The sequence below is a fragment of the Eulemur rufifrons genome, chromosome 8 (genome assembly GCF_041146395.1).
Source record: "Eulemur rufifrons isolate Redbay chromosome 8, OSU_ERuf_1, whole genome shotgun sequence".
Taxonomy (NCBI): Eukaryota; Metazoa; Chordata; class Mammalia; order Primates; family Lemuridae; genus Eulemur; species Eulemur rufifrons.
The window spans coordinates 54,775,540-55,928,972 of NC_090990.1; the positions used below are offsets into that span (position 1 = coordinate 54,775,540).

The window sequence follows — 1,153,433 nt, forward strand, 5'->3', positions numbered from 1 at the left end:
GGGTACAAAAGTTCAGGTTATATACATTGCCCATGTGCCCCCCATCCCCCCGAGTCAGAGCTACCTACATGATGAGTGCAATGCGCACTGTCTGGGGAGTGGACACGCTTGAAAATAGTATTTTTTAAGATTAATTAATCCAGCAGTTTATTGCTGATTTTGGTTGAGATTGTATTTAAAATTGTAAAACTTTGGGTTGTGTTATCATCTCAACTAAACAACTATTCTGTTTTCAATAGCATTGCTGTTATTGACATGGAAAGTTAAGAGAGTTAATTTTTCATATTCCAAAGAGCTATGATCTGAATGTTTGTGTCCTCCCAAACTTCATATGTTGAAATCCTAACTCCCAAAGTAATGGTATTAAGAGGTAAGGCCTTTAGGAGGTAAGTCAGGAAAGTGGAACCCTCATGAATGGGAGTAGTGTCCTTATAAAAGAGACCCCTGACAGCTCTGTTCATCTCCTCTACCATGTGAGAACACAGTGAAAAGGCATTATCTATGAACTAGGAAGTGGACATTCACCAAACACCAAATTTGCTGACACCTTGATGGTGGACTTCCTGGCCTCCAACACTGTGAGAAATAAATTTATGTTGTTAATAATCTACCTAGTTTATGGTATTTTTATGTGGCAGTATGAACAGACTAAGCCTCAGTATAAACATTTTGTGTGAATTTCTGGAAGGAAATAGAACATGAGGTTGCAGAAATCACAATATTAAGTATGAAGTGGACCATTTGTTTGTATATTAGCAAATCCTTTAGTGGAGTGAATACTTCCAGTTACAAATATGAAGAGAAATAAAATCAGTGTTTTACAAGGATTAAAACTGGGTAATGTTTTAGGGAACATAGAAGAGAAAGTGGGAAACATATTTCTTCATGGCAAGAATGCTAGCATCCATTAAGGTTCAGCTTTGGATCTGCCATCGTCTGAACTTCCTAGCTGGAATTCTGGACTGGGAAGAAAGCAATGAAGACTTTGTGACAGGATCCATGCCTTTATGTATCACTTTCCTCCTCCTTCCAGTTGAAAGGGCCTCTGATTTGGTAAAAAATACACCCATTTCCACATTTCCTTTGTGGTAACTTACTCAGAAACCAGAGGGGTAAATACTCAGTACTGGCACTGATGTCTATAATCCCGAATCTCTCTGTTGTATATTGTTTATTTATTTAACAAATATTTATTGAGCATCTATTATGTGCCAGGCACTGCTTCTAAATATTGGAGACTCGGTAGAACACAAAACTTACAAAAATCCCTGCCATCATGAGTATACTGTATGGGAAAGGCAGAAAGTAAAAAAGATAAATGGGTAAAATATATAATGTTACAATTACTAAAGAGAAAAATAGAGCAAAGAAGGGGGATACAAACAATTGGGATGGAAATTAGTCTTAGAAAAAGTAAAGTTTCATTGGAAATGTGATGGTTGAGGAAAGACTTGAAGGAAGCTATTGATATATCTAAGCTGACATACCTACATGTTAATTCCAAACAGAAGAAAGACCAAGTGCAAATATTCAAAGGAGAAGCATGCCTGACACATGTAAGGAACAGTAAGGAGGCCAGAAAGACTGGCATCAAATATGAGTGAAGAGTTGTAGGCGATGATAACAGAGAGATGATGGATCACACAGGAATTTGTCGTTCATAGAAAAAATTTTGGTTCCACTCAAAGTGACATGGATGGATATTAGAAAGCCTTTAGCAGAGAAATAACCTGATCTGACAGGACTGCTGTGGCTCCAACGTTGAGAACAGAGTAAAGAAGCAAAGGCTAGAATTACTAGAATTAATATGACAAGTGAGAAAGTTATTACACAAATCCAGGCAAGGGATGATGGTGGTTTAAACCAGGAAAGTAAGGGTGACAAGGAATAATCAACTTCTAGATGTCTTTTGAAGCTAGAGCTGACAGAATTTGGTGATGGATTAAATGTGGAGTCTGAGAGAAAGAGAAGAGTCAGAGATGACACCAAATTTTTTGTCCTGAACAACTGAAAAAATGGAATTACCATCTCCTGACATGGGGAAGACAGCAGGAGGAGCTAGTCTAGAGGGAAGTATGTATGAGGAGTTCAGCTTTGAGATATTTAAGTGGGGGATGTTCTCTGGGCATTACAAATAGGAATTCTAAGTAGGCGGTTGAAAATATCAGATTTGAGTTCAGTGCAGACTTTTGGGCTGGTGATGTAGATATGTAGCAGCATACAGATGTTGCTTCAAGCTGAGAGTTTGAATGATATCACTTAGGGATTGAGTATAGAAGGAACAGAGAAGCAGCTGGAAGACTGCACTCTGACATTTAGTTATTTGGAAGAACAGGAGGAACCAACAAAAAGGAGTGGCCAGAAAGATTGGAGAAAAATGAGGCACAGAAGATTTCATGGAAACCAAGCATAGAAAATGTTTCAGGGAGGAGTGGGAGATCTATCAACCTTGCCAAATGCTGCTGACAGTTCAAGTAAGACAAGGACTGAGAAAGTGTGTTTGGATTTAGAAATGTGGAGATTAGTGATGACACTGAGTTTTACCAAAGTCATGAGGACAGAAACCTGATTGGAGTGGATTCAACAGGGACCACAAGGAAGAAATAGTTGGAGGCAGTGAATATCAAGTTTTCACTTGATGGAAACAAATGACAATGTTTTAGCCATAAATTAAAATGAATTTCACTCTCTTGACATACATTGTTCCAAATGAGGACTCAAGCTCATATTTATCAAATATTTATTGCAGTTTATAATCAGCACGAAACTGTCATATTGCAAAATCTAGCTTCAATGTCGTCTCTTCTGCGAAATCTTTCCTGCCTCCCTCAGTTAATTGCTGCTTTTTATGCTCCCCAAACACTTGATAAATACATTTGCAATATTACATTGTGTTGTAATCATTTATTTATGTGTCTGTCTCTTCTATTACATTGTGAGTGCCTCATTCTTATATAACAGCAGTTGTGTGGTAAAAATATACATTCAATAAATGTGTGTTGAATGAATATCACATTTTAAATCAGTCTAAATTATGTAGGGCAATGCAAAAGGGAAATTTATTGTCTTATGGGTTATAGGTAAAGGCAGGGTTGTCATTCACTTTTCCCAAGATCAAACGCCTGGTACTTTAGAGAAATAAGGTGCCTATTTCTAAGTGTAGCTGTACGTTGTCTTTTTTACTATAAAACAAAAGACCTACAGAATAATAAGGCATGAATGTGCCATCCAACATATTATCATGCTTTTACATTATCTTTTGGTTTCAGATTACCAATGTTTTAGACTCTTTTTTCTCATAATTATATTATTCAGATTATTAACTCAGTACCTACATAGACAATAACAGAGAATTAGGTAAACATTTTTCTTTGGGACAGAAATCTGGTGTTTGTTTCACAGACTTTTTAAACATCTCCATGTCTTCAGAATTAAACTAATATTACTACAATATCAATTTAAAAGAGAGACAGTTACCCTGCTTTGGAAACTGGGCTGTTCTGTGAAGCTACTTTCCTAAGGGTGATTAGTTTTTATATTAATTTTTAATATGACTCTGTTATAGTTTGCTCACACACATGATCATGTTAGAGGCACTGAATTAGAATATAAGAAAAAGATCTATTAACATTAAAATATTAAATGTGTATATAAAATCTTTTATGCTACTCTACAGTTTAAATAAATAATTATCATGGAAGCAAATCTATTCCTAAGAAACCTCTTACTAGAACAATATACTGCAGTAAGTGTAGAAGTTCAAGATAATTTGCTATATCAATTCTAAATAACATTACACAGGTATTTTGAGTGAGGGTGAATTTTTGTTTGTTTTGATTATTGTTCTTAAAAAAGAAACCTAAAGTAAAATAATTGTTTGTATGTTTTCTCCTACTAGGACATGTTGACCTTGAGCAAAAAATGTTATGTCTGTCTATTTATCTATCTCTCATTTATTATCTACCCAAATTGAAATTTTAATCTTTATAAAACATTAACTTTAGAATTTATATCAACTCCATATAGTTTTCCAGATTATATCAAATATAATATTCTGGTGAATTGTTTTATATATATAACATATTAATGAGCAAAGAATTTTGGTGTAGAGGGCACTGAATATGTAAACATAATTGAATCTTCTCAGATTATATTGAAACTAAAGCTGTTACTAAATTTCATGAAAACAAGTGTATATTGGCTTTTCATGTACAATCTGTTAAAAACTCACCTGGTTACAGGTATGTACAGTGGACAGTTTCATACTTTGGCTGAATAGTGTCTGAACACCCTTCCTATTTGAAAATATCTCCTATGAATGGATCTTAGTAGAAGAAAGGGTTGTATCTCCTGCTTCTACAACTCAGGCAGGGTAGATATTCCTGTACCTGTGTCTTGGTTCTTGGGCTATAAACTTAGGTTTGACCAACCGCTCAGGACTTTAGATCTTGGGGAAGGGAAGCGGATACGGGAATAGTCAGGGCAACAGTAGTAGAAGTGAGATTCCATGTAGGTGACAGGTGTCCATGGAGGGTATAGGAGGGGAAATACCATTTTTTATCATTACCCTCCAAGGTAATCTGGCTGGAGCCCTGCAAATTAGACCAACAAAAGACAATTAATGAGAGAAATTAATGAGAATAAAATACAAGTTTACTTAATATAGGTTTTCTGCAAAACGGGAGCTTTCATTAGAAAATTAAGGCCTGAAGAAACAGTTAAATCTGAGCATTTTTATACTAGTTTTGATGGAGAGTGGACAGTTGTGGAAAAGTGTGATAGGACAAAAGGGTACCAGATAAGGGTAGGAAACTAGGTGAATTTAGCAAAGCCTGTTCATTCAGATCCCTCTTGGCTATCCTTCATCTTCAGAGATAAGGATGCTCCTTTCCTTCTCATAAGAGGGTCTTATGACCTGCTTCAGGGAAGAAGGGACAGGCCAGAGAGTCTTTCCAGTACCTACCATTTCTCAAATTCCTTCAGCTTAAAATCTGTGTGCCAAGGTGTCATATTTTGAGGTAGTGTTTGAACCCCATCAAGGTGGTGTCCTTAACTGCTCCTGTGGCATGACCTTAGGTGTGTGTTTGGCTGCTTATTGGCTGCATTTCCTGGCTTGGTGCCATCCTGCTATCCAACTTTTCCATCATTTTTAGAGATACCCAAGAACCTTTCAGTGAGTTCTTTTTCTTCTCAACTTAGTTTTTCTGTTGTTTGCAATCACAACTGTAGAGTGTGACATGTGAATACACTGATATCACAGATTTGTGAAACATCAAGACCCCTTAAAATGAAGTTTTATTTTTATTTACTTTTGAAAAACATCTTTTAATTTTTCCTGGAAGACTCCAGTTAAAGGTGTTAAATTCTCAAGGCTTTGGGGATTTTTTTTTTTTTTTTTTTTGCAAACATTACTAAAAGCTTATACCTGACAATTACAGAAGATCTCAATCTTCATTTTAACTGTGAATATTTATAAAGTGGTGACCTATTCAAATTCAGATTTTTATTTTCCTATTAAGCAGTTTCAGCAATAGATTGGAGAATTTATTGTAACTATCAAAGTCACAGAGAAATGGAAGTTTATCTCTTTCATTGCATTGTGTGATGTGGTAGAATATTGCCATATTTTCTTGAGAAAAGGGGAAAGTTCTGTTGTCAAAATCTATTTTTATGTGAACATAATCAAACTTTTAAAGAAATGAGGCATGACAACTTGGAAAATATAGAATAATGGCCTTTATTTATATTACCATATTTACTGATTGTAAATGTAGAAACGGAAACCACACTGCAAAGAGAAGACATTGTTTTATTTATAATAGACCCAGGCAAAAGGAAACACATACATGCATGAACACACACACACACACACACACACACACACACAAACACACATGAAGGAAGTCTTCCTCTAGCAATATTTTCATACTATTTTTTCAGTAAAAAATATACTTTAATATCTCTCTCTCTTTCTCTCTTCTGCTTTCTCCTACCCCTTCTTCCTCCCTACCGCTTTCTTCTTCCTCTTTTTCTTCTCTTTGAGTTTTAAGATGAAGTTGGCTTCCTAGAGAAAGGATTAGAGAAATAGTTTCCTTTTTTTCCAGTTTGGCGATGGTCTTCTAAACAACCAGGTTAACTTTACCAGGTAATTCCTTTCAGATGGCTGTTCGAAGGCCACCTAAATCACACTTTGTTGTCAAATGAGTAAATAGATGAAGAAAGGAATGAATGCCACATGAACATTTTAAGTTATCTGACAAAGGTTAAAGTAAATCTTTTTAGTGTAAACTAAATTTGATTTTTAAAATTCCCCAAATCAATGAATGACAAATTCTTCTTGAATGATACTAGCCTGAGAATGTACTTCAACATAAAAATGGGCACCATTATGTAAGTCCTTGTATTACTTGATAAAAGGTATATATTTGTCATACACAAAAGCATAAAAGCTTTACAAATAAATTTTGAAAATTGAATTACAAGAGAATAGGAATTTTGAAAATATGCACTAGTTTATCTATAATTTGGAAATGTACATTTCCAGGAAAAATAGCTTATTCCAAATTAAAAAAAAAAAAGCAAAACCCAGTCTTTCTCCTTGTCAACATTTAAAAGTTATTAGACAGACTTTCCAAAGCATAATCTAGTTGTCTATCAACAGGAAGGATATATTTCCAGAAACAAATTTTATTCCAAACTTTAAAAAATATGCTTTTCTCCATGTCAGTATTTCAAGCAGGTGCCATCTTCTGATTAATTAAATAACAAGATGTTCCTTATGCTAAACTCTTAGCAAATGAAACTTAAACAGACACTGTTGCTTGCACTGTTGTCATTTCTTCTTCTTTCTTTTTTTTTTTTTTAATTTATCCAGAACACCACATGGCCAGCTTGCAAGCTTATTTTCCAGATCACTGACAGCAATGGAATTTTGTGTTTGTGTGTGAGTATGTGTTTTGTTTTGAAAAAGACATCAGCTTGAAGCAGTTTCAAATCTCTGGCAACAATTTCTTAAGGAGTATGTCAAAAATAGCTATTGACCACATTTTTGCCAGGTCACTTGTCAAGTGTGTGGTAGGGAGATGTCAACTTTTAGGGCAACCACAATCCACATTTATGAAACTACTTAGAAAACTGTATAAGAGTTCTGTGGATCTTATTGTGTTTTAGAACAATCAAGAAAACTTTGTTCTTTATTTTTAGCATGTTGAAGTCTTCAACGAATATTTTATAAGTCTTTTTTTCTAAAACATGGTCCCCAAATTTTCTCAGGAAATTCCATATGCTTGAATTCTTGCTTGTGTAATCACAATTCAGAACTGCAGGAGGTCCAAGTCTGCTGTGGATTAATGTAAAGTTAACTTTATTTGAATGTATAAAGGTCAAAATTAATGAAGAAACTAGCAAATTCAAAGTTCTACCAAGGAACGTTTCAATGCTTTTAGCAATCCAATTGAAATGAAGGAGGAAAACTACCCCCTTTAACATTTTAAAGCTTTGAAAGCCTAATGAACCATGCTACCTCCTGTAGTTTTTACCAAACCAAAATGTTTCTAGACCTGGGCTCATTAACATTAAGTGGAAGCGCAGCATTGAGTTCTTGATACAGCTTTTTGTAATGTTCTTACCATTACCATTGCATTTGGTTGATGAAATATTGCTATCTCAACTGTTACTTCATTTTTCTTATGGTTGATGTAAAATCCCTGTTATATCAAGAATTAAATGCCCCTTGGGACAAAAAGACTTTTTCTTTTAATTCTTTTAACAAGTGTCCAAAAACCATTATTTTTTCAGCAAGGTAGATTCTTAAAGCAAGATAGTTCTTGTTATAATTGTTTACTTCCCCTTCTACATGTCTCAGACTATTGGGTAATGTTTGGTCAGAGAAGGAAGAAAAGTAGTAATTAGAATATAGAGAATGTAGAATATAAGACATGTAGATAAGCTGGTATTTTTTGAGTGATTAAAATAAGGATTATGTTATGAAAACTCAAAATACTAGCAATTTATTTCAACTCCTTTTAAAATTTGTATATCTTATTATTTAAGAGAAAAATATTTTCTGCAGTGAAAAACCATTCATTATTTACAGTACATGCTTCCAGGTTACCTGATCTGATTCTATGGGTCCTCTGTATTTTTCATTGCATTTGAACTCTTTTCCAAGTTGTAGATAAGTGATACTAAGGCAAAATATTTGTTGTATGTAGATATGGAAATAAATTCTCTGTTTAAATATTTAATTGAATTATCCTCCTCACTCTGGAAAAAGCCAGTTTTGCCCCCATTAGCACATAATTTCAATATTTTTGATCTATAAATGTATGTGTTCTTTGGATTGTCTTTTTGTCAGGTTGTAACATCTGACCAGGTCTTTCATTAATAAATTAATGTATTCATTTTATAAGTTTATTAAAGTCATACTTTTCATGTTTTTCAAACTAAAGAGTGATGTCCACAGGACTTGCATTATATTTATATTTTGACAACAAAATACAAATGTATTGCTAAGGTTGCATACAATTTAATTTCTAGAATTAAAATCTCCCTCTTGTTCTACTGCCCCAGCACAAACAGATGTGCATATAACTAGTATTTTGATGTAAATTGGCTCAAACAACATCACTCAAGATTAAAAATCAGTATTCTATTGTGAATTAAAAAAAAAAATGCGTGTGTATTCTGATCTCCATTTCCCCAAGAATTTTGTTGATTGCAGACGTCTGAGAAATAGTCTTTGTAGATTATCCCAAAATTGACAGGTCTTTTGCAAAATGCTATGTAAAGAGAAGATACATGTGATTTTGACAAGCTCTTCCATTTGGTATGATGGATCTAATACCCATTTGGCTGTGTGTCCAAAGCAATTTCATTGTATGTTTCATACTCCCAAAGTTTTAGATGAGATGTATAATTTGATTTGCCTTTAAATTCCCTACCCTCTGGAGGCATTGGAAATTAAAGAAATGTTATGAATATATCTTATATATATTTATATGTATAAATATGGTTATTTTATATAAATATATAAATGTAAATATACATATCATTGTGAAGCTAGCAATGTGATCACATCCTTTTTTTCTTTTCTTCTTCCTAGGTAAGCTAAAGGGAATAGAAGCAAATTGGGAGTTTTTTGCATTGCACATTTGGCTTAAAACTGCCAATCAGTTGAATTATAATCTCCATCAAGTGACTTAAAATTTCTGATTTCATTTTCATCATCAATACATGACAATAATAATATTTTTTGCCTTAAGTATTTTAAAGTGTTGTGAAAGCCAAAGTAGAAATATATGACAAGGTGCTCTGCCATTCTAAAATGCAAGGTAGAGGTAGTTGTGGGAATAACTATAGTTGTCATATCTGTCTCTGAGATAGAGTATGTCTCTTAGACTGAAACCCTTGGGAGAGTTTGGTCCAGGCTTAAGATGATCACAGGTAAAACTTCTAGGGAGAAGAATGAAAACTGTGACTCCTTTCTTTCTCTCCAGGAAGACTATAAAGTACTTATTTAATTTGCTTGCCAACTTGTTCTGCTTACACTAGCAATATCAGTTCTTAAATATTTTAGTAAATTTGGAATTATTAGGAAAAATGTACATATAAATGTGAAGGCATATGCTTGTCAGGAAGTGCAGAGGGAATACATTGCCTGTGGTGTTTGGATCAAATTCTCCTATCTTGAATGAATTATTCTTGGGAAATTTGGTCTAAAAATTCTTACTTATATTTCTGCTTGACAAGTTAATGTGAATAATTATTTTCTGTATATCCGGTTTGGAAGTATCTATGTTTTAACCTATAATGTTGAGAGAGAAACTATCTCTGCTTCACGTGCTAGAATTCTGGATCTATTACTTGATGCTTCTGTTTCTACAATGTAATTGAGTTCAGGCTAGAAGTTGAAAAGGGAAGAAAGAATGAGGCAGAAGGAAAATCAGACATTTATTAGTGCATTTTCTTTTTCTTTTTTTTTTTTTTTTTGTGCAGGGAGGCTTTTGGCGTATATAGTTTTCCCAGAATAGCAATGAAACTCATATTTCAAAATGGATTATTAAACCGAGCATGGATCTTTGTTATAGTTTTTGCTTTCCTTTATCTACCACATTGTTCCCATTTATTTGGTTGACTATCCTAGATGGAAAGATTTGCGAATCAGGGCTTAAATAATTCATTTGGGGTGAGCTCCATTTGCACATTATAGTTCACCACTCACAAGCTATGGCTCTCAGTTAAATGACACATTTTGTTTAGAAAGCAAGGTATTTTTAAGGAAATTGTATCTGAATGCCTTGAGGTGCCCATTCTTCTATACCCAGCTGTCTTAAGAAATTATACGCTGCCTGGCTTTTACAGGCGTTTGAGTTTCCAGTTGCTCAGCCTGTAAGACCAACAGGCTTTTCTCATCAGTCTCTGTGGCTAACGCTGCAGCATTTTAGCAGGCAAAAGTTCTAAATAATTGATAATAAAATATCTCCAGAAAAATTATTTTGGGGCTATATGTAGTTCATCTTGTCAAGCCTTTTGGAAATCAGCAACAGAGAGAAAGACTATGGCATGGAGTCCTTTGAAACAGTAGCATCTAAAATTTTCACCCTGTACTGCCTTCAAGTACCAGAAAGATGAGTGTGATACAGTGGATACAGCCGGAAATGAAGAAGGGAACAGCAGAAATATGTTTAAGTTATTTCTTGCTTTTTGCTCTTAAGCTAATAGAGTTTTAAAATGAGTCAAATACATATTTTAATTGATAAACTGAGTTTATATTCACCTATTGGAAACAGTACAACATATTTTACATCAGATTATGAAATATGGATGTTTTACTAAAAGACAGGAAGAGCTCTTTCCAGTCTTTAAAGTAAATACATATTCAAAGAATCTTAAGGCATACCATTTATTCATATTCATATCTATTGAAATACTGTACATCCACATACTTCAATAAATAGTTAAAAACCTGACCTCTTTTTAAATCATTTCTGGATTTCAAAAAGCAATTTTTATTGAAAAGATTAAATAGGTAACTTTTGGCTGTGTCACAAAGCTAAGCACAATGGATAAATTAACAATTATTCAGTAAATTTGATCAATATAGATGATTGGCCTTGATAATTGAGTTTCTTGGAGTTTTCTGACTTCACACATAGGGGTATTTATATATATAATATATATCATATATATATATATCCCTGAATTATCTGGTAATTTGCTCAGTTCTCCAGTCTACTCTCTAGACATAGCTTAAATGTTATGATGAAGCATTAATTTTTCAGTTAAGTTATAAACCCCCAATACTGGCTTTAAGTTTAAAATTTCCTCTCTCAAATCTTTTAGTGTCTCAAAAAAATAAAAACCCACAATATATAACTCGGGCAGTATTTTTCATTATATAATTGCTAAATAATAGAAACGTAATGGTGTAACCAGACTTATGTTTTGAATGAAATCATTGTGAAACATAAACACTTGCAGTTAAATTAAGAATGCAAATGAATAAGTTAACTACCCTAATATTCTGATTCTTTCTTCCCTCATATCTGTCCTTTCTCCCTTCCTTCCTTCCTCCCTCTCCCCCCTCCTTCCTTCCTTTCTTCCTGCCTTCCTTTCTTCTTTCCTCTTTTCCTTCGTCCTTCCTCCCTTTTTCCCCTTTCTCTTCACTTCCTTCCTTTTTCTCCCTTTTTCTTTTCTCTCCACTCTCCTTTTTCAACTGCTCGTTATTTTTCTTTCTTCCATCTTAGAAAAAAAAATTAGGGGCAACAAAAGGAGTCCCACAAATGGAGCTTGTGGAAAATATAATGCTGAAATGAATAGCTAAAAAAAATTGTTATAGATCAAAAGATAAATCAATTTTATAAAACTGCTATTCTGAAATTGTAACAATCTTGTACAGTCAGGACTGATAAAATGGTGTAATCAGACATTTTATATGTCCATAAATGTAAAATCATCTACTTGAACATTATATGCAATACATTCACACAAAAAAGCAAATACTGTAGCCTTATTTGACAATATTGAACTCATAAATACTCATGATTTCACTCTGTCCAGGGGCCTAAGGACTAGGAATGCTGCTGCGATACAGAAAAACATAGCGAATACCTCCTCTATTTAAAAATGTCACTCAAGAAAGTCTCTTCTAACATAAAGGCAAATACATATAGCTACTGAGCTATGACTGTACTTCTGTCACATTCTATGGGAAAAACACCAGACTCCACAAATTCGGAATCATGACAACACTTTGAACTAATTATTTGGTTCATCCATAGTTTATACCTCAATTTACCTCACATTTACCCTACAAACCTTACAAAGAGGAGGTATTTTTAACTCTAGGAAAGCGGTCACTGTATAATATGCATTCTTGATCTGTTTCTTTCTCCCAAACAATGTTACTGATGGTTAACACTTTTGTGGTAGCACCACTATTTCTAGTAAGTAGATTATTATGGAGTGTGCCACTTTAAAGCTGCAATACAAAATAATGCTTTGTGGTTTACTTATCAATTCCACAAATAATTTTTTAAAAAAGCAAATAAATAATAAAGTTAAATGCCATATTTGTTTTAAAAACTATAATATCAGTCAAATAATGTCATAAATCTGTTACAGTTAGTGGACTTGATAGCATTATGCTATTTTATTGCCATTTTGTGGAAATACTGTATATTTACGCCCCCTCATTTCAGACTCATTTTTCTAATTAAAATAGATTTATATAGAGTATACTTTGGAACTAAATTTTACTTGAAAAAAACCACAATTTTCATGCTCTCTTTTGTAGAGCAACATATTAGATATCTTAAATATGTACAACCACTTTAAAATTTCTTGCATTTAATTTTATTTCTAGGATCATTGTTGTTGTTATGACGTGGAAAAGGGGACTGTTTGTAGAAATCTAGGTGTACTGACATTGGTAACTTCATCAAACCTGTAAAATGGCTTTCACGGCTATGGTCTTTCTTTAGTAAAGAGTAAAACCATCAAACTATTCCTGTAATGTAATACTTAGAGTAACAGCATTTTCCTTCAAAATTGTAAACTTTTATTCTTTATAATAGAGATAATTTAATATTCACAATAATTTAATAATTAATATATCTTAAAATAGTCTCATTACTGGTGTCTTGTTTTTATTTGATTGTATGTTACATATATCATGTAAGAAAAAATAAAGCATGGTAATTTTTTTGGCTTCATTTATTTGAACTGAAATGGCTATAGAGAAAGATTTCATTGAAGAATTAGTTATTTCAGGGATCGGTCTGCTACATACTAATATGTGATATTTGTGATAGTATATTTTGGAGCTTTTTTTTAATATAACATGTATTCCAGACTATCAACTGGGTGATGTTTTAAGATGGAAAACATGTACAATGCTCCTGTCCACAGGATCACTGTCTTTGTCATACTAAGTTACCTACCACAAAACCAAATTAATTATGAGCACTTACCAACATGTGTAACATTAGGTGATAGGACTCTGTGTCCTTTCTGACACATCATTTTAAAAATTTTAGCTTGGAAGAGTGAAAGGAAAAGATGCTGTATTGCTAGGCAATCCCTTGAGTGCACTGTGCTGTCATTTTGAAAGGAATTATTTCCCACAAAGGATCTAACGTTTAGCTACAACTAAAGAAACCATATGGTATATTTATTGTACTATGTTGTTAAATTGTTTCTCATCAGAAAAACTGAGTTATTGTGGGACAAAATTCTCAAACCCCACCGGTAACGAAGGAAGAGATGTTTACAGTTCAATAGCTCCTTCATTCTTTATAGATGTGTAGTTTAACTTTTTCATTATGGTTTATTTTTGCTTTCAAATTGTAGGATTTAGCAAAACATTTTATATTAGTTGGAGACAAAGAGAAAAGTATTATTTTATGAAGGCACACCCATGCTGAACTTACAGGGAAAGAGAAGCAGAGCTGCACAGCCAGTTATATTACAAGGCTCATTCCTGAAACCTGAATATCATGCGAGCAGAAAAATCTAGATATGTGTTATATTTTGAAGAAATGATCAGAAGGCAATATTATCTGCTTTTTTATCAAAAAAGAAAAAAATGCATCTTTGTAAATGTGGATTGACTCTTATTGAAACAGGGAACAGAACGCTTGTATTGCAGCCTTAAAGAATCACATATTCACTGCAATATTCGTTTTTGTAAACTACAGCCTGCAACCTAGCAGACCATGACTGAATGCTTTTGAAAAGTTGTAGATTACAAACATGAAATCACAATTAATATCCTCTAAAAGTAATTTCAGAGCTTTCACGTCTTAAAAAAAGGACAATGTGTACTGCTTCACAAGGTAATGTAGCTAATCAAAAAAGAGTAGAATTAAAGTATTTACATAATGAGCAATTCTACAGAAGGCGATCATCCCCATGTAAGCACTGCTGATTATATCCCACGCTGCTTTTAACAAACTGTACCAGATTGGATCCAGCCATCAGCACTTTCAGAGAATCCTTAAAAGCCTTTTATGGGTCTTTAAATTTATTGTAGAATGGCATTCTTCAGGTAGAATATGCTGGTGAAAGAGGACAGTGTCAACACAAGGTACCAGCAGGAGAAAAGAACATCAGCGCTCCCGGTAATTCCATACTGGGCTGTACTTGGAGCTGGAAAGAAATGGAAAAGATTAAATCAAAATCTAATTTGTGTCTTTCAGGATCTTGACAATAATAAAAAAGCAGATGGGTAGATTGGGGAGAGCACTAGCATTACTGTTAGCTTTGGGTGCACATCTGATTCCGTTCTATGACAATGTATAGCTAATTTGACTAACTTCTCCGAGCTTAAGTTTTCTCAAGGGCAAAATAAAAATAATAGAAATAATATAATCCACCTCATAGGACTGTGGTAAGAATGGCAGATGATGTATACATAACATATTACACTGGGCTAGACATATGCTAAGTACTTGATAAAAAGCCACTAACATCATTACTCATGTTATATGTATGGTAAATATTTTTATTAGTGGAAAATATTCATTCAGGCACATATTTGTAGATCCTTTTTATTGGTTAGATACTGTACTAGGGAGAAAATATTCTCCCTTCCAAGATATATATATATATATATATATATATATGCACATACATATTTTTTTAGTGGGGAAAGATTCAAACAATTATAATACAATCCTAGGAATATTAGAGTTGCATGTGCATTTATAGCTGCCTGGCAAGAGAGGGATGACTTAACAGAGAGTTTTACCAAAGGGGACTGTCATTTGGGTAGAGGAAACAACATATTCAAAGGCATGAGAAAGGAGACAGCAGGGTGTATATTCAGATCTAAAAGTAGATTAGTCTTGCAGGACCATAAAGTTTGAGGCCTGAAGTGGAGAGAATTAAAACTGGAGCTCTAGACAGGTAGAATGATCTCTCTTGTAATAAAAAATGGTTTAGGTTTTTATACTGAAGGGGATTTTGAAGTATTTGAAGCAGCTGAATGTATGACTATATTTATACATTAGAAAAATCACAGTTTTATACATGGAGAAGCTCATCTGGTATTTGGCTAACAGTCATGTTGAATTTTCACTGAACACCTAAAGATTCATTAAGTTTCAGATCTTGTTGGAGGCTACTGAATGGATTCTACTTCATTTCAGAAAGGGATAGTTTCCTACTTATATGTGAATTATATTGTGTTCCAGAAATTGCATTGTCACATACATGTTCAGACTTGCTTGAAACGGATTCACATTTATCATAATAATAATAGTAATAACAAAAAAAATCCACCTACATATTTTTAACTACCTTTTCTTAGTGAAACCTGGATTTCAAACACTATTTCCTAGTAAAAATTGAATAATGTAGTAAAGAAATAAACTATTTCATCCTTAAATCCATAACTCAAATCCAGGAGCAGTTTTAGTCACACTGAGTTTGAATTACCAGCAGGTAGTTTTTAATGAAACTTTCACAAATGACTATATTGCCATGTAACAAGAAGAATAAATTGTGTTGTTTACACCTCTAAGAAATTAAAGGGGATGAAAGATGCATTGGGCCCTGCCAGTGGGAAGCTTCTTTGACAATGCAATTATTGAATCCAGGTGAGTGGGATTCTAGTGCTGAGATTACTACTTTTAATAAACAGCAAAATCAACTATTTAATGCACCTATATAATCACAAATAAGTTTTTTAAAAAACAAAAAGGTGAAGAAAATAAATCTGTTGTTGAACATATAGCTTTTCAATTTCCAATATAAAAAAGTCTAATTTAAAGCCATGGAATTACTTATTTTCTCTTATTCAACACCCAGAAGAATATTTCAAATACAAATAAATAAGTATCTAATTTGTGTATGACCTTCTCAATAACAGATATGTCAGAGTTATTTTTTTAAGAATCTTAAGGGTCATAAAACTAGTATAATGGTAAAAGATCAATAATAAGGAAGGCATATAAAATGATTTCATAAATAAGAAATAAATTTTAAAAGCTAAGCATACAAAGCAAAAGCAAGTTATTTTTGTTATCATGACAAGTTAAGTAGTCCATTAAGTGAATAGAATGTTAAATCCCTTCAAAGATTCTCATCCATCCTTTAAAATGCATTTTTGGGCACTCTTTCTTGAATCCCCTCTCCTCCAACAAGCTGAGCTGATTACCCCTTTTGTGTCATTAGACCATGCAACGTGTATTCCTCTATTATACAACTCTCACACTGCATTGCAAATATTTGATTGTAAACTTTCCAAGGTCATTGTCTTATTGATCTTTGTATTTTCAGATGCAAAGTCTGGCAAAGTCTGGTATAAGTAGATGCTCAAGAAATGTCTAAGTGAATGATTCAATTAAATAAATGAATAGTTCATAATTAAAATGAGTATTTCTGTCTTACAAGATGGAATGTTTTATGAAGCAAAACACATGCCTATAAGCTAAGAAATGTACTAATAAATATACTTTCTTTCATTGATTCACAAATTTTATTGAACTAGTTATCAAGCATTACACTAAGTGCTGGGAATGCAATGGTTAATAAGATAGATATGATCCTTTTGTTGTCCTTTTGTTACTTAATTTTATATACTCTCATATACACTCCTATTTGTCATCTACCTCCAATGACATGTGTTTTCCCAACCACTTAGCCTCCTATTATCTTAAACATGACAAAGATTTATGAATAATACATTTTAAAAATAAATATTCCTTTACAATTAAAATAGCATACATTTTTTTACTGCTGCCACAAACTGGTGTACTTTTCTGTTGTTTGTGAATATAATATTTCTATTAGTCCTAAAATAAACTAGAAGCTCAGTGCTGCATGGCCAGCCTGCAATTATTATAGGCAATGGACTATGGAATAATTATTATATAAACATTAAGTAGGCCAAAAAACAAAGGGCAAAATTAATCAAGGGAATATGAGGTCAGATATCTAATATCAAGTGATTTATCATCATTCATACTCCTGCACTCTATACGGAATATATTTTATGTGCTAAGGGTTGAATTAAGCATAACATAGGCAAAGATGAATAAAACCTAATCCTCTCTTTCAGGATGAGTTCATTCCAGTTGGGGATACAAATAAATGGGCAAATATAGAACAGTAGGATATATGCAACTATAAGGATAATGCAAAAACATGGTAGGACTCCCTAAGAAGTCATAGCAGATAAGTAGTTCAGGCAACAGTTACTAATGTAATTATTTTTTACAAAATGCAATGATAGACACATTTCAGTACATACACATTTCATTTTTTAAAATGGCTATATAGCATTCCATTGTTTAGGTATATAATCATTAGGTATATAATCAATATGGCTAGCTATTTAGCCATAAAAAAAATGATGATCTAGTATTTTTTGTAACAACCTGGATGGAACTGGAGACCATTATTCTATGTGAAGTATCACAAGGATGGAAAAACAAACACCACATGTACTCAACGCTAAATTGGAACTAATTGATCAACACTTATGCACACATATGGAAGTAAAACTCAAGGGAAATCAAGTAGGTGTGAGAGGGGAGAGGAGAAGATGGGTCAATTCACACCTAACAGGTACAATGTGCACTGTCTGGGTGAAGGGCACACTTACAGCTTTGACTCAAACTGTACAAAAGCAAATTATGTAACTGAAATGTGTATAACCCCATAATATTCTGGGAAAAAGAGAATTGAAGAAAAGCAATAGAACAGGCTGATTGTCATTCTCCCCAGTTTCTTAGTAAATCTAAATGCTTTATAGTTTTCTAATATATGTCCTGGGGAGCCAGATGACATTGGTTGAAATTCCAACTCCATTCCTCTCTAACTTAACTAATGTAGTTAATTTTCTTAACTTTGCTTAGTTCTGTAACTTCATCTGCAAATGGGGAAAGGTAGTATCTCAAAAGTTATTGTGAAGATTAAATGTGTTAATATGTGTAAACCACCCAGGACAGCATCTAACAAAGCATAAGCACTCCCTCAAGTATTCATGTTATCTAAACACTCTTCCTTCACTCATTCCTTTAACAAATTCAGGGTGTGCTATGTGCCAGTCTGAGGCAATAAGGAAAACAGAAATAGCTGCTGTGCCTGCAGAGCTTCTGTTTAGCTTGAGATGCTTTCCATGGAACAAGCATATTTTACTTCATTCTTTATATTCAGTTAAATCAGTGTTTCTCTGGTTTTACAACAATGTCTTCCGTTTTATCTTACATTTTACCTTTTCTTGGCTTCTTTGGGATGATTTTTATCTAATGCCATTTACTGCTAGATAATTGGCCAGTCTCCTCTGGTTTGCAATCTCCTCAAAGTCAGAGAATATGACCTCTCTCCTTTCCTTCTCTTTTCTTCTCTTTTGCCAAAGAGAACAGCACGGTGCATGGCATTTAGAGAGTGGTTTCATGGCTGATGTAATGTCGAGTTTGTTTTTAGAGGTCTCTCATGCATTGGAGTGAAAGTGCCCAGGCTAGGTGTGATGTCCAGGCCTTTGGGATTTCTCCCAGTTGTCAACAAGAAGATCCAATCTAAGTTTTAACTCATATCTTACATCTCATCTAATTATGATTATCATACCCAATTACTTACAGCTGCTGCGTATTATTTTCAGTCTTGGCAGTTTGCCCTTGTATTGCTCCAGTTTTTATTTTTAGTCAAGAGCAAATGTAACTGTGAAATATTTAGTTTTGGTACAATACCAATTACTTGCCTAGAAATTTCCTTAAATTACTCAAGCTTTAACTACACTAGCTTAAGTCATATTTCTAAGATTTCTGTTGCAATCTTAGGTAGAGTTACTTAAGCTACATTAATTCTGCTTCACAAGACAAAACTGGCCTCAACTTACATTTTCCTGAGGAAGCTTATATAGCTTGATGGGAAGTGAGTGATTTACACCCAAATAAACTTGCATGCAAAAGAGGGTGATTAATGTGTACCCAAAATAGAGAGCACATTAGTTTACTGAGAAATTATGCACCATTGATTAGATCCAATTGACAGTGTGATCCTATTTCATTACATACTGTGGGAGGAGTTTGCTCAAAAGATAGTTTAATCCTCTCGTAAGCAATATCCACCCGTTTACACCATCAGCAGCTGCAGGGGATATCCGGAGGCCCAGATTACACCTCACTTTTTGGTACCACTTAATTTTACCTAAACACTGGGTAGAAATTGGGAGAGAAAAAGAGCAGCAGATGGGATGTGCTTTGCAACTGGATGTGTAACTTTTGATTGTGGTATATGGAAGAACCAGGCAGGTCTCAGCACAGGTGATATAATCCCATTCCTTTCTGTTATTCCTTGTGTAATCAAATGGCCCAGGTCCTAAGATGAGAGGCTTCACTATAGACAGAACATGGACAAATCTTATCTTCTCATATACCACCTCACACCTGTGGCTCAGTGATTTCCAGGGAGAGGCCTTTGCTGAGTGAATACTGCATGCTCCCGTACCTCAGATCCTCTGGAATCTTCTTCTTCCCCTAGACTTTGGGGTCGAGGAATGCCTGAGTCGCACAGTTGTCATATGGGGGGTTAACAATGTCTATACAATGTTTTTAGTTTTTTTGTTTGTTTGTTTAGTCAGCACACCTTCATCGTGCCATACACTGCTAGGAATGTAGCGAGATAAACATACCATGGTCCACTTTTCAAGCAGCTTTCAGTCTAATAAAGCTTAATTTATGAGCCCCTACCATAGCTCCTGTTGTATCTAGGGAGAAATGTAAAAATTGGATAACAGCTTCAAATTCCTCCCAGTCAGCCTCCTTCTTTTTCCTCTTTAGAAGGTATTGGGCTAACAAGTGCACATCGATATTCTTTTCTTGAATTAGAGGCCTAAGCTTATAGAAAAATTTGTATTTAGATACTTATTCTAACGTTTTAGATTTTTACTTTTACATTTGATCAAAAACTGAATGCCTATCTTCAGGAAGTTCCAACATCTTTGAAAGACTGAGCGTAAAGATTTCACAAGCGTAAAAATATAAAATAATTATTTTCATGGAATCTCTCTCTATTTTGTGTTATAAACAATGAGGAGTATGGGTAGAGAAATCACACCATTCCTTTCTCTTTATGTCTGATGGAATTTCCCTGCCAGCTTGTTCTTAGCTGCTACAAGCTATTTCTCTGGCAGATCACCGTCCTTGAATCCTATTCTGTTCGTTGAATAGCCATTTTGCTGAAGTTCACGATATACCATCCTATCTACTCAGCATCAATTACATTAGGAATTTTAAACATATGTTTGTCTCAGTTATTACCCATATTCAGAAATCTGCCTATTTGTATATGCTTTTATCTTTTATCTGCAAATAGTCAGATGAAACTCTCCAAGACTATTATCTCTAATTTGAGGTAAGGAGAATAAGGAAACAATCATCCAAATAGAAACAAATTCCACTGCCTTTTTCTAGCCTTCCTAGTTGTTAAAATGAAGTCTCAAATCTTGAATTGTTCATCAGTTTCTTCTATGTGTGTTGGATTTTTGTTTACTTTATTTCTAGAAAATCAGAAGCAATTTACATGAATATATAGTAGCTCTGTTTTGAAGTGTGTTGTCCATATGGGTAATTTTGTATGACCCTAAATAGTTCTTTGAACTTGGCATGGTTATTTCTACCAGGTTGGTTTGCAAATGGGTTTCTATATAAGTGTGGTTACATATTCCAGAGTGTGTATATATATGCGTGTGGGTGTGTGTAGTCAAAGCTGACTTTGTTGTGTGAAATATATATACACAATAAAAATTGCCTTTACTACACAGATTTTAGTTTGGGCCTTAAAGGCATAATTTAGCTGAAGAAAAGAAGGTTTTATAGAAATAAAAATAGAAACCCAGCTGTGTTCTTAAGGTCACTAATAATCACTGCCATCAGCTGTATCTTTACTGTGACAATGTTAGTGTGGGGGGGGAAATGGAAGAAATTGCAAATTGGCAAACACTTTTGCAAGTTGAATAAGTTTTTAAGATTCCAAATATGTGGCTATGTGGGTGTGAAATTATTTAAGTTTTTATATAGGGTGTCTAAACTTGGAGCTTTAATGATAACATTGTCTTGTTTATTAAATTTTATTCTTTACATCTTTTGTGTTAAGAAGGTTACTCTAAACCAGCTTATTTTCTGTTATCCTGCCACATTGTTCTTTCACCATTAAGAATCAAGCATTTCATAAGGTTTGATTATTTTTTCTATTTTTTGGAATGTTCCATTTACCTTTAATATTGTTTTAGCTTTTCAAATGCAATGAAGGTCAGCGGGTAATTGGCCCTGTTGTTTTGATTTATTGATTTGTTATGCTCTGATTTTCAGTTATTCTCAATGCTTCTCTAATCATTGGCATTATATTTAGGCCATTTAAAAACCCTTAATGACACCCAAATGACTTTCTATGGAATGCAAGACCTTCTGTAAACCTTCCTCGAGCTACTTTTCCAGCCCTATGGCTGCCTCCTCTCTGCCACATTCTGCACATGTATCACACCAGGGAGGAAGACTCTGTTCTCAGGACATGCCCAGGCCTTTGCTGTATTTGTATATTTGCTCAGTCTGCCTTCATCTGGGATGGACTTCTATGTCTGTATGTGTTGAAATAGTAGTCATCTTCCAATGCCCATCTCGAATGAAAACTGCTCACAAATTTAGAACCAGTTAGAACTCTAAGGGGCATTGAGGAAATGAGGCCAGTGGGAATTGAGTGATGTGCTTAAATTAGATACAAAAATGAGACTAGAATTCAGGTATGCTGATTCTTCCTGCTTGCATTTCTATGTAGCTTCCCTGAATTATTACCTAACTCCAGTTGGAACTAATCAGCCTCTTTTCTCCCACAGCCACTTGCTTTTTACCTATACTTTATCACTTGTGTGCATCTCCTTCAGTGTCTAGGTTTCTGGAAAGCAAGGATCATATATACTTTACTTTTCTATCACTCATAGCATTTGATCAAGTAGTCAGCACTGTAAAATATTTATTACAGAGAACTAAAGTATAGAAACATTGTTTTAAATTCTGCATTTTGATGAGGTTTTACTTTAGAACTCAAGAAAAAAAGGAACATTTTAGAGAAGACAATATCAATCAAGAGTTCAGGACTTGGATTTGAACCAGAAGCTTTTCAAAAGAAGATAGACAAATGGCCAATAAACATATGAAAAAATGCTCGATGTCACTAATCATCAGGGAAAAGCAAATCAAAACCACAATGAGATAGCATCTCACCCCTGTTTTTATTAAAAAGTCCCAAAACAAAAGATGCTGGCATGAATGCAGAGAGAAAGAAACACATGCACACTGCTGGTGGAACTGCAAATTAGTACAACCTCTATGGAAAACGGTATGGAGATTCCTCAAAGAACTAAAAGTATACCTACCATTTGATCCAGCAATCCAACTACTGGGGATCTACCCAAAGGAAAAGAAGTCTTTCTATCAAAAAGACACCTGCGCTCAAATGTTTATTGCAACACAATTCACAATTGCAAAGATGTGGAATTAACCCAAGGGTCCATCAATTCATGAGTAGATTAATAAAATGTGGTATATGTATATCATGCAGCACTACTCAGCCATAAAAAAGGATGGACTTAATGCCTTCTGCAGCAATTTAGATGGAACTGGAGACCATTCTCCTAAGTGAAGTATCTCATGAATGGAAAAAAAAACAAAACACTACATGTACTCATTATTAAATTGGAACTAACTGATGAGCACACATGTGCACAGAGGGAAGTAAAACTCAGTGGAAATCAAGCAGGGGGAGGGGAGAGAAGGAGAGGGGTAAAAATTCTACCTAAAAGGTACAATGAGCACTATTTTGGGTGATAGGTACACCTATAGCAGAGACTCAAGCATTACAAAAGCAGTCCGTGTAACCAAAAACATTTGTACCCCCTTAATATTTTAAAATAAAAAATAAAATAAAATGCAAAAAAAAAAAAAAAAAAAGAGTCCGGGACTTGGAAACACTGACTTCCATTGTAGAATAACACTGGTTCCATCTTATTGAAAAGGAGAATCTTCTTTTCTTGGATATATCTAAAGACAGTATACCACGAATATACAGAGTTTTATACACACACACACGTGTATACATCAGAACTGTTAAGGAATCACTCATGTCTGTGACTTCTATTTGAATGTGTTAATTATGGATGGAGACTATATTTCTTAATAATCATGCATACCAGGTACTAGCTTAGCACCCTGGTGACTCAGTTATCTCAGCTGAACAAAGGGGATACAATTATCTTCCTTCTAGTGTTATGATAAGTAAATAAGACAACTAAGTAAAATACTTAACAGAGTGTTCATTTGTTTCATTAAATGGTAGCTTTTAAAATGTGTTAGTATTTACACAAGAAGTATCAATGTAAGCCCCTAGCTTGACCCAAGAAAAAATATCCCATTGTTGAGATGAGGTCCTGTGTACCTCAAAGTCCTATAAATTTGAAACAAAAACAACCACACCAACAATCAACAATCTGCTCCTTCTAAAGCATAGACCTAAAAGTGAAGATCAGAAAATTCATTCACTAAACGGATAATGCTTGCATGTCTACCTGTACTTCCTGAGGACCTGCTATTCCTGATGTACTGTTCTGGGTGCCAGTGTACAGTTTTCATATATAGTTTCTCTAAGTAGATCACAATTCTCTTTAAAAAACTCCATATCCTTTAACTTCCTGGGTTTGTAATCCATGTTTCTTCTACTTGGAATCACCTTTCTCCATGTCCTCCTCATTTTCCAGCCTTTATCTGACATATTTTTATATCTCCCTAAGAACCTACTTCAGGGTCACCTCTATGGCCCCTTGTGGTCAACTTACTTGACCCCTCCCATACTTGCTCCAGTCCTTGAGGCCCCATTGCAGTTCAAATTCATCTCTCATGGCCTTGCTCACAGACTTGCTTCCTCACCTCCACTGTGAGTTCCTAAAGGGCAGGGATCATAATTTTTCATCTTTCTTTTCTTTCTTCTTCTTCCTCAGTGTCTAGCACAGTGACTGAACATCATAAGGACTTAGTAAATAACTGCTTTTTTTTTTTTTATCTCCGCATGAGATAAATTTACAAAATATACTTGTTCCACACACCTTTTGTGTCATGCATTACATCCTCTTATTACCTTTCTACTTTAGCCGTGCTATGACAACTGGTTGTGTCATAGCATACTCCACATGGCTCTTCAGAGGGTCCTCAGTAGGATGGAGCCCCGTTACCACAGCAGGGGTTGGCTCAATAACAGCTCAGACCAGCTCTCCTACCTTTCCTATTTTACTTGTTCCGGTCACTCACCAGTGTTCCTTGAAAATTTTTCCCAAAATAATCACTCACAAGCAAACTGCTCATTTCAGGGGAACCCAGACAAAGACAACACTCACGTATAAAGAAGAGAAAAATGATGGATTGTAAATACTGTTCATAGTGCAACCCCCATCCCCTCCACAGTGCTTGGTGCTTTGAACATAGTAGGTGTACAATAAATTACTTAGGGATAAATAAATCTGTTGAAAGTAAATAATTATCCAGTCTCTGCCACCATTTTAATAGGCTCATGATAATTCTCTTAGTTGCATCATTTTTATGAGGTCTGCATTAATTATATTGTTAGCAGGCACACACTCCTAATAATGAAAAAGTGGTCTTAAAATCTTAATTAAATCTTGTATATTTTTTCCTCATAGATTTTATCCCGAGAATATCACCCACTGTTTTACACTATCATCATTTTAGTTTCCGCTATACCAGCAACATTGCCTAATGAAAGTTCTGTCTCCTCTTGTATTTCTTAAATATTTAAAAGCACTCATGGTTCCTATTTTTTATTATGATTTCAACTATAAAATACTCCGCTCCCCTACAACCTTGAAATGTTCTTTCCTCAAGGCTCTATTTCTGCCTAGGTGATCCAACTTGTAAAATGGGAAAATGAGAAATATAACTGCTATGGAAGGAACTTGGGGACATGCACACAACAATCATATGTTAGGGAATTTTAGTCCAAAGAAAGGTCCAGCAAAGAATGAAAAAAAAAAAAAAAAAAAGATTAGCAAATGTGCATAGTGAGGCCAGCACTGAACACATTCTGCAATCTGGACTCACATTGAAATTTAAGGAAGTTTGTTAACTTCCTTCCAAAAAAATTGACATAATAGGTTGCTCATAATTTCTTTGGATATTAGTCAATACATTACAAAAAGAGAGGTGGGCATTTTTAAAACTATTACATTGAAACACCTCATCTCTGACTTATTTTCACGGATGTTGCAAATTTGGTCATTTATATTACTATTTGAAAGAGTTTGACTATAACAAAAATAGCACTTCCTGCATTAATAAATGTTTCAGTCTATCAGCATTAAGTATATAAGCACAGTTTCTTTGGTCACAAAACACTAAGGAAAAGATTTGTCATTTCATAAGATAAAGCCCTTATTTTATTAAGAGATGCCTCTACTTTAGCAATATTTTCAATTATCCATAACCTTAATTAATACATTTAAACCTAACAATGGAAAATTGATCTTTTAGACTTATATACATCAGAAAATCGTAATTTAGGAGTAACTAATTTTTAATGCCAGTAATCATATTATTTATTTAACAAATGCTTATTCAGCACCTACTATGTGTTAGACATTGTACTAATTGATGAATACACAGAGATGAACAATACCTAATCCTTAACTTTAAGGAATTTATGGTCAAGTAGAAACAAAACATTCTACTCTAGAAGAAAAGGAATTATTTTCACCAAATCCTATGTTATTAGAATTCCAGGTTTAAAAGAAACTTTGAATCTATTCTCCTTTGTCAATGTATAATTAAATCAGAAATCTAGTTAGAGAAGGACATTTTAGGCTTACATCATGTTAAAGCCAGAAGAGACTGAGGCCTGCATAGGGAAAAGCTACACAGAGAATTTATGGAAGTGTTTAAAATTTGAGTATAGTATCCTTCCCAGCATATTTCACTGCCCATATTAATTTTTTTAGTAACACTCACTCTTATTAATATTAAGTGTAGTAAATACAATCTTAAAATGTTTCTAAATCTAATGTGATCAAAATAATTTCATAGTCTAGTAAATTACCCAACAGTTAGATACTTTAATTAGGCATTTCAGCCAATAAAATACAAAATGAGTTTGTATGCTGAAAGTGATAGAATTATTTTTTAAAGTATAAATCTTGGAAATAATTCCCAAGGTCTATAGTCAATGTATGCTTTATTTGTATCTCTTATGGTGTGTTCAGCTTGGACTTTTTTAGTGTCTCAAGCATATGAAGCTCCTAATAAGTATTTCTTGATCAAATATTAATGACATTTGAATAATTTTTATATTAGAAATCTGTTATGAATGGTTAATTTATTTGTATAAGAGGAACGTTGTGTAGAATAAAAGGAGTAGGCATCTATAAAATTCTGCTATATATCTAGACCATGTCTTTAGTCATCATTTTCTCAAAGGTATACATGAAATCAGAAAATTGGCATTCAGAACATCTCTGCATAAAATGCAGTTTTGTTTTTTTTTTTTTCAAGTGAAGTAGCAGCTTCAGGTTATTATGCATGCTTGAGGTCAGGACTTGAAAACTTGAAAAATGGAAAAGGGATTAAGGGAACCATATATTCCTAGGGAGCAAAGCTACAGTTTAGAAACAATAAATGTGCCAATTTGGTTTCATAGCAGCAACTTCTCTACCTCCTAGTGTACCAATATCTAAGAGTAATTGCTAATGAAATCAGAGTGCTACATTTAAATATATGTGTTCTAATATGCATTTTAATTTCACATTAAATTTAACTATAATCACAATTAATACAGACTTTTTACGTCATTGTAATTGTCAAAAATAATTCTAAAATTCCTTGTAAGTTTATGTGCAAGACTTAAAGCAACCATAGAAAAAGCAACCACATGTTTTGGTATGCTCTTAGATACATGTCATTATAAAAAGGTTTTGGCTACAAATTGCACTTGGGTACACCTTCTTTAATGTTAAGATTAGAAAAGACAGATGATTATTTGCTCCCTTCATCAAATAGGGAACAGATGTTAGATGTTGATGTCTCATTATACATTTTTTAAATATAATGGTATATAAAAAGGATGTAATGAGTTCTATGCATGTTCCTACTAATCTTCCTTGAATATCCTACTTTAAACTGTTTCTTGTCTATACTATTTAAACTATTCTGATATCCTTCACATGTGAACAGGATGATCTTTTGCAAAGTTTAAGCATGGTGGCAGCTACTGCTTAACAAAGAGCGGCTTTATCCACATGTTTGAATTAGGAACAAAAAAAATTCACCAATAATACAAATAGAGGTTTTCATTAAGCAGCATTCCTGTTTATTACAGAGCGACAATAATAATTTTTTTTGGATTTCTATTTAACATTGAAAACAAATCCCAATTCCCCCATCTCTTTGATGCAGCTGGCTGCACTATGCATAAATGTCTGATATACAATGGCAGGGTCTATTGTTACAGAACTGGCTTATTTGTGTATTGAAAGCTGCATTCAAATTTGTATGGTTTAGAATGTTCAATGAAATGCACAAATTGACTAGTTTAATATTCCTCCATTTGTCACGATGGTTTTTGTGTGTTTTTCTTATTTAAGATTGCCATAATGTCATTTTTATACTTTAAGGAACAAGGCAATAATTCCTGTGAAATCTCACAGTTGAATGCTAAAGACAGGTGCCTAGGTCAAGCTCAAAGTCATTTACAGGATTATGAAAACCAACTCACAGTTAATCTGGACTTAGTAGCTACAGGAAAATAGTTCATGAAGGGCCTTGTTTTATTATTTGCTGACAATGAGATAAAATCTGATATGGGGATATTATGAAAAGGATTTTGTAAGTGAAAGGGAGTGGCTGAGAAGAAGTAAAGTGAGTGTTGAAAATGATATTGAAACTTGACCAATGTTGGGAGAAGGGGAGGTTTAGAGGGACCCCATGCCTGAAAGTTTCATCGGAAACACAAACATGCTCATTTTGCAGCCCTGCAATACATCTCTTTCATATTGGACATTTTGAATCCTTTTCAATTCCTAAGTATGTTTGCTAAATTATATGAGTCTAATTAATTCCAATTATCCTTTAAATACCCTTCTCAAAATACATTTTATACCGTCGAATTGCAATTGGGTTTGTTTTTAAGTTATGGAAGAGAAACTTTGAGTCCATAAATATGGTTTGATCTCCTGATCACTGAATCATGAAAAGATTCAAACAGCTATTTTAAAATAAGGGAAAACTACAAAATCCTGGAAGAAAAAAATGAGTGTCGCCATTTCTTAGGTGTCAATTAGAGACAGATGTAATTACATGTTTTCATTTGAAGATACTGCCTTTCCTTCTCTTTACTGGTAGGTAGAGATCAGAAGTCATTTTTCAGCTTGTTACACAAAATGACTCTTTTAGGCTCTTCTACTTGACATAGGTAACTTAATTATTTTAATACCTGAGAAGATGTCTTTCCAGTGCTAAATACAATGTAGAATAGCAAACACATAATTATTAATCTCAAACATTTGGGCAGGGCATATAAAGGACTGCCCAGAGTGGTATTTTTTCTAACATCTTCATTTAATTCTTTGATTATATCACTATGACTAATGCCTCCGCCTTTTCTTTGCAAAGTTACTTGCTTCGAGAAAATTTAGAGTTTTTAAGACCTCCAAAAAACACTGCAATATTGTGAACATGAAATTTCTATCTGTAGGATGGTATTGTTAATCTCCTTGGGTTATTGTGTTAGAGGAGATAATGTTTGTGACTACGGTTTGTTATGTATAAATCAGTTTATAAAAGAAATTTGATCCTAGGGCATAATTCTCAGGTGCTAATAATTAGGACTTTAAACAAAACAAAATTGTCTCAAATTTGTTGTCATTTGTTGAATAAATTCTCATCAGTAAATGGTAGGTCTTTACCTGATCAATCAACTCAATCATGGATGTAAGGTGAAGTGTAATAGTCCAAATCTTATTCAGGTAAAATAAAATACTCTTCACCTAGAGGCTCAGTTTTACCTACTAGTAATTTGTATGGTGAGATACCCCACTTCTAAAAGTGTCTTTTTATCATTCATTTGTTCATGCATTTGTGGACTCATTTAACAAATATTTACTTAGTATTTACCAGTGCATAGAATTTCCTGAGTATCATAAGATAATAAACCTTGGTTAGTGTGGTAGGGAGAATTCTAAAGATGTCTCCCCTCCCCCAAGATTCTCATCCCCTGGTTACTCAATCACACACTAATCTAGCTATGGTTGTGAAAGGTTTTGCAGCTGTAATTAAAATCCTGAGTTATTTGACCTTAAAATCTGGAGATAAATCTGAGTGGGACTAACCTAGTCATCTGAGCTCCTTTAGAAGCAGGCAGTTATCTCCACTGATGACAGAAGGAGGAGTCACCCAGAGGAGGAGTCACATTTCTGCTGCTGGCTTAAGGACTGAGGGGCCCAATGTTATGCAATACAAGGGACTTTTAGAAGCAGAAAGCAGCCTCCTGTTGATGGCCAGCAAGGAAATGAGGACTTCAATCTTACAACCACAAGGAACTGGATCCTAACAACTTAAATGAGCTCAAAAGTGAATTCTTCCTTAGAGCCCATAGATAAGAACCCTGCAGGAATGGACACGCCTGGAGCTTTGACTTGGGGGGACAGGCGGTACATGGGCAACATATGTAACCTGAACTTTTGTATCCCCCATAATAAGCTGAAATTAAAAAAAAAAAAAAAAAGAAAATACAACCCCCCCTCCAAAAAAACCACCCTGTTCAGCTGACACCTTGATTTCAGCTTTGCAAGATCATAAGCAGAGACCCAGTTGAACCATATTATACTTCAAACCTACAGAACAGTGAGTTAATAAATTTGTCTTGCTTTAAACCACTAATTCCTGGCAATTGTTTCATAGCAATAGAAAGTGAATGCAAATCAGCAGTCTCTTCTGGGGCATGTCACATAAACTGTGGTAAGGCAGTAAAGGTTGAAGAGACAAAAGTTAGACATAAAAACCCAAAAGACATGTCAAGATGAAATGACTGAGTATCAAAAGAGCAGTATACATAATAAGTGCGTCTAGCTTCAAGAAGGGTGTTTCACAGTGAGCTGGACACCTCTGAGAAGTTCTTCTTGGAGCAGGAAGCCTTAAAGCATGTGAGGGATCGGCAGGGCAGAAATTCTCTTACAACTTCAAATAAATATCTCTTTGAACCTATTTGTCTGTTTTTGATTTGAGTTTTTGTTTAGATTACATTCTATAATCGTATGCTATATCTGTTACTCATGTTTTCTGCAAAACCTTTCTCCACCTATAAAAAAAATAAAAGCAAAGGCTTCAATCAGAGACGCCAGGGGGTCAGTACTACTGTTCTACGGAGTTGAAAGGAAATAATCATCATCCACTTATAAATCCAAGATTACTCCAATTCCATGCTGAGCCCTGAATGAGATAATACATACATATATATAATCTCTATAGAGTACAGCAAGAAAGCTTGACCAGAAGACCTGTGTACACTCCCTACATACACCTTTTAAATGTAAAATGCCTAAATCTGAACACTTTTCAATGAATAACTAATTCTAGACAGCATATAACCATGTTCATTTTCTAACTCTTTTGTGGTCAAATAACAAATACAGATGATACAGAAAATAGGCACCATGGCAAATTTAGACAAATAGAATTTACAGTGACACAAAGCTTAGTGAAGCATAATGTTCATAACGCATAAAATGAAAACCAGGACAAAAAGCATAAAACATTTTCCTGAGGCTTATGATTATATGAGGGTCCTTTGGGTCCTTAGGTTTAGCTCTACCTCCTCTTTTCCTAGCAATCACACTCCTATAACTAACAGATGTTTGGACTGTAATGGTCATTATTTATAGCAGCTCTTGAAGCTGCAAGAATACATACATACTATATACATACAAACATACGTAGTGTAGAAGACAAAGAGCAAAGCCCTGGTTTATTTTATTTTTTCAAAGTTGTAATTTAATAGTGTTTCCAGTGGGAGTAAAAGGCACACACATCTCCTTAAAAAACACTTTTTTATATACAAAAAGTAAAGTCGACATATTTCTTTTACTTGTGCCATTTCTCCATTTAAGCTGCTATTTGCTACTTATCATGCATGAATAGAAGAATGGATGGAATGAACAAAGCATGGATTTTTGTTGTTCCTGCCATGTAAAGTTACAGCAAATAGATTGCATGGAGAAAAGAATAAATGTAGAAATAACCTAAATCTTTTTATGTAGATGAGGTAAAAAAGCAGTCTCCTTTGGAATTGCTCCTTTAGATTGTAAGAGCAATTTATGTTAAAAGTCACTATGACAAATCAGCCCATAATTTATTTTAAGAAGTCAAACTAGCAAGATCAAGTGTACTGTAGGTGGTATTTCATCTTATCATATTAAAACAGTCTTCCCAAATGTAAAAGATAATCTCAACTGCTGTGTTCTGTAAGCAAGCAGAAAATTATGTAAATCTGATTTCCTTACTGTGTGCTTGCTATCTCTTTAAAGCTTACTAAATCATATCCAGATTTGTAAACACAAAAGCACTAGATCCAAGATACATTTGCTTTTCAAACACTCAGAATGAGAAAAGGTATTTTGCAGGGTGTAATTGAAAAATTCCTATCTGTTTTCAAAAGCTAACAAATCAACGGTTGTGTGAGATTAAAAAAAAAATACAAAACATCACCTCTTCACTTATTATGGGCTTAATTGCTTCCTCGTAATGGAGTGTGACAATGTGATTGCAATAAGAACAGCACCTGCTTTGAAAATCACATATCAAAGAAATGCCCGTGAAGGAGCAGGAAGCCCACATGGCAGCCATGTTGAAGTCCTTCCTCATCTGTTTCTTAGTTGGCACTTGTTCTTACCCCCTCTTCTGTAGGTCCCTTTAGGTTCATTGTCTGAATAACTGGTGTTTACTTTGTTAGCTCACCTAAAAATGTCAGCACGTGTAAACATGCCCACCTTTTAGACGTCATAGGCATAGAGGCTCGTGTAAGTAGCTGGGTATTTATCTGAGCCAAAATTTAGTGATTGTCTTCTTTGCAAGCACAGAAGTCCCCTATATGACCTGTACTACAGTATGCTCTGCCTGTGTGGGAGAAGACAAACCTGTGAGACAGATTGCATGGTATCTTGAGTCAATAGCCATGCCAATAGGATGGACTGTCTTCATTCTCTCCCTGTTCTGGAGAAGAAATTCCTTTGATGTCATAATTAAATTCATTGCTATTGTGGATTTGCATTAACCTGCATAAAACATACTCTAATCTATTTGGAAATACATGTCTAGTCATATACATATATATACTTTCACCATTAATTTCTTACTTTGTGTTTACAGCAAGACAGGAAGTCCCTTATTTTTTATATGAGGAGTTCCAAGTACAATAAATCAAAAGGTTAAAAGATATTTAAATTACTAGCTATGTTTTAGTTAAGAAAAATGTATAAAATTTCCTGCACCTTTAAAAAATGAGAATAAGATAAACAAACTCACTATTAATGGTTTCTGGTCTACAGTAAGTAGTCAAATATTTGTTAAGTAAAAGAGTTCTATTCAATAAATCCAGTAATCAATAAAATATAAATTTAAGTTCTATACCAAGGAATTGGGCCAACTATAAAATAGCACAATACTCTAATAGTCTAGAATTTTAAGTGATAGACTGAGACAATGACATGAAGAGAGTAAAGAAAGCAGTGAATGCCGAACTTACAGATAATATGAACCATGCAAAGAGAATGACCAACAAAGACAGTGGGACAAACAATAATGAGAGATGTGTTCAAAGGGACTATGCACCCACAGCCATACATAAGTCACACAGAGGCATCAAACACACACACACACACACACACCCCTTATGCATGCCAAAATTTCAGAGACATCCAAAGGCATTTATTAAAAAGGCAAGGGAAGATAGTAAATTATAATTATGGCAGAAGTGAGGTGGATGGGAAACAGCCCTGGCTTATGTGTTTATAAGATAATAAAGACTACAAATGCTCTCTTGTATTTTCACAGCAGAAGGTATGAATGGCAATGCCAGCTCTTGGTGCTTGGCCTTCTGGCTAGATGACATTAAGCTGAGGTGCCTGTTTGGCCTGTGGGCTGAAGGTTTCACACTTGCTGTTAAGGCAGTCTGTGTTAAATCCCATTCTGAAAAGTACAAGGGTAACAAAAGAGTTCAAATCAATGCTTCATACAAATAAAAACAAAAACTAGTCTTCACTTATTTATAAATCTGCTGTAATGTTAAGGCACTGAGTATAAGCCTTAATAAATTCAAATACTGGGGATGAGATAATATCAGTGTGCTATCAGCAAAATGCATAACTCAAGGAGCATGAATAATGCCATGTTTGGGGTCCTCTGGAACTTAGATTAAAATAATAAGAATAGCTGATTCTTACATAGACTTATCATGTTTAAGTACTGTTCTAAGAACTTTTTATATATAAATTTATTACTCCTCACAATGAACTACATTATTTTCCCCATTGTATAAATGTGGAAACTGAGAAACATACATGTTGGAGCTCAGATTTCACCCAGTCTATGTGGTTTTAAGATCTTTGTTCTTAAGCACTTTAAAATGCTACCCGTCAGGGATAAGCAAAAATATAAAGGTTAAAAAAATGTTAGAATAAGATCCTCCATTTAAAAAAAAAAAGCATAAGGAAACAACTTTAAAAGCCCCATTTGGATTGTCCTTAATAGAAAGAAAAGAGTACTTTAAAAATCTTTATTACCTACAGGTAGCCTTTTCTAAGACTTCTCTTTCACAAACAAGCCAGTATGAAGTAAAGAGACACTTGGCATGGTCAATACATATTTTTTTGGTTCTTTAATTAAGAGGAAACATCTGGATAATTTTAGAATTTTTTTCATAAACCACATTGACTAGAACTGCTGGTAGTGGCAAGCACAGCTATGTTTACTTTCAATGAACTTAAATGCAGTGAAAAAGGTATTTCTAAAGAAGAAACAAATTACCACCCAGGATTTAAATGGATTATTTTGCAAGTCTGAAATACACATCTCTGTGTACCATCAGCAGTTTTTGTTATTTTTAAAAAAGGTAAAATTAAAACGAAGAAAAAGTCTAAAAGGTTAAGCAAAGTCTAAATTGCATTTCATTTTTAATTCAAATGTTCAGTGGATTGCACAGTAAAATCCCTATTGACAAAAGACTGGCCTAAGTCGGATTTCTTATTGCTAAGAGCCTGAGCCCAGTCACTTGGAGGTAGCAGTCTCTGAGGCAGCCTGTCCAGAGAGCCATCCATCAGAGGCTTTCTCCATCTGTTAGGTCCACTGGATAGTACAGCCCATTTTGGCCTCATCCTGGAAACTCTCTAGCCAGACCTAGACCCATCCACACCTCTGCAGCCAGACAAATGGTGGCAATTAAAACATCACGGTAGGGATGACATCCTATGGGTATGGTTGAGAAGCCTTTCCATTTTAAAAACCAGTGCTTTTTTTTTTTTTTTTTTTTTTAACAGGTTTCCAGAAATATTTATTTTTTTATTTTTTTTATTTCATCTTGTTATGGGGGATACAGAATTGCAGGTTACATACGTTGCTCCTGTACCGCCTTTCCCCCCAAGTCAGAGCTCCAGGCGTGTCTGTTCCCCAGGTAGTGCACGTTGCACCCTTCATGTATGTATATCCCTGCCTTTCCCACCCCCCCCTTCCCGAGTCAGCACCTTCAAGCGTTACCAATCCCCAAACAGTGCGCAATTCACTCATTGTGTAGGCATACCCCCATCCCCTCCCCCACCCCCACCTCAGTCTGATGTCCAATTGGTGTCATTCCCAGATTTGTATTTAGGTGATGATCAGGGAAACCAATTTTCTGGTGAGTACATGTGATGCTTGTTTTTCCATTCTTGGGATACTTCACTTAATATAATGGGTTCCAACTCTCTCCAGGAGAACCATAGAGATGTCGTATCTTCATCATTCCTTATAGCTGAGTAATATTCCATGGTATACATATACCACAGCTTACTAATCCAATCATGTATTGATGGGCATTTGGGTTGTTTCCACATCTTTGCTATTGTGAATTGTGCTTCAAACTTTCTCAAAATAGTCTCAATATGGAAACTTTGTGTTTGCTTTCAGTTCAAAGTGCTTCTGTAAGAGAAATATTTAAGAAACATATTTAAAGTAAAAATATACTTTGTTGTTACCCAATAAGTATTTATTGGATTCACTGGGTGGAGAAGGATAATTTACATTATTATCCAACTAATATGTTGATTGCCTACTATGTTCAAGGCCCTTTGCCAGTCCCTACCTGTCTTCTCAGACCAGTAATTGCCTGCTAAGGCAGATAAAGCAAATGCACAAATAAGTGTGTCACACATATGCCAAGTCCCACCTCTCCCTCCCACTGCAGAACCACTGCTCATGGCCTGGGCCTGTGGTATGAAAAGGAGACAGGGTCCTCTTAAAACACTTGGGCAATTCATCTCTGAACTTGTGGTTATGTTTGACACCTTCTAGCAATCTATGGGCATTGTATCTCCTGATTCCCAGTTCGAAGACAATTTTCCTCTCTGTTCTTGATTCTCTGGTCTCATTTGGACCTCAGCTTCTTTCTTGTCTGTATTGTCTTTGTAAACCTCAGTGTGAACTGGCCCCTTCTGGGTGCTGCCCTAAGCTACCCTTCCTCTGCAGTTCTGTGCTCTTTTACCTTGGCTTCAAAGAGGTGACCACAAATTGTAAGGTGCCTTTTTTTTCTTGTGTTTATGTGAAATTAAAATCCATGGTTTTAATTTTTTAATGGCATTGAAATTTTTATAGTTAAAGTAGTCGTAGTGTATTTTCACTCAAAATTCTTAGATTATCCAGACTTTCTAAAGTTCTTATAGCAGAGTGTTCCTTATAAAGTACCCAAATTTTAGCTTGCTAATATGGAAAGTGTATAATTCACACATTTTACTTAATTTTCAAAAGTGATATGTCTTATCACTTTTTTGTAGCTGTGACTCTCTATATAAGAATAAAAAAAAGAACATTATTTTTGTGATCAGGCAATAAATACCTATTCCCCGGCACTGTTTATATGGGTTCAAACCCCACAAATACTGATTTGAAAGCAAGTAAAAATGTATCAGAAAATATGAAGAAGATATAAATCATGGAGTCAGTTTATTTAATATTAAAATACACAAAAAAGTACAGTTTGAATAAAGTACAAAATGATCATAGCTTCCAGTTTTTCTAGCAAAGCATGCACTAATGGAAGAAGAGAAGAAGAGATGAAGGATTGTCTACTCAGGACCTTACTGTAGAACTTTAGTAATCAAGCCTCTTCATTGTTTCTCATACTTTATGCAATGTCTATAAAATGTCAGCTGTAAAACCAAGTTTTTAGTTAGCTTGTCTGATTAGAAAACTCCCCTCTGTTTTTAATCTTTTCAAAGTCTTCTTCAAATCAAAATCAAATCATCAAGTGACTCATCTTTTTACCTGAGTTTGTCTAAGACTCTATTGTTGTTATAGAACATCAAAAATAATTTTAGGGCTAAAGGCTAATCGATAGCCCTAAAAACAGAGTTAAGCATTTTGAACTGAACTAAAAAACAACCAAAAAAATCTACAGACATTCTACAGCTCTATTTTGGAGTTATTTTATCTGAATGGAAGAGGATCAATTTTTTATTCATTATCCAATCACCATAATTTATCCAATCACCCATCTATCCACCCTTTCATTCAACAGATATTTATAAAATATACACTATTATCCAGGTACTTATCTTAGGCACCAGGGATACAGCAATGAATAAACAAGTTTCTTGCTCTCAGGAAATTACATTCAGGCAGGGAGATGGATAAACACAGATGAACAAAACATCAGGTAGTGCTAAGTGCTAAGAAGATAAAATAGAATAAGAAAATAGAAAGGGAACAGGCTTGGTGGTTCACACCTGTAATCCTAGCACTTTGGGAGGCCAAGGCAGAAGGATTGCTTGCACCCAGGAATTTGAGACCAGCCTGGGCAACAGTGAGACTTTGTTTCTACAAAATGTAATAATAATAAAAAAACAATAACAAGGCTTGATGGTGTGCACCTGTAGCCCCACCTACTCGGGAGGCTGAGGCAGGAGGATTTCCTTGAGCCCAGGAGTTTGAGGCTGCAATGAGCTATGATGGCACCACTGCCCAGGTGACAGAGTGAGACCCTGTCTCAAAAAAAAAATGAATAAATAAATAAAATAAAATAAAAAAAGTAAATGGGAAGGTAGGATGCTCTTTTATGTATGATCCTGAATTTAGAGGCTTTTGACTAGAGATCTGAATAAAGTAATGAGATGACCTCTGAAAATATTTGGGGGGAACTTTGGTAGGCAGAGGGCTGGTTATCACTAAAGCCCCAAAGCAGAAACACGTGTGGTATGTTCAAGAACAACAATAAAATCAGGATGGCTGGAGTCCTGTTTCAATGGTTGGTCAAAGTGTATCTATTTGCAGTTAACCCATTAACAACATGGGTTTGAACTGTGTGGGTCCACTTATACATAGATTTACTTCAATTAATATATTGGAAAGGTTTTGGAGATTTGCAAGAATTTGAAAAAAAAACTCAGATGAACCACATAGCCTAGAAATATTGAACAAATTAAGAAAAAGGTAGGTATGTTATGAATGAATAAAACATCTGTACATACTAGTCTATTTTATCATTTACTACCATAAAATATATACAAATATATTATAAAAAGTTTAAATTTATAAAATCTTATGCACACAAACACAGACCCTACATGGTGCCACTCACAGTCCAGAGAAAGGTGAGCAAATATAAAAGCGTAGTATTAAACAATAACTTCACAAAAAATTAACTGTACTTCTGTAATGGGTTTATAGTCACTTCCTGTTGCTACTGTGGTGAGTTCAAGCATTGCAAGTATCTGCTTAAAACACATGTGATACTAATCATCTCCGCGTGAGCAGTTTTTCTGTCCAGTAAATTGTGCGATACAGTAAAAAGTGATTCCTTACAGTTTTTTCGTGTTTTTATCGTATTTAGAGCAATACCGTAAACCTTGAATAATACCATGGGACCCAAACGAAATGCCACAGTGATGCTGGAAGTGCTCCCAAGAAGCAAAATCATGATCTTCCAAGAAAAAGTTGAGATGCTTGATATGTACTGTTAGTTGAGTTCTGCAACTGAGGTTGTCCGCCATTTCAAGATAAATGAATCCAGCATAAGGATTCATTTTTACTATTGTAAAAAAAGAAAATAAAATTCACGAAACTGTTGTTGTAGTTATGCCAGCAGGTATGAAAACCGTGTGTGTGTGTGTGTGTGTGTGTGTGTGTGTGTGAAATGCCTTAACTTGTATTGAAATAGCAGCTTTTGTATGCGTACAGGATTGTTATAAGAAAGGAACACCTTTAGAATCTAATATTATTCAAGAAAATGCGAAGTCATTATAATGACAACTTAAACCAAAAGGAAGATGAAAGATCTAAAGCTAGATAATTTAATGTCAGGAAAGTATGGTTTGATAATTTTAGAAAGAGATTTGGCTTAGAAAATGTCAAGATAACAGGAGAATCAGCTTCTACTGCCCAAGAGGCAGTAGACAAGTTCCCAAATGCCATTAAGAAAATCATTGAGAAAAAAGAATTATCTGCCTAAATACGTTTTGAATGCAGAAAAAAGTACCCTCTTCTGGAAAAAAAAAAAAAAATGCCACAGACATATATTAGTAAGGTAGAGAAGTGAGCACCAGGATTTAAAGCAGGAACAGATAAGCTAACTCTACTGTTTTGTGTAAATGCAGTTTATGATCAGTTTATGATCAAAACTGCCCTTATCTATAAAGCTGCTAACCTCTGAGATTTGAAGGCAAAAGATAAACACCAGCTGCCAGTCTTTTGGTTGTACAACAAAAAAGCATGGACAAGGAGAATCCTTTTCCTGGACTGGTTCCATCAATACTTTGTCCTTCAAGTCAGAAAGTATCTTGCCTGTAAGGCATTGCCTTTTAATGTTCTTTTGATACTGGACAATGGCCCTGGAACCCCAGAATCCCATGAGTTCAGCATGGAAGGCATCAAAATGGTATACTTGTTCCCAAATACAACATCTCCGATTCAGCCTCTAGATCAAGGATCATGAGGACCTTTAAGACTCATTTATACATGGTACTCTATAGAAAGAATTGTCAATGCAGTGGAAGAGAACCCCAACAGAAAGAATATCATGAAAATCTAGAAGGATTACACCATTGAAGATGCCATTGTTGTTGTAGAAATAGCTGTGAAAGCCATCAAGCCAGAAAAAATAATTTCTTGCTGGAGAAAACTGTGTTCAGATGTTGTCCGTGACTTCACGATTTATGACAGAGCCAATCAAAGAAATCATAAAAGAAATTGTGAATATGGCAAAAACGTGGGGGTTTCAAGATATGGATCCTGGAGAAATTTAAGAACTAGTGGACACCACCCCAGAGGAATTAACAAAAGATCATTTAATGAAGATGAGTGCTTCTAAATCTGAGCCAGATGATGAGGGAGAGGATGCAGAAGCAGTGACAGAAAAAAAATTGAGATTAGACAATCTGGCAGAAGGATTCCAATTATTCAAGACTGCTTTTGACTTCTTTACAACATGGATCCTTCTTTGATACACACACTGAATCTAAAGCAAATGGTGGAAGAAGGATCAGTGTCATATAGAAACAGTTTTAGAGAAATGAAAAACCAAAAAAGTCAGACATAAATTACAACGTATTTCCGTAAAGTTACACCAAGCATGCCTTTCTCTCCTGCTGTACCTCTTCTCCCTCTGCCACCCTGAGGCAGCAAGATTAACCCCTCCTCTTTCTCCTCCTCCTCCTCTTCCTCAGCCTACTCAGTGTGAAGACAAGAATGAAGACTTTAGTAATGATCCACTTCCACTTAATAAACAGTAAACATATTTCCTTTTCCCTATGATTTTCTTAATAACATTTTCTTTTCTCTAGTTTGTTTTATTGTAGAAATACAATATACAATACATATAACACACAAAATATGTGTTAATCAACTGTTTATGTTATTGGTAAGGCTTCCAGTTAACAGTAGGCTATTAGTAATTAAGTTTTTGGGGAATCATGAGTTATATGCAGATTTTCAACAGCACAGGGTCTTGGTGCCCCTTACTCTAGCATTTTTCAAGGGTCAACTATATATTTTTAACTCTGTATATATTGATAGAGCTTTAAGTACAAGATGTAATAGTCCTATAAACACTGTAGGCACATGGCTCAGAAAAAAAATTTAAGTGTGAAATACATTTACCTGAATAAAGTTAACTAATAAAAATCATTATAAAACCTTATTGTTTCATTTATATGAAATGTCCAGAATAGGAAAATATATTGAGACTGAAAGATTAGTGGTTGTTTTGGATTAACTGGGATGAGAAGTTTGGGGAGTGATAGCTAAAGGATAAAACATTTCTTTTACAGGTGATTTGTTCTAAAATTGGTTGTGGTGATGATTGCACAACTCTATGAATTTACTAAAAACAACTGAATCATATACTTTCAATGGGTGAATCTTAGGGTATGTGAATTATATATCAATAAAGCTGTTATCAAAAATTGGTTATCAAACTAATGAAGTATTATCCAGAGGAAGTCATGGTCACATTATAAATTCATGTTGCTAAAAAAAATCTTACATATCAGTGAGTCAAGAACCTTAGTTACCTCTGTACTGTTTCTCATGAGGATATTTACAAACTTTCTTTACACTTTTTATTTATGAATGGTTATCTTCATGTATTTATATTCTCTATTTGGAAAAATGTAGGTGGGAAGGAGGTCACGTTGAACATGAGATCTTTGGAAAGGGAAAAAAAGGTGTCATTAATTGACTGCTCCATGGAAATTAAATGCCTGAATTAGTGTTTTTCTAAAATATATCTAGAAGATCTGTTTGAGGCGTCCCCAGTGCTCAAGGTAAATTTCAAGCAAGGAAAGCTTTCCAGGTCAGACACGGAAAAAGAAAGGTATGATTCTTTTCAAGTCAAATGAAAAAGAAATGAATACACACTTCATGAAGCAACATCACCTTTCAGAGACCTCTTAAGAATTCTCATTGTTAGTTATATCTTTTTTTCTGGAGAGACTTTCTTACAATGGCTGCATGTTTTGCTGGACATAGTTCTTAGATCTATTTCAATGAGCTATGACTACATATGTGGTTTAAACCAGTTATCTGTAAAATTACAATGCACATGGAGAGTTTCAATGGTAACAGATTAATCCATGTAAACTGGATAGATTTGAGGAAGTATAAATATTCTTTATGAGCCTTAGTTAAAGATTGCTGAGGTTGTTGGTGTACCAATAACAAAATAACAGGTATTCTGATATTTGGGACTATGCTTAAGTTTGGCACTGAGAATTAATAGATTTTATACAGACATACTTCAAAGTGCTTCCTGTAAAAAAAAATAATAATACATCTGTATTTAACATCCACGCTCGTAGCATCTTTATTATAATGTGTTTCTATCAAATTATAAGGATACTTCAAATGTAATGAATCCCAGCACCTTCATTTTTTGTAGTTCTGAATATTACTTTACATAATAATAAGCTCTCCAAACAAACATAATTGCCTTCTCATGCCCCTGAATAGAGGGATGAAGAATCATTTTCAGGTCAATAAAGAAAGGTTTTTTTGGCTTTTTAGGGTTTTTTGTTTGCTTGTTCTGGGGGCTTTTTTTAGGTTGAAAGTACCTAGGCATAATAATATTTTGTATTGGCTTAGAGCACAAAACAGGGAAATGGCCCTGGGTTAGGATGCTATGATGAACTGGTCTTTGTCCAAGCTCACAATTCTGGTTGTCAAGGAAGCCTAGAAATTTTATATAGGCTATCACAAGTGAAATGGGTCCAGTCACTCCTGAGTGAGCACCTGGACCCATTTGGTGTTATTACGGCCACAACTTGAATATGCTGATCTAGACAGCTGGCAAGTCTCCTTGGCCAGGGATGGCTCAGTGGAAACCTGCACTGCTCTTGGTACACTCACGGGAGGAGCAAGCTGTACTGGCCAGAGGCACATGTGGACAGGTGCTTACTTATGTGTCTGACTGGTGTGTGTGCTTTTTGCCCTTTCTGGTCAGCAAACAGCTGTTCATTATCCTCGGTCTACAATTCACAATAAAATCAAAGTTCCCCTACAGTCTTTTTGAAGTTAGCAAATCCCCAAATCCGATTTTCTCTAATCTTTACTTTTGATTCCATTTTCTATCATCATTTTTATTCTTTTCCAAACTACTCCAAATAATCATGACCCTCAAGCACTGTACAGGGCAGCAATAGATTCTGAGTAGGGTTCTGTGTATTAATGATAAACTCATTTTACAGATTCCAAAACTGAGAAAGATGGTGGGAAAAGTAAATATTCAAGTAGGTACAGAAGTAAAATGTGTTAATATGATTTATTGTTTTTGTTTCTAGGGCTCAAATGGAATTTCACCATATTTCCTTTCCTTCAATAAATTTTAAAATATACAGAATACTTCTTCCCAAGACTGGTGCCATATGCCTACCTTACCGTCCTTCATTAAAGGTTGTAGACAGGACTCTGGCTAAGGGATTCTTGTTTTAATCATTCTACTGCACCAGCTCCCTCTCTCTCTCTCTCTCTCTCTCTCTCTCCATACATATATATATATATACACACACACACACACACACACACACACACACATACATACACATATCTCCTTATTTTGGTCTGTTCTTGTTTTTCTTCAGCCTGAAGTAATTTTTCCTTTGATAGACTTCATTAGCACTTCAGTTCATTTCTTAAGGAACATAGTACTGCCGGCATTGTTTTACTGTTATCTGTTTTTGTTCCCTGGTTTGTAAACCCATTGAGAATAGGTGTCAAGTATAGTGTCATCCATCATCCTTTCATCTTCGTTTACAGTGCTAACCACCATGCCATATTCTAGTAAGTACTAAATATAATACTTTCAAATGAATAAAAGAATAAGTATCTTCACCCAAAATATATTATACCTTATTACATAAGTAAATCAGTACCTTTTGTTAGCTGATGAACACAACAACTGATTACTATGAAGTGAGAAATACTGAATTACCAGTAAATACTATAAATTCTCATGAGCATTGATCCAATTTACTTGTCCAGGTGTAACTGTGCATTCATTGCCAACAATCAAAGCTTGTGATAGAGCAATGAAGCAGTTGCTATTTGATGAATATGATCTTATTTTGATTACAGATCTGTTTCCAACATAAATTCTACTAGTTTTCAGCACACGAAATTATAGCTGGCCTCTGAAATATGAAAAATTATCCTGTAATAATCTTTATTCTGAGGTTACTTCTCATTACTTTTCTTAAATGCTGTTATTATACGACTCATGTACAAGGATTCTATTCAGAAAAGGATATTACTGAATCCTTTAGACCCTTGTCATTCAGGATGGTTCAAGCATCAGCAGCCTCAACGTTAGCTGGGAGCTTGTTGGAAATGTCAGCCATTAGATCTCACCCTAGACTACTGAATCAGAATGTGCATTTTAACAAGGTTTATCCAGGTGATTCAAATGCATAATAAAGTTTGAGAGACACTGCCTTAGGTCTCTAGTTCTGTCATTGGTCTTAGAAAATATCATTTATAGAATCAAAAGAATAAAGTCTTATGTGTCTGGTTTTAGATTGGTCCTACTTTTAGAGAGGACCTACAATCTCAGTCAGCTTAGCAGATGTAGATGAATAGCTTAGTAAGGTTTTGAATATTAACACTTCCAGATATTCAGAACCATGGAAATATGTTGGTCATCCATATTTCAAAACACGATACAGCAGATTTATAAGGTGCTCACTTTGTGCAGAAATATAGGTGAAGCCCGCTGGGTACAAATGAAATGGAAGATGCATTTTAAGGTACTTACAGCTGAATATGGGAAACATATGTCCAGAAAATAATTATCAGTACAATTGAGGCCAAAATATACTTTTCCCAGGTAAAATACATGGCTATGTCTTGAGAATGTGATCTATCAGTGTGTGGGTGGTCAATAATCACTCAGAAGTAAAGTGAAAATATCAAGTAGTTTGAAATTAGTGTGGCTGGGAGCAGAAAAGAGTCAGAAATCAGAAGAACACAAAAGCAAATAAACGTGCGCATAATCAAGTATAGTACATTGTTACTGACTCCAGTTCTTTAGCTTTTCCTTCATGCCTTTACCATGTACTTTTCAGGACCCGCCCAACTGTGGGCAGTATGAACTTCCCTGCTTCATAACTTTGACTTAGCCATGAGACTTGTTCTGGCCAATGACATGGGATACAAATGACAATGTGCCATTTCTGTCCCTAGACCACATAAGAACTTGGTGAGTCATGATGATCAAGAGCATATGCAGTGAGGCTGGATGATGAACTATCACATTGTTCAGAATCTTTGTGGACAATTGTAATGAAATTGGCTTTTGTTTTTAGTGACATGGAAAGCGTCATGGATTTTTAAGAAACCTCATTCTGCTCTTTAGCATAGCTACCTGAGTAAGTGTTATCATTCATCCTACATTTCCAGTTCCTTGAAAATGGTTATCTATATTATCTGTCTTTGAATACTTCCTGCTAAGCAAAACTTGGTGGGTAAATATTTCAAGGGGTAACTGATATGGTTACATGTATTATGTTACCAATAATACTATATGGACAAGCATTTACAAAAAGTTCAATAAGGAGGTGAAACCCCTGCAAAATTACAAAATATTACTTTATTCTAACCATGTAAAACTTGTGTAGTTTTTACTCCTTGAAGATGTAAATCTACATTACCCAACATTTAGTACTCTCCATGCTTAGCACAATGTTGATATTTTCTAAATATGTCAACTGGTGCCTGAAATGGGTGCATGTAGTTTGTAAGATGATATTAAAAATATTGCTGATTATGGCATCCTATAAGAGCCTGAATCACAAAATGTATAGATGTTCATTTACCATGTTATGAAACATATTTCCCTGACTGACCTTAAAAAAACTACCTCTCTATAAATGCATTTATAAATAGTAACTCTACTTGTTACATGAACATTCAAATATGAAGTATTCTAAAATGCAATCATAAAATTATTTTTTTTAAAGTGAATTTTGTATGCCTCTTCTTTATCTTCAATAAACAACACAGAACAAAATCCCCACCATTAAATAACTGGACATATAAAATTTACATGGCACAATCCTAACAACATTTTAAAATTGCAATGGTGGTGGGCTAGGGTAACGGGAATTAGTTGTGGTTGCAAAAGCTTAAGACAAAAAGGTGAGGACAGTTCTGAGGCAATGCTAGGACTCTCTCTACTGGACTTTGTTTTGATTGAAAGTTATATCTGACTTTGATCTTTTGTCAAAAACAATTGAGGGTTATTGAGGAAAATCATCTTCCTGGATGTTAAGGAGCCTGAATTTCAGGGCAAATCCTATGCTCACTTCCCCGCTCTGTTCTAGACTCTACTATACTCAGGTGAATCCATACATAGATCTGCACACTCTTAGCCGTGGTGGGGGATCAGTGCAGAGAGAGGGCACAATTGATGACTGTGTCACCAAGCGTATACTTGTTCCCCTGGGACTTCCTGATGGATCTAGGAGCAGGGTCCAGAAAGCTGGCCATTTTACCTATTTGTGTCCTTTCTCTTTAGCTATTAATATCTAAATATTAGGTTTATTTTTCATCAAATGCAGGATATTTAAAAAATTTTGTATGATACATAATAGATGTACATATTTGGGGGGCACAACAGGGTGTTTATTCGCCATTTAAGCCATCAAGTAATTATTTGTTGGTTAAATGCATAACTGAATGAATGGCTTTCTAAGTACTATTCATTACTTCTTTCATTAAATTATTAGGCACTGAGTATACAAACATGAATAAGATACAGTAATTGTCCTCCTAAACCTTGCATTTTAATTGAGAAAGCTCATATACTTGTATTTTTATCAGTTGAATATACTTTGATTAATGTTTTTTATGATTTATGAGAAACATAATTTAGATTAATTTTTTTCTAATGAACATAAGTAATCCCCATTTTATTTTCACAGTTTAGAGAAGATAGTAATCTGCCGCCAACTCTTGATTAACTGATGTACAGATTTTCTAGATTTTTCATTAGCACTTTCAACTGCATCGGAGGATAAAAGTGAGAAATTAGTTTCAATTTAGGTTATAAAGAATTGTGGTGAAGTTGATGGAGAGATGAGAGACCTTTCCTAAGTGATTTATATGAATCTTTAGTATCACCTATGGGCATAATTTATGCATTTAATTCTTGAATCAATAATTATAGGTAACTAAGAATTGTGTTCTATATTTACAGATTCTCACCAACAGGTATGGAATAACATCTTAGTCTTTCTCTTTATCATTATCAAGATTTTTTTCCTCTTTTTAAATAAAGTAAAAATTTATTATACATTTTGGATACTTTATCAGACATATGTTTTACAAATATTTTCTTTCTTGATTTGCCTTTTCATTTTATTACTGGTATTTTTCACAGAGCAAAAGTTGTGGTTTTTTTAACAAAACTTTATTTATCAAACATTTTCTTTTATGGTTTATACGTTTTGTGTCCTAAGACATCTTTGCCAAATCTGAGATCACAATATTTTTCTCCTATCCTTTCTTTTAGAGGTTTTATAATTTTTTTTTTCATCTTATTGTTATGGGGGATACAGAATTGCAGGTTACATACGTTGCCCATGTACCGCCTTTCTCCCCAAGTCAGAGCTCCAGGCGTGTGGTTTTATAATTTTAGCTCTAACAGTTAGGTCTATAATCCATTTAAGTTAATTTTTTAAGGTAATGTAAGGAAAGGATCAAGGTTCATTTTTTTCTCCATATGAACATCCAACATCTTTAGCATCATTTGTTGAAAAGAATTTAATTTGAAAGTTTGTTAGTTTACTAGGGCTGCCATCACAAATTACAACAAACTGGGTGACTAAAAACAACAGAAATTAATTTTTTCAGTTTTAGAGACTAAAACTCCATAATCAAGGCGTTGATTATAGGAACCACAGTCTCTACGAAACTAAAGTTTGAACTTTTTACATATTTTGAAGGTATGGAGATTGTTATGACCAGAGAATATAAAGAAAACTTTCCTATCATTTCTAGCTGCTTTTAAAAAAGTTTCTGCTGCGTAGTTTATTTGGTATTTGTAAATACTCAACTCCACCATTAGAATGCAAATGTATTCATAGACAATATGTAAATGAATAGATATGGCTATGTTCCAATAAAATTTTATTTATGAACATGGAAATTGTAATTTTACATAATTTTCAAGTGTCATGGGATATTATTCTTATTTTGACTAAAAAAACCCCACTTAAATAGCTAAAAATCATTTTTAGCTCAAGGGCTATACAAAAACATGAGATGGGTGTGATAGCTGTCTGTTTATTCATTTACATACTGTCTATGGCTACTTTTATGCTACTGTTGCAGAGTTAAATCTTTGCAGCAAATTTGAGTACTTGTCAGAGAGACTTTAAGGCTTGCAAAGCCAAAACTACTATTTGGCTCTTCAAGAAAAAGTTTGTCAATCCCTGGTTTAGACAATAATATATTTCCATCAAAAGGTAGTAAATGTTCACAGGATGTGCTGTATAAAGTATAATATAAGACACAGTTTTTTGCCGAAAAGACAACAAACATTCTAACACAATAATATTCATGAATTCATGAACATGTTTTGAGCAGCTACTATGTGCCAAGTACTATTCTAGACCTTGGAGATACCACAGTGCAGAAGTACAAATGGGCATAATCTCTGCCCTCATGGAGTTTACATACTTGGATGGGAGCCCAATAATAATAAACATGCACACACAATGCATAAACATAATATACAGCCCAAATGACTTCTGTAAAGATTCTGGATTCTGAGCAAAGCTGGAAATGACAGAGCAATAGCAACAATCCACATTTAGGGTACCCAAACAAGGTGCTACCAGCCTGCCCATTCTAACTCTAATTGGGGTTAACACTTATCATGAGGAAAATCGTCTTCTCAGAAACTGAAATAAATTGAAGAGAAAATAGAAACTCAAGGTCAAAACACAGGCTCAGTGTTTTTTTTTTTTTTCTTTCCTTTTTTAAACACTAGCTTAGACTGTCAATTTTGTCTCAAAACAAATATTATAGATAATGGGAAAATATAATTAGAAAAATTTTGAATTCTCTGTGAAGCCTTAGAGATAAAAATCTCTAAATATTGTTAGACTTGAAGTTACTTAAGGATTTATGGTTTTATAGGAACAAGTTGATGAACTATAAAAACTGAATTAGAAATGATGACTAGAGATAGGGGAAGTGATCCACCTGGAGTCTGACACAACTTACTACTGAGTGTTCCAACTCTAACAGTGTTCTCAAAACAAGAACCTTTAATCTAATCTGTGGACACCAGAAAGGAAATCAATTTATGACGCTGGGAGAATAAGATCTAAGAAACGTCCATGACTTTAAATAAAAATAGAAAGCTCCACTGTGCTTATTCTGTATGTTCAGCAAGCAGTTGGCTTCCTGATGGAAACCGGCCTGGGAGAAGGCCAATGGTCAAATATAATTCTGTAGTCTCAGCTCTGTGACCTATTGGACATTCCCAAGGATATTGAGTGAATGCTCTATCCAGTGTGATTCTCTGGTGATCAACCTCTGTCACTGAATTTTCTAGCTTTCTGTTATAGGAATCACAAAAAGAAAGAAAGAAAGGAAAAAGAAACAATATCATATCTTTTCAAATTCCCCAGTATATTATAATATTTGATTATCCTTTTGTAAGAAATTATCAAAATCACACTAAAGTGAAAACTATTATTGTTTTTAAATAGTAATACACCTCAGAATATAAAATTTGAATCATATTGCTGTAAAGACTTGTCAGTATGGAGAACTTATGTGCCCTTTAGAGCATCTATGACCACATTGGAAGATATTTTTCCCTTTACCAGTAGTCATGTTACCTTGTTTGAGATGAACTCATTGGAAATCATTTCACAGAAAACCGTGAGGAAGAGGAAATAGGAGGCATTTCAAATCAGTTGTGTACCAAATAGATTTCTGTTTAGTTTGTTCTGAGATAACCGTCTCAGAAAACAAAGCTGGGGAGCTTTTATATTGTTTTAGAAGAGAGAAAAAGAACTACATTTTCTTAAATGTCATGAAATAGTGAATTTTTTCATAGAATCATGAGGCAAGCCTATACAATGTGCTCATTATTTTGAAGAGGTAAGAGTAATTATTTTTGACAAGATTGACTTTTAAGAATTGCACATGATACTGTTGAGAAATAATTCAATACTGACATGTTTTACATGGATTAGGGTCCTCATGACCAATTTTAGTGACTAGAAATTTAGTTGGCATGTTTAGATTTTAATTAAAGATGACAATATTAGACTGCTGTATGTTCATAATAGAAGCTGGTTACTTTTAATTGAAATACAACAGAAAAGTACATAAATATAACCGTGCAGCTTGATCAATTTTCATAAAGGAAACATGACCAGAGCCCCTGAAACCACTATGTCCCCCTCCACTAACTATTCCCATTCCTAAGAGTAACCATTATGTTGACTTCTAATTGTGCCAATGATTTAACTCTAAAGAAATAGAATCATACAATACAGCATATACTCTTTTCTGTCTAGCTTATATTCATATATTATGTCTTCAAAGAGCAGTCATGATGTTGTGTGTAACTGTAGTTCATTTATTCTCATTTTTGCATAAGATTCCATTGCATAAATATGCCACAACTTCTTTATCTATTCTATTGCTGATATACATTAGGGCTACATCTACATTTGGCTAATACGATAACACTACTCTGAACATTTTTGCACATAATTTTAGTTGAACATCTTTCATTTTTCTGTGGTTATACCTAGAAATGGAATTGCTAGGTTATAGGGTAGGAATGTGTTCAGCTTAAGTAGATATCATCAAAGAGTTTTTTCCTAAATGGCTGTGCCAATTTACACTCCCACTGAAGTGTATGAGAGCACTGGTAGATGCTAGCCAATCATTGTACTTTTTCATTTTAGCCCTTCTGATCTGTACAGAGAGCTTTCAAACTGTGGTTTTAATTAGCTCTGCCTGAGGACTAATGACATTGAGTACCTTCTCATGTGCTTATTGACTATTTGGATATGTTCTTTTGTGAAGTGCCCATTCACATTTTCTTTGTCAATTTGCCTATCGTATGGACTGCCTTAATCTTATTGTTTATAGAAATGTTTAATATATTTGGAATACAAGTCCTGTTGGATAAACATGTATTAAAAATATCTTCTCCAAAACCATGGTTTGCCTTTTCCCTCTTTATGATGCCCTGCGTCATATTCTTGAATAGAGATGTTGTTATATTCAGTTATTATTATTCTTTTACTCACCCATCATTGTAAAATACATCGTGTATCTGAGTCTTATGAAGTCCCAAAGAAGATCTATTTAGTCAGAGTCCTCAATCTTAGCCTATATTCCAAATTTCAATTTAGGAATTTTGTCCCAAAGGTTGGATTTAAAAATCAGGTTATATAATATTTGCTCTGCCTTTTTAATCATCACATTAATTTGTTGCTACTGTTTCAGTTTGTAATTATTTAAATTCATATAGTTAAAATATGATCTTTTCCAATTTTTAAATATAGATAAATGCTCAAAAGACTTGAAGTTCATTGAAAATATAAATAATGCGTCTCATACTCAGTATTTCCATACCACAACATCTTCATTCACTATATGCGACTCCTTGGAGCCTGTTATATTTTGCATTATCCTCCTGACCAATATCCCTGCAGTGTCTCTTCCCCGTCTGTCAGATCCATAATGGACAGAGTTGCTACCAGAGATATCTTTATAAATGTCCATTGAAATAAATCACTTCCCAGGTCAAAATATTCCAGTGTCATAGGATACAATTCAAGCTCCTTACTCTATAATATGCGGTCATGAATAATATGGTTGCTGTTTCTCAGGCAATTACCTGGCTTTACTTGCAGTTCTTTAACAGCCAGGGAGTACCACCCTTCGATCCCTGGAATGACTTCACCCCCACCTTTTCTGCCTGCTGAACTCTGACTCCCTCTTTATAGCTCTGTTCAGACTTTACTACAATTGTAAAGCCTTTCTTGACCTTCCTGAGCACAGTTAGTTCCATCATCTGTGCTCCCCAAATGTTTGAACATAACTCATGCTTATCTCCCTGGTTACACATTTTCCTCCCTAAGAAACCATGAAGTTTCAGGTAGAGTCTGTGTCTTATTCATATTTGTGTTAATAATGAGTAGAATGAGGTTCACAAATTGCCCAGTATAATTTTAGAGTAAATGAACAAATGAACTATTCTTTTCTCTAAGTTTTTTTTATTTTTTAAATAGTTTAAAAAATAAATAAAATTTTATCACAGAAATTATGTCTCCTACAATAAGGAATAACTAAAGGGAAAAGAATAAAGGTATATATTTGCTATGGGGACTGTAAGAGGAAACTTCAATAAACTTGCATTTTTGATACTTTTACAGAGAGGAATGATAACCCTACGGGAAAGAAAAAATTAACTCTACAGAAGGACCATACAGAATTTTTCATTTTTTTCCACCTGACCAAGAGAAGCACTGTTTACTGGTCATTGAAAGGTTATTTAGAAATTTTAGTGTTTGGCTCTTTTGGTCAGTATTGAAAGAAAAGGATAGAAGTGAGGCTTAACGGAGCTTAGAAGAAAGAGACTGCTTGCAGTGCCTGCTGAGGGGAAAAAAAATAAGCCATTATTCCTTGTGTCCTGACAGATAAGAGAAGTCCTTGGTAAGAAGAGGCTCAGAGAGATTAGAGAAGATGATGTAACATTCCAGAAACAGAAAATTCTGAAAACAGGTGGTAGGGCAAGGTCTCCCAGTGGACTCAGGGCAAGCTTACAACAAACACAGTCTGACAAAAACACAAAAAAGGTTAAGGTTCTCCCTAACTTAGAAGTAATTTATACAATTGGGTCCAATTCTACCATAGTAAACATTGTAAGTTACATCACGAGGAGCTTTCTGGAATCTTTGATTTCAGTGCCAACTGCACAATACAAGGGCGTAAGATAAAAATCTCATTACTTTTCATTTCCCCCCCTTTCAAGAGGCTTATAAATACAGTTTGATGCTATGTCTTTGTCAAATTTATTTGGGTTGTCAAAGAGTACCCTGAGACTGTCACTGAGATGGTCTGAAAGCACAATGTTTTTCTACCTAGTCTGTGTACTACTCAGATTCACCTGGAGGCATAATGCACTACCTGCAATCCTTCATACAATGAGTAGCTTCCCTCAACCCTATAAATGCTAACCTGATCATATCAGAATTCATGTTCACTATTGCAATATCCAGGCTGGAGAGGTATGAGAGTTAGTGCAAAAGTTCACATTCACATAGAGATTTTATTGTTTCAAAATATAAGCTAGCCCGATTAGAAATTGCTAACATCAATTAACTTGACGTTATTTCCAATGACTAAAGCTATATTCAGGGGTACCTACATTTAAAGTTTTGCAACTTTTGAACACTCACTTTTATGAAACAGATTAAAAAAAAACTGCATTCAGGGCTATTATTTGGATAGAAAGGTCACCTTAGTGATGTTCAAATCTGAACAAAGAAGTCACTTAAAATTTTTTTTAATTTGAAAGATTGGTCTACTTAATTTTAAGTTAGGTTCTGTGAACCATTATACAATAGCAGACAAAGAGAACCATAATTGAATTTTAAGAATTTAGTTTAAGAACTAAATTTTAAATCCAACTTACTAAATTGTGTGCTGGTGTCATTTGAGTAGCACTTTAAAGTTTACACTACAATTCCATGTACATTATATCACTTAATTTTCAACAAGATTTTAGGGAAAGCTTTATTATCTGCTCCATTTTATAGATGATGGAACTGAAGCTCAGAGAGATTCATTGATGTGCTCAGGATGGTACAATCATTAAATGAACTCAGGACTCAAATCTCATGTCTCAGAACCTCAAATCATGGACCACATTGTTGAATACATTCTTCTCAGCCTGCACTGTCTTTTTTTTTTTTTTGGTGTTCCCATTGATTGATACATACCTGAAATTTTTAATGAATAAATTTATTTTTATATTTGTCTTTTATTTGCAAAATTTTTAGGAACTTATTGGAATTGTACACAGAATGCTATTATTTACATTAATTCAGTGCACAGCAAAATCTGTGGCATGTCAGGGTACAGGAATTACAAGATAGTTATAATCCTACAATGTATCATTTAAATTTAAAAATATCCTTTAAATTCTAAGTACTGTGTGTAACCAAAATACAAGAACATCTTTTGAAGGGATTATTAATATATAATATTAAAAGACGATTTAGTATCAATAGTGGTTATCTTTGTGTGTTGAAATATATAACTATTTTCAATTATGTTTCTATACTTTCCAGATAATTTTTAATAAGTATGTATTACTTAAAGCATGGAAAATACACATTTTCAAAGAAAGTGAGCTTGATTATGGATGGAAATGTGTGTGGCCTCCTCATGGTCTTCAACGTTTTTCAAATCTTTGACAGTTCTAATCTCTAGTGTACTGAAACTCAGAGAAAACTCATATTCTAACCTCCCTTTCTCCAGATCAAGAGTCACCTTTCATTTGTTAATCAATGACACCAACTGGGCACTTGGAAGTCTCCCCGCACCAGTCTCAGAGTACTTCAGTGCTCCATCACATAGGTTAGAACTGCTTGTTCAAGATAAAAACTTTAACATCAGAAGTTCTTAACTGTTCTAGAATATTCTAAAACACTTTTGAGGGTTTTTTTTTTTGTTGTTGTTTGTTTGTTTTACTTTAGCCAATTCTATAGTGAAAAAATGATTACAGGAAAGGACCAGTGGAACTAAAAGTCACCCGGTAGTGCTACAGATTTCAGAGCAGGTGGTATCATACTTACTCCATAGATTGGCTGTTGAACTTGAGGTCAATAATACCGATATAGCAATGAACAGAGCTCTGAGAAGCTCTTCTCCTTGAGAAGATTGTGTGACAATTATGCCACTAGGTTTATAAAAGCAAATATTTAAATTGTTTGAAATAGGATATTTTAAATCTGATTATGCCCATTAAAAATATTAAATAAGCCTATTCTGGACTCTAATACATAATCCCCCCCAAAAAGAAATTCCAAATGGGATTTTATTTTTGAAAATGTAATCTTCTCTAGACCTTGAATTCTTTTAGGGCAGTCTATATCTCCCACACCTTTGCACTTACACCTTATCCCCCAGCACCAATAGGGGCTCAAACATAGTGGCTGAATTCAATGAATAAAATCCACATTAACATCATCAGACAGTCTTTCATGTTACACTGCAAATAACTGAACTTTTAATTTTCCTGTGGGACAAACAATAGTTCCTGACGCCCAATAAATTGTACCATTTGTACACCTTGTTCCCAACACAAGTGTATACACTTATACACATATTCCTATGCATGATTACCATGGATCTCTTTTTAAAATTAAATTAAATTTTATTTTATTGTATTCTTTTGTATATCTAATTAGATGGCTTATTATCATACTTTTAGATTTTCCTAGTGCAGAGATATCAAGATAATCCTCACTGACATCACTAACACTCTAAAGAACACACATAACACTCTAAAGAATGTCTTAGGTTTTTTGTTTTGTTTTGTTAATGTTTATTTTGTTTTTAAGAAATTTTCTTGTTGATGTAAGAATCTACATTGCTACATGGTTTGAAAATAATTACTGACTTTTATAACTAAAGCATTGAAACTTCTCATTTAATGTTTCCCTAGGCAAGATAAAAGAATAGTTTCTAACATGCTTAGAGTAGGAAAAGCTACTATGTGAAGTCCATATCAAAAACATGGACTTGAGTAGTCATTAAATACATGTCCCTGTCTCAAAGCCAAAGAGGATTCGTACTTTCTCTTCAATAGCGATTTAGAAGCCTGTTTTTGTGGCCATTCCCCTCATGCCTTTTTCCTGGCCATAAGGTCATGCTAAACTTCCAACTATCTATCAACATATGAAGTTTTTGGGAAATAAAAGTAGTTATTAATGTGAAAAACTTTGAGTCAGTTCAACCTAAAATGACTAAGAAAAGTGCATAAAAATTAGAGTATTTGCAAGGAAAATACAGCAGATAATAGTGCTAACTCCAACAACAGTGTCACTTGTACAAACAACCTTTATAAAAATACCTAAAGCAGATTTATTTCAGTTGCATAAACACAGGAAGAGTCTTTTGGCTTCCAAGAAGATGAAATAATACATAGGTCATGAATACATAAGTTTTATTTCTATAACCAAAAGTATTTCACTACTTCAAGAAGTATTTATGAGGCAAATTACTGGAAGAGTACGGAATTAAATTTGGTTTTATATAGCGTCTTTCATACCCCAAGTATCTCAACAGCTTTTTCAAAGTACAGAAACACAGTGACAATCGGAAACTGAAGTAGTTATTATACTTTTAAGGGCAGATGATATAGGCTTGGATTCAGAGACGTGCTTTATAATTTCTGGTAGCAGGATAGTCTCCAACTCATCCTCTACAAATTCTGTGTCATCTTTATGTTCTACCTGAGCTGTAACCAAGGACACTCATTGAGGCCTTAGTGCAATAGTTTCTTTAATTATCTAGTAACTTGTCACTGGCTTTCAGAGACAAAGCTAGAATATTAGATAAGCTTTGGGTATAGAATTTGAAGGCCTCAAATCTTTGGCCCTGTGAGAAGTGAACCATCATACTTATCATAGCATGTCAGATGTACAATGCCATTCAATGCCCAGGATATAAATAAACTTACATTTAATTCCATAGGAAGGCAACGGTGACTGATCCAAGTTTTTATGCTAAGATGAAATGGAAGAAATGGAAAAACCAGAGACAAATGATTTTATCATATGGTAAAATTACAACTTTACCAGGCTAGAGAAAGACCTGAAATAACACCAGGAGCTTTTTCAATAAGACATGGGGAAAGAAGTAAAAGCTTGTGCTATTGCCATCCATGATATTTTATGCCACAGAACTGTTTGTAACTGGAAAGTATTGTTAGTGTCAGAGAGAAACTCCCAGGGAAATGAAAAGCTAATAAGTATCAACATGAAATCTGGAATGGTTCTGAGCAGATTGTTCACTGACAGGGAACAGTACTAAATGAAGAAAGCCCTACACTCAGTAGTTGAAAGATTGGAAATCAGAATTGTACACAAAAGAAATAACCTCTGCCCTTTTCCTTTACTCTAAACGAGCCACAATTACGTTGCAAATGTTAGTCTCACATTTACCCACAAGCACTGATGGCTGACTGCCCCATGGGGTTTACTTTTTTCCTTCTCTTCAGCCTTAATTCATGAGCTCACTTTCTTATTTTTGAACTTAAATCCTAATTTCTCCATTTCTCAAAAATGTTCTGTCTTAATTTATTTTCCTCCTCCCTTTATAGCAATTTTCTGTCCATCAGCATCAAGTGACCATTTAAATTACACCTATTTTTCACTAAGCATTTCCTGTGTACTTTTGCTTTAAAGAAATTCTTACAAGAGTGGACTCCTTGTTTTCCTCTTCTTTAGAGCTTATGATGACTGTGTCTGTTGTCATTAATTCTGGATCCATCTTTTTTTTTTCTCTATTTGATTCTACTCCATGTTCCATTACTTGATGGAAAGATTCTTAGACATCTCTAATATCTTCTATATGGATACTTTTCAAAGCCATTACTACTACTCTCTGTCATTTTCTCAACTTTAGACATCCAGTCATGTGCTTTCTTTGAAATGCTTTTAAATTTGTTTCTTGGACACAGATCCTTTACAATACATCCAAATAACCCAACTTTCCTGTGGATTTTCTTTTATTTACCTTCCACTCTTAAAATGTGGATCCCAAAATCCTGAGTTGGGTAGAAGACACTCAAGAAGAAGCATGAGAAATTGAAAGAGCATAACATTTGTGACCAGAAGGTCCAGCTTCAAGCTTTGGCTCTGTCACTTACTAATTACATAAGCTAGGACAAATCACTCCTTTCTGTTGACTTGTCTAGAAAATGAAAATACTTGTAAGATCTGCCTACCTACACCACAGCTTGGGGGGTCAAAGAAGAGGCCTTTTAAACTACTAGAGTGGCTATTGGACTTTTTTCTATCTTGCCAAGCATCCTTCCTTAGTACACTATAGTTTCCATTCACAACTTGTAGTTTAGGTGGGATGCCCTTATGCTCCTCTAGCCCCAGGTTAGGAGTAGGGATACCACTGAAGCTTGGCCAATCAGATCCATGGCAATTGTCTTAGGGATGGGCACAGATATAAGTGAGTAGTAAAGGCTGTCTTCCAAGGAATTAAATATTGCACAATAGTTGGGAATGATTCATGGAGTCCAGTGATGGCATTCTGAAGATGCTATCCATTATTTTCTGCTGTGTAGACTCCAAGAACCAATTCCTGTACAAGTTTTTTCAGTGTTTCCTACAATTCCAGGAGAAACTTAGTATTCAAGCCAAAATACCACTAGCGCGAAGATTAAGAAATCCTTCCCTAGAGCCTAATACAGTGCTTGGTACATAATACATTCACTCCCTTACTCCTAACTCTCTCAATAAGTATTAATTGAATGAATGAGTGATGAGTGAATGTAGGTGACCAGATGAAGGTCTAACATCATTACACAGCTTGTTAAAGTTCATCTAGTCAGATTTTAGCAAAGATGGGACTCGAGTTAAGATCTTTTGAGTATCAAGTTTGTACTTTAACCTGAACTTTCTTTATTACCTTTTCTTGTCTCCAAGTTAAAATTCTTAATTTATGATATATCACTGTCAAATTATAAATTTGTTTTCTTATCTTATTTCCATCTTCTGTGACTCATAATCCCAAAGACATGAGACTTTAGTTTTTTGTATTTGTATGTTTCACCTCTCGATGTTGCCCCTCAGAAATGTCAGTTAATTCAGAATTTCAAAAATATAGTGGTAATCATAATGAACACTTTTCCAATGAATCCTTGTAACTGTAATTAGTTCTAAATAAATGGGAATAAAATGATACAGAGCAATATAATGAAAATTCAAAGCTGGAGTTAATTAGATGACTTCTAAGATCCTTCTAAGGTTTAAAAATATAGCTAAACATTTGCTTAAGTGCAACAGGGAAAGATATGTGTTGAAGTGCTTGCTTTGGTTAGGGTATAGTTTGTTTGGCCCCCAAAAGTCTCAGGCTACAATTTGATCCCCATTGTTGGAGGCGGGACTTAATGGGAGGTGTTTTGGTCATGGGGGTGGATCCCTCATGAATGGCATGGTGTTGTCCTCACAGTAATGAGTTCTTGCTCTGTTAGTTCCCGTGAGAGCTAGTTGTTAAAAAGAGCCTGGCACTTTCCTCTACTCTCTCTTTACTTCTGCTCTTGCCATATGATCTCTGCACATGCCACTCCTATTCACCTTTGGCCATGACTGGAAGCAACCTGAGGCCCTCACCAGAAGCAGATGCTGGGGCCATGCATCTTGTGTATCCTGCAGAATGATGAGACAAATAAATCTCTTTTCTTTATAATTTACCCAGCCTCAGGTATTCCTTTATAGTAACAATTGGACTAAGACAGTACTCTAGGCAAAGAAGCATTCTGAAAAATCTGATCCACAGAACAGAATCATTTCTAGGTCTCAAATCAAGGTACTTTTACTAGAATGGAGGATATGACCATCCCACTGCTGGGTCCCTCTTTTTTCACAGCACAGGTAGAAAGCACATTGTTCATCATATCAAGTCATCACCAAATCTGCTCAGACTATAAGGGTCTTGACTATTTCAGCAGGCAGGTAAATGTACTTTAATCATTCTTTCTTCTCCACAATGGCTGGCTCATGGCAAGTCTTCCCCACATATTTGTAGGATAGTTACTAACCTGCTATTATATAAAACTCGATGGAAAGTTGAGTAGCAAACGGAATTCCAAAAATCCCACAGATTCCTCATAAGATACACAGAAATAACTATAGCCAGCACCAATGGACTGTTTGTGATAGTTTTACCATATATCTCCATACAGATAAGTCCCATTCCTTTTTTTTTTTCTGCTGCATTTTCTCCACTTACCTATGTGCTTTTCCTCCCAATTTTAAAATGTTTTTATTTTGGTATGCTAGCTATTTGAGTCCACCTGGATGAAGTAGAATAGATGACAAACTCATCCCAGTTTTTCTGGTACTTTACAGGGTTTAGTGCTGAAAGTCTTTTGTTCTGGGAAACCCTTCAGACCTAGGCAAACCAGGATAGGTGCTCACTGTATTTTTGTGTCTGTTGGAAGTACTATTATTTTCCTCTGGCTTCTGAGAGCCTTTACATCTCTTCCCCCCTTCTTTCTCTCTTCTGCAGTTAATCCCTAGGTCCTAGGATTCTGCATTCACAAGCCTCTTACTTTTCCCCTTTCTCTATCTCATCCCTCACCCAACCCAGCCCCAACTCCACTCTCATAGTCTAAATCCTTCTTAGTTCTTCCAGTTGCCAGGTTGCCAGAATTCTATTTGTAATGGACCACCTCATTACATCCCTCAATGCTAAATATAGGATCTGAATAATAGGATCAGGCTCCTAATTCAATTTCCAATATTTTCTCTCAGTTATTTGCTATGTGAACTCTGCCACATAGACAGGTCGACTTACAACACCCAAACCAACTTTTAATTTTTTTCAGCCCTTCTTCACATGTTTATTGTCCCTGTATGATTAAGGGATTATGCTAGGTCCTAGGGAAAAAAGGAAGCAAGTGAGACAGTATCTCTGGCCTTACACGGATTACTGTTTAGAAAGTTTTTCATATTGCAAATTCGGTGTGGAAACTAATATTTTATACATGCATAGTTGGGCCTGATTTTTCATGAGTTATTTCTTTTAGTTCTCACAGCAACTATGTGAAATAAGACGTATTGTTATTTTTCCTATTTTATAAAAAAGATAACTAAGTCTCAGAGAAGCTACCTCACTACCAAATATCACACAGATACACAAGTGTTTATCTTAGATCTACTTGAATGCAAAGCTTGAATCCTTTTCTTTGTGCCACATTGCTACTCTGAGGAGTTCATTTATTCATTCCAAGATCATGTGAATCTCTTTGCTAGACTGAATGTAAATCCAATTGATCTACCAAGGTGCAACCTAAGACCTAACCGCTTTATAAACCCTGCGCTTATTGCCATTGTATTCAGTAAATGCTCTAAATTCTCATAAACTATTATTATATATACCTTTCCTCTGTCAGAAGATTAAACATTGTCTTGTTTCAATCTATTGTGCATTTGTGTCTTGCAAACTCAAATCACTTGTAGGCTCTTTCATAATTGGGATTGAGTAGTATATTTGACAATAACTTCTATAATGCCCACCATAGTAGTACTTTACATATAGTACATTTTGATTAAATATTTATTTTTGATTGTCAAATTGCATTGCTATGTTCTACATAACTTCATTAAGATTGTCTCTTTGCTACTCAATATTAACATGGCTTTGACTATACTAGTAATCCATAAGTATCTTGGAAGTTGGGACCTCTGTCTTTATTAATTTTTGTGAGTCCAGTTCCTAACACAGGGTCTGACATACATGTCAAGAAATACATATTCATTAAGTGTACAAATGTCTGAATTAGGAGATCCAACTTCCTCACGATAACAAGGGACACATTTTTTCTAGGTCCTTCTCCAAATGTTAATCAAATAAATCTTTGACATAGAATTATACTGGACCCAGAACTTGGTCATTTGTTACCTAAACAACTTTAACTTTTCTTTATCAGCATTCATGCCTCAGTATCTCCCAGTTTCCATCACTCCCATATGTCTCTGACAAAGCTATCTTTCTTCTGTCTCTTTGATCATGTCACCTCATTACTCAAAACATTCCCTTAACACACAAAATCAAACCAAGTTCCAGACTTTGAGCTTCAAGTTCTTTATCAGTCTTGGCCACTTAAAAAAAAGTATTTTTTTTTTTTGTTTGTTTGTTTGTTTCATTTATCTCTTTCCATTGATTTAAGCGTCTTCTTTCTGTAAGTAGATATTAAGTTATCCCCCTTCTATCTTTTAGTAGATATTTTGAAGAATACTATTCCAACTTGGGTATAACTTTCAATAACAGCCACATTTACTTTAAAAGATCAGCTCCAAGATTTTCTCTTCTGTAAAGTTTTCTCAGACTCTCCTCTAAGAAAAAAGAAAAAGCAAAGTCTCCCTATAGATTCCAAGTTAATCTCTCAAATGGTTCACTTGTCTGAGATTAGAGTGATCTCATATCTCAGTTTTATTTTATATGAGGTTGCCTGATTAAATTTTGTGTCTCTAAGTATGTCAGTTCTCTCCTCAGTAGACTTCAAGGACTTTCTGGTGCCCATCAGATTGGGGTGGCATTTAAAGCCCCTGATGATCTAGTCCTCACTTACTCTTTATACCTTTCCTACCATGCCATTTTGAGCCAAGCTTTTCTTTATACCCAGTTAAGTTTTCTTACCTCTATTCCTTTGCTCTTACTAATCCCTAGGCCTAGAATGCCCACCTCGTTCTATGTCTAAATCCTGCCTGTCCACCAACATTCAGGCAAAATGCCAACTCTTCCATGGTGCTTTCTATACTATGTCCAGCCAGAACCCCCAACCCAATGGTTTCTTTGTACAATTTGTTACTTTTTGCATTGCATGCAAATTACTTATGCATGCAGCTATTCCAACCTGCCCCCATGCCTAGAATTTCCTTACTCCCTTCCTCACATAGCAATTTTCTCATCCTTTGGATATTAGCTCAATTATAACTTCCTCAGAATCCTTCTAAGAATACAAGAATGGGTCAAATATCAGTACTATTGGCAATCATAGCACTGTGTAATTGTTAATGGTACTTGTCACAGTGGCAATTTACTTTCAGTTGTATGAATACTTCATTAATGTCTGTTTCTCCCTCTAGACATTTTAGTGCCATAAAACTAACATATTACTAACCAGGCACAGTACTTGGATTGTACTAGATACTTAATTAATATCAGTTGAATAAATGAATGAGCAATGTGTACATTTTATTTCAGGCTGGGGATGATGTTTTCTAAAAAGATAACATATTAAAGTGTGATTTGTCAATTGATCAATACCAGCAGTAGTCCTATGGTAGGACAGCGTCATTGACATAGGGCCAACCACAGGCTCTGCTGTTAGACTGCACTGCTTCAGTTCTTTCAAATACTATTTGCCTAAGTATGGGCAACAGAGCCCGGGTTAAGGTAAGGCAAGCAAGGTACCTAGGGCTGGGGTACAAAATTTAAGTAGGTTCTTACTCACAGATATGAAAGTGAATGCCATCTTAAATTTTGTACCCTAGCCAGCTCAGTTTCATCCCTCTAGTCTCCAAACTCTGATGGACAATTTCTTTCATCTCTGTCAGTCCTGGTTTTCCCAATTATAAAATAAGGATTTAAAAATTTGCATCTACTTTATCAGATTGTTTTGAATATCATATGAGATCATATAACACTTGGTGTATCTTGTGAATAGGGTTTCTCAATACATATTAGCTCCATTAATCGCTGTCCTCAAGTCCAAGATAAGGCCTTGAGGTAATGGGCCCAGGGCAGGTTTTGCTGGTATGACAAAGCAGGGGAAATTTTGACGTTATCTAGAGAAAGAAGTCAAAAGGTACTCCAGATAGCTGGAAGAAATAATATAGACACTAAGTATAATGGAAAGCAGAGTAGGAGAATGCCAGAAACAAACATTTGCTGCTTTGCAATCTACCTAAGCCTAAACAACTTATACTAACAATACAAACAAGTATTGGGGGTTTTCTTTTTGGCTTAATTCCAGTTGTATACTTTTTTTTTAAACATATCCCACATGATTGCCAAATAATTTTTTTTGAGGCTAGCTAGTATCTGAACCTAAAATACACTTATCTTGTCTTTGTTAAGGAATGTGAACTTTCACTCAGGGCTTTCTTGTCTTCTTTATAATATAATGCTTCTTTATAATATAATGCTGCTTTATTTTAACAGGCATTAACAGGCATTCATCCAATGTTACTTATTTATAATATAAATTTTAAAACTCCTTAATGGCTAATAAACATAATTGTACATTGCTGTTCTTGAAAAAGGACTGTTCTAAGTCTTTGGCTCAATTAACAAAATATCATGAAAATTTTTTTCCAATCATGTCACAAATTTTTTTAAAAGTCATATATTATCCTAATGCATACTTTTTAAAATAAGACAGATCACTTCTGAATGATTGTCTTTAAGATTTGCATAATTAACTAAACTAAATTAACATCCTGAACTTGGTCATGATTGCCAAATTTGAAGGTCTTACTTCCATTTTTGTTGAAGAAGTTTGAACTAATTTATTCTCTTTATAAAGCCTGAATGTATAATCAGTTTCTAATTTGAATAAGCAAACTGGCCGACAAAATTTTGCAAATTACTCTAATAAGTTCTCTTGGTATTTCCCACAGAAGGCTGAACAAATGTTGATAGAGAGACACACTGTTTGCTTATGTCTAATCTTCCCATCTGACTTTATAAATGTCACAAACGAATCTCGGACACGTGTCCAATGTCAAATATCCATAAGATGGTCCCGGAAAGAGGCAATCTACATTTAGGACTGATTAGAGAAGATGGATTTTTAGCTTAAAAGAAACTGATTGTGGGGGGGGGTATAAACATAGGGAGAGAGTTTTGAACGGGTTATGCATTCAGAAACACATGAAGACATCATTGAGAAAATAGAGCTAATGTCATTTTCTTCCTGAATGCTATGGCTAGGCATTGTTATAAAGGCTTTACATAACTCTTCTGTAATCTGCACAGACCCCTTAGCCTGTGAGGAAATGGTATCTTAAAGAGGTCAAGTAACAGCCCAAGTTGCTGCAGAGGCAAAAGAAATGGCAGAATGGGATTTGAACACTGCTCCATCTCATTCCTGAGTTTTGTTTATAACTACTAAACCATGCATACATTTGCTAAATTAATTCATTAATCTGCATCCTTTTCTAACTAGGATCCTCTTCAAATATGCATCCTTCTCAGACTTTTCACTCATAATTAAATCAATGATGTAATCTAATGCACTGAGGGGAGGGGGGGGGAAGCTCAGCTTTAGGCTGAAACCCATAATTGCTCCTTAAGTAGGAATGACCTAAGTTGTTAGGGATGCCTTTTATCCTTCTCTCTCAGGATAGAACAACTCTTTTAAGATCAAGTAAAGATTTAAAAGCTGGTATTTGGGAAATTCAACAGACCCTTTTAGAAGAAGAGCCCTTTCATGATAGCATGCCATTTAGAGAGCAATGGAGATGCAGGGAGGAAAATCAAGCACTAATAGGTGCTCTCAAGGTAATTCCCTTTTGTAGTGCAAAGCAGGCCTTAGAAAGCAGAGCCTCACCCAGCAGGGCAGCCCCCTACCTGTCTGGTGGCTGTGGCACTAAGCCAATCATAGAAAAAGATACTTCAAATGATTTTACCGTGGGAGTGGAGGGAGAAAGCCTTTTGTACTAAAAGCTAGAGATTACACTGGAAGTGCAGTTAGAGGAGGCATTCAGCCATGATGAAAACAATAACTCCAACACTTCCTTTATGAGAGAATATAAAGACCACTTTTTTTTCATGTTATGGATCCAGCTTATTTAAAAATAATCAGCCAATCAATTAATTCATAAGTTTTGATACCAAATTTCATTTATTATTGTGTTTCTCAAAAGGAATAATTGATTTGTGGTGGCAAAATTTATGTGTGCACCTGTTTATAATATTAGGTTATTAACTATGAAATGTCTGATTTCCTCAAGTACTAAGTTTGACAGTTGATATCTCTGACATTTCACTTTGACTCTTCTTGTTTTATTTTTATTGTGAAGGTACCTCCTCAGTCTTTCACACACATGTTTTAGCTTGTGATTATCTTTCAAATTTTTTTAGAGCAATTTCTGTGACAGCATGGATAAGTCAAAAATTCGTGTTATTTTTCATATATGAGTTCTGTTGTGGAACAAGTGCAGCACAGACAGCTCAAAATATCAGCTAAGTGTTTGGGAAAGATGTGGCTAATGAACGCACAGTACGTCGATGGTTTGAGAAGTTCTGTTCTGGTGATTTTAATGTTGAAAATGAGCTGCGGGGACGACCTGAGACCAAGGTGGATAATGATGAGCTGAAAGCTGCAGTGGAAGGGAACCCATCTCAACCTATGCGTGAATGAGCAGGAAGGTTTGACATTACTACTCCAACAATATTGGACTATTTGAAACAAATCAGCAAGGTAAAGAAGCTGGATAGATGGGTTCTGCATGAATTCAATGAGCATCTCAAGAGAAATCATCTTGAAGCTTGCCTTTCTTTGCTGTCATGACACAAAGGTGAATCATTTCTACACTATATTGTTATGTGTCATGAGAAATGAATTCTTTTTGACAATTGCAAGCCAAAACACAGTACAAAACCAAATATTCCTCAAAAAGAGCTAATGGTGTCTGTTTGGTGGTCCAGCACCGGTATTATCCACTACAGCTTCATGAAATCTGGTCAATAGATTAGAGCGGATGTCTACTGAAACCAATTGGATGAAATGATGAAAATGCTTGTGATTAAGCAGCTGAGATTGGTCATGGAATCAGGGCAATCCTCTTGCAAGACAACGCTTGACCGCATGTCACACAAACAACAGTGCTCAAACTACACAGGGTGGATTTAGAAACTCTCTGTCATCCATCCACCTTATTCACCAGACCTTGAACCAGCTGATTACCACTTCTTCCAGGCTTTGGACCACTTCTTGCAAGGAAAAGTATTCACTTCTCAACAAGCTGTGGAAAATGCCCTTTGCAGTTTCATAGCCACTTGCTCTCCAGGCTTCTTCGCTGCTAGCATAAACAAGCTACCGTTAAGATGGCAAAACTGCATCTATAGTTTAGGTGCATACTTTGATTAATGGCACTGCTTCTTGCTTGAGATATAATACACTACACTTTGACTCAAAATCAGACATTTCATACTCAACATTTGATAATATGGGAATATATGAGGAAATCAGAGGGAAAACCAATGGTAACAAAATACTACAAAGCTAGCTGTATGCATGCTGTAAGGGCCTGGGTAGTTGTTTCATTCTTTTGTTGGATCATTCATTTACTCAGCAAATACTCATCGAGTGCTTCTTATGTACTTGATACTCCTCCAGGCACTGAGGAGTTTGGAATGAACAAAGAAGATAAAAATTTCTGCCCTCATGTAAATTACAGCACAGATTGGATGGGGAAGAGAGAACAGTAAACATAACACTTCTGTAAATTAAGTAGTTATATACATTGTATGTGAAAAGATGCTACAGAGTAAAATTAAGCAGTGAGAAGGAGGCTAGAGAATGCTGGGAAAGGGGTGGAACATTTGTAAATAGGATGCTGTTCCATTCATTAGAGAGATTGTATTCTTGTTTTTCTTCTTGCAGGCACATGATAGGATCGCACTTTCCTACTGTGTTGGATTTTGGCAAGGTCATGTGACTCATCTTATCTAATGGAATGTGAACAGAAATTATTTGTTTCACTTTTGAATAGAAGTTTTTGAGAAGTTCATGATTCTCCAAGATCTCGTTCTCCTATTGTGGCCATCACTGACTAGGTGGTAAAAGTTCCCGAGTCCAGGGGTAAGGAGACAGGAAGCAGTGTCCTCTGCTGTCTTGATATAATGTGAGCAAGAAACACCAACAAACTTGCTGGTTCTTTGTCATTGCACTATTATTGCTCATCTTGATATGTATGGATGGGCATAGTCAATTTTAAATAGTTGCTAAAACCACGATGCCGAATTGTTTCTTGGGCTGTAGTGACCAAGTTTCCTAGGACAGTTCCTTATCATGTTGTTAAACTAAAAAGAAAATCCTAAGCTCCCTGCTGACTAAACAGACCCCTCTTGGTCAAGGGGACCCCTGAAAAACTTTAAAACTGAGTTCCTGGCCATGAAGGGAAGGGAGGTAAGACATGCCTTGTTATACTCCCTCCCTTTTAGAGTTCAGAAACAATTGGCCAGCATTAATAATAAAACAGAGATCATAAGATTGACAAAACAAACTCTTCGTGACAATAAGATGCTAAATAATTAACAAGACCTAACGCCATGTAAGGCAGTTTAAATCACATCCTCAGGCCATCAAAATATATAATAGATCTCTTGATCTATATTGTGGCTTGTCTCTGTTTAACAGACTTCCTTATCTTAAAACATTCCAAGCCTTTCAACAAAGCTTTATTTCTTTAGCCAATTACAAATCAAACAATCTTTGAACCCACCTATAGTCTGTAAGCCCCTGCCTTCAAGATGCCCTGCCTTTTCAGGCCATACCAATGTATACCTTCCATGTATTGATTTATGATCTTACCTGCAATTCCTGTCTCCCTAAAATGTATAAAAACAAACTGAAACCCAACTGCTTTGGGATCACTTACTAAATGCTTCTTGAATATGGCTCCCGGGGCCAACAGTCACTCCGAATAATGAGCCTCTTTAAATTATTTTACAGAGTTTGTTTGTTTTTTTTCCCCCCATTAACAATGCATTTCTCATTGTGGCATATTTAAAATAAATGCATAGTTCAAATAAAGCAATTCTACATGGGGACAAAATGATGCACTACATATTCTGTACAAGTTCTATGCTAGACTCTTGTCTTAACCCTCAAGAAATTTATAATCTAATTAGATATAAAGTGCCCAAAAGAATACAAAAAAAAAAAAAAATAGATGGAGTTTATGTTAGACGGAATCCAAGGGAGAATTGATCACTCAGAATTGGGGCATTTCTTTGTGGAGAAGGTCAGAGTTACACTCATCTTTTTTCCTGGGCTGCTGCTGTTATTTTAAAATCCCAACTGGATTTCGAGACATCTGCAAAGGCTCCATGTAGTTAATAAAACTAGATTAGAGTCAAGTTTTAATCCTCTGTCAGCAGCTTATTATCTAGTCTCTTCATTAAGGAAAGAACAACAAAAAAAAACAAAACAGTATCTCAAGTCAAAGTTGACCTAGCGTTGCATCATCAAGTGAGGGATGCATGTTTCTGGGCATGAGTAAACTCCAATTTTAAATATGCCTTATGATAAATAAGGTTATGACAAATCTGTTGGATTGGGAAAGATTGCAATAGCTTTTAGTTATCATTAGTAACATGGTAAGTTTAAAAGGGAAAGTAAATGAACTTAAAGTATAAATAACTAGAGAACATTCACAAAAGGAAAGGGTTAGGGGAAAGACAAAGAGAAGCAACCAATGATACCTTATCCCCATTAGTATCGTTCCAGTTTGATTTAATTTTGCCAAATTAACTAAAGTAATATTCTAAAGTATCTGTAGAAATGGAAATGAAAGATTGAGTTTTTATTACAGAGTATCATATCCTCCAGAGAATGCAGTTCTGTTGCAGAATTAGGCCAAACAGAACCTAAATATGTAGAAATTAAAGAGCTTTCCCCACTATAGAGCACAGAAAATGAAGAATACCTGTGAGCCAACTCATCTGGGAAAATATGCTTCCCATAATTAAATACAAACATGCTGCCTCACTCCTGGGTATATTGCTGACTAGACAGAGCAATTCACACTGTGAACTGCAGGGTCTTGGTATTGAAGTAAGTCTATACGGCAGAGTCTAATATTAATATAATAGCAAACTGAAATCTTGTCTCAATTAATTGAAGTACCAACAAAGGCAGTGGTACACAGTTATGCAGGAGCGAATGGAGTTGGGCTGTTCATTTACTCCTAAGAGAATACACATCATTTATCTTCAGAAAAGTATTAGGGATTCCAGACAGAGAAAGATACTTCCGATCCTTCATTGGATTTCATCTGGAAATCTAGGATCACTCTAGGAATGCTTGGATGCCATTTCAGACCTTAGAGCTGGTACCATTTATTTCGTTAAATATTTCTAATTCTTGCACCTCCTGCAATGTTACTGTAAGTATAGTACATATATGAAAAACAAGAATTAAGAATTAAGAGTTTCAATGAAAATAACAGCAATAAAAACAATAAAGTGAAGTATGTACTGAGTTTTACTCTGTGCCAGCCACTGCACTAGATGCTGAGGACACGGTAGTGAATGAGATTGTCTCCGCCCTGAGGGAGCTTGCACTTCTTTCTGAGTGGCCGCCAACAGGATCCTAAATCATCTACTTCATTATTTCAGGATCTGAGAAGTGTTGCAATCTGACAACTGGTCCCCTGTTCTTGTGTTCACTATTGAGATGATTATGATCTGGATACTGAATCTACCCCTAGTCTTCTGTAACTTGTTTTAACCATGTGCACACCTGCTGATTTGGAGAAAAAAAGTGACAATCTTTTGAAGGAAATGATGATACCAGGGTTATGACCCATTTAAAACCTGGGTATCCGTGAACCCAACAGGTTAAATACAGGACTCAACTTCGTAGACCTTTTTATTTCTGTTTTTATTGGTTCCTTTAAATCTAGCTTTCTTACTGGAGTGGGGTTTGGGGAGAGAAAGCCACATCAGTGGGTAAGTAAACTGGAGTCCTATAATAAAGAGAATATGGACTTAACAGGGACATGTTGGAAGACTCTGATCATATTAATGGCATGATCACAGCTGTACTTTAGGAATATTAATGGATTGGAGAAGAAAAAGGGAGAAATACCAGTTGGAAAATTATTATCTTAGTTCCTGTGGCAAATAATAGGTCCTTGCCTTAGAATGTATATAAAAGATATTAGGGAAAAAAGGATTATTATGACCAGTTTTTATCAAATCAAAGTTAGAGACCAGCATTTTGTGTATTGTCTAATGGGTAATAGTAAAATCTTTGGAGATTGAAAGACCCATGCTCTATTTCTAATCCCTCCACTTTCTAGCTGTGTGATCACTTAAATTCTTTGAATCTCAGCCTCTTCAGCTACAAAATGGTAGTAATGGTGATAACAATATGCAAGAAACAGTGGCATTGAACAGATATATGATGATTTTTGTGAAAGAGTCTATGGTGCCTGGCACACATTACGTAGGCACCAAATCATAGCCCTCAGTAAAAGAAGTAATAATAGTAGTCGTAGCAATATACTATTAATAAAATGCTATATCCCTATGCATAATCAATGTTTAGAACTTGAAGTATATATTTACTGTATTTAATTCATTCATTCAATGAATAATTTTACCAACTACTTACTTTCTGCCAGGCCTTCCATGTTCTAGGCCCTGGGGTTGCATTTACCTAACAAAACATCCTCAAAACCTTGCTATCTTGGCGTTTATGTGTTAGTGGGGGCAGATGGATTATAAACTATGGGTATAACAAATAGTTAAAATATATGGCATGTTAGAATATAATAGGTACTGTGAAAAAAACAGAGCAGGGAAAGAGTGATGGAGAGTACTAGGAAGTGTAGCCAATATACATGCCTGGTCAGAGCTTTCCTCACTGAGAAAATGATGATTGGACAAAGATTTGAAAGGAAAATGAGAGAAACTCAAAAGGTGTTTGGCGGAAGAATGCTGCAAGCAGAGGGAATGGAAGCCTGAGTTGGAGCATGTCTGGCTTGTAACCAGGACAGCAAGGAGGCTGGTGTCCATGGAGGAGAGTGAGCAGGGGAAGAAGGGTTGGAGATAAGTCATGGAGCTGCTGCATGGGTGGGAACCCACATGGATCCAAGGACCACACTTTGAGGACCATTGATCCAGCTTAGTAAGGCTGGAGGAGAGGAAGCTGAATATAGCTCTGTGGGTGGTCTAAATATTTAGACAGTGTTTCACACAGTATTGTGGCACCCATAGTACAAACTGTGGGTTGCCCTTTAGCTGACCCTTACACAAATCTGGAAAGCTCTTTTTTACAACTTTAATGGATTTTTATTTTACATGTCATAGCCAGAAGTCTTAGTTTCTGTCTATTGTCAACACTGATGTAGCAATGCTAAAATATTATATATTCATAAAAAACTTACAAAATTAATAAATGAACAGAATAAGAGAAAATTAGCCTATGTCTTCTCAGAAGTTATGCATTTTGGCACAAAGCCCAAGGTTGGATTATTTTGTTAGGTTAGTGGGTAGGTTAAAAGGAGAACTCAAATTATGTGAATGAATTCTGAGGCTGTGCTAAAGGTGTTTAAGATGTGAGAGAAACATGCTTAAGGTCTGCTAGTTTGCTAAAGTAGGTGTCATGGTGTAAAAATGGAAAACAAGGTAATAAATGAATGCCCAGAAAATTATATAATCTGCATTACTCTTGTTATCTATCATTTGTGCTTGTATCAGAGTCAAATTTCAATAATGTTTCAGTAACAGTATGCTAAAGGATTCCTTCATTTTTCAGTGTCATATTTTAGAAAGTAAGAGGTTTCTAATATGAGGGGAAATTTTAACTAGTGAACTAATTATTTTAATTTGATAGAATTTTTCTCATTTGCATTTTTGACAATTATTTATGACTACTATAGATAATTAGAGGTTGTATGTCTTTCATAATACTGTAAACAGCATTATAGACATTAGCTGAATCATTAATTTCAACAGAGGATGAAACATTTTATACTTTTGACCTTTCATAAAATATTCTCCTATTTGAAACAAATTGCTTGTCAAAATCATAGCTATCTGTCCAGTTGATATCTGGCATTGCAAACAAGCCCTTGATTTACATATAGCACATTTAAATCTTAAGTATTTGGTGGTAACCATTGAAAATTGTCCTCATAAATCAAACTTCGTTGGCTTTGTTATTTTAAGTGGAGTCATAGGACACATTGTAAATAATAAATTGTCATTACATCCTAGTGAAAATACTATGCTTTTCAGCATGTTTAATTATTATGTCTTTTAACATACCTAAGGGTGAAAAATTTAAGTTACTTTTTCTACAGACAAGAAAAAAAAATAGTTGGGTGTGGTGGCTAGCACCTGTAATCCCAGCTACTTGGGAAGCTAAGGTCAGGAGTTCAAGACCAGCTTGGAAGATAGAGTGAGACTCTTTCCCCTGCAAAAAAAAAAAAAAGGATTCCAAGATAATACTATACGAGTATAATATGAACAACTTAAAATGATCCCCAGCAGTATCATTTGCCTTTTACTTATAATCAAATGTAATATTTTAGGGAAGGAAGTGGCATATAGATTTTGGATGAGTATTTTGGATGTTTCATTGATCCTTTCTGTTTATTATGTTAGTTTAGACAGTGGTGTTATGGGCTACATCTAACCCTGACTATTAGTAAATTTTCTTAAATTTCATAGATGAGTCTTCCATATCAGACAAATCCATCAATGTTAACTACTACCAAAATTGAGTAAATGCGTTTCTTAAAACCTTATCAACCTTGGCATGGAGTAGATGAGCAAAAAGCTGAATTGAATTGATGAAAAGAATACCAAGTCATTACTACTAATGATGGAGCTTGTCAAGTACAGTGTCACTAGAGAAAGGAACTAACTCGCCTTATATGCATCATATTTTTATCTGCATTTCAATACTGCTTAAATATGTACTTCATTACAGGGCATGACTAAAATAGAAGGGCACCTGCTAAGTTAGAGTCATAAAACAGATCTACAGCCTGCTGGCATGTGAAATTTCTCTAATTTATATTTTTTATGAAACCACCCTCACATTATGTGGTTGGCAGCATAAATAATAAAGCATGTTACTTAAGCAATTTTACATTTACTGTATTAGTAAGTAAATGCAATGGCTACCCTTATTCTCAAACAATAAAAACTATCCAGCCTTTTCATGAAAGATGATTGCAATTTCCATTGGCCTATATATGCAATAAAAAGCCATAACTCATCAAAATTTTAGCTATTTTCTCTTAAGATAGAAGAGCATTTTGCTTGAACATTGAACGTGATATTAAATATTCATGAAACTGAATAGAGTTTAAGTACTAAGTAAAACTCTCAAATTCTTTTCAACTAGATTGAAATTCTTTTTGAACCAGGTAAAAACTGCCGCTAACCTGAAGAGGTGTTCAAAAACATCGTAAAGAGATTGTACAATGTGTTCAAAGTGTTATACTTATTTGGGATTGATTTTTCTGAAAAGCCTGTTCCTCCTCTGAAATTGATTCATGATAACAGCCTCCATTTGGGTCAAACAGTATTTAACCGCTTGTAAATTTTAATTAAACTATTTGTCACTTTGAACACATAGTTTGTCATCTTGCAACTAAACGATGTGTCTTTATCAGAAAATGACTCAGGGGGAAGGCATTCATCTAATTTGTCACTTGGACACCCATTAAGATAATTTGGTTGTTGCAAAGGGATAAAGTTGAAATTTGTAAAATAGAATGCACCACTTTTAGTAAGCAGGATCACATTGTAAACTATTAAAAAAACATAATTTGCTCTGTAATTAAATTCTAATAAGTGCTTTACTTCTGGTCATTTTTCATTAACAGATGTTTAACTTTCTGAGAAAAGAAAATCCTCCAGTTGAATTTAGTATCTACAGGAACATAGGAGGCTTCAAATGAAAAGCAATAAGCTGAATTAGAATTATCTAGGGGAAAAAACCCTTTTATCAGAAGCACTTACATCATCTCAGACCCAGCTGAGACCTTGTCTGCAGCCTGGTTAATACAATCGGAGATAGCCTGGGACAGAGTGAAAGGGACAACTGATGAATTATTGATAAAAATAGCAGACATCACAAACCCTTCTCTAAAGAAGGGGCTATCTGACAGAAACGAAGATATTAAAGTATATTAATTTGAATGTTCAAAGTTATTAAAAAGGTAGTGTGTCTATGTTTGAGAGTCCTCCAGTCAAGCAGGCTAAATTAATTCAATAATCACTGTATACTGCAGTATAGCTGATCCTTTTCCACACTGAGATAGTGATGACTGTATCCTGTTAATATTACCCAAAGAAAGACAGATATTTTAGCCAAAATTATAAGATATGTTCATATATAAATTTATTTTTAAACATAAGAATAAAGTCTTTTTAGTCCTATTAGTCTTGGAAAGTCCTGAAGGGCTTGGTGATCTCCCAAGTTGGGGTGAAATAAAGGGATTGTGAACCTTATTGGTTATATCTTTTTTCTAACCAAAGTCTAATGTTCTTGAAGTCAAGGACCAAGCACTAGATGTCAGTACTTCTCTGTAGGGTCTATATACTTATAGTTCATCAAAATCACCTGAGAAGCTTTTAAAATATTCTGAGGCCCAGACTCTATTTCCATATGTGCAGGTTCAATTGTTCTGGAATAGGACCCAGGCATTGGTATTTTTACATTGTATTTTGCAGCTGAGGTTAAGAAGTACTGGACTAATATAGACAGTGCTCAAATCATGTGTAATAAATGGGAAAATCTCTACAAAACATGTGAGAAAAATCTGACCCTGTTAGGAAAATTAGCTATCCCACAGTCATTTAGATTTAAAAGTTAACATCTTGAATTTCTATTTCTTCCTAATATCCTTTAACTTTCCCTCATCTAACCACTACCTATTACCCAAGTGTTCATTTTTTTTCCCTTTGATTTCCCTTTTGCCTCACTCCTCATTTTGTTCCATATATTCAGGCACATTTACTAATTGCTATTGCAAAACATCTTCCCAGTTAATGCTGTTTTTTGTCTCTCACATATTTTTTCATTCCATTCATAAATGCTAGGAAAATCTTTATAAAATGCAACTCTCATCAAACGATGTTCTTGCTCAAGAATCTCCCATGACTCTGAGAACTGAAGCCACTTATCCCTACACAGCTTTCTAGCTATATTAATGTGACATTACTATTCCATCATCTTTATTAACATAAGGAGACTCTTATTCAATAAATAAATGAAATGTATGGTTCATCACAGGGACTTTCTGAGAGACCCAACAACTCTTCAATAAAAACATCAATAGTTTACATCCTAAGACCTTTTGAACTCCTCACCTCAAAATCCCCCAAATCCTCTCTTGCTGTGTCTACCAATCCTAAATTACCCAAATCTCACATTGAAAGACATACTTTAAACCAAATATTAAGTTCTCAATAAAATCTGAGCTTGATTTCCCCTTCTCAGAGAATACCAAATCCGCTGGACTCTTCTCAGTCACTTAGAGGAGCAACAAACTCAGCACTGTCTTACCAACAGCTTGTGTCAGTGGAATTTGGGGAGCCAGTAATCCAGTTTCTCATTCCCAACAGAATTCCATCTGCATTCCTTCTTAGCCTGGCATTCCTGACCTTCCAGAGCTGTCTTTCTGTCCCCTACTTTTCCCTTTCACCTGCCCCACCTTCCAGACCTTCTACTCTGCAGAGAGCAAAACCCTTCCGATCATATGTTGTTCCCTCATACTGAAATTCCCCTTCAGTTTAATTTTCACTAGAACCAACATTTATGGAAAATGCACAATCAAACAATTGGGATTAGATGATCTTTGTGGTCCCTTTGACTCTTTAAGATCTATCCTTGAGTTTGTACATGTAGATATAGAAAGAGTGAGAGAGAAATGGGAGGCGTATTAGCTAATATAAGGAATGGTACTGATTAATATATAAATATATCTACTACAAAATCACCTGACTGGCTGTTAATTTTATTAGGAAATAATATTAATATCATTATTATATCGGTATTATATTAATATTGGTATTCCTAATTTGCAGATGTTTACAACATTGAGCTTTCACATGAACCTTTCTTGCAATGTTTATTGATAAGTCTGCCTAAATATAGCCTTATCGAAATCTCGATATATGAACTTTTTTTGATTCTTCACCCTCAAGGATCATGATTCTGGTGTGAAAGATGAAATTCAATTGGGCTACTGGGACTTGTTCTTCATTAAGACATATTGATTCTTTCTTAGTGCTCCAAGATCTTTTAGGGACTTGAAAATTGGAAGTAACTTGATTTATCTACAGCTCCATTATCTTCCCAGCACTAGAACCAAACTGACTGATCTGTAGAAGTTCCCTTGGTCTCTATTTGTTTAGAAAAGATAATGCATCAGAAATATCTCCTTAGATTGTATCATGGTGGTGGGAAAAAGGTATTTTTTCTTCATTTTGACCTATGAAAAGAAAGTATGTTTATATTCTGTCAGTGAGAATTCAGACCAAGGGATCACTTGGACAAGTATACAAAAATAACAAAAAGAAATTGTAAAACACAGCCAGAAATGAAATAAAAAGTTGAATGTTTTAAAAGTGAAAAATTAAAAGATTAAAGATGGAATAAACTTAACCCTGGGACAGTGGCACAGAGAAAAGTGAACTATGAGGGAAATTCACAGTGAGAGTGATAAAATAATTTGAAAACTGTGTGTACATGAATATATAGTGTAGTTAAGAAAAACAGAAGGTAGATTGAAAGACTCCAACAATTGTCTGAAATGAATTTCAGCAGAAGAAAACAGAGAATAATAGGAAAGCATCACTTGATAAAAAAACAGATGCAACTTTTCCCAAATTAAACATATGAATACCAAGATTGAAAGTGTACATTGAACACCAGTCAGGATAAATGAAATTAAATACATACTCAGACATTTTATAACATTATAAAGAACTTGCAAAAGATAATAATAAGGATAATATCTTAAAAGCTAACAGAAATAGAGAATAGATTATCTACAAAGGAACAACAAGTACAAGGATAGCAAATTTCTCAGTAGCAACTAGTGGATGCTAGGAGATAATGAAATGACAGCTTCAAAGTGCTGAGGGAAAAAACCAACCAAAGAACCTGTCAACCCGGAATTCTCCATTCTATAAACAATTGGGAGGAAAAGAGTTAACACCAGATCCTCAGCTCATTCATTGACTGGGGACACAGAGGGGAAATGAATGACCTTCAACATAATTCTTTATAATCATGCCAATGACCTTGAAGAGACCTCTCTGTAGTATGAGAATGGTATTTACTATAATGTTTCTGAAGAACATGTTTTTTGTGGGATGAACTTGTAACTAGATTGCTTATTGTAAATGAACCTGGACCTTACAGACATATGTAAGGCATGGCTTGCTAAAGGATGGGGAGAATTCCTCTGTCTCTGTAATTATCAGGGTATAAAATAAAAGATCTCCAAATTTCTAATTGCTTCCTTTGTGAACAGTGTGCATATATTGCTCAATACAATTCTGTTTATCTGAAACATTTTTGGAAGCTGCATTTGGTCTTGAGTTCCTGCCGGAAATGAATGTTTTGCCTGAGCCTGCTGCTTGCCTGTATCTTTTGAATCATTAATAAAGTTTGGTGCTGGGTAAGATCTGTAAAGTACAGAAGTGTTCCTTGACAATTCAACCCTTTAGTTTAATGCAACTATCATTCAAAAATCCTGAACAAATTTTCAGACTTACCTAGGGTTTGCCACCCACAGACTTGCAATGAAAAACCTAAAATATATTTTTTTACGAAAAGAGAAGTTAACCCAGAGGGAAGAATTATGGGAAAGAAACCAGAGAGAGCACAGAAAGTAGTATATTTCGGTAAAGTTAATTCACTGTTGAATAAAGAAAGAAAACAGCAAAACCTGTGTGTGTATGTGTGTGTGTGTGTGTGTGTGTGTAACTAAAACAGCAAAATAAAAATTCAAACAGCACAAGGAAGACTGTGTGTACCTCGCAATGAGAGAGGAAGTTGTTTAGTGATTAAGCAAACTATTGTAAGTTTCTTGTCTTGCTTGGGAAGAGGTTGCTAAATGTATTTATTTAAACTTTGTTAAAAAAAATATGCAGTAGGCCAGGCGTGGTGGCTCACGCCTGTAATCCTAGCACTCTGGGAGGCGGAGGAGGGCAGATTGTTTGAGCTCAGGAGTTCGAGACCAGCCTGAACAAGAGCAAGATCCCGTCTCTACTAAAAATAGAAAGAAATTATACGGACAGCTAAAAATATATATAGAAAAATTAGCCGGGCATGTTGGTGCATGCCTGTAGTCCCGCTACTGGGGTGGCTGAGGCAGGAGGATTGCTTAAGCTGAGGAGTTTGAGGTTGCTGTGAGCTAGGCTGATGCCACAGCACTCTAGCCCGGGCAACAGACCAAGACTGTGTCTCAAAAAAAAAAAAATATATATATATATATATATATATATATATGCAGTTAACTCTGTATGCTAAAGTATAAGAAGAACTGCTAAAAAGAATGGAAATATGAAATACATAGCTTCCAAATCAACAGAGAAAAATTTGTAAATGCAACATTAGAAATTCAACAGAGGTCAGGTAAAGAGGAAAAAAAAACATGTAAAATTTTAAAACACAATATCTCAAAATATATATTCTATATGTGTATATTTATTCAACCATATTTATATTTATATATATGGTTGGGAAAAATACATCTAAATTCAGGAGGGGGGTAGCAGGAGGGAATAGGGCAAAGGAGACTTCAACTCTACCACAAAGAGATCTGAAGCAAATAACAGTAAATATTAACATTTGTTAAACATAATTTTTGCATACATGAATTTTATTATATTTATTCTTGTACTTCTCTGGATAATTGAATACTTATGCTTTTACAAAATGAAAGTATACTTTTTCTACAGATGCCTATTAAGTATTTTTAAAATGTGATTTAAACTCCATTGAATAGTAGGCACTTCATCAAAGAAGTTAAAAAGAGGTTTGAAAATATTCAAAGCTAGTGTAATTAAGCAAATATCTTCCAAATAAAAAGGAAACATAGAGAACTGGTTATATTAATCTACAATTTTTGTGACAAAAATAGAACATACTTCATATATTTGTATGCTAACATGTAAGTTTGTATAATTTTTTCTTTAATATGTAATAATGTTATTAATGATATTTTCCCACATACACTATTGCTCAAAATTATAGAAGTTAAAAAAATAGCAACAAAAGCCAGAGCATAACTTTAGCATGTCTGAGAATAATGTTCATAAAAAATTTAGAAGTGGTATAGAGATTTCATACATATTTGCTTAAGAATAAAACATTCTTAAGGAAATCTTTTTAAAATATAATACTATTCTTTACTGGGTTAGGGAATTAATCCTGGCTTAAAATTTAAAATATAAGGTTTTATCACAGAGGTTAATTATCCACTTATATTCCCTCTTCCTCTCTGATAAAAATTTGGTATATCTAATGTACTCAATTTGTATTCTAATAATTTAGTGCTACATCTTATTTCCATACTGTTTGTTTCTAGAGACTGTAATATCTTCAATTACTCTTTATTTCATTGATGTTAACTTGTATTGTATTTCATAAAGCATTTAGGTTTTGATATACAAGATTTCACTTAGACTTATATCATAGTAATATGTGTTTGGTGTTTACAAACTTAATTTCTCCTTTGACAGTTCTGCCTAGAGATTATGGTAAGATACTTTTCTGCTTTTTTCCCCCACTCATTTTATACATTTTTTTCTTTAAAGAATATTTAAAAATCCTTGATATGTGTCATGCTTTTTATAAAAGTAATCTGATGAATTTTTACTTATGTCAACCTGGTCTATCTAGAGAAAACATGAAGTTATTTGATTGCTTTGTAATTGAATGGCAGGGAAAGAAAAAAAAATGGGAAGACCATACTCAAGCTTTAAAAGATTGTAGAATCAATTCTTGACTTGCATCTTTCTTTACCACCTTCAACTATCATTTTTGGCAATGAAGATTAATATTCAATAAAATAAATAATATATGGCTATGTGTACTTTATCAAGTGTGTAAATAATCTAAACTTGCTTAAAGAGAGGTCTGGCTTTTGACCTTGACCTCTGGGAGGTAGTCTGTAAGCCCTTAGAATGCCATGCCTCATAGGATGGTCTTTGTTTGCCTGGGGCCTTAGGCCAGACAGGCAGTAACATTGTGGAGTAGAAGCTTTAAGTCACAACAACCATGTGATTTCGGGTGGGGCCTTTGGGTTACATGGTATCAGCTTGACCTCCTTAGGGTCTGCAAACTGAGATCAGCCATTTGAGCAGTCAACTGTGTCTACATGATGGAGCCTCAATAAAGGCTGTGAACACTGAGGTTCAGGTGCACTTCCCTAGTTGGCAATATTCTGTGCATATTGTCACATACTAACACTGGGAAAGCAACTCTGTCTGGGACTCCATGGGGTGTAGAAAATGGGAGGTCCATGTCTGGAACTTTCCTGGACTCTGCCCTATGTTCTTCCTTTATCTGATTTTCATGTGTTTCCTTTAGCTGTAATAAAGCATAACCATGAGTACAACAGCTTTCAGTGAGTTCTGGAAGTCCTTCTAGCAAATTATCAAAACTGAGAGTGGTTTTGGTAACCCTCCACAACTGTACCAGGGAAAATAAAAAAATACTTAAGGCATGCTCATATATGCAATTATAAGCTTATCTGCCTTATCATGGCTTGTTTATAAAGGATAAATATTGCTGAATATTAGCTTGATACGTACCTGGAGAAGGATATTGTCAATAAATCAATTTTAATTCTAACCAAGTATTTGGTGAACATTCTATATATTAAAAAATAACCTGTGCAGTTTTAAAATGTTAAAAGAACAGGCAGTCTTCCTTAATATTGATAATGCAAAGTAATTGGCAGATATTTTAAAGACTGTTTTATATGTGTTTTAGCAATAAATTTTGTTGACTTTCACTGAAAATTCATCTTTAGGACAGAAAATTTGGCAGATGCTTTTGTTCAGCAGGTTTCTTGACAACTGTGTATGAAAAGCTATTTTTCGCCTTTCACAGGGACTGGTCAAAGGCTGAGGGTTGCTTTTGGTGACATCGCGTTAATTGTCTCCCATGAGACTGCCAGGGTGCTGAAGGCAAGTTAGCATTTCCTGACTCTCGCCTCCTCCTGGGTCCCTGCTTCTTGCCTTCCATTAGTGCTGTTTATGCCTGCAGCATGGCTGGCTGCCACCCTCTCTGCTTTGCTGGGACTTCCTCTTTCACCTTTTACTTAGTCCTGTCTACTGAATTGATGGGAGAGTGTCCAGTTGCTTTAGTTTAGTGAGCTGCAGTTGATGCTAGATGGGCAGCAGGGTGCTTTTAAGGAAAAGCAGGGTTCATAGAAGGTAAAGCCCTTGCTTGAAACTCCATAGCTCTTCTGCTTCAGGCATTTTGTTCCCATAGTAGATTATTGGTGCTTCATTATATTTTTTTCTGTATACATTTTGGTTTTTGATTTTAGACGTCTTACAGAGACAGAGAGACTAAGAAGATAACCTAACAGTCAGACAGCAATATTTTACCCTTGGAATTTTTTTTATATAGATGAGGTTAAAGATTAAAACATGCAGGAAGCCCGAGGGCATTGGGATAAAAAATATTGCAATGAGCTTGGACCTTTCTTTTATCATTTTATCAGTATTTTCTCTTCAAACAAGTCAAGGACTGACTGTCTCTGTTGAATTGGGGTATTTTTTCATAGATTCCTCACAAGACAAATGTATACCATTACTCTTTGTCCCATTGTACTTTGTTCTCTAGGAACTGACACTCTTTCATACTGATTTCTTTTGCCATTTAAAAAAACCATAATTACCGTAACAAAATCAAGGTGTATATGTATACACGTGTGTATAGTATAAAAATACTGTGACTGTTTAGAAAAAGGTAAAGGCTGAACATATTATTCCCCTGATTAAAATCCTTCAAAATCCCCAACAGCAAGGGCAAAAACCTCCCTTGGCAGGGCATTTAAAGCATTTATGGTATGGCACATGGACCCCCTTTTCCTGCCTCATGAAATAGCTCACAGTCACGATTTTTGTATGAATACACTGACACTCCCCACTGTCATACAAAACAACATTTTTAGTGGTTGACAGGTTGAGCTCTTGAAAAGGTGCTTTTTTTTTTTTTTTTTTTTTGCCATCTCAGTGTCTTTCTCCTTTGCCCACGATGGTAACTTGCTATTTATTTGGACACTGCACTCTTCTGTTCTCAGTTTGCGGAAGGTTGATCCCTCACCTGACTTAACACATCAGCATATCCTATTTTTCTGGACATAATAAATAGTTAATGAACTAATTTGGGTCACAGAATGAAAGCAAGTCCAAGAAAATCTGTACGAGAAACCAGAAGCAATCACCTTTCCCCCTCGGTGCCCCACAATGGTACTGTGTGAGAATGGGAAGACTGTAACTCGTGTCTCATTTTGCTACTACAGCGGTAGAATTGAAGTGGCTGTGTGTTAGTGATGGTGCCTGAGGATGAAGCTGATACCAAGGAAGACAGGGGAAAAATAACGTCTCAGTGACATGCTATAAGCAGCTAGATCAAACCTCACTTGAAGCCAGGACCTCTTATCTATTTAGTTACACAAACCAATATGTTCCTTTTATTTAACCATTTTAAGCTTTTGTCTGACATTTAAAAGTATAGTTATTACATTTCTACAAACCATTGCTTAAAACATGAAATGTACTATTTACCTGTAAATCTTTGTCAATAAAATATTTTTCCATGTGAACTAGGCAGAAAAGAACATTTCATTTCTATCTGTGCTATAGAAATAGCACAGATCAAAGAGCCTGACCTACCTTTATGAATTTCCAAATCTTAACTCTACTTATCCCAGGGGCTGATCAGCGTGCCGGTCAGTCTAATCAGTGCTGATGATTTTCACTGTGATTCTTTAGTTGGCCTGGAATCATTTCCTCCTGTCTTAGCCTTGCCTGCGCCTCCCTTTACCTGCTGCATCCCTCTTACTGCACCACAGCAAGACCCTGACATGGGATTGAAAAACAAATCAGAAAACCAGCATCCTATTTTAGCTGGCTGGATGTAAACCAGATAAATTCACTATCCAGTACAATCAATCAGTAGAAAAAAGTCATTATAAAACTATGTCTCACTTGCTTGTTTTCTCTTCCAGACAGGCTAAATATTTAATAGGAATCTAGGTGTTATTTATTCATTTTTATTAGGTCCTTCTGACACCCAATCCTACACTGTGATGGGCAATTAAGGTAAATATACGCTTAAGGGAGAAAACTTTGCTTCTGGGAAACTGTTTTCACGCCAATCCCAGTCCAATTGAGTTATGGCTTAAACATCTCTTGCATAAAATCTTTACTTATAGGTATTAGAAATACTTTAAACTATTTGTATTCTCTCATTCAAGAGAAAATCAGAGCTTATGGTTTGTCAGGAATCTTTTTTCCTTGCCAGTATGCGATTAATATTGTCATTGATTTTGTTATCTACAGTGGTGGTGTTGCTTTTTAAAGTTTCTTAGTAGCTCCGTGATTGCTTGCACGTAAATCAATTACAATTACACAATTGTTTAGTATGTTTTGAATATCTGTACTTCTTTTACATGGTTCATGTAAATTTTACTTGGTTATGAAACTTTCACGGAGGGCTCACTTGTAAGCATTTTCAGGCTTTTGAAACAGTGGAAATTGGATAATTAGGATGGCCTGAAAACAATGAAACTGATAGACTATATATGAGCCAACCTATATAATTATAGTGGCCACATTTCCCTAACTCCTAATAATTATAATAGTAATAATAATAGCTAATACTTGCTGAATGTTTACTATGTGCAGGCATTGTTCTAAGTTCTTTGTTTGGAATAATTCATTTAAGCCTCAAAGAAACAGTATGACTTTGGCAATATTTTTTTCCCCATTTTACAGATGAAGAAACGGAAGCCAGAGAGTGTAAGTAACTTAAGATTTTAGGATAATAAGTAGCTAGTAAGTAAAGTTGCAACCCCCCCATCCCTCTTACTTTATTCTATCCACCCTTCCCCTTCCCTCCCTCCCTCCCCACCTCTTTATCACCCTCTAATATACTGTATAATTTACTTATTTATTGTGTTTATTATTTGTCCCCTCCTGCTAGAAAGGGAGCTCCATGAAGGCATGGATCTTTCTTTGTTTACTGACATATCCCACACTTGCAACAGTGGTGGCACACGGTAGATAGGCAATGTGTATTTGCTGAATGAATGAGGTTGTAGTACCAACATTAAAACAAAGGATGTCCTGTGTCAGAGTTCTTGCTTCTAGCCATAACACTATGCTGCATTACAACCCACTGGCAGATAAGTGGAACCGTGTCCTATGAAAAAAAAAAAGAGATACTTAAAACAACTTATTTTATGAATCCTGGCCACACCAGGAACTATATTTAGCATCTTACATACCTAATCTCACATTCTCTCAAAACACTCTGAATAAGAACTAAGAATACTTATTGCTAGTTTAGAATTAATGAAATAGGCTTGGAGAAGTCAAATAACTTACCTAAAAATCATATAGCTGGTAGAAATTGGAGACTGAGTCTGATTTACTCTTTTCACAAACAAATCTTAAGCTCTTTCTATTAAAACCTAATTCCTTTATTTTACATAATAACAATAGCTAATGCTTATTAAAAGATAAGCATCACTGTAACTGTTTTGTATGCTTCTTTCATGTAACAAATTTCATTTCATAACTCCATGAGGTAGGCACTATTATTAAGCCTTTACCAGGCAAGGAAATGGACGTAGCTCTTGCTTGAGGTCACAGAGCTGGTCAGTGGGAAAAGCACTTCAGAAAGCCAAGCCCAGGACTTCCCATGCTATCCTCCCCTTCCTTCCTCCAGAAACTTCCCCAGAGTCTGGTACAGTGGGTGCTCAATCAGTGCTCACCTACTTGAAGGAATTAGAAAAAAATCTGATAAATTTAGTTTCTATAGACAATCCTTTCTCTCTACTATAACCATCCTTCTTTACACAATGATCTTTCAAGACCTAAATTATTTGGATAACTGCGGTCTTTCTGTTGGTTTTGTCCACACATATTGAATACACGTAGGTGAGTTACTTTACTTTCTCACGTTTTCCCTTTCAAGATGGCAAAAAGGGTAAAAGTAAACTGTATCTATTGAATAGTAAAATAAAACTGTTGGGCTGAGTGGTGTTCCTTAGAGCATGGTTTTATACGAATAGTCTAGTATTTCTACCAATTAAGACTTTAGTGAGTATTTCATATTCATTGTATGTCCTTTCAAAATAAAACCACTTTATGAACATTTTTGGTAACAGATGATATTGAATCTCAGGCATTGATTTTCTTGGTCCTTCTCTCCCTGCCCCCCACCTTTTTTCTTTTAAGCATTTGAGAGGCTGTTTTTAAAAGTATGAACTTTTATTTAAATTATTTATTTTCTTTATTTCTATTACTTGCCTGCTGAAGAAATGTTTTTTAGTCACTTTGTGGGTAACAGTTAAATTAATGCCTTTGGTTTAAAATGTATTAATTTTCCTTTTGTTCCTCTCCTTTTTATTCTCTGAGCTTTATTTTCCTCACTTTCTCTGTACTTTATTTTTTGGACACTAGCCTAATCCTGAAGACCAGAAGCCCAATTTCTACAGCGAATCACAAGCCATTGAGCTGCGGGACTAATGTACCATCTCATTTCCAGCACCAGGTCTTTTGATATTGATGAAACACTGAATCAGGAGCAATGAAGATTAAATCCCTGCTTATTTTTTAAAGCACCATTAACTCTTCATACTGATACCTCTGGACACTAAACAGCCAAAGAAAGAAACAAAATCCACACCACAAATAGCTGTTCCTGTTTGTTATTGTCAAAGCAGAACCACATTAATATTAAAGAACCAGTTTTGAAAACAGTAGCAAAAGGTATTTTGAACTGAGTTGCTGAGAAACATCTTCCATATATAGAATTTTTTTTTTAACATGGGAGGAAAAAACACCTGCCACAACTCATCTTTCTAAACAAAATAGAACAAACTCTTAGGTGGTAGGAAACAGTGAAGAAATAATGTTTACCTAATACACAAAATCTTTTCTGATTAAAAAATACTTATGCATAAACTTGCTAAGAAAGCAATCACTATTTTTAACAAACCCCAGGATTGAATGATATGACTAAGACATTTTTATGTTCTGCTTTTCCATTTTTAATTCTCTTTTTTTTAGTTTTCTGTATGAAGGTAGTCCATTAGAGGATTTTGAAGTTGTTTATTATGAAATAAGAATGTTATGATATCTATCACTTGTAAGCCAGAAACAGGAAGTCTCCAAACTGGACATAGCAAACAAATTGTGTCTATCAGGTTTGTCCCAATATCTACTTCGTATCTAAACTTCCCTGAGATCCTGTGGCATAACTGTTATTAATTCTTTGAGTTATGTAGGCATTAATTCCACAAGTAATTGAAGCTATGTTCTGCCTGTGATAGGTGTTGGGAACAAAGTTGTGAATAAAACACTTCCTTGATGAAAATTATAGTCTATTTGAGGAGGGAAAAGACAATTTAAAAATATAAAAATTATTTTGTATAAATGAGATAAAGAAATGAATTAATCAGGGAAAGGATGTTGAGATTGAAGGGGTAGGATGCTATTAGAAAATGGGTGGTATGCAACCCGAGGGGACATACACCCAGAGATTTGAGGAAGTCAATGAGGGGCCATGTGGATATTTGGAGGAAATGTGTTGCAGGTTGGGGAAGAGCTAGCATAAAGGCCATGAGACAGAGTCCACCTAGCATGGCATGTTCTACAAATAATACAGAGGCCAGTCTGGTTGAAGGAGAGTGGCCAAAGGAGAGAAAACTAGGAAATGAAGACAGAGATAGGACAGCATTCCAGGGTCATGTAGAGTTTTGTAGACTTTTGTAAGGTCTTGGGCTTTTACTCTAGGTGAAAGGAAGTTTCACCTCTGGAGAGTTTTAAGGAGAGGAATGACTGACATAAGGTATGTTTTAAAAGGTGAGAATACAGTGTATGGAGGCAAGCACAGTAGCAAAGGGCTCATATAGGAAGTACTGGAATACTCCATGATAGAGGTGATGTTATCAGTATTATAGCTAATGCTCCAATGACTGGACTAGACTCCAATGAAGCATTTGTATATATGTGTGTGTGTGTATGTGCTTGTGTGTGTGTGTGTGTGTGTGTGTATGTAGATCTATACGCACAAATGTATTGAACTTTTAAGGCATATGTGGCTCCTAGGTTTTGTCTTCAATGCCAATTCTTACCCATTGGCAGTGGCTGCCAGGTGTGCTGTGATGAGAAAGAAGATAATGTCATGTTCAGGCTCAGAAGGAAAGAGCCCATAATTATGAGAGGCAGAGTCGTAGCAATGATAGCAGGTATGTTCTATCTCTGTTCAAAGGCAACTGTCAGTAGTGGATTTTAAATAGCTAAGCCTTTCTGGCTTTTGGCTTAAAACACATAAAATAAATGAAAGTTTTTTAGCATTTAACAGTAATTTCTATAATAGCAGTATCTAAAAAGATTTTTAAAATGTCACTTTCACAAAGAATTTTCTTTTTCTACCTGTATTCCTATTCCTTAGGAGTAAAGAACAAAAAATGTACAGGCTATTTTCTATACTCTCTGGAAAATAACTGGTATGCTATTGAGGAATATAAACATGAAAACCATATGGGCTTTTTAGGTAAACTGATCAACTATTATTGCATTCTCCTAAGTGTGACTGTGGATTTTGAGCCTTGACTGAGAACTTGCTTTGCCAATATCAGCGTTCCATTCTATTTCAGCTTTACAAATAGGCTTTATGTACGCCAATTTTCATGGTGATTTAAACATTCTAAAAGGGACTCATGGGCACATGGATAAAATGCCAGCTAGATATTAACCTCTAGCACGATTGAGATACTAGTAACCTTCAGACGGTGTTATTTTTTTCATCTCCAGGGTCAACTAATTTTATTTATTGTTATTGCTTGTAACCCTCAAATATATAAGAATCTCTATATACATCTGTATGAAATAAAGCCTTGAAACTATTCCTTCAAAATAGTGATCATTTGCATTTAGTTGGCAGTGCAAATTTATCTTTCTGTATAATGCTGCTACATCTTAAAAAGGCAATATCACAAATGAGATTATCCCTTCAGAAAGCAATCCCAAACTAGAATAAATCAAGGTATGGAAACCTTACAAATGGCCTTTAATATAATGGATATTACCAGAAAGTGTTATAAGAGCAATTTATTGCAGAATTCTCAATGTAGGTTTTTTTTTAAAAATACATTATCAGCCTCTATAGTATTAATAATCTCTCATCCTTTTGTGGCTGAGCAAATTGGCATAGGATCATACAAATCAAAGTCTTCCATTCCAACTTCCTCTTTATAAGGATGAGGAAACTGAGGCCCTCAGAAGATGAGTCTTACCTGCAAAATCGCAGAGTGAAAAGCAAAGACAAGAAACTATTTATGATTTACTAAGAACTCTTTGTGAGTACTGCAGTGATTTGGTCCAAATTTTCCTATGTAAAACTCTATCTCCAACTTCTATGAAAAATCGAATAGAACACCATAAGCCTTTAATATTTGCAGGTGATAACTTGGCTATAGTATTTTTTGGTCAATGGAAATATTTTACAGAGTGTTTGCTAATAGCAGGCACAAAAATTACTAACTAAATAACTGTCACCAAGATTGAGGTTATTCCAGTGAGATGATAGGCCAGATTATGACTCTGGTAAATTTAATCTTTAGTTAGTACATAATTAGTTGTGTGTGGGAGTAGATGAAGAATGGAGGAAAGGCAAATTCATTCTATTTCCTATCCTATTCTTCTTTGGCAATATCCCTTATCATATAATTTTTTGATTGTTTTAACTTTTTTTTTTTAAATAGGCTTTCTTTGTTAGAGAAGCTTTAGCTTCGCAAAAAAATTGAGTGGAAGGCATAGAGATTTCCTATATATCCCCTTCCCCCACATAAGCATAGCCACATTATCAACATCCTCCACCAGAGTGATTCATTTGTTACAACTGATGAACATACACTGACACATTATTATCACCCAGAGTCCACAGTCTACATTAGGGTTCACTCTTGGTATTGTTTATTCTATGGGTTTGGACAAATGCTTAATGACATGTTATCCACCATTATAGTATCTTACAGAGTATTTTCACTGCCCTAAAAATTCTCTGTGCTCTGCCTATTCATCCCTCCATCCTTCAACCCCTGGCAAACACTGATCTTTTTACTGTCTCTATATTTTTGCCTTTTCTAGAATACCATATAGTAGGAATTATACAGTGTGTGACCTTTTCAGATTGGCTTCTTTCACTTTGTAATGTGCACTTAGGTGTCCTCTATATCTTTTTGTGGCTTGAGAGCTCATTTTATTTTAGTGCTGAATAATATTCCACTGTCTTGATATACTACAGTTTATTTATCTATTCACCTACTGAAAGATGTCTTAGTTGCTTCCAATTTTGGCAATTATGAATAAAGCTGCTATAAATATCTGTGTACAGGATTTTGTGTGGACAATTTTTTTTAATTCCTTATGGTAAATACTAAGGAAAGCAAATTGCTGGATCATATGTTTAGTTTTATAAGAAACTGACAAACTGTCTTCCAAAGTGGCTATAACATTTTGCTTTCCCACCAGGAATGAATAAGAGTTCCTGTTGTTCCACAACCTTACCAGTATTTGATGTTGTCAGTGTTCTGGATTTTAACTATTCTAATAGGTGTGCAGTGGTATCTCAACTGTTGTCTTAATTTGAATTTCCCTGATGACATGATGTGGATTATCTTTTCATATACTTTTTGGTCATCTGTAGATCTTTTTCTGGTGAGGTGTTTGTTAAAGTCTTTGGCCCATTTTTAAAATCAGATTGTGTTCTTATTATTGAGTTTTAAGAGTTCTTTATATATTTTGGACAACATTCCCTTATCTGATACGCTTTTTACAAATATTTTCTCCCCTTTACCATATAATTTTCATGGTAAAAGAAAAGAAGGCAATATTAAACCTATGTCTTTAGATTTGGGAAGAATATGAAAGGATTGGGAGGGATACTTTTCCTAACAACCCAGCTGATGATTCAGTTATCGTAAGCACAGTCTCAAACAAGGTGACATTTAGATTAAAATATAGCCTATAAGGCAAGAAGCAGGTCTTACCCTTTTCATCTGTGGAATCCTTCTATTGCTAATTCAGCCTCTACTGTTAACAATTTGGTTCTTAATGGAATATTTTTCTAAGGGTCTGTTATATGAGTTGCAAGCAGACATCTGAGCAATTATTTATTCCTGAATGCCAACCAAGAAAGAGCTAGAGATAAAAAATAATTTTTTTGCTAATGCTAGTTTATGTAAAGTATTTAGCATAGTTCCTGGCAACAGTAACAAGTCAATAGATGATAATAACAAGACTTTAAATAACAAATAGCAATTCTATTTTTCTTATTTATTTTGCAAAATCATACAGTCTCTAAAATCTCCAGTTACTTTTTTAACCCCACAGTGCTCCATATAACCTTTATCAGATGGAGTACTGTGTTTACTTGTTCATGTAAAATAGCAGGCTAATATGCAGTTGAACATGTTTTGACCAATTCTACTCCATATAGAGAAAGAAAAACTAAGAGGAAGAGGCAAAATACATAGAAGTTTCTTTGCACCTCTTAAGTTTTTTAAAAATGAAAGAAAATCTACCCTAAAAACACCCAGTCTTTCCTTCATAGACCACACCATGTTTTTGGGAGGTAATCCCTGGTAATCATCATGACAGCCAAGCAGAGCAGAATCGAAAGATTTTGTTGAAATAATCATACATACTAATACTTTGTCTAATGCACAATAACATCTGGAGATTCAGCCCTTCTCCATCTACTGAGGGACTACCTTCTTTCCTCTTTTCCTCACAGCTGCCTCCCAAGCGGATGATTTCAGTATAATATCTGTAACCACTCAAGAGCGCTCTCCTGATGTGTACTTTGTTCTCTGAACCCTTTTAAGTTGTAGCCCCTCTGATTATTTTGCTCCCAGAGTTTCTTGCCTTTTACAAATTGTTATTCTAAATTCCACGAGTCATTTATTCTCTCATAATCCAGGTCTTTCAAGCCTCTCTGAGTTTGCACACTCTGTTCCACACTATTTGTCTCCATTTTTGTAACATTAGCCAAATTGGCTAATATGAAAGCTGCTCAGGATGGTTCCAAATGAAAATAATGAGCTAGCTGAGGAGTAAATATTACTGATTTATGAATGATGAAGTTTTGCTTAGAAACTTTGCTTATGGTTTGAGTAGTTTGTTCTGAAGCCTGCAAACCCTAGTATTCATTAAAAAAAAAAAAAAGGAGCTTGGTAAAAATGAGCAAAAATTTCCTTTTGTAAGCAAAATATACTTTCCCTGAAATTTGAGAAACTGTGTTTGCTCATTAATTTTCTTTAAAATGTAATAAATTTGCATAACTAATCCTATATTCCTTCTATTTGAAATTCACATTTTCTAAAAACATGTTAATGATGTGGTAGATAGACCAGATTAGCTTACTTCACATTTTTTTCCAACGTCCTTTTGATGTGTTTTTTTTTTTTTTGTACGGCTGAAAAGCTAAAAATGATATTCTCTGACTTCCTTGGAGTTAGATTTCCAGATGTGAATCAGACGTGTATGCTCACAACTTGAACAGAGATGGAGGTAGTAGTGTGGGTACCTTTTGCTCCTGTGCGTCTTACAGGAAACAATGTGTTTCTGGAGTTTGCAATGCTGGTTGATAATCTCAAGATTCTGATTAAGGCGGGATTTTTCCAGAGGCAACAGTCTTTGTGATGGAATTCCCGAATTCCCAGCTTTCTGACATTGGTCTACGTACTAGTTTCCTTGGCGGGAATGTATACAATGTTGTTCTGGAAGCCAATCCTAGCTAGCCTGGAGTCTGTGTTATCTCATCCTTCTCAAACAATTTTGTCAGCTCCAACTTCCTGTTAAAAAATCACTTTCTGCTTATGAGACTAGAGTAGTTTCTGCAACTGAACTCGTTTCAAGTTTTAGGTCTTGAAATTAGGGTTTGAGTTACTGAATATTTTGAATCTTCTTCAAAGTTACCATTCTTTTCCTCGGAGTCCATTCTTTCTCAAACAATGCCATGACACTTTCTACCTATTAATACGTTGTTATTCATTAACTCACAGACTCAGATTCTTCATCCAATTTTTGGCTAAATTAACCAAATATTTTTTTCACTTTTGCCACCATGCACCATGAAATACCTGTATCCCCTTGTCTATTATTAACAGATTCTCCCCTGACTTCAAACACCATTCAGATAACCCATCCAAGATTTCTATCTTGGAATGTCTGTTTCTTGCAACCACTAATGCAGCCAGAAATTATATAATTCAAGATTCAATAAAATTAGAGGTTTTCTTCCTCACAAAGATGCTGTGGCATAATTGAGAAGACTATAAAATTTGGAAACAAATATATCCAGACCTGAAAACTGGCATCACCATTTTATTTACTATTGGTGTGATGTAGGAAAAGTTATTTAACATTTTTGAGTCTGTTTCCTGAGATTCAAATGCTTTATAGAGTTCTTGTGAAGATCAAATGAGATGATATATGTTCACGAACATAACCCATGTTTTTCCAATTGGAGAATTACTTGTTTCCCATTGTTTGTAGCCTTGGTGGAAGTATTAAAGATAAACAGGTTCCACAATATAAGCCAAATGAGGCAAATACTCCCTTTTTCATCTTAGGCAACATATGGAGCAGGAATAATGACATATGTTCAGTGAATTGGGAGCTCTTTCCTGATATTTTAAATCTTCCAGGTAAATTGGAAGTTATTTATTAAAATGACCAAGGTATTATAGTAACAGTGGAGTGTGGCCCAAACAGTTTCATGCTGAGTTTCCAGTTTTCTAATTCTTGGCCCTCCAAAGTTCCCTCGTTCCCTGTCCATTCTCAAGCCTGGTTCCCCAGCCTCTTATTGATGTTGTTAGCACATAACATAGGTTTCCGATAAATCTTTTTTTGTGTAAGTTATTCATAGTTGGTTTCTGTTGTTTTCTACAAAAAAACCCACTGATTGATAGAATATTCTTTTTTTCTACCCCATAACAGAGGAAAACTAAGCCATGGAAAGGCTGTGTTACTAATCTGAGGTCACATAAGTAGTAAGTAATAGAGTCATGATTTGAAGTCAGGTGTAGCGGATGGCAAAATCTGTTTTTCTGCTTAAACAGAGCTGTCTCACTAAGTCCAAATTTGTGTCAATGGTCTTATTTCCCTGGAGTATACCCTGGAAGCTTCCATTCAAGCCAACTTGAGTTATTTTAAAATAGGAAAGGCAGGAAACAAAAGCTCATACTGTTGTAAAGGAGAAGGATTTGCTGCATTGTTCTTAATTCATCATATATTGGCATCAAAATAGAATAAAAGGATTGCACTTCCTGCAAAGAACAAAAGCCCTTCCCCCACTCACCCCAAATAAAGCAATAACCTTATGTTAATCCATGAATTAGACTAAATTGCTTTATCACTTAGATACTGATCTATATAACTCCCTGAAAACTGTTGTGTGACTAGTTTGAATATACGCATGTTATGTATTGTTCTTTACTTTGCATTATAAAATTATCTTGAGACTATCAATGTGATATCTACAGTAGACACTTATAACTTGTTCTTAAATAAAGAAGTGTTAGTTTTTAAACTATACTTTTGTAGGGTTGTGTTCTCTTTGTTTATACCAATATCGTATGAAATCCACCCAAAGGTGAATATCTAACAACTACATATTTATTGAAATTTAGAAATACAAATTTAGAACTAATATCCATTGGATACCCACCTAACTGAATATGAAATCACATGACTCTGATCTAAAGGGTGCTTATGATGATAGGGTACAGTGTGCACCGCTAAAGACACTCTTCAAAAACACAACATATAAGACATGCAGTCTGACCTAAGTGAATATTGTTCCTCAAACTTTTCATTGATTTGTTTCATCTTCTAACACAGCATTTATAGATATCTGCGGTAGCAGATCTATTCTTTCTTGCTGGCAGAGTCCAGTGACTTAAAGGTAAATCCCCATTAATCTAAACCAGTCCAGGTAATGCCATTCCTTTTGTCTGTGATTGGTTTACAAAGGATCATGTGACTTAGGCTTGGTAAGGATTGCGTCACATCTTGGCGTGAAGGAAGACTGCTAAGGGATTCTGGGAAATGTTTCCTCACTGATGAAGAGAAACACAGAGGAAAAATGCCTTTTTTTCTTCCTTTGGCCACCATTGACATATCTGCATGGTAAGCCTGGCATTGCAGCAGTCAACTGGGATATTAAGGGCTGTTAGCAGAACACAGAGCTTAAACACTAGAAAGAACTGACTCATTGAGTCACTGAATTAACCAACTCTGGAACTGATTTCTTGTTATGTGAAATAATAATGTTTCCTTATTCAAGCAGCTTTTAGTTGGGGTTTTCTGTTATGTGCAGTCCAAAGCATCTTAACTGATACACACAAGTATTTCACAGAAGCTCTTAGCACAATGACTGCCCCATAGCAAGTGTTCAAGTAGTGTTTATTAAATAAATATAGTTGGCCCTCCATATCCACAGGTTCTGCATCCATACATTTAGCCAACCACAACATAAATGTTAAAAAAATTACACCTGTACTGAACATGTACAGACTTTTTCTCTTATCATTATTCCATTAGCAATACAGTATAACAACTATTTACATAGCATTTACACAGTATCAGGTATTATAAGTAATTAAGAGATGATTTAAAGTATACAAGAGGATGTGCATAAGTTATATGCAAATACTATGCCATTTTACATCAGAGATTTGAGCATTCACAGGTTGTGGTATCTGCAGGAGGTCCTGGAACCAACCCTTGGTAATACCAAGGGATGACTCTAATAAATGCAGGGAGGTAACCATTACCTGCCATTATCACAGACTTGAGGAAACATTAGGGAATCTGTATTTATTTGGGCTAATGATGAAAAGAATGAAGAATGACTACAAGGAAATAATAGACATAATGAAAGTGGTATGATGGGGAGGAGGCAAGAAACAGCACATGCTAGAATGTCTAGTGACTGTCTCAGGGCTTGACCCTATTTTCCTTGAAATAAAAACATGAACTCACAGCAGAATGTTTTTTCTCATCTTTCATCCTAGTGTGAATGTCAATCAACCTTGCTATGGTGAAGCCTGGCCCCTCCACATTTCCAGCCTGCATATACCATACTTGCAAACATTCCCCCTTTCCCAAAGGGCTGTATCTTCAAAATGGAAAAAAGAAGACACATCAAATGTGTAAAATAGAAAACAACACAGAAGAATGTGCTTATTGGATTTTTCCCTTAACAACATTTTAGCAGAGAGAAACTTGTTTTTTAAGGGTCATTTAATAGAGTGCTATGGCTTGAATATATGTATCTATCCCTCCAAAATTCATATGTTGAAAACTAATCAACAAGTTGAAGGTATTAGAAGATGGGGCCTCTGGGAGGTGATTAGGTCATGAGGGCTCTCACTTCATGAGTAGGATTCATTTCCTTATAAAAGAGGCATCAGAGAACTTCCTTCACCGTGTACCCTTTTGTCATGTGAGGATGCAGTGTTCAAGGTGCTATTTTGGAAACAGAGACTAGGAAATTACCAGACATTGAACCAGTAGGTGCCCTGATCTTGGGCTTTTCAGCCTCCAGGACTGTGAGGAATAAATTTCTGTTATTACACACTTTATGGTATATTGTTATAGCAACACAAATGGACTAAGATATAGGGCAAGGATGAAATACAAACTAAAATGCAAGGGAGAATTTCAGAGGTAAGAGAGAGAAGTACAGACACCACTAAAGAGGAAATCGCTCTCAGGGAGGGAGCCTGTCTACCTCTGTAAGTGTCATCTGGGCACAGGATAAATTTTCTTTATAATCAAAACTTCAAAACCACTTACAATAGTGTCAGTACCTCTTGAAAGTCATCAATTAAACCCTTATCAAACAAACATAAAGACCATTTCTCCATTTTCATTATTAAGACCTCTCAGTTAGCCAGATCTTTGACCTTCAACTGTCCATAATATTGCATGAGCCTGATCTTTCTCCCATTTCTTCAACTTCCATGGCTTCTAGTTCAGCTCTTTCCCTCTCCCTTCTCCAAGCCATCAGTAATCCCTTGTTATTTTTTCCTTGAGTTTTATATTTATGAATGTCTCTGTGATTTTTACCTCTAAGTAATTTAGTACAAAAATATTTACTGAATGTGTGCAAGACACAAAACTAATTTGGTTAAGTAAAAGGATACATAAAACTTTGATGCTGTTCGCAAGAATCTCGGAATCCACTGGTAATCAGATAATTAAATAATTCTAATGATAGACATACTGTGATAAATGCCATAACAAAAATACCTAAGCAACGAAAATGAAGGTAGCTTGCCTTTCACCAGAATCCAAATTCAAAGTATCTCTTGTCTACTGCCTATTGGGCCTCTCCTTTCATTCAAACTCGTGATGTTCAAGATAGAATTCACCATCTTTCCTCCAAAAATTGTTCTCCATTGTGACAATTCTGTTTCAACTAGCTGACGCACAGTTAGCTTAGTCACTCATGCTTGAAAGATGGGTATTCTTAGCATTTCCCTCAGATTCATACTCCTCATCTTGCTGTTTATTCTGTTCATTTTTCTTTTGAAATACCTCTTTTATCTCTGTTCTATAGTCATTACCATCACCCTACTCCAAAATTGGATCACTTTATACTCATATTCCTGCAATTTCCTAGCAGATGTCTATGAATCCAGGCCCTCCCTCTTCTATATCATCCTGTGTACTTCAAAGAACCACAGAATTCTAAAATAGAGAGATTACCCTCTGATGGAACTATCTCTGCAAATCAACCCTGAAATGTTGGGGAATAGCCATGTACTACCTGAATAATTATTAATGGGAAACCCAACTTTTCAAAAAGGTCCTCATTTAATTTATCAGTTACTTTAACTGATAGAAGAAAAATCCCTTATATTGAGTAGTCTATACCTTTCTTTCTCTATTTTTCTCCCTTGAATCTTAGCTTTGCTCCCCTGAAATATAAAAGCTCATCAAGCTTTTGAATAAACCTACTTTGTCTTTTTAAGTCTTATATTTAAAAACTGGTTAAATACACACAATTTTCATAATTGAATCTGATGTAAATTTTAGGCCTCAACATCTTGATTGCCCTCCTGTGGGTATTTTATAATTTTCAGCATTATTTAAAATGTGATGTTCAGAAATAAAGAGATTACTTCAGAATTTCTTTACATACAATTTTCATTATTCTCCTCTCTTCCCAAATTCAAGAATCTTAAATATTTCTGCTTTTTATTGCTCCAAAGCAAAACTTCTCTGCCTGAACTCTACTTGACATTTGAGGCCATCCACGATCTACGTCTTCTGCCTTAGGCCAGCTTATTTATCTCAGCTACCTAAAGCATCCTTCACTTTAACTGGGCAACTGGACACAGATTCTTTCTTCCCTATGCTCTTTCATTCATTCACTCACATTTTCAAGCTTTCCTTGTATTTATCCTTTTGCCTGAAGTGACTTATCTTCACTCTACCTTTGTTTTCTATTTCCTTTAAAATTCACTTTCAGACTGTGTAATAAGTAATTTGGCCTTGCCCATAGAGAGGTCTGGCTTTTGCCCTTGGCTACTGTGAGGTGATCTCTGAGGCCCTAGAGTGTCCTGCCTGAAAGGAGTGCCTTTGTGTTCTGAGGTCTTTGGCCATCAGATGGTCTAGCAATGTGGTTTGTGATGAGGGCTTTCAGGCCACATAATATCAGTTCTAATTTCATGAAGAACTGAGGATTAAAGGTTGCCTGACCTTTGTGAGGGATTAGAGACTAAAGGGCAGTCATGCAGGCAGTGTGTAATTAAGCTCCAATAAATACTCTGGACACTTGAGGCTCAAGTGAGCCTCCCTGGTTGGTAATACGCTGTGTGTATTGTCACACACTGTGGCTGGGAGGAGGTAATGCCATCCATGACTCCGTAGGGAGAAGATAACCTGGAGCTGTGCATTTGGACCTTTCCAAGACTCTGCCTTATGTATCACTTCCTTTATCTGATTTTTTATATCCTTTACCTATAACAAACCATAAGTATAATCGCTTTCAATGACTTCCGTGAGTCCTTCTAGTGAATTATCAAACCTAATGTTAGTCGTGGGGATTCCTGAATTTGTAGCCAGCTGGTTACAGTGGTCTGAAGTGGGAGCGGTCTTGGGGACCCAGAAACTTATGACTTTTGTCGAAATGAGGGCATTTTTGTGAGGGATTATTCTCTCAAATTATATAGTTGGTTGCACTGACCCACTTCTTTCTTGAAGCCTACTCTTAAGTACCATTTCCCTTACTGATGTCCCCTTCCTCTAAATATCTATACTATTTACAGTTAACCCTTGAACAACATGGGTTTGAACTGTGCCAATTCACTTATATGTGAATTTTCTTCTGCCTCTGTCATCCCTGAGACAGCAAAGTCAATTCCTCCTCTTCCTCCTTCTCCTCAGCTCTACTCAATGTGAAGACAATGAGTATGAAGACATTTATGATCATATACTTCCATTTAATAGATAGTAAATGTATTTTCTCTTGATTTTCTTAATAATTTTTTCTTTAGCCTACTTTATTACAAAAATACAGTATATAATACATTTAACATATAAAATATGTGTTAATGGACCTATTATGTTATTGGTAAGACTTCTAGTCAACAGTCGGCTATAAGTAGTTACGTTTTGGGGGAGTCAAATGTTATACATAAATTTTCAACTACACAGAAGATTGGTGCTCCTACCCCATAAATTGTTCAAGGGTCAACTCTATATTGAGTTTCACAAAATTTGTCACTAACATAGATCATTAGAGGTAAGTTATTAAGCAGACATCATGATAAGTACCAACAAAGGTTTGGATTTTGGTACCATGGATATTTAGTAATCTGGTAAGTCCAGAGATCAGGAGGAAGCAAAAGAAGGAGAGAAAAGACTATCTATATAATGTTGTCAAAAAGTATAAGAAAGAGAACATGATAGTGATACTGGTGAGAAGACATTAAGCATTTTTCTAAGGAAACACCTTATTAACAAAATAGTTCAACAATTCTATCCAAATTTATTGAGCACATGCTAGACACTGAAAATGTGTCACCAACTCTCCAGGAATGCATAGCTGAGGAAGGTACTTGATCATTGTTGCAACCTAAAAAAAATATATATTCCAGAGGCTTCATGCTTTGGAAATAGATCTCTGCCTTTCCCACATCTTACAATTTTAGCTGAGTAAGACTGTCTACATGCTCTGCTTGTGGTAGTTTGCCTCTATATTATAAATTGTTCCTATTTCCTTTTTGTATGAAATATGCCAATAGTAAGTGTGAGGTCCCTCCCCAGTCTGACAGAAATGGATAATTCTAAGTAATATGAGACACTCCAAAACAGAAGACAGAAAGAGTAGTCATGAACCACACAAAAGTAGAGCAACATGGAAATAGGGCATAGAAACCAGAAAGAATTGTCCAATTAAGGAGCCAGAAGTGGCCTTACATTGGCATCTAGAATTGGTTGGAGAAAATATTCATAGAAACTCAGAAAATTTCTGAAATCAGACGTGGTGATAGATTGATTCTTGGCTTGAGTACAGCAGCAGGTGGTAGAAGAGAGGATGGGGAGAATGAAGGTATCTGTTGGCCAGAATTTTGATATCCTTTCCTTGTATAATGCATCTTGCTTTCCTAGTTTTATTTTTACTTCTATGAGAACCATGAGGGGACCAGGCTTCATATTTCCTTGGGCTAGGATTATGTCAGACTACATTACTTTTTTTTTTTTATCCCAAGATAATGCTTTTCAGAAAGAAAAAAAAAAATCTCAAATAGGAGTCCTGGAGGGCCCTGAAGGACCCTAAATTGGGAGAATTCTATAAAAACAGAATGTTTGATTATCTCTTGTTCTGCTCACATCACACTACAGATCCTGGCTGAGCTAGGGAGATGTGCAATAGATCAGCAACAAGGCAAGAATTCATTATCTATCTGCTAGAGTCCTATGATAACCTATCAATGGAATAAATGTATAAATCTCTACTTTATAAGCTGTCTCCACATTCCACTAAGCACCAGCATAGCTAGTTAAACCACCTGCAATTTTGTTAACATCCATTCTCAATACTAGAAAATTGATCAATCAAAATAATGCATTAGTTTTTGATGTGCTTAATCTGGTTTCTGTTTGAAACATTAGCTTTTATGAATGAGATAAGCAAAGGGTAGTGTGTCCAGTTTCCATAACGCTATCTGATTTCAATACACTAGAAAAAATTGGGGAAAAATCTTATTAATATTGAAATTTCTAATAAGAAATACATCTCTAGTTGAAGTGATATTAGCTAGTACTTTGCATACTGGTAAGTGATGATCAATTAAATGATGTTTTTACTCCTGCTCTTAAGTAAGGAGAAACTACCTTTTCTGATCAAAAGAGATGCATTTACTCAGTGAGAAATGTACATTACCTTTATAATTTACTGTTTTCAAATAGTGTTCTGAAATAATACCATACATGTATGTGTACTTTAAATATATATGGAAATAGCAGAGTTTACCCTGAATTGCTTGAAATAAGTACTTCTCTTTTAAACAGAAATATTTACTATCATTCTATAGTTTTTTAAATTTTTTTCAAATATGGTTTTCCTAAGACAAATTAAGAACCTTTTTGAAAGAGGGTTTTCAATCTCTTTTATGAGATCAAATGAATAAATTACTTTCAAAGAAGCTGATTACCAGGATAGAATTGGTAAGCTGTTTCTCTAAATAGCAGTGGTTTAAGAACTCATGTTGTTCTTTTTCAATATATAATCTATAGCTTTCGAGAAGCTAAATAGAAAGGATGATGAAAAAATACACAATTGAAAAATACATAAATGTAAACACATGTATGATAGGGAAAGATGATGAATCAAACAAATATTTCAAGTAAAATAAAACCCAACGCTAGAGTTTTCCGATTAAGCATCTCTTTTTCCATTTGTCGATATCTGTTTTGTGCAAGATAATTTGCTAAATTATGTATCCATTATGTTTCAGTCAGGAGAGGATGCTGACAAATTTTATTCTTAGATGTCATCTTGTACCTTTCTTCTTTACAGAAACAAATGTATGCTGAATTAAAACTTACGAGCTATTAGCTGCCATGGCTACTAGCACATCACTAAAAACTCAACACGAGTTCATTAATACTTGTTGAATTAGATTTTTTTTTTCTGTAAGTCTGAGCCTGGGCCTGTCTAATAACATCTGCAAACTACCCTTTCTGATTGAGAGAGATGCATTCATTCAGTGAGAACTGTCTACTATCTTTAGTGCACATTTAGTGTACATTGGACTTATCTAACAGCAGAGAGGCAGTAGCCATCTTGTAGCCCCTTTCCTTGAAATGGTTTAGGAGTTCCCTTCTGCATGTAGTATGACAAAGTTTATAGAATTCAAAATCATAACACTGTAAAACATGGCTTTATTTCTTTCAAACACTTTCCTCTGGTTTAGGAAGGATTCTGCAGTAAGATTGTGTGATGGGCTAGTTGACTTCCCAAGGTCTATTAATCTAAGAAGTGAAAATTAACATCCTTTTATCAGACAAGTGTGGTTCCCAATTATCTGTAGAGCAGATGTTGTGCTTTTTTTCTTCTGGATAGAAAGAAAAGGGATGTGTATATCATGCTTCAAGAGGTATATCACTATAAGTAGGACTTGCTCACTCTGCTTTACTGCTACCCTGAAGGTAAATTGCTTGGGTGTGCAGCTCCCTCCTGCAGTCCCTCCAAATATCAGAAATGAAAAGCACAGCTATGAAAGGTCCAGAGTTGGCTCTTTTCAACAGAAAATTATGGGAATGTAGCTCATACAGCTGCTATGGCTACCTGCTGTCTGCCAGATCCCCTTGCTTCCATTTCTTCTGCCCACTGGGTATATCCAGTCCCTTCCAAAAGCTAATTTGCTGTTGATTATGCAATCTGCCAAGCCCAATCAATGTGCATACTCATGACCACTCATAAGATCATTTGCCTTAATCATAGGAGACCTCTAGGTCATTACTCCACCATAGGGAATATATTCAGTGGTGATAGTTGCAAGAGTGCCCACTACCCAGCTGCCTGCCAGACCTCTTGGCTTCCATTATTTTCATCTCTCAAATGCAGCCAGTTCTATCCAAAGTTGCTTCAAAGGCAAATCCATTCCCAACAGTGAAAAATCCTCTGCTGACTACTGACTTCTGAGGCAGCAGAATAAATACAAACCTTGAGGACAATTCAGAATTCAGGCTTCCTTTGTTTTCTTCTCTCTCTCTTTCTCTTTCTCTCTCTTTTTAAGTATTATTAGTTGTTAGCATGAGTTATTCTCTTCTATGTGGAAAAATAATTTTTCTTTAGCTGTTAGACCATTCTAACAGAATGTTCTTCTAAAAATTAGGCTTCTTGTTGGGATTTATTGGGTTTATGATACCTTTCCATTTGTTTAAGTCACTGTTTTCATTTTTTCTGTTCATAATTTCTTTTTTAAAAACTGACTAGATCATATTTCAACACATACCCAAGGATTGTGACTTATGATCTTGGAAATTTATAACCACCTAGTGCAGAGAAGGCAAAGATATACCATGTGTGGTGCCATTCTCCTTCCTCTCCTTTTGCACATAGATATAGACAGTATCTATATCTATATGTATACATAGTGCCTACTATATGCTGGACATTATTATAGGTACTCAGGATGCAACAAAGAATCAAAGTTCTTGACATCATGGTGTTTACATTCCAGAGGGCATATAAATATTAGTTACTGTATCATAGCATCATTTCTTCCTGAGCCCTACCACAACCACACAATTATGCATAATCTTTGCTCTAGATGGTTACTACCAATCAATAAGAGTAGGCAGATAGAATGAGGCCTATTTGCCATCCCTGATCTAGCACAGTCTATTTGTGATAGGAAAGTAGTTTACCCCTAAAATATAATGTGTACCACGTTTTACTGAAACATTTGAATAAAAATATTAATATTTTACTATAATAAATGCCAGGTCAACATATTGGCTACTAACTATTTAACCCACTTCTTTTCTCAACATTGAATCTTACTCAACTCCCAGTTGTAATATTTGTAAATAATGTGATTCTCCTTATTGAATTAAAATTTAATTTTAGAAATTTAACTTAAGAGGCTTATTTGTTAATGGATTTTTAACAGGGGAATTTTTATGAATGAAAACATAAAAAATAATACCAAAGGAATCAGTGTAAAATTTCTTCATGGTCTCTCTTTTATATCTATATATAGATATATAGATATATAGATATATTTCAAGAAAACTATGGTTAAGTTTTTTTCTAACTCACTATGTCATAAGTTAATAAGGCTATAATTATGTTGGACACATTATTGTCAATGACTGCTTGGTTTAAGCAAGTTCTATCTCTAGCTATGAGGGTAAGATCAGGCTGAGAATGAATAAAGTCAGGCATATCTAGATTGATGACATGTAGAATCAATCTAAATGAGGAAATGACAATAATCACTTTATTAATTTTGTCCTAGTCTGAACTGTCCACCAGGACCCTAGAGTTTATATTTTAATAAGATTTATTAAGTGAAAACTTAGTTTTTGACAATGGCAATATCTTGATTTTGGAATTGCTTAATTTTTTTCATGTTACATAAAAACATACCATCTTTTTTCCCTGAGTAAATCTTTTTGAGGTTCCAAACATCAGACGAAGTGCCACCTTTGTACTTATTTTTTTAATTAATTTTCTTATTTCAGCATATTACGGGGGGTACAAATGTTTAGGTTACATATATTGCCTTTGCCCAATCCAAGTCAGAGCTTCAAGGCTGGCCATCCCCTAGATGGTGCGCATCGCACCCATTAGGTGTGAATATACCCATTTCCTTCTCCCCCTCCCACCTGCCCGACACCCAATGAATGCTACTACTATATGTGCACATAAGCTTTGATCAGTTAATACCAATTTGATGGTGAGTACATGTGGTGCTTGTTTTTCCATTCTTGAGATACTTCACTTAGCAGAATAGGCTCCAACTCTATCCAGGATAATATAAGAGGTGCTAGATCACCATTGTTTTTTGTGGCTGAATAGAACTCCATGGTATACATATACTGCATTTTATTAGTCCACTCATGTATTGATGGGCACTTGGGTTGTTTCCGCATCTTTGAAATTTTATGAATTGTACTGCTATAAACATTCTAGTGCAGATGTCTTTTTTATAGAATGCCTTTTTTTCTTTGGGTAGATGCCCAGTAATGTGATTGCTGGATCAAATGGTAGTTCTACTTGTAGCTCTTTGAGGTATCTCCATACTGCTTTGTACAGAGGTTGTACTAGTTTACAGTCCCACCAGCAGTGTATGAGTGTTCCTAGCTCCCCACATCCACACCAACATTTATTGTTTTGGGACTTTTTGATAAGGCCATTCTCACTGGTGTTAAGTGATATCTCATTGTAGTTTTGATTTGCATTTCCCTGATGATTAAAGATGTTGAGCATTGTTTCATATATTTGTGGCCATTAGTCTATCTTCTTTTAAAAAGTTTCTGTTCATGTCCTTTGCCCACTTTTTTATGGGGTTGTTTGATTTTTTCTTATTGATTTTCCTGAGTTCTGTACAGATTCTAGTTATCAGCCCTTTATTGGATATGTACCATGAGAATATTTTCTCCCATTCTGTAGGTTGTCTGTTTGCTCTCATGATAGTTGGCTGTGCAGAAGCTGAAGTGCCACCTTATCCTCAGAGTTCTCCCTCATCATTTGAGGCAACTACAGTAGACTCTTCTTTCAGATCTATCAGCACTTAATGTTTGTAACAATAATAGTACAGTCATCACTCAGTATACATGGAAGATTGATTTCCAGAGTCCCTGGCAAATACCAAAATCCATTAATGCTCAAGTCTCCTATATAAAATGGTGTAGTATTTGCATGTAGCCTATGCATACCCTCCTGTATACTTTAAATCCTCTCTAAATTATTTATAATATCTAATACAATGTAAATGCTCTGTAAATAGTTGTTATACTCTATTTTAAATGTGCATTATTTTTATTGTTATATTGTTATTTTTTCCCAAATATTTTTGATGTGAAGTTGGTTGAATCTGTAGATATGAAACCCACAGATACAGAAGGCTGACTGTACATTTAAATATGCTACATTTAAATATGCTAATTCAAAGCATTATATTGTAACTTTTACGTGGTATTTAAAATAGTCACAAATTTTGTCCTACTCCACAGTAAGACTGGCATTAGTATGCAAATAATAGCAAAGAATGAATATCAAATTTTCCACTCATTTATTATTGGTCCATGTATTTATTATCTATTTACTCTATACACATATATGTGGGCATATGTGCACAAACACACATTTCTATTTTAAAACTAATAATAAATTGATCTCTGACAAAGACATAATTTTTAATAATTTGGCATCTACACACAATTGATTTATATTCATAAACTAATAATAGCATGTTTCCTTTAAAAAATTAATGCATCTTTTGTGATGCTCTAATGACGATTTGATGAATAAAATGAACCTTAACCTCACCATTAAGTAAATATTTTCAATAAAAATTTTAATGTAATTTGGTGTCTGAACAATGCCACAGTCTGAAATATTGCTGAAAGATCCAAATATCATTTTCCTGGGTTGTTGTAAAATGGATTCTCCCTTAACTGGGAAATGTTAAACCTAGTTTATATCATCTGGCTGCTACCGAAAGCTGTATAACTCCAGAAAACTCATTAAGAGTTGACAAATCTTGGTGTATCTATCAATAAAATAAAGAGTAGGTGATTTCTATGAATGCTTTATAAATAAAAAATAAAATCAACGGTTATATGTTGATACAAATACGTATAGTCACTGGTAACATGTTGAAGAAGGTCAAAATGTGTAACAACATGAGAGTGAAATGGTAATGTTCATAAAAATATAACTAGTATAAAGTCTCATGTGGCATAACTACAGATGAGTAAAAAATATATGTAAAGACATTTTATATGTTTGCCCTAGAGTTTATTATAGTTATAAATTGTACAAAAACCCCTTTGTTAAAACAAAGCATTTTAATTACTTATGTATTCAAAAGGTAAACATTGTAGGCATCTTGCCATGTATACAGAGTTCTATTGACTTCTTTGATCCACCTTCAGAAGGCAAAATGCGTTCAAATAAAAAAACAGTGCAATAAAATTGATCCTTTTTAAACTTCAGGTTTCTTGTAAACTTGAATATATAATTAGATATGCCCTGTAGTTACTTGGTCAAAGATTAAATCTTTTTGGAAAAAGCAAGATATACTCAGATCTAAAGGTTGGTACATTGAATGTACTAATAATTTTCTCAGGCTATGAAATGTCTCTTAGGCATAATTTAGCCAGTAAAACTCTTGTGGCTTGAAACAATTTTAAAATGTTCCCCAAATCAAGGGTAGACTTCTGGGATTGGCTTGATGATTTTGTAGATCCAGGCTACAAAGAACTTTTGGAGTGTGTCTTGGAAAAGGCGGGGTGAAATGAAGATAGAATATTTTGACTGATTTTCAGTCATTTTAACTGCAATCAGCACATTCAGCATAATATACTCATGTGCTATGCAAAACTGAATGTTGGCTAATAAAAAAGGAGGGGTAATATTCCTTGCTTAAGTAAAATCTGAGAATTCTGAATTAAACAAAGTTAATCAGGTTTCTTTATTGCAAGAATTTTCAGAATCTCTAAAGTGTCTAATGTATAACTCGAATCTTTAAGACAATGATATAGTTGCACATAGTATCCAAATCTATTTGACCGATAGAACAATTTTGTCTCAAAATATATTACAAGACTAGTATTTGCCATTAAGTATATAAATTCCCCTCTGTCTTCTAAAGCCTTTGTTTCACTATTACAAATCATATGTATTACATTCAATTGTTCATCAGAGGCTCAACTCAACAAAATGGAAAGAGTTTAGCTTCTAATAGCCCAGAGACTTCCATAGAAGTTCCACAGAATTGAAGCATTATTTTTACTCATTGATTCTATGTAGATCAATGTCAGGATGTTGTAAAATAAATCATCTGATAGAACTGCTTTTATGATTGTGTTGAGATAACGTGAGTCAAAGAGAAATATGTCCTTTTGTTAATATTCTTATGGTCACAAAATATCAGCATCTGCATTTGCACCAAGAAGATTATTGAAAGATACATACAGCCAAGATTAGGTATAACTGATGTGAATAATCATGTAGCGAAAAAAATAAGGCACACTTTCTTCCTTTATGTTCAAACTTAAATTGGCCAAATTCTACACTGGAATTTTAGAAATAAAAAAAAAAAAAAAAACATCAAAGAAGACATTCAATTTAGGGTTAATATTATGACACCTATAGTATAATTATATTCTGCCAACATAGGTAGATTCATTGGAAATTTGTAAAAAGTTGGAATTCCTGAAATTTTAGATGCAAATAAATGATATGATACATAAGGAACTCCATAATAGCTTGCTTAATTAAAGTACTATTAGTGTTCTTTATTCTTGAACCCAAACCAATATTTCCCTCTCAAAATACAAATGTTCCTTCCTTTCTATAGGATCAAGTGTTATATTTTTTAAATAACTGTCAAATATATTAAAATGGATTTTTTCTGATATGAAATGTCCTTTTCTGGGAATGTTAAATGTAAAAAAGTACCCCTCCACACACACAGCTTACTTAAAAGTACAGAAATACATAAACAAAAAATATTTAACATAATGCTTTAGTAAACAGAAGTGAAAATGAAAACATTATTTTGTGACAATGGGACTGTATTTAAGAAAAATAATTTGTCTTCTTTATTGTTCTATATTTCCAACCTTTTAAATGTTGAGCTAATTAGTTTAAGTACAGTATATGCAAGGGCTAAGCATCAGTGACAACATACAAAATTTGAACATCCGTTCACAGGAAAACTATGTGTGATCTTTGCAAGCTAAGTAGCACTTAGAAAGAAACAAAAATATAAATACTAACAAAATTTTAAAAATTGTGTAAGTAAAATAACCTATAGCAATAAAATGCAATAAACTACTACTATAATATTTATCTTGATTATCAAGAAACTAAATGTTTTACTATATATATATATATATATATACACACACACACATGTATATATAAACATGGATGAGAAATACTACATAAACGTAGTACACTAACAAATATAAAAGATTAAATAATTTCTCCTGACAGAAGAGTTTACGGATAGAATTACAGATACAGTTTAGCAAGGATGAATGTGGATTAATCTTGTAGAATAAATTATATTACCTTATAATTACAGTTTATATAGTAATTCAAAAAGTTCAAGTCCGGGATGTTTTTGCGTTAACTAAATATATTTAGTATATTAAGCATATTTAGTTCACTAGTTTGCTGAATATATTTTCTTACTTATTTTCTATTTGACTGACAACATAAATCTGCCCCCACCCCTCCCTCACACAAAGGTGAGTTATGAGGAAAAGTACACAGAATGGTTTTTATCTTGGCGAATCTGCCATGATTTGGGGTCTGGCTCTCAGTTTTGTGGGGCCAAAAGCCTATTTTTTCTATTCTTGGGCTGATAAACTTAGGTGAGGGGTTCTTACCGCATAAATTCAGAAAAGTCTAAAGACTATGTGCCATTTTCAAAGCATATAATAAAAACTCTGGTTGATTAACATCTGTATCCTTAAGGCAGGCCAACATTCAATCTGATATTTACCTTTATTAAGTACATTAGAGTTTATAGATATTTTCTTAAAATATCTCAAAGCCCTCATTTTACAGAAGCAACTGAGGTTCAGGGAAGTTAGGTAGGCTTCTTAAGAACACACAGCTAGTAAATCACAAGTCAGATTCAAACTGAGCTCTTATGCAGCCTATTTTGATAATGCTTCCAAATTAAGATAAGAATAAATTCCTTTTAAAGAGAAAATATGAAAATGTGATAGACTTGAGACTATGTGTGTGGACCTGGGCTTTTTAAAACTTGCTCATTATTCACTGCAAAGGGAAATGTCTTTTTTTTAATATATATATATCTGGTAAAATGATTATTTAAGGATTACTGTAAAAAAATGAAAAGACAAAATTTCAATTTCTCATAGAATTTGTAGGCTCCGATCCATACTATTAATGGATGAGAATGTGGACTGAGAAACTGGCTTAGTTTTTAAGATCATAAGATGTTCGAGTCAGATAAACCCTGACCGCAATGACTAGATCACTTATTAGCTCTCTCAGCTTCAGTTTCTTCTGTAAATTGGGATAAAAATACCCACCGTTAAGGTTGTCATGAAGGTTAACTGAGATAATGTATTTAAAATTATTTAGCTCTGTGTCTGCCACGGAGTAATTGCCTAATAAATGATAATGACTGTGATTTGTATTTCCACCCCAATGCTGTCCACTAAGACATGCTGACCTCTCTCCACTGTTATAATGTTGCATGGTAAGCATGGAATCAGGCGTGGTCTCATGCAGCCACTGCTGCCTTCTAGGCAGGCCAGTTGCACTTGCCTGCCAGAGAGATCTCTCCCAGACAAGGCTTAAGGGAAGGGGACAATAAATGGTTTTGTCTCAATTATTCCCACTGGAAGCTTACCAATCCATATTCTACATTCTTTAATTGGATATGTGAAGATCTGTAACCTGTTTATAAGGTGATTGAGAGCCAAGAAACTTTTCTGTTTATTCAAAATAGTGTTTATGTCTAAACTCTTTACTCTTAAAAGAAAGATTTATATACAAATTATTGAAATAGCACCTCATTTTGGCTCCTGTGTACTACCTACTATGAAGCATATCTTTTGTGAAAAATATAGAAAATCAACTAATCCACAGCTCCTCTGTAGTGCCACAGGCATGGCTGTGCCAGGGAAAGACAAAAGGAGAGAGCAGATACAGAAAATTGGAAGGTGATTTCAACTATGACTTAAGAAGGTACAAGTTACCCTGCTTTAATTTGCCACCAGGTACTTTCTATTACTCCATCCCAATCTAGCAGGAGACAAAGGTTTCATTAATCTGTGGTTCAATAAACCCACTGGAAATTTCTGCATTTTCATGATACATGACTTTTTAAAATTTCAAAATATTAAGGGAGTACAAATGTTTTCGGTTACATGGTTCACTTTTGTAATGCTTGTGTACCAGCTGTAGGTGTGCCTGTCAGCCAAATAGTGTTCATAGTACCCATTAGACAGGTTTTTTCACTCTCCCTTTCTCCCCACTTCCCCCCAATTGATTTCCACTGAGTTTTACTTCCCTCTGGGCACATGTGTGCTCATTGGTTAGTTCCAATTTAATAGTGACTACATGTGGTGTTTCTTTTTCCATTCTTGAGGTACTTCACTTAGGAGAATGGTCTCCAGTTCCATCCAGATTGTTGCAAAAGGTATTAATTCATCTTTTTTTTTTTTTTATGGCTGAGTAGTACTCTATGGAAAACAATATGGAGATTCCTCAAAGAACTAAAAGTTGACCTACCATTCAATCCAGCACTCTCACTATTGTGTATTTACCCAAAAGAAAAGAAGTCTTTCTATCAAAAAGACACCTGCTCTCAAATGTTTACTGCAGCACAATTCACAATTACAAAGATGTGGAATCAACTCAAGTGCCCATCAATTCATGAGTGGATAAATGAAATGCGGAGATCCATGATTTTTGCAACTTGTCAGAGTAAGGAACAAGTTATCTGTGACTTGTCACTCTTGGGAATCTTAATTAGAAGTCTAATAATACGGGAATTTGAAGAATTATTTTCTCTTACTTGAGCTTAGTTACAGGGACTCTGACTTGGGGTAAGAGATTTTTTTATCACTTGAATCTTCCTCATTCTAAAATCCTAGATTCAGTGGGGATATCTCAGAGTACAAAAATGCTATGTACCTAGCTGACTGGGAAACAGTCAATTTAACTAAGCTCATAAGGAATACCAAAGCAATTTCACAGCTGATTTAGACCCATAGACCTTTTATACCCTGTTTATAGGAAACACATAGAACTTAAGAGATGAAAGAAAACTTTAAGATCTTTTAGCCCAATCACTCCATTTTATAGACTCTATATTCCCAGAGGAATGAGATTTGTTGAACACAGGGACCACATCTTTTTCATGAATGTTTTTGAATGAGTTGAGACATGCCTGCAGCCCTAAATGTGATTGACTCGATTTCAGGCCTTCTGGATAAATAAAATTGTTTTAATTACTGTACTATATTGCCTAAGTACACATCCTATTTCACTCAGCCCCAAATGAAAGTTATATTAAATACAAATGGATTGTGTGGCATAGTATGTTTCAAGAATGAAGCAATAGGACTAGGTTTTTCATTTTTCAATGAAATGGCAGTGGGCATGAACAATTTCATCATGTTACTGTTAAGTGTATAGAAGCAACCCTTGTTCAGGGATTAGTGCAAATCACAGTCTGATGAAATGTTGCTGTAGGAGAGAAAATGTTACAAAATTCCAACACAAATCAGTCTATGACAAAGATACTTATGAGTCCAGCAGAGAATATAGCATAAAGGTGCCACCTAGCGACCACATACTTCTGGCTGTGAAAAGCAAAGTAGTTAAGCGTGGAGAATGAGATTTGTATATATTTCAGGTCATCTTTAAATACATTATAACACAAATGTCTATTCATAATTTTCTCTGCTCTGTAAAAATCAGAAGATAAATGAATGAGTAATGAACTGCAAGCCTTTGAAAGACACAAAGGCAAAAATAAAAGCACTAGATATTTATCCAAGTGCTTTGCTCCTTAGGTGTGCACTCACATATCCTAGTTTCTAAATAAATATAATAAACAGAATTTGTAACATATGATGTGCTGACAAAGTATAGAACACATTCCTGCCTCCACTGTTATATTTTAGGGTGACAGCCTTTTTTTTTTTTTTCTGAGCCTGGTATATAGTACATAATAGATTATATAAAGGATATTAAACTAGTAAATGAATTAATGAACATATACAACATGAATTCTTGAACTTAAGGAAGTTCAAGAGAGACGGCATTACTTTGGAAAGTGGACAGGCTCAATTTGTCCTCATTATCTACATGGCCAGGTAAGACAACTGTGTGGGTATCTGAATATAATTTCATTTTAAAATCTGAGAAAAATCCTGAAATCAAGGAAGCTTGCTGGTTCAAGTGGAGGAAAGTGGTAAAGAAAGAAGCAAAAGTCAGAAAAAGCCCCAAAACGTGCTATGAATAAAATATGAAAATTGGTTAGATGTACCAATGGCAGCAGAAATTACTTCTAATAGAATATACTTATGGAGTGGAACTAGTCAAGCTATAACAATCAATTGTAAAGCGGGTATACATCATGCCACTGTCCTCTTCCCTTGCCTGCCTCTGTCTCTCTCTCTCCCTCCCAACCTCTCTCTCTCTGACACACACGCACACACACACACACACACACACATGCATGCACACACACAATACTTTTTAAAAATCAAGTCTGACAGTAAAGGTGCAGACTCACATGCTTATATGTGTGGTTGCCTAATAACTATAGTACCCTGCTAAGTTGATTGGTGCTACTCTGATACAATACAAAGCAATAAGTAAATGTGGTAGGTACTTCATGAACTGGAAAGATTTTGATTGCCTGGCTGCATGATCAGAGGCAGAAAGTCCATGTGCCCATGAACCAATCGATGTTTTTTTGAAAACCACTAACTTAGTCTCAGAATCATAGTGTCTTTAAAATCTTTAAGACATAAGATGTGACATTAAAGATGGCATGATTTATGATGTATTTAGATGAACAAAATATAGTTGGTTGGCTTCAGGAGAAAACTAGTCATTTTATTAGAATAAAAGTGTCCAAACAGGATCTCCCTGATTATTTTCCAGAAGCCAATCGGCAGATGCATTTGGGATGTTGTGAGGGTGGGATGAAAATATAAGTGAAATGCCTACCACAATGCTGGAAAATCCTTAACATATTAAATAGAAAATGCTGAATTTGTGGGTCCTTGGGTAAGTTGTTTAACCTCCTTAAACTTCAAATTCCTTACCTGTAAAACATTGATACAAATGATTCCTATATCATAAGACTATTTTTGAGGAGTAGATGTTTGTTAAAAATACTTTTTAAACTGTAACTCAGTTTGAATTGTGAATATGAATATCACCATCCTCAAACAAAGCACAAGACAGCCTTGTCTATTTGCACTTGCCAAGTCTCTATTTAATAGATTTAAGGTAAACAATGAGATAAAGATAAAGTAGGCTACTACAGCTGGCCAGATGACCAGGCAGAGCTCAAGAATCAGGATCCCTGGAATTAGTGATTTATATGGCAACAGGAAGGCTCTCCTGCTTAATAATATCCCCACAGTTTGGCTATTTCACTGGGGGAAATTTCCACCATTAAAAATAAGAAATAGAAAGCTTCTTTTAAAACACAGATATGCCTACGAGGGTGCATATTTGAGGTTATTTGTCATAGAGACTACTACACAAGCATGCACTGGTTTCACAGCTGATCTGCTAATAACAACTGGATGAAATTTGCTAATTTTGGACTATGCGCATTTTCCTAGAATCCTAGTACAGTTAGAAGCTCTGGGCTAGGAGGACTGACTGAGGATACTCTAGAGAAAGCAAGGGAAAACTGTGCCAAAGGTGATTATGAAAAGCAAAATTCAGATGGCTCACCTTATAAGCAATTTTACCCTATTCTCTTAAATGCAAAATCTCCATTAAAACATAGTTTTTCCTTTTCTGTTTGGTTTAACTATTTCAAAATTAAAGCCAACTTAAAATATATACATTCCTACTTAGAATAACTACAAGTAAGTATTTGCTTGTTGGCTTTTACAGATCCTGTGTCCAGGGAAGGAAATGTTTCCTTTCCTATATGTATTATTGAAAAGCTTATCACTTAATAGACTGAGTCATTAACTCAATTATTTCAAGATTTACTTGCATTTCTGGTTCTTTCCTGTTATAGATGGCTTCTCTAATTGGTCAGTAGGCCAAGTGGGATTTATCTCTTACATTAAGATCTTTTTGTCTTCTCTGTATACAGATGTGTGTGTGTGTGTGTGTGTGTGTGTGTGTGTGTAATATCAGCTCATTAGTTTTATAAAATATTGTAATATTTCTGATAATGTGGCATAACAAATATCCTTTTAATAGGTATTTTTACCCTTTCTACAATGAAATAGTGGATTATAAACACTTCATAAAAAAACTCAATGTTCAAACAGTCTGTATTCTCAAATACTCTTTACCTGAATATTGAAAAAAGTCCAAGGAGGCTTTGTAGGTCCTGGGGGAAAATATTAGATGTAGAGAAAAGGAAGCATTTGTTTACTGGATATCGCACACTGAATAATGGCCTTCCAAAGATGTCCACATTATAGTTCCTGAAATCTGTGAACATATCACATTATGTGGCAAAAGGGAATTAAGGTAGCAGATAGAATTGTGGTTGCTAATTAGTCTACCTTAAAATAGAGAGATTATCCTGGATTATCTGAGTGTGTCCACTGTAATCAAAAGAATTCTTAAACGTGGAAAAGGGTAGTAGACAAGTCAATGAGAAAGATTTGAATGGCCATTTCTGGCTTTGAAGATGGAAGAGGAACACAAGTGAGAGAATGTGGGCAGCCTCTAAAAGCTGGAACAAGCAGAAAACAGATTTTCCCCTACAGCTTTGGAAAAGAACACAGCCCTGTAGACATCTTGATTTTAGCCAGTGAGATTCATTTTGGACTTCTGACCTTTGAAACTATATGATAATAAATTTGTGTTATTTCAAGCCACTATGTTTGTGATAATTTATTACAGCAGCAAAGGAAACTAATGTACCTAGGAAATTATTCATTCATCCATCCATTCATTCATTCAACTAATCTTGTGTGTTTTCTAAATGCAAGACACTGCCACATTCATCTAATCAGTGTTCAGCTACGAGAGCTGTCTTTTGTTAACTTCTTCTATTTTCTTCCTTTCCACCAGGAATATGGAAAGAAAGAAAACCAGGAATGATTAGATAAGGAAGAAAGTTTCTCTTTCTCCTAGGGATTTTGGGAGGAAATTCTACTTTCCACCACGACCAACCTTTGTTTCTCTTCCTTTTTGAATAGATATATTATGGGAACTCTCTCTCTCAGTGTAAATCTAGGCTCTATCCTGGGCTTGGAATAATGCATGTTTATTTAATTTAAAATATGAAATATTTTAAATATATTTATATTAATAAATAAATGCATTTCAATTCTTCTAAATTCTCATCCAGCTGAAATCTTCCTCATATTAACTCACTCATTCATTTATGATTCTTGAAGTGAGTTCAGTTTTTACCATGTTCTTTTCACTCTTTAAGATACCATACAGAGAACAATTTTTAAAAAATGAACAAAAAAATTTCTTTCTTTTCTAAAGGATTTTGAATCTAGAGATGTAGCAGATACATACCAACAAATATAATGCAATGCATGAAGTGCTTTGATGATTGTGATATAACTCTATAATTACTTATATAGTATAAGGTACCTGGTAAATACTTAACAGGGACTCACATTTATAAGTAGATGTTATTTTTATGTTTATAAAAAAGAGTAATAGTGATCATCAGCAATCTTAATATTTCTGCTCTATATCAATCATTTGCTTTAAAATATTAAAGACTTGTGATTAGTATATGCAGTGTTTGACTCTGAGGCATTGATCCATATCTTTAGTGGTACTTTACTCTGAGCTCAGAGTAAATCAAAAGACCAGTAACCTAAAATGATATTTTGAGACAGAGCTGAAGATATGTCGAGAGAAAGACTCGAATAAACAATGAGAAGTATTGAAAGAGCACCTCGCTTTGAAAAATCTTTAAAAAAGAGCATCATATTCTAAATTGCATCATAGGTTTTCTGCTATACTTTTATCTAGAAATTAATCAACTAATTATAGATAATTACAATTAATATCTGAATTCATCAGGCATATTAATTGGAATTTGAAATATAGTCTTAGTTGTCTTACATTTTTTTATACTCTAACAATCAGAAAATAATAGAAGCTTGATTGTTTCAAATTAGGAAAAAAACCCACAAACCTTAAAATAAATTTTGAAATAATACCACAAGTTTGATATTTATTTTGTAGGAACTCATTCCCCAGCTTGTAGAGAGATTTTTGTTCTCAGGTAGTCATTTTCCTAAGAGATGGCAACAAACTTGTAACTAGGGACTGTACTTTCATAGGCTTTGCTTAATGGCTCCTCACCTTCTTTCTTAATTTTCTTACTTTCAAAGAATTATAGTTGCAAAACACACACAGTAACAGTATTCCCCTGTTTAAAATAAAACAAAACACTGAATCCTTTTTTAAACAACAGGATAAAGTCCAAACCATTTGGCATGGAATTCAAGGTATTAATATTTTCCCTATCTCAGTTGGTATCCCTACCATCTACAGAGAGAGGTGGAAGTTACCCTTGTTTCACCCTTTCCCTGTCTTCTGAATCTAATCAAGATAGCCCCGTTGTCCTTTACCTTCTAAGTAATTTCTGAATTGGTCCCATTCTCTCCTTCCTGCTACCACTGTCCCATGTTAGGCTCTCATCATCATTTTCCTGGTATTATACAATAACCTTTTCTGATGCCAGTTCTACTCCTATCAATTAATTCTTCACCCTAACCCTCAGAGTTACACAGGAAGCCTGTGCCTAAGGCTAAATAGACCAAGCTTCCAAGCAAGGAACACAAGACCCTGTCTACTTTCCTGGCCCCACTGTACTTTCTGCTCAGTTTACACTCTACAAATTATTTGTACTTTCTTTCAAACACACTGTGCTGTTTTATATCTCTGTTATTTTGCTCATGTGGAGCCCTTATCTACAGCGGATTTGCCCCTTTACCCCCATGCTTAAAATACCAACTTCAGGAATCACTTCCTTCAGAAAGCCTTTTCTAATATTCTTTAGGCTGTTATCAGAGTTCCCAGAGTGCATTACACATATTTCCATCATAGCACACATTGTATTATATTAATATGTTTGCTTTCATGTCTCTCTCATTCATTGAAATGTGAGATTCATAAAGAAAGGCAGCGGGCCAATTACCTTTGCATCTCTGATGCACGGTGCAGTGTCTGACATATTCAGATCCTCAGTAACTTCTTGGGAAATGACAGAAACTACACAAGCTGCATTACTTTCAACTCCTATCAGTTTCCTACTTTTCTAATGCTCTAGCCCTATGAACCATATATAAGTTTGTCATCTATTCATCCACCTGTCCATTCACCTATTCGTCCATCCATCCATCCATCCATCCATGGGTAGCCAGGTATATGCATTGATCTATCATTGAGGTTTTTAAATTTTTTGTTTAGTAACGAAATGGATGGATTGCTCAACTTTCTTGCTATTATGTAATTATTTTATTTTTGATTGAGTATTTTCACCCCTCACTATTCCTGAATGAGTTTTACTGAAGCACACTACTGCTATCTATGAGATTCTTCTTATGCTGTGGACTACGTATGATTTTCTAAACCATTCCTTCATTCATTTATTGAGGAAAGATAACCTCTTGACAACTGGACATTTTTTTCTGGCATAGAACTTGCTGATGTAATTTATGAAACTAGTTTAATGTCGCTTATCAATTAACATAAGAAATGCTAGCATAAAAATATTTTAGGAATTTCTATTATTCATAAACCAATGTAAGATCATGAGTTTTAGTTCAATTGGTAATAAATTATTTTGTTTTTATTGTATCTTCTTCTTTTTAGAGGAGTTTATAAAATGACAAAATTTAGATACTACCTAATGTAAAGCAAAGAAAATTATGAAGCTAGTTGCCAGGAAACCTCCTAAATTTTATGTGTGTTTCTTTTTTCTTTTTCATTCAAACTTTTTATTAAGTGGCTCAGTATTTTTGTTGAAATCATCTGGCATAGGCAGAGGATCTGCTAAGTACCAGGCACTGTATTAGATAACACAGATACAGAAGTCAAATCAGTTTTTATCCTCCATTTTCTACACTTCTGACCTCTGATTTTTTAAGTATTTCCTTTGTTTGCTATGGTACTTCCATTTCTTGCTAACTATGCCTAATCTATGAAGACCCTGTTCACATACGCAAACATTTTCTCCAGGCAAAATTGCCTGCTTCTTCCTTTAGACTGAAATTATAGAATATAATTAAATTAAATAAAAATTAAATAATGGTTAACTATACATATGCTTCTCTTTTTAATAGATTATAAACCTCTTTAAAATAATAACCTATGCTCCCAACACTCAGTGCCTGATATAGTTGTTACTCAATAAATGTTTGCTAAATGATGAACTATATCCTTCAGAGGAAATGGGAAAGGGGGCTTCCTGCGGTAAGTTAAATAAAGACGTTTTTCTTTTTAGCAAAACCCAGTAAACTAGCAAAGTGAAAAATTATTTGCTAAGTAAATGAATCAGTTAGAAATTATTCAATTTAAAGTGGAATTTCTTTACATAATGTGGTGTCTTCTGGTGAATTTAAATGATTCCATTTACAAACATTCAATTCTGAAGTTTTTTTTTTTTTTTTTTAATACTGCTGTTCAGAGTGAGGCATACATATTTGATGATAAAGTTCTAGGCATTTTAATTTTGGTTTTGCCATATACTTGCTGAGTGACCTTTGGTAAAACAATTGTTTTGTTTTTTAAGGGACCTAGGATTATTTCATGGATTTAAAAATGATGTTAAAATACCCATAAATACAGTGTGCTTAATAATAGACATTTAAATAGTGAAGATTTCTGAGTCCAACTGAAGGGTTTACATTGACTTTCTTCGTTTAATATTAGACAGGAAAAAATAATATTCTTAAACTACTTCCCCATTTGTCTAAAGATGTATAAATAAAGCTATTTTACTACACTAATAACATGAAGTTGAAAAATAAATTATTTTCAGAATAAAAATTTTCAGTTGATAATTGCTAAAGATTACTTCTAAGGACAAAGTAAGGACAAATTCTAGGTGGGGTATCTCCCCATGGTGTGTTAAACAAACCTCAATTTTACTCTGCTTATAGACTTAAATAAGATTGGCTGAATTAATATTTATTAAAATTTCTGAATCTCTATGAAGCCAAGTGAATATTGGTTTGACTAAAATTTTAACTTTTTAGATGATCACCTTGATGCTTTGTAAATAATTATAAACTAGGAATACAAAACCAGAATTATGGTACCATTGTGAATTCATTCCAAAGTAGGAAGTTCAGCTTTGACCTGTTGGGATCGAGGTCACAGTAAAGCATTCTTGTTGTAATATATTCAGACAAGCTGCACTAGCAAACAAATAGATAATTTTAGGAGTAGTAGTTTGTCTTATTCAAAGTAGACAGGCTTAACCTCCTTTCTACTCTTACAAAAATAAAATTCCAATATTAATATTAAAATGCACTTCAAAGATGATCACAAAAAGTATATATTTTTTAATTAAATGGAAATGGTTTAGGTAGCTTAATAGGATGCTGGTGTTATTGGCTTAATGGTAGGCATTTTTATCTTGATGACCATTACCCAGAATAACTTACGGTCTAGCACAGCAATTACAATAAAAATAGTCTATATTTCCAAATTCACTGCATATCTCATTCATCATGAAAAATGACCCTTACCTTTCAAACTGAGACTGAGCCTGATCAAAGAATAGCTTTCTTTTGTTCTTATTACATACTATATTTCATGGCCTTTTCTTGAATAATGATGTTAATAACTCAATTTTCATTCCCTTCATTTGAAACAGATTCCGACTTGTCAAGAATATATAAAAATATAAGTTATGACTTCAAGACCTTCATTTCTTTAGAACTTATGGACATAAATGATATAAATTCACTTTCTTCAATCTATTTTCAGTGTGTCCAATATTTTCATAACTATAACCACTTTATCTATGCTTTAACTCTCTGGCAGTAATATTAGGAAATACGAGATTTGTGTCTAGGTATTTTACATTCTCTTTTTCCACTTATGTAGAAGCAGCAAATGGGATAGTTTGAAAATCTGATATTTCTTATCTCCTGAATACTTTGGTGAGAATTTTCATTTACTATTGTTATTTGGATAACTTTTCTTTACAGCTTTGTTCGAAACAACTGGAATTTTTTAGAAGTTTGATTTTATTCGCAGAGTAAATTATTTTCCTACCTGCCTTTAATGATCTTTTACTTTGAATTATATATTGCTAACTCCTTCTCCTTTGTATCTTGCTCAGCAGACTGCTCATATGTTTAAAAGCTTTTGTTTATCATTTATCCCATTCTTTCAATCTTGCTATAACCACATACTCTTTAAATCCCTGCCTAACCAAACTGTTCCCTGGAGGCCTTTCACAAATTCACAATTAATGATGAGTGAGTTTCATCTACAGCTGAGTTTGTTTTCCCATCTTTCAATTCAATTCAACCCATTTTTATTAACTTTTCCTACAATAATGTTTTGTTAAAAAAGTTTACACTATCTTTTTCAAAGATGTAGTGCTAAGAAATTCAATTTTAGTTTAGACTACTTTTTATACACTCATGTATTCATAGTTTCAAAATAATAAACAAACCCTAGCAAAAAATTGACCAATCTGGTGTCATAATGGCTATTGCTTAGGCATTCTATGGGCAGTAGCAACAATTATTAAGTCTCAAAGTACTTAAGAGACTACTACTATATAGTCCAAATTCTTGCCTTTAAGCAAGTCATTGAACTTTTTCTATATCTGAATATCATAAGGATATATACCTGTGCGTGTGTGTGTGCGTGTGTGTGTGTATTTTTCACCCACATCTATCCTATGCTTTTATCATACTTACTGTGTAGTAGGCACTCTTATAGGTGCTTTACCAATGTTGACTTACTCAATTTTCATATTAACTCTACGTTAAGTACGTACTATCATTACTACACCTCTACCCCATTTTACAAATGAACAATCTGAGTCAGAGAGAGTTTAAGTTACTAGATGAAGTTTACATAGCTGAAAGGTAATAGAATTGGGATTCAAACTTAGGCACTTGTCTTCCAAGTCTATGTTCTTAACCCTTATGCTATACATGTTTGAAGACATACAAATCTTTGTAAAGGTAAAAGCAATTTCTTTGCACTATGACATGTGAATTTCTTTGTCAGAGCCCCAACCATTGAAAGAGCTTTAGATACAGATGGCATACTAAAAAAGAATCTTATACTTATCTTCAATAAAACTTTTTGCAAAAACAGGAAGTCAGCAAATAGGATGCTACTGGATGCCACCAGATACCACTTCTTAAAATATTTTGCATTACACTTTTCTCTATTTGAGCTGATAAAGAAGATACTCTATTGTTTTAATTTATGAGGATTTCATCCAATAATTAAGACAATGGCATAAGAAAGAAAGTACTCATCTAATCTTCACTTCAGCCCACTAGGTGATATACCAGTTACTTGATATCCTCTTTAAAAGTGATAGACAAAAGTAAATCAAAAAGTTTACTAACAAGATTAACTCTAAGGTCTCATATGAACCTGAGATTATATTACTCTGTGGAGGTCATAGGGGTTCAAAGAAATCAGACCTATTAAGTCTTTATAAGAGAAAAATAAGATTCATATGACTACTAGTTCTGGTTACATTAATATCACACTCAAACTTGAGAGGCTATTAACCTCATCTGTAAAATAGGAAACTGTTATTAGTCATATAACTTAAATGTTCTATGCATCAACTATAAAATAATTTAAAATAGACTGCTCAAATATGCTTTGGTTTGAGAGGTTATGAAAAAGTCTTCTATAATTTGACCAGAAAGTTTTATATTATGAGATTCTTTAAATACATAATCATAGACTTGCTCAAACTTGTTTCACTTTGGGGGTGGGGATAATTCATAATCATCTAAAGCAATTTAAAGCATTTTTGATTGATTACAATTTGAGATAGAATTTTTTTTTTCATTTCTAAAACACTCAGTTTCTCAGATCAGCAAATCCTGTTTTAGACTAAAATTTAGTGCCATTTCTGGAATGAGAGGAGAAACAACTATTTAACTAACTTATACCTCTTTATGGGTAGGCAGCATCAACAAATCCTTTAACTCAGCAGTTACAAGAAATCCCTGTGAACTTTTCAAAGCTAAATAACTTTAGCAGTTCCACTTTCTTCTTTAAATAGCCAGCAGCCAACATTCAAAATGAACTACTAAATTCCTATATAACAAGGTAAAGGTTGTTTCTAATATCAATAGCTTTTATCTTGATTTCGTGTCACTCAGAAATGTTCACAGTTGAAAACAACTTTTAGAAAAACACTTATAACAATGTCCTATCTTTTCAGACTGAGTATTTGTCGTTGAATTAAGAACAATCTGAAAATAAAGCTCAACAACTGAAATAAGTCCTCTGACTTGACAGTTTCAAGAGACCAAAATCTCCTACTATAACATTGCAAGAGTGAAAGTATAGGCTTTCCCCTAGCTATTGTTCCCTTTAGAAGCACTAAATGCCTTCTTGCTTCATAATGATTTTATAATAATGTAATACCAAGCCAAAGTAAATAGTTTTTTAATAGCTACTCAGGAAACCTTGCAAACTCTCTATAGCTCTGTTTGCAAAGGTATTGCAGAAGCTAATTACCTTGCAGCTATTCTACAATGTGACATGTATTTACTTCATACGGCCCACAGAAGGAAGTCAAAGATGTTAACTTCAAATCAGGGTCAGATCACAAAATCCAAAGGGAGGACAAACCACAGATAGACGAGGACAAGAAACAGACATTAAAGCAGTGCCGCGAGCATACGGCCCATAATCGACTTGGTTTATTTCTATGATGATGCGAAGGTCTTGTTTAATGGAAAAAGTACCCAAGCATACTTTGTGAATGTATGTGGATACTGACCTGGACTTGTGACAGGACTAGAGGTAGTAGGCTCAATAATTTCTACAAAAAGGGAAAAGGAAAGAAAAAAAAAACATTTTGTGTATTAATCATACATAAAAGACAAACACTCATGAGACAATCAACAGTCATGCAACATATACACAGACGGTCTTTGATTTGAAGAGTTCCCTGGCCATGGAAACAACTGATCAAAATCCAGTTTCTGAGGTTTACACAACACCCCATCAATGTCTTTGATATTAGGCCATCTTTCATTCTGAGCTAACATTTAGGAGTCATTTCCACACCCTACACTGTAGCGTCAAGTTATGCTGTGCAAAGGTTAGGGACATGCCCTTAGAGTTCTCAAGCAACCGTTTACAAGTTTTCCTTCTGGTAAAATATTAAATCCTACATGTTGAGTGTCTTCTTCTGAGAGAGCTAATGTCAGTTCTTATAAAGTCATTCAATTAAGTGCTGTTTCTTAATATGTACTAAAGATAAAAATCATAGATAAAATTCAAATTGTCCCCAAATGTCTTTTTAAAGATAAAATTTTATATTTTAAAAACACACCTACAGAACTTGGCCACTTAGAGGACAAATTATGTTTCTGTGTAAAAAGTAAACACCCCCCCCCACATGCCCTGCATACATACACGAAAACATGTACATTTTGAATTACCTGAAATATATTTGTGTGTCTGCAAGGCACTGCTGGCTATATCTCAGACATAATTAAAGGATAATTGTGTCAGTAGCATATCAATATAATTTTCCAGCAAGTATCTAACAAATAAATTCTATGGCAGTTTAAATCATGTATATGCTTTTATTTAAGATTTCCATTTTAACTTATCTTGTTAATAGAACTATTTCTTTTCAAGTATTAAATGATAGTGATAATAAAATAGCAGGAATACAAAGATTAAATACCAACATTGGCAATCCTAAAGGATATGAACAATTTTTAAGAGAGAATGCAAGTATCAGAAAAACATTGCATTTTTGAAGAACTCTAATAACGTTAGAATTAAGCCTGAGAGACTTAATTCAGCCCTTATTTCACAGAGGTAATCTACTCTTCAACCTAGTTGATAAGAAAATTCTATAATAGTAAGAAAACCAGACAAGACTTTTAAAACTTAACACGAGTGTGGCTGTGAAAGGTAAATGCAGAGATCTTCGCTCAAAATCTTGTTTCTGGGAAACTCCTTTGCTCAGCTATGTTCCCCTGACATTCGAGAGATGTTGCAGAGAAAAAAAACATAAAACAAACAAACAAACAAAACAAAACAAAAAAACACCTTAACAAAAATCTGTCAACCTTTTTGGGATTCTTGCTGTTTCACTGAGAAGGCAGTGACAATTACCAATTCCATTGAACAGTGAACTCATATCCCTTCCTTTTAGGCTAGCTATTGGTTTGAATAATGAAACACTAGTTTACTATTAGTTATAAAATGACCCTTGCAAAAAACATTATTGGGGTCATTTTTGTGGGGGACTGAAGTCTGAACGTGCCCTAATTTGAAGAGCCAATTCTCTGGGACCTTTTCAGACATGTCTGGGCCAGTGGATCATGCAAGATGTTCAGTATGGCTGACATGGATCATGGCCTAGATTACAACAGATCTGGGATGGGAGAATATACTTTTGAAGAGAGACATTCTCAAATGGCAAGAGAATTAGACAACAAACTATAATTAAAAATTCAAGAGTCCAGTCATCCATCAGGCAGTGTGATTCGATGTTAATGAGAAGTGGAACTTTACTAAGGCGAGTCTGCATTAGATTACTTAAAAATGTGAGAATTTTCGTATTTTCCATGTCCAAGGAAAAGAATGAAATATATTCACAGTTAATATTTAAATTCCTTATATGTGTTAAGTAAGCAATATTCTGGGTGCTGGGATTATAGCTGCTAATAAAACAGTTAAAAATGGCTGGTCTTGTGAAGCTTATATATCATACAATATAGGGTTTAAAATATTAGAGAATTCAATTCTTATCTCAAAATTCCATTATTTATAAAAAATTAACAAAATTTTAAATAAAAATTGTATCAAAAAATGATGCTTTAATGGACACTCTTCTTTTGGTACACTGGCAATAATCTCTTAAATAGTTTTATGACTATTATGTTTTTAAATTAAAAAAATGCTTCTTCAAAATAATTAAAATTTATGCTAAAGTTATTTCATTCTATGTAATAAATCTCAATATACTTAAAATGTCAATCAAATAAAAGGGTTTAAAATTTAAAAGAGAAAGGAAAGCATAAAATGGCTTGAATGTAGAAGCTTAATCGGAATATTTATTCATGGGAAAACTAAATTTAGTGGGACAGTGAAAAGAGTTTTCTATGTTCAATAATTTGTACATTTGAACTTCAATTTCTTCAACTGTTTAGCTTCCATTGTTTTGAATTTCTAATACTGATTTGAGAAGTCATTGTAAACGATGGGTGGCATACAACTACAATTTCGTCTCAATGAAAGGATGGTAGAAACAAATAGCTATCCCATTGAACCAAGCTCTTCATTGTGCTTGCTTATGTACAGCTAAATTGCTTATGTAAAGCCACATTGTCTCATAGAAAGCCTTTTAAAAGAATACCAGAACTCAGTGCATGAAAGATTATGTTACACACAGGATCTACTCCATAATTTTAGCTTCACAGTCAATATAAGTTGTTTTCTTTTTCCCACACAGGCCAAGATAAAGCAGAATCCCTAATAAGGTAAAATAAGAATTGGGAATAGTGAAATTGGTTGAGTTGAAGATTCAGATCATAAAAATCTAGGGAGTCACACACAGAGCTATATACACATGAAGCAGAAAAGAAACCAGAGTGAGATCAAAGCACTGAGATTGAGAAAAGCTGGCACTGAGGGTGGTGGATGATGACAGTCAGCTAGATTCCTTGATATGAGATAGTTTGGTGAGTTAGAAAGGACCTACATAAAAGATGGATCAGATCTTAAACCTACCACTTTATTCAACTACATGATAGTGAGCAAGTTTATGAACCTCTCCAACTCCTAGTGTCTTCATTTATCATTAGATAATAGTTCCTGCTTTGTAGAGTTGTTAAGAGGATTAAAGATACTGTATTTTATATAAACAACCAAGTGAGAGTATCAGTAGTGGTTTTTGTTATTCCTTATAGAAGTGAATGAAAATTTTTTTATCTGATTCAATGAAGAGAAAATTCAGTAGAGTGTTAGAATTAAAGGAGAATTTAACCTTACCAAGTGGAAGCAAAGATGGAGGATTGTATGGATGGAGGAAACTATATAAATAACAAAATTCTACCTAGAATATAGACATTGATTTTTTTCCAATTAAAAAATGGTGAATATACTATGTTTTGGATAATTATTTAGGAGTCATATTGGTTGCTGGAAAATAACTATAGAATCCAGTGTATTTTTTAACAGTTTTGTTTTATGTAAAACTTAGTATATAGATTTATAGATCAAGACCTTATAATTTTTGTGAAGGACAAATTCACCTTAATCCTAAAATGGGAATTTTATGCCAAGTTGTAGGCATATATTTTTAACACATACAAGAAATATTTAAAATTAAACTTTGTCCCCTTATATCTCTAAACAGATCAGAATGATCAGGCTAGCTCAATATAACTCTTTTTTTAAAGAAAATGATATTGCATTACTTAGAAAATAGAGTCTGAGTAATGGCTGCAACTGAACAGACAAAATAAACCTGCTATAGATTTCTTTATACTGTTCTGAGATCATTGATTCAATATTTCAGAGACTACTTATTGAACAGCTATTATAATGACAGTAATTATTGCTACTATATTAATTAGAATTGTAGAAATTACCAAACTCTTATTATGTATCAGGAACAGAACTAAATGTTTTACTCATTTTCTCCTCCCAAAAACTCTGTGAAGGAGATACTACTATTAATTCCCCTTTTACAAATGAGATAATGGAACACATAGAGGTTTAATATTTTGTTCATAGTCACATGGCTAATGAGGAGTAGAGATAGGGGAGATATTATGCTAGGGTGTGTTAGCATTCCATTAGCTCAACTTTTAGAAGAAATTCCCTGTTCACTTTCATTGTATCTATAATTACTTAAATGAGACATTCCTTTGCAAGGGATCTTACAACTCTTCACTACTACCAGCTTTCCCAAATAACAGGGTCTTTTTATTAGAGAGAGCTAGTGAGTGGCTTCTGTCATCAAAACTGGAAGGGAGGCAAATTCAATTAATGTTAATTCCTGGAGACTTGTGTAATGATAGATTTTGCATGGAAAAAGGGTTCACACACACAATTTTTCAATCTTGTTCTCATGTTTCAAGCCAACAACAAATACAGCTGTTTACTTCTATATAAGACTTGATGCTATGGAGAGACCATTCTTTAAATAGTTCAGAAGATGTTATCACAACAGAATTATACAATTAAATAAGATTCTTGAACTTGTAAACCCCTACTCTGTTAACACGTGGTTTAAGCAGAGATTGCTTAGCTTTCAAGAACTTTGTTGTTTTCGCGTGGATCAGATTTGAGCTGCTGTTCTGCCCTCTTAGTCATCAACTTGTGAGCACTGAAATATTCTTCATGAGGTGCCAAGTGGGTTTTCTTGATGAGTGACAGTAAAGGTCCTCAGAGAGACTCTCCTATGTGTCTTATTAAGTGGAGAATCAGAGTGAGCACTCCAGGGTTAATGGCAGCATCCATCATTGTGGGCTATTGCATTCCTGTGGGGAATGGCCTTAGCAAAGGGACAGTTTTAATTGTACATAAAACAGAGGTGAAGAGAAGTTCACCAAGACAGACATTTTCACCAGTTATGTGGAAAATGAGGTATCATGTAAAACAAGATTTTACTTCTTTAGTAATTGTAATTTTGGCCAGGAAAGAAGGAAATTCTATTAAAACAAGGTATTAAGGAAACAGTGTGTTATAAGAAGGAACCCTTTATAATGGCCTTTTCTATACACTATATTAATTATTGTTTTATAACTCTGCACACACAATATATTATTAGAATTGTCCAGTATCAAACCCCTTCATTTCTATGTATTTAGGAAGGTTACATTTGGTTTGTAGGTTGTTATTTTATCTTTATGTTATTATACAGTGGAGATGTGTGAGAGTTATCTTTTAGACTGTTGAGAGATAACATGATTGTGCTATTGAGACACGGCAGAAATTAATCCTTTTGGTTACCATGGTTTCAACTGAAAGCTCTGACTCCCGATCATTGTGGAGTGGAAGCAATGTCATTTTTATGGTAGAATGAAGAGGACGTTGCCCTGGAATGACCAAGGTTAGGGCTGACAGAGCTGCAGAAGACAGAAAGGGTGAGCTAAGTTGGACACAGAAGGCAAAAAAGGTGACCCTTACTTTTCACCTTTATGCGAAGGTCCATAAAGTATATGTCATGTCTCTTAGAGAACTGGAATAGCAGAGACTTTGTGTATAGAGTACAATTTAGGAATCACACTTTTGCCCCAAGGAGAAGAAATGCATGATTTGTGTAAAGTCATATGGCAATAGATGACATCAGAGGCCAAAAAGTATCACTGCCTTGTACAAACAGCACTGTCGTGACAGTCAGAGGCTTAGATTCCATCCCATTTGGTAACCTTAGGCATGTAACTCTAACCTAATCTCTAGATTTCACTTTTCTGATATATAAGTTAAGATATTATAATACTTGGCCCACATACTTCACTGTCTTATGGTTGTTGTTTAAAAGATGGTTTAGCACAGCGGTTAATCATAGAGATTCCAGAGGAAACTTACATAGGCTCAAACTCTGGCTCCAATACTTAGAAGCTACTCACTTTCTCTAAGTTTATACATTTATAAAATGGCGATAAGGATGATAACCACCACTCAACTCTGTGAGGGTAAAAGTGATAATGCGTACAAATCACTTAGCACAGTGACTACCTGGCAAATAACCATCACTCTATAAATGTTACCTTATTTTTTAATTGAAATGATAATAAATTACTTTAAGACAATTATACCACTATCAACATTTAATGTTATTATAAGTGACTATCATGTAATTTAACCTTAAAAGTAAATATCTTTTTCTTCAAGAAAACCATTTCTATTAATGAAAGATTGCAAAAAAATTTCCAAATGTTTACAAAGGAAAGCCTACAGGTTAACATTAGCTACTCTCAACCACCAACATTTCACTGTAACTTACAAGTGTACAAGACAGACTGCATTTGTTTTGTAGAAGCTTTTGTGCCTACATGCAGCAATTGTCTGCAGGTGTTTGAGTGGGTATGTGTATGTCATGGACTAAAGGAAGATTCGCAGAGGGGTAAGAATTAGAGTGCTCTTGTAAGCATTTCCATATATCTGTATCTCCAGTATCCATTTGAAGACAAAGCCTTATGTCAAAACTAAGAAAAGATACACAGTTATTATCATCTGGGTAAATATCCTGATACAGTGTAAATATTGCCATACTTAATCTAGGTCAAAATTGTAATATTTCTTTGAATATAAAAAACATCCTCTCATTTAACCAAAAGCCAGTCCCATTTTGAGTGAGGAAAACTATAGCAACAAAGGAACACTAATAACTAATTGTGCATTCATATGCTTAATAATATTAATAAAATAACTTTCTAGACTTATTTTCAAAGTTGCCCCAATGTATTTCCCTACTGTATGGGATTTGAGGGAAAAATTTTAGAAGAATTTTGGTCTATGCTATGAATTACAACTGATTTAAATGTTTGTCCCAGACTTCTAGGTGAACTACCAACTTTCTGTAAATAGAACATTGAATCAAAAGCCTATGGAGGAATTTCGGGTTTTAGTGACTATTGTATATAGTACTCAAGGCCAAAGAGTGACTTTCATCATTGTATAGACACTAATATCTGGAAAGGATCTGATTAGATAGTGGTGCTCTTTCTGAAACATTCCTCCCAATATCACAGAAGAATAAAAGTCTGAGCTTTCAGCAAACACACTTGATTTCCTCTCTAATAAAAATTAGAATATAAATGAAAATAAAAGGAATATGGTCAAAGATACAACAAGAGTTCAAAAGAAAGGTAACCACTGCCATATTTATAAAAGCCCATTGTATTGATGCTGTGCAAATAAATACAGGACCTAGAAGATACCTGGCAATTAATTGTTGGACTGTTTATTACTTTTAACCTACAGACTGCTAATTACTTCTAAGGAGTGAATTACGACCTGTTGGCTCTCTCCAACTCTTTCCCACATATGACTATACAGAGGAATGGCTTTTAGTTTTGTTTTTGGCTGGAGTTTTGAGAGATCTCCAAGAAGTTGGCAAATGACCAGCTGCTTTGTGATACTCATTCCACTGAATTAGCACATTACTCACCAGTTTGACACATTGGAGCTAAAAGGGGCTGTGGCAAATTCAAATCAACACTATTACTAAGACTTACTCATGTGAGGAATGTCATTCATATGTTTAGAATCAGACAGACAGACTTAGATGCAAGTATCTGCTATAAGCTAGCTGTAAGATTTTTTGCAGCCATTGATCATAGGTAAGGTGGTTTTTTAAGGTGAATAAACAAGCTGATCCTCTCTGATCTAGATCAGATATCATGGAGGAAAGCTCTTAATCTCTAGCCATCCTCAGGTCCTAGTTCAATAGTATATTTGTAAATGACTGAGTAATAAAGAAAGAAGCTGGAAACTACTTATAAGAAGGCAGCTTGAGGTTGGGATAAATGTCCCTGGCATATTAGCTTTACGTTCTGGAGATATGTAAGTTGAGTCCACCTGTTGGCTCGCATGAAATGACACACAATGGCAAACTCTTAGAGAAAAAAAAGATGCTATAGGATACATGCTATAAGCACTGAAGGGAATTGTATTCACATGCAATTTCTGTGAGCCAGAATCTGTCAGGACAGATTCAACATGGAACAGCAGGAACAGAACAGGCTGGCAGAATATGTGACACTGTGGTTGTTCCAGTGTTCTATTTGAAGCAATGTGGCAATGATACAGCTTTCCGGGAAACAAATGCTAGCAGGAAACCAGCCCTGCCAAGGAGCAGCTGCACTATTGGCTCTGTTAAGGAAAAATACCAAAGGCCAAGGGCAAAGCCATAAAGGGTGACCAGGGAAGCTTTCATACAGACAAGCTGTCTGATCATTGCCACACTGAGACATCAGATTATTTTGAAGTTATTCATTCCTTTTTAAACATAACCTTTGAGTGTGTTCTATTTTCCTGACACTATTTTAGGTGTTGTTGATATAGTGGCAAAATAAGACAAATTTCCTTTCCTATAAAATGTATGATAAGGGAGATTGGCAATAAATAAAAACAGCACAATAATTACATAATTGATACTGTGGTAAGAACTGTGGAAAATAAGCCCAGGCTACTTCAGGACCATGTAGCAGGGGGAATCTCTCATGGTTGTGGGGTTGGAAGAAACCTTTCTGAGAACTGACACACTAAACCTTAGTTTCCATATTTGAGTCATATGCTTTGTCCAGGCTGGTAACAGACAACAACAGAAGGGGAAGTCAGATGGATTCTTTGCTGGTGCGAGTCTGTTGACAAGTTTGGCTGCAGCATATTCTGTACAGGGTAATGTTCTTGAGAATATGAGATATAGAGAGGGCATGATGTTATATGCTCTCTGAACAGTGAGATGCCAAGGTAAATGATTCCAGTCAGAGGCAAAGGATATTACAGCCTGAAGAAATTTTAGAGGCTATTCTGATTCCACCAGTTCATCTTACAGAGGAGGAAAATGAGGCCCCAGCAGATACAGTGATGTGCCCAAATCATACAGCCAGTAAACTGCAGGGAGCAAAGTAGAAGCCTGGTCTTTTCACTCCCAATCTAGTGAGAATGAAGAAGAAAATCTTTGCAGTGCTCTAGCCCAATTACATTTACCCTAAATATGACAATCAGAGAATGTCAAGTCTTTTTAGTAATATGCCAGAATAGATGGTATCATAATTTCACTTTTATGATAACATTTGGTCCTCACAATTCTATGATACATTGAGAGTGAGTGACCAAAGATCAAGGACTCCACAGCAATTTTTCTTGGTGCCACAGCCTGACCCAACCAATCCTGGAGCACATTTAACTTTGGAAAAATGTTCCACTCTCTTTTAAACTGACCTGAGCATGTGCAACTGTGTATGCACATATATAGTGGCATGAAAGGTGAGTATATCCACATACATACATATATGTGTCTGTGTGTGGTATGAATATATATGACATTATAAACATTTTTGTTTATTTATTTTATGTCTTTCTCACTAGAATGTAAGCTTCATAAAGTCAGGAACTTTTTCTGTTTTGCTATTATATCTAAATGTCTGGAACATTGGACAGATATTAGGTACTAATACTAAATGAATGTTTACTAAATGAATGAAAGAACATGTATAAAATTGCATATATGTATGTCAGTGCATCTGCTCATATGCTTATGCTTTGGCGTGGTCATTTGTACATACGTCCCTATCATGCACATGCAACAACCTCCAGAAACCTGCTGGAACAGGAGGATTCATGGAGGGTACTGACTCACCTCAACCGAGTATCTGAAAGTTCTAGTTTAAACATGATCCTAAGATGACAGGAGTTTTATTACTAAGTCCAAATAAAAGTTTCTGCTTGTTCTGCATATATAAAAACTCTTTTAAAAAAATTAAGGCAGGATTAAACCAGTTCCTATCATGCAAATTAAAATAGTAGAGTCTTACCAAGATACTTGCTGCCCTGACTATATCATAATTATTGTATGTTTTATTCTCCTGCTATTTAATTACAAAATGATTCATTATAAAATAGAAAGAAAAAATAATGCAGGAGGGCATAATGAGCTTGACATAAATGTGCCCTAATTGCACAATCTACTGTACACACATAAAAGAAATACACATGATTTTAGTAAAGTTTGATTTTAGAGAACAAACTGGTGTCAAGCTCAAAGCATCCAGATTTTGCTTGGTCTGAATATTCTAGTAGATGTTATTAATATCAAGACCTCTTACAGTCTCAGAAACAATTTAAGTTTATAAATTTGAGCAAAATATCAGTTATGACTGATTCTTATCCCAAATTACATATTTCAGTGAAGCAAATTTTTCTTATGCACACAAAATTAAACTCTTGGGAAATGAATCCAGAAAATAGCACCAGGTGGTTAAGTTGGATAGAATGCTTAGCCATTAAAATTATATGAGGTTTTAGGTCTTACATGAAGTCAAAGCAGTTTTTTAAACACTGTTTTTTTGTTGTTGTTGTTTGACTTCCTCTGTCCCCTGCAGCTGTGTTTGAGAAAGATACATTTATCGAGGTGACTGTCAGAAACCAACCTTGTCTAGCTATTAGTGACTTGCCAAACTTGGTAACTCCTCAAGCTTCCTCCAACTTATAGGCTTTCCTTCCCTTCCTGCTAATGCTCCACTAAATGCTCCTACCATTTGCTGAAATAGTATATGTTTTAAGTGATATTTGCTTAATGTTCATTTATCTAAATCATTTAAATAATATAATATGTGCCAAATTAACAAAAGTTTTGCATCCAATGGGTCTAGAGGCAAAGGTAATAGGGAAAAAAAAAATCTATGCTAGGAGCCAGAAAACTTGGGTTTTGGAATAGGTACTATCATTTACTAGTTTAGTAATTTTGGTCAAGTCACAAATGCTTTCAGCCCTACTTTGTCATCAAGAAAAATTGAGAAAATAATATCTTCCTATTTTATCTCTCAGTGGTGACATTGGGTAAATTAAATATCTTCTGTGGGCTTCAGTTTACTCAGCTGTAAAACGGGAAAAATAATAACATCTCATAAGGTGATTGTGAAAATGAAATAATTTTGGTAAAGATCTTAGCATAGTTCCTGGTACATAATAGACATTTAAAAAGTTAGAAGTTATTATTAATGTAACTTGACTAGATTACACACATGTTATATATTAAGCATTACAATTATTATTATCTTCTGTCTAATGACAGCTTAGGATGGGAGATTGTTGGGGAAGTGGATAAGAGGCAGTCTGAGTAGCTATGGTTGGGATAGTACCAATGAGAATAGTTTATAATTCCACTTTGATTCAATTCACTTTATAAGGATGCGGCAGGGTACAGTGGAAATAATGGAGACTTGGGAATCTATCCTGGTCCTGTGATCATTAACTCTGCAACCTTGAGCAAGTTATCTAACCTCTGTAGGACTGTTTCCTCCTCCAAAAAGCGGAGCAGAGAATCAAGAGAAAGGAAATACCATGTTGGCTGCCACAAAGTTAGGTGGGATAAGGTTGAGATCACAATTCAGGTTTCCAAACTGCCAGGTCAATTCTCCTGCTTTAGCAGCTCATTGGCTGCTGGTTCCATCTGATGCATCTTATTTATTAGTACATGCCAGAAAAATTATTACATGCTGAGTGTTATGGTAGATGATAGAGAAAACAGCCTGCCAAAAAGATATAACTGCCTCAATGAAGCCCTTACTCAGTATGGAGGGATGGTATGGGGTATAGGGTCCCATACTGGACTTAGAGAATCAGCTGAGCTCAACAGCTGAAAATCAGGACCTGTTGTCTGCCTTTGATCTGTCCACAGGAGGAAAAGGGGTGCTTTATGCTTATCAGGTAGAGGCAACCTACATACTGCCCTCATTTTTTAGGAGTTTTGCTGGCTTCCATGGCAATTGCCAAATAGGTTTTGTGGAAAATAAATACTTTCCTGAACTCTCCTAGTTTGGATATGATTAGACTCCTTTGGAAGTTAATGTCCTTTGCTGATTTCTGTGTGTCAATATTCTTTTTAAATCCCAGTTTTGTTGATAGGTCACTGCCTTCTGCATCTTATTTCTTTGTCTCTTTCTGTATCTCTGTGTCTCTCTTTATCTCTCTCTCTCTCTCTAGCCCATATTCTTTTCTTTTTTCCATTTTGTTTTTTAACTGTATGTGGACAGTGGTGTTTTATGGACATGATTCATTTTGTGACAAGTCTCCCAATATTTTCATGTCCTATGGATTTGATGAGTGGCATGCAGCAGGGCAGCCCTGGCAGTTTACTCTACAGGATGAACCCAGATCTGAGAGGAAAACTCAGGCTGTGTGTAGAGAAGTAGCCCATTGAGGCATAACTTTAGGGTTGATAAGGATGGAATTTCTCTAACTCTTCCAATGTACATATTTCTATATTTTGGATCATAAGTAGCTATGCGATTTTGGCATCATTTGCTATTTTCCTCCCTATAAAATTAGCAGTCTAAATATATGATAGCCCTGGTGTAATCCAACTTGGAAATAATATGATTCTATAGCTCAAATGGTTATCTCTCTGGAGAAAAATGTGTGTCTGATAAGCATACAGAGGTTAACTACCAACAGGAAAAATAATCTCTTATTTAAGACTTCTTTTTAAAAAGTTGACAAAATAGCTCTTCAGTCACTATCATTTCTCATTGTCAAGTTATTTAACCAGCATTTGGTTAGGTAGTGTAAAGGTGAATTGACCAAATCTTTTTTTAAATTTAAATAAATAAGGAATGCCCATGGCAAAAATAATTTCCAAAAATACTCATCCATTAAACAGAGGGTAAAATAAAAATCTGACACTGAGGACTAAAGCATTTGATTCACTTGTTAATTAATTAAATCATTCATCTATTCAAAAGTTGAATATCTACTATGTGCCAAGTATTACACAATGCACTGGGGTACAAAGATAAATAATACAGCCTATGTGTTCTAGTTGGAATATAGAAAAATAATTAAAAATTGATATAACCTGCAAATATAATTTTTTACCAAAAATGAAGAAGGTAAATGGGTTTTTAAAGGCAGAGATGATAGTAGCATATATGTATTGAGCACATACCAGTCACTATTTTAAATCATTTAAACACATTAACACTTTTATCCTCACAATAATCTAGAGAAGCGTAGAATGCTATTATTATCATCATTATTAAAGAGGAGTAGATTAAGCATAGGGAAATAGCATCCCTGTATGAGGTAACACAGAAAGGAAGTGCCACAGCCAGAATTGAAATCCAGAGTGACTGGATTCTAGAACTGTACACTTAACACTTAAGCCAGTGGTTCTTAGAGGTGTGGGGTAAGGGATGTCCCTCAGTATAAGTGAGCAGGAAAGCCTACAGGACTTGAGGAACAAGAACAATATAGGTTAAGACTTGTGTCACCTACTATCAATTTCCTACATAAAGAGATGCCTCATTGGTTGTCACCTCTGTCAATCATTTCTAGTCATTAGCCAATCAGGCCACAAATTTAGATGGACCACAATGAAGTGAAAAACCAGAGAGGGGTTGGCAGTAGGTTAGACATTCTAATCACGGTTCAAGTTACTTTTATTTTGAAAACTAATTTTCTGACTATTGTGGTCAATAGTAACTGGTGGACAGGTGTGTTCACCAACCTTCTCTTATTCCAGAATGTTTTGATGTTTTCATATAGCTAAAATAGGTGGAGAAACCTTTTATGAATAGCTCTCCCTTTCTCCTTTTAAGTTTCTGTCTTTGAATCCTCATTTTACTGCCAATTCAAAGCAACAGTCCTTTCCCTTGTTGTTTGGTACTATCCCTCTAACTTGCTCGTTTGTCACAAGACAGAGACAATAGACTGGGAAGTATTTGTTAGGGGATAATTAATTAGAAATGAGAGCACGTGTATTTTGCAATTTACCAAAGTCACTGGAGTGGAAAGGGGATAGGCTTTTTCTGCCACTCACAGTCTATTCCTCTGTCTTTCCTATCGGAGAAGAGGTCTTCTAAAACCTGAACTCACAGCTCAGCAGCTTTAACATCTTTTGGACAAGAACAGAAACAAGAATGGTGTACCACAGAAACAGACTATAAAGAGAAAGATACTTAAAGATGTCCAACAATTTAAAAAAATACACATGAGAGATTAATAAATAGGATATTATTTCATATCAACATAGTCTCAGACAGAAGTGAGGATTGCATGCACAGCTTAGAAAATTGATGCAGCAGAGTAAAAGACGAGAGCAGGGAAGAGCATTGCTTTGCCAGTTCTGCCCCTGTGGGTAGCCAGGCTCCAAACTGGCTCTCAACAATCCTGCCCTCTTGGTATTCACATCATTGTATCAGGGTTGGGGTGTTTGACCAATAACATGAGGCAGAAGTGATGAAATACCACTTTGTTCTGGTTAAAAGAGTCTCTGAAGTTTCTGTCTGGTGTGCTTCACCCAGTGCCCAGCCCCTCTGATTAGTAGCTCAGGAGAAGGCATGTTGTGGACAGCTGGACAGCTCTCAGGAAAAGCCCACACACTGGGAGACTGAAATCTCCTACAACAACCGCTCCAAGTGACCTTAGAAGCAGATCCTCCAGACTCATCAAACCTCAGATAACTAAAGATCCTGAGCTAGAATCACCTTGGTAAATGAAACCTAGAATCTTAACCCCCAGAAACTGATATAATAAATGTTTGCTGTTTTCAGCTGCTAAGTTTGGGGTAATTTAGTATGCAGCAAAACATAACTAATACAGTCCCACCACCTCTCTTCTGGAGATGAGGCTGGTTCTGCAGGCACAGTAAGCCTTTTCACAGCTGGTGGCTTCTCTGAACAGCAACATTTCTGCTGCTTTGGGCATAATACTCCTCTGTGACACCTTTATACTAACTGAGGGACCCTCCATGCTGCCCTCAAATGTGAAGAATTGTAATGATGGATATCTTAGGGGTTCAGTCCCCGAGGCCAAAACTGTGCCCTATCAATTTCTCAACTTTCAGAAAAACGGAAATGAGATCCTTTTAGGCACTGGGCTCCAATCTGGATTTGACTTCAGCTTCTTGTCGCTGTTTCAAAGACATCTTACATTCTTGGATATTCTTGACGTTTGAATCATGTGTCAAGATGTTGTTGATTCTAGTGATGGCAACGTTTCATCTCATATGCATAGCAGATTGTTAAAACATGCCGAGGCTGTGGTGCTCCTTTCCATTCTGCTGTTCCCAATTTTATTGTCACTTCAGAAATAAACTACAACATATAAAGGAGCACTGAGAAGGCGGCTTTAAGAGCCCTGGGGTAGAGCTAAAAGCAGCTCCCTTGATTTTATGTTTGAGCCATCTGGTGCTTACATCAGCTACCACTTGTTTTCAAATATATATTATTTGCGACTTTGTAGAGCTGAATAACATGAGCCCCTTTGGTACAGCAAATATTGTCAACGTACAGTGATTTAAATAAAAGAAGGAGCTAGTCATTTCATATGAGTCTGTGTGGATAGAGGTTGATAAATTCCCTGCACTGAGAATAGGAAAGTTCTTACCCTAAGAGAAGTGTCTAAAACTTTGTCCTTCTGGACACCAGAGATATGAGCTCAACCTTTTCAGAGAAACCATCTGCATCTAGTGCAAAGGCTAGCATTTACTGAGTGCTTACTATATCCTAAGCATTATGCTAAGCACTTCAAATACTTTAATACAGAACTATATTAGTCAGAATAAATTAGAAAATACTGCAGTAATGAGAATCTTAAAATCTCAGGAAATCAACATAACAAATGTTTATTTATTGCCATACTACATGCATATTTGTACATCCCTCTGAGAGCAGATTAAGCACCTTGTTATTATACTATCTAGAAAGAACAAAAGTTCTCCTTGCTCAATGTGGGAGGGAAAGACACAGAGTGTTATGCACTGGCTCTTCCATGCTTCGGTCTGGAAGGCCCACATATCATAATTGCTCAAAATTCCATTGGTCAGAGCAAGTCACGTGATGTTGCCTAAAATCTTCCCAAATGTCTGGAAGGAGAAGAGAACTAGAGCTAGCTAAGAGCTAGAAGTCTCTAAAATACTTTCTTTTAGCAGATCTATTTGTAGGTGCAGACACAGAGAAGTAAAGTGATTTTTCAAGGCTATTTACCTAAAAACTTGTGGAACTGGATGAATATAGACCCAGTTCCATTCAAACTCAAAGCCCCATGCTCTTAAGCACCACCTATGGAGGAGAGAATTCCTGGTCTAGAGCAGTACTGATTGAAGGGAGGTGGAGGGTCACAGTGTTATCTAGTCTACTTGAATAATGTTCTTTCATGGATTCTTTCAAATATTTACTTTATATTCTCTAAGTGAATGAGGGCAGGGACCATGTCAGCATTTCACGACCATGGAAAGCTCAAGTTCCTAGCATGGTCTCAGGCACATAGCAAGTGTTCAGTAAATTTTGGTAAAAATCCACTGAATAGATGCACAATTTATGCCAGGTGTAATATAATACTGCAAATACCAGGGCCTGGGTGCACACTAGAATAATAAGGATGTTTCCAATGATCTATACTTCCTTCCTCATTTATATTGTAAAATGATAAAATCAAGCTATATTATAAATCATCCATTCCTCCATGACTTTATCAGCATTGTGGGACAATCTTTTCTACTGTCCAAGAACAAATGGTGGCATAGCCAATCTTTGGAGTTATTTTAGCCTTGTCATCCTTTGCTACTCATGTGTTTTGTCAGGAGCCTCCAAGTTCAGCGCAGATTAGCTTCTCCATCTATGATCATTTTTTCATTCTCATTCTTATTGACGTATTACCTGCCCAGCTATTCATAGATTTTTTTTTCAGTCATGTTAATCTATAAATGGCATAACACGTTAATGCTAAAACTGTGCTTTATCCTTGAGAGCTCCTTCCCCTTCTAGGATCTGTGGCTGCCATTTCCTAGAAGGACCACTCCTTCAAAAGACCTTTCCAGGCCATAACTCACACTTGTTCCTGGAAGTGTTCAGAGTTGACTTTTTTGCTACTCACTCGATTTTTCTCTGTCTACTGCTGTGGACTTTTCTTGAATCCAGCCCCTTATCCAGGAACAATGCGACCACAGATATGGGACATCTATACTCTCATTCAGGCCCAAGACACTAGACCCACACATTCTTACTCCCTTCTGTATAGTGCTGTGCAGCCAGGGTCAGCCTTTGCACTAGCTCCTGAGACAACAGCCTAGACCAATAGCCAAAGGATGCCTCCTACCATCTAGTTTCTGCTCCTTATCCAAACCACTGGGTAGGAGAAATTGGACCATACTTTTCCATGGTGTAGGAAAATCTAGTTGTAGTGTTTAAGGCAATAATCCGCTTGTAGGAAAGGATTTAATGAATTTAGTTCTTTCTAGGATTGTGAACTACACCAGCTGGGCAAACTATGAGAAAAGCCCTACCTGTGAATTCACTGTTTTAAGTGTATAATGCATCTCTTTGAGTATAGCTCAGAACACTTATATCATGGGAATTACGTTGTCTCAGAGACCAGCATTATAAAAAGAACTTACTACAACAGAGTATGGTACTCTACATTTTATGTCCTTAAGAAGACATTTTATAGATATTGTTTATAAGCACTTAATTAAATAATATTGCATACTCCATCAGTATTGCCAATGAAATTTCTCCTATGTTAACACAAAAATGCAAGCACAACTCCTTCACAGTCATCTTTACTTCTTCAAAAAATGTGATATTAAAAGTTTCTGAGAAAGATTAGACTCCATTACAGACAATCATGAAAGAAAAAAATCAAACCTACTTTAATTTTGGGGGAATTTCAATCATACTTTCTCCTATTTTTAAATAAATAATGAAACAGAGAAATCAAGAAATAAATTGCCTAATGAACTATTCATATGGTTGTTTCAAAGACATATTCAGACAGACATACATATACATATACACACAAATGTTTCCTGTATATGAATATGTACACAAAGAATATAATCAAGTAGATTCAGTGTGATGTCTAAATGAAAGACTGGAAATCGGGATATACTGAGGCTTGTCTTTTCCTGCACTTATTCATATTTAAGATCTTAGGTAAAGTATTTAATGTCGTTTAGCCAACTATAGAATGAAAAATTTAATTCAGAGCAAAGATCATGTTTGTTAGTTTTCCCTCTCACACACGTGGTGGACACTGCTAATCAATCAGAGCATTCACTCCTGTTGACCCTGGTGTCAGTCTCAAAACCTTTTTAGTGCTGGACTCCAGGCAGGGGCACCAACTGCTTTGATTTTACACCTGCTATGAAGTCCACTGGTCATCCTGGGCAGAATGACCTTAAATGTTCCTTCAGCAAGTTCATTTTTAAAAAATATGACTTCTTTTATATTGAAAGGATTTGGAGCCTGAAAATAACCTGTTCACATTCATGCATAATAGCTAAACAAGTGCCCAAAGTGTGAAAACTTCTATATCTTTAATCAAACATATCCTCTCCCTCCCCTTCTCCCCCTCCTCCTGATACCTTGGCTCTTGACAAAGACTCTCTCCTTGATCTAACGCTAGTCAGTCTCCTCTAAGCCCTCTCTAGGACTCAACCTCAGCATCTGTTCTTGTTGCGACTGCATTGCCTAGTTGTAGCAAGAACCTGGCTCAGTTTGGAGAGAATCCCTCACCCCCTGTATCTGACCACTCTCTATATCTGATCAAATTCCTCATCTCCCGGCATTCCCTAGGTGATATCTGATCATCCTGGGCTGCTGTCAGCAAGAAAACTGTTACGTCTGTTTAACCAAAATCCTCTTTTACCCCTAATGTTTTCTCTTAGTAATTTTTCCATCCACTGATCTCCACCTTGTTATAAATCCCCACTTTTCCATGGTGTATTAAGAATTTAGCTCACTTCCATATTGAAGTCTCTTTTCCCCTATAGCAATAGTTCCTGAATAAAATCTGTTTTTACTGTTATAACTACTGCTAGGCTCTGGTTATCCTTTGACAATGTAGGTAGGCAAAAGTTCATCTTGCTTTGTACCATATTCTCAGGAGAACTCAGCAACTGAAACTGCCCAATCCCTGAAGAATGCAGAGAATTGGTATTGTCAGGAAAAGATATTTCTTTGCACTTGACCTAAATATAGGGATGAACACTGACCTTTCTAGTCTTAAGTTTTTGTAACATAGATTTTATTTATTTACATCCTATATTTTTCCATGAAAGAATCGAGTCAGCTTGTAAAAATGTAAAAAAAAAAAAAAAAAATACTTGTGATGCAATTTGCTGCTTCCTTCTTTTTTTCCTCTATTATTAAAAATTATACTGAGTATGTACTTTCTAGCAATAAGATTATATTTTGAACTACATTCTTCTCATAGCATATGTTTATTAACAGCAGGTACCAAAGTATCTTAACTTTTAATTTATACTTATACTCCTTTTGAATGACCAGTCTCATCTCTAAGTTTTTCTATCTTTTAATGATAAGGTTATTTCAAGCATTTCAGAATGAATAATTAATTGCCTAGCCTCGAATCTGTCTGGTATCAAAGTATTAATGCCTGAATTAATTTTCGACTTATAACTGTTTTCATTTACACCTACTTCCTTGGTAGTTATTTAAAGCAATTTTATCTTCCCCGTCTGTGGCTTATATGTTAATGTATTTCATTTTAATGAACACTCTTTAAGCTGTAGAAGTAGGCCAGACGCTATGAGAATATGTCATAAGTGCAGAAATCTGCCTCAAAGATAAAACTTACAGATAAAAAGGTTTAAAAGAAAGGATACAATGGAGATATTTTTAATTCATAGCTGAGATCTAACTCGTCTGAAATATATTGCTATAACAGCTTCTATCTTTTTCTAGGAATTAAACACAAAGGAAGATTCACATCTGTTTGTGCATAGTTTGAAAAAAAATTTTTACCTGAGACTGTGGCTGTACACATGAGCCAACTGGGAAATAAAGATTTAAAAGTTGTTGGCTTTTAAAATAATTTGTTATTTTAACTCAAATTTGTCTAAGTGTATCGATGCAGCCCAAATGTCCTTATGTTATTAACACACTTCTAATAATTACATTTAATTAGGTACAAAATCCTTTCCTTATTTAACATATTTCCTTTTGTTAATATCAAATATCTTCATCATAGAACATTTTAAAAATAAGACTTAATAGTAAATTAGACTTGCAGAAAAGGGCTTTTTATTGCAATAACTAAGTCAGCATCTTAAATGAAGATTCATTGCTTTAATTAATACTTTTCAGAATTAATAAAAATAATTGTGTTGTTTGGCTTTCATCTTTATGCCTTTCAGATATATTAGATACTAGGCTAATTAAATAAAAATTGTTTATGATTATATAAATGACTTTACTTAACTTTTTAGCCTTCAAAGATTTATTTTTTTAGAATATTGATTTTTTTCCTACTATTGAAAAACTGGGCACTAAAAGTGTAAACCAGACAGGTGTCAATCAAGTGCTAATTGCAGGTAATATTATTTTACTAACTAGATAATATTATATTGCCAATTAGAGACAACTTTTTTTAGAATGGAATATTAATATAAAATCAAACAATGGTATTATTCTGTTAGTACTTCAGTTATCAGAGGCTGGTTAATTATGCATGAAGAGGTGACCTGTTTGGCTTAGGAGTATTTTTCTGTTGCCAGGATAGGAAAAGAAGGAATCACTTAATTGTTCAAGGGGTGAAGAATTTGCAACCAGATTGTATTTCTTAACCTCATGCACCCTGATATTACCCTCAAGTGTTTTAAGAAATACAATTTCGGATTTTAAATCTCTATTCCTGGACAGGATTTCTTCACAGATCCTACTCTCCTCTTTTTTTCCTGGTAGGATTTAAACAATCTAGAATAAAAACTTCAGGCCTAATTATTATTTCTCTTAATCAGAGAATAAATTTTTAGCATCAAGCTCTTGGATTTCTTCTCTGGATTTCATCAACTAGGTTGCTGGAATCGAAGCTGCCCTTAGGTAGTGCCTGGTAGAAGGTTAGAAGGAGAGCACTCAAAGGGGGAGCTTTGTAGCACCAAAGTCCAGAAATCTAAGAACCTTAAACTCAAGATCTTTGCAGTGTCCCTGGTGAAAAACACCAAGAACTGACCCCCCAAATACTCAACAGTCTTTCTTTTCTCCGTCTCTCCTAAAAGTGCACTCATTAAAAGGAATCAGTTTTCCTCCAATGAATGGGTAGTTGACATACATACCTCCCTAAGGAGCAGCCATTTGGAATTCAATTTGAGACAAATGTTCCTAGCCTTGTGAGTGCTCGATTGAGAAGCTGTATTTGGATATTGTTGCCCTGCATCCCCCTCATCCAAAATTATAGATCACATATATTTTATATCATACTGCAGTTTAAACAGCTAGCCATTCTCAGAGCTCTCTAAGCAGATGAGTATTCCTTGCATCCCTACTCTGATTGATTGGTAGTGGAAGTTTGGAGGCTGCAATTGGGCTAAGGCACAAAGAGTTCCAAGGCTGGTTAGCAATGTCTGCCAGCGGAAAGCAGTGGGAAGAAGCTGCCCACAAGCCATTTTACTTACCCCTCCCTGCCTTAGAATTTCCTTTCTGAATCTTAGTTCATGATGTTACTTATTATATAAAAATAGACATCTTTGGAACACTTGCTACTTGCAAAGGATGTATAAAGATGGAATATATGTGCTCTCTGCCCACAAGGAGGAAGGAAATTAACTTATTACTCCAAGTAGTTGCTAGTTCTCTAAGAATACTGCTAAGTATGCACAGAGCATAGCACTAGCCAGTCTCAACGTGCAAAGTTTAATATTTTATCAAATTCTGCCTCTTTCATAGGTAACTTGAGAAAATGAGGTCAACACAAATCCATTAAAGGAAAATAAACATTCTCTAGTAAGACTGTATAAACTCTTATATTTCAATGGTGGGAAATCACTTCTGACACTCTCTTGTTCTCTGTAACTCTGAGAGTTGAGAATATCTTCAAATGCCCTGCACCCTCACTGGAGTATTAGTAAAATAGAAGTTTGAGGAAGAATTTCTTTCAGATTTCTTCAGAATCTTTCAGATTCTTAGGTTTCTATTCAATAATGTTCTTACATGTCAGCCTATAATTTAGTAAAAGGCATCTCAGCCAGTAAACTTAGTATAGGTATTGTCCATGATGTTATGTGATCAAAGAAAATATGAATATAGATACTTGCCATGACTAGATCACAAAATATGATACAAATTTATGAACTTGGCATACTTAAAGAATATTATTTAATTACTATAAGATGTCATTTACTACACCTCATCTCTTGAAATGAAAATAAAGAGTTTGGGGATGAATTCTGAGAACCCAGATTCACCAAACTTTTAATGCACAATAGCAGTCTCGATATTGCAGTGAAAGTCAGGTTTCCCCACTGGGTATCAGCATTTGAAGCATAGAACTCATATTTTTATGAGGTATATGTGCAAACCTTTCTGCCTTAGGGGTCTGAAACAATTTGCTCATTACCTAGTTAAGAGACTGGCCAGATAAAAAAAGTGGAAAGTGTTTGCTGAAGAGAGAGGTACACAGAGCTCAATTAGTTGATGGGGGAGAATTTTTTCAAGGTCTGAAGAATTAAAACAATGTGGTCATTAAGTTAAACTGAATGTTATGGTTTACTTAGCAATTCTAGAAGCATTTGCTATGACAATGCCTATATCATGTTATCTTAGATATATATAAAATTAAGAAAAATCGTCAAAGTGGAACAACTTATCATTTTATCCTATTGATGACAATGTTTTAAAATGGATTTTTTTCCCTATTTCATAATTATACACCCATCCACACAAGTCCATAGAGATACACAAAATCACACTCACACAACCACGCTCAGAAAAAATGAAACACAAAGGAAGAGAGAGGGACGGTTATACTTCCAAAGCAAACCATGGTGGTGGTTGGGGTGGCAGGGGGTGGGGGTAGAGGGCAGAGGATATATTCTGTTTTGAAAGTTGCCATAAATATTCAATTAACCTATTTCTCATGTCTTTTATTACGACTGCATATGGCAATAAGTGAAGGGTCACAAAACAACGATTGTGTAAAATAACAAAGTTAAACACCTAAATACATGTACAAATCTTATTTCTCACAAAATGAATAGGAATATGGAGAATGCATTTTGCAAAGCATGAAAATCCCCTTAAATTAAGAAGGCTATGAGTTGGAATAGTTTTAGACACATTTTATGGATTTATTTGAAGTATTCAGGAAAAGCCTTCCCCGCTACAGACACTCAAATATTGCAAAGCCTGATGGTTGGTAGTTAAAGAGTTAGTTCTTTAAGACAGATATAATTCACCTCCCATGTTTCTGTTTGGAATGCAAATGCCTTTGGTAGGTCATGTGTGAGAAACAACCACAAAATAACTGGAGAAGATCGTGGACAGATAGGAAGGTAGCAGAGCCTTATATCCTAAGTCAGCATGTAAGGGCTTGGAGTTGGTGTTGTTTGGTCACGGCAAGGCCTAGGAAATTCAGCTCTGTCCAAGACAAATGTTGGGTTTGTGCTGAGGACAGTATGAAAGAGGCAAGATGCTAAGTTCAGAATGCTTTGAAAGTTACAATGAGCATCTCACACCCAGAAAATATAAATCAAAGTGAGAGAAAGAAAATGTTGATAAAATATTTCTACTATTTCTAATTAGTTATTCCATTGCACTAAATTAACTTGCTCCTCACTTTAACAGAGCAAAGTGAGGAGCAAGAGCTCATCCCAACAGCTTTTTCTTTACCTTTATATTGAAATAATTTTAGACTTATAGAGCAGTTGCTATGATGGAACACAAGGGAGTGCCTGTATACCCTTCAGCCAGCTTTTTCTAAGGTTAAAATCTTATATAACTAATCATGGGACAAGTACCAAATATCAGTTATCAATGATCAATGCAATTTTAAATACTAGGAAATTAAAATTGGTACAATATTATTAACTAAACTACAGATTTAATCAGATTTCCCCAATGTTCCCACCAATGCCCTTTTTCTATTCCTGGCTTTAGTGTTTCTTTAGTCTCTTCTAGTCTGAAATATTTCTTCAGCATCTTTCATCACTTTGACACTTGAAGAGACTGGTTGGAGTTTTGCAGAATGCCCCTCAATTTGGATTTTTCTGATGTTTTCTCACGATTAAACTGAACTTACGCATTTGGGGGAAGAATACCACAGAGCTTATATGCTCTTCTCTTCCTATCATATCAGGGGTATACTATATCAAGATATCTTGTTTCTGGTGATGCTAACTTTAATAATTTGGTTAAGATGGTTTCTGTAATATTTCTCCACTGTAAAGTTACTATTTTCCTTTTTTCATACTCTATTCAGTAGCAATGAGTCACTCAATCCAGCCCACACTCAAGGGAAGAGGAATTAAGCTCCTTCTCTATGGATAGGATTATCAAAGAAGTTGCAGACATATGTTAAAATCACCAGAGTAATTAATACATATTTAAGGGAAAATACCTTGAGGATATGCATATACCCTCTTTCACTTTTTCCTGCTCAGCCCTAGGATCAGCCATTTCTACAAGGATTCCTGATTTGCTTTATTGGGGAATGGTAATAGAGACCAAGATCTGGGTGCTAGTTGTGCTCATTATCAGAGTGTCAATGCTCCTAGACTTCTGAGCAGACAGTTCTAGGGAAGGTATGTATCCATATTAGCCCTTGTATATACACATATCTATATTTCTATATCTTATACACATATACAACTCAATATGAGTTCATATCGATATCTCCAACTCCAATAAAACAGTACATGATTCATTCTATTATAGCATTTTTGCTTTGCTTATTTGTAATTTCTTTCTTAGTAGGAAAGCTGAGTCACATTATCTATAATATATTTAGTTATTTATTCAGCCCTAACATATATGTAATATTGGTTTCAGAATTGTGAACCATAATCCTAAGAGAAGTAAATTTAGCAGAGGTGTTTTTTTTTTTTTTTTTAATCTTCAGCCTTACAGTGTCAAATCAAAAGTTAATTTCAAAATGTTACTTAGATGAACTCCTTTCTTCCTCACCTGTTTCAGTATGGTTATGTGATTCATTTATTACACAGTAAGATTCAGTTGTCAGATTCCGTGTTCCATCTTGGGTTTCCCTGATATCCTGTTTAATTTTTAAATTGCATTCTATAAAGTTCATTTTTTGTGGTGCTTATTTCTGTGGGTTTTGACTTTATGTTGTGCGTCCACTACCACGGTACCAGGCAGAATAGTTCCATCACCCCAAAAGTTTCCAACAAAGTCTTTTGAAAGAGAAAAATTTTAAAAGCAATAACACTTTAAACTTTTAATCAAATTCCTAAAATATGCCAGGTTGGACTGTAAATTGGCTTTATACCGATCCTACTATTTGTAGGGAACCTAATTTTAAGCAAATCACTGTCATCTGCACACACCTCTCCACATTAATACCCATTAAATCACAATATAGTTCAGATGACCATTCTGATAAGAAGTCTTCAGGAATTTCAAATGCTGTGCATATTTCTTGGTCTTTAAAAGCTCCCAAGATCTTGGCTTGGCTTGGATTTTTCTACCTTATATTCTACCATTCTCCCTTTGGCAGCTAACTCTATTCCATCTCAGTGGTTCTCAAAATGTTGTCCAATGATCAGATGCATCAATTTCATTTGAAGTCTAGTGTCCTTGGTTATCAGTTACACAGATATTACCACAGTCACTAAGAGGTTATGGTAATAATATTAATAAAAACCATATTTGAAAGCCATTATTTATACAGAACTTTTATGCTCCTTTTATATGCAACTTACAATGATCGTGAGAGATAATAAGGGCACCTATTAGTACAGTCTTCACTTAAACATGAGTAAGTTGAGCCTCAGAAATTACCTCAAGGTTAAAGAGCTAATAAATAGCAAAGCTAGGACTTAAACACAGATTTTCTTTTTCAGATTTTTCACTCTTCCCATTATCTATGTTGAAGTCTTTCAGTGCTATCAGGGGGAAAAAATAAAACCAAGGTCTATTATATATGACCGTAATATGTCCCAGACATTATGTAATTTTTCATTATATATTTTATCCAATTTACTGTAATTCTTTCAGTTCTACAAGATAAATACTACCAGATCAGGATACTAGAACTCTGAGAAGCAGAACAACTTTTCCAAAGTCACCTAGCGTATTTCAACTCCAAATTGTGTGAGCACAAATTCCATTTTTTTCCACTAGATCACACTCGGATTTTGTTAGGATTATTAGAATTACCCTTAGCTCTCAAACCTAACATTTTGTGTCTTACAAAGGTGAACATTTTATATTTCATGAAGGACCAGACAAGATTCTAATATTCATTAAACGAGGGAGCATGTGATGCTAGGTAAAGGGTGAGCTTGATATTCTTTCTCTTTTCTGAAGTAGGAATGGTTCTCCTGGTATTTGCCATCTAGCTCCCTGAAGGCTAGATCTAAGGGAGAAATTCTCAAGAGCTTTATGAAAGAATGTATCTTTTTTCTATCTAGATAAAAATGGGTTTGAATATGGCTCCACTTCACACTAACTTATGAATTTGGACACATTATTTAATGTTTCTGAAACTCAATTTTATGCTCTGAAAAATTGGAAAACTATCTCATAATGTTGGATTGAGGACCAAATAATATGATGTGCATAAAGTCCACAGCACATCCTGGCCATAAGCTCAGGTTTTAGGGCCAGCAACTCTCACTAAACCATTCAGATAGCCCCAAACTCCTGTTAGCCAATAAGGGGATCAAGCGGGTTTAGGAAGTTTATTATGATTAAACGTGGTTAAAGCAAGCCTCTAACAAGGATCGATGGTCCTATTAATTTTGATTCAGCATCCAAATTCCAAATTTTTGCATAGCCAGTGTGATTATACATCTTGATTTGCTTGAGACAATCCTCACATAATCTTTAATAGGGCTTATTTTACTCTCAAAAACTTCCTGATTTGGATGATAAACTATAGGACACACTATTTAAAAGGGTTTTTTTTTTTTCCTACACTCACTAAGTTCTACTATATTTTACTCCTTAAAAATAAACAAAAGATAATGAACTAGATAAAATTATATGATTACTTGAATCTATAAAATACCACCCCAGCCAAATTTGAATGGATAATCCTAAAAAAATTGTATAATGAAAATAAAACAGCTATTACAAAAGATAGATATTTGAAATAGAAATGTTTAAGGTCTCAAGTTTTTGGTAGCATTGTTTCCCCATACATTTTGGTGTCCAAATAGCTAAAGATGACCATGCATTCTGAAAGCACAGACACTCAGAGTCCTGTGTGGCCAATCATGTTGAGTTCTAGAGTTTTCAGAGTTGAACAGATGGCTTAGGTGTCCTTTCAGTATCTTTTCTGGCTACATCAAAAAGAGAAAAAAGTGACAAAGTATTCTTTTTAGGTCTCTCTTTCATGAATATGCATAAATATAGCATTCATGAATCACTGAGATGTAGGAGACTGTTAAATTGCCTTTTTGGTAGAGTTTAAAAAAAAAACATATGAGTAATCATACTTTTGACTCAATTGCAATTTCTTCTTTAGAGGTCATTTTTGAATCTGTTCCACTGCTGGTTTATAGGCTAAAATGAAGTGGATGCAAAAAGATACCCTAATGATGAATTATTAAATTAGTTATATTCCCTTGGGGCTAAAAAGCTTTCTAGTGACAATGTAGGTGCCTCAGGTTTCAGATTATCATCAACAAATAGCATAGATTATTTGGTAAAATAGTACTAACAATGAGAGACAGTGAAAAGAAAAAAATAAACTTGAGTTCTCAGTAGAACTTACTGCTATTACTCTTTCTATTGTTATCCTGACAATCTTTTGAAAGCAAGAATTTACCCTAGGATCTACAGAGATCTTATTTCCTTCTTTAAAACACTGGACATAAATCTTCAGGTTTACCTTGGTGTTTTTCCTGGTTCTAGAACAAGGAAAGCAAATATATTGCAGGTCTTACCATTTCCTCCATTGCATCCCTGACAGATATTAATAATCTTCTAGTATCTCACAGCCATTTTGATCCCAGCATTTAAGGTCAGCACTTCCAATTGAGCAGCAGTAGGATTGTGATGAAATCTATATGCCTTCCATAGCATAGACTTTTTAAGGCAAAAAGCAGAATGTGACTTTTGAGCTCTCATTTACCTTTAAAAACTGTTCTAGGCAATTACTTGGCTACTTAACCCATTTTCTCCTCTGTAGTTTAGGGACTTCTTTCTCTGTCCCTTTAAATCATTTGTACAGGTAAATGCACTGATTTGTTCAGATTTTGCTAGGTTTTGCTGTGGTAACAGTCAAAATCTCAGTGACTCTAACAACAAAAAAATTATTTCTTGTTCATGCAACCTGTTGACTCTTGGTCAACAGCAGTTCTGCGTCTGCACCATGTGTCATCTTCATTCTGGGACCAAGGTCAGGGCATATCATTTACCTGGATCATGCCCTTCTCAGAACAGAGGGAAAGTCTGAGACAGAACTATTAGCAGTTTTTAAAGCTTCTGCTTAGATGTGGCGGCACATACCACTTCTGCTAGGTCCTTGGCCAAGGCAAGTCACATGGCCACTGATGTCAACGGGAGGGAGGCCTTGCACTTAATTTGGAAATGGGTATAAATGTATAATCCTCTTATAGGGAGGTAAGTGAATATTTGTAAATAATAATGAAATCTTACACAGGCATATATCTATTTGTTTTTAACAGAGCTAGTGCTGCATGAAATATGTTAGAACAGAGAGTGAGAGGACTACCTGTTACGTAAGCACAACAACATAAGATTCAGGTTTCCTGCAGACTCTTCAAGATAATTTCCTGGAAAGATACATCTATGGAGTTTTCCTGAGAGCTGGCAGATAAATGGACAGTGCATGAACCTAAGATATGGTTGATTTTTCTCTCAATATTTCTATGCTGCTTTGCACCTGGACTCTATGAGCTAGATAAGAGAAAGCCCACAGAGCATTTTTGCAGAATAGTGTCATAAATGCCCACATAATTTTAATTACAGACCAAGCTTAAATGGATAATTTAAAATATGCTCCAATCATAGAAAGGGAGAGCAAATTATCATCTATTATTGACTGAAAGACAGGCAAATGGTTGCTAGGCCTATGCTATCATTTAGAGACGTAGAAGAGCAAAAAAAAAAAAAATGATAAAACCATGAGCCTGGAGAAATGTAAGAGGAAGATTTTTTTGTAGTTGTTCTATTTTCTTAACAGAGGGAAGTTTGGAACAAGCGAAGGAATAGAATTTTACTGGGAACACTGCCTTTCTAGTGTAAAAGAGGGTGAAGACTTTAATCAACAATTTTTAGAATTTGAGAACTGGCAGTGGTGGCTGAAAAAAAGAAAGGAAGGATCACAGTGCTCAGTGAAAGTTTTGGGGACTTGTCCCAGCAGGTTGACACAAGATGACTTGAAAATGATACCCTGTTGGTATCCTCTGTCCTGACCATAGGTGACAGATGACTAGCACAGAACAGGCATACTGATGGGGCAGGCGTAAACAAAGGCCAACTTTCTGCTCTCTCATCTCAAAGCAAATATGTACTTCTGCTCAGTAGTGGAAGGATGAAGGGCAGAGGCTTTCTACATTTATTAACTGCCTCTAACCTTGCTATTCAAAGCTTTGGCATTACCTGAGAGACTGTTAGAAAATCAGAATCACAGGCCCCAGCTCAGACCTACTGAATTAGAATCTGATTTCAACAAGATCTTAGATAGCTTGGATGCACTTTAAAGTCTGAGAAGTACTGACCTAGGATGACTGGCCCCTTGCTAGGGAATGTATGTATATTATTTTACATAATCATCACCACTAACTCATAGCTTTTGTTTCCAAAATTTAAGAATTAGAAAACTTAGTCTCTGATATCATAAATTAGGCAAAATCATATGCATAGTATGTAGTAAAGTAAGGATTTGGACCCCGTTCTGTGACTCTACAATCTTTATTTTCCCCACTCTGCCATCTCCTCTTACTTTTATTTTTTTTACCCAGGAAACTGGAAAATATAAAAGCTCTGTTTCTTTAGTATCTCAATTTTTTACAAGTGAAAACACAGTTCCTCCTCTACTCATATGTCTTCCTTTGTGTACTTCTCTTTTAGTGTTCATTAGTACAAAGAGTTACTCCATACACTAAGAAAATATCAAAAATTTAATCACAAGTCTCTTGTAGTTCAAAGAAATAAGAAAGATTTTTATGGACAACAATGTTTTTATCAATGCTGGATGCCAATAGTTTTCATAAAATTGTCAAGGTAACAACTAGTATGTGGATATGATAGACTATTTATAACCATGTCCCTCAAGGGTAAAAGTGGAACTCACAGATCACATAATCATTGACTCAGAGCTATAAAGGGATTTAGAGATAATCTCATCCCACACCCCGAGAACTTAGGTGACCTCACCTATTGCAGATCCATGATTAAAGTCCAGTTTTTCTGGTTTCCAGTTTAGATTTCATCCATTTCTACCATATGTCACACTACCTCTAAGGGGAAGACTAACTGCCAATTAGAAATCATTAGGTGAGCACACAAATTTCACATGATATTTTCAGGTGAAGAACCAGTACTGAGATCCTGTTCCGAAACCTGTCAATGGCTTATCTATCGAGAAGTAACTAGGTAAAATAAAATTGTTATAAAGCAAACACTCCCTGATGGTTCCTGGGAGGAAGTCATGCCTCCACTGCTTTGAGCCTTTCTATGAATTCTATCCAAAGACAGAGTTGGATCAGATTCCTACTGAGATCCTACTTGACTTAATCCTTGGCTTGGGGTTACTAGAGAATTAAGGCATATTCAAAAGAAAAGAAAAGGAAAAAAATAAACAGCTGGAGTTTGTGTTTTTGTGCATGCTTCTATGTACGTATACACAATAGTTTAAGCTTGGCTAAGACTTTTATGATTCCTGTCATTTCTTGTATACAGACTTCATCTCAGTTTTTAGTGGTTTTCAGTAATAAGCTATTTGCTTAGCAGGGAAAACAAGTGTGTCTCCCTATGATTGCCAAAATTGTGTTGGTCTCTGTGAGAGCACATTTCCTCATCAAGAACTCAGGCCCAATAAATAGGACAAAGCAACAAGTACTGGCATGCAGACAGGAACATGCAGGGAGTGCCAGCTGACTCTTCGGTTTCTTCACCAGGTACATAACAGAGACAGAAAAAAGAAACAGCACACAAGCTGAGGGAAGAAAAGGAACATCAAATAAATATGATGAATGAAGCAGAAGTAGGGGATATTGGAAAGCAGACAATACTATTGGGAGCATCCAGGGAGCCAGATTAGGCTGGTGAGGATAATGTTCTCAGGAACACTTCGGGTAGGAGTCTTTCATAGATTCATAAAATTCTTTAAAGTTGTCTAAATTTCTTTTTTTTTAGTCTGCGTAATTGGATAATAACTTCTTGTTGATCTTTGTCTGCATATAAGTAAAATCATAAAAATATACGCCATGATTTAACACAATGTCTGACACAGGGAGAAGTAGGCCATGTGAACACAGAGACAGAGATTGGAGTTGTATTGCCACAAGCCAGGCGACACCAAGGATTACAGGCAACTACCAGAAGCTGGGAGATAGGCATACAGCTGATTTTCCCACAGAGCCTGCAGAAGGAGCCAATTTTCCCAAACCTTTGATTTTCAACTTCTCTCTCCAGAACTGTGAGACTATAAATTCCTTTTGTTTTAAGCTACCCACTTTGTAGTAATTCATTGTGACAGCCCTAGGACACTAACATAGATATTTAGTTGAATGAATGTCTAATAATACTTTTAACCATAAAAGTAACTAAAATTTTCATATGTTATTTAGTCATTAGAAAAATGTATGAACAAGCTAGGGTAAAATATTTTATAGTATTTTCTGTACTTTATAAATAAACTGAGGTATAGAGAAGGCAGCAAATAATAATGAAATTCTTAGCCAACTTTTAAAAAAAGCATTTATTTAATGTCATTCTCCATCAGGTAATTGCTACAGTGGTCTGTTTGTATCTTCTTACTTACTGCTAGCAACACTACTCTGTGAGATGAGTATTTTATCCTTCAGATTCAGTAACATGCTACTAAGTAACAGAGTTGGATTTGAAACCAGATCCAACCAGTCTAAGTCCTTACTTTTAAATAGGGGTCAGCAAACTTTGCTTATAAAGGGCCATATAGTAAATCATTTTGGCTACGTAGGCCAAATGATCTCATTAGCAACTTCTCCACTCTGATGATAAGTCATCCTAGGCAATACATGAACAGATGGACAAGGCTGTGTTCCAATAATACTTTATTTATTAACATTGAAATTTCAATTTTTCATAATTTTCACTTGTTATGAAATATTATTCTTTTGATTTATCGAGCCATTTAAAAAGGTAAAAGCCATTCATAGCTTATGGTCTGTACAAAATCTGATGGCGGCTGGATTTGGCCCTGAAGACAGTAGTCTGCAGACTCCTGCCTTAACCATAACAAGACAGAAAGGGCCAGCCATGGAAAAGCTCTGGGAAGCAAAACTAAAAATATGCTCTCATATGATACAAGGATTTTACTTATTTGAATTTGGAAACAAATATTTTGTTTCAATTTTCTTTCTTTGCTTCATTTCAAGAATTCAAAACTTTTAGGGAAGTAAGGCATCTCCCTTACAGAACAGAATGTCAATATTTCTCCTCTTCTCCACAAATGTTAGAGTTAGGTTTAATTGGCCATTAAGATCTTCTGTGAAAGAAAAGTAAATATGGCTTTTGTGTAGAGAGGGTAGGACTGGAGGCCAGAATGTGGGAAGATTTGCTCATATTGAGGAGAAACAAGGCAAAGTGTTACAGATAGGGCTTGTGTTACCTTAATCCAGAGGGAGTTCAATGAAGGGCCATTGGTGATGGAGAAGAAGTGATTTAGGAAATGTAAAGTAGTGGATGCTGAGGAGAAAACAGTAAAGGAAAGCTCCAGGAGCCACCCTGGAGCTGCTTTCTTGCCAGTGGGCAGCCCTGCCTTCAAAATATCTGCAACCAGGGCATAGGCCAGTTGATCTGCACTCCTGTCGGGAGGAGGGAACTCCACATTTTTATTCCTATGACTCATCAATTGACTGCACAGCACGACTGATCCTAGGTGGAGGAAGAGATGTCTTTGTCCCATCTTGATTCCTTTCACCTCATGTAGATACCATATCATCACACTAACAGGCCACCTGGTAGGATGATTGGAGGCCATGGCTTCAGCTTCCTGCCTTTAATGTTATGGAAGGTACAGACCAGACTAGGAAATGTCTGGTCATGCTCCCTTGTTAATATCCTCCCTCTGTAGTGTAGTCCACATCTCTCTCTTTTGATAATCACCTTTAAAAGTTTTAAATGCAAGAAACTTTCAAGTTTTAAATACAAGAAAATCAACCTACTATCACATAAAGCCTTTTTAATTGATATGATACACAGGTAGAGAATACAACAAAGGATTAAGTGTTAGGAAGTGTCTGAGTCCATTCAGGCTGCTATAAGAATATCATAGCCTGGGTGGCTAATAAAGAACAGAAGTTTATTTTTCACAATTCTGTAGACTAGGAAGTTTAAGATAAAAATGAACTAAGTGACTGGTGAGGGCTCACTCATAGATGGCACCTTCCAGCTGTTCCCTCACATGGTGGAAGGGGTAAACAAGCTCTCTCAAGCCTCTTTTCTAAGAACACGAATCACATTCATGATCTAACCACCTTCCCCCAAAGGCCTTATCTTCTAATATCATCACCTTGGGGGTTAGAATTTCAACATATGAATTTTTTGGGGAAAATAAACATTTAGACCATAGCAGAAGTTTAGAATAAGCTTTCTGATTCCATAAGGAAAATTGGAAGAAAAGACTGAAACAGAAAAGAACACTCCTCAATTTTATTTAGACCAATGCAGACTCATGACATTATTTTCTTTACTTTTTGTTGTGTTTTTTTTTCTAACTTTTTTCCCACATATTCCAAAACTATCTATTTGAGATAAAATTGATTAGGTATTGCAGAGTTCAGGGCAGTTTCAAAGTATATTTTTTATATAGAGTCTGCCATGAATGTAGTAGCTGAGTATTAGAAACCTGGCTTGAGGGAAGATTGCTCTAAAAATATTATTACTAGTTAAAGGCAGAAATTTTATAGGAATTGATAAGCATTTTCTATTACCTATATTTTAATCTAATAGTCTCTGCTTTTTTTTTTTTTTGAACAGTTACTTGGATTTTCTAGTGATGATTATTTATATGTAGCTGCTTTTTTTGCTTTCATGATATTTAGAATAAAATTCAGATAAACTGCATTTGTCCTACTATTGCTTGATTTCCATATAATGGAGATATATAAGAATTCAGTTTTCTGTGTTATTCATTCTAGATTTCATCTTGTAATTGATTTATGCCATTGTTCAGCTCATAGTAAAGCATATCAGTGCAATATATGCTGAATGTGTTTCCCCCAAATTCATATGTTGAAATCATAAATCCCAAAGTGATGTTAGATACTAGGAGGTAATTAGGCAATGAGGATGGAACCCTTATGAATGGGATTAGTGTTTACATAAAAGGTACCCAAGAGAGTGCTCTCACCCTCTTTCTGACATGTGAGAACACAACGAGAAGTCCGTAGTCTGCAGACCAGAAAAGGGCCCTCACCAGGATCTGCCCGTGCGGGCACCCTCATCCCAGATTTGCAGCATCCAAAACTGTCAGAAATACATCTCTGTTGTTAATAAACCACCAAGTCTATGGTACTTTTTTATAGAAGCCCAAACTGACTAAGACAATCAGCAGATGCAATGTATGAGTTCAAAGTTTCACAAAATGATAGCATTTTCAGCCCACCCATTCAACCCACTATGTATCAAAAGAAAAGACACGTCTGTTTATTGCCAGTTGGATTATTGATTCCTTTAGCTGTTTTGGTGAGGTCATTTTATTAACCTACCTATGAAATGGGTGTATTAGAGATCTTTTCAAGCACCCTTGATGGTGAATATGCATTCTAAATCAGAGAGCCCTCCCTTAGACCACAGGGTATGATGAGCTGCAGTGAAGACTCATTTCTGCTAAATGTACAGTCCATGTGTCTGATTTTAGTCTTTTATCCATGAGAGATTATCTTGAGAACCAGAAAGAATATCTGGGAAAAGCTGGAACAAAGCTGGGCTTCCAGGTATCCCCAAGGATCTTGGAAGTTATCCATGTGTTCCAGATGAATAGACTCAGAAAATGAATAATTTGTTCACTACCAGCCAGTCAAATATTTATTGAGGTTACTATGTGACAGGTGCTGGCTGAGCATTGGACTTCCAGTGGTAAACAAAAAACCATATAAATGGAAATGAGAATAAACATCCTGAAATAAAAGTATAAGAAAAATATATACACACATATACATATAAAGTATGCATATATTATATATGTGCACACACGTCTATGTATGTACTTATGTGTATACTTGTGTGTATATAAAGTAAAATTATAAGGATTATATATGTTATATATACATGTATATGTACATACATACATATAAAGTTTCTCAGGGGCAAAGATCCTTTTTTAATGTATAGAAACCTTGTTATCTGTTGTTAGGGGTAATGTATAAATTCTAGAATCTTCATAAATAAATGAATCACTTCACATACAAAAAGAACTAAGAAAGAAAAAATAATATGTTGGAGGAAGGAGCTGTTGAGACAAAGGGAAAGAGGGAGTAGGAAAGAGAGCCAGCACAGCTTGGGCTTGGAAGAAAGTGAGAGAGAAAAAACTATTTTTGAGAAGTTAACAGGAGGTGTAGTGCATTTCAGGGAGTTATAGATAAAGAAATTTATTATTGTTATTGCTGAAATAAGTTGGTGTCTCTTCTGTATCCTTAAGAAAATCTTTAGTAATGGCCTAGATTATAATTTAAGGCTTTTAAAGTTTATTTATTTATTCATTCAAACAAGACAACCAAGTTTTGTTGGGGTTACACATGGTTCTTGCTCTCACTAAGTGCAGCATTGGGATGATAAATATCAGCTGCTTAGACTTTATTGGGGTTACTTCAGGAGACGGTTGCAGTGTACCCCCCTGGCAAAAGGAGACAGAAAGCATCATTAGATGGGAAGTCACTGAGGGATTCTCCAGCTGAGCTGTAAACTGGTGACTTTAACTATGTTTCAGGTGAACCTCGGAACAGTTCGTATGCAAGTTGTGGCTCACCAGTGGGGTGACTTCATCTTCCCCTTTCTTGCTTAAGCACTGTATTTATTTTCTAGTGGTGGTAGTCACAGAACAGCAAGTATTGACACTGAATTTTACAAAACAGAGTCCAAGCTTCGTATTTGCCACTAACTAGTTCTGTGACTTTGAACTGCTTCATTACTTCATGCCTGTTTCCGTAAAAACCAAAAAAAAGGGTTTCTATGCAAGACAATTTTGAGGACCAAATAAAGCATTTTATTTAAGCACTTGGTGTACTTTGAAAAATGTTATCTATTGTTCTTTCATAACCCATGGACAGACATAGGAATTTTCCAAGGGAAGCCCACGATTTAAAGGTATTCTGGGAGGGAATCATTTAGTACTTTCCTATGTGTTTTAAAACAAGAAGTGGATTCTAATTTGTTGTTATTATAGGCCTGGGGTTTTTATACTTAGCCTTTTTTTTTGACAAGTGACAGTTACACTTGTAGACCAGTGCCACAGACATTCTCACAGAACTTTAAATTTATCCTCCCTGACTAAAACTATAGTTCATTAAGGGTCTGAATATACCTTTTTTTTTTTTTTTTTTAACTAGCTTGGGTACATTAACTGGAGTAATATACTGAGTCCATATGGTTTTAAAAGAAATAAAATTACCTACATTTATAAACTGAAAAGTGACATATGGCTACTGCCCAGTAGTCAAATGTATTTTTCAAGTATAAGATACAATGTGAAATTACTGTATTATAGATAGTTTTCTTATTTGTTAATGCATACTTTCAGAGGTCAAATTATTTTATGCTATACAGTAAAATTTTTCTTTATTAGTACTTATAAACTTTGTTTATATAGGTAATTATTACTTTTTAAAAGACAAGGTTCTGAAATATTACCATATAGTTCTAGCCATTTTTTTCTGTTAAATACATGCTAGCACAATTAAATTTAATCAAACAAATCATCATTTTCCACTGAAGAAAACTAGCATAAGTTTTAACCAAATTGAGGAGATGGAGAATTAACAAAGTGTTTAGTCTGTAGCTGATGGCTTAATCTGAAGATTTTGTAATTATTTGTTTGCTCTTGCTGTTGTTGTGTTTGTGTGGTTTTGTTTTTCTAGACTTACAGAAAAAGACACTGTTTACTGACATCTATCTTTGATTCTAGGTGTGTTAGTTAATTGCCTAATGAAAATGATGGTATGGCAAGAAGTAAAGGGAAGTTTTCATTTTGAACCTTGCATGAAGCATGGTAGATTCATGGGTAGAGGGCTGAGATATCTTGTGAAAATTCATAATAGAAAGTAGGACACATTTTAGCTGTGAATAGCATTTTATCATCACTTCCTTCTTATTCATGAATATATTTTAGGACAGACTTACTAAAGTTTTCTGAAAGTCAAAATGGAGGAGCCATATGTTTATTTGCCTCACAAAGCATATTTCAGAAATATTCCATTACATTATTTAAGTAATACAGGACTATTCTCATAATTCCCTGAAGCACAAGTACTTCTATTGTGAATCATAGCCTGAGTTGGCATCATGGATCCATTTAAAAAAAAATAGTAGCTTTCTATATGATTGACCAAATCAATTTTGCCAAGATCCAACTCAAACAAAGTAATTGGCTAAAACATGCACAACTAGTAACAACAACAATAAAAAGTTTTAAAATCTGAAATGTGAGCTCATTAGGCAAAAAGCAGAATTCTTCAAAGTACACTTTTTGGAATATACATTTTTTTTCAAAAGTCAAGGGTATAAAAATGGCACAAACTAATACTCCTTGACTTTGTTATAACTAATTTTTACACAATACCAAGTATAAGAATGGAACTGGGCAGGGCTAACAGACAATTCTCTGTACTATAAATTTATACCATGTTTAGGCCCTATTTGGGAGCTTTAATTTTTCAAATTAACTCTGAGTATCAACTTTTGTCTTTTATATTAGAGTATTGATGATTTCTGGGTTTAAATAGGCTTTATTTAGCCCTGCCACAAATTGTTCATTAGAGTTTAAAACTCTAACAAGCTGTCGAAGCATTGGTGACCTCTCTGATCTCCAATCTTTATCCTTAATCACAACTACTGAAAGTGCCCATTAGGCTCGGGACATATAGCAAGTCCAAACAAAGACAGAAAGCAGGCTGTTGAGATTCTGGGAAATTCTAATTGCTCCTACGAAAACAACAAGTAAACAACTGAAACACAAGACCACATCATGCCATCATCATTTCTGTTTCACAGAGCTTCTGTCTCTAAGGAAAGCATAGGTTCATAACAGATACTTATTTTCAGTAATCCAACAGGAGATAATACACTCAACACCAGTATCCCACACATTAACTCTTCTTACTATTGGGAAAAGCAAAGCATCTGTAACTGCCAACTGCCAGACATTTTATATCACTCTAAACTCTTGCTTAAGCATTGATTTCCGGCACAGGGGCCAGGCATGTATGCTTGAGGACCTAGGAGGCTTTAAATACACACTTATGAGTATACATTCATTTAAATCCATCTCTCTGTGTTCAAGTTTCTTTGCAAATGTGTAAGTGTATTAACTCCTACTCAGGGTTGGAGTTATCACTATGGAAACAGCACTAGTTAATAAAGGCCTGACTGCACATAACATTGTGCTAGATACTAGTAAATGAATAAACATAGCACCTTGGCTTCTGGTTTGTTATTTTCTTAAAGGGACCACTAGAGGAGTAATCAATAAATACCCAATAAAAGATAACCTTAGATTGGCTTGCTAGTATCATCTTAAAAGTAATTTTCAGTTACTAAAAAGATTGACAAAGAAAGTGCCCCTGGAGAAGACTAAGTTAGAAAACCTCCAGAGACAGAGTTCTTATTCGGATAAAGGTTTTGTAGAAAATCTTCTTGTGCTTACGGCCTCCCCCTTCCACATATAAAGTTACATGGTGACACTGCCTCTGGTTTAGAAACATTGTGGTTATGCTTAATATGGGTATGGACACTATATGTTCAATGTTATACCTAAGGGGAAGGAAGTAGAGATTTAGGATCTGGTCAGCTCTGTGCATAGATAAAGGAAAGTCACAGGAAAATTGAGTGAGAGGGGGCATTCGAAGACGTATGTGAGGTGTACCACTCAGAGAAAAGGGAGCCGGAATTACTGGATGGTATGCATGTTTGTCCTACTAGTAAATTGCCAATTTTGTGAGATGAATGAAGCAATATTTCTTTTAGACGAATGCTATTACGTGCTTGATTTCTTTATCTCCTTCTTCTGATTCCTTGGTCACCAAGCAAAGTTCTGATTATGACTTGGTGTTCTGTGCAGATCTGCCTACAGGGAGAGAATATCTGATCCTACAGACTTCAAGTATTTTCTGTCCTCAGACAGTGATTTCTCATGATGAATTAATAAAGTGACTACTGACTTTGATGTGGCTTCTCTTGCAGCTTCAGTTCAGGGACAGAATAAGCTGCTCATACCAATATGAATATTATAATTCAGTTGAATCTCTTATTGTAAATTAATAAATTGATATTCTAGGGTCTACTTAGAATATATCTTGTAGTCTGATATTTTTTTAGACAGTGTCAGTCTGTCATCACAGTCTGCTAAGCCCTATGCAGCAGACTAGAAATACTGTCTGGACTATTGGCCAGGCTAAATGGAGGTCCAGAATCCAGACTATGGTGACCTAAATAAGCTCTTCTGAAACACAAGACTTCCCCTAGAGCCTTGGTATTTAACCAAGTGTCACCCTTCAAATCACAGTATCAGCATCCCAGAGAACCCGGGAAATTTAGAATCTCAGCCTATCCTCCAGAATCATTGAATCAGAGTCTGAATTTTAACAAAGTCCTTGGTATATCTGTGTGCATGATAAAATCTGGGAAGTGCTGCCTTAGAGGGTGCATCCACCGTTTCCGTCTCTCTGTCTCTACAGACACTCCTCCACGGGTCTCTTGCAGTAATACTGGCTTTGTTGTTACCTGTTTTGTGGAGAATGTCAAGAATGAATGACTCGAGTAAAGGATAAAAAACAATGCTCTTATTCAGGCCATTTCTTGTGGGATGAGGTAATGTTTCCCTCTGAGACAAAGAGAAAGCTTACTTACTGGCCGCTACAAAACAGTAGGTTCCCTAAACTCAGTGTTCTTTTATAACAGAAACCAGAGCATGCACAGGCATCCGTCTCAGCCATTCCTGTTGTCCCTGTGGGAATGGGGGCTCAGGAAACTGATGCGATCATGCTGACTCTCTGCTTACTGTTTTTGCTGTGAGTAATAAAGTCTTATATCTCTGGCCCAGGAGTCTTGTGTTTTCCTCCAGCATCCATGAAATTGTAGCAAGCTAACATTAGCTTATGAGTAGGGTAAACTCTCAGACATTGCACAGTTATTGATGCAAATTTCTACAGTCTTTCTTAGCACAGTTGCAGAAAATGAAGTGTTAAGAGAACCGAGTTCTTATCTAGGTTCTACATTCAGAAGTTATACAAAAGAAGAGTTATTATCTCTCCTCTCTGGAATGATTTCTTCATGTATAAAAATAAGGGAAGGAGGGAGAGGAATGAAGTAGGTGATGGGAGTTTATTGTTAATGCTGTTTCTTAAGGACAGTGTTCAGGTCTTAAGAATCTTTGTTATCGTCTCCATTCTCTGAAATTCAGCACATTCCTTTGACTATTGGAGATACCAATACATGTGTATTCTATTTTAGCCCAGTGGACTTGGGAATCTCTTAGAAAACCTTATCAGTTTATTTTCTTTAGCCCACCTTAATTCTACATTAAGGGATGTGCATATGTTCTGCACACACATTATGTCTTATTTGGTGAAGAAAACTTCTTATTGAACTTGAAATACATGAATCATTTTTTAATATGTTATTTTGAAATTTTTATTTATATAAATTTAAAGGGTCCAGTGCAATTTTGTAACATGGTTATATTACATAGTGGTGAAGTCTGGGCATTTAGTGTATTCATAACCTGAACAATGTACATCGTACCCATTAAGTACATAAATCATTTTGATTATCTCTGGGTCCATATAGTTTTGATAATTTTTAGGACTCTATTCATTTGAAGTAATATGGAATGTAGGTATCATTGGAAGAGCAATTATTTGTTAATTATTTAATATGAAATTCTTTTGGGACTAAATCAACAATGTGATAATTTTCAAGGAAGAAGAATAATAGGAGAATTTAGAAGGCTAATTTATGGATTACGGATTATGTCACTGGATTATGTCACTTTTAGAGTCATGAACTAAACATGGTGCTAGCTGATCTTTTTGAGAAAATTATTTTGTCGGAGAAACCACAGTCATGGTCTACTATTACAGTTGTTCAACCCCTAAAGAGAGATATGTGTCCCCAGTTTGCACCAGCACAAAGTGGGCTACACACGCTGTTTACCTCCTAATGCTTTCTTCAGACATGGTCATGGAGCATGGTGCCCAAGAAACAACTTCCAAGAGGACAAAGACAAGGACCACAGAGGACAACGGACTTGGAGAGAGCACAGAATGAGTAGCCACCCAGTGAGTTACCTAAGGAACTAAGGAACAAACTTTACTGTTGGAATAGAGGTTTTTGACTCTTCCAACTGGCAGGATCTGATTAATGCTATGCATAAGTGGCTGCTGTGGGTTTTCTTTTCTTCCCCTCTCAGAATGGAAGTATTGCAGTTTTCTGGTTCATATTCCACCATAGTATAGTGGGCTTGTATATAGCAGAAAACATTTGTTTTAATCCCAAAATCATCAGACCTGAATGTGTCACATTCTGGCTGATGTCAGGTGGAGACCCTGGGCCTCAGTTACATCCAGCATCTTCATGGAATACTATAGTTTTCTACCTTTGATAGAAATGAGTGTTTTCTGTATGTGTGAAAAAAAGCATGCCTGGATATTTGGGTTCTAAAGAGGTAGACTGCAGTAGAAACTACTAATTATCCTTTCAATATTCATCATATTCTGTTCTTAAAATAACCATGATATTTTGGCAAAGAATACTAACAAAGAACAAAATTCCCAACTTCCCATGCAGCTAAGTGTGGCCATGTCAGTAAAGGTCAGTGGGACATAACTGAAAGTGACATGTACAGAATTGGGGAGCATTTATACAAAGAGAGGATGAGGACTTTTCCTTTCCTCTTTTCTGTTTCCTACAGCCTGAAGTATAGATATGATGCTTTGAACTGAAGTAGCCACTTTGGACCACAAAGTTACCTTTGAAATGGGTCCTACCAAGCGGAACAAAATCATAGAGGGAGGCTATATACTTCTTATGGTAATGCTATTCTAGCCCTGAAATATCTATTGCAGTTTCCACGTGAGAGAAAAGTACAGTTGTTTAAGTCATTGTTATTTTTGGTTTTGTCACTTGCAACTGTTCCTAAATCTAACTAACACAGATGCTTTAAAAAAAGTTATCTAGAAAGTTTTTCACAGAATTTAAAATTTTTTGTCAGTTCTTTGCAAGTCCCACAGGATTTTAATATTAATGAAGAAAAAATGATAAGTTAGTTCTTGCAATATTCCTGCCTTTTTGGTGGAGGGTCTCTAAGCACTTTGGTTCAATAGAATTTTAATGGTAAAGTGAAATGTAAATGAATTAATGTGCTTTTTGTTCCTAAACCCTTTTTAGACATTAAGATGATAAAAGTCATTTTAAATAAGACATGTTAGAATTTTATGGCTTTAAAGGACCACCTATGAAGAAGCCTATAATATGGCTACAACCTTCAGAAAGGTATCAGCACGGCTGAAGGAACAGCCAAGCCCCTCTGAAGTGAGAAACATAAACAAGTATTCAGATGACCATGTATCTCCTGGTATTTTAGAATGGGTAGGTTATAATCAATACATATAATGGTGGTCATGAAGAACTGAAATCAATATTGGATGATTTTTAATCTAGTTTTATACATGCGCACACACTGTTTAAAGAGTCATTTCCAAACATTATCATAGGTTCCAGATTTTTTCTGTTACCTGTATATGTGGTAATCAGCCCCATTTCAATCTGAAATCATTCTCTGTCTCAGCTTGTCTCTTTGCTACACTCTCCTTTATAAACAACAATAACAACAATAACATAACACAATATTTTTCAAAACAGTTAAAAGCTAGGCCTATCTCACATTGAATTCAACCATTGTTAAATCACAAAAGATAATAATGTTGTCCTTTATATTTGAAGATAATGATTCTGAATCACCATCAGCAGACTACTTGCTTGGAGCTATTTTTTTCCAGTACGGATACACATACTCTCGGAACTCCTGAAGCCATGATTATCTGTATCTAGATATAGCATTGCATTATATTTTGCCTTTCCTCATTCTCTAATTGCTCCTAGATTCTAAGTCTGATTTTATACTAGTCATACTGAATAGAGGCTGCTATACTTCCCTCCTAAACTTCTTTTATCCCCACACACAACAGTTAGTAGAGTCTGACACCCAGGAGATTTTATATTGTACTTGCTAATTAAGAGTGAGGCAGGATTTGTGCTAAACTATCTCAGCTGTTTTCTGGCTCCTAACATAACAAATTTTAAGATGGTGGGCTCAGACTAGAGATGTAGGTTATCAGAAATGAAAGCAAAGCAAGATGAAACAGAAAAACATAAACAAACATAAGTAAGTTCTCTCTGAGAGAACTTAACTCTTCCTTGGTCTGGGATTAGTGATAGTATATATACTGTGCTTGATAATTCATTGAATAGAATAAAGTATAACTAAATTGTTAAACTATCTTTATGGGCTGATTTCCAGGACACAGATATAAGTTGTAATATTTATTACTCAGCTGTTATCATGCCATTACTAATCAGGAAATTCTCTAATCAGAAGGCAAAGTGTTATAAATTTATATAGGGAAGTTCTCTATGAATTTATTCAGGGGAAAGAATGTTTAACTTTATTACGTTATTCAGAGATGAAAGATTTGCTCCTAAATGTCTTTGGAGGGCTTCTTACACCATCCCATATAATTTTAAGGAAAAAGAGATTAGAGTTAGACCAAACATACATAGTATGAATTCGCGAATAGATTAACAGTGTACTAGGAAAAAAGTTAGGGACAGATATATTAGAAAAAGCTTAAATATCTCATTAAATAGTTCAGTAATGATTATCTTATTTGATCAGCATAATAGATCAATAGAAATCAATATAGTAATTGCTCTTCATTTAAGAAAAAATTGGCACAAGTATATATGATTTTCTAGAAACATAGGAGGTGATAAGTAAGTTTATGTGTCTGAAGAATGTCAAAAGTTGTGGAGAAATTAAGGCAAAGACTAAAAGTAGTCTTTATCTTAATAACTGGGATTATTTCATGTGGATTGCATGACATCTTTAGAACCAAAGTGTTACAATATTCCAGGAATAATTATTTGGCCTTTTTGTCCCTTACATTTTTAAAGCTAGTAGTATATGAAAAGATATTTTTGGCTGATAACATTTCTGTAACACGTTAAAGAAGGTATCACTTCCTGGCAAGGCCATTTACAAACTAGCATCTGCCTCTCTCCATCCAGCTTCTGTCCACTTGCCTTTAGTGTCCTCTGCGCTCCAGCCACATGGGATTTCTATTATTCACTCATATTTGTCATTCTTTCTCTCACCTCTAAGAATTGACTACATTTTGTTGTAATTAATTGTGTGGACAATTTCCCTCTCAAAATTAGCATGGGAATAGGCATTTAGATGGCAATGAATTGAAAAAGTGAATAAATACTGAAGTTTTAAAATTATGACATTACTGGTTCATCTTATGCCCCAAGTTGTAGCCTACAAATTAGGTGTTTCTTCCTTTAAACAAGTAAGAAGAATGAGAAGACAAAACAATAAAACTATTTAAGATTTTTTTTGGGGGGGAAGGAAGGGATGATAGAAAAGGGAACTGATTTGACCCTTTTCAAAACATTTTAAAATATGTATTCCCTCTTCCCCTGACTCTGGCCAGGTTAGAGGAGAGATAACAATGGATTTAGAACGAGCTAGGTGTTACTACTGTAACTACATTTTACAGATGGGCAAATTGAAGAGAGGAGAGGTCATGTAATTTTTCTAGAGTCATGTAGTTCATATGTACAGGAATCATGTTTTCCTTTGTAGCCACTCAAGTAGATAGTGGCATACAGAAACTGGCTTTTATCAATCAGCTCGTGAGAACTAATTGTTAAATGTTTATGAATTCTGCAAGTTATTCATTAAACACAGACATTATTAAATTAAATTTAATTTTATAATTAAATACATTACATTAAAAACAAATGCAATAACTACTCAAACTTCATCACTTCCAAATTATTTTACTACATTTTACTATTATTTATAATCTTCAGGTTATTTACATCTATTGTATCTGTATTATGGGAATGTTATATAATGGTGTGATATTGCACATCTCTTCCCAACTCAGCATTCAGTAACACGACTTTGCTAGCTTGAAATCAGCCATGTTGGGAGTATTTATACCATGGAAACTGGCAATTACTCCAAATTAGGGGTTGATTTATTATTTAGTTGATTGTCTAGACTTAAAATTATAGAGAAAATGTTAACAGAGATTAAATATAAAAGTGTGTCATGTCTACAGCCATTACATTGGGAATAGCACAAAAAACTGAGGAAATTTTCTTGTATTATTCCCAAACTATTCTCTGACTCAGCAAAGAAGTTGTCCATGTTGCTTTCATCTTACTCATTACCATGAACAAAAACACCAGCCTCTATTTATGTTAGGATAATGCTCATGGTTGGAATACAACACCATATGTTACAACTCATATATGTCACGTACATGAATAGCAAACATAGGTTGGTTACAGATACATGAGTGTGGCAACAATCAGTGAAAGTATGGAAAATATGGAAAAGTTTTTGCCAGATATAAAATTAAATCCATCCTATAATAAGTATGTAAAATACTTACATGAAGAGGGTACAGTTTACGTGAAAATGAAAAAAAATTGTGAGGAGGGTAGATGATATACAATTTATATACAGGAAAGGGGGAAAATCATGAAAAATAGAAACGCATAACAAAAGCCTGTTATGCCCTAGAAGAGTATCTTGTAATGTTTCTCTGTGCCAATCTTATAAAATATTTTGGAAAGGGAGGGAGGGAGCTGTTGTCACAGAATACAATTCTATAGAGACCAACAGAATATTCTTTTGCTTCATCACAGTACATTTTTTTGAACTTCTCCTTCTAGAACTATAAAATGCAATATCTTTCTGACCATTCCCTTTATTTAATAGCAGTATATTATATTGTCTTATTTTTTTCCTCATTAATTTTTATTTCCTCTAAATTTTAGTACACTTATTGAAGATTAGAACTTATCTTTTTAAAGACAGAAGATATCATTTGGGGGAAGTAAAGTTTTCTCAAATCAAACCAAATGTAAAAACAAGCAAACAAAATATCCTTTGAGCAACACAATTCTGTGACTAAGAAAATATTTTTAAAAAGTTAGACTGCTTTTCCCCAAGAACGTATGAGAAAATCTCCCTGCAAATTTCAAGCACAAGCAAGTTGCTTCCCAAATTGGCCATTTGCACTTCAGGGCTAAAGCTGAAAGCACACAGAATTGCCTGAGTAATTCAATTGCAGGCAGAATCAATGCAAGTGTGAACGCTGCCCTGGTCAAAGGTTGGCCCTTAGGCTGCAACTTAAATCAATTTGGGGTAAGCTAAGTTTGATTACATTTTCAGTGATGAAGCTTTCAAAAGCAATTTTGAGCTTGCCTATTCAGAAGCTGCTTGGTTCTGTCTTGAATCTATACTACTGGATAGAGAAGCATCTATCTATTTCTTTTGATGATGATTAAGTCCTGGAGTTGAGGAGAAAGATGAGAGCTTATCACTAATAATATGAACCAGTATTTCTTGTTATTTTTTTTTTAATTATAACATGAGTATAAGAGGGAAAAGAATTAATAAGTATGGCTACAAGGAAAATAAAATAAAAGATGGAAGATTATAATCATGAAGGTAATATGTGGCAGTCTAAGACTATTTTGGCATGTGAGGCCCATTCTTTCAGGTGCTGTGGGCAGGAGGAATGTTGGAGAAATACAGGGGGTTATGCATTATGAAGCAAAATTAGCGTAAGACAGGATGTCAAATATGGACTCCAATAAGCACTATATTAGCTTCAGAGAAATAAACTCTTTCAATTTATGTTTTTCCAGCAGAGTCAAGCCTGCTGCATTGTAGAGCATCTATCGCTTATGTAAGTCTTCCTAAACATGTGTTTCCTTAGTTGATGTTACTCAGTTTTATTGTAGATAATATCTAAATTTTGTAAGCATATCATAAGCTATAGTGCTCCCAAGGATTTATGATTTTTTTGAGAAAATATGTATTTCCCTACAGTTGTGGTCACTAATTCGTAAAGCATATATGATTATCCTGACGGTATCGGGAAAATATGTTGCTATATCTTGTGTTATGAAGTATTTTAGAAAACTTGCGATTCCTTGTAAGTGGACTAAGTAGTGACTCCAATGTTTCTTTGACAAGAATTACGATCTGCCTCACTAATTAGGCAGTGTCACATATGCACTAATTGGACTGAATCAAAGAAAGAAACTGAAGATTATGCAACTATCTAAAACCACATTTTAGAGTTAGGTAACTGAAGTTGCTTCTTTGACTTAAAATTGTTGAAAGAGACAGCTTGCTTTTAAAAAAAAAAGCTAAAATAGGAAGAATCCATCCTACTATAAATGTCTGACCATGGCATAAGTGAAATAACATTTCCATGGGAGCAAGTCTTGCTTGATTTATTCAAATCTTACTTAAGTATATACTGGGCAGATAGCTAATTTGTGTCTCTGTAGAGAAATCCCAGTTGGATTACATTTATAAGTAAGGAAATCCAGTCCATGCTGAATAGACACATTCAATGAAGACATGCCATTTTCAGTCCCTTCCCTAGCAGTTTTATGGATACTAAAAGTGAATTTACAGTGCTTTAGAGAAAGTGTGGCCCATTGAAATATCATTGCTCTCACAGTTAATTCTTCATCTTTTTACCTTTATCTGAAACATCAAAATGGCAAAAAAAAAAAAAGTCAATTTCCCTTTACTTTTTCTTTTTATGGAGTACTCTCTATTAATTATGTTTCACACTCACTAAGGAGAAATGGGAAGCTTAATAATAATAATACTCAGCATTTCGTAATAATAATTTTGTTCACATATATTTTTGGGTCTTTTAATAGGGGTCACATTTCCATTTTTCAGAAAAAGAAATCACGGCACAGAGGTGGAGGTGAGAGAGTGGCTCCAAGTTTGCCACCTTATCATGTGCTCAAACTGTTAGATGCTGCTTCAAATCCAGCCACAGTTACAAGGAAAACAGTGCATGCAGGGTAAATACGCTCGAAGAGACTTCACAGAAACACAGGGAGGGAAAGCTCTCACCGGACCTCCAATATGCTCTGTCAGAGAAAGGACTAGGAAATGCACAATTGAAGGAAGAGTCTGTTCGTATGTTTTCTTTAGGCTGGAAATGTTGGCATGTTTTCATTTTTACAAAGCCCGAATAGCCACAACCCCCATATCCACAGGGTCACATTCTGGCCTAATTTGTTATAGGGTTAGAGCTGTGTGAAATAAAATAGCAAGCAAGAAGGTTTATTCTAGTGCCTTTTCACAGGTTACTGGCCAACAGAATTGAAACTGTGAACATAAAGGGAATTTCTCCGGAGAGTAAAATGCTATACAGAGATGACAAAATGATTAGGCTAGCAGTGCTCTAGAGCTGAGTTTTATGGAAACTCACCACGGAGACAAGCATATTAAAACGAATTTTTTTCTGTCAATAAAAAATAATTTTGAGTTCAATAACAAAAATGTACAGAAGGGAAAAATAATGGCAGCACTTCTACTTTGTTAAGGAGTAAGTCTAACTTTTAAAGTAACAACCTAAAGTACAACAACCTGTTGTATATTATATACTATTATATATTATATGTTATATAATATGTATACTACTTGTAAAAACATAGATTTCTTAGGATCTTAAAGCATTACAGCTGAAAGATAATTTAGAGATGAGTTATTTTAGTCTCCTCATTTCCTAGATGGGCAAACTGAAGCCAGGCAGTTAAGTGCTAAGGACCTCTCCAATTAAAGGACAATCTGACTCCTAGGCTAGGGCTCCTAGTAAAATTTTATGGTTACATTTGAAACTCTTTTTGATTTTTCTATATCTTTTTGGCACTTAATTCTCCTAAGATTGCTACATTTTGAGGCTGATCAATTTCAACAACAAATACCAAAGCTGCCTTCTCCCTTTGGCATTTACTGACCCTCTGTCAGCTATGGGGATGTATGTGCAGTACCAGTAGTTTGAAGATGCAGCTGTCAAATTGCCTCTTAACCTGGGAGAAACACATCAGCAGAGAAATTAATCTTGTACAACCCTCTCTATCAACCTGCCCACTTTTTTTCCCCCACTCATTACAAGTAAATGTTTATGTGCATGGCTGATTTAATTAATAATTCTAATAAAAAGGACAATATCATAATGATAGACATAAGTGCACTAATAAATGAAGCAAAGAACAAGTGCTGTTAATTTAGATATCCAGTGAAACAAAATTGTACAGCTATTCGGGTTATGTAGATCTGAGCCAGCTTGTGTTTACCCTTCAACGTTGGGATTATACGTAATGCAGGAAAGAAAAGAAAACTAACATTTCATGGATTTTTGTTTTGGACCAACACTGTATTGGCCATTTTGCCTGTCATATCACATTTAATCTTCACAAAAATCCTATAAAAATAAGTTTTTCTCCCCCTATTTTATAGGTGAGATGACTAAGGGTCAAATATAGAGATTGAAAGAACTGTCCAAAATCCTTCATGCAGGATTACAGCTTCAACTCAGATCTGCTTGAGTCAAAGCTTTTGGTGCATCACCTGTGTAGTTGGAAGAGTGTTGGAACAAGGGTAGGAAAAGCTAAATTCTAGCCTTAGTTATGCTGTTTGACTTTGAGCTCTGACTCATCCTCATTGGGCTTCAGTTCCCTCACCTATAAAATGAAAGAATGGGTCTAGACTGGAAATTTCCAGAATGAATTATCTGGAACTCTATGACATTTTGACAGACTTCAAGGTCACTATGTAATGTGATGGGTAGGCAAATAAGAGGATTTTTCATATTTACTTCTAACACATCAAACTAACTCTGATTTTAACTTTGTTAACATTAAGGGTTTGCACATGGTTTCATTTAGGGGAAGAAAGAATTACATTGCTTAAGAAAGGTGGAAGAAAAGTGACTAGATAATATCTGAGACATCCTCTAGCTCTAAATTTCTCTCAGTTGACAAAGGCAACTAAAGCCCTACTAGCTAATATTTATTTTTTTCTGGTGGCAATTTGGTGACATGGCTCACCATATGCTCCAACAGTCATTCTAACTGCTTGAACTTGCTATGTATTAACTCTCTCATATGCCATTAAATGACTATATTTTGTATCCATCCTCTTGAAAATATATATAGGTTTTAGGTATAAGTTGAAGAAGAGAAAACTCCTCTTATTTTACTCCTATTTCATTTCACCAAATTTGTATACATCCACTGTTTGTGTGATGGTTATGTCTGTGTGTGTATTTCCGTTTGGTACAGGCCTGTATAACTGTATCAAAATCTACCTACAACTGCAAACCTAATTTTGGTCAAATATTCAATACTAGAACATCCAGAGAGCCTTCTCATTAACATCTCAAAGCGGTGAGGATAAAGCAAGTTAGCTCACACAGTACTCTGTCTTCAATTATCACCAAGTCTAAATTTATTACTGCCTCTTTCAACTAAAATGAAAACCCTATCTCTTTCAAGTTGCAGGAGGGGAGATAAATTTCAATCTAAAATATGAATCCTTCACATTTGTGGTGTCACCTTTCACATGGAATCAGGGTGCATTATGAGAGGCACAAGTAACAGAGAGCCCATACGGCTGCTTACTGGCATGTGGGGACATTTGAAGCAAGCAGAGAGCTGAAATATTCCTTGCAAGGGCCCAGCTGGTTCCCTATTCAACACATCAGGCAAAAAGTACTATTTTCCTGCATCACTGGAATTTAAACAGGGAAAAACTGTTACAGTACCCACATACTTCCATTCTGCAGTAACCTCTTCCACTTCTCTTTTGGATACAAGCTACTGATTTATTAATTTATTTTCCTCCTCAAAAGAGGAGTTGTCTATCAAATTGGACTGGGAAGAAATGTTCTTTAACATGAGAGGAGACCTTCCAGAAAGTTAAATAGCACTGATTGTATAAAGTATTTAAAAGTGGAACTTCATTATTGTCTCCACAGGGTTTCTAAGGCAGAGAAAAGACAGTTTTGATGGGTCCTTTGAATGTTTTATATGCAATATTTCTTTTTTTTTTTGAGACAGAGTCTCACTCTGTTGCCCAGGCTAGAGTGAGTGCCGTGGCATCAGCCTAGCTCACAGCAACCTCAAACTCCTGAGCTCAAGCGATCCTCCTGTCTCAGCCTCCCGAGTAGCTGGGACTACAGGCATGCACCACCATGCCCGGCTAATTTTTTCTATATGTATTTTTAGCTGTCCATATAATTTCTTTCTATTTTTAGTAGAGATGGGGTCTCGCTCTTGCTCAGGCTGGTCTCGAACTCCTGAGCTCAAACGATCCGCCCACCTCGGCCTCCCAGAGTGCTAGGATTACAGGCGTGAGCCACTGCGCCCGGCCAATGCAATATTTCTGAGAAAAATGCTTTGTTACTTTGAATAAATGCACACACACACACACATGCACAAGAAAAGAAGACATGTCCCTACAGCATCATTAGGACCTTATTTTCCAGAAAAGGATTTAACACCATACTTTGGCATCTGCACATTTTAGAAATACCTATTTGGGCTTATAGGCGAAGACACTTTGTCAATATTAAGGCTGGATTTGTCTCAAATATTTTCATATATTAGGCTTCAAGAGAAGGTTGTCTTAAACTGAAGCTGTGTGAATTTTAAGCACTTTACTTATGTAGTTTTCTTCTTTCTAATTAATTCTCCCTCCTTTAGATGGTGAGTCTTTAAATACGTGTCCTATAATGAATATTTGTTCTTTAGCAAAAGCAAGAAACAAGGCATATGCCACATGTTTTACTTATAGAAATGACCATGTTTTACTGGTTACTGAATTTGTGCTTAAAGGATGGTGTACATTTGATGAATTGGACCCATAGATGGCAGGATGGGACCATTCAGTTCACATTCTTTAAGGCACAGATTTAGAAGAAACATCTACTCAGTTGCTCATGTTCAGGAAGCAAATACAAAACACAGGTGAAAAATAACAATATAATAACAAATAATTCTGAATCCAAAACTTTTTACTTAATAAGGAATTTGACTGTGAATAATTGGCACAGTGTCATTCATTATTAATTTTGTTAAGGCACTTCTCTGAGGAATGATCTACAGGGATCCACAGAGTATTCTCTCTTTCCCTCTCTCTCTTCACTTTCATTTTTCTATTTTTTAAAATGAAGACACATTTCAGAAATTTTTGTACTGATAATCTAGAGGATAAGGGATCTTCGTTGTATACTAGCTCTCCTGTAGTGTTTCTAGCATAAATTTTGCTTTCTCCTTACTTGAGAAAGTATATTCTTTACCTGAAGTAATTTAAAGTAATTCTATTGATGAAATTACTAAAATCTCGATTTAAAATTACAGTTCCTTTTACAATTACAGCCAAAGCCTACAGGACATAGAAGAGAAAGGGGTTTAAGTTACTTTCATGTTAAATCACAGCCCTTGCTTATTTCTCCAGGATCCAAAAAAGATGTGAGAAAGAAGTAAGATTTGCAGAAAAAAGAGAAAGCATGGCAAGTGTAGTTCACCAAAGGCTAAGGCATTGTGTCTTTGCAGGTCAGGGACTTGCTGATACACACACAGCCACTGGGCCTATTAATCAGAGAAGAAGCCCAATCAGATCAGCTCCTAGAGCATCAAAGCATAACATCAGCCCTGCCTACTTCCTTTCATAGCCTAACCTCCAGAAAGAGTAGTTTCTTACCCATGTCTCTACATCCTCATCTATTTATATAACCTTAATCTACAGAAATCTGGCTTCTACTTCCAGTTGTTCATAGCAACTACTCTGCCAAGGATCACCAATAACTGCACAATTGTCAGAGATAGTGGCTGATTTTCTGACTTTCTCTGATCTAATGTATTATTGGATATTCTTCTTAAAATGGTTTTCTTGAAATGGTCTGCTCTTAAGCCTTCCATTGCACTCCCTGGCCCGGATCTTCCTCTGGCATTCACCCAGACTGCATCTGCTTACTTTTCTGCAGGGTGCTTCTCTTCCTCTGCACACTCTTCCATCTGATTTTACTTGGATTTCTATCCTTGGTCATCTTTTTACTCTACATGGCCTCTATGAGAAATCTGATTTATTCTCATCGCTGGCACTACTGCATCGATTCGGATAACTTTCAAATCTATATCTGCACTCCGGACTTTTTGCCTAGCTACCTACTGGACATTGCCTCAAATGAGAAATGTCTAAAGCTGAACTTATTTTCTACTTCTAATCTTCACCTCCTCCTCAAATTTAAAAGCCCTAATCCTTCTCTTATGTTCTTATTCTAGTTAACATCACCCAAATTAAACATTGGGGGTTATCTACATTCTTGCAACTCCCTTTCTACTTTCTCCAGATTTGGTCATTAATACCTATCTTCTAATTATCCCTCAATGCTCTCATCTCTGCTACTCATTTTTGTACAATTACATTTTCTTTCCCTTTATTTATTTATTTATTTTTTAAATTTCATCTTATTATGGGGGATACAGAATTTCAGGTTACATACGTTGCCCATGTACCTCCTGTCCTCCCAAGTCAAAGCTCCAGGCATGTCCGTTCCCCAGACAGTGCGCGTTGCACCCATCATGTAGGTATGTATCCATCCCCTCCTCCCCCCTCCCCGAGTCAGCACCTTCAAGCGTGACCATTCCCCAAATGGTGCGCAATGCACTCATTATGTAGGCATACACCCATCCCCTCCCCCCACCCCCACCTCAGTCTGATATCCGATTGGTGTCGTTCCCAGATGTGTATTTAGGTGATGATCAGGGAAACCAATTTTCTGGTGAGTACATGTGATGCCTGTTTTTCCATTCTTGGGATACTTCACTTAATAGAATGGGTTCAAACTCTCTCCAGGAGAACCACAAAGATGTCGTATCTCCGTTATTTCTTATAGCTGAGTAATATTCCATGGTATACATATACCACAGTTTACTAATCCAATCATGTATTGATGGACATTTGGGTTGTTTCCACATCTTTGCAATTGTGAATTGTGCTGCTATAAACATTCAGGTACAGGTGTCTTTGTCATAGAATGACTTATGTTCCTTTGGGTAGATGCCCAATAATGGGATTGCTGGATCAAATGGTAGGTCTACTTGAATCTGTTTAAGATATCTCCCTAATGCTTTCCACAGGGGTTGCACTAGTTTGCAGTCCCACCAGCAGTGTATGAGTGTTCCTGTCTCTCCACATCCACGCCAACATGTGTTGTTTTGGGATTTTTTGATAAAGGCCATTCTCATTGGGGTTAAATGATATCTCATTGTGGTTTTGATTTGCATTTCCCTGATGATTAGGGATGTTGAGCATTTTTTCATGTTTGTTAGCCATTCTTATATCTTCTTTTGAGAAATTTCTATTCATGTCATTTGCCCACTTTTTGATAGGGTTGTTTGATTTTTTCTTGCTGATTTTCCTGAGTTCTAAATAGATTCTTGTTATCAGTCCTTTATCTGATGTGTAGTATGCAAAAATTTTTTCCCATTCTGTAGGTGGTCTGTTTATTCTCGTGACTGTTTCTTTGGCTGTGCAGAAGCTTTTTAATTTAATCATGTCCCATTCATTTATTTTTGTTGTTGCTGTGATTGCCTTAGGGGTCTTCTTCATAAATTCTTTGCCTAGGCCTCTTTCCCTTTTTTATTGGAAGTTTAGTACCTGGGTTTAGCCCCTCAAAATTGCTTAATGAAAAGTCTTTTGGGAACCAAATCTATTTATATTATTCCCTTGTTAAAATCCTTCCTTGGCTCTCCAAAACCAGGATAAAGGCCAAACTCATTTCCAATGCTTCTTGTCCTAATCCTTGTCAATTTGTCTAGTGTCATCTCTCAATACTCTCTTTCTACCTTTTACTCTAACAATACTAAAAAATGATAGTGTTTTCAAAGGTATCAGATTGTTTCATACTGTGTGTCTTTTTTTTTGAGGCAGGGTCTCTCACTCTATCACCAGTCTGGAGTGCAGTGGTGTGATCATAGCTCACTGCAGCCTCTAACTCCTGGGCTTAAGTAATCCTCCTGCCTCAGCCTCCTGAGTAGCTGGGACTACATGCCCAGATAATTTTTCTTATCTTTTTTTGTAGAGACAGGGTCTTGCTATGCTGACCAGGCAGGTCTTGCTATGCTGACCAGGCTGGTCTTGAATTGCTGGCCTCACGCAATCCTCCTACCTCAACCTCCTGAAGTGCTGGGATTACAGGCGTGATCTACTGTACCCAGCCACCGCCATGTGTTTACATAAGCCATTTCATACCACAATACTTTTCTCACGCTGTTTCTCTCTTCCATCACCATTGTCACAGCCAGGCTCAACTCAATCCCCCTTAGCTCAGGGGGCGGCTCCTCTATAGCTTGCCCTGAGCCTTTGAGACTGAGTTGATCATTCTCACATTTGTGCCACTTTACCTTGTGCTCATGATTGTTGTTGAATAAACAAAGTTCTGCCTGACAGCGAGACAGTAATGGCTAAAATGAGGTTTTGAGTTGTACTTCAGATAGTGCTGTTAGCTACTCTAGATGAAAGTCCTTTCATGCCCCTAGAGACTGGATTAAGAGTGTCTTCTCTGCCCATTATGGTACCATTGACTACACTGCATTACAGTTGCGCATTCCCTTGTTCCTCTCCTCTCACTCACCTGAGAACTCTGAGGATGGGATTCCAGTCCTAATAACCCTTCTCTTTCCAACATCTAGCACAGTGCTTTGCACAATGTAGAAAGTCAATATATATGTTTGACAAAGGAATGTTGCTATTGAATGAATTATCTCAAAATAGAACTGCTATATTGTTTCTGTCTTTACTCTGAATCTCCTAAATGTCTCTGAAACTAGTGTCACAGAATCTTGTTAATGCACTGAGCAAGGAAGGAGGTTACACTATGAGCTAGATTTGGGATATTGTTTTAAGTCTGCATGTGCTCCCCTGGCTCATTAGGGACTGTTTACCACGTACGCCCTCAGTAAAGTACTGAGCAGCCAGTCATCAAATAAAGTCAGTCATCTATATGCTGCTCTTTTAAATGAATTTAATTGAGTGTTCTTGGGGGGTGTAATGCTGTAACAATGGCTTACATTTATTGAATGCTTACTTTGTTCCAGGCTGAGTGGTAAGTGTGTTACATGCATCATTCAATTCCTACCCTATGAGGTAGGAGCTATTATTGCCCTCATTTTATAAACGAGTTAACTGAGGATTTGGAATTTAGGTAACTTACACAATGTCACACACAACTGCTATTTGGTAAAACTGGGATTCAAACCAAGACCAGCTTGACTCCCATTCTGTGAAAGACACATACTCACATATTCACACATGCACACATTCACACACACACTCACACACCTCAAAGTGCTATCGTTCCTTGGTTTGATAATCTTAGTTATGGCAAAGCTCTAAACTACAGTTTGTCTTTTATGTTTTTGGTGATCTGAAAAATGTGAATTATTGCAAACAAGAGGTAGATTTTAATAGTCTCAGGGTTTATCCTAAATAGTGCATATGAAGAACTGATTCCCAGTGGCTAAAACTCTGTAGGAATGTTATTATCAAGCAGTTACAGTGTTTGCTGTTTATCAGCATTATGCCAGGTAACCCACATTACCAACCCCCTTGTTTTTGAGCTTATTAACTGTTAATGGATACAAATAATGAAAGCATAAAAATTTTCTTATTTAAAACATGTACCAAATATCACCACGTATGCAGATGGCAGACCCTTTGGGGGCTATCTCCTTTCTCCTAAAATAAGGAGATGGGCAAATTAGCTTTACACATTCCCTTACCAATGAAAGAGCTGATCTCCAGCAGCACATTAAAAAAAAAATTCTTTAGCAGGTTAAAGGCCAATATTGTATCTACTTAGGACTGGCTTATAGTCTTGGATAATTTTCAAAGGTTGAGCATTGTTCTACTCAGAGACTTTGTGAAGATGCAACAGGAGTTCTTTTTGAGGGACGTATCACCCTCTCTCTAGCTAACATCTTATAAACTTTAAGAAAACTGCCTTTTCTCATATATAGTTTGCAGATTGACAATGCCTATGTTGGATAATTGCACTATACCAAGGAGATTTAAAAATCTTATTAAAATTAAATGTGCATTTTGATGCCCTTAAGTCTCATTTTTGAATAATACATTCTTAGATAAACATCAACCCCATTCACATTTTATATATTCAGATTTGATATCTAGTTTGTTGTTGTTTATACCTAAACATTTAGTTTTAAAAAGAGCTTTCATATATTGAAGAACATCATCTTAATTATCAAATAAAAGTTGATAGAAACCACAAGAGGGAAAATTTAAGATATGTGTAGAAATTTATCTTTCAAAGAATATATTGCAAATGATGCAGATAATCTCTCACTCTATTGATGATTTTATGTTCATAGTGAGAGGCAGTGAAGTGCCGTAGTTGAAAGCTTGGGCTCTCAAGCCACACTGTCAGGGTTCAAACCTTTGCTGTGTCACTTGCTAACCATTTGCCTTTGGCCACATTTATATTCTCTTTCCAAGTTTTCTTATTGGTAAGAGGGGGATTATAGAATCTAACTTATTGGATTGTGTGAGAAGTAAATGAACAAATTCATATAAGAAATTAGCATGGAGTCTGGTCCAGAATAAGCTAACAAGAAGTGTTATTTGTAATTACAGTGATAATGCCTTATAGCTCTAGAGGTTACTAGTACACATTATATAGCTAAAACATAGTTCACTCACTCATTTATTCATTAATCCATTCATTCACTTACTTAATGTTTAATTTATTTATTCACTAAAGATTTACTAATGGCCTATCAAATGGCACTGTGCTTGGTGATATGGGCGATGAAATAACTAATCAGACATTGACCCTGTCTTCTGAAAGAACTTATAATTTGGTGGAAAGATAAAAATACATAAAAATAATTATAGTAAAAAATAGAAATCTTAGTGCAATAAAAGCTTCAGATGAGCTCATACAAGAGTTCTGCATGTATGGTCAGTTCTTCAAACTCTCAGGGCTATGTTACTAAGTACAGACAAAATTTGCACATTTTGTGTTTATTAACAAATAAATCAAATTGTACTAATATTTAGTAGCACCTCAACATACAGGAACTCAATGGCAGAGAGGGATCATCAAAATAATTCTGAAGATTCCGTGTTTAGAAAACTTTCAGTAGTGCATTATTTCCAGATGATTACATCAAGGTTGCCAGAGTAAAGCAAATATTTCACCAAGTGATATTTGTTCCTAATTTGTCACATTCATTAATGCTCTAGTTTTGAAATTCAGAATATAATTTAGAAATTTAAATAACAAAAAGTAACTATGTTATTAAGCCTCAAATTTTTCTTTACTTTGCTTTGTTAATTCATTTATTCTTTCAGGCTTTTGAATATTTAAACCATTTAAAATATTAATAACATACCAGAGAAGTATCAATATTTACATTGAATTGGAATTCACACTGTTCCATAATATTTTCCATGGTTTATATTATTCATAATTACACTAAATAAATCATTCTCATGGAAGAAACTTGAGCAAGCATATTATGCTACAGCCATTGCATGGCAATCCATGTTTCATTCAGAGTTTAGTGCAAAGAAATATTAAGGAATATTAAGCTGGAATAGTAAAATATGTGATATAAACTGATATATTTTACTTAATGTCAAAGGTTCTTAAATTATGGTAAGTGAAAACTCATAAATTATGAAACTTATTATAGTACATTTTTGAGTAGTAAGAACATGATATAGCCATTCCTTTTTCTGCAAAATAGAAATGATGAACATGTCTGCGATGAACTATGTTATATTTGCATTTCTCAGGGATAGTTTCTATCACAGGATGATGACATAAATATACACATGTCAGGTTAATATAATAATATTATAAGATAAGGATAATTCATATAGCTTTGTGGAACTGAAAAGACAGTGCCCTCTCTATAGTAATCTTTGAACATTTTGGGAAACACCTGTTTTCAAATTTAGAAATATTTTATGGCTATAACAATTTGTTGGTTACTTGGCTTCTAAAAAGTACTACAATTAACTACAGGAGGAAACATTAGTGTAGGTTTCCCTCCCTTTAACTGATCCTTATGTTTGCTCTTCTTTATTCATTTCTAGTCCTTATGAACTAAGATACATTAGAATTGTAGTATTTAGTTGAGTAAAACCTCAAGTTGTATTTCAAAATACAGTTTTGAGTAAAAATATTATCTATATAGATAAAATATTTTGTCCATGATCATTTATTTACTGTTTCATTTTATTTAAGACATGTGAAACTCTGGCTATTCCAAGATAAATGTCTGAAGAAAATCAACCAAGAGTAAATTCCAGCCGTATTAACCTATGCTTCAAGGTAACATAACTCATCAAAAATAAAGGAGAAGCAAAATCCCACAAAACCAATTGTCTTTAGTTAGAAGACATTTTTCAGTTAGCCCTTTTATTTGTGTATTTTTTTTTTTCCTTTCCTCAGCTCTAAGATACTTTTCTATACAGATGCAGGCTTCTACAGAAATTACAAAATTCTTGAACACCCCTATTACTTGAGAGCAAAGTTTCCTCTGTGTATGGAATGTGTCACATCAGACTGAGTTCTCCATTCTTAGGCTTCATCTCTACTGATGTATAGGAGCCAAGAGGCCCCGGGAGCATTTGGGCAGCACTGTGTTACTTACGGTTAAGAGGCAGGCTCGCATTGGTCGTGCCCAGCTTGTTGGCAGCCACACAAGTATAGTTGCCGAAGTGCTCCTGTGTCACATTGGTAACAGTGAGAATAGATCTTGTGCTAAAATTTTGAATAATAATTCCTTGTTGGCCATTGAAGAGCCTAGAAGACAAAATAAACTCTAGGTAAATATGTATTGTGAATACTAGTTTCATTTTTATCCTAAAGTGGGTTGTCATGGCAACCCATAGACAATTTGACCATGTTGGCATTAGTTTATAGCATGATAATGGTGCAATTATATTTTCCTTACATTAGGTTTGGGGGAGGGGAAGTTGCACAACAGCTGTAGAATGTTCCTATGGGATTATTTGTGCTATATAACACACTGAGCTTGGACCGCCACATGTCCTACTTATGCACTGTTTTGTATTTTAGAAAATTAAACACATCATAGCAATAGCCTCTCATCTATTAAAGTCAAGAAAGAGTGAAAGGGAAATAAATAAAAAGATTTCACCGTAAGTACAAACTGATTGTTTCGAGGTCAGCTGGCTAGAGTATGTCTAGGCCATTTCAAATAATAGTACCGGATAATTCCCAGGAAAGTTAACCCTACAACTGTGGAAGGGTGGCTCAGAGTCCAGAGTCAATACCACTTTACTCTTGCCATGTAAAAACCAGACAGGTGACTTCCATTAAACCTAGAAAGAGTTAGAAGGATAGTATTAAATATAGCATTTAAAGTTGAGTCGCATTAGTGCCACATTTTAGTAATATGCCAGGGAAAGTCCTTTAAACTCTCTGGGCTTCCATATGGGATTCAGTTTTACCTGATTCCACCCACCCTCACTGCCCAACAGTCTCTTTCCACCAGTTCTCTTACCCCTAGAGGCCCTCACTCTCACATAGGCTGGCGTGGCTTGGCGTTCTCTGTGCGTGCTGTGCCTACTTCTGCTTCACCTTTTTTCTGAATCTGCACCCTATCTCATGCACCGCTTCTATCTCTGTCATTCAGATGCTTCCCTCCTCATGTAGGCCAGAGCTAAGGCTTCCCTCACCTTTCCTAATGCTCCCTTGAATGGCTCTGCTCTCTCTGTATGTTTCTCTTGCATTGTTCTCTCTGCAGTTTCCATGTACACAAGTCTTTTCAAACCAAACAAATTGAATTGTTTTAAACTCCTCAAAAAGCAGGGCCAAATAGACATACTTTCTCTGATATTTGAGTCTTGTATAGCACTTAAGAATGGTATCCTAGGTACATAATAAATAGTACGTTGGTCAGTGGAGTCCAGGTCATGTTCCCCCAACACAGGCATTGGTAAGCCCCCTTCAGTGCCCTGTTCAACAAATTCCCTATCTAAGTATGAATTCTGCTACAATGAGGATGGCAACCAGATACTAGCTTTTTCCTAACCAACCCCCAGTTTACTGGGAAAGAGATGCACTGATCACACTATGGGCTATGAAAGCTTATGGGCCAAATGGCATGTTAGTTTTTCCTCTTTGATGTGTTCAAGTTTTTGTACTAAATAATTTTTAATCCTGATGATGTTGATAAATGATGATGTTGAGACTTTAAGTTGAATTCCTTTGCATTATGTTATGTGGTTTGCATATGAATTTAAATAAACTATGCTGTAGTTCAATGCAGGTTAAAATAAGCAGTCATACTTAATTACTCGGGGAATTACTCATATTTCATGTAATAGCTGAATTTGGGTTATTCAAAACACAAACTTTAATCAGATTAATAAAACTCTGAGTTGAGTAAACATTGAACAACTTGAGCAATAAATTTAATGTTCTCCAATTCTGATATAAGAAAACAGGGCATAAAATATCATGGATGTGGCAGCTTTTACTCCTTTGTCTCATATTTCAAATCTATCAACATTTATCCTAAATTCCCATAGTGATTATTGCATAATTTTCTGCATCACATTAATAACTTTATTTTCAACTAATCAGTATATATGTTGTGTATAAAATCCACTGTTTTATTGCCTTGTAAGCTTCAGCATTATGGCTCAAATCAATTTTCCCACATCTATGTTACAGACAAATTCTCCAGAGAACTCAGCAACTCCCTTGACTACTAAATTTCCATTGTGCTCCATCTACTAAAACCGAGATTGTTTTTCTGCTAAAGAATTGAGAAGAAATTAACTAGAGTCCTCAATTGGCTAGGCCCTGGGGAGAAACTCTCAAGGAAGAATATGCAGACACTCCACGGCACTATTTGCTTACGTTCCTTATGGCTGTCTTTCTGGGTGAGTTAGCTTCTTATTCCCTGCCCTTTGATGTACCTGAAGGCAAAGCCACAGATGTTGCTGAATCATGCAGTGTATCCACGCTCTGTGTGTATAGGCCCATTTTGGGCCTCTGGCCAGCAGTACCGTGTGCATCCTCACCAGAGTGGCACAGTAGTGCTCCAACCCCTGCTACTCAGATCAGCCAGGCAGGGAATTATAGCCAATAAAAAAGGAAAGTATCTTCCCTGAGGAAATGTTCTTCCCTCTAGGGGAAGCTACCTCTCTGAGATTACTGGAGAAGTCCAAATCTAACTTTCTTCTATAGTTGAGAGTTTTAGAAGTGCTGACTTCTCAAACACCACTTAAGAACCTATCTTCACCTGGTAGATGGCTGGAAGGACCTTTGCAAAGCTGATCTTGAGGGAGAGTGATGCCTGAGATGGTGGATATTTCTAGAGAATGTACTTTTGTGATTTTCTGCAGGGATCTGGGGTATGAGGATAGGCTTTCTCAATTATTCAAATCAATTCTGAAAATATTCATTAAATTCCTACAAAGATAAGTTCTACACTGAGTGACTAGGGACTGATCTGGGCAACACATGACCTCTGCCCTTGAGAAGGTAAAAGACGAGGGGAAAAAACTAACATGTAAATACGTATTTACAATAGAAGGGTATTTCAGTCACAATGGGGACACTGTTAATATGAACACATCTACCCTTAGTTACTGCATATAGAAATTTGAGCCACACTTAGAAGTTTCGGCATGTATGACCTGAATGTGATTTCACTCTTTGACTAAAAACAAATTATGAAAGATCTCTTTATTGATGAGCTTTTTTCTTTATGAAATGGATTTATTCCAATATGATTTTCTATAATTTTACTTCTGTAAAAAAAAGTCATTCTTATAATGACTTAAATTATAGAATAAAAGATGCTTTCTTGTAGCCCTTCCCCCCCAAGAAAGAGAAACAAATTCTATTGAGCTAGGAGTTAAATATGCCATCCCTTTCTTCAGCATAGATCAGTAGCATATGATGCTTACCTGGAAATAATTGGTAGTTTTTCTCTGTTGCATTTTTTATTACAGGGAATATGGTTATGAGTCTCCTATTACTGTGGACCCTGCTGTCCTCTACCCTCTGACCCCAATAGAAGTTTGCTCCATATCGAGGCCCTTTACTCTCACTCTTCTTCCTTCTGCTTTTCACCAGTGCCTCATAAATCTGTGAACCACAGGCTATTGCTTTGCCAGCAGATGCTGTCAGCTCATAAGTGACACAACCCGACCCAGTAACTAGTTCGGAATTAGAATAGTCCCCTATATTTTTCAGTGTCAGTCAGAAGTAGCACATGGAAAGAATGCTAATAACTAGGTATCCTTATATTTCTGACTCATGAAATGTTCACAAACTTTACAATCATAACCTCCCTTCAGGCAGTGGTTATCTAGGATGACCAGAAGAGCCTTTAGCAACATCATCACAACAAAACTGACCACATAGCCATCAGCACCGATTGTCAAGATTGCAAAAATAAATGGAGCAGCTACACTGTGCCTCACTCATTTCACATATACATCCAGCCTCAATTCACATTTTAAGACTATTGTTCACTATCTGTCTTTCTGGGTCAGGAGTAACAATAAACATGTCTAAAGAAACAAATTTTCGGATGAAAATAAACACAGAAAGAATTCATTGCTAATGTAGGAAACATATTGGAAAGTCTCAGACAACAATATTTAAAATAATAAAATAACTTGGATAGGTGTGAGGGAGGCATTCTCAAATAATGATAAATCTTTTTATAAGACTGGAATTATAAGAGCATATGATTATATCATGTTATATGAGTGGATAAAATTAATATGGTCTTATTAACCAATCTTTGGTATTAGATGGTGGGGGAATATAGTCCTTGAATCATAACAATTATATTTACAAAGAGAAGGAATGTTACTGGTGGTAATGGATTGTAAGCTTGTGGATTTCCAAGATGTGGTATAAACTAAAGGTATAGGTTAAAATAACATAGAGAAAGAGAAATTTAGAAAAAGGCATGGATGATGGTAGAACTCTAACATAATTTTAATGGAAATGATGATGTATTTGGTCATGAAATGGTTAAATGTTTACTATGTCTATGGAGTTTTAGAAAACAAAGGGAAAATATAACATAGCTAATATCTCAAGAATCTTAGCTATACCTGAAAATCTGAAGATAACATTAAGATGGCGTTCAGGTCCCTTCCACAACACATCTCATAACGCCTCTCTGAAGGATAGAGTTTGTTCATACACACACACACACACACACGCACACACATACATCTAGGCTCTGAATCATGACTATATTTCTGGTCTTTTCAATATGAGCAGGAATGCTTTATTTATGTGGAGAATGTTAGCTGTTCTCAGTACATTTATGACTGAAATAGTCTAAAATTTTTCAACATTGTACACAAAAATGTTTGGTGTTAAGAGTGTGGGAAATTGACAGACAAACATTTACAAATTCTCAAATGTACCTATTAAATACTCTTCACAGCAACCCTAGGAAGTAGATATTATTAGTCCCATTTTACAGATGAGGAAAAAAGTTTAGAATGATTAAGTTAATTTATCTTTCACTATCTGATAAGTGTCAAAAACAAGATTCAAATCCAGGTCCTCTGACTATTGATATCTTCCAAAAGTAGTACTTGGTATTTAAATCACCAAGTAGAACTAAAATATTGTGTCTGAGTTTGGAGAGACAAATCAGAAATCGTGGATGCTTCGAGAAAATCGAGTCAAGCCAGGAAATAAAACCAATGGAGCTAAACAGCCAAGTGGTGTGCGGCAACCGTGCCAGGAAAGGCAGGTTCAATCCAAGGGGTGAAACTAATGGGGCAGAAAGTCAAACAGAGAAGTAAGCTTCAATTCAACTAGCTATCTGGATAGTTCTCTCAATCAGGGGCCTCTGGACTTTTTCTGTGGGGCTTTTTTTGTGCCTTTCAGTGCAGCCTGTAGAGCAGCTGTGTTCAGCCTCCAGTGGAGTCAGCTGGTTGGGCTACTCACAGCCTGAGGAGGAAGCACGCGACAGGCTTTCTTCTCCTTCCCTCTTCAAACTAGCACCCAATGTACAGACACCCCCTCAGCATCCATTATTGTTTTTCTTCCTCTGGTTCACTAAATATTTGGATGGTAGAAAATCTCTTGTTATAGTGTATATGCAGAATATAGTCAAGAATGGCAGAAAAAGGCAACCTAGCCAAGTGAAAAAATGCAATATTTTAGAGTAATTGCAAAATTGTCTCTAAAGTTCAAGTTCTAGTGATGCTATGAAGTTATTGTGTTCTCTCTGATTTAGCCAAATCATCATCATAACATCAAATACTTCTCTTTCTAACATCATTTCAGGTGTAAGTTCCCATATATTTGTGTGACTTTTGATTAATGTCCATCTTCTCCATTACAGTGTAACTCCAGTAGGGCAAGATTCCTGACTAGTTTTGTTTTTCATTCTAAGCATGGTCTATAGTGCTTGGCACTTAATAAGTACATACCAATAATTGTTTCATGCTTCTCTGAATTAATTATGTATTTATAATTTTGTAAAGTTTTTTCACCTGTGAAATGGGAAAAATGAAGCCAATTGCAAAGTGTTGATGTCAAAATGGTTTTAAAAATATATAATGTATAATATTTATGGACATATATATCAAATGCAGTAGGCACTAGATTATTATAGGTGTTATTATTGTTCAATGATAGGATCTGTTTCTTAAACAGCACAGATACATTTCCTCTCAGATGGCAGCAAAATATTAAACATTGAGCACACAGGAAATTATTTTTAAAGAAAAGATCTACGAGAGTGACTGAAAAGATCATGGCACCACGATTTCAAGATGTGCCAAACTCAGTATCAATTACATGTGCATTATCCATCTCATCTAGGCTTTTCACAGATGTGCAGGGTAGATAACAAAAAAATAAACGTAAAACTGGGGAGTAATAAGAACTGTTAGATACCAGAGAGAAATGAAAATTTATGTGAACATGCTGCTATGGCAACCTATCGGTTTATTGTGCTGCTTAATACTTACGGCTCGAAAACAATATGATATCATTTATTCCTGGGAACAGACTGAAGAATATCATGCATCACTGTCTTAGCCCCAAGGGGTATCTATCTTTAGTCGTGGATTTGAATAAATTAATGTTATTATAATATATTAGGACACTTTAATGAATCTAGACTTTATTAAGCTATGTAAAATGTATGTCTTGTTTACTTTATCAATTTTAATGAAATTAATAATTTTAGATTAGAGACCTTTGGATTGCTTTGCTTGTGACAGTTTGAATCACATGGAGAGGATAGTCCCTTTTAACGCTACATCAAATAAACAAAGGCGATAGTGCAGGTGTCAAATCTCCCTAACTGCAGTGAGTTCCTGTATCCCTGACAACCTGGCCTATGAGTGGCTTTCTCACCTCTGCTTGAACTGCTTTCCTAATATCAATGTGTCCATGATTTTAATGTCAAGTATCATCCCACAATATAACAACACAACCATTTTGCAGAGACTGCATTCATAAAAACAAAATCCCGAGACACCAGAACTGAGCAACAAAACTCAGCTTCCTTTCTCTAATCATATAGTGAGTTTAAAATGACCCACAATCTAAGCTGACAGGATCCATTTGTGCAAATATTCTCTTATCAGATTGAAAGTGTGTTAAAGTAAGAATGGCTCTACTTTATAATTATTAAAAGGATATAACTCATTCTTGCAACGGAGTATGTTAATCATGCCAAATACTATGTTAGGTGTTAGGGAAATTATAGTGAACAAGGCAGAATCCTCATTCCTAGGTAGGTTACAGTTTAGTAGGAGAAATAGACAAGTAAAGAATGTTGAGTATAGTTTAATAAACACTTTGATAGATACGAGCACACGAGGGTACATTTGGAGAGCTTCCATCCAAGGTAGGAAAAGCTCAGGGTAGCTTTCCTGGAGAAGATGACATCTGCATGGAGACTAAAGGACGAGTTAGAGGAAGGCCAAAGGCAGCCAAGAGTAGATATGTGTGTGGAAGAGGCTTACAAACAAAGGTGCCAACATGTGAAGGGGCCCGAAAGAGAGAGCTCATGTCATAGATAGGGGACTGAAATATTTCAGGATGGCAATAGCCCCAGTTGTAAGAGGGTAGAATGGCAAGGTTCATAAACAGAGAGGAAAAGAGGGGCCAGACTGTGATGGGCTCTCATGCCACCCTGTGGCGTTAGGAGTTTATTCCACAGATAATGAAGAACCAATGACAGGCTTCACATATAAAGTGATAAGCACAGATATTTATTTTGGAACAATCAATAAGAGTTTTAAGAACACAACGAAATTCTATCTGTTTACTGGTAGACTAGTATGCAGTATGTATTTGTGTCTTACCTGGGCATGTACTCTCCAGTTCCCAGTAGTTAAAATGCTCTCCACTGTTTCACATATTTACCCTTTACTTTCCCGACCTCAGATGACAAAGTCATCACAAGGGTGTTGAAAGTTGCACTGATAAGACATCGGTTATTAAAAGGAATGGAATATCATCAAATAAAATAACAAATAAATAGCATAACATACTAATGAGATAACACTAGAAATGCAAGTTCCTTCAATGCAGGAACTTATTTCCTTTTCAAAATTTTCAAATTATCCTACAGATGAATAAAGAAGTAAAATGTCAAGTCAGCAGGGAAGATCATTTTTAACCTGAAGCAGTAATCAGGCTATTTCTAGTACTTTTCTAAATTGAAACATGTAACTGCTTACTTTGGTAAGAATGACCTTGTAAATGAGAGGATGAAAGGGAAAGAAAGATAGAAAATATTTCTAGTCTCTTCTAAATAAAGTTATAGTGTAAAATTTAGAAAGATCCTGACATGGGGGTCAGGAAATCACTTTTACTTCCTTCTGTGTACTTTTCTTCAACGAGTCATTTCAGCCTTATAAGAAATTGTTTTTTCCCCTCTTAGGTATAATCTGGTTAGAATTATGCAAGGAATGGATAAGATAGTACATAATGTGTTATATATATATGTGTTGTAAGATGGAAAAGTCAGAATGTAGGGTAAATGTTGCATTTCTTAAAATTACCTTTGAAAATTCCTTAAACTTACTCATTTTAAACTACCATACTTCATAAATAGTCTCCAAAATGGAAGGAAAGTGTCTTAAAGTAGGTACAACATGACCTGTTTGAGTGTGAGAAGAAATAATAAAATAACCATTTATTTTGTATTTTTATTTCATCTTTTAGATTTTATCTGTTGAAGGTCATGAAAGGCATGCAATATATAAGATCAGAAATGTATGCCAATAAGTAACAAATCCGTATGTATAAATTGTTAATTTTTGCTAAATTTTAAATTTTATTCATAGGGATATATGTTCAAGAAATGTTGATGACCACTGCTTTATATCACTGCCCATGGTTGAGCACCACATGAAGTAGTTGGCTTGTGCTTTAGAGCCATGTTATATTAAACACACATCTTCAACATTAGAACCTCACTTAGAATGGAGAGATGTTCATACTACCAGAAGTATACAGGAATGATGACCAATAGAAGGATCATTAAGGTGTACATATCCCATTGTATGTATTTTTGAACTGGTAGTGTAGCAAGTCATGCCATTTAAATTACTTTATATGTTTATCTCTCTTTTTTTCTTTTCTTGTCCTGCTCATGTAACACCTCAAGCTTGAAGAGTTGACTCTATGTAAGCCAAACAATGTTCACATTTTGCAAAACCATCATATATAAAAATGCTTTGCAAGTCATAATGCATTAAACACACATAATAATGTATTCATAATTTTGACCTAAATAAATTGCATGAAAAACAGTGGAGAAAGGGTATCAATGAAGAGATACATACAGAGAAATATTTTAAATCATTTTGCATATTTCCTCAAAAATATAAGAAGGGGAAGAGAACCTTCCTCCCATGTTCTTTCAACAAAGTGAATACTCAAATAAAATTTATGGACCGCCTAGACAATCACGTACTAAATATCTAGAATAGGAAAGAGGAGAGGAAAAGTCACTACATTTTATTATGATTTCTCAAGTTCATTTTACTTATGTAAAGCCAGAAATGTGAAATAATCATCTAAAATGAAACCTAATATTAACCTAACTGAAAAAGGTCATCATGCCTCTGTGTAAAGTGAACATGATATACTTCACATGGTTGACTTCAGGCATCCTCCTACCCATTCAACGGTTACTTGTATACATTTTGTGCATGTCTGTGCATGCATGTTTTTTGCATATAGGTAACTAATCATTCACAGCAAGGCAAAATGGTAATGATCATCACATTTTTTTCTGTACTGGTGATGTAAAGAATGAATTAAAAATTCATAGACTAAATTTGAAATATGTTTCTTAAAAAGTCAAGATATTATAGGTTCCACACTGTTAAATAGAAAATATTCCATTTTTAGGTACATAGCTTTTTTAATTGATATATTGATAATTTGTAATGTTTTACATATATTTCCTTTTTGTTCATGGGTGTAATTTGTGTCAACCTGATTTGTAACTTTGCATCCCTATCTTAAATTATAATGGGGCAATAAGAAAAAAAAACGATGCAATTAAGAAATTTCACAAAGCATTGATATAGTTGTCCCTTTACTTAAAAACAAGCAAAGTGAATAAAATACTATTTTTTAAAACTTATTCATTTATTTAATATTTTATTTTTAATTGACCAATAATAAGTGTACATATCTACCAGGTACAATGTGATGTTTTGATATATGTAAGCAATGCAGAATGATTAAATCAAGGTAAGGAACATATCCATCACCTAAAAGCCTGGAGCAGTTACACCGATCATGAGAAATCATAAGGCATGTTTTTCTAGACCTCAGGCTTGGATTTGAGGAAATCTAGAAAAAAAAGTCAGGAATTCAACCATGCAAGCAAATAAAAAAATTCTGATCTAAGACAACATGGTAATGCTGTCTTCACAAAGTAATACAAAACTCATGTTCTGGCAGTACTTATTGAAATATCAGTCCATTATAATTTAATTTATGTTTTTAGCCTCAATCCTAAGTGAATGTACTGTTCTCAAGCAATAGATTAATTTAATTTCATGTCATCAAATACAATATTTGCTTAATGGTACTTTGGATGTCCTGAGATTGTCCTTTCACTGCATATAAAGAGTGTATTTCTTCTTACCAACCTTCTGTATTATTAGAAAAAAAGTTTAAATTTAGTTCTGTATATAATTGAACCCCAAACTCTGATTTTCCCAATGCTTAAAAGTATATGAAGTAAATTTATGTCCATTTGGACTGTTCCTTTTAGGTATGTTGAAAAAAAGTACAGTGTTAAAAAATGACTACCTTATACAAAGGGATAATATTTTAATAATAAATATAGTGCTCTATTGATGCTCACGATGCTTATCTAAACAGCAGAATAAACTAAAAGTCAAATGACTAATATTTCTAATATAAAAAATACTTAGATCATCCGTGAGAGAGACAGAGTGAGAACCATCTTTGAAAATGGCATCAGATGATTCTCACTTCTTAATATCCAATGCCCCTGTGTTGACCCCTCCCACATTGAATAGGGCTGCCTTGTATATCCAATAAGATATTTCAGAAATAACAGAGTATGACTTCTGAGATTAGGTCCTAAAAGATATGGCAGCTTCCACCTTGCTCCTTCTTGGATCACTAATTCTAGAGGAAGCCCATTGCTATGTTATGAAGACATCCAAGCAGCCCCATGGGAATATCTGCATGGCAACTAACTGAGGCCATCTGCTAATAAGTAGCACTAGATGCCAGGCATGTGAGTGAGCTATCTTCGAAGCAGATCCTCTAGCCTTCAGATGACCAGCACCAGGTGATATCTTGACTCCAGCCTTCTGAGAGACCCTGAGCCATAACCATCCAGCCAAACTGTTCCTGGATTCCTGACTCCCAGAAACAGTTTGAGATAATAAACGCTTATGGGTTTAAGCTGCTAACTTTTGAGATAATTTGTTACTTAGCAATAGATAACTAAAAATGACAGCAGATAAACAAGAAAGAACATGTGCTGAGAGGTTTACAAATCTAAAATGTGCCTTGATGGCAACTTAAAGCTGAGTGCTCTTGGACAGGTTATTTTAAGTCTCTTGTGTCTTAGTTTTGTCATCAGTAAATTGAGGATAATAAATTTTACCTCACAGAGGTCTGAAAAATAAATGAGAAAAAAGAATTTAAAGGACCTGGAAAGTGTTTTTTTCTCTGTAAGTATATATTTCTTTCTTTCCTCTAAATTGTGCTTAATTTTACAGGGTTTCTTCTTTAAAGGATTTGAAGCTGATTACTCTTAGCACACAGGAATTGACTTTACAGGATGCTGCAGAACTGCAGGTAGAGATAGAGTTAGGGCTATTAGGTTGCTGCCTCTAGGTTTTTTTGTGTGTTTATTTGTTTATATTTATCTGAATGAAGAGCTGACTTTGAAGATCTTGACTTAAGAGAGATGGATATTTTTAAACATTCCTTTAAATAGAGATAAAGTGATTGTATAAGTTATTTTTGAATATTCATGTAAGCCCCAAGTATAAAAGATCTCTAGGAAACAAAACTTCTCTAGATCTTGCAAAAACTGTTCCACTTTGACAGGGTCTCTGACAGGTTCATGCCTCCAGTTAAAGACCTCAGAGATCAAGAAGACAGCTCTGAAACATGCTGTATCTGTTTCTGCTGTGTTTCCACCTTGACTCCACTTTTCTGTGTCCTTGACTAAAGAAATTGGGAAATTATAAGTGATTGTTGTGCAGTCTCTTATTTTTCAAATCTATAAACCACTTGAAATGTCTTTACCCTTGGAATTTAATATTGACATTATAGACTCTGAAGGGCCATGGCCTAGAGATGCCAAAGTATCTGGGTTAAATTCATGGACTCTGCATGAAGATTTACCAGACCTTCTGGGTTTAAATCCCAGCTCTGCTACTAACTGTATTAACTTGCACAAATTACTTAAAAACATTCTGTGCTTTGGTTTCCTCAAGGAAAGGTAAAAATAATGATAGCATTTATCATCTAGGTTGATAAAAGAAGGTAAGAATAATAATAGTATTTACCACATAAGTTTGTTATGAAAATAAATTGGGTTAATATTTGTTAGTAACTTAGAACACTACCTGTCAACTAGCAGGTGCTTATTAAATAGATAGCTTTTCACTTTGATGAGGTAGACAATTGAATGATCTGGGCATTTATGGTAGAATTATTTAGTGAGTGTAATAGCAACCATTCAGCAACCAGAATCCTTCTCTTTCCTATTCTCTGCAGATACTCAACTTAGCTTTACTACAGTTTGAGAGGAAATTATTTACTCTAGTGATATTTGAGGATTTGGATATTTCCTCAAATATAACCCCTAAAAGATAAAATTATGCTTCACTCTGAACTGAAAATATGTTTGCCCTTCACAAGGACATTTGATTTTCACAGCTACTAGATTTTCTTGAGGTGTGTCAGTGTGTTGGGGAAGACATTGATTAGGGAGAATCAATCTACCTTTTCTTTTTTAGCAAGTGGTTCTAAACTCCTTTCAAACTCTAATAAAAGCTATAGTCCATCTCCCCAGTAGAAAAAAAAAAAAATCCCTGAAGCCATGATTATGGGCACCAATTGGTCCTTTGCTATATTTACTATAGGCCAAGGGAATGGACTGAGGATTATTGCAACCTTTTTTGACAATGGTTGATGAATTTAGAAAAGGTAGAGAGAGAAAGAGAGAGAGAGAGAGAGAGAAGAAAATTCTAGGACATCATTTCACAGAGTACTGGAAATAAAATGGTCTTTAACATAGCAGCTCTGACTTGGACTGTGAGGAATAATTCTGATTGTTAGTTCTTAACAAATTAATGATACAGATTAAAAAGTGACTTTGAAAGATACATAAAATAGTCTAAGTCAGTGTTATTAAAACTGTGTTTTGTGTAAAACCAGGGATTTGGGGAGCTCCTGGAAGGATGTCCTAATTAAGGGGAGAGTGCTGATCAGGTAGAATTGAGACTCTATTCAACCTACGTCTACCAGAGAAGTGCCATGTTCACAGGTATCACTTCTTGGGTTTCCAAATAAGTTAATATGTGAACAAAGAATTCCATAAGCTTCAAATGATTGAGAACCACTTTTCCAGATTTTTGTTCATATGGAAAATCACAAACTCAAACTTCTCAACCTGGGTCGTCAAAATCTGAGAAAAGTAATATTGGCAGATATAAAATCTTGTAGGATGGTAGGATGGAATGATGGTAACCACAGAGCAGTTTATCAAATTCTCAGTAGATGAAATTATGGGGCCTTCCATGAAGGCACAAGGAGGTAAATTTAGAATTAGTAAAAAGCTAAACTAATTAGTAAAAAGAATTAAAAACTGAAAACCCCAAATTATAGAAGAAGTTGCATATAAAAGAGCTGCAAAAATTTTTAGGTAAACCACAGGCAGCTATTCAGAAGAAATGAGATACTTATGGGGATAGCCTTTATCATTAAGTCTGATGCTAAAGATGGAGACCATCTTCCACAAATCATCTTTTGATTCCATTTTCAGAAACAAAGTACCAGCTTGTATCACATCCATTCCTTTCCTCTATGATAATATCTAAGTTTTTATGTGATTTTACCTGTTTTTTTTTTGGTTCAGATATTTAGCTACAATTAGATATGAGCCATGACATAAGTAAATAAACCCCATTCATATATGTTGAACATACGGAATTGCCAATATTTGGTTTTCTTGACTTAAAAATGGCAATTCCATATGGTTCAAGCTAACATTTTCTTTGCTATATCACTCCCTAGTTTCGAAGCAAAATCTATACCCTCTCCTTTGCATTACATCTTCCACCTAACCCACAGGTGTCCCGTGATGCTTTGATGGCTTGACAGGAGCAGTTGACGAGGCCTGAATGAACCTACTGGACGAAAGTAACGTTGTCAAGTCTTGTCTTCTCTTGTTCAGTAGCTCTTGCCAGGGCTTTTGGGACTTCTCAAGAGGGCAATCATACAGAATTGAAATTAGAGTAGCCCTAAAATACCCTTGGTTATTCCTTTAACCACGTATTTTGTCTCCTCCACAGCCTTTGTAGCAATAGAATTTCCAAAACACAATGTCCTATAAAACAAAGTGTTAAACTATCTCGTGGGAGAAGGCAGGTGAAAGGGTTGAGGCTTGTCAAGGAAGCCTGGCTGGGACAGCAGCCCCTACTGCTTTTGAAATGCTCTTGTGGAAGCTGTGCCCAAGTCCTTTAAGAGCTGGTTTCCTTCTCAAGTAAAGCTGGTTGCCAGCAAGAGCAGTGGTGTGCTGGTTCAGGTGGGAGGGAAAGAAAGGAAATGCATCCATGATGGGGGATTCGCAGGCAGACCTAGCAGCCATCCCTCCCATATGGGCTCCTTCCGTTTGCCTGCCTGAGAGGAAGCTGCTGAGAAGCATTCAAGCCAGTTAAAGACATTACCTAACATAAGTATATGAAACACAAACACATTAGCTCAAAGTGCTTGAAACACAGTAACAATCACAAAGTCCTTACTTCTTCTCTCCTTTGTACCATTCAAAGGCCGGAGGCGGCACACCTGCACCTTCACATCTTATCAATCCGCTGCGTCCCGGGGTCACGGTGCCAGATTTAATTTCCTGAATTGTAGGAGCAACTGGAAAAGAAACAAACAAAAGAAACCCAGTGGGTAAGTAAAAATAATCCTCAGCAGAAATATAACACACATATATTTTTATCCTTTCTATATTCAAAGCAATCTTATGCCTGATAGGCCAATGCATCATATTTTCAGTATTTTATGCTTCAAATACAAGACTAGTCATTTTCAGCTTCATTTTTCAGGTTGAACAATAGATGAATGTTCGCAGGGAGTGTAGAGTAAATGCAATACATTTTGGCCTTGCTTCCTATTGGAAAAATGGCATTGGTGAGGGGAATGCTTCATCTGTACTCCAGTCAAACTACACTCCCATAATAGCTCTCATTTATTGAATGATCACTGGGAGCCAGTCATTGGGTTGGGTGCTTTATGTTTTTGATTTCTTCACAATAATACTGTAAGCCAGATGGTATTATCCCATTTTATGATTATGAAAACTGAAGTTCAGAGAGGTTAAACAATTTATCTAAGGTCACGCAGCTAGCTAGTTGCAGAATTTGGATTTGAAGTCAGTCATGTTGACTCAGAGCCTGGATTCTTTCAATATTCTGTGTTTTTCCCTGCCTACTCCCTGTGCTGCAGCAATTTAGTGATCTTCTTATATGGTTTCTTCTGCCTGGATGCAGTTCTTCCCCATATCCACAGATTCAAGGCCCATTTTAGGTGAAACTATCTCCATACTCTTCTCTATCTCTCTAGCCAGAAATAGCTTTCTCTTCTCTGAGTAATTTATCTGGGTCTCTCATAACATGGATTTTCTATCTTGTATTGTGATTACTTATGGGTACGCCAGGCTGCCTTGTCAGCTCCTTGAAAGCAGGGTAAATATCTGATTCATCTTTGCATATTCCAGGATCAAAGCACAGTGCCTAGCACAGTGTGATGCTTAAAAAGCTTTTTTGTAACATAGCCATTCCTTTATTCATCAAGTGGCTATTGAGCCACCAATATGTGCCAGGCATTTCTCAAGGCACAAAGCAGTCAAATGCCCTGACATGATGATGTTGACATTCTAAATGGGATGGGGTATGGGGACACAGACTGTAAACGATAAATAAAATAAGTAGCATGAACAAAATGTTAGAAGAGGATAAGCAATATAGTAAAACAAAACCAAAAACAAGAAACAAAAAACCATATAGAAGCAAAAAAAGAAGAATTAGAGCAAGGAATGGATTGTGTAAAAGATAGGGTACTGTGAGTAGGCCTTATTGAGATGGTGAAATTTGCCCAAAGACTAAATGTATTAGATGAGTGAGTGAGCTATGTGGGTGTCTGGAGATAGAGCCTTCCAGGAAGAGGGAGCAGCTTGCAGTAAAGCTCCGAGGCTGAAGCAAGCCTGGTTTGTTTGAGAAATAGCAAGGAGACCAGTGCGGCTGATGCAAAGAGCAAAAAGGAAGGGTAGCAAAAGATAGGGCCAAAGAGGAGCAAAGGATGGAAGCTCGTGTAGGACCTTGAGGGCCATTTCAAGGATTTGACTCTTACTTTGAATGAAAGAGTGAGCCCTTGCAGACTTGTGTTTTACTATAAGGATCACTCTGGCTGCTGTGTTGAAAAATACAATAGTGAGGCCAGGATGAAAGTCAAGGGAGTAGGCAGGAAACTTGCAGTAAGCAGGGCAAATGAAGGTTGGTGGCTCATACCAACCAGGGTGGTAGTTGTGGAAGTAGTAGAAAGCTGCTGGCTTAAGTGAGCTGAAGGTTAGACTACTTCTTGCCTGAGATGGAACAGACTGTAAGTAGGAGAATTCTGGAGGAAAACATTGGGTGTTGTATGCATGTATCTTTTCATAAATATTTCCTTTTCTACTTAGTTTTTAACACAGTACATATTTCAAATAACACTATGGGAAATTGTTCATCAACAACTGGAACACTGAAGATGCAAATATGAGTTCACTCAGAAATACGACCTAAGTACGTGTGCACTCTGGATATATTTGGGGTTTCTTTGGAAAGCATAAAAAGTACAAGGTTTAATGTTTTTTCAATATGCAGTGAATATGAAAACTGTAAACATTCTTACAATAGAACATTGCTTTTCCTTTTAGAAATATCCTAGTAAATTCATCATTTTCTGTTAAGGGTGACACTTCATTTTGAAATTGTAGCACCTTTTTCTCTGTGCTGTTTTTATTCTTAATAGTTAAGGTTCAATCTATAGTTCTAGAAAAAATTTGCAGAGCAAATATTTTTATTAAGGTACTTGCTAATAACTTGGTGAAGAATAATGAAAGAGTATTTACTAAAATATTTAAATGTGAAAATATTATGAGATAATACACATGCACACATATATACACACAGTTTTGTATACATACATATACAAGTATACAGATACAATAGAAGGACTCATTTCATAATTTTTCACTTTTTTTGTGAAGCAAAGTTTCATGTCCCCCTGTAAAAGGCAATGAAATATACAAAATACATCTATAAATAAAACCTCACTCCTTTGTCAATTATTATGACACTGATTTACTTGTGAGAAGTATAGGGAAGATTGTATTTTCACTATTGTTCTCACAGGCTTTCATCTCTCTCTCCCTGTCACACTAACAGGCTGTAATCTTTTATGATATCCAACTATTATTGAAGATGAAATAACCATATGCAACAGGAGATCCATCACAAGCTTCTATTGATAACCTGGTTAGTTTAATTACTCTCTTGTTTGTCAAGGGGCCATGACTCATTACAAACAAAAGCATGAAATCCGGAACATTGCCTGAAAACCCAGGCATAATGAACCGAAATAAAAATCTAATTCATCATTAAAAGGCTTTTATGCAGTACAGTGTGCACATGGCTTAGCACTGGGTGCTTTACCATACAAGTTAAAGGGACATGATCCTGTTATCCAGGCTTCATGGGCTGCTATGATGGAGACTGCAAATGGAAACACAGCTAAAATGTCATATGGATCCAGGGATAAAGAATGACTCAAAATTAATAATAATATGCATAAGAAAAAGTCCTAAGAGCATTTTGTGTGGTAGAAAATTAAAGAGCCATGGGCTATAGAGTAATCAATGTGGAGCGAAGATTCTTATGTAGATTTTATTTTGTGGCTAAAATTATAAACTTGAACCTAAAGCCTCTATTGATTTTTCTCTGGCTCATGAAAATTCATATTACATAATCACATTATTGTGCATCTTTTGGAAATGACTATTTGAGAGGAAGAAGATTCATCCACTTATTTATTCTTCATTCCTTCATTGATTGAACAAATATTTCTACCAGGGACCAAATTAATGAAAAAAAAATATTCCTGACCTCATAGAGCTAACATAAACTGATACAAACTAAGATGGAAATAAAGCAGGGCAAAAGAAAAAGAAATAGCAAGATGTGTTATTTTATATGGAGAGATCTCAGAGCTCCTTACTGATGAAGTCATATTTGTGCAGAGAATTAAATGATGTGAGAAAAGGAATCATGTGGCTATTTATATGAAATTATTATAATAACAAGCAAATTAAAGTGGGGAGCATGCTTGAGGTGGAAACTCATTTATCAGGTTTAAGTTTAACATGCTTTTTAAGGAAAAGAAAATGGTCATCATGGCTTGAGCAGAATAAGTGAGACAATGAATCTAGAAGAGAAGGTGGGGCCAGGAGCAGAGCTGGTGCCCAGATTCTTGCAGGGTCTGGTAGCCCATGGTAAAGGCTTTGAATTTTATTGTAAGGGTCTGAAGCTTTGGAAATTTTGAGCAGGGGAGCCACATGATTTGATTAAAATTCTATAAAGATTCTTTGGCTGCTGTGTGGAACATGTTCTGCAAAGAGGTAGGAGGGGAAAGAGGAAACAGGCAGAATAGCTAGGAGGCTGTTGTAGTAATCCTTAGGATGATAAGAAAGCCATTGGGCAATTCACAGAAAAGGCAAGAACTGAGAAAAAATGTAATTAAATAGATCATTGGTCACATTGGACCTGACTCAACTCATTTTAGTTAACTGGCAATGGCTGGACATTTCTAGTGAAATTCTAAGTTTACACCCTTCTGAACACTATTACTTTGTATAAATAAAAGGGTTCTATGGCCACAGAATTGCCTGATTATACCCAGCAGGTTCCTTTTCTATAGTACTTCTCAGAAATTATGTTGCCCATGTATGTTTCAAGAATCTCTTATTGGACAGAACCTTTTCCCAACTTACATGACCCTAGCATCCCAAAAGGTTTCATTTGAGCATCTCGTGGACCTGATGTTTCTTAGAACATATTCTGAATATGCTGGACTGTTGGACTAGTGGATCTATAAGTTCTATTCCTTGTCTTAGGTTATGTGATTCATGACTTTTAGGGTGAGCAACCATCACTGGTTCAACAGGCTTCCAAGTGCTCATGAGCTATAATGTACTCACAGATTTCACGTGAGGAGAAGGCTTCAATTATTTGCACCATAAAGATACGGTCATTTATTTGTCTGGAACAGATGTACCTGACAACAGTTATGACTAATTAAATCTCCAACTGGAGCTGCAACAGTGAAAATTATAATTATGCTTGGCCAAGTTGTATAAAACACTCATTTTCCACTAAAATGTTCCATGTTCTAAGAAATCATAGTGGGCCCTTCCTTGGAAAGATGATCGAATGATAAAACCTGAGTGATTGCTCCCAGAGCCTATTTCTCTTACCACTGCACTCCCTCATTGCTCTGTGAATTTTGGCCCTGCACCAGCAGTGTAAGCTGCTTTTACTAGAAGTGTAAATGCATGCATCTTCTGTTTCCAGAACTGTTTTTCTTCTCAAGGAGATAGTTTTTTGTTCTGCTCATATATAATTTTTAATAACACAAGAAAAGGGAATGGTTGAGTCTTTCAAATTCATAAGTAGAATTGCATCCTTTGGCGTGGACTGATTTATGTGCCCTGCTGAAATTCAGGCACACCACTCTTGTGCCAAATTGTGTGACTGAGCTGAAGCAATTGCACAGTGAAAAAATGAATTTCAGAGGAATATTACTAGACAGATGTGGGTAAGAGCAAAAAACAGATGTTGGGGAAAGCCTGCAGTGAAAGGGTCAACAAGGGGTATTTAACACCTGTGTGATTAGAGGCTCACAAAAGAGGAATCTTCCTTTTTCATTTACTCAGTGGGATTATTTCCTTGCATTGTTTAGCCAGTCATTTCAGGATGAAGATAATGAAAGGTTCTTCATCCAAAACTCCAGGCTCTGCAGGTGCAAAAAACAGAACCTCTGCACTTGGCACCAAACAAGCTTAATCAAGATTCATTTTCTTAGTTACATGACAATAGCTACAGAGACCTTCTTCCTCTCTTGTCATCTTCAGTGGGAACTTTGGTTATGTACACAGCCTTATTACAAAAAAAAAAATGAGTAAATCCAATAATTACTTTAATATCCTTACTAAGTTTAAGTAGTTGCAATGAAACTTTAGAATTCCAAGAAGAAAAGAATTTGACCACTACTTTACCTGCTCAAAATGATGGAAGAAGATGAAGACACCACACAGTTATTATTAACTACAATAATAAACAAGAGTACTCAGGGTGGAGTAGTAAATTTAGATTTCATAAAGAGAAGGAAATCATGAAGAAATCAGTCCTACAGAAGCTAGATAGTTTGAAAATGCTGTGGAACATAAGCATATTGATCTTGGTCTAGATTGTAGAATTTATAAGTTATACTAAGGCAGCCTTGGTCAAATGGACACGTTTTGAAAAAATTTTAAGGTTTCTAGTACCTACCAGAAAGCACATAATATGGGATGTGCTCAATACATTACTGTCACAGATGAGGATGGTGATAGTTGAAAATTTCTTCCTTGAGGGTAGGCTGAACCTCAGGGTGGGAAAATATGGCAATCTTTCAAAAGTTTTCATGGATCTCACAGAAAAAGACCACAAGTCAACAAACTCCATGTAACAAATATGTCCTTGCCTTATGGACTAATTTTACCTTTAAGGAAGCTAAGACCTCCATGTTATTGCTAAAAGAAAATTAAAAAAAAATTATCTAGTCATATTAAAAAAAAAAAAAACACTACCAAATAGAGTTGAATCATAATCTTCACAACTTAAGGACTTTCACATTGAATTAAACTTCTGGTCAGCATTCACAGGGCATCGAAATAATCCAGTTTGTAATGAAAGCTTTCCCAAGACCTTAAACATTTACGCAGTGGTGAAACAGTGTAGTAAAAAAAGCTCTGCTTTGTGGTCCAACAAAAGTGGCTCTAACATTTACTATTTCAGTTACTTAACCCTTCTAAATCCCAGTTTTCTCACTTGTAAAATAGTAGCTATTTTACATGATTGCTGAATGAACGACATGAAAGAATTCCTGGAAAGTGTTTGCTGTACTGCTTTGCACTGAGTTATCAGTCAATAAATACATTAGCTGTTATTAAACAGGGATTATTACAAGAGAATACGGTATTACAGCCATGCTTACTTTAAGAGCATGGAATCAGGATAAGATACGGACAGAAAAGAAAACTGATTATTTTTAAATTCATTGCCTTGGTACTGCAAGCATGTGATTCACTTAATTAAAAGCTGGATTAGTATATTACTTTTTACTCTTCCAGAATTCTATCCACATCCTGCTTTTTGAGTGTAGTTAATCAAGAAAATCTTTTTTGAAAGGCAGATGTAGAGCTTATTTTATTCCCCTTTAACCAAGGCGTAAGTTTTGAGTTCAATGTGATAAAACATGAAAAGGATATGCGATACAAAGGTATACTTTTTAAAAAGATATGCAATTATAGTGGCACATTATATGTTTGGGCATATAAAAGATCATGCATTGATTCTGATAAACATATGATGAGGTCATTTTATCTTTCACGAGAAAGATAGTAAGTGAAATGTTACATGTCAACATGACCTTAATGGTTTTATGAAATGTTTAATGTCCAATGTGACAGTGTACTAAGCTGTGATGTCTGATTCTCTTCTGTTTGTAGATGTGCATGAAAAAAAATATTTGGTACAAAAAAGTTCAGGGAGCTAAGATATTTGAGTGGATACGAAATCTGATTTTAGGAACATTAGTGAAGACCTCTCCACTGGCCCCCCAAATACTTAAAGAAAATCTTTCTGTTGCTTGAAACTACAGTGTAAGAGATTCTCTTTCATTAGCTCAAGTTTAATGTTATTATAATATTTAACTCTTTCAAGGGGGTTAAGTATACTGAGCTATCATTAGTCATTTAGATTGTGGTGTGAATGATCTGATATTGTGCTTATTATGAATGTGCACCTGTTACAGGCCAATGGAGGATGAATGGGATTTGTGACTTGTGTAGAAGTAAATAAAAGTGTAGTAAGAAGAGAAAGAATTACATCATGAGCAATTTCTTGGTGCTTAGGCAGAATTCATGCACATTGTGCTTTTGACAAGGGTCAGTACTGGTAAAATTACAGCTTGAAGTAGCTGTCCCCTTGTAATCAGCAATGCTTACTCCAGTGATACATCCACTGTAAAATATGTCTGAGATTTATTGGGCCACTAGCTGTATCAATAGGAATTAAATGGTTCACTGTTTTCCTACTTGTTCACAAAACTTTCTTTCTTTAGACTTACTCATGATCTAATCTCTTCTCTGTTGTCAGTCATGCTGAAATTCTAGCTGTATGTGATTGATTTGGATATATTGGACAGGTTTGCAAGAATTGAGAAGTTGGGATTCTCTAAAGGCTTCTCTATTCTCAGCATGTACAGTCTTGTAACCAAAGTTGCCCTTCAGTATAAACCTTACAAATCCTAAAACATTTGAATGCATTCTTTTCACATTGAAGCTAATATAAACTTACTGGTATAAAATTATTTTTAGTGAATCTTTAAAAAATAAAGATTAGAACGTTTAGATGCTTTCTTTCAAATCTTATGACACGTGAATATTCTTGGGAATTTTTTATTGGTAAAATATGGCTAGTTGTATTAATCAGTTAAGGTATGTTCTTGGAGATTCTATTATGTTTATTATTATGTTTTAAGTCATGGTATACTTTTAAAAACTAACATTGATCTCTCAAAATCTGAATGAACTAGACTTGTACATGAATTCAAGATTTGTGCAATCAACTTAAAAAGTACTAGCAATATAGATACGGTGAGTAACAGATAAGAATAGTGGTAGCATCTTTACTTAGGCCAGTTTCTCACTGGATCATGTTTTCTTCTGGCCTTAGGGGTGGCTTCCTCCAAAGACTTAATGGTAAATCTGAAGGCATTACAGAGACTTGGCGTGATATGACTTCTGCTTTCACAGAATAATCATTGGATCAGATTTCTGAATGATTCATCATTTCTTCTTGTTACTATGCCCTTCAATAACACTAAAGTGGACCATTTAAAATGTTGATTAAAATTCAGTTATTAAAATTGTTTAATTCTAAAAAAATGAATAATTCATATTGTTAATCTGTTCTAAAGAATTACATTTGAGACCCACTGTCTTATAGGAACAAAAAGGAAAGCTTTGGGCATCTATAAAGAAAAAGGAAAAATTAAAGAAAAAATAAAATTTATATCATAGAAATGTAGTTGTAAACTACCCATTTCTCCCTTCCCACACCCTGCCTTCACATGCATGAGAGAGAATGTTATAAATCTAGCAAAACCATAGAAAACATGTTAAATGAAAGACATTTTCCAATGCTACGGACAGATTCCCTAGTAAGAAAATGAGCATTAAACCAGAGCCATTTTTACCTCTCCATTTATTTTGAGGTGGCAATCGTATGCTCAAATCCTGCCTTGGAGGATATAATGCTATAGCATTTCTATTGTCGTTCAAAGAACAAAGCAACCTGGGCCATGACAGTGCAACTGATGTGCTTTGTCCATAGACTTGCCATGAACTTACAAACAGGGAGAAAAACAACCTAGTGTGAAGTGATAGTAGTTATAGAATTGAGAGGTAATTTTTTTTCTCCTTTGAAAAACATAGTTTTGGATACTTCTATTTAGGGATAAAGAAAGTTAAATCAAGCAAACACAGTAGGTAGTAACTAAGACGAAAGAATGAGAAGACAGAAAGTAGGAAAGACATTTTACCTACAAATAATGTATTGTAAAGAAATCAAAAGATAAAGGAGGAGTGGTGGTAGGAAAACTGTAATTTTCAGAAACACTAGTATGGGTTTATTTGGGACTAAGAATGTCTTACAAAAGAAAAAAAAAATGTCATCCTTCCTAAAATGATTAAATAAAAACATGGTATGAGAAAACTCTGCCTAACAGCAAAAGTAATTTGACAACTGAAGAGAATGTCAAGAAAGGAAAAGTCTGACTGACAAAAAAGATACTCCGTGTCAGCAAGAGCAGCACATGAATAAATTATTAGAGAAAATGTTTGGTTTTTTCCTCTTTTGCTCAGAAATATATAAATATATATACACACACACATATATACACATGCATACATATATATAAAATGCAGCTGATACTCTCCTTATAAACTCAATCTTATTTAGTGCTTCTTAGTCAAAATCACGAGATCTGTCTATTTACTGCTCTCATCGTGCAAAGCTTATCTGCACATTTGATGAGCAGTTGTTACCAGTTCATCAATGTCATTACAAAACATTTCTATGTCTTGAGAGACTCTATCATCTTGTTGGTTCTGCCTTTAAAATTCATCTGGAATCTTATCACTTCTCACCACCCCTATAGCTATCATGCTGGTGCAAGCCAACATTAGCTCTTGCTTTGAATATTTCAGTAGTTTCCTAATTGGTCCCCCTGGTTTTGCCCTTGCTCCCATTACAGGTCATTCTTAACACAAAGCCATAGTGTTTCTGTTAAAAGAAGTCAAATCCTCCATCCTGGCTACCCCTTTCATTCAGTATATGAGTCAAGTTCATTACAGTGGTCTACAAGGTCCTAGATGATCAACTCTCCTGATACCCCACTGGCCACATCTCTGTCCATTCTCTCTGTTGTCTAATCTACTCTAGCCATGCTAGCCTATTTGATATTCATGAAACACATTCCAAGAATGCCCCTACTTCAGGGACTTTTTACTTGATACTTCCTCAGTTTGGAATATTCTTCCCTTAGATATTTGCATGTCTTGCTTGCATCCTCATTTCCTTCCAGTCTTTGGTCAAAGTCCACCTTATTAAGGAGGTATTCCCTGACCTTGCACATAAAATAATAATCCTACCTCCTCACCTTTTAACCCCTTCTTTCTCAGCCTTCCTTATTGTTCTCCAAACCAATGATCTCCATCTGACATAATATATATTCACTTATTTATTGCTATTTGTCTCTCTTGTCTCATTGGAATATAGCGTCCACAAAAGAAACAGACTTTGTTTTGTTCAATGATTTATTCCAAGTCCCTAGACCAGTGCCGGAAGTATAGTAGGAATGCAGTAAAAAATATTGTTGTTGAATGAATAAAATATAAAATAACCATTCAATTTTCTGTTACAGGAATGTTGCATTTTTTTTTCATTTATTTCAGGATATTATGGGAGTACAAACATTTTGGTTACATGTTATGACTTTGCCACACCCAAACCATGATTTGGGGTGTGCCTTTTCCCCCCTACAATGCTAATCACAGCAGCAACAAAAATAAATAAATGGGACCTGATCAAATTAAAAAGCTTTTGCACAGCTAAGGAAACTATCATTAGAGCGAATAGCTTACAGAATAGGAGGACATATTTGCTCTCTACACATCTGATAAAGGGCTGATAACAAGAATCTATCTAGAACTTAAAAAAATCAACAAGAAAAAATCAAATGACCCCATAAATAAAGAGGCAAATGACATGAACAGAAATTTTTCAAAAGAAGACAGAATAATGGCCAGCAAACATATAAAAAATTGCTCAGTACCTCTAATCATTAGATAAATGCAAATCAAAACCACAAGGAGATATCACCTAACCCCAGTGAGATGGGAATGTTGTATATTTTGATGCAGACCAAAGAAGATGTCATAATATCATTTCCCTTTGCTGAGTAGAAAATTTCTATAGCATTGTCATTTGTATGTTTAAAATCCCCAATATTGTGTGTCTCTAAAATGAATAATACAATGTCTGCAAATATATCACCTTCACATTTTGGGTAAGTTTTGTTACATAATAACACCTTATGTCTCTTCATCCCTTTATACTTAGATAAATACACACAGACACACAGACACATATACAGTTGTCCCTCTATATCCATAGGTTCCACATTTGTGGATTCAACCAACCATGAATGAAAAATATTTGAAAAGAAAATAACACAACAATTGTAACAATTTAAAAAACTAAAAAAACAGAGTATAATAAATGTTTACACATGATTTTTATTGTATTGGGTATTATGAGTAATCTGGAGATGATTTAAAGTGTATGGGAGGATGTGCATAGAGGTTACATGCAAATAGTATGCCATTTTATATAACAGACTTGAGCATCCACAGATTTTGATATCCTTGTGGCGTCCTCAAACAAATCCCCATGGATACTGAGGAGCAACTGTCTATAGATGTATATTTATTTTATATATTTTTAAATATAATTAAATTAATGTATTTGCTAGAATACTTAGACATGGCAGGGAGCAAAGCATCTGACACTAAACTGTTAACTTTAGAATTTTATCTTTATAGATTATACAAAATCATATGTAATACTATATAACTGGGCATTAAAATACTATATTCTTGGGCAACAGAGTTCTAAAAAAATTCATGTAGCATTTGTCTATGGCTCCCACTGATAAATTTTGACTTAGAAGGCAAGCACAGATAACCTCTAGGCTAAAGGAATGTTTTAGTCAGGTATGGCTACTATGATGCTGTGTAACAAATAACCACTACATTTTAGTGACGCATACCAAATATCATCTATTTCTTGCTCCTATGTCTTTTCTCTGTCATATCTGTAATGCCTATTAGCCAAAGAAGTCACATGGTCAAGTCTGTCATTAATGGGGCTGGGGAATATTACTCTACCTTTGGAGGTGGAGGGGAGTCAATATTTTCTAAGGAATTATCCAGACAATTACTTATAGGTAGAATTTTACAAAGTTATTCAGTCTCAAAGTTGCTTTCATACCAAAGCCAAAGACAATGCTATGGTCTGCCTTGAAAAGAAATTTTGTTTTTTCCTCTGTGAAGGAAATAGAGTATCTAAAATGCATTGTGGATTCCAGAGTAATTCGATGTGAGTGACATGTGAATGAAGATATAGCATGGAGAATAGAGCTGCCTATGGAAACCCAAATGACAGCAAGTGCTAAGCAAACTAAGGACTGTGAAAACCTAGCATGTCAGGAAGGTGTTATGAGACCTCCTGGGAAAGGTTCATGGAAATCCAGTATGGGAAGACTCCTCACTTGTTCAGTAACCACAAACGGGATGCATTTGGAAATGGAGAGGTATTTTTTCATTTTCGTATGAAATCTACTGACTCCATATTTATTCTGAATTATTGTCTGCTCTCTTAAACATTTATTTACTCAGTGCTAGAGGTCAGTGATAGATTAAAGTGGTTCCTGCCTTAGAGAAGCTCAAGGCTGTAGCGGAATTAGGAACTCGCCGATACTGTGTCATGATCCATGTTTCTCTAAGTCAATACTTTAAATTGTCTATTTATTTATTTTCTTGTTTTTGTTTTTATCTTATTATTTATTATTTATTTTAATAGATTTAGGGGATACAAATGGTATTATGTCACATGGATGAATTGTATAGTGGTAAATTTACTGGGATTTTACTGTAACTGTCACCCTAATAGTGTACATTGTAACCAATAGGTAATTTTTCATCCCTTACCCTCCTTCCACCCTCCCTGCTTCTAAGTCTCCTATATCCACTATATCACTCTATATGACCATGCATACACATCGCTTAGCTCCCACTTATAAGTGAGAACGTGTGGTATTGATTTTTCCATTCCTGCGATACTTCACTTAGAATAATGGCCTCCAGTTCCATCCAAGTTGCTACAAAAGACATTATTTCATTAATTTTTACAGCTGAGTAGTATTCCATGGTGAGTGTGTGTGTGTATGTATGTGTATTTTCTTTCTTTACTAATCAGTTGATGGACAGATAGGTTGGTTCCATATCTTTGCAGTTTGAATTGTGGTGCAATAAACATATGAGTGCAGGTGTCTTTTTGATAAAATGACTTCTTTTCCTTTGGGTAGACAGCCAGTAGTGGGATTGTTGGATCCAATGGTAAGTCTACTTTTAGTTTTTTGAGAAATTGCCATACTATTTTCCATAGAAGTTGTACTAATTTACATTCCCCTCAACAGTGTATAAGCTATCCCTTTTTATCACATCTGTGCCAACATCTATTATTTTCTTACTTTTTAATAATGGCCATTCTAACAGGGAGGGGTAAGGTGTATCTCACTGTGGTTTTAATTTGCATTTCCCTGATGATTAGTGATGTCAAATATTTTTTCATATGTTTATTGTCCATTTGTATATCTTCTTTTAAATAATGTCTGTTCATGTCTTTTGCTTACTTTTTAATTTTTTTTTTCTGATTTGTTTGAGTTCTTTGTAGATTCTAGATATTACTCCTTTATTGGGTGTATAGTTTGTGAATATTTTCTCCATTCTATAGCTGGTCTATAAAAATGTTTATTGAATAAATAAATGCAATGAATGAATTCATTATATCTGTAAAATACTACAATTCTATGATCTTGTTATAATTTACTCTCTAGGCTTTTTCAACTCAATACAGTTAAATTTCAGTGAGTTAGTATTTGATGTGGATAGTCTTAATATGTTCATGTAATGCATAAGTGATAACTAAATACATTTGTATTATTTGACTAAATGTTGATATCAATGCCATTTTCTAATAATGTCTACTTTTCAAAGTATTTTTCAATGAATAAATTTTCATGAGTAAGAATATGGAAATAGCAGAATTTATGTATATATTTTATCTATAATTGTATCTAAAGTTGAAAATTTCTCTAAAAAGTTATACAGTCTAGACATATAGAGCTGTATGTTGATCAAATAAATGGATATGCTTGTTAAGGAAATAAGCATTTATTTTGACTAGAAATCTTTGTTATTAGTTGAATCTGAAATGTGTTTAGGAATCAAAATAATTTAATCACTCTGTGTGTAAATTACAATATACATTTTTTAAATTAACTAGACAGTTGATCTGTGTGTATCATGCATGTTGAAACCAGTTTATGTATTTGTTTCTAAAAAAAAAGATAGAATGAAAGTGTTAGAGGCAATATACCCTGCTTTCCTTATAATTTTTAGTTAAGTGCTTAATGTGGGTTCACTGCCTGAACTAGTGTTCACCATTTTTTAAAATGAAAATTCGTAGTAGGAGGTGTGACTATGTTGTAAAATGTGTAGACTGGTCAAGATGATGCTGCCCATTGGGTCTATTATTTGCAAGCTCTTTCCAAAGTGTTCCACTGTGTGCCCCATAAAATAACGGTCCATTATGGTTTTATGTTCTTCTTACTGAAGTAATCCTATGAGGCAGCCTAGTAATAGCATCAAATAATCTGTTTTGGTGTGGGTTTCTGTGTGTGTGTGTGTGAGAGAGAGAGAGATCTGTTTCTTCCAAAATAGAAATAAATCTGTATTTGGTAACTGAACCAGATGTTTCCAGGGCATTTTAAATGCACAACTTATAAAAACTAAAAATGGTGAAACAATGCACAGATTCCACTGGCATTCATTTAGCTATAGAAAATATGCAAAACCACTAGGTAGAACAGGTTTTGTCTTTTAACATTTTAATGAGCTTTGGGACTTTCATGCATATTAGTTATGTTGCCCTAATTACTCATTATAATTCTAATGTGCATTTTATATTTAATTACAATGCTTATAAAGATTTGGTATGGACAGTAAATTATTATAACTAGCATGTGTATAATGATTATGAGCTGAATTTATTAACTTTTAAACCAGCATTCAGTGTTGGTAACTTTCAATTTCACCTTGGTGATTAACCACATTGTCTGATTAAACAAATATTTGTACGGAATTAATAACAAATGTCAAAAAGCAGTGTCCACTTTTTTGGTTTTTTTTGCCAATTTTCATCAAATTTTATTTCCAGTTTCTTTACCTAATTCCATTACTAAACAAGCTCATTTCAAAATATTTAAGTAAATATTTTATTTTTTTCTTAATTATTTAAAATATTGTAGGCCTGTTAAGACACTTCAGTAGGGAGCCTGATATCAGATGATCAGAAGCTTTCTGCTAGGCTAAGTAAAGCTAAGTAGTTTTCTGAGATGTTAGCTTATTTACATCTGAAACACAAAGGCATACAGCTTAAAAAAATAATTCTCACATTTTGTAAACATTAAGAATAGTTGTCATCTTTCAACGAGAATTCTCTTCGCATCTGGCATAATACATTTCCACAAGTCTTAGATGTTAATTCTTTGCCAAATTGTTTATATTAAAAAATACAAACAGCTCCATATTCATTTTTCATCCTTGAAATTTAGTACAGCGCTCTGTATCCAGTAGGTAATCAATATATATTAATTGATAATTTGGATGGTAATACCATTTTCTTATAAAAATCCACATTTAGTTAGAGAAAAATAAAATTAACCAGAACTTAAATATGAATGAAATGACAACTTTATCAGGTGAAGTCTGTATTTTTGGACCCCCAATAGTCTTATTCCTAATCCAGGTAATATTACATCTTCAGTGGACAAAAGAGGGTATGAAAGACAAAGATCATACAAGAATTACCAAAAACCTTTTATGTGAAAAATTCCTAACTATGTAAATCCACATAGTATAGCAGTTAAGAGCTTTGGTGTTAAGGAGCAATTCAATTAGAATCTTAGTTTATGATCAGTTACTAGTTGTGGGACACTGGGCAAGTATGTTAAAATTTTAAAACTTTAATTCTTCCCTATGTAATACAGAAATGAGAAAATCTACCTCAAAGACTGTGGCAATTAAATGAGAGAATGCATATAAAGAATGAGGACAAGGAAGGCATGATACGCAGTAAACATTTGAAAATGAGTTGCTATCACACAAATACTACTGTCACCTGACTCAAGTGATTGTTTGGCACAGCGGTGTAAGTGTCAAACACATACCTTCCTCAAATCCTCCCATATAATGTCTCTATTCATGAATGTAATATGAGTATATATATATATGAATATGAATGCATGTACATTTATATATTCATGTATGTATATGTACATAAATATGTACACATTTAGATAAATTTTTTCTTAAAAACCACTAACTTGCCATCAGTTGATCACTTTGGATATAATAATTTCATATACCATTCCATTGTTTGCTATGTACTTGAATTCCTAGTTCATCTTTTGCATTACTCTTATGACAACAATCATCTATAGATGTTAATCATATTTATATCTGATATAAATTGGTATTATTGAATTTCTATGATGATAGTACTATTAATAATAAACCATTATATATATCCATAGTAACATTTTATATAAATTATATTATACTATTATATATAGAACATATGTACAACTATATACTAATATAGCATATATTATTATACCACCACTATTAATAATTATGCTATTATCTCCATAGATACATTATAGTATCTAAGGTTGAATTCATTCCTTATGAAATCTACCTTAGAGTTTATCTACTTATGAAAATGTTGTTATTCTATTCTGTAAATTAATAAATGTTTATGAACTATTTACTGTATGTCAGTCTTACCAGCTAGAACTACACCTTGAACATAACAAATATTTGTTATGTGAGTGAACAGATGAATGAATTATAGTTTTCCTACTACATGGTCTGTCAACTTATAGGAAAGTGTTTCCAAGATTTTTGTTCTTTAATAGACTATGTCTATAGGTGAGGTGAAAATAATGAACAGATAGGTGAAAGTCCCCATCAAACCATTAAGTGATTTTATGGCAAGTTTCTCTTAATATTTATTTAATTTTATGAATTAATTAATAAGGTATTTGTTATGAAGTAAATATAACTGCATGTGTCTTTTAAAGTATCTTTAATAAGATTTAATTCTATACACTTTTTACACTGAAAATTGAGCTTGTGCCAAATTATATATTGTTTGTGTTAATTTAATGGACAGCAATACTGGAGTATAAAGTTTCCTGTTTCTTAACTGATTTCTTTGTAATCCATGAATTTGATCCAGCATGCCCAGTCTAACTTATGGGCTCTTACTTTCCTAACTAGCTTTTATCTTTCTATACCTAGAGCTTCCTGCCATCCATGGATGCCACCAGGATTCTTTGTCATCTCTTTAGTAATTATACATTACAGCCCCTCGGCCATCACAGATTTAATGTTTACAGTTCTTAACTTTCATTCAGCGACTTAAAAGGCCCATTAATTGTACTGTTGGTGATTTTTCTGTGGTCTAAAGTTGAATCTTTTGTGATTATACTGTGGGCACAGTGGATTGGAAAATTTGAGTTTAGAAGTGGAGAAATAGGCTCAGTTCAGTTCAGGAGTCAAGGACTGAACTATGACAGTTTCAACAGGAATGGAAAGTCCTGAGGAAAGGGATTAGCTAAATGTGGGAGCTGAGGAGAATTGCTTATTCTCATGGGAATTAAGGATATAGGAGGAATTTTCATTTGCTTTTTTGGTTTCTCTCTTCCTCCTTGCTCACTCCCACCCCCCAAAAAGAAGAACAACTGATATTTTCAAGTACTGGAGAGGAAAGGGCCATTTATAGATTGGTCCTTTCACTCTCTTTTCTCTCGGGTAGCTCTTAATAACTGCCAGAAGGACATAAACTCTGCTCAATGTCTCCATGGAGGAAGTTTTGTAAAAGCAGGCAGCCCATGTGGGGAGGCCTAGGGGTTTCTAGTTGCATCTGTGACTGCAAGCTATGTTCACCTCTAGTGAATGTTACAGTCTAGAGCACTGGGCCTCTAGGGCCAGAAACCTTGAGGTCTATAGACAAGGAGAGGAATTTAAGGAGCAAAATAAGCATTCATAGATAAAGGTTTTGGGAGGGACCAGGTTGTTTTGGACCTGGAGTTATATGTACTATGAGGGTTATTTTTATAATTGTGTGGCTGTCTTTTAACTATTCTGACAAAGAATGCAGCTCTAGGTCTTAGGCGTGGGCCATGTGGGATTTTCATACTAGCTTGTGGGTCTTTGTCTTGAGAGAGTAACTGTAATATTATTCTATAGTTATCAGATATATTACATAGAAACAGTCACTTTTTTATAGGAGTGGCCTGAGCAAGCAGGTGAGCCATGACTGACCTTAAGCAAAAAGCAGGTGGACCCAGTGGGTGGCTCAGCAAAATGCTCTTGGCAAAATAATCCATGCCAACCATGGCCAAACAGGTAGCATCAGGAGGCCCTTGCAGGTGCCAGCCAAACTGGCTGTAACGTGTGCTGCTAATGTTTAACTTTGAACTCCACTGGCACATGTGGCCTAGGAACATAGATGAGATGGGAATCTTCAATGATGTTACTGTGTTTTGCAGCCAAGTCTATAGGATGGAAGGCCAGATCCCTTTTAATCACTGACATCTTGAGTTCCCAAATAGGTAGAAGGTGCTAGTTCAGCTGCCACAGATTCTGTTTCTCTTTTATGTTTTGAATTGATTTTAGGACTAAAAGAGACGACTATGAAGGAGTAACTTTGGAAACACGAGGCTTGTCCACAGATTTTAAGAGTCACTCCACACTATTGTAGTCTCAAGTTGGGGCTGGACTTAACTAATTACATAGTCTTAGGAGATGGCTTTTGAGTGCTGAGATCCAAATTGTGCCTTTATTAATAGATGGCTCTTAGACGTTATTAGTAAATAAAAAGAAATGAGGATCCTTATTATAAGGAGAATATTCCATCTATTTGGATAGAAGTAGACAAGCAATTCAATAATATTGCTGCAGAGTCAAAGATCTAAAAGGCAGTTTAAAAGGCCTAGGCAGGAATAAGAAATCAAGTTTGCTTGAAAAGTCAAGGAAAAAAAATAGTTGTTTAAGTCTTATAATTGAAGAACAATGGATGAATGAAAGCAGAAAAATGGAGTCGATACTGATTAAATGGTAGAAGGGAGAGAGATTTACAGAAAATTTGCTGAAATCTTAGTGGCCAGTTCAGATAGACATTAAGAGGAAAATAGGATATTAAAGACCAGAAGACAGTGATGTATAAGAGAAAAAAAATACCTGGTTTTGACTGTCCTTAATCAGGGTATCAGAAAAGGGAGATACGCATTAGTTATTTTTAATATTACTAGCTCAAAACAAAGCAAACAAAAAAAACAAAAAACAAAAAAAAAACAAAGAATACCATTCCCCTCCACACACACAAAACAGAGGAAAACAAAACTAAACTATCACTATCACTTTGGCTGCAGGCTGGATCTAACATTGGAGGAAAGCTAGAGAGGATCAGAAAGAAAGGTTAAGAACATATTGCAGCAATTGCAGTCGCCATGTAGAGATAGAGTTATAGTGGTAGAGATGCAAGATGAGAAACAATTTGAGAGAATCATTTAAGAGGCAACAGGGATAGAGTGGTGATAGATGGGATATGAGGGAAATGGAAGATGGGGATGTTAAAAATTACTCCTGGCTTTTTGGCCAGCACAACTGGATGGATGATCTCTGCAGTCCAGTGCAGAACACTGTAAGTGGTTAATGATAGCAGGTGGCTGGTAATCCTAAATTCAGTTTGGAAACCATATGGAGGTTGAGATGCTCTTGAGACATCCAAGAGTTAATATCAGATGAAGAGATGTGTAGAAAGGTCTACAGCCCAGAGGACAAAGCTGGCCTGGGGTTATGAATGTTTGAGTCACCTGTACAAAGATGTTAATGTCATGGGTAAGGAATGAGATTTCAGGATTGAAAGAGAGCTTTGTAAATATTGGTGTCATTTATTTTTTACTGTACACTGTATGAGTGCTTCATGTTTCCTAAATCACACTATTCATATGGTATCTTGAATACCAATAAATATTTTAGATTCTTGTCCTGGGAGATATATCATGGTATAAAAGCAGAAAGTGTTAAAAAATGAAAATAAACACTCAAAGGCAAACTAAATCAAAAATAGAAGTAATTGGTATTTAATAAGTGCTCTCCATATTTCTTATGTGCATATAATAATCTATATTACACAGCTATTGATGAATTTTTTATACCTTGTAAATATTTTCTGAATAGCAATCCTTAGAGCAGTATTGTTATGGTAGACCTGGAAATAACTAAATATTTTGTTTAAAAATTGTGTTACAGTAAGTTCTGAGGAAGAAATATTGTTGGCCTTACAAAAGAGAGAGTAAATAGTAGAAGGAATAAAAAAATCCAAGAGACATGAAGAAAATCGGTTCTATTTTTAATTGCAGGGAAATTAATAATAGGAAAGTTCTTTCATGTGGATTTCATGTGTTTCTAGTCTTTATGAAACCATTCCATTTTCATGTCTTTCAGTTTTTATGTTTATTATCAAAATAAGGTATGTATTTTTATGAAGGGCAAAGGTAAATTAAATTCCATGTTATGAGCAAAACACTAGAAACATAAAATTACTATTGGTGTAAGGTTAATCATGGAGTCGACAGGAAGTAGCATTGAATCATTGCCATCAAAAGACAAGCTTCTCTGCTTTGAGAGAAGGTTCCATAAGATTCTATCATATTCTCATGGCTATTTTCTAACCATAGAATAATATTTTTCAGACATTCCTAGTATATTTGGAGTTAATATTATGGGATGTCTGTACTATTTTGAGCTAACATATAGTTTGTCCCTATTTTTAAATTTGCAAAAATGACTATTTTCATAACTGAATCTTATTCAGTGGAGATTTTAATAACAACCATAGAACGTGTGTTCTATTCAGCAATAAGGTAGGTAGTATATATAAATGATCTTGGAGCACCTAAGGGGATGTTTTTTATAGACACAAATATTTGTACATATTTATGAGGTACATGTGGTATTTTGTTATATGCATAAACTGTGTAATGATCAAGTCAGGATATTTGAGGTGTGCATCACCTCGAGTATTTATCGTTTCTATGTGTAGGTAACATTTCAAGTCTTCTCTTCTAGCTATTTTGAAATATACCATACACTATAGTTAACTTTAGTCACCTTATTCTGCTATAGATTATTATAATTTATTCTTTCTACCCATTAACTTCTCTTTATCAACCCCTCCACTCCATCTATACACCTCCCAAGCCTCTGGTATCTATCACTCTATTGTCTAATTCCATGAGATCAACTTTTTTTAGCTCCCACATGTGAGTGAGAACATGAGAGTTTGTCTTTTTTGTCCTAGCTTATTTCACTTAACACAATGACTTCCAGTTCCATCCAAGTTGCTGTAAATGGCATGATTTCATTCTTTTTATACCTGATAATATTCCATACATATATGTGTGTGTGTGTGTTATATGTGTATATATGTCACATTTTCTTTAATCATTGATCCACTGATAAATGGATATGGAATAAATTCCATATCTTGGCTATTGTGAATAGTGCTTCAATAAATATGGGAGTGCATGTCTCCCTTTGATATACTGATTTCTTTTCCTTTGGATAAATACCCAATAGTGGGATTGCAGGATCATATGGTAGTTCTATTTTTAGGTTTTTGAGAAATCTCCATACTGTTTTCCATAATGACTGTACTAATTTACATTCCCACAACAGTGTGTAAGAGTTCCCTTTTCTCTGCATCCTCGCCAGCATCTGTTATTTTTTGTTCTTTTAGTAATAGCCTCTCTAACTGTTGCAAAATGATATTTCATTGTAGTTTTGATTTGCATCTCTCTGATGGTGAGTGATGTTGAACATTTTTTCATATACCTGTTGGTCATTTGTATGTCTTATTTGAGAAATGTCTGTTCATGTCTTTTGTCCACTTTTAAACAGAATTATTTGGTTTTTTCTTGTTGAATTGTTTGAGTTTCTTGTATATCCTGGATATTAGTACCTTGTCAAATGAATAGTTTGCAAATATTTTCTACCATTCTGTAGGTTGTTTCTTCACTCTGTCATTTCCTTTGCTGTGCAGAAGCTTTTTAATTTAATATAGTCCCTTTTATATATTTTTGTTTTTGTTACCTGTGCTTTTGAGATCTTAGCCACAAAACTTTTGTCTAGAACAATGACCTGAAGTGTTTTTTCTATGTTTTCTTCCAGTAGTTTTATAGATTGGGGTCTTAAATTTAAGTCTATAATCCATCTGAGTTGATTTTTGTATATGAAAAGAGGTCGGGGTCCAGTTTCATCCTTCCCCATGTGGATATCCAATTTTCTTAGCACCATTTACTGAAGAGGGTAATCTTTCCCCAATGTGTGTTCTTGGCACCTTATTTAAAATCCATTGGCTATAAATATGTGGACTCATATACCCAAGGTACTGTTTTTATTATAGTAGCCCAATACTTTGAAGCCACAGAAAGGAATGGAGTAAATGTGTATGCAGATCCTTGTGAGTATTTATATAGGGAATAGGGGTAGGGTACAGAAGGAAAAATGTATTGTATGAAATGTATGGTATGGTATGAAGAGTAGCAAAGATATTTGTTCTATTGCTCCCTTGTTATGACAGCGAAGAAAAAATAGGGTTTAACAGTATTTCTCAGAGTCATGGAGTTCTAGTACTATAGTGTATGAATCTGAACACATACCACTAATTTGAACTATTTTGATCTGCCCTCACTTCATATTCTTATGTCTATCATACCAAATATGCCAGGACATTATTACATGTTACCAAGTTCCATGCTTATTCAAAGCAAATATTCATTAAGTAACTTATATGTCCAAACACTTTAGGACATTTACAATGGAATAAAAACAATTCTTTTCAAAGATTTAGGCTATTCCCATATTACTGTTCGATTATATGTTCAATCATATATTATTATATAAAAGGGTAATACCCTAATATAAAATTAAAGGGAGGCTTAGTTTAAATGAGGTGGGCTTTAGAGTGCCAATGATCTTTATGCATATAATTTAGCATCATGAAATCCTCTTAGAATAAAGTCTAAATGTTCACCAATTATAGAAATTACATAAAAATCTATATAAAATTTTTATATGCTATATAATTATAATCACAATAAGGTAAAATAGGGAAGCAGTCTCGTTGATGTCACCATGGTTAATCAATATTTACTATGTATATCTTTCTCTGAAAGAAGGAGGAAGAGAAGGGGAATAAAAGGAGAAAAAGAAGAGAAGAAAAAAGAGGAAGGGCAAGAAAAAGAAACATCATCTGAGTAATAGAATGTGAGAGAGTTACAGAGGTCAACTAACCCACGTTACTGGATGTCTCCAGGCACCGTGACTCCAGTCTCTCCTCATGCAGACTCCCTAGCTGAATGCAAGCAATAATAATTAATCTATATCCAGCATATACTATGTACCAAAAATAGCACTAAGTTCCTTAGATGCATTATCTTATTTAAGAACTCGATACGTCTGCTGCTATATTATTTTTATCTTTTAGATGAGAAAGCTAAAGTTAGAGCAGTTAAATAATCTTCCCTAATTCACTTAGCTGATAAACTGGGTTCTAATCCAGGCTTGTCTCACTCAGAAATTCTCACTATACTGACAAACATGAATTATTCCACAAGCACTTTAGACGTGGCTATCTCTGTTTGATTAATTTCATTATGAGAGCACATTCTTTTCACCTCAGTTAAGACACCACCTCTTCTTTGAAGCCCTGTTGAATCCTTCCATGGCACATCTTCCCTCCCTCCAGTGTGCTCTCATCATGTGGATCATTTGGCACCTACTAGCAGGCAGCATGGTGTAGCTTTGGAATGGATTTACATTCTGTATGTCTTTGAGCAAGTTGCCTAACCTCCATAATCCTGCTTATTATTAGTAAAATGGGAATGAACTTTTCCTTGTAGAGTTGTTGTAAAGATTAGAGACTATGAAATAAAGCATTTAGCAAGCATCTGGCTCAAGAAAGGAACTCAAAGACATGAATTTCTGTTTGATGTTTGATTCTCCAAGTAGGATGTGACCCGCACAGTAACAGGAACACGAATTGAGCACTTAGTCTATGCTAGGAACTATTCTAAGCACTTTCATGTGCCAACTCATTGAAACTTCTTCAACAATTCTCTAAGTATTATTATGATTTCCATTCTATAACTGAGGCAAAGAGAAATAAGATGTCTAAGGTCATACTCTATACCATTACTGTCTTATGAATGGTATAGCTTTGAATTTAATAACCCTTCACATTCTCAGAGAGGAGCATTACTAACATATGGTGGCATCTCCCATATGTTTCCATATGTGTCCACATTGCTAACCATTAGCATTTTCTGGATCTCTTTCAAAATCCCTTTGTGTCCCATATTCAAAATCTCTTACTAGATAATACCACAGTATCTAAGTACTAAGGGAAAAAAGTGTTTTGTCATTTTTAACAACTATGCTAATATTCATTTCACCTGTCACAAGGGTGAGGAATAAAATAAAAATACCAAGCCTATATCTCAAATTCATATGCTCACATGAAAGCTGAAGCCTCTTGTTTTTAGGTGCCATTGTGTCAAAGGAAACACATGTTCATTTTCTCTGCCACATATGCTGGTGATCCGAGTACAGTGTGAGCAAACAGAAATATAGACCAGCTTTGCATAGAATGCTTCTGCATATTTGAAGATAAATAAATGTGCAGGGGAGAAAAAAAAAAAAAAAACAGGACACAGAATGAATTCCCCATACCCAATCACAGGCTTTGCCAACTAGGTGAGTTTATGCTTTATGATTTTCATCAGCTGAAAAACAGACTTGCAATTACTGAGCATTTTCACAATTCTTCAATGTGTAGCTATAAAGAGCTGGCTCAACAAAGCTCCTTCTCATCACAAAGGTTTTCTGCTCCTATTTCTTTTGTTGCTGCTCTTGCTGAAGACATTTTGTCAATATTTTCTCAGTCTCTGTGTTTTGGGTGGCATGTGGGTGAGTATGTATGATGATCTGGCAACATAGTGAAAGAATATGTTTATGTGTGTTCAGGAAGTTGGAAGGTGAGGCATAGTCCTTGGATACCAGTATATTAAAACCTTTTCTCAGAACATATACTGCACTGCTGGTGAAGAGGGAAATTAGAGTCACCAAACATTACTCACTTGTGTTTGGGCTCCAGGCGTTTGTGACCTGCCAAGTAATGTGGTATGGGCCCAACCAACACCTGTCGTTAATGCACCTGAGTACCAGAGGCAGCATGCATGGAGATGGGCATTTTATTCAGAGTGTCTTCATTATGTGTTAGCAGAGGAGTGGAGGGAGGGGATGAGAGAACAGAAAACCAGTCAGGACTTCCAAGGAGAAAAACCAGGCTACTCATCCTACTACGCATTTCCTCCTCTCAGTCCTAAGGAAGATTACTACTCTTTTTGCAAACAAACATCCATAGATGGAGGCAGAACTGCTCTGCTTCTTTTCTTTAATGGCCAACTGCAGCCTATGTGTTGCCTATCTTTGCAAGTCATATTTTCATTACCACAATTACAAGCCTACTATGCACCTTCTATTATTCTCTAAGAACAAGTAATGTTTGCAACATGAATGCACTGCTGGTTGGCTAAGAGTTTCCAGTATGCATTAACCTGTGAAGGAACAAATTATGTGCTAAATGTATTCAATGTAGGATTTGCTCTTGGTTGATGTGTGGCCACATGGCAGTAACAATGAGATAAGAAATCTTGGCCATGGAGAGAGCTTTGTAGTATGTACATTTTGGCTCTTAGAGATTCATGTGGTACAGACCTATAATCTGCCTGGAACATGGAGCTCCCTTGAAACTGAAACAATGCTCTTGGCTTCAAAAGATACATTGATGTCTCAGAATGTCAAAGGGAATTATTCTCCTTCACACCCTTCTCTAGTCTCCCCTAGCCATTCAAAGCCTGGGAAACATGAGCAGAGTATCACGGCCTCTATTAATGGTAGGAATTTCCTCTCAACAAAAGTGATAGAACATGATAAGCAGTTGGTAACTGCTAAATCTTTTGAGTTGAATATTCTCACCAATTTAAATCTTTCCCAAGGAGACAGTCACTTGAAAAATAAAGTTCTTCTTTAATAACTCTATCAGACTAGAGGAAATTATCTCAATAGCAAATATAGAAGAGCTTAAACATTCAACCTCAGAATGGAAAATTATGAAGTCATTTATTATTTATTAAAAATTAAAAGCTTCTGACTAGAACACAATGTCTAACAAATCTAACTTGGAGTAACCAAATATCTGCTATATGAATAGATAGAAAAGAATGGATGAAAACTTATATTATTCTTATATCTTTTTGTGTTCTCATTACTTAAGAATTCTGGACACAGAGTATGAACTCATTAGAGGCGTATGGGATGGTTGGTGAATGACTCCTTACCATTGGATAATTAACCAAAACTTCTGAAACAAAAAAGTTCCTCCAAAATCTTTAGAAAACCAGCTGCTAATTCTGCTAGTGTTGATTTTGCAGAACTCACACAACAAAGTATGTAAATCCACTAACTCAGATTGTGTTTCTGAGGACACTGCTCATTACGACTGTATAATAAATGGGAGTGCACAAGTCACCATTAGCACAGAACAGATTGTTTGGGTAGCAAAGACAGCAGCTGTCACAGCTTGACAGCTTTCTTGTTAGTGAATCAGCTTTACTGACAGCCTATTTGATTGAAAACCACTGTTCACTGACAGTGTGTTATAGCTGATATACATATGTATCTCATAAAAAATGAGACAGTTGCTGAAGACACATGAAAGGTTGAGAAGCTAAAGCTCTATGAACTACGTTAAAAAAACAATGAAGTTCCTATAAAGCAGGTCTATCAGTGTATAAAAACATTTTGCTTGCAGAAAAACACATACTAACAGAAGTGCATGGGAAAAGCATGCCAGCGACCCAGTGGTGGGTTTTCTCTGTATTCTTGAAATCAATCCTCCTGTCGTGGGAGTTTTATTTGCAACCAAATGACCCTGAGATAAACAAAGTACCCTTGGAAGAGATGTACTCATTCCACTTCTTAAATCTCCAGACTGTCACAGGATGTATATGGGGGAAAAGTCACCATCTCAGTTTTGAACTTGGGGTTGAAGTGCCATGAGCAGGGTGGGATGACATCAGTAAACAGAACCAGTCATACATAATGCAGGCAGGTGTGGTGACGCTGCCTAGCAGACTTGACAATGTACTTTAATGCAGAAAATCTTCTGTTTCAGCAGCACAGGGCCTCTGCCTGAGTAGAGATGTGGGATAACAATAGTCCAGATATTCTAAGGTTACTTAAAAAAAAAGTGACAAGGATGACATGTCACTGAAACGAGAAGCACCAGATTCACTCATTTGGACTTCTCTGCGAGGTTCACTAATTTATGTTCCCTAAGCTCTTCCTGAGAATGATCCATATGCTTGGGGCCTTAGGAAGTACAGTGAGTTAATGCATTTACCTGATGGCTTTGTCCAAGTTCCCATTTGTCATCATCACATATTTTGGCAGAGTGTCTGGCCTCTATACAAATGAGAGACAGGATCAGAATAACCAACCAGCCTGCAGGTCAGGGGAGCAGCGCAGCTACACTCAGAAGTTGACTGGGGTAGGCTGGCAGGGCTGTGCCTTTCCCGACTGGCAAACTCAACCGTTCTCGGTGTAAGTACTGCTAAGAGATGAGTGCAGCATGGCTGGGAGAATAAAAGGGTTTGAACCAATGGTAAAATGTTTACATCATGGAAGAAAGATAAAAAAGAGGAATAAATGAATTGTAATCCAGTTAAAGTAGAGAAAGAGAGAAAGAAAAGGAAGAGCAAAAGGGAGAGAGGGAGGTAAAAAATAGGAGTGGGAGAAAGAGAGATTAGAAAGAGTGATATCAGCTTTGTACACACAAAATATTTTTTAAATGGTAATGCGATCACAAATAAATTAGGGCAGTGGGTTTTTGTTTCTTTGTTTAATTTGCTCATTCATTCATTCATTCATTCACTAGACTCACTGGAACTAATCAAGTACAATGTTCTTGCTTCAGTATTTAGTATGCAGTGGGGGACCTACAAATGTTTATTCTAGCTTACAGTTGGCAATTTATAAATATCTGTTCTATAAAAGTAAAATATGCTTTTCCCTCATTTCTTTTGATATTTCTTTTTCTGAGAGCCATAGCAGCAAGAGTTCCAGGCAGATTGTCACTGTTTTATCTAGGATTGGGCCTGTGAGTATCACTGTGACTTTTAGGCAGAACTAAATATATTCAGAAGTTAATAGGTAAAGTTCAAAAGAAAGAAGGGGAGTAAAAGAGACCAGATAAAGGAGTAAAAGCATGAACTTGGTGTCACCAATCCCTTCAAACAGAGAGAATTGCTATTCTGCTTTGAGAAACCAGATCAGCCTGATGAAGTAGGCAGCCTCTTCTTTAGTGTGATAGATGTTTTAAATGACACAAACCCCAAATATTTGCCCTTTTCCTCCCCTGACCTGACCCGAGGTTTCCCCATAAATTTCTTGCCATGTCGTTAAGCTTGTCAACAAGTCTACAGAACATAGTGTCCAAAGTACATTAATGCAACCTATTTGGGTAGGAGAACTTATGTCTCAGCCAATATGTGTTTTCTGTGATGGTGATGGTATTGATGATACAGTGATTGTGGGAGTGTCTTAGGTCGGAAAAAGTAAATGAACTGTTGGCAAATTGGTTTTTGAATTTGAGAATACATTTCAAAATGATCAACAAAGGTTGCATTGGATGCATATCACATTGACTTTTCAGTTGTAGTGGGCTAATTTCTATGAAAGAAATATGTCAGCCTATTACATTGACTCTGTAAGTTTCCAAGACCCACTCTTAGGAATCAGGATGGATAGAGGAGAAAATTATTCTTAAAGAAAGAGAGAGGATACTGTTATTCTTGAAATTCTCACTACTCCAGTCATGATCCAAACACAAATGTGTATGCATGTGGGTGGTTGCTGCAATTTGTAAACTCCAAGCTTCTTCAAATTCAGGCTCAGAAATATTGTAATTTTCCTAAATCCAATAAGACTTCAGAAACTATCCAGACTCATTTGGTGGTAAATAGAATGCCTTCAGGACTGGTATTTGATATGACTTGGAATCATAATTAGTCAACAGAAGTCATTCATTAGCTTCCCTCATGGATTTTGCAAAAAGTGAACCAAATTTAAATGAACAATAAACAATTGATGGCAATTTTTATTACTTACAGAAAATACAATATAAGCTTCCCATAGAAAAGCATTACACTGCCACAGGGAAAGGAACCCACAGTAATGGAGCATTCTCTTCTTGCCCAGTTTAGAACATCATCCATTCGTCTGGCAATGGCACAGATCCGGGCTGCCCAAGGGAGCTCTACTTTTCACCATGAGCAAAAGCTAAAACTACTACTATGGACCTGTGATCTAATATTTTGGTCCTTGTGACTCTGTGACTTCCTCTGATTTTCATACCTCTCTAGCCATACCAGTCTCACTTTTGGGCCTGGGCACTGGTTTATTCTTGGGGCTGGAATGCTCTTCCCTGTGTGGTCACCTGGAGAACTTCTTACCTCCTTCAAGTCCCACCTCAAATGTCACCTTCTCTCTGAGTCCTGCACTGAAAACTCCATTAAGAACACAATTTCCAATACCTAATCTCTCTTTTTACCTTCTCTACTTTTTCTTTTTTCTGTAGTGCTTATTGCTTCCTAATATATCATTTACCTTTTTTTTTGTTCTGTTTTTAATGACAGTTGTTTATTGTCTGTCTTCTGCTAAAGTGAAAGCTCCATGAAGCCAGGGTCTGTTTTATTTAATCATGTGTCTCAAGACCATGAGGCAGTGTCTGGCAGGTAAGTATGCAATACATACATAGCTACTGAATGAATATAATAAATGTGAGATCTTGGGAAAAGTTCTTAAAATACATGTTTCAATTTCTACATCTTTCAAATGGGAATGATATCAGCTGTGGTGAGGATTAAGTAGGGGAGGTATAAAAGTGTATATCATCAAGCCTGGAACAACTATAAAAAGTAACCATCTTATTATTAACATTGAAGGGACCTTCACTGGGACCAGAAGTTTCCTATATTATTTCTAATACTAGAGAGATCCTTACCCAGGGGCTTATTTCAATAACTTCTTCAGACTACTATCTGTTCATGTATTATAAATGAAGGATTCTGAAGTCTGCTAGAAAGAACTATTTTTTCTCCTTACACAATTTCCCTCTTTAGTCATTTTCCTACTGGCTGTCCTCACCCCACTTACATATTTATAGGATTCCAAATTGTATACAATTTTGCTACCTTGACAATCTATATTAAGGCATTCTCTTTTGCACCCAACTCCTCAAACCCAAATTGGGAACCAACCCATGTAATAATCATGTCTTTAAGTTTTGCTTTTTTCAATTCTAGCAGAAGTCTTAGATTATGTTCCAGTTTGGAGTTATTTTTAGAGTAACCACACATTTTCTGACTTTTGAAAAATGCAAGTACTTTCAGAGTTCTTTGCACATAGTATGCATGGAATACCCATTTGTTGAATGTTAAGTAAATCAAATTTTATGATATAGTTTGAGAATAACAGCTCAATATACTAACTATTCAGGACAGCAATGTTCCCTAAAAATTTTAATCCGTGAATGCATAAAGAAACATAAGCACTTAATAATAGTTTTATTTATCATATAGTAACTTTTATTTATGTAACATAGCCTTAGGAATACAACATACTCCTGAATTAGATTTTTTTTTTCCCATTCTCACAACAGCAAAAAAGAGTAGTCTCTCAATAATTATTTTTTATAATGCAGTAATGAATGAGTGAAATAAATCATTACCTTAGGGTTTTTCTGTTTTTTAAAAAATATTCAATAGAATCATTTTTGAAGCTCATGGTAAGATTTAACTTCTTTTAGAGGAAATGACTAAGCCTGAAGTTTTTGGACATTTGAAAAATATACCGGAAGTAAGAGGCTAACATTTATCTTCACACTGTATGAAGTTCTTTGACAGATTAGGTAGAATAGGAAAAATGGGTATTAAACTTCAATGAGGGTTAATCAGCTGACACATCTTGGGTTGTAGAGAAGTTGAGTAATGATTGGGAAGTTCCATATTTAATCACTGCTTGGCCACCTTGCAAAGCATAGGTCATGAACTCTAGGCAGGTATTTTTGGATTGCAACATTCTTAGGAAAGAAAAATTACTTTTTGCAATTTTATCCTATGGCTTCTATTGCTCACCTTACCCAACAGAAGTGAAAATACTAGTAACATTTTGCCCCAAAATGTGAGAGTTTATCATTACAATATTTTGGTCTTTCCAGACTATGATGGGTTCTTTGCCATTTTCAACAACATATATATGTGTTTATGCCTGCCTGTGTGTGTGTGTGTGTGTGTGTGTGTATGTACATATATATATGTATACAGATATATATAGTTGGATACATATATACAGTAATATATATTGTGTGCATATACACACATCATTTACATATATACACATGCATACATTATGTATTCATATGTATGTATATGAATAATATAAATTAATTTTTAAGCAGCATTTCATTTCATTTTCTTTTCTGTGATCTCCTAAGGGATAGTAGATGTGAATTGGTAGGTATTCAGATATTATATCTGAATTGACATCTCTTCTTAAAACAGAAGCATATTATAGAAACCTATAACTAGTTCTGTAACATAACTGACCTGATCCCTTCTTACTTAGGAAAATATGGCAGAAATATCCAGAAATTAACTGATTTTTTTTTCCCTGAGAACTGCAGAATATGACAATTGAGAGAAAGACTGATCTTAGGTCAGAACTTTTAACGCATTGGTTCATCAATGGCTCTCCTAAGTTAGAATGTGTACCAGAGGGCAAGACAGTCTGTTTGAGGAATGGAAAATAATTAATGAGCATCATGCATTTGAAAAATGGCCTCTCTCTTCATGTTTGGAAATACATATATTATTTCTCAGTAGGCCATAACTGAGTCTGTTTATCCTTGACCAGAGGTAATAGCTCAATCACAGAGAGAAAACTGATCTGTTTTTCTGCTGCATTACTGAGAAGGCTCTTCAGGGATTTTATAAGAGAAATATTGAAAGATTATGAATGACAGCAAAAGAGGACAACTTATATACTATTGAATTAATGTTTATAACTTAAATTATTGCCTCTGTACATATTAATATTTCTAGTAATAATTATTACAGATACAGATTCTGAGTAAAACATGCTCGAAGCTCTGACTTGGGCAGAAGGGGGAACATGGACAATATACATAACCTAAATTGTTGTACCCCCACAATAAGCTGAAATAAAAAAAAAAAAAAAAAAAAAAAACCTTTACCTCTCCTTGTGACTGACCTCACTGAAGACTACACAAGTGAAAAATCAGACTAAATAAACTTGGAGTAAAAATATATGTAATATTAATATATTATATAATTACATATATGTACATGTATATTTTATATTTATAAAATACATATACATACAAAAAAAGAAAATAGTTAGCTATGAATATGGTATTTCACCTTAAGTAAAAATAATCTTCATGTTTAAAATGTGTTGGCTCTAGCCATGCCAAATTAGCTTTATTTAAAAAGATATGCTGATAGAATACCTTCTTTATCCAGCAAAAGAAAAGAGAACAGAGTTCTCTATATTGGACCAAACGTGTTCAGGGCTCTTTTGACTCCATCTCATTCATTCTTCATAAACTGCATCGAGTCCCAGCCTAAACCACAGGCAAGTTTCTCTTGTCACCATTCTTGGGTCCCTGATACAATGTCTAGGGCTTTGAAATGTTTGAACAAAGTAATCATTCTTTTCCAACCCAGGGATCCATTAACTTAGACTTATAAATAACTTTCCGAAATTTGATCAGCCAAAATTCCACTCAATTTACATAATTTGCATTGGTCCCATCTCCAGTAAGGAAGCAGAGCAGTGCACCTTCCCCACATCCTTATCTATATCATTATTGGTGAAGAAGTCATTTGGCCACAATAAACACTAGAGGCCACACAGAAGTTCTTCAGTTCTGTGCTAGTAGATGAACTACCTACAGGCTATTTTCCTTTTTGCTTCCTCCTCGCTCCTGACAAGACCTAATGAGCATCCAGTGATTCATGTGAGAGCTCTTGTTCATTTGTCAGTTTCTCCATGGTAGTGATAGATTTATACTCAGTCTTGTACATGTACTCCTTTATTCACCTTTATGACTAATGTCACTATTTGCAGCTAAGAGTGAAAGAAATCAAAGAACACAAATCAAACATATGATCTCTATCTTATTAGCACCATACACTGAACTATAGCATTCACTCCATACCTACACATATGAAACAACATGGCTTGTGACAGTTTATATACTTAGTACATTATACATGTTGCCATGCTACTGATATATTTCCATGAAAATTAAATTGTTATGACATGGCTCATTCAAAGATTATCCACAAAAACATAGGCAGTAAGGAAAGAGGGTAAAATATGTATTTTTATATATATATATGCACATATATATGGGGAAAAGCAATGGAGGACCCCTTCAATTCCAATGAAAAATAATATTTAATATATCCTACTAGTTTTTCTTGAGCCAGAAAAAATATGTAGTCAACTGGCGCTGTCCCCATTCACAATTCTTTATAACTTTCTTAAAAAGAATGCTTTGGGGTTTAAAATATCTTATAAATCATCTTGGCCCAGAAACAATTTTGTTCAGAAAATTCAATTTAAAACAAAAACCAGAATAGTTGCTGAATTACCTGACCACAGGGAAGAAAGCAGTTCAGCTATCTAAAAATGTATATCCACAGAAACACAAATTTTTTTTAAAGATTAGCATAGCCCAGGAAACAAACAACTTGAATAGGAGCTATATGCCAGTGAAATCCAATAATTTTTATAAAAGCAAGGAATGTTCACATTTATTTGGTACAATTCTCTCATTTTAAAGATGAGAAAACTGAGTTTCAGAGAAGTTAATTGATTAATTCAAGGGACAAACATAACAACTCTGTTTGCTTGAAGATGTTTTAGTCTTACAAAATTGTGCAGCACTGAGTGGATGCAACAGGGAATCAGGAGACCTGAATTTTATTTCTGGCTTTTCTAACAAGACAAGATCCTAGGCAGAGCACTTAACTTCTCAGTATCCTCGTGTGGAAACTGCATGGGTAGGCTAGAGCTTCTCCAGGGGTCTCTCCCAACCCTAAAGATCTATGATTCAATCACAGAAATTTCTGGGTTGTTTCTTCTTCCTTTAGTTTGTTTTTCCATGAGCCTTTAATGGTGCCCTGGCCATAACCCTTCCTGTCACTTACTCACAGAACTGGATTTGGAAACTTTTACTTGTCTTTATCTGACTAGTTCACTATATATATCTCTACCATGTTCAGTTTTTACCATTACTTTTTCTTAATGAAACCTAATTTTCTTTTTTACTTCTTCAAATTCATTTTTTTCTATTCAGTTCCACACTTCAAATTGATTTACGAATGACTCTTTCTAGACTCTAGTTAAGTGAATTCCCTGTTCTTCTGAGCTGAAATTGATTATTCCTTTCCTTGTCTGCAGTTTCTTAATTTTACCACTTTCTGTAGTTTTTATCCATATGTACAAATGTCCAAGAAGCACATTAAAAATTTCCAATTTTAATTTTAATCAAAATAACATATTAAACTAAGGTGCTATTATCTTACCTATCAAACATGAAATTCTTAGATGATAATATTCATTATTAACTGCAATGCAGAAAAACAAAACTTTTATATTTTGAGAGTATAATTGTAAACTTGTATAGCCTTTTCAGAAGGACAATTTGGCAATACATATTAGAAGGTTTAAAATGTATATCTGATGACCCAAGAATGCCAACTTGAAGAATTTATCCTAAGGACATAAACAAAGATGTACAAAAGAGCAATGTATAGGGGTTATCACCATAGGATAACTAAATTGGAAACAACCTATCAATAAAATATTGTTTTAAATTGTGGTGCATCTATACAAAATACCATTTAGCCATTGAGGATAATGTTCATGGGACTTGATTAATTACCTGGGAACAGAATAAAATATACTTTAACAGTGATTGTTTTGGCGTGAATATTCTTTTACTCTTTATTCTCCGATTTGTAAAACCGGCAATGAACTTGCATTACATAATAAGAAGAAGTCAGGCTATAAATGTGGAGAAGTGTTATGTTTTCGCTGGCAGGGTTTCCTAGTCTAGTCAGCCTGCATGCTGAGATAAATGCTAGCTGGGAATTCAGAAATGTGCAGTTTTACTCCTTATGTGTGAGCTGAAGGCAAGTCAGACTGTTTTGACCCTCAGTCTCCACATCTGTAAAATGAAGAGATTAGCAAGGGACGATCTCTTTCACACTGTTAATATTTTTTATTCTGTAAGTCCATTAAATACCCAATTTATGAAAAGAAGAGAAAACACAAGAATTTATAATCTTGCATATGAAACATGAAACAAAATGAGTAAATGTGAAAGTCTACAACAAGAAGTTGGTGATAACAGAGAATATTTTATTCCCCAGTCTGACACTTCAGATTTTTAAGTACCTTCAAATAAAAATAAACAAATAGATGCATGGCCAAAAAAGCCTTATTTCTTTCCTTATTCACTTATTGCTGGAAAAAGTCTAAATTATTGAGTCAGCCCATACGGAAGTGCTGTGATGTTCAACAGAAATTTCAGTGACCCCTGAGTAACAGGAGCCGTGATTGCCAGTTCCTTCCTGGTTTGAACTGGAAGTTATAGTTTACTCTATTTATGGTGTAATGACTCCATACAGATGGGGAAATCAGATCAACTGGAATCAGAACTTTGGGTTCTAATTAAATCCAGCTGTTCCATGGAAGCTGAATGTGTATATCTAGGACTGAAAACTAGTAAGCACAAGTTTCACACTTTAAAAAAGCAGTTTGAACCTGTGAAGATATAAATGCAAAAATAAACAACTTTGAAATGTAGACTGCATCTGTCTTATTATAAATCTGAACCCCATGTTTTTATTATTGTTACTTAGAAAAGGCCATCCAAGTTTTATCCCTGCTGCTTGCTCATAAGCACACTTGTTTTCTCTTCTTTTTGGTTTCAAGAAAACTTTCTACCAATAAGCTTTATTCTTTAAGTCATATCTTTCTAAATTTTGATTAAAATAAATATAATTTCATTACTATGTGCTCTAAAATAGAATTGTGATTTTTTTCAGTGTAAAAGGAAAAAATAATGTAAAAAAGTAAATATCAGCTAATATCTGCTACGTGAAGATCTCATTTTGCTTTGTAATAACTTTGAGGCATCAGCTTTTTTATATCTTTATTTAGGACAGGAGAATAATAATTAGATAACACATGACTTTATGTTTTTCTCTGAGGAAAATACTAACATTGTTTACATAATGCATTCCTAACTCAATCTTGAAAATACTCTGCAAAAAATAAGACAAATAGAAACCCATAAGTATATAGAAGATATCTTTATCTGTTTTCTTTACTGATGTACACCATGACCTAGAATAGTACCCAACACACAGTAGGAACTCAAAAATATTTTTTTACTAAGAAAAGGAAACTAAAGGATATAAATATTTTTTGAATAGTAAATGAAATGCGAGCCATAAAAATATTTACAGCAACAAAGAGTAGCAATTGACCTACATATGGAGGATTAAACCTTCACTGAGCTCTACTTGCTTTTAGAGAGTTTGTATGACAGAGTGGTTATAACACTAATTTTGTGGAGACAATGATCTGAGTTTGAGTCCAGGATCAGCACATTACTTGTATGACCTTAGGAAAAGTCATTAAATTTTTGTAATCCAAATTGCTTTTCTACAAAGTATGCATAATAATGTCCAGCACACAGGGTTGTTTTGAAGTCTGAATAAGAAATATGTAGACTCCATAATAACATCATATTAAGTTACTGCTCACACTACAGTATCAGAATTGAGGAGTTGCAACAGACACCATAGGACCTACAAAGCCCAAAGTATTTACTATTTGGCCCTTTATAGAAAAAGTTTGCCAACTTCTGTTCTAAATTATCATGGGTTCTACCTTATAGTCTTGTGTTTGGTAAATTCCCTTTCTCTTTGAACTCAACATATTATGTCATCTTGCCAGACATAGGAATTCATTGACTAATTGGCCCACCTACCCTGACCCCAAAGCAGATTCACTGATGCCAGGTCTTGGGACTCAAAGCTCTGTCTTAGTTACTTCAAATTCAAATTGCAACCAATATCCATGGTGAGAAACATTTTGGTTTATTCAATTCGCCTGTATTTAAAAATCTCAAATATTTTTCAAGCTTATATTATAGTCTTAATAAAGGGCTGAAGAAAGAAAGAGAGGACTGATGACTATCTGTGAACAGTCTATGAATCTGTACCTCTTTACTCCCCTTTTAATCTACAGTCTTTGATTCAACTAAAACCTGTTTAGGAATATTTAAGACATATTATATACAAATACTTAGAAAACATGAAGCAGTTTAAAATTTCAGAATGTGATAATATTCATGTGCACACACTTTTCTTTCCTGAAAGTGAGAAATTACATGGATACCTTAAAAAGCTTTCCATTTCAGAAATTCCTGTCCAACTAGGTGAATTATATAGGGACTGTTTTCCTACCTCATTCCCTCTTTATCTTGCTTGTCTATTTCTTTGTATTAGATTGAGGCCTTTTATTTTCCATTTATTGTATTTTTTGTCAATTTACTGTACAGCTTTATCTGATTGAGTCATTATTGTTCTAGTCTATCTGTATTTATGAAATAAATGATATGTATTAAAAGTAGACATTTATCACTGAAAAGACAATATCCTTGTGTGCTGTGCATGTTACTATTATTTCTGTGACCACCACAGCTGCTGCCTCTGTTGCTGCCAGCATGATCAGGTGCTGTGCTCAGGGTTTACTTGCTATTTTCTTATCATGACCATTTCAAGTTAGATATTAATATTTTTCATTTCAGACATGGCAAAACTGCAGCTCTAAGATTTTTAGTAAATTTCTCAAGCTCACACGGCTAAACCACAGCAAAGCTACTTTTAAAATCCATGGTTGTCAGGTTCCAAAGTCCTATTCTTTCCATTACATGACACCTCAGATAACTCCCTTTGTTACCGGAAAACAATCATTTTTATATATATATGTATATATATATGGCTGTGTATTTTTCAGACTTTAAAAGAGATGAGCTATCAAGATATGAACAGATGAGGAGAAACTTTAAACGCATATTACTAAGAGAAAGAAGCCAGTCTGAAAAGGCTACATATGGTATGATTGCAATTATAAGACATTCTGGAAAAGGCAGAGCTATGGAGACAGTAAAAAGATCAGTAGTTGCCAGGGTTTGGGGGTGAGAGGTGTGGGAGTAAATAGGGGAAGCACAGGGCATTTTTAGGACAATGAAAGTATTCAGTATTATCCTTTCATGGTAGATATATGACATAACACATTTGTCCAAATCTATGACATAATGTATTTGTCCAAACCTATGTACAATAATACCAAGAGTAAACTCTAAAATAAACTATAGAATTGGTTAATATTAACATGCCAACACTGGTTCATCAATTGTAACAAATATACCACACTAATGCAAGATGTTGATAATACCGGAAACCAGGCCGTGTGACCACAGTGGGTAAATAGGGACTCTGTTTTCTCCATAGTTTTTCTCTAAGCCTGAAACTATTCAAAAAAATAAAACATATTCAAAATAAAATGAATCATAAATATGGTTTCACTGACAATTGATTCCATTCCTCTATTATGGGGTTTTCTGAAAGTGAATATTCTGCCCCCTGAACATATTCAGTGGGGTGTGGAAAGGCGGTTCCAGCTCTGAGATAGATAGAACATAAGATTTACTGTAAGTTAATATCAAACAGGTCGAGTGATAGATAACTTCTGAACTGGTTCTGGCAGAAATGACAAGTGATACTTTTTAACACAACTGGATACATTCTAAGCATAAATAAAGTTTTGACATTATGGGGTGCTGGTTTTCAATGAATACATAAATTTGAGAGAGGACCGTCTAACACACAAGCTCAATAATACAATATTAAGTATTTTTCCACTGACAAAAAGAAAGTTCCCTAGATGAGAAGTGATTGACAAATACAACACATTCTATATTGTGAGGTTCATTGCTGAAGTTTCAGTAAAATAGCTAGTTTATATGCATTTGTATTTGTGTTTGTCAGCTGAATTTTCAGTTCTGTTTTTGGCTATGTCCACTTGAAACTCCTCCTATGGAATCAAAACGACATGCTTTTATTTCCATTCAGAGAATTTATTGAGTGTTCTTGGATTCATTTATTCAAGGAGCATTTATTAAGTATCTTCATTTTTGCAGAGTCCAGAACTAATTGCTTAGGTGGAATGTTTAAAATAAATTATAGTAGCATTCTGAACCATTAAGGAGCTTACAAAGAAGTTGATAAGCTATTTCAAGCAAAGAAAATGATAGAATATCCTTAGAAAGTGCATTTTAGAAAAGTGGCCAGACCAAGTATACTAAACAGGCAGGAGTTCCTATGAAAATGACACCATCTATACTAAAGCCTTCAGATAGTCTTAAAAAGAATAGACTCCCTCAATGGGGGTGGGGGGAGGGGATGGGTGCATACCTACATGATGAGTGCGATGTGCACTGTCTAGGGAATGGACACACTTGAAGCTCAGACTCGGGGGGATGGGGAGGCATGGGCAATATATATAACCTGAACTTTTGTACCCCCATAATGAGCTGAAATAAAAAAAAATTTCATAGAAACTTTTACATACAAATATTTATTTAAGGAAATGTGTAGAATCCCTTTCTTCCTACAGTGAATGCTCCTGTAGTGTTGGTAATCCCCTGGCATTAATGTATACAAATACAGAATGCAAATTTGCAGAGGGAAAAAACAGAATACATGTATCACAAAACAGTCCTTTATCCCTAAGCAATGGGAACATCTGGCAAAGCATCCATTCTTGCTTTTTCAGGTGCATGGGAAGGCCCCACACTAAACTGAATCAAATTCCTCTACTTGCTTTGGGAGTAGGACATAGCTTTGCACTTGTGAGTCATAGCATGGACTTCCAAAGACCCACTTCCCCCATCATCCTCCCTGACTCCCCTCATCCTTTGCCATTTCTTATTTGAAAGCACAGGATAGTAATACTCATATGGATTACTGTCCATTTTCCAGGCATTGTGCCAGTTGCTTAATGGCACAAGGGTAGAATGGTAAACAAGGCAGATCTGTCCTTGTTCTCATGGAGTTTACATTCTATAGATACTGAGAAGTACAGTCTAGAAAGCATTGAGAAAATTATTACACAAATGATTGTCTAATTAGAGTTGTGAAAGATATCACCAAGGAAAAGTAAAACTTGTTATAATGGTCTATTGAAGGGCATTGAGGTAATCTATGCCAAGGTCTTCTGAGCAGTTACTCTAGAAAGTTTGTGCTTGGGAGACATTAAGTACTATTATTATTAGATGTATTATTCATAACATTATTATCTTTTTGAAATGCCTATTCATGTTGAGTTCTATGCTAGAGCATTGCACATTTACTTAACACTGTATGCAACCCTTAAACTTTTCCCCAATTTACAACTGAAGAAAATGAAGCTTTCCCAACTTAAGAGTATTTAAGAACCAAAATTGAGTTCTTACTTGGGCATAACTGATCACAAAGTTGATCTCCACAGCCCATCTCCCAATCAGGCGCATTGCTCATTTTAAACATCTAATGCATTGACATACAAATTGAGACATTATTATTAAACTTTCATTATGTAGTAAAAAAGTCGAATTTTCCACTAGAAGACAAGGCAGTTCTGCTGGCCCCTTTGCCCCTTCTAGTAGGAAAGAATCCCTTAACCTCCCTGAACTTTGGTTTATCTATATAAAATGATAGGTTGGACTGCATATCTCTTTGGCTTTTTCTACCATTAAAATTATGAAAACCTTTATTATCTTCTATAGATCTGATATAAGGGGAGCCCCCTCAAAAAAGTGAGAATCTAGTGTTTTGTCTCTATTAATGATTTAAGTAAAACCTTTAGAATCTCAATTATCTGGATATATCTTGTTAGGTTCTTGAAGGAGATTTTGACCTGGATTTTTCCAAATAATTGTAACGTGTTTAATTCATTTATTAACACATGGACTGGGTGTCCCCAAATTGTCCCCAAGGTCATAATATTGCAACATAGACATCTAATAATACTGTTTGGCTTCAAAAATAATAACCAGGATTTGTCACACAAAATATAGAAAGATGCAAGAGTATTGAGCAAGGAACCCCATGGGCCACTATAGTTTGATAAAGGAGATCTGAAACAGCAGTCCACAAAGAATGTCTTGAAATAGCTTTACACTCAGACAGTGAATCACAATAGTATAAAGAACTAGTGAATTCTTTAAAAGGCAAACAAAACCTCATGTTTCTTCACAGGAACCATCTCTGGGAACGGGCTCTAACAATGGTTCAAAGGGATTCTATCTCGACCTTTACAAAAACCGTAATAAGTGTTAGAAAAAAGTCTGAAGATAAAGAATGAAATAAAATTCTCTGCCAAACATAAGTTCTTTGGAGAATTAAATACTCATTTTTATCTCTAAACATCACACTAATAATAACATGAATGCACACTTTTATATGGCTTTATGTCACTATAAAACTAAAACCAAATCACAAGTCACAAAGATGATCCAAAGTTTTGTTACCATATTTAGAAAGAAACATTCAATTTTGTTCTCATTAAGAAATGTTCAACATGAAAAAACTAATTTAGAAACCAAAAAAAAAAAAAAATCATTCAGGAAAGCAGATTTTAATAATGGCAAAGATAAAAAGGCAAGGAAACATTAGGGTCTGGCCAGAGAAGGGAGCAGATGCCAACAAGTTAGAAAACAAGCTTGCAAAGAGCAGACTAGGGAAGCTAGCCATGAACTTTACATATTCCAGTTCTGATGGTTTGATCCTCCCTGGTGACTGGCCTCCTTTGATAATAGATAGTGAGGGCAAAGTCTGTTCCAACAAACTATCTGCAATGTTTAACCAGTGCTTTCACAATACAGAAAATAAATGTTGTTTCCAAAATCTGTAGCAAGATTTAGAACTAAATAAATAACTATTTTCATGGCTGAAAAACTATATATTCTTACACTCTTGTGTAATAACATTAACCCAAATAGGTTTAGTGACTTGTCCAGAGTCCCATTGCTAGACATTCTTTCTTTCTCTGCCAAATAACTTATTTTTTCAGTCACAATTCAAATGTCATTTCCTTCCATGATCCCTGCACAGTCCCAGCCAAAACATAATTAATTGCTTCTTGCTCCATGCATTCCTAATATCATCTGTATACTCTGATTGTATTGAAACTTGTTTTCTACAATCTTTTACACTGTATTAGAGAGTGAGCTCCTTGGAGGCAGGAATTTTTTATTTATCACTGCATAGAGAGAGTCATAAGTTAAGGCTTTTGCTTGATATATGATTAAATTCATAATAAAATGAACTTCTTTATATAACCTACCTGTTGTATAATTTATTTATTAATTTGGCAATAATTAATTGTCTTCATTGGCAGAAATAAGCTACATTTCTTTTTTTTTTTTTTTTTTTTACTGTACTAAAGAATTTAGAAACCTGAATTTTGAGGTCTGTGCCAAAATTCTCTGTAACTCTGCCAGACTTCTCAATTGCTTAATATGGGCCACGTGTTGAACAGCTGCTGGACTGTTTACTGTGGCAAATGGTGGCTACTGAACCTCCATCTCATGCACATAGTATTTTTTTTCTTCTGAGTAGGACATTTTTAAGATGAGAACCCTGATTATACATGGGTGTATTTAATAATCAAATAAATCAATAATGATATTTAGAAAATGGTGCATATAAAATTAGCCAGAGTTTCAAAAAAATACATACATTTATTTTAGATATTTCAAAAGAACTTTGGAGAAATCTTTAGCGAACTATAGCTTGCTAGGTATACTTCACTTCTTTGAGAGGTTTTACACTTGATAATTATGTGAAAATATTATTGTAGCCCACAAAATTATTACTCAAACTAATTGTTAAGGAAAATCAGAAAGTGAAGTACGAAGTCTCATTTAATAAGGAAAGATTTAAAGGTATTGATTATTATTTTTGTATCATAACTGAGCAGACTTATTTTGGATTTTCTGAGAGAGGCTGTACTCAATCTGATGAATCATTATTGGAGATAGCAGACTTCAGGGAAAGATCACTGGACTAGAAGTTCGAGTCCAAAACTTTACTGAAGCTTAGCTTGCTTACTTACTAGCTCATATTAGTTCTAGCCAAGTACTTAACTTTTCTGTGTTCTGATTATAAACCACCAAAGATTTTTCATCATCAGGGTTATTTGAGCAGAGCAACCATAAAGAGCCAGGCAGTTTGTATGTTGTACACACACCCATACAAGAGAACAAGTTGGCTTGAAACTCAGTCTATTCTTCAACAGCCAAATTGTGAGTCGTGATGTTGGGCTCCCTGTATCAGGAGTACAGAGCGTATTTTTCTTTCCAAAATTTTCTTCTGCTTACTGAACTTTATTTATACCCTTGGGCTACCTCTGACTAGAGAAGGTATTTTTTTCCTAATTCACTCAAAATTTCCACATAGGCTAGCTGAGGACCTGATTGTGGAAACAAAAACAAAAACGAAAAACAAAAAGTGTAACTAGAATTCTACACATATATAAAGTATTAATATCAGTAACTTTAAATCTATGGCTTTTTAATGTGGTCTTTTATTAGGTGGTGCAAAAGTAATTGCGATTTTCGCATTGTTGAAATTTGCTGTTTGATATTGGAATACATTCTTAAATAAATATGGTTATGTTATATATCATTTTAATGCACATTTCTCGTTTTAGGTTTTTTTTTGCTAATGATTTTTACTTCCTTTTTATTTTATATTTATTTTAGATTATGGAAATGATGTTAGACAAAAAGCAAATTCGAACGATTTTCTTACTCAAGTTCAAAATGTAACGTAAAGCAACATCAACAACACATTTGGCCCAGGAACTGCTAACGAAGGTACAGTGCAGTGGTGGTTCAAGAAGTTTTGCAAAGGATACGAACGCCTTGATGATGAGGAGCACAGTGGCCGGCCATCAGAAGTTAACAGCGACCAGTTGAGAGTAATCATTGAAGCTGATCCTCTTACAACTACACGAGAAGTTGCTGAAGAACTCAGCATTGACCATTCTATGGTCTTTTGGCATTTGTAGCAAATTGGAAAGGTGAAAAAGCTTGATAAGTGGGTGCCTCATGAGCTGACCGAAAACCAAAAAAAAAATCATCTTTTTGAAGTGTCGTCTTCTCTTATTGTTTGCAACAACAATGAACCATTTCTCGATCAGACTGTGACATGCAATGAAAAGTGGATTTTATATGAAAACAGGTGATGACCAGCTCAGTGGCTGGACTAAGGAGAAGCTCCAAAGTACTTCCCAAAGCCAAACTTGCACCAAGAAAAGGTCATGGTCACTGTTTGGTGGTCTGCTGCCAGTGTGATCCACTGCAGCTTTCTGAATCCTGGCAAATCCATTACATCTGAGAAGTATCCTCAGCAAATCAATGAGATGCACCAAAAACTACAATGCCTGCAGCTGGCACTGTAGTTCTCCATGAAAGGGCCCAATTGTTCTCCATGACAACGCCCAACTGTATGTTGCACAACCAACCCTTCAAAAGTTAAACCAATTGTGCTACAACATTTTATGTCATACACCCGCAGTACTCACCTGACCTCTCGCCAGCCAACCAACTACCACTTCTTTAAGCATCTTGACAACTTTTTGCAGGAAAAACGCTTCCATAGCCAGCAGTATGCATAAAATGCTTTCCAAGAGTTCACTGAATCCCGAAGCATGGATTTTTATGCTACAGGAATAAACAAACTTATTTCTCTTTGGCAACAATGTGTTGATTGTAATGGTTCCCATTTTGATTAATAAAGATGTGTTTGAGCCTAGTTATAGTGATTTAAAATTCATGGCCCCAAACTGCAATTACTTTTGCACCAACTTAAATATAAAGCACATTATAGAAGCTGAATCATCATAGCTTTGACCAGTTAATTATTGTTAAATATTTATCATAATGTAACAATGAGTATTCTATAGCTAGTCCAAACTTTTTTTAACTTTTTTTTCATTTTGTAAATGAACTCTAATAAAGATCTTTATACAAAGGATGGATAAGTGAAAATGTAATAGAAATTGTTGCAATTTATTGGCCTTCTACTACATGCCACAGATATTATGTATATACTCTCTAATCCCTATGACGGTCTTGCCACATAATTGTTATTATGCCCATTTTAGGGGAGAATTGAACTCAGTGAAAATAAGTAAATGTTCAAAGTCAGACAACATGAGAGAAATGAGAGTTAGAGCACAAATCTAACTGGTGCTAAGACACAGGCCTTTTCTTTCCACACTACCATTTTGCCTAACTATATTAAGGGAGTTAAAAATATTTCTCTCTCTATTCTGACTCTTAGTAGCTCTACGGCTTCAGTTTAGTTGCTTAGAGGAAACATAGAATGGAGATTAAGATTTTAGCCCCTGGAATCACAAAGACATGGGTTTAAAATCCAACTATGCCACTAATCAACTGTGTGACATTGGAAAAATTACTTAACTGCTTTTTGTAGAACAGGGATAATGGTACTCCCTACCTCTTAGATTTATTGTTAAGATTAAATGAAATAATATAGGTAGAGTTGTTAGCACCATGCATGGCACATAATAAATGATTAATAAACCTTTTTTATGGGAAGTGGTGTAATCTAGTACCTAAGTGAACAAGTTTTGGAGTCTAAAGGATTTTTGGTTTAAATCCAAGTTTTTCCATGGACTAGGTGCAAGCCCCTGAAGAAATTATTTGATTACTATACACCTCAGTTTTCATCATCAGTAAATGGAATAATATCAGTACCTATCTCACAGTAATTCGAAAGAATCAGATAACCAAATGTAATTAACACTGTCAATAGCATCCATAAGTCTAGATGCTTTTTTTTTTTTTCTCAAATCCAATGATATCTAAAGGAATTTGGAGTTGCCTATGTGTGGAGCATGGAACTGAAAAACAGTTATTAGGAATCACTCCCTCCTATCATTGCAAAGCGGCAAATATTGATGGATATTCAGGCATTACTGTGCCCTAGATTTATAGACTGAAGCTTGATTCTATCACTTACTATTAAGACTTTTTAGTTTTTTGAGCCTTGGTTTTTTCATCTGGAAGAGTATTAATAATGGATATATCACATACTTTGTCCATCAGAAATGACTTTGAAAGTACTATGTATACAGTAAATTACAAAACAAACATGGTTATCTTTATAACCTCTGAAAATATGCATTAAAAATATATATACTTTATATGATAAAATAGAAATGGAAATACACATCAAAAACAGTTATATAAAAATTTCATTCATATATAAAACATTTCTATTTAAAGTAATCTATACTTTCCAAAAGATAATTAAAACTAGTTCAGTTTTATTAAAATTTATATATTCACATGATAAAATTTTCATCTATAAAGAGACACCTCAAAAAACATCAAAGTATTGCTATGCAGTAACATCCATCCACTCTCTGTAAGGAATTAATTCTAGTAAGGAATTTTGTTCTTTAGTTTTTATAGTCATTATTTGTATAACTTAAAATAGTATATTATTTTAGTTGATCATATTTAAATTATGAATATTCATTTCTGGATATGAAAGGTGAATACATTAGGACTTAATCGTTCTTTCCTCTTCTCACTTTTCTACATCCTGTTCGTGTAATGTTATTATTTTATATTGTCAATGTTTGTAACATACTTTTTTAAATCTATAGTTATCCTCATCCATATGCTGAACCTAGTAATTTAAATTCAACAAAATCAATCTTTGAAATCTTATGAATAGATAAATATTCTTAATTACAATAGAAAATGTGTTTTGCTGTGTCATTAAACTGTTACTCTTTGAAGAAGATATTCCAAAATGCCAAAGTCTACTAGAATCCCATTTAATTATGTCTGCACTTCCTTTGCTTTTGTCAGTTCACTCAGTTGTCACTTTATAATTTATCTCATTCTATCTTCTTTCTTGTAGGCTTTTAAAATTTTACTGAAGTACCTCATTGAAAAAATGAGCTAAACTCTGCCATGGCCTATTTTAAAATATCGTCATTTGTCTAATTCACGACTGATCGTTTGGTTTGTGTAAAACTCTAGAACCAAAAGTATTGCTTCTTAGCTGTATAAATGTACTATTACAGGACTAGGTTTGTGTACTTGGGCATCAGTCATAGGTTTCCTCTACGGGTGTGTAAGTCTATTTCTCAGACTTCTCTCTTGAAAAATGTTCTAAATCAGTGGATTACTGACTGTGTACTTACTGGCCACCTCCATTTTAGGATTCATGAAGGTAAAGCTGTCATATGTGCTGGGTCCCTTAATTGTCAAAATAAAAGATTTTGTTCATCAGTTGAGAACTCTAGTGTACTTCTCTCTTGAGTGTAGCTGATGTCTTTTGTGTGTGTGTGTGTGTGTGTGTGTGTGTGTGGTTTAACTTGTGTTCTCCATGTTTTCTGTTCACATATGTTATTTTCAAAAACTACTCTTCTTTGATAGATCTTTATATCCACTTCATAAACTCACTTCATGTAGAAAATTCTCTTCTTAAAATACAATACTTAGATTTCATCTATATGCTGAGTGAGAGCAAGTGGGATGAACGAATGGAGCTCCACCATCACAGCTGTTCTAGAAGCAGTTCTTTCATTAATTATCCCAACGTTTGCCAGAAGACTCTTTAAAGTTGGCACATGATGTTTATGAATTTGGAAAAGTTAGCTCCTATCCTTGCATTTGTTATTACATTATTTTCCACTTCAATCTAATTTTGTCCACTATTTTTTTCTTCTAACACTTCATGATTTTCAGTTTTCTACATTTTCCCTTTCCTCACCAAGACTATAATGATTTTCTTAAGTTTTTTTTTTTTACATATTTATTTTGGTGATTTCAGTGGACATTTAGAAGAGAAATTAGGTAAAGATGTGCGTCAGGTCTGGTATTTAGTATTTTGTACTAAAATAAATAACATTGAATCAATTAAATTTGCTTTTGAACATAATTTATAATGAAATCTTGTGAGAATTCATCAAGTTCCTTTTTCCCACTATCAAACAAAACTTTGCCTGTGTTATTGGCCTCTTAGGGGAAAAAAGAAAAATAAAAGATCATATCTCTCAGGCAAGGTTAGGGTATATTGCACAAAATATCTCTTTGTGTTTCTGACACTCTTTTCCCTTTGATCTGTTTAAGTTGATCCTATTATTGCAGGAGAATAGCAGCAGAATAGTAGCCTGCCATTTGGACTTACTTTATCTGGAAAAATGTAAGTTTCTAGGATAGATAACCTTTAATAAGAAGGTATAAACATACATTTTCTATCAAACCTTTCTTTGGAATGACTATCCAAATGTGGAAATGAGTTAAATCCAACAATATCAGGCCAAAGTAAAATAACTGACAAAAGGTTAGGTCAGCAAAAGAAAATTTAATAACAGCATATCAAATATTTACCAAAGCTATTTGCAAAGTTAAATCATTCATGAAAATATATTAAACACTTTAAAATAGGCTAACTTTCATGTGATAAATGAGGGACACATAGAAAGTAAAAGTATAATATTCTGCAATAATAAAACTAATTTTTCTAAAACTATATTTTCCTTTACGCACAATTTTCATCCATCTTGGCTGTCTGGGGACAAAAATACACATTACTTCAGTTAAATTTTTAAGTTCAGCACTTCCTATTGACTTTAAATTACAGGGGGCTTGTTGGGCTTCTTCAAAGAAAATAGAGGTAACAGGAAAAAATAAGCAGGGATACAATAACCCTGAGAGATTTCTACAGAGCCTGTGCCACATTCGTTCTATAAACATGTATTGGATTGGATCTTACCATGTGATAGATATAGTGACAGATGCATAGAATACAACATGGTTCACGCCCTTTTGAAACTCACCATCAACTTTGCTTGAATACTAGCAGTAATGTAACATCCACTCCCAATATGCAGCCTTTTCCAATATTGGACAGCTCTAATCTAAAAAGATTTTTTTTCCCTTAAATTGAACTCCGTTTTTCTTCATTAAACTCTTATCCATTCATTCTGATCTGTTTCTTTGGAACTACACAGAGCTTTAATCCTTTTTTCATGCAGTAGGGTTTCATTTATTTGGGGACTGATTCTAGCTTCCTAAATCTTTGTTTTTCTAGACAAAATATTCCCAGTTAATTTAATTGTACCTTATAGAACACGTGTTTCAGACCTCTTAACATCCAGGTTATCCTCCTCTAAGAGTATGAATTTTATTTTAATTTTTGAAACTCTACTGGTTCTTTGGTGTCTACAAGATAAAGTCCAAATTATTACCGAGGGCTCATTCAGTCCTTAAATGAGTAAATGTGTTTGTTTATTTGACAGATTCTGTGCTGGTCATCTGGGATACAATAGTAAACTCAAGATAGTCTCAGACTTCAAGAAGTTAACACTTTAGTCATCTGTCTCATTTCATCTTACTCTCCACTCACATGAAACACAAACACACTGCTCCTCTGTGTGAATGCAAAAATGAACCTGAATGCTTCAGAGAACCTGATTTTCTAAATCGCTCAAGAACATTATATATGAGCTATTTCCGAGCAATGCTTCTATCTTTTATTCCATCTTCCTATTCTGAAAATAGTTAAAGCCCTTCTTTAGGATTTTCAAGATCACTCCTGACAATACCAATTTGCATTAAAAGCATGGGTCTCAAACCAAAATAATTCCTTTATAGAAACAACATGTTAAGAAAGCCCTTGATTGTCAAGTGTGGAAAAAACACCCTCCATGGAAAGAGAATAGTCAGTTCTTTTAGAAGCCAAAGCATAGGCACTTAAATAGCATTAAAAATAAAACATACTAACACCCTCCTGGAATTGTTACTGAAGACCTTTTATTTCAATTGAGGTATAGAATAAGCAGTGTTTATCTTTGGAAATGCCATTCAAGCCTTTCACAGACATATGCACCATGTCCATGGTGAAGTATTTCAAGCCCAAACTGCAATTATGTTGAGATTTGCTACAAATCTTCTATCAAGTAATATACCTACTCAGTAGTAAAAGCCTACTCACCTTTTGTTCTATACATTTATGCCAAAGTATAGTTCTGGTTATTACTTCAAAGTTTTAACATATCAGAAAAAGTTCTGCAGGCAGGGCTGAATAACTTCTGGATTTCATCATTCTTTAAGGTATAATTTTACATGGTTTTTTTTTTTTTGTTTTTTTTTTTTCTTTGAGACAGAGTCTCACTTTGTTGCTCAGGCTAGAGTGAGTGCCGTGGTGTCAGCCTAGCTCACAGCAACCTCAAACTCCTGAGCTCAAGGGATCCTCCTGTCTCAGCCTCCCGAGTAGTTGGGACTACAGGCATGTACCACCATGCCCGGCTAATTTTTTCGATATATATTTTTAGCTGTCCATATAATTTCTTTCTATTTTTAGTAGAGATGGGGTCTCGCTCTTGCTCAGGCTGGTCTTGAACTCCTGAGCTCAAACGATCCGCCCACCTCGGCCTCCCAGAGTGCTAGGATTACAGGTGTGAGCCACTGTGCCCGGCCTATGTTTTTGTTTTTTTTTTTTAGACAGGGTCTCACTCTGTTGCCCAGGCTAGAGTGCTGTGGCATCAGCCTAGCTCACAGCAACCTCAAACTCCTGGGTTCAAGCAATCCTTCTGTCTCAGCCTCCCAAGTAGCTGGGACTACAGTCATGTGCCACCATGTCCGGCTAGTTTTTTCTATATATATTTTTAGTTGTCGGGCTAATTTCTTTCTATTTTCAGTAGAGACAGGGTCTCCCTCTTGCTCAGGCTGGTCTCAAACTCCTGACCTTGAGTGATCCTCCCACCTTGGCCTCCCAGAGTGCTAGGATTATAGGCATGAGTCACCACGCCGGGCCTACATGATTCTTTTAAGTTACATTGCAAACCACCACATTCCAACCCAAGATTTATTTTCCTACTGAAAGGCATTCCATTACTTTCCAACTACAAAGGTCTTTAGTAAAATGTCTCATGACCTCATTTTAAAAAAGCAATTTACAGTATTCTGCAGTCATCTGTCTATTGGTATTAACAGATATTTATCCTGGTATTAACATTTCTAACACTATTATAATATACTTTTCTACAAGAAAATATTAATTAGCTTGTCTGGTCATAACTAGAAGTCCATAAGGCAAAAGAAATCAGAGCAGAGCTGTACAAAGAAAGCAGTGCACTTCACCAATGTTAAGTGTTCCTTAACAGAAAAGGTAGGGACCATATGTTCGGTGGATAGAAGGTTAACAAATACCAAAATCACATAATGTATTCCTTGGTAGGTGTAAGGCTAGAAACACAAAACTTTCATCTTCAATGTGACTGCTTGAAGTCAGTTGAAAAATAAATTCTGAATGTTTTGAGTAATTCAATAAAAACTGCCACAGTGACAGCAAAAGCTGGTTTCTAAGAATGGTAATGAATTAAGCTCTTCTGTGTAACTATGCAATAAAACCAAGGTCTGTGAAATACACAGAAATGAGAATCTGAACAATAACTACAAAAATATGATGCCAGATGGAAAAATCAGTGTTGCAATCTGGTAGCCTGTGAGACAGAGGCCTGGATGGGATCAGGATATCTGGGTTCTAGCTCCAATTCTATACCCTGGTGTCTGGTAGAGAAAGATGTATAAATGAGGAAAAAAATGTAGTAATGAATTTCTGGGAAGGTCTTAAAGAAAATATTTTATTTAATACTTTATAATTTTGTTCAGGGCAAGGAGGAAGTCAGAATAATGTGTCTCAGCAGTGCACTGTTTGATAGAAAGAAGTCTCACTAAAACTCGTCCTTTACTATGGAATTTAGTATAGCTAAATAATTAAGGGCAGAGTCTCCAAAACCAGATGTTTGGGTTCAAATCTCTCCTAATCCTCATTAGCTTTGTGACTCTGGGCAAGCTATTTAATTTCTAGTGTCAGTTTTCTTACCTGTAAAATAAGGGTCATAGTAGGTTGCAGAGAATTAATGTTTGTTCAGTGTTTAGAAAAATATGTGGCATGGTTTAAGCATTATGCAAATTTTAGGTATTGTTGTTATCATCATTATAGATATTGTTCATCTGGGTGAAAGTAGCAATGAACTGTAACTAAAATATCGATTTACTTTTTTTTTTCATTTTCTGCTGAGATACTCAATTTTTTTTTTTTTTACTTTTTTCTTCCTTTTTTTTTCTTTTTAATACATGCTAAGTACTAACAGTTAAAATCATTATTTTAGTTGGGTTTCACCAAATATTTTTTCCTGAGAGGAAAATTTTTTTGTGTGTGATCTGGACATGTTTAAACAGCTCTCAGAGTATCACATAGAGGTTCATTCAGCTAGTAAATTGCCCATTACCCTTGTGCCTCTTTCTGATGGGAGAAGAATGCATCCTTATATTTGACCAGAGGAAACTGAAACTCCTTTTACTCTCCTTTTATTAGAGGAAGACCCGGGTAATTCAAGCCTGTGCCCTTCCCAGAGTAGCGGTGGAAGCAGCCATTGGGAGCTGGCATGTCATTTTTTGTTACTGTCAGGCTGATAGAGGAGGAAGGAGCTCAGTGCGTTTTAGCACAATAAGGATACAGGATTACTAAATATTAGGGTTAGGGCTCATTCTTGAATAACTATTCTTTTTTGAAATGGTAGAACTTGTTTTTGAGAGATAAAAGTTATTAAAGAAGTCATTAATACCAGAAATAGAAGTTCCACAGTTCTCAGTAATGGGAAGATAGAACTTGTCGGAGAGGATTTTTATTCACTTTTTCTTGGGGCTTAGGGTCCACCTTTAACCTACAGTCTGAAAACATCAATCATCTGGATGACACCTGATTTCCTGGAGACTCAGGAAAGGAACCCAAAATGAGAATACCTGGTTTAGAAGGGTTGGTGTTCTCCTGAGGAAGGGGGGTAAGTTGTGCAGAGGGGCACAGCTGTGATTTAGAGGTGAGAGTCTGAGAATGGAGAGCCAGGTCAGGAGTGGAGCAAATGTTCCCCAGAGCAGCCTGCTTAGTGTGAGTTACATCTTAGGTCACATATGTTGACTGTGTCATTTCATCTACAATATCATTACTGGACTTCTTGGTTTGCTTGTTCTAGTAGTTATTTACTGAGGGAGGTTTGTTGAAGTCTCTCATGATTGTGGCCTTGCCTGTAGGTGGTTTTAGTTATGTCAATTTTTGCTTTATATATTTTGATGCTGTATTAAGTACTTGCAGATTTTGACATATTCATAAGAGTAGACGTCTTTATCATTCTAAAATGTCTCTGTCTATTTCTAACAAAGCTTCTTCCCTTAAAATCTAATTTGTCTGATATTAGCAAAATTACACCAACTTTTTTTGGTTCATGTTTCATGGTCTACCTCTTTCTGTCTTTTTAAAGTCAATGCAGTGTCCTTCTATTTCAGGTGTGTCTGGACAAACTCAGTCTTTTATTCAGAGTATATATTCTATTTATTTTTGATGCATTTAATGAAACATTAGAGTATATATGTGCCATTGCACTATTTGTTTTCTATGACTTACTTATGTTCCATTTTCTCTTCTTTCTTACCCCGCTTAGAATAATTAAATGTTTTTATTATTTTATTTTTCCTCTATTGCTTTTTTAGTTTAGAATATTTTATTGTCCTTTGGATGCTTTTTTTTTGTAGATATTCAAGCACTTAGGCTTGAATTATTGCAGTTCAATTTAAATTATTACTTTTATGATTTCACCTATAATACTAGGAAGTTAGAACACTTTAGTTTTATTACTTTTTCTTTTATGTTGTTGCCATGATATATTTTAATTCTAGGTAGTACTTTAATATTTTATGCCACTTTCATTAATGTTTTGTATTGTCAATATTCATTTATATGTATCACTTATTCTTTCCATTGTCCCTCATTCTTTCTGGCACTTCTCTTTTACCATCTGTGCTTATTTTCTTCTGCCTGAAAAACATTTTTAAGATTTTCTTTTAGTGTTCATCTTCCAGTGATGAATTATTTCAGCTATGGTTTATCAGAGGTTTGTCTTTAATTTTGAATAATTTTTTTTTTCTTTTTTTTTGAGTCAGAGTCTCACTCTGTTGCCTGGGCTAGAGTGCCATGGCATCAGCCTAGCTCACAGCAACCTCAAACTCCTGGGCTCTAGCAAGCCTTCTGCCTCAGCCTCCCCAGTATATGGGACTACAGGCATGTGCCACCATGCCTGGCTAATTTTTTCTATATATTTTTAGCTGTCCAGCTAATTTCTTTCTATTTTTAGCAGAGATTGGGTCTCACTCTTGCTCAGGCTGGTCTTGAACTCCTGAGCTCAAATGATTCTCCCACCTTGGCCTCCCAGAGTGCTAAGATTATAGGCGTGAGCCACTGCACCTGACCCTAATTTTGAATAATATTTTTGTTGGATACACAATTCTGGTTTGTTGGAGTCTTTCTCCTCAGCAATTTAAATTTATCTTTCCATACTCTTCTAGTTTTCATTTTTTTTTTTTGTTGGCAAATTTTCTGTCAGTGTCACTGATGCTCTTTTGAAGATATTGTGTCATTTTGTGAGTGTATGGCTGCTTTTAATATTTTTCCTACTGTCTTTTGTTTTCAGAAGTTTGCCTATGATGTACTTAGACTTCTTTTTATTATTCTTGTGGTTCACACATTTTTTGAATGTTCATGTCTTCGGCCACTTTTGAAACAGTCTTATCCATTATTTTTTCAAATATATCTTCTGGACCATTATCTTCTCCAATTATCCATATGCAATTGATACTGTATCTACTATGACTGATATTCTTCTCTGTATTTTCTGTCTTGTTTTTCTCTTTAGCTTTACTTTGAATACTTGCTATTGACCTGTCCTCCAATTCTCTAATCCTTTCTTCTGCTATGCCTGGTACGTTGTTAAACCCACCTGTTGATTTCTTAATTTAAGTTTTGATATTTTTCAGTGTTAGAATTTCTGCTTGATTTTTTTATACCTTCCAGTAAGCTGAATCATTTCATCTATTTCCTTGAAACTACTCATCATAATTACTTTATAGTCATTGCCTGTTAATGGTTTCTGGGTTATGTGTGGTTCTGTATCTATTGTCTGCTTTTAATCCCTTGTTTTCTGACATTTTGTTCTGCCTTTTGGCATGATATTTTTAAGTGAATGCCCTACATTGTGTATTAAAAATAATTCAGTCTCTAGATCATGCTCCTTTTCTCCAGAAACAGTTCACTTTTCTTTTGTTAGAAAAATAGGATGGAAAACTAATAACTTTAATGAAATATAACTGATCTCAATTAGGTTTGGGTTGAGATTTTTAAAGCCTCCATGTATCTCTGGTTGGGCCTCACTCAAAAGCACAATTTTTGTGAGTTCCAAATGAAAGCCTGGGTGCTTATGAGGGCTCTTCCCATGGGTAGTTCAGGAATACCAAATCCTGTCTACTCAGCATGCAAAGACTGTTGGAAACTCTAAATTGATTTTTTTTTTTCCCCTAGGCTTTCCATGTAGTTTCTTAATTGTTATGTTCATCTTAAGAACTGGCACATATGTTGAGGGAAACTGCCACATGTCAGGCTTAATTCTTTACCTGTATTTTCTCACGTGGATATTTACCCCCTACCCCCAGCCCCTTATACCTCCATTATGTCTCCTTAGCTCTGTGAGATCTTCAACAATTTTTCTGTTTTTTCTGATCCACAGCAATGTCCCTCTGCTCAAGAAAAACCTAGATTTGTAGGCCCCTACCCTGAACTTCAAATCAGCTGATGCCCAGAATAAAAAAAAGGCTGTGTAGTGCCAACTCACAATCCCCACGCTCGCATACCTTACCAAATGCACACAAATACTTGTCTCAACAACTCCTTGATGCCTTTAAATTATTTTTTTGGTATTTTATTTTTTCTTGCGTTTCGTCTTGAGCATGAGTCTACCTCAAAGTACTTCATCGTTGTTGGAAACAGAACTCCAATAAGCTGGAATTTCAATGTACAATATATCAATCTTTATTCTGTTACATTTTGTTACTTTAACTATACAGTAACAGAGCTTTTTATTTTCATCACTATTAGGTTTGTTGGTCTAACTGAGGTTGATAGGACAATATTATGGAGGAAGGTGAGAACAATTCCACTCGATTTTTGGAGACTCCCAGAGTAGAAGAGAGTGTTGTTCTGTAATGTATTATATCCTTTCTCCTGGCAATAGAGAGTTCTACCCACCTGGAGACACTGGAGAAGACCTATGAAGGGGATACAGTAAAGAGTAACCTTCAGATTGCCCCGTAGTTAGTAAAGGTCATCTTTGAGAGGCAAATATGGTAAAAATGGAGGAATGTAGCAAAACCTTGGTTACATTTATAATAATGCATTGAAATAATGGGAAAGTTGATAGAAAGAAATTGCAAATGAAAGAAGTTTGAGAGACAAAGATTTAAACAAATAAGAGATAAGGGTAATAAATATTACTTTATAAGCAGAAAAGCCTATTTTGGGGTATTGCTTTCAAGCAAAGATTTCTAGGATATTGTTCATAAGCCTGCCATTTTGCCAAGTTCATCACAAACCTCAACTTCATCTTGGTCTTCCATCCTTTATCTTTTATACAACCTGAATTCCCATTACAGTTTCTCATGACTTATTGTCTGATAAACATAATACCATGGCCAGCGTCCTCCTCACTGCTCTCTATTCTATCCAACTCTTAGCTTGACAATCATGGATTCCTGATAATACTCAATTAATCATACTTTCCATAGTCCTCTGTAACTACTCTCACTGGGTTTGTTGTCATTATTGTTCCAAATTTTTAAGGCATATTTTATTTCTATTCTCTATTTTCACCATCCCAGAACTCTTATGTTGAAAGTTACATTAATGATATGGAGTGTGCCACATATCTGTTATGAAAAGCTAAGTATGTTAGAGGATCGAAGGCTAACCAGTTCTATCAATACTGGTTTCTAAAGTTAATACCTTGCTGTTGGGAAAATTTGGGGATATAAACCATGATCATCATATTATCATTTGCTTTATTAAATTAAGAATGCTTCAAGTAAAGATAAAATGAAATTAGATAAAATTATTATATTCATTAAAAATTAAAATGTAACATCTTTGTTACTTTTAGAGAGAATTAAAAGATATCCTTGAGAATTATTTTTTAAAATGTATTCTAAAGATTATCTAGTCCTTGCTAAATTGTAAATTCTATTAAGGCAGAGAATATATCAATCTTATTTACCAGATCCTTGCATAGTGTATCCAGGTTCTTGCATAGGGGTACATCAGCAGTCCTTAATAAACATTTGTTAAATCCATCAATAAATGAAAAAGAAATGTTGGTGTCAACAGAGTCAATTCATCAGCATTATATTCTTCAAAATCTCTCAGAGTCTTTAATATGGGGATGTGCTCTCTGATTACCCAATAGAGAGATAGATTGTTCAATGTTTTTCCAAGTTAGTAAGAACACTGTAGTAAACAATTTGACAGAGGCTTAAAAAACAAAAAAACAACAACAAGAAACCCAGGCCTATTCCTTGAGACAAAGCTAAACTGACACCAGAAAAATATAGTTAGTGTCAATGAATTATTAATACAAAATGATAAAACTAACAGATTATGAATGAGCTAGGATGAGAGAATATTAAATTAGAAATTATTGGAGCCCATCATAGCACAATTAACTGCTTGGCAGCATGTTGATGACATGGTGGGAGTTGAACCCAACAAATGCCACTTACCAACTGTATCCATATACTATGTCCAAGACATCAGACTATTATTATACTAATGAGTATCTTTGTAAAAAAGTTAACCAGGCATTGAGGTGTAGAAAAGAGAGTCCACATGTATTATTCTTTGTTCACATTTTATCAATTTGACATTCAACATAAATATATTTAGAACCTTGTTTTCAGGCACTGAAGATACAGGAGACAAATACAACTTGGATCCTGCTTTTATAGAGCTTATGATCTAATATGGAAGACAGCCTTGAAAACAAATTACTTTAATAAAGAATCATAAGGTCTAGGGTGGTTTGTTCATGAATATCAGTTCCCTCACAATTGGAAACATTAGTTCTCGTAAGAGGGAACATTATTTCCCTTAAATATCGAAAGTGAAGTACAACAAAAATATGGAAAGCCTCAATGCATTTTTAGCCCCAAATAGTCTGCTTTAGAATACTAATGGGCATGTTTCATTTAACTTGTGACAATATGTAAAGCAATTAAATCAATGCTTATAGTAATTATACAGAACTGATGCCCACATGCATTATTTCCATTAAAAAGATGTGTTGTTTTTCTTTCAGTGAATATTTGTGAAGCTCCTTCTATGTCTTAGATGCATTTCCATGGAGCTCAGTCTTTATGCTTGCCACTATTTTAAATAGGTGAAAATAATGAATTAGGCAATTTGTCATCTGCAGAAAGATCTTGAAAACTGCAAAATGAACATTATGCCAACAGATCAAATATGTGGGATAATCCCAAATGAGGACATGTTGTTGCACATTTATTATTGTATATCTCTCCACCTTTACTGAACTCGTACTTTTTTATAAAAGATAGCATATATTTTTCTGCCTATAACTGTTTAAATTTTATATTGCATTACCTATATAGCACTTCTATATAGTGAATCTTTTCATATCCCCTTGTCCTAATTGATAAACAGATTCTGCAGTCTTTTACAGGGAGGGCACACATACACACACACACACACACACACACATACACACAAATATATACATATGTGTACTCTACTTAGTACTGTACACTAAAATGTGTGATGTTCAGGCTAGCTATATTAGTGAGTTCAAGAGGACGTAACATATAATAACCAAGTATTGAAAACAAATATTGTATAGGTAAGATTGCCTTGAAAGAATATATATACAGGGCTATTTCTATCACATTCATCAATGTCACTCAAACATAACTTTATCAGAGGCCTTATCTGACCATGCTATGCAAAATAGAATTCCTCTCTGTCACTTTCTAATTTTTACTCTTTTTTTTCTTTCATAGCACTAATCACCACCTGGCATACAATATATTATTTCATTGTATGTTTTCACCCAACAGAATTTAGCTGCCCGCCTGCCTTGAAACCTGTTTTGTATTCTTAGTGACCCTAGCAATGCTTGTAACATTCTAAACTGAATATACACAGATACTTTATATTTCATATATATAGACAATATATGAAACATATATATAGAAGCAATATTTAAAGCCAATGTTAGTATGCCCATTTAACAAATAGGAAAACATAATTCAGTTAAGTGAGTCTTTAGGTATAGAGTTAAATGCCTTTGAATTCAGGTCTAGTCTGTCACCAGACCTACCACCTATTCTGTATATGAGTCTTCTATAAACATACAGAGACTCAGGAGTCCTTGCATAGAAACACCCATGGCACCGTAAGCCATTCTATGGGAGCAGTACGAGAAGAATTTCCTATTCACCACTAAGCTAGCAGGAGAAAGGAAGATATCTTTTCTTAAAGAATGAGGAAAAATCAGTTATTGGCATATGGGATTATGAGTTTGAACTTGGATTGCTGTTTCTAAAGGAATAATGATAAACTACTATTTACTACTAGGGATATAGCTCAGATGCAGTAAATTAGTTCTGTGGTCCACTTGGAAACCAAACATGCATATGGTGTGTAGAACAAGGAACAAAGTTTCTTATTAAAAAACACATAATTTCAGTCTCAGTGTAGATACTACAGAGCTGTTTGACTTTCAGTATGTTACCAAGCTTTTATAGAATTCAGTTATTATTATCTGTGAAATAGAAAAAAAATTACTTACAACATAGGGTTGTCGAGAGTTAAAATAATTCTATTCTGTATGTATGTGGAAACGCTTTGTAAGGTCTAAGTTTTATTTTCTTATTTGGGAAAAGTGTTACAAGCTACTAAGGACATTTTTGAATGTGTGTGTGAACACACTGTAAATTAGGAGCCATCATTATTCTGGAAGTTTTTATTAAGAAAAATTTTCTTATATTAGGCCTCAAAGATTTTGTGGTTTAATTATGAAAATAAGGGAAGTCAATGTGTCCAAATTTTATCTCTCAACTAAATACTATTAACATCTGGTAAGAAAAAAAAAATATCTTCTGGCCCCATATCAGATTTTCTCGAAGCCCCAAGCACCAGTGAGCTACAAGCAATGCAAATATAATAGCAGCACAATGAAATGATTGCTGTAAGACAAGAAACAAATAACAAAGACTTTGAGTGACCTCCCGTGCATTAGGGTATCTCTTCTCTGTCAGAACATTCTTCAATCATTGCCGGATACCCTGCTTGGTAAAAATTTCCCAGCCAGAGTTCTCTGCTGTCTTGCTAATCATTTTCTTGTTGCCATGTAATCCAAGGTGTATCATAGGACCTTTCTTATTATTCTTTTATTGTCAGGAATAGCTGCCTAATAAAATAGATCAAAATGTAAAATAATTTTGCTCTCTAAACTCCCTTATAAGTCAGGAAAGGAAGAAAGGGAGAAGAGAGACTTGAAAGAATTCTGAGGGAAGGAGGACATTCCTAGCCAACAGCTGTTAGAATGTAAATGATAAATGTCATGACTGGCAAGTACCAAGCATGTTAAGTTTGAGGGTAGCTCATTTTGCAGATTTTCATTGGAGGAAGTTAAAAGCTTTCATTTTCCAATCAGAGATATCATTCTCCCCATTATGCACTGGATGAGCCTGAGTGAGTTACTTAAACTCTCAGAACTTCATTTCTTTCATCTGTAAAATGTGTATAATGATATCTACCCACCTGGTTTATTGTAAGAATTAAATGAGATAATATATGTACAGTGTTTAGCTACAGGCTGGTGCATTGTTAGCCCTCTACAATAGTGGTCATTATTCTGTCCTGCATGTTAACAGGGCAGTCCTCTGCTTCCATTTTCATCTTCCATGTCTCACTGATGGTGACAGGAGCCATTTGTTCCCACAATCTGGTCCCCAGATAGGATAAAATCATAATTTACTACCACCCAGACAGCATTATCTTTACTGCATGCTTCTTAATGATTAACAATCAATTACAATATCATTCTTTAAATCCAATTCGTAGCACTGTCAAATGATTATGTACTATAATTAAATTAATGATATTGAACTTTAATTTTAGTTGCATGGCTGCTTTTGATTTCTGCGATACTCATTGACTGAACATTAGGTTCTGGTGAGAAGTTATCATATTTGTTTTATAGCCACGAAAAAGCAAAACCTTAATATAATTTAAAAAGATAACCACAAATAGAAATATTTCCACATGAGCCCATTTGGAGGTTCATATTTGCTATTCATTAATTTAGGATTTGACAATTTAACATAAATTAAAATAAAAGCCTGTTTCACGGAGCATGTGTTTCATTCTTCACTGTCTCAGCATGGCCATGCTGATCCTGGTGTTTAGTAATGTCCCTAAACATAATTTACAAATGGAAAAGCTAGTGAGGCTGGAGGAATACATGCATAACTTGCAGTCTAGCTTCATGACATTAAATTCTTGTGAATCTGAGTCTCAAGTTGTAAAAGAAGAATCACAATTATCAAGCATAAATCAACCTTTGCTTTATAAAGTGTAATGGAAAATGCTAATAAGATGTAGTGGTAACAGAAAATTGAATTATAACTTATCTATTTTAAGTCAACTTGAAAATTTGCCTCAAAACTTATGTTCTGATATGAACTGAGCCTCAGATTCTATTACCTTTTTTTCACAAAGCACATGCAGATGTATGATGATGGATTTGAAGAACACAGTGATAAAAGAAGTATGCACACACCACCAAAACAATTTATGTAAACGAGTGAAGAAAAATATATGCATTATAATATTTATACTACAAGGAAAGATAGGATACTGATTGTTTATATCTAGCTGAAAGTAATCAAAAGGAGATAAAGGTGATTTTAAACCAGATAGTTTTCATATATATATTTGGAATACTGAGCAAGAGTGATATATGCAAAATGAATATTTATATTAAAAGCTTTTCTCTTTACTATATTACATGGAAGCTTAACATCTATTTCATCAGTCAATTATATGGCATGATAAGAATGTCATTTATTCTGTAACAAAATTGGTATGATGCAGGAAGTAATGAAGTGTTTATTCAAAATTGCTTATGTGTGGACAAATTCTGAATGACTGATCACTAACCCATTTAATAATATCCCCTTACTAACTGCTTGTGATGCTCACTCAGAGCAAGTCTAGTGTAATGGCCACATCAAAGGATTCAACTGTATATGCATACAACACTCATGTGTGCAAATTTCCTTCCACTGTAAACAGGTTGTCAGGAATATGCCCCTTTTGTCTTTATTTGACAGTTATTTATTGGTTGCCAGGCAAGGTATTGAGGGCAGAGTAGGAATTAGCCCATCAGTAGGCAGGTAGAAAAGCCTTCAAGATGTTGTTTCAAACAGAGTTAACACACACACACACACACACACACGCGCACGCTCACACGCGCACGCTCACACATGCACGGCAAATTCAGGAAACTGAGAGTAACTCTGTAAATCTGGGACACCATATCAAGATGAATAAGGAAAGGGGAGTCAGAAAGAAACTGAGCAAACAGGGGCCAATGTACCATGTCAAGGGACTGACTGACTCTTGAAGGAATGTGAAACCACTGAAGATGTTTAAGCAGGACAGACAGAATCGGGTTTGTATATTGTAAAGATTGCTCTGGAAGTGACGTGGAGGAGCTTGGAAATCTAACAGTCCTCACTTTAGATTTCAGCTGTAATTTTAGCCGCATTACTCTGTTTCTTGTCTGTCTATTCTATTGTTTTATTTATCTTTCCTCCCTAACACCACACTATCTAATCACAATGATGTTATACACCCTTATCTGTTGTTCTTTAGGACTGGATTGAGTCTTGCATTCTTGCTCCTTCATGTTAATTTTAGAATCGGTTTTTCTGCAAAAATGCCTGTTGGGATCTTGACTGGAATTGTATTTAATTTATAAATCACTTTGGGGACAATTGACATTTTTACTAGATTTAAGTATTTGTTTTTATGTCCAAAAATACAGCATACACCTCTTCTCATTTAAAAAAATCTAAATTTCTTTCAAAAAGGTTTGTAATTTTTTCCATAAAAGTCTTGTACATTTTCTTTTCTCTAAGATATAATTTTATATATATTTGCTGTTGTAAATTAAACGCAAAAATTACAATTTCTGACTATTGCTGGTTTATTCAGCATCACTGATAAACTTATTAATTATAATAATTTTCATATGGGATCTTTTGGTTTTACAATACAAAACATGATATCATCCACAAATACAGGCAATTTGGGAAGTTTCTTTTTTGAATTTATTACACCTTTCATTTCTTTGTCCGTTTTTACTGAAATGGTAAGAACTTCCACTGAAATGTTGAGTATAAATGCTGATGTTCAAGGGTGTTCAAGTCTTTTTCCTGATCTCAAGGGAAAGCATATAAGTTTTCAATATTAAGTAAGATTTTTAATATAGATATTTTGTATATGTCTCTCATCAAGTTAAGTCCTCTTCTCCTACTTTACAGGGAACTTTATATGTTAAATAAATATATGTTAAATTTTATTAAAATTTTCTCTCGAATCTGTTAAATGGCCTGATGGTTTTTCTTCTTTAATCTGTAATGTGAATTGACTTTGGACTCCTAGGATAGAATCAACATGATTATGATGTTTTTATACATTGCTAGAATCAGTATGCTAATATCTTGTCTAGAATTTCTGCATCTATTTTTGAATGAACTTGTTCTATCATATCCATTCCTTTTAATCTCCTTACATTATTTTAGTTATTAAATTATTAGTGCCTCATGAAATTATTTGGAAGTGTTCTTTTTTATTTTTTATAAATTCTCTTGAAGAGTTTGTGTAAATTTTAACAATCCATTCCATTAACATTAGGTAGAAGTCTTCTGTAAGGACTTCTGAACTTTATGTTGTATTTTTTTGGAAGATATTTTAATTAATGTTTCCATATCTTTAATTATATAGGATCATTATGATTTTGTATTTCTTCTTGAGATTGTCTAATAAAATATAGTTCTAGGAATTTACTCATTTCATTTGGATTTTCTAATTTATTGATATGAAGTTATTAATGATAGCTTCTTCATGTCTGCTTAATCTCTGCAGCATCCAGAGTTCTGACTCTCTTTCATTCCTAATTTTCTTCTTTCATAACAAGCCACAAATAAATGTTAGACTTGTCTCATTAAAGTTTGCCTAATCTCATTACAAATTTATTTATTAATCTTAAGAATAGCTTTTAGATTTTTTATTTTCTGTCGTATGTTAGTTTCTATTTTATTAATTTTTGATTTAAGCTAACCATTTTGTTTACCTTTATTCTTAATGATACAAAGGCTTTAGTATATTTTATAATTATTGCTCTCTTTCCATCTTCAATATTGTCCAACACTTTAGTTCTGGCCTGTTTCACCATGTGGATTGGGCATTTTAAAATATATAATTGATATTAGTTAAGATTTACTCATTTACTTACTAATATGTTTGCCTAATATCTTTTCCTGTGCATTATATTTTCATATTGCCTTCTTTTGACTGAAGTTTATGTTTTAGGAATGTCATAATATATGTCAGTATAGTCCAGCTTATGCCGTAGTAAGAAACATTCCCACAATTTCTGGGGTTTTATATAACAAAAGTTTATTCTTCATCCATGTAAAACAGGATGTGGATCCAGGTGACTCTCCAGAGCAGAAGTTTTCCATATGTTGGGTCAGCACTTCAGGCTAACTTATGGCACCTGCATATCAACATACATATTTATGATTACAAGTTTGTGAGAGAGAGAGCTGGATTTTTATGTATCAGCATTTGAATGTTTTCTCTTAATGTATGTCATTAACATTTCTTCAGTCAATGACACATAGAACTTCAAGGGGTAAAAAAGTACAAGCTTCTCTTCTTCCCATAACATGAAGAAAATAAGATATTGATGTTCAATACAAATACTCATGTCAAATAGTGAGGGTTATTTTGTGACAAACTCTCTTATTTGTTATTTGAAGATCTTTTTATATTGTGCTACGTAAAGAATTCTAAGATGACAGTTAGAATTCTAGGATGATGAGAAGTCTCAAGACACTGAGGGTATTACTATTATACTTTGTCTTCTGGCATCCATTGTTGCTATTGAGAAACCAACAGTCAGTCCAATTGCTGTTGTTTTATAGGTGACCTATTTTTCATTTTAAGGTTTTTTGGTTTTTTTTCTTGAGACAGAGTCTCGCTCTGTTGCCTGGGCTAGAGTGCCCTGGCATCAGCCTAGCTCATGACAACCTCAAACTCCTGGGCTCAAGAGATCCTCCTGCCTCAGCCTTCTGAGTAGCTGTAACTAGAGGCGTGTGCCACCACACTCAAGTAATTTTTTCCATTTTTAGTTACAAGGCTAATTTCTTTTTATTTTTTTAGTAGAGATGGGGTCTCATTTTTGTTGAGGAAGGTCTTGAACACCTGACCTCAAGTGACCTTCCTGCCTTGGTCTCCCAGAGTGCTAGGATTACAGGCATGAGCCACCACACCTGGCCCTTTAAGTTGCTTTTGACATCACTTTTTCTTTGGTCTGCTTCAGGTATAATATGATATCTATAAATGTAAGTGTGTTTTATTTATCCTGCCTGGTATTCACAAGGATTCCTCAATTCCAGAATTAGAATTTTTTAATAATTCTATAAAAATTGAGCCATTTCTTTCTTTGAATAATGCTTATTCCCCACTTCCTCATTCTCTGTAATATGTTTTTATGAAATTATGTTTTATACATTTTAGACATCTACACTCTATCATTTATATTTTTCATCCTCTCTTTCTTAAATTTTATCCCTTGTTTTCTCTGCCTACCATTCCAGATAATTTCTTCATATCTGTCTTCCAATTCTTCAATTCTCTCTTTAGCTATATCTAACTGATTTTGTTTTAATTATAAGGGTTTTAATTGTAATTATTCTAATTTTCATACTTGGAAGTTCTATGAGGTTTTTATTCAAAATTACTTATTGTTTGCTCATATTCAAGGTTTACTCTTGTTTTTTTAAACTCATGTCTGATAATTCTTGTGTACAAAGCTTTTGCAAATTTTATTTTTCTAATGTGTTGTTTTTGCTGATTCTCATTCATTGTTTTGTTGTCAGTTATGTGATTTTTTTGCTTCTAAGATACTCATTTTGCTTGAAATTTTACTTACAGAGTTTTCTTTGAGGCCTCAAGTTGCACTTCACCAGAGATTTGTGGGGTTTTTATCTTTGTTTTTCCAGTTTACTGTAAGTTTCACCTATTTGAGATAAGAGTAAATTTATTTAACCATTTTCAATTTTTTTAAAATAAAACTGATATGTGGTTCCAAAATTATTTTGGATAAGTTGTGGTTATAGATTCTTAGAGTAGAATCTTTCCTTGAAAGCAGAGCTAGGCATGAAACAAAAAAGATTTCTTGTATCTAATTCTGAGACATTGAATTTATTTTTTGTTCACTCTTACATTACAGATATGGCCCTTTGGGGGGGTCTTTGCTTTATGTGGAAGGGGTCTCCTATAGTTTTAATGATTCCTGGACTTTATCTTCTTCTCTCTGCACCTTTCATAGTCATCAAAGTGGGTGTCCAAGGACTCAAGAGTTTACCAGATACTCTGAGGGAAAAGTCATTTTTATACTTTGCTACCTCCTACTGGTTCTCATTTAATTAATTTTACAGTTCAGAAGTTATTTTTATGCTCATTAATTATAATGATGCATTTTAAAACATACTTTGGAAATTTTATTCAGCACTTTAGTTGTTTCAGTACAGAGGGCTGCTCCTGGGTATCTAACCCAACATACTTCAAAAGGGAGAATCTCCCTCAGGGCTTGTTTTTTTTAATTGCTCAAGATAAATACTTAGTTAATTTGCTAACATTCTTTCCTTTTCTCACAATAAAATAATATTAAACTTATAAGTTTGCTCCTACATATAGTTTTTCTTGAATCTGGTCTGTTTTGCTATGGAGTGAATTTGCTCTTGCTATTTCCAAAGTAGCACCACTAAAAGTTATTTAGGATTTTGTTTTTGATTTGCAGAGGTTTTCATCTTATTCTTGTGATTTGGGGATTTAAATATTTGTTATTAAGTTTGGATCAGAAATTGTAACTCATACTATATCTGCTTTGGAGGATTTATTGAGGTTTTCTGTGTGTATGTGGCCTAGTAGATAAACAATATTTATATTAATAAATATTCTGTGGACATACCATAACCATTTGTTCTTTGAGAGTATAAGATTTAAAATGTGTATTGATTCAGCATTACTAATTTTATCAAAATTCTTTATTTTCTTATTTTTTTCTACTTGATAAAGAAACAAAAGATAAAAGGCTTTAAATAAAACTCTCTTCAAGCATTTAGAAATTTGTATATATTTTCTATGTCTTTCTAAGGAGACTATATAAATACACACACAACACACACTAACATATGTATGTGTATGTATATGTGTATGTGTGCATGTGTGTGTGTGTGTATTCTATATTATTTTACCTACAAATGCTTTTTACTGGTATGGATTAAGAGAGGAACTTCAGTTTTTCTGACCTCATAATTCTACATGAAGAGTCTTTTGGTGGAATAAACTTCCTGGCTTGTGTTGCCATTCACATGGCAGGGGGAGTGAATTATCAGAATGTTAAATTTGAATAAGGAATTAGAATTGCTGCTTGATGCTTTCCTTATTTAGAGCCATCCTTCCTATAAGACACCTGCATTGATTCTCAGAGAAGTGCGGCCCCTCTACAAAATCCAAACTTGACAGAACATATCACTTTATTAAAAGGATTTGTTTTGTAAAATTTTGATTCAGTCAAAAGGCTGCACTCAAGGATCCAGATGACCACATATGGCCCCAAGGCCATGGGTTCCCCATGCCTGCGTAGGTTGGATTTTCATTTGTCATAATATTGCATTTATCTTTCAGTTGATTACAAACTCATAAGGAAAACCTATTAATCTGTGTACTGTTTTCCCTTAAAATTAATATTTTAAAAACGTTTTACTTTGTTTTCATTTTCTTCAAATTGCTTCAATACATCTTTATCCATTCTACTTTACTGTATTTTTCCTTAGGTTTGTCTTCTGTAAGCAATATATTATTGCTTATTAATTTGGCATATTCATCCATATTCAGAAAGCATATCTTTTCAGTTCTGCCACCTATGCAAGCATCCCTAACTGGTATATTGTTACTGTTGCATTTAACTTCTTTTTTAACTTTATACCAACAATCTCATATTATATGTACTTCTGTGTTGTTTCCTTAGCTCAACATTATATTTTTGTCATTCATCCATACTAATCCATGTAGACAGACATTTATTTTCATTTTTGTATAGAAGTCCGTCACATGACTTCACCACAATTTATATACCCAATCTAGCACTGATAAATATTTAGGGTGTTTTTAGTGTTATTGTTATTACGAAGAATGTCTCTACAAACATTCTTGTATATGCCCACTGTTTCACATGTATACATACCCAGAGAATTTATCTCTGAGAGAAATCGCTAGGTTGTTGAGTATGCATATGTTCAACTTTACTAGGTGACATAAAATTACTTTCCAAAGTCATTTTTTTCAGTTTACAGTCTCCTCAAGGGTATGTGAGAGGTTTAATTTTTTTTACTAAATTCTTACAAAAAGATGATACCGTATGACATTTAAATTGTTAACTTTTACTTCTGAAATAATACATAGTTATGGTTTTAATTTGTATCTCTTTAGTAACCAATGAGGTTGCACAGCTTTTCTTATGTTTATGATCCAGTAGACTTTCCTCTGCTGTGAAATGCCTTTTGTGCCTTTTTTCATATTTTATGGTATTGCTTAGTTTTCTTTTAATAAGAGTTATTATGTTTTCTAGGTATTTAACATTTGTTGGCCTTCCCAGTTTGTGGCCTTTCTATTTGCTCTCTTTTGTAAGAGAAGTTGTTAATTTTAACGTAGTATAATGTATGTCATTTTCTTCACGGTTTGTTCTTTCCTGTTTGGTTTAAGACAACTTTCCCAAGGGTCAGGAAAATATTCTCCTATATTTTCTTGTCTTTCACATTTATATCTTCAATTTATAAGGAATTGATTTAGTTTCTGTTATGAGGTGAGGTTACATTTCCTTTTGTTTGATGAAAACTAATTTTCCCAAAACCATTGTTTCATAGTTTATTATTTCCCTACTATCCTGCAATATCTTCTTTTTCATGTATCAGAATTCTTGTCAAGCATGGTTGTGTTTGGGGCCCTCTGTTCTGTTCCAATGGTGTATCTGTCTCTTGCTGCATTGATAACACACTTTTTAATCAGCATCTAGTTATAATACATTTTGATATTTGATAGGACACATTATCCATCTGAATCTTTTTCTTTAGAAGTGTCTTAACTTATCAATGTAAATTTCAGAAATAGCCTGTGAGGTTTCACAGAAAACGAAGTTTGATTTTTATTTGAATTATAATGAATGTGTATTTCATTATGAAGGTGACTTGACTTCTGTAAGATATCCTTGAATATGACAAACCTCTCCATTTAATTAGATCTTCTTTAATGTATTTAAATTATTTATATATATGTTTTGTTAGATTTATCGTAATTACCTTTATATTTTATTGACATTGTAAATACATTTTGCTAATTGAACTTGCTCTTTTTACTGCAATATAATATAAATTTGCAATACAAAATTGGTATGTTTTTCTTATATCTACTAACCATAATAGACTCTTAAATTGTGTTAATTTATCTGTAAATACTTCTGGGTTTTGTTACTAGGCAATCACATCAACTGGGAGTGATGCATTTTTAATTTTTTTTTTTTTTCGATTTCTTTTACCTTTTATTTTTTCCTGATCTTATTGTTCTGTCCTGACTAGGAGAAGTGATAAAATGGTCATCTTTGTCTTAGCTGATTTTAAAGGAAATGTATTTACATTTAATTAATGTGTATGAAATTTGCTAAATTCGCTATATCTTTTTATAGATGCCGCTTTTCAGCTAAGATATTGCTAGTTTGCTAAGAGATTTTTTAATTGTTTGATCAATTTTGATAGCATCATCTCCTTTCATCATGCTTTAATTCCCTTTTGATGTCTATGAGGACATTAACATCTCTTTCTATATACTATTTGGAATATTTCCAATATTTGTATCTCCTGTTCTTCAGTTGTTTGCTTGCTTTTCTGCTGGTGTCCTGTCTTCTCTTTTATGTACTGAATTTTCAATTGAGAACTCATGTTTCTTGAACTCTATCTATGGAAAATTTTTGAGGCTTGTGTTTAAAATGTGTTCTGCAGAGAGTATTGATTTTTATTCTGTCAGGCATTTAGGGTCCTATCATTCTGAAATCACCTTAAACTAAATTTTCTATTAATACTTGGTATTCTACAAGTAGTGTGAATGCAGTCTCAAATCTACATGAGTGAGCCTTGTGATTGGGAATTCTCAGAGAATAGTTTTTCTTTCACACAACCCCCTCCCTTGCCCCACTACCATGTGCCAAGATGGGGATAAGCACAGCAGAGGGAGCTGTTTGTTTCTTGTTTCACATTCTGAGTATGTCACCCTTTCATCGGACCACCTTTATGAAGGGGAGCGTCACTAATGTGAGTTCCCATACAACAAGGGGCCCAGCCTTTGTCTCCAGTCTCCAAAGATTGGCAGGTTACAACCAGATTTCATGACTTCAGGGAGCAGCTGGTCAGGGCACCTTGCCCCACAGAATAGCATTTTATGGTATTTCTAGTTTCCAATTTGTGTTTCTTCTACTGGCACAAGATTAGCTACGCTATAAAAGACATATTTCATGTTCTGTCTTGATTCTAGCAAGTTTAGGTGTTTAATACTGAGAGGGGTTTTTCTATGCATCTAGCATGGTTGATGGTAGGAAATAACAAGCCACCAGCTTTCTCTTCATCACAATGTAAGGTGAAGCTCTCATGTCTTAATCACTTTCCACCTTCCAAAGAATCACTTTTCCACAGGAGAAGTGGCAAACGATGTTATCGTCAACCTCATTTATGTGGGCGTTAATTCCATGCATGAAGGTGGAGCCCTCGTCACTTAATCACATCCCAAAAGGCCCCACCACTTCAACCTATTGCATTAGAGATTAAGTTTTAATTTATGAATTTCTAGAGGACACTGACATTTACAGCATAGCAGTAGATTATCATTTTTCATATTCTACCTCTGAAGCCTTTTAATCTGTCTAAATTTCTGAATTCTGGCTTTGTGTCATTTTGAGGTTTTGGAGGTTTTTATAATCATTGTTCCTTTTTGCTTTGTCTTCAGTCATATTTTGTCAGGAAAGTTCATGTCAGAGGTTGATGGTCAGGTGCTATTTTAAATCCAATTGTGTTTTGGAGCAAAATCAGATGTAGCTCAAAGGCATGATACAGATTGTTTCTTTCACCATGACTCACAAAATTTGCAAACAGAAATGTGGTAGGCTATGCTTCATGTAGGAGGAAAGAGAGATTTATTATGGCTCTACTCTTCTCAGGAAGGTTTTTATCATTGCATTTGGGCTAAGGTTTTGAAATAAGATATGAGGCAAAAATTTATATTTTATCCAAGGCATTCGGGCCTAAATCCTTGATTGCATTAGTCAGAGGAGGCTGAATTCTTAGAAAAAAATAGACTCAAACATGCAAATGAGTCAACAAAATAGAAGTTTAACTCTCACCCACCTAAAAGCCCATAATAATTTAGGTCAGTGAAAGAGGGATGAAACAGGGTAGGAAGTAGAGGGATGATACAGGGTAGGAAGTAGAGGAATTCTGCTGCAGATAATTGTTCAGGGGCTCATGTAATGGCAGCTTTGTCATTATCAATGTGTAGCGTCCAGGTCACCCTGGGGGTTACTGTTCCCATTAGTCAGAAGGGAAAACAAGTAAAGCAGAGGGTGCGTGAGAATTTTTTAAAGGCCAAGCCAGGAAGCAGCCGATGGCATTTTGCTTACATTTTCTGCACTAGAACTCCATCACAGGGCCAAAGCTAACCCCAAACCTGGCCGGACAATGTAGTCCAAGTAGTGGGTGAAAACAGATTTTAACAAACAACTTGTAATATTTGCCACCCTGCATAATCTAGAAAATTCTCTTAAGACACGGGACTCTTAGAGTTACACAACTTGTCTCTTAATTCACAAATCATCAGATTCATCTATTTCCTGTTTGACTGTGCAGAACAGCTCATGAGAGGCTTTAGCAAAGACTGCATTCTCAAGTGACTTGCATGAAGCTTCAAAGTCCTTTTGACATCCACAGAGAAAAACAGAAGGATTTGCAAAACCAATATGCTCACAAAGATGAAACAGCATTAACAACTGCAGCGTTTGTGAACTTCAGCTAATTACTGATATATCTTCCTCCATCCTATCATGTAAATGCATACTAGCTGGTTGTACTAAATGCAGAAAACACTCTCAACATCTGTTCTAGGCTACAGAACACTTATTTGTTTAGACTATGTCAAAGTATAACTTGTTACAGAAAAAATTAATATGCATTAAGCTAATATGTCTTATTATATTATTTAAAAACTTAGAGATTTTATCCAAATTGCTAACCCTAACTTTGAAACAACTGGGGAGTGGGCTTAAGATATTTGTTTTTACAATTGCCACCAAACTACTTTTAAGTTCTTGATAGAGAAGTGTAGTGAATCTTAAACTTGGAACACATCCAGAGTGTTCTATGTAGAACTTTGTTATCTTTCATTTGACCTATGAAATCCATAACTTTTTAATGCCCCTGTCAGACTGGGAAATTATTTTTGTTTGTTTATTTTTGTTTGTTTTTTGCGCTGATGCTAACTTTTCCATGTAGCAGCAAGCAGGCGGGCAGGATGTTGAGACTTCATTATGTTCACCATTAAACAAAAACTCTTATTTTAGACAATATGTGAACAAACCTATTTTGAGTGCAGCATCATTTACAAGGATTATTTATTGTGATTGTTTTCTCAATTCACTGGGAATCTTAATTTTGTTGGTTCTTTGCTTCATTTCAGTGTCAGCCATTCTGACAGCCAGCACCTGTGCATATTTTGGTTATTCAAATCTTTCCCTCATAACATACAGCCTTCTAGCCTTCAGACTTTACTATCTTCCTAAAAGTCTCTTGAGTTTATTGAAAATAATTAGGTTCCTTTTTCAATTTACATGGAGGCAGGCTGGTATAATGAAAGCAGCCTCAGACCTAGAATCAGAATTTTCAGGTTCCATTTTTTCCCTGGACTCTATGATATAATTTCCAAAGCTATCTAAATCCGAATGTATACATCCAAAAGGTGAAGGAATTTGGGTGATTTTACACTAATTTTACAAACTGTAGAATTCTATGTGTGCTTATTTTGTATTTATTTACTTATTCAACCAACAGACATTTATTATCAGGCACTGTGCTAGGTATTGGGGGTAACAGTAACATGCATTAAGCCATTTCGTGTATTAACTTAGTTAATCCTCACACTCCCCACTTTATGGTTGAAGAAACCAACACAAACAAAGCTAATGACTTGACAAAGCTTGCATGGTAGTAAGTGGCATAGCTAGGATTTTTAAAGCCAGGGACCAGCCACAGAGTCTCTCCGTCCTTATAGCCACTGTATTATACTCCTGGAAAACAAAGGTGAATTGGGGAAGTCTCCCTTTTCAAAGAGCTCACAGGCCACAGAGGAAGGTAGCCATGTCACCACATAGAGCAATGTGACACGCTACTAATATTTTTGATATAGAAAGTCATTTGTCTTAGCAATCACTGTGTTGTCTTACATATATTATGACACTTAATTCTCACAAGCAATCTTTAAGGTGGGTATAATCATCTCTACTTTTTGTGTGGACCCCTGAGAGATTAACTAACTTTCCCATACTCCATTGTTAATAAGTGACTGAACTGGATCTAAAATTGATGTTATCTGATTCTAAATCCTGTCTTTTTAATCCTTTGTCACACTCCATGGCATAAACAGCATTCCTACTTTGAAATTCTCTGAAATTTAATTCTTTATTGCTGTAGTTATTCTTTCCATGAATTAAATTTTAAAGGACAAAAAATTTGTCCAAATTTGCCAACAATGTGTAAGAGAACTAAATTATCATCCTTCATAATTTGTCAAAGATTTCACAGAGAGAAAATATTAAATTTACTAGAATAATTTAACACTAAAGATAGACAGTGGCTTTAACCCTTTGTTCCCTGCCTCTTGGGAGTTGAATTCATGCATCTCCTGAAAAACATGGATAATTGTATTAGAGAAACATACCAGAATCTCAGAAGTAAGTGGCATAATAGAGTGACCCCTCATATTTTATATTGGGGAATTGAGACCTAGAAGTTTAAGTTTTTTGTCCAAAATTGTGCAATTAGTTAAATAACTGAGTTAAAACTAGAATTCATGTCATCTACTTTGCTGTTCTGTCTTATTCTCTCTGTAATCTTTAAACTTAAAATTTTATCGCCCAGTAAATTTTCAAGAAGTAGTTGTACCCATTTATTCCTAGGTAAATAAATATAGATTGAATAATTCAGTATATTTGGTGAATGGTTGTTTAAAAATATGCATATTTAAAACATATATAAAGTGACTGAATAAAATTCATTGCTAATCCTCATTATATAACAGAAATGTTTTTCATGAATTGGTTTAATGTTAGTATACATGCAGGTAAACATAAGAGGAAAGGGAAGAGAGGAAACAAAAAAATTGGCAGTTAGACAAGGGTAGTAATATGCTAATGGTGGAGAGACAGAGAGAATGAATAAATAAAGAAGAAAGGAATGAGTGGAGACAGGACAAGCAAGGAGAATGCACAAAAGATGTTTCCCCACAATTTGGCGCCTTTTGTTCCAAATTCATCTGCCACAATTCTTGTGCATACCACCTATACTATTTCACCATACTCTCGCCAGTTATTCCACTGCACTTTCTTCACACACATACACACATACACAAAACACACACGTATGTATGAGACACAAGAATAATTGACAATCTTTGTGATGTCTAATAATGATAATATGGCAAAAACTGGCAAATATGGAGATTAATTCAGTGTTGCTTCATTCAGTGAAGGGCTCTTAAGTATTGGTTAAAAATAATTCAATTCCATAAATTATCTTGCTTCATATATTGAAGTAACACTTCTTTCCCTGAAACACTGAGGAAACATGCTAATAAAGATGGGTTCAGGTAAATACAGGTTTATAAAATTAATATTTGTACTGACTAAAGCAAGACTTAAAATTTCTAGATCATTTTGAAGAATATATTCAGAAGAAGTCACCCTGTGATTTTCAGGATTTGACTCTTTGGATACTTATTAGAGCATGAATCTAGATGAGTTCACCATCACAAATGCACACACATTTGTATATATATATATTATATACACTATATATAGTATATATAATATATATGTACATGTATATGTGTGTGTGTATATATATAGTTGGTTTTTTTTTCCTTCCTTACTTCACTACTTTTCTTCAGTTTGGCATGGAGTCATTTTCAACTCAGAGTGTTTTACTCCATTAGAAATTGCTTTCTTACTGCTAGCTAATGGTCACAATCTATTATACCTATTACTTTATATATTATTTTTTTGAAGTGATGAGTGCCAACCTAGAAAGTACTACAAATAAAACAAAATAAACACAAACTATCACCTAGCAAAATGTTTTTATTCATGTATTAAAGCAAGGAAATTGTTTCTCCTTTCACTTTTAGGAAAAGAAGGAATAAAAGGTATGCATAATTCATTACTAGTGATGCATTTTGGTTTTCCATGACCAAAAGAGAAAAGATCACTCCTAGACATTTAACACTAAAACTTCTCTCAAAACTTAGATAAATGTATTGGAGAATATATGTAAGTTAAACTGGGTACCAGACACACTAAATAAAAATAGTCTTGGCATACTATCCATTAATTGAAGCTTATGTCTAACATTTAAAAAAAGGACCAACTAATTATCTTTCTCTCAATAGAAAAAATAAAATATTCCTTAACTGCATGTTTCATAAAACAATTTTATTTTAGCTGAGGAACTGTATAAACCATAGAATTAAATCTGAATGTTTTATGCTGTGAAAGTCCCAAGATGAAAAGAAAAAGTGTAATTCTTATTTGTTTTATGGTTGTGTTGAGGAGAAATGTTTTATTTAAAAATATATTTTGTGTGTGTGATTATACATATGTTTCTAATATTCAACATCTTCCAGAATTTTCTTTCAAATTTTTTAGCTCCCTGTAATCTCTTTCACCTGGAGTTGTTGTTCTCAGTATTATCACTTTGATCCTTTTCCTTACCCTTGCTATGGCAAAACAGAAATCTTCCAAGTATTCTCCATGGAGGTAGGAAATAAGAGTATTTGCATTCATTTATTTAATATTCAGATGTATCTCTGAGTAGTTGTATCATCTCAAAGTTATTCCTTTCTGATTATGAAGCACTGGAACTAAGTATGGCTATGCAAATTTATTAATCTGGTCCTGTCTTCCCCTATAGTATTCACCCTTCCTTTTTCTTTCATTGTCTGATCTACTCCAGCCCACTGCAGCCTGACTGAACAAACAGCGCCCTAGCCCCTGATTCCTATGAGGCTAAGCAACTGATACTACTTCTGTCTTCTGAAAAGAGTCTCCTTTCCTTTTTTTTTTTTTTTTTTTATTTGCATCTGTCAAATTCAATTTCATTTTTCAAACTCTATCAGGGTCAAGGCTTCATAGAATCTTTCAGTGATACCTCAAGGCTGTGTTTGGTGTATTTCTGATAGCCTCACATAGCACCTTATGATTGGCTTATCAAAGCACTTGTCACCCTTTATTATAACTGTGTGCTTCTTTTGTCTGTCTCCTTTCTTAGATAATGAATTTTTCAAAAAAAAAAAAAAAAAAAAAATGGTATCCCAGGCCCTCACACCTTGTCCTGGGGTAAGCAATAAGTAAAAAAAAACTAAATAAATGAATAGATAAATGTAGATGTACTGAAGTGCTTTATCATTACTCTAGAGATGGTATATGAACTAATACTTTATTTAGAAGACAACCATATGGATTTTTTTATGCTATGAGTTGTTCCAAGTAAGTGTCAGCCTGAAAAGAAGCAGACAATACAGCAGAGTAGCCAACATTATAAGCAGATATGAAAGATGAAGCCAATGGAAAGTAAACTTAGGGGCATAAAATGGATCCAGGAATTGAAGCTAAGGTGATGATTATGAATTCAAATAACACTCAGTTTTCTTCTAGTCCTATAATAGTACTTTTGCCCCATTCAAACTTTGAATATTAAGATTTGCTCTTTTTTGAAGATGATGGTCACTTGTCATCTATAATATCTTCTGGTCTTAAATTTAACATGTCTGCTTAAATTGCCCAAAGTTTTGAAGAAAACTTTATGAATAGCCTAAGGAAACTGGTCATTTTCCTAGAAGTCTCTTCCTCCTACCTCTGCCCAGTGGTCCCTCATTTTAGGGTTCCATATACTTGTACTAAGTTATACTAACTGGAACATTCCATTACACATATTTGGAGCTATCTATATTGAAAAATAAAGTGGATATTTCCATAAATGGATATGTACCAGATGCAAAATAATGCACACATATGTACCTGTGATTTAATGGATGATAACTTAGTTCACAATGAACCTAAAAATGTCTTTACTCTTTATTTGATCATAGGAAGAATTAGTCAATTATATTTTAATTAAAACCATATGTGTAAAATCATTTCTGATACCACACACAATGGTCCATATAGGAATCTGACGATCATGAGTGAAAATTAAAATAATGTCTAGACCTCTTTTCCACTTTAATCTGGTTGACTCTATATATTTCCACTTAATTAATAGCCTTCTTTATCCATGTCTGTTGTGTTCTTGAAAATCGCTAGTGAAGTTATTAAATGTTTTAATCTTTCTACACCTCAATTTTCTTATCTGTTAAAAAAATGGAATTAGTGCTTCTTCTCTCTGGGTGAAAGCAACATATAAATGTCAGCTTATCTTTATTGCATCCTCTTGAAAACTTTTGGTAGAAAAAAATGGTATCAAAAGTAAATTAGCCAACATACCATCTACTCATTTTCCTGGGAGAAAAAAATTTAATGTGAAGCAAATCTAACATCTCTTCTCTGTTTTACTAGTAGAATGTTTCACCTGGAGAACTCCAATCTCTTTAATAATTTATTCATCCCACCAGTATTTTTCAGATGCCTTTCTATAAACCAGGTACTGTTCTAAATGACAGGAGCATATCAGAGTACAAAGAATGGAAAAATCCCTTCCTGCACAGAGCTTACATTCTAGGATAATTGGAGCTTATATTTATATACTGTCAAAAATTACAAATTTACAAATAAATATATAATTTATATTATATATAATTGCATTATATAATAATTGATATGTAATTGGTAATATAATATAATATACATATATATTATATAATTATATAACAGTATATAATGTCAATGTATTATATATCATTTTATATTTTATGTTATATATTTAATATAAATGTTATATTTATATTACTATATATTGTATATTATATTATCATACATAATTTATGTGTATTATTGCCTTGAATTTTAAAAAGTAGAAATCAAGACTCAGATAAAGTTGCTTGCCTAAGGTCTCAGAGAGCCCGGTAAATTATGAAACACTAAGTTATGTATTAATAATTACAGTCAAGTAAATGTCTTTACTTGTATAAATATCATCTGTGAGGCCCACATTTCCAAACTAGCAACTTCTAACTAGAAGAATACAAATAGTGGAGAACGAACAGCTTCTGTTAAAAGATCAGAGAACTGCATCATCCATTTTACTAGTAACATTCATATAGGGCTAGGTCATCTAGGTTTGGTGATTTCTTAATACCTGGGATTATGCTTCCCTATACATATATCTACATTACTTCATTTGTCTGCAGTACTTTCTAAATTTTCCAGATGCCAGATGTGACTTCCAATGAGTCAACTTTCTGGATTTTCCAAAGTCTGGTCTTGCCTTTCCTAGCCAGATCACTGGTTCCTGTTTTTCCCAATTCACTTGAATCCATGGACTTGCTGGAACTCATTCATTTTTCCATTTTGTAATTAACAATAAAAATTATGGGCCTAGTATCCACTAGGCTGCTGCTAAGGATGCAACACAAATGGGAATAAAACAGGGACTCTGTCTAAGTATAAATCCACTAGTTCCCTCAGGTTTAGCTAATAAACTGCTCCAAATTTTTTTTCTCTTGTTTTGTGTGTGTATGTGTGTGTGTGTTAATCTCTCAAGTCCTGGTTATGATAATTTTCATGATCCCTTTTTTTATCATTATAGTTTGTTTTTCAATTTGACAAGAAATACATACACACACATACAAGAAAAAAGAAAACAGAAATATAAGGAGAGTAATCACCTACAATCCCCTAACTCAGAAATAATCCTTTGTATTAATGTTTACACATGTATTTCTGTCTATAGTATTCAATCAACAAACCAGCATAAACTATATAAAGTAAGTCAATTATATCAATCATCTCATGTAAATACTATTTATTAATAATTAAATTGAACAGAAATCCACATTAAAGTGGTATAACTACTAACTATGTGGTAAATATGATGCTATGTATTATATGCATGTGTTTTCTATATATAGTGAATGTGGCAGATGTTATTAGACAAATAGTAAAACACTAAACCTTTCAAACTTGCAGGGAACCTAAATCTTTCTCCAACTGACTTAACCGAATCTATAGAGCTTATGAAAATTTATTACATTTCATCTTGAACCCCATTTGGAAAAAGGGACAAATTTTCTTTTCAAATTATAACTCACAAAGCTACTGCAATTCCATATGTACAATCAATATTGATAAATAACGATGAAAGGAAGGGCTGCCTTGAACCTGGCATGACACTATCTTCAGGGAATCTTCAGGTTATCAGGGGATATGCGGTTCCATACTGGTAACATAGACCACTGTGCTCAATTTTGGGCTTTGACAGACTAAAGTTTGCTCTGTAGGCTTTGGCTAATTTCCTTTGGGAAATCAGCTCGGTAAAATCCAGAGGCAGCTCTCAAGTTTTGACTTTTAAAGGGATAAATTCACAAAATTAACACTTTGCAAATCTTATCACATTCAGGAACATATATAAACATATTCATACTCACACAGCTTCACACCTTAGATATCATCTGTATATGTGTGGCATCAGAATTAAACCCAATTGGGATTAAACATAATTAGTATTAAACACAGTTCTTCAGGAAACATTTAGAAAAAGGTGAACTATCAAAGGTATCATTCAGGGAGGGGCAGAAGACAAAACTGATTACTTAAAATAATTTTAAAATACTGTCAGGTCCATTTTCTTTAATGTGAGAGAAGTAAATATTGTGTGTGTAGTAGCACATTCACTTATGACTAGACTTTATCTACCTGAAATTTGTTCCCCAAGACGGGAGTCTGTGTTATGATTTAAAAAGCACCTTTTTTTCTTTACCTCTCCCTTTGTCTTTCTTGTTTTCCTTCTTAAAATGATTAACAGACTCTTCTTTCCTAACTATTCTAAGGTGTTTGACACCCTAAAAAAGCAACTAAACCACCTTCTTCAACTGATGGAATGTCTCTAGGCTCTACTTCAAATTTTCCTGCTTCCATCTTGTGTTGGAAGACAATTTTTCATGGGTCTCTTGCATTTCTACAGATCTGACAAGCAGGGGCACTGACAGCTTTTGTTCCTGTCTTTTAACATTCTTGGAGGATAGAAGTAGTTCTTCCTACGGAGCAAAGGACAGATTTGTGTACAGTTCAGTATAATAAAAGATAATTTTTCCCCCTGTGGCAAAGGCCAGGTTTGTTTGCTCTTTACTTTTATATAAAATTTGAGTTTCCTAAGCTCAGGGTGTTTCAGCTATGACATAAACCCACTGTGTACAGGTGTCACCTTATCATATCACCCTTTGAAATTGGAGCTTGAGAAACTGATGCAAGAAAATGACAATACTCAGATACTGCTATTCCTATGAGTAATAAACTGCCCTTTGTCTCTGTCTTCTGCCAGCATCCGTGAAACTATGGCAGAGCCTCCACAGTTCTTAACATCTTGTTTCTCCAGTTTCTGTCCTTTTGCTTCATGGAGGGACTCTCCTCTCCACCCAGGCCCTTTGATGATGAGGAATTTGGTTGATGTGGCTTTCTTTCTATTTTTCTCCCCAAGTTTGTGCCTCTTTAAATTGACCTTTCTCAGTCTAAAATTCTCCCTTGTCTAGGACAAAAGAGAATCAGATTAAATAATAAATGACAATGAACTAAAGTCAGAGGGATACAAAGGAAAATGTGAATTCAAAAGAAATTGTACATTTTATATGGAGTATAAATCCATACGGCAGCTGTTTTCAATTTGATCCCTATCAGAGACATCATTTTAAAGACCTATTGGGTCTGGGGGTTTGAGAGTGGGTTGCACTGCAGGGCTGGGTGCCTTGCTTATTTGGCAGTTTTTATTCTATTTTTTCATTTCTTGGTGCTCACTGCTAAAAATATTCCTTACTTAATAGTTCCCAGTCTTCCCCTTACCAACCCTTGAACCCTCCAACCATAAAATCAGTATACACATATTCAGATAAGAATGGTTCGTGATAAAATGATCAGGAATTTTACTTGTTATCTCTTATTTCAGAGAGTCCTAGAGGGAAGAGCAGTAGCCCTCTGCAACAAGAGTCCTGAGAATCAGCGGGAACTTGTTAAAATGCAGATTTCCAGGACATACACCCAAAAGATTCTATTATAATTCAGTACGGCTGATGTGGGGCCCAGAAAATTTCAATTTTTAATGAGCATCTTGGGTGATTCTGCTAAATACTCTGTAACTTTGCTCCAAAAACTGTCTTCTGATCTGGAATCATGCACATTTGCTCAGTCTAATAGAGATCAACCTGAAGAATAGGTTAGTCACTGACAAAAGTTAGTTGCTGACAGTGATTTGCTCTGGTGACAGCCCGACTGCTAGGAGTGTTTTGAAACTTATTTTTTGGCCCATGGGACTGAAAAACTCATATTAATATAAAATAACTACTAATTAGTTTTAGTATTTCTGGATATATTTGGAACAATTTCTTATGGTATAATAGTATATATACATTATTAGCAAGGGCTATATATAGAAAGATGTATAAATGGAATTTTAAAAATGGAAGCTGTAGCTTGTACATACTTTTGGTAAAATATTATTACCCAAAAGATATTTTATTTGAGGAACTTAAACAGTGTGAAATTTTTGAGAGAAAAACTAAGGAGATATTTTTAAAAAGTAAAGACTACTACAGTCATTGCTGTTGAAATCATAAGGCAAACCATAGAATGCTATTGGAAAATTGTCCTACATCAGTGTCGTGGGGCATTTAGAGAAAGCATATAGCATAATGGCACTGATGGCTCTGCAAATGTCTAACTGATATTCTAACTTCCTAATAAGGATGCTCATGGGAAAATTCTTTCTTAGTGTTCTCAATTTTTTCTAAACTAAATAGAATTAAATCATTCAAGTAACAGAAGCATCACAGTACAGCTCTTCTCTTTGAGTATAAACCAGCACATTTCATTTGCATAGGGTTTCACTGGGAGTTGCACACATAAATTTAGTCCAAGTGCACTCCAGGTAAAGCCCAGGAGATTAAAAAACAGCCTGTGTCTGTGGTGCTTTAGAGATAAGGATAGCACAGTTTAGAACGGCGGGGACTAGGATGATATTGGAAACATTTCAATCTGTACATCAAACTGAATTATTGTGGAATTACTTGGGACAACTGTTGTTACATAAAACAATTTGATCAATATTTTAAAATGTACACATTTTCACTGTTGTTGGGTGATTTTTACCGATAGACTACCTCTTAAAAAATAGCAACACGTATTTCAAACAGAATTTTTCAAGGTGTTTTATCTTTTCTTAAAAATTATCTTGATAAAAAAGTGATGAGACTTACAGTTTACGACAATTTTTACTTTTTTCACATCTGGGAATGACACATCATTTTCCGCACTGCATTCATATTCCCCAGCCTGGTCCCTTGTAATTCCATAAATGTCCAAATATTGTCCATTTTCAAATGGTTTTGCTACAAAAAACAAACAAACAAACAAAAAACATATACAGTATGTTTAATTGTAGCCGCCCAAGGCTTCATTCAGGTAAAACAACAATTGCATGACTTCCTACAAGATATTGCTGACAAAACAATTCCAAATGAAACTGGGGAATTATTAGACCCTTTGTTCTCTTATGTTCATAGGAAAACTCAGAGAAAAAAGCAGAAGCAGAACAAGGGATACTATAACAACCGTTTCCCCAGAACAGGATATACATGTGTTCTTTTTAATTGATTGTGGTCTCCTAACCTCTTCACACATCAAATAGAGCTCTGCACATTTCTGTAATTGAGTTCAACAACCTCTGAACAGTGTAGATGAAATTCACTAATATGACTTGGTACATATTGACTTTTATACAGTATGAAGCTAGCAACTTGACACTTAACCTAACTAAATGTTACTTTTCTTTTGGGAAAATCTCCGACCCATCTTCCAGGTTTCAACCCAGATGGCTTGGTAAAAGTATAGAGACAAATTATTGCCATATTTCAGTTTCAAAAATGATTAATGATGCCAAGAAAGGTACACTGTACACACTATATATAACTCATCCTATGAATCTCAGAAAACACTTTATGACTCGCAAACTAAGAGTTAAGGGCTCGGGTCATAAAAGTAAAGTAAATCTTATCTTTGTTATTTAATATTCCAGGGAAAACATTCTATTCAACTGAAAAGAGCATCAGATTAAATATATAAAGACATAATCACAGATGAAAGAATATCTTCAATTGAATAATATTTTTTAAAAGACTTTTTTCTTTAATAGAATTTTTGTTTATTTGAAAGCAGAGTATCATTGAGCAGGAAGGATCCTAATTATCAGAGGTATGGCAAAGGAAGAATGGACCTGTGTGAAATTAAAGAGAAGAGCCGCTTCTAATACCTCCTTACCCAGACCTTGAAAAATCACATTTCAAAACATACCAAACAGAGTTGGGAAGTGAAGCCAACTTTCATTAAATGGTCTATTTTCAAAAGTCGACATTATTTCTGCCTTCTTATTACTGCCTTGCCAAAACTATTGTAATGATATTGAAGTTAGAAAGCTAGTAAGTGATATCTCATTGTGGTTTTGATTTGCATTTCTCTGATGATTAGGGATGTTAAGCATTTTTTCATATGTTTGTTAGCCATTCTTATATCTTCTTTCGAGAAGTTTCTATTCATCTCATTTGCCCACTTTTTGATAGGGTTGCTTGATTTTTTCTTGCTGATTTTCCTGAGTTCTAAATAGATTCTTGTTATCAGTCCTTTATCTGATGTGTAGTATGCAAAAATTTTTTCCCATTCTGTAGGTGGTCTGTTTATTCTCGTGAACCCCAATGAGAATGGCCTTTATCAAAAAAACCCAAAACAACACATGTTGGCGTGGGTGTGGAGAGACAGGAACACTAATACACTGCTGGTGGGACTGCAAACTAGTGCAACCCCTGTGGAAAGCATTATGGAGGTATCTTAAACAGATTCAAGTAGACCTGCCATTTGACCCAGCAATCCCATTACTGGACATATACCCAAAGGAAAAAAGGTCATTCTGTAACAAAGACACATGTACCGGAATGTTTATAGCAGCACAATTCACAATAGCAAAGATGTGGAAACAACCCAAATGCCCATCAATACATGATTGGATTAGTAAGCTGTGGTATATGTATGCCATGGAATATTACTCAGCTATAAGGAATAATGAAGATACGACATCTCTATGGTTCTCCTGGAGAGAGTTGGAACCCATTATATTAAGTGAAGTATCCCAAGAATGGAAAAACAAGCATCACATGTACTCACCAGAAAACTGGTTTCCCTGAACATCACCTAAATACACATCTGGGAACGACACCAATCGGATATCAGACTGAGGTGGGGGGTGGGGGAGGGGATGGGGGTATGCCTACACAATGAGTGCATTGTGCACCGTTTGGGGAATGGTAACACTTGAAGGTGCTGACTCGGGAAGGGGGGGTGGGGGGGGAGGGATATATACCTACATGATGGGTGCAATGTGCACTACCTGGGGAACAGACACGCCTGGAGCTCTGACTTGAGGGGAAAGGTGGTACATGGGCAACGTATGTAACCTGCAATTCTGTATCCCCCATAACAATAAGATGAAATAAAAAAAAAAAAAAAAGAAAGCTAGTAAGAAAATTCAATTTTAATGAATCAAATAAAATAAATCTAGTTGTTACCCTCCAAATCTAAAATCCATGTCAATGAATTTTCTCCCATGGGCTCTCTTTTCTGGGCCTATATTAAAGGTGGCACAATTTTCCCTCCATGTAACTATGAGGTTTACTAATAGTTTGCTAACCTTGAGAATTTAGAATATATATGATTAAGTCATGTCTCTATTTATCTATCTGCTCCCAAGTTGTAGAGAGGGGAGAATTAAACTTCTGAGATATTAGTTGGCTGATATACTATTTTAGATATACAGATGTAAGCTTATAAAAGCAGCAGTTATCTTCAAAGTCCATATTTCTTTAAATCTGATTTTATAGTCATTTTCGTGGCTCATCCTAGTTCCCTTATTTGATTTCAATACACTAATACAGTATTTATTTTTTATTGTTCCTCTCTTTTTCTCTTAATTTCACTCCTAAAATGAAGATATTCTAGGCTTAAATGTGCTTGTAAAGACTACTGAAATAGAGATAGGACAAAATATTCACATTCAAGAATTTTTAAAATATAACTTAAATTATAAAGACAGTATTAAATATAACTTAAAGTATAGGTAACATTGATATAGTATATCAGAATCAGAATTAAATGACTTAGTTGGGCAGTATAAAATTAAGCCAATCACAAGTAAAAATATATACTATGTGAATCTTTGTAAAAAAAAATTTTAGGGTCTAGCTTATTTTCTGTATTAAAATATTACTGAATATTTTTATTTTTGCATACTAACATGATTTAAGAAATGGCATCCAAAAAATTAATTCCTTTGATAACAAGTATATATTGTAATCTATTTGAATAACCAACTATTATTTAATATTTAAGTAAAATGTTAAATATGGTGGGTATGAGTATATGTGCTAATGTTTTTGCAGTTTAAACATTACATAAACATAAACACTAGCTTTTAAATTATTAAAAGATAGAAATAAGCATATTAGATTTGTATGTTTACTAGGAATCAAAAAGTATAATGGAAAGAAACAAACAAAAGGTTCAGAACTTAAAGAAGAAGCAAGCATTTTTTTTTTTTTTTTTTATCTAAAGGGCTAAAATGGCAGACTCCAAAAGATTGAAAACACCTACAAGAAGCTATATGACCAAATATAACTAGTATCAGGACACTAACTCCAGAGAGCACCTTTCGCATCTTGTCCCTGGAGTTCACTGCACAATCTAAATAGCCATATTAAGGGATCCTTCTCTAACCCCACCATAAAAGGAGGTCCATATTGACAACTACCAGAATTACCAGTAAATAGTTATGCATTGCATAACTCAGCTATAGAGCCAGTGAATGGATTATATTGCCAACACTATCTATATCACCAATATAAATATGCTTGGGATAAACAAAGTATAAATGTATGGCCAATATCTTACTTTTCTCCCCACTAGGTTTGTGGTACTTTAAAGCTACCTGTTGTGTCCATCACCTCTCCCAAAAGATGTGCTCTAAGCATTCTATTGTTTTTACTCAAATGACCATTTCCATCCTCATCTCATCCTCGCTCTGTTCTCAGTCTGATCTTACCAGACTTGAAGTCCACATTTGAAATTTAGAGTTGCTTTTCCTGGGATATAAACACTGGAGTTTCCTAGTTGTTTGACTGGCTGCCTCTTTGGTTTTTGCTGTCCTTTATTTTCCTTTGTAGTAATTGCTTACCTTAGTTTTGTATGCAAGAAAACCAATCCTGTATTTAGACACTTGATTGGTTTAGACCTCTTTTCCCATCACTCTTCTCTCAATGGGAGAGGATTTGGGCATAGTTCATTAAAATGCAAAGTAGAACATTTCAGTTTATATATGCAATATAACTCAACCTGTCTCCCAAACTGGAGGAGAAAGACCAAGTCTGAAGGAATATAGTGAACTAAAGACATGAAGACCATAATGAAAACCAAGATTTTGCAATGTTTATGAGGGATAGGTACTATCCTATGGTATCTATAATAAATCTAAACGTTGTAATATGCTTTTATCTCCCAGGGTATAAATTGTAAATGTAGATGAGATGTAAATTCATTGTGATATGGCAGCTCTCTTAATGGTTATAGGATTTACCATTCTCCACCAGTGCAGCAACAGTTTCTGTTTTATTCATCTCTGTGTCCTTAGCTCTAGCACAATTTGTGAAATGTTATATGTTTTATAAATACTTATTGAACAAATAAATACATGGATTAATGAATTAATAAACTCCTATAAGAACTGAGATCAGAGATTCTAAAGTAAACACCTACATCATTTGAAATAAAAGTTGCCACTTCTCTTTCGGAGTCAGGAAGGAGGAAAAGAACTTTAGAAAGAATTGCCATCCTTGCTGCCATCTTGAAGTGATAGGTGGTGGCAGGGGTTAGAACAGGCTCTGTACAGTTACTGTAGATCTTTTTTAAGATTATAAAGACTAACAAAATCATTAAATACAATTCTGAGGGAAAAAGATAAGTACTGCCTATAATCTGAACAAAAGTTTTCCTTTGTGCATAGTCTCTTCCAAGCACAGATAGACTTTTCTCAAAAAATAGAGAACTGAAGAAATTCCACAAGCTTTCAGGGATGCCACTATTATCAACATCTTCAAAGAGGAAGCTGAAAAATAGGATATAGCTATGCATTATAGTATCTCTTAGATACTGATTTCTGGTAAGAACCTAGCCACAGAGTTCTATGCTGGCCACTAAATGATATCTGGATTTGGCTTTATGGTTTGGTAAGGAATTTAATATACTTTATGTTGCCTATAAGAACAGTTTGCAATAGCATCAGTATTCCTCTACAGTATTCATAGGTTTCAGAAAAATATTTTACAAAATAAATTTCTCTTCCCTTAATTAGTAGGACAGTATTCTTCACTAGTTTTCCTCTAAAATCTCTGGCCAATTATTTTCACTTTTTCAAAACCCTTCATATCTTTATATCTGTCAAATATTGTTTCTTCCCTATGACCTCCTTTTCCTTCATTCAGTACACTCTTTCAGGGAATCTTGTTCATTCATTTACATTTAATTACTATCTATATATTGAGAAGTCCCTGGCTGATCTATTTAGCCCATATTTATAGCTTGAATCTTAGATTCATATATTCTATTGGATATTTCCATTTGGATATTTCATAGATATCTCAAAGTCAACACAGTCAAAACCAGATTTACCTTTCCTGCCATATCTGCAGCTCTTCTTGTGTTCTAAATCTCAGTGAGTGCTTTGATCATCACCCAGTTGCTCAAGCCAGAAATCTTAGCATTAACTTTGACAATACCTTTTACCTCAGTCATCCAGAAGTCATTGTATTCTGGTAATTTTACCCCCCTAAGTTATTCTCAAACTTGTTCTAAGAGCCCCTGTGTCTCAGTTACTGATCTCTGAATGCACACATTCATATGGTATGCCAATGATTGCGTCTGCTTTGTAGAGTCATTTCAATCATTTTCTGAAACTGTGCTCAGAAAGAGTCATCCTACTTTACAAGGCTGCCCTGCAGGAAGATATATTGTTAGGATCTCATAGCCATGTATTACAAGATGGTACTGTGCAACTGAATTTATAAAATATACTTGTAATGGTTCATTTACATTTATGATTGTAATTATTTCCCATCAGCTTGCTATCCACCAGCACATTTGCTATCATGCAAATATCTCTTCTATGCATTGTGCCATACTGCGTAGTTAGGGATATGGGTTTTAGAACTAGATTATCTGACCTCAAATCTCAGCTCTGTCATTTATTAGCTATGTGACCTTATACAAGGTACTTAATCTTTACTCATCCGTAATGTGTAAGGATAATAACAGAACCTGCCTTACATGGTTTTTGTGAGGAATGAGTTAATACAAGCAAATTTCTTAAAATAGCATGTGACATCATAGGAATTTAGGAAATCTATTAACTATTATTACAATGTACAAGTTTATGCATGCCAGGGAGGTTGCTTTAGATAAATATTATTTCCATATTGATAGGTTACTATATTCAAGGATTAGTGCTTCTGTCTTAACATGATATTTCATAGGAACCCAGAGTGAGAATAAGGAAGTCACTCAAGAGGCATTAATAGCAATGACATTTCAGTGCTAATATCACTGTAGGAGATCAGTAAACACGTCTAGAGATGTGCAAGGTTGCTATTACATTGCAGTATAAAATTACTGTGTATATATATATATATACACACACACATAAAAAATGGCTTTCAGCTTTGGGTTTTTGATGAGAATTCTAGGCTGACATAAAGTCCTATTGCCTGTTTTCTTCTTATACAGTTGCTCTTGCTGTCCAGTTGCTACCTGGAACACTCTATCCTTCACTTCACCCAGATAACTTCTTCTCATTGTTTAGGTCTCTGCTTAGACAATATCTCCTGAGAGAAACCTTTTGTGATTTACTCACTGCCCAGTCTATAGTTCCATATTACATACTTCCAAAAAAGAAAAACCCTGCACTAATCTTGTGTGACATACATGCTACATGCTTACTGTCACTCATTTAATTACTAGCAAATTTTAAAATATTTATCTTTCCTGTTATACTGTAAGTTCTGTATATAAAAGGCTGTAACATTCCATGTCTAGTCCGGGCTCTTTATTTGTTGACTATATGATTAAAGACACCATGATAGAAAGTCCAGAATATTTGACATTTCATTAGAGAAGGTAGATTAACTTTCTTATTCAACCAATGATTGACCACATGACCATAAATAAAAATAATATTTACCTTTTATTCAATCCTTATTATTATGTGTGAGGTACAATGCTAAATGCTTTTTTAAAATGAATTGCAGAGTAACCTTAAACAAATGTATGAGGTACATTCCCCTGTATAGAGAAAGACTATAATAGTTAGAGTGACTAAACATCTTGCTGATGAACCCAGGGGCAGATACGAAACCCAGAACTAACTCTAAAACCTACATGCCTGATATATATATGATTGAAATACTGCATTCATTCTCTCATCTATAAATGGTGTTAATAAAAATGCTCAACTCACTAAGCTAAATTAGGACATTCATATATAACTCTTGCTCTTGTAACTAGAAAGCACTATATAAATATTAACTTAATCTCTGAAGGATGCTATTGGGTTTGTATTAGTTTTCTATGGCTGCCATAAAAAATTGCTACAAACTTACTGGCTTAAAACCATACAAATGTATTCTTTTACAGTTTTTTAGGTCAGAAATCAAGCACGGGTCTATGGTAACCAGAAAAATAGGTTTACCAATGTTATCCACATCCTATTCACTGAAGGAATTAGTTCATATAGGAAAAGGGATTTTGCAGATGTGATTAATGTTAAGAACCTTGAGATAAGAAAATTATTAATATTAATATATTGGCAGGGCCGAATCTAATCACATAAGTCCTTACCAGTAGAAGAGGAAGATAGAAGAGTGGGCCAAAGAGATGAGACGTAATAAGGACTCTACCAACCACTGTTGACTTTGAAGGTAAAGGAAGTGGGGCATGAGCCAAGGTAAGCTGTGGCCTCTAGAAATCAGATTGTGCTCAGTGGATATCAAGGAATTGATTCTCCTTTAGAGCACCCCAAAAGCGACACAGCCTGTCAGCATCTTGCTCTTAATCTGGTAAGACCAGTACTTAACTTCTGACCTACAAGGAGAAGTATAAGATAATACATCTGTGCTTTTGTAAGCCATGAATTTTGTGACAATTTGTTATAGCAACAATATAAAACTAATACAGGGTCTCACTGGTCTAATACCAAAGTGTCAGAGGTGCAGGATTCCTTTCTGGAGGCTTGTTTATTTGCTTTTTCAGTTAGTTAGGAGAATTAAGTTTCTTCTGCAGTAGTAGTGAAGTCTTCATTTCCTTGGTGGCTGTCAGCTGAAGGCCATTCCAAGCTTTCAGAGATTACAGTCATCCCTTGGTTTATCTTCCCATTCTCCCATATTCCAAACCAGCAAATACTGGATCAGCTCTTTCTCCCACTTTGAACCTCTACTTCCTCTACTCCAGTCCGATCTCTCTGACTCACTCTTCTGCTTTCCTCTTTCACTTTTAAGGATTCATGTGAGTAAATTGAGCTCACATGTCTAATCCAAAATAACCTGCTCATCTCTAGTCACCAACCTTAAACATATCTGCAAATTCTCTTTTATCATGGAAGGTAACACAGTCATAAATTTCAGGAACTGGGTCATAAACATTTTTGGAGGCCATTATTTTGCACAAATTTCTATCACAGTTTGCATTAGACTTTGTATTTCTACTTGCACATAAACATTGTAATTTGACTCTAATTTTCAAAGACAGTAAGAAAAGAAAAGCATATGGTCTAATTTATAATGTTGTTGAGGTCATTAATCCCTCTGAATAATGAGTGAAGCTTAGAAAAATAAATTTAACAAAGACAGTCTTTTTAAGCAAAAAAAAATTTGCATGAGAATGTACCACAAATCTATCAGGTAATTTAATTCTGGGGAGTGTTATTAGAGCACAGAAATAATGGAGTTTGAAGGAACAAGTGAGAAGAGGCTCCATGAGTAGGTGAAATTAAGGAAGCCATCTACTAAAATACTGTAGTAAGTTTCAAAGGCAAATAAAAGTAATCAGTAAATAAAATGCTCATGGCTTTGATTTTTCTTTTTTGTTACATATTTGTCATAGTCCACCAGAAAGCACTGAAGGAAAATTCTTAAATCAGCTCACAATCACAATGTTTCTTTCCTTTCTGCCTTCTTGCCTGCCTTCCTTTCTCCCATTTATGCATTCATTCAATGGCTATTAATTGTGATGGGAGGTTTGACCAGTAAACAAGATTGTTTCCATTTCAAAGAGCTTATAGTTTATTGGGAAAACAAAAGTATAAGTAGATAACTTCAATAAAGTATGATAATTACTATATTTGAGGAAAATATGGGATGTTATGCTATCATAATTGTGCTGTTGTAATTTCAAAGAAGAATTCCAAAAGTTTGTTTAGACTAGAGGATTCATTTTGTGGGAGTGGGTAGAAGTGAGCCTTGAGCTATGGACAGAGACTCTCACAGGCTTGAAGGCCTTGCATTTGACATTAAAAAATTAGATTGTAACTTAAGGAATGACTAGAATGCTGTAAGCAAAAGACTACTGGGACATTTTAAAATATTACATATTTTTTAAATTATATTTTTAAACAGAATTATGGAATTCTGATTTCTATTACATTTAGGAATCATGACCAGACTTACCTTCTTGCCATAAACCATTAGAGAAACAAGTAAAACTTATAAAACAACTCTTTTCAGACATTGGACAATAGGAAGTACAGGACCATAATCCCTGATGAAAGACAAGAAAACAAGGTGAGCACCACAATTGATCTCCATGGCTTTCTATCTGGGGGCAATTATCAGACTCCAGGCTCAAGGAGGTGGAAACCAATGCTCTTTCTGAATTGAGAAAAAAGAGATTGGAATTCACCCAGGGAGGGAGATGGAAGTAGTTAGTGGTGCAGAGTTTTAAGGAGAAGTAACCCACATATAAAAAAAACTGGAGAAATTTACATGTGTTTCTTGTCTTTATTGAGTACTAGGCTGTACATGCGTGAGGAGAAATACCATAAAGCTGAGGAAAGAACAACTGAGGGATATGCAAGTTAAAAAATTTCTGGAGCTCAAAGTGAAGAGACACTGATACCTGATCAGCTAGAATCTGATCATCAGAGACTGATGAAGACTCCAGAGGGCTTGTGCCTTAGTTGCAGGGCTGAAGAAAAGCCAGAATAAAGACTCTTCCTGACTTATACTTTAACACTTAAAAACAGGGTTCAACGGACCAAAATGATTTGCAAGTGATACAGCTGCCTATTAAAACAAACAAACAAAAAAAAGTCCAATAGTCTTTAAAAGAACAAAACAAAACCTAGACATTGAACAATATAAAAACATAAAACCTAGTATCCAATAAAAGTTTACTAATTATTCAAAGAAACAGGAATCTGTGAACAAAGTAGGAGAAAATTGGTCAACAGAAAGAAACCTAAAAAGGATAGAGACAATAGAACTATTAGACAAAAATTTAAAAACAGCTGGCTCTTATAACTATGCTCAAGTATTTAAGAAAAAACATGAATAAAATGAAGAGAGACACAGAAAACAGAAAAAATAATAAAAACCAAAAAACAAAAGACTAAATGATATATGGAACAATACTAAATGGTTTTATATATGGATACTGAAGTGCCATAAAAGGGATAAAAAAAAGTATTTAAAGAAATAAAGGCTGAATATTTTCTGAATTTGATGCATACAATAAAATGGCAAAGCCAAGAAGTTAATAATCTCAAAGCAGGGAAAACAAGCAAACAAGTAAAAATCATACAAAAGCACATCATAATTAAATTACTGAAAACCAGCAGGAAGGAGAAAATCTACAAAGCAGCCAGAGATAAAATATACATTTTGCAATAAGAAACATAAGTAATAATTATTGCAGACTTCTTGTTCAAAACGATACAAGCCAGAAGACAATGGAACAATAACAAAAAATAAACAAAGAAAGTTATAAAATCAATACTGTAAACTTCAACCTTTTTGACCTTAAGCTAGAAAAAGAAGGAAAACAAAAGGTAAACTAATAGAATTATGGAAATAATAAAGAGTAGAAGTCAGTTTAATTTAAGGTGGACAATATATAAGGCAAATCAATGAAATCAAAACCTGGTTCTTTAAAACATCACCAATATGAACAACATTTAACCAGACTGATAAAGAATGAAAAGAGACATGACACAAGTTGCCAATATCAGGAGTGAAAGAGAGGGTGTTATTACAGTTCCAAGAAAGCCTGCATGGCTACTAAGCAAATATTCAGAAAAACTACCTGTCAATTAACTGAATAGTTTAGATTAAACGAAAAACTTCATTCAAAGACAGAAATTTGTAGAATAATTGAGAAAAAATAGAAAATCTGAATATTGAATATATTCAGCTACAAGAAGTTGAATTTGTAATTAAAAAATCATTCACACAGAAAACCTCAGGATCATGTCTATTAAGCTTTTAATAAAAAATAATATCAAACGTACATATTTTTTTTCTGAAAATGGAGGAGTAGGGAAACTCCCCAATTCATTTTATGCAGCAATCATTACCCTAATATCAGGACTAAATATATCAAAAAAACCCAAAATACTTCCCACGAACTTATACACAAAAATCTTCTTGCAAATTTTTAGTAAACCAACTTAGCAATATGTAAAAATGATAACACACCATGACCAAGTATAGTTTATCCCAGGATTGAAAGGCTGGTTGTACAACTGAAAACAAATTAAACAATCCAATTTACTACATTAACAACAAAGATATATGAGTATCTTTACATGCAGAAAAATCATTTAAAAAATTCAATATTCATTCAAGATAAATTTTTATATCATAAAACTACAGATTGAGAACTCTCTCAATCTGAAAAAGACATTTATGAAAAAACTGTATTTGACATCATATATAATGATGAAAGACTAAATGTTTTCCTACTAAGCTGAAGATTAAGGTGAGGTTATCCACTCTAACCTATATCTCACATCTTATACATAAATTAACTCAACATTTATCATTGACCTAAATATGGATGCTATAACTATAAATATTCTAGAAAAAACAAAGGAGAAAATCCCTGTGACTTCAGGTTGTGTTAAAAAAAGTTTTAAAACATAATCCCCAAAGCAAAAACTATACAAGGAGATATGGATAAATTGGATTTCATCAAAATAAAAGAAAATTTTTGCTTTGGAAAAGATATCATGAATTAAATAAAAATGCTCACCATATAAAAGGAGAAATCATTTGTAAAACATATATTCAGACAATGAACTTGTATCCAGAATATACAAAAAACCTTCAAACTCAGTAAAAACACAACTCATTTAAGAAAAGAGCAAAAGATTCAAACAGATACTTTATTAAAGAAGATATTCAGATGGTGCATCAAAAGATGGTGAACATTATTAGTCACTAGGGAAATGCAATGCAAATCCAGAATGAAATTCATTTATTTGAATGGCTAAAATTAAAAAATAGGTTAGTGCTTTTAAGGCACAAAACAACTGGAATTCTCTTACATTACTGGTGGGAATGTTAAACGGTATGGTAGCTTAGAAAACTATCAGTTTTTCACAAAACTAAACCTACGTTTATCATGCCATCTAGGAATCTCACTCCTGGATAAAAACTTAATATTTAAACAGACAACCTGCATGCAAATAGTTATATTGGCTTTATTCACAACTGCTAAAAACTAGAAACAGCCCAAATATCCTTCAACCAGTGAATAAGTAAACAGATTGTGGTATACTCATTTGCCAATAAATGCAATAGTATTTGCCAATAAAATTATTCATACATATATGACATGGTTGAATATCAAATACATTTTACTAAATAAAATAAATTAAAAACATAAGACTATTTATCATGTGATTTCATTTATCTGACATTCTGGAAATGGTAAAACTTAAGGGTGAAGGATAGAGTAGTTTTTGCCAGGGAGCGGGGAAGGGGAGCCTGATTGACTACTGAAGAGTAACATGAGAGAATTTCATAGAACGACAAAGTTATTCTGTATCGTGATTATGGCGGCGACTATGCATTTGTCAAAAGTCATACAACTGTATACTACAATGAGTGATTTTTACTTCATGTAAATTTAAAGACAAATGCACATTGATATATTTATACACATCCAGTAAAATCGCCAAAATTAAGAAGATTTACAGTACCAAATGGTGATCGGGATGTAGAGCACATCACAGCTCTTTCCTAAGAACCCACATCAAAATCCTTTCTCAATCCTTTCAGTTCCACAGGGAGGGAGTTAGTTTAGGGAATATTCTAATTAGTTCATGGTTAATAATGTTTTAGAAGTTCTATATAGGTGATGTGAATTACATCTCACTTTACTATCTGTTGCCTTGGATTCAGCTGAAGTTTCCTTTTAATATCCTATTATCTTAGCTTTGTGACTTGGGTGTCCACTTTTAACAATATATTCCATACTCCAGGGTCTGGCCAGAGAATATAATTTTGACTTCTCTGGTGTTTAAGTCTTATCATAAATTCATGTAGAGAAATAATATTCATAAAGGATTACCTGAAGGAAATTCATTTATTTCTTTAGCTATTTTAAATTTTCTTTTCAGAACAAATTAGTACTTTTCCCTTTGACTGCCTTATTTTGGCACCTCTTAAAACTACCTCTATCAAATGTTGCTTTGGTATTATCATACCAATCTTCACTGAGGGACATTATAAGAAGGCCATATGAAACCTCCTATTATATTTTTATCAGAAAAGTTATTGAGGCCCTTATCTGATATAATCAATGTGTCCACTTTCTGAGGAACCATGAGAGAAATTGTGCATCTCAGTACTAGGAAATTTCTACTTCTGACATCCTAATTTCCTTTCATATTAATCTGTGATCCTATAAACTGGTTGTTTTCCTTTTAGTTCCAGGCCACTAGGAGATTTAAAGGCAAAATAAAGGAAAATACACTTTAGATGTCTCTGTACCTAGTGGTGTTTTTGAGGATCATTAAATAATATGTGTGTAGATGAGGGCATCATAAATAAGAAGATAAAGCCAAAGATATTTGGAAAATAGCCATATTACATGTAGTGGAGCAGAACTCTGTTAAAACTAAATAGATCAGATGATTTCTTATTGGATATTACCATAGAGCTTTTGGATTTTACTTTGTTTACAAGCATGAATATTTGCTAAACAGGCAGAAAGCAAAGAAGCATGTTGTCTAATAGGAATGTTATAATAATTATTACACCACCTTGCGATCATCAAGTAGCATTTAAGTAAATAATCATGGCGAGTCTTCTAAAAAAAAAAATTAGCAGCTTAAGGAAGTAGACATGTACCAAGACTTAACTCAAAGTGTGTTCTTATGGCTGTCTTTGTCAAAAAAATCATGATATACTTTATAAGAAAAATAGAGAAAGAGGTAATTAAGAATGTGTCTCCTAAGCAAAGTATGGCAAGAATGGAAAAACAAACACCACATGTACTCACTATTAAATTGGAACTAACAGATCAACACTGATGTGCACAGATAGAAATAAAACTAAATGGAAATCATGCAGGTGGGAAGGAGGAAGAGGGAATGGGTGAAATCATACCTAACAGGTACAATGTACACTATATGGGTGTTAGGTACACTCATAACTTTGATACAAGCAGTACAAAAGCAATCCATGTATGTTATAAAAACATTCGTACCTCCCCAAAATTGCTCAACATCTCTAATCATCACAGAAATGCAAATCAAAACCACCATGAGATATCATTTAACTCCACTGAGACTGGCTTTTCTCAAAAAGTTCCAAAACAACAAATGTTGGCACAGATATGGAGAGATAGGAACCTCATACACTGCTGGTGGGACTGCAAATTAGTACAAACTCTATGGAAAGTAATATGGAGATATCTCAAAGAACTAAAAGTAGAACTACCATTTGATCCAGCAATCCCACTACTGGGTATTTACCAAAGGAAGAAAAAACATTCTATAATAAAGACATCTGCACTTGAATGTTTATAGCAGTGCAATTCACAATTGCAAAGATGTGGAAACAACCCAAGTGCTCATCAATACATGAGTGGATTAATAAAATGTGGGATATGTATACCATGGAGTACTATTCAGCCATAAAAAAATAATGGTGAATTAATACCTCTTGTATTATCCTGGATGGAGCTGGAGCCTATTCTTCTAAGTAAAGTATCACAAGAATGGAAAAACAAGCACCACATGTACTCACCATTAAATTGGTACCAATTGATCAAACCTTATGTGCACACATATAAGTAACATTCATAGGATGTCAGGCCAGTGGCAGCGGGTGGAGGATATGGGTAAATTCACACCTAATGGGTGCAGTGTGCACTGTCTGGGGGATGGGCATGCTTGTAGCTCTGACTCGGGCAGTGCAAAGGCAATATATGTAACCAAAGTGTTTGCAGCCCTGTAATATTCTAAAATTAAATAATAAATTTAAATAAATAAATATATTTAAAAAATACTCTGAAATAAAAAAAAAAAAAAAAAAAGAATGTGGCTTCCAGAGTAGATGCACTGGGTTTCTGTGTGATCTGGGGCAGCATTGTTAACCTCTTAGGGCCCATTTCCTCATATGAACAAATCCTGTGCAAAATCCTAGTAAAATTAAAATGGAAATTTTCATTGACAAAAATTGATTGATAAAAATGAGATTGAAATAATGAAGCATTATTCAGACCTATACTATTTGTATTTCAATGTTAAGTATTGTTTTCAGATTTTACCACAAAATTGTATTCTGTATACCAAAACTTACAGAGCCAGAAAAGCATTTTAATAGTTTAAAGTGGAAGAAACAACACGTATGCCTATTCCTATCAGATAAAGACCATATTCACTCAGTGCAGCACTCACAGTGCCTTTCTATTAATAATTGCCATTACATATTTTGAATTTTGTGGCCATTTTTCTGGCCTCCCTACATTCTACCCCGTTTGGTGGTCTATGATTCATTTTCCCTGAAAAATACGTGATTCAATTTGCAATGGCAAGTTTAGTCATCGATTTTCCCTTAAAAATTTAAATTGTAAAAAGAGAAAAGTGAGATAACATATTGTTCATTATACCGGGGAAGAGCTGCCTCCCCCTACTACCAAACACACACATCTTGTTCAAGAGAGATAAATTATGAAAAGAAAGTGCCTGCAAAGGAACCGGCTGTTACTGTTTATGTGGTTGTTTGCAGCTAGTTTCTGTTCTGACCAGGTTGAATTCATCACTAGCAGTGTATTATTTACTGTCTCTGTGAACGGAGCCATATGTTATTGGTCTGCAACATGTGAAACCTCTATTATGTTCCATTTGTAAGTATTATAACTTATCTCAATGCACTTGTCTACATATGCTGCAGTCTAATAAAACTATCTTCTCTGAGTGACAATAGTTCCAGTTACAGAAGGTTCAAATGGATATCAAAAAATATTGTTTACTTTTCCACTGTGACTGTAACTCACTATTATGGCATTTTATGTCTCTCAGTGTTGTTTCTCATTTTTGCATTTGCAAAATAGGAATTGTTCTGTTCCTAGAATTATTTGTATTGAGTAAACCTCAGGCATGTACACTCTTCTCTGCCCGGTGAAACAGCCTAGTGCCTATGCAGATCTATAGAGCTAATCCTATTTATAAGTGCCGTATCTTTCCTGAGTATCTGTATATTTTTCATAATTTTACCAAGATCAGAGACTTAATCTACAAGTATTTTTACTGCACTTAATATCTAACAGTGCTTTGCTTCCAAAAAGAAATACAATTCTTCAATAACTGATCTTTGACTAACAATGCTTTAGATGCTGTTATGGGCTGAAAGTGTCCCCCCAAAATTCATATGTTGAAGTCCTAACTCCTGTATCTCAGAATGTGACCATATTTGCAGATAGAGTATTTGAAGAAGTAATTAAGTTAAAATGAGGTCATTAGGGTGGGCCTTAATCCATATGACTTGTGTCCTTATAAAGGGAGGAAATGTGGACACAGACACAAGCATGGAGGGAAGATGATGTGAAGACACAGAGGGACAATGACCATCTACAAGCCACGTAGAGAGGCCTGGAACAGATCCTTCCCTTACTTTCCTCAGAAGAAACCAATGCTGTCAAACCTTGATCTCAGGCTTCTAGCCTCCAGAATTGTGAGAAAACAAATTTCCATTGTTTAAGCCACCCCATCTACGGTACTGTGTTATGGCAGCCCTAGCAAACCTATGCAGAAGCCATATGAAAACAGTACGGGCAAATCTTGGCCTGTTAGGTTATATTATTTAAATTTAAAGTGCTTGAAATTTGGCATATTGCCTTATATATATTTTTTAATATTAGTTACACACTTTTTTATTTTTTTATAAATTCCAAATATTTGTTTTTATTCTTTATCCTCAAACTGCATTGAAAGTACTATAGGATGTATATAAGAGCCTGTCATTTTATTCAACGCATTCGGTTTTTCATGTTATTTTACAACATGTAAAAATAAATCAAATCAGTAATCCTTTTGTTACTCCATTTCTGTCTCCCTTATATTCCCCTTCATCTCTGTTCTTACACTTCATTCTCTTTCCAGTAAGCTAGTTATCCCTTCTGTATACTCAAGAGTCTGCCTGTTTATACCAATCCCTTGATCCAGCTTACAAAACTTCAGCAAAGTCCAAAGGAAAAAAAATACATAAGATTTTCTGTTAAGAGCAAAAAATACTGCTTTCTTCATATTTGAAGCTGGAACTGGAGAAATGGATAAACTAAGGGCTTGAGTTATAAGGTGTCATGGAAAAGAGTATTAGGGAAAAAAATTGTGCCACTCTCTAGGGAAAGAGTTCAAAAGTACTTTATGTTTTTGTCTCCAGCATAGTAAGCCTTTGGTTTTTGCAAAAGGATCATTTCAGTTGGCCCTTCTTGAATTTGAAGCAACATATTGACATCTAAGACTTGATAAGAAGATCTGTTCCTAACTCTCTACACTTGCTACAGCCAATAACTTAGAAACTTAGAAAACTCAAATGTTCTAGCTTATTAATATACAATAAGTGCTCATTACATTTTTTAGTTGAAAGAATGAAAGGTATTTACATGAAAACAAACAAATAATCAAAAAAGAACAAACCAAGAAGGAATATACAAAGTAACAAACTGCCTGGTCTTCCCAGAATTCGATCATCCTGCATCTGTTTCCCGTCATCCCCCATATATTGTGCCCTCTTCTTGGTGGTTCTAGAGTTGGTGGCTAACAATGGAGGCAAAGCAATTGTTCTCATTATTTTCTCATGATCTTGCATTAGCAATGATAGAGAGATCTTCCATGGTCACTGAGTTCTCAGACTTCAGACGTTTTCCGACAGACTAAATCCCACTCTTTTTTAAATGTCAAAACCAAAGTAAGAAAAGCAGAAACTTTAGAGTACTTAGCATTCAAAAATTTCTAGTTTTACAAAACATTATGTCATGAACCCATAAGGGGGCATGTGCTCAACGTAATAGATATATCTTATAAAATCCCCACTCCTTATGAAAAAGAAAGGTAAGCCAAAAAGGTAGCTGTGATAAAAGTATATAATGGATAGCAATCTGAGTCTTTTTTAAATTAGCTCTTACTATACAATTATGAGAAGAAAACTATGACTCTATTGAAGAAAAATGAATGCAGAGATAACAGATATTCAATATCAATCCAATGTTTTCTTAAATAAATAAAGCAAATGTTATCAACATTTTCCATTGCATATTATGACAGTGTATAGAGGAATATATTGGTTGGTAATAGGAATATATTGGTTAAACAAGAATGATACAATCTATTAACTCTATCAATACCACCTCTGTAACACGAGGAAAAAGAAACTCCTTTGAGTTATAAGTGCCTTTGTTTACATAGATAAGTTAGAGAAGAGTGCAAATGTGTCATATATATGCATGGGTGATGGGCATCAAAAGCTTTGCCAACTATCAAATATATCCACTGTCCATTTTCCTGTGCCTAAAATTCCTGTTATTATTCATTACTCTTTTAGTTGAAGGCATTTTTTTTCCTAGAAACTCTTTCTTAAAATGTAGATACTTTAAGAAATAAAACTCATAAGCCTATTGGTATTTATTTCTCTTAAGGCCTAAAGGCAAGTCCTAGCTCCATCACTGTGTGAGCCTAAGCGAACTACTTGACCTTCTTTCAACAGCGATGATTTTTGTCTTTGATAAATGGGTCACAACTAACGGGCTTCTAGGAAGATAGGAGATATTGAATAAAATAAAGTAGAACCAAGTTTTTGATAAGAGTTGCTAAATCGATGTTTTGATGACTTACAAATTTCAAGTTTCAACATAAATTGCCTAAAAGTGAGCACCATTATTCACAATCCTTATTTCCTCTGGATTCTTTGGCTATAGGAAATCAACAGTTAAAGCTATTGCCTTTACTTGGAAGAATGAGATCAATAATCATTTCTCCAGAGAAAACATCAGCCAGCACAGCAATATCCTTTCAGATATAACTGTGTGGCTCCCCTTTGTTTCTTGCCTCTGAGGAATCATCACCCTTCATTTCCCATTGTCCAGTTGCTTCCAAACTGTTGTTTCATATATTTTGCTAATTATTTGGATATTTCACTGGGAGAAGAAATCTGGTTTCTATTACTCCTCAGTTGGAAACAGAAATCATGTATTTTCAAAAGATCTGCCTCACAGAAGGATATCAACAAATAATAATAGCTAAATTTTAATATAATTCAGACTTTTATACTTGGTCTTTTAGAGATACTAGGGCCAACACTAGGTCTTTTATATACATTGTATTTTCTCCAATGTCCCTCTCCTCCATCACTCATGCCTTCTGTTTCTGTCTTTTGGAAAGTTTTATGGTTATAGATCCCACATCTTTATACTTCTTTGGACATAGCCTTGGATTGAAATTCCATCCATGGTGGTGCGGGTCAAGGAAATGCATTAACCACAACATCACCATCAGTTAATTCAGTTAATCATGTGCCTCTTTTGGTTATTGACTTAATCTTTAGTTATGAGCATGTAGTTGCATCACAAGTAAAGGGAATATTTTGAACTATAAGATTATTAATTTTCTATTTAAGGCAACTGCACTATAAAAGGTATCTATGTAACAAAAACATTTTTACCCCCTTAATATTTTGAAATAAAAAAATAAATTAAATTAAAATTTAAAAATTAGTATTCTCAGTATCTCTGGATAGTTTATGTCCAGAACCCATCCTCAGGAAATCTCTGTAGGCTGCGCTTTTGTTGTTATTGTTATTATTCTGTTTGAGAACACTCTGATGGATCTGCTTGCCATCCTTTTTTCCCTTTTCTTTTTGATACACTTTTTATTCAGTATTGGATTATGGTACAGATTCTAGTATTTATTTTAAAGCCTTTAATAGGATAATATTCTATGCCAAACAAGGTTAGTATCACCGCTGCTCCTCAGTGATAGACGAACTGACTTTATCTGCTCAGCATCTCTCCACTTCCACGTAAGTGACATTTGTTCTTATGTCTGTCATCAATCTGCTTGGAAAAAAAAAATAACAAAAATGCTATCTTCAGCAAGTGGACATGTGCTGAAGAATTTATCAAAGATAGCTTCTTAATACTGATGCTTGGAAAGAAGGTTGGATGACAAATTGCTGCTGTTATGAGTTATTGGAGTTAGTATTTAGAAAACTTAGACAGTACTTACGTGATCCTTATTCAAGTACAGCTGTTACTGTCAAGTGTTAGCTGGAATTATCTTTTTCTGTGAAACCCAGACTCTGAGTAATTCTTTTATACTTTTTGCAAGTAATCATAAAGTATGGATTTTTTATCCCCACCCAGTTTTGGAGTGAGTAGGAGAAAAAGAAATTCTGAAAGATTTTTCTGATTTGGCTCTGCTTATCCCACAAATACAAACACTTTGCTTTGCACGGTATCACATGATAACTGCATTAGCCATGATTCTTTTCGTTCAAAACTCTAGAAATCCAGTTTAAACTGGTGAAGTAGAAAATAAAATTTACTGTTTTAAGTAACTGAAGCTCTGAAGTTAGGAGCTGGTGGCAGGAACTCAGACAATATCATCAGAATTCACAAAATGCACATTTCTTGGTAATGCTGTTTTTTAAATGTTTTCTTTACTCTCAGGCAGTTTCTCTCTATGTGATTATAAGCATAGTCGCCACATCCTCAGGCTTACATTGTCTTTAATATCTTTAATCTGAGAACAATTGAGGCCCTTTCTTTCTAGAATCCATATCAGTTTGTCCCCAAATGCTTTGATGGGCCCTGATATAGTCACATGTCCATCTGTAGAGCAATCCATGCAGCCAAAGGAATGAGACAAGGAGAAGCTTCCATCCCATGTTCATCCTGGAGGCAGCATATCATGGCCACCAAAAGCAATTCCTCCCAAGAAATACTGACTTCCAGAGGAGAAAAAAGAAATTCTGGGCACAAAAATGTGACAAATAACTACCATGAATGCTTCAGGTATGCTTCTTTGACGTGTCTTATTCTACGTGACCTAAGATTCTAGTGCATCGCCTGAATCCTCTTAGGTTCAGCAAATATGGTACCTTTACTATGGTCAGCATGTGACTGAGGGCTACATCAGCATGATGCTGGGCTTCCTGACATCTTGCTTATTTCTGTCCCTTAGTAATTATCAATAGCTCCGGTTAGGTGCCATCTGTGAGATGAGGCTAGATTTTATTTGGTGCGTGACTCTGATGAAACTTTGTCATTTGTTGCCCTATATCCATACATACTTCCTTTCAGTGTCTTACCTTATTATATTTATTATAACTTATTTTTATTTTGCTGTGAAAAATGTTAAGGTAATTTTTAAGTGTATATAACTTTAAGATATTTAATAGAGAGGTATATAAATAATAAACATTTTGAATAAACATCAATAAAATAAATTGAAGATATGCCAAAAGATACATGAAACTGATAAGATGAATGGCTAAAACTTTGATAGAGGTTTTATTAGTACTTACACTTTAGGCATTTATTAGCAATTTGCTTATGTCTTAATATATCATTAGGCCATGGAGAAAAACATCAAGAGAAGTAGCTATCACTCATCTAGTTCTCAAGCAGATTGCAAACTGATTTGGAATAACCACAAGCAGGAAAACAAGTACAAATATAAGAAAGAACAGAGTCAATTTTCTTTTGTGTTGTGGTGTAAGCATCACACAAAATAGAATTTCATAAAATGGAGAGAAGTTCTTGGAATGGAGCACTCTCATGCAAAAAGCAAGACTTGTGTAGTCTGAAAGAAAAGAGTTGTATTCACGGAGGGTATTTCTGGCTAATGGCAAAAGGAAAGATATATAGGCAAAAATGATTTTATTCCATGTGAGATAAGAACAGTCCTCTGTCTGCCTAAACAGAATGTTGAGTTGATGTTAAAGAACAGAGAGAAATGCCCTGAAAACTGCTGGGTGGGGTGTGAAGTCTTAGAAGCAGGAAAAATGGGAAAGCAACTGGAGGATGAGAAAGAGACACATAAGAAAGAGGGGACAAAGTTTGTCACAGAGCTAAGGAGGGAGTCACAAGCCTGGACCACTCAATATGGAGACAAGTATATGAAATACATGCAGGCAAGTCAGCATGTAGACTCATGCTTTTAATCTCAAAGAGCACAGAAAAGTTTCTGATATGCACATATAGACCAAGACTAGAAATATTTAGTTGGAGAGAGGGCATCAACCGAAGTGAGTTGCTTACATAGGGGAGGATCCAAGGTACCAATGGAGGTAAAATGTTGGTTCATTTCTATTCAATCCAACCAACGCACAATCAGGATCTGGAAATAAGAGACATGTGCAAAAAATCTGGAGACACAGAGGAATAAAACAACGGATCAGGGCCCAGGCAGAGGAACTGGAAGGGTGAGTTAGAGAGACCAGGAAATAAGCCGGACTGACCTTGCTACTGAGAAAATTACTGCTGAGGTTTATGCTTCTTATTTACTTTCCTCTCGGGACTAGAACTGAAGCTGCGTGTAAGATGGAGACCACAGACTTACCACATTAGAACAGTTCTATATTCTGATAGGCTATCTTTGCTTAAATGTTCTCAACATATTTTTATTGATATTCTTTTAAGAAAAATCTTTCACCAGACTCTAACACTGCTGATTTTACAGTAGAGACTTTACTGGTTGTTTGATTTTAGATACCTTCTGTAACCTCTCTGAACTTCATTCCACTCCTCTGTTAAGATGAAAATATTGACTGCCTTTCAGAGTTTTTAAGACTAAATAATGTAAAATATATCATAGTGAGCAGCAGCACAGAGTTATACAAAGTATGTGCTCATTAATGCAAGCGTTCTTCAGCTCTTTTATTTTCTTCTTCCTTTCTTTTCTTTCTCACTTCCACGTACTGAAACATGTGAGACCTAAGAAAAGCAGTGAGTTAATGAGCAATGAGCAATGATCAGCTAAATCAAAAGTCATTCTTTCTGTAGTGATGTTCCTCCCACGAGAGAAATCTGATAGGAAGAGATGGATTAGGGAACTAAGAGACAGGCATTTCTTGAAATATTGATGTGAGAGTCAGTGAAGAACCACTGTCCAAATCTGACAGGAGAACATGATAAAAAAGAAACTGAAAAGTTTCCAGCATGGCTTAAAACTTTTCATGATCTGTGACCTGCTCTGTGACCTCTCAGATTACAGTTGTTCATAATCTGTACCTTTTTCCTTCACTTCAGCCACACTGGCCTCCTCACCTCTCCCCATGCATGAGACTCTCCTGCCCCAGGGACTTTGCACAGGCTGCTGCCTCTGCCTTGATGCTGATCCCACCAATAGCTGTGCACACATTTCCTCTCTGCCTTCACATCCTTGTTCAAATGTCACCTTCTCAATGAAGCTACCTCGACAACCATATTTAAATTGCAACATTTTTCTCCTTGCTCCAACATTCCCAATCCATTTTACCAGGTTTCATTCTTTTCTATCTAATCTAATCTGATCATCTTCTCTAATTTAGTATATGGTTCAGTATTATGCTTATTATTTATCATCTGTCTTCCTTACTGAAATGACAGCTCTACAAGGAAAGAAGCTTTTGTCCATTTTACCCACTACTGTATCCCAGCCTTTGGCACATTGTAGGCTATTAATAAATACTTGTTCAATTAACGAAAGTTGTAATTTACAAGAGAAATCAGAGAGATTTACATTAGTAACTTAAAACTCTTTAAGAGATATATATGACTGAATAGTTTTAATGAGAAAATAATTAAATTTATTCTTTGACTGGGAGACAATACTTATGAGAGAGAGTCCAAAACTAACTTTGAAATAAAATTTTATAAAAATCAACAAAAGTAATTTCAAAATGGGAAAAAGTCTGTTCCATCTGGTAATTGGAATGGGGGGATCAGGAAGACTAATTTGGTGATGATGCAAACTCTAATACCAACAGGCAAGAGAAGGCCTCCTAAAAAAGTAATTTTTACAATAACAAGATACAAACAACCTAGTCAGTGGTTGGAAAAATAACTAGCATGTGTACAGATTTCTTGGAATAAATATTATTTGGTCAGGTAAGAGGATAGCAACAATAAGAGCAACAGAGGGAGCTGCTTTTACTTCAATCAAGGAGAGAGCTGATAACAGCAATAGTAAAGAACCAGGACATGATTTGGAAAAAGAGATAAAATTCAGAGAGTATAGAAATAAGTCTATGTGTCTAACCTGCAATTCATACTGAGGTGATGGCCACAATGACCATGATTTAAAAAAAAAAAAAATGTGTTGAATCAAACTTACAGGCCTTATTCCTTGAACTAAGGTTTGTGAATGACAGTTTTCCAGTTATGTGTGATGCACATATTATACTATCACAATTTTCTTGCATATATATAAATGTTATTTGAAAAGTCTATAGGGCTTTCCAAACTCTGCAAACCAATCTTTAAAAGGCATTTTAAATTCATTGCTACATTTTCCAAAAGAGTATCAAATAGACCATGAACATCTATAATTATTATGAAAAGTCACAAAATGTAAATAAAAAGTCCTTCTCAATATTCAGAAACATCTGTTTTATTTAGCTTTAGTAGCCAAATTGTTCGGTATTTAAATCTAACAGTCTTCTTGAACCATCCCTGCAAACAGTTTTCATAGGCACATATGCTACTGATATAGAGAAACACTAATGTCTATGTGTGTATATGTCTGTGTGTGTATATAAAATTTGATTATACATACAAATTACTGTGGGAAAGAAAGTGAAAGATCAATAGCAAGCAAGGAATGGTTTAATTTTGCCATTATTAGGCCTTTTATTTTTTTGTTCCTAATAAGCACTGCGACTCTGAAAGTAAGGATAGAAACTTGAAATTTTGTTCTTAAAATAGATTAGTGATTTCAAAATTTAATAAGGTAAGATCAAGGTTGTCATTCTTATGAATGAAATATAAGTCAGGAAGGTAAATTTTATATGATGACTTTTATGTGGATGTATTCTACAGCTTCTTTTCTCACTTTTGAAAACAACATATGACATATTTTGTAGAATGATACATAGAACTCAACTCAGCACTGTGCTACCAGGAGCCCACTCTACTCAGAGCGGCCCTACTGTCAAATGACCACCATCGTGTGATTACATGATGGTGGAATTCAGCTCTTGTGATTAGCACTTAGGGTGAGGAGTACTCACCCTGATGCCTGAAATTATATTATACTATCCAAAAACCATTTTGGGTCTTTTTTTAAAGGCAGAGAGAATGCAGTGGATATGTTTAAAACAAGCTTAACAAAACTATTGCTAATTAGAGGTAATTCTTTTGGTAAAAGCAATGATACAAGTGAAAACGGACAATTTCTTCAGTATAGAGTATAGAAATAAGAGGTTTTCTTTTTCTTTCTTCTTTTGTTTTGTTACCAATTTCATTTAAAAAGCATACTCTTTCTTTTTTGGCTCCCCACCAGTGGAGCAGGCAAAATTGGACTTGCCTAAAATGACTGTTACCATTATATGCCTCTGCAGGAGAAGATACAACACTGATATATTATTTTCATGTACAGCATCTTGTGAAGATTTTTGCTTTACTAGCATATAACAATTACACAACACTGTTATAAAACTCTCAGGATTTAATTTTAAGGTTGTTTGAAGTTTAGGATTGGCAATTCTGTGAAAATTGGATATCTGCTCCCATTCACCAATGAACAAAAGGAAGAAAAAGAGGAGAATCAACTTAGCATGGTCATTGCTTAGGCTTCTATTTACAGCTTTATTGTGAAGATATTAATTGGTTTAAATTGAAGCCTCCAGTATTTATGAGACATTGGTGTTTATCAGAAATGATAAAGAATGTAAATTTCATGAATATATATGAAGTTGAAGAGATCTTGATTTTATATCAGGGACCCAGGCTCAGCCAATGTTTTCAATTTTATACTAATCAATTACTGCCTTAAATTCATCAGGGCCACATTCAACAAACATTATTGAGTGCCTTTTGTGTGTGTGTGAGAGAGAGAGAGAGAGCGTGTGTGTGTGTATGTATGTGTGCCTGCCAGCTTCTGTACTATACACAGGAAACACAAAGCATGGTAAAAGTGCTTACTAAATTAATATGCTTATGACTTCATATTCAAGGTGTTGTTTTGTATTTAGTATAATACTGGTTAATTTTGGAGATGCATATGGGGGAAAACTTAATGCAACATTCTTCTATGAAAAATAAAAAAGTCTAGCATCAATTTCATGATTACATTACAAAGTTCTTCTTAAAGCCATTTGTATTGACATTGATAAGATGCAGGTGTCTCCTGCTAGTTGCTTCAAAACTATGTAAGGATACACTGCTTATAGAAGAAATCAAGTTTACTTTTCTGACACTTTTAGATTTACCCATTTTATATTACTAAAAATATAAACTGATGTGAGTGATATATAAGTACTCAAGAATGTGAAATTTTCTCCTCATGCTATTATACCAAGAAACACAGAGCAAATCAGAGACTGCAGCATTTCACAAAATGTATTAATGGAGAGTAGACCATAAAACGACTAGCACTAATAAAAACTCATTTCATTGGATGTTCACTTAATAGAATTATGGAGAAAATGGGTTTTTTTATTTTCAAATAAACTTGGGAAATAATTAAACAGAAAAAAAAATCCCATAATTCGTTATTACTGGACTTCCAGAGCCTTTAATATGCTAATGTGCATTGTGAGTCTCCAAGACAGGTGTGCTCAGCTTTCCTCAAGTCAAATATGGCTACAGGACAGCTCTTATTTTTTCCTATAGATCATCTAGTGGAATTATTATTTTAAAGAAAACATTCTTCGAAATGCTGCACAGTGTGCTGATTAGCCTAAGAGATTAGACTGAGATTTAAAAGGCAAGTGTATCTACATTTTAATACTCAAACATCTGATATATCTGCTGCTCTTTGGAAGAAGAAATATTGTATTTACAAAAAGCGATAAGAATCAGTGAGGGTTTTGAGGGTGGGCATTGCTCAGATTGTTTTTGTGAAAATAGTTTGCAGATATGCATTTTAACATCTGAATGTGAACATCTCTCCAGGGCACTTGAACTATGTATATTAGCCAAACGAGAAAGGACATTTTCTTAGAACTTTTAGTCTATAGTCTAACTGCAGCTTACCCTGTTCCAAATATTCTCGTATTTGCCACCATGACTCCAGTTTGTTAAACTTGTAAATATCACTTGCCCAGATTAAATGGGAGTTAGTAAAGTAGGTCTGAAGCATTATTTGTACTTCAGCTTCATATTATACTTTTGACTGAAGAGCCTAAGTCTCTAAAAACTCTTCAGTAAAGCAAACATAATATGTTAGTAGAGGAGTGGAGAAGCTAGGATATGTAGAGTGAGAATGAGGGACCCAGGAAAAGTTAGAGTAAATCCTGAAAAATTCATCAGAACTCATTTGTTAAAAGAACAAAACGTAATACCACAGTAATATAATAATACATCAAAATAAAATGGCACAGAATCATATAACTCATCTCACTGTATGTATAGTACTAATTCCAAAAAGACGTGTAATGACAGCCTCTTACAAGGAAGAAATTTGTGTCATATCCTCCTCCCACCTCCTAATGGACAACTTATTCATTTCCAACTATGATACTGGAACTTCTTAGTATTGGAAAGTATTAAATATTTCAACATTATTAATGTCTAGACAGTCTTGTTATTTTTCATACTTTATTATTTGTGATGCTCATAAAAAGACCCTAGGCTTCATCATGATATTGTAGCCTGTTGATTCACTTATTGCAGTATAGGAAGGTTGGGACTGATGCATTCCAAACATTACTTGGACCCTAAGGATGGGGAAGAGTACAGAATAAATAAGAAAAAAAAATTCTCATTTTTCTCCCAGGTTCAAAGTTTTGTGAATTCATCAAAAGAATAGGACTGGTAGTTATTGGCTGAGGAAGAAAGGCTTGTAGAATGGCTTATTTATTAGAGCTGAGCTAAAGACAGATGGTCTCAGTTAAAATTATATCTCTCCCTTCCTAGCAAGGTGATTCTGAACAAGTTATTTGATCATTCTTAAGCAAGCTTCAGTTTCCTTATCTGTAAATGGGTATAATAATGGAACCTACCTCACAGAATTTTTGAAGGCTATTGACTCATTTTATATAAAGTGCTTAGAATACTGCCTAGCATATAGTAACAACTTAATAAATAATTGTTGCCATTATTTTTATCATTCCAAGCAAGTTTTCTCTTTTCTTTCTTCTATGTTATCACTCTTCTATACTGGCTCCTCCTTTTACGTTGAATTTGACAAAAGTAAAATTCCTTGAACTGTGTTTCTAACTGTGTTTCTAGTTCCATCTTTCTCCTTGCCTTCACTGCCACACTTCATTAAAGACTTCCCTCCCTAGTCTCTTTCATTCCTCTCAAATATCATCTGCCCTTATACTTTTATAATCTGATTCTTACCACTAGTGTACCACTGAAACAGCTTTGATTAAATTCATCAGTGATTTCTTAGTTTTAAATTCAGAGGGTCCATTCATCGTCATGCCATTGCCCTCTGTGATCATCTCAATTGCTTTCTCCTCTCTGCCTTGTCCCCTTCAATTCTCTTGGCTCCACCTGCTCCTCTTCAGTCACCTTACCTGGTTTTATTCCCTCCAAATGACAATTAAAGTCATTTCTCCAAATCTCTACTCCCAGAATTTTTAAGTTCAATCCACATACTTACCTGGGAATCTCCTTTGGTTGTATCTTGCCAAATTCCACATTTTTTTCACTAGAAGTGACCTATTTTTTAATTTTCAGTTACCAGTTACATTGACATTTGCGCATGGATGGTGCACCAGCGCTCTAAATCAGCATGAGTTTTCCCATTTCTTGATTCTCTGACTCATACATTATAATGCTGCCAGGTATAATATTCATCTTCCAAGACACATTTCAAATTGAACCTCCTTTACAAAGCCTCCTAAGAGCTCCAAGTTAAATTTTCTTACTACTCCAAACTTTCCTTGAGTCTCTTTCTTATTTATGGTTATTTTTACCTACATAGCAATCTTTTACCCACTACAGTAAGATGTTGAAAGCTCAAAATATATCACTATAATTTTCAAAGTACCTAAAAAATGACAGAGTGAACATAAAATCTGATATTTAATAAATGGCTCCTGAATTGGATAGCTGAATGTAAAGAGAGATATTGCCTCTTAAAATGGTAAATGAGATGGAGTGATAACATAATTTGTACATAAACATGTAGAAGCACAGTACAATTACAGACTTTGGAGTAAAAAATTAAACAATATTCTAGTAACTATGAGCAGAGCTGCCAAAATGAATATATATGTATGTGTGTGTGTGTGTATATGTACACACACACAAAGAGTATATCTATAATTCAATATATACCAAATTTAAAAGTATGTAATTAATTATATACATACCTGATTAAATATATGTAATAGATAAAATATATTTTGTGAGATATTTCAGATATGCCATTCCTTGTGCTGTTTTTGTGATGATAGAGGGCAACAACTGAAGGTGACTTTTCTAGAATAGTATTATGTGCTTAAGGGCATTTGAAAAAAATTATTTGAAAATTGTTATATATGAATCAAAGGGTGAGGAAGAACGAAGCAAGTCATCTACTTTAACTCCTGCTATAGAGTTTAAATTTCTTACATTCTATTGAAATGATCAATTAATATATAAAGAGAATATTCATAGAATTCCTGACAATATGTTTCACAATCTTCCTAGATTGCTAGTGTTTCAATATTTTTGTCACTCTCCGTGTAAACAACTCAAAATTATCAAGGACATTAACCAAAACCAGGCTAGCCAATTAGATAAAATAATCTTTATTTTTAAAAAGAAAATACTCCCTTCTAACTTTCACAATTATTTAAAAAAAAAATTCTTATTGGCTATTATCTATTAGTTCAGTCATGTATTATAGTATTAGTTTCTTTCCATCTTTGATATATTTGTTGAAAATGTTTTGATTTTTATGCCCCAAATTGGGTCTAGGTTTTGACATTTAAAGATCTCATATATCATTACTATCATTTTTTCTTATTTTTTTCACATGCATTTAGAGATTTTGAAAATTTAAGCAGCACATTTGATTTTAAATATCTACAGTTCATCATTAAATTACTATTTAAAATGTACTTTCCCCCCCTTAAATTGAGCAGGAACATTGGAGAAAATTGTAATGTCTTTCTTGCAGTAATCATTAATTGATAGAAGGCTTTGTAATTGGCACAAAGTAATTTCTTGAAAACACACATTACCTATCTGAGCCAGCAAAAACTGCCACCTCTCAGAATTGCTCAAGTTATGAAGTCATCTTCGGCTGGCTGCCTCTAGGACATAGTTTGAGTAGAGTCAGGAAAGTCTTCCTGGACCAAAGTTTCCCCAGGAGATTACCTTATGACCAGGGGAACCTCCACTGTAATCAGTCCTTAGGGCTAATGCCTTCCAGTATCTGGTGTGATAAGAGAACGAAATATTTGCTGAAGAATTGAATGCATTTTTAGATATGCAGAAGGAGAAAAAATGCGGATAACTATCTGCCTCTTTCACAATTAAGAAAAGCAAAATTCTGCAATTCTATTCCAACCAAACTAAAAATGCCAACTGGTATTTAACATCACGAAGGCACATTTTGGATGGGCTCTGTAAGAGGAGTCAGGAAGGAACACTTGAAAATGCAGTGCAGTAAAGTTGGGTGCTTCCTAAAATTGTTCTCAAATATCTGGATGAGAAGAAATCAGAAATCATTCATGCATGTTTTAAGCAAAAAAGTTCTATGTGCAAAACCAGTCTTTCAGCTATAATAAACCTCAAGCAAAAGTAGAGATATAACCTGAATTTTAAAAGAAATCCCTTTGATTTTTTAACTTATGAAAAAAGAAATGAAATAGGCTCAACCATATTATATCGCAAAATGTCTGTTAACTGACTTTTTTTACTAAAATAGTTTTTTTAATAGTTCTAGAATTACAGATTCTCTACATTTTTTATATCCAAACACCTCTGAGACAGAGGTGAGAAAATAACTTTTTTCTTGGGGAAGAATGCTAATGTTGACTGAAGGCCTAGGCCTTAAGTTTGTTCCATGCCTCAAAATGGAGATTAAGGTATAGACCTGTTAATGTTACAGCCACAAAAAAAGAAAGCAATGAGGCAGATAGGAGAACTCTCTCCTTAAGCAAGTTGTTTATTTACCTTGCCACAATTTTTAAGAATTTTGGGATATCAACATGCCAAACAAAATGGATAATAAAACTTATTTTATATCTTTCAGGCTTTGTTCCTTCAGGCCAAGAAACAACAAAAAGACAGCTAATTCTCTTACAGTGCTGTTTTCCTAGGAAGATAAACATTGTGTCTAATAAATGACTTTTCATCCACAGGTTATTCTACCTCCTTCCTGACCCGATTTTGGGATCTCTTTGGCTCAAGATTTTAGTCCTCATGGGTGGCGGGGATTACATTAGGTTTAGGCAACTGTGCCTCTTCCCAGAGCCAACACTCGCTGAATCGCTGAGATGACTTTCCTACCCATCTGCATGGCTACGGAGGAAACAGGCCATGCTGGAGTGCTAGCCTTCCTCCCTCTCCTTCCTGGGTTACTATTATCCCATCTATTTGCCCTGAAGGGACCTTCTGTAAAACCTGCTCACTTCAGTTGTTCTCTCTGCAAAGCTTTGTGTGGACTTCTGGTTCTCTCTTCAGTTACTGAGAATACATGGAATTACAAGGTATGAGCTCCCTGTTTTCCTTATCAGATTCAAATTAATACCTCTATGTTTATGGCTAGGGACTCACTAAAGAGAGCCCAAAGGCAACTTAATACAAAAACACACTAAAAACAAACAAACAAACAAACAAACAGAAAAGGAAAACTCTCTTAAATCATTCTTACTTCTTTCAAAGCACTGAATATTTCCTTCATATTCTGCCTTTATGAAATTATACATTTTTCCAATGAATTCTAGGAGAATCTCAAATAAATGTTTACTTTCATGGCCCTCACAAAATCAGGAACTTGATTCATTTATTCAATAAAAAGTTTATGGAGTACATATTAAGATCTAGGTGACAGGAGTATGGTAGTGAACCAGGTAAAAATCAATGCCTTCATGAAGTCAATAGATTTTTGTCTTTCTGCTTACATATACATACAGGTTTGATCTTTATAAAGCGTGACTCTACTTTTGCTATTATATTGCTCAAAAATCTTTAATATCTTTTAATTTTTACCTAATAAAGTCTAGGATCTGGACCATGCACCCTGAGCATCCTCATGCTGTTTCCCAAAAACTCCTTGTGCATTACCACTTCATCATATGCCACTCCAGACATTCTCTGCTCTTCCATGATCTCTATTGTAGAGGGATTATTACCAAGTTCACATACTTCATGACCCAGAATTAACTGTGTTCTATTTAGACATGGTATATCTCAGCTCTGCCTTCCCTAGAATTGTATTCTTTACTTCTCTTATGGAATTTATATCACTCATTTCTCATAGCTTATATCCTTATCTTCCTAGTATGTTTTATGCTTTTGAAGGTGGTCAATATGTTTTGTTCTATTTTACAACCATTCTCCTTTTGTGCCTCTGATTGAGAATATAGATAGTTCTCTATAAATGATGAATTACTCCATTATTGCAATGTAATATTTGAATTATTCTTTAGTTTTTATATGTTACTCTATGTGTTATATGGTTGTCAGATACTGAAATTAATATAAGTATGATTTAAGAGAGGACTGTATGGAAGTGATGAAATTAAATATCTAGTCCACCTAAAAAATATGAAGCTAAGTTTTCCTCATGAATCACCCCCTATATCCTGGGAATAAGGTTGGGACCTATGGAAATAAAATGAGCTTGTTCATGCCACAAAGATGTTTCCTGGGGCTTGTCTGCTGAACACAGGAAAATACAATAGTGTCTGGGTAGCTGAGACTTAGATTCAGCTAAAATGTAATTTATAAGATATACTGCTTAACATTATTTCTGGCAAATCTCAGAGGACCATATTATTGGTTTCTTTAGAAACCAGGAGGTAGGCAATTTCATTATTCATACTTGTATTACCTTCATAAGTAAAAAATGAGGACATTTTAAATAACAGTTCTATAGTCAAGTTAGGCCTTTGGAAATTTCAGAGTTGATAAGAAAACATTTATTTTCAGGAATTATTTTGTAAGGCTACTGCTTTACTTCAGAATGACTCTATGGACTGAGACAGACATGCTGTAGAGGTTTCTTCAAGTGCCTGATTTACACTCAGAAAATGGAAAGTAGCTTACTCACAAAAAGAATCTGATTTAATGATTTCTTCCATTTACGGTGTTTCAATTAGACAATCAACTATTCAATTTTGTTTTATGCCAAATTTCAGAACATTCATTACTGGTCTAAGGAGAAGACACCTAGAGTCTGGGGTTGATCTCTTATTTCTCCATATCGGTCCCTTTTGGACTTGATGTTCAGCAATTGTAATTGCAGAACATGGTACAAAGTTGCACTAAAATTAGAGGTTAGAGAATATCTTAAATCTTTTGAACAATATGGTACTCTGTGCAGCCATGAACACTGCAAAAACAATAACAATAACTATGAATATCACAATTGTATCCACCACCTTTTGCCAATACTGATCAGTCTATTTTTAATTTATGTGATAGGTGTTTCCTCATATCAACCCAAGCCAACTCTTCCATTCTTTTGTTTGTTTATTTGTTCAAAAGTAGATAGTACATACTTCAGTTCCTCCAGGTTGATCTTCCTGGAAAAACCCATTCATCTCTCCAAATAGCCATTCATCCTTCTTGCCAGTATTTGCCAAGCACCTACCATATGCATCATGCCATGGTTAAATATTTGTGTCCTCTCTCCAAATCCATATGTTGAAACCCTAATCTCCAGTGTGATGGTATTTGGAGGTGGCACCTTTGAGAGGTAATTAGATCATGAAGGTGGGGCTCTGATAATGGGATTAGTGCCATTGGAAGCAGAGGCATGAGGTAGATGATCTCTCTCTCCACCATGTGAGTATACAGCAAGAAGGAAGCCCTCTGAAAACTAGGAAGAGGGCCTGCACTAAGAATAAAATCAGCTTAAACTTCAACAGGCCATATAGTCTCCACCCAAGGCCTTCAGGGTGGGGCCTCCTGGAGCCATAGGAAAATGACCCCCACTCAGAAGGGCTGTGGGGACAAGATCACTGCACTAGAGGGTCCAGAAGGTGGGACTTCTGCTCTAGTGGATTTGGGAGGCAGGACTTCTATTCCAGTGGGTCTAGATGGCTGGACCACTTCCCCAGTGGGTTTAGAAGGCAAAATATTGAGCCAAAGAGGATTATTTTCAAGACTTAAGATCTCATGAAGTTTGCCATGCCATGCTAGGTCTTAGCCTTGCTTGGGTACTATCATCCTTTCCCTCTTTCCTATTTCTCTATTTTGGAATGGGAATGTCTATCCTATACCTGTCCTGCCATTGTATTTTAGAGGCACATAACTTGTTTGGTTTCTTAGGTTTACAGCTGGAGAGAAATTTTGCCCCAGGATGAATTATATCTTGAGTCTCACCTATATCTGATTTAGGTGACATTTAAATGAGATTTGGGGCTTTAGACTTTAGAATTGATGTTGGAACAAGTCAAGACTTTGGGGCTATTGGAATTGAGTAAGTATATTTTGCAAGAGAGAAGGACATGAATTTTGGGGGGCCAGGGGAAGAATGTTATCAACTAAATATTTGTGTCCACCAAATTCATAGGCTGAAGTCCTAATACCCAAGGCAATGGTATTTAGTGGTTCAGCCTCTGGGAGGCAATTAAGTCATGAGTGTGGTGCCCTCATGATGGGATTGGTACCCTTACGAGAAGAGAAGTGAAAGAGATGATCTCTGTCTCCACCATGTCAGGATACAGCAAGAAGGCATCCGGCAACAAGATACGAAGAAGGCCCTCATCAGGAATCAAGTTGCCTGGCACTTTGATATTGGACTTTCCAGCCTCCAAAACTGTAAGAAATAAATGTTTGTTCTTTCAGACACTTAGTCTATGGTATTTGTAATAGCAGCTCAAACTGACTGTGACACATTGCTTTTTAAGCTAGGATCTATAGAGGATCAAAAGAAGTGTTATACAGAACTACTTTTCTCCAGAAGAGTAAAATATAGTGGAATGTACACACAAAACAACAGAGATGCAGGCAGTACACGTAATCTGGGCAACTGCAGTTACTTGTTTTTTTTTTTTTTTTGGTAAGATTTTGATTTGGGTAGTTTGTAATTCAGCTGTCATTGATTTTTTTCAAAGGCAGCCTAAGAAAAATTTCCACTAAAATTTCTATAACCATATCAGCCTCTTTGTTAATAAAGAATCTTAATTTTAACTAATGCTGAATATGTTGGATATAAAAATGCCTTTCAGCATGGTATTTTTAAAAATAATCTCATCCATGCTGAAAATGGAACCTTATTTATAGCATCCGTTTACATGCTATTGTTCTCTCAAGCTTTCTAATATGGCCTTAATAACCTGCAACATCATCTTCAATGAGTCAGATCTTTCCCAGGGTCTCTGTGTTAGTGTGGCTGAAGATTAGCCTGCCACTGCAGAGCTCTGTTTTCTTTTGGAGTGTCCTTCAGCCCTGAAACTTGGTATCAGGCTTGAGTTTCTCATTTAGCTAATTGGTACTTAGGTCTTATGAATTGAATTGTCCTCCTTTAGTCAGATAATTGAAGCAGTAGACTCCACTCTTTGCTCCTCTTCATTCAAACATCCCCTCTACACTCTAAATTACATACAAAATAACTCAATTTTTTTCTGTCAAGAATTGGAAATGTGATGTGTCTTGCAGTTACTTAGCCCTCCCCTGTGATTTAATTCTGCAGTCCTCTTCTACTGGTGGCTTAGATGACCTAAGGACTAATTATTTAAAAAGTGCTGACAGTGTAATTCTGTATCTGGGGAGACAAGGTTGTAAATTAAGCTTAGGAAAATGACATTTGACCTTATTATTTATTTATTTATTTTTAGCTTCAGACTATAACATTAAGGTTAGGAGCATGGATTTTATAGTTACAAAGCTCAGAGTCCAAAACCTAACTCTGCTCTTTAGCCTTAATTTTTCTTCTGTAAAGAAAGGATAATAGTAGGTTCATGATAAATGAGATATGGATATAAAGTGCTTGGTAAATGCAGCACATAGCAAGTGCTCCATAAATATTGATAATAATAATAACAAGCCATGTCAGTTTAAAAACACCATATATCCACGTCCATGTGAACATATACATCCATATCCACATCATATAATCTAAGTGCCCATATCCATATTCAAGTCCACACCACACATCCACATACATGACATTGTAGTTTTAGTTAGTGCCGTATGTCCTCATCTTTCATTTTCATGTTTTAAAACGTGGGTTGGCAAACATTTTATGTAAAGAGCCAGGTAGTAAATATTTCAGGTTTTGTAGGACACAACGTCTTTGTGGCACCTACTCAATTCTGTTGTTGTATTGTGAAAGCAGCCATGAACAATATGTAAACAATGAGCATAATTACTTTACAATGAAACTTTATTTACAAAAAGAGTTGGCAGTCTGGATTTGGCCAGTGAGCCATAGTTTGCTGACCCTGCTCTAAATCACTGGAAGGCTTCCACAAAAATCTCCAATCCATATATTTCAACATAATGTTCATAATCCAACTAGTAAAGTGACCTGTGATTGTCCATGATAAAGTTTTACTGGAGAAATGAAGAGATATATGAGAGCATTATAATTTATTTTCAAAATGTAAAGATTAAAGAGATTTCCTTTATTCTGACTTTCTCTCCTATCTTTTCTTTTGTGCTAAAATATTTACTTGAGGAATTTGTGCTGATATTGATGAAGTTTTTTAAATGATTTTACTTAGTCACATGGAAATCTGGCTCTATCCACTAATATTACCACTCCTGGCCAAACAACAGAAAATGTATGGCCAAAAAAGGTAGTCCAAAATTATGATTTTAGTTTCTGACAGAAAATACTTCGTTATTAGATTATAGAATTGTCTTTTTACATTGGCTAGGACCTTTAAGAACATTTAGTCCAACCTTTAACCTATGCATAAATTGCCACTCTGGCATACCTCATATATAGTAATAAACAAGATACCCTTTCTGAACACTTTTAATCTCACTACTTCAATGACAGTCTGTTTGATTAAAGAATGTTCTTTTTTATATAAAGGTAAAAATCTACCTTCTTGTCATTTACAGAGTATAATTGGCTCTTGGTCTCCCCTTCAGCATTATAGATAAAAAGTTGAAAATCATATCCATGTAACATCCTTTCGATATTTAATAACAGCTTTTATCTACAAAATAAAATAAAACAAAACAAAAAAACCTCTTCCACTTACCAAGATAAATTTTTTCCCACTTCCTTTAATCTGTCTTTCAACCTCTAATACCTAGCTCTCATCCTCACTCTTAGCTGATGACTTTGCTTTGCAATTCATTGAGAAAATACAAAGAATCAGTTGACAAATATCACAACTTCTGCCAATCACATATACATATTTATCAGCATTTATATCTCTATATTCATCACATTGAAAATTTTAGCATTTCATTAGAGATGATAAATTAAGGTTGTTATAAAAGAAGAGATATACCATATTCATAGATTGATGAGTTAACATTAAAAACATGCCAATTCTATTTAATCTATAAATTCTTGTGTTTTGCTGTTGCTACTGTTAGTATTGTTTTATTGAAATAATAGCTAAGTCAACTCAAAAAACAAAAAGCAGTGGGTAATTGCCTTACCATAGTCAAGGTATCCTATAAAGTTATTTTAATCAAAAACTACAACAAAAGTTACAAGGACAGAGAATTATTATAATGGAAGAGTATCATTTTCTCATAATAAGATATCACTATATATTAATATATCAATAGAAAAAAATTAGATAATATTGGGGATGGAGAAAAATATGTTAATCCTTCACATCATGCTATATACAAAGATCTTGATGGATTAAATACATAAATATGATATAATATATGAAAGTGTGAAGCTAATAGAAAAATCATAGCAAAGTATGCTTGTGATCTAAGGATAAAAACCACAAACTGTAAGGTAAGAAATTAATGGTCAGTCTACATCAAAATTAAGGAATTTTGTTCAACAAAAGGAGATCTAAGCAAAATTATCATATAGATGACAGACTCAGAAGAATTATTTAAAATATCTAAGACACACAAGGAATTAATATCTATAATATACAAACGATATCATCAAATTCTCAATTAAAATACTAAAATCAAAAACAGATATAGACAAATGTATCAAAAAATGTTCAAAAAGAGAAATGTGAATAATTAATATTGTGTGCAAACAGTTGTTCAAATCCACTGGTGACTGGATAAATTCAAACAAACAAACAAAAGGTATACTGCCTTATACCCATAAGGTTGGCAATAATTACAAAGTTAGTATAATACTAAGTTTTGGTGAAGATATTAGGGAATACAATATATGACATTTATATAAATTTAAAACCCCAAGATAATTCTACATGTACTACATGAATTTATTCATATTCATGAATGTGTATTAAACACATTAGAGTGGGTGATGTGATGCAGGGGAAGACCAGGGCATTGAAAATATAGGAAGAAAGGGAAAGCTAAAATAAAAAGGGCCATACATAGACCAACAACAATGTGAGTGGTATTATCTCAATGTTGTGCCCTGGGGTTCAAAAAATTAATTAATAATAATAGTAGCAATAATAATAATAGAATGGAAGTAGATTTAAATTATACTTTAAATTTTCCAAAAATATTTAATTATAAAATCCATGTGAAATTAGCTTTTAATAAAGAATGCATGTGCCAACAATGGAGGGAAAAAGCCTAAACTACTTTCTAACCAGGAAGAAACAGATTTATTTAGAATCTTAAAATACATTTTATAGGACCAATGTATGCCATTAAAAACTTACTACAGAGTAGTTTGAGGGGAAAAAATGTACTTTCAATACATTTTAGTTTTCTAATTGACAGAGTCATCTGCGAGCCCAAGCTGTCATTGGAAAATAAATATTGCTGACAGATAAATATCACTAGCAAGAAATATTGCAACACCATCAATCACAAATTATAGAAAAGATGTAGTCCTTGATTTCAAGAAGGGAATGATTTTAGAGACAACATGGGGTTGGAGATAGACAATAAAGAAGTTAGAGATAAGAAGGCATGAGATTTTAGTTAACTAAAAGTGACTTAAAAGTGTGTAAGGCTAGCTTCTATGATTCAAGATTTGGGATAATTAAGAGAAAATGGCTATGAGGAAAGAAAAGGAAGTCGTGCACTAAAAATAAGGTTACCTTGGCTTACAGAGTTTGAAATTTGAACTGACAGCAATAGAAACCCAGCGAGCAAACTTCTGTACATGATTTTCCGCCTTTCATGTTTTTGCCTGTAACTTAGCATAGTACTGTTGGGGCTCAGAAAACAAAACCCCAAAGTGAAAGCCTGAGGAGTAGCCTTTGAAGCAAAATCTCTCTCTAACCCTCTCCTGGCACCTTTTTTCTTGCTCTTCATTCTCCCCTAGGCAAGACATAGAAACTAGAATCCCTCTTCCCCAAGGTGGGTCATAGAAAACAGAAACCCTTTTCGCCAAGCCAGCCATGAAGCCTAAGATTATTACTTTAAACTTGCCGCCTGCTTTTCTAAGACCCTCCCTCCAGTGGGGTCCTATCCCAAATGCAGGCGGAAGGAATGCTACACAGGCCAAGAAGAATCTGAACACATAGGCCTTGCTGAGTTTTCCCATGCAGTTTATTAGCATTAGATCATACTCTTTTTGTTCAATCATATTTCTATATGGCTGTCTGTACTTTATTGAATCTAAGCATAAAAATGGGACAGTTTTTCCATATTTTGGGGTCATCATTCTGAAGGTTCCTGTGTCATGTAAAATTATGATCAAATAAATTTGTTATGCTTTTTTCTTGTTGACCTTTCTCTGTTACAGGGGTGTTGGCCATGACCCTTACGGTGGGAGAAAATAGATCACTCCCTTTCCTCACCTGCAGTTCCAGCAGTGAGGATGGGATGGCTGAGACTGATTCACTCTGGAGCCTACAGATGACATCCTGGGACAACTCACAAAAAGCCAGCAAAAAAAGGTAATAATCTTTACCAAGGTCAATTCTCCTAGATCTTTGCCTGTAGTGCTTGGTCAAGAATGAAAGGTAAAAATTTCCGTTTATTCTTTCCTATCCAAATTCAGGTTAACCAGAGAAAAGTACATGGTTGGATGGTGACTCTTGTGTAAATTTGGTTTGGAGTACTACTGGCTATTGATCCTTTTCTCTCCGATGGACAGCTATTGTTTTCCTATTTGCCTTGTTTTGCATCCTGAGGACTAGACTTGGCTTGCAGCCTGTGCGGGGCACACAGGACATCAGGTCTGGGTGTGCAGGCAGCCAACCAAAAGGTTGAGGGCCCCCATTAAAAGAATATGGCTGGACGGAAATGTGGGTTGGACCCCATTTGCAGGTAGTGCACCTACTGTTACCAGCTCTCAAGAAATTGTCTAAGTCTCCTTTTTCTTTTAGCCGTCTTTGGGGGTAGTTTTGGATCTTGTGAGGATTGCTTCTTTGCACCTTTTTGGAGACTTTGTGTGTCCTTTTATAACTCATAAAGGCTTTTTGGTTTTAGTTCTGAGTGACTTGTTAGATATTTCTGGTTTAAAGAAAAATAAAATAAAATTAAAAAAAGCTAGGATTATTTGCTGCTTGTTCTAGTTAAAATCTGATAAGAGATTTGAAAGGATTTTTTTAAAAGGGGTCTATGGTCAGAATTTGGATTAATTCAAAATTGATATTCAAACTATATATATGTGTGTGTGTGTGCGCGCGCATAGATATGTGTGCGTGTGTATATACATATAAGATATATATATATAAGGTATATATATATATATCTATATATCTTAAAGCCTCTCTATTTCTCTCTGTTAGATTTTGTTTCTCACCATAGGAAATTTTCAGTTGACTAAACATCTTTTTCTCAAATCCCTACCAACTAGAACTTCACTAACTATTTTTGGGAAACTTTCCAAACTTATTACTCTAGGACTCATTCTTCCATTTGCTTTTGCCCTTCCTTCATTTTGCCACCTTTGTCAGCCCCTATTTCCTCCATTTTGGGGTCAATAATGAAAAATTAATAAAAGGAAGTATCAGAGTTTTGGCTACTACATAAATTGACCTAGAGGAGAATTCCAGTGACCCTGAGGCCCCTTGAGGAATACAGAAAAAAGTGCCACAGACCCCCTTTTGGGGGCCTTCTGTCTTCCTCATGAAGCCACAAGGGTTGTGGGCTGGCTCCCTTCGGGTCTTAAAACTCTGCTTTCTTTTACACTGAGAATCCTGAGCTCTTTGGCTTCTGAGGGTAACTCTTTACAGTATAAATACAATATAAACTCTTTACAATATAAAATTACTTTATATTGTAAAAGAACACTTGATCTTTGGGTCTGTGTAAACTAACACATCACTGGCAAGAGCTGTAATTTTAAAGGTAACTGACTGCAGTTGCAATGAATGATTATTACAATGGGAGGCAAACTCCAGCTTTCCATCCTTCATTACTTTGCATGTTTAATAAGAAAAGCCTAGATATCTGACTGAAGTCAAACAAAAATTGTTAGTAAATGGTAATTTGTTATAAGAAATATAATTGGCTAAGCCAGTCAAGGGGATCTCGGAGCCAAAGCTTCAACTCGACAATGGATGTGGTTTGGGCAATTGGAGGCTGTTGGGACACTCAGCACTGAGACGGGGCGGCTCCCCTGGAGGGTGGGCTAGGCACAGAGAGGGCTGGTTGCACGGGATGGCCCACCAGCCTCAGGAGGAGGATACCCTTACAACGAGGTGCACTGTGGAAGAGTTGTGCAACCCAGCGCCACGGCGTTTCCCTCTTGGGCTTTTGCCTCAGCTCTGGGAGACCTGGATTCAACATGAAAATGGGATCCTTGATTTTTGGGGATCTACATGCTCTGCCTTCCAGCTGTGCCTACCTTTTACACATGTAAGTATTAGGTCTCAGAAGCTGCAAAGTATCTGTTGCTCCTGTTCATTAGGGGTTTTGCTCTGAACTCAGCAATCCAGCAGGAGCTAAGTTGAGAAGTCACCAGCAGGAGCTAAGTTGAGAAGCCACCTATCTGATTATATTGCGCTATAACATATGACTATCTGGCATGCAGCTGGTTAGTTTGAATGGGTTTCTGACTTTTTTCCTAGACTCATTTCCATGTTTACTTGTAAAATCCATTTAGTAAATTCCTATTATTTTATGTTGTCTGGGTATCTATTTTTGAATCTTCCTCTGTGTTGCATGTAACTCAAACACCTGAAACTAATCCCCACGCTGCTTCTCTCGCGGCTCTCCGGGAGAGTGGCTATCATGATAAACTTGTCAGGCCAGGGCCAGAGTTTATAGCTGCTTTCCAGAGGAAAACCTCAAGACCAAATTAATGAAAAATGCAACAAATCCAGATTTAACAAAAATGGATATTTTGTCCATGCAGGGGAGCTTTAGAAACATTTAGACCTAAAATTTAGTCCACAGCCTCCATAAAATTAATCTCTGATAATAGGCAATATACCCTTAGCTTTTTCTTAGGTATAAAAGAAAATAGAACCTAACTCAGATGTCTTTTAGTGTATGTGATCTGAGATAATCTTTGGTAAATAAAGCTAGTTTTAAAATTATTGGTAAAATAAAATAGAAATGTCTTCAGAATTGTCAGCATACATTTTTGCCTGGGTTTTCTGGTGAGACCAGTTTATGTTATCTCTGCAGATGCTTTAAGATCATAAAACATAAATACAACCTAAGAGTAGAATGCTGAGTATTAATAAAAATCAATTGCTTAGTCACTTAATACATATCAGTCATAAAAATAAAAGTAAAAAAAACTTTTTGTTTTTGTAAAATTTTTGATATTTGTCTAATTTATTGGTGAGCTGAAGCTATGGAAGCCAACTGTTGGCCTCCCTGAAGCCTTGCACACATCGTGCTGTGAGCTATGTCTTTAGTTTTAAGCCTCTGGATGCTGGGATCTGGACAGGTGGCCATAGTGAAGATTGGAGACATATGTGTATCCACAGCTGCTGGGCTGGCAGCCGTAGGACAGGGCTAAGGCCAGTGCAGCGCAGTCCTGTGTCCAGTGTCTCAAATGTCTCCGTTAGAACAAGTCTGGCTGATGCAGGTTAGTTTTGTTTTCCTTTATCAAATATATTTTAAATGGCTGGCTTTGTTTTCTATATATAATATATAATATAATATAATTGTTATGAACAAGTAAATTAGGTGAATGTGTATGAGATAAACGTTTATAAATAAACCTATCACAGTTTCGAACATCTTTTTTTCAGTAATTTAAAATCTTAGTCATGCTAGGTTAAATTAAGTAATGGATAATCATAAAATGTCTAAGTCATTTCTAAGTTAGTGAAAATACTGAAATAGTAATGATTAAACATAAATTAAGTTTATATACTTTGACATCTTTTTATATGGTATGAAAAAGCTAAACATATATTGGTCTGTTAATAAACATGAAAATTGTATTTTGTACACATATTTCTAGAAACTACAAAATGTTAGTCTACAGAAGGTTGGTTCAAAATTGCTAAGGATTGCAATTTTAATTTAATACATCTAATTATAATTACTAAAAATAAGGGGAAAATTCTATATATAAGATATATAAAAAACAAGATATGTTTTTGGTGAAAAAACTCATGAAAACAAAAATATGTGTATTTGTTAAAAAATAATTTCTATAGTTTAGAGGATATTTATTTATTTTTAATTTATCAATATTTTCAAATACAGGGTCTAACTCTGTCACCCAGACTGGAGTGCAGTGACCCAATCATTATACCCTGGCACTCACTACAACCTAGAACTCCTAGGCTCAAGCAGTGTTCCCACCTCAGCCTCCCAAGCGTCTGTACTGCAGGCATGCACCACCAGGCCCAGCTAATTTTTTTTTAAATCATTTTTTGTAGAGATAAATTCTCCCTATGTTGCCTGGGCTGTCTTGAACTCATTGGCTGAAATGATACTCCCACCTCAGTCTCCCAAAGGGCTGAGATTACAGGGATTAGACACCATGCTCAGCCTCATTGAGAGGAAATTTAAAAATTGATTTAAAATAAATGGGTGAAAGAATGATATAGATAAAAATAAAAAATATAGAAAGTTGGTAAAAGAAAAGAGAGTAAAAGGATCTTGTGTGGTTAAACTAAGATGAAATAAATTTATTATAAGTGTTTTAAAATTGAAATTTAATGTAAAAAGTACACTGATACGAACAAGAAAACCAAACTAAAGTTTGGCTTTCTTTTTTAAACCTTTTGAGTTAACTGCAAAAATAAATAAATAAATAAACATTTAGTAGGTTATTAGAGATCTAGCATTGAAAAATGTAAGTAATTCCTATATTTTAGGAAAATTCCAGAGAATACAAAAATATAATACTCCACAATTCCTTTTATGATGTGAGATTAACCTTAGTACCAACAGTCAAAAAAAAACATAAAAAGAAATTACAAATCAGTAAGACAGTCTCTCACTTTTGAATAAAATACAAAAATTTTCTTATGTAGAATAATAAGAAATTGCTTATAATCACATCTTGCAACTGGTAGGTATTCAATAAATATTAGCTCTTATTTACAAAGAGTTCTTAAAATGTAAGAAGGAAAATATAACTACCCTTTGGGAAAAAAATGAGCAACACATATTGACAGAAAATACACAGATAGATTTGTAATAGTCACTCCTCATACAAAAATAAATTTCAAATGCACTATGATCATGGAAATAAAAAATTAACAAAGTGATATATTTTTACTAATCAGTCAAGCCAAACTAAAAGGCAGACATACCTATTGCTGATGAGGGAGGAGGCTAGTCTTTCTACACTAATGGTTAAAATATGAAATGCTAAATCCTTTTTAGAAAGACATGTGTAAACACCTACTGAAACTGTGTATGTATATACACACACACACACACACACACACACACATCCCTCCTTTTTTCTAGTAGATGCATTTCTAAAAATTGCTATTATAGCAATAGAAGCATCATTACCTGAGGATTTATATAGAATATGTCAATTCTTGCATTGTGTAAAGTGTTAAAACAAAACAAAACAAAACAAATAAAAACCCTATAAACAGTGCATGTTAACCAACAAGGGACTGAATAACTGCTCTAGGATACATCCAAGCTATGGAATCCCGAATGGTAGGTCTACTTTTCTTTCTTTGAGAAATCTCCATACTGTTTTCCATGGATGTTGTGCTGATTTTCAGTCCCACCAACAGTGTGTGAGTGTTCCTTTCTCTCTGCATCTATGCTGGCATCTATTCTTTCTGGGATTTTTAATAAAAGCCATTCTGATTGGGGTAAGATGATACCTCATTGTGGTTAAAAAAAAAAAAAAAAAGGAGGGGAGAGAAACAAATTTGTGCCCCATGCTCATTCTGTATTAAGTCTTTTTTTTTTTTTTTTTGAGACAGTCTCGCTCTGTTGCCCGGGCTATAGTGAGTGCTGTGGTATCAGCCTAGCTCACAGCAACCTCAAACTCCTGGACTTAAGCGATCCTACTGCCTCAGCCTCCCGAGTAGCTGGGACTACAGGCATGTGCCACCACGCCCAGCTAATTTTTTTCTATATATATTTTTAGTTGGCCAGATAATTTCTTTCTATTTTTAGTAGAGACGAGGTCTCGCTCTTGCTCAGGCTGGTCTCGAACTCCTGACCTCCAGCGATCCACCCACCTCGGCCTCCCAGAGTGCTAGGATTACAGGCCTGAGCCACCGCGCCGGCCTTGTATTAAGTCTTTTGATTAAATAGATGACTATTATTTCATAATGATCTGTGATCCTATTTTGATCAAGTGTTTTGAACCTTTATTTCTAACAAACTTCTCAAAATAAAATTTCAAATTCTAAATTAAGTCTTTTTGACCTTTAACTAACTTTTGGATATTTCAGAAGGGCCTCTGAAAGTAAAAAAAAAAAAAAAAAAGATATTTATTATGTATTTTTTTTTTTGTATGTTAAAATTATACAGAAGCATTGTCAAATAAGACACGGTGTTTAAACTTTGAGTTATATTTGCATGGATATGCTTTTAATATGTGTTCCCAAACTGTGTTAGAATCCTAAAAATCTGATATGTCTTAGGATATATCACAAGTCATAATTCTGGCTATTCTGTTAATCTGTTATAGGACACAGAAAGTAACCAATTTCCATGTCAATTGCATTTTTAACCTTGATTATTTTAAGTCTTGTAGTCCACAGTTAATTGATTTATTCTTATACTTCTAAAAGATCTTTTCAAGCAATTGTAATAATAAAGTGTTGTGTCTTCAAGGACGTCTATAAAAAAGAAAATAAAGACTCTGACTAGTATTTTGGATTACTAACCTCTGGTGATGACTTTGAGATTACTCAACTGGACTGGTAAGAATTTCAAAAACTTTAATGAAAAAACTGGACTTGTAAATCTGCTAAGCTAACATCAAATAGAACAAGGATTAATTACATGGGAGTGAACTAATGAAGGATTATGATATTTTATGACTTTTTTGTTTAAAACATTTGATTCCTTTTATGTTTTGTTTTCCAGAGTTAAGATAACTTTTTTTTTTTCTTTTACAGTATCTGCAGCTTGCAACAACTAGGTAATATATACTTTTGTAAACAAAAATGAAACACTTATCTTTCTTTCTACCTCCAGAATTCAGAATCTGTTTGTAAGTATTCTTATTTTAATGCAAATATAGTTCTTTTCACAAGTTCAACAAGTCTGTTAAGAATTTGTTTTCCTTTGTAACAGGACACAATTGGAGACACTGGTAATTTTATTAAGGTTATGACTGGAATGTCATATTTTCAAATATGACCAGACTACTTTGAGGGATCGATGATGACTTTTACAGAGCCAATGAAACGCTTCTTGGAAAAACTGACCTCGTACCTTGTCTACATGGTCCCATTACAGAGTTCCTGACCTTTTGGTAAGTAAAGAAAGTCAATCTGTGACAAACCCAGGAAACTCAAGATATTTTGAGGACCTTGAGAAGAGGAGATTTCACCCAATTCATACAGGCATCATACACACAGTCTGAGGGCAAGTCAAATCCTTGGGTTGGCTTCCTACCCTCTAGAGGTGTTTAAATGTCTGAGACTTTAAACGAAAAGTTTCAGCAAAGCCAACTTACAAGGAACCTATATGAAAAATTACTATTCTTATTGATCCTTATGAAAATAATCAACTCAAGTTATGAACTAACTTTATTTCACAAAAAATTAGTCTTACCATAAATACCTCTGGTAGAAATGGGGGTGAAGAGAGAAAGCTTATGTTTCAGAAGAAAACTATAGTGCACCAGTTATTAGATTCTAGCCCTGTCCATTGGTTTTGAGGATTTTTTTTATATTATCTGGATTAGACTCTGAATTTTTAGTCTCCTCCAATACTTGGCCATGGCTCTCCAGACTAGTGTTTATAATTTTTCTCCCACCTGTCTGGCTTGAAATCTTTAAAACGAAAACTGCTCTTTTCCTGAAGCCCTACAAGCTGAATGAAGCTGAACAATGTGACATAAACTTTAGGAAAACCACCACAATGGCTTATGTATAAACAACTTTTGTGCCTATTGCTCTACTCAGAAAGTTCATCTGAGACAGAATCTAATAACAAGTGTACTATGGTTTTCTTCTGAAACATAATTTTTCTCTCCTCAGAGAAACTAGGAAAGTGCCAGTCAGATTGCTTCTGCTCTTGTTCCATCTACAAATGCTTCAAGTCTAGCATCTAAAAATCTTGACTGGCTGCCATCTGGACTCAAGAAAACTGAATTTTATAGTTTATTCTAACCATTAACTTTTGTTTTCCTTTTGTTTCAATAGAAACTCCTCTTATTAAATATCTGCTCAGACTGTATAGAAGCCTGACTTTGGTGGAAGCCCAATTGCAATATCACTGCCTGAAATGAGACACTACTGTAAACTATATAACTGTATTAGCCTATTCTCAGGACCAAGAGACTAATTCAATAGCTTATGAGACAATCTACCAACCCAATTTCTGGCCTATGAGACTTTTGGGGAAAGTTTCAAACCAGGGAATGTTGGGGCTCATGAAATGATAGCCCAGTGTAAAAGCATAAACAGCAGCCACAGAAGCAAAGTCTCTCTCTGACTTTCTCCTGCCCTCGCATCCCTCACCTCTCACTCTCACCCAAGCAAGCCATAGAAACTAGAAATCCTTTTCCCCAAGGCAAGTCATAGAAATCAGAAACGCTTTCTGCCAAGCTAGCCATACAGCCTAAAAATATTACTCTAACCTTGCCCTCTGCCTTTCTGTGCAACCGGTCATAAAAAAAATGGAGATCCTCATTCCTACCCCAGACACCGGAGGAAGGAATGCTGCACAGAGAGGCCAAGAAGTATCTGACCAGAAAGACCTTGCTGAGTTCCCCACTCAGTCTATTAACATTAGATCATACCCTTTTTGTCCAATCATATTTCTACATGGCTACTCATACATCACTGAACCTAAGCATAAAAATGGATAGTTTTCCTGTATCTTTGGATATTCATTCTGCAGGCTCCTGTGTTATATAAAACTATGGTCAAATAAATCTATTGTGCTTTTTTTCTTGTTAACCTGTCTATTAAGGTGTTACTATGACCCTCATGATAAGGACGATAGGCATCGCCTCCTTTCTGTCCCTACAGTTCTGTGTCAGGCATTACATAAATATTTACTTAATAAATAAATAAAATAATTATTTTTTTTTTATTTAAAACTGTAAGAGTAATGAGTTAAAGACTACCTGGAGGAAGTAATGGGATGTCTAACACAGGATAGCAAACTTGGATGGGCTGTTTCAGTCAATCTGAAATAGTCTTTAGTCTACTATTATCTGGTTATAACTGACAGGTATGAAATGCCCTAAAATTCACATTTTCAAATGAAAGGAAGTGTCAGTTGTCTTCAGCTAATTATCTAAGTCCTTAAGTGACTACCATTTGAAATTTTTTTTTTTTTTCTCTTAACTTTTCCTGGAAGTTAACTTCCAACATCACAGATAAATCAATTTGCCTCAATGTGTGTTCCTTACTCACACAATGTCACCTTACCTGAAATGGATATATATATTTCTAAAATTTTTAAAATGAAATTTATGGATGTTTTCTACAGTTCCATTCCCCTTTTAATTGCATGGCAAATTCCCTCTCTCAAAAGCCCTTCGGGCAGCCTGAATATTAGCCATTAAAAATAGAATATTGGTTGTCTCAATTCTGTGAAAAGCTTATCTGATTCTAAGGGTCACTGAAGTTTTCAGTCTTCTTCCGAAAATAAAGGATGTAGCTAGTGTAAATGACTCAGTTGCATTACTGGCTTTCAAATGACAATTAAATTGAGTGTAGGAGGGAGGCTATTTTCCTTAAGACTATTTCCTCTAGTGAGTAGTAAAATACATCAGCCTTTTATCATACAAAGGGGCAATTGACTTAGTGACAAACAGACCCACTGGAAAAGAGCTATTCTGAAGTTAGGCATATAAATCTCATTAATAAAGAAAAAGAGAGAGAGAGAGAAAAGGATGAAGTATTTCCTCTATAGATATTTACTAGAAGGATCAGATATCATAGATATGCAGATCAGTCAATATTCTTCCATTAAATCCATCTCAGTATATAGCATAGAATCAATATTAAAGCATAAAATAAATGTATAAATCACTTAGTGTGTCTTCTGAGTGAAATTAGCTACCTGCTGAAAATTTCTTACATCATCTTTATATAATAGTGGAAACAATTTAACAGAAGTAGGATGGGATGAATTCTCATTTTTATAATATAATCTTGAATTATTTCCCACCCAAACCCATCACCCCCTTGCATTTTTACATTTATGTTAGATCAGAAAAATTTAGGTTACAAAGTTTTAGGGAAAAAATAGGAAGTTGGGAAAATTAAAGCTACTTATCATTTAGGTTCTTTCAAATCCAATTTTATACAACAGAATAAGCCTACCAATATCTTTTTTAAAATTGCTTATGACTTCTAATTTTGTAAATGCTTTCATGTTGATTATTTCATTTTGTCATCAAAACAATCCAGTTAGGCAACTGTAACTCTTCCCATTCAGTTTAAAAAGATTAAATCCCAAAGAGGTTAAACATCATGCTCAATGGCACTAGGCACAATAGAAGAATGTTGAAAGAAACAATTCTTTTAACTCCCAGTCTAGTACTCTTTCTTGTTTTCCAATCTAACTTTACAAGCTTCATAGTGTATAATTAGCTTTTTAAGTAGAGTCCTTCTCTCCAACCTGAGTGTTTTAAAGTTTCTCGATAAATGATTATGTTGGTTCATAATGTGGTTCCCTATGGATAAATTTGAAGTTCATTCCTGATGAATGATACAAATTGACCTGCATTAATTCATTGAGGAAATATATCACTCTTGTTCCTTTAATTAAAAGGTAGACTGCTATGTTTTGGTATGTTTCAAACAAATGTTAGTCTCCAGATAGAGAAATGTGATGATATATTGAGACCTTACAAATGACTTACGGTATCTGTATCCTGGTTAAAAAAAACTAAATGAACAGTTCAGAGACTATGCCCTTTGGTTTTGTATGTTTACTTATTTCAGTGGGTTTATCAGTTTTTAGTTGACTAATACCAATGAAATGCATTTTCTACCTTAAATTGTATTATTTCCAGAAAGAAATACCTGGGGACTTTTGGTACTCACATTATGGCATAATTTAAAACAAATGAAATCAAATACAATTTCACTTTGGCATGAAAAATAGACAGTGTCTCTGAAGCTCTAATTCATACAGGGACGGAGTTCTATAAAGGACTATAATATGCTTCTTATGATTCGCACAAGAGGAACAACAACAATAACAAAAAAACCACTTAGAGCCTGATCAAAGAAAATTATCTGAAGAAAATAGAATCAAAATGTTTCACAAGGAGAAAGGAGCCAAAGTAGGAATAGAACTCTTCATAAATACTACAACAAGATCACAACAATACTCTTGCTTTTCTGGAAACCATTAAGGATTTGTTAACTTAAAATAAGAAGGATGCTTTCAACATGTTCTATCGAAACACACTTACATGACCAAAAAGTAACAAAAAGAAATCCTTTTTATAACCACAACCTTTGGAATGGAATACTCTGATGCAATATGGAAAGGGATATTTAATTAAAGAAACAGGTCTCCCTGTATCACTATTACTGAAGTATCACAGTTATTCACTGAATCACCATTTAGTTAATGCAATCTTCAATACAACACTGAATGGAATACTACCGCCTAAAATACTCAAAATATATACAGGTAAACTATATAGCAGTGGTGACTCTTAATATTTTCACTTACCTTATCTAAAACTCTGTTTCTTTGTGATTAAAATAGATATGATGATAATAGTACGTCATTTTTGTGTTGTTACAAGAATATGTAATGCAGCGTACCTATAGCACTTACATAGTATCTGCTATGACATACATACTCAGGAAAGGGTAGTTATTCATACCATTAATTTTGAGCCCTTAGCTCTGACACCCTAGCATTGACAGCTACTTGGGCCCCATAATTTGCATTCATATTTTCCTTCCCTATACACGTCTGCTGCTCTATCCTCCAGCAGTTACTCCTGTCTTGGGCAGGAACTTCCAGCTCTTGCTCCATTTCATGGAACCTGATAAGGTAGTTACAACCTCAATTTTTAAGTTTTTTAAGACAAGTTCCTGTTCAATATTTTGAAAAGACAAATGGTTTTGTTGGCCATCTTTTCTCCCAGCATTTCAAAGCTGTAGTCTTTTATTAAGTCAGGTCACTGTAAAGTAACACATTTAGACTATATTATTCTATCCTTCCCCCAAAATTACTTTAACATTCAGCACTGCTTAATATAGCAACAGTCATGAGGGTTCTATTGACTGTTTAGTGTCCTATATTTATAGACACATATAAAAATGCCTTTCAAAACTCACAAAAAATCAATCTTTCCTGATAAAATAGTCTGTTCTTTTCTTTTGGACAGTAAGCCATTGTGTTATTCTCCTTGCCCTATAAGCCAGCAAGGTCAGATTTTAGTTTTTTACTGAGCTACTATTGACTTTCCCAGAAAGCACATATATTACTTAATTTTTGCCTTTTATATTTTGTTAAAAAGCTTTAGTTTGATTTGACCCCAAAGTTTTCTTTACATACATAGGTCATGACTCTGTACATGTTACAGAGTCTGACTGTTCATGCATGTACACATGTATGTAAGTTTATATATCTATATTTTAGAAAAATGTAATGAGACAGAATGTTGTGTATTCTATCTATAGATCTTGGCTTATGACAAGATTCAAAAAATTAAAGGACTTTTGAGCACAAAATACCTTAGGGATTATCTTACACAGGTATACTTTCATTTTAGGAGTGAGAATATTATATATATTAGCATAAATTTATCATTCTTTGTTTTGTTGATTTTGCTCTTTATTTTAGCCTGCATCCTTGAACAGAAAGTAATAGCCAATGTGAATGAGAAATTCAGTGGTTTCAGTTTTTATTTCCTCTTTACTAAGAGATGAACTCTTAGCTAAGGTCAGTAATGAGCATCCCAAGATCTGTTATTTTAATCTGCCATTTCAAATTTATTTATATAGCTTACTTATTTCATCTTTAAAGGATAGAGATAGCACTTATTATAGTTTAGATTGCAGTATAATGCAAACACATCAAGAAAAGTATTTGATTCATACTACAATAAATTATCAAAATTTAACACAATGAATCCCCAGTAAGGGCATAAGAGGCTCTGCAGAGGATATCCCCGAATATCAATATTATTAAATCACACATTTTCCTATTGTTTGACTTTCCAGATCCCAAGCAGAGACCTTATTGATTTTATTTGACAACTTTTCCCCCCACTGTTTGTTTTCTGTGCTTTCTCTACCCATTGGATGTTGATCAAATGGTGACTTTTGCCTTTACCCTACTATGCAGTAGCTATTCATCCCAGAGCTACATCTGTGGCTGTCACTCAATGGAGGCCAATGTGGGCCTCCTGGGCAAATATGCCAACTGCTAGATCCCTTTCCAAGAAAAAAAAAACTACGTCTCTCATAAGAGGCTACAGAAATTGGCTCAGAGCAGCATTCTTCCTAGAGAGAAGTCCAGAGACACATAGAAAAATAGATTGCCATAGAAAAATGCAGTCAAGCATATATCCTTTCAGAATTCTGTAATAAAAATTATTATTAACATAGATACGGAGGATATTATGTGAAAAGAACATTTATAGTAACATGAGAATATGAAATTTTAAACTTGTAGAATTTGAAGGAAAAATAGTACTCATCAAGTTCACTGGTTAACTGGATTGACAAAATAAGGAAAAAAATATTGGTATATTTGAAGAATTAGTTGAAGAAAAAAACAGAGGAACAGTTCTCTATTGGAATTATATAATACATTGAAAGTACTAACCATGAAATCAAATATTGACCTTCTAAGATGCAGGAGGAGTCCCTGTTCAGTGTAATACTGAGAGGAAACGTGTACTTAAAATAAGAGCTGGGATCCTTTTATAATCTACATCAGGGGTCAGTAAACTGTATTTTGTAAAGGACCAGATAGTAAATATATTCATCTTTGCAGGCCATAGGTTCTTTGTTGCAACTACTCACCTCTGCAGTTGCAGTATGAAAGAAGCCATAGACAATACATAAATGGGTGTGCTGTATTCCAATAAAATTTTATTTACAAAAACAGGTAGTGAAAAAGATTTGCCCCACACATAGTTTGTTAACCCCTGATCTACAGGAAATACACAATTTTGGTTTCACTGGCTAGCTAGCTGTACAGACAAACAAAGATAAATATCTGGTGTAAGATTATCAACTATTCCTTTTTGCATAGGACTGTCTTTTACACTAACTGTATGTCCTGTCTTACTTATTTGCATTAACATATCTTTTGTTCATGAAAGAATGCTGAGAGCAGATGGCAAAATGAAGATATTCTCTACATCAAAAAAATTTTCCCTGGTCTATAAATCAAATACTATGAAATCAATCATTAGTGTACCCTCTCACTTTCATAAGTGCTAGAGTTCACTTAGGCTGCACTCCTGATAGGAGATTATGTAGCCGTAATTACTATTTCCAGTAATAGAGAGTTCACTACTTAACAGGGTCTCAATTCTATTTTACAGTAGCTCTCTTTGTTGAAAATTCTTCCAGAAAACCTTGGCCATTTTGATGTGAACGTTATTCTACAATATTAAGCCCATGAGCCTGAGATTCTAATTCTACTTTTTAGCACTTCCATGTAGTCAGTAAGTCACATTTTATAGTCTCTTTTTCATAATGGTTAATAGCATGGGCTTTGAAGTCTATCAGAGCTGAGTGTGAATTCTGACTCAGAAATATATTATTGTACTTGTAGTCCTTGGGAAAATGACTAAATGCTAAAAATTCTAGGTTCTTTAGTGCAAAAATGCAAATATCATCCCTATAATATAGGTATTTTTTGAGATTTAATTAAGAAAATGAATATGAATGGCCTGGCACACAATAGTGTTCATAAAAGGATATTGTTGATATCATATTGTTGCCAGTGGTAGTAGAAAAAGAAGAGATCAGATTATACCTAAAGTTATCAAAAATATATTTCAGGTTTTATTATTCACTCAAAAATATATATTAGGCATATTCTATATGTCAAGCATAATGAGGTTCAGGATGGAAGAGGATTCAGCTCCTACAGATCTTATACTGTAGCAGAGATAAAAGGTGGCATTGTCTACACCCACATGAATCCTCAGACGTGGTAGTAATTGATGAGGGTGATAAATCTCAGAAGTCTTTTGCCCAAGTCTGAATACTTGATCCAGAATGATAATAGCCATCCCTATTAGTAATTATAGAGCTAGATACTGCCCTTTCCATCATTCATTATAGGGAATCACTGATACCAAGACTATCTTCTGCTTGGGGACTGTTCACAAGATTTCTGCTCCGATTTTCTAGTGATTATATATTCTTCTTCATATTCTGAGAACAGGCTTCTATTGTATATGTAGTAGGTCCATATCACCTTTTACAGGCAGATTTCTAATTTGTGAATGTTTTAAAGGTATAAATGAAAGAATAATTTTGAAATAACAATATTGAAAAGCAGTGTATAAGAAAACTGTTGAAAGACAGTTTGAAAGACAATCTGAATTGCATATCTTAATCTAGGCATGTTTGCTGTTTGGTCTAGACATTATCATTAAAGATGATTATGTCAGGGCCTTAACAAGCTCAACATGTGTCCTTCAATTTAGTGGGATTTTGAGAAATCATTTTCTATTCAACCTCCTCACATCTGACTACCCTACCATCTGTAGAAAGAAATCCTAGAGAGGATAAATTTGCAATCGGAAGCCAAATAAAGGTTGAAATCCAATTCCATCACGAAACTACCTAAGTCAGAATTTTAATTCCACTTTAACATTTTCAGATTACTGTCTTAGACTACACATGGACTCAATGTACTTGAGAGATTTAACACGCATTCAAGAATCTAACAAATTCATCAAGTATATCATACTAAAAAGTTTCCCAATTGATTTGTAGGCTCAAATTAAATTTGACTGAGTATTTTTCTTACTCGGAGTGAGTGAGTATACTTTTTACAGTACACATCAGATTCAACAGGTGTGCAGACAGACACGTTGTTTTTTCTGCTATCTGGAAACTACACCCAATAGTTTTCTTCCTTCTTCCTTATTAACTCTGTGAATCCAACATATGCTCTGTAACATTTCAGAATAGTGATGGGAGCAGTTGGCAATATGTGAGGACTGTAGAGCAGGAGAACACCTGGGAAGAGAAAGACTGACTTTTGCGAAGACTGCACCTCCTGTTACAGACCAGAAGGAAAGGAAAAAGATGGTGATTCCTTTGAGCAATAAACTGCCAGGTGACAGTCCCAGTCAGTGGCAGCCGACACCTGGGGTGATGAATTGGGCATAAAGCACACACAATTTAGGGCAAAGCAATGAAACAGAACTAAAAGAGATAGAGCATGTTATCAAAAAGAGGAGACTTGAAGCTTTCCTGAAAGAGCTGTGAATGAGGAACTTTGTGTGACTTCCTCAGAAGTGACAGGAAATATTCCAGTGACAATGTTGAGGAAAGGGAGCTTATGAGCAGCACACTGCACACTCCTCAGAGGTGTTGGGCTCCTTATGCACTCTGTATTGGCCGGATAGAAACTTCTATATTATGCACATAAGAGCAAAACATAAAAGAGAAGAGGAGATCACTTTTACAATTGCTACTACTTCTATTTTGATTTATGATAAGTTGGGATTTAAGTGTTCTGCAATTACCATTGCTTATGGTTCTTTTAACATAAACCTTTTTGTGAATTAAAAAAAAAATTCCCCTCTTAAATTGAGGGAGGCAGTTTAGGTGCACAAGATTTGCTATATATGGATAATTGTTGACGCTAGATGAAAGGGACACTGGGTTGTTATACTATTCTCTTCCTTTTAAAAAAGTATCCCACTCCTGAACCTTAAACAGCAGCCCAGCAAACACCCTATTTCTCTTCTCTGCCTCACTATACATTTCCTGAAAGAAACTCTCCCCACTTCTTTACCACCCGCCACCTGCATTCCCTGTTCAGCCCACCCAGTCTGCCTCCAGTTCCCACAGTTTCACTGAAACTGCTTTCATCAATGTCAAAAATTATCTCCATGCTCTGAAACACGGTAGGCATTTTTGATATACCTTATTATATCTCTATTGAACTCGTCAATTTCTGATTATTAAAACACTTTCCTCTCTGAGCTTCACTCTGGTAGGTCTTCAACCAACACACTGGCAACTCTTACTCCGTCTCTTGCTCTCTTCCAAATCCTCAGACGTTGGTCACGAACCCTCTTCTTTCTGTCTACTCTACCTGCTTAGGACAGACTTACACTCATGATTCCAAGTCTTATTTTCCATCCTGGCCTCTTCCTTGAGAAAAAGCCTCACATAGTCAATTACTCCGTGATATTACCACTCAAACATCTAATATGCCTTACAACTTAACATTGCCAAAACAAAAATTTTGATTTTTCTCTCAAATATATTTCTCCTATAGTTTTACCTCATCTCAGTTAATGACATGTCCATTCTTCAAGTTGATGAAGCCAGGAAACTAAGAGGCATTCCCATCTCTAATCTATCAGAGTCTTTTGCTTTTACCTGTATAATATTATGAAACTCACCCAGTCCTCTTAGTCTCCACTGTGCTTATCTGCCTTAACGTCAACATCACAACTAAATGGTAGTTTCCTAAATGGTCCCTCTCTTCTGCTTCAGGATTTCCCTGCAACTCATTTTCTACATAGCACCAAAAACATCTAAAAATTAAAATCAAATCATGTCATTCATGTGCTAAATCTTTCTAGAGATTCCTTTTGCACTGGGGGTGGGGAGATTTCTAAGCCCTCACCATGGCCTACTATCCCTACTTGATCTGACCACCCCCAGCTAACTTTCTCTAACCTCACCTTAAGCCTCTTTCTTCCCCTCGTCCTAGTATGTTCCAAGTCCAGGGAGTTCAGTTTTAGAACACATCAACTTTTTTCTAGTCTAGCATTTATAAATGTTGTTCTTGGCAATTATTAATAACAACTCCCAGTCCTTAAATTGCAAGGCTCAGTTTTAAAGGTAAAGCCTCAAAGATGACATACTCTTGTATTTGTAATCTCTAGTTAATGTGTAATTGTTTCACTCCTCATGTGTTTCTCTTCCAACAAGATTGTAGACTCCTGGCTGGGTGTGGAGGCTCACACTTGTAATCCTAGCTCTCTGGGAGGCCGAGGCGGGAGGATCACTCTAGGTCAGGAGGTCGAGACCAGCCTGAGCAAAAGCAAGACACTGTCTCTACTAAAAATAGAAAGAAATTAGCCAGACAACTAAAACTATATATAGAAAAAATTAGCCAGGCATGGTGGCACATACCTGTAGTCCTAGCTACTCGGGAGGCTGAGGCAAAATGATCGCTTGAGCCCAGGAGTTGAGGTTGCTGTAAGCAAGGCTAATGCCACAGCACTCTAGCCCGGGCAACAGGGTGAGACTCTGTCTCAAAAAAAAAAAAAAAAAAAAAAAAATCGTAGACTCCTTAGTGGTAGTAGCTATATATATTTTTTTCTTCTTACCACTCTATACTTAATGTCTAGCACAGTGTCTGACATAGCAAGTGTTTGATAGATCAGTTTTGAAGAAAATAGATGTAAAATAAATATTTATAACATAAGTGTTATATAATGAGTCAGGGATATTTTATGTAAACAGTCTATTTTTTGCAAGACTTGTAAACTAGACTAAGAGCTTTAAGCTCCAGATGTCTTTGTACTATGATGAAATTGAGTCTGTTTTTTAATAAATGAGAAATATCCAAAAAAAATTTACACTAGCAATGAGACTTACTGATCATTCCAGACAGCCCAACCTAGTGGAAATAGTCAGGAGCTAGCTAAAAAGAGTTGATTATCTCATTTGCTATCTGCTAATCACATTTTAGTCAGCCACCGTCCCTCTTTACTTGTGTCCGAAAATTTAAGAAATGTCATCTAAGACTTTGTTTGAAAGGCTAACATTCCTTTTTGCCTATCACATTTTAATAGACTAGCATGTAAGGTAAGGGTATACTGTAGGTTAATATATTAAATAAATAGCATTGCTTGCACAACTTCACTCTAAGTCAATTAAATGCCTCCAAAAAAGCATCAGGCCTCTACTGAGTTAAACACAGAGAAATGAGAAGCCATTTTATCTTTATAGATGTGTGTTCAAAATCCATAATTATTTCTTGTCATGTCACAAAAGGAAAAATGAAATATACTTCCATGAAATACCCAGTTGTAATCAACTCCACAGAGAATCTTGCTCTGAGAGTTCTTTCCTTCTCTTCAGCTGGTTCTTTTGTCCTGTAATTGAATTGAATTTGCTCCTCGCCCCATTCCTCCCAGACAGCTTCTCATTTGAGGGCTCTGAAGATGTATTACACTAATATATCGTCAGAATGACAATGCTATGATGATGCATGGGTGTAATACATCTTCAGAGCTTCAGGACTGTCCAGAAACAATACGGCTGACACTGGATTACATTCAAACCTAATGCAAAAAGAAACACTAAAAAATGTTTTTGGCTAACAAGGACGGTTAAAAAAAAAAAAAAGAAAGAAAAACTCAAAGAAAGAGTTATTTTAATTAATTCCATAATCCTGTATAGTTTGAGGACAAGTTTTCAAGACTTTAGTATGGCTTGTTATTAACGTGAAAACGTATGCAATAATATTCTCTATAAATTTCTGAAGATTACAATGAAACATAGCCTTAGATAAAAAATATATAGTAAATCTAGTTTTTTTAAATCACAATCTCTCAGGCACAGTTTACATACCTAGTTTATGTGCAATAAATGTTGTGTTTTACCTCTTTTGTCAGTCTGGCAGAATTAGTCTCTTAGCATACCATGAGATAGTTTCATTTTGCTAGGAGATATTTCATGAGTATTGACTTCCTGTAACATTTTCACAGAAGGTGAAAAGGCTGTCTTCTGATAGAAAACATCCTCTGAGATGATAACCTTTAAGCAAGCCCCTAACTTGTTTAGACATAGCCGCTTATGTAATAACTTTACCTATACATGTAACATGACTTTGAAATCACTGAGGGAAAAGACTCTAGAAAAATCTAATTTCCCAAAATGTAAACAGCCCAAAGTCAATCACTATCTTCTCCCAAATTCAGTCCAGTAAAGGCAGATATAATATCATTTTTTTTCTAATACCCCAGCTGTCTGAGAAAATCAAGTTCCATAAGAAAAAGAAAAGATCCTTTATGAAATGCTTGGTGAGTTCCTGTTTTTTGTCTTTTATGGGTAAGCATTTTTCTTTGAGAATAGTTAATTATTTTTTATAATGATTCATCATATCATCAAGCCCATTGTTTGGCATTATATGTGCCTTAAAATACTAAAAGTATTCTTGCTTTCTATATTCAAATAGCAGGTATTAATAGTTCTGAATAAAAAATAAATTAACATAGCCCACCACTAACTGGGTGGAAGTAGAGGGTACTTTGAAAACAGACAAATGAAAGTTAAAATTATAAAGAAAACTCTCAGAACAAAGAGGCAATTTTAACTGCATATATAAATTATTGGTGTGCAATCTTATGGTAAAAAGTTTAACTTGCCGTTATTATGTAGATTCATTCATTATATAATTATCCATTATGTAAAGCCATTATGGAAATTCACAAAAGCTCCACATAGAGTGCAACTCTACAATGGAACTAGAACCATAGCTTGTAATCTGAAGATCTGGTATTGTTGAAATATCATCAGCACAAATTGCCAGTTTTACTGATTTTTTTTTTTCTTCCTAACATCAAAGAACAAAGTGCGGTGTCAGTATTGCAAACCTGAAACAAGATTCTTAAAGAATTACAATGTTTGGGAAACAGGATGCCAGCTTGGAAGAAGCACAAACATGCAGCGTCTTCCTATCTCTCTTGGTGTTGGTCCAGCACTCGACATTCAAAGAAGACTTTCTTTCAGAAAAGAAGGATGGTGACAGAATCTAAAGCACTAATAGGAAATAACACTTTCTAGTTTGCACCTGTGATGACTTGAACTATTTTCAGAATTCTCTTAAACAATAGATTCTAGCAGTGTACATGGATTTTAGCTAATATTTCTCATGTTTTACAGTCTCCCACTTTTTTTGATATTTAGTAATTCATATTTTCTGTCTTAAGACTGTATTTATTAATATATAATTATGGAAGCTTTAGTGTGCCAAACCTGTATGTCTCTCACCTAGGAAACAAATTTAAAAATATTTTAAATATCTTTTAAAATATTTGCAGGAGTCAGCAAACTTTTTCTGAAAGGACAAGATAGTAAATAGCTTAGGCTTTGCTGGCTATGTAGTCTCTGTTGCAACTATTCAATCTACTGTTGTGGAGAAAAGGCAGCCATAGACAATATGCAAAGGAATGAGCATGGTGATGTTCCGATTGAAAACAAACAAACAAACAAATAAAACAAACCTTTTATTTACAAAAAGAAGATAGCAGGACAGTTTGGCTCACAGGCCTTAGGTTGCTGATGGTCTAATGACTAGTTTGCTTTGTTTACTCTGTTTATCCTGAAATAGCTCTCATTGAACAATCTCAAAGTCCTTAAAATCTCCTAGTTTGAAAAATCTGTTGTATTCCTGATTGACAGTTTATGTTATTTAACTTACACCTGAGATAAATCCATAACAATATTTATGAAAAACATGGATAATACTGCTTTTGATTTTTCAAAGATTTTATAATTAATCCATCTGATTTCCAAATATTGCCTTATGGCCCTTTTAAGAGTACTTGAATATTAAATAATGACTGACAACTTTTATTATACTCATTATTCTATCCCAAGCAAAAAGATGCCTCAGGAATAAAGAAAAAATTAACATATCCTCAGATGAAGAAAATTAAGAGAATTTGTCTTCAGTTGACCTACGATAAAAGAATGGATATAGAATTTTTTTCTGAATAGAAATGAAATAAAAGAAGAAATCTTAGGAAAACAGGAAGAAAGAAAAATGATAGAAGCAAAATATAGGTAAATATAAAATACTTTCCTTCTTTTGCATTTTCTAAATTTGCTTGACGGTTGAAATAAATACTGTAACACATTATCAGTAGAAAACTATTTTCTCACGTATGTAGAGAAAATGTACTCACCATCAAATTGGTTTCACTGATCATCACCTAAGAGCACATTTAGAAATAACATTAATTGGCTGTCGGGGGCAGATGTTGTGGGGGATGAGTGTATACATACATAATGAGTGCGATGCACACTGTCTGGGGGATGAACACAGGCTTGAAGCTCTGACTCGGGGGAGGGGGGGCAAGTACAATATATGTAACCTAAACTTATGTACCCCCATAATATGCTGAAATAATAATAAAAAAAAGATAAATGTATTTTAAATGGGCAGAGTAAAGAGAGATCAAGGGAGGTAAGGTTTCTATATTTTTCTGGTATTGGTAAAAGTTGGACATTCCCAGACTATGATAAGTCATGTATTGATAAATTAATACTGAAAGCAACTACTAAAAGAACTGTGCAAAGAAACATACTCAAAAACACTATAGATGAGGTAGAATTCTAAAAAAATAATGCTCAGGTAATCCATAGGAAGGCAGGAAAAAACAGAGAAAAATTAGAAGAAACAAACATAAAAAGCAAAATAAATAAAATGTCAGACTTAAGAACAAACAAATCAATAATTAAGATAAATGTAAGTGTTCTAAATACACCAATCAAAATGCAGAGGTTGGCAGAGTAGATTTAATAAAAAATGCTGTATCAACTACATGCTGTCTGTAAGAGACTCACTTAAAATATAACAATATATGTAGGTTGAAGTGTATAAATATGGAAAAAGAAACATGATTGTTCATAGCAATTTTCCTTTCATTACAAAAACAGTAGAAAAAACCCAAAATATCCTATAATAGATGAATGGCTAAAAAAATGTGGTGCATTCAAATCAAAAGATACTACTCCACAATAAAAAAGAATAAACTGGCCGGGCGAGGTGGCTCACGCCTATAATCCTAGCACTCTGGGAGGCCGAGGCGGACGGATTGTTTGAGCTCAGGAGTTCGAGACCAGCCTGAGCAAGAGTGAGACCCCGTCTCCACTAAAAATAAAAGAAATTATCTGGACAGCTAAAAATATATATAGAAAAAAAAAATTAGCCGGGCATGGTGGCACATGCCTGTAGTCCCAGCTACTTGGGAGGCTGAGGCAGGAGGATTGCTTGAGCCCAGGAGTTTGAGGTTGCTGTGAGCTAGACTGATGCCATGGCACTCTAGCCCGGGCAACAGAGTGAGACTCTGTCTCAAAAAAAAAAAAAAAAAGAATAAACTATTTATACATGCTACAGCTGAGATAGATCTCAAGGGCATTATTCTGAGTCTAAAAGGCTAATTTCAAAGGTCATATACTGTATGATTCCATTTTTATGGCATTCTAGAAATGACAAAATTATGGAATTGGAAAACAGATTAGTGGTTGTCAGGGGTTAGAGTTGGTGGGTGGGGGGAGGGGTGAGTGTGACGAAAGGGATAGTATAAGAGAGATCTTTGTGCTGAGGAAATAGTCTTGTATCTTGACTGTGGTGGTCGCCAACTCATGTGATAAAATAGCATAGAACTATATACACACATTGCACTAATGGCCATTTCCTAGTTTGATTTCAAACTAAAGTTACACATGATGTAACCATTGAGAGAAACTGGATGAAGAGTACATTAATTAAATAAGCTATGTTCCTCCTTCTCTGCTTATAGTGCAGAACATAAATGTTAGTTGAACCATGTTTGCTAAACTTGATTGGTGTGAGCTGCTCTTTATGTTAATAGAGTATAGCCATATTGAGGCTATAATGAAAATAAAGGGATGATGCATATTTAGGGGATGTGCATTTATATTAGGGAGAGGGGAAACATCAGAAAGGAAGTACGTCCTTATTCCACTACCTTATTATTTCTTTTCTAATTTTAATCTCTAGTTTCTAGAAGCCATGTAGTAATCAAGAACAAAGGGGAGCATCCATTGGTTCAGCAATACTTATGGAATCCCCATTTTGTTCCAGGCCCTGTGCTAAGTCAGGGGGTATGAAGACCAACAGATGGTCTCTGGACGCAAGTAGTTCCCTGTCCCATGATACCATAAAGCCAATATCTACAACTCAGAGACTTAACTACACACAAGTGGTAGCATGAAGTACTATGTAACTATGAAAGAAGGAACACCTGATTTTTCCTAGCATGCTTAGGAATGGTTTTATGAAAAATTGAGGGATGAATAGGTTTGTCAATTGGGTAAAGGGGCAAAGGATATTTCTAGTAGAAGAAATAACATGTATAAAAGTAGAGAAACCAAATTTCTACCTTGTCTAGCAGGATGTACAGTTATGCTTCCACATCTAAATTCTTCATTTACTCTAATCTTCCATATTTTGGTTTCTGTCCCATTGTCATTGAATCACCACAATAACCACCAAACTACCTAACCCAAAGGTAGCTATTTGGTTTGTATCTTATTTGACCCGACTGACATTGTTCACCACTCACTACTCCTGGATATATTTTTCTCTTTGGTTTTCTTGAAACTATGGCTTTCTAGTTCTATCCCTGTGTCTTTGACCACTTATTTGAGTCTTCTGTATAAGTGTTCAATAACTCTTCACAAACGAAAGTGAGAAGTGTCAAATGATTGATTTAAGAAAAAAGAGACTCAGTCTACTTAAATGTGGGCACGATGAAGTTAACAAAAAAGAAGAATAAAAGATGCAGGGGGAAAAAAAGGGATATTTAATGAAATAAGGATCTGACACATGGGAAGAAATGGAATCTACAACATAACAGGAGGAAGCGGACTTAAACTTAGCAGTCTTTAACTTGAATTAGATAATAGCCTTAATTACTATGGATAATTAAGGTAAGAATAGTCTATAAAAACATTAGGCATATGGGAATTAAACAAAAAAAGAGTTTCAGGCATATATCCCAGTGTTTATGCTTACATGTTTAGTTTCAGAGCCAAAGAATATTTTTGACAGCTAATAAACACTACCAGTTTAATGTGTGAACATTCCTGGAGGCTCCAGATATGAAAGAATAGACATGAACTATGAAAGAGAGATCAAGATAAATAGTAATGAATCAGTGGATATTTTTAAAAAGCCTTTGAAATACCTTCAAATAATTATATCTCATGTATTCTTTTAAAATGTATCCTTTAATTTTCTTATGGTTTTTTTTTTCTGACTGGATCTAGCTTTATTAATGTGATATATGATTATAATTATTATTTTTTGTTTATATTCAAAATCAGATGCCTTGTGTAAACTTGTCAATGTTCTCTAGAAGTCTGAAGTAATTTTTAGCTTCATGACCACCTTATTTGAGAGCAGCTATGTGGATTATATTCAAGAGTCATAAATAGGTCCCTTGATTTCAGAGACAGGATTAGAAATTCTATCTGGTCAAAAATTTAAACACATTTCAGTAGTATAATAATAGCTGGTACTATAGAATGTTTACTATAAGTTATGAGCTCTGTTCAATGCTTTATACTATTCCATTCAATATTCATAACAATTCCATGAATTGGGTACAATTATTATCAACATTTTGTATTTGAAGTTTAAAGAAGCTAACAATTTTGTCTAAGATTTTACTGTTGGTAAAAGGAAGAGCTGGATCTCAAACCTAACTTGACTAAGATCAAGGAATATTATCTAAATCATTATGCTATATTGACACCATCTGACATATAAATTACTGGTAAAGAATGAAAAGGAATCATGTCTCATATTATGAATTTTGAGAAAAAACTTAAAAATTTTCTAAGTAGATAAGTAATGACTTAGAGATTAGTGGAAGCAGTAGAATCCAGTGTAAAGATCTATGAGCTTATCCATATCTCCAGTGATAGAACAACTGCCTTCTTGTATTTTCCTTGCCATAAATATTTTTCACTGTTAATTTTACAAGTACTTTATGTGTATACTCAGATTCCAGGCTCTGTTCTAGGCTTGTTGTTGGATAAAGCCAAACAAAATATTTTTTATTCCATTCCCTAAAGTTACTTAAGGTATCATAAGAAGTAAACTAGATCTCTGGGTCTCTTATAATTTTACTCTAAGGCAGATCAATAGGGTTACATTTTTAAAACAAATGTAATGGTTCTAACCTCAAGTGTATGGTATACAAAACAATCATTTGAAGTTAAGTAAAATGGCTGACCCCAGACGTGGAGCAGAAAACATGAGGCTGGAATATTTTGTCATTCCAGAAAGTTTGGGAGTGCTCAAAAAAAAGTTATGGAGGCATGTCACAAATACATAGGAGACAGACTGATGTGACTCCCACTGACCAAATTAGAGAAAATTTGAGCATCAAAATAATTAGTAATGAATTATAAACAATTTTAAAAAGTTGAGAATTTATAAGTACACCATAAAAATAAGTAATTAAACAAATTAATTATAAATATAGGAGAAAGCAAAATTTTAAATTTACAGTAGAATGTAAATGCTAACTGGTAAAAATAGAAGGATTGCTCAAGCTAGAAAAAAATCACCAGATTGATCAACAGAGTAAAGATTGGTTCACAAAAAAATCATCAACCTCAAATCTAAGGGGAGAGTTGACAGATAATACATATTTGCATGTCATGGCCTAAAATCTGTCCCTATAGATTGCTTATTGCTAGCAAGAGGAATAAAAAGGAAGAAACTATACAGTGTAGAAATCAGACAACATTTGATTCTGGTAATTGAAATTAACATCACAAATGAGGGACAGATGGCTATCTTGTGCCTCTGGATATGGGTTCCTGAGAAGGACACAACTTCATTTATTTAGTTCAACATGGGCATAACTAGAATATAATCATGAGAAAGCAAGATACAACTCTTAAATGAGAAATATTATATTTTAAAAAGGGTACATACATTGCTAAAAACTGTCAATGTTCAGTAATGACAAAGACTGAGAAATTAGTTCCCGGATTAAAGGGAAATAAAGTGATATGGAAACTAAATATAATACATAGTCCTGAAATGAATTCTTTTCTAGAGGGAAAAGTATTCTATAAAGGACGCTATTGGATCAGTTGACAAAATTGGAATATGGATGGTTACTTGGATAAATTTAATGCAGTTGAAAACTACTATGGTTATATATATAATGAAAATATTCTTATTTTTCACAAATGAATACTGAACTATCTAGAGCTAAAAAAGGCTAAGTCATATGTAACTTGCTCTCAAATGATTTAATAATATACATGTATATGTATATATTTCTATGTACTATACACACAGAGCAAATGATGAAACAAATGGGCAAAATGCTGACAGATGAAACTGGGTAAAGTCTATAGAATGTTTTTTGTATTATTTCTGCAACTTTTAAAAATATAAACTTGAAATTAATTTCCAAATATAGAATCAAAAATAGAAAGAAATCATTGTTATAAATGAAGTGTAAGGCAGCTCACACATCCAGAAACATGTCAGAAAAGATGTTTTTAGTAACAGTATTATGAATTTGAATTAACAAGTAGAATGGGAACTCCAACAGGCTCCAGTGATGTTTGTGGTGTGATTGAACTCACAGCCTCTGTGTATTTTCTGTATATTAGGGAGAAGCTCTATGGAGCTATCATCCTGTGACCAGCCATTTATCATTGGTTTTTTAAGCTACATAGAATTGTCCATGAATGAGTCAGCAAAAATTATCAAAAGTACTAGCAAAAAGTCTAAACAAATCACCATGTACAAAAGCTAGTCATAGCTTCTGGTACAGCATATCTGTATCTGTTTTTAACACTAAACATTATTCCTGTGTTAACTGCTATTTTGAAACCAATTTTCTTTCATGCTATAATAAAAGAAAAAAGGAGAACATGCAACATGTTGATGTTTCTGAGGAAAAATATAAACAGGCCAATAAAATTCCCAATTTTGTTTTCAAATGGGAGTTAAGAACTCCCCAGTACTGTGCATTTTTTTTCTTTTTTCCTTTTAGTTCTGTGCATTTGAGTACAGATCATTAATGAATTGTAATTTGAAATTATTGGAAGCATTCATAAAAGTATCACCAAGTCTAACAATTTATTGGATAATAATTAATATTTATGCTAATTTTACTCATTTGCTCAGTATGGCAGGATCAGAAAAACAGATCTATGCACTGTTTAACTTATAAACCTAATCCATCTTCTTTCAGCTTCATGATGTTATCCATTATCATTATTCTAATAACTTCACTAACCAACATTTCTACTGTTTAATTAAACTAAAATGTATCTGAGCACGTAAAAAAGAAGAATATGCATAATAACAAGGACTGCAAAGCAGGAGAGTTAAATCCAAAATATTAATCTTAAATTATATGAAGATGGAGATTATGTGTTTCATTCTTACAAAAATTATATTGTGGTATCAGATTTAAATTCCTGGAAGGATGATTAAGAATCAGCTGTACATTTGCATATCAAGTCATACTTTTTAAAACACATTTATGCCTGTTATCTTGAGTCTCACAATAGCCAAGGATTATTATCATGCAATTTTTGGAAAGTAAGGAACTAGCTGAGGGTAACTGGGGATAAGAGATTTGCACAAGGATTGGCTGAATTGATGAATAAGGAAGTCATCTTAAGAGTACATGTGTCTAACCGCTAGTCCTGAGTTTGTTTCATTTATCCCCCATGGAGAGTCCTGCAATGAATCCAGTGCTCACATACCAGTTTTATGATTTTTTGGCAGCTCTAAAGAGTGAAGTGTTGGCAGTCAAGAGCACATTTATACTTCAGAAATATTGTAGGGGCCATAATGCATATTATATAAGTGCATATTGCTGCTATATTGATTTCCTCTCACATTAATAATAATACTACTGCTTAAAAGAGAAAACTTAAAGACACTTAAGGATAAGTCACATTAATGAAAATATTTAGCAGATAAAATGGATGTTCTGATTGTGCTGTTTCTACACCTATATAAAATGTGATTTTCTGATTTCATTAAAAGCAATTTCATTGAACCAGCTTTGTTGTAGTTATTTCTATCAAAAATATGAAACAAGTAAGGCAAACTCCATTTATCTGAAATGAGGGGAGATCCTACTCATTAAAAGTACCACTCTTACTTCCGGGATATACTCAAAGCTATATAGTTCAAACTTTTAAATTTTCTATAACTTGATGATTCTGTTAGAGTTGTGGCTGTGAAAACAAACCTGTTTTGATGATGATGATGGTCAACTTCCTAAAATTGACTTAATCTCTTTGGGGGGATGTACACTGTAACAGAAGCACTGGAAACGCATAAATACACTACTACATCCTTCATTTCACCTAGCTATATGATCTTGCATAAGTTACTGAAACTCTTGGATTTTTAGATCCCTTATCAGTTAACATTTAATTCTAACTCCAAAGTCTTTGATTCTGTACTGCAGCTTGAAATCAGACCTTGTAATCTCATAATTTGCTTAACTTCATTCTCCCTTGATTACTTTAGCGGTTCATGTTGACCTATTAACATGTGAATGCTGATTGAATACATCCCTTACACATTTAAATGAAGATATTTCTCTTGTGATATTTCCATTCGAGCTTTTCATGTATTGATTTATGATTATCCAGTATACAAAAGTAAAAACCTTGACTAGGAATCAAGAGACATAGGTTCTATTCTGGGCTCTGACAGAAAGCAATCATTTAACTTTTGTAACTACAGTGCCTTTAGGTTGAAAGAATAAGTATAAAAATATGCATCTTGCCTACCTTATGAAAAAGATACAAAAAATTAAATAAGTTGATTCAAGTTCTGAACAAGTGAGGCTACATGAGAATAATGAACAGCACACACAACACTGTTGCATTCCTACTTTACCTGATGGGGAGATGTGCCGCCAAGAAATGGAAGGCTCTGGTTTTCCAGTGGCCAAACAAGTAAGGGTGACATTGGTTCCTTCATTGACGGTCATATCATGTGAGATGTCATATATCTTCGGAGGAACTGAAATGGCAAAATATGCGGTGATGAAAAAAAAATATATATAAAATTTTGTTGAACTATGTGATTAACTTCATATCATGCAATAAAGGTATGGTGATGAAATATACTTATGGTCTATCACCTAAACGCTGGATTCTCTAGCACCTCAAGACTTTCTAGGAGAAGAGTTTTACTTGTTGGTTTCATTTTTTTCTCTAATTTTTAGATATTTAAATATTTCAGGATAAATGGATCATTTAACAACAAAAATGGTGAACATTGATTAAATTAAATATTTATTGTGAATAATTTGTATTAAGTAAACTAGAATGTAACCAGTTTGTCTACTGTATCCAGGTGGTGTCATTTGAATGATGGTTCTCCTGTTGAAATAGTTAAATAAAAGTGAACACCTTGAAGAAATTTAAAATAGCAGAACTGTTATACCTACATGCTGATTTAAATGCTGAGTGAGGTAAAACATATACAGGATTGGTAGGTGAGATTTCAGGGTCATGAAGGCATTTTCGGCCACAATTTCCTATCTGCTAGATTGTAGGGCTGGACTTTCTCAGCATTTATGTTCTAGGGAACACAAATTCTAAGGACTGTGAAAGGTGGGTCTAATAAAGTTTTCTTATCTGTAATGACTGGAAAATGCTGGTTGAAACAGATCTCTTCCCTTCAGAACTTCTCAGAACATTTGTTATGCCCTTTTGTACTGTAAATCCACAAGAGTAAAGGAAGAAATGTTATATTGTGTTTTCTTTGATGCAGAGGCTTTTATCCCAGAATTTAATCATGGAATACACTTTGGGAAATGTTGGAGAGAAAAATCTCTAAACTAACTTCCAAGATTAAACTTCCATGTTCTCTGGGAAATCAAATGGTCTTATTTAATCCCCAAACAGTATGAGTATGAATCCTGGGTTCTCCACTGGCTAGCTGTGTCATCTAGGGCAAATCTCTTAATCCATCTCAGCCTCAGTGTCTTCATCTGAAAGCTGGAGACAGTAATAGCACAAGTCCCGTATAGCTGCTGTGGGGGTAAAATAAGTCAATATACATTCAAGGACTTAGAATGGCACCTGACATCAGTGTTGGCTATCATTATTAGATGCCAAAAAACACATATATGATGTTTGAATTAATTTCAGTACTGCTGTTTTTCTATGCTTTAAAACTATTCTCAGAAATTCATCACTTTAGTAGTGTGTATGAGTGACCTGTGCCATAAATAAGTTTTGGTTTTCTTCATAAAAATTATGGTATTTTAAAGTTCTAGGGCAAATCTAAATAAATGGCCATTAGACAGCTTGGTAATTATTATAAAATAATTTTTTTACTGGAATCCTTTTTATTGTCCCATTATTAGGATTTCTTTATGCAAGAGATATGTTCACACAGTTACTTTAACACATTGACTGCCAAACACACACACAAAAATAGAAACCTTTCCTTGGGGCCAGAGTGCTTTATTACAGAAATAGAATAAAAACTTCGAGTGTAATTTAAAGGTAAACATAAATAAAAAAGCAAAATTGATTGACTTCTAGTCATTTAATCCACATTTTTAGAATTAAATTGTCAATATTAGTTGTAACAATAAGAACGTCAAGTGAGATTTTATATATGATTCACGCAGCCCTGGGGTCAAAACTAGACCCTTTGTACTGAAATATGACTCTCATGGTAGGCAATGTGTTAAAAGCCAGTAACTAAAATCTGCTGAGATAATAAATTACCTACACTTTGAATATCATCTTTGATTTTTTTATGGAATCAAAACTCCACTACAAGAAAATCAAGGATTATATAATTACAAATATAAAATTTTTGACTATATGTAACTATTGATATGATCGAGGAGAAGGCTTGTTCCTAAGTCATATACCATTGTAACTGCTTCTAAATGAGATAGTTTAATTGGCATTTAAAACACATTATCATTAAATTCTTTGGTGAGTTCTTCTCAGGCAAATAATAAAAAATATAAAGACCATCCCAAACAGAAGACTCTTTTCAGCTTGACTGAAACAGAGCAGAAGTAAAAATATTAATATCCTAGAAAGAAAGAAGAGAAAATTTTGCATGACTTACTGGTGAGTAGGAGTTAATAAAAAGAATCTTACAACACTAAACAAAAATATCTTTTGGATATCTGAATGTAGGTATAGGTTTGGTGTAATAGACTATAAAATATATATGCTATATGTACATAGATATACATATATACCAATAGTCTCTGACTTAATGATAGAGTTATTAATTTTTAATAGTGTAAAGAGATTTTATTATTATGGCATTGGCAAAATTATTTAACGTAAATAAATTTTTATTCAAGGAATTTCACATATTGTGATTCCTTTCACTGTCCATCAAGATAATCTTAGTTCCTCAAAAGTTGGAGTTAAGTTTTATCTTCAAGGTAGCCCTTTTTAATGGAACACATATTCAATCCACAATTGTCTCGTCAGCTTAAAATTCTCTTATTTTGGCTTCTTTATCTCCACTTGATAAACTCATGAAAACTTCACAAATTACTCACCAAGTCTTTGGGATCTAATTTCTTCAAGCAATGTACTTTAGGGTCATTTTTTAGAGTAGATGGGTCTGCATGGTTCCAAATTTGACACCCTTTCTAAACATGAATGAGTTCAAATCATATTCACTCCTAAAGCTATCATACTCAACAACAGTACAGATCTATGGGATATGCCAATACCTAAGGCAAAAACAAATTATTGGGTCTTTCATAGAAATTTTTGACTTTATGGTAGTGCAAAATTGATACCCATTAAGTAGAAACCCTACATCAAGTACCCACACAATCATTCTGTTTTTCACTTTCAGTACAGTATTCAATAAATTACATGAGATATCCAATACTTTATTATAAAATCGTCTTTGTTTTATATGATTTTGCCCAATTGTAGGCTAATTTAAGTGTTCTGAGCATGTTTAAGGTAGTCTAGCCTAAGCAATGCTGTTCTGTAAGGTAAGTGTATTAAATGTGTTTTCAGATTAAAATATTTTCAAATTGCAGTGGGTTTACTGGGATGTAGCCCCATTGTTAAGTTGAGAAGCATCTGTGTTCATATCCATATATATGTGTATATATACACACATGTGTATATATACATGTACATGCATACATACATACACATACATAAACGCACATACCAATGCCTACTATTTAAAAAAAAAAGGAAAAATGTTATATAATACTATTCTCCTTTATATAGAAGATAGATCTAGTCTGGCTAGTTTGTTTATATATTATGAACATATAACTGATTCAAGGTTGAACAGCAGTATTTATGTTTAAGAGAGATGATGGAGTGTGATAAAAACATGCATTATATTCTGTAAAATGCATTATTTTGTTAATCCTACCAGATCATAAAATAGTTCCATCTTTACACATCTAAATAAATTCAAAGTTCTAAGCATTATGGTAAACTAATATTCAGCATTAGTATTTGACTACATAGAGAAACAACTAAGTCTCTTAGCAATAAACTTAGATTTGACATTTAACTATGGGAAATTGTGTGGAGGGAGAAGAGTGGTGAATTCCAGGTGTGGCATGTCATTCTTAGTGATTGCAGTTGCCTCCTAGGGTCTCATAATTCAGGATATGCTACAGGGAATAAACATCTGGAAAAAGGATGTTAATAAGAGAAAAATCCCTCTGGCAAGGCTCTTCTCCCCAGGACGCATCACCTGTTGGCAGTAGATGCTACAAGCAAAGAGGGCAAATGAAATCCTTCACATGCACTGTGGCTTGTGGAGGCAAAACCAGGTGTTGTCTTGCTGATTATTCAAAGCCATTGCATATTTAGTTCAAGACTTCCAGCTTTTACTGAATATTATGAAGGGAATAATTCTGGATCCAGAGGAAATGCAAAAATTTAAAAACATAATCCTTGCCCCCAAGAAGCTTAAAATTAAAAGAGAGAAACAGATTGGTAACTAAGACAAATATTTTCTACATTTTCCTTTCTCATTTTACATAAGTAACACCTGTCCAATAGGTACACTGTCTGGGTTCAAATTAGTAAAGATTAGCTTTATGTTGGTTTCTTTAAAAGTTAATCATGTAAAATGGTTTATGCAAAAAGTTATTCAGTGCACTGCTGTTTATAATACAGAACAACTATTAATAACCTCAGTGTAGGACAACAGAAACGGAGGTACAGAGAATTGATCAATTGAATCATATTTGCAATTGTCAGCTCTGTCGCCAGAATGAGGTATGATACTGAGGAAGGGTTTGGGATGGTGCCAGGGAGCATCAGGGTAAGGGGAAATAGAAGAGAGAAGAGATATCTCTACTATGGATGCCAAAGCAGGGAAGAATGGAAATGTCTCCGGTTTCTGAAGATCTGTTCTGATAGCTGTTTCTAGGTTACGGTTTGAGAATAAATGATGCATACACACAGGTGGGAAAGATTCTTAAGCTTTATGAATGTTTGTCATGTCTTATGGTATGTGCAATATTCTAAGCACTGGCATAGAAATACAGAAAAGTGAGGAGAGTTAAATTACTATTCTAGAGCATGCTCCTTTTCTACATACCCTATTTCAAACTCCTTCGCAGCCTTTTCTAAATAGTTAAAAATAATTTATATAAAACAGAGCAGATGTGCTTAATCAATTCAACAGTTTTTAGGCCATTAAATAACTACAAATTTTAAGAAGTATTTCGGATTGCTGTGCACTTTAAGTACTTATGACCTAGGGCAGAGTAATAAAGAAATGTTATTCATCTAAATGTAAACTTGTTTAAGATGTAGGAAATAATTATTATAATATCATCATCACTGTCATCATCACCATGACCTCATAAATAAAAACAATGAAAGGTAAAAGTTCTGGATTTCATACTAAATCACAGAGTATCTCTCTCCTAATGAAACTCAGGGGATATACAAGACTTTACAACTGTGTTCATAAATGTTATGTATCACCAGCTAGAGAGATCAAAAAAACATTAAGAGTTTCCTAAACATCAGAGGTTGAAAGTGGATTTAAAAGCTGTGTTTGGTGAAATGTTTTTAAAACCCCCCATATTCATTTAAGGGAATCGTTCTTAGACCCTCAAATTCATAATCTGCTTTGTCTTTAATTGTTCACTGTCCTAAAATTCAACTATTACTTAGCACCTAGTCTTCAACTTATATTCAGTGGTTTAATAATGGGGAGATAATGCATACCCAGATGTATCTACAGATTTAGATTCCGTAAAGATAATTTAAACCTCTTGTTAGTTTCACATTCACCAAAAAATCAGGCAGTCTTACCTACCCTGGCCACCTTCCCCCACCTGAGCCATCTGTCAGTGTCCTCAGGCAGGGTATGAATCGGCATCAGTAAGGTAAACCTTAAAATGCATATCCAGACCAGATTCTAATGATTTCCACACAGTTTACCATTTGTATGATAATGGGCAATTGAGTTGGGGAGTAGTTGCATGTTTTTTTTTTCTTTTAATGTGCACATGTTTTCTGATCTATAGAAATGAAAAAACCAAAACAAAACATTTTTTTGTTTAATGAGCAGTCTTCACAGATTTAACTTTACTTTCTTCCAAGAATTCATCATGTTATCTGGAACAAAACCATTAACAATTTGAGAAGCCAGCATAAGGATGAGTAATCTGTATTATCACAGGAATCATACAAGCACAGGGTATTTTATGAAAAGTCTGTGCAGATGCTTTTAGAAGGGGCAGGAAACCTGCAAAGTTGAGGCCACATGTGGCCTTCTGGATCCTTGAGTGTGGCCTTCTCACTAAATCCAAATTTAACAGGACAAAGCCTTTTAACAAAAGGATTTGTTCTGTGAAGTTTGGATTTGGTTGAAGGGCCACACGTGGGGATTTGGAGGGCCACATGTGGCTTTGAGGCTGCAGGTTCCCACTCCCCTCTGAGTGTCCTCTCATTCATTCTCTGAAGTTGTAGGCTCATTACCAAAAACCTTTAAAGGTTTAAATGTATCTATTTGAATTATGCACACAATCACTAGATCTGTTCTCCAAATATGTTCACTAAGACAAACAAGAAATAAAAATAAAAGTCATGCTCTCTCTCTGATGTCCTACTTGACTCTCTTTTCCCCATCATAACTTCCCCCACCCAAAAACTTATCACAAAGGAGAAATAGTGAAATGTGAATTTTTGAGTGAATTTTAAAAGATCAAAATTTGAACTTAAAACATTGTGTCACTAATGATTTTGAACATCATCTTAAAAGCAAGGTAGATTTTTCTGAGTATGTGCTATGGTCTGAATGTTTGTGTCCTTCCCAAACTCATACGTTGAAATTCTAGTCCCCAAGGTGAAAATATGAGGAGGTAGGGCATTTGGGAAATTATTATGTCATGAACAGGATTCCTGCTGTCATAAAAAAGACTCCAGAGTGCTAGCTAGCCCCTTCTACCATGTAAGGACTCAATGAGAAGGTGTCACCTGTAAGAATACAGGGCCTCTCCAGGGCCCTTGTCCTGAACTTCCCAGTCTTCAGACCTGTGAGAAATAAATTTCTATTGTTTATAAGCCACCTAGTTTATGTATTTTGTTATAGCAGCCAGAAGGGACTCAGACAGTATGTCTTATTGAAATAAGCATTTGTACTCACAACCTTCTGCCCATTTCTACTCCTTTTCTTCTTCGTTTTTGTTGTTGTTATAGTATTCTTTGCAATCCTTCATTGTCATTTTCATTTATTTCTTTACTAGTTTATTGTTTCTTCTCTTCATAGAACGTAAGAAGAAGCCTAAGGTAAAGATGTTGTTTGCTTCATTCAACAGCATATCACCAGCACTTAGCAAGGGTCCTAACACATACGGGATATTCAATAAATATATGCTTAATGTTCTTTCATGTGCTGAGCTAACACTTCCTCAACCTATCAGTGAAGATTCCCCATAAAATTTCATACTATTGCAAGGATGAAATCATAAAAATTCTGAGAATATGATAAAAATGTAATTATAGTTCCAATAGTCTTGTGTGACTTTCTTTGTGGATTCTGAGTTTAGGGATTCAATATTCCTTTTATGCCATTTAAAAGCAAAGTGTTTTCCTATTCCATTGCCTACTATAGTTTTTGCCATGAAAACCCAGAGAAATAATTGGACAATAATTAGACAAATTTATTTTCAACAGAATGGGCTGTTACATTTTAGGCAATCTTATGTGTGTTGGTTAGAGTATTTGTTACTTCATAAGCTATGTAAATTTAAAGTTAAAAGGATTTGACTCTAATAGTATGTGCACATTATTTCTACCCTTTTTTTTTTCCTCCACAGACTTGGAGTCTGGGTTATTTCAGATAAACTATATTTCTGAATCTTTTCCAAACTGCTTGAGTCAACAAGGTAGATATAACTATAAATCTTTAGAGAATTGGCTTTTTTGTACTCCCATATCTGGTAATGGCTGGCAATATCAAAAGAACATTCTTCCTTTCACTGGGCTGGCACTTCCCTTTTCAGTCTTGGCCAGCCCCCAGAAAGTGAAAGCAGATCCACGTTATATAACAAACCTCCTGGAAAAGGTGCTGTTCTCAAACTGAGAGAAGAAATTGTTTCATGGTTTTTGTTTTGGTTTTTTTTCCCCTAAATTGGTTTGCTTATGGGTGCTTGCTGGTTTCATAGTCTGCATCTAACCAGCAATGTTGTTTTCTCCAGCTCGTAGACTATAACTTGCCTTTTATAGTTTATGACATTTCAGAGATTTCTATGGCTTCTCCTTCATCCCTTCACTCAGAGATAGTGATAAGAGGAAAAATATACCCAAGCATGAGCTGTAAATGCAAACTTAACCAGATTCGTGTATTACCTACTGATGAAATATAGTGGAACACCTGAGGGGGTAAAGAATATGTTTGAGAAAAATATATCTTTGAGACTTTGGTTCAACATTTGAATCACATCACATTGCTTACCTTAGTGTTTATCCTAATTTAGAAAACCTATGCATATGTTTTTTTCAATCTAGTGTGTCCTTCAGAGGGTCAGCTATAAAATCTGGCAATTCCTATGAATTGCCTTCCTATTCCTAGGAAGTCAGACTTGGAAGGGATGTTGATATTGGATAAAGCTTTTGAAACAGATGCAATTTGAGCAGAATTTGAGCATTTAAAATGGTAGTTTTGTATACCAGCTAATCATTAGAGATAACCCGATGAGCTTTTCATGACACTTGAGTGGGAGGAGGGCTAATTCAGGAGATCCAGACCAATAGGTATACAGTGAGTTTCAAAATATGCAGATCATGGAAACACTGACTTATAGGACACCAAAAAGACTCCTCCCTAATTTTTTTCTCCTATATTTAAAATCTAAACTGTAATTAGAGAGGCTTTCCTTCAGAGCCTCAGAGCAGTTATCTGCCTTCAAGGGCCTAGTCTTAACATGTAACTATCTGTAGAAGAGATGATGCCTTAATAGCTTGCATCTGTTTTTGCACTTACTGAGGACAGCATGGTTGGTGTAGACAGAACATCATACTGGATGTAGATAGACACCACAAGCAATATTTTCCCACTGTGTTATTTTCCCTTGAAAATACTCAAGATTGGTTCTACATAGCATGACAACCAGCAATGGTGAGAAGAAAGCAAGCATCTGGGAGAGATAAACTTCACAAGATACGGAGTTAAGAAAAATTAAAACATAAATAATTTCTCTCTCTCTTCCCTTTCTCTCCAGCTTCTTTAGACTATCCAATACATGGATTATGCATCAGTGGAATGAGAAAAAGCAAGTAATCCCTAAATTTTAGGACAGATTTTCTCATTGAAGAAAGGTATAACTATTTGCTAGGTAAATTTTCAGTGGAAAATTAAAAGATACAAACACACAAAGTAGGTTTAGTACACATGTAAACTAATTATGATAAAAGAATTTTTAAAAGGCTACTGGTTTTAGAAAGGATAGGTCTTGGTAGCTTAGCATTTATGCAATGATTTTTAAATTTTTGGTTCAAGATATATTTCTCACTTGCTGTATGAACATTCTGAAGACAAAAAATACAACATTGTTATATAAGAATTTCAATATTTTGGAGTGTAAACATTGCTATTTTTGCTTCATTATGGCTAGAGGATCAATAGCTGGCCTCTACACATGAGTGTTTATACACCAGAGTTCAGAGCCCTGCTGTACCTCAGGCTAGCTTCAGCTTCACTTACTTGGATGGTTCAAAGATATAAAATACTGTTTAAAATCAGGACCATAATAGCAGCTAACCCCTCAGGCAATAGCAGCAGCAGCAGCAGCAGGAAGGCTGGAGCACACTTAGAGCAGTGTTGTATGTCAGAGGGAATCTACAATGCCTGCATAATTCACTCCTCCTTAGTAGAAAATGGTTACAAAATACGTAGGAAGAACACTGCAATTGAAATACCTTAGAGGGCACTAATGTCAGTGTCCATTCTTCATGAGGTATGACCCTTAAGGAACCACCTGTACATCTTCAAAATCTTCAGTGCTGGTAACATTTTATTAAGCGTTAATAATGAGCTTTTTCCTGGAAACAATTTGGCAGTATATTTTAAAAACTTTAAAGATTTTGAACCCATTGAACCAGTGAGTTCCCTTCCAGGAATTTATCTTAAGGAAAGTAGGTACCTTCTTTCAGTGTAGTCACTATTCCCATAAACCTGGTGGCCATCACCACTGTTCCACCTGGAAATGTGCCAACAAATACCCTCCGGAATGGCCTGGATGAACTTTTCTTGCCTCATCCTTGGCAGTGAACTATTTTCTACATAAACCAGAGGAAAAAGCCCAGCTGTGTCAAACTAGAACCCAGCTGCCTTCTTTGCAAACATTTCCCATAGCTAAAAGCTTGCTTTAGGGTTTTTTAAAACACGGGAGAGTCCAATGTCTATCCCTGGAGTCATAGAGCTATAATGTAACACCTGGCTCCTAATTGCATGAGGTAAGCCTGTTCAGGTTCAATATCAGTGTTCCTTGTTAGGCTTAAAAATGTGTTTTAGCAGATTTTTTTATATCTAAAAGCTGCTATCATGTTTTTTATATTTGCAGAGAAGATGTGCCATTTTAGCACCATTAGAAAAATAATGCCTTCTTTGAAGTACTCTGGTTCCTTTGTTCTTTGTAAGTAATATTTATTTTTCCAATCATGAAAGTAATATATACCCACTGAAAAAAATATAAATAATAGGAAGAAAAAATAAAAATTATGTATTATATTGAAATATCTAATATTACTCTTTGGTTAAAAACAGATATTGGCAATTTCATATGATTTAATTTAATATAATGTCACCATTTAGTGAGAATCACTATTAATAGCTTGATATATTTCAATTGTCTTTCTATTAATGTATTTCCACATAGATCCTAGAGACTTCCATATGGTCCAACAAAGTCACCAGGAAATTGGAGCTGAAGCCTTGGCTAAAAATAGTGTTCCCTTCTCCACATATGTGCTCTAGAAAATGAACTAGAAGGTAGTTGGATAAGAACTCAAAATAGGACATTGTGGCTCTCTGCCTTTCTTATTGGAAACATGTCTAACAAAAACATATCTACAGCAAGGGTTAGTGTTTGTTGAACATTTACTCCTAGTAACGTACTGAGGGCTTAATGGCTTGTTGTCGGTAAGGGTGGAGTTTACCATGGGAAAGAGTTCTACATATCTAGTCCTCAACTCTTCCTTCCACCACCACCCCCACCTGCTTTTATGGTAGTTGGTTTGTGTGGCAGTTTTATAACATGGCCACAAATTCTTAAACATTCTTCCCACTAAGAATATTGTTCCTCCCCTCTCCCACCTCATATTGAATATTGAGTAGGCTCCTGGCTGCTTCACACAATAGAGTTGGGGAAGAAGTAATGTTAGGTGACTTCCAAATTGGGTAAAAAAATACCATTTGTCTCCTGCCTTGTTCTCTAAGAACACACACACTTGGAGAACTGGGCCACTATAACTAGTGTGACTACCCTGGGGCCACGATGCTGGAGAGAACACCTAAAGATGCCACATGTGGACACCAGAGGGAGAGACTCAGACAACAGGAACAGAGAGAGAGCCTAGAAAGCACTCCAGCTCTTTTAAGCCCTAACTGCTTAAGTCATCCCAATGAGGCCCCCAATATCCTGTCCAAGTTACACAAGTTTCAGTCTTGGGAGTAAAATAAATAATTGTAGTTGTTAAAAGCCACCAAGTTTGGGCATGGTTTTTAAAAGAATAATGAAAGTTGGTAGCTTTATACTACTTGACTTCACTACTTATCATAAAGCTACAACAAAGACAATGTGGTATTGGCATAAAAATAGTGGAACAAATTAATAAATGATAAAATTTACTGTGAGGGTCATTTCCCGGATGACTTATATTAAAAACTAAAATACTAAAGCTATGGATAAGTAAAATCCACGAGTAATGTGGGTCAGGACAAAGTGCACATATATACATTGCAATGAGTGGGGTCAGGTGGGCAGCAACAGTCTAAAGAGAGCAACTTACACTCACAATTTCCACTTAGAAAATGGAAATCTAGTTTGCTAGACCTTTACACTTCAATTTTTAAATGTTTTTGTGCCATACAACTTCATCGAAGTATCTGTGGACTCAGCCTGGCACCAACCCAAATGACACCTTGATGGGAATTAGAAAAAAATGGCTCTTACTGGAGACACTTCATCATCACATGTTGGAAAATTTTCATGATATAAAAATCTACATGGTCTATGAACGTAAAGAGTGCCTGCAGATTTATGTGTGTTCAGAGTCTTCACCATATGCTGCAAGCCCTGAATGCTCCAGATTCAGCCAGGGAATCACAATCTTCCCATTTCTGTCTTACATCTTGGCAAGGCCTTCAGCCTGTTGTTGCTTTGGAAGACTCAAGGAATCCATTTCCACACTACATTGCTTGTTTTCTTAGGGAAATTGCACATTATGACACTAATGTGTTGTTGTTCACCTGTCATGGACTAACCATGATTAGATTTCCAGAGTAACTAGAGTCTTGCCTTAGAAAACATTCTGAGAACAAGTTTTATTCATAAACTTAAATGATAATACTACATTTCATATTAATACACTGCTTCCAAAAAATAATTATGTATACTTTTTTAATGATCATGTTTATCTACTTTTTCCAGAGAGAATGCTTTCCTTATGTTTCTTTTTTTTTAAATGTACAACCAAATGTTATCATGCAGCTATGTGCCAGGAGATAGTACAGTCCTGTGGTTACATGCACAGATTCTCTCTGAAATTGGATTAAAAGGTAATTTACCATGCTGTTGGCCCCTAGATCATTAGTCACAATGTCCTAAGTGCATTCTCTTATAATTCAATATCAAAGAAATTGCTTTTATGGCATTAACTATATTATATTCAAAATTATATAAATTATTGAAATACTATGCCTACTGCCAAGATATAAGACAGTTCACATGAAGAAAAGTTGCATTTTAAATTATTCACTGGAAAAAAAGGCAATCTCGACAAAAATTATTTTATACTGGGGCTAGCTTCTGGGACTTCTATTTCAATATAAATCACAAAAACTCAAAAAATTTCAGATATTCCTAATTTTCTTGGCCTTAAATATAGATTTATCTCTTTAAAGTCTTGACTTACATCAACTGAATTAAATGTTATGCACTGTCTTATACCTAGGTACTATTCTAATGAGCATTTTAATTGGTAGGGAAATTATTCGTTGGTAATCCTTATGTCATGATAAAATGATATGGAGGACCCATAAAAATACCAAAATTTACTGACTCACATTTGGTATTTTTAGTGAAATATAGAAATTATATAACCAATGAATTTATAGGTACATGTGTGTATACCTAAATGCATAAATTATATAGTTGTATATATGCAAATATATATATATATAAATGTATATTAGTTATATAGTTAGATAGAGATTATATTGAATATGTGCCTCTATGTTTGTACATAGGTCTTGTAACATCGTTACATGCCTTTGTTTATACTGCAATACGGTAATAAAGGAGAAAGTCTAATTATAGGAAGGTAAACCTCAAAAGGTCTCTCTCTTACAGATTTATACATTATTCATTTGGTTGGAAAATTTTTATTTATCATTTGCTATGCACCAGGGACTGTGGTAGGTGCTAGTGATTTAAAATTCAATAAAATGTAGTTTCTGTTTTCCAGTAGCTTATATGTTAGGGAAGGAAACAAACAGTGAAATAGATTAAAAATATAATTATTATATCAAGTTATGTGAGAGATATACAAATAAGATATTATGAATACCTTAAGGGAAATTCACCCAGCCCAAGTGGAGATGGAAAGATGGCGATGGAGATATAAAGACTTCTTTTGAAACAATATATTGTAGCTATCTAAATAGTGAAGTGCATTCCAAGCAGAGTTATCCATGTGTGAAAGTACAGAACTAGGAAAGATCAGGACCCATTTGTAGACCATGAATTTATCCTTGTGGCCGCAGTAGTTGATTCAACTACTTGGCTGGTCACATCTAAAATTATTTCCTTTATTTACTTTTAAGCCATAAACAAATTTCTTTTTTTTTCCTAGGTATTTCTGGAGAAGCCAGAGGAATGCAGAAACTATTTTACATTGATCACTGAGTAATTTATAAGATCACATTTAGTTTACAGTGAGTGCTCAGAAAGTATTGAATGATAATATTTTTATCAGTTCTAAATGTTCCTTGTTTGGGGACTTAGTCTTTAACACATTTATTAAAAAGTCATTCTCCATCATATTAAGTACTACATTCTGAGGAAAAAAAAATAACTTATCATTTCTACCTTTAGAATTAAAATACATTGTAAGTGAACTGATCCTTAGGTGTATAACATATTTTCACATCCCAATTGAAAAGTGTCATGTATTTTTGTTTTGGCTTTCTAGGTACTATCATATTCTATTTGTAAGAACTTAAAAATGTGGCTAAGACTGAAAAGTATATTCCCTTGGGGACATATTTTCTGTAACTCTCCTACCTGTTGAACTTTCTTATTTTCAACACCCCAGTCTCATCACTTGATCAATCCTCCAAAAATAAGTCAAAACCGAAATAAATTACCAGATACATTTTAGATCTTTTATTCTGTATTTTTGTCTACGCCTATTATAACTGCTCTTTTTTTTTTTTTTTTTTTTTTCCACAGCTGCTACTATAAGGGAAGGATGGAAAGGTAGAAACTATATCTAAATTTTTGGTTTGAGAATTAAGAGAAATGAACAGCAAGGATTAGATACATCAAAATAACACAATTTGCCTTTTGGGTAGGTTAACAAACTTGCAGATAAGGGAAACGTATTGAGCACTTAAAGATTTCAGGAGCCATTTGACAGTTGTTAAAGACAGTTTAAGTAATAAAACGGAGACTTGTGAACAAGGTGCTCATATAGCCAGAAAGAGGTAGATTCTGTCAGTATGAAGGGAGAATGTTAGAGGAATTCCATAAGAATCTATATTTGGTTGTTTTCTTTCCTCAATTTTAAATAACTTGGATAAATCTTTTGGAGACATGTTTACTGATAAAACTACACCAGAAGTCATGTTACAGTCACTACAATATCTGAGTGACACCCTGATATGTTATTATACAATTAGAGGTCAGCCAGAATAATAATGTGCCCAGATATAATACCATGTTAGGACACCCAGGAAGGAACTAGGGGGGTGTTTATATATAGTTAAGAAATGCAAGGAAAGAAAATGTTTGAATTGGCATGGGGATTTATTTTAGATTGATCTAGTAGACAAAATAATGGTAGACTTCAGGTCATTATAATGAAATATCCTAAACAAGAAGTGTCCTAACAATAAAAGAGACTATTTTATGAGAGTGTAAGCTCTCTTTCATGAAAAGATTTTCAGACATTATGGAAGACCAGTAGGAATAGAGAAGGGATTACTATATCAAGTGGATGCTTGAGTCAACTATGCTGCAAGGATTTTTCAACTGTTGTGTTCTTTGACTCCTTGCTGTACTATATACATGTGTATATGAGGAAATAAATTCAAGAAAAACACCATGAACCTGTTAAAGGGCCTGGGTTATTAACGAATGAGTCTGAGGCAGGTAAGTGATGAACAAAGAGCATGAGCTCAGGAATGGCAACAGGATTGGTGGATATTGGGGAAGAAGAGGAGAAAATAAGAAGGGCAACAAAAAAGTAGAGAAAATGAACAAGGTCATAAGAGGACAGAAATGGAATTCCTTATTATATTTCAAGTATGGCTTTCTTCCTTTTTACAGTAGTTTTTAACCAAAAATATGTAAATAGAAAGTACACATTGATAAAGAATATCAGTATCAAGGTGTACTTCACCACTTCACTCAGTGGTATACTGGTGGAGCTAGGTCATACTAATGCATGGAAGATGATGAATTTTCAGGAACTTTGTGAGCTATATTTTAAGTATGGCCATTATTAAAATTAAATGATGTAACAATAAAGTAAAATAAATTATTTTAAAGACAAAAGTTTTAAAAACTCAAAATGCATCACTTTCTATATATTTATTATACTTTACTATTATCTATTCTCTTGGGTTATTTATATGTATTATATCTATATGTAGAAATTCTAGTCTGCTACTGCACACCTCTTCTCAAGTTTGTGTTTAGTGATGACAGACATGGTAGTGGTTTCAAATTGGCCACAGTGGTAGTGTTTACAGCATGGAAACTGAAAAATGCCACAAATTATAGCTTTTGTTTTTTGGAGAATTGGTGATTCAATATTTACCAGCAGCCTATTGACCTTTACTTACATATATGTCAAAAGATACATTAGAGTAAAAGTTATTCCTTTAATAAGCAAAAATTTCATAATAATGGAATGTTCCATAGTGTTCCAACTATGTCCCATTAGGTATTGAGAATATAAAAGGGAATCAAAAGCATGGTCTTGCCGTCAAAAAGTCTAGAGCCGGCCGGGCGCGGTGGCTCACGCCTGTAATCCTAGCACTCTGGGAGGCCGAGGCGGGTGGATCGCTCAAGGTCAGGAGTTCGAGACCAGCCTGAGCAAGAGTGAGACCCCGTCTCTACTAAAAATAGAAAGAAATTATCTGGCCAACTAAAATATATATATATACAAAAAATTAGCCGGGCATGGTGGCGCATGCCTGTAGTCCCAGCCACTCGGGAGGCTGAGGCAGTAGGATCGCTTGAGCCCAGGAGTTTGAGGTTGCTGTGAGCTAGGCTGACGCCACGGCACTCAATCTAGCCCAGGCAACAAAGCGAGACTCTGTCTCAAAAAAAAAAAAAAAAAAAAAAAAAAAAAGTCTAGAGCCTAGTTAGGAGAGAAGATGAAAACACCAATAACTATAAAATGGAACATCTTAAGGGTCATAAGAAAGGTTCAGAGAAAAAGACTATGGAATTTTAGGTGAGACAATTATTAGATTTAACTAGGAGTAGGTAGAGCAGTGGAAGGTGGAGAGAAGAATCAGAAGAGACTTGACGAAGAAGAAATTTGACCTTGGGGTTTGGATAATAGAATAAAGTTGAACGTGGGAGAATGAATGGAGAATTGTGAGATCAGATGGCATTTGGAAATACTGTCATGCAAACATATAGGCTATGTTTGGAGATCAGGCAATTTAGCTATAAAGGGACTTGGTTAGAAAAGAGATTAAAATGGTAGGATGGGAATAAATTATGGGGGGCATTGAGTTAAAACATTGATAAAATAAACAAACAAAAAACCAAACATGTTGTAAATGGTTATTTCATGTGTTCCCTCTGAGGGCTTAAAACTTCATGGGCACAAAAAAGTTCTTGTTTACTCCTTGGAGTGGACAGAACATATGATTAATATCTTTACAGGGGGAAAAGGAGACTATTTTCTGCTTTGTGAACACTCCACTGGCCAGTTTATATTTGCCTTTCCTCCTGTAATGTGAATATTACATCAAGTGTTAATACCTAAGCAAATTTTTATGAGTTTGTGTGCATTCTAGCAGTCACAGTGTATGCATTCAGATTGATATGTTAGTATAAACAGACGGAAATGTGTTTCTCAGTTGATGAGTAACATAAGAGCCCTTCTCATCCTGCTTCACCAAACACCTAAACCCACACACTTTCTTCCTCGGTTACTCTTTTATTCCACATTTATCTCCAAATTGTTTTTAATCTCCAGAGATGGGATGACCACCTGCCTTTGAAACATATTGCAAAAACAGCAGTGACTGTGGTTGATTTTTGCCAGTCAGTTATTTTATTGAAGAAAACATATACCAAATGACAGCAGAGTTACCAGCTGATGAGATTTATTATGTATATAACTTCGTGCTTTTGGTAGGAAGTCAGCAGAATTGTGCTAGGACTGTAATATCAAACTGTTTCCATCAGGCTGTGAGCTGTAACACTGAAATGGTACCTTAAGGAACTGAGCTGTATGCTTGCTACTGAATGGTGTTTTTAAAAGGGGATTAAATAAAATTCACAGGAGAAAAAAACAAACTTTTCTTTTGTAGTAGAGAAATATAATCTGTTTTCTTCTGGGTGTAGCAAGGCTGCTAATTGATCACAAAGTTCATTTCCTCTTCTTGGCACACAACTAGATTCTGTTTCCCAAAATTCCTTGTAGTTACTCATGATTGAGTTTTAAACAATGGAATATGAACAAAAGTGATATGTGCTACTTCCAGGCTTGGCCCACAAAAACCTCTCATGGGTAATCCTCCATGCTATTTCCTACAGCTTGATGCATGTGGCCTTGGAAATTGGAAATCACATACTGAAAGACAGCATAAATGTAAAGTAGAAGAGATTAGAGAATATAGGCTGCCTATAAGGAACAACTGATTTGGATGTTCTATTAGCAAGCAATAAATAATAGGCTCACACAGATTTATAGAAGAGATCTACCAATATTTAAAGAACTAATTTCTATGTTATATAATCCACTCAAAAGATTCAAAAAATAAAATTTGGAGAAATAATTGTTATTTTATAAATCTATTCCCAAAAGTAAAAAAAGGAAAATATTACCTATTCATTTGATGCAACTGATATAATGTGATATTAAATATAGACAAGAATTGTATAAGAAAAGCAGTTTCACCTATAAACATAGAAATTTTGAATTAAATAGTGAATCCATCAAGTGAGCCCAGCAATGTATATAAAAATAGTGCCTAACATAAGATTCTTATACCAGGAATGAGGAGATTATTTAACAATTTATTAATTTGGTATTCCATGGAAACAGACTGAAGGAGAAATGATCACACACATAGATGTAGAGAAAGCATTATATAAGAAAGAATACTATAATTGATAATAAAAAGTTGCAAACTAGAGATAGAAAGTTTCTTTCATAATGTAGCTACAATAATCTAACAAAAATTCACAGTGCTCATTAATTGTGAAATATTAGGCATATTTCATTAAAACTGAAGCAAGGCAAGGAAGTCCACTTTTACTGCTTCAATTTTACACTGTACTGGAGTTCCTGGCCAGTCCAAAAAGATTTAAAAATAAGTTAGAAGTATAAGTATTGGAAACAAAAGTGCAAACAAGAAATTGCTGGTAGATAATATGTCTGTAGAATATTCAAGAGAAGTTACATACTATTGGAGTTCATAAGAGAGTTCAGCTAGATTACAGAAAAGATATTAATTCTCTCTAAAATAAATCTATAAATGTGATACATTTAAAATAAAAATACCATTTTACTCACATAATTCAATAAAATTAACCTAATATTAATATTGAACAGTAAAGGACCAAGAGTAGCCAAGAAAACCCTTAAAGAATAAAAATAGAGGAATTTATCCTATCATATTCTCAAGGCTAATTATAAAACCATCCAAGAAAAATACAGAATAGAATAAAAGTGGCACACACAAAAAACATACAACTGACAGAACATGCATAAGTGTGTTTGGATGTGATAGTGGAGTATTACAGATCAGGGAAGAGAGATTCAGTCAGTGTGCTAGACAAATGGCTATCCTGAGGAAAAAAAGATAATAGTGAATTCTGACCTCACATCATACACAAAAATAACTTGCACATGAGTTAAAAGCCCAAATAGTAAAAATAATCTTTTAAAATATTTAAAAATTATAGAATTACTTATTATATTGAAGTTGGAAAGCAGTAAAACATAAAACACAAATCATAATAAAAAGATTGATAAATGTGAGTGTATCAAATTTAAACACAAGTATATTTGTGTATATGCAACACACCATAAACAAATTTAAATGAAGCCACAGAGTTGTAGAAGGTATTCACAAAGACTATTAACAGACAAAAAAAATTAGTATCCTGAATATATAATTTCAACAAGTCAATAACTTTTAAAAAAACAGGCTGATAGTAAAATGGATAAAAGATATGAATAAAATATTCAAAAAAGAGGAAACTTTCATGCACAATAATTTGAATTTTTTCATTTCAGCATATTAGGGGGTTACAAATGTTTAGGTTACATGTATTGTCTTTTCCCCGCTCTAGTGAGAGCTTCAAGCATGTCCATCCCCGGACGGTGCACACGGCACCCATTAGGTGTGACTATATCCATCCGCTCCTCCCTCCTCCCACCTGCCCGACACCTGATGAATGTTACTACTAAATGTGCACATAAGTGTTGCTGAGTTAATACCAATTTGATGATGAGTACACGTGGTGCTTGTTTTTCCATTCTTGTGATCCTTCACTTAGTAAAATGGGCTCCAGGTCTATCCAGGATAATACAAGAGGTGAACCTCACCATTGTTTTTTGTGGCTGAGTAGAACTCCATGGTATACATATACTACATTTTATTAATCCACTCATGTATTGATAGGCACTTGGATCGTCTGAATTATTTGACAAGAAGTAGAACTTCAGTCTTAGTTAGAAAAATTTGAATTAAAACAACCCAACTTGAAATCCATAATATTGGTAAAAATTTTTAAAAGTAGATAATACCAAGTTGATGAAGATGAAAAATCATATACTGTTGAAAACTGTATAGATCTGCAAGCAATTTGAAAAGAGCTAATGAAACTAAAGATCCACAAATATGTCTACAATTTCATTTCCAAGTAGTTGCATAACCTAGAGCCTTGTTACTTCAGAGTGTGGTCCTGAATCACCTGGGAGCTTGTTACTGATGCAGGATCTCAGGCAAATCCAGATCTACTAAATCAAAAGCTGAAATTTCACAAGATCTACAAGTAATTTATACCCACATTAAAGTTTGAGAAGCACTGTCCTAGACTATAGTAATGGTTCTTAATATTGGATGTACATTAGTATCACCTGGGATGTACTTAAAATATTTCCATGCATGGGCCCTGCTCCAGACAAACTGTATTACCATCTATGTATTATATTCAAAAGCTTCTCAGATGATTTCATTGTGCATCCATGAAATCTCCATGCAAGAGAAAATCTCACATATGTGAAGTATATTAAAGATTATATAGTTTGCAAAAGTAAAAACCTGGACAAATTGTAACTGTCTGTGGGTTTATAAAATGTTAAGTTATATAATAGAATTGTCAACTGCAAACAAAATGAGTTAACTGGGTTCCTGTGTATCAGTATCAACTACTCTAAAAAATAAGACTCTTCGTGCAAAAAGCCAATTGGGAAATAATTATGCTGTATGAAACTATGATATCATTTATGAGAATACTGAAAATATATGACTATTTTTATTACATATACATACATATGTAAACTTAGAGTAGATACATCTAGGGATTATTAAATGGAATTAGAAGGGATAAATATTAATTTCATGTAAACATTATTTCCATTTTATAATGGAAATGATTCAGTATTACCAAATGGTTAAATTTGTGTATTAGTACATTGGTGTGAATATTAACAGTTACCTGTATTTTTCAAATTTCATAAAAATTTAAAAATTAAAATCTTGATTCAAAGGGTCCTTATTTCATGAGGTTGTTGTGAACTTGTAAATGAGACAACGTGATGCTTGAATGAAGGAACAGCCTTGTAAAGTCAGTGCTATATAGGTATTAATTGCCACTAATAAAAATTGTTTAAATAGAAAGTGAAAGAGAAATCATAGGTATCAGCAATTATTACTAATAAAAATGAACTCAATATAAATTGAATTAAAAGCCTTTATCATTTTCCAGCCTTATAAACACATCCCTATTTCTAGTGATTCCTTCCCCCTTTCTGTTTTTTTCTTTTTCTATATTTTCAATCCATTCTTTCTTCTTTTTCTTTTCCTTCCATTTTCTTTCTTCTTTATTTACTTGCTTACTGCTTTTCCATACAATTTCTTCATTTTATGCTTCTCTTTTACATTTTTCCTCTTTCTCTCATCCCCACTATAGGGTGACATGCATCAATTACACAAGTAAATTATCACAGGGTTTTAATAAATAATTTCTAGATATCAAACATTAAATGTATTTGACCCAGTGGAAAGATTTAATGTTATGATAAAATTGAATTCTTTAAAACCAAAACAAACAAATGAAACAAATATAAGGGGGAAAAAAGCAATTAAAAAACATTAAGTAATTATTCTTAGGGTTGGTTTCTAGTAAGTTCTATGGTGTATGTCACCAAACATCAGACCAATGGATTGAAGCAAAGCAGGCATTATGAAGATATACTTTCTCAAAACTACCTGGAAACTTTCGGAAATCCATACAGAAGGGAGCAGTGTATTGTTTAATGGTATACTATTAAAAAAAATTTAGACCAGACCGAATTTTGGGGATCATTTCAAAAGTTTTAGTCAGTCCCAGAGAAATCGTGCATTTCTGGGTGCACACGTAGGTCACAGATAAGCCAAACTTGTGGTCATTAAAATCCAGCTTTTACAGCAAAGCTGATGCTAATCTTGCTCTCCTAAGTGCATACTAATATAGTTCTATATTCTAATAATTGTTAACATTCAACTGACCTAAATTCCCATCCAATCTCCTGCCTCCTTCTCCCCCCCCACCACACATAATTCATGTAATTTCCCTTCCAAGCATATGGAGGCCTCCTCTGTGCGCTCTGCACTCCTGTCTCTGGAGGCACCGCAGAGCCTGGGCCGTGCTTCAGCTGGTGCTAAATGAGTCCTCTTACAGGGCTCCTCTGGAAGTGTGCAGGGTGCCTTTGAGAAGAGGATGCTCTGTTAATGTGCAGCACTGTCATTGACTAGGTTGGTTTTTTTTTTTTTTTATTTTTAATTTTGGAGGCAGTAATAAATTGCTCTGCTTAGGGAAAAAAAAAAACATCGAGAAACAGGTTTTTATTTTGTGTATTTTCACCATGCTCAAGTAATCTAGCAAATGGAGTGAGATCAAAAGCCAGAAGAAATGTTCAAGCGATCTGGATCCAGCAGAACCTCTGGTGACCAAGTTTCTTAACATGGTGAAGAATGGCACACAATTAGGCAGAGAAATTTTTCAAAATGAATTCCAGAGTGAAAACTACTTTGTTAATTTTACCCATTCAAAAGTTGTTAAAGAACTATGGTGCCCAGGTGCTATGCTCTCTTACACAAGGCAGGTGTCATACTCCTTTACAATCTCCTTAAAGAGCTGGGGTCAGGCATGTACAAAGAGACATCTCCAAGGAACCAAGTAGACTGCTCAGCACCGAGTAAGGAGATGCAAATGAAGTGCTGGAAGAGTTGAGAGAAGCACTTTTGCCTGGAGTTTTCAGCAAAACTTTTTAAAGGCTGTAGGTTTTACCTGGGGGCCTGATAAAGAGTATTGGGGGCTTAAGGGTAGGGACTATGGGTTGGTCATTTTTATAGCAGGCACTCATATCTGGAGCTCACTGAATATTTGTCAAATGGTGAAAGAAAGGATTTGTATCATTGCAGAAGAAAAGAAGGGGCTTCAGACAAGCCAGCATTGCTTGCAGAAAGACAGGTGAGAATACTGAAGAAGAGCCGGAAATAGTTCTTGAATACTTAAAACGTGTGCTAGATACTTGTGCTTGAATACTTAAAAAGCACTGTGCTAGATACTTCACATCCATTACCTCATTTAGTAATGTGCCTCACAGGACCTTGATGTCATGCTATGAATTAGGATTTATTAACCTAATTCTAAGAGAAGAAAAATCTGAGGCCAAACAGATCATAAGTTATGGCAAGACTGGGTCTCACCCCAAGACTGTTTTTTGCCAAAGCCTGTGTTTGGATCCTAAAACACGCTGCCTACTCACAAGGATCTAAGCCTTTGAGTCATGGTAATGAGAGTCAAAATGAAAATGTCCTACTTTGCAGTTCGAGGCCATGGTCTCTGGAGTTAGGCTGCCTTGAAACTCTGTTGTTTACTATTTGCTTGACATTGAACACATGACTTCAATTTTATGATCCTTGATTTCCCTCTGTAAAATTTAGATAATTACAGAATATGCATCATAGTGTTTTCATGAGAATGTTTGAGATTGTATATGCACATAAATAGAACGCTATCTCACATAAATTATGTATTTGATAAATGTTAGCTTTATAGAACTAGCATTAAATGCTGTTCCATTGAATAGCTTCGGCAGTCTTTCCTGGTTTTGGTTTTTCTTTTTTTTTCCAGAATGGTTCTGAATAATGTATATATTTCTCTTAATTTATTTAGCTGTCTTTATTTCCTTCAAAACAACATTCTCTGGGCACTGACTCCTCTTCTATGATTAGGTAGACTGCACCATAAACTTAGTCATAAATTTTCTATTTGTCTGATCATTTTTATTGAGTATCTTTAGAAAAAATGAACAGGGCTTATTTTGTTTAACCGGCATCACTGTGGTACCTAGTTGTAGAAGGTGCTCAAGCATAAAATCTCTCTGCTTTTTTCATTAGGTATCATTCCTTGTCATAAAAAAGTATATGAGTCTTTAACTTCAGCCAGTTGATGGCTGATGTTAAAGGGTCCAAACAGCCAAACATTTGGCTCACCCTTCCAGGAGTACTCTCTCTTCGTATAAAGCAAACAGAGCACAGCTGGGTGGGAGAAAGAGCTTCAGAGAAGCCTGCCCCATGAAGCTATGACTGGCTTTTTGATATTGCCACTGACTCTGCCCACTTAGAGGGTGGAATCAGACTTGGTGAAGCAGAATCCCCACATTTAGCCCAAAGATAAACAGCAACTGAAAAGAAAAATACAAAAATAATCTTAAAGAGAAAGTTCATGGTGAATACCATCTTAAATGAGAAATAAAAGATTTAGAGGTTATATTTTAAAAAAATGAACTACAACTGAAGAGTAAGCAAAGAAAATTTATAAAAAAGAAACGTGGAAATATAAAAAAGGAATAAAAGAATGAAATAAGCAACAACTAGTATTGATTGCATAATAACTATACACTATAGTAAAAAATTGATTTCATGCCATTCTTTCTTGATTTCACCCTAATTTGGCTTTTGACACCACTACTTCTCTGCAACTACCCTCTCTCCCAGTACTCTACAATGGTGCACATATTACTTAACCCAGGGACCAGTTCTCAGCCCTCATTTTACTTAATCTATTGCACATTTGACATAGTTGATCATTTTGTTCTTCTTGAAACACCTTCTCTACTTTGCTCCCAGAACATCACACTTTCCTGTTTTCTACTAACCCTTACTGGTTTCTTCCTCCCAGTCCACTCTGATGGTTTTTCCTATCTCACTGGTCTCCTGATGATGGAACATCACTGGGAGAGGTTATTGGACCTCCTCTTTTATCTATATGACTCCTTTAATGATTCCATCAAATTTTATGGTATTAAATACCAAATAAAAAGCAGGCAACTTTCTCCTGAATTATAGACAGATGTCCCCCACATCTTAACCTTGAATTGCAGATGTAGATGTACCACTGTCTGCTCAGTATCTCCACTGATTTTCTAATACATACCTCAACCTTAACATGTCTAATGAGAACTCTTATTATTCCCCCTCAGACTTGCTATGACGTCAGTTTTCCTCATCTCAATTAATGATAAATGGGACTTCCAATTTGCTCAAACTCAAATCCTTAAAGTCACTCTTAGTTTCCCTCTTGTTCTTACTCTCCACATCCAACATCAGCAAATTTATTTGCCTCTGATTTCTGATCCTCTGAACTGTTCTTTCTGCTGTCATCCATGTCCCTTGAAGTCAATTCTCAACATAGAAACTACAGTAATTTTAATAAAATAAATCAGATTGTATTGCTCTTCTGCTCAAAAGACTCCAATGGTTTTTTTTTAATCTGTTGTGGACTGAATTGTGTTGTTGGTGGAAATATGGACATTAAAGGTGATTCTAATGAGGGCTTTGAAAGAAAAAAGGAGGGCTGTAGAGAAGGCTTCTATTGTTTTAGAGAATACATATGTCATTATGAATAGAATGCTGGTAGAAATCTGAACACTAAAGATGCTCTGGTGACGTTGCAGATGAAAATGAGAAGTATGCTATCAGGAACCAGAAGAACGGTGATCTATGTTATGAAGTGGCAAAGAACTTGGCTGCATTGCGTTCTAGCTTTTTGTGGAAAGTAGAACTTGTGAACAATAAAATTAGGTATCTCGCTGAAGTGATTTCTAAGCAGTGTTGAAGATGCAGCTTGGGTTCCCCTTACTGCTTATAGTAAAATGAGAGAGGAGAGAGATGAACTAAAGAAGAAATTGTTAAACGGGAAAGAATCAGAACTTAAGAGTTAGAAAACTCTCAGCTCACTCATAGCGTAAAAAAATAAGTAAGTGTGTTCTGGAGAGGACAGCAAGGGTATGGCTGGACACACACTCCATAAAGAAATTACCCACGAATTTAATCGACTATATGTGGACATGTTTTATCCTTCAAGAAAAAAAAAACAAAAAAACAAACAAACATGGATCTGAAGGTAATTCAGAGATCACTGGGGCTGCCACTCCCACCAGAGGTTCAGAGCATACATGCCCAGGGAGCAAAGCTGTTTTCCCCTCAGTTTCAGAGGGTGGGGCCACCAACTACATTGGCCAGCCTGCCCCTTAAAGAGCGGGGCCACTGCCTATGGCTGTGGGGGTGATGCTGCTGCCCGGTTGGGCTTGGAGGGCAAAGTATCTTGCCAAAGAGGAATATCCTTGGGCCTTAAGATCTAATGGAATTTGCCTTGCTAGGTTTTAGACTGGCTTGGAAACTGTCACCTCTTTCTTCTTTCTGATTTCTCCCTTTTGGAATGGGAATGCTTATCCTATTCCTGTCTTATTATTGTAATCTGAAGATATATAACTTGTCTTGTTTCATAGGTTCACAGCTAGCAAGGAACTTTGCCTCAGGATGACATACCTCGAGTCTCACCTATTTCTGGTTGAGACGATACTTAGATGAGAATCTGAACTTGAAATTGTTGCTGAAATGGGGTTAAGACTTTTCGTGCTGTTGAGATGAGGTGACTATATTTTGCCAGTGACATGAATTTGCGGGGGTGGGTGCAGAGGTAAGAATGTTATGAACCAAATTGTTTTTGCACAAATTCACATGTTGAAGCCCTAACCCCCAATGTGACTGTAGGGGTTTGGAGATAGGGCCCTTAAGGAGGTAATTAAGGTTAAATGAATTCACAAGCTTGAGGCCCTGATCTAATAGGACTAGTGTCCTTACAAGAAGAGGAAGAGTCACCAGAGTGCCCGCTCTCTCTTTCTCTACATGTGCACAGAGCAGCAGTCATATGAGGACAGACCAAGAAGATGGCTATATGCAACTGAGAAAGAGAGGCCTTATCAGAAATCAGTCCTGATAGCACCTTGATCATGGAGTTCCATGCTCCAGAACTGTGAGAAAATAAATATTTGTTGTTTAAGTCACTCCATCTATTGTATTTTGTTACAGCAGCTCCAGCAGAATAACATGCCATCACACTCAGAGGAAAAGATTAAAGTCCTTCCAATGGCTAACAGTGGCCTTCTCATCTCATTGCTTTTCCAATATCATCTATTACTATTTTTCCACCAGCACTATGGGTTCCTTGCATTTTGGTATTTCCTTGCCTCAGGACCTCTGACTTGCAGTTCCATTTACTGGGACTCTTCCTTCAGATATATGCATCATTTTTTCTTGTACTTCTTTGATGTCTTTATTCAAATGTCACCTTGTCAAAAATTATTTCCCTGATCATTCTATTTACATGTCGTACCTTTCCACTTTCCCTGATAAAAATTCCTTGACAAAACTTATCACTTTCTAACATATTATATAAATTAAATATTTTGGGTATTGTCCCTATCACTAAAACAAAAGTTCCTTGAATGGGGATTTTTTATCAGTCTTGGTTACTGTTAATCCCCAGTGCCTAGAATGGTTTCTGTCAGATAATAGATGCTTAATAAACATTTGCTAAATTAATTGAAATGCATTTATATTTTCTTTTCTGCTAGTCAAAGGATAACGACCTTCATATTAATATTTGTATTTCTATTGTTTATCTCATAAATATAAAATATTTAATATTTTATTGAGTATAATTTATTAAACATGAATAGAATAAAAATAAAATAATATATCAAGCCTGATGATAACAGGGAGAGGAATCAGGAGTCTAGAATACAGCCCTACCATTTCTTTCATTTTTTGATATTTATATGAAGCTAGTTTTTTATGTAATATTTGGAAATGGTTACCAGGAATATAACACTTATCTTAGGCTGTGTTTGTTTATTCATGTGTTATAAACTTGATAATAAACAGCAATCACAGGTCCTGTTGCCAAGCTTCCCAACGACTGTGAATGTTGCAAGGTGAATTAATTAGTAAGAACAGATGTCATGCATGCAATGCGTTCTAAGAGTTCTGCTGGCCGTGGTCCAGTAGCTGGCCTCACAGTACAGTGTAAGTACAGACTTCATATGTAGACACCATCCAATTTAGCTTCACATGTAGAATCACAGAGATAGCTTTTCACTTTTCTGAATATCACTTTCAAGGATAATAACACAGTAACACAATTTTAGAGATAATTGGAATGTTGTATTTAGCTACAGATTTCATTGCAAGCTCATTACAGTTTGCAAACAATATTTACAATATCTCATGTTTCTTTTGTAAAATGCTTAACTACTTGCCTGCTGTAACATATAATAGGTAGAGAATTGAAATGCGTGTGCACCTGGTTTATTTAAGTGGTGAATTTTTATTCATGTTCTCAGTAATAGGCATTGAAAAAGCAAACAGAAATTAAGTGGTTAATGAAAAAATAATGACTCTGGAAAATTTGCTTTTGCAACCCGCTCAAGTTCTCATTATCCAAAGAAAAATGATTGAAAATAATTTCAAAATGATGTAAGGATTTCAATCTATTATCTGTTTAAAAAAAAAAATCACAGTAAGTTTGCGTGCAAAACATCTTCCACACATTTACCAATAAATTTCCATTATTATTTCTAAAATTAAGCAAGATTTAACTCCAGAATTTAAATATTGGGGTGGATGATAAATAATTATAAGATGCATCAGGAAATCATGCTATAATAAGCAGAGCCTTTGCTATCCTCATGTGGACAGGGTTAGTTCCCTGGTTTATACCTATTAATCAGTTGTTGATTTGGTTTGGCCAAGAAGATATACTAAAGAAGATATTGAAATTTTTAAGAAATTCATTATAAAATGTTCAAAAACCTAAGCCTGAAGCTAATCACCATTTGAATTAAAAAATTATCTTAAAGTTCTGTCTTTCATACTGTAGTTGGAATCCCTATGATTTGGGGCTTAAAATGGTTAAAGGGTAAAGCCCTATAGTAATAAAGATTTTTGATACTGTAATATAAAAAGTATCAAATGAGTGTGTAGGTTTATGCAATGTAAGAAATAATTTCAACTCAAAATCCTTTTGGAAATTCCTTCTACCCACCCTTGCAAAAAAAAAAAAAAAAATCCAGCCGATGTTTTCCTTACTTTACCTATAATTTCCTTGTGTCAGAGCCATAAACTGATTTAGAAAATTGTTATAATATAAGCAAAAGTTGTATGTATGGAGAACTTATTATTTTCTAAACACTTTGGTAGGAAATTTGTATGCATTATCTCATTTAATCCTCATAATGGCTCTATAATGTAATACTCTTATTATCCCTACTCAGTAGATTTTTTTTTAAAACGTGAGTAGTTAAATAATCTCTCCAAGTTCTGAGATCAGTACATGTCATATCTGGCCTCAGATTTAGATGTCTTTTGGCATTCAAAACCTTACTCTGAATCACCATTCTGTAATCCTAGTATACCACATGAATTTAAGTACTCCACAGACATATCCATCTATTTTTAAAATAAACACTGTATGGGATATTTTGAAGAGTTAATAGATGGCACATCACATTGAATTCTGTGCAGTTAGGCACTAAAATATGGCTAATAAAGAGTTCAATTTAAAATGTAAACTTTGAACATTTATGAACAGAAAAAATTAAACATTTTATGTAATAGGTAAGGAAATATAAGTCAATCAATTAAATAATTATAACAATAAAACATCCTGAAAAAAGACTGATCAGAAATGGATATGAAGTTACAATGGACAAAAATAGAAATAGAGGACAGTGACAGTACATTCCAAATCTAATGATTTAATCAGTTCCTCATGAGAGGGGAGAAGTCAGGTAAGTGGTTTCTCTCCCTAGGGTTTATTCCTACTTCCCACCTAAGTAACTTTCACACTGCACAAGCTCATCCGCAGCTGAAAGGGAAATAGTGAGTATTACCAAGGATGTGCTCAGATTTTTCAGGAGATTCTTTTTTTTCATTCTGTTTTCATGAATATAAAATATTAAATATATGAGATTGGTCATATATTAAAATTTGTTCTACTCTACGGGAAAACATCTTCTACTCAATTCTTATAAATATACACATATATTATTCTTTAAAAGATTTTTAAAATGTCCTTTATTTAGACCAATAGGAAAGTAACTGAAATGAGATGACTGTAAGAAAAATTCTTGGTCCCTAATGTACAAAATTGCACAAGACATTATATAACCTTTTACAAGGAAAAGTATTAATAAAACATACCCAACCTTCCCCCAAGAACACTACCACCAAATACCAAAAAGTTAAAATTTACAAGCGGGAACACCACTCTGAAATAATCTAAAACTGAGGAATACAATCCAATCAAAAGAAAAGAAATAAATGTGCCACAATTTTTCAAACTTTATGAAATTTGCTATTACTTTAAATTCTTCACTATCTACTATGGATTTTTTTTCCCAGGTTCTGTTTTGAAGAACTCAGAATAGGCTCTAGCCCTCCTATCATTAGCTAGGAATGGTGGAGATGAAATCAAGTATTTTTGAGTACCCTACTATGATTTAAATATGTTATTTATTTCTCACAATCAGTGTGCCAGGTAAATATTTTCTCTATTTTACTTATGAAGACACTAAGCCTGAGAAGAGACGTTAGGGAGCCTGTCAGTTACACAGCTGGTTCGGGCCTGCAGGTGTATTCCACATATATATATCAAAAGAGTCTTTATTATACTTTTACTGTAGCTGCATGATTTTTGAATAAACAAGAGAAGGTACTTCATCTGCTCTACAATTCAAGGTAATACTAGTTCTGAACTTCTAAAAACATTGACATGAAAATGGATAGGATCTGTTGCATAATATGTTTCCCCAACTCCTTGTTATATATTGTTATTTGAAAAAAGAGAACAATAGGGGGAAATGAAAGATTTTTCACAGTGGTAGGCATCAAAAAGGAACATGTAATTTCCCTCCCCCCCCCAGTAAACTATCTAAAGCTTCTAAATCAATGCAAACCAAATTAGCTCAAAGCAAATATAAATGACACTAACAATACCTGTTTGTAGCTTGTTTTCTATATATGCCAATTCGTCACTGGCTAGCAAAACCTAATAAAAGTGTGCATATGTGGGGACTTTTCTTCTTCCATTTACATGATTGGATCCTAAATAGTATTGTGATTGAAGAGCATCCCTTGAACGATCTCTGCCTATTGCTTATTAAACATACATCTTCATGTGTGCAAAAGCAGCAGCAGTGGGGAGACTGATGAGATAAGTGATGGCTACACAGGAAAGAAAAATGGCTATGCCTCCGTTCATTGTTTGTTTCGGATTTATTGGTGTTGCAAAAGCATGTGGGCCCTCGTGGAAAGTCGTGCTTCTCTGAGGTTTTGATTATCCTGCAACATCACACACCTCCCATCATCATTACAAAAAGCAGTTAAGTAAACAGATATAATAGGCATTGGTCCCCTCTTTAGAAATTTACTGCCATGGAAATTCAGCTAGCTATCTCATTTATCTTACTTTTCAAAGAGTAATTTAAGTGCCACCCACATGGTAAAGTAACAGTAAACTAGGTTGCCATAATCATTCATTTATTCACAAAACATTTCTTGTGCATCATCTATTCCTCAGGCTTTGTATTTGGTGCTGGGGTTATAAAGATAGATGAAGTATGCCCTCCAAGTTTTTGCAGGGTAATGAATCTAGGTGATCAAAAAGTACTAAATAAACATCCAAAATCAAAAAATTCTTTTTTATCAAAGATACTCATACCAATAATGAACAAAAGCAAATAAATAAAAATGTCTCTACTAACTATTCTCTGAGTTTAGTAACATCATTATTATATACAGCACATAACTTTCTGCCAACAGGAAGCTGATATGTGCAGTTCAGAACTGAGAAGTTGTGTGCATCTGTGCATGCGTGTGTGTGGGTGTATATATGTGTATATACATATAGATGCTCAAATGCTCAACATTCTAAGGAGACTCCAGTGTGGCTTGGTTACAGATACAGAAATGTAATTCTTTCATATGATTTCTTACATTTCATTAGAGAAATGTAAGACTTTCATATGATTTCTGAAAGTCTTACCTTCTTGTGATCCTAAACGACAATTTGCTTTGAGCAAGTCAAGGAAAAAAACATAAAACTTTTTTGCATGGAGGGAAACTAACACAATCTCAGACAATGGTAATTGTCTTTTAAAACAATTTCAAAGTGTTTTATTGTCAGTGAACTGTGATGGTTGATCCAAATGAAGTTAATTATGAGCCAAGAGCTGCTTTATGTTAGAGGAAATAATACATTTTCATTTATTCAAGCTAACGATCTGCACTGTTAATAGCAATTAAAACTCTGGTTTAACTGGCAACGGCAGATAGCAGAGCAACTTTTGGGGAAAGAAGAGGTTCCCACACTTTTGTTAAGCTTCTCCTTTTGCCCGAGAACCTTAAAGGCTGCTCTCTTCTTCATTTTAAGTGGGGAAAAAAGTCATGTCCAATTATATCGTAATGACATTTTTGAAATCACGGTTTTTCTTTGACACAGAGAATGAAATTGACAGCATGGTGTGATTCCCTCCAAGATCTCTAATATTTGTTTGAGGCACTCACCATACAGTAAATTTTGCAATTTTCCAGTTAGGTAATCTAATCATCGCCATGAATAGAACTGGAACAGTATTAACACTGTAATGCCATAGCAAAAGTACAATATTGAAACACATTAAAAGGTTTTTAATGAGTTTACTGAAATAGCAATATTTTATAAGACTTGTCAAATCCGACAGAGCTAGCTGCTTTCCCCTCTGACTAGACTTCTTTTGTGTAGGTGATTCCTTCTTGTCATTCAGATCCAATGTCACCTCTTTGGAGATCTTTCCTAACTGCCTGCTATTTATCCTCCGCCAAAGTCACTGGCTATCTCAATACTCCTTTTCATTTTCTTGATAGTACTCACCATAATTTGAAATTATATCTTTTATTATACTTACTTATGCATAGTCTTTCTTCCTTGTCTAGCAATGTAATGCCACTAGAATATAAGTCTGTGAGAGGAGAACTTTTCAATTTGTTTATTGTTGTTACTCAGCCTTTTGAAAAGTGTCAGCATGCCATAGTTGCTAAATTAATATTTTTTGAATAAAGGAATGAATGAATAAAATAAAATAGTCAAATTAGGATTTAAACCCAGATCTTTTGATGCGATATCCAATGTTCTTTTCACTATATCTCATTGCTGGCAGATATTCTAAGTCCTTAGATTCCAGTCAGTAGGTGTCTTTGTTCCTTGCATGTACACAGGAAACAATTTTACAGCCAAATGTACTACCGGTAAAATCTGTCATCGATACCCTCTTCCTCCCCTTTTTCCACTCATAAATTTCTCTTTCCATTTGTGCCATCCAGTGATCACTGATAAATTGGATCATATTTGAAGTTGTAAAAGGTTTAACGTATTGCTCTTTCTTGGAACTTTGCTACTTTTCCTCTGTCAATCAGCATTCCCGCCCACCCACCACCCCCCCACCGTGTCCTTAATTTGCTTTTTACTCAAATTGGATCAAAGGGCATCAATAAAATCAATTCCTTTCAAACACACTAAATTTGCTCATCCTAATTATCCTTTATCACACTCATCTAGGAAATTTAGAAAACCCAGTAAAATCCAAGCATTTGCTTATCTACTTGCCGTTTGGTCTAAATCCAAATTCATGACCACAAAACTCCATAATACATGGCATCTTAATTTTTTTCCTTATTATTCTGGCTTGTCTACATTCAACAATTTCATACCTTCTTTTTCCTCAAACCTCCTATCTGATTCTCCTCCTTTTCTACTAACAGACCACTCACATACCTGTGCTCTCACCCGCTTAGTGAAAAACCTTGTTTCATACACTCAAGTAGGAAATAGCTCCTCTTCCTACCCCCCAATCTACCAATTAATCCACATCTGTACCCACACTTTCTGCCTTCTTGACTATTACCATGGATAAAATATTCCTGGTCCTTTCAAAGGACAGCCTTTCAAATTGTGCTTGCATTACATCCCTTATGATCTCTCAAAAACTTTCCTCCTAAAATTATCCATTTTTATCGTGTAATTTCTTATTCTCTTTCCTATCTCTTACCTCAAAAAAATGACAAAAGCTATCTTCACTCCAGTCACCCTCCATCTCACCCCCATTCCTTTATTTGTCTCCATACAGTCCACGTTTTCTAAAGTTGCATTCTTTCCTCAGCCCACTCCAATCGGGTTTCTGCTTCCACCCTTCTGGCAGAGTCTCTACATCTGAAGTTTACCAGTGGCCTCCGTGTAGACGTGAGATGTGCCTCCCCTATTCCCCTTCAAGAAAGGATTTCTGTGCAGCTGCCAAAGGGTGTCATAGGAGACTGCCTCAAGCTATTGGCTTCTTTCTGTTGGCATTAGCCATCTGGCTCAAATAGCCCATATTCAATGACTGAGGAAGGTGGTAGTATAATGTCCCAGCCATTTCCCTGACATGGGCTAATTCTGGCGGTGATTTTCGCTCTAGGACTTCCCCACCAGGTTAGCAAAGCTTTGTTAGACATTCGACGCAGCTTGACATATTCCTCTGCCCATTCTTGCTTCCCTCCTCCTTCCTTTCACAGGTGCTGTTTCCCACCAAACATCTTAGGTGCAAACTCAGCATCTGCTTCCAGAGAATCCAATCTGCAGCAGTCAATACCTGGAGCAGATTGAAAAAGCAGGTCAGAAGATGGGGTTTGGTTTTTGGAACTAGATTACATGTCACCTGGCAGGTAATGATATCTCATCACTAGTAAGGGGGAACACAGCACCTGGCACAAATGGCATCCAATGGAAACTTTCACTTTTAATAACACACTAGAGTGTGAGGTCACATTGATAGAAGGACATATGCTAGCAGGTGATGTCACTGCTGTCATTGGTATATATGGAGAAAATAATACATGCAACAATATCAACAGTAAGTGGCTATTGCTATGTACCACTGGTGCAGTACCCACTAGCATGTGTAGCTACTGTATACTTCAAACATGGCTAGTTTAAATTGAGATGAACTGTATGTATAGAACTCACATCAGATTTTAAAGAGTAAATATAAAAAAAAAATGTAAAATGTCCCATTAATTGTTTATGCTGATTGCACATTGAAATGATGATGTTATAGATATATTGGATTTAATAAAATACATCATTAAATTAAGTTTTACCCATTTTTTATTTTGTTTTAAAAATATGACTACCTGAACTATTTGAAAGTACATATGTGGCTCAAATTATATTTCTATTGTACAACATTGCTTTATAAAAAAAAATGTTGAGATTAGGTAATAGGCAATTGAAAGCTAGATGTAGAAGCCAGTGGTCTAACAAAGAAATTAGCATCCACTCTAATGAAAGGTTGAAGAAAGGTGAGGGCCAAATTCAGTAACTGATAATCATAGTTGCCAAACATGAAAGAAGTTTAAGTACCATCTAAGGCCAAGGTCAAAATGGAGATATCTGGGTACCTGCCCCTAAAGTTTTGACTCCCTGAGTTTTCTGAGCCTGTGATATGACCTTGCCTCTTTATTAATAGTTAGCATTTGCTGCCGTAACTGTTGAAAGGCAGTGCAAAATCCTCTCTCTTCCAAGGTGATACACATCAACCTCACGACCTGCCCTCACCTCCTGTCCTGGCACTAGGCCTGAAACTATGATAAAGTCACAGCGTAACCCAGGTGGGATGAGATGCTCTACACCTCAAAGGAATTGGCAGACCAAGATACAATGTAGTAACTGGAGTTGGGTGAGTGCATGTGGGACTGGATTCTGAGGATACTTATTCAAAAGGGTCAGAATATAAAATTGAATAGAGAAGGGTTTATTGATATGGGTGTGTCCTCTCAAGGTACAGTATTTAACTAGCAGGCATCCACCTCAGGAGGTGTTGTGAACTCCATAATAGGATGACTCCTAGAAACATGGAAAAAGTGACAGTGCAAAGTTGAAACACCAGAATTGCCATGGGAGTCTCTGGAGGAAGAGGTTAAAAGGCTCAGAGAAATTCTGTGGTGGATATTCAATGTACAGCTGAAAGATCTGGTAGATGATTATTATGCTCCACATGGCGGCCAGAAGACATACCATTTACCAAGGCCAAGGGATGTGCTAAAGGGATGACACCAGTATCAACTTAAAACTCAGCAATAGCTCTCTGGACTGGAACTAGAAGGAGGAGAAATATTACAGACTCTGGCCCACTGATATCAGGGTGGATAGCAAGACTCCAACACAATAGAAAATAAGTGGCAGTGCTTCATTACCAGCATCTAAGGGGGTTACATTTTTTTGTAATGAAAGCTATAATCAGAGTGATGTCCAAGGAATTCTGGCCCACGGACGCTTATGGACATGTTAATAAAACATGGTATCTGTAGGGCCAAAATATACAGACCGCCAACAGGGGCACTACTCAGCTTGTACCAGCAAAAGAAGCCAAGGTTAGGTGACCAGGATAATGAGGGCAGTTCAGCAGGAAGAATTCCAGTTTCTAGACCTGAGCCAGTTTGTGGACAGAGAGCTCCCTCAGTGAAGATGTGTGAGGGTCTCCAGGAGTAATTATTACTATACATACCACAACTGTATGGTAAGTGTACATAATACTGATTCCTTCAGTCCTCTGCCAAAGGGACTATGGCCATATGATTGGGGAAATTAAGTACCTAGATATTTTGATGACTATTGGACACATGATCTGAACAGATGTTGATGTCCACAGACCATCATCTTGATCTCCCTGCTAGAATCAGGGCACACAGGGGTCAGGTGACAAATGATAAAATGGAGCTGTGGATGGATAATGTCCACTTTATGGTGTATCTACTAATAGTCATTTCTCTCGTCCTCAAATGTATAAACAAGAATGCCACTTGAGAGTTGGTGAAACAACACTATTGGATCTTTGGTCACTTGGGTAAGAGCTATCATACAGGGTGAGACCAAGTGAAAGCCCCTAATCCTGCTTCCTCCACCTCCCAGCCAACATAAGAAATCAAAAACACTATTTAATCCTGGGAGTGGGAGATGGAGCTGGAGATTAGTGCCACCCTTATGGATCTAAAGGATGCAGGGGTATTTGTTCTTATAACATCACTATTTAATTCACTAGTCCGAACCCTGGAGAAACAAGATGGATCTTGAAAGATAACTATAAGCTTAACCCAGTAATAGTCCCTTTGCAGCTGCCATGCCAGATGTGGTGTATTGCTAGAGCAGATTAATATGGCCTAAGGAACTTGATATAAAACCATTATTCTGGAAAATGTGTTCTTTTCTATCTCAATCAGAACAGACAATCAGAAACAGTTCACATTACATGAACTGAACAACAATATTAATTTACAGTTTTGCCCCAGGGCTATGTTAACTCTTCTGCCCTCTGCCATAATACAGTCTGAAGAGATCTGGACCATCTGGAAAACCCACAGCACTTCACATTAATCCATTACATCGATGATATTATATTGATCATGCCAGATGAGCAAGAGGTAGCTAACATTCTGGAGGCCTTAGTAGAACACATGCATTCCACAGGGTGGGAGATAAATCCTGTGCAGCTTAAGGGGCCAGCCTATCCAAAACAATTTGAAAGGTCCTAAGTAAAGAACAAATTATCTCATCTTACACTGCCTAATATAAAGAAGGAAACACAATGTCCTAGTGGATCCTTTCAGGTTTTAAAAAAGAATAGGTTCATTCCATACCTAGAAATGTACCGATTGACACAAAAGATTGAACAAAATTAGAGTGAAGCCCAGAGCAGAAGAGGGTTCTGCCACAAGTGCAGATGAAGGTGCAATAGCCCCACCACCTGGTCCCACAATCTGGTGGATCTTATGCTGTTGAAGTTATGCATGATGGGAAAGGATACCTCATGGAATTTATGGCAAGCCCTAGTGGAAGAATCACAACATAGGCCCCTAGAGTTCTGAAGAGACATCAGGACATTTGCAGCAGAACTATATGCCCTATGAAAAATTTGTCCTGTTGTGTTACTGGTCCTGGTAGAGACACAACACACAGTCATGGGACACCAATTGATGACGTCAGAAATTATACAATCATGAGCCTGATCCTTTCAGATCCACTAAGTCCTAAGGATTGTTGCTGGATCCCTCCTCACAACCATCATAAGGAAGTAGGACATCTGAGACAAAGCATGAGCGTGACAAAAAGCCAAAAGAAATCTATGTGAGCAGATAATTCAGAACCCCACAGCACTGTTGCGCCAGCACCTCTCCCTCAGCCCACATCTAGGCCACATGGGAGATCAGGTATGACCAACCAACAGAGGAGTAAGTAGTCTCCATTTGGTTTCCAGAGGCTTGTCTTTGTGTGTGAGTGTGAGCCAAAAATGAATAGTGGCTGCAGTATAGACTTATAGTGTATGCACCCTTGAAAAACAGTGGTGAGGCAAAATTCTCTCAATGAATGGGGGCTTCAGGCAGTGTAACTGGACATCTACTTTGTGTGGAAAGAGAAGTGGCCCAAAACAGCAGTCAAGAGGTAGCCTATGCAAATGGCCTGGAAGTAAAAGATTGGAAAGTCATAGACAAGGAGTAATGAGGTAGAGACACATGGATGGACCTATTACAGTGGGCACAAAGTGAGAAAATCTTTATGTTACATGTTAATATCCAGTACAGAACATCTACAATGAGACACTAAATGACCAAGTAGATAAAATGATCTGACCAGTCACTGCCAGCCAACCACTATCATTGGTCACATGACTGCTGACACAATAATGGGCACATAAACAAAGTAGCCATCACGGAAACTATAAATACTACACATGGGGCCAACAGCATCAGTTCCTATTTATCAAGGCTGATCTAGCTCCTGTTGCTGACAAACGTCCAACTAAGGGAATTGCCCACAGCAAGCTAATGCTGAGCTTATATGGCATAATTGCTTGAGGAGACTAGCCACACAATTGCAAGTTGACTGCATTGTTTACCTTGCATTCTGGAAAGGTCAGTGGTTTGTTCTCACAGGAATAGATATACTCTCCATATCAGCTTGCCTTTCCTCCCTCCATTAGGGCCCTAGCCAGTTTCACTATTTGAAGGTCACTTGTGTGTTTGGGCCACTAACATGCAAATCCCATTAACCAGGGCTCCCCTTGTATAGCCAAAGAGGTGCAGGAATGGACTGATGACCAGAGGATTCACTGGTTGTATCCTGCTTTATCCAGACTGTTGACGTTATAATGTGTTACAACAGTCTGCTGAAAGCACAGCTGAGACTCCAGGTTGCAGGCAGTAATCTGGAAGGAGAAAGTACATCTTCCAGGAAAAATACATAGGTCTAGAAATCAAGGGGTGGAATTCCTAATCTAACCCTATGTAGACATGACAGCTCCCCTTGACCACTAGAATGCATGCCTCAGAATCAGGCTCAAATATTCCAGATCTAAAGAGTAACGGAGATGCTTTCCCCAGCGTCCAAATTTCTGCATCACTTTTTGCCCCAGGATTAAAACACTTCATCACAGGATGATGGATAGTGAGTATATCCATTCCCTTTTGGAGAAAAGTAAATTTCCACTTAATGCGGTGTGATCTTGTCCCTAAATCTAAACATTATCACAAGCTATTTCTAAATTGACTGTGGTTTATTCCACCATGTGCATGATAACCTTGACATACCCATTCTCTCATTCCGAGTAGAAGCAATTGTCATAGGAAATAGAAGCCAAGAGGTAAATAAACTTTTAATGTTTAGAGAATATTTGCTTTTATATGTAAAGAGGAAGACAAACTTTGTGTTTCCAGTGTGATCCTTGCTGCCAAAACTGATAGGAAATGAACTTGGCAATTTCCGTATATTTTATGCTCTATTCTCAGAACAATTTTTTCTTATTTCCCAGCATCTCAGACCTGAGCCTATAATCTAAGGACAGTTTACCTAAATTTCAAGAAACTTATACCTCACACCAGAGTTTCCAGTCAGTATTTTGTTTCTTCTTCCATATTTCTAGAATTTTTATATCCTTAAGAAAAGGCTGCACAGATAAAGTGTTGAGAAAACAGTAGCAATGATAGCAGATTTACCACCTGCCCATTTACTGCCTGCAGATTTATGGCCAACGCAGCCTATTTTGCCATCTGGGTCAAAGTCATATTTTCACTAGAAATATTTTGGTAAGTTATTGCTGGCATTTTTTACATGCAGGTGGTGATCACACAGGTTTTATGGCACTTTCATAACTGCGTGTCTGACTGAAGTGCACAGAAGCTGATCTTTTGTGAATGTCTACAGAAGCGATTCAATGAAATGAAATGCACTCTACTCATTACATTTACCAATGTGGGAGGGACTCCTTAAACATAAAATATAATCCTGACAAAGGTGCCAAGTCATCTTCCCTGGTTGTTCTCAGAGGATAGATTGCAGTACTCAGACAAAAACAATTGGCTACTCTTGGACATTGAGGCTAGTGTCACCTACACAAAGAGAGTTTCAGAGCTGGTGATGGGTATCAGTCCAGAAAAGCACCAAAACTAGTTAATTGTGATGCTTTAGCCTTTGCAATTTTCTCACTTTAACACTTTTATTGTTGAAAACATGTTGCAGTCTATTTGTTTACTTGTTTTGTTAAATATAGAGATATGTTGTGAAGGAGAGACTTATAATCATATAAAATCTATTAGAAAGTGGAAAAAGGATGGGTTTCAAAATGAGAAGACTTGGATTCTGATGTAAGTTAGATAACTCTAGAGCCATATAATCTTACCTGTCTTTCTTGAGCCTCAGTTTTCTCTTCTGTAAATGGAAAAAGGGGGTGATAATAGGAACTACATATTTTTTAATTTTAAGTGTTCAATGCTATGAATTTTGACAACTCTACACTGTGGTGAAACCATAATCCAAAACAAGTTATGGACCATTTCTGTCACTCCAGAAAGTTTTATCATGCCCCTTTCCAGTCAATCCCTTCCCCTCTCCACACACATAAGCAAGAAATTTCTTATTTCTGTTACCATAGATTAGTTTGAGTTATTCTTGTATTTCATATCAATGGAATCTTTTAGCTTCTTTTGTTCACCATTATGTCTGTAAGATTTGTCCACATTGCATGTATCATTTGTGTATTCCTAATTTATTATTGAGTACTATTCCAATATCTGAATATACAATTTGTTTATATATTCTCCTGTCTATGGATATTTGAGTTGTTTTCAGTTATTGACTTTTATGAGTTAGGTTGCTATTAACATTCATGTACAAGGCTTTCATGAATATATGTTTCCATTTCTCTTGAGTAAATGTCTGCCTAGGTGTAGTATCTCTAGGTCATAAGAGAGATATGTTTTTAACTTTATAAGAAACTGACAGATAATTCTCCAAAGTGATGGTACCATTTTATAAGCTCACCAGTGGTTCTAGTTGTTCCACATCTGCAGCAACACTTGTCATCAGGCTTTATTTTAGTCATTCTGGGGAGTGTGAAATAGTATCTCATTGTTTCAATTCGCATTTCCTATATAGCTAATGAGGTTAAGCTTCTTTTCATAGGTAAATCATATAGATTTTAGATATGGCTTAGATCTCCTTCAGAAAACAGTCTGATATTCTCCTTTGCTTTCCTGTGGCATTTTATAACACACGTATGTAGCTTTTAAAAACTACACATGCTTTAGTCCCACTTACACACATTTTAATTCAAGAAGATCCAGCATAAGGTCTCTTCAAAATATGATTGTGATTCTCAAATGAACCACTGGATTATTCTCCAGGTATCTGATATGATTTTTAATACTACTAATATGTTCTTTATATCATAAAAGAGCAATAGAAAATAATAATTGAAAGCATCAACTTTAATATAAAGAAGATTGAATGTTGAATCCTTATCATCTATGCAAGTTGGGGCAAGTTATGTCATCTTCCTAAATCTTGGCTTCTTTGTCTATAAATTGAGAGTAATTACAGTACCTACCTCATAGGATTATAAAGAGGATCAAATGTGACGATGGATTTAAAATGGTTACCATTGTGCCCAGCTGATAATAAATAATGCATATTAGAAAGAGGAAGAAAAAATGTAAAAATATTATGAAGAGCTAAACAAATCAGAATACCTAATTTTAGTATCTTTTTTTTTTATTTTTTTATTTTATTTCATCTTGTTATGGGGGATACAGAATTTCAGGTTACATACGTTGCTCCTGTTCCGCCTTTCCCCCCAAGCCAGAGCTCCAGACGTGTCTGTTCCCCAGGTCGTGCGCATTGCACCCATCATGTAGGTATATATCCCTCCCTTCCCCACCCCCCCTTCCCGAGGCAGCACCTTCAAGTGTTACCACTCCCCAAACGGTGCACAATGCACTCATTGTGTAGGCATACCCCCATCCCCTCCCCCGCCCCCCACCCCCCACCTCAGTCTGACATCCAATTGGTGTTGTTCCCAGATGTGTATTTAGGTGATGATCAGGGGAACCAATTTTCTGGTGAGTACATGTGATGCTTGTTTTTCCATTCTTGGGATACTTCACTTAATATAATGGGTTCCAACTCTCTCCAGGAGAACCATAGAGATGTCGTATCTTCATCATTCCTTATAGCTGAGTAATATTCCATGGTATACATATACCACAGCTTACTAATCCAATCATGTATTGATGGGCATTTGGGTTGCTTCCACATCTTTGCTATTGTGAATTGTGCTGCTATAAACATTCGGGTACATGTGTCTTTGTTAAAGAATGACCTTTTTTCCTTTGGGTATATGCCCAGTAATGGGATTGCTGGGTCAAATGGCAGGTCTACTTGAATCTGTTTAAGATACCTCCATAATGCTTTCCACAGGGGTTGCACTAGTTTGCAGTCCCACCAGCAGTGTAGGAGTGTTCCTGTCTCTCCGCACCCACGCCAACATGTGTTGTTTTGGGTTTTTTTGATAAAGGCCATTCTCACTGGGGTTAAGTGATATCTCATTGTGGTTTTGATTTGCATTTCTCTGATGATTAGGGATGTTGAGCATTTTTTCATATGTTTGTTAGCCATTCTTATATCTTAGAATTTTAGTATCTTGACATATCCCTTTTACTATTGTTTAGCCTGATAATTCACTTCTGATAATCTCCAAAAACACGTTTCTTACTTTGTTTTACTTGTCTTTCATATTTCATTTCATATTCTAGAATATTTTCATTGTCCCAGGTATTGACATTCTCAATTTTTATAAACCACATAGAAGACGGATGGTAGGAGATGTGCTTCTATCAGCCGTTTGCTTTATCAGGGCAGGGTCTCATGGATACCCTCTGATTTCCTTCCTCAGTTCCCACTTTTCATGTGATATTCTGATCTAAAATTGCTTGGCCCTAGTTTCTGGAATCTCGGCTTTCTTTTTCCTTCCCTATATACATTGAATGAAAATATACAATCAAGTGTGCTCTCTTTCACTCTACTCTCTCTTTCTCTCTCTACTTTTCCATCTGTGTATCTGTATATCTCCACTCCAGTAGCACTTCCATGATGATATATTTTTGATTATCAGAGTAAAGTTTCTTTTTCTTACCACAACAACCATGATTATACCTGATAATCACTCTTTTTACTAAATTTTCTCAATTGTCTCTCTCCTTTTTAATGCAAACATCTGTCATTTGAGATTCATTCTGGCTTTGGGAGTTTTTATTTGTTTAGTTTTACAATCAGCTGTCACTTCCTACTTAATGGGTCTTCTTTCCTTTTTCTGAACAATTTCCAAACAACATAATGTATACTTTCTTAAAAGAGATAAGGAGATTTCCATTTCTTTAACATTATATGTGAGCCTATGGAAGTAAAGAAGAAAGATTGTTCCCCTTTTTTCTGTGAAAAGAAGTGTGTTTGCAATGACTTGGTTTAAAGCTTGCAAGAGAGTTTTCTGTTATTCATTTGTACTAAAAGTACACAGCCCAAGAAGGAAAATTGTTTTTGAATTTCTAAAATTATTTGCTTATTGACAAGGGCAGGGTTTGGCTAGTTACCTACATCACTACATTTCTAAAATGTCAAAATATAATGACCCTCATTATGGAATACTTTTTAATGCAGGAGTGAGACCTAGGGATAATGACAAATGTGAAGAGAACACTCATCAAACTAATTGGAGATTTGTCTACAAATAACATTGTATTAGTACTGATAGTCAACATTTCTTTAGCGGAGAAAGGTGAAAACAACTAGCTTTCATTAACAGGGCCTTTAGCAAGCTATTGCTTTTAAGCTTACACTTTTGCTCAGAGCAGTTGCCACTACTGGCTTTTCTCCTGTGACAATGGTTTTCCAGAACATGAGACTCATAGTGAAATCAAGCTTAGAATGGCTGCCCAGTAAATAGCCAATGATTTTATAGAAAAACAAAGAAGCCTTTATTTTTGTGTCCTATTGTGTTCTATTTTATGGAGAAATGGAGCAGAGAGAAAAGGAAAAGTCTTTCCTTGAAAAATATATAAAGCTTTTTACTACTGAGAGAAACAATCCCAACTTTACCATTGATGGGTAAAATTTGATGGATTGCTGATAATTCTCACAAGAATGACTAGCTTTCCATTTTCCAAGTAAACTGAAGGGTCTAAATCTCTTATCAACAGTGATTTTGTCATGCAACCCTGTTCAATCAATGAGCAAGCTGAAAGACTCTGGGTAGATAATCATTCTTCAATTTCTGATGCCATAGATTTTTCCTTACTGTTTGTGAGTCAGTGTTTTCATGGAAAATGCCAACAGAGAGAATAGCACCAGTACTTGCTGAATCCCTTTTGTTGGTCTCTCATATATTTTTTATTACTGTTCTCAGTTTATAACTAAGAAAAAACAGAAATTAAAAACAAACAAAACAATACAGAACTCTTCTCTAAAACATTTGTTTCCAAAATTAACTATCTGAAAACAAAAATGGGAAACACAGAATTCTTATTTCTTTGTTTTTTCCAAAACTATGCTCCTTCCTTGGATCTGAATTTTTATCTAACCATACCAAGAAATAAACAGGCATAAAACACTAGCATGATATCTTTAAGATTTTCTCTTTATCCCAATTGACCCAGATAAAAGTACAATTCCATGTCAATTATAAAGATGTAAAAAAGAGAATGGGTGGGACAGGGGTAAAAACTAGGGGAACCAAATGTAATGGCAGGTGACTAGTGCAGCAAATAAGTATTTCATTTCTGACAGTTTCCATAAGAATTCAACACATTTTTTTTTTTTTTTTTTTTTTTTTTTTTGAGACAGAGTCTTGCTCTGTTGCCCGGGCTAGAGTGAGTGCCGTGGCGTCAGCCTAGCTCACAGCAACCTCAAACTCCTGGGCTCAAGCGATCCTACTTCCTCAGCCTCCCAAGTAGCTGGGACTACAGGCATGTGCCACCGTGCCCGGCTAATTTTTTTTTTCTATATATATTTTAGTTGGCCAGATAATTTCTGTCTATTTTTAGTAGAGACGGGGGTCTCGCTCTTGCTCAGGCTGGTCTCGAACTCCTGACCTTGAGCGATCCACCCGCCTCGGCCTCCCAGAGTGCTAGGATTACAGGCATGAGCCACCACGTCCGGCCCTCAATACATTTTTTTCTAACACATCTAAAAATCTCAGAATCAGATAAAGCGTAGCATTTGCTTTTAAAGCTAGAGGGCTATCTGAATTATGGAATTATCCTACATAATACTGCATAGTAAATGCTATAATATGATATGAACTAAATATTTTGGGGTAATGGGAATGGAATAACTAATTGGCAGTTCTTTCTTTTTATTATTATTCTTTACCTTTTACTCTGCAACTAGGCTGTGAATTTCAGAACATGAATATTTTCCTTTATATCCAATGTGTTTAGTTCAATTCTCTGCTCATTGTTAGCAGTAGCTACATGTTTTAAAGTTTTCTTTAGCCTTGAATTAGTTCTATTTTCCATCCCTTCATATGGTAAGCAGGGGCAGGAATAGAAAACAAAGGAAAAGGACATAATGAAGAGAAAATAGTGCATGTATTTTTGATCCCCAAGGAAACAACTCAGAAACACACCTTGTTGTTGCTACATAGGTTTTTGACCTTTTCTTTTTCTCTTATTAAAAAAGATAGGGTTTTTTGTTTGTTTGTTTGTTTCCTTTCTCTCTCTCTCTTTTTCTTTCTCTCTCTCCTCCTCCCTCCCTTCCTTCCTGTTTAGTGTTCACTACACAATCCATACACTCCCCACAGTTTCACTTTGTCTTTCGCTCTTCTAATAAGCATGTTGGTCATGTCCGTGGGATACAAGTCCACATTGCTTGTCTTTCCCCTGTAACCTATGCCTATTGCCATCAGAGACCAAATTCTTGAATTTCTAACTTTCCAGCAAAGTACACCTGCTGTCCTGCACTCCACAGGAGCTACTGTTTGTTCTGATTCTGTGTCATTATTTACTGCCTGCAGTGTGCACTGTGCTTCTTCAAGGAAAAGGTTTGGCTTGTGTTTTCTTCCCAATCAATGTATAATGAACACTACTGACAGCTGAGCCATGAGACAAGGCTAAGGGCAGAGAGTCAAGGGCCTGTGTATGTTTCAGGGCAAGTTCGTTTCACAGGGAAAAAAAAAGAGGGAAATACAATCACATTTGGAAATTGTATAACATCAGTGTGGCTTAACCCTCTTTTCTCATCTCGCAGTCTATTACTACTATCTGAAGTCTGGATCCAAATTAAGTTGGAAACAAGCTTTCGATGTACTTTGTGATTTTTTTTAATGCTTTCTGAGTTTGTAGGGTACAGAAGTTTTTCTGGAGTTGACTATTATGTGAAATCAAAATGAAATCAATTAGTATTAAATCCTCAAAGCTTTTTTGTTATATCATAAGTTCCTTACAGTGCTTTTTCTATGAAAAATTAAACTGAAATCTTCATTTCTTCTGAGGTTTAACAGATATTGGATCCAGCTTATCTCTGGCATCACTAGCCAGTAAGTAAAACTGTGTTACATTTTAAGCAATACTCCAAATCTCAATGCAATAAGCTCCTATCAACTTGATGAGGCAGACAGCCAGTCTTTCTCAGAGATACCATACTCCAGTTATTTCTGGCAGAGGGTTCTGATATATAATCAGAGCTGCTGCCTACAGCTCCGTGATCCCTCAGGTCTGGATTTTAAGGTTCCGAACAAGCTTTTGGTCTCTTGACCTCCGTAGTCCAGCCCATAATTTAGTGCTCATTTCTACCAAAATAGAAACAACCAAAGCTTTCCTACCTCTCTAGCCAGCCACCTCTGCTCCTGTTAATCAGCTCTTTCAGAGAAGAAGGTTCTCACAGTCTAGTTTTGGGATCCACAGTAAAACTCCTGCTTCTATTCTTAATATTGCAGCATAATCCTTAGCAAGGTGCTGGGCCCAGGGAACTATCAGGCATAACCTTTTACTACTCAAAATAACTACTTCCCTCAGGTAGTCCCACGTGTAGTCTGCCTAACGTTACCAGATTTCTTTATTCAATGGGGATTTTCTTCAGAAACCCCACTAATATTTTCCTTTAATCTTTTTTAAGGATACCACAGAAGCTTTACACAAATCAATCCCAATTGTTGGCTAAATTCAAATTCCCTTGCACAAAACTCTTGGCCCCCTATAGATCAAGAAATATGACAGAGAATCTATTTCAGGATCTCCATTTTCAGACACACAAAAGACCTTTGGGACAGAGATGGCAAAGTGTTACCTGAACTTTACCTCTGACCCATTTTTTTTATTATCTCATTCATTTATATAGCAGACATTTACTGAATATATACCTTGTGTCAGGCATTGCTGTAGACAAAGAGTTGAAATTTTTTCTCTGTTAAGGGTCTAATAGTAAATATTTTCAGTTTTGTGGGCCATAAAGTCTCTGTCACAACTATTCAATTCTGCAGTTGTTGCACAAGACAGCCACAGACAATATGTAAACTAATGGGATGGCTGTGTTCAATAAATTAAAAAACAAACAAACAAACAAAAAAACAAGCTGTGGGCCAGACTTGGCCTTCAAATGATATTTTGCTGATGCCTGCTTTTGACACTAGTGGTAACCAATAACAACAAAAAGAAGCAAAAGTCCCTGCTGTATTGTAACTTACACATCAGATATATAAGTAAAACAGTCCGTTCAATGTTAAGTGTTAAAGAAAAAATAAAGTTACAAAGGGAGATAGAGAATGTATATACAGGGGATTCTGAAAATACCATTTCATTAGAATACTTCTCTACTTTGTTCCATAGTGATATTTCCCTTTCTCAGCCACTATAAAGTTTAGCTCTTAGTTGTTATAATTCAGCCATTTACTCAGCAAATATTCACTCTTAGTATTTATTGTGTGCAATAAATAACACCATGTGTTATGGGAAAACATAATTGTTTAGATAAGCTAAATTTCCTGCCTTTAAGGAGATCACTCCACAGTTGGGGAAAAAATTATGCACCATTAGCATCATCTGGATATTACAGTTCTAGGACTATCTTAACCTGTTAAATTAGGAAACATTTCTAAATACTGACTTCAACATTTCTCAATGCCCTAAGCATGAGTCCATCACATGGACTAATGAAAATAAAAAAAAAATATAGTAGCTTTCTTTGATTTTATGGATCCATGTATAAAAATGTAAATAGAAAAACAGTATGCTCTCTTTTAGGACAGTGTCTCTTAGGACAGCGAATTTTTGCTGTGATAGACACTGGGAATTGCATGCTCATTGCAATCACCAGAATCTCAGTTACCATCACTGTGCTAGGCACTATCAAAGGATCAAAGGGACAATAAGATATGGTCCGTGTCCCTAGGGAGTTTTTGGAAAGAAAACAATTATAAATAAAGCAGTTATATTATTTGAATGAATAAAAGCTCCTTTAGTCTGAGGTCATTGATGTTACTCATTATATTCCTTATCTTTGCATATGCAACATAATGTTAAACTTCTATTCTGATTTAGAGTTAAGCATTTAAAGAAGAGAGAGATTTATTAAGTACTTTGACAAGTTTTCACTGAGAACCTACTATGAGTCAAACAATTCTGGGCACATGGAGTTACAAGGTTGAACAAGAAAAATTGTTTTCTGTCATCAGAGAGCTCATTATTACCTGTGAGACACAATCATGTAAGCAGACAATTATAGCACGATGCCATCGGTGCTGTGACAGAGTATTAGTGGATGCTGTAAAAGCACAAAGGTGTGAATCTGGTTTAAAGCTGTTAGAGACAACTTCCTTGGGAGGAATGGAACTTGTATTGTCCCCTGAAAACATAGGACGATTTCTATAAGAGAGGGAAGACCACAGAAGTCTTGGGCTGGAAAAAAATATAACAAAAGCAATAAGGCAGGAAAGAGCATGCTGCTTTCATGTTTGGTGGCCCAAATATGAATGGGATGAATGGGAGCCCTGGTTTGAAGAGAAGATGTACCAGCTAGAATGCATTGTATTAGATGACAAGAGGAAACCACCTAGGTTACTGAACAGGGAATAACAGAACGAAAGCAGGACTTTAGGAGCACTGGACTGATGTAAGTACACAAGATGGATTAGACATGGTAGAGACTTGAGTGAGAAAAATCAACTGAGCACCCCTGTGATAATCATAAGCCCAGATTAGAGTGAGGGTAATGGGAAAGGAGAGGAGGGCAGGAACTGAAAGACAGTTCAAAGGAGGAAATGACAGCGCTCAACGACAGATTGAATACTAGGTTTGAATGAGAGGGAAGAATAAAAGATAGTTTGGAAGAACGGTGATACCGGTGACAGAATCAACATAGCACTATGAACTGACAACCAGACGATCAAAGTGACGCACCACTTGTGCCATATGTCTGAAAGCTCTTCATCAGAGATAGAAAGCTGAAAGAAAGGTTGTCTCTAGATTTTTCTTGCTCAGGAGTAGATGGGTAAATGATGAACTCTTACAAAAAGAAGCCCTCTAAGGCACTAGCTGATGTGACCTCATGTGTCAAACCAAATTAAAGGCCCATAGAGTGAGGGTCAGCTCTGATGTCTATACAATTTAAAACTGCAAATAGACATCACATTCTCCTTGTGAAGTTTCATCAGGGTCACCTATAAACCATAATAAAACATCAAATAACAATACTTGGTAGGCCCTCAATAAAGATTTGTTGAGCTGGTCTGAGGATAGGGGGGTTAACAACAAGTCAACAGAGAGCTAGTCTACCTCTTTAACATTGCACACCATGTGAACAGAGTGGAGAAAGAACAACTTTAATAAATCACAAAGCCAGAGCCCAATTAAGTAAAATAGGATGGCCTCTTGTGAAACTCAGGTGTGAAGTGCATTGCAATGACTACATGGAGAATTGCAATCAGGGAAGTCCATCTTATCTAGAAATTGTTTCCTTCTCTACTTAAATGGTTAGCTTTGACTGAGTAGTCTTGACTACAAACAACATGTTAAGAATAGATAGCATTATTAAGTAACTGGGTATATATATATGTGTGTGTGTGTGTGTGTGAATATATATATATATATATATGTATTTGAAACAGAGTCTCACTCTTTTGCCCTGACTAGAGTGCCATGGTGTCAGCCTATCACACAGCAACCTCAAACTCCTGGGCTTAAGCAATCCTTCTGCCTCAGCCTCCTGAGTCACTGGGACTACAGGCATGCGACACTATGCCTGGCTAATTTTTTCTATATATTTTAGTTGTCTAGATAATTTCTTTATATTTTTTAGTAGAGACGGGGTCTCACTCTTTCTCAGGTTGGTCTCGAACTCCTGACCTCGAGCGATCCTCCCGCCTCGGCCTCCCAGAGTGCTAGGGTTACAGGTATGAGCCACTGCACCTGGTCTATCTATATATTTTTGAACCCAAAATGGAAAGAACCAGTTATTCCTGGGGCCCTGAAGTGGCACCAATACATAGAAAGAATAGCATCATCACAATCAGATTCACGAATCCAGAGATATGATACAGAGCGAATGCATTTTCATTACTTCAACCAATAAGGAGAAATTACCTGTTTTCCTCAATATAGGCCACTACTTTTTGAGATCATCAGAAAATAAAATTGTTATTGTTTACTATGTATTTACTTATAATAATACAAATATAAGTCATATCATTTTTTTTTTACTTAAAAAAGTACTGCTTGCACCTGGCAGTGACAAGGTGTTGGGACTTTTCTTTATAGTAGGAAAATAGAAAAAGATCTTGTAAAATATTGAGTCAGACACTATTGTTTTCTAAAGGCAAATACCATTAACTCCTATCAATGGCCCTTTCTCAGGAGTTAGGAAGAGAAAATTATACACTGTGAGAGAAGAGAAAATTTATTTCTCCATGGTTGGTGAAGCCTAGAATTCTCTACAAAGAGAATCTTTCTGGATAAAAACAGTCTTTTTATGAGCTGGAGGCAATGGAGAAGAAAGCAGAACTGCATACAAAACAAATGACAAAAGCTACTCTGAGTTGGTGGCTCTCGCATGCTGTACTTGGTGTGATCCCCTATTCTGTCTCTAGCAATTCATAAAGCTGGGTCAATCTCTCAGCTCTTGACTTGGGCTCATCACTGCACTAGGCCTGATGTTATAAACCAGCTGCACCAAATTTATCCTGTTTTCTACAGAGTGGGTTGAAGAAATTTGGTTCTAAGTGCCATTCTTCATATGCTTAATTATTCTGACAATTTTTTTCAGGACTTTATGTTCCTTTCCCTTTAGATCCATAGCCCTCTCACTGCAGCATAAGCATAGCGTTTAAACTAGGTTTCCAATTAGCCTGCATCTTTATAAATAACTTGTCTTGCTCTGCCTAAATTATGGAGCTTTGAATTGTTTCTGAAATCATGGATTTATTTTTTAAATTAATTGCATAATAGTGCCAAGCACAGGGCCTAGCATATGGCAGGCACTTAATAAATGTTTGTTGAAAAAATAAATGAGTTTCACTTCAGTCTTGGATTTTGGCCTACCGTTTTACAATGTTAACCAAATAAACTGGCTTCTATTGGAATGTAAAGCTGCCTTCACTGATATTGGTGTTTGCTTTCTAAAACTTGTCTTGATTCATGGTTTATAGATTTGGAATAGAAGTAAGGAGAAATTTGTATCTAGATCTTCACTTGCTGGTGTGATTGTTAATTTTATATGTTAACTTGACTGGGCCACCGGGTGCCTGGACTAAACATCATTTCTGGGTGCGTCTGTGAGGGAGTTTCCAGATAAGATTATTTATCATTTGGATCAACGGATTCAGTAAAGTATTAATACGCCATCCAATTTATCAGGGGCCTCAGTAAATCTAAAGGTAAAAGGAATAACATTGACTATAAACAGTATGTTAAGAATAGATAGTATTTCTTACTATCTCCCTTTTATTTTTTCGTGCCTCAGTGCTTGAGCTGGGACATCTCGTCTCATCTCCTCTTGCCCATTAACTGGGATTTACACTATCAGCTCCCCAGGTTCTCAGACTTACAGACTAAGACTGAATGACACAACTGTCTTTCCTTGGTCTCCAGCTTTTAGGCGGCAGATTATGGAACTTCTCAGCCTCCATAATTGTGTGAGCCAATCCCTATTGGTTCTGTTTCTCCGGAGAACCCTGACTAATACAAGTGGCACTGTTGAACTTGTTCCTTTCTGAGCAGGACAAGACCTACGCTTGAAGTCATACAGCTTGGGAGTCAATACTGGCCTCCACCATTGCTATATTACTGTAACAGAGTTTTGTTGTCTCTGAAATGGCAATAACACTGTTAGGGCTCAGAAACTGTTACTCCAAACTGTGGGACTTTTACATTCTGAACTGAAGAAGCCACAAGGTCTCTCTGACTCCTCCTCCACCCCCTTTCCTTTCCTGTCTCTCAATCCTCTGTCTCTCCTAAAGCACAAGATGAAGCTGTTTTCTGAAGTTACTTTTTCTGTCTAAAGTCTGGACTCACCAAAGAAGAAAATACTTACCTCTGGTCCCTTCCCTGTGTTTTCATTAACTGAATTCATATCACAGGAAGAATGAAATCTGTCAACAAACCTGGACAGACTTTTGCCACAAACCATTGTCCTTTCTGCGGGTGCAAAATACTTTATCCCAGGCTATGATATGTTCTTCAAGCCTATTGGATACCTCTAAAAATCATTTACTACCACCCTAAAATCGCCCACACCTCCCATCTCCCTTTCCCCTAAGAAGAGTATATAACCACCTGTAACCCATTGCAATGTAAGATAATTACTGTGTTTTTCCTTCTGTGCACACTAATAAATTTGTATGCCATTTCTCCTATTAATCTACCTTTTGTGAGTTGATTTTTCAGTGAAACTTTAGAGGATGAAGAGGAAGGTCTACCTTGGCCCCGACAATATCTACCAAACAGTGTTGTTTTAAAATTTGGGAAGATGACATACATACATAGCGGTTGTCTATTGCTGTATAAGAAAACACCCCAAACTTAGAGATATTTATTTTTGTTCACAAGTTTATGCAAGAGCCAGGCAGTTCTGCTGATGTGGACCAGGCTTGGCTGAATTCAGCTAAGCTTTCTCAGGGCCTTTGCCTAGTAATTAGCTCAGGCATGTGCCTGATAGTTGGCGGGCTGCCAGCTAGGGTGATGAGAATAACAAAGCCATGTGTTATCTATCTTTCTATTTATCTCATAGTATGGCAGAGGTTCAGGACAGAGAACAAATAAATACCCCCAGTTCTCTTCAAAACAAAACTCAGAACTGGCATAATGTTGTTTCTGTCGTATTCTATTGGTGAAAGCAAGTCACAAGGGCAGCCCAGATTTACAGACTGGGGAACCAGACTTTACCTCTTCATGGGAAGAACTGCAAAGTCACATTGCAAAGGGACAAGGATAGAGGGAACAGTGAAGACATTGTATTCATTTTTGCAATCTACTGCAGCATAAAAAATTATTATTGTTGCCATAGTACCTGCATATACAAGTGTTTAATAAATAGCACTTATCACTATTACTATCCTGCAACCTCTCTCCTTCCTTGATATTCTTTTTCTTTCACTCTAATTTCATTCCTTTTATGTTTGCAATTCCATGGTTCTAACAAAAGAAGATAGTCAAGGTTGATTAAGGAAACTACTCTGGTTATTCCCTCTGTCAGCCCCCAGCGTAACGATATCAAGAAGTAATCACAAGGGATTGTGATTGCTCTTGTAATTTTCTTGAATTCCCTGCAGTTTCTTAAGCTTTCAATTCACTACAGCAACCAAGGAAGGCACAGTAGCATAATGGTTAAAGAAGCAGTCTCTAGAGTTAGACTACTTTGTTATGAATTATAACTCTGTCAATTTATAACTATGTAACTTTGTGCTAGTTAATCTCTTTGTACCTAAATTTTCTTATCTATAAAATGAGTTATTTAGTTATTGGAAAGATTAAATGAGATGGTACATATGCTTGTGTGTCTAGTATATAATGTGTGTGTATGTGTGTGTGTGTCTGTGTGTGTGTATGTGTTTTAATTAATTTGTTTCAGTGAGGTATAAAATCATATTCGTTCTAGACTCTGGTGATTAGCAGACAGCAAGGCCAACCTAGGGCTGGGTAGCTAACTAGGCTCACTCATTTTCTCATACCAACTCTATCCTCTAATCTCTGATTATTTATTTCATGTTATTGATTTTTTAGTTAAACCGAAATAGACAAAATCTATACATGTTAAATCTACATATTTTATTTTGAAGGAAGTTCTAGGTAAACAATGAGAGTTTATTTTTATGTATGTTATAACATAGTCATTTTGTTAGGTTTTATTGTTCACAAAATTCTCTTTCCTTTTTAAATTTTTTATTTGTACAAATTTATGGGGCACATGTGAAGTTTTGTTACATGTATATAATGTGTAGTGATCAGGGTATTTAAGATATGCATCACCCAAGTATAATATGTTTTTGATAACTATAGTCACTGAAAATTCTATTTTATATATTCATTTCCCTATGAAACTCTTCATTCTGTGAAACTATAGAAAATAATTGTTGAAAATTGTCTAGAAGTTATATACATCTGCATTGAAACCATAAAGAACTTTAAGAAATTATCTTCTTCAAGAGTAGTGACATAAAGTACGACCAAAATTATTTGAAGTTAATACTTTTAGGGCAGGCATAGTTTGGGAAAACAATGCAAGCTGGTGAAACATTATTTCTTCTGTTATATATCAAAACTACCTAAGAAAGTATTGGGACTACAGAGATTTCAATTTTAAAAAAGAAAGAAAAGAGAATTCCTGTTCGAAAAAGCTTACTCTAGTCTAAACAAAATTACACCTCTATTTTTGCCAATATTTTAATGTATGTAGTATTTCTTTGTGTTGTTATACGAAGTACAATAAACAAAACTTAACCAATGCTTAATTCTTTATTTTCCATACATTATTACCCTCTACTACAGTTCTGAGAAAAGGCATATGACAAAGTCAGACCTGATGACTAAATACCCATCAGGGACACATAACTATATTTAAGGACATCTCTACAAAAGAAGGAAGGAAGGAAAAGACAGAGGGAGGGAGGCAGGGAGGAAGAAGGAGAAAGAAAAAAAAAAAAACAGGAATAAATGTTGTACCTCAGTGTATTCAGCCAAACTCACCTTTGCATTAATACATTAAAGAGCAGACTGATCTAATATTATGTATGATCAAGCAGCCTCTTCTTCTCACTTTCCATCCTCCACCAATACTAACGTACCCAGAAGCAATTCTATGATTAACAATTCCAAGAGGGCCTTGTGGAATTGCTTATGAGGAGTAGGTAATAAAAATAGTAGAAATAATAACAACTATAATTTACAGAAGGACATCTGTATGTGTCTGATACTATTCTAGATCTATTACTTATATCATCCTTTTTCCTAACAATAGTCTGCCAGAGTATATATTATTCCTACTTTGCAGATTGGAGAGGTTCAATGTTGGCCAGTTGACAAGAGGAGGAGCAGGGGATTCAAATACAGGTCTCTCTCATTCCAAACTTCACGCTCTTAGTGTGAAAATACTTGAGCACTGACATTATATTTTTCTTCAGACATTATTTTTACTTGAAATTCATTTACTCTTTATCTTACCCAGAACATTCAGTCATGTTTTGTTGTCCTCTTGTTAACACTGTCCACATTCTCTGTGTCTCTCTTTTAATAAGGGGACCCCAATTGAACAGTGCACTCTACTCACCCTCTATTAAATAAAGAGTAGATAACCTTATGTTTCCTACATGAAATGTTCTTTTAATATTCCTGCATGTACAACTGCAAATCCCCGTCACTGACTCAGCCTTAATTAACATCTATTTAAAACAGTAAAGCAAGGTCCATGAAATAGATATGGAGTTATTTTTAATCACTCACAATTGGTCACTCATCTAATTAGAACAAAAACTAAAATATATAATCTAGTTCTCTCATTTCTTTCCTGGATAAATCAACCAGAAGCGTATTTTAAAAGTAAGATGAGTTTGGATTCTTCCTTGTGTTCTAACAATATTAATGTGGTAAAAGACTATTAAATAAGACTGACAGGATTTATTTTTTAAAAGTTTTATAACTCCTGGATAATACCCCATTTGTTCACATTACTGGTAGAAAAATATGACCTTATGGTTTTAGTATCTAGGGTTTAATTTTTCTATTTTCATCCAAAGATATATTAAAACTATCTATTTTTAAGAAAATTATCTTGAAAATCAGAAGTATAATGCTTCTGAGAAAAATACTCAAGAAAATAAATTTGGGTGATACAAATAATCCAGAGGCTAAATACAAAAGAGAAAATAGTAGTGCTCTACCACATAGGTAAAACGCAGCATACATTATTTTTTACATATTAATATAATTATGTAAGAAAACACATGGCTTTGTATACTTTGGGAGCTATGTACCTTTTTGGGAATTAGTTATAAAACTGTAAATGAACTCTCTCTACAGAAAAATGCATTTATGCATATATATAAAACAATTAAGGAAAAAAGTCACTACTCATGCTAAGTAAAGAATGCCTAGTTTTGAGTGAGGTAAAATCTTTGATACATGAGGATACTGAGAATTCCACTGGAAAGTATTTAGGTCTTAATAGAAGGTTAGCTCTAGCTTACTGATGAACTTAGTGTGAAATATAAAGGCAAATTGTGAGTCTTTGGCAGTGGGTGTGAAGTGTTTTGCTTCATTCAGAGTAGTCTTGAACTCTACTCTGTTAAACATCTTCATAAATGATATGCAGTTGGTTGGTAATAACATTAATTAAATTCTCAGATGAGAGAGGATATCAAGCAATGAGACATCATATAATAGTACAAAAAGCCTAGAAAAAATGGCCTGAAATTAATCAAATGAGATTTCATCTTGAACTGCAAGGCCAGTATTTGATTAAAAAATAGATCCAATAAAAGTTGAAGTAGAATTCAAAATTGGTTTCAATAAAGAGATATTTCCAATAGTTAATATAAAACTGATTTGATATTCTGTAATAGGCTTTAAGAAAATGCAAGGTATTTTAAAAACAGTAATAAATTTGATGTCCTTAGAGTAATCATCACCTAAAAAATTTCAGTGGCTATCTGACCACATTGGGAAAGTTGAAACGCTACAGACAGATATGTGTCCTAACAAAATGTTTATGACAGTCAGAACCTCATCCAACAGAAGGAACAAGGAGTTCCACAAGAAACCCTTGGAGAAGAAGTTTGAGAAAGAAAAGTACATCTGGATAAAAAGGCATCAGATTTCTTATGATGATTTTCTACAAATCCTCAAAGGAACCAAATCTTTTTAATGAAGCAATAAAAGTTAAAATTATAGAAAACAAAATTAAAAGAGCAAAAAAGGTGTGGTTTAGACAGATATAATTTTGATTGTGATAAAACAGGCTGCTTATTCATTTGCAGAATTAGGTATATTTTTTTACAAATATTCCAGGGAATTTGATTGTAATCAGAGCATTTAAACTCTTCTCCACAGTAGAATCTCCATCCTTGTTTCTGCAAAGATTTAAGTATGTTTTTGGAGGAAATATAATTCACTTCAAAGTGCTTCTTTTGCAATAGTCTTAGAGCCGTGGCACTGTTATTCTTTGAAAGAGATGGTGAAACTGGAGTTACACAATTACAGCTTTACAAAATAAGTCCTCTATTTTGAGGTTCTTACTGGCGATTTCTTCTTACTAGTATTAAAATAATGGCAACAGAACATAGCTGCAGGTGATGATGTAAAATAGATACCAAACAAGAACATAATAAGGCTTTTCCATTTTTAGCAAATGTGATTATATGCATTATCTCCAGAGAAGATTTCTCTTTTTCTGTAAATATAATTCCTGGAAGTGATTGCTTTATAGATGGGCTATAGAAGTGGGCTCAGTTTGAGTTTCTCTGTCATATCTGATTTAAGTGAATCAGAAAACATTGTACATCAACACCTATAGGATTATTCACAGCGAGGAAAATATAGTTAAATTGCTGTAAGTATGCTTAGGGTTTTGCTGGCATAAATACTTTAAAATGTGAATTATCATGGCATATGTTAAAAATCAGTATTTTTATGTTTCAAAGTAATTTTTATTTGATCTCTAGAATTTAAAAAGAAAATAATAAAAAGATTTCTAATAAGTAGATTCACTCTGTTATTGGGGTCCATTCAAGAGATGGTGTCCCTTTTCAATGTCATTAATATATTTCTATGGTATTTCAGATACAAAAACAAAAGCTTTAACTATTTTTTTTTCCTCCACTGTTACATTGAAAAATAAATGATTTGGTACACTTAGTTTAATTTTTTACTTTAAAAATATAGACTTCACTCAACTACATAAAAGTTATACTCATAGTAATCAAAACCTAAAAAATTCCAGTGGCTGAATGACCGCATTGGGAAATTTGGAATACTATATAGAACTATAGATAGTTCTATGCCACAACAAAACCTGTAGGATGGTTAATTTTGTAAGGCAACTTGGCTGGACCATAGTACCCAGATATTTGGTCAAACATTATTCTAGATGTTTCTATGAGAGTATTTTGGAATGAGACTAACATTGAACTGGTAGACTTTGAATATAGGAGATCGCTTTTCATAATACAAATGGGCCCCATCCAATCATTTGAAGCCTAAAGAGAACAAAAGATTGACTTCCCAAAGCAAGAGGGAGCTCACCAGCAAGTAGCCTTTGGAATTAGTACAATGTTGCCCATTTCCTGAGTATTCATCCTAGCAAGCTACCCTGCAGATTTTGGACTTGCCAGCCTTTGTGATCAAGTGAACCAATTTCTTAAAATTTATCTCTCTCTTTCTCTATACACACACATATACATACACAAACATACACACATATATATACACACACACACACCTATAGATACACACACACATATACACAATAGATGGATCAAGGGGTCACATGAGGAATCCACAGAAAAGAGGATTATATAAACTATAAATGTCTCTTCAATTTCTATATAATAATGTAAACCTCAAATATGAATTTAAATTTAAATCTATTTTATTTCATAAGACATGAGGTCCCCTAGGTGAGGGGAGATATGATTACTTACTATAATTCCAGTATTCAAAAAATAACTTTTTAAATGATATAACCAAAAATTAGATTCAGTTTACTAGTCCATTGTACTCTATGAATCTGAAATTTGAAAGACTGAAGTAGAAAAGCACTTAATTGTCTAGCAACAATTATCCCCCACTTACTATCTTGTCCAGTTATGTTTGTACATAGCTTTGCTGCTGGAGACAATATACTGTCATGGCAGTATAACGTGGTGGTTGTGCATACCCATTCTTGAGTCATGCTGCTGGAAAGGTTAGGTAACCTCTCAAACTCTTAGGTTCCCCATTTTCCGAATGAAAATAACAAAAATCCTGCTTCACAGAGTCATAGAGATAATGTATGCAATGGTCATAATACAGCACATTGTAGGAGTATAATTCTTGCTTTTAGCCTCTTTGAAAGGCAGGGATGATGTCTTACCTACATTTTCATCCCAGAGATCACCTTTGTTAGCACTTTTTATCTGGTCAATTAGTCAACAACTTTAACAATAGCACTAATTATTATGTGTTTATGATATGCCATAATGAATTTTTTAAATTCCCACAAAATCCCTTTGAAGTAGGTACTATTATCCCCATTTTTGGATGAGGAAGTCGAGGCTTTGAGAGTCATGGCTTTGGAGACCACACATTGCTACATAGTGGTATAGACACCATTTAATATAGATCTAAACTAAGATTGTGCTCATTTTGCTTCACAGCTCAGTCACTGCCTATTATATGATTGGTAATAGGCATTTTTTCGTTGAGAAATCACACGGGAAGTTTGCATTGATCACAATATTCTGTCCTTTTATTTCCTTTCCATGCTGCTTGATGATCTGGCTCTGTCACACTTTGGGAGCTAGAAGTCTGGCTGTTCTGGCTTGTTAGACAGTGGAACAGAGTAAAAGGGAAGGTTATGAAAGTGTCTTCCCTTATGATTCTTTTGAAGGGAAAATACACTACCTATCTATTGAGCTTAATTTTTAGATTCATCATGCTTGGACAAGATACGAACTCATCATGGACAGCATCTATCTTTCAATGTCTGTTTCCAGAAAGCTGAAAATAAATTTTCTCAAGCCCCTCTAGCCTGGGATCTTACCCAAATAAGAAACTATTAAGAAATTTCTCTAAAATTTTAAAATATATTTATTATATCTAATAAATTCTATATCAACTTATACTAGAGAGATATTCCCATCTATACTGTTAAATGTCTTTCAACTTTTCATGGGATACTTTCTTGCATGCATTTTAGTTACATCATTATTAGTGATTTCAGGTAAAAGGAAACATTGAAAATGTTATTTTAGTTCTAAATATTAGTTCTAGTGTAGAGTGATTTCCTCCATTATCAAACACCTTTGAAAATCAAGAGAGTAAAACATCTGATTTTTAAGATGTGTATAAAAATGTTATCATTAAATTATAATACCATCATTACCCTATACGTTAACTCAGGATATTCTGTTATGGTATCTGTAGCCTGATGCTTTGTCACCAATAGATCTGTTATTCTCATATACAGAATGTTTTTACCAAGTTAAAAATGAAATGACCCTATTATCATTGGTGAGAAATAGGACTATAACACTTTCCCAAATCCAGGATAATAGTGCTATTTTTTTAAATTGAACTTCTTTGGGCAATATTTCTGCCTTTTTGATTCTGTAAAATTATTTTACATTTTTAAGGGAAAGTAATCATGGCATTGCCTCAAGTGTCACATCAGGTACATCCAAATGGCAAATGAATGTCATTATAGTGCCCATTAGGGAACTCACTTTGATTAAAGAGGACATCCATGCCCAAGGACAGCTGCTGTCATCAGTTTCCAAGCTTCAGCAACATCCTGTTTGTGGCAGGGGACAGGGAACGGCTTGTCCTATTATACAGAAACATGGGCTCTCTAGATCTTTGGAGAAAAATCGACTTAGATACGGAAACAGAACACTAAATGGAAAGGCAAACCAATACAAAACAACAAAAGAATTAGCAATTTGTTTGGGGTAATTTAAAATAAGTCCATTTCCCATTAGGCAGTAAGAGCTGAGAAGTCAAGGGTATTGACTCCTGTGCACTGAAATGGCATCAAACAGGGAGGTTATCATAGTTACATACTGATTGGGACAAGCCTACTAAGCAAAGGTCAGTTCAGTATCCTCTGTCTTTTTCTAGTTTTTAGAAAGGCTTTATCTCAGAACAAAACAGATTCTGAAATTTAAGTTACATTCTGTGATTATAAGAGATAGCCGATAGCCATCAGGGCTAGAAAAACATTTATGATAGTTTTAAACACCAAAAGAGAAGAAAATAGTCTCATCAGTGAGATCGAAAGCCAACTCCGAAGCAAAGACTTTTGAATATAAATTTTAGTTCAGCATTTTAAAAATTTGAAATTGGTCTATTTTCATACCTCATCATTTTTCTATTCAAAAAGATAAGCAAGGTACAAGATCTATTTTCTCTTATGAACAGAATCACTCTATTAATTCAATATCTTGTGAAACCTTTACATGTTTAATTGACAAGAAATGCACAGTTTAAAATGTGTGGACGTGACAGTGTGCTGGCGATAATGAAACAGCTCTCCCCCGGCATTTGCTTCAGTTCTTCCAGGAAGCCAAGCTATCCTTCTTCCAACTGAACAGGGCAGGGAGGGAAGGAGGATGTCAGGCCACTCCCACTGACGAGTGTCACATCCAATTGCCACCCTTACCAGAGGCAATGAAACTAGGTTAATGTGACAGGTTCTGTATTTTTAAAAATTACTTGCCATGTATTTTTTTTTCCCAAATGTCAGGTGGCGGCCTCTATTAGAGGTATACCATTAATCAAACTAATGAGAACTATGGATGTAACCATCCCTTAACATAGACATAATGCCTCAATGGGGAAAAGAGTAGAATGAAAGAATTTTATGAAGTAGGCCTTCCATTGTGAACACTTGGGTTTGAATCACACCACAGTGTGCAAACCAGAGCCTCCTTCTCTGTACAGCAGTTTAATGTTTCCTAATTGAGAGGGTCATAATACCAAATCAAAACCAGTTTTACTTAGGGCTAAAGGGGAAAAAAATCACATTTGATTTGACAAAATAAGCCATTTCAAAGCCATTCTTAGTGACCTAAACCTTACTGGTGATCTTTCAGGTTTTGAAAAGAGAGGAAGTATTTGCAGGGAACTATGACCTTACAATCGGTAGTAACAAGGGGGCTGTCCTTGACATTTTTGCACATATTGAAACCACTTCCAGTTCTCCTACCTTATTGTTAAATCTAGACTAGCAGAAATGGCATGAAATCAGGATTCTATGTCTCAGGCTTGACAAGACATAAATAGTTCCTTAACAGATCTTTCCCAACAGCTCAGGGTGAGTCTCATAGAAGAATGAAGCAAAGAGTTTAGAGATGAAAAGAATGAGGAAAGTTAGATCATTAATACACAGTGACTGGCCTTGTCCCAACACCTGGACAGAGACTGCCTTGCTCGAAGGGGCGTCCTAATGGACCCCCATGAACAGGCCTGCCTGAGGCAGATGTCGGTGATATATCTAGGAAAGTACCTTCTATAAGAATTCACATTTACAGATAGAAATTATTTTAGTTTTTGAGATTTTAAACATGTCTATAAAAATTTTCTTAATGTAGGTTAAGCTGAGGTCAAGCTAAACAGAGGTTTAATGTTAGGAATAATATACAGTGTTTCTTTTTTTCAAAACAATTAGTGAAATCGCTAAATTTTTATGAAAATTTTCTTAATAATTACATCATTTTAATTGCAGAGTATGCAGTCATATGGAAATGTTTCTTGTGTTCAATTCTACATAACGATCAGAGACGGTAGCTTAATTTTGTCTTTATTTTTGATAATTAATTATTGACTTCTCAATCTGCACAAAATATATTTCATGGTATATAAAGTCATACTGTGCATAAGTAAGCAGGCATAAATAGTAACCATTTTAGTAAGCAGTTAAAATTAAAATTATTATTATATTTAAAAAATAGAAAGATTGAAGGGTAGGAGAAAGTAAGAGAAAATAAACAAATTCCCCACGTAATGGACCCCATAAAGGCTTTTGCTTGCTAACTCAGGGGAATTCAGACCTTCCCAATTTCTTTCCCTGGTACCATCGAAACTAAATAATAAATAACAGAACTAAGTACTTTCAAATAATAATAATTATTGAGCACTTATTATTTGTCATTCTCTATTCTAAACATTTAACATTCAACTCAATTTTCACAACAACCCTATGAATACTCTTACTTTCCCATTTTTAAACAAATGAGAAAGCTAAGGTATAAGAAGATTAAATTGACCCAATTCACGCAGCTGAAAGACAGCAGAGCCAGATTCAAACCATGTGGTCTCACCCCTGGGCCTGTGTTGTTCTCTCTGCTATAAACCTGGGAGTCAGAAATGCTATTTTCCTTTCCTCTACCCTAGGGCTGTCCTTCAAAGCTGTGCTCAATGGAAGGCAAGCTTCCCCTTCTAGCTAATCAAAATTTTTCTAGAGAAGCGTTTCAATCAGATTGCTTTTCTAATACCAAGTGCCAAGGAGTAGTATGCCACATCTATCTAACACAAGAGTTCCTAACTGCTTGCATCATTATCTTAGTTCTTCAAAGCTACAAATACTAATACACACACACACACACACACACACAGGTAGGTTATGAAAGTTAAAAGATTGCAGACATGTTTTCTGGGGGCAAGGGAGTGAGTAAACAGTGAAACTAGTCATTGGTCAGTATTTTTCTGACTCTATCATGCATCCCACACCCCTGAAGAACCTAGGAATTTCATACATGTTATTTCTCAGTGTCCTCTCTCTCTCTCTCTCTCTTTTTTTTTTTTACCACCACACTAGTCTCTTAGTCCATTCAATTAACAAACTTCCTTAGATCGGGTGATATATAAACAACAGAAATTCATCTCACAGTTCTGGAGCCTAGGAAGTCCAAGATCAAGGTGCCCACAGATTTGATGTCTGGTGAGGGCCTGTTCCTCATAGACAGAAACTTCTCACTGCATCCTCACAGGGTGGAAGGGGCAAACAAGGTCCCTTGGACTTTATTTTATAAAGATATGATTCCAATTCCTGGGGGCTCCACCCTCATGACCTAATCACCTCCTAAAGCAGCGGTTCCCAACCTTTTTGGCAACAGAGATCAATTTCATGTCAGACAATTTTACGTGGACCAGGATGGGGGGTGGGGGGGAGGAGGGTTTCAGGATGATTCGAGCGCATTACATTTATTGTGTACTTTATTTCTATTATTATTACATTGTAATATATAATGAAATAATTATACAACTCACCATAATGCAGAATCAGTGGAGGCCCTGAGCTTGTTTTCCTGAAACTGGATGGTCCCATCTGGGGGTGATGGGAGACAGTGAGACCTGAAGTGTGTTGCTTATGTCCAGTCTACTCCGTAATCTCGTTTTGGTTGCTGACACTGCAGAAAACCCTGCTTCACAAAGATAGGATGTTGGAAATGGAAGCAGGCTTTTCAGTGCTTTTGTGGCAATCTCAGGCTATTCTACCTTGAATTTAATCCAGAACATATGGAGATTTGAAGTTGTCTTAAACATACTTTTAAGACCACCATCATTTGCGATCTCAAACAGTTGAGCCTCTTCTAGCACAAAGTTGATTCACCTGGTTTACTCACAATTGGGTCACAGATACATTTCTTCCTAGTTTGGGGGTCTTTTGTGGTTGGGAAGTAATGCTTGAACTCTTTTGAAAGCTCAGATAGGTGATCACACACCAGCTGGGAGCAAGAAGGCCCTGGCTCAGTCTCTTTCAAAATCTCTGCTAATGTTTGAAACATGTCAAAAATCCAAAATGCTCACTTGTCGCCCCCATGATTCCAGTTTGGCTTTGAATGCAGCCACTTTATCTGCCAACTTGAACACAGTTGTCGTTCTCCCCTGAAGTGACAGATTGATTTCGCTGAGCAGGTTGGATATGCCACACAAGTAAGCAAGTTTTGCAACCCATTCTGCGTCACTGAAATGTGCCAGTGGTGACTGTTTTTCTAAAAGAAATCTCTGGAGCAGCTCTCGTAACTCAGAAACTCTGGCCAGTGACCTACCTTTAGAAAATCATCTCACTTCTGTGTATAAGAGAAGATGCATGTGCTCTGTGTCCATCTCCTCAAAGCTGTGAGAATAGACATGAGTTAAGGGCATTTACTTTAATGTGGTTAATAATTTTAATCACATCCTGCAAAACGTTGTTTATTTCAGGTGACATTTTTGGGCTAGCCAGCATTTCTTTATCAATGACACAGTATGTAGACTCACACTCAGAAGCGACCTCCTTGATCTGAATAGTGAAATCAGAAAGCTGTCCAGTCATGGCAGCCGCTCCATCTGTGCATATACTGACACATGATGACCAATACGATTTTCCTGATATGTAATCATTCGAAGACTTGAAGAGTTTCACAGCTGTGGTTTTGGTTGGCAACAAAAGTGCACACAACATATCCTCCTGCACATCCTCCTGAAACATATATTGCACAAAAACAAGTACTGCTGTCTTATTGTCAACATGGGTAGACAAGACAACCTGGATTGCAGACCATGGTGACTCATTAATCCTCTCTAACAATTATGCCTCAATGGCTTCTGCTATTTCATCAATTCATTTAGTTATGGTGCTACCTAAAAGAGGAACGCATGCCACCTTTTGAACTGCAGCCACTCCTAAAATTTCACCAAAAATGTTCTGAGCAACAGGCAAGATCAACTCTTCACCAGTAGTAAAAGGGCTTCTTAGCTTTAGCGATGTGATTAGCCACTAAGAATGATGCTCTCAGTGCAGACACAGTTGATGAAGTTGTAGCCTTCAATAATTGCTTCTGTTCTTTGTGTTCATGTTTTTTTCTCCTGAAAAACTCCAAAGGCTTGTCTTTCAATTCTGGGTGTTTGGTCTCCATGTGATAAAGCAGTTTTGAGGGTTTCGTGGCTTAGTTGGATAGCTAGTTGCCATATGTTATACAAAGCGGGCTTGGAGAATGTGAATCAGCTGTTGCGAAGAACCAGTAATTTAAGAAGGACTTTTGGCATTTTCTTTTAAATGCAGCTTTCACTTTGTTGGCAGTCTTAGAATCTTCTGCTGTCTCATCGTTGGGTCTTCTCACTTTTCAAAGAAGTTCTCCAGCAATGCTTGTTTTTTACTCATTTTTGCTAGGATTAGCTTGTGGGCTTACCAAAACTGACTGAGACAAGTGCACAGTGCAGGAAAGAAGTGTGCACAGAAGTGGTAAATAAAATAATGGGCAGGCCACACGTGGACTAAAGTAAGAGTCAGATTCTGACTTAATGCCTCCCACCAGATGCAACATTACAATTAAAGTAAGACTCTCACTTGCCACTATAAAGCCTGCCACCAGATGCAGCTTAATTGTCACTTGCCACTCATTGAGAGGTTTTGATATGAGTCTACAAGCAATTGATTTACTATGGTCTCTGTGCAGTCAAACCTCTCTACTAATGATAATCTGTATTTGCAGCCACTCCCGAGTGCTAGTATCACCATCTCAGCTCCACCTCAGATCATCAGGCATCAGATTCTCATGAGGAGCGTGTACCCTAGATCCTTTGCATGTACAGTTTACAATAGGGTTCGTGCTCATATGAGAATCTAATGCCGCTACTGATCTGACAGGAGGCGGAGCTCAGGCAGTGTGAGCAATGGGGAGCAGCTGTAGATACTGATGAAGCTTTGCTCACTTACCCGCTGCTCACCTCCTGCTGTGCAGCCCTGGCTCCTAACAAGCCACAGACCAGTACCAGTCCGTGGCCCTGGGGGTTGGGGACTGCAGTCATAAAGGACCAACTATCACATTGGGGATTAGGTTTCATCATATGAATTTGAGGGGGACACAATCTTTTAGATCATAAGACAAATTTAAACATCACATTTAATGTTTTCTACTCCTATAGTACCCTATTTTCAAAAATGAATTTTTCTTTCCTTTTATTTCCATATTACTACTCCTCTTCATGACTATCTCTAAGCAAAACCCCTCAACCCTCTATGGACCATTTGATTCACATCTGCTTTAGATACCAAATCAGCAGCACTGAGGTCAAGAATGTTTTATTATAGTGAAGGATAAGGCCTCATTCCATCCCCTCTGGTGTGTTGAGGTTGACTGTTACTGAGAATTTCTTATTTATGTATTTATTGACAAAATTGTATATACTTATGGGATGTAGCATGATGTTTTGATATATAGTCATACTTTGCTTTATTGTGCTTACCTTTATGGTGCTTTGCAGACATCACATTTTTAACAAGTTCAAATTTGTGGCAAGCTCGTGTCCAGCAAGTATGTCAGCACTATTTTTCTAATAGCACCATTTTTCTAATGTTGTATCTGTTAAGGTGATCTCTGATCAATGATCTTTTATGTTATTATTATAATTGTTTTGAGGTACCACAAACAGCATGCATATAATATGGAAAATAAATAAACATTGTGTTTGTTCTAACTGCTCCACTGACTGGCTGTTCCTCTATCTCTCTCCCTCTCCTTGAGCCTTCCTATTCCCTGAGACACACGAATATTGAAATTAATACCCTAGATAACCTCTGTTCAAGTAAAAGGAAGAATTGCATGTCTTTCACTTTAAATCAAATGCTAGAAAGGATAAAACTTAGAAAGGAAGGCCTGTTGAAAGTCATGGTAGGCCAAAAGCTAGGCCTCTTTCAATAAACAATTAGCTAAGTCGTGAATACAAAGGAAAAGTTTTCGAAGGAAATCAAAAGTGCTACTCCAGTGAATACACAAATGATACAAAATAAAACAGCCTTATTGCTGACATGGAGAAAGATTCAATGGTCTCAATAGAAGATCAAACCAGCTACAACAGTCTCTTAAGTCAAAGCTTTAATCCAGGGCAAGGCCATAACTGTCTTCAGTGAAGGCTTAGGGAGGTGAGGGAGCTGCAAAAGAAAAGTTGTAGCTAGAAAAGTTTGGTTCACGAGTTTTATGGGGAAAAGCCATTTCCATAACATAAAAGTGCAAGGTGAAGAAGCAAGTGTTGATGTAGAAGCTGCAGCAAGTTAGCCAGGAGATCTAGTTAAGATCATTGAAGAAAGTGGCTACACTAAACAACAGATTTTCAATGTAGATGAAACAGCTTTCTATAGGAAGAAGAGTCATCTAAAACTTTTATAGCTAGAAAGAAGTCAACATCTGGCTTCAAAGTTTGAAAGAAAAGGCCAACTCTCTTGTTAGGGGCTAATGCAGCTGGTGACTTTAAGTTGAAGCCAGTGCATATTTACCATTCTGAAAATCCTAGGCCTCTTAACAATCATGCTGCCCTACTCTGTGCTCCATAAATGGAATAAGAAATTCTGAATGACAGCACATCTGTTTACAGCATGTTTTACTGAATAGTGTAAGCCCACTGTTGATACCTACTGCTCAGAAAAAAGGTTTCTTTCAAAATGTTACTATACCTTGACAATGCACCTAGTCACCCAAGAACTCTGATGGAGACGTACAAGGAGATTAATGTTGTTTTCATTTCTGCTAATACAACATCCAATCTGCAACCCATGGATCAAGGAGTAATTTCAACTTTCAAATATTATTATTTAAGAAATATATTTCATAAGGCTATTGCCACAAATAGTGATTCCTCTGATGGATCTGGGCAAAGTGAATTAAAAACCTTCTGGAGAGGTTTCATCATTCAAGATGTCATTAAGAACATTCATGATTCATGGGAAGAGAAAAAAGATCAGCACTAATAGGAGTTTAGAAGAAGTTGATTCCAACTTTCATGGGGTTCAAAAATTCAGTGGAAGAAGTAAACTACAGATGTGGCGAAAAGAGCAAAATAACTGGAATTAGAAGTGGAGCCTGAAGATGTAACTGAATTGCTGCAATCTCATGATGATGAAATTGAGTGATGAGGAGTTGCACCCTATATATGAGCCAAAACGTGGTTCCTTGAAATGGAATCTACTCCTGGTGAAGATGCTGTGTACATTGTGGAAATGACAATAAAGGATGCAGAGTATCACATAAACATTGTTGCTAAAGCAGCAGCAGAGTTTGGAAGGACTAACTCCAATTCTGAAAGAAGTTCTACTGTGTGGGTAAGATGCTACCAAATAGGATTACATGCTACAGAGAAATCTTTCATGAAAAGAGGAAGAGTCAATCTATGAGGCAAATTTCATCGTTGTGTTATTTTAAAAAATTGCCATGGCCACCATAGGCTTCAGCAACCAACACTGTGGTGATTAGACATCAACACTGGAAAGCCAAGAAATTTTTCTGACTCATTTTATTGTGATATTCACCTTATTACAGTGGTCTGGAATCAAACTGGCAATATCTCTGTGGGGAGCGGTCTAGGCCTCCTAGTGTATCCGCCCAGGACATGCGTAGTCAGGCCCTCCACCTATCCCTGTGGGACACGCTTGTGGGACACACCTATCCGGGGCTATAAAAGCAGCTTGCATTTCCTGTTCGAGGTCTCTCGCCATGTAACTGTTGTAGGTGCCTCATTAAACTACTGCTGGAAGAACTCCAACTGGTCGTGTCGTACTTGCTGGCAACTGCGGTGCGACAAGTGGTGCCGAAACCCGAGAACTCTCGCACCAGGCGGAGACGACCTCATTAGAGGTGAGTTCAGAACCGCAGTAGTAGAGGTAGAGTTGGACCCCCACCTTTGATCGTGCTTCACTATGGGAAATTCCCCGAGCGCCCAGCTGCTCCGTGCTCTACAGGAGATTTTGGCTGCACGAGAGTTGAAAATCCCCGAGCGTGTCTTACGGCATTTTATGCAGGAAGTAGATCGTGTGGCACCATGGTTTCTCCACTCGGGCTCTTTCACCGTTCCGAGCTGGGATAAATTAGAGAAGGACCTTCGCTGTGCCCATGCTACTGGGCTCCTTCGAGAGTGCGTCCTTCCTATTTGGGCATTGGTGCGCACCTGCCTAGAGGACTCTCCTTGTAGTATTCAAGTGCAGCAGGGGCAGCAAGCTCTGAGTGACTATCAAGATAGTATGTCAGAAAGGGATAAGGGTGGTCCGGACCGGCCGGGGTGTTCGAGAACCCGGTCGGAAGAAAAGCGGGGAGCCGCCCGCAAGGGAGGGCGCTCAGGAAGGCGACGGGGACGCCCGTTGCCCGGCCCGTTATCTAGGGAGGACGTGGCTTGTAAAATGGCCGCCCTCCGTCTGTCTTCTTCTTCTTCTTCTTCTTCTTCTTCCTCTTCTTTGTCCCGCTCTTCTTCCTCGTCTCGCGAGAGGGAGGCGGAGCTTTCTCCGGCCGATAAGGCGGACTTGGAGGAGGCGGTGGCGGCGTATGAGGCGGAGCGTTATCGCCCGCCTCCGTATGCCTCCGCCCCTCCCCCACCAGTTGATGGCGGGGGAGGTACATCTTTCATGTCGTCACGCACTGTCTAGAAGCATGGGCTGCCTGGGGCAAGCCTGAGGTCCTTAAGACTGATAACGGCCCGGCCTATACTTCCCGGGCCTTTCAACAATTTTGCCGCCGTCTCGGCGTTACCCATCGCACTGGCTTGCCCTATAACCCCCAGGCCCAGGGCATTGTAGTTGTAGAACGCGCCCATGGCACAATCAAAGTCTACTTACAAAAACAAAAGGGGGAGGCTGGGGCTTTGGGCGGTGGCAGGTCTCCCAAATCTGCCCTATCTCTTACTCTATATACTTTAAATTTTTTGCTGCTGGATGACCGTGGTCGCTCGGCGGCAGATCGCCATGTGGATCCTGGCCCCCCTCTTTCCGAGCGGGTGATGTGGAAAGATGTGCTTTGTAATCAATGGAAAGGACCGGATCTGATTCTCAGCAGATCCAGGGGAGCTGTTTGTGTTTTTCCACAGGATGCCCTGGACCCTATCTGGGTTCCGACACGCCTCACGCGACGCCTCAGTCATCCTGCTGCTTCCTCGCCGGCTCCTGACGACGATGCTGTTGTGGCGGATTCTGCTTTCCCTGACCATGACCCTCCTCGCCCTGGGAGTGCTGTCCAGGGCGAAACGTCGTTGGGCCATCCTGTCTGTATTCCCGAGACCCCTGCCGGTGTCTCATGATTCGCAGATATTCCCCTGGTTCTTTATTACCAATGCTTCCCTAGGAGTTCCCTACCTCCCGTGGTCCAACGAGTCTGGAGCGGTTCCCGGCAATGAATCCTATATCCTTGCTGGGTCCTTGTGCTTTACTACCATTATCCCGACTAACGGCAACCTGTCCTGTATACTTCTTGCCAACCAGACGGGTGCTTGGGTGGACCGGCCGCGTCCCCGCAACGGGACCTTTGCTAATGGGACTTTTGTGACAGGGATGTGGCCTGCGTTACACAAAACTGTGAACATTTGAGACTGCTGCGTCAGGCGCTCAGTTTTCCAACGTGACCTTCGGTCCCACGCCTGTTTGTCTCTGGCCTCCATTCATCTGGATTGTGGCCCGCCTGGAAAACCATACGGCCACCCTTAACTGCTCAACCGTAAACTGCACGTATACACGTTGCTGGAATGCCTCAGAACACAGGATGGCCGTGGTTGCACGCATGCCCCGGTACGTCCCCTGGCCGGTTGATGCACCGGATTCGTTGGTTCTCTTTCGACATCGTAGGGACTTTGGCGTGACAGCTCTTGTCTTTGCTATTGCAGCGGCCTCCGCTGCGGCCCTTACTGCCGCTTCGATCGCGGCGGCGGGCGCCGTACAAACGGCACAGGTCCTAAATAACCTGTCAGCAACGGTAGCAACTGCCTTGGACACACAAAGCTCTATCAACTCACACCTGGCGGGAGGGATTATGCTCCTAAATCAACGTGTGGACTTGGTTCAAGAACAGGTGGACAGTTTGGTACAGCTCGCCCAGCTTGGTTGCGAGCGACGACTGCCGGGATTGTGTATTACTTCGATCCCATATTCTAACCTTTCCCAGGCGGCCAATCTCTCTAAAGAGCTTTCTCGGCTGTTACAGGGCTCTTGGTCTGCCAATTTCTCCAAGCTAGCCACTCAGTTACAACTAGAAATCACCCATATTAATTCTACCCGGTTAGATCCTATGCTTACTGATGGCCTCCTCCCCACCTTTTTGTCGCTTCTACACGGGGTTCGGGAATGGGCAGGTCTTGGATCCCTGGGCCTGCTGGGATGTCTTGCTTTTTGGCCTCGTGTTCTGGATGCTCATGCGTGTCCGTTGGCAGCAACAAAGGGATCGAGTGGTCATGGCTCAAGCCTTTGCTGCCCTTCATGAGGGCTCTCCTCCTGGAGTGTGGATAAGCATGTTACATACGGACGGCAACTACCGCTTTTCCCCTTGACAGCATGGCGTGGCCCTTGCACCCCGAGGGCTTGTCCCCATTGCACCGGGAAGGGCGCGCGACCCCTGTTTTGTGGTCAGCCCTTGCACCTTCATGAGCTCTCGCTCATTGCACTGAAGAGTGGTGACCATACGCCCCTTGGTGAACTGTGACCCTAGATCCGGACTGGGGCTTCCGTTCACCATGAGGCAAAAACAAAAGGGGGAGCTGTGGGGAGCGGTCTAGGCCTCCTAGTGTATCCGCCCAGGACATGCATAGTCAGGCCCTCCACCTATCCCTGTGGGACACGCTTGTGGGACACACCTATCCGGGGCTATAAAAGCAGCTTGCATTTCCTGTTCGAGGTCTCTCGCCATGTAACTGTTGTAGGTGCCTCATTAAACTACTGCTGGAAGAACTCCAACTGGTCGTGTCGTACTTGCTGGCAACTGCGGCGCGACATATCTCCTAGGAAAGCCTATAGGTATACATTGTGGAATTTCTAAATCAAGCTAATTAACATATCCATTACCTTATGTATTTATCTTTTTTGTGATAACAACACTTAAAATACACTATCTTTTCAAGAAAACCCCTTAATTGTAGTGCAAAATAAAGTGTTTGTACACAGACCTGTTGGAACATCTTCTGCCATACAAATCAAAATTCCTGCTAAATGAATGAGTATACATTAGTGTCTGTATATTATTTATTTATCTCATTTATTTTGAGGCAAAATTATGAGAAACTATTTCTAAATGCTTATGCTTTTAATTTTATAATGGTTTTATTTTTCTTGGTAACATGGAAAAGAGAATAGTTAAGTAGGAAAGATTTGGCAACATGTCATATATTCAGACATTCTAATACTTAAACAATACAGCATCTAGAAAATATAATCTTGTTTGTTATTTTGAGGTGCCATGGTTACCTATAAACACTGTTTTTTGGAAATGTCCTCAGTAGAGTACACTTAAAAATAAGCTCATTCCTGAAGCACTCACGGCTGAGATTCCCTTGAATGCTAAGAATATAGTTTAAAGTCACTTCTGATTCAGAGTTTAGAAGAGGGTAGACTCACGGACTATGTGACATCAAACTACCAACTACTGGTATTTATTCAAATCATCCATTCCTGATGGTTTCAAGATGCACTTCTGTTTCCCGTGGGCTTTTGAAATGCTGAGTTGGACTATTTTAGCAGAGGAGGGAGTTTTCCTAACAGATAGCTTTGGCTATCTACGTGACAGCAAAGGAAAATTTTGGCAGGAAACCACACAACACAGCAGGATACTCTGGTTTGAACAAAATGTTTTTATGCAATATGTCACCAGGGGAATTGGTTTGCATGTTGACATTACCTCCCACATACATCAGCCCTAGTTTATGTCCTGACCAAATGAGTTTTTTCTTCCTAATATTTTGTAAATACATCCTAAGCCTATTTTCTAAATAATCTAATAAACAGTTTTGATGGCTTATACTGAACCAAGATCTTTAAGTACTGCCAGCAAGAAGTGTGCTGAAAAATGCAGATGAATTTTCTCTTAAAAAGCATTTTATTTTAATTATTACTTTTACTACATTTAGATATAGCACACTCCTTGTATTAGGAAATGAATAAAACCTTTAAAGTAGCATATTTTTGACTTCATTCAACACAGTTTCATCAAGCTCCACCTATGCACAAACTTATGCATGATTAGCAACAAGCTGATCTTGATTAGTAAAAGAGAATTTAACACAAGGTGGACAAGAGAAATATGGGTAAAGTGACATGGTAGCTCATTAGAGGATGAGATTTCTTCTGATGCAGAGGAGCAAGAGAATCATTATAGGAAAGGTGGCATTTGAGCTGGATTTTAAAATAAACTCTATTTGCTTATTTGTTTATCCATTTTTAAAATTTATTTAGTACAGTATAAAGTTTAATAAGACAGCAGACTCTAGATTTAAACTGTGTAGATACATATTCTGCATTTACCAGTTAATAGTTTTGTGATTTAGAAAAGTCATGTAATTCACTTTTCTTCCTTGTAAAATTGGGATAAAAATAGTTCCTTTTTCATGGGTTTCTTGGGAGGACTTATATCTTTATTATACATGTATCTAAGAAATAGCATAGCAAAGTGTGAAGGGCATAGACTTTGGAATCAGACAATGCTGTATTTGAATTATAAAACTGCCAATTACTATGTAGCTACCACTAAATATGTCAACATTTTCATCTTTTAAGTGGGTATAATAATTTCTACTTCATTAAATTGTTATACGGAGTAAACACCAGGTATAGTCCCCATAAAGAATAGGCACAAAGTCAATGCTAGATAATAATAATAATGAGAGATGACACTGGAAACACTAGAGCTAAATTTTATTGGGACTTGAAATCAAGGCAACATGAAATGGTCTCACTCTATATACCAGAATTTACAAGTCAGCAGCCTTCCCTCCATACTCAGTAAGATGTGTGAGAACTACAGATACAGATGTCTTTTGTTTGGCCTACACTGTCTTAAAAAAATTAGAAAATTTTAAATATTTTTCATAAAAAGTTTTTTGAAAAATAACCTTGTATTTCAATATGAAAACAACCAGCTAGAACTAAGTTCCCTCTAAATCTCATCCAGAGCCTATGCATGCCTAAGTCCCTGTCATTCCTTGTTTGTGTTCATTCTACTCACTTCACTTATTTTCTTACCTACCTGGCCCTTTTAGGCACTTGAGTTGTCACCTTTCCTGACAATGAGCCACAACTGATTATTTTTTAAGGGGATGGGTTATATAGATATTTTCAGGAACATGACATCTGTGCAATTTGAAGATTCCATTAGAGGAAGGACCAGACTGGAGGCAAGTAAACACAGGTTTTCAGTAGTATAGAGGAGAGATAAGTAGGTCTCAAGTTAATGTAGAAATGGCCAGAAAAATAGTTGGTGTGCAAATTATTCCAAAGGTATAAATAGGAGGACTTTGCTAACTGGGAAACAAAGGAGAGAAAGGAAAAAAAATAATAATGTAATTAAAGCATAGGAAACACACTTAATAGAAACGGGGCAAACCAGAGTCGGAATAGAAACAGCAGGGATTTCAATTTGGGGCACGCTGAATTTGGATATTTCAATGTAAGGAAATTTTTAATAATTATGTGCCATGGTAAAAATCTATGCTGACCCTCAGAAATACTTGCAGATCCTAATCAATGACAATAAACTGTGAATCTTCGGGGCAAGGATGGAAGTACTGTGTATCTATTCACATAATCTAAAAGCTTGTCAAAGAGTATGCCCTCAGTAAATGTTTATTGAATTATATTATAGAGAATGTGCATAACTTTGTATCAATCTTTAGAATGTTGGCATATTTTCACAGTTTCACATATTTTCACTCATCATTTGCTACAATTAACAGATAATAGTTTGCCATTTTAAAATCGACAGTTTAATGAATTCTTAGATAAAATTGTGCTCTTGGTCATTATTCCATGGGAAGTGGTGACATACAGGATTTAATGTGACTTTGCTGAATCATAATTATGAGAATTCCAAGCTATATGTAGAAGTCCATTAAAAGATACATGTTGGTTTTGACATTGTCATAGAGATAATTGCATCCAGTACCATGGAGTAATATTTTACCAAACTGTACCTTTGTCTTGAAAATGCTATGAGCTATGTAGCACACTAAGGATTTAATTCATTCGGAGTAGCTGGAAGAAGGTAGAGATTAGCAATTCTCACTATAGAAAACTGAGGGCTAACTGGATGTATCTTGATTCTCTTTAGTTCATCCTTCTGTTCCCCTCAATTTTTAGGCTTTCTGTCCACAAAAGCCATATCCAGAAAAGAGTCAAGAGACAAGAGAAGAAAGTAGCCAGAAAGTTTCTGTTAGCACAAAGCAAAAGTTCTTTTAAAAAAGTACCATAGTTGTCTGTGCTGTTGTTTGGAAAGGATTATATCTATGGAGCAGTCCTTACTTCTGTTAACATTGCTGGATGTCTATTGTAATATGAATGTGTTTAGTTCAGAGCAAAATGGAGCAGTCGTGAAATGTGCAAAACAAATTACTAAACTTGAGATGAGACTAGTGTTTTTTGGCCGCACATGTAAAGGACAGAATGATTTCCAGCTGAGATGTTAATGCTATATTCTGGTCTGTTGAGGATTTGATTTTTATTTATTTTCTATTTTTTTTTTTTATAAATTTTAACATCTAAGTATTTTAATTAATTAATTTATTTATTTATTTACTTATTTTTCAGACAGAGTCTCACTCTGTTGCCCTGATCAGAGTGCCATGGCATCAGCCTAGCTCACAGCAACCTTCAACTCCTGGGCTCAAGCGATCCTCCTGCCTCAGCCTCCCGAGTAGCTGGGACTACAGGTGCGCATCACCACACCTGGCTAATTTTTCTATTTTTAGGAGAGACAGGTCTCCCTCTTTACTCAGGCTGGTCTTGAACTCCTGATCTCAAGCAATCCTCCCACCTTGGCCTCCCAGAATGCTAGGATTACAGGCATGAGCCACCACGCCTGGCCTGAGGATTTGATTTTTATTAAGCATGCTTTTTCTGAAAAATTAATCTAATATCATATCTCTTCACCTTTACAACATTTTGTTCATTCTGCTTTGCCATATTCTCTGTCAACATAGAAAACTCCTGCTCATCCATTAAAACCTGTCTCAGGTCCTACAACCTCTTTGAAACTTTATTTAATCCCTTCCATTAAAATATATTGGCTACCTTTCATATACCTCTATTTCTACATTTAACATGCTGACCATAAATACTAATAAATTATTTCCCCTCTGAACTCTAGAATTACTTCCCCTTACTGTGAGCTCTCATAGTTCAGGGCCAGATTATATTAATCTCTCTATTTCCAGAATCTCGTATAGTGTCTAGAACATAATAGGCCATCAAAAAATGTATTTTGAGTAAATGAGTGAGTAAAAAAGTATACTTTTGTACCTCCACTTCTAATACAGCATCTTATATTTAAAAGAGATTAAAAATGTATTCAACTTTATATTGAAAATCAATTGGTCAGTCAAGAGGCGACAAGAATTATAATCATATCAAAACAAGAGGTGTAATAGCCAATGTTCATCAGCAGCAAGACCCAAGAGATTGTGAGATGTTCTATACTATCCCAAGGTCAGCTTTATGAGGCTCTGAGTTTGCCTTTTTCTTGACCTATGAGGTTTTATGCTTGAATTTAAGATCCTCCACACACTTCTTATCATTAAATATTCCCCAGTGAATATCAAATTTAGGCACGTAAAAGTTCTATAAATCACTTCCACTGCTCAGAGTCCCTCTCGAAAAATGTAACTCAGTTGTATATTTCCCCACATGCACTTTGTCAGGTCAAACTGCCACCCGTTTCATTTTCTTTCAATAAACTCAAATCCCTGACCTACCAAGTTCCTTGTAAGGAAATGTGGCAATTAGAAAGCAAAACAACTTTTATTCAATCGATATGCATTTGCTGACAAATAACTTTGTATAATCTCTGGTTTTCCCTGATGAACCCTGAAGAAACTTCATTTTTTTTTTCACTAGAAGGGTTATTTGGAAGACCCCTAGTAATTTTTTTTTTTTCCTTTCAAAATGGAATAAATGAATCTAGAGTCTTTCTTAGTCCTAGGAGAAAAGCAGTTGATTTATGAAGCAGAAATAGCCAACTCAACTCTGGAGGAAGCTGCCATAGCCATTTAACCTCTAGAAGAAAAACAGAAAGTCCTTTTCATGATACGTATATTGGCATTTGGAAGATGTCGAAAAATTAATTGAAAAATATGTTTAATAAAAAGACCTAGAATGTATTAAGAATAATAAAGTTATTATAATGTTTTGACTATGCTTAATCATCCCTATGTACAATAACGATAGCTTTGAATTATGCATTCTTAACAGAGTCTTAAAATTAATAATGCTCTCTTAAACTTGCATTACTTTTCTTTTAAAGTGCTCAAAGCATTTTAGATGACACAGGTAATATTTATGCCAACATGAAAAAAACATCATTTTAATAAATGATTGGGGTGGCAATAAGATAAAATTACTTCTATTATGGAATAGCTGAATGTATAAAAATAGATTCAGAGCAATCTTATGTTGGGATATGTTGAAAATTTCAGCCTAACACATTGACCTCCACACTAGGAAAAAAAAAAAATTTCCCCTGGGCCACGGTGCTTTATAAAAACAAAACAGTCCTTCCCAATTTATTATTTTTTATTGTTTTCTGTGCATGAGTTATATGCAACACAATCTACGCTTTTAGAATTACATTGTCAGTATTAATTTTAACAATAAAAACATCAACAAGTAAAACTTTCAGGAACCAACTGCAGGGTTGGTTCACAAGATTTTGCTTCACAAGGCTCGGTGGTCAAAACTAATCTGAGCTAAATACAAATCACATGGCAGTCAATGTGTTAAATATGTAATTATGGACCATGGTTCCAGTAAGCAAATATCATTGCATTCTCATCTCTAGTCATATCACAAGAACCCTCTACCTGCACCCAAGGAAGTCTTTTTACAATTCTGTGTCTTAGAGTGCTGCGTTTGCCACACAGGCTACACTTCTTACTCCTGCCCTTGAAAAGCCCTTCTGGATGAGATTAAAGATGGGGCAGAAAAATTGGAGATATTTATAAAGTGTCAAGGTTCAAAATACTGAGGTCAACATAATCAGTGAGAAATAATGCCTACTTTCACAGAATATTTGGTCTAGTAAAAGGACAGTCATCTACCCAAGTAGGGGCCCCACCAGGCAATATGCATATAAAGAAATACAAGTTTATAAAGAGCCATCTACATAGTATTGAGGGATTACATGGGACAGCCTCTGCTTGGGGAAATGACATCAGGGGACACTTCACCCAAGAGGGAGTTCTTCTATGAGCAAGCATGTCTTGGATAGAAGTGTTGTACCATTTATTTATTTATCCATGACTTTGTACATTTTATTCATTTATTCATTAATTTAACAAACATATTCTCTACAGTGTGCCAGATACAGTGATTAGAACAATTTAGTTCTTTGTTTAAATGAAGTCACAGTCTAATACACCTCATGTTATGGAAACAGAAAGGATTTGTACATAACAGTTCTTGGCTTAGGCAGAAGAATGTAAAGAAAGGTTTAAAAAAGAAAATGAAGCAATAGTGAGATACACAGAATTCCAGACCTGTTACAAATATCATCCACCTATTCTTTTGTCCACTTTGATATTTATTGTCTGTTGGTACGCTAATTGTTGTACGAATCCCCAAGTCCTAGCTCAGATTTCAGCTCCTGTGTGAGAAATTCAGAATCTAAGGGAAAACCTTAATGGAATATGGATTATTTTACTTTTGAGCAATGTAGTGCCATTAGTGTTGACATATGGTTCATGTTATCATGTGTTGTTTAAGGTTGGGATATATATATGTGTGTGTGTGTGTGTGTGTGTGTGTATATATATATATGTTTTTGTGCACAGTTTTGATGGAATAATGGAAAAAGCAGAGGTTTGGTGTTTGTAGAGCTGGATTTCCATTCTCACTCCTGAATTTACAGGCCCTTTGACCTTGGGCAAGTGTCTCAGACTTAATTTCCTTATCTGTAAAAGGAAAAGAGCAAAGGAGATAGCACAGGGATGATTTGCAAACAGGAAAGTGTAAGGCAAATGGCAGTGGTTAGTGATTCTTTACTTCCCATTTCTGGGTGATTATAAAGTCCAATATTGAATCTGAATAAAACAGACTTCACTGATGTCCAGGAGAAGTGTCAGCATTGAGTATCTTATGTTAGAATTCAAAAACATTGGGCTGTAATCCTGGTTCCAAAACGGTTTGGCACTTAATTTTCCTAAGCCACGGTTTTCTCACCTGAAAAATCTCCTTCGTTGATTTCATGAGAGAAGGTATGTGAAAATGCTTCATAAATGATAAAGCTCTATAGAAATGTACGGTGCTGTTATTTATCTCTTGATCATGATATATTAGTTCTCTTCAGCTTGGCTTCAACAAAATATACATTATCTCTCTATTTCAAATATTTTATAAATTCTATGCAGCCCTATTTCTAGAAAATCTATCTGATGGGATTTTTTTTTTTAAAGCTTGCTATAGAAAGCCTTTCTTCTTTCCTTCTTGCAAAGCTAAAGAATCTTGCATGACTTCCTTTCCCTCAGGATATTCCCGAGGGCATTGAATTTGGCAGGCTTCACTTTTCCCTTCTACTCTCTAACACCCAGTGTTGTAATTTGGCTTTCACTTTCTTCTATACTAATTTCCATTTTTCTAAACATATTTTCCCTGGTATTTTTTTGAAGTAGCTATCATCAGTGGTCACTCTCTGTAGCAGAAACACACATCTGACTAGTTGATCCTTCAGGTCTATAACTGAGACAGCGACTAGTGAGATGTTCTTTCCCACTCTTATCCAAAGCTCACAGTGGAATACGCTGCTGTTATTTTTCCTCTTCAGGACTCGATTGTTCAGACTGCAGCTTCCAGCTATTCTTGCAGGTTAGTTTTAAAAGCCAGGATGGCTTTTACGTTAGATTAAACAGACCGCCTGGAGAGCAGTGCATTTGTGTAGCCATCTCTGAAGTCATCATGTAAAACCTGAACTTCATGGATTTTAATGGGAAATTATTACAGTGGAACCTTGCTAATTCACGTTAGTGATGGAGAGTTCTATTTTAAATTGCCAAATCTCTCAGTGATAACTGAAGAAAAGTAAAAGAAAGAGAATCCAAGGAATTCAGTGGATATTTTCTCGCTTTCGCAGACTGCCTGCTGTTCACAATGGGACATTCAAGTCACAGACTCCTTATGGAAAACAAACAAACAAACAAAAACACTTTTAAATCTTAATAGTAAATACCTGGTGGCTAGCCCAGTAGATGGTTATGGAGGAAAAGTTATATAACACAAATATCCTTGCATGAAAATAAAAAATAATATTTTATTGCATTTCAAAAGCAAAATGAAATCATTCAATTGCCCTAAACTGAATACAAGTGATATTTATTTGGAGATAAGGATTCCATTATTACTTTTGTGGGTTTTTTTTTTTTTTAACGAAAAATGTATTCAAAATGTAACATTTCTCAGCACATCCACTCCTATTTTCCAAGTCCCCATTATCTCATACCTGGCTTCTGTCTCTCTTACCAGGAGGTCTCCCCTCTATGCTTCTGGCCTTGTTCCCCAGCAGTGTATTCTCCACTCAGCAGTGGGAGAAAATCCCATTAAAACATAAGTCAGATGTCACTTGGTCACCACCCTCCAATGTCTTCCCAACCCACTCAGATTACAAGCCAAAAACTTCTGATGGCCTAGAAGGCCTGGTGTACTTACTTGACACCTCCTTCCTCATTCCTTTATCTCCTACCTCTGTCTCCCTCACTCACTCTGCTCCATTGGCTTCTCTGCTGTTTACAGACCATTCCAAGCATTCTCCTGTCTCTGAGCCTGTGAACTTGTTCTTGCCTTGGCCAAGGATGCTCTTTCCTTAAAAGGTGCATGACTTGCTCTCTCATCTCCTCCGTGCTTTACACAAATGTTACTTTCTCAATGATTTGTCCCCTGATCATCCTATCGAAAACACACCCTCTTCCTCTTCCCCTTCTTAGATTAATTTTTATCCATATTATTTACTAATATCTAACCCAGGAATCACCAGACTTTTTCTGGACAGGTGTAAGCTATATAATTTCTGTTGCAACTACTGTATACTGTCATTGTAGCACGAAAGCAGTCATAGACAACAGGTAAATGAAAGAACATGACTGTGTTTCAATAAAACTCTGTTTACAAAAGCAGGCAGTAGAGCAGGTTTGGCTTACAGATTGAATTTGCTAACCCTAGATCTAATATATTATATATTTTATTTATTTTATCTGTTGTCTGTTTTTTTTGCCATATTTGGAATGTAAACTCCACAATGACAAGGGTTTAGTTCACTGCTCTGTCATAACTGCCTGCTACAGTACCTGGAACACAGCTGACACTCAACAAATGAATTGTTCAATAAGAGTTTTCCATTTATCCATCTTAATATCAAGGTAACAACTCATGTTCCTGAATGAGGACAGTAGAAGAGGGAACATCTCTCCACACTCCTCTCATTGCTTTTGGGAAATAACCCAAGGACCATCTGCCATACTCACAATGATTAATAAAAGAAGAAGACCTGCCAGCAGTTTGTTTCCAGATCCCCACTGCTCTGCAAATCCTTGCAATATGACTGAGTATTCCCTTCCAAATTCTGCCAATCCAGGTCATATATGACCCTGTTATCCAACAAGCGCATCTAGACACTTATAGCTCTATAGTATATGCACTTACGTGTGGCTGATGGAGAGTAGTAGAAATTCTCCTCACTAAAATAACTATCCACAGAAGGGCAGTTTTTAAGAGATAATTTACTCTTGCTTTCTTTCCTTCCAGTGTTTACTTCTGAGAACATGACTTCATAAGTCTCTTACAAGGTAGGAGAGATCATTGCACAGTATAACTATACTTTTTATTACTGCCTATTTATAGTGCATTTTTCAGCAGCTTATTCACAATCTTTGGTAGCAGGTCATTTTTAGAGCACATTATGTTTTAGGAAATTATGATTCAAATTTATTCTGTGCTTCAATAGAGACTCCTCAACCCCAGTGTTAAAAAAATAGTATTTTAAAAATCGTGGTATTAGATTTTAGATTATCACAAAATACAATGATAATAATAAGACTTACCTTAAATTTACTGTGTACAAAACAATGAACTTAGTTTGCTGGGATGGGTAAGTACTAAAACAAAAACAATATGAAGCTTCAATCTCATTCTTATAGAATTACAGAAAGATAACACTTTAGAATTGAAAAGTCTTTAGAGATTTAAATTATATCTCTATCTTTTATGTACAGATGAAGAAAATTAATCCTTACCCAGAAAGGATAAACAATTTCCCAAGTCATAAAGCATTTCTGTGGTTGGGAATAGTGAACATATGGACATGAAGAAATTGGAGATTATTTTTATAGAATAGCATATCTGCATAATCAAATTAAAATAGCACAATTGGGCATCCAATGAAACCAACAGCAAGATGAGGCCATTGAGAGGACAATTACTAGTTTGCTAACAATTAAAAGCTAAGAAGTTACTGTCTTTCAATTATGATGTATTTTCATTTTATAATAGGGAAATAGTGATTACCTGTAAATTATAGAATATTTTGTTGGATCTGTCTATTGAGAAGTAACATAGCACAGTGTTTCAGATCACAGACTCTGGAGCCAGCAGCCTGGCTATGAATCGTGGCTTCAACATTTAATAACTGCATTAACTTGGGCAAGTTCCTTCATTTTTTTGTGACTCAGTTTCTTCATCTATAATATGAGAATAATCATGGCATCTGTCGCCTGAAATTGTCATGAAAACTAAATGTAAAACACTGAGGAGAGTGTCTGGGATACAATAAGCAACACACTATTATTAGAATCTAAGAAAGGTGGACTTTACAGTTCCTTGGAAGAATTTGGAGTATTAATACTTTGTACTTTTTCCCTTGGGGCAGTTTTGATCCACTCCATGGGGGAGGGTAGGAGACACTGAGGTGCTCCTATGCATTGCAAACAGCTGAGACCGGAATCAGGTTTCCAAGCTCCAAATTCAGTTATCTGCAGACTTATTTCCTCCCCATGCTGCCCCTTCGACACCAAAGAGAGCAGGAGAAATAGATCTGTATGCATCTCTAGCCTTGGCTTCATTAGCAAAATCTAGTAAGTAATGAGAAAGGAATAACTTGCGCTAAGAAAGATAGCTAACCTTTATAAATAAACTGATTATTTGCAAGCATAAAATGAAATTAATTTTGGATTATTACAGAGGAGACATGAGTAAACTGCAGTTATTAGGGCATAATGCAGTCACATTAATTCAAGTTAGTGAGTAATTATTGCTGTTTCCATTTTTCTTTTTAACCATTTAAGAGGTCTGAGTCAACAGAGTTGAAAAAAATGAAATAAATTTCACTCCATGAAAACAAAAACCATATATTTAGACAAGGTAGCCCTGTCAGGACACCATTTAAAGACATTATACCACCTCTTCTAGGACATTATGTCAGCTTTACACACATGGAGTTGAAAATCTGAAAATATAATTGAGTTATTTATAACAGAAGACATAAAATATCTTAATACTTTAGAGATTTTTTGCATTTTGTGTGTATTTTTCCCTAAGTTCTATAAAATCCATGATATTGTCTTACTTTTTTTCCCAATATGAATAACAATTATCTTTTCTGAATGCTTATTATATGCAGTTCCTCTTCTTATCATTGAAAACAAACATACCCATACACTTACTTTAATCTTCACAGCACCCTGGAAAATTTACTAGAACAGGAAACATGAACAAAAAGAGATTAAGGACACAATGAAGAAGCGGCAAAAATGAGAAGTGAACCAAGGTGTGCTGGTCCCACACAGCTCATGCTCCTCACACTTCTTATTACAAAGCTATGCTCGAGTTTCCATTCCATTCCCATTTCTAATACACCATCATTCCCCCAATTTCAAAAATCAGCATGAGAAAATTTCTTCTTCCCTCACTCTTTCCTTTTCCGTAGATATCTCCTATCCAAACCTGCTCTGGAGTAATGATTTCACAGCAACGTCTCAACATATTCCCTGAGATAAATCTTGGCATTGCCTGCAAGTTCCTTTGCTCTGCACTTGTACTAAGGGGTCAGCAACCTTCCTCTATATTCTGTGAATTTTCCCTTACCCTTTAGATTATATTGCACTGCCATCAATCAACTGACATATGTGTGCTTCTCAAAGGAGAAGCATACCTTTTTCCTTTATCTTTAAAGACTCAGTATCTATCACAATCCTGAGCATATCACATACCCTCAAAAAATGTACTCGAATACATAAGTGATTGAAAGAGACAATACTCCTCTTTGTTTCAGTTAGAGTTCCTACACATGGTTATTAAGTTTTAAAGCAGATGGCCCCTTCTCAGTTAGAAATAGAAAGTAGCAGTCTTCCAGAGCCCCCTCAGGGAATACAACTTTGAGTAGTCTGGCACCCACCCAAAGTGATGATCACACATAATGAACAGGAAGATAGCCCATTATTAATAGGACATTAAAATATCATTTCTTAACATTTACTACTATGTGCTAATTATTTTATATATGTTATCTTATTTAATCCTCCCCATGGCATTTTAGGATGGTATTGTTTTATCATGCTTTTATAGCTAAGAAAACTGAAACTCATCAAAGTAAGCAAATTGCCCAAAGTCATGTATCAGAACGCAGATACCACGTCACATCTGGCAAGAAAATTTGTTCATGTGACACTAAATTATATTCCCTCCCTTAGTTATGTTGGTCAGCATGCACTGATGGATTGTCCACATGGTTGTCAGGGTGTATAGTAGAGAGAGGTCACCTGGGTCCTCAGGTTCCATGGCATCACCTCTTGTCCTTACTCATCCTAAGTGGTTTGCAGTTATGAAGACTGCACAGCTTATCCCCGTCACTGATGCACCCTGAAACGAATGATTTGTTCCATTCTCCACTTCATCTCAAGGTATGTTTTGCCATGGTCTGAATGAGCTAGCAATGGCTAGAGTTTAAACTTAAGAATAGCATGTGTATAATTCACTGGCTTTCACTACAATCTGATTACACCTAAAAATTAGAAGGTCATCAGAGAAAAACAAGAAAATAAATTTCTCTGTACAGGAATTGTGACTAAAGTAATTTTTCTTGATACATTGATAAATGTTGTAGAGTAGGTGAGAAAGTGGCAGATGGCATTTTTTATATCCTTAATTTATTGACATAAGTGCCCTCCAGCCTCCAAAGCACCTTCATCTGACAGAAATTAAACAAAATTTCAAAGAAAAGGGCAACACAAGACAGGAGCTATTTCTAGTGCTGAAATAGAACAGGAACCACAACAATAAACAAAAAAATCCTTCCAACAAAGAACACAATAAATAAAACATCAAAAACACAAACAGAAGAACTCAATTAAAGTAGAAAAGTTTTCAGTCTTCCCCTGAAGGACATAAATATTATTATTTATTATTTATACAGTACTCTAGATGCACATGGCTTTATATACCTGGTAGAATAACATATGAGAAATAAAAAAAAAAAAAAACAGTGTTCCATAGGGCTTCTGATTTAGGAACATATTGAGAACAAGAGGAATGTATAGACTATTTCATGAGAGGAAAGTTATATACCGAAAACAGTTCAATGAGCCACTTTTTATAGAGGACAGTTTCTAGCAAGTTTTTCAATGAAGAGAAGTTCAAGATCAGATCTGATTTGAATGTTTGCATTACTTTGATGATGAATCACGTGATGAATAAAATATAGAAATCAGTAGGAAGGATGAAATGATTAGAACTTACTAGTGGTGGTTTCCTGATTTTCATCTTACTTATTTTCAACATTAGTTATCTGGTAGGTCAGATCTGAAATATTTTCCTTGCCATGTCTGAAGGCCTGATATACAGCTTCTCCAACAATTGTGTAAGCACCTAATTCCCTGTATAAAAATCTATTTGGGTTTAACATATCTTGAGTGATTTTTGTCTCCTGCACTGAACAAAGACATATACATACATACATATACAGACATGTGTTATGAATAACACAATATTCCATTGTTCTTCTTTGTGTTGAAAGTGTTATTTTAAAAGTTCCAATATTTAAAATATACCACAATTTTCCTAACTCTGGTTTGAAATACCTTCATTTTCTACCATATGAGCAAACACACATAAAAGGCTGCAACAAAGCCTTTCCCCTTACTTAGAGGAAAAGAGGAGGAGAGAAATGAGGCAAGTAAAATGTCCACAGTACTCCTTCTGGACTTAAAAAAAAATCTATTGAAAAATTTAAAAATCTCTAATTGAATAATAATAACTAAAAAAACACAAGAAGAATAGTAAAATATCTCCCAAGTAGACCATTAGCAATTATTAGAAAAAGGAATTTTGGCTTCAGAGACAGTGTTAGAATTGTTTTTGACATGATGTTCCATAACATATCATATTCATCCATTATAATGTCAGTAAGAATAGGCTAATCAAATAATAATGAAGAGCAGACACTTTTCCAACCATTTAATTCTTTTAATATTTCAATATTCAAAAATGATAAAAGGCTGCAGCTATTGTGAATAATGTAAGCTGTACTTTACATAATGACACAAATATCTCACCCTACAAAGTGTTGCACATTTTAATTAAAACAACTGTGATATTAAATTGTTTCATCAAAAACTTTCTCCAATATTTTGATCCTTCAAATATTATACACTGTGTAGTAATTCTACCAATAATTACTGGTGGTTATACATTCTTTCTGAGAGGACAAGGTTACTTTTATGTTTTGACTATAACTGATTTTATGGTCAGTAAATATTTATGAGGAAAAATCTAGTATATTCTAACAGCTATTGTATATTTTGTAAATAATTGTGGTGAGAAGTGATAGTATAAAGGTATGCTTTCTGGATGCAATGTCAGAAGATACGTAAAGGTTCTATACCAAGAACTATAAATTTGAAAAATCATTTAACCTTTCTAAAATTCCAGTTTCCATCTCTGAAAAATGGGGAATACACATACTTCCTTTCTGTTGTTATGATTAAATGTGACAGTGTAAATGAAAGTTATACGTGAGGTATAAAGGTCATGATATGATAAGTATCAGTATTATTGTGCCTTACAGAGGGAAAATACTATAAAGAAAGATACAACATCTCTGTCCTAAAGGTGATTCAAATCTAGTGGCATGGATAGCATTAACCTAAATTGTTTGATTATTATGCCATGTAAAGAATGATGAAGGAATTGGGGTTGTTTAAACTAGAGAAATAAATACTAAAGAGGTACTTAATAGCTGTCTTATAAGATTTGAAAGTTGGTCAAATTGAATAAGGGGTAACCTTTTCCTTTAGTGTTTCCGAGGACTGATATGTTAACTAAGACTGTCGGGATTAGAACTGCCATACTATGAAATAGACAATTGATTTTCTAGCTACAGAATTTTTCAGCAGTTAATGGAGAAGTGCCATACATGCTAAAGACAAAGGGGATTATTTTATTTAGTGTGGACATTTAAGCCCCCTTTCAACTATAAAAGTATATAATCTCTTCAAATGTGTACACCAAGTGATATGAAAACAGCAAATATTTTTCATCTTTCCACAATGTCTCCACATTTTAGTGTTACAATCAGTTATCTTATATACAAGAAAATAAAGAAAAGCATATAGATTTATTTGAAAAAAACATTTTGAGAGGCCCTATCTTTCTCTAAAAATAAAAATAAATAATAAAACAACCCTATCTTTTGCTTAGATAATATGGTTTCAAATACCCAAGTGAATGTCAACTTTAGGTAGTAAATTTCCAAATCAATTAGGGATGGTCTATTGGATTATGACAAGAGGGAAGGAAGGTTTGAGGCAAACAGTAGGCCCTCTTAATGAAATATTATCATAAGGTCAAAATTCAAGTGAATAATTCAATTGTTAGAGCTTTATATAGTCACTGAAATGAAATTATGACATTGATTCCTGTAAGATTTCATATAAAAAGACGATTTATAGTTGATACTGACCGTCAAGGACAAAGATGCAACTATGGCAACACTAACAAAGATTAATAAGGATCCAATAACAAGAATTATGCAGCAGGGTTGAGAAGAGAATTTGAAAATAATTAAATTGCTTAGAATTTTTTCAAAAACTAGAAATAATAGTTGACTTCAATCAGAAACAGAATTTTAACAAAGACAAATGTAAGACTAAGAAGCAATGGTGATGAAAGCAAATTTTTGAGTTATAGAAATAATTTTGCTTGATTTGGAGCATCCAGATTTGTGTTTATGAGTTTATCATTGTCAATAAATAATTCACCAAGTGCAAAGTGAATGCAGGCCACGATAGTCTAGGCCATAAAAAAATGGTACATATAAGTGCCAAAATTAGTAACTTCAAAGATAAACACCATAGACATCCAGTAAGGAGAGAATATTGAGCCTGAGTTAGTGAAGAAAGCATTCACAGATTTGGTGAATTAACCTGGTCCTCAAATAATAATAATTACCAGTTTTTGAGCACATCTATTTGCCAGGTAGGGGAAAATCCAGGATTTGGGTAGCTTTACAGAATTTGGAGGGCCCTCTATAAGCAAAAGTATACAAAATTAGAAGAACAAAATTCAGACAAAAATGAAGTACAGATTTTTAAAACCTGATCAATATCAGAAATATTAAAAATCAAGAAAATAATTTAATATTTTTATTAATCATCTTAGCCACCCAATAATATCTACAAAGTATTAATAACTAGCTTTCTACAAAGTAACTAGATACTCTTTGCCTTTTAACATGATATTTAACTTCATAATATCATTTTCTATAGAGAGAAAAGGAAGATCATTTTCAATTTTCCTTTAGCAACACTGTTTAGATTTTATTTTATTATTATTAGTTTTGGAAAATACATTTCAGCAAACCAATTCATTATTGGTTTTGTCAAGAAAATGTTTTAGGATTGTTATCAATTTTGGAAAAACTCTATCAATGATCTGTCAGATACAACCTATTTGCTATCAAGTCCTTGCTTTCTGAATTGAGGGTGCCATTAAACACTTTGTGGTCAATGTCTTCTTTTTAGTGGCATATATATTGTATATAATCTTTGTCAATGGCATTATTCCACTACTGATCAGCTAGCAATTTAAATCTTTTTCCAGTGTATTTTCTTAATCCCCTCCTCCTCATCACTCAGTAGGGTATTCCTGGAAAATATTCTCATGGGAATAACTAAAAGTAACTACTATATACAAAAGCAATTAAATTACTTAAAAATATCCCACTAAACCTCAATCAAATGAATCCTCAAATCAACTTCCTTTTAGGTGGCAACTCCAATGTCTGCTAACACGAAGGATAGTATAGAAAGCCACAGTGGTCATAACCAATTGAGATAAAACACCTTACCTTTACAAATTAAGATAGATAGATATACTGACAGACAGATATGCATATAAGTACATTGCTACAGTCACTTGGAGGGCCTTAAAAGCAGTTTATGCAAAAGGGGACTTCTAAAGCTAAGCTTTCCATTAGCTTCGTGGAAAATCCCTGTCTGTTGTCAAGCGGTGTTCTAGGTACTTTCCAATATTGTCTTAGTCATATCACACTGCTTCTAGTATATTGAAAGCTACTTCTAAAACACAGTTTTGCTCCTTTTTCCCATTCTGCCTGCACCATGTGCTCTTCTTTTCCTCTCCCACTACCCTAACACAGTCTCTCTCTCTCCCCTCCCCCCACCTGCTCACATTAGTATAAACACTAGAAGGCAGACCCTTTGTATGGTTCACTCCCTCTGCCTTCATGTTTTCCAATAGATATCAATTTCTCCTAGGAGTATACCCTCAATTCCAAAAGCCTAATTGGGACACACTCTACTTTTTCTACATTATGAAGAAAACTATTTGCTAACTACTATTTGTTTATCTGCTAACTACTATTTGTTTATCCTTTACCAGTTTATTTTCTATGAGGGCAGGATCCTTCTATGTCTTGCTCATAGATTAATATTCAGTACCAAGTACAGTTCCTGGATTAAAATAGTTGTTATGTAAATATTTGCGAAATGAATGAGTAGATGAGAGGAAGAATTTCTAGATAAAATTAGGTAAACTTGTTATTAAGTCACTTTTGAAATAGGTTTTCAAACCTTGGATTATATAGATAGAAAAGCGATAAATATAGAAAAATATAATGAGCCTACAAATTAAAGCTATATTATTCTAAGAAAAAAATGAATAATTGTGAAATCAAGAAAAATCCTAGAATATAGCTACAAGGTTTAAAATAAATCTTAACAAAAAATGTAGCAGGCAAAAGTGATTACTTTACTGAAATTCTTGAAGACAGACGGATAGTCCATAAGGGAAATGCAATTAGTCTCACATTTATTTAATGTGATGGATACTGATTGCTAGATAACATTGAGAAAGCCATACAAGGCTTGTTATTTTCAGGTAATGGATTCTCATGAAAAAGGTAGCTGAATAGAATAGAGGTTGGAAATTTGCCCAGACTCTACTTGTATAAATAAAGATTAAAACACAATAAAATACATATGCAGCATATACTCAAGTCGTTAAGAAAATAATTGCTCTAAAGAATAATTGCTCTGATTTACTTTTTCCTCCTTTTCACTTAATAATGTAGAAAATATTAGAATTTTTCTGATAATCTGTGATATGTAACAGTGGTCTTAATATATATCAATAGATTGCTTAAACTTGATAGTTTTTGTAAAGTGTTTATAAACTGAACATTCTGAATGTTTTAGTGCTCAAACCACATCACTTGCTTTAAACCTTTTCTGATATAGGAGTGTAATAGTCACAAAGATCCACTACATAAAGCTATAATTTTTAAAAAGATTAATTTTTAACATAAAGAATTAGAAGTTAATGAATAATTATATTAATGTATGTAATTAATAGTTATAAGAATGATCAATAGGTTCTTTCCTGGACATTGATGAAAGAACAGATATTGGTTTGAAAAAGTCACCACTGGTCAAAGAAAAACATCTTAAAATTTAGAAATTAATTAATGATATTAAAAAAAAAAAAACAACCTGACCTAAATAAAATTCATACCTTATTTGCACCATGAGTAGAGCTTGGTGGGGGAGGGGAGCAGTTAAGTACAACTGACTCATAATCCTAATTCCAGAATTTGGTATGGTAATGTCTTAAATATTATGTAATAGTTTTATTATTCATTCTGTTACACTGTGTGAAATTATGTTGGCCCAGAGCTAGGTTGAAAAATCACAGACCTATGAATGTGACCATTATCTGGCTCTGTAAGTGCCTTTTTATTCATTCAAATCTGTGTGCTCAAATTTGAGTTCATATCACACTTATGAGATGTTTTTTAATGAATGTGATAACCTGAAGGGGTGAATGTTCAAAACACTGCTGAGGCAACATGCACCCAAAATGCAATAAACTAAAAGACTTTGTATGTGCCTCACCCAAACAGCATTTTGAAAATTCACCCTAAAGTCTAGAATATTTTATTTGTAAGAATCTCAGCTCTCATATGAATACCTGGGGATAAGAGAGCTGTGAGAAGCAAGTGTAATAGATGTTAAATTCTATTGCAGGATTGCATTAAGCCGAAGAGCCGTGCAGAAGTTCTCCTTTGTCTTAGAGCTTTTTCTCCACTGTGTGTTAAGAATATCAAGTACTCTATTTATCATCAATGTTTCAGTGACTTTAGAGTGCAGAGCGTATCTTGTAAAGTGCCACTTATGTAGGCTTACTAATGTAGGTGGCATATTATGCTGAGACATAAAAAGACATAGCTTTAGGGGTAGTCTCAGAAGTGAGTGACCTAGTCATTTTAAAGGTCTTACCTCAGTCTAAGATTTCTGAAATTCCAATAGTTCTTCAGACTCAAAATTGATAGAACAGTATTTGTGCTAGACTTTTCATGTGGGCTACAATGTTTGGGATAATTTTGCCTTGTCAAGACACCTCTAACAGCAACATTTTAAGTATCATGAAAAAAGTAAAGATAAGAGTGACTTATAACCACACACTTCACGTGGCATCTCAGTTGTGATGGCCACTTAATGTTCATTCAAAGCTTAGAATGCATAGTAAGCAGGCCTGTTAGTTGCATACATCCTATACACATTGCACATTTGTTGTTAATCATGGGACAGCAAGCTTTATATTGGCATGACAAGTTAAACTGATTTGTATTACACAAATAACAGACTTTGAAACAATTAATGAAAGCTTTAAATCACATTACTTTCACATTCTTTACTATCAACAACATAGTTTTTACTGAGAAGGAGATGTATTTTTTTTAATTTGCTTTAGAAGAAATTTACTTTTTATACTACTCACCTAGGGTCTTTGTTTCTATTAGGGCTCATTCATGAATTGAGGCTTCTACTAACGTGAGCTCAAATGATCAATTTCTATTTGAGAATAACTGAAATATCAATTTATCCTTTCTGAGAAGAATTGGGGGAAGTATTAATCACAGAACCCCTCTTAATATTGCTTGCATAGAATCAAATACTTTCAGCAGCACCAGCCTTGTACTTCAAGGCTGTGCAGTCTATAAAGTTTAGTACCTTGGCCAACTAAATGATACAATGGAAATAAAAACAAATGGTGGCAATAAAGGAGATGTCATAAGATCGGTGGAAAACTATAGTACATTCAATTGTTTAAAAGCTTCTAAATTAATCTTATGATAATTATGATGAACTGTTGTTTAAAGCTTATTTTAAAGAGGTGTGGCATGCAGGAAGACAATTGTCTAGGACAATTCCTTCCTAGAAAGAAATGATATTTCCTTCTAGGTACAACTAGGAGGTAGACTGTGGTAGACTGTGGTTTTCCGATGTGGTGGTGTCACATTCAGCTGAATTAACTACTTGTCTTTTTAAACTTTAGTGTTTTCCAAGACATGGGTCTACAGGCTATTCTAAGAACCAAACTAGTATTGTTGTGCTTTAAATATTAACTCTGTTCACCACACATTTCTGTGACAAGTCAGTTTCAAGGAGCCCAGGAAATATAATGAGTAGCAGGAGTGTTCTGAGCAGAAATGATGTGTGCCACTTCCTGTTTGCTTGAAGACCCTCTAAAGCAGCAGTACCCAATCTTTTTGGCACTGGGGACTGGTTTCTTGGAAGACAATTTTTCTATGCACCAGAGTCGGGGGGGTGTGGAAAGGGATAGGGAGAAGCTATAAATACAGATGAAGCTTCACTGGCTCACTGCTCACCTCCTGCTATGTGGCCCAGTTGCTAACAGGCCACAAACCAGCACTGGTCAGTGGCCTGGGTGTTGGGGACCACAGCTCTAAAGCATTCTCTCTCTTCCCTGCAGCACAGAATAGTCTGGCTGTCTGTTGTCCTGGATCTCACAGTGACTATGACGAGAAAAGCTCCTCTGTTCACCATGTTGGACGTAGAACATAAGTGAGAAATAAAACCTGGTTATTTGAAGCCACTGAAAATTAGGGGTGTCTTAATACCATGGCATAATTTAGAGCATTCTGACAGATATACAGTTTGTATCCACTTCAAATTTCAGTCACACACACTTGGTCACACTCCTGAGAAGAGTACTTTGTGTGGAACCTGGAACAAAAGTAGCAACACTTTGCAGCATCTAAGATTTTGTTAGTACACTAGCCAACATTACCACAGACACTCATGCTTGTTTGCTGCCATTTGTTGCTCGCTCTCTTTCTACTTCATTTCTTCTTTATTTTTCCTCCTGAAAATGTTATAGGAGGTAAGTGAATCCTGGACTACCTTTAGGTTTCACTGAAGTTTCACACTGAAAAATAAAATGACCTGCATTTTATGACTCAGAAGTCCTCTTTCTTGCTATACCTCTCAATTCCTAAACTGCAAACATTCAGGAATTAAGAGGCACATTGAAATTGACCTATAAAAGATGTAAAAGGAAAAGGACAAATAGGGTGTTTGGAGGTTTTTGTTTCTAATGCAAGAGTTCATGTATCTACTTCCACAGAATAACATTTATGTTTAAAAAGAAACGTGAGATTCAGTCTTGAAAAAAACATTTGAATATATAGATACATATATGAAATATGTGAAGCCCATGGCAAAACATTATCTCTTTGTTTTGCAGTATGAAGTAGCCAAAATACCTGTTGACAAGAAAATATAACTACAAAATTTTTAAGAGAAGAAGTTTTAATGTAGCATGGGTTAGTGAAAAAGTTTTGGAATAAAAATATTAGGTTAAGTCCCTGATCTGGAAAGGGCTCACTATGACCCTGGACAAGTTAATGCATATGAGGTATTGTTCCTTCTTTTTAAAATGTAGGAAAATTACATCTACCTTAGTAATTCATAGGGTAATTATGTAAAATTAAGATAATGCATATAAAAACAATATTATGCTAAATAATCTACATATACATATGCAACTATTTTCATACTTTATTGTTGTTAATAACTTTTCCTAGTTTTCCTTTCAATCTTTTCACATCCCTACCTCTTCTCAAAATCAATGGAGAAACATAAGTAGACTATGATGGGTAATGCCACCAGTGAGTCAAGCTGTAGTGGGTGTTACTGTAATAGTTCATATTCATCATTGCTATGGTTGAAAATGTGCATTTAGTTGTGGTTGAACAGTTCACATCAAAACAAAATCTCATCTGTATGACAGAAACTCTGTTGTGTTGGGTTTTGAACATAATCCAAGACACTCAAGACAGTAGCAAAATTAGGCATTTGGAAAAATCAGAGTAAGAAAGGCATTTTTCATGCTTATTTGCTTCAAAGGATGCTCTGATTTTGTTAATTGCCTCAAAGAGTGCTTCGATTTGCTATTTTCTGCAAACAGTATTCTAATCTAGTTTATCCTCTGAGTTGCAGCTGTGTTCAAGTATCCTAATAGGTTTGGTGCATGCTGAACTATTCTTCTGCAATTAATTTACTTGATTCTTCATGTGAAATGATTTACACCTATTTAGAACTAAATTGGAAGCCATTCCACTATTGCTTATGAAGTTATTAAGACAGCTTTTAGATGACATTAATTTGCACTTAGACAGTACCTTTTATCTAAGGATCTCAAAGCACTCTATGAAAGTACATTATCATTAATGAAGGAAAATAGAAGAATTGAACACTGTATTCAGGAGTGATTTGCAAGGTAGGAAATAAAATACAAAACTATTCCTATGTTTAAATGTAAAATAGTTATGGTGCTTATTATTTTTATACTCTACAATCACTAACTTCTCCTTTTCTCTTTCTGTTTAGCTAGGTTCGTGGGTCTCCATCTCCTTCAACCACAAACCTGTGTGACCATTTTCATACTTACAATTTAACATTGTCTGAGTTTTCTGCTTTATGGTTTATCTTCTTCTCCGTTATTACTTCCTGCCATTTAAATAACCCAGCCTGATATTATAATTATCCTGCTCTGAAAGGCAGATAGGATGTGAATTTGCTTTCACTGAAATAGTTTGAAACTGCCAGGCCTACTTCTTCTGTGCGTTAGCTTCTAGAGGTTCAAGTGTTTTCAATTAAAAGAAACTCAACATTGGAGGACTTTAGTTTCATTCAGTATCATAACAAGTAAATGTTGTGTAGATATTGATTGCTGAAGAAACTTTTTGGTTTCCACAGCAAGTTTTTCTTTTCTATATAAAATGTGCTTTTATTACATCCCAATCCCAAAGACAAATTAAATAAATTGGTATGCTTTAAAAATGATAATCTTGTAGATGCAATTTCATAATGATTTTCAAGAAAAATAAATCCTAGGCCCAATTTGTCATTTTCCTCTCTGCTGTGTTTATTTGCTTTAATTGTGGTAGAAAGAAAGTCTCTGATTAATAAAAAAGGATCTTCTTAAACTAAAACTCTTAACTTGGTTACTGAATAATCCTGCTTCTCTCTGTAAAAGCCGATTTCTGGTCTTTCTGAGTCTTTGGAATTTAACCAATTCATGTCACCAATAGCAGTGGCAGTCGACAGGGCATTTGAAGCCCTGACTTCAACAGGAGCGCTGAGACTGGTAAAAAGTCTTCGTGTAAATTAGAAAAGATGCAGCTGAGTGCTAGGGATTACAGTTTGGTGAGCAGATATGAGCTGGATTTAAGATGCTGTCTGACTCTTTCAGCCAGGCATCCTCTGCAGTGAATGACCTAAACAATTGAATGTCTCAGTCCTGGTTTTAGATCCCTGAGACATGGAAACATCTGTATTTCAGAATGTACTGTTTACTCAAAACATTAAGTACCACGATTTTAATGAAGGACCTACCCAAACACCTGAACTTCCTACGACCATTCTCTGGAACATAACTTTCGGCTTGACTATTGTTCCTTGATACTTTCCTATTCCAAATCAGAACTAAAAGATGGAAAGACTCAGTGAAGCTAGACCATCATGTATTAACTTCATGAGCTTGTCCTTAAACTTGAGGTATTGCTCGCCAAGTAAAGATAGAGTTATACTGCCAAATAAGTTATTTTTCTTACTCAGTCTTAATCTCTCCTCTGCTTGGTTTCTACACTCTGCTTTTCTCCTGAAGTTGGTACTATCTATGGTTCTCAATTTTTCAAGGTAATGATGACAGTAAGGAACTGTGACTTCTTTTGCATTCTTAAGCATTTTTTTTTTTAAAAAAAAACATGTTGACTCTAAAAAACAAACAGTTCTTGTACATATTATAGAATTTTTTGAATGATTCCAGTACAGTTCTATAATGTGATCAGAAGCATAAATCAGTTCACTATCCAATGTTAAGTGAATGATAAAGATTCAAGCTATTTCAGAAGATGGAACATAGGCAGCTGTGATTAAAGAAGGCCTTAGGACAAAGTGGGGCTCGAATTAGATCTTAAAGGGCATTTCTGCATAGTTTTATTTTTTATATCTTGTAGAGATATTAATTCATTCATTCATAGCTAGCAATCTGAGGATCTCAGATGGATGTGTGAAAATCATCTGGAAAAACAATAGGAATGGAGAGGGTATTCAGTTGGAGGGGAAAGCTCATGACTGGAGCTGCCTGGACATACGTAGCAAGTGGGGAGTGGAAGGAAAAATGAAGTTGTTATAGGTCATGATCCTATATTAGGGCATTTGGGGCTTACCATGTAATCAGTGACAGATAAAACATTGCTTTTAAGCTTAAGTAAACTCTAAAATAGAGAGAATGAGTGACTGAATGAGATAAATCAGACCTCTGCTTTAGAACTCCCGTGCTACCCATATTTTCAACAAGGACAGGCTAGAATGAGAAGGTACTTAAAGAAAACATACCCTATGGGAAGATTCTTGCAGTAGTCAGAAAAAACATGATGAACTACAGTAGTAATAGTGAGGATGGAAATAACATATAAAACTCAATTTAAAAAGACTACATAGATTAAGGGGTAGATAGAGTGTGAGGGTCATGAGTGAGGTCAAAGAATCAAAGAGCATTCAAAACAAAGGTAGATAGCATAGCAGAAACAAATAAACAAGAAGGCCTGAGGGTAAGAGAGGTACCTGGAGAAAAATCCAATACAGTATCAGCAGTAGCCAGGTATGACCTTAGAAGAAGAAGTAGCTACAATAATTAATAGTGCCTATTAGTTTGCTAGAGTTGCCATAACAAAGTAGCACAAATTAGGTGGTTTAAGCCACAGACATTTATTTTTTTCAAAGTTCTGGAGGGTAAAAGTGTGAGATCAGGTGTTGGCAGGTTTAGTTTTTTCTGAGGGCTCCCTCCTTGGGTTATAAATGGCAATCTTCTGTCTTCACATGGTCTTCCCTCTGTGTTTGTACCTGTCCTGATCTCCTCCTCTTATAAGGACACCAGTCATACTGAATTAGGGGCCACTCCCATAAACTCATTTAATTTTAATTACCTCTTTAAAGACTCTATCTCCAAATAGTTACATTCAGAGGTTAGTAGGGGTTAGGACTTGGACATATGAATTTGGGGGCGGGGGGCAGACAAAAGTGACCAAGAAAACAGAACAGACAAATGAGTGAAATTGCCTGTGGTTTTAGTTTTATAATTTTTAAATTTTATAATAAATATACATTACTTTTATAAGAAGTAAAATGGCATAATCTTATAAATTTTATATCATAATTTAAGGACTACAGCAAAATATAACTGGCCTATTGTGGCCAAAACTTCATTTAGACTTCATTTAGTGATGTCAGGACAATGATTTAGTGTCTTTGGTCTTCCTAACTCAAATTAGAAATGACTTGAAAATCATCCGCTTCTGGTAATAATTTCAAACACTGGAAAAAACCTACTCTTACTATTTTATAATTGTTTGGTGAAGGGGAAAATAGTTAAGTAATTTTTAAATCAATAAATAACCTCAAATCAAATTTGACCAATTTCAGTAGTCAACATACTCTTCAACTTTTCAAAAAAATTTTATTAGAACATATATGTCTGAATTTGCTTCCCTCATGAAATTTTTTGGCAAAGATTATCTATCTCTGAATAAGTGCTTTCATTATCTTTCCCAGCAAGGATTCTTACACCTTAGCATTAATTAGAATCACCTGAAGGGCTTGTTAAACCAGATTGCTGGGCCCCGCCCCCAGAGTTTCTTATTCAAAGGCTGGTATGGATCCTGATAATTTGCACTGTTAACAAGTTCTCAGGAATGTCCATGCTGCTGATTCAGGGACCACTCCGTGAAAACCTCCGCTCTACACTAATGTTTGTAACTATAAAATCAAATTATGTTATTTTACTTTGAAAAAGTATTTTCCATTAGAAAAACATGCAGTTTTAATTAAATAAATTCATTTAAGTCACCATTATTAATGATAAGAAATTGCTGGAAATTATCATGACATGCGTGGTACCTTAGAAGATATGAAATTATTGAAGTTATCATCACCAAAAAACAATTCAAGCAATTAATAACTCTAGGAAGTCAATATGCATTTAAAGTATTTATGTGTCCATGTGTCACCTTGATTTTAGACACACTAGTGTGAAGACAATAAAAAGGAACATAGATCAATATCATCTCTATCAGTGAATTTCTTTAGTAAGTGATATATCTGGGTCAATGAAACAAATGTCTGTTCCCAGATTGGAATGTATGAGATTTGGAACTTAAAAAAACAGCAACAATAAAATATATGCATATCCTATATATTGACCATCAAATAAATTATAAAAATGTGGAAAGGAGGATGTGTGGTAAGACATATTTCTTTTTTCTTGTTGCCTTAGAATTGAGGCTAAGAACCAAGATGAGTATAACAGGTGCTCCTCCCCACCCCCATTCATCAATATAAGAAGAGGACTGAAAGGAAAAAGGGTAGCAGCCTGCAAAGAATTTACTATTTAAGACAAGATCATAATTTCTACAGTCTAAGAGTTCCTTCAAGAAAACAAGGTTTCCATGTGTGTTGGCTCAAGCCCAAATACTTTTAGGAAGGCTAATAGCCACATATTTATGGAAATGTGGACTTTGCTATTGACCCCATGCTGACCATATAGCTGGAAAGCTGATTAAATGAACCATGATAACTACACAATAAACTCCCTTGCTCAAGACTTTATTAAGATCCCTAAACAGACAAAAAGTTCTAGTTCACCCACAAGTTTCAATTTCTTTTTTTTTTCCCCTACTAAAACATCTTAACATAACTTTCTTGCTCTTTACTAAAGCATTTCACAAAAATTTTAGAAATGCCAGGTTTTTAACATGGCATTCACAACATTTCTTGGGACTAGAAAATTTTTTTCCCTCTATGTTCAGATGGAGCATTGAATAAAATTTCAGATTTTTCTTTTCAAATTGAAAATCTATTTACAGACAAAGTGTAAAAGGATTAACAAACACTCTTTTCTTTTCTGATAGCATAGTTTAGAATCATTAAACCAACTAATGCAAAGCTCAGTATGAAGTTATTTTTGACGCTTGCTTTAGTTTAGAAACTGGAGCTTTCATATGAGTTCTAAAGTAGCACGTACCTTTTCATAGAAGCCAAATACGTTAACCTTAATATTTCTTATTTTGAAATATCTCAAGATTACCAAGATAGCTAATAGTCTAAAATCTATTTCCTTTCCAATGATATTCTCAGGAGAATACTATTTTAACTTTAAACTTTAGGATTTCGTAATGGAGAGATATTTAAGGCTTTATATTTCAAAATGATCCCATTTATCAAGGTGGAAAGTTTTGAGGACATGTTTTTATAATAAAAATTAATAATTTTATGTACAGAGGCCTATAAATTTTAGTATTTTATTGATATCTTTCCTATAAAATAGACTCATTGCTCATATTTCAAAGAATTGTGCCTGCATTTTAAAGTATATTTTGTGCTATCTTCCTAGGATTGATAAAATTATCATCTTAATCAATTCAAAAACTTATTTCTAGAGACAAAAAGTGGGATGTTTCCAATTACTTATCCAAACAAATCCTGTTTGAAGATATGCAAGCTAGTAATAGCAAGAACAAAGATACTTTGTTGATTTTTTTTGTTTGTTTATGGTTCTCTATTCAAATTTAAGACAACCTTTGGTTGTAGCTGAATTTTCTTTTTGCAAACATTTGTTTTTTTAACTCCTTTGACATGAGTTCCAAGGATTTTGATAAATATAGAAAACCTTATAGTTTCAATAAAGCTTTTCAAAGTACTCTTTTACCCTCTGGTAAAATATAATTTTGCAGCTCCCTACCAAGATAATCTGCTGCCTTCACTTCTGGCTGTATGCATAAATATTTGTCTTCTAACCTATAAATGCATCACCTCTAAAAAGGGTAGGAACTTTGGACAAAGGTTCTATGCTATAGCTGCTAGTATTTTTTAAAGACCTCACATCTTCTGGCCACAATAAGAAATACACAGTAGAGAGGTATTCATATTTATTTAATTATTAATATTGATTAATATTTAGATTCAATTTCCAGCCTGAAATAAAGCTTTTTGGAATTTCATGAGAATGATAAACAGCATAACCAATGAATACAATAATATTAGCAGCACTCAAAATGGCAAAAGATGGGCGGTGTATATACTTTTATACATAAGGGATTTATTTTATGAACTCACTTTTCCTTGATATCTCACTCACACTTTTTACCTACAAAGGATTCTCAAGAAAGATCTGCCCAAACAGAATCCTTCCTACAGTGTAGCATGTTTAAAGCTTTAAAGTATTCCTTTTCTAGAAATTATATAGATCATAGGATCCCAAATATATAAACAGTTCCTGATAGGCTTTTGTCTGAGACAATAAGGGTCTGATGCAGTAAGGAATTAGAAAAAAAAAAAAAAAAAGGAAGAATAATACATACTTAATAGAGAAACTATCTGCTTCACAGCAAATTCAGCTTTTAATAAGAATGCTATTGATAGTTTCTTCCTTACGTGTGGATGACATCACCAAACCTTTTGGCACTTGCATGAAAGTTCCCTAAACAGCCTTAAATCTTAGTCTAAAATAAATTGTAACTGTTAATTGTTTGGCAAGATTCACCTCAATTAGGCCTTTGCACAGATTTCTACATTTCCATTTTCTTAACTAGTCTACTGCTTTGCATTTCTATTTTAAAATATACAGAACATTTAAGTATAAAGTTATAAATAACCATTTTAAACAAAGCTTCTGCAAGGTGCATTTGCTCAATTTGTTTTCATTTGATTATTGACTGTTAAATTTGAAGGGGAAAGTCTTTACTGTAAAAATGTATGTGGGAAAGAAGATTGCTGTAAGTGTTTCCTGATATAATGAGGATTACATGACTGTCCTCTATTGAAATCATGTGGCAGACCACAAGTGAATTTCCAACTGAATTATTTTAGACCTAATATGCTCTTTTTTGAATGTGTTTCCTCCTCACTCAACTGATTTTTGCTTGTGGTTTTAAGGGTGTGCACTTAATCTTGCTATTTCAGCTATATCTGTATAGTGTAGAAAGCAGCCAGTTCTTAGAACGGCTGATAAACTGGTTGACCTCTGTAATCTACATTTTTGAGAAATACATTTCAACTGCAGATGTTTCCAAAGGTAGAAAATCTGTGAAGAAAATTAATCTGTAACTGACAGATGTTTTTATATAAATACAGTTTGGGAATATTCTCTTCGAAACATGTTGCCTTCATGTAAAATTCAAGAGCACTGTTATCTCACTTTCCTAGGCTCTTGGATCCTACAGCATGGCACCAAGATGGACTGTCATCTAAATAAACAGAGGCAAACTTTGCTTTGTAGTTAGAGGGTGCAATTTAAATCTGTTGACTTTCATATTTGCTCCTTTCCATTTAATTTGGTTAGTTGTATAACTGCTGATAAAATTTCCCTCAGTCCTGTGGAAGGCACAGTGAGTTGCTTATATCAAAACTCTGGCAGAAGATTTCATCCTGTTTGGGCATTTTATAGCATCTTAGGGAATTATTTTTCCCCTAAGGACTTTATTATTAATGGGAACTGCCCACGTGCTTTGAGGGAAGAATGGGCTTCCTCAATTAGAAGACCTTTCAAGAGAGTTAACAGAGAATTTATTTTTTCATTTAGGGAAGAGAATGTTTCCCATAAGAACACTGAATCTTTCATGGCTGACTTTCTTGCAAACACAATGTGTAAAATTTTTAGTTCTTTAAAAATTAAATAGACACTGTGAAATTTAATAAGGCTTAAAAGGGACCTATCTTTAGCATCCCTGTTTTCTCACCACCCAGTACTTGTGATAACAGGTTATCAGCTCTATGTACTAAAAAGTCTTCATCTTCTTCAGAAAAAAAAAAAAAAAAAAAAAAAAAGCATGTTGAGCTCTCCCATGGATTCAGTTTCAGTGGTTCTCAGTCTAGACCTGAAGGAGGTTGCACAGATACTTTTGCTACCATTTACCAACTATGTGATGATGGGTAATTTCCTTTCCCTCTAAAGCTCTGTTATTTCATTTGAGAGCCATGTTATTTACTTTACAGGTTGTAAAAATTAGAGAAAGTATATGTAGAATATCTAGCATGTGGTAGGTACTTAAAAGGATCCCTTGGAACCATTTGTTTATTGCCACAATAGTTACTTTTGTTTAACTCAACTCAAGGTATGTAAACTCAAAATATATAATTTCAACTTTGTTGCTGTTTAGTCATAGAGCATCAATCTTTTGAGGCCTCAGTTTTTTCTATGTACAAAGCATTACTTCAACAAATGTAAATCATACACATTAGCTCACCTCATTAATACCACAATGTAGGATTTATTCATTACAAAAGTATATTTCCTCAATTACATTCCATTCAGAACATAAAACTGCCACCTTGATTTCTATAATGTTATACATTATATGCAATAATAAAATGACTTCAATAACTTCCTGTAAATTGAAATACCTGATTTACTATACAATCATATACATTAAGCTTCTACTGTTGTTTGATATGCTGTCATGTTGGCTAATTTTGAAAGTTTTGTTAAATAAATAGAAAAATGAAAGGGCTGATCCTTTTGCTCAACAAGAAGCTATGTCACAGATAGATAATTCAACATAGAAATCTGACCATTTGAGAAACTCTCCAGAAGGAATAGTCTATCTAATATAGTGATAATGTACAGATTATTATACCAAAATATACTTTTCAATAAACAACTTAAAGGAGGTATTTTATTAAAGTTAATGTTGACTCAGCTTGATAATCACAGGTAACACAAAATGCTATTATTGCTAAAAAGAACAACAAAGATTTAAACAAGATAAAATTTTCTGAAATAAGTAAATGGAAGAATTAACAGCAGCCTAATTGAAACAATTTATTTTATTCTCTCAGATATTATGACTTTTTTGTGCCCTTAACCAAAACATCATATCTTTATGCTTTTCTCAAATCAATAAAATCAAATTGGTCCGTTTTCCATGGGGCCCCTTAAAGTCTACTGAAAGTAATTCAGTTCATTTCCTCCTTACCCCATCTCTTTCTTAACACCGTTTTTAATTAGCTATTGTTCCCTACATTTTGGGTTGTGAGCAGCTTATGTCTTGTTTTTCATTGTATTTGTTCTTTCATTTGTGTGAAGATTGATATTTTGTCTCATTTTTGGGGAGAGGAAGGTATGCAAATCTTTCAAAGAATTTCCATTGTTCTGCAAGTCATATATCATTCATTGTAACTAGACCACACCCCACCCATGATGGAGACTCACCCATGATCTAAAGTCAACTGTAACTGACCACTGTACATGTGGATCATTCACTTATTAGTTAATTTGATTAATCAGTTTATAAAGCACTCCTTCTTAATTGATAACATGATTATTTTAAAAGTAAACTAAAAAAACCAAATAAATGATTAAAATTACAGAATTTCAAAATTGGTAGGATGTCTTAAAATTCATCTAGACCAAGCTCAAGATGAATTTTCACATGCCCCCACCCCACCCCACCCACAGCAAGAAGCTCACATTTCTCACTGAACATTTATGGTATAAAAAAAACCTAAACTTGGCATATGGAAAATTAAGAACTAGATGACATACCACTTTCATGAATCAAGTACACCAAAAACAACAAAAAAAAGTTACATTAAAAAAAGTACTTAATGATCAGAATGAGACAGGAAGATCTGTCAACAGGCAATCACATCTAACCAATAAAAGCAGTTGCCTGGTAGTTGGTTTAAATTCACATGCAAAAAAGGTTGGACTTGTCTTTGATCTTGTCTCTTCTTATAAACATTTTTCTCCATATATTTGCAGTAGGAATGTGAAGGAATCTGAAACAATGTCTGAGAGTATCACTTTTACAAGCTAAAACCAGTGCCAAGTGCTTTTCTTGTTCATAAACCTCAGAATGGCTTTGAATCCCTTTACCTTCACCAAAATGGACTTAAACTATGGAAGTGTGAGTTTGTCTTAGCACAAATATTGATAATTTTAGTCTGGCATCTCCCCACCTGGGTGATTCTAAGGATGTCACAGAATAATGAGCACAGTAAACAATTAGCATCATCTAACAAACAGCCCTCAAATGGTCTGTGGCATCTGTTTGTCCCTAGCACTAAAGCTAATAAGAGCCAGGATTCTCCAAGGTACCTTCCTTTTCAGCTTCAAGTCTAATTACACTTTCTGCATTTCAAACCAGTGAGGTACTTATGGCTAGGGAGAACACTCACATTATTTTATAGTAGAACAAATTAAGAAACCCTGCATAAGTGGGCAGAATGCCAGCTTGCAATTCTCCCAGAAGTCCTGACTCACACAGCAATGTTTCTTGTAGGATCTCTACATGTTTAGATTTTTTTTTTAGAGTTCTTATTATAAGGAAAATTTGCATATTAGCTCTTTTTTAAACTTCTGTAGTAAAACACAAAATTAGCAATGCAACTGTAAGTAAGAGGATCTAGGTGAATTAGAAAACACATGAAGTTTACACATAAAAGCTGAAATAGGCAATAAAATCTCCATATTTCCTGGAAAGTGGTTGACAAGCCATGAATTAATCACAATGAACATAATACTTAATATGCAAGAAATACTAGAGAATAGGGAAGTACTCAATATTTTAGAAAATTATTTTTCCTTGATTATACATATAAGCATGATTTATCCAATTATTTGGTGAAATATTATTGGATTCTCTTTAAACTTTTATCTGTTCTAGATCAACCTGTATATTTTTCATAACAAAACAAATAGAGTCTTTGTAATCAGTATGAAAATTTATAAAGTATGTTTTCACAAAAATGCATTTATACTATAAGATATAGCAATGCTTTTAATAAGCAGGTGGAAGTCATAGTTTTAAAAAGTTATACTTAAAATGCTAATTAAATCTTGCGATGAAGTTTCTATATCAAAAGAAGACAGCTTTTTCACTTAGGCACTTCTGGGAAAAGACTATCAACCATTAATAGTCCTTATGACAAGCCTGAACGCTAATGTTTGCAAGCTTTCAAAGGAGTTGCTAATTATACACAAAGGAACAAAAGGTGTTGAAAACTATAACAAAAGGGCTTAGATTAGTCCAGGGAAGTTTCCTAAATTCAAAACCTGCTGAACATGTTTTCCTTGGAGAAGTATGATTATTAGTTATGCCCTAATAATAAAAGTAAAGAAAATGTTAGGGTTTCCTTTAGCAGTACTAAATCAAGAATAGTAAGACCTAAGTTTTCCAATGCATTTTTCTTCCATAGTATTAACCTAGGTATTCCATGAGAATGGTTACTGTATATCATCCTTCTTTGTAACGTCAGATCATATGTAAAAATGGCTAATGCAGAGTATGTGCTTAGTCAAAGTTTATGAAAAAAATGAAGGAAGGAAGGGAGAGACAGAAGCAAGAATTCGGGGTGGAGCAGAGAAATTAGACCTTCGTTCTTTAAATCTAATCAGGTAAATTATTTATTTGCGTTAGAGCACTCACTCTCACTTTTTACCATCAGTCAGCTTCTGAAATGGTAACATAGGTGGTAGGAGGCACCTTATACCTTCTATATCACCCACTCAGTCCCCAACTCACCTTAAACAGAGAGAAATATCTTCAGTGAAGATAAATCAGGTATAAAACTATTTGAGAAGTATTTATTATTTATGTTTTTATAATACATTTATTACATTTACTGCTTTTCTGAAATACGGAAGAGAGAGATGCTAACAAGGAGGCTAGGAGCACAGAAGGGAGAGATTATGTCTACTATTCTTGCCACTTAATTATTTAGTATTGACTGGTGCTAAAAACAAGATTCCAGTTGGGGATGCAAAATACAGTTGACCCTTGAACAATGTGCTTGTTGGAGGTGCCTACCCCCTGCACAGTCAAAAATTCACATATAACTTTTGACTCCCCCCAAAATAATAGCCTCCTATTGAAGGTAAGCTTTATTGATGACATAACATAAGCATTAGGTTAATACATATTTTGTATGTTATATGTGTTATATATTACATTCTTATGATAAAGTAAGTTAGAGAAAAGAAAATATTACTAAGAAAATCACAAGGAAGAGAAAATATATTTATTATTCATTAAATGGAAATGGATCATCATAAGGTCTTCATCCTTGTCTTCACTTTGAGGATGCTGAGGAAGAGGAGGAGAATGAGGAGGTGTTTGTCTGTCTCAGGGGTAGCAGGGGCTGGAGAAAATTCAAGTGTAAGTGGACCTGTGCAGTTCAAATCTGTGTTGTTCAAGGGTCCACTGTATTTACATATATTTATCTAAAAGCTTAACAACTTTTCAAAATGTAAATCTTTTTATTTCTTTCCTGGCTTACTCTTCATCCCAGTCATGAGGTCAGGGATAAATATCTAGTCCCATTTCTTGTAGAATTTTTTTAATTAGCGATTTTGTTGTTGTTTTACTTGTCATGGTTCTTACTCCCAAGTTGTGCTCTACATCTTCCCTTTTTTACCAAAGGATAAGCAATATGTATTCCTCTTGGAAGATCAGATGGAAACAAAACTTCTCCAGGTGGAATTCCTACAGGCTAACCAGTCCTACTTCATCCTGGAGTCCTGTTTACATGTCTTTTATTCCTATCATCTTGCTGCAATGGGACCAAAAGCTGGAGAAGCTCAAATTTTTGAAAGGCCACACACATACAATTTTTAGAATAACAAGCATGTATCTGAATAGCCTGATAGTCTCATAGTTTATTCTTTATGTTACCATTTTCCCATAGTAGCAGTTAGCCAACTCTATTATTTCTTTTTTTCTAACCTATTTCTGAATAGAAAAATAAACTAATTTGGAATAGTGGAAGTCTAGGACACAAGACATTTTGGTTTCTGCTTCAGTACTACAATTAGTTTTCAAAGTAAAGCATCCTTAATAGTTCAACAATAAGAGGAACCACAATACTACAGCAATAGGGACTCCTTAAAGCACTCTTCTAGAATTAATAACAATTAATAATAACAATATTTATGTAACTTGTCAAAGATGACAGTCTAGTAACCTAGGATTCAAAGTTGGTTGAACTGATACCAAACATTTTATCCTTTAGCCTTTTCCTCTGATGCCATGTTACAAGTATAATCTGCACTGACCCATGCAGAACTGATTCATTTTATAATTTCATAGTTGATAAAGTAATTGCTGAGTATTCTTCTCTGTTCGGATTTAAAGTTTGAATGTGTATATATATGTATATATATATATATATATATATATTTTGCAGGTATATTCTATAACTCAAAGTATTACTGTCCCTGTATTCCATTTTACAATCATGTCTAATTGTAAGAAACATCTGTTTGTGAGAAAAAGAAGCCAAGTCTATTTGCAAAAACATCAGATTCCTCTCAATCCCCAACATGAATAGCTAGTAAGAACTGAGCTCAGTATAACACAAATGTCAGATAAGCCAAGACGAGAGGCAATGTTCTACATTGGATTTAGAATCAAAAGGATAGCACTCTGATCCTAGCTGTGTAGCTAGTTACATACGTGTCCCTTGATAAATCTCTCAACTGCTGTGTTGTCACCTCTTTTCCTGCAATAGGAAAAGTATGAAATACTTGCCTGAAATAGCTAAAGTCCTTAATATATTTATAACCCTAGTTTGAGAGGTATTCTTCAGGGATGGTGACAAATAAAGCTTTTAAGTTTATATTTGCTATTTATACAGAAGGAAGAGAAAAGCATAGTAACTCTACAATCTTAAAGGGATTAACCCATACTTTAAAATATAGGTGAATTTATTTCCTAATGTGAAAACATGCTAATGGTATGTAAACCAAGATGATTCTATAATAAAAGGCAAAAAAGTACATAAAAACTTCAGGATTTTGTTTGCTTGTTTGTTTTATATGTTTTTGCTCAAAATTTGGGACTATGTTTTTGCTCAAAAATGTTATCTATGGTACTAGATTCCTGTAAAAATTTTAAAGAGTGCTTATCTAGAACTATAGCTTTAACAGGATATTCACGCAATAATTTTGATCAATATTAAATTTTAAAGAATTAGAAACAACATATTCATACGCTCAGAAGAAAACTATTTCCAATTTAGAATTCTTAAGCTAATAGTTTCAGATATTCTAGAAAGTCAATAGACAGTTTTGGCTTACGTATAGTATTTTTTGAAGGAACTGATTTTTAAGTTCTCAGATATCAGAGTTACTATTGTGCCATGGCTAATAATGGAAGATGATTCTTTAACTAGATATGACAGAGAGTATAGAAACAGTATACAATTTATGTTTCTTCCAAAATTTGGCTAAAGGTACTCGATAAGATTATTGAATTCAGTGTGGTTGGTGTTTAAAATTTCAGTTATCAGGGAGGCTAAATGTTCTTTCTCACTGGTATGATTGTGCCTTTTTATTTTTCTCTCCTTAATACATTTTTATTTTCTGTATCTAAGAAGGGCTCACCCCATAAAAAATGTTTATAGACATCAAAATCAATAGATTTTTTAAATGAGAAAACTTTTAATTTAATGTTTAAAGAAACTTTTGGAAGTTTAAACATATCTTGCAATACTGAAATCGAAAAGTTCTTCTTGAGTGAAAAAAGAGCAACCTTCTACATATATGTCTAGGACTTCCATGGAAAAGATGTCTGCAAAAGCAAAATTCCTTGAGAAGAAGCCTACTTTTGAAACTTGTTTCAGACAACTGAGAAATCAAACCTTTATCTCCTGCACTGGTACCTGCTAAAATGCAGAACCAAGGTATTTGTCATTGGTTTCTGAACTACCTACATAGATACATAACAAACCAGAAAGCAGATCTTACACCGAGACCCTGGGAAAGAAGTGGGTTCAGGGTTAGGGTGGTACTAACCTTTGAATTTCACAGTATTGAGGATGACCCAAGAGAAAGTGAGTAGGAAAATGCAGATGAGAAAGCAGATGGGAAACCCTGGACCAGGGCAAGAAGATTGGGAAAGAAAGGTAGGGGTTTGAGCCTCAGAGATTTTTTGAGAAAGGATATTGTTAAAGTGGAAAGGAAGAAGCACTGAGGAAGAACCTATTAAGACCATAAATACACTAAGAGCTTGAACTCCTTGAAATGATTAAAAGGTTACACAATCTCATTTCAGTCTTTCAGAATCTGCATATAGCCCCATTTACCCAAGTTAAAACCATATTTATTATTCTAATTGAATATGATGTCATTTTATTTGTAGAAACATTTTTTATTAGCGTTGGAATGTCTTTAATCCAAGGTCATGCTATTCATAGTTAGGAACTACTCTATTTTTATCAGAAACTATTTTATTTCTTAATTTTAGATAGAACGCTTATCTAAAATTTCCCAGATTTGCCTTTTAGTTTCACGCAGAGCTCATCAAACATAAACTGTTATATTTCTTTCACCAAGTGTCGAAAGTGTCAATAGCATTGGGTGAGGGTCCTCTCTAATTGCTGCTAATTCTCCTCTGGACCTGCAGCTCTCCTTAAGTCCTTCTGATAGCGTAGCCATTGGAGTATTTGGAAATTTTCCCCAAGGGTTACAGAGACAACATGGCTAGTGAAGAAAAACACTTGAAGTATATACAACCAAGAAAACCCTCATCCTATGCACTGACTGCTTAAGTAGTTTGCATTTCTCTACTTCCAGCCAAACAATACAGTATACCACTGAATGTGAAATCCTGCTGAAAGAAGGTCCTATGAAATTTCTTTGATCTGTTATGTGGGGATTTCCTAACAGGGTAACTGGGAGGGGATTAAGAACCCTTACAAGGGATGCTACAGTGGAGTTAGACCAATTCAACCATAGTGAAGTGTCATAACTTATGAACTACAGTTTTAAAAGTATAATAACCTACGCTTTCTCCGATTAGTCTCTGTTTAGTATTTGCACAATCCATTCTTTATCCTAGTCATGCAAATAAGCACATTACTTATTGTTATTATGAATTAAAATTATTTATTGCATTCACTTTATTATATTGAATTGCCCAATTATTTTTGAGGCAATTTAACAATGTAAAATTCCCTAAGCATATTTATTTAGTTTTTTGAAACAGAAATAGTTCATTTTCATTTAATAATATTCAAATCATCTTAATTGCCTTCACTGATACATGTAATGTTTCGAATCTTAATAATTAGAGTTATTTAACTTGCAGGGTAGCCAACTATGTACTGGAAAATGAGGGCAGGGCTCCAATTAATGTAGGAAAAGAATGTTTGCATGTTTTAATAACTTTTAAGAGGAAACATAAGATTTAAGCTGTAACCATAATTATAGATGTTAGAAATGGAAAGCACGTTTGTTTGCTTAACTCATCACTCAGTATGTACAAAATTATTCCAGAGAAAATGTAGATTTGTTTAATTAATATTAATTGGATTGTTCTAGGTAAGATATATTGAAGGGAAGAGACTCCGAAGCAGAAACAGGATCTGTTAGGAGACTGTAGTTGTGTCTAAGTATGAGATAGAAAATAGTGAAAGAAAATGTATAATCATCATCATCACCACCATCATCATCATCATAGCTAAGCAGTGATAAAGTGTCTCCAAATTTTTTCTATTTAATCTTTACACAATGTATAAGTAAATTATTTGAATACAGATCCATCTGAGCTTAAAGTTCATTTTTCTCTACACTAAAATCATCTGATGATGACATTGATCTTATTTTTGTAACCTATATTTATTGAGGTATCCATGAAGCAATGATATGGAATTGTCCAAAACATTTCATAAATGCCTGATTGCAGTTTGAAAATCTGGTTTGAGTTTAAGGCATAGTAAGTAGAAACAAAATGATCAGAAAATAAGGAATAAACTCTGTATTTATTTACCTAAGAGCTTACCATAACTACTGCTACTGGTACTATTGCTAGTAATAGCCAGTACCATTTATTAACTCCTGACAAATTGATACTATTATTACTATCTGATAGATTTCTTATTTATTATGCATCTCCCTTCACTCGAATGTAGGCCCCATGAGAGCAGCTTCCTGAGGCTATCTTGTATACAGCTGAATCCCTAGCTCTTTTACTACACATGGTTTCAAAGTGCTGAAAACACTATTATTGAACGAACAATCAATTTCATTGATCTGGAGTGTAAGTAATTGGCTTAGAGAAGATCAACCAACCATTGAAATGAGCCTCTGGGGTTAGAGTTCCCTTCTAACCACAATGTGACATTGTGATACTGACGAGTGCCTTTCTTAAAGATCCTTTTCCTAGAAATGAGATATGAGCATCTTATACTTGATTTTTAACCATAATACCACAAAAAGAGAAAAGAAAGTATAATGATACGAATGTTTCTTTTTCTTCAAAAAAATGATAATTTTTTGTCGTGTTAATTGCATGCCCAGGGAATATAAGATAGGAAATGTCCTCTTACTGCTATTTCACAGACTTAGTGATTGAAAGAGGCAAGCAAAGAGGCACACAGAAGTTTAAGGATCCAAAGGTAATGATAAGAGTGGTCACCATTCCCTAGATGATAAAATATGAATGCAGTGTGTCATTATTGTTTTTATAATCTAAAGGCATGCATTCATAAAGCTTGTTTAATACAAGGGCATTTTTCAGTTTCTGTATTTTTATTTTCCAAAAAATAAATGATGGGGATTAATAGAAATTGAGGAATTTTCCTATGAGTTACTTCTTAAATATTATATTTTAGTTCATTTTCACTTACAAGATATTCAAAATCATTCATTTATATAAGGAACTAAAAGCTATTATATCTACTGCATTTGTAGCAGCTGTGCTTTATGTGATGCTCTGCTTAGTCAAATATTGACAATTTTTACTGCTCAGGAATTCAGTGCTACTTAGGATTCACCCTATTTTCATTTTACATTTGAACCAAGCACCTAATAACTCCATTATTTTACCTCAAAAATAAATCAGTGACTTCAGGAATTGCCTAATTTTTCCTTTTCATGCTCTAATCCAATATTTGTAAGGTCACCACTACAACTGTGATAATTTTTGAAATTTTTATTGCTAACTACTCTAAAGAACATAAAATAATATGTAAATTATTTTAACAAATTTCTTTGGTAAATAAATTCAATGTAGTCATAAGACATCATTGCTAATTTTAAAACATACTTCCAATTATAAATTAAAGTATAAAAAGTGATGACTTTTTCTGGGTGACCTTCATTTTTTGATTATATTTTCATGTATTTTTATTATACCACCTCATTAGCTATGTTATTGGGACAGGAAGGACAATTTGAGGCTAGGATATACCAATGAATTATTGAAATATTATGATTAATCCTCTTTTATTAATTTCCAATTTTTAAAGTTGTCTATCTATGAAATTTAGTTCTGTTATGCATAGGGATTTTTAGATCAAAGTAAAAAGGAAGAAACTTGATCCAAAATATATAAACCTCCAGAGATCCTATTTATTATAAAAGATCAAAAAACTAAGTTAATTCTTCACATTACTATTACTCAACCCGATACCTACCTTTGTACACTGTTACAGGATTGGTTGGCTTTTGATGCTATTGTGATGGTACCTAACCATTTTTTTATGTTTTCTCATATCATTAGAATGTTTACTAAATAAATAAATTTTATTTAAAAGTCTTCTGCTGCCAGCAAAATTGATGCAGAAATTTTATTTCAATGCCTTTTCTATGCACTTCACTCTATAAAATATTAACCAAACTTGACAAAAGAGTTTCATATAATGATAACATATTAACTAAGATATTTAATATGTCAGATATTGTTAGTTTAAATCAGTCAAAGACCACCAGTGTGACCTCAATCTTTCATCTAGAGATATCCTAAAAGTCCCATGACTAAGATGATACATTTAGTCATGAGACAAGGTACTTTATTACATATAAACATATATATCTAATACATATACATATATATGTTCTCTTTCTTTCGATATATATATATCCATAATATATATACCTCCTTTATATCTACAGCTATATGTATATCATCTTCCTCATATATATTTCCCTCTCTCATTATATTTAATATCTACATATATATAGCATTATTTCTCTTTCCATAAATCAGGCAGATGGACGGATAGTATACATGCTATTATTTATTGATTTTGATGTTAGTGTGCAGAAGCAGACTTCTGGCCTTATAATTTGTATGAGTCTTATTCCTTCATTTAATAACAATTTATTTATTACTTTGCCTCCCCTATTTACCTGATATGAGAGCTTATAGTGATGACTCCATGTCATCACTCTGTTATGTATTATATTAATATCTTTTAGTACAAATTTTATTTAGCTAAAATGAAATCTAGTATAAAGCAGTACCACAGAGAATAAAAGTAGTTGTGATGGCATTGCTAAGGAGAGTAACTACATCTATCCGCAAACACAAAGGGAAAAAGAGGGGCCTTGGGCATGTTTATTAATAATTTGATTTCAAGTAGATTCTACTTAATAAAATTAATTTATATTATTGATCAAGAAATTATAATATAAATTATAAAATGCCATTATTAATAACTAGTATGTGACAATCTTACAAAACTGGACAGAATTATTTGATATTTGTAGAATGATCGCCAAGAAATAATGACGTTTGCTACATAGGACTGCATATTCTTAAATGAGGGATAATATAATTGCCATGGTAGAGACAGAAAGTCTGATAAAGTGACATAAACTTAATGTAATAGCAATATTCTTAAATTTTGAACACTGTCAGTCAAGTTTTATCTCCATGTTTCTTCCAAAATAGAACTTGGCAAGACTACCAGTCTCTTCTTAGGAAGAAAAGTAAAAGTCTGTCTCCATAAATGTGGCTGAGAACAAATTTAAACAAGAGTTAGCATAAGCCAATTGCTTATACAATTGCCTGTTTCTTCAAGCAAACACTAAAGAATGGTCACATATATTGGAATTTCTACTCATTTGATATCCACCCACTCAATCTGATATCCAGAAAAACCTCAATGTCCAAGACAATGGTGGCATCTGGCAATTTTACTATTGATGCACACAATTCACAGAAGAACAAGGTTGTATGATCTGACAGCATTGTATATTTTACTACATTTTATATCAAGATGGTAGCTTTCATGGGAGTTCTTTGCTATATACAAAACTCCAATACAGACACATTAATTCAATCCATCTATAATACAGCCTTTGAATGAATGCTACAACAGCCACCTTAATTCTCTGTATAATTAGAATGCTCTCAAAGGATTGTGAAAGATTTTTCTTCTTTAATCAGGGCATTTTTCCCCTCATTATGTAGCTCTCTCTTAAGCATAAATATATTGGATCCAATGTTTTGGTTGAGATATTTGAAAAAGTACTTAAATTGTCCATTATAATGTTATTCTTTGATCAAGTTTTTAAATTCAGTTTTAATTCTTACTTTTAAACAAGCACAAAACAAGCTCAACTTTTTCTTTCTATAAAAGTTATGTATAGAAATATTTCCTTTTTTAAAAAGTCATATTAATATTTTGATGAATTAAATAGTTTTAAATGAATTTAAATGTAAAATTCCCATATAATCTTACATTTTTAAATAAATGCTTTTATTTACATTTATGTATTATTCACACCAAAGAAATTCATTAGGTAGTTGGAATTTTCCTCTTATTCAGAATCTATTTCTTAGAACAATGTAAATATAATCAATAAAAATAAAACATCATGAAGATTATTTATTCATGTTAAGCAATATGAGACCCTTTGTTCACTAATTAGTCCTTCAGGATCTTGTTGGGGCAAATAAAGTAAAATTTAGCTTTTAAATTTAACAATAGTTTGGAATAATCTTTCTGATCTAGGAAGAAATAGGAAGCTAGAAGAAAGAGGACATATTTAAAACAGGGTCCATTACTAATTGCTTTCCAAAGAAACGGAAAGCAATAAATGTTAAGAGGTATAACACATTACCCTCATAGGCCACTAGAACAAGAACATAAAAATTCATTTATTATTTAATAAAATGACATTTTGGCGGTTGCAAAAAAATTTTAATCGGGAGGCCATTAGACTGGGACAGCTCCAGTGCTTTAGTTTCTTATATAAGCAAACTGAAGCCCAAGGTAAACAGTAAAATGAAACAAACTAAATCAGTCAGAAACTGGCAACTAACTTCTTATTAGGGAATTTACACCAGATCATACCTAATATAAGGCAAATGACTGGCTGTAGCGAATCAAGTAATTTCTTTACTTTGCTTCTGCATTCAGCTCATAAAAGCCCTTTGCTCACGCTGCTAATGCAGAGCTGTCTGAAGCTCTTCCAGTCTGAGTGCTGCCCAATTCATGAATCTTTCTTTGTTCAAATAAACCCTGCCAAATTTAATTTGTCTAAAGTTTTTCCTTTAAATGGGTTCATTGGAAGTATTTTTCCTATCAACTCATTTACTTTGTCAAAATAAAAACAATAAACAAACAACAACAAAATACAGCATAAGGTGAAGTGTGTACTTTGCATCCTGCTAACTTTAATTTAAGAAGGTGGCCCTGGAACTAAACCTAGCCCCTGGCTCTTAGCTATACCCAGCTCTTACCTCACCTAGGAGAAATCAGTAAAGACAGCCTTGAGAAAGTCAGTTAGATTTCAGGCAACTCTCCCTTTATTTTCACCTCTACCATTTTCTTGCTTTAATTGTTACTGTTCCCAGCCCACTGGTAACTCCAGTTGGCTCTAGGGAAGATGTTGTGGGTCAACTTTTCAGTCTTAGCTCTGCCAGTCAGTTCTTGTCCTCCCTACGTATGCATGGTTTCATTTGGAAAAGATTAAAACTGAAAGTGATGATCAATATTTGCAAGAGAAAATATCATTTCTAATTTAGTAGAGATTAAACACATGGCCCAAAGAGAGCACTTTTTTTAAAGATTTAAAAGCCATTTCTACGTCTGGCCTCTGTTTCCATTACTGTATCTTTATAGTGGTTGTATAGAAACTACATAGCACTTCTTGACTCCAATTTAATTTGGCACAATAACGGACCAAAAATCGAATGTAACCATTGTTAGAAACCTCAAATAACTTATTTGGAGCAGATATAAAATTATCACAGAGAGAATTTAAAAAAGACACCAGTTAAGTCCATATAGAATAGTCATGTGTCTCCTCTATACAACATCTTTTAAATCTTCTCCAGCACAATTTCATCCTAATTTAATACAAACATTTCCAAAAGTTTAATCACAATTATAAATTTAGATTATGACCATGTTTGAATCTAAATATTGAACCAAATCTAGCAAATATTCTGTATGTGAAAGAACTCCAGACAAAGAGAAGAGTAGGAAGTGAGGACAACTAGCATGAGTTAAACACATGTGTTCTAGGAGCCCAGCCAGGGTCTTAATGGCTCCAGCACCCATCTCACATCCTCAAAAGCGAGACCACTCATCTCAAAAGGATGAAGAAAAAAATCTCTAAGAGGTTCTCCCACGAGGGAAGAAACACCTTTTAAACTTAGGTCTACTTGACTACTTTTCACTCTATGAGTTACCAAAGTTTTTCCACTCTAGTGCGTCTTAGTATCTTTATCGGTAAACTGAGGCAGTTGATTTTTAAAGCCTCTTCCATGTATAAAATCTATTATTTTAAATTTATATAATCAATCACTATAATGTTTAATAATTCAGAGAACCATCTAAATCATTATTTTTCTTGATTCTAAAAAAAAAATGTGCTATTGTTACCAAAGTAGTTATTAAATGATTTTTAAACTATATTTCATTTCTTTTCTCAAATCTAGGGAAATGAGCTGATTTATCTTCCCTTATTTCTTAAATACACATGTATTTTTAAAATAGTGTCAAGTTTAACATTGTTGACAAAGGGCAAATCGTTTGAAACCACTCAGGTTTTTAAACATGCAACTCCCAATAGTATTAATTGAAGTTTAAGGACTCTGGCTGCTGAGATACTTGGAGAACTCCCTTTGGATTTCTTGTGATGCTTTCAAAACAATTAAGTCATTGCTACAGTGCTCTGTGGGCACAATCCTAAAGATGAAAGATGCAATGGTCTGTTTACAGAATACTTGTTAGAGAAGGTATTGCTTCATGCTGCCACATAGCAGAGCGTATCGGCAGGAGTCTATTTGAAATGGCTGCCGGTTTTCCTCTCATAAGCTATTCCACAATAATCAGGCAACATAGGAATGGAAAAGAAAGAGTGTAGAGAAACTGGGCATGATTCTAAAAATTCTACTTTGTATTTCTTCAAACATACCCTGGACTAAAACATAGCTTTTCAATGTTCCTTGTGTTTGTTGAATGTAATTGCTTTGTTATTGTTTGGTTAATCTCACCAAACCACTTCTAAATTCAAGAGAAATTTCTTTTATCTTGCTCTTTTTGTTCTGAGCTAGGACAAGATGATAACAGTGGCTGGCATTAGTGAGTTAATATTGTAACCAAAACTGACATCCCACTCAAGTACCCACCATTTAAAAGAGTAATGAATTGTCAGTTTTAACTGGAAAGGGTTTTTATGTGATTTTAGAAGTCTTTTGAATATTTATTTTGTTCCCCTTTACACAAGTCTGTATAAGATTGATCTTGTTAGTTCCAAATACAAGTCTCTCTTGGCCAGATTCGGAAAATAAATTAGACTTTACAGACATTACGAAGGCTGAATCAATATATTAATACGGAAGAGGTATTTGAAAGATGTATTAGCCACAAAAAGATAGCACATTATTACATCAGAAATATTAAACACGTTTAATCAGAGTCATCTATTGTAGTTACGTATAGATTCTATAAATAGTATGGAGATTTACTTAAATATGTTAAAGATTCAATCCACTTTATCATATGATTAGAGCTTACACACAAAAAAGCAAGAAATTAAAACTTGAATTGACAGATGGCGTAGGACATTGTACCTTTTTTTTTCCTCATCACTGATTTTTTAAAAGTAACTCCATAAACTCAGACATTAAAAGTCAGCCAAGTCATATTCTGTGAGGGTTCTCATTCTATAAACAAATATTTAATGAGCATCTATCAGAGGCCAGACTGCACGCTAGATGTTGGTGATAAACTTTAAATAAGGCAGTATTTCCACCTTTAAGAGACTTAGCATCCAGTGTATAAACAGGCGAACAAGCTATAAAAGTGTGAACATTTAAAACTCGGAATACTTTAGAAAGGATCTTGATGCAAATCAGTTTTGGAAATTTGCAGACAATGAAATACTTACTAAGTGACAACAACCCTAAAAGACATGCCTGATTATCCTCATTTTACAGATGAGCGAACTGACCCTGATTGATTACACAACTTGATATTGTTTGCTAACGGTAACAATGCTAATTATGGTAGAGTAAGAATTTAAGTCCAGATAAATTGACTTGAAAATCCATTCTATTTCTATTTTACAACTTTAACTACCATTCAAGTCAATTAATAAGTAAAATTACATTCAAAGTTACATTCAATGTATCTGGCAAAATCTTAAACTTCTAGAGTAGGTTGAGTGACCATGTTGGAGGCTCTTTCGGAGCCCTGGATTTAACGAGAATTTCTTGTAGTAATTTAAAACAATATATAGAAGTACTAGCACCACCTCTTAAGAGAACTATCATTCTATCTTTTTAATTGAAATCATGCCCCAGATATAAATCTATCAAATGTATAGAAGAAAACTAAGATAATATTGTATTTATTAGTCAGTGACATCTCTTCAATGTATTTTATTAAAGTGTACACTGGTAATATAGCAATTTCATCAATACTTACATTAGTATCAAAACTATTTTGTAAGAATTTTGTATTGTGATGTTAATTAAAATATGATTAAATATAGCGCAGTGGAAAGAGCTCTAGTCAGGAAGCAGATCATATCCATGTAAGATCTGGCTTTGCTACTTACTATCTTTTTGATCTGGAGCAAGAAACTCAACTTATCTGCACTTTAATTTTCTTATCTGAAAAATGGGATTACCATACCTATTCATTGGTCCAGGGAGTTGTTGTAAATCATGTAAAACATCTTTAACTCTGGCCATGAATAGGAAATGGATTCTAAGACCCATGAGAGCAGAGGCTGTTTTAGGAACATCAACACCAGAAAGAATTGAGACTAAGCTATACAATATTATTTCACTAAGGTTATATGAGTATTTAGTAGCAAAATTGGAATTAGGATCTTAGTCTCTTAAGGATAGTCTCTTTCCACTACGACCGTATTTCGCAAAATAAACAGGTATATTGGGAGAGAAATAAAAGCCTGCTGTGTCAAGTAAGTTTGACCAAATTGAACAATAAGAAATTTAAAGCATACATTTTGTAATCAGACTTTAATTTGATCCTTGGTTTTGATACTTCCTATTTGTATTATTTTGTATAATTCACCTAACTTAGATGAGTTCACCACGCCTTCCCAGTTTCAATGTCCATAAAATAGAGATGCTAGTAATATTTGCATTGTGTTGCCTTTTGGGTGGATTGAAAATGTTAATAGATATCAAGCACGTAGCATGGTATATGGCGTGTAGTAATCACTCAGTCATAGCGTATATATGTTATCTATGGATACTGCAACAAATTACCAGAAACTTTTTGGCTTAAAACAACAAAAAATATATTATCTTACAATTCTGTATGTTCAAAGTCCAACACTCGTCTTACTGGCTACAATCAATGTGTGGGCAGGGCTGCATTCCTCCCTGGAGGCTTTAGGAGAGAATACATTTCCTTGCCTTTTCCAACTTCTAAAGGCTTCCCACATTCATTGGCTCCCCACCTCTTCCTCCACCTTCAAAGCTAGCAATAGTGGGTTATCTTTCTCACAGCACACAATTCTGACCTCTTTTTCTATGTTTCTCTTTCATTATAAGAGCCCTCGTTATTACATTGGGCCCCTAGTTAATAAAGGATAATCTCTCTATTTTAAATTCAACTGATAAGCAACTTTAATTCCATCTTCAACCTTAATTCCCCTTTGTCAGGTAAAGTAGCATATTCACAGGTTATAAGGATTAGGACATGGGCATCTTTGAAGGCCATTATTCTGCCTACTATAGTAGCTCTGATAAAAATCATTCTTGCAGAATCCTATGCACATTTACTACTTGAATGTTTTAGAGAGGAATATAGTATTCAGAGTTTTGAAACTTATTTGAATCCCTTTTATTGCATATTATTTTTTGAAACTATTGCTCCAAAGAATACACTTTGGGAAATGATGTATTGTACCATATTCCTTACAATGTATTTGTTAATAAATGGACTGTGAGTAAGGATGGATAGATAGACAGATGGATGTGTATATATGTATATATGCATATGTATGTGTAAATATGTATACATACATATATAAATTTCCTATATGACTGAATATTTTCATGTACTTTGTGATAATTCTCAATTTCACTCTTGAAAATATTTTTCTATTTTCTCTGACATTTCTTTAGCACTAATTTTACTTGTTTGATACATGTGATTCAGTGCAATTCTCAGGAGGAAATCCTAATCAGTTGGAATAGGTTTAAAGGTGCACACCAGATCCTAAATTTATGTATTTCTAATGTCATATATTTACTCAAATACGGAAGCAATCTTTTTCCATATTACATTTTCTACTCTTGTTTAGTATACACAAGACAAGAAAAGAAGCCTATATGATGTCACTTCTAAACTCACATTTTACATGTGATGTCCCCATGTGTTCTTGTTTTTAGATTTTTCAGTCTTAGACATTAGATTTTGAAGGATGAAGAAATACGTTAATACTACAAGAAGACCCAATGCCAAATTATATGCCTTCATCAACTGATTAGAATTTTCTTTCTATTCATTTTACACTGATTTAATTTCCAATTATTTTCTTTCTATTTGTTCAGCACTTTCTAATCTTTTATAACAAAGGAATGGATGACACACACACAAAAGAAAAAAAAACCCAGCCGCCATCCCCAAATTTCATTATTTTATAGTCATTAACACATGGTTGCAAACTCTAGTGAAGTGTTTCCTCTGAAGAAAAGGAAAAAAAAAAAAACAAAACAGTGATAACTAAGTATACCCCTTGGTGTATGCAAGACAAACAATATTTTTCCCAGCATGTCTCTAATCCCCTCAGTGGTATAAGCTTCTCTGTGAAGAGCTGATGACAATATCCTCATCCTCTCCATTAACATAACAATTGCTACATTTAAAACAAAGACATTCTAATTTGAACAATATAAGAAGATTGTGAGATATTTCTGGTCCTTGAGAACAGAGCTTATGGTCAACCTAGGAAATAGAGATACTAAACCTGAGCAAGAATTAACTCTTTCTGAACCAATCCATACCACTATCTGTATCTTTTAAGAAGACCACTGCCAAGGCACCCATGAAGACAGGAATAAATTATTTTTCCTGCTTCAGTGTTTGGTTCATCCTGGAGCCAGTCTCGCCATAGGCAGACATTATCCATCCTTTACTTAATCAAAATTTAAGTGATTGTCATGTTAATGCCTGATCAAACTTACCATTTATGTTTTTCCTTCCACATTTCATAAAAGAGGTACATGATACATAAAGTTGTTACTGTGAATGAATAAATTAACTAGAAATACCACTTGTTCTTGGATTTCTGGAGTATGCAACAAATTCACAACATTCCTGTAGGCTACCTCTCAAGAGACATGAGGACTTTAAAAGAGTAATATTCCTAAGGACACCTGACAAATAAACACAAAAAGAAACTAAACCATGAAAATAGAACAGGGATATACCTCCTCCCCATTAATCAGAATTTTGGGAAATTCTTGAAAAAATGAGTCTATAGAGGTGCAGGCTCTGTTCATACCAAGTAAACATGCACTTGTAAAACACTATAATGTTTTGTAAACCATTAATTTCTCAGGAGTATGGGATATCTACTGATGATGTGGTCCAGATCCAGGTAAGGATAATCAGATGCTTTAAATTATTAGCATTCATTTGATCATCCTACCTTTCATATGATTCTAAGTTTGGTGCTATCACTCCCATTTAATACTAAGCTCCCTCTGTATTTCCTATAGCAATATAGGGGTAATGGTTTAGTCTTCCCATAGTTTGCACAAAGCATCCAAGAACTATAGCATTACAACATTCAGTCCTATGACAATATCTGGTTCTTCCTGGAGAATAATTTTTGCATAGCCTCCTGTTGGGAGGTAAGATTTGGGAACTACCATGGTTAATGTAGTCAGTCTCTTTCCCTCTTGTTGTCTCTGTCTCTGTATCTCTTTCTTATTTATGTCGTAATATCAAAGATGTCAGGAAATAATTTTGCTTCCCTTTTCAGCAGTTCCACATAGATAAAATCAGTGTCCATTATTACCTATTTTAACTGGATGGATTTATTTGCTCTTGTATTCTTACTTTTGCTGTTGGTAATGACTACCATTTTGTACATGAAATCCTTTTGGGATGCTATTAAATCTTTTTCTTTAGTTGACAACAAAAGTTTTTCCAACAATCTGATCTGCAATTAGTCTGTTGTCCCAAAAAGTTAGAGGGTACACAATGAAATCTATTTTTTAAATAATTGCTTTATTTGTCTGACTAAAAGATGATTGGTCTAAAATAAAAAGGTTAGCAAGAATCTCATTAATTCTGATAAACAAGGTGGCTGAGTGGCATTTTAACATATTTAGATTTGATAAGAAGCCTTTTTGTCATTGCAAAGTTAAAAAATGGCTTGGCATATGCATTTTTCTGTGTCGTTCTGTCATCACTTAACAAATAGGAAAATAGGAAGTTGGAGAAATAGGCAGGTAATATTTATAACGATGCTGTTTGATTCCTCTGTCTAGTAAATGAGAAGTCAGAGTGACAAAGAAGAGGAGAAAAATGAGGAGTTACAATGGATCACTGATCTTTCATCAGGTTACGAATACACACACGAATCTCTTAACGGACTCTTTACAAATGGCAATAATAATGTCACTTTTCAAGTACAGACTGCGTCTGGTTCTTAAAACATTTCATCTCTTAATTTTTAAGGTAATTCTAAAATGTACGTTTCATTCTCCACAAAGCTTTCAATGGACTAAGCGTTTCAATCTTGAGTTCACACACTTCATAAGCAGCAGAGCCAAGGTCCACGTTCGGGTCAGTCTTACTCCAACACTTTCATCCTTTCTGCTATGTAAGCCTGTGTCATGGTATCATAATTCTGGAAAGACCAGTTTCTCCACCACCTATGGTTCCATTAGCTGATTCATATCAGCTATGACAGCATAAGTTAATTCATTAAGAATATTGAGAAATATAAATAAACACTGCCTGCCCTCCTGTGGCTTACCTTTTAGCCAAAAACACACATATATTAACCAGTAATGAACTAGGATAGGAGGGTGAAAAGGGCCAGAGATGACACAGAGGAGATGTGTTTAATTCTACTTGGAGGGAAGGAAGAGTATTCAGGAAAGAACAAAAACACAGAGGTTTTTGTTAAGGGGGTAGCAACATGTTCAGGATTCCCACAGGGTAAGAGTGGACAAAAGACAAAAGAAAAGGGCAGAGGGACTGTTGCACTGAGGGAAGCAGGCAGGGAGGGTTTGCGTGCCGTTCAGGCTATACCGCTTCCTATAGAGAGATCCTTAAACTCGAATCATTTATTTGAAGGCCTATTTTATACCATGTGATGCTTTAGTAAGTCTTTGTTAATATTGTAATTTTAAAAATCAAATAAAGTATACAGTGAAAGGCATATTGAATCTCATTGGAAACAAATTTCCTTATGTTCCTCCTTACTAATCATCAAGATATAAGCAATAGACAATTTGGAGGTAAAATTCCAGATGATATGGAGATCCCTAAAAAATACCCATTCATCATGAAACACTGAAAAGATAAAGAATGCATACCAAATCATCAGGTCAAAATAACCAGACTCAGAGATTTTTCAATTCCAAATACACAGTATTCTAACTTTTCATCAGACATTCCCAATGAAAGGCTTAGTATTTTATTCAACCACATGTAATGTTTTCATTCTGGCTCAAGCAAAAGGGGTCCATGGGGCTGTATGTGATAGGCAATTTCTGATTATGTGATTGATGACAGGATCTGGGAAAAAGAGCAAGGTGGAGGCCAGTGTAACATTTTCCTCTCAATGTTTCCTGCGTATGCATATGCCCTCTCTATCTCCATCTGTGTCAGTGCTCCTTGTTTTATGTAATAGTCAGAGACGATTGAGGCCACGCTTGGCACAGTGCACTGTGCAGCACTTCGTGCCTATGGCTACTCATAAATATCACTTTATGGTGATGATATGGAATGTTAAGTACTGCACGGGGACAAGGAGAGAACTGAAAAATTATGGAGCTTATCAAATCAAACTGGTTTATTTAGTTATCTTTGAACAGCAATATAACATTTTAATAATAAGTATAACAAATAACCCTTCTTCTTTCAGAAGGTGATGGACTAGAAGTCTGACCTCTTCACTTATCTTGAAGGTATAAAACAGAAGATAAATTTGCTTCTGAAACATATAGTTCTTCCTATTTGATTAACTCCAAATTGTAAGCCTTATGTATGTTCCAAGAAGTCCCTGTGAACCGAAAGTGTCCAGAGTCTCAAACATTCCCTCCCTTTGATCTTGATAAAGCCATACCAATTTTTGACTATACACAGATGCAAAACGTAAGTCATATCATATTTTGGAAGCAGCCAAATTGAATAGCAAACAACACTTCAGAAAGCACAGATTGAGTTAAGTTGCCTTTAAGGAAGACCTCACTGCTGTGTACTAGACTGCAAAGTTAAAAGAGGAAAACGTAATACTGTCAAAGACAAGTGGGCTGTATGAACTGCAAATTCAAAAGCCTCGCAGTAATCCTAACCACCTGTCAAGTCTCAGAAAGTGGGCCAGTGTCTCCTTTGGAGATGGGGGTGGGGGAACCCTCCAAGGTGTGCAAAGCCAACAACTCTCCATGAGAGATGGATGAGCCATAGACTGTTTTTTGCCTTCACATAATTGTTCAAAAGCTCTGCAAGGCATCTTCATTAGCTAGATAAATACCTTTGAGAGCAATTTTTTATTTGTTCAGAGCTGACTTAAAGTAACTACTTCCAGGAGTTTTTACTAGGTCAGAAGCTTCAAGAGTAAATTTATGTTACCTTGAAAAATACATGTACCTCTTCTGTTAAAAATGCTCTTTTTAAAAAAGAGTATGGTATACTGTACCTAAAAAATTGAGTTTTCTACTTTGCGTTGTTATCCTGACATTTCATTCTTGGTCACCCAACACCAATTCATGAATATACTCAAAGCCTGACTTCCTTCACTTCATTCCATTGTTTTCTTGGAACAGATTGTATAACAGGCAAAGTTTGAAGGTCAAGTTTATCAATTAAAATCCATAGCAATGAAGTATCTATTAAGCCAGTGTAACTGACTACCATGTGGCTTAATCCACATGAAATGTTTCCAGATAGAATGATTTTGATAAAAATTGGCAGTATGATCAGAGTTCAACAAAACAAAAATATTACTGGTTATACTATTACTTTAAAAGTACAGTGCTCACGTTCATCAATTAAACAACTCTACATCCCACCTTCCATTTCTACAATCTCCACACTCTTTCTCAGACCCTCATTGTAGGGTGGACGAACATAACAATTTTCCAACTGGATTTTCTTTCTTAAGTCCTCATATCATGATTTTGTTCCGCCCAAATAGAAAATCTGTTATGTTGCTTCCATCCCCTGCCCATAATTGAACCCAAGCTGATCCAAAAAGATGAAGATAGAATCACCAATATTACCAAGGTTTGTTATCCTACACAATATTTGAAGAGGATAGTTTCATAATAATGCTAGACAGTGTTCAACACAGTGATTTCATAAATTCATAAGTTAAACAACAGTGTATTTTTTTTTTATAAACTGTTGACAGATGTTGCCAAGTTCTCAATTGATTGACCTTCTTTTCTGTATTCCTAATGCAAAAAGGTCTTAACCTGTTTTAGCATCAGAAACTTTGAGAATGTGATAAAAACTAGTTACTGTTCCCAGAGGAAAACTATCAAAGTATCAAATTTAGCATATACTTTCATAGATTTTGTGGTTAAATAATCCTTTAATTTCGAGTCAAGTCTTCTTGTTTTGGCCAACAAAACGTGTGTTATTTAAGGGTAAAATTGTTCTTCAGTAAGCAAACAGCAACAACCAAAAGTAATCCCACATCAGGCAAGAAAGCCTATGTCAGAGTTTCAGAAAGTTGTTATTTAAAAATCTCACAACTGTTTTGTCAATCATGTGACTATTTCACCATTTCTTTATATATGTAACACTGTGTTTCAACCATTATTAGCTGCAGAGGTGGTGGAGCTGGATGGATAACTTTAAAATTTCCATAGGATGACAGTCGTAACTGCTGCTTCCCCTGGAAGCTTCTTAATCTGGGGAGACTCCAACCATGGCTCCCCAGGGGTCCCTGCTTAAGCTCTCTGCAGCTGTTCCTCCCTTCATTGAATGGCTCCAGTCAGCAGTCAAGCCCAGCAATTACAGCCTCCTACAGCTGCTCCCCAAGAGCTCCATTGCTCCCTATTGCTTCTCACATGCTCAGACAAACCTCCAACGCATTGCATTTTCATCCCCCAGTAGCTGCACATTTGAGTATCCCTTTGTCAGCACAACTTCTAAAAGACGTCTTGTGACAAAGCTCTGATTGAGCCATTCCTCCAATCTGAAGAGCTTGTCCTGTTCCTACCCCTTCCCCCAACCCTCACTCTACTTTATGGAACAAGACAATGTGGCATCATTCTTCTAATTGCTTTTGCAGCACTTGCTGAGGGTTGAAGTAGCTCCTCATTCAGCTCTAAATGATATACTATTATATACAGTCAGAGTAACTTCCAAGCAATTTACTATAGCTAACCATCACTTCCTGCCTTGTAATTAAACCTCAAGCCTACCAAATGCTTCACCCCCAAAGTTGGGTATGATCCTCCAGAAAAAGATAACTGGTTTTTTATGTACTTTGCATATACATCTATCCTAGGCCCTATCTAACTTCAGTTTACTCATTTAACTCCAAGTCAATATCCCTTAGCTGACAGGTAAATTCCTTGAAAGGAAAGGCTCATTTTTATAGGCATATCTTTCTTTTCCAATACCTACAACAATGCTTAGTGCAAACTAAATTCTCAAAGAATGTGCCTAGGTTGCATTAGAGTTATTGTCCAAACTCAGTTAACTGGTTTCCTGGAGAAGGTTCCACATTGCTCTTCACTAGTTTCTCCACAAGGCACAAGTAAAGCTGTAAAAATCAAGGCCCAGGGTCCTGCTAGACAGATCATAGCTCCCAGGGTAAATATGCAACCACAGTTCTATCGCCTCTATGAAGGTTATTTTTCTTAAAGTTGAAGTCTGTGTGGATAATGAAAGACTACCATTTCCACTCATGCTATTGTGTATTTGTAGCTCTAATATTCATTAAAGATGCAAACTGAAATGTTAATGATAATTGCACCCAAAAAGCTAATAAAGAAAAGCCCAAGGCTCATATAAATGCCAGCATTTAATAATTATGCATACTTTTAGCTTTCTCCCCAATTTATCTTACTTTCTGATAATTAGTTTAGTAAATCTGAGATCTCAACATATGTGTAATTAATTTTAAAATTTGTTTTTAAATTTGCTTTATATACTCAAGAATGAAATATATTTTTTCTAGAATGTAAAGCAGTAATTATCATTATATAAAATGGTTACCTATGTAGAGGATAGAGCTTGAAAATATGCTTTCTGGGAATACTTACAAGTAGAAAACACTTGAAATTTTAGGGAAAAGATCTGTATCACTTAGGATCCAGTCAGGAAAATAGAAACCAATCTAAGTACAGTTGACCCTTGAACAAGATGGGTTTAAACTCTGTGGGTCCTCCAATAAACTGATTTTTTCCTCCTCTGCCACCCCTGGGGTAGCAAGAACAACTCCTCCCCTTCCTCTTCCTTTGCAGCTTACTCAACATGAAGATGACAGGATGATGACCTTTATGATGGATAATTCACTGCCACTTAATGAACAGTAAATATATTTTCTCTTATAATTTTCTTAATGACATTTTATTTTCCCTAATTACTTTATTGTTAGAATATAGTATGTAATACATATAACATATAAAATATGTGTTAATTGACAGTGTTATCAGTAAGGCTTCTGGTCATTAGCAGGCTATTAGTAGTTAAGTTTTGAGGGAGTGAAAGTTATGCTCAGATTTCCAACTGCATAGGGGTCCTCACCTCCCACCCCTATGTTGTTCAAGGGTCAACTGTATTTCTAAAAAAAAGGAAGGTCTAATACATGAAATTGTTTACACATGTGATGAAAGGGTAAGACATCAAAGCATGTGGAGGAGAGCAACTCAGAGACTAGTAAAAGCAAAAAGATACTAATACTCCCTGCAAGCAGCTATTATTGCCAGAGCCCACAGGCCAAGATTGTTAATTAGCAGCTAGGTTCACAGTCATTCATTCTATCATTCATTAAATATTTATTTCAGCTCCAATTATATGCCAGCCCCTATTCCAGTCACAGGGAACAGGGCAGGAAGTAGATATGATCCATACTTTCATAGAAATTGTCACAGCCTGCCATGCAATGGAAAATTAAAGTATAGGACTTCCCAGTATGAGCTGTGCCAACAGGAGGATGAGCTGAAGCCAGAGCCAAGGAAAAGATGGGCCTTGCAGGAGACACTGCCTGTGGCAATAAGAGAAAAGAAAATAGCCTAACTTCTCCCTGACTCCTGTATTCAATCGCTTTCTTGCCAGTGTCTTCCACTGGGGGAATCCTGCCAGAAACCAGAAAACATAGCAGGCCAGGAACACACCCATGGGAATAATACAGAGCATAGCTAGAGAAGCACAAAGAATGGCTTCGAGATCAAATAGGCAAAAATTACCACACAATATCTTTTCTTTAATTTTAGGTAGTAATAAGCTTTTTAAAAAATGTATAATTATTCCAGCTTAAAACCTTAACATTGGTATAAGTTTATTACATCTTTTTCACATAGAATTTCTCCATGAGAAGGAAGAATAGTTTTAGTAATATTTTACAGGCTAATCTTATTGTCCATATTTTTAAAGAAAAAGTCACTTGGAGTTAATGAGAGCAATATCAATTATATCCCAATTCAAAAAGAAAAGAGGAAAGGACTCACCTGCAAACCATGAGCTCTTTGGAAAAAGAAAGATTAAAACATGTATTGAATACCTACTCTGAATCAGACATTTTGAGAAATATCTTACATATCTAATTATTTTTAAAAATTTTTACATCAAGCCGGAGAGTTGGGCATTATTTTTACTTCTCAGAGGATAAAAGTACATGTAAAGAGATGAAGACATTTAACCAAGTTTATAAATATCAAAGCTGAATGTCAATTGAGGTCAATCTAATGCCTAGCCACACTAAAACACTTTAGGTAAACACTGATCTAACTAGTTTCAAAAGGAGAAATAGCCCAAACTATTACTAAATGAGAAAAAAAATGCAGAAGAATTTTCTCCGATCATTGGCAGAATTATATTCCCAAGGAACTTCACTCATTTGTTCTATCATTAATTACATATTTATTTCAGCCACAATTATATGCCAGGCCCTGTTCTAGTCCCTAAGGGTAGGGCAGGAAGATACTTTCATGGAGATTATCACAATCTGCCATACTTTGGAAAATTAAAGCATCTGTCTATCTTTTCTACTAGATTAGTGGCTCTCAACCTGGGGTGATTTTCATCCCAGCAGACATTTGAGTGTCACAATCAGGGAATGCTATTGGTGTCTAATATTTTGGGACCAGTGATGCTTCTAAACATCCTACACTACAAGAGACATTACCTCACTCCCAACACGTGTGTACACACACACACACACACACACACAGACACTCATACACACAATATAGTCCCAAATGTCAACCGTATTGAGGCTGAGAAACTTGTTCTAGATGAATTTGGAGGTATCTTTATTTTTGAGTGTATGTATGCATGTGTGTGGGGATTGTATTAGTTTTCCTCTTTGCTGCTATAACAAATTACTGCAAACTTAGTGGCTTAAAACAACACACACGTATTATCTTGCATGTCTTTAGGTTAGGTGTCCAATATACATCTCACTCAGCTAAACTCAGGAGTTAGCAGGCCTGAGTTCCCTTCTGAAGTCTCTAGAGGAGAATTTGTTTCCTTGACTTTTCCAGCTTCTAGAGACTGAGCACACTTCTTGGCTCACATTACCTTCCTCTATCTTTAAAGCAACAATGGTCTGTATAGTCCTTTTTAACAGCACATCAATCTGACCTACTTCTGCAGTCACATCTTCTTCTGACTCTTCTTTTGCCTCCCTCTTCCACTTTTGAGGGCCCTTGTGATTTCATTGGGATAATCCAAAATAATAATCCTGTTGTGGATAATCCAAGATGATAATCTTGATTTAAGATCAGGTTACATTCTTCTAACATATTGACTGGTTCTGGAGATGAGGATGTAGTCATGTTTGGAGATTATTCTTCTGCTTACTACAAGGAGGAATGAATGCATGTGTAACTTAGTACATGCACATAGTATGTATTGAATTACAGTAGGACTTCACAAGTCTTTATGGACTTAAACTGAATTCATCCTGGATGCCCTTTTAAAATGGGCTACCTTAAAATGAAAGGGTCCTAAGGAGAAAGAATACTAATACACTTGTCTTGCCCACTCTGTACTAATAAAAAACTCTGAACTCTATTCCTCATCAAGTCTTTAATATCCCATTTTAAAAAGTGTGCATCCAACCACTTTCTCAAATCAAAACCTGAAGGAATTAGCGAAACACCTGAAAGAAAATATTAAATGTGTAATTCTGGCCCTTTTAAAATGTTAACATCTTGTTTGGGTTTGGCATTAGAAACTCTTGGCTATAATCTTTGTAGCTAACTCTGTTCTATATAAAGTATTTGTTTTCCTCAACATTGCTAGGAGAAAAATATTTTGTTTTATAAAATACTGGTATCTCATTTATTATATTTTACTACAACATGCATTCACTATTCTGTATTTGTGAAAACATGGGGATTAGCAGAAGATAAGGAAGTTATGACCTAAAATGAAAATAAGCAACCTAAGTCATGAATGCCGAACTAATCCTTTTAATTTAAATTTTTTCCTGTTATGTCAGCATTCCTGGTGTTATGTCCTAAAGATAATATCGACACATTAAGTCACAGCTCCAACAAAATGATTGGCATGAAACCAGAGAGAAAGAAGTATGTGTGTGTGTGTGTATATCAATAAAACTCTGTTGAGTCCCTAACATTTGTCAGCCACTGTCCTAATTGTTTGAGAGTCAAAAAGAATTAAGATCTGGTTGTTACCCTCAGGGAATTCAATTGGGTTCTTACTTGCAATCCACGGATAGATTAAGGGGGGGTAGGGATCCTGTGTTCATGCAAAGAAGTAGGCAAAATGCTAAGGGTATGTATATCTTTCTAGAGACAGGATCTACAGATTTCATCAGATTTTCTAATGGATTCATGACCACAAACTGTTTAGAACTACTGGTCTAGATGCAAACCTACCAATGTGGATTAGAAAGCCGACGGCTTAGTGAAGGTGCATGTCCTATCCTTCCTGAGTCTCTCTTACTACTCTTGCTAGATTACTAACCCGAAGATGATGAAGGGATGGGAGGCAAAGTAATATGGGACAAAGAGACATAGAGGGGGACATAGGGTAACTTTGATTCTATTAATACAAACAAACTCTGTCACCAGTCTTAAATGCCCATTTTCCTCTTGGTACTACATGTGATTAATCTTTATTCTTCTGCTACAAATCATAAGATAAACAATATCATTAGCAGATTCAAATTTTCTTCTGTGCGAAATTTTATCTTTGCCCCAAATAAAGGTTACAAGGGGTATGCCATTTAGAATGTAGCTAATGAAAACAGCAAATCCTAATTGCCTCCGTAGTAATATCTTAATTATAAACATGGTTTGGAAAATAAAACAGAAAAGTTATTTCATAGATCAAATCCCAATACAGTGATTGCCAAGAAGATAAGTTCTTTCACCATACTGAGATTTTATTTGCAGTGTTTCTCAAATAAATGGGCCAGCTAGAGGTTGGTAATCTTTTATTTATAGAGAGATTTTCATAGTGATAGTGTACATTGCACTGGGATTTGATGTGTATTACTTACACAGTTATTTTCTTTGTTTTTTAAGAAAAAAATGTTCTCCAAGACAGGCAACAAACATAACCATTCTGCAATAGATATACAAAACAATACTAAGACTTACTACCAAGAAAATGAAAATATGATCAGCCTGAGCTTTAAGACCCGTATGAAACTCTGTGCTTCAGGAAATATAATAAATATCATAATCAATAAAGGGACTTTAAAGAACAGCAAATCTTGCTTAAAAAATACTTTATTTTCAAATTGTACTTTGGACCATATGTTATCAAAACCAGAAATATTGTTCTACACAGTCTCAAAGTGAATAGTATAATATATAGTGTTCCTTTTCTTTCTTATGTATCTCATTTCCAGATATCCTTTTATTTAATACTTGACAATGTGATTCAAAATGTAAAACTTAAATTAGGGCAACATTGCTCCTCATTAACACATACCACAAACTATATATTTATTTGATTTTTTCCCTTCTCCTGTCATCCCCTCAAGATATTATCCAACTCATGAGTAGATCCAAGGCACTGAAGAACCTTCCTTGCTGGCACAATTCCCTAATTTAGCAAAGATGCTTATTTAAATCCTGATGTTCCCTCTTGCTGTTACCAATTCACAAAGTTCCTTCTATAAGAAAAGGGGTAACTTTTTACACGGCATCCAACAATGTGCAATATTTGTCAATATTATTTTTCTTAATCTGCCTTACCTGTCCCTTATACACAAATAACAGCATATTGAAAGCTTATAAGAAAATGCCATCAATTTATTCATTACCTTTACATATAGTAAGAAATACATTATGGATTTTAGCATAGTTTTTATCTATAATATTGTCTAATATCAGATCTTCTATTAGGCAAAATATAAAACTCCATGCACCAATTTTTAATTAGGAAAATATCACTACACTTATAGAGAAATTTTTGTGGAAGAAAAATACTATTTATTAAAATCTGCTTTCTCTTTTCACTATTTTTTTTATCTCAATTGCAGAAAAATAATGGTCAATAATCCTGTTTTTAAGATCATATAATAAAAAAGAAAGAACTTTTAGAAGAAAAGAAAAATGTGTATTCTGGAGAAGGCTCAGTATTCAAATGAAAATTTCAGTAAAAATTAATTCCTTTAACCTTATTTCTTATGGACTATTGTAGCCAAACCAATAACCTTAGTCAATGTCAACATACTCACAGAAGTGAAGTAATGATTTCCTAGAAACTGGTCTGATAAACCTTGTCATATAAGGATAGCAATTCTAGCAAGACTGGGTTATGTGAAAAGAAAACTGAAAATGTCCACCTGAAAAAAATGCATTAATTTTTTAGTTGTTACATAATATTTCATTGCCCCAAAGAGTTTATCCCACATAAGCACAGATGAATGGCCCTGAAATTGTCTTGAAGGTATATTTAGGGAAACACTCTTGTTCAAGTTCAGATTACAAATGACACCTGAAAGACTTATAATATTTTCCCTAAATTTTCCAAATTAGGCATTATTGTTCTAAACTGTTTAGGTATCACTTTTATCTCTCCAGATCTCAAAAAATGCTACTTCATTATTTTACCATGTTAAATATTTCCTACTAGATAAAACACCTGGAGAATATAATGATAGTCCTGCATGAGCCATATCTTCTAACGTGCTAATAAGTTCCCATATTCATAAATTATAAATCTTGGCATTTCAGATCAAAAGAAATAGAAAAATACAGTGTTTTCAGGCATGGTTCCATTGTTACCACTATGCTATTTTGGGGAAAATCTGTGAGGACCAATGCAACCATGTTTGTATCATTTATTGAACTTAATTGGTCTTTATCCCTGTTCTCAGTATTCAGGTACTGATTAGTCTGTGTGGGCTCAATTTAATTTAGGTCCCATTGGACCTGCACCATAACTTGAATGGGGAAAGCAAAGAATGATTTATGATAGAACAGGTAGAAATTCTCTGCAGAGGGAATGAGGATGAGTATATATATACTCTTATCCATGTAACTTTTATCTTAAATATTTGAGAGCACTTTTAAGTGATTTTTAGAGAGTAAACAATAAACATTTTCTTACAAGCAGATAACATGTATGTATTGTCACATGTATTATGTTCTGAGAAATTTATCTCTGTTACTAGTTAATGATATAAAAAAGATATAGATCATGTTCCAAAAACTAAAGACATTTGGGAGACTGTCTTCCTAGTTTTTACTGGTAGTAACTCCATCAAGTAACCTTTTTCTCTTCTCTGAGATTATATTTTGTAACTATTTTATCTTGTAGGTATACCAAGAAGTTAAATTTCTCAGAGCTAAAAGTTCTTTGGGTGAGGTAATGATACATATCAAGTTATAAAGCCATTTTTATTTCAGGTGGTTTATTGTTTCCATGCTAAAATTACTAAAAGCATGTGTTTTGGCTGTTCGTACATTTCTTTATGTTTGAGAGCATGTCCAAAATTGGCTTCCTATGTATAATCTTAATCTCCCTAGCAGGTATAAATAGAAACTGAATAAAACAGAATGCAAGCCAGGGTGAGGGTCTTGTCCTGAGCCATCATTGCATTAAGGCAATGACCATTTTGACATTTGTAGGCTCTGTAAAACTTTTCAGAGGGTTGATAATTTTTCTTCGGTTTCATTTTGTGATGTTAAAATGTTGAAATGTTCACTGTTGCAGAACAATGACTTGAATTTTCTAATGTATGTGATGTTTTAACATACTTTTGACCATTATGGCTTTTTCCCCCTTTGAGTCTTTTGGAGAAGGGAGGCTAATGTCCTGTGATGCTGTTTATGCCCAGAAGCTTAGCCTGAAACCGAGTGTGGTGTCGTTCTCTTCTGATGTGTACCCTGTCAAGGCTTTAATATTCATAAAAAGAATGTTAACATTAGATTAAGATGTGCTGGTCTTTAAAGAATATGACGTTATGCTTGTGGCCACACAGAATAATTGCTCTCCAGATACCCATTGGTAAGTATAACTTTGAAGTGTCTGCATTTGAATTTCTATTCAAAGACCCATGGAGAGAAATAATATTTGTGGAGGTTTGTCTAGGAAGGATAGGTTCTAAAATTTATTTATAGATTAAGGTGATAATCAAAAAGCTATCTCCTTGTTATTGGACTGGCATCATGTTCAATTTTTTTAATTTTAATTTTAATTTTTTTTTTACTTCCCTGCACTTCAGGTTATATTGAAGGGTGTTATAAGGAAAAATCCTATGAATGAGTGCTGTGTGTACTGTACAGTTACTGTTGAGATGTTTCTTACATTGTACAGTGATTCTGAGATGGATCCAAGTAGAAATGCTTCTTCATTCTGAATAACAGGATTAGGGTACTGAGAAAAATAAGTTTTAACCTATGGACCATGAAATGAATACTGATCCTGTTTCTGCGAGAAATTCCAGAACTATATTTTTTTACCAAGCTCTAAAAATATATAGAAATCACGACACAGATTTTATGAGCTAACCTCACCTCTGACTGCGTTCTACTCTTCCTTTCTTTATCTTTTGCCTTCTATTTCTCCTATTTATCTTGGTGTACTGAATACTTCTTTGTAAGCCACTTTAAATCCCTTCCAACATAAAACAGAATGTTTATAATAAATGGTGTTTGGATGTATTTTGTCTTTCCACCTTGCAAAAGCTTTCTCAGAACAATGACTAAGCCAGAGACAAGGATCTGACCTTGTCATAGTTTAGAATCTTTGGGAAGCAGACTCTGAAACAAGATGGAGTTTAGAGTTCAGGATATTATATTTATTACAGTATACCCTTTTCATCAACGTGTGGGAAAGGAAAAAGAGGGACAGGATTGAAGAGAGCAAGAAGCTGAGCTGCAATGCAGGCTGGACAATGGTCTTGGCTGCCTACTGGAGCTCATGACCTAACATGGCCCATTGGGGTTGTCTTATATTGGGCTGAAGGGGAAGGGTCTTTATACCCCCTGCCTCAATCAGTCACTGGATATGAGCTGCCTTTGACCTTGGGCAAGGTGGATCTCTGTAGCCGAGGCTATCCCCAGAAGGGCTGGCCACTGAATGCTGTCTGCTGGATATACTCCCAGAAAATAGAGAATCAAGCCTATCTTGTAAAGCAAAATGTAGCACCCCATCTGTCACAAATATTCTGGGTGAGTCAGATACCCTGAGGAAATTACAATACCCTGGGGAAGTTAAATACGCTTCAGAAGTTATTTTGGATACAGAGTTATGTGCTAGTCAAATCTCTTTCTACTCTGCCTGGAAAAAAACTAGAGTATACCTCCCTGAAAGGGCATGAGTTGAGTGATAAACATTTCATATGTACTTGTTTAGTACACAAGATCTATGAGTGTCTAATTTGTGATATACACAACGTAGACTTTAGATATTATGTAGAATTCAATGTGGGAATGATTTTTGTTAGTCCATTTTATGTAGCTAGAATGGAATACCACAGATTGGATAATTTATAATGAAATAAATTTATTTGGCTCACAGTTCTGGAGGCTGAGAAGTCCAAGAGCATGGCAGTGGCATAAGGTGAGGACCTTTGTGTCACATAATGCCATGGCAGAAGATGGAAGGGCAAGAGAGCCCAAAGCAAGATAGCAAGAGGCAGCCAAACTTACTTTTATAACAAGCCTACTCTCACAATAACTAATAACCCACTCCCATGACAATGACATTAATCCATTCATGAGGGCAGAGCCCTTGTGACTTAATCACATCTTATTAAGCCCCACTTCCCAATACTGTTGTATTATGTTTCTAACACATAAAATTTGGGGGACACATTCAAACCATAGAACGATCCCAGTGATATATTGGAGTGAGCAGCATTTACATTTCATGATTCCTATTATTACAGTGGTGTAATAGAGAGCTCTGGCTTCATAACAAGTCTTCCTGCCTCATATGTTTTTATACTTATGAACAAGGAAGATTGCTCTTAGTAAAAATTGAACCACAGAATTTGAAACACTGAGTAATTAGGAATTTGATTTATCAGCACTATATTATATATAGGTAATGAAAAAATTTATTTTCTTACATAGTCTATTAGCCAATTTCCACCTTTAAAGCCAAACTTCAATTTATCACATTCTTAAAATTCTATGAGTACATCAATTGTTCAGCTCAGTTGGTGAAAGAAAAATATCAAGAGAAATAAAATGTACTTGTGGAGTAAATACTATCAGAGACTGTATGTAAAAATTATATTGTATATGTGGCCAGGTGCGGTGGTTCACACCTATAATCCTAGCACTCTGGAAGGCCAAGGCAGGAGGATCACTTGAGGTTAGGAGTTAGAGACCAGCCTGGGCAAGGGTAAGGCTTCATCTGTTACTACTAAAAATAGAAAAAAAAATGCTTGGTGTGGTGGTGAGCACCTGTAGTCTCAGCCACTTGGGAGGCTGAAGCAGGAGGATTGCTTGAGCCCAGGAGTTTGAGGTTACAGTGACCTAGGATGATGCCACTGCACTGTAGCTGGGGTGACAGAGCGAATCTCTGTCGCAAAGAAAAAAAAAGATTGCACATATGTGCTCAATATGAGGTATAGAATATTTTTTCATTTTAAACTTAAATACTTTTTTTAAGTCAAAAGGAAATAATCTTACTAGGTTTTATTGTTTTTGCCTTTGTTTGTTTGTGTCATCTGTTTTTGTTTTGGATGAGCATGGGGCTTAATGATCTTCTTATCTGAATCCTCTTTCAAATAAGGAAAGTAAAGTTCAGAGAGGATTGATAATTATCCATTTTATGAGGGAAAATCAGGATTAGAATCCACATTTCTCAGCTTTTATTTTAGTGTTTTTCCTCCCCTATTGTTCCATTAAATTTTATTAATTGCTCTAAGAAATCAATAGCATCAATAAATTTCCCATGGCCAGTGTGTGGGGTAGCAAGATATCCTCTTTTCAAAATTTTTTTTTTAAATAGCTATCTTGGGTACATAGTTGCAACAATTGAAAATGAACTTTGCTATTACCAGACAATGTATGTTAAACATCAGTGATTAATGCAACCTTCCCCCACTTGCTAAGTTCCTTTATTTGGTGAATAAAATATTGACAAATTATTAAGCAAAAAGCATATGCTTCAACACTATCCAGACACACCTGAGCATCAAACAATCCAACAAATTTAGAGACTGAAAACATGTACAAATCAGTTTATTTCTGTTCACTGAGAGGAAATGTAGCTTAAGTGGGGTTGACTTATGACATTTATTTAATTCTTAAATTGACTGACAGGCCTATTAATGTATTCCCTGAACTTTATTAATGTAATTGGAAAACTTCCCACATGTCAATCAACTTCTGATAAGTAATTATGTTCATAAATACTGTAAAATTATTAGCTTTTAATTTGACCGAATCACATGCTTTCAAAATAGTACACATGGATTTCCTTTTTTTTTGCTAACAGAATGATTATTATTTTTTTATTGATACATACTAGATATATATATATTTTGGGAGGGCATGTGATAATTTGATACACTCATATGATCAAATGAGGGTAATTGGTATATCCAATATCTTAAATATTTATCTTTTCTTTATGCTAGGAACATCAGAATTATTCTCTTCTAACTATTTTGAAATGTACAATAGATTAAGATTAATTATAGTCACCCTACTGATCTCCTGAACACCAGGCCCTATATCTTCTAAGTGTATATTTGTAGCCATTTTCTAGAGAAACAAAATATTATACTGAAAAATCATTCAATATATGCATTACTAACAGTTCAAAAGTTCATCTTCCATGGCCAGCAAAAAAGAATACCATAGTAAGGCATGTAAGAGTTTTGAAAACGTGAACAATATTAAATAATCTATGTAATATAAAGTTATAAGGAAATCCTATAAGAATTAAACATGTGCCCGGGCAGGGATTATCTATCCACAGTCTGGTTTAAAAATATAGGCCTAACAAGGAACAAGAGAGAGTAGAAAAAGGAGAAGGGGATATATTTATTATTCAGAAATATATCATTTAAACCTACAAGTTTAAAACCTACAAGCAAAATGTCTATAACTTAAGTGACTTGAATATATTATTGTCCAAGTACACTTTTTCTCACATAACAAAAATCTTTTATAGTCTTTCAGCCAGAAACTCAAGTCAAAGGGCACAGAATTGAACAAGAGACCAGGATTAGGCCTGAATAATATAAGAAATGTGTTTTTGTCTTAGAATCTCATGTCAGATTTGAAACTTGACAAACTTCTACCCTCTGGAGTCCCTGTATAATCTCTGAATAAAGATGGAGTCTTATGAGAACTTTATTGTATTCTCATTTTCTACTTTCAAATAATGAACATCATCACAGTCTTCAATAATCTGTAATCAGAAAAACCATTGAAGAAATTCATTGACTTATTTTTCAATGTATACTTTCCTCCTTAAAGTTAATTGTTTAATTAAGAAGTTTAACCTTATCACGAAGTTAAAATAGTTACTGTACTAACAATTGAAGCTGTGTTTGAATTCAGGCTTACCTTTATATAAAGAAATAAAGCTCACTGTTAATAAAGTTATAGATTAGCAATCTTTTCTAGACTTCAGCCATGTACCTAAATTAATTTTTAGGTTTGACTTATTGAAGGATAAATTCAGAGATAGTACAATTATCGTGCTCACTCAACTTTCCTATTAGGAATAAAACATGCATGCATTGGCACCATATTATCACATAATTTGTTATTAATTTTACTTAGAAATACTGCAATGTCATTTTTAAGTTCCATAGAGCCTAATTTCCCATACAATCAATACATGATTAATCTATAAAATACAAGGCAATAACATAAAAGGGCAAAAATAAACTTTTTCCATTCTCCTAGCATTATAATTGCATTTTTCTTGAAAAGCATTTGTGTCGGGGGTACATATGCTCTTACATTTTAGTATGCAAAAGAAATTAAATAATTTGATGATTCTGTTTGTGTTTGAAGATTGAAAGTTAGCTAGCATGATTTATGATCTTCTAAAAGTAAATCAAGGTGTAAAGCATTGTGTACATATATTTCCAATTACTCTATATTTAAATAAAGTAATCCTATTCTAAAAGGTTACTATTTTTCATTGTGACTTCAGTCAAAGTAAACAGAAGTTGGATTGAGACAGAGTACTGGAAAGCTTGAAGAATTGCTTTTAAAGTGTTACCATCCATATTCCAAAAAGTTCTAATATTTTAATGTATCATAAGTTGTCAAAGATTTATTTTGATGTATCAATCATGGGTTCTCAAAGATTTATTTCCAGGGAGACTTAAAGGAAGACACAAAAGGAATTATGTACAAAAATTATAATTTGGTGTTTCTTCATGCATATTTCTTGATCTTTGTTAAGTGGGGATTTGTATGCCTGTAATAGCTATTACATTTAACAGTACCTAAAACATAAATCCCTTAAGACAATGACAACATATATTTCAACATTGACTCAATGATGAGTCAATTGCTTCTGAATCATTGTGATACCTAAACATTAAACATTTCTAAGGGTAGTCATTCACAATATAACAACTCTGAAAATGCATACCTTGCACAGTTAGATGCACCTGCATTGTTCTCGGTGTATGTTGAGTCTGGACAGAACACGTGTATGGGCCATCATCTGTCACATCTACATTCTGTATCTGGAGGCTGTAGTCCCTTTTATTCAAAGTTGAAATTGAAACTCGAGGATCCACTGACCACTTATCACCTCCCGCAAAAATAATACTCGACCGGTTCAGCCAGGCACCCTTTGAAGCTCCATCTTCCAAATAACACCTACAAATTACAGGAGACAAAACACTATTAATCAAAATGAAAATGAGGGACATTATTTTTGTTCTAAATGTTATTTCCTTTTGCTGAATAATAGTACATCATAGAATGCAAACATTAGACATAAACTCAGGAGGCATGAACATACTGATACATTTTCCATTCCCAATGAAAATGTGAAACAATACTTGCATATATTCTTCTCTGTGTGTGTGTGTTTCAACTCAAAACCAGTCAAAATTGTTTTTCATTCTGTGTAAGTGATAAATCTAAATACAGTTCTGCTAGTTCAAATAACAATTTTCTAATATTTCTTTATTTGAAATTTTAAGAAGTAGAAAAGGTCTATTAGTTAGATGTTTGACCTAATCTAAATCTGAATATAATGTATCAAATTCAGAAAAGGCTAGAATCATGTAAGTATTTATTTAAAAAAATAACTTGCATTTCCAGAGTGGTAAGCCTGTACACTGAAATTATTAACTGTATTTTACTGATAAAACTATAAACAGTGTTTACTGATTGCTGTCATAATTAAATGTAGCAAAGTTAACATAATACCTTTAGTAGCAAATTTTTGCTGTCTTTTCAATCAAGTGACAAACAGTTTTTTTGGAAGCATTCATTTATCCAGCAAACATTTATGAGCCACCTACTTATAGATTCAAATAGGTACAGACTTGCTCTCTAAAAGTTTTAGTCTAGTGAGGAAGACAGCCAAGCAAACCAGTTATTACTATTCAGAAATAATATTTTGATTAAATCATGCACAAGCTACACGAGAGACAAAAGAAAGGTACTTGATTCAAAAAGGGTGTTTGAGTGTAAAGAAAGGCTTTCTGGAGTAGGAAATGCCTGAGATGAAGAGGTAGGGAGTGGAAGACATTGCATTCTACACAGAGGTTCTATATGTGGGCAACACCAGGTAAAAGTGAGAGAGCTGGACATTTTCAAGGAAGTACAAATAAGTATGGAATATAGGGTAAGAGGGATGAGAGTGGAAATTGGAAGGATAAACTGGAGCCAGATGATGATGGCAAGCATAATGACAATTAGTAGATTTTAAGGCCAAATTTGAAGCTGTATATCCAAAGTCATACTCTATAACAAGATTCAAAAATACTGTTTTGTATCTAATAGAATTCAGGCACATCGAGATTTAGAACAGAAGGCTGTGGTCATATGCCAGTGATTTTGCTGAGGCCTGGAATTCTGTTTCATCTCAAAAAACGTTCTGTTACAAATTAAAGACTGGTTTTCTTAAATGAGTACAAAGCACAGCTACAGAATGAAAACACACATACATTGAAATCGTTTGACAGCATTTCCACAGAACACCTTAGGGGATTGAATGCAGTGTTTCAGATTGCTACAAAATTGCAAGCTGAAAGCAACAGGGTAGGCTGCTGTCAACTGTATGAAACTAATCAGTGGCTGAAAAAGTAAGGAACAAGGTACATTGCAGAACCTAATTTGCAGTCAGCTTCACCATCTACAGAATCCAAACCAGTAGAAGTCATAAAGGTCATTGTTAATTGAAAAGCTTTTCCATATGTATAATATTTAATGAAGAAAAAATAAAAACCCTTTAATGATGTAATTAAACAATTACAATGTATTGTCATTCCTAATAATATGCAGAAAGAAGATAGAGGGAACATATGTCCTATTTCTCAAGATCACATTTGTGTGGTATAGGATAGAACTCTAAAATACCACTGCTAGAACTGTGATAATTCCAATGTGTCATTTAGTATCTGGGTTCATCAAGTGTTTATTGTGCGACCTCTGCATTTGTGGCTTTCTTATGTTTTTCTATTGGGTGCTCCTAACAGCTTTGAGGGGTATGGATTGCTATGTCCTTCGTCGCTAGAAAATAAATAGAGATGTTTAGGTTAAATGACTTGCCCTAGCTACAATGTTAGTGGGTGACAAAGTTGAATTCATAATCAAGTCTTCTTTTTCCACATTCAATGTCCTTTCCACCATAATGCAGATCAAAGACTTTTAAAATAGGTTTCAGAAATGGGAAAATGATTAGAATGTTGCAGAAATTACTGCAAGTAATTTCTTATTTACTGTATGTGACCAAATGCTTAACCTGTGCTATTCTAAAGGAAGCAGAAAATTAATTATTAGTGGCTATTTTACCATGAAAGTCTGATTTAGAACATTCTGCCAGGCATTTCCCTTTCCCTAAAGGCAGCAGAAGCTTTACCTTTATTGGGGAAGGGGGGAGGTGTCAGGAAGACTGCAGAGATTAACCAGCAGTCTTAGCATAATGAATAGAATTTAACTTCTTCACTGTGGGAAAAAAAATGTAAAAAGGAATCCTTTATGACTTCTTAGCTTGGATAACAATATTTCATAATTGTCATTGTTCCCAATCCAAAGTTTTTCAAGATATACATTAGGTATATCCTCGACTCAGGAAAAAAAAGTCACTGTTTTATCCCTTCCTTGGATTTCTGTAGGATTATTCTCAAACTTCACTACTGAGTTAGAACCTAAATATCCCAAATACTATGTATGGAATTTTACAAATTGGGAATAACAGGGCTAAGCATGACTTTCTATTTTATAAAATCATGTATTCACAGAAAATATGTGGTATGTGTGTTTGGTTCATTTTTATCATATTGGAAAGATTCCTTGAGAATAAGGACTATGTGTTCTACCTGTCTACTTCCTTTTTATTCTCCACCTCTACTCTAAGTTTTTCCTTTATAATACAAAGGGATCCTGCTTGACATGTGTAGGCTATATTAAGAAATTCTGTAAGAAGGGAAGGTATGTGTGGGAAGGGTGAGAGCCATATAGGAGAATTTCATAGCAATTTATTTTTGATACTGAGTGCCAAAATTTTATTTCTTGTTTTAAAAACTCTAGTATTGACAGATATAAATTTCTTGGAATCCTGGCCCATACAAAACTTATAGTTTAGCAAGGATGTAAAGCATGTCCATGAATCGTCATCATGCAGAATAGGAGGTGAAAAATGTAGTAATTAAATTGTCATTATAATTGGATTATTGTGATTCCCTTGGAGTCTCTGGCTTCTGTCCTTGACTCTTGTAGCCAGGTCCACTCTTCCCACAATGAACAAGATGAACATTGTAGAGTTTAAATCAGATCATCAACAACTCCAAGCTTCCCTATTTCATTCATAAGAGAAACTCTAATCCTGACAGTGGTCAACACAGCCCTTTATAATCTGGTCCATTGATGCTTTTCTTACCTCATCTCCCACCCCTCTCTCCCAGTTACTCTGCTCTATCTAGTGTGTGCCTCCAACAAGCCAGGCATGCTTTTGTCTCAGGAAGTTTGCATTTGCTGTTTCTTTTGCCTGGAATTCTCTTCCCCCTAGAGTTTTGCACATCTTGTTTCCTATCTGCCTTAGGTCTTCACTGAATTACCTAATGTATTAAATAGCCAAAAATAACACCACTGTCTCCACCCCCTTTAGACATATTATCTATTTACTGATTGATTATTCTCCATCTCTCTCCACTAGAAGATCCAGGAATTCTATTTGGTCACTTGTGTACATTCTAAGAGCCAACACATAATGGCTAATGAATACAAATATTTGCTGAGAAGACCAAGGAAAGCAAAAGTTAAGATACTTCTGGAAAAAAGGAATAATATGGTAAAGCATATCAGAATTTCCAAAGTGCAACCTAGTTGAGAAAAGAAATGTCACACCCACATAAGCTATGATAACATATAACTAAATTCAAATATACATATCACAAACAATAACTTCTGTATGATATAGAGGATGTGCTAAGCAATCTGAGACAGTAGGTAAAAAATTGAGCTCAGAATTGGGTGAACAGAGTAAAGTAGTAACTGAGGGGCAGAGGTGGGCACTGTGCAGGTGGCAGATCAAGCAAAGCATCCATGCTCATAACTACTTGAACAAAGAAAGAACTACAACATTTGGTTCTATCCTTCAGAAATCCTTTTAATCCATTAGACATTCTGCTTAGTATGGGCTAGGTGGTTTGTTAGGCACTTTACATTTATTATCTTATTTAATTCTCACATAACCCTATGAGCCAGATGCTACTATTATCTTCATTTTATAGATGAAGAAACAAAGGTACTGGCAGGTTGTGCCTTGAACAAAGCCAGTCTGCCTGCATTCTTAACCACAGTGACAGATTATACTATGCATTTTCAGTCAGACAGCAGCAAATTGAAGAGTTCTCCCTGCTTAGAATGAAGAGGTTGGTGAAGTTAGGGTGATCAGATCATTAATGGGAAAGGGTGAAGTAACAATTCTCTGGTCATGAACTCAGATCTGTTTCCTTCTCTGGAATTCAAAATGGACCATTTTAGTAGCTAGTGATCTTAGGATCTCTTTGAAGTATAGACAATGAAGTGATCTGAATAAAAATGTTCAATAATAAATATATCCTTTAATTGAGTATGGCATGGCTTTTTTTGAAAGTGTTTTTTTTTTTTTCCACTTAAAAATCTGCTAGACTACCTACTTTTTAGGGAGATGAATAAAGCAGGTGCAAAAATACACTCCTCAAGCATAAGCTGTGTTAACACCATACCAAATATCATGACAAATACTTAAATTTTCAATCATCTGGATGTTTTGTATCCATAGTTCTAAACATCTGGCTATTGGAAAATGTGTAGAAAATAGCTTGAATAGTTTATTTTGTTTCATAGTTGTTAATTATATAAACCCAAGCTCAAGACAGTTAATGCTTTTCTGATAAGGACTGTGTCGCTGCTTCTAAATTCCTTTAAGGAGCTCCTTTATAAATGATATTGCTACACATTGGGCAGGTCCCTATTTTGGTGGTATGAAGTCCCATGTGATGAGCTGCTAGTTGATCAAACTGATGACAGAATAATTATAACAGACTCTGCCTGTGATTCTATCTCCTGTGGTGATTAAATCTGAAAGGTAGACATTAGAGACTGTAGTAGAAATTAGCATATTTGGGTTATTTGTTTTGGGTTTTGTTGTTGTTGTTGCTGTTGTTGTTGTTTAAGTTCTGTTAAGAAAAAAGCCTGTGGCTGCTAAGGAATCATTTTTTTTTCCCCTTCATATATCAAATTCTATGTAATACATTCCAAAAAACCTAAGTCCTAGCAGTATTACCAGTATTCCACATAGCAGGATTTATTCAGCTCAAAGGGAAGAGACCAGATTTTCTAAAGACATGTTGATTAATGAAAGCTCCTATTAAAGGCACTAATTAATAAAAGAAGAAAAGAAGTACATTTTCCCTTGGATTCAAAGCTAAACCATGTGAAAATAATATTCCTGTGAAGGGATTGGCCAGCTACCTTCACAGCTGTCTCTTCACTGTAACACAAAGTCCTAAATTTGACAGAAGGAAAACTTTCAAAAGCATATAAAAAATTCAGAACCCCATATAATCTCCATGCTAATTCTTCTCACAGAGAGAGTTCTGATAGTCTGACTTCCAGGCCAAAATGAAGTAAAGGAAGTAAAGCAGAGATTAAATGGAACAGCATAAATTCCACCCCCTCTTCTACCTGCCTTTGTTTTTAACACACTCTCTTTTAAATATCTTTAATGCTAGTTATTCCCTAGATAATATGCATGTGTGTACATATATATATATAAATTATATTGTTATATAATATAAATATTTCCTAAACAATCTCATTTTACATAATATTATGATTGACTTATTATTTTAAGTTCTCTCTTACGACTACTCTGAAACCAAAATTATTCATATGCTCTTTCTATTTTGGCAGGTGTGTGGGAGTAGGTGACTTTGTCAAGGGTGGTGGAAAATCTATAATATCAGCAATTTGTTCAATGAGCTTCAATTATTTAACAAAGTACCCTTATTAGTGATAAGAATTATATTTTAAAATATGTTTCAAGCAATATCTAAGTGAGAAATGCACTTCTGCAGATGATAGTTCAATACTGCTGTGTAAATGTTTTTCTCAGCACATTACATGTATTCCTCATTCAACCTTCACATCAGCCTTTGAGGTATGAACTATAAATACCATCACTATGCCCATTTCACAGTGAAGATGGTGAGGTAGAGAAAAGTAAAGTATCTTAGAGATGACTTGCTTATTGACATTTCTAATGCATGGAAATAACTTTATTATGACATAATTGCATTAAGCCTCCAGACCTAAGTACAAGTAATATTAATAAAACATATATGTTTATTTTTAGAATGATAATTATGCCCTATTGGGCATATTTTACTTCTTGTGTAGTAGTAAAAAAACAAAACAAAACAAAACAAAACATTGATGTCTTATTTTGTGAGAGAAAGAATTCTATTTCTATATACTTCATTCTAGTACTTTTTTGAGATTATAACTCTATTTTTAAAATATCTTAAATAAAAAATTGAAAGCTATTAGCTACTATATAATTATAAGATTAAATTCTCAAACATATTAAATATTTTTAATATTATAAATTAAGGGAAAAATCTGAAAAAAATAAAGCTTTGTAAATTTTTCTTTTTGTTTTTTTGTATTATAGAACTATACCTAATGCTTTCCAAAACCTGGGAATTTTCATGTAATCAAATGATAGTATATATTCATACCTTTCAGTCTCATTTTAATGCATAATTTAAATTCTTTCAGCCTGTAATTAAAAATATATATATAAGTCCAACCTTCTTAATGCCTGAGAAATTATTCAGATTTGTTTATGGATTCATCACATTACCAAACATTAAGATCACTCATTTTAACTCATAATTAAACCATACTTTTCTACACCACCAATTGCTCTATATTATTCTTTCCATTGACTCATTTAAGTCAAGATTACTTAGAAAAATATATGTCTGTGTTTAGAAGTGGCAATATCAAATGATTTATCTATATAGGGTACTTCAATACATTATTTGTTTATAATTCAACATACAAATCAGCATTTAAGTAAAATAAGAATGGGTAGAGAGAAAGAGATCCTGTACATTATAATTAAAGAAACCAGGAGAGTCTAAATGGCAAATATCTTCATTTTTGGCCTGTTACTAAAGTCTAATTATCCTAATCTTGTCCTGATAATAATAATAAATTTTGTTTGCAGAACGATTACTATAGTTTAAGAAGCATGGAAATACTTTTAATATATGATCTCTTATAACTCTCACAAAAACATTCTGAGAGGTATGTAGGTCTTATTATCCCCACTCTAAGAATAGTGTATGTGTGAATGCAGAATTGATGAAAGAAGCAGAGAATGTAAAGCTCCTAAAAAGGAAGAATCATCACAAGTTTAGGGCTTGCTTTGTTCCAGTGGCTTTGAACATGAATCAAGTTAGAAATTTCTTTGCCATTTCTACTTTTTAATTTTTGAGTTTAACTAAACCAGCTTGCTTTCTCTCACATGGACTTGAATGTGAGATATTCGGATCTGGAAGGGCTTCAAGATTTTTGTTAACTGGCAGGTGCTCTGAACCGCTGTGGGGAAAGTTCTGTCTGCAATGCTGTCTCCCTGGCAGCTGCTTCCTGGAGAAGTTGGACTTTCACCTCAGGAGCTATAAAGGGAATGAACATTACATTCAAAATGCATGCAGGAGGTGTTCAAAATAGCAGTATCAGAGAGGAAATGAAATCAGGTCCAGAGAAGTGACTGAGATAAAGCTCTGGGCTCCCAAGAAGGCTTTCTAGTCCATCCTCTCTACACCTCATTCCCCAAACAAGGAAACAAAGAACAAGGGATTCTCTACTAAAAACATGTCATGAACTCAGTTCCCTTCTGTCAACCATCTTTTTGTTTAAGTGATTAAAAGTATTCTATTTGCATATAAATATACATGATATAATAAAAAGCATAACATGAATACACACATTGTGTACTCATCTGTTTTGTCAAATTAATTAAGTATATGTGACTATACAGTATCACTGAATATAGACATTTAATAAATAAAATGAATTTTCTCTCTCTTTCCCTCTGCTCTTGTTGATCTTTCAAATTCTGCTGGTCACTGCTGGAGTTTTCTTTCTGTAATTTTTTTCCTAATAAAAACTATTCTGAGCATAAATTTTGTTTTATGAATAAAGAATGGCTACATAGCACAACTAATTAAAGCTAGCCTTGCAATCATTAATGCAAGTAGCCATTAACCCATATTTATCTGTCTTCTCTTGAGAAAATTGACTAAACCATAAATCAGTATGAGCTATGCCTTAAAATATAAATTAGGGAGTGTACCCCAGAGAAAAAAAATTAATGTAGGATTTTTTTTTCAGTTGGCTCCTGCAAACAAATTTACACTGTTTATATTTTCTCAAAAGCTGTTAAAAGTTTAAAATGATCTCAAATTTGAAACTTTTTGCTAGATCTTATATTTTCATTAATATTCTTCCTTAACAAACCTCATACTACAGTGATTACAGTTTGTTGGGGTTCAAATGTCATCTTTTGTGTACTAGTCATGGAACCTGGGACAAGTTAGTTTACCTTAGTTTTCTCACCTATAGCATGGGTTTAGTAAAAATACTGATCTGACAAAATTGCTATGAGGATTAAATTAGTTAGTTTGTCTAGTGTGTTTAGGATGGAGCCAGGTACATGGTAAATGTGTAATTAAGGTTAACTGTTATTACCCTACCTTCCTGTGGTTAACTTTATGTTTAAAAACAATACTACCACCACCATCACCAACAAAAACCATTGTGTTAGAACATAAAATTAGAAGAAGAGAAAAAAAGAGACACTCATATAGAGTCTGGCTTGACACAGCAAAATTTTACTTATCTATATTGTCAGAACACAGGGCTGGTTTGTAGAATTAATTTTACAGATATCTCAGTGTCATACCTTAAAGGACTTCACCTATCTACCCTTCTTGAACTTCCACAAAAGTGTTTTTTTTTTTTTTAATATTTCCCCATCTTATAAGCAAAATAGGTAGAAAAAGAGAGGCTTGGTATTATGTTAAAAAAAAAAAGTTATATTGGAGCTCAAAACTTATGTTCCGAAATCAACTCCCTGGTTTACTAGGAATTGTTTTGGGCAAGTAATTAAACTTCGATAAAAGCTTTATTATTTGCAAAATGGAGATAATAGCACCTGTCCTAAGTTACTTCTATTTTGGTATGCAATCAAATAGGCTATGAATGGGAGATAGATTTATAAAGTTATAAAGTGAATTATAAATGTAAATACTTTGTAATTAACAAGATTTTGTGGGTTAACTCTCCTCATAAATCTAGGACATGTTTATGAATCTCTATGTAGAGACTGCAGGAGCACAGTGATCTTCCCAAGCCTATTTATATACAGTAAAAGATAACTAATTTTTTCTTTTTGCTTTTATAGTCCATAAAACAATTTTGTGAACTATGTAGACCTTTGAACTTTTTTAAATTACCACCTAAAATTTTTATCATAACCCTAGGTCTTTGCAAACCCTATTATTTCTTATTACTATATATATTGCCATTTTAAAATAAAACTATTAATTCTCACTTTTAAAAGTGTCCAAAGAAATCTAAATAAGAGTGATTTGATATTCACTAACAGCCATTTAAAAAAAGGTGAACAAACTCTACTATAAAGAAATGCTACATTGTTTTTTTCTTCTCAAATATTATTTCATTTCTGCCACATAATTTGACTCTCATGTAATTTTTTATTCTTTAAAGCCATTTATTAAAACCTTATCTTCTCTGCAGTAAAATTAAATATGTAAATTTGCATTTAAATAAGTGTTGTGACCATACAAATCTAAGTGAAAAAATATTCTAAATAAAATTATTTAATAGTATACAATTGATCAAATCGTATATATCACACATTTTAATAAATATTAAAGATAGATTTAAATTTACAAAGTTATTGGATGTGTTAATTAAGTAGTTTTTATCTAGCTACATGGACAAACTTTCTGCCTCAAATGAGCTAACTTTTTGCTTAAATGAATCAGGATTTGGAATTAATTCTTCCTAGATTTTGTTTTTATGGATGGAAACCATGACATTGATGTGTTGAACACAAATTGGAAAATGCCTGTATTACAAAAGAAAGAATTACCAACCTCTAGATACTTTTCTCAACATCAACATCAATATATTAAATAGTCTCTTTGTTTCATTACCTGGATGGATGTATTACACCTTGCGTCATGGCCTGTGATATGATTCTTCATGTTTAAGAGGTTTTGTGAAAGGTGATTTTGTAAGAGCAGAGAGTAGAAACTAGAACCAGCTCTACCACAGACCTACTCTACCTACTCTCAGGGAAGTCACTTTTAGGAAAGAACATATATGAAAATTTAAAATCACATTTCCTAAAACTATCTGTTCCTGCATAATCTTTGGAGAGTTATCACGTACCTAACTATATTTGATGACACAATGTCATTTTGTACCTTTTTCTACTATTCAGCTGTCAGCATATTTGCCTCTAATTTTTGCTCCTTTTAATCTTCACTTCCTATCTACTTAGGGGTAGGGAAAACAGGTGACATATGTGAAAATTGTTGCAGTATTAGTTTACAGATTGAAGGTATTATCCCAAAGACAATCTTTATGATGAACATGGACTTTTTAAATACAGTTGCTTAAAAGTCTTTTCACTTCATTCTGTGTTAAGTTTATGTTTACAGTTGCTTGAAATCTTTTAAAAACAAAACAAAACTGGGTGTAGCATGCTATATTATAATTGTCCACAGATAAGTCAATTTAAATATGTATATTGCCTCTTGAAATTAATAATAATGCCCTATTAATTTTGCTGAATTCCATGATTTTTAATATCCTTTGTATTTACTCAATATTCAGGTACATTTGAAAGTTTTAACCCAACATACATATATTTTACATATTTATTTTTAAATATATGTGTTGGTAGTCTCAGGATTCTTTTCATTTTGAGAAATTAAAAAATACTTATCTTTTTTCTATGAACAACTCTTTGGTTATTGTTAAATATTTGCTGCTTGAAGAGATGTGTGTGCTTCAACAGGGGTATGTAAGTATGTGTGTATGAGAGAGAGAGAGAAACAGAGAGAAAGAGAGGAGACATTTGGTGCAAAAGTGGACAAGAAGTAAAACTACATATTTATAATTACAAGTATTTTAAAGGATAGCAAACTTTAAATATATAACCAACATACAATTTAAATTAATTTCATCTGCTTTTTTTCCTACAGAAAGTACCAGAATTTCCCTAAATATCAGTGCTTCTCTTGCTAGAGGATCCATCCAGCAGCAGCATCTAGTGGACAGCTGGACCTGTCATATCTCAGTGCCTGGCTGGCTCAGGAAAGCAAGTGCCTCCAAGGGATGTAAAATTCCACTGTGAGTTAGAAAAAGCTGAAATTTCAGCCATGAATTTCTGGCTAGACCTCTCTTTACTAGATCGCTGTCTATTTTCCTATCCCCATGACTAATCATCTCTCAAGGTCAGAATTCTGGATATTAGTCATTGCTTCCTTTTAGTCATTCTAAAAAGTAAACCTGAAGAGGGAAGAAGAAAACCCTCACTGTAATGTTTCAGGTGAACTGGAATATGGAGGAAATGTTGATGTGGCTTCTCCAAGGATAATTGTACCTCTAATTCAGGTTAGTATAGAATCGAATCACAACCCTTCCTGCCACTTACTAGCCTGAGGAATTTGGAGACTAAATTTTTCTTAGTCTTCACATCCAATTCCTTACAATGGGGTAGGAATATGTACTTGAAAGGGCTACTTTGTGAAGATTGACTGAAATGTCCCATGTGACAAGATCTAAGCACCTAACCTTAGGTGTAATTTCTTTGGGAAGCTCGCCTTGACATTTCCATTCCATGCCCCCAGACAGGTTTAATGGACCCCTCCTAATGCCTACATTGCCCCAGCACATTAGCCACATTGCTTTATTACCCTACACTGTAAAACCACTCATTTAGACATTTATCTCCTCTACTAAGCTGTAAAAGACCCTGATTGACTTAGTCTTTGTAATGCCGAGTGTACAGCACAGTGTCTGTCACATAGTTGGTACTTTAACAAATATTTTTTTGCATACTATGAGAATTCCAAATAAAATACTGGTGAATAGTGCATAAAAGAGAAGATGACACATTCTGCTGGAAACAAGAATGGGTGGGAACAGTTCAGGGCAGGTTTAGTACAATAGGTAGCATTGACACACACCTTACTCTGTTGTACTTTAGATCTTTTGCTCCTGATTAGCCTAAATTTAAGTGTATACAGGAATCTCAGGATTCCCATTTTGGTTCAAAGGTAGAATATGTCATTTGGTGATATTTTCTTTCCTAAATTTCTGGAACATGTGAGAAAAACTCAGAGGCTAGGTTAAATAGATAAAGAGTGGGAGAGGAGGAAGTATACGCCTGGGTAAACCTAACATATTTGGTTTTAATTTGATTTAAACAATGTGATATTTTAAATTATATTCTTATAATGTAAGGATAGTTTTTTTTTTACATTTTTATTTGATGATCTACAAACATGGTCTTGGTGAAATATTAATACTGTTTATGTGAGTCAGAGTTCTTACCTTGTGACAGTAAGTCATTTCGTAGCAAAACATGATTGTGTCATTCACTGTCCTTACATTTACCTGTATTTTCTGGCTGAACACACTAGTAATCAATTTTAGTATAATTTGTACTTAGCATAACACATACAGAACATGATTAAACATAATAAATTCATGGTAATTATAAATTAGAGAAGGAAAGGAAGAAGAACTAAAATAGAGTGCTTTATAAAATTATAAATCTAAAATGTACTGTCCCCTAAAAATTGTAGGGGATACTAAATTTGAAGTTCTTTTTCATTTAAAATACATCCTCAAATACTGTTTTATTCCTGAACTGATTTCCTATGTAAGGAACTCTTACTGTGTTCTCTACAATTCTCTACCTTGGCCATTAATCTCTCACGTGAAGCTGTCAAAATCTTTTATGAAAATCGAAATGTACTATATCCACTTTTCTTATCTTTCACAGTGCATTATTTTCAAGCAGCCCAGCAAGTTAGTTAAGCACAAACTGCTTGTAAAAACCATGTTAGGCATACAGTCACACTTTCCTCAGCTTTTATTCCGTTACCAATATTTCACAATTGTCTTTGCAATCAATACTGAACACACAGGTCTATTGTTTCCGGCTTTGCTTGTCTCCTGAGCTCCTTAATGCAAGACTTGATTCTGATTCAAAAGGATTTCATGGATGTCATACTATCTATATACATGCATCTCTCTCTCTCCCTCTCTAATTGTTCTCTCTAATTATGAGCCTTTGAAAAAAGCTATCGCATTTTTCTTTTCGTCTTTTCTAAATCATTAATTTATCATGTGTATGTTTTCAGGATTTCAAATCAACAGTGTATAATTTTTTAAAAACCTACCTTATTTTTTCATGGACTCAGTATAAAAGGAAAACAGATGGGTTATAAAATAAATATAGGACTTTATGGACAACTAATAGATTTTAAAGTAGCATTTTATTGAGTTATAAGTAAATGAATGGATTAAGTTTTTCTACATATACACTGGTCCAATCATTAAAGGAAACCATTATTTTTTCAGCAAAGTATACTTTTGATTTTGCCAAACACCAAATTGTCTTACATATAATGAGAAACATTTGTCTTTCATCTTTAGTGATGGCTAAAAGTCATCATTATCTAACAGATGCTCAATGATCCTTGTGAAATGAGTTGGTCATCCCAATCAGCAATTAATGGGCAGGCAACTATAGCAGGCAAATCATAAATATTGCCACTAATTAAACTCCACTTTCGTATTTAAACAGAGAGAATGAGGTGAATTTGAGATATACCTGCCTAATCTTATTGACAAATACAATACTTCAAAATGAATTCAAGATTGTTATTTTGAGACAAGATACAAGTTAATTCCCATTTCAATTCCTTTAACAAATTTTCTCCTTGAGTTCTGACTATGAAGTACACTAGAAAATTAAAAGATATAAAAATGGTTTCTTACTTTTAATAGGTTTACAGTCTAGAAGGAAGGATAAGTCAAATATTTATAACATTATCACCATGGTAGACATGATAGAAGTACAGGCACATCACATTGTATTGCACTTTGCAGATATTGTGTTTTTTACAAATTTAAGGCTTGTGGCAACACTGTGTTTAGGATCTATCGGTACCATTTTTCCTATAGCATGTGCTCGCTTCCTGTCTCTGTGTCATATTTTGGTAATTCTTGCAGTATTTCAAACTTTTTCACAGTATTATATTTGTTATGGTGATATGTGATCAGTGATTGCTGATGTTACTATTGTAATTATTTTGGGGTGCCCCAGAAGCCACATAAGACGACAAACTTAAATGTTGTGCGTGTTCTGACTGCTCCACTGACCAGCCATGCCTCTCTCTCTCTCCCTTTCCTTGGGCCTCCCCATTCCCCAAGACATAAAAATATTAAAATTAGACCAATTAAAAACAGTACAATGACCTCTAAGTGTTCAAGTGAAAAAAGAGTTGCACATCTCTCACTTTAAATTCAAAGCCAGAAATATTTAAGTTTTGTGAGGAGGGCAGGTCAGGTCAAAAGCCCAGGTGGGCCGAAAACCATGCCTCTTGCACCAAACAGCCAAGTTGTGGATGCAAAGGAAAAGTTCCTGAAGGAAAGTTAAAGTGCTATTCCAGTGAGCACACAATAAGAAAGGGAAACAGTCTTATGCTGATATGGAGAAAGTTTTAGTGGTCTGCACAGATCAAACCAGCCGCAACAGTCTCTTATGCCGAAGCCTAATCCAGAGTAAGGCCCTAACTCTCTTCAGTTCTATGAACACTGAGATAAATGAGGAAGCTGCAGAAGAAAAATTTAAAGATAGAAGATATTGGTTCATGAGATTTAGGGAAAGAAGCCATCTCCATAAGAAAAAAGTGCAAGGGGAAGCAGCAAGTCCTGATGGAGAAGCTGCAGCTAGTTATCCAGAAGATCTAGCTAAGATAACTGATGAAGCAGGCTACAGTAAACATCAGAATGTCGGTGTTGATGAAACTGCTTTATACTGGGAGAGGATATTATCTAAAACATTCATAGCTAGAGAAGAGAAGTCAATACCTGGCTTCAAAGCTTCAAAGGACAAGCTGACTCTCTTGTTAGGGGCTAATGTAGCTGATCACTTTAAGTTGAAGTCAGTGCTCATTTACCATTCCAAAATTCCTAGGGCCCTTAAGAATTAAGTTAAATCTATTTTGCCAGTGCTCTATAAAGGTAACAACAAGGCCTGGATAAGAGCACATCAGTTTACACATGCTTTGCTGAAATTCTAAGCCTACTCTTGAGACCTACTATTCAGGAAAAAAATTCCTTTCAAAATACTACTGCTCATTGATAATGCATTTGGTCACCCAAGAGCTCTGCTGGAAGTGTGCTAGATGATTAATGTTGTTTTAATGCCTGGTAACACCACATCCATTCTGAGGCCATGGATCAACAAGTAATTTTAACTTTCAAGTCTTATTATGTAATAAATAAATTTAGTTAGGCTCTAGTTGCCATAGATAATGATTCCTCTGATGGATCTGGGCAAAGTAAATTGAAAACCTTCTGGAAAGCATTCACCATTCTAGACGCTATTAACAATATTTATGATCCATGGTAAGAGATACACACATCAACACTATCAGGACTTTGGGAGTTGATTCCAACCCTCATGAATAACTTTGAGGAGCTCAAGACTTCAGTGGGGAAAGTAAACTGAAGCTGTGGTAGAAATAACATGATAACTGGAATTAGAAGTAGAGCCTGAAGATGTGACTGAAGGGCTGAGATCTCATGACAAAACTTAAATGGATGACAAGTTGCTTCTGATGGATGAGCAAAGAAAGTGGTTTCTTCAGATGTATTCTACTCGTAGTGAAGATGCTGTGAACATTACTGAAATGACAAGCAAGGACTTAGAATATTGCATAAACATAGTTGATAAAGCCATGGCAGGGTTTGAGAGGACTGACTCCAATTTTGAAAGTTCTACTTTTACTGTGAGTATAATACTGTCAAACAGTATTGCATGCTATAGAGAAATATTTCTTAAAGGAAGAATTAACTGATGAGGCAAACTTCATTATTGTTTTATTTTAAGAAATTGCCACAGTCACCCTTACCTTCAGCAGCCACCACCCAGATCAGTCAACTGCCATCATGAACATGGATGCAAGACCCTTCGCTAGCAAAAAGATTAGGACTCCCTGAAGGCTCAGATGATTGTTCTCATTTTTTTTTTAACCAATAAAGAATTTTTATTGCTATTACACACTTAATAGACTACCACATAATGCAAACATAACTTTTGTTTACTGGGAAACCAAAAAATTAATGTGACTTATTTTATTGGAATATTCACTTTATTGCGGTGGCTTGGAACCAGTCCTGCAATATCTCCAGGGTATGCCTATACCATAAGAGACATACCGGTTTATAGGACTTTAAGAAAGAAGAGTTCATACCTCACAGCATTAAAATTAGGAAAATTACCTGGAGAAATAGGCATGTGAGATGGCTCTTTATAGACAGGAATCATTTAGACCGTTAGAAAAGAAGATGAATAAGAGCTGTCAACATAACAGTTCTCAGCAGGAGAGACCAAGAGAAGCACATATAAAAAGATATAAAATAGGGAGTAAGATTGTGGAATGGCATGCAATGTAATTTGATTGAACAGGAGAGTATGAGAGAAGTAGGGATTAAAGTGCTAAAATTCACCTGGAGGTGAATGATAGATGATTTTAGGTGCCAACCTGTGGATTTTGGAATAATTTCAGTAGGCAATGAAGATGTTTTAGAGTAAATAAGGGATATTCTTAAAAAAATTTTTTTGGATGAAGGCTTTTCTTGAGCATATCCTATGAACTGGATGGAAAATTAAATGATTTCACATATACTATGGGATTTAAATTCTCATAATAATCCTCCAAAGTATATATCATTATCCATTTTATGTACCTGAAAAAAAGGAGGCTACAGAGCTATCAGCATCTTTTCTAAACTAGGAGAATCAGAAAGCAGCAGTGTTCAATATATTCTCTTCATTCATTTATTCATTCATTCATTCTCTCTATTTATTATTTTCATCAAGTAGTTATTGAGATTCCTACTGGTTTTCAGTATTGCCCTTTTGGTTAAAAGTACTGTGTTAGAAATATATGGCCCCAGAAATCCCAAGAAATTATAGAAAAATGAGACATATAAGTTAATAGAGCATAAGAACATACAGTTATAGGTAGTATAATGTAGGTAGGTAAAAGGCCCAAAGAGAAGATAAAAGGAGGAAAGCATAAGTCCACTTTGTGCAGTCTGTATTGAAGTGAGAATTCTTAAAATAGGCAAAATATGCAGTTGGAAATGAGTAAAATCATCTTAGCTGAAATCTTGATAACCTAGATGGGCTTGTCAGCAACAACAACAACAACAACAACAAAAATTAAAGAAGTTAGATGGTAGAGTCTTGGTCAAGGTGGGATTGTTAGTCCCAAAAGATGAGGGATCTAGTATGAAACAAGAGTGAACAGATGGCACTCTTTCTAATTGGTTGAACTTAGCCGGAAAAACACAAGTACTACTTAAATCTAGGGAAATTAGAAAGAGGACTTGGTTTAAGGGCAGAGATAATTATTTCCTTTTAACATATTGCATTTGAGATCTAGGTGGTGTCACCAGGAGATGGTCAAAAAGTAATTATAAATGCAGTCATTAGGAAAGAGATATATTTGGAAATTTTTCACTATGTATGCAAGTATGCTGATGCATGAGGCATGATGAATAGAGAGGAGTTTCAAAAACAGAAACTTGGAAGTTTATCATATTTTGGTGTTTAAAATACAGTAATCCCATCTTATCCACAGGGGATACATTCAAGACCCCTAGTGGATGCCCGGATGCCTGGCAGACAGTATCAAACCCTATATATACTATGCTTTTTCCTATACATACATACCTGTGACAAAGTTTAATTGATAAATTAGGTACAGTAAGAGATTAACAATAACCAATAATAAAATAGAATGATTATGACCATATACTGTAATAAAAGTTATGTGAATATGGTCTCTCTCTCAAAATATCTTATTGCACTATACTCACCTATTTTCAGACTGTGGTTGACTGTGTATAACTGAAAATACACAAAACAAAACCGTGAATAAGGGGTACTACTGTAGTAGGAAAAAAGGTATTTTAACATGAAAGACAACCGATGTTTTAACAAAAAGGAGTGCTCTTCAGCGTCTAGCATTATAGAAAACTCAAAGAGGAAAACTGAAAACATTAACTAGAAGATTATTTCCCAGTGACATTACTGAGAGCAGCTTCAGTTGAGTGATGAAGCTCCAAGCATGTAAGCCTTTTAAGAAGTTTTATGGAAGAGAAGGAGGATCAACAGAAAACTATACTCTCACTAGTGCTCAGTCTTAGTCTTTTTATGAGAAGTAGATTCATGTAAAATTGAAACATTTAATAGCTTTCCCAATCTTCCTCCTTTTTGATCTCATTACATTTTAACGTGTCTAAGTTTGCTTCCTTTAGCCTACTTATATACAGCAGGCTTTAATTAGAGATGAAACTGACCAATTAGATGATCTTGCACATTCTTGACCTGCAGTCTTAGAAACTATAAATCACAAATTCCCTGTTGGATCATTGTTGAGTTGGCAAGCATCATTTAATTGATGACAACTTTATTTAAAACATTTTATTCAAAGTCTGTCTTCAGCCAACCAACATTTTTGTATTAATGTTGCTTTAGAGTCTAATCAATATTTCTGTCCTCAATATGATTAGGGTATTCTTTATTTCCATCTACTTTAACTTATTTGGATAATTTTAAATGCATGGATACAGGAAAGCATCTGACACCATTTACTATTCATTCAGGACTTGGAAAAAAATAATACTTAGACTTCTCACCATTACATTTTCAATTAGTACATGCGGAGGAGTATTTTCAACGCCAAACATTAATAAACATATGCTATGTCCCTGTCTCTTGGTAAATATAAAACTGTATACTTTATAACCAGCTATCTGGGTTATGTTAATATTTGGAGAGCAAAGACAAACCAAAGAACAGAGAAGTTGCTCTCTTGAAGGAATAGGGCTTTCTCGTGAATAGATTTACTGTATTCTGATTATCATGAAATCAACTTTTCTAACTTTTTAAAGACTCTCCAATACAGTTCATTATTTCAGGCTTTGAAAAACTGAATGATGATATATTAAAGTTAGTTGTGTGTTAACCTAAAATCTTGCTGACCTAAGAATTAAGCAGGATAATTCACATAGAAATAACCTCAGAATTAATAAACATTAAATGAAGGATGAGGGAAGTATTAGAATAATTATCATAATTTCCAATGATCATGCTTTTCTGAATTTCAAAACGGAAAATGAAGAAATCAAGACATTAAAAACAAAAATTTACATAAGCACATTGCCAAAAATACACAGTGAAATAAAACAATTAATCCTCTTAAAAAGTATTGCAGTCTTGTAACTGTCAGCTATACATAGTAATGATCAAATAAAAATTACCATCATCGTTGCCATCATTTATTTTATGAAAATGTACTTAGTGATATACTAGACACTAATCAAATATGAAAAAGTCCTTTATAAAATTAGTGTCATTGATTAATTTTGCATAAGTATAAGATGCATCTCAAAGAAATTAATAGTTCAAAGCACCAACCTAGATATAGGCAGAGTTGGGACTTGAACTCAAGTCTCCAGATTACTACAAAACTACAGTTTTCTAAGTTATCCTTCAATTTAATTTACTCATATTTCACTAAGCAACCTTTATGTCCTAGCATGTTGCACTGAATTGTCTGAGTCCAGAAAATAAATAAATATATATATATATGTATATATATATTTTTCAGTAGGCCATGGTCAGATCATGTGTGGGCCAAAGGCACAGTTAGTAATAGAACAGGAAGGCAAACAGCATAATGCAGAAAGTAATTCTCTTATGTAGTAGTGGATAAATTCTTGAATTTTAATATTGTCCCTTTCCTATTCTACAGTGTAAATGGTAATGAACTCAAGGCTCTGGGATCCTCTGATATGACAGATTGCAAACTCCCTGAAGGAAGCCATGACCACCAAAGGTGAAGTAGGCCTCCTTGCAGAACAATGGAAGAAACAGTGGACTGCATCTACTCACTTATACACTTATTTTTTATGTAACCTTCAAATTGCTTGCATGCTTACTTATTAATATTACTTTTGTATTTGTTTTCCCCCTAGTAGTTTAACACTGGAAGTTATTAGAGTAATATCTGTTAAAATATCCCAATCTCAGTTATAGGTCAACAGTGACACTGACCATGATAAACATCTTTTTTGTCAGTTCCGCTTGTCGTTGATAGCATAAAATCAAGTTTTCACAGAACCTTCATCTTGTTTCAGTTAACTGTGCTGTTGCTGAGGAAAGGAAAGGCTTATAAACAAATCATACTTCTATCTGGAGGCTTATGTTCGCACATTGTCTATACAGAACATTTGCTCTGTTTTAAAAACGAAGATGTATTGAGAACAGCATTAAAATGGATAAATTCAATTTCTTTTCATTTGTGTTTGTCAGTAAAGCAGGTATATCTCAAGTATGTAAATAAATATTTTAAAAAGGCAGAGCTAACTTTTATTAGTTTGGGCAACCAAATGATACTCCAATAAACTGATATATTTTTTTTCTGATTTATTTTCATACTAAAGATAGCGTCAATGTGTCAACTTGATTATCAACTCCTTAAATACATGGATTTCCTTGATGCCAGTATAGGTCACAGAGCCTAGCACAGTGTCTGACATCTACCAAGTGCTCAATGATTACTGCTTGAATATATTAATAATTGAATAACTCATCTCCCACAATGATTATTAATGACACAAATCAGAAATATATCATAACTTTATTACATGAAATTTTAAAAAAATCACCAAACCAATGAAATAATGATGAAGTTGCATTCCTTACAAAACTAAATTCTAACGTTTCAATCTCCTCTTTTAAAAACATTTATTGCTGAAGCAGTAGGTAGTCTGGGGGAGGGAGAACTCTTTCCACACAGATAAAAAAAATGAGAGAATAGTAACCTGAGACTTGATTAGTAAAAACTTGTCATCAAAGTCAAGATAAAAAATAAAAATCAATGTTTTTCACAGCAATACTTTAAAAGTTATTCCATGTTTGTGAAATCATCTGTCAATACATATCAGTCATATCAGCAGGAAATATTCCCATTGTACCGTCTGTGAATTTCAATGATCTGTAAGTACACTTGGTCTAAATTCTAATTGAAGAGCATGCAATATTGTTGGTAACACAGCCAAGTATAAAGGGCTCAAAAATAGAATCTGAAGACCTCGACTTTAATTCTGCTATGAGCCAACTGCTATTCAGGACTGCTCACTTCCCTTATCTGTGAAATAGAATCAGTATTTCCCAAAGTGGATTCCATGAAACTACTACTTCCCTGGGATGTTAACAAGTATCTCTTCAAATTCTACTTCCATGTGCATATAAATGCATTAAAATAATCAGTTTCCTTCATCGTGGAATACTCTGAACATTTTGGATATTAATGTCCATGAGGATTCTTCAAGCCACAGAAATAATACACAGGTATTCCCAAAATTATTTGTCTCTGAACAAGGTGTTTAAGATTAATCTTCTAGAATTAGTGTTCCATAGAGGGAAAAAGATGCCAAACTGAAAGTCATGCCTATATCCCAGTGCATACTTCAGAAAGTTTCACTTTGTTCACTCCGGCTCATTTAGAGATTTAGTTTATAGAGCAGAAAACTAAATGTCAGTAGCTGTAGCACTGGGATTAAATTCAAAAGTAAGCATGATATCATCAGGTATTTGCTTCTACACAGGTAATTTAAAGCTCTAGAATCCAGTTTTATAAGCACTGAAGTTGCTTCATACCAATTCTGGGCAGATAATTAATTCACTCTCTATTAAAAATGAACTGAACCAAATTGACACAATTGGTATTTTAATGGTAAATGCAAACCAATATAGTGATATTCATAATCAGTAAATATAAAATCGTTGAAGATGTATAACAAGAGAATGCTTATGTTTCTGCAGATGAGAGGAATAAAGCATATACAAATTATTTGCAAAAGATTGAATTTGTATGTGAGCAAAATATTTCTCCATAGTCACTCTTTAATAATCACATTAAAATGTCAATTGATGGATATTTGATGGTTCCTGTCTCAGCCATTACAACTGAACTCAGTACATTAAAAAATTCTATTCATGTAAAATAAATAAAATGTCAATTGAGTTTGGAACCAATTCAACATATCTACCCATCTCACTGGTATTATAAAATTATCTAACATAAATCAAATGTCCATATGAATAAAAATTTATTGCTGGCAAATCAATAAATGTAAACCAAATATTGTGACTGGCTCTACCAAATACAAGGGGAAGACTCAATGACCACGACAAAGAAGTTCCCTGCCACACAGAGTTTATAAACTTACCACCTTACCACCATTCTATCCACTTTTATCTGATTAACTTTCCTGAAATTCTACTCTGATTACACAATTTTCTGCTCAGTACCATCAAATAAGTTTTCATGGCCCATAGAATCAATTCCAAAAGCATTATCAAGGAATTCAAGATATTTTTAATCTGACCTCAATCTACTTTCCAGCCATTTCTCCTAGTAACTTCTAATATGACCTTTGCATAGTAGGCAACTTGGTGTCTTTTTCTCTCTCTCAAATAATTTTTATTGCACTGAGCCACTAATGATAGATTTGCCTGAAATATCCTGTATTTACCACATTTTAGAACCTCATCCATCCTTTAACGTCCATTGTAAGTTCCCTCTTTGAAGTTCTCCTTTCTTATTATCACACATGAATAGAGTTTCCACTAAAGTATGTGCAATTTGTGTAGGTCATAAAGGACCTTTTTAAAAAATTTCTATTTTCCCACATCCACTGAGTATAACTATAGCATTTTGATGACAAAAAATATGAGATAAAATTTAATGCCTGTAGCCTTCCGTTTCTACTACATTTTCCCCCACAGGGACATTTCTTCCCTTAACATCAACATCTTTCAATTTTCTAACCCCTTTCCCCAAAGTAGGAGTGAACAGATTTCAAAATGTATATTCATCTGCATCAGTATGTTAACTTAACCAGACATTTGCAGTTTAGGCCTAATTTATAACTGGAAATAAAACTTTTGTCTCTCCATAAAGGAATCTGGAAAAAAGCTATAAAATGAAGGAGAAAAGGGAAGGAAAAATAAGAGGCTTTCTCATACTCCAGGGAATCATACTACTCCCAAGACTGACTCTGAATATAATATTGATTCGTTATTTTGTAATATTTTGATGAGTAGAGCACTTACTGTTTCTCAAAAAATTCAGGGGCACCAACTCATGGAATATCTTCTCTCTCTTTCAGTGCTACTTTACAACTAACATGATCCAATTCATCTTTCAAGTCCAAGCCTCTTGGTCTCAGTGTTATCATCTATGTGAATTCTTCCTTAACACCTCCCAAATAGATTTATCTTTTATTGACATAATATCACAGTATTTTTTGTTTATGCCATTAAAATCTCATTCATTATGAGATTCAAATGACAAAAGACAACCGATTCTCCCCATCCCAGGTGACTTAATTCACTTCCACTGATCCATTATCACTTATAACATGATGGTACCCAAAACCATATATCTAGTCAAAATCTCTCCCCTGAACTCCAGACCTTAGGAGATAAGCACCCATATCTAATACCACATTTGTTAAACATTGGACTAATCATTCTTCCATATCCTATATCTTTTTCCACTTACACTACTTTGTCAACTGTGCTAATATCCACCCAGTTAAATACTACTTCCTTTTTTTTTTTTTTTTTTTTCTGGTACATGCCCAAATAAATGACAAATTCAATAGATCTAAACTTTTAAAATATCTCCCTCTCCCTACATATCTCCTTTTTTGACAATGTTCTCTACTGGTTGGAGAAATGTGTTAGATAAGTTCTTTTACAACATACATGATAAGTTGTTTTAAACACAATATTCAGATATTGTACTTAAATCTGTGTCTCTGGAGTTTTCTCATTTTGGATCTAAATGAATTTATATTCATTAAGTTTATTAATATTTAATCATGTCATCCTCTTCTTAATATATGTATTACCCGGTAGTTTAATTACCAAAAATTTATTTTTCAGGTTGCCACAGTGCTTCTAAATTTCATATCTAGTTCCTCATATCCAAATCTTACTTTAAATGCTTTCATGACAAAAGTACATTTAGTTTCCTAATACTTACTATTTTTTCACATTGTGTGAATTGAAAACCTTTACACATATGAAAACATTTTTCCCAATATGTTCTACAGACAATTTTGATAAATAAGTGAGAAGACGACAGAAACAGGGCATCATCAAGAGACAAATATTCAATCCATATTATATTGTCACATAATTTCTATATCAGTTATACCAAAAATTATACATCATATGGATAACATTTACATAAACATTCCTCCATTCCTCAACTCATACATTAAAAACTTTAATAGATAGGCACTGAGGCAAGCATGTATTCACTTTGAAAAGTACAAAAAGATGACATTAGCATTCATGCATGGTACCCTTTTAGCTTAGCAAATGGGCTTTAAAACTTTTTCAAACATAGTCTACTTATAGAGTATCTTTCATGTTTACATAAATATTGTAGAAATTTCACGTACCTCTTTCACTCAAATTAACTCAATAACATTTACTGACTGTTCTATGTAAAAATACATTGTGTTTGCCCTAGGAAGTTTCTTTTGAACTTGGTTCTTGAATAAATATGTCTTTCTAATTGTTATAGTATAAGGTGACTAGCTCTTTGTGTTTTCTTTTATATTTCATGGCCAAAGTTATAACAAGGTATTTGTTAATAAAGTAAGTCCTTCAAAAGAAAGTTTATTGGCACTCAAATTCGAATCTGATAAAAAGTAACTGCATATAATTTTACAAGGGTTTTATAATGTCTAGGAAATTATCATAAGCATAAAATGAAAATGTAAGTTTTCTTTATTTCCTATTAAAGTTGAATCTTTAATGGCCAGAGCAGATTCTCAAAGTAATTATTTTACTGTTATTAGGTTTTTCATTTCTTGCATCCATCCTAAACTCCATCCAGCATTCCCATGAACATTAGTGGCTCATTAGGAGGCTCAGAGTTAATCCGCAGGGCTAACATTTATTCCATCATTAAGGCCTGCTTTCCTGGGAGTTAGAAATCTAATTTTGGTTAATTTCATTGCCTAGGTCATAGTAGTAAAGTCAACTCAGTCAGCTTTTATAAAATTATCTTTTATTAAAATGAACTATATGGTTTGTAGAAAGGCAAAAATGTCCCCACTGAGACAAAATTCCTTAAATGCCATAATACAAAATAAAATTATGCTTATTTTCCTCAGGTATCATTTAGTATACTATTAACTCTATGATTTATATCATTTGATACCTCCTAACTTTTCCATAAACAAATTCTTATAATGCCTATATATCAGACTTTTGTCAAATACACAACACGGGAGGTCTTTACCATATTTTTGTATTGCCTAAGTAATTCCCTGGTCATATTTTAGGCCCACTAAGAAGCATCACTCACTTATGAAGTCATCAATTTGAACTAAACTTTAACTGTGGATGGGCTGAAAGCTATGCTCAAATCCAGTGAAATGCCCGTTAATAATTACTTTCATTTCCAAAGTTTGTGTCTGATTCCAAGTTAATCATTTCTCTTCCTATCTCCTGAGGTACTGGAATCAACTCTGCACGTTCTATTGAACGTTATTTGTTGCTGGCTTGAAAGCAGGTCTACAAAGTGATATTCTACATTTATAGATGGCATTAATTTTGTTTGCTGAGAAAAATGCCAAGAGGATAAGACTTAAATAAAAGGCTGTCAGTCAGTAAATGTGAGATCCAGTCCTGGAGCCGCCACTTACTATTTCTAGTTCTTGAACTGCCTGAACATCAGGTTTTCTCAGCTATGAAATCAAGCTTACAAAGTCACCGACCGCACAGGTGGTAGTGAGGATTAAATTAAGTGATATAATGGGTGTAAAATCATTAAGACAGGTGAGGCACAAAGGAAAGAGTAATGGGAATCAAGAGGCCTGTGTTCAAATTCCAGGGCTGTCACTTATTAATTCTGTCATCTTGGGAAGCTCACTTCATTTCTCAATCTTTCATCTTATACCTCTGAAAATTGCCAATATCGACAACTAGCTTCTGGGGCTGTTTTATGACTAAATAAGATGATGTCTATGAAAATCTTTTGTAAACTATAATTTTCTTTGCAAAGATACCATCCTTACAAGTAAAATGTGGTTAAAAGCAGAGGTTTAGGGTCAGAAAGACCCAGGCTAGAATCCTATTTTCACACTTACTAGTTATGTGAGTTGGGAAAGTCACACAACTTTTCCAAGCTTTTCAATTTTTTTTCCTTTGCAAAATTGTGGTAACTTTGATATCAGTTTTTGTAAGGCTTAAGGAAATAATCTTAAGTTTGGGGGCATTATTAAATGTGCTATTTTTATTAATATTCCTATTTTTATTATTCTTAAAAAATTATGGTGAATGGAGAAAACTGACCAACAAAGTCAACTGTTGGCAAGTATGAAGTAATGCTTTCATGAAAAAAATACAGCACATTCTTAAAAAGTGACGAATGCCAAAATGTCAGAAAAGACAGAAGGAAAAGGATCTATTATTAAACTCTATTTCCTGAAGACAAGAGTCCAATGTGCACTTGTCAACACTAAAGGTCAATACAATAGTGGGCATCATTTAAAAGGTTATTGGAAACAAATCAAAAAACATGATTTCTTTTTGGTTTTACACAGATATGTCAAGGGATGATGGTAAAGGGAAGTGTATAATTATTGTGACAAAAATCCACAGCATTTGCTTTTACATATTCTCCTTTTAAAAAATGATTTCTTCCCTTCCTTGTTAAACTACCATTTTACTTGCTCTCAAGTAAAATGAGCAGGAATGAACATTTACAAAGGAAATTAAACCCTCTTGATCTAGCATGGTCAGTGGTCAGATTGTCTAAGTGGGGAATTAGCCTGCAATCATTGGTATAATGATATCACATTATAATGAAAATCTGCCCTAGTTGGCTCTATTCAATATACTTAAAAATCCTTTAGAAATTAAGACACACCTATCTCTTAGATAATGATATGTTAAAGCATATCTCATTATTGCATTTACAAATGCTAATTTGGAAGAATAAAAAGTGTCTCCCTTTGATTTTGCTCAAAGAATACACTGTTAAAAAATTTGGACCTTTACTCCTTCTAAATTTTCCCAGTACTTTTTCTATCATTATACCTTTTATTTTTTCTCTCATCTGAAAAAATAATCACATTAGTGACAGTTATTCTCAACTCTGAATGGGCCAAGAATCACCTCTGCAGCATTGCAAAAAAACAACAAAAACAAAAACAAAAATAGTCTACCTTTTGTTTTAAAAACAACAAATGTTCATGATAAAAAACTATCTTACAGAAATTTTCACTATTTTTCTAAACTTCCCATTGCTATTCCTCCAAGGAATTGTTTACTATTTTTGCATGTCTTTCTAGAAATTCTATAAGCAAAAATATTTTTCTATATCTATTAATATTTAAAATTGTTTTTAACATAAACAAGATCATCCTATGCATAATATAATATATATAGCTTGCTTTCCTTTAAAATGTATCTTAAATATTTTTCTCTAATATCTGCATGTAAGTACATCTCCCTTCTAAATGCTTAAAGATTCACCCAAAAAAATTTAACAGAAGACCTATACAATCCACTAATCAGAGTGAGGTTGTACTAAAGAGGAAGGAGGCTACTAGCTCTTAGAGGTCATCAGTAGTCATTCTATTTTACAGAGAGAAGGCAGACCACTGAGAATATTCATATCTTTTATGTGGACCTTGCTTGGTTTCTTCCAGTAGATGTTTTGCAAATAAAATGCTACAATAAATAGCCTTAAAATGTAACAATGTAGGTACAGTTAAAGAATAAATTCATAGAAGTAGAATTGCTGACACAGAGGCTAAGTGCATCTTTAATTTTGCCAAATTGTCTTTTTAAATGTCATACTAATTAATACTCCCACCATCCCTGTGTTCAAGAGAATATTTTGTATATTTTTATAAATATACATGAATATTAAATATATAACTATATATAAAGAAACAGAGCAAAAGAAAGAGAGAGAGAGAGAGAAAGAGACTGGACTATAATGCAAACCAACACTATTAAAACTTCTATGGAGGATTTTATTTATATATATATACATACACACACATGCATATACATACATACACACAGGCATACACATATATACACACATGTATTTGCTTAAAAGCTCCTAAAGATTAAGCATATTTAGTAATCTCTCTCTCTCTTTTTTTTGTCTTTTTTAAAATTTCAGAATATTACAAGGGGTACAAAAGTTTTGTCTACATGGATTGCTTCTATTTTCCTTGAGTCAATCCTAGCCAAGTCTTTGATTCCTACCAATATAGGTACCACACATATGAAGGAAGAAATCTCCAGATAGTTCTAACCTCCACCTATTCAAGTCATCCCCTACCTTCCCTTCAATTCTTCCCAGCTGAGGCCCCAGATATTTTTGAGCAGACATAAGCCAACCCCATTGTTCCCTGCATAAATTCATGACCCAGAGTATCCGTGGGCAAAATAAAATGGTTGCTATTTTATGAAAATATATTTGTGGTGGTTTGTTATGCAGTAATACAAAGCTACATCAACAAAACCCTGTTTTATATTTTTAAAAATGAAGAAAAATTTTTACTCACTTTATTTACATATAATTACATGAAAACAAAACAAAACATTCCCCAAAGTGGGTTTGAGGATTAGGAGTTTGTAAAAGAGGGTTCTATGTCCAATTTAAGAAAATACTGGGTGCAATAGGCATTGTTAGTTGTCTACCTATTAGCTACAGAGGGTAATAGATAATTGGTTTGAGTTAAGCATGGTACTTCTATTCCCTTTGTTAGCTATTGGTTTTGCAATGGGCTTGTATCCAAGTCCTGGCCAAAGAAAGCTGATACCAGACCCAATGGAAGAATCCTGTGAAATATTTTTCTTTCCTGATAAAATAATCCAGGGCACACAGATAGTTATTTTGCAATATTCTGGCCATCACCACCATTGTGCTTTTAAATTTTTCCATATGAACACTTGAGACTGGAAGCAGAGGTGGCTCTCTTTTGAACATAAAGGTAGCATCAAATGTATTTGGGACCAATGTACATGCATGAAATTATTGAGCCAGACAATAAAACCTGGAATCACTTATCTCCCATCTTAAGCAAGACAATGCATGTTTGTATGATTTAATAGCTTCAGTAAGGTTTTCTGTTGCTTGCAGCTGAATGTATTATATGTGCTACACTGTGTTTAGACAAAGTTACCCTCCACACATGGCCACCTAGGCAATGCTTCATAGCCTAGGATGTGAATGATTTGTGCAATGCAGTGGCCCTGTCAATATGCAGTCTAGATCTTCCATGTGGGATAGAGCATTGTAGGCTTTCTAAAACTAACTTAATTGTGGAAGTTCCCCAATCCTCAACAGTTTTATTTTGGAGAGGCATTTGTTTTGAAAAATATTCTTTGGGAAAGTTCCTTGGAGTCTCATTCTTAACTTCTAAAGAGCTGTCTGATTTCTCTTAAGCTCTTCCAGACTGATTACACATCCTTGACTAGGCTTTCTGCTTTGAATGGAAATTTGGTGAGGACTAGAGTGATGTGCTTTATTTACTCATGAAAAAAGGTTAAAGAAAACATAGGTTACAGTTCTGCCCCGTCTCTCTTGTAATTTGGAATTTTATATATTCTTTCCTATGTTAGAATGTAATGGCTTACTTTTGATTAAGGAAATGTTAACCTTCCTAAAAGAACCCAATATAATAAATTAGCATTTAGAAAGTTATATTTCGAAAATGAATTTCAACTCAGATGCAAATCACCCCAAAAATGTTTCAAGAGATTAATCTATATCTACTCCTTAGATATCAGTTTCATTTGATCCTGGTGATAAAGTAGTAAAAAAGAAAAAAGAAAAAAATTCATTTAGTATACTTAGGGAGTAAAAAGTTATAACTACATAAAAGTTTTTCTGGGCTTGTGTGCTATATTATGCAATAAAAATGGCCAAGCTAGGAACAATTATATTATTGCATTTGTTGATTCATTCATTAATTCAACAATCATGTACAAAATATTGATTTAGGATGCTAATAACTATGCTATTCAAAGTTTAATAATTTACCTGATTAATTCAAATTATATTTGCTATTAGTAGATTCCAGGAATAATGTTATGTTATAGGCTTAAAATAAAATATATATATAAAAATATACACACACATACATATGGGTTTTTTAGTTTAGAAATAACTGCACCTCATGATTCTTAGCATTTCATCACACGTACCCACCCCTTGTTTCATTACAGCACAGCTCTCTATTTTTTTTTTAATTTCAGCATATTGCAGGGGTACAAATGGTTACATATATTGCCTTTGCCCTGTCCTAGTCAGAGCTTAAAGTATGTCCATCCTCCAGACAGTGTGCAACACACCCATTAGGTGTGAATATACCCATCCCCTCCACTCCCTTCCACCTGCCCGACATTCGATGAATGTTATCACTATAAGCACACATAAGTGTTGACCAGTTAATTTGATGGTGAGTACATGTGGTGCTTGTTTTTCCATTCTTGTGATACTTCACTTAGTAGAATGGGTTCCAGCTCTATCCAGGATAATACAAGAGGTGCTAGATCACCACTTTTTTGTGCTGAGTAGAACTCCATGGTATACATATATCACATTTTATTAATCCACTCATGTACTGATGGGCACTTGGGTTGTTTCCACACCTTTGCAATTGTGAATTGTGCTGCTATAAACATTCGAGTGTAGATGTCTTTTTTATAGAATGTCTTTTTTTCCTCTGGGTAAGTGCCCAGTAATGGGATTGCTGGATCAAATGGTAGTTCTACTTGTAGCTCTTTGAAGTATCTCCATTTTACTTTCCACAGAGGTTGCACTAGTTTGCAGTCCCACAAGCAGTGTATTAGTGTCCCTATCTCTCTGAACCCACACCAACATTTGTTGTTTGGGAACTTTTTGATAAAGGCCATTCTCACTAGAGTTAAATGACATCTCATTGTAGTTTTTATTTGAATTTCTCTGATGATTAGAGATATTGTGAATTTTTTCATGTTTGTTGGCCATTAGTTCATCTTCTTTTGAAAAGTTTCTGTTCATGTCCTTTGACCACTTTTTGATGGGGTGGTTTGATTTTTTCTTGCTGATTTTCCTGAGTTCTATATAGATTCTAGTTATCATCCCTTTATCAGATGTGTAGCATAAGAACATTTTCTCCCATTCTGTAGGTTGTCTGTTTGCTCTCATGATCGTTTCCTTGGCTGTGCAGAAGCTTTTCAATCTGATCAGGTCCCATTTGTTTATTTTTGTTGTTGCTGTGATTGCCTTTGGAGCCTTACTCATAAATTCTTTGCCTAGGCCAATTTTTATAAGAGTTTTTCCAACATTTTCTTCTAGAATCCTTATAGTTTCATGCCTTAGGTTTAAGTCTGTTATCTACTATGAGTTACCCTAGGCTCAATCAGGAAGAAATAGGATTCCTGAACAGACCAATATCAAGTACCAAAACTGAAGCAGCAATAAAAAACCTTCCTAAAAAGAAAAGTCCTGGACCAGATGGTTTCACACCAAAATTTTACCAGACCCACAGAGAAGAACTTGTGCCTATCCTGCAAAAAATCATTCCACCACATTGAGAAAGAAAGAATCCTCCCTAACATATTTTATGAAGCCAACATCACCCCGATACCAAAACCAGGAAAGGACACAACACCAAAAGAAAACTATAGACCAGTATTCCTTATGAACATAGATGCAAAAATTCTCAAAAAAACCTAGCAAACTGAATTCAGGTGCTTATCAAAAAAAATAATCCATCACGACCAAGTGGGCTTCATCCCAGAGATGCAGGAATGATTCAACATACGCAGATCTATAAATGTAATTCACCATATAAATAGAAGCAAAAACAAAGAACATATGATCCTCTTAATAGATGCAGCAAAAGCATTCAACAAAATTCAGCACCCTTTTACAATAAGAATGCTTAACAAAATAGGTATAGACAGGACTTACCTAAAAATGATACAAGCCATATGTGACAAATCCACAGCCAACATCATACTGAATGGGGAAAAATTGAAAGCATTCCCACTTAGAACTGGAACCAGACAAAATTTCCCTCTATCAATGCTTCTATTCAACTTAGTGCTGTAAGTCCTAGCCAGAGCAATCAGGAAATCAAGGGCATCCAAATGGGGGCAGATGAGTTCAAACTATCACTCTTTGCTTACAATATGATCTTATATATAGAAAACCCCAAAGATTCTTCCATGAGACTACTGGAATTGATAGGCAAATTTAGCAAAGTCTCAGGTTACAAAATCATTGTGCAGAAATCAGTAGCATTCCTATATGCCAACAACAGTCAAACCTAGAACAGAATCAAAGACTCAACACCCTTCACAATATCAGCAAAGAAAATAAAATATCTAGGAATATATTTAAGGAAGTAAAAGACCTCTACAGGGAGAACTATGAAACACTAAGGAAGGAAATAGCAGAGGACATAAACAGGTGGAAAACCATACCATGCTCATGGGTTGGGAGAATCAACATTGTTAAAATGTCTACACTACCCAAAGTGATCTATAGGTTCAATGCAATCCCCATTAAAATACCAACATCATTTTTTGCAGATCTAGAAAAAATAATTCTATGTTTTGTATGGAACCAGAGAAGACCCCGTATAGCAAAAGCAATCTTAAGCAAGAAGAACAAACTGTGAAGCATCCATTTACCAGACTTCAAGCTACATTACAAGGCTATAGTAACTAAAGCAGCACGGTACTGGCACAAGAACAGAGACATAGACCAATGGAAAAGAACTGATAATCCAGATATAAAACCATCCTCATATAGCCATCTAATCTTTGACAAAGCAGACAAAACCATACACTGGGGAAAAGAATCCTTATTCAATAAATGGTACTGGGAAAATTGGATAGCCACATTTAGAAGACTGAAACAGGATCCACATCTTTCACCTCTCACAAAAATCAACTCACGGTGGATAACAGCTATTTCTTTAAATGATAGTTAGTCAATCCGAAATTTATTCAATTTAAGGTTTTCAGTATTAATTTATTAACACATGTCCTCTGTGCAAAGCAACAATTTCTTTTAATATGTGCATGGATCAAAAAATGTCTTAAGTATTAGGAATTTCAGGTACCATGACATAACAGTAGAATAAGCCCTAGAATTCCATTAACCACATCAAGTAGATGGTTGCTTATACATATTTGAGCTATATGCTTCTTTTCCTATACCTGATGATAGTTGTCCTCGGCAAAATTTCTCAAAAGCAGCTTTCAAAATATGAGTCTTATGCTTGGTTTTCTGTGTTTTTGCAAATGATAAACTTGTAATTGTTTTTAACTTTTACAAAAGAATCAAACGGTCTTTTAAAGAGTTAAAGTGCATACACGATCTCATACAGAGTTTTCAGTGAAACAAAGGCATCTTTGTATCATGCTGAAAATCAACCATGCCTCAATCACATCAGCAAGCAAGTCAAAAATTCCTGCAGGTGATGACAGCCAATGCAGATGGTGACTTCTCCCCTCTGATTTTCTGCTGTGTAGCAGAGAAACAGAAATTAAAGGAGTTAAAAGCAGCATACGGTTTGAGACCATAGAAAAGTGGTTGATCATGCCTAAAGCACAAGAAAATAAAAAGCTTTTAAAATTCTTCATAATATTTAACATGCTTACAACTTGGAAGAAGGGTGAGAGTCAATTTTTATTATAGTTTTATATTCAGTAGGCTAAATCTAGGCTCAACCAGCTGGGTTGTTAATACAGGTCAAGAAATAATTAGCAGCATTTGTTTCAGTTTTATAAAACCTAAATGAGCTCTGAGTATGTTTAAGGCTAAGAAAGAAACAAAGATTTCTTCACTGATGTAATAGATTCTGACAAAAACATGAGAGCAGAGAATGGAGGACTATTATACTAAGATGAACTTATGAAAAAATAATGAATGGAGAACCGATATTATACTTGCAAAATTCAAATAAATGCCACAACTCTGTAATAAATGGATTATGATGGTGGGAAAAGTCCATGCTGGGTGTTCCTACTCATAGTAAGCAGATAGGGAAAGAAAATAGAGCAATTCAATCCAACTATCTTCCAAAGGCACCAATAATTTTTCATCTATGCCACTCTCAGACAATGGTGCATATAAATTTTATATCACCACAGGCCTTTGTGGGGAGAGAGAAATTATAAGCTTGAATTTTCAAGAATATGATCCTATATTACTTGCAATCATTATTTAAAACATGGACAAACTGAGTAATTAGAGGACATATATGACTATAAATTTTATATTTAGAGTTTTATCTCAAAGCAAATTAATCTGCCATCATAATTATGTATATAATAAATGAAGGGTATCTCCATATAATCAATAACTCTGGTTTGGTAAATTCCCAAGAGACAAAAAATAAAATAAGTGAGTTCATCCAGAGGATAATGTTGGACATTATTTCTCTTTCATTTATATGTTTTACTGCAAATGCAAATAATCCATAAGCACTACATTTCTTCAGAAGTAGACACAGCAAATATTTGATGGTATATAATTTTCTTAGAGCCATATTACTAGAGGATAACTGGTTGCATAGACTTATGCCCAATGCTAACATTTCATATTCTCTATATTACATAGTAACTTTGTTTTTTACTCATAGATTCATATGCTGGAGTAGGAAACCATTTTGTAGTCGTGTATAGTGATTAGTCACATAAGATTTGAAAAATATCCAGATGACACTTTGCTACACCTACAGAGAACAGCTTCAAGAAAGCCAAGTGAATGTTTCATATCGTCATACTTTAAACAAACACATTTGCAAGGATATCACTTTCACTCTTCAGCCTGCTAACATTTCATTTCAACTATCTTCTCTCTAATAACTTTGGGACTTTATCAACTTTCCCTTCAGACATTGAATTTTTATAATTCTAATAATATGTAAAAGTTGCACTGGAATGAGAAACAGGCAAGCATAACTGAGATTGTCCATATCAATCCTTCATTTCAGTAAAGACTTCTGAAAGGACCCACTCCTCAATCAATGAGAGACACATCATCCTGTTGATATAAATAAAAATGATTAAATATTGAATTTTATATGAAAAACAAAGTATTAGAAAATGACTGAGATATAAGATGTGTTGTGGTCAGTGAGTGAGTTATAGACATAGTACATTTCTTCTCTATTTGCTTATTTAGTCAAATATTTATTGAGTATGTATAACATAGTGGTTCTGGATACTGGAGATACATCAGTAAATAGAACACATAAAAATCTTATGGAAATCACATGCAGTTCACAAATTTCTAATTTACATTACAGAGAGAATAATTTTTACTGTGCTTAACAATGCTATTAGGAAGTGAGATTTGCCATATTTTTTATAGAAAAAGTTTTACAAAGTAAAGTGCTAAAAGTTCTTTCTATAGGTATTTTTTCAGAAATGTAAGTTGCCCCTATATAAATCTGATCTATTATTTTCTAATTGGAAACATCCAGGTTTCATTATGCATAAAATTGTACATGAGATGTATAGGCACTCTACATGATGGCAAATGATACAGCAAATATTTGATGATATTTTTGGCAAGCAACAAATTGATCATAGGCCTTATTTGTGGGCAGTAATGTTTTTGTCATGGAAAACCAGGTTGCTGAGCAGAAAATATCACGGTATTCCAAAATGTTACACTCTGCTACAGGGGAAGGTAACTTCCTAGAAAAATATTTTGTGGGAATTTTAAATAAGAGCTACCATGCCGTGTAGCTACAGCTTACACCATGCATCTAATACTGTGCGTGGTGTGCATACACCATCATTTTCTAAGAACTAAGTTTCTTCAGGTGAAATCCTGTTATACTATTGCCTTCCATATGTCATCATGTGACTTTGATGACCTCTAGAAAAACTGTATAGGTAAATTTAGCTTCTGGGCAACCCCAGGATGTAGGCAAGGGCCTTGACCAAGCAACCCAGTCAATTACATTTTCTGCCATGACAGTCCTATCGCAGAAGTCTTTTCCTTGCCTCCATACTTTTCTCACTATGCTTCAACACTTATCATTGGAGTAGGAGCAAATGGGATAAGAAAACGTTAAGTATTCCATCTCAATTCTCACAGTACGATTAGGAAGTTCTAGGCTTATGAAAAAAACTGCAGGAGTAAGTGACACTTGAGACATATTACTTGATTCTTGGCTGCTTGCTAGAAGCCCAAATGTGTTCCCTTCTTGAGGAGCAGGGCACTGAAAAGTCAGAATAAGCCTTCCGGGAACAAGATGAAGACTCTGAGAGTCATAAATTACTAGGCAGTTTTCTGCCTCTCCTTTATCTCATATACAGAGATATTTTTGTTTCAGTTTTTCATTCATTTTATTCATTTTTTCTTTCAACATGCTTCTGAGTGTCAGTCACTATACTCTGTTGTAGTGCATATTGAAAACGTATTGTATAGCTGTATTGAAAATGCAGCTGAGAATTTACAGTTGTGATGCTCGCTTTCACAAATGACTGCCAGGTTAGGTGTTGCTTAGATTGCTATGGGAGCCCATGGCAAATTCACCAAATATATATTCTAGGGTATCAGAAGAGACAGCCCAACAGAAGTGGTCAAGTGAGACCAGAAGTGTGGCAGAAAGAGTGTTGTATACAGAGGGAACGACATAGAACAAAGCTTGGAAGCCAGGACGTGTAGAACACAAAGTGTTTGCAGGGGAAAGAGACATGAACTGGAGAGGCAGGCAGGGGCCAGATCTTTGTGGGCCCTAAAAATTACTTTGAAAAATTGAATTTTATTGTAAAGATAATTCTAATGCATCAAAGAATTTTTTAAGCATGAAAATGGCATACTTTGTGTTTTAGAGAAAATCACTCTGCATTTAAATTACACTGCTTTGTATCACATGACCTTAAGCATTATTACATGTAAAAGAGAGATAACATTTACTGCAGAATTGGAATGGTTGTTAAATGGAATACATAGTGAGCACAGTCTCTGGCATAATCACACATGTTTAAGAGAACTCTTAGTATGTTTGCGTTTGAATAGAGCCTTCAGTTTTACTACTATAGTGGGATGAAGAATGTCCCCCTAAAATTTAATTTGACTCAGAATCTCAGACTGTGACTTTAGCAGGAAGCAGGATCTTTGCAGATATAATTAGTTAAGGATTGTGACATGAAACCATCCTGGAAATTTGGCAGACCCTAAATCCAATGACTGGTGTCCTTTGAAGGACACATAGACATACAGAAAAAGACATGTGAAGACAGAGGCAGAGATTGGCTGCCATAAGCCAAAGAATGTCTGAGGCCACTAAAACCCGGAAGAAGTATGAAAGGCTTCTTTCCTACATCTTTCAGAGGTAGCACGGCCCTGTCAGCATGTTGATTTTGGATTTCTGGCCTCCAGAACTCCAAAAGAACAATAAATTTCTGGTTTTGTTTTTTTTTTTTTCTTTAAACACCCAGTGTATGGAATATACTTTGTTATGGCAGCCCTAGGAAATTAATATAACCATGTATGTTTGATATGCCCTTGAGTAAGGTATGCAACTTTTCTATGTCTCATTACCTTCTTTTAAAATTGGGATACTAATACTCAGTTTATAGGGTTACTCTGTGAATTAGATGAGATGATACATGTGAAATACTTAGAACAGTACTTTGCTTGATACAGAAATAATAATGCTAGCTCTTATGAGTACTGTGAAAGTACTAGACAGACAATAAAATGAAAGTATTTAAAAGATTAAAATATTTGGTTTTTAATGTATTATATCCAAATTGATAATTAGTTTGTAATTTTTTCAAATATATATGACACAGTCCATGATATTTAATGTTGAAATATTTATTTTTATTGTCAAATGGCTAAGTAAATTATTGTTCATCTTTAATCAAAATAGGATCATGTATTTTTAAAGAAAAATCCAAATTCTGTCCTGAAAGTTCCACATCTCGCTTTTGTCAGAATATTTTCGAATGTATTTGTTAACACTAAGTCTGCTTCTTTCCTCGGATTCAGTTTACTCTCGTCTTGTAGGAACAGCACTGACCCAATATTCTCACTCTAAAAAAGTATTCACATTTTGATATAATTTTCTTGAGACTGTTTTTAGGAAAATAATAGAGTAAATGACAAAAATGAAGTATCCACTGCAGTACAATTTATCATGGAGTGTTGCATACCATTATCTCAAAAACATGCAGTGTAGTAATCATTTGGAGTAGTGATAACACATAATTGTATGCTAGTCATAAATTATAGGTGAATGGCAGTTTCAGCTAATGAGTGCCAAATAGGAGTGCAGGCACTGTAGTGATTAGAAAAGATGTGGTTATGAATGCATTTATTACTGGGGTATTACAAAGCTTTTCAAATTAAAAATGGCAGGTATATTAATAGACACCATGCTAGGACACCTATCTCTACAAAGTAAAATACCTACTGATACTTCACGATTCCCGCCTTCCATATGAGTTAAATATGGAGGGGTGAGTGATAAATAAAGTGAATGAAAAGCAGAAACTAAAAAGAAAATAAGCAATAAATCCTTCTGCTTATATGTCCTTTCTTCAAAAATACTTCTGTCAGATTAAATTCATTTTACATTACTTTAGGAAAAACTTGGATTTACTTAACCTCAGCTATATTTTCTCTCTCCTTTTACATTTTAAATTTTATTTATGTTGCTTCTCTGATGTGTGAAAAATGCCACTCTTCACTGACTGGTAGTATTTGTCTCTCTAGAGGAGATTTCAAAATCCTACAAAATAGCTACAATTTTATTCCCTACTCCATAGATAATATATATTCACCTAGTCCATATTTATGCTTGGGTTGCTATGAAATTTCTATTTATTTTGATATAGCTGAACTCAAAGGTACTTTATGAGGTAGAACTGAATATAGATGATTGCAGTAATAATATTTCTTCCCCAGTTGATTCTTCACTTTAAGATAGATTGCATACTTTAGTTTATTGTTCCCTTTTCATTGAAAATTGGAAATGCAATAAATACATTTTTAAATAGAAAGACTTAAATAATGATGTTTTCCCTAAAGTCTCATCTTAAGAGTTATTACAAGATTCACTTGCAGAGGTGAGTGACCATGTGAATACTTATTGAAAAATTTAGGAATATAGAAGCTTTAAAATATAAATTATGTCATTTTCTCTTAAATTATAATAAAATTAGAATGCACATAGTTAACGTTTTAATTATTTTTTATTTGCTTGTCTTTGCTTTACAGTTCCTACTTTGATTCTCATAAGATTTCTTTTAGATTTTCTAAGTAGGTTTGGTTATTATTTGTACAAAATTGAATTGGTATGTGCCAAATTAAAAATGGATTTTGCTGGGAAAGATTTTTATTTCTGCAAATTAACTTTAAAACTTCTTTTCAAGAAATCAACTATTGGCACTAAAGCAATCACATTTTTGAGATTTATCTGAAAGTACTTTTTGCAGTCTTTATTTTTAATTAAAACAAAATTTAAGGGTTTTTTGCAAATTCAATATTTCCTTGCTCATAAAATGTATAAAAATTCTATAGCACTTTAATTGATTTTTAAATATTTTCATTTCTGGAAATTATGTAAAAATAATTTTCTTTTTGAACTTAAGCATATAGTACTTCTGTGGCAGAAATGACATTTTGTTGTACTCTGTCTACATTAATGCATCTTATTTGTTATAAAGTGAGCTACTTGAGAGCAAGTGCTGTATCTCATATACCTTTGTATCCTTCACAGTATTAAATCAGTATCTTGAATAGTAGATGTTTTGTAAACACTAGAAAACAAATTGTTCAATACATATTTAATACCTAACAAATAGAGCTTTGGCAAAATACAACATTTCGAGAGGTGGAAATCTGTACCATATCTGTACTTCCCAACCAACTTGGCTTATGATTTTAAATTTTAAATATCTGATCAACAAATATTGATAATTTTCTCATTACCAAAGTAAGTGTGGGAGAATATAAATAATTATATCATATCAGTAGCATGTACTCAAAATTATGTACTCAGATATTTTGAATGGTTCAATAGAAACTGAAATATTAATACTATCTGGTTTTATCCACTATAATATTGCTACAAGCATGTTTTAAATGAGCATTTTTTGTGTACAGACATGGTACCAAGAACTTTGTATTATCTCATTTAATTCTCAAAACAATTCCATGCTAAAGAATCTGGAATCAGGCCAACAACAGGCCTCTTGTCAGGCAGGGAAATTTAGGAAACAATATGTATGAAAATTTAAGGTCAAGAAATTGCTTAACATTATCTGTGCCTTCATATCTTTGAATGGTCATCAATAGCCCTGAGGGTATTTCTACCAGAGTTTGAAGGCTTCAGACTACTGGCTTGATGCCTGGAATGCTATATTTTGCTATCTTTTTCTACTCTTGAAATTATTTACCTAATGCCACACAGCTAGTAAGTGATGGATGCTGTAATTCAAAGCCAGGCCCACCTGATGCTGAAACTGATGTTTTCAGCCCTTTTGCTCTACTGCCTCCTATAGATATATTGATTACATCTCATTGGATTGGATAAAAAAAGGAAAGATTTTTTAATAACAAAAACAAAATCTGGCCAACAAAAAGATGTGTTCACATACTAATTTCTAGAAGCTAGGAATGTTACCTCATTTGGAAAAAGGTTCTTTGAAGATATAATTAAGTTAAAGACTTTGAGATAAAGAGATCATGCTGGATTATCCAGCTAAATGGTAAGTGTCCTTACAGAACATACACACAAGAGATTTGGCAGACAGAAGAAAGAGGCAATGAGACCATGGAGGCAAAGATTGGAGCGATGCTGCCAGAAGCCAAGGAACACATGGTGGTGGAAAAGGCAAGAGACAGAATCTCTGCAAGAGCTGAGGGAGGGAGCATGGTCCTGGCAGCACCTTGGTTTTGGACTTTTGGCCTCCAGCGTGTGAGAGAATAAACTTCAGTCTTTTTACAGCACCAACCTTTTGGCAATTTGTTATAAAAGTCCTAGGAAACTAATACAGATTTTAATTTTCATCCAGAAACCACTGGGATTTTAAAGCTACCATGCAGAATTGAAGGGACAAAAAATCCTATTTAAAACATTTATATTTAAGCAATGTTTGCAAACTATTTGGGGGGAAAAAGAGAAGATTGATCTTTATCTTTCCCCCCTTATTTAGCAAAATGAATATCACAGGAGATGATAAAAACAGATGCTAAATTCATGCCAAAATGTGAATGAAATAATTTTTACCTTTATTTGGAAGGATATGCACAAAGCATAAGATCAGAGTTGTCAGAAACTAAGAGGATTGTCCAAAAGAGCCTGTCTGGCTCCAGAGTTGATGACTTTCCCTATGGCTTCTTCTTGCCTGCACTATTACTGGGATGATTTCTCTTTTTTCTCTCCTTTCTTCCTCTTTTTCTTATCTGTTCTATCTTTTTTCTTTCATTTTTTTCTTTTTTTGAGCACTTTAGGAGCCCATTCTCATTTTCATGCCATATTTTCATTTGATTCATTCATTGTGTAAAAGAAATTTTACTAGAGGAATTTAGCTTTTTACAGAATTCAGTCAAGGAAGTAGATTACTTAGCAAACCCATTATCTCCACTCACTTGGTGCTCTTTATCTCCTCACTGCAGGTGCTCACACCACTGCCTCAGGGATCTAGTCTAAAGGACAAGGCCCATGCACATTAACTACATTATCTCAGGATATTCACAACTATTGATTCCAACATGCTGACTTTCTCTATTAAATTAATGCCATTTTTGACATTCAAAGTAAGCTTGAGATTCTCCTATCTTAATATTTCAGCCAAATTAGATTAGGCTGAGATTAATAACATGTATACTTATATGAATAAATAAAATAATAATCTTGCTTATACAATTTGATATAAATTTCTATATAGTTTATAAGCTTTATTATTAAATTTGGTTTTTTTTGAGCTTTTGATAGACTATTAAAACATTTGAATAATAATGTTTTTCACAATAAAAACATTATACAAATTTATGATGTATAAAGTTATAATTAAACACATCACTTACTAGTTTTGAATATAGTGCTAATGAAATAATCATTAAATTAATAAAAGTAATAGTGGTGTGTGCTGATCTGTTAGCAATATTTAAAAATTATTTAAGGGCAAGATATTTCTGAATCTTATATAATTAACAATTCTTTCATTTTAAAATTAGTCTGCTTTATATTCAATAGTATATTAATTATTTTTGAAAATGTCTACATCTGAATTCATTTGCTCAACATCAGAGATTAGCATCTCTTGTTTATTTCAAAATATGACAGCCTAATGCATGTGATCTATTAAAAGATATACACCTTAATCATGACGTTCCATCATCTTTATTCAAGTTCCTATTGAAATTAGTGGAAGCTTTAACTTACTCAAGAATAGCTCAAGACTGAGAATAACTATATTTCCATATGTGCCAATGTTTCCTTCATTAATGTATTTAAATATTCAGTTTGGGGCTCATAGAAAAGACATTACACTAATAGAATTCTAGTGGGAAAAATCTAACATGAGGAGAAGATATGTCAACTGTTTTGTTTAGTCACTGTTCTTTATTGCAGAAAGAGCTATTTTCTGTATATACATACTGAATCACTTATTGAACAAGTATTACAAATGTGAAAAAGGGATTCAAACTTTTCTAAAGAAGCACATAAAGGATTTTAAATGTACTCTTATGGCAAGGTAGAATATAGTTCACATAATTTTAGAAGTAGAGAAGCAATGTAAAGTTGTTTGGGGGTCAGACAAAGATGGTATTGATAGTGGACATTTTCTTTCCGGCATATTTCTTTTGATTTCCTGTGACGTTTTACATTTATTTCCCCATTCTTCACAGTCTTCTGAAAGTGTGTCTAACATACCGAGGCTAAGTCTAAGGGCATTAAAAAAAAAAATGAAACCTAAAGAAGTACAGATAATTAGATTAGGAAGGATGTGATAGGAGTAGAATTTTGGACTCAACCTATAGCTCTGCCACTTCAGTGGACAGCTCTTTTGTCCCATTTCTCATACAAAATTTGGAAATATGCAAGTATTTTTAAAGTCAAGTCTGATACTCCTTTTGCAGGAGTTGCTCAATACCAATGGAATCAACACAAGCATGATCCAATGCTAAATAAGTGTCCTTAAAACATAAGTTGTATAGTAGAAAATGTGCCCAACTCTGCATCCTATACCCTCTTCATTGTAGTGAGCTGAGTACTAGCTGTAGATGTGCTATTAGTCATGAGTAGCTTTCAGCCGTGACTAGCTATCAGCATGTGACTCAGTTTCTTCTCCATGAAACAAAGTCTCTATATGCAATAGAACATCTCCAAGATCCCTCCCAGGTCAAAACTTCTAATTATCAGATTTATTTTTACCATGTAGCCAAATTCACCAATTGTTTCGGGAAGAGAATATCACTGAATTTAATCACTAGTTATTTGGAAAGAGAAAACTACTTATTTCTAATTTCACCTGAGTAGAGAGCCTTTGTGTTGTGTAGTCATCATCAAGCACAGTGCTTGGCATTCCATAGATTCTCGATAAATATATTTTCTAACAAATTGAGTCCCTATTAGTGTTCCAGTATTGGGTTCATAATCACAGTTACTCATTATGAAAATGTAACAGCATACATATAAGACTCATGCATAACCACAAAAACTAGAATGAATTAATCTAAAACTCCCAAAAGGAAAGTTTATGTTTTAAAGTTTCTTTTTCGTTTTGTTTTGTTTTTGATTCATTTCAAGAACTCACATCATCACATCATAACCTTGAAACACAGGTAAAAGTTTCCATTCAAATGTAGTTCATTGAAGCAATGCAGATCCCATCAGTTTATGTAATATGAACATGAACCACGAGATAAAAAAGTAATGAGGTGGGTGTCTTTGATATTACTCTGAAATTTCAGTGCTATTGTTTTATTTTATGATTTACTGGAAGGTTTCCTGTGAATGTTCAAACTTAGAATACATTGGATTCAGCCACAAGGTTTCCATTCCATTTATTTTTAACACCTGATAAGTGAATCTGATTGAGGGAGACTGCCTCATGGCTATAAGAGCTGGCAGAAATTTTTTGCATCATCTCAACTGTAGACCATTGTTTATATTTTAGTATTTGGGATTTCTATAGTTTTAAGTTACTTTTAAAAGAAAAGAAAATGCTTTCTGGGTTTGTAAGTAAAACAAATAGAAATTTTATCATATAATTTTTTTTACAATTTTCTTTTGTCTTTGCACTAGGGTTTTTGAGCAGAAATAGTTCTTTCCAAACTCACTGCCTACAAAAGCAACAAATATGTTTTCAGTGAAATGTCAGCAAGAAAAAAAAAAAAAAAACAGCATATTTTCAGTATATTAAAACCAAAGGATGGATTTAATTACAGAGCTCACAGATCAGAATGTTTAAGAGTAGTGAGACAATATTTAATTCAGACAGTTTTTTGCCTTATTTTCTATTTCTTTCATCTACTTGGAGATTTTTTTAAGGCAAATTAAATCTGGAAAATTTAAAAAATAGTCATAGAATGCTAGATACTACGAGATGTAAAGGATAAAAACTAGAAAGTGCCTATTTGTCCTTGTATCTCAAAGATTGTAAAATATTAAAGATGCTATTTGCTATCTTTGAGATAAATTCCCTGCCTGAAAGGAATCTGGGCACCTTCAAAATGGTCAAAGAGTCTACCTCAACACTATTTTTTTAGCTGACCACTTTAAAGATTCCATAAAAACTGAATCTAGATGACCTTCAATTTTTTTTTAGCTACCTCTATTTTATATAATGAAAAGATATAAAAGTCACTCTTTTTCAAAAAATATATATAATGCAAAGAACATAGATCTCATACTTTTACTGTCTGGTTATTATGAAAAATTTTACAAGAATATTTTCCTTTTAAATATTCCTAATGAACAAAATACTAGGGAAAATAATGGCATGGTAGAAGTCAAAAAACAGAATCCCAAGGAGCAGAATAAAGAGAAAAGCAAAAAAAAAAAAAAAAAGAAGTAAGAAAGAAAATAACAGCATCCTTGAAAGTACAATTCAATATCTAATTTCACTATCTGCCAGAATAAAGTTCTTTCCAAGCAGTGTTTCCTTAGTTGCTCCTAAGTTGTTTCAAGTAAGATGAGACAAGTTAGAAAGATAAGTCACCGATAGTCCAGGTGAGGTGTCTAAACTAAATTTGTTGGCGATGAGCATCTCTGAAATTGCACAAGTGATATTATCAAAGGTGTATTTAAGAAAGAATGAGGTCTCCCCTGAGTCTTTTATATGAACTGTATCATTTAAGATATAAAAGCCTTTTGTTTCAGCAATCAAAGGCTTCTTTACGGTGGTAGCGGAGAGGCAGGTCATGTTAAACCCATTGGCTAAGTGCTGCCTGGAAAATATATGAGATTGAGCAATGATCATCACTTTGCTTAAATATAGAAAGTATTTTGTCCTTTGAGTGAACAAAAATTAAATGTAAAAATTTAATAAAGTGGATTGATCTATTTCTATTTAAAGGCCTTTTCTTTGTGCCATGATGCTAAAGCTTATTTCTCCATTTTTTTATGTCTTTAATTCTGAGGTTCCAACAATGTCCCCATATTTTCTCTGTGGACTTTGTGATGTACTATAAAAGAGCACTGAAGATAATTCCAAATTATAGTCCTGAAATTGCTACCTAACAATTACCAAACTGAACTCGAGAAGCTGTTTATACAACTTATAAAATAGAGATACATACCCTCTCCATCTGTGAAATAGTCCAGGTTGTGGGGAAAATCAAATCAAATGAAACATAAAAGCATTTTGAAACTTTCAAATGTGGGTTAAAATTACAGAATGAATGTGCTTACTTCTTTATTAATCCCCAAATAACACTAAAATGTTAATTAAAAAATATACTCCACAAGGATAACAAGAATGAAAATGGACATGACAGTAAATGAGAAGAAATTTTGTGATGATAGCAAACTGATGGATAACTGTTTACTGACTTAGTAGAGAAGTATGAAAACTAAGTTTCTTCTGAGAATGTGACCAAAAAGTCAATCTAAGCCACTCAACTTTACAAGGGCTAGAAAAATCAGAGGCACCAGCTAATTTAAAAAATGGGAGTGAGGGGTGTGGCTGAAAAAAAAGGTGAAAATGAATGGTTCAAATTTTGTATAACTTCTCCACCTCATGAAGCTAGAGAAATTATGCCAAAGACTCAAGGACATCATGTCCAATGGTAGATAAGGCATCATAGTGAAGACAGGAATAAATACTAGAAGTATACCTTTAAAATAATAAAATGTGTATTTTCATTCCCTGTGCATCTACCAGAAAGCTAGCAGACAGACCTTTATCCCACACCAGCAAGGAGATAGAACATTTTTTATTATAATAAAACTTTGTTTCTTGTATTAAACATGTGAAAAAGAGATAATGATATTTAGGAGCTCCCTCAAAAATGACTGGATTACATACAGAACCCTTCTACAGTGAAGCCAAGTAGTTCTGCACATACACCGGTCAGGTGTCTAGTGGCTTCCTAATGTGATTATACAGAAAAAAAAAATCATTAAGCATTTGAGAAAAGCAAATTAACCTAATAGACAAGAGGAACACCAAAAAAATAAGTACTATGTGTAAAAATATTTATAGTAGTGATGCTGTGGTCAATGATTATTCATTTAATCCCAAAATGTGATGCGACTGTAAGACAGGGATAGGAAAAGAAGTACAAAAATACAGAGAAGTGGGGAGGAGATAAGAGAGCTAAAATTTCACCTTTCATATGTGTAACTCATTATAAATGCCTCAAATTGAAAATTCCTCAAATAACAGGATATCCATATTATTTAGAAAAATGGAGATACATGCAGGAAAAAATAGCTACATGACTTACAAGAGGTTGCCTCTGAGGAGTCAGAAATTACAGTAGCTAGAAGGCTGGCATTAATCTTTGACTTTTAAACTATGCATATGCATTACTTTTATAAAAATAAAAATTCAATCTAGAAATACAACAAAGAAAAATTATGCTGTAAGACATTATTACTTGGCAATACAGTGCAAGATAGGACCCATTCTCGCATGCATAGTATTATTCAACAAAGATTATTGTAAATTTTCCATATGCTAGGATTTATTCTAAGCAATAGGAAAAAGACAATATCTAAGTAGTATTCAAAGGATGTCATAAAGACATTATCTCATTTAATTCTTCTACAATAAGTTAAATATCATTCTATTAATTTTACAAATGTGGAATATCTCCCTACCCCTAATGGAACACAGCATGTGCCAAATCTGGGCTATATATATGCATCTGCTTTAAAAGCCCCTATATTATAACAAATCCTCACCTTAAAACTTTCAGTACCTTGTTTTCATCTACAAAATGAAGTCCAAGCCCCTTAGCATATAATATTACAAGGATCAACCTCAATATCACAAATATGCAATATTATGATAACATAGTATCAAGACTGAAACTATCTTGTTGTTTGCCACTCCCTGCCCTATTTTACTTAGCTCTGGTACTATTAAACCATCTCTACTGGAGCATCATGCCTCCATGCCCCTGTGTTCCCATGCTATTCTCTCTGCCTAAAATATTCTTTCCATCTCCTTTATTTGGCTTACTTACTCTTTTGCATTTTTTATAATCCAGTCTTTCTGTGTGAAATACCTGCCAAGAACTTTTCTCAGACTCTAAAATTGAGTTATATGTCCTTTTCTGTGCTTCATAACAACAGTGTCCTCATCTACCTCACAGTGTACATATCAAATGCCTAAGAGACATTGTGAGAATTATCATTGTACTGCAAGAACTACTGGGTATAAGAATGACAACGTTCACTACAATAAAGATCTTAGAATCTAGTAGTAGAAAGAGGAAAAAATTACATGGGAAGCAATAATTGTAGGTAGACGTTTGTGAGAAGTCATTGAGAAGTACTGTGAGAAATGGGAGTTTCTCTTCTTTGAGAGTTTGTAGAAAAAAGATATTACAGAGAGCCTGTTGCATGAGGAAAGTTTTGATTAGGCTCATTTCATAATGAAAGCAAAGGATGAAATGCCCAGTGAAGCACACAAGAAAGTCTCATGCAAGGCCATCAGAAAGCTGATGTCTCCTGAGGAAGACTAGTTCAGTTTTACTAATGTGCAGGGTAGAAGGTCTAGATTCAGAGTCTGGAGGAACTTTAATATCATGAACAGGGCTGGGTATTTGGAGAAGTAATTTGACATGTGTACAATGGATGGGAATGGTATAAGTGGTGTGGAGATTACTGAAAAGATATTTTATGAAAGAACCATGAAAAAATGCAGTAGAGAACAATGGAGGAGGACTGCAGGAGATCTGTTAGGTGATAGGCTTTACAAGGTTTAGCGGAAAACATAAGGTGGATGAGAGGAAGATCTCATTATGAATCTAAGGTTTTGAATCTCAGTGTCTGAAGAATATAGCACTGTAACAAGAATATTGTTCATGTCTGATGGCCCCAGCCTTACCAATAAGTAGAAAGTGAGGTAATCTACTGAGATTTGGGAGGGTTAAAAAGGTTAGAAGCTTCATTTAAAGTGAAAAAGATGAAACTTTCCATGTTGTGAACTATTCAAAGATTACAAACACACACTTAGATTAGAACCATGCAGCTCTCATTTGGAATAATTAGTCATATATTTTACCATTGCATACATTGTGGTGGTAGCAATAATGTTTACTATCTTGTTTTTTTTCTTTATTTCACATTCAATGAGCAATATCCTATAAACAAGTACTTTGTGACATTGTTATTATCTGGTTCTTTCAATTTATAGAAAGAAAAAAGTCTCAAGATATGTGAGTTAAAAAATACTCTGGTAGATACAAACCAAATTTTCAAAAATGAAATATCTCTTTGTTCAGGCTTTACAAATTCAAACTAACGTCCAGATATAAATATGGGCTTATCTTGAACTCTTAAACTTCCAAGTTCAATATTAAACCCATGTGCATTTATATGACTCTTTTTCTTCTAAGCAACTTTCAGCACAGCACAAAAGAAACTCTCATTAATCCTTCCCATCTCCTGTCTCAGAGGGCTAAGGTTCTTTTAGCACAGTAAACACAGCATCTTGATGGCACAGTGCAACCAGCCTACAATTCCAGCTTCTTTAATTTTAGTTCAACTCTCTTTTCAAGAAAGAAACAACACAGATATTGATTTCAAAATGCCTGGATCTTTTTTTTTTTTTTTCATTTGCTTTCCCAATTGCATAAAGTTAGCAACTGCATCTATTATTTCCTTCAAACAATTCCACAATGTTTATTCTATTACAGTGCATACAGTAGGGGTTCAATAAACGTTGACTGATTAACTTGAAGCAGGCTGCATGGTGTGTGGATACGTTTAAAACCCCAAGCAGATTCAGATGTTGTAATAGAGGGTCAGAAAAAACAAAGCAAAATTATTTAATTAAATTTAGTTCCATTAGCATGTGTGCCACAAAGATTAATTTAAGAACATATCAACAAGTATAAAATTAAGTATAATTTACAAAAGTCTATTTCAAAGAGGAAAAATGCTTGAAGGGCTAAATATCCAAGAACAAGAAAATGGTGAGCTTCCTTGTGTCGGCAAAGATAGACAAATAAGTGTGTTCTACTTTACATAATGGGCAATTCACTGGGAATATGTCCCTCCAGGTGCTCTCTTTGGTGTTCATGGGAAATTGCACCATTGTAATTATTATGAATCCTGCCCATAAAAACAAACAAACAAACAAAAAAAACCCTGCACGTGCCAGCTGAATTTGATAAATTTAAAACAATAAGTGTTCCTTTAAAACTATGTTTAATAGTTTAATCATACCGAAAGTAACATGAGTCATTATCATTTGTTAAACATTAACAGCACTTTGCAGTTGAAATTATTTTGCCTGTCTATCATAGGCAATATCTGTGAAACCTAAGCAAAAATACTGATTCAAAGTTAAACTTCAAACCATTATAATTATTAATTATTATAAACTTAATAGATAAGTGAAAAATATAGAAGCCGATTTCACTTCTACACAGTGATGATGATACCAGTAACTCTACACAATGATATATTTTCATTCTGGAAAATGAAATAATAGAAAATACATTTATTTTCCAAAGAGAAAAATCAGATTAAATAGTTTTTCAATCCAGTGGCAAAGACAAATAAAATGCGATTTTTAAACTGACAGAATTTACTCCTTTGGACCACATAATGGAAAAGCATTTGCAAGAGCAGAGCATAATTCACCATCATCCCAAGTTTCTGCACCCTCTACAGGGGCTTGGACTTGAGTCACTTTTAGTTTCCACAGATACAATCAAATCAAACACACTTCAGCCCTCTTCAACTGCTGTCACTTAGCTTCAGCAGTTTAGACTGTTTTGTGGTCCACTGGAGCCTCAGAAAGAAAAGCTCTGTGAAGAACAAATGTCTGTGAGTCTCACAAATGGAGGCTGTCCATGTGCAGTGGTGTGCATGTGTTCACAGATACGGAGGCAGTTGGTCTCAATAGCAAGTAAATCCAGATGAAGCATATTGGATTAAATGCCACCTTTTTTAAAGGATTGGTTAGCTTAATTTTTTCTATCCATAACTTTAAAAGGTATTCAGCGTATTTTTTTACTGAAAATAATTAGCTATTCTTCAAATAATTGTGATTTTAAACATGTATGAGATTGTTCCATGAGTCATAGAATCATGTCAAAGAAATGTGGATACTTTCATTAATCCAACTACTATACGATGTGTCTCTTTGAAACATTCCATGACATTCCATTCTGTGATATAAGTACACACTTTGAGAAGTTAAAGTTTGACATTTCAGACTTTACTCTTTTTTTTTTATTTCAGCTTATTATGGGGATACAAAAGTTCAGGTATGTATATTGCCCATGTCCCCCCATCCCCCCTATTCAGAGCTTCAAGCATGTCCCAGACAGTGAGCATCACACTCATTATGTAGGTATACATCCATCCCCTCCCCCCACCCCCCACATCTGTCCGACACCCAATTGGTGTTATTCCCAAATGTGCACTTAGGTGATGATCAGGGAAACTAGTTTGCTGGTGAGTACATGTGGTGCTTATTTTTCCATTCTTGGGATACTTCACTTAGTAGAATGGGTTCCAACTCTCTCCAGGAGAACAAAAGAGATTCTATATCACCGTTATTTCTTTTCTTTTTTTTTAATTTCAGATTACTATGGGGGTACAAAAGTTCTGGTTATATATATTGCCCATGCCCCCCATCCCCCCGAGTCTGAGCTTCAAGCGTGTCCATTCCCCAGACAGTGCACATCGCACTCATCATGTAGGTATACACCCATCCCCTTCCCCCACTCCCCACCTCTGTCCGATACCCAATTGATGTTATTCCCAAATGTGCACTTAGGTAATGATCAGGGAAACTAATTTGCTGGTGAGTACATGTGGTGCTTATTTTTCCATTCTTGAGATACTTCACTTAATAGAATGGGTTCCAACTCTCCAGGAGAACAAAAGAGATGCCATATCACCATTATTTCTTATAGCTGAGTAATACTCCATGGTATACATATACCACATTTTACTAATCCATTCATGAATTGGTGGGCATTTGGGTTGTTTCACATCTTTGCAATTGTGAATTGTGTTGCTATAAACATTCAGGTGCAGGTGTCTTTTTTGTAGGATGACTTTTGTTCTTCTGGGTAGATGCCCAATAATGGGATTGCTGGATCGAATGGTAGGTCTACTTGAATCTGTTTAAGGTATCTCCATATTGCTTTCCACGGGGGTTACACTAGTTTACAGTCCCACCAGCAGTGTATGAGTGTTCCTGTGTCTCCGCAGCCACGCCAATATGTATTGTTTTGGGACTTTTTGATAAAAGCCATTCTCACTGGAGTTAAGTGATATCTCATTGTGGTTTTGATTTGCATTTCCCTGATGATTAGAGATGTTAAACATTTTTTCATATGTTTGTTAGCCATTCTTATATCTTCTTTTGAAAAATTTCCATTCATGTCCTTTGCCCACTTTTTGATAGGGTGGTTCGATTTTTTTCTTATGGATTTTCCTGAGTTCTAAATAGATTTCTTATAGCTGAGTAATACTCCATGGTATACATATACCACATTTTACTAATCCACTTATGTATTGATGGGCATTAAGGTTGTTTCCACATCTTTGCAACTGTGAATTGTGCTGCTATAAACATTTGGGTGCAGATGTCTTTATAATAAAATGTCTTTTGTTCTTTTGGGTAGATGCCCAATAATGGGATTGCTGGATCAAATGGTAGGTCTACTTGTATCTGTTTAAGGTATCTCCATATTGTTTTCCACAGAGGTTGCACTAGTTTGCAGTCCCATCAGCAGTGTATGAGTGTTCCTGTCTCTCTGTATCCATGCCAACATGTATTGTTTGGGGACTTTTTGATCCCAGACTTTACTCTTTGATTCCTTTTTTCTTCTCCTCTTCCTCTTTACTGTCTCCTGTCCACCCCCAGCCTCATGGCCCTAACCTTCTGGCTCCACAACATTAGTCATCATCTATGGCATACAAGTCCTTCAGGGTTCTGCTGCTTAACAGAATAGTTATTCTGTTGAAATAGTTTTTAATATCCATTTTTCCCATTTGTAAAACTAAAACTAACCTATGTCCATTGTGGAAAATCCACAAATGACAGAGAAAAACAATAAAATTAAAATTTGCATTATGATTTGCAGGCTCTGGAATTAGACTCCTTTTGTTGGAATTCTGGTGGCCTTGGGCAAATAATGGAATCTCAGTCTCAGCTGGATCATCTATAAAATGGGCATAATATCTTACCTCATATAGTTGTAGTGAGGAATAATTTTTTAAAAAATCCATGTAAAGTTAATATAAGAAAACTTGGTATATGGTAAGAGTACAGTAAATGTCCTATCATTATTTTTCAGAGAAATTCCTGATATGCTAATAGCAACATTAATATTTTTTAATTATAAGGCCAGAATTCTAGGCCTGTCTTTACTGCTTTCTAGGTATATAAATTTAAGAATGCTTTTATTTATAGTAATGATATAAAATAATAGCTAGCCATTACAGAGTACTTACTATGAGTGAAGCATTATTATAAGTCTTTTACATATAACTAAATCAATCCTCCCAACAATCATAAGATATAAATACTATTATTATTCCCGTTTTACAGAAGAGGAATTTGAGGCACAGAGAGGTTAATCCCCCAACATCATCCAGCTTGTAAGTGATTAACCCAGATTTGAACCCAGGTAATTTGTCTCCAAGCTCTGGGCTCTTATCCTCTGCATCACACTGCATTAATCTCTATGATCTTCAGATTCCCATTCTATATGATAAGAATAATAATCTCCTCCTCACAGGAAAAAATCATGATCACAAATAGAAAGTAACCTAAATAATAATTATTTGTGAAATATCACATGTATTAAAGTGTTCAAAATACTGTAAAAATATAAAGATGTGCTGGATATCCCTTGAATTATCTCCCTTTATAGTACCTTTTAAGTCATGAAAGCATTTCCCTGCAACTCTATATAATATGTTCCCATCACTGTAGTAAGCACTTTATGTGTAACAGCTCATTTAATCTTCATAGGGTTGAGGTATGAGAAAACTGGGGTATATGGAGGTTAAGTAACTTGCCCAAAGTTATGCCACAGATAAATCCCCCAATTGAAATTTGAATGTGGGCAGCCTAAAACTGGAGTAACTGTATGTTACACTTTATACAATTTCCAGGGCAAAGGCGAAGAGTATATTCATGTCCTAGATTTTTCATGTAATATCTTTGAAAATGTATGGACATTAAACATATTAAATTATGTATATACACATATACACACACACAAACACTATTTTATGGTTTCTAGAAATAGTAACCATAGAGTAATGCATAGAAAAGAAATAAAAGTACTTTATCTCTTTGAATCTATTAAGAATACCATTTATTTTATATTAGTGGCTCCCCAGACTGTCCAGAAAATTGGGGTATTTGATAAACTTGTTTATTCACATTTTAATTGGTAAACAGCTTCCATTGCTTCACCACACTTGGGAGTGTGCTATACTTGTTGAAATTAACTACCAGGGTTTCTCGTGTTTGAAATGAGGATAACTTTGCTCATGAGAAGGAAATTGAAAAAGAGAGCACGTGATATGTTAGCTGAGAAAATATATAAGAAAACACTGTAAAAAGGAAAGTGAAGAAAACCTTTAGTACACATGATACTGAAAATACTCATATACATTTATATTTATTTGTTCTCCAATCTCATCTGGAAAGACATAGCTAATTAAATTTGGTTTCAGTGTGTGAGAATTCTATATGTGGTAGAGTAATTGTTTTTATCATTTCATAAAACATAGCTTAGCTACAAAAACATTTAATCCTCTAAATCCAGGATATTTATCACTAGCTTAAAATTGGGCTCCAGGCCTTTACCACAGCTGGTCATTAATCTACCAGATATGTTTCACACAATAGTGCATTATGAGACTTTAAAAGAAACATTTGTCTTGGCTGAGTGAATGTTTAAATTTTCTTTTCTATTATATTTTTTTGGACCCTACAACTAGGTAGCACTAAGATGTCCTTCTGGCATGTGTGGTCTGGCCCTATAGACTGGCCTTCATTCTAAGCTTCTTCCCGACTCCTTTTGCAACTGTCCTGCTATCCCACTCAGTCTTGCTCCCCTCACAAACCCTCCCCCTACCTGTCCCCTCTATTAGGTGTAGGTGTAGGTTTTCCTACAAGAACATACACTGTGAAGGGATTCCATATTTCAGACACACGCAGAGAGGCTTCATGATGTTTATCAATGGAATCAAGGTAGTCTAGGAAGAAGATTTGTGTTTCAAAATAATTTCTAAGTATCTGGTTTCCTTTAGCCACTTATGCAAGATGGACCCTTCCCTAACACCCTGAACAGCCATAGGTGGCTTCACGGGACTGTGTCAGATTTACAGATTTTCAAAGTCTATTCTCATCAGTGTATTTAAGTGCTGTTTCCTAGTAATTCCCCTGTCAGAGATTTCTCAGAGTCTTTCTGTTCCTTTTCCCCAGTGCAAAAGTCTTTAGAGCAAAAACGGCATGACAATGTTGCAGCAGAATTGTAGAACCTAGAGGTCAGTATAATGAGCTATAAAAGTAAAAAATGGTAATGTCTATTGATATTTCGGGCAGAAACATTTAACTCAAAGGTTCAGTGCTCTAAAAGCAGAATTTTGAGTGTTTTGTGAGTAAGAGATTTCCAGAAAGGGCACTTTTTTACTGTCTTTGGAGCAGCCTGCTTAGGAAGTAAGTACTCTGCTTTTTCAACAGGATGGCCTTATCAGCCACACTAGAATTCCTAAAGAGTTAATGTCCAGTTCTCTCCCAGACCTGCTTAAGCCTGTATGTTCTATAATCTTCACTTACTGAATCCAGATAAAAGAAACAAGATGTAGGAATAGCAAGTAGTGAAAGAGCTACTCAAGGGTTTCAATCAAGGCCTCGTGTCAGCTTCACATCTGGCACACAAAAAAGAGATAAAAAGACAGGTGGGAAAGAGAGTGGGAAGCAACAGTTACCAGGGAGAAATACAAACCACTCACATGGTAGCGATCTATGGAAAGGGTAGGCAAAGGGGGAGACACTGTGGATATAAGACTAAATAATGCCGACCAAATAGTACACTGCTGAGCAAAGAAAGGCAGGGGCAGAAACAGAATGTAGGACATTGACCTTCTCACTCACTACTGTTAGAACATGAATGCGCCTGGTGGTCTTCAATGATCCAATTTATTTGATTGCATGGGGATAGAGCATATTGGAGAAGATACCACAGAAACACATTCCCCACGGCATTTCAGCTACCACTGAGCAATAGTGAAATAAACACCCCCATTTGTGCCACAAAAGAGAAAATTACAGCCATTCATGGCTAGGGGAAAATCTCTGGAATAGTGTGATGAATTGAAGAAATCGGGTGATTTTTATAAAATCTGTTTTATCAAGGCCATTTATTTTCTGAGTTTCTTCTTAGTTCCTTTTATATACAATTAACTCTCTGAAAGGGTGTGTGTAAAACAACCAGATTTGCCACGTGGAATTTGAAAAAGTAGGCCTTCATTCAAAAAAGATACTTTAGAGGCTATTTTTAAAAAATCATAGGAAATTCTTTACCAGTTTTAATTCTCTAATGAAGAAAGATTTTATTTCTTGCTTTTTAAGACCACTCTGAGGCTACAGATGATGAGCATATACAGAAGTAGCCCTGACTCTTGTACCCACTGCCTGGTGAGAGCAAGGGGAATTCACGATTCCACTGATGCACCACACCAGTCAAGCCACACAGCAATTGTCTTTTTGGTCACAAAACTAACCTAAGGGAGATGAATCCTCCCTCCCAAACACACATTCACATACACACAGAGAATAGAGACCAGAGACTTCCATGTAAAAGGGAGGAAGGAAAAAGGTGTCATGGGGAAAATGAAGAATAAAAGGAGAGAAAATAAGAGGGGAAATAGAAAGAATACATTTTTCAGGTGAGGAAAATACAGAACGGAAGGAGGTACAAAAAGTGAAGATATTAAATTGAAAGAAGGCAGAGTACTGAGTTGAATAAAAAATCACATGGCTAGAAAAATCACAGAGAATAATAACCTGCTGTGGTATCATATGGTCTAATAAGAAGTAAAATGTGTAGAACAAAGCAGCTGAACACACATGGTTTGGAATGCAAGGGAAAGCCACACTTCCATGCCTTACTCTGAGATTGCCATAGATACATAAAATCACCTCACTTATTTCTCTGTGCTAAGCATTGTCTTCTTTGGAGGTCTTCTTTTTCCTATTTCAGAGACTTGCAAAATATACCAAAAAACTAATAACCTGATGTGAATTAATTTGGGAGATAGAAACAGAATAGTGGAGCTAGGATGGGAAACGGGATAAAAATGGTTGTCATAGCAGAAGAAACTGCCGTGTAAGAGCGTTTAAGTCCCTAAAGTACACAGAAGGGTCATCCCTCTGTGACACAGACTGTTGTCCTTCATCCTGTGACTCTCAAGAAGGAGAGAATGAATAAGTAAGATGCATATTCATGTTATCAAGGAAATGAGCTCTATCATACTTTTTCTACATACAGAAAAAGGCTTTCTGTGTGTTGGGCAAGATTTGGGGAGATGCACAAGACCATGAAGGGAAAAGAATGTTATTACAAAGTTTTTTCATCTCAAGGATTCAACTTACTTTTTTTTTCTCTGAAACTACCAAGTGGCAGGAAGAGCCAAAACTAAGCGTCTGTGGGTGGGTGCTGAAAGAGAAGGGAGAGTGGAATGGAAAGTGGTGAAATGCTGAAGACCTGTTTTAAATTTAAACAAATTTGCCTTAGCTGATCCTTCAGGAGTGTACACAGAGGTGATATGAGTCCCAAAGTACATGTAAACCTAAACACTTGTTTACCAGCCTCCCACTCCCACAGATGTTCAATGAGAACAAAATAAATTAGATCAACATTTTAAAAATGCATCCAGTAGCTATTTTCCCAGGGAAAGAAGACAAGTGGCTGTTTCAAAAGCTGATGTACCAGGTCAGAATACTCAATATATGATAAAAATTAATGAGCCAGTAAGTGATCCAGCTGCAGATCTGATCAATCCAGCAACTGCATTTTGTGTTGCCTAAGTAGAACAAATGAGTAATGGCATTTTATGGCCAGAGCTTACATAACTGCAAATGTTATTAATGATTTTAATCCATCTTTTAAAATGACCCAAGTCCATTAAAAAATATCCTGCCAGCATGCTTATTCTGTAAACTTTGGGAAAATAAAGCCTATAGCTGACCATAAATTGCAGCAGAAAGTACATTAATGAAACCACTACTAATTATTTCTATTAAATTGTATTGGTCAGTATATTTCTAACAAATTTAACAGCCAAGAGCCTCTATTTTTAATAAAATATAAAACAGAACAAAGGAAACATCAAAATCATTTTCTATCATATCTTTCACATTTGTGACTCTCTCAACCAAAACTCCTTGTCTAGATTTTCTCATTTATATACCACTGCAATTGTTGTTTTTCCAATCACTCATCATATGTAAATCCTAATGTACTTATAACTATCCTAGTTGTTTTCTATGAACCTTTTTGATCTCTGATATACATCTTAAAATGAAATAATCTAACTTTCACCATGTACAACAAGGATGCATCATTTGACATGGGGCCATTATGATATTTTGCTATTAAAGGTTTTCCTTTTTTTCTGCATAAAACACTTTTATTCTTAACTATGGAAATACAGTAATAATTTGTCTTCAGTATGTGTCATACTACTGTTCTCACAGAATCCAAACAGTTGCAATAGTTGCATCTACAAAGAGCATGTCAGCTTTACAAAAGTTGATCTTACATGGCGAAGGTAAATTTCACTTGTCACAGCTTCTGTTTCCCCAGAATGCTTCAAGTTTGCTGACACAGCACAACACTTATAGACTGTTTAATAAAATTATTATTCAATATTGGTAAAAACACTACTTTTTTCTATTGTTATTTACACCATTTATATTCAAAGAGTTCTGTAAGTGAGGGTTAAAATTGAGGGTGATATATTTTGGTGCTCTTTCCACGATCACATCCTCTCTTCCCAGTCAGCTTCAAGGGGAATCTTAATATCTCATGTTCACATCAATTATTATTCTGGAAAAATTATTCATCATAGCCATTAAATACATGCCAAGTAATATATTTTTATATGTGATTTACATAATTTTGAATAATAGTGTGGTTCCTATCATTTATCACTGGTAAAATGATGATAATTTAGTGAAATTATAAAACATCTGTTTTTTAGAACAGTCCTGGTCTACCAAAGTCACAGATTATATTAGTAATTTTTAAAAATGTATAATATAAATTCTCTCTGGATACATCTCTAATAACTCCTAATTTTCATCAAAAGATTTAGTCCCTGGCCCTCTGTTCTTGTCACTCTTCATTTTATTTCTGAGGAAGTTCAATCCACATACACATTAATAAAAATATTTCTTAAATAATGACTCTCCCAGTTTATATCTCCAGGCCATATGTATGATAAATGACTAGATGATATTCACAGATACTACAAATTCAGTATGTCCGTATGACCAATCTTGCTTGTTTCCTTATATTTCCTATATTGGAATATGATATCCTGTAATCCAGGGCACAAACCTGAGTGGTATCTGAGATGCGTTTTATTTATTTCCTGTCCTACTTCTTATTGAATACAAATTCCTTTGCTGAGGCAGTCATAAATGCTTGCCAGAACTATTTCGATGACCTCTTAATTGATTTCTTCACCTCTATTCTTTTCACCCTGAAGTATACCCTCTAGTATCCTGCTATAATGAGCTCTCAAGTCACAAATTCCCTCCCCTGTATACTACTTAATACTACGTAATGGATCTCATATTTTTAGAATCCCATATTTTAGCATCATCTGTCCCAATCTAAACTCTCACCACTTACTGTCTCCCCTTTAAGTCTCCATTCCCACTCACCAATAGCAAACACACCATTTGTTTAAGCCACAGAGAACGCATTTACTTCCCAAACAGATCACTTTTACTGCTTCTGTATCTTGGCTAATGCTGCACCTGTAATGCTCTTGCCTTTTCTTCATCTGATGAGCATTCACTGGTCTACAGAGCTCCTAAAACTCAGCTTTAACTCCTCTGGGAAGACTTTCCTACTCTCTGCACTCTCATACAACTTGTATTTACTTCTACCAAAAAGTATTTCTCTATACTCTTACTGATATCTATTTATCTATTTAATCTACTAGATTGTAAATTATTTGAGAGCAAGAGACAAATATTACCTAACTTTATATCTCAAATCTAACCTATTATGGGTATTTATGGAATGTCAGTAAATGAACAAATGAGTGCACTATTAAATATATAACATTATAGTCTATCTACTACCAATATAGATGACTTTATGGACTTTTTTCTCCATTTTTGGAGAAAAATATTAATATCATGAGTATTATCAATTTAAAAATCATATGTGCATTTTGTATATACATATATATTTATTTTTACTATAAAAATTGAACTAGTGGTGACATTTCAGGAATGAATAAAAATAAACATAAAAGGAAAAATGAGGCTTTAAATACAAATTACTACAAAATTACAAATATTGCATCACTAAAAATGTCTTAAATATTTTGAAGGACTCACTAATGAATGTTATTCTTTAAAGCATCTATAATTACATGTCTAGACCAACACTACCCAATAGAAATAGAATATGAGTCACATATATAATTTTAAATTTTCTAGTGGCCACTTTATAAAAAACAGTAAAAAGTAACAGGTGAAATTAATTTAACAATATATTTTATTAGCTCAGTGTATACAAACTATTATGATTTCAACATGCAATCAATATAAACTTATTAATGAGATATTATATAACCCTTTTTATATTAAATGTTTAAAATTTGGTATGAATTTTATAGTTATGGTACAGTTCAATTCAGAATAGTCATGCTTTGAATGTCATGTTGCTATTGTCTACTATACTGGGAAGTTCACAAAAGTTCACAAGAACGGTTGGTTCAAATCCCTTCCACCATAAATCAGTTAAACTGTAGCTCTGAATGAAATCTGAGCTGCAGCTAGAAAACTGAGTTTTCTGTTTGTTTGCTTTTTTTTTAGTACCAAAAACAATGACCAATATAAAGTTTGAATTACTTTAAAAGAATCAATCTTGGGAATTACCTTCAGTGTAAAATAAGAATGATTCAGGAAGTAGTATATGGGGTTTCCCTGTCACATTATCATAAATTACACCAAATGAGCAAATACAATGATTGTAGATTTCCGAGCACATTAAGGAGAGCCATGTTCCTCTGGTAGAGCTTTCTCGAGGCAATTTTTAATGTAGTACATGGTGCATTCTATGAGGAAAATTGCTCAGCAGATTGCTTCATGGTCAAATTTGGTGTGGATAACTGTGACAGTTCAAACTCTTCTCAGTTGAAGATTCACAGTCCTTACACCCTAGTCACGGAGCTAAATCAAGTTCTAAATTTTTAAAACAGTATGTTTCGCCTGACAACTCTCTTAGAATATCTAAAGTACTTCTCAGGCAGCAAAGTAATTTTTAAGCAAATAAGCATGATGTAATAGGCAAAGAACAGAGAGGAGAGATAAGAGGGACAACTTCCTGCTGGAGTTGGCTACCGATTGGCAGTGTAGGTAAGTCATTTACACCTCTGTGTCTCATCCTATACATAAACAAACTTGAGAAAATAATACTTCGTCTATTTAACTGATAGACTTTACTGGTAAAAATAACATAAACTGTAAGGCTCAAATCTCTGAAAGCCAACCATAATGTAAAAATGAATTGTTTTATTAAAATGAGTATAGACATTATCTCTGTTTATAAGAAAATAGAAGTTGGAGAATAATTAAGAAATACTAATCATAGTGACAATGATAATAGTTACATGTTAAGTGCTTAGTGTATGACACAGAATATATTAAATGTATTATCTTATTTAATCCTCTATATAGCCACACTATTAAGTAGGAATTATTATATCTATTCCTTAGATGAATAAACTGAAGTAAGAGAGAATGCAGAATTTCCTTCAAGTCATGCATTTATTAAGTGGCATATATGGGATTCTAACTCTCTAATCCTAATGTCATGATCTTTACCACAGTCATTATCTGAAAAAGGTACCCATAGAGACAGAAAGCACTTTCCAAATTCATGCATTTCTTAGGAATCCTTCTTTTTTTATCTAGGCATGTCTAACTTGGCCCCAAAGACCTGTTATCATTTCGCCATTCTTCTTACCACATACAATCTGAAAAAGTCTGTAAGTGGTAGGGAGCCTGCCCTTATATCCCCGAGAGCTAATAGAACATCCAGCACAATTCTGTTCTTTAAGGAATGTGGGAACAAATGAATGAATGAGGCCTGCCATTAGAGTACTGTCAATTATTTCTCAAAATGTAGACTTCCGTTTTGCTCATGTAGAAAGATCAAATGTATCAAACAGCAACCATTTCTTTTAGAATTATGAGCCTAAAGGCCATAAGACATTAAATATGAGGTACTAGTTCACCACAAAACCCAAGTGCCTAAATGTCTTATGCATTAAAAATATATCTTTGTCTCACTTGTTCAGAGGAAGAAGTCAAGCAATAAAAGATTATTATTATTATAAAAGTTTGGAGGTCACTGTTTATTTCCCAGATGGTTTTCACCTACACCCCTTGGAGGGAAGAAAGGGGAATTATTCAGTAAAGTCCCCACATCACTCAAACTTTGAGTGACTGTTTCAGTGCTCAGGACCAAGAACCATGGTATCACTTTGTGAATTTCTTGTATGGCGGTGTCAGAGACTCCTCCAGAGACAGAGGGTCTCATGACTCATTTATTTCACCCTTACTTTGAACTCTATAGTAGTATCAGCAGCTGACATTGATACCTAACACTTCCTGCCAGGTATCAGTATCTGGTATCCAGTATGCCAGGAGGTATAACACAGCAGTGTAAGCATTGGGGAAACTCTACAACCCCAAACAGACAAGAAGAAGAAACAACTTTTCTACTTGAGGAATCTCCAAAAAGAGTTATCATGTTCTAAAAGGACACTATTTAAGGTCAAACCTTATTCATGAACTCAATGTATAAGCAACCAGTCCCAGGAATGCCTTTACCCATAGAGAGAACATTCATTGGTGGTAGCTAAGTCACACTCAGATCAGAAGACTTAAGAGCTGGCATCCTTCCTTGGCTGGAAAGGGTGATCATTGGTGGTAGAGGCTTTAGTTGGATAACCTCCTTTGTCTTGTCCACATCAACCCAACGAGTGAAGGAATTCATTATTTAAACCCCTTTGTATAGTGCCCCCCAAGGAATAACCTATGAAGGATGTGTGGAAACCCAACTCTGCATTTTGGTTATACCATGAATAGCATTAATATTTTACACATGTCTAGGGAGCCATTAGGAGAGAAAGAGTTTTTGTAAAAAAAAAAAAAAATCAGTTATAGGCAGAGAAATAATAACAAGCTAATAAAACATGGGTCTGAAGAAGGGTAGAAATTCTAATATTTTCAACCTTTGCTCATCATCATCCTCACTGGACTTCAGGACCAATAGGAATTAATCTACTCAGAATATATCACTACAAGAATTAAATCCTCCTTGATTTTCTTTCTCTGTTCTATCTCATCATTCAGGCCTCAAACATTCTCAAGGAAATGCTATTAATAAAAAGGTACAATCTGTGATTTCTATGTGTGATCAATTATGGCATGGAAACTAAACTCATTTTTTAATGCCACTGGCAATCAACATGTTCTTTCTCTGATCACTTCATCAGTAACCAATTTCAACACAAACATGATATTCTAGAACAATTTTCTAAATGAAATTAAATTTTTGTTTTTAATGATAAAAAAATCTCCTTTGCTTTTCCTAGCAGCTAGTTTTTTTAAAGATGTTTACAGCGATGTGGTATTATTGAGAGAATTAATATTCTTCAGAATTAGGCATATCTGTTTGTACATCTGTTAACTTTGCAGTTGCAAAAAGAGTTACGGACAAGGCGTTAGCTTGAAAAAAAAAAAACTAATGATATAAACCACATTGGAAGCTTCCTGGAGAAAGAATGACATTCTGTATACTCCTTTGTAAATTTTTGGACCTTTGGATGTATGATATATATGCAGTAACACTGATAATATTGTAAAAATATGAATGTATTTAAAAATCAAGCCAATTTACTCATATTTTTTAAATAAAACATACTTTATATCTCTTTATATATTAAATGAATAAATATATTAATCCACTTGTAGCCAAATATGGCTGTTAAGAAGTCACAAAATTATTTTTGTTGAGATAAGTTAGGATCATGCTATTCTACTGCAAATGGACCCTGGCTATTTCTTCTGCTTATTCATTTGTGTCTATGATTTCCTCATAGTGATGCTTCAAACCTTTTTTAAACTCCCCAGGGACTTAGTCAATTCCATCATTTTTTAACAGATGACTTTTCTTTCTATGCCATGGAAAAGATCAAAGTCATTAAGCTGGATACTCTCACAGTCTTTCTTTCTAACCATCTCAAAATTATTTCTAATTTTTTGACTCAACTTTCCCTTCAGGGAACTCTCCTCACTTTCAAGGCTACTTCCTCAACATATGATCTTGATCCCATTCCTTCTTGCCTTCTTCCATCAATCTTCACCGGGGAAAACATTAATCTGTTACGCCTACAAAGTCCCAGGCACTATGAAAGGATCAGAAGACATAACAATAAATAACATTATCTTTGCTTTCAAGAGCTCACTCTTTTTGTCATACAGTCCTCTTACTTTTGACCTTTGATCCTTACATTCTGAGTAAAGTGCTTTCTAAAGTTACCAGTGATCTCTCAATTGACCTTTTCTCAGTCTTTGTTTTCCCTGATCCTCCCTTTTTGCTTTTATAACACTAAATAGTTTAAAAATCCCTGTTCTTTGCTCTCTCCATCTCCTTATTGTAACTCACGAAGAGGAGGTATGCTCCACTTCATATTTTACTCAGTCTGTTTGGAGATAATATAATTGCATGGCATTAATATCATCTCTATTTGATGTCTTCAAAACTAAATAGTCAGGCTTTGTTTCTACTCATCTTCAGTTATCAAACTACATGTTGGATCTACTAGGTTATTAAGCATGAAATGTCCAATTTCCTTAAGTACAAGTTTGACAGTTGATATCTCTGACATTTCACTTTGACACTTCCTGTTTTATTTTTATTGTGAAGGTTCATCCTCAGTCTTTCAAACACATATTTCAGCTTGTGACTATCTTTCACATTTTTTAGAGCAATTTTTGTGAAACCACGGATAAGTCAAAAATTTGTGTTATCCTCAAATATGAGTTTCATCATGGAATCAATGCACTGCAGACAGCTCAAAATATCAATGAAGTGTCTGGGAAGGATGTGGCTAATGGTCTGAGAAGTTTCCTTCTGATGATTTTAAAAAATGATCTGCGTGGGTGACCTGAGACCAAGGTGGATATGATAAGCTGAAAGCTATAGTGGAAGTAAATCTATTTCAACCTATGCGTGAATTAGCAACAAGATTTGACGTTACTATTCCAACAATATGGAATCATTTGAAACAAATGGGCAAGGTAAGGAAGCTGGATAGATGGGTTCTGCATTAATTAAATGAACATCAGAAAAGAAATCATCTCGAAGCTTGCCTTTCTTTGCTGTCACTACATAAAGGCGAACCATTTCTACACCATATCATTACATATGATGAAAAATGGAATTTTTTCAATAATCGTAAGCATTTAGTACAACGGTTGGATAAAGATGAAGTTCTGAAACACAGTACCAAACCGAATATTCATCAAAAAGAGCTAATGGTGAGTGTTTGGTGGTCCACCGCTGGTATTATCCACTACAGCTCCATGAAACCTGGACAATCCGTTACAGCAGATGTCACGTTTTCGATTAAGCAGCCAAGATCAGTCAATGGAAACAGGCTAATCCTCTTGCAAGACAGTGTTCCAACACATGTCGCACAAACAACGCTACTCACACTACAGAAGCTGGACTTGGAAAATCTCTGTCATCCACCATATTAACCTTGAACCAACTGACTACCGTTTCTTTCAGGCTTTGGACCACTTCTTGCAAGGAAAATACTCATTTCTCACCAGGCTGTGGAAAGTGCCTTTCGCAATTTCATTGACACTCCCACTCCAGGCTTCTTCGATGCTGGCATTAACAAGCTACCCTTAAGACAGGAAAACTGTGTGGACAGCTTAGGCTCATACTTTGCTTGATTGTACTGCTTCTTGCTTGAGACATAATAAAATTCACTTTTGATTCAAAATCTGACATTTCATATTCAATACAGCTAAAATTGAAGTTTTCGTTTTACCCCTAAAATGTTCTAGTTCTCCTTAGATTTCTAAATATCAACAAAATTATCCTCCTTAGATTTCTAAATATCAACAAAATTATCATAGTTACTCAGTCTTGAAACTTTGTAGCCATCCTTGATTTTTATTCCAGGAAGCAGTTAGATAGCAAATTTTGTTATGTTATATTTCCATTACCTCTTTTTATTTTATTTTATTTTTTTTCAGACAGAGTCTCACTCTGTTGCTTGGGCTAGAGTGCTGTGGCATCAGCCTAGCTCACAGCAACCTCAAAATCCTGGGCTCATGAGATCCTTCTGCCTCAGCCTCCTGAGTAGCTGGGACTACAGGCATGTGACACCATGCCCAGCTAATTTTTTCTATATATTTTTAGTTGTCTGGCTAATTTCTTTCCATTTTTAGTAGAGACAAGGTCTTGCTCTTGCTCGGGCTGGTCTCGAAATTCTGAGCTCAAAGGATCCACCCACCTCAGCCTCCCAGAGTGCTAGGATTACAGGCGTGAGACACCTTGCCTGGCCTCCATGACCTCTTGTACCTCAGGATCTCATCATTTTATATTTAGATTAACATAACATTTTTTCAACTGATCTTTTTTTTTTTCCTCTAATATCTTCTCCCATATTATAATTCCCACACCTACTGACAGATTAATCACCTTAAACCTTCTGATCAGGTGATTCTGAGTTCAAAACCTTCTAAATATCCATACAGCCACAATCTCTATGAAATAAAATCCAGACTCCTTATGATATTATTTTAGGCTTTCCATGATCTTACTTCAATTTACCTTGACAAGTCTAAATTCCTCTACTACCTCCTTACAATTCTTCCTAAATTATAGGCACAATAGATCATTTGCTATATTCCAAACTATAAACATGTCATATGACCAATTACAGTGCAATGCTTTTCCTTCCCAAGTGTCCAAGTACAAATCTTACCTATCATTTAAAGGCAAATGTCCCTTCTCCATGAAGAATCCCCTAATACATCTAATAATGCTATTTTTATTCCTCAAATAGTACTTACCACTTTATATCCTATAGTAAAGCTTTTTGGTGGAAGTCCAATGTTCAACTCTCCTGTGAACTTCCCAGAAACAACATAATTTCTGTTTCTCCCTGAGAGTCTATTACATAATAATACCTTGTATAACTAAGACTCCAATAAATATTTATTGGTTGTATTCTTTCTTAAAAATAACATGACACTGGAACACATACATAAATAACCTAATTATGTCTCTGTTACATTTTCTTTTCACTTACATAAATTACTTACATATTTATTTAATTGGCAATGTTCAATGAGCCAAGCCTGCTTCCCAGCTATTAAATTAGGTGTTTAGCAGTCTCCAACATTTTTGAAGTCATATATTTCAAAATTTTACATGAGATTTGACACTGTACCACCTTCTACCTGTAGTCATACCTCATTTTATTAACATTTTTAGGCTTCACATTAATATTTTTTGGCTGGGTACAGTGGCTCATGCCTGTAATCCTAGCACTCTGGGAGGCTGAGGCGGGAGGATCCTTTGAGCTCAGAGGTTAGAGACCAGCCCGAGCAAGAGCAAGACCCTACTCAGAAGGCTGAGGCAGAAGGATCGCTTGAGCCCAGGATTTTGAGGTTGCTGTGAGCTAGGCCTGATGTCACAGCACTTTAGCCCAGGCAACAGAGTGAGACTTTGTCTCAAAAAAAAACACCAAACACATATATATGTATTAATGTTAATAGATGTATCCTTTGTAAAAATTAACAATTTTGAAATAAGTTCTTAATTTTCTCAAAGAAAAAAATTCCCAAGTGTTGTAATTGTGGATAGTAGGGCTAAGAGGCTCTACATAAGGGATATACACTAGAACTTTTAAATCAACAATTTGATTTTGCAATTTGCATAAAGTCTCTAGATTTATGTGAACCCATCTGTTAAATAAGGCTAATCATAAAGGTTTTATGAAGATTAAACAAAATAATGCATATAAAGTGATTTTCATGATTTTTGGCATACAGCTCAATAATTGATATATATATTTATTTATTTTGTTCTCATCTTTTAGGTAGGGGCTGTTTAAATGAAAATAATGCTATTAATACCTACATAACAGGCCAGTTTATAATATCTCATTTTCAGAAAATATTCTGAAATTATTTCTTTGCAATTTCTTCTGGTTTTATTATTTAGGTAAGCTCCATTTATATAGTGTGTGTTTATAGCATATAAGGAGTTAAATAAGGTAGCCTATCAGAATAACCATATTGTTTCCTGCATAAGTTTGTGAATTTTTGTGATTAGCAAAGATCAGTGTTAAAAGGGAAGAGATCTCTATAAAAATTCATGAAATATTCAGTGCTTGAGATCTCACTTTTCCTTTCCTATTGCCACTATTCCAGCGCAAGCTACTATCATCTCTAACCTCGCCTGTTGAAATAACCTTCTAAATACTGCAACACTATCTCTTCCCATCATTGTCATAGTTATCTTCCTAACACAGAGTTCGGACCATGACTCTCTACTCCTTAGAAAGTTCACATGGCTTCCTTCCTACTGACCAAAAAATAGATTCCAAAATCACTAGCATAGAATTCAAGACCTTCCATAATAGAAGTCTAATTTATCATTCCATCCTTACAATGCTATCATTTAAACACATGAAGTATACTAAGGCCAAATAAAAGATATTTCATGTACTTTGAAGCCTTATGTTTTTTTCTTCTCCCTACAATACCTTCGTATCTCCCATCTTCCTCCTCTTCCTATATAGATTCTTGTTCAGACCTCAAAACACCGCTTAAAGGAAGGTCATGTCCTTCACATTTTCACTTGCTACAATCATATAGACTTGCATTTATACATTACATACATATTTATATATAATAATCCATTTATATATGTGTATATTACATATAGTATGATAAGCATATATTATATAATATGTTAATTATACATTTACCTGTATATAATATAGATACATAAAATTAAAATTTACCTATATATATGCAAATACTTGGGCTTATTTTAATATATATAGTTGCATATGTTATACTATATATACTGTATATTTTAAAAGGTGAAAGATTTATTCGTTTTGAAAAGAAACCAGAGTATATATACTATATATTTTATATAGAATACACACACACTTCAGATTACAAATTCAGGGATATGACTTTCTCATCTTTTACATCATAAGCTTTGAGAGACATCTATCTTAGCACAGCATCTCACATATATAAAATAATCAACATAGTTTCCTTAAGTGTGAGAATATGTGATTGAATGAATTGACTTCTATTCCACAATCTATGTAACACACAAATATCAGGCTTTAACTCCGGTTTTCAGTTTTGCCTCACTGACAGATATCAAATTCTAAAATGTACTTTCTGAGTCCCAATTATTTTGACATCATAAAATTATAGGGCTCAAAAGGAATATAAGAATACCCACTCCCAGCTTCAGTGAGGCCATCATTACTTGGGAAAATATCTTCTATTTTAAAAGAGTTCAACTTTGAATAGAATTTCATAACCTCCTCATTCATTCAACCCTTTCCTGTTTAATAATGCCCACTATTAGTTCCCAAAGACAGTCTTGAGATGATTTTTCAAAGTAATTGTAGCATTACCTTCCCCCTACCTATTTTTTTTTTTTTTTTCTGTCTGGGAAGATGACATAACACCAGAAGTTTTAAGTTAAATATATCAGAATAAGCAAGGACTGTGACAGATGGAGCTAGGCATCAGGACTGAAGCTCTTCGTCTATTTACAAGCATCTATTTTCACTCAGATTTGTTAATTCTGTCTTCTGAAAATTTCTAAGATACTGTATATTGTTTTCCATTCCCAAGATTCTGGTTTATTTGCATCCCTTAATTAAGGCAAATCTTATTATTTTTTTCTCTGACCTCTGGGCCTTGGCTTTACATACGGTCACTTTTATTCAGTAAAAACACATAACTTTCACTTTGTTTACAAAGTGACAGGAAGTACCAGTGACACTTCCTGAGCTTTTTAAGTCATTGGCTTTAAAACCTAGCCTTAGTTAGGTTTAGTACTTTGTTTACTTTGTCACCAATTAATTTGGTTTAATTTTCCTGTGTCCTAGCTGGCCTATTTCCTCTGAAGAGATTTGGCATATGAAAGTAGTATCAATATTTGAGCCTCTATTTTGTGTTGGTAAGTGTATCGTGAGCTAAATAAACATTATCTTGTTTAGTTCTCATGATAACACCATGACAATGATTCTACTAATAAAACGAAGGTTCAGGAGGTTCCTAAGTGTATCAAGGTCCTAAGTGTATATTCAAATTTGACTTCAAAGCTTATAATTTTAAATCTCCAACTTATTCTGAAAACTAGAATACCATGACAAATATCCTAGAAAAGCCATCTTATATGGCTGTTTTCTGTATAAGGGTCTATTAATTTTTTAAAATTTGAATTTTGGACAAAGGTAATAATTATGGATATAGTTTAAATGAACACTATTTATTTTGTACTTACTGGATTGTAAGCATATTATTTTTATGATCACATTTTATATTTACAATGATACTGTTTACATTTTATAGGTGAGGAAAAAGAGTTCAGGGTAAATGTCCAAAAAAATTTTAGTGCAGTTTAAGCTTTAATAATTTCAAGTATAAATGCTACCCCCTTTACCAAAAATATAATTTGAAATTTTAATTTTTTAAATATATTTAGTTTTGTGAATTTAAAATAATTTTTTCAGTCAGTGTTTACCATCAAATATTGAAGTAAATGAATTAATTTACTTTCACCACACCATGTTTGTAAATGCAGTTTATTAAATCTTTTCCATACTCCTATGTCACAAAATCCTTCTTCTATTTAAATAGTATCTAACAATGAACCAATGTGCTATTTATCAAACCATTCCAAGGTATGAATATTTTGAAGCCCTTGTTTATTTTACTGTATCATAGCCATTTATTTTATATTTCTAGGGTCTAGCTATTCAAAATATTCATCATGTCACCTGAGATCTTATTTAAAATGCAGAATATCAGGATTTATTCTAGACTCATTGAATCAGAATCTGCATTTTAATAAGCTCCTCAGGTGATTTGTATATACATTAGTATTAAACATTAAGAAGCACTCTTTTAGGGATCAAATTTGACATATAATCACAAGATCATGGTACATGAATGTTCTAGACTTACCACAAAGACAGAAATGCTGAATAACAGAATATAAACATTAACACCAGGCACTATCCAAGAAGTGTAGAAGGAAACAAGATGAATGATAGGAAACTAGACATTAATCAAGTTTTTTTGAAATTAAGAAGGGCATTATAAATATTGCATGCAATTTTATAGATAGTAGCTGGAACAACCTAACCTAGCCCAGTTAGGCTGGCTAGAACTTCAAGGGTATGAAGAAATGGAAAAGTGTTTGCCAATAAAATATATCAGAAATGCACTGCTATAGAGGCCACCTGAAAATAAGCACCTACACACTCTTGATACGTTTAAGAGTGTCCTTCCAAGAAAACCATACCCTTGACTCCACAGACTATGGACACATATTTTTTCCTGAGTAACTCCCTCAAAAATTCAACTTGGTAGCTCATTCTACAATTTTCCCAGGGGTTGACATAAATTTGCAATTTTGTTAAATTAAGGTTTTGTTTTTGAAATGCAGGATATTAATAAAATTCCAGTCTTCTGATGTTTTTTTCATTTTGCTGCCTCTCAAAGTTTTTTGATTATATGTGAAATTTCTTAAACTGCTTTGAAAGAAAATTAATTTGGGTCTGAACTCAAACTCATTTCTTTCCTGCCTTTTCACTGTATTATAATGCAATAGGAGGAGAAAACAAATTGGGAGTCTGCTAATAGAGTCATTTTTATAGATTATTATTATTATTTTAATGAATGTTTCATATAAAGCTGTGTAAAATTTTTATAATACTGGTAAAATATACAATAAAAATTTTAAAGTATAGCAATGTGACAACTATTGCTATACTTTTCTCTAGTTCTCCCATTGAATTCCTTACAATACCCAGACTACAGAGAATGAATAAAGCACAATTCGACAGTGTTTCCTGGGAAAGTAAAATGATGACTCTAATATCAACTAATTAGCAGGAGCTGCTCAACACCTGGTCCACGATTGCAATGTGATAGAATCTGCAGCCTCAAGGAGGCTATGGTCCAGTGAAGTGATAGATATGATCATTAGAGAGCAGTAAAAGAGAATGCATAATTGTTTGGTAGAATTTTATTATGTAGCCTCTAGAGTAAATGTTCAATAGGAGTTTAAAGAATTGGGTGGAAGAGTATTAGAATAACAAAACCATCTAACAAGAGGAAATGATATAAAAAATTTAGTATTCATATTACTAATCAATAATATATTGATTGTTTACTCTTAAATGTAAATCAATACTAACTTTCAAAAATGCAATTCAGCAATTCATTAATTATTCTTTATAAACTGCACCAACCAGTTTACCACAGATCTCTCATGGTTTCCTTAAATCAATGCAAAGGACATAGCAAATGTAAAATGTTGCATGTTTCTAAGCTTACTAAAAATAATTGGTGCTAATGGGTTACAATTTAGATAGCATATGAATAAAAACATTTTGGGAGGTTACACCTGTTATTAACCTGTAAAGTGGCACTTAAAACTAAGCAACATTCAGATGGGCACTTTCAAGGTCAGATGACAGCCATAAAATAGTGATTTAAAGAAAAGATGGACAGAAACTGAGTTCTAGCTTCAGTTATTTACTTCCTTAGAGACTTTCTCTGATTCAAGAATAACCTAAAATACATATCCAAATGCTTGAGGTTTCCTGTTAGCCTTAATGCCTTTAAACCCTATCTGAGTGTTGGGCTGGCAGGTTAGGCTTGACAACCCAGCTGCTGTTCTGTTCTGCCTGATACAATATTGACTTTTACAGGCTGCTTTGTAAATATCAACATTTTTGTACCTGAACCCAAGCTGAAGCAGCACAGCAAACTACAGCCTGCCAACAAACATGCAGTGCCACTCTAAAGGGATCTTGGCAGGGTTTAAGAGAAAGTTAAATAAGCAAGGAGGAAATATTGGTGAAAAAGAAAACACAAGAAAGGGAAGAAGGATTGCATAGCAGGTAAAATTAAAGACATTAAAAAAGAGAAGCTAACATTTGTACACTTTTAAGTAGGTAGAAAAGGGGGACCTTGGAAAAGAAAAAGGTCTAAATGGAGGAAGCCATGAAGTTATTGGAAGATTGGATTAAGTTTTGTTTTTAGACCATATTGACTGAATTTGATTATAGTCATGAACTATAGTCATATAGTCTTCATCATAGTTGGCTTATGTAAATACATAGTTGGGCTTATGTAAATAACATGATATACAACTGCCTTAAGCCACAGTTTTATTCTTCCTTTTATCCTTTCCCTTTGCCCAATTTTATACAAATATAAATATATATGTATATATGGTCATTTGTATATATGCATATATGCACACACACATATGTATAGAAAGAGAATGTTTCTTCTCTGAAAACCAATAAACAGAAAATCAATTTTTGTAAGAATAGAAAGCCTGCATAAAAATTACATATTACAGTTCAGTAGATAGCAGTCACACTCACATACATATACCATAACCTCCTTAGTATGATAAAATTAAAAAAAAATAACTAGGTATCTCAGTTCTTAATATCTAGAAAAAAATCACAAAATATTTGATTTAGAATCTGATATTTAGGGAAACTATTGCTTAATTGGCTTCAATATTGGAGATTCAGGCTTCATTAGTGTGAGAACTCATGATGTTTGAAAAGTAAGAAGCAAAACAAAGGCAGAAGGATCAAAATCTTACAATTCATTCTAACAGTTATCTATTGAGCACCGTGAATAGATTTTATGGTGGTCATATTGAAATCACTATATTAATCTCCTTCTATTTTATGGGTAATTACATATACCTACATGCCATATAGCTGACCTCCTCCTATGGTACTTGCAGTACACTGCCATTGTCAAATCAAGGGCATACCAATACACAAGAGTGGTGACTGAAAGTTGAAAATAACTGATTTGGCCCTTAAGATCTGTTTATATATTTATTTTGGGGTCTCATATTTCTGCTATTACATTTGAGAGCTAAGGAGGCAAAAGAAGGTTATAGTAAATTCAAAATGCCCTCAGTCTACCATCAAGACTAAAGAAAAAAATGATTCAATGCCAGGCAGTGTACAAACAAAATCAAGAAGCCAATCACCAAGATGTATGTCTGAATCGAACGCATTACTACAAATCTTAATTGATGGGATACTCATTCAATATTAGAAGCAACTTCTATCTATATAGTTTCTCCATATAAATTATAATTCTTAAAGAATATGATAAATATCAAAACTTAATTTTTGAAAGCCTTCATGTTTTATAATTGAACATATCTAGATGTATATTTGTTAGGAATCTATGAAAGATTATTTTACAAACTTTTTCCCAAATAGCTTTTGAGAGTTTTAGTTGCATTAGCTCTTCAAATCATGGTCATAATAAATGCATGTTTATTTATTTGTGTTTTATAAATTGAGTTTCCATATTTCTTTTATTTAAATACTAAGTTGATCACCTATAAATTTTTTTCCAGTGACTTCAATATTTCAAAATATTTAGCAGAAGACAATCATGCACATATTCAGGAAAGAATATTTAGAAAAAGAAAAATCAACTACAGGATGTAACCACCTATTTTTTTTTCTATTTTTCTTTTAATTCTCCTCATGTAGCAGTAATGCATATAGTTATTATCAAATATACCTTTCAGCCGGCCGAACTTTTCCAATACAATTTCACTCATTTTTACAGGATAGGTATGGTTTTCAACAAAAAGAAACCAAGGCTTAAATTCCTATGAAAAGGAAATTTTGTAATAGGCTACCAGGCTTGCCATTGTTATGTCTGTCATTTAATCATGGCATTTATTTAATTTAAAACCTCCTTCAGTTTAACTCACATATATTTAAAATAAAATATGCAAATAAATTCAATCTCTGGAGAAGTGTAAATTCAACCATGAAGCAGAATAGATATCTATTTTCCTAATGCACTTTGGCACTTCTGTGTGTCCACTTACATTAGCCTATGAAAGTATCTCCAGGTCTGTCAGCCCCTGAGAATGTGTTAAAATGACATGGTAAATTTAGAGTTCTGAGAGTAAATAAGCCTTGTACAGAAAAGCCTTTCTGGACCACATAAGTATAGCAGAAACATTCCATGCATTTTAAATGCCTATAATCATAATTCTCCACCACGAAATGTAATATATGTTCTATCAGAATAATTATTTTCCTCTATAAGTATCAGTGCCACCAAACCAACTCTCCTGCTCACATTTTCTCATGGTCAGTCCACAGGATAACGCTGCGTAGGGTGTTGGGAAGGGAAGATAGGACTTGGTATTTCAGGCACATTATGTGTTTTGACATTAAGCGCCCAATAATTAGCCAAGTATCTAATTGCATAATGTGGTGAGGGAGAATGTAACAATTACATCAGCATCAGAAGTGTTTCAGAAAAGTTCTACTAAATATAATAATATTGGCAGCACAAATAATGTGGGGTAAATCTCTATTGCTAAAGTACTATCATGACTTACCGCAGGAAAAATTATGAAAAAATAATGTATCTTGCAAAGACAAAGTTAGACAGCCTTTACAAGTCCCTTTGATCCAGGATTGATTATTCTCTGCAGTGTACCTACCTTTCTCACAGAACACAGTGGGGATAAGTAAATTGATAATAGCTTTTTGATAAGGATGTAAAGTGAGAGATCAAGGTCAAAGTTAATGGTGAAAATTTTTGTTTTGTCTTAATAAGCTTATATTTCTCCACATACCCCTTCACTGTTAATAAGGTCTAATTCTATTCCTTTCAAAGGTCAAAAATTTTCGTTTAAAATAAATAATCATGTCTTATCAAGACAAAGTAAACACTTTGGGATTTGGGAGTAAATGTGTTTACTTTGGGAGCAAACACTCCCAAACTGGGATTAACACTGGGACAATTTAAAAAAAAAAATTAAAAAGGTGTCATTTAAATACCTGGGTGTACCCTAGAAACAAATGTTCTGATAAGAATTCACTTGCACTAGTAAATGTCCTTGGGCTTATTTATAAATTTGACCATTTCTTTCATAACTTTTCGTATGTTTCTCCCAGTTGAAGGTTTTTTTTTTTTTTTTTTTTTTTGATTAACATCCCAGAGGGAATTCAGACATTAAATCCTTTTAAAACTTTTTCTAAGTCCAAGGGATAAAACAAATATATACGAAAGGAAAAAAAAGGAAGAGTTTTTCTCCTTTCCTTTCTAACCTGACCAATTTTCTGGGTCAAGCTCAGTGTGAGCTCAGTTGATTGGCAGCGCGGGAAGCCAGGGTGCTCCTGAGGAAGGTCACTGCTGTCCACCGGCCCTGGCTTTTCTCTGCCCCTGCAATGCTAAGTTACCCACTGTCTTGAAAAAATGAACGTAAGAAATCAAGTATCGCAGACAGTATGAAGAGAAGAGAAGAGAGCCAGAATTAAACAAGTTCCTAAATATAAAAGTGAACTAGTTTAAAAAAAAAAAAAATTTACTATCATTTTCTTCTGTTCAAACGCTCTATGTCTGAAGTTTGGAAGCTTAGAGTAAAACTAATTTAATTCTCAAAAATATACTCTGAAGATAAAGGACATTTTCTATCATTTAGGAATAATTTTAGCTCTTTCTTCATTAGTACACTAATACTTTGCCCAAGGCCTCCATCTTATATTTTCTTTGTTTCTCAAAGAAAGTGTGTCAAGTGAGCCATTTTATAGTGGAGTAATAATGAGGCATATGAGGACAGAAAAATTAGTTCTAGAATATGAAGAAGAATTAAAAGAGATAAAATAAAATTCTGAATTTTTAAAAAGTTAAACCATGTATCTCTATTTTATTTATTGTTTGAATAAATGTATGGGGATTTTCACCCCTGCTATTTTATTTAAAAAACACAAATATCACTTTTGGAAAGATGACGAAATAATAATAGCATGGGTATACAAGTTCATTGGAGGTTTTAATTGATGTCAATTATTATCCACATTTTATAGAATAGGAAATTGAGTTTAGCAGTCTTGATGTGCCCAAGGTCACATAGTTAATAAGCAGATTAATCAAAAAAAAAATGGTTAGAAATTTCCTTCTGGCAGCCCTAATCTACACATTTAATTCCCACGGAGACTCTCTTCATTGTTGCAAAGAAACATTTTTCTTAGTCTAATAAAATGCTCTTATTTTGCCTGTTTGTGACTTACTAGTATGCATCACTACATTTTTCCTACTCTACATTTAAAATGTCCTATATATAAGTCAAGAACACGGGGCAAACCATTTAACTGTACCAACTTCAAATTTATTATCTGCAAATGGGAATAGAAATGGTACCAAACTATTGGGGTGTTTTAAGAATTAAATGAGCGTCTATATAAAGAACTTACTATAAAGCCTGACACATAGTAATTACTGACATGTATTAAATATTATTATTTTGAATTTCCATAATCATCTGTGACTGAAAACTCACTGAATGCTTATCTGTAGCCTATAAAATTCTCTCGATACAAAACTTTGTATAGTCCTCATGATTAATGCGGTGCTTAATGTAACTTTTCCTGAATAATAGGTGATTGATGATAAATACAAAAGATAAGTCAAGATATAACTGCAGTATTTCACCTTTAGACCACTTTCATTAGAATCACCTATACTGTTTGTTAATTGCATACTCTTGGGTTATACCATTGATATTTTGAAAAGCCTCCTCAGAAATTAATGAGAAGAACAAAGTTAAACATACTTGCATAAAATCTGATCCTACATAACAGTGTTAGGAACCATGAAACCTACCTGAACACCATTTCTCATCAGTCAAAAAAAGAAAAAAAGAAAGAAAAAAGGGAGACTGCCACAATCAACCTCATAAAATGGTAACATGGATTGAATGATATTTTTGTCAAAATATTTTATGTGATATCCTCATGTAGCAGATGGTCAACAAATATAATATAGTAATATAGTATTTCGCTCCTTCTCTTTATCATCCAAAAGAGAAATATTCAGAGCTCAAATATAAGTTTCCTTTATTGTCAACTCCGGAAAATGGGATTCACCAAGCCATCTCATTTCCCTCCATAGTTCAGGGACAGTGTCTCTTCTAAGTTCTCCCTGTCTTTGAGAAGGTTAACATATGGATTCTTATATAATATTCTAATTTTGATTTCATTTAAATCCAAAATTAGCATAGTTTTCCCCAACTCATGTTTCTCTTCCTTCTTTTTTTAATCATTCTACTTTTAAATGCACGTTTTTTTTGTTTATAAAAAGCACAATCTTAAAATTAAAAAACATATTCTTTGGACAAAGTAGTCCTCAAAGACCCTACCAACTACCATCTAGAAATGCCCTAATATGTAGGGCAGGACAAATTCTGTGACAGCTTACATGTAACCTAAGGGAGGATACATTCAGGACTTTAGGTCTTGTCTCCCTGCATCTCTTCATACTCAACTGCTTTCTATTCAAGGGGCCATTACAGGCTGAGCTAGTCAATAACTTTGGCCCTGTGGCAGCATTGGTATATCATGGACATTTATGTTTTTAGGGAATGAATAAAATCTAGTGTCAATATTTGTAGCTTTAGGGACACAGTTAAATACCAGGGTCAGATGTAGGCATTCTACTACTAGTTAAATCTGGGAAGAAAAAAAAAAAAAAAAAAAATCCCATTAAGAAGTTGAGACTGGAATGCTCAATAAAAATAATCCCAGCTGTCAAAAACATACATGGAGGAAATGACAGGAAGAGAAACCATTAGCAAAAAAGAGATTTAAAAATAATTTGACTGAAAACAAAGTCCCCTCTGCCACTGTCCAGCCAGCTTGTCAGTTTAATTTGCCATTGGAGAAAAGAAAGGGACAAGAGTCAAAACAGGTGTTTGTTTGTTTTTTTTCTCTCTTTTTAATGGGGGGAAAATCAAGTGAAAGCACGGCTATACCAGCTGTGAAGAGCTGCTGACACCTGCGGTTGCCACATCCCATGCTTGTGCGAGAGGTCAGCAGCAGCTAAAGACAGCTGATAAAATGAGGTGAGGTAGGGGAAGAAGCCAGAAGAAAGCAGTTCTGGGTAAAAACAGAAGGAAAAGAAAGAACAAATGGTGCCCATAAAATGTCCAATTTCAAAATGTCCATTTTTATCTTTATTTTTCTAATTAGTACAAAGTCATACTCTTTCTTTTTCCTCCTTCTGTTCACTAAAGAAAATGTGATGAAAGTGGATAAAAATGAAATTTCTGCCTTATGTGCTGTATACAACTCTTTATACCTGCCAGGCTCAACGAAAGCACTGCAATATTTTCTCCTGGTTATTTTTAGTCCTCCCCCCCCATTTCCCCCTCATTTCCCAACTCTCCCATCCCCACAAGGACAGTGGAAAGATAGGATTTATTCTCTGAAAGCAGAATTGTGCAGAACTCAAAGGAAACTTGACTTTGGCTACGAATCTGAGGGGGCATGTTGCAGAAGCGTAGGAGGGTGGGAGCATTTGTTTGCTGGTGGAAGCCGGGGAGATGACTGGGTGGATGCAAGTGGTTTCTTTGAGCACAGGACGTCATCATTCCCATAGTTAGATTTTTAAAGATAATTTAAAATAGATACCCGGGGCAATTCATGACAGTATGTGCCCTAGCCTTCAGCGGTGTCTTTATCCTGAGATCTCTCATTACAGAGGCCCTAGAAATAACATTTCAGTGCAATTAACAATGGGAAATAGAAAGGTGACACCATGAGAATGATTGATTTGGTCTAAGGAATAAAAGAAAAATTCAGTACATATTTAAAACTAAATATTCCTTTCAAGTTCTTGTTTTTCTTAATTATCTAATATAGTACCTCTGCATGATTTTTGTCATGTCAATGAAGATCAATTTGGGCACTGTGGGGGCTGATGAACATTCTGAGACTCTACTCAGAAAGGGGGCTGAGAGAGAACGTAAGAATTCAAAGGATATTAGTGGGCTCAGCATGTCTGAGAAGTTCATTACCAGCAAGTGCCTGAATAAGATGCAGTTGGTATTAGAATAATTCAGAAAATCAGTGGGTGAGCTGATATCTTTAGGAAACGGAAGTTTAGGATTTGAAAGGACAATCCCTCAATGTTATATAATAGCAGTTACATGGGAATGCTGACTTAGTAGGTCAAACACTGTTAGATGCTAGATGGGAAACTTGGAAGGTTCACAGATTTTTAAGGTTAAACCACCTAATGGAAATATTTCCTAACACTCACTGAGGTCAATCACAAGTAACAACCATACATTGAGCAAGATAACTCAGTGATGCTAGGAATTAATGAGCCACAATATATGCCCTCAAAAATCTGACATTTTTAGAAATAAAAAGGCACTCCAATTATTAGAATACATCATATTCACTGTAAATAATAGAAGTGATAGTGTGAAATAGGAATATAGTCGAATAGCATTAAATCTAGTTTTTGATTCAGAGGTTAGAGAAGGCTTCTGGAACTGGTAATGTCTAAGCAGAATCTTAAACAATGGGTTGGGGTTAGCTTCCAATAAGAATGAACAATATACACAAAGGCACAGTGGTAAACAAACAAAATAACCTAACGTGTGCAGGGACCTATAAAAACTTAAGTGGTGAGAGAGCATAAAGTGATGAAGTGCATGGAGTTTTGGAAATGAGAATGGAGAGTGAGGCATGTGCAAGGCTGTGGAAGTCTTATGCTGTCCAGGAGTTACACTGAAGGCAGAAGGAAGTCAGTTTTTTGCATATCCCTCTGCTACAATTTGGATGGTGTATTTTCCAAAACGGTAGACAAGCAGAACTATAGGAATAAATATAATAAATAAATATATTAGAATAAATACAACACAAGGGTAAGATAACATTTGAAATTCTAATGCTTAAATTTCAAGTTCATATACAATATCCAATGACCTTTTCTAACAGTTTGACTTTATAATCAACTATATTAAAGTGTGCTCCAGTCCACAGATGAAATGGACTTGTGGCTGAGGGGCTCAAAGTTTATACAGAACCAAGTGGCCCTAGCTGGGTGAGGGAGGGGTCAGGTACTCTTGTTTTATCTTGGAAAAATGTAAAAGTGTCATAGGACCTCCCTTTCTACAATAAAAGCCAAACCAGTTCCTGTTTTCTGTGCCAAGATAAACTGCATCTGGAAACCACCCTCCATCAGCCCTTTGAAAGAAATATCTGACAGAGCCTTTTGGTTTTGGACTTGGAAACCCTTTAATTAGGGCTTGACTATTTTAACCAATCAGAACTGAACAAATTTGAATATTTCATTTTCATAAACGGACCTGATTGAGAACCTGGGCAAGAACTTTCCCTGTTAAACCAAACTCTCCCTTTGTTTTATGCAGAGTACACTTTCACTTGTACTGAGGGTTGTGGCACCTCAATCTCAAGATTTTTTTTTTTTTTAAAGAAAATAATGTCCTCCTTTCCCCTTTGCCAATCTCATTGCTTTTTTGTTAACATTCATAATATGCTACTATTTTTTTTTTTTTTTGGAGGGCAAGATAATAGTTGTAGGGGCCAAAGGAAAACTTCCTGTTTGCCCTCTGAAGGTTTACTGAAAAATCAACTAACAAAAGTCAGATTAATAGGAGAAAAGGCATATAAAATTCATTTTAATGTGCATAGTATGGGAGAATCACAGGAGAATGATTATCCTATAACCCAATGGGGTAAAAAAGCTTGTATACCCTTCTTCATAGGGAAGAGAGGAGATGGAGAATGTAGACAATACTTTTGAGAGATAGTAAATGATTATTAGGGAGAATGAATAGACCTCAGAGACAAAAATTAACTTGTAAATGATTCTCTTTGGAATTTGCATGAGCTCTAGAGGCAGCATTTTCTTGTGAGAAACTCCATCCAGACTTGGTTGCATTCTTCAGTCCTCTGTGATAGATGATGAGATTTCAGAGAGGGGATGGAGTGGTAATTGTGTTCCCCTTTTGGGGTCTAGTTTCTAGGCAGATCTGGGAACCTCAGAGAAGAGTCTCATCCAGTGCTTTGAGTGAGCCCAAGGGGCCAGGGGAATCAGATACACCTTGAGGCTGCTTCTTTAGCTCAGCAATATTTCAGGGTGAAATATTCTTGTTTCCTTCACAGACATCTCACTACTTAGTTTTTATATTTCTTTTTTTAGAAACATGTAAACTATTGAAATCTAAATAGAATTGTGATAGTAAATAAACCCGAGCAGTATAATTTTTTTGTTAACATAGAGTAACTGTAAATAAATAGGTCTCCATTATTAACAAACAACAATTACTAATTTTAGGAGATATTAATTGACTATTATGCTCTGGTGTTATGGGCACTTCTATAATGGAAAGATTAATTTCAGTACAGTTGAAGATTTTATTTCTAAAATATTCTGGTTAGCTGACTGTCATATTCATGAACAAAGTTTTTTTAAACATTCTTTACTCTGACATTTGACATTTACTATTTAATTTTTTTTTTTAATCAAGCAGTTGAAAGCCTAAGCACTATGAATTTTGCATGCATTATGATTAATAGGTAGGTGTTTACCTAAGAAATTATTTTTAAAAGTGTGTGGGAAGAACACTAGTCCCAAGAGATGCTGTGTTGAAAAAAAAAAGGAGGGAGGGGGCTCTATAGTTAATTAAATTTGAAATTGTAAAATTTCAAAAGATTCATAATGCACTTTAGCATTTAAGAAGCTCTAGGGAATGCTGAAGGAAAAAAAAAAAGGTGCTCAACTTTTTTTGTGTGCAGATTTCCAAAATTCTTTAACCATGTAACTTCTCTTGTTTTTAAGTGTTATTTATTAACATCATTATCATAGTTATAATTTATTGAGTGTTTATTCTTTGCCTAGATTCTTTTAGTATAAACCTTATCTTGGTTAACAAAACTGTTATTTAGCGATTACTATATCTCTTCTCATCTGAGGAATGCACAACTTATATAAGAAACTGCCTGAAGTCACACAAGTGGTAAGTGGTTTTGAATCTAGAACTGTTGAATTCCACAGCTATTATATATTTTTAGCTAATAAATGATACCATGTACAAATAATTTCTGTTTTTTAACTCATTTGCAAAATACTTTCTTAGATATTTGATGTAACATTTTCTAATTATATTATTATTAGTTTTAGTACTAACCTCACTTTAAAATTCAGGTTATTAAATGATTTTCTGTTATATTATTCAACATATATTTATGTGCATAGTATAAAATGTAACAGTTATTTAAATATCTATGAAAACTTTAAAAATGAATTTCCATAGGACACATTAACAATTTCATATTTATCTACCAAGATTTAGTTAAATAACATGTTCAAATGATTATTTCCAGCATATAAAAGCAATATTTAACATATTACTAAACCGATATGGATGTTGGGTTTTTAAAGGTGGTTCTACATTTAATTATGATTTTCCCATTAAACAAGAAATATCTACTAATCTATCCATTGCAACAAAGTCTTCAGTGTAACAGTTATTCTTATCACTTAGTGTGAAGCATAAACATGACAACTAAGAGATCTCTGAAATATGGCACAAAAGGTATTCTTTCATAAAGTAATGCACCAAAGTGCAGGCATTTTGTTGTCATTAAAATTGTATTAGTGTTGTTTTCTAAGTATCTATTTTAAGAAACTTGATTAAATAAGACTGTATTCAACATAATGCAATAGCCAACACCTTATTTGTTCCAATTATTGTTAACTTTCAGTAAAAAAATATTCAGAGAGTCATACTAATATGATTTAAAGTAGAAAACAGAATTTTAAAATATATAAAATACTTTAGAAAAAAATTCCTTGAATTCATTATATAAACATACTTCTTAGAAGAAACGTAAGGAATTAAAGGCCTTATTGCTGCTGTGATGCTTTTATGAACATAAATTAAATTGGTTATTGAGTTTTGTCTTTTATTTTAAAATATTTAGTGTGCCACTTTATCTTCCTCTAAAACAAACACATAGATGCATTAAAATTTTGTGGTCACCAAATGCATATTTTATTGTCCGATGGGCCTGAGTATCCACATCTATATTATTCTACTAAAGTTATTGTTGAGACAAATAGCAAACCCTTAAGTCATGTACAGTTTTCTCCTTTGGATTTTTACCATGGGTAAAATGATCATTAATATTTTTCAGGTATTTTGCTAGTAACTTTGGAGTCCATGAAAAAATAATCTCAAAGTATGTCAGAGTACAAACAGGCCTCCAAAGTTACCTAGTCCAGCAGTGGGAAATCTGCGGCCTTAAGGGCACATGTAACCTTCTATTAATAGGTCCTTAAGTACAGGCTTTTGACTGAATCCAAATTTTATAGAACAAATCTTTTCATTTTTTAACAAAATTTTATTCAACTTTTATATTTTTATTTTGTTTTTAAAATGTACATATTTAAAATACCAAACAATAAAATAAGTTTCAATGAAATATTCCTCCCATATTGACCAGCACAATTAGAACATTAGTAACCCATAAAGGCTGAATTGATGGCTGCTATGCTCATGACTTAGTTCTAACTTCCCCGGCCTGACTGACACCACTACTACAAGAGGCTGGGTGGCGAGAGTTTATGGGGTTTGAATACACCAGTCTGTTATCAGCTTTTGACAATGGTACACTGTGCTCTGTTTGAAGTGGAATTTATAAATAGTTGCTCAACTTGACAGTATTTTTTAATTTTGTTGGCTTAACAGCCCATCATGTCAAAGAAGACGAAGAGCAGGCTGAAGGAAGAAAACAGATTTTTTTAATGAGGATCGGGAATTGCCATCTTATATTGTTTCTGCTAAAGATAAGTTGATTTGCTTGCTTTGTGATACTGCAATAACAACATTAAAGAAATTCAATGCTCATCAGCATTATAGCCCCATAAAAACCACAAATATTTTAACTTAGGGGAGAGGCATGAAAGATTGTATTGCAGAAATTAAAAGATGAAAAGCAAAAGCAAAGACAATTCTTTCAGGCAACAATAAGACCTGGATATAATGCCACTGAAGCAACTTATAAAATAGCTTATATACTCAGGAAAAAAGGGAAGACATTCAGGTATGTAGAAATTGAGAAAAGAATGCATTGTCAAATTTGTAGGATGCTTAGACCCCAATAACATTTCAAAGTACAAACCACTGCCTCTTTCAAGGGGAACCATAACTGATCAGCAACATGAATTAGCTTAACGGAACAACTTCATGCAATACTTCAAAATGAAAAAAAATATATTATTCAATTGCTTTGGATTAATCAACTGACATAACTGACTTGGCACAGGTTTTATAGTTCATTTGCATCATAACAGACGATTTTCTTTGCTATGAAGAGTTACTGGCTTTGGGCACTCTTGCGAACAGAACATGCAGAATAGATATCTTCAACAACTTTCAAAATAAATGTCGTGAAGTTGGACTGAATTTGGTAAACTTAGTGAGTGTATGTATAGACAGTGCACCTTCCAAGACAGGAAAACATGAAGGGTTTATTGCAGGTAAAAAAGTATTAACAGATCTAGATGCTCTCATTTGTTTTCATTGTATCTCACATCAGCAAAATCTCTGTACTAAAGTTACTACTTTAAATGACACTTTGCAACAAGTTATAAGTATTGTTAACTATATTCCCATAAATGCAACATAGCATCATCAGTTTTGTAACATGCTAACATTGAATGATGAGGAACAATGAAGCATTCGGTGTGGATTTGCCATATCATTCTAAAGTGCATTGGCTATCTCAAGGATAGGTGTTAGCCAAAATTTTATCTTTGCAAGAACAGATGGTTAAATTTTATGAAGAACATAATCAGCAATGTGAATTATTGAAAGATGATATCTATAGGAATGCAGTATTCCTGTGTGATATCCTGTCAAATCAAACAACTTAAATAATTCTTTGCAAGGTAAAACTAAGTCTTTATATGACATGTGGCCAAAAATCCAAGTATTTCAAAAAAGAGATTTTTTTTCAAAACATTTTTTCTTCATAAGAAAATTGCAGATGAACATTTTCCCCAGTTAGCAAAGGTCATCAATGAGCAGGATTATAAATGTGAATCATCTGAAGAATATGCAGCTGTTATAGACCTATTAATTGGATAATGCAATGAAAGTTTCACCGAATTTGACAATCATGACATCACACTCAAATTAGCAGTTCAGCCTCACCTAGTGGATATCACCAAGGCACCTAAAGAATTATAGATGGAATCGATTGATCTCTCAGTAGATGACATTTTAAAGTCATTATTTCATGCTAAGTAAGATCTAATTGAGATATGGAAAAAAATGCAAAATACTCATACCTTCAGCAACATGCCTGAAAAATGCTTTCTTGCTTATCAACCACTTATTGCTGTGAATTTACATTTTCCTACCTAACCCAAATCAAGATGCCCTTAAGGTCACAAATGACTGATACCCATCTAGAGGATCAACTGAAACTGTGGACCTCCATGCTGCAACCAACAAATGCTTTCCAACAAAAAACAGATACAACACAGTCATTAAAAAGTTAGCCAACTTTAAAATTAACAGGTCTCATTTTTTTGAAATTATTAAGTACATAGTAGGTAGATTTTTAAAAAAATAATGTACATTTTTAGGTATATCTAATTGAAGTTTCTTCAGTGTGGCCTTATTTGATTACAGCTAAATTAATGCAGCCTTCCAACATCAAAAGTTTCCCCATCCCTGTCCTAGTCAGGACTAAACATGAACGCAAATCTAGTCTCACATTTTATCTGGTCCAAAGAGAAATGAGAAGAGCAAGAATAGTGTAGCTAATTTTTAAGCTAATTTTCTCAATTTAAGAAATTGTCCTTCATTCTGAGATGATGTCAATCATACAGTTTTGCATTTAAATGACATTTATAAATTAAATAAAATTTTTGTCATGTCGCTAACAGGTTTGAATCCCATCCTTGAGAAACAATAACCCAGCCTGACCCAAATGAGAAGAACAGGAGATTAAACACAAAGTAACTGATGGCATATGCAAGGAAGATTAAGCGTAAGAGGAAATTAACATTTGTAACCTACCATCCTTTACAAAGAATTTCTCATGTAACCATCAAAAAGACCATGTGAGTATAGAATGTGTCCCTGTTTCACAGACAGATAAACTGAGTATAGTGACATTAACTCTTCCAACATGGTGCAATTATGAGTGGGGAAACTAGGTTTTAAATTCAGGCTTATGTGCCTCTGGAACTGTATTTGATCTCCTACACTCAAATGCCTTCCCAAATTAAAAGGACCGGACAACCATCCATGACTTGAAAAGATGGGCAATAGATTGGAGGATTTTAAAAGTTCCTGAAATTTTCTGTAAATAATTACATGATGAAGGTAACAGGACTGAACCAAAGTAAAAATGTTTTACTCTTAAATGCTGAGTTCATACTTTCATATATGGAAAAAAATACTAAATAATAACCTTAAAGAAGATGTACAGCAATTTGTGGAAGCCCATATTCCAAAAACTGAGTTTTTCATTCTAAAACCCACTGTGCTCCCCTTATCTCAGAGGGAAGGTACAGGGTTTACCAAATTGTGTTTAATGAGCAGTCACTATGTGCTATAAACACTGACCTTTCTAGAGATTATAGTTTTGCATCCAGTTAATTATTAATATGATCTTTGGATCTTTTTGCTTTATATCTGAATTATAACCACAGTTATTAATTTGACTTTATTTAGATTATTTGGCAACGTTTGAGCATGATGATATGTATTTGGTTCTAGATGTTTATAGAAATAACTACAACCTCTTACAGTCATTATAGTTTTTTCTATATAATTTGATAAAACATATCTATTTATGTAATATAAATACATGTAAGAGCAAGTAAACACACAAATAATAATACATATATATACATATATATGTAAGCCAAAAGGAATTTAAAAGACTGCATAACATGAGTAGATAAATAACTAGAAGAAAAGCAGACTATGTTAGTTGACACAAAACAAGTTGAATGTCACAGAACTTCAAAAGAGGGAAATATTTGAGGAGCTTAAGAGTAGGAGGTAAGTCCAACACCATGTGTTTCCCTGTACTGGGCAATATATACATTTTATATTACCTTTGACATGATATTTACTATTATTTCTTTACAAAATTAGGCACCTATGATAAAATAAACTTCTTAAGAGCAGAGAATATGTATTACAACCTTAGGACTTGGCAAAATGCCTGGCAATTTATAGCACTGAAGAATGTTTGTTGACTGGATGGATGAAAAAATAAATGAATGATCACTTTGTACAAAATTCAAATGAACTTTTAAATGGTCTAACATTTTTTCCACCCGCGATATCCCAGAGCTATCACTCCAGCTGGCTTTATACTGCAGACTACGAGCTTTTCTTAAGACAGATGTAGTAGGTCTTTCTGGTAAATCTGTTTCAATCCAATTATTTTCTTTTGAAGGAAATTGGTTTTCTTTTAATTAGTCATAGTTTAAGAAAAAAGAATCTTCTGAAATTACTTGGGAAAGTTGTTTTAAACAGCAGCACAAAAATAACAGTTCCAATTATATTGAATTAAAAGAGAAGGATTCTTTAAAACAATTTTGTGACTGGTCCCAAAGAGGTTAAGTGGCTTTTTTTCAAAGTAACACACCAAACAATAAAAAATTCTTTAACTAATTTATTTCCCAAACTACAATCATCTATAGAATTTTACCACCAAGATAAGAAATTAAGCTCCATGAGGGTAGAGATATTTGTTTATTTATTTCACTCTTGATTTACCAGAGCCTAGGATTTTATCTGGCTCATTTAAAAGCAAATATTTCTTAAACGAGTGAAAAGTTTGATGAATGAATTAGAGGTATAGGGTTTACTGAATAATATACAGTCAATACCAGTGGTGCCTCTTTGTTTGTATATTCTATTATAGATGGAAAGGACTAACTAAGGGACTGTAGAGTATATTAGAAAAGGCATAAAGGCCTGGGTGAAGAGACTGTAGAAAGATGGATATCTGATAGTCCTGCAAACAGGACTTGGGATATGATTGTTATCAGCTGGCTGCACACAGCAGGCTTTGGAATGTATGGAAGCGTGACTGACGTTAGGTCGCTGCTCTTTTCTTTATGGACTTAAGGAACAACAAGGAAATAACAAGATAATTATAAGTTTAATGTATATCACTAAATAGACTTCTTTAGGACAATATGCTTACTATATGACTCCAAAGATTTTATCTATGTGTTCTTTACTGTAAACACATATACCTTTCCCTACAATAAATATGGAGATTTGGAGAGGTTCCAGAATTCTCTGAAACGAAAAATCTCTCCTCCTCCTTCAGCCTGAGACTGTGGTCTGGAGCACTCTTCCTTGCACCATAACACTGGTAGAGACACTGGGGGATCTCTACAGGGACTTTTAAAACTATCAACAAATATTTACTGGAAGACTGCAATGAGTCAGATACTATCCTAAAGGCTAGGAATAGAGCAGTGAACAAAACAATTAATAACCTTGCCTTTAGTGAGTTTATAGCCCAGTTAGGGGAGAAAGAAACAAAACGAATAAATAGTGGTTTTCAACTATGGCTGAAGAGATTTTAAAAACTATCAATGGCTAGGATTCCCCCTTTCCTATCCCTACCCAGAGATTCTTACTAAATTTGTCTTGGAATAGGGTCTTAGTAAATATATATAAAACTAGGATCTTGAAAAAATATATACCTATGCATACATAGATATATATTTCTTTTTGTAACTTCTAAGGTAATTCTAATGTGTGTTTTTGTGTTTTGTGTATATATAATTTTAATAATTTCTCAGGTAATGGTGATGTGCAGCTAGGGTAAAGAGCATTCAAAATAGACACAAAATCATAAAATATAATATCAGGTAATAAGTACTATGAAGCAAAATAAACCCAGCCTAGGGGGAAAAACAAAAAAAGTCCTGGCAGGGGCTGCTAGAGAGGATTGTGTGTATCTAGGGGAGAACATTCCGGGAGCAGCCAGAAAGCCAATATGGCTGTAGTAAAGCACAGGAGAGCACAGGAAGAGGTGTTTTGTTTTGTTTTGTTTTGTCCCCCCACCTCCCCCACCCCCCCCACCAGGGAATAGAGGGAATAATCAGGGGCCACTGCAAGGACTTTGTACTTCCATTTCAGTGTGAGAGGAGGACACTGGGGAAGTGTTGGTGTAGAGCAACATGATCAAACAGAGGTTTCAAATACTTTCCTCTGCAGACAACACGCTGTGGAAGAGCAAGAGTGGAAGCAGCAAGACCCATCAGGAAATTCAAGGGATGATGGGGGATTTGGGGGATGGTAGCACTACAAATCAAGACATATGATCAATATGCATTTTGATGTTAGAGAGGAGAATATATCTTCATGGAATGGGCATGATGTGAGGGAAAAGGGGAGAAGTCAAGGATGATTACAGGGCTTTTCGTTTAAGCAGTGGAATGAACGGTGGTCCTGTGCTCTTATCTTGGAGTTACATGCTCATGACTTCCATCTAACTGAAGAAACAGAAGATGGGTCTTGGTGACTTAAAATAGCATGGTAAAATAGTCTATTTGGAGTTTTCTTTCTCGTTCACATGTATATATAGTGTTAATCATATGGACACAGCATACATGCACATTTGCATAATCACATGCACAGCTATAAAATGCTCTTGAATCTAAAAAGTCTTTTCTTGTTCCGCACAAGGAATTAGTGACAGAAAAAAAAAAAAACAGAAGACAATACTGTATTATAATGCAGCTGTACCATATTCTGGTTCCATCAATATGAACCTGAAAATTCTTTAAGGGTAGTGAAAGCTAAAATGAAAGTACCATGGAATGCAGAAATGAAACCTTGATCAGATCAATGAATTAATTTCAACCAAGTAGAAGCTTTGAGATAGTAAAGGCATTTTAAAATTGGCTTTGTCTTAATTTTAAAGTTGCCACTTCTCTTTTGATAAAAGCTGAATAATGGTCGAGCTTCATTACTGTGCCTAATTTGCCATACAATATCATATTTCTTCATTTTGTTCCATGTATCACTGTAAATTTGAAACTATACATTTAACCTAAAATCATTTGTAGTGTCACTAACAGTTTGTTTCATCCCCACTTCCATTTAAAAGGCTTTCTTCACTTAATACTCTTTTAAATATAAGTAAAACTTTATAACTATTAATCGCCATTTATTACTTAGGTGGCTTGAGCCAGGACTTTCACATATTGTAGTTATAATAGAAGACCTAATGCTGCAAAGTAGGTACTAGAATTCCTGTTTTTCAGATGAGGAAACTGAGGTACCAAATAAATGAAAATTTGGGTAGGTTACTTCTCAAATTCCTTCTGAGTCTAAGATTTTGATACGTATACACTTTTCAAAAAAATTTTCCTTTTTTTTCTGGCAATAAAGCAACATAAATTTTGAGGAAAATAGTATCAGTATAGATCACCTAAAAATATTAGAAGTATGGTGTAGCCAGAAGGAAATTAAGCGAAAGGAAATCCTCGGGGGTCAAAATTACAAGAATGCCTGAAGGAAGAAGGGTAAATCCTGAATAGTCTCCTGAGTACCCTAGTTTGGATCCTTAAGCAAATCCTGAAATCAATAGGCAAAACCTGGGACCCAGGAAAGGGGAGAGGTTTGAAAGAATAATCTCTCATAATACCAGGATTCTAAAAAGTAATACTCGAGAAAAGTAGTATTAGCAAATATCTAGAAAAGTTAATAAACGAGAGAAGTCATAAAAGCCATATCGTGAATGAAAAAACAGAGCATAGAGATGTGATAGAAACTAAAAAGTCAATAAAATATTTTGAAAAGCTGTATGCCAAGAAAAGTGGTCAAAGTCCTAGCAAAATTTATTCACAAAACTTACTCAAAAAGTAGAAGAACTTTGATAATTTTCATCTATTAAAGAAATGGAATCATTAGTAAAATATCATGTTTGAAAGACCAACAGGCCCTGTTTTTACAAGCAAATTCTATCAGTCATTTAAGGCACCAGTAATCTGATATTAAAATTCTTTTAAAACAATGGAAATAAGGGGCCGGCGCGGTGGCTCACGCCTGTAATCCTAGCACTCTGGGAGGCCCAGGGGGGGTGGATCGCTCAAGGTCAGGAGTTCGAGACCAGCCTGAGCAAGAGTGAGACCCCCGTCTCTACTAAAAATAGAAAGAAATTATCTGACCAACTAAAATATATATAGAAAAAATTAGCCGGGCATGGTGGTGCATGCCTGTAGTCCCAGCTACTCGGGAGGCTGAGGCAGTAGGATTGCTTAAGCCCAGGAGTTTGAGGTTGCTGTGAGCTAGGCTGACGCCACGGCACTCACTCTAGCCAGGGCAACAAAGTGAGACTCTGTCTCAAAACAAACAAACAAACCAACCAACCATGGAAATAAGGGAATGATTCTGTATTAATTTTTTTGAGTAATTGTAAGTTGGATATAAAAACTAGGCAAGGAAACTATGAGAGCAAAAAATTATAGACTCTCATCAATAAATACAAATATAAATATTCTAAAGCAAACTGAATCTAGAAGTTTATAAAAAGAATAATACCACTTAAATACATTGTGTTTATTCAAAGATTTGATTACTTTAGTAATGGATTAAAGAAGAAAAAAATATTAACATATTGATATAATCATCTCAATCTCAATGGATGCAAAAAATACATTAAATAAAATTTTCATGTATTCATGAAAAGGTTAGTAAACTGATAAAATATACACATATATATATAAGCTTAAATTTATAAGGTACATAAATAAATTAGTGGCTACAATAGAGATTGTCCATAGTGAAAAACTAAATGTATTTCCTTTGGAACATGATCTAATATGTGCTACCAACAAAACTTTTAAAATTTTCCAAGTATTTTAGCTGATCTAATATGACATGAAAATGAAATAAGAGCTACAGACTTATAAAGTATCTAGACAGTCATAATTCAAAAATGATATGATTCTACATAGATGCTCCAAAAGAATGCTCAATTCATAATTAATTTCAATAATTTGCAAGTTTACTATACATATTAATAAAATCAGGATAATAGAAAATAATTTTCTTTTTATATAATAGTAGCAAATATTTAGACAATTTTAAAAAGATAACTTATACAATAATAACAAAAAAATACAAGGTTTCTAAGAATAAATTTGCCAGGATATCTAGGAAAATACATTTAAAACTTTTTTAAATAAAACAAATATAATAAATCCATTGAATTTGAAAAGCTCTTAAGAAGTAATAACATTTAAAGTCTTTCAATTATACTGTAATTTTTAAAAAGTGCCAAACATTTATGATATAAAGCAATAGAAACAACCAAAGTAGTAAGAATAAAATCTCTGTATATCTTACTCCTTTCACTAAATATTGTTTCATTTCTACAAATCATTGCATTTCAGTGAACTGAAATGCCCTGAAATAATAAACACTTGAAGAAGTAAGAATAAAATCTATATGTATGCAATTCCTTTTATTAAATAGCATTTCATTTCCTCAATTCATTGTATTCTAGTGTTCTCATCATCATTTTTGAAGCAGAAGTTTTTCAGAAGAAGGCAGACATAACTCTCCTAATTACTTTTCTACTTTCGCCCATGAAGAAGTTATTTGGTTTTTATCGTTGTTGTGGTGTTGTTGGTGGTATTGGAATCTGAGCAGAGCCCTCCACACTTGTGGCCTGATTGAAATATAAGCCCACAACCTTTATAAAAATAAAATTACCTCATTTTAATTGCTCGTGTATCTATAACCACTTAGCTAAGTGTTTACAGTTTCTCCCCACACCTATTTGTGGGATGAATCCTAAAAGCTGATTTATCAGGGGGATATTAAAAAGGCTTAGTGCTTTAAAATGCAGATGCAAAATCCCCCAAATAGAGAGGCCAACCAGCCTGTTTTTGTGCAAATGAGAGTTATGCTGCTAAATCCCTCTTAATGAGATTAGAAAATATCTTGTAAATTAAAGCAAGGGATTTTTAAAGTTAATATAATGCTTCCATACTAGATTATATCCCATGTTTAAAACATTTTAATAGAAAAAATCCTAACAAATAACACAAGAACAATAATTACTGAAATAACAAATTAAAGATTTGAGCTATGTAAAGGGTTTCACATACACTGGGGATCAATGAACATTAAAGTGAAAGAAAACACTGCTTAATGAACTAACAAAATAACATGGTAGGAGTATTAGGGACTAGTAAATGTCATTATATTTTATTATATTCTCCTATCAAATTATGCCACACTCTCATGCCTTGATACACTGTATTGCTTAAACAAAAGAATAATCACATTCATAGAAGCACAGTGAACTAAATGGGTCACTAATAACTGGAGTACATATCTTTTACCTTCATTATACTAAGAATAATCTTTAAAAGCATTATATAAGGTATATATGTGCAACGAAAATCACCATTTATAACTCGTCTCTAATATAAAAGTTATTCTTTTTTATTTTAGAGAATAACCCTTGCTAAAATTTAGATTAAAACGTTTGACTTACACATATAACCATCTGGCTTCCTGACTTATTATTGAACAACATACTAGAAATCATCGGAGAAAAAAATATATGTACTAAAGGTTTTTTACCACAATATCATTTATTTTTCTTTCTATCTAAAATAAAAATTGAAAAGTCTATAGTATATAGTATATATCCTTGCATGTTTCTTTCTTAGTTGAAGCAAGAAATGCTTAGAACATCTTAGAGCTTATCGAGCACCTTCATAACACAGGAGCATTAGCAGCACTTGTTTTTGTTTATGCAATTTTAAAGAAAATTCTTCATGTTAAACTAACTGATGAACCATAAAATAAAATAAATCAAATAAAAACCCTTGGTAAATGGTGTCACAAAAGTACCACAACATTTTAAACTACATGTGCTAGGAAAAATTATGTACCGTCTGGTTCATTTTATTAGGCAATGCTCACAAAATGCTAAGCTTTTAATGAACAAATTTCCAAATAATTTTCCTCAGGTTGTTATTAACTTCATATAAATGTACAAAGCCTTTTTCCAGAATGTTTCCAAAGCCATGTTATATTTAATCAAGGTTATCACTATATTCAGCTCTGTATTTACTATCAAAGGAAAGATTCAGTCATTATTGTGAAATGTGAGAATGCTTCAAGCTCCCTAAACCTGACAATTACAAATCTTTAAAACCTTTCTTTATGCAAAACTTGACAACTATAAGCTTATCTCTTTAAAAAGACAACATACATTGATGTACTAGAATGGTAAATTCAGATTCCTGAGCATACTATGCACATTAGCATAATATAATTGGATCTGCCTTTAGGGTAGCCAATCAGATTGTGCAAATGTGCCTATTCATAGAACTCTTGAAATGATTTTCCACTTGGGAGTTATAGTGAAACAATTCAATTTCAGTTTTCTACAAATGAATTATGGTCCAAAAACCAAAAAAAATTCTATTAAACTTTTAAGGAATATTTTTTAGTCTAGACACCAAAACATAACTCATTATACATATTGCTAAGTTTTTATGTCTCATATAGTATAACGTTCACACTGACGCCACCAAAAAAGCCAGAAGCTGTTCAAATCCAATGTATTTACAACATTTTAAAAATAATACTTTAAGGAAAAGGCCTATATAGATACTGAGTTTTATACTGAACCAAAATGATCTTAAATATTCATAATATCCCTAACGTATTGGTGACTAGGTGTTTCCAAAATGCCTGTTGACCACACAAAACTTATTCATAAATAAAAGTCATTTAACTAGTTTAGTACTATTTTATTATGGTCTTAAAAGCTCTTATTAGGTAATAGAATAATTCATTAATTGATTCAGTATATATCTAGGGAACATCTTCCAAATTTCCAGGCACTATGCTAATCCCTAGAAATCAAGAGTTAAGATACCATTTAAACTGAGTTTACAATAATCCCAGACCAGTTAGTAGCATCAACATAGAAAAAGTTATTGAAGAAGATAAGCCCAAATTGGGAGAATAATGCAGAGTTTTAATTTCCATGATCCACCTGAAATCATCTGCCAAATTATGATTTTCATTTAGCAGCATTTAAATACTTGCTGATGAGAAACAGTGTAATTTTTGCCTTTCTCTATACTTTCTGCCAAAAACTAAGTTGCAGTTCTGAAGAAGAGAGCCCCACTTTTGAGAAGTGGCATAATTAAAAGCAGATGGTTCATTGGATCAAATAAAGTTTTATCCCTGATCTTCCCATGAAGGATTCTTTTTTTTTTTCTTTCAGAATATTATGGGGGTACAAACATTTTGGTTACATATATTGCCTTTGCCTCACCCAAGCCAGGGCTACAAGCTTTCCCTTCCCCTATACAGTGCACACCATATCCATTACTTGTGAGTTTACCCACCTCCATCGCCCCCCTCCCAGCTGACCAACACCCAATGAATATTACTTCTATGTAAGCACTTTAGTGTTGATCAGTTAGTACTAATTTTATAGTGAGTACATGTGGTGCTTGTTTTTCCATCCTTGTGATACCTCAAGCTCTATCCAGGATAATATAACAGGTGCTAGATCACCATTGTTTTTTGTAGTTGAGTAGTATTCCATGTTTTACATATACCACATTTTATTAATCCACTCATGTATTGATGGGCACTTGGGTTGTTGCCACATCTTTGCAATTGTGAATTGTGCTGCCATAAACATTCGGGTGTACACGAAGTGATTCTTATCTCAACTGATTTATTGTTAAGTATGGAATGATGGGGAAAAGATGGGAATATGGCATGTGGACTGGGTGATTTCAGCCATCATTTTCCAGTTCTATGGAATGGATTATTAATGGCAAAACTGAACTAAAACCTTTGTCTCTACTTCCAGTCTACTTTTTCCCCTAAGATATTGCAGTCTCCCACACAAAAGAGTAAGCCTAGTCGTCAGCAAAGTTGAATATTGAAATTAAAATATAATTTTAAAAATGAGATTTTGTGTACTGTTCCTTTTTCTGTTATGCCATTAATAATAAAATTCCTTAAAAAAAAAAGTATTTCACCTCATTTCTGCTACTTCCTTACCTCCAATTCAATCTTCAAGCCACAGCCATCTGGCTGCTTGTGACTCTCTCCCTCCACTGAAATAGCCCTGGAAATGGCCACCAACTGCGTAACTGTAAAAATTCTAAGTGCAATATTTTGAACTCCATCTTCTGTCATTGACTTGGCTTATGATACTGCTTATAAATTCCTCCCTCATGTCCTCTTTTCTTTTATTTGCAATAACTTGATGAATTTCTGACTTTACTTCCTATCCCTGTGACAATCCTTCATTTGTTTAGCTAGTTTTTCTTTTTCTCCTCACCTCTCAAATGTCCTTACCTAAACAGGATCAGTCTTAGGCTTTATTTTTTCCTCATTCTTCATACTCTTCCTGGGTTCAAGTACAACTGGTCTGAATGTTAGAGCTGCCAACGTTGTCAATTTGTTTTTTATCATATTTTGAGGAAGATTTCATCTAATTGGCAAAAGAATGAGATCTTTTTCATCGAAAAGGGAGATAGCCTTTACCTGTTCTATGTGATAGATCCATTACCTCACCAGATTTCATGTAAAATATATGCAAGTTTCCTTCTAAATAAACTGCAAATAAGAGCTCCTCTGGCTAAATAATAAAGGGAAGAAATAATGAAAAAAAAATACACTATAAAATCTTAAATCTGTCAGGAATAACAGAATTTGTAGCTTTTTATTAATCCCTCAAATTTTGGTTATAAAAGAAAAAAAATTTTGTTTGTTTAAGCTCTATAAATAATCATTAGCTTAGCTTCAGCTACTACCAAGATGCTGAGAACTTGTTAATTTATATCTCAAGTTCATATCTCTTTGCTAAGTATTAAATCCAACTAGCTCCTACATCCTTGCTACTAAAAGTGTGGTCAATGAACAGATAGCATGGCCATCTCCCAGGGTGCTTGCCAGTACCTCAGGCCCCACCTCACACTTAGTGAACACGAATCTGCATGTGAAAAGGATCCCTATGTGATCTGTATGCACATTAAACTTTGAGAAACATTGTATTAGATTTTTACACCTGGATTTTCCATCAACACTTCATATTTATGGCATCCTACCTCTAATAGATTCAACACTATCCTGGTAAATGGCTTCCCAAATCTACCTAGTTATCCTAACCAATTACCTTGGAGTCTTGTTCTTCACCTTATATATCCAAGCACTGAATCTTATTGAATTGATGGCTTAAATAGTCCTCAAACCTGTTTTTCCTTCTTTTTACCCTAGTAGAGAAGTAATCTAAGCCCTCATCATCTCTTTCCTTGGCCATTGCAATTGCTTTCAAATTTACCCTGTGTCATCCTTGTGTTAATCTTCTACACTATCCTGGAATATTTACATTCCAGTAAATTATCAGTAAATACAGTCTATCAGAAAATACATTACTGGAATAATTTTTCATAGCAAGAATCTTATTCATACTCTCTTGATTAAAGGCTTTGATACAAAATATCTATTTTTACATAGGTATAGGTGAATCCACATTAAAATACATTGTTTATATATGAGGAGGTCTAATATGTGAATGTAAATTAATGTATGCAATTATTATTTCTCTCTGACTACAGGATAAAGATCAAACAACCCTCCATCTACTCACCCCTACCTACCTCTCTGACCACTTCACCCACAAATTGTAGTTGCCTGAGCACATTACACTGAGTTCAAAGCACTAAGTGATTTTATGTCACCGTCCTTGTACACACTAATACCTTTACCTAGAATAACTTCTCCCACCCTTTTAAATCTGAAATACATTACTTAACCTTCAAGATTCTTCTCAAATATTTTTTTGCCTTAGTCAACTATTCTGACCTTCTCCAGATAAACTTTATCACTTTCTGCTTTATATTCCCACTGTATCCTACATGTCTTTTTATTATAGTAGTTTGAAAATTGCAAGAGTTTTAATGTTTATTTCCCTTATTAAACCATGAGCTCTTTGAAGGTAAGAATCATGTTTTATATCCCTAACTCAGGGCATGATGCTCAATAAAATGTTTAATAAATGAATGAAATGACATAAAATATGCAAAAGAATTGAGCACTAACAGTGTGAATATCTCTAAAATGTTCAAGGACAAAGAATAATGAGTCAAATGACTGGTTAAAGAAGATATCAGATCAACCAATTATTTGGATTTATGTGCAAAGATTGATTCTTAGAGTCCACAAATGTAATTTGAAAATACAGAAAACAGACTAGTGGTAAAGGAGAAAGGGGATAAGATAAAAAAGACATTTATTTAGAGATAGAAGGAAGAAAACGGAAGGGGTGGAGGCAACCTTAGTATTGCTTTGTATACTGATCAAGATACAACAGAAAGCAAGCAAGGGCCATGGCTTCTCAGCAACTGGAATGGCTATGTGAGCTCTGGATCATTAAGTGTAGCACTCATAGAAGGGATCATTAACAATCTATCAAGTGTTGTGTGCCTACAATAGAGTCATCTTGATGTGTTTATTGACAAGGAATGCTGTCTCCTACAGAGTGTTTGCATATTTCATTGCTTGAAATATGAAATGAAAAACATGGGCTTTTAAATAGAAAACAATATGTCAAGTCGGAAAATCATTCAAACTTTTACTGTATGCTCCAAAAGTTATATGCAACAAAATGGAAGAGAAAAAAGCATTTGAATGATATAGAATAATTCTAAGGATAAAGTATATTCCAAGAGATCTTCAACAACATGCAGAAAATTATGTTTATTCATAATCTAATTAAGGGAATAAAAATAGCTAAAAGGGAAATAAGTCAGAAAGCCAAAATATAGTAATGCTATTCAGTCTTTATGCCCTGTCTAATTTGGAAACTGAAGTAGTTTATGGATAAAAAGTATGTGAATAAAATATAATTATATTCATACTGAAAAATGTAAACGTGCTATAAAATTGTTACTGATTTCTTTCTCTCTCCCAAGAATTTTAAGTGTTAAGAAATGTTTAAAAGGAGCTGAAATGTGAAAAAATTCTTACAGCTTTGCAAACAAGTGGTAAAAAATATAAAGCCAGTTCTCATGTAGCTATAAAATATGTCAGATCAGCAATCTCTAGTGTTCGTGTGGCGTAAGTGAAAATCTGGAATATAAAATTCTCACATGTAAGTTCATAATTAGGGATACTAGTGAGGTACTATCACATGTTTAAGGTTTAAGAAATCCTGTAGACAGTAGTCTATGGGTGGTCATATTTAAGATTGAATATCATACACTGATATCTGGTATATAAGAGTCTTGTTAGAAGAAACAAGATTTTATCACTTAAAATTATCATAGTATGTTATGTGGTTATTTTTATTCGAGGAGTAATAGAGTAATCCTATCAACTATACAAGTAAGATAAAGCAACCAGAGCTCCTCTGAAATGCAATCACCACATTGATTAATACTCAAAAGGATTTCTTTTTAAATCAAAAAAATAAAAAATATATACCATATATATATATTAGGTCATTAAATATAAAGTGTCTGATTTCGGCTAAAAAGTGTAGTTTATTATATCTCAAACAAGAACCAGTACAATCGATCAAAGTATGCATCTAGAACTATCCACACAGTTTTGTTATCTTAAGGATAGTTTGTTTATGTCAGCAGCAAAGAAGTCTAGAGAGTAAGTGGCAATGAAATTTCAAAAGGCGTTTTCCACAGCTTATTGTGAATTAAATATTTTTCCTTGCAAGAAGTGATCCAAAGCCTGGAAGAAGGAGTAATCAGTTGGTGCAAGGTCTAGTGAAGACAGTAGATGACAGAGAGTTTCTAAGTCCTGCCTCTGTAGTTGAGCAGCGTTGTTTGTGCAACATGTGGTTGAGTGTTATCTTGTAAGAGGGTTAGCCTGTCTCTATTCACCAATCTAGGCTGCTTTATCACAAGCATCCCCATCATTTCATCCAGTTGGTTGCAGTAGACATCTGCTGTAATCAATTGACCGAGTTTCATGAAGCTGTAGTGGATAATACCAGCTCTGGACCACCAAATAGACACCATTAGCTTTTTTGGACGAATATTCAGTTTTGGACTGTGTTTCAGTACTTGATCATTATTCGATTATTGGGCTGGATGCTTGAGATTGTCAAAAAGAATCAATTTTTCATCACATGTAACAATAATATCATGTAGAAATAGTTTGCTTTTATGTCCTGACAGCAAATAAAGGCAAACTTCGAGATGAGTTTTCTTCTGACTCTCGTTTAATTCATGCAGAACCCATCTATTCAGCTTCTTTATTTTGCTGATTTGTTTTAAATGGTCCAATACTGTAGGAACAGTGAAATCAAACTTTGCTGCTAATTCACGCATAGGTTGAAATGGATTTGCTTCCACTACAGCTCTCAGCTCATCATTATCCACCTAATGATGAGACCATCATTATTGGTCTCAGGTTGCCCACGTGGCTCATTTTCAAGATTAAAATCACCAGAAAGGAATGCCTCAAACCATCAACATAGTGTAGCCACACCCTTCCCAAGCACTCTGTTGATATTTTGAGCTGTCTGTGCTGTATTAGTTCAACAGTGGAACTCATTCGAAAATAACACGAATTTTTGACTTATCCATAGTTTCACAAAAATTGCTCTAAAAAAATATGAAAGATAATCACAAGCCAAAATGTGCATTTGAAAGACTGAGGATGGACCTTCACCATAAACATAAAACAAAAAGTGTCAAAGTGAAATGCCAGAGATACCAACTGTCAAACTTAGTACTTATGGAAATTGGACATTTCATACTTAATAACCTACATCGAAGTAGCATGTGAACATTAACTAAAGCGAACATAGTTATAATCATTGAAATTTCCAAGTCATTGGGATTAAGACCCAATGCCCTTAGAAAGGATTGCAGAAACATTTTAATGTTTACAAAGATCATACAAAAATATTGGCTGATAATTCTACACACTTGTTTAGGAAAGACAATATTGAACTTCCCCATAGGAAGAAAATCAACTGAAGGAAAGAGACTCTTCAAGTAGCACTCCTGAAACAATCACATTTTGTGCACTGTTTCTTAAAATTGAGTCTTAAGATTTTCTATTACATGTTGTATTTTCTTTGTTGTTTACATGGGGCAATTGAAGTTAGACTATCCTAGAAAGCTTTCCTATAAACTACCAGGATAACCAGTCATTTGAGAAGTAGAAGAGAGGAAAACACAGCAGCTGGAGTGTTATGCAGCAGCAGAAGAGGGAGCTTACGTCAGCTTGCCAGGGAGATTGAAGGATACGCCGTAAGAGCCACCACTTGGCTTACAGCAGTGATTTTAAAATTATGTTTCATGAAATTAGAAGTCTTCATGAAGCTACTTCAAAAGCCACTGGCAATAAGGAAGAGGTGGAGGTAACATGGATCTGAGGCAAAGAAAACAAGGTGCCTAAGCAGGCAGGACTCTTTTATATCCAACACCACTTTATTCAGGTACCATTCCAATGTTACTTGAATTGGATATTAAAATTCAACTGGAGGTCTTGTTTGAAAATTAAATGTATTTCCTACCTTAAACAATATCATCAGAGTTACCTCCTTAATACTGACCCGCCCAAATGGCAAGTTTGGGGAGCAAAACTGCATGCACATTGTTATTACCTTCAGAGTTACCTAGCAGAAAACGGAAAGACTTAAATGTGAGAGCATCATAAAATATTACCGAATTTTATAGATGAGACGAAGCTGAAAAATATCTCAGACAAAATCCTCATTTTTAGGTGAGAACACTGAGGTCAGAGAGGTTCTGGGACTTGCACAGGATTACATGAATCAGAGACCCGGAATGATCCAGAAGTGATCCAAGAAACGGCAGCAGTGGCCTGAAGAGAAGGAGGTCTGAGCTAATATAAGGTCACTCTATGAATGAACAGCCTTATGATGGGATACATCACCCACAACTAGGAATATTCAGGGAGAGGAAGGGGAGCTGGTTTTATGGAGTATCTAAGATGCATCAATTATTTTATATGTACTTGTAAAAATTAATCCAAGTAGTCCAGTGAGGTAAATATTATTTTCTCTAGATTTACAGATTTAAAAAAAAAATAGACCAGGATTGATGAAGTAACTTACCCAAACTCACAGAGTTAAAAAGTAGGAAAGTTGGAAGGAAATAAACTCAGGTTTAGCTGACTTCAAACACTTGTTCTACATTAACAATAAGCATCCTGCATGTGGAAGATGACTTATATGTTTTTATAACTGATTCAAGCATTTTAAGGTAGCTGGTGTAATAACTAAAACCGCTAACATCTAGATTCTGTGAAGATGGCCTAATTTTGGGCAAGCCATCATAAGAATCCTAAATAACTGTGATGCAAATGGAGAAGACCGGAAGCGTGGAAACAGAGGGAGCAGGAACTAAGGAGAGCTCAGTGCAAAGAATAAAAAGCAGAGTGGGAAGCCAAAAGAAATATCTGCCAATTTTAAAATTATACTTGTGCTGTCCTTGCACATAGTCTAACTCTTCAATGCCCTAGAGAAGGCTAGAGAAATAGGACTTCAGGTAAATTCTTCAGCTTCTCTGTATTCCACTCAGTATTAATGAGTCATTTCTAGACTATAAGGTACATTTTCTACAATATGATACCAGGACTCAAGGTCATAGTTGACTTTCATCAGTTTCCTTCAGTTTATTCACACACACGATAAAGAGGCCATTTCACACACATAAAATGTTTTGGCAAAATGTTATTCAGTTCTCACATTTTCACATTTGTATATTTTCCTTTTAAAAATTTTTCTTATGTAATATTCATTTTCATCAAATAAATTTTAGAATGTAAAGGCACAGATTGTGAAATATGACCCTAGTAATTAGAAGCTTGGCTTCGTTACTTTCTAGCTGTGTGGCCTCGAGCAGTTCACTTAAACACTCTCAGACTCAGTTTCCTCATTTATAAAATGAGAATAGTGCTAGAACCTGTCTTACAGACTTGTTACAAGACAGTGGTCCCCATCCTTTTTGGCACCAGGGACTGGTTTCATTGCAGACAATTTTTCCACAGATCAGAGTGGGGTGCCGTGGGTTGTGGGGGTGTAGAGCTCAGGCAGTGATGAGCAGCCCATTTCCTAACAGGCCACGGACTGGTACCAGGCTGCATCTGGGGGTTGGGAACCACAGGATTAAAGGAGTCACTATCTCAAAGCCTTTAGAATAGAGCCATGCAAGTGTTAGTTATTATTACTATTTAAGATACTCTGAAAATTATATCAGATTTTCTAGAAATTAAAAATATTGTACAAAGTTTCAACAGTTAAATTAGTGCTCACAGAATCAAAATCTTCTACTAGAAAAGTCCAAATACAATAGCAAGAGCATGTCTAAAAGCACAAAATTAAACTTCAGGCTTTGCCACTATTATAAATTAATATATTTACATAAGCAACTATGAAATCTTTTAATATATGTATGGAATATGCCTGACATGATAAAAGGGACTGCACTATTTCAGTAATCACATATTTTATTGAAGAGCCTTTGGGCTATTTTAATATTCAAATCAGCTGAATATTTAGCAGTAATAATGTAAGATTAATATTTGTACAGGCACTTACTCCTTTAACAGCAGACATTACAGTTAAGCTATTACCCTGCAATAATGGAAAGATTTTTTAAAGTACTGCCAAAAGGGAGGCTTTAATACAGGTTAGAATTTTATTCTGATACTATGTATTTCCATAAATGATGCCATTTCTTAAAGTATGAACATTAATCATCAGCTTTCACACTATTTCACTTTCAAGTAAACTCACATACCTTAAATTTTAACCACATTAACATATGCAATCATCTTATAATAGATTGTCCGGATTTAATCATTTAATTAATTTTAAGAAATATACCACATTTTTGAGACATCAACAGTACAAGACATCTAACTTCGTTCATGAACAAAACATCTTTTAAGGATCTGCATTTTTAGACTCTGTTAATGTTTTTTCTTGTGTACATTGCCTAGTAAAAGCACAGATCTATGTGGTTTCCTTCGTACATATGAATCCATGTCATAATATTAATACAACACACCAGGCAGTGCATTTCTGAGGGATTATTCCACATCCTTGAAGTGGATAAAGCCACTTGGACTCAAGCTTTAAAATACCCCCTTAGGTGCGCTATCATTACCCAGAAACATTGGCCTACTATAAGTTATTTCTTAATTTTTATATTTTTACTTTAAACAAGAAAACCAACAAAATACTGTCTTGTTCTTAAAAAATTCAAATCTCAGTTACTGAGTGCATTTCAGGGCAGTGGAACAAACCTGAATAAAATGATTTTCTTATGTCTTTCTTACTAGTTAGCACAGCAGCCCAGGAACCCAGAGTTACACATGTTGAATGGAATGACATTTCTTTGGTTTTTATATAAAATTAGCTATTCTTATTTGAAAACATTTGGCGGGTTACAATGCATAGTGGTCCTCGCCAAAACCACACAGGTGTGTTACTTCCTTATAGTACTGTTTTATTTCTTTAGCTCTTGGAAAACACCAGAAGGGGCTCTATTGTGCATACAGGTGTGATCGCCCACTGTGGAGTAGAAATTGTATCTCCTTTTAAATGAGCAGGGAAAGGAAGAATGTTTTTGAGTCTTTATTTCCTTGCTTACTACTAATTAACTCAGTGGTCCACTTTGAGGAAAATCACAAGCTCTACATGTCTCAATTTCTCTCTTCTAATAAATGTATCCACTTCTTTTTCATCCACAAAGTCTTACTGTATCATAAAATGTCAAATAGAGGAGGTAAGAAATATCTCTTGTCCATAATTGGGTTAGTGGACAATTGCTGCTGCTTCCCTGGCTCAAGAGGCCTAATAACAGGTCAGGAAAGATGTTAGCCTTCTTTGAACCTTATTGTGAAATGACAGTCAGAAATCAGAGTGTTTGATGATAGTTTATAAATGATTTTCACAACATTACCGGATTGAGATTACATGCCCCATGATTTCACTGGATTAAGCATCATTTCCCCTTGTTTAAATATAAAGATAGAGGGCCTAGAAAACTTGAATGTTTTGCTTAAATTCAAACAGCAGGTAAACATGGCATTCAGACTCAAACACCTAATTTTAGACTCTGTGTCTAGACCTATTTCTATACAACATGACACAAAGTGTAGGGGTCAAGGGGGGAGGCAGGGATCCTGGTGGCACCTTTGGGAGAAGGACACTCAGAAAGAAAATGTTTAAATGGATTAAAGCATTCTAAAAAATCAAAATCCCTAACATGAATTGATAGTGTCTATGAGCCAGATCGTGTGCTTGGCTTCATCATTTCATTAAATCTCTATAAAAACTCTGTGACTTTAGGTCTTTTTACAATCCCTGTTTAACATATGAGCAAATAGAGACCCAGAAGTTAGAATACTTGGTGAAAGCTCACATGGCCTTTGAGTGTGTAGAATTAGTATCCTTTCACATTTCTCCTATTGCAATTGAAAGGTTAGGAGAATTCTAAAATATCCTCATTGTATTGTAATAGTTTCACAAATCATATACAGACAGATTTAGAAATAACTTTGAATGTAAGGAGTTGGTTTGTATTTGGAATTTGTAAAGGTATATGATTCAAACGCTGTTCTGATACCAGAACTATTTGATTCTTTCAAATACCATGTCAACAATTCACAATTTTTAAAACTGCACTGTGATTTACATTTCAGTGAGCACTGATGTAACACTGTTAGAACTGTTTACAGCAATCTATTTTCCTAGATTTGATTGCTTAAAATTACATGTAACTTATTTATTTATATAGATATGAATTTAGTCCTGAAATGTAAAACTTCTATGGGGCTTTACATTTGTGTAAAACAAATTTGAAGCATTCCTGTTAAGCCTTTAACATTTCTGAATGCCACAGATATTTATAAGGTTCTGTGCCCTCCTAGGCTATTGTAGAAAAAAATATGCGCACTGCAGAATCACAATTAAAAACCATATTAAATTACACAGATGGAATATTAAAGATTTATACTCATTGGGAGGAAAAGTCTACTTTAACTGCAAATAATCAACTTGACTAAATCTTTTTTTGGTTTTTTAACAAGGTGGGATATAAATAAATAGATATTAATTAATGTAAAGTGGGTAGCATAAGGTAGAGGAAAATACAGTAAAATAAGTGCTTTTAAAAATGGATGATGTAAATCTCATAATTTTTCCTTACCAAGAAAGTCACTACTATCTCAGACACTCATCAGATCTATTTGATGGAACAAAGGTAGTGGTGGTAAGTGGTGTTGTGCTTGCTTAGGACAGTGTCCTACTACTTCACCATCTATCACTGTTATGAATAAATTTGTGTCTGGATTTTCACCTTAAATATTCTCCCACCTCTTACATTTTAAGAGTAAAATTTAGGAAACAAATAGACTGACTCTGAGTACTACAGATTTTAAAGAGATGTGGGAATATTTAATGGAAAAATTAAAAATACAGTTTAAAAGATCATGTTAGAAAAGATAATTCTACATTTTACTAAGTACTTACTATATTCTTGCCACTGCTATTTTATAGTTATCTCACTTAATCTTTTCAGCAATATTATAAAGTCAGTATTATTGTTATTCCCACTTCACAAATGAGGAAATATGTACTTAAGTCACATACCTAATAACTGATAGAGGCGGGATATAAAACTAAACAATTAGACATCAGATACAGGGTTCTTTTACCCTTTATTGACCAACTGTGTTGTAGAATTCTTTGGGAAGCACTCTGCTTTTCTAACTTAAACTGCCTTGGTATCCTTCTTTGTCATGTTTTACTTCTTTATTAACATGTAGAGATGAAACAATACAATTAAATTTTATATTTATAATCAAGCCATAAACTATTTCACGAATATCTGTCTACGAGACTGATTTGATCTGGATCATTGCAAACATTTGAATGTATTTCCATCACGTGCAACAAAGATATGATTTTATTTTCATTGAATACTATGCAATATGTAACAGTGTAACACAACTCCATTAACACAGTTACTTCTAGGATAAAATATTTGCCAGGTCATTTATTTTTATTTGCTCCCTGAACCATGTATAATTAACAAAGCATCAATCTTTGTGTTTACAACCACCACCCATAGTTGCTGCCACTTGCTGGTAGTAGTCCTTTATGCTAATAAAAGAGCTAATGTTTCTGTTGCTAACCATATTTTCTAGTATTTGTGATTCTTAACCATTTTCTAAATACCGTGGTCTCACATATCAGGCTTTAACAAAGGTGTCACATAACTGGCAAGTAGTATAGCAAGGCTTACAGTGTTTAAAGTCTGATTCTACCCAAAGATATTAACCACTATGCTACAGTGGCTTCCTCCTTAGAAAAATGTTTAAATAAGTCTGTTACATCCATACTGTTGAATATTCTGCAGTGGTAAATAAGGATATGGTAGCTCCACTGGCAATGATAAATATCTATGATTTAGTATTAAAAACAACTGGTGGCAAATATTATTTACATAAATATAATTGTATTTATTCAAACAAGTTATAGATTAATATGTTTAAGCTGAGATTGGATCTGGGTCTATCCCCAGGAGAAGTTCATATTACTTCCATTAAACCATGACGTTTCAATAACGTAGTTTTCAAGGTGAAGGGAACTGCTCAATAAGTTAGGTGACTTAGCTGAGATACTGTGCTCTCCAGTGAGTATACAAGCTCAGGCATATTATTTTTAAATATCTTTTACATAATATCTCCATTTGCAAATGACTTCTGCTCACAAAACATCAGGGTACAAAGATAAAAGGGATCATCTCTGTCTTCAAAAAGCTTATAATCTTTTTTAATAATCACTTCATCATTGAGCATTGATGGTAATTGAAGTTAAGCCTACAAAGATCTTTGTGTTCCAAGAAATATTAGAAAGAAATAGTAAAGATGTTAGTATGGGTGCTCCACAAATCAACATATTTTAATAAAATTAATGAATTAATGCAACCCTGGGTACAAGGCACTGAATATAAGGCACTGTTAGGTTCTTAAAAGACACATCATTCAGGTCATTTACGAGCACACTCCTGAGCCAAGAACACACATGTCTAACAATTCTGTCTGCCAGAATATGATAAATTCTATAATATGAATATAATCAAAATAAATTGTGAGTACATGAAAGAAATTTTCCCAGAAAGGGGAAAGAATGAGGACAATAGAAGCTGACCTAGCCTTTGAAGACATACTACGATCTCTTCAGGTACCCATGTAGATAATGGCCATTTTAAGCCAACAGAACAGAATAAGTCAAGGCCTTGGAGGTGGACTCGATTGTGAAAGTTCAGAAAACAGCAAATTATGCAAATTATAGTTCTGTGTATATTAAGAGGACAGTGTATATTAGATGATAAAATAATGATTGTTTGATGTTGAAGAAATGTGAATATTACCCTAAGAAGGTTAACTTCTTCCTGTAAACACTGGGAAGCCACTGAAGTTTCTGACCAGTGAAGTGATGTGGGAATTTGTGCACTTCAAAATCACTATGTAAATAAGATGAGGGATGGATTAGTGGATGTACAGATGTTACTGAAGAAGTCCAGACAGGAGACCTGGCTAGCAGCAATGGAAGAGAAAGCAAGAGAGCATATATGATATCTGAGAGTTTATAGCTATAACATCCTGAACACATCTGGTTGTGTAGTGTTGAATATAGTTTATACTTAGATGGGAGACTGCCTGGGAATAAACTGGTGCTGTGGGCTTTTTTAATATAAAAAAATTAAAAAGATATTTCAGAAGTAGTCTCTTGTTAAAGCAATAAAATGAAGAATTACATTTCTTTAGGCTTCAAATATTCCAGAATTAATCATTTTGCATTTGCCAGTAGGGCCCCTATGAGTGTTGGAGAGAAAACCAACAACATTATTTGTGTTCCTGGACCCTAATTCAATATTGTGATCAAGAGGACAAAGATAATTTTGACTTTTTTTTTAACTATGAAGTATCCCTGATGAATATAAAGGATAATGCAGAAACTCTTGCCAACTAGAGGGGAGGAGTGAATATGATATAAAGGAATAAATATTCAAAGGCTATCTTCTGGTATTAACTGCAAATACCAACAGTATGCCAAAAATGTTGATAGGAGTTCTACAGATCCACAGAAATCTGGAATTCATTTACGATCAGAGGGATCTAAGGATTTATTCACTTTTCACTTACACTGATGATCATTGGTAATTCTGGAAATGCATTTAAGCGTTTCTGATGAGATAGAACTCTGGTGGTATGCACTTAGCGTAAAAATGTATTTTCAATATTAACCGAAGTGAAGAAAGAAAGTATTATAAAATGTACACAGCTGTGGAGAAGAATAATATGGGTTTAATAGGCAGCTGAGAAGAAATACGATATTAAGGTATATACACAACCTTCAATAATTTTATCTCCTGAAAAATTAAATACTTGTACCACATATTATTACACTTAATTATTTGTTATCTATATGATTCTCTATTATGTATTATAATTCTCAAGCCCTACATATATTTGTAGCTCCTCGGTGGCAAAATCTTTGTCATAGTCTTCCCCTGAATCCCACGTCATGGCTTAAAAGTGCTAGAGGATAATACAAGCCAGATAAACACTTGTTACATTAGAGGAAAGAAAATTCTGTGATAAATCTGCAATAAAAATAGACAAGAGCATGACAGTGGCCTAGAATCACATAGAATGAGCCATTTTACAGTATCGTTCCCTAGGAGAACTGCATTCACAGAGCACAGAAGCCAGCACTTAAGCACCACTTAAATAAAAACACCTTCTTGAATGAATTGGCAACAATAGACCTTGAGTATAAAATGGAAACGGAATAGATGCTGATTATGATGAACTTGTCAGCCTTCTAACCCTCGGCAAGTGCAGTAAGAGTACTGACAAAAAAATCAAAGAACAAGTCCATCAACTCTGAGCCTTATTAAAAGGAAAGAAATTGGAAGTGTGTATTTAAATGTGTGTGTGTTTGTGTGTGTGTATGCAAGAAAGAAGGAAGATCTAATGATCATTACAAGGTTCTTGTAATAAAATATGTGTCTAAGTATGTGAAGTATGATGAATATAAAATAAAACTCCAATTGAAGTTGTGAAAAATAGCACTTTAAATTTCGTTAAAAACTAAATCCAATTCAAATAATGTCCTGCAACCATTTCCAGGACATCAATTTCATAATCTTCAACATTCCTCTCTCCACTAAAGACTATGAGTTAAGTTAGACCCAATCAGAATGGTTTTATCTCTCTCTGAATATCAATCAAATAATCTGGCTTCTGTTTAGTTTCATCCATATGTCAGCATGCTTGAAGTAACCAATACTGATGTTTTTTAGTTGGAATTTGTTATAAAATTTGGTTGAGAATATCAATAATATCACTAATTTAATCTAAAATTTAAAGTAAGCAGAAAATAATATATATGTGCATTAATATATGTTTCAGTTTAGATTTGTCCATCAATTCTTTTTTTGTACTTGTTTGTAATAGACTGATTCCTAGTCCTATTGTCCCAATCATTTGTCCTTTATTTTCTACTTCAATTCCTTAGGTCCTCTTTCAATACGTTTTGTAAGGATTTAAAAATTTTCTCTTCATATGTTTAATGCTTAGTTCATATATACCTATAGTACTTTGTTGTCTTGATTACAAATATTCAGGATTCTGTACTATTTTTTGTATTATTCTTAACCCATTCTGTCTCTTCCCTTCTGTAGTTCTTTTTGTCTCCTGAAATTGCACATTCCACTAAAGTGGGAATATTTCTGTCTTGAATTTTTTCTGTATTCAAACACTATGGACTAAAAAGTGCACACCCATATTCCAAAGTGAGAGGCTAAGTCGCCTATGTGGTAGTACTTCCAAGAAAGCAGTCAAATATGGTTTGACTATTCACCTCAATTCCCATTTGAGGGTATAACATGATTGATTTACAAAAGACTAGAAACAATTTTTTTTTTTTTTTTATTTTAAGAAATGTTTTCAGGTCTATGGGGTACATCTCTTTACCTGACGTCAAATGAAAGGGCTAATAGCACAAGCAGTCTTGGAGCCACAGACACAAACAAAGGAGATTATGTCTATCTTGTTCCTCATACAGCACGTGGAGGCAGAGTGGCCACGTTAAGATTTTCCTGCACTGCCAGAGGTTGTCAGAGCAAGTGGGCATTAGCATTTCACGTGAACCATTTGTAGACCATGATGGAGATAAAGCCAACCTGAGATGACTCAGAGGCAGTCCTCCTTAGAAAGCTGCCTGTTGAGTCACAGAGAACCTGTAGAAACTGTGGGATAAGGGAAAGTCAAAAGAATTCAGCTAAAGAATACACACCCTGAATAAGAGGAAATGCAGTAGGCTTTTCCCAGAGTAGATATGTCCAAGGAAAACACTGGACAAAGTATTAGTTTTGAACATCTGCCAACCACAGAGAGCACCAATGTCAGATCCCATTAGCACAGATAAAAGAATGTCTTCTTTTCTTTTTGTCTCCCTTCAACCCACCTTCTCTCTCACTGACTCTGGAAAATTCAGTAACCACATAAGCACTGGACAAGGAAATAGAGAAACCTAAGTCACCTACTAATCCTCACACCCCCTCACACAGACTACAAGTTTGAAACAGGCCAAATCTGGGGGAATAAAATTTGGAATTTTGTCTATTTCACTTGCCTAGACATAGTAGACACATCAGCTGTGAACATACGCCTAATCTCTGACTAAACATTACCAGGAAGCTTTTCTTACCTTTGGCTATTTAAAAAGTTCAAAGGATCTAATCTAGGTATCACTCAGTATTTCTGCTCCCTATAGCAGTTTTAAACAGATATGGGGGCTAGGGATGAGGAAAACTTTTTTTGTGTTATACTCTATAGAGTTCCACATTTTCAAAGCATACCTAGACATATACACATGAACCTGCACTCATTGCCTTTCTCTTTGGGGGTGGCAATGAACCAGACTGTGTACCCCTAAGAGCAAGTATCAGCAGTCTAGTCCCTTACATTACCCAATCTGGCTTAGTCCACGAAGGCACCTCCTCCTAGTTCCCCAGGTGGGCACAGCTGTCTTGAGTTCACACCTGAGCCCCCTTTTTTTTTTTTTTTTTTTTTTTGAGACAGCATCTCACTCTATTGCCCAGGCTAGAGTGCCATGGCGTCAGCCCAGCTCACAGCAACCTCAAACTCCTGGTCTCAAGCAATCCTCCTGCCTCAACCTCCTGAGTAGCTGAGACCACCGGCATGCACCACCATGCCCGGCTAATTTTTTATATATATTTTTAGTTGTCTGGCTAATTTCTTTCTATTTTTAGTAGAGACGGGGTCTCGCTCTTGCATACCTGAACCCTCTTAATTGTTTTCCCCCTGGAATTAGTGAAATCTATATCTTCTCATACTCACCTTTTCCCACTTCCAGCCTTGCTAATACTTTTGGAGATCATTTTCTTTATTAAATCTTCTCTGTTTGAAATAACCAGTATTGCTTTTGTTTTCCCAACTTGACTGATATGCTCACTAACTCTGGGTTGCATATCATACATGAATATATGAATATAAATATAAATGTTGGAGGAGGTAGTTGAACTAAACATTTGTTGTATAAAGTTTTTCTTATAGCTATACATTATTCATAAATAATTTTAAAATGACTTCAGAATGAATATCAAAGACCAATTTAACTCAACTTAAAAAGTAAAAGTCTAATTGAACACTGGATTCTCTAAAATGAACTGTATAGTCAAAAGCTAGCATAATTATGTTGACAATGCCCAGGATCATAATTTTATGTGTTTGTAATCATGAGCTATTTGAAGTTTTTAAATTTGGATCTTCCATCATGCTCTAAAATGGTCTGAATGACTTTGGAATAAATGTGCCATATATTGACTTACTGGTAAAAGCACTTGAAACAGTACAGTGGAATTTACACTATTCATTGATACATTTTGCACCACTACCTATAAGGACAATACAACATTCCTAGAGATTTTGGCTGGACTTACATAATTGCTCTTTAACCACATTCAACAGAAAAATAGATCAGAATAAATGCTCTTTATTTCTCAAGGACACAGAAGAATAAAAATGGAAATAAAAAATTTAAATTTCAATGGTTAAAACAATGTTGTAAGTAAAATACTTCAGAAATGAAAGGCTTTACACCATTGTATGTTGTGAAGCAAGCCTCTCACACTAATCTGTATGCAGATGCTATTTCTACTATTGAAGCCTTGAAAATGTTTAATTTCTTAGAGCTTCAGTTAATGTTCATAAAGTACTGAACACAGTGCTTGACACATAATAACTACTCAATATAAAATGGTTAATATTCTTAAGATTTGATTACTATTAAATGAATTGAGGAAGTTGAAAAATCCCTACCAAAGAAAAAGCCTCAGTACTCTGTAAATGCAATAAAACAAAATTAATGCAAAGGTCTTATTTTTTAAAACAAAGAAAAGAAAACGAGAAAGGATAATATCCTCAGACAATAAAGGAGGGACTATGATTTTTTTTTTTTTAGGGAATTATCTATTGTACAATTCTATCTACTATTAATTGAATGAGCAGAAAATTTGGATGCCATGTGAATAGCAAATTGGCACACAATATCTTTGTAACCATATCCTAAATGCAGAGCTTCCTATATATCCAGACTTTATTCAAGCAGCCTATAATGTTAAGCACAGTTAGTTTGGATTTATAATCACAAACAGCATTGCATAGACAAACTAAAAAAAGTAAAATCATGACCTGACTCAATGAAGAAACATGAACTCTGATATGATTAATCATCCTATAAGCAAATGCCTAACACTCCCTTGGGAAGTGTTCACCTTGCTTTGGTGCTAAGGATTAATCACAAATAAAGTATACCATTGTTTGGTGGCAAAGAAAAATTATCAGATGTATGTTATTTCTTTTACTATTTTGATAAATGGCTTATGAATGGAGTTAATACCTACCTCAGGGTTTTCTTGTTTTCTACCAGAAAAAAATAGAGAAAATTAAGCATTGCTTCACAACAAAGCACATCTGAGGCCATTCCTGTAGTACTCAAGAATGAGGATCAGAGCAGATTTTATAGAATTATGGGGTTCTTATTTCCCTTTGACATGAAAAATGCAGTCAAGAACTAATTTAATATTTATGTCTCCATAATCCCTCGTAATTCACAAGGAATTCTTAGCCTTATCTTCTAAACATAATTCTTATTTCACTCACATAATATGGCTGCATTAGAATTCTGCAAGATTGAAATTTCTTATTATTTTCATAATTGGAGCAAGAATTTCTTCTAAGTCTCTTTATTGGTTTGAAAGTAAAAAATACTAACGACAATTTGAAAGTGTACCCTATCAGCAGAAAGGTAAAGTATTACATGAAAAAATCTTTAATATCATATTAAATCATCTATTGGAAAGTATTAATAGAAGTAAACAAGTTAGATATAGCAGCGTCTGATCCTTATGCCCTTTTTAGGTAGCAAAATCTCCACATTCATGTTTCTCTATTACTAGTAGCAAGAGATCAAATTCAGTATACAAAATGAAAGATCCTAAAAAGAATAGCATAGGGGAGATGAGAAGGATATTTATGTAATTTTGTATGGAGTTATCTAGAAAGGTTTTGAAAGAATATCTTAAAATTACAATATGAGTCCAGATGGATTTTGTGGGACTATTAGGAAATATAGTTTCATCAGATGTTATGAATTCCTTTGTTAAATAAACAAAATTTATTCAAATCTGAAATAAGACCTTTGAGTAGAAATAAAAGAATTAATGGAAAATAAAATGATCTAATAGGGCAAATGGAGACAAGAAAGAATCAAAATATTGTAAAAAAAAAAAAAAAAGGAAGATTAATGAAAAAAGAAAACCTTGTACTTCTGATTCCTGAACAAGCCATTCAACCACAAAGTTCATTTGCACATAGCTTTAGTCCAAAGGAATATAAATATCTTGTAGCTGAGTGAGCAAAAGATAAAGTTTGAGAGAGAGCAAATAATTGAAACTCTAGGAAAGTGAATTTGACACTTACAGGATAAAATGATAAAAAGTATTTTGAAGATGTATCAAGAGGAATAAAGCCAAGAAAACAAAAAAAAAAATGAAGAAAGTAAGTGTACAAGTTTACAATTTTAAAATATTTTTCTTGAGGAAAAATATACAAGGAATGATAAATTGACTCTAGAGAAATGAGTCTTCAATTCACTGACTTTGAGTTTAGGGCACGTAACCCTTCAAAATGATAAAGAAATTATAAGTTCAAGATTATAGCCACATAAGTGACCTGAAGCAACAGACATCTATTTTATTAATAAAATAGATAAAAGCAGGTAAATGATTCAATTTACTTAGCAGTAAATGAAATAATCTTCAGTTATTTAAAAGTTTTGGCCATTTATGAAAAAAAAGCAAAGGAGAATAAACCTTTTTCCAATGGTAAAGACCTTTTGACAGAACTTTTGCAGAGTTCTATAAATAGTGTCCTTTATTGTACCAGAATAAAAATAGTCCAAATATGCAAGACATAAGAGAAAGGAAATATTAATTCAAAGTAAAGTAATTTGTCAGAAAGAAACTCAATGTATAAAAAAATGAATCCTAATAAAATGATCAGAAGGTCTACAACAAGGAACAAAGAAAAATACTGCAGGCAAAAATATTGAACTGCTATTTCACAGGCTACTTGTTAGCAATCTGTGTACCCTATAAACAACCATCCTCTTCTAATATCTATGATTTTCAAATAGCCAGAATGATACACAGATTGTAAGAAAAGATTAACCACCCTCTCCACACTTACCATCAAAAAAGCTCAGATTCTTTTAAATTGAGCATTCTCGTCTTCCTGGCCTCTGTCCAAGTTCATTTTAAAGATTAGTTTTTGCTAGCTTTCTTTTTTTTCATACCAGCAATCTGTTCTTAGCCTTTTAAATATCTACTCAACCATTTCAGCAAGGATTTCAAGTATACAGATAAAAGATGAGATTTAATATTAATAAGAGATCCAAAGTTAAATCCCTAGAAAACCATTTCAATATTTATTTCTAAGTGTCTCTTGTTACCCAGTATGTAAAATGAAAAAGTGGAACAGAAATATAGTTAAAATCTAAATAAAGGTCATTCAATTTTAATGAGTAACTATACCAGATTATCCTATTTCTTAAAATTGTGCTTAATTTATGGTATTTAAATAACATAAGTTAATAATTAAAGAAATATGCACATTTTAATATAAAAATTTATTTGATAGCTTAATGTCATTCAGATACTAGTAAATATGAATTTCATAAATTACAAGTAATCCACTACAATTTAAAAAGCTTTAGAGTCTTTTATAGTAATATATGATTCTAAAATATAATTCAGAATTTTTTTGAAAGGTTTAGTTTAATCAATAATTATTTTTAATTAACAAAGAATATTTCTATTGTAAATAATCATTCAACTCTATGCACCAAAGACATGAAAAATCCAGAAATCAAATTTTTCAACTTTGAGACATTTATGTTTATTAACAAGGGTTACTATTAATATCCTCATAAGCATTGGATTCATTAATTAACATTAAATACTTTAAATTTTAATTATACATTAGTGGACATTAAGCCTTTATTTCTCCCTTTAGGGAGGTGAAATATTCTGTATAAAGAATATAGTACCAGGTATGCAAACATTCTGTGATAGAAGATATGAACAGCAATGAATCCTCATATAACTTTTTCTTCATTATAATTCATATTATAATTCAGAATGGTAGAATTGGAACCAACTTTAGAGTTCGTTTCACACACATCTCCTTTTTTTTTTTTTCCTGCACATCAGAAAACTGAAGTCTCTATTAAATAAATCGCTTAAGAGTACATCATTAGAAGCAGAAAGGTACTATATCCCCTCTACTTGCTTGCCTCCCTTTCTACCTTGTATTTTGAATAGGTCTGGATGTTGTTAGTTTATCACTCCTTTAAATGTGCAAGCTCCTTCAAGTTTCGTAATCTCTTAATACGTATTTACAAGGCAACTTTTTCATAGAGGGAAACCATTACATAGTGGGTAAGTGGGGTGAACTGAGGGGGCAAACAGAAACAAGCCTTGAATCTACAGGCAAATAGGAAATAAAAAATCCTCTAGGGAACTGGTAAGAACTAATATTGCTTTTCCCCAAACTGTGGTGGTTAATCTCATGTCATCTTCAAAAAGAAGACACTCATTTAGAAGATTAGTTCTTTTCTGCCTTTACCATATTCTTGAGGCATTCTGGAAAATTAAACAATTGGACATTTTTTTTTGTTGTTGTTCTGAAACAAAAAGGATAACCCAGGGATATTCCTTGAATATGATCCCTATGCCACCTAACCCAAATCACATAGACTGATTTTCCATTTTAATGAAGGAGCCAGAGAAGTAATCAGAAAGCAAGCAGAAGGGTTATTGATAGTTTTATTAAAGAAATATGTAGTATAATGAAATAAAAATAATTTTGGTGCCCACTTAAGATATAGTAGTCATCAAAATATCTTTGAGGAAGTGACATTTAAACAGAGAATGGGAGATGAAAGTGAACCAGCCTCAGAAAGAATCTGAATAAATTTATTCAAGGCAGAGAAAATAGTAAGTGCAAAGAGATATTTAAATGACCACAGGTGGTAGCATGGCTTATTGATCAGAAACTGAATTTTTCCATAGTTTAAAATGAAACAAATTAACCATATAAAACTGCAGAACGGAAAGCTGTTTGCACACAGTTTTGATTTAGATGCAGCGTTTAGCACAGAGCATTTAGCCTCAAGCTCATTCCTGTGTTTTTACCGACATCGTGCACATCTTCGATGCACACAGTCTTAAACCAGGGAGCAAGCTAAATGTAGACGTGTCAGTTTCCCCTACTAAAAGGGGAACTTTTTTTGTGGATAAGCACCATCTTTTACTCATCTTTGTATCCCAATTCTTGGCATATTACAGGGCCTTAATAAAAGCTAGATTGTCGTTGCATTCCATGATATTTCACTCTGTAGATTGGGCTAAACTCCAGAATGATGGAAGCCTTCAAAACAGCAATTTTGAATGGCTAAAGCAATATATTTAATACTCTGGTTAATGTGGAGAAATTACTTGTATTTTTTGTGTTATATCTGGTACAGTTTTTGCTACTACATCTTTTGTTGATTTGTAGATGGTGGAAATATTTTGCATTGTGATGGAGAAAAATGGCTGCCAATACAGGATTAAAAAATTCCAATTACATTATAATATTTTATAGCTTTAAAGTCCATTGCTTTTCTATATAAAGTAATATTTTTCTATCCCAAAAGGGAAAAGATCAAAGTTTAATAAAATCATGTATTTAAAAAAATGAATAATATGTTTAGTATATAAAATTAAATTTGATGATAATGGTTAATGTAAAAATTACTTTGGGAAAATGAACTAAAATCTTTAACAAATAAATAAATCTTTGTAAGTAAATTAGTTAATACACATAATGCACTCACGGATATTGAAACGTATTTTTACAATACAAATCAATAATTTCATTTAATTTTATTTTTAAATTACAAGTTGGGAACAATGATTAACATAAAATTGTGTAGTTCACACAATTTAAAATAAAGGAATTAATAGTTATTCTTTGGTCTGATTTCAGTCAAATTTCACTGAAAGTACCTTCCTGGGTCTGTTAGCTGATTAATCAAATAACTTAAAAAACTGGATTGCCACTCTCTAAAATGTTTTGTCCACTTTAATTCTAACTAACATAGAAAAAATAATTATTATTTTTCCTATTCATGAGTGGATCTTCTAGGTATTCTACTTGTGTGATGAAAGCAATTGTGTAATGTTGGATGTGATAGCCAGCCTTCAAAATAGCTCTCAATAATCGTTGCTTTCTGGTATTCATGCCTTTGGACAGTTCCCTATTTCACTGAATAAAGCTGACTCTGTTACCAGTAGGATATTAGGGAAGTGACTACATGTGACTTCTGAGGTTAGGTCATAAAAGACATTGAAGATTCTGTCTTGCTTTATTGGGTTGCTTAATCTGGGGGAAGCTAGTATTATGAGGATATCCTAGCAGCTGAAATAGAGGAACCCACTTAGAGTATGACTGAAGTCTCTTTAATAGTCAGCACCAATCTGCCCACCATATGAATGAGCCACCTTGGTATCAGATCCTTCAGTCCAATCAAGCCTCCAGATCTGAATCTAAATAATAACAACCTTTGATATTCTAAGTATCTTCAGAGAGAAACCCCATCTTGTCCTCATTTGACATAAAATTATTCTAATTAAAGGAAGTAAATAGAAGAAATGTACTTTACTTATAATTTTTTTTTTTGATACTTGATTCATTGACCTCAAAAGCTTGTTCATTGACTCTTGAGTCTCATATTCTGAATTCTTCTTTCCCTATTCCCCCAGTAAGCTAAGCTTCCACCCTACTAAACTTTCCACTATCCTTAAAAATCCCACATGCCCTTTCCAATTTTTGGCTTTGCATGCGATGTTCCCTATGCACTCATTTTAAGCCCAGTCCTCCTCTAAATGGCTGATGCCTACCCAGTGACCAGTAAATTTCAAAGATACATAATTACTATTTAACATACAGCAAGATTATGGTGAAAGGACAAAATTTTGATGAAGTATCTTGCATTATGTCCGTCATGAAAATATGCATTACATCCACACCTACAGCCAGTACTGAAGCATTACAAAAGTCATCCATGTAACCTAAAAGATTTGTACCCCCTTAATATTTTGAAATAAAAAAAATCAAGACTGAAAAGCAAGAAAATATACATTACAATCAAGATTAATGTTGAGCAGTCAACTTGGTTTGAAAAGGAGACATTCGTACCTGAATCTAGATGTTTCCAATATAAAAATCTTTGTTTTAAGCATTACATAACCAAGCAAAACAAGAAACACATTTTTTAGTGTGATCATGGGGAAGCTATGAACCCTGCAATGAATCCAGCTCACTTGTGGTTTGGAGCAGAATAAAATGTTGTCAGTGACTACATCTACAAAACCGTTGGCATTCCATTATGCTGTATTATTTTACTACATTGAAAGAAGATTTCATATTTCCTAGTCCCCTATGAAAACTACAAGGGCCACTGACATCCTTGAAAGTGTGAAAAGTTTCTTTGCCAAGGAAAACTTAGCTTGGAAGAAAAGGCTTGGTAAATTGGTGCACAGACGGAGCACCTGTGAGGTTTGGCAACACCCATAGCTTTGCTGCCTTGATGAAGAAAGGAGCTCCCCATAAGACTATGACTCACTGCTTTCTGAGCTGGCATATACTGACATTAAAAACATTGCCAGTAATTCTGACAGAATTTTTGTCTACTGTCCTGAAAGTTGTCAACTTTAGCAGAGCTAGGGTCTTGAATCACTGACTTTTTAAGGAATATGTCAACAGAATGGAAAGAGAATATAAAGTTTGTCTGTCCTATGTAGAAGTTTGTCACCTATTCAGAGAATCTGTTCCAAAGACCTTGATTGAACTTTTGGTAAAAAGTTCAAGAGATAGAGAGCCCATCCTTAAAACAATCTGGAAGAGCTTCTTGTTGGCTGGGCTTATTTGGAGGATATTTCTGTATTTTATATAGATGTCTATGACACTGTTCTTGATAGTGATGACAAACTATGAATTATTTTGTCCATGTTGCAAACTGGGGAGAAAAATTTGGAGATGGACAGCTATGTGAACTTCCAAATGCTATAGAAAGTGCTTCTCCAGGGTTAAGTTGATGGTAACAAAGATTTGCCAAATTCTTCCAGGAAAATGCCTTTAGACATCAGAATCCAACACAGCTCTTGATTATTGCTTCTGATGAAATGGCTTTAAAATTGAGCACCGACTGAATAATTTTGATATGGACATGGAAAACATTAGCGAAGCAGTCCTGGCCAAATCTGACTCCAATAACTTGCTCACATGAATTCAAATGAAGAATTTTTGAGAATTCTGGGGTTCTAGAAAATAGCTAACCCCTCATGGACAGTTGACAAAAAGAGTCCTGATTTCTTCTGGTATTACTTTCAAGGTTTGCACATTTCCAGTCAAAAGGAGGATATCCTCAATTGATGTCAAATATGATATGTACAAAACCATGTTTCATAAAAAAATGCACACATTCAAATTCATATTCCAGCAGCTGTCTTATCACAGAAATTAATTTTGAACAGAGTTAAAATTTAATTTATTTTTAATTTGCACAAGTTTGATTTTTGATCTTTTTTCTTGTTTTTAGAATTGGGCTATTAACTTTTGCATAAAAATTGTGAGGCGTTTTATGAATAGTTTAACTTGGTAGATGAATAAAATATATGCTAATGTATTACATAGATTGTATGAAGAATTTTTCATTTCTGTTTATATTTGCATTTTTCTGGTGTGGGTCTCCCTTGATTTTATCAGATTCTCAATGGATTTGGTGGTGACTATAATAATTAAGAGCCATACATCTCACCTTTCATAAAGAGTTTGCTTTGATTTTCCTAGGCTGAGCCAACATTGCTGGATTTTGCATTCCTACTACTCTCTCTGTTTCTACTTCTATAATAGTGCTTAACAAGTTTTATTGTAGTTTTCTTTTTTCATATCATTAGATTATGATATAATTCAAAACAGGAAGTATATATGCATGTTTGTATTCACTATACATATGAATTAGTACAGTGTCTTGCAAATAGTAGGTGCTCACAAAAGTTTTATAAGTGAATAAATGCAAACAAACCCTTTCCTTTGTTTTGATTTTTTTTTCTCAGAGCCTGTGTTTGCAGGACAAATGGTTTTATGTGGAAAGCTATTTCCATCTTCTTCATAGTTTAGTAACAACTGGGTAAGGTTAATCTTTGTTTGGTAACTAGGTAAGGCTAATCATATATATACAAATTATATGTAATAGTTTAGTTATTTTTTTTTCCACCTAACAACAAGTAAACTGCCACCATTAAATGACAAAGATATAATTTGCACAATATTTAAATTAGAATCAGCAGCCTACATATAGAAAAAAATAGTAATTATACTTTTGCCAATTAAATTAAGAATCTATGTACTCACCATTAAATTGGAACTAATCGATCAACACTTATGTCCACATATGGAAATAACATTCATTGGAAATGAAGCAGGTGGGACTGGGGAGGAGGGGATGGGTAAATTCACACCTAACAGGTACAATACACACTACCTGAGGGATGGGCACACATAACTTTGACTGTAAAGGTACAAAAGCAGTTTGCATAACCAAAACTTTTGTACCCATGTAATATTTTGAAATAAAAAAAATAAAAAAAGAATCTATATAGAATAAAAATGTTCTAAAAATCACCTTTTAATTTTTCACATCACATAAGTCACACTTGGTTTTAGATACAATTCACTTGATCCATTCTTTAAAGTTAATTGCTAGGAACCATAGTAAGGTAATTAACATTAAACTCAAAGGCCACATATGCTCAGCCACATTCCATCTGTAATTAGCTAACTTATTCAGATAAATTAAAGAAAAATGAGAAACATTGAATTATTTAAATACTGCACTTACTTTCCACCCCTTTTTGCCCTTTAGAGACTTGTCTAATAATATACTAGTTTCATGTTTTATATTTACAACAGAATATCAATATGAGAAGATTTCAAGTATTTTTTAAATGAACACAACTTTTTCTATTTTAATTTTGTAATTTCTTTTAATATCTTATACATATTAGAACCTTAACTAAATGTTTGTTTAACTTAATACTCCAAATATTCAGAATGAAACCATCTTTCCCAACAGAAAGCATCGTTCAAGTAATTAGAAGAGTATAAAGCCATAAGGTGAGATGATAGGATCTAAACCTGCTGAAGTTAATTATCTCTAGGGAATAATTTTAAAATAATAGCTACATTAGCTAGAGAAAATTACAGCAAAATATCTCCTGCATAAAAAATAGAGCATGTGGCAAAAATAAAAGTGTAAAGAAAATGTCTTTTCTACCCTAGTGCAAAGTAAATCATCAGAGCTTTTTCACATTAAACCAGAAACCCTTCAGCATGCAGGGAAGCCCCTTAAGAAGTTTTCTGTTGCTGAACAAATGACTGATGGATTTGACACTCTGAATTCTCACATATATAGCTACACCTTAGCACCCTCCATTTGTCTTTGTCTTCTGTAGCTCTCTCTCTTTTTTTTTTTTTTTACTTTTTGGAACTATTTTCTGAACCTTCAGTTTTAGATTGCAGATTCTTTGGAATAGTTTACTATTCCACTTCCATGGTTCAATTCTACAAGCTATAGCACATAATTTCAAATGACTAATTTCTGAAAATGAGTTTTATTTTAAAATATTACCCCCAAACACATCCAATTTATATCTATAAATATCATGGTACCCTAGTTAGCAATCAGTATCTATTTAATTGTTTTGATGTGAGATTTATTTTATAAAATTAGTATTCCTACCTTTGCCATCTCAAGCTCGTATTCATCACAAGCATATCATATTTCATTACCAATTTGCTGTTGGATTTTATCCAATATTTGACTTTCCATTTATGCTATCTATAAAGTTAAAACCCTACATTTGAGCACATTGTCTTTTCATTATCTTTACATAAAATAAAAAGAAATTTTCCCCTATATCTATGTATCTATCTACATCTGCATTGTTTATGAGTAGGTTTGAATTCTAATATCAACTTTGAAAAGTTATGATTTACAATTTTAGAAGAGGGCAGAAACCACTAATTATCCTTAGAGGATCAGAGTGATGGTATTTTATTTGCAAATACATCCAATTTATAGAGGCTATATTACTCAAATGACAATATTAACATATATAGCACTTCTCATCTTCAAAGTCTTTTCCAAATATTAGGTAATTAGCAAGTTAACACATTCAAGTGGTGACATGTAGACCACGTTTTTCTTTAAAAAAATTAATTGCTTATGGTAAAGTGTGTATGAATTTTTTCCATTGCTGATGCAAAATACTATATATTTTTTATCTCTACTACTCATTGTGAGTATTTGTTCAGGTTTCATTAATGTATAAGAATATTTTTAAAAAGTTAAATGTTTCCATTAAAGATGAGGTTTACATCATCTTTATTCTTAATGATATAGACCAGTCCTTTTGAACAACACAATTACAGTTCATTTCAATTAATGGATAAAGTGAATTCCTTTTCCATATACTAACCAAATAATTATCTTTCCTTAATTTTGTCCCTGTCTTCTCCACTGTGATTCACAATGCTGCTTGACTTGTTCTAGAATTCTCTATTGTTTAAACATGTTTTTATCTTGATTCTTTGGAAATAAAATGTAAATTTTTAAACTTCACTAAAACAATTGAAAAATTAAGTATGCATGATTATGTAGGTTACTAGATTATACCTTGATTTCAATGTTTAGAAACATCTAATACTATTCATTGACAAAATTTTATTTGAAAAGAGGGTACTAACCTATTCCCAAACATATTAAATGCTTATGGCAAAAATATAACAATTTGGAAAAACGAATACCACTTCAGATATGTTTGGAAAAATATAAAATATGGTTTGGTCAAAATCCTTTTATAAAATCATGTTCATTCTATATATATAATCTGTACTGCCATTCATTTAGCCCTTTCAACATATAAAGCACAAGGAAACAACAAAAACAAAAAGAAGTACCTAGAAATCTGGCTTCTAGATACTAGTTCTGAAAATAACTAGCTGTGTTACCTTAAGTAAGCTACTCAATCTTTCCGACTTTCATTTTGATCATTCATAAAATTCTGGAATTAATTCTATGATTTTATGATTTGAATGTACACATTTTTCTTCTCAATTTACTTCCTATTTAGTAGCCTTGCCAAATTGGTAAGTCAGTAAGCTCTTTGAGAGAGCTGAGTACATGTGATGTGTCCTCGCAATTCCAAAATGAGAAATTATGTATAATGAGTTCAATAATACTTGATGTTCTGATTTTAGCTAATAACTTACCACTCTTAAGGAATTAATCAAAACCTTTTTTTTTCTTTTTGTGTGGGTCTTTCCTGTTTCAGGGAAGAGGGTTTTTGAAGAGAGAGACCTTAATTTTGTACATCACAAAATAAAATGAGGAAGTTATTTACTTATTATTTATTGAATTTTTTTCTGGCAGTACCTGGAGGGTTACTTTGCTAATGATCACATAGAGGATCAAAGGGAGATTCTTGGCTGGAATTGGTTAGGAATATAAGAGGATAACGTTTTCTTCTCAACCTCTCAGAGTTAGTTTTGTCAGTTCCCTTACAGATTTTCTGGTGAAAATTAAAATTAGAATTATCTATCTAGTAAGCGAAGTTCTTGCTGAAATTATGGTGATTTACTTTAGAAGCTCATCAAAGTGATAAGAACATCATTAGATTCTAAATTACTATTGTAAGAAACAAATGTCTTCTTATGCCCATTAATATTGTTTTCACTGATCTATGTCCTTTGATTACATTTAAAATGTAGTGCAGTAGCTAGTAATTCATTTTTATTGAATTTGTTCCTTTTCATTACCCATAACAGAGTTTTAAGTAAGAACTAATAAGATGTGAAAGTTAACTTTTGTTTTGAAGTCTAGTTATACCATATTTTCTCTACTTGCCCAATAATGTCCAATTAATCACCAGTTTTTATTGTCTCTGCCTCTGAACTGTTTTTCTAATTCCACACAGTTAAATTACTCATGGATACTTTCATGCCCATTAACTATTGGTCATGGAGGTACACTCTTGGCCAAACTTCCTGCACTAATACAGGGCCAGTCCTCTCTCCCTTGTGCTCCCAAAGCATTTGATACATCATTTCTACCTCAGCAATTTTCATTCTGTTTTAAAAACTCCCTTCTTTCCCCTAATTCCTAGGAGTACCTAAAAGTAGAGGCAGTGCCTTATTAGTTCTCTAAGTGCCTAGTATTACCACTGGTTCATAAAGTTATTATTTATTGGATGGAATGATGAATTAACAGATAAAATAATGAATTACACAAGATGCTTAACACAGTCCACACTTTAGAAAGGAAGAAATCCCTTGTTAAATTTCTTGGCTGCAAAATTTAGGTACATTTTGGGGGTACATTTAAATTTAACTTTAATTGTTTTTTATGCATTTATTTAGTTTTCTAAAGCTTAGATTGGCATGTATAATAGTCTATACTACTCCAGGTAGCTGGGTTCTATAGAAACATTCAAATGCTGATATCATTCATAGTTTCACAGTTTTCTTAGGTCATGGTAACAAGGAACAGTTCTTCAATACACTGAGTTTAGGATTTGGCATGAGACACAGGAGATTCCCCATTCTTGTCTACCTAGCTACTAAGTATGTCTGAAAGCCTGCAGGACCTAAGGAGCCTAAGGCATCCTTGTCAGTTCTGCGCAACTCTAGAGGAGGACTCCTCTCAGCCTGTAAACAAACACTGTGTTAGTCTGCTGGGATTGCCTTAACAATACACCATGAACTGGAGGGTTTAAACAACAGATATTTATTTTCACACAGTTATGGAGACTGGAAGTCCAAGATCATGGTACCAGCATGGTCAGTGTCTGATGAGGTCTCTTTCCTTGGGTTGCAGATGGCTGCCTTCTTGCTGTGACCTCACATGGCCAAGGCAGAAAAGTTCTGATGTCTGCTCCTCTTCCTGTAATGGCCCCACCCTGGTGATCTTATTTAACCTCAACTACCTCCTAAAGATTCTAGCTCCAAATACAGTCACATTGGGGGTTGAGGCTTCAAGATATGCACGGTGGGAGAATATAATTCAGTCCATGTCACACATTTGATTTTCTCCTACATTTTTTTCCTGATAATTTTTTGACTTAATTGGACACATCTGAACACAATTGACCCAACAGGACATACATTCGGGTTTTGCATGCACACATTTGCCTTTGAGGATCTGGATCTGGGCACTCTTTTCACATGAAATTTACTATGACCACTATAAGATAGACCCTTTCTTATGATATGACTCAATCTGGTATTTTGGAAACAAATGAAAGAAATATCATAAATGCAGTTAACAAACTTTTTTTGTATGAAAGTCGCAAAGGTAGAGGAATTTGACAAAGACTACCAAAAGAAAGACTGATTTAGTAGTCTCAGTATGAGAACTCAAAGCATGCTCCCATTAGATACTACCATAACTGGTATGCTATCTGTTTGATTGAAGGGTTTGAGGTTATTGATTCTGTTAAAGGTTTCCGAGAATTTAAGTGGTCTCTAAATAAACATAATAATAAATTTTAGAATATGGTGGAGAGTTAGAAGGAAAACTGGAGCTGTAGTTTTGTCTGTGTTTAGTTTCATCATGTGTACCTTTTGAATAACAATGGCAGGGGTGGGGAACCTTCAGCCTTATGGCCATGTGTGACCATCTAGGTCCTCAAGTGTGGTCTTTTGACTGAATCCAATTTGGATGCAGTGTCATGTCTTTACACCAATATTTTCCTGGTGAGCTAGGCATCTGCTACAGCTTTCCTTAAAGTTTTGTGTTATTAGGTAGGCAAATGTTTCATTTATGCAAGGTAAGCTTTACACTTTAGTGCCATTGCCAATTTATTGCTCTGAAAAAAATCAATATGTATTTTAAATTACACATATAATTGTTTTGTGTTTTGGTGCCTAATTCTTCTCCTTGAAATGCATGAAAAAAATTAAAATGCTCAAATTGTTTCTTTTAATTCCTTTCATGCACTTTTGTGGGGGGAATTAACCTCCACACTCTAAAATGATTGTATGTGTAATATTAAAAATGGAACTTCTCATTTCCTTTTTATTTCTATTGTGGGGATTGTAAACACCAGAGGTATCTAATGAAGACTTTACTTTTACAACATCACAAAATGGAAAAGGCACATTGGAAATACAACTAGAAGCTTGTCTTTCAGATTGGTCCCCAGATCTGCTGCAGAACATTGATTTCTTTTTGTTTCCATTTTTCTTGTTGCTTTTCTCTTACTTCTAACTTCTAGTGAATTTAATGTGACAAGGTGTCAACAAAGAAGTTGCATAGAGGACAACATTTAGTTACAACTTGAGCCTTCTTTATTAGTGTCCCTGATTTTCTAGTTTTAAGCCCAGGGGTAAGGATTACGTGCATCCAAAGCCACGAAGTTCTGTCTATAGTGCAAGTCCACAATAAATGGTCTAATCACCACTAACATTGCAGACTCTCCATCTTTTTTTTAAAACCCCCTGCCTGTAGACTTACAGATTATTCATTCTTTTCTGGGGCTTGGGGGCAAACTTTCTTTGTCTTGACATGTTAAGTTGTTACTTATCAGATGTAGACACTCTTTCAAGTGATATTTATTCATTCTGGCTTATGATTAATAATTGTTTGAAGTTCAAAATTGTTTCTTTTATTTTGCATTGCCTACTTTAGCTATCCAATATATAATTCTAAACACACGAGCAACCTTCCTAACCTTCTTTTTTTCTAGTACATAGATTTTAATAGACAGTTTGAATAATAATACATACAAGTCACAAAGTGAAACAGTAATTTCCTCTATTTTGGTTGGTTTTGCTTACATATTATGCAGAATCCTCAGCTGTAGTCTACTGCAGATTGAAATATTCATGAATATTCACTCAACAAGTTTTAATAATTATACAATCAAGTACTTTTGATAACTATATATTTTGCATGTTAAATCTTAAATCATATTTTTAGTAATGACTATTTTACAAATATAAAACAGGCAGCAAAAGTCACATTTGGAATAAAAAGGAAATGTTATTGCTTGACTTGCAATCTTTGTTTCACACATAGACCACTGCCCCCTCTAGAACGGTGCCTGAAGCATTTCAGATTTCAACATGATTTAGATGGAAACTCGGGTTTTAAAGAATCCATCTTGTAGTCCTCTGACAAAGTAATTGGCTGGAAAAATTATAATAAAATTTTCATAAAGTTCATATTCATGAAGTGGCAAAAATTGCTTTTAGCAAATTACGGTATTAATAATTTACACCCATGTCAATAGCGTTTCCCAAATAACTCAAGCTTTCTACCTCCAAGATTATGAACCTACCTTGATTTTTTTTTCTCACACACAGACAGTTAAATATGCTGAGACACATTGAGATCTAGATACAGATTATTCATTTAAGAAGATAGCTCCTTGTTTAATTAGAGATTTATCATCTTAACTAGCCATACTATTGCTCTGAATTAGTTTTCCAGGGTTTGCAGAATTAAAGATGGTAAAAATTGATGAACCTTAGCTGTATTTCCCCCTGAAGGGTACAAACTTTTATTACATTTCAGATGCAAAACACAATTAGCCTCTAACCTAACCATGTTAATCTCCTTGAGTTAAGCTTATGTGTTTCTGCTTGTCTAGAAACTTTTAATGAAAGATCTATGTCTTTTACAGCCGATTTTAATAACCTCTTTATTTGCATCTCTGCCCTTGTATAGAGGAGGAGTTAATACGATAAGCTCTGGATTACAGAATGCTCCTTTAAAATTGGGGATAAATAAAATTCAGTGACATTCAATTTGAGCAGTGCTCAGCAGGAGATGGACATCAACAATAAACATTACTCAAGTTCCAAAAGTTTCCATGTAATTAACTGAGATGGATACATTAGTGTCATCCATTATGTTCCATTCTGTAAACTCCAGACTCCTGGTCATTAAGCAGGGCCATTTTGACAAGACTGGATTTAAAAAATTGATTTACTTTCTGGATAAATAGTTTTTTAGAGGTAGAGTTTTTTTTCCTCAGCAACAGAGAAGTGCAAATTAATGTTTTTCATTCCACATTCTGAAATACTCAACCTACTTCCAAACTGTATTTTCTGCTAAGCAAAAGTTTTGGTGAGGTAAATATACCCTGTCTCAAAATAGGAAACACATGGTCACTTGTGGATTACATCACTCAGGGCTGGACTCTATGACATAACTACTTCCTCATCCCCAGGGAAATACTGGATACCTACTGTGAATATTCTAGTTTTATCTTTTAAAAAGGTTTGATGTCAAAAAAGTTAAAGAAAATAAATCCTCCTTTTCTACACTGAACTACAGATGTAAAACTTACCTTCTGTGGTCTAGAATTAGCTAAAATACAGGAACACAATGACCGGATTAACCTCTTACTGTATTGATGGTATAGCAGAATGTCATCTGTTTCATTACCAGCACTATGCAATTATCTCGTCCAATGTAGTGGAGAAATTGTGTCCCGAAATTACATCTAAAAATAGATTTATTTTTGACATTTAATGGGAATTTTTTTCCAGAAATGCCAATTTCCAAACACAAAATCATTATGATGTAGTCTGACATATACTATCATTTCTTTTCAGTCACTTAACAGTGAGATGCCCATAGACAGAGGCTGTGTCTAATTCAATATCCAGCATTTTGCATGATACCTAACACATGGAGATAATCCATGTAAATTTATTGTATGAAGACTGAATATATGATTGAATAAGCAGACTTTTATCTATCAACCAATATGTAGCTGAAACAAGAAGGAAGAGAGAATAACTTTTAAAAACATAATTTTCATAAACTGTTCTTGCAGATATATCAGCTTCATACAAGTAATTTGTCTAAAATTATTTCCATTGTTGATGTAAATTTTCTTGCATCATAGTGATTCTTAAATTAATTATCTACAGTCAATAAAATCATGATCTCTGAAGCAGAGACTACACTATTTGCCACTGGATTGTGAGCAATGTAGACTCTATTGTGTTCCTTTCTCAGATTATCTCACAATTGTTATAATAGGCTCTTTGCCTGCAGTTTCCTCCTAGCCCAAACCCAACCCCAGGCTATTTCTCACACTGCTACCAGAGATAATTTTCTGCCATATGGATTCATCCTTGTCTTTGCCTAATGACAGTTTCCAACTAGCACTTTATTGTATCAGGAATAAAGTCCAAGTTACTTTGTATGTCATTGAAAATCCTTTCCAAATTGGCCCTGACTTTATCTTCCTGAATTACCACTCTAAACAATGAGATACACTGTCTGCATATATGAATATTCCCCAGAACTGTGAAATACCCTTTCTCTCAGCCTTTGTTTATTTTGTTTCCTCTGCCTAGAAAGTGTTTCCTAGTTTTTAAGCCCCTTTCTTCAATTGGTAAGCCTCCCAATATCACCCATTCTTTGAAGCCTTCCAGAATCCTCCAGGAAGAATTAATCACTTCATATTCTGTGGTACTGTAATATTTACTATGCACTTTTATGAGAGCATCTACAACATCCAATATTAGCAGTATTTATTAGGTGCTATATCTTGTACTCCATGCATTTATGTCTCTCTCTCTTCTGAGAGGGGGAAAAAAAAAAAACCAACCTATCCTTATTCATCTTTAAATGCCCAGCATCTAGAATAGTGTGAAGAAGTAGAATGAGTTCAATAAATATAAATAGAACATGAAATAAAGTGGTTGAAAAGGACTTTGGGGACACACATATTTTGCCTGGTAACCAAACTGATAAACTCCCAAAAAACAAGCGTATCTTCTTGTAATCTTATGGTTCTGTGCATACGGCAGCAGCTTCTTGCTGTCAAATAGTTTTTTGATCAAAAGTTAAACAGACTAGTTGCTTCTCTAACATCTGGGGCACGAGGTAACTTGTATACTGAACTGACCATGGTGGTCTGTGCCTGTCAAACATCCAGTGGATGTGTTTTCCCAAGATAGCCTGCCCTGGGAAGGGAACAGGGCCTGTCCACATGGTGTTTTTAACCGATTAACAAATAGCCACGTTCAGAGAGAATGTATCTCCAGCTTCAGTCTTCTTTTTTGGTTTAGAAGGTAACACATCAGCATGTAAGGTAAGTGAAGCCCTGTTAATCAATGGTATTAGATCTAGTGGGAGGAAACGAAAAGAAGAAAGTTCTTTCCATACATTGTATTTTTAAAGTAACATTTATTTTGGAAATACCCAATAGATCAGGATATCATATTGGTTTTAAAACAAATAACATCTGTTCAGGCCTAAATTATTTCTGAAACTGCAGCAGTAAAAAAATCATTGTATAAGATAAATTTATAAATTTTGGAATCAAATATTTCCTCTAGATAATCTATCATCTCAATGAGCTAATAGACACTGTGTTTTACATATATATTCTCTAATCCTCTAAAATTCTCTACAAGGTAAAATGAGGACTCTAGAGCTCAGATAATTTAGTTGACTTGCCCTGGGTCATACCTGGTTAAGTTGCAGAGTCAGAATGTGAATCTTAGTCTCTCTTATTCCAAAGCCACTTTTATTTCCAGTATACTGTGCGGCTGGGATGGGGTTTCTATGATAAATATGATCATGTAAACTTAAATATGCAGATTAAGAATTTCAGCAGCTCACAAAACTATCTTATATGCCATCCTGAAAATAGAATCAAGGGAGTCACACACCATACACATACGTGCACAATTTAAATCACGACTATCAGGCCTCAGTGCAGTAACCAGCTACAAAGCCAAAATCGTTGTGTTTGATCACACTGGCTATATGCTCCCTATAAGACTTCATATTCACAGAATTTCTCTGTACGATACAGTCTGCCAAGTGTTAGGTTTAATGTAGTTTTTGACAGCCACCATTCCATAAAATTATGCTCAGTGATGAGATGATGGCTTACAGTCTCAATTTCAGCCTAAAGAACAATTCAAGAGGTGCATTTTATAATTTTTCCTATATTGGAGCAAAAAGAAATATCTAAAAGGTATTAAAAAACAAAAAAAATCATTTTTTCTTCCATTTGTTTTATTCAAAACTGTGCTAACCAAAAGAACAGGGCTTTAAGTTGGATGCAGAGAAGTGATGGGTAATTAAGTCTGTGTCATTTATTTTGCAGGAAAAAGAAGCCTTTATCACAAATCGTATTGCCTTCACAGTCTTTCGGAAAGAACATTTTCTCTTCGCCTTTTTCTCTTCAGTTATTAAAAATAAGCCCTCCAAATACTGAAACCAGACACAGTTACCTAAAGAAAAGAAACACTCTAATCCTCTCTCCAGGCATGTAGAGGAGCTGAGGATCCTTTACCTCTGTGGCTTTGTTAGTACACCAATAACTGAAGCAAGATAAACTCTGACTGAACGAGCAATATGTTGATGGTGTCTGTGCTAAAGCTCCTGTGGTTCAGCCAGCTGGGATCAAACCAGAACACAGTGGCCCTGAGCACCAACAGCTTCCATTATGCTGGCCCCATTCTTTCATCGGTGGTGCCCAAATACAGTCCTTCTTGTCAATTTATGAAGCATTTAGTTTAATTTTTTTTCCCCAGAATTGACTTTCAATAGGATCTGTAGTTCCAAAGAATATGTTCCACAAAAAAGCAAAATGTACACTGTAACCATTAATCATCTGGAGTAAGAATCATCATTATTATTTTTCTTATTGCTACTAACCCAGATACCTGACATTTAAATTGTTCTTTGAACACTGAAAAGCATTTTCATATGTTTTTATCTCGTGTGATTCCTACAGCAATGTTGAGATAGAGAAGGTACATTTTCTTGTTTCCTTTCAATAAATGAGGGAACTAAGAAACACAGAGTGTATGTGACTTGGCCTGGGGTCATGACATTTAGTTGCAGTATCTGAATCATAAATTACTGCTAACTCTAGGCTCTGTTTTATTATTATTATTACTTGTACATCCAACTGTAGTTCAAATACGAAATATTCCTCAGGGAAACAAATTCCAAGTATCTAAAGATAACCACAGTTATTTTGGTATATATAGAAGGGTGTGTAGTGTGTGTGTGTGTATGTGTGTGTGTATATATTTACATATATACATGTACACATATGTATATTTTTTCATACACATACACAGTACAAGTAAGCATACAAATAAGTACAATCATAGAAGGATATAAACTACTTTTTCACTTTCTGTTACTGGGCATCTTCATCTTCATATGTGCATTTTGCACACTGTCCTATTACTTTTTTTTTCAGCATATTATAGGGGTACAAAAGTTTAGGTTACATATATTGACCTTGCTCCCTACTCCTCACCCAGAATTAGAGCTTTACTTTCTAAGGGTAAATTACAAAATGTTTTTAACTTCTAAGTCAAAGAGTGGGAATAGTTTTAAGGATTCTAATACAGCCTTTGACTCTCCTAGTTCCTCCTTAAAATTTTATATTTTCTTAAAGATTCTTCCTCTACTGCAGCCATCATTTAATGAATGGTCCCAAATGAGGTGACTTTGATTTGTTTTGTCAGGATTCAGCAGCTACTGATGCACTTATTTCCCACAGATTTAGATGTGAAACATTGGCCTTGCTCATTATCTACTCAAAATTCAAACAGACAAACAAAATCAATCTGCAGAGGTGCAGAGCTGAGCACCTTCTCTACGTGTCTTCTCAGAACTGTGCAAAAAAGTAGAAGGAAGGACTTGAACTGCAGCAATAGCCATTATGAAAAGTTTGGCTTGCTGTTCAGGTTTGGAATTAAAACAAAACAAAACAAAGTGTGAAGTACACTTTTAGCAAAAAGTTAAATTAAGGGTAGGTCATCATATTAATATTTAGATAAGTAAAAAATAGTAAGGGCGATAATTCTTATTGTGTATCAAACAACACTGTAAGCACTTCATTTACATTACCGCATCTAATGCTCACATGATTATGAGGCGCCATTTTACATTCTCACTTGCCTGTAAGCAAAATTAGGCTTAAAGGGGTTAACTGACATATCAGAGGGCATTAAGCCAGGGAGAGATATAACCAGTACACAAACCAAGGCAGCCCCCAAAGAGAGTCCATATAATCAACTTGTAATTAAAAAATATATTTTTTAAAATTCTCTTTCACTTTAAAAAGTAATCCAAGTATACCATTAAATACTCAGAATAGACAGAAAAATATACTCAATAATAAAAGTAGTTAATACTTACAAGGCATTTACCAGTTGCCGGGGGCTTTTCTAATATTTCATGAATTGCTTTTATAGCATTACTCATACAATTTTACACGTAAGACAACTGAGACACTAGCAGCTTAAGTAACTTCCCCAAGACCTCTGAACCAATAAGTGTTGGAGCTGGGATGCAAATTCAGGTAGCCTGGCCTGGATCCATGGGCTTAATGACTAAGTTACACTGCTTCTTAATAACATCAGTTCAATTTATAAGTATTCGACCAACATAATTGTCTATAATAAGGTCTAAATACACAGAAGTAGTCTACCACTAACCTGCAACTGAGACCAAATTTTAACTTTTATAGTAACAATAGAAAGAATGCATAATGATTGACTGTGACAAACTGAATTTTGTCTCTCCAAAATCCACGTTGAAGCCCTAACCCCTGATGTGACTGTATTTGGAGACAAATCCTTTAAGGAGGTAATTAAGGTTAATGAGACCATACATTTGGGCCCCTAATCCAATATGACTATTGTCCCTACAGGAAGACAGATGGACACTAGGAATGCACATGTACTGAGAAAAGGCCATGTGAGGATGCAGGGAGAAGGCAGCTATCTATAAGCCAAAGAGAGAGGCCTTGGGAGAAACAAACACTGCCAGCATCTTGATCTTAGTTTGCTGCCTCTAGAACAGAAATTTCTGTTGTTTAAGCCTCCCAGTCTGTGACATTTTGTTATGGCAGTTCTAGCACAGAAAGGCATTGAACAACTCATAGTATAAATTAGGTAACCAAAGAACAGTTATATATGGGAGAGAAGGTCTGAGAAAGAATTTTAAAAACTAGATTAGAATGGTAGTGAAATAGTTCTAGAGCAAAAACGTATATATTTTAGGATCTCCTGGCACCCATTCCATTTTTTGGCCATAAATTCCCAATATTATCACATTTGCATACATTTACTTTACATTTATTTCATGTTAGATGTATTGCACCTGGTTAAACCAGTAAAGAATTACCCTTCCAGTTGTAGCAACATTTGGTGACAAAATAGCAAGTTCTACAAACATGGGAAAGATCGATTTGATTTGTAAACCAAATTATATACCTTTTAATTTTAAGATCCCAACTCAACTCATGAATCTTTAATGTTTGGTAATATCCTGTACATTAGAGATTTAAATTTTGTTGTGGTGTAACAGTGTCTGTATATGTTCAATTTCCATTACCCTTAATGAGTGTTCTGCTCAAACTGGTTCGTAAAAAGTTTGCAGTGTGAACTGCATTTTGATTTTATGTAAAGATGAGATATTCATCTCGTCACACCTCAAGCAGCAAACAGAAGATAAAATGCATATTTTAACACCATATCCATTTCTTACTTCAGAAAAAAATTGACTAGATGTCTACTCCAATTTTAGGAAGTACAACTTATTCAATTTATAAAACTTTGAAGATAAGGTACCATAATTTACAGACAATTTACTAGCTCCAAATCCTGCTTGAACTGTAGTTTTACACTGAGTGATTTTCCTTATCTATGCTCTAGCTTGTCAATTTTGTTGTCCACTCTAACAAGAAACATAGTTAGTGATGCATAATAATATCAGGTTGTGGACTTGAACAGACTTCACATACTGGGGGAAAAAAACAAACTGTTTTTAACATACATCATTTACATAAAATTATTTAACTGATATATTTTTCTTAAGACATGGGAATAAATAGCTGGTGATAATTTGGTTGAACTGGATATAATTTCCATCATTACTAAAGGTTATAGTCATTATTACATATGTGGTACACATTCTGACCAGAATGGCCCAAATATCGTTCCTTTGTATCTTATGTATATGCTTTGGTATTCAGCTGTGAAATGTATATTGGCGAGTTCTTTTTTAGCATCCTACTGAATAGGAAAATCAGCTTTAAAAGACAGGAATAATGAAGATACGACATCTCTATGGTTCTCCTGGAGAGAGTTGGAACCCATTATATTAAGTGAAGTATCCCAAGAATGGAAAAACAAGCATCACATGTACTCACCAGAAAATTGGTTTCCCTGAACATCACCTAAATACACATCTAGGAACGACACCAATCGGATATCAGCCTGAGGTGGGGGGTGAGGGAGGGGATGGGTGTATGCCTACCAATGAGTGCATTGCGCACCCTTTGGGGAATGGTAACGCTTGAAGGTGCTGACTCGGGAAGGGAGGGATATATACCTACATGATGGGTGCAACACGCACTATCTGGGGAACAGACACGCCTGGAGCTCTGACTTGGGGAGAAAGGCGGTACATGGGCAACGTATGTAACTTGCAATTCTGTATCCCCCATAACAATAAGATGGAAAAAAAAAATAACCTAATGTAATTCATAAATAAAAAAAAAAGAAATTTTGCATTATCCTCAAAAAAAAAAAAAAAAAAAGACAGGAGTCTCTTTTCAGTAACTTCACAAAATAAAATTAGAGGTTCATTGATTATTGTTTAATATACTATATTAAATGGATGGATACATGAATGGATACGAGAATGATGAAATGGATAATTCATGAATTTTAGCATGTGTTCTTCTATCTCACTGTTTTAGAAAGCATATAATACAACACTTCTTTAAGTAAACAGAACTTTAAATAATCAGAAGCTATTTTAATAGGATACAGTATCAGTGTAAAAAGACTGAAAATACCTGAATTAATAACTAGTGGCAGTTATGTGTTAACAATTACACAATAATATTCTTAAATGATTCTTGTCTTCAAATACCAGTTTGGAATTATCCTTGAGGAATTTATTAGATATAAGCACATATTAGCATCTAAATATTTAATCATTTAAATTTAACAAATGATTATTGTCAATATTATATATACTTAATAGGAAGCAAATTAAACATATATTAAACCAGTAAAATATTGGTCATTAACACTTGGAAAGGAATTATTTTCCTTAGAGAAATTATCATGTTTTCTGATTAACATACTGTCTAATAGACAAACCTTCAGATTTTACTCAATAATTAATTAAACTAAAATGATTTTCTTATAGCATGTATCTTTTCAGTCAGTTTAAATGTGTAAACTATTTGTTATAAAAAGAAATGTTGATTAGGGTAGTTTATATCATATTGTATACGCATGTTATAAATCTACTTTTGTTACCTGCCAAATGAATTATCTCCATCCATCCATCTCTCCTTTACACACATAACTCACACACACACACACACACACACACATATACACAATATTTCTTTTTCTTTTTCTATTTAGTGATACTTCCCAGTGGCTTCCACTGCAATAGCACTCTATAGGGTAAGGAAATTGGTATTCAATTAAGAGGAATACATTTTGTATCTGTAATCTAGTACTATTGTGTTAACAGTGAAACAGCTTTAAAAATGAATTTTAAAATTCCACTTATCAGACATGCAGGAATACCTATGGCACATTGATGATCTAGTCTTCTCAGATTGTATATGTTTCCTGGCAGTTTTGACACAGTGATCCTTTTTCTTTACGGGCATCCAAAATCCAGAAGATAATTTCAAACATTTCTATCTTTATTTTTTGATTGTATCAAAGTAAGTTTTATCAAGTTTTCACATGGCCACATGTGAGTGTTGTTAGTGATATGATGATTTATATATACCATAATCTATAACCCAGAAAAATGAACAGTGGGCCTCATGTTAGAGTTATAATTTTCAGATTTTTTTAAAATATATATTGCCAAATTCTATAAACTTTGAAAGCTTATCCTCAGATTATTGATTTTTTAATAATATATACAAAGGAAAATAGTTTGGTTGCATTGATTAAATTGGCTTCAAGTGTTCTGAAGGTCTCCAATAACACTTTTTTTTTAATTATAGCTTAATGTTTCTTTCTTGCCCTTGCAAAATTAAAATTTCTCTCCTAATGTCTATGCTTCTTGTTCTGTTCTATGTTCTCCCAAAAGAGTCATAGGATTTTAATTTAAAGTTCTGTTAATATTAGGTATCAGTGGAGACTTGGTCAAAAAAGTTTTCATGTTTAATACTGTATTTACCTACATTGCAATTTTATTGCTTATGTAGTAGATATTTTTATATGATAAAGACTAGAAAGCTATATTTATGAAGTAATAAAAATGCATAGATTCTAAAATCAACACCTAAATTTAGATAAAATGATTAAAATATGAGGTATTTTTAGTAAGTTCTATGGCAGGATGGCATTAAAACTCTGAATAATGCCATGGATGGGAACATTGGTATTGGTAATCCTTGACTCCACCATAAAATCAAGCACAATATATAACACATCATACATGTACATCTAACTACACTGTGGTTGCTTTCCTTTGCTCTTTGCTATCTACTAAGGATATTTTTTAAAAGCTTAGTTGATTTTATAGCTTAGGATGTAGCATATTAGAAAATTAAGATGTCTCAAAAAGTAAGTTATATTTGTCTATAATAAAGATAACTGATATAAAAGTTTATGCTATCTCTACCTTTAAAATGTCTTTTTTCATTTATGTAAACTTGACCAATGCTGCAATGTCTAAGATCCATAGCCTCAAAACCCAATCAGTTTCTATTTCATTTATGTAGCCCACTAGGTGTGAGAGGAACATTGTTTTTATTAACAGCTGGAGAACAGCATCTAGAACTTAATATTGGATTCAAATCTCCAAATTCTCACTAGAAACATAAGAAATGAATAAGGGAACCACAGGCAGAGCTGAAAAAAAAAAATGGAATTGCTAGAAATGTATTTATTGAAATAAGAAAACAAAAAAAGCTTAGACATTTTGAATATAATATTAGACTCAGCTGAAGAGAAAATACCTGAATTGAAGATTAGATCTAAAGAAAGTATCTAGTAAGAAGGAAGAATAAATAAAAAGATAGAACATACTAAGAGATATGAAGAGAAGGACTACAGAGACTAGCAATAGCAGGAGGAGAAAATAGAGAGATTAGAGAAAAGGCACTATCTTAAGAGATAACAGAAATTTTCACATTTGCTGTAAAACCATGAATTCATAAATTCAGCAAGCACAATATATTACAAACACATATTTAGTTAAAATCCATGCCTATACCCAATGTAGCAAAACTGAAAGATACTGAGACACAAGATTTTTAAAAGCAACCAAAAGAGGAAAACTATCAATGAGGGCAACACAGTCAAGTACTTTAGTAGGCTTCTCAACAGCAACAAGGTACCCAAAAGGTATTAGAACAATATCTTCAAAATGTGAACTATCAGCTTAAAATTTGTACCATGCCAAACTGAAATAAAGACAGATTTGTTCAGATGAAAAAGAAATTTTACCATCAACAGACCTTTATTAAAGAAACTGCAGGCTGGACATGCAGTGGGTTATGTCTGTATTCCCAACACTTTGGGAGGCTGAGGTGGGAGGCTGACTTGAGGCCAGAAGTTTTAGACCAGCCTGGGCAACATAGTGAGACCCCCATATATATAAAAAATTGAAAAATAAATAAATATAAAAATATATAAATAAATATAAAAATATAAATAAATATAAAATAAAAATAAATATAAAAATAAATATAAAAAAAAGTTTTTTAGGTACTTAAGAGGCCAAGGCAGAAAGATTATTTGAGCCCAGCAGTTTGAGGCTGTGGGGAGCTATGACTGCCTCACTGCACTCCAGCCTAGGCAAGAAAGCAAGACCCTATTTCAAAAAACAAAAAACAATAACAACAACAACAAAACAAACAAAAAAATAAACTGCAAAATGATAACCTCAAGAAGAAGGAAAATAATGCCAAAAGGATGATCTAAAATTGAAGAACTTGTGTGGTGAGAGAATTAAATGATAAACACACGTAAATTTAAAGTGTTGTTTGTTTAAAACATTTGTAATGAAAGAAGTACTTATAAGAAGTAAAATTGTTAACAAATGTGAAACTAAATTAACATAGTTATTATGAAAACAAATAAAGCTTTTTGAATAAGAGAGAAATGTTACTCCCTCATGATACTGAAACTTTTCTTTCAAAATTCTGTCAAAAATAAATATACATTCCATTGTATATATATTCCAGCCCAATAGCATGCTCATAATAATGGAAATATTAGTAGAAACAACCAGTTTAAATTAGATCAGTCTAAGTATTTTCCTTTCAATAATCATATTTTAGATGTTAATAATTTAAGACTATAACAAAAGAAACGGCCTTAATGGTTCTTTTGGCCTATTTTTAAACATCCACATTAGAGTTTGCCAGTATGCACATGCTTCCTGTGATGATCTGCTGTAAGGTACTCCATCATCAACTCAAGGTAAATCCTTAGTGTCACTCTAGATTGTCTCCCCTCTCTCATCCCCCTTTTGCACTATGTTTTATTAGTCTCCCATTATTTTTGAGTTTATCATTGAAATATCTTTCAAAAGAGTCTTCTCATATTTCCACAACTACTATGTTAGTTGGAAACACTAATATTCTTTTTATTACCAACATTTTAAACATTGGCCTGGACATTTATGTCTTCACTGTCAAGTCTTTCTCTATCAGTATTCCTCTGTGCTACAAGCTTCCTGAAATAAATTTAAACAACCTGCTCTTTAGCTTACAAAATTTTAAATGGCTCCTATGGATTTTAGAATAATGCCAATAAATCCTTAAACGATCTTACTTCTTCAGTCTCTTCCTATAACTTTTAGAGAAAATTCTTCATATGAATGTATTATATGTTTACTAACCTTTGTTACTTGGTATTGAAGTAGGCTTTTCTCCTTTCATGCATGGCAAATTACTATTTTTCTCCAAAACTCCAGCTCTAATATAATCCTCCTTAGTTATAATAAACTCCAAGATGACAGTATGAGTTTATTATATCTTTTGTAATCCCATTATATTTTGCTCTTTGTACATCCCTAAAGTATACCTTTAAAACATTGTATTATAAGTAAAATACATTATTTATCTCCACTCCACTTATGTTTGAACACTTTGTGGACCAGATCTGTGTTAATCATCACTGAATTTCCCATACCTTGTATAGTGATTGAAATATAGATTAGATAGAAAATGTTTTTCATGCCAGGATACAACTCTTAATATATCTATGCAAATAAAATAATGTTTAAGAACAACACTATGCAATTTACAAATAAAGTTCATTTACACACAGACATGCATTAAAAGTGAATCTGATACACTTTTCCTATAGCCATCAGTCACTTGGGTGAACAGTTTCAGAAACAAAATTCTAGGAAAATAAAAAATAAAATCTTTGCATATAAATCCTTCGCTCAGAATAAAAGCTGAGAAAAAATATTGGGTTTGCTCTAGCCTCCGAAGGCACTGGATTTGGGCTTTCTGTGTAACGCAAAGGCTGAGAGTCTTCATTTGGTGTTTTTCATTTCAGAGACCTTTCTTTTTTTTTTTTTTTTTTTCCTTCCCTTATTTATTTATTTATTTATTTTTTCTTTTTTTTTTTCAATTTAATTTTACAGAATCAAAGAGTCTAACAGTATATCTTGTTAGATACAGTATGTCCTCATAATGTATACATTATTTCTTGTACAATGATATGAAATAATATGGGAAATATTCATGATAAATTATTAAGTGAACAGTGCAAGTCAAAAACAATAGTTTCATATTTTTTCCCCACCCCCCCTTTCCCAAGTCAGCACCTTCAAGTGTTACCACTCCGCAAACGGTGCGCAATGCACTCATTGTGTAGGCATACCCCCATCCCCTCCCCCACCCCCCACCTCAGTCTGATGTCCAATTGGTGTCGTTTCCAGATTTGTATTTAGGTGATGATCAGGGAAACCAATTTTCTGGTGAGTACATGTGATGATTGTTTTTCCATTCTTGGGATACTTCACTTAATATAATGGGTTCCAACTCTCTCCAGGAGAACCATAGAGATGTAGTATCTTCATCATTCCTTATAGCTGAGTAATATTCCATGGTATACATATACCACAGTTTACTAATCCAATCATGTATTGATGGGCATTTGGGTTGTTTCCACATCTTTGCTATTGTGAATTGTGCTGCTATAAACATTCGGGTACATGTGTCTTTGTTACAGAATGACCTTTTTTCCTTTGGGTATATGCCCAGTAATGGGATTGCTGGGTCAAATGGCAGGTCTACTTGAATCTGTTTAAGATACCTCCATAATGCTTTCCACAGGGGTTGCACTAGTTTGCAGTCCCACCAGCAGTGTATTAGTGTTCCTGTCTCTCCACACCCACGCCAACATGTGTTGTTTTGGGTTTTTTTGATAAAAGCCATTCTCACTGAGGTTAAGTGATATCTCATTGTGGTTTTGATTTGTATTTCCTGATGATTAGAGATGTTGAACACTTTTTCATATGTTTGTTAGCCATTTTTATATCTTCTTTTGAAAAATTTCTATTCATATCCTTTGCCCACTTTTTGATAGGGTTGCTTGATTTTTTCTTGCTGATTTTCCTGAGTTCTAAATAGATTCTTGTTATCAGTCCTTTATCTGATGTGTAGTATGCAAAAATTTTTTCCCATTCTGTAGGTGGTCTGTTTATTCTCGTGACTGTTTCTTTGGCTGTGCAGAAGCTTTTTAATTTAATCATGTCCCATTCATTTATTTTTGTTGCTGCTGTGATTGCCTTGGGGGTCTTCTTCATAAATTCTTTGCCTAGGCCAATGTCTGTAAGAGTCTTTCCTACATTTTCTTCTAGAATTCTGATTGTATCACGCCTAAGGTTTAAGTCTGTTATCCACCGTGATTTGATTTTTGTGAGAGGTGAAAGCTGTGGGTCCTGTTTCAGTCTTCTACAAGTGGCTAAATAGGCATTGATGGAACCTACCTAAAAATGATACAAGCCATATATGACAAACCCACAGCCAACATCATACTGAATGGGGAAAAACTAAAAGCACTCCCACTTAGAACTGGAACCAGACAGGGCTGCCCATTGTCTCCATTACTTTTCAACATAGTATTGGAAGTCCTTGCGAGAGCTATCAGGCAAGAGAGCAGAATCAAGGGAGTCCAAATAGGGAAGGAAGAGATCAAACTCTCACTTTTTGCTGATGATATGATGTTATATCTGGAAAACCCCCAGGATTCAACCAAGAGACTCCTGGAATTGATTAACGAATACAGCAAAGTCTCAGGCTACAAAATTAATATGCACAAATCAGAGGCATTTATATATGCCAATAACAGTCAATCGGAAAACCAAATTAAAGACTCAATACCCTTCAAAATAGCAACAAAGAAAATAAAATATCTAGGTATATATCTAACTAAAGAGGTAAAGGACCTCTATAAGGAAAACTATGAAACACTGAGAAAAGAAATAGCAGAACTTGCAAATAGATGGAAAAATATACTATGCTCGTGGATTGGAAGAATCAACATTGTTAAAATGTCTATACTACCCAAAGTGATCTACAGATTCAATGCAATCCCTATTAAATTACCAACATCATTCTTTACAGACATAGAGAAAATAATTATACACTTTGTATGGAATCAAAGAAGACCCCGTATAGCAAAAGCAATTTTAAGCAACAAAAACAAAATGGGAGGTATTAATTTGCCAGACCTCAAACAATACTACAAGGCCGTGGTTCTTAAAACAGCCTGGTATTGGCACAAGTGCAGGGACACAGACCAGTGGAACACAACAGAAAATCCAAATATAGAACCATCCTCATATAGTCACCTAATTTTTGACAAAGCGGGAAAGAATATACTCTGGGGACAAGAATCCCTATTCAACAAATGGTGCTGGACAGAGACCTTTCTTAAACTGGCTCTCAAAAGCATTGATCTTAGCTTGTTTCTCAGCACTCCTTGTCCCTTGGTTTATAGAAAGAGAACTCCTTTTGAAACGTTTAGTATCATGATCTGCCAGGGCAGTCTCATTCAATTATTGCTAAATAATTGGTGGAGAAATATGTCTCCCACCACATACAGACAATAACCACAAACTATTCCTACCTTGTGTCTTATGCCACTGGATAAAGAGAAACATTTATGTACTTCATTTATACAGTTTAGATTAGCTTACTGTCCAGTCTAGGATTCCGCAGAAGCAGACCCCAAGGTGGAGATTTGTACATGGGATATTTATTAGGGAATGCTCCTGGAATTAAATACCTATGGGAGAGAAGGGAAGGATAAAGGACTGAGCAGAGGGAGAATTTGAGTAGTGATACAGTTAAAAGAAAGAGCTCAGCCAACTCCATAGGGAGCTACAGAGCTATGCCAGGGCTTTATACTTATTCACATTTAGGTTAAGGGAAACCGGCCTTTATAAGTCATGTGATGATTAATCAATGGATGCAGAGTTTCATAGAAAGATGTATGACCTTGAACAAGGCCGCTTTCTTCAATGGGCTGACACTGAGGGCCATCTTTCAGCAGCACTCCTAAGAGTTAGAAGATTAATTTTCATTCCTAAAAGTGATCTAGGTGGTGCATTAGTCATAGTCACTAAATTTTAATTTGCTTCCATTCTGTGATTGTTTCTCCCATTATCTATCTATCTATCTATGTATCTGTGTAGCTATCTATCTATTTTAAAGTATTAAGGTAAGAAAGGAGAAGTTATAGCTAAGAAAACTTATCGTTATTATAAGGACTTTGGAATTGTGATTATCAAAAGAAGCATGCAATGTGATACATCAATTTAAAATGACATTTAAGTCTTTAACCAATCAATGCATTTATTTTATGTTCAATGTTATATACATACTTTCTTAAACCACTACAAATAAACCAGTTTGTGGACAAAGGTTTTTAAAAAATGGGTAAATGGACTCAAACTTTCCTAAGTTAAATCTCAGAAAGAGATGGTCTTAAGATTCATTAGATTGCTACTGCAATAAAATGAAATAAATTTCTTTTCCAAAAAGATAAGAAATGATGTGAAAGAAAGATGTAAAATCTTGGAGTATCTGTTGGATTTCATATGATACTGAGCTGAAAGAAAGACAAAATAATGTCACAGAGGGACAAATAATATTGGATGCTGGCATACAGAAGTATAAAAGTTTTGAGGCTAGAAAATGGAGGCTTAAACACGACAGGTAACACATTTAGAAAATATAATCTCTCATCAATTCCATGATATGCTGCTTTGTATTTTATTATCCATGAAATTAGGACTGAATTTAGAATTAGTAGAAGTTCATTTAGATTTTTTCTTTTACAAAAGTAATGCATAAAATATGTCTTACAATAGATGACATCTTCAATTTAATAAAATATGATATTAACTCCAAAAGTCATAGAGGCAAAAAAATATATTGAATGGGTCTGACAAATATATGAATAATTATGCTTATCCTCCTAAAGTTTATTTCTTGGTCAGTTGATTATAATTCAAGATATAATTTTCCTTAAAAAATTGCTATAAAATAATTGTTAGGTTTCCTTGTGCTCCAGATAAATGTATATGATTTAATAATACTACTACTAATAATACTATTCACCGTAAGTTTTCTGTGCAAATATGTCACATATATCATTTGGGAAGGGGAAAAACGCATTTCTATGCACCGCTGCTCCAGATTCTAGAGGCACTCGGCCATTTTTCCCTTTGAGTTGTGGCACTGAAAATGAACTTCTATGTGCCTACTCCTATGGCTTTGAAAGAGCATCAGCTTCTTGATGTAAGGGAAAGTCATAAATTTAACATTTATTATTTGACAATAGTATGGTAAACTCCTATAATACCTATTCAAAACCGTGAATAAGCACAGATTTTATTAAAATGATTAAATGCTTCATGGATTCTCCCAATGTGCTTCTATTGCTACTTCATTCTACCCTTTCAGATAAGTCTCTAATACAGTATGGAATTTACAACAGATAGATTATCATTCTCACATTGTGAAACCAAAAAAAAAAAAAAATGATGTTTTCTCTATTTGTTGGTTTTATTATTTTTGTTTCCAAATTTGTGTTTATGATTCAAACAAGTCTTTTTTCCCCTCTTAAAGTTTCTAATTTAAATAGGTCCGAATTATTTTAAGAGTCAAGAGTATATAGTACATGTTTGACCGGATATTTCTAAATTCAATTTTGAGAGTATAAATATGAACAATCATGAACTTAAAATATTGTAACTGTAATTAATTTTATCCCCAACTGATACGATGCTGGAACCATGGGAAAAAAAGAGTTCGTATTTTTTTCACAAATTACTTTTAAACAATTTTAGATATTTTTAAAAAAGAAACATTACTATATTTCAAGCTAGCAAATAGAAATAGAGAAGCTTAGTAAATATTTATTTTTAAAAATTAAAGACCCATAAGATTATCATTAAAGTTTTGAAAGTATCTAGGAAGTGAATAAGTGTTACAGTTTTTATAAGTTCTTAAAGGAAGATTGCTTTCTCTCTGTTATGTTTAAAAGCATTCTTACTCCTCACGCTACAGGAAACAGCCAAGTCATTCTGGTGAGGTAGACTACTTTTACTCTAAATTCTAATTTATAAAAACAGCTTAAAACAATTGTCCCCTAAACATTATACAATATAAATATTAAGACTAGGCCGGGCGCGGTGGCTCACGCCTGTAATCCTAGCACTCTGGGAGGCCGAGGTGGGCGGATCGTTTGAGCTCAGGAGTTCGAGACCAGCCTGAGCAAGAGCGAGACCCCATCTCTACTAAAAATAGAAAGAAATTATATGGACAGCTAAAAATATATATAGAAAAAATTAGCCGGGCATGGTGGTGCATGCCTGTAGTCCCAGCTACTCGGGAGGCTGAGACAGGAGGATCCCTTGAGCTCAGGAGTTTGAGGTTGCTGTGAGCTAGGCTGATGCCACGGCACTCACTCTAGCCTGGGCAACAGAGTGAGACTCTGTCTCAAAAAAAAAAAAAAAAAAAAGACTATATAATGGAATGAAAACAATTAGTATGTAAACTGTGGCTTCTTTCTATGTTTCAAAATAAGAAAAATTCTGAGCTTTCAGGCACAATTTTTAAAAAAATTATTTCAGCAGTGTCAAGCTGTGAAGTATCTACAGCTCATCTGCATAGTCTAATTTTCATCCAAATTTTTATAGTGCTGACCATCTGGATGAATGAATGCTACAGATGACTACCCAGGTCCTTTCAACAGAAGCTAAAGTTATGCCTGCTGCTATGAAAAAATTTATTTTGGTTGAGCCTTAGGAAGTCTATTTGTCAACATTCTGGAAAGTGGAAATGTGCCTGGATATGTTTGATATAGGATTTCTCTTCTGCATATTAACTTATGTTTCTATTAACCCTATGAACAAGAGTGCCAGTTTCTGATTATTGGTGAAGACATTAAAGAACTAAGATTGGGGTAAGAGTACTTGAGTTTGATTTAGGATTTAACACATTTCCTGGTTGCTGTTGTTTTTGTTGTAGATTTTTGCAAATCTTAAACTGTCTGAACTCCAATGTCTTCATCTTTTAATGGCAATAATAATAATACATAGCTAACAAGATTGCTATAGAAATTGAATCAAACAAGGTAAGTAAAACAAGTAAAACAAAAGGGAAACTGTTTGTAAAGACGAATAACTTTGCTAAACTTTTGTGAGACTGAGCAAGAAAACAAAGAAGGCCAAGTAAACAAAAGTGTCTACTGAAAGGCAGAACATAAATACATAAAACAGCAGCAATATTTAAAATCATTAACAACTGCTAGAACTACTTTACGCAAATAAATCTGAAAATGTAGATGAATTGGATAATATTCCATAAATTATGGTATCAAAATTGATTTAGGATTAAAGGAATTAAAGGGAAAATCTGACTGGCCCTATAACTTCAAATAATATGACTATGATGAATGAAACCAAATGGATTTACAAAAAGGTACAGAATTTCACTAGTAATCAGAAAAATATAAGTAAAAACAAATTATCACTCTAAAGATATTAATGTCTTATAATACCAAATATTAATAAGTACTTGAGGTAATGGAAACACTTATACTGCCAAGAGTGTAAGTCTGTGCAAGCAATTTACAGGGGAAGTTCATTAATACTTAGGAAAATCAAAAGGTGTGTATCTTCCTATCTTCCAGAGCAGCATATATTCCCTAGATTGATATCTTCCCTAGAGGAAATCTTGTACGTGATTATAAGGGAACAGGAGATACAATGTTTTGTTGGAATGTTGTAAATAAGAGCCAAAAGGACAGTCTCTCGGTAGGAGAATAGATAATTAATCATCTGTTTATTGATTCAATGTAATACTATACAGTAATCAAACTATATCTTCACATCAATGTGAGCAAATCTCAAAAATAGCATGTTGACTGAGAAAGTAACTTAAGAAGATATACACAGCTTATCATGCCACTTCTCTATATTTTAAATATAAAATATATTCACATGTATTCATATACATGATTCATAACAGCATCTAGATAATTACTTTTGTATATATCTCAGTCTATCTATAAGGAAATATCTATAAGCAAATAAGAAAAATAATGACATTTATTTAATCTTGGGATAGGTGTTGGCCATATTATGGATACTATTTTCTTTAAATGGTTATATATTAATAACTTAAAATAAAAGTAATTTGAATAAGAAAAATCAGCTATAAGATAGAATAATAGCTATATGAATCATTCAGTCATAAATGCTTAAACTGACCTAGGATAAAATAAGTCATAAGATGAAATCCACCTGTGGTATCCATCTGTAGTTTCTAAATTTTATTTCCTGCTGAAAGGAACCAGGGTTCCTTGGCTTATTCTAGGGTCTGGGTCAAAAAATGTACAAGGTGAGCCTACCGTGTCACATTGTATGAGAAAGCAAGGAAAATGCCAGAGTATAGGGGTCATGTGACATGAAGGCAGGACCGTGTGTCTTCTACAGAGTAAGTTATCTGTGGCCAATAGCCATGAGTACACATTTTTTGATTATGTATATCTATTTATTAAAGTTTCTGAGAGTAGATAATTTCATCTTTTCCTTCCCCCATCCATTCAGATCCCTAAATAATGTACCAAGCAAATAGGGTGTTAGCAAGCCTATTTTTACTCACACTAACGTATGCCTTCCAAGCTATACCATCTCTACAGGTTTAAACCCCATTTATTTTATTTTTTGTTTCATTTTTCAACTGGTTAAAAATGTATTTATTGGAACTCTTCATATGCTCAATCAGTATGTTTTACTTAAGGCACCATGAATAAAATATCAATCTCAGGAAAGGTGGCTAATTCTTCACCCACAACCCATCACATAAGCAATACTCTCAAAACAGGTCTATCTTTATGTTGGGAAGGACAGCTTGATATTAGAGCCCAACTTTTTTTCTAAATTACTACAGTTGTCATCGTGGTAGCCTCTTGATTACCCTAGCAAACATTTAACTTTGCAAAATAGTTTGTATCTTTTAAAAGTTTTGCTAGCTTTGAGAGTAATCAAAAAGGAATATTTCAATAAAACAATGTCACTGACACTAGATAATCTAATTTAAAAACAAGCTCATTCAAAAATGCTTGGCCCAAACCCACTGCCTTCATAGTTAAGAGGCCATCCTTAAACTTTACTGAAGGTTAAAGTCTAGATCAAATGTCTATACTCAAAAGAGTGAGACAAAAAGAGGGCAAACTGTTCCCTTTCATGCCCACGTTTTCCCTTTGAAAATCTAGTTTCCTTATTTGGCGATCAGATTACCTTCCTGAGTAACAACTTTTATCCTTCCAGGGATTGATTCTTACCAGTGAGACCCTAAAAACATTGACTGAACCAGTGACTTCAGAAGGATATGTCTTTCACAAGGTGACTTAACCTAATTTTCCTTAGAAGCAGCCACTGCATATGTTATCATAGGGTTGTTCTATTATAGATGGCCTTAACAAGTGCATACACAATACTACTTTTACTCCAAGTTGCCTTTTTAATAAACTAATAGGCTATATGCATTGTCAGTGTGTTGTTCCATACTATTCTAAGTCAACAATCTTAGAAATCAGAGCTACCTTTATTCTCATTCGTTGACATTTACCCAGGCCCTGTGATCCAGGTAAACAGGGAAGGTTAAAAAATTCCTCTACTCTTTTATGTTCAGAATTACTCTGCTTATTGCAAAAAAACATCCTTCCTCATATGACTCAAGTGAGGCTCATGGATGCCCCCTCTTGTTTACTTATGGCAAGGCCAGACACAGACTCTTCAAATTCTCATTCTTTGCCTCACAAATGATAAGCTGAACTGTCTGTCCCCACTGATCAATCAGAACAAAAGAAACTTTGGCTAAGTTTTTCTCTCCTCCAGAACACTGAACCTTGGCCTGACCTTAACCTGAGCCAGCAAACAGCATACCCTCCTTAATGGCCCCTCCAGAGAACAGGCTGACCTCAGGGTAAAACATTCTCTGACCTGCTGTCCTACCACACCATCCACCATCCTCACTCATTCCACTTGCCTATACATTTTTATTTACTCCTTCCTATTAAAGAAAGCCCTTTTTTGCCTAACTTTTAAGGTGCTTGCAGATCTCATGGTCTGAGCTATTTCAAAGTCCTCATCCCCCTTTTATTAATAAAATAGTTGCTTTCCCCTTCTGGCAATAATTTTTTTGAATAAACTGTCTCTTTACCTAAGTCTTGATTTATTTTTTGTTAATATTTGACACTAGTGATAATATCCTGTAGCAGAAACTGATAGTTTCCCCCAGTATTCATTCTCCCCTTTTCTGTAGTAAAAAAAATTCTGATTTTTAACTTTGAAAGATAGTCCGCATTTCCCAGCATCTCTTACAACTAGATTCAGCCATATGCAATGTTCTAAATATTTGTGCCCACCACCCCAAATTCATATGTTGAAATCTTAATCTGCAATGTGACAGCATTAGGTGGGACCTTTGGTAGGTGATTTGGGATTAGTACCCTCCTAAAAGTGACTCCAGAGAGGCAGCTATCCTCTTCTACCAAGTGAGGACACAGCAAGAATACAATTGTCTATGAACCAAGAAATGGGCCCTCATCAGACACCAAATTTCCTAGCACCTTGATCTTGGGGTTCTCAGCCTTCAGAACTGTGAGAAATACATTTGTCTTCTTTATAAGCCACCCAGTTTATGGTATTTGTCATAGCAGTCCATACAGACTAAGACAGAAACTTTTCTCATCTTTCTCATCTCATGCTCAGGTCTGAATTACACTGCCAGCTTTCCTATTCTCCAGCTTGCTGATGGTGGATCCTGGGACTTCTTGACCTCTATAACCACATGAACCAATTCCTGTGATAATATAACAAATCTCCATATGTGGTATAAATGTATATGTGTGTGTGTGTGTGTGTGTGTGTGTGTGTGTGTCTTATTGGTTCTGCTTTTCTGGAGACCCCTGACTAATAGAATACACCATTTAACAAAGTTTGGTCAATGGAAGGTAAGCAGGATGGGTATTCAATGTCCAGAGACCATGGGTAAAAGGAAATGTGTACTTTTCTCATACATTTTGCTCCTTTCTGTTAATCAAACATGAATGTGATGTCTGCAATTGGAGCATCCATGTTGAACAATGAGATGTCACCAATGTGTTGAGGATAGTGGATCAGCAAGATAGAAAGAGCCACTGTTTTATTTTATGTGGCTGGGTTCTATCCTTCATAGCCAGACTCAATGTTAACTGAACGCATCACTTAAGTTCTTTTTTATCCACAGAAAGCCTCTACTAAAAAAATTTATAAGGAAAAAAAAAATCAAACCTTTGCCACCTCAGGGTAAGTCTCATTGATGGAATAATTACTTTAAAATTGTTCTTTTTCAAATGATGCACAAAGAATTAAAAGTGAAATTACTAGATTGGTGGACAGTCCCTAGAAATTAGGATAAAGCATCCATTGATTTGTCTTTTTCTACAGTTCCAGTGTAGTAAATAATTATAAATAATCAGAACACAGTGGAAATGTGGAACAACTAATGACTACCCTTCTGAAAAGATGCATATTCCTGTGTATTAGGTTGGAACTAACAATGTCTTAGTTCAAGAGAGTATAATTTTGACATCTCTGCCCACTAGACAGGCTGTCTTTTCATCCATGATCAACTAGGAGTACTAATTTGTTACTCCTTAATTTAACCCAAAGAGTTATTCAAGTCACATAATAAAAAATCAGAAGGAGCAGAGATGTCAAATGTAGTTTATTAGTATGCAAACTTTAAAACAGAAAAAAATGGCTATAGCATTGTAATATCTCAGTGAGTTCACTTTCTATAATGCCACAAAAACAACTGAAAAAAATCTGAACACACTGATATCTTTCAACCTTTTACCTTTGATGTAAACATTTCATTAAAATTCATAGATGGTGTTTGGAAAACACACACAGACAAACTAAATGTTTGCACACATATATAAAAACCATAACCTTGAAGATTAGAACTTCTATGGATCTAGTTTTGCCTTTGGATATATGTTTACAAATTTCACTGATATCAGTGGAAAGAATATGTACTTATTTAAATACAAAAATTCAGCTGTCACTACAAATTAAAATGAAAGGGATATAAATATTTCTATGCATGTATTAATTTAGTATTATATACACTAATATATTTATTAATATTTGAAATTTATCTCCATTTGAAAAGACAACCATTATTGCTGAATACACCATTTGATCAAATGATAAATGATATATATATAAAATTGAAATAAGTTCATGATACTAATTATTTAGATTAAAACATATTGGCACATTTAATAGTTGCATGTCAATGGTTACATATAACAGGATATATAAATCATATATATATAAATCTCTCCAAATTAAATGAGTATCATATGTCCATCACTAAATATGAATTTAAGTTAAAATGTGAAAGTAATTTCAGCATTCTTAATACTCATTAGTTCATTTAAGAATATAACTGAGCACTTTCTGAGTGACATATAGTTGTTAGATAATCAGACTTAAGTTTCACAAACAACTATATAGCATCACATAAATTCCATATTACAGTAAATTCTACCTAATTAGTATGCCACTGGAAACAGAAATATACCAATTAAGTTCTTGTCCTACTTATCAAAAGCCCACAGGAAAATATTATGTTAGTTGGTAATCACTTTTTCCCCAAATTTTTAAAAATAAAAAGCAGCATCAGGTATATGACTAAATCAGCCCTATTTAACAATCTTAGCACAAGAGCAAAGAAAGAATGAACTGAAGAGAATGCCACATTTTTTCCTTAAGAACATGACAACCAAAATAATGCCAGTCATTATAATAAATATGAGTGAACACAAATACAGATAAAATGAGCCATTCATAAATTATTTCAAAATAATCAAAACTTGAGCCAATCAATTTTATCTTTTGAATTCAGAGCAATTAAGGAACAAAGACCAAAATGCACCTCTACAATTTTTTACTATATGGAAGAGAATCCCAAACTCTGCTTTTGAATACTAAATGATATTTCCATGGGAAGGGTAAATTCACACCTAATGGGTACAATGCACACTATCTGGGTGATGGGTACACTTATAACTTTGCCTCAAATAGTACAAAAGCAATTTATGTAACCAAAAGGTTTGTACCCCCGTAATACTCTGAAATAAAATTAAAAAGTAAAAATAAAAGTGTTTTTGATAGTTTCAAAATGAAAATGTTTTACTCATTTTAATTATATGTGTGTGTGTGTGTGTGTGTGTGTGTGTGTATGAGCTATTAAAAAATTTGGAGATCACTGAACTAGAAAAAGGTTTTCACCTCTTACATGGAATAAATATCTTCCAATAACTATTATACTACGGATTCTTTTGCCAGGTGGAGAAGCTTTAGTTAGCTCTATTGAGTTAATAACCCTCCAAATACTTTATTTAGGGCTTCCTTTTGTTCACAAAGTGTATTCTATATAATATTCAAATTTGGTGCTATTATTGTTGGCCTTTGCAACTGATATTTGATGTTATAAATACACCCCTTTACTAATAGTCTAGGGTTTAATATCAGAGCACTTTTGAAGTTTAAATAAAATATCTGAAATGACACATTGAAAATAATCTTATATCTTTATAAGTGTTTAGTATTTTGAATGCATTAACCATTTATGTACAAACATCTGAATAGTTTCTTATTGAGAAAAAAATGACTCATCCCAAAAGTATATCTTCAAAACTCATTGTATTATTTAAGCATTTTTCAGCTTCTTGGATAACATACAAGATTCATTAATTTATGAACTCAAAAAACCTATATTCCTAGGTACTGTGGATAACAAACAGAACATATGTAATATGGGTCCTGTTGAAAGGATTTCATATTCAAATATGAAGGCTAGATATAATATTTAAATTTTCAAAAAATATTTTTTAAAAGTAAATGAATTATATACTACACTGAGATAATAAATCAAATGTTACGGAAATGAAGAGGGGGAGTGCGCTGTTTAAGAACTATATCCCTAGAGTTGTATTTTATTCTGATCATCTGACCATGTACCATATACGGGCTGCAATTTTCTCATTTGTGAAATAGAAATAATAATAAGAGAAACCACCTCATAGTGCTATTTGAAGGTTTCAATAAGATGAAAGCATGCAAAGTGCTTATCACAGAGATTCTTATAAAGAAAACACTCAGTAAATAATATATATAATCAAATTGTCTTGGAGGAATCAGGAAAGAATTCCTAAAAGTTTCAGCATATGATCTGAGCTCTAACTCTTGGCACTAGGTAGGGCTGGAATAAATGAATGAATGGGACTCTGTTGGGAGAGGGTATTTCTGACTAAGGGACTGGTTAAATCAAAATGGACAGAGACATAAAATAGCAAAGAAACAATTAGAAGTTTTGTGAGGCTGCACTATGGGGAAAAGAAGATGCACTGTGGACAGATTCTAGTTATTCACATACTTTCAGCTCCACTAGTTCAGAAAAACACAGGCAGGACTTGGACTCAATTTAGAAGAGAACAGGAAATGACTAAAGAGAGGCCAGTGTAATCATAAATCCTAAATTCAGTATACTCTGGAGAAATCAAATAAAACTACACAGTAATTGAGTACAACATACCTTCCTCAAGCTTTACCCTACCTGAAAGAAGAAAGAAGGTTGCCTAAACATATGGAATAAAAATAGATTGATGAAGTTTCCCCACTCCCACTTACCATTTAAATATCTCTCCCCTAGAATCAAGGTTGTTATTATTATTATTTTTTTTTTTGAGATAGAATCTCACTCTATCACCCTGAGTAAGGTGCCATGGCATCAACCTAGCTCACAGCAACCTCAAACTCCTGGGCTCAAGCAATCTTCCTGCCTCAGCCTCCCAAGTAGCTGGGACTTCAGGCACACACCGCTGCGTGGCTAATTCTTTCTATTTTTAGTTGCCCGGCTAATTTTTTTTTCTATTTTTAGTAGAGAGGGGGTCTTGCTCTTGCTCAGGCTGGGCTTGAACTCCTGACCTCAATCGATCCTCCCACCTTGACCTCCCAGAGTGCTAGCATTACAGGTATGAGCCACCACGCCCAGCCTCAAGGATTTTATAATTATTATTCCATAAAATTTTAAATCTGAAAGAAGCCTCAGAAGACATATACTCCCAAACTACAAACTTTCAGTTACAGCTCCCTATAATTTCTCTTCATTGTATTCAATATATTTTAAAATTATATATTTTTATAATTAGATGATTAATCTCTATCTCTGCTTACTAGACTATAAGCATCATAAGGGTAATATGTCTTTTTCCTCACCATTGTGTCCCATGAAACAAGCACAGGGCCACGAACAGAGGAGGTGAATATTAATTGAATAATTAAATGAATGTATGTCTTACAGAAGAGAAAACTAGGACAAGGGAGTTTTGGTGTTTGGCCCTAGTTAACATGGCTAATGAGTGATGGAATTTGGACCTAAAAGCAGCTCCCTTGATTCTCATCCGGCTGCCTTCTCACATCTTCACTATGGTATCATGTGTTAATCATATCCTCTCCCTAACCTCTTAGCAATGACAAGTATAATAGAGGTCTCTGAAACTTTAATATGAATATCAACTTGTTTAGTCTGTCTTAAAACAGGTTCAGGGAAGATCTGAATTGTAGATTTTAGCAAGGGGAGTAGCAAGCTGTGTAAATGTTGAAAGAGAGTGTTAAAGAACAGCTGGGTCCATTTCTCAACTTGGCCTATAATTATATTCAAACTCTCTATCCAATGATCATGGAAATAAAATATGTGAGCCTGTTTTTCAACCAAAAAGTTATAGAATGAGATTTTACTTGCCTTCTCCACTCTTCCAGGATAAGAGTTCTTTGAGCAGCAAGTATTAGAATAGGGATGGAGGGAGGAAGGGTATGGAAAGAGATCCTTAAAAGTCTTCCCCTTGGAATTTGACAGCTATTACCATGAACACTATTTAGTAACTATCTGATGATTCTTAAAAAGATGACAGTAAGAAATGACACTAAAATGAGAAAAAATAATGCTACTGTAAGTCAAATGTCATTTTTATGAATTTATTAACTTATGCACCTGAGGTTATTCCTTATGTCCATGTAGGAATCCACATTCCACAGAAAGATATTTGTTATTCTCTTCAACCACAATGGAATCTTAGGGATAGAAAATATTACATTATTTGAGGACTCACCAAAAGAAAATCTGGCAAAAAGGAAACCTTCAATCTGTCATGCTGGTATTCTGTTTCCTCAAAAAAACTTTTCCCTGGGTTACCCACTGATAAGAATGAACACTGCTAATGTACATGACAAAATTTTATGTTTACAAAACAACAACAACAATAAAAACTAAGGGATCATACTGAGGAAGACTTTAATATTATTTAGTTCCTTATTATTACACTGCCATTTAAAGTATCGCATAATTAAATGTTTTCTTAACCAATTTGTGTACTAATTTCAAATTTAACATTTTTATTCAAATACAAAAGAAATGGTAATCAAAATCAAGCTACAACCTAAAGATTTAAATGTATGCCTCAGTACTAGAATATGGAATTATGGAGTATATGGCTTACCATTGAGATAAGTGGTAATTTGCTTCATCATAGCAATCCTTTTATCCAAAACACAAAATATGCTACGAATTTCTTTTTAAAAAGTGAACTAAAAATCAATTAAAACAACTATAGCTCATGGCTGAACTTGAACTCTTGGTTTCAAGCGACTTTCCCACCTCAGCCTCTGGAGTAGCTAGGACTACAGGTGCATGCCACCACGCTCTATTCTTTAAATTCGTCTTTAAAAAATAAATTTAAAAAATAGACATAAAAATAACTAGTATAATTAGATTGGATAAAGAAAAATATTGCCCAATTTTATTTAAATAATAGTGACATTTGTTAATTGTGTCTCAGCAAACACTCCCTCTCCTCTCATAAGCATTATTTTTTGGGTGAGGTTCTTTCCATGCTTTGATTTTTTTTAATAGACTTTATTTTTTCAGAGTTGTTTTAGGTTCACAGAAAATTTGAGTGGAAAGTATAGTGAGTTCCCATGTACCCTCTGCTCCTATACATGCACAGCCTCCTACACTATCAACACCCTGCACAGAGTAGTACATTTGTTAGACTCCATGAACTTACATTGACATAATTATTACCTGAAAACCATAGTTTACATTGGGGTTCATTTGAGTTACATATTCTGTGGGTTCTGACAAATGTATAATGACATGTGTCCACCATTAGGCCATCATACAGAATGGTTTCATCATACCGAATAGTTTCACCGTCCTGAAAATCCTCTGTGCTCTGCTTATTCTTTTGCCTTCCCTACTAACTCCTGGAACCACTAATCTTTTCTGTGTCTCCATAGCTTCTGCTTTTCTGGAAGATAACATAATCAGAATCATACACTATGTAGCCTTCTCAGCCTTACTTTACTATCCTCTGGGAGATTTATCCATTCCTATTTTCAGCCATGGGGTGTGGAAGGAACTGACTTATACCTTCAGCTCTAGGAATGGACTGATGTTTTAAGCCTATGAGTCCATCCCATACCCTGGCACAGCTAAACAAGCTCTTCGCCTTTCCCATGTGACCAGCCTGTCTCCCTTCTCAGGGCTTTACTTAAACCTTACCTTCTTGTTGACGCTTTCTCTGGACATTTTATCTAAAATTCTAAAATTGTAAGTCTTTCCTTACAATCCTTAATGCCCTTAATTATTTTTCAATTGTAACTATCATCAACCAAAATACTCTACGTTTCATATTTTTAAATTCATTCTCTGCAGTCTGCATCCCTGTAGTAGAAGGTATGTTCCATAAGGGCGAGATTTTTGTCTAGTTTGTTCAAGGCTGTATTCCAGAACCAACTTTAGTGCCTGGAACATGATATTTTTTTAATAATGATGTGTTGATTAAAAAGAATAAAATAATTATAAAAAATGTTTATTGTGGTTCCAATAGTACTTTTGAAGGAATAGTAGGATTTAACAACATTTTCTAAATTAATGACTAGGCAATTATGCTTATCTTGACAGAATGGCATATTGGATTCCTTCGACATAAAAAGAAAAAAAACTGATTATATATGAGCTAAAATATCTGTTAAAACTCACATATTGCTAAGATCACAAATTGATAATGCAGCACATTTGGAATGATGGGAAACAATTTTAAAAGTGGGCATAAAATTAAATGAAAGAAATAATGATTTAGGTTAAGACCTTTTTTGGAATGGCCTGACAGATTTACAGACAAAATAAAAATGTGAGACACTTGTAGATTGAGCAGAATTTCAGAATTCAAGTTTTTATAGACAAAGCTCATTTTAGGCAGCTTTCAGATGATTGCCAAAGAGGTAAAAAAAAAAAAAAAAAAGAAAGAAAGAAAAAGATTATGTCAGATTATTTTGTATTAGCAGGATTGCTTTAATAAAGATAATATATTTTTATTAAATAAAATGCATGCAATGCATATTTATGAGTATATACACATTATACATGTATAGGTGTACAGATAAGTAGATCAATAGATTAGCATTGCTATAATAGTGTCAGGAAAGATTTAGTCCTATAGGACTAAACTCTGCATTATTTGCAGTTTTAGCCTTGAAAATGTTTTACACAATATTCCTGACCTAAGACTGTTGGTATAGATATGTGCTAGGATATCTGTCATCATAACCAATTATTAAGTCTGTGTACTTTGTAGTTTCAGTTTTGAAAAAGTTTTAAATAAACTTGAGTTGCAATTGTCAGGCCAGGTATATGCTACACATTCCTTATTTCCTTAACCAATAACTTCTCTAAGCTACATCTCCATACCTGCTTTCTTTCCATAGTCTCTATTATGTATGTTGCTGAACACTTTACAAATAATGCAATCAGGAACTAAAAAAAATTACAAATATTAATATTTCTCCTTTAAATTTTATGTTACCCAACAAATTTGATTCCTAGAAACAGGAATTCAGATCAAGGGTCTATATCTGAAATGCTGAACACTTACAAGAGCAAAATGTCCTCACTAATAATTTAGACAGCAGTAATTTCTCATAAATCACCTGTAAAAATAGTGCACAATTATCATCCATATGATATTTATGGTAATTTTGCTACTGAAATGAAAATATTTGAATGACCAGTTACAAGTTAATAACACTGACTCATGACTAACTATTGCCAACACTATCAATTAATATGCTTTTTCATGAGGCTTATGATAAGATTTCTTTGGATGAATGCAAGAAAGACTGTATTACACTAGCCTGTCCTGGATTTGTAAGAGAATACATGGAATGTCTCTTAATTTTCACACTATTTTTTGTCTTGCTCTTTCTCTTTTTTCCAGACATTTCTGTTAAGTATCCTTAAGGTACTTTATAAGATTAAACATGAGAGAAGGAGGGAGGAGAGGGAAGGAGGGGGCAATGGGGACAGACAGAGAAAGAGAGACGGAGAGAGAAAAGAATAAGTACGCTCAATTATTTCCTAGATCACTACCTTGTTGTCTAGAATATTGAGTGCCCAACTTTATTCATATGAATGAATATTTTATTTACCACATGAACTCAGATAACCTTTTAGACATTGCTATTAGTACTTACGCTGCAAAAAAAATTTTACTGAGTAGATAGTGCTATAACTTTGGGCTGATTATTTTCCTTTATAATAAAAGTTGTTCAGGTTTCTTGGATCTTGAATTTGTTGACAGATCTATTTAAATTTATGTGAGCCATTTTTATATAAGGTGATGTTATATTTATTATAAAACATTTATTTATTTTATTTCATTTTAAAAATCTTGACTAATCATCCAATTTATAACAATATTATAACTTACTTTTATGCATATTTAAAAACCTTCAAAGTAAAGATAGTTATAAAAAAGTTTTATGGCAGCACAAATAATTCACATAATACAGCAAATTATAGTGTGATTAAAAAACCACATGGTTAGAATTAGGAAATCTGAATTATAATTATTTCATTTTATTTCAATAATATGTTGTGAGCTGTGTGATTTCTGGTCAGATTCTCTCTATACCTTACTTATCTTAAACATGAACAGTCAGGAAAGATAAATTCTAAGGGTCTCAAAATTCTGACTTTACAAATGCTTAGAAAGTTATGACTTAACCTCAGTATAACAAAACCATATGAATGATGCAGGGTTTATGTTCAAAACATTTAATAATAGAATGGCATTTACCCATCAGAACCACACTGTGTAAACAACCAGTACAACCCTGCAAGAACATGCTTGCTTAATATGGAAGAAATGTTCTTCGCCACAGAATAAACAAAATGGTTCAATGAAGAGAAACAGTAAATATCTATGTTCAAAATACCAGGTGATCCTCAAATTCCTTAAAGATTTTCACCACGTGGGATATAAGTTTGCTTAGTTTGGGAGACTCTTTTCACTGAACTTCTAGACTCAGCTGTTTTGCATAGGAAATTAGTGTAGCCCTGAGCCTTCTTTAATGGTGAATTAAATTAGTTGGGGGAATACTGTTGATTAGATAAGATCAGAGAGCAGGAAGGTGACCCCTTAGTATGGTTCCCAGACCAGCAGTGAGAGACTTGCAACTTGTTAGAAATGCAAATGGTCAGATCTCACCCTAAACCTACTGATATCAGAAACTTTAGGGGAGTGAAGCAACAATCTGTGGTTCAACAAGACCTCCAGGTGATGATTCTCATAAATACTAAACTTAAAGAATTACCATTTAGGCTATCAAAGGAGGCTGGCATTATGAGTGATGAAGAAGGCAGCTGCCCATAAAGTGTATTTTAGAGATACTGGGCCCATTCATCTAAAATTTTATAGATTAGGAAACAAAGTTTAGGTAATGTGAGGTCAGTCAGCAATTAAGTAGAACCGAATGAACCAAGGTCTGTCTTGCACAGGAATTCAAATGTGTACCCACCATTCCTCTCACTGACATAACAAGATCAAAGATATTAGAATAATAAATTATTGGTTCAACAGCCTAAATCTGAGCTTTCAATTTACATACAGTTTTAAAGATGCTGACCCTAAAGGGCTTTTGTATTCCTTTAAAAAACAGAACCGTACAATTATCAGTTAAGACTATAAAAGAATATACAGTGTAGTTCTAAAAGGAATGTTTTACTAAGAGGCAGTATTTGCAGAATTATGCTTCTTAACTTTCAATGAATCCCTTGGGAAATCTTTTAAAATATATATTTTGAATCATTGGGTGGGGGACAGATTCTGCTTTTCTAACAAGCTTCTAGAGGATGCTTATCATCCCATGGACCATCCAGTGTTGGTCCATGAGCCATACTTTGTGTAACAAGGTAAGATGTCGACCTCTGGAGCCAGACTGGAACCACCAGCTATCACTTATAATCACGTGAATTTAAGCAAGTTAGTAAATCTCTCTGGATCTCATCTATAAAATTAGGAGGAATAGTGCCTATCTTATAATCGTTGACAGATTAAATGAGTTTAGTATATACAATATACTTAGAGCAATGAATGACCCATAATAAGCACATAGTAATCTTTAGCTAACAATATTTAGAACAAGAAGTTACTGATCAATATAAAGTATGTCAGTCATTTTCAAGCATGATTTTACTGATTAATTCATATAAAGTAACAAACATTGTATTTGGAGCTACAAATCCTATGGAAAAATAGCTAATCATTAAATTAGTAGAATATGGGATACTGTTTGACTCCCACTTCAATTCACATATTCTTAGTACTTCCTTCTGTTCCCATCAATGATAACACCAATAACTTCTACATAAACCTTTTATTTTTCTTGATAGTCTTTTTTCTTTTCTTTAATTCCATTTCATCAGTGATAGCCTATGTCTACTTAGGGCACTTTAAATAATTTCTTGCCCTGCAGACAGAAGATTAAATTATGGGCTATTAAATATATATAACTAATTAATCCAGTGATTAATTTCACCTTTGGTTGAGATAAGAAATCCTGAATCAAAGCTAACTTCAGGGATTTGTGGTATGGAGATTCTCTTAATTTCTTCAATAGAAAAATGAATACTATTATATTTTATGAGCCTTTAATCATGTAAGTGGTCAAACTGGAAATAAAATTTAGAAGTTAGGGATTTTCCAGATGACCAACAGCTTGCCATTCAATTTTAACTTCTATCAAAAAAGTTGGATAAAAATGTAAAATCTTTCTTGATTGCTCCAAATAACTAATTCAGATTTTCTCATTAAGAGGATAGTTGTATATTTATTTCTTTGAATATACCTACGAGCAAAAGTCCCTGGAGATTTAATCATTTCCTCTAGGATGTTGGCACATAGACTCCTTTAAGTATTTTATAATCATTATATTAATGAAATGCCTTAAAGCAAAAAGTTCATCAAAGAGTAATTATGTATCTGGGTGTCTGGGGCCAGAGAGGATCAAAACAGAGATCTAAAATAGTCCAACTTCAGTTTATGGAGGAATTCCTTTTTTTTCCTTAAAAATAAGAGCTCCCATCATGGAAATAAAAGATTATGTAGTAAGGGTTTATTTTATAATTAATATGCATGGAAATTTACACAGTTAATTTACATTTGCATTTACAGGAATTACCTGTAACCTACATATTGACAGAAAAGGCTCTTTAATTTTATGAGTTCAAGAAACCTATCTAAGTGCCTAATTTTTTTCTCCATTGCCTTTAATTAAAATATCTCTAGGATCATCTACCTGATAATTTGGATAATTTTTTTAACAGGAAGCAAGTTTGCTCACTGAATACATTTGCTAAGCTTGCCTAACGACAGCTCTAGATGAATGAAAATTAAAATGAGCACATTCTCAGCAGACTTTAGGCCCACTTGCAGGGAATCGGGACACCTGCCTGCTTATTTTCTCCCTGTGTAAACTAGAGAGCTGTGGGGCTTTGGGTACGTCATGTAACTTTCCTGACCTAGTTTTTACATCTGAAAAATAAGGGACTGAGCCAATCTCCAAAGCGCTATCAAGCTGAGATTCCACAAAAAGGCCATAGAATTTCTGAAAAAAATTTTAGGAATTCTCTTGGAGATAATTTTAATAGCTTTCAGAGTCCCTACAGATGCAATTTCCAACTATGAAGCTTGTTGGGAAAACATGCATCTTCATCTGCCTCTGATAAATTAATATATTTCAGATTTATTGGACAATCCCTATTCCCCGGAATTGCAAAGGATAGTTTCAGTAAGACTTTTCCATCCCTCCAGAAATCTAGACAAGTTTCACTAGGGATCCAATCGAAGCTACTGCCTGCCCCCAGTAAGAAAATTTGCCACACTTCAATGTTTAGAATGATATTATCTCAGATATATTAAGGCATTCATTGTCCTGCATATTATATATCTATGATGATGGTGATGATGATGACACTATAGACTTCTTATTTATTCAGATTCTGCCTCCCATTTTTCTTCCTCCTTCCCTCCTTTCCTATTTCCCTAGCTTCTCTCCTCTCTTCCCTCCTTTCTTCCTTATTCATTTGTGCCAGACTCTGAGCTTGATGTCTTTGAGGACATGAAGCTCATATCTCATATTTATAATGAACACATAATTATAATAACAGACAATGCATTCTCATACTGCAGTTGTATTCAAGTCCTGTGGGAGTACAGAGCAGAGAAGAACTGATTTTGCTTGGGTGGAAGTTACAGAGGAATCCAGAAACTTAACAGAGTAAGTTTAACCATCTTAGTCCTAAAGAATAACCAGACTGAAGGTCTGCTTGGGCTGTCATAAAAAATATCCTAGAACAGGTGGTTTAAACAACAGGCTTATTTTCTTTCACAGTTCTGGAGACTGAGAAGTCCCAGATCAAAGTGCCTGCAAGGTAATTTTCATTCTGAGGCCTCTTCTCTTGGCTTGTAAGCAGTTGCCATCTCACTGGGTCCTCACATGACCTCTTTAAGAGAGAGTGTGTGTGTGTGTGTATGTGTGTGCATGTGTGTGTGTGTGTGTCTTCTTATAAGTTCATTCATACCATTGTATCAGGGTCCTAGCCTGATAACCTCATTTAACATTACTTCCTAATAGGATCTATCTACAAATACAGTCACACTGGCGGTTAGGGCCTCAGCATATGAATTTTGGGAGGACACAAACATTCAGTCCATAACACTGATGAAAAAGGTGAACTTTGAATCACTGTAAGTACATAGTTGTGGGGTAGGTTCTGTTTTGCAAAATAAAAGCATGTTCAACACAACTAGGGGACAGATAGTATGTCTGGAAATGTCAGAAAACAGGCAGGAAAGATAGAGACTAGCCTGAAATGCCCTGCTCAGGAGGCTGGAGGGGATCCTCCATATGTTACAATCCTAGGCAAAGACCACCAGCAGGTTTTAGTCTAGTTAATGTTATCCTTCTACCACCCTGTGAAAAGCTTTCTGACTAGATATGCTCCACTTCCTGTACATAATACATTGGGAGGTGGAGATGCACTTAGGGAAGATTTCTGGCGAGACCAGAAATTTATCTATTTATTGATGACTTTTTTCTTGAAAGAAATTTGCCTTTAAAAAGCATGTTGCCCTGTAATTTTCATTTCTTTGGCAAGTTTTTAATACAAAGGACACAATCCACAAGTCAAATGTAACCATGCTTTTTTCTCATTTTCAATCCATAATGAACGTATTAGAGATGAGTTCTCCCTCGTTGTATTACAATGTACAATTTCCTCAACTTTTTATCATTACTGGTGAGTCCTTAATTTTACTTTGGATATTTTACAAGTCTTGTACCTACTACAAAATTTCCTTAAAAATAAGAGGCTCAAATACTACAGCAAAAAGCAAAACATTTTAGTTATGAGTTTAACAATTTCACATTACATATCTTCTCTTAATCAACTTATGTAATTGACTCCTGAGTCTTCATAGATTTTGGAAAGAAAATGTTTGCAAATTATTAACACTTATCCATAGTTTAAAAATGTGTAAAGGCAAGATTATTCTGTGGCTATTATGTTTTTATAATGTCAGGTATTTATATTCTAAATGCAAACTATATTTACATATCAAAACCTAATGAGATTTGAGAACATTCTAACATTGCATTATATTGGTAATGTGCTTTTCTACCTAGAAAGATGTTTGTGAAATAGTGAGTCTCATTTAGGTCATAGCTTATAAACCATCATTTTACTAAAACTACAGCTTGGTTGGATCCCATTTATAAATCTTGTTAGTAAATATTCTCAAGTTAGTGTTCTAATTTCTTAATGAACTCCCTGCAATAGAAAATATTAGATAATTAGAATGCTGTTTTCCAACCAGCATACTTTCTAACATTTCTGGGAAGATGAACATCTAGCTTCAAAATAGAAAGGAAATCACAGATGTGATTAATTAACTTTTCAAAAGAATTGAACAATATAATAAATTTTGTACAATTTTGTTGCTTAATAGTCAATAACAATAAGGTATCCAGGTGTAAGTATTTTGACTTATTTCATCCCCTTTCCTTACTATTTAATAATTTAATAATCTTTCACTGAAGTAAAAGATCAGATGTAGCCTTTTATAATTTAAAATAGTGTGTGTCAGGCAGTCTGATACTTTCCTAGTGATCACAAATATGGGAAACTGATTTAAAAAATAAGCTCAAAAATGAATCCATAATTGCCAATTTTGGAAAGGGTTATGAGAAAACATCCAAGAGCTATTTCATAAAAGAAAATGAGAGATAAATCATTTATGTTTGGTGGGTGGTCTGTGAAGAAAAACTCTTAAGATCTCAAGGATTAACAGACAGAAGGCAGGGAAAGAGTGAGAAAGAGTGAGAAACGACTGGGGGAGGCATACTGTTCTATCTCATGCAACATTTAATGAATACAGATGCTTTGCATACACTGCAAGTTTTCATGTGAATTGGCAGTAACTGCCAACATGGAGCTCCATTTTCATTTTGAGGCCATGTTGTGTCCTGCATCTAGAACTAACAACTGAAAACCTCAGACAAAATTTATTAGGCTGGCATCACAACCATTTTGTCTGGGTGGCTTGTTGTTTGTTTATAGGTGATATGAATTTTAAGAAAAGGGGAGCCGATACAATGCTGCTGCAGTGGAAAAAGGAAAGAAAGGCTGTTACACAGGAGCAAAAGCCCGATCTAAACAAAGACTAAGTTTTCTCAAGGATACTTATTGTCTAACTCTATGTTTTTAACCACAGAATATCTTTATTTTTGAAATTCCTTCAGAGAAAAAAATTTGCCATTACCACTCTGACAGTCTTTGGCTGTTTTTTAATCCCATTTTCCCCATTAAATCAATTGCTTCTGAGAATAATTTTTAATAACCCAGGGCTTCTTAGAAACACAATTATATGTATTTTGTACTGGTATTCAACTCTGTCTGACCCAGACAACTCCTTAAAGAAACTCTATGTTTCCTAACTGGATCCTCACGCTTCTTTCAAAAAGGTCTGTTTATATACTTACAGTGTATATATATGTAACTATTTTATCATCCAGTTGCAGTTCTCAATCAAGTGTCGAGCACTCCATATAATAAATCATCTGCCTATTTCAGCATCAATCTCTTGGATGGCTTTTGTATTTCTCTTTCCTTCTTTTTCTTCTTCTCCTATCATAATCAAAGAAGCTTCTCCCTCTGCCTTTACACCCATATATGAATAATCTTCTAGTTTAGTTCAAGCTAACTGAGTAATTAACTCCAAAAACTATTCTTCCTAATACAGAGTGTTATAACTCTCTCCTAAGTTTTTATTCCCCCTACTTTTCACCTCAGATAGTTTGTCCTGAATAGTTCAATAATCATTCAAATTCACTTTATTCAAGTTAATGTTGTCAGTAGTTTTACATTTTTAAAAACAGTAATAGGTTCTAGAAGACTTTTCAAGTCTTCTAAAAGGGACTTGGAACTTTATTTTTTTTCCTTCTGAGTATGCTCAAATGTTTAAAAATAAATAAACGAAACCAAATAAACAATAGAGCCTAATTATTTAATAGTAATGTCTCCACAGGAATCACTGGCCAATAGTTGTTACTTTGAAAGGTACTAATGTTTACAGAAAATGAGTATTAGGAAAGATACCAATGTTAGAAGAAAGCATGTTCATAATCACATTGAGTGGGCCAAAAGTAATATGAGTAAGTTGATTAAATAAGAAAAATTTTGGATTTATATGCCTTAAAAATTTCACAATTCACAAAAGTAAACAACTAGTGCATCACAACTCCCCAAACGTTATGTAGGAATGTCACATAACTTCATCTGGTGAGTTTCCTTTTTAATATAGCAAATTCCAGCATTTTCCCAACTACCACAATACACAAAAGAAATTATTCTACAAGCGGAGTTGCCTGAAAGCTATAACCTACAACTGAAAAATAATGAAATTGTATTACCTAAATATGAAGATGAAATGCAGTAATAAGGCCTATTTTTCAAGCTTATCTCTCTATGTTATCTATATAAATCTATATAAATCTCCATTAAAATTCACATTTTAGTATGCATATATATATAATAGTGGTGAATTCGGATTAAAACACTACATTTCAAATACTTCAACAATGATTCACGTTTATTTTGTACTAAGCATGAACATTACTTTGAATATCTCAAAGAAAATCTATTATCTGCTAACTAATATAAGGAGAGTACAGTCATATTTTCCTTACTTTATCAATGATTTCCTTGGTATTTGGGGGGACAGAGTTACATTACTTTTAAGAGTGTAATTCTTTTACTGTAGGAATCAAGTAGAAGATGTAGAAACACTTCTACTAATTGATTAGTGTGGAATATTTCCCTTGAATGCTTTATAATTAATTAATGACTCCCATGCCCTCTACTTTCCCCTTATAATAAAAATCCCTGTTTAGATCACATTCTATTCTTTTGTGAATGTCAAGTTTAGCATACTGGTTACATTTCTCAAAGTCAAAACATCTCCTTCCTAGCGTCTTACATTTTTTTTTTTAATTAGAACTTAAAAAGGAACTATTATACATTTTATGTCATTCTCTATTATTCTAATTCTTTCCTATACAAATACTTTATAAGCTGTAAAATTTTGGAATGCACAAACTCCAAAACCTCTGTCATTTTGATAAGCCTTAACCTAAGCCAGTCTCAGGTTGGAAATGCCTGTGAGAATGAATTATAATGAAAACAGAACTGTTCTCCTTCCTCTCCAAGCTAGTCATGAAAGTATTTTCTTTTCAATTCTCCCTTCTACCTCTTATCTCTGCTTCTCCCACTCCCACATTTACTTTTATTAATCAAAACAATGGATTGGAACTTTTGTTTAAGCATTGTTCTAAAGTATAAGATTCTTAAAGTATGACTAAGACTTTCATAAGGCCTCAAATCCAGTTTATAGTAATTTTCTTCTCTGTGGATCACATTTCTTTACACTTCAAATACAAGTTTTACGTGATCAAGTTTCCAATTAAGATTGAAAATATACCCAATAACTAGAAATGATGTTTGATGTTTCAAGGTAAACCTGAACTTCATTCCATTTCAAATGTTTTTAAAAAGGCAAATGCTCCATTTATTCCATTCCTTGGTTTATGGGACTCTTAGAGTTTGGTAAACGTAAATTTGAGCTGAGAAGATAGCAAAGCAAGTTATTCTTATTTTACTATATATAAAACTTCAAATAAAGAATTGGTTGAATTAGTAGGATAATTCAGTGAAATTTGGTGAGAATCTTCTAAAGTTAGCTGTCAAGTTTTATCCTTGTTTTATTTTCACATTAAGTGGAGTCAAAACAAATGTAGCCTAATATAAAATTCATATTAAAATATAGTTTTATATGTAGGTCAGAACATCATAAATCATCACTGAATAACTTATTAATTACACTTTCATATCTTTTTACAGTTTAAGACAGTAGAAAATTAATGCACTTATGTTAAAAATAAAATGCAGATTTTCTTAATTTAGGTATATCTCTTAAAAGTCCACATATAACTAAATAAATATTTTAGACTTTTAATTTTAAATTTTAAGGCAAAATAAAATTTTATAAAGTCTTACACCATTTGTTTAGTTTTCATTTTTATCTTTAAAAATTTAAGTCCTACTGACTTTTGAGATGTGGTATTTTATAATGGTTAAAAATAAAGACTCTGGAGGCTGGGTTTGAAACCCACCACTACCACCTGTCTACTAGCTAACAGATATTTGGAAGTTATTTAACCTCACTCTGTCTCAGCGAGGTGAGGATTATATTAATAATTAATAATATCCATCTCTTAAAGGTTGTTGTGAGGATTAACTACATGATACAAGAAAAACAGCTACAACATACCCAACACATACACAAAGTGCAAGTGTTAATTAACCATTAATATCAAACTACCCAGATTATTTGATAATGTAGATTGCCTAAGAAAGACTGCTAGGCTTTTTCTGTCCTGTCTCATTAATTTCTTCTACAGCACAGGCCTCTGATGCTTCCTCTACAGTAGTGCCTGATATCACTCAAGGTCCATTTTAACCCATCAGTTTCTCTTTTTAGAAAAAGAGATTGTAAATGGTTTGATAGAAAAGGAGATAAGCTGGGCCTTAATTTGAGTTCAAACTTTAGCCACTGTGGGGAGTTTTAGACTCTTTTCTTTTGTCCTCAAGCCGTTCCATTTCATGCTTTACAAAAGGCTCATATAGTGGGAAGAATATTAAATGCTTTGTTTCAGAGAATAACAGGAGAATTAGACAGTTTCACGAAGACTAGACAATGCCTTGCCTGAGAGTTTCCTGAAATTGGACAAGATGCTTTACATACAATATTGGCCTCAAATGTTGACTTATTCTCAGGGGAAGAATGTTGTACTCACATGTTCACAGAGAGCTCCGGGATCATTAAGACAATTTTGGAAATGATCAAAGAAATCAAGAATGTAGGCCATTTGGCTAATACCCCATATCTCTTCCTGTGCGCTCTTTGCACTGGAAAGGGGATTTGTTCTCTTTGTTTACTTTGGGGCAATTTTGGCTTCTGGCTTAAAAACTCCGATTATAATCCTTCTCTTAGTATCTGTCTCTGTTTCAGGGTCAAATGTGACCTCTAGAGTTTTAAATGCTGCTCCACATCCACTGTCCTATAAAATGGTGGAATAGTTGATCTTTTCATAAGAGACAGAATAAGAATGGGTGACAACTACCCTTTAAAAAAATCTATCTACAGCCATGACAAATCAAATAACTATGCAGGCCTGGATTGATCATGTCCATGAACCATAATGTTTTATTGTCAAATTTAGACTGAAGAATGCCCAAAAGGGGATACTGAGAACAGAAACAACATAATTCCTTTTGCTTGTAGGAAACAATACTAAAACCACTCATGTTATCCTGGCACTGTGTTAAACAATACAGAGTCCTGATCTACTTTTCTGTCCCTCTGTGCCAGTTTAAAAAAAAAAATCACAGATACTGGCTCTAGGAAATATTTGTTCCTTAGAGATAAAACAGATCAATTTTCAAGAATCGCTTCAAGACCCTGTACTTTCTGCCCACCAATACAAAACTATCATGTCATAACTGCTTAGTCCCAACCAGTTACTTACTTTGCAAGACCCACTTTAAAATCACCCACCTCAGACACTAAAACCTCTAAATACTATTTCTGATTTTCCTATTTTGAGTATCTACTAAGAATCTGTGAACTTGGTGTTCTCCCTTACTAAACTAAATCGAATAACCTTAGCTTTACTTGATCAGCAAGTTTTTCTAGCACTGGGAATTCTACAGTCAATAACATCTAATAATTACAGGTAAATTGCAAGTAAAAAGAGTGATATCAGAAGTTTTGATCTGATTATGGTTCAGTTAACAAAATAATTCAAGTCACAAGGCAACTCCATTCTTTTTTCTATCTTTAATTATATATTTTTATTCATTAAAATTTATACTGAACAAAAAAATTCACAATTATGTGAAGGTATCTTTAATTTTATTTTACATTTTATGTTTTAAAGTTTCATAAGACAATTTCCAGGAATTTAGGGCTATTTCAAATAATGAACTTTCATAATATTTTTCTATTTCTTGTTATTTCTCACACTGACAGATTTTAAAACTCCTTTGTTATGCCTAAGAGTGAAGATGATTTTATTTCAAAGAATAGTTTTTTCCTAATCTAGCATATATTCATTGTATAATTTAGTGTATTCACTTGCTTAAATATGAATGAGATGCTTGAGAAAACATGTCCTGTTTTATACTTAGGAATTATAAACTTTGTGAGATTGTGATTTTTCTTCTTTAACGGAAAATGCAAAACAACAGATGGTAGTCTAGCCTTTGGTCTGCTGATTTTCTAACTTGATGATATAAAAACATTATAAAATGAATAACACTCTTTTACACTCACAAATTTTCTTCTTTCGTGGTACAGAGGAAGTGATTTACCATTTACACTGGTCCTGGTAAGTTGGTAAAAACTTTTCTCCTCAGAGGTCTAATATTTAACTTATTTTGTGTAGTAATTTGCCTCTTCATATACATTAGAACTTTGATATTCTCACTATTTAACCCTTGCTGATGTGGCTAGCATCTCAACTATTTTATAAATAATAAAATAAAATTTGTAACTTATTTTAAAATATGATCCATATAAATTTATTATTGTCATCTGAAAATACTACATAAAGCACTTTCAATTGATATAACTTTAAATAAATAAGAAATTGTATATCTTTATATATGTATATATAATTGCATCTTAAGTGCCAAACAATCCTATATTTAGCTATTGAATGACAACAGAAGTATAAATAAAACAGAAATAATTATTTTAGTATTGCCAACATAGAAGATTGAAATTTAAATAACACAATGTCAAAAATAAAATAACTTCTTTTAAGTACTAAAATAACTCTGTAAAATGCACTTGTAGGTTCTGTCTGATTCTCTATTTCTGAGGAATAAAAGGATAGACATGGAACCATAGCTATCACCAGGGGTCCAAGATTGTAACAAAAAACTAAATCAATACTTAATTTTAAAATATCCACAAGGAAAATTTTGGAAACTTTCTATACTAGCCCTGCTGAGAAAACTGTATACATGAATGAGATGTCCCTGTTTTTACTTAAAATTGATTTTACCTGATTTCAGTACTTCTTCCTTTTTTATTATTACTATCACCCAACACCATCAAATCATATCTCAGCTCATAAAAAGGATCTTGTTAATTATCTGTTTATTTAGTACACTGCAGAGTTCAAAGTTTTGGTGGTCTTCTGGAACCTAGTCACTTTAGTACGTAGTTAATCTCAATTTACTGTGACCACATAGTTTAAATGCAATTGATTGAATTATTCTGGTTTTATGAAAGTAGTATGGCATTATTTCCATTATGTACCCATATAAAACAGTTCTAATTTTTTTTTTATTATTTAGCAATGAGTTAAGAAGTTTTTGCAGTTGTGTTCATACTGTATGCTCGTATTAGTTTGCTCAGGCTGCCATAACAAAATACCGAGGACTGGGTGGCTTAACAACAGCAATGTATTTTCTCACAGTTCTGGAAGCTGGAAGTACACGATGAAGATGCTGGCAAATTAGGTCTCTGGAGAGGGCTCTATTCCTGGCTTGCAGATGGCTGCCTTCTCCCTTTGTCCTCACATGGCCTTTCCTCTGTGTGCACGCAGAGACAGCTTCAGTGTCTCTCCCTCTTTTGTAAGGACAACAATCCCATCAGACCAAGGCCCAACTCTCATGACCTCATCTAACCCTAATCATCTCTCAAAGGCCCCATCTGTGCATACCATCATACTGGGAGTTAGGGCTTGGACATACAAATTTTGAAGGGGAACATAATACATTCCATAACGGTGCTGAAGCACAATTCATAAACTTGACTATGCCTTCTCTTTCTTTCTTATAAAATATCCCAAAGAGCAAAAAAATCAGTGGAAGGCATCCATGTAGTTTTTCAACAAAAACAATAACAAAATTAAAATCTAAGATTCGTCCAAATGAAAACTTGTTAAGTAATAAACATATATATTGAAGAATTTTCCAGCAGGAAAAGAGCTATCCAGCTGCAAAAATTTTCTCAACATTGACCATAAAATACTAAACATGAAGAAAGCAAATGCATGCTTTTAAAATAATTGCTAAATGGTGAATTTTGAATGTAATAACTGTATCAAACTAAGTTCGGCACTTGGAAAATGCAATTTATTAGGTCCTCACTCATGCTTCAGAGTGAAGGTTTGAACTAAATAAAATAAACTCAAGCAGACTGAATTCACCAAGATTTCAGGACAGCTTTGAGGAGAGTTTTTTATTTTAAGGAACTAATAAGAAAATGAGACTACAGATTATTTTTAAAGGGGCTAAAACAGAAAGAGATATGCATAGTCCAGAATGCTAATCCACATCATTGAGAGCTTTGTTTCAGATTGTTCCAGAGACAGCAAAATGCTGGCTTCAGCCAGCAAAGAATTGGCACTACTAACTGTATGGACATATGTAAACAAGGAGGTTCAAGGACCTCTTAATATAAAGGTCCATTAAAATAAATGCTAGAAATCAAATTAGAAGTGGCTACAATTTTTATAACAGATTTTCATTCTATTTTTACATTAATTGATTTCTCGAGATTTTAAATACAGGTTAGATCTTTACATATGTTTTAATAGCCATCTGTCCATTGCCCATTCATTCTCTCATTATCTCTTATCTAATCCTAACGCTCACACATAAGTTGCTATGCTGACTCTACAGCTCTAATAAGCTAGAGGACACAGTCAGGAGAAATGTCTTACTGTAAAGAAAACTAAAGACACACTTAGGTTTCTCAACAACTATCAGTCAATCCTGCACTGCACAGAACCCTATAGCAGATTCAGGAAAGAAGCATACCTATAAAATGTTTTATTCGTATAATGAAAAAATTTAGTATACGTAATATGATGAGTTAGATGATATAGCTGGCATTTCATCCACCCTCCCCCCACAAAATTTCAATTATACTCTAAAAAATTCAGAAGCCTAATGATAAGAAAGCTTCATGGTCTTTATAAGTGTGACCTTCAAAATTAAAATGTTAAATTCAAAAAAGTGCCAATTTGCATAAACATTGCAGTCTTGCTATTTTACAAGAAACTTGGCAATAGGCAATATCCTATGCTGTAACTGTGACTGCACACCTATAAAATGGGAGAAAATAGCATTTAAGTTCAATAAACTACTCATATTTGGGAGATACTAAAAACAGCCTAGGTCCATAATCATGCTAGCTATGTAACTTTCTGCTAATGACAGTGTAACGGAAAAGCTTTTAAAGTGAGCTTTTTGCTAGCTATATACTTACCAAAGCAAACTGAAGTGTCATGTTTTATTAGGTAACAAACACACACAAAAAATATTATGTAATATATGTATACACATATTTATACATCCACATTTAGTATTCTGAATATATTTATATTTACTTATATAGTTATTTTTATATAAGTATTTCTCATTTTATTGCTGAAGCAATAATGCAGGAAGTCAAAGGAACACAAACCTCTCTCACTAAATATCAGAAATATTTAGATTATTAAGTATGAAATGTCTGATTTCCTTAAGTACTAATTTCGACAGTTGATATCTCTGACATTTCATTTTGACATTTCTAGTTTTATGTTTATTACAAAGGTAAATCCTCTTTCTTTTGAACAGATGGTTTGGCTTGTGATTATCTTTCAAAATTTTTTTTTAGAGCCATTTTTGTGAAACCATACATAAGTCAAAAATTTGTGTTATTTTCAAATATGAGTTGCATTGTGGAACCAATGCAGTGCAGACAGCTCAAAATATCAATGAAGTGTTTGGGAAGGATGTGGCTAATGAACACACAGTATGCCAATGGTTTGAGAAGTTCTCTTCTGGTGATTTTAATCTTGAAAATAAGCCATGTGGGCAACCTGAGACCCAGGTGGATAATGATGAGCTGAAAGCTATAGTGGAAGCCAATCCATCTCAACCTATGAGTGAATTAGCAGCAAGTTTTGACATTACTATTCCAGCAATATTGGACCATTTGAAACAAAGTAGCAAGGTAAAGGAGCTGGACAGATGGGTACCACATGAATTAAATGAATATCATAAGAGAAATTGCCTCGAAGCTTGCCTTTCTTTGCTGTCATGACATAAAGGTGAACCATTTCTACACCGTATTGTGACATGTGATGAAAAATGGATTCATTTTGACAATTGCAAACATTCAGAAAATGGCTGGATAAAAATGAAGTGCTGGAACACAGTCCAAAACCAAATATTCATTAAAAAAGCTAATGGTGTCTGTTTGGTGGTCCAGCTCTGGTATTATCCATCACAGATTCATGAAACCTGGTCAATTGATTACAGAAGATGTCTACTGCAAGCAATTGGACAAAACGATGAGGATGCTTGTAATTAAGCAGCTGAGATTGGTGAATAGAGACAGGCCAATCCTCTTGCAAGACAATGCTCAACTACATGTTGCACAAACAATGCTGCTCAAACTACAGAGACTGGACTTGGAAACTCTCTGTCATCCACTGTATTCACCAGACCTTGCATCAACTGACTACCACTTTTTCCAGGCTTTGGGCCACTTCTTGCAAAGAAAAATATTCAATTCTTAACAACCTGTGGAAAATACCTTTCATGATTTCATCGCCAGTCATTTTCCAGGCTTCTTCACTGCTGGCATAAACTAGCTACCATTAAGATGGTAAACCTGTGTCAATAATTTAGGCTCATACTTTGAAAGATTGTACTGCTACTTCTTTTAGATATAATAAGCTTTAGGCTTTATTTAGTGAGGAACATCTCTCCTGCTCCTAGGATGCAATATATAGGAAACTTCATGACTTCTTTGCTCATTCACAGATAATAGACAGGCATTGGGTCACCGTTTCAATTCACTAAAAATGTCAAGTCCAAAATATTATTTAAGACTCTGGATTTAATTTGTGCTAAGCCACCTCCTTCCTGGTCTTTGACCTGCTTCAAGCTGGAATGTTTTCAGTGAGACATGAGAGAGTGGTTACTTTCGTTTCTCAGATTTATATTCTTTCTCTTTCTCCCACTCTCCTTACTACCCCCTAAGAGCCAGAGTCTGTTCTATTCTAGTGGGAGGTAGGGTATTGAAAAGAGTAAAAATGAAATAGGAAACTCTTAAGGGAATATTTTTAAAGTTAGTTTCTCCTCTTTGGATCTAGCAGATGATTATAAATCAACAATGATGTTATAAAGGACAAAATTGAGTTAATTACAAAAACATCAGAAAACAAAAAAATAATGTGATATGTTTTATTTTAAGTTACAGTCATGTATGTTTTGGTATACGACTTCTGACTGTTCTTTAAGAATTGGCATTTGAATTCTTCCTTCCTATACACCACATTCAAATTAATCTCGTATATTTTGGGGGATTTGGTTTCTTCCATGGAGACCATAGAGTTTTGAGTGCAAAATTCTTACAAATTTCAGTTTTACCCTAATGTGGGCTGAATAATGCACCTCTGCCCCACCCTACCCCTAAAGATGTCCATGTTCTAATCCCCTGTACTTGCCAATGGTTACCTAACATGGCAAAAATCACTTTGTGGATGTGATCAAGCTAAGGATTTTGAGACTGGGAAATAATCACAAAGGTCTTTATAAGATAGAGGTAAGAAGGTCAGAGTCAAAGAAGGAGATGTGACCATGAAAGCAGAGGTCAAAATGATGGGATTCCTGTCTTTAAAGAGGGAAGAGGGCCACAAGCCAAGGAATGTGGGTAACCTTTATAAGTTGGAAAAGCAAGTATTAGATTCTATCCTTGAGCCTCCTGAAAGAACATGTCCTTTTGACACTTTAATTTTACCCCACTGAGACAGATTTTGAACTTCTGACCTCCAGAAGTTTAAGATAATTTTTTTGTTTGTTTTAAGCAAATACATCTGTGGTAATATGCTACAGCAACAGTAGGAAGCTAATATATCATTCTCCTCCAATCTCTTCTACAATTATCACATCCACAACTAATTTGATAGAATATTTTAGGAAACTTGAATTTCTGCTTCTTAACTCATTCCATTTAGTTTCATAATAAGCTTTTTTTTCTTTTGCCTATGTATCTCATTGCTTAATACAATATTAAGTTTAATTTCCTAATTATACAAACAATTAAATTGTCATTTGTAAAGAAACAACTACTCTTGTAAACATACAACTCAACAAGTAGAAAGAAAAATGTCTGCCTTTATCAGAGTGTAGCCTATTCACCAGAGGCTTTTGTTGTACTATGGCCTCACTCAGTATGTTTTTAAAAAGGAATGGAACCAGGCTCCCATTCATGCAAGAAATGGTATAAATAGAGGTTTGTTAGAAGAATTTTTACTGTAAATTCATAATAATAAGAGAGATCGAAAGCTGTATATCTACTTATTTATCCATCTTCACTTTTCATAATATTGGCCAAAGACAATAAATTCAATCTTTCCTGCCTCCAAACTATTCTCCACACTACAGTCAGATTCACCTCTCTAAAATTTATATCTGATTTTATATCATTCCCACTCTTAAACTATTCAGCTAATACACTTTGAGAATGGGGCTGGATTGTTTGGTATAGGCATACATGAATTTCTAAGGCGTGGCCCTTCCTTTACCCTTAGCCAATCTCTCGTCTATCCCTTGCCAACACTGTACGCTTCAGCCTTACTGGGTTCCTTGAGCTTCCCAGTACAAGTCTTGACTTACTTTACTTTTTTGTCCTATAAATTTTTATGGCTAATGTCTTACCCATTAAAATTCACATTAGACATCACTTATTCAGGGGACATTTCTGACTACCCTTTCTAGAACCTTTAGGAAGCCTGGCCCCACACCCATCTATTATTGTCTATTAACTTCACAGTATTCCTGCCCTCTCACCCCATGTTCAAGGAAATAGTAGAGTCCTCAAGGTTGGAAATTGTGTTTTGTTCACATTTTCCCTCAAGGCCTATCCAAGTATCTATCACTTAATATTTTTTCAAGAAATATTTAATTCAATTAATTTATTTGAATATGGATATGGATATATTTAGGTGAGTTTAACAAAAATAAAGGTCCATTAAAATAGATGCTAGAAATCAAATTAGAAGTGGCTACAATTTTTATTAAATTTTATTAAAATGTGTAAAGTAAATATACACATACTAGGCAAATTTTTTGATGAAAATCAAAATTATAACTATTTATATTTTTAAATTATACAGCTTCTTGTAGAATTATATTTGATTTTCACCACCTCATTTTTTTGTTTTTCCAACTAAGGAAAACATATTTTATAAACCCACAAAAATGAGTTTTCACTAAATCATTATTTAATTAATTTATTCTTATTACTCATAAAAATAAATGCTTATTATATATCAGTAAACAGGACTTAAAATAGACTACTGTCCAAGTTTTAAAAATTAAGGATGCTGTTTCTTTGCCTCAAAGATATTTGTTCATCAAAATATGCTATTTACCTACAGGAGATAAATACCATAGCCAGGGTATCCCCATAGGGAGAACTAATAGAGAACTTTTTTGTTTAGATTTTATTTGCCACATCTTATGGAATAATTAGCCACGCTAAGGACTGAGGACATTATAATGAATTGTAAAATAAACAAATAAACAATAACAAAAAACACTGATTCTGAGTTTTGAGAGCTCTTATGCATACCTTCCCTAGTCCTGAGATAAATGTATTGACTATGTAAATGAGTAAATTGTCCTTCTGCAATGTGGATTTAACTTTTGAACAAAAAAATGTATTTATCAGTTTGAATTCCTACTAAAGATCTATGAGTTAGTATTATAAACTATGGCTTTCTTAGCTTTTGTTTTGTTTTAATTTTTACTTGTTTCTTTATTTGATTTATGGCTAGTTTATAACAATTGCAATTTAGGACTGCACCAAGGATTGCCTAGATTGATGCAACGAAAAGTTCTATGCTCCATCACATTCGATGAAGCAATTAACTTAGAAACATATACCATAGGCATAGAGAATGAGCAGAATATGTCATTTCATAATATAGTAAAATTAAAATTTGAACTTAACTTTTTTATAAATAGCTAAAGAAATTAGATTTTCCTTTTCAAAGCCAGGGAACTAGGAATTCTAGATGTAGTTTAGTATAATTGAAATGGCATTATTTTTTAGGAAAAAAAATTGTCAGGAGAGATTTTAAGCAGAGCTGACTTAAGAAAAGCAGAGCAGATTTAAAGGAGAGTAGACTTTGGGTTATTTTAGTAGTTCAACAGAGTGGTAATAAGGCCTTGAATTAAATTGGGGACAGCAGAAACAAACAAAGGAAGCAAACTGGATGTTTATTGCAGACAATATAAAGAAACAAGGAAGAAGTAAAACTTAAGAAATTGTTTTTCATTTAAAGAGTAGTGGCTAGGATAATAGTAGTCCCATTAATTACAGTTTATTGAGGATGGAGACAGTGACATACATCCAGCAGGCAAATGATTAAGTTGAAACAACTTTGGAGAGAGAGGTAAAGTTAGCTATAAAGATATGAAAGTTCACTTCATAGAAATGGTAGTTTAATTATTGAGATTATAAATGAGTCAAGGGACAACCCTGGAGAAGAGTAAGTTAAATTAAAGAAAGCTAAAGGAAGAGTAACTGAAATATATTGAGCGAGACTGGTGTTGGCAGAGACAGGGAGCTCATGTAACATTCCATCTGTCTCCTCACACTTCTCAGTTTCCTTGTAAATAGAAGGAGTCACATGACTAATTCTGGACAACAGGCTATAGAAGAAGTTACAGGTAATTTTCCTGGTTTGTAGTGTTAAAAAATCTGGCAGTTAACCTTAATCTCCAGGGTCTCTTCTCCTGTCCTAACAACTGAGGATGCCACATGTTCCAGGTAGCTGTCTGTAGTTATATGATTATGAATCTCCTGGTAGCCTGGATACCTTATTTACTATGCATAGCAGAGTTCTGCCAACTTCAGTATAGAATGAGTGAAAAATAAACCCTTGTTTGTTAAACCAATGAGATTTAGTGGCAACTGTCTGGATAACATAATCTAGCTTCATTGGGAGAGTACTGTATTACAGAAGAGTCACAGAAGTTCATAATGAAGACAGTTTTTACTAGAAGAAAGAGATAGTCATGTTGAATGCTTTCGAGATGATAACTGATAAGAGGACAGAAGACATGTAGTAATTATTAGGTCATCACTGATATTCAAGAGAATAAATCCAGTAGAAGTAAAAAGGCAAGAATCTAAATATATCAATAAAAATTAAAAAAAAAAACAACAAAGAATGGGCTGCATCAACTATAACAAAATAAAGTGGAGAGCCTGGAAGGGCAGGGCTAGGGCAGGAAGGGTAAGGGGAAAAAAAAAGAATCAAACTATAAAGAGTGACTGATGAGAAAACTTTGGCAGAATACATAGATTATTTTATTAGAAAGGTTTCTAAACAAAGGGAAAAAATCAAAAGAAAAATACAAACAACTTCAGGAATCAGCAAAGTTTGCTGAAGTGAAAAACATGGAGATATTTCTAAGCATGGAGAGAGTGATAATTACACAAGTAACCAGAACAGAAGAGGATCAGAGGTTTGCATATAAAAAGGAAGGAGGGTGAATGGAGGTGGATGGATGTTTTATAGCCAAGAAAGGGGAATGGTGAGCAAGTTCATATTAAAGGTCTTTAACTACCTTAGTAGAGAAAGTTGCCTTTCATGACTGAGAAGAAAGGGAAGTGTTAAGTTTATTGAGAGCAGAAGATTTTTGGGAAACATTTAATGGAAAACAAAATACAAGATTCATAAGAGATGCCAGATGGCAGTGAAAACCTAGATATAACTAAGATAAATATGACTTTGCCCTAGAATAAGTAGGATCTAAACTAAATTTTTTGAGCAGGAGAAAAATTAGATAACTTTTCTAAAGTTATCTAAGAAAATGTAAAGAAATGGAAAAATAAGTACTAGCTGAGAAACTGAGTTTAAGCTATAAGAAAACAATAACGAAGAAGTTAAAGAACATTTAGGAAAGGCCATAGTAGCATAGAGTCAAAAGAAACTCATTCCTTGTAAACTATGTCAAAAAGTTACCAGATGAAAGGAATTGGAGTTTGGCCTTAGTGGAAAGTTTGAAATTTCACAGTTAACTTCTACTGCTACACTATTCTGTACCATGGTGAAAAGCTGAGATATGTTGGAACAGTCAAATTCAATTTGAGAAGGCAGTGACCCAGGAACATGCAATATGAATATTTCACTGTCTGCTTCCCCAGAGTTCTTTGTTCATAGGCATGCCTCATTACATACGCAAAAGTTCAGTAGATACTGCTAACTATGTTAGCTTAAGTTACTCATACTGAATTTCAGATATCAATTCTCAATCTCAACTATGAAATAAAAAGGCTAGAAGAATAAAAATGGACTTAATAAGATTTTAATTTCTAGGATGATTGGATTATCCCTCTGAAATGACAGGTTATAAATTTCTCTCCATTGCCTTGAATGAAAAACTAAAATAAAAAATCTGACTAAGGAAGACAGCGATGCATTTAGAATAAAAACGCCATCAAGCTTTTCAACAAAGAAGAATTGGATGACCTAGAGCAATGGTAGATTAGAGATTAATTTACTATTTCTAATTTTTTTATAAATCTTTAGACACAATTGTGAATGAAGTATTAGGTTTTTCGATATTCCATCTATATCAAAGGCAAAAAGTGTCATTAAAATATAGATATAGGCACAGATTTGGATATCTGGAAATGTCCTGTTTCCTGTTATTGATCAAGTAAGAGACATTTGGCTACTTGGCAAGAACCCAAGAAAATTAGAATTGTAAAAGGTTCAAGCTTGATTTATATAGTTTCTTCAGGAAAACAATTTTTAAGATAAGAAAATTCCTCTTCTTATTAGGTCTATATACAGTGATTTGAATGAAATATCATTAGGGTGGGAAATAATCACAAGTCCTAAAAGTAGGTTATAATGAATCAACTGGTTGAAGAACTACTTTGAAATGATAACATAGGAAGGAAATGAAATCATATTGAGAATATTATAAATTTCATTATGTAAAATTACCATATTGAAGCTTTGTGAAACCATACTTATAAATAGAATGAGCTATTCTAGAAACTTCATGGTAAGTCCTACTTATATTTCAGCCTATGTAACTACTGGAACATAAAACCTTACTTTGGAAAAAAAAAATATATTGAGCAACATAAAAAAAAATAGGCTGGGAAAAGTGTGATGATTCATAAAAGTTTTTTTCAGAAACTTTTTATGTTAAATTTTAAAATATGCTAAACATTTTTACCTACTTAACCGCAAGTTTGATATGTTTCTTTTGGGTTGGTTTCTAGTCTAATTTCAAAGAAAAGCTAATTTTAGCAGTTTTTTAGGCAAAAAGATATCATATCTATTGTGCTTTGGACTAAAAAATGTTTTTTTATCCATAGAATCTCTAAAACTAGTCTTTCTTCTCTGAACGTATTTTGCTTTGTTTATTTAAATAATTATCTTGACAGAATCTTCAAATATATATATGCACTTAATAAGTCTGTGTTATTCTACATATACCATTTTTCTTCAAAGCTAACACATTTGGTTGAGCCTTTATCCTATTCCATCTCTTTTCTGAAATCTGTGGTTGTTTGCTAAACTAAATATCTAGTAATTTTTTTTAAATGCAGCAGAGATTTCTAGAGTACAATTTTCAGTGAATAGGCTTTGAGAACAAATACAAATTTTATAGCTGAACAATTTCTAGAACATCTTCATGGATAAGAAAATAACTGAACGGGTAATCGCAATTAATATTTCTTGAAGTAATGTTGCATTGGCCCCTCATGCACTCATAAATCCAGTAAGATCAGATATTTTGTGACAAAAAGATTCAGAAAGACTTTCTCATTTTTACAAATAAACATTGTGTTCCTTCTTTAAGTGAATATTTCAGTACCATGAACTGCTAACATTCTCTCCTACATTCATTAGAGGCATCCTCAGTGAGACCTTCCTTCTGGTTGTAATTTTTAACATTTTGTCTCAGGGTCATTTGGGTACCTTTAGAATCACACCATTATACTGGCAAATATGACATATATGCAATATGATTAATCGAGAATAGAACTAGATAAATAATATAACATTTATAGTTTATAATATAAGACTAGAGTCTGAGGATATATAAAAACAACTAAGTATGATTCATTTCTATGTACATAATTTTAACAAAAGGACTATAGCATATCATAGAAACGATATAAGACTTGCTTAGAGGTAGACAGGGATAATTTAGAGAAAATGCTGTGTAGAATTCAAGAATACATAAAGAGTTATCAGCTAAGGAAAGGATAATTATGGGAGATTAGAATAGACATTAGAAATCAGATATCTCGGCCTCAGGTATTCAGAGATGTTCAAAACCCCAGACTTGGGCAGCAGCAGAATTAGGACAGTGAACTGAGCCTCCTAGTTCTTAGTTTTGCACTTTTCAATTACACCGTCCAGCCTGCTATGTTGGGCATTAATTGTAACCCATTGTTTTTCATAGGCAAACAGCAATTTCTAACTTTTTTTTTTTTTTTTTTGCTTTAGACCTTTATTTCTTCCTACTTAAAACACAACTATCCTTCATAGATTCTAATATTAAAGTCTTTTTCCCCTGGTTATGATGTGTCAATAACTTCCCAGGTAAGCAAGTGACATTATCAGACAAGGTTAGTAAAATAACTGAATGAATAATTACAAATATTTTTTGAAGTCACCTTGCATTGTCCTCTCATGCACTCATAAACTCAGTGAGATTGGATATTTTGTGACAAAAAGATTCAGAAAGATTTTTTCATTTTTACAGCTAAACATTGTGTTCCTTCTTTATTTAGGTGAATATTTCAGTACCATGAACTGCTAACATTCTCTCCTACGTTCATTAGAGGAATCCTCAGTAAGATCTTCCTTCCAGTTGTAATTTAACTAGAAAACGGGTGAAAATCTATTACCTTAATCTGCTTTTCACATAAACATACTTTCAACTAAACAAAGTATAAAGTAATTTAATAGCCTGATTATCTGGACAAATTCCTTAATATAACAGCAGCAAGCCTAGAATAACAAGCTTACAGAATAGTAGTGGTGATATTAAATTTAAAAAAAATCATGTAAATATTAAAATACAACTCCAAGAAGATAAAGAAAAAAATTTACAAACTTTGCTGTTATTTCACTCTGTATTATCTGAGTCCTTTCTTTCATTACAAAGAACATTGACGTCAATGGTTCAGAGAAAGAGAAGGAAGAGTTATAAACAAAAATACTTCATCTGATTCTAAACGTGTTAAGTGCAATGGACTCATACCCTAATCTTTTTCTTTTAACACCTATGAAGATGAGTATTGTTACTTATAAGTTTTCCTAAAAAGTAGCTACAGAAACATATTAACCTTTAATTAATTCTAAGGAGTCTTTTGGAGACAAATGTCATCATAATTGCTTCTATTGCAGATTCTTTTCATATTTCAAAACTATGAATATGTATTTTTATTTCTTTATCTACTTTGTTCAGAAATTTTATTTGTTCTTAATATGAAGGCAGAAATTTGAGAATCATCTTTAGTTCCTTCCTAAGATCAAGACAGCTAGTAGAATATTAAAATTCACTGACTTCGGTGATCAGCTCCTAACTTGCTTTAAATGACCCACGCAGCATTTGCATTGACAAAGAACAATGTATTTATCAACATATTCAAAAAAAAATTAGGAGAATAGTACAATGGGAAAATTTTTGACTGGTTTATAGCTATATGTAATATGCTGCCTATATCATTAGAGATTCTTAAAAGATAATTAGAAAACTTTTCTCCCCCATGTTTTCCCCCCTATCAAGCATATAGATAACAGAATGAAAGCATTTATGTTATTACTTAGGAATCCACAGTGTAGAATTTCCACTGTTTATCGTGATAGGAAAGCAAAGGTTTAAGAATGAAAACTTGTAGAATTTGTCCATTCCCCGCCTGGGGAAACATGAGAGATAACGCAAGTGTAAAACATCAGGAGATTAATTTTCAGTCTGGTGTGGCAGTAAAAAGGAAGTATTTTACACACATAATTTCCACCAGCAATTTAAACATTCATGTGTATAAAAATTATATACAATGCACAAGAACCTTGTTTCCTGTGGTGTGAAAGATTTTACATGTCTGCCTGTGACACTTGGAAATAATTATTTTAATTACAGATGTGTAGTCACTAAAGTGAATGCAGTTGACAAATTGATAGGTATAAAGTAGAAACAAAGTATTAAAGGGATGAAAAAGTAAGAAAGAGTCTTTCTCAGATTTACTTAACTGTTTATTTTACGGTAGCCATGGTAATTAACTGCTCTCTATGGGAGAAAGTGATTTTCCAGCATTAGCCACTTTTTGATGCTGAATTATTTTTTTAAACTCAGTTTATGCACAGTTTAAAAATACTGTAAACCAGAAACAGTCTTCTTCTCCAAAAGAGCTCTATAATCAACTCAATTACTTCAAAGACTTCCATTAATTTAGAAACTTACGGGTACTGTTTAACCTAGGAATAACAATACTTAGAAATAAGATACCCTTGTAAAATGTTAAGAATCCTGCACACCTGGTTTTTACAACTTTGACCCTGTTTTCACTTTTCTTGATCATTTTTATATTGCAAATGCAACATTTATATTTATGATTTTCCATACATAGTAATTTCAATAATTTATTATTTATAGATAGAAAGCTATGTTCATAGTCAAGATATAGTCAGTGAAAAAAATACAGATGTTTTCTTTGAGAACATGAAAAAAAATAGAAAAAACAATGTATGATCTACTTTTCCTATCCTGCTCCCTACATTATTTGTTTTTGTGGCTTCAGTTTTGACTTATGGAGTAGGAATCAAAGGTAGTTATACAAATTTCGTAATTACACATATCGATATGCAGACTTCTCAGGCTCTAGTGTATACTGAACATGAGTTGTATGATTTGAGGCTGGTTATTCAATCTTCTAAGCTTTAGTTTTCTCCTGCCTACCTCATTGAATTGTTGTGAGGATTAAGTCAGGTAAGCCATTAAAAACGAATAGCACAGAGCCTCACATGTAGCTAGAGATAAAGAATATTAGCTATTATAATTATAATTTTTAGATTCATTTTAGCATCATATTCTAGGTTTTACAGAAATTAACCATTTGGCTTCATTTCTTTTCTCTCTTCTCAAAGCAGAGCAGAGTACAAAATGAACATAAAAGAAATAAAGATTCATTATTATAATTATAGCAACATGAACAAAATACAGTTTATTAAATAAATTCATTTTAAATTTTAATAAGTATTAGGCACAGTGTTAGACACTGTATGATGTGCAAAGACGAGTAAGATACAAATGGGTCCACAAAGACATTAGAGTTTAATGGTGACTAACAGAGAAAAAAACACTCATGACAAATGATTTAATGATAAATATAAAAAACTCATTTTGTTTTGTAATACACATTATGGAAGTTCTCCCAGTTTGCAGTCACAGAACGTTTTGTTCCATAAAAAATCCTTTATTGATATGAGTAAGAGATTTACTGACTTTGTAACTAAGCTTCTGGGAGTCATGTAAACAGGAACTGGAGAGAATGCTAAGGATTATTTTTCAATATTCCAAGATATTTGTGGCAGGAATTTGCATGTACATATATCCTTATGTTCCCAAACAGAGATAAATATTAATAGTAAGAAGGTAATAGATTTTTTCCTGAGCACCTACCGTGTGCTAGATTGTTTCCACTTATGGGATGATCACTAAGTCCTTGTAGTACTTTTGATTGTAGTAGTTTTATGCAAAGGGATTATTTTATAGATGTGGAAATGGAATTCCGAGTGTTAATATGGAAAAGGCCACAGCGTGCCTAAGAAGCTGAGTGAAATTTCAAATTCATTTAGGTTCTACTCCACATTCTACGGTCTATTCATAACAAAAGAAACCCTATTTAATTTCTCCATTTTCATTCTCCAACTTGAGCATTAGCAAAATAGACCTAATTCTTCAAATTTTGTTTTGTTTAGCATATTAATGGCCTTGAGTCTTATTTTTTTCTCTTTTTTTATCTACATCTATGGTTTATTTTCTCTTACATAATTTCCTAAAATGTAAACTAATAATCAGAATCTTCCTTTATATCTTCATTATAATTTATATCATTTTTTCCATAATTCATCATGTTTTTCCATAATGTAGCCACTGTTTTCTTGTTTTATTTTCTATTGTCCAATTTTTTTTCCTTCTAAAATCCCACTAAGAGTTCTAATCTCAATTGATTCTGAGTTGGTATATTATTTGTATGATTTGGCTAATATTATGATATAGTAATAATTATTAGGTTCCTTCCACCTTGTATTGAAGCAAATAGCCAAGTCTATGTCTATTGATTCAAAGGAACATGTGTCTTGGTTACAAATATTAAAGGAGATACCTTTTCCAGATTAAAATTAATTGTCCTAGATTGGAGGAAAGGGAGAATTAAAAATAATGAGAAAGTGGTCGGTAGGTTACTAAAGAGAATGGATCTATTCTAGTTTCCCAGGAGCAAGAAATGGCAAGCTGTCACACTACAACTGTGAAAAAATGTAGCTCTTATTTTTGATTTGGTGCCAATTACTTTGCCTGGGACCTCTGCATTTCTCTCCCACTCCTTTGCTTCTTCTGTCCTTCATCTGCAAAAAACAAACAAAAAACCCCTCCAGCTAGGGTGGTTTACTGGAAAATGTGAAGGTTTTGGATCTCAGCATTTGAGACTATTTCTAGTTCATATGGGTGATACATCTGCACCTCAGGTTTCTTTTTTTAAGGCTTAAATGGGGTCCCTGTAGAAAACCATCATTTTCCCCACTCCACCTCCCTCCCTACCACCATTGTCCATAGCTCAACTTGTGATCCTTTTGGCTCCTCTCTTAAATATGGTTTTGGCGAGGAATTTGGGGTTTCTCCATATAATCTCTTTCCTTACTTTTTTCCAATGTTGTTTTCTATTTTTCCTTCCCCTCAAATTCTTTCTTTTAGTACCACCTTCATGGGCACTCAGCAACATTTTCTTTATTACTTTCTTCTTTCTGGCAGAGTCTCTGACCTCCTTCACTTAGTGTTTTGAATTTGAATGTATTTATTCTTCAGGAACCTAGGACTTAAGTATTACATATTCAGCCCTGCCACATAACACATCTAGGAAGCCTGGACCCCAGGAAGGCACAGAAGCAAAATCCAACTAACACAGAGAGGCACAGAGAGCCACTAGACCCAAGATTTAGTGATGGCCAGGATTACAAACTCACCATAACTAGCAAACTGTGGGACCAGTGGCCTAAGTGTCAGTGCTACATGAGACTCTGAAACTGTGAATCAACTTTGGAGTTGGAGAATGCCAGAAGAAAAACTGAATTTGCTGCCAATCCAGCTGAATGGAGACTCCAAATCAGAGAATAATAAAATTAAATGGAGAAAGTATAGAAAGTGTATTTGTTGCACATCTGAGTTGGTTTTATAGCTGTCATCTTTGGTGTGCGGGGGTGGAGGCAAGCTTTTACAGGAAAATAATATATATGATTTTAGATATATATAGAGAGAGAGAGGAAAAAATATATATAAGTATGTTTAGAAATACAGATATGTTTAGAAATACATATGTTTAGAAAGTGTGTGTGTGTTTAGAAAAGGAATAATATCATAAGCAATGTCAGGAAAAGGAAAATAGAAAGTAAATAGAAAAGTAGATTAAGAGCATGGGGATAGTGTGGTGAAGGATGGATAAAGCCGAGGAATTGTACCTACTTTCGTGCAGTATTTCAAATTACTCTTTCTAAGCAGATTCAGACTGTGATCTTTCTCTCTTTAATCCCGGATTTTCTGTAGAATTTGTCCTCTCACAGTTAGGTGGCTTTCACTTTCCTCAAATACCATCAGGCTGTCAGTTTCTCAGTCAGTACCACCTAGCACAATACTTGAGACTGAATTTAACTCGTGGGGGGGGAAGCATCAATCAGGGCACTGTCCATGTGGCATTATGTGTACCCTTTTGCCATAGAGCCCATTGACCCATATCCTCCATTTTTCTATGCACAAACATTTGTGTAATGTTATGTTATCATCTACTACTTTTTTTGTTTGTTTTTAAAGAGATAAACCAAGAAAGTTTTGAGAGTACCTTTTATTCTAATTGATTCTATTTCCTACCATCCTTAAGTACAAAGCACGTATTTCTTTGGAGCAAACTGCTCACATGGAAGTTACACTTTTAGTTCACTTAACTTGCAATTTATTGAAAGTAAGAAGTAGTTAGTGTACTCACAAAAAGTTTTTGTTTTAAACAAAAATTGAGTCTTGTAACAAGATGAAGTGTTATATTTGTCACTATTACTTTTTATGCTAAAATGGGATCTGTAGAGTCTTGAAAAATCTGGCTCTCCAAACCTGGAAGCTGTTTTTGTTTTGTGAAAGACAGAGACTAAACCTTTGGTTCAGAGTTTTGCTTTGTTAAACTTCCTGAGTGAGCCTTTTAGTTATGCTAATGTAAGTCAAAGAACATCCTCAGGAATGGAAGTGACTGAGAAGCTGTGAAAAATGCATTAATTTTGGCCTTTATATCTTTATGAGATTTTTTTCATTTAGCATATAACATAATGTTGTATCACTCTGGGTTGAGATAAGTATTTTTATAGAAAGAATAGGCATTGCCACTGTAAATGACAGGTCAAAAGCATGGAGGTATCCTGAATGGGCCTAAGAAAATGTGACGGCATTAGTTTTCATAATGATACTTAATAGCAAGTTTTAAATAACAAATATTTTAATAGGATGTTTTGAATTAGTGTTATATCTCTCTTCAATCCCTCCAATTGTCTGGAAAGTCTTTTTCAATGTTTCAAATCTGTAATCTTGTTAAGGCCACTGGGACAGTAGCACCAGTGATTCAAAAGACATTTCTTGTGCCAGAAAATCTCACACCAGCAGTGGCTTCTGGACAGAGCAGAAATAAACCCATTTAGCATGACAAAGGAGGATCACCATATGGGTGTCCCCTAAAGGGAAGGAAATTTCAAATTTGGAGTATGACTGTTGAGGGTGTACATCTGCTTGCCTCTTCTGTGGTACCATCCTGAAATCAAGAAACAATTTGGGTTCAACTAGTAATAGGATTTCACTTAAAATATCTGGATAATACTTAAACACTAGGTATACTTTTATGTGTAGCCTAAATTTAAAATTACACAAAAGTTAATCAGCCTTTTTAAAAAAGGAGGATATTATCTCAGGAAACAAATCACCCCAGCAGTATTACTATATAATATCATTCTCAGTTTGGAGGTTCAGTAGAAGGATAATGGAGGGTTTTATTCTCAAAAGCAATACAGTTAAAGTCCCACTCTGGGGAGTGCAATGAGTTGGGTCATGGTGAAGAATTTTACTTTTTATATACTAACATTCTGTACTTTTTTATTTTTTTAACTTTGTGAACATTAAACGATACTTACAAAAAGGTAAAGCCATAAACTTTAAGTTAAAATGTATCTATCCATCAAATCTCTTTGAAAAGTAACTATGATCTGTAAAGCAGCAAATGCATTTAAAGATGGCATTTTAAAAGAATTGCTTTGTGAAGCACAGATCCCTTTCAATTGTGAACAATAACACCCAATTTACACCCTTAGCTTTAGCAATTTGGATTTTTCTTAAAGTCACACACAGCCTTGATTTAACTAGATAATCATTACCATATCATTGTACATATAGAAGATAATCAATAAATTACTGATGAATAAAAATAAGCAGTAGTGGTGTAACAGTTAATTTACAGTTAATTTACTCCCTACTTCATGAAAATAAAATATGCCAACATGATTTCCACCCTGACTTCCCTTATAAAGTTGTTTTAATTAGTTTGCTTTATGTAGGATATTAGGCTTACTTTCAGATAATATTAATAACTTAAACCTGAAAAAGAAATTTAAATTATATAGAGAGATACAGATTAACATTTAAATCTTCAAATGAAATAGTTTGTGAAAGTGTTTACATTTGTTATTTATTTTTACCTATTTCTTTAGATACAATTTGCTAACACTAAATGTCCTTCAGTATTCACATTTGTAGGGATTTTTAATAAACCATTTTCACTGATTTTGATAACAAGAATATTAATTGAAATGTTTTGTTAAGTGACATTAAAATATTTCACTAATATCTTAGTGTCACATACCTCTGAGTAGGCATTTTATTTGAGATTATTATTGCTGGTCTGAGAGCTCAGGTGAAAGCTTAAGTAGTTTTCTGTGAACTTTAGCTCAAAAAAGAAGTGATGGCATCGCAAACCATTTTGAGTTTAATCTGTTCCTTCCCTTTATCTTCTTAGCTTCATCTCTAATTGATGAGTTTTCCTAATACATATTAAAATATAGTGGAACAATGAAGGCTTATTCTCACATGCTACACAGCACATGCCTGGAACATTTTATGTATGGTTTTAAAATATTTGCCTAATTAAATTTATTATTTTATTTCAACTAGAGATGTTTGTATATAGTTTCTTTATGTCCTCAGTGATCCCTAAACAGAAGATTTAGTGCCACATTTGTTTCTCTATTATTCACGTCAGCAGCATTCTGAATACGGCAGTGAATTACATGTTTGGGAGTATAGTTTTAAGGTAAACCAGAATTTAGCAACCCTGACACTTATTTTTGTGCTTTAATCTGACAGCATTCTAGGCACAAAGAAAACATCTAGAATGAGGTGACCATGTTCTCCATGGTTATAAAAAAATGCAATGGTGCCTGAACAGGTATCCTCTCTACAGTAATGTCATGGAATTTGGGATAGCCTGTCCCCTTACACACATTATGACCTTAACATTGCTAATAGTTTAGGAACTTTCCTCTGTTTTCCAATCTCTCAAAGCCAGAAATATATTCCCCAATGGAAAAGAATTATCTCTTTTTGGTTTGTAGACAGAATGCGTCTGGGGGTGGACACCTGCTAGTTTAATGTTCTTTATATAGGCCAGACTGTAAGCAGAGGGATGTTCACTTGCCTCAAGGTATTTTTGATTCTCAAGCGCCACCTGTTCTAGAAACTGCAGCCAAATGTTATTTAAGAAAAGTGATGAAAAGTACGGCAAAGAAATCCTGTGGCTACGGAGGACTATCTAAACATTGTAGCTACTCACTCTAGAAAGTCATCTGTATTGCTTTGCTGGGAATGGAATGGAAGGAAGCCATAGTGCACTGCTGGAATTCTGTTCAGGCAAGAAACCACTTTCCTCCTCCTACTTCTCAAAGTTAGATTTTTGAGTGCATGGAAGTATTCTTATGTGTGCTCCAAGACTTATGCCTGCCATAACACTAGACTGAGTGGCTAGTGCATAACTTGTTTAAGGAAAATATAACACAGTCTCTGAAATTCCCTTTGTTGGTTGTGATATAAAACACTGGCCCTGGAACACTACTTGTACTAACTCTGCCTCTTAGGAGATATAGCAGATCTAGGAGATTGCTTTCCTCAGTCCTTCCAATCTCCTTTTTGTACCATTTTGTACTATACAGGATGTAGAATTAAAAAAATAAAATCCATGCTCCTCGAAGCTAAGACTCCAGCAGTGACTTAGTTTCTGCCAATCAAAATTATTAACTAAGTTAAGTGGGAGGAGAGGCAGTGGGCCACATTTTATTCATTTTGGAGTGAGAATTCATCCAGTGTTTTGTGGATCAGGTGGCAATAATTCTGGCAGTGGCTAAGGTGGCGTGATCCTGGAGGACATAGTAAGCTGTATCCCGTTTTCCTTGTTTTCTGATGGGGCTTAGTGGTCTTTCTGAAATGTTGCTCTATGAGACATTACTGGAAATGTAGCCTAGAGTCTGATTTTTCAGCCCTTCCAGTAATTTTAAGCATCCAGTTTCCTAAATTAAATTCCTTTATGTTTTAAACAGCTACTTAATCTAGCATTAAGCTCGATGTTTACAGTTTGACAATATTTAATCCTCAGTTGGAAAGTAAGCATTAACATATGAATTCATATACTAATAACTGATTTTCAGAGAAGTTAAGATCTTTCTTCATGTCACACAGTGAGTAAGATGATTAACAAGTTGAAGAATTTGTGATTTGTCCACTACAACAGATTGCCTTTTTTTTTTTTTTTGGTTTATGATTGGGTAGTACATGGTCTATATAAGATAAAATTGGAAAAAAAATCCACATTATTATATCGTGTCAACCATTTATTTTACTTACTGCCTAAGAAATGTATCTTTGGTGGCCAAAAGTTATTAGATAAGGTAATTTGATAAAGTAGAGCACATTAAATGCAATACCTTAATACATTCATACTATCAACTGTCCTTTATGTCTAAGACAATGTACTATTGTACAATGTTTGAAAAATAATAAATTGATAAGAATTTACTTCATTCTAGAATATGATTTATAGCAATTTTCTAATAGTAAGCAATAAATTACAATGTGATATGGTTAATGCAATTACAAATGTTTCAACAAAGTGCTCTGGGAGCATAGAAAAGAGAGATACATCTCTCTCCCTAAAATGAATGGTGAAATGCTTCATTACACTGAGTGGCAACTGGGACTTGAAGGATGAATAAAAGTTTGACATATGAAGAAGGAGAATATAAAAATAAATATAAATTTCAATTTAAATAAAGAGAATGACATTGTACACTATAACTTCACAGTGCAATGAATGCAGAACAAATGGGAATACATAAACATCAAGTAAATGTAATGCTCTCAGTAAGTAACTAGGTAATAGTAAATGAAAATCATAAATATAATAATCAATAATTCCTGTTTTATTAAGAATAAAAATGGTCCTAATTTATTAGTTGAACAAAGATGATAAAGATTATAAAATGTGTTTAATTAAAATTTATGACTATCTTCTAAGATTCTTCTTTGTTCTTTAAAAAGAGATGAAGATAATCTCTCAAAATGTATTATATATGGAAGACTAAGACTTGAGTGCCGTCATATTAAAACAGGTGGGGAGGGGGAAGGTATGAGTAAAAAAGCATCCAGAGGTAGAAGAAAACCATGTTATTTATGGGTTATCATATTGGGAGAAATACATCAAATGGTAATATTTCTATTGTGCTTATCAGACTATCTCAGTTGTTCTCAACTGAGGATGATTTAATCTCCTGTTGCCCTACAGAGGGCATTTGGCCAGGTTTTGAGATATTTTAGGTTGCCACAATTGTCAGGGGGTTGTTCCTGTCATATAGTCAATGGCGGACATGGATGCTGCTAAATGTCCTACAATACCGAGGACAATATCCCCACCTCCAACCAAGAATTATCCAGCCCAAAATGTCAATAATGCTGAGGAGGTTCAGAAATCCTGGAATATCTTCAAAGGTGGCTTTTCACAGTGAATTTGCACACAAATGGCACTTGGTCACACATTTTCTGAAATGTCTGGTTATGCTACAGGAAAACAGCTTCATTTAACTGGTCTTATGGTGAGTTTAAAATAAATCATGTATAAATAAGTAACTAAGAAGAATGACTTAAATGAATATGAAATCTTTAGCCATAAACTGGCAAGGTCAGAACCTTTGGGGTTTTACATAATTTTTATCAAATAACCCTGTAGTTTATCTCAGAGCTAACCTACTTCCAGAGGAGTACTGATGAAAAATACACAAATACACAAATACAGAGTCTAGGTCAGTGAACCTTTGAGAAATGTGAGACTTTGAAAATATTATTCATAATGTATGATGGTAAAAACCTTATTAGAAAAGGAGGATTAAAATATGTTTTCTTTACACCCAAAAAGTATTTGAATGCATTGCAAAAAAGAAAAGGTCAATCTGCAAAATATATTTTATGATAGAAAGAACAATTTGCTGATGAAGTAGAATCTTTCAGAAAAATGTATAAATTATTGAAGAGTATAGCTGGAAAGACAGAAAACTAGAATAGTACCATGTATTCTGTAAATAAACTGAGCAATTAAGGATGAAATTAGCCCCCCAATACAAATGTCCTATTAATGTTTTATATCTGTGCATAATTTAACACTTCTTAAGACACTCATTTAACAAACAGCGTTTGTTGAAAGATGAAATTAAGGTCTATTATAAATTCATTCAATCTTTTCCTCATGCTTTGCAATTTTCAGTGAACAATGTATCATTCTGAAGCTGTATGATTTAAAGTATATTTTATAGTTCACTTTAATGTACAATGTTGTCATATAAAATTTTCTTCTAAAATTGGTCAGTAATGGAGGTGTATCAACACTTGATGAAACATAATTCACTGTAGAAAGAAGAAATTTTTGCACATTAAAATACACCAAGACTCTACTTAAACGTTGAAGTTTAGGATGTATGGGGGTAATTTTTCTTTCTCATTGAAGTTAGTCATTTTTTTACATTTTTTGGTATACTTTTTATATAAACTACCTTATCCAAAATTTTACTATTATATTGTGATACATCTCTTACATTGTCATTTGCAAAAACCACTATTCCCTACACATACACCCCAAAAAGCAAAGCCAATCTTGGTGTCATCTATGAAATATCTAATCTTCACTGCTATTTTAAATGCTGAAAATCTTAAATATTAATTGCACAGAATTCTGAGTTTATATTTTCAAAAAGATACTATTATAAGTATGCCATAGCATATTCTAGGTTCTACCTTAGATATATACTAAAAGTGTAATAAATGTTTAATATATCTAAGTGTAAGTTTTCTTTACCTATCTATGAGAAGTAGAAGATAAAGCTATAACTCAGTTTTCCATAAAGCTCTTAATAAATATCTCTTAAGAAGTAAAAGTCCCAGGATTGTGATATAGCTAAAAGTATAAAGGTACAGAAAGCAAAATATGTTGGCAGGCTAAGTAGGATGGACTCTACTTTACCCTCCCTTTATTTTTCCAGAAAAGTTATTATTTTCTAGAACTTTGTGTAAAATCCATCAAGATAGATGAATAGGAGTAAAGAGAGTTCACCAATTGATCTGTGACAATTAAAAAATTATGCCCTTAGCTCCTTATTGTGGGGCAATGCAGAGAACTTTTAAGGTTCATTTGTAGAGAACTTTATAGCATTTTTATGTAAATATTATTTATCCTAATACCTAACTGAATACAAATTGTTTCCTTAAAAAGAGGTTTACTCTAAAATATGTATAATTAGTTCTTTAGGAAGAATTTGTAATTATCATTGATATCATTGCAAGAATATATTTCCTATGCTTGTTCAAATAAAAAACACCAAAACTCCCATACTCAATAAGCTCCTAACTGGATTTTGCTACAGATATATCAGAACATGCTGTCCTCATCTATTTCCAGAAAACATTAAACCACAGTTCTCAACAAGCTGTTCTCATTTATAGTACAATGCATTTGTAGTGTTGGCAAATGAGAAATCCCAGAGCAAGTGAATAAACAGGAAGCTTCATCTAGTGTTAACAATCCCCTAGGACCCTATTTGTAAAGAAATGGCCTTTGCAAGAACATGCACAAATGTGCAGTTTCATATTTTGTAACCAACTTGTGAATTTTATTCCCAATCTATTTAGTAACTTTATGCTTTTTCACATATACAAACATTCACAAACTTCTGACTTTGCATCCATTTATGAAGATTACATACATATTTGATTATATTATTATGTCTGCATGGTATATGAATAATATATATTATATGTGCATATATCATATAAATATAGGTTTCAACAGCAGTTCTTGGGGCTTGTGCAATGAGCTCTTTAATTTACAGAAAATATCAGCATGGCATGAAATGGCGTGAAACTATACAGGGTGGAGTGGTTCATTGTCTTGGTAGCAATTTTTAGATGACATTATCATTTTCAAATACTATGTAAATATCAGAAAATTACAAATATTTAGCACTCTGGAGTGCAGTTCTCTGTAAGTCCATAACTACCCTTACAGAAAGCAGTGAGGTCCAGCAGCAGTGTTAAATTGTGACTGCACTGGTACACGTTTTTTTCAAAATACAAAATAAAACAACTTTATATACCATAATGGCAACATGTAAGTTCTAGGCATATTCAGAATATATCTAAATAATGCAAGACGTTCAAAACCTAGAGCATTCCTGGAATACTCTTAAAAGATTTTTTTAGTCGTCGTACATGTTATTAAATAAGCTTCATGTCAGAATTCTTATTTTAGAAAAACTATTCAATCTCCATGCAAAATTCTTCTCATTGATAATAATCTCCTTATTTGGAATCATAGACACTAAAATCTTCTGTTTTAATTGCGTCTGTCTTTATCCATTTTCATGCATCTTCAGCTATAGTGAAAGAATGTTTTAAAAAGCCAATTTTGGCCAATATAAACAAAAAATATTCATAAATAAAATAATTTCTACACCATTTTAAATTTATAGTAGATAATCTTGCAATTATATTAGTATAACTCATGTAGGTGTATATAGCAATTATTATAGAAAGAAAGGCAAAATTCCTTTAGAAACACGTGAGCATGCTGAGAAAAACCTTTTGCTTAATACCACATAATACAAACTGCTTTAAAAATATTCTAGGATCATAATGATAATAAATTCTAACTACAGGTGGTCATTCATATGGAGATAAAGGCAAATGTTTTGGGTATGGATGAAGAATTCAATGCTAGATAATACATTAAATTTCTAAAAAATTATTAAGAAAGGTAAAACTTAGAAAATACAAAAAGCTTCTGACAGGTTTTAGGCAATAAAAAGCTCTGCAGGAGGATATGATGTAGGCAAAAAACTTTACCCCTTTTGTATTCTCAGCCTAATAAATTAATCTTAAATATGAAGAAATCATTAGCTAAAAGGATGAGGTAACATATTCTTTTATATATTTGACTTAAAAGATGGAATTCAAAAGCTTCTTTATTATAATATCTGGATTTAAGGTTCTGAGCATGTGAGCACTTAAAAAGGCAAAGAAAAATGGGTTGCTTTGGTATTGTCTGTATATGTAAAGTTACACAAGTGAAGTACAGTCATTGGCCCAGGAGGATGAATATGCCTCAGTTAGCACTGGTGCTGCTTCAGCCACTTCAAGAAATAGATGTTCTTTTAAAGTTATGTATAAATCATCTTTTTGAAAGTAGAAATTTATCATTTATATAGTTTATATAATCTGAGATGTAATGTTTGAGGAATTGGAAAGGGAATGAAAACATATTTCTTCCTTCAACCTCAGAAGCTGCTGGCTTGCACATCTCTTGCCTTGAGGTTTGTTGATGATTAGCAGTAAGAGAGGAATAAAATAAAAGTATTACCAAGCCATCACCAAGGAAGTTTTTAGTGCCCCCATAATCTCTATGAACCTCTCCAGTCCTAAATAAATATGCATTTAAGTATATACATTATGCCTTCTACGCTAACTGCAGGCTCAAGATAAGTGCCCTAAGTGAAGTTCTCTGATCATGGCTCCGCCTGCCTTCACAACATTCTGGGGAAAGCCCTGGAGTACACAGTTAAAGAGAACTGAAAAAAGTATTAGCCCAGAGTAAAACCTAAGACTTTAAGATTGGAGTAGAAAAAAAACATGCAGACCAACAAAACAAACAGCAAAAAACTAGTAACAAAACCTTGAGAAATATGGCAGATAAAGAAAGACTACCAGGGACCCAGTAATACATAGGTACATGTAAGTGGAGAGCCAAATTGCTCACAGATTTTGAATTAATTGAACTAAAATGAATCTGGGTTGCCAGTATAAAGATAAAAAGTTACCAAAAACCTAATTCTATCATATTTACTATGTTAGGTTAATAACTGTCTTATGTCTGTTAGTGGTAAAAATTGTATTTGGTAGCCCTTTCTTGGCATTGGACAATATTGGATTCTATAGAAGCATTGCTAATAAAAAGATGGGGATTAATGTCAAATTAATCTTGACCTAGCATTTTCACTGATAAAAATATTGGCACAAATAATTTCTTTTTTAAATATAAACTCACCTAGATAGTTAAGGGACTACAATTTTCTCATATGATGACATATTTGTTAAATTTTAGAATGAGTAGTATTTTTTTTCCTTAAAAATATCTTCTAATGATGTTAAAAATTTTATGGTTTATATAAAAGCCATAAGTTATTCTAAATTAGTTCTTTACTCTTTTATAATCACTATATGTCACTCAATAACAACTTCAGTAAATAGGTTGTAAGGAGTGACATCTGGAAAAATATTAAGTTATGCAAAACTGTATAAAAATGGTACTGCTAAAAGAACTCCTGTGATCACACTTCATTCAAATTTCACATCTATCTTACAAAAATAAAGAGAAATATTACTCTTTAGTCATATTTATATAATATTTATGTATTTCAAGAAATATAAAAATCTTCATCCTTACCATCAACAACTGAATGTCCCAAATAAAAACCTAGGTGTACAGACACCTAGATTTCAGTTATCTCTGCTTTTTAAGATAAAAAAAAGTTCACTTTAAAATTTATTTACAGTTCCTAAAATAGCAATAATAGTAGAATAACACAGTTTTCATGACATTATCATTCTCAGGATATGCCAAGATAAGGTACAATATAAAATGTGATCAAATTAAAGTTTTTAAATTCAGTCCATAGACATATATTGAATTGCATATGCCTAGTGTCTATAAATTATTATGAATCAGATTATGTTTTATGAAAATATAAAGGAAATATTACTATTAATGGATAAACACAGAGCACAGATAGTGTATTAAATAGACTAAATATAGCATCTAATGCCTATTGTCTTCAGAGTAGGAAGAAATTTAATAGGATAATGAGAATTATGTTACTTTTGAAAGTTTTTGCATTTCTCACACAGAATCAAGAAACTTAGATTTTAGAATCCAACAGGACATTTTAAATAATTGAAAGTAAGTAATTTTATTTCCCATCAGAACAAGTAAGAAGCAATAAAGTTAAGAAATTTGACAATGGTCATATAGATAGTGACATAGGTGAGACGAGACTAGATGTCAGGACTCTCAATCCAGAATTTTTATTAACATTTTGGGTGTCCCTAAAAGAGCTTTCCCAACAAAGAAAAAATTCTGGTTTGAGCTAGCAGTAATGTTAAATCAGTCATCAGCGAATACAAGTGTATGTGTGAGTGGGGTATGGTTTGGTGAGGGTGTGTGTATTAGTGAGAGAGAAAGAGAGAAGAGAGAGACAGAGGAAGCATTTAGAGAGAAGTTAGTGTTGGAAATGAGAGATATTTTTATTACTATCTCCATATTACTCCCTGACCTTTGCAAATTCCAGGAACATCTTTTTTCATCAAACTACAGCTAAAAAACAATTTTCAAAAATCTGAAGCCATAATTACAGTATGTATTTTTAAAGTTTCCTTCTACTTTGCTCTATTGAAGATGTAACTGAATCTTGATGGATACATATTATTTTATTTATGCCTAATTAAGTCTTCACTACTAAGAACATCCACTACTAGAATGAGTCCCAACTATGTTTAGCTTCACTTCCTTCATGGAGATGATAAATTTATTATTTTATACTGAAAGTATAATTCCTAAAAGCAGACTCATATTATGACAGAAGCACAGAGATCTTGACACAGAGTTCAAGATCTACCTCTTGGTCACTAAAGCCTTCAGCTAGTTTTTCATCCTCCCTGAGTCTATTTCTTCTACTATATGATGACAGTGTCAAGAACTGTAAAGGGTCAGGGGTTTTACCCCACTTGAAAGCTATCATGTCAGTCTGTCATACAAAGAACTTTGTTACTCAGTGTGTGAATTTCATGTCCTCAGGTTCCTCTTCTATCCCTGAGAACCACTGGGGTGATCCAAAAGGCCCAGGCAAATACTACACAGTGGACTGTGTCATAGCTGAGAATCCCCGAATTTAGAAAACCCCCAATCTTATAAGAAGTCTTTAGAATGTCTGCCCAACATTTGCCCCAGAGGGAGACCTTATCTTGATTATCTACTTGATTATTTGCTTTATCTTGAAATCTACTTTTTGCCCTGGGGTAAGACACTATTTCTTTCTTACAAGGCTGTTTGCTTTAGAAACATCTTTGAAAAGATATGGACAAAACCTATCACAAGATGTAGAAAAGACAAGGAGAATTGGCCTCCAACAGGTAATAACAACATGTTTGTGACTACCAATAACTATAATGTGTGAATAATGATGCTTAAAAATGTGAAAGTTATAATTTGTTATGTAATATTAGTTATCACTTCCATAAATTTTCTGAAAAAAAATAGCTTTTGTATACCTAATAGCTTTCAAAGGCAATATAAAAGTCTAATTTATTAAGTAGTTCTCAAAGCCTGACACCTTAAACATATTTGTTTCATTTAAAAATAAATAGGTCAACAAGTAGTAGTAGTTGACTGTCTTTAGTGCCTCCACGCCTTTGACAAAACAGGCTCTGGAAGACAGGTAGCTCATCATAATCAGAAAATAATTGACTTACAATGTTTCTAATTCTAAAAGGAAAAGGAAATATCTTTATATACAAATATACAACTATTTATTTACAATAATAAATCATTTTTTTCCAAAGTCCAAAAGAGAAGGCAGAAATAAACATTATTTCTAACTGGTTGTGGGAAAAAAAACAAAACAAATAAGCATAAACAGTAATAAACATTCATACTTTAGAATTATATTGTAAGAAGAAGGGAAATGATTTAAGAATATATAGATGATATTAATATTTTTAAACACCAGAGATTGATACCGAAGAATATATATTTCTGTCAGTCAAATGACTACAAGTAATACAACTAATTCTCTAAAACGAATAGTGATCTTACACTCTTAGCAGAATCTTAAAGAACTATTTAACCTGACCTTAAAATTATCTGGATAAAAATCATATTTTCCTTTGATGATCACAGCAAGTAAAGCATGAAATATTTCTCATTTGCTACAGGATATAGGTTGTTAAAAGCTCAAGGAGTGTAAAAATATAAGAAACTAAGATTGCATTATACAATGTAATCACACTGGATCATGATAATGCATTACATTAAGAGCTTGCAATGGTGTTAAATTCTTTTAAGACTAACATTCACAAAGAGCAGGTGTGGAACATTTGGACAAGCAAGACATAAAGTATTAAAGTGTAGCAATAAATCATGACACTAGTACATCTGAAAAATGAATTGCTGTCCCCAGAGTGTGAAGTATAATAAACAGAGGTGCCACAAAACAGACATATCTAACAGTAATAATTTGAAATTGAAACATAATAATAGACAATATTCATAAGTTGTGTAAAACGCGATTTCCAGAGTTATAAATATATACGGTAGTTGTCTAAATAAGTAACCATTCGTGATAAATCTGAAATATGTTTGGAAATTCTATATATGTTTATATAAACTTATTTCACAAAGAGTTATAAATATTTTCTATTAATTTGATTTGATTTCAGTACATAATGGTTAATTTTATGTGTGGACTGGACCAAGGAGCATCCAGATATTTGGCTAGACATTATTTCTGGGTGTGTCTTGAAGATGTTTCCCAATGAGATAGCATTTGAATTGGTATACTGAGTAAAGCAGATTTATCTCCTCAGTGTGGGTGAGCATAATCCAATCTGCTGATGGCTTGAATAGAACAAAAATTGGGAATAAGGGAGACATGGCTCACTCTGCCTGACTGCTTGAGCTGAGACATCAATCTCCTGTCCTCAGACTGGGACTTGCACCATCAGTGCTCCTGGTTCTCTGGCTTTGGGACTTGGGCTAGAATTTACACCATTGGTTCTCCTGGTTTTCAGGCCTTCAGACTAGGATTGGAAGTGTGCCACCAGCTTTCCTTGGTTTCCAGCTCACAGATGGCAGATTGTGGAAATTCTCAGTCTCCATAATTGTGTGAGCCAATTCCCTATGATAAATATCTTTCTTTCTCTCTCTCTCTCTCTCTCTCCCCTCCTCGCATATATATGTGTGTATATATATGCATAAATAGATATATGTGTGTGTATATATATATTTATAAATATATATATATATATATATATATATATCTCCTATTGGTTCTGTTTCTATAGAGCTCTAGAGAACCCTAACACAAGCATATTCAGTCTTTTTAAATGTTATTTTTAAATTTCTTGACTAAATCTAAGTATTTCTGAAGTCACATTTATCTTATTTGATTGATACATAATTTTGTCACTGGACCAAGATGTGTTTACCTTTCCATATTTAATCATGCTAATGACAGCATTCACCCTAGAGCAAAATAAACTACTTCCAGTTAATACTTAAGTTATAATATCCTTTATTCATAGGTAGATAATTTTGTTAATTGCAACAAAGTCAGTGGAAGTGGAACCACAATGGAGAGTAAGAAAGAAATATAGAGCCAAGAATTTTTGGCCAAACAATGATAAAAATAGTGATCTTGAAGTTAAGGGAGGAAAGAGTTTCCGAATAAATTAAAAGTAATAAAATCCTGCAGTCTAGGCAAGTAGGAAGATATTTAGAGGGCTAATCTATTTGCGTTTTGGGGTATAATCCAAATTGCAGGGTCTAAGTGAATGAATGAAAAGGAATGAAAGTAGCTAGTATTGACTGTTCTCTCAGTTAATGACATTTCTATTCCACTTGAAATTGCTCAGAAGAAGTAGCTTAAAGTCATCCTTCACTCCCCTTTTTGCTCTCACACTCTGTAATTCAATTTATCAGGAAATACTGTTACATATGCCTTCAACATATATTCAGGATATGACTACTTTTTACTATCTGCATGCACTGTTAATACCCTGCCCAATTCACCACTGCCTTTTGCCTGGATTATAACAGTAGCCTGCTATTCAGTATTCTTGCTTCAGTGGGTCCACCCCTACCTCTTCTCATTCAGCTTTCAGAATCTTCCTGTTAATAAGTAAGCTGGATACTGTCACTTCTTGGGTCCAACTCTTAATGCTTCCTATATCTCTTTGAGTCAAATCCACCTTTTAATGATGGTGAACAGATATCCAACATAGGGTCCCATAATTACCCCCAATTTTTTTCTTTGTCCTGCTCAGGAAAACAGAGTACCTTGCCAATCTGTGACTCAGCCAGCTGCATGTTTACACCTGCAGGCTTGAACACAAGCCAGGGCTTTGAACATTCCAGGGCACTGATAAAGTTGTTTAGGTTATCGTCCAAAATACTAAAATATTGAGTATGTTTCTGAATGCGAAGAAACTATCCCCTTCTCTGAACCAAATTCATTAAATCTTCGTGTGAACTCCATAACCTGACCCCTCCTTACAGACATACCTGGATGCGGCATGACTTTTCTCTCTGTCAGTCATGAGGATGCTGAAAGCCCTTTGCATGGAAGTTTTTCTAATGAATGTTTTGGATTTATCATCCTGATGTCTAGTACTTCTTTCTTTGGAATCTCAACTGGCCCCATCTCAGGATAGTGTGAGGCAGTCCATTGCAGGAAACTCCCCCTTTTACTACTTTTGGGGTGACTCCAGCCATGGGTTTGTCCAGACACACCCAACCTATGCTCCTCAATCCTCATTACCTCCAAAACCTTATATTCTATGAACTTCTGGCTTATATTCTAGTCATTCTGACCTCCTCGGTGATCACTAAATACCCCTAAATCCCCAACATAAGTTCCATGAGGGCAGGGATGTTTGTGCTACCTTTCTGGCACCTGGAATAGTTCCTATCAATAAGTACGCACTTTAAAAATATTTGTTGTGTAGATGGATGAAAGGAAGGATAAATGGAAGGAAGGATGAATGATGAGAAATAGAAGAAAAAGAAAGAAATAGGGAAATTTCTCTATACAGAAACATCTGTCTACAAGGATCTGTCTTTATAAAACAAATTTTCTATTCCTCAAGTTGGCAGGTCCTGTTTATATTCACCTAATTGACAAATATTTTAACATTATAAGTTCTGTCTTCTGAATTTTCTGATTAATTTGTTAAAATCTTTTCCTAATTCTTTATTAAGCTTCTGGATAAGATTAACTTTACCTACTTTAAAATCAGAAACCACCCACTGCAGATATCTACCTTTTAATATATGTGATCATATCCATTCAACAAGTGTGCATTATATACTTATTATTATGTTGTGCCAGTACTTCTATGTTTTAAAAATAAATCAAGAAAACCCTTCTCTTAAGTATCTTATAGTATGATAGGGGAACAAAACATGCATACATACATGAAGGTAGAATATAACATACATTGTAAAAATTAAGATAAAGAAGAAATCAATTCCAGCTTGAGTGAGTTTAAGGGGCTCTAAACAAAAAGGGACCAAGGTATAATATTCTAATGAATATTTTATTCTGAAAAAGATACTTATGGATTTTGGGGTAATTTGAAAAATAAGTAATAATGGAACTAGCACAAATTCATTCTTAGGAAGTCAGGAAGGGATACCAAGGGAATTTTCAGTAGTCCATCTTTCCTAGAGAAAACTGTTTAAATCAAACATAAAAACACATCTAATAAATAGTTTTTTCAAGAAAGCTTATAATATTAAATGTAAATTAGGTGATAAATCTAGGAATGTATCACATATGCTTTCACAGTTCATGTCTAAATTAGCAAACCCATTTTATACTGTATTGAATGCCGTTTAGTGTTATTTTAATCTCATCGTCCAAGAATATAAACAGGGCACAACTAGAATGGGATCTCCTCAATACCTTGATAAAATTATTATGGAGTTAGACATTCATAGAGAATTAAAATTGACTTTATAGGTCACTCTTCCCAGAGTGGCCCAGTTTAGAAGAGAGCAAACCTGAGGTCTGAAACAGAGGGACAGGCAAGGTTATCTTATAATAGGTTCAAGAATCTGTGCCTTAGAAATATCCCTTAAAATAAGAATGTTAAGAGTAGAATCCTTGTGGAGTTGTTGCAACTAAGCCTATAAGCCATTCAGAACATAACTGTGGTTTGGATGGAGAATTTGAAGGTAAAGATTTGATGGCAGTTTTTTGAAATGACCCTCCTTTATTTAAATGATACCACTATTCATGCACTTTACTTTTACCACAGGTTACTTGTAACACCAATAAGTGACAAGAGTAATAACATACATTTCTTTCATTTTATAAGAATCAAGAATAAAAGTAAGATACATGCTATATTGTAAAAGACGATTGTAACCTTCCACTCAAGTAATTTATGGTGAATATAAAATTAAAATATGATTATTTTAAACTGGAAAACAAAATCTAAAGTGCATAATGCAAGGACCAGAGAACTCTAAAAATCCATTAGTGAAGTAATAACTAATCAAAAGTAGAGTAGAACTGACCAATTTTTCCCCCATTAAACAGTTGTGATGTTTTCTTCAAGTTGTTGTTGAGATTTTATTCATCTTTGAAGAAAACAGGTTGGCACAGCTAATTTCTCTCTTAGATTCTTTTTTTCTTGAAAAATTGTAAGACTTTTTAAAAAATCTGGCTTTAACACTGATTAAGTACCATTCTTTTAAAATTCAAAAATTATTTTGTCATGACACAACTCATTTAAAAATAAAGACTTATAACTAGTGTTACTAATAAAACCATACCTGTAAATTATCTGGTTTGGCACTCTTGTAGATATGTAGGGGCAGAAAAATCACCATAAATATGATTAACTTTAAATATAGAGTTCCTACAGCCTAAATTATTGCTTGGAAGCAAGATATTTTGATATGCATTAATAAATTGCTATTTTTCATATATACAAAACATACTTTTTGACATTATATTTTACATTTAACAAGAAGTATAATAACACAATGGAAAATACTTGTTTTCTGCAAGAAATCCTTCTTATATGGGCATAAGAAAAAGGGGGGAAACCATGTAAAATTTTTTGTACTGCATAATAAAATATTTTGATTTGTTTCATGCAATGGAGACTCTCTCTCACTCAGATTTATGTTCTCAAAGTTTTATCAGAGGTATTATATATTCTTTGATACTCAATAGTAATTTATTCGCCCAAAAGGGAACATTATGATTGAAACTTCACTTATACTTGAACTGAAATCAATGTTTAAATAAGTAAGCTTTTAAAAGGCAAAAATATATGCTATAAACATTTTTGCCAAAACCTGAAAATATCTTAGTACAGATTCACCAGGATATAAGTAGCGGAACAAAGAATATCTTCAGCTTAGATTTTTATAGTTAATATAGAAAAAGGAATTAATTATATATTATACTTTCATCACACTATATATCTCATTTGAATAAAATAAAGTAAATATCATATGAATATTTTAATAATTATTCAATTTTAAAAACTATTCGGCAATGTTTATCTATTTTAAAATTCTATACAAATAATGCTTTAATTTTTTAATTTGGTAAAAGATCCAATGTTTCATAAAACTGAAAATTTTGTTATATGAAATCCATTCAAATGTGATCTAGGAAAAAAAAAACTATGATGGGTTATAACACTGTAAGTATTAAATGATTTTCTTCATCAAAATTTATAAATTACCTTTAAATGCTTATCAATCCTTCACCTATTTCTCCTTACTGAAGTATGTTTTTAAGTATTAAGTATTACTGATAATAGATTATCATTTGGGGGTAAATATACTTATGAAGAATATCAACAAGCTCAATATATGATAACATTCACACTGCATATGCAAGCCAATTTTATGATTAAGCCAACATTAATCTTAGTTTTTATTACATTTAAGATGTGAGTTTTTCGTGGGTTTTTTTTTTTTTTTTTTTTTTTACTATTCAAAGCAATAAATGTGGATTTCCACTTCAGGCCAAGATAAAGTAATAGAAACTGAATCTTTGCAGCAACCAAAAAATCAGACAGAATATATGAAACAACTTTCTTCAAGATGAGACTTAGGCACTGAAGGACAGTGATCCCTAGGAGATGGGAAATAAAGGAGTAAAATCTATGATTACATCATTTACTGCCTCGGAGACTTTCCAGGCTATAGTACAGGGATGGTAAACCCAGGCAAAGCTCAGCAAACTCCCTGAATTGAGAAGACAAACCTGTGAGACTGGAGATTCAGAGGCAGAGTTTGCAAGACAGTATCACAGACAGGACAGAATTTCACAGACAGAGAACTGCAGATACTTGCAACAGGGGCTCTCAAGTATTCCTCAAAGTACTGATCAGTACAGGCATTTCAGGAAACTACCCAAGCTAGAGGAAAGAACTATCTGAAAAACTTGAGCACAGTGCCTGGCATTCACATTTCTCATGCAGAAGAGTGCTTTCACTAGCCAGACATGAAATCTCATAATCCACAAGGATTGGGTACAATACCTAGAAGAATCATACCTTAATGTTGAGGAATAATTTGCCCAAGATTGAACATCACACTCTGGTGTGCCTAACAGACATTAAAAGTAAGACCCTAAAAACTAAAACTCTTTCCAAGTAACTAAAGCAACTTCAATAATAATGCACAAAATATTAATAGGATTAAAAATATTGAGGGAATAACATAAAATTCACGCTGTCTGATATCTAGTCAACGAATACATGCCATGCAAAAAAGACAAGGAAATAAAAACCCCATAATGAAAAATAAAATTATATCAGTCAATATTGACTCAAATAACAGATTTTAGAATTGGCAGCCATGTCTATCAAAACAATTATTTTTACTGTATTTCGAATGTCCAATAAGTTGAGACTTGGAGGATATAAAAATATTATATTATAATATCTCCAGTGAAAAATATGCAAGGCAGGATTAGCAGTAGATTTTACTTTTCAGAAGAAAAGATAAATTCCTTTAAAACAGCAATAGAAACTCTCCAAAATGAAGCACATAGAGAAGTAAGAATTTAGAATAAATGAAAAAGTATTAAGTGAGCTTGGGAACAACTTCAAGTGCCCTAATATAACTGTACTTGGATTCTCCAAACTATAAGAGTGGGAGACCAAAAAAACATAACTTGAAGAAATATGTAAAAACTTCCCAAACTTCATAAAGCAATAAATCCACAGGTCCAAGCCAGCAAGAGAAGTCAAATGGAACAATAAAAAATACTCCGTTAGTCCAAAAGAAGGCAGAAAAACTATTAACTCAGACACAAGAAACATGAAGAAAACTACACTAAGGCACATCATAATCAAATTGCTCAAAACCAGAGACAAAGAAAGAAATTTTTTAAAATGCCAGAGGAAAACAACACATTGCATACAGAAGAACAAATGTGTTCTAAATGACAACAGATTTCTTGCCAAAATAATGCATGATAGAAGATAGTGGAGCAAGATCTTTAAAGTACTGAAAGAAGAGTCAATCTAGAATTCTGTAAGCATTGAAGATATATTTAAAAAACAAAGAGAAAATAATTTTTTCAGGCACAGAACAGCTGAAAGAATCCACCACAAGGAGACTCACACTTGAAGACATGCTGAAGAAAAGTACTTCAGGCATGAGGAACATGATAGCAGATGGAAATATGGATCTACACAAAGGAATAAGGAGAACTAGAAAGGGCAACGTGGTTGGAAAATATGTAGGATTCTTCTTCTTATTTAATTGTCTTAAAATAATTAGTTGTTCAAATAAAAATAATAAAAATGTATTGTGGCATTTATAACATATAGATAAGAAAAATGTAAGAGAAAAATAGCATAAAGGCCAGAGAAGAGATGTGGAATTATGCTATTATAAGATTTTTATAGTATGCATAAATAGGTATAATGTCACTGTAAGATAGACTGTAACAGGTTAAAGTCATATTTCATAAATCCTAAAGTAACCTGTAAAATAACAAAAATAATGAGGTACATAACAAATAAGCCAGCAACAGAAGTAAAATGGAACAATAAGAAACACTCCAATAATCTAAAAAGTCAGGAAAACAAAAGGGCAATAAGAAACAAATAGGACAAATAAAAAACACACAGCAAGATGATAAACCTAAATGTAATTGTATCAATAATCACACTATAAATAAGTGTTCTGAAACATTAATTCAAAGGCAAAAACTGTCAAATTGGATAAAAAAGCAAGGTCCACATCTATGTTGCCAAGATGAAATTCACTTTAAATATAGAGATATAAATAGGTTAAAAGTAAAAGGGTAGGCAAACATATGCTATGGACATTAATCAGAAGAAAAATGAAGTGATTGTATTGATACTAGAAAAAATTTACTTCAGAGCAAAGAATATATCAGTGATAAAGAAGATGGTTTCATAATTATAAAGTGGTCAATTAAGAGGACATAAGAATTTAATCCTTTTATTGAAAACATGTGCACCCCCATAAAATTCTGAAATAAAAATAAATAAATAAAACAAACAAAAAGAATTCAATCCTAAACTATTTTCACAAACACACAAATACTTATGTTCACATTAAATGTGAAACAAACATTTCTTAAGGCTCAGGACGGTACATGAAACAAGATCCTTCTCAAAGTAACAAGAATTTTACAGTCAGTGACATGGGAATGATTCTAAGACTGAAGAGGAATCAGGGGTACCTGACCACATGACTTTCTTAGCTGATATGAAACCCTTTCATATTATAGAAATATAGAAATGCTGAAATTACATAATTTAAAACACTGCTTAAGAATATTGGTATTTTAGAAATTGTAAAATTATAGTTATACATAAAGGGAATTACTTGATGCCTGAACTGAAAGAATTGAGAGGCAGATTTTAAAAATTATGCTTAACTTGCAGAGCATGAGGGAGTATTGGACCTGTACATAAGCTCTAAGGATGGGCCACTGGAATTTTAATATCCATATGGCTCTTGGAGGCAGAGACTTAAAGCAATAATGAAAGCTCTTCCATCTATGCAGAGTAGGATCTAAAAAGTTTTTTTTTTGTTTGTTTGTTTGTTTTTCAGCTCATTATGGGGGTACAACAGATCAGGCTATATACATTGCCCATGCCTCCCCATCCCCCTGAGTCTGAGCTTCAGTTGTGTCCATTCCCTAGACAGTGCACATCACACTCATCATGTAGGTGTGCACCCCTCCCCTCCCCCCACCCCATCCCCCCCAGTCAGAACTTCAAGCGTGTCCATTCCCCAGGCAGTGCGCATCGCACTCAACAAGTAGGTATGCACCCATCCCTTCCACCCAGCCCCGACCTCTGTCCGATACCCAATTGGTGTTATTCCCAAATGTGCACTCAGGGAAACCAATTTGCTGGTGAGTACATGTGGTGCTTATTTTTCCATTCTGGGATACTTCACTTAATAGAATGGGTTCCAGCTCTCTCCAGGAGAACCAAAGAGATGCCATATCGCCATTATTTCTAATAGCTGAGTAATATTCCATGGTATACATATACCACATTTTGCTAATCCATTCATGAATTGACAGGCATTTGAGTTGTTTCCACATCTTTGCGATTGTGAATTGTGCTGCTATAAACATTCGGGTGCAGGTGTCTTTTTTATAGAATGACTTTTGTGATTCTGGGTAGATGCCCAATAATGGGATTGCTGGATCGAATGGTAGGTTTACTTGAATCTGTTTAAGGTATCTCCACATTGCTTTCCACAGGGGCTGCACTAGTTTACAGTCCCACCAGCAGTGTATGAGTGTACCTATCTCTCCACACCCATGCCAACATATGTTGTTTTGGGACTTTTTGATAAAGGCCATTCTCACTGGAGTTAAGTGATATCTCATTGTGGTTTTGATTTGCATTTCTCTGATGATTAGAGATGTTGAACATTTTTTCATATGTTTGTTAGCCATTTTTATATCTTCTTTTGAAAAATTTCTATTCATGTCCTTTGCCCACTTTTTGATAGAGTTGTTCAATTTTTTCTTACTGATTTTCCTGAGTTCTAAATAGATTCTTGCTATCAGTCCTTTATCTAATGTGTAGTATGTGAAAATTTTTTCCCATTCTGTAGGTTGTCTGTTTAGTCTCATGACTGTTTCTTTGGCTGTGCGGAAGCTTTTTAATTTGATCAATGAATTCAGTAAAGTCTCAGGATACAAAATCAATACACACAAATCAGAGGCATTCATAACGCCAATAACAGTCAAACGGAGAACCAAATTAAGGACTCAATACCCTTCAAAATAGCAACAAAGAAAATAAAATACCTAGGAATATATTTAACTAAAGAGGTAAAGGACCTCTATAGGGAGAACTATGAAACACTGAGGAAGGAAATCGCGGAACATGTAAATAGGTGGAAAACCATACCATGCTCATGGATCGGAAGAATCAACATTGTTAAAATGTCTATACTGCCCAAAGTTATCTACAGATTCAATGCAATCCCTATTAAATTACCAACATCTTTTTTCACAGACACAGAAAAAATAATTTTACGCTTTGTATGGAACCAGAGAAGACCCCGTATAGCAAAAGCAATCTTAAACAACAAAAACAAAATCGGAGGTATTAACTTGCCAGACTTCAAACTATACTACAAGGCTGTGGTTCTTAAAACAGCCTGGTACTGGCACAAGTGCAGGGACATAGAACAGTGGAACAGAACAGAAAATCCAAATATAAAACCATCCTCATATAGCCATATAATCTTTGACAAAGCAGACAAAAACATACTCTGGGGAAAAGATTCCTTATTTAATAAATGGTGCTGGGAAAACTGGATATCCACATGTAGAAAAGTAAAACAGGACACACAGCTCTCACCCCTCACAAAAATCAAATCACAGTGGTTAACAGACTTAAACCTTAGGTCAGAAATTATTAGAATTCTAGAAGAAAACGTAGGAAAGACTCTTACAGACATTGGCCTAGGCAAAGAATTTATGAAGAAGACCCCTAAGGCAATTACAGCAACAACAAAAATAAATAAATGGGACCTGATCAAATTAAAAAGCTTCTGGTTTTTTTTTTTGTTTGTTTGTTTGTTTGTTTGTTTTACCTAGGGTCTATGTAGGGAAAACTACAATGTAAACCTTTCTGATATGTACTCCAAAAAACAATGGTGCATGGTCCTCATGAAGGAACAAATATATAAACTGGGAGAAAAAAAGCAAAACAAATTAAAAAAAAAAAAAAAACCACTGGCCAAGGTGCCCTTCCAATTTAAAATATAAGTCAAATAAGTCAATGAATTAGAATTAAGAAGAGACAATAACACACATAGCAAAAGGAAGAATTTTCACCTTGAATCTAAAACAATGGAACAATTTGAAAGAAGTCATGTTTAAGTAGCTAAAGAAGGCATAGACATGGAAATAAAACAAACCAAAAATTTTTTTCAGTAGAACCAGAGGCATCTAAAAAGAAAAAAAAATCCTCATTAACAATAAAAATGAAAAGATTAAACATCAGATCAATATTAGTAATCTAGAAAATTAGGGAGTATTCTGAGATAATCCGTGGTACAGCAAATAGATGTAAAGAAACAGCAAAAAGTGATGGGAAGGTTATGAAATATGAAACGTCCTAATTTATGTATATAATATATTCCAGAATGTGAGAATAGATAGACTGTGGAAGGCAATTTTGAAATGCTAATAATGAGATCTTCCATAATAGAATTAAAAACTAAATCTTCAGATTGAAGAAGCATAGGCAGTCAAATTGAGATAAAGGAAAAATCCATGCCCAGATAATCTAGTGTAAAAACAATAGAACACTGAGGACAAAGAAAAAAAAAATTCAGAATACCATGGTGGAACAACAATTAGATTGATAGTTGACTTTAAACCAACAGCATAAAAAAAAATAACAATGTCATTTGCAAAGTGCTTAAGGGAAACATCTGACTATTGAATTCTATACACAGCTATACTATCATTCAAGAGTCAAGGCAAAATAATGACATTTTATGATAAAATAAGGTGTCCTTATATATTCTTGTTGAATGAACCATAAAGGATAGAAGAAGGAAAAAAGAAACTGAATTCAGGCAGAGGGAGTAAGACAAAAAGATAATGCTAAGCAAAGAAATTCATATTATTAATACATTTTGATGTGTTGTCTTTAGGAATACTAGGAGAAATATTTTCCAATGATAGGTTAAAAACAAAGTAGAATAAAACAATGTAGAATAATAACAGGGCTTTCATGTGGGGCTAATCAGTGTTTAACTATTCTGATGTCCCTGGTGGAGGATAGAGTTACTAGCCAGTTTGGTAAATTAAGTTGAGAATGCTTGTTAAAAATATAATAACTTATGTAAGACCAGAAATAGAATGTACAATTTGAAATAGGTATTGAGAACATTGCACTCAATAGGTAGACTTTTATCCCTCAGTCCCCTCACATTGCCCCCCTTTTTAGTTTCCAATGTCCTTTACTGCTTTTCATATATCCTTCTTTTAGCCCAATTATAAGTAAGAACATGTGGTATCTATTTTTCCATTTCTGAGATACTTAGATAATGGTCTCCAGCTTCATCCAAATTGCTGCAAAAGATATTATTCCATTCCTTTTTGTGGCCAAGTAGCACTCCATGGTATGTATCTACCACATTTTCTTTAGCCACTCATCAGTTGATGGGCACTTAGATTGATTCCCTATCTTTGCTATTGTGAATTGTGCTTTGATAAACATTCAGGTACAAGTATCTTTCTTTTATATAAAATTACTTCTTTTCCTCTGGACAGATACCCAGTAGTGGGATTGCTGGTTCAAATGTGTACAATATCTGGTGACAGATACACTGGAAACCCTGACTTCAGCATGATACAATTTATTCTTATAACAAAAAAAAAACACCGTACCTTCTAAATTTTTTGAAATGATAAATTAAATCAAGAAAAATAAAATATGTATTGTGGAAAAGAATAAAGGTAGCAATCAATTCATTAAAAGGAAGGGACAATAAAAAGAACCCAAAGGATTTCAAGATTTCTTTAAAAAAATAAAGAACCTGGAAAATATATTCATATAATACTATATATGCAATACTATATATTATATAGAGTCTAACATCCTATATAGAAAATAAGATGAATGAACTAGATAACTAAATTTTCAACATGAATAAATCACCCAAATGGCATATTAGTAAAAAAATGCAAACTGCCAAATACAGATACTGTATGGGACAATTTGTGCATGTGTGTGTGTGTGTGTGTGTGTGTGTGTGCGTGTATGTTTAGAGATAAGGTCTGGCTTTGTTGTCCAGGCTGGAGTCCAGTGGTGAAATCACAGCTCACTGCAGTCTTGAACTCCTAGGCTCAGGCAAGATTCCCATCTTAGCCTCCTGAGTACCTAGGACTACAGGTACACCTGGCAAACTTTTTATTTTATTTATTTATTTATTTATTTTTTTGTAGAGAGGGGGGTCCCCCTATGCTACTCAGGCTGATTGCAAACTCCTGGCCTCAAGTGATCCTTCTGCCTTGGCTTCCCAAAGTTTTGGGATTAAAGGCACGAGCCACAGCACTTGGCCAATTATTATATGGATATTTTAAAAAGTATATTAAACAGCTCTTACTAAAACTATATAAAAACTTAGAAGGCACAGATGCACTATAATGTTGAGTTGCTTATAAAATAACTCTAGGTTAGGGGAAAAGTAAATTATATGAAGTGTTTGTTACATTATTCTTTACACTTTTCTTCATTCTTCATTTATTCTATAATTAGAAAAATATTTTAATCTGAGTCACTAGATCTTAAACATTATAAAAGCTGTAAAAGCGGTCCTGGCAGAAGTTACAAAACAGGAATATTTTATTTCCTTAGACCCTATCTTTATTATATATTTCAAATAATATCAATTGTGTTATTTCATCTCTGTTTTCTATGCCTCATTTGACAATAGCTAATTTTGGACTGGTACAAGCAGCAGATAATCTACTTTCACTGCTACTTAGAGTCCAGCCAATAGTTCAATATCACATTTTTGCTTGCTAGTGCCTAGAATAATCATATTATAATACTATATTCAATCATCAAAAATCAAATGGTCAGATCATTTTGAGAGAGTGTCTCTAGTTCTGATCTACACAGATGGGGAAACTGGTTGAAGGGGCAGGATTTTAATCTGTATGGCACCCTGTCCGTTTCCCAGCCTTGATTTCTTTTCTTGGCTATTCTCTGAACCTCAAATGACTTAAGATGACTGTGTATTAAAAAAAAAAAAAATAGGAGCATGTCTTAGTCTATTTGTGCTGCTACAACAATAACTGAGACTGGGTAATTTATAATGAAGAGAAATTTATTGGCTCACAATTCTGGAGGCTGGGAAGTCCAATATCAAGGTGCTGGCATCTGGTGAGAACCTTCTTCCTGTCTCATCACATAGCAGGAGAGAGAGAAAGAGTGAGCCAAACTCTCCCTTTTATAATAGCACCAATCCTACCCATGAGGGTGGAAGTCCCATAACCTAATCACCTTTAAAGGTCTGACCTCTTAATACTGTCACAATGGCAATTAAATTTCAGCATGAATTTTGGAGGGGCAAGTGTTCAAACCATACCAAGTAGTATGAGAAATATAAAAACTGCTTTCTTTTAGACAGTTGTTTATCATTCCAAATTTAAAATTTTCTTTCATGTGAAATAAAATATATTCTGTTAAATTTTAGTAAATAAATAATATAGTCAAAAAATCTATGTATATAATAGATGTAATAACTGGTTAATTTGGGGGCATCATCATTTGGACATGATATATTATTAGTAACTAATATGGTTAAAGAAGGAAGAACTTTTTCTCCTATTCATTTGTTCAGTATAACTTTCTAAAGGGAACTTATGTTTAGGTATGAAAGAGAGTTGAAGTTGTTCATATTTTTCAACAAAGTTATATCGGATGCCTAATATGTGCCAGATAATTTGCTGAATGATATGGATGTAAAGATTAAAGATCTAGATTGTGACATTGTGGATACCAACAGTATATTAACATTATATAATCCCACAACTACTAACACAGAAGAATGCACAAAATACTTGGAAGCATATTAAATTAAGAATGCATATTAGAAAAGGGGAAGTTAAGGGGCATTCTAAGGAGAGAGACTAATGCGTGTAACATGGTGGATTCAAGGAGCCATGAGTAGTTCAGTTTATCATTAAAATATACGTTATGAATACTAAAGATGCAACTGGAAACACATGGAGCCATCCTGAGAAGATGTAAGAGCACTTTGTGAAATAAGCAAAATTTAGGCATATGTCATTTTCAGGGAATTATGAAAATAAAAATGTTATATTTTATCCGGATGTTCCAGTTTTAACATGGTATGAATTTATCTCAGGGAACTATAATAAAAGCTATCAAAATATACATTCAATAAATAGAATCAACCATACAACCTTATGGTATATATTATCTTGAACTGTATTTGGAAAATATAATTGGCTATACTAAAATTTGCATAAGTTATTCTCCTGCTAAAATACTCTACAATCAAATGGGAGCATCACTCAATTTATTGGTACTTTTTATTAAACTTTATTTTAGCAAATCAGTGACAATAATGTTGGTCAAAGGGTGACAGCTTGATTAAAGCAACATATTTCTCTAGAATTTGATTGGTGGAACTCTTTGTTTAAATGATGAAAGCTACACCTTCATGACAAAATATACAGGCTCTCAATAAACAGTTTCTTTATAAAGCTGGAAACATACACATTCCCTTGGGCTAAAGGCCACAAAAGCAGAAAGGCTTTTCTCTAATGCACTGTGCCTTGTAGTTTATGACTGTCTAGTACTGTAGGGGGTTAGCAAAAGTAAATCTCCATAACTGCCAGTCAAACAATGACAGTTAATAGAAGTTTTACCCAGTGTCATCAAGGTAATAATTAACAATTTATAGCAAAAAGGAAAAGCATGATAATAAAAAAGTCAGCAGCTAATAAAGAAAAGGAATGAAGTAACTGCATGAGCACTGTACTCATGCAATCATCATAAATAAACCAATAGAGTAACTATCCCTTTAACAAAGGATCTCTGTATCAGAGAATCAGACTGCAGAAACTGGAGGAGATCCATAGTTCATCATTCATTCTACCTCACCAGACTCCAACTCCATGCCCTCCCGACCAAGGTGGTAATTGATACTTAGATTTTATAATTTAATGCTTTGTTAGGGAGGTTCTACTCTGTCAGTGTGTGATTTTTTTTTTTTTATGTCTTACTATGCAAAAGGCAATTTTGAATGATTATCAGAGACATGCAAATAAAGATACATGGACATGAAAAATGTGAGATTGACCTTCAACATGAGCAACCCATTTTCATTTATGAAATATGATTTTAAGATTCAATGATGTTGGTGCTAACAAAACATTTGGGCTACATTTCATCATAAAAGACAGATTTTCCCTCAACTAGAGCCACTTTAGTTAGGCAACAAGACAAGCTAATTATTAATACTAGCCACAATAATCTAATAGCTAGAGTGATGATTAGACAGATATATATCACTTTATAATATGAATATACTTTCAAATATTTTGTCACAGTTAGGCAAAAGAATCAATTTGAGAATAACAATCATCTTCCAGACTATTTTACATATACAAACTCATAAGATCCTAACATCAGTGATTCAAAAACTAAATCAGAACTTTTTCTTTTGTTTTGAGTCCAGTTATCCTTACATGAACCCATATTCCTTTTGTTAAAATGCATGATCCCTAGAAAGAAATAGAGGTTCTAAGGTTCCCTATTAGACTGTTTCTGACTAGTGCATTGAAATTACTTATATCATTCTGATTATATATTTGCTGTGGAAGGTAAATTTTTCCATATCATAATGGGATGTGTAGATTCACTTGTAGTGTGTGTGTCTGTGTGTGTACGTGTGTGTGTGGCCACTGTGTGTGTGTTAAGAGAAAGCAGGAATAGTATCTAAGGGATGTTAGAAGGATCCCTGGTGAGCAGAGGATGAGAGGGTGACAGGTGATAGAGATGGCCATTGGGATCAGATCCAGTGGAGGCAAGAGTTATGTCTATCTTTCAATGGTTACTTTATTACTTTATGTCCACATGGGCACAGTACAGGAGAACAGGTGCTCCTAAATATTTGTTTAATGAATGATAAACAAGTCGGAAAGACTCACTTTGCTAATTTGACTATTCCTGTATCATATGGAATGAAACTGTATATATGACATTGTTTTGTTCTAAATTTTTGTTTATCCTCAATAATAAATAAAAATTTAATTATCTCTTTACACCTTAGCTCTTAACGTATTCAAACTCAGGCAAGCCTTCTTGTGCTCACTACATAGAACAAAGACTAACACATGAGAGGTATTAAATACTTCGTAAGTGACACAGTAAAAAAAAAATACATGTGCAAATACAATCTGCAGAACATGAAAGCTGAAATATTCAAATACCTCTCATTATTTGGAAACAAATACTTCCTCCTTATCTATTAGAGAATGGCAAGAAGTAATACAAATAGACTGGGAAGTAAAATGATGGTAATCTTTACTCACTCATGATCATGATCATATGGTTGGTTACAAAAGCCTTTTCACAGAGGTAGTATTCCAATTTGTTAAGATCATAGACTTCAGACCCATACTGCTTGGATTCATATCACAGCTCCAACACTAATTGTTGTGTAATGTGCATGAACTTATTAACCTCTATGTACCTCCATTACCTTTGTGTACAATGAGTATTTAAAAAGTGCCTATTTTATGAGTGCAGTGAGGATTAAATCAATGTTATGCAAGATTTACATTTGGCCAAATACTTATTTACACTGAATAAAAATAAGGTAACATACCCAAAAGGATCAAAGTTTAGAGATCCACTTGTGGAGCTATTGATTTTCAAGTGGCAAGTGATAAATTTTATACAATTGAAATGAATTAACAGAAAAATATCAAGATAATTATGTACCAACACTACTGTGAACCTTACTAGTGACATGTTGATTTAGTCTAACTGAACTGCCCTCACACTTATATTCAGTAATATATAAACACTAAGATAAATAAAACATAGTATTTGATAATCTTGGGACAAAATGCAAATGCAAAGGAATCAGCTACAACAAAGTTTACTGTCTTTACTTTTAAACTTTTCAAATTGTTAATGACATAAATTTATTTTAATCTCACATCTAAGTGTCCATAAAAATCTCATAGTTTAAAAAGTGTGTTTAGTTTATAGTTTATTCATGCATTAATTCAGTAACACATATTGAAGTCCTTGGATGGGCCTGGAACACAGAAAAACTTTCTGAAAGTTTTTCTTTCAGCATTTTTAATATGTTTTCCAAGGCTTTTTATTAGCTAACTTAGATAATAACACAATGAAAAAATATTTTGCTATCTATTTACTGTTTATAATAAAAGAATATGGTTTGGTGAGGTGAAAACCAGGAAGTCATAGAAAGGTAAACTTCATTAAACTATATCATTTCAATGTACCTTTTCCATTTCTTATTGATTAACCCACTGATGAGAATTCAGACATCTAGATGACACATACACACACACATACACAAATACACACTCACATAGACACCACATATACCATCTTTATGTGTGTGTGTTTATTTTTCCTTGAAACCAAAGGAGAAAGTTTTACAAAAGTTTGATGAAAATCTATAGATATTTCATTGAAGTCAATTTGCTAAAATTCCTGAACAATAGTGTTATGATTAAAAACTGAAAATAAAATCTTCCTTCTCTCTCTTTCAAAAAAAAAAATCACTTCTAAGTTTTGACAGAAAAAATTTTTGTCGGAGGCTGATGGGTCCAATAGTTACTCACTCTTTTTCTTGCCTCAGTTCTAAGCTACTCGAAAAATAAGGCAAAGAAAAATGTTTCTAAAGCTGATTATAGAGATCCTTGCTTATATATGCCAGGAATTATGTTCACTAAATCTGAACCCCAGAATATGATGGATGAATACAACCAGATTTCCCCTGAGGAGCCTGAGCCAGTCACTCCTAAATGTCCCTTTCACATTTGCCAATCAAAATAGTTATGCTTGTATCTGGATATCTAGATTTCTAGCAAGGCCAGGGAAATTTTCCTCAATTATTCCCTCGAATAAATTATCCAACCATCAGTGAAATTCAAATCAAAATCACAATGAGATATCACTTAACTCCAGTGAGAATGGCCTTTATCAAAAGTCCCAAAACAACAAATGTTGGCATGGATGCAGAGAGATAGGAACACTCATACACTGCTGGTGGGACTGCAAACTAATACAAACTCTATGGAAACTAGTATAGAGATACCTCAAAGATCTAAAAGTAGAACTACCATTTGACCCAGCAATCCCACTACTGAGTATCTATCTAAAGGAAAAAAGTCACTCTAAAATAAAGACATTTGCACTTGAATGTTTATAGAAGCACAATTCATAATTGCAAAGATGTGGAAACAACTCAAGTCCCCATCAATACATGAGTGGATTAATAAAATATGGTATATATATACCATGGAGTACTACTCAGCCATAAGAAACAATGGTGAACTAACCCCTTTTGTATTATCCTGGATGGAACTGGAGCCTGTTCTTCTATGTGAAGTGTCACAAGAATGGCGAAACAAGCACCACACGTATTCACTATGTAATTGGTACTAATTGATCAACACTTGTGTACATTTATGGAAGTAACATTCATCAGGTGTCAGGCAGGTGGGGGGGAGGGGATGGGTATATTCACACCTAATGGGTGCAGTGCACACTGTCTGGGATGGGCATCCTTTGTAGCTCTGACTCGGGGAGGTGGTACAAAGGCAATATGTGTAACCTAAACATTTCTGCCCCTGTAAAATTTTGAAATAAAAATAATAAAAAGTTAAAAATTAAAAAAAAAAAGATAGTCATGCTGACTGCCCCTAAGGGAAGGTGAGTGAGAAAGTAAGGAGAGGACATGGATACATAAATTGATGTCCCTTCATACTGGAGAAAACATCTTAAGTGGGAAAGTAAGGAGTCAATGTGGCTAAACATTGCAAGATTCTGTAGATTCAATAAAAAATACTAATAAAACAATTTTGAATTTTTAAATTTGTGTAATTTTCAAAAATTATAGTAATTTAATATTTTCCTGATTAACTTGTTTGCAGGTTATGTATCTCATGCTTAAATATCCACTTTTTTTATTCACATAAGAGAATATCCTCTAAAGCAGACATATTACAGACAGTAGTGAATATATTTTAAATAATTATGAAAACAAATAGAAAAATACTGTTATATGTATATATTTTATGGAATATGGATAATTTTTTAGTATCTCATTACATTGTAAATTGAGCTTACTGTGTCTTTATTCCAAGAAAATGTACTGACAGCAAAGGAAATGATTTTAAATGTATTCACTGCTTTTCAACTGAGGAGGGACTTGTCAGAATCACCTGGACTTTGTCAATGCCTGTCCCCTTTTTCATCTATTCTATTATTGATGGAGAAGTATTATATCCCTCAGGTTCTTTGGAGTAGGATTTAAAAAAAGAAGAAATACTGCTTAAGTGAATAGGATTCTGGAAAATAAGCACATAACCAATTCTGTGTAGAATGTCCCAGAAACATACATTATCTTCATGCTCACTCTACATTACTTAAAAGACAGAGGTCTTGCAAGCACACCAAACTATATCTCATTCATTCATTCATTCACTCATTCATTTTTAATGAGATATTTATTGAATATCTAGGTATGTACTAGACTACGGTGATACATATGGGGATACAATAGCGAGTGAAAAAAAACTATAATAATTTAATATGATCTTACATTTTTCAACGCTATTTACATTTGAGATATTCCTACTAATGTAAAGAGGATGTAATCACACAACTGTAAGAAAATGTTAAAAACAGATAAGGAACAAGCCATATGTATGCACATAAACTGTAATTGCTATGGATATAAATTGGAAATTCAGAACATTGAATTAATATGTGTATGGAGCATACACTCATAACCAAAAAGTCACATATTTCACATGTAAAAGCAGGAAAACAGATTTTTTTTTTTTTAGAGTTTCACCACAGTTGGTTTTCCTTAATAGCTCACTATTTATAATCAAAGTGCATATATTTGGACACTTTTCTCAAAGACAGCTTCTCACTCCTCTGTTGAGTGTCCAAATTTTAGAAACAAGAAGAATGCATAGGGTAGAACAAGGGCCAGTTGAACCCCTACACCTCTGAAGGGAGAAATCTGTTTACTTTTGAAATATCTTTCTGCTTTCCTGACTGTTCTCCCACATACCTCAGAATCTATATATATATATATACATATATATATGTTTTTCTCTGATTTTCTTGTAATATCTTCTGCCTTAGAAAATTAGAAGAGAATACTTGATCTTGGTCTTTCATTCAAATATAGATATGCAACTCAGCCCCCAGGGTTGAATTGTTCTTCTGCTATCTGTATACATTACTTAGGTACCTACAAAATGAACTCTCGTTAAAAACATGCCAGACTCAGGCAGTTGTCTGATTCAACAAAGAATTATTTGGAAGATATTCAAAGTATTTCCTTAACAATTATGAATCTGACGTTTTATAAAGGGAGAGGTAAAAAATATCTATGCGGCCCTCAAAGGAAGGAGGGAAAAAAAAACTGCCTATGAGATAATTTATCCTAAGAACGTCTTTAAATATGCAGGATAAGATAATCCTAATACATCTCAAGCATCTGAATAGTAAGTAGAAAGACATGCTCAAAAAAAGACATCCTAAGAGTGAACTACAGAAAATTTATATGTATTCTGACTTCATTAAAGTATGACCACGTAGTTTTATTTTTATTCCAAGTACATTAATCATTTAGAGTTCACTTCAAGTGGATTGGGTTGTTGAACAGAATTTTTGCTACCTGTGACCACTAAAAGCGATAGCAAAAAATAGAGTTAGCAAGGTGGTGTGAAATAGAGTTTTGTTCAGGGCACTGAAGCAATCATGTGCAAACTTCATGTTGACAGGAGAGTGTGCATGCATCATGGTCTTCTACGTTGTTTTTGCCTGCTTGATGAAGTGGAGTGTTTTGGTGTTAAGTTTGCTTGGGCTAGGGTGGTAGAAATTGCATTTTTGCCTCTCCATAGGTAAATGGGCATTTGATGGTACAAGACACATCTTACAAGACAGGTGATATCCTAGGATAATTATTTTGACTCCGTATTTTTCTGTGTCATCCAATCTGTATCTCTGCCTTCATTATTTGAATTAATCTTATTTTCCTTACTCTGAATCACCATAAAGCAATACCGCTAAAATGTCATTCTATTTCTTTGTTTAAAAATAATTTTTCCTTGGTGATTGCCACTCCAATTAGGGCTTCTTTTTACTAACTCCATCCAGATGGAAGAACTCCATCTGCTGTGATTTGTATTATTATTCTGGACTTGAATTACATACTTTAGTTTTTCTTTAAAAGTTCAAATACATTACTGAGCAGAATTCTCCGAGTTTCTGTTTTCTCATATTGTGTGATTCCCATCCTCTTTCCTGTCGGTTGTGGTGGGGGTGGGGAGAGATGTCTCCACAAAACTATATTTTAACGGGCAGAAGCAAGTTCTTTCACTACGTCAATAGCTACATCGGTTGAGCATCCCAAATCCAAAAATCCAAAATATGAAACACTCCAAAATCCAAAACTTGTTGAAGTGCTGACATGACACCACAAGTGTACAGCAACCTTTTAATCAAAAAACAGCATTGTAGGTGGAGACTGAAAGCCTACTGTTTGTTGTTGCTCTTGTTCAACAGCTGATACAGGTATTCTGGCAAGGCTACTATGCTGCTTATTTACCCTGAACACATTATTTTTTCACTGTTTTAATGGTACGTCATAATTTTCACTGTCAAGTACTTATGAGTGAATAAGTTCAAAAAACTGATTGCTTATAAATAACATATAAATGCAGAGTCAGGAATGATGGTGACACCAAACAACCACAGACTGTCTACATGGGTGGCTGAGATAGTGACAACTTTGCTTTCTCTCAGTTCCATGTGCACAAACTTTGTTTCATGCTGAAAATTATCATGAATATTGTATGCGATTACTTTCAGGCTATATGTATAATGTGGATATGAAACAGAAATGAAATGTCATGTTTAAACTTGAGTCCTGTTCCCGAGATATCTCATTATATATATGTAAATATTCCAAAATCTGAAAAAATTTGAAACCTGAAACGCTTTTGATCCCAAGTATTTTGGATAAGGACACTCAACCTCTACTGTATCTGTAAAGCTGGTTTAATTTGATGTTTTTTTTTTTCCAGCTTATTATGGGGGTACAAAAGTTCAGGTTATATATATTGCCCATGTCCCCCCATCCCCCCGAGTCTGAGCTTCAAGTGTGTCCATTCCCTAGACAGTGCGCATCGCACTCATCAAGTAGGTATACACCCATCCCCTCCCCCCAGCCTCCACCTCTGTCCTATACCCGTAGCATAAGTGCACATAGCAAATGCCATTGTAGGCAATCACACAATTCAGATATCACATTTGTAAGTAGACTCTATGGTGGAATTTTAGGGAAAGTTCCATGTCTTACTATGTCATGATGTACAATTGCTTTCAAATCACAGGGACTTGTATTCTCTTCATTGACCTACACTTCTAATTAATGCATTTTAGTTGTGGCTTGCTTAGTCAATCCTTTTGCTATAAGGAAACAGAACAATGTATATGTGTGTATGCACACACATGTGTGTGTTTGTGTTTGTATGTATGATGCCTAAGTCATATTTATGTAATAAAATCTTTATTTTAGATGTGAAAATTTAAATGTATATAGTTGATAAAACATAATATTCATTGAAAGTATATTTCGTAAATGGTTCTTGAAATTTTCTAGGGCAAATACAGAAAGTTCTTAAAATCTTCAAGAGTTCTATGTCATATGCTATTATATACTAAATTTAAAATAGACATTGAGAAATAGTGCACATTAACATATACACTTCTTAAAGAACAGTGAAACAGAAATCAATTAACCTAATCTACAAAGTGGGTATTTTAAATCCACACAGCACTAATATCTTTATACAATAACTATAAGACTAGTTTATAACTTGAATATCAAACTTACATTCAAAACCTGTCACGCATATTTTTGTGTTGTTTTCTTCACATATCAATGCTCTGAATCCCCTTATAATTTGCCCAGTAGCAATTCATTTTTATGGGCATTACATTTCCAAAGCTGAGTGTCTTAGAAAAGATTTTGCAGACTTTCTCTGCCATTCATTTATTATTCTTTAGTATTAATTTGGATCACCACCAATCCAGGCACCTGTCATGAAGCACAAGCCATTCAAGCTACAAAGATACTATGAATTTGTAACTGACACACATTGACTTGGAAAGAAAAGCCATTTATCATTTCTTGTAAAGAAAAATACATAATACAAGAGGAAATCTGGTTGAGAGTTTCTCTTAAAGTATGAAGTTTAAGGGGCTATTATAGGATTTTTTGCTTCTACAACGAGTAAATATAACCAGTGCAAAAATGATCTGAAAGAAATCTGAAGAAGATATTTCTGATGATCATTTGATGATTGATAAACAGAACAAAACTAATGAGTTTACCTCAGACATTAGCAAGTATCAAAGACAAAATATCAAAATACACTGTCTCTACTTAAAATTTTAAATTTTGGAGCATGCTATTTTAGGTGGTAATTTTCTAGCAGTCACTTTGTAAAAGGAATGATCTATAGTATGCTTGATTAGAGTTTGTGGAAAAACCTGGACTTGCACAACCACACTGGCCAGAAAGTTTTACCAGAGAAGCTTTGCTGGTGATTTTTAGATTCTTCAAATATGCACATTTATGTTATAGTCTATACTATAATAAGAGATTCTGACAATTTTACAAAGTCAAAATGGTAGTTTTATTCACCTATTTTTCGCAATGTCATTGTACCACCTGACAAACAAAAATATAATAATAACACAAAGCTTACATAATCACCAGCTTCCTTTGGTTGCTTGATTTATTTCTCATTCCATCAATGACTCCTCTGAGTCTTTAGCAAGTATTATCAAAAATAAATAAATAAATAAATACATAAATAAATGGAAATATGAAAAAAGAAAAAAGAAAACAACAAAAACCAACCAAACATCTCCCTCATAGTCTACTAATTTTAACAAATTAAGACAAAGAATTTAGTATAACAAAAACAAATAAAATACCCCAAAAATAAATAACAAAAGGTTTGCACAATAGTTCTCTCATTATTTATTCTTTTTTTAAAATTTATATTTATTTATTTTTAAAGTAAAATGTTTATTTTATCTTCTCAGAAGGATAGGGAGAATGAGAGAGTGAAAGAGAGAGGGGAAGGGGGAAAGAGAGCAGGGAGATGGCGTGGTATCCCAAAGAAAGAGAAGGGGGTACCAGCAGTGAGGCAAAGTAGCTTACTGATTTTAAGGGGGATGAAGAGAAAAAAAATAGTGATGGCTGTCAGTTTATAACAAAAGTGGTAGCTCTTGACAATAATATTTATTGACTTAACTCATTTTTAATTTAATAAATATTTATTATATACCATGTGTTAGGCATTATGCTAGACAATGGTGATATAATGGTATTTTTTTCTTAAAAAGTATATTTCCCCTTAAGGAATTTATAGCTCAATAAATTTAGGTTGTTGGACAGATAAACAAGAAATAATAATACAATGGTATACAAAGCTATGTATACATACCTCCTGACACAGATACATACATACACATGATACTTGATGGTAAGATATTAAAAACACTTGAGAGTTAATGATAAACATTTTAAGAGAGAAAGGACACTTGCTATCACTATTACTAGATGAAGTTTACTGAAAATCTCAGTCAATGCAGTATGATGAAAAATAAATGATAGGTAATAATAATTATAAAAGGCAAATATACAAATAGCCATTATCTCTGACAAAACAGAAAATATTTCTATGACATTAAGAAAAGAGTTGATTTCTTCAAAAAAATAAAAATCAAATTATTAAAAATTTATGAATATTACTATATCACAAGTGTCTTTCTATAAAAATGAAAGATTCAATTCATTCAGAAGATATAGTAATCCCAAAGATGCATATGCCTAATAAATAGCCAAAATTTTATATACCAAATTGATAGAACAGGAAGAAAACTGATAAAATAATATAAAATAGGAGATTTCCATGTGTTTCTCTTAATATGAATGTCATGTTGAAAAAAGAAAAATATAAAATTTTTTAAAGAACATAATTAATAGCATAGATTTAATGGACACATATGGAACATCACATACAACTGGTGGAGATTACACATCCTATTCAAGCTTATATGAAACAATTAAAAAATGATCACGTACTAGGACTTAAGAATAAAACTGATCTAAAGAAATGGTAAAGAATCATATTCTGTGACCATCATCAAGTTAAATTAGAAAATAAATAACAAGGAATATTGAAATTATTATATATTTGAAACTTATATCATTAAAGAAGATATCATCATGAGATTTTTCAAACACTTAGAATTAAATGACAAAAATGTTACATATCATTTACTGATGAACTCAAGTGAAAGTGGTACTTATAGAGACATTCATAGATTTAAATAAATATATTAAAAAAGAAGAAAGGCAAATATAAATAAGCTGGTATCCTATGTAAGAAATGAGAAAACATAGTAGTATCTACCTAAGAAAACTAGAAGGATGAGAAAAGAGAAGCTACAAAGAAAAAATTAATGAAGTAGAGAAAAAAGACATAATAGACATAATAGAGATAATCAATAATACCCACAGATGGCCTCTTGATAAGATTCATTCAATGGACAAAACTATGGTGAGATTTATCAGGAAAAGGGAGAAAAGACACCCACACATACACATGCACACACATGCGCAATTTTAGAAAGTAAAGGAGAGAGGCATAAGTCAAAGATAACACAGATATATCAGTTGGAAACTGTATCATGATAGTACTATTGTTTGAGAAAAAAGACCCACATTAAAAATCAAAGTTGGGGAAATGTTATTTTAAGTTTAGATATTATATATACAAGATGATTTTTTTGATTCTGAAGAGGATTTCAAAAAAGAAGTTAAATATACGGAACTGAAGGTCAGAATTGGGATGAGTGAAGATGATAGATGATACATGATAGAGTTAGATGACATCTATTTATCTATCATCTATCTATCCATCTATAATTAGTGTATAAACAGTGATTGAAGCCATTCATATAAATGATGTTATTCATAGAAACCTTTAGAGTCAGAAGAGAACCTGATCAAAAAACCAAACGTGTGTGAAAAATATTTAATAGCTTTTTTTAAATTTCAGAATATTACAGGGGTACAGACAATTTGGATACATATATTGTCTTTGCACTGCCCAAGTCAGAGCTACAAGCTTACCCATCCCCCAGAAAGTGTATACCGAACCCATTAGGTGTGAATTTACCTTTCCTCTCCTCCCCTTCCACCTGCCCGACACCCAATGAATGTTACTTCCATATGTGCACCTAAATGTTGATCACTTAGTTCCAATTTAACGGTGAGTACATGTGGTGTTTGTTTTTCCATTCTTGTGATACTTCACTTTGGAGAATGGGCTCCAGCTCCTTCCAGGATAATACAAAACGTATTAGTTCACCATTACTTTTTATGGCTGAGTAGCACTCCATGGTATACATATACCACATTTTATTAATCCAATCATCATCAGGGAAATGTGAATCAAAACCACAATGAGATATCACTTAACTCCAGTGAGAATGGCTTTTATCAAAAAATAGCTTTAAACAGAGAGGTGAGAAAAGATATTGAAGTAGACTAAGAAGAGGAAGACAGAAGAGTAAAATAAAACTACTAAAGGATGGTAACATGGAAACAAGCATAAAGGAGTTCCAAGAAGGAAGATGTGCTTGTACAAAATTCTTCTTGGAATGCAAATAATCTAAGGACTGAAAATTACCCGTTGATTTGTATAGTAGAAATTAGATGGTAATCTTGGTGAAATAAGTTTCTGAGTAGTGGTAAAAGTGAATATTATCTTGTAAACAATTGATAAATGAATGGGAGTTGAATGAGTAGAGATAGCAAATGTGAACATCTCTTTATAGATGTGTGGGGAGAGGTAATATAGTAGCTGGGATAGATTTGGGCTCAGAGAAGATTGGTTTGTAAATTTGGTTGTTTTTAATTCTGGCAAGAGGTGAACACGTGGGTATGCCAATGGTTGTGATGCTATAAAGAGAGAGACATTTAAGACACAAAAGTGAACATTTTAAGGGACAAAGTGAAATGCCTGAGAAGTCATGAATTTCTTTCAATAAAATTCATGAGCCCCTCAAATCAGGACATCAAGAATTTTCCTTTCTAGTTTTATATTCTTCTGGCCGCTGGTCCTTGATTGGCTAATTGCTGCTGAGCCAGAGCCTCCTCCAGAATTCATTTCTGTTGTCAGTGAAACTCAGAAAGTGCTCAGTTTCTTTCAGGTCACAAAAAGCTATGTAAATTTCTAAAGCAAAACCCTAACAAATGTCTTTCTAATGGTAAAGTTTCCAGGAATACCCAACTCAAGTAGAAACTCACCAAATCTTAAATATTTTTGAGATGGTTCAAATATCAACAACGTGTTAGAGATTGTGCATTTCATGAAATATTTTACTTAACTTAGAATATAAACATGCACATTCAAAATGCATATAGCACTTTATAATGACATCTTAGTATCACATCTTAAAATCATACATACTTTTAGGTGAATATTTTTTACATATGACTCACAGGGCAAATCTGAGCCCTGCTGCTTTGGCAGTTACTAGATGTTCACAGGTCACTGGGTACATTAATACATTAATAAATTATCCTTCAGGATGAATGTCAGAAAGCCATGTTAGAACAGGGCAGATGAAAGATGAAACTACTGTTAAAGGAAAGACAATGAGTAACTTTATTATTTGAATATAATAAATATGTCATAATCTACACAATGATCTATATTATAGATTAAAAATTTCTGTCCCCTAGGAAAAATAAATACTTGGTAGAAAATAGCAATCCTTAAGTTAACTTTGTGATTTAAAATCAGTTTGTAATTTAATAATTATAATTCTATTTTTCTGTAATCATTTAAAACAGTTTCATGATGCATCAGAAATTCATACATCTCTATTATGCCATGAGTACTTTCTAATTGTGCTAACCTTTTCATCATTGCTTAAACCACTATGATTCTTATATTAAATACTAGCAGTAGTTCAAACAACATCTCTCTTTAGTAATAAAAATGCTCACTTCAAATGTTAGCAGTTAAAGGACATTGAAAAATTAACTATTAACTTCAGGGAAAGAAGCTCATTCTTCAAAATATTACAAATCAAAATTTAAGGAAAGAAATGTCCTGAGTAGCCAAATCACGTGTGGCTTAGGCCATTATCCTAAGAACAATCAGGTTTCCATTTTGAAATAATTAACATTTTGGCAAGGATGGTATCTCTTTATAGCTAGTATTTCGTAGTGACCTGAATTTTTCAAAAATGAAACATTAACTACATTGTGGTTCAAAAGAGATTTGGGTGTTTTCACTTAGATTATTAATTGAAAATAAAATATTTATATTCATTTTCACATTATATAAAATATTTTTAATATGTATGCTAAAGCAAGCTTAATCTATTCCAATATTTATAAAGCCAACTTAGGTTTTAAAGTTCTTTCTAGGTGGAATGATGTGTTGAATTTAAGAGCATAGACCTTAGGCAAATTCCTTATCTAATCTAAGCCTCAATTTCCTTATCTGCAAAATAGAGATAATGCCAAATACTTCACAGACATTGGATGTGCTAATGAAGGTAATGTAACATTGGTGTCTAACATAGAAATTGTTCAACAGTGGGTAGCTATTAATATCAAACATCAAACGTTAAACTGACAGGGAAAATGAAGGAAAAGTGAGGAAACAAGTCTTAATAAAGTGTCACATTTGATTTATCCAAGAAATAGAGTGACCTTCAACAATACTGGAAAGTAGTTGAAGTGTGCATTTGATACCTCTCCATTTCACATTTCAGATCTTTTAACTATTCTTTTTTTTTTATTTCAGCTTATTATGGGGGTACAAAAGTTCAGGTTACATACGTTGCCCATGTATCGCCTACCCATCCCCCGAGTCAGAGCTCCAAGCGTGCCCATTCCCCAGACAGTGCGCATTGCAATCATCCTGTAGATATACACTCACCCCCACCCCCCCATCTCCCCAAGTCAGCACCTTCAAGTGTGACCATTCCCCAGATGGTTGCACAACGCACTCATCATGTAGGCATACACTCTTCCCCTCCCCCCACCCCCACCTCAGTCTGATATCCGATTGGTATCATTCCCAAATGTGCATTTAGGTGACAATCAGGGAAACCAATTTTCTGGTGAGTACATGTGATGCTTGTTTTTCCATTCTTGGGATACTTCATTTAATAGAATGGGTTCCAGCTCTCTCCAGGAGAACCAAAGAGATGTCGTATCAGCGTTACTTCTTACAGCTGAGTAATACTCCACGGTATACATATACCACATTTACTAATCCATTCATGAATTGATGAGCATTTGGCGTGTTTCCACATCTTTGCGATTGTGAATTGTGCTGCTATAAACATTCGGGTACAGGTGTCTTTGTCATAGAATGACTTTTGTTCCTTTGGGTAGATGCCCAATAATGGGATTGCTGGATCGAATGGTAGGTCTATTTGAATCTGTTTAAGATATCTCCATAATGCTTTCCACAGGGGTTGCACTAGTTTTCAGTCCAACCAGCAGTGTATGAGTGTTCCTGTCTCTCCGTATCCATGCCAACATGTGCTGTTTTGGGACTTTTTGATAAAGGCCATTCTCACTGGAGTTAAGTGATATCTCATTGTGGTTTTGATTTGCCTTTCCCTAATGATTAGGGATGTTGAGCATTTTTTCATATGTTTGTTAGCCATTCTTATATCTTCTTTTGAAAAATTTCTATTCATGTCATTTGCCCACTTTTTGATAGGGTTGTTTGATTTTTTCTTGCTGATTTTCCTGAGTTCTAAATAGATTCTTGTTATCAGTCCTTTATCTGATGTGTAGTATGCGAAAATTTTTTCCCATTCTGTAGGTGGTCTGTTTATTCTCGTGACTGTTTCTTTGGCTGTGCAGAAGCTTTTTAATTTAATCAGGTCCCATTCATTTATTTTTGTTGTTGCTGTGATTGCCTTAGGGGTCTTCATAAATTCTTTGCCTAGGCCAATGTCTGTAAGAGTCTTTCCTGCATTTTCTTCTAGAATTCTAATTGTTTCACACCTAAGGTTTAAGTCTGTTATCCACCATGGTTTGATTTTTGTGAGAGGTGAAAGCTGTGGGTCCTGTTTCAGCCTTCTACATGTGGCTATCCAGTTTTCCCAGCACCATTTATTGAATAAGGATTCTTGTCCCCAGAGTATGTTTTTGTCTGCTTTGTCAAAGATTAGATGGCTATATAAGGATGTTTTTATATTTGGATTTTCTGTTCTGTTCCACTGGTCTGTGTCCCTGCACTTGTGCTAATACCAGGCAGTTTTAAGAACCACAGCCTTGTAGTATAGTTTGAAGTCTGGCAAATTAATACTTCCCATTTTGTTTTTATTGCTTAAAATTGCTTTTGCTATATGGGGTCTTCTCTGATTCCATACAAAGTGTATAATTATTTTTTTCTATATCTGTGAAAAATGATGTTGGTAACTTAATAGGGATTGCATTGAATCTGTAGATCACTTTGGGTATAGACATTTTAACAATGTTGATTCTTCCGATCCACGAGCATGGTATGGTTTTCCACCTATTTACATGTTCTGCAATTTCCTTCCTCAGTGTTTCATAGTTCTCCCTATAGAGGTCCTTTACCTGTTTAGTTAAATATATTCCTAGATATTTTATTTTCTTTGTTGCTATTTTGAAGGGTACTGAGTCCTTAATTTGGTTCTCCGATTGACTGTTACTGGCATATATGAATGCCTCTGATTTGCGTGTATTGATTTTGTAACCTGAGACTTTGCTGTATTTGTTAATCAATTCCAGGAGTCTCTTGGTTGAATCCTTGGGGTTTTCCAGATATAACATCATATCATCAGCAAAGAGTGAGAGTTTGATCTCTTCTTTCCCTATTTGGACTCCCTTGATTCTGCTCTCTTGCCTGATAGCTCTTGCAAGGACTTCCAATACTATGTTGAAAAGTAATGGGGACAGTGGGCAGCCTTGTCAGTTCCAGTTCGAAGTGGGAATGCTTTCAATTTTTCCCCATTCAGTATGACGTTGGCTGTGGGTTTGTCATATATAGCTTGTATCATTTTTAGGTAGGTCCCATCTATGCCTATTTTGTTAAGCATTCTTATCATAAAACGGTGTTGAATTTTGTCAAATGCTTTTTCTGCATCTATTGAGAAGATCATATGGTTTTTATTTTTGCTTCTATTTATGTGGTGAATTACATTTATAGATTTGCGTATGTTGAACCACTCCTGCATCTCTGGGATGAAGCCCACTTGGTCGTGATGGATTATTTTTTTGATAAGCACTTGGATACAATTTGCTAGGATTTTATTGAGAATTTTTGCATCTATATTCATAAGAGAAATTGGTCTGTAGTTCTCTTTGTTGCATCCTTTCCTGGTTTTGGTATCAATGTTATGATATTCCTTGGACTAAAAGGCTCTCATGTCCTCCCCCTCCCCCTAAAAAATTTAGTGGAGAAACAGGAACTTCAGGAACTAACTTTCATTTACAAATGTATTTCAAATACCTGCTTTGTGCCAAGCCTAAAGTGCTAGCTGTCATCAACACAGTCCTTGCTTGTATGGATCTTAAAGTTTAAGCAATAGGTATTTTATTAGTGCTGAGTCATTTTCACATCCTCCTTAATTCAAACCAACATAACCAAATCAAGCCAAGCCAAAGTAAGCAAATGGAAGTAAAGCAAAAGAAACAAAAAGCCTTTGGAGAATGTTTATTAGGTTTAGGCATAACGATAAGTCTGCTTATAAAAGAGTTTGATATATAAGAAAGTTATTTGAGTCATAAAACTTGGAAAAGACCTGCAACCTCCTTTAAAGAGTTAACATGACTCTTCTTGGAGGAATGGTACTATATTACAAATGTATGCAATAGTATAGGAGTAAAATATTTTAGAAACTTTCACAGATGTAATATATTCTGACTCTACCTGTTTGAATTTGTATGCTTTATATGTGATATTATGAACAATTTTTTCAGATTCCTGTTGTAAATCTCTACATACTATAAATATAAAAATCACTCTTCAGCCCTCAGCCTATTTTGGGTTTTGGAAGTCAATAAGGCTGCCTAGCTCTGTTTCACAACGCTTCAAAGGAATTGTTCAACATATGTCTTGAACAGGAACAAAAACTACATTTTTGCAAGCAGTAGAAGGAATCATCATCTCATTTTAAGTAAATGAATAGTTTTATATTTTGAATGGACTTTACTATTAAGGAAAATATTATTATTTTCCCACAGTAAGACACTGACTCTTCTCGATGAAATTGTAGCGTGTCTATGACAGATGCTATACATACAAAATATTTCAATAATTACTAAAGTTACATTTTTTTGCTATTTTTTGATCATTGCTGTTACTACCATAGTTTTTGTTTCTATTTTTTTATACCAAGGAGCTACAGTGTTTCTGTGATGGTTCTGCTTTCATTCCATAATTTCTACCCAATATAAACCAGTTAGCAGAATTAATAAAACTAGAACACATGGAAGAGGATAAAGTGTCACAAAATAAGTGAACAGGAAGACAAATGTTTTCCTTTTTTATTATGAACACAAAATTTTTGTTTTGTGTTATTGTCTTCTTTTTATAAATTTGATGATAAAGAAATTATCTATACCTCAATTGATGTAAAATTTTCTACCTTTCAGATTACTTGCTCTATTCAAAATAAAACAAGACTTGTATGTTTGTTTTGTTTTTATACTGCATTGGAGATGCACAGAAATGCCTCACACTCACTTCCAAAATATAAAGGTATTTTCCTTCATACATTAGTGATAAACATTATGATAAAGGATATTTAATGTAAATGTTAATTCAATCACTGCTTTCAGCATTTTGATCACTTACTTTTATGATAGTGGGTTCCAGATTCTGCATATTGTGACCCTCACAAATACTTCTTATAGACAGATATTATGTAAGACTGGGAGTTTAACTATGGTGCCCTTTGTAAGGCTGTCCTTGCACTTACAGCTGGTGAATGATTATAAAAGAACTTTTTTTAATATGAAGAAGTTATTCATTAAGCTTGAGCCATGCTAAGTTAGACACACTATCTGATGTGAGAAGGTCATCTGGCAATAAAGGCAAAGGGAACATAGGGAGCCCTGACAACAGTTGCTGCTTGCTATGAACCCAAGGCAGTACATTTCATCACATGAGAACTACAATTCATTAACAATGACATATGTGCTATTTGATTCCCTTTGAAGACTTTTCCATTCCTTATACAGGCCAAGAACAACAAGACAAAGTTATCACTGCCACATATTGACATGCTTTTTCTTTAAGAAAAAGCTACACAAGAGACCCTAATAGGAAAGAAAGTAGCTATTGTCAGAGTAAACATCAGGAATGATTTGCTTGAGCAAATGTCTCTAATTTTCACCATCTGATCCATAGAGGTACAGGAATATAGAGCAAAGAGATCCTAAAAGTCACAATGTAGGTCTATGGGGGAAAGAGCGTGCTGAGATTAGCCAGGATAACAATCAGTAATTTTGAAATTTCCCTCCAGTAGCACATTTGAGAAGCTCTGCACAAGGACCAGGCATTCTTTGTCACTTGAGAAAGTAGATATGCTGTCATCTATGAAGATGGGCACTTAAAGTATTTGAAGTATAGGCTCTGGGTTGAAAGACATCCTGAGAATATATTCTATGAATATAATATTCTATAGTATTGATATAATGTAAAATCTCGTAGATGTTGTGGTACAGGAAAGGGGATGTTCTGCAGAAATTGTCCCCTTTAGTGTAGCTCTCAAGTGCAGGAGCAGTTCTTGTTCAGGTGCCACATGGGTGGGCCCATCAGGCAGCAGGGCCCACTTTGCTACTGACGTAGGTGAAGGGATTGGTGCCTCAGTAAGCCTTATATTTTTCATGTGACATAGTAGCCCCACCAGCCCCACCAGTTTATGTAGAGCTTACTCAATGATCCCTGCCATCTTCTGTTCCCACTTTCCTTGTCCTCTGTCCCTGCAAGATGCATTTGCTTCTAAAATTGTGGATGTAATTTTAAATTGGATAGAACTGGAATACAGTTATTTATACAGACATGAAAATAAAGCCCTTTTCCTAGGTCACCATATTCCAGATTAGAGAACCATTCATACAATGAACTGAGCTATCATATGAAAATGAATAATAAAACATATGATCCATAGTATACATTTGTTGATCAAGAGTCCCAAGGCCATTACTATGGATGACTTTAAAAACATAATGACCATAATTGATATGGTGATATCATTGAGTTTTTAAATCATAGATACTTTGTGGCACCAATTATCTAAAAATACAGCTGATAAAGATGAAACCTAAGAGGATTTAACTCAATATGTTAAACTGAACGTGAAATGAAATCAAACACAGGTGTAAGGTCCTTGTGAGGCTGAACAATATGTCTGATGAGTCTGCAGGTAGTGAGTACTTTGCCTAGATAATATGATTAGTAAAATAGAACCTTCATATCTACTAAAGTTTAGGCATGAGCACTTTTTTCTTCTGTGCTTGTAGATGTCTATTGTCATCCTGATTTTGATACTTTGGTTTTAAAATCTATATTTTGGTTTTAAAATTATAGTCTCGGCTATAAACTCCTTCCAGAGAATCAGTATTTAAGAGTAGGGAGAGTCTTCGCAATAGTCTCCTTGCTTTTCAGTAACCTCTATCCTTCATAAGTGAGAAGAAACTCTTATCTCTACAAAAATGATAGGCCAAACCATATAGGTCTTGGTTGATTAAACACAACACCTTGAATATCACTCAGAGGTAAAAACAGGCACTGCAGAGCACAGGTGCAATATTGGGTTCACATTTGTAAGTAAATGGGTCACTGAATTCTGCACAACACAAAACCTCCCCATGGTCTTCAAGGACAACTCCAAGTATAAAGTATTACGTGACCTAAGAAAGGAGGACAATTACTGGCTAACTTTAAATATTGTAAGCAGTGTCACATACCCATTCTCCATAAATTAAATAATATGGTTTCCATGAATCTAAAGAATATGGATGAATGCAAAGCTCTGCTTAGGCATCATGAATTCCAATTTTCTTTGTGTCTGATACCACATACTTTATTTGAACATAATTTATTTGTAGCTCCGGTTATTTTCCAAGAACTCTTGAGGAACAGGATTATTCATATTTAAATGAGATGTAAGAAAGACATGGATGACTAAAAGCACAAATCTTATGGATGAAAGAATACTTTAGGGTTTATATTTTGTATATTTGAATAAATCAGCTTTTGGATAAAAACAAACACATAAACTACACATATTATAGACTTATCTAAAGTTAAGGTGTATTGTAACTGACAGGATTTCCTTCCTCTCTGATACAAAAATAATTTGTAAATTATAGTTAAATTAAATAGATTTTATATAATTTGTTCATTCAATATATATTTTTGAAAACTGGTCTTCATATTTTTGATAACTATTGTTTTTTTTTTTTTTTTTCCCCAACCAAAGTTTCTGCAAGCAATGTCTCACTTTCCTCTAAAAGATAAGCTGAATTTTCAGAAGCTGGCTTAGCTCATTATACAGTAGTACTGAGTGTGAAACTATCAAGGTTTCATTCCTTTTTCCAACTCAAACAGCTGCTACCATCTCCGAAGAAGCAGGTGTTGATGCGTGAACAATATTAGCACTAAAAAGAACAGACCTTTTGGTGATGACTTTTCTCACTGGAATATTATATCAAAATACTTTTAAATTCCCTAAAGTACCCAGGTGGGAAAGCAAATTAAACTTTAAGAAGGCTAAATATATCTCAATAGTTTCATTAGTTACTCTCTTTACAAATCCAATATATAATTATTAGAATTACAACTTTAAAAATGATATTACATTTCAGGGATTTTATTTTTTATATGATAGTACATGAAAATATTTTTAAATAAAAATTGTATTTCAATAATAGAAAGACCAGAAGAGTAGAAGAAATAAGTCAAATAGTCCAAGTTTTGAAATTCAAATTTGGAACTGTAAAATAAATCCAATTTCCAATAGTATATACATAAATTCTATCATGACACTGTCACTAAAAATAGTAACAAAGGGGATTTTATCTGTATGGTTGTTTTTCTGGAAAGATCCTAGCAAGCCTTTTATATAAATGAAGCTTTATCACAGTGCTAAAAATTACCACTTTATGTACTATAGCATTCTTTTTGAGGCAAGAATTTAAGATTATATGAAGGTAGAAAAATGTCACATAAAATATGCAAGCCTTCTATGCCTAAGACTTGGATTTTTATTTTTGTTGTCAATTCTTTGGTTATTTAGGAAAAAATAAATAAAAACAATAAGTTGAAACTATTATTTAAATTAATACATAGCAAGGTTATATCCATGTTTTATGACAGATTGAATTCCGTGAAGCAACCAGAAAACTTGTCTGTTTAGTAATGTCAATTAAGTGGATACTTTTATTACATGTTTACTGAGTTATACGTCCTTACTTTGAGCAACTGTTTCAGGGACTCCAGAACTTGAATGAAAATAATTGCTGCCAGAGAGACCTGTAGCCCTGAGAGTTTCTTCACCATAATCTGGGACAAAAGAGACTGGTTTTAGAGAGCACAGAGATGCCCCTGATTGTATGGAAAAAGATCATTCCTAGGGAAGCAAAAACAATACCAGGTGGTGGCCCTTAGGTGTGAGGAAGAACCTCTCTAATATCCTTCGTGCAAGTTTTCATCTGGATTCCTAGGTGTGTGGAGGCTCAGAATATTTCCGTTGTTAAGAAGTTAGCTGGTTCATTTCCCCAAGGTGAGTGGGTTTCAACCATAGAGAATTTGCCACCAGGGAGCATTTGGCACTGTCTGGAGATATTTTTGATTGCCATGACTTGGAAGGGTGCTACAGACATCTAGTGAGTAGAGGCCATATATGCTGTTAAATATCCTACAATGCACAGTACAGTCACCTATTAAAAGAAAATCCACCTCGAAATGTCAATACTACAGATGTTGGGAAACACTGCCCTAGATGTAGGCCAGATATACCTCACTGTGTTTTGTGCTTTCCTTGCATTATCCTTAATTGTTCATTCAACTAGTGTTAAAAGTTAGGTTAGGTTTGCTTTGTTGTTAGAAATTATGGAAAAGGTAATTACCACAACCATATTTAGAGAATTTAATTCAGTTCATCAAAATTATGTATTAATTGAGTGAGCAAGGAAATGTCAGAAATATAAAGGAAAAGACATTGTCCCATTGCCCCAAGTCCAGAGTGACATTTATAAATAAAAATGGCAGTGCCCAGCAAAACAATAATGATATCATGTGTGATGCTTGCAGGGAACACAGCAGCATGGCCAAGAAAATAGGAGGCTGAAGTAGAATAGCATGAGAACTTTGTTCTTGGAATCACATGAAACAAGCCCAGGAACACTCTAGAAATCACCAAGAGACAAGTGGAAGCAGTTATACCAATAGAGTCTTGAATAATAATAACTTGGGCACTAAGAACCATCATTGTCTTACTATTTTATCTTATATAGTCTGAAAAGACTAGAAGTATATGTGATCCTTCATTCAAAAACAAATACTTGTATACATATACCTATAATATAATAAGCAATGTTCTGAGCCCTAAGAACACAGCAGTTTAAAATGGAAAAGTTCATTCTCTCTTGAAGGGAACATTCAAAAACAATGGCAATAATGCACACCTAATAATGTAACATATTAATAGCTTCTGTCATATTTGATTAGAAAATTATTAGTAAAAATTTCTTATTGTTTTCAAGAGATACAATTTTCTGATAAGATAGAAATACTGTGGCCTAGACAATTTTCCAGTAATGTTACAGATGTTGGTGTTTAGAAAACATAGATTTATATGATCTTATATTTATTTTGCATTCATTAAATAAAAGCATGTAAGAACATTTATAAAGCTAGTTTTTCTTGGAAAAGGATTAGAACAATATCATGAGATTCACCAAAAATGTTGCAGTGGAGTTATTTATCAGTATTCTACAATGGTGTCATCCTGTTTTTAACCATGCTATCTAGCTTTTCAGATTGTATACTTCTATTACAATAAGTATATGAGGATGAGTACAACACATACTGAGTAATAATTAAATTTTCACTTAATTTTTTAACAGATAATATTATTGTTCCTGCTTTAAATATGACGAAAACTCAGCATATATAACCTGCATAAGGTTATCAATTCGGTAAGTCATGATGCTCAGGTCCAAAACTATACATCCAGAGTCTATACCGCTAACCCGTGATGGGCAGTTAACAGTTTTGGTTAATAACTATATACATTAAAAATATTCTTGATATCATTTTTTGCTTAGTTTTTCTTTTATTTGCTTTCTTTCCACCATGCCCTACATCATAAACACAAACATATAATTGGAAGGGATTAACTACTAAAAATAGTCAAGTTAGAATTCTGAAAAAAGAGCAAGTAAACCAAATGGAGACATGAGAATGAAGTTTTAGAATGATTTAGTTGTTAAATGAGGCTCAGTGTAGATTTAATCTAATTAGGTTTTGATCTAATGTAACTAAATGATCTGAATGTGCTTGTTTACAAAAAGCCAGGTTACAACTTCTAAACATGAATTATACCCTTCTCTGAAACAATGTCAAGGCAAATGATACACTATATGCTTAGATGGGTAGATATAGATATATTTAAATCTTAACATAAGAAAGTAAAAATATTATGTGTTCTTTAATTATGGCATTGTAGGTCATATATTCTACTAGGAACTGAAATAATTTAAAAAAAAATAAGAATGGCACCATAGAAAGTGAATATTTTCTTGTAAGTAAAAGTTATGCTTGACATTCAGAGAGATCATGGGAGTGTATACTCCCAGCATACAAGGAGTATAAAGTAACTCAAATTTGCATAACTCTTCAGACAAACAATTTTTTTAAAGTAAAGTTAAAAGCAGCAACCAGAAGGCCAGATGGCAAAGTAGGCTTACATCAGTAAGTGTGTAGGCCACTAAAACAAGTATGCAGGCTACTGAAAAAAACATTCCTTGAGCCTCGAAGTGAGCCTATTACTTCCTTTAAGCTACTGCTTACCTTCTGGTGATCTACTGCTCTAAGACCCCTAACAACAATTTAAAGGACCTACTGTATCTTTAACAGAATGTAGCTTATGTTTAGAATGTAACCCAGTAACTTGAAAATTGGTGTGTGTGTGTGTGTGTGTGTGAGAGAGAGAGAGAGAGAGAGAGAGAAGGAGAGAAAAGTAGGAACATCCTTGAGTTGTCTAAGACCAGCTATTCCTAGCTGTATACCATCCCTATTTAATGTCTCCACCTACTCTCTCCAACCTGAAGATCAACCAATCTCAAGCACTGTCCCACAAGCATCTGAACCAGCTCTGATACGTCCCAGAATTTCCACTTGTTACTTTGTGTCTCCACTCCAAATGATCTTCAAAATGTTTTTCATTTTACTCATGCTAATATTTTAAATTTGAACTAAAAATCTCATGAAATTTGTGCTATTTAGATATTTTCTTTGCTTTTACAATTTTACCCTTCTTCTGTAGTGTATCTAATGGTTATAATTTTCTAGAATATCAAGGTCTCGAATATTTACATTCACAGGCTTTTGTTTTTGTTTTTCTGTCCTTGCTTTTTTCTTATTTCTAATTATGGAAAGAAAATTAAGGCATGGGGAACCAAATGAAGTACATTTATTTGGGATTTTTAAACTAATGCACTGGTTAGACTAATGGGTAAAACTCAGAAAAATCTGATGGGAGGAGGAAGGTTTTAAAATGTAATTTTTGTATGCTAAGTATCACTGCAAATAACCTCCAAATAAATGTAAATCAAATATTTGCTTTTTGTTCTTATAAATACCCTTTAAAATGTGTGACTTTAAATTATTTTTTAGTAACTAACATGAACATTTCCTCCTCCCCAGGACTGTGGAACAGAAGGTATAAGCCTTGATATAGTTCATGATGCTAAACTCATTATTGTTGGTATTCTATTAAACAATTATGATTTATCAGAACAATATCTCTCTAGAAAATTACCATTGACAAAAAATATTGGAAAGGGGAAAAGCAGAGTATCAACAACGGTTGTCTCCAACTGTTATATGGAACAAAGCATTAGAAATATTAATTACAAAGGTCACTAATGTTCAGAAAATTGTTTAGTGATGAAACATATTATTATGAACAGAAGATATATTGTTTAGGTAGAGGCAAAAGAGTTGATCAAAACAACATATTAAATAAATATGATAACATTAATGAATAAAATGATTTCATAAAGAAAAGTCAAAGGGAGGATATGCACAGCTTGTTATCAGCAGTTTTAGAACTGATGATTCTTTTGAAGCTATGACACCTGGATTTCCAGATCATTAATCCAATAGCACACCCAGGGAATTCTGGAGAGAATGAAGTATTACAATGGTATTTCCTTTAGATGCTATTTGTACTCACATCAGGACAACAAGTATTTCCTCATCTTGTTTTCTTTCAGTGCCATACTCTTCTCTGGTCAACTATCCTTCCGTCTAGCTGTCTCATTCTCTTAATTAGTTCTCTCTTCTTACCAACTCTTGCATCTTGAAAACTTGAAATAGCTTTTGTAGCAAGCCATGATGTCCATTCTCAGCATCTAAATATTTCTAAAACTGGCCATAGCACTATAGTAGTTGAGTAAAGTACCTTTTCGGATTTGGGAAGTATCCTTCCCACTGTTCACAAAATTTAGGTGCTCCTCATTTGGGAGATAAATAGCCAAGAAGGAAAGGAGAATTATGAATAATTTACACATCAGTTTTTTACTAGGTATTAATGAATGAGTATGTTATATTTTTGTTTGGCTGTCCTAAAACTGTTTTGATTCCCAGTGTTAGAAATTCAACTTGAACTATGTTAGACAATGAGGGTTTCTATAATCGGGAAGGACAATAGTATAGGTAGAGATGACTGGAATTAGAGATCAGATACCTCTTTCTCTATTTATCTACTTTTCTCTGTGTGCCTTTTTCTCTTAAACAAGAAATCTCAAAATAGATGTTTCTTTTAAAATATGAAGCCAAGGAAGTTTTGAGTTCATGTCTTTAATTTTAATACCAAACAGAAAAGGGATTTTTACTGCCAAGCTTCAGGTTAAAAATATAATGTTACCTCCCACCTGTCAGAATGGCTATTATCAAAAAAGACAAAAGATAAGTGTTGGTGAGGATATGAGAGAAAGAGAACCCTCATACACTGTTAGTAGGCATATAAATTAGTATAGCCATTATGGAAAACTGTATGGAGGTTCCTCAAAAAACAAAAACTAGAACTACCATCTGATCCGACAATCCTATTTGCGGGTATATATTCAAAGAAAATAAAATCAGTACCTCAAATAGATATTGTAACTCCCATGTTCACTGCAGCACTAGTAACAATAGCCAAGATATAGACTCAATCTAAGTGTCCATCAACAGATAAAGAAAATGCGGTATATATGCACAATGGAATACTATACAGCCTTAGAAAAGAAGGCCATTCTGTCATTTGTGACAACATGGATGAACCTGGAGAACATTATACTAACTTAACCAGGCAAGAAAAGACAAATACTGTGTGATCACACATATACTGAATCTCATAGAAACAGAGAGTAGAATGGTGTTTACCAGAGGATGCAGGCTGGGGAAGGAGAATGGATATGTTAATTAGCTTGATTTAATCATTCCAATTTTTGGTGTGTGTGTGTGTGTGTGTATCTTATAACATCATATTGTACCCCATAATTATATGCAATTATAATTTGCTAATTAAAAAAAATTTAAAAATAATATCCCAGAGAAGACTTAAATGATTTGGTTCAAATGACTCTTGAATTAATCTTTATGGCCAGTAGGGTCAAGTGCTATGATTTTCCAAGCCTGAGGAAGATGCTAATACCTGGGCCAATCCCTGATGGTATAGAGAGGGATTTTATAAAATCATGGCCACTACTAATCAGATAATATCATTAGCTTGAGATGAGAAGCAATTCTTTAAAAAAAGAGGATGCTATTCAAAATGAGAAAGGAATTTTATCTGTCCAATAACAATGTTCCACCATCCCACATGTATTATAAACAAAGCCCCTTCAGTAATTTTTTTGTCCATGGTTTTCTTAGGTTTACCTCTTTACAGTAGAAAGGATAAAGAAAAAGTCACAGAATGGAGAAAAATGTTTAAAAAATTACTCTTAGCTATTTATAAGATACAGAATTTAAAATTCTAATAAAATATTAATAAATTGAAAATAAAATAATAAAATTTAAACAAATTAAATTTAATTATTAAAATAATACAATTAAAATATAAGATAGAGAAAAAAATGTCTATTAAATTTTTTTCCACAAAAAAAATAATCAGGATAATTAGTTGGAAGTTGCAAGAAGTCAGGTATTCATAAATATTCAATAGTTTGTTATCTAGAAAGGATAATACATGTTGAACAAAATTCTTACAATGTCTATATTGGGAAAGTTTCAGATGTAAATTAGACCTTTAAAAATTTGTTCATATTTTGTGTCACCTTTAGATTTTTTTTCCTGAAAAATAAGGCAAGGTGCAAATTTCAACACATTCTATTAAATATTATCTTACTGGACTTTAAAAGCATAATAATTTATTATGTATATATTAATTTAATAATGGATATATTGTTTTATAACATTTTAATTCTGATTTTTAAGTCAATTATCTATGCTTACATATTTTGCGTCAGGTCTAAACTTATCTAAGTGTGTAATCTTGTAATTTAAGAATTAAATATATTGTCTCTACTGAATTCTTCCTTATGGCTTTTAATATTATTTCTGCTTCTGACCTTTTACAAGATTCAACAGGTTAATGAAGTATAAATTCTCCAATGGTTATCTTTATGCAAATAGTGCTTTTCTTTCTGCAAGGGTTTTTATGCAATTCAGAATTTATGTCAAACTCTCCATTAAATGGATTCATATTGATGAGCCTTTCCTTCTGATCCACTGTTTTTAACACAAAATTATGTCTGACACTTCCCAATCCTTGAGAATCTTCTAAATTTAGTGAACTTTAACAAATGTCAGTTAAAGGTTCACTGACAAATTGGAGGTGAGTAGAAAGACAAATGAAAGACTTAACACACAAATGCTCAGTAGAAAAGGAATAAGATATATCTTGAGACTACCACATTGAAAAGTAATAAAAGTATTGGACCCTTAATACCAGTTTCACGAGGTTACAGTTAATCAGGGAATCCAAGTCTGGATTTCCTTATATTCACTAATACAAATTATTTCATTTAGATACATATAAAATTATTTTATTTGTGTCTCTTTTAAAACCCCTATTACAAAAGTGTAAGTATTAATATTTAATATATATCCTGATATGTTGTAAGTCTTCCACGGTGAAGAATTCTTTCTCTCCCCTTGTTAGTTCTGTCTGTGTTCCTCCATAGTACTCAGGGATCGCACTTACTAGGCACTCTTTTTTTTTTTTTTTTTTAAATGAAGGAATGAATGCTTCACCTATGTCTGTTACTTTTTAATTAACATAAATCTGTGTTTCAGACCTTCTTTTAATATCACCTTTTCAATGATAACCTTCTTTACCACTCTATTTGAAATTGCAACCTACTCATTATTTTCCTTGATTTATTTTATAGCAATTATTACTATTTAACACACTATAAGTTTTATTAATTTATTTGTCTATTGTTTTTGGGATAGAATGTAAAAGCTTCATGCAGGGAAGGGTTTAGGCTGCTGTGTTCTTTGCAGCAATACCAGTGTCTGGCACATAATAGATATTTAGAATGAAATGTGGAATGAACAGTTAAATGTAAGCTTTATCATGCTTGGGACTCAGAAGCATTGTGGCAGGTGGGGTGGTGATGCTAAGCCAAAAATATTTAATCTTTTAAATGTGAATCCTTGCAAGTCCTATGTTTATTTTCAATGAGTAATAGAACAAATTCATTTGTTTATAATCGTACACTTAAGCACCCAAGTTTGTTTATTTGACATTTACTGTTTGGTATAACTATAGGTATCAGAGGTCAACATTTCCTCTGGTGCCCTTGTTTTTGAATCCCCTGTTGTCTAGGGCTTTCTTCTTGAATAAAGTCTTAGATGTGCAGTTCTTTCAATTCTGTTCACCTTTATTATACAGGACCCCTATTGACGTGATAGTAAGGTGTGCGTGACGGGAAGTATTGGATAGTCTTATGATTAGGTCTCAGTCTTTTAGACAGCCAGTGCCTTGGGCTTTGATCTTCATAAATGCTTCTCTGTGCTCTCTTCTCCCATCCTTAGATGAGACGGGAAGGCTAGCAGGGTCTAGAGTTGGGTATTTCCTTTTCCCTTTAGGCTCTGGTAAAACCCCACATGGTAGACTCAGGTAAAATAGGCCACTGAAGGCAGACCTTGTTAAGAAGTACATAATTCTCTGGGTGTATTTATAATTGGCTGCTTTTCCCCTTCCCATGCCAGGCAGGAGGAGACTTTTTTCTAAGTTAACTTGATGTGGAGGAATCAAAAATTAAAAGGATAAGTAGCCATCCAAAGAAGCAAAATCTAATAGCAGCTACAAATACTACACTACAGTTATAAGAATCTCAGCATAAACATACTACAATGCTATATTTCTCTAAATCTGGGGGCACACTGAACATCAAAAATCTACAGAGGCTAATGGTATAAGAACACATAAAAAGTACCATTTTTCCTTTCTGGCAGCTATTGGAGATTCTATCATGGAAACAGTTGAGTAAGGACAAGTTCAGTAGCTGCTGACAATTAGAAATATCACTGATAGTTAAATGTTTGCATATGAGAAAAATAGGGGCTTCTAACGTTTTGTTAATTTTGCTGCCAATTCCTCATCTGCTGTTACTTTAAATGTTTACTTTCCAATGCACTTTTTTTTGCCATGGATAGAATAGTGTCATAACTTACTCTTGACAAATGTTAGCAATATTCTACCTATATAAGGGATAAAAGTAAGTTATTTATGAAAATTTCAACACTTGAATGTTGACAAACTTATTCAGAATCAATTTCAATTTCAATCCTTGTAATTAATAAAGAATATAATCAATATATTTTAAAGAATTGTTATAGGAACATTACTGTTTAAGTTTTGTGGGAAAATGCCAAAAATATGGAAAATGTATATTAAAATAATAAACTGTTCCTTCAACAACTAAACTTTTTTAAATCAAGTTATTAAAAAGTTGATCTGCTTGTGAAACCAGTATTTCCTATAATGAAATTTTTGTAATGTCAAATGACTCTTCTAGAAAGATGATTAGAGACCTTTTTGTCAGGCCCTTACTTTTAAAGTAAAGCTGTTTGAATAGGAAATTGAAAGAATAAACTGGTGAACTGAAAGCATTTTGATATTAAGAAATAATCATCAGAATTGAGTGGAATAATGGAAAGGCCATAGCATATATAATTATAAAATATTAAAGACTTAGAACTTTGTTTTTATTTACTAAACTAATATGCATGTTTTTCAATAAAATAGCTTAAATAGAATTTCTACAATATTAAATCCACACTGGGCAGATATAGTGAAATATCTATACTAGTTCTTTTTCTATATCAAGTATTTCAATAGTTTTGTAACACCATTTTGCTTCTACTTCTATCTGCCATAACATATTATTTTTCAAGAAAGCAAGGGATAGCACTAGCATACCAACCTGAAACTTTTAAAAATACTTTTAACAACTTCATATACAGCTATAATTTATAAACATACTACTAATATTCATGAGGATATGATTGTTTTCTCCATAAATAAAATCCTCAGTATCAAATGTAATCTGCTCAAATGGGCCTCTACTCTTCACGCTGGGATTGAAAATCCATTTGTGATTTTAAAAAATCAAAAACTGAATTTCAATGATGTTATAGTCTTTCCTTGTCATGCTAAGCATATTGTATTAGTTTCCTATCTTTGCTATTACAATTTACCACAAACTGAGTGGCTTAAAACAGCACAAACTTATTACAATTATAGAAATCAAAAGTCTGAAATGGGTCTCACTGGGCTACCACCAAGGTGTCAGCAGGGTTACATTCCTTCTGGAGACTCTAAAGTGAAATCTGTTTTCTTGCCTTTTCTACCATCGAGAGGCTGCCCATATGCCCTGGCTCAAGGCCCTGTCTCCATTTTCAAAGCCAGAAATGTTGAACTGAGTCTTCCATGTTGCCAGCTCTATGGTTCTCTTTTCATTCTTTCTCTTCTACTTTCTTCTTCCCTTGTGATTACCTTGTACCCACCTGGATAATCCAAGATAATCTCCCCATCTCAAGGTCAACATTTTAGCAATCTTAATTCTATCTGATACTTTAACTTCTTTTTGCTAGAATAATTAACATATTCACATTTTCCAGGGATTAAATTCATTTTAATGTAATGAAATTTAATGTATTACCAGCTTGCATGGAATTATCATAAATGTGTTTCTTACAATATTCCTTTGAAGGGTTAACTTTTTTGTTTTAAAAAAAGAAAATGTCTACAGTAATTAACTAGACATTTCCCCCTCTGATTTTTTGGGCTACCTAATTTCTAATGGTTTCATCTCCAGGAAAAGAAAACCCTTTTTCAGCTTTAAATCTCTGTTTTATTATATTACCATGATCTATGGGAGGTGGTGTGTGACATTCAAAACAAATTCGCAGAATTAGAAGAGAAGAGTTCACTCAGCTTTGGCAAGTTGTTTAAACACTGAGAGCCACTTTATCTACAATGTGTATATTTTCAATCACTAAGAACTGTGTAGACAGGTCCAGATGTAATACATTTGAAATCACTTTGCAAATTATAAATATAACAGATCATTATATTATTGGATGTGTATGCTCAACTGCCCATCAACAACAGATGAAGATAGTCTATGAGTTGATTCAGGCAATGCTTACAAATTGATCAGAATTACCATTATTCAAAATTAACCTACAGAGAAGGGAAGTCACATCTAGAAGTTCCCACTGGTCTCAATTCCAATTAATGCTCTGTCTTTCCTACCTTTTTGTCTATTTATGATAGTGATCAATTTAATAGTCTAATTGAGCTTTCAGATGTGGTTTTCAAAAGTCACCTAAATGACAAAATGTTCACTTTTCCTCTTTACAAATGTCTAAAATTGCTACTAATTTTATGGCATCATGATTGGCTTGAGTTGTCTAGGAAATAATTTCATTACCCAAAAGTACTGAGATAAAAGTGCTCAGTTATGTTGGAAAATAAAACCAGTGTATGTTTCAAATATCTGTTTAAACTAGTAAATTTCACCAGTACTATATTGTATATTAAATAATTTTTCTTGGAAATTAATAGGAAAATCAATGTAAAACATATCCATAAGTCAATCATCTATTTTCTCTATGATGTTTTTGCACAGTTCTAACACTGGTATCTAGAATTCTATATACAATTTTGTATCCTACTTAATTTTTTAACTTACAGTATATCACGCTTTTCCCTGTGACGATATAACTTTTCATAACTATCTTTACAATGTTCACAGCAATTATTTCAATTGAACATTAATTTGTTCAAGACATTTACAGAACAGCCACTGTGCTCTAAACATCGTGCCAAGCACTAGGGATATAAAACTCTAAGACTTTGTCATCAATATATCCAAACTCTAATGGAGAAGAACACCAAAACAGATAATTAAAATACAAGGTAGATGATGAGATATAGAGATAGTACACATTATCATGTGGGTCCAGAGTAGGGGCACCTAACTCTAAGTAGCTCCAGAAGGGTGTCAAACTCATCAAGCTAATTGTTAATGGATAAGTAAAAGTTAATCAGTCAATGTTAGCAAGGAGCATACCTAGGCACAGGAGACATGGATAAAGGCATTGTCTTAAGAAAAAGAGCCTGACATTTTATGAGGGAAAGAATAAACACTTCAGGATAGTTAGAACATGAAATAGAAGACAGAGTGGTGAGAAATGAGCTTGGATTTGTAAGGTGGGACAAATTGTGGAAGACCTATATGCCTTGATAAGGCACATAGGGCAGGGGAGACCACTGAAAGGTTTTAAGTAGAGAAGTGAAATGACCAGACCAAGATTATATTAGTGGTTACAAAATAGGAGCTGGATTTCAGTGGGAAAAGGATCAAAGTTTGGGAACAGTTAGGAGTCAGTTCAATATGGATTCCATGAGCATTTTTCATGTAAAATGGAATGACTAAGGAAATGATTAAATCATCATCTTCAGAATAGTGAAAAGCTAATACTCATTGAGGACCTATCATGTGTCAGATACTGCTCTAAGTGTTGTGGTTATATGATCCTGGTTAATCTAATGAGTCAGGTATTATTGTTACTACTGTTTCACAAATAAAGAAATTGAGGCAAGGAGAAGGTATGCAAGTTTACTCATGGTACATAGCAGCTAACCGGGTCAGAATTGAAATCTAGGCACAGGCGATATTATGTGATGAGTAAAGAAGTAGAAGGAGTCAAGTACAATGCCTAGTTTCTAGCTAAATTTTCTACAATGTATTGCCTGCAATTGAGAATGAAGATCAATAGGAGAAACTCATTTAGAGGTTTAGTGTATGTCACAGTTTAACTATTTTCCTATTATTGGACAGTTATTTCATTTTTCAAATACTTTATTATTATAACTACTACATTGAACATCATTGTACATATACAATTGTACATTTTGAATTATCTTCTTTTTATAGAAAGTAATATATATAATTTTAGTCTTTATATCAACAGTATAGAAAGTAATTTCTCCAAAAAGCTTACTCATGTTAACTATGTTTGCTTTTCCTACCTAAAGAGTTAAAATTCTGACCTTCTAGAAAAATAACAACACTATTTAAATCTAATTGTAGAACACATTTTTGTTGTTGTTGTTTGTTCAAGCCATCTGAAAATTTCAGTACAGTCACAGGTTATTTTTACAATCACCAGGGAACACCTCAAACACAGAAAGTGCAAGGAGGGCCAATAAGGTCTCTGTTGAGAAGTGCGGAATGACTTACTGAGATGAAGCACAGCTTGCTGCTTTTTAGATCCTAAATATATGTTTTGAAAAAGTCATACCTTTCTAGAATCTCAAGATCTTAAAGAAGGACAGCATCAACCTAGTTCTCATAAGTCTTTAAAAGGAGAGTTTATTTAAAAGACCAAATAGGAAGAATTTAATTCAGTAAAACTGGCAGTCAAGGATAATAAATTACACAAATTTTTCCCTTATTTTGTTCTTATTCATTTATTATTATAGTTGGCAGAGTTAATACTCAAGGGAACAATGTGTCATGTTTAGTTAAAATAATGATCACTGTTTTCCTTATCATTTTATCCTCAAGAGTTCATTTTATTTAAAAATCACAGATGTTGAATTTGTGACCAATAGCCAACTGTATTTTTTTACTTTTATCGTCAGTCTCTAAAGATAGCATATTCCATCAATTGGTCTACTTCTCTGAACCTCACACATCCATTGGGTTGCAGAATACCAATTAACTCTCTTCTCAGTGGCACCCTGTCACAGCACTTCCCTTGCCCTCTTCCAATTCTGCTTGACAGGTCACATGAAAAAGTAGGCTAAATCAGGACACCAATGACTCACAGAGACTTGAGGCCTTTTTTTTACAGTTCTTCTTTCTTAGATTGTGTCTAGCTATGCTATAACACTTCCTTTTTTCCTGTGGTTAGGAGAATCCCTAGCTCAAGCCATAAAAGCAAAAATAAATAAATGTAAATACATCAAACTAAAAAGCTTCTGCATAGTAAAGGAAACAATCAACAAAATGAAACAGAGGTATGGACTGGGAAAATATTTGCAAATAATATATCTGATAAGGCAGAGGGCTCCAACCCCCAGACCACCTACTGGTACTGGTACTAGTCGGTGGCCTGTCAGGAAGAGGGCCACACTGCAGGATGTGAGAGGCGAGCAAGTGAGCAAAGCTTCATCTGTATTTAGAGCCACTCCACATTGCTCACATGACTGCCTGAGCTCCGCCTCCTGTCAGATCAGTGGCCGGCAGTAGATTCTCGCAGGAGTGCGAACCCCTGCAAACTGTGCATGCGAGGGATCTAGGTTACCTGCTCCTTATGAGAATCTGATGCCTCATGATCTGAGGTGGAGCTGAGGCAGTGATGCCAGCACTGTGGAGCAGCTGCAAATACAGATTATCATTAGCAGAGAGGTTTGTATTTCATTATATATTACAATGCAATAATAATAGAAATAAAGTGCACAATAAATGTAATGCACTTGAATCATCTCAAAACCATACACCCCCACCCCTGGTCTATGGAAAAACTGTCTTCCATGAAACAAGTCCTTGGTGCCAAAAAGGTCAGGGACCATTGTGATAATGGGTTCATATCCAAAATGTACAAAGAATTCATAATACTCAATAGTGGAAAAATAAATAACCCAATTAAAAAAATGGGAAAGGACTTGAACAAACATTTCTCCAAATAGGAATAAAAATGGCCAATAGGCATATGAAAAGGTGCTCAACATCATTAATCAACAGGGAAATGCAAATCAAAACTACTATGAGATACCACCTCACACTTATTAGAATGGCCATTAAAAAATAGTCAAAAGATAGTAAATGTTGGCCAGGGTGTGGAGAAAAGGAAATGCTTATACTTTGTTGGTGCATATGTAGACTGGTATAGCCATTATGGAAAATATTATGGAGTTCTCTAAAAAAATTAAAAATAGAACTACTATATGACCCAGCAATCCCACTTCTGGGCATATATCCCCCCAAAATGAAATTACCACCTTGTAAAGACCTCCGCCCTCCCATGTTGATTGTGGCATTATTCACAATAATCAAGATACGGAAACAACCTCAGTGTCTATGGATGAGGAATGGATAAAACATGAGAAAAAAAAAAAAAAAAGAATGAGATCTTACCATTTGCCACAATATGGATGAGCCCAGAGGACATTATGGTAAGTGAAATAAGCCAGACAAAGAAAGAAAAATATTGTAGGATATCACTTACATGTGGCATCTGAAAAACATTCAGATATACAGAGATAAAAAACAAAACAGTGGTTACCAGGAACAGGGAGTGTGAGAGAGAAAAGAAGGAAATGGGAAGATGTAGGTCAGAGGATACAAAGTAGCAGATGTGTAGGAGGAAGACTTCTAGAGGTCTAGAGATATAATGTACAACTTTAGGACTGTAGGTAATAAAATTGTACTGTATATGGGATTCAGTCTAATTAGTAGATTTTTAGCTGCTCTTGCCACAAAAACAAAAATGAGTAACTATGTGAGATGATAGATATGTTAATTTGCTTCCCTATAGTAACCTTTTTACTATCGATATGTATCCCACATGATGTTGTAAATCTTAAATATACACAATAAAACTTATGTTTTAAAACAGATAAGGTTGCAATTTCTATTTCCATTTTGAGTCTTCTAGTGAAAAGTTCGTTCCTAGTGAAGCAACTGACCAGGGAAGAATCTATACCCAAATAAATATACTACAAACTCCTTAAAGCTAATGTCTGGCTCTATAAGGTCTGGATTATAAGAAATTTGAGAATAACCATTATACAATTATGATAACTGTACAGTATACTATATATTAGAGTATAATACATATATATGTGGTTAATAAAAGGAAAAGAACAATAGGGGATTGTGGCCTGGAAGAATAGTCCTGTTTATGCCACTTTATATTTTCCTTCAAATGGAAACAAAAATGCTTTCATATAATATCATACAGAAGCAAATTCAGGCATACAAAGGTGACATACAGAGGTCATGTATCTAACTACTAAGTATAAATCCAAAATCCAGGTCCCCTGCCTCCTCAGTATTACCTGCATGTTAATTTTAAAGATAAGCCCTCTGCCTCCAATACATTAATTTAATGTGATTGAAAAGAGAAGTAATCTTACTAAGGCAGTTTATGGTGCTGGGAAGGTAGGACACAAACCACCCCTTAAGGGATCCTGCTTCAGGGAGCATAGTTGATTGACAACCTCCACTTGTGCACTTTCACATCCACCATCATGTTTATGCCATGGACAAGCTTTCCCAAGCTTCTTTCATTCAATAACTGAGCGTGGCGGTACTAGAACTAGGACATTTCTTACTGTTGGTGGATTCTTCTGATCTTTTCTCAGGAACTTCACATCAGCCAACTCAAGACCATCTCAGAATTGTACTTCATTTTGAAGCTCTTCTTCTATTCTCCTTCCTTCTGCCTCTTTCCATAGATGTTGGACCTGTGTTAGACCTGTGTTAGTGTCTGAAGTCTCTCCCTGTCTACTCTGCTGCATCTCCGTTATCTTTCTTAAGTGTTCCCACTATAAATATTGCATATGCAAGCCTGTATTGATGACTGCTTCTGGGAAAATTTAAACTGACACACTATAAATAAATGATTCAAACATCTGTTGATCAGCAACTGTGTCTGTTTAATACCAGGTGCTGAGAATATGACTGTAAGAAGAATTTCCTTAACTGAAAGAGCTCAAAATCTGGTGATAGTTATTGCCTCCAGCGCAATTTGCTAAATCCTATAATCCAGGGGTCTACAAAATGCACAAGAACTTGAAGAGATGTTATTTCTTCTGCCGGAGGAGAAGCTATAAAAGGTTTCACAAATGAGATGACATTTGACATTGGCCTTCAAGTGTGATTAATGTTTTCTTATATGGAAAACATGCAGGAGGAGGTTGGAAGAGGGCATTCCAAACAGAAAGATTGGCATGAATATAGACAAAGCTGCTTGAAAGTACATGACATGTGAAAGGGATATCCAACAGTTTAACTTTTTGTGGAGCTATAATTGAACATCCCCATATAAGATGTTTCCAAGGGCAATTTTTTATTGATTTACTTTCTTTAAACTTTTTCTTGGTTGTCTTGACTGATAAATATAACTTCCCTCTGCAGAGCTTGTTATTAAAAGAACCCCAGACTTTATGAGAGAGGGCAGTTTGGGGGCTGATGTTGGAAGGAGCTTTGAGGGAAAGTTAGAGTTTCATACACCATAAGCAAAAATAAAATAAACTATAAGAGAGTGAATGCAGTATAGGGATTCTTCTCTGTGCTCAGTAGAGTCAATAGCACAACAGCAACACCACTGGCAACATAGAAGGTGCTCAAACTGCAGCACAGAAGATATTTGCAAGAAGGCAGCGGAAAGATAATAGCAAAAGAAGTTTCAAATAAGGGAGGCAGAAAGAAAGCTAGAGGAAACAAAGGAACAATGTGCAAGAAGATAGAACAAAAATCACAGGAAAAAAAGAGTTCAAGAAAGAATAAGCTGTATGAACTAAAAGAGAGAATATAATTAATTATAGCTTTGGAAAGGAAATCACACAAGAGAGAAAGAGCAGTAAGTGAGTGGGTCCAGAGTAGCTGAACAGAGAGAGTTAGCAAGCTTCATGTAATGCACTAACAATGACAGATGAAAAGGACAGAACTGGACAGAAGAGAAACTAGCTTAGCTTACCTAGCTAAGAGTTTTGATATTTCTCTTCATATGTTTTAGGAATAGCTAAAACTGCATGTTAGTTGTACACAGTTCATTCACACTTTTTAGGTACATATTATTATAGTTTTATCAATTTAACTCCAGCAAATATGCCGTTAAACCGTTTAGTCCTAGTACTAGCCACTGAGTTGAAGTCCCAGTTCTAAATTCCTGCTGAATTACTTATTAGTTTGTCAATCTCAGCAATTACTTAACTTCTCTCTGTGGTAGTTTCTTCACCTCTACAGGTAGGTAAAAACAATGCCTACCTCATAGGGTTATTCTGAGAATTAAATGTGATAGCACATGAAAAAGTGCTTAGCTCAATTATAGCATATAGGGCATTCTCAACAAATGTTAGCTATTATTAATAGTTTAATTATCATTGGCAAGTCACTTAACCTCTATGAATCTCAAACATCTTATTTTTAAAGTGAGGATAAGCAACACTTCTTTTTAGTGCTGTAAGGATTAGAGACAATGAGTTTAAAGCAATTGGCCTGGTGCCTGGAACACAGCAGGCTTTCAATACATGCTTCTTCCTCTCTCTTTTCTTCTCTCTCTCTCTTCCCTTCTCTCCCTCAGTCCTTATTAATATTGTTAATATTACTACTTTTTCAATGATTAGATAAATCTTCATATCTATGCAATTATTTAAAAAGGATCATAACTTGAGTGGTGTTTAGAACAACAGCAATTAGTGTATTTTTGTAGTTATATTTCCCTTTGTTCTAAAGAACTATGAGTAAAGTGAAGACTGTCTAATAGTTCAACACAATATAGTATAAACCAAGAGCCAAACTTTCCAAAACAATCAATCAAATATGAATATACCTCTTATGACTGACTTCATAAACTTAGCAATTACTTGTGCAGGGTCTGAAAATTGAGAAACAATAAGGGCTGCCTTTTCCCAGGAGAGCTGTAGAATGGCTGGGCGATAAGTGGGAAAATAACTGCACAAATGGAAATGGAATTCATTGAGATGTTTCCATGCATTAAATAGGGTTTTCTGCCATTAAAATTGTATTTCCTACTTGAGGTCACCAACATCGGGGAGAGACTAGATGAAAAAAAATTAAAACACACCTAATATTTTATTAGGTCAGAACCTGAGATGAAAAGCAGAATCTGGTGGGAATTATTCTCATATTACTATTTGGATGTTGCTTAATATGTTTCTCAGCTGTATAATAAATGTAGAAGTGCTACAGACCCATATTTATGTTAAGCCCTGCAGCATCCAGTGCAACTGAGATGATAAATAAAACCTTCATATCACTCACTGGTCAACTTAAAGGCTACACACATACCATATTCACCCACAGAGGGGAAAAATGCTTTATTTTGACATGATACATTTTCATTTTTTTAGATACGATTTAATGTAAAATAGAGATCTTATGAGACTTTAGATTTTAAAAACCTTCAGGATCATTAAAAGTGATTAGTTATTACTTAATCTGTAATTTTTCAACCAAGAAACATGTCTTAGTAAAGGAAATAGATCTATCTTTACCTCTCTCATTACTAGAGGCTACGCTTGTCCACATTTAACTTAGGAAACATCATCTAATAAAGTTTAGATCATTTGCTACATGTTGACTTGTCCCAGGCCAGGTGAAATTTAATGTGCCATGTTGCCAGCTTCTCATATGATTTGCAAAAAGTAAACTATAATTAAGATCACTACAATTTTTATTGTTCATGGAAATTTATTTATTATTTCTCAAGAGAACACATGATTTCTGAATATCCATAGTCTGTTTCCCACTCATTGTTTTTCTTCTCTACTCACTCTTAGTGGCTCTTATTGGAGAGTTTATATCCTTAATTATCATGCATCTTGGATACTGCATTAACTCTTAACTAAGGCAATATATAACCTAACCATTTAACAGGAGCAGCAACAGGGGACAAAAGGACCAAACCAGATGATATGGTACCAATGCTAAAGTTTCAGCGTTGCTACTTACTAGATATAGAACTGAGACAAACTGAGATAATTTTATAAGTGTAATAGGCCTTGAAATACAATGCAGATTATGCCACATCGTTTATATTATATAACCTCAATAAATTCAAAAAGCTAATTAGCGTTAAAACCTGCTCTTAATCTGAGGCTTATCATCATCTTATTTGCTCAATTAAACCAAGTACCCGACCCCAGAACCCTTTTGAACGCTACTCATAGTAGCTGACCACTGATAATTCAAACTAAGTCTAAGCTTTCCTATATTTTCCTGGGTTCAGCCTATAAGATTTTGAGATTTTTCTACTTTTTCTTCTCATTGATTGAATATCCAGGACAAAAGAAAACAAACAACAAAAAAACTCTAAATCTTACAAAAATTGTTTTTAAACGTGTAACAGACAATCCAAAGACAGTATATTTGAAAGGCATAATAATAATAGGAGCTAACATTTACTGGACCATAGGCCAAGTGAATGTTAAGTGCTTTCCATGCATCGTGATCTTAGTTAATGTTTGCAAAACTCTATTAGGTTAGGCATTATTTTTAACTCCTTTTTGAAGAATAACTGAGACTTAAAGAGATTGCTGGTAGAGACACTATTCAAATTCAGGCATGTCTGGCTCTAGCACAAGATCTTAATTACTATGATACACTTCTTTACTTCTTCATGTAATGTTCCTCTGACCTATCCACTACAGTCAATTTATTCAATGCATAGAAAAGAGTTTAATAGTCTAATGCATATTCAAATCATTCTAAGAATTAGAAGTTTTGGTTCCTTAAGCCAAAGAATGTTAAAATTCATGTTAAATGCTGATCTCTTTACTCTCATGAGATACATACGAAGGGACTCAACCTAGCAACTCTACACCATTCTCTAGGTGCATCTGTCCTTGAAAATAGCTTAGGTTTAAAGCCAGGCTATTTTACAAGGATGAACCTTTTAAAAGGTTCATTTTTATCAGTAAATTATGAACTTGTAGAGATCAAGAAGGTTGAGACTTTTCTCAATACCTATGAATATGAATTTTTCTTTCAATGTACCTACCAGTGGTACTTATTTTCAGTCTTCAAACTCTGTATTTTTAATACTTTAGTTGTCTGCAGGTTACTTCACACTTGTGGAATTAATATTGTTTGATTCTTGGCAACAGTTCATTAATTGGGGTGCAGTAAATCATATTCTTCTTTTTAGTGCCTGTATTTCTAAAATGAGTTTTCCTCCGTGTCTTTTATTTAAGTCGATAGATTTGATTTCTGTTAAATATCTGAGATAGTCTTTATAATCTTCTTAAACATGAATAGAATCTTTTACAATTATTATTACTCATCCTAGGAGATGTTTGTAAATTGTATACCATTTGCACAAAAATCTTAAGAAACCACTGTTGGTTGGCATATTAAACTGAACTATCTTGTTTCTGTGTCATAGTGATAGTAAATTTAGCTTTACAATTTCCTGAGTTCTACATTCACACTGTTCTAATATAATCAAAATAATTATTGTGATCTTATTTAAACAATAATCAAGCCATCAAGTCAGGATGGGCACTTCAATTTTGAATGGCTTATAGCTAAATCTGGATAGCAGTTAAAAAAAAAGGAATTAATGTTTAACATGTACTCTTTCTTTAATATCTGTTCTTAAATCAATAAACATATGTTCATTAGGCATTTAATCTTTTCCTTATAACCTAACATGAAAATATAATATTTTATAAAAGTAGCACATTCATTTTCAATAGTTTACCAAAAGCCAGCTTGATAGCTACTATCTCATTTTTTTGTTACAAGGGAACATTCTCTTTATTCATATGACAAATTGTACTTTTTGTCACATTATAAAAATCTATTATTGTATCTTCCTTTTAAATATATAATTATAATTTTGAGCTTTGTAGTCATTCCTGGAATGTTCTCTCCCCAACGTCATACAGTACAGCAATTCTTCTCTTAACCTCTCTCTGACATTTAATTTACTATAAAAACAACTGATGTGCTTGAAATTTCAGAGTACCGCTCACCTTTTTAGGTTTGCTCATATTAATCTTATACTCATTTCTCCCAAGCACCTGGAAAATTCCAATTTATCTATTCAACTCAACTCAGGTGTCAGAGTATTGAAGAAATCTTTCTGACTTCCCATGCCACAGTATGTGCCATTGTTCTGAACTCCCAAAATAGAGTTGTCTTGTACTTCCCTCTTTGTACATGTCTTTCACTCTTGATAATGAACTCTTAAATGGTTGGATGCATTTTATTCATCTCTATATCCCCAGTGACTATGACTATGTAGGCTCAAAGCAGGCCCTTGAGATATGGTGTTTGTTCAATGATTGGAATAATGAAACCATAAATTATTGCCTCCATAAGAAGGTAGAGCTTATATTGCTAGAGTGGGGTTTCCCCATTTTATTCCTACAAAGCAGATGAATGTAATAATAAAGAGAAAGATAATAAGAACTGGCTTTATGTTGTTCATGATGCAAGTTTGTTATTTCTCGAGGCATTTGCTTTCGCATTTTATCAATCCTCATTTATTTATTTAATTAACAGCATTAAAAATTATTGTCTTACAACCCCTCAATTTAATAAAACACATTAAAATGTTTTATTAATGAAGAAAAACATTGGCACACTAGCCAAAAATCACTTACACATGAATGATAAATTTGAATATCACTGATCAAATATAGCTATATTCAGTATAACTTGAGGAGAAATAGAGTCAGAATATATGATGTTTTAATTATACCAAATGCCACATATTTTTTCTTCGGAAAGCTAATTTAACCCCTCTAATTCTCAGTTGTGTATGTTTTTATGTGTGTGTATGCATGCATGCATGTTGTATGTGTAGGTATGTATTTACTTCCACAGAAAATAGTTAACATAATAACTCTTTACAGGTCTTTGTGAGAGTCTAGGATACAATTTATCTGAAATGACTTGATAAATGTTGTATACATGAAAAATACCTGCTGATAAGTATCAATAAATTACTTATAACTGAGTAAACATGGCGTCACATATCTACATGGGTGGAGCATATTTAATTTTGGTATTCCATTTAATTGAAAAAATCATTTTATTAATCCATAATGCACACAGATAATCACACATTTTACTTCTTGCCAAGAAAGAAATGGTGTACCTAAACATTAATTTCAATTTAATTTTGTTTTCTATTACATTAATATAACATATCAATCAAATTACCATGTCTACAAAATTAACATTTTGGTTAAACTTTTTATAGAGACAAGAAAATACACTTCTGCTAATGTACCTGAATAGCTAATAATTATGCATGACAGAAATAGCTAGAGTTGCTAAACTGTTCTTTGGAAATAAATTACCTGCCACTCTCATTTGGGAATATAACTGATTAATAGTTTTTTATATTCATGTGAAAATTAATTTAAAATATTGACATATAACAATACATATGATGTATAATGATTAAAGAATTTCGACCCACTAAGCTATTCTGTGTTTACTAGTTTTTATATTATATGGATTCTGCCACTGATTTTTTTTTCTTGCTGCTGACTTTTGATACTCTCAACAATATATAAACAGTGGCTTAATTCATGTTATAACTTTTTGTCACATTAGTAAAAGGTTTACTCTCAGTAAAGGTTTATATGAGAATTCAGTAACTGTGAATTCCTGTGATTACAAGTCATTTGGTGTGATTCCTTAAAACTCCCAATATACATACAGGGTACTAAATGTTGTTCTAAAAATATTCTCCTAATCATTAGAGATTACACTGCCCCTTCAACAGATTCATAGAATATTAGTAAATGTGTACACATATTGTTAGTGTGGATTGATTCTTTCTCCTTAAAATTTTAGGTTCATTTTGGTGCTAGCATTGTTTCTATGTGGTCAAAAGTTCTATAAATAGTTCCCAAAGAAAATTTTCATCATTATGAGGCACGATCTGATGGATTATGCTGAAAACAGAACAAATACACAGAAGAGAAACTTGTACCAACAAATGCTTATTTTAATTGGTTTGTTTTAGTAACCACATAAAAGTCTACAATACCTCCTTTGAGTTCAGGATTTTTTATGTTAGAAAAAAAAAACCTAGTGTATGTATATGTATCATAATAAAAACTCCCCAGTGGAAACTGTTTTTATCTACTCTAGAATCCCTTTCCTCCTGTTTAACCCTTAACAAACTCATATACATATTATCATTTTATGGATAAGTTTTTATCAAAACAAATATCAATGGCCACCTTTAAACTGTGATTGTAAACAGGGCATTATACAGCCTAAATAGAGCATCACAGGAGAAGGTAACTTTTTGCTAGGGCATTCATTTCAACTATATTCATGTTGCTTTGGCCATAGGGAGAAGGAAGCAAGGGGGGGTCAATCCAGCACTTACAGTGACTTGTAGCACCAGCTGGCAGTGCCACCTTCCTCTTTCACAAATCAGTATTCAGAGACAAATGTCTAGTCCCTAAAGTAATTCAGGTAATCCTCCCCGAAGATCTCTCTACTTATCACTGAATATAGATACTATTTTAACTCACTAAAATTATAGTGTTTACTTGTTTTATTTTAAGAGGGCACATTTATAAAATAGTTTGGAACATTACACACATTTTAGTTAAATGGGTGACTCAAGCATGTTGGTTTAAATTAAACCACATGCTTGGGATATTCATAGAGCTATGTAAGGGCTACATTTTATGAAAATGCAGGGTGCTGAGCAGCAAAATTTAATCTGGAGGGCACTTGTCCTCAGTCATGCATGACAAGATGTATTAGCCATGAATGGATTGCAGGAGTGCTACTTGAGTTTCTTTAATTTTCTAAACCAAGATTGTAAAAAGAATCAGTGGTATTGAATCCTACTGGCTATGGCAAAAAGGCACTGCTCAGAGATAAAGAACAATTTATCTTCTGCTGTAAAAGAGAGCAGTTTTGGCAGATAGTAAAATACATCACAGTATAATATACTCTAGGAAGAACATCAGAAAATATGGATTTTTTTTCTTAAAATTTTAAGAGTACTGATTCAGCATACCTTCTCAAATAAAAGGTAATGATAGTGCTAATTGCAAATTATAAATATTAAAAATGTAAATTACAGCCTAAGAGGGCATATGCATATGTCTTTATGAGACATATTTTTAGCAATGATTCAGTAAGAATAATATTTCACTTATTAAGTAACTAAAACACTAATTAAGCTTCAAATATTCCATGTATTATTACTATTAAATCAAATTGAATATTGTCAAATGAGAATGGTGGGGTTCTTTGGATGTTATTTTGCCTTACCAGGTTACAGTTTATAGATCAGAGTTTATCATGTAGATTTTTATCAATACCATCGAATGGTAAGATGGTTTCCACTCCATTTGAGATCCTGCATTTTACAGTTTCTTTTTCTATGTGTAATACTTATAAACAATTAGGTTATTGATGGCCTAATTATGCCTTGTTTATCATTCCTATCCAGTAAGTACACCAATAATATTTAACACATTTTTAAAGGAAAAGAACATTCAATTCTAGGCAATGACTTTGAAACACCAGGATGAAGGAAAGAAATGCCTTTTTCTAAGGTCATAGAGCTAAGTGCTGGAACCGCTCACTAACTTTGGGCTTTGAGTTTATACTTGGCCTTTTTGTGCCTTGGATAAAAGGATCAAGTACTTCCACTACACAATAGAAAAATTAATTTTTGTCTGATTTTCAGACAATTCAATGTGTACAACTTTTGTTTGTCAGTGTGTCACCAAGGTAACATGAATATTAGGATGCTTTATAATTGAAAAACAAATTTTTCTTTTTCTATCTGCAATAATTTCATACAGAATAATCAAGACAGTTCTAGTACATAAAAAATCTAATAATCAATGCAAATGTAATGTAGCATGAAGTGCCAATGAAACAGGCACACAATCTATAAAATCTATTTAGTGTTAGTATCTTTGCAATTCAAAATGGAAAATTCAGGGACCACACTAATCTGTCAAATGTGTGACTGTGCATTATAAAGCTAATTATGAAACAAGATTAAAGTGAGTGTTAACATTTCCTAATGTCAACACCATCAATCCTTTAAGCACCCATACTTCTAGGATTACTGGGAACAGAAAAATTACACACAGAGATCCTTAAAAGGTAAAAATATATTTTAAGGCTAAAGATATCATTTAATTCTCTTTCTAACTCAGTGTCAGGGATATAATTTTTCCATGTATTATATTCATTTATTTATAATTATGTGGTATTCTTATATTACAGGAAATTATATGTAAATTTTGCTAAAATAGTTCATTTCCAATCATATTCAGGTGCATCGCAGGTCAAATTATAACCCTGAAAACCAGTCTTCCATAAAGCATTTCAATTCCTTGGGACTTAGACCTATATATACACCAACCCCAAGATTTTACAATCATAATACACAGGTATAGAGAATAAAATCTAAGATGATACTAAATTTATCAATGATATTGGTCTAAGTTATCATTTCATTACTCTCACTCAATGAGCATAAGCTCTATACAAAATTTTTAAAAATATATAAATTAAATATTTTAATATTATTATGAAAATTTAGAAAGAGGCCATTAATTGGCAAATCCATAAAAATCACAAAGAAATGAAATTCATCACGTGAATTTACATAAGCAAGTATTTAAAAACAATAAATGGCATCAATATCTTTCTAAATATTTGTGTCCCTTACAACTTCCCTATATATGTGAAAACAGTACCCTACTATTATCTCTTTTTCTCTGTCTCTCTTTCTTTGTCAATAAAGGGCAAAGGAAGCTAATATTCTTGCAAGCATACTTTCATTAAGTATTAAGCAGTAGGATGAAACAAATGAGAACCTTTTATTCTTAGTGGTAGTATGCTGGTCTAAATAAATATTTTATTTGCCATCAAACTTTGAGCCTCAAAAGTAAGGAAATTTTTATCAGAAGTCAAAGTTCAGAGCGAGCATGTTCAAGACAGTTGCCAAGATTCCCTAGCTGGTTCTCTTAAAAAAATGAAAACCAATTATTTGAGTCAGAAATAGGCTTAAATATTTTGCCTTCCAAGGGGAGAGTAAATAGCAAAAATGACTGTGAATCTCCTTAATCTTGCATTAAACACTGTTTTCCTCGGCCCATGGGAGATGGGTGACACAGCATGAAAGCATCTGCCAGACCCGAATATCTGGGCAGGATTTTTGGAAACTCACTTTGCCCTTCACACAGGGGTTTTTATATTTCTCTTCCTTCTCCTTGTTTTCCTGAAGATCTTGGTTTCATGACTACATGTCACATGAATGGCAAAAAGAGTTTCTGAAAGTCTCTAATTGGAGCTTCATGTTTTATCAGATGTTTTCATTGGCCTCAGCTCCTTCTCATGTCTTGAAAGGCCAAGCAAGATGGGTTTCAAATGTGGACAGTGCTTGCTGTGCTGTGTCTACTGTGGGTGATGATCTACATATGCATACAACACTGGCACACTGTGTGCACAGTGTGTTGTATCTTGAACATTAAAGGGAGTTCTCTCTCTTGCGTGTGTTTGTTGGCATCTTTCTGTCAATCATATAATTGTGTCATCATGACAATGAGGCACAAAGATTTATCAAGGACAGTCACATAGCTCTATATTTAATAATCATGGTTAACCATTGTAATAGACCAATGGCCCTATTGAAGGAGGCTCATTATTATGACACCATTAAACCACCACCAAAGTCCTTTACAAAAACCAGCATATTATTTGAGGGTGAAGAGTTGCTACTCTTAGTGTTGCTTATTTAATATTTTCCTAATAACTTACTAATTTACCATTTGTGATTCTACTGACTCATTTCCAATTGCCAGTACACAGTTCAGATAAACTATCTGGAGGAGGTGGTGGGCCTAAACTGTTTCTATGTTTTTGTTGCCAAGCATAAAATTATTTTTAAAGTCCATGATAATTTTGGTTAAAATTATTCTTCTAAGATGTAATAATTCAGATTTTTTTCTTATTATGTAATGCAATGTCTCAGTTTAAAATATAGCAATCTGACAAAGGGAAACCAAGATTTAAATCTTGGAGATAAAAATTATGTATTTTGAAAAATATAAGAGAAAAAAAACTCCAAAATATTTGCCTGCATGTTTCTGCAAAGCCCTACAAAGTGTAGTCAGAGAGTCAGAAAAATTTTTTTTTGGCTTAAAACCTACATAGCTTTATTACTCTGTATCATAATATACAGGGACCATATCCAAAATCATATCAATTCTGAAAATACAAATAGAATTAGGAATGACTGATACCTTTTATATGTACTCTGTAAAATACTGTATATCTTGAAGGGTCATTAAATTACAGGGTATTACTATACAGTGTACTAAAAATCAACACCAAGCTGCAATTTTTCTTGTTGTTGTCATGATGGCAGTGATTTAACTTTGGGAGAAACTGACAGCAGCTATATAAACTCAACCTAAAGGTGCTTCGAGCATTAACTCTGAGTAAATTAACGTCTTTCCCTCCCTCAGGTTCACTCATTCCCTTTCTTTTCCTTCCTTTGAATGATTTAAGTTAGGTATAATTAGAAGCAACACATAATCTTTTAAAAATTTGTCTTATGACAATAAAAGCAGCATTTTGGGGAGGAGTAAAGAGTACCATAGGAAATTATTAATAATGCTATACAGGTTGAGCATCCCAAAGCCGAAAATCCAAAATCCAAAATGCTCCAAAAGTCAAAACTTTTTGACTACCGACATGACGCTGAAAGAAAATGCCAATTGGAGCATTTCAGATTTCAGATTTCTAGATTAGGAAAGCTAATCCATATATTGAAAATGTTCCAAAATCTCAAAAAATTCTAAATCCAAAACACTTCTGCTTCCAAGGATGAAAGATAAAAGATACTCACCCTGAATTTCTTTTAGGTTTGAGCTTCATTTTATTTATTTTTGTCTTAATGCTAAAGTGCTTACTAAAATGTGCACATATGTGAAAATGAGAGGAAAAATATAATTTTTGTACTTAGAAAAATAATTACTGCAGGAGAGAAAATAACACACATGTAACTATAATAAAATAAATTTCTGGAAAATTAAAATGACAGTCCCATAAGAAGTCATTTTAATAACCAAGAATGAAATTAAAATTTTAATAACCATTTTCTCATTTCCCTGTGTGCTAAGTAACAGTGGCAAGTAGATCTGGGACAACTTAACATATTATTTTAGACAATTATTCAGATAACTTAGCTAGTACCAAATTTCCATTTCAGTAGAATATTACAAGACATTGCTTAGACTATGTGATTAAAATTATCTTAGTGATCTTACTTGGGTCATAGGAAATTGAGGAAAACACAGAGTTATACAGTAGAGATCATCCATGTTTCACCAAAAGTCAATGTTCCTCCCTCAATGTGATATGATAGCAAAATATTAAATACAAAGAAATAAGTGCTAAAAATTAATTTTAATCATTATAGTGACCAAATATTAGATAATATTATTCTTCAGTATTTGAAAAAGAATACCAGAAAATTACATATAGTACCTGTATTTATTCAGTCTTATTTTTGCAAAGTGGAATTGTTGAAAATATAACCTTAATCAATAGAAGCACTACTTTCAACATTTTGCTTTTAGACTTCAATATAGTATATTTAACATATTAACCTTTGCAAAATAAATGTTTTAATCACTTTACTCGATAGCCAGTGAGTTGTCTCTATGACAGAAGAACTAGATTATTGTAGACTGAAGATCGAATATTGAAAAATAATTTTTAAAAGCAATTATTCATACACTGATTAACAAGTTAGCATTATAATTCACCACTTCATTCACTAGCACAAGGTAGCCTACAGTCCAACACTTAAGAATATAAACTTCTAAATAATGAAATTTTCTCTATTTTCATTTCTATAAGATAAATTGTCTTCAACATAATATTCCAACCAAGGAAAGCATTTGGATTCCCAACCTACATACCTAAGAATAGAAGACCGCAGCAAAAGAATAAGTTAAAATATATTGCTAAAAAATGAAGTAAGACACACCTACATTTTGTATGATGCTATGATCCAAAAACAGAGTAAGACTTTTTCATTAGCCCCGGATTAAGAAAGAGTCAATTTAGATTATTCATATTAAAAACAGATTTTGAGGAAACCAGTTAAAATTTAGTTCAGCATTTTGCTTTTTATTTTTTAAGTGTCAAAACCACTGTATTCACAACTCTAGGGGGTTTTCAAAAACAAAAAGGCTCTCCTTTTCGGAGAGTACAATGTTTCATTTCTCTCCTGGTTGCTGGAAGATCAAAAGTTGGTGGGAGGATGATGTGGAGGCTGCTGCTATTTCCCCAAGCAGTTCTCTCCTTCTTGAGCTACAAAGGTACCTCCACTTTTTAGATAGCTTCCCAAAATACAGACAACACTTCCCAGCCTCCTTCATAGCTAGGAGCATACATAAACTAAATTCTTGCCAAAGAACTGTGTGTGGGGGAAAGAAGAAAGACAATTTGCCTGGCAATATTTCAAAAGAAGAGTACGTGACTTTTTCCTTTCCTGCTCTCTTTCCTATAGGCTGCAATGAAATTTAATACTAAAGCTAGAGAGACTTAAGCCATGCAGTGACTTTGGGTATAGGGATGATGGAAATCCTAGCAACAAGATGGAAGGAGCTTGATTTTGTGATAGGGGTACCATACTAGCTCTGGATCACCCACCTAGAAAATTGGTTTCTATCTTGTTTTAACAATGGTTATTTAGTGTTGTTTTCACTTGTAGCCATGTCTACTCCTGATATAAAAGTGAATGCTGGATTTGATTGTCCTGAAAGATATTATGTTTTCTGGGTTATCATTTTTTTCTTTTATCTTTTTTTTATTTTATGTTGTTTTTGACAAGAATGACAACTAGAAAAAATAATAGATATCACCAGTGGAGAAAATAATTTAATAAATTTGGAGACACTGCTGGTCAGCAAAAGAAACACAGGTGATGAACGACATTGTTGCCTTATACTTAAACAAGAATTTAATATAAAGTACAAAATTCAAACCCACCCCCAAATCAAAAAATTAAAGACAGCTGAGCACTTTGATGCCAATATAAGATTAAGTGCTATTTTGTGTTATTATAATCTCTCAACCTAACTTTTCAATACAGACTGGGTTCAGAACAAGTGCATTTTATTTTAGCACTTGCATGCATTTGCTAGATTATATATTTTACCAATAAAAAGTTTTCTTTAATTGTAAGATGCACCTTTAAAGATGTACTTATGTACTACAATGACAAAAATTATGTACTACTAGTGATAAAAATTATTCCTATGTACTATTTTAAAATGACTTAAGAGTTGTATTTGATATATGAATGGGTCATATCAGCTCTACTTACTTTCAAATCCCTTTCATTTAGTTCAAAATATCAAAAAATTTCTACTGCCTTCATTATACGTTGTGTGGAAATGATAGACAACTATATTACATATAACTCAATAATAAAACAACACATTTCATATAATAGTATCTTCCTTTGTTAAGCCTTATAAAGTACTGGCTTACAGCTTTGAGAAAAAAGTATATTCATTCCTCCAGTATTAAACATTTGCTTCACTTAAATAAAATTTCTACTTTTTCTTCTTTTTCTCAGGACTCTCTTAGAATATAATATTCATAATTTCACTTTAACATAACATATAATAGTTGAAGACACTTTTAATGGCAAATAAATTCCATCCACCCTTGTATTCTCAACAATGCACATAATTCAAGTGAAGTGAGAAAAAATATGAATAGCTTGGAAAAAGTTTATACAGGCACAATATTGTTTCTCCTGCTTGACTGACCAAAAATGTAAGATCACATGGAATTTAGGTTGTATTGTAATTTCAAAGATCTTATAATAGGCAGGAGGGGTGGAGGAAGTGCATTAGAATCAATGAAATGCAGATTATATGTTTTAACTAAATGGTTGTCTTATTTCATGCTTAAAAGTTGAGTAAATTATCTTAATGAACCATCTAATTTTAATAGAAAGGTATGGGAAATTAAAATTGGAAATGTCATATTCACTACGTTCATCAACCTTAATATAACTCTGGCTTTATCCCACTAAATATTCATACTGGCATACCTTGTTTTATTGCAGAATACTTTATTGTGCTTTGCTTTTTTATGCTTTACAGATATTGCATTTTTGCAAATTGAAGGTTTGTGGTAACCCTGTGTTGAGCAAATCTGCCAACACCATTTTTCCAACACTCTGTGCTCAATTAGTGTCTTTGTGTCACATTTTGATAATTATTGCAATATTTGAACCTTTTAAATTGTCCTTATGTCTGTTATGGTGATCTGTGATCTGTGATCAGTGATCTTTGATGTTACTATGGTTACTGTTTTGGGATGCCACAAACCATGCCCATAAAAGACAGAGAACTTAATCAATAAATGTTGTGTGTGTCCTGACTGCTCCAGCAACCAGCTATTCCCTCATTCTTCTCTCTCTCTTCAGGCCTCCATCTTTCCCGGGACACAACAATATTGAAATTAGCCCATTAATAACCCTACAAAAGTCTCCCACTTTAAAACTAGAAATGATTAAGTTTAGTGAGAAAAACATGTCAAAAAGCTGAGATAGGTTGACAGGTAAGCATCTTGTGCCAAACAGTTAGTTAGCCAAGCTGTGAATGCCAAGGAATAGTTCTTGAAGGAAATTAAAAGTTCTGGTCCAGTGAACACATGAATAAGAAAGTGAAACAATCTTATTGCTAATATAGAGAGTGTTTTAATGGTATAGATAGAAGTTTAAATCAGCCACAACATTCCCTTAACCCAAAACCTAATCTAGACCAACGTCCTAACCCTTGTCAATTCTTGGAAGGCTGAGAGAGGTGAGGAAGCTGCAGAAGAAAAGTGGAAGCTAGCAGAGGTTGGTTCATGAGGTTTAAGGGAAGAAGCTATCTTTGTAATCTAAAAGTGCAAGGTGAACAGTAAGTGCTGATGGAGAAGCTGCAGCAAGTTATCTAGAAGATCAGGCTAAGATAATTAATGAGAGTGGCTGCGCTAAACAATAGATTTCCAATGTAGATGAAACAGTCTCCTATTGTAAGAAGATACTATCTAGGAATTTCATAACTAGAGAGGAAAAGTCAATGCTTCAAAGCTTCAAAGTATAAGATGACTCTTGTTAGTGGCTAATGCAGCTGGTGACTTTAAGTTGAGTCAATGCTTATTTACCATTCCAAAATCCTAGGGTCCTGACAAATTATGCTAAATCTACTCTGCCTGTGCTCTGTGAATGAAAAAAATGAAGCCCAGATGACAGCATATCTGTTTATTGCACGGTCTACTGAATATTTTAAGTCTACTGTTAAGACTACTGCTCAGATAACAAATTTCATTTTACTGTTCATTGACAATTCATTAGTCACCCAAAGCTCTGATGGAGATATACAAGGAGATTAATGTTGTTTTCATACCTAATAACACAACACTCATTCTGCAGCCCATGGATCTAGAATAATTTCAACTTTCAAGTCTTATTATTGAAGAAATACATTTTGTAAGGCTATACCTGCCATAGATAGTAATTTCTCTGATGGACTTAGGCAAAGTAAATTGAAAACCTTCTGGAAAGGATTCACCATTTTAGATGTTATTAAGAACATTCACGATTTATGAGATGAAGTCAAAATGTCAGCATTAGCAGGAGTTTAGAAGAATTTGATTCCAATCCTCATGATTGACTTTAAGAGCTTCAAGATTTCAGTGGAGGAAGTGACTTCAGATGTGCTTGAATGAGAAAGAAGTGGAGCCTGAAGATGTGACTGAATTGCTGCAATCTCAGGATAAAACTTGAATGAATGAGAAATTGCTTCTTAAGATGAGCAAAGATAGTGGTTTCTTGAGATAGAATCTACTCCTAGTGAAGATGCTATGAACATTGTTGAAATGATAGGAAAGGATTTGGAATAATACATAAACTTAGTTGATAAAGCAACAGCAGTATTTGAGAGCATTGACTCCATTTTTAAAAAAGTTCTACTGTGGGTAAAATGCTATCAAACAGCATTGCTTATAACAGAGAAATCTTTGGTCAAAGGAAGAGTCAGTCAATGAAAAACTTTATTGTTGTCTTATTTTGAGAAATTGCACAGCCACCCCAACTGTAAGCAACCACCACCCTGATCAGTCAGCAGCCATCAACATCAAGGTAAGACCCTTCACCAGCAAAAAGAAAGGTTATGAGTTGGTGAAGGCTGAGATGATCATTAGCATTTGTTTAGCAATAAGGCAATTAATAAATATTTAAATATTTTGAAAAGACATAATGCTATTGCACATTAATAGCCCACAGTATATTGTAAACAGAATATTTACATGCACTAGGAAAAAAAAAAAAAAAATTTAAATACACTGGGAAAACAAAAATTCATCAGACTCATTTTATTGCTGTATTTGCTTTATTGTAGTGGTCTGGAAACATACCTGAAGTATCTCCAAGGTAAGCCTGTTTAGTTAAATATCAGACTAAGATACAAAAGTGCTAAGAGGCTAAAACTGTATAAAATAAAGCTACACAGTGACAATTTTGTGACAGCTTGATTTAAATCTATGACTATATATTTCTTGACTATAACCACAAAGATTATTTAATTGGTTCCTTATAAATATCTTCAGATCTGCTAAACTTCCTATTGAATGAGGAAAAAAAATATTCATTTCCTCTTTCCTCCCCATTTTCCCTATTCTTTTTCTCTGCAGCACACACATTCCAAATAAGATCAAAATTGATTTTAGAATAAAAGAATCTTTAGAGAGGTAAGCCATCAGCCAATAAATGCTAACCAATCCAGCCATTTCAGTCAATACTCATCATATCAGTAGAACCTCTGTGTTTTTCAGTTCCCCAAGCAGTGATGTGTGAAAAGTCAAGAGTGTTGAGCTTTAAGGGGGAAAACTGTTGATACTTGCTATCTTTTACAGCATCGTGGATCACTCACAGTTCACAGCATGTGAACAATGCAATCTGCTTTTAATATATCCAAACTAATTACATGCTGACTTCTTTCCAGTATTTTTATAGTTTGGGTTACAAGGAAAAAAAATATCTATTAAAATAATCAAGGCAGTGTCAATGAGTTTTATACATATATACTATAGTCACCGTTACTTCTACTCCAAAGACATTACACAAAACAATTAAGACCTTATGTTTAATTTCCAAATGAAAATATATTGTTATATAATTAAATATGTTAATGGGTTATAGTACCCAATTCTAATTTGTGAGAAACACTAAAATTATTTCCAGTTTCCCATCTATAACTTGTCGTAGCAAATCTCAATCAATTTGTTAGATCTGTAAGGGCACATAGCGAAGCTAAAAACAAAATTATGTGCCCTTGTGGAGTATAATACAAAATAGTAAGCAAATATGAAACTTCATTGATGCAGTCAAAGCTAAGTGCTTGAGGTATGAAAAACTCTATTGCACTGCAAATATAGGATTTCCTGTCACAGGATCATAATTGGGAATAAAAAAATAAGTTTATTTTGGGGAAATAAAGCACCTGGATCAGATTGCCAATATGGAATTTAAAAGTGATTTTATATTACCAAGACTCAACTTGCAGTGACCAGGTTCTTTTGACTTCCTATTGCTTCTCGATTCTCACCCAATCCGTGTAGTAATACTATAAACTCTCTTCACTCTACAGCCACTACGTACTTGAATTTTCAGGTATGGAAAAACCAAACTGGGTTGACACTCAAAGCAAGAATTTAAGAGCCATAGAAGTAAGAGACTGATTCTCTGGCCTTTATCTAGTTAGAGATGGCTTTGAAGATAATACTAGATCAAGCAGATTCTAAAACTGCACATTCAAGCCTAGCTATATTTCTATTAAAATGGAGCTAGAATTTGAATCTTGTTAGTCTTATAAGATTTGTTACATTTGCAATCTCTTGCCTTTTTTTAAATAATTTAAGCTTCACACTTAGGAGTAACAGGTAATATAAGATTTTTGTAATTAAAAAATACTTCCATTAATTTACTTGACTGCTTTTCAAAAAAACATAGATACTGTCCTTATTGAATATCTACTGTGTCAGACATGATGCCAGTTGAAGGAGAAACATAAATGAATGAGACATCTCTACTCTCAGGGGCACATGGTTTGGTGGAGAAGACAAAGTTGTATACAACTAATTATAATATAACATAATATGCTAAATATTATACTAGAAGTTTGATTAAATATGATGTGAGCACAGATGGCATGATTAATTCTGTGGGGAAGGAAGGTCAGGAAATTTTGTGAGTGTGTATAGGAAAGCTATTTTTAAAAGCATCAAATACACATTATTACCAGATGATTATATTTGAGTCTTGGCACAAATCTATTTCTGAAAATGTGTCATACTATGAGAAGAAAATACAAATAACTTTAACATTTATGAAAATATCTGAACCAACAACAAAATTGAATATTCAAGAAATTCTAATGTCATAAAGTTCACTGCAAGCAAATACTCAGTGATACTAATTTTGTATAAGGTGTTAGAGTGCTTCACAATTTGATGCGGCTATTTATACGATTTGCTATCTCCCTACATTTATAATCTTGACCTTATTAAATGGGCACATCTTCCAATGAACTATCCTTTACATTGTACTTTGTTCTCACTCTACAAGCTGATTATTTCAGTATGTGGAAACGACTAATGAGTTAGAGATCAGAGAGGCTGGGTTCTCATGGTCAAGACAACTATTAAAAGAAAGTGGGCGGAACAAGTCATGCTATATTTTATGAATTCAAGTCTCATTTTCATTTTCACACACGAGGACTGTATTAGTCAGGGTTCTCCAGAGAAACAGAACCAATAGAATATAGCTACAGATGTAGATATATCAGAAGGAATTAATTATGGGAATTAGTCAATGCAATGGAAGCCAAGAAATTCCAAGATATGCCATCTGCAAGCTGGAAACCAGAAAAGTCAATGGTATAATTCAGTCTGAGTACAATGGTCAGAGAACCAGGGGAGCTAATGAGCGAGCTCAGTCAGAAGTCAAACTTACTCAAAAAATATGTAGGAGATATACTGTGTTAGGTGCAAAAATGGACATACATTACAAAGTGAGCTTTGAATTATCAAGTTGAAAATTAATAGCTAAAAAACCCCATGAAATGCACACTGAATTTACATAATTTGTACCTTGTTTGTGTTCATTACTCCAAAAATGATAACTATACAAAAATAAAAAAATATATAATAAATGTTTTAATAATGATGTATAAATAAAAATAATTTCAACAATTAACATAAAATTAACATGATATAGATCCTTCTTAGTAACCAGAAGCTGTAAAGCAAAGATAAAAATTCAAAACCTGATCATCACCTAAATACAAATCTGGGAACGACACCAATTGGACATCAGACTGAGGTGGGGGGTGGGGGAGGGGATGGGGGGTATGCCTACACAATGAGTGCATTGCGCACCGTTTGGGGAGTGGTAACACTTGAAGGTGCTGACTCGGGAAAGGGGGGGTGGGGAAAAAATATGAAACTGTTGTTTTTTTAAAAAAAAAAAAAAAAAAAAAAAAAAAAGCTCTGACTCCGGTGCGGCAAAGGCAATATACGTAACCTAAACATTTTTACCCCTGTAATATGCTGAAATAAAAAAATTAAAAGGAAAAAAAAAAGTATATAACTATATAAATTTTTTAATAAATGTGTCTATTTAATACATATTAGAAAATAATGTTTGAATGCTATGTTAGTGTTAAGGTTGTACATACATATTGCTATGAGCTTTTTAAAATTCACACTCATATTAATTTTTAAGAAATATCTTATGTTAGTTTTAATGTAAATCTTTTTTTGAGACTTGAAAAACATTTATTGGCTTTAAAATATAAAAGGAAAACTTCACAATGAAATAAATAAATATTAAATAAGATTTGTTGCAGAGACATTTACTGCTCCTGAATATCCCTGGGCTTTCCCACATTTTCCAGTCTCCTTGCAGTTAGGCAGGGCCTGTGGCGAGTGCTGGCCATTGGGTGAGACTGGCGGTTGACTTTGCCACTTCTGGTGCGAAGCATTTAAGAGTCAATGCATGAATCTCCAGTTTCCTCCTTTCCAATTATGGAGACTTAAGAAGTCATATGTACTCAATGGTGCAGCTACAAGATGATGATGCCTTCTGAAGTCTCAGTTCCCAAGGGATTGTGTATATGGAGCAAAACACCTCGAAACTACATTGCACATGCAGTGAGTCAAAAATAAGCTTGTGTTATGTTAAGCCACTTAGATTTTAGGGATCGTTTGTTACCTTGTCATAATCTAGACTAACCTGACTAATAAGTGTCTACCTAACATGCCCACCATTCAATTATATTCAACTCAATTCAACTTGGCTTTTCCTTAGTTGGCTATAAATTACATAGAATAAAGGTTTCACAAAGGTCTTACTTTTGGTAACTAATATATGTCAAGTTCCTAGAACAATAATGTACATGTTCAACTAATATTTATGATATGAGTGAATTTTAAAACATTAGACAAGACTTTCAATAAGGCTTTCAAAAACAAGAATGTTCAGAACCTACAAAAATCTTAACATAGCTCAGATGGGTTTGGATACAGTCAGGGATGCTGGTTATGTTACGTGTTGATGAGAGAGAACTGCAATTCTTAGGGTCTACCCTAAAATCCAATTGATGAAATGGAGACAAAATTCAGAGGTGGATGAACCACGTCATCCTCAAGATCTTTCTCAGGTTCTTCTATTTTCAAATTCCTCTGTCTCCTATTATTTTTTTCAGGGAGGACAGAGCAAAATGCATTCCTTTAGTTTTAATATGAATCTTAGTAATTACTTTTATATAAAAAATCAATAACTCTGCTTTATAAATTATTATTACATAACATTAAAATTATTTAAATATTAAATATATTAAATACATTAAAATTATTTTAAATCGTCTGTGGACATCTATCTCTGATTGCATTGCCAGCACTATTAAAGACCCAAACTTTATCTTTCCTTCTACACATAATGCTACTTATGACTTCACCGATTTCTTTAAATGCCTCCTATACTGTTTGTTGGAGCCAGAATGAGAAGAAACAATATGATACACAACATGTAGAAGAAAACAGTTTGGAATTGAGTAAGCATGTCATCATATCTGATTTGGGCATTTCTATTTAAGATGACAGGATATCATTCCCTTAAGCATTTGTATCCCAGAAAGATTATAGCTAAAGATATAGATTTTCTAAACAACAATATAAAGGTGAACTCTAAAGTGGCTAAAATTTCTGAGAGCCTAAAAGAAAGGTAAAAATGGGTATTTGGGAACATACCTAGAGAACAACAATACCAAAGAAGATTGGAGTGGGATGAAAAATAGGAGAACTAGTGGAATAAATCATAAAGACTAACCAAGGAAAGATATTTTTTAAAAAGATATTTACATTTTTCTAAAGTATAATAATTAGAAGCATAAGTTATTCCTAGTAAGTAGCAGGTCCATGAGGGATGGAAAACAGGTGTTTGAAGACATTTATGACCAAAAGATGAAGAAACAAAAGCAATGAATGAAACATGCTATCCTGTCACAACTGGCTATAAGAGAAATATGTCCTAAGTTTGTGAATAGAGGTAAGTAAAGCTAAACAAAACAAATTTTCAAGAAGCAAATATCAAATAAGAAAAGACCATGAGAGGAAGTACACACACACATAGAAAATTTGACACCAGAAAATGGAAGAAAGAGGCTAGGACAGAGATAGAACTTACAGTAAAAATGACTGGAGCATTGTATATGCTCACACGGGGAGGTCTTTGATCTTCTAATTAAAATAAAATGGAGGTCTTTTTTTGAGATAGAAAGAAAAAAAGTTTGGGAAGCTGGAGAATTAAAATTTAGAAGAGGTTTTTTGGATAAAACAATGAGAAATAGCAAACAATTTTTCATAAAACCAAATAATTGATACACCATGACTATTAGGAATTCATTAATATTAAATTGATATATGAGGCATAATATTTTTACACATATTTTACAAATATTACAAAACATGGAATCTAAGCTTAACAAAATGTTAATCTTATACTTTGGGAAAGTTGGTTGTTAGGAAAATATTAAGACATAATGGATTTAATATGTGATCCTGCTCAGTTCTTGTCTATGATCATTTCTAGGTAAATATTTTTTTGAAAGAATGCCTATTAAATCCTTGGGATTAAAAAAAGCATTATTGCTAAATATAACTAATTACTTTCTAACCAGTAATTTACTTGCATGTATATTTTAGATGAATGTTTATTTTTCTTAATTTATTGTACTTGAGAGAGAAAATTGAACAAACAGTCCCTTTTATAAAATACTTTTCAATAATTGTACTGATTATACTGGTGAATCAAAGGTAAAGATTTAATAAGACAGTCAAAAGAAAGGGAATTATTGAGACAATTCCATCTGACTGTAAAAATTACTCTGCATGATAATGAAAGAAGTTGATCTGTTTTTCTTCATCTGTAAAATAGAGATCTTGTCACCTGGGCATACTGTACATGTTACAGAATGTAGTAGCTAGCAGTAATAGGATCGACTGTATATACATATAAATGTGTGTCCGTGTGTGTGTGTGTGTGTGTGTGTGTGTCTAAAGAACTTGGCAAACTATGAAACACTGATATAAATTTCAAATAATAGTTTATATAATTTATTAATAAAATGTCAAAGTACAGATAAAACAGAACAAGTATACCATTAGTTTTATGTCAATGTAATTCTGTTACATTTTGACAAGGTTTTTATTATTAACTCTCTGAATAGAAAGGGGACTCAGTTTTAATTTATATTAGATTTACTCATTTAAATAATGAACTACAGTTACATATTTTCAGGTCTCCAAAGAAATCTGCAGATAATTTTTTGTGCAATATATTAATAATTTTTATGTATAAGGACTTGAATATCTAGACCAGCATCTCTAATAAGGCTTCTTTAGAATTAGTATTTTAGAAATGATAGAGACATTACAATAAAATAGATTATAATTATTTAAAGCATAGTATAAGAACATGGCTCACCTAGGTACTGAGAAAATATTTCTTTTTACTTACAGTCTACACCAGCTTCCTGAGAGCAGCCTTATTTCACATACAAATATGTTATTGTTTCCTTTTGATAAGTCTCCAATGAGTTAAAGTATTTCTTTAGTTAGGCTATTGTAATTGCTTATGTATTCTAACAAAGTGCAAGCTATTTTATATTCAATGACAACAGGAAATAATTTGATATGTATGGTTACAAACACAAGCAATCAAATCCAATCATACTTTGTGAAAGTATATTGCCAGAAGTATAAAAAAAATGATTTATTAAGTAAAAAATTTTTAAAAATTAGCAAAAGTAAAACAATAATGTAAGTTCTTTGCTTCTCTCTTCCTTCCCCCAAATGACTATAGATTAATATAGTCATTTCTAAAGTTTTCGCAATTTATCTTTGCATTTATCTTGCAAAGATACAAAATCAGATGAAAAAATAGATGCACTTGTTTTGAAGTGATTGGAGACTTTTTCTTCAGGCAAGTATGTGGAAATATACTTCTTCAACATCAAGAGATTTAGAAATCTTTTTTGTCTTATGCAACTCCTTTAATTTTACTTAACCATTTATCTAACTTTCCATCAAGAATATTTATAAGAATTGTGAATTAGAAAAATACTACATGACCTCATGAATGACAGAAATACAATGTTTCTATAAGCCCACACTCATAACCTGAAACTATCTTTGACTCTACTTTTTTTTTCTTCTTGTTTTTATTTGTATAAATTTAAGGGGTACAAGTCCAGTTTTGTTACATGGATATATGACCCAGTGGTGATGTTAAGTGTAACCATCACCCTAATAATGTACATTGTACCCATTAAGTAACTTCTCATTCCTCACCCACTTCCACCCTTCTGAGTCTTCAATGCCTATTATTTCATATTCTGTTTCCACCTATACACATTACTTAACTTATAAGTGAAAACACCCTATTTACTTACTTGTAAGTGAAAACACATGGGGTATTTAACTTTCTGTTTCTGAGTTGTTTCACTTAAGGCCTTCCAGTTCCATCCAAGTTTCTGCAGAAAACATGATTTCATCTTTTCTTATGGGTTACAGTATTCCATTTATTCTTTAATCATTCATTGATAGGTTGATTCCATATCTCTGCTATTGTGAATAGTGCTGTGATAAACATACAAGAGCAGGTATCTTTTTGATAGAATTCTTTTCCTTTGGGTAGATACCCAGTAGTGGGACTGCTGGATTGAATGGTAGTTCTATTTTTAGTTCTTTGAGAACTCTCCATAACTGTTTTCCACAGACGTTGTACTAATTTACATTCCCACCAACAGTGTATAGGCGTTGTTCCTTTTTCCCGGCATCCTTATCGACATCTGTTATTTGTTCTGTTTTTAATATAGTCATTCAGACTGGTGTAAAATTGTATCTCATTGTGGTTTTAATTTGAATTTCTCTGATGATTAGCGATATTGACCATTTTTTCATATGCTTCTTGGCCATTCGTATGTTTTCTTTTGAAAATTGTCTGTTCATGTCTTTTGCCTACTTTGTAATGGGATTATTTGTTTTTTGTTGCTGTTGAATAGTTTGAGTTCCTTGTAAATTCTGGATATCAGTCCTCTGTAGGATACATAGTATGGAAATATTTTCTCCCATTCTGCAGGTTGTTTGTTCACTCTGTTGATTATTTCTTTTGCTATGCAAATCTTTTTAGTTAAGTAATGTTTGACTATTTTTTGTTTTTGTTGCTTGTACTTTTGGGGTCTTAGTCATGAATTCTTTGCTTAGACCAATGTCCAGAAGAGTTTTATCTCCCTAATATTTACCATGTCTTTCAAATCTTTGTCACATCTTCATCTACTAAATTCCCTCTATTTCTAATATTATCGCCACTTCTCAGATTCCTACAGTACCCTTCTAATCGGTGTCCTGCTTTCTCTTTTCCATCTAATTCATTGGTAGGATAAATCTATTCAAATTACCTTTCATAGCACAATAATCTATTAAAAAAATCAAGCAATATCAGCACCTGGGCCACGCATTCAAATGAAGATTCCCTTGATCACTTTGGCCAGAATGTTTTTAAACATTTACTGAATTACTACAATTTTAATTTTTGTACTACCCATACAGCATTTCTATAATAATTATGTGCATGAATTTAAAAATTTTAAATATGTGGCTAAGTATTTATTTTAATATTATTTTTCTAAGTAAATATTGAAAGCATAGACTCTGGAGATAGGCAAATGTCTTAATCTCTCTGCATCAGTTTCTTTATCTGTAAAAGAGGGATAATTAGAGTACTAACTTGATAGATTACTATAAGGAATCAAGAAACCTTACAGCATCTAGATCTATGTGTCAGACACACACAGTAAGTATTCAGTCAACGGTATCTATAATTATAATAATAAAAATTGTTATTTCAAGACATTTTCATATACTAATCAAACCACAAACATATAGATCTATTATTCACTTTTACAAAATAAAACGTAGGTGAAACAGGAATAAACTAGACTTTGGAAGACATTCCTGAATTTACAATGAAAGTTTATATTATTTAGCTTAGCAGTTCTTAAACTGTGGTCCATGGACACCTGGGGTCCCTGAGTTTTATTTATACAATAAGTAAAAATTTTTTTCATAATAATACAGAGACATTGTCTTTTTCACTATATTGACATTTGCACTGATGTTGCAAAAACAATGGTGGATAAAACACCAGGAATTTTACCAATAATCAAGTCAGTGGTACACGATGGCACTAGTGAGTTGAAAAGAATACTAAAAACCTTGAGTACACAGATTTTCAATATTCTAAGTGATGAAATGGACAAACTCATAAAGCACTTCTGTTGCATTTTTAAGTACAGTGCTTATCTCAAGAAAAGCACTTGGGTGACTGAGATGCAAACTGAATTAGCCACATTTTTCATGGAACACCATTTTTACTTGAAGGAATAACTACTAGATTAAAATCAAAGTTAAAGAGAGGCAGGCATTTGGCAGACATGTGCCTGAGAATAAAACAATACACTTCCTGACAATTTTTGTTGCAAGGTTACAAACCAGTGAAACTTTAAACTTCTGACATCTTGATTTCTGCCACTGTAAACTTGAAAGCTTTTTAGTTTTCATAGTATTTTTTAGATGATACTGGTGGTGATATTAACAAATGTGAATATGTTCCGATTTTTTTAATGGAATTGTGAAATATCTGCATAACCGGTGAACTAATATTTTCTAATTGATCGATGCATGGTGTTACAAAATCATAACGGGTAAAAGATGTATTCAAAGTACAATAAAACCAATGGATTTTACTGTAACAGAGCAAAAAAGTACATTGATATGGTTTGAGATTCCACACTATAATTAACCATTTAGAAATCACCCTTGTAAAGTTTTGGTGTAATATAAAAAAAGATGAATATGTTTATTACCTTAATGGTGTTGATGGTATATATGCCATCTCATTAAATTGTATACATTAAACGTGCAGCTTTTTTGTGTATCAGTTATATCTCAAAGCTGTTTCAAAAAAGAATATTTATAATTTCTGAAAAAACTGTTAACATGCTCATCCTCTCTCAATTTTATATATCTTTAGCTATGAATCTCTTTCTATATTCAACCAAATATCATATTGTCACAGACTGCATACAGAATCAGAATAGAATCTAGCTGCCTTCTATTAAGACTGACATTAAAGAGATATGAAAAAGATGTAATATAATGGCACTCATCTTATTTATAATATACCTATATATTATTTTTATACTAAATTAACATGCAACGTGTTTGCTGTATCATTTACAAGTTAACTGATAAATATTTTTAAATTTCTCAATTTTAATTTCAAATAAGATAAATACTGATAGACATATTCTCCATAACCAGAGTCTCTTTTGTGTTCTAAATATTTTTTAAGAGTTTAAGGTGATGAGACCAAAAATGCTTAAGAACTTCTGCTGTAGCTCACTCTACAAAATAGTCACTCTAGGAAGATATAAACAGTATTAGAGACTGCCTTGTAAAAATGTCTCATAGTTCCTCACCACCTCCTTTAGGAAGGTTTTTTATAAGACTCATCTGCAATGCAAAGTGGTGAATGAACCAGAAATATTCTCTAAAGTGTTTTTAAAATCAAATACGTAAATGTGGAATACAAAAACACAGAATCATTGCATGAACTGCTTGTTCCTAAAGGAAAATATTCGTGATAGATGTGTTCTGATTTCTGCCAATCACTTTGTGATGATGTTGGCAAAGATGTTTACACTGTTTTGATTCTTTCAACTTCAAGCCTTAAGTAAACTAAAAGAATCAGGTTTAGAATTTTGCAGAAAAATAAGATAAATTGTTTGTGTTAAGCTTTTCACTGTCGATTTATCTTGGAAAATCATAATCATTAAACTTTATTAAATGTTCTTTTTTGGCCACTCTTAACACAGCAAAAGCTATATTCTCCTTTTATCATGTTATGCTTTGGAATCATTTTTTCTCAGTCTTTCTTATGTCCAGGATGGCAGATGGCTCATTGGTTAGGTGCTATCTTGAAATGGACAGGACCAAATTAAAACATTTGGCTGTAACTTATTTCAGGAAGCCAAGCTTGGTGGTGGGCAGCTGGACACCAAATTTATAAAAAACTCAACAACAACTGAAGCCAAGACTATCTCTAAAGACACAAATGTTCAATTTCTGAGGAGATTCTTATAATACAGATCACTACTTACATTCACTCTTAATTATCACTTACATTCTAAGTATTTGATTGTTTATTAACTTTTCTATCTAAGCATGTGAATAAAACAATAAGGAAGTGACAATCTAAATAGCATCCTCATAGAAACTGTGTGGAAGATAATAAATATAAACTCAGGAAATAGCAAACATTAATTCTGAAATTCTTTGACTCATTTAATAAGATGGAAAAACTGAACTTGCCATGAGCTAGATAAAAAGAAATACAAAATACTCCACTTCCGGAAGCTAACAACATGTTAACATGAATGATATGACTTAGAAAGTTGACATAAAAAGTGCAAAATAAGTAGTCTTTACTCAGAAGAGCATCATAGTTATCAAGCGTGTGGTAGACATTGACTACCATATTAGAACAGTCACACAAGACTATGGAACATAAGCTTTTTGAGGTACCAATTAGGAACATAATAGAGTGGTGGCCAGAAAGAATGGAGGGAGGGCATTTGGGGTGAAGAAGCATGGCCAAAGGCAAGAAAATGGATCTTTCTGATCACACCGTTGAAGAAATCAAGGATATATAAAATTCTAAAGCTATTAATTGCTCGGAAATGTTCTTATTCTCTTCTGGTTATTTGATGTGGGAGCAGAAGACAAGGTGGGCATAATATGGAAGGAAGGTGTAATTCATAAGAACATTGAACAACGACAAATTCAGTGTTTAAAGAGCCAGATGTATTTTTGTCCTGTTGATTTTTGTATAACATTTGCAAAACTGACTCAGTCTTTCCATATGCTTAGAAGGGATTTTTAAAAATGTTTGTTCTTCCCAACAAAAATACACATGAATTTGACATGGTGATAAATTATGCAGTTTAAAAAAATCCTTAATAAAAAGTTCCATATTAGGTAATATGAAGACACTCACAAATGCAATTCATAGAAGAAATATTTCTACTTACAATCACATATCTAGTTAGTACCACCTGTTAAATCAGCTTCCTATAAGAAAGTGTCAGCTAATCTATATTAGAGGCAGAAAAGAGATATCAAAAATGAAATATTTCAAATGCCAATAAATGTGGTCAATTTAGAAGTTTCAAAATATTGCTCAAATAATGACATACTTTGTTTAGTGAAAAATAAAAATATGATTTCATGTTATATCATGAATGTTTATTTTTAAGGATATACTTATTTCCAAATAAAGCATAATTTAGTAAAATAATTTAGATAGTTTTATCTGATTCTCAAATATTGTGACCAGTTGAGATTTACCATATGTAAATTATTAATTTTGAAAACATTAAATTTAAAAGTTTAAAACAATTTTAACATTTCTGAAATTTTATTTTTCTCAATATTTAAAATTATTTTAATATGCTCTTACAATGGATTATCAATCTAGCCAGGTATAAAATTAAAGTTGAAATAATTTTGCCCTGGAGCTTTTTAAGTTTATATAGATTAAATCAATATATATTTCCTAAATTATAGGGAATTATTTCTTCCTATGAAATAACAGACATCAAGACACCATATTCAGAAAAACACGCAGTAGACTACCGATTCTCCTCTGACTCTTCATGGATACACAGAATGAAAAGAAAAATATTTTAAAAGTGCTGTGTGAAAGAAGGTCTAAAGCTTTGTTTAGGGTAAGATAACTAGAAGACATGTCTGTTAAAAGAATTTAAAATATAGAGTATTCTTTGTTGCAATCTTGAAATGCGTGTTGTAAAGCCACCCAAACTTCCACAAACCTACCACAAAAAGAAAATATCTCTATTGTCACAAAGAGAGAATCAAGGTGTAATGGCCACCTGAATTCACAAATGCACGTAAGGACAAACACCAGGACTGGACAGAGCACTCTCTCCTCAGTAAAACCTCATCTTCTCCACACAGTGAAGTCATCCTTCTCCACACTCATATGGTGTCCAGATTTAATTCTAATGCGGCACTCATCACACTGGTTTGAAGTTTCCTGAGTACAGGTTTGTTTTCTTATACCATGGTGTCCTTGCGGGTGACATTTAGATTTGTATTAGGCAGTAGGTTTCCAACAACTTTTTATTGAATGAATGATTAACAACCAATGCTGGGGCCATACCATTGTTACAAAAATATCGTCTCCAAACAAATAGAATAGGTCCAGCTTGGACCTCTTGCCATAGGTAATAAACAACTATGGTAAAGGTCTTAACATTTTTGAACGTCTTATAGTATTATTCAAAATTGATATTTATAATAATGGTCATAATATGCACTGATATTGAAATTTATATCTAATTACTCATATGTAACTATAATGTCATATGGTGAATTATTTACTTCATAATATGGAGGCAAGCTTGGCATTTCAAAACTATTTTTCACTTGAAGTTAATTTAAGCAATCCCATTCTGGGTTATATCTATGGATTCCATGGGAAGAAAAGAAAATACTAGCTAATGATCTATATTTAAGTAAATTAAACCATTTAGAAATGTCTCTGTCTGTATCTAATACAGGATTTATTAAATGGTATTATTACCTCTAAACACCATAGGTGTATAAGCAATATGTATCTTTATAATTAAATAAAAAGGATCTTACAAGTAGCCACAATATTATCAACCCCAAACTTGACTGCTGTTATAATTACATCCATGCTGAAAATATGCATAAACATAAAGGATCTTCCATTTTAAAGTTTAAAAATAAGCTGAACAATCACTTGAGAGTGAAGAGTTCATCTATACAGTTTACAACATACTTCTTTTGGTTGTACAGATAGAAATGACATTGATGCTAGTTAGCTACAGTCCCCTGCTTTAAAGACAAACTGCTTTTATGATTTCTTCAGGTAATTTCCATCTACTTATTGCCCCAAATTCCACTGAATATATACTTACTGAATCCCTGCTACGGACATAGCTTTATCTTGGGCATTGTCCAAGATATGGATGTTAGCATTAGTAGACATTTTACTCTGAATGTTAGCATTAGTAGACATTTTAACTGTCTATAGTTTGATTTTACTAATAAACTCACATTTTCTTTAAACATAATAACTTTCTAGAGTTACTTGTATTCTAAATTAAATCTCAGAACAAAATAAAATACATCTAATTTTGGTAAAAATGATTTTCTTAGTACAAAAAGAAATTCACTACTATACCTAGTTTAGTAAAATAGAGTCAATTTTTTCCTTCTCCTTCCTTGTATGTATGTATATATGTATGTATTTTTGTTAAAGACATAGGGGAATCTCACAGAAGCCAAAGGCAGGAACATAACACTGAGCTTTACCGAAGAAGAATCAGAATCTGAGTAGTCATTACGGAACATTTAAACTCTCCTCTTCTCTTTTCTGACACAAAGTAAATGTATTTTTCTCCATTAATTGACCAAATTCAATGGACTAATTATAAAATTGCTTTCAAAATATTTTTGATAATATATCAAAGAAAGACTGGGAAAATACTGTGAATACCAGTAATATGAACTGAGCTGAATTTTAACGAAATTTGTGTGTTATGGTACTTACCAACTTCATTTTAATATAATTTACAAATTTTTAAACATTTTTTGAACAGTATTAAGATATTCAGAATAGGAAGATTATTGAATAACAAAGTAAATTAAATGGGTAAATCACTTAGGACTTTGTATCAGCTAGTTTGGAAATGAACTATTATTCATAACTGTGAAAGTAAAATACTCTAAAAACTGAAACAAAACCACTAAAGCTAAGAAATAATATTAATTTGTTATATGGCTTCCTTAAGAAATGATGTTTGCTTATAATTATCTTTTAGATTTTGACAAATAAAAAGATATTTCTATCTAAAGTTTTGAAAAGAACAAAGAACAATGTATGTGTTTTCTAGAGCTGTCATAAAAAATTACCACAATGTGGGAGGCTTAAAACAAATGAAATCTATTTTCTCAGAGTTCTGGAGGTTAGAAATCTAAAATCTAGGTGTCAGCAGGCTTGGGTCTTTCTTGAGGCTCTGAGAATTTTTTCTTTGCCTCTCTCAGCTTCCTTGGTTGGTTTTTTTGGCTTGCAGCTGCATCACTCCAGTCTGTTTCTGTCATCACATGGCCTTCTTCCCTCTGTGTATCCTCTATATTTCTGTGCCCAAATATCCCTTTGCTTATAAGAACTTCAATCACTGGAGTTCAATTACCGCCCACCCTAATCCAGTACAGCCTCATTATAAGCTGATTGCATCTAGAAAAACCTTATTTCCAAATAATGTTACATTCACAGGTTTTAGGTGGGCATGCATTTTGAGAGGACAGTGTTCAATCCGAAAGAGGCAATATATTTAGCTAAATCACTGATAATTGTTGCTTACTGTTGATAATTGTAATTCAAATAATACAAAAGTTTTTGTATTAAGTAGAATTTTTCAGGAAACATGGGAAATAATAGAATCACAAGATTTTAGAAATTGAAGGAAACTCAGTCCAGCATTTCCCAAATTTTCCTTTTGTGGCACTTTAATGTTACCACACGGGAATAACTGTTAATTCAATAAAATGGCCATGATGAAATATAATTGATAAACATGGCATACAATGCCACCTGAGAAATTAACCTTGAACATTAGCTTACTAAAATCCATAAAAATCCTAAAGTCATGCTGAATTTTATTTAAACCAAGTCTCCTTTATTCAATCACTGAGCCCTTTCCCATCATGTCTATAAACATTTAGTTTTCTAAAGCACCAATTATGATACAATATTTATTCTGTGATGGTTTTACGTCTTAGCTCCAGAATCTTTGATATTCCTCCCATTAGAGGTAGGGTCTAACCCAAGTGGCCCTGGATTCAGGCTGCATCAATACCAGGCAGCCCCCATAGATATAGGTTATAGAATTGCCCTGAGGACACAGTTTCCAGGCCCACACCAGAGCAAGGCTAGCCTCAGTGGCCCAAGGCTCCTGACCACTCTCTGCACTGGGCTGACCCTACAGCCTTAGTCATCAGACTAGCACCTGTGGACCCAGCCTGCAGGTTGGCCTTTGGGGACACAGGCATCAGGCCCATCCCAATTCCTAGATGGACCCTGAAGAGTCAGGCTCCAGGCCCACTTTAGCACCAGATCAGGCACTGTGAACCCAGGCTTCAGCCCACCTCTAGCTGATAGGGGCTCCAAGCTCACCTTGCAAACCCAGGTTACAGGCCCTCCCCTACAAACCTAATCGATAGGTCTACCTATTTATTGGTGGACCCACGCACCAGGCCAGCCTGCCTAAAGACTCTAGCAGCAAGCCTCCTGACAGACCATGTTAGACAGCTTCTCCAAAATCTCTGGATGGGTTGAGTGGGGAAGGGCTCTTCCAAACATAGCCAGTCAGAAAAGACTGGAATAAGTCTCTACCTGTTCAAATGCACAGACACCAAAACACAGCCACAAGGATTAAGAATAATCAGGGAAACATGACATCACCAAAGGAACAAAATAAAGCACTAGTAATCAACCATAAAGAAATGGAGATGTATGACAAAAAGAAATGGAGATCTCATGAGGTGTATAGGACAAAGAATTCAAAATAACTGTTTTAGAGAAGTTCAGCCAGTTTCTAGAGGTACGGTCTATATCCTCACACCTGAAACCTACATGGGCTTGTTAATGTTGGGTGGGCTTGATTTTTGGCAAAAAAGTAAGGTGAGATAACCCTATATGACTTCTGAAGCTAAGTCATAAAAGGCCAGGCAGTTTCTGCCTGGTTCTCTTGGGAATGCTTGCTCTTGAAAATCTTTCTCTCAGAACTTAGCTACCATGCTCCAAGAACCTCAAATGGAAATGCTGCATCAATACGCTTAAATCAAAAATCTCAGCTATTCCAGACCTTTGAGTCCTCCCAATCCAGATGCTAGACACAAGTGAAGATGTCTCTAGATTAGTACTGTTCAAAAGAACTTTCTGTGATGATAGAAATGTTCTATACATCTGTATTGTCTAATGGAGTAGCCACTACAGGTGCCTATTGAGCATTTAAAATATGGCTAGGGTGACTGAAGAACTCCATTATTAATTATATTTAATTTTAATTAATATAAATTTAAATATAAATAGTGACTAGTCCATTGGATAGTGGAAAGATAATTCTAACCCCTAGCAAATCATTGGTATAACCTCCTGCTGACTCTCCACGGATCTTGGAGCAAAAGACAAGTTATATTGCTTTTTCTTGTACAAATTCATGACCTACAGATTCCATGAGCATTTCTGTGTTACTCCACAAATTTGTCAGGCAGCAGTAGACAGCTGGAACAGAATTCCAATCTCTGAAGATAAGCAAACTGAGTTCCAAAAACTGTGATTTGCACAAAATTCCACATTTGACTTGCATAAAAACTTAGAATATAATGCAAAAAAGAGAGTTATGAAAATCCTAACAGAAATACATCTTTTTCATAATAGGTTATTAAACTTGATAACCTAAAAACCTATGATGAGTGAGACAGGTTTGAAGCATGCTACTTAAGTGGCCACAAGTATAACTAAAATTCTATTACTCAAGTAAAAGTTTAGCCTACTTTATAATATTGACTTCCCTTGAAAATGCAAAATTTGAAATAAAATTACTTACACAAAAATTATAACACTAAATAGTGAGTGATGCACATTTGCTAAACATCGACAAAAATAACATTATAATAATTCTAATACTCCTTCCTCCTCTCTCAAAAATGTTGTGATTAGTTAGTTTATCAATTAAGGCTTCAGTACTGTTTATTAAGTCAAATATATTTTTCTTCATTTTTGATACTTTCAGCACATAAATTAAAGATATCTAAGAATAAATGAACAACACAAATCAGCGACATCCCCATCTCACAGCAGCTTGACAGCTTTGTTATGGTTCAGATTCCCTAAGGAGAGTTTCAGCATCAAGATATTGATTTGCACCACTGCACTTCTCTGACTAATTATTACCAATGCATTTCCTCCAGTTATTCAGTTCATCCTCACAGTAAGAGTGGCCTTCAGCTTAAATTCATTATGCTAATAAGTGACAACATTACGGTTGCATGACAATTGCTTTAATTAAAAATATTTTTGATAAAGATTAGAAAACTATTGTATGCTTAAGTATACCAAATTGACTAAGGAAGTGTCTGTCCCCCAAGAACTCAGGCTTTCATTGATATATGACATTCAACATTTTCTGTCTAAGTTCTGAAAAGGAGATTCTCCTTTAATAACATTTCTCTTGAGAACTATGTCAGTAGGAATGACCCTGTAAGAAAACAGGCTAGGAAAGCTGTCAAATTCATTGACTTTTTTCCTAATATATGGCCATGTTATTTGAGATGTAATGAGGGGAGGTGGGAAAGTGAAGGATGCTATTTAGAATGGGATTAGGAAAATTCTCTCTGATGAAGTGCCTTGAATATTCCTGAGAAGGGAGTTCCACGCAGGAGATACAGAAATACAAATACACTGAATTATTTGCTCTTTACATGTAACATTTTCGGTAATCTTCATAACATCTCTATGAGGTAGGTCCTATCATTTTTATTCTTATCTACTGTATGCTTGAATTTCCAAGTGTATGGTCAAGCTTAAATAAATAACTTGCAGTTTACCCAAGGTTACACAGGTAGTGTATTTCAGAGTCTGGATTTTAAAAAGCTATTTTTTTTTTTTTCTTTACTGAGTTCATTCTATTTAGTGTATTGCAGAGTATGTATTAAAAGAATCTTTTTTTTTTTTTCATTTTTTTTACTGGTTGATTGCTACTAGCCACAAAATAATACTGTTTCTAACTCTTGACAAAAGAGAGAGAAACTCATTAGTGTATCCAAAATATACTTGAATTTTTCTGATCTGGTCTAGAGACTGTTTATTTCTAGGTTTAAGATAGTATATACACCATTAGTTATTCAAACTACATTATGCAAAGATGCAAACGATTCTCATGATTATTAATTCAAATTAATGACACAATTTATGTTCTAGGCTATAATTGTTGCAAAGGCCTTAAAAAGAATGTATTTTAATTTATTTTGGACCTTCCTAAGAGTCTTGAATAAGGAAGTGAATAAAGACATCTGAACATCAAGGAAAGACCTAACTGCAAAGTTGAATCTAATTGCCCTTTGCGTCTCCATTTAGACCTCAGGAATCTAATACATGTGTATTGAATAAGTGAATGCCCATGCTTTTTTCCAACACAATTGGATGGTATTAGCTGAGGCTTTCAGACTGGAATCTATATCACATAGTCGAGAAAGCTATTGTTTGTATTTTACACAATTAGAGCATTATTTGATCTTTTAAACAATTTTCTTGCTCATGAACACAAAAGATTAGAATCAATAATACACTTAATAATATCTATGTCAAAAATATTTTTAAATATTTTAATATATTTTGCTTACTAAAGAAAAAATTGGTAATATATTTTAGACAGTGTTTATTAAAATGATTAAAAAAGAAAATATCTCAGCCTTTATTAAGATATCCTTTATTAAAATATCCTAAACATTATGTATGTTATAATTACCGATTCAGAATTATAAGTAATTGCCAGGTGCTGTATATATATTCTCACAACAATCTTGTGAAAGTGACTATTATTATTTACAGATGCTTGAACTGAGAATCAGATAAGGAACTTACTTTAGTGTGTAAAAAAATAACAGAACTTTATGTGAACCCACATCTGTCTGAATCAAATGAGTGTAAATTATTAACCACATCACATTGTCCTTCATTTCTAATCAGAGCTGGATTAAATGAGTCAAGGTCATGGTTTATCTTTTATAATAAAGTTAGTTTGAGATTGTGACATCTAAAATATAAATCAAACTATTTCATTTAATTTAAATATGAGTTTTGCACTAGTAAGACATTTAAAAAGTATCTTGTTCATATTCACATTCCTTAAACATAAAAATTATTTTTCAATTTATTTAAAATGAATTATCTTATGAAAGATGGACTTTATAAAAAAAAAAATATTTACCAAACTTGTCCTAGGACTCTTAAATTGTGTTATACAGATTATTTATTTGAAATGAAATAGTTGATACAGGGCTAAAATAAGAAAAAATATATATTTAAAAAACTAAGACTGTTATAAATATTTACAATTGATAAATGTACATATTAGGCATATATCAAACATCATTAATGAGAATCTAGCACTTTTCTTCCTGATAGACACTAATTAAATTTTAATGGATAGTCTAGCTTGATAAGTAATTTTTATTTCTGTTTTAGAACGGATCATTTCTGAAGTACCTCATGTAAGACAGATAAAGAAATCAAATTAAACTACCTTGGACAAGACAACTACTCTTCACAAGAATTACAACTAAATTTGATGCAGATCACTCTTGGTTTTAATGAAAATGAGTTGATATTTGATGATTTTAAAAAGTTAATTTTTTCTGAAGACCTGTAGAGTTATGTTAACATGTAAGCATAAATTTTGAGGAAGTGACTTAACAAGGAAATGTATAGCGTAGACTAAAAGACCTAAGAAGATGAAGTTCTTAGTTTTAAATTAAAATAATTTATTAAAAAAACTAATTTAGTAAAAAAATATAATTTATTAAAAGTAATTAAGAAAAAACTAGTTTATGGGTTAAATGTATTATAACCTAAGTAGCCACATACATTGTTTGAGTGGAAGTAAAAAAATAACAAATCTTCAAAATATCTACCTGCTTAATTAGGATCTAAACTTTTGTGAAAATGAATATTTATTATAAATTGCTAAAATACAATCACACAGTATGAATTTTTTATTATGCAAATGGGAACTTTATTTTTAGAAAAAGAAACTTGGAGACATATTACAGAATATTATTTAACTATCATAGATCTTTTAAAATATAAGAATATTGAGAATGAATGCCTATACAAGTGTGAGATCAATCAGAAATCTCAGATTCAAAAAGCTACATTTTACAAATGACAGATGTGTCCTCTTTGTTTTTAAGCCAGTACTTCACAGAGGGCATATACCTGCTTTCTGAATCATCTGTGTCACAGGGCATAGATTTTATTGAATATCTAAAGAATAATTATCTTCTCCATGGCAAATGTTATAACCTTCAATTCCTAATTGTCTAGGGAGAACTTACATTTGACTTCATACATAAATTTGTACATTCAAAAATTCTCAAGTTACATTAGAAGCTCAGTTTCAGCTTTAATCTACCCTGTTCCATCCCTGCCTCTTCCCAAGTCAAAATGTAGACCTCATTGTAATGAACAAATCGTTGAGGTTTGCATTTCCATACGTGTAGGTAACTAAATCTTCAATTTCATATTATTGAAACTATTACCAAAATTATTTTCCTAATTCCACTTGTAGAAAAGCCTGGAGAGGCTTGACATACATAGTAATGTTAGGTAGAAAGCTAAAAACCTCTGACCCCTCCTGGGCACAAGGCGGGTACTGCCACACCCAGGAGAAGAAGAAACACCCCACAAATCTGCCACTCAGAACTTAGCACACCAACTGCAAAAGAATGCAGAGGACTCTCTAGCCCACAGGCCAAGCAGCAAAGGTATAATAGCATCTGGAAAGTGACCTACAACAACCGACTTTGAGAGACGCTCATGAGAGATCCAAATGCGTAGTAAGGCTCAGGTCATATAACTCCTAACTGTCCAATGAAAGTGGTTCCATGGTGACATCTGAGCCATAACGAGGGTCCAATCCAGACACTATAAAACTAGACCAAGACCATAACCAAGGCCTTTTTGTAGTGACAAGGGGTCTGTTCATCATCTGTGCTGAATGTATCTTGTTCTCACTCTGTAAACTCATATCTTACTCTTGCTCTATAATCCTATCTTTCTAACCTCAATAAACCTCACTTTTGTTCTTATCTCGCTTTTGGTGTGTCTGGTCATTCTTTGGCCAAGAGCGCATCAAGAACCAACAATTCAGACTGCAACCCAATGGTGACATCTCATTCTATTAATTGTAATACTACAATTCTTAAGTGGATCCTGGAATCTAGAGTGTTACCTCTAATTGACATTTTTTGACTACTATCATATAATAACACATACACACAGATACGTACACACACAAAACATATATAAAATATATACATATAAACACACATATAAACACATATGTATACCTATGTAAACACATCAGTAAAATTTTGATTGAAAATAATATTTTTGTATCAATAGCAGACTATCATTTAATTTTTTAAAACAGGAAAGATATACATAATGAATTTTAACATTTTTAAAATAATCTATATTTCCACAAGGATAATATTTATCAATTAAAAGTGTTAAATTTTTGTTGCAAACTAAAATTATACTATGGAAAATATACTTAAAGTAATTAAGTCCTTGAGTGATATGTTCATGGCAATCAATATATCTTTTTATTCTGTTTTTTCAAGTTGATTTATTATATAAAGAGACCTAATGATCAAAGTTTCTAATGTATTTCTAAAAAGTCTGCAAAATTAAAATTTGTTTAGAGAATTAGATTCATCCTCTGATTTCAAAGACGTTTCCCCAAATAAGAAAATCTGTTCCAACAGGTAATGAAAATTACATCTCTAAATTCCACATTTATCAAAAAGCATATTTTGTACAATGAACAGTGCACTGTGTAATTTTTCCACTCAATCCCTTTAAGAAGTCAGTAAAATGAACAATCAATCCACATGATCTTTACAGTTACTCAGTACATTAGAATATATCATACAGATAATCACTAGTTCAGTGGGAGTTCTCTGATTGCAGAGGATTTAACTGTTTAAGCAACCACATTGGGTAGGATACTGTGCAGATGTCACTGCTGGAAATATGATGTGAATCATTTGCCAATCTAATTCTAATAAAGTAACAGTCCAAAGGTCACACTCAAAGTTAAAACCTGCTCCTTAAGAATTAAGTTACCTATCTCCATCAAAAATTTTCTGCAGTGTAATAATATACCAATTTATTGCAAAAATTATTTGTACTAAATATCTAACTTTAAAAAAAAATGTCAATTCATATAAATGGGGCCAATAAAGTTATTTTTACAGCTTTGTTGCTAGAAATGGATTTGCTGTTACAAGGTAAACCTCGACAGGTTTCAAATGCATTTCACAAATCATAAAATATGTAAATAAAATTATAGTATTCTTCATTACAAACGTAAACCTAGACTTCTGCTATATGAATATAAACAAAGCATTAATGGCCTTAACTAGTCCTTGAATCTCAGATTTCTTTCTAAATGATCACTCTTAACCTGCAACTTTCCATCTTTTCATTTCTCTTATAACCAAAGTGTACTCTGAATTGGTCTTATTCATCTAATATAAAGCTGCATATGTCTTCGATTTGTCAAAATTAATCGGAATTCTATCATATTCAAAATTCTATCAACCGTGTCCAACTTCCTGTCATCCAAAACTGGATAAGCAAGCTCTTGTATGAATTACATGAAATAATACTGACTCTGGAACCACATCATGCTATTCATGACTGAATATGCCCTTCTAAGTCAATATTGAGTTGTTCACAAATACATATTATTAAGCTATTCTAATAAGATGTACGCTCTGTTAGCAATCATCAGTATTTCTAAAATTTTTCTTTGTGATCTTTAAAGGTCATAGAAGGATTCCAAAGTTGTCCAGGAGTGTCCACATGAGTGAGTCATGTCCTTCCCAGAATAACATGGCAAGTTCTTAATGAAGGAATTTATGAAAGTTTTTGGATAAAGGAGCATCCCAAAAAAGTAGGCAGATGGAAGAAAGCAATAGATTGGTACTGTATTTAAACCCATTTCACAACAGCTCCTTTGGACTGACTCTTACAGACTACTGAGCCAACAATTTCCATAGTTATTTTTCACATTTGCCCTTCCATCCTTTTATTTCTTTCCGTGAAAAGAATTTTCCTTCCCATTAATTCCTGTTGAAATGTTGCCTCCTCCATAAATTATTTTGATTAAGAGCACAAGTTGTGAATTAAGATTGCCTGGATATGAGTCTTTGCTCCACCATTCAAGAACCATAATCTAGGGCAAGTATGTGACCTTGTTTTCTATTGGGTTCCTCACATTTACCATGAGGATAACAACAGTAACTACCTCAGGACTGTTCTGAAGATTAAGTCAGTTAATGTATAAAATGCACTTATGACCATAGTAAGTGCTATATCAGTTTTTGTGATTATTGTTCTTATTAAAATTATTGATGTCACATGATATCTCGTCCACCTTGAAAGAATTATTTTGTCATGTTTCTTCCTCCATGACTTTGTACCTATATATTCCAGAACATAGGCATTATATTAATAATAATTGTGTTCATTAATTTGTGTGGTTTTTTATTAATATTGTGAATAATTTGGAAGCAGAAGCTATGTTACATTTATGACATGGTCTTCTGAACACAGATGATGCTTCATTAATTAGTTAATCTTAATTTTAGGAAGAATGACAAATAGAAGAAATAAAGAAATAAACTGGATAGAGGTTTATAAAGGAAGTCAGGTTCTGGTCTTGTTTTAGCATCAATTTGGTAAGGTTCTCAGATAATTCACCAATATACAATCTCACTTGTACAGATGCAGAGGGAATCTACTAAACACTGGCTCATGAGTTGCATCTAGCTCACATACAGACATTTTTAAAACTACAACTCGGGGGGGTCCTGTGATGGCAGAGTGGAGATGACCTCCTGGATTTGTGCTCCCGGAGAGGAAGGCATGGATCTCGGCCTGCCACAATGCTAGAGGATCGCTCCCCGACAAGAACAGCGGTGTGAATCCATGGAGAATCAACGTGGGACACAGAGAGCAAGAAAAGACTGGGGTGAACGGGAAATAGGATCGTGAACTTCTGGAGAGTGCAGGACGGACAATAGACAGCAGAGTGCAGGACGGCTGCACCCGCCTCACCATCGAGTGGGGCGGGTTCAGCCTCACAGGAAAGCGGCTTGCTCTCCCCACTGACCTGCACACCCACTTAATTAGAGACCTGCCTAAAGTCGGTGCAGAATAGCCGCAGGAGACGTGGGGCTCTGTGGACAGGAGACATCAACGGGAAACAGCTTAGACTCTGGGGGATCTCCGCCGAGACCGTACTTAGTGGGGAGGGACGGAGCTGAGCTAAGGCGAAAAGCAGCGAAGGGTAGCCAAACCACAGATTTTTTTGTATTTTTTTCTTTTTTCAGCTGTCCCCTAGCTGGGGAGCCCCTGTGGGCCTCTATGCTCGCCAGGCCCCCGGCTCTGGTGCTTGCAGGACCCTGAACATTCACCCCCAGCACCGGCGATCTGCGGGCACACGGTCGCCATCTTGGGGTCCACAGTGTAGCCTCTGCGGAGCCATAGGGTGCCGAGTGGCTCCCTGGGAGGCTCGCTCCCCTAGTCCGTGAACCCACGCCAAGAGCTCAGGCTTTGCATAAACTCTGTGGACAGGAGACATCAACGGGAAATAGTTTGGACTCTGGGGGATCTCCCCCGAGACGGAGCTTGGCGGGAAGAGGTGGAGCTGCGCTAGAGCGAGGGTTAGTGAAGGGTCACCGAATTACAGACCTTTTTTCTTTCGGGGGGGCCCCCTAGATGGGGAGCTACTGTGGGTTTCTGAGCTCACCAGGCCCCCGGCTCTGGTGCCTGCCAGACTCTGAACATTCACCCCCAGTGCCAGCGATCTGCAGGTGCGTGGTCGCCATCTTGGGATCCACAACCTAGCCGCTGTGGAGCCATAGGGTGCCGGGCGGCTCCTTGGGCGGCTCGCTCCCCTAGTCTGTGAACCTATGCCAAGAGCTCAGGCTTTGCATGTACTCCATGGACAGGAGACATCAACGGGATACAGCTTAGACTCTAGGGGATCTCCGCCAAGATGGCGATTAGTGGGGGGAGGGGCGGAGCTGCGCTAAGGCAAAAAGCAGCTAAGGGTCGCCAAATTACAGAATTTTTTTTTTTATGTTTTTTTTTTTCTTTTGAGTGGCCCTCTAGCTGGGGAGCTACTGTGGGCTTCTGAGCTCGCCAGGCCCCCAGCTCTGGTGCCTGCTGGACCCTGAACATTCACCCTCAGCGCTGGCGATCTGCGGGCACCCAGTCGCCATCTTGGGGTCCACAGCCTAGCCGCTGCGGAGCCATAGGGTGCTGTGTGGCTCCCTGGGAGGCTCCCTCCCCTAGTCCATGGACCCTCTATAGGAGCCCTGCCCTTGTGTCCCTTGTGTGAACACTAAGTACTTCTCCAGATGTGAGAGTGTAGAGCCTGGTCCTTGGGGACATTGGGCCAGGGCAGACTTTTGCCTGTGGGAGCTGCAGCAGCTGGGGTGCTGAGAGAGCGAGGGCACCGCCCACTCCCCGTAGCCAGTGTCTTTCCTACAGAAAGAGACAGAAACCACCCCTATAGAGGAAGAACCAAAGGAAAAAAAAAAAAAAAAAAAAACAGAGAGACTTTCTGCCTGCAACTAGTGTGGATCCTGCCTGCTAACTGAAAGTCCATAACACAGTGACTTAACTCGCCAAAACGGTCTTAGGTCATTCCAATCCTCTGGGGCTGGACCCACCAGAAGCAGCCCCCCAACTGAGGTAGACAAAACTCTAAACAATACACAACAGTCTACCCCTCTTGAAAAAGGAAACAACATACCTAGATTGCTTCACAGCCTAAAAACGGAGTACAAAGTGTGCTGCTAACCAGACTAAAGCTGTAAGAAAAGATCTAATGATAGATCCAGATGGGAAGGGCTCAGCGAAAAAACACAGTGAGCACAAAGAATCAAACGGAAATCTCACCTCCAAAGAGAAATACCAGCTCTCAACCAATTGACACAAATCAGATTCAAAATACCAACATGTTACAGGAAGAATTTCAATTATGGATTATAAACAAGCTGAATAATATACAAGAAAAAAATGGGTAACCAACACAAAGAAACCACAAAAAAATACAGGATTTGGAAAAAAATTCACTAAAGAAATTGAAATATTGAAGAAAAACCAAACTGAACCCCTCAGAAATGAAGAATTTATTCAGAGAGCTACAAAACACAGTGGAAAGTCTCAAGAGCAGGGTAGATCAAACAGAGGAAAGAATCTCAGAGATTGAAGATAACTCTGTCCAATTAACTAAGTCAGTCACAGAGATAGAACAAAGAAATAAGAGAAATGATCAGAGTCTACAAGAAATGTGGGATTATGTGAAGAAGCCTAACGTGAGAGTTACTGGCATTCCTGAGGGTGAAGAAGATAATAAGCAAGGGTTGGATAAGCTATTTGAAGACACAATTGAGGAAAATTTTCCAGGCCTTGCTAAAGCTCTAGATATACAGGTTCAAGAAGCTCAAAGAACCCCTGGCAGATTCATAGCAAATAGGAAAACACCACGCCACGTAGTCATCAGACTGACCAAAATATCCACTAAAGAGTCCCTTCTTCAAGCTGTAAGGAGAAAGAAACAAGTAACATACACAGGAAAGCCCATTAGAATTACGCCAGATTTCGCAACTGAAACCTTACAAGCAAGAAGGGGTTGGGACCCCATTCTCATTCTTCTGAAACAGAATAATGCCCAGCCTAGAATCTTGTACCCAGCTAAGCTAAGTTTTCTATACGAAGGAGAAATTAAGACATTCTCAGATAAACAAGGACTGAGGGAATTCACCAAGACAAGACCAGCCCTCCAAGAAGTACTAAAAAGAGAGTTGCACATGGACAAGCATCAGAAAGATCCACGAATGTAAAACTACTCAAGAGCTAAAGATCAAATTCCAGCTACCACAATGGCTCAAGAGAGAAAACATAGCAATGAAGTTCTACCCAACAAGCTAAACAGAAATCTGTCCCACTTATCAGTTCTCTCAATAAATGTGAATGGCTTGAATTCCCCACTCAAGAGACATAGACTGACCCAATGGATAAAAAAACACAAACCAAGTATCTGCTGTCTTCAGAAAACTCACCAAACCTGCAAAGATGCATTTAGACTGAAAATAAAAGGATGGAAATCGATATTTCAAGCAAACAGTAGCCAAAAAAAAGCTGGTGTGGCAGTCTTAATTTCTAATAACTTAGTTTTTTAAACCAACAAAAGTAATAAAAGACAAAGATGGTTACTATATACTGGTGAAAGGCACAATTCAACAAGAAGACATGACTATACTTAATATATATGCACCCAACTTAGGTGCACCCAGATTCATAAAGCAAACCCTACTTGAACTGAACCAAATGATAGATAACAATACTGTAATAGCTGGAGACTTTAACACCCCACTGACAGTACAGGACAGATCCTCCAAACAGAAAATAAACAAAGAAATAATGGACTTAAATAGAATGCTAGAACAAATGGGCCTGACTGACATCTACAGGACATTCTACCCAAAGTCCACAGAATATACATTCATCTCATCAGCTCATGGGAAATTTTCTAAGATTGACCATATCCTAGGTCATAAAGCATGTCTTAAAAAATTTAAAAAAAATAGAAATTATACCATGCATCTTCTCAGATCACAGCGGAATAAAGGTAATAATGAACCCTAACAGAAACTCTCATTCCTACTCAAAGTCATGGAAGCTAAAAACCTTCACCTGAATGATTATTCTATAAGGGAAGAAATCAAGATGGAAATCAAAAGATTCTTTGAATTAAATGACAATGGAGACACAACTTATCAAAATCTATGGGACACAGCTAAAGCACTCCTGAGAGGAAAATTCATATCCATAAATGCCTATATCAAAAAGACAGAAAACTTACAAATAGACAACCTAATGAATAGACTCAAAGAGCTGGAGAAAGAAGAACAGAACGATCCCAAACCCAGCAGAAGGCGAGAAATTACTAAGATCAAATCAGAATTAAATGAAAAGGACAACAAAAAAACCATAAGGGAAATTAATAAAACAAAAAGTTGGTTCTTTGAAAAGATAAACAAAATAGACATACCTCTGGCTAGACTAACCAAGAGCAGAAAAGAAAAATCTCTAATAACCTCCATTAGGAACATGAAAGGAGAAATCACAACCAATGCTACAGAGATACACGATATCATCTATGAATTCTACAAGAATATTTACGCACATAAATTGGAAAATGTGGAGGAAATGGACAAATTTTTAGAAACACATAGCCTTCCCAGGCTCAACCAAGAAGAAATAGAATTCCTGAATAGACCAATATCAAGAACTGAAGTCAAAATAGCAAAGAAAACCTTCCCAAAAAGAAAAGCCCTGGTCCAGATGGGTTCACACCTGAATTTTACCACACATACAGAGAACTGGTGCCCATCCTACATAAACTATTCTCCAATATCGAGAAGGATGGAATTCTCCCCAACACGTTTTACCAAGCCAACATAAAATTGGTACCAAAACCAGAAAAGGATGCAACAAAAAAAGAGAACTACAGACCAATTTCTCTTAAGAATATAGATGCAAAAATTCTCAATAAAATCCTAGCAAATCAAATCCAAGTGCTTATCAAAAAAATAATCCATCATGACCAAGTGGGCTTCATCCCAGAGATACAGGGGTGGTTCAACATACGTAAATCTATAAATGTAATTCACCGCATAAATAGAAGCAAAAATAAAAACCCTATGATACTCTCAATAGATGAAGAAAAAGCATTTGACAAAATTCAACACCCTTTTATGATAAGAACGCTTAACAAAAGAGGCATAGATGGAACCTACCTAAAAATGATACAAGCCACATATGACAAACCCACAGCGAACATCATACTGAACAGGGAAAAATTGAAAGCATTCCCACTTCGAACTGGAACTGACAAGGCTGCCCACTGTCCCCATTACTTTTCAACATAGTATTGGAAGTCCTTGCAAGAGCTATCAGGCAAGAGAGCAGAATCAAGGGAGTCCAAATAGGGAAAGAAGAGATCAAACTCTCACTCTTTGCTGATGCTATGATGTTATATCTGGAAAACCCCAAGGTTTCAGCCAAGAGACTCCTGGAATTGATTAACGAATACAGCAAAGTCTCAGGTTACAAAATCAATACACACAAATCAGAGGCATTCATATATGTCAATAACAGTCAATCGGAGAACCAAATTAAAGACTCAATACCCTTCAAAATAGCAACAAAGAAAATAAAATATCTAGGAATATATTTAACTAAACAGGTAAAGGACCTCTATAGAGAAAACTATGAAACACTGAGGAAGGAAATAGCAGAACTTGCAAATAGATGGAAAACTATACCATGCTCGTGGATCGGAAGAATCAACATTGTTAAAATGTCTATACTACCCAAAGTGATCTACAGATTCAATGCAATCCCTATTAAGTTACCAACATCATTTTTCACAGATATAGAAAAAATAATTATACACTTTGTTTGGAATCAGAGAAGACCCCGTATAGCAAAAGCAATTTTAAGCAATAAAAACAAAATGGGAGGTATTAATTTGCCAGACTTCAAACTATACTACAAGGCTGTGCTTCTTAAAACTGCCTGATACTGGCACAAGTGCAGGGACACAGACCAGTGGAACAGAACAGAAAATTCAAATATAAAAACATCCTTATATAGATATCTAATCTTTGACAAAGCAGACAAAAACATACTCTGGGGACAAGAATCCTTATTCAATAAATGGTGCTGGGAAAATTGGATAGCCACATGTAGAAGACTGAAACAAGACCCACAGCTTTCACCTCTCACAAAAATCAAATCACGGTGGATAACAGACTTAAACCTTAGGTGGGAAACCATTAAAATTCTAGAAGAAAATGCAGGAAAGACTCTTACAGACATTGGCCTAGGCAAAGAATTTATGAAGACCCCTAAGGCAATCACAGCAACAACAAAAATAAATGAATGGGACCTGATTAAATTAAAAAGCTTCTGCACAGCCAAAGAAACAGTCACGAGAATAAACAGACCACCTACAGAATGGGAAAAAAATTTTGCATACTACACATCAGATAAAGGACTGATAACAAGAATCTATTTAGAACTCAGGAAAATCAGCAAGAAAAAATCAAACAACCCTATCAAAAAGTGGGCAAACGACATGAATAGAAATTTTTTAAAAGAAGATATAAGAATGGCTAACAAACATGAAAAAATGCTCAACATCCCTAATCATCAGAGAAATGCAAATCAAAACCACAATGAGATATCACTTAACCCCAGTGAGAATGGCCTTTATCAAAAAGTCCCGAAACAACACATGTTGGTGTGGATGCAGAGAGACAGGAACATTCATACACTGCTGGTTGGAATGAAAACTAGTGCAACCCCTGTGGAAAGCATTATGGAGATACCTTAAACAGATTGAAACAGACCTACCATTCGATCCAGCAATCCCATTATTGGGCATCTACCCAAAGGAACATAAGTCATTCTATGACAAAGACACCTGTACCTGAATGTTTATAGCAGCACAATTCACAATCGCAAAGATGTGGAAACAAACCAAATGCCCATCAATTCACAATTGGATTAGTAAATTATGGTATATGTATACCATGGAGTATTACTCAGCTATAAGAAATAACAGTGATAAGGCATCTCTTTGGTTCTCCTGGAGAGAGTTGGAACCCATTATATTAAGTGAAGTATCCCAAGAACAGAAAAACAAGCATCACATGTACTCACCAGAAAATTGGTTTCCCTGATCATCACCTAAATGCACATTTGGGAATGATACCAATCGGATATCAGACTGAGGTGGGGGGTGGGGGGGAGGAGATGGGTGTATGCCTACATGATGTGTGCGTTGCTCATCATCTGGGGGAATGGTCACGCTTGAAGGTGCTGACTCGGGGAGGGGGGGTGCGAGGAGGGGATGGGTATATACCTACATGATGAGTGCAATGCGCACTCTCTGGGGAATGGACACTCCTGGAGCTCTGACTTGGGGGGATAGGTGGTACATGGGCAACGTATGTAACCTGAACTTTTGTAGTCCCATAATAAGCTGAAAAAAAAAAAAAGTAACTACAACTCACAGCCACTGAATATGGATCTCTTGGAGTGGCCCTCGGTCTTTCTTTTAATAAACTTTGAAGGGTAAGTCTAATATATAGGTAGGCACACAAACCAAGTATATGCTACATATTAATTCATTTCGGTAAGTATAATACATTCTCCCTCTTCGAAGAGAAGGCAAGATAGAAAAATCTCCTCAAATGAATGAGCTGGGTTACCAACCATTACCATGCCCATAACTGTATTGCCATCTGGCTTTGACAAACAACGTCTATAAAACTGTGCGCTGTGGTAGATTTTTACATAATGTTTCCATTTAAAGTAATAAAAATAGTTCTAATTGTATCACAGGATCCTGGCTTTTTTAAATTTTTATCAAGCGTTTTTGTTTATCTGGAAAGATAATTAAAATACACTTTATTCTGTGGACCTGGGCAGAGGGGAAGCACGGGAAACAGTGATTATAAAAATGCAGGTCATTGCCCATCCTTGTATTTCCGTGAGTTTGATTGTTACCCCACAAGTTTGAAGTTAATTATCAAAGCTCCTCAGCAGAGCCTCTTTTTCTGCCCTCTAGAGAAAACAACAAAAAGACATGAAACATCTAAACTGGCAGGAAGATGACAATGAATTAAAAGGTGTACACAGTAAAGTCTTAAAAAATAGCCAGCTGGCTATGTAGCTATGTTTCATTTCACAATCCAGATAGTTATGGGGTAGAGACACCTCTGTCATATATTTTTCACTAAATTTTAACAAGTATTTATAAGCTGGCTATATACAGAATAATGTAGATATACTGAAATACAGGGAAACGTAATATAGCTTCTACACCCAAAGAAATGAAAATGTATAAAGTGAAACATAAACACACACATATGTGTGGTTCTTGTTAAATGCAAACTGTAAAAGCTAATATCGTCTTGAGGAGGGAGAAGCCATCCATTACCGCTGCCCTTATCAGGGAAACTTTTATAAAGGAGAGCAGGTTTCCTCTTGGCCTAGAATGGGTTGAATATGAAGAACATGGGGAAAGGATGGTAAGAGAAAGGTAGAACTATACATTTGAGCAGATAGAAGGTTATGAGCCAAGGAGCAGCACTGTCAAAGCACAGACAAACTTGGGACAGAACAACATGTATTGTGGCTGGAATACTGAGTGTCTGTGAAGAAGGGTGGTGGGTGAAAAGTACCCTGAAAAGGCATTTTGGAGAATAACGGAGAATAACGGTGGAGGACTTTTAAACCCATGCTAAGGAAATCTGTATTGTTAGGCAATGGGAATTCATTAATAGTTTCTGAATGGGGGAAAGGGCAGAAAGATTTGCATTTAGAAAATCTCTGTAAGAGAATACAGGATGAATTTGGGAGTAGCAAGTATATATGAAATAAAATCATATTTCTAAAACCATTTTGTAAAACCTGAAGTACAAACCATGTGTAAAATAGTACTAATATTTTCAGTAAGAAGGAGCAAAAAGTGAGTAAGACCTAGGGGCAGGAAGTATGGCATTTATTAATAAAATAGGAAAGAAAATTACTCATTGAGAATAGAACTGACTTAATAAACAATAATGGGAAAAATGAATAAAGTGAGTTCTAAGGAGTCCACTACTAATTTCATTGAAAATAGGAAACCACTCTAGGGCCCTGTACAGGAAGTAACACAATTAAAATTATATGTTGAAGCATAACATTTAAACAGTTAAGAATTGGGAGTATTACTAGGAAATTAGTGTTGTTAGCAGGGAATAAGACTTAAGAGAATGTGAGCCAAAGTAATCTTAAGGAAAATATATTTATAAAGGTCAATCTTTTAAAGTGAAATCATGAAGATTAAAAAGGCAAATGTGAAAAATTTGAATTAAATATAATTTTGAAGTACCCATACTAATATTTAGTCCTCCATTTGAAATAACCAATAGTTGGTTCTCCTTTGTGTGCTCAATCATGTGTGCAAATTATGTTTTATCATTTCAGCATTAATTATTGATTATGAGATTATTTCTCACCATAAAGATGATGCTTTCTATGCTGTAAAAGAGAAATGAGGGCCATGAAGAGCATTAACAAAGTTATTTTTGGGGGTCTCATTTCTATTGAGATACTTGAATGTCTCCCTAATTACACTTTAGCTACCTACGCTTTTTTTGATAAGATTTATTTTTTTCTAGTATTTCAAAGAAATACTAGAGAGACTGCTGTTATGAAGAAAGAACTTTTAAGAGTCAAATGACTCTATGTGCTAGGATTCTAACCCAGGGTTAAAAAATTTTTGTTTCAATTCCATTTTCTGTTTGTTCAGGATAGTTATAAAAATGTTTTCTATGCTATGCTGATTTTTCAAATAAAACATATATTCTTGACTTTAGAAAGTAAAAAATGCCTACCTTTATTATTTACATTTCATTTCTTATTTACTGTATTATTTTTCATAATTTTTTTCTAAATGGTATCACTAATGTGAAATTTAAAACAGGTAATATTCCGATCAGCATATAGATTCAAGAGAGGCCAATTCCAGGTAAATTCCAGAATTATACTTCATACACAGCAAATGTGATTTAATAAGTTACTAAGGGATTCCTGCTTTCTCTAAATAGTGAAGTATTCTACTATTAATATATTTGAAGGTTCATTTACAAAATAGCAGGGACCTGATGGGATTCTAAAACCACAGAATCATACATTTAAAATCAAAACCAATTGTCTTGGTCCATACTGCTACAACAAAAATATCATGACCTTGGTGACTTATAAACGACATTTATTTCTCACATTTCTGTAGCATGAGAAATCCAAGATCAAGGTGCCAGCAGATTTGGTGTCTGGTTGAGAGTTTGTTTTCTAGTTACAGATGGTGCCTCCCCTGAAAGCCCCACCTTTTAATACCATAATCTTCAGGGTTAGGATTTCAACATAGGAATTCTGGTGAGGACACAGAGGTTCAGAACATAAATATTTCCAATCAAATACCAATCAGACTAAAGAAATTTGCTTTTCACATATTTCAGAAAATTTTAAAATGAAAGGCATCTGTAACTCAGTTTCCAATTACTAAAAGTAAATTGTAATTTTTCTATTAATAGTAAACCCTTTATTTTCAGATTATTTTATTAGAGGAACTGGGTGATATAGAAAAATTTGGGAGGCCTAGAAACCAGGGCTTTCATTTTAGTTTTGACATTCACTAGTCACATTGCCTTAGGTTAATTACATCACAAATAATACAAATGAACCATGGATTTATTACTGCCTTATGGAGGGTCATTGTAAGCATTAAGTGAGATAATTTAGAAAAGTTACAGTACAACAGAGGTGCATAGTAAGTGTTCACTAAGTGTTGTTCTTCCTACTTCGTTCTTTCTCTCCTGTCTTGAAGATCATGTTTCATTTCTTGCCTTACTACATAAAGTTAGACTTTTTATGATTTAAATGTCTCATAATCTGTAATTGATTAATTGTCATAAATTGCTCTGAAAAACATCAAATCCCTACCTTTACCATGCAGGCTATTCAGTAGGGACATTATGAGAAATTTCTTACATCTTCCTCTTTCCTCCTTCATCAAACAACAGTGATTTCCTTGGCACTGTGATGAATGCTAACAATATTAAGGCAAATAACATGGTCCTCACCCTTAAGAACCTAAGATTCTAGTACCAGAGTCAGACAGGCAACTGAATAATTACAATATAACTGAATGAAGGCGATAATTAAAATACGTGCAAAGCTTAAAATCCCCCTTAATTTTACAGTGTACTCTATCAACCATGCTAAATATCCATATCAAATTGATTCAGGAAATATTTACTTATTACCTGGCATGTGTTAGGCTGATAAATTGCAATCACATTGTATTTCATCTGGAATAATCACTCATGGGCTTCAGTGTGCTTTCTTTCCACTCTTCCTAAAAAGTTTCATGCTGGTATTGTCGAGCAAGGTACTCGACTTCCCAAACTTAGATAAAATGTGAAGGATGAATTAAGGAGGACTCTAAAGTACTAAAATTGGACCATATAGAACCTGTATGGCAAAATAACCTTTCTATGTACCTCATATAATGAAGCCTCAAAGAAATCAGCAGCTTACAAATAGATAACTCATTTTAAGAAGAGGCAAGACAATGTTGAAGCACTTAGTGACAGATTATCCACATCAATTTTCAAGGGAAGAATTTGTCTTTTTCCTGCCCTAATTGAAGAGGATCAATGTTTACCAAGAGAAGTAATAGCCAATAACAGACATCTCAACTGGTTCAGCTTACACAATTCTGAGAAATTAAGCTGAGCAAACTTTCTGTTTGATAGGTGCCAACACTGCTGTGCCCAGATCAAGAGCAGAGCTTTCAATGAAAAATTTAAACAAGTGGGATCAATATCCTGAAGGATTTCTTTCAAGATGAAACATGATTTCCCCAGTACAAAATCCCGAAGACAAAGAACAATCAAAGCAATGGCTACTAAGCGGTGAAAATGGTCCAGTCAAAGAAAAAGCAGACTGGTTAAGAGCAAAGGTCGTGACAACAGTTTTCTTGGGATGCTCGAGGCATTTTGCTTGTTGACTTTTGGGAGGGCCAAAGAACGATAAATATCTACTTATTATGAGAGTGTTCTGAGAGAGTTAGTCAAAGTTTTAACAGAAACACACTCAGGAAAGCTTCGTCAGAAAGTCCTTTTCCACCACAGCAATGCTCCTGCTCATTCCTCTCATCAAACAAGGGCAACTTTGATAAAATTTCGGTGAGAAATCCTTCGGTGTCTACTTCACAGCCCGATATGAAGCCTGCTGACTTCTTTCCGTTTTCTAATCCTAAAACAGTCTTTAAAAGGCATCCACTTTTCTTCAGTTAATATTGTAAAAAAAGCTGCACTGACATGGCTCAATTTCCAGGACCCTCAGTTCTTTAGGGATGGACCAAATGGCTGATATCATTGGTTACAAAAGGTCTTGAACTTGACGGAGGTTATGTTGAGAAATAAAGTTTATATTTTTTATTTTTATCTTTTAATTTCATTTTTCCACGAACTTATTTTTAATTTGGAAATTAGGTAGTAATTTACTGCTATACTTAAAGAATCATCATGAATGTAACTTTAGAAGTGAGAACTTCCCGTGTATGTGTGTGTGTGTGTGTCTGTGTGACAAGGGGTGGGGAGTTTCTTGAGATAGTCTTGCTCTGTTGCCTGGGCTGGAATGCAGTGGCCTCATCATAGCTCACTACAACCTCAAACTCCTGGGCTCAAGCGATCCTTCTGCCTCAGCCTCCTGAATAGCTGGGAACACAAGCATACACCACCATGCCCAGTTAATTTTTTTCTATTTTTAGTAGATATGGAGTCTCACTGTTGTTCAGGTTGGTCTGGAATTCCTGACCTCAAGTGACCCTCCCACCTTGGCCTCCCAGAGTGCTAGGATTACAAGGCTGAGCGACCACGCCTGACCGCCTGTTGTGTTTTGACAGATGATAAAACTGAGTCCCAGACATTAAATGACTTACTTAAATTCAAATAGCAAATGTTTATACGGGGCCAAAACCTAAATTTCTGGATACCTAATATTCCCTGTCTACCTTAGCTTGGTTTTAATCAACTAATTCTATGTGAGGACTTTAGAAGGGATTATTTTTTTTCTTTTCACCTCTGAGAATATGAGAACTATGAAACAACTACTCATGTTCTGTAAAATGTATGGAACATAGCCCACAAATACTTTTCTTATTACACACTAACACTGACCAATTGCTAGACTGCCTAAATGTTGTTTTGAGGAAACATTCTGAAATTGTACTTTGCTTAGATAATCAGTAGGCAATACCTACATGAACAAATGAGGTACAGCGATGTTATGTTTCAGATATTTTAAATCCCTGAACTGTTTTTTTTTCTGAGTTGTTACCTTACCTTGACACCACTCAAATTAAAAATTATTTTCATCGTAAAATGAAGGAAAAGGAAAATGACAGCAGATATTTAGCATGACTTCAAATTTTACATTAATACTTTTATGGAACCGCTGAATCAACTAATGAATAGCCAGTATGATAAACCCTAAATCTACAAGATAAATTTATCTAACGTTGAAATGGGTGTTTACCATATTCTGCAATTAGAAACATGTGTCTGCTTTCCATTTCCACTTTCTATTTTTAGGCCTTTAAATTAAAAAATGAAAAAGGTTTCAAAAGGAAGTTAAATCCAAACTTAGTGGATCCTAATATTCCTCTATTTCCAGCTGATGCAAATTAAACAAATTCATAATATAGATAGTACAGAGCAGGAGTGATGATAATGCAAATTCTGGAGTCAGATTTGAGCTCCAGCTAAGTCACCAGTTTGTGAATGTGGAAAAATTACTTAGCCTCATTTTGTCTCAATTTCTCTAACTTTTAATGTGTTTAATAATAATACTTACTTGAGAGACATTGTGTGGACTTAAGAAGATGGTATTATACCTGGAAAGCCCTTAGAATGGTACTTGGTATATCCTAAGCATCCAAAACATGTTATCTATTATGCAAAGGAGGAAGCATATTTTTTCTGCAGTGAACTCTTAGACTTAGGACTTATTTTGATCATGATGATGATGATGACGATGATGATCATTTCCATCCAAAGATAAAGGAGGATGGGAGGGATAATGATGTGTTTTGTAATACAAACTATTAACATAGAAGTGATGACAAATATAATAATGGTGAACTTACGGTGTCCTTATCATAGAATATACTTGATACTACCTAAATTATTATTATTGATATGTCATACATATATTAATCAAAGTGAATTATAAATTATTAATAATTATCCTCTTGAATATTATTCCTTTAAAATCAAGCAATTTCTACATGTATCATTGTGCAGTACAATGAGTTGAGGTGCTAAATATTTGATCTATAATGGGTAATAATAAAAAATTATTTATTTATAGTAATATAAAAGTATATTTTATGTATGTATGTATAAATATATTTCATGTTATATTCACTATTAGACTCAAGTATTAATATTTAAATAGCAGAGACTAGATCTGTCCTGTTTGCTGAGATTTTTCCAGCCCTCAGTAAGGCAGTCACTCAATAAAGATCTCTTGAGTGATTTAAGGTACCTATGATAGGTAAGAGCTTTCATTCATTCATGTAACGACTTTTTATTGAACTTCTGATGAGTTTACTAATTTCTCTTACCATAAACAGATAATTTACCAATGATATTTTATATAAAATGTGCTTATATTAATAATTCTAACATTTATCAGGCACTTACATGCCAGATACTTAGTACTTTACATGTATTCTTTAATTTAATCCCCACCACAAAGCTAGCTACTATTTCATTATTTTTATTTGTCTGATGAGTAAATCAAAGCACAGATGGGTTATTCATATTGCCCAAAGTCACTAAATTAGTAAATGATAAAGGTGAGATTTGAACTCGGTCTCTTTGTTGAGTCTATCCTACACTACTGAACAGTGTTAGGGCTATTTAGAAAAGGGGAACTAATCTTCCTGGAGGCAAACCTAAAGAATACACATGTAAATATTTCTATAGCATATCATTATTAAGTTCCCTGGATATGATATTATACTTTTATAAAGTAGGGTTACAAATCTCTGGAAAGATAAAATATTGCTTTATATTAATTCCATATTTGAAAACCATCATGTAATAACACTACTAAAAGTAATAGTAATTGTACTCATATTAATTATGCCTTTATAACAAAAATTTGTTGAGGAGAGAATAAAAATGAATGAAATGTAAATAAAACTTGACATTTTTTCATTTACATATCTTAAAATATTTTAATAACATGTTCAACACCTCTTTGTGTGGCTGTGATAATATTTAGAATGCATATTTAATGATTCAGTGTATTAATAAAGATAAGTAATACAAATCATTCAATAATTTGGTGTACTAGATTCAAATAATTATTTGTACACCAGAAAGGTACATTTCTCATCTCAATTAAAATCATTAAATCTGTTCTTACAAAGGCTAAACTTTGAAAGGCTACATAATTAGTTCCTTAAAAGGATAAGCCTCATAGGTAGGAAGATGAACAAGCTTCAATTTCCTCTTCTGTAAAAGTGGTATGTAAAAATAGTATCTATCTCACAGGGTTGTTTTGAGGATTAATTAGTAAATAATCTGGGATTTTAATAATGGTTTATGTGTCTGTTTTCACCATTGGACTTTGCAGCAGAGTCTTGTCATAGTCACATTTTTGTGCTCCTGTCCAAGCAGTCTTCAAACTTTTATATTTCTTAATTAATAAGTTATTTTTTCCTATATAGTACAAAAACAAAAACCACAAATTGACTGTAATTATAACTATCTATGAAAACAAAGGCTGTGATTTGCATAAATTTACTGACTATATCAACTATAATTATTAATACTCATTATCTAATTATATGCATTAAGAATCTCAAATATTGTATTACTTATAGTGCCTGTTTTATGCCACCTCAAATTATTTCTAAAATAAGTTTATCAATTCTGAATGGCATAAAGTATGGATAAGTAGCAATTTGCTATTATAATATACTTGATCAAGGTTTTTAATTTAAATTGGAATGGGAAATTAAATTCTCTTTGTTTTAGGTTAATAGGTGATTTGTAGAGAAAGCTAGATTTATCCTTTCAGATTTATCTAAGTATAGCATCTTAATCTGATTTTCTAGTACACCATATTTAGTCCCTGATCCCAAGTTAATTCTATGCCTCATTAATTATTTATTTTATTCAGCATTCTTATTTGGTTTGGTTTGGTTTGGTTTTGGTAATAATATGTGGTAGAGAACTTTCTTCCACATACATGGGATTTCCTTATTTATTCATATAAATAAATTCATATTCATATTTAAAATATATATTCCAGCATGCAAGAGAGGATTTCTGCATTTAGGGAGCTACAAATGCCTTAGCTTTTTAGCTATTAATTGTGAGATTATACCTTTCAGAATTTACTCTCTGAAATTACTTATCCTAGGTTAACTATCTAAGATATTAAGAAACTTTAGATCTCTCAGATTTTGTAAAAGTCTTTTCTATCCACTTTATACAGCACAATACATGATTCAGGATATTTTTACCCCAACAATATGAATACTTCATACACATTTTAAACTTTTCTTTATATATATTTATATACATAAAAGCAAAACATTGGTTATTTATGCATATTCTATCTCAAATTACCAAAGCTACCAGTTAGGAAATACAAATACAGTAAATTCTCATTATTCATGGTAGTTACCTTCTATAAAGTCACCACAAACACTGAATCAGTGAACACTACACCATTGCCCCTAGGAGACATACAAGGTTAGGTTTTTGTGCTTTCTGTATTTCCTGTTAGGTTCCTGTGAGTCTCTGGTCACAATATTTTTGTCAACTGATCAATATATCTTATTTTATGTGTCTTTCTGTTTAAAAATGCCTTATTTAATATACACTATTGATTCATTAACATTTAACTCAAGGCCAACACCACTATAACTCATGCCTGAATAAAGATTATCCAACACATGTATTTTCTCCATAAGATATATCATGCCTTCTTGTGTTGAGGAACACTACACAATACTTCAGCACTATGCTGAGGGCCATTTTAAATAGTGAAATCACAAACAAAAAGCACACAAATGTAAAAAAAAAAAAAAAAAAGCAATAAAAAATTGCAAAAAGGACACTTGTTTACAGAATAAGAGCTGAAACAAGAGGACAGAACAGTGCCTTGTTTGATCTCATATGGGAATGAGCATATTAGTCAACTGAAATTTCTGCTGCTCTTTACATGTGCATGGAAATGCCATAAGCATTAATGTTGGGGTCACAAGTAAATTACAGTAACTATGCAAATATAGAATCTACAAATGATGAAGAGCAACTCTATGTTGGAGTATTTCCATGCTAGATTGATCATCTAGCCCAATAAAGTTTTCTAACTGGTTGAGAAGTAATTAGAACAAATTTTAAATAATTTGTTCAGTAAATCAACTAAAATTAATTAAATAAATGTACAAATCTGGAAGGATTATGATACTTTCTCTGTTGGAATAGTCTGAGCACCATCAGGAAGAGGTTCTTCAACTCAACAACTGTATTCAACTTCTGAGTCAATGGCACAGTCATGGAACCATTAATGATTCCTAAAAGCATGAAGTGCATTTTAATGAAATATGGCATCAATTCATATTTTAATAATACAGACATATTTTTCAAGCAGTCAAATTGGCACCAATTTCTAAATCACATCATTTCAAACTAATATAGGAGAATAATACTCTTGACTATAAGAAAATTAATATTTTTTGCTATTCATTTAGAAGATTCAAACATCAATTTTAAATATAAGAGAAATATATTTCAATGAGAGAAACATTTCAACTTGGCATAAAATTCTTTGCATATACAGCGACAAAATATAATAATAATTTATTTTAACAAAATTGATAGGTAAACATATTCCATTTGTCTAAAACCAGCTATAAATTCCAGGCTTCTAATATATGTTTGGAAAACTAAGTTTTCAACCCAACAGTCCTAACTTACATTTCCAAAAATTATTGACATAAAACTACATGTGATTAAAAAAACTAACTCCTAAATATAGGTACATTAATAGACTGTGCAAATTAAGTATAAGTTTTAAAACAACACATCAAAATATTAATTATTTACTACCTTACCAGTATTCTTACCAGTATTTGTCATAAGATGGTGCCTCCCTTGAAATATTTGAGTTCCATTGTCACAATCAATGAGATGAATTAGTTATATCTTAGTATAGAAGTGCTTTATCCCATTTAGTAAAAACAAATTGATTCTATCTGTCCATTGCCTGCTTGCAATAAACTAAACTAATAATTCTACTTAGTCTTTTGCTCTCTCGCCTTCCATCTATCACTTTGCTAAAACATAATCCTGACTAGATCACCCTGATGCTTGAAACAATTTACAGCCAAAAAAAAAAAAAACAAAACTTAAACTATTGCCATATGAATTATATTGCCATTGTATTGTACTAATGAGTCTAAAACATCTTTTTATGATTGTGTCTTTGTCTAGTTGTCAAGCCTCACCTCCTTATATGCCTCCTCCCCACATTGTGCTTTAACAGTAATGTAGTGACTTTAATTCACTCCACATCATGCTACTTTTTATGCTTCCAAGCTATGCATCCATATTTTAGAATTCTTTTTTCTTTAACCTGCCTGAAGAACTCTTACTTACTTTAACATCGGCTCAAGCATTTACTTCTCTATGAAGTTTTGACTGCCTTGCGATATACATTGATCACTTTTCACTTTAAGAACTTTTAACAGCCACTTGTCATTGTCTTTATTATATAGAAATGAGTTTCCATATAACTTGTTATTTATTAATTATTAATATCATTTATTTTGTAACCCAAGTAGCTAACAGAAGGCTTATCATAGGGCAGATGATCAATCTTGCTTGTGTTAAGTGACAAAAAAAAATTAAAAGGACCTTTTGTCCACCCCACATTCACTGTTAGTTTGGTTTAGTACAGAACACACAAAAGTAATATGATAATTTTCCACTGTAAGAAAAATCCTTAGTAATAGAGCAAATAGGGAATTATTTTTATTATATATACATTAGCAAAACAGTAAAAGGATTAGAAACATTGAGAGTTTGATGAGAAGTTCAAATATCACTAGTTGAATTATCTAATTTTATTTTTTATTTTAGATTTGTATGTCATCTACCTTCAAAAGACCTAAAGCATTGTGTAATAGCAGAAATTACATGCAATAAAATATAGAACAAATAATAGCTAAAAAATGATTTTATCAGCTGGGCACCCTTCTAAGTACATTAGCTGTATTAATTCATTTAATCCTCTTGGCACGAAGTAAGATAGGTGCTATTATCTCCATCGCTGCTACAAATAGTAAGTGGAAGACAGAGAAGTTAAAAAAATAAACAACAAAACATTTTTCCAAGGCTATAAAGCAGCATCAAATCAAGTACACCCACTCCAGAGCCCATTACCAACACCCTCTCTGCTTCATGTGAGAGAACGGTGCAGTAGATATCTCTAGACCCATCTATGAAATAACTGCTAGTCTTGAGCACCAAATTGCACTCTTCATTTTCTTGGACTCATTGCAAATACAAATAATTGCTGATTGTGGACATCTTATTCTGTACCAACTACTTTACATATTGCCCATAAAGCAATCCTGTAAAATAGTCATTTAACACATGACCATGTAGTAGTATCTTAATAAATAACTTTACTAACTGGCTAAGGGGAAGGGGCAGTGAGAATAATTTTAGTGCTATTTGACTTTTGAGAAAAGAGAGTCAGCAAATTTAGTTAAGTTGTCCATTGTCAAATAACAGTTGACTGTACCAGGGAAATTTAGATGTTTCCAAGTCATATTGCTTTATTTGGTGTAAGAGTTATACACTAATCTGAGCTTTAGTATTTATATTTCTATAGGTAATTAAGTTCAAATACTCCACATGATTTGAGTTCTGATATTCTAATTTCCTGTGGAGGGATATAGTTTGAAATATCTAGAAGAATGAATAGAGGGCATACCAATTACATTCTCTTTCAAATATCCATTCATTCAACAAACATTTACTGCACACTTATTATGTATCAGATGCTTTTCTAAGAGCCTAATTTAGAGTAGTAAACAAATAATGAAAATTATTTCATGAGCTTACATTCCACATCTAACAGTTAACAAATATGTAAAAAATGTAGTATGTCAGGTGGCGGTAAGCACTGTTATGGAAAACCTAAATGATAAGCTGACATTTGATTAGAAACCAAAAGCAAGGGAGCCCATGTGGATCTCTGAGGAATAAATGTTTCAGGACTCAGAAACAAATGGGAAAGGTACTGAGGCAGAAGCATGATCAGCTGGGATGGCATGAACAAGAGCAGATCGCTAGGATATGAAATGAGAAAAATCTTGGGCAGTCAGATCATACAGAGCCTTGTCAGCCATTTTGAGGTATTTGGATTTTCTGAGATGGCAAGTCATTAGAAGATTCTGAGCAGAGGCTTGATATTTTCTGACTTATCCATTTTAAAAGGATCAACATTTTGACTACTGTGTTGGAGGGCTATGGTGTGGGAGTAGCAAGGAGAGTAGTTAGGAAGCATATATTGGAGGTCTTAAGCGTTGACATCTGCTAAAAGCAATGTCATATACAGCCTATACAAAGATAACAATACATACTTTTGTCTTGCTCTTCTATTTAACTAATGACCATAGCTCTTTTAACACCCTTGTAAAATAAGGTATGTCCTCAGAATGATTTGCCCTATGATAAATGGTAAATTTTTTCATCCTATGTATTTTTTAATGTAGTCTTTGTCAAAGGACTGAATAAATGAAAGTCAGCAAGGCTTAGTGCAAAACATTATAAGTTTTACAGCCAAACATACAGAAATCCAATATCTTACACCTCATTATATAGATGTCATTACATTATTTTAATTTTCTTGTCTCTGCTCTCTACATTTATAAAACATGAATAATCAATTCATAAATTTATTTGAAAGCTTACTATGAGTTACACTCTGTATTAGGTGTGAGTGTACAGTGATAATCAAGCCATCGGGGTCCTTGCACTGTAGAAGTCTGGGTGAGAATGGCACTAGGTAAATCTCCACACAAATAAATGTATAACTTAAAGTGTTATAAATAAATGAAAAAATACACAGAATGTCTTAGGGGAAGCAAACTTAGAAATATAATTTATGATAATATTAATGATACTCATTGAATGCTTTATAGTGTACTAGTCTGTACTTTAAGTGTTTCATAGGTGAGACCAAGTATTTAAATAACAATCAAAGAGTTTGCTATTGCTAGGGAGCTTACATCATACTTGAATCTATGCTAAGAAATAAAAACTGAATAAATAAGAATTTCTGATAAGTATTTAAGAAGTTTTCATCTTCCCAAGACAAGCACACGAAGAATTTAACAGTGAGAAATTTAGCAACTTTGAGTAAATTTTTATTTTAAGGTACCTATGCATTTGTAAAATATTTCACAGGATTTTCTCAAAATATTCCTGGTAATTTAATATCAAAATCTAAAAAACAATATATATTTCTTGAATAAATGAATGAGTAGTCTAGTATGTAAACTCATAAAATAATAAAAAATTGCTATTTACACAAGGGAAAAATCCATGAACATGGCAAATCATCTAACACTGTGGTCCAAAACCCCTGGGCTGTGGACTGGTACCTGCACAGCAGGAAGTGAGTGGCCAACAAGCAAACTTCACCTCTATTTACAGCTGCTCCCCATCTCTGGCATCACCAGCTGAGCTCCGCCTCCTTTCAGAGAAGCATTAGATTCTCATAGGAGCCTGAACCCTACTGTAAACTGCACTATGTGAGAAATCTAGGTTGTGTGCTCCTTATGAGAATCTAATGCCTGATGATCTGAGGTGGAGCTGAGGCGCTGATGCTAACACTGGGGAGTGGCTGCAAATACAGACTATCATTAGCAGAGAGGTTCGACTGCACAGTAAATGTAATGCGCTTGAATCATCTCAAAACCACCATCCACCCCCACCAGCCTGTGGAAAAATTATCTTCCATGAAACCAGTCCTTGCTGCCAAAAAGAATGGGGATCACAGGAAAGAATTATTTTTCTTCTTAAAAGAATTAAGCTAATTTTGTTTTGATTAAATTATTAGGCCAAAAAGAGCCACTACCAATTTTTATTTAATATATATTTACATAGATCTTTGTCTTATAAACATATTAGGCCAAAAAGGGACACAAACTAATTTCTATTTAATGTATATTTGCATGGATTTTTGTAACATATTATTTATAGATTAAAGTTACTTTTGAACAGTTTTAAGTAAATGCGATGCTTATATTAACAGTATATAATAGATAAGTTATTAAGTATTGCTTTAAAAAGAAATCAAATTTTTCAGTACTATTTGAATAATTTTTGGGGACATTAGAAATAAAATTTCTGATGGTTTTTCATGATTCATCAATAGGGTTAGTCGTGATTCTGATGTCTTCCTCAACAAATGCAAAGCAACTATTATTTTGCACATAATTCTCTTCTGTCACGAACACCCCAAGTCTTCATTACATACCCAGGAAATCTGTATTGATATCAGTGATGACAAAACCTTCCCTTTTACTATATCCGATTGTTAATTTTAAGTGTTAACTTAGCTAGGCTATAGTCTCCAGTTGCTTGGTCAAACACCAACCTAGACTTTGCTGTGAAGGTATTTCTCAAATGTGATTAACCTTTAAAACAATAGACTGAGTAAAGCACATTAATCTGAATAATGTGAGTGGGTCACATTGGCCTCTTTCAATCAGTTGAAGACTAAATACTGACGCAAATATTGGGGTTTCCCCAAGAAGAAGAAATCCTCCTCAAGACTGCAATGTAGAAACCCTGCCCGGGTCACCAGCCCGTTGCCCCACCCTACAAATTTCACACTTGCCAGCTCCCACAATCCCCTAAAACAATTCCTTAAATAGATCTCCCTCTTATTCTCTCTCTCACTATATATACATTTATTTATATATATGTTTATGTATATATACTAATATATATATATCTTATTGATTCTGTTTCTCTGGATAACTCTATGACACTATCTTTACATTTGTAACCAATTACTATTCTCCCCATCTAGTAAGAGAAAATTATTTTTAAGCCTTAACTTATACATGTATATTGTAACATAACTTGTTAATGAAAAAAATGAGTTTTTTATGTTTAACTAGGAACAATGAAGTACAAATCCTTTCCTTCAAATAATACATAATCAAATCTGAAAGAAATATGCAAAACAAGTCAATGAAGATTATCTACTCTATTGTTTGTAATTGTGCCCAAAGATAGAGCGCACATAGCATGGAATATTGTTTAAAAATCCCAGAATCCTTTAATACCTTCATACATTAAAAGGCTTTACTAAGAGAATGATACAGTTAACTGTGAAATTCATTTCTTTGTCCATTTTTATCAGAAACTTTAACAGGGAGTACATGTGCTCTTTTTGAATTAATTAAAATCTCAGCCACTGAAATATATTCAGAGCAATATGGAAACCAAGAAGAATGCGGATTTTCCCTGCCAGCAGCAATCTGCAATAGGGCCATATCTATACAGTCTAAACAGCTCGCCCCCACTGGGAAATAGCAACCTTCCCATTATGGAGATGGCATTATTTTTCAAGATGATCTCCTCTATGTACTACTACCCAGCATGCTACCCATAACTCTCCAGATAAATTGAAGGGACTGAAAGATTTATGAACTCATGAATTCTTTTCTTGTAGGGAAACCCAGTCTAACTCACCAGAGGATATCTTACGCTTGTATGAAGATCCTTTGGCAAAATAGAAAATGTGTGGGGAGAGTAATGGGACATTAAAAGCGACTGCTATTTACTAGAAATTCTCTTATGAATGTGATGAGAAAACGTAGACTGTGACTATATGATAGCATGCTAGGTTGTACTATACCTTAAAGAAAACATATACTGTAGCTGACCACTATATCTTTTCTTTACTAGTTTTACATTGATTTTTGAAGCAAGTGATTATTTTAAACACAATATGCTTTAAACATTATATAGATATTATTCTTCTAATCAATCGTATTCTTGATAAAGATTAGATTAGTATAGAATTATCCATAAATAATTTAAAAATATTTATTTCACAAAATATTTACTGAAAACTACGCAAAGGACAAATACACAAATGCAATTGTCCTTCGGTATCCAGAGGGGATTGGTTTCAGAAACCCCTGAAGACATCAAAATCCATGGATGCTCAAGTCCCTTACATAAAATGGTGTAGTATTTACATATGACCTATGAATCCTCCCATGTATTTTAAATCATCTCTAGATTACTTATAATAGCTAATGCAATGTACATGCTAAGTAAATAATTTTTATATTCCATTGTTAACAAAATAATGACAAGAAAAAGTCTGTACATGTTCAGTATATACACAACCATCCATCTTTTTCTTTCAAATATTGTTGATTCATGGCTGGTTGAATTCATGCATGTGGAACCCACAGATACGGAAGGTTGATTGCATACACTATTCTGTTTCGTTTCATTATATCTTTACGATGAAATATTTTTATTACAATATTTCTTCAAAGCAATTTTCCTTTCTTCTACTGGACATATCCCAACCAAACTCAGTAAATTACTCCCTCAAAAAGATGATTGATCAGAAAAGAGAGTTTTATTTAGAAAATTTTCAGCACATTTTTATTGTGTAGATATCATAGTGTCCTAGTTGCAAATAATTGACTATATAAGTATAAAAGCACATTTTTTCATTTACCATATTTTATTTGAATCTTTGCAAAGCATCAATTTGTGAAGTATTACATAAAAAAGTATGCAACTTAACTTCTTAAAGGTTTGTTTGGAAAAGCTAGTGAGTTTATTCAAGAAATGATATTTATGCCACTGTGCACTCGAGTTAAATTCCTCCCAGAGCTCAAAAAAATAAATAAATAAATAAAAATAAACATTAGCATGCTAAGTCCTAGAACTAAAAATTGGTTTTGATAAACTCAAATCTTTACATTCTAGTACTTGTCTGTAACACATTTGTTGGTATCTCTTTATCTGTGACTAAGTTCTGTTATTTGAATGGACTCTATAGTATATTAGTATATTAATTTACCTTTAGAAAAATTTCCAGATAGGGTAAGGAGTGTTTCTATGTGCCTACGTGAATATGAGTGAGAGAGAGAAAGAGGGAGCTGAAAGTAATATATAATTTATATTATATAGACTTATAGCGCTGACAGTACATATTAATAACATAATTTCACACTGGTTCAGACCTCTGATTATAAACGATCACATTCAATTAAGGTGAAATTTTCTAAGCTTCAAAAGCAATTAAATTGTTAAGGAAGAATGAATTGTTGTTGTTTACCTAAGAGGGATATACATTTGCATGTTGTTTTCTTGTTGCTGTTGTCATTTTACTTTAAAGGACCTTTTATCTCAAGCAATAGTTTGAGAAGTATAAATATCAGGAAAGTTTCATTTAGTTGACTCCATTGGCTCTTATAGATCTAAGTATGAGGAAATTGAATTATCTGATGATGTAGTTTCAGAATTTATACTGAATTTAATGGACAGTGTTTTTTGTTTAAGATATTGGACAATAATGTTCTATTGCCTCATCCATCATCTCTTCCTATTGTCAACAAAGAATCTCTAATTGTCCCATTTTCATTCTCTCTCTCTCTTTTGGAAATATTTGAGGAATTGAAAAGTTCACATTAAGATGCCTTGGGGACTCTCTAAGAAATCTTTCCATCTCATTAGGCTAGATGCCCAGAAGTTCAGGCAGGGAAGTCATACAATGAATTTCAGATCAAATCACAGAATCAGAATACTTTTATGGAGTGACAATAAGCCTGAAGAGGGATTAAATAGTAAATCAACACTCATCTTCACTTCAATATATTATTCTGCCATACCTTGGAGCATAGCCAACTATGGGTCTTTTCTATTCAACTATAGGAGTGGAGAGTATGAAAAAAGATACAGGGAAATAAGGTAGAAATAAGTAAGTGTATATGCAAGAAGAGATAGATTCTGGAACATCATGTTACGTAGAAATGGATATGCAGAATCTGCAAGAGATGCCAAAGACAATTCTAATTAGACGGATATTACAAATAAAGTCTAGGAAGAATTAATCCAGTGGTATATGTCTTTAATTGGAACGAACAGAAATATTATTTGAATTTCAGAATATTGGCAGAGATTAGCAATACTGAATCCATGATATTGAAATGGAGATTCAGGAAACTGGGACTGGATCTTGGAAGTGCTGTTGGAAGAAAAGATAATCAGCAAATAAACACTAGCTAGAAAAGTCTTGAATGACAGAATTTTTTTATTCCACTGTTTTATTGATGGAAAAAATGAAACCTGAAGTGTTTACAAATGATTTTCCCAAGGCCAAAGAAATGAATTTCCCAAAGCAAAGTTGAAAGATATTCTAACCATACCTAGACTGGCCTATTTTCTCTCCTAAACCAAAGTCTCTACATATTCCAAAGTGGACCTCAAATCTAACTACACTTCTGTTTCTATATCATGAGTACTTCCTCTTCTCTGGATTTAAGTATTATGTATTGTCTTTGAAATGACCCTGATAAGTGGTACACTGATAACTTTTTCATGGGTGTATTTCTTGCTGCTGCAATCAAATTGTCCTACAAGGATCAAAATTTTCATAATTTTCTTTCAATACTTAGTAGAATTGCAAGTATTTAGGAGACACTAAAAAATGCCTGCAGTATAAATGAAATGAATGAAGAAGGAACATTGCTACCTTTCAAGTCATCAAGTTAAAGTTCTAAAAGCTTTGGCACCCACTTCATGTATGCATCAAGAAAAACCATTTTATTCACATATGGTTCAACATTTTACAATAGCCAGGAAAATGTTGACATTTTACATAAAATAATTTGTCTCTTTCTTCTCATATAGTTTCAAGAGAAATTATATCTCTTCTTTGTTTAAAAATTTATCTCTTTTCATATTATTTCTAGCTGAATTTTTTCAGAAACTTTACATCCATTTCTTTTTCTTCAGATACCCCACCCCCTTGGAAGGTTTATACAACCAACTCTATAGACATAGTAAAAGCTCATATATGCCTATCAATATTTTAATATATTTTTGTTTATTTACGTTTATTTTATGTTTTTGTGTTTTTCCCCCATTACCCATATTAGGTTTTCTATTTTCTCAAATGCTCAATCTTTCATTATGTCGGTCTGTCAATTCTACCAATGGTTCATCACAATTAGTATGCCCTGAAATGAAATTGATGTAGTATGAGAAACAAACTTGTGAGCAGAGCCATTTTTGCCTAGGAAGTACTGGAAAGTTAAATGTGTGCTAATATATGTACACCATTAATAATATAATATCATTTACTGTGGAGTATTTTATTTCACTTAAAAATGATTTAAATAAAATAATAAATAGCATTAATGGTAATTTGGATCAATTTAAGAACGTCAAGTATTTTATTTCTAACAACATGAAATAATAGTTAACACATCTGAATTAGGTGCTGAATAGATATTTCTGAATGAATGGATGTTTAGAATACACTAGAAATCAGGATACTGTCTTACTTTGAGCATTAATATACTGTTTCATGTGTGGTACTTGAGATTTGCTCATTTAAGAATGCCTACTATGATTTATCAAAAAGAAATCTTAATTTTAAACCATTAACACTTTCATAGAAACATAACAAACATTTATTATCTTTTCTCTGAATTAAATAGTAGCTTAAGATCATTTTGAAGACCAATCTAAAAGTCTGTATATTTTACATGGTAATTGTGCAATAGAATGAACGACAACAAATAGAGCTAACTTACTTAACTCATTCATTAATAAAAATGATAGAAATTGGAATCCAATCTCTGGGAAATATATATTTTATAGAATAATGCACAGAACCTGCTTTGTTTACACCTACACTATCACCAAAACATTAGGTCTTAGTAGCTTGCAGTTTAAGTTAACAATTGAGCATGCATTGCACATACCAAATAGATTTTCACCTTTTCAACTGAAGAGTGTTTACCAGATGATAATTAGTATCTGCTAAGTGCTCTTCAGACTAACATGATATCATCAAGAAATATCACAAAAGTGTTGACACAATGCTCATCCAGCTGGAGATTCCAAACAAGTCTGTTTTCACTGCCATTTACTGTAAATTGTAACTCTGCACCAGCTGGCCAGATCCTTTTCCTCTACCCCACTCTCAACAGAAGAAAACAAGAATGTGCTTTTTGTTAGTTTGTTTATCTAGTTTATCTAGTTTAAATTGATGAGGAGGTAGAAAATACACATTTGAAATTAAAATTGAATTATGAATTATAATTATCCTAACCATGTAATTTCATTACTTTATACATATCAAACACAATTTGTTTCCTAACATCTATTTCATTATTGCAGTTCACAGAAGGAGAAAAAATTAATGAGCTAAAATTTACGTAAAAACTAGAATATATATTCTGTGCATAAGCAAAATTTTTTTATTTCTCAAATTTTGCTTACTTAGAGATTTAATACAGTTTAAGTATAAAAATTTGAATCTATATTAAATCATAAACAAAACAAAAATGGAATGTGCATATAAAATCCATGTAACGGCTGAGTTAACAAAATAGGTTCTAGAATAAGTCAAACACTGATTCAAACCTAAATTAAGACTTGCAGTTTAGCTTCTTCGTCTGTATTTTCTTCAGATAAACAGTTAAGAGTAATATGTAATAACATTTCTTATCTTACAAAGCTGGATGAGGATGGAAGGAAAAAATAAATAAATGTTTAAGTTGATTTACACCATTTCTGGAAAATAGGAAGCACTTAATAAAAGGTAACTTATTACATCACTTATTTTTATAGAAATATTGATAAAAATATACATATGCAACATAATATTGATATATGTCTCCTCTGTCCCATATGCTTGTCCTCCATATATTTGGAGATCTCTTTATATTCCCATTCTTTTTATTTAATTAGCAATTTTTGTATCAGGAATAAACTAAAGGGGTGAAGAGGAGAAGGCCTTAGGCCTCAACTTAATGACCACGGCTACTAAAGCATCTCCTTCTTACTTGCTGCTTTAGGAGTGCACAGTTGTTTTGTGCCCTGTTTTATCTCCCCAGGCCTGAGAGATGTTAACTATTAATACAAGATGAGACTACAATGGTTAGTTATCTGATCATTCTTCCTTTGGAATCAAAGCTTGTGAAGACCAGATAAATTCATAAAGAATGAAAATCCAAATGTTACATATTTAAGAATCATTTCCCCAGATAAATCGCTGAATCTTTTTGCTGAGAAACTACATTTAAACTCTTCTAATTTGGAAAAAGTTTGTTTCTGTCATTGTTTTATGGCAAGTATGAGGTAAAAATCTTGAAAGGTCCTGAGTTGAGGATGGTGATAGGTCACAAACAGATATTCCCCAACATTCTCAATCCTTCCAAATCTCCATTTATGCAGGTTTTCTTTATCTGTGGTCCATGAATCAAGGGCTATTGGGCTATGAACTAGTGGGTCTCAACTGAAGATGGTTTTGACTACTAGGGGACGTTTGACAATACTTAGAGACCTTTTTTGGTTTCCAGAACTCAGGCATCAAGTGGATAGAGGCCAAGGATACTGCTAAATATCCTCAACACACAGGACAGTTCCCTCAACTAAGAATTGTTTATCTCAAAACATCAATAATGCTGAAAGTGAGAAACTCTGGAATGGGTCTCAAGCTGTACATCATGGCCGCGCGCGCGTGCGTACGTGCATGCGTGCATGTGTTTGAACGTTTGTCAGACCCAGCAGCGCCTTCAGTTTCATTATGATTATCAAGAACAAGTATGGTCCCAAAATGTTTAATTACCACTGACTTAAACTGAAAATAGAGCAGAGAGAAAGAAGAAATTAATTATGTATAAATAAGCTATTGACATTTAGGAAATAAAGTTAGCTATGACCCTGAAGCCAACAGGCAATGATAGGACTAAGTTATCATATATAAGTTTATAATAAATATGATACAAATATACAGAATGCAGTTCTTAATGTTTTTGGAACTCTACCTTAAAAAATTAAAAAAGATAATGAGTACTGAGAAATTAGCCTATAATTGAAAAATGATTTACTATATTAAATTCTAAATGTACTAACACTTATTTTTATGCACTAAAATTCACATATCACTCTTTTTATCTTCATGAGAAAAACAATATGTTAAAAACCAGTATATCTTATTTTAGGTCGCTTACTAAATAGCTACATGACCTTGGTTATTTTATCTCTTGTATTTTACAATTCTCCCTATATATTTCATTGAGCTATTCTGAGGATCATGAGGAAGAATAAATAATGGAAAGTCTTTAAAAAGTGTACCTCAATATAAAATATGTTTTCTTCTGACTTCCAAGCCTTTTACTCTTGAACATTTTTCAAAATTGTTTTTGATTTCCTGTTTGCATTATGCCATCTGAACTAAGACAAGACCAAATAAAATTTTTTATGACTAGGTCTTATCAAGCCAAAATTTGCAGTGTAGGATATGTCAGCATTTGCCAAGTATATGATTCCAGCATTAGAAAATTACATTAAAAGTAAGGAGCCATAGATTGTAATTCAATTCAATTCAGTGCAGGTGAGTTGAATCAGGCACTGTTCTAAGTGCTGAGAATACAATAGAGAAAACCATTTGCTGAAGAGATGGTTAACAGATAAGGATAAAGTAGATGTGAGTCTATGTAGCACCTAAGGGGGACAATCCCTTCTATATCACCATTTTCTCCCCTCTTTTCCTTTAGTATATTAAAATACATTTATTAACTGTCCCTCAAACCTCCTTTTTCCTATACACAGTTATTTAAATCACGACTCCTTGTGGGATCTGAAGTCGTGTTTTTTTGGCTCATCAAGCTATTACCTAAATAATGGTAGTAGTTTTTAGTATTTAAAGGATGCATAGCAAAACCAGAGGAAGATTTTTTTCTCACCTATAATTAGAGAAGAAATTTTTACTATTGTATTATATTCCACAGCAATACAGTGTAGGTTCTCAATGAATCAAACCTATTTTAGGAAGGGAGCTTACACATGGAGAAAATACATCTCATTATAGCTTTCTTAAGGGTATCATGTTTATTTAAGAGACCCTTACAAGAGCACAGACACGGGTAAGCCTAATAAGTATTCTTGGACAATAATGAGGTGGAAACAGAACTATTTTTTATATAGTTATTTCTTAGGCAAAATCACCATGCAGGCAAAATTTATCTTTTTTTATTTCTCACCTCTCTATTATTCTTATTCCTCAATTCTCAGAGATAACTATTCTAACTTTTAATATATGAATTCTGTTTGTACATTTGTTTCTTTTTCTCATTTCAAGAGATTTCCTAAATTAATTAGCTATAAGGTTAAAACAGTAATAATAACAAACCCTACCAATCATTTACTATGTACTGCACTAAGTGCTTTATATAAATTTCCTCTTTTGCTCCTCAGAGCAACCCTAAGAAGTATGGACTCATTCTCATTTTATAGATTAAACTATGGCTTTGAAAGGCTAAGGGAATCGCCTAAAGTCACAACAGCTAATGTACTCTTAGGTGATGATCAGTGAAACCAATTTGATGGTGAGTACATGTGGAGCTTATTTTTCCATTCTTGGGATACTTCACTTAGTAGAATGGGTTCCAACTCTCTCCAAGAGAACATGGTGTATACCTACATAATGAGTGCGATGAGCACTGTCTGGGGAATGGACACGCTTGAAGCTCTGACTGGGGGGGGGGGGAGGGCAAGGGCAATATACGTAACCTAAACTTTTGTACCCCCATAATATGCTGAAATTAAAAAAACAGCTAGTGAGTGAAAATATCTGGGGAACAGACATGCCTGGAGCTCTGACTTGGGGGGAAAGGCGGTACATTGGCAACGTATGTAACCTGCAATTCTGTATCCCCCATAACAATAAGATGAAATAAAAAAAAAAATCTAAATTACTATTAGGTTACTATGACTTTGAAATCTGTGGGCTTAAAAACTACACCTCCCTCCAAAAGGTGTTTCCATAGTATAAAGATATCCTCTACTCTTGGTTTCAGCCAATACCCAGATTTTACTTTCTTGGTAAGCCTAACTTTTATGAAGGATATTTTTAAACAGGAACTTTATTCTAATTCATTATATGATCTATATAAGTAAGCAACATGTAATAATTTACTAGTATTTATTAAACACTTACTGTGAGCCAGGCATTGTTTTAAGTAATATCCAAGATTTATAAAAATAAATCCTCACAAAAATTCTATAAAATATTCACTATTGATACAGGAAGGTTAAGCGATTTGTCCAAAGTCACACTTAGGTGATAGCAAAGTTGTGATTCAAAATAAAGCAGTTAACTCTAAAGAGACATTAGACATCATCATGATTCCTCTATTACCCTGTCAGATACTTCTCAAACTAACTTGCCCCAATGAAATGTACTGTGAATAAAATACAAATTTCCTAAATAGTTGCTCAAATTAGAAAATAATATTTTTAATAAATTCCATCTGGAATTCAATAAAAATTCACACTTGATTCATTATTTCATCATAGAGTAAGGGAACCAATATTCTTAAAAGATGACATTTACATGCAGATTGCCTAATTGCATTCCTTTACGAAAAGTGAAAGAACTATAAAAATTATTCTAAAAGCAAAATATAAAACAATTCTTGAAGATGTTTAAAAAATTCAAGTAGAACTTAAACATAGTGTTTGACCATATTAACACAAATATTTCTGAAATATTTCAGATATAGTTATAAGATTATGTCTTTTGTTTATATTATACAGTGAGTTGTATTTTAGAAAGATCACAAATAAGCATGGTATGAAAATATGAACATTTTTATTCAAGGAGGAAAAATCATGTTCTACAGCAATGTCAAATGTAAACAAGGAGTAGTCACGATTAATATGAGCCTAAATATAATAGATGGTCATAGAATAAGCTGACATTAGGTCAGTTCTATACAGGATGAGAATATAGAAACATATACCTTTTTTCACTACCCTTTTAAATATTTAAATTGGTTGTCATTTATGTTCATAACAAATTTGGAGACTGGTATTGTGATTTTTAACAACTAGCATAATGTATTACAAATATTCTCAATTTCCTCATGGTTTTAAATAAAATGCAATAGGCAAATCATGTAATCTATGTATAAGAGTGTTTCTCAAACTATGTTATGAAGAACATTGAAGAGTTATTTCTCAGAAAAAAATCTAAAATAAAATAGTTTTATTAAAACTACATATTTGCTAAAACTATATCTTTGGCAAAATCAATATTTAACATTGTTATATTAAATATTGAGAAATCCTGCAATTAAAAAAATCTACTTCTAACATTAACTTTTTCTGTCAAGAAAATCTCATTATGCACCAACTGCGGGTCAGGCACCACTTTGGCACTACTTGACACAAAGCATTTAAGATCCCCATTCTGGCATAAAAGAAATGGCAGAAAGACATAAATGAAACATTATGAAAAAGAATATCACGTGGAAAAAATGGGGCATCTTAATATTTGACTGGGAATCTATCTAGACTGGGTGGCAAGGCAGGGTTGGTTTCTAAGGAGGTAACTTTTATGCTGAGACATGATGACAAAAAGGACATTAGAATGGTAGTTTACTTACCTTCCAAAGTTGGTAAATTGAAGTGCAATACTATATATAAAAACAATAGGAAATATAAAGGGGGTAGTTTAAGTGATGAACTGTACCCCCAGCCCAGTTCCAAGAGCACTGAAAGCTCTCCTTAAGTGAAAGCTCAAATAATTGACAGTCTTCATTATTAGTCAAAGAAGAAAGCCAACTGGAATATCCTGGGAGAAGAATACTAAGTGTTTATTACCTTTTTCTTTATTAGGGACTTTATTTTCTTCTCCGCTTGTTTGGTTTTCCTATTTCCATTTGTTTACCTGCCATATATAATCTTTTTGAGGACAAGGGTTTTTGCTTTTGTTTTTTCCTAATGGATCCCAGTCATCTCATACAATGCTTTCATATACTAAGTGGTCATGAAATTTTAGTTACATCAATGAGCAAAATATGATTATACCTTTTCCCCAAAGGGTAAGAGGAATATATGATATTTTCTTCTATCCTTTATAAACGTCAATGTGTCATTTTAATTCCTCTTCATGAATGTGGAGTAAAGGCACATACATGCTTAGTTAGTGGTACATTATTTGAAGATATTAGTCTTCTAAAATTATTCCTCACAATATACAGTATACAGTTTTTTTAGTAACATCTTATAAAAGATGAAGATTATGTTAATCAATAAGTAATTTATTATGTAAATATCTTAAATATTTTCTTTTCACTTAAAATGTTAATAAAAAATGTATATTCATATACCAGTCTTAAGAGATCACATCAACATCTTTTGTTAGCAAATAACTATGAACTGATGTTCCACACTGTCTTTCTTGTATCACATACTAGGAATTGAGATGATCAGATTTTTGGTTTCTGTTTCTTCAAAGAGGATTGAGACTTTAAAGATGTATGTGAAGCATTCTGAGTGTGGAATGCATCCAGATTTTAATTTTCCTACAAACGTTTAGTTACCCCATCTACATCCAGTTAAACATAATTATTTTCAAAGATTACCTTTAGAGAGTATTTTCAAGGCATTCAACTTTGTTTTTGTAGAAACAAAATTTTTTATCACACGCATATTTAACTGGCTCTGCTAATCTTAGAATTCAACTGACAGGAAGAGAGAAGTTCATGGGCATATTAAAGAGAAATTTATTTACAGGCTGTAGGCACCGGGTAGGAGATTTTAGAGAAAACAAAGAGTGCTGACCATATATAGGTCAGCTAAAAGAGTTTTGTTTTGTTTCTTGTAGTAACATTGCATAGATAGATTAGCATTCCTCATGACACCACTGGGGGAAATGCTCATCGAGAGTGATCAAAGTGCTCTATTTCTTCATTATTGGAAACTACTTATATAAATTGGATGTTTTATTTCTTCAAAAGAAATAATTCCATTTTTTTATGTTGAAGTAATTTTTTAACTAAAAGAGAAAGGAAAACATGTTATCAAAATTAAATATATGCTTAATAAAAATAATCTCAAGTAATTTTTTAAACTTACGAATATAGTCTGTCAAAGCAAAGAGACCCTGCAGAATTTAAAGTTCTCTGTACTTGAATATTTCTGTTCTACCTTTCCCAAATTATTGCTATGTAGTCACATCTTTCTGCAAAAAAATTATGTCAAAATTTCTCTTTTATATAAATGGCTAAAGAACCAGCATTAATAGAACACTATCTTCAGGTATTTTCTTAATCAGGGTTTGAGGGCAAAAGGAAAAAAGATTATCAAACCAAAAAAGCAAAAAAAGGCCATGTAAAACAGGGAATAGTAATGATATAATGATGGGAAAAGATTAAGTAATTTCATTACATCATTCTTTCCCTAATTTTCTTCTCCTTGTGTGGTTTCATTTCATCTTAGATATTCCCATTATTTACTCAACACACATATATTCAATGGAAATAGGTGAAGTACGATGGGAAATGTAACACACAATGGGAAACAGTGACCTTTGAAAATTAGAGGTACCGCTAGCTATGATAGGCATATTCAATATGGAGGCTAAAATGAACTCAAATGCAGTTCTAGAGCTCCTTGAAAATCAAATAAAGTCTCTAACTTTGAGTAGTTTTTGTTTGTAGAATCAGCAATGTGAAGACAAGTGTATAGAACAAGAACTCAGACCGAGTTTTGGTCCAAGCTTTGATATTTACAAGACATATTTATTATTCATAACCAACATGGGGTCTTTAAACATCTAAGCCTGTTTATTCATTTGTAAAATTGGAATTTTAACACTTGTTCTGCTTCCCTCATAAGGCTGTTGTAATATTTAAGTAACATAACATATAAACAATTCAACGGTTTAAGATACAAATATTATTTCAAAGGTATGAAAGAAATGCATTTAAATTTTAATTCAAAAATTGCAAGACATATATTTTCCTTTCCAATTTGTCCTCTGTTTTGGCACTTATTTCTATTTTAATGGGATAACTTTATCTATTATTAAATAGAAAGTCTACATTGAAGTTTTTAAATATAGAAAAATAATCATTAAAAGCGATTAAATATATTTTGAGCAATTATATTTTTGTTTTTGATATCTATTATGCTATGATGTCTTATTTGTTATTCAAAGTAAAGATATATAATTTTATATATATACACACACACATAGGGAAATCAAATAGTTTTATAGTAGCATTTTAATTTTTTAAAACTACTTAAATCTTGTTATAATATTTAAAATAGATCAATTATTTTTAAAAACAGTAAATATAGCCCCTACTGACACCTATAAAATGTTTAATAATAAATAGACTTTCTCAGTAATGGATTAATCAACATTTAAAATGATAATATTTGATTTCTCCTTAGAAGCCTCTCTTCTTGAACATAAGGAAAAATTTTAAAAATTGCACCAAATGGAAAACACATCAACAAGAAAAGATCTTATATATTTTTATCTTTTCTAAGATTGTGCTAATAAATTTATAATTATTACAAAGTACTGTGCTGAGTAAATTTTTAGTATTTATTCAGTTATTTCTTTATAAAATACTTCAATAGCTGTACATAATTTAACATTTTCTCCTTAATCAAATGTTGAATAACTACACCAAACTATAAATTTATGTATACTTTATATGTCAGATTTTTTTCTCTAGGCTACACATACTCTAAATTCTTGGACAATCTTTTTGGTTTAATTATGCATGACTGATAACTGTTTGCCTATTTAATAACTTATCTGATAATGTCAAATGAAAAGTATTTAAAATAGATAATAAATTGACTCTTTCATTCAGGAAATAGTGTTGTTAGCCTTTAATTTTAATTAGTTTTGTGGTACTAAAGTTGATCAGTTTCAATATCTCCATTTCATCTTAGAGTATATCAAACTTCCTCTTTTGCATTTTTCTCTAAGAAAAATAACTAAAATATAAATGTCCAGTTAATTTTAACAACTGAGAATTATTTTTGATACTAAAGTATGTCACTAATTTACTATGGAATAATAAATCAGTGTTTAAGTGCTTTCAAAGAAATACAATATAGTTAATCAATAAACTATTTATTGAACATTCCAATGAATGGTATTAATAATATAATATATACTGCAGGCACCAGAAACCAGAAGTTCTTTATATTTAAAATCAAACCAAGGACTCTGTTTCTGAAATCCCTAACACATGTAGTATTAAGTATACTCATTAGGAACTTATAAGATATTTGGAAACTCTTCAATAAGCTGCCTTCCTAATTTTGTAAATTTTAAAAATGGTTTTCTTATTAGGCTGTAGAAATCATAAGCATTAACATCAGTGTCATGACACAATATTTAACAGAATTTTCTGATTCTGAAGTTTATTTTTCCTCCCCACTTGTGATGTCCTATTTTATAATCCTCTATTTAAAAAGTACTACATCATACATGCTAGAATTCAAGTGATTTTATTTAATAAAATGCCAAAAAAGAATCTTAATTTCAGGAAGCATTATATTCAAAAATTACACATTGCTTAACTCCTAAGATTATCTTTGGTGAGACTATTTCCCGTCCATGTTAATACAACATCGTCATATTATTGATATTAACATTTTATGGGAATATTGCTGATATTTATAGGAAAAACATGCCCCCAGCCTCACAAAACTTTTGGTGAGTTAGTATGAAAAAACACTAAAATGAACACAAAGAAATGGAGATGTGAACACATACTCACCTTAACATATATTACAAATGGGATCTGTGTAAATATATGTTAAATAATAACAAACTATAATAACTTAACAAATTAAAAATATATATGTCTAATAAGTAGATACACTTTCAAACTAAACATTTAAAGGACTCCATTGAGAGAAAAGTTTTTTCAAGATTCATTTACTCATTTCTGCAAATATTTTTCCACACACTAAGCTTGTTCAAGGCCCCATAAGATATAAAGGCAATTAAGGTAACAATTCTGTCTTCACCAGGCCTATGTTTGGGCAGAGGTCTTTTATAAAACATGTATATAAACAGCTAAAATACAAGGAAAAAACTTCTTATATTAACCAAATGCATTTTATTAATTCTAATATTAAATGCAAGGTAATTTGTTTTTTAAAGTTACAACATAAAGAAAATTCACAAATATGTGTGTATATATATATAATATATAAAGGGATATACATGTGGATGTATGAAAAAAATTTGCAGTGTGCTGAGTTTAGACAATTAATATTATTTGGAAATTATTGAAACCATTTTTGGAAAATCAATAGATGAGAAGAAAGCCCCACATAAGAGGAGGAAATAGCAACAGGTATTATCTGAAATAAAGAATAATTAATAAGGTAAGTCCCTAAAGCATACTGGAAGGTAAAGAAGTAATCACATTTCTAGAGAATCTTGATTTTGGTTGCTGTCACCTAATCCTCTATAATATCAATGAAAATTTACTGCTAATATTTATAAAAATCTTTAATGAAAGTTAAAATTTACTGGTCATTTATTTAGTATGAGGCATGATATTGAGGAGTTTACAAACCTTATCTCATTTAATTCTCACAACCTATACGTTAGGTACTATCATTAACCAATATTACAGTGAAGTAACTAATCTTAAATAGTTTCCTGATTCAATTTTTTCAGTGATTCAAAGCAATATGCCACTGTGTTTTATGGGCCCAATTTTAAATACACATGCATAGGTAGCTGGAAGTAAGAAAATGATGAGTATGTTGAAGGGTTTTAGGAGGAATTTGAAATATTTTTGTATTCTATATACAAGAGAAGGGTGAATACAGATTTTAATGTGAATGAAGAACATTAATAAGAATTTACAATTTAGTGATTCCCCCATATAAATATTATATACATTGTTTCCTAATTAAAAGCTAGATGATACAGAACAGTCTACATATTGTCTGCAAGAAACCAACTGATTGTATGTGTCAAATATGAAGAAAATTTTTATAATGCCCCAGGAAAAGTCAGAAAATCAACTCCCAATTACTGAGATTACTAGAGAGAGGTGTCATTCATTTCACTGGGTGTAGAAGGTCAGGATAGTTCAGAAAATGAAGTGACAAAAACATGAAAGTGCTATTTCCATGAAGAATTATTTGCAAAAGAATTACAAATATTGTTTGCTTTGTTGGTCAAATAGAGTATCAGCTGGTAACTATGAAGTGTTCCTTACGCATATTAGCATTTCAACTAAGAAAAAAAGAAAATTCAAGTGTATTGAGAAAAGTGTACTATAGAAGAAATACACAAGGATGGCAATAATGTTTTGATGCCAACAGAAGAAATTATTAGGAAGGGAATAAACTCGTCATGGACTTTCAGAATATGTCAAAAACTGACAATAAATTTAGGGGAAATCCATGTACAAACATATTAAAGAGAGAACAGTATGAAGGCAAACCATCTCAGATGAAGAAAAAATAAGTCTAATAAGTAGAAATAAGATGCATGAGATGATCATTAGTCTTCAGACTACCTCTACTGTTCATTGTCTCAGAAAGCTGCCTTGAATCAAAAATAGGTAAGCCTCAGTAGTTATTAGGGAATAAATAGAACACATGAGTACAATATAACGTGTAACAATTCCTCTAACTAGATAGTCCTGACCATAAATTATAGCTGTATTAAATTAAGAGGAGAAAGGGAGCAAAGGAAGGAAATTGATAACGAATGAACACCAGCTGTCTGAATACTGCTTTGGGCACATTCACAGATTATCATCATTATCCACAGTAAGTATGGGACTAGCTATCATTATTTCCATTTTATAGACAAGAAAAGTGAGTCTGAGAAAAACCAAATAACTTATTGTGACCACAGAGCTAATAATTGTTGAAGTAAAAATCCAAACATAAGTTGTTTGCAACACACAACACTTTTTTAAAAAATACAGGTTGAATTAGAATGTATATTCAAAAGAAAAGAACTTACCTCTTATCATTACTGGATCTCAAATTCACAGAAAGTGCCTAGCATACCACAGGGACTAAAATACATATATGCTGAAATTGGGTGAATGAATGCCTGAGAGAACAGATTTCCTATGGAAAAACTATATGTGTAGAAAAATTATAAAATAAATTCCCAAAAGAAGAATAATTTAAAAATCAATTCAAGGACCCTAAACTGTAGTAAACATATACTATACAAATATCAATATGCAAGGTTCTGTTAAGAATTTGCAGTAATATAATTTAAATCAAATCTGTTGATTACATGTTGTATTATTTTGCAGTCAAAAGAGATAACAACTCATTTGTAATATATAATTGATATATTACAGTATAAGACTGTAATATAAAATTGATAGAATAAATTTTATAAAATGGAAGGGTGTAGGAATCTAAAGGAGAAGCTAGAATTGGGCTAGAAATATTTGAAAACATTTTTGAATAATATGAGACAAAAATAGGACTTTATATTGGAAAAACTTTGGATATGCAAAGAAGTAGCCATCATGAAATTTACACTTCTCTTGGGTACATACATAAAGTCTGTAGAATGTGGATATGTAAGCACATTTAAAAAGATTCTTAAATTACATGCGATCAGATAAAAACAAGTTTTCACTCAATTAGGCTATAAACTATACATGCACTTTTTACTAGCTAGCAGAACAAGGCAACATGTCTAATATGTTTGATTTTATTTATTGATGGCAATTAAACCTAAGACTCTGTAACATTACTGACATGTTTAACGAAATTAGAGTAAAAGGATCTTTTATAGGTCTTTGAATTTTTTGATCTTTCTGTCTATCTTGGGAAATAATAGTGCTCAACACTCTTATGCTGCCTAACCATTTTCAAAGGAGTAAATCAAGGTGATTCAGTTGTTCAGGGTTATCCCAGAATTAGCATTCAAATGATTAAACTAGGGACCTGCAATACTATAGCAAGAACTACTGCTTCTCGTTTCTGTTAAGGACTGTAGTATACAAAAACCTCCAGGAAATATTGTAGCTTTAAAAAGAATGAGCATGGGCTTTGGAGACACACAAGCCTAGGATCAAATCCTGATTATGCGTCTACTAGCTATATTAAAGTTCAGAAAATTACTCAGCTGGTATGAGGCTGTTTCACCACTTGTAAAGCAGAAAAATTATGGCTTGTTTCAAAGATTCATTGAAGTAACCAATATATAACACCTAGCTATAAATGATGTTCAATATCTTTTTATTTTTTCTCTTCTGTTATCAGTAGTTTGTAATCATTAGGGATGAAATCATTTTTGGATAATAGATTTTTTTTTTCAGAGTATCTGTAGTAGTTTTAAGAATTCACTATTTTCCTATCCAGTAAATGCTCGTGACCATTTCATATATATGCACATATATTTAATATATGGCATATACATTTAATATACATGCTAATATACTTAGTCTCATTTAAACAATTTCATATTTTCCCTCAAATATATAACACCTTGATTATCATTTATCACTGTGGATGTAACAGTAGCTAAAATGCAGTTGGTGCTCAATAAATGCTTAGTATCTAAATAAGCAATAAATTTGTCAATTGCTTTTATCATTCTTAGTAATAGATAAAAGATAATGAAAAAGGTAATTGGCTTGGAATAAAGGACCTAGATTTGAGTTCTGGCTCAGTTACTTCCTACCTGTTCCACCTGGGGCAAGTTACTTTACCTATGCAAGCCTACTTGGCTATAACAATGGGAAAGCAACACCTCATTGCATATTGCTGTGAAAGTATGTCATACACAGTAGATACTCCAAAAGTGTGAGTTGAATCTGAATCATGGTGTTCATGGCTCCATTATTATCAACATAAAACATTCTGGTATGCACTTTGCAAATATGCAGAATTAGAGCAAGTATTCATATATAATTTCTGAGCTGCTATTCTATGGTTAAAATGGCAAGGTATAGGGAACTTTCTTGCCCATACAGACTGCTTTTGAACCACACTGTCTTCAGCATAAAATACACATGCCCTGAGGACCCACAAGGACATATTTAATCCTGGATAATTATTTGCTACCCTATTCAGAATCCAGAGTTGGCTATATTTTTTATTCTAGCTCTCTTATCAAGTATTCCAATATTGTCACCAGTTATCACATTTTCTATGCTAAACTCTGTCACAAATGGTAATCTTCACCCTCTGACTCTTTCATTGCCATTACATTGTATTTCTCGTTCTTCTTATTTCTTCTCTTCTGTCTCTTCTTATTTCTCCTTTATGTCCTCAATGTTTCATGAGATTACCCAATTACAGTGCTCTCTCACTTATGGTAAAAAAAAAATCAAACCACCATCATTCTGTTGAGCATAAAATTTGTGGTTACAGTGCTTTTGAGTGCTCTGAGTCTACACTTTAATACGTAAAACGTGTTTTGGTGTGTTTCTTCTTCCAGATTTGGAGTCAAATGCCAATAAATATCAGATTGAGATTAGGAAAAGAAAAGCAGCATACAATTACTAGCTGATATAAATTTAGTACTATACCTTACATATTGAGCTTCTTACATACAATATCAAATTTAATCCATGTAATTCTGTTGGAGAGGTAAAGCTTTTGTTCAAGGTCACACAACCAGTAAGTAGAAAAGCAGAAAATCAAACTCTGGTCACTTGCATTCTAGATACCTCAAAATATGACCAATTTCAATAAAACTAGGCAATCACAATAGACAATAAACTTTATACATAAGCAAAAGTAAATCTTCATATCTATTATTTCATGTTAATTATGTATTAGCAAAACAATTAATCAATGATATAAGCTCAATAAGAGAAGTGGAGAATTATTCAAAAATTTACAGTAAGTACCCCCTTAACATTGTGGATAGGTTCTTGAAAACTGCAACTTCAACTGAAATATTGTACAACAGGTACAAGAATAACATCACTTTGCTCCATATCAGTTCCTTACAATGTTGATAAGGGAAAAAGTTGTTTTCATTATACATGTTATTTTACTTAAAGTCATAGTTTCCAAAAACCTATTGATGATGTTAGAAGAGGATTTACTATACACATAATTTCCTTTTGTGAACATTTTCCCAAAAAATGGCCCCTGATCCCATTGCAGACCAAGGTATAGAGCTACTATCTATATTCTAAAATTAATATGGACAGACTAGCAACTAAAAAGGAAAGCATATGACAGAGTGAAAAATATGACACTAAAGCTTCAATTTGTATTATATAACATATTTCACTTTATCATTGGGAAAATATAAGTTTAGAATCATTCCAATTATTTAATATATTATACAAAATAAAATGTATTTTCTCTTATTGTAGTTTTACATAATGCAATTTCTGGGCTTCATTTTATCTCATCCCAAGTGATCTAAAGTTTTAGACAATTTGAATGGAAGTCACTCATGTAGCATAACATGATTTCCTCCCTCCCTTTTTCCCTCTCTTCTTCCATCCCTTCAACTCAATGTTTGGGTTTGGAACACTAATAATGTCCCAGGCACTGTGTTATGTAGTAGAGATGTCATTTTCTATCCAACTGATAAATTACCCAAGATATTAATTTGGAAAATAGTTACTTATAAATCAAATACTATATATCTAAATATGTTCTCCTATAACTAATATTCTATTTATAAGATTAGGAAAACTCTATGATCCCTTGATTTATTAATTTAATATTCCTATACAAAAGATGAAACGTTGGAGGTAATATACCAACAATGCCTTCTGATTACAGCTGTTATATTCACATCTCTTAAATCCATTTAATATCACTAAATTTAACTTAGATGTATGAGAGGAAAGGTGTTTCTGAAAACAACAGAACATGCATTTACCATAGCTCTTTAAGTCATCCAAAACCTTTAAATGCTTCATAGCAATAGCCACAGTTTAAAATAAACAAACAAAAAAACCCATAACGTAGTATAAGTATGGGCAGTAGACCTATGTCCAAATGACTTATAAATAGAAAAATTCAGTAAAGAACAATTTTGTTCTGGTCTAAAAAGGGTTATAAACATGTTTCTTAAATTGAGCAAATTACCAGCTATTTGGAAAGTACAATGTATTGGCTTTTGTTCAAAACAGCAACATTTAATGCTGGCAACACTGCCAAATTCCTCCCTTCCTCTATTCCCCTCTTCTTAGAGAAAGTGATTAAGAGACCAATTCCCATGCCAGCTGGATGCTTTTGAGCACCAAAGGTCCTCTCTCAGGATTCAGAACTTGATATGGCTTAGAAACCACTATGCTAATAGATAACCTCCTCAACATTATAAATCAAAGCCACATGACCACATTAAAATTCTATCTGCTAGTATCAATACCCTGTGGTTTATAAAGTACTGTTGACCTACCTCTGGGAGATGGTTGGAATGATAACAAAAGTTCTGTTCTGGTTTGGGGAGTGTAGCTACTTTTCATATTGAGAGTTATTCATCCATAGCAATAGCCAATTCTCTCTACCTCTGTATCTGTATTGATTTCATTTAATTGAAGCCTTAAAAGAAAGGAAGAGGAGGCTCCATGAGTTGAGGTAGAAACAGAAAAAATGTTAGGAGGACACAACAGATATTTGGTTATTTTGAACTGTTCCTGTTATCTGCTGATTATAATTATGAAGAGCAAAAGCCTTCCTATATAATTTAAAAACTTGGATCTTCTTAAAATTATAATTACATCTAAAAATCTTAAAACAACTAGACCACTGCATTTAAAACTTTTCAGCTGAAACTCACAGTAAGAAATCTCAGTGCAGCACACACACACAAACACATATATGCAAATACACCCAAAAGTTTAATCAAGGATATTTACCTTTATTGTGTAAAATGGCTTATAATTTATTTAAGTATATTTTATTTTAGAAATACTCTTAGTAACTGGTACATTTTCTTTAAGGGCCACTAGTAGATTGTGTCTTGCAACTTAAAGGCACTGAATATTTCCAGACTTCTGCAGGAATTATTTAAAGTAGAGATAGTTGATATATGCATTCAACAAAAAATACTTAATTACTATAAGCATGAAGATTCAACATAGTATTAAATATACTACAATTATTAAAATGTGAAAAAATTAAACTAAGAAACAAATACATTTATTTCTTTACCTTCCAGTGATTCATTAATTCAACATTTAGTAGACATTGGCCTGATATATGCAAGGTTCTGTGCTACAGCCCTAGAGATAGATGAACAAGAGTTATAACACTTACAAACCCAGGTGTTTTTTCAATCAAAATTAATATAGCAAAGAAGAACAGAAAGTACATTTTGGCAAAACATCAAATAACTTCTATTATTTAATTTCTTCAACATCATCCACATTTTTCTGTAATTACATACAGTGGAGTAATTAAACACAACTTGATAATGATTATGCATATGTAGAAAAATCCTAGATTTTACTCTCTAGTACTATAAGAAGTTCTTGTTTCTGCTTAATTTGAAATACATAAAATATACAACAAAACAAAATGTGGCTCAATTTAAAATTTTCTTTAGAAAAGCAAAAAGTTATATGATGCTCCTAGGGAAAAATATAGCAATAAGTTTTATTTCTCATATACACAGAAAATATCAATCACAAACTTTAATAGATCAGCAAGCTCTGAGAGAGACAGAATGGAGGAGATCAAGAAATTCAACTTCCCTCCCAATTCAGAAATTCTTTCTAGAGCATCCCTGAGAAAGGTCATTTCATTAATAATGGTCTTAAATTAACATTTTTCCTGCAAAACTATTTACCAAAAGTGGGTCTTGATGATTGCTTATACTGGAACCAGATACCTACGTAAGTGTCTTTCAGAAAGTGTTTTGTAGAAGTTAGGGGGAAGGTCACCATACTACCTAATATTTGGTTAAGAGAGAAGTTAAAAAACAAAAAAAAAGCAGAAAAATCAAAACCCAATGCCCACTTTTGAAACTTCCCTTTGCTATTCTTTGTAAATCATGTTATGTCTATCTATAATGTCTTAATTTGTGCCACTTTTAAACAAAATATGGTAGAAAAATTATACGATTTTTTTAATCAAAGAGACTCACTGCTTTGAGAGACTAATTCCTCCAACAGTCAAATACTTGAACCACGGGCATTGTTATGGTCATATACTTCATAACTAGAAACTTTGATTAGCTCCTTAGATATTAAGCCACATGAAAGAATGAATTTTAATTTTTATTGAATTCAATAGGCAACACTGTAGGAATTGTCTTAGCATTTTGATCACACATGCACAAGCAGGGTTTAATCCTAGTTCTCTTTTTCTCAGTCAAAAAAAGATACAGCATTATTGAATCTTGTCAATATATACTCATTAATTTTATTTTCTACACAAAGCAACATTATATATTTTCTTACTATAATTGTTCATTAAATTGTTTACTAATTCAATATTTATTCATTTGGTTTAAGATTCTCACCATAATCTGTGCATGGAAAAAAACCTCAATGTATTCATTTTTCTTCTTTGCAATATGCCTCAATGTTATAGTTTAACTTTTATGCATGTCTCCTTAAACAACTACTATATCCATTGCTAGTGAGCAACATTTACGGTGCCAGGAGCAAAGTAGTCATTAAAATACTTTTAAAATCACTGAAACTATTACTTTTCACTCTGTATCAATCAGAGTTCTACAAGGAACACTGAAACCATTTTGGATATTTAAATCAGAGGGGATTTAATGCAGGAAATTTATTAGAAAGGATATAGAATCACTGGGAAGCCAAACTGATAATGGTGAGATAAACTAGTGGTTAATAATAGCAGGAAGTCACTACTGCTCCTAGGTTGGAGGAATAATAGGATAAGGCAGTAAAGAGAAGCCCAGGAGTTAGTTATCAGGCAGAAGCTGGAACAAAAAGGTCCCAATGCGAGACTGATACACTGCTGGACATTGCCCAAAACAATGAAGTAAGGGAGAAATACCCTAGCCTCTCACTTCATCATGTCTTCCCTTCTCCCAAAACTACATGCCATTGGCCAACCATAGCCTGAAGACAGTTGATGTGAAAGACTGGGAAACACAGCCTGAAGGATTAGCTCTATCCCTTATCCCCAATAACACAGAAGAGCAGAAGAATGAACCATGTATCAGATCAATCAGGTGCAGAACTGACACAGACCTTGACATGAACATTTTAAAAAATTCCTCAGAAGTATTGCAGAATTAATGACTCATTCCATGAAGCCATTTAATTGCAAAGCCAATCTATTTAAAATAAGTAGTTCATTAACATACTTGTGGTCAAAGATTTATACAACCACATGGGCTTTTCAATTCTTCCAAACTAAAAAGAGTGAGCCAGAGTAAGTTCATCTAGAAAATTAAAAAAAATTTAATTTAAAAACTTAATTAAAAGTTAAATGTTAGGCCGGGCGCGGTGGCTCACGCCTATAATCCTAGCCCTCTGGGAGGCCGAGGCGGGTGGATCGCTCGAGGTCAGGAGTTCGAGACCAGCCTGAGCAAGAGCGAGACCCTGTCTCTACTAAAAATAGAAAGAAATTATCTGGCCAACTAAAAATATAAAAATTAGCCGGGCATGGTGGTGCATGCCTGTAGTCCCAGCTACTCCGGAGGCTGAGGCAGTAGGATAGCTTAAGCCCAGGAGTTTGAGGTTGCTGTGAGCGAGGCTGATGCCATGGCACTCACTCTAGCCAGGGCAACAAAGTGACACTCTGTCTCAAAAAAAAAAAAAAAAAAAAGTTAAATGTTTTAAATGGTTGTATATAGATACATCAAATAATAAATGCTACTAGAACTCTTCTGCAAATCACTACAAGTAACATTTAGAATTTTATTCTATATTCTGAAACATATTTTTCCAGATTAACTCATTATGATAATCCATTACACCTTCCTTTTTTAAGAAGGAAAAACCTCAGAATTTTAAAAATATTTGTTCAATGACACTATTTAAGCAGCATATAGGCTTTAAAAGTATACTTTAATGTCCAAAACTGAAAAGACCTATATAGCTGAACAGTGTATTTGGAATACATGATGCATCAATGTGCAAAAATAACTCAACAGAAAATGTGAGACTCTCCAGTGATATTCCAGAAGTACAGAATAATTAATTTTTGCCACTATTTTACTACTATTTTTACTATGCTCTCACATAGAAATCATTTATTTTATTGTAACCAATAGTATGCATTTCAAACCAAAACTAATTAATGTTGTTTAATCAAAAGGCAAACTGTATTGTACAAACAGGCTGAGAAGTAATAAATTCTTGTTATATGCATTTATAAATATGCTTGCAAAACTTTTGTAATTTTCAATGGGGTAGAAATGTGCCCTATGCTCTGTGCAAAGGTCTTCCTCCATTTTACAGTAACATAGTAGGATGTCACATATCTTCCATTCAAATCCATTGCATTAAAATGACAGAGTTGTGTTCAACTTTGCTAAGGTAAAAGAAGATACCACAATTAAGGGAAGAATCTATCTTCTTTCCTTCGATTAAAGCATGACAAGCAAATAATAGGATATTTTGAATTCATATCAGGAAGGCAGCTAAAAATGTACAAAATTCATACAGAAGGGTTGAATAAGAAACAGATTGAAAATATTAGTTTAAAAATGACATGTGTTTTAAAAATGTGCAGGAACTGGGAGAATGTAAATGAGGACGTTCACAGTATTGTTTCCAAAGAATATTAAACATTTTTGACATGTTTACATAATGGTATTTGTTAATAAGGTAAGAGTAAAGGAATGGATTCACATTAAAGTTTAACTGCAAACATATACTTTAAAAAGTCATCTGAAATTTATGTATTGATCTAGAGCAGGGTTATAGTCTCCTCAATTCTCCAGGTCTAGAAACACTGAGTCCTGAAGCACCACCCATGTGGTTCTAGCATTCCTGTTCTCTACCACATCACCCCATGACACATTAACTGAGATCTTCCATGCACTACAAAATGCAACTTGAAGGATGGAGAAAAACTTAATGTCTCCATAAACAGATTAACAAGTTTTGTTAGGAATATTATATGCATTAAGTATAGTGGCAGTGATAGTGTATACTTAATAAGTTAATGAAAACAACTTGTATATATAGCGAATTATATTACAGACATTCATGTATCTGGTTAAATCCAAAGTTTAAGTAAAGGAGATATCAAACATTATTACCTTGGATATATGCGTCATTAAATACTTTATCAAGAGAGTCTATCAAATAATTCAAGTGAATCCTTCAGAGATTTAGCAGTGAATGATGTTATTAAAAGTAAGGGACATCTTGACATTTACTATATGGCTTCTCTAACCTTAAACGGTAAAGTTAAAATGAAAAAGATGTTAAAAATATTTTTTTCTTTTTTAAAAATCCTTCTAAAAGAAATAAGCGGTGTTAATATTGTTAGTGAAATTTCATCATAAGTCCTCCTTTCAAGCTAAACAGAGAAAGATTCACAAAATGATAGCTATCGTCAGTAGATAACAGAATGTTTTTCCCTTGGGTATTATAACTCCATTTAAGGAAAGTTTTGTTTTTCTTGATTCTCTTCTCAAAAATCAGACATTCTGGCACTTAGGAGATAGAAATGTATCATTTGACCTTTAAACTTCTATTTCATTAATGTAACCACAAGCAACAGAGTCAGTGACTGGCATGTTTGCACTTTAAGGCCTTTACCACTTAAAGTTATTTGATAAGTGTTATGCCACTATTTGCTTTTTATTACAGACACTTTGAGGAAATATGTTACATTAAAATAGAATACATTGTGTAAAGCTTGATAAATGGTATCATGTAATTCAGTTAAGTGTTCTCTTGAGCACTCCATTCATGTATGGGAAGGAGTGTATGTTTAAAGGATAGATTTTTGTTGTTTTGTTTTCTAATGAATTAGAAAATAACATCAAATATGATTTTAAGTATACAAAGTAAAAATAAAACATAACTCTGTGGCATTACTTTTGATGAAAAATACGTCACCTGAGTTGCCTACACTCAGTTAGTCCCTAAGCTCTATCTGTATTGGTCTATGAATAGAGCAAATACCAGCTGTAGGAGAAAAGTCAAGAAAAATAACTGAAATTTAACATTTTTTGGATAGAGAATTTCTTGCAAATAAATATGTTAAATTAGTTTAAAACCTATGGACAATGTAAAAAGCTCAGCAATCGGATACTTCCTAGAAAATCAGTGTTACTATGAACAAGTTGCCTTGGGTAAAAAATAATAAAGATCAAATTTTTATTTCATATGAAAAAATTATTTAAAAACTAAAAACCAATTGGTTAGAAACATTATCTAGAAGAGACAGACTCTTTTCTCTGTAAGAAGTTTAAAAGTCAAGAGTTCCCTAAAATAAGATATGACAAAACTCAGGAGACAGCGTATAAATGGATGAGGTACAGTGCACACCAAGTAAACAAGGAATGCACCAAAACAACAACACTGGAAAGTCATTGTCCCCATATATTAGGGAAGCTTCTCTGTTGGAAGCAATGAGTGAACTAAACATAGGTTCTTGGAAGCAGAATGTAGGTCCAGCTATTTTCATTAACCACAGTATTTATTAGATTGTTCTTAGAAAACCCAACGCCAAGATATATCATGGACCCATAAGTAATCCACCAAATCCTTTAGGTTGAAAATAGTAAGCCTCATTACAAACAAGCAATACGCTGCTACAAACATATTGCTGCTCCCAGGATATGTGTTTGAAACCTCTGAAGACAGTGTTTAGTCCTTACTACTGTGTTCAAACTTCTAAAACAAACTTAATAAAAGCACAAATATGGGTTTTATTTACATCCTCTATGTTACAAAGAGCTCATCAGTCTTACCAACAATGAAGAGTTATTTTACTATGTTATAATATTTGTTACTTATATACACATTCAGTGGCATTTTGTATTTACAACAAAGATGTTATAAATATATGTTATTAGTGTACATTAGAAATTGTAATAGAATTACATGCAAATTCGGAATCATAAGTATGTTTCAAAAGGTGTAAGTCATATACCACACCCACATCATTAAATTTAAATATGTTGCATGATTCAAGCAGAAACATATCTTTCACCTTAGACATACCATGTACACTGATTTTGTGCAATTCACACTTATAAGTCAACTACCACCCAGTGGAGAGAAAGGAGATCTTTCAGGGAGATGTGAGGTGGGGTGTCAGGGAGAGAAAGGAGGGTGATGGGAAATGAAAGAATAAGGGCGTTTGCCTTGTTTAGATCTAAGCACTGCTGATCATCAATTTATATTTTCATAGGAGAGAAAATGTTTCCAGAAGCTCACTCTACAGTGTTGCTTAGGGGTAAAATCAGGCTATGGATGTTCATAAGTGACAAACTAGTTCAATGTTCAAGCTTAGGGAAACGGAGGGAAGAAGGGAGCAAAGAAAAGAAGTAAAACTAAGGACAGAAGGGGGGAGGAAGGTGGGAAGAAAGAGAGGATAGGAAGAAAACAGAAAGAGAGAAAGCTAGAAAGGGCGAGATGAGAGGTGCTGTGTACACATGTATGAGTGACAGTGTGTGGAAGAGAGGAGTGTATGCCTTTTAAACAGTGAGAGAGAATTTGAATGTGAAAGTGGTTGTTAGAGCATGGAAGTGCCAGTGTGTGTGAGGATGTGAGAGAGTATGTGAGGGAGAGTGTTTATGAAAACAAGATTTATGAGGGTGAGAAAATGGTATTGGAGGGGAGAGAGTGAACATTTCTGTGTGTGTGACGGGTGGGAAAGGGTATGGGGAGACGGATAGGAAATGGGAATCAAAAGAGGGAAGACAAGGCACAGAGTAGGGGATTAATGAGGATATAAATGGGGGTAAGGGAAAGGTGAAGAGAGAAGAGAGAGGGTTAACTAAGAGAATCAGAAATGACAGTGGTGGAGATTGTTTAAAAAGAGGAGAAAACAAAAAAAAGATAAAAAGAACAAAAAGAAAATAGAAGTGGGATGAAAAAGGCACTGGAGGGAAAAGAGAGCAATAAGGAGATGGAGAAAACGGAAAAAGAGAAAAAAGGATTAAAGGGAGAAAAGGGTAAAAGGAAATAAAGCTGAAGAGCAGGAAATTGAGCCTAAGTATCCAAGTGAGAGGGGAAATAAATGGAAACAGAGAGCCAGCAGTTTGAAAAAGTCACTTATGCTAGAGCAAAATAGAAACAAACCTGATAAACTTGTCAGACTCTCCAAGAGTACCCTATGACAGTAAAACAGAGACCTGGTGTATTGAGTTTCAAAGTGGCACCTGCCCCTCCTTCTAAACCTGACACTTCACTCATCCTCGGGCTACTTTGCGTTCTGGCAAAGTGCTTTAGCATCACGAGTCCAGCTGCTACCTGCCCCAGCATAAAGGGGCCGGGACTCTGGGAAGAACCAGCACCTGGATTTCGTGAAATGTGGTCTCTCCAGGGTGAGCACCACCAGCATTATTTCTCGGTTTGCAAAGAAGGCAAAGAGGGTGGAAAGAGAGACAGAAAGATAGACTGAGACAAGTACGAAAAGCACGCCGTTCTTCCTACCTAAGCACCGCCGTGTCCCCTTTTCTGACCATCATGTTGTCCACGGCCGCCCAGGGGAAGTCCACGCTCTGTCCAGCCGGGAGGCAGGAGGGTAGCAGGCAGCACAGGCTGAGGAGCACCGCCGCCAGCCACTGGTTCGAGCAACAAGCACCCTGCACCAACAGCATCATGTCCATCCCTGCTAGGGCTGCTCACTCTCCAGCAGCTTTCAGCTCGCACTCCCCCACCCCCTGGTGCTGGCGAGTCTTCCCGGGAACCAGGCGGCGCGCCACAGGAATTTTTTTTTTTTTTTTTTTTTTTTTTTGTGGTGGGTGGGTGGGTTTCTTTCTTTCTCTCTTCCTAGTTGTTGGGTGTTGTTTCTCTCTCTCTCTGTGCCTCTTTCTTTCTTTTCTTTTTTTTTTTTTTTCTTAATTTGCCTCCCCTCCTCCTCCTCCTCTTCGCTGTCCCTCCCTCCCTCCCCTCCCACCCCCTGGCATCACACTACACCTCCTCCCGGTTGGTTTTGGCCGCGTCCGGAGTGTGTCTAATTCTCGGGCGACTCGCACACCATCTAGCGAGGAGGCGAGCGCGCGGGCGAGTGAGGGAGGAGGCGCGGCGGCGGCGGAGGCAGGGCGAGCGGCGGCTGCGGCTGCAATCGCAGCAGCGGCAGCAACAGCAGCAGAAGCAGCGCTAGGCGCAGCGGCGGCCGCCGACCCCCGGGCTCCCGCGCGTTGCCAAGCGGCCGTTTCCTTAGCAACCCCGCCCGAGGACTGGGGATGGAGATGGGAGGGGGGAAATACGGGGTAAAAAAATAAAAGAGAGAGAGAGAGAGAAAGAAAGAAAAGAGAAAAAAATAAAGAAAGGAAAGGAGAAAAATCAATTGGAGGTATATCACGATTATGCAAACTGAGGGGGAAAGAGGCACGGTAGACTGAAGGCTTCCCTCACTGTCGTAAGCATGAAGGGACGCTTTGCTAGAAAAGTCTGCGTGTCGGGGCTGGCGTGGTGAGCGCACGGGGACGCTTTGCTTTCCCTCTCCGGTGCGTTTTACCTCTTGAGGCACCGTAACTTTAAAGTCCTCCAAGTTGTGGTCGGCGCCATCATGACGCCGGCGACTGTGAGTTGTTTTTTGTTTTCTTTTAATCTCGCTTGGGTGACCCGGCTACACTTAACAAGAAGCTAACTAGTTCTCTCTTTACCCCTTTTTGAGAGTGGATAGGGACGGTAGCAGGACGCTGCTTTTTGAGGGGACGCGAGGGGGTGCAAGGCCTTGCGGGAGAGCAGCAGCTTGCGTGTCTGTTGGGTCAGCCAATATGGATTGGAGGACGCTCCCCCTCTTCTCTGTGCGTGTTGACACTAAGTTGTGTGTGTGTAGTGGGGGGGGGCAGTGTTTATGGTCAATATGGAGTGTGTGTGTGACAGTGTGTGTGGTGTGCGCGCGAGGCCTGTGCGCGCGCGGCACGCAGGCGCGCTGGGAGGGACGGGCTGGGATGCAGAGTCGGGAAGAGACTGCAATCAAGTGTTTTAATTGTGTAGAGCCAGGCAGTCCAGTTATGTAAGAGGCAGTTTAACCCGTTTGAGCCTATCAGGCGGAATGATGAGCGCGTTGGAATCAGGCAGGGCAGAGTTATCGGGCTGAAAGAGTCCCGGGGTTATATTTTTTAACAACCTCCCAACCGGGTTGAACAGACTCGCCCCTTGGCGGTGCGGAGCGGCAACCTCCGCTTTCCACGCCGCAGCCTCTTACGCTGCTCCACCGGTTGTTGCGAGCCGCTGCCCTGGCCCATGGCAGAATGGGATGCTGGGCATAGGGCCGTCCCCTGCCCTTTTTTTCTTCTTTCCTTCTCGAACTCATTTCCAAATTGGAGATCCTAAGCTATTCCGGGCCATTTGCAAATCAATGCGAGAACCCAGGCTTGAGTCGATAGCAGTTACGCCAATCAATCTTGTTCGGCGAGGAGTTTGGGAAGCAGAGGCGGCAAGTGAAGGATAGAAACAAGTAATTAAAAAATAAGCTACCCCTCCTCCCTCCACCCCATCCGCCTTTAGAAGTCTTTGAAGATTTTCTTTGCTAGATCCCAGTTCTTCTTCCCTTGGAGGAAATAAATAAAGCAAACCCTCTCACATCTCTGACTCGTTTTCCATAATGCTAGCAGGGTCCTTTGGCAAAGCGCACCGAAGCAATAATCTCTGCAGGGGTCAGCATACGGCTGCCTCCCTAGACTGAGCTCTTTACAAGGCAGGCAGGGAGTCATTTTGCTTGGTGGTAGAGGTGTTCAGAGTGATTTTTATCACCATGCAGGAGGATGTATGGGGAAAGGGAAGGGTTCTCATCACCTGTGACCACCCAGACTGACTAATCGAAGAACCCCTAACCAGCAACACGTCCCTGCTGAACTAACACTCCAAGGCTCCGCAGTTAACGGAGTCATTTGCAGCAGGAGTTACTGATGTTATTAGTATTCAGCCTTAACTCTCAAAACCGGCTCAGAAATGGAGAGTGCAACACTATTCAACCGCATTTTGAAACGTCAATAAAATGTTAGTCATTTGCGGATGAATGAAAACATTTTCCTTACCGTCTGGTATGCTAGGGAAATAATTGTCAAATGACAGATTCTCGCTAATATTGATGCCAAATACCTAGATAACACTATCATCTTGTTAACTGCATTTTTCTTTCTTGTGTGGCACACTGATGGCTAAAGCTTAAAATTATCCAGGACAAATGGGGGATTAGAAGAATTGACATGTCACAAACACGGGCAAAACTATGCAATGTTATTTAGTATTTCGCTAGCTCCCATTGAAGAGAAGAAGAAGGAACAGCTTCCTGCATTGTGACTCGGTTTAGTGCTATTTTATGTAAGGACGGGGATGCCACCGTTTTATAGTACGAGCTATGAAGAGCTATGAAAAGCATCCCTTCCTAACTGCTGTTTCCCAGAGATCTGACATCTTCAGTGGCCACGGGGGTGGGAGGTGGCATGGAAGGAGGAGAGATTTCTGTGACAAGGGATGGAGCTATGCAGCAATTTTAATATGTACAACAACCCTTCAGGCTTGTAAACGGAAACTGCGGCTACTTCTTTTTAAAGACAAAGGGTTTCTTTTCCTTATTTCTGCTTTCTATCTCAACTTCCATTCACTGATCATAAAGCTCTTAACTCTCACAGAACCCATTCAAGGGAAGCAATGGCTAAACTTAGTTTATCGATGTATGGATTATTGGAGAGACTGTCTGCAGTTAGGTCAGTATTATTTCAAGTGAGTGTAAGAATTTGGGTGAGGCAGCCTTTTACCCCTGTGTTTCTGCTAGTCATCTGATGAGAGAGGAGAATGAATTTAAAAGCTTTTATGACTTTCTTTTCCCTGGACATTTCTAAGGGCATATATCTGAGAAGCTTTTACAGGGTTTCCAATATTTGCTTTTGAGGACTTAGGGTTCTTCCAAGCAAAGACTTAAATCCAGGCTGTCTTGGCTCCTTTTGAGGAAAAACCAGAACAAAAGCAAACAATAACAAAATGAAAGAAAAAAAAAAAAAACCACCCCCAGGCTTCAATAGCAGATAGATACTTAGTAGAATTGTGTAAAGTAGCAAGAATAGGTAACAGCATTGTTTTGAACTTTTCTAGAGGTGAAGATTGAAGTGGTTGTAATGGGACACTCCCTTCGTCAGAACTTTTAGGAACAACATTGAAATTAATTGTTCTTCCTTTATAATCATGTACCTTTATTTCATTTTTGAAGCTTAATTTCCAATGTTTGAAGAAATGTAATAACCAATATGGGTTAGTTTGGAAGGAGAAAGGTGATTGTGGTAGCTGATTATTCCATTATCTAGATTGGTTTCCACCTCTGTCTTTCATACCCTATGATACCCTATGACCTGTATTTTGAATCACTCAAGGGTTTTGGAAAGGGTAATGTTATAAGGGAGTTTCCTAAGCTTCCTTAGTTTAATAAGCTCTGTTTTTATTCAACAGTGTAAATAAGATTGTTATTATGGAAAAATTAGGATATAGTTGTACATTTGCTTATTAGCAGTTAATAAAACCAGCTTCATCTTTCATGTTATTGCTGTCCAGGTATGTAAAATTTTAGGCAAGATAGGTCCTAGAATCTAATGGACAAAACTAATGAGATCACTTTGTAATTCCTGATGGAGTCAGTCAGGGAGCCCTTATAAACTGGACATATGAATAATAGCTCTCTAGCTTGGTCCATAATTAATTCTCTATTTGAATTAAGCTAGCTTAAGCATGGAGTACCTTGCCAACCAAAACTGACCTATAGTGATGAATTTTAGGTCAGTGTGAGAAACACAAGGCTCAGGAAAATTGTTGGGGGAGTGGAAATATTCCATTATAGAAGTGTTTCTCAGTCTAGGCCCTTTCAACATTTAGATCTAGGTAATGTTTTGTGGTGGGAACTGCCTTGTGTATTGGGAAATGTTTATCAGCATCCCTGGCCTCTATCCACTAGACACCAGGAATACCTATAGATGGCAGTAATTGTGATAACCACAATTTCTCTAGACATTGCTAAATGTCCTGTGGATTGGGAAATGTATCAACCCAAGTTGAGAACTACTCCATGATAGGTACATTTCTAAAAATATATACCATCTTCTGCTTTTTAAGTAAAATAATAAAGCAGATTTGTGATTAAAAGTATATTTAAATTCTACAGCTACAAAAAATAGCTCCTTCTCACAAATTTAAGCTCTGCATTTCCTGCTGTGTGATTGAGTAGCCCGCGTTACCACAGATGCAATGAATTTAATGGCTGACCATAATAAAGTATCTTTCTGTGATTTCATCATGACTACAGGAGATTTGATCAGATAAAACTACAATCATGGATCAGCAGATGTCTTATATATTGTTGGAATGCATAGCTTGACTTTACATAGTTAGACTGTAAATGTTATTGTAAAGAGAGTGAGGGTTCTTTTATTTAAACAAAAGTCCAACTGACAATTCTCATTTTTGTTTTTTGTTTGTTTGTTTTGTTTTGTTGAGACAAAATCTCTCTCTGTTGCCCAGGCTAGAGTACAGTGGTGTTAGCCTAGATCACAGCAACTTCAATCTCCTGGGCTCAAGGAAAGCCTCAGCCTCCCAAGTAGCTGGAACTATAGGCACGCACCACCATGCCTGGGTAAGTTTTTTCTATTTTTACTAGAAATGGATTCTTGCTCTTGCTCAGGCTGGTCTTGGACTCCTGAGCTCAAGCAGTCTTCCTGCCTCAGCCTCCCAGAGTGCTAGGATTACAGGCATGAGCCACTGTACCTGGCCTTCTTACAGTTCTTATTTTTGAAAGAAATTGTCATTCTGTGGCTTTTCAAAGAAAAGTAAAAGTGAATGGTGAGCTTCTTTTGGGTAAGAACTCAGTTAAATCTTTATATTCTTTACATTTTGGTGGCTACAGGGTAAGCACTCTGAAAATTCCTATTGAATAAAGGATAGTAAAAACAAAGTCATTTTCCTGTTGGAACACTCTATTTAAAATAATGTATTCATTTATTCAATTACCATTTATTTATTATCTATTAACTCCCAGTGTTGAAAGTAAGCAAAAAAGAAGTGTATGTGTGTGCACATGTGTGTTTGGGGGATACAGAAATACCTACTCTACTTTCAGAGCTCCTCAAGCTATTCCCATAGAATGGCGCTAAAAATTTCGCCTAATTACTGATACTTAAACAAAAACAAAAAATCTTACAATAAGTATAGGTGGAAATCATTTTTAAGGTACTGAAATTTCTATTCTTTCCACTTAAAAGATAATGAGTACAGCCTTAATTACATTTCATTATATTTGTATAGGTTCCAGAAAAACCAATATTCATTATTTATTTAAGGTTTTTCCTCATTTATTTCCAAAAGTCCTTGGAAACCTCAGGTGCATTTATTTAAAACTAAACATCAAATTTGATATTTTCCATTAGACTATGAAGAATGTAAAACTGTATTCTTCTAAACAGGTATTGTATTTCATCTTATTATGTCATTTAATTTCCTAAAAAGTTCTGATTTTTATTGCAGTGATGTTTATGCTCTGCATTTTTAAACTTTATTATGACTTATTAAATTTTCCCTTTTTTTCTATAATTGATGTGTGTGTCTGTGTATATATGTGTATGTATAGACAAGAAGTACCTCACTGTGTAAACTTATGATGACATCTTAACTGGAACTGGTAATTTTTAATGTGGATGAATTTTTACTATTAGTTGTACAACACAGGAGTATGAAAACATGGCTTTAAAACAAAACAAACTATTGACAGTTCATTCCATGACTACTTAGCAACTCCAGGTATTTCAGTTGTTCTTGATATTCAGAGGGAAGTAAATCATTGGGTTTTCTTAAAATTAAAGAAAATCAACCAGGTTTGCAGTAAATAACTTTAAAGGACCATACCAAATACCTTTCCAAATTTATAGTAGCCACCCATCTTTCATATTTTAAAATTTTTATTCTAAAATATAGCACTTTTAATAACACACTTTCAGAAAAGTAAATAACTTTAATGGTGCATGTTAGTGACATATTGTTTTAAAGTTCCATTGAATTCCACCCAGATTAAGAAACAAAATCACCAACATTCCCAAAAGCCTCCAGCAAGCCTTTTCTTAATCATGACCCCCTCTTCTCCCTTGAAAGTAATCACTGTAATTATTTCCTCATTTTCTTTACATTTTTACCAGTTAGTTTTGCATCCCCCTGAAAAAATGGCTGGTTTTGATATGTACTCATACAAAGCCACATTCCACCATATAATATATAATTATACAGTATATACTTTTTTGTGTCTGGCTTTTGCTGAACATCATTATTAGAATTCCTCTGTCCTGTTGTGCCTTCATTTTTTGAATCCATTTAACATTGTATAGTGTGACTATACAATTACATATTTATCCATTATATTGTTGGCAGACATTTATATTTTATATTACTTGTCTATTACAAATGGTGATGCTATAAACACTCTTGGACATCAGTGCTAAAAACTTCCCCCAGATTCCACCAAGCTGAGCTGCAGGTTTGTGGGAACACTGGTTGTATTAGTCAGGGTTTGTCACAGAAACAGAACCAATAGAGAGGTTGTGTGTGTGTGCATACATATACACACATATATAAAATGTATGTGTACATATATACACACACAATGCACATATACACAATTTGAGAGAAAAAAGAGAGAGAGAGACAAAGATTTATTTTAAGGAATTGGCTCATGTGATTGTGGAAGCTGGCAAGTCAAAAGTCCAAAATCTAAAGGGTAGGCTGGGAAGCTGGAGACTCAGGGAAGAGTTGATGTTATAGCTGGTGTCTGAAGGTAATCTAGAGGCAGAACTCTCTCTTCCTCAGGATACCTCAGTCTATTTTTTGTTAAGATCTTCAACTGATTGAATGAGCTCTCCCACATCATTGAAGATAATCTATTTTACTCAAAGTCTACAGATTTAAATGTTAATCTCATCTAAATCTTCATAGCAACATCCAGACTGGTGCTTGACCAAAAATCTGAGTAGCATGGCCTAGTCAAATTGACAGATAAAATTAACCATCACACTTATTCCATTTCACTCATATACTGATTGATAGTCTTCCTCATCTCAATTTTAATGAGGGCTTTTTAAGATACCAACCCTTGGCTATCACTGTAATATATTTTTTGTCACCCCAACCCTTTGAAATTGACAAAAATTCAGATCTGGGTTAAACTATACATTCTCTTTTTACTTAGAATCAAATGCATAACATTAAGAAATTTAGAACATTTTTATTTTCCTTTAAATCATGAGCACAAAGACTGGATAGAAGCCAAGGTTTTCTTTGTTGTTCATATTGTTGTTTGTGTTTGATTTAATCACAAGCTTCTAAAAACCTTACCGTTTGAAACTATATTGAAAACTATAATATAGAAAAAATCAACTTTAAGACAGATTAGAATGCTGAAATATCCCTGCTTTGAACTAATGGCTAATCAGACCAACTTCTGTTAGAGCCAGTCGAATACTATGAACTGAGTGTCATGCTCAAGCATTGTTCAGAAGGACTGTTTGTCCAAATCTGCAACTTTTGTACCCAGCAAAATTTACTAAGTTCAGGTTTATGTTTCAGTTGGCCTCATTTTCTTATCAATACCAGTCTCTCAAAATAAATAAATAAATAAAAACTGTTCTCTCAGATTTGAACATCCACTAATTTGTGGTAATTTCTACTACTATTATTTTGTCATTTTGATAATGTTATATAAATAGAATATAGCATGTGACCTTTGGAAGTTGGCTTTTATTCACTGAGCATAATGCCGTTGAGGTCCATCAGGTTGTTTCTTATATCAGTAGGGTTTCTTTCCCCCCCTTTTTATTACTGAGTAGTCCATGAAACGGACTCATCATAATTTATTTAACCATTTACCTACTTTAGGATGTTTTGATTTTTTCAGTTTTGGGCCCTTAAAAATAAAGCTACTATGAACAATCCTATACAGGTTTTTGTATGGGCATGTTTTCATTTCTCTGGAATAAATATGCAGAAGTATGATCATAGGGTTGTGTAAGCTTAGTTGTTCTTTTTTTTTTTTTGAGACAGAGTCTCACTCTGTTGTTGGGGCTAGAGTGCCGTGGCGTCATCCTAGCTCACAGCAACCTCAAGCTCCTGGGCTCTAGCGGTCCTCCTGCCTCAGCCTCCCAAGTAGCTGGGACAACACAGGAACACACCACAACACCCGCCTAATTTTTTCTACTTTTTTAGTAGAAATGCAGTCTCGCTCTTGCTCAGGCTGGTCTCGAAGTCCTGACCTCAAGTCATCCTCCCACCTTAGCCTCCCAGACTGCTAAGATTAAAGGCGTGAGCCATCGTGCCTGGCCAGTTTAGTTCTTTTAAAAAGAAACTGCCAAACTATTTTGCAGAGTGCCTGTACCATTTTATTAATACATTCCAGCAGCAATTTATGAGAAATTCAGCTTCTCCGCATCCTCATAGCATTTCCTATCATAGCTAGCTTTTATTTTATCTCTCCTCGTAGGTGTATAATGATATTTCATTGTGATTTTAATTTACATTTCACTAATGACTAGTAATATTGAACATTTTTTGTGTGCCTCTTTACCATTCATGTGTGTTTTTCAGTGAAATAAACTTTGTTTTGCCCATATGCTAATTGGATTGTTTTCTTATTGTTCAATTTTGGAAGTTTTTCAAATATTCTAGGTCTGAGTCCTGTTTCACATATGTGTTTTGTGAATATATTCTTCTAGTCTGTAGCTTTTCTTTTTTTCCTCTTAGCAATATATTTCATAAAGCAAAAGTTTTAAATTTTAATGAAGTCTAGTTTAACAATTTTGATTTTTAATTGATTGTGATTTTGCTATCACATCTATGAAATTTCACCAAGGACTAAGTCCTGAAGATTTTCTGTTTTTCTCTAAAAGTTTTATAGTTTTCTCTCTAAATCTGTAATACATTGTGAGTCAATTTTTGTACAAGGTGTGAAGTTTATGTCTCATTTTTGTTTTTGTTTATTTATTTTGCCTAGGGATATTCAATTACTCCAGCACCATTTGTTGAAAATTGAATTTCTTTTGCACCTTTGTCAAAAATCACTCATGTGGGTCTATTTCTGCATTCTCTCTTCTGTTCAATTGATCTATACGTCTATCCTTTTACCATTCTTGGTTATAGTAACTATATGAGTCTGTAAATGAGGTAATGTGGTTCCTCCCACTTTATTCTTCTTTATCAAAATTATTTTATTATAGCTATTCTATTTCTTTTGTATTTCTATATACATTTAGAATAAGTTTGTACATGTCTAAAATTTATTGCTAAAATTTTGTTAAACCTATATATCAATTTGGAGAGATTTGACTTCTTTACCACATTGAGACTTCTGGTCCATGAACATTGTATGTCTCTCTATTTACTTAGAATTCTTTGCTTTCTTGCAACAACATTGTATAGTTTTCAGCATACAAGTTCTTTGTGAGTTTTGTTAGATTTACACCTAAGTATTTCACTTTTTTTGAACAATTGTAAATGAAATTGCATATTTAATTTTAGTTTTCACATATTCATTACCAGTGTATGGAAATACAACTGATTATTATACATTGACCTTGCATCCTGTAGCTAAACTCACTTATTCTAAGTTTATTTTAGATATTTCTTGGGATTTTTGGCATGTATCATCATTTTATCTACAAATAAAGTCAGTGTTCAGTTTTATTTCTTTGTATCCAATTTGTATATCCATTATTTCCTTATTTATTTATGTATCTTGCTTTATTGTGGTGGCTAGAACTTCCAGTACTATGATGAATAGCTGTAGTGAGCAAGGCCATCTTGCCTTGTTCCAGATCTTCAGGGAAAAGCATTCAGTCTTTTACCATTAAGTATGTTATTAGCCGCAGGGTTTATCTATAAATGTTCTTTATCAAATTGAGAAAATTCTATTGTATTCCTAGTTTTCAGAAAGCTTTTTTTTTTAATCACAAATGTGTGTTGAGTCTTGTTGAATGATTTTTATGCATCAATTGATATCACGTGATTTTTTTTCTTTTGCACTCTGTTAATATGGAGGCTTACATTGATTCATTTTTTAATATTGATCCATCCATTTTTTCATTCTATCACTTGTAACCAGAAGAGTGTTTTAGTATCCAACTATAATTTTAGATTTGTCTATTTCTCCCTTTAATTCTATCATGTTTTGGTTCACACATTATGAAACTTTCTTGTTTGATTCATGCACATTTGGAATTGCTATATTTTCTTAATAAATTGACTCTTCTTGGCTAAAGTAAAGTAATTTTCTTTGCTCTGAAATCAACTTTATTTAATGCACATTGAGCCCCTTCTGCTTTGTTTCATTTAATTCATATTTGCAATGGTATATCTATCTTTATCTTTTTATTTTCAACCTATCTATATTATTACATTTGAACTGAGTTTCTTGTAGTCAGTATATAGCTGGGGCATTTTTATCTACTCTATCAATCTATATTGTTTGATTAACATGTTTAGACCACTTAAATTTTGTTTAATTATTTATATATTAGAGTTTAATACTGTCATCTTAATTATGTATTTTCTGTTTGTTCCCTTTGTTTTTTTTTCCTTTCTCTATTTTCTTTTTCCTTCCTTCCAGTGGGTTATTTGAACATTTTAAAAATTATATTTTGACTTGTTATAATACATTTTAGTATATCTCTTTGTATAGGCTTTTTAGTGGTTATTCTAGGTATTATATTATACTGACTTGTCACAGTCTACCAGGGTCGACATCTTACCATTATGAGCTAAGTGTAGAAACTTCACCACACTTTAAATCTCTTTTACTTTCCTATTTATAATACAATTGTCTTCAGTATTTCTTCTACATACATTGAGAAGCACATCAGACCATATGATATTAAGTTTTACTTCAACCATAAAACATAATTTAGGAAACTCAAAATGAGAAGGATACTTTATTCTTTCTGCCCATATATGGTTCTTTCTTTTCTTCTTTGTTCTTTCCTTATGGCAGTAAAGTTTCTTAGTTTATCTTCATCTGAGAATTTTTTTTACTTTTCTTTTCTTTTCTTCCTGAACTATATTTTTGCTCTTTGTAGAATTCTGAGTTGACATTTCTTTGCTTTTAGCACTTGGAAAATGTACTGCTTAGTTTTGAACTCCTTAGTTTCTCATGAGATATCTTCTGTCATTCAAATTGTGTTTCCCCAACAGCTGCCATCCCCAGGCCGCAGACCAGTACTGGTCCACAGCCTGTTAGGGACCAGGCATCACCTCCTGAGCTCCGCCTCTGCCACCCCCCAACCATCCATGGAAAAATTGTCTTCCATGAAACCGGTCCCTGGGACCACTGTCTATAGGTAAAGTGTCATTTCTCATGTGCTTCTTTCATTTTTTTTTTTCTGTCTTTAGTTTTTAAAAGTTTTATAATCTTTTGTCTTGTGTGAATTTCTTTGGGTTCAGCATGCTTGGGGTTTGGTGAACTTCTTGAATCTGTAGGTTTATGTCTTATGCCAAATTTGGGATATTATTAGTCATTATTTCTTCAAATATTGTTTTAGTCTCACCCTATTTTCCTTTTTTTTTTTTTAGGTGGTTTCTGTTCTATCTTCAAATTTACGGATTCTTTATCTACTCTTGCGTACATTCACTAAGTTTTTAATTTTGGTTATTCTATTTTTCTGCTCTAAAATTTCTTTTTAGTTCTTAGCATATTCTATTTCTTTGCTGAGACTCTGTTGAGATTCTTTGTTGAGAATTTTTACTTTTTGCATTTGTTCTGGGAATATTCTTCATTGTTCACTGAAGCATTTTCATGATAACTGCTTTAAAATCCTTGTCAGATAATTCCAACATCTTTGTCATCTTGGTGTTGGCCTCTGTTGATTTCTTTTTCCCAAGTTGAAATTTTTCTGGTTTGTAGTATGATAAATAATTTTTGATTGAAAACCAGATGTTTGGGTATCATGACTCTGGAAATTATATAAATAATCTGTTTTAGCAATTTTCCTCTGTTGCTTTTCCAGTGGGGAAAAAGGGTACCACTTCTGTAATGCCAGATCAGGTTAAATGTCTAGGTACTCTGCTCTACCTCCATTGACACCTGCTGGGCCTCCACTGATACTACGCCGGCTGGAAGGATAATGGAAATTGTACTTCATTACTGCTCCCCACGTAGCCTCCACTGATATTGTAGTGGGGTGAGAGGGTACCTCCTTACTTATTAGTGGTAGTGAAATTTCTTTCTCTCTACTAGGCATCCTCAGACACCACCCCAGCAAGGAGGGAGAGGTTCATCATTATTGGCTGGTGGGGATGGAAGTCCTGGATCTTCAATTCAGCCTTCTCTAACACTATCTTGACAGGGAGGGAGGTTTGGAGAGCCTTGTTGCAGCCTGGTGAGCATGGAAATCCAGTCTCCTTGTGGCCTTCCCAGGCAGGGATGGAGTGGGGCTGCAGTTTTCTTGGTACTCTGGCCGGAGAAGAGAAATTATTTTCTAAAATCTTTCTATCTTGCTAGGTTGCCCCTTTACTGGTACTTTGGATACAAGGATTATGCTTTTGTTTTGACTTTCTTGTCTATGTGTGTTGGAGTTTCTGAGTTGCCAGCTTCTCTGGCACCCAGTCTGGGCTATATAAGGCAAAGATGAAATCCAGGGAACTAATAATTATGTCATTTCCTCGGGTTCTCAGGTTCCTAGCCAGTCTGCCTTTTCTTCTCCCCCTTTCAGAGTCATGTGTGTTTTATAAACAATGTTATTACTTTTACTATAAGTAGTGGGAAGAAGAGGGAAAAGTACATGTAATCCATCATTCCAGATGCATAACCCTCATTAATTTTTTTTAAATTATAAACTTTTTTTCTAGTAAGGTCAAGCTAGACTTTCTTCTATATGAGAATGTTACTTAAAGTGAGCTTGTTCATTAATGCTGTAGAATTTAAGTGATGTCTACAAGGGAAACATGAAAATTTAAGGAAGAAAACTTTAGTGTATGATAACCTTAATCACAGAACTCTGACCTAGTAAATATTGAACTCTGACCTAATAAAAACACACACCCAGGTTGTGTTTATGTGATGCCACTGAAAGGGCTATGTTTCTATCAATCTATATTTTTTTATGTTTCTGTTACCATTGTTTATTGTCTATGCCAATCAGAAAAACTTTGTAGGAATATAATTAAATTGTGAAAATGACTACCTTTAGTGCAAACACCTGATGGTTAGAAATAAAGGAAGAGTAAAATTTGTTATGAGTGTAGCTAAACTTTAAACCAGTAATTTTAGGTTAAATGATAATTATAACTGTAGTGAAAACGGTAATAGAAGACAGAAGACCTCAGTTCTTATATTTTAGCCATTAAATAGTGAAGGACAAAAGAAAAATCTGTTTCTTGGATTTCATTCCAGCTCTTACAAGGTAAAAGGAATAGAATAATATGTAATCTTTAAGGCTCCTTCCAGAATAATTTCTTGGACTACGTATAAACTGATTGAATGGTGTGGACACTGCTACCTGATCATGGGTCATCTCAGTCCTTGCCATAAGAGGAGATTTATTCTTGTGCACTCAGTGATTACTCTCCATTTCTTAATTCCTGTGGATGTGATGACTGGAAATGAGCTATCTTATCCTGGCAATTGGCTTCTGTTTTATTATTAGTAGTATTTTAACATTATAAATAAAATCAATGCATCAATATAAATGACACCTAAGTTCAATTATCTTTTTTTCTTGGAGATTAAGAGAGATACTTATTGGAATCATGAGAGAGAGATTTTCACACATGGATAAATTATGAATAATGGACAAAATGTCAAAGCTAGATTTAAATAATTAAAATAATTAAAATTTACCTAGACACGTAATTTTGGTAGGAAAGTAAATGCTTTCCTTTTATCTTGATACATATCCTTTCCTGGCACAAGCATGCAAATGCTTGTGAATGAATGTACACACACAAATACACATACACACACACTTTATTTATGATGAAAGATATTTAAGAGACTGGCATTGGATTTAAAGAGCATTTGAATGGGATCTGTTCCAGAAGTTTTACTATTAGGACGAGTCTGCAGGTCTGAAAGATATTTGCCCAGCCCCAACAATTTCTATGGGAGGCATGTAAATGATCTGGTCTGAGAACAAACAAAATTATGCTTTATTTCCATAATTAGAATCTAGGAGTTGCACTTACATGGATCTGTCAGTTTTAATTGAATATATAAAGTAAGATTTATCTGTGATCATTTATGGATGATCTAATTTTCCATTACCTAAAAAGCAAATCCAGATGCTATCAGGAACTCTTAATGATTTTAGTCCTGTCTCCTCTGAGAAAGGAGAGAAGGATTGTGGCCAGACAATAGAAAATTTTCTTATATTTTAATTAGCTTATTTTTTATGAATTTTTTTTTCTGTTGGTCATGTGACATTCAGAAGCCAATTTTGGTACTCTCAAATGACTCATTTATCTGGATTATCCATATATAATGGTTGCATTCTATTTGATATCACATGGCTTTTCAATCTGAAACCAACTTTATTTTATTACGAACAATTTTCTAATGTTCCATAAAATTTACAGTTCAGAATGGAGGGAGTAGGATGAAAGAGAAGATAGACTAATATTTATCATAATAATTTCTCAAATGATTGCTTTTTATAATTATGATTCCATCTCACAAATGAATTTATTTCAAAAGCATTTTGTTCTAGATAATTAGTAATTTCTCTAAATTATCTTGTGACCTGAGATACCAGTATCATTATCAAGTTTTAGAAGAGATTAAAAGAACTAAATACACAGGCCAATCAAGATTTTAGGAAAAACAGGAAAATGTATAAAAAATGCCATAATATTAAACCCATCACATTCATTAAAAATTTATGTGTCAAAAGTTTACTTTATTAACTCATTTCCTGTAACATTATTTGATATATTTGTATATTATATATATTTTACTTTGGAAAATAGAAGTAACTTATATTTATTTAAATATATTTGTTAACCGTAACTATAATGTAGAGGATTATGTTATAAAGCAATTTAATCAACCTATTTTTAACATTATCTTGAACTACGTTATGCTTTTTCCCTTTTATAGTTAAATATAATAAATTTATAATTATTTAATTTTTCATTACTAAGACCATTACCACATCTCAAAATTATTATTGTTAGCCATGTTTTAAATTATTTTATTGAGTCTATATTAAGTCCTAAGATTTTATTTGAGAAAAATAAATACTTGATAGAGTTTTGTTTGTTGTTTGTCATTTGTTGGCTAAAAGTAATTAAAAATTCTTTATCTTTCATACTCAGATAATTGTACTGGTCTCCAACATTCCTTCTTGGTCACCTACAACTTAATCTTTCAGAAAAGTCTTTCTAACCAACAAAAAATTATCATGTCACCTTTCTTCTTAACTTTTCTATGGTTTGGCATTATAATAATGTGAAGAATAACCAAACTCCTTAATATATTCTGCAGACTGCAGGATCTGGATTCTCTCCTGCTTGCCATCTCTATTATAGAGACATGGTCCATCTATTAGTTTGCTAAGACTACCATAACAAAATACCACAGACTAGGGGGCTTAAACAACAGAAATTTATTTATTTTTTTCACATTTCTGGAGGCTGGAAGTCTAAGATCAATGTGCTTGCAAGGTTGATTTCTCCTGAGGCCCCTTTCTTTGGCTTTTAGATGGCAACCCTATCACTGCGTCCTCACATGGCCTTTTCTTCTTCAGGCATCGCTGGTATCTCTTCCACTTTTAATAAAAATGCCAGTCATATTGGGTTAGGGACCCATCTTTATGATTCCATTTAACCTTACCTCTTTAATGGCCCTATCTCCTAATATAGTCACATTGCAGGTTAGGACTTCAACATTGGAATTTGGGGTGGACAAAATTCAATTCCTAACAGTCCATGTTCCATGAGGTCTCTCTCTTCCTTAAAGTGTTATCCCCATAGTCTATCATGATATCTACACATAGTCAAGGATCAGGGAATATTTGCTGAAAGAATTAAAGAATGAACATAAATATTCAACATGGAACATGCATGCCTAAGCACTCTACAAGGCTTTAGAAATACAGAGATGAAAAACATAAAAACCTTGTTTTCACAGAGCTCAAGCACACCCATAGCCCTCAATAAAATAACACATAAAAGGTTATAATTGTTAATTGCTTTGCTCAGGTTTTTCCACCTTTAAGATGAGCATATGTTCCCTTCCAGAGGAGGTGCCCCAGGCATACAAAGAAAACTGGACCTAAACAATTACTTCATATGAGAATGACTCTGGATACACCATATTCCCACTCCAGTTCCTGTTCAATGTGCCTTTGGTGGCTATTCTAGTTTTTACCCAGGCACCTACAGAGTCTAACTACTTCACACATTCTTGGCTCGTAAAAGAGAGAAACTCCTGTAAAAAGGAGTTTCTGCCATGGTGGCAGAAACAGTGCTATGGCACACAGAGGAATTTGCAATTAAAAGTCTTCACATTGGAGTTAACATTTGAACTGTGCATTAAAAAATATGTAGGATATATCAGTAATAAAAGTATAAAGAGGACTTTAAAAAAGAAGAAACAACATTAAGAAAAAAAGAACCTACCTACGAACATCAGCCTAAAAAGAGGATTTTGTCAGGCTGTACTATAAAATGAATGCTGAGATAAATGTACATGTTAATGCAGGAAAAAAATAGTCTGGGAAAGATTGTAAAGAGACATAAACATCTGATTGAAATTAAGTGGTAACTTAGATATTTTAAGTCTGGGAATAACATGATCACCTTTGTGTTTTAGAAAGATAATTATGGCCACAATGTGAAAGATAAGACTTGAATGGAAAGAGTGACGAAAAAGGACATGAAGGGATTGATACAGTTAATCCATATTTCTAACAAAACAGAGCTACATTTTAGTTTTCTGTGTAGGAAATAGTACATATCCATTCTCATTTTAACTATAAATTGATTTCTATATCTATAAACCGGTAGTATATGATATAAAAGTGTTTACTAATCAATATTTCTGTTAAAACTATTTGGTAGTTCTAGCCAAGGAGACAGCAAATACTAGTCTAGAAAGATCTTTTTTTTGGATAAACATATGAGGGAGAAAACAATATAAAACAAAAGCTCATGTGAAGCCTACACTCACATAAATAATGCAGAAAGAAATGGATCATTCAAAAATGAAAAGGATACACAACAAAAATAAAAATCAATGAAAGAATGAGTGCAATAGCAGAATTAAAATTCATATTCAAGATAATAAAAAGCACAAAACGTATAAGCAGTCTTGACATTGCAGCAAACTCAATCAGTGACATGGAGGAAGAACCTAAAGAACTCTACAAGTGCCTGAGGAAAATGAAAACGTGATGCATAATAAGTACTATATGTATATGATAAAGTTAACACAACAAGTAAATAAGAGAAAGAACAATTGCCAAAAAGTAGTGATGAGAGAATTTGTTAACTACTTGGAAAAATGTAAACATAAACCCTCATCTTATACCATACACTAAAAGAAACTAAAATCAGCCAGGAAAAATAGGGGAGAGTGAAATTTAACTGATTTCAGGATGAGGAGGATTTTAAATTATGCATAATCTAAAATATCGAAAAATGTGAGGGCATATTTAACTTTTTACTTCATAAAGTACCATATAAATTTCAAAAAAAAATGAAAATCCATGAATAATTACATGCATATTGTAATAAAATTATTGATAGCCACTGTTCTTACTTCTAATACTAAATAATTAAATCCTCATAAATAACCCTATTGGTTATGTACTGCAATTAGCCCCATGCCACAAGAGGAGGAAACTGGGGTGGTTCAATAACTTCCTTAAGGTGACAGGGATGCGAAGTGTCAAACTAGAATCTAAAATGAGGCAACCTGGCTTCTAATCCTGCATTTTCACCCTCTCCACTATCCTGTTTTTGTAATTTATGTGTTAGCTTAGATTTGGTTCAAATTACAGAAAACTAATGCAGGATTTAGAATCAAAAGGTAGAGTATTATGTGGTCACAGGGTCATTCTTCTCTAGCTCTTCCTCCTCCAACATTTTCAGTTTCATGCTGTTACTTATGATTTTATTAGATCTGTTCCCATAGAGTTCTATCTCAGAACACACATATGTACAGCGTTACCTCATTCAGAAAGCAAAGAAAATGTAGATGTACAAATTCACTTCTCTTAGAAGTAAAGGGAAATTATGAACACTGTTATCTATGTATCTTCTTCTTCTTCCCCTCCTCCTCTATTTTCTCCTTCCTCTTTTAATTTTTTATTTCAAAGTATTACGGGGGTACAAATGCTTTGTTTACATAAATTGCCTTTTACCACCCAACAAGCATGCCCATCCCCCAGATAGCGCGTACTGTATCCATTAGGTGTGGATTTACACATCCCTTCCTCCTCCTGCCATCTGCCCAACATCCTATGAATGTTACTTCCCATATGTGCACATTAGTGTTGATCAGCTAGCATAAATTTAGTGGTGAATATATGTGGTGCTTGTTTTTCCATTCTTGTGATATTTCACTTAGAAGAATGGGCTCCAGCTCCATCCAGTATACTAGAAAAGGTAATTCATCATTTTTTTAAAGATGAGTAGTACTCCATGGTATACATATACATTTTGTTAATCTACTCGTGTATTGATGATGGGCACTTGGACTGTTTCCATATCTTTGCAATTGTGAATTATGCTGCTGCTGTAAACATTCAAGTACAGATGTCTTTTTTATAGAATGTTTTTTTTTTCCCCCCTTTTGGTAGATACACAATAGTAGGATTTCTGGATCAAATGGTAGTCGTACTTTTAGGTCTTCGAGGAATCTCCATACTACTTTCCATAGAGGTTGTACTAAGTTTGAAGTCCAATCAGCAGTGTATGAGTGTTCCTGTCTCTGCATCCATGCCAACACTTGTGTTTTGGGGACTTTTTGATAAAAACCATTCTCAGTGGAGTTAAGTGATACCTCATTGTGGTTTTGATTTGCATTTCCCTGATGATTACGGAAGTTCAGCACTTTTACATATGTTTCTTGGCTATTAGTCTATCTTTTGAAAAGTTTCTGTTTATGTCCTTTGCCCACTTTTAAATGGGGTTATTTTATTTTTTCTTGCTGATTTTCCCGAGTTCTATATAAATTCTAGTTGTCAGACCTTTATTGGATGTATAGCATGAAAATCTTTTCTCCCATTCTCTAAGTTGTCTGTTTGCTCTTCTAATAGTTTCTTTGGCTGTACAGAAGCTTTTTAATTTGATCAGGTTTGATTTATTTGTTTTTGTTGATGCTGTGATTGCTTTTGGGATCTTCTTCATAAATTCTTTGGCTAGGCTGATATCTGTAAGAGATTTTCCAATGTTTTATTCTAGAATTCTTATGGTTTCATGCCATACGTTCAAGTCTGTTACCCATTGTGAGTTGATTTTTGTGAAAGGTGAGAAGTGCGGGTCCTGTTTCAGTCTTTTAGTTTGATATGGTCCGATTTATTTATTGTTACCTTTGGTACCAGTGCTTTTGGTGTCATATCCAAAAAATCATTGAAAAGACCAATGTCAAGGAGACTTTGCCCTATGTTTCTACTAGCTGTTTTATGGTTTCAGATCTTACATTTAAATATTTAATCAATTTGGAGGTAATTTGGTTGTATAGTTTTAGATAAGGGTGCAGTTTCATTCATTTACATGTGGATATCCAGTTTCCTCAGTGCTATTTATTGAAAAGAGTATCCTTTCCTCATTCTGTATTGTTGGAAACCTTGCCAAAGATGAGTTTACCCTATATGTGTGGACTTATTTTGGGTTCTCTATTGTATTCCATTGGTCTGTGTGATCTGTTTTTATGCCAGTACCATATTGTTTTGATTACTATAGTTTTGTATTATTGTTTTAAATCAGGAAATGTAATGCTTCTAGCCTTGTTTTTTTATCTAAAGATTGATTTGATATTCTCAGTCTTTTGTGATCACATATGAATTTTAGGATTTTTTTCTATTTCTGTGAATAGTACCATTGAGATGTTGACAGGGATTGCATTGAATCTGTAGATAGCTTTGGGTACTGTGAACATTTTAACAATATTAACTTTAACAATCCATGAGCATGAGATATCTTTCAATTTATTTGTATCTTCTTCCTTTTCTTTTGTCAATGCTTTATAGTTTGCAGTGTACAAATCTTTCAGTTTCTTAGTTAAATTTATTCTTAAGTATTTTATTATTTTGAGTGCTATTATGAATGGTATTGTTTTCTTAATTTCTTTTTCAAAGAGTTCTTGTTAATGTGTAAAATTACAAGTTATTTTTGTATATCAATTTTGTATCTTGCAACTTTATTGATTGCGTGTGTTCAACAATTCTGATGGTGTATTTAAGGTTTTTAATATGCAAGATCATGCCATCTGGAAACAGAGACAACTTCTTTCTTTCCAATTTGGATGGCTTTTATTTGTGTTTCTTGCCCAATTTCTCTGGCTAGGACTTCCAGTACTGTGTTGAATAGAAGTAGTGAGAGAGGCATGCTTGTCTTGTTCCTGATCTTAGAGAAAAAACCTTCAGCTTTTTACCATTGAATGTTATGTTAGCTGTGGGCTTGTCATAATGGCTTTTATGATGATTAGGTACATTTCTTTGTTGAGAATTTTTATCATGAAATGATGTTGAATTTTTGTCAAATGTTTTTGTGAATCCATTGAGATTATCCTATAATTTTTATCTGTCATTCTGTTAATGTGACATATCACATTTATTGATTTGCATGTGTTGAACCATCCTTGCATCCCATGGATAAATCTCATGGTGTATGATCTTTTAAATGTGCTATTGAATTCTGTTTGCTAGTATTTTGTTGCAGATTTTTGCATCTATGTTTATCAGGGATATTAGGCTGTAATTTTCTTTTCCTGTAGTGTCCTTATCTGGCTCTGGTATGAGTGTAAGACTGGCTTGGTAAAATGAGCTTGGAAGTGTTCCCACTTCTTCAATTTTTGGAACAATTTGAGAAATATTGGCTTTAATTCTTCCTTAAATCTGCGGTAGAATTCATCCATGAAGCCATCTGGTCCTGTGTTTTGTTTTTATGTTGTTTTTAGGAGGATATAGAATACAGCTTCAATCTCCTTACTGATTTTTAGTTGGTTCATATCTTCTGTTTCTTTGTGATTTAATCTTGGTAGGCTGTACGTTTGTAGGAACATATTCATTTCTTCTATGTTATCCAATTTGTCTATCATCATTCATAATAATAGTTTCTTATTCTTTGATTGCTAATTCTGCTAAAATTTATATATAAGCTTCTTGATATTTCATCTTTAGTAAAGTGCATATTTATATGCACATACACACATACATTTATTTTCTTTATTGTCTAACTTTTTTCTTGGTGAATTCTTAAAGCACATTACATGTTAAAACTATAAATCTTTGGTTTGTAATAGACTACATATTATCTGAAAATTTTAGATTTACAGAACAATTGAGAACAGAATCCCTTTTATTAATACCTTACATTAATATGATACATTTGTTAAAAGTAATGCAGCAATATTGATATGCTATTATTAATTAAAGTGCACACTTTATTTAGATTTTTTTTGTTTTTATCTAATGTCCTTTATATGCTCCAGGATTCCATATAGTATATCATATTACCTTTAGTTGTTATTTCCTGAGACTCCTGTTGATTGTGATAGTTTTTTAGGTTTTCCTTCTTTTTGATGACCTTGCTGGTTTTGAAAAGCACTTATCTGGTATTTTGTAGAATGGCCCTCTACTGAATTTTTTTCTGATGTCTTTTCTATGTTTAGATTGGGGTTATGGGTTTTTGGGAAAAAGACCTCGGAGTAAAGTGCCATTTTCATCATAGTGTCAAGAGTGCATAATATCAAACTGATTTATCACTGTTGATGTTGACCTTGATCACCTGATAAAAATGTTGTTTGTCAAGATTCTCCATTATGAAAGTCCTCTTTCTCTCTTTTAACTTTGTGTAGCCCACACCTAAAGAATGGGAATTATCCTCCCGGTTTTTGAGGATGAAGTATTTACAGGAAATACTGGAAATTATTCTGCAGTGGGGATTTGATTCATATCCTATACTTATTTTCTTATTGAATCATTTATTTATGTTATTATGGGCACATGTGTGTTCATTTTATACTTTGGGTTATTATCCAATATTACTTTGTTTGATCTTTGGCCATTGGGAACTCTTTCAGTGGATCCCTTTGACATAGCCCCATCACTCAAGGGTTTTTGCTTTTTCGTTTTCTGAAACCCTTCTTACTTTTTTGCACTATAAAATGCTCCAGGCTTCCAAGCTCATCTTGTATATTTCTTGGGTCAATCCTGGAAGCAGGTATTTCTTCATGGAAGCTTTTGTCATTATCGTCATTGTTGTTGTTGAATTTCTTATCTCTCAATTCCCATTCCAAATAGTGAGAAATCTAGATCCTGCTGTCATTCCATTAGATAAGCTCAAGTCTAGTATACATGTAAAGTAGTATCAAAATTGTACTTTCATGGAAAACTACTTTATCAAATAGAATACGTGGTTTATGACTTTGGTCTTATAACTCCACTCATTTTCAAAGTTACATAGGTTAATACCTTTATCTTTTACCAACTTCACTAATTTTTTAAAATACATTTGATGTAATAAATTATTTTGTCATCATTTCTTTTTATTTCTAGGATCCTTTGACCACCTAAATGAGGCTTTTTGTAAAAATTGCATGCATTGAAGTTCACTTTTTGTGCTGCAAAGTTTTGTATGTTTTTACCAAGGCACAATGCCATGTATCTACCCTTACAGTGTCATTCATAATAGTTGTACTATCCTAAAATTTCCTGCTTTGTACCTATTCAACCCCTTCCAAACTTCACCAACCACTGATCTATTCACTATCTCTATAGTTTTGCTTTTCCCAGAATATTATATAATTGAACTCATATAGTATGTATCCTTGTCAGACTGCTTCTTTCATGTAGCAATGAACATTTAAGGTTCATGTATGTCTTATCATGGCTTAATAGGTTATTTCTTTTAATCATTGAATAATATTCCTTTATATGGATACACCACAATTTGTTTAACCATTCATATATTGAAGGACATCGTGGTTGCTCTCAAGTTATTTTGAATAAAACTGTTATAAATGTTTGTATGCAGGTTTTTGTGTGGATATAAAGTTTCAGTTCATTTGGGTAAATACCTAGGAGCTTGACTGCTGGTTTATATTTTAAGACTATATTTAGCTTTGTAGGTAACTGACAAACTTTCTTCCAAAGCTGGTGTACCATTTTACATTTCAACCAGAAATAAACAGTTCCTGTGGCTTGGCATCCTCACTAGCGTTTTCTTGTTTTTATTTTTTTGTTTTGTTTTGTTTTGTTTTTGAGACAGAGTCTTTCTCTATCACCCTGAGTAGAGTGCAGTGGCATCATCATGGCTCACTGCAACCTCCAATTCTTATGCTCAAGTGATTCTCCTACCTCAGCTTCCTGAGAAGCCTGGACTATGTGCCACCACACCTGGCTAATTTTTCCTGCTTTTTGTAGAGATGGGGTCTCGGTCTTGCTCAGGCTGGTCTCAAACTCCTGAGCTGAAGCAATCCTCCTGCCTCGGCCTCCCAGAGTGCTAGGATTACAGGCATGAGCCATGGTGCCCTCTCATGCTTGAGCATATTTTCATATGCTTTTTTGTCATTTATTTATCTTCTTTGGTGGGGGGTCTTTTTCAATTGTCTTGCCAATTTTTAATTAGGTTGTTTGTTTTCTTGTTGAGTGATTTTTATTTTATTTGAATACAATTTCTTTATTTTATATATGTTTGCAAATGTTTTTACCCAGTCTGGGCTCGTATTTTCATTCTCTTTACACGGTATTTGTAAACCGAAGTTTTATTATAATTTAATAAAATGTAACTTAATGTTTTCTTTCATAGATCATGTTTTTGGTGTTGTATCTAAAAAACTCATCACCAAACCCAAGTTCACCTAGATTTTCTCCTATGTTATCTTGTAGAATTTCTATAATTTACATTTTGTATTTAGGTCTAGAATCCCATGATCCATTTTAAGTTCATTTTTGAGAACGGTATAAGGTTTGTGTCTAATTTCTTCTTTTCTTTCTTTTCTTTCTTTTTTTTTTTTTTTTTTGCTTATGAATGTTTGATTGTTCTAGCACCATCATTTATAAAATAGACCTTTCTCTATTGCATTGGCTTTGTCCCTTTGTCAAAGATCAATTGGCAATATTTGCGAGTGTCAATTTCTGGGATCTTTATTCTGTTGCATAGATCTGTGTGTCCTTTTTTTTCACTGATACTGTACCGTCTTGTTAACTGTAATTTTATAGTAAGTCATTATATCAGATAGTGGGAGTCCTCTAATTTTCTTCCTTTTCTTCAGTATAGCATTGCTTCTTCTATGTTTTTGTATTTTCCATATAAATTTGAGAATCATTTTGCCAACATCTACAAAATAGCTTGCTATGATTTTGATTGGGATTTCATTAACTCCACAGATTAATTTGGAGAGATTTCTCATTTTAACAATAATGGCTTTCCCAATACATGAACACTTAATATAAAAATAAAGCCATTGGTTATCTGCCTTAGATTCGTAGAATAATGTCTGAATTATAATTTATGTTACAGTTTATCTTTATATAATTTGGTTTTGAATTTGTCAATATTTGAATCCATGAAGAATTTGTTTGATATATGAACTAATTCAGGAATAAACTTTTTGTTTTTTCTTCATTCTCTGATCTGTAAATTCTTTTTTATCAAACACTAATTTTTACAAAAAATGTCTGTTTTTTCATTTCTAACATTGTACCAGTGTTACATGATTTTATTAGTTGTGATTTTGTTATACTCCTGATATTTAGCAGGACTGATACCACAGTGTTGCCCTTTTATATTCAAAACACTCTTGCCTAATTTTATAAAGTCTGATTAAAATGTGAGAATCCACTTGTATCTCTTTTAATGGGGAGGTAGTCCGAAAAGCATTCTCCTTTTCTCCAGAAGCTGTACCTCCTTTCCCCTCAATCCCAACTTCTATATTCATTCTGAGAGAGTGACTTCTGGGGGAGAAGGGGAAGGATGGGAGAAAATTAATTAGAAACTTATAAATTTGTTACAATATATTCCAGTTATAGTCTTCCAAATTAGAGCTTTAATGTTTGAAATTATATTCACAGAAAGAAGACTATTATAGAAGTGCTTTCTAGGAAATGTAATTCTTATGAGAAGTCGGAGAGGCAGATTCTGGCATTCCAGCCATGATCTATCTTGCTCCTTCCCCCTTTTCAGGGGGAGTATGGACCAAGAAACCCCCTTAGAGCTAAAGGGTTCATCCTAAAGCTTGCAGCAGTCGTGTGCCCCACCTGGGGGACCAGAGCCTACCAAGAGCACAAAAGATTACCTTGGCAGCTGGCTCTTCCATGCAAACTACAATCAATGATGGGGGAACAACCCCATAGCTAAACATAGTGCCTTCCAATTCAAGTAATTAGGGAATGGTAACTTCGTATCCACAAGTACAATCCACCAGCTCAGAGATTAAGCTGGGGGACCAATCTCACTACACTCTGTTGAAAAAAGGTGAAGAAAACAGCTCATAGTTCTTCAACCCTGCCAAAACACCCCAAAGGCAAGTCAGGACCAGCACTCCTCTCCCTGGCACAATCAGGGATCAATCTTTGGAGACTCTGAGACAGGACCATAAGAAGGCCTAGCACCGCCAGCTCTAGATTAAGAGGCCAGATTGAAGGAATCAGTGAAAAAACCCCAGAATCATGAAAAATCAGAGCAAAAGACACCCCTAAAAGAAATCAGTAGCTCCTTACCAATGGATACCAACCTAAACAAAATGGTTAAAATGATAGATGAAGAACTTCAAATAAGGATTGTAAAAAAGCTCAATGAAATACAAGAGAAAATAGAATCCCATCACAAAGAAGCCACAAAAACAATGAAGGAAATGAATGAAAAATTCTCTAAAGAAATCAAATTATCAAAGAATAACCAAACAAATTCTGGGAATGAAATATTCATTCAAGGTATTACAAAACATAGTGCAAAAACTTAAGAATAAGCTATATCAGGCAGAAGAAAGAATCTCAGAGCTTGAAGATAACACCTATGAGCTAAACAAATTAGTCAAAGAGAACGAACAGAGAAATGAGGGAATGAACAAAACCTACAAGAAATGTGGGATTATGTAAGAGGCCAAACATAAGAATTAAAGGCATCCCTGAGGACAATGAAGAATATACACAAGGATTGTATAATTTATTTGAGGCAATAATTGAGGAAAATTGCCCTGGCCTTGCTAGAAATCTAGATATCCAGTTACAATAAGCACACAGGACTCTTAGGAGATATATCACCATGACACATGGTCATTAGGCTGGCCAGAGTAAACATGAAAGAGGCACTCCTAAGAGCAGTAAGGTGACAACAGCAGTTAACTTACAAAAGAAAATCTATCAGACTAACTGCAGACTTCTCAACTGAAACCTTATAAGCCAGAAGGGATTGGGGACACATCCTCAGTCTTCTAGAGAAGAATAATGGCCAGAATTTTGTCTCCTGCAAAACTAAGTTTCTTATATGAGGGAGAAGTAAGACTTTCTCAGACAATGACTGAGGGAATTTGTGAAGACCAGACCTACCCTGTAGGAAGTACTCAGACCTGCATTATACTCTCAATCAGCACAATAGACACCCACCAGTGTAAAATCATCCAAAAGCTAAAGTTCAGAGCCCAGATACCACAGTGGCTCAAAAGGTAAAACAAAGAAATTATTTCATTTTGTAATAATTTTATATTAATATTTTTAATATTTAATAATTGAATCAATTTTAAACATGATAGTCTAACTTATTTTCTACCTTTTTGAAGATGTTACAAAAATAAAAATTGTAAAATTATTTTATTTTATTTGCTCAAATAGGCTTTTTTTTTTTTTTTTTTGAGACAGAGTCTCACTCTGTTGCCCAGGCTAGAGTGAGTGCCATGGCGTCAGCCTACCTCACAGCAACCTCAAACTCCTGAGCTCAAGCGATCCTCCTGTCTCAGCCTCCCGAGTAGCTGGGACTACAGGCATGCGCCACCATGCCCGGCTAATTTTTTCTATATATATTTTTAGCTGTCCATATAATTTCTTTCTATTTTTAGTAGAGGTGGGGTCTCGCTCTTGCTCAGGCTGGTCTCGAACTCCTGAGCTCAAACGATCCGCCCACCTCGGCCTCCCAGAGTGCTAGGATTACAGGCGTGAGCCACCGCGCCTGGCCTCAAATAGGCTTGAAATAGCTAGAAAAGCAAAAGAAAGAATGAAAGAATGGAAAGAAGAAAGAAAGCATAACACAAAACAAGAACAGCTCAGAACAGCAGCATCAGCTGTAAAAATAAAGAAAGTAATCAAAAGCAAATTGAAATGACTACTGGTACAATTTTGAAGGTGTAAAATATTACACAAAATGGCATAATGAAATAATAGATGAGAAAAAATCTCAGGCGTATGAATTGAAGTTTTATTTTCAAATACTAGTTGGAAGAATCACCACTGTTTTTATCTATTAGTCTCCTCATTCCTGTCAAACTAAAAAGTCAGGGTACCAGTACTTTAATTGACTACATATAAAGGAAGTTGGTTATAGTATTGACTTGGGAGCCAGACAAAGTTGGTTTTGAGTCTTCACTCTGACTCTTCCTGGTTGGTGATTTTGGACAGTAAATTTTAACTCTCTAAGTCTCACATTTCATAGTATTAAAATAAGGCTAGTAATAGCTAACTCAGAGTGGTACTGTGAGTACTTATATTAAACATTATAAATCATATAATGCCTAGTGATCAAAAATCAAATGATCATGCCTAGTGATCATTTATTATAGTTATAGTTACTGTTCTAGACAGATACATACTGACAATTGATTCTAGAATAATCAAAATGATTCTTCATCATTGATATTAATAGCACTAAAAGACCTCTGGGGCCAATGGGAACAGTAGATTAGGGAACATTAATGGGTGGGGACCTCTGTCACTGCTGGCCGGCCTTATTAACTTTATTGTGTATTAGCATGAAATCTGGAGTTAAAACTACAAGTTATCAAATGTGGGTGCAAGAGAATGGCATTATCATGCTCTATGCATCATGCATATAATTAATAGAGGATCTAGGATTTGAAGCTAGAACTATCTAGCTCAAAAGTGCATTCTCTTTTCATTCTGACATGCTTGCTTCTTCTATGCCTTGGATTCACTGGATTTTGCTCTGCTTCTGAAACATCTGTTTTAGGGATAAGAAATCAAGTGGAACTGGTTGTTTGATACCCAGACAGCAGCAAAATACATATGGTGAAATGTAGATATGGTCCAATTCCCAAAGAGTTTACTTTTTACACCAGTGTATTTGTTTATTTTTAATATCTTATATTGAGAGTATGTATTTATTTAAATAGTAAAGCTTTATCTTATTTGCTCTATAGGGAACACCAGAGATTTATTGTATTCTGTAAGGTTAAGGAGGCTGTCTTCCAGGCATTGCCTAGTGGACTGGGAGTAATGTGATAGCCCAAAGCCAGAGAAATATCCTTGCAGGGTTTTAAAAATATGTTAGGGACTCAACACAATGACCTTTCATTACCTACCCTTATAAAATGATACATATTTTTTGCCCCTTTGTGTATAACTGAAATAATCAGAGGCAGCTTAAGAATATAATGACCTTGTTAATTATATATTAGAATCATCTCACAAAACTCAAGCATAGGAATGAAGCCAGGCCTCAATCAGAGACTCAATTAAAATATGGAAAGTGGTCAGGAATTTACTCTCTTTTATCTCTTCTTCTGATATTGATTTTGTGGAATAACTGTCTCTGTTTCTCTGTTTACGTAGTGAAATATGTATGTATAAAAGTGCAGAAATGTGTATCTTACATTTTGGAACAAATAAACCTCTAGCCATTCACTCAGTGACTCTGAATTCTAATTCAAAATTACTAGGAAAGAGAAACTGAATAGTCCAGTTTAGATCAAGAATTCAGTCATAATACAATTAATAGCAGCCATGAGGCTGAGGTAATTTACAAACATAGCTTGTGGAATTCATACTTGTGTGTATGAGGATGTTCTTGTGAAAGGGGAAAGAAGCTACCTAACTTGCCTATGACTCACTACCCATTCATTGCATTAGATTTAAAAATTATAAACAAATAAAACCCTTTCTAGATACAAAAATTGTCTCCCAGCCTAGCCAGTTTTTTCAGTGCTTGTGCATTATGTGTGTGCATGTGCATGTGCGTATACACGCGTGCTCATGGTACTGGTACAGAAGTCATTTTGCCTCAGTTTGCAGAAGTCAGATATGTTGCTTTAAACTGCAGTTGGATCATTTTCTGTATGTAAACATAGAGTCAATTTACTGAAGTAAAGAGATAGATAAGGGAAAGGAGAGGCAAGGAGTATGTCCAGGAGGATATATTGTGTGTAATCACTTGAGCTTTCCTGGCAGATGGGGGCTCAGTAAACGATAATGCATTTATACCTTGTGCAATTCCACTCTGGTTCCTTCCGGCCTTTGTCTTTGCTGTGGTCAGCACATGTTTGCTTTTTCAATACGTAGTCAGAAGTGCCATCTGTATTGAAAGGGAGACTGCGGTATAAATGGCTTTCTTAAGAACCAAGCAATGATATCTATACTTTTTTTGTGTGCTTGCTGACAGGCATTTATGAAAATGACTGTTAAAGTTTGCTGACCCTGGTTTGATCCAATCTGTTGATTTCTGATCCATCCATTCCCATAAGAGTGCTTGTATATGCATGAAAATATGGAAATGACTTTAAAATGTAAGTTTTTGGAAAAGTAGATTCCTTGAAAAGATAGATATTTTGAATCAATAAACTTATTTTTCTACGTAATGATTCTGTGAGCCTTAACTTACATCACTTAACACTGTTATTAAAAATAATATTTTTTCCATCTTAAAAGCCAACAAGTCATGCTTTTTAATAGTATACTTATCATTACAGCAAGACTAATTGTATGGACAGAGGTACTCTTAGTTTATAGAGCCAATTAATTTCACCCATCCATAGATTATATATATATGTAATATATGTAAAATTTAGTTTTCAGTTTTATACAAAAAATTAGATTTCTTATTTTTTAGTTATAAAGAAATATATACATACATATAAGTATATTTAGTAAAGATTATAATGAGGATTTGTATAATTTATAGTAGGAATATAGAACAATGTAATAGTTAGGACGTAGGCGTTGGAATAGACTACCAAGGTTTCAGTCTTAGCTCTACTTTTTCCCATAAGTCACTTAAATACTCTTTCCATCATTTTTTTAATCTTTTTTTTTGCATAGTTTTTGAGAACTTAAAGTTTTTACACATAACCAACAAAAAAATAACACTATACATTTTGTATGTGATCATTAATAGCATTAATAATGATTGTAGTGTTAATATAAAGTTAAGAATAATACTAATAATTAGTGATTAATACTTCCAGTAATAAACTAAACAAGAAAGAGATGACGAATTTTAGAAAGTGAGTAGTACTTTTTCATTAAATATATTCATTTGTACATGCAACTCCTTACCTACTTGCCATTCGCATATTAAACCTATTATTTTACTAATGCAATGTGTATGACTAGAATCTGAAAGAACTTCTATCTTTGGTTAATAGCAATGCTTATAGTTTTAATAAACAAACAAAAAAGTCTCCTTTAGAACACAACTCATTTATCCTGAAGACTTTTAATGAAATTAACTTAGAGTGAGAATAGCCAAGAATTAAATTTAGTTTTATTCTAAATTTAAACCTAGGGATTTCTAAACACACACACACACACACACATAAAACCAGACTTGATGTTTTGACTTTCAAATAGGAAAATACCATTTTAAAATTGATTTTTATATCTGTAAGAGGTTTAATAGTTACCTTAGAAATTCTGTTTTATATAAGCAATTGAAAAAAGAGAGTAGAGAAGGCCATATTCTAGAGGAAAAATAAAAATAAACATTGATATTTTTTCTTATTTCTGAAAAATACAGGAATAACAACAGGAATTCGGAATAACCTAGATGAAATGGGCCACTTCCTTTAAAGACACAATAGCAAAAACTCATACAAGGAGAAATAAACAATCTGAATAGGCCTCTATCTATTCAAGAAATTGAATCAATAGTTAATGACCATCCAAAACAGAAAGCACCAGGCCCAGATGGGTTCACTGGTGAATTCTACCAAACATTTAAGGAAGAAAAGATTATAGTGTCCTACAATCTCTTTCAGAAGACAAAAGTAGAAGAAATACTTCCTTAATCAGTCTATGAGGCCAACATCACTTGAAAACTAAAGCCAAATAAAGACATTATGGGAAAAAAAAACTACAGAGCAATATTTCTTAAAATCCTTAATAAAATGTTATCAAATCAAATTCAGCAGTATATATAAAGAATTATATATACACCATGACCAAGTAGGATTTATTCCAGATGTGCAAGTCTATTTCAATAGTTAAAAAACAATTATTATAATCAATCACATCAAAGGCTAAAAAGAAAAATCATTTGATCATATCAATGTATACAGAAGAAGCATTTGACAAAACCCAACATTTATTAATTTAAAAAAACTCGCACTATAGTAGAAAGAGCAACTTCCTCAATTTGGTAAAGAGTATCTATTTTAAAATATTATAGCACTTCTTTTCAACATCATATTGGAATTACTAGCTAATTACTTTTTAGGAAGAAAGAAGTCAAACTTTGTTCACAGATAGCATGATTGTCAATGTAGAAAATCTGAAATTATCAATAAAACAATTTCAGGTGCTAATACACAAATATAGCAAGGTTTCAGGACACAGGATTAGTGTACAAAAGTCAATAGCTTTCAATACTAGCAACAAATAAGTAATTTGAAATTTCAAATACAATACCATTTACATTAGCACTCCTCAAAATGAAATACTTAGGTACAAATCGAACAAAATATGTAGATCTATGTGAAGAAAACTACAAAACTATGATGAAAATTAACAAAAAGAAGTAAATAATGGAAAAATATTTCACATTCATGGATCAAAAGCTTCAATATTGTTAAGATGTCAGTTCTTGCTAAACTAAACTGTAGATTCTTTGCAATCCTAACCACATTCCAGCAAGTCTGATTTAACAGTTTATATGGAGAGACAAAAGGCTTTGAATAGCCAATCCAATGTTGAAGAAGAAGAAAGCTGGAAGACTGACACTGTCCAACTTCAAGAGATACTATAAACCTACACTAATCAAGACATTGTCATATTAATGAAATAATAGACAAATAGGTCAATGGAACAAAATAGAGAATCCAGAAATAAATCACATAGAAACAGTCAACTGACTAAAAGAACATAGGCCATGCAATGGATAAAAGATAATCTTTTTAACAAATGATGCTGAAACAACTGAATATCCAAATGTAAAACATGAATTTAGACCTCATACCCTTCACAAAAATCAACTCAAAATGGATCATGGACCTAACTGTAAAATATAACAACAACAACAACACAATTCCTAGAAGATAACATGTGAGAAAATCTAGATCATCTTGGGTTTTGCAATAACTTTTTAATATGACACCAAAGGCACAATTCATGAAAGAAATACTTGATATACTTAACTGTATTAAAATTAAATCTAATTATGGGCCGGGCGCGGTGGCTCATGCCTGTAATCCTAGCTCTCTGGGAGGCCGAGGCGGGTGGATCGCTTGAGGTCAGGAGTTCGAGACCAGCCTGAGCAAGAGCGAGACCCCGTCTCTACTAAAAATAGAAAGAAATTATATGGACAGCTAAAAATATATATAGAAAAAATTAGCCAGGCATAGTGGCGCATGCCTGTAGTCCCAGCTACTCGGGAGGCTGAGGCAGTAGGATCGCTTAAGCCGAGGAGTCTGAGGTTGCTGTGAGCTAAGCTGACGCCACGGCACTCACTCTAGGCTGGGCAACATAGTGAGACTCTGTCTCAACAACAAAAAAAAAAAAATCTAATTATACTCTGGAAAAGACACAATCAATAGAACAAAAAGATAAGCCATAGACTGAGGGAAAAAAAAATCTATCAAAAGACATATCTGATTAAGGATTGTTACCAAAAACATACCAAGGATTCTTAAAACTCAGCACCTGATTAAAATATGGGCCAAAAGCCTTAACATATGCCTCACCAAAGAAGAAATACAGATGGCAAATAGGCATATTAAAAGATGCTCCACATTATATGTCATCAGGTACATGAAAATTAAAACAGCAATGAGATACCATAACACATATATAAGAATGGCCAAAATCCAGAACATTGACACCTAATGTTGATAAGAATGTGGAGCAACAGAAACTCCTATTCATTGCTGGTTGGATGCAAAATCATACAACCATTTTGAAAGACAAGTTGGCAGTTTCTAACAAAACTAAACACACTTTTCTCATACGATCCAGCAATGGAGCGCTTTTTATTTGCCCAAACAAGATGAAAACTTATATCTATACAAAAATCTGCATACTAATGTTTATAGAAGTTTTGTTTTTAATTGTCAAAACTTGGAAGTAAACAAGATATCTTTTGGTAGATGAATAGACTGTGGAGCATCTAGACAATGGAATATTATTTAATGCTGAAAAGAAACAAGTGGTCAAGCTATGAAAAGAAATAGAAGAAACTTAAATGCATATCACTAAATGAAAGAAGCTATTCTGAAAAGATTGCACACTGTATGATTGCAACTTATGACATTCTTGAAAAGGCAAAGCTATGGAGACAGTAAAAATATCAGCACTTGTCAGGGGTCAGAGGGGAGTGAGGGATGAATAGGTACAGCATGAAGGATTTTTAGTGCAATGAAGATACTCTGTATGATACTCTGTATGACATAATGGTGGATACATGTCATATATTGTTAGAACCCATAGAATATAGGGTTCATCAAGATTGACCCCTATGTAAACTATGGACTTTGGATGATAATGATGTGTCAATGTAGGTCATCAATTGGAACAAATGTACCACTCTGGTAGGGGATGTTGATAACAAAAGAGGCTATGCATGCGTGGGGCTTGGGTTAACATGGGAAATCTCTTCACCTTCCTCTCAACTTTGGTGTGAACCTAAATCTTCTCTAAAAAGTCATCTTAAAAAAAGCAATATAGTAGAAACTAATATAAATTTATAAATCTTTAAATAGAGTGTAAGTAGATTAATCTATCTGCTTAAAATTTGAATACTAACAGAATGAATTTAAAAGGTATTGCTATTAGCACTTGGGAGGCCAAGGTGAGAGGATTGCTTGAGCTCAGGAGTTTGAGACCAGCCTGAGCAAGAGGGAGACCCCATCTCTACTAAAAATAGAAAAATTGGCCAGTCATCATGGTGTGCTTCTGTAGTCCCATCTACTCAGGAGGCTGAGGCAGGAGGATCACTTGAGCCCGGGAGTTTGAGGCTGCAGTGACCTACAATGATGCCACTTCACTCTACCCAGGGTGACAGAGTAAGACTCTGTTTCAAAAACAAAAAAACCAAAAAGATATTGCTACATCTTGTCTTAAAGAAAAAAAGCCAGTTAAACTGAAAATTTTGATGTCTAAAGGACATCATACCAGGCAAATATTAATCATTAGTAATCAGTAACTATAATAATATTAGGCAAAATAGACTTTATAACAAAAACCTTTCTTAGAGGTAAAGAATAATGCATCATGACAAAAGTTAGAATTTGTTAGGATGGTATAACAGTATATAACATATTTACCTGATAAACTCACAAAATATAATAAAAATAGTAGTTAGATTACATTAAGTTATTGTCATATAATTAATCACAGTGGGAGATTTTAAAATTCTTATTTATTGATATATCAAGTAAACAAAGAATAAACAAAAAAATAAACATTTAATGTCTTTGCATTTATACCTGTATCCCAAAATTAGTAAATTCAGATCCTCTTAAGTTTTCCTGAAACATTGAAAAAAATTTTCTATGCACAGGTCTATAAACCAAATTTCAAGATGTTTTAAAAATATTTTTTGATTAAATTAAAATCAATAAAAATAATATATTAAAATCTAAATTTCTGAACACTAAGATTTATAGAAGAGGTCACTAAGAATATTAAAATACAATTTTAAGCTCATTAATGATTAAGAAATATTTCAAAGCTTGTGGGATGCATGAAAATAATTATTACAGGGGAAACTTCCAAGCTTAAATATTTATATAAACATTTATATTAGAAAAGTGAGAAGGCTGAGAAAATAAAACAAACATCAAAAGAGTAAAAAGACCAAAGTAATTATAGGCATCCATATCAGTGAATTAGGAAAAAAATGATACAAGGAGAGTTAGTAAAAAGAAAATTTATTTTTAAAACTAACAAAACAGCCAAACCTCTTGAAATATTTATCACAAAAAAAATTAGAACTAACAATTAATATTATGAAGGTACAATAGGGAAATTAAAACATATGACATAAGGGTAGTTAAATACAAAATAAGTGTGTATTGCAAATTAAGTTAGTTTGGACCAATCTTTTTACTGAGAACAGTTATAAAAAATGGAAAATACATATGTACATATATCTGTATCTATTTATACCTATCTTCTTTCTTTCTATCTCCCGCCATCTCTCTCTCTCTCTCTCTCTCTCTTTAATCTGTTTGAAGGCACTGGAGAGCTACTAAGGCATTGAAAAATATGTGGCTGAAATCCAGGAAAGCAGCAGAGCCTAGAGAAGTGATCTCAGCTTTGGAGCTCACTTTTTTCCTAAAGGTTTCTGCTCTTTAAGGGCAGCTGAGACACTGAAGTTTTCAACAGCCTCATAGTGATGAGTGGGCAATAGTCAAGCTGCTGACAAATGAAGACATTGAGAAAATCATTAAAGCAGCCAGAAAAAGACATAAATAACTCATGAAAGCAACAGTGATTCTAAAAGTGAACTTCTCTACAGAAAGAATGAAAGGAAAAGTAAAACAAGTGATTTTCAAAGAGATTAAAAAAAAAAGTTAGTCTACAATTTTACAACCAGCGAAAACAATTTTTATAAAGAAGACAGTACATTTCAATCACGATTAGTCTCTCACTTAACTTAAAACTAAAGTGTTCTTTAGGCAAATTGAAAATAATTTTTCATGTGAGTTATTTTGTTACTGATTTCTACCATCTCAAATTGTGGATTAATTCCATCTCAAAAAGAGCTGATATCTATTTGCCCAATAAATATATGTAATAATAATCAATATCATTAGTTTTCATGGAAATGCAAATTTTAGACAGGGAATGACTAAAATTAAAAACATTGAAAGTATCAGGTATTGGAAAGAATAGAATAACAGGAAACTTTATGTAGTGCTAGTGGATGTGTAAATTGGTATAGCCATTTTGGAAAACTATTTGCTATTAAATTGTAAAAATGAGCATTTTTATATACAGCATTTATACTCTCAAATATATATTATAGCAATAATCTGTACCACTCTACCAGGAAAAATAGATGATAATTTTTCAAGGCAATACAACTGTTCTGGGGGGAAATGACTGAAAACAATTCAAATGACCTTCAACAAGAGAATGAATAAATAAAATGTGATATTAATATATTCTGTAACTGGAATAATCCCCAGCACTAAAAGTCAGCAAATTCCTGCTAGACAACCACATAAATGAATTATAGAGATTCAATATTGAATGAAAAAATAGTCTCACAAAACTACACATGATATATTTTAAAAAATTGAAATTAAGAAAATCAGTGATATTTATTTTAGTTTATTAAATATATTTTATATATGTAGTGTTTTAGGTTACAATACACATACACCCAAATCATGTAAAATGGATGAAAAAACGATAAACACATTCATGAGACTAGCTATCTGAGTAGGAAGGTAGAATAATGGGACAGAGTCAAAGTACATAGGTAGATTCATTGGTATTGGAGGAATTATAGTTTTTAAGTTACATTGATTTTCATATAGTTTTTTTCTTATCATATAACATAAAACTCACAATTTAAAAGTTTCCATTTTTTTTGTATTTTGACAATGCTATGAAATCATCATCATTATTAATTCTAGAAATTTCTATTACTCCAGAAAGAAACTCCTTACTTGTTAGTAGTCATTTATAATCCCATCCCTGGACTCAGTACCTGGAAACCACTAATTTACTTCCTTTTTTTATTCTGGAAATTTCTTATAGATTGAAACATGCAATATGTGACTCTTTGAGTCTCACTTCTTCTTAGACACAAAGCATAATATTTTAAAGGTTCAAACATTTTGTAGTGTATGCCAGTACTTAATTCCTTTTTTATGAATAAATAATATTAAATTGCAAAGATGTACCACATTTTAATTAAATAATTTTATTAATAGCAAAAACTAAAAAAGTGTTATTTTATTTTATTTTATTTCAAAGTATTACAGGAGTACAAGTATTTTTGGTTACATGCATCACTTTTATAATACTTCGATCATGATTATAAATATGCCCATCACCCAGATAGTGTTCATTGTACCCAGTAGGTAGGTTTTTGTCCACCCCCACATTCCTCCTGCTTGATATCTGCTAAGTTTTACTTCCCTTTCTGCACATGTGTGCTCATTGGTTAGTTACAATTTAATAGTGAGTACATGTGCTGTTTGTTTTTCCGTTCTTTAGATACTTCACTTAAGATAATGGTCTCCAGTTCCATACAAATTGTTACAGAAGGCATTAAGTTATCCTTCTTCATGGCTGAGTAGTATTTCATGACATACATATACCACATTTTGATAATCGACTCATGAATTGATGGACACTTGGGTTGATTTCACATCTTTGCAATTGTGAATTGTGCTGCAATAAACATTTGAGTGTAGGTATCTTTTTGATGAAATTACTTCTTTTTGGGGGGGGGGGAATCCCCAGTAGTAGGATTGCTGGATCAAATGGTATCTCTGCTTTTAGTTCTTTGAGGTCTCTCCACACTGTTTTCTATAAAAGGTGAACTAATTTGCAGTCCCACCAACGTTGCCCTTTCTCTCAACATCCCTGCCAGCATCTATTGTTTTGGGGCTTTTTAATAGAAGCCATTCTAACAGGGGTAAGGTGATATCTCATTATGGTTTTAATTCGCATTTCCCTGATGATTAGTGACATTGAGAATTTTTTCATGTTTATTGGCCATTTCTCTATCTTCTTTGGAAAAGCTTCTATTCATATAATTTGCCCAATTTTGATGGGGTTGTTTGATTTTTTTCTTGCTGATTTGCTTGAGTTCTTTGTAGATTCTGGTTTTATATATAGCCCTTTATTGGATATATAGCTTGTGAATATTTTCTCCCACTCTGTAGGTTGTCTATTTGCTCTGTTTATTGTTTCCTTAGCTGTGCAGAAACTTTTTAATTTAATCAAGTCACATTTATTTATTTATGTTGCTGTGATTGACATTGTGGTCATCTTCATAAATTACTTTGCCTAGGCAAATACCTAGAGGAGTTTCTCCAACATTTTCTTCTAGTATTCTTAAGGTTTCATGCCTTACATTAAAGTCATTTATGCATGTTGAATTAATTTTTGTGACTGGTGAGAGATATGGATTCTGTCTCATTCTTCTGTGTGTAGCTCTCCAATTTTCCCAGCATATTTATTAAACAGGTTTTTTTTCCCCCTGGTGTATACTGTTGTCTGCTTTGTCAAAGATCAGTTGTATGTGGAAGGTTTTGTATCTGAATTTTCTGTTCTGCTACATTGGTCTATGTCTCTATTTTTGTGGCATTACCATGCCGTTTTAGTTACTATAGTCTTGTAGTATGATTTGAAATCCGGTAATGTGATTCCTCCAGGTTTGTTCCTTTTGCTTAAGAACTGCTTTGGCTAGTCAGGCTCTTTTCTGGTTCCACATGAAGTGTAGAATTTTTTCTAGATCTGTGAAATATGGCATTGGTATTTTGATGGTGATTGTATTGAACCTGTAAATCACTGTGGGTAGAATAGACATTTTAACAATATTGATTCCACAGATCCATGAGCATATATTTTTCCATTTGTTTGTATCATCTGTGATTTCTTTCCTCAGTGTTTCATGGATCTCTTTGTATAGATTTTTCACCTCCTTCGTTAAGTATATTTCTAGGTATTTTATTTTCTTTCTAGCTATTATGAATGGTATTGAGGCTTGGATTTGAGTCTCAGCTTAACTGTTATTGGTGTGTAGGAATGCTACTGATTTGTGTACATTGATTTTGTACATTGAGACTTTGCTGAATTAATTTATCAATTCCAGGAGTCTCTTGGTGGAATCTTTGGGGTTTTCTACATATAAGATCATGTTGTTCAGCAAAAAGTGATAATTGACCTCCTCTGTCCCAAAATTTGGATACTCTTAATTTCTTTCTCTTGCCTGATTGCTCTGGCTAGAACTTCCAGCAGAATGTTGAATAGAAGTGGTGACAGTGGTCATCCTTGTCTTTTTCTAATTCTTAGTGGGAATGTTTTCAGCTTTTCCCCATTCAGTATGATGTTTGCTGTGGGTCTGTCATATATACCTTTTATAATTTTGAGATATATTCCTTCTATGCCTAGTTTGTTGAGGGTTTTTATCATGAAAAGTTGCTGACTTTTGTTAATTTTTTTTTCCTGCATCTATGTGGATCATGTGATCTTTGTCTTTGCTTCTGTTAATGTGGTTAATCACATTTATCAATTTAGGTATGTTGAACCATCCTTGCTTCCCTGGGAAGAAGCTCACTTGTTCATGGTAGATTTTTTTTTTTTTTATGTGCTGCTGAATTCAGTTTGCTAGTATTTTATTGAGGATTTTTGCATCTGTATTCACAAGAGATATTGGTCTTTAGTTTTCTTTTATTGTAATATCTTTTTCTTGCTTTGGTATCAAGGTGATACTGGTTTCATAAAATGAGTTAGAAAGGATTCCCTCTTTCTCTATGTTATGGAATAATTTCTGCATTATGGGTACCTCTTCTTCTTTGTAGGTCTGGTAAAAATCAGTTGTAAATCCATCTAGCCTGGGGATTTAATTGTTGGGAGATTTTTTTATTACTGCTTCAATCTTGTTGCTTGTTATTGGTCTATTTAAGAATCTGTTTCTTCCTGACTGAGTCTTGGGAGGGTGTATGATTCCAGGAATTTGTTGATTTCCTCTATGTTTTTGAGTTTATGTGCATAGAGATTTTCATAGTATTCCCAGATCATATTTTGTATTTCTGTGGTATCTGTTGTAATATCTCCTTTTTTTTATTTCTGATTAAGCTTATTAGCGTCTTTTCTCTTCTATTCCTGTTCAATCTAGCAAGAAGCCTGTCAATTTTGTTTATCTTTTCAAAGAATCAACTTTTACTTTTGTTGATCTTCTGTATTATTTTCTTTTTTTCAGTTTCATTTAGTTCTGCTCTGACCTTAGCTATTTATTTTCTTTTGCTGGTTTGGGGTTTGGTTTTTTCTTCCTTTTCTGGTTCCTTGAGATATGTCATTAGATTGTTACTTTGTGATTTTTCTGTCTTTTTGACATAGACATTTAAGGCTATGAATTTTCCCCTTAGTACTGGTTTGCTGAATCCCACAGATTTGATATCTTGTGTTCCTTTTATCATTCAGTTTGAGAAATATTTTGAATTCCATCTTAATGTCATCATTGGTCCAATAATCATTCAGCAGGAAGTTGTTTAATTTCCATAATTTTGTGTAAAATTGGGTGCTTCTCTTGGTGTTGATTGATAATTTTATTCCACTGTGATCTGATAAGATATATCATATGATTTCAGTTTTCTTGAATTTGTTGAGCCATGATTTGTGGCCTAAAATATGATCAGTCTTGGAGAATGTTCCATGTGCTGATAAGAAGAATGTATATTCATTAGCTTTGGGGTAAAATACTGTGTAAATATCTGTTAGGCCCAGTTGTTCTAGAGTCCCATTTAAATTCAGTATTTCTTTATTTATATTCTGCTTGGATGATCTGTCCAGTTCTGTCAGTGGGTGTTGAAATCCCTTACAATGGCGATATTGCTGTTATTCTCTTTGCTTAGATCTAGTAGGGTTTGCCTTAAGAATCTGGGCATTCCTGTGTTAGGTGCATAAGTATTTAGGATTGTTGTATCTTCTTGTTGAATTACTCCCCTTACCGTTATATAATAACCATCTATGTCTTTACTATTACTGATTTAAAGTCAATTTTATCTTACACAAGTATGAGTACACCTGCTTTCTTTTCGTTACCATTTGCATGAAATATTTTTTTCCATCCCTTAAGCTTGATTCTGTAGGAGTCCTTGTGGATTAGGTGGGTTTCCTTGAGACAGAAGATACATGGCTTCTTTTTTTTTTTTTTTTTTTTATCCATTCAGCCAATGTTATGTCTCTTGAGTGGGGAATTCAAACCCTTCCTGTTGATTGATATAATTGATATGTGGGATGCTGTTCTGTTGAACCAGTTGAGTAGTACCTTGTTGGTTATTTTTACTTCTTGTATTATTGTTTTACATGGCTTCTGAGCTTTAGCATTTGGGTGGTTTTACACTGGTGGATTTCCATTGTGCTGATCCATGTATAATTCAGTTCTGAGTATTTCCTGAAGGGTAGGTCTGGTCTTGACAGATTCCCTCAGTATTTGCTTGTCTGCAGACTTCTTTATTTCTCCTTCATGTATGAAACTTAGTTTTTCAGGATACAAAATTCTGACCTAGCAGTTGTTCTATTTAAGAAGACTGAAGATGGGGCCCCCAATCCCCTCTGGCTTGTAAGGTCTCAGTTGATAATTCTGCTGTTAGCCTGATGAGTTCTCTTTTATAAGTTACTTGATATTTTCTCCTTATGGCTAGCAAGAGTTCCTCCTTTGTGTTGACTTTGGCCAGTCTGATAACTATTTGTCTTTGTGATTGCCTTTTTGTGATGAGTCTCCCAGAAGTTTGTTGAGCTTTCTGTATCTTGATGTCTAAATCTCTAGCAAGACTAGGGAAGTTTTCCTCAATTATTCCCTCAAATATTTTTTCCAGCCCTTGTGCATTTTCTTCTTCATTCTCAGTGATGCCTATGATTCTTATATTTGGCCATTTTACATAATTCCATATTTCTTGTGGGCTTTGTTCATTCCTCTTCTCCTCTTCTCTATTTTTGATGGACTGAGTTAGTTCAAAAGGGTTGTCTTTAAGCTCTGGTATTCTTTCTTCTGCTTGGTCTAGTCTATTCATAAAACTTTCCATTGTGTTTTGTATTTCCTTAAATGATTTTTTCATATCCAGAAGTTCTATTTGGTTTTTATTTAATATGTCTATCTTTAGTGAATTTTTCATTCATTTCTTGAATTTATTAATTTTTTTATTTTATTTTATTATTATTATTATTTTTTTTTTTTGGTTTCTTTGAGTTGGTTTTCCATTTTCTCTTGAATTTCCTTGAGTTTCCTAACAATCCATATTTGGAATTCTTTATTTGTAATTTCAGTTATTTCATTTTGGTTGGTATCCTTTGCTGGAGAGTTAGTGTTGTTACCAAAAGCTCAGCACTTGCCCATGAGGCTGTATCTGAGGAATGAGGACAAGTGGTTGAAGAGAAGAAAAGAAGTTTATTACTTTGCTAGCAATGGAGGAAAATGATAGACTCTTATCTCAAAATCCAAATTCCTGTACATAAAGAGAAATACAAAGCTTTTAAAGGGAGGACCCTCAGTTCTAGCTTATTGTCATTAATGATTATAATTATCGCATCTCTGCTGAAGACAAAGCTTATGATCTCCACCCAGCTGGGATGACTACTCAGCCCTTTGCTGACCAGATGCCAGACCTCAGATGGAGCCACAGTTCAGTTGAGCTGTCTCCTGTAACACAAAGAACAAAAGACATTCCTCTGCCCCACCTGACCACATGCCCTGAGGCAGGGATGCAGGCCTCAGTTCCCAAAAAGAGTGGGGGAGGCTTAGAAGAAACAAAAAACATGTTTTGCCATTTTTTCCCCCAGGCTATTCCCTGTTGCATATTCCCCACTCTCAATTTTATGCTTCCATATCTTTGGGAGGAGGGGCAACTACTCTGTTACAATGTTTCCTTTGGGGGCTGTCCTTTAGCTCTGATTTTTCATATTTTCAGAAATCTTTCTTGGATTTCTTCTCATCTGGAGCAGCTGTTTTTTCTTATTTTTGGATTTTCTTTTGTTTAGATGGGGCTTCCCCTGCACTCACTTGTATCATTGTATTTGTAGCATATGTTAGGTAATAACCTTTGGCTTTGTTTGTGGGTTGTGATTTTTCTCAGTTGCAGTTGTTTGTAGGCTATACCAGTGGTGAGCTCTGTGCATGGGCAGATTCCCTATCTCACTTAGACAAGAAAGGATAGAGGCCTTTGAAATCCTTTTTCCCAGCCCTGTAGACTTCTTAGCCATGTGAATTGTATTGGCATACCCAGTTTAATCTCTGAGATAGTAGGCAGTGTTTATAGGTGAGAATTGATCTCTCATTGTATGATTAAGTAAATGCTCTGTAAAGGGCTGTGCAAATTGATCTCCCTGTCAGTAGGTGGTGCTTGACAGAAGGAACAAATTGTATGTAGTGTTGTTTTTGAGAACTGTGACCGGTTCTAGTCCCTGAGAAGGACTTGAATGCCCCAGGTGGTGGGTGGGGTCTGTGAGCTTCCACCTGAGTCCTTATTCTCTGTCATAGTCGAGGTGGGTGGGGAGCGAGGCTGGGCAGGGTTGGGTTGGGTGAGCCTGCCCTCAGGCTTCACAACAGCTGGTAAGATAGCTGCTTTGGCAGGGTTCAAAGGTCTGCTCCTAGCTTCTAAGGAGAGCCACCAGGGAGGGGCTGTAGTGGCCCCACCCAAACAAAAAGTCTGCTTGTGGTGATGGGACCATCTGAGATTCACAATCTGGCTGTCCACTTCTCAAACCTCCCGCCAGCCTGTGTGTCTGACCTACTAGCCTGTGTCTTTGCCAAGTACTGGTGGTTAGGGAACTCCCAAATTGAGCACCCCAGGTTCACTATAAGTCCTCAAGGAAAGAGGCATAGGCCCCACTCTCTGTGGAGGCCTCAGCCTGGAGAATGCGCCCACTGCAGAGCAGCAGCCCCTGGTCAAATTCTTGGCTCAAAGTTCTCTCCAGGTTGGAATGGGTGGGGGAGGGGCCATAGCTCCCGGTCAGCCCCAGTGCCTGAAGGTGCTGCACCAGGTTTCTATGGCTCCTGGGGGCAGGCTCTTCCTCTTCGAAGGATCCACCCTAATCCAACAGGGTGGCTTTCCTGGGCAGGGGATGGGCGTTCTCCCAACTCACCACATCTTGGAACCCCATGGTTTTCTAGCTTCAGTTCTGTTCACGTGGGCTTACTCTCCACCTGAGTCCAGCTCCCAGACCTCCCCTCTGTGTCCCCAGTAACCCACTCGAGTCAAGGGGGCATGGCGTCCAGCCTGCTTGTCTGATTTGTTGGCATGTGACTCCACGAAATGCAGGTAGCCAGGGAGCTCCCGAATTGGTCATCCGCGGTCCACTACAGGCCCACAAGTGGAAAGATGTAGAACCTACTCTCCATGGGAACCTCAGCCTGCAGCATGTGCCCACTGGGGAGAAGCGGCCACTCATCAAATTCTCGGCTCCAACTGCAGCCCCAGTTGCAATGGTTGGGGGAGGAGTGGGAGAGGAATCATCTGAATGGAAGAAAGCTGGATCTCTGGTCTCTTGTGATATTCTCCTTGGAGGGGAGCCCCACACAGAATGACCAAGCTTTGGGATCATGCAAGTTCTCCCCACTAGTCTGTGTTGCCATCATGCCTAGGCTCCTGTGGCTGGAAATGCCTCCAGGGAAGTTGGTAGCCCACCAAGGCTCATGGAAGGGAGAGAGGGATCTTCCCTTACTCTTGTGCTAGGCTCCAAGCCTCTCTGGGTTTGATGTTCGTGGATGTCTCTTTTCCTTTATCTTCTTCCCTCTCTGCTTCACAGTTTTCCTCCATAAGGTCCTTGGCATGCTCTAGCACCTCTGTCTATTATCTCCACCTAATCTGTGTCTGTTCTCCCCTCTCCTTTATCTGAATTCCAATCTTCCTTCTAGGACCCTCCAGTAAGTGATGTCTCTAGTCTGCCATTTTGCCCTTCCCCCCAAAAAACAATGTACCACATTTTATTTGTCCATTCTTCAGAAAATAGACATTTAGGTTATTTCCACTTTTGAGCTACACTGAATGATGATCCTAAGACCATTCAGAATGCATAAGTATTTTGTTAACATAGTTTTAATTCTCTTTTTTATATACCCTGGGTCATATGGTAACTGTGGTTGAGGAACTTGCTGGGAGTTTTCCACAACATGTGAAAAATTTCACATTCCTACTAGTGATATACAATGGTTCCAATTTCTCCACATCTTTTCCAGCACTTGAGTTATTTTCTGTTTTACTACTGTTCTTATTATTGCTACCCAATCAATGTGAATTGGTATCTATTGTAACTTTGCTTTGCATTCAACTAATTATTTTGAGCATATTTTCATGTGCTTACTGTCCATTTGTATAATTTATCTGAAGAACTGTCTATTCAAACAAATAGTTAAAAATATTAAATCTTTTGCTCATTTTTAAAATCGGGTTATTTGTTTATTCCTTGTGGGATCGTAAGAGTCATAGCTATATTCTGAATAGTTGATCATTTTATTTATAACTTGCAAATATTTTTCCTATTCTCTGGATTGCCTTTTTACCTCTTAATAGTGTCCTTTGGTGCATAGAGGTTTTTAATATTGATGAAGCCCACTTTATATTAATATTTTATTTTATTGCTTGTGTTTGTGATGTCATAGCTCAGAAAATATTGCCTAGTTCAGGTCACTAAGGTTTTACCTATGTTTCTTTTTAAGAGTTTTATAGTTTTAGCTCTTACAAATCTAGGTCTTTGATCCATTTTGAGATAGGATTTTGTATATGACGGGACGAAGGGGTCTAGTTTCACTCTTTTGCATGTCAATTATTCCTGCATTACTTATTAAAAGATTCTTCTTTATAACTTTGTTGAAAATAAACTGACCATAGACATATATGTTTATTTCTAAACTTTCTATTTCATTCCAATGATTTAAATATCTATTTTTAAGCCATTACCACACTCTCCTGATTACTGTAGCTTTGTATTACATTTTGAAATCAGGAAGTATGTAGCCTCTGACTTCATTGTTTTTTACCATGATTATTTTGCCCATTCCTGTCACCTTGCATTTCCATAGAATTTTCACATTAGCTTTTCTATTTCTGTAAAAAAGAGTAGTTGGAATTTTAACAGGAATGTCATTGAATGTGTAGATCAATTTGGGGATATTGCCCAACAAAGAAATGCTTATACACTGCTGAGAGGGATGTAAATTAGTACAACCTTCATGGAAAGCAGCATGGAAATTCCTCAAAGAACGAAAAGTAGACATAGCATTCCATTCAGCAACTCCACTACTTTTCCTTTGGGTATCTACCCGAAGGAAAAGAAGTCATTATATTAAAAAGACACCTTCACTCATATGTTTATCACAGTACAATTCACAATTGCAAAGATATGGAATCAACTTAAGTACCCATCAACTGATGAGTGGATAAAGAAAATGTAGAATATATATACCATTTAATACTACTCATCCATTAAAAAAAGAATGAAATAATGTTTCTTACAGCAACTTGGATGGAACTGGAGGCCATTATCCTAAAGGAAGTACCTCAGGAATGGAAAAACAAATGCTGCATTATCTCACTTATAATTGAGAGCTAAGAGAGGAGTATGCATTGTCATACAGAGTGGTATAATGGACATTGGAGACTGAGAAGCAGGGGAGAATGAGAGGAGGTAAGGAATAAAAGTTTATCTATTGTGTACAGTGTACACTATTCTGTTGACGGGTATACTAAAAGTCCTGACTTCACTACTACACAATTCATCCATGTGAGAAAAACCTTTTGTATGCCCTAAATCTATTGAAATTTTTAAAAAGTGTTCTTCCAATCAATCAATTGATCAATCAATCTTCCATTCCATGAACATGGGATGACTTTCCATTTTAGGCCTTCTTTAATTTCTTTCAGCCAAATGCAATCCAGCTTCATCCTTTGCCCAGCTCTCACCCATCATAGAGTCTTGCATATGTACTGTAATCTTCTTGGACTTTTATTCCTTATCTTCTCTTCTCTTAGTGCCTGCTGATCCTTCTGTATTAGCTTATTTTCCTACCTTTAAGTATCCTTCCCTCACTATTCTGACTAATTCATCTCTCCCTATGAAAAGATCACATAAGCACACCTCTCATTTGTAATATTCAATATAATTATGATTTAAAATATTTAATTAATACATCATTCTATTTTAGATAATAGGCAACATGAAGGTAGAAATTGGATGTACTTCCTGTCCCATATCCCTGTTTTGGGTGAAATGTTCTATTCCTATTTCACTTGAGTTTGGTGGAACTTCAATCTAGAGAATGTCCTCTCATAGAAATAGTCTTCTGTGATTATAAACTAGCAGATTGCTTTTTCCATGATCACAGTGAATAAATAGTTCATAGTGGGCATATGATCCAAGCTGTACTTATAAACATCTTTTTGTCAAGGGGCAGTTTAGGCACTGAAAAAGAGAGAGATTCTTCTGTGATGATAAAAACTTATATAAACCTAGACTTCACACATTCTTTCTAAATTAGGAATTGACAGCTTAATTATATAGGAAAGATATTTCTTAGAAGGTACTTAACATAGAGAACACAGAGCAAAGCGATGCACAGATGAAAATCCTAAGGACATGCATTGTAAAACAGCAAATAAATAGCAAACAGGGCATGCTATTAAACACTTTACACTCCCCATTGCTTCATATAAGCATTGTGATAAACTCTGCAAGGTTTGTATTAATGAAATGGTTACTGACATTTTACAGAGAAATAATTTGAAACTCATACAGATAAAATAATACTGGCAAGTTTGCTCAGCTAGTAAGTCACAAAGTCAAGATTCAAACCAGGTCAGTCTGATTCCAAAGGCAATCTTACTCCCATTAGGCTCTTCCACTGATGGGAAAGTCATAATAGTCTGAAAATGGTGGTATTTAATAAAGAACATTTAATCCTACATAGATATTAAAAGTATAGTTTTTTAAAAAACATTGACTGTCTTCACAGACAATGTTTTGAGATTTAGCCAAGATGGAGAAAAGGACAGTTTTGCACTGCTGCTTACATTGAGTATTAAATAGAGACATGGCTATGAATATGTTGGAAAGGATTTCTCATTAAAACAGTATTTGTCATATGTACATCTGCATAGCAATTTCAGGTGAATTATATACCATATGGGGAGTAACCTCACAACACAGAACGGGATAATTTAATACTCTCTAAATAGAATTTTGTCTGTGCTAGGATTTTTCCAATGAGCATTACCAAATCCAACAAAACTAAAATATCTCCATTCTATATTTGTGTTATATTGAGGATGATAAAAACAAATAATTAAGGTAGATGTTTATATTCCAGCAATGACTCCTCCAAAGAAAGCATATCAATCACATATAATTAAGCTGTCAGTTCCTAATTTAGAAACAACAATTTTACCTTAAACCAGCAAATGTAAATATTAAAATAAAGTAAGTTTTGGAAAATAAAACACAATACAAATGCCCTCTATTTCTGTTGTCACTCTGAAATTAGGGTTACTATTCTCTTTATATTTATTTTATACTGTAACAAGTAGATATTTTATTAGCTATCAGAGCCAACGTGTTTGAAACAAAATATTTTACATTGAATCTGGACTAGAATTGTGTACTTACCTGAAAAGGTTTATGACTTACCTCTGATATAAATATAAAGTTGATCCTTGAAGGAAAATTTATTGTTAATCTTGGTTATGTCCTTGAGCTGTCTCCTAGTACACAGGCATGAACTAAGCAAATGAAAGGCATGTGTACATGTATAAAATTTGACATGGGACATGTTGGAGTACTCAGATTTATGGGATAACTTTTATTTTCCTACCCATATTCAGTTTAGAGTTCTGACATAAAGCATTTACTCATATAGGATTAGTAATTAGCTTATACACCACTATTTATGTCACCCACATTCAAAATGACAAGAACAGTTAGGAAGCTATATTAAAGATATCTTAAAAATTACCTGATATAAAGTTTAAGAATGCTGAAAATACTTTTTTCTAAAAGATTTTTCTACACAAAGAAAATAATACAATATTGTCTAGTATGTTTTAATCTGTTTTCTAGAAAGAGATATGATGGGAGATATGCAGACATCACTAAAACATTATGAAGATTTCTCTATAAAAATGAATATGTATTCATGGGAACTTTAATAATGGCAGTGTAAATTATTGAATCCCTGTATTGCATTTGGTTGTTTGGAAAATAGAAGGATTCAAGGGAGGTGGAAAGCAATTTATGGAAGGCTGAAGGGTGGTTATTTTGTTAAGGGAAAAATATAATAGTTAGACCTCTGAATGATATTGATAGAGACAGGAATGTTTAAGGAGGAGCGAAAGAACAAAGTAGAGCCCTTTGTGAGATGCAAAAAAAAAATTTAAACATCCTATTCCTTCTCACAACTGCCTGCCTTTCCCCTTCAAAAAGAAGTAAATTCCCTGGAGATTCTATGATAAGGGTGATCTGATGGAGCTTAGGCCAAAATGAAGCCTAAACGTGACCTTTCAATATTGAAGAAACTGAGGCTGAATACTGCAATGCCGCATACAGTTTCCTTCATTATGAATGGTACTAAGAAGAAATATGATAAATTCTGAGCATATCTTCTATGTGGTATATAAATATACTAACACTTCAAGGGAACATAAAAGAAGGGCTGTGAGTCTGGTGCTTTCTGACAGGTTTCACCTTGTGGGATTTAATTTTTTCTATAAATTGGTAAGTCTTAATGACAAAGACAAAAAAACTTTCCAGTCTTCAAAGTTTCATTTCAACTGTCTAACCACAAATAGAATTTGGGGAAGGGAGAAGAAGCATAAAAAATAAAATCCATGATCTTTCTCCTTCAATACATGTAGCATTGATTTATAGATGTGTTAGGTAAGAAAGTATCCCATAGTTACTGTATGACACTTTCTAGGACAACATTTTATGGCAAAAATTCATCCGGTAGGCATATAAAAAATAATGATAGGAGAAATCTGTGCATGGCATAAAGATGTTAGTGTCTTCATAAATCTATGCAAAGTGTAAGTATACTTGAACAGTAATGAAGGAAGCAATGTATTTTCAAAATGAGCATAGAAATAAGGTCTTATACCCATGTTTCTAAATCTGAGTTTGATAATTCTTAGAAAGAAGCTATCTGAGCTTTGAAAATTTTTATAGTTATGCATTCATGGGTATAAACACTCACTTATATATTTTATTCAGGAGACACTTATTGAGCACCAACTGTATATAAGGAACCATGAAAGATTTTTAAAAGTCTTAATCCCTGTTATGAAAAACAATTTTGGTGGTATTGAAGGAAAAATAAGACATCTACTCAAGTAATTACAGAATAAGGCATTCTCATTAAGTGTTATAAGATGTCAAAGTGACGTGAGTTTGCAGTTTCTGAAGAGCAGAGTGTGTTGGAATTCAGGAGGTCAGGGTTAAGGCCTGAGTGCTTAAGAACAACCAACTTTTTTTCTGTTATTTGGCCTTAAAATTAATATGTAGTAGGCACTAATAAATATGTTTTGAATAATTAGACAATATATTAGAGTTAGAGCCATTCTTTTGGATTTTTAACTGGGCTTCCTTTTTTTCCCCTCACTGTACAAGTAATATTATATATTCAAAAGTTTTGAGTTGTGAAGTGGAGCATATAAATGTATGAAGACACAGTATAAAAATAATGAAGACACAGTATAAAAATAATATGGAATGATGGCTCTTGTGGCAAACTACAGAGATCATTCAAATTCAATTTCCAATAGATCACATTTGGGTTTATAAAAGATCTTTGTTCCAACAAAACAAGTCTGTTGACCACATTTGGCCCAGTGTTCAAATTTGTGACTTTATATTCTCTTTTGACATCTCATTTCCTTCCCAATGTTTTGATATCTATGTTTTCTAACTCTAATATCTTGTCTAATTATTCAAAACATATTTATTAGTGCCTACTACATATCAATTTCTATACAAGACATCAAACATAAAAGAAGTCAAAACTGAAAAGTGCCTGTACTTATGGAGATTGAGACCTAGCAATGACAGACAATAAGTAAACCAACAAATAAATAAATGTTTAAAAATGTGATACATATTATGAAGGGAATCAAGATGATGAAATGATAGAATATAATAAAGCAGTACATAATTATGAAATGTGGCCAGGAAAGGCTCTCAGGCTGAGATAAAATATAGGAAAAGTTGTCTACCAAGTGACTGCGTAGGGGTTGAGGTTGAGGTTGAAGCTTCTGATGTTTAAGTCAGAAACAACCACCTGGAAGAAGTCTGTGAGAAGTGAAAGAGCTTGGCTCTTTAGAGATCTGAGTGCAAGGCTGTACTGGGGCCATGTTGTTCAAGGTGTTACAAGAATCTGCTGAATCAGAACCACCACCCCATGCTCTATGGAAGCTCCTTCCTTGCCTACTGATAATAGCTTAGTTCTTTTGAGTTAAAACATAGCTTTATTTTCAGGTATTTGAAACATGAGATTTTAAAAACACTTCATTCTTACACCTGGTTGATTCCTGTTTCCACCTCATTCCCAGGATAGTTTAGGCTGTTTGAGGTCCTCCAGTAAAAGTGGAGTGTGATAGGCAGAATTCTAAGAAGGCCCCTCAAGATTCCCAGCCCCTGTTGTTCATTAAAACATTAATCTAGGTGCTGCTGTGAAGAGATTTGGCAGATGTAATTAAAGTCCCAACTCAGTAGAATTTAAGATTGGGAGATTAGCCCAGGGAGTCTGATCCAATCACTTGAGGCCGTTAAAAAGAGTTTTCTTTGGCTGGTTGCAGAAGAGAAAACCAGAGATTCGAAGCATGAGGGGGACTCAACTTGCCATTGATGGCATCAAGATAGAGGAGGCCATATGAAAAGGGATTGAAAGTGGCCTCTGGGAGTTAAGAGCAACCACCAGTCGATAGACAGCCAGGAAACAGAGGCTTTACTCCTACAACCACAAGAGAAGAATTAGCTGAGCATGAGGATTTTTTTTCCCCCCAGAGCCTCCAGATGAGAACTCAGTCTGTCTAACACCCTGATTTCAGCTTTGTGATATTCTAACCAGAGAACCGAACTATTCCATGTCAGAGTGTTGGCCGATAGTTCTGTAAGCTAATAAACAGGTGTCACTTTAAGCTGTTAAGATTATGGGAATTTGTTATGCAGCAGCAGTAAACAGGGAGCTTTATCTGTTACATCTATTCTTGTTCCACCTTCACCTTTCTGTCCTCCTTCTCCTCTGAATAAATTGCTCCTGGCTCATCTAGGTACTAGGATGCAGGTAGAGAAGGGTAGGAAGGTTGAGAGGAAAGAAGAGATATTTTTAAAATGACCTAAGTTCAACTGCTTTCTAAGTCTCATGGTAAAACAAACTATTCTTTTTCTGCCATGTTGTAAAATTGTGGCTTCTAAGATGAAATATTTTGCCTTCTGATTTCTCCAGATGAGAAGCAGGTATCATTTTCTGTGATCATGAATGCTGTAAACTCCAGAGGATGCAAATCAGTTTTTCCCAGTAATTTTCTCACCTGTCTATGCTCTGAAAGCCCTAATGGAAATAGAAGCGTGAATGTTGTTTTTCCATCTCAGAGACACTTCCAACTTCCATGAGGAATTCTTGTGGGTCCCCCTCATGTTACCAAGGAAAAGAACATTCCCTACCATACCCCATGCAGAAAGGATGAGAAAATTCAGGACTTGCTCCACATTCTTATGCATTCCCATTAACCTCTAGCTTTCTCTTACATAAGCTCAAGTTGGGTGGTGAATGGGGATATTGGAAAGATTAGTTTGGGTACCTCTTAATATCTTGCAGGGATATGTCTAGATGATCTCTAAAAACTGTTGGGATTCTTACTTTTGAAGATTCAACTGCGAGTTAAGAATAAAATCTCCATTTAAAATCCTTTTATAAATTATTTTTATTGAGAGAATAACATGATCTGATTTGTGTTTTCTAAAGATTACTCTGTGTACTTGGTGGAGAATTGATTACAGAAGGATGAAACTGGACCCTGCAACACAAATTAGGTGCCTTTGTGGGTAATTTAAGCCTTGCTATTTAACAGGTGATCTATAGAATGGCAGGATCAATATCACCTGGAAGCCTGTAAGACATGCTGAATCTCAGGCCCTTCTTCAGACCTACTAAAGCAGATTGTACGTTTTAACAAGATCCCCAGGTAATTTGCATGCATATTAGAATTTGTGAAAAACTTGTCTAGGTAAGATTTGATGGTTGCTTAGGCTAGGATGATGGGTGTGGAAACAGAGAGAAGGGAACAGATACAACACGTATTTTTTTTTTTTTTTTTTTTTGAGACAGAGTCTCACTCTGTTGCCCAGGCTAGAGTGCCATGGCGTCAGCCTAGCTCACAGCAACCTCAAACTCCTGAGCTCAAGCGATCCTCCTGTCTCAGCCTCCCGAGTAGCTGGGACTACAGGCATGCACCACCATGCCCGGCTAATTTTTTCTATATATATTTTTAGCTGTCCATATAATTTCTTTCTATTCTTAGTAGAGATGGGGTCTTGCTCTTGCTCAGTCTGGTCTCGAACTCCTGAGCTCAAACCATCCGCCCACCTCGGCCTCCCAGAGTGCTAGGATTACAGGCATGAGCCACCATGCCCGGCCTACAACACGTATTTTTGACATACAGATGATAGAGTTTTTTGGTGACTTGTCAAGAGTAAGGAAAAGCAAGAAATCCAGAATGATGAGTTAGGTTTCTAGCTTGGGTAGCAGACTGGTGGTGGTTCATGAAGTTTGGGAGAGGAATTCGCTTGGTGATAAAGAACAAAGGTTCCAAGTTGGCCACATCTGGTTAAAATTGTCAAGAGAATGTCCTAATAAGCTATACTCCAGAGTCATGCTTGCCTTTTATTGCCATTACCCGCTTTCTATTTATCCTACATTCTAACTCCTAATTGAAAAAGTATGATTACTCCAGTCAGTAGCAATCTAGAGTAGGCCACTTCTATGGTTTTTTTCCTTATTTTTTAAAGATAGATATTATAAATTCACTTTTCCTGAAAATGTCTGCTTCAATTTATTTATCTTCTTCTTATCGATAATTCTACTTTGATAATCATAATTTAGTTAATGGTTACTCTTTCCTCCATCGCTGCTTCTACCTATTTTGAGATAAAATTATTACCCAAATAAAACAAAACTCTTTCAGATCATCATTTTTAAAGAGTATTTGAACTTTGAAAGGAAAATATCCAAGGGCTTATTCAGGTAAAGAAAAGAAAAACAAAGAAAATATTTAAAAAATCACTTTTGTGTCTAACATAATCCTCATTTTCTTTTGTACAGCTTTCAAAATCAATGGCAACAATACAAAATCAGTCACATTTTTGAAAGGGTTAGTAGGTAATTTGTGAATACTCATAGGTGGATCTGGGTAATCATCTTTAATTGGAATATATTAGACTGTACATCTTTTTAATTGCTCTGTGTTTTCTGGCTTCCTGGTCAACAAAGAAGAGACACGGATCTAACACCTAAAGAATACAATACATCACCATTGCCAGGGCAACGTCATTGGGAATAAATCCTGAGGCAGCGCATCATAAGGATTTTGTGATTTCCATGGTGATTATGGGAAAATTAAAAAATGATTCTCTAAGGTGGCCCACAAGAAGACTGCTATTAAATACTCCTTTTGATGTGCACTATATTATTAATAATACTGTGCATTTAATGAACTTTCCTCTATGGGGGTTTCTTTTTTCCCTTGTTTTGGGCTGTATGAAGAATAACCTTTATGGTAATATTGGCTCAAATGGAATAGCCATGATCAGTTTTTTAAAATTTAAAAGTAATCTCTAATAAAATAAATTTTTAGGCCTAATGCTAAATATTAAAATAACCAACATATAAACGTAAATATATATTTCAACACATAAAACTGCAATTTAAAGATGAGGAAACAAAGGCACAGAGGTTTTAAATAACTCACTCAAATTCATTCCACGAATAAGTAGTGGAACTGGTATCTAAACTCAGGCAGTTTGGTTCCTGAACTATATTCTTAACCTTGTGTTAAAAAAGCTTCATCTCTATAATGCAAGAGAACACACATACATGCACACACAGACATACACATATACATACACACACTTTCTTTCTCTCTCTCCCTTTGTACACAAAGTAGGTATTAAATCATTTCACTGATATAACAAAAATTTGTTCTCTCTTTTTGAAATTTCCAGAGTGATTTGCACATCACATTAAATTTCCATGATTATATGTTTCTCTATCAATCTCTCTCCTTAGCAAAAACATATAAACACATACAGTTTGCATGCTTTAAAATTATATAAATATCTTTGATCATGATTTAATGATTGCAGATAAAACTTATAGCCATTTCCCTAGAGTTTGATCTCTTGATTAGATGTAATAAAAATCTTCTCAAATATTTTTGCTGAATAATTTCTACTATGATAATTTGGTGGGGCTAGGATAGCAATGAGAAGACATAATAATCTCCAATAGAATTTACAACTTTTTTATAATTTACATTATGTTTATTAGAATTCCAAAAGATACAGAGTACAGGGGGCTTATAGATATTAATCAAATCTATTTCCCAAAATACTAAACCTGAGCAAAAGTTTAATTCTCCAAACCCTTTCTAAATATGCAGTGTTTCTAAATGGGTTCTCTATTAGCACTTTCATTGGGAAAATTCTTCAGTCTCCATAGCTCTCATACATTGCAGGACATTTAGCACCTGTGTCCCCTGGTCACTGAAAGCCAGTGATAACTAAAACTGACCCTACATTTCCAAATTACCCTGATTGAGGAAAACAGAAGAACTTAGGCAAAAACAATGGATAAACATTCCTACCACTTATTTACCCTCTCTTCTCCTTCCCCATACATGACAGATCAATCTGATAACTCAATAGGAAGCTCTGAAAAAAGGGAATGAGGCCTATTAGGTATGGTATATTGGGGAAAAAAATGAAAAGAAGCAAGTAATACCACTTCCTCTCAGGAAAAGCACCCAGGATCCAGACATTCTCCCTCATGATGGGTGTGTCTGGAAAGGACAGCTGTTAATAGTGGCCACTTTTGGACCATGACTTGATGGCTGGAGGGTCCTATTTTCCAGTAGTTTGTTCTTACAAATAAGTATCTAAGAGAAGGTGTATTGTCTGGGAACATTATCCAACTATACAAGTTGCACAACTGTACCCCCTGCTTCTTGCCAAGGCTTCAGTCCTATCCTAGTCCTCTTAGCATGTCTCTTTACATCAATTTGCTTTTGTTCATCACAGCTGGGTCTGGTGGTCAGAGCTGTTAAATAACTCTCCACTAGGATTTGGAAGCTTAATTCTTATTGATTCTCTTAATCATAATTAGAGCATAGTAGCACTTTGAAATGTAAATGTTTCTATTTGCATTTGAGAAGTATAAAATTATCCCTAATTTAATGTATATTTAAAGCCCAAACCTTAAAACATATTCTATACCTCAACTAATCCAACTTTAAACTCATTCAATGTGATTCACAATTTAACATTCCTTAATGTGAAATCATCATGTATAGAGAGCACTTAATGCAATTACTGTCTACACAGTTTATATTAATTATGGGAAAATATGTCAAATTCTCTTTTATAATCTTGAACTATTATTGAAAGTTACTCAACTTTTCATAGATTGTAAACCCTTAATAATTAGGAACTGTGCTTTATTCTTCCTTGGATGAATAAAGCCCTGGAGCAAGTCCAGGAAGAGAAGATGCTCAAAATGTATTTTTCATTTGAAGTATTTGTATTTCCCCTCAGCTTTCAGACATGATATGCAAGAACTATCTTCTGTGAAATCATTTCACTCGTTTGCACTCATCTAAAGGCAATTATTAAGACATCTATGCCCTATGTCAATAAGATGTACAGCATTATGATTCACCAGCTGACTTCATTACTAGCTCTAACTTTACCAGTTTGGTTTTTTTTTAACAAACTGCTAACAGATAAAGTAATAAGAGTACTAGAAAATATATTGCCTGTAGGAGCTGTTGTTATTGAGGGCAAAAGGGAAGGGAGTTTATACATTTCCCAGAAATATTAATAATTAAAGATTTCTTTAAATTGGAGTCACCTTGCAGCTGAAGGCACATATTTAGAAAAAAGTTTTGTCACAGCTTCTATTTGAAGCTTTGGTATGAACTTAATCATAGGGACTGGGCCCATTCAAAGTGTTTAAAATGTATTTATTATGATGAGTTGACACATGTTCATTTTTCAATTACATTAATTCAGTTAAACTACTGCTAATATAATTTCAACAAAACTTCTTTTATCTTTTATGTATAAATCACAACTAAATCTGTAACTACTTCAGAAAATGCTTACTTAAAAACCAGTATCATTAATTTTCATGAGGGGGTAATTTTTGATAACATTGCCTCATTATTTTAATTTTTAAAGAATGAAAGCCATGTCCTGAATATTGAGCAAATAAAGTGAAATCTGTATTACTGGATGTTATTGCTTGCTGCTTAAGCAAAATTGTGAACACATTAGAAAGGTCAAAAGGCACTGGTTGCTGATATGAAAACATATGCGTTGGTTTTCAGGTACGCTCAATAATAGTTTCCCTGCTTGGGCTTGTTTCTTTGGTTTATGTGTCCTATTTCATTTATTTATTTATTTGAACATATCACTATAAAAACTACCATGTCAGGTTTTATATCTGCTTAGAGTCCATCTCACTTAGCTGACTAATATATTTAATAATAAACATTAGCATTGTCTAATAGTTTCACACATAAATTCATTATCCCATTCCAGAAATCATATTTACTCTTTTAGAGAGGTTTATTCCAAACTTAATTATTTGCTCTCACCTTCCTGAGAACACTAAAGTAGATTTTAGAAACCACAAAGTGCCTGGCACACTCAATTCTCCTTATGAAGAAAGCGACTAGAATAGGGTACTTTTTCCACAAGTGGCCAGGCTTTGTATCATCTGAGTGGGCTACCGTGATACAACACATTGTACTGGGGATCTGCACCCTGGTGAAGACAGCTGTTCCTAAACTGGCTAAAGACCATTGCCAGACAGTGTTGTCTCAGACTGGAAAGTGACATACTGATACAATTAGATCATATCTCTTGGGGAGTTTGAATATGAAGCAGAGAGAGAAAGAGGCAATCATAATAGAAGATAGTAGATGGGAAACAGTAGCCATAGAGGCTGAAAAGGAGAAAGGAGAAAGTTACTTATTATATTGTGGAGTCCCTAGAGTAAGGTGTAATACATGCTCTCTGTTGAGGAAAAGACAAGCTGACTAGGTCACTAAGGCTGAAATTGATATTTCAGAGCTACGGCTGCACACTGAATGGTAAAGTGGACTGATCAAATTTTCCTGCTGAGGCAATCTCGTGGGATCCTTCTTCCATGAGGTAATCTCTACATCTCTATTCCATTTTCATCTGTAAAATCTAAACTAATTAAATTCCTCCGTGTGCTCTTTTCATCTTTTTTTTTTTTTTTTAAGAGATGAAGTCTTACTATGTGGCCCAGGCTGGTCTCAAACTCCTTGGGCTCTAGGGATCCTCCCATCTCAGCCTCTAGAGCACCTGTGATTGCAGGCGCAAGCCTCCCCACCTAGTTTTCACCATTGCACAAAGGTTTATTTATCCCTGCAAATGCATGTGATTTCATACCAGAGCTCAGGAGAGTCTAGCTAAATAAGGCTGGTTGCTTCTACTCATTTTATCTATATTACAGGTACCCTCTAATTTACAGTTCTAAATAAAGTCCTGATGCACTAGATGGAGACTTGGGCTAGTTTGTTTTCACTCAATATTAACTATTCTAATGCACAATTATAGGAACATTGTTTCTGGTTAGTGTTGCATTGGTCTATATTATTGTTTCTAAATCTCCGTTTGTATGAATAACCTTTAGTAAATTCTTGAGGAATTCAGGATGTGACTTTACTTTCTTTGGAAGCAGACACTATTGGTACCTAATCCATATCTCTTTGGTACTCATCTTAAGTAGATGAGTATCAGAGAGCTTTCTTTGACAGCAGGAGTGTGTTCAGCGCTTCATAAGGTGTATGGGGAACATAACACACCCAGCAGGGCTTTCAAGCAATGATCAATGAGAATTACTGAATTGATGATCCAACTTCCTGTCCTCTCAGGTAGCATAACTTGACAATCTTGGGTGGGGTATGTTATATATATAGTCTACCAGAAGTTCCCAGTGGGACTGAGTCCTAGCTGCTGAATGTCATATCTTGCTTATTAATACTCTGTTTTTTTTTTCCTCTTTCCCCACTACTCTACTGATACTTTCTGGGATTGCCTTAAATATTTGTCCTAAGTATTTGTTTCTAGGGAACCCAACCTAATATACTTTGTACCATTTCAATGCCATTTTATGGATGAAACTTAGGCAAAGCTTCCATGTGCAAAATTTATACTATTTCCTTATTTTTAGAGTAATAAGTATTAATGCATCTCCTTCAGATAGTCTATAATGAAAAGATATAGTTGGCAGATCATAGAATCTCTCTTATATATAAGCAAGTAACTTTCATAATATATTCATTAAAGTATAAACACGTACAATCATGCATACCTAACACTTGCTTCTCTATTCTTTATTACAGTTTAACTAGAACATGTGTAATAATTTCTAATTTATCATCTAGGGAAGGGATATCCCAGCAGGATAACTGAATTTGGTTATGCCTATTTCCACTATGTCTCAGGTACCTTAAAATATATAGTTCCACAGTCCTGGAGGATGTGTAAACTTCAAAATGACAAGCTTCTTTGTCACATATAAATATATATGCACAGAGAACTTATGAGTCTGGACTAGGTTATAATTGTTTCTAATGATCTCAAAACAATGCTGAAATACATGGTGACAGATTTAGTTAAAATGATTTGTCAGTATATTTTAACAAATTTAAAAATAAGGGGCATACAATAAGCTGAATATGTCTGAACTATACAATTTGATAAGTTTCTATATATTCATATATAACCTTGAATCTGAATGACATGTAAAAATTAAACATATCTATCAATCCCAAATTTCTTTCTTTCCTTGAGCCATCTCTTTTTTCCTCTCCTCCCATCCCTAGGCAGACACCGATCTGCTTTCTGACACTATAGATTACTTAGAATTTTCTCTAAATAAAATTACACTTTTTGTCTGGCTTAATTTATTTGACATAATCATATTGAGGTTTGCCCATGTTGTAGCATGTATCAAGAGTTCATTATTTCATTACATTTTTATTACTTTTATTGCTGAATAGCATTACGTGTATGCCTTTTACATTCACAACACCAATGAGAGTTCCAGTTCTTATATCTCCTCAAAAAGTAGTATGATTAGTATTTTCTTTTTAATTTTATAAATTATAATATGTATATTATGGTGTTTCACTGTGGTTGTAATTTTTATTTAACAAATTACTAATGATACTGCACACCTTTTCTGAGTTTGTTTGCCATCTATCTATTGAATTATTTTTATTGTTTTTGAAGAGCCTGTTTATAACTTTCACTAACTTTTGAAAAATTGGGTTTTCTTATTATTGGGTTGGTGAATTCTTTATATATTTTAGATAAAATGAATTTATCATTATTTTGTTTGCAAATATTTTCTCATTCTGTGACTTATCTTTTCATTCTTCTAACATTACTTTTTGAAAAGAAGTTTTTAATTTGATAAAGTAAATTTTTTCCTTTTACTGATTGGGATTTGGTGTCATATTTAAAAATCTTCTCTAACCCAAAATAACAAATTTTCTCTTATATTTAGTCAATGATCCTCATAGTTTTCAATATATTAAAGTGTATGATCCATTTTACGTATTTTTATGATGTGGTATATATGTTATTTTTTATATGGATTTCCAGTTGTTGAAAAGGCTATCATTCCTCCATTGAATTGTATTTGCAGCTTTGTTAAAAATCAACTGTCCATATATGTTTAGGTCAATTTCTTTACTCTCCATACTTTTCTCTATATTTCATTGTATACCTAAACTATACACCACACAATCTTGCTTACAGAATCTTTATGACAAGACCTAAAATAGGTGGTATGTATTTTGTCTTTCCAAAATTGGACTTTGTATTTTCATATGCTTTTCAGAAATAGTTTTAACTTTTTATAAAATAAAGTCTGTTACATTTTAAGTTTGGGATTACATTATATCTATATAATTTGGAGACAATTGACATCTTAACAATGTTAATAATTCTGAGCTATGAGGCAGATTTATCTCTCTAAGGCCATCTTTCTTAGTCTGCTTGTGCTACTATAACAAAATACCACAGGCTGGGTAATTTATAAAGAATAGAAATACATTTATCTCAGAACAGAAATATAGTTCTGGAGATTTACAAGTCCAAGATCAAAGCACTGTCAGGTTCACTGTTTGGTTGAGGTCCCTATTTCCTGCTTCCAAGGTGGCACCTTCTTGCTGCTTCTTCTAGAAGGGAAGAACACAGTGTCCTCAAATGGCTAAAAGGCTGAAGGCCGAAAAGGTTTAAACTAGTCCCTTCAATCTTTTTATAATGCACTAATCCATTTATGAGGGTGCAATACTCATGGCTTAATCACACTGATTCAATGACAATTCCTGGATATATTTTCTTTATAAGAAAACAAAAGTTAATTGAAAAGTTCTTGCATCTCAAGAGAATGCAAAATCAGAAACACAGAGGCTGGTAGGAAGCTTTGAGACACCTTCTTGCTGGAGACCCTGTCCATGGCACAGCACCATACAATCAAAAAGAGCCACTATAGCTCCCAGATTTATCCAGGGGAGGGAAGAGGTTAATTGATGATCCAACTTTTTTGAGTAGGCTCTCCCAGAAAACTGGCTTTGGCTTTTTCAGTCTTAGACCTCTGATGTCTGGCATAATCTAGCCACCCATAAGAAAATGATGGCAGTGGCTTGGATGGGTAAATGATAAATGCCATTGATCTCTCCTGCTCAGTACAAAATGAACCAGTGAAAATACCAGCTCTCGGCTTCTCCCTGGAGAGAGAATGAGTTGATCCATGTGTTGGGCACCCTAGCTTCTCTGGAAATCCTCAAAAATGAGCATCTATCTCTCCAATCTTGTTACTCTTATGAGTCTGGCATGGTTTAGCTGACTGTTGGAGAATGAAGATGGCAACTTGGGCTGGTAGATTACACAGCTACCCCATCTCCCACCTCCTGACTTAGCAAAGAGTGAGTCAACCAAACTACAGCTACCTGATTTTCCCTGGGGTGGGAAAGTGTTTGTAGAAGCCTCGGAATATCTTACTGTACTGATTGGTGGGGGTTTTCTGTACAAGGCCAAATCTGTGAAGACAGGAAGAGGTACCTGATTTGTCTAATGCATAGACACAAACACAGCGAGTCAAGCAAAATGAAGAATCAGGCAAAGATATTCCAAGCAAATGAAGAAAAATCTTCAGAATCTGAAGGTTAAATAAAATAGAGTTACATTATTATCTGACAGAGAATTAAAATAACTCTCATAGAGATGCTCACTCAGGTCAAGAGAACAATGTATGAACAGAGAATATCAACACAGAGATAGATAATATAAAAAAGAAGTCATGGACCTGAAGAACACAATATCCTAAAAAAGAAATTCACTAGAGGGTTCAATAGCAGACTAAATAAAGCAGAAGAAAGGATCCCTAAACTCAAAGTCACTAGAGATACTTCAGTCAGAGGAGTAAAAAGAAAAAAAAAAAAATGAATGAAACAGTAAAGAAATCTTAAGAAAAGTATGTGACACCATCAGGCAAATCAATATATACATGTGGGGGTCCCATAAGGAATATAGCAAGAAAAGGGACTAGAAAGCTAATTCAAAGAAATAATGACTAAAAACTTTGCAGAAATTATTTAGCAATTCCAGGAGTCTCTTGGAGACATCCTTGGGGTTTTCTAGATATAAGATCATGTCATTAGTAAAAAGTGATAGTTTGCCCTCCTCTTTCCCAATTTAGATATCCTTAATTTCTTTCTCTTCCCTGATTGTTTTGGCTACAACTTCTAGCACTATGTTGAATAGAAGTGGTGACAGTGGACATTCTTTTCTTGTTACAGTTCTTAGTGGGAATGTTTTCAGCTTTTCCCCATTCAGTATGATGTTTGCTGTGGGTTTGTCATATATGGCTTTTATAATTTTAAGATATGTTCTTTCTATGCCTAACTTGTTGAGGCTTTTTTAATCATGAAATGGTGCTGAATTTTGTTGAATGCTTTTCCTGTATATATTGAGATGATCATATGATCTTTGTTTTTGCTTCTATTTATGTGATGAATCACACTGGGGAAAAGAATCCCTACTCAATAAACAGTGCTTGAAAAATTAGATAGCCAAATGCAGAAGAATAAAACAGGATCCATATCTCTCACCACTCACAAAAATTAATTCAAGATGGATAAATGACTTCAATGTAAGGCATGAAACCATAAGAATACTAGAAGAAAATACTGGGAAAACTCTTCTAGATATTGGTCTAGGAAAAGAATTTATGAAGAAGACCACAATGGCAATCACAGCAACAACAAAAATAAATACATATGACTTAATTAAATTAAAAAGCCTCTGCACAGCCAAGGAAATGATCAACAGAATAAATAGACAACCTACAGAATGGTAGAAAATATTCACAAGCTATATATTTGATAAAAGGCTAATAACCAGAATCTACAAAGAACAAAGCAAATCAGCAAGAAAAAAAATTGAAGACCCCATCAAAAAGTAGTAGGCAAAAGACATGAACAGAAGCTTTTCAAAAGAAGATAAACAAATGGACAATAAACACACGAAAAAATGCTCTACATCTCTAATAATTGGGGAAATGCAAATTAAAACCACAAGACCTTACCCCTCTTAGAATGACATTTATTAAAATGTCCAAAAATAATAGTTTCTGGCATGGATGCAGAGAGAAAGGAATGCTTCTACACTGTTGGTGGTACTGCAAATTAATACTTCTATGGAAAACTGTATGGAGATACCTCAAAGAACTAATAGTAGAACTACCATTTGATCCAGTAATCTCACTACTGGGTATTTACTCAAAGAATAAAAGTCATTTTATTAAAAGACAACTGCACTTGTTATAAATTTACCTCACCCAAGCCAGGATTAGAGGCGTGCCCTTCCCCCCATACAATGTTTTTCAGTGTCCTAAGATTTTTAGACTATTGATTAATAATTGCTGGCAAATATATTGAAAATATCTGCATAAAATAAGACAACTGCACTTGAATGTTTATTGCAGCACAATTCATAACTGGAAAGATGTGGAGTCAAACCAAGTTGATTAGCTATCAGTTCATGAGTGGCTTAACAAAATGTGGCATATGTATACCATGGAATACTATTCAACCATAAATAAGGATGACTTAATGCCTTTTGCAACAATTTAGATGGAACTGGACACCATTATCCTAAGTGAAGTATCTAAAGAATGGAAAAACAAGTACCACATTAGAACAAACTGATGAGCACACATATGCATAGAGGGAAGTAAAACTTAATGGAAATCAAACAGGGGAGAGCAGAGAAGAGGGGATGGGAGAAAACCTACCTAAGGGGTATAATGAACACTATCTGGGTGATGGGCATACTTATAACCATGACTGAAGCGTTATAAAAATGATCCATATAACCGAAAATATTTGTACCCCCATAATACTTTGAAGTTAAAAAAATTGAATTTAAAAGTATCCTAAATAATAAATACTTAGCATTAAGTTTAACAAAAAAAGTATAAAACTTGTACACTGAAAACCATAAAGCATTGTTGAAAGAAACAAAGATAAATGATTGGAAATAATCCAAATGTCCATTGGCTTAAGATGGATAATCATAATAAAGTATATCCATATGATGGACTATTATTTGGCAATAAAAGGGGAAGGAAGTATCTGCTACAACATGCAATGACATATCTGCTACACAGTATCTTGACACCATTATGCTAAGTGAAATAAACCAGACATGAAGGACACATATTGCATGATTCCATTTATATGAAAAGTCCAGAATAGGCAAATTGATAGAGATAGAATGTAAATTAGTGGCTGCCCGAGAATGGTGGGAAGGAATAAGGTATGAAAGACTGTTTAATAGGTATGAGAATTTTTTATGAAGTGATGAAAATGTTCTGAAATTAGATAGTGATGAAGGTTGTATAACTCTGTGAATATACTAAAAAACACTGAATTGTATACTTTAAAAGGGTAAATTTTGTGGAATGTGAATTATATCTCAATGAAGCCATTATTTTAAAAGTAAAAAAAACAAAAAAAAAATAAAAGTAAGATGTTAGCTGTAGATTTTTCTTAAATATTCCTTATCAAGTTGAAGATTTTTGTTTTGTTTTATTTGCTGTAGTTTTCGTATGTCTATCTGCTGTTGGTATCAAGATAATGTCAGATTCATAAAAATAATTAGAAATTATTCTTTCTTCCTCAATTTTTTGTAAGAGTTCATGTTGAACTGGTATTATTTCTTCCTTAAATTTTGGTAGAATTCATTGTTAAACTCATCTGGGCTTGACATTTCCTTTACTGGAGGGTTTTTATCTACGAATTTAATGTCTTCAAATATAAAGATATTCAGGCCATTTCTTTTCAAGTGAGCTTTCTTCTTTTGAGGAGGGATTTTCCATTGTATCTAAATGTTCAAATTTATACTAGCATATGATTTTTTATTGTGCTTTTTATTACCTTTTAGTATCTGTAGAATTGCTAGTGAAATCTCTTTTTTTCATCATCAGTTTGGTTAGAGGTTTATTAATTTAGTAATCTCAAAGATACAACTTTAGGTTTTATTGGTTTTCTATATTGGTCCCTTTCATCTATTTCATTTAATTCTGTTCTAATCTCTATAATATTCCTTATTCTATTTATATGGTGTATTTAAAAAATTTTGTTTATTTTGTTCTTCACATTTTTAAACAGGTAAAATACAATTATTATAATGTTTGCTGACTCTACCACCTGTGTTAGTTCTAGTTCAATTTTCTCCAACTCTTTGTATGCTTTGTTAATTTTTTCTTTTGGGTGTTGGCTATTTTTATATTCCTGCAAGTATTTTTGAGCTTTCTTCTGGGACTCTACTTAGTAACTTGAAAATAGTTTAGTCTTTTGAAGTTTTGTTTTAAGATTTGTTATGAAGGTCAAGAGCAGTGCTCAGACTAAAGCTAGTCATTACCCATTATTGAGTTGACCCTCTTGTGTACTCTACCCAATGCCACATGCATCATGAGGTTTCCTGTCCAGTATTATGGAGTAACATAGAGCTCACTGCATTTCTTTACCAACTCTCAGGTATCACTATCTTCATTTCCTGATTTCCTGCGTCTTGAAAAATAATTGTCTCATCTATTTTATAAGCTATGGTTTGTTTCAGCAGGTATGGTTTGTTTCATCAGGTTCATTGTTTTTGCATCTTGGTCAGAAGTGAAAATCTCTAGCGTTATATCTTAAATTCTCATTTACTCAGAAAATATGAAATTCTAAATATTAGATTGATGTCTAGGAGGACTCTTTAAACTTTTATGTAGATATTTCCAGAAAAATCAAATATATGTATCTTAGTAGGCAAATTTTATTCACACTCTGCAATATTCATTTTATAAATATAAAGGGATTTATTTCAAGTATCACTTAAATCTCATTAGTTATTAAAGTTTTAAATAAATTTAAATTTTGCATGTAATTAATATATTGTGATTGTTAATTTTAAATCTTTGATAGCTGTTCTTTTTCTTTTTTCTTTCTTATGTAGGTTGGATATTCAAAGACGTAACCTGTCATTAAAGAAATATTGGAAGTAAAAGTTTCTGGGATTGTGAATCATTTACTAATAATACCATTACACTTCTATGATAGAAATACATGTTAACTATATGTTACATTTGTACTGAAACATTCATTGACAGAAAGGAGATAAAATCTACATTTAATAGCTTTGAAAATGCATTTAAATTTAGCCCAAATCTTTGTTAAACTTGCTTTCATAATAGTAACAACTTTCTTATTAACAATTTTTTTTAATATATGCAGAGGGATGCTACCAGTAGTGGCTTCCCTTTCAACTTCCGGTGCTAGCAGTAAAGTATGAATATTTTATTAGTTTTTGAAAGATTGGCTTGTAGACATGTGCCTGGGTTTCCTGTTTAAAACACTATGTCTCCCAGAAGTGTATTTGCCAGCTGGAGGTAGTTTGACATGTACACATTTCTTGCTGCCTGCAGTAATTAGCATCACCAAATGTGGACAGGTAAAATGTGACATCACAATACCAGAATATGAGAATGAGCATTCTAAGGCAAATATCAGATTCATAGCTCTCATTTCTGTTAACAAATAATGTCAACAGCAAGCTCAATTATTTTGCTTGAATTGAAAAATTCAAAGTGAATAAATACTTTTAAAAATAACCTTATTTGGGACACAATATTGCCCATAACTGAAAAACTGAAGGTAAATGTCAGATTTTGACAGCGTATTTTCTAATACATCTCTTCAAACATGAAATCTAATCATGGTCACCCTTTCCCATGCCATTTAATCCCTCTTCTTGCTACATCTTGCTTCCCAGAATGCTATAATGAAAACCAGAGTTCATGGCAAAACGCTAAGCTCCCTTACCTCTCATTAGTTAAGCCTAGCTTTGTCAAATTTTATTTCTTCAGCTCTTTCCTGTGGCTCAAGTGAAATTCAGACATCTGTTGATATAAAAAATATAAAGGAAATAGCAGGGTAATTTCTTCCCAAAGGAAATATACTACAGCTTAATAATATATTGGGAACATGTAGCCACGTAAGCCAGTTTTTTATTCTTTTGGCTGTCCTGTTTTATTTTGAAGTCAGCAGAAGTGAAACAGTAGCATTCTATATAGAATAGTTCACTTACCATTTACTAGAGTCTGTATTAAAAAATAAAATAGTACTGAAGAAAATTTTTCTACATTTTTCCCTATTTGATTTGCATTTGCTTGAAATTCACCTGATAGATATTAGGAATATAATGGAAAATATTTTGAAAAGTACAAAAGTCAGTTTTCATATGGAATAATAGAATATAATTTCTCATAATTAAACTTCTCCAAAAATAGAATGGGCTGCCTCGTGAGTCAGTGAAAAAACTGGCAAAAGAAATTTTTACAGCACCTGTCACATATTCTGTGAATGGAAGGACTTCTGTCTTTCGAGATTTCTACCCTTTCATAGAATTTTCTTTTTCTGGAACCCATCATCACATTCTTTTATCATTGTATGGGTATGTTTCTTAATTTTCTTACCAGGATGTAAGTAATGAGAGAATTGGTTGCATGTTTTATTCATTGTTTTTTTTTTTTTTTCATCACAGAGCCTTGCTCAGACTATATTTTCAATAAATATATGTAATTTAGTAATAATAATAATAATAGGTACCATTTATATGGTAGGAAGCTAGACACTTATCATTGATTATCTCATTGAATATTTACAAAAACACTATGAGGCAAAAGTAATGTTTTTCCTTATTTTCATCAAGGAAAATAAACATTAGAGATTTTAAGTAAATGTGCATGAATAAATACATAAATTAATTAGTTAATAAATATATGGATAAATAAATGTATGAATGGGAAATTGGACTAGCTATTATAATATATGAAATATATTCTGAGTCTGAACATTAGAAATTTATATTCTATGTGTATGAATATAAAAGCTATATATTAAAATTTAATGAAAAGATCATATATGGTGCTACCACTACCCCTTTAACTTCTCTTTTAGGCATCTTTTACATTATATCTCACAGGTAGCATATATCATTTTTGGTGCTATAAAAATGAAGGAGAGTGGAGAGTGCAGAGATCGATTATGTAGAAATTCATACATCTACAAATTCACATTTATCAACAGACTTTTGGCTTTACTCCCAATTAAATTCCTTTCAGTAAACATTTAATGGGCCTCTGCAAGGTACTGAATAATACAATGAAATATTCTTATTACTTAGAGATGGAGGTTGCAGAGTCATTGAAATGGTCTCTCTTGGAGTTATATGTGACATCAAATAGCCCTGCTGATTTATTTTTTATTGGATTACTAGTTGCTTGGTATTTTTAAATAGCTAGAAAATGATTCTCTACTGAAGACCAGTGTGATACCCTTTGACATAATGGGGAAAATGCAACATTATAATAATGTTGATCTACCCCTGAGGAGGATACACACGCACACACACACACACACATATATATTTATATTTTTCCTGTATTGCTAAGCTTGTGATTTATAGTTTTATACTTAGAGGGTAGGTTACATATGATTTTTAAGGTTGTATTTTTGGTGTTCCAGTGTTTTTATTTCTTTTTCCTATCCTACAAAGAACCAGAAGATTATTTGAAGGGAAAGAAAATATTTAGAAGCATCAGTTGTAATCAATGAAGGCATACGTAGGTAGGATACTGAAATTTATCAATAAAGGTATTTTTTTTTTCATAGCCTTTTTTTTTTTTATTTAATTTTACAGAATCAAAGAGTCTAACAGTATATCTTGTTAGATACAGTATGTCCTCATAATGTATACATTATTTCTTGTACAATGATATGAAATAATATGGGAAATATTCATGATAAATTATTAAGTGAACAGTGCAAGTTAAAAACAATAGTTTCATATTTTTTCCCCACCCCCCCTTTCCCGAGTCAGCATATCAATAAAGGTATTAAACAAATACCTTGATGTATATCAGTAAGGCTAGTAAGTGTTGGTTCTGATTGTCTGTTAAAACTATTATACTCCAAAATGAAGCTACAAATTGAGTCCCTCCTCTGACCTTGTATAACAAATATCTGTTTTTGCCCCCAATAGTATGGTAGGAATATCATTGCTTTATACTTTGAATTCACAATTCTGTGCCTTATTTGCTCTGTTAACCTTGTCTTATTTCTTACACTTTTCCAATTTCTGATATTTCATCTCTAAATTGGAAAACATTTGCAATTAAATGGGGCTAACATAAGAGTCAGATAATGAATGTAAAATTCTTAGCACAGTGATAGACATAAAGCTGATATTCATAAATAAAACTTTTTACGTTTCTTTTTCCATCACCCAAAATTTTCCACAACTTTCTAGTGTAAATTTCCATGAAATTTTTTCTTTTTATTATGCCAATCCACAATGATGGTATTATCTTCTGATCATTTTTGTAATTTAAAATCTGTGTCACATGTATTTAATTATTATACTCAGTTTTTTCATGAACTATTTATAACTTTCATTTATACTAAACTTCATAGTAGAGAGTGAATAATTCTTGGAGAAAGAAATAGCCAAGATATATCAGGCTTGCGATCCTTGCGATCACAAATTTACTCATCAGTGAAATGAGTGTTGTCATAGTGCTCCATAGGACGTTTATGATAATGTTAAATGTGATAACATTAGTGAACCCCTGATGTAAACTACCTGACCTAGTGAAGATCCTCAGTATTTGTTAGTTTATTTTCTCCTCCTTCTCCCATCCTTGTCTTACTCAGTCAATTTGTTCCTTGGAGACAATAAACAGATTTTATTTACCATGGAACTATTAATATTTAACAAATTAATTTTGTCCTTGTACAGTTGTCAATGTTAACCTCCTTTATCTAAATTAGTGTCTTTCAAACTTCATTGTACATGGGAGTCACTTGAGGATCTTGATAAAATGTAGAGAAAACCCAGCAGGTCTGAAGAGGGGCCTGAGATCCTGCATTTCTAACAAGATGGATATCAGTGATGTTGCTCACAGACCACACTTTGAGTAGCAAACATTAAACTATTATAAATTTAGCCAGAAATCTGTTGTAGCTATAAAAATCATTCTAATGATAGAATAAGTAGGAACAGATCTAAAACGGAGCCGTACTAAAGAGTGCAAGAGTGTGTTTTGCACAGTCATTTTCAAATGATTTCAAGTGTTTTAAAGATTTTGTTGTTGTTTTTGCTGGTCCAGTGACTCCTTTTTTTGTAACCCTGCCCTCACTTTTATAAATGATAGCCCTTTCCTTTTCTAACTTTGGCATTAAGTACTTGTTCAATCCCTTCTAGCTTTCTGGAATCTTCTCCTGAGTTCATTCATAGAATCTAGGAACTGGGAACCTGTCCTAGCTTGGAGTACCTAGAAAACTCAGTTTTTGACCGCCTACATGCAAACATCTTATTTGCAAATGCAGCTTCAGAAATGAAGAATAAGGAAAAAGAAGTATAAGATAGGGAAAGAGGGAGAATGAATAAAAGGGAGTGCTCTTTCCAAGCTGTCCACAGGTCTGTAACTAGCATAACTGATCATCCAGTTTTGTGAGGGGGCTTCAGCTGTGTCTTTTACCAGGCCATATTGGGAGAGTAAGGACTTTTTGCTGTGGCTTATCCTGCCAAATTCTACAAGTAAGGCAAGTGCAAGAACTTGAGACCATCCTGGTCAGACCACTGTGACTTTTGACTTCTTCACTAACATGTTGCCTACTTTGATCACTTAGCCATTTTTGCTCTACCCCCCAAAAGTATAAGATATGACAACATATGTAATTTTATAATTTGTTTTTCTCTCAGATAACATATAATAAATTGCTTACATGCATGAATTGTCATGTTTTGACAGCAGAAATTAATTCTTAGGTGTTTTGTGAGGTGGCATGAAAGCGGCTTTCAACATATAGAACATTAGGGAAAAAATGAGAGTATTTCATAAAAAACATTAAAAAATATAAAACCGTGTGGTAAATATCTTAGTGTTTTTAAAACACTGTAGTTATAGACACAATGACATTTTCCTAGGAGATAGTAACTATATTCTTATGCTTTTGATTTCAGAGTTGAGTTGATATGAAATACAGAAAATTATTTAATTGGAGAATATAGTGTTTGGTTAGATTATTAATTTTGATAATGATAAGTCTAATGTCTCTCACCAGTGATAACTATTGGTTTTAAAATGATTCTAAAGGAACTTTGACTATAATTTATATAGCCACTCAATTTAGTGACTAAGCAGTTCTTGGCAAGAAGCACAAAACATACATTATGATAAAACTGAAAGTTTTACTTCATTCTCTTTTTTTGGCAGTGGTGTAGGTTGTGCTTATTTATTTATTAGTTTTCAATATTATTTAGAAACAAACTCTTTTTTTCCCATGAAAGCAATGCATATATCTGATAACCCTTCCAGTCCCTCAAATATAAGGGGGTAGATAACCTTTTTTATCCATAATTTAGCAGAACTATATGAAATCAAGATTTATTTCATCTCTGCTCCTTAAAGAATTATTTTGAAGAACAAGGTTTTGATGGTAACAATTACAACATAAAATAAATACATGATAATAGATGAATAAAATAATTGGTCCACAAATGAATGGATAGTAATTATTCTCTACTTTTATTTCTGAATGTTCTGAGTATTCTTATGTGCTGATTCATGAAGTTGGTCACAAATGTAATCCAGACTGTTATATCTCTTTGACTTTCTTTCTTTCTTGTTTTATTTTATCCATTTCATCATGACATTTTAAAAATATATAATGTGGAACAAAGAAAACTCTTTCCTACAGACACACATTTTACTGGAAAAACATAGCAAAAGCCTTGAACAGAAAAACACAAAAGAACTACAAATGGCCTCTAAACAGACAATAAAAAAAGAAATTTCAACTTTACTAGTAATTTAATAACAAATGAACAAAAACAATGTAATCTCAAATGGCCAAAAAAAAAAATCTTTCTATTTTCTATGTGAGAAAGTTTTTGATGATTGGTTTAGGGAAATGAAGACTCCTAAATGTTGTTGATGGTAATTCAAGTTGTTGTAGCCTTTTTGGAGGGAAATTTACAGTTCATTTTTAAAATTGACAATCTTTAAGTTGCCTCAGTTTTGATTCTAGTAGAAGTAAATTATAAGAAGTGTGAGTTTTTTGCTACTTTTGTATTAGTGAAACAATATTCATAAACCAAAAGAATACAATTAAAATGATTTTAGTTTATGTTTTTAACTACACTATATTTTAAACTATACTCAAGTGACAGCATGGTAGCCATTCTCCAAAAATGGCCTCTCAATGAACCACACTTCCCAGCATTTATGTACATGTTCAGGTGAAGTTCCTTTTACACTCAAATCTGGGTTTTTCCTGTGATTTGCTTGTGGTCTAACAGAATGTTGTGGACAAGATGATGTGTGATTTCAGTGTCAAAGTCACAAGAAGCTTGCAGCGTCTAGCTGAGCCTCTTGGAACTCTTGTTCTTTGGACTTTTCCCCTTGAGATGTTCCTTTTTGGAACACAGTTGACATGCTGTGAGAAGTCCAAACCATATGGAAAGGCCAAGTGTAGGCCTTTGATATCCCAGTTCAACATTGAACCAGCAGTCAGCATTAGCTGTCAACCATGTGAGTGAAACATTTTAAATGTCCAACCCAATTGAGCCTTCAAATAACTGCAGATAATGGCAAATAACTGGCTACAATTACATGCAAGATCGCAAGCAAGAACTACCCAGCTGAGAACAGTTATCACACAGAACCATCAAAAATATAAACAATTTTATTTTTTTTTTGAGACAGAGTCTCACTCTGTTGCCCAGGCTAGAGTGAGTGGCGTGGCGTCAGCCTAGCTCACAGCAACCTCAAACTCCTGGGCTTAAGCGATCCTCCTGCCTCAGCCTCCCGAGTAGCTGGGACTACAGGCATGCGTCACCATGCCTGGCTAATTTTTTCTATATATATTTTTAGCTGTCTATATAATTTCTTTCTATTTTTAGTAGAGACAGGGTCTCGCTCTTCCTCAGGCTGGTCTCGAACTCCTGACCTCGAGTGATCCACCGGCCTCGGCCTCCCAGAGTGCTAGGATTACAGGAGTGAGCCACCGCACCCGGCCAGATATACACAATTTTTTAAAAAAAAAAAATTTAAGCCACTAATATTTGGATGTTTTCTTACTCAACAACCAGAACAGAGATCTTTTTGCCTTAAAATACTAAATAAGCCTTTTTTGACTTAATGAAGTCTGTTTCTGAATGCCTCTCAAAATAGATCTACCATGGCTTCTCCGTTAAAGAGCAGTACTGGTTTTGTTCAGGTCCATATTGGTAAGTGTTCTCCACATGTATGCAATGATCTTTTCTTGCCTCCCTCTTCACCTATCCTCACACAATGTATCCACATATACTATCAAATATTTCTGTCAGACTTAGAAGTTACCAGAACTATTGAAGTAGGAAAGGACAGGCCTTTTGGAGTTCTCAATAACTATTCTATCTCCTTGGCTTTCTTTTTGAGTACCTGTGCAGACGGCTCTCTTTTCTTCTACTTCTCAGACACCATTTTACCTAGCCTTACAGAGGTGAAAATCAAATATTACAATTATGCATCTAAAAAGAGAATCTTTGTCTCTCATCGTTATACATTTTTAATATTTTTTTATACATGTGAGTTGGGGAAATGAATTGGCTCTCCAGGTAAAAGTAGGGGAGCTGAGGAGAAAGTACACAGAAAACGTTCACATTGATATTTTGAGATATAATCCTGGCACAGAGTAATCTTTCCTTCCAACTAAAAAGCAATGCCTGGCAGTCTCCTTGACTCCTGTCTCCTCTTTTTTACCTTTAAAAGGTCAGAATGCTTCAAGGCACAGTTTTCCACATCTTTTCTTTTCTCTTCTTTACCATCATGTCTTAAAATACCTTACATAGATAAGGCAAGTTGGAGTCTGAAATGTATACCACCAACTTGTACCTTGCCTCTGAATTTCAGATCCATATTAAACCATCTTCCACATCTCCATTTGAATGTACAAATGAAATACAGGATTGAAACTGAATTCCTGATTCCCCCCACCTGCCAAGCACCAACAAAACCACATCTGCTTCTTTTGCATAATTAGCAATTTTAATAACAATACTTTTCTTCCAGTTGTTGTGCCAAAACTCTAAGCTAGAGGCCATTCTTGACTGTACTTTTATTTTTCCGCATGTACAAGCATTCTGATTTCCATCCTTCTATACCCTCTTCCTTCACAGATCTCTCCACAAAATGCAAGAGGCAACATCCTAACAAAAATCAGATCACCTTACTCTTCTGCTTAAAACCCTCCAAGATATCCCTTCTCACCTAATACATACCAAATTCTTTGCAAGGGCTTTACAGATCTATTTCATTGAAATTGCTACTACCTCTTTAAAACATTTCCTCTATGCCTACCCCTCATCGATCCCTATCTAGTACCACTAGTCTCTTTGTTGTTTCTTGACCTTATCTAGCAGGCTCCTGCCTTGAGGTCTTTGTACTCCAGTTCTCTCTCACTGTAACATTCTTTTCACCAATGTTTGATGTTTGTATTAATATAACTTTCTGTTCCATGTCCTTTCATTGTCTTTTAAATTTCACCTTTCCAATGACATCTTCCTTTACTATCGTAAATAACAATAATAATGAAGATGATTATGAGATGAGAATAATGATGATGTAATAGCAATACTTTTTGAGTGATAACATGTATCAAGACCTTTTATAAATACTTCAAGTTTTGTAAGTTTTAATGTTAAGTAACATTACTTAGGTCGCATCTAGGCATTCTGACTAGAGGCAGCACAGTTAACCACTTTGCTAGACCACTTCCCAATAAAATAGCAAATCTCCACCCTCCTCTGATAGTCCTTATCCATTTTACCACATTTAACTTTTCTCCAAAGCTCTTATTACCTAACATATTATTCACTTAATTTTGATTGCCTCTTGTTCTTTCCCCAAAGAGTATGTAAGTGCCATGAGTGCTTGGACTCTGTTTTGCTCACTTTTGTATCCATGTCACCTAGAACAGTAGAGTAGGCATTCAGTAAATATTTGTCTAATGAATAAATTCACATTTTTAATCCCTCAGTGTGCTATCTCCATTCCAGCAACATTACCCCACTTTTTTCACTGCTTCAACATGCTATTCTGTAATATTTTGAGACTTCGAACAAGTGCTTCTCCTGGCCTAAAATATCTTTCTTTCACCTCATAATATGTTAATCTTATTTATCCTCAGATTAAGTTCACTCCTATGTGTACTGAATTCCTTGCCATTCACAGTATTTATTGTGATTGTAATTATTTGATAACTGTGTTCCCAACAGAATGTATGTTGTTCCCTTTCCACATCCTGGCTTCAAGCAGAGTGTCTTCCTGAGAGTAGGCACTTAGTAGAATTAATCAAATAGATTAATGACTCTGCCAATGAATGAATTAAAAGACCAAGTAATAGAGAAAGTAACTTTACTGATCTGGATCATTAAAATGAATCACCAAATTGTTAGAGGTTTTATCAGAAAACTATGTTTTTATGAATCATGAAATTCTTCTCTAAAGTTCTTATTAAGCACAGTGCCTATTACATAGTTGCTATTTAAAATATATATTGAATGAATGATTAAAAAATATTAAAAGGTTCATGAAAATTTTGAGTTTTGTTAATGTAATTGTTACATATGCATTCTGATTTGCAAGTGTGCCTGCCTGTTTAGATAAATTCCAGACTTGGTTGTTGATGTCTGTTTTTTAGATGAATATTCTTCCCATTAGAGATTTTAGATAAGTAATAGAATAAGAATGCATTTTTGAATTAGTATAATTTATTATAAATTCTGGTTTACTAGGTATATCTGATTTATTTAATGTATGGATGTTTGAACATGTGTTTGTATAGCAGTGTCCATTGATGAAAATAGTTTTCAAACTTCATTGCATACAATTTTTCTTGAAGTTGCTAACTTATTAATAATATAAGTGAAAATAAATATACCATTTCTTTCACTTCTAGGCCAAAGTTTGTGGATAAGAATTTATTGACATAGATTTATATTTAACTCTAAATTACACACACATTTATACTACAGAGGAAAAACAAAAAGTATTACAAATTATAATTTATTGCTTAAACACTGGAGATTTTTCTTACTAAAAATTAATATTTTCTCCTATTAGTATTTTCTCAGGAAACCAATTTATAAATAAATATAGAGGGTTTTTTTGGTTCCACCTGGGTTTTAAAAATTAGTAAAGTTGTATGTAATACAGGAAGGAAAAATCAAATACATAAAGTAATGGACTCTAAGATAAAAAAACCTGTCAACCAAATTTCCCACATCTACTATGTATGTAGAGAAGAGACAGTATTACTTTGTATTAATCATATTCTGCAATATTAAGTGGCTCATCAGGGGTGGGGCCACTATTCCTCCTAAGTAGGTCTAGTATACTTGGGAATGGTCCCATTTTTGGATGACCCTGTGAGGCTGCCAGAATGCTTATAAGATGTGGTTTTGACCCTCCAGAGTAAACCTGAACTGCCCTTCTCCCTCTTTACCTTACTTTACTTAGCCCTTGGTGAAGCCCTGGCTATTATTCTCTTTCTTCTTCTCCTTTTTCTCTTAACTCTATGCCAAAGAATGCTTTTGGTGGACAGATGAATTCTGTTCTGCTCTAGGCATTGAGGAAACTATTAATATGTGCTGTTTGTTTTCTGCTTCCCTCAATTTTTTTCTAATATCACTGTTGGATCTTCTCTGGATGGACCAGCTCTCCCATCTGTGGTAAGATGTAGAATTAGAGTATAGAGTGATTATTTTGGTGTTAGGGAACATACAAAGAGTCCAGCCTAGCTTGCAGGAGTTCTACATTTGGGGACAAAGTCCAGACAAAGATAAGTCTTGTGATATTTGTTAGGTCAACACTAAAAAAAAAACATGCACAACGTAATTTTTGACTGGGAATAAGATTTGGGTATATTTTTCCCTCATCTAAACAATAGAGCAAATATTTTAATGCCATTTACCTATATGCATATTGAAAATACACAATATTAGAAGAATCATTTAGCAGCTCTGTCAAAAGTATATCTAACATTTTTTTTCTAATTCTAGAAATAGGTGACATTGTGAAAAAAGGAAGATTGTGAAATACCCATCTAACTGAAAAAGCAATGCGCTGAGTATTTGGAGGGTTTCGGTTTATAAGGAAAGAGATTTAATGGAAGAAAGGTCATGGGATGAAAGATTAATTATCAAGTCTTCAAAGAAAATTTTAATTTAAAGTATGTTTGGGCTGAACTACTATTGAATATAAGTGACTAACTGTAATACTTAGATTTGATAAAAATTTAGAAAAGAGTAATTCAAAAATGAAGTTTAATATTTGATTCATAACCCACTTTAGCTAATGTTTGTTCATCAGCTACTTGGTGTTCAGTGAACAGCTGTACAGAACTTATTAAAATTCAGAACCCAAGACTACTGCCATTATGCATGATATCATGAACGGAAACAATATGTGATAATCCAAATGAGCCAGTTAATGTGAAGCAGCAAAAACCCGCTTAGAAGAAGTGTTTTAATTAAATGCCACTTAATTATTATAATCAGATTCTGAACAATTTCATAGAATAAATCTCTGTGAATTTCAGTTATTTTTGGTCTATATATACAGCAATCAAATAAGATTATATTAAAAATAAAATAAAAATTTGCTTAGAAATGTCCATATGATCATCATTTCAAAATTATCATTCCTTAATGTTTGTATTTATTTGAATTCACAATTATTTATATACATCCAAAAGCAAGGCATCAAGGAAAACACGAGTATATTGCACTATATAAAATATTCTTTTGTTTTTGTTGTTGGTTATTTTAAGGTGATAGTGGTAGTGTTCTTTTGCAAAGCTTTCTTTCTGTATCATTTTTTTTTAATATGTAAGTCCAAAAAGTGATTGAGATAGCTTTTTTAAAAAGTGACCTTAAAATGCTTTGCAAATAAATTCACAAATCTATTGAGAATATGTTAGACATAACTAAATATCAATGGGCTTAAAGTTAAGAAAACTTTGCTCTTTGGGAATATTCAAATTTTCTAAAATGTACGCCAACAAATTCAGCAGGCTGTTTTTTTTTAACCTAAGTCTCTTGTTTCTGATATTCATGAGATGGATTGTTATCTGCTGCAAATATCAGTCCCTAAGCATGTGCTATAAATGGTATAAAGTCAGAGCAAAAATGAGCCTAACTTCAAAAAGGGACTTACAAAAAGAAGAAAAGGATAAAATTTGAAATGTAGACTATAATCCAAGTGTGGGAAAATTTTAAGACATAGAAAGCAATCTTCCATATAAATATTTTCCCTTACACAGCTTAGAGTTTATTGGTATAAATAACACTAGTGTTAGGTAGATAGCGAGAGATTCCGGGTCTCCTAGGGGCAAAAGTGGGTGCTGTTGCCTCCATCTTGGTCCTGCCTAACCCTAATTTTCCATACCTAGGGGAGGAGGTCATACCCTACAAATCTGCCAATCAGAACTTGGCCCACCAGCTGCAAAAGAATTCCGAGGACTCTCTAGCCCATGGGCCAAGCCACATGTGTACCATAAAGTCCGGAACGTGACCTAGAACCCACATGGGTAGTTAAAGCTCACGTCATGTGACTCCCAGCTGTCCAATCAAAGTGGTTCCATGGTGACCTCTGAACCATGAGGGAGGTCCCTATCCAAGCACTATAAAATGAGACTGCAGACCATAGCCAAGCTCTTTCTCTTTGCCCTTTCTTTTGCCTGGCCTGCTCAACAATGGGTCTGGTCGTCATCCATGGCGTGTGTACCATGCTCTGTAAACCTACGTCTTGCTCTTGCCCTATAACCCTATCTTTCTCTCCTCAATAAACCCCATTTTCATGCTTGCCTAACTTTGGCATGTCTGGTCATTCTTTAGCCATGAGCACGCCAAGAACCAACGATTTCAGACTGAAATCTGAGGCTAGGACAAACGTCTGGTTAAAAACAAATTTCTAAACCCTAACCCATAGCCTAATTCAAGTTCCAAAGGGACAGTCTTATTTTGTATAATGACTTTAAATTTTACATTTTCTTTCCAGGTTCTTTTACATTTAGGATCTCCTTCTCTTTAGGAATCTCTGTATGCCTTTTGCCTTTCTGTTACTGTGATCATTACTCATTTGAATGAATCTGTCGAGGGGGCACCTTCCTAAATATATAATTAAACTGGCCATACCTCAGGTGCTGTGCTCTAACTAAAAATAAATTCTTAATAAATTGGTGGTGGAAGATGGGGTGATTCTAATGCCAAAGCTTTTATAATTCATGGTAACCTACCTTCTGTCCTCCCTCCATTACCTCCTTCCGTCCTTTCTTATAGTCCTCACATTTTTTTCTCCTATGCCCTTTCTGCCTCACTCCTCTATTTTTAAGGACTCCTGTGATAACATTAGCTCAACTGAATAACCAAGGATAATTTCTCTGTTGATCAGCTTAGTTCCTCTTTGCCATAATGTATTTACAGGTTCTGGACATGTTGAGAAGAAGGCATTCTGCCCACCATAATGAACACTACATTCATTATACTTACTTTCCAAATACTACCACAAATCCTTATATGATGTAGAATTGAAAGAAGGTATTTTGTAAAACCAAGCAGGTGGAATTTTTATTCATTGCTTTAAAAACTTATTTATGAGATGTTTAAAATGTATTAAAGACAGATACTATTTTCTTGGTTTTTAAATAAAATAATTCGTAAGATATAACCACTAATGTGGTACTTGACTAGGAGAGATAAGTCACCACTAAAAATAATAGGACACCAAGTTTGTTAGAAGCCAAATATTGCATCTGAAGTTGCAATCTCTGCTGAGTTAACTGGTTTTCTTTTGATGCCAGGTGCATTATATACGTTGGAAGGCAGTACTTAAATCATAGTAGGACTCTAAGTAATATCACTTAAATCATAGTAGGTCTTTAAATATATTTGCATAACAAATAACTTCTCTGTATTGGAGTTTTATAGTAGAAATACATTTCCACAAAAATTATTATGACTTACTGTTATAACAGTTATCATATTATTATCATCCTCAGGTTTGTATTAGGATGTTTGAGGGAAAGATACTATATTTTATTTCCTTTTGTATTCTCAACTCTCAGAACAAGAGTAGATAGATATTTTGTGGTCCTCAATACATTTAGATTAAATAAATTAACATCCAATTGATAAATATTTACCTAATGATTTTTATAGTGTTCTCCTATGGAGGTTTTGTTGTTGTTGTCACATTTACTAAGAATAGGTCAAAATAGTTTAAATTAAAGATCAGTTGAGAGATAGATATTTTAAGAATATTTTTTCAAATAGTTGGTAGAGGCCATTTTGAATCAGGAATTTCCTAATTAGCATTAGAAAAGCAAAAACTATACCTCTTACCCTTGTGATGACTTCAGAAATGCAGTTAACATATGTGAAAGATAAGTAAATTCTAATTATCCTTGTCTATCAGCCAACTCTTTCTATAAACTTAAACTAATGAAAATATCTTGACAACCTTATTGTATTTAAATTTGTCTTCTTAAAAGCATAAATTATTTTAAAACGTAGTCTAATATAAATTTTACTTTTGTAAAAATATGCCTATATATTAATTTTACCTTTAAAAATGTTAAAACTTATGGAAATAATGTGAAAAATATGAGTGAAATGGAGAAAGTACTGAGTGAAGTTAAATTACTTCCTAAGCTCTGCTTGGTAGGCCAAGCTCAATTATTAGGAAGTTCCTAATTGTTATTCCACAAAGAACCAAGTATCTGCCTCCCTTTTGCATTGGTTATAAGCAGATAATGAACTAAACTTGCTACGAAGCAAAAAGTTATGCCTAATGTCTCATTCATGATTTTGAACCCAAATTGAGCCTTTTCTTTTATAATGTTTCCTAAAACTAAGTGATAAGTATATAATCGTAAGTGTTTGTGACCATCGTGCTCATTTATTAAAATACCCAGAATTCATATTTTCTGTTTTTCAAAGTGCAAAGTGTTGTTTTTGCTTTCGTGTTTTTTGGGTTTTTTTATTTTGTTTTGTTTGTTTGTTTTTGTTTTGTTATTTTGTTGTTTTTTTTTGTTTTTTTTTTGAGACAGAGTCTCGCTCTGTTACCTGGGCTGGAGTGCCTTGGCATCAGCCTACACAGCAACCTCAAACTCCTGGGCTCAAGCAATCCTCCTGCCTCAGCCTCCCAGAGTGCTAGGATTACAGGCATGAGCTACCATGCCTGGCCGAAAATTGTTTTTTAATTATCAAAGTAATATTAACCCTGAAAAGCCATTCAAACTCTAAGATGAATTAAAAAGAAGATAGTAAAAAATAAAGAAAAACAACTAAAAATTCTATTATCCAAATATCCAAATCCTTTTAGATATTTTCCTTTATGTACATAGCAATTGCTAAGTTATTACATTTTAAATGACATTAGGTACCCAAACAACTTATCCAAAAATGTGTGGATGCATTTCCATGGCAGTAACTGTAGATCTACATTATCATTACTCTATGTCAAGAGTTTTGTTGTGCGGCTATGACATCACTGCTTTAACCAGCCACCATTCTAGCCCCAAACATTTTACTTAAATTGTTTCTAATATTTTAAATTATGAGGGGTCCTGAGAGACACACGTATCCACCATGATTGTCCAGTTTGGAGTTAGCACAATGTCTAGAAATGGAATTAATTGATCAAAAGCTATGCTTTTATAAAATTGGGTTATGTATTAGGCATGTATCAGTTTTATCTATTTCATTACTCTTGCCAAAAACTTAGCTTTGTTGTGCTAAGCTTTTCTAATATGTTTTTTCCCAGTTATGAATTTCAGTTTTGAAATTTATTATTTATATAATAAATATGTTGCTTATTATATAAATATATCATCCTGGCTTCTTTTATATTGCTTTTAGTTCCTCTCATCCTGCCCTCCCCTGCTTTTCATGATTAATATTTAGTGCAGCATAATATTTATGAATATGGACTACTGGCCACCTAGATTTTAATGCTAGTTCTGCTATTTGCTAACTCTGTGATGGTGAATGGATTTTTTAACTTCTCTGTGCCTCAATTTCCTCATCTGTACAATAGGAATAATAATCGCATTTATCTCAGGTTTGCGATAAGAGTTACTAATAATTATAAGTTCTTAGATCAATACCTAATACAGTAAACATGTGGTACGTTAGCTATTATTGTTGTCTGTTATTTAAATATAATAAAGAAAACATTCAAGGTATATGTTTTATTTTGAGTTCTCCAAATCTCATAGCTTTTTCTTCAAACTATACTTTTTCATATAACTTCTTATTAATTTATAGTTTTATTTTTCATATTTACACAAGGATTTTGTAGGAGAATGTTTTCTAGAAGTTGAACTTTTTGGGTCACATTTTAATAATTCATTAAAATTTTATGTATTTTCATCAAAATATATCTTATGAATTCTCTATTTAAAACCAAATTAAATGTATTTTTGGTGAAGTGGCTGATTTATCTTTTATGCTTGTTTCATGGATATAAGGAATTACTTCATGAGTAAAAGGAATTATTTCATGTGTGAAATATTTAAGCTTGTTAGTAGTGATTGGAACATTCAAATCCTCTGTAGCTATTCTATTTTGGTAAATGAGATTTGTCAAAAGTCAGAAAGAGATGAGTTGAACTCTCCCAATTAAAATTATTTTTCAGTAATAAATTCTCTTTAGAAAGTTTGCTTTACATAGTTATTTGATATCTTGTTCAATATATGAAGGTTTAAGTCTATTACACTTTCTTGAAAATTTAAACTTTTTGAATCATTATGTATTGTGTATTTTTCCCTTGTTGAATGCTTTTTCCATAAATTCCACTGTGCTGTAAATATTTCCGAGACTGTTTTCTGTTCTTTATAGTTGTTTAGGAATCTTTTGCCCATCTCTTATTTCTAAGTTGTTTTTATCACTTTATTTTATTTTATTTTTTGTAAACAACATATGTGTGGATTTTGTTTCTACTCATTCTAACAATTATCCATCTCTAATCAGGAAATCCTGCCTGCTTACATTTAGTATAATAAATGATATAATTGTTTTTATTACTTGCATTTTCTTTTATGTTGACTATTTATTTTACTTGCCTGTTGTTTTCTTTTTCTTTTTTATTATTTTTCTAGCTTTAATATACTTGTATCATTCTCCTTTTTTGCTTGCTAATTATGTTCTGCTATGCTTTTCAATATGGTAGTACTTATCTTTCCATTTTGAATAATCATAATTTAATATATTGTTCTTCTTTATAATTTTAATACAAGCAAGTGATGGAGCTCTGATCACAAGCCAAGATAAAAGCTTTAGAAATCATTAACTTCTTCACTTTTCCTATCTTTTGTCTCCTGTGTTATTTGGGATAGACGAGGCTATGCTCTGAGGGGAAAATGCCCAAATCACAGTTGTTCAGCATATTAAAGTTTATTTTTCATTTATGCAAATTCTGTAGGCATTTTAGCAGCTCTAAAGGGAGACTCCCTCTGAGTAGGGAATCAGTGATCTAGGGTGTTTGCATCTTTTGATTCTACCATCTCAACATATGGCTTCTTCAGTTGTTAGGGCAAAGGGAAGGAGCTGAAGCTTCAAAGAATGTGTTTTTATGCCTCACTTCCACTCACATTTCAATGAACTGAATTAATCATATGGCTCTCACCTAATTGGAAAGATGTCTGTAAAATATTGTGTTCACACACACAGACAAGAAATGATATGAACATGTAGCATTGTCTCTGCTTACCTTCCCACCCTTCTAAATTCTGACTTTCTTGAAATAACTTAAAACTTTTAATTTCAGGGTAGTATTGTTCTCCATACCTCTCTTTGGTCTCTAAATGGTTGCATAATATTTTTTGTAAGAAAATGGGAGTAAGAAAGAAAAGCTAAGGGAAAAAATAGGTTTATTTATTAGAAACAGGGAGAATTAAGAAAAATAGAAAGCTACTGGGGAAGATAACACAGCTGATTTACAATTTTCACCTAAAAAGTGGTGAGTAAAGATCATAGAGTTCAACCAAATGAAACAGGAAGTCCAAGTGCAGATCCCACTTCCAGTGGCCTTGATTGCATGTTTTTCCCCAACTTAGTGATGGTTGGTTAAGATAAGTTGCATGCAAAAGACAAAACAGGCTGTAGGGGTACTGCATTGGAGACCTAACTAGCTCTGCTTTAGCATAATTCCAATGAGAAGTATGGGAGGGCTTCAGACAAAAGATGAAATTTCAGTCAGTGCTTTGGTGGTATAAATAACAAGAATTTTTTAAGCCTGGGAGCTTGGGAACTTCTTGGTTACTGAAGAACTATTATACCTCACATAGTATGGTTCCTATCAGCGTACATGGACGACTGTTGGTGGACTTAAGTCATGTAGGAGGAAACTCTGGGACTGGGAGTAGTAGATTTTGTGGTTTAGCTTGCTGTTTTAGCAAGTGGTTCTTGCTACCTTGAAATCATTATCTGCCACCAAGATGATTGAGCCCATCCCAAAGTGATTACTTAGTAGAGAAAGTAAACAAAAATTGGTTTTGAATACTTGTCCTATGCATTTGCACAAACTCATATGCAGTCTCATGTACATATGCATACAAGTATCGATGTTTGTGCTTATTATCTTCTTTATTTTTTAGGACAATTTCTTATTTAATTTTTACATAGTTGAATGTATCAAGTATGCACTGGCAGTCTAAAATTTGCTTAGCTCTGTCCTTTTTGATGGGGAAATAATATTTTGTTTGGCTATAGGATTCTTGAAAGTCAAATCATTTTCTTTTAGTAGACTGTGATCTACTAGATGATCAACTCCTGCAATCAACTAGTAAATGTTACTTGAGCATCTTAATTCTGGCCAGATATGAAAAATCTCCTGCTAAGAAATTTGTTCTTTTTGTTGGGAAGTTTTGGAGATTCTCTACTTATATCTATTATTTAGGAATTTCAAAATGATGTATCTAATTCTATTTTCTTTAAATTAATCTTGTTTGAATTGCAATAAGCCTTTTCAAGATGAAGAATCTGGTCTTCTTATTGCAAATATAAATCATCTTTTGTTCTTTTATTTGCTTGGTTGTTGTTCTTCTTATATTATTTTTGCTCATTCTGGAATGTCCACATTTGCACTTACATTTTCTGAAGCTATTCTCCAAGTTTCTCATCTTTCCCATTAATTGTTCTATTTTTTTTTTCTATTTTGCACATTTGACATCGCACTTTACATTTTAATGCATTAATTCTCAATAAGGATTATCCTCTTTATGTTATTTTGTTGATTGAATTTTAAATTATAAAATTGTTTTAAAAGAATGTTATGAACATATTTTATTCTTTATTTTTAAAAAATTGAGACTTCTTTCTGATTTTGAGTAGAAAAATCTCACCTGAGTCTTTTAACAGTTTTATTTACTTGTTTTAGATGTCCATTTTGTCCTTTTCTCTGGTTCTTTTTTTTTTTTTCTGTCTTAAATTGCTTTTTCTCTTTGCTTGCTCAAGGTTTTGTGTAGCCTCAGCTTGCAAGGTAGGCCTCTAGTGATTGGAGGCAAGCACAATAGTTTCAATATATGTGGACTGGTGGTGAACCAGGGGAACTGAAAGCCATGCAACCAGTGGTTTGTCTTCAGGTGTTCACAGGTCAGCAGGCATAGCCCTTTCCAGAAGCATATGTGAGCACCCCAGGGAAACCCTCCCTAAGATGATCAACAACATTCTGTCATCTCTTAAGCCCTTTCAGTGGAATCCATCGCTAAGAATATTGTCTGTGGTTGTGCAGTTGTCACACTGCGTAAGAATGACTACTGTTGGGGTGAGTTGGACTGAAAACCAGCTCATGCTCCTCTGGCTAAGTTATGTGCCCAAGAAGGATGAAGTTTAGCTGGCTTTTTTCTAATTTGCAAGCAGATCCCAAATGGAATAATAGTGACCCTCTTGAAAGCTTTACGTTTGATCTCCAAGCCAGAGGAGCCTCCTCTCTGCTTCAACACCCTCATATCTAACAAGGATTAAAGAAGAACAGCATATCTATTATCTTTGTCTCCCTGGGGTCGTAGTGGACCTGTTTTATTGACCTCTCAAGTTTTTGCTAGTGTGCCTATTCAGGTGATGGTCTCCCTCTATAAAAGACAAAAGGCAGCTAGGAAGAGGAAGAATTCAGAGCTATCTACTTATGTTGTCATCTTGCTAGGATCTACACATTCTGCTACTTTAAAAAAATACTTTTTTAGACATATAAATCCTTTATCTGCCATGTAGTCTGAAAATACATTTATCACAATTACTCACATTTTATTCGTATTTATTTTTTCTTTTGGGGAAAGAGTTTGATATGTGCATGTTTATTGCTGTATATGACTTTTAAATTTTACAACAGTAAAATGTGCTAATACGTTCCTTTATGACTTCTGAATTTGACCAAAAATGGGATTATATTATACCAACCAGTTTTTTTTTATTTTTGAGATGGAGTCTTACTCTGTCCCCCAGGTTGGAGTTCAATGGCACAGTCATAGCTCACAGCAGCCTGAAGTTCCTGGGCACATGTGATCCTCCCACCTCAGCTTCGCAAGTAGCTAGTACTACAGCCACACTACCACTCCTGTCTAATAAATTTTTTTTTTAGAGACAGGGGTTTCGCTTTATTGTCCTTGCTGGTCTTGAACTCCTGGTCTGAAGCTATCCTCCTGCCTCAGCCTCCTAAGTCGCTGGGTATACAAACTAGTTGTTAACAAATGTTTGTACATAAATAGACCTACCTCATTCTTTTTAATGTTTGTATAACATTTGAGTATATTCTAAATAATTTAACTAATTCCCTATTGGTTTATATTTTGGTTACTTCCTACCATTTATATTTTTCAATAATGTATGGAGCCTTGGATAAATAAACATATCTTTTTCATAAATAGGATGAACAACTATTCATTGAATAGCTACCATGGTCTGTTGCATGCTTAAGGATACAGGTATCAGAGAGTGAAATATTTATATAATTTCCTAAAAATGAAATTTCTGGGTAGAACTGCATATTACCTGAAATGTTTCAAAATATTACTGAATTTTTCACAAGTTACCATCTACTTATATAGTGACAACAGTATGAAATATTGCTTGTTTTTTTATACTTTTGCTCATAATGGCTATAATATCCCTCTCTTTATTTTTGCCAGTTTAAAAGGTAAAAAATGATAACACATTGTTGCTGTAATCTAAAATTTTTTTAGTGTGATTAAGTATCTCCTCGGGTGCTAAATTATTAAAAGTATATATTCTTAAATAAATTGATTCTTCTAAACTAGGATATTCACCTTTTGTTCATTGATTTATAGAATTTCTTTATATACTAAAAATAGTGACTCTCTGTCATGTGAATTAAACAATATTTTTTCCTCAGTATATAATTCAGAATTGAGTGACAGAAGAAAGAATCAACCCTAGATAAAGGAGAAAAGGATGGCTTGCAGAGTTTTATGTGGTTTCTAGAATTATTGCCTAGGGCTTGAGGAATATCATATGGTCTAAGCTGAGTGGGTGACTCCAAGAAGCACGCCACCAAATTGGACCGCCATGCATGCTACCACTCCTGCCTAATCTGAAAGCCACTTGCTGGATTAGAAAGCAACCACTCCATAGCTCAGACCAGAGCCATGTTGTCTTGGGTACTACTCTGTATTTAACTAGGAGTTGAAATGAGTTCTTCCCTAATTTCAACTGTATAATGAAGCCTAAATCCCACCCAGATGCCTAATTGCAAGGGAGCAGCTGGGTGAATATGGCCCTGTGTAGAAAAAGACACATGAGAAGGAGATTGTAATGAATACCTTGATAACTATTTGTTTAATTTTATTTTTAGTGTTGCATCTACATAGGAATTTTACATATTTAAATCACTAATGTTTCCTAGTATTAATAGGAACATTACTTGTACCATTTTCAGAAAATAATCGCATATTCCAAGACTACAGAAATATTTTCCTTCAGTATTATATAAAAATAGTTTGAAATATTTGAAATATGTTTGAATACTTTTAGGTTTACAAAAACATTATACAGATGATAATGAAGTCTTATGTACTATTCTTTTGCTTTATCAATTCACTAATATTTCCTATGAACTGTGTATAAAAATGGTAATCACCTTTATTGAGGTATAATTCACATAGTACAAAATCTGCTTGTTTTCAGTGGACAATGAAATATTTTTTGTATGATAATCCTGCTTGGTCATGGTTTATAATGATTTTTTAATGTTTGCTGCATTTTGTTTATATTTTGTTGAAAATATTTAAAGTTGTATTCATGAGGAATATTGGTTTATTGTTCACCTTTTCTGGTGATGTTTTTGTCTGGTTTTGGTGTCAGGGTAATACTGAGCTCAAATAATAAATTGGGAAGTATTCATTCCTCAGTTTTCTAATGTCATTTTTTCTTTAAGTTTTTGGTAAAATTCACTTACAAAGTCATCTGAGCCTGTATTTTTCAAAAGATTTTCAATTACTTATTTTTAATTGCTAATTCCATTCTTTATTATTTTAGTTTTATTCAAATTTTCAAACTTCTGTTGACCTGTTTTAAAGCTTATAATCCCTTTCCTCTCTGGTACTCAATCTGCTATTAAGCCCATCAAATAAATTTTTGATTTCATGTATATTACTTTTCAGATTTTTTCCTTGTTATTATGAATGTGTCAATTTCATTACATTTAAAAAAGAACTAATTTTTAACTATGTTGATTTTTGGTATCCCAAGTTTGCAGGCTATTTTATTCATCTCCATTCTCTCATTTATTTATTTTTTCTGCCTCTTTTTTACTTTGCTTCTAATTTGCTATTCTTTTCTACCTTTATGATGGGAAAATTTGATTATTAGGGGTTAACATACCTTCTTTTCTTTTGTATACATTCAAAGCAATAAATTTCCCTCTGCTGGCATTTGCTACATCTCACATATTGTAATATGCCATTTTCATTATAATTCAGTACAAATTGTTCTCTGTTTATATGATGATTATTATATTTGGGCCATGTATTATTTTACTGATTTAAAAATATTTGAGAATTTTAAAATTATCTTTCTTTTACTAGTTTCTAGTTTAATTGTGGTTAGCTATCATAATCTATACATTTTGACCATTAAATTTTTTGAGATATATTTTCACAGCTGAACATATGGTGAATTTTGGTTATTATTTTGTATTCTCAAAATAATTTGTGTTTCATAGTTTAGCTGCTATTCTATATTTGTCAATTACTTCCTAACTTAATGTTGTTCATATATACTGTGTCTATACTCATTTTTAATCTATTTTTTTCATGAAATTTTATCCTTATTTCTTATAATTTGTTTACTGCATAATATAATTGGGTCCTACTTAGCCATAAAAAGTAATGCAATAATGTCATTTGCAGCAACTTGAATGGAACTGGGAGCCATTATCCTAAGTGAAGTATCTCAGGAATGGAAAAACAAACTATCCATGTTCTCACTAATAAGTGAGAGCTAAACAATGGGTACACACAGGCACAAAGAGATGTATAGAACAGTAGAAACTAGGAAGAGAGGAGAATGGAAGAGAGGTGAGGGATACAAACTCACCTATTGGGTACAATGAACACTATTTTATCTGATTTTTCTATCAGTTATCAAGAGTTATGTGTTAAGATCTTTAGCAATGATTAGGGATTTGTCTCTTTCTCCTTTAGTCTTACAACTTAATGTATGATGCAACTATAGTAATGGTTGCATCATATTTAGATGTGTTATATCATCTGGCTGAATTGGCCCTTCTCTCAGAATTAAATATCCTTCTTTTTCTTTCATAGTATTTTTCTTTTGCATTCTACTTTGCCATGACAGTTTTTCTGTCTGTGATTTATAGTATATATCGCCTCTTATTTATTTATTTATTTTTTTTTGCATTTAAACTTCTGCATCTTTATATTTAAAGTGTGCCTCTTGTAAACAGCATAAAGTTCTTTATTTTGGTCTGTTGTTCAGTCTGATATTGTCAATATTATACTTATCATATATAGTCTATTACATTTCATATAAGTACTAATATAAATTTATCTTTTTTGGATGAGTTAACTATTTGGGGTATTTTATTAATATTTCTTCCCTCTTTATTTTTTGTGCACAGTATGCTATCATTATCAATTACCCTAATCTATATAATATAATGTGCATCTTTGGTTTATTACCATCTATTGTAAATTTTAGTACTCTTACTGCTTCTTAAATGATGCAAGAACCATATAAAGTTCAATTTCAGTTACTGCTTCTGTGTTTGGTATTTTTAAAGTTTATTTTGCTTATACATATATTATAAACTCCAAAAGAAACAGCCATAATATGTGCTTCATGTGGTCAATATTCTTTTAACTTTTTTATATTTTTAATTATTATAGATACATAATAGTTGTATATATTTATGATGTACATGCAATATGTTGATACAGGCATAAAATGTGTAATAATCAAATCAGGGTAATTGGGTATCCATCACCTCAATCATTAATAATTTCTTTGTATTAGGAACATTCCAATTCCACTCTTTTAATTGTTTTAAAGTGGGATTTCTAGGTCATATGGTAGTTCCATTTTTAGTTTTTTGAGGAACCTCCATACTGTTTGATATAGTGGTTGTACTAATATATATTCCCCCAACAGTGTACAAGTGTTCCCTTTTCTCCAAATTCTTGTCAGCATTAAAGTTATTGCCTGTCTTTTAGATAATTGGGGTGAGATTATATCTCATTGTAGTTTGGATTTGCATTTCTAATATGACAAATGATGTTGAAATTTTTTTTATATACCTTTTGGCCATTTGTATGTCTTTTCAGAAATGTCTAGTCAGATCTTTTGTATATTTTTTTAATCTGATTATTTGATTTTTTTTTGTATTGAGTTGTTTGAGTTCCTTATATATTCTAGTTATTAATCCCTTGTCAGATGGGCAGTTTGCAAATATTTTCTCCCATTCTGTGGGTTGTCCCTTCACTTTGTTAATTGCTTCCCTTGCTGTGCAGAAGCTTTTTAGCTTGAGGTGATACCATTTGTCCAATTTTACTTTGGTTGTCTATGTTTTAGAGGTATTATTCAAGAAATCATTGCCCTGACTAATGTCCTTGAGCATTTCCCCAATATCTTCTTTTAGTACTGTCATAGTTTCAGGTTTTAGACTTAAATCTTGAATCCATTTTTATTTGATTTTGTTATTTGGCAAGAGATAAGGTCTAGTTTCATTCTTTTGCATATGGACATCCAGTTTTCCAAGCACCATTTATTGGAGAGACCACGTCCTTTCCCCAGTGTATGTTCTTGGCACGTTTGTCAAAATAAGTTTGCTACAGGTGTGTGGATTTATCTGCGGGTTCTCTATTCTGTTCCATAGGTCTATGTGTCTATTTTTATGCTAGTATCATGTTGTTTTTGTTATTACACTTTTATAGTGTAATTTGAAGTCAGATACTATGATTCTTCCAGTTTTGTACTTTTTGATCAAGATGGCTTTGGCTGTTCTGGGTCGTTGGTGTTTCCATATAAATTTTGGGATTATTTTTTCTATTTCTATGAAGAATATCATTGGTATTTTGATGAGAATTACATTGAATCTGTAGATTTCTTTGGGTAATATGGACATTTTAACAATATTGATTCTTCTAATTCATGAGCATGGAATATCTTTCCATTTTTTGTGTGCCCTACCTGATTTCTTTCATCAATGTTTTATAGTTTTCATTGTAAGATTCTTTCACTTCTTCAAGTTTATTCCTAGGAATTTTATTTTATTTGTTGCTATTATAAATGGGTTTAATTTCTTGATTTCTTTCAGATTGTTTGCAGTTGGCATATAGAAATGCTACTAATTTTTGTATGCTGATTTTGTACCCTGTAACTTTACAGAATGTGTTTATCAGTTCTAATAGTTTTTTTTTTAATCTTTATTTTTTGTGGAGTCTTTAGGTTTTTTTAGATATAATATCATATCATCTGCAAACAAGGATAATTTGACTTCTTCCTTTCTAATTTGGAAGCACTTCATTTCTTTCTCTTGTCTGATTACTCTAGCTAGAACTGCCAGCAATATGTTAAATAACAGTGATGAAAGTGAGCATCCTTGTCATGTTCCAGATCTTTGAGGAAAAAAGCTTTCAGTTTTCCACATTAAGTATGATACTAGCTGTGGGTCTGTCGGAATAGGCCTTTATTGTGTTGAGGTATATTCCTTCTATATCCAGTTTTTTGAGAGCTTATATTACGAAGGGATGTTAAATTTTATCAAATACTTTCTTGGCAACAATTGAAATGATCAAATGGTTTTTGTCCTTTGTTCTGTTGATATCATATATCACATTGATTGATTTGCATCTGTTGCATTCCTGAGATGAATTAGATTTGATCATAATGACTAACCTTTTTGATGTGTTTTTGAATGGCCTATGGTTTTCTTTATTTGTTGTATCTTTGTCTGGTTTTGGTATCAGGGTGATACAGGTCTCATAGAATGAGTTTTGGAGTATTCCTTCCTCCTCAATTTTTGGGAATAGTTTATGTAGGTTTGGTATTAGTGCTTTGAATGCTTGGTATAATTGAGCAGTGTAGCCATCAGCTCCTGGGTTTTATTTGATGGGAGATTTTTTATTACAGCTTCTATCTCATTACTTATTATAGGTTTATTCAGGTTTTGGATTTCTTCCTGGTTCAAACTTGGTAGGTTGTATGTATCCAGGATTTTATCTACATCTTCTAGGTTTTCCAATTTATTGGAATATAGTTGCTCATAGTAGTCTCTAATGATCCTTTGAATTTCTTCAGTATCAGTTGTAATTTCTCCTTTTTCATATCTGATTTTATTTATTTGTGTCTTCTCTCCTTTTTTCTTAGTCTGGCTAAAGATATGTCAATTTTGTTTATCTTTCTAAAAAACCAACATTGTTTTGTTGATCTTCTGTATTTTTTTTTCCAATTTTATTTATTTCTATTTTGATCTTTATTATTTCTTCTCCTCTACTAATTTTGAGTTTAGTTAGCTCTTGTTTTTCAAGTTCTTTAAAATATATCATTGTGTTGTTTATTTGAAGACTTTCTACTTTTTTGTGTGGGCACTTATTGCCATAATTTTTCTCTTAGTGCTATTTTGCTGTATCCCATAACTTTTGGTATATTGTGTTTGCATTTTCATTTGTTTCAAGAAATTTTAAATTTCTTTCTTAATCTTTTCATTGGCCTACTGTCATTCAGGAGCATATTTTTTAATTTTCATATGTTTGTGTAGTTTTCAATGTTCCTCTTGTTATTGATTCCTAGTTTTATTCCATTATGATCAGAGAAACTACTTGATATTATTTAAATCTTGGGGTTTTTTTAAGACTTATTTTTTGGCCTAATGTTGGTCTATTCTTGAGAATGATCCATGAGCTGAGGGGAAGAAGGTGCAGCTGTTGGATGAAATTTTCTATAAATATCTATTAGGTCTATTTGGTATATAATGCAGGTTAAGTTTAATATTTCTTTGTTGATTTTCTATCTGGATGATCTGTCCAATGCTGAAAGTGGGGTGTTGAATTCTTCAACTATTATTGTATTGGAGTCTATCTCTCTTTAGCTCTGATAATATTTGCTTTGTGGTTGTTCCGGTGTTGAGTGCATATATATTTAGAATTGTTGTTCTCTTTCCATATTGACTTCTTTATCATTAAATAATTACCTTTCTTGTGTCTTTTACAGATTTTGTCTTGAAATCTATTTTATTTGATAGAAGTGTAACTAACTCCTATTCTTTTTTGGTTTCCATTTGCATGGAATATCTTTTTCTATCCTTTTACTTTCAGTCTATTTGTGTTCTTATAAGTGAAGTGGGTATCTTGTAGCAAACATATAGTTGGGTCTTGACTTTTTATCCATTTAGCCACTTCGTATCTTTTAATTGGAGAATTTACTCCATATACTTTCAATGATATTATTGATAAGTAAAGACTTACTACTGCCATGTTGCTATTTGATTTCTGATTGTTTTGTGGTTCTTCCTTCTTTCCTGTCTTCCTTTGTGTTAAAGTGATTTTTCTCCAGTAGCATGTTTTCATTTCTTGCTTTTCTTTTTTTTTTAATTATTTGTAAATATTTAGGTTTTTTGATTTGAGGTTACCATGAGGGTTGCAAAAAACATTTTATATTCAACTATTTTAAACAGATGGCAACTTAACTGCTTATAAACACAAACAAACAAGCAAAGAGAAATCTGAAATAAACTCTGTACTTTAACTCCATTCCCTTCTGCTTTTTACTTTTTGTTTCCATTTGTATCTTTTTATACTATCTCTTAAAACATTGTTGAAGTTATTATTTTTGAGAGTTTTCACTTTTAGTCTTCCTTTTCAAGATATAAATGGTTTATACACTGCAATTACAACAATAAAGTATTCTGTATTTTTGTACTTACTGGTACTATTGAATTTGTACCTTCAGATGATTTCTTATTGTTCATTAATGTTCTTTTCTTTTATATTGAAGAACTCCTTTTAGTATTTCTTATAGGAAAAGTTTGGTGTTGATGAAATTCCCCAGGTTTTGTTTGTCTGGGAAAGTTGTTATTTCTCCTTCAGTTTTGAAGGATATCTTTGAAGGATATGATATTTTAGGGTTAAGGATTTTTTCCTTCAGCACTTTGAATATGTACTAGCACTCTCTCCTGGTCTGTGGAGTTTCCACTGAGAAATCTGCTGCCAGACATATTGGAATTTCATTATGTTATTATTATTATTTCTTGCTTCCTTAAGATCTTTTTTTTGTATCTGTGACCTTTGGGAGCTTGATTATTAAATAGTTTGAAGTAGTCTTTTGGGGGGGGTTAAATCTGCTTTGTGTTTTATGACCGTATTTATGACTGAATATTGATATCTTTCCCCTAGGTTTAGAATATTCTTTGTTAATATGTCTTTGAGTAAAATTTCTACCCCAATCTGTCTCTCTCTATTTCCTCTTTAAGAAAAATAATTCTTAGATTTACCTTTTTGAGGCTATTTTCTAGATCTTGTAAGAGTGCTTCTTTCTTTTTTTCTTTTTGTTCTTCTGACTGTGTATTTTCAAATAGTCTGCATTCAAGATCACTAATTATTTATTTTGCTTGATCAATTCTGCTGTTGAGAGACTGTGATGCATTTTTGAGTTTTTCAGTTGCATTTTTCAGCTTCAGAATTTCAGGTTGATTTTTTTTTTATTATTATTTCAATCTTTTTGTTAAAATTCTGTGATAGGCTTCTGAACCCCTCTGTGTTGTCTTGAGGTTCATTGAGCTTCTTCAGAACAGCTACTTTCAATTCTTTGTGTGAAATCTCACCTATCTCCATCATTCCAGGATTGGTCACTGGTATCTTATTTAGTTCCTTTGGAGAGATCATATTTTCCTGGATGTTCTTGATGCTTATGGATGTTTGTCAATGTCTAGCCCATTGACAAGTTAGGTATTTATTCTAATTTTCACAGTCTGGGTTTATTTGAACCCATCCTTGAGAAGACATTCCAGGTATTCAGAGGGAATTAATGTTGTGATCTAAGTCTTTGGTCATTGTTAATTTTAGCAGCACTGGAGATGCCCCAAGCCCAGTAATGCTGTGACTTTTGCAGATTCCTGGTGGTACTAGTGTATGATATGGGAGAATTCCCTGGATTACTAGGCAAAGTCTCGCACTCTCTTCCCTCACTCTCTCTGCTGGGCTGCTAGAGTTGCATGAGAAGTGATGTGGGTGCTCCCTCATGGCCACCAAAAGTAGGTCACACTTGAAGGGAGCCCAGTCTCACCCAAAACCTGTGGAAACTGCTGCCTGTCTACCTATGATGTCTATTCAAAACCCAAGGGCTCTTTAGTCACCAAGTAGTGAATCCTACCAGGACTGGGTCCTTCCATTCAGGACAGGGCATTCTCTTCTGGCCCATGGTGGGTCTAGCAATGCCATTCAGGAACTAAGGCCTAGAATCAGGGGCTTCAGGAGTCTGCTTGGTACTTTATTTTATTGTGGCTGAGCTGGTACCCAAGTTGCAAGACAAAGTCTTTCCCTTTCTCCCCTTTCCTTTCCCTTAGTGAAAAAAGACTCTTCCTGAACTGCATTGTCCAGAGTTGGGGGAAGGGTGACATAGACACTTGCTTGTCTGCCTCTAGTGGGGTCTCACTTAGTGGGTCATATGTATCCCAAGTCCACTGGCTCTGAGCCAGCACAGCCACAGAACTTGCCCAGTGACTGCAGACTTTGTGGCCTGATTGCCTTTCAGATTTATTCCGGGCTCCAGGCCGCTTTTGTCACCTGGTTATGGAGCTAGCCAGAACTCAGATTTCTATTGCTGGCCCAGAGTATTTCCATCTGGCTAGGTCTATATGTCCCCTCCATGGCTGCCAACAAAATTCTGCCTTGTGCTGTGTTCCCCTGTGACTAGGCGGCCCTGAGTTCCAATGCGCAGTCCCACAATCATGTCACTCTCCCTCCCAAGACACACGGATTCTGTCTCCATCTGGTGTGCCAAGGAATGTGAAAGGGGTAGTGTAGGCAATGCGAGACTGTATTTCCTGCCCTCTTCAGTGCCTTTTTCCTTGATATAATGTTAAGACCAGGTACTGTGATTACTCTGATTGTTGGTTGTTCTGAAAGAGATTTCTCACATAGATAGTTGTTGACTTTTGTGTTCCTGCTGAAAGACGATCCCTGGGGGGTTGTATTTCGCCATCTTGCTCTACCCAATCTCCCTGATCCTCCTTTTATATTTACCTTCTCTGTGCTTTCCACTCCTTTTTGCAGTTTCATACTTCCATCCTTGATTTGTTGCCTTCTGCCTGAAGAATTTCTTATAGTGCAGTTCATTGTACAGAAATTCTTTTTGCTTTTTTTGGGAGGAAGTTTCAATTCATATTTATTTCATCTTTATTTAAGGGCATTTTTCCTGGTTGCAGAATTCAATTTGGGAGTGTTTGTTGCTCATTCCACACTTTAGAGATGTTGCTCCATTATTTTTTGGCTTTTATAGTCTGAATTGAAAAATTACCCAAAATCTTATTGACTTTTGAAGGAGCTATATCATATTTCTTCTGATGGCTATTATGAGATCTTTGTATTTCATCTATGATATGTTTTGGTATAATTTTCTTTGTATGGAGTTTATTGAGGTTTCTGATTTTGTAGGCTATCTTGATTACCTCTGGAAAATTCTCAACCTTCTTATACTCTAATATTATTTTTTCTGCAATCTCTGTTTAATTTCCTTTTGCCATTTCCAATTATAATACATATATTAAGCCCTTTGGCCATGTTCCTCATATCTATTATGTACTTACCTCCCCGGCCCATAATATTTTCCTCTAGTGGCTTCATTCTGTTTTTTCCTCTGGTTTTCCCTTCATTCTGACTTTGGATTCAATGACTTTTCTATTGTTCAGCCTGCCCTTAAAACTGTCTCATAAATTCCTAATTTCAGATATCATTATTTTAGACCTGGAGTATACATTTGATTTTTTATATGTTCCAATTTTCTATTGAAAGTCCCCATCTTTGCATCTAATTTGTAATTTTTTAAAATTCTAAAATACAGTAATCATAGTTTTTAAGTCCATATATATCTTCAATAAGTAAAGGAATTATTGGTAGTCTCTTTATTTTATCTGTTCTTTTATTTTTTTATTTCATTTAGTAGATTCTGTTTTTCTCATGCCTTAAATTTTTGTTTAGGAAATTCTGCTATTATGGTTCTCCAAATAGGGTTAAGTTTTCTGTTATCAGGAAGATAGAACCTTGTTGGATTATTTTATTGAGTCCTGCTTTTAGGGTCTGTTGAAGCTGATCTTGAGTTTTATTACCCTAGTTGATGAGATATACTTAGTAGATATACTTAGTGCTATTAGGGCATGGTCCTTACTTCTTGGATGTATTTTTTACTAAAACTTTGGGACATTTATCTTCACCTTGGGGTGACTTGAATACAACCTCTTTCATTGTGTCAAGAACCTGCTCTTATCCCTACTCAACTTTTTAGCCTCTCATCAGCAAAGATTTGTTGAATTTCACAGAAACCATTCTTGTGATTGCTCAGTTTAGGAGTCAGACAATAATGTAATGGGAACCTCTACTCAGATTATTAGGTTTCCTCTGTATGTTTTTTTTTTCCCCTTTTCTATATCCTTAGGCCCCCACAGTTTGGTTACTCCATTAGTGGGTTTTTAAGTCTCCAGGTTTATAAGACTGCTTCTCCCTACTTGGTCTCTAATCTGCTGCACTGCAAGTTGAAAAATGGCATTGAGGGAAAAGCTAAGGTGACTACAGAACTCATCATATAAACTTCCTTTCTTTTACAGATTCTAACCCTTCAAGCCCATCTGTCCTGGATGCTCTTTGAAGAATAACCTTCAAAGAGTTTTGTTTTTAAATACATTTTTTATCTATTATTTATAGTTTTAAATGTGAAGCTTACTAAGTGCTATCTACTGTGTTATAGCTGGAACTGGAATTATATTATCTATAGTATTTTTGTCTTTTTATTTCTTGTATATCTTGGTCATATGTCATTTTCTATTCCTAATGGTAGGTATTGTGGATATTGCATATTTTATATTTTCTCCCAGCAATCCTCATTGAAATTTTCCTATATTATTCTTTCAAAGAACCTGCTCTCAATCAATGCTATTTATCTATGACATTTTTGTTTTGCTTTTTATTTCATTAATGTAAAAATTTATATTTACTAGTGCCATAATTGAATTTTATGTGGTTATGATTTGCTGTCCTTTTTCTAGATTATTTTTCTACATACTTATATTTTTATTTTAAAACAAAATGTTTATAAATACAAATATTATGTTTTGATGTTTATAAAATTGTATTTGCATTTCATAGGTTTAATGTTAAACATTCTCATTGTCACCTTTTTAAAAATAATTCCTAACTTTATTTTTATATATCTTTGTTCATAGAATTATTGAAAAAATTTAAATGATTTCTTATAATCAGATTTTTTTTTGTTCTTAATTTCACCATATCACCCATTATGATAAAATCATAGAGCCTACACTATAAGTGATTTTATAAATTATTCAGATTTCCTAGCACTTGATCAATCCTAGATAGCATTCAGTGGATAATAAATTGTGGTCCAAATCTATGATGTGATTCATTTTATTTTGTCTAATGATTCATTTTGTCAAATTCTTTGGGAGGCATATTAAATTAATTGCATTTTGTAAACATGTGGCATATTTAGTAATTTTTCATTATGTATTTCAATACAATATTTCTTATTCTATGAAATCATATATTCTTAGTGAATTTTAACATTTTAAAAATGAGAAGATTCAATCTAAGACTATAATTTTCCCCAAATCATGTAGGTGAGATTTCCTTGAGTGTTCTTCCACGATACCATATGACTTTTCCTGAGACCACTTACTTTGTCCAAATTCCATTTTATTTATCAGATATTCTTTAGGCTATGTGGGACCCTTTTCTAATTACAAAGATGATGAAGTATTATATATTTTTGGCTATTTTGTTTGCATTTTTGAAGAAATTCAGGGAGGAGAAATATAAAACTAAATTTTTGGAACAATCATTTATGAAGTTTGGATTGTTTTCTTATTGACATGCCCCATTGTCCTTGTCAATGCTTATTTAGATTGAATAACTTGGCTAGTTTATTGCTATCCTGTGATATTTTTTTCTAAAAGATTTTCACATGCTTTGAACAACATGAATTACTTTTCTGGAATAATTCTGAAATGTTAAAACAAGACATGAAATGAAATGATGAAAATAATCACTATTGTTTATTATGTCTCTAATGTGTGCCAGGAAATGTGCAAAATATTTGATCTAATGATTTGCATTTAATTCTTATAGTAGCCTATGAAGTTGTCTTTATTCATTTCTATTTTACTAACATGAAAACTGAAAATCAGAAAGGATATATATCTAACCTAATTAACACAACTTTCAGGTAGTGAATTTAAATTTAAGTTTGCCTTTCTCCAGAACCCATACTCTTAACCATTATATTATATAGCTGGTTAGAGAGAATTAATATTTTTTAGGCATGCAGTTCCATCATGTATACTTAGAAAATATATTTACAAGATAATTGTGAAATAGAGATTAGTTTATTATGTAGATTTCATCATTTAGAGAATAATGAGTGGCTGAAAATATTCCTACTTGATTTTATTCATTCATTCATTCATTTTTCCAGCCAACCAATAATCATGCCTTGCGCCTCTTATTCTGAAAGGCAATAGTCCAGGTGCTATAAGTAATATAAAAATGAGTTATACTAAGAATTTGTTTTTAGAAGCTTATGGTTCATTAGGAGAACTAATATATAGCGTCATACAGCCATCAAAATATAAAGTTGTTAGTATATGGAAAAGAGAGGCACTATTTTAATTTTGATTACCCAATATCTTTTCTATATATGCCATTTAAATTCCACTCAAATTTTGCTTGATAGTTATTTTCTAAATTGCTAGTAATCTGTGACTTTCTGTTTAGCAGTTTCTCATCATAATTTCTATTTTTGCTACCACTGTGTCTGTGTTAGCTAACCACTTAATATTGTCCACCATCTTTTCATATTTTATATACATAAGAACAGTAAAGTCTTGAAAAAATTGCATTTCCTTTTCAAAATATATTATTTACAATAAGCATTTTTGATAATTAGGCTCTGTTTTTATTAATAATGAGTTGCTATTGGATCTTATAGTTTCCTATCTTCAAAGCAGTCAGGTACATATCTTATTTTCAGTTCACTGATCTTAATCCACTTACAAAAGCTAGAGGATTCACATTGCTGAGGTATGCCACCTGGGCAAGGAGAAAATATTCTTGTGGGAAAATCATAACAGCTACTTAAAGATAATGATTCTATTCTATTTTTCTTTTTCCCGCTTTGGATGGCACCTCCTCTATGTCACTATATTCTTTTTAATTGCCCATAATATCCACACTGTCTTCACTTTCTTCAGAGAAATTTTGGAAAACCTCTTGTGCTAACTCTTGAGGAAACAAAAAATAACTAATTAGGTTAAGCTACAAGAGATACATATCAAGTACAAATTAATATTCCTTCAAGTTTGTCATCCCCAAAGTGTGAATATTGGATTCTAAGAATATTGTATTTTTCATAGCCAAATTCAGTGCACTGGGAAAAAGGCACATGATAAAACTGCATATGAGAAATGAATGCCAATTACCACTCAAAGGACCAAACACAAATCTTCAGAAAGAGTATAATATACAATCAGGAAACTAGAACAAAATTGTGTTTTCATTGTAGAGAAACAATTTAAATCTTGCTACATTTACACATGTTTATGGAAAAACATGTAACTGAATGACTGTCAGTACAGATGGATTTGTCTATAAATGGATAAATTTTGGAAGGATTTTAATGATCCACTCTACTTTCTTTTTAATGAGCTACATCAACGTGTTTACCTCAACAATATAATGAATTCAGAGAATCTTGAACTTAGATCCTTATTTTGTTCTCTTGTGCTTATGTGTAAAATTACATCCTTTATAAATCTACAGAACAATATATCTTCTTACCAATTTTTTGCATGAGAATATGAGAATAAATAAAAATATGATAAATATGAAAATAAATTATTAACTTTATATCTATTGTGCTGCTCATGTTGCTTCAAGATATTAAAATATAAAATATCAAATATCAAGACCACTGCAGTTTAGTGTAAAGGGCTTTTATAAAACTTTGAAATTTAAAATCCACATTTGTATACGAAGAGTCGTTAAAAAGTCAGGTCATCCTGTTGATTAACTATATGAACTGTATAAAGATTTGGAGCATACAGTTCTAGAAGGTCCAGGTCAATTTGTACAGAAATTCCAGATGTTTGACATTTTAACAGCCTGGATTTATGATCCACAGTGATGTTTCCTAAACAACTAAATAACTATATGTATTAATTCAGTACTTTCATCAGAGTATTCAGGGACAATTCTAATAGGCAGTATAAACACAGTTTATTAGTGAAAACAGCAAAACTGGATGAAAAAATGTTTAGGGTTATAAAATATATGATGTTTTCTGTGTCTCAGGTGCATGACTTCGGGTGGTTTTTAATGTCTACCATGGTCATTCAGCTTTACAGAGTATTTTATTTCTATAGCAATATGAGAATGGGTGAGGGTTTTAACAATGCCAAGTCATTTACTATTGAGTGCAAATATTGCTATGGGTAATTGGCTGAAAATTCAAAACTGAAATCTGAGTAATGAGTTTAAAGGGATTTCCTATCAGAGAGTAAGTAAAAACTAAGCTTACTTCCAGAGCCTGTGGGCATGGAGGAAACATCCCTGTTTGACCCACATCTATATCATGGTTAGATACTATCAAATGCATCTTCAGGGAGTGTGAAAGAAATGATTTTTATCCACATCCCAAGATAGAGGAAATGAATAGGTAATTTTCAACTTTCTCTTAGCTTCTGACACTTTTATTGTGGCTGAAAACTGAAAATATATCTCAAATTACAATTCCATCATAGAGAGATAAGAAAGCAAAAGAAGTTGTCAAAGCAACTTAGCAGAGAATTCAGCTAAGAACTTTAGCTGAGTTCTCTGTAAAGGAAAGGATAGCAGTGGTTAGAAACACATTCTCTGGCCCCCTAATCCAATGGTCACTAATAATAATAGAAATTGTGATAGATATCAATGCAAAAGGATTTTAGATCAGACCTGAAACCTAAACTTATGGCCAGTATCTGTACAGTCTTAAATATAAAGTTCTCTACATTTTTATCTTGTTAATAGGCAGACAATTTTTTCCTTTGTTTTCTCATTCATTATATGTGTCTTGATTGCCCAAACCATCATTTTTATCAGTGGCCTCATATGGTATACTATCTGCAAGTCAACAAGCCATGAAGTGAACCGATCTATCAGTTAAGAAATTATGCAATGACGCAAATTGATGATCCAGTTTAATTTGCCAAGCATCCTCATTGATCTCATCTGACCATGAATCAATTTATTGCCAAATATGTTATGTGTGTGTTTCAGTTATACTACAAGTTAAAAATTGATTTTTTTTCCCAAAGAGACTTGGTGTTCAATAAACCATCCCCGTTGACTTGAAGAGAGTCTTCTTGAGATTTTGGTAAGTAAATACAGGTTTTGGAAATTTGTATGATGCTTTTATTTAAAATAAAGGCAAAGTTTTAAGCTATCATTTGGATTGAGGATTTGGATGAGTAGTATTACCATCAAGAGTATTTTTTTAGCATGTTAAATTATCTAATGTGGAGAAGTAGCACAAATAAGCAATGACAACTACTTTACTTACCGGTCAATATAAAAGGGAAATATTTAATTATTAGGATTTTTGTGAAAATGTTAACAGTATAACCAGTAAGTAATCTGTAGTCTCACAAATGTAGGCTTTTTTAAATTTTAGAACTGATTTTATAATAACACTAGTTTCTATATAAATCTCTAATTCAGCAGGGATTTAGTTTTTATATCTATATTGCATTTTTATCTACCTTCAGAATTTCTTGCTGATTCTATCCAGGATTGATCTGCCTTTCTGTTGACCACTGTAAACATGCTTTGTTTGTACCCTGTGATTTGAAATGTAAAACTAAATATTCTGTATACCTCACAATCCTACATGTACACATCTTGTATCTTCAGATCCTCTGGTCTTAACAAACATGAATGATGTCAGTGAAGAATATATTATTTAATAGCTTCCTCTTCTAGCTATAACTGATTACCACAAACTTGGTAGCTTAAAGAATACACATTTATTCACTTATAATTCTGAAAGCCCAAAGTCTCACTGGGCTAAAATTCAGGTGTCAATGGAGCTGTGTTTCCTTCTGGAGAATCTAAGGGATAATCCATTTTTTTCCAGCTTCTGGAGGATACCTGCATTCCATTGTTCCTGGCCTCATCTCAGTAGTTACATCAATCGACCTCTGTCTCCACTGTCACAGTCTACTTCTCTGACTCTTACACTCCTGCTTCAGTTTTATAAGGACCCCTATAATTATATTGAACCCACCCAGATTATCCAGAGTAATCTCCAGAGCTTTAAATTAATCACATCTGCAAATTCTCTGTTGCCATGTAAGGTAAGTTATTCACAAGTTCCAGTGGTCGGAGGATATTTTGGGAGCCATTATTCTGCCTAACCAAGAGAGTTAGGTACATAAAACAAGTTCCAAATTTTTTAAATGAATTTTATCAAAGGTTTTCAATTTTATGCATATATTTACATTTTATATTTTATAAAGTTACCTTATAATGTGCATTTTGAAGATTTGATGTTTCCTGGCTCGTTTTTTGTGTCTTTATATTTTTATGCACTTATTTGTTGGTTTATTTTTGTTGATCTTCTCTAGAGCTTAGCATTTGTTTGTTTGTGGGAGGAAGTAACAAAGTTAGTCAAAACTTTTTAATATTAGGAGAATAAGATAAATTATTCACAAAAATTTTAGACATTAACAATATTTTAGTTAATTTATACAATTCGTTTTTGGGAAACTTAAATGAGAAATGGGAAATATATATAGGTTTCATATTTTTTAACATTAACAAGCCAAAGAAAAATATTTAGCTTAGTGATTGCTGCATTCTTCATATAGCTGAGAAAGGTGAATAAGTCCTCATTTGCTGCTTCAAGGGATGAGACTTTTGTCTTTCTATGTGCTTCTATCATGTTCAGTCTCTAATAAAAGCAATGAAAGCTATGAATGATTATGAGAGCTACAAGTTACTTTTTGGGGTATATACAATTCTTTTATTTTCATTAACCATTTATATCAGGGGTCTCCAACCTATGGTGAGTTGTATAATTATTTCACTATATATTACAATATAATAATAATAGAAATAAATTGTACAATAAATGTAATGCACTTGAATCATCCCAAACCATCCCCCTCCCCCGGTCAGTGGAAAAATTGTCTTTCATGAAAATGGTCCCTGGTGCCAAAAAGGTTGGGGACCACTGATTTATATGGATTTTTTTACATGTCTTATCTTTGCATACAAAGATGACAGGAAGTAAACCAACTGATACTTATTTTGTGACTATTTTAATAACAGATAACACATTCTGAGCCCTTCCTATGTGCCAGACACTTAGTACTCACAATATCTACCACTTAATCCTCAAAGCAACCCCATGAGATAAATACTTTTAATAACCCCACTTTACAATTATGGAAAATGGTAGACACAAAGCTTAAGCAAGCTTCCCCAAATCACATTAATGGCCAGTAAATGTGGAGGAGAGATTTGCACCCAGGCAACCTGTCTTTCAAGTCCACTCTTACCTGCTGGGTGAATCTATCTTTAGTAGAGGTAATACATGGAGCTAAGTTCTTTTATCTCTATTCCGTCAGCTGGTCATCATCATAATAAACATAAGATTCTCCCAATTCTCAAAGTGTAAAACTATTATATTGCAAAATAAAAGAGAAAAAAAAAAGACATGATATACTTCACAGATGTGCCACACAGTTTAAAACCACAGACTTTTGGGCATTTAATCAAGCTTGCAGTCATTGCAGAACTACATCCTGAATGATATAAAGATGAATTAAAGACTGTCCTTGCCGTTGCTGTTGTTTCAAAGGATCCCGCATTCGAGTAGGTCTGATATAACTTGTGAAAAATCTCTATACAGTGTATGAAATGTTTTTGTTAGTAGTGTTTTCAACCCTTCTTTCCCCATAATCACAGTTTCATTCTTGTAAGTTCCAATGGCGAATCCTGATCGGAGGCAAAAGGGCTCAAAGCAATCTATTCCAAATTTGTAGGACTCATCACAAAGGAGTCCTTCACACCATCCCTATTTTGGAAATTTAACATCTGCCTTATTCCTTTGTACCTGAGTCCTTTTATTGATCTGCTTGGTATACAATTCCTCTAGACCAGGATTCAGCTTCATTATTCCCAGCACTTCAAACCAGGAATAGTGGTTCTGATATGTAATTACTACCTAATGGCTGGGACCTGACCACATACTGACAGAGTTTGTATGCTAATTTCCTGTGTACTGTGCATCCTTTGTGAGTAGTACCCAGTCTGTTTCTTAGTGACATCCTCTGACTAGCTCAGTTGAACTCAGTGTAAAATGATTTAATATCCAGTCTCATTTACTAATTGTGTGGTTCTAGGCAGTTACTAAACTGTGTGATTCTAGTTTGCTTATCCTGAAATAAAAACAACAAAATCAAAAACAACAAAAAAAATGAGGTTTTCTATGTGCAGAAAAATTAAGAGAATCAATACTCTAAATGACAAAATCAGTAATTGTGTCAAAATCCATGAATTATCCCAAAAAAGAGGCATCAAATTCATGCATATCACCTTTCTGTTTTCTCTGTCCAAGATTTTGTATTGGAGGTCTCATGTCTGGCATGATACAGAATCTGGTAAGACTGAAATTAGACAGGAGCATAAAGAACTGAGTGAATATTGGAATCCAACAGGCATAGTTGTGGGGAAAGCATGGGCAAGTGTGGTTTGATCAAGGGACTTGTCATAAAAGGACCCAGGATGAGAAGCCAAGTTGAGTTACCTAGGAAAGCAGGTGAAATGACTGGAAACTGCACCTGGGGGAAGCAATCACCAGAGCCATTCAATTATGCAGGTTGATGTTTCTTGCCTGGAGCCACTTTTAATGAGCCTGGAGTCCATGGTGGCTGTGACTCCTTTGGCAGCACTGTGGTTCAGGTGCTACCCAGCACCTAACAGGAGGAGCTGCATCCATTCTGTGTCAGAAAGTCACAAAATCACAGAAAATTCTCTCATTTTCCTTTTATGCCAGAGGACTAATTTCTATACTGTTGGGGTACTTTTCATTCTTAGATTTCCAAATATTGTAAGGATTCTTTTGTGTAGCATGGATAAAGGGGAAAAGCTTCCCTGGGTGCTGCCCCTTTGTGAGATATATACTCACCAAATCAAATTTTATTCACTCATTGATCATGAGAAAAAAAAAGATAACTTTCTATTTTTTTCCTTGGTAAAATTAAGAAGTGAATTGCTGAAACATAAAATGAGGTGATGGTTTTGCACATATCCTGCAATGGTTTTGATTGAACTTTATGGAAAGAGTTAGAATCTTATTAACCTGGGGAAAATAAAAGAATCTATTGTTTCTCAAATAAACAGGATATCAATTTTAGACTGTGCTCCAGCCACATCTTCTTTTTCTGAAATATAGGAGGGGTTAGAATGTACATGTGGGTGCTCACGCATGACATGTAGAGGGGGGTGGAGTGAGCCAGTGGGAGTATAAGCAAGAGTCTCCTAGCGTCCTTCTTAAGTGTAATCAGAATAACCTCCAAATAAACCAACTTGTATGCACTGCTCTCTCTATTCCTAAAGGCTATTCAGGATTATATAATTCAGTGAGCTTCCTTCAGGGCCATTGCTTCATCAAAAAATCAAGGAAAATTTCAATGCAGTGGCTGGATTGCTGTACATATTAGAAGTGATTAGCTGCATTCATGAATCCATAATCACACCTGCAAATGAGGAATGAATCTATAGAAATAGGAAGCATTTCCAAAGCCATGAATATGCATGCAGTGTGTGTTGCCAGAAATATCATAATAAAAATAGTTTGTAAGTATCCAGGATCCAGCAGTACTGCTTCTTTTTCCAGATGTCAGAACTCAGCCATTTTGACTAAAACAGATAATAAACCTGAAGTTCAATATTAAGAAGTCACCAATCATGGTTCATATTTTAGAAAAGCTGGTTTCATGAGTGTTAGAGACACATAGCTGCCTCTGAGAAGTGGTTTCAGGGGTACCAGGAAAGCTCAATGCCCACTCACTCTCCACCCCACCCTGCACAAAAAAGAATGTTTATGTGTTGGCTGATGCCTGGACTTTCTGTGTTAAGACTTAACTTTATTTTTAGTTTATTAAGCTGTGTTCATAATTTTAAAATGATGAAAAAAGAACATACCTACAAATTTAAGACAAAAAATTAAACATAGCATCAATCTTTTGGCCTTACAGATTCTCTCTTAAGTAACATTTTCAATAGAGATGTCTTTGAGGTGATGGGAACTTGGGTTAAATATATGTTGGTAATATTGTGATTCAGTCTCGATGAATGTATTATGCACACCTGAAGACATACAGCACTTTCTAATTCTCCAACCCTCCATTCATAAGATTGCCTTTACACCTCCATTACTTCCTGAATCATGGTAACTGAGAATTATGGATCTGTAAAAATGAAGCTTTATTCAGAAACAAGCAGCAACACACTTAACATTGGGAAGTTAATTTTCTTTCCTTTTAATCACATTGGTTTCTTCTCTCTAGATTTAGAGCTTAAATTACCAGCTTCTTTTTGAATCATACATTGATGTCTTCAGTACTCATTAGAGTTACAAACCTCTTGAAAGAAAGCAGTGGCACAACCTTAGCTACATGCAGTTTTGTGAAACACTGATTAATCCAATAAATATGTGCCAAAGGGGAGGATCCTTTGTAAATGGCTGTTTCATTGAAATCCATACTTTGTATCCTAATAGATCACTTTGCTATCTGGAGAAGACATAGTAATTAAAATAACAAGAACTATTTCTTCCCTTTAACAAGTTAGGTGTCTTTAACAAAAAAAAAAAAAAAAAAAAATAGATTTTCTGTGGGTGTAAACCTTCACTTTATTTTGCCTAACTTAATTAGGATACAATTTGAGTGATGATACAATACAATCATAACAATGCAAATATTGAGATATTACTTGAGTCTTAGAAACATAATGTCATGTGAAAGAATAAGAAGCAAATTTAAGTAAATAAATATATTTTTTAAGACTTGTTCTGTGCCAGTTGCTTCATTAGGTGCTAACTGCTCATTGATGAAGATGAGGAAAGCTCTGCCCTTTTAGACTGCACAAGCTAAAAATAAAACCAATAAATAACTGGGCAGCACACAATATAATATTGTGCCTAATATTATTAGGAAAATTCAAGGTACTGTGGTGATATATACTGGGGACACTGAACCCAGTCTTTTGAGTGGAGAGTGGTAAGGGACGGTTTCCCAAAGGAAATTACTGCAAGCTGAGAGCTGTGAGATAAATGGGAAACATCAACAAAGGGGAAGGGGGCAGGGATTGTAGAATGTTCTAAGAAAGAAATATCATGTGAGAAATGGTATTTCATTGGGGAAATGTATCCTTTAGTGAGGACGGCAGAATTAGAGTACAGTCTGTAGGGGGAAAAATGAACCGTATAATGCAGATCTTTTTAAGGCATATAAAAGATTTGGACATCAACTTTAGATTAGTGGAGAACATTGTATAATTTTAATCCAAAGATACACATACTTCCTCAAATGCTCTCAAGCCAAAGGTAGAAGCCCTGCCGATACTTAGCTTAGCAGTCAGTACGCAGTAGCAAATAGATATTTTCTTTCACAATCTTCCCTCTCTCCCTCTCTTCCCTCTCCTTGATCCATTCCTAATTCTCCCTTTATGTCTTTTGGGCTCTCTTTATCACTCTTAGTCCCCCACAGACTTTCCTAATGGATAGTTTCCTAATGGATAAATTTAAAAAATAGGCCTATAATATTAATCAACTAGATCAGAATACATGTTACTGAAATGACAAATTAAAATTTCTCAATGGCTACAACTTTACTAACCAAATATATTAATGAGCAAAAAGTGCTTAAGAATTAAATCTTCCTAATTTAGACATGCAAAAATTTGACTAGATATAACTAATTGCCACAAAATAAAACTCCCAGTGGCAGAAGCTATTATAGCTAATTTTAGATAGGGATAAAATGATTGATAAATCAAATCTTAATTATGATTTACATAGAGAATAATGAACCCTGATGAAATATATTTTGCTAAAATAAAAAAATGGAAATTGCTTAATGGCACTTCATAAGAAATTTCTCAAACAGTTAAATTGGTTCAATGAATTCATTGCTAAAATACTCGATAAAATTCATCACTCTATAAAATTTCAATTAAAATATTTACATTTTCTACTTCTGGATAAAATGGATATGAATTTGTCTCCCTGCCTGAAAAAAATAGACGATATATATGAAGCAAAGGTTTTTAAGAAACTGGACAAGAGACAATAAATGGAAGAGATCACTGAGAGATGGCAAACAAATTAGATGAATGCAGCAATTATAGCAGCTTACTGCTATGAAAGAGTTTCTAGCATATGGAATAGAGAAAAACCAAGTCAAGAGAGTCCAGCAAACTCCTTGAATTAAGGATACGGGGCGGAGAGTCTAGGGAGATCAAGGCAGCTAGAATTTGAAGGACAGAGTATGAGAAAAAGCAAACAAACAAAAAGACCAGCTGCATACAAAGAGAATTGTGAAGATATGAAGATTGCTCTCAAATATTCCACTGAGTACTGATGAGTACCTATATGTAAAGGAATTCCCAGAGTTCAGGGAAAACAAAACAAAACAAAACAACCAAATGGATTAATAATGCGTGTTGCTAAAATAAGGTTAGAGACAGTATATTTTCTTACCAGACAGACTGGAAAACTTCATGATTCATGAGACATTGGGTAGAGTAAATAAATGGGTCTTGCCTTAGTAGTAGGAAATAAATAGATCTAGATTGATCCCTGCTCTAGTTCTTAATAAAACTTTAAAGCAAATTCCACAAATATCATACTGTTTAAAAGTCACTTAACTATGTTTCAGAACAAACTTCAAGAATAGTTATATTCAATGCATACTAAAGTAAAAATTATAGTGTATTGGCATCCAATAAAGTTTATTAAATATTCAAAGAAGCAAGAAAATATTACCTATAATGTGAAAAAAGTTAATCAATTTAAACTGATTTAGAGCTAATATATATGTTACAATTAGTAGACAAGAACATTAAAACAACTATTATTATAACTGTATTTCATATTTTCAAAAAGTGAAGTAGATACATGGAAGATATAAAGGAGTCAATTTAATCTTTTAGAGTTGAAAATTAGAAAACAATAATGAAAATATCTCTGAAAAATCCCCCAAATGTTTGGAAACTAATTAATACCCTTCTAAATAACCAAAGATCACAGAAAAAATTAAGAGGGAAATTAGAAAATATTTTGAATATAATGAAAAAACATTATATATTATATATCACTATATATTAAACAGAATATATCAACATTTGTGTGTTGCAGATAAGGCAGTACATAAGAGAAATTTTGTATCATTAAATACCTATATTAAAGAAAAAAATCTCAAATCAATAACATGTATTTCACCTTAAAAAAACTAGAAAATATAAAGCAAACTACAGTAACTTGAAGAAAAGAGCAGTAAAAATCAGGTTGAAATAAATTTAACATAAATGGAAAAAAACATAAAACCAAAAAAATGTTTGTCAAAACGACAATTTAGTTGATAAACTTCCAGTTGGATTGACCAGTAAAAATGGAGAAGGAATAAATTACCAATATAAAAATGAGAGAGGCAACATGGCTATAGATTCTACAGATACTAAATAAATCCTAAAGGAATATTGTGAATAACTTTATTTTTATAAATTTGTCAACATAAATAAAATGAACAAATTTCATGAAAGACACAAACCACCAATGGACCATTACTCAGATAAATAACCTTACAAAGACATTATAAGAAAATAGGCCAGGCGCGGTGGCTCACGCCTGTAATCCTAGCACTCTGAGAGGCCGAGGCGGGTGGATTGCTCGAGGTCAGGAGTTCGAGACCAGCTTGAGCAAGAGTGAGACCCCCGTCTCTACTAAAAATATAAAGAAATTATCTGGCCAACTAAAATATATATATATATATATATATATATAGAAAAAATTAGCTGGGCATGGTGGCACATGCCTGTAGTCCCAGCTACTCGGGAGGCTGAGGCGGTAGGATTGCTTGAGCCCATGAGTTTGAAGTTGCTGTGAGCCTAGGCTGATGCCACGGCACTCTAGCCTGGGCAACAGAGTGAGACTCTGTCTCAAAAAAAAGAAAAAAAAGAATGAGAGGGGACATTACTAACACATACCTTAAAAAATAGAAAAAGTTATAAGAAAATACTATGAACAACAGTATACCAGTGAATTAGATAACCTAGATGAAATAGAGAAATTCCTAAAAATGCAGAAACTACCTAAAGTGACTCAAAAGATATAAACTATCTAAAGAGACTTAAACAATTACAAGGATAGGATTAGTAATTTAAGAAACTTCCTAAGAAGAAAACTCTACACTCGGGTGACTCCAATGGTGGAATTTACCAAACATTTAAAGAAAAATTTATACCAATACTATACTTTAGATATTATAGTATAAAATAACAGAAGAGGGGAATACTTCAAAACTAATTCTATTGACATTACCCCAGTACAAAAGCCAGACAAAAATATCACAAGAAAGGAAAACTATAGACTAATGTCTTTTATAAATATAAACATAAAAAAATCTCAGCAAAAAGTAGCGTACCAAATCTGGCAATATATGTAGAGGATTATACACTGTAACAAAATAGGATTTATCCTAGGATTTTAAGATTGGTTAAACATTTGAAAATCAATATAATACACAATCTCAATAGAATAAATGATATTTTAAAAAACCTGATCATTTTAACAAAGAAAAAGCTTTTGAAACAATTCAACATCTTTTGATAGTAATATTCAATAGACTAGAAATAGAAGGGGATTTTCTCAACTTGATAAAGTGAAAATACTAAAACCCTACAACTAACATCATGATTAATGACTTTCTTAAAAACTGCATGCTTTTTACTTAAGATCAAAATTAAGATAAGGATGTCTGCTCTCACTCTATTCAATGTCGTAATAGAGGTTTCAGCCAGGACAATTATGTAAGAAAAAGACCCAAAAGGCAAAGGTCATCCAGATTGGAAAGGAAGAAGCAAAACTATCTCTGTAAAACTTCCACAATCTTGTATATAGAAAAGCTAAAGAAATCTAAAAAAATTTATAACTTATAATAAATGAATTCAGCATGGTTACAGGATATAGGATTGATTTACAAAAACTAATCATATTTCAATGCACTAGAAATGGACAATCCTAAAATGAAATTAAGAAAACAATTGCATTTATGATGACATAAAATAATAGAATACTTAGAAATAAATTTAACTAAGGAAGTGTAAAACCTACACTTTGAAAACTATAAACATTGTTGAAATAAAGAAGACCTAGATAAATAGAAAGATATCGTATGTTCATTATCAGAAGATTTACCATTAACACTCAGAAGTGTTAATGGCAATACATCCCCAGATTGATCTATAGATTCAATGTAATCCTGTAAAAATCTCATCTTGCTTCTTTGCAGAAATTGATTACCCAATACTAGTATTTATAACGAATTCAAGGCATCCAGACTAACCAAAGTAATCTTGAAAGAAACAAAATTAGAGGACTCACACTTCTCAATTTCAAAACATACTACAAAGCTACAGGAATGAAAACAGTTCAATACTAGCGTAATAATAGACATATAGATTAATGGAACAGAATTGAGAGTTCATAAATAAATTTTATACATCTATGGTCAATTGATTTTCAACCAGGGCACCAAGACGATGAACTGGGGAAAGACTAGACTTTTCAAAAAATGATAGCACAACTGGATATGCATTTGTAAAAAGAATAAAATTGGACTTCTTCCTATTGTATAGAAAAAATACTCAAAAAGGATAATTGACCTAAATGTCAGAGCTAGAACTATGAAATCTAATATGTAGATGTAAGAATAAACACTATATATGTGACTTGGAGTTAGGAAAAACCTTCTTACATATGACACCAAATGTGCATATGACAAAAGAAAAATGAGGTAAAATGGACTTCCTTATAATTAGCACTTTTGTGATTAAAAGGAAATTATCAAGAAAATGAGAAGATATTCTATAGAACTGAAAGAAACATTCATAAACTATATATTGGATAAAGGAATTATATTCAGAATATATAAAATATTTGATATTTTATAATTCATTAATAAGAAGAGAAATAGCACAATTAAAATGGGAAAGAATATAAATAAACATTTTTCTAAGTAGATTTACAAATAGCCTAAACGTGCACCACAAAAAAAAAAAAAAAAAAGAAAGAAAGAAAAAGAAAAAGCTCATCATTTACCATCAGGGAAATGCAAATCAAAAGCATAATGAGATATCAATTAACAACAAGTAGGATGACTACAATCAAAAAGGCAGACAATTACAAGCGTTGGTGAAAATGGGAGATAATAAAGCCTTCACAAATCTTGTGGGAACATAAATGGTGTGGTTGCTTTGGAAAATGGTGTGGCAATTCCTCAAAAAGTTAAACTTATAGTAATAATTTAATGTAGTAATTCTACTCCTTATAGAATAGAAATAAAAATATGTCAACACAACAATTTGTGCACAAATATTTATATCAGCATTATTCATAATATCCAAAATATGTAAACAGCCCAAATGTCTATCAATTAATTAATGAATAAATAAAATATGATACATCTTTACAATGGAATGTTTTCAGATATAAAAATGAATAAGCTACTGATACATGCTACGTCAAGAATAAATTTTGAAAACAATACACTGAGTGAAATAAGCCTGTCACAAAAGACCATATATTAATATTATATATTTATATTTATATTAAATGTCCAGAATAGGTAAATCTATACAGATAAAAGATTACTAATTGGTTAGGGCTGTTGAAGTTGGAAGGAAATGGCAGAGTGATTGCAAATGGATACAGAATTTCTTTTTAAAGTATCTCAAAATATTTATGTTGTGTGAAAGTGGCACAACCATAAGAATACAACTACATGATTCCATTTATGTAAAATTTGAGAAAAATTAAACCAATGTAGAATGACTTAAAATAAATTAGTAGTTATTATGCCATGGCAGGAGAGTCAGTGAGAGCAGAGATGTATTGTATCTTATCATTAAAAAGAGATTTGAGGAAGTTATTTGATATGCTATATATGTTCATATACTGATGTTGAGATAGAGTCACAGGTGTATACATATGTCATACTTATCAAATTATACATATTGTATGTGTTCAGTTTATTGTATAACAACTATGAAGATGTCTTAAAAGTATTTGTGTTTAAAACGTCCTTACCAATAAAACAATGGCGTCAAAATATAACCATTGTCAAATTGGCAGGTTTAAATATCCAGTAAATCATTTCTGAAGTAAAGGAGTGGCATGATGAGTTATAATTTAGAAAGAGTTTTTTTCTAACTTTAAGGCAGAACTAGTTGTAGAGAAATGCCCTCAAAGTTTTTTTGCACTAAAAATTTAGGTGGGAAACTTTGGTGAATTGAACTAGTGGTAATTTTAGAGGTTGAGAGAGATGTGAATGGTGTACAGAGATATTTAGAAGGGAAAAATAGATTAGACTTGGTGTTTAATGTGTGAATAATGGAAGTGAAGGAGTCAAAGAATTCTCATATGGGAAACTAAGTAGATGGTGCTAATGCATTAAAAAAGTGTTGCTTTTATAGAAAATTATTACTTTATTTTAGTCAAGGAAATAGTAACGATTCAGTGACAAATTTAGAAAATCAATGTGAAGTTGTATGAGATTATAGGACATATACATCAGTTGAAAGATTGAAAATGATAAGGATAGATAACCGTAGATGCTCATAGTCTGGTTTGTGAACATGATCCCAAGGAGATGAGACATATAGGGTTAGTTCACTACAAGATTTCTCCAACAATTCATTTCAGCAGTCCCCAGGAGTTCTGGAGTTGCGGAGTCAAGAAGTCAAGAAGTTGGTTTTTCTGGTCTCTAGGTGCATATACATCATCTAATATATATCTTACCGAGTATAGGCATCTACTGTGCAATATTTCCAGTAAGCAGTTATTATGCCTCTGCTTGAAAATATACCTTGACAGGAACAATTCTCTGGAAAGAGCTGTCTAAAACAGCTGTTAAAATTATTGAAAGATTCCTTTTTTATATTAAATTCCAAATATACCCCCTTATTAATTCAATTAGCATATTTTGAAGGTCTATTATACTAAAGTACTATATGAAACACTATGATTAGATAGAATAAGAAATGAGAAATTGTATCTGTCCTTTACTGACTCATAGCCTACTAAATTTCTTACTGATTGTTCCTTGTTCATCAGAGCACAAAATATGAGATATAGTTAATCCACATATCAGTTCAAGTATTTCACAGTACTGAATCTGTCCTAATTATACATAGGTTAAGACTCTTCTGTTTTCCAACTTTTCTTCAAACACAATGTCTTGAGTTCAACCTGGTAGTTATTGTATGGATATGCTTCAGTTTATTAATGTCTTCCTAAAGTGTGCCACAAACATCTGATTACTAAATCAAATGGAATGTGCAAATATTAATGCATCTAACATGGTTCACATGGCCAGCAAAATTGCTGTTGTATCACATTCAGCCACTAAACAAATGAATATGGAAAATGGAAGAACAATTGATTTATTCTTTAATGTTCTTAACTTACAATCAATAGAATCAACTTTAAGCTGAAAGAACATTATTTAGGGATAAATAGATAAGTCACTGAACCGTTGTTAGGGCTGAAGAAACAAACTCTAGACTAAGCTTCCAAGGATGACTTAGCCATATTGCAGCACTAGCCCTCCAAAGTGGCTGCTACCGTCACCATATTCAGGAAGCGCGTCAGCAGGCTGCCACAGAACTACCACAGCTACTCTTGACAGAAGTATACCATTTCTGTCATAGTCCATACACTGCTAAATCAGGAGCTGCTACAGGAGCTGCTACTCCAGCTTCCGATTTCAGAATATGCTTTTACTGCCACAACCAGCATCAGAAAAAGGAATGGCTTGTTGTATACCTCTTTCCCTATGTAACTCAGCTTTGAATCAATGTCATGAACGGATGTATATGATTTCCAAAACCCAAATCACTAAAATGCATCCTATAGCAGGGAAACCAGACAAAGTAGCTTGATGGATTCTACTTTGTAATGATGAGGTTTACACTCTACAAAACTATCAATATGGGAAGAGAGTGACAAGCAGATGTAGGGTAAATTAATGTCCATTACAATCCATTTATAATTAATCTCTCTCCACACACACACAGACACACATAAAATTAGATATAACAAAACACATTCTCACCTATCTTGGCCCCCTAGGTATTTAATAAATCCCATGAATCTTCTCTCTAGCCTTACCCAAAGGGACCTGCAGTCATTTACCAGAGTGACTGCACCGGGCAATAGGTAGCACACAGAACTTCCAGGATTTATAAGATATTGACTCTTAAATTCATATTCATCTTGGGATTATGGAGTCAGTGATCAATGGAATTGCAATTCAAGCCAGTTTTACAGTGGCACCAATGGACCACAGACCAATCCTATGGTCCTTATGTTTCCAGTCTCAGCATTTAGAGTAGTAATAACTGGCAGAAAAACCACATGAATTTCCCCAACCACTGTGAGGACTTTTATGTTAGGAAGTGTCAAGTAGAAGTCTGTCAAACAGCCCCTGTCACCCTTACCACCTTCTAAAGTTGCAGTACTGCATCCCTGGGGTTAAATAACAAACATAAATTAAAACATTAAAGAACTAAAAATGTAGATGTGGTGATCCCTATCCTATTTTTGTTTTCTCTTTATATTTGGCCCATTTATAAGCCAGGTATGTCATGGGGAAGGACTGTTATCTCAAATGTAGTCAGATGGTAATGCCAATCACAGCTCCAGTTCTAGATGTGGAGTCTTTAGAGTAGTAAATAAGTGTGGCCCTTGGTGTCCATTATGCAGTTATGGACACAGAAAAAATGTTTTTTCTTCCCATTCTTATCAGAATAGATAATCATAAATAATTTGCCTTTATTGCAGGAAAAAGTATCTTAACTTAAGGCTACATCAAAGATCCCATTCTCTGTCATAATATAGTCTGGAGAGATGTTGATCTTCTTGATATCCTACAGAGAATGATGCTCACTCATTACATAGATAACATATTAATAGGACCTAGTGAACAGGAAATAGCAAGAAATCTAGGTACATTAGGAGCCTGCCCCATAGGTGAGGTTTCAAATTGAATTTAAATATGTATAAGCTTTCATGTATGTAATTAAGCATTTAAAATCATTCAATGTATTTTTAATCATATGGTTAAAGTTTAGTTGTGAACACTATTACTTCAATGATATGATGGGGATCTACAGAACTACCTAATTTAAAGTGTGAAATACATCGCTGTACCTTGCACACCTGACACACACAAAAAAAAAAGAGACACAAGCTTGGTGTGCCTCATATTTTGAAGATAATATATACCACATTTGGGAGTGTTGCTCTGATTCATTTACTGGTTTACCTACAAGGCTCAGCACCAAAAGCAAGAAATGACTCAGATTCAGTTCCAGGCTATGGTTCCTATGTTGCCCAGCCAATTGGGGTTTATGGTCTAGTAGATCCAGTGGTTTTGAAACTACTGTGGTACACAGAGAAGTTATATAGAGCTTCTGGAAAGCCATCGTAAAAGGATAACCACACAGACCTCTAAGGTTTTGGGTTAAAGCCATATCGTCTTCTACCAATAACTATTCTCCATTTGAAATGCAGCCCTACCTTGTTACTGGGAGTTTGCAGAATAAACACCTGTTTGTGGGACACCACAACTATGCAACTTGTATTGTACATCATGAATTATTTTTTGTGATCTGATCCACTGAACCATAAAATTGGATATGCATAGCAGCATTCCATTGTAAAATGAAAATAGTATATATTAGACTTAGCCACATAGGTCCAAGAAGGCATAAATAAACTGTAAGAACAGATGGCTCAGACACCCATAGTACCTGCTCCTGCTGCTTCACTGCCTTTTCCCTCAACTACAGATGCGACCTCATGGGGAGTTTCCCACGACCGATTAATGGAGTAAGAAAAAGTTTGAGTCTGGTTTACTGTTAGATTTCTGAGATATACTGGTACTGGCTGGAAGTAGACCACCACTGCTTACATCTGTACTCCATAACAGCCCTTGAAAACAGTGGTGAAGGAAAATCCTTCTGATTGTTCATTTCCTGTGGAAGGAGAAATGACTTGAATTATCCATCTACAATGATTTTTTGAGGGCTGGCTAATGAATTGTCTGCTGTCCAAGTCCCTGACAAAAGTAGGGGGAAAAAAACTACTATATTAATATTCTCCAAGAATTTCTTGGGGCTGGAGATAGAGACAGACATTTTAGAATGGACATAGTATGAAGATATTCATGTCCTATATAAAGTCCCACTGGGAAAAAGTATACTTTGGTGCAGGTATCAATATCCTGTGGATAACAGTATACTTTTCCCCCTAGTCATAGTACTGTTTGTTTAATGAGTCCACAAACAAAATGACCATGGTGGACACTATGCATACACGTGACAACATACACTCTCCCTCAACAAAGCTGATCTGAGTGCCTAATCTGCCAAAAGCAGAGACTAATGAGTCCCTAATATTGAATTATTCCTAGGATTCTAGGCAACCACCTGGAATAGCTTGATTATTCTCAACCCTTTTCATCATAGCTGGAGTAGCACATTGCATTATAAGAAGATCCTGGCGCACTTCTATCAAAACATTCATAGATTCAGATAATTCCCCATGTGTTATTATTTTTTTCATATATATTTTGTCTGATTAGAGGAAAATCAGGTGGTCAAGATATGCATGACAAGTATAGTCACTAGTCTTACCACGTTCCCTATGATCCCAAAGCATTTGGCTTGGTAGAACGATGGAATGACCTGCAGAAGGCTCAGGTATGGTGCCAGATTAGAAATAACTTCTTGTGTTACATACCTTAAACCAGTGGCCAAATAAGTTATTATTTTCCTCATTATAATGGAGAAAAGTAAAGGTTGTTATCCTGATGTATCCATTAAGTGCCATAACTGGAATATTAATCAGTGTCTAAAATTCTAAATTTATAATCTTTCGTTATTCAGCATTTAAAAACCTCTTCAAATTTTATCCAACCTACCTTTATCTACCATAAACTTTATCTTTCATGACTACTTTCAGAAGACTCTGGGTTTTATTCCCATCAAAGTACTTATTTATTCTGCCAAAAAATATTTATTGTACACCTGCTCTGTTTCAAACAGTCTATAAGGTGCCAGGGATTCAGAAATAAAATATGTAGTCCCTTCCTTCAAGGAACACACAGTTATGTGTGTAAACTGTCAGCTTGTATGAATATAAGCATAATACTCCTCCCCTCATTCAACAGATATTTACTAACATGGACATGCTGAAGACATTGTGGTGGGCTCCAGGGGTAAACAACAATTTTATTAGCTAATATTAAGAGATAAACAGGAAAACTATAACACAAGGTACAATATGATAAATAACCAAGAGGAAAACAATGTGAAAATACGGGGATTATATTAAGCTATGTTATGATTTCAAAATATGACTATTCTGCTAAGAAAGGACATACTTACTTGATATGTCATGCCTATCTGTTACAAATGACAAAACACAACTTTGAAGAAGGCTAACATACAATCTTTAAATTTTAACCTGTTGACATCTGTCAAACAACTTATCATTTAACCCAGTTTACAGATAGAGTGATTGCTTCCTTTTCTTCTGGCTTTTCCTTTTTAAATGAAACAATAGGAAGAATGATTGATGGTTTTTCTTCCCCAAATGATAGAAAATGAACAAAATTCAATACAACTTTTAAGTCTTATTATAACATAACAGCTTAAGTCATTAGCATAGCTCAGCTGGATTTCTTTTTAAGTATTCTGAAAATAGAATTTGATAGAGAATATGTGGGAGAGAAAACAGAATTTCCATGATCCAGAGAGGAACTATCTAGCACTCTGCATTTCTAATGGGGGGAAAAATAATGAGCATATCTAGGATATTGAGTCATTGTGGGTGGAGTTGTGGAGGAGAGATTGCAAACTAATGTTTTCATATAAGCTCTAAATTGGAAGAACTATGTGAGAATATTTATTACTTATAGTTTAACCATTAATACCCTTACAGTAAGAATGGAAAATGCTAACTTAAAATATGCATTAGGAAATATGCAGTATATGTAACAGGCAATAGTTAACATTTTCATTCCTTTGGAAAAATTTACTATATACCATGTACTTTTCTACATGCTTTATATGTATGAACTCATATATTACTCTCAACTTTGCAAGAAAATTGTCATTATTATCTTTACTTAATAGAAGAAAAAATTAAAACACAAAGAGATTAAGTAACTTGCCCAAAATGTCAATACAAGATAATTTGACCTCAGAGCCATGATATTAAAACTAATGCCATAGTACAGAAATACTTCAAGGTGAATTTTGGACTTGATGACTTCAATTTCTCTTTCTCCATATATTTATTATTACTGAGATTATAAAACCATAAAAGTTATCTGATTTAATATTATAAGTTGCTAAGTGTTTCATACTATATATAAAGCCAATCTAGTCCACTGTCTTATAACACATTGTCCAATATGTTTATGCCTCTACAAGTTTTCCATAAACCGTCCAAATCTTTTCAATATCACTAATAACAAGAACAATTTTTGAGTATTTTAAGATTTTTTAAAAAATAAAATATGACTCAACATTCTAAAAGTAAGCTAATAATTTCTAAGAGTTTATTCTCTGGACACCATATTAAAAACACTTTAGTGTAATACCTAGTTTGAGTCTCAAAACTGTTCCTTTGTTATCCCATTTTATTTATTTATATCAGGCACAGAGTGATTACACTAATATTAAGTTGTTAAGCCTCTATTTTGCCAAAACAATGATCTTTATTCTATTTCCATACTTACTGTTGGTTTTCTGCATTTCAATATTTTATTGAAATGTTCAGGCTGGGTGTGATGGCTCAAGCCTGTAATCCTAGCATTCTGGGAGGCCAAGGCTGGAGGATCACTTGAGGTCAGGAGTTCCAGACCAGTCTAAACAAGAGCGAGACGCTGTCTCTACAAAAAAATAAATAAAATTAGTTGGGCATGGTGGCATATGCCTGTAGTCCCAGCTACTCCAGAGGCTCAGGCAGGAGGATCACTTGAGCCCAGGATTTTGAGTTTGCTGTGAGCTAGGCTGATGCCATCACACTCTAGCCCAGGCACCAGAGTGAGGTTCTGTCTCAAAAAAAAAAAGAAAGAAAGAAACTGTCATCTTATTTTTATTTGCTTATCATTTGGCTAGCCTAGGTTTCTTTTTATTTTCAGATCCCACACCTTCAAGTGTATATTTCTACAGCCATTGTCTTATCTGTTGGGAATTTCTACTTGGGTATCTTATTAATTTTCAATTTCTAGCACTCAGCACATTAACATTCGTGATTTAAAATCATGAATGTTATACCATTTAAAAATAAAAAGTTGAGTACATAAAGAATTGAAGTAATCTTTTTCTAAATAGAACTACCTTCAACTTCTCTATTTTTGTAACTTACGCCAAAAAGCAAAATCAAATATTAACCTAATTTTACTTTATATTAAAATATTCAAATATTATCACTTGATTTTATATTTGTATATTAAGTTACCAATGTTTACACATATTTTATTATATTGTATATAATTATATGTAATTTATATATAAAATACAATTTTGCTTCTCAGAATCTAATTTCTAGCTCCTCATTATTTCCAACACTAATTGTATCTTGAATATACTTATATTTTTCCTTATGATCCAGATTCTCTTCCATTTAACTTATTTTGTATGTTTAAGTCAGATAACTCCTCCCCAGGTATGAAAATGTCAAACACTTACTCAAAATGCTTAAATAATTCTAATTCCTTTCCTGAGGTTGCCAGGAAAAGAACTGGCAAAGCATTTATAATGAAAAACAATTTTCACATTTTATTTCAATAATGAATTTCAGAGTTTTTGAGAAAATAATGTCTGGAGCATTCCCAACTGATGATATTCACAAACATATTTTTTACTAATTTTAACCACATCAGCTATTAAGAAGAAATTTGTTTAAAAGTTAATTACTATAGATGTATGCTATTATATATCAAACTAAACATTTTAAAAATGAACACTTTTGGTAAAACTGGGCAACATAGTTTTATGAGCTAGTTTAATCATTGATTATAATGAATGCTGTTTTTGTTTAACTGTGGAAATTACATTTAACTAATAATTCTTCAAGACACCAGGCACCTCTCATTCTATTTATTTCTTTTATAAATCATATATTTGACATGAAAAGATACAAATTAAAATAGTTTCTATATGCTATTTTATCAATGAAATTAACAAAGTAGGAATGAAAGAAAGAAAATTAACTGCCATATATCTTAGGGGTTAAACTTAATATTTAGTGAATATACTACTATTAACTCTTGGAATATGAGAAATATAAAAATTTGTTAATATATTTCACTTTAACCAAAGTAACTTATATCTTGACTTATAATTTCCATCTATAATTGGTTGGGCATATGATATTTTTTTCCTCAAATAAGGAGATATGAAATTTTACAAGTGAGGGCAATCACATTTATGGAGGCTTTTTGTAGGCATGTGATGTACAAACCAACTCATACTTATAAATGGGTTAAATTATAAAAGTTTTTTCTAGACTGGTTCTTGGATCTAATTATGCTTTGCATGGAGAAAAGTTATTATATTTTCCCAACTAACCTACAGAAATCAGAAATTTCTATTCACGTGTGACAGGAGTCCCAGAGTGACCTGGCAAATTAAGAGTGAAATCCTGTCCAAACAATGGGATTTACAAGAATTGTCTCACTCAAATAACCTAATTTCCAGGTTCAGTGTCTGGATTTGAAGCAGTGTTTGTTTGTACATTTGCTTAGTTATACCATAAAAGATGTCTGAAAAACTATGTACTTCCACAGCCATTTTAAAAGGGACACTTAAAAAACTTAATTTAGATTTTAAGATTTAAATGCTGCATTGCCAATGCTCTTGATTGCAAAGAAGACAATATTAAATGGAAAAACACCAATTAAAAAACTGTGAGTTGAAAAGTGGCTCCTAAGAATTGGACCATAGATGTGAAGATTATTTAGGAATACTGTGACCAATTAGTATACACACACATACACACACATACACTCACACGCACACATATCTTTTAAGAGACCACGTCTTGTTCTGTCACCCAGGCTGGAGTGCAGTGGCATGATCATACCTCAATGCAATCTGGAACTCCTAAATTTAAGGAATCATTCTGCCTTACTCTCTGGAGTGGCTCATACTACAGGCACAAGCCACCACATTTGATTAATTTTTAAAAATTTTTTGTAGCAATGGAGTCTCACTATGTTGCCCAGGTTGGTCTCAAACTCCTGTCCTCAAGCAATCCTCCTGCCTCTGCCTCCCAAATGTCTGGGATTACAGGAGTGAGCCACTGTGCCCACTCTACATATATTTTTATGTGTAACAGTGAACATATGACAGATAAAATGTGTCTAATACATTCACTAAGTTGAAATATCTCAGTAAGTATAAATGAACATTTAAGTGATTAGAATATATTTTATTTTAGTTTGTCAGTATGTATTTCATGTTCTTGGTGCTTCATAATTAATGGTATGATTTATGTTATTTGTGACATTTTAGAAGTAATAAAATAGGCATTTCCATCTAGAAGCTGTGCAAGGGATAGATTTGGGGCTGACCTAAACTGGAGACAAAATATAACAAAAACAAAAAAAGAACTCTTATTTATTTTTTTTTTTAATTTTTATTTATTTATTTATTTATTTTTTTTGAGACAGAGTCTCACTCTGTTGCCCAGGCTAGAGTGAGTGCCATGGCGTCAGCCTACCTCACAGCAACCTCAAACTCCTGAGCTCAAGGGATCCTCCTGTCTCAGCCTCCTGAGTAGCTGGGACTACAGGCATGCGCCACCATGCCCGGCTAATTTTTTCTATATATATTTTTAGCTGTCCATATAATTTCTTTCTATTTTTAGTAGAGATGGGGTCTCGCTCTTGCTCAGGCTGGTCTCGAACTCCTGAGCTCAAACGATCTGCCCACCTCGGCCTCCCAGAGTGCTAGGATTACAGGCGTGAGCCACCTCGCCCGGCCAGGAGAACTCTTATTATAGTCTAGGTGAGAGGTGATGGTGAGCCTAAATGAGGATCCACAGGAGTTATAGGGGTTTGGATGAACAGAACAGGAGAAGGCACATCTAATTGAGCTATGAAGGAAGCAAAATTGAAACAAAAACTTTAGTGACATATTCATGTGCTGTAGGTGAGAGACAAAAAGGATTGAAGGAAAATTTCCTGGACTATTAATAATTATCAGTATATTTTTTAATAGTATATTATGTTTAAAATGTTAAATATCTGTAAGAACATAGTACGAAGTCTATAACTGGAAAATGAAAAAAGAACACAAAATTGTATATGATACTGATAATAATAATGCTTATATGAGGATAGGCACAGAAGAGGTCATACAGATCAATACATCAATGTATTTTTGCAAGGGATTTCTTTGCATTTTTGTTCATCTTTTACTTCGAAGGCAATTAATTATGTGCAAAGAAAGCATGTTCCCCAAGGGCAATATTGGAGTGAGGCTATGGAATATGTCATAACACTATCTAAAAATTAGTCTAACTTTATTCACCTGTAGAGGACTATTGTAGTCTTTTTGATTTGGAAATAAAAAATGAACGCCTTTTAATGGTCTCCTGTTACATGATCCAAATAATTTCAGCAAAACCTGCCTATCTATAAGTTTGTAAAATGTTAAAATAAAAATTAATTAACAGAAAAGCTACAGTTTCTAATCATTTTCTCATATCCTTGAGTTTTTATAACATACATTTAATTTTAATTTTTAAGTATTTGATGATAAACATGTTTCCTAAATCCTGGTTTAAATTAGATTGGGGAGTATGCCTCTAGCTAAAAGGACATGCATGGTTTATTTTGTTTGGAAAGACATTTTATTCCCACATTGTACTAAGTCATATTGATCAACTGGATACTCTTCCAGCTGGGGCATTAGCTATTGTTTCCTAATGAGCAGTATAATCTGCCAACGTTCTATTCATTGTTAAAGATTTCCTAGTCCTTTGATGAAAGTATAATATGATTTACTCTCTTTGCACATCAGACTAAGGGATTTGCAGATTTCTTTGGGGCTAAAACTCACTCATCACTGCTTCGTTGGTTTGTGAAATAATAACTCATTTATCTCATAGAGTGTCTTGCACTGTGAAGTACTATATATGCATTTACCCAACTACCGTAAGTTTTAGAGGCTAAATAAAGTTTTAGAGGCTACAGTAATATGTGAATTAAGCATAGTTTTCCTGAGAGAGAACATATGCAATTTGATAGAAAATGTGGACTCTGGTTATATCTATATGTTTTTTCATATATATAGTAATATGAGTGTGATCTGAATGTACATGAAAATGGAACCATGTCACTTTGAAAAACTGTTTGGTAGTGGTTTCAGTTCAGTCTTTTATTATAAAATCTTATCTTTACCCTTTTGCCAGCCTTTCATATTACTAACACTTTTCAGGCTTATTATTTTCTTTTCACCCATTTTAACTTTTTACTTTGGGAAAGACAAAGAAATATTGTTACTGCACATTTGTCCCTCCAAGAAAAATTGATAATAATGCCACACTTTTGTCTTGAGTTGAGACTTTCTAATGACTTGTACCATATTTAGTTCCTGTAGTGCTTGATTATATCAAATTCAAGATAGTTTCACTTTCATTTTTAAAGTAAATTAATAATTCTTAATAATCTCTAAAATGTTTGTATAGTCACAAGTAATAATATTATTTCTATAAAAATACCATCTAGATAGCTTTATTGACAGAAAAATACAGCAAGGAAGAAGAAAACTTATCAAAGTTTGTTTGTTTTTCTTTTAGCTACAAAATCAATATTTTAAAACTTCTGCTATTAGAAAAGCTATTAATAAATAATATTTTTTCTGGGAAAGGGCTTAATTTTATTGAAAACTTTGAGAATTTTGAACATAATATGAGAAGTAATTACTTTTATGGAAAATAAGACCAAAATCCAAGAATTAGTGGTAAAAATTATCATTTGCTGATGCTACATGTATGAAGGAATGAAGGTAATACAATCAAAATTTGAATGACTGATACACTTCAAATTCTTTGATAGTACATTGCTAAATGTGTAGGAATATTTTCAAAATAGTGCAATAAAAATGAGAAAGCTTTTTGAAAACACAAAATATTGAAGCTTTGATCATGATGTAATATTTATATATTTTGAAATATTCTATGTTATCGATTATGATTGATCTATAGTTTAGGAAACTGAGAATTATATCTCAAATGTGCTAATACTATAATTTAGAGGGTATCAAAAAATATTCTACTAAAGTGTAAAAATATTTATTTTACTCAATTTTGTTGAAAATTTAGAATGTCTCCAACTGGGAGAGTACGAGGTGGGCTTCAAGATGGCTGACTAGAGGCACCCAGCACTCACCTCCTCCACAAAGAAGGAACAAAACAGTAAGTAGATAATCACACATTGAATAGAGTATCTAAGAGAGAACACTTGAGTTCAGCAGGAAACCTCTCAGCCACAGAAGGAGAGGGAAGCAAACATCTGGCCTGGCCAGGATTGGCTTGAAGCCAAGAGAAATTCTCCAGTGTGGGGAAAAACTAGGTAAGAGATCACCAGTGGTCCACATTCCCACTGAGGACTCCTGCAATGCTGGCCACAAGAAAGCCGTGTGGCTCTCATGGGCCCTGAGATCAGTATAGAGAACTGCCTGGATTTCATATGATGGCATTCTTCCAGAGTGGGAGTTCACATTGAGTCTCACACACTCCCTGAGATGCAAACATCTACAGCACTACACTATTTTGAGAGTACAGACCCCACCTAAATGCATCTGCCCTGGGGCCCAACAGCCCTGCATCTCCAAATCCCTGAAGTCCTGCTGACATCCCCTCATATCCACTCAGAGGACTGTAGCATTGCAATGCCAGCTGGACCAATGGTACAGCCAAGTCCCCAGTGCTCTAGCCCACACCATGTCCTACATCATAGGGAATGAGTAGTGAAGCACAGCAGGGAGGCTGCCCCAGGCACAAAAGGAGCTGAAATACATTCTCTCTTAAGCCTGAGAGCCACTGGCCTGGGGCCACTGCCATTGATATTAACCCTGAACCCCCCAGCAATAGGGCTGCCATGCATCTGCATATGTCATCAGGCTACTAAGACATTCCTACCCTGCCCACCACCACTACCACCATTCTGCCATCCAGGGTCCTAGGATTAATCCACCTACTTTCCACAGCTGGTGCTCACATGTACCATCAGGGACCCTAAGGTTAAGTATGTCTGCCCTGGTACTGACCCGCCAGTGCCTGTGTATGTCATCCAGTGGCCTGGAGATCAACCCACCACACCTTTAGCAATGGGTGATAACATACCTTCTAGAGGCCTAAACATGGGCTCATCCTGCATGCTGTTACACTCATACATTGTCCAGGTGCCTGGGAATTGATTAACATTGCCCACTGCAGCCTGCACCCATGCACCACTGAAGAACCTGAGGAAAGTTCTGTGCCTATGGACATATTCCAGGTTTCTATGGACTGACCCACCCCACTCACCAACATTGGTGTCTCTACATAAATTCTAGGCCTGCCCAGTCTGCTGCCAGCACTGCAGCTGGCACCTGTGCACATGCATAGATTGAGGTCCTTGGGACTAGCCTGCCCAGCCAGCCATCGTGATCTCTGGTGCTCATGTGTGCTCTGCCTGGGAGTCCAAAGTTTAGCCTGCCACCACTACTGCCATTGCCAATGCAACACATGCCACTCAGAGGCCTGAGGACCTGCCTAATACTGGCAACTAAGCAAGCTCCCTGGAGACCCAAGGATTGGCCTGCCTGGCCCCAGTACCAATAGTGTCCACGTATGTCACCCATATGCCCAAGGACCAGTATGCTTGGCCTACTGCCACCATCTGAGGCTCAAGGAATGGCCCACCTGGCATCCCTGTCCCCAGAATAGCCTCACCACAGCATTCACTAAGAACCACATCCAAAGCACTGAGGAACTCTCAGACACTACTGACACAGATTATAGCCAATGAAATCATACAGAGACTACACTATATTGTGTCCACCTAGACTCAAAGTCAAAGCACTTGGCCCATCCAATTCTATACATACAACTATAGAAAAAAGTGTTTCCCTAGGAAAGACAATCTATAAAATTGGAAGAAGCAACTATTACACCAGATGTGCTGAAATCAACATGAGGGCACAAAAAACATGAAAAAGCAAGTAAACATAATACCTCCAAAGGAACACACTATTCTCCATCAATACAATACAAAAAAAAAAAAAAAGGAGATCTATGAAATGCCTGAAAAAGAATTCAAAATAATGATATTAAAGAAGCTCAGTTCAATACAAGAGAACACAGATAAACAATGCAAAGAGATAAAAAAATAATTTGTGATTTAAATGACAAGTTCACCAAAAAGATAGATGCCATAGAAAAGAACCAAACAGATATCCTGAAAATTAATAATTCAATGAACAAAATAAAAAATACAAAAAAAGAGCTTCAAAAATAGACTAAATTGAGCAGAAGAAAAAATTTATAAACTTAAAGACAGGTCTTTTGATATAACCCTGTCAGACAAAAAAAAAAAAAAAAAGACTACAAAAGAAATAAGAAAGCCTATGTGATATATGAAATGCCATAAAGTGACCAAATATTCATATTTTGAGTGTTTGAGAAGATGAGATGGATAAAAGTATAGAAAATTAATTTAACTGAATAATAGCTGAAAACTTTCCTATTCTTGCAAGAGATACAGACATCAAGATCTAGGAAGTTCAAAGAACCTCAGATAGATTCAAACCAGAAGGGTATTCTGCAAGACACATTTGATACAAACTATCAAAAATCAATGACAAAGATAATTCTAAAAACAGAAGAGAAAAGTGCAAATCACATGTAAGGAAACTCCCATCAGAATAACAGCAGATTTCTCAGCAGAAACTTTACAGACCAAGAAATATTGAGATGACATATTCAAAGTGATAAAAGAAAAAAGAAAAACCTTTTGGCCAAGGATACTATATTCAGTAAAAGCCATCCTTCAAAATTGAAGGAGAAAGAGTCTGAGATAAACAAAAACTAAGGAGATTCATCACAACTAGATTGGCCTTACAAGAAATGATTAAGGGAGTTTTACATATAGAAGTGAAAGGATAATATATGCCATTATGAAAAAACAAGTATAAAACTCACTGGTAGAGCAGACAGGAAAGAGAAATAGGAATAAGAAAGAGAAGAGATGCAAATGTTACCAATACAGATAACCTCCAAACAGCAGTAATGCTAAACACTAAGAGTGAAATATAGAAGCAAAGAATATACAAAACAACAACAAAAAAAGAAAAATATGACATGAATAAGTCCTTACCTATCAATAATAACATTATATGTAAATGGATTAAATTACCTACTTAGAAGTTTAGACTGGCTGAATGAATAGATTTAAGAAAACATGACCCAACTATATGCTGACTACAAGAAATTCACTTCACTTGTAAAGACACATAGTAACCGAAAGTAAAGGTATAGAAAATGACATTCTATACAAGTGGAAACCAAAAGTGAGAAGAAATATTTACATCAATAAAACAGACTGTAAGTCAAAAACAGTAAAAAGAGGCAAAGAAACTCATTATATAATGATAAAGGTATCAATTTAGCAAGAGGATGAAACAGTTCTAAATATGTATGTACTAAGAAAAAAAGCACTTAGACATCTAAAGCAAATGTCATTAGATTTAAAGGGAGAGATAGACTATAATACAATGATAGTTGGGTACTTCATTTCACTTTCAGCATTGGACAGATCACCTAGACAGAAAATCAACAAAAAAACATTGTCTTTAAATTGCACTTTAGAACAAATGTAACTAACAGATATCTACGGAATATTTTATCCAACAGGCACAGAATACAAATTCTCATCAGCACATGGAACATTCTTTAAGATGGTTCTCCAGGAGAGAGTTGGAACCCATTCTATTAAGTGAAGTATTCCAAGAATGGAAAAATAAGCACCACATGTACTCACCAGCATACTGGTTTCCCTGAGTGCACATTTGGGAATAACACCAATTGGGTATCGGTCAGAGGTGGGGGCTGGGGGGAAGGGATGGGTGTATACCTACTTGATGAGTGCAATGCTCACTGCCTGGGGAATGGACACGCTTGAAGTTCTGACTGGGGGGAATGGGGGTGGGGGGAGGGGATGGGTGCATACCTACATGATGAGTGTGATGTGCACTGTCTAGGGAATGGACACACTTGAAGCTCAGACTCGGGGGGATGGGGAGGCATGGGCAACATATATAACCTGAACTTTTGTACCTCCATAATGAGCCGAAATAAAAAACAAAAAAAAAGATACACCATATGTTAAGCTACAAATTTTTTTTTTAAATGTAAATTTACCAAGTATCTTCTTAGATCAGAATAAAACTAGAAATCAATAACTAGACAAACTTTGGAAACTGTTCAAATACACGGAAATTAAAAAAACCTGCTCCTGGATGACCACTAGGTCAATGAAAAAATTAAGAAGGAATTTAAAAAAATTTCTAAAAACAAAAAATAGAAACACACCTTACCAAAACCTTTGGGATACAGTAAAAGCAGTGCTAAGAAGGAAGTTTATAGTCATAAATGCCTACATCCAAAAAGTAGAAAAATTTCAAATAAACAACCAAACACTTTAAAGAACTAGAAAAGCAAGATCAAGCCATATCCCAAATTAGTAGAAGGAAAGGCATAATAAAAATCAGAGCAGAAATAAATTAACAGAGACTAAACAAATTAAAAATGATCAAAGAAACAAAAAGTTGTCATTTAAAAACATCAACAAAATTGATAAACTGCTAACAAGACCAATCAAGAAAAAAAAAGATATGACCCAAATAAATAAAATAAGAAATGAGAAAGGAGATAATAAAATTGATACCACAGGAAAAAATGGATCATCATAGACTATTATAAACAATTGTATGCTAAAAACTTGGAAAATCTAGAGTAAATGGATAAATTTCTGGATACATGCAACTCACCAAGATTGAACAAGGATGAAATAGAAAACTTGAACAGATCAATAATGGGTAATGAAATTGACTCAGTAATAAATAGTCTCCCAGCAATGAAAATACCAGTAGCAGATGGCTTTACTGCTGAATTCTATTAAACTTATAAAAAAAAGCCAATCACCCATTCTTCTAAACTATTAAGTGGAGGAAATATTTTCAAATTGATTCTGAGACCAGCATTACCCTGATACTAAAACCAGACAATAACACAACAAAAAATAAAGCTTACAGGTAAATATCCCTGATAAATACAGACCATACTGATAAATACATTACCATACTATCCAAATCAATGTACAGACTAAATGCAATCCTTTTCAAAATGTCAAAGACATTCTTCAAAGAAATAGAAAAAAAAAAATCCTAAAATTTGTATGGAACCAAAAAGCCCCAAATAGCTACAGAAATCTTGATTAAAAAGAACAAAGCTGGAGATATAACACTGCCAGACTTTAAAATATACTGCAAATCTATAGTAGCCAAACAGCATGATATTGGAATACAAATAGACATATAGACCAATGAAACAGAATAGAGAACCCAGAAATAAATACACATATTTACAGCCAACACTTTTGACAAAGGTGTTAAGTATGTACATTGGGGAATAAACATCCTTTTCAATAAGTGGTCATGAGAAAACTGGATATCTACATGCAGAAGGATGAAACTAGACCCCTATCTCTTACCATATAGAAAAGACAAAACCAAATGGATTAAATATTTGAATATCATACTTTAAAATATAAAATTTCTAGATGAAATAATAGGGGAAACACTTTTAAGATGTTGATCCAGGCAAAAATTTGTGGCTAAGGGCTCAAAAGCACAAAACCAAAAATAGACAAATGGGACTATATTAACATATATAAAAAACTTCTGCACAGCAAAGGCAACAATCAGCAGAGTAAAGATTTAACTAGTACAGTGAGAGAAAATATTTGCAAATTTATTTATCCAACAAGAAATTAGTATCCAAAATATACAAGGAACTCAAACAACTCACTGGCAAAAAACAAACAAAAACCAAATAACCCCATTAAAAAGTGGGCAAAGGATCTAAATAGCCATCTCTCAAAAGGTATACAAATGGCCAACAGGTATATGAAAAAATGCTCAATATCACTAATCACCAGGGAAATGCAAATCAAAACCATAAAGAGATATTATCTTACCCGAGTTAGAATGTTTTTATCAAAAAAACACAAAAAACAACAAATGCTGGTGAGGATCCAGAGTAAAAGGAACTCATACACTGTTGGGGGAAATGTAAATTGGTATAGCTATTATGGAAAACAGTATGAGGGTTTCTCAAAAATCTAAAAGTAGAGCTACCATAAGATCCATCAATCCAACTACTGGGTATTTATCCAAGGAATATAGTAATAAAGTCAGTATATCAAAAGAATAAATACCTTATTTAAACACCAATGTTTATCACAGCACTATTTACAATAGCCAAGATATGGAATCAACCTAAGAGTTCATCAGTGGATGAATGGATAAAGAAAATATAGTATATATACACAATGGAATACTATTCAGCCATGTAAAATAATGAAATCCTCATTTGCAGCAATGTGGGTCATTATGGTAAATGAAATAAGGCAGGCAGAGAAAGACAAACCACAAAGTCTCACTCATGTGTGGGAGCTAAAAAAGTTGATTTCATGGATTAAAGAGTAGAACAATAGTTACTAGAGGCTGGGATGGTTGAGGGTGTGGAGATAAAGAGGGATTGGTTAAAAGGCACAAACATCCAGTTAGAGAGAGGAAATAAGTTCTAGTATTTGATAGTACAGCAAAGTTACTATAGTTTAACAATCATATATTGCATATTTTAAAATAGCTAGGAGTTTTTAAATCTTCCCAGCACAAAGAAATGATAAATGTTTCCGGTGATGAGTATACTGAATACCCTGATTTGATCATTACACATTGTATGCATGCATCAAAATCTCACATGTACCCATAAATAGGTACTATTATGTAGCAATAAAAAAGTCTCTAAATTGGCAGGTTTTATGAATATAACATTGCCTATTATGGGCTCTGAATTCTACAAAGATGTTCACTTCACTGCAACTCGTAATCAACTATCAATGTGAGACAATTACTTTAAAAATGTATTGCTGTTTTATTTTTTCCCAGATTTTCTCCTTTGAAATAACATACGTATGTATGTATGAAACCTATTTTGTGTCCATGGCAAGGACATATGTTTTGTGAGGAACATGTTAAATTATATCTTTCTCTCTTTCATACACTACCTATTAGGATGTTGGATATAGAGTTTTTCTCCTTAGTATATGTATAGGTATTCTGTGTTTTTGGAAGTGGCATTACCAGATTTGCCAAAAGTTATGACTTAAATCAATGGATTGAATCTATTTTTTCTTGTCCAATTTTATTCTGTGAATATACACAAGACTTTTTAACCATTTTTAAAATCTGATCTTCATTTTTGTCAATTACTTCTCTGGGTAAAAATACATTGATTGACATTTCCAAACTTCCCTTCAATTGGTCCTGGACACTAGTAAAAGGGACAAAGATTAAGGGCATGTCTCAAATCATGGTTGGGATGTGGCCAAGTCATAACATGTAACCAAAATGTTTGTATCCCCATAATTTCCTGAAATAAAAAAAATTAAAATTAAAAAAAGACTCAAATTAAGGAAGAATTACTGTTCTGATAAAGCTTTTTTTATTTTGTATATTTTGATGCACTTTAAAAGAGAGTAAATCTCAAGGCTACTTTAAAGTGGTTAATTTTAAAGATGGATATCTGAAACCCAGCTCTAAAATAGAATTATGGCAATGAAATAATAAGGCAATTACATGTTGCCTATGTGCTTATGTCTACATATTCTTCACAAAGGTGTTTCTTGTAAAAAATAGGCACTTAATGAAATTCTTAGCTCAATCCACAGTAACTTCATTGACGGAGTGAAGCTGTTAGAAAGACATAAGCATAGCCATTATAAGAAGCTGATGATTAATAATAACTTCTGATGAATACATAGTAGCTATTTATTGTGGTGCTATCAGATGATTATATACTAAGCCTATTGTAGAGTGCTTCAGTATAAATTAGATGAATGGTTTTCTTGTTAAGAATTTTAAAGGGAAAATAACGGTGACTATATTTATATAGCTAGAAGCCAATAAAACAAACATTTTTGTATTATTCAAACCAAGAGCTAAAGTGATATTTTAAGTGCACTGCATTTTTAGATGAACATATGAATTTGAGGTCAAATCTCTTTTCATTAAGGTGCCAGTCAGACTTAAATTTTTTGGCATGATATACTTTGTTCATAAACAACCTAACCCACAAAATCTCTGAGTACATATTAAAAAAATCAAGCATGTGCCATACAAACCTATGAAATGCCTGTCCATTTTCATGTTTTTTAAGTGGTAGTCAATTCTTCACCTCCAAGGAAAGTTTCCTTCATATAAACTTACAATGCAAATGAAGAGCTGTATGCAGCCGCAAGAACTGATGTTTCCTCATAAGCAAAATAACAAATGTTTTTCATTTGTTTTGGCAAGCTAAAGGCAAATGCTTCATAGACACTCTCTTCACAAAGAAAAAAATGAAAACTTTGATAGATTTTATTAAAATGCATTAAGTCAACCTAATAACAAATTACTGTTAGTATTTATATGCTCTGCATACTCTCTTGATGAGAGAATGCCTATCATTTTGAAGGATGCCAGTGTACTTTAAAGCTCTCTTAAATAAATACCTCTAGTAAAAACTACACAGGAAAAGAACACATATCCATAGAGTGAGCCCTAGGCAAAATTGTGACATGCACTTGTAAAAAATTCAACCTTTCATGCTTTCTTATTTGCAAATTGGTTCTCCTCATTTACTATCATGCTTTTCACTTATGGAGGACAATTTTTAAGAACACTGCCCTATTGTGAGGAAGGTCTGACATCCTAGCAACCTCATTCACAGCACTTCCACTCAGATTTGGCCAGTCATGAAGCACTTCAGGCTCTAAACCAAACCGTTAACATAGGGTCACTGCATCTGGTTCTAGATTTTGTGCATTTTGCCCTGATTCAGACACTCAGCTAACGGGTCAGTTATGGGGAGAAATCTATCCAGCCTTTCGGTGGCAAGCTGGTGGTGGCCTACCTCCGTCCTCTTTCTGTTCCCTACCTCTTTTTCCCTAAGCAGTATCTCCCATACTTTTCTGAAATTTAATTTCTGTACAGTACCCATGTTTGGTGATAGCTTAAATTAATGAGTTACATCTCCTGAAACCAGCATCATTTTAATAGGCACCTTCTGGAAACTCACTTTCATAATGCAAAGAATCAAGCTTACACACAAGTACGAAAATTTAAGTACTGAGGTTAGCCAAGGTGACACTGTTTATAGAGGTATGGATACTGTGCAGTTACTGGTTATCAGCTACTGGTTTATTTAATTAAACATATGTAGATATAAATTGAACATATATTATTTTTTCCTTTCATTTATTGTGCAAGAAAATCACTATTTTAGCTTTAAGATGAACTAGTAAAACCATGAAAAATGAAAGAGAATTTGATATGTTAAAAGTCTTCCTGGGAAAAAGAGTGTATCTGTGTTTATAAAGCATGACCATGCTAACTGCCTTCACACTAATTATTCCTCTCTTTCCTGTAAACTAATAGCCGATGTGTCCAAACATAGGGAGGAGAAACAATTCCTAGGAAAGAGGTCAAATTCTAGCATTATGTAGAAACGATACAGGAATTTTGTCGTGTTTGCAAACCAAACAGAAAATTCATCTACTGCTTAATATTATTCTTGCCAAATTGCGTGGAACTTAATTGTTGCAGCAGTAGGTAGGCTGTGTACTTCCTTTCATTCTCACTAATGAACAATATTTAAATTGCTGAAATAGCTCCTGTCATTTTCCTATTTCTTTCTAACCTACTTTTCCCTCTTATTGCAATTAGAACACATATTGTTTAATTGAGTCTACTTTACTACTTGGTTCACCTTTGCCTTGTGAGTTCCTTAGGAGGAGAGAGCACTATATTTTTTGAACAGATGCTTCATTATGGGAGGTGAGTAGCTCAGTTACATCGCCATTTCACCTTTTCCCCATGTCTGGCAGTTGTTGTGGGCTGTTAAACAGCTTTAATAGAAGATGAGACCAGCATCTTGCTCTAAGGGCATGAAAACTTTTTTTATTGGTCTCACTATCTTCATGGTTCATTAAATACAATGTAGAGTCATTTTACTGCAGCGAGGGGACCCCAGGAGGACCTGACAGTTAAATGAAAGTTGTCAGTCTCCCTTCTGTTTTAGCTAGATTGGGTAATAAAAGGGCAGAACCTGGAAGTAGGGACCAACACTGAGATCAATGTGCCAAACAAATAAAAGAAATGTAATGAGTTCTTGAAAAATGCAGCAGAAGAAGGCAGGGGTATTTAAGTGTCTAGACAAATAGAGACCAGTGATCATAAATCTGTAATGAATGGCTTTAAGAATTATAGCTGTGTTTTGCATAATAGATAAGTGGAAAGCTTGTGGTCTAAAATTTACAAGAAAAAATTCTTAAAAATTGCAATGGAAAAATAGTATTTGGGTATAGAAACTGTGAAGAATTGTTAACAATGATACGTCAGAAATATAAGGAATTAGAGATTGTTGATATCTTTCCATTCTTACTTAAAAGGAAAGAAGAAATGTACTTCTATTTAAATAGCCTTTGCACTTTTTAAAGTAGAGTTCCCATTATTAATCATCATTGTGCCGACAAACAAACTAGCCTTCCATTAGGAAGCATCTTGCTTCCTTTAGTGTTTCTGAATAAAACATTAGAATTTGTCAAAAATATCACTGTAGGAAAAAATTTATAAAGGAAATTTAAAAGAGTCCATATATGATTTTTGTTCATGTAGTCTAATATTTAGGAGAGATTTAACCTATTAACCTATAGTTAAGAAAAGACCTCTGAAACCTTCCTTCCCTAATTATAATTAATTATGCAATTTGGCCTTTGTTTTTCCTTTTCCCAGATTCTATAATTTACTTTGTAAGTCTTGAAGCTTGAAGTGGACATTATCTAATATTTGCATTACTGGAGGAAAAAAGATTAGACAGAAATGACATTAAGGTTTGCATCGTTAAAATAAAAGGATCATTATAATTAAAGGGCAAAAACTCAGCCTGCTTAAAGAATTCTTTAAAAAAAAACAAGAATTATTGATAATTGGTATGTATTGTTACAGATACAATTCTATTATTTACTCTTTTCTTCACTTGTGATAAAATAGTGAAAAAAAAGTATCCTGAATATGTTGGCAATTGGTAAGGAATAACTGGGACACCAAAAAGCAGTTCTCTTTAAATTACACCACTGGCTTTCATTGTTCACATTTCAAACCAAAAACAATTGGAGATATTTCACTTTTCCTAAATAGACATACCAAGACAAATTTAGAGGAACTTATGTCATTATTATTCAGATTTTAAACCTTACCACATTTTCAAAGAAAGCTGTTGGTGCCCGTAGCTCCCACTGATGATTTAGAACTGCACTGTCCAACGTAGTTTTCTTCAGTGATGGAAGTGTTCTAGAGGCATACCTCAAAGTTATTGTGGGTTTCATTCCAGGCCACCACAATAAGCTGAATATTGTGATAAAGTGAGTCATACAATTTTTTTTGGTTTCCCAGTGCATATAAAAGTTATATTTATACTATACTGTAGCCTATTAAGTGAGCAATAGCATTATGTCTAAAATATACATACTATCTTTAAAAATACTTTATTGCTAAAAAATGGTAATGATCACCTGAGCCTTTAGCAAGTTGTAAAATTTTTGCTGGTGGAGGATCTTGCCTCAATGTTGATGACTGCTGACTGATCAGGATATTCATTGCTTAAGGTTGGAGTGGCTGTGGCAATTTCTTAAAATAAGGAAACAATGAAGTTTGCCACGTCCATTTTTCTTTTTCTTTCTTCTTTTCTTTTCTGTTTTTTTCTTTTTATTTTTTGAGACAGAGTCTCATTCTGTTGCCCAGGCTAGAGTGCCGCCGTGGCGTCAGCCTAGCTCACAGCAACCTCAAACTCCTGGGCTCAAGCAATCCTCCTGCCTCAGCCTCCTGAGTAGCTGGGACTACAGGCATGCCCGGCTAATTTTTTCTATATGTATCTTTTCAGTTGTCCAGCTAATTTCTTTCTATTTTTTTAGTAGAGATGGGGTCTCGCTCTTGCTCAGGCTGGTCTCGAACTCCTGAGCTCAAACAATCCTCCTGCCTCCACCTCCCAGAGTGCTAGGATTACAGGCATGAGCTGGTCCATTCTTCTTTACACGAAAGTTTTCTCTACAGCATGTAGTGCTGTTTGATAGCTTTTTACCCACATTAGAACTTTTTTCAAACTTGTAGTCAATCCTCTCAAAACCTGCCACTACCACATCAACTAAGTTTATGTACTATTCTACATCCTTTGTTGTCATTTCAACAGTGTTTACAGCATCTTCACCAGGAGTAGAATCTATCTTAAAAAACCATTTTCTTTGCTTATCCATAAAAAACAACTCGTCATCCGTTCCCATTTTATCATGTGATTGCAGCCACGCCATTCAGCCAAATCTTCATCCTTTATATCTAATTCTAGTTCTTTCACTATTTCCACCACATCTGCAGTTACTTCTTCACCTTCAACCCATCTTTGCTTTCCACATGTCTTTCTCACTAAATCTAATCATTTCTAGATTTGATTTAAAGTGAGAGATATGGGACTCTTCTTTTCACTTTAACACTTGGAGGCCATTGTAGGAGTAATTGGCCCAATTTTAATATTATTGTTTCTCAGGGAATAGGGAGGCCTAAGGAAGGGGAGAGACATGGGAATGATCAGTTGGCGAAGCAGTCAGAATACACAAAACATTTATACGTTAAGTTCACTGTCTTATATGGCTTCTTTCATGGCACCCCAATACAATTGCAATAACATCAAAGATTACTGATCAGAGATCACCATTTCAAATATAATAATAATGAAAAAGTTTAGAATAGAGCACAAATTACCAGAATGTAATACAGAGACACCAAGTGAATACATGCTCTTAGAAAAACGGCACCGGTAGACTTGTTCAATGCAGGGATACCACAAACCTTCAATATGTAAAAAAATGCTATATCTGTAAAATATAATAAAGTAAAGCTCAATAAAATAAGAGTGTGCCTGTATGCCTTTATGTCAGCACTGTTCAATATGACAACTACTGTCCACCTGCTGATATTAAGCAATGAAAATATATCTTGTATGACTGAGGAACTGAATTTTTAATATTATTTAAATATAAATCTAAATGGTCACATATGGCTAGTGGCTACAATATTAAATGGTGCAGATTTAAACTGTTTATACAAATGTGATCAATCTGGTTTCCTTGAATGTAAATTTTTCTTTGTCAAGCTTACCAATAAATTGTTTTTATTGTAGTGATTCATGGTAAGTGAGAAAGAACTCAAAAGCAATTGTCCTAGTATTTTAATTTCATTTTGAATATATTCCATCCCAAAATTTTCCATGAAAACAATGTAAATATGCTTACTTGGTGGATTAGTCTGGCTTCTTCAGAGACACAGAACCTCTCTATCTATAAAGAGACAGAGAGAAACAGAAGGGAGAGAGAGAGAAAGTTATATATATATATATAAAATAACATAATGGCTCATATGGTTAGGGTGGCTGAGAAGGCTCATGATCTGCATTTGACAATTACAAGCTGGAGATCCAGGAAAGCTGATATTCCATTTCCAGGTCAAGTCAGAAGTCCTGAGAACTAGGAAAATTGATGGTGTAAGTTCTAGTCCAAGTTTGAGTCCTGGGGAAGGACCAGCTTAAAGAGAGTCAGAGAAAGAGAGTAAATTCTCCCTTATTCCACCTTTTTTGTTCTATTCAGGAATCTAATGGATTAGATAAAACCTACCCACACTGGAAGGACAATCTGCTTTAGTGGGTCCAGCAATTCACATGTTAATTTTATCTAGAAATACCCTTACAGACACACCCAGAATAAGGTTTAACCAAATATCTGAGCACCCCATGGCCTAGTATGTTAACACATAAAATTAACCATCATACCTGACATTACATAATGGCCTCTTCTTTCTCTTTCTCCTCTTCTTTCTCTGCCACTTTTAATTATTAATACTCAAATTAAAAAGTCTATTTTAGCCAGTTAATTTAACTATGACTCCTCTACTACAGTCTTAAACAGCTGGTGAAATTTTAAATAAAAAGGAACGGAATACTACATTGTAAATTCCCAAACTCTGCTTAATTCCATTCTGTGATTCCTAGTTCTTAACTCAGTGCCTAGCACTGAGTTTCTAGCACATGATTGGTTCTGGGAAATATCTGTTGCCTAAAGAATTAATGAATAGTACTGATATTATAGAATAATATTTGTTGAATAATGGTCTCTCAGTCTCTGTTTTGGTTTCCTTCACTCACCTTTCTCATAAGCTTCCTGTTTAATGGGTATTCAATTTTCAAATATATTTTGGAGCAGTGTTTTTCAATATTTAATGTGCATATGAATCACCTCTGTTAAAATGCAGATTTATAGTCAAAAAATATGGAGTGGAAGCTGGTGTTCCCATTTCTAACAAGCTCTCTGGTAATTTCAGTGCTGTGGTGAAGACCACACTTTATATAGCAAGGATTTAGAGAACACTCTGAAGAAAGAGAAGGAACAAAACATTGTTTGTAAGTAATAGTCACAGCATTTAGCTCGTCTGAGATACAGTAGCATTGAGACTCTTCAGAAAGCAAAATTTATTCATTCCCTCATTCTATAAATAATTCTTGAGTATCTAGCATGTGGTGGTAGGTATTGTAGTAAGCACCAGGGAGGAAAAGATAAATAAAACCTTAATTCTTACCCTAAAGGTGAATATCAATTTTTTTTGTGAGGGGAGAGGGAGAGACACATGCATACAATGAGCAGTTCTTTGACAAGTTACCCATTAAAACAGGATATTATAAAATTTCAAAATTGGGACAATTATTTTAAACTTCCAAGGAGGTATTTTCTAACTTTAGTACTGAAGGAAGCATAGCAGTGATATAAAGTGTACATTGTAGATAAATGTAGTAGCTTGAAAAAATATGTGGAAATGACAAGGGGGAGACAAGCATAGGAACAGTTTATGCATAGAAGTTCTGTAATTTCCCATTTCATTTGATCATCTGCTAAAAGTATGGAAGTGAAGTGATGATACAGGGATTTGAGAAGAGACAAGAAAGTGTGAAATATGACGACTGATAAAGGAGACAAGCCATAACAAAGAACCAGTAGAAGTTGAGACCATGAATTTGTATTGGTACTAACGTGTAGTTCTATGTTTTGGTTTTTGTTTTTGTTTTCTTGCAGCCAGGGTTTCAGAAAAGAAAACAAGATCAGTTGAATTGATCTTAGCCTACGATTTATCAGATGGATGTAATAGCAGAATAAAAGAGCAAAAAGTACATGAAGTTGGCTCTAGAAAGGGAAAAAGAGAGATCCAGGCTAGTAAGTTGGCTGAGATTAAAGAAATCAATGAATCATAGGATAGAATAAGGTGGAAAAATATGCTAGAAAGTTATGGTCATAGAAAGAAAAGTTTGAAATTGAGATAATAAGTAAGTTAAAGCTGCTGACAAGGATAATACAAGCTAGCTGGTATGTGATCCCACTCTATGTCTGGGTTTAGTGCCTACTATACAGTTAACTGATACCCTCTTCCTTTTTACAAACAGAGGTCTAATTGCTAGATATAGTAGAGCAAGGGGCATTAAGTTTTGAGCAAAGATTTTTTTTATTACATTTATTCATTGCTGTTTAATATCCTTTCTTCATGATATTTTTCCTTGAAATAAACTAGATCTACATAAGTGAAAAAAATTAATGATTTGCAAACTCACTATCACAAAGGTATTTTTGTAACATGTATATTTTTGTAGTAAAGCTTAATATCCATTGTTCAGGAAAACACAATATGGCAAATGCTGGGGAAAAATATAAAATATAAGCTCTTTAGCAATACATTAAAAACACTTCATAATCTAACAGCAACCTGGCTTTCTCTACCAAGCTTCTACTGAATTAATACATAAAAATTAACTTTAACCCTTAAGTAATGATAGATAGCATTAATTAAGTGGTTATTAGCATCCCATTTATTCCTCTCTTCTTATTGAATTCTCTTATTCTGAGACAACTGCTGCAGTGTACTCTGTTTTTCTTTATGAGTAAACTGAGACATGGACAAATTCAAGGCCACCAAATCGGTAGAGCTAATATTTTAAACAGGGCAGTCTATCTCCATGGGTATCCAAATAGGGAAAAAAAGAGGTCAAACTGTCGCTCTTTGCTGATGATAATGATCTTATATCTAGAAAACACCAAAGATAACAGCAAGAGACTTCTGGAATTAATAAGTAGATTCAGCAAAGTCTCAGACTATAAAATCAATGTACACAAATCAATAACATTCAAATACGCCAACAGTCAAACTGAAAACCAAATCAAAGACTCAATACTTTTCACAATAACAAACCAGTACAACCTCCAAGGAAAGTAGTATGGTGATACCTAAAAGAAATAGAAGTAGGACTACCATTGGATCCAGCAATCCCACCACTGGGTATTTACACAAGGAAAAAAAAAGACATTCTATAAAAAAGACACCTGCAATCAAATGTTTATAGCAGCACAATTCACTATTTCAAAGAGGTGGAAACAACCCAAGTGCCTATCAATACATGAGTGGATTAATAAAATGTGATATATGTATACCATGGAGTACTACAAAGACATAATAAAAAATGGTGAACTAATACCTCTTATATTAACCTGGATGGAACTAGAGCTCATTTTTCTAAGTGAAGTATCACAAGAATGGAAAACAAGCACCACGTGTACACACCATTAAATTGGAACTAATCGATCAACATTTGTGTGCACACATGGAAATAACATTCATTGGAAATCAAGCAGGTGGGAGGGGGGATGGTGGGATGGGTAAATTCACACTTAATGGGTACAGTGCACACTATCTGGGGGATGGAACACTTATAAACTTGAAAAAAGCAATTTATGTAACCAAAACAGTGTATCCCTGTAATATTCTGAAATTACAAAAAAAGAAAACCCAAAGTGAATTCTTTATAACATGAAGACTCCAAGAAGGACATGAAATTATGTTACATGGCTTTGGTTAACAGAAAGCATCAAACAAAAAGATATTAGCATTTCTGTGAACCACCAAAAGTGTGTAATTTTAATTATGTTTTAATTAGATTAGATGTCGTTCCTATTTCAGTCTTTCTGTGTTTTTAGACCCTTACTTTGATTTTCACAGAGTCCTTTCCCACTAGGAAAACCTGATATATAGTCATAATATATATAGTTGAAATGTGAGTAATAAACCTCCTGTTGATTGAAAATAATATTTATGTGATAGGGCAATTATCCTCACATCATTTAAGAATTTCTGTACTATTATTTTACCTGTATTTGTCATTTTATTAAGCCACATTTAGATGTCAGCAGGCTTAGCAGAAACATATACATTTTCTACATGAATGGTTTCTAATGATCTTTCACTCTGTCATCTCTCTCTTTCCAATTTATAAACAGGAGAAATGAACAGCTTTTTAAAATAATTATTCATTTGGTAAAAAGCAAAAGACTCCAACACAATTTATTTTTGATTGAGATAATATGATTTTACCCAACAGATTCAAGTCAATGATATGGTTAAACAGTAAGAATGAGAAGGCATATTTTGCTGTTGTAAAATGTGTAATTTTTTAATAGTTAACCTTAATATTTCTCACTTAAAGAAATGTACAATAAACATGCAATTTGTATGGTACTTTAGAGTTGACACCTTTTTCTCAAATACCTTCTTCAGCTTGATTCTAAATATAATATGGTCACATTGCTATTAGTTTTTCAGCTCCCTCCTGCTTATTAGAAAAACTGAAGTCCTGAGACATTAAGTTGTCCAAGTTTGTTCAGCTAATATTTGGCAGGGCTAGAATCTGAACTCAAGTTCCCTAACTTCAAATCCTTTGCTGTTACTACATTATTATAGCACCTTCCTGTTATAAATGCAATTATGTCCAAAAATCCAGATATTCTTTCCTTTGATAGTTTGTACACAACTGTCAATTACGGCTCATTTTGCAATAAACTGATTAATTTTATGTTTTGAAGAAGAAAGACTTCTTTCAAGATCTGCATAGTTATTTAAGCTGAGGCTATGGTGTCTGAAAATTATTCGCACATTCCTTGGTTATCTTAATGTGGAGAAACACAGGGACTTTCTATATGGATTATGGGAGGAAAATACACCTTCTAGAAAATGTTCAAATGACAAAGCCTGGCTTTTGTCAATCACAAACCAGCCACTAGTTGAAATTTATTCTTTTGGGGAGTTTACATTCTCTATTTTTTCCTTTGAAGAGATCACCACCAGTTACACAAAGGTGGAATCTGAAAATACATGTGTGGGAGCTTTTACAGGCTTATGTATTACCAAACACTCTCTTTATGAATTACAGATAAACCATAGCCAGGGCTAGAATCCGACTGAATGAATGATAGCTATATTTTTGTTGATTTTAATGTAAAATAGATTGGTCCACATTTTAAATTCTGTCAGATGATTTTGCATAGACAAACCTGCATTTTCTAAAGTGAGTTTTTCAGAGCACTATCTCTGAAGGGCACGGATAGGTTTTCTGTGGGAAGAAAAGACAGGAGTTTTGAGATTTTGGTGGTTGCCTTACACAAAGTTAGACAGATTTACTTACTCCAACACATAAAAAAGCACTGAGAGCCTTTAATAGTTAGTAGATTTCCCTCAAAGTTATTTAAACATGTAAAATATTTTCATATAGTGTACATCTCACAGGTAACTCATCTATCTTACGTATTTATATAAGAGAATATTTTTCCCTGGGGCAATTTGCATAATTCCATTTAATAATTCCTCTGCTTTCCAGAAGAGTAAAGCTAAGATAGATTCTATATATTTTGTTGATTTATTGTATTTATTTTGTCTTCCTCCTAGAATATAAGCTCAGTGAGGGCTGAGAGTTCATTTATTTTATCGACAGAAAGTTGAATAAGTGGAACTGAATTAATATTTATTGATTGAATTAATGAGTTTCTAGTATTGTATCTGGCACTTAGGAGTTGTCTACCAAATGGAGATTTTCACCATTATTCTCATTATCTATGACTGTCAGGATAAGCTATGCTATTTGTTATGTCCTAAACCTACATTGAAGCTTCTTTTTTATGTTTTTTCAGAATTCATCTTTTCTTTTTAAAAATTATTTTAAGTTGTTAAATCTTAAATGTGGAGTATAAGACTAGCCAAAAGACATTGTTTTTTTTTTTCATTAAGAGGTAAAGCACAATTCACTTTTTATTTCACATTTATTTACAAACTAAATTAAAAAAAGAAAAACCACCTCAGCTTCTAGATCAGCTTACCTGTTTCCAGTGCTCTCAGCTTGGCTTTCATCTAGGAAAGAACCTATAATCTATAAAACACAAATTCCCAGTTCTGATATATACTTTAATTCATTGAATATTCTAATTTTTCACCAAAAAAGAAAATTAAGAAGGAAATTTCATATATTTTAAAAAATTTATAACAGGGAAAAGTTCCCCAAATATTTACCTACAAAAATATTAACTTTAAGAAATGTCTATTAAGATCTTATGCCCATTTTTAACACGATGTTTTTGTTGTTTTTTGCCATTAAGTTGTTTGAGGTCTTTATATATTCTGAATATTAACCTCTTTTCATATGCATGGTTTGCAAATATTTTCTCTCATTCTCTAGGTTTTCTCTTCACTCTGTTGATTTATTTATTTTTTAATTTTTTTGCTGTGCAGAATCATTTTAGCTTGATATAATACCATTTGTCTATTTTTTGTTTGTTTCCTGTGTGTTTGAGGTTTTATCCAAAAAATCCTTGCCCAGACTAATATCATTAAATGCTTTCTCTATTTTTCAGATGAAGAAAACTCCAGGATCTAAAATTGCTATAATCTTCTAGTAGTGTCATAGTTTCAGGTCTTACAGGTATGTGAAAAAATGTTCAACATTAGGGAAATTCAAATCGAAACTACAATGAGATATTATTTAAACTCTGTTAGAATGGCTATTATCAATGAGACAGAAAAATAACAAACACTGGTGAGGAAGTGGAGAAAGAAGGACCTATAAACTGCATATACTCTTATATATAATCAAAGAACCTGAGTTCAGATTAGTCATGGATATACTAATATAATTTACCATTATGGAAAACAGTATGAAGGTTTCTCAAAAAATTAAAAATAGAACTACCATATGATGCAGCAATCCCACTGCTGGGTGTATATTTAAAGGAAATGAAATTAGTATGTCAAAGTGATACCTTCACACTCATGTTTATTGCAGCATTATTGGAAATAGCTAAGATAGGGAATCAACCTAAGAGTCTAGCAATGGATGAGTGGATAAAGAGGATGTGGTATATTTACACAATGGAATATTATTCAGCTATAAAAAAGAATGAAATTGTGTCATTTGTAGTAACACGGATGAGCCTGGAGGACATTATGTTAAGTGAAATAAGCCTGACACCAAAAGACAAATATCACATGATCTCATTCATATGTGGCATCTAAAAAAGTTGTTCTCATAAAAATAGAGCTAAATAGTGGTTATTAGAGGCTCGGAATGGTCAGGGGATGGGAAGGGATTTGTCAATGGGTGCAAAATTACAGTTAGACAGGAGAGATAAGTACCAGTGTTGCATTGCACAGTAGGATGACTATGGTTAACAATAATCTATTTTATATTTTTAAATGGCTAGAAGAGAGGATTTGAATATTCTCACTACAAAGAATTGAAAACTGTCTGAGGTGATGGATATGCTAATCACTGTAATTTGATCATTACACATTGAATACATGTATTTAAACTTCACACTGTACCCCATAAATATGTACAATTATTATATGTCAATCAAAATAATTAAAATAATATAAACAGTTGAGTACCTCAAACCTGAAAATCCAAAATGCTCCAAAATTCAAAACATTTTAGTGCTAACCTGATGCTGAATGACATAATTTTGGATTTTCAGATTTGCAATACTCAACCAGAATTATAATGCAACTATTTCGAAAATCAAAAAAATATCCAAAATTTGATATCAGTCCTTTATCTGATGTGTAGTACGCAAAATTTTTTTCCCATTCTGTAGGTTGTCTGTTTACTCTCATGACTGTTTCTGTGGCTGTGCAGAAGCTTTTTAATTTGATCAGGTCCCATTTATTTATTTTTGTTGTCGCTGTGATTGCCTTAGGGGTCTTCTTCATAAATTTTTTGCCTAGACCAATGTCTGTAAGAGTCTTTCCTACATTTTCTTCTAGAATTCTAATCGTTTCTCACGTAAGGTTTAAGTCTGTTATCCACCGTGATTTGATTTTTGTGAGAGGTGAAAGCTGTGGGTCCTGTTTCAGTTTTCTACATGTGGCTATCCAGTTTTCCCAGCACCATTTATTAAATAAAGAATCTTTTCCCCAGAGTATGTTTTTGTCTGCTTTGTCAAAGATTATATGGCTATATGAGGATGGTTTTATATTTGGATTTTCTGTTCTGTTCCACTGGTCTGTGTCCCTGCACTTGTGCCAATACCAAGCGGTTTTAATAATCACAGCCTTGTAGTATAGTTTGAAGTCTGGCAAACTGATACCTCCCATTTTGTTTTTGTTGCTTAAAATTGCTTTTGTAAAATTTGAAACTCTTCTGGTCTCAAACATTTTAGATGAGGGATACTCAACCTCTCTTCACTCTAATTCAAAGTAAACTAAAATGTTAAATCAGATTTTTAAAAGTAATAAAAATTAAACTATGCCTTTGTGCTTGTTTCTGCATCTGGGAAGTAGAGGAAACATTTTCTATTTTTCAGCAGTTGCTTTTTACCATCAGTGACTGCAGTTAATGTATGTAAGGGACTTAGAGCAATGTTGGCACATAACAAGACTCAAGATATGTTATTTATTATTATTATTTATAATGGTGCAATATGATAGACATGAGGTAATCCTTCATGCCTCCAGCACTTTACAATATAGATATTATTGGCATTCAGTCATGTATTTATTTATACTATTTATTCAAATTAATTAAATATTGAGCGACACAGACAAATCCTTGTCCTCATGGGAGGGTACAATAAAATTAAAAGTAAATTATACAGTATATTAAAAAGTAATGAATATGACTGAAAAAAGAAAGGATACAGATTAGAGCAATAGCAGTTTGAGATAGGTTGCTTGCTATTTTACATGATGTTGTCTGTGTAGTCCTCAATATGAAGGTGACTTTTTTGTGGAATCATGAAGGAGGTGACAGAAGGATACTTGTGGCTTTATGAAAGGCAAATAATCTGGCCAGATGAAGAGCCTGTGCAAAGGCCCGGGGACAGGAGGATGCCAGCTGGCTTTGAGGAATATTAAGGAGGCACTGAAACACAGTGATTAAGGGTGAGTAGTAGAAGATATGGTCAGAAAAGTAATAGGGGACCAGACCATGCATGGTTTTGTGAGACAATATAAGGACTTTAGCTTTAACTTTGAGTGAAATGCTGAGTAAAGAAGGTTTCAAGTACCAGGAGTGATATGATCTGACTTTTTTGTCTAGCATGACTTTTTCGGCTACTTTGTCAAGAATTAACTGTAATAGGGCCTGGGTGGTTTCAAGGAGACCAATTTAAAGGCTCTGCCAATAACTCAAGAAGACGGATATTATAGAAATAATGAATTTAAATTCATTTTTGGAATAAGAAAATACTATTTTATTTTTTCTACTCTTATTTCTCATTGATTTACCAAGTGTTTATCTACAGGTTTCATTTTTTTTTTTTTATTTTGTGAGTTCCAGACAAAATTCTATACTCTAGTATTAAACAAATGATTGGTAAACAAAAAGAAGTAGGATAATTTGGTTCAATGTTTTTACTTCTAGGATATTATCCTAATTTTTTGTGTAAAATTTTATGTAGAATATTTATGTATAAAGGTGTTCATTGCAGTGTTCTAAAAAGTTAAAAACAGAAAAAGAAAAAAAGGAAAGACAGAGAAAGAAGGAAGGAGAAAGAGAGGGAAGGAAAAATAAATATTTTAAAATTTCTACCATTTGGGTTTGTAAAATCAATTAGTACAAACATATTCTGTGATATTTTGTTTATATTATTTTTAAAGTAGTGTCTCACTAAAAGAAAATTAGAAAATGGAAAAATACAACACAAATAAACAAACATAATATGAATTATAAATGTATTTACATGGTATATTAGTTTTCTAGGGCTGCTGGAACAATTTATCATAAACCTGGCATCTTTAAACAGCATGACTGTATTCTTTCACAACTCTGGATGCCAGGAATCAAGGTGTCACCAGGGCCATGCTTCCTCTGAAGGCTCTAGGTAAGAATCCCTCCTTGCCCCTTCCAGCTGCTGGTGGCATCAGGTATTCCTTGGCTTATGAAAGAGTGAATCGTATCTCTGTTCTGTTTTCCCATAGCCTTTTTCTCAGTTTGTCTCCCTTTGTTTATTCCTTGTAAGGACATCAATCATTTGACTTAGTGCCCACCTTAAATAAATCTGGGATGATTTCATTTAGAGATCTTTAACTAGTTATGCCTGTAATGATTCTATTTTTAAATAAGCTTACATTCTGAGTTTCATGGTGGACATGAATTTTGGGGGATACTGTTCAACACGCTACATGTGGGATTATTGCAGTAGGCTTCTACATTGTTCAATACATGTATTGTATATTATGTAAAAAGACTGGATGAAATATATCTAGCTAGATTTTACAAACTTATTAATACATTTTACTTCATATGTTTCAGATATTTTTTCAATTTTCTAACATGAATATATAGAAATATAATTCTAGAAAATTAATAATAAAGAGATAAACTAAAAATAATTCACAGAAGCTACCATGAATCAATGGCAAGCAGCAGCAAGCCAACCATGATTATTTCTTGATAGCCTAACTTATGTGGACTAAAGCATTAACATTTTAGTAGGAATAAGAAGATTTTAAACAGGAGTGACATGATCTAACTCCTGTTTTAGCTCTGTCACTATGATGCAGGATTGGGACTAGGACGCCAGGGAACAAGGGCAAGGGCAGAAGCAAGTCTTCAGGCTTTCCTGGCAGTAATCCAGCAAATATATATTGGTGACAGTCCAGAGCTGTTCCTCAAAGATTCATGTCCCTTGCCCTTCCCCTTCAGCATTTCTGTAAAAGTCCGGGGTAGAAGCTAGCCTTGTTAGTATTTTAGATGATACAAATCAGAAGGGAGTAGCCATTTTATTGGGTGACAAAATTAAATTACAAGGTAATTTTGGTTACCTAGAAAGATGCACCAAAATTAACAGGATAGAGCCTTGAATTTAGGTTAAAACAAATTAATTACTTAACATAATTCATGAAAACCTGTCTAGATAGCTGTTTATGTTTTTTAAAAAGGGGAAAAAAGACACACACATACATACATAAAAGCAAACACACAAAAATAGGGTTTATTGGCTAACACTTTCAGTATGAATCCACAATGTGACATAACTGCAAAAACAATAATTCATTCCAAGGCTTCATTTATACAGTATAAGATACTTTTCTTAAGGGGTAAAGAATTTCAGGGAATCAAAAATCATAAAGAGTTTTACTTCTCAATAAGCAAATAACTTGGGACATTTTATTTCTTTTATCCCCTTTCCCAACAAGACCAACAATAACAGGGATATGCTTTTTAGATCATTGAATGAAAAATATATGATCAATAATTGTGTTATTTTGAATTTGGTTTTTATTGTGCTAAACACACAAAAGAAGATGTATATATGCATTTAATAAACTACAGCAATTGCAGTATTCTCTTTTTGATATTTTGGAAAATATAACACATCTAGAAAGAGAAATTATTTGTTTTGTGAGCAAACATCTGACATTTCTGACAGATATTTTTGGATTATGCACAAATCCTGGATTCCACTAGTTCAACAAATAAAATGAAATCTCCCTTTTATGTTATCTCTAGTCTTGCCTCTTAGATAAGACATCAGATAATTTGTCAAAAATTATATCACAAGAGGCTAAACAAGCTGTTATTTATGCCAAACTAATCTGAGAGGCTAGTGTCTGTATAAGAAGTTCAAGTCCAAAGAACATAGGAGGCCTCTTAGTAGCCTGCCTGTCATTGCTAAGGGAAAGAAGATTAGGGACGCAGCGGTTAAATGCAGGGGAAGTGCTGTTTCCTGGGCTTCCTTGAGTATTTAATAGTGATTGTGAATCTAACCTACTCAATATGAGTCACTTCACAAATATAACCTCAGAGGGGAGTACATATCATCTGGTTTTCAATTTGCCACAAGCAAAGTACCAGGGAAAGTAGATGATGGAGAGTCAATGAGAGCTACAGGCATTCCTTCCTATAGGAAAACTCAGTGCACAAAAAATATGAACACATAAAATAAACAGAAGAGACAGAACTATTTTCTTTACCATAGTATCAATGACATTTTTTTCCAAATATTGAAATGTTATAGTAACTAAGTTATATGATTCAACTGAAAAAAATTAATGTACTTTTCAAAAACAGGAGAAGTCCTCAGTTTTACAAACATTTAGTAAACGGCTGCTACATGCAAGTTATTCTGTCAGGCCTTGGGAGGATACAGAAATGTTAAGACATGGTCGTCACACATAGGAGTTGTGAGTGTGTCAACAATGTTGATTGGAATGAAAGCTAAATATAATCGCATGGGAGAGAACAGTGGCACATACATTGTACCACCAGGTAGAATGCGAGATAGATCGATGATAGAAATTCAAAAAGAAGATTTGCATAAAAACATGAAAATAAAATTTAACTAGAGGAATCACAGACAGCTTCATAACAAAAAAAAATCATTACACCATTTCTGTTAGGTCACCACAGATAAATATAATATTGAGAGGAAGAAACTGAGAATGAAATAAAAAGGCTAAAAAGTATACCCTTCTAAGTAGGCTTAGAAAAAGATCAACAATACACTTTGGCAGAAGCATAGGAATGACTTGATGAGGTCTTTCCTAATGGAGCTTTCATTATAATGAAGAGACAGATGAGATGCACATAAAATTATTTAAGTATAGGTGGTCATAAGTATGACAAAGCAACATAAATAGGCCAGACAGAGAAAGGCTGAGTAAAAATGGGCAGCTAGGTGGCTATCTTACTCATGGAATATGTTATTTTGAAGGAGATAACAGTTCAGCCCAGACTTAAATAAAGTGAGAAGGTAAGTCATATAAGGTCTTAAGGAAAAACGTTCCTGGTGGAGAAAAGAGCAAGTGCAAAGAGCATGGCTTCAGAAGAAGTTGGAATTGCTGTAAGAAAGCGAGTGTTCCTGGAGAAGTAAGAGAAGACTTTAGAGAAATAGGGGCTCTATCATGCAGGAAAGACAAGAAAAGTGGGGATTGGTTTTGTGTATGTTTACTTTTTAGACATTTGTGAGGCCGTCAGATGTAGACAGTTTGAGTAAGAAGTTGGGAAATAAGTCTGGAGCTCAGTGAAGTGGTCAGGGCTGGAAATACACATTTGGTCTATTGCAGTGGCTAAAGTTGTCAGCACAGGATCCAATCTGCCAGAAAGCGAATTCCTGGTATACTGTACTAACTTTGTTAATTTGGCTAAGGTTCTATACTCTACTTCTCTGGGACTCAGTTTAATAATCTGCAAAATGAAATTTATTTTGCCCTAAGGTTTAAATTAATCAATACAGTTGAACTAATTATTAATATAATAAAGCCTGTTACATAGTTGCTATTACCTTAATTATTTTTATTATTATAGCTAAATTAAAGTCATGAGATTATATGAGAATATCTAGGAAGTAAGTATAGATAGGAAAAAGAGCATAGAACCCTGGAAAACTTTGCTATTAAGAGATCAGGAAAAGATGGAGGAGGCTGTAAAGGTGAATAAGTCGTACCCAGTGAAGTAGAAGGAAAATCAGGAGTGTGGGTTGATTTGGCAAAGTGAATGAAATGTTTCCGAAAGCAAAGATTGATAGTCAAAAATTGATGAAGATTTGAGTAAAATGAGGAATGAGAATTTCCCAGTGGATTGGTTCAGCAAGATGGATTCACTGGCATCTTGGACAAAAATGATTTTAGTGGAGCAGGGGAAATGAAGGGAAAGTGGAAGCCAGGCAGACAGGGTGGAGTAGAGGCAACTCTGGAATTCTGTTCATAAGAGGAGCACAGAGAATGGAAGGTACCGTGTAGTAATATGGTATCAAAGGAGCTGCTTCTTTCCTTTCGAGATGCATAACATCTGTGGGCAGATAAAGTCGATACAGTAAACAGCAGAAACAAGGTTTCTGAGTCAGTGACAACAGTTAAGATTCAAAGCACAAGTAAAAGGGTTGATTTTAACTAGAATCTTGGGTCATTTGTGCAATGAATTTGTAAAGATGGCAGAATATATGAATACGGATGGCATTTGGCAAATTGGGTGGTAGAAGGAGGATCTTTTTAAAAATGCTTCTGTTTTATTAATAAAATAAGAAGCAACACCAACAATTGAGATTCAAATGGGAAAGACTATTATAGTTTTTCAAATAAAATCAAGGCTTACCATGTCCCCATAGCTCCTTAGTATATTGGTAATATTTTTCTACAATGTTATGAAGTATATAGACAGGGAAAACAGAAGAATTAGCAGGTATATGTAGATATGGTACTAAGGCAAATATACCATGTACTTATTAATGAAAGTGTGGAATAACAAAAAATGGGTGGGGGATATAGGTATGTTTAAGGAATCTTGCTAATCAAATCATTGATATAGATGCAATTATCTATAGAGGGAATCTAAACAAAAATGAGGAGAGGACTAAATAAAGATTCTTGAGCTGTGCCCTATTTAGAAATTTTTTGAGAAAAGAAAACAGAAGAGAACAAAAACAAAGTGGTTAAAGGGTTAGAAGACAAAGCAGGTGAAAGTAATAGGTCATAAATCAAGGAAGAAGTTTTGAATAAGATTTGTCAATATATCTAGTTTTCAAGGTGGTCAAAATGATAAGGAGTGCTAAAAGACATTGATTATTAATGGCTTAATGTAAACCTAGATCTCATAAGAAAAGGCATAAAAACTAACAAAAGAGGTCATATAATCCTGTATATTTTGTAGGAATTTACAAAACACTTAGTAAAAATACCAGCTTCTGTTGGCCTATAAAGAATTAATAGATGCCAAGAAAGAGAAATTAATCAATATATCTAAGAGTTCTAAGATTTTCAGTGAATGGTAACAAAATGTGCATAACAATAAACAAGTGAATGAATAAAAGCATAAAATGTTTGGGGTCACCATGTATATGTCACATTCAAGTTTGTTCTATAGTCAGATTGCTGAGAAGACAAATTTTACAGTATTTGAAAATAAATCAGAGAGTTTTCCTATAGGTAAAAATATCTTCTATACTCTGTACTCCAGGGTAATGAATGTGGAGGGAGGGTATCTCTCCACTTTTTCTCTGTCTGTAAGTGAAAAATTGTGCCAATAAGAAAAGCTACAAAGAGGCCTGGGTATTAATAGGGTTAAGGGATGAAAAATAACAGATTATATACCTTTCAGGAAAGGAACTCATTGAAATAAGTCATTTTTATTCATATTTAAAAAGAAAAAGACATTATATGTTGGGTTAAATCCAGTTAGGTGGTTCAGGAAAACATAAAATTATGAAAACATAAAAAAATGCCAGTAAATTGATGATAAGAAGTGCTGATTTGAGCTAGTTCAACCTTATAAATTGCTTCCTGAAAAACATCTATGGGAAGAGCTGCATCTTAAAATTAGATTATACATAGTCAGATGAAGCAAAAAGGGTGAAGTATGATTTGTCAGATAGATGTTAAGTGCCTATAAGAAAGCATGATGTTTTAAAAAATTTATCCCCCCAAAATTGTTAATGGAATGTCATAAGGTTGTTTGAGCTATTACCTTCTATAAAGTTCTTGCAAACATATCTATATATTGTGATGACTTTAAATTGTGTCCTCAATTAACCCTAAGACAGACTGTATATGTATGATACAAAGTATCTTTTTAAAAAACAACAACAAAAAAATCAGAGTGTATACATGCCTCCTGGAGCTGAGCCAAGAATTTTCAATAGACTTTATTTTTTAGGTCATTTTTAAGTTTACAGCAAAATGCCAAGAATTTTTAGGGAGCAGATTTGCAACTTATAAACAGTCGGTAATATGTAATCACAGCTGGGTTATTTTTGTGTTTGTGTGGGAAAGCAATAAACAGATATATATATCTAACTCATGCAATTTCCAAAGTGAATCAAAATAAATTTTAATGTGATTTCAAGGAAAAAATAAGGTTTTGTGATTAAAGTATAATACTTTAAATAAATTTCAATATGTTACGAGATTTTTAAATTGTCATTTTATTAAGACTCCTTCAGGTTTTAAGAAAAACTCAGATGTGATTTCCCTTTTGATCTTTTGCTCTTACCTGCAGAACTTAAGTTATTGGGTTTAGGGAGGTTCTGGAGCAAAAGAGAATGGTGAACTTTCTTCTACCAACTCTAAACATTATTACTGCCTAGGAGAAGAAAAAGAAAAGGAAAGAGAATAGCATTTTTGAACCTCTTCAGCTTTACATCATTTTTTCAAACGTTCCAAAATTACTAGGCCGTTAAAATTTGACTATAACTCCCAACTCCCTGGTGTTTTTAGTAAGATCACTATGATTCTATTTGCTACTAAAAGCCATGAAGCACTTCCTAGTGTTTGTCATATTCAGAATATCAAAAGAATATCTCCCCCTTTTATATTGTTTATTTACAAATGTCCATCTTTCCTAAAATGCTTGATTCCTCTGTCTTCATGATACTACACTCTCCTGTTATCTTTTTTCTCTAAATATCTGACTTCATGTCTTTCCTCACTGCCAACCTCATAAAACATACTAGTTCCTAATTGTTATTTATATGTTGAACTAATATATTTAGAGCTTGTGACCAGATCAGAGTTCCAGTCATCTAATCCTGTTGCCAGCTTCATATGACACACAGGAACCAACACTGAACTCTCAATTTTCTTCCTCAATTCTGTGCATCTCTCTACCTTTCCTCCTCAGGAAAGGGTACCACCAATAATCCAGTTATTCATGTGAATCTTGGCAATAATCTCTGAAATAATTTTTCTCACATTTAATTTGCCAGTGGGCTTGACACTGTAGAATAGACTCCTTTAATATACATCAAATCAACTAATTTACTTCCTCTTCCATTTCCCTTATTTCAGTTGAGCATCTTCTCTAATTTAATTGGTCCTTTTTCTCTACTCTAGCCCCTCTTCCGTCCATTCTCCATATAGCAGTGAGAGTGCTATTCATTAACAAATGAAATCACATCATGCCACTGGTAAAAATGAAAAGAAAAGAAGTAAGAGAGATAGGGAGAATAGATGGAAAAATCAGTACTGCATATATTTGTTTTTATTTTTGCTTGCATACTTGTCAGTATTATTCCCCTAAACTAGTCCTTTTATTCCAAAGTCTGTCCATGCACAGAAAATAACAATCAATATGCATTAACATGTTTATTTTTTTCCTTGAAGCATTGAAGCATTTTATCTGACTTTGAAGAAATTCCAATCTGCATTCCAAATGTCTTGCAGGAAAAGCACAGAGATATCCAGTTTTCTAGTCCTCTGTATCTGTTGCCTCACTGTCTTCCACTGGACTGCTAAACCAATGCCACAGATATTATATTTTTTTATGATAACAATTCAGTTCAAGAATTTTTATCTTAGTAAGACTGACACTAATTTTTATAACAAATAGAACCAAAATATATAACAACTCAAAGACTAGAGAAGTTTATTTCCCAATAACATAAAAGGCAAAAGAGGGATTTCCAAGTAGGTAGGGATTTCCTCTACCAGGTGCTTCAGGGACTCTTATCTTTTATTTAGTTTTTGAGCATTTTCTAAGACCTGCATCTAGATAGCATAAGGAAAGAGAAACATTGTATCATATCTTCTAATTATCAGCTTTGGGCTAGAAAAAGTATACATAATTTCCACTCACATTTCATGGAGTAAGCGGTAAGCTCAGCCATAGGATTCCACCTACTGCCCAGGTGTCTGGGAATTGTACAGTTACTCAGAGCCCAAGGGGTAGAGTGGTAAAAGAAAATAAGGAAAATATTTACTTGAAAAGGCTAGAAGTCACTGAAACAAGAAAGCATAATGTAATATCTAAAAGTTGTAAACAGAATTTTTTAATTTGCATTCTATTATAGGGGAAAAGTGTATCCAGGATGATTAATATAACCACAAAAGAGTCAAGAAAGAAGAGAAAATAAAAGATGAAAAGATGGGAATCTATAAAGCACAAAATAAGACAGATTAAATTTAAATATATCAGTTACATTAAATATACTTGTACAAAATTCTGCAATTAAAAACTAGTTTATATGACCAGATTTAAACACACACACACACACACACACACACACAAACACACACACATATACACACCTCAGTCAAGTATAAGCTCTTTAGAACAGTCACACCTAAAACCTACGGATACAGAAAGATAGAAACAAAACAATATAAAAAGGATATATAATTGAAGTAGCAAAAGAAAGCTATGAAATCTATTGTAATATTAAAGAAAAAAAGAATATTACAGCAAAAGCATATTAGAAATAAATAAATAATTTTATGGGATAAAATGCACAATTCTCTATTTTTTAATTTAAATTTTAAATCATACAAAAGTATCAGGAACTATAAATATGTAATATTTGAATAGTATTAAAGAAGTTTGACTTAGAGGACATATATGAAATAATATACTCCACAACTGAAGAATACTCATTTCTTAATGTCCATAGAGATCATTAAAAAAAGATCATAAACTAAAACATAAAACAAATCTCAAATAATTTCAAAATATTTAAATTATGCAGAATGTATGCTCTGATGTTATTACATTTTTGATATAAATAGTAAAAATATAATAAGAAAATTTCCATATATTTGGAAAATTTTAATTTGAAATGAAGTTCAAAATAAGTCATGGGACAATAAAATAATCATAACGATAATTGGAAAATATTAGGTACTTAATTATAATAAAGATTTGAATATATTTTAAACTCTATTTAAGAAAAATTTTAGCCTTGAATGAGTTTATTAAAAAATAAGTCTGAAAATTTAGTGAAGAAATCATTTAGTTCATGTAATAATAATAAGAAGGGAAAGAATAAGAAGGATAAGCAACATGAACCACCAAAATTAATGACACTCAGTTGAGTAAACTACTAGGTTCAGTGAGATAATATGTTAGGATTTTTTCATCTATGTTAACAAAAATTACTATTATTTTCTTTCTTTATTTATTTTGTTGCCATTTGGGAGCAAATAGATAACCTACAGAATGGGAGAAAATATTTGCTTTCTGTACATCCAATAAAGGGCTGATAACGAGAAGTTCTATCTGGATTTTAAAAATTGCATTTGTATATCTATGCCAATGAAATAAAAGACTATAGTTATAGACACTGAATAATAAAGCTGAACAGTATCAAAATAAAATTTCTACTAAACATATAACTATAAATTGTACTCTTGGGTTTTATCAACACGATATCTGTCAATTTGTGAAAGTGAAAATGTGTTGGAGTTAACAGCTCAGTAATCCAATATAGAAAACAACAATTCTAGAAACTTGTAAGGGCCTGAAAGTGCTGACTTTGAGTCACCAATCTTCTTTGTTTTAGAGACAGAGTCTCATTCTGTCATTCTGTCACCCAGGCTAGAGTGTACTTGCATGATCATAGCTCACTGTAGCCTCCAACTCCTGAGCTCAAGTGGTCCTCCCACTTCAACCTCCCAAGTAGCTGGGACTATAGGCGAACACCACTATGCCCAGCTAGCTTTTTTCATTTTCATTAGATATGGGGTCTTGCTATGTTGTCCAGGCTGGTTTTGAACTTCGGACCTCAAGTGATCCTCCTGCTTCAGCCTCTAGAGTATGAGTCATCAAACTTTTAAAACTGTTGGGCCTGAATCTCTACCCTATTACTATATATAGGACTTTGGACAGTTAATTTACTCTTTCTTTCTTTCCTAATCTGTGAAAGAGGAATGACTATAGATTGTAAAGTTCAAATGCTATTATAATCACAATCTCAGCTGAATCCACTGGTTTCATCATTTTCTAGCTATATTAAAGAAACTTAATTGTTTCTGTTCTTCTATCACTTTGATTTTGGCTAAAGGCCATGGTACATTAATTACTAATGGCATACGGTAACCAACAGGTGTGATAATAAAAATTCACATCCTGTGCTGAAGTCTTTGGAACAAAGCATTATAAACAGAATTGATAGCTTTATCAGTAAAAAGTGAGATATTGGCACATAAGCATAACACTACTACCCAGTTGTGGGGGCGAGGAGGGGATGAATTTTCCCCTTATTAGGAACAAAATTGTGAATAGAGACACTATACTATATTCTTTAGCAACCAGTGAAAGGCTGAAATAAGAGTGAAGCCCGTGGTCAGGAGGAAGAACATTGTTGATAAGGACCTATACCAAGGTTATAGAAGAACTAATGGTATGTAGACTGTCCTAGCCATCCACAGATAACTGAATATATATAGTCATATTTCATAAATGTAACATATAATCAAATAAATATTTAGGTATAATGCAATTTTACAATATACTCATATAAATCAGAATACCTTGATCTCACATTTGCTAGGTAATACAGTGTAAAATACAATCCAGTTCAAGATGACTTGTTTGTAATCCTGACATTGCTATTAATTATGTGATTTTTATCCATATGGTTGTGATTAAGTGCAAGTATTTTGTCTTAAGTACTGTTAAGTCAGGAAAGTTGAACTAAATAATACTAATATAATTGTGTGTTTAATCCATGCTAAATGCCTTGCTAAGCACTTTACATGCATTATCTCCTTTAATTCTTAAAACAGCTGATATCACATAGGTACTTCAATTATCCCCCTTTACTCTTGAACAAACTGAGAGTTATACAGTTGAATTTTCTTGCCCAAGGCCACGCTGCTAGTATTAAAGCACAGGCATTCTGACTGCCAACCCCATCCGTGTAACCACCATACTATATCACTTTAAGGGGCTCATTATTTCAGACATGCTGCCACTTTAACAATTTATGTATTCCATGAGAATTTCTGTGGCTCTTATTATAGTTTTGCAGATAAAAGAAAAAAAAAAGTTTCTGATCAAAACAAATTGAGCAAGCCCCTCTAGGCTGCTATTAATGAGTAATGCCAGGTGAGAATAGGTTCACCTTGCCATCATAAATGGCTGCAACTGAAATTTCTTCCTCTATTTAGCAAAATATATGTAATTTAAATATGTCTGAAGAAAACTATTAAAAGGTGAGTTATCCACCAGGAGAACATTTTTTTCCTCTTACTATTACTCTTTTAGCGAACTGTTGCACTAAACGTCACCATTCCTCCAAAATATGAAACTAAGCCCTTTTGAGCAATTTCAAACATTTCCACAAATGAATAGACATAGCAATGTGTCATGAAATCTTGCCAATTTACAATGCCTACATTACTTCACAATAACATATTTCTTTATTTAAAAGCTATTTTATTGCCTCTTTACAATTTTCAACGTGTATTTCTCTTCCCATTATGAAAAGCAGTAATATGAGGAGAAAGGTGTCAGCTGAAGTGCAGATTGCAAGGGTTCCAATTTTCAGTGAACATAACAAACCACACTGATCACAACTTTGTGTGGGGAAAATCCTTTGTAAAATTATTTTTTGCATATGTTTAAATATTATTCACAATGGAAAAATCTTTTCTATGTAAATGCTTTAAGATAATATGGCTGGCTGTTACCATGTGAATGCTTTTTCTTTTAACGTAGCCTTTTATAATCACATATATTCTTTATCCTTTTCCATTTCAGTTCTGTCTTGGTAAAAATGAGCAAAATAGAAAATTCAGTATAATTTTGCCATTCAGATTAGCATAAGAACAATAGCAAGTGGCTTTGAACTGCTTCTCCATTTGGCATTTCAGCTACTGTTTAGATTAATGGTACAATAGAAGTTGAAATTTTCTGGGCCAGAGTTTAATGGTGCTCAGCACTGCTCCTTTTTGAAAGGACCCATCCACCTGTGGACAAAGCCTCTGTCTGTTACCAGGGCCCTGACTAAAGTGACTGATGAGCATGTGAGTCTGTTTCAAGTTGCAAAAAGTAAGGACTTACATTCCAGTTAACTACACTGTCTCTTCCTTATACAAATTATGCCAGCTGAGATAATCAATAACTTATCAGACTGCCGAGAGCCCATTAGCATGTGGTTAACATGCTAGTGTTCACGGCAGTATTCTTCAGTGTGGGAAGTGGCCCTTTGGTATAACACACTTCAATAGTTTAAGCTCAATAATAATAACTCTTGTTTAACAAGATATTAGATTGACTCTTATAAATTAGAAGATTGTTTTCATGATCTATGCAATCTACTCTATTAATAAAAATAGAACTGAAGGCTCTTGGCACAATTCATTTCTCACTTCCACTCACAAGTGGGTTCTAAATATAAGGAATCAGCCTTACCCAATTAATCACAGCACTGAACAACACGTCTACCTGAAGAGAATATAAAACCACTGCTATTGGAAAGTTTAATATAAACCCTAGGGCTAAATTAAAGAGCTTTTGAAACACAGAGATGATTGTCCAGTAATAGCAAAGCACAATCATGTGTTTTCATTTCATTTTAAGATAGTATTTCCAGAAAAAAAAAAAATAATTTGTTAAATCATTTGGAAGGGCACTGGAACTTACTGCTGTGATGCTTTAACACGAACAAGAAAATGGCAAGAAGAAATAAAAACAGTCGAGTTGGAAATGCTTAAGATCCAAAGATTTTCATTTGCATCCTCTAAGTGACAAGGACAAGGTTTTGCATCTGGTGTCTATACACTAACAGAATTTTTCACTGTCTACTCCTTAAACGCGATTCTGATTGTGCAGCCTTAAGAAAGAACAGCGAAGTGAATGAGCAGGATGTGATATTTCATGTACTATTCCCACTTTGGGATTGTCATATTGCATCTGTGGGATTAAATGTTTTAAGAAGTTGTCAAATTTAATTGGCGAGTTTGCACAGTTCTGGTTTACTGGATACATCACACACCAAGATCTTTTTCTTTTATCACTTTATGTTAACTCCATGATTTAAATATTGCCATCTGTGAACAAAGCCTACAGAATTAAGAAAACAGCTTTAGTAAATTAAAATCTTAACTGATGCATAATTTGAAGATTTCAACATTGTTTATTTGATGTTTGGTGTATTTATCTTTCTTTTCTTATGGCAGGTATCGTATCTGGTACATGTTCAGTACAGCAGAAGGCCCTATAAACACTTCAATAGGCTTCAAGACTATAAGAAAGAAGAGCAAATTCTATAACATCAACAACAGACACACATTCCTTTCAAGAATAAGAGAAAATGCTTCAAATGAAATTCAGCTTTCTTCCTTACCTAAGAAGACTGCGCAGATGAGACCTAACACTCCATCGCTCTTCTCATTCCACTCCTGAAATTTCCTTGCACTACCTCACACACGTGGGCTGTTCTATTTTTACATGTGTGGTTTCTCTTCAGGTTTTTGATTAAATGTCACATCCAGAAAAGGCACAAAGGGCTTCATAAACACAGTAAATTGGTTCCCTCCAGTTATTCTCATTCATCCCCCAAATGATTTCCTTCAACCAATTATCAGAAATAATGACAATATTTTTAAAATTTTATTTCTTTGTACATTGTAAGTTTACACACAGAATATGGATTCCATAAGAACAGAGAGAATAATTCTGTTTGCTTGTTTATTTTTCTGTCAGTGTAGATTGAACATTTGGTAGAGTGCTAGCAAGTGGTAGTGGAGGTAGTAGTGATAGGAGAAAGAGGATGAGGAGAAGAGATAAGAAAATTATTTAATAATAAAAGTAATAGCTATAATAGCTAACATTTTCTGTGGCCTTTATGCCACGCACTGTGTAAGGGGAATTGCATTATCTTATTAGTTATTAAAACAATCCTTGGAGGTACAAGCTACTATTACCTGAGTTTGCTAGAGGGGGACTTGAGGCTTAGAGAGGTTAAGTAACTTACACAAGGTCACAGAATTAATAAAGTTGGCTCCAGGATTCAAACCTTGGCCACCCGCTCCAGAGCCCATGTGAAAGAGCTTGTTAAATGAGTGCTTTGATGTGCGAATAAAGGAGTGAAGAAAAAAGGAAGGAAGGCAGGCAAAAAGAAAGGAAGGAAGAGAGGGAGAGAGGAAGGGAGGGAAGATAAGAAAGGAGAATATTGGACTGAGGAGAGTGGACAAGAGTCGCAGCTCAGGTGTGGCTCACAGAAAGAGACAACAGAGACATCGGGGGACCACACGGAGAAAAACTGTGAAGCCGAGAAAGAAGAAGACAGGAGAAGATAGCAGTGCAGACCAAACCCTGAGAGCTGGAGCCCAGGAAAGGGTAAGGGTTTTTCCCCCTCCCCTACCCCGGTGCCCTCAGTGAACAGTGGAACACAAAGTATATTGAAGATGCTTCCACCCTCCATGAGCCCGGGCATGGCAGCTGATTAGAATAGCGGGGTGAACCAGCAAGCCCCAGATGTTTGGGTGTCCGTAAGGGATATCCCCCAGGAGAGTGCCATGAGAGACCAGAGTGCCGGCTTTCCTACACCTAGACACTTCATCCTCAGCACCCCCCTACTCACGGGATCAGAGAAAGTAATTTGAGGTTGGGCAGACTGGTAGCCACGGCCCCTGCCCGACCCACTGCAACCCTGAGAGTATTCTGAATGGAAATGCTCAAGAATGGCCGCTTTTCTACAGGGAGTGCATGCTTCCTGCTGAACTCACCATGGAGAGCGGGGATGCCACAATCCAGGAGCTTCCTGCCTGCTGGCATGGCATTTCACTGGGTCACATGCTGGCAGCTTAGGCGGACTGGTCCCAGTGCCTCTGAGCATGAGAGAGGTGCAGGGAGACACAGGGGAGAAGATGCAGTCCTGGACTCAGATGGCGAGGAGGTGCTCGTGAATATTTCCAGTGGGAGAGGTTGGAGGGGTGCTGAGGAATGGGGAGCTATGAGCTCACCCACCCTCCACCCCCGCTGGAGAACTGCCATACTGGATAGGTGTGCAGCACTCAGAGAAATAGCCTCGCCCCTGGTTTCCGTGGCAACCAAATGCCTTGGATGTGCCAGCTAAACAGAAGCAGCGCCCCTTTCTCCACTCATTACAAGAGGGAGTGCAGCCTGAGCCAAGAAATTTGCCAGGGGCCACTGAGATCTCTCTGGTGGGAGTGTGCCTCTGGCTGAGGCTTCTGTGGGTAGAGAGTCCTACTACTGTCCCCTTGGGGTCTTGTGGTGGAACGGGTGCATAATTAGAGAACCCCCTACCTGGCAGCATTTCATGAAGATGCGCACTAGTGGGTCAGACACACGATTTGGGGGAAGAATGAGAGCTAGTCTTGGGCAGTGAAGGAACTCACCTGGACTGATCTGAGGGGAGCGTTTTGTGGGATTCCAGGGAGTGGCAATTAGAGAGGCCACTCACCACTCCCTGCAGAGAAACTGTGTGTGTGGGTAGACAAGAGTGGAAGAGCCCAGCTGGGCCTTAGCATTCAAGTGATTAGACCCCTCCCTTCAGGAACAACCTTTGCAGTTTGGAGAGCTTGCCCTGAATCCCATACCAGAGACTCCCCCTATTGGCCAGGAAAACAACCTCTGAGCCCTGCTGAGGCTTTTCAAAGCCTTTCAGGCTCTAGCAATGCAGCCATGATCTGTCTTGCTCCTCCCCCTACTTCAGTGGGAGTAAAGAGCAGGTAACCCCATGGGAGCTACAGGGTTCCTAGTAAAGCTTGGGGCATTTGTGTGCCCCACTTGGGGGACCAGAGCTTACCACAGGCAAAAAAGAACATCTCAGTAGCTGGCTTTTCCAAATATCAACCAATGAAAGGGGGAACAACTCTATAGCTTATTATAGAACCTTCCAATGCAAGCAAATAAAGAGTGGCTGATTCATGCTCACAACTACCACCCACTATATCAGCAGGTCAGAGGTAGCCCGAGAGGTTCAGCAAAACTGCTAGAACACCCCATAGGCAACTCAGGACCAGCACTCTTCTCCCTAGAATGGTCAGGGATTGATCTCTAGCCACCCAGAGATAGGCCCACAAGCCAGGCCTAGAACCCCTAGGCCTTGATCATTAAGCCAGATGAAAAGGAATCAGCAAAAGAATTTTGGAAATATGAAAAATCAGAACAAAAGAACACCCCCAAAATAAAACAATAACTCCTTACCAATGGATACCAACCAAAACAAAAATATTGAAATGATTGATAAAGAATTTCATATATGGATTATAAGGAAGTTCAATGAAATACAAGAAAAAAATAGAAACCCAACACAAGGAAACCACAAAAATAATATAGGAACTGAATGAAAAATTGTCTGAAGAAATTGAATTATTTTTTTAAAAAATCAAACAGAATTTCTGGAAGTAAAAAATTCATTCAAGGAAATATCAAACACAGTGGAAAACCTTAAGAATAAGCTAGATCAAGCAGAAGAAAGGATCTCTTGAAAAGGTTGCAGACAACATTGTTGAATTAAACAAATCAGTCAAAGACAAAGAACAGAGAATTAAGAGGAATGAACAAAGCCTATAAGAAATATGGGATTATGTGAAGAGGCCTAATATAAGAATCATAGGCATCACTGAGGGTGAAGAAGAAAATACACAAGGGTTGGAAAACCCATTGGAGGGAATAATTGAGGAAAACTTCCTTGGTCTTCATAGAAATTTAGACATACACATACAAGAAGCTCAACAGAATTATGGGAGATTCATCCCAAAGAGGCAATCACATAGTCATCAGCCTGGCCAAAGTTAACATGAAGGAGGAATGCCTATGAACCATAAGGTAAAAATATCAGGTAACTTACAAAGGAAAACCCATCAGACTAACAGCAAACTTTTCACCTGAGACCTTATAAGCCAAAAGGATTGAGGCCCCATTCTCAGTCTTCTCCAACAGAATAATGGCCAACCTAGAATTCTGTACCCTGCAAAACTAAGTTTCTTACATGAGGGAGAAATAAAGACTTCCTCAGAGAAGCAAACACCAATGGAATTTGTCAAGATAAGACCCACCCTGTGAGAAGTACTCAAATATGCATCAATCAACACAATAGACGAGTGTAAAATCACCCAAAAGCTAAAGCTCAGAGCCCATATACTATAATGGCTCAAGTGGCAAAATGAAATAATAAAGTTCTACTCAATACATTATAAACAGAAATCCACCCTAATTATCAACTCTGTTAGTAAATGTGAATGGTTTGAATTCCCCACTCAAGAGACATGGGCTAGATGAATGGGTAAAAAAAAATACAAGCCAAGTATCTTCTGTCTACAGGAAACACATCAAACCCACACTCATTCAGACTCAAAGTAAAGGGATGGAAAACAATTTTCCACGCAAATGGAAACCAAAAGAAAGCTGGTGTAGCCATTATCATATCAGATAACATAGAATTCAAATCAACAATAGTAAAGAAAGATTATAAGGGAGAAATTCACAAGAAGACATAACAATCCTAAATGTTTATGCACCTAACACAGGTGTACCCAGATTCATAAAGCAAACCCAACTGGATCTAAACAAAGTGATAAACTGCAGCATCCTAAAGGCTGAGGACTTTAACATCCCACTGACACAACTGGACAGATACTCCAAGCAGAAAATTAACAAAGAAGCACTGGCCTTAAATGGAATTCTAGAACAAATAAGCCTAACAGACATTTACAGAACATTCTACCCCACAACTACTGAATATACATTCTTCTCATCAGTACATTGAACATTCTCTAAGATTGATAACATCTTAGGCCACAAAGCATGCCTCACAAATTTAAAAAATAGAAATTATACCATGTATCTTCTCAGACTATAGTAGAATAAAATTAGAAATCAATCCAACAGAAACACTCACGTCTATACAAAGTCATGGAAATTAAACAACATACTACTGAATGATTATTGGGTAAAGGAGGAAATTAAGGTGGAAATCAAAAGATTCCTCAAACTAAATGACAAAGTGGACACAAGTTATCAAAATCTTTGGAATTCAGTAAAAGCAGGCTGAAGAGGAACATTCATAGCCTTAAATTAATATGTCAAAAAGACAGAAAGATCACAAATCAACAATCTCAAGGAAGTAGAAAAGGAATAACAAACTAATTCCAAAGCCAGCAGAAGAAAAGAAATAACTAAGGTCAGAGCAGAACTAAATGAAATAGATAATAAAAGAATTATACAAAAGAGTAATGAAACACAAAGTTGGTTCTTTGAAAAGATAAAAAAATAAAAATCAATAGACTTCTTGGTAGATTAACCAGAAACAGAAAATACCCTAATAAGTTCAATCAGAAATGAAAAAGGAGATATTACAATTGATACCATAGAAATACAAAATATCATCTCTGAATACTATAAAAAATCTCTGTGCACATAAACTTGAAACTGTTGAGTAAATAAACAAATTATTGGAAACACACAACCTCCCTAGGCTCGATCAGGAAGAAATAGAACTCCTGAATGGACCAATATTGAGTAATAAAATTGAAGCAGCAATAAAAAAATCTCCTAACAAAGAAGTCCCAGACCAGATGGTTTTATATTTTCATTTACCAGACCTACAAAAAGAATTGTACACATACTGCAGAAAATATTTCATACCATTGAGAAGGAAGGAGTCCTCGCTAACTTGTTCTATGAAGCCAGTTTCACCTTGATACCAAGGGCAGGAAATGACACAACAAAAAAAGAAAATTACAGACCAATATCACTTATGAATATAGATGCAAAAATTCTATCAAGCTGAATTCAGCTGCATGCCAAAAAAAATAATAATCCACGGCCAACATCATACTGAACAGGGAATAATTGAAACCATTCCTGCTTAGAACTGGAACTAGACAAGGTTGCCCACTGTCTCTACTTCTATTCAACATAGTGCTGGAAATTTTAGCCAGAGAAATCAGGCAAGAGAAGGAAATCAAGTGTGTTCAAATGGGGAAATAATAGGTTAAATATTGCTCTTTGCTGACAATATGATCTTATAGCTAGAAAATCCCAAAGAAAGCACCAAGAGACACTTGCAATTGATAAATAAATTTAGCAAAATCTCAGGTTGCAAAATCAATGTACATAAATCAGTAGCATTTCTATATACCAACAACAGTCAAGCTGACGATCAAATCAAATACTCAAAACCTTTCATGATAGCAACAATGAAAATAAAATACCAAGGTATATATTTAACCAAGGAAGTGAAAGACCTCTACAAGCATAACCATGAATCACTGAGGAAGGAAATCACAGAGGATGGAAATCAATGGAAATGGATCAACACAATCAATATTGTTAAAATGGCCAATAAACCCATGAAAAAATGCTCAACATCTCTAATCATCAGGGAAATGCAAATCAAAACCACAATGAGATATCACCTAATTCTAGTGAGAATGGCTTTTATTAAATGTCCCAAAATGGCAGACGCTGTCATGGATGCAGAAGGAAGAAATGCTTATACATTTTTGGTGGGACTGCAAATTAGTACACCATCTATGGAAAACACTATGGAGATACCTCAAAGAACTAAAAGTAGATCTCCCTTTTGATCCAGCATTCCACTATTGGGTATTCACCCAAAGGAAAAAAAAGCCATTTTATAGAAAAGACCTTTGTGCTCAAATGTTTATTATAGCACAATTTGCAATTGCAAACACATGAAATCAACCCAAGTGCCCATCAATTCATGAGTGGATTAATAAAATGTGGTATGTGTATACCACAGAGCATTACCCAGCCATAAGAAATGGTGAACTATCCTTTGTATCAGCTTGGATGGAACTGGAGACCATTCTCCTAAGTGAAATATCACAAGAATGGGGAAAAAAAGCACCCCATGTACTTACTATTAAATTGGAATTAATTGATCAACACTTATGTGCACATATAGCAGTAAAACTCAACAGAAATCAAGCATGTGGGAGGGGGGGAAGAGGGGATGAGTAACATCACACCTAATGGTTACAATGTACACTATCTGGTGATGGGTACACTTACAACTTTGACTCAAACTGTACAAAAGACATTCACATAGCCAAAACATTTTTACCTCCATAATATTCTGAGATAAAGAAAGAGGGAAAGAAAGGCATGCTTCCTATAGCAATCGGTAATTTGGCAAACTTTTCTTCTCATGAATTCAGACCAGTCAAATACCTAACAACTTTAATAATCTACCTTATAAACTATGAGTTCTGAAAATGAGAGGTTAGAAGACTTGCCAATTAATGGTTTCAGATGAAAAGAATACTCTTAACTTGCACAGCTATCTTCATTAGTGACTATCGTAGATCACTTCTGAGAACAAACCTCGTGAATGATGCTACACTTCACCTAACAATGGAACAACTGTAGCTATTTCCCTAAGCCACATATAGGTAGAGCAGTTCAGCCCAGACTGGAGGAATGGGATGATAACAGTAGCCATAATAATAATGAATATTGAATCAATGTTCATATATATCACTTTTATACTGATCATCTTCATTCTGCATGATCTTCTTTAACCCTCATACAGTGCTAGGATGTGAGACACTGAATCACAAGGCAGCAGGGCCAGCAGGCCTTTAACCCAGCACTCCGATGTAGACATTCTAATTCCAGATCTACAGCCCACATGAAGTTTCTCTCCAGAGGTCTTGGGTCATCTCTGTACAAAGTTTGAAGCCATGGAAATAGGGGGGATTGTGAGGAATTACGAGGTTTATAGGTAGGCGTTATACATTAGCTACCTCAATGAATTCTCACAACTTCTAATTTTTATATTTGACTAGTAGGGAAAATGAAATTCATGCAAGCTAAGTAAATTGCTAAAGTTTATCCAACTAGTAAATAATGGAATTAGGATTTGATCCCAGACCTATGTGTCTCCAAAGCCCATTTTTTTATTTTTTTTTTAAGTGACAATATTTCATGGAGTTAATTGTATTTTCTAGTCTTAACAGAAAGGAGAATCAGCAGGTGCTTGCTAGAGTCCCCAGTTGAATTATTTGAATGCTAATTCTGATATAACTCTGAAGCGCTGAAGCAGCTTGGTTTGCTTCTTTGAGAATGATTATTTCCTTTAGACACATAGTATCTGCAAGTGCAGGGGCTGCTGTGGAATGATGGTGATGCTCTGCTAGCACCATCCTCAGCAACAGGCTCTTCTCTAGGACTGGTAAACTGCATCTTAAAGGTATAGCATAGTTTCCATTTGAATATGCTTATTCAAAACAAAAAGCATTCTTTATTGTCATAGCTTTATATTTGTAAATTGATAATAAATGAAGTACTATTTGTAACAAGACTTTGGAAAGATAGGAATATATTAATACAAGCACAGAGCTGCAAACATGGAAATTTGACTAAAATCTCAAAAATCTCTTCTATAACTTCAGTCTTATGATATTATGAAATGAATATATCTAAACTAAATAATGAGTTATCATTTACTTAGAAGCTCATATGGTGTTCACCATAAAGTGATTAAACAGTTAGATTTTCAGCTTTTTTGAGGATATTTAATGATGTAAAAAAAAGTCAGGTACTAAACATATGCAGGTTCTCACCTAAGTTTTGCTGCACATTAACACACAAAAAAGGGTGGAGAGAAGGGGTGAAAGAACCAAAAAAAATGTGATATCCTTATTGTTGCAAAATCTTAAACCATCACATACACTAAAGATGCTTAAAGTTGCATCCTGATCTGAAGAGAAATTCTATCGAAACCCATTTCAATATGACACAAAGAGAAAAGATTCTGATTCCTATGATTAGACAGTTATAAAAACTTGGGAAACTTATATTTGTCACTGCACTTCAGTTTCCTCATTTATCAAATTGAACAGTAATAAGAACTCAATTAATGGAAGTGATTATTAGAAGTATTATTTTATATTTTCTTTTCTTTGAAACCCATAACACTTTGTGGCATAAGGCAGAGCCCGTTTTATTTATGTCTGTACCCTAAGTATCTTAAGGCTGTAGATGAGTATTTGTTACAGCATGGTATGGTATGGTGGATCTCACACTTTAACATTCATCAGAATCATCAGGATGGCTTGTTACAAAAATAGATTCCTGGATTGCACTCCTAGACTTTCTGATCAGATATGGTGAGGCTTCAAAATGTGTATTTCTTACAATTTTTTAAATGATGTTGATGCTACCGATCTGGGGACTACCGTTTCAGGACCATTTATATATGGCAAGAAAGTAAATTGATGTTTGAATCCAAGATGACCAGTATTACAATATCATTATTGTATTTGGTGGTATTTTGGAACTTGGCAAATCATTGAAATTCCTTTAGAGTACCACTCCTGTCTTACAGGTAAAGAAAGTGGTTATTCAATATTAAATTCACTTTTTCTCAGAACCCCAACGAATTAGTTATGCTTTCATTGGTCCCATGATTGGGTGATGTGGGATTCTCCCATGCCTCTCCCATCAGCAGTAACTGTGGAAGGCCCTGTTCCTCCTCTGTCCTCCTCCTGACTGTTGATAATCTAAGTAGAAGGTCTGTTCATAATGTCTGACCGCCTAAAATCGCTGCTCTGTTATAACTATCCTCCTATCCAGGATGGATCTTTATCTTACTTATGCTTCTCTTTTCAACTTGGATTGAACCTTTAACATAATCCTCGCTCAAAATCAAAATTTGCTCCCCACTCAAGGTTGTATTATCCCTGGAACTGTACAAGGCACTGTGCTTTGGTGAATACAACACCTTTTTGAAAAGTATACAGCCTAGTGAATTCAAGAGAGAGGTCAAAGCTTAAGTAAATAAATGTGAATGTTACCTATGAAATTATATTTGACAATCCCAGGAAGAATATAAAGAGAAATGGCATAATGCCATCAAGGATAGACACTTAGAAGGAAACCACATGGCATTACAAGGCAAGAGGAAGAAGATTGTACACCTCACTACACCACTAATTGCTGTACTGATTATTCCCTCAGACAAAATTAAAATCACTTCTAAGGTTTTGGAAAAATTAACCTTATCTCTAGCTCAAATCACTTGCAACTATTTTGAGACAGTCTAAGATTTATTTAAAACTGTTTGGATTACAGACATCATAATCTCATTTCTCTGCCAGCATAGGAGAATGGGCTCAGCTCAGTCAGAGATCTGAGTTTTAAATTCACCATTTCACTGTGGTCTTAGGACTGTAAGGAAATACACTGCATGTGTTTTCATGTTGTAAGTATTGTTGCCGTTTTGTTTTGCAAAAATTCTTAAGTAAGATATGAAGAGATGAAAGGCTGACTTTATTTTGCTTCTTATTTTAAAACCTCTCTATGAGAGCACATTTATATATAAACAGTAATAACAGAAATTTCACTGTTTCTGGTTTTCACTTTTTCTCCCTACTACCAATTTTTTTTTAAATTAAAAGAGTCCAACATGGTTGCAGCCGTTCACTCAAAAATTTTTGGAGATGGTTAATATCGAATGAAGTGAAACAGAAATCAACAAAGGGAAAGGCCTGCATTTTCAAACAGGCAGGACACACATTAATGAATTATTTGTTTCTATGGTCCCAGTGCCTTAAGGCATGTTCAGGATCCAGACCTAAAAGCAATGTGCTTTCGAAAAACTAAGTGACAGGGCAAAATCTGGATGGCTTATCATTGCCACAAACAAGTGCATGCCATCGCTTTCATTTCATTGACACACATTCTGCACTATTCATCAACCTGTTTTTTCTTCTCCAGTCTAACCTTTTGGTGACAGTAAACATGACTTGACAGAGGACCCAACACAAAATTACATGATCTTTGAACTTTTTCTGGTTTGTGACAGGCTTGGGACACATCTGGACTAATCCATCAGGGAGGGAAAATATCTTTGGAATTATAATATGACAGTGATCTTTAGGAGCAAACAGTCATGTGTTTGTGTGAAGTCCCTTCAAGTTAAATCTAAATGAATAGAAAAATAATGATAATGTTCAACCTAAAAGAGGCTCATTTGCTTAGAATAAAAGGAATCTTCCCCATTAAATGACAGGCAATAATAGTCCGGCATACACTTTTAAAATTTTTATGCAGCACCAACGAGAAAACATAGTTTATAAATTGATTCACATGGCTTTATTATTGAGTATAGATATGTATGTAACTGAGAACACAGACACTGTAGACAACTGTGGAATTTAGGCAGGTCAAGTTAGGACCATTGATTGTAAATATATATCGTCGTAAATATATCTGTAGGTGAAAATGTCCTTATAAGTGAAGAGCATTTTAAACAATTTATTCCTGCAAAAATATTTATCTAATATAAATGCATGATTAAATACCAATATGGCTACTATCTACTTTTGAAATAAGATGGAAGAAATATAGTCAAGTATAAACATTTAGAGTTATCTCATGCCCTGGGGAAAAATACAGGTATTTTCTAATCTCTGTATATATATTTTTTCTTTTTTAATGTGGACAATTCATATATGAATAATTATATTCTGAACTAGAAAAAATCATTAAAATCCAGTAATCTCTCAGCAGAAGGAGGAAAAATAAGGCATTTTACTTCTATCAAACACTATACTTGATTAAATGCTTTTACTCACCTGGACATATAACTTTACATATTGAATTACCAAATCACAACTTCCCACATAATTAAACAAAATTTCCCTATTCTCAAATTCCCTTTCCATTTGTCTGACTTTCATAGATGACTAAAGAAAAAACTTACAATCTCTGCTATCTTACATTCTGAGATAATTGAAGTTCCTCCATTTGCTTTAATAGTATAAAGTTTCTACAATCTGTTTAGAATAATAATTTTAGTAACACTTTGGATGGTGAATGGAGATCATAATCGAGCCACTTAGCAATTTGTCACTCAGTAATTGCCAAGAAAGAATATTCCTAATCTTGGAATCCTTGGTAGAAATGTTCTGCCAGCCTAAAACACATTTTAGCCACAATTATTTCCTAAATACATGAATTTGGAGGAAAAAAATATATTTATTTTCTTATTGTTGGCTATAATGGAGTTTATAGGAATCCTTTTTAACTGTGCCAGCTTAATGACAAAGTTATTTTTTATAAGTTCCTGCTATGTTCCTGGGATGCCATATATCCAACTATAGGTTTAGTTCACTATGTTCTTCAGCTCCAGCTCCCTTCCTTAAATCATTTTAAAGATGTATTTTATAAATAAATATTTTAAACTTCATATCACACCTCTCAGTTTCAAATGAAGGGTTTATTTTACTTCTGGCATGCACTTAACATCAAACACTTGTAAACTATTCTTTAAGTACATGCAGAGTTTTCTAAACTAATGCTTGATCCATAAAAGGTTCTTTTATTCTATTTTATATAGAATTAATGTAATATATATGTGTAAAATAATGTACTGCTTTTTAAAGTCAAAATGACTTCCTATTTACTTTCCTCAAGTTGGCTAAAGAAATAAGATAGAGTGAGTGATAATTTCTCTTTAGCTAAAATTCAGTTTAAAAGCAGATCAAATCAGTAGAGTAGTAAAAGATTTTCATTTATAAAAACATCCTCATGAAATGTTCTTAAAGATGTGTTCATTCTCTGCACAGGAAAGGCCCAGTGGAAAACAATCAGGCTGCTATTAGGGGACACATTTCCAGGGATAGAAGTAAAAGATGTGAAAATGCTGGCATTTTGCCTAGAATATATCATGAGCAGTTTGCAGAAAAATTAGTTGCTATAGTCAGCAACTCTCATGATGGGGCATGGTGTGTGGAGTAATGCCAAGAGATTGGCTGGAGATTGGGTATTAACTAGGCCTGTGGTGACAATTATCAACTTCATATTAGGGAAATTTTGAGTCTCCAGGTGTATTAACCAACCTGGGGACTTGAAACAGTGCAGTACACTTCACATGGGCCTGGGACATTTCTGCTGGGTTCACCTTTTTAAATATAGCTCAGTATTACACATAGTGTTGGCAAAGATGAGTGGAAAGGGAGTAAAATTTAGTACCTCTATAATCTCGTTCATATTTGCTATTACACACTTTGAGCCACCCCAAATAAGCAGATCCCTTAAGTAACACTAGTATCCTTGCCAACCAGATACATCTTCAAGATGATCCTTCAGACCCAAGTCTCCCTTCATAGAAATTCAGAAGTTTTCAACAATGGAACAGAGTAGATGCTCAAGAAATATTTGTCAAATAAATGAAATTGTTAATGAGTGGGTAAAAAGAGTGTGGAGATGTTGGGAAAAACTTCAGATTTCTAGTCTAAAATGATCTACTTTTAAATCTTAGAGTTTCTCCTAGTTTTAGTGTGAAGATAAAGCAATAGTGTGCTTATAAATGTTTTAACAAATGGCTGGAAAACCTATGTAAGAGTGATCAACTCTGCCATTTGAACTGAATTAATAGATATGAGCCACCATAGCGTGCTTCAACATATTTTTAATCTGTTTTCAAGTATGTATCCTCAACAAATAAATTTAAATCAAGGTTTTCCTAAAAAAGTATTAAGAGCTGTGGGAAAGTGTTTGATAGTCATCTAAAAGTAGATTAAAAATGGAATTTCCCTTCCTCAGGTAGGGAAGAAGAATTGCTGAATGTAGGGTTATAACAACAAATAGTAATATGTAAAAAGGGAAGGTAACAAAATTTTATAGGACGTAAGCCAACTCACTGAGAATTTCCTAATGTTTCTCTTAATGGCAGTCCGCACAGCAAGGAAATCCAACAAATTTTATGAAGACACTAGAACTAAATCTTCTATAGATTCCACAAGTTTTGTTGCTGCTACTATAGCTCCTCTATAAAGAAAATATGCCTCATATGATATACTATCAGAGTACATCTAGTGTCTGACAAGCATATTTATGGTCAAAAAGGAAAATTATATGTGATAATTAGGCAATCCTAAATTTCAGGGCTGTTGACCATTGATATAATTTGACTTACCAAAGGCTTTTTATGTTTTCCCCCTAGAGAAGATTCAAGGACTAGAGATTAATTATATAAATGAGATGAAATCTCAGAAAAATTTGACACGTGGTAACTTCAATACCTAGCTAGTCATAAAAATTCACAGAATTGTCTTTTGGAATTGATTTAGAAAAATTAGAGATCTGTATAATCTGTCAAAGTTTATAGATTTACCTTCGTAGAACATACCATGTGATAAATAATCAATTTTTGTTGGTAGAATTGAAATTTCTCTTTGGAAGCTTTATGTTTCTTCTGGATTAATGCTTTTATTAAATAGATGGAAATAATCCTAGAACTTTGTCTTTTGAGGTTCAAGAAAAGATTATCTATATATTGTAAAAAAAGGGAAGGCACAAGAAAATTTTATACTCTTTATGTCTTGATTGAGAGAAGTAGAAAGGGGCTTCTGTAAAACATTGATATATAATAGACTTGGTATATTGTTGATCTTTCCATGACAAGCCAAATAAGTAGTGACTGTTCAGATCTAGAGTGAAAGTAGAAGAAAATGGCACAAGTACATAATAGTAAGGTAGATGGCTGTAGGTAGTACTCAGAACAAACTGATGTTTGAGCTTTGGGACCACTGGGAAATAGTGGATCACAATTTTGCTTATAACACTACGATGTTACACAAATCTACATATTTTCATGTTAGTTTTTTTTCCTACAAGTAACAAAGTAATGTTATGGAGCCTAGCAGAAGGAATAAAAAGATCACTTTTTGATAAATATTTCACAATATATCCAGTCCTCCTCTTGCTTTAATCTTCAAAGGATATTGCATAACATTGGGTAAAGACTTGGACAAATAATTTATTGCTTAGATAGGGCCAGCTCCAAATAATTTCAAGATATCAGTGGATTCCTTGGCCCAGATGGTACTAGGGACCTCTAATAATTACTCAAGTTGAAATTGGGTTAACTACTCAAGAACAGGAAAACAAACATCCACTTGATCTATTAGTGTATGATGCGTGTATCACACATGCAAGAGATTTCACATATTTCAAGAAACAGTCCGTCTGCAGAACACTTGATTTGTTAGCTACATTTAAAATAAACCTCTCCATAATAAATGTGTTTGGATGTTATCATAAAGGAGGAATCAATGTTGGCTCATGAGAGGCCTGAGAGTTATTGTTGAACATGGAGTGAAGGGGAGAGTCTGAGGAGTATTTGAAAATTCTAACACTCCAGTGGTCTGAAAATTCCTGAGAGGCATAAAAATGGTAGGATTTATAGCTGAGAGAATAGCACCCATGCTATTTAGAAAGTTTTGCTTCTGCCCCTCTATCATTACAGATTGTTCTCTTTGATGGTTTAACAGAATCATTGGAAATTGGGTGCTACGGTCTGCCTTGGAGTTCTTTTCACAATACTCAGAGACTTAAATTTTAGTGCTTTTTTCACATTTCTGGTAGGATGGAGCATTTAATTTTCTAGTTATGCTTTTACTTACAAAACCATCAAGGTTTTGTTAAACAGGGGATTTTTATTGTTTCTTCAGGCTGTGGCAATTCTACATTCATTTGCTTTATTTTTAAATCCATAAGTTTAGTTTGATTTTTTTTTCTTTCTAAATTCTCTTCAATGCATTCAGCCAAAGGCTAAATTTATATAATAAAGTGATCTACAATCCAATTTTTTATATCCATACAGGTGGAAAGATTAAAAAGAAACTAGAATTTGTGTGGGTAAAAAAGAAACAATTACTAATGTTAGTAGAAAAAAGGGAGTATGTACATATTTTTGTGGTTGCAAACTGGCTTTTCCTGTTCTGGGTACCGCCCATGTTCTGTTGGGAATACCTTTGTCTGATTGTCAGCAAGAGATAGTCTTCACTTTCTCTGATTGTCAGAAATGTTTATTTTCAAATTATCACACTATATAGCCATCTTTTGATGTATGCTATAGAATGGTATTATCTGTGAAGACAATGCTTTATCTATGCCAATTTTTAATTAACATAAATACTTTATGTACCTAGTATGAATTTAGATAACAAAAATTTCTTATTACTTTTAAATTCCTTTATTCTTCCCATGTTCCAAGCAGTATTTTAATCTTAAGAAATATGATTGTGTTTAAAACAAACAAAAAAATCCTAGCTGTTCTGATGAAGCTTCTTTTATGGTGTTCTAGTGGAAAAGATAGAAAGCAAGCAATTAATATCTAAATATATTTTGGGAAATGGTAAGTCTTATAAGGAGAAAAAGAAGGATAAAGTGATACGGGGCTTCACTGTAATGTTTGGTGGTGGTGTGTTATTTTAGACTTAGCAGAGATGGCTTCTCTGACGTGGTGACTTTGAGAAAAGATCTGAGTGAAGGGAGGGAGAAAGCCTTTTGAAGATCTAAAGGAATAGATAGTGTTGCAAGCCAAAAGAACAGGACAGAGGCCAGTGTGGCTAGAGGAGAATAAGGTTGAGAGTGTTACGAGATGAGGTCAGGGAGATAAGCTGGACCCAGGTCTCATGGGGTCTTGTAGAGCATGATAAAGAATTTGGATTTTTCTTCTTAGTCGTTGAGAGATTATGGGAGGCCATAGGAGTTTTTAAGCAGGATATTGTCATAGTATGATTTATATTTTCTAATGATTCTGGCTGCTGTGAGTAATATTGTCAATAGATGGTATGAGTGAAAGCAAGGAATAGGAGTCTGCTGCAACAATCAACATGAAAGATGAGAGTTACTTGACCAGGAGGATGATAGAGCTCATCTGACATGCTTGTAGTCAGTGTGTGACTTGAAGGTAAATCCAGAAGGGCCTGCACATGGATTTGATGTACTGATTATAAAGAATAAAGGGTTATCCTTGAGTTTTGAGCTAAAGAAACTGAGTGAATAGCCGTCAAAGAATGGGGGAAATTGAGGGAAAAATGAGGGCATGAGTGTTGCAGGAAAATCAAGAGTTTTGCTTAGGAAGTGTTGTGTTCAAAGTGTTTCCTGGACATCCATATGTAGCTTTCAGATAAACTCAGGGGAGAGAGAGAAACTTGGTGTATCCTGGGAGCCATCAGTGTGTAGATGAGAATTAAAGCCATGAACAGAAAAGATCATTTAAGGGATAAGTGTAAATAGACCTAAAAAAGGGCTGAGTTCTGAGATACTCTAAAATTTAGAATTCAGGAAGAGGAAAAGATTCCAGCAAAGGACACAAAATGGAGCAGTAGTGAGACTGGAGATAATCCAGAGAATGTGATTTCCTGAGAGCAGACTCAGGACAGGGGATGTGGCTGAGAGTGTGAGCAACTTAGATTCGTGTTCCTCTGAGCTGCTGTGAGGCACTTTATTGATGCTTTCCAAGTATTTCCCTTTGTCCACCAAAACAATGCATGTTGTATTACTGACTTATTATATGTATTTTATGTAGTATATTTTCTAGTCATTTCCATTTAAATTTGATGACACAAAAATTGAACTATTTTGTGTTTTCATAATATTAGAGATTTAAATATATAAATAAAGGTCAGGTAAATTAAGGAATGACCCCTCAAAATTAGGAAGAGGCTGTAAAGTCAGATCCCCTTTAATCTTCCTTATATCATCCTCCTCTAATCTCTTCTCTATCTCTAATATGGCAGATGATATTATATTGCCAATTTAAATAACTGAAATGAAAGTATACTCACTACTAGTAACTTTTATTATTATTTATAGGTTTCTGAAACCCTTTATTAAAAGAATATTCTTATTTATGTTAATTTCAATCCCCTTTTAAAATTAGCTTTTAACTATTAGTCCTAGATTTCCTTCCTGAAGACAGAATAGGGTAAATTCATGTTCATTTTGACAATCCTTCAAAAATTATGTTCACACTATCTTCCCTAAGCAATATGTGACATGCTTTTAACTATTATAGTAACTGAGTTTTGATCATCATACAATTTGTGAATCTTCCCTTTTAAATGTGGCTACCAAAATAAAGAATGAAGGCAGGCAGAACTAACATATCTCTTTCCTTTTTTGGGCAATATACTTCTATCAATGCTATTAATACTGGTCACATGATGATGACGATGATGATGATTGGCAATGTCAACAGCTGCTACAGATGTAATAGTACTAGTAGAGGTAGTTTTGTTATTCTTATTTTCAGGTTTAAAAATATATCACTCTTTGTATCTTTCTGTGTTTCCAGATGACTAAATTTCTTAAGTATATTTTCCACTTTACACGGAGATTTCTGGATAACCACATTTGTTCTCACGTTAGTTTTGTGCTGTTGACTTTATCCATGTCATCCTTATAATTTCCATAAATGAGCTCCCTTGCTATCACTTTTAATTGCAATCAACAGTATAGCACAGTAGTAAAAATACATAGTCTTTGAATTAGTTGAAAAACCTGGCCTCAATACTTACTGTATAATTTTGGGCAAGTCAATGATTAATTCCGTGCTATATTGTTTTTTCTTCTTTAAAATGAAGGTAAGAAAATAAAGATAAGGCACTTTTTATAGCTCTCTCTCCTCATGTTTCTAAATCACTTTTGCAACTGCTAATATTGTAAACATGTGACTCCAGTTCCCATAACTGTCCTGGTGCTATGTTCCCTTAAATTCAAGTCCCTGGTTTGTTAGGGCAAATAATTCTCTTTTCTACTTGCTGGTCCTTAGGGCACTATTGTTGGATTCCTATAGTGTCCCATTATCCTTCATAATTTGCACATACTGGCAACTATCAGGCCATGCCCTGTGCCTTTCTTCCCTGACACCAACAATAATATCAATAATAATGATGTACTGAGTATAGATAAATACTATACCTGTGAGATTTTATCACATAAACATTTAACTTCCATAACTCAAGAATTAGGTAGTATTATTATTTTCTTTTTACAGATAAAGGAAACAAGACTAGAGGAAGTTAACTTAATTGCAAAAAGTCATAATAAGCAAGTGATAAAATCAGATTTAAATCAATGGCTGTGCGACCTCCCAATCTAAAATTTTAACTATTAACAGTTTGTATGGCCTCCATAAAAAAGTATTGTCCCTGCACAGGGAATTAACCATGAACCTCTATGTTAACAATCAAATAATCTTACCAGGAATGCTATAGGAACCTCATGTTGATGCATTTATTACGTTTCTGTCTCTGACAATTGTCACCGTATTCTTCACAAATCTTACTCTCATCTTACACTGATAATGCTACACTGTAGGTGTTGGGTCATTTCCGGATTCTGAGCCTTCCAGATCTCACCTGCTCCTCCCTTAAATAAGGTACCATTCTGTTGCTCCATCTGAATAGGTAGGCAACCAGCTATGTGATCTGCTAGAAGAGATTCACTCTGCTAGTTTCTGGTTTTATTTCAGAAACTATTGTGATATTGTGTACCACTCACTTATAACCCAAAGTAGAACCAAAGGCTTGAAATCTAAGGAATATATGTGGTAAGTAGTTTGTCACTGTTAAATGTGGGCTTATTTCCACCATTTGTATTTTTCTTCTGTGTCTATATTATACATAAGCTGAAAGATGCTTTTTCTAACCAAAATGTTTTGTGTCAAATTCTCCCAGCACCATTTAGGAATGTGGTTGAATAAACTAATAGTAGGCTTCCAAGCCAAGAGTAATTACATTACATTGCTCTTTTTTGGCAAAGAGCTATTTTTTTCCTGTAAATGAAGCACTTTGACATAAGCATATTTTAACACTAGAAAGTGGAGGAGGATTTGATGTAGATAACTTTCAGTTGAGATACCAATCATATTTTTCCCATTTATAGATTAATATAACAAAATTATCCATCAATTAATCAATTGACTTGCTTTTTATGATAATCACTGTAGCCGATAGCAATTAGAAATAGAAACACACCCTTAAACATTGAGGCTGTTCTTGATGGCCAAGGATTATGTGACACTTTAAAATCATTCATGTCAGTGTTTGCTTTACTTAAGCCAAATTTTGAGGAACGTGTTTCTTTGATTGCCTTTTTTAGAGGAGGAAACTGGCTTAGGAAGGTGAAATAACTTGCCCAAATATAGTTAGAAACTTGATGACAAAAGTGGAGCTAGCAACCTAGTCTGTAGACCATCTATTTTAGCATAGGTCACTATAACATATGTGTTATCTTAATTTTTCATTATCTCCTGAAGAGGAATTTGAAGGCATCATGAAAGTTTATGGAAATGAGTTTACATATTGTGAAGCTCAAGAAAAACCCATTTCATAAAGGTGATATTATTTTCATTATTGTATATGTACACACACACATATGGTAACATCTACGGGGAAAGGACTAAAGGTCTTAAATACATATTTCAAATACATAAATCTTTTGAACATAGAGTTTAATTTTAATTCAAAGTCCATAAATAATCTTCAGTAAATAAAAGTGATTATGGCTGAAGTGTAATGATAATTTATAAGGTAGCATGTAGTATGCCAAGCACTTAAATGATCTCATTTGAATCTCATTAAACACCATGGGGAAAGTACTATTCTTCTTATTTTAAGGTGAAGAAACTGAGAAAATATACAATTTTTTAAAGGTCATACATAACAAGAGTTGGAGCCAGGGCAGTGAAAAAGGTCTATCTATTGCACTAAAGATGATATGTTTAAGCCCTTAAGTAATATGATATTATTGCAGTCTACTCCTTTAGGTAAATAACACTATTTACAATAATTGCAAGTTGTATCTTTGCTTTGGTTTCTTTGTTTGGTTATGAGCATGTGTACATGGGTCACTTTTTATTAATTAATTATCATATAGTAACAAAAAGAGAATAAAGATTAAGGATTGAAAAGTTCTTCAAATTTTATTATAATCAATGCTACTGTTTCAATAGGTCTTCCTATTACCTGTCATCAATGGAAGACAATCATTAAATGAGAAAGTTCACAAAAAGTAAAGAAAATAAACTAATGAGCTCCAGGCCCAACCTGGGTTACTAACTACAGAAGAAGTAACCTGGATCTTCCCCAACCCGATCTCCGAGGGTGGGTGTTGGTTAGTAGCTCTATGATTGACTGAATGCTAATCAACACTACATAGGCCATGGGTTTTAAATTGTACATGAGAACCATAAAATCTGGACTGCGAAAATTATAAGTTGAAGTAGGTGATTCAGGATGAGATATCATTAAGATTCAGCAATAGATTACATGGTACACTGGGTTCTCTTTGCCTAACCCCAATAGGGCAATGTTTTAGGCACTGGCAGTATTGGTGCAGTCCACTACTGTCCCCATATTGGTTATTTCATTTTATTTTTTTTTGCTTGGGTATGTTTGGTTAGATTTATCTCTTAGTTACAACCAAATTGGACCAATACTTTTGGCTCTCAGAACAAGAAAGTTCATATCTTTGTTACTCGAATCGACTAGATCTGAACTTGAACAATGGCTCCAAGGAAAGCAGCATTAGGTTGTGAGAAAAGCAATAATTTTGAAGTCAAATAGACATGTTTTTTAATTGTGATCTTGACCTCTGTGATGCTGCTTTACTTCTCTGAAACTTGATTCCAGGTAATGTATTATAGCCTCTGGAATAATGCTTGGCAATTACTAGGCACTTAACTATTCAAATCACCATGCCTAAATTGGAGAATATGGTTAAACTCAGTATGCCTGGAAACTCTTCCTTAAATTTTTATATCTTAAAAACAGTGATAAAATAATTTATGTGCTCTTGTTTATGAAGATACATGTATTGTGTAACTACTAAGGGATTAGCTCTTAGAAAAAGATACACCAGAATTCCTATCATGATGATACTAAAATGAACCATAATTACTCTCTGGGCTGTAGAAGAGTATGTGCTCTAAATTAGTATGAAAAATAATTTTGATATTTATATAAGGCCTTTTCTAATATGGAAAATGATGGCCACTGGAATAATTGGTACGATATAGGCTAGGAGACCACACAATCACAGGAGTGTAGATACCTTTACAATAGTAGAACAGATGATCCCCATAGTTTCATTAATCAATGAAAAAATATTTCAGAACCCATTGTGTTCCAGAAAATATGCTATATGCTGATTATAAACATGGTTTTTACACAAAAAATGCACTTATGTGTACATATAATAGTATTTTAATAGATGTAGCATACAGAATACCAGAACTTAGGTCAAATTTAGAAAAATAAATGTTTTGACAGGGCAGAGCAAAAATTTGGCACTACTTCAAACATAATATATAAAATATTTATTTGGTATGTAATCTGAATTGAGACTGAGTGCTACACAGGGTCAGTTTGGGAAGCACTGCTCAGGGCAGAATAATTTTTCTGTATTGCACTGAGCAATTCAGTTCTGACTCCAAACTTGTATTCCCCAACAAAACAGAAAAAAATGCAATTAATCATATTAACCATTCTTACAAGCCACTTAAATAACTTGTGCACACTGTCTGTAGTCTCTATCTGTCCCCACACAAAGCAGCTTAAAAAAACATTCATTTCACCCCCATATAGTACTCTTCCAGAGCGGAAATTTCCTTCCAATTGATATGATTCTAGTAATACACAAGTGTTAGCCTTGTAGATTAACACTCTAGTCAGGGATCTGCTTGTTTCACATAGTTAAATCTCCTTTGATAGGAGGGACTGAAGAAACTTTCCTAAGATAGCAAGTGTATTAGTTAAGGTAATACTAGTTTTATAACAACAACAACAAAATGTATAATGACTTTATGAAATAAACATTTATTTCTTGAACACGTAAAATATAAGTAGTATTTTCATATGAAAATTAACACAATATAGATCAAATATTTAAAAGTAAGTGCTAGCAACATAAAAATTCTATAAGAAAACCCAGGAAAAACTCTTCTGGACATTGGCCTAGGCAAGGAATGTATAACTAAATTCCCAAAAACAAATACAACAAAAACAAAAATACATGAGTGGGATTTATTTAAACTGAAAAGTTTCTGCATAGCAAAAGAAATAATCAACAATAATCAACAGAGTAAATAGACAACCTGTAGAATGAGAGAAAATATTCGCAAACTATATATCCTACAAAAAACTAATATCTAGAATCTACAAGGAACTCAAACAAATTAGCAAAGAAAAAAACATTAGAAGATAGGCAAAATATATGGACAGTCATTTTTCAAAAGAAGATATGCAAATGGCCAAGAAATATATGAAAATATGCTTAACATCACTAATTATCAGGGAAATGCAAATTAAAACCACAGTGTGATACCACCTTACCCCTATCAGAATGACCATTATCAAAAAATGAAAAAATAATAGATGTTGGTGTGGATGAGGTAAAAATGGAATGCTTATACACTCTTGATGGGAATGTAAATTAGTACAACCTCTATGTAAAACAGTATGGAAATTTCTCAAAGAACAAAAAGGAAACATACTATTCGATTCAGCAATCTCACTATTGGGCATCTACCCAAAGGAAAAGAAGTCATTATATAAAAAAGATACCTGTACTCATCTGTTCATTTCAGCACAATTCACAATTGTAAAGGTATGGAACCAATCATACCTCAGTGTGATACCTCAGTGCACATCAACTGAGGACATCAACCAATCATACCTCAGTGTGCATACCTCAGTGCACATCAACTGAAGAGTGGATAAAGAAAATATGGTATGTACACACACACACACACACACATACACCATGGAGAACTACTCAGCCATAAAAATGAATTAAGTAATGTCTTTTGCAGCTAGATGGATGAAATGGAGGCCATTATCCTAAGTAAAGTATCTCAGGAACGGAAAAACAAATATCATATGTTCTCACTTATAAGTGGGAGCTAAGCAATGGGTACACCTGGTCATACAGAGTTGTACAATGGACATTGGAGACTCAAACAGGGGAGGTTAGGAGGGTAATGAGGGATGAAAAATTACCATTTGTATTCCTTAAGTCTATTGAAATAAATAAATAAATAAATAAAGATAGACAGTATCCCAACTCTCCTAGAGCATATATACTTGTAGAAAGTTTATGAGTTAGGGATAATTTCTAAATTGATTGACAGCTGGTTTGAATTTGAAGCAAGCACATTGATAGCATAAACAGAAATGGCACCTTATTGTATGAGACTCTTCATGTGAGCTTTTTCATTATTATTTTACAAGGATGTAGAAAGTTTTTCCATCATAAGTCTTTTGAAAAATTATGCATGAAATCAAGATTGATATATAAGGTTATTTCAAAAGACACAGTGTTCTTCTTTGTACACTGGAATCTAAAATAAATGTATAAAAATGAGATTAGAATGAGTATTTTTAACTATTTTATTCCTGGGTATTTCTAAGAGTAAATTAGAGATGGACTAGGAATTTCATTGAGAAAATTAATCTTATGCATTTGATTAGATCTAAATATTCAGGTATGTATAATTCAAAATAACTTTAAAAACAACTTTTCAGCCTAAACCTGATTCCTTTTTTATTGATTCCAGTAGCTTAAATCTGAATTAGAATTCATTTGTTCATTTAAATGCAGATTCAGACTTTTCGTCTGAGGAGGGGAAGTCATTTCTTTTGACTGAAATACTGTTTAATAATATATAGGAAAGTTTCATTTACACGAATATTCCTTGTCAGCACAGGAGGTCTGTTCTTATGATATCTAGAATATTTATTGCTATAATTTTATAGCTTGCTTATTTTATACCATACAACATCATTGTTGTATGGTAAAATTTTGTGTGCTAAATAATGGAGATAAATACAAATTAAACTTTCACTGTTCAATGGAAAGGCATGAGGGAATTTAAAAATGAAAGTGGTGAATTAAACAGCCTCAGTGACCAAATCAAAATTGAAATGGAGGATGCTGAAAAGCTAGGTGCATTAATATACTGACAGAGATATAATATGTAGAGCCATTTTAGGCCTTTTACTTTCATCTTTTTTTTATCCTTTAAAAATTGAATCCTAGTAAAAATGTTTTAAAATATAGAGCCTTGGGTTATATATGCCAACTCATCTAACAGATACCTGAAATGCTGCTACACTTATCTTCAATGTGGAGATTTATAACACAAAAGAAATCAAAGAGTGGTGATAAATCATTGTAAAAGTGTAGTATTAGCATCTTATTAAATAATTTCTTATTATATTGAATAATAGCTAAAGAGATAGTTCCATTTAAGTGAAAACATTAGATAATTTTGGCCAGTCCAAATGCTATGAGAATCTAAGTCCAAATATGTATATATAAAATAATCACTTTTTCTTGGATAATACTTATATGTGAACAAAATGTAATGTTGAAAACAACATTCACATCAGATATTTAATAGGAAATTTTATAAAGTTATTATTAAAATGTATCTTCTCTCTCAGAAGAAAATCCATCTGGAAGAATATTATTTATGGCAAATAGCACAGTTTGTCATTATCAAGGCTCAAATATTTACATTCATTCATTAAGCCAAAAATTGAGGAGAATGTCTTACATGCCAGATACTAGAGACTTAGAGGTTAAACAAGAGGTCTCTAAACCATGTAAACTAGTACTTAGGTAAAGATGCATATATTCAATGCACATTCTATAAGTTTAATTTAAAACACATAAATCTTAAATCTGAAACTCTATAACCTTGGTTTCCCTGATACCATCCTCATCTGTTATTTTTGGAGATTTCTCTGGCAGCTCTTTCTAATTTTCCCTATGGACTCAATTTATTTTGGTAGTATTCCTCATCATCTGGACTATGTATGCTTGTCACACTATATTGTCCCTGAATGATACTATTCAAGGTACACCTTTTCATCCATCATCTCTATCAAGAATTACCAAACGTCAATGTGTGGAAGAGCCATCTGGGTGCTTGTAATATAGTTAGATTTAGTAGTTATGGCTGTGGTCCAGGAATTTTAACAGAAACCCATGGTGATTTTGATGCATGTCATCTGGAACCACACTTTGAGAAGCATTTATCTGTGAACTAACAATACCCTCTATCTGTTGCTAAAGCCCTGATCTCTCTTCTGATCTGTCTTAGTTCATTTGGGCTGCTATAACAAATTACCACAAACTAAGTAGTTATAAACCTCAGAAATTTATTTCTCAGAGTTCTGGAGGCTATGAAGTTCAAGATCAAGGCACTGACAGATTTGATGTCTGGTGACGGCCCACTTTCTGGTTCATAGATGTAACTTTACCCCGGTGTCCTCACATGATGGAAGGGGTAAATGTTCTCTCTCGGGTTTCTTTTATAAGGAGGGCTTTGCCCTCATAACTTAATCACCCCCCCAAAGGCATCACCTTCTAATACCATCACCTTGGAGGTTAGGATTTCTATATATGAATTTGGGGAGGAGGGAACGCAAACATTTCGACCATAGCATGGTCTTTGCATGTACTGTTCTATCTACCTACAATCCCCATTCATCATTTGGGTAACTTCTTCTCCAACTAGACATTATGTTCTTGGTGAAGGCTTCCTTATTTAGAAAGTTTAGTTTGTATCCATTTTCTACATATGCTCGGATTGCCTGATTTAGCATATTTAGTATATCTCCCATACATTGGAGGTACACTTGTACTAAAAAATTGTTTGCTGTTAATGTGAAATTAAAATATAACTCGGCAACTTGTGCTGTGGTGAGCCCATGAGCCCACATGATTTATTACATAACAATAGGATTATTTTTCTATTGGCTTATGTCCCTTAATAGACTATAAATTCCTCAAAGGCAGAAACTATATCTCCACTTTCCTACATTGTGCCATTAATACTTTTTGGGGAGTGCTTGACAGTCAAAAGTATATTTTTGAAATTTTTTTTATTTCAGCATATTACAGGGGTACAAATGTTTAGGTTACGTATATTGCCCTTGCCCCAACCGAGTCAGAGCTTCAAGCATGTCCATCCCCCAGACAGTGCTTACTGCACCCATTAGGTGTGTATATGCCCATCTCCTTCTCCCCACTCCCATCTGCCTGACACCCAATGAATGTTATTATTATATATGCACTTAAGTGTTGATCAGTTAATACCAATTTGATGGTGAGTACACGTGCTTGTTTTTCCATCCTTGGGATATTTCACTTAGTAGAATGGGTTCCAGTTCTATCCAGGGTAATACTAGAGGTGCTAGATCACCATTGTTTTTTGTAGCTGAGTAGAATTCCATGGTATACATGTACCACATTTTCTTAATCCACTCATGTATTGATAGGCACTTGGATATTTGATAAAAGAATGAAATAATGTACCCAATATTCAAACCTTGCTATTTCTGTTTTATATTACATCCTATTCTTTCTAAAGCATGCAACAGAATGTTTGTATCTTGTAAATGTGAATACTCATTAAATATATAAAAAAATTCAGTTCCTAACAGAAACAAGGATTTCGTACCATAACAAGGCCCAAGAACAATTATACTATGAATATAATCTACCCCTGTACAACAAGTGTGATTGAGAGAATCGTTCTGTGAATCCAAAAGTACACTAGGCTGTTTTTCTCAGATACACACAGAAAAGTATTAAATAATGATGTATACTGTCATTTTTAGAGCTTATTTTAATGATAAGAAAAACTTGTGTGTGTGCGTGTGAAAAAGAAAGCATTAGAAAGCTCAGTAGAATTTTTCACATTTGTACTCAGAGAAGTAAATAATTCTCAACTTTCAAATTTTCAATACATTTATAATACATATTCTTTTAAAAGAGAGACATTTAAACAGTTTTCTGAGAATAGGTCTAGACTTTTCTATATATTGTATATATTGTGATTCAAAACAATGTTCTGGATATTCTATGTAAGTTATAAAAGTAGAAAATACCAATACCAATTATAGTTCCATTAACCAAAGCTTTTCATAATTGATTCTAGTAGCAATTGATCTCCAAATGTCACAAGATGCCACGGGGCTTCTAGAATTGATGATGAATAGCAATTTTAGTAAAATTAGGCACAGATATCAAAAATCAAAACAGCATCTGTTATATAAAAGGCAGTTATTGGCATATGAAAATAGCTGAAAAATGATATTTGGAACTAGTTGGGAAAATGTGATTCCCCCCAACAGTGGTATTAGCAAGTAAAGGAATAAGTAATCAATAAACAGCAGTTAATGGTAAATCATATTTATTTACTGAACAAATTCTTACAGAGACCTAACTTTGGGCCTAACATTAACATTCTCTGTGCTGAGTGGGATATAGATAGGTAGCAAACAAAAACAAAGCAATCAACTTTTGACTCAGCAACGCCAATTAGTTCCCGATTGATGACTAGTAATTTCTAGATTTGAGGGCACTACTGATAGGCATTGAATTTGTTTTGTGTTCAATGCTTTCGTTATCAAAACAAATTAATTTCCCTCTTCCCAAAAACATGTAGTAAGGTGATAGCCCTTATCCAAACTAGTATGGCTATGTGCTACGATGTACCACAGCAAACTTACCTCCACCATCTCTTCTTGAACATTCTCTTCATCTGGCCCCTTCTTGACATTTCTATTGCTGTCTTTGTGTGGAGGTTCTTTTGTTTTATTTCAGGTCAGAGAGACAAGCAGTTTGTCTGCATTGCCCACAGCTGCAACTTCCAGATTATTTTCTCTCCCGTTACAAAGTTTACAGACATAAAAATCAAAATAATAACAGAAAATTCTTATTCTTTTGAAGCTCATATCATCAAATTCAGTCACCTACTGCCCTCTTCTCTTTGTTCTCAATATTCTGAACTGTCATTCTTCTGATTAACTGAAGAATTCAGTTTATAAATTATAATCTTTCCCTGCATCTTTACTCTTGTTTCCATTTTCCTGAGTTCAATATTTATGTAAGTGAAACATCTAAGTGCCTGTACTCTTGGTTCCTTTACTTCTTTACCTTCAGTGAACATTTCTTTCACTTATTTTCAGCCATTCACTCCCTTTATGTAAGCTATATGCAAACCTTGTCATTACCAAAAACTGCAACTTCTGAGTTTTATATTTCAAATATTTTCCTCTCTAATCATGTTTTTCTGTTCTTTTATCTCACCTGTTTAATTACCTTTAGCAATAAAAATTTTTGATTACATTAATTTTATCAATTCATTCATACTTGTTTTTCACTTTCTAATAGACCCTTCTACCTTGATCTTCCATGGCCCAAGCAACATAATCGTTCTATCACAAACACCATGAACTTACTTGACTCCCTCCCTCTGTCTCACTCACTTGTCAATATTTCAACCCTGGATAATACATGCACCTGATGAACTACATCTTCTTGGAGAAAATCACACAATCATTTAAAGCTGACTGATATCACTTTAAATTTAAATAGACTGATATTACTCCATGTTGTATTCATTTATCCAGCAGATATGTATTGATAACCTTCTATGTGCCAAGAACTGTTCTAAGAGCTAGAGTTATAAGTGAAAAATCCAAAACAGATCTTGCTTTTATGTGGTTTATCTTTCGTTGGGGTCTGGAGAGAAGAGCAGACAAAAATTAAGTAAAGAAATAAGGATAAGGGAAATATCAGGTATTTTGTAAATGCTATTTATTTATTGAACAAACATATATTAAGTACTTGTTATCTGTCAGGCATAATATCATAAAATACTGAACTAGAGTAATGATACTGAAAGTCCTGGGAGAGGGATAGTATGAACATTCTATAATGCTTCCCTGATGGGGAAATATTTTTGCTGAGATCTGAATTGCAGAGGTTGAATAGAGAAGAATTTTGTGGATAAAGATCAGTTTTCTAAAACCCTGAATTGGAGGAAAAAGTGTCCTTTCTAAAGACAGAAAGAAAGTACCGAAAGAAAATGAGTACTGCTGGAGCTTGGTGGCCCTCGGAAAGATTGATGTAAATTGATGTTGGAGTGGTGGGAAGGGATCATGGTATTATATTTTCAGCTATGGCACATTTTCCCCTTTAGTAGTAGTTATGAAAGCAGAAAACAATTACCTACCCTCATCCCTCAAATTCCTGTAGCCTTCTTTCATTCAAAGCTAATGTCACCATTTTATACAACATTTAGACAATAGAAACCATCAAATATAAAATATCTGTCTCAATTTTCATCTCTCCTGGTATTCCATCTCCTTCGCTTGTGGTCTAGACCTACCCCTCCCACATTTTCCTTCAAAGAGGCTTCCATTCTTCAAATATAACCTCAATGTCTAAAGTCATTAATATGTTCATCTCCATTAGATCATTCCAATTCAGTATGAAAACATGGTAACATCTCCCAACTGAAAATAAAAATCCTTTTTTAACACCTTCCCTATGACTCTCTCAATAAGTCTCTTCACTTTTGCACCCAAGCCACCACACCATCTAATAATTTGTCACGAAGTTATCAACAGTCTCCATGTTTCAATGTAAAGGACTTTTTGTCTTCTCCATCTTAACTTCTCAGCAGCATTCTTTAGAAGTGACACTACATAGCAAAATAACCAATAGGCAATTTCTTTTCCCTGGTGATCAGAAATGCACCCCTCTAATATCTCTATATCAATCTCTATAATAAACAAGAACTCTATGAGACTTTCTTTCTTGAGTTAGCTCTCTAGCTGATGAAGTAAGATTCTGTGCTGAAAAGTACAAAATCCTAATCATAGTACAGGATAAGTATATATTTTAATCTATAATATTATTGACATCTCACATACAATGCAATAAATGTGTGTATGTACATTTTTCTTCTAAAATGTTTTAAAAATATATATGTGATATATATGAGATAATATAAAGCCTGTGCTGTGCATAAGTAGCTGATAACCATTTGTGTGTGTCTTTATGATCTTAACCTCTCAGTGTTATGTACAGAAATATCTCCTCCATAATTTTCTGAGGCAAGTCTTTTCCCTGCTCCAACTTCCTTTTGCTAATAAGAAAAGGTCTTCTGTGGCAATCAAATTAGTACTGGATTTTATCAAGCAATTCATTTTTAGAAGCCAAGAAAAGAAATAAAAACTAGAAAATAATTGTCATATATTTTAAAGTAAGAACTTCTTATGTTCATGACATTTTAAATGACTAAATTTTTTCAGAATATATAAAATGCAAAGTAGATAACTTCTTCCAACATTTTTGTTTTAAATTAAGTAAATTTTCAAAGAAATCTCAGTATGTTTGTTTTTTAATGCCATTTTCTCCACCAACTAATGCTATTTTTATAGCCCAAAGCAGGCTTTTGAAAAATGTTGTATAGTAATTGCTTTATTCTGACAGGAACTTCCATATGCTGAAAATGTGAACATAATTCTTTGATTGGTCTATTCAAACATAAACAAACTCGGGTAAATGAGTTCAGATTGTTAATCATTTTCTGAATATTTATATATTTGTGAAATTGTTAATGAGATTTTATAGCTTTTTTTCCCATAACTGTCAGAGATAACTGGTCAACATGAGGATATTGTTTGAAAGGTTTTGTGGTGCTGTAAAATAAGACAACTTTCCAACTTTTCTGCGGGCAACTCAGGGCAATAGAGTTCTTTGTCAAGATTCTGTACTGTTTCACTTACTTAGGCCAATGTCAGTCATGTGGTTTTCAGATGGCTTTGCATGATGGCCTGCTTATATCTGGAGGCATCAGAATCCAGCTTGCGTTTACATCTAAATGGCTTTCTTCTCTAAACTCCAACTTTGATTTCCAAAATATTAAATTTGTGTGTTGTTCAAAGTAATAAATTAATTTCAAGCATTTTGTGAATTGGCTTTGTTGGTATAATTATTAAATTAAGATTGTCACTGAGTGTTACTTTATCTGAAATGATAATTTTGAAGCTGTTGTTTTGTACACAATTTCAAAAGAATGGCAGAATTTTAAAATCAATTTTAGTGAATAAAAATTAGGATATAGCAAAACAGAATCAAATAATTTAATTTGAAAGTAAAGCAAAAATGAATTCATAAAATTTGTAAACTCTAGAGTATTTTTAAGAGATTTAAATTACATTTCGAAAACAGATTTTAAAGAGCTGATATCTTCTCATATATCTACTGTAATGAAAGCCAATGGTTAATAAAGGATTGCTAATTTAGGGTACTTCACACTACTTCAGTACATGTATAGGATCATTCGAACTGAGCACATTTTCTGTTTATAAGTAAATGATAATTCCAAGCAGAGAGAAAGAAGTTTCTCCTCTTAAATAAATTTGACATTTTAAATAGTTTTTATGTATTTTAATTTATAAAGTTGATATTTTATTCAAAGAAAATTCAAAGATAAATTTGATCATGGATTCTAAAAATTTTACAACAGTTAAATTTCTACATTTTAGTATATAATGTTACATCTTCATAAATGATACATTGATTTGCGATTTGTTTCTACAAATTTCATTGTAAAGATACTAAAGCATGGTCATGCTTAAATGCCTATTTAAAGGGAAATTATTTCAGATGAAAGAGAATGGAATGTAGATAGATCCATCTTCCATTATCATATGATAGGAGCATAAGAATGACCTTCAATGTCTTCCCAAACTTGCCTGAAATAAAATGACATTTTCTGGGTGCATAGGGGAAAAAACATGATTTACATTTGCTCTGCAATTTCATCTTCTGTAACCTGTTACAAATGGTCAATTCTGGATTATGAAAGACTCATTTTAATCCTGGTTTCAATTTCTTTCCCCAGAAGCATTTTGCCAGGGAAAACAAAAGTAGCAAAGTTTCCTGATTTAACTTGCAGCTTGAATTTCTTTTCTCTCTTTACATCCAGATTGAGGACAAAATCTGGAAGACCCTGGAATTACTGCCCACCTCTTTAACATTTCTCCATTTCCAACATCCTCTGGATGTGAAAAAGAGAAATAGAATCATAGATTCTATCAAAGACTTTGATAATGCCCATGGTAAATTTTACTTTGAAAAGTTCAGTTTTCTATTTTAAAAGCAGCCCCTCATTTGGGCCCTGGTGACAAAACTTATTAAAATTAGCAGATGCCTCTTATATATATAATTTTGCATTAAAGATCAAATTTCTGATTTTTGCTTCAGAAATTTATACAACACGCCATTTGGAAAAGGCCAATATTTTGGTTCACTTGTCAATGGTAATCAGAGTTTAATGAAGCAAAGTATAGCTGTGTTGATATTTTTATTGTGGCACTTGATCATTATTTCATTGTCAGACCCACAGTTGGCCTTCTTTTAATTCAGAAAATATCTGGCCAAATACATTCTATTTTTTTATCTACTTGTTATTCAGATATTCTTTCGAAATCTCTGTTGACTTTGCTTTTTACCATGGAAGCTTTTAAAATTAAATAGGTACTTACATCTGCTTCCTAGCTTTCTTGAAAGCCCCACTCAACCTGCATCCCAAACTACCTTTCCAAGCTTCATCTTACTGATCCCTTTATGTACACTCTGCTTCTGCTAAACTGATCATCATTCTATAGAAAAGTCTGTCATTGTTTCTTTATTCCTGAGCTTCTCTTAACTGGAATTCTCTTAATTTCCAACAGCACAGTCTAACTACTACCTGAAGCATCCTTGCCATCAATTAAAGTACATGTTCAATCCTTTAACTCCATCAGGTCTTTGTTGACTTCTTTTGCAAACGTTTTTCCCTTCTTAGAACTCTGGAAGTATTGCCTTTTCTCTTAGGACATTTTTATTTGTTTATAAACTACAGGCTTTTTATATCCCTCTCCTTTCAGAGTACTTATTGAAGTACTCTCACTACAACTATTTTGCAATGTAATCACTGCCTTCCTTCCTTTTACTGACCCCTTTACTTTCTCTCAATATTTTCTTTCCACTAGTTGGACTTCATGGCACTCTTGATATTATTCATGCCTTCTAGAGCCTTCATCATTATTTTAATCCCAACCTTGGACAAATCAACAATCCATCTTTCCTGTGATTTATCTTCTACTCTATTAAAACAAAAGGTAGAAGCCACCAGATTGGGCCTCCAATATGGATGCCTATCCACAGAGACCATTCTACTAGTGACGGTGTGACGGTGTTCTCCACGATTCTGTCTCATGATAATATCCCTGCCTGTTTATGGATCCCATCCATTTCTGTACTCATAGGCTCTTTATCCCTTTCTGACGAGCTTATACTGTCTTTCTTTTATATATGATACTTCTCTTTATTTTCCCAGAGATCCTAAACACATAGTCAAATGTATTTAATTAAACAAACAAAAATCAAAAACAAACCCAAACCCAAACTTTATTCTCCCTTTCATTCCTCTCCACTTATAGGCTCATCTACTTTCTTCCCATTACAGATAATTAGATGGTGGCTTTTACCACAATTTCAATTTCCTTTGTTCTTATTTACTGTTTGACCCATACTAATATGGTTTCTATCATTGTACTTCCACGAAATAATTTTTAGCAACATTGCCATGACTTCATGTTGATGAAGCTAATGAGTATTTTTAAAATACTTATTTTATTTCAAATCTCTGTAGCATTTAACACTGTTAACCACCATCTTCTTAAAGACTTTTTTCCCCTCCATTTTCTTGACATGTCTTTCTCCTAGTTTTCTCCCAAACCTCTGACTATTCCTTTCTTTTGTCTTTTGTAGTCTCACCTTTGTGTACATAGGCAATAAATTTAGAGTTCCTTAAGACTCAACACAAAGGTTTCTCCTCTCTCACTTCATATTATCTTCCTAGACAATCTCAGTCACACCCAGGGATTAGCCAACACCTATGTTCATCTCTACCTCACAGTTTTCCTTGGCACTAGACCTACTACTCTGAGTTTTATCTATCTATTTTCCAGGAGATAACCAGAATTTGATATTGCCTCTTTAAGGCCCTCTCCTTTAAATTCTCCCACTCTTGCTCAAAATTCTTCAAGAAGTTCCTACTGGAATCTTTCCACCCTAAGTTTTCTCAACTTCAATAACCCAGGTCTCTTTTTGATTCATAGTAATCATTATGATTCCTATTTACACTATACAATGAATTTACACAGGCTGTTTTCTTTATCTTAGTTCCTCTCCCTTTCCTTCTTTAACTTGTCAAGTCCAATTCATCCTTCAGATGTCAATTAAAGCATAACTTCCTCAAGGAAGATTGCCCTGACCTTTCTGATTAGAATATACCCTCACATATGTATGGTATATCTCTCCTTCATACCACTTAGCAAAGATGTCAATTAGTCTTTGTTAATGAGATTATTTGATTAGTATCTCCGTTCCTTCCTAAGGTCAGTTACAAGGTCTTTCTTTTCTTGGAAATAAATCCCCAATCTACCACAGAATTTATGAATAACTGTAGATCAACAATTGTTTGGTGAATACATGATGAATTTCTCTTTCAGTCTATGTCACTTAACAAAACATAAAACCTTACCCATAGTGTTTTATAAATAGTCATTAACTTGTATTAAATAATGTACATTTTTGAATGATTACATGATATTTGAAAGAAAACAAAAATAGAGTGGAATCTGTACTTTAGAATAACACATTTACATTCAATTCAGTTCATGATTATTTTCATATTGTTTTCTGTGGCATTTGAACAAGAGTCATGGCAGTTGGTTTTCTTCTGGATTAAGAAATATGCAATATTGTTCCTCAACTCATTTATTAGAACATCTGATTAAGGTTGGCTACAGTAGTTTCTGTTTAAATTGAAATGTCACTTTGTTGTCCCTTTTAGACTGACCTAAATTGACTAATCATTTACATTTTACATTATACTAAATCCTGAGTTTTTGGAATGGAAAAGCTAATGCTGTCACACTTTTGGAGTGTGGTTTTGATGAATATATTATCCCCACTTCCTAGAAAGAAAAATGGTTATAAAAACTCAAGATAACATTATTTATTATTCCTAGCTTACCCCTCATCTTGTTTTTGAGAGCAGCATGCACAGAACAGTAACAAAAAAGTTGTTTTTGAAGGATGATTCATTTTAGCACATTTTAAAGTAATCATTAGTTTGTGACCTTTCATTAATAGAGGAGATGCAGAAACCACAAGCAATAACCACTAATCACTAATTAAAGTCACTGATGGGAGAAATTTGAAAGAGACACTGTTTACATTTGCTTTAGAAGAAAATTCAAAAGTATGGCAAGGTTCAGGTTAAGGTTACAAATTTTATCTAGTCCAGGCTAGCTAATACCCAAACTGTGCACTCTATTAATCACCACTTCTAATTAAAATTTGAAAATATAACATTGCTTTTTTATTAAAAAAAAATTTGTGTCAATTCCCATTAATTAAAAAGAAACTTATTATCACAGGATGGGGTTACAGAAAATCCTTAAAATACTGTCACACTGATTTTGAAATAAATATTTTAATACAAACATCAATGAAATTATATTAAAAAATTAAAATGAATAATGAGAAAAAAGCACATTACTCCTTATGTAATTATAAAGTTACATTTAATCTTCTGACTGGTGTGGCTCTCTCCTGTCTATCCATATCAAAGCTCTGCTCCTACCTACAGCTGGAGTGGCTTTCTAAGTGTCAACTGGATCATGTCGTTTCCTTTGTTAAAGTTCTTTGATTTCTCCCTAGCATTCAGAAAGAAGTCCATTTTCTTCAATTAAAAATGACATTTCTTTGTGATCTAGATCGGACCTGCTTATTACTCTAGCTTTAGTCAAAACCGTTTACATAAATACGCACAACTTCTTTCTCTAGCCATGTACAACTGTGTACCATTTCCAAATGCTTTGTGTTGTTTTCTTTCTCTGTTCACACGTTCTGTTTGCATTCCATGATTCAGCTTCTCCTTTTCTTAATCTAATTCCTGCTTATTTTTAAAAACATTTTCCAAATTAAACTGAATATTATTCAGTTCAAATACCACCTCTTCCAGGATGCTGATTTCTAGTGCCCCAGTTTATTTTAGGACCCCAGAGCACTTGGCAACAAATCTTAGTCTCAGACAATAAATGTAAGCATCTATTTATATGTCTGCCATGGGAAAAAATTATATATATTTTGAGGACTAAATCATCAGTAATTTACTACCTGCTGATCCCTGCTATACTGTATTCATTGGTCAAATACTTACCTGTCCAGTGTTATGTGCCAGTCCATTAGCTTAGAGCTGTGTTGACAAGGCCCCATCCTTGAGGAGTGGATCATCCATACATAGAAAAAATTGTACATATTCAACACTTAGTTGCTAATTGAAATAATAAAAAAAGAAATCTCAATTTTGAAAACTGCCTAAAATGAAAGCTAAACACCATAGTTACAAAATGGTGACTGGAATGAAAAACTATTAGTATTTATATCACATGTGATTAAATGAATGCAATTTAAATTTGTGACTATGTTTTACAGGTTTATGTTAACTTCATGAACCAAAATTGATATTCCACTCTTCTCTTTCTTTGTCTAATCTTAATTCTTATGATACATGGTAGAGTGTTTTGTTTATTGGAAGCTTTGGTTTCAAAGATCAGGTCCCAGCACCTTATTGATCTCACCTTCCTAACCTTACAGTGTAAAGGTTAAAGACTAAGACAAAGCATTAGTCTGATTTCCATCTTGGAACCTAGATAAAGAATTTTAGGATTAGGGGTAGAGGCCAAAGGGTGGAAGAGGAAAAAAAATAACTTTATGAGGCTAATGACTGGCTCCAGAGGCAAATAAAACCTTTCATCCTGGCAAATTTCCAAGTCTACCAGTGGTAGATATTTGTGACATATCTTAACAGTTTCAATGGCAAAGCTTTTTTGTCCAAGAGTAGGGTGGCAGCTTCTCTATCAACGGAATGATAGCTCAGACACCAGCTTTCCATCAGCATACATTCAAGTTGAGGGTTGGCGTGGATGTGGAGAGACAGGAACACTCATACACTGCTGGTGGGACTACAAACTAGTGCAACCCCTGTGGAAAGCATTATGGAGATATCTTAAACAGATTCAAGCAGACCTACCATTTGATCCAGCAATCCCATTATTGGGCATATACCCAAAGGAAAAAAGGTCATTCTATAACAAAGACACATGTACCCGAATGTTTATAGCAGTACAATTCACAATTGCAAAGATGTGGAAACAACCCAAATGCCCATCAATACATGATTGGATTAGTAAACTGTGGTATATGTATACCATGGAATATTACTGAGCTATAAGAAATAACGAAGATACGACATCTCTATGGTTCTCCTGGAGAGAGTTGGAGCCCATTATATTAAGTGAAGTATCCCAAGAATGGAAAAACAAGCATCACATGTACTCACCAGAAAATTGGTTTCCCTGATCATCACCTAAATACACATCTGGGAACGATACCAATCGGATATCAGACTGAGGTGGGGGGTGGGGGGAAGAGATGGGTGTATGCCTACATAATGAGTGCATTGCGCACCGTTTGGGGAATGGTCACGCTTGAAGGTGCTGACTCGGGGAGGGGTGGATGGGGAGGGGAGGGATATATACCTACATGATGGGTGCAATGGGCACTGTCTGGGGAACGGACACACCTGGAGCTTTGACTTGAGGGGACAGGCGGTACATGGGCAACGTATGTAACCTGAAATTCTGTATCCCCCATAATAAGATGAAATAAAAAAAAAAAAATCCAGTGACAGAGCAAAAAAAAAAAAAAAAGTTGAGGGTTTGTCTGTAGGACAACAGGGATACTACTATCGGAGCACATCTAAAACAGTTTGCAATGTGCAGGTGTCAGGGAGGGGTGATCTTGCTACTCAATGTAAACCTGATGGGGAAGACATTGTAGACATCACCTGCAGGTTCATCATGGTCAATTCCCTATCATTGACTGGAGAAGAAAATATTTGATTCGTTGCAGACCAAAGACATACTTAATGGAAAGAACAGACATAAACAATTTGCTATATCTTTTTTTAAAATAGTATTTTTATTATTCAACTTGATTCAGGTAGCTCTACTATTAGGTGGGTTGTCTGTCTAGGGGTATCTATAGATGTTTGAATGGTTTTCCTGGTATAACTCAAGATATAGATTTTAATGAAATTGGTCAACAGTAACCCTCTTTTGTTGATAAGGTTTACAAAAATATATGTGAGCATTTGCTTAAAAACTGAAATTATAATACAAGGAAGATTAACTCTTTTGCAAAGTCTTTTGTAGAGGGAATTTTAACTGGAACTTTGAAGATTTTTTTTTCCTCTTTGTCCATTTTTGGGTGACAAGGACAGGATACTGAGCAGAACATTTTTCTGAGTTATCCATTCAAAAATACAAAAGAATCCAAATCAAAGTGTCTGTATTCTGAGTGCCAAGGGGTGCTGTGATAATGCACAGGCAAGTAACTCCACAAATTGGACAGATCTTGAAATGAGGGAAAATCCATGATACTGAAACCCTAATTTTTTTTTTTTTTTAAATCTGGCATTGTTCCTGGAACTCTTGGCTCTGTGGCACTTAATGAAACACCCATGATAGATGAGTAGTCTCTCCCTGTCATGCCTGTAAAAGAATGCCTGATGATTTTATTAACACAGGCAGTGCTGAGACCTCTGTTTGATGAACATTCTAATAAGGATGCCCTCTATGCTAGCAAAGTTCAGGGAAATAACAAGAGAGAATGAACAGATGAAAGAAGGCACACTTTTGATCATAACAACGAAATACGTTGCAGGTGTCTGGCAGATAATCATGTGCCCCCAAACAGTATGCAATGCATAGAATTGGGCCTAGAGAAAGACAAAGTCTGATTTTCAACTTGAAACTGGCAATGGCACCAGAATATAATCACCTTTTAAAAAACAAAATCTTAATTTTAAGAATTTGTGTTATTAAAATCATAATCTGAATTATCGCAATATTTTATGGTAGTTGGGAATTTCTTAAATGGAATTAGGAAGCCAAATACTAAATGAGCTATTTAAAGTCTCATTTGCTCAAAGAGAAACAAACAAGTAAATTCAGGAGTCTGCAAAAATCATTACAGTCTAGACTTGGAAATTGTTGTCTAAACTCCATCAACCTGTTCCGATGAAAACTGTGAACTTTGTGATTAGTTATCAATAAGGAGTATTTTGTAAATGAGGGAATTAGAACATAATAACATATTTATTTGTATTTGACCTGTCTTTTCATTGCAAAACTATTAATGTTGCTTTTAGATACGAGATCTGCCTACTTCATAGTGCCCATTATTTGTTTAGCCAATTTCTGCTAATCCCTTACTAATTTAAAAGTTATATACTCTTGGAGGCCACTCATAAATACCTCAACTACCTGTCTGATACGTCCCCATAACTTTACAGTCATTGTATAATATCATTTCTTACCATGTGTTTAAGTTACCTGTTTAATTGCTTGCCTCAATGAGATTATGACCTCTTGGAAGACAGAACCATTGGTTTATTTGAAATTGTAACTCAAAAAGTTCAGCACCTAACATGAAATTTTTGAATGAATGCATTAATGAAGGTATAAATTAATTTTGGCACTCATTATGCAAACCAGCCCTGATTTATCAAATCACATATTTTGTGGAATATCATAGAATTGAAGTGGAACATTTTTTGTCTGTAAAAAATGGTCATAATGAATTCACTAGATACTGGAAAGTGACAACTAAAGGAACAATTATCTGAGCACTCACTGTGTGTACACAAACACATGTAAGTTTGTATGTGTGCAATTATATGTGTGTATACATCCTCTCAAATATATGTATATCAGCTCTAACAATGTATATACTGTATATATGTATATCAGCTCTATAAAATTGAATAATATTTTATCTTAAAATAAAACATGGAAATCTTAAAATAATACATATTTAAGACACAATTTTTAATTGATTAAATCCAAACAACCCTCTAAACTCACTTTTAGCCATAATAAGAGTAATTTAATCTTATTTCTTTTTGGAGAGGATTGCTGTGTGACAAGTACTTACTGTCATTCATTCCAGAGCTTACACTGAATTTTACTGAAAGATGAAATTCTTTTTCAGCAAATGTTATGATTCCAATTTTAAATGTATAACATTTTCAAGAATGTGTACTGGAGGTACAAGTTTACCAAACAGTTCTACAATAAAAGTTTGGTAAATACACGTGATACTGGAGGCATAAATTAGATTAATGTGTTACACCATACATTTGTAAATACATAATTTACCATGCTGAAAATTGCAAGAAAAAAAACATTTGACAGTCAGTTTATGTCCCATTGGCTTCTTTTTAAATATCACTTTGAATTACTCTTTGAAAGTATTTACTTTACTTTTGGAGAATGTATCTTGTTTATGTAGCACATGTATTAAAGTATGTTCAGAATAAATACAAAACATGGACCTTAATACATTCTATATTCATTCTCCTTACATCATTAAAAATAATGCCAACTCTACAATTAATTTAAATTATATATATAAAAATTGTGCCATTCCAAGTCAAAATTTCAATTACTCATTTTATTAATAAAATATATTTCCCTCAAGATAACAAGGTAAGTCTGTAATACTGAGACTTTCAAAATATTTCAAACCTAATTTAACATTTTGTAAACTTAGCAATACTCCACTACTAGGTTGATAGCACAATTATTCTTTTAATTGAGGAATTCCTCTTCCTTGATGTTATCTTTGTTAGTCAAATTACTCTGCATTTATAAAAAGGCTCTGTTTTAGATTTAAGTTAGAGTTAGTAGACGCAAATATATTTAACAAGGTAATTCTTTAAATCTGAAGAGTTCCTGCACTTTGCAATGCATCAAACAGTAATTTGTAATTGACAGTTTTCTTACCTAGAGTGCTTCTCAGTCAAGAGATTGTTCTCCAAAGACAGTCAGCTGGGTAAATGTCAGAGGCTCAAAAAGTAAATTATAGTGCAAACAGCGTTGATATTTCTATGAAATGGAAGAAAAGCATATTTATTTTTAAAATATAGAATTTTATTTAAAACAAGTGAAAACCTTCTATTATGACCTTTACAAGATTCCAAACAGTGACGAATTTGGTCATTACAAATAACCTTTTCCAGGAAGAGCTTTACCATTCGGGACTTCTATTTAGTAATATATGTGAATTAATTTTCTTTCTACAAAATAACTCATGATATTAAATTTTTTATGAGGTTTTATTCGTGATATTACAGCTTTAAAGATATTTTGAAAGGGAAAAATGTAAGGGAGCAACTACATGATAGTCTATCGTTTTAACTTATATGTGGAAAATCAGTCATTTTCTGGTTTTTCTTCATTTAAAAGAGAATGATACTGTGTGTAAGTTTTGTGGGTAATTGTGTCTTCCATTGTTCGGGGTTTTTTTTTGTTTGTTTTTTGGGTTTTGTTTTTTGTTTTTTTTTTTTTTGTTTTTTTTTTTTGAGAAAGAGTCTTACTCTGTTGCTCTGAGTAGGGTGCAGTGGCATCTTGTAGCTCACTGCAACCTCAATCTCCGGGGCTCAAGTGATCTTCCTACCTCAGCCTCCCCAGTAGCTGGGACTATAGGTGGGTGCACCATGATGTCCAGGTAATTTTTCTATTGTTAGTAGAAACGGGGTCTCCCTCTTGCTGAGGCTGGTCTCGAACTCTTCCATTGTTCTTTATATAGAATTTATTAGATTATATTCAGAAGCTCCAACGTAAAGTGGTTTCCAACTTAACAAACAGGTGAAATTCTCTGATTGCTTTGTTGTCATTTATTTGGCATCTGGAACCCATTTTACCATATAATATTGTGTGTGGTGGTTATAGGTTATTTCCCAAGTTGGTCTTCACTAATTTTTTTGTTTTAATTCTTGTGCACCCAAAGAGAATATAAATAAAATATAGTTGCATTATATATGCATTATATATATATATGTATGTATGTGACTATATAAGATTAAAGGCAAGTAAAACAAATGAAAATAAATAATAGATTGGGCAAATAATATTACCACAAACCCTAAGTAGCTTGCATAATAACTTAACATCTCTATTGGAATATGGGTTCTAAGTTCCAGCTTAGAATTATAGGACCACATCCTGGCCTGATGGACCTGGCAAAAATAATCTTTCTCCTCAATCCCACATCTCTGAAATGCTAAAAACCAAGAGGACCACAGGTATGTTTCACTGAGTGTGGTAGTTTATGCCTTATGCCAGGGTTTCTGAAAAGCAAAGGGAGAAAGTGCTCAGTAAAATATAAGGGATTAAGGTGTTCCAAAAGACCAGGTTTCTTTCCTAGGTTTAAAATCCTTGTCAAATTGTCCTGAGGAGTAGTTTTTATCTTTCCACTCCTCTCCTCCTAGGAATGCTACCTCTGCTATATTCACTCTTAAGCAGATGCTGAATTGCAAGCTCTATGGACCGATGGGAAACAAAATATTTTCTACCAGATTAGTAATATCTGCACAACTGAATGGGGAGAGCTGATTGTCTCCAGTAAGCTAAAACATAATCAGGGGGGATGACATTATCAAGTTCCCCAAAAATCTTTAGAATCCCTTAAAAATAGTATCAGTATTCATTGGAAAGCAGACTAGATTTAGACCTTTTTTTTTCTGTTATATATGAGTAGTGAACTTCCCTGACCAGTCTATCCAAAATAATAGCCAGAGATTCTATCCTCTTATCCTGTTTTATGTTCCTTTACAGACTTTATCATTTATGAGATTATATTTGTTTATTTCCTGCTTCTTCCACTGTAATAACAGCTTTATTGATGCAGGTACTTTGTTTTAAGTTCCTATTGTATCCCCAGGTATTAATTAGAACAATGACTGGCATTTAGTAGACACTATATTTTTGAATAAATGATTGAATGAATGTTGAATGAATAAATGAATGATTACTAACTCAAAGACTTAGTTGCTTTGAAACATGCTTCACCTTGGCAATACACCTTTGTAATACACCTTGGTTCATTTTATCTTACACACTGCCAACAACATCCTATCTCTTCATGTGAAAGATTTTTAGATACCTGCTTGCTGACTCTTCGCAGATAGATTTCTTGTCGGAGCAGTTCCCCTTAGTCCAAATCTCCGTCCACAGAAGTTGGTTGGCCTGTCCCTTTTCTCCTGCGGCCTGACTTCAAGGCCACAACTCAAACAGGACACCTGCTTTTGCTGCTTCAAGAATGAAGCACTGCATGGTTCAAAGCTGCACAGAAAGATAAATGGAAGGACAACAAAGTGGATGACAAAGAGAAAGTTATTTTAAATACCTCTATTCAGAAGCAACCAAGGAAAAATACATGACTTGAAAAAAGAAAATTAGAAAATGTGTGTGAACTATACTGCATTGCACAAAAGGATTATTTGCTCATATATTCTGTTTGGATGCTGAAAAGCTGAGAGAAATCTACATACACTTTACCCCTGAGTGTGTCAAAAAGGACAATGGGAGTCACAGAGGTAATAATACAGCCTACTATTAATGTTTCTGGTCAAGCCACTAAAACATATTTCCTTATTCCTTTGTATCAGTGACAAACAGATGCTAGTGTCCATAGAAAATGTGTCCCTTTATTAGAACACACAGACATACAAAAATACAAAATATTATTTATTTTGCAATGTTCTTATTTAACACAGATGATATAGAAGCCAAGCTTTATCTGAACAAACACTGACCTGGGAGTTTCTTTGTTTTGGTGATTAGTCTATTTGTTTTGGTGATTAGTCTGATTTCACATAGGATTTCAGGTATATTAATGAAAAGCATATACTAAAAAAAGCAAAATGGTAAAAAAGTAATAATGAATCAGAATCAGATGAACTGTGAACAATAGTAAAAATGCAGACTATAAAGGCCAAAAGTTAAATATAAGCCTCAAATTTGACTCAGGTTAGTCACAATTTCCACAAACATTTATTAAGCACCAATTAATACAAATTGCAATATAAGAAAATATAATTAACATAGTGGAAACATTGACTTCAATTTCACAAAAGATATTTTCTTTTAAATATCTAGGATATTCCTATGAGGATATACTACAAGGCACTAGAAGAAGCACCAAGGGTTCAAAAACAACTACCCTACTGAAAAATTGGCATAGCCCAACACACCAATTCTAGTTATGTTACAATTTATTTCTACATTCTTCTACTTCAAATAATTTTACTCTTACATTTTAAAATAATTTCTTAAACACACCATCACCTAATATATTTAATAATATTGGTTGACTGCATCAAAGTTACATATACTGTAATAGTTCTACATTACCTATGAATACTTACATCATGAGCATATAAATGTAACATAACCTTAAATCAATGTATTTCTCAAAGTAATCATATTTGTGATATTTTATGCTTACATTCATACTCTGATTTGAAAAAAATTTTCAGTGAAGATGGCAAGCATATGTAATCTGAACAATGAAAATTCAAGAAGGTTATAATAGTGTCTGTGGAAGGTATGGATATTATCAAAGTATATGGCTAATACATAAAATCCCATACAATGGGGTTTAGAGTGTAGCTTAAAATAATAATTTCTACTCAGTGGGAATTTTTTTCTCTTCCCCTCCCTGTGTGGGAATTTATTTAATGACAAGAAGTATACTAGTTACTTTAGATACTCTAATCTAATCATACAAACATCTCTGGGCATTCGATATTATTTTCCTCATTTTATATAAAGTAAATTTAGGCATGGAAAGGTGAAGACTTGCTAGAAATAAGAGGAAACCAGAAAAGCTGGGGTTTCAATTCTCAAGGTTTCCTCAAAACTCTAGTCTTTGCTCTTTCCACTAAAGTATACTGACTCTCAATTCTTAATTGATTGAACTAATCAAAAATGATACTTAAAACCAAATTACTTAGAAGTACCCCTTTAAAACACTCCTTAATAATGCTGATCCCACCAAATATAATCTTCCCATCTAAATACTCCAGAACTTTTTAGTGTCTTTGCTTTTTTTAGAAATACTGTAGCTTGTTTTGTAGCATTATTTGTCTACTTACCTGTTTTAGCTCTTTTACTAAGCTATATGGTGGGATACTGACATAAAGTTTAAGAATATATTAGAGTTAAAAATATAGAAATCTATGTAAGTCTTTATGCCTCACCAAATCAGTATATCAAAAGGACATTTATGTATGAGTTTATCACAGCAAAACTCAATACTGATAATATAACCTTAAAAGCCTTCTTTTTTCCAGTCCTGCATGGATCAAAAAGTGTCTTTGTCTAATGACATTATATAAATATTTCTGAACAGGAACGAACATTTCTAACTACTACTTTCTAGCATTAAAATATTTTTAATTAAGGTGTGTGCATTGTTGTTTAGACATAATACTATCATATAGTTAATAGACTACAGTGCCCTATAAACATAACTTTCATTTGCACTGGGAAACAAAAAAAATTGTGTGACTCACTTTATTGTGGTTGTCTGTAACCGAGCCCACAATATCTCTGAGGTATGCCTATACAGGTTGATCATCCCTACTTTGAAAATACAAAATCTGAAGTGCTCCAAAATCTGAAGGGCTCCAAAATCTGAAACTTCTTGAGAGCTAATGTGACACCACAATTAAAAAATTTCACACCTGACCTCATACTACAGGTCACAAAGGGCAGTCAAAACATTGTTTTTATACAAAATTATTAAAAATGTTATATAAAATTAAATTCAGGCTGTGTGTACAAGTAGTATATGAGACAAAAGTGAATTTCGTGTTAGTCTTGGGTCCCATTCTTAAGATATCTTATTATGTATATGCAAATATCCCAAAATACAAAAAAATTCAAAATCCAAAACACTTTTGGTTTTAAGCATTTCAGATAAGGGATACACAACCTGTATATGCATATATAATTTTCCACACATTCCCACCATCTTTAAATTCAGCTGCCCCTTTGGAAATGCATTAAAGTTTGATATATGCAGATACATGTCAAAGTGCAGTTTTAATTTCCTCTGTTGATTGACGGCCCTAATCATGACACTAAAATCACTACACCTACCAGAGCCAGCTGTTGGTCACTAAGAAAGGCAAAGATGAGAATATGATAATAAAATAGAAAGCAAGGAAATGGAAAAGGCAGAAAATTGAAGAAATGTCTAGTGCCAATAGCTGGTGAAATTTTGGGATTGCCATGTCTATCAGTCTTCCTTTTCTGAGAAAGGAGGGGGTAGGATATTAAGAGAGAGATGAGGAAAGATGAAGAAAGAGGAACTAGAGAATAAACTTAAAACATGTTATACAACATTGAGGTTTTAGATTGTAGAACATTTTATAATTCATGTTATTTTCTGCAATTCATTATACTTCTTCCTTCCCGACAGGTGTTCAGTAGCTCACTGTGATTGTTGAGAAGTCCACATGGGGACCAAGGTACGCAGCTGTAGGAACCTCTGTCAAATCAATAAAATAATTAGTTATGCAGTTAAAAATCTTGCTGATTCTAAATAGATATTTTGAGAAAGTTTAAGCCCCTATGGTCATACTTCAAGTTGCATATTTTTATTGGATTAAAATTATTCCACTTAAAGTTACAATCAATTTTTATTAAAAATTTTTCACCTATATAGCCAATTTGGTAGAAATTTGTCTTTCAAAAATATCAGTTCAAAATAGATGATGGCTTTTTAAAATCTATTTTTATTTTGTAATATAACTTATTTATAATTGACACAATAATTGTACATATATATGGAGTACAATGTGATACTTCAGTGCATGTATACATTGTATAATTATCAAATTGGGATAAATACCATATAATTCACTTTAAATATTTATCTTTTCTTTGTGGTGATGACATTCAAAATCTCTTCCAATTATTTTGAAATATATATTACACTATGATTTGTTATGGTCATCCTACTGTGAACACCAAAATTTATTCTTCCTATCTAACTGTAACTTTTTATTCATTGATCAACTTCTCCTAGTCTCCCCTTCTCCTAACCCTCCCCAGACTCTAGTAACCACTATTCTACTCCCTACTACTATGAAATCAACTTTTATAGGTTCAACATATGAGTGATGATATCATGCACTGTTTGTTTTTCTGTTCCTGGCTTATTTCACTTAACACAATGTCCTCCAGGTTCAATCATGTAGCCACAAATGACACGATTTAATACTCTTTTATGGCTGAACAGTATTCCACTGCATATATGCACATCTTAGCTATTATAAATAGCGATACAACAAACATGTGTATGCAGATGTCCCTTGGACATACTGATATTATTTCCTTTGAATATATATCCAATAATGGGATTGATGGATTATATGGTAGTTCAATTTTTTACTTGTTTAAAGGAAACTCCATACTGTTTTCCATAATGACTGTACTACTTTATATTCCAGTCAACACTGCTCAAAAGTTCCCTTTTGTCCACATCCTCACCAGCATTTTTTTTAATTATAGCTTTTCTAACTGGGAAGAGGTGATATTTCATTGTGTTTTTGATTTGCATATCTCTGATGATTAGTGACATTGAGCATTTTTCATATATGTGTTGGTCATTTGTAAGTCTTCTTTGAGGAAATTCTATCCAGATGTTTTGCCCATTTTAAAATCAGATTATTGTTTTTTGCTGTTGAGTTGAGTTGCTTATACATTTTGGATATTAACCACTTGTCAGATGCATAGTTTGCAAATATTTTCTCTTATTCTGTAGGTTGTCTCTTCACTTTATTGATCGTTTCCTTTGCTGTGGAGAAGCTTTTTAATTTGATGTAATATCATTTGTCTATTTTTGTTTTTGTTGATTGTGATTTTTTTATTTCCTCATATTACAAGGGTACAAAAGTTTAGGTTACATATATTGCCTTTGCCCCACCTGAGGTAGGGCTTCAAGCGTGTCCGTCCCTCAGGTGGTGCAAACCGCACCCATTAGGTGTGAATATATCCATCCCCTTCTCCTGTCTTCTGCCTGACACCCGATGACTGTTACTACTATATGTGTATGTAAGTGTTGATCAATTAATATCAATTTGATGCTGAATACATGTGGGGCTTGTTTTTCCATTCTTGAGATACTTCCCTTAGTACAATGGGTTCCAGCTCTATCCAGGATAATACAAGTGGTGTGAGATAACCACAGTGTTTTGTGACTGAGTAGAACTCCATGGTATACATATACTATATTTTATTAATCCACTCATGGATTGGTGGGCACTTGGGTTGTTTCCACATCTTTGCAATTGTGAATTGTGCATCTGTAAACATTCTAGTTCAGAACTTTTTTTATAGAATGTCTTTTTTCCCTTTGGATAGATGTCCAGTAATGGGATTCCTGGATCAAATGGTAGTTCTATTTGTAGCTCTTTGAAGAGAGCTACTTTCCACAGAGGTTGTACTAGTTTGCAGTCCCACCAATAGTGTGTGAGTGTTCTTATCTGTCCACATCCATGCCAACATTTTTTGTTTTGGTACTTTTTGAGAAAAGCCATTCTCACTGGAGTTAAGTGATACCTCATTGTGGTTTTGATTTATATTTCCCTGATGATTAGAGACATTGAGCATTTTTTCATATGTTTGTTGGCCATTAGTCTGTCTCTTTTTGAAAAGTTTCTGTTCATGTCCTTTGCCAACTTTTTAATGGACTTGTTTCATTTTTTCTTTCTGATTTTCCTGAATTCTATATAGATTCTAGTTATCAGCCCTTTATCAATGTGTAGCAATGTGAATATTTTCTCCCTTTCTGTATGTTGTCTGCTCTCATGCTAGTTTCCAAATCTAGAAAAAAATAATTCCACACTTCATATGGAACCATATAAACCCCATATAGCAAAAGCAATATTAAGCAAAAAGAACAAATTGGGAGGCATGAATTTACCAGACTTCAAGCTATACTACAAGGCTATAGTAACTAAAACAGTATGATACTGGGACAAGAACAGAGACATAGACCAATGGAACAGAAGCGAGAACCCAGATATAAAAGCATCCTCATCTAGCCATCTAATCTTTGACAAAGCAGACAAAAACATAGACTGGGGAAAATAATTCTTATTCAATAAATGGTGCTGGAAAAATTGGACAGCCACATGTAGAAGACTGAAACAGGATTCTCACTTTTCACCTCTCACAAAAATCAATTCACAGTGGATAATAGACTTAAACCTAAGACATGAAACTATAAGAATTATAGAATAAAATGTTGGAAAAGCTCTTATAGACATTGGCCTAGGGAAAGAATTTATGAAGAAGACCCCAAAGGCAATCACAGTAACAACAAAAATAAATAAATGAGACCTGATCAAATTAAAAACCTTCTGTTGATTGTGCTGTTTAGGTCTTATTCAAAAGAACCTTGCCCAGTCCAATGTCATCAAGCATTTCCATTATGTTTTCTTCTAGTAGTTTTATAGTCTTGGATTTTGCATGTAAGTGTTTAATCCATTGAGAGTTGATCTTTGTATATGGTGAGAGATATGGGTACAGTTTCATTCTTTTGAATGTGGAGATTCGGTTTCCCCAACACCATTTATTGAAGATACTATACTTTCCCTAATGTGTATACCTGGCATCCTTGTTGAAAATCAGTGGGTTGGAAATGCATAGATTTATTTCTGGGTTCTTTATTCTGTTCCATTGGTCTATGTGTTTGCTTTTATGCCAGTATCATGCTGTTTTGTTTATGATAGTTTTGTAGTACATTTTGAAATCCGGTAGTGTGATACTTCAAGCTTTGTTTCTTTTGCTCAACATTGTCTGTGTTTGCAGATGAAATGATTACATATAGAGAAAATTCTAGTTAATTCACAAAAAAAAAAAACTGTTAGAACTAGTAAAAAATTCAATAAAGTTGTGGGATACAAAATCAATATACAAAAATCAATATATTTCTGTACACTAATAGCAAACTATCTGAAATAGAATCAAGAAAGCAATTCCATTAAAAATAGCTATGAAAAATAAAACAAAATACCTGGAAATAAACTTAACCGAGGAGTTGAAAGATCTCTACAATGAAAACTATAAACCATTGATAAAAGAAATTGAAGAGGACACAAATAAATGGAAAGATATCTCATGTTTATGGATTTGAAGAATTCATATTGTTAAAATATCAATATTATTCAAAGTTATCTACAGATTTAATGCAATCTGTATCAGACTACTAATGACACTCTTCACCAAAATAGAAAGCACAATCTTAAGTTTCATATACAAAGGCAAAAGACCCTGGATAGCCAAAGAGAAGACTTTTATAAGGGCAATTAGCAGCATTGTATGTTACTTCTCATCACCATTTGAAAATAGATATATCATCCCAAGAAAATCATCAAAATTAAAGATAAAGAGTAATTAGCTCAGTATTACCCTTATCTGGGTATATCCAGTCCAATACTTTTCTCACATATGCCTTTATTTGTTCATGTTTATTAATTATTTTCTTTAATTTTTTTTTTCCTTTTATACTCTTGGGAGTGAGCTCTGTGGCTAGCGAATGCACGGGAGCAGGCTTCTGGGAGTTGAAATAAGAGGCAGGCAGCAGGCAGATGAGACATGTTCTTTGCCCGGGGGTATGCAGTGGTGGCGAGAGCACAGCCAAGAACATGGTGAGCACTTATATATGGCTGAGAACAACAGTGGCAACATGCCATGGGAAAGCGTGATCACATGGGTTCACATAGGAGATAACACCTTGGTTACATAAGTGTGCTGACTCATGCCTCCCCGGAAGGCTGGCAGAGGACACACCAGCAATTATTTTAGTTTAGCCTAAGAAAACTATTGCCTATACAGATGAATTTCCCTTACAACTCTGAAATTTTAAATAGAATGAAGCTTCATTTGTGTAAGCCAGTGATTCTCAAGGTGTGGTCTCTCCATAGCAGCATAACAACACCTGGGCAATTGTTAGTAATTCAAATTATTGAGCCTTATCCCAGAGCCACTGAAAAAGAAACTTTTGGAGGTGGCATTAAGAAATGTCTATTTAAAACTCTTCACATGATTCTCATGCTCATTAAAATTTGAGAACCACAGGCTCAAATACTGATTGCTTCTCCTTTTAAGATTCTCTTTCTCCTAACCTTGAGAATTTTCTAGAGGATAAAGTGACCCATGCCATTTAGGTGAACTACATGACTGCTGTAGGTAACCTATGATTGTGATGTACACTGCATCTTCTAGTAGCTTTCCCAAATACTAACATCTCTGCTTCATGCTCACAGGTATGGATTGTGAAAACCAAATTATGCTATGTAAATTCTTGCTTTTTAAAAACAAGCAGAACTATGTGGTTTAGGAGTATTTTGTTTGCAGAATTCATTTACAAATACCAACTGAAAAGATATCTGTATGCACTATATAAAATATAAACTATGTGATAATTACACTATTACTTCACCGGAACTAGTTACTGCAACCTGCATTATTATAAATGTATATCCTTGAATTTCATTCAGACCAATCAGACAATAAGTGAATTCAATTAATCAGTCAAAATTTTTCCATGTTCTGATTAACCTATAGTTATGTAATGGAGTAGTTTATTTATAATTGCTGTCAGAACTAGCTTACAAAACTGCAGTTATCAGTCAACATGGCTCTTAATAAGCAACTCAAATCAATTGAAAAAGTTAATTGCCCACAATTGGTAACTAGAATGCAGTGAGGTCATACCAATTTACAAAATATCTGTGATCATGCATATAAGACAAGAGATCATTTGAATATGGTACATAAAAGACAAAAGTCAATTACTTTTAAAAAATGCAACTTTCGCCGGGCGTGGTGGCTCACGCCTGTAATCCTAGCACTCTGGGAGGCCGAGGCGGGCGAATTGTTTGAGCTCAGGAGTTCGAGACCAGCCTGAGAAAGAGTGAGACCCCTGGCTCTACTAAAAATAGAAATAAATTATATGGATAGCTAAAATATATATATAGAAAAATTAGCTGGACATGGTGGCACATGCCTGTAGCCCCAGCTACTCGGGAGGCTGAGGCAGAAGAATCGTTGATCCCAGAAGTTTGAGGTTGCTGTGAGCTAGGCTGACGCCTTGGCACTCTGGCCCAGGCAACAGAGTGAGACTCTGTCTGGAAAAAAAAAAAAAAAATGCAACTTTCTTTTTAAGTGTTATAGATACAGCCTCTTAACATTACAGAAACATTTAAAGAGGCTTCTTCCCAGCAACACATGCACATTTTTGTTTGCCATTATTTGACTACACTAGTTCTGGGCAACCAGACCATGCATATTAAACTTTGTTCCTAGTTACTTTAAACATATCTTTCTGACATGGTAATAATGTGTACCAGAGGTTGATTAAAATATTTTGGGGGAAATTCCAATTAATTGAATTCCTTTAACAAAGAACACTGTGTTGATGTATATACATTTAATATTTTTTTGAAATAAATTATTTAAATTTGGTACATGCCCTCATTTAGAATTATAGTATTTATTAATCTGATGTAGAATTTTCTCTTGCAAGATTCACAATTTTTTTTTTTTTTTTGAGACATAGTCTCACTCTGCTGCCCGGGCTAGAGTGAGTGCTGTGGCGTCAGTCTAGCTCACAGCAACCTCAGACTCCTGGGCTTAAGCGATCCTACTGCCTCAGCCTCCTGAGTAGCTGGGACTACAGGCATGCGCCACCATGCCCGGCTAATTTTTTGTATATATACATTTTAGTTGTCCATATAATTTCTTTCTATTTTTAGTAGAGACGGGATCTCACTCTTGTTCAGTCTGGTCTTGAACTCCTGACCTTGAGCGATCCACCCGCCTCGGCCTCCCAGAGTGCTAGGATTACAGGCGTGAGCCACCGCGCCCGGCCTCACAATTTTTTATAACATTCACATTTGTGGCACATATCAAATTTCTGCTGATTAACTCAATTATAAATTGCTGATATGACAGCAGAAGAATATTTGTTCCGTAAATGTAATTCAGAATATATTTTTGTTGATTAGGATAAAATCATTTATTAAATTTCTATTCTTTTTATAATAATTTGGTGTAATTTAGAAACTAATTGAATATGACAATGAATTTAAGAGTGTTGTTCATCAACACCTATAGTTTTGACACTGCTGAATAAGGTCACATTCTTGTTTGTTTAATTTAGTGAGATTGGGAGGTACAGATCTGTCAGTTAATTAAACCCATAACAGAAATATGAAACATTACACCTGTTAAATTATTGTCCATGATTACATAATGAATAGAAATTATAAAACGAGTTAGATTATAATTATTGATACAATTAAATGTCATAAATTAATAAGTTATTAATCAATTGCACCAGTCCTCTAGACAGGAAGCTTGAAGCATTTATAAAATTAGCATATCAAATGTTTTAGTATTTGTTAGACTAAGAAAGTGTGCTTAAACTGGAGGTCAAAAAATTGAAAGTGGTAAAAGCCAAATTATGTGGAGAATGTCCCATAAATATAGTGTCAGAGCAAAATTCTTAGAATGTAGAAAATGAGCTCTCAGGTATTATTACAAAATTTACAATGCCACATTATGTAAGTTTGGGATTGCCATCATTCTTTAGGAAATTTCTGTGTGATGATGGATATGTGAAATAAAATGCACCATTGGATTTCAGAAAGGCAAAAATGGTGACAAGACATTAAAGACATTGATCATAAAGCATTGATTTGAACTCACCCTGATTTTAAAATCAGTTTCAGATAAATATGTCAATGGACAAGAAACAATACAGCATACTTTCATCTAGCCAAATAATGAGGTTGATATTGATGATAAAATAAATCCATGGATAATTTCCAAACTTTTTCTCTTAGCCCAAGATTTTTCTTCCAAAGTTGATACAACTTTGGAAAATCAAATGCCCTTGGGAACAAAAATCATTCTTTTTCCCATCTTTCAGCCCTGTATATTTTTCCAGTCTCTGAATCAATTTCCTGAAAACTGAAATCACTTGGCTTTAGCATGTAGGCTCAGCCCTGCCCCATTATGGTGTCAGTCTTGATTATTATTTGGCAGATATTTGAGAAGCTATAAACCAACACTTAAGGAATAATATCAGAATAGCCTTATTGTGATTTGACTCTCTACTCAGACCCAATCCTGAAAACCAAGCTTCTGATTTTCCTAGCCAATGGATTTTTTTTTATCCTTTTAGGCCCTACTTTTCCAAAGATGATTCCCTTGCCTATGCATTGTGTGATCTTCCTGCTTCCTCATTGTTGTTGTTTAATAACTGAAACAATATTCTTTTGCTTTTTATGCTTACCTTCTCCACAACTCTCACCCACCTTTACTATTTATAATAGGCTAAGACCTGTTCACAGGCCAAGAGAAAACTTTAATCTAAACCATGTGCTTTATTGCCTATACTCTGTTGCTAATTCACCCTATATTCCCCATAACTGTGATTCACCTAGCCATTGGGACCCTCACTCTGCAGTATAGATTGTTCTGCTGGTTCATTGCTTGAAGAATGTGACACTCTAATAATTCAGGCAAATGAGAAATCAAAGTGCTTGAAGGCCTGGAGAAAGGAAATAGCTGCAGATAAACATAATCCTGCCACTATGTTCACTATAGGAGGCATCATACAAGGGCATATTATGCACCTGCCATGTTAATTAATATTATTATGTTGTGTGTTATCTACCACATGATTGAATTGTCAATTAGACTAAAAATTGTGGAGAGATACAAAAATGTATAGTTTCTACTTTTGAGGATGTTATATTCTAGGGATGAAGGCAGAGGAAAAATGAGAGACATATAAATAAGGCTTACAGAATAGATTTTTAAATTTTTACTTTATTTTAAATTGACACATAAAATAGTTTTAACAATAAGAATCTAAATGTTTCTAGTTTTAATAAGACACACCAACATTTTTGACAATTAAAGTAGTATGGCTGTGGGGGTGAGATAAAATGTTTGAAATATAACCAAACCTGTTATCATTTTACATTTTGCAACTGTTGGAATTCTGTGTCCACTGTTTTAGTTGCAGAATTAAAACAAAAAACAAAACCATTCTTCTTTGCTCTCTCCTCTTTGTGGGATCTCTATTGCTAATCTCAGAACCACATCCATATAAAAGATAAAGGAGTGTTACATTCACTGAGTGTATGGCGCATATTTGATATGTAAACAAGCAAGCAATCAAAACACCTGAGGCTGACACTTACTGTTCAGTGTGTAATACCTTCAGCATTTGAAAACTGTTTTATAACCAGTCAAACATTATCAGCCTAAACTATAGGTAACATACAATGTATAAATCTTCTCATTCTGAAACCCTAGAAACTAAATACTTCTTGAATGGTAATACAGTTTTCTAAATACTGATGATATATGTTGCTTGGAAAATATAACTAGGTTGAGCTTTATAGCAACATCTGTAGAAATAAAGTGAAACCATCAGTATATGTCAAAAACACACTCAATACCTCTCTGCAGGCAGGTGCATCAATTAATAAGCATTCTGTAGAAAAGACCCATTAAAATTTCAAAAATCATAGAGTACCTGTATCTGAATCTCTGCTACAAGAAAAAGCAATATTAGAGAACACAGCCCAAGAAAGCTTAGTATGACAAATTCATCAAGAGGAAAGTTTAGCCTATCCTTCAATAAGGGAAGCCTGTGGGAACACATAAACAAAAAGCAGAGAGAGGGAAGAGCAAATCCCTGGGGAACGCCATTAACATAATTGAGCACTTAAATGCATAAGAAACAAATTGAGACCACTTAAGTAAATAAGGGGAAAGCTATGTAAAGACATCATCAAGATGCTACAATTGATCTTTAACTGTTACCATCTCTGGAATTAAGTAGAGCCTATACCTCTAAGGACTAGTTCCTTAGCATTAAGCTAAATGGTTAGGCATGGGAGCTTTTTCAGGGACAGCTTGGTTTGAACTCAAGTACTAGCACCTGGCATATGTATCAGGTTCAACACAGTTCTTCTTTACAACTCAGTTTCCTTTTTATAAATAAGGGAAAATATTAACGTTGCCTCATAGAGTGTTGTGATTTTTAAATGAGGTAATTGGATATAATGTTTACCTGACGGTGAATGGCCTTAAGAAATATTCAATAAATGTGTTTTATTATGTTTATTATTATCATTATTACCAGGTATGAAGAGGCATATCAATTTGAAATACATGTTTATGTAAGTAAGTACAAATGAATGGATTGGTAGTTAATAGAATTTTTCTTTATATTGAAATCCAAATCAGCTCATAAAATAAATATCTGAATCAAGACTACATTAGTTGGATCTCCATTAAAATCTGCTTTGTTTATTTAAAAATTGAAATGGAATTGGCCAATTTGAAGTCTAAATCTTGTACTATTATAACCAAAAAAATAAAATTGAGCAGGTAAAGTTTATAAATTATCGGATTTATAATCTGTAACTTCTACAAAATATAGTAACAATCTTGATTACTATGACCAGGTATTTGGACACTAATTAGTAAGTTTAAATGTTGCATCAATCATCTATGAAGTGGTTTAATCCATTAAAAAGAAGTAATTATACACAGTTGTACATGATATTTTTGTATCATTTTATTTAATTTTTGCATAAACTTTTTATGGAAGTGCAAAATATATCTAGTAATGTTATAATATGTTAAGTTTAAGCATTGATTTTTTTTTTTTAATAAAGTGAACACACCAGGTAACCAGTGCCAAGATCATGTGATAGGATATAACATGTACCATACAAACCTCTCATATGCTTGTCAGTCATTTTATACCCCTAAAAGGAAGTCATTATTCTAACTCCTATCACATAGATAAGTTTCAATTGATTTTGACTTTTTATCATGAAATCATGTAGGATGTACTATTTTGTGTTTGAGGTTCTTTTGCTCAGCATGAGTCCATGAGATCGATTTGTATTGTTGCTGTTTGTAAGCAGTAGTCTTTTCTATTTCATTGCTTTATAATATTTAATAGTTCATTATATGAATATGTTATATAATACATTTATCTCCTGTTCTACTGTTGATAGGGATCACTTTTAGTTTTGAGAGATTGTGAATTATGCTTAATGAACATTCTTGTACATGTCTATACTACACATATCTACTCATTTCTGTTAGATACATACTCAGGAGTTGAATTGCTTGGTCATGAGTATGCATAAAAAGAAGGTACTACCAACAGTTTAACACACTGTATTTACTAATTTCCATCACCACCAGAAGTGAATGAGAGTAATATCAATCAATTTATGTGACCCAAATTGGTATTGTGAGTTTTGTTAAGTTGTATTAATTCTGGTGGCTATATAGCAGTTTATCAAATGGGTTTTAATTTGCATACCTGATGATTTATTACATTGGGTACATTTTATATGCTTATTAGCCATTTGGATTTTCATTTTTGTGAAAAGCCTATTCAATTTTTTCATTCATTCATTTAAGGAAGTTTATTGTTTTTTCATTAATTTGTAAGATTTATTGAATAGGGGTCGTTTAATGGATATATGTATGACAGTTTTAGTCTCTTTTTAGCTTGCCTTTCGAATCTCTTAAAAGTATATTTTAATAAACAGAAATTTTCAAGGCTGGTAAAATCTAATCTGTCAATCTTTTCCTTTATGATAGATGATTTGTGTGTGTGTGTTTGTGTGTGTGTGTGTGTATCCTGTTTAAGACATCTGTGCCAATCTCAAAATCATGAGAAGCTACCTAGGATAATTTTTAGAAGTTTTACTCTATAACCTTTTACCTTATTTGTAAAATCCATCTCTAATTGATTTTCAAGCATGTTCTTTCCAGTAAGGTTTACATATTTTTTTTTTTTAGATTAATACCATTTTAAAAGACTTATTGAAGTCAAGTAACTTCTAAGAGCAATTTCGGTATTACTCTTCTTTTAAGGATGCTATTGTAAATCCTTTTTGGATTCCAACAATTCAAATATTTGTCTACAGCAGCAATTTTTTTTTTTTTAAAAAAAATGTGTAGTTCCAATTACTAGGATTAGCATGTATTATATGCTTCGTTTAATCTACTCTTTCAAAATAACTTCTTTTAGGTTTTATTGAACCACTGCAGGGGAGGGAACTGAAGCCAGATAGAGTAATGTTTCAAATCCATTGCTTTGTGTCCTTTCAATTCTAATAGCATTAAACTGATTGAACGTATGCTTTAATAGGATGGTCCACCAAACTTTTCTACAGCAGAAAAGATGCAGTTATGGCCTCAAAAACCAATACTTGCTTATATGCCCTATTCTAAAGATTATGAACACCTGCTTATTGTGGTAATTTATCATTGAACTTTAATTTTTTTACATCTAAGTGAACTTAGGTAATCACTATTTTCTATTAGCTGGGTTCATTAACACATTCACACATATATTCATTCAATAAATATGTATACACCACAAGCTCAATGTTAAGTATTACAGATAAAACAGAGACAAATTTATGAATTATACAGTACAGATAATTTAGTTCTTTGCCTCAGGAGCTTACAACCTAGCATTACAGTTAAATATTATTGAGTATTTTTCCATACATAATTTATAGATTTCTTTCTTGTTATTTTTAACCATGAAAAGTTTTATCTTATATTTTTAAGTTTGAGAAAGTTTGTAAATAATTAATAATAAATACACCAAACTGATTGTTTTTAAAGTAATTGTGAGAATTATTTTTTGAACAAATAACCCTTCTCCCTAAAAAAATCAATAAACATTTTAAAAACATCCATAATTGCTACTATAATTTTCTTTGTATGTATTTGAAACCCATAGTTTACAAAGATACCATAGTGTGTTAAAGTGCCAAAATTCTTTAAGAAAATGAGTGATTAAGTAATATAGGATAAATTCAGAAATAGAAGAATTTGAGGTTATTTTTAAATTGTGATATAAGTATGGCAAAATATGAAGTTTTAGCTTCTCAACTATAAATATGCAATGCTATGGTCTAGTGATATTGCATTTATTAATGGTGGATAAAAGCTGGTTAAAAAATAAAACTTTGAATGGAAAATAGAAAATATAAAGCAGAGAAAGAAAAGAAAATATTTTTGTAGTACTACAAAACATGCTGAAACAACAAATTAAGCACTTAAAACTTAGCTTAATTATAGCTTAGTTAATAATTTAGAGTTAGCTTAACCAAATAGAGTAGCCTATGGGAAATTCTGGATTTAGATCCTACTCCCATTGTTCACGCAGCAGAATGCATGGTCTTGTCAACAAAACTACTCATCCACCATCAAATTGGAATATGAGCTACCCAACCAAATGAAGGCAGAAAGAATGGTGTATGATCAAAGTGTCAGAATAATTGTATTAATATATTAGCTTAGAAAATTATACTAAATACAAAAAAATTTGAGCCTGATCTGGAATGATGTAGGACAGATGAAAATTCTACAGACTATAAAATGAGGAGATAATGGGGACATTTTAAAGATATGTTTAGACAATCAGTGAAACTATTCTTGCACAAAATCAAGCTGTGGAGATTACTTTGTATGGAACAGAATAGGAAATGACCTGGTCTTTTTTCTTTTTTAAATTATAAGTTTAGGATCAAGAATTTTCTAAGTCTTCAACACACCCTCACTGTCTAATGAATATTCATAAAACCTTAGCATTTCCCCTCTTTCATTCTTTTATACAATTCATTATTAAGCACTAGACAAATGATCTTTGAGATGTCTCTATCTGAACTGTCAAAATTCAAATTTACTCTTATTTCACCCACAGTTGAATGAAATGCGAAGGCCTTATTGGTGCTGTTGCCTCTAGTCTTTTGTAAACTTCATCTAAACTATACAACACTCTGTGGCAAAAGTATTGTTTTAGTTTAATAATTTGTCATATGAAACTACCATCATTTATAATTGTATCAAATGTTGTCCCTCATTTTTTCTGCTTTATTTTCTAATCGTATCTGCCATTTGCTATGTGCTTTCTACTATTACTATGACTTGATTATTCTTCCTCTTGCATCATTTATGGAAATAATCAATTATGCTATGGATTAATTTGCTGCTTTTAGGTGATATTGGGAATTTACTGGCTCCTTGTAATATTTCCTACTGAAAATGTTTGAATATTAACAAACCTGTTTTTGAATTAACGGACCTATTTTATTAAATATAAAGTGAGCACTGTGGATAATTCTTACCTTATAATTTTTGTTCCATATGTTATATTTTCACAGATATTAGCTATCGGTTTCTTATACTATTATTTAATATAATGCAATTGAGTTTTTCATTATTTTATTTTTATCTGATGTGTCATCCTATTTCATACCCAATTCTCCTCTTTAGTTTTAAACATTTATAGACTTCAGTGTTGTGTTTATTTATTTAGTCCAGTAATGAGTACTAAATGTTCAAACTGACCTAGGCACTGTTAGAAACTGAAAATTCATTAATGAACATCACAGATGTATCCTCTGGACCCATAGAGCCATTACACTTGAGGACAAACACTTTGACATGTTGTATTAGTTTTCTTTTTCTTTCCTTCTATTTTGGTATTAGTTTTCTATTGCTTCTTTAATATATTGCCCCACATTTAGTAGCTTAAAACACCTACCTATTATCTCACAGGTTTGTGGATCAGAGGTCCAGGTACAATGTGGGTTTGCTGGGTCCTCCATTCAGTTCCTCCAAGACCAAAATCAAATTATCAACTCTTCTAGGCTCTGGTTAATATTTCACTTCCAAGGTTATTCAGGTTCTTGTCAGAATTCAGTTAGTTGTAGTTGTATGACTAAAGTCCCGATTTTCTTACCACTTCATCTTTTTTTTTATTTCAGAATATTATATTATGGGGGTACAAACATTTTGGTTACAGGTAATGCCTTTGCCTCGCCCAAGCCAGGGCTACAAGCATGCCCTTCCCCCCACAGCATGCTCCACCTCCATTAGCCACTTCATCTTTAAGCCAAAAACAATACACTGAATTCTTTGCTTCAAATTTCTGACTTCCTCTGCTTCCAGAATGAGAAAGATCTCTATTTCTAAAGGTGCTTGTGATTATATTAGGCCCACCCACAGAATAGAGTACAATCTTTTTAATTTAAGGATGCTTTATTAGTAACCTTAATAATATCTACAAAGCCTTTTGTCATGTAATATATTCATGGAAGTATCACCAAGGAGCAAATGGCACAGAAGCCAAAATTCTGCCTACCACATATGTCCAGAACATCTTTGTATATAACTTCATTGTATCATTGTTTGCAAGAAAAAAAATCTGAAAACGACCCAAATAACTTATCTAAAAAATAATCCACAAGTAAACTGTAGTATGCTGACATAATAAAATATTATCCAGAATTTAAAATGAATGAAACATAGTGACAAACTATAGTAGATATCCTAACAATAGATTGAGTGAAATCAAAAGTAAACAAAACTAAAAGTAAATGTAGGATTTTTAAGAAGTAGAAATGATAAAAATGATTTACAATAATAGTTATCTACAGAGGGCAAAGTAAAGAAAAAATATAGGGCAAGAACTCATCAGTAGATTTAAAGCAATATTAAAGAATTCAGTAAAAAAAATTCTTAGGTGTTATTGGTGGTGGATTCATGGGTGATTTTTGCATTATAAGTAAATATTTATATATATACCCCAGAAAGAGTCATGAGTGGGCCAAACATGTGTGTCATGAGCCAAAAACTGATTAATCAAAATTTATGTACTTGTGTCTATATGTATAACAAGTACCAAAACATTTAAATTACATGAGGAAAAATTACTGGTTATTATGAGAAAGCATAACATGGATCCGGATTGAGCATAACAGAGCAATGACAACCTGTTTTTGGAAGTAGTCTTTAAGCTGATATGTGAAGGTACATGTGCTAGAGAATCAAGAGGAGGTGCAGGCAGGAACAGTGACATTGCTCTGGAAATCTGTGTCAAGTCCCTGTGTCTGCAAAATGGGAAAAAAAGTCATCGTGGCTGGAGCATAGAGAATGTCATGATACAGACTAGAGAGGCAGAGGCCAGATGTAGTGGGAAACAAATGTGGCATGATCAGACACCTTTTAAAAAGATGACCTTGTTGCTGATACAGTTTGGATATTTATGCCTTCCACATTTTCGTGTTGAAATTTAATCTCCAAAGCTGGAGGTGGGGGTCTAGTGGGAGGTGCATGGGATGGGGATGGATCTCTCATGAAAGGCTTGGTGCTGACCTCATGGTAATCAGTAAGTTCTTACTCTATTAGTTTGTTTGAGGACCGATTATTAAAAAGAATTTGGCACATCCTCTCTCTTGATTCTTAACCTCTTGCTATGTGATGCCTGCTCCCCTACACCTTCTGCTCATGGAAGCTTCCTGAGACCCTCACCAGAAGCAGATACTGTCACCATGCTTCTTATACAGCCTGCAGAACTGTGAGCCAAATAATCATCCTTTCTATAAATCACCCAGCCTCAGATATTCCTTTATAGCGACACAAACAGACTAAGACAACTGCTAAAAGATTTGCAGTTGGGCACTAATGGAAGTGGAGAAACCATATGAAAGATTATGTCACGAGACTAGGTAGACTCCTATGGAAGACAGCTACTACTGAAAATGAGTATAGTTAATAAAAATGGCAAAGTGCTCAAGGAAAACTACCACCATGAGTCATGTTTGACCTGAATGAATGCAATAATGGATTTACCATTTACAAAGATAGAAAATACTGAGGGGAAAGTAGATTTGAAAGAAATTTAGAAATTAAATTTAAGTTTGAGAAGTTTATTTGACATTCAAAAGGAGATGTCAAAGTAGGTAATTGTGTATATGAATCAATATGGAGTTCAGGGAAATGTCAGACATGGAAAGGTAAATTCATGAATTATAAGAATATATTTAATGTATAGTATTTAAAAGTCTTACTAGCTGAGAATATGTATGAAATCAATGCAAACTGAATCCTGGGACTCCCCAACATAGATAAAACTAGAAAAAATCTTGTCATGGTTAAATCAAGTTGTATAAATTATGTACAAAAATATACAATAAGTGAAAACTTTAATATTATTAACATTCATGTGCTTGTGTGTGTGGTGGGTGTGTGGTAAAACCATAAAAACTTATGGGCAGGAAGTAATTCACAAAAATGTCAGGATAATGGATTTCTCTAAGAATAGTGGGGGAAAATGAGATTGGGAAAAGTATACAAATGGCTTTCAATTTTGGCTTTAAAGTTTTATTTCTAAGAAAAACAATTTGAAACATTGGAAAATTGATTAAATGGCTGGTAAGAGATTAGATAAAATGACATAGTGTGTTTAGTGAATTCTATTTAGAAGTTTGCAGAATAAATGGAGTAGAGAGATAGAAACATAATTGAGGAAGATTGGGGCTTTTAAGTTTTTTTTCTCTTTTTTTGCTGTTGTTATGAGTTTATTATCCATTTAATTTTATAAGAAAGGTGGTATAAAATCATGCCTTTCAATGCTTATGGAGAGAGAGCTTTCGTTAGGAGAGAGATAATTTCATCATTATAATGGAAGTGGAAATAAGAGAAGATAGTAACAGATGCAATTAAATTGCTGTATTTGATTTTGGCAAGATTGATCAGTTCATATCTTTTGGTTTATATTTTCTCTCAAGTATGAGAAAAAGACAAAAGCTGAGATTTATAGTGATGGGGGACATTGAATATGTGGGGTCATGAAGGTTTGAAACTGTAAGTTGTAGAAAATAAGAAACCAAATTATTATAGAAACACTTACATTTCTATGTGGTTTTTAGAGCTTAGTTGAGGGTGAGGATATTGGAAACAATTGGTGACAATCTGTATTGGTAACAATTTATATTAATATATTTCCCGAGCAATTCTCAGATGCTTGTCTATAGTTACAGTTGGGTTATCGGGTTGATTTCTTCTTTTCTGGGAATGTGGCTAAAGTTAGAAGAGGCCATTATCTAAAATGGAAAAAGCGAATCCCAGCTGATGTCTTTGTTCTTTTAGGGCACCATTTGCAGTTAGTTAAGCAATATCATGAGCCTCCCCTGCTTGCTAATAAGATCCGTATGAGCACCATATGACAGTGCGTGACTTATATTACTTCCCGAGAAGTGTCCACCTTCAACGAGGTGAGACATGTATGCTAGACTATTCTCTGAAATGTTAGAAAGTAATCTTGAAGTTCTGAAGTCTTGCTACCTGGTTCTGCGCAACCAAAATTTTGTCTTCTTTGCAAATAACGATGCTCTAGTTTCCTTAGTAGGATTGATGCAGTGGAAATTCAGGAATTGGATGGACTCCAAGTTTTGCCAGTTTCACCACTGAACATAAACTTCAGTTCATTTAATTAAAGCTTGCCCTATCCCATGGCAATATATCTATGAAAATGGTTGCTTTAAATGTTGGATGAAGTGGAAACAGTTTGTCACTCATTGTTAGCCTTCAAACCCAATAATTAAATCTTCTGCCACTTTGGACTGTTGTAACGTGGAGCATGGTTATTTAAAATGAAGGATTATTGTGTCCTTGATCTTCATTTATTGTCCAACAGGCCATATGGTTAGGGAAAGAGTATCTGAGATTCATCATCATTTGTTCAGCAAAGCATTTCACAAATGGCATCATTATTTTATTTGGAACTACCTCTTCTTAAAAAAAAAAAAAAAAAGTCCTTGGCTTTAAATCCCACATAGTTTAACAAAGAAAGGTATATGTTGCCTCACATCATATGAGGAGTTCAGTAAAGAATCACGTTGTATACAAGGCCACAGACTGTGGTCAAGTGATATTTTTAAGACTTTTTCTCTTCACCATAATTTCCTTTTTATACTTGCCTCTTGTCAGAGAGGAAAGAATGGTGCCTCTTCCTTTTCTTCTACGGGTACTAATATCATGGGGGCTCCATTCTCATGACATCATCTAAACCTAATTACCTCACCAAGGCCCCACCTGCTATGCCATCACATCGGGGGTTAGGGTTTCAGCATATGAATTTGAGGGGACACAACATTCAGTTGATAACACCTTTCCTTACTTTTTTTTTCCTCAGACTCCTACTATAGATGAGCTTCCTTAATGTTGCCAGGAGTGAACTGCCAATGTCCTGGCGTATGAATGTATAGAGTTTAACTGTCCTGTGGAGAAAATAGGCACATGCTTTGCTAATGTCATATGTATAAATACAAAATAGGATTTCTTGGAAAAAAAATTATAAACAGAGCATACCCAATCCCCCGTGTTCTCATTATTCTACAGAGAATTATCCTTAGGCCAAGCATACCTGCGGATAGGACAAGCTCCAGCAGGAGGGTCACATCCTCCTGGGTCTCTCCATCTATTTATAAAGAAAATGAGTCAGGAAACATCTAGTTGAATATATTAAAAATAGGAGCTTGTTGGTCAAGGAGAGCCTCTAGAACTGATGGGCTAATGTGAATCTGCTCCTCTCTTCACATGGCTAATTGAGACTTGCTGAGAGACAGTTTCTTAGTAAAGTTTCAGATTCATCTTACCTCATGATCCAAAAGGAAGAACTACATCTCCACATAAGTTACATAGTTCTTTCCTCTCAGTTACTCCAATTCACTCTTCTGTATTCCACTTTGTGATTCTAGGGCTGAGACTCTGCAAGCCACATTTTTGCTGTTAGCTACCTCCTTGTTAAGCTCCCTGTGGGCACTAGAGGGAGACAGCAGGGCTGGAAAAGGAAGAAGGAAGATTTGCTCATTTCTGTTTGTTCCCTGGGGACTTCCAGACTGCTTCCTGCTTCTTTTTTATTTTTGCATTTTTTTGGGGTAGAGACAGGGTCTCACTATTTCCCAGGCTGGACTCCAACTCCTGGCCTCAAGCTATCCTCCCGCCTCAGCCTCCCAAAGTGCCAGGATTACAGGCATGAGCCACTGTGCCTGGCCAGCTTCCTGTTCCTGTAGGCATCATCCACACACTTCCCAGCAGTAGCAGCTGAATCCAGTTTGCTGTTTTCCCAGCACTTACATGTCCACCCTCATCACCTGCCTCCCGGAAACACCAAGACCATCTGTCAGTGCCCTCTCCTTAGAGGTCTTGGCCACCCAAGGACTGATCCTACAAACTCAGAGATACCAGTACCAGAGTAGCAGCACTTCCTTTTCAGTACAGACACTCCTCAACTTACGACAGGGTAGCGTCCTGATAAACCCATTGTAAGTCAAAAGTGTTGTAAGCCAAAATTGCACTTAATACCCCCATAAACCCATAGTAAAGTTTAAAAATCCAATCACAAGTTGAGGAGTGTCTGTAGTCCATATTTGCACTCTTGGGATTCATCCTCTACGTTTCCAAGTTTTAATTATTCTAGCCTCTTGTTTTTGTTCCTTTGGCACTAAGAGTGACAGCTGCTTTCTGTGGTTGCTATCTCCATGATACCTTAGAGCTCTGTTTTCATCCCTTTAGTTACTTAGTTAAAAATATTTTTATATAAAATGCTCCTATTCAATAACTACGGTGACTTCTTTCTTTTGACTAGGCTATACCTGATATATCATTCAAAATTAATTCATAAAATGTCAGGACAGGATTCTAGTAGCTGAGGCACAGTTCATGTGCCTCCCTCTTGGCCACTTGCTATGTATGATCCAGTGGAACTACGACTGACCTAATCTGGGCCAAATGTTCAGGCTGTGGCTGAGGTGAGGGGGCATCATGACTGACAGTCTCAGCAGGACCACTCGGAGTCACAGAGACATTCTCTGTAGAAACAGATTGCTGTCTCCCTGATAACAGTAATAGAATGCCTGCTGGGGTGGGAGGCTTCAGCTACCACAATAGCTAACAAAGCATTGCCTCTCTTCTGATAAATGTATTAGTTTATTAATTGTTCCAAATTAGTAAGTCCTAAGCATGATGTTGTGTGGTTTTTTTAACTCCAATGATTGCTTCCAGCCACATCCTGCCACACATTTTGTTATTCCTGAAAAAAAATATTGAGCACATTTCAAAACTTCCTACTTTTAAATCTATGTGCTTTTAAACTTCAACCTCACCTTCAGCTCAAAGATTTTCCCCTCCTCTGCCATTTGAAATGATTGTTCCTCATCCTTGCACATTCAGGGGTGAAAGAGAGAGACATGACTATCTTTGAGACACTGCCTCTCCTTGTCTCTTCTAAATTCTGTGTCCTGCTGTGTGCTGGGGCACGTTGACGGAAGGGGAAAAGTTACACACGCCTCTTCATGAGAAAGTTCTATTGTTGGTTCCTTTCTTGGTTGATTGAGACAGCTTTTCTGGCCACCAGGGATATCCTCTGTGTGGGAAGTGTGCCAATGACCTGGGGCACAAGTGCAAGTTCTCCTGGAGCTGCTGTGATCCTCCCCCTGCACAGTTCCCTGATTCGGGAACTCTAGCTCAGGCCCTCTTGGCATTCTACCCCTCTGTGCCTGCAGTAGTGGTATTTTACACAGTAGGACAACTTCTCATGAACTTGCAAAGTGGCTCAAGTACAACTGCTTCTAGTTTCCTTCACTGATAGAAAATTCAGACATCCATATGTAGTAATGATAGTCAGTGACACTGCGTCCTCTTCCTGATATCTAAATGAAGAAAAGTTAGCTATGAGGATTCAGTATCATGCTAAGATATTGTGATGGTTAATTTTATAGGTAAATTGGGCTGGGTCATGGTTCCCAGATAAGTGTTCAAACATGATTCTGGATGTTTCTGTGAGGGTTTGGTTGGGTGAGACTAATATTTAAATCCATGGGATCTGAGTAAAGTTGATTACCTTCTATAATGTGGTTGGTCCTCATCCATTCAATTAAAGGCCTGGATAAAATGAAAGATTAACTTTTCTCAGCAAGAGGGAATTCTACAGCAGACAGCCTTTGGACTTGAACTGGAACACTGGATCTTACTTGGTCTTTGGCTTGATGGCCTTTGAACTCAAACTGCAACATCAGTTCCTCCCGAGGTCTCCAGCCTGCTGGCCCACACTGCAGATTTTGTAATTGCCAGCTCTCAAAATCACATGAAGCAATTGCCTAAAATAAATATCTTTCTGTAAATACAAATATCCCATTAATTTGTTTCTCTAGAAAACTGTGAGTAATACAAACATATTAGTAAACTCAGAATACTCTTCTGCAGGACCGCAATAATTGTCTTGGCGGTGGGGGTAGTGGTGAAACTTTTGCCCTTGCAGCCTATATCCCCATGGTTTTTAGAGGCTGCCCCATAGTTATTTTTCTCTTCTCTTGATTATGCAGATCAGTACATTTGGGACATGTTTAATAGGTGAATGAAATGCGAGCCTTTGTATCTGTCAGGCTCCTTCAATCTCTACAAGCTATTATTTTAGTTTCCCTCACTTGGCTTGGAGAAAGATGGGCGTGAACACAGCAACCCCAATAGAATATTCACCTTGTACATACTCTTCACAACCATTTCCAGACAAGAATGTGAATATTGAGCAGTGCCTTGGTCACCTCAGGCTGCTATTACAAAATACCATAGACTGTATGGTTTAAACAACAAACATTTTTTTCTCACAATTCTAGAGGCTGGGAAGTCCAAGATCAAGGTGCCAGCAGATTCAGTGCCTGTGAGGGACTCTTCCTGGTTTGCAAACGGCTATCTTCTTTCTCTATTCTCAAATCAAGGAGTGGGAGAGGGCTCTGGTCTCTTACTCTTCTTGTTAGGACACTAATCCCATCATGGAAACTCCACTCTGAAAACCTCATATAAACCTAATTACATCTTAGAGGCCACATCTACAAATACCATTACTTTTGGGATTAGGGCTTCAACATATGAATTTTGGAAGAACACGTTCAGTCCATAACAAAGAGATGCCTAGGGGTACCATGGTAATTCTGTCCCATCTTAATAAACCCTAAAGGGTTTATTTCCCCCAACTGTTTGAAGTTTTTATTAGAAACCGAGTACTTTGCATCTCTTTGAACTTAGTTTTTGTGATGTAGGCAAAAGGAAAATTTCCATCCCACTTCCTATTATCCAAAGACTGCCAAAGACAGTTTTTTCTTGCAGTTTTATAGACAGTAATTCTATTTTATAAGAATATCTTATCATAATGAGGAACTATATATTGCTTGTTCTCCATTAAGAGACCACATCTCTTAAAACTGCTCCCTGAAATTCCGTGAATGGCAAAAATGTATCCTTTTGCCTCATTGTGAAAGTGCAGCAGGGAATGTGGGTAGCCACCTGGCTAGAGTGCAGGCTTGGCCTTTTATACAGGAACAAATGTTAGCAGGATTATTGGATTTTGTGTGTCTCTGGGGGAAACTCACCCTGTGTTATTTCTTCCTTTGCTGTGAGGTCAGCCACTAGGAAGCAAGAGTGTGTGCAAATTAATTGATGGAGGTCAGAAAAGCAAGCAAAGACCGACCCTATATAAGGTTTAGAAATACAAACACCTCTTTAGATTTTTATAGGCAGAGTTCTGCATTTGGGCACTACACATATGTACTCCTTAATTTACCGACTATTAGAGGGGTGGGAGAATCTAGTCAATGTTGTATTTTTTTAATGTCTTTATGCATACCTTCATTTATAAGAATTATATACCAGAATAGCTCAAATGACCTTGCTCTGACTCTTTGAACCAAAAAGCCACATTAAAATGTACTGGAAAAATATTGAGAAAATTTTAAAAGAGCAAAATTGAGAATATTCCTTCTTGTTTGGTCAATGGTTCTTGGGGTGCTGAGGTGATAACTACCAAATTACCTCCTGTAAGAAATTAGATAAGGACATAAAAGTAGTGCATTATAAAAAACTCAGTAAAACCAGTAGAAAAGGAATTAAAATTATTTCTAGCATTTTTTGAAACAGAAGAGAATTGTGTGTGTTTTCACTAGGAAGTGCATTTGGAGCCATTATCCTTACATGCCAAATAACATAAAGCAATATACATTAATGTTAAAGAATTTGACAGTAGGTAAAATAGCCTGCAGCAACTATCAAAACCCTACCCGTTAATATTGTGAGGATTGTGAAAATGAAGTATTTCTTTCAAAAGTTGTTTCTTTCAACATACTTATTTTCTTGTGAAAAAATAGTAAGTACAAAAATGTCAACATAAACATCTGGAACTGTAACATTTGAAGACTGTATTTACTTTAATGCTCCAGCTTTCCATTACCAGTGTATCACATTGAAAAGGACTTATTTTAGAACGTTTTAATTGTTGGCATAATCAGATTAGGTGCCTGGATTAGGTAAAGATATAGCAATTATCAAAGGGGAAAATATCTGGTTAGTGGCTCAATTCTGTGAATTTTCAGTGATACATGAGTTAAATGATGCTGGGTTTTAACAGAAAACTGAGATGTGATATTCAAATGTAGATGCTGATACCATTGTGTATTGTATTATTCTTTGAAAAGATTAGTGTTTAAGTTTAAATTAAATGATATTTTAGGCTAACTTTAAACATGCATTATAAATTTGAGAATATACAGATTAAAAAAAAAACCTAACAAATACAAACAGTAAATGCTCTACAAATTATGTTAGCTTACTAAATGAGAAAACCTATAAAGATATCAAATTATGCTATTCCTATCTAGTAACTAACAAATAAATTAGTGGCATGATACAAGAGAATGGACAAATTTTATTAAAATTTTTAAAAACCCTGCATTTCCCAAAATCAAACTTAAAAAAAATAAAAGAAGCAAGCACTGGTATTTGAGGTATTTGTTGATGTCATACTATAAGTGGCATTTTGCATACTGCACTGAAAGGGCCAGAACACCTTTGCAAACTTTAAAAAAAAAAAAGAAGTATGATGGAAAATACACAATTGTATGAATCTTAATCATGTGCCTTTGTCACCATAGGCAAGTACCACTTAATTACTTACAGTCATAATTATCACTCCAGAACAAATGAAATAAAATGTTTAAAAGTGGTTTGCACACTATAAAGTGGGATATGGAAGAAAGATGCAGGGTGATTTGTCAGAATATAAGACAAGACCAACGAGGAGGAGGTACACAAAATTAGACTATTATTTATATTAGAAAATAGAAGATAGCATATTTTTAAAATACAAATAGATTTTATGTTTTCATAAAAGGGCATGAGTTTTTAAAACATGAGTATCACAAATTTTGTATACTGAATATTGTTATGTTCTGTTTTTTGGAAAAACATGTATTTATAGAGTAAAATGTATTCAGTTAGGTAATATATAGTATTCAAAACACTGTGTTCCACACAAATGATAGTTTCCTATAAGTAAAAAAAAAAAAAAATCTTCAGAGATAAAGAAATGCTAACTATTTACCTGATAATTCAATGGACACATTAATTTATTCATCCAATGTAATTAACACTGCTTATAATTTTATAATATTAAAAATCAGAACATTGATCCTGGGCTATCTTAAACTGTAACAAGAAGAAGACTGTATTTAGCACAATTCCAGGCATGTATTCTTCCTTTTGAGAGGAGCTGTAACAAGGAGATAAGGACTGTGATTTCAGAGGCCTATGTTGGCAGGGAGGGTCATTTCTTCAGAACCTAGGTTTTAACAAAAGGGCAGGAAGAAGGGGTGCTTGAACAGCAGCAGTGAGAGGTAAAGTGAATACAAGAGAGGAACGCTGGAGTGAGTGACTGCATGGAAAAAGAAAAACGAAGATTTTAGAGGCTTCTATGACAACCTATTTTACTGAGAGTGATGTCTAAAGAAAATTTTTAGAAAGGTTTACTGGGCATTTGCAGTACAATATACCCATCATATCTACAAGAAATCTCCTCTAAATGTATGTATTTTAATGCTTAAATGATTTTAGATTTAGATTTAGATTTACAATTTAGATTTAGAGGAATGGTTATTTGTTTAAGAAGTAGTACAGAGAGCTCAAATTGGCCCCAAAGAGACCCACATTATATTCAAGATCAAAAAAGAAAAATACCTGTATATTCCATGACATATTACTTAATTGCAGGATAATATAAATCTTTTTCTGTAGCCAATATTGTTGAAAGGGGTTCAATTAACTGTACATGTCCACTCCTGCAGGGCACTACATATTGGGTTCTATATCAAGTTAATATTTATGTATACAGATTTCACTTTGTTTAGTCATATCTTCCCCAAAGTTATAAAATCTCACTTTAATATTTACAGGGTAGAAAATATATTTTATTAAAATTTCCTCTCTATTATTTTTCAACTTTTAATTATGTAGCAGTTGTAGTAGAGTAAAATTCTAATAACTCAATTTTGAAATTTTTATAACTACATTTATATTTCTATAAGAACAATGTTTCATATAGTTAGATATATTTCTGTAATATTAGTTTGTTTCATGGCTAAAATCTCCAAAACAAATACAAGTAATTTCATTTTGTTCCTAACACATATTTTAATCAACTAATGAATATTTTTAAAAGATCATGATTATTTTTGGTATATTTAAAAATAAATTTCAATAAAATTGAAATAATTAATTGTAGGTTATACAAGAAAACTAAGGAAAAAAATTTCTTTATCGTAAAACATAACAAAAGTTCAACAACTTAATTTTAAATCTGAATTACAATTTAAAAAATAATTTTTATCAGGCAAAACTTCTTGTCCATAAAAAAGTTATTCATTTTTCTGCAACTGTAAAACCATATTACCAAGATGACACCACCATGTAGTTACTAATCTTCCTTCCAAATTATGGTAAACATTTTTAAAAGAGCACCATCTTTATAATACCAAAGACAAAATTATTGCATTTTCCTTGGAAATAATTTTTAATGAAATACATTTTAGTCATATCAATTCCATGCCTAAACAATGCTTTCAGCGAATCACTTTTGCCAATATTTTAGCACCTATTTTAGATACTTACTAACCTTAAAGAGCTGCTTCAAAGATATCAAGAATTCTTGTCTAATTTTACAAATATGCTTTGCCTTTTCTATTCCATTTTCATACATTTATACATGTTAGCTTCTCTGACTGGACTATCTTTCTAAACTATAACTGCCTGTCACCTGTCTAACTCATTCTTCAATGCTTAGTTTAAAAGCTATTTCCTCCATGAATTCTCTTTTTGTTATTTCAGCCTGCAGTCATTGCTACTGCCCTCATTATGTTCTGTAGTCTTTTTAGTTATATTCAATAGTTTGAAAGTATTCAAGCTTTTCTGCTTGATTATGTATAGGTCTTTTCATATAAGTATCAATTTTTGTTGGAAAAAAAATTGTATGAAGAGCCAAAGGTGACATTCCTCTACGGTATCAGTACCAGGAAAATTTACAATTCCCATGAGCACCGGGTACATTTTTAATTTCATAGACATTGATCCTTGTAATAGATCCTCTTTTACTTTATTACTGTTGCTCAGAAGCCCAGCACCAAATTTGCACCTCATATCTTGAAAGTGTAGAGCAACTTATAATCTTCTGTTTAGTATCTATTAGCTTTACAACTGTTTTCATTCTTTTTTTCCTATTCTAATTCCCTCTTGCCCTGATTTCCTTCATTTATGTTATTGATGAATTCTGATATTCTGGAAATATCTTTTAAACAACCTCCAAATCTCTTCATATCAAAGAGAAGCATATGCAAATAAATAGAAAATAAACTGTGTGAAAATAATTATCCTTATATGGCAAATTATTTTCAAAGTGGGGAGTGAACAAGAAAATAATTTGAGATGCAAAAAACATATATTTGAATTTCTATATTTATGTCTTTAAAAGAAAACATAAATTCACTTTAGAAATATTCAGTATGCAAATTGAAGAAGTACATGCATGCAATTTACAAATAAATATACATATATCCTGTGTACATGCACATGCATGAGTGTCCCTTCTTCAGTATTGAAGGGCCTATTCTACCAGCTTCTGGGAATGTGACTGACAACTGATGACTTTCATACCTCTCCAGAATTGCTAAATTAGCTAAAAAAAGTTGCCTTGCTCAAGGTCCTGTCTCCTCCTTGAGGGTGGCCTGTATCTAACAGTTAGTTAATATCAGAGTTATAAAAACTTGGTCGTTGCTCCAACCCAGTGCAGCAACGCTTAAGCACCATCCCAGCTTCAGAGCTCCCTGTGGAGTTAGTTGATACTTCTGCTACGATTGTTTCCTTGTCCACCTTCTTCCACTGCTCCGCCCTGCTTTTTCATTTCTGCTATCTGTGTAAATCCTGAGAGCATTTCTTAAACTTCTTGTACAATAATCTCTATCTCAGAGAATGCTTCTCAGAGATTTCAATCTCTACATAGATAAATAGACCAATTACCTAGGTAGGTAGGTAGATCGATCGATAGATAGATGTAGAAACATACATAGGTGCATAAAGTGACTGATACAGAGGCCTGCCATCTGGGTATAGCACAAGGTAAATAACTAATCCTGAACAAAGTGAACAAATCTCCATGACACTTGGTAGGTCACCTAAAAAAATCCCCTATTCTAAGCTATTCCTTCTTATTCCCACAGGAATATATTTAATCTTTTCATGCAACTTTGTGGTCGAGGGCTAATTTCCATCTAGTCTGTAAAGGAGCTGGTCTTACTAATACTAACTAGGAGGCAGCAATTATGGTCTCTAGAGCCCACTACTTGGGTTTGAATCTGAGTCCAATTACTAAATGTGCGACCTTCGGCAGTTACTTACCCTCCCTGGGCCTCAGTTTCATCTGTAACATGAGGATAATAAGAATAACTATTTCACAGGGTTGTTGGGACAATATAATGACTTAATTTAAAGTGCTTGGGAAAGAATCTGGCATATATAAGTGTTAGCTGTAATCACAATTTTAAAAATGAAGTGTGAATTACCCAGTTCTGTACATTAAGCACTTTTAAAAAAAATCCTAACTATTTATAGTTGTTCCACATATCCTATGTAGATAATGCTGTAACTGAAAAGTAACTCAGAAGATGACATAAGTGATGGCAATGAAAAAGTGACATGTGAATTGTTTCTTTGACATTTTGGTATCATCAGAAAAAGAAAGACTTTATAAGCTAAGGTACTTGGAAATTGTAATTGACTCTGTTTAGGCTATCAGGTTGCAGGTATATGTAAATGGACATTCTGGGTAATTCCAGCCAGAAATTAGAGGGAACTACCATGATGGTTTTAAAACATATCTGGAAAGTTTTATAAATTTCCCCCATCAAAAAGAAGAATTCATTACCGCCCTCCTTAAAAATGGGCCAGCTTTTAGAACTGCCAGGATGAATAGAATGGGGTGAATATGAAACTGCATGGTTTCTGAGACTATGCTATCAAAGACCATGTAAGTTTTCTTGGTGGACCTTTGAATGCTGTCTCCAAGACCCTATAGTCACTATGAAAGTAGTTTAGTTAACATGAGGTCACTTTGTGTAAAGACAACGTAGAAAGATGCCAGAGGAGGCCCAGCTTGCCGACCTGTCTGGGAACTTCACTAGCCCAGGTACCAGACATACATGTGAAGATGCTTCAAGATGACCCCATGCGAGAATCAGAGCAAGAAATGCTGAGCCAGTCATTCCCTAGTCTTGAGCAAAATAAATGACAATTTATATTTTAAGCTACTCTTTTGCAGTGATTTGTTACTTAGCACTAGATAGCAACAGAGATATACACCCCTATTTGGATCCTAAGTTAATTATTTTTATAGAAAGGAATGAGTGCGGCAGTCAAAAATCAAAGAGATAGACATTCATCAAAAATATTTTTCATTTTTGAAAATTTTCAAGATACTGTTAGAAATCTATCTTGATATTTTGCTAAGCAATAATTAAATATCACCCTCCCTGTTTTCTCAGCTTCCCCCACAATGCACACTTCTTTCATTTATTTCAGAAGTTTGATAGGAGAGGACCCCCATCACTCAACACACACACACACACACACACACACACACACATTGCACACACCACCCTACTCCTGCTTTCTGGTGGGTAAACAAGGAGGAAATTTTCTATTATTAAAATCTCTGGGCACAGCCTGGTCAATTCTTTGCAGAGGTAAGATCTTCTATCTTTGCTTAAAATTGAGATAATTGGCACAACAATAGCATCAAATCATAATAGTGTTTGTTCATTTGAGGTCCTGAGAAACTCACCTCCTACTCTATAATAGAATTATTATGACATGGGGTATGCACAATACTTCAGAGCAGGGAAAAAGAGATGTGAGTTTTTTTCTCATGCAGTCTGTGATTTCATGCTCTTCATTGCTATAACTTGTGAAAATTATCTTTTTGGAATAATCTGGCCAAAGTCTTATGATTCCAAAGAATCAAAGACACTAGTGACAATTTAGGAAGCCTGTTCTTTGTCTGATGGCAGGAGAACAGACTCATGGCTAATGGCTAAGAGTCCTGGTCTGCAAGCTTAAGATTTACCGGTGAGGGCCTTGGCTCAATAAAGGTCCTTGCTTTCTAACGGAAATATGTGTAGATTTTTGGATTCTAGGATAAGCATTTGAAATTATACATTGTATCAATATTTTCTGTAGCAATTAGTAATTGGACCTATTTATTGCTACAGAGGAGCAATTGCACAATTGGAATATTTTCTTTCCACCTCTTCCTTTGCATACATATTCTCAAAGCACTTTAGAAAGAGGCTGTTTAAATGTATGTACCATGCTTGATGGGTTGTTTCTTTAAACAATAGAGGAGAGATTTATTAAGGGGATGTTATCTCAGTTTTAAACCGTAAAATTTATTTTTGTTTTCATTGTAGGTAAGCACATCTTTATAAATGAATTCAGAAGCACAATTCTGTGAGGCATTTGAAATCAGCCACCAATACTCTGAAATCTCGACTGGAACTTGGTTTGTCACCTGTGGAAAAGTAATTCTGACTAAGTAGCACTGAGATTAGTCATTCTGGCCTCTACTGAGTTGCAGTTGTTCAAGCTTCACTAGAATCTTCTCCATCTTTTGGCACCTGAGTGTTATACATACCTGTGACCATAAACTGAAACTGAACCAATAGAATTGACAGCCCAGAATGTAAACACTATTGTTGGCAGTTGAGGGGAAGGACTCTCAGAGGAGGACCAAGTTGATATGACAACTCCACTGAGGTGAATCAACACTAAAGGAAACAGACTCTAGCATATGCAAGCTGTTTTTCATTATTATGCAGAGTGTCTAAAAGGAGCAATTAATATTAAGAGTGTCTTTATAACATCTGATTTTTTTTTTCTCAACATTCCTTCCATCAATTCAGCTAAAGACCCATCTTGGGAATTCTGAAACTCCAATGGCACTTAGAAAACCTAGTGTCTGGGTAAATTAATGCCCCAAAAGAGAAAATAGGTACATGTGTAAAAAGCAGTAACAACATTCTATCTAAAATTGTCTTAGGTATTCATATGTCTTCTGACACAATTTAAGATAACAACAAACCACCAACACCCACAGAAACAAACAGAGGGAGTAGATCTCTTTATATCAGTATTTAGCTCAATTCTTTCCTCTCTTTGGGAACAGAATCTCCATTTTCTTGGAATAAAATGGAGTTTTCTGTAGCTTGCTCTCCTACTTTGTAATTTCTCCATTCATATGTTAAGGCCTTGGACTTAGTACTTTGTCAAATTAATTGAAGCATGATCAAAAATTAAATAAACACATGAGAGACTACTATATATTTGGGGATAAAGAAGGCCCAACCTTTCTTTGGAAAGCAAAACCTATATTTAATAGAGACAACTGTAGAAGCATATTTATGTGACAGAGAAAATGAAATATCATTTTTCTCTACCTTATTCTTCCTCTCTTTGATTCTTGGTTGTGTAACGTTTCTTTTTCTTCATGGATGGGTCTGACTCAGGGAGAGGTGGAGAGAACAGTTTTGTTTCCTCTATGTAAATACAAAAAAAACCCATTTGAAACCAAGGAAGCATTGTACCATGCCTCTATTCTAAGGAGAAGGTGATCATCAATACTAACTTACAGAAATCTAATACACCATGGAAGGGTGAGACAAAGGCATATACCATTTAAATAAAAGCTTTGGAAATAGAACCTTGTTCTTGAACTTTAATTTGCATTCTACTAAGTGACTTTGATTTTCTAAAGTTGAGAGAATGGATCATAAAAGATGGTCCATATGTCTCTACATTGGTTCTTTTGTCTTTATGGTGACTGTAGTATTTATCCAAAAGCATTTGGTAGAATAGTTCTTATATTCCCAAGAGATTCTTCAGCTGTTCTCAAAAATTATTGATTGGTTTTTTTCCTTTGGTCATAACTAACACAGGAAAGAAAGTTATTATCAAAAATATAGTTACACTCAAAAGATTTTGACTTTTCTGAATAAAGAAATAATATATAGTGCTTGACACTGTGCCTATAATTTTACACCTCAGTGATTTTAATATAATGAATAAGAGATATGTAATTTCAACTTTCAACTCTAGTAAGAGATGGGTTTGCTGCTGCCACTTGGAATTTAGATTCATGTCTATTAGCTTATACAAGGGAGTTCCAATATAGGAGTATGCCAGTCATCAAAATGTTCAGATTTGTATGTGATTACTTTACTTTTTTTTCATTTGAAGCACCTATTTTGTTGGTCAGTGAAAAGCCATTATATACAATTTAAAATAAATTCTGTGTACAGACTGATTGAGGGACACTTTGGTTAAATACCTAAAATTAAACATTTTTCTTAATTCAATTGAACGGTCATGCTGCCCATACACAGTAGTTATCAAAGTGTGGTCCCCAGAACAGTAGCATTTCTATCATCTGGGAATTTGTTAGAAATGAAAATTCTCAGACCTTACTGAGAACTACTGATTCAGAAACTTTGGAGGTGAGGCCCAGTACTCTGATTCTTAATGAGCTGTCTAGATGATATGTGGTCTGCTTTGAGAGCCACTGACTGTAAGAATAAAGTGAATAGGATGAAAAACAAAATTGATGGTTTAATATTTAGGGTAATAAAGCAGGATAGGAGGTACCAGGAAACTAAAGTCACCATCACACATGCCATGTCAGCTAGCTTTAGGTAATTTGTTGGCATAATAATAGTTTACAAATCTGTAGTACATTGAAGTTATAAAATTGAAGGCCAAGGGTGGTGGCTCACACCTGTAATCCTTGCATTTTGGGAGGCTGAGGCAGGAGGAGCATTTAAGGCCAGGAGTTAGAGATCAAATTGTTCTCACATGCTTCACCATATTGATTTTTCATAACTAGCCTCTGAGCTAGATAGCAGAAACAAAGTGTTCCCTATCCATTAGTAAAAGCACTCAAGATTTTGTCAAATGTCACCCAGTTGGAGATGGTATTAGGACTCATCTTCTATCCCTGGGTCTCTTTGCAACATACTGTGGTACAATCAGACCATTATGAACAAATGTGGAATTTGGAATGTTTTTGTGATTTTGCATCAATTATATTTCCATATTTGGTTATCACTCTTAATATTAAATGACATATTAAAGTGTATCAGAGGAAAGATCTCCACTTGTAAGAACTGTCATATTCTGCATTGTGTGAATTTATTGAGAAAATTAACCTACTATATTCAGTATATTAAAGTTCATTTATTGCATTGAGGTATTGACAAATTGTAGAATTTATAATAAGATATATTTCAAGAAAATCTTAGTCTTTATCTTTCTTCCTTTCTTAGACTAAAACTCCAGTCAAGTCACAATTATTTTGTTCACTCATGAGGTATTTTTTGAGTGCCTACTTTATGGAGTATCCTTTCCAGGCACTAAGAAAATAAATACATGTCATAGGTCTGGCACTCCAAGAGCTTCCTTTATCTAGGAAAAAACAAAACAAAACAAAACAAAACAGGAAGACCTAAGTCACCATCATCTTGGCCTGCAGTTTAGCAATAGCCTCCTGAATTGTTTCAGCATTCTTTCCCCCGCTGCAGTAGACAATAAAGCTTTCCCAACATAAATGAGATTATAGAATTCCTCTGCCCGAAACTCATTAGAAGATTTTTGTAACATTTAAAAAATAAAATTACAAGTATTTTCAATAAGATACGAGGCTCCACATTATCTGGGCCCCTATGTGTTCTCTGACACACTTTGCTTTAACTACCTCCTCATTGTTCCTTCAGCATGTTAAGTACATGTCCAACTCATGTCCTCTGAACCAGCTGTCATTTGGCCTGGAACACTTTTGCCCTAACAATTTACATGGCTTATTATTTAAGTTTATTCTGTTCTCTATTCAAATATAACTTTCTTAGAATAGGCCTCCCTTGACTGAGAACTCTGTGTAAAATAGTCCCACACATTCCCAATCTAGTCACTTTCAAATACCATCTTGCCACATTTCTTGTTCAAAGCACTTATGAATGCCTGACAGTGTGTCATATGTTATATGTCATTTATGCTTATTATATAATACTTTATGTTACAAAAACATATCAATTCTTAGATAGTAATTGTTTGTTTATAATCATTCTCTTCTACTAGTACTTGTGTTCCAGGAAGGCAGAGATTTTTGTCATTTTGTTCACCACTATATTCTTAACAATAAGATTTAAACTCTAGGAACATAAAACAAATTATGCACCAAAAATAAGTCATTTATAATGGAAAATTTCTATTAATTATAAAAAGTAGCACACAGCACAATTATGCCCCAAAATAACATAATTAGCAAGCATTTGAGAGATAAATTGGTGGGCTTGAATAAAAAAATAAAAACATACAAAGATAGCAGGAGATTCCCACTATCTTGTTTCAGTGCAGCCGTGTATTAATCTAGTAAATAGACATCATAAAATATATAGGAGGTGAAATATAGTAAATTATGCAGAATTATTAGAATTCAAAAGAACCAAATGATAATGCAAGAGACATCCTCTTTTTAACCATTTATATTTATATTTATTGATTATCTTATAGGAAAAATAAAACCTTATAAGAATTACAAATGCTCATAATTTTTTTCATATTATATAAATGAATGAATGACAAATTTGGTTGATCTATGTGTCAGAAAAGAGGGTGCTTTTGTATGCAAAATCTATGGTAGATATATAAATATAAGATTCTTTCCTTATTCAATATTATAGTCTCCACAACACATAACTGTCTATCTTTTAGATAATAAGTGCTTAATATGTAAATGGAAGAATAGTGTGTATCTATACTTTTATTTCCAAATAACTTAGAACTCTTTTCCTCTTTGCCATTTGAGGTCAGATACTTGCTATCCTTTCTCAGCAGTAACGCATTTTTCACTCCAATTTAGTGTAAACCCTTACTCTCTGGTGCTGTCAGCCTGTAGGTAATGTTTTCATTAATCATCAATCACCTTCCTCTTTACTGGTTTATATAGGTCTGGCGTGTAACCTGCAAGATTCTATACAAGAAAAATCTCCATCATAAGTAAGGTACCAAACTTCTGGAACTATTGGACTAATGAATGATGACCTTTATCAAATGGTGGGTAATCAGCACACCTCCAAAACCTCTTAACCAAGTTGTTATCAGCAAACCTGATGTCTTGAAAAAAAAAATAAAGAGGCAATGGTTTCTAATATTTATTGTTCATGAATCAATATGAGGAAATTTAACTGATTTTTAAGAAACGTTATTTCCAATGTTTCTCATTTGGGTGTGGATATAGATCAGAAGTAAATAATGCTGTAATGATTTTGGAAATACTGCTTATTTAAGCGGTAAATATTAATGACCAATGTCATTATAATTTATGGTGACTAACAAAAGAATATAGGTTATTGCTGGTTTATCTCAAATGGAGAAGTACAAATATATTTGAAGAGGAACCAGGGGGTTCTAAATAAACTGAAAGAGAGACATTGTTTTAAACAATTAAATGATTATTTCCCTTGTAAAGAGACTGAAGTAGATATTATTTTTTGTTGTTTTCTCTGTTCTTAGACTTATATATATTTTTTACACTTTTCTTTAATAAAAGTTGCAAGTGGTGATATAAAGTACACATAAAAAATTCAAAGTAATGATATAACATGTGGGTGGTAGCATATTAGTATAAAGCCTGAGTAAGTAATAGTAGTAGTTGTGCAGTAAATTGCTTTTCCTGGAGGCAGATTTAAGATACACATTTGCTGATGTATCCTTTGGCATACCCACTATGGTTACAATTTAGATATGGACCCTCTTTTTAACTTAAACTCCCTATTATGTAGTATATAAAATTATTTCTCTTCCCCCCACCCAGCCTTAAGGAGTTAACATGTAATAAACTGAAGAAATGTAGTGTGAAGCAGCAAAGAAATTGGAAAAGTCATTATATGTGTCTTTGAGGGACATTACAGTTTTATCATCTACCTGTTATATAATTTTCAATAAGATTTGTCAATATCATCTTTGTAGTTTGTAGCATATAAGCATAATGCCTTGCTTGAACATTATTGCTATTGAGAATGATGATAGCCTACATTATTGAATGTATTCTACAAACTTGCCATTGTACTAAGCATTTTACATATTTTATTTCACTATTCTTCACCATATTATTATGAGATAGTTAATAGTATTACTATTTTACCAGTAAGATACTGGGGCTGCAAAGAGTAACTCAACCTCCTAAAGTCAAATATTTAGGGAAAGGTGAAGCAAGTATTTAAAACCTGATATATTTGACTCTAAATCCTCTTTTTTCGCACTGTCAATCTGAAGGACTCTGTAAACATTTGTTATTAGGTAGGCATTTAGATGGGCATTTTTGGTATCCTCTACCTGTTTCACTGAATGATGAGTAGTACCTTAAAAACACAAAGGACCTCCTTGCTTGTCATTGGAGACAATCAACTAAGAGGGTAAAGCTGTTGCTCTGTGTAGCCATTTTGCTAGATGATGGCAGTGGTTGACAGCTGAATTCCATCAAGTCTAACGGACAATGGCAGCTGAAAGAAAGTAAAGCTGGTTGAGCATCTTGTTCTTGTAGAATTAGTAGAGCTAGCTTAGGGCTGAACAAGAGCTGCCTGAATGAGAAATTAAAAACACATGTTGTCCCTGTACTCTACTATGTGCTCAACTGAACTAGAAGTTGCAAATAAGACACTTCTTACAAATTTTCTTTAGTTGGGTGTAGAATCAACATGAACTATAAAAAAAATGGTGTGTATTTGAGGATGAGAGGTGTTGGAGAAAAAGTGTAACACTCAATCTTGGAAGATAAAATATTTCAACAATATCTTAAAGCAGAGACTGTCATAGTCACACCTTATATCCTTTTGCCCATTTTAATTCCCTAAGGCTGTGATAGTTCCTGCATTTTCAAAATTTTCCATTCCAGGCACCTTCAACTCTCATGTACCAGAGGATATCAAAGAAGTTGCTCAGCTTCAAGTCAGGTGTAACCTGGAAGTAGAGGGGACAGTTCACATCCTAAGGGACAACCGTTACCCAATAAGGGTTGGTAGTCAGTGGATAAGCTCTTTAGCTTCCTAACTAACTGTTTTGAGTGGTGATTCTATTTCAGGATCCTCATGGTTTCTCAGAGAGGTCTCAGTGGGACTGAGCTGCAATAACCCACAGCAGTATCTTGATCACTAATGTACATTTTTAAATAGCTTTTGTCACTTTGTTTTCTCACTTTACCACTTCCTGACATGTACCTTCTAGGACTATGTTCCAAATAAACTACAGATAGTGAAGTCTTTGCTTCAGAGTCTCCTTTTTCTGAACCCAAGCCTATTTCTTGAAGAATGCTGTTAAAAATGTAGGGGCATTCTCTGATACAAGAGTCTTTCACATTACCATATTTAATGCTATCAATTATTTATAATTTATCCTCCCAAATACACCATAAAATCTGTGGGTAAGCACTGCATCTGCTTTTCTTTTCTTCTTTGCTCTCCTCTTCTTTTTTTCTACAATAGCTGTTTTCTCTTTGCATCTAGCACAGCAGCTGACACATAGGTGTTCAATAAATACTTATTACTAATTGAAGTTCCCATCACAATTATGCATGGTTGGTGTTAAGGGATTATTTTATAAAATGAATTAAGTAACTTGCCCAGTGTTACATTGACAGTGGCAACTGACAGGGACAAGATTTCAATTTAGGTCTCTCTACTGTCACAACCCATGTTCTTTCTACTATGTGTCCTCTGACGGCCTAGATCAAGGAAAAATTGTCATGTTCTAATAGTCCTTTTTAAGATTCTAGCTCAATGGCTATCAAAGAGTTAGAAGAATGTTCAAGTCTGAACACTTTCAGACCTTGTAAACCTCTGTGATATTTTGCAAGTATATGGAACGATTACTTTCAAAAAATGCTTTTATACAGTACACTTGTGATCTGTACACTGTGTGTGTGCCTTGGAGATTAGAGAAGAATACCTTTTGTGAAGTTTAGTGTGAACTATAACTGCTAAAAAAATGGATTTACATTTGGACCATTTCTCACCCCAATTTTCTTCCTCTAGAATTACTCCTTTGTATTTGAAGAGTGCTACACACTGTTTATTTGTAGGAGATATCAAATTGAATGAGATTTGTATTCTACCTCTATCTAACAAGCCATGACAAATTTATCAATCCAAACTGTGATAGTGCTATGAATGGACCATCCTATTGGAAATCAGACATCTGCCTATAGTAAAAATATCAGGAAAATTTCAGGATGTTACTGTTAAATATTTTCATAATTTTGATGTAGATATATTCATGTCAAGTTTAATTATGTATGCTTTAAAATATTTTATGTGCCCACAAATAATCTGATCTTCTAATTTTGACTAACCAATCAGACACACATTTAATCTAGCAAGAATATATAAACAGATACATATTCAATAAATACATTTAGCAATGTACATCTCTATAATATTTAACTTAATTATATAGGCACTTAAAATTAAATATATAAAATAATAAGTTAGTTTAGAAAAGTTACTTTTGTCTATCTCACAATTCACTAAGTAATTTTTTTCCAAATAACGTGCACCTTCAGCATCACTGTCTTCATTCCCCCTAGAAACATATATTAAGTCATCTAACCTCCAAATTCATCCTTATTCCCATCCTATTATTTGAGATAAAACACTTATTGAACCAGCAGGAATTTTGTCCTAAGTCACAGAATATCATTCACATGGCATGTGGACAATTTCTTTTCTTTCTTTTTTTTCCCCTGGGAATATATATTTGTGATCTTTCAATGTCACTCGCTGCTTCCTCTATGCATTTCTAAGCTGCTTTATAAAATGCTTCTTTATTATAATAAAATGCATCAAATTTATGACAGTGAATTAATTTCTCAATAAACAGCTGTTAAATCTCTGGTCATATTTTCTACTTTTTAAAATTCTATTCCTTATATGAGGCTCAAACTAGCATTAATTGAAATAATTTCAGGCTGTTGTGTCTTCCCCCCAAAACACATTGCTGTTTGGAATACAGTAATTGGAGGAGTGCCTGTTAATAAGAGAATATTTTAAGGACACATAAAGATAACTCTGATTTTTATAAGGAAAAATTTTGGTAAAAAGTTCTCCTCATATTTGGTTATGTTGAAAAAGCTAATTTTCTATCTACAGCAGTCCACTGGTTCTATTTTCCTGCCTTCATTTGGATTTTTTTCATTGGCGAAAGCATTTACCCTTTTTCAATAAAAAATAAAGTTTTAGTATTAACCTAACTATAGGAATTTTAGTCTCTTGTATTTTAAAGAATTTTACAGACAGTTTTGCTTTAACTACAAATATGTGTGTGTGGAGGGAGATGTGTGTGTTCATGCATATACATGAGCATATATGTATATGTATGTACATATAGAGAGAGAAGAGTAGTGGAAACTGAATACATTTTTGAAAGCTATTAAACTATGGAATGGAATAGTCAATGAAGTTAGATAAAAATAATAATTATATAACTGTGTGCATGGTTTAAAAAATCTAATTCCATTTGTATACTGTAAAGGTTCATTTAAAAGTAATTTGTTTTGGGTTTGTTAATTGATTATTATTTGTTTGTTTTAATGAATCACTTGGATAGGCTGTTTCTTGCAAAAAATAAACAAACTAATACATATAATGAAAACAACAGAGTCATATGGGTCAAATTTTTACAACTCTTGACTCTAAAATAAAAGAGATTTCCAGACATTATTATAGACAGCAAAACTATTTTATGTCCTTTTTATATCCTGTTACTCTGTCATCCCCAATCTAGATGAAAAAAAAAAAAATGATAATGGCACCATTCTATGAAAAACCTATCGGATAATGTTTTTTTATTAGCTATGCTTTACTCCTTTGGATTCACTCAGTAAAAAAATTATGACAAAATCTAATCAAAGTATATTAAAAAGAAATTGTTACCCTCTTTTCTATAAAATGTAAAACAATTGCTAGTTTGTGTTCTGCAATGATTTACTGTATGTGTAAGTGAATGGGCACATTGAAAACCAGATATTTGATGAGTAAGGGTGATAAATATTCATAAACCTAGTTAATACTAAAACATTTTCTTCTCTGCTACATATTCCACTTTACTTATTTCTACTTGCTGGAGTGGTAGACATATTAAAATATTAATTTTCCGCTTTACTGGAATGATTTCAGAGTCAAGTGCCATTAAAATTCTGAATGTAAATATGAAAAAAGAGGATGTGGCTCACACTAATCCTCTTCATTGGCTTTTTAAACTATTTATTTGCTTTTTTTTTAAAGCGACTATTTCAAAAATTTTTAATTGCTTTGGGAGATGTCTGTAGAGGTTGGAAAAGGTGTCACAATCTTGTGAAATATCATCTGTCTCTCAGAAAGCACTGGATAGTCCCTTACTACCTGCTTGTAAAACAAAGGGCAGCTTTTTGGAGGCAGGGCAACATGTGATAGCCAAGGCCACATTTCAGTGCTATAAAGAGCACTTCCTCTCTGCTCTTCTATTTTTTAAGTTACTATGTATTTCAATTAGAGGAACAAGCTGAAAAATGCCACTCAGGGCAACTCTGTGTGCGTGAAGCGATTGCTCACCCTTAGCAGGCGTGGAGCACTGACCAAAAGTAGGGTTAAAAGCTCTGATGAAGAGGTTTGTCATTGTTACTGGCCAAAGGGGATTGTAACTATGGATTATAAATTTAACCTGATGTGAAGGAGATGTCATGATTTCCACCGATCGTTCTTTTATCTCTTGTGATTTTTCTCTTCTTCAATGTTAAATCTCAGTTGGCGTCTTGGTCATAATGTCACATAGAATCTATTGCTAACACTGCCCTCCTGACCTGCCACACACGCACACACACACACAGTAAATGACTATACTATTTTAATCATGGTATTTTAAAAGCTGCACCCTTTCCCAATATTTTCATTAGGTTATTAGTTCTAAGACTCATTCCCTCAGTGGCCATGTCACCTTGAGGCCCTGGTGGTGGCATAGCTTATTTGGCTATTGACCACCACAAACAGCTGTTGAGGCTTCTTCTCCATGGGAAACAGCCATGTTCTGAACTAGGCCTGACCCCAGAAAATTTTAACAGGAGTGACAGGGGAGTTCCCATCCAGTAGAATAACAGTTCCCAGCTCCTTTGTTTCCCCTCTGTGCATCTCAGCACCACCTTTGTTTCATTGATAACAAAAGCTAAAACTTTCTGAGGGTTGCATAGTTCTAAGCATTTTGCATATATTAACAAATTTAATACTTAAAACCACTTTAGGAGTTAGATAGTATTCTTATGATCTCCACTTAACAGAGAGATTGAATAATCATCTCAAGATCACACATAAAAAACAGAGGAGGAATCCAGACGCAAGCAGCCTGCCTTCAGCACTGCTGCTTTTCACCGCAGTGATACACTGTCTTCCCTGAACTGTGGAGCAGACATTCCTTGTATTTTATCTTTCTGATATCATAGATGCTTGTTTCAGACCTTTCTGCTTTTTGAATATCACATTATCTAGACTTAAACTATGTCATTCTAGAGGCATAAAAAACACTAAAGGCAAGATTTATGAGGATTAGTTCAGAAAATAAAAGTGACAAAAGGAACTTCATTATGACAAAGTAAGATATTCAAAATCATCTCCCTTTTGGAAATGATGGCAGTTTCCTGGTCTGAACACAGGAGAGGGTACTCTAATTTTATTTATTTATATATTCATTCACTTATTCATTTGTTTGCCCCTTTCTAGATATTTCACTTAATGTGAATGCTAGAAATTGCTGTGATTAATATTAGGTGTCTATAGCATCATATTTATGTAACCCATTTTTGTTAGGTTTTTTTAAACATATAATAATGTCTTGAAATGCTTTACAATAGGTTACCATAAAATACATAAATTATTGTAGTCAACTTTTGGAGTAAAAACTATCTTATGCCTTACAAATTAGATTTAAAGGAATTAAAAAGTTATTTGTTCTAGGAAATATAAAATTGTCTACTTCATGTCATAAGACGTTGATTTCAGCCACCAATATTAGTTACAACATAACTCACTCTGATATCAGTGATCCAGCTCTAATTAACTCAATATAGTTCTTCCTAGTTCTAATTAAATTAATATAGATTTTATTAATATTGCAATTACAGCTAAGGCTACATTCACATTATAGGCACCCTTACCTCCAGGTATATCAACTGTTTATACTTTTTGAAGGTATAATATAGCATTTGAAGTTTTTCTCCTTACATTATTTTTTCTCTCCTGGAATGCTTCCAATTCACTTAGTCATTCAGCAAGTTCCTACATATCCTTTAAAATTTAATTCTAGTATCAGTTTACAATGACTTTCTGACCCTCCTGTCTGAATTATATAAGCTTCCTTTATGATCTTAATGCACCTTTTCTATACCTCAGCCGTAACATCAGGATAATTGTTGATTTATTTATCTTTCTTTATCACAAGAGTATAATGATTTAGGAAACCATGCACCATATTTTACTTGACTTTATACCCACACTGACTATCATTAGCACATTCATGTTATTAATGTAAACAGATGAATAAAAAATAGTAGCACAATAATTAGTAAATGTTTCTTTTTCACTTGTATATCATATACTAATACAGGGTTGCTGGGAACAGAACTCTGAGGTGGCCAAATTTCCAGCTCCCTCCTCTACACACCTTGTATAATCAGCTATCCTTAAGTATGCGTAGAACCTGTAAATATGATGAGATAGTCATTCTTGTAGTTATATTACAAATATATGATTCCATCTTAGCAGACTAGAGACGGAGAAAAAGACAAACATTCTAGCTGATCTGGAAGAATACAATAGTTATGCTGCAAATTGCCTATGGGAGTCAAGTTGCAAGGCAATTGGGGTGCCCAGTAAGAGCTGAGAGTCATCATTGACCAGCAGCTAGCAAGATTGCCACTGCAGTGAGATGGATTTTGCCAAGATGAATTTAGTGAGTTTGGAAAAGGATCCCAAGACTGAGATGAGAATTGTACCCCTGTCTGATATCTTCAGTTGGGCAAGACCTTAATGGAGAACCCAGATAACTTGTTCTGGACTCCTGAGCTACGAGAACTGTGAGATAATAAATGTGTGTTATCTTAGGCCACCGAGTTTGTGGTGATTTGTTACATAGCAATAGAAAACTAATGCAAGGATGAACATATTTTAAAAGACAGGGCAAAGAATATACATTAAACCCTTTTAATAACTATTTAACTACTTCTCATCTAATTTGTGTATGTCCCACCTATAGCCTGTGCCAGGTGACTATCACAGTGTCTGCTTCTGTATGTTTCCAGTTTATGTAAAATGCCATGAAGGATACAGTTATTAGCTATTTATAAAAAAATATTTGTTCATGCATCTGTTTAAATGTTTATTTGTTCATTTATGCTTTTTCACTCTAAACATTTAATATCCTTTAAGTAGCTCTTAGCATCTCTTGGTCAAAGTTATTTTCCACAAAAATAATTCAGGAATATTATATATGAAAGAGTATTACTTAGAGGTGGAAATAAAGTTACTGAAATTGATATAAGAAATGCCTTTCTAATATAACCATCTCATATTATAATGCATTACCAAGAGTCATGACATTTCTTTATATAACTATTTAAAATAAAATTGGTAAGGTTTTATTTTCTGAGGTTTTGTTTTTAATCTGAAGAAAGGTGATTAAATGAACATTCTAATGTCCTCTTATTGTTAGTAGATTTCCCATTATTACAGTAGAAGTATTGCAAGTAACCTGTTAATGCTTTATTAATACATTTTAAGAATTTGATAAATCCAACTAAATACTTGGTAACATCTTTAATATTTTATGTCCTTTATCTAAATTATCTATTAATAATACAAAGGTAGTATGGAGAAATAAGCTGCTGGTCTAAAATTCAGAAAAATTTAGGAAAGAGCATGGAACAGTGTTTATGAACATGTTGCTGGCTTTATAAATATTTATGTTGTATTTCAAGTGTACCAGTCAATTGTGTGATTTGGCTTTTGTACTTCTTGGGCATCATGTTTCTTGGCAAATTGTTTGTAATTAATATCTATATCAAAGAGATCTGCAAATAAATTACTTATTAGAGTAATTGTTCAACAAATTTCATCAATTTATTATTTCATATGCAGCATTTTGTGTTTTCTTATTCTAGTCATTTATCCTTTACTTCCCACATTTATAAGACAAAAATACAACCTGTGATACTTTATTCTTCTCTAATGTATGATTATAGACAATATTTGAGGAAAATTTGGAATTTGAAAATGTTATGGAAGTAAATGCTGTCAGAATGGCAATTATTGCATATCTAGAAAATTTAGAAATGCAAAAATCTAGAAATGCAATTATTGCGTATCTAGAAAATTCAAATGCATATTAATGGGTACTATATACAAAATTTGTTCTATGTAATAATTTTATTTGTTTTATAAAATGAATACAAATTAGATAGAGTAAATCAAATTAAGTTGCATATTTTTATAATAAAGTAAAATTGAGCAGAACTACTAAATACAATTAATACAAAAATGGAACTGCAGTGGCTTTCACATATTTTTAAACTTTACTCACTCCCCAAAAATCTTGTAACTTAAACATATATACAACAGACACAAAAGTTTCATGAAACAATCCTTAATTTTTTTTTGGTAGATTAAAGATACTCACAAATTTTTAGACATTCTTCCTGGAATTTCATTCCTGGAGAGATAAGGTCTATATTCCCTTTCCCTGACTCTTTGTTGGCACTATGACTGCTCTGACCAATAGAATATGGTAGAAGTGATACTTTGCCAGTTTTCTGGCACAGTCCTTGGGAGACTAGCAGCTTCTATTTCATGGCTCTTGGAACATATGTCCTTGGACTCTTCTACCGCCATATATCCCAAGGCCACCAAGCTGTGAGGAGGCCCAAGATAGCTATGTGAAGAGTCCAGGTGGGCAGGTAGAGAGGGAGGTCGGGGAGGGAGAAAGGGAGAGAGAGAGAGACAGAGACACAGAAAGAGAGAGATATGCCTGATCAGTTCCCAGTTATTCCAACTCCTAGCCATTCATCAGCCATGTGAGCCATCCCAGCTCCCAGATTACGTGAAGCAGAAACAATTCTTACCCAGGGTTTTCTGTCTGAATATTCTGGATTCACAAAATCAATAAAACACTAATGATTTCTTAATCACTAAATTTTAGAGTAGCTTTTTACACAAAACACGGGACTATCAAAAGTCTTATTACATAATTGAAACTCTATTAATCTCAAAAAACATTGGTCTTGAACTGCTAAATATATTTTACAACCTATTGAGGGATTTCAATCTATAGTTGGAAAAACACTGCTATGGACTTTCTAATGAAAAAAGCAGAAACATGTAACTTTAAAATTGACTTTAAATTATTTGTTTGTGCGGAGTATTTGCAAATGGAAAAGAGCATGAAATTCTAAATCCTAAATCTAGTGTAGTTTAGTGGGAAATACATAGGTTTTTATTGCTAAAAAAAATCTGGCTTTAGTCCTGACTGCCAATTTCTTGTCAAAATTCCTTTACTTCTTTTACCTTTAATTTTCTTTTTTGTGTGTGTGTGTTATAAGAATAATAATTCTTATTTGAAATATGTTATACACATTAAGTGATACAGAAAATTAAAAATCATCATATGCCACAAATTAGTATGAAAACATGTACCTTAGTTGCCCTAATCACCCCATTTACAAACAATAATAATAAAAAACAAAGTTATTACATTTTAACAATTCTCTGTAAACAACACCACCACCAAAGCCTCAAAATATACCTGTGTTGTTTTAGAAGTAAAATAAATTATAAATGGTTTCAGTTTTATTGTTGAAAATCTCATGGTTCAAAGAAAACTATTTAGTCTTTTTGGTCTCCAGTTAGGGACACGGTTTCAGGTAAACAAGAATAAAATTAGATTAAGACAAGCTTAACTTTAGCTTCTTCAGAATGGATTTCTTTGCTTTTTTTTTTTTCTTCCAAGTTACAATTTCTCTCCTCACTTTTAGGTGATCCTCCATTTGTACCTATTGAGTAACTGATCGCACCTGGGTGGGAGTACACAAGGCGTGATGTATTCCTCCCGGCTATCCGTGTCAGCTCGAAAGATGGAGTGAAGTTTTGATTCTTTTATGATTTTCACTCTGAACAAGTAAAGGAAAATACTTTGAAGGCCTTAGGTACAGGCATGAACAGAAATTAAACTTCATTTTCTCGAAGGCTGACTGGATGATAACTGTGGGTTGGGAGACAGAAGGAAAAGCCTTGCAATGTTTCTTTTCCCCAAGAGAGGACTGGCTCCTTGCCCTTTTGTGGTAGCTGGAAGACAGTTTATGAAAGCTCCTGTAGAGACAGCATAACCATTACTCTTTTTTTTTTTTTTTTTTTTTCAGGACTTCTAGTAATGCCGTGGCTATGACATAACTTATACCTTCTCCTAAGCCTGCCTCAGACTCCCGTAAAAATATATATATTGTTAGGATTATAAGTGTGGGCATCAGAGTCAGACATACCAGGTTTCAATCCTATTCCCACTTATTTGCTGTTTATCCCTGGACTTCATTTTCATGACACTCAGATCTTCATCTGTAAAATCAAACTAAGAATGCCAATCCCACGGAGTCGTTTTTTACAGCAAATGTAATAGCATTTACAAAGCATTTCTGGTAGAGCATGCAGAAGATGCACATTAAACAGCAGCTATCATCATCTTTATTATTCCATGTGTAATTGAGATCCAGTTCTTTTTCTTTATTTGCTAACCTGAGCAAGGGAATAACGATAACATTATTAAGCACTTAAGATATGGTAAGCATCATTTTAATAATTTGATGTTATATAATTTAAGCATCATAACAAGTCTTTGAACTAATTTTATTATTCCAAATTTTTATCTGAGGAAATCAAGGTGCAGAAAAATCATATAGCTAAATAGGTAAATCAGGCTCTTTAACCAAAATATGTGACTTCAGACCCCTGCTTTTCCACACTGTGCTGCCCTTCCCTCATCTTCCCCAACATGCATATTTAAGACTAGATATATTTTGTGCTTTTGAGAATAATTTGCATAGCTCAGTGTAGCACATATGGGACTTTTATTATAATTTTTTTCTTTATCTCTTTTGCCACTTAAGAAAGCATCCATTTTCCTCCAATGATATTTTTACTACTGGTAAGTATATTTATTTACATTTTAATTAATACCTGAGGTGTTGAGTGCATCTATATGTAATAAAGGAATTCAGGTGAATTAATATATTTATGGTTGTTTTAAAATACTTTCAAAGAACATCTCATCTATCATTTTTTTCTATTTCTCACATCCATCCTGTAAAATAGGCACAGCAGATGTCAAAGAATGCAATAGAGAAATACAAGATACAATAAAAAAGACTGGATTTATTGGATAAATGTAATTCAGGACTTTCTGAAAATCAGCATGAAAGCATGCATTTATTGCATTCTAATCTTCGATAGATTAATTGGTGTGAGTACATTAGAGGTGCTCTTCCTAAGGAAGGCCAGGCCAAGTTCCAAGGTACCTGACTACCTAGGGAAAAGTGTTTCATCATTTAGCATGGCCTTGAAAGCATGACCTTGGTGCAAATGAGGAGAAGGATTTCAGAGTACTGCATATTGGACCAGCAATCACTTATGCTTCTTGTAGTAAGGAATCTGAGAGGAGAATTTCATGGTCATCACACTGGGTATCCCCTATATGTTGGAAGTTACCCCATTTTTCTTGATTAATTATAGTAGTTAGGAGCTTTAGAATCAGATTAAATTCCATCTTTGTGTCTTTGAGCAATTACCTAACCATTGAATGCCAGTTGATAACAATCTGGAGAGGATATTTTGACTTCTTTCTCTACATCTTTAAAGCAGAGATGTGTAATATAAAACCTATACCATAGAGTTGTAACAATCAAAGAGATAGTATGTGTTAAGGTCTTACCTCTAATTTAAATGAACAATAAATAGCTATTATTTTTATAATATTTTTATTCTTTTTTATTTCAGAATATTATAGAGGTACAAATGTTTTGGTTACATGGATTACTTTTGTACTGCTTGAGTCAAAGTTATAAGTGTCCCCATCACCCAGATAGTGTGCACTGTACCTATTAGGTATTATTTCACCCATCCCTTCCTCCCTGCTCCTACCTGCACGATTTCTATTGAGTTTTACTTCCATCTGTGCACATAAGTGCTGATCATTTAGTTCCAATTTAATAGTGAGTACATGTGGTATTTGTTTTTCCATTCTTGTAATAATTCTCTTAGGAGGATGATCTCTAGTTCCATCCAGATTGTTGCAAAAGGTATTAATTTATTTTTTATGGCTCAGTAGTATTCCATGATGTTCATATATGACATTTTGTTAATCCACTCATGAATCAATGGGCACTTGTGTTAATTCCACATCTTTGCAATTTTGAATTGTGATGCAATAAAAATTATTGTACAAGTGTCTTTTTGATAAAATGACTTTTTTTTTCCTTTGGGTAAATACCTAGTAATGGGATTACTGGATCAAATGGTAGGTCTACTTTTAGTTCTTTGAGGAATCTCCACACTATTTTCCATAGAGGTTGCACTAGTTTGTGGTCCTGCCAACAATGTATAAATTGTTCCTTTCTCTCTGCATCCATACCATCATCTATTGTTTTTGGACTTTTTGATAAAAGCTGTTCTCACTGGGGTTAGGTGATACCTCATTGTGGTTTTGATTTACATTTCTCTGATAATCAGTGACATTGAGCATTTTTTCATATGTTTATTGGTCATTTGTCTATCTTCTTTTGAAAAGTTTCTGTACATGTCTTTTGCCCACCTTTTAATGGGGTTGTTTCATTTTTTTCTTGCTTATTTGCTTGAGTTCTTTGTAGACTTTGGTTATTAGCTGTTTATCTTATAAATAGCATGCAAATATTTTCTCCCATTCTGTAGATAAACTATTTGCTCTGTTGATTGTTTCCTTGGTAGTGCAGAAGCCTTTTAATGTAATCAACTCCAATTTATTTATTTTTGTTATTGTTGTGATTCCCCTCGGGGTCTTGTTCACAAATTCTTTGCCTAGACCGATATCTAGAAGAGTTTTCCAACATTTTCTTCTAGAACTCTTATGGTTTCACATATGAAATTTAAGTCTGTTATCCATCTTGAATTAATTTTGTGAATGGTGAGAGATATGGATCTTGTTTCTACATGTGGCTATCCAATTTCCCAGCACCATTTATTGAATAGGGATAGCTATTGTTATTATAGTAGAAACTCTCATAACCAACTTCTACCATTCTTCTCCGGTTACTGTTGCCTCTTACATGGCAAATACTCAAAAAGTATTAGACTTCTCTCTAAAACACAAGTTCAGCCATATGAAATCCAAGAATCTTTTTTTTCCTTTTCATATATCATTCTGTCAAATAATTGGATAATTTAATTAAACTCTGTATAAACTAGTTTATTATTACTGTGAAAAAGAGATAATGTTGTTAGTAAAGTAATTAATGCTTTGGAAGACATCTATAAAGGTGACTCTAAAACCTTTAGGTATAAACAAGAAAAGTGAAAAGCTTTCAGACGATGAAAACTTATATTTGGAATTCTTCAGAGGTATCTTCAATTTCTCACTTCACTTTTGCAAAAAAAAAAAAAAAAAAAACACAAAGAAAGAAAGCTAGAAATCATGACACTGTGTACGCTGTGTACTAGTTGTCCTTGTGAGACAAAACGAGGAAATCAGCAAACCCCTACTCAAAAGCCTTTTTTCCAATAAATGTACTCTAATATTTTAGGTTAAAATTAAGGATTTATTGTATTATACATGGTTTATACTATTTTTCATGATTCTATGCTTTGACTTCTAAAAACAGTAATAACTTTATGATCTTGTTGCATAGATCATATTTTGATTTGATTATAATTACCCTAAATCACAGAGAGAAAATGGCTTTTTAATGGCACAATGCAATATAATCCCAACACATTGGAAGCTAAAAGTGATGTCCTCTTACTTCCTTGGATAAAATCATTGTTCAGAAATTCCTCCTCAAAAGTAGTCACCATTTGGCCGGGCGCGGTGGCTCACGCCTGTAATCCTAGCACTCTGGGAGGCCGAGGTGGGCGGATCGTTTGAGCTCAGGAGTTCGAGACCAGCCTGAGCAAGAGCGAGACCCCACCTCTACTAAAAATAGAAAGAAATTATATGGACAGCTAAAAATATATATAGAAAAAATTAGCCGGGCATGGTGGCGCATGCCTGTAGTCCCAGCTACTCGGGAGGCTGAGACAGGAGGATTGCTTGAGCTCAGGAGTTTGAGGTTGCTGTGAGCTAGGCTGACGCCACGGCACTCACTCTAGCCCGGGCAACAGAGTGAGACTCTGTCTCAAAAAAAAAAAAAAATAAAATAAAAAAAAAAAAAAAAAAAAAAAAAAAAAGTAGTCACCATTTGATTACAGTTACCCTAAATACAGTCATTCATAAAACAGGTTTGATAACACCTGCCTACCTCAAGTGGTTGCTGTAAGATTAAATGAGATTGCTTATATAAAAGCGCTACTATATCTAGGGCAAAGAATATACACAGTAACTATTAATCTTGAAACTTCTTCTTATTCTTCCTTTACTTTTCCATTTCCTGTTTAATTTTGTCCATGTTTCTTTCCTTTATAATTTTTCCTTTCATTCTTTCCAATGATGTCATACTGTTCTTACCAGAAATATTAAGTTCAAAAGTTTACTTTGTACCCTAATTTAGTTTCTTACCAGAATGGTTACAATCAGAAGGAAATACTGATTAGATTAAACTAGAAATGTGGTATCCCATTTAAATTGAATACCACATAAATCACAGTCACTCATTCATTTCCTAATGAAGATTCAATATTTTTAAAATCATCTTGGAAATTTTTGTTGTTTCTTGATGGATTTACAGGAGAAGGATGTAGAACAGCAATCAGTTTTATTTTTCTTCTCCTTTTAAAGTTATATCATTTTAAAGAACAATGTATCTTTAGAAATCCCATTTTGTACCTGAAGTATTGCTTTGGAGAATGTGTTTAAGATTAATAACAAGTTAAATTTATGTAAAAGCCAACATTTGGGGCACATTCATGATGCAATTCATTAATTAGGTTTAAAAGAAATCAGGTCCATTAATAATCTCATGAGATAAATGGGTGGGGGGATGCTGACCTTTAACAAATTCAGCTTAATCAGTATTTAAAGCATTTTGAAAATATCTTGTTAGAACTGAGGCTTCTAGAAAGAAGTTAAATATGTGGATGAAATGCAAAAAATGTTAGTTTATTTGTGCCATGGTCACATAACTGAAATTTATTTTGTCATAAAATGCTTTGAATGCCATCAAAGATCATATTACTAATGCATGCAAAAGAGGCCTTTGCTGAAGCTTGTTAGACTTCATTATGATAAATACCTTAATATCTTACGTGATAAGAGTACACTATGAATTTTACAAATTTTATATATACATATATGTCTTACTTGATTGTATTAAAAATATTTTTTCTAATGGTGACTGCTTATTTTGAGGAGAAATTCCTGAACAATGATTTTTATCCAAGGAAGTAAGAGGCCATCACTTTTAACTTCCAATGTGTTGGGTTTATATCACATTGTGCCATTAAAAAGCCATTTTCTCTCTGTGATTCTGTGCCTCCTAATAGGCAGATATTAGGATATTTATCTACCTGGCAATATTCTCAGCCAATACTTGTTAGTCTCACTCTGCACAATTTCAGCAAGAAAGGATTCAAAAGGAAGAGAACAAAAAAGAATAGACCACTAAAGAAGTACATATGTATGCTTGCTACAGAAGGGTTCATGTTTTCACTTTTCTATACTTTTTTGCTCACTTCAGGCATTTTTTTTCACATAGTGAAATTTCTTAACAATAAAACATAGTTTCTTCACTTATATGCAGGATTGTTTTGTGAAGAGCAGGATACACCTCTACTTGTTACAGACAAATAGAATAAAAATGCAAGAGAAACAATTTATACGTAAGATTTCTGTAATGCTCCTGGAGACTACTCAGGAGACTGAGGCAGGAGGATTGCTTGAACCCAGCAGTTTGAGTTGCTGGGCATTATAGCAAGACCTTGTTTCAAAAAGAAAATGAAAGAAGAAGAAAAAAAGAAAAAGAAAATTCATCTTCTGTCTTGAAAAGCTTAATGGATGGAAGAAAGCTTAGATTAGTGTAAGGGAGGTAAAATAAGTCAACTTGGATACGTTTTTGGAACTTTCTCCTATGATTTTACAATTTTAACTACTGATCCCTCAGATCCTAAAGCCATGGAAAAAGAAACACTCATGATGGTAGTAAAGGCCCATGCTATTTGCCATAAGAAATCTTTCAGAGTCATAAATGTCATTGAACAGACCAGTGGAATAGCTCAGCTTGGATGTTCCAAAGAGAAAAACTGTAGCCAAGATAATAGCATGCCAAAATGTATCCATAAAAATAGCTAATATTGTAGTTCTTTACCAAATAGGAGAATTAGAATGTAAATAGCACACACACGTATATATTCTATCCTGAAGAATTTCACTTATAAAATAAATCTGCCTTAATAACAATAGAACAGTTTATTGATATTAAAGTATATGACCATTTCAGGTAAAAGAAAAAATTATTTAAGAAGTCAGATTTTCTTCCTAGTATGGCCACAAAATAGAAAAAAAGGACTAAACATTGATATGAAAGTTTTATAACACTTCTTGATGTAACAGATATATGTGTTGAAGTTAATATACATAGTAAAATATACTCTTTTTAAATTGTCTTTTTTTATTCAGAATATTATTTATTCATTTATTTATTTTATTTTATTTTTTTGAGACAGGGTCTCACTCTGTTACCTCTGGTAGAGTGCAATGTCATCACTGTAGCTCACAGCAACCTCAAACTCCTGGGCTCAAGCAAACTTCTTGCCTCAGCTTCCTGAGTAGCTGGGACTATACGCAAGGGCCATGATGCCCAACTAATTTTTCTATTTTTAGTAGAGATGGGGTCTCACTCTTGCTCGGGATGGTCTTGAACTGCTTAACTCAATTAATCCTCCTCCCTCAACATCTCAGAGTGCTAGGATTATAGGTGTGAGCCACCCTGCCCAGCCAGAATATTATTTAGTATTTAGTATTGTAATACTATAGCATTTGGAGATAAATGGCTTTATATTTGGAGTTGTTTATGTCAGTTGAAGCTTAAAATATTAGGTAGTCATGCCACTATACAAATAAATGTAAAATGTAAGGACTCAAAAATTAGAAATGCAGTTGTCACAAACAACCTCCCCGGGCCACGTAAGATAGGCAGGGAGAAGGGTGCAGAGGAGGGTGTGTAATGAGGTATTTCATGCTGTGTGTCAGGAATGCCTACTGACTCCTTACCTTCAAAACTTGACTTCAAGGTTGCTCTGTACATCAGTACCTCAGTCAACCAGCAAGGAAAACAAGCATTTAAGGAAATTGTTATGTTAGGCCTATAAATGACAAACATCACATCTGCTTACATTCTAATGGCTTTATATCACTCAAAATGGCCACAACAAACTTTGTGGAAGGAGAAAACAATATCCAGCTCAGTATGAAGAATGGCCATGTGATGCACTGTCCTCGCTGTTAGGTCAGGGTACAGCTACTTCTCGAGATATCCATACTCAAAAGGCAAGTCACTGTATCTTCAAACTCAATCTATGATACTAGATTGGAGAAAAGATATCCATAGAAAAATAATTAATTGGAAAGATGAAAATGGGAAAACAGTGAAATTATTAGGATGAAGAAAAGAATGATGATATTTCTCAGGGCAGGCATTGTGAAGAATCCTACCTTGGCAATGAAGGATGATTCTTTGGTTATAGCCTGAATATTTTCTTAAAAAGAAACTTCAGTGTTTTCAGTGGCTCCAACTTTGTCCTCTGAGTAGTTATTCCTTATTAGTCACCATGGCCATGTCAGTAGTGGCTGTTAAGCATGCTGTCTTAGGGGCTAGTACAGCTTTTACTTTCTGTTTCCTGGGGGTGCAACTTTGGAAGCCCAAGGTTTCTTTACAGCTTAAATAAAAACAATTAAAGACCTATTTTGGTCAGTCTTCTTGTTTTTTTGGCAATACAATATACCTTAAAATTATGCCAGACTACTGAATTATTTGCTAGTAGATAATTTCAGGTACTAGTAACTCACCCAAAGTTAGGCAACTTTCATAGACATGGTTCTCAAGGCTACTTTGTTTTTATTGATTCTGACCCTATCACTTTGTTGTACTAGCTGCTTAATGGTAATCACCCTTAGGTCATATGAACAAAAACAGTCGTAAGTAGGAAGATAAGCCCTTTATCTGATATTTGCCACAGGTCTAAATGGGATTATGAAGTCATAATGGGGTTTTGTTGCTCAAAGCCTTTTTCAGTCTCATTTTCTACTCTTTAGGGTCCAAAATCAGTTGTTTCCCCCAACCTTTTGAGAAGCTCATTCTTCACTTTACCAATAAGTCAATGTTTCCCTGAGCTCATCTCTATGTTATAATACAATTCCAAAAGCAGCAAAGAGCATCCACACTTATGGATAGTTATTTTTTTCCAACAATTTTTCCTAGAGCTATAGGTACATGGAATGATTTTCATGTTTTTGCAGGTGACGATGTTGTCCAGCCATGTGAGTTTAAATAACGTCTCCATGTCGATGGCTAACTTGTTTTCATCTCTAGCGCTAACAACTTCACTGAACTCCAGACCTGTGTATCCTCCTGCATTCTTGATCTCTTAACTTTGGCATCTAACAGGCATCTAAAACTTAACATACCCTAAATCAAACTCTTGATTTCCCAAGAGTGTCTCTTTTATCTTTTCTGTCTCATTGTATATCAATTCTATTATATTATTTATTCAGACCTAAGTCTTGAAGTCCTTTGTGACTTCTCTCTTATCACACCCCACATCCAGTCAGCAAATTTTCTCAGCACTACTTAATATATCCCATATATTCCTATTTCTCATCAATTCCACCATAGTATCTTAATTCAAGCCCCTTTTATTTTTCTCTTTGTTTATGGCAATAGTTTCCTAGTTTATCCCTGTTTCCCCTTTTACTCTGTAGTTCCTTTCCATGAATGTCAGAGGCTTCTTCGGATATACAGGTGGGCCCTTAGCAGCCTCTCTGAACAAAGGTCCTTACACTCTCCCTGTCATTCAGCCCACTGCAGCTTCACTGGCCTCAGTGCTGTACCTCAAAATCATGCAAGGCATCAGTGTACTTACTTTTCTCTCTGGATAGGATGCTCTCATGCCAAACATTTCAACAGTTATCATCTTTATTTCATTCTGGTCTGAATAAATATCACCTTCTCAGAGAAACTATTTTAAAAATACTAACCCTATTTCCCCAGTAATGTTACCCAGGTTCAATTTTCTTCGTCTAATTATTTTTTGTCACCCTACAGAAGGAATCTCCTTGATGCTAGGGACTTGACTTATTTTGCTAATTTTTGTATTCTTGAATCTCAGTACAGTATCATGTGTTAAATTTGTTATTGGAAAAAAAAAGAATGTGTTATGCTTCCTTAGTGCACCTCTCTATTTTAATATTTACATAGTTCTTTTACTGTTTTGGAATTGTTGTATCTTCATAGTAAAATTTTGTGCCATGTAAAAACTAGAAGAATGGTTTATATTTGTATTGTGTCCATATACCTAGCACCATGTCTATGTATGAGCTTCCATGTAATTATTAACTGAATTCCATCATAAGCCGAATACACTGATGAGAAGAGCTCTAAGTGATGACCACAGATAAGCATACGAAGATGTAATCAATAGTTTTAACTATAATCTTTGATTTATAAAACTAGTCTTTTAATTTTTTGGTGTCAATGCTTGTTCCTAGTACCAACAACAAAGTAAATATGAGGGTATAAGTAACTCTAGTACAAAGCATTTCTTTATTTGGTAATTTGTGATAATTCAGGGAGAATTTGGAGTAATGATTACATTTGTTTACAACACTTTTTATTTATTACTACTATAAATGTTTTAAGAGAGCTGTAATTACTAATGAAGTAATTATTAGGCATGGTCAGATTTTTAACCAATTCCTAACTAATTGGTATGCAAGTGAGCATGTTTTGCTTATTTATTTATAAATTATTCCCATCAACAAATTCTATTTTGAACTATTGTATCAGACTCAATAGAGTCGCAACACAAATGTTTAATTCTGACTTTAACATACTGACTTCACATTTTAGTAAATTTGCCTCAGCTGTTAAGCCTTTAGATGCTGAGGTTGTGACCGGGACTTTGTGGATGTCAGCCATGTCTAATGTGGGCTTCCATAGATGCATAGAGTGTTTTATTTATTTATTTCTTTCAAATGAAATGTCTTCCGATGGAGCTTGAACTCTCTAATTTTCCAATGACACCATTACGTTTCTCACATTCTTGTACTGTCTAGCTTAATCCTTTATGTTTGTTGTCTATCTCTTGCAGGCATTTGATTTTGATTCTTTCTAGAGTAACCTTTAAATAAAAAGACTTACCAAAATCTGAATTTATGTCATGTGAGTATTGATCTTAGGTACCGTGTTTTTAATTTTTTTTCTACAGTTATGTGTTTTCTTAGATTTAAAACACATTTTACCAAAAAAACCCCAATCACTGATAATTGATTAAAAAAAAACATTACAATCTAGTTATTTAGTAATATTATAACTTGTTTTTTTTTTTTTTTTTTTTTTTTTTTTTTTTTTTTTTTTTTTTTTTTTTTTTTTTGTTGAGACAGAGTCTCACTTTGTTGCCCAGGCTAGAGTGAGTGCCGTGGCGTCAGCTTAGCTCACAGCAACCTCAGACTCCTTGGCTTAAGCGATCCTCCTGCCTCAGCCTCCCAAGTAGCTGGGACTACAGGCATGCGCCACCATGCCCGGCTAATTTTTTCTATATAGATTTTTAGTTGTCCATATAATGTCTTTCTATTTTTAGTAGAGACGGGGTCTCGCTCAGGCTGGTCTCGAACTCCTGACCTTGAGCGATCCACCCGCCTCGGCCTCCCAGAGTGCTAGGATTACAGGCGTGAGCCACCGCGCCCGGCCATAACTTGTTTAGATAATTTTAAAATTTATTTTACTTTCTTTTCTGCTTTACAAGACAACCCTTTAATTGCCAACATGAGGTACACTAAATTGCTCACATATTTCAGAAATTTGTTAAGGCACTTATGTGTTACCTCATTTTAAAAATTTGTGCAATGAATTGAAAGCCAGCACCATAGAGACTGAATTTTATCTTATGTTCCCTTAATCAGAGATTATTTATCACTCTTAGAAACTAAGTAAAGAACCAAGTACTGCACTAAATAATGAAATCATGTATATATTTTTTAAAATAATGGGGTTATTATATAGTTTCTAAAAGAAAAAAATTCATTAAGGAAAATATTTATATGTACATATTATGTTACTATTTATACTTGTAAATGTATAATTGATAATGTTATATAATATTTTATTATGTAGATTACTATATAGTTGTTATTTACATCTACTTAGAATAAAGCAAAATCAAAATTTGGAAACATATCTAAAGAAAATTCAAAGCCATGAAAATACTTCCCTAATTTTCAAATGTTCTAAAGCAGAGTTAAAAACAGTTTAGAGTATAGAAAATAACTAATATTTTGGTATTCCATTCTGTTCACATTCATTTTTCATGCTTTAGTAAAGTAAAATTTCCTAATCAGAGTAAAGTGGCATGGTGAAGGTGTAGATAATATATTTGGATGAAGTTTTTTAATGAATGCGGTAGTTATTAAGACACAATCCATTAAAACAAGACTTGCATGGTTGTCTCACATTATTTCATTGATTTTTATTTCATGCATGATTCAAGGTGAGAATTATTCCTTGCAAGAACTACTCTCATTTATAATCTTTAATTTGATAATGCAGACCTTTTTTTGTTTATTTGTGTGGTTTGGAATATTTTGCCTGCATAAGCTTTGCATGCCCAAGTGCATATGCTATAACTCTGAAATGGGAAATCAGAATTAGCATAATGGTAGACATTTAAGGGTTTCCCTAATATAGTTAACATTGTTAACTATATTAACACTGTTAACTATATTAACACTGTTATTTTTTTTCTGGTAACTTACTCTATTTTGTTCAAAATTTGTTTTTTTTTTTGACAGAAAATTATGTCATTTTTTAAAAAATTAAAGATTTGCAGATCTGAACATGAACATCAAATTTGTCATTAGTGATGACAATGCAAGGATTAAAAATAGAATACAAGATTATTCTCCTTTCACATACAATTTAAGAAACACTTGACCAGGCTTTACAAAGTTATATCTCCCCATGTTATCAAAATTGTTTAAAAAACAACCCATACAAATGCACACACACAAAACTTTTATGCTAATAGCAAGATGGCTACACATAAAAAGTAAAATAGAGAACTAAAGCAATTGTCTAGGTAATGCAACCCTCAGTAACAACCTTAATTGTCAAGAGAATTGTCTCAATTTTCTACTTCACTTTTTGTGTGAGTCTCAAATAACAGCCTCAGAAGAAAAACCTGTCACTGAGTTTGTAATTTTTCCTAAGGTCAGACTGAACATCCCACTTTATCAGGTAAATCACATAACACAAAGCAATTGCCCTTTAGAATTGTCCAATACCTAGCCTATTGTGTGCAAATGTGAATTGCTTGTTAATGACAAGACCATGTACTCTTCCATACTAGTTTGAAAAGGAATAATTTCATACAACAATTTATTTTTAATTATCTAGTATTTTTCTCTTCTCTTTCTAGGCCATGAAATAATGGCCTATTTATCTCTTCTTAACTCAGCTCCTTGAATAGTTGAATATAGATTAATTTTAAGAATAATATTTTTAAAGATGAATATATGAGTAAATGAAAAAAATTATATAGAGAGAACCTAGGCGATAAGGCAATGATACCACATGTTTCATTGATACTAACCAAATTATATTCCTGAGCCTCTGTTGATAAACAACAGGAGAAAGGATTAATATCTTTCCTATGAAGATTTTAATAATGAGAATGAATGACCACATGCTCATATAGACTGAATTGATTGGTAATCATTTTAAAAACAGATCACGCTGACCATTTCATATCATAAAAACTATAGACTGCATGTTCAAATTTTTAGAAATTATAGTTAATAATAATAAAAATAAAAGCAATAATAAAATAATTAGGAAGCTGATGTGCATCATTTATATTAATTATCAGCAAATAAGAAGACCATCCTATCTACTACTGTTTATTTGGATTGATTTTAGCTTGCTAACCACATCAGTCACATTTTAATATATACATGGGTATTTAAACATCATTCTGCAACAATGAATCAAAAGAACAAATGATGATAAGTAGATGGTTAATTGATAAATTTACTTATCTCAAACCTACCTGTCCAGCAGCGTTTCTAATGAGCTGGCAGCTCTATTATTAACAAATCTATCCCCGAATTGATTTTAGAACTCTGCATTTTTTGACCTGACATTCATATACTGACAACAGAAACTACCAATAAGGGTGAATAGTTTCATAACTCTAATTTTGAGTAAAATATCATATAGATGTTATTTTCTAATCACAAAAATAGTGTAGATTCCATTGTAGAAAATTCTAAACATTGAAGAAAACAAAGTAGTAAGCATCACCCGGTATCAAAGGATAAATAAGCACTTTTGGTATTAATGAATTATACATGCACAGAAACATACAAAAACATTTTAAATAAAATGGATATCATGGTATTTGACTGCTTTGAAAAAATTATATATATAGTTTTATCACTTGATAGTATATATATTTTGCTTCCAGTTAAGATGAAGTAAAAGGACTAGTATTACCCTTTCATTTCAAACAATGAAAAAAACAGACAAAATATAGGAAACAATAGCAACACTCAAGATGTTAGTCATCAGACAATTAAGGACAGTGGTCCCTGAGTGACGAAAACAAGACAAATCCCAAAGATTGACCCAGCTTCATGCCTAGAGAAAGATTCCTGGCTGAGGTGAAGGGAAAAGGAACCTAGTCAGAGCCACCTAATCTTTTTTTTTTTTTTTTTTTTTCATCTTATTGTTATGGGGGATACAGAATTGCAGGTTACATACGTTGCCCATGTACCGCCTTTCCCCCCAAGTCAGAGCTCCAGGCGTGTCTGTTCCCCAGATAGTGCGCGTTGCACCCATCATATAGGTATATATCCCTCCCTTCCCCACCCCCCCTTTCCCACCCCCCCTTCCCGAGTCAACACCTTCAAGCGTTACCATTCCCCAAACGGTGCACAATGCACTCATTGTGTAGGCATACACCCATCCCCTCCCCCACCCCCACCTCAGTCTGATATCCAATTGGTGTCATTCCCAGATGTGTATTTAGGAGATGATCAGGGAAACCAATTTTCTGGTGAGTACATGTGATGCTTGTTTTTCCATTCTTGGGATACTTCACTTAATATAATGGGTTCCAACTCTCTCCAGGAGAACCATAGAGATGTCGTATCTTCATTATTTCTTATAGCTGAGTAATATTCCATGGTATACATATACCACAGCTTACTAATCCAATCATGTATTGATGGGCATTTGGGTTGTAATCTTAAATTGAGGAAATAGATCTGAATGCCACGGAATCCAAGGCCATTAGAATTTGACGGCTAGCGTTCCAAAGAGAAGATAGCTTCATAGAAATAATACTTACTCTAGAAATCTGCTGAGATTTCCGCTTGAATATTCAATTTAGTACTGACTAGTTAATGTATGTAAAGAAACTATCTCAGGCTAAGAAAAGAATCACTTGAAAAGATGGAAGGAAATAGTATCTTCATTACATACAGATCTAGAATTAGTGCCTTTTCCCACTAGACAAACTTGGAAGACCTCACAATTCATGGAGAATTGGTTTAGAGTGCCTCAGAAGTTGGCAAATAAATAAATAAGTAAATATGCTTTTTGGTCTCACCAAGAAAAGGAAATAAAAAGTTTAAAAGAAAAAGAAGCTGTTTTCCAGAAGCTATGACATCTCAATACAAAAATAAAGAATATAAAATACAAAAGTATCCAGGACATAAGATAAAATTCACAATGGTGGCATCTAATAAAATCGATAATTATTTTAAAAAGCTGGAAAATACAACACAAAATGAAGTGATAAATCAATTAAAACAAACCCAGAAGTGACATGACAGAATTTGTAGACAAGAATATTACATCATTACTTTATTATAATATTTGGCTAAAAAGCTAGAGGAAAGATGATATGTCAGGTAGAGATAAGGAATATATAGGACATAGCCACATGGAAAGTTCAGAGATAAAATCTTTAATGCTCGAGATAGAAATCACAGTAGATGGCATTATCAAAGCAGATTCAACAGTGCAGAAGAAAATATTCATGTACAGGAAAATGTATAATAACAATATAAACTATTCAAATGGAGCACAAAGAGACAAAAAGACTGCAAAAAGTTAACAATCAGTGAACTATGGAGCAATTTCAAGAGGCCAAATAAACTTGTAGTTAGGACATCTAATGGAAAGAAGACTGAAGAGAAACTAAAAATATTTGAAGAAATAATGGTTATAGACATTTCAAAATAGATAAAAATCATAAACCTGCTGACCCTAGAAGTTAAAAAACACTTGGAATAAGTAAGACAAATTTGGATCTAGTAAAAAAGTAGAGGGGCAGACTTCAAACATGTGCCTGGGCAATTTATCCACAGTAGTAGAAAGAAAGAATATATGAACACAGTTTCAATGTCAGTGTTCCATGTCAGTGAAGAACTATAATGAAATGAACTTTCCATCCAAGTGGAGGAAAGTAGCACAATCTTCTACACTCAAATATCCCTTCTATTTCTCAGCATTTATTAAAAAAAAATTTACAAGCATTTTATTACCTATTACTTATCTCTTGTATATTAATCTATTATTATTATTCTTTTGTGTATTTTTCTATTGTACTTTGTCTGGATTTAGCTGTTTTTACTGCTCAACACATCAAAATTTGTATAATGTATGTATTTATAAGTTTATTTTTCTCCTGACTCTATTATCCAGAAAATCAGTAAGCCTGTCTATAACATGGACTTACATTTAATAATTTTCTGCCCAATAAATACGTGGTTTGTGCATGAGATAACTTAGTGTTAGAGAACTGTATTGCTGAGAGATTAGTTTTGATTAATTTTTTAGTCGGCTGTAGTATTTTTTAGCAATTGCTTTTCAAGAAGCATAATTTAGTAGCTTAGTGGCTGATCTCTTACAAGTCTAAGATTTTTGTCTTTTTCAACTATGAACAGATTGTCTGTATTTATAAAAACAATCTATTTTTAGATCTGTAGTAATTGTACATGTCTCATCTATATTCTCTCTCAGTGTCTCTCTCTGTTTTCTGGCTTTCTTAACTATTTATCACTCACTAGGTGAAGTGCAATAATAATTACAATCCCTTTTACAATTAAAGTTCTTCTCTGCCTACTTATAGCACATTACCTCTAAGGAATATAGTGTATCCATTGCCTTTCCCTTCCTTTTATCTCTTTTCTAGGACATATAGTTATTAAGTAGGACAAGAAGGACGGAAGAAGTATATTGGCCAATTCAAAATTCACCATCTGTTATCTTTGCAAGAGAATTATGTGTTAGGTGTAGGGCCTGGATTTCTGACACTGCAGCCACACTTAAGTGGGTAGGAGCAGCGTTATTCTGCTTATCCAAGAGACTGAAATTTTTCTTTTTTTTTTTTAATTTTAAAAAATAAAGGAGGTACAAATGTTTTTTTTATGTGGATGAATTGTATAATGCTGAAGTCAAGGCTTTTAGTGTGCCCATTACCAGAGTAGTATACATTGTACCCAGTAGGTACGTTTTTTTCCCAACTCTCCTCCCATCTTAGTTTCCAATGTTCTTTACACCACTATATGACCATGTATACCCATGGTTTCGCTCCCCCTTATTAGTGAGAACATGTGGTGTTTGCTTTTTCCACTCTAAGATACTTTGTTTAGGATAATGTTCTTCAGTTCCATCCAAGTTGCTACAAAAACATTATTTCATTCCTTTCTATGGACGAGTAGTACTCCATGGTGTGTGTAAATATATGTGTATATGTACACATCACATTTTCTTCATCCACTCATCAATTGATGGGTACTTAGATTGATTCCATATCTTTGTAATTGTGAGTTGTGCTGGGATAAACATTCAGGTGCAGGTGTCTTTTTTATATAATGTCTTCTTTTCCTTTGAGTAAATATCCAGTAGTAGGTTAACTGGATCAAATGGTAGATCTAGATTTAGTTTTTAAGGAATCTCCATACTGTTTTCAGTAGAGGCTGTACTAGTTTACATTCCCACCAACAGTGTATAATCAATCATTTTTCACTGCATCAACACCAACATCTTTTTTTTTAATATTTTAATGATGGCCATTCTGATGGGGGTAAGGTGGTATCTTATTATGGTTTTAATTCGTATTTCCCTGAAGATTAGTAACGTTGAGCATTTTTTCATATGTCTATTGGCCATTTGTCTATCTTCTTTTAAAAACTCTGTTCATGTCTTTTATGCACTTTTTGATGGGATTATTTGTTTTTTTTTTCTTGGTGATTTGTTTGAGTTTATTGTGGATTTTGGATATCAGTACTTTGTCAGATGTATAGTTTGTGAATATTTTCTTCCATTCTATAGGTTGTCTATTTACTCTGTTGATTAATTCCTTTCTCTTGCAAAAAAATTTAAATTTAATTAAGTCACATTTATTTATTTTGCTTGTTGCTGTAGTTGCCATTTTGGTCTTGGTTACAAATTCTTTGCCTAGGCCAATGTCTGGAAGGTTGTTTCCTACATTTTCTTCTAGAGATTTTATGGACTCAGGTCTTACATTTAAATCTTTAATCCATCTTGAGTTAATTTTGCTGTATGGTGAGAGATAGGGATCCTGTTTTATTCTTCTGCATGTGACTATCCACTTTTTGCAGCACCATTTATTGAATTGGGCATCCTTTCCCTAGTGCATGTGTTTGTCTGCTTTGACAAAAATCAGTTGGTCATAGCTATATGGTTTTATTTCTGAGTTTTCTATTCTATTCCATTGGTCTATGTCTCTACCTTTATACCAGTACCATACTATCTTGGTTACTATAGACTTGTGGTATAATTCAAAATCACATAATGTGATGCCTCCAGATTTATTCTTTTTGCATAAGATTGTTTTGTTTATCCAAGATTGTTTTTGGTTCCCTGTAATATTTAGCATTAAATTGTCTAGACCTGTGAAAAATGATGTTAATATTTTGATGGGAGTTTCATTGAATCTATAAATTATTTGTGGCAGTGTGGACATCTTAACAATGTTGATTCTTCCAGTCCATGAGCATGGATGTTTTGCCATTTGTTTATGCCATCTATGATTTCTTGTACCAATGTCTTATAGTTCTCCTTGTAGAGACCTTTTACCCACCAAAAGACTTCTAGAATTGATAAATAAATTCAGCAAAGTCTCAGGTTCCAAAATCAGTGTACATATATAGGTAATACTTCTATATACTAATAACAGTCAAGCTGAGAGTCAAATCAAGAAATTAATGCCATTTCCAATATCTGTAAAGAAAATAAAATACCCAGAAATATAATTTTTCTGTTTATTGAGGTAAAGTTTGGGTAAGCCACTGATAGTTTTTGTCAATCCAACTTCATTATCCTTTTCATCATTAGACATATTTTTCAATTGTGTTATTGTTATTTTTGGTGTAATTGTCTTCCCCTCCAGCATCTTCATAGTTGTATTTGTGTGAATGATCAGAGATGATGCAAAAAAACTTCTGGTTATAGTTTTTGAGTAGAGAAGAAATAAGTAGCCTGAGCCAGCTGGTTAATTTAAAGATACTGGAGAAGATTAGAATGTAAGCTTTAAAAATGTGAATTCAAATTATAGCTTACTATGAAAGACAATAGGAAGGAACATAATAAGTTCTTCCATAGGAAATCAATGCTTAAAGTTGATTCCAGTAATAGAATGCAGTATGTATTGGAGGGATAAGAAAAATTATGTCACAAAAATCAGTGTCCTGTTCTATGAGGCCATTTTTATAGATTGAGCATTATCAACAAGTTATATATTTGCACCCCATGTAATGATACAACACAGCCTTAGATGAGTTTATTTTACTTTATTCTTCTTAATTAGCTCCCAAATTTTCTGACTTCAAAATCCAGAGTTGGAAGTTCCTATTTAAGCCATTGCCTTAATCCTCAGAAGCGGTATAGGATCCTGCTTCACTGACTCTTTCCTCACTGATGAACAAAATTTTTACTCTGACTAAACATTCTCAGGGTGTTTTATACTAGCATCATATTTGGCCTGTACTTCACACCTCTCCTTATTAATATTGTACCCACAGGGTTGGGAAGGTCAGTGCAGAATGCTTCATACAAGATTTTCCTGGCAAAAAAACATAAGGGTTTGGGCAGAATATCCAGAGGGATTAATAATATAAACTTAGCATTCAATGATGAAGCAATATAAAGGTAATGATACTGAAGAGTAAACAATTTTGAATAAATAATCAACCAAATTTTTTGAAAGATTTGATAATAGAGGCAAAAATTAGAATACTTCAAAATTAATCCAAGCATTCTTGCTCAAAAATAATAGAAAGAAAATAATTAAGAAACAATTTTTTAAATGTGTGAAGGGATAATGCATCAGTCAAATAAAAAAGGCTTGAGTATACTAAGGCACACAGAGTGTGTTAAAGCTGAGAGGTTAGGACTGAAGATAAAGGTTGAAAGCCTACACACACACACATACATAATTCATGAGTTATGTTTTATAAAGTTGCTATGAATTTTAAACTGAAACACAGAGGGGAAACTATAAAGAAAAAAAATCACGAAAGAGAAAAAGTGGCATCTGAAAGACACACTGAAAAGTTCTAACTATGTGTAATTGAAATGCCAGAAGAAAAGAAGAGAGAGAATGAGTCTGAACTGGTATTTGAAAATTGTTAAATCAAATAAGAAAGTAGGTGAAAGGCATCAACCCACTATTAAAATTCAGTAAAACACAAGCAAGATGAATACAATGTAAATCATAGACAGATATGCTTTTATATTTCATAATGAAACTGCCGAAACCCACCTATAAACAAGCAGCTAGAGAAAAAGGTTATATTATATCCTAATAATAGCAATAACACTAAAAGCTAACAAAGGAACTAGGAGCAATACTAAAAAATGGAATGGTATCCTTAGAGTGCTGAGGAAAAGGGAGAGCTGCCAAAAATAAAATTCTATATATAAAAAAAGAATTTAAAAATAAGATTAGATTATATTCAGAAAAACATAAGCTGAAATTATTGTTTAGACACCTGAATAGAAGAAATGTTAAAATACAGGAAGATAATGATCCCAAAATGAAACATGGAATTTAAATAAAGATGAAGAGTAAATGAGTGGCTAAAAATGCAGGCAGTTATAACTACATATTGATTATACTAAGTTATGATAATAATTTCATGAGTAGTTTAAATATGTAGAAGGAAGACTTTAAGATTCACATCAAATATAAAGGAAATAGAAAAGAGAAAATTGGATTTCAGTCTTTCTAAAAGTTTGATATTTTTTGAAAAATGATAAATACTAATTTTACTAAGCTGCAATACATCACAGTTTCAAGCTTTGTCTCTACTGTTACCAGTAAAAGTGATAATATTTACAAATGTTAGAAGAAGAAAAAATAATAAAATGAAATACTTGAAAAACCTAGAAGAGAGTAAGAAATGAATTAATATGAAAACCAGTTTAGCCAGTTAAAAAATAATAAAATTATAAACGTAAACCATTTTATGTAATTATAATAAATGTAAATGGATTAATTTTCAAATAAAATAAGTTAAAATCAATAACATAAACAACAATTGGGAAAGAAAAAATTCAGAGTAAACGTCTGAAAATATTTTGAACTGAATAAATAGAGAGGTAATGCTATATCACACTTGTGGCATGCATCTAAAACAGTGCTTTGAGGAAAATGTTTAGCTTTAAATGTATACATTAGAAAAGAAAAAGAAAGAGAGAGAGGATTGAGGTCAATGGATCAACGAGGTAGTGAGTAGAACGGTGGTTACCAGAGGCTAGAAAGGGTTAGGGAGGGAGGATGAAGAGAGGTTGGTTAATGGGTACAAAAATACACTTAGATAGAAAGAATAAATTCTAGTATTTAACAACACTGTGAGGCAACTATAGTTAAGAATTTATGGCATATTTCAAAATACCTCAAAGAGAAGATTTGGAATGCTCCCAACACAAGGAAATAATAAATGTTTGAGATGATGGATATCCCAATTTCTCTGATTTGATCATTATACATTGTATGCATGTATCAAAATATCACATGTACCCCATAAAATCTACAACTATTAGCTATCAATAAAAAAAAGAAATGCAACTAATTTCAAAGAATATATAAGTACTCAAATAATAAAAATAAAAGCAGGAATTGAGTATATAGAAAATATGCTTTAAAATGGATGTAGCCAAGGTTGGTTTGATAAGAAAAAAATAGAAAAAAACACAAATTACAAATATCTGGAATTAGGAAGATAATTAGAATATCTTTTAACAAATATATGGTAATAAACTTGACATTTTAAATAAAAGAAATACATCTTTGAAAATTTAAGTTTACCAAAGCAGATACAAAAAATAAAATTTAAATATTTGCAAATTTCTTTATTATTGATATTAAGGTGATCATAATACCTTTTACAGAGAAAGCTCCTAATATTGGTTTACAGATGAAATCTTATAAGTACTTGAGAAAAAAAAATCATACCAATGTCATGCAAATACTTCCAAAGAGATACAAAGTGAAAACACTTCTTAATTCTTTTAATATGAGCAGCAAAACCTTGATACCAAAATCTTATAGACATTATAAGGAAGAAAAATTAAAATTAAACCTTTCACATATATCAAAATTCACAACCCCTATATAAAGTATTAGCAAATCAAGTCTAGAACTATATAAAAGAAATACATCATGACTCACTGGTATTCATTCCAGGAATGCTATGGTGGCTTAACATTTGAAAATCAATCAATGCTATTCACCATAAAAATACATTAAAAGAGAAAAATCATATAATTAGACGGGGGAAATTATTTTTAAAAACTCAGAAGCCATTCAGAAAAACACATTTTACAAACTGGGAATAGAAGGAAATTTTCTAATGATGAAAAGGAGTATTCTTAAGGAATAGATACAGCAAATAGCATACAAAATGGTTAATATTTGAAAGCCTTCCACTTGAGGTCAACAGGGAGATAAAGATGCTGTGATTGCCTGAAAAATGTACCCCAAAGATGTTCACATCCTAATCCCTGGAACCCACGAATGTTACACTGACACACCCTTTGCATATGTAATAAAGTTAAAAATACTGAGATAAGAAATTATCTGAGATTATATGAGTAGGCCCTAATTGCAATCATAAATCCCTTGTAAGAGAGAGGGGCAGGAGGAGACTTTATATGGAAGAGGAGAAGGCAATGTGACCATGAGGCAGAGACTGGAGTGATGCTGCCACAAGGTGAGGAAAGCAGGTAGAACCTGGAAGAATCATGGAACATTTTCTCCCTTCGATCTTCAGAAAAGAGTGCAGCCCTGCCAAAACCTTGATTCCAGCCCAGTTCAACTTATTTTGGATTTCTGGCCTCCAAAACTTCTAAGAGAATAAATTTCTGTCACCTTAAACCAATACATCTTTTTGGTAATTTTTTTTTTCTGAATCGATTTACATGGCCAAGCTCAGCCAATTTGGACACACATTGGAGACATTACTGCAATCAATCCTCTATAAAAAGATTTTGTGTTCAGACCAATTTACAAATTTCCTTTGCTTCTCTCTTCAAAGAAATAAATTATTTAAAATAGTTGATGTATTTTTGAAATAGTAATCAAAAAAGATAATTTGAAAGTACATTTACCAAATATAGTGTCATTGGTGAATAATTACTTCATTGGTTAATTATTTAGCTTCAGGTTAAATGCTTATATTTAAAAAAAATATAAGTAAATGTTCGTAGTGCATTAGTTGTCCAAATTTTGCCATGTGCCTATTCCAAACAAATAGATATGGCCAGAATGAACACAGGTTACATGCTCTGTATCTGAAGCTAGGACTAAAGTACCACCCAAAGCACATAAGGGACACAAGGGAGAAGAAATAGTCTCAGAAAATGTTTAAGATAACATTTATAAACATAGAATTAATAGATGTCAGCTAGCAAAATCAACACATATTTATTAAAAAGTGATTTATAAATAGAATAGAAGACTGAGACTAAAGCTTTAAAGGTCACTTGTGATTGGGAAGATGATGTCAGTGTAAAGGGGAGAAAAACAAAAGGTATGCTATCTCTTTCTATATTATTATTTCACCCAAGATTTTGTAGTACGATGTCTTCAGGAAAATAGGCAATGTATTAATTTTGTTGCTGTTGATGCCAAAAACTCTAATAACTCTCCATGTATCCTAATTATAATTTCCTTGTAATTGTAATTGACTTGTGATTCTTTACTTTTCCAATCTATTTTCCATTCATTTATGACATGTATTTGATATGTCATTTACTATTTGGGCACAAACTGATTCCCTGAGGTTTTTAAGCACAGCCATAGGCCATGTAATATTTTTGATACAAAGAGAAAAAGTTTGTTCATAAATTTTCGTGCGGTTCTGGAGTTCTTGATATCAGAAGCATGAGAATTACATTTATGAACAATTATATTCTGTAGCATGAAAACAAAACTTTCCCAATCGTAATTATTTTTATATTCCATTTGCATTACCCAGTATCTCATGGACCCAGTCACATGGAACTGGGTAAAATTTGTTTGTGTAAAAATGAATAAACTTAATCTGTATACTTTAATATTGCAAATCCTAATTACAATAATTTTAAAACAAGGAGAGGAATCCAAAGGATAATTTTAATGTTTCTGAAATTGATTGTAAATATGCTGATTGCATAGGCTGAAAATTCTTTTTTGTCTAGGCTTATTAAAGATGTGAAGAACTCTAGATCTAGGATAAAAATACACGAATACATTTTCAAATAAATAAGAATTATCTTAAATATTACAAAGAAGAAATCTGGATTTCACAAAGGACATATTACTATAACTTTAAATTGCATTGATGCTAATTACACACACACACACACACACACACACACACCAATTAGTTTAATCCAATGGAGATTATCTACCATATCCTGGGTACTTTGCTGGAATACAGAGCTAAAATAAACACAGAATTGACCCTCAGGAAAGTCATCACTGCTTTGACTGGCTTGACAGTTTATATAACTTTAAATTTCGTCTGGATCAAGATATAATTTTAAACTATGAGTAGATGGGAACAACTTCACTGATTAAAAAAATTATTATAGAGGTAGGTATGAATTCTCATAGCACATGCTCTGTCCTTGTGTGAATTAAAAATTATTTTTTATAATAAACATTTTCATTCTTGTAAATGTCAGGGAACTGAGTGCCGGCTGGCTTCCGGTTCCAACTACTCCCCCAACACACACCCACACTTCACCACCACCACATCTGGGTGCCCTTATACAGTGCTTAGCTTACATGCCTGGATATTACAGTCCTGGAGCCAGTTAATTTGAATTTTACAGACTCCGCATTCTGTGAACACCCTCAAATTATGTTAATGTTCAGTGTCCGTGTTACATAGATTTTTCTTGTTGAGAAGAACCAGAGCATAAATCAGATATTCAGTGCAGCGCATCACCCTCCCAAAAGGTTACAAACTAACAGATTATAAAATCAAGTAATTCAATTTTTAAAAATGAAATTCATCATTTTACTAACTTAACTCTATTCATATTGTTTTGTCCTGGAAATAGTGACCTAATTAAGGTACCTAACACATAAAAGCAGTCATACTGTGGTGTGGTGTCTGTTACAGGAAACTTTATAAATTGTAGATTTTTACAATGGACTTGCAAATATAAATGGCAAAACTTGGAGTGGTGACTCTTCTTTTGGGACTTATAAATTCTGAATCACAACTGAGACAATAATATTTAAATTAAAGTAATAAATTTCTTATTAATAGAATTGAATGGCATAGCCTAGGGAATTGCTAGATTTGGCTAGGCTCTATGTATTTAAAAATCATTTAGAAAACAATAAAACTGGAGCTTAGCCATTTAAATAAGGCTTTATTTAAAAGAAAACCCAGTGATAACTACTTCTTCTTTCATCAAATTTCAAAACTTTTATTCACAAAACTTTGTTTAGCTCTAAAATGCATACTTTACAAAATTTTCATTTAAATTATCTACACAGAAATGCATCTAGTCTTTAAATGATGTTATTCAGACAAGTGACAACATCAGATGTCTGCCTTTGTCAGTAATTGTTTCACTTAATAGATATATATATAATATTAGGTACTATTTTAAAAAGTGCTTTTTATTTGACAGGGATGGAGGTGTTGTGCTACTTATCTGCAAATCTTTTCCTAAAAGCTCACAATGAAAACGTGAAGTATTAATATTTTTGTCCACTCCTGAATATGACGCGGTCTGGGAGTGAACAGGAATCTTTTCACACTCTTGGACATGCTTGCTTTACATGTTCAGAAAGGAGTTTAATAAAAAGACAGTGCAACTGATTTTGAATGATTTTGACCTTAACTTGAGTCTTTCCAAAGATGTGCAGTCCTGTTTTTTTCTCGTTCTTTTGACAGATATGAGAGATACTGCTTTGTGGTCTGTATGATTCCCTGTGATTGACTTAGGCAGGGTGTGAATAGCACTCCAGAGAAGAGGAGAAAAGCTGAGCTTTCAAAGTGACAGACTGGTGACAAAGTGATTGAAGAAGTGTATGTCCGAGCATGTATGTGATGAGCCTGGGGGAGAAATGGGTGGAGGTGGTGAAAGGAACACAGCACCGTATCCACACTGGCTTCTTCTTTTTCAGGTGGATTATTGCCAGACTGTAAGCAAAAACATATAATTCAAATAGTCTGGCTCTATCTTCATATGAGAAATAAAATACAATTTGTGTGACTATATATGGCAAATTTAAGATAAATGAATATATATCTAATTAAGCACATGAAAATGCTTGAGATCATTAAGGAAATTAAAATGAATTCACAATTATACCGCACTATAAACCTATTTGAAGGGTATTGATCACTGACTATACTAAGTATTGGTGAATGTCTGGTGGAACTGGACCTCTCAAACATTCCTGGTGGGAATATGCATTGTACAATTACTTCTATAAAGTATTGTTTACATGATAGTATGAAATAAGTGTGGCAGATTTTTAAAGCTGCATCACATGATGCAGCCTTTCTACTCGTAGGTACCTAACTCAAAAGAAAAAATATATTTAAACAAAGCCTTGTACAAAACGTTTATAGCAGCTTTCTTTGTGTTAGCCAGAATTTAGAAAAGAAAAAAATCAACAGGCAAATAAATAAAGAAATTGTGGCATACTAATACAATGGAATCTACTGAACAATAAAAAGAAATGAACCATTGATACACAAATTAGCATGGATGAATTATTACTAGTTGTGATAACTGAAAGAAACTAGACTGAAAAGAATGCATACTCTATCATGCAATTTATATAAAATGCAACTAATTTATATTGCATTTATGAAACATATATGCAAACTAATTTACAATGACAGGAAATCAGTGATTGCCTGTGAAGGTGAAGTGAGGAGGGACGAGGTGCAAATTACGAAGGTCCATGAGATAACGTTTGTTCACTATCTTCATTGTGCTGATGGTTTTATGGGAATATGCATATGTCAAAAATTACAAAATTATATATTCTAAATATGTGCAGTTTATTTTTTTTTATTTTATTTTTTTTTTTGAGACAGAGTCTCGCTCTGTTGCCCAGGCTAGAGTGAGTGCCGTGGCGTCTGCCTAGCTCACAGCAACCTCAAACTCCTGAGCTCAAGGGATCCTCCTGTCTCAGCCTCCCGAGTAGTTGGGACTACGGGCATGCACCACCATGCCCGGCTAATTTTTTCTATATATATTTTTAGCTGTCCATATAATTTCTTTCTATTTTTAGTAGAGATGGGGGTCTCGCTCTTGCTCAGGCTGGTCTCGAACTCCTGAGCTCAAACGATCTGCCCACCTCGGCCTCCCAGAGTGATAGGATTACAGGCGTGAGCCACCGCGCCCGGCCAATATGTGCAGTTTATTAGTCAATTATACCTCTAAAATATGGTAAAATTTTAAAATTTGAGAAAATATGGTAAAATCATATGTTTTCTGAAAGCCAACTAGTGATAATGTGGAAGAAGTAGTCTGGGGGATAAGAGAATAAAGACAAGAAGTCTGGGTATGTACCATAATAGTTTCCACACCTGAAATCATTTGGTGGGTTCTTCATCGTTCAACAAATACTGAACCATTCTTCCTAAAACTCCATCTGAGTAGTTCTGGTAGGATAGCCTGGAATCTGTAGGATCCTAGTGAGTCTGATAAGAAATGTTTTTAAGTCACTTATGCAAATCACTATTCTCGTTAATTAGAGAATACTCATAACTTCAGGTGCAAAGAATTGATTAACTGGACTAATTAATTGGGATTCACTCTTTTCTTGGTGTCCTTTTTCTTGGATGAGCAGAATTTTCCAAATTCTTAGTTATTTGTTAAGAGAAAACAAGGGTCAAAATGCATAGAAAAATAATCATAAAAATAATCCAAATCATGAAGAAATTTCTATTATAACTTTTCTGACTCACTCTCTTTGTCATAAACTTTATACTATTCTAGTGGTTGTCTTTGGATGGATACCTACTTTCCATCTAAAAAGGGCTAACAAAGTTTCCAAGCCCCTTGGAATCAAGTTGTTAGTTTCTAGATTCTGATTTATGTCTAGTAGACTCCAGCTTTCAATGGTAAAGTATGTAAGAATCTCCTGGAATGCAATTCTTGTTCAAATTGAATTCCCATTACAAAAATGCATATTCAAAAAGAAAATTATGAGGTATATATGGAAAAGGACTTTTTCAGTTAATAAATAAATCCTCTTCTATATACATATCCACAACATACATTTGTTGAAAATTAACTCTGTTGCAGACCTAGGTGTGTGGCTGGGAAAACCATACAGAACAACATATACAGCTGCCATAGAGGGGAGGATTTTAGGATTCTAGGTAGAAATAATAAATTTGGAGTTTAAGCAGGCACTCCATGTGATTCTAATCCAGAGATAAATAGACAATAGTCGAGAAAAATTAACTTAGCACATTCAGAATCAACGATACACTTACAGAGGAGGTGATCTTGACACGTCATGGCATTTCTCAGAAAACTTGAGAGTGAAGCTCTAGGATATTTTCTCTTTCCCTAAAAGAGAACTACGGGCTCATTAGAACAATAATTTTAGAAAGTTCACAAAAAGTTCCTCTTGTATAAATAAGATTAATGGCTTGCAAACTGGACAAAATTGTCGGAGTTATTTTATGGCATATGTGCTATAGTGATTTTTCAGTTTATTAACAATATTTTAGTATCTTTACTGCATGATTCAAAAAGTGCTTTACATTTGATCTAGTTTATACAGCTTACATTTTTTTTATTTCAGTATATTATGGGGGTACAAATGTTTAGGTTACATATATTGCCCTTGCCCCACCTGAGTCAGAGCTTCACATCTTGCGTTATCCTAGATAGAGCTGGAGCCCATTCTACTAAGTGAAGTATCACAAGAATGGTAACACAAGCACCACATGTACTCACCATCAAATTGGTATTAACTGATTAACACTTACATGCACATAATGGTAGTAACATTCATCGGTGTAGGGCAGGTGGGAGGGAAGAGAAGGGGATGTCTATATTTACACCTAATTGTAGTGGTGTTCACTGTCTAGAGGATGGACAAACTTGAAGCTACAACTTATATTTTTCTTACACATTTTCTTTGGAGCCTAATATGCATTTCTTTAATGTGTGGACACCTTTTTCTATTTTTTTTCAAAAGTCAAAACTTTTTCCTATATTCAAGAAGTCTTTTTGGTGAAGTCACTAGTCCAATATTTTGTTCCACTCCTATAATCAGTTTTATCAATTATTTATTATTGAATTTTAAGAATTCTTTATATATTGTGGATAAAAGTTTTTTATCAAATATATAATTTAAAACACTGTCTCTCCATCTTTGGTTTTTATCATTTTTTAAACTATGTCATCAGTAGAGCAAAATGTTACAATTTTACAGAATCTAATTTTTCAGATACGTTTTAAAAATATATTTTGGTGTTGTGTCCAAGAAATCTTTGCCATGAAAAGATAAAAAAAAAACCTTATCCTATATTTTACTATTGAAGTTTTATAATTTTGGGTTTTACGTTCAGGTCTATGACACATTTTAAATTATTTTTTCTTTGTTGTGTGAGGAATATGTCAAAGTTTATTTGATTTTTTGCATATAAAGATCCATTGGATGAAAAGACTATAATTTCTTCATTGAAGTACTTTTACATTCTTATCAAAAATTATCTGTCAATGTATGAATTGAACTATTTCTGCACTGTTTATTTTGTTCCTTTGATCTATTTGTTGATTGTGATGCCAATTCCATACTCTGGCTAATTGTAGCTTTAAAATAAATCTAAAATCAAATCTTCCTGGTTATCCAACTTTGTTCTTTGTTCTTTTTAAAGTTGTTTTGGCTATTCATTGTATTACCTTATTAGTTTTAGAATCAGCTTATTCAAGTTCTACAATAAGACTTGTGTGAATTTTATCTGGTATAACATTCAGCTATAGATCAATTTGGGGAAAATTTTCATCTTAACCATACTGAGCCTCCCAACCAATGAGCAAGCTATATTTCTCCATTCATTTAGGTGTTCAATCATTTATCCCAACAATGATTTATAATTTTAAGTGTACAGGTTTTGCATATCCTTTGTCAGTTATATGCCTAAGTATGTAATATTATTTTATGCTATTGTACTTATACTGCTTTATTAAATTCTGTAAATAATTTCCAATTTTTCATTGTTAGTACATAGAAGTGAAATTCTCTTTTGTATAAGTATCTTGTATCTTTCAACCTTGATAAACTCACATATTAGTTCCCATAGCTTTTATTAGTATATAACCCATTGAATTTACTGTATAGATAAACATGAAATCTGTGAAAAAGTACATTTTGTTTCTTCCTTTCGAGCTGGGTGACTTTTATTTCTTTTTTCTTTACTTGTAGCACTTGCTAGAACATCCAACTCAATGTTAAAAATAATTGGTGAGAGTAAATATCTTTATCTTGTTTCTAATCTTAGAGTGAAATCATTAAGTCTGCCACAATTAAATATGATGTTAGCTGTATGGTTTTTGTAGATGTCCTTCATCAGGCTAATGAAGTTCCCCATACTTTTGAATGGGGATGAATATTGAGTTTGTCCAATACTTTTCTCTACCTATTGAGATTATCCTATGGTTATTCTTTTTTAGTTGATAAGTAAGGCAACCAAATTTATTGACTTCTGAGTGTTAAACCAACTTGCATTCCTGAGCTAAACCTCACTTGGTCAACATATATTATCTTTTTTATATATTGTTGAATTTGATTTGATAACATTTTTTAAAGAATATTTGTGTTTATATTCATGATAGATGTCAACCTGAAATTTTCTTTTAGAGTCGTTTTCTTGTTTTGATATAAAGGTGATGCTGACCTCATAGATTGTGCTGGGAAGAATTTCCTCCTGTTTAATTTTCTGGAAGAGATTATGTAGAAGGGGTACTATATATTCTTTAAATCTTTGGTAGAATTTACCTTTGGTGTTATCTGGCTCTAGAGTTTTCTGTTGTGGAAAATTTTAAGCTACAAATCCAATTTCTTTGTTGCATAAAGGGCTATCAGATTACCTGTTTTTGGTTGTTGTTGTTTTGTTGTTTCTTCTTTTTAGTGAACTGTAGTAATTTATGTCTTTCAAAAGATTTTGTCATTTTATCTAAGTTCTTGACTATAATATCCTCTGCTCTTTCAGCTTCAAGGTTATCCTTCTAAAACCTTTGCAGTTCTGAATCTGGGACTCGGCAAACATTTCTGCATTGCCAGCTTGTTTTCCTATTAGGATCTGCCAATAGAGGGCACTAGAAAGAAACTATATAGCTGCAGGAAGAGGGCTTTGCTGTTTATGTGCTTCTTACTGACTTTCTCTTCCTGTTAGTAACACTACCGACACTTATTAGAGTGGCAGTTGATTCCACCTTGCATTTTCCCTCAATACTTACCAAACCAGGGTTAAAGCCTTTCAGGGACACAGGGACCAGCTAGCATATGTACGCTCCTCAGAGGCCTGCATGCCAGACCCACAGGGCACTTCCTCTGATCTTAGAGACACCAATCTCAGCCCTCTTTCTCAAAGGTTGGAATTTCAACTCCAGGGGCCCCCTCCTCCAAGCTTCTAAGTTTTAATTATTTTGAACTCTTCTGTTTCTTCCAGCCATAGGGTGGGTGCTGCTTCCTGAAGGTGCTACCTCATTGACCTCTCAGTACTGTTCCCAATGTGTCTTCTGAGTTCTTCAGTTCCTAGTTAGCAATTATTTATATGAAATTATATGTATTAAATTAATGGGGATGATTTATGCTTGCTATCTACACCCTCTTTAATGTAACAAGGAAATATTTTTTTCTACTTTATTCAAATTATCATATTACTTCTAATTTCTTTATGGTTGAATTAGTTACAAAAGGAGGTCTAAGAAAAATAAAAACAGTTTTATTTAGTTCAAATACATCTGATCTTTCAACTTGAATGTAAGGAAATAAATGGTTTGACATTTTTAAAACTTTTGCTTCTAATATGATACATAATGCAAGCTATTAAAAAAAAAGAAAGTATGACTAAAAATGGTTAACACCCTTGTTTTATTAGTCTGGGTAAAGCACAGTCTAGACAACAGACATACTTTAACCTCCTAAACATTAGAAATCAGAATTATATTAAATCAGACTCCCAAATTATTCATGAAATTTGATTTGAGGAATAAGACATGATGAGAAGAAAGAATCACAATTGAGCTATAGCTTGATTGTCTCTAATTTCCTGGTGATGCCCATGAAATTGGTTATATTTGTAAGATAATCTTACAAAGCAAAAGCTTTGGTATTCAGTGCCTTTCTTAACAATTTGTGATTTTATAAAATATAAGAGTAGCTTTATAACATTTATATTTCCTGCTCTAGTATTGTATCTTAGTTTGCTTGATAGTCCAAGTATGGGATTGTTTGATATGGCAAATTTATAGCTTGAGAGATATATATGTTCTTCCTTGTAGAGATCATAAACAACTCTTGTTTTTTTCCTTAAATCTTCTGCATATACTTGGATAAACCATGTCACATCATGTCATATGTTATTTTCATTAAGGGGCTATTTTCAAAAGTTACATTGAAGCATATATCCTCAAAAGTGTATGCAACTGCTTCTGTCTCAACAAGAAATAACCTGGCTGAACATTATAGATTAACTCTGGGGGATCATCCCTGCTATTTGAAAGGAATTCCACGTCGCTATAAAATTGGATTGGAGACTGCTTTAGCTTATCAGCAAACATGCGCTAAAACTCAGGACTGAAAATTTTACTGTGCTGATTCATCACCTCAGCAAAGCAGAAATCATAAACATTTGCGTTTTACTTCTCATAATCCTTTGATGCCACCTCTCATTTATGTAGACTGGTAATGCTTTAACAGACAAATATATTTTTCGAAAGGTATATACCTGTTGAAAACCTTTTATAAAGAAAACTTTCTGCAGTAACACTGGTATTGCTTTTGTTCTGTATGTGTAACTCATAAGAAGTTCTGTTTGTAAAATTCATACTAGCATTTGGTGATCTGTGTTATTTATTACATTCTATGTATAATCTCTATCATCCTCTTATAGATAGAGACTGTATCATGTCTCTGTATATCACTGTTAATTTCAATATGGCTCTTACATAATAGGTGCTCAAGAATATTTTGAAATTATGATAATAATGGATTGTTTGAGGCTGGAAAATGGTTCATCTGTTGTCACTAACAATTTATTCAAACCAAAAATTACTAGGTTAAGTTTTCTAAAAATTCTTTAAAAAACAGTGGGACAAATTAAAGGTACATCTTTCAGATTTCTTTAGAATTTGACCCACTGTTTCCTAAGAAGATTAAAAAAAAAAGTCAAGATATTAATTGTCAACAAAAGAAATACAACTTTTATAAAACAGTTTGCCTTTCTTTTTCAAAGTCATAAAATTATATATAATAGGAGTCATATGCAACTATTGTTTGTAGGAAAATGATATTTTAGGATGAATATCACTGTATTATCATTCATTTGGGTGTCTGAAAGGAGAATTTGTATTTACTTTGATTATTCTGAGTTGCTCATCAGCTATAATAACACCAACCATTTTCTACCATATGCTTTTCTCTTCCTTTTTAAATCTCTTTCCCATTTCTGTTTCTTTACCATTTTGTTTACATTTATGGTTAATTTTTTCCCAACTAAATGCCTCTATCATGTCATTCAAGGCTTCAAACAAAGTTTGATTAACACTTTTATTATTAATAATATTTAAGATGATGTTTCCATACATATAGCTAGGCAACAACGTTGTTGCTATTGTCAATATCATTGTTGTCATGAAATATTTAGTATTCTTTAGCGATCCCAAGAATGCCATACTGATAATAGATATACCGTTTGTCACTGTCATAAAGTGACTTCCAATCTGTTTGGGAAATCCAACTCACATAATGTGTGCTCATATTTACTGAAAATATTTTATGTACCAGACACAGCTCTGAGAATTTCATGTGTGTTAATTTATACACCACAAAATTCTACTTGATAGTTATTATTATTCCCATTTTAGAGATTCAAGACTAAAGGATCAGAGAAGCCAAATAATTTGCTGAAGTTTACAGAGATAAAAAACAAAGCCAAAATTTTAATGCAGGAAGTATGGCATGAAGGTATCAGCTTTGGCTATGAATCTGATGGCACTGATATATATATATATATATATATACACACACACACACACACACACACATACACACACGCACATACATTCTCTTGAGGTCTCTGGTTTAGTATAAAATACTAAGGCAAACATCAGAAATCTGGTTTATCTTTGTGAGTATGCTTCTGATTTTTATATTACTTTACTTGTTTCATTTCTTTGTGTTTAATATGAGTGCATGAAGGGAATTTAAAAAATCCTAAATTTATTTTCTTGCCATTGGGATGTCAAAAAGATCCAGTAACATAATTCCAAAAAAAAGGATATGTTCAAGAGTTTTAAAATAATTAAAAACTATAAGTTACCCATAAGATGGAGAAAAGCAAATGTTCTTGGCTTTCATGAATACATTCTTCATTCTATGTGGAAGAAAATGTGTAATGTACTCAGAGATAAAATGAAGAAAAACTATATTACATGGAAAGTATATCATCCTTGGGAAAAAATGATATTGACAGCCCTCACAAGAAAGTTCTATCAGTTTCTTTCTCTTGACTGCAAGTGCTCCTCAAACTAGCTGTCATACCTTTCTAATCCCTATGTGAGTAATTTTAGCAGAGTTGATTAAAATGAGATAGTGGCTATATAAGAACAGAAACAGAATTATTGAAATTTTTAATGTGTTCCAAGATATGAGTCCTACTTGCCAATTCTTTATAGTAGCACAGGAATAAATGATTCTACTATTTACCATTATAAGCAAGAATGAAATTCTTTAAGGTCGTCAGCTCCAAACCTATCAATACTTAAGAATAGTTTTTTTCTGTATATCAACATGATACAAAAACATTTGGTTAATTTATTAATATTTAAAACTGTCAAAGCAACTTCTTGTTATTTTTAATGGGAATTATTTTTAATGAGAATTTGCAGATTAGCTGAAGTTTAATCTTTTCACCTGTTCTTGACCTTGTGTTAATGGTGGAAGGTGAAATTTTGCTTTTGTTTTCACCCCACTGTAAAAATTTCCGTTTGTCTGTATCTTAGTGGTTCTTCTGTAAACCCTCATTGTGTCGTTAATATAACCTTAATAATGCCTGACTTTTTTTAGTGCTTAAATTTTATTGGTAAATATTTAGAATGAACAATAATGATTCATGCATACAAGTCATTATTGAAACATATTCTCATGCACATTACAAATCCTTTCCTAGAGAACAACGTTAAATCTTTATTGAGAAGTTGGGAGAGTAGTGTTTGTGCTATTCCTATTGAGAATGGCTCCTTCTAATATCATATTGATTCTTTGGGTCACATCAAAGTATTCTACATGTATCTCTTACTGTTCACCAGGTCTTTTGCTAGTTTCTTATACTTCAGCCTTTAAAAGATTTCTATTTTCACCATAAAGTGAATAAACTGTGTATTGTATCTTTCTATTTTTCTCCATTCATTTGTTCAAATTTTCCATTTTACATAGAAAACATTGTAATACTCCTTGATTATTTAAATGCCCACACTTCTCCTTGCAATATCTGTGCTTGTGAATTTTCTGCAAAATGTCTTCTTTCACAAGAGTGGTGAAAACTTTATATAAATGGTCTTAAAATTCTACTTGAAAAAATGACACATTGAATTTTGCTGAAAGACTCTCACTATTACTAAAAAGTCCTTTTTCTCTGGGTCTGCAAATTTTAATGTCAAAAAAATCTAGTCACATAATTCCAAAAGAGGATATGTTTAAGAGTCGTAAAGTAATGAAAAACTGTAAGTTAGCCATTTTCTGCCAGTGGAATCACGGGTAGAAAACTCAGAGATAGGAGATCTCTGTTTGTTGCCATGTTGATGTTTTATTTTATTCATTCTCACTACATAATAGAACCACAAAAATAATATGTTAGAATCATAAAAATAATACAGTAAGATGGCACCTAATAATAAGGTTCACTTCTCAATGTAATTTAGGCACATTAAAATCTAAGGAATTTTACGTTGATAACTTTTTGAAGTCATTTATAGAGTGCTAAAGACAAAAAATTCCTTTTTGATTGAGTTTTGAAACTGAGAGATTGTACAAGTTTTCTTTCTTTCTTTCTTGGTAAGAAATTCTAAAAGTTTGGTTAGTACACCTATTTTTAAATAAATAATTGTAATTTTAGGAGAATGTCAGTTTTTTGATAGATTATGAAACAGCTTAAACTTGAAGCCCGGACCAGGCCATTAGTAGAATCTTAAAATTTTTCCCCTCCTACATATAATTTTACAGGGAATTCTTTCACAAAAATGTCCTTTACTTGCTACTCTGAATAGAATACTGGCAGTTTTATTTACATCCATATTTTAAACAATATTTTGTTCAGCCAAAATTAATTAGGTATTATAGCTAGTCATTTTAAGGATCTTAGAGGTTTAACACTTCTTTTTTTTTTTTTCAATTTCCTTTTATTGAGTAAAATTTACATAATCAACCAGTGGAAGTTTAATCTCTGTAGATCCTAAAACTAAAATATGGTCTAGGCTTTTATTCTTAATAAAGATTTCCCTCACTTTTAATAGAATTGTGTATCACACAAAGCATACAACCTGAAATTAATTGCAATTCAATTCCGTTAAAATGCTCTCAGTGCCCAGTAGGGTATTTTCATATGATTTCTCACCTAGTTCTTATAATTTCATAAAAATGTGGGTATTTTTATCCTCATTTACAAATGAGAAAACAGAAGTTTAGGGGCATTTGAGAGGGTGAGAGTGCTAACCTTCATACATTATAATGCAAGTCTTAATTGGAAAGCTACCAGCATCGAAACCAGTGAATGGTTGCATGTAGGAGCCTTTTGGAATGGCTCACTGATTAATCAAAAACGTCACATCGTAGGGCACCTCAAACTATACTGACTGAGACTGTCAGTCTGAGGATGCTTTAATTTCATAAAAGCTTTCATAAAAAAAGGTAATTTGCAATTCAAAATTGGGTTCACCTTTTCTAATTAGGTGAAATTACATTTGCCATATTATAATTAAAGGTTATGTGACAGACAGGAGTGTTTATTTGGATTATATCAGATTATTTTTTTAGGCTTCTGAATATCGTAGCTTTTGAATAGCATGAATTTTTAAATCTTCTGACATAATATCTATTTTTATTTAGGAGTAGAGCTGTTCCCTCTTACTGAACTGGAAATGCAGCTATGATTGTCTATATTATGGGACTCATATTCATATGCATTTCTCTTTCAACCAAACTGCCTAAAGGTATTGATGTCAGAATATTTCCCTTCTAATAAGCACATGATGTTTCCCAGAGATGCTATGAAAAATATCACTGTGCCTCAAACTGAATTATAGTAATACTACTTAATAATGCCTTTTAAAATGCCTCAAATTATACATCAGAGGAATATTGAAATATAGAGGTAATATGCAGGAATTGCATTGCCAAAAAAAAAAAAAGCTTATGGTTTTGCCCATTGGAAAGTGAAAAATGTGTGAAAAAATATCTCTGCCCAAAACAAAAGAGCTTAGACCTTGGTGTTCCTCTACCCCACTCAACCACCCCATGAACTTGAATAACCTAGGGGCAGCTGGAGTGTAGTTGCAAATAATCTACAGTCTGACGGCCTGGGATAAACATGGAAGGCTTATTTTTTTGGATTTTCTTTTTCCTCTTTCTATAAGGTTGAATAAATGCCTAAGATTGTTGTAAGAGTTAAGAGTTAATACATATAAATTGCCTTGAATATTATTTAGCAAATAGTTTGCTCTCAGGAAATGTTAATTTTCTGTCTTTGAGACAGAGAATACTTGATACAAGTTTTGTTTATGAAGTTAGCTCAGTGTGCTGTGCATGTATAGTACCAGCTACTCCAGAGGCTGAAGAGGGAGAATTGGTTGAGCCGGTTCAGGGCTGCAGTGAGCTGCCTGGGCAACAGAACAAAACCCTGTCCAACAGAAAACAGAAAAAAAAAAAAAAAAGAAGTTTTGCTTACTATCCTCTTTTAAAGTTAATTAAGACAATTCACCTTTTATTAAAATTCTTTACTGTTAGATTTCTTTAAAAATATTCTTTTTGGTACCATGTGATTTGTGAGTAACTAAATTCATCTCAACATTACATAACTATTATTCCTATAGCTCTTCTTGGAGTTTAATCAATATTTTGCCTTTCATTAATAACATAGATTTAGCTCAGGGTTTGTACTCTAATGACCTCAAACAAAAAACTTTAAATCTGTAATATGTTAATTACATTTCTTAAGACTTCATTTTAAAAATTATCTACTTCAATATTTTAATATGCTTAGTTATTTAAAAATAAGAACCTATTATACTCCACTGCTAGATTATGTAGAAGTATAAATGATAGCATAAATGCATTCTGAAACTCAATGACCAAGAGAATAGAAGAAATATAAATTTAAGATTTATTAGGATTTAAATGGACATTTTCTTCTTCTGTTTATTCAATGGAGATTTATTGCACATATACCATATTAAGACACTGCACATTTAGCATATTATTTACTTTAGTACTAAGTTAAATATCAGAAATGTTTACGAATGTCCCTGAAGTTTTCCTTTGTTTGATATTTTGTGTTTTAGGTTTTTATCATAAGACATAAGATTCTTAATGTGTTTTAGTTCTCTGTAAATATCAAGTAATTAGTTACTTAAAAGTGTTTTCCTTGGGATTATATGTAGACTATTTCTTTTCTATACTAACATATTACGGCAACCATTTTTATTCAATCAAAATATTTCATTTCCCTATGATACCCCAAAAAGCTTCTTATAAAAATGAACAGCTACTTTCTCTAAATGATTTTGCCATCATGGCAACTGAAGCATTCAATAGCAATACCATGCAAAGGATGAGATTGGATTGTTATGTTAATAGAATTTTTGAAGTAATTAGATTATGAATATGCTTTGTCTTTTCTAGTTGAGAGATTTGTGTAACATTGCTAAGCAAATTACTCTGAAAATATTAACTTGTTTACTTTAATCAGTTATTGTCATATGACTCTATTATCAATGTTTTACAATCTTCTGTCATATACGTGTTTCAGAATTGCCTAACTTGATTCTTATCAATTTGCTGATTATATCCTGCTTTGGATTTCATTTGATGTCTCTTTCTGGTATCTTTTTGATGTTGCAGATGTGTTTCAGGACATGTGTGACAACAGGCTATAGGTAATGAGAATCATTTTATTTAGCTCAGACCAGCTGACACATCAGAGGGTATGATTTAGGAGAGTTACTCTTTATTTCTTGCTATTTTGCAAGGGCTCTCTATTCACGTATAGATTCTTAGGACATAAGTATCATTTTGATTTTCAGAAAATGTGTTTAAGTTGGGTCCTGTGTCTATATGTGTAGGACACCATCAGCAAATTCTTTGGTTTGAGTTGCTGAGTGATGTTGGGGCTGGGGAAACAGACCTGGCTGGGAATCTGTCACTTGCAGATCTATACTATGTCACTTTTTCCATCACTTTGGATGGGTAAGTGTAAACGAGTGTCAGAAAATAGATTGCTTGGGCCATGTTTTCCTTAGGATATTGAGTTGCCTGGAGAACATTTTAGTTTGTTATTGAAAGAGAGCTATTAATCCAGGCATAGCAAATACAAGGTTATAGCATCCAAAGTACAGGGAAGAACTAGCAAATGAGGCAAAAGTTATAGATATACAGTGGCTCCTACCAATTTTAAAACGGTATCTTTACATAAAATTTGGGGATAACAGCAATTAACTGAGAGTTAGAGTCATGATTAACCACACACTCTGCTTGGAATGTCTAGGTAACATTTGACAAAGTTTTTTTTTTTTTTTTTTCCCCCATGATCTGAGTAATTTGCTGTTTTACAACATAATAGATAGAAAGATAGAGTGATAAATTAATTTTGACATGTAAAATATCCTCTACTTTTAATAAAACAATACAGGTATTATTTTCAGAAATAAAAACATATTCATCTTTAAATCAGTATCTACTGCTTAAAATGATTAAAGAAAAGGCACTAATGCTTTAAAAATTTCATTTTACTTGAAATAATGTAATCCTGTTTATTTTACTAAATTTATAAATTTGGCTTAGTCACATAAGTAATATGTGCAAGTAAAACTATTTAGACTTTATTATTTTAGAAATTCTCCATACCATAAACTCAATCCCAACCCATACTAAAATTATTTACTTCATGAAGTCAATCTCTACCTATATTCAACCTCTTCAAAAATGTATTTCTGAATCTCAAATTTAATTTCACATAAAATTTTAAATTCCTATTTCTTTGTCAGACTTATTTCTTCATTTTTTTTTTTTTTTTTTTTTTTTTTTTTTTTTTTGAGACAGAGTCTCACTCTGTTGCCCAGGCTAGAGTGAGTGCCGTGGCGTCAGCCTAGCTCACAGCAACCTCAAACTCCTGAGCTCAAGCGATCCTCCTGTCTCAGCCTCCCGAGTAGCTGGGACTACAGGCATGCGCCACCATGCCCGGCTAATTTTTTCTATATATATTTTTAGCTGTCCATATAATTTCTTTCTATTTTTAGTAGAGGTGGGGTCTCGCTCTTGCTCAGGTTGGTCTTGAACTCCTGAGCTCAAACGATCCGCCCACCTCGGCCTCCCAGAGTGCTAGGATTACAGGCGTGAGCCACCGCGCCCGGCCTTTATTTCTTCATTTTTAAAAAATTTCTTCTCACATCTTAAGATTAATAATAACTGCTCCCCAACATAAATCAATCACCTACCTACCCAATTCCATGCAGAAATATTTCAAACATTTCAAAGCTTTCTGTATATTCAGTTATATATTCTCTGATTGTTGAAATAGAGAATATACTAATTAAGCTTGCTAATTTCAATAAGTTGAACGGACAAGAATACCTAATATTGTAAGAAACAAAAAGATGAATAAAGCTTAGTATAAAAATGATTTCATAAAACCAAGGAGAAGTCAAAAAAAAGGTTGTTCATAAAGAGAAAAAGAAAAGTAAACAAACATTGACAGTCAGGAATAACTGATGTTTGTGTGTGGTTGCCAAAGAATTAATAAATATTTACTTAGTGCAAGGGAATAGTTGCCAGGGTTTGAGAGGTGGGAAAACCACCAACAAAAACCTTATCTTTTAAATGGAAGGAGTTAATAATATAAATTAAAAACTAATAATACCTAAGTAGTGTTTTGTTAGCATTTATAAAGAGGTAAATAAAAGGAACAAGGAATGCTGGCCTGTAAAATAATCTCCACCTGTATAGTTCATTTTTTATAAAAATTTAATTATCTAGGGAATTCCAAAGAGAAGAAGAGACCATTAGAGCCATAGAATGTAAAAGAAAGCAATGCAGTGCTTTCTAGGGATTCGGGTATTCAGACTTTCTCCTCTTAACTTTCCTCCTTCCTTTTCTTCATCCCCAACTAACCCCAATATCTAAGAACGAAGGTCATTTTCCTATTCCCTGGCCCAGGTCAAGCAGTCATTTCCATACTTCCTTGAAGGTATCGTAAGTCTTCTAGTTCCCTCCATATATCACTGCTCAACCTGTTACCATCTTGACTTTTCTAAAAACATAAATCTGATCAAGTCTTTCTGTTGTTTAGTGACTGTCAAAATACAAACTACTTAGACGAAATACTCTCAGTAACTGGCACCTGGGTGACATGGTGTATGCCTATAGTCTCAGGTGCTTGGGAGACTGAGGCAGGGGGATCTCTTCAGCCCAGGAGCTCAAGTCCACCCTGAGCAACATAGTAAGACCCTGTCTCAATAAAAAGAGCAAAAGAAAAAGAATTGGAGCAGATTTACCACCTTACTTATCATTAAAGGCTTATGTTAGAGCTTCCATATTCCATAAAAATGTCCATGGTATCACCCTATTATAGTTAAAGCCCTCTGAGACCATATATTTATTATCTCAATTCTTGCACTTTCTTTTGCTTTATAATCATCATTTTTAGCAGCTTTATCAAAGTATAATTGACATATAATAGATTGCAAATATTTAATATGTAAAATTCGGTGAGTCTTGAAATATACACACACATACCCCTATGAAACCAGTGAAGATAATGAACATATTCATCATTCCCTGTAATTTCCTCCTGCTCTGGTATAATCCACCCCTCCCTCCACCTCCCCACCTCACCCCGAGGCAAGCACTAATCTGCTTTCTGTCACAATAGATTTTCTATTTTTTAACATTTTACATAAATTGGAGCATAGAATATGGATCCTGTTTTGTCTGGCTTATTTTAATCATCACCATTATTTTGAGTTTCATCCATGTGGCTACATGTAGCAATGATAGTCCATTTTAACTATTGAGTAGAATTTGAATTGTGTGGAGGGACCACAAGTTGTTTATTCAATCACCTGCTGAAGGAAGTTGGTGTGCAAATAAAACTGTAATCAACATTTGCGTACAAAATCTTTGTGTGGACATATGCTTTCATTTCCCTTGCAAGGTTGTGGAATGACTGAATCATTTTATAGACATATGTTTAACTTTTAAAGAGTGTGCCAATCTGTTTTCCAAAATAGTTGTACCATTTTACATTCTCACTAGCAGTGTTTGAGAGTTTTAATCTCTACATTCCTGCTAACACTTGGATGAGCAACCATTTTAATTTTAGCCATTGTAATAAGTGAGTAGCAGTATGTTATTGTGGATTCAATTTACATTTTTCTAATGACAAGTGATATTGAGTATCTTTATATGTGCTCATGTGCTATCCATAGATATTCTTGGAGGAAGTGAAAAAATTGTTTGAAGGGCAATTATTAGTCTTTTTACTATTGTACTATAAAAATTCCTTATAGATTCTAGAAACAGGTCCTTTGTAGGATATTTGCTTTGCAAACATTTTTTCATAGTCTCTAGCTTGCCTTTTTGCTTCTTCACAGCATCATTTGAAGAGAGAACATTTTAAATTTTGATGAGGTCCAATATATCCACTTTATTTTTCTTTGGTGGTATGTGCTTTTTGTCCTGTCTATGAAGGAGAATTTTCTGAATACTCTGTCCAGTTCTGCATGAGTTGTGAGGTCTTTCTACTCTGGCTGGTGAGAACACAAATTGCTCCTAGGCCTCTGTGTGAACTCTGATAACTGTTCCACCTGCCCCTTTCTGCCTTATGTTTCTTTCCTTAGCCTTGGTACTTAGTACTTGGATAAAAACTTAAGGGATTCCTCTGTATAAACTTCAGTCAATTCAGGGAGATCACTGGGCCCTGTTTGGAGTCCTCCTCCATGCTCTGGGGTCTACATACACTCCCCAGGCAGTAAACTGGGACAATTGTAGTGTTTACTCTATTTGTCTTCCATCTCTTGGGGTAACTCTGCTGATCTGCCTATTGTCCAATGATCAAAAACCATTACATATATTTTGTTCAGTTTTTAATTTATTGAGGCCAGAGCATAAATCTAGTCTGTTTCTCCATCATGACCAGGAGCATATGTTTATAATTATCTTTTTATGAGTCTATGTCCCTCAATGAAATTTGAACTCCTTGCAGGCAGAGGATTAAATCCATATTTGGTGTTCAATAAATCTTGGTTGAATAAAATGAATGTATTTTGCCTAAATCCGTGTGATTTATTTGGAAATGAGAAGGCCTGGTTTTATTTTATTCTTTTATTTTAACCCCAGTCTATTCCACTGGAGATCTCTAAAGTGAATAAGAAGAAAAGGAATATAATCTAGAATGCAAGTCCTCTGCTCACTGCTGGACATTGCTTTGCTTTCTTTTATTTATTGTTGCTTTTAATTTGCTCAACAGTAGAGGAAGACAAACATGGTATCTATCTTCAAGAAGCTGGAATGACTGGATATACCAACAGACAATAGCCAGACCATATATTAAAATAGAACTCTGATTTACACCTTCAGCAACCAGCTCAGGAAACCAAACTACAACTTCCATAGCCTTTGGCCTCAGTCAGGACTTGATCAATAACTGACAACCTCCCTAATCTTTGTCCCTGCTTCCAACTTAGGACCAACCAGAGAAAGCCAATTACACTTCCCTCAGCCAATCACATGCGATGCCCCACTCCTAGTTTGTCCGTTTCCAGCTCCCCCGTGCCAACACCTCCAATCAGGGCATATCCGAAGCCTTCTTTTTTCCCTTCTATAAAGCTTTCCCACTCCTCTGCCTGGCTTTGAGTCTGTTCCAGATGCAAGTGATGTTGGCCTCCTTCCTTGCTGTAGCAAGCTCTGAATAAACAGCTTTTGCTTATTCTCATTTGGGTGATCTTTGTTTATTTCCACAAGCTTATAGTTCAGTGGGAAATATTGTCCTAAAAAGAGTATTACATGTGTAATAAATAATGAAAATGAGGAACTGTGTGTACAGATGGTAACATAGTCTCGGGTTTTGGTGAAGAGAATAATCATTGAATAGAAAAGCATAAATGTTAAGGCAATTAAAATGTTACATATTATTAATATAATTACAAAAGAAAAATTTCCCCCATTTAATTTTCAGAAACATTTATTTCTATTATTATTTGTTTGTTTTGACAAGAATTTATGGCATCCTTATATACTATGAAACTAGTATCATTTCCAACCGTCCTATATAGAGTAGGAGAAAAAGTCAGGACACATTTTATTCAATATTTCATACTGTTTTATTTTACTCCACTCCCAGCTTATACTCTGGCAAGAAAGAAAAAGAAAATAATATCTATTGCATACCAAGCCAGTGCCTAGGGTTTTTTCACATATATGAAATCTCATATAATTCTTATAACCACCATGCTAAGGGAATATTGTTATCCCTATTTTACCAATGAGGAAATTGAGACACAGAAAACTAAAATAACTTGTCCAAGGTCACACAACTAGCAAAGTGTTGACCCCAAATCTGAACATAGATCTCTCTAATTATACATTGAGGTTTCCCAACTTCCTCTGTCCTATTGACATTTTGAGCCTGGTAATTTTTCGACGTGCTGTCCTGTGCATTGTAGGGTGTTTAGCAGTATCCTTGGCCTCTGCCCACCAGATACCAGTTGTACTCCCCAGTCATGACAATCATGATGTCTTCAGACATTGCCAAATATCTCTTGGGAGGAAAAAATTGCTCCTGATTGAGAATCCCTGCTGTAGATCAAGTTATTATACCTATTAGTTTTCCATCAGCTAACCTAATTTTTAATAATTGATCATTTCCATGATATATTCAGTCAGCAATTTAAGGCACACATATAAATACATACAAAGACACACATACACACACACACACACACACACACACACACACATTTACTGTCTTCCTCATTCTCCCCAAATATCTGTAAGCTCCCTAATAAAGTTTGAATTGATTCATTTTCAGTAGGGAATTCTCTTTCACTTTTGTATATGTTGTTGTTTTGGGAGTTGATGTATTTAACAAGAAGACCCTGAGGGAAATTCTGACAAAAGAACTGATTGTTGCCCTCCCAATTGCTTGAAAAGGAACCTGAATGTAGTGATCATTTCTTTGCTTTTAGAACCTTTAAATTAGTCAAGCAACCTTGCTCTCTGTTACTACCTACGATGTTCTCACCAATCCCTCCCTCCTTTCTTTTGTTTTTATTTCTCCTTCCCTCCCTCCCTCCCTCCCTCTCCCTTCCTTTTTCTCTCTCTCCCTCTCTCTCTCTCCCCTCTTTTCTCTTAACTCTACTCTTTCGTTCTCTAACTAACCTTCTTTATTGTCCTCTCCTTTCTTCTCTTCATCACCTTTCTCGCTCTCCTGAGTCCTGCACGGTACTAAAATCTACAGATTTCAAGATCCCCCTCTATGTCGCGCGCGCACGCTCTCTCTCTCTCTCTGTTTCTGTCTCTCTCGCTCCTTCTCTCTTTTGCTTCTGTAGCTCCCTGCCAGTGCAGCTGTCCTATGCAACGTTTGATGCTACTCTGTTATCTTTGGCACCAGCTCACAAGCTCCGCTGGGCTGAAGTTGGAACTTTTCCATCTCATCTCCTTTCTTTTGTCCTGCAATATGGTTATCCTGGAGGCCGCTCAGCTGCCTCCCAACATTAGAGTATGCGACAAGAACAGGGAATAGACTCTCTGAAGCTAGAGGTAAGCGGCTGAACATCTTGTAATAGTGAACACCTTTGTTGTTGCTAATACTCTTTTCCAAACACATGCAGGGGATATTTTAAAATAAATTTCAGCATCTCTCACTTCTCCCTGAGCAATCTGTGGTATCTGGCAGTGTTTGTCAAGAAAGTACTTACTTTGATAATCAGCCTAAATTGAAATTATCCTGATTTCCTTGTACCGCGGACTTGAAGCAACATATTTTCCAGATTCCATGGGGTGTGCCAAATATTTTTCAACTGCACAGTAAAATTGAGCTGAATAAAAGGATATGAAAAACCTGAAATAATGCATTTCTTT

At 34.1% G+C, this 1,153,433-nt stretch overlaps 1 protein-coding gene across 1 annotated transcript; it reads right to left on the bottom strand.

The window, feature by feature from the left end:
- Positions 1-14,524: 14,524 nt before the first annotated feature.
- On the bottom strand, positions 14,525-848,883 carry NEGR1 (neuronal growth regulator 1). The gene is made up of 7 exons (XM_069478075.1): positions 848,625-848,883; positions 494,940-495,172; positions 352,032-352,157; positions 281,906-282,037; positions 198,463-198,583; positions 183,594-183,745; positions 14,525-14,649 (listed from the first exon to the last, which is right to left on the bottom strand). The coding sequence occupies exons 1-7, from the start codon at positions 848,798-848,800 to the stop codon at positions 14,525-14,527; spliced, it is 1,065 nt and encodes a 354-aa protein (XP_069334176.1). The 5' UTR covers positions 848,801-848,883.
- Positions 848,884-1,153,433: the final 304,550 nt, after the last annotated feature.

Bases quoted from the DNA above. Each gene is read 5' to 3' on its own strand.
- NEGR1 (XM_069478075.1), bottom strand. From the start codon at position 848,800: ATGGACATGATGCTGTTGGTGCAGGGTGCTTGTTGCTCGAACCAGTGG. The intron at 282,038-352,031 runs GTAAAGTAGGAA...TGTTTTTTGTAG, and splicing joins GCGGCACATCTCCCCATCAG to CAAAACCATTTGAAAATGGA. The intron at 183,746-198,462 runs GTAAGGACTTTG...TTTGTCTTCTAG, and splicing joins TGGTACAAAGGAGAGAAGAA to GCTCTTCAATGGCCAACAAG.